Source organism: Thermobia domestica, chromosome 10 (genome assembly GCF_964235325.1).
Source record: "Thermobia domestica chromosome 10, izTheDome1.hap1.1, whole genome shotgun sequence".
Taxonomy (NCBI): Eukaryota; Metazoa; Arthropoda; class Insecta; order Zygentoma; family Lepismatidae; genus Thermobia; species Thermobia domestica.
This window is the reverse complement of record NC_137463.1, coordinates 64,161,813-65,215,998: the sequence shown is the minus strand read 5'-3', so window position 1 is coordinate 65,215,998 and position 1,054,186 is coordinate 64,161,813. Positions and strand designations below refer to the sequence as shown.

General features: G+C 34.0%; 3 protein-coding genes across 3 annotated transcripts; all 3 read left to right on the top strand.

The window, feature by feature from the left end:
* Positions 1 to 86,992: 86,992 nt before the first annotated feature.
* Positions 86,993 to 199,853, top strand: LOC145661490 (uncharacterized). Its single transcript, XM_081726806.1, has 15 exons — positions 86,993 to 87,062; positions 93,409 to 93,435; positions 114,656 to 114,697; positions 123,673 to 123,729; positions 128,859 to 128,918; positions 139,323 to 139,382; positions 145,668 to 145,733; positions 153,204 to 153,371; positions 158,685 to 158,759; positions 163,622 to 163,723; positions 182,998 to 183,042; positions 191,628 to 191,666; positions 196,623 to 196,646; positions 198,832 to 198,879; positions 199,767 to 199,853. Exons 1-15 carry the CDS (start codon positions 87,012 to 87,014, stop codon positions 199,851 to 199,853), a joined length of 951 nt encoding a protein of 316 aa, XP_081582932.1. The 5' UTR covers positions 86,993 to 87,011.
* Positions 199,854 to 229,952: 30,099 nt separating this feature from the next.
* LOC145661489 (uncharacterized) lies at positions 229,953 to 377,598 on the top strand. The gene is made up of 21 exons (XM_081726805.1): positions 229,953 to 229,994; positions 230,870 to 230,920; positions 244,457 to 244,495; positions 245,002 to 245,037; positions 246,880 to 246,903; positions 264,708 to 264,755; positions 265,620 to 265,670; positions 277,767 to 277,805; positions 278,331 to 278,366; positions 287,539 to 287,562; positions 298,833 to 298,880; positions 299,767 to 299,817; positions 316,389 to 316,427; positions 316,855 to 316,890; positions 348,529 to 348,552; positions 349,612 to 349,659; positions 350,561 to 350,608; positions 356,417 to 356,455; positions 371,792 to 371,830; positions 375,493 to 375,516; positions 377,581 to 377,598. The coding sequence occupies exons 4-21, from the start codon at positions 245,002 to 245,004 to the stop codon at positions 377,596 to 377,598; spliced, it is 672 nt and encodes a 223-aa protein (XP_081582931.1). The 5' UTR covers positions 229,953 to 229,994; positions 230,870 to 230,920; positions 244,457 to 244,495.
* A 3,747-nt stretch (positions 377,599 to 381,345) lies between these two features.
* Positions 381,346 to 916,136, top strand: LOC145662484 (uncharacterized). Its single transcript, XM_081728093.1, has 85 exons — positions 381,346 to 381,387; positions 383,653 to 383,700; positions 389,473 to 389,511; positions 389,959 to 389,994; positions 410,014 to 410,163; positions 422,952 to 422,978; positions 428,434 to 428,469; positions 433,602 to 433,643; positions 435,763 to 435,795; positions 444,643 to 444,690; positions 448,401 to 448,451; positions 462,796 to 462,834; positions 466,981 to 467,028; positions 472,324 to 472,350; positions 476,517 to 476,552; positions 481,692 to 481,733; positions 485,181 to 485,213; positions 544,407 to 544,457; positions 550,744 to 550,782; positions 557,292 to 557,339; positions 562,964 to 562,990; positions 567,163 to 567,198; positions 570,455 to 570,496; positions 573,655 to 573,687; positions 590,745 to 590,792; positions 594,085 to 594,135; positions 599,742 to 599,780; positions 607,827 to 607,874; positions 612,734 to 612,805; positions 621,388 to 621,414; positions 627,848 to 627,895; positions 631,746 to 631,796; positions 633,334 to 633,372; positions 642,486 to 642,506; positions 646,006 to 646,035; positions 648,473 to 648,520; positions 659,809 to 659,859; positions 663,637 to 663,675; positions 668,877 to 668,903; positions 670,876 to 670,902; positions 673,162 to 673,197; positions 675,476 to 675,526; positions 676,931 to 677,002; positions 687,479 to 687,505; positions 693,718 to 693,765; positions 697,583 to 697,633; positions 699,183 to 699,221; positions 712,636 to 712,656; positions 713,642 to 713,671; positions 715,781 to 715,828; positions 726,744 to 726,794; positions 736,978 to 737,016; positions 742,179 to 742,205; positions 744,155 to 744,181; positions 746,408 to 746,443; positions 748,759 to 748,809; positions 755,713 to 755,784; positions 775,619 to 775,645; positions 780,482 to 780,517; positions 782,623 to 782,673; positions 786,010 to 786,081; positions 799,250 to 799,276; positions 807,567 to 807,602; positions 809,638 to 809,688; positions 813,096 to 813,167; positions 821,911 to 821,937; positions 826,963 to 826,998; positions 827,714 to 827,764; positions 841,733 to 841,804; positions 843,502 to 843,528; positions 850,783 to 850,818; positions 851,902 to 851,952; positions 853,933 to 854,004; positions 862,942 to 862,968; positions 866,146 to 866,181; positions 869,041 to 869,091; positions 870,181 to 870,252; positions 873,937 to 873,981; positions 875,188 to 875,253; positions 877,502 to 877,570; positions 882,849 to 882,953; positions 885,700 to 885,765; positions 891,443 to 891,523; positions 908,547 to 908,648; positions 916,004 to 916,136. Exons 11-85 carry the CDS (start codon positions 448,419 to 448,421, stop codon positions 916,049 to 916,051), a joined length of 3,438 nt encoding a protein of 1,145 aa, XP_081584219.1. The 5' UTR covers positions 381,346 to 381,387; positions 383,653 to 383,700; positions 389,473 to 389,511; positions 389,959 to 389,994; positions 410,014 to 410,163; positions 422,952 to 422,978; positions 428,434 to 428,469; positions 433,602 to 433,643; positions 435,763 to 435,795; positions 444,643 to 444,690; positions 448,401 to 448,418; the 3' UTR covers positions 916,052 to 916,136.
* Positions 916,137 to 1,054,186: the final 138,050 nt, after the last annotated feature.

The following is a 1,054,186-nucleotide window of genomic DNA, read 5'->3' as shown; positions in this document are numbered from 1 at the left end:
TGAAGCATAAATGTGCAGACGTTCGTGGAAGTAAATGCACAGTAATAGATTATTTCTGGAAATTGTATGGGTGAAAATTGTACTTGAAGCAGTTTGTAGGCAGGACAAATCTCCGCATATAAAGCACTCTGAAAAGAAGTTACAAGAAAGGATACACATATTGCCTAGCTACCATGATAACGCTAGTTATACCATTTGTCATTTGATAGGAGCAATATATTTCTGTAAATGGAGCGGGTTTAAAAATTCCACACAACATTCTGTAATAAAAACATTCTGTAATAAAATATTTGATGCACCTCCTCGAAGAAAGCACATACCAGCCACTCCGTATATCAGTCGCTCCGTCCGTTTAGTGTGAGACACATGCCTATCACGTTATAAGTCCGGGCCTACACAGACACTATGAACGCAGATAATACGCAGATAAGATTAGTCCAGTATCGAAATGGCTCTTCTCCATTACAGAACATACTAGAAAACATAAGAAACTGTATGATAGATGCGTTTTGTAGAACAGGATATATTTGAAAATTTCCACATGAACACACTGAATTATTCAGAGTTCTACATATTATGCAGATCCTAAATTTTTTCAAAGATTTCTTGATTTACTGCAAATGAATAAAAGCCGTGTTTGAACTGGACCATTCATATATATTTCATATCTTCTCTTCCGCGCAATGGCAGTGGATAACGTTAAAAAATCTGTTAAAGTTTCGATAAATACATTATCCTCTATTGTTATGTGACTATTATTAGAACTTTGTTTTATAGCGTTCTTTTAATAAGTTTTTTTTCATTGTTTGTAAACTTATTTTACAGTTATAGTTTAATGCATTGTGTGCATACGAATTTCGAATAACTAGAAATTGACTTCAAGAGATTTTAAATGAATGAAGTGGTATTGTTATTTTGTGATAGTTAAGGTTAAGAAGATACAATTACGCTTGCAAATACAATTGTTCTTCTCTTAACCACAATTCAATGTCTAACTTATTTTAAACTTATTTTACCGATCTTATCTCGGTATATATAGGACAATCAAATAATGATAGTGCTAAAGAATTTGTCACTGTGTAGTGATTGTTGGGTAAACTTGAATGTTTGTCTATTTCCGGAAAATTCGCTAGGATTACTTTTCAGAAGTGATTTAATATATTACGTATTGTATACACATATATTGGATATTCTTTTAATATTTCACAACAACATCATAAGCTCAAATATGCTAAATGGTCACATGGTAGTAGTGTTATTTTTAATGTAGTGTAGCAACGTGGGCTTTATTTTGTATATGCTTTGTAAATTGTTTCGGTCAACTGTAACAACACATTCAGGTATTACGGAAACTCAGCACAAACTAGACAATTTCGAAAATTTGGTCGTTTAACTCAGGTAACACAAAATTGAACAAAATGTTGTACGTGTTACAAATAATAGACAGAGGAATTATTGTCTAAAAGAAATGATTGCCTTACAATATTGACACATTGTGAGAATATAAACCAAAATGAAGAAAGTGTTTATGGTCTTGTGTGTATTACTTGCTACACAAAATAAAGGTATTTGTGAACCATACTAAAGTGAAATTATATTTTGCTATTAAGGAATGTTTTAAAAACTCATGACACATATGGGAATAAAGTATGCTGACATATTATATAAGATGTTGAATAATCTCGAAAACATCATTTTTAGCTTAATTAGTTAAGCAGTTTTCCATAATCGTCCTTTAGTTTGTAGTGAGTACACTCCTAATTTAGAAAATGTATGGTTGAACTCTTTTGTAACATTTTGACTGTACTTAATGACTTGGGAACCAGTCTATTGTTGAAATTTATACAAATATTAAGCTAGTGATTTAATAGTAGTACGTTTCACAGTAACATTTTGGGAAGAATTATAGCTATTGAGAAGCAGCAGCAGATAAGTTAAAGCAAGTATTCTATATTAATTTCGAAATTATGTCATGATCCGTTGTGAGATTTGTGGCTGCTATTGCAATAACTCAGCTAGAATATATAACTCCAGGAATCTACGTAACTATCAGGCTAATTTTCTCCGCGATCAATTATGGTACGTAATAATTTCAAAGTAGGATTATTGACATAGACATTGCGTTATGGAAAGCTTGTTAAATTACTCATTATATTTTAATGTAACATTCAACCCTTTACATCAACATATATTCTACCTACATGACACTTTAAATGTAAACTGATTTTAAGTTAGTTATTAAACCAGTGAAGATTGCTTGAATAGTGGGCAACACACGATAGTCAGATTATTATGCATTTCAAATTCACACGTTAAAACTAACAAAACGACACTTATATCTTTGTCTTATGAAATAAGGATGCTGCAGTAACATACACGCAATACTAAACCAATTATAGAGTTTTCTATTAAAGTAATATTATTATTAGTATTAGTTAGTGTGCAGGGAAATGGGCAGGGAAAAAATGAAATAAAATCTTTGATTTTATTTCCCACCGTTATGCTGGCTAGGCTAAGGAACGGTGTTGATGAGAGATGAATGGAATTGTGGAATGAAGAAAGTTGGTGGAAACGGGAGAGTCCAGAGGAAACCCACGCACACGGTGTTTGTCCGCCACTAAGTTTACTTGGCGGGGGCGGAGTTGAAACCCGTGACCCCAAGCACCAGAGGAGAACGCCCTGCCACTAAGCTACTGCGGCTCCACCAAAAATGGGAAGGGAAATACACATAAAATGTGCTTTATCTTAGTGGAACATACAGCATCATATTATGGCGTATTTCAAATTAAGAGTAATAGAATAGCAAGTTATTGAAAATCTTCCTTGTATAAAAGTTTCATATCTAAAAGAATATGCATTGGTAATTAGCACCTTTGACCCCACATATTGTTTGCGAAGAACAGTAAATATCGTAATGCCTCTACAGCAATTTGATGTGGCTACTCCTTCATGAGATATGATGAACATTGGTAAAGCTTAGAACAGTGCTTCTAAAGTATTAAATTACAAGAATTTGCTCAATCACAGCCACCAAGATATTGCTATAACGTCAGATAAGAAGACCGTAGTAATAAATTAAATTAAACAAGAACAAACTAATTAAATTACTAACACATCCACTGTCCAAACACGCAATAGTGTCAATGCCATAAATTTAAACGGTCACTAACGCAACTCCTTCGTTTTATATTAAAGTAGCTTCTTTTTTCGTTGTTTCTAACAAACGACAAAGAAGCGGGAAAAAGTGTGTGTTTTTAGCCAATAACAGTTTCGTTTAAAATGAGGACCCATACAAACGAAGCAAGCAACCGTTTTCTGTTTCTATTATTTAACTGTCCTTGCATAACTTGTAAGGTCGCTTAAGAATGTGCCTTGAACTTGAATTGTTTAGAATGAAGTCCATGAAAACTAAATTCATTCAAAATCTAAAATAATTCACTTATCAATTTAGCTGAAAGATTATAAAGTAACCTCTCGTTGGATGCCACTAGTTACACAACAAATTAGCTTCTCTTCGCCACGGTTTATTCTTAACAAACGATCGACGGAAACAATACAATTAACAAAGCACTTTAACTCCTCGAAATGGCCTTGCGGGCGACACATATCTTCCAGTATTATAGTCTGGACAGTACATTCCGACAGCAAATTATGAAAAATAAATTAAAAATAGTTTCCAAATCTTAGAATGATTCTGCAATTCATTCAAAACATTACTTAATAGACTTGTAACCTACCCCTTCGAGGAATACAGTCACGCAAGAACTGTTATACCATTAATTTTTGAAGACTCATCTACTTCTTTAAAAAAACTTATAAAGGAGTACAAGATTTGATCCATCAGAGACAAGTTAAATATCAAAGAGAGAACATATAGAGGTAACAAAGAAAGTTCTCTCGTTTTTCTTCGAGGTCTGTATTCAATTTTGCCTCACATCGTGAGCTGAATTCGAATGGAGATAAGGCGTAGGTTAGTTGTTGCTGCGCTTGAATCCAAAATACTTCCCGCTGTGCCAGATGAAATGTGACCTCAGCAAAGCGTCATAAGGGCGTGTATAATGTATGAGTTCAAACTCTGATCAAATGCAACTGCAGGAGGACGGAAGACATACCAATGTCGTGGCTACGCGGACAGTGCATCGGTGGTTTAACAATTTTAAAGACGGTGACTAAAAACTCGAAAACGCACCAAGTGCCGAAAGACCAACACTTGCACACAATGGAGATATTCAGGCAGTAATTGGGGCTAACATTCGCCAGACATATGAGGAACTGGGACTACAAATCAGTGTGAATGGAGAAACCATTCGGAAGCATCACCATCAACTTGCGTCGCATTTCAAGTTGATGGCGACGCGAGCAGACACCTGTATTTCTTTGCTGTCTAGTCTAAGGAAAGAGCCATTTCTGGAAAAGATGTTGATATGTGATTAGATTTGGGACCTGCACAAAACTCCACGGCAATGACATCATATTTTAGCATCTCAAGAACCGGTTCCAAGACAGTAGAAACCAGCAGAACAAGGTCGTCCTGTGTGTTTGGTGGAATGTTCATAGCATCGTAAATCTGGAACTGGTGCAAGCTGATCAGAACAACAATGCAACTGGGTAATGTCAGCAGTTGAGTCGTGGTTAAGAAAATAACAACACTCTGGATACAGCACTTCTGAATCGCAAACGCATCCTCCAGTTACAGGATAGTGCTAAGCCCCACGTGGCTTGTATGACCCAGGGCGCCATTCTACGCCTTGAATGGAAATACTATTGGAGCGTCATAATCCCCAAACGTCGCACCTTCCGATTATAACCTTCTCCATTCATTGGACACTCCCCTTAGAGGATGCCAACTCACATTCCTAGTAGAGGCGCAAAATGCACTTGATACCTTCTTCGTTTCACGGTCCACCAAGTTCTACCGCAATGGAATCTATTTCATACCATTATGTTGGCAGGTCTTCGATGCTGATGCGGGACTCTTGTTCTCTTCCGTTTAAGTCTTAGGTGATATATCAATGTTTGAAGGTGGTGGGTGAAAAAGCTACAAACTTTTATTGGATACCTTCTTTAAAACAAGCACAGCACAATTTACTTCAAGTTCACCAAAACCATTATCCAAAGACGAAGTAGAACATGTAGCATACATTCCACATTCTTGCTATCTTTCAATCCTTTAGAAAAAATTCATCAAAACAAATCATTTACATTGGTAATAAATGAACATGAATTTTAATTCACGATGGTGGGTAACTGCTATATATTTGCCTAAAATTTACGAGTGAAGGCAGTAATAAGTTTGTCTACAAAGAATACGAGAAAAGATTCTAAGAATTTTTAAGATGAGACCAGATAACTTTACTACTTGTCTCGAGTAGTCCCCTAGACAACAGTAATTACCATTCTTGGTTACAATTTTTATTAGTAGATCTCATCTTTAATAGCTTTATGCTAAAAGGAAAGGTAACCCAATTAATCCATAAGTTTAAAACAGTTTCATTTTTCATTATGATCTTTTCAAGGTGTAAGTGCGTAGAACGTAAAATGGGAAGCATATTATGTAATAGAGGACAAAACAGAGGTCAAGGGAATTCTGGTCGTAGTCAAACACAATATGCTCCAGTTCGCAACTTAAGTATACAGCCAGGAAATACTTCCAATTCCTGTTGTTTCAATAGCAGAATAAACGATCGTAATGTTACCGGGGATCAGGCGCAACCCAATCGTGGAAACGTAAACAGGAATTTTAGAAATAATAACCGGAATTTCAGCAGGAACAATTATCGTCGCTTATTTATACAAAATCGGTTTATAGATGGCAGAAATTACATCGATAGGAGATTCACAGATGGCAATAATCACAGGCATAGAAATCCGAGTGTTGTAACCATGCACAATCGCCAAGAAAACACCCAAGATTGTGCAATACCGTGTAATTTAACCGAAGTTATGAATCAAAGTAATTTAAACTAGAACTTATGGATATAATAACTGGAAAACTTTTAGGATTACGAAATATTGATGAAATTAAGTTATTGCAGCCTACCGGAACAACTAGAAAACGGTGGATGGTTTTAGTCTAAACTTTAGTTCCTCCTGAAGCTATAATGAAAGTTAAGGTAAAGAACACTTAACAGAAGGAACTTTGTCCTTAAAAACGAAGTATTTCATGGATATATTATTTGGTTTAAGATTTTTTACTTTATGTTGTTTAATTTTTGAGTTTATATCTATAATATAAATTTCTCATATTATGTCTACATATGCCTTAATGTTATGTGTATTACTTAATATTTGTGTTTCATACTATCTATGTGTTTTTATATGATTGCCAAAATGCAATACCAATCACATTATTTATGTTATGATGTCAATAAGACGTTAATTATTATGTTAGGTTCTGATCATTATCATTTTTCGATCTTAATCTATATGTTGTTTAACTGCATCTTATATTCGATCATGTTGTGTTCGAATAACAACTATATAAATATGACATACATCTTTCTCGAAATATTCTTTATGATGTCTAAGTAAATAATTATTAACTTGTAACAAGCATTTAATGAACCCGAAAAATGACTAAAATCAAACAACTTGCAAATCAAGTTTCGAGTGTGCCTTATCGTCGTTGAAATGTATAAATAAATGAAGATGATGATAAAGTTTAAAATAAATATGATAATAAATACGATAATAATATTGTTATAGAATTAAATATGATATATATGTATAATTATATGAATTGTAATTTTCAAGTATACGAGGTGCATTCGAAAACTCAAATTATTGCTATGTAAAAGTAAACGATCCAGAGTTCCTTTTATTTTTATTAAGTAAATGAATAAAAAGAAAAGCCCGTCGGGTGCTATAATATACAACGGTACGTTCTATATTTTTGTACATTGTTGTCACTTGTAAGTTTTGGGCGTAAAGTATTTTTATATATGTACTAAACAATATTTATTCTGAAGAAGAACAAGAAGTTAGTCAGATATTATATCGGTATAAAGAAGATATTTTATATGTTGTCATAGGTTTTTAAATAATAAGATTTTGGTATTTCGTTGTCAGGACAACCAGATATAAATAAAATTAAATAATTGCAACGTAGCTTCGCTTTATTTAATGGTTCAATAACATAATTTTAAAAAGAACTGGTTTAAATGAGGGTAAAAAAAATGTAAGTGCTCTAGCCGCTTTAAACATGTACGCTGCGCTGTCTGCATAGAGAACAAGGACTTTTTCTTCCTGAACTCCTGCCGGCCACAACACTGTAAGACCATCGTTTACAAAGCGAGCAATCGTAGAATGATTCGTGTGTTCCAGCAATTTACTCGCAATAGGATAGGATTTAGATGGAGCATCTTCACTTAACTTTCAAATCACTAAATTTCCTACATAACGTCCCAAAACGTCTGTGTTTCTTCCACAGAAATTCCAACATATATACTACCTATTCTGCCCTAATGGTATCTATAGCTTCCCTATAACAAACTTCGAGATAACACTTTCGAATAGTGGATTTGTAAGGAAATCGACACCCGCAGTACTTCTCCAGAAAAACACGGTGTTTTGGCACTTGAACTTTGTTCCAAGGAATGTTTGCTGCTATCATTGCTTGGCACAAGTCTTTAGAAAACTCACTCCATGAAGTGTATTGATGCATTTGTATCATGAGTGCTTTTTTTGAGTTTGCAAATTTTTATTTCTTGCATGGAGCCTACTTCGTACATGTTCTAACTGAGATTTCATTGAACATCCATTTTTATCACACACTTGCCATTACTACTTTACCTTCTGTAACTAACGCATCATCGATAGTTATCCACGACCGCAATTTCGCTGATAAAGTTGAGGCAACCGGAGACATTTCCAACTTTGACGGTCAATACAGAACACGTGCGTTTTGCAACTGCAATCCTGTCATTCAATTGAACAAGCGAAGTTCTTTGAAAGATTAGGTTACATTCTGTGATATTGCCATTGTTGCTAAATTCTTGGAATGACCTCTTGCAGTAAATTCCTGGAAGCATACCAGCATAAAGTTTTAGTTTGAATTGCAGGATTTGCTTTCGTCTTTTTTTTCCAGTCTGACCTCCAATAACAATCAAATAGACTTCATTTTAGGATTTTTCTGGCCAGTCGCCTGTCAGGCACGTGATCTGTCCTCCACTAGAGTTGCTAATAAAGGGCACTGCTAATGTACCTCGGAGGGAGGAGTTTTACTCCTTTTTTCTTTTTTTCTTTTGTTACCGGCGACAATCTGCGAAACATGATCTGACAAATAAAAAAGGAGAGATATTTCTCTTTCGCTAAATAAACGAAAATATAGACATGACATAATTGAATCTAGATGCAAGACTTCACAGTTGGAGAGTTTATTTTCTATTTTAAATGAAAATTTCAGTAAACGCAACATTTTAACACAGTTTTATGTGACAAGTATGAAGAAACCATACAAAAATGTAATATTGTTCAAAGCTTGTAAAAATATGTAATATGAAACTTGAGTTGAAGCACCTTACAGGTGTGAATCACAAACATTTAAGGATTTGACGAACTTGCATATGAAGGAAAAAAATATGTAATTACATACAAATCCGAACATTACTGATTACACTGTGCAAAGAAGATACATAATGAAAACTTGCAATAAAATTAACTGTTTAATTATTGTTAATAATCCTTATTGTCTAAAGATAAATTTAACATTTTTCTTTGTATACCTCCGTGCACATTTAAAAATAATAATAAACGTTACTTAAACTTGGATTCTGTAACACTGCTCAGATGTTAAGTAATGTGGTATGATGAAATTATGATATATTAATGAAACTAAGGGAATCATTCTGCGGTATCATTAGAAGAATTCTATATGATCATTAGGATTTTAAAAAATCGTATTTTTTAACAGTTAGAGGAAACTATTTTTATAAGACTCTTTAATCGTAATCAATTCTCAAAACAGGACAACTTTAATACTGTCTCATTAGTACACATATGTAGTTGTTAAAAACATATCGTAAACTTGCTTTAAGTTACTAAAAACTGAATACAATATTAGCAATTGTTCGGTGAATTAGGAAACACTGTCTCATATGTGCTTAATACATATACATATACATACATGTATATATATTAGAATCAAGGTCTAATACGACTTCTTTGTTGATCGTTAAACCGTTTCATCAGCCAACGTGACAAAAAACAAGAAACGGATCCGAAATTGTCATTCATTTCTCTAGTAACTAACTTCCATCGAAGATTCTGGATGCTTAATTATCACTTTTATGTTCTTACAGTTCGCGCTTGTACATCGTAAATTCCTAAATACCATTGAAATTAGCGAACCTTGAATGAATAAGTAATGATGAATGTAATAGGTGTCTTTCGTGCAGGAGAACACGTTTGTTTTCTTCATCATTAATGTACGTTCTCGTTCAAAGTATTCTCTACAAATTTCATAAAAACGCTTTTACGGGAACTCAGTGTTGATACACAGATTGAAGTAACCTATGTTCTGATTCCGTATGAAAAATAAATTCAGGAAAGATGTTACGAGTGTTTCTTCTCAAGGCTAGACCATTACCAATTTTGTCAGATGGTTGCCTGCCACATCTGACCTAAATATAATGGTGAAAACTTCTGGACAATCCATTAGGAACACCTAAGAAATTACTGACGGCAGTTTTTAGTATGATTATATTCCAAACATACAAGATAAAACATATATTGATTCAAATCTGCTCTACGATTTTGGGGTGTATAATCGATATCGTTAGAGACCCTAACTTGAAACAATGAATGATTTGTGGAAACTTTTACCGAAAATATAACTTGTTTGTAGAACATTGAGTTGCATTTGGGAGGGGATGGGCCACCTTGCTTAGGGTTCTCGCCAGTCCCGTCAGGTGTATGCAAGAATGGTACCTATGCAAAATTGCTCTCGTCGCTTCCTCTAACCATCGTTCCCCAAGGCATAGGCAATAGATGCCATATATATACATCTATCTATGCTATATAACGGAACCTTCTGAACGCCTTTCTTTCATAACTGAAATTGGATTTCGATGACACTTTGCTGATGCATTGAGTCCCATAATACTGCAATTCAGTTCGGCTATGCGCTTCGTGGGTGCAAGAGGGATTTTACTTCCCTCCCATATAGACGTGGCAATGGCCGTACAACTTGAAAGGTGGAACGAAAGCTACTCGCATGCTTTTGCATAACTGGCCACATAACAAACGAAAGCTGGCCAGTTGCTGAACCATGCGTTGTTTTTTATAGATTTACCATGAAACATACCCTCAAATTATTTTTTCCGGGAACTACATTGTAACGCATAGCCGTTCTTCGCATTAATACAATGTCTTTATCTTATTTCCATCAGCCCAAATTTTTTGCAATTGTTTACTAACATACAGAACTACTTTGTGGTCTAAGCAGCAATTCACAGCTCTTTCCTGTCCTGAGATATTACGCTACAAAAATGACAACACAATTATAAACTCCAAATTTTGGACGCCTATAAATCTACGGCACAAGTAATATCATAGTTCTGGATATCTCTACAGACTCTTTACATGCAAAATGTTTCATCACAAACCATACGAACCTTGAAGGCCATGGCAACATACAGTCACATTAAAAGTGCAATTTAGTATTTTTTCTTGTGATTTAATGTAATGGTTTGCAACCCTGCATATTTGTTAAAAACAAGATTATATATTTCCCATAAACTTCAGTATCTCCTGAAAAATTGATTTTATTCCGTGTTCGTCTGAATTGTACGTACTGTGCAACTGTAGTTTTGGTATAGGCTTGCAAATGCATTTAATAACAATCCACCGACAAAACAGATGAAAAACATTGAAGAACGCTTGTACATACGAAGACTAGAATGGTGTTTTAGACCTTCTCATACTGATATCATTTTCGTAATTCATTACTGAACAATCCAAAATCATTACTCTTTTACGATAAGTTAAACATACAAGTACATATAGAAGATTTCTTTATAAGGAATACAACATTAACAACATAATGCGTAATACTATACAAGTATTACGGGTAATTTATACGTATAGCATCATTGACAATATAATTACTAGAGTGGTATTGACAAAACCGCATTAATTAACAATTTTGATGTTCAATCTACACTAACACCAATACTCTCAACATTCTCTCTTTAATACGGCCATTGGTTAGTAGAAGAAGATGTTGATAATCAATATTGTTAATTGTAAACAATAAAAATCGCCTCAATAATTTTTTTTTAGAAAATCATAAAAAGCTCCATCTTTGAGGAAGAAACTACAGTAATGTTATGGTTTGCACAAGTAACTTCCTGAAGTAATTATTATTTAAATTTTGTTGGTCTGTTTCGTCAATCTCACAGCTGCGGCTGCTGTTCAAACTCAAGGGAGGAGGGATGTCACGTACATCTCCTCTGACAAGATTTTGCTCGGAAAATACTGTTTTCTATCTCTGGAAGAAACAACGTTTCTCCGTCAAGGGTCATGGATAAGATATAAACAAGATAATTCCTCATTTTCGGTAATATTAATATTAAAAGACCCGTGTCAACTTAGCCCAACTACCAGCACGAAAACAACCGGAACATCTATCAAAATAATGGGCTATTTATGGGCTAATTAGTTCCTCTAATCCCAATGTTTGGGCTCCTACAGTTTAGCGGAAAATCAAACTCAAAATGGGAGAGGCTAGCTTGACGTCAATCTAGAACCCCCCATGCGGATATAATGGTTGGATCGAAAAATTCCAAACGTCAGTATTATTGGCTATTTATGGGCTAATTAGTTGCTCTAATCCCAATTTTTGGACTCCTACTGTTTAGCAGGAAGCCAAAATCAAAATGGACGAGTCTAGCTTGACGTCAATCTAGAACACCCATACGGTTACAATGGACCGATCGAAAAATTCAAACGCCAGAGTTATGGGCTATTTGTAGACTAATTAGTTATCTTAATCCCAATTTTTGGGCTCCTACTGTTTAGCGGGAAATCGGAATTAAAATGTGCGAGTCTATCATGTCAAGTTAAGCCCCCCCCCCATACGGTTACAATGGTCCAATTGAAAAAAAATTCAAAAGCCGGAATCATGCGCTATTTATGGGCTTTCTAGAACTACCCTACTTGCATCTGAATACGTTAAGTCTCTACTTCTATTGTGGTAATGAACAGGTGTAATAAAATTCGAAGAATCTTTGCTTCTCGTATATTCTCTTCACTGGTTTGATTAAAGAAATATACAAAATAATTATAAACTATCCATTCAAAATATATTAGAAAAATTACCAACATTATATAGAAAATGTATAAACATTCTTAATATATTTAGCATTTTTAACGTTTGGCTGTTTTAATGCTTGATTTTTGCCTTTTTCCAACTTTTTTTCCTTTTTTTCTTTGACATGTTTGTATATTTTTTGTACATACAAAAGAGCTTTGATTGCGTATTATTTTATTATTTGGAAGTATGAACTGAAAACTTAGTATATATTATATTAAAAAGTAATTTGCATAGAAACGCAGAGAAATAGATCAGGAAATTATTGCATATAATATAAAACGAGATAATTTATTCTTAGAAAAATAAAACTGTTCCTAATAAATCAACCAACAATTGAGTATTGTTGAATCCTATAACGTTTGTGAAGAATGTTGAAAAAGTAAAGCCTCCACAAATGGAATCGAAAATTGCACATACGGGAAAGAAACGAAATATCTAGTTTAACGTTCCACGATTATTCACCGAGACAAAAACAGAGGTGATAATAAGAAATGAATGAAATGGTGGTATAAAAAAAGTGGGAAGAAACGGGTGAAACCTTATAAAACCTAAGCACACGGTGTTTGTCACCGACAAAGACAATTTGGCGCGAGCTGGGATCGAACCAGGGATCACACCCACAAGAGGTAAATGCTCTACCTTTTTGCCACTACGGCTCGCAGCCACAGCGAAGAGGCATTTCCTTTAGACAAATGTATTTAAAACAAATATTATGGTACACTATATAAATTCTTTACACTAATTATTTTCTAACATAATGAACATGAACACGTGAAAAGATAATTCATATATATATATATATATATATATATATATATATATATATATATATATATATATATATATATTTGCAGAGAATGGAAATAAATCAATTTTCAGTTAATAAACAACGATGTTTTCTCAGAAGAACTTTGAAATTATCATCCCACGTTATCTAAAAGTCACTACCAATCTTCCATGACATTTCTTGCTTACGATAGAAGAACAAAAATCGATATTAGAGAACCTAATCATCACAGAAGTAACCCATATTCTGGCATTTAAACTCTTTTGATCGGAGTATTATAGCCCTAGGTTTATAGCTAGAAGTTAAGCGTATTCCCACAATTTGATAAAGAATTCCTGCTAAACGGTAACAGCCAAAAACTCGGAATTATAGCCTAGGGCGCCGATCCTGGAGGGGAACGGGGGCCGGGCCATTGGAAAGCTCATGTCGGCCGCCATATTGTATTTATGAGTATACAATATTTGGCATAATTTGAATGCAATTTGTCTTAACTTTTATCCGGGCAACCGGGGCCTCCCAGGCCCAGTAGCTTCAGTTTTCTAAAATTTCTCAATAACCATACATATTTCGAAGACATAAAATACTGAATTCTTCTATTTTTCGTCGAAGTTAAAATCATGAACATATCGACTTGGTAAAGCTTTTTTTTTTAATTTGAAAATCTTCTCCTGACGTAACCGGGCAATCGGGGCCCCTTATAACTTTAGTGAAATTTCTGTCAAATATTAGATCAAATTGTCACATAATTATATATTGAACACGTGACTATTTTAACCTTTAGTCGGAACAGTATGCGGCAACAGACATTGAATTTTGAGTGTTCTGCACTTAAAATATATACTGGGCCTGACAGGCCCCGGTTGCCCGTTTACGTTACAAAAATGTCTGGACCGGATTTGATATTCTGCTTGGTCGGCTTACAAAAGCGTGACACGAAGTTTCGCTACTTGACAAAAATATATACTGGTACATTTTAAACCAGTCTGAACAGTAAGTGACAATAGGCATTCATTTTGTGTATTCTGCACTTAAAATATATACTGGGCCTCACAGGCCCCGGTTGCACATTTACGTTACAAAAATGTCTTGCCCGCATAAGGGTTAAAAGCCTCTTAAATCTTCATTTGTCCACCATCTGGATCCGAATGGGACCCCCAAATTTATGGAGAAATTGTCGCCCTTGATTAGAGCAGCAATTAGCTAATAAATAGAGCACATTCTGGCGTTTGAATTATATCGATCGGATCATCGTAATCATATGGGGTCTTCTAGCTTGACGTCAAGCTAGACTCACCCATTTTCATTCCAATTTCCAGCTAAAGAGGATAAGCCCGAAAATTTGGATTAGAGCAACTAATTAGCCCATAACTATCCCATTATTTTGAGATATATTCCAGTCGTCTTAGTGTTTCTGGTTGGTCTAACTTGACACGATTTAATAAAATACCACTTTGATGCATTAGTGTTTAAACAATTTAAGGAATACTAGTCCTGGTTCCATAATATACCCTCTTAGAAAATCGTGGTCCAGAGAATTACATTAGTGATTTGTGTACAGGATCATTATTGAATTAATTTAGTTTGGGTAAACATTTCTAATCCGAGCCGATTAAGTTCTGAACGTCATTTTAACCCTTTCAATACAGTGTGCTTTTTGATGTTTTCGTCTTCGAAGTTATGCAGGTGTTGCAGCTTGCGTAATTATCATATTGAAACTTTGTATTGTTCTTGTATCGGCCGAAGAAAGGTTTTCACATGCTGGTATATTTGTTTCAATCTAGCTAATAAAAGGAAAATTGTAGAGAGAAATTGGGATTTTTCCCAAAATTTTCACCTAAAGTCGTGAATTAAAATTTTTCATATCTGGAAACATTGCCACTGGATAGATAAAAGAAATCTTAAAATAAATTTTGGTACACCGCTAATATATCATAGAAGTATCAGGTCGATATGTAACAAACTAAGCATGTAATTAAAAAAAACGTATCATTCTTTTTTTAAAATAAATCACCATTTTATGGAGGTCATTTTTAAGAATGGCGAATACATTTTAATGATGACTTAATATTTCGTGAACTATGAAATCTATATTCAACATTCTTGTGTCAAAACGTAAATTATGAAGGTCAAACATCTTTATGAACATAGAAAATAACCTATCAGAACAACTTTTTTTTATTTTACAAAATAGCGAATATTATATAGAAAAGTATAATAAAGAATGTTATTTTTTTGGTTTGTTTGAGCTTAACGTCTATGGTTATGCCATAGTGGTTAAACGGGACAAGGACCTATTGATTATACACGAATCCAAACCAACTTTTCGTTCAACTGTACCCCGATCGAGAATCGAACCACTGACTATACTCTCAAGGCATGCGTGCTTGCAACTAGACTACCTGTAGGTCCAATAGAAAGTTATGATGGAGGCTATAATAAAGAACGAATACACATGTATTGAAATAAACTAAATATAAATAATTATCAATCCTTTTATTGTGATCGGCAAAGAATGTCTAAGATCATGAATAGCAATAATGTATACAAGGAAATAAAATACATAAATTTGCTTATGGGTACACAAGTATACATATTCAAATTATAAAGAATAGTCATGATAAGTAATAAATACGTGCATATAAGTTTGTTTGATTTACATTTGTATGAAATACGTGTGACATTTTTCTTAAGCTATATAAATTCAACAATGATGTAAAAATTACAAATCAAAAATGAAATTCTGTGAAAAAAGGATTTCTTGTTAAGACGTATATCGTGGAGGCTGGATTTAATTATGTCCATTTGGAATTACGCATTTTTACAGTCACTTGCATTACATTTGCAAGCATTTGCAACATGGCGAGCATTTCAGAAGAGCGTATCTGGCAAGAGCATCTTTTCGTAGCCCAGGTTTTGCAGTTACATGTTCCTGTAAGTTCTCTGGCTAGAGGCTTCAAAAAGTTAATAGTTTTAAGAACACAATCAATGTTTTCCCATCCAAACTCACTGGTCTTTTGGAACACACAAATGATTCAAAAAATACAAATCTTCTGAGTAAATAAAATGCTCTTTTAATGTGTATATGCACGGGCGATAACGTTGTAAGGTCACATTTTGGACTGATATCTTGAACTCATTGTAGCGAAGTTCATCAAAAGTGTCAACATCACACTTTGTTTTCCACACTAGCACAAGATACTTTTCGACGTCTTTGAAGTAATATTCGTTGTCATCCTCAGCAAATTATTTTAGAAACTTCACTGGTAGAGCGGCTAAAGCTCGCTGCTTTGTTCCTATTTTGCTCATAACGTGATCACCTGCGAGAATATGGGCGTTGGTGATGACATTGCAAATCTCTCAGTTGAGTATATGGTAAAAAAAATATAAAGAGGGATGTAGCGCCTTTTTTCATCTGCTCCATAACATATCCATAATTCTTCCAATCCCTGACATATAAAAAGTGCAACAAATCGAAGTTGCAGAATAATTACATCTGTGTCATTCGATAGAACAATTATTCGCTTCAAACCTTTTCGAACTGCCCACTCTACATGTGGAATGGCACTAAGGTTAGCTTCCTCCAATTTGTAGTTAAGTTAATCCACAATACGGGGTGCGCCGTATGAATATATTTTTTGCCGGCACTTTCCATTAACAATCATTCCAGTAGCAATGAGTCCACTAATGGAAATTCTGAGTTTGCTGAAGCATCAGCAATATTTCGCCGCATTAGCATCTCCGGACTAAGCTTGTCTGATGTTGATGACCATAATTTATCATGTTGCAAAGGAAGAGGTGTAGAATTTGTTATGCATGTAAGTTCGATCAAATTAGTTGCAGACATTCACCTGATTCTCTCACATTCTTTGAGTGAAAGTTCAAGATAACTGCCAAATATGATATGCAGTTCTTGCAGAGTGCATACTAATTTTGATATAACTCTCTGAACAACCTCTCCGGAGTTTTTCATGGATGACAGCTTGACCGTTCGCAATTGGGACTTATAATCCATAATAAGAGAAGTGTTTAGTGCAGCGAGTTTTTCGAAATAAAAATCGTCAGGTGAAAAATATATTTTTCTAATTCTTTAACTAGTGTGTGTTTTACTGGTTTTGTCGCAGCATCTCCATCAAATAACGCGTTTGTTGGAATAAGGTCGTGTGACAAAATATTCTTGATGAATTTCGTCTTTCTTTTGCCATATCTGTATCTCTGTGGACTTGGGAAACAATTTTATTTAAGATCACCAGTGTAGCTTTTCTGGTTGCTGGTTCTGTTACACTGTTCCAAATAAAGCGTGGAAGGTTACCTTTGTTGATTACGTCAAACAAGGATTTTACTTTCAATGCAAATCTCTCTTGATTCAACAGTGTATATAATTCTAACACATGTGGGAAAATATCTAATAGACTGTCTTAACATCATTATTCACACATGTTTTCTGACAAGGTTATTCAGCCGCACAGACTTAATCATTTCAAATTGATTTCCTCGTTGCCGCATAAAATAAACAGAACCCTCAACATTTGTATTGAAACGTTTTCCTCTCTTTCCCATTAGTTCATGATGAGGAACAATTTCACAGTGGTCCATTACTTAGAATTAGTCACGTCTCTGAAAACGTTACAAATAGAATGATTTCGTGGTAAACATTGAGCAACATATTCACTTTTACGTGTTTGACCGACAATTCCCTTGAAGCTTTTCTGTGATCTTTGATTGTTTTGTTCTAATTTCACATCAGGAGCTACAGCAATGAATATTCCTTCTCTGTCTTAGATCACGAAGTGTCCCTGAACAAATTTGTTGTGAAAGTACTTGTTTTCTACGTCTACGTTTTTATTCTTTCCGAATATCAGGACCCACATCTCACACAGTTTATGCAATCGAATCCACGAAACACATGAATGGGTGACTCCACAGTCTTGACGTGCAGCTCCCAGTCACCTTTTCTATCAGTATGTACTAGGTCCTTCATAGACCGATTAAAATTACATTTTCCGTGTACTTGCAAATCTCTGACTTATCCTCGCACTCTTTGATAAACTCTTCAAACTTGGCTCTTAAGGTTTCTGGTATTGAACTAAGTGTAGCGAATGTTGCCCGATTTTGCATTGTGTCCTTCAAATGAAGTGCGTCGTTTGCCGTGCACACTTCTTCTATAACATCTGCGAATTCTAATTTGTTATTCTTCTTCCAGAAGGCCATCCAACGCAATGTTTCTATAGCCTCGGAGATGGTAACGATCGAATCTAATGAGTTCCGATCAAAAAAGATTGCACATTTTTGTTGCGAAAAATTTCAGTATCAATGAGTGCATTATGTATGCTACATACATTTAGATAACTTACTACGCACGACAGCGCAAAATTTATCATGTGAAAAATGCCCTTCATTGTATAATGATCACTAAATTCATCTGGAATGTTCAAACATATCTCAGCGACAATATGGAAGACACCTCTGTCACAGAATATTGGGAGGATTTGTTGATCTTCAAGCTGAGCACGCACATGTTGGATTTTTTTAGAGCTGTAAATACTATTGTTTAATTTGTGACAGGAGATTTATTACTGGTAAAAAGCCAACCTTTTTTAATGAGACGGTACTCTGGGAGATTAGAGCATGAATTCCAGACACAGAGGAACTGGTTTGTGCTGATCTTTCCGTCTACATCGAATAAGAGTAATAACAAATTTAGTTTGCTTGGTTTTACAGACTACAGTATCGGGCACTACATGATGATTATTCTCAGCCACCATTAAAGTTTCTGGTAAACTGGGACGTGTTTTTGGCTTGTGTGAGTTTTGTACACACTAACAAGGCAACTGTGTTGTAAGTTTACAACTTTGTTTCTGTATATTTAATGCTGACACTGATTGCCCCCCTGCATCTAACTCATTGGCACGGTCTTGAAAAAAACACCACTGCCTTATGACGTGTGACAAATGTGCCCGATAAAGAAGTGCTGTCTTCAAAATCAACATTATCAAAGGCAGCAATTGTAAATGCTTTGTTAGTAAAGTGACTGGGGAGTGATGCTCTGTTAGTTTCGTATGATTTCACAGCGTAAGCTCCTAACAAGTTCCAGCTGCGTATTATATCGTTATAACTTGTTCATACACCTATCCTGTTCATTAAAGTAAAAAAACTCTTTTTTTTTGCCCTTTTATAGGTCGCAGGAGTGGTCATCACGTGTAATGGAGTTCTGTTTCTTCTGTGATGTAGGTCATAAGACATAATTTGATAAATACAGTACATTTGTACAGCCCATCAATTCATGGGAATGTTTTGCTCTCCTTCGCTTATATCTTCAAACCCATCATCAGTGTTGGTGGCATCTGTTCGTAAGTAAAGGGAATTTGCTTGTAATAGTTTTCCTTTACTGATATTAATCAACACGAAAAAATATGTCAAGAAAACATCAGGCATTCTTTTTGTCTTCCGTGATTTGAAGAGCTCTGAGGCATCACCAAAATTGTACACTAGCCCAAAATCTATGTCTTTCAAGACTTCTCTTAAAATTATTCTTGCTGATTTCACTGCACCCTGGGATCTTATTTTTGCTGCAAGATCCTCAGGAGTCAGATCTGCTGAGAATACCATTAGCGGTTCTTGAATTTTTGTCAGATGGACAGAAACGAGTTTTGTTACTGTACACTCTCACTGGAAATATTTTAATCTCATTATTATAAATACTTACTATTTCATCAATGTTGGTTATTAATTTACTGATATTACTGAATGTGAATCCGTACCAAGCACTCAAGAGTGGTTTTAAGACCTCATTTGCTTTTTCCAAAAAAACAAAAAAAGAAAAAGAAAAACGAACTTATCAGACGCTGGCAGAGATCCTTCTCTTGTTGGGAGCTCACGGCACGTTCGTACCTCCGAATATATGCACCCATACAGTTCCGTGGGCATACATATCTGCTACAAACACGTAAATTTCACTGATAAGATCAGCAATACCACTGAAAACTTCATCTTGGAAAAAACTAGCTGCAGATAGAATCGCGTTTGTTGTTTGAAACTCACACACCCTGTATTTTGCTCTTTCATCATTTCATTTCGCCCTTATGTTAGCTAAACGACAGGTAACCCACCAAAGGTCCTCTGGTTTGTGATGTGATGTTGCGGGTGGGCGAGGGGTTGCCATAGATCTCCTAAGTTGAGGAACAACGGATTTGGCCGAAGCTGTCTTCTCGGAACACTCAGAATTTTGTTGTGGTACGCCGCTTTCTGTTAGTTGTTGATGAATTCTTTCCAGGCTTTTCTTCATTGTGTACGACTTGTAGCACTTGTTACAGTGATAAAATATTAGCTCCTGCACATCAATAAATTTCAATATCTTTTGAACTTCATCTTATCTTATTTCAGCTGCGTCTCAAATTTTCTTCTGTCCAGCCTTGGTAGATGTCAGTCTTTTTGTGTATCACTTTGGCATATAGCACATATGTTTTTTTAGAGTGGCTTCACAGAGTCTATAGAGAACAAATTGTAATAAGGAGATCTCAATATGCTGATATCATCTTCATCTCTCATCTTGATGTCATCAAGCCAATAGAATACCGGCAACACACAAAATGTAACAACACCGAAATTAGACATTACCTGCCACTGCAATTCTAGTCACTGCTTACTGTACAAAGTTATGAAAAGAAATTTTAACCAGTACTGTCAGCCAATATGAAGAAAGTATCAACCAAACCAACAAACAATCACACCATGTTTTTCTATAGGCGGCAGTCTTCAAAAAATCTTCTAAAAGCATGTTTACTATACAGTACTCAATATTATGGGTTCGAGTATTACTAAACAGACATTCTTTTTAAAAACAATGACTTTCGTACACCCCGTGTATAAATAGTCCATTATGGAGACTGTCATGTTGTATGTAGATTTCATGATTCACGAAATATTAAGTCATAATTAAGATATATTCGCCATTCTTAGAAATAAAGTACAAAAAATGGTGACTTTTTAAAAAATAGCTGATATGTTTTCTTTTAAATTACTAGTTTGTAAGGTATCGCCATGATACTTCTAGGATATATGAGCGGTATACCAAAGTTTATTTTAAGATTTATCATATTTATCCAGTGGCAGTGGTTCCAGACATGAAAAATTTTAGTTCCAACCTAAGGTGAAAATTTTGAAAATATCCCATTTTTATATCTATAATTTACCTTTTATTAGCTAGACTGAAACAAATATACCATCATCTGAAAACCTTTCTTTGGCCGATACAACGCACTATACAAAGTTAGTGACATGATAATTAGGGAAGCTGCATCACCTGCATAACTTCGTTGACGAAAACATCGAAAAGCGCACCGTATCGAAAGAGTTAAATGAAGATCAGAATCTAATGGACCCGGACTTGAAATGTCTACATAAGCTAAATTAATTCACAAATCAAAAAATGAAATTCTCTGGACCTGAATTTTTACGGGGGTATATGGGTTCTGGACTAATAACTGGCTACTCAACAGTTTTGTATTATAAAGGTAACCAAGAAAGTGCTGCTGCTTTTTCACCTCTACCATCAAACATCCACATTTCACCTAACGTATAAATGAAATATCAAAAAAGTCCCATCAGCATTGACGACCTTCAGCCAACCCTTTTTGCACCTCTACTACGGATTGGAACTGGCGTCCTCTAAGATCCAAGGAATGAAACAAGTGATAATCGTACGGTGCAATGTCCTGGGAGTATAGCGGACGCAATAATGCTTCCCATCCAACGCGTAGAATTGTGTCCCGTGCCATCCTATCCCCGTGGGACTTAGCGTTGTCCTTTAAAAGGAGATACTCTTTGCGGTTCAGAAGTGTTGAGTTTTGAGTTTTGCTCCAAAGTTTTTGGGTTTTCCTGAACACAGCTTAACTACTAACAAAATAAAATTTCTGCACCGAACACAAATACATATTTACTTTTAACTGGAATATCTAAGGTACCCTACAGTAACTCCTATGTTATATTTTTCTCGGTGATACACAATGGTTCAGATAGTGTATTTAGTGTATATATTCTCAAAAATATCTTACAATAACGATTATTACTATTGTATTACTATGCTTCGTAAAGCCTCAGAGTTTATACCAACTCAAAATATTTACCCTTTCAATGAGCGTATGAATAAAGCAAGCGTGCATATGAAAATGCTGGATGACTGACTTATGCCACAGTTTGAGACTAAAAGAAGTAAATTAAGCTTGCAGCAAATACTGCTCTTCTGAAATTCCACCATATTGTTTGTTTCTTCTTAAATACGTGATTGCGAAATGGATAGAAACCAATGTCCCATTATCTAATGAAAACATATGGGAATATCAAGAGTTTTTGCTGTGTCACGAAGAGTAGCTCTTAGGTGAAATTGGCCGAGGAACGGAAGTAAGACAAAACATAAGAAAAAACAAACAATGTTAGGAAGAAGACGCTTAGTGAGAATTCCGACGAACTAAAAATAATTGTTAACAATATCACACACCCTGTATCAAAAACACAAAATGCCCGAAGTATATGACATGGACATACAGCATATCGCTGCACTTTGATACAGGATCACGATACTTTAATACTATTCCAGGAATATCATTAGATTGAAAATTTGTCCGAAGAAGATAGAAAACGTTTCAAATTGTCAGATAAGCAATATTTTACAACATAATTCTTGGACTTTTTTATATATCTTACGAGGGAACCTATCCAAGTGCAACTCTGACTTCGAGTCGAGACTATGGTCATTGGATAACTTGTCCCATGAGAACATAACACGAAAAGTGATACATCCTCGATCGCAACCGTTGCGGAGATATAAGCGTGAAAAGTTAGAAATTGAGCTCCATACTATACATTACAAAGTCAGCTTCCGGGTCAGATTTTTCGGAAACGGTCAGGTAAGGAAACTCAGCGAATACATATCAAATTAGTGTTGGGAGCCCACCACCTTTGGAATGAAAAAATGTTGCCCCCGGGGCACTCGCAGGGTCCCAGGCGGGGTCCAACTCAAAATTGGCAAATGGAACCGGGGGTCAAGTAGCATATTGTATGAAAACTATTGTTAAATAAAAGTAGATAAAACAAATCTCAACTCTCTATGGTGACCCTGTGCAAACGGGCAATTGGTCAAAATGTCAATACAACCTAGGTTCGTTGTGTAACTCTGTGAGAGACTCTGCAACAATTTGTTTAACTTCAATACCTTGCACTTTTAAACGTGTTTTTTTGTTTTGTTATTGTCACAACTTAACGGATTTAGAAGAGTGGCCATATATCTTTTGATGTAGGTTGTATTGACATTATGGCCCGTTTGCACAGGGTCATCATAGAGAGTTGAGATTTGTTCTATCTTCTTTCATTTAACAATAACTTTCTTACAATATGCTACTTGACCCCCGGTTCCATTTGCCAATTTTGAGTTGGACCCCGCCTGGGACCCTGTGAGTGACCCGGAGGCAACATTTTTTTCATTCAAAAGGTGGTGGGCTCCCAACACTAATTTGACATGTATTCGCTGAGTTTCCTTACCTGACCGTTTCCGAAAAATCTGACCCGGAAGCTGGCTTTGTACTGTATAGTATGGAGCTCAATTTCTAACTTTTCACGCTTATATCTCCGCAACGGTTGCGATCGAGGATGTATCACTTTTCGTGCTATGTTCTCATGGGACAAGGTATCCAACGACCATAGTCACGACTCGAAGTCAGAGTCGCACTTGGATAGGTTCCCTCGTTAGACAGACTTCCAAGAAATGTAAGACCCTCCTTTCGCCTCTAAGTTTTCTCACGAAACTGAAAGGTGATCTTCTCGACAAATTCGACAAAATATTCTATTTGCTACACTTCAGGATTTCTATTACACCATTCCACGTCCACTCATAGCTGTTGTGAGGATAAAACAAGATCATATGTTATAATTATCCCTAAGTTAAAACTTTTATAAAGGTGTTCCCATTGAGTTTATAAATATACTTATCGTCTATATATAAATATATTTGTCACCTGTATTTATTCTTATTTATTCAACGCAACTTGTAAATACTTGAATTTGTATGTTAATATAACATTCGAGTATCATTGACACTTAAAACAGCTATTCGACAACGAGGAATGGAATCATACACGTAGTTAATATGTAACGCTGATACGTGAAAATTCCGATGGAATCATTACATTGTCCTTCCATCAGTTTCATTATAATTAATCACACTATATGTATAGTGTATTCAATTAAAACTCTGATATTATAGCATTAGATTAGTTCTACTTTAATTACAATAGTATCTATTATTATTACGTATTATAATTTGCTAATAATCAGATCTATTCTTTGTCAATCAGATACGATATAAATTCCAATATTTTTATATTTTGAGGCAAAAAGTTCTAATGCTAACCCGGAATGATTAGTTTCATCTCTGAAGATTAAGTGACAGCACATTGAGAGAGGTTTGGCTGATACCACACGCCAATTCGAGTGACGCGGATTATTGTGTGCACTTTGACTTGGTATCACTGGTGAGTTGGAACACCAACTGACAGCAGATATTCCAAGCACGTACTTAATGCATATATTGTAGTGTAGAGGAATTACACATTTTGATTGGGTAAAATGGATTCATCAAGCACAAAATATTATGTATTTTTTCTCCTTTTTTCTGAAATAGTAGCAAAGGATGTACTTTTTAACAGCAAACAATATTGTTTGCCAAACTTAATATTATATCAGAACTAACGACAATATATTTCGTGTCCCATAGAGGGGAAGCTGTGCATTATATGTTTTCTATATCCTAGAATATTTTACAATGAAAATATTTTATTTGTTTACACATATGGAAAGCTTTTATTTTTACTAATACTATTATTATTACTATTATTATTATGAGTAGGAGAGGGAAGATGAGAAGGAGTAATTTTATTGGTTTTTCTTTCAAGAAAAAAATTCTCTTTTACAAAGGAATTACAATATACGGTATAGTTACATATTTTTGACTTTCTTGAAGTATTTCTTCCAAATCTACCCTTTATTTTCATACTTATTTTGAACTAGTATACGCTTAGCAAATATCCGCAGCGAAAGCTGAATTTTTAAATTATCACTATGGATAAAGGGGTGTTGAAGATGTTTCTTTTTCCTATAGTACACAGTACAAGGAAAAGTGAAGTTATATGAGGAGATGTGTACCTTCAACTAAAGGAAACCAAGATAGACCATTGTACATGGCTTTAACCTAGAAATAGAAAATGTAAACTATCCTAACTTATCTTCATAAAATCAAACTAACCTAAATAACAAACAACAATAAAAGTAAGGGTTTCCTATGTTTCCGCTTTGAGAAAAGGCAACAGGTATCTGCCAAACGTTGGCTCTCCTTTTATGAATGTTAATTATATATTTCTTCTTGTATTGTTACAGGCCCACGAAATAACAAGTGTTAGTTTCCTTTCTTATATATCAGTCGCTCGTGATGTTTTTGAGTTTCTATTCAGTTTCTAGTGCATCGAATTATCATTATCAAGTGTATATATTTTTTTTTAATCTAAGGAAGTTTATGACATATTATGTAATATATTATATTGATATTAGATGCAAGGTGCAATGACTTTGTAGATGTAGCTAAGATATCAGTTAATTAAGTGTTTTTATTTACAAACTGATTTGTTTAAATGTCAAAATATGAAACGTGTAATGCTCAGGATCCGCTACAGGGAACGTACCCCTCTAACCCGCCCAAGCAGCCACTTTAATAACTTTTTGCACGACCTATGCATATAGACTAATACTAAGAGGATTAACTTAAAAACAGGCCCATCCATAATTCAATAACCATTTATGCTTTGAGCGGCTAAACAAAATAAGAGATACGCCTATTAAACATATACTATTTTCCCCTAATCACTTTATACTATTAGAAAAAAGGTATAATTTTCTGATCTTAAAGTGTTCTTTAAAGTCAACACCTGTTCTGTAGAAACTTAATACATCAATATAGCGTCGTTATTCTAATGGTAATAGGCTCAATTACTATAGTTCATGTAATGATTTTAAAAGAGTCCAGATAATTTCTGCCATATACTTATCAATAAATATTGTGCTGTATATGATCAGCGTTTTATTTCAATTGGTTTCTACCTAATTACTAGCATATTGGTGAAAATATTATAGTTTAATTGACAAAATATCTTTATATTATTCATTTAGAATTGTGCAGAATTCTAGTAGAATAATAAAAATAAAATAAAGTAATAAATGCCCATTTGTTATGGATACTTCTCTATTATATTATTCCAAATCCATGTTTGATGTCATCGTAATTCCAGCGTATAACGCTTAAGGAATATGTCTAACCTTCATAGGTAGCATTATATATATAATGGTAGGATAGAAGGGGCTTTTAAGTGAGTCATAAAAAATAATTTGGTCAGGAAGATTGCAAGAGCTGCCTTCATTACCTCAGTATCGCATTTACTTTTGTAGGTAGGGTGAGTTCTCTTCCTAAAACTTTAATACTATGCAACTTAAAAAAACTTGTTTTAATTTTGTTAAAGAGACGTTAAGTTTTCCAAACCCTTTATTCACATTACTTTTTATGTATTGTGAAACTTATATAAGATAGCTTTATCACTGTCATAAAGTTTGTCTTTTTTATTTTCTACGTAAATTAAGCATGTAATACAGTGATAAGGAACTTCTCTATTTTCAATGAATCATGTCGCTTTTCTGCATTTGGTGTATGTTAAGAAATTAAAAAAAATACCAGAATGTCAGGAAAGATTTTTTTCAAATAAGTAAATCCTTAAAACATATTCATATTTATTGAAACGTTGCATGTCATACTGCCTATTTTAAAGCATAAAACAGCATATTGTGATCTAATATGAAGTATTTTAATTCTAAATTACATTTGTGGCCTCCAATTACATTTGTGTGTGAAGTTCAATACTTACTTTTGACATTTATTAATAATAATAAATTATAATTGATTAGTCACATATATTGTTCTTCTGATAAAATTTGTGAAGTGCTAAATATATTCCGACATGCACATTAAGCAAAACTCGCTTCTGTTCGAAATTACCACCACGTAAGTAATATCAACCCTACTCTTTCCTGGATTTACACACATAGTTTTGTGGCAACATTTTCATCGGAACAGATAGTAATGTAAACATATATATGAGTATTATTATAATAAAAAAAGACAAACCACTTAGCGTAAAGGCGAACTTTGTGAGCCTAAGCTGTTCCACGCCATCTGTTATCAATTTGTAAAACTACGTACAACTTAATTAATATAAGTCCGCATAATTTTTATTATCATTGAGTTTTCTGGTTGACAAATTTTCTAACAATTATCCCAATTAAATAAATAGTATTTAGAATAGTCTATTTATAAAATGATGTAATAAACTTAATTTAAAAGATGTTTTAGATATATGTATTTTAATGTGTTTTTAAATTCATAAATAATATCACTATGCCTACGCATGAGCTTGTCAAATCATTGCTAACAAACTGATTAACCATGAAATGAAAAGATTGAATAAATATCATTAATCCACTAAATATGGAGCAAAGTTTTAACAGTATTATAACAAATTAACACGACAATTTAAAAAAAAATGGTTACCTACAAACATTATTTTGTAAATATTTTCACTCATGAGAAAACAGCAGATGCATACTACATCCTAATCCAATTACATTTATAATCACCGTTGGAAATGCGCACACCAAGCACGTGAAGCGTAGATGAAAATTTCATCGGCGGAAAGAGTCATAATTCATACCGGATGGTAAACGGACAATGAACATCTCTGGTAAAAATTTCTTGCTGGACCAGCAAGAATTAACATTAAATGTTCGGTAATACACTTTTAATGGCGGAAAATGTTTACAACACATACTTTTCTGCAGAGAGTATCCTGGTGTGTACATTTCTTTACGTGGAATTTTGCGTGTCAAACAAGAGTCTGCTAATTTTTCCAACATACAAAATGTGTTGCTGGAATTGCACTCAAGACGTTTGGAGCTCTAAGAAAATATCCCGCAAAATTTTGTAACGTGGGCTGCTATGGGAATCAACGTGTAATAAACGTATATGTGTTAGGTTGAACGTAAAGACAAGACCTGTTGAATATTGGGGCGGAATTTCTTGATGCAGATACAACGTTTGGTTTTCTGTGTAACCAGGAAGCTTCAATTGTATAAGATCGGGAACACAAGTGTAGTGACGTACATAGCACAAATGTAAATAACGAACACTCGCTGATCCTATCACAGTTGCATGACGGTTGTGTTCATTCAAGACGATATCTGCAGTGTTCCGTTTTCTGCGCTTGTGCTACGTTTCTTTGGGAAAATGATGTTAGTGTTTTCTTTACATTTCACAGAACCTTATAGTGTAATTTGCCTGAATCCTGATAATGTAGTAAATATTTTAAAAGTGGGAGTTGAAATTTATATACAACACAGTTCAAGAAGAGGTAGAAGACCAGGAGTTCGAGTGTGAATTGTTAGAACAAATGCAAAGATAGGACATTTACTGTACAGCGGACACGTTAGACATAGAGAACGATCCTGATAGCGAGGGAACGGAAAAAGAGGACAAAAAGTTTTAGAATGTGACCTTCCACCAGTGAGTATGGACCATGAAATCGGGAACAACACGTAATAGTTACACCAATAAATGGAACTGTTACTAATAGATATAGGAATATTCAAGGATATTATGATACCTTAATGACTCGAGGGAACCAAAACATCGTAAGGCTAGTAAGGCTTTCAAATATGTTAAAACACGTCAAAAGCCACGCATATTGGAGGTTAATATAAAAAAGTTGCTACAAACGTTCATGCCTTGCCGCCAACAGTGCAAAACCATTCATGATGTTGATTTTAAAATAAGTTGACTATATTACCAACAAAATAACAATTACAGGGTACTTAAATCAGCAAGGATTCTCCGCCGCTTCAAAACGGGAAACAGGATAAAGTCTACTCTGTACAAAAAACAAAACATTTGTTTGTAGAAAGGAATACAAGAAGAACGATAATTAATGACACAGGAAAACATTTTGTGACGGATGTGAATAAAATTGTATCAAAAACTTTGAATATGCTTCGCAGTGTTTTCACTTTCTGTACAGAACAAAGTACATTGCAGTTATAATGTAAATAGTCATTCCTTGCACACACAACTGTGCGCTAATTCAAACTATCAACTGGTGAAGACCGTGGGCCTTATGCAGAGTCGTAATGACGAGTGATTAGTGCCATACTAAAGAGTTCGCTTAACATATGATTCCTGCAGTAGTCAGACCTTTAATATGATGCTAGTCATACGCCAAAACGACTCTGCAGAAGACGGTGTGTGTCTATTTACGCCAAGGAACTCAGTGACGATTTCGCACATTTGTAATTAATTTTTCTTTGAAAACAGAAAAATAAAAATTGTTTGTGTTACTACATTTCACCAGGTGATTGGCAATAAAAGGTCAAAGCTTCGTCGCAAACCGTTTGCTGGATAGAGGGTTCTTAAACTCTTATATTTTGGCAATGAATCAGTCATTCACTCATCAAAACCACCTATAAATATAGAAAAGTGAAATTGATCAAGTAAATAGTTTTATCCCACAGGGGAGAAATATCATTTGAGAACTCGATTTCTTTCCCTTCAAATGAATAAAACAATGTTACTTTTTTCTGGATTATGGGTTCAACACTAATCAGGCATGCTTTTAATACGGGCTAAGTTGAACCACGGCCCAGACAGGTGAAAAATATTATCAATGAATTCTGCAATCAATCGTTACTAACACACATTCCCACACATTTCGGTTCATATTTAGTCTTCTGGCACATTAGGGACACGACATTTTATGTTTCCAACAACCGAAAGAACAGATTTTACACAAAATTAAGACAACTGAATACATATACCTTCCATATAATCTCGTTACTGATGCTAGCAAGTCCGGATAACTCATGAAACGACATATGCAAAGATGGCAAATGAACATTGTCATTCCTGATATAATGGATGACACGTTACTAACCCTGCTACTACCGGATTTTTTTCATTACACTGAATACCGTTAGACCCAATTTCATTTATTGTTGAAACATAAACTTCTTTGTTTAAAAACATTTAATGGTGCCCACTTTTACATTCTATCGTGCTTGTTTATACATTGTTATTAACTTAGCTTTTTTGGTCATGTAGTATGCTTAATTGTTGATAAATTGATAACATAGTGCAATTATATACATTAACACACGAACTACCAAAGGGGTCATTTTGACCCCTCACCGTTATTCACCATCCTCTAATTTGAAAATTAATTACAATATGCAAAACATATTGCACCACTTTTCTTCTCTCTATCCAGTGTGAATATATCATAAATAGCATATTTCAATTATTTTTGGTTTTCTTTAAAAATGATGATTTACCTAGAACTACCACAGGGGTCATTTTGACACCTACGTGTTTACTTCGAAAATGAAAATGAAATCTTTGAGTTTTACGTCCAACGGTTATGCCGGCTAGGCTAAAGGTCACGGTGATGATGAGAAATGAATGGAATTGTTCAATGAACAAAGTGGGAGGAAACGGACGAACCTCGAGAAAACCTACGCAGACGGTGTTTGTCCACCACAAAGTCCACCTCCTATTTATCTTACCCTGGATAAAAATGCCTTTTTCGATTATTGTTTATACTTTTTTATCAAGGTGTATTATTGATGCCTCCGAAACAATTGTGAACAATCATTGATTTGATTTGGTTGTTTTGAAGAACATGTTTCACTGTTTGCGAGTGATAGAGTCTTCAGGTAGTAAATGACATACAGCAGCAAAGTTTCTAGGAAAGTTACAGGATATTGGCGATAGTGGTGAGGGTAGTAACAGCTGGATGGAAATGGAAGATGTTACAGACCTTAGAAAATAAGATTTTTCCAGTAGTTATGACAAAAAAGTCAAATATACTGATTCTGATTCTAGTGAATTACTGGTAGGCCAAGTGAACTCCGGATCAAACTGTGTGGATGCCAGTGGATGTAAAGAACAAGACATGCGGAAGATTACATAAACAGAGTATAGTTCGTATCAAACTAAAACCCACATCACTCATTACGCGTAATATGGATGATGCTTGTGCAAGTGCATTCAGACTGATTGCAACCAATACTCCACTGCAAAATATAAAGAAGTGTACAGAAGTTGAGGACTGTCGAGTTTTAGATGATCCTAACTGGTTAGTTTCTCTCGATGAGTTTGATGCAATTATTGTCTTGTATTTCCGTGGAGCAACGAGGATGAATAGCGATATTATAGTGTTTCTGGTCTGTAAAGCTTGGGTTGCAGCTTCTTTCGGAATGTCATGCCCAGAAACCGGTTTGAAGAAATAATGAAATTTATAAGGTTTATCTCAAATCTATGAGGAGAGGAAGACGTAAAACTGACAGGTTTTTCTTATTTTTTTATATTTGGTATCAGTTGATTGATCTTTTTCGAAAATTCCACAATCCCCGTACCTATTGCACTATTGGTTAGCGGCTCTTTCCAATGAAATCTCGCGGTCCATTTATTCAGTTCACGGGTAGCAAGCCGGATAAATATGGCGACAAATTTTGCATGCTTTGAAGTGAAGAACAAATATATAACAAGTAGTTTTCCATATCTAGGAAAAGATAAAAAAGAGGCGAATAAACATCCCTATTGCTGAACATGTAGTTTTACATCTTTTGAAACTTGGGATTGCATGTAACTTGAGACATTTTTACGTCTCTACATATTGCAAGGGAACTAAAAATTAAAGGAATAATTTAATTGGTACTATCCGAAGCGACAGGAGAAAAGTTCTAGCTTCCGTACGTTTCCATAATAAAGATTTGTACAAAGATAGACTACTCAAAACCGTGGACGATATCACACTCACCCCATATCAATGCAAAAAAAAACAAATGTGTACTGATATTGAGCACCTTTCACACAAACGTAAATGTAATGAGTGGTCACGAAAATTAGAAAACTAAAAGTTTTGTTTTACAATCAGCAGAAAATTGGTGTAGACATTGTAGACCAGATGGATAGCAAATATTCTGTGAAGGCTGTTAAAAGGAAATGGCCGGTATAGCTCTTTTATAACCTACTTGGTTTGGCCGTCGTAAACCCTCATATCTTACACAAGTGTATTACAAATAGGCATATTAGTAGACAGAATATTGTAGAAGTTCCGTCTTTTCAAGTTGTCAAAAGAACATTTTGAGAAAGTGAGACAAAAGCGTCTTTCGAAAGATTTGCTAGCAGCATCAACAACTTCTACCGGAAAAAGGAAGAAGTGCCAAATCGGGACATTTAGCGTAATCAGTGCATTGAAATTTATACCTATATGCCTCACTATAATACAATTACCAAATTTTGATTTACTTTTGAAATTTGTACTCGTTTATATGCTCACGCTTTATATTTTTAAATAATTGCGTAACCGATTGGTACAATAAATGTTCCTGAGTTTATGTTTGGGAAGATTTCAAGTGTAAATTTATTCACATACTGTCCACCATTTTGCACGTGGGAGACCATGGTTAGATACCTGGTTAAAGCTAGTGTGGATTCTAAAGCATATTGGTCACATCAAATCTTGGTTGCCAAAGGAACGCTAAATTTCAACCTAAAAAACCTCCAAAACACAAGGGGTCAAAATGACCTCTTTGGTAGTTCTTGTATAATTAATTTCCTGGTAGTTCTAGTGTTAAGTACGCGTACAGCTATGCACATAGGGAAACGGATGATGATAATAATTTGGATGATGATTAGTAGTATAGCTGAATTGTCCAGTCTAATTGCCTATTTTAGACATACAATTCGATTCTAAAACAGTTCTCTAAATTTTTGTTTACCTGCGAAGTAAAGTTTTTTCGATTCAGGAAATTTTGATCTTCAAGAAACAGACTGCTCACAAAAGAACTTTACAAAATTATACTGTCGTTTTAGTAGTTGTCACATTTTACACAAAGAGCTTGCTGAGTGTTGCTTGTATACGTATGTTTCGCATCTTTGCATATGTCTTGCATACCATACCCCTTATAGAAATGACAACGACCAAGTTTTCTATATTTATTGGCTTCTGAAGATATACACGGGAACTGAACGAAGAAGTCGATTTTGTGTAATTAGATTCTTAGCTTATTCAAGAAGAAATATTCCACATCTGTAATTACTTCTGCTGTTCCATTCAGGATTGAGTGAAAACCAAATGATGAAAACGTTGAGAGCTCTGAAGATAATGACGGAGGGGTCAGCGTCCTCATAATGGCACTAATTGTTCATCAATGGTAATGTTACCCGCTCTATATGCGTTTGTAACGTACTTCAACATACATCAAAAGTGTCTCTAATTGGTATAATTTGTCCGAACTATGATTCTTGCCTCGTTCTTGAGTGTCATTGAACCGGAAGCATCGATATATCTGTGTAAATCTATTTCTCCACATTGATTTGTTGGAAATAGGCCTGCCATCTTCTTTATTCCACACATATGTAATACATTCATTATGTGTTTTTTATACTTCCGCCAGTATAAGAAGCAATATGAAACACTGAAGTTCACCCTTATCAATATACGCCCATTGATATCCATATGTAATAGAGCATTCCTTGTTTGTCCATTTCAAAATAGTTTCAAGAATATTGGGTCTCATAAAGTGCTCGAAAGGAGATTGAACCAAATCCACATTTCTGATACTATGACGTTTAAGCCCTGTTTCCAGTCTTGATAATATTGCGAAACGGAGTCTTAAAGACGGAAACTGAGTCCTGAGAAGTCCTTAGTGAATTACTATTGTAGATTTATTGTCCATTCTTCGACTTGAAAAGAAATACGGGTTCATAAGACAAAAGATAGGGAAAATCAACATTGCAATAACATAAGATGACTAACAGAAATCAGGATCAAAATCAGAACAAGGAAAGAAATATGCTTATCACCGTAGTTGATCGCGCTCATTAGGAACAATTTTAGTGGTTTATTAAGAAACACAACATTGAATAATGTACCGCGGTGGCTCATTGGTAGCATTTTCATCTCTGGTGCCTGAGATTTCTGGTTCAATCTCAGCTCGCTCCAAGTGTAATTTGGGGTGAATAAACACAGTATGATTGGGTTTCTTGGGGTTCACCCGTTTTCTGCCTCTTTCTTCTATCAGCCATTTCCTTTATTCTCCTTATCGTCGTCACCTTTAGCCTAGGTGGAATAACCATGGACTCTTCCAATTCCTTGTCCTACAATGTTGAATAAGGTTGGGAAAAAGGAAATAACGAAAAGGGGAATCGAATCATATTATCAAATGAAAGAACAATGCTGAAATGTGTCTTTCATGAAAGTTTAGAAAACTAATAGATCAGGACAAGAAATACAGCAGATATTGCAGGGCTACGATATCAACTAGGACTATTTCTCATTATTTTCAGGACCCCACTGGATCTAGAGGCTAGCATTCTTACCTTCGTCCCAGGGCCGGGTTCTATTCCCGGTAGGAGTACAGTTGAAGGAAGAAATTGGTTCGGATTCCCGTACACTCACTACGCCTACGTCTCCTTTACTCTTCACAGCATAATCTAGTGACGTCAAACTCAAAACAAAGAAAATCATTATTTTAGATTTTTATACTACATGAAAGTATATCGGACTGCATTTACCCATTTCCATATAACAATAAAATCAATTGACAACAATGATTGACTAAAATACAATTGCAACCAAAGTGGAAGTCTATTAGAATATACTTACTTGTAAGAGCAGATGTTGAGGTATCATTTTCGCTTCTTTCAAGCATACACTCATCTTCAGAATCTACATATGAATCTGAAACATATCCATCGATATCATTATAGTCCAAAATTTCATCTATTTTACAATCGTCACTAGACGAAACATCATCACTTGCAGGATCTTCTGGCGAAAAGTCAGAATCAGTGATTTCTTCATGCAAATATTTTTTATCTACGTCTTCGCAAGATAGATTTTTGATGCCATGGTGCTTCTCATACATTCGAGAAAACAATTGAAGAGTGACTTCAAATTTCACTCCGAATAATCAGTGGCATGTAACGGAAAAATACAAAAGTTATTAATAATTGCAGGGGTTCTATATGACCCCAATGGTACTCGATGCAGGAAGCAGAGAAACTTGCGATCACATACACACAAAAAATATCACAATGTACCAAAGTGAAATTCCAAAGCAAACATGAAAATCCAATGTTTTTCATTTTTTAAATGTAATATATTAAGCAAGTTACACACCGTTAAACTTCGCTTGGGGTCATATAGGATCCCACGGTAGTAGGAAGGCTAATATGGACGGACTGATTATGCTATTGTAAAGACTCTCAAATGCAACTGGTGTTAGAGAAGGACGCTTTGATCCTGCATAATTTCTCCCAAGACTATAACATTTATGTCACTACTTGACGTTTACTTTTTCCGTCAGTACAAACTTACCATTCAGGGAACTGAAGAATACTCTGTACATAAGATTATATTTAAAAATATACTGAAAAGTTGTATGATATATCCTTTATAATGAAATGACATTCAGTTTCCTATCATCAATTAAGTTTCCCTGCACTGCTAGAGATGTAATTGGATACGTGGCGGAAGGCTGGATATGTATCCAAAGAACTGAATGGTTATGCCCGAAATTTTCATCAAACTCTATTTCAAGCTGACGAACTTATATCTGCAACAGAATATTATGAGTCAACGGTATTTCTAACATGCACCTACTACTCGTTCGCATTCCACACTACCATCGTTAATGTACGCCTCGTTTTAATTTCCATTCAATATATTTCAACTGTAGTTTATTTCATCTACGTGCTACTATGACAAGCATTAGGACAAATCGTAAATCTTTAGCACTTCCTAGTTACTTAGTTGTGTTATGTTGCATTCTGCTTCCTATCAGCCTGTACATCTCGTAAAGTACACAAAAGCGAATCACATTACTGTTCCCAGGCTATTCACCGACCTCCGGGAAATTTTGTCCCAACTCGAACTCGGATTGCATAGTTGTCTTATGTTGCAATCTGTTTTGCATCAACCTGTATATCTTGTACAGTGCTTAAAAGCGGATTAAATGATTAATTCCACGTTATTACCAGACCACCAATTAGTATTTGTACGAAATTTGTCTAAGTCTTGTCTAAGTCAAACTCCTCCCGTTAGGCCCACTAACCTGTTGGTGATAGTGAATATGCAACACAAGCAGTTCAAATTGTTCTCATACTAGTAATGTGTTCCATTGCCATGATTATTTCGGGTTAAATTTTGCTTATAAATGCAACATAATCTTACCAAGATCCTCAAAGCCCACATCCGAAACCCAAAAAGCTAGAAACATATCTTCGAATCAATGGAAACAACTGCTCTGAACAATGGTAGCAAATCGACCGAAATATCGTATGCACCTTGAAGTAGCGGACTAATATTAGATATTCTGAGAACTTGATAAATATTCCAGGCAAATATAAAAAAAGTAGCTGAAATTCTTTAGAGTTCTCTGTGTAGTGTAAGTTGGTTGATTGATTTGACAGTTTTTCTTTCTCCCATTACATAGGAAGGGTGACTGGTATAGCCTTAAGGCTATCCATACGCATTATTATCAACGTCATTGTAATATATTTCATAATACTAGTTAATAAAACATATTATTAGGCACATTATAACGGCCAGTATGCAAAAGAGAATTCGAATACCTTAGTTCATAGGCATCTTGACTTCTGCTGTGGAATTACAAGGTGAAATTTAGTGCTTTATTTATGAATTGATACTGCAAAAAGCGAGAGATAACTAGGTTCCCTTTCCTAGTTGTAATTAAAAGATTGAAATTGAATATTATGTGAACTGAAAATTACAAGAGGGATAGGTTTTGTTATTATTTCTTGATTGATGGAAATTTATGGTATTAGTAATATGGTATCAAAGTATACACACAGATACACACATACACACATATTTATAAACTTACTTGTGGATTGCCAGACATCTCATACTAGAAAGTGATGGAATTGTCAGAGTGCGTTTCTGTAAGGAAGTATTTTCTAAGACCTAGGCGCGGTCAGTTGACTGAGGCCGAACATAACTACATTTCTAAAATATATATAAAAACTGCAGGGTATAAAGCTTATGTGGAGAGATGGATTGAGAAATAGCATAAGAGATTTTACGTAAATATGACCATTTTCATCATGGCGTCATTACACAAAAGTTTGTTTGTGAACATTGTTGAATTCTCAATGTTGATTTTAGTCAAAATGTGAATCAGTTCAGATCAAAAGTTGATGCATACTTACTGAGCTAGGATACAGAAGTTTGTTTTCTAATTGGAAAGTCACATGATCAACCATTAGAAATAATAATAATAATTAAATAATAATAATAAAATAACAATAATAATAATATAAAATAATTCTAAGTATCAACGTAAACGTAAGTATTTCACAGTCATGGTCAAACATTTGTGTTTGTGATTCATATATCAGAGTATATAGATTATGTTTAGGATATTTGGTTATATAAGTAACCAACACCTCCTGATAAATAAATATTGCCCCAACATATATATTCCAAGTATTTTTATGACGCGATCATTTTACTTATACAAAAAATTTAGACTCATCTTCTATGTTACAAAATTAGTTTTTCATGAATTCTTCTTGTTTCATTTGATTAACAAATGAGAGTGTTCGCCTTTTGCGGCACTGAAATCGACTTATGAGACCACTGAAATCATTTTAATTATGAGGTAGATAATCTCTGTCTAGGATAAATAAACAGTGCTGTTGAAAATCTACTAGCTGTCTACACATTATTGAGTTAAATTACACTTTTTAGGCATAGCAATTTCTTGATTGCAACTCCTACAAATATATAGGATGTTAGATACCTATTATACTCAAATTTCCAGTTAGGGTGCTTTATTTCCATTTTGCAAGGGGCTAATGGGGAACGACTGAAAATAAAGCCAGTTTTGACGCGTCTTTACCCCGTTTCAATACAGTGATAGTTTTATCATTTCGCTGTACGAGCTTGAAGTATTTAAGTAACATTTCAAAGCAATAACAGAAACTTACTTTGCTTTCAGGTCAGGCTGGTTATTTACTGCAATCGACATTTCCGATATGCTTTACAGTGCTTTCACTTTCTGTAGAGAACAAAATACATTGTAGTTATACTGTAAATAATCATTCTTTGCACACACAGCTGTGCGCTAATTCAAACTATCAACTGGAAAACACTGTTGGCCTTATGCAGAGTCGTAATGACGAGTGATTAGTGCCATACTAAAGAGTTCGACTAACATATGATTCCTGCAGTATTCACACCTTTAGTATGATGCAAGTCATACGTCAAATCGGCTCTGCATAAAGGCAGATGTGTCTATTTACGCAAAGCAATTCAGTGACTATTTCGCACACTTCTAATTTATTTATCTTTGAAAACAGAAATATAAAAGTTGTTTGTTTTACTAAATTTCATCAGGTGATTGGCAATAAAAAGTCAAAGCTTCGTCGCAATCCGTTTACTGGATAGAGGGTTCTGAAACTCTTATATTTTGGCAATGAATCATTTGTTCACTCATCAAAACTTCCTGTAAATATAGAAAAGTGAAATTGATCAAACGAATTGTTTAATGCCAAAGGTAAGGAGTATCATTTGAGAACTCAATTTTTTCCCTTCAAAGGAATAAAACAATGGTACCTTTGTCTTAAACCACGTACTGTTAAACCTCTGTTCAAAATGATTCAAAATCTGTAGGATGTTTATTGTAAGCATAGAAACTTTACATTTGGTTCATATGTAGAGTTAAGAATAGAAATAAATTAAAAATTATACTTCGAATCTGTCTTTACATAAAATAAAAGCAAGAAGGAAAGCCAAAAATAAATGTTGCAATGACACTTAGAAACTAATAAAATTTATAATCTATAGGGCCTTATGCAGAGTCTACCTGATTAGTACCATACTAAAGAGTTCGACTAACATTTGATTCCTGCAGTAGTCAGTAGTCAGTATGATGCTAATCATACGTCAAAACGACTCTGTATAAGGCGGATAGAGTTCATCTTGTTAATACATAACATTACACTTTTACGCAAAGTAAGGGTTACTGACACAGCAAAAAAATAAAACTTGCCATTTTGTTCTGGTAAAAGATAAAACTAGAAGAACGTAGACCAATTTGTATATTGTTAAGCCACATACAAAAACGTTTCGAGTCTTATAGGATATTTCATGTCATTGCTTCTTTCAAGCAGCAGTACGGGGATGTTACTCATCAAATAACCCACCATTAATTTCTTGCCTATTGTAAATAACATTTCAAACTATATAATAATTACATCCAGTAAAACAATAATACTTCACGGAAATACTTTTCTCAAAGAAAACATTCTTCTTATAAACGAACTAACACACGAAGATTGTAATTGTTAATAATCATAAAAATGAACCAATTTTAGACATGAATAATATCTAGCTTTTTGTAATCTTTGGTATAAAATGATTTCCTAAGAAAACCCAATTTTGTAATTTTAAGAGTTATGAACTAGTAGTTACGGAAACAAAATTTTATTCAGTATAGAAAAAGAAGTCAATCTTTCGTATTTTAAAATATGATTTGGGAACAAAACAGGAGAAACGAAAAGAATAATTTTTCTCTAATCGTTTTCTTTTCTGTTGCACTTCGTTTACACCTAATTCAGCGTTCATTCAAATGTACAGTATATACAAAACGTACAATAATCATACGATTCTTTTATCCTTAATAATTGATAAAAGATTAAGATTTTTATTTATCTGTTACCATCTATACAATCGTTATTTCTAGCATTGCATAATAAGTAAATTCTCATAATAGGTGGCATATTCAGTGTGTTGGTTCTCTGAGCACAAGTATGTAGATAATTTTTAATGTATATAATAATTTCGAACAGGACGTGAAATCTCAAATCCGATAATAAATTTTCGTACGTTGTAGTGTTAACAAAATCATGTAGAAATAACAATAAAGAGTTAAGCTCTCTCTTCTTTAATGTATGAAGGAGTATTTGAGTCCTAAATCTGTACCCTTTTCAAATTTGCGATATATTATTTTTTCTTTATTTCGTGATAACGATAAAATGTGACATTCCTGATGACTCAATTTTTTTCTTCAATCAAAAATTACAACTTATTATTTATCTTTTAAAAAGTACACATTTATTTTCTATTGCTTTTGTTATTTATTTAAGCTTTTGTGTACAGAAATGTTATATTACCGCTTTATGTTGTATCGAAGATCTCACGTATGTTGTAAACAATGTTAATAAAACAAATTCTCAAAATCATTCCCCAGTCGCACAACAATTAACATTAACAACACATTCTGCTTGGAGAAATTGAACGGTAGTGTCCCATCGAGGTCTCTAATAAAAGTCACCTCTCACTATAGGTTTAAAATTACTTTCAAAGTCGTATCACGAATAATTGGATTTCCTTGCATATGATATATAATGATACCTCTTTCATACCGAAATGTTAGCATGTTCACATCCTACGCATTGTACTGGATTCGATTCACGATGTGAGCATTGTCGTTCAAATTTCAATTCAAACTTAAGGTTCAAATCTTGCACCATGTGTATGTCAACTGAAGCAATACGCTCATCTCCACACTATCAATCATGGATGCAATGTAATTATTTTTATTATTATATGTTACGTTTATCTTTCATTATTATTAAACTTTGATATTGTTATTACCTTCTGAACCTGCGCTCTCTACACAGCGCATCATTCGCATATGAGCATAAATGTCCTTATCATACCTTACAACATCTGTACTTGTCCCTCTATAGACACAAGTGAAAGACGCATTGATTTAAAGAAAAGCCAAGGGGTCCAATAAAGGGGAGACTTTTTTCGATTATTTTTTCTCAATATCTCGCACCTTTTGCAAGATTTGAGCTTGCTTCCGGTTGGAGTTTCTAATTCATGTATGATCAGTGTTTTCTATCTTCTTGCATGGACTATGTAATAAGCAAATACATTACGTCCACAATTAATTATAATGTCAGTTATATATGGTGTTCACTGGGCAAAACACTCCCAAAAAAAGTTCATCTAAGACTGGATAAATGATTATCCTTCCTTTTCCAACATTATTTGGCCATGAAACAAACCCCTGAGACATATACAACTCATATATACAACAGTGTGGTGTTGGAATGTATAATGCTTAGGATGTGATGCTTTAGTTTTTTTTTTAATTTCAACACTTCCAATTTCATCACCCTTAAAATGTAATAAAGAAATAGTGCCCCTGTTTTTTAAATATTTAATTAGAACTGGACAATCTACATGAAATTTGCAATCGATCAGTGAACACGTCATCTTTCTAGAACCTGTAGTTTCCGAGATCTTATTGTCGAAAGGATTGGCCACAAACATATAAACATAGTTTAAAAGAGCTCCAAAGATGATAGCTCAATTCATTTGAATTTCTTTCGGAGAAGACTTATTGAAACCAAAGGCCTTGGAACAATAATTTAAAAGGATAAACTTTGTGAAAAATTTAAGTAATAAAAGGTTTGAAAGCTAACGTTATAGGTTAGAGGTCGGTCGCTCTTAATTGTTACTGAAGCATTTGAATAGATTTATTATTTTTATTACTATTATTATTTGATTCCAATCCTAGTTTGTTTTACTTGGTTTAGCAAGAAAATTGCTTTAGACACAAACATACCACTGCAATATATATATTTAGGAAATTCATGAACAAATACTTGATGGATGATGCAAAAGTAACTAAGTTATATGAACATATGAATAAATAAAAAGTTCGAGGTTGGATCGTTAACTGTATATACAAAATACTGTTCAATTATAATATTTTCGTAGCAAACATGGTGTTCACGCAGGGAGAGAGAGGTCCCTAATAATAATTGCAGTTTAGATTTTCAAATTTCAAGGTTATAAAATTACTAAAAACCATGCTGTTGTCAGTAAAATCAAATTCTTTCGAAAAACGTGTGTACATTATATTCTTTTGTCCTTTCCAGTCTTCTTGGCAAGCTTAGACGTTAGTCAATATTTTAGGATTGGATTTATCAGTAGTTCATTGGGATACGAAACAATGTTATACAGATAAACAAGAGGTTGAAGATATAGAATTTTAGGTACGCAGGCTTCTAAGGACATTTTTTATTTCTCTAACTTTTAAATAGATGAAACGAAATATTCACCTTTTTATATTTTATCAATTTTACTCTAAGAATTAGGATAAGTTAGTTTAAGAAATGAACTGTTGTGAAACATTATTCTAGGAGTTAACCTTTTAACATGAGCCCGTTACTTGTTTGAACTCGCAAAACATCAAGCATGTTACGACCCTTTAATATTCTATATTTCTATAACAGTATTCCAATTCCCCTCAATCAAATTAACGTGTATATATATAATCAAGGATCAGGTTTCAATTTAATAAATCACCATATGGACAGGTATCACATGGAAAATAGATACATATTCTTGTTCCTAAAACGGGGAAATGTCATAAAAATTATCTCTCGACGTAGAATATTTACCACAATGATATTTAGACTCGCTAACTCAACAGGTCACGTCTAGGTGTTTCACTCGCAAATAATAATCTTATATTATATTCTTAGCCTTAAAAGTTCCGTCCGTTGATGCTTGTTTAAGCTCTACTGCAATGAAAGACATATACGAAGTGTGCTCCTACAAGTGAAAACTTATAATCTGTATTTCCTTCAATCCTTCCAAACCAATACCGAATAAAATTATCAGGTGTACGAGATACATGCCCGTTAGAGCTAGAGTATCGTAAACTACTACAATCGTCTGGTCTTTGTGTATATTAATGTAACAATCGACTCTTCATCATTCCAGTGCTGGACTAAAGAAACAATTGACAGAAGAAAGCAGAATATGAACTTGAACGTATATATTGATTATTTTTTTACATTTATCTTATAATTGACTAATTGTAGAAATCAAAAATATTAAATGTCAGATATATTTAACAAACGCATTGTTTCCAATTGTGTAATATAATGTATTATTTGGTAATACAAGTGAAGTTAGGTTCCAAGACAAAAAGAATCGAGGTGTGGTACTGACAAATGAAGATTACAAAAGGATCACTACCTTACGGCTGCTTTTGTAGTCATTTACGATAGATTATAAAAGGGACATGAAAATCCATGAAATGTGTCTATGAGGACTGTTTATTATTGTTCATGCGGTAAGTAAGGAAAAATGAAATGAAATGAAATCTTTAAGTTTAACGTCCCACGATTATGCCATGGTAAGTAAGGAGGTTTCCATGGGCATGTCGGTTACGGGCATATAATCTGAAGTACTCACTGACTACCCCTATAAAAATTATTGCGGAAGTAGCTTAGGATTCTGAAGCATGTATCTTTTAATAGAACACCTATTAGTTCCTAAGTAAAGTCTTGACCCGACTCTGTAGGCCCCACAGTTTTGGAGCTATGGACCTCTAAAGTTCATTTTCTCATGTTTTCGGTAGCTTACAACTTCGAAGGGAAGCATTTATGCACCCAGGTTGGTCTACAATTTTCGTCTGATTTTGGTATAAGGAATCATCTCCCAAACGTTGTCGGTGTTGTTTTGAAATAGCCTGTGTATACACAAATAAATTTTGAAACTTGCCGGTAAGTAACGTTTTGATTCTTTCTATACAAAATCAGACCTAATGGAGAAACACACATGAGATGTGATATAATATACCAGTATAATGGCACTGCATACTTCTTTAGAAAGTAGCGTGAAAACAATACTTATTTATACATTTTGAAATTGGTCCAGATGTGTGTTATTAATACTAACGTTTACTTATGGTTTCTCTTACCAGAGTAAGAAAATGCTTATTAAAAATTATTTTCTCGTCCATTTGAACGTTGTTTAAATATTTCCTGCATTTAGCAGCATTACTCAGAGATGCAATTTGTAGCTAAAATGACAGGTTCATTTGGTTCTCTCGTACTTGCTGTGTCATGCACGTGTGCTTCCGTTTGTCCCCAGAGACGAAGCATAGCACAATGCTGTTTGAGAACTAATAAGCCCAAGCTATGTTTCCAGACTCAAGAGATCTTAAAAAGTTTACCCATACTATGTAAATACTCCATGAAGAGACTGATGTATTGTTTGCGACATATTGAAGATAACGACAAACTAAAGTTTCTGAAAATTTGTCTATATTGTTTCAAGAAATTAATGGGTGCTCCCAATTGGTATGCTTATTTTATTCAGGTAATTTGGATTCGTATATGATTTAATCTGAAAAATACATTGAATATAATAGTAATGCAACACAGTATCGGACTACAGAGTGAAACCTTATTACAGGTATATCTTATTTGTCGCATCGGCAAAGAATTCTGTGTTGTGATAAATGGAAAATGCAAAATAGGTATTTGAATGTATTTACAAGTTTCATTGCAACTACATTTCTATAAAGGAACATGTTGATGTTTTTTATTCGTTCAGTCGTGTTAATGTATGTATACGTACCTTTACTATGCTGTTCAACGTATATGCATCAAACTTTCGTAGTTTTATAAGATTCTTCAGTTTCTTTAAATTATTTCCTACCATCTAAAATAATACTAGTTACCTGAAAGTAAAGCTAAAAAAAAATGATTTTCTCTAAAACCGATTAAGCGCTTTTGGTACAAGGATATTGTATATATATTTTGTAACTTCTTCTATTTTTATATCGTGGTTTTGAGCAACGGTGCTTATAAGTACACAATCTGTCGTGCCAGAGAAGAAGAAGAAGACAATAATATAATGTGGATTTTATATATAAAAAAAGAATGGAGATTAAATTTTAGTAGCTGGAAATATATGTTGATTTCATATATATAATTGGTACTCATAGTTAGAGTACAACAAATAGTTGTTTATTAAAACGTTGCTATGACAACCGAAAAAGAAAAGTATAATTACTGGAGTTTTGGAGAATAGAGATAATAATGATATAAGTTGTCGTGCCTGATTTAATGTAATTTGATCTTGGTGGCATATTTTAAAATTTTTACACGGACTGTGGTGTGCAATGTAAACTAAAATATATGTATAATGTAAATTAAACGTTACATTATAGGTTGTGTTATGTTGCTCAGAACTTACATTATAATGGTGGTTCCTATATACGTTACATTCTTTATTGTACATACAAGAATATTTCAGGGAGGATTTTTATAATAATAAGTAATTTCATTTGAATAATTTCAAAGGAGTTACACTACTGCTTTTGGCTGATTTTCACAAAAAGCGACTCAGGGGAATAATTCTAAACAAATCCACACGGTTCTTCTCATGGGGTACGGAGAACATACTGGTGGAATACTTGCCACCTATTTTTAGAAAATAAACTCTTCGAAACCACTAAATTATGATTATATGACTTATTTTAGATGGAGATAAAACCTACATATCATTTTAAGAGAAATGATATTTTATTTGGAAATTCGTAGCAGATAAGTCTCATTAATTTGCTTAAAATTCAAACTGTAACTTTGAAAAATAACATTTACCTGCTTGTAAATGATTGCCTTCATTAGTTAGTACCGTAATAACTTCTTCCCTGTTGTCTCTCGAATTATTACTTAAATATTTAATATTTTTCTGCCAGAGTATGTACTTCTTTATTAAAATTGATTTAATTCGTAGTAATTTTCATAACGTAAGGTTATCTAGTGCAGACTATAATTGGCACATCTGATGAAGTTGACGTTAGGTTATGAAAACTATTACGAATTAATTTAATTTTAAGAAAGAAGTACATACTCTAGGCAGAAAAAATATTAATTATTACAGTAAAGAACATAATTTGTATTTATTTTCCACATTTCTGAAACATAAATAACCTTTTTCTTCAATCTGGAGTATTAACATACTATTTGTAACCATTACCTAAATTATGCCTACCCGACTAAACTTTCAAGCCTAGTAGAATGTGCAGGCTGTTTCTACTCATGTTTTCTCGTACACATGTTCGAAATGAATGACAAATTCACGAGAATTCTATACATCCTGTAATATTATGAAGTTCCATTAAAATGTGCACATATATTTCATATAACCCTACATAATAAATACACTGTATGTATCTCAATATAGTTAAATAATTTAATTGCCATATATTGCAAATATATTAAATATCATATACGGATGTATTCTAGTGGGAGACACAGGGAATATGACGCACACATGTTTTTTGTGTCACCTGTAAGGCATAAAAGTTGCTTGTCGAGAAAAAAAAGGTCGGTGCACTGAAATTGGGCAAACTTTCACTGCTTTATCTACTGACCCAGATAAAGCTTTAATGAACAGACAACAAAATTGGAAATTCCGCAAGAAATGTTGTGCAACGTTGCCATCATTACTATAAGCATTTAGACTAATAAAAAGAGTCAGCAAAACGCAAGTCCTATTAGGAAAAAATACAAAGTAATGGAGGAAAATATTTTAAGTTATCGATATTCTATGTATGCACGGTCGTCATTGGCGAGGAAGACGAGGGACATGTTCCACTCAATAATTTTCTGTATCATGTCTAACTGTAAGAATAAAAGTGTAAGATAATACTTATTGAAAAATTGATAGGAAACAAACTTATATAAAATAAACAAACGATATGTTTCTAGCAGCTCCATTTAAGTATCGTCAATAGGCCTTCGACCAATCAGAGGTAAACATTTGTTTACATTTTCCAGTTTTAGTGAATCACAAACAAATATTTGTTTACACTTTTCAAGCGTCTCTTAGTAATTCTTCTTTCATATTTCTATAAATGTTCCTTATATTTGCAGTTGTATTTTAGTTACTATTCTTAGGTGCTGTAAAGAAGCTTTGATATATATTATTATCGTACAATCTGTTACGAGAATGAGTGATAAGTGTACTGTTTAGAGATATAATAAGACAATAATATCACAGACAAACGAAGAACGAGAATCACAACGAGTCATGTCGGATAACAAATATACTAGAAGTTTTTCATAGACACTACAATAGTCAATTTTACTTTCTTGTTCCTGATGTTCGTACGGTGACTTCTGTTTTGCTAAAACTTCAAACGGAAATGAGTTCGTCATGAGTGAATACACAGAATTTAGGACTTACCCGATAAACCATGAAAAGGCACATATGGTACTTTCGAAAGCTGTAGGATTTCAAATCCTAGTATTCAATAAGTAAACGTTCCCAAGCTGTAAATGTGAAATGATTTGTAAATATATCAATATTTTGCTTTGTAAATATAAGAATGTAATACAAGTATAGTTCCCAAAGATATGACGTTTATATATTTTATTTCCGTGCAAAATTTCACACAATTCCTTGAATTCTATTCTTGGCAACGTAGTGGTGGAACTTTGCCCAATTTCAGCACTTTCTGCTTCTCGTTAATAAGTCTTAGATTACAGAGATTAGCAATTATCTAATCCTTAGAAAAAATGCACAATGTCGTTGGACCGGAGGAGTATGTTGTTGGTATTTGTTTACGGCTAACTTAAAGAACTGATAATTTTCTGAAAGAATGCCGCAATTTCACTTTAAAGAGTTTGCACCCCTATTTATATTGCATATCAATGTTTAATCTGTATGTGATTGATCATAAGAAATTCTAACAACGTGAAAGCTTCACGGTTTTTTCAGAGACAACTGTAAAGCTATAGCATCCATGTTTGGAGAATGTTTTATTAGGATTTAAACTATCAATGGCAATCTTTTAAGGAAAATACTACTTACTGGATGGCATATGACTTGCATAGAAAAATAGTTTTAAGTTTCTTTGTTTAAAAAAAACAGACACTAACGCTGTACGCGTATTCGAGGTACGTTGTGCAATTATAATACAAGGCTCAATCAAAGCCGATGCAGTGATCGAATAAAATTGACTATACGTGCAGTCAGTTTCCCTAAAGAAAAACTAAGTTTACTACACCCCTTTGCCAATGCATCATTAGCGCGTATGCAGACTGAGAGCGCAACAATGTGTACTCAAAGACGACGCCGACTTGTAGACTTAACAAATTAAGTTTAGGTTCAGGATGAAGGTGTTACGCTATCCAAATCCCCTGGTTGGAGTCCACTGTATGTCGTTGTGATACTGTACTTCGATAGTAGACCTCACAGTTGGGGATTTTCTTACGTAACGATAAAACTCGATTTTTAAACTCATATCTAAAACTAAAGTAACAAATACAGGGGATTCAAAAGTTGAGCTTCTAAGAGGAAGAAACTAAGTTTGATTCTATAAAATCTGAATTCCCTATTATGGTTTAAGGAAAATTCACTCTGAAGATTCAATTCATGTTATTGAGAGTATAAATTCCAATGAAAATAGGTAAATCGTTTTTGAACGTTATCAAAAATTTTTAATTGGTAAAATAACGTTGACTATATAATATACAGGGTGTCACAAAAATGTACGGCAACATTTCAATGGTAGATTCTTTACAGGTAGACAAGCAAAAATTTTGACATGATCATGCACCATGAAATGCATCGTTACAGAGTTAGACCATTGAGCTACCTGACGGTGTGAGTATCCTTTTGGTCACCCATCAATGTGATTCAATTTATACCTCAAGAACTCAAACAATAATTAAGCTAGGGACATATTTTTCTACCCATGTGTTCCTGAAGGACGAAGGTTTCCGTCGATAAGTATTTTGTGTACTTAGGCGGTGACGGTGGAGGGACGGTGGAGGATAAATTACATTTGATTTGGTTTTTCGCATCAGTATTTTGATAATGGAACTCTATCCTCTCGGGGGTACACTCATAAGAATTGGAATATGAAATATGCAACATTCCACTATATGGTAATTGCTTGCATGTGTAGTTGTTACCTATATGACGGTGAAGGGGAGGACAAATTTGGACAATTTTTTCTCTCAGTTTCAAAATTACATTTATTTTCAGGGCGGCTCCATGTAACACTTCTACGCAAAACGTCAACTACATAGCGGACTACTTCATTGTTTCACATATCAAATTTTGAGTGTACCACAAGGCAAGAAGGAATACCATTCCCAAAATTCTAATGCAAAATACTCTAAACTACGTATTTTACCCTCCCCGTCTAATGTGGTACCCTTCACATATGTAAAAGCTGTATCTGCGAAAAGCTTCCTGCCTCACAACCACATTGATACCAAAATTATTTGCCTTAATTTCAGGTTGAGTAATTGAGGTTTAAATCAAGTCATATTAAGGGGCGACCAGAATGTGACAAATTTGCACCGTCAAGTGTTCAATGGACGTAACTGTAACGATACATTTCCTGATATAAGGTCATATGAACTTTCTTGATTGTCTACCCATAAGTAATCAACCCCTAAAATTTTACGGTACCATTTTGTTATATCCTGTATAAAAGTTTCCACATTACTGAGAAAATACTCTTCCTTAAGATTTGCTTCAGTGTGACGTGCAAATATCGATATATATGTAAACTCTTAATTAAAAATTAAATAGGCTACACATTTCAGAGTATGTAAATATTTCGCTTCTGAAAAATAAATGCTTAGCTTATATAATAAAATTTCTAATTATTTAATCAGTAAGTGCTTAATAGAATAATTCGCTTAAGTCGCAGGTTCGGAATTTGTTAAAACTCTTAATTAAACGCAAATTCTTAAATCGACGTAAACTCTTAATTAAAATCAAAATAAACAATTGTTACAACGTTTTTGAAATTGTAGCTTGTGGAAGGGAATATATTTACGATTATATATAACAATAAACAATTTACGAAAAACTCAAAGCAAGCAACTGAACGTAATACTACGAAAAGATTTTTTTATTACAAGAGCAATGAATAAAGAAATAAATGGGTATTGTAAGAAAGGTAAAGATGGAAAGGTGATTAAAATGTTGTACCCAGAATAGAGTATCATATAAATTAATGAAGTTAGGGAGAGTTAACTCAGCACAAAGCTTCTCATTAAAACAAGTGAACGCATAATTAATCTTGAACTACTTACCTCTAGCTTACTTTGAATCTCTACTTTCATTAAATTCGTTTCTTAAATATTTAGTGGGTTAATCATTAATGAGTTAAATACGGTACATCATGAGCACCTCAAGTTAGGAAGATGGAATATGTAGGTATATAGCTTTTTCTTACTTCAAATAAATGGACATGTGAGCCGGCACTTCCCAAAATTTCTATTTTAAAGGGATGGAAGTTGCAATTTCTATAGTTTTTATTATATTGGTATTCTGATTGGTTCTTGGTGAACGGCTTACTTGCTTGAAATGAATCTTACTAATTAGAATATAGCCCCTAGCTTAAGATTTCTCTAATGTCATATTCTTTAATGATATAATTCGATTAAAATTGGAGACTCCAATCTACACGCGAAAAGAGAAAATATTATGGGCTTTTATAATTACACTTTCTTCTACTTTTAATAATTAAAATATATATCTTAATGAAGAAATAAGTTCAAATATTGTGCATACACATTTTCTTCCGGAGTTAAGAACGGGCATTTTAGCCAGTTTCCTTACAAATTATTAGACACACAAGTACTTGTTACATTTGCTACTTATTGTTTCTTGTACCAGGCAACATAGAAAAAATTATATTGATTTTTATATTTATGAAATAATTCAAAATGTTAAAATAAGATATAACTCACTATTTTTACAACTCATTTTTGTCCTTTAATATATGCTATAAAATATGATTTTATGTAATTACAATTTCAACTTATAAGTGTCATATAATTAATTTTCAGATAAATACAATCACTGTTTTTCAAATGTAACTTCATCAACCATATATAGGTACTTAATTTGACAATAGAAACTAGCTGTAAACAACAAGAAAGTTATTTACATCATTCGCAGAAACTTTTCACAATTGGCCTGTTTTCCTATTCGTTAGTTAACAATTGTATCTACATAAATGTGCTATCGCTTTGTTTTTTACAAGATCTATAGAGAGTATGTATTCAAGTTTGTTGCTTTTTGATGCAGATGATTCTTTTGGCATTAGCGTAGTGTATGTTTATGTAGATTACCGTCATTATGAAATGTTTTCTTTCTGCCATTCCAACAACCTTCAGTACTATGTTCCTTTTTCGTATTTTGCTAAAAAAAAGGTAAAGAATGAAAAACTTATGCAGGCCGTTGATAGGGTTCAGACCACTGGTCTTGCGATTTTAAATTTTTGTATATACTTTTTTTTTGTATTCCCAATTTGAAAAACTTATCACATATTTTTTCTCTTCTTTTTACTTAGTGGAGAAGGATTGAAGTATGCGCTAAATGTTTCTTAAAGCTGTTTCCTACGGTTTAGGTCATATACATAGCAATACATATTATGATATTACGGTAATGTATACACGACTCCAAAAGTGCATTACCACCTGCAATTCTCGTTTTCCTGCAATAGCAGGCAACCCAAAAAGCTCGGCGGTTAGGTTGGTTCCGAATTCGAAAGGCGTTGGACCAAACCTCAATTTTGTTAACAATATATCAGTGTGGCAAACTGAAAAATAAGGAAATAAAACAAATTGTTAAGAATGACAATTTTATTATCGTGACAGAGTTGGATGACATCAAAAGTTACAAAATGATCTTACTTAAGCAGTTCAAAAAAGATGAATGGCAAAAGACACATATCAGAAAAAAACATGTCTCTCCCTCCCCCCCCAAAAAAAAGAATTTTAAAAAAGAAAAAGTTATATAAAGTAAAGGTTTAATATAAAAGACTCACCCAAAATTTTGAAAATTGACACGCGAAAGGCAAGAATAACTGAACCCAAATGAATAAAATTGTGCACAGATATTGCAGACGTAAAATGTGGGCTTTATATTTTCCTGAAGAAAACGGTAGGGTGGGGCACGGACCCCTCCAAACCCTTGATCACGAGATATAATGCTTGTAACAGTATGTCAGATGTGTGTAAAGGACATGAAGAATTGTAACGAAACTTTTTCTATGGACAACACGTAAAAAATAAAGGAATACGAGGTTTGAATGTTCTGCAGAAAACAGTTTTAGGGGGCGAAAGCCCCCTCGAATAATTTTGAAATTTGACGTCCGAAAGGTAAGAAGAAGTAAACCGAACTGAATGAAATTCTGCACAGATATTATAAGCGTAAAATGAGGGAATACGGGTTTCTTATTTTCCTTTAAAAAACGGCTGGGTAGGGCGCGGACTTCTCCAAACATTTGATCATGAAATATCAAAAGTACTAGTAACAAATGTCAGATGGGTGTAAAGGACATGAAGAATTACAACGAAACGTTTTGTATGGACAATTCGCAGAAAAATAAAGGAATACGTTTTTTTTTTATTTTCTGCGGAAAGAGTTTTATAGGGTAAAAGAACCCACCCCAAAATTTTAAAGTTGACGCGAGAAAGATAAGAAGAAGTGAACCGAAGTGAGTGAAATATTGCAAAGATGTCGTAGGTTTAAAATGAGGAAATACGGGTTTCGTATTTTCCTGCAAAAAAAGGTTCGGTGAGGCACGGACCCCTCCAAACATTTGATCACGAAATATCAAAAGTGCTAGTAACAGTATGTGAGATGTGTCTAAAGAACATGAAGAATTGCAACGAAACTTAATGTATGGATAATATGCGAAAAACATACGAATACTGTTTTTTTATTTTCTGCGTAAAAATGGTTTTACGGGGAAAAGCACCCACCCAAAATTTTGAAAGTTGACGAACGAAAAGCAAGGACAAGTGAATCGAAATGAATGAACTTGTGCACACATATTGTAAAAGTAAAATGAGTGAATACGGGTTTCGTATTTTCCTGGAAAAAACTGTTGGAAAGGGCACGAACCCTTCTAAAGTTTTGATTACGAAATATCAAAAGTACTAGTAACAGTGAGGTGTGTGTAAAGGAAATGAAGAATTGCAACGAAACATTTTGTACGGAAAATAACCATAAAATAAATCAATACGAGTTTCTTATTTTCTGCGGAAAAACTGTTTTAGGGGTCAAAGGCTCCTACCCAAAATTTTGAAAGTTGACACCCGAAAGACAAGAAGAAATGAGCCGAAGTGAATGAAATTTGCACAAGTACTGCAGACGTAAAATGAGGATAAGGGTTTTATATTTTCTTAGAGAAAACAGTTAGGTGGGGCGCCGACCCTCCCAAACGTTTGATAACACAAAATCAAAAATAATATTAATAGTATGTGAGATGTGCGTAAAGGAAATGAAGACTTTCAACGAAACGTTTTTTGTGTGGGAAATGTGCTGAAAGCAAAAAATACGGGTTTTTCATTTTTGCGGAAAAATGGTTTTATGGGGCAAAAGGCCCCACCCCAAAATTTTGAAATTTGGCACCGAAAGGGAAGAAAAAGTGAACCGAAGTGAATAAAATTTTGCGCAGATATTGTAGACATAAAATGAGGGTATACGGGTTTCGCATTTATCTAAAAAGAAGCGGTTAAGTGTGGCACGAACTCCTCCGAATCTTTGATCACGAAATTTCATAAGCGCTATTAACAGTATGTCAGTTGTCTGTAAAGGACATGAAGAATTGCAACGAAACATTGTGTATGGAGAATACGCAAAAAGAAAATGAATACTTGTTTCTTATTTTCTGCGAAAAACTGTTTTAGGGATCAAAATCTCTCACCCAAAATTTTGAAGTTGACACCCGAAAGAAAAGAAGAAATGAACCGAAGTAAATGAAATTTGCACAGATATTGCAGACAGAAAATGAGGTTACGGGTTTCGTATTTTTCTAGAGAAAACGGAAGCGTGGGGTGCCGACCCCTCCAAACCTTTGATCACGAAATATCGAAAGTACTATTAATAGTATGTCAGATGTGTGTAAAGGACATGAAGAATTCGAAAGAAACATTTCGTATCGACAATACGCAAAAAATAAAGGAGGGGCAAAACAACCCACCCCAAAATTTTAAATTTGAAGCTGAAAAGGTCAGAATAAGTGAACCGAAGTGAGTGAAATATTGCACAGATATTGAAGGCTTAAAACGAGGGAATACGGGTTTCGTATTTTCCTGGAAAAAGGGGTTGGGTGAGGCACGGACTCCTTCAAACATTTTGATCACGAAATATCAAAAGTACTAGTAACAGTATTTGAGATATGTGTAAATGACACGAAGAATTGCAACATAACTTTTTGTATGGACAATACGCAAAAAATAAAGGAATATGAGTTTCTAATGTTCTGCGAGAAACGGTTTTAGGGGGCAAAAGACCCCATCCAAAATTCTAAAAGTTGACGCCCGAAAGGTAAAAAGACATTAGTCGAGGTAAATGAAATTCTGCACAGATATTACAGACGTAAAATGAGGATATGAGTTTCGTATTTTGCTGAAGAAAAAGGTTGGGTGAGGCACCGACCCCTCCAAACCTTTGATCACGAAATATCAAAAGCGCTAGTAACAGTATGTCAGATGTGTGTAAAGAACATGAAGAATTGCAACGAAACATTGTGTATGCAAAATAACAAAAAAATAAATGAATACTGGTTTCTTATTTTCTGCGAAAAACTGTTTTAGGGATCAAAATCTCTCACCCAAAATTTTGAAGTTGACACCCGAAAGAAAAAAAGAAATGAACCGAAGTAAATGAAATTTGCACAGATATTGCAGACAGAAAATGAGGTTACGGGTTTCGTATTTTTCTAGAGAAAACAGTCGGGTGGAGCGCCGACCCCTCCAAACGTTTGATAACGAAAAATCAAAAGTGCTACTAACAGTATGTCAAATGTGTGTATAGAACATGAAGAATTGCACCGAAACTTTTGTATGGACAATGCACTGAAAACAAAGGAATACGGGTTTCTTTTTTTATTTTTGCGGAAAAACGGTTTTATGGGGCAAAAGACCCCATCCCAAAATTTTGAAATTTGACGCCAAAAAGTAAGAAAAAGTAAACGGAAGTGAATGAAATTTTGCACAAATATTGTAGACATAAAACGAGGGAATACGAGTTTCGTATTTACCTAAAAAAACGGTTAATTGGGGACCGGACTCTTCTGAACCTTTGATCACGAAATATCAAGAGTGCTAGTAACAGATTGTCAGGTGTGTGTGAAGCCCACCAAGAATTCGAAAGAAACTTTCTGTATGGACAATACGCAAAAAATAAAGGAATACTTTTTTCTTATTTTGTGCGGAGAAACAGTTGTAGGGGGCAAAAGAACCCACCCAAAGTTTTGAAAGTTGATGCCCGAAAGGCAAGAAGAAGTGAGGCGAAGTGAATTAAATTGTGCACAGATATTGTAGACATAAATGAGGGAATACGAGTTTCGTATTTTCCTGGGGAAAACGGAAGCGTGGGGCGCCGACCCCTCCAAACCTTTGATCACGAAATATGAAAAGTGCTAGTATGTCAGATGTGTGTAAAGGACATGAAGAATTGCAACACAACCTTTTGTATGGACAATACGCAAAAAATAAAGGAATACGGGTTTTTTTATGATCTGCGGGAAAACGGTTTTAGGCGGCAAGAGACCCACCCAAAATTTTAAAAGTTGACGGCCGAAAGACGCGAAGAAGTGAACCAAATTGAATCAAATATTGCACAGATATTGTAGGTTTAAATTGAGGGCAAACGGGTTTCGTATTTTTCTGAGAAAAACGGTTATGGGGCTCGGACCCCTCCAAACCTTTGATCACGAAATATAAAAAATGCTGGTAACAGTATGTCATATGTGTTTAAAGGCCACGAAGAATTCCAATGAAACTTTTTGTATGGACAAATACGCAAAAAAATAAAGGAATGCTTTTTTATTTTCTGCAGAAATACAGTTTTATGGGGCAAAAGAACCCACACCAAACTTTTGAAAGTTGACTCCCGAAAGGTACATGTTGTCTCAAAGGTCGAGGGCATTCTTTATTGCTATTTTAAGGAAAAAAATTTTCTAAGTCCAGCTTCGGGTATCTTCGGGAAAAGGAAAACCAGGTTCGAACCTCGAGGTCAATCTTTGCAATCGGGAGAAATTTTGCAGATGTGTTTTTCTCGTTTTAAATATAATAAGACTTGTCATTAATTTATAAAAAAGCAACATTGATTGAAATACTTAATAATTCAATATTTCAAAACTTTGTATTAGTATCAGCACATGCCTGTTTGTCATTTAGCTCTCCATACGTAATGAAACATTTAGATACGTAAACGAATCTTTCCATATGTGAAAGAATGCAGAAAATTAAGACATAGAACACAATTCTCGTCTGAGTATTAAAATAAAAGTCAAAGTGGAACAAAGACAGCGTTTGCAGTGGATATGAATCAGAGCCCTGCACCAGAGCCCTGCACGAGCCGGGCGCGCCCAATTCGGCCCGGTGCCCGGCCCGGCTCGGCCCGATAGTCTGAAAGACGGTTCGAAAACTAATGTTGTCAGCCTACTTGTTTTTTTAATGTCCTCCACTACCTCTATTTTTGCCGTGTTTTTACGGTCTTACTGTCAGCCTATGTTAATCGTAATGTGTTTGGGAAACTGACTCTTTATTCAAGACTGTGATGTACTGGTAATACTATTACTATTACTACTTCTACTACTACTATTACTACTTCTACTATTACTACTACGACCACTGCTAATACCTACTTCAAGTGCTACGACTTCGCGTCAGAGTTGACATGTCTGATGGTACCGAATTTACCTTCTAAGTACAGAATAAAATTGAGAAATGCTAGTTATTATGGTCGGTCTGCGTAGAATGTGAACCGATGCTTGATCTACGAGAGAGAATAGTGGCTCAATAGAAAAAATACTCACATCTGGTGCTAGAGGTCGTCGGATCAATCCCTGCTCATGCTATGTGAGCTTTGTTGTGGACAAACATCGTGTGCATGGGAGTTTCTGGGGTGGTCCCGCTTCCTCCCACTGTTTTCTTTCCACCAATTCATTCCATCATCATCCATTCAGCCTGAGCCGTAGTTACCTAAAGAATGTATGGTAAAGTCAAGTACTTGACCTAGTAAGTAGAATTTGGTACGCTACCATTGGACCACGGAGGGCAAAACCATAAACTGGCGTGCTCATAAGATCAGTGCAATTTGTAGTAATGTTCAATTAGCAAGGCAAATATCGAATGGTGTTACATGTTCATGTATTGTTTTTAAGTATGATGCTACAAATATAACAAAATATAATGATCAAATAAATCACCAAATTGCCAGGGTCGATTAGGTGTTCCTGGAATGGTGGCTCAGCGGTTGAGCGTTCACCTCTGGTGTATGGGGTCCCTGGTTTGATCCGAGCTCTCGCCAAGTGAACTGTGTGGTGGACAAACACCGTGTGGTGGGTTCGCGGCGTTCTCCTGTTTCCTTCCACTTTATTTACTCCACTATTTCATTTATTTCTCACCATCGTCTCCTTTAGGCTAGTTGGCATAACTTGGAACCACCTACCAAGAAGAATAAACTAATGGATTGGGAAGATAGACATTCAGTCTCTGGTGAATTTGATGATGAAGTGGACATCTACCTCAACATGTCATCATGTGTAAGAGAAGTAGATACACTGCAGTGGTGGAAGCAACAAGAACAAACATTACCAAAATTGTGTAAATTAACGCGTCAGTATCTCGTCATCCCTGCTTCTAGTGCGTCTACTGAAAGAGATTTTAGTACTCAGGAACGGAGAAATGCTCTAAAGCCTGAAACTGTTGAATCTGTTTCCGTGCTATTCGATGCGTACAAGGACATACAGTAAAGCGATGTTCATTTTGCACTATTGGTTTCTTAGGAAACCTTATATATTCATTTTCTTAATATCAACTATCCCTTCTATTATATGTGATGTTAAGAGGCATTTTTGATAGCTGGTATCTATACATTTTTCATTCATGGGACTTTTGAAGTATTTTTTAATCAACAATGATATGTGTGGATTTTGTTTTGATTTACTGCCTCGCATTCCGTCATATAGCTCTGTTATTTACTTGTTACCATTTCAGGAACACTTCATCGATCCTGGGGTCTGGGTGATTTATTTGATCATTGTTTTTTGTTATTATTATTGTAGCATCGAATTATAAAGAATACAGGAACATGTAATATGATTTGGAATCTGCCGTGCTAATTGAACATTACTACAAATTGCGCTAATCTTATGAACACGCCAGGTCATGGTTTCGGCCTCCGTGGTCTAATGTAGCGGAACAAATTCTAATTAGTAGGTCAAGGACTTCACTTTCTCATATGTTCTTTAGGCAATTACGGCTCAAGACGTATGAATGATGATGGATGAATTGGTAGAATGAAGACAGTGGACGAAAACGGTCTAATCCAAAAACTCCCACGCTCACGATTTTTGTCCACAACAAAGCTCACATAACACGAAGAGGGATCGATCCGACGACCTCTAGCACCAGATGTGAATGCATTCTACTGGCCAGACTACGCAGACTGGCCATAATAACTAGTATTTCTTCGATTTTTTCTGTACTTAGATTGTAAAGTATGTACCACCAGACATGTCAACTCTGACGCTCGTAGCAGTTGTAGTAGTAGAAGTAATAATAATAATAATAATAATAATAATAAAAATAATAATAATAATAATAATAATAATAATAATAATAATAATAATAGCAGTAGCAGCAGTAGTAGTAATAAGAGTAGTAGAAGTACAGTACTTTACAGTCTTGAATAAAGAGTTAATTTTCCAAACACCAGTGGCGGCGGTTGGACGTTAAAAGTGAGGGGGCAAGACATGATCTGAATATTTGTATATAAATGTTAGTTTTCCTGGTTGTTTCTAACATTTTGTTTGACGAAAGGTTGTATAACTAATAGGATACTATATTTTCAGTTAAAATACCGTATATCGTATATAATAGTTTATTAAGTAAATTGAGAAGAACAACGCAAGTAGATACTAGCCCTTTGTACTCTTAAACAACGAAAGTGTAAGAAGAGATTTGATTCCTTGCTCATGAACATCTTAAAATTCTGTCTGGAAAATTGTGTGATCAGATTATTTAATAAATTTGCAAAACAAATAAATAGAAAGGATAATATTAATAATAGTAATGAATAATGATGCTTGTTTTGCAAAAGTTATATTGAAACTGAGGACTAATGAAAAACTTAATATTTAATTCCAAACATGATATTAAATGTATGTTATTACTCTTAGAAAATGAAAGACAGTAAATACTACAAGCATATGCTACGACATTTAAAGAAATATTTGCTTTTGCAACTTCTTGAAATATGTTCGTTGCCATTAGGTGCAGATTTCACTTTCTTGGAACACATCAAAACACAACAATACTTACAATCCACACTTCAGTTATACAAAATAAACTTAAAACCTAGAATTATGTTCAATTTACTAAATTTTATTGTATATACACTCGTACATCCTTAGACACAATACTTCACTCGTATATTACACTACAAAACAATGGAAAAGGTAGAAGTTGTTTCTTATCACGCTCTTTTTAATCGATATTCCTTACTTTAGAAAGAAGAAAAGACATTTTAGGAACTGTCAATTTTTGTGCAATTAAAGAATAACTTGTGAAATAGGCCCTACTTTTTTGCATAATGTTCTTTCGATTAGCTTCAAAGCGGCTCACTAGCATATCGAGCCCTTGTAAGAAGAAATGAAAGTATGCTGAAATTTTGCTCCAATAGATTATTTTCTGGGGTTATTTTCTGTGGCGATTAAAACGCAATTACTGTAGCTTTCTTTACTCCACGGGAGAACAACCAATACGTATTCACGCAACAGCAAATTTTATATGGCAGCATTTTTTCCTATTAATCAGTAACACATACAAAATCGTTACATTTCCAAATAAAACTATATACATTAATTGGTTACTTAAATAAAGTGCGGGGGCAACTGCCCCCCTTTGCCCCCCTAATCGCCGCCCATGCCAAACACATTACGATTAACACAGGCTGCCAACATTAGTTTCCGATCCGTCTTTCACAGTGTTCGGCCCGATTTGTGCTCGGCCCGTTTCGGCCCGATTTGTGCCCGGCCCGTTTCGGCCCGGCTCGGTCCGAAATGTGCCCGGCCCGGTTAGAGCCCGGCTCGAGATTCAGGCCGGGCCGGGCCGGGTCGAGCCGGCCACAGAATTCAGATCCATTCGGGTCGGGCCGGGCCGTCTTCGGGCCTGGGTTTGCAGGGCTCTGCCCTGCACGGGCTGGGCGTGTCCTGTTCGGCCCGGACACAAATGCTATAGGGCCGAACCGGGCGCACGTATTTCCGGGTTGAAACCGGGCACTCAAGGACGGATTGGAAACTAATGTTGTCATTTTTTCCCTGAAATGTCCTCCACTACCCCTGCCTTTGCCATGTTCTTACGGTCTTACTGTCAGTCTATGTTAATCGTAGTGCGTTTGGGAAACTGACTCTTTATTCAAGACTGAAAAGTACTGTAATACTACTAATATTATTACTACTTCTATTATTAGTACTACGACCACAGTTAATACTACTATAACTGCTACGATTTCGCGTCAGAGTTGACATGTCTGGTGGTACAGAATTTACCTTCTAAGTACAGTATTTTATAACAAGACTTGTCAAACAGGGTGAAATATCCCTATTTTCATTTTCCAACCATTTTTGACCATAAATCGACTTTTGCGAGGTGAGAAAGGAAGATACGACAGAAGGAAAACAAAGTTATTGTAGAAGCATTATCATCAATATTTTGCATTCCAAAATACGGAATGTTACTTAAAAAACAAAACTTTAAAAGAAATATCTACTAAAATGAAAGAACAATCATGGCATTTTAGGCGTGTGCGTAACAGTAATATACAAAATAAATATTACAATACTTTTGAGGGTCTAGATCATTTAGATTAGATATTGGTGTTCCAAAGGTAAACAAATGAAATGTTTTTTTTTTTCTTTTGACTGAAAACGTGATTTTGAAATATATATATATATATACAGACTGTTATACAATTCGTGTAATTTTCTACATCACTGGGAGAAGATGAAGTTTTCACACCATTAATATAAAATTTGGCACTCTTATTGAGAAATATCTGAATTTTTCGAATTTCTAAAGGAAACAGAAGAAAATTAATGTTTAGCCCCCCTTTTGGAAGTGTAAACACAGAAGTTCATTTTCCTTATGGGAGGTTCAATGTTAAATTTTGGAAGCAGTTTTCTCCAATAATTATTCGTAAAGATTTTGGGGCGAATGAGTTGTATTTGTTACGAAATGCAAAAACACTCATTCACAAAGCTAGTAAAGCCGTCTCAAACATTATTTTGGGAAGGCCCCCCTTCGGGGGGCAAGGGCCGTAAAAAGCTGGTGGGTGATGTGTTACCAAATCTCAAAATTTATTTTTGGAGTGCCAGTAAACGTCAGATTAATCACGAATGTCACATAATTAATGCTCCAATGCTCCTTACATGTAAGAGTGACTGATAATGGGGCTACAGCCCCCTTTCAAAAGTAAGAAAATCACCAGAAATATCCTTAGTAGGGACATACGAGAAGAAGGTGTTTTTGTTAATTAGTGTGAAATTTGGCGCCATTGTAGCAAAAGAGTATGCATTTTTGAAATATGGAATGCTATTTTGGTAACGCAGCGCCTTAGGGGGGCACAGGGGACGAAGCATTGGATGATGTACCTTTATAAAAATTCAAAATTTTGTTCGGGAAATGCCAGTGAGCGTCAGATTTTTCACAACTGTCACAGAATTAATATTCTAATGCTCCTTGCATGTGCCAGTAACTTGTGTGGGGCTATAACCCCTTTCATAAAATATCCTCATAATTCTTCAATTTATTTGAGGTGGCCTTTGTGCTGCCTCTGTACCATATCGGGTTGTGCATTAATGGAAGCCATGGCTAAAAATAATATACATTTCCTTTCCCCCGACTTCGATCCGACATTTTGTTCTCGAGTTACGGCTGTTTTGGGCATTTTTCCAACCGGTTTTTGGCTGATCATAGCGCCAAAAGGAAGCATTGTGCACCCAGGTTGTCTTATCACGGTGTCAGGAATGAGCTCTCAAACGTTGTAAGTGTTGTTTTGAAACACCCTCTATGTTTCTATCCTGTTTCTGATTAGCTTCTCTTTGCCAATCAATTTCCAGTATTCCCAAAATAAACCAAAAGTGAACTAAATTCACTAAATCGCCTTCCCCCTATGCTTTCTTCTTGTATAGTATTTATTATATATTTATATTGTAATTGACAGAGATTGCCAATATTGATTGAAATATCTGGTTAAAATTCTATTAGAGGAATTCCCTCTTCAGTACAGAAATTCTCTCCTTGCATCCTACCGCCATTTTAGGCGAGATGGGATTAAGTAAAATGGAAATTCCCATCTCGCCTAAAATGGTAGTCATTCTTATTTTGGAGATATAAGTGGCTGATAAATCGTTAGGCGAGGTGGGATTAGGCTAGATGGGATGGAATCATCTGAAAAGGTAGGGGTACGGTAGGTAGCGGCATGACGTCACGCCGTCCCCCATGCCTATCTTTGCCCATTGTAATTGCTTAGGAAGTGGAAGGACGCCGTACACAGTTTTTTGGAGGTGGGGATAGGGTCCCCCGCGTTCCCACGCGCTTTAACCCCTGCTGCTAAGTATTAATTGCTGTGAGGACAAACGAAAAATATTATGTGATAATAATAATAATAATAATAATAATAATAATAATAATAATAATAATAATAATAATAATAAAGTATCTGAATGATACAGATATTTTTTCAACTTTTATTACAATTGGTGTGGGTTCCCATGAATCTGGTTATATTGTTTTTGCAAGGAATAAACAGGCTTCAAACAACAATATGATTTGTATAAAAGAAAAAAAGCCTTATCAGTTGCAAGAACTGACAAGTGGCCTTGTGTCTGTTTTTTTAAACACAATGTTACGAGGCACAGACGCCACCACGCCTGCGGTGTGCTTGCTTTTTTGCCTCAGGCAGCTTCAGTACTAAAATTTCAGACTTTGCTTCAGGCAGACAGTACTAAAATTCTGTCAATTTATGTGTAGCTATCAGCAACCACACAGGTTCTTTGAAACGTTGAATTTTACAAGAAAGGTTTTGTCCATCGGATAGGAGGCGAACGAAGCCCATCGTACGTTGTAATCCCTCCCCTCTTTTGCACACTGTGTGAAATTTAACTTGTATACTGTAGTAAGTTACAGAGAAGAGAATGTTTTTTTTTTTTTTTAAATGACTTTATCGAATAAGATTGACCATTATTACAATATATTCAAGATGAAAAATATTCTTTTAACAGTCGTCGTACTTAGTTGTCTGCACTGAAATTCCCATAATGTGCTTTCTTCTTTTCTAATATGAGCTCCGAGCTTCTTCGTGTCTAAGTGGTTAGCGTACGTGCCTTTGGCGTGAGAGACCCGGGTTCGATTCCGGTGAGAGCTCATGTAGTTCGGGTTTGTCAATTAATCAGTAGGTCCCGTCTTATATAGCCTCGCTGCTGAAAGGGACGACAAAATCAACTCAACTCATTTTGAGCACCATAGAAGATATAACTCCGAGGTGAATTTTGTCCCTGGAAAACCTCCCAAAATCATCAACGGTACGAAATATGTCTGCAATGCAACATGTCCATCATTTCCAACTCTATGCTCTGTGATCTAGTTTGCTTTTCATGTTTTCAGTAAACTAGACAGACAAAAGGAAGAATAGAGGCATTCTTCCAGAAAATTGTGTTCGAGGGTGGGGGGTCACACAGGCTCGTATCCACGGGAAGTCTAGGGGGCCGGGCTCACCAAAACTTTTTACATTAGAATGATTTATGAGCATTAAAGTAGTCAGCCATTAGGATTTTTTTTTGTTTTAGGATGATACCAGATTCGACTCCTGGTGTAAGCTCAACTTTCAGTATTGTGTCATTTGCAGGTCTCGTCTCATACAGATTTGTTGAAAAACCTCTAAACATGTGCTATGACTAGTATGCGAACTACAGTTTTTTTTTAGCAAAAGAGAGAGAAATTTCTTGCTTTAGACTCTGCCCTGTAATCCAGTTTTTCTGGAGGCGAGATAGTATGGTTGGGAACGACCTATCAGATTCAAGTTCCGAACCCACATATAAAAGACCTTCCTTTATAACCTTGGTGTTGTATAAAGACGAAAAACAAAAATATACTGATAGCTCCAGTAATAGATATTATAGCAAAGAGATTTAAAAAATAGGTGGTTTTGAAATAGAGAAAGGACAGTACCTGAGCTTTATTAGTATTACTAGCATATATTACCCGCTTTGCTAAGTTAAAATGAAAATTTTAAAACACAACTCCGTATTTCATGTGTTTAGTACCCGTGAAATATGCTGTTTTCGTTTTTAATGGCATCGATTTAAACAGCATCGGAAAGATCATTGATCATCTCGGCGACCCCAAAAATCATGGATTCGACACCAATAATGGTCATTTTCGGTCATTTATATATATATTTCCTCCTCCCCCATGTTGCGGGCCATGGCAACGAAAGTGTCACTGTTAATCTCAGCGACCCCCCACAAATGTGGATTCAGCACTAATTAACGGTCATTTTCCATTATCTTTAAATATCTCTTCCTCCCTTTCCCCCAAGTTGTGGGGTTGAATTTGAATTTAAACATGATCGAAAGTACCACTGCTCATCTAAGCGACCCAGAAAACTATAAATTTGACACTGATAGAGGCCATTATCGATCATTTTATATATCACTTTCTCCCCTTCCCGCAAGTGGCGGAGCTGATTTTGCATTTAAACCGGATCGAAGATGTCACAGTTCATCAGAATGATCCCGAAAACTATGGATTAGGCACTAATATTGGTTATTTTCGATTATTACTATTATATATAGCTCCCCTTCCCCCGTGCTGCGGCACACGAAATCAGAATTGTCACTGTTAATCTCAGCTACTCCTAAAACTATTGATTCGACACTAATATTACTCAGTTTCGATCATTTTTAAACGTTTATCCCCATCTCCTCCATTGTACCCTCCACCTTCCCAACTATTAGGACTGAACTTGGATTGAAACAGCATCAGAAGTGTTACTGTTTGTCTCATCGGGCCCGAAAACTATGGATTTAACAGTAATATCGGTCATTTTTGATCATTTTTAAATTTCTATCTCTCTCTCCTTCCCCTACGTTGCTTCGTCAAAGTGAATAGCCTAAAGTAATCCCTGCCCCTATAATCATGTATACTGAAAATTTGATTTAGATCGGTCGGGTGGTTCAAGAGTGATGAAGTCACAGAGACAGGCATTTTTATTTTTATTTTTTTTTTACATATATCTGCCCCCTCTCCCTCCCCTACGTTGGCTCGTCAAAGTGAAATGATAAAAAAACACCCAAGGCCCGACCCTCATATTTGTTGAAAATTAGATCGAGATTGGTTGGGTGCTTCAAAAGTTATTAGGTTTTATTAGTTTCTATTTATACGTTCCCCCCTCCCCCTAGGATGTACCGTTAAAGTAAAATTACAAAAATGTTTCCAGATCCAAACCTCATACATCTTGAAAATTTGATTGCGATCGGTCGGATATTCAAGATATAGTTCAAGAGTTATTAAGTTACAAAAATAGTGGCTTTCAGTCTTATATAAATTGATTTATATATATATATATCTCCTCCTTCTCCGCCCCCACGTTACTTCGTCAAATTTAAATAACACGATCCCAGGCTTGAGCCTCATCTATGTTGAAAATTTGATCAAGATTGGCCGAGTGGTTCAGGAATTATTAAATTTTATTTATTTTTACACCCCTCCCCTAAGTTGTACCATCAAAGTGAATAGCCTAAAACCAGCCCAGCCGTAAAACTCATCCATGTTTCAAATTTGATTAGGATCAGTGGGGCGGTTCGGGAGATTTATAGTCACAAACATAGTGTTTCTCAATTATATATATATATATATATATATATATATATATATATATATATATATATATATATATATTAGTAGTGTCGAATCTAGATTTATTCCTATGGGGCAACGTAAAATTTTACGGCACATTCCACCAGCCCCCCTTCCAACAGAACGGCGAATATGCATCGTTTTTACCACTACCACTCTACATTGAAACTTTTCCCAAATAGGCAGTACTGGCTTCGATAGAAGGAAAAAAAAGTTTGAAGGGCCGGATCGGGACAGTGAAGAGAAGAGTGGCAGTGTTGGGCAAATTTCAGTTGAATTGACAATTAACAATTAATCTGTAAATTTAATTGTTAATTGCAATTGACAACGGAAGTGAGTAATGGTTAATTGTTAATTGCAGTTGCCCATTAATAAAGGAGAATCAATTGCAATTAATCAATCAATTGAAAGTAAGTGCAATTGAAATTAATTAGCAATTAATTCAATTGCAATTTTTTGATTTCCACAGCAATTTTCAACACTGTAGTGCAGAGAGAGTGTGGGGCAATGAACACTTTAGCCACGACCAACTGACCCACCACCCATCGTAACCCATGACCCACCGTGACCCACTCTGTCCCACCACCCACCATGAACCACTGTCACACACTGTGACCCAAGACCCACCGAAACCCATTGTCATCAACTCTGACCCACGAATCATGCCCTCTTCTCTACTGACTAAAGAGTTTAAACTTGTAATAAAACAAGGCTATGAAATTATCACTCATTGGATTTTAAATTTCTACGATCAATCACTCAAGCACCGCTCTATTACAATAACGGTGGATCTGACTTTTCTAATATAAATAAAATAGAGTTTGCTTGAATGTCTGTCTCTCTATCTGTGTGCGGCCCGTGGACCAGACGAGTGGACGAAAGTTTTTAAAATTTGGTCGCGGGTAGCTTGGTCTAGGCCACAGATCAAGACGAAGAGTTTTTTTTTTCAACCGGGACCGGCCTGGGAACCAGACAAGTTGGCCGAGAGTTACCAAATTTTGGACACGGATACCTTGGTTCAGGTCCCAGACCAAGGTGAAGCGTTTTTGACTAAATTCGAACCAGGGGGTCTCAGGAGGGCGTTAACACAGACATGTAAAAGTAGTAGAAAATGACCGATATTAGTGTCGATTTCATAGTTTTCGCGGTCGCTGAGATCAATGGTGATACTTTCATTAGCGATGATTTTCTAATTCAGCCACCATTGGATGTGGGCCGGGAGTCACCGGGGTGGAGAATTGCGAGACATGTAAAAATAATGGAAAATGACCGATATTAGTCTCAAATCGATATTAGTCGCTGAGGTGAATGGTGATACTCACACAGGCGTTGACTTCCAAATACTGCCCACATCGACTGCTGGCCAGATGCATGGCTTTTTTCAAAATTGGAACCAGAGGATCATAGAGGCTTTTATCGGAATATGTAAAAGTAGTAGAAAATGGCAGATTTTAGTGTCACATTCAAAGTTTTCGCGGTATCGGCTGGAGGCCAGAGGCGATTTTTTTAGAATTCGAACCAAGGGGGTCTCAGGGTGCGTTTACCGGGACATGTAAAAGTAGTAGAAAATGACCAATATTTGTGTCGAATCCATATTTATCGGGATTGCTCAGGTGTATAGTGACAACCCCGATAGTGTTTACGTTCAAATTCAGCCCCCATCGGCCTTCCCAATGAAAACACATGTATATATATTATTTTGTTTTCCATGTAGTTAACATTAATGTCATAGTAGATTAAATGATAAAATTCGAATTAGTAATTCTGTTTTACATTGTTCCATACATACACTGGAGCAAATCTCGGGGGGATGAAGGGGACATGTCCCCTCCAATCTTGGAACTGGGGAGATTGTCCTCCCCAATAATCCGATTTGAAATGTGTTTTTTTGGGAGAGAAATTTGATTCTTTGTGTCCGATCGCTAGAAAGGAAAGTGAGATGAAATTAATGTCCACTCAGAATAAGCCTCAAATCTGCCCGCCTCCCAATGTTGAAGACAATTCTGCTCCCCTAATCCTCTACAGCATTGTTTCTCGGCTACAGAAATATTTTGAACATCGCTATATGTGTATATATATAATATGGGAACGATCTTACCCGTCCCCCCTCCCGTAATGTTGAAGACAGATTTACGCTGTTGCATACATACCTGTCGTTTCTCGTTTCTTTTTGTCCATGAACTCAAAATCCTGGACAAGGCTTGCATAAATTTCTCGCCGTGCTTTTTGCTTTTCAATCCTGTCCTTGAAAGAGTCTGTCATCTTATCCCATATGCAAAGTCTACATTCCAGAAGTTCAATAACGGTTAAAATATCGAATGGAAAAATTCCTGCCATCTCTAAAAATCTAAGCAAAACTAGAAAGGTAAGAATGCAATAATACACAACCTATTGATCCAGTCACTGTAGCTAAAATGCAGAACTCTATCAGGGGGTCGATCCCGGTACAAAGGGGAGAGGGAAAACTTGGATACATAGCTTTGGTCTTTCTTTTCAATTGCCATTCTACACATTATTTTTTAAAATGGGAGTTTTGGGATAGTTTTGGAAGTGAGAGAAAAAATCTGTAACAAGTGAAGCATGAAGTCACATCCCTATTGTTGAGATCACAATCAAGAAAATGCCAAGTGAGTAACTTGTCCTTGGAGCTTGGGAAAGAGTGTTTGATTGTGTTGGTTTCGTTTCAAAATAATAATTCTACTTTGACTTGTCAAAAAATATTGTATTCCATCACTGCTTATTGAGTGGAACCGGGAAAAGTGATCTGCACACAATTCTAATGAAAATAAAAGGAAGTAATAATAATCAGGATTTTTTCCATATGCTTATGTTCACAGTTATCAAAATTTGAAAATTACGCTTAAATTAATTTCCAGAATGTATTGATATTTAAATGCATTAATAGATTAAAAAATATACCATCAAAGAGTGTGTGTGTGAGAGAGAGAGAGAGACAGAGAGAGAAAGAACAAAAATTAAAAATTAGTGGAAAATAATCAAGAACTTGGTTACCTAAATTTTCTATATTCTATTTGGTAATAGCTATTTAGAGGGAAAACAGTACTCTACAAACTTCCCACATTTTATACTTATTTAATAAAGGGAATTAGCTACTCCAAAACAGAGACTGTAAAAAAATAATAAGCTGTTCCGAAGTTGTTTATAGGACAAGATAATAATAATATTATTATACAATTATAATAGAAAAAAGTGGAAACAACAAAATTCCAAAGACAAGAAACGAAACAAAAATATACAGCGCCTTTTCACTCACTCTCTTCATCTAACCCACTGGCCGGCCGACGTTATCGGCCACATGTGCTTCCAATCACAAGAAAACATTGCCACCGACAAAATCGGTGTCGGCGATACCGCCGACATTATCTGGGGCTTGGCCGACAGCATCTGAGTGTCGGAGGATCGGCCGATAATATCGGTGGCGTGTGTAAGCTACGATTTGATTACATTGAAGTCGATTTCACCGCCGACATTATCGATGCTTCCACCGATATTATCGTTGCCGTGTGCAAACGCACTACGACTTCTCTTTGATCTGTATGTAAACTTTTGTCAGTTGATGCAAAAAATAAGTGAGTTTGTTCTACGCTCTACATTTCGAAACTGATTTTATAAGACGAAAAGACTCCCCACACTTGAAAACAACATAGACAGATTTTCTGAAACTTTCGTAGGTTGTTAGCTGCAATATTCCTGTACAGGTAATTATTCGCGGAGATGTTTACATAGAATCAAGGAAATCTTTACGATCTATGAAGAGAAAGAAAACAGACTTTGTTCTTATTTGCTGTCAATCTACATTCCATCGGTTTCTTTTTCTCCGCGGGCAATCCTAAGTTCACGCACGTGACCTAGCGAGGGAAGAGAGAGAAAGAAATCTACCTAGTTAGATTCCTATCTGCTGTTCTGCACTGTTGCAAAATGCAGCCAATATCTTAAACAGCTTTTAAATGGAAGAAAATTAATTTTTAATTAGCGCGCTATAATATTACCTTAGCAAGAAAAAGTAAAAGTGAACATGCAATATTAATACTAATAAACATTTGGCCGAATTTTGAACTCTATAAAATAAATAGATTTTTATAAAATTTTGGAAAGAAATATGCTATGTTATTATATATATTAGGGATGGCCAAAAATTTTCGGATCCGGATTTTCCGGATCCAGTGAGATCCGGATCCGGATCTTGCCGGATCCGGACCTAGATCCGGATCTCGGATCCGAATCTCAGATCCGGATCTCGGATCTGGGTCCGGATCTCGGATCTGGATCAGAAATTCGAATCTCAGACCTTGATTCGTATCCAAACCTACATCTGAAATTGTGATCTTATAAAATTGAATATCTAAAATTCGTTAAAACTTTTTTCGGATTCACTGATATAGTAGGTTGCTGTGCTTTTAAATGTTTCCGTAACACGTTTGTGCTACCTTTGTTCTTTATTTTATTTTAACCTTGCAATATTTACATGTTGCACTTTCTGTCGAAGTCGCTTTAGTAAAATGTTTCCAAGTTTGATTTCTTCCCATTTCAGAGTATAGTGAACTGTCTGAAAACTGATGTAAATGGTAACAAATTCTTCTGTTTAGCTCCTCTTCTAAACTTAATGTTAGCTTCACATTGATAATATTTATTTTATTCTTAGAAAATAAACTTTCTCCTTTTCTCAGATACAAATGAAATATCTTTTAGATAAGGCCCTTTTAATCGCAGGAATACTAGACAAAACAAATTCTTTATTAATAGTAGTTTCTGACTCACTAGAGTCCATCCATCAACAAATGTAATAATGAATATCTTTCACTTTGAAGGTATATACAACAAAAAATATAGACTGGTTGGCGTGAGAATTTCAGGAGAGCAATATGGTTGTGTTCGTTGTATGACTTTATTACCTAACTTATGTCTTGCCCTTCTGAGGTCGGTCGTTTGTTGAAGGAGTAAATATAAAAGATATTTCTATTATTTTTTCTTCACAATCCATGTTTCTTTAAACATACATTGCAGGAGGTAACCAAAACATATCCATGCGTCGTATCATTGAAGCGTTTTGTGTTTTGTATATTAAAGTGTTCAAAAATATTTAACATATTCGCATTTGTTCATGTGATCTCAGGTTCCATTCTCGGTGGGAACATACATGAGAGAATTGAAAGCTGAAACAATATGAAAATAGTATTTAAAAGTCAGGAAATTGATATTAAAACTTTAGCTATATATTGGGACTGTAAGGCTGTAGTTAAATTAACCCACACGTTTCGTGAAGATATATTACGTCGTTATTGTTTTTTCACTATAAGCTACCAGATACATCCTCAGAGGCTACTTTACACTGTAGTAATCAACAGATGAAAACATTTGAAAAAGGAATGGAAGGAAGGTCTCCAGAGCCTTAGATCAAGGTACTAACCTAGCATTTGCCCAGTATAACTGAGAAACAACCCTGGAAAATCCTCAGTCAGGATGGCTGGTCTCCGAATTCGATTCCGGTATTATCCAATTGCGAAGCAAGAATCATAACAAGTAGCCTGAGCTCGCTCCGTATTATTATTATTATTATTTAATTAATGTAATGTTTTCAAATTAGTGCAAATTAAACCGTACTTTATTTATTGCTGATGTTATAGTTAATAAGTCTACATGAGACATCAGTCCGCTATCAAGAAAGAATACTAGAACTGGAATTCAGGAAGCGGGGGTAAAGAGAGGAAACTATGTACGATGCAAAAACTGAGTAATTATGACTTTGTCACAGATATATTCACTTACATACGTCAATTAATATTTCTATGATACAGTGCACTCTTACTTTCTATAGTGGCAGGAAAATGGCCCGCTTTGTAAAGGAACACACTAAGCACGTGGGTATAGCTGCAATGTCCGTGCAAAGAAATATAGGTAAAACTAGAAAAAAAATAGGGAAAGCTAGGGGAAATGATAAACCGCCCTTCAATTTAAATAAAAACTAAAAATAAGTAAACTTAGAGCTACGAAAGACGCGAGACGAATTTTATTGAAAAGATTGTTTTTCCTTAGTGATTAGTTCTTCTAACTATCAACATGAATTAAAAAGAAAACAAGTAGCTAGCTCCGAGTTTCTCAAACTAGTTGAAACTAAAATATTGGATAAAATTTAATAATAAAGAAGGCATTTATGATAATTAAAATAAACTAAATTCTTGGCACGACAGTCCTTTGGTTCCTACCAGCGGCCCTACGTTCAAAGTGGGGACGTGTAGTCAACGCATCGACACCCGAAGTCCTTATGCCAGCTTTCTAGACTGGAGTCCGCTACCTCTTACTTAAGATAACTCCCTCACGATGCTGGGTCAACACCGAAATTGTTGAGTGTCTCTCCGGAAATTGAACCCATGACCACGGGCACCGAAGGCAGGCTTTCAGTCTTCTATAGACGAAAAGCTATAGTTACCCACATTATCTAACACAGAAATAAGTTCTGATTCTCTAATAGCTGCTGATGGTGATAGTCAAGGTTCACCGAAGCATGAACCCAAACCCAAACTGAGATATTGATGTCACTGGAACGCCTGAAAAGTCATTGTGGGTAAGTGAATTGCCCGGATGTCCGGAATTATCAGGATGAAGGGCGATGGTGATGTGAAATGCGGGGCTGTCAGAGGTACTACTTATGATAATTGGATTTATAATCTATGTTGCTATAAACCCTTTTCAAGAACATAACTGTTAATCTTAGCTTTGAAAATGTTACATAAGGAGTTTTATTGCTATTATTAGGTTGCATTAGGAATTATCGGATTTATTTTAACGCTTAATTTTTACATCTCTTCTAATTTACGAATATTTAAATCGCAATTATACCCTTAAGGTCAATTAGTGATATTTTAAATCATGAAATGATATGAAATCTTTATGTTTAACGTCCCGCGGTTATGCCGGTTAGGCTAAAGGAGACGGTGATAATGAGAAATGAGTGAAATGGTGGAATGATGGAAGTGGGAGGAAACGGGAGAACCCCGAGAATACCCACGAGCACGATGTTTGTCCACCACAAAGTCCACACGGCGCGTGCTGTGATCGAACCAGGAACCCCAATCATCGGAGGTGAACGCTCTACCACGGAGCCACAGCACCCTTCATTTTAAATCATTTCGAACCAACTTTATATACTGTTAGTCTTACTATATTTGAATAATTGAGACCAGAAGCAGTCTACACGCTAAGTCCAAAAGAATCTTGGCCGACCTCCTGATAAACCACGTCTTTCAGAAATGTGAATTGTGGCAATCCGATACCCACATGAGGAAATCTTCGGTTCAGTGTGAAAGCTTCCGTAAGAACCAGCACTCTCATCAGTGAAATGTGCGACTTGCCCCTGAAAAAGAATATATATCTGTTTTTAGTTTCTCGTGTTCCCCAAAGTACACCCGGACTTAGTGCAAGTGCCTTCCGCTCGCACTACCTAGGTACAAACGGCTAGGATCTTGGTACTAGCACTTGTTTCGGTTTCCAGATCTCAAATATTTATCTTTCAGCCTGATTCTATGTATAAATCCGAAATTTCAAATCTAGATAAGGGGCACCAAAATTCATAGTTTATTCTCGGTGCTCATATTGTGATTTATTAAATAATTATTAAATCTAATTGTAAATTATACATTTGATATTTTGAGCAGACTGAGCAAGATAAATATACGTAAAAACTAGTCAATACTTATCTTAACTGTTTATGTTTTCTTAACTGTCAATGAAATATGTGTATTGAGGAATTTTAAATATTCGTGTTTTGTATTCCGGTTTCAAATATAAATATGTATGTATTTCATCTCGGTCCTGCAACCGGGTGGACTTAGATTCGACATTCGAACTCTCATCCGGATCAAATCAGATTATTTTTTAGTTAGGCAAGCATTTAATCGTTAGTGTAGATTGAAGGAGACAAATAGACTTGCCAGTATTCTTCTTAATTTTCTGTTTTCTTCTTCACTGTCAGGACTTCGTGAAATTTCTTTCGGCGAATATTTGATATTCAAGTTTATCACAATTTGGGTGGGATGTGGGTTTGGATAAGAATCAAGATCTGAGATCCGAATTTCGAATCCAGATCCGGATCCAGATCCGAGATTCGAGATCCGGATCCAGATCCGGATCTTCGAATCCGACCAGATCCGGATCCGGCCATCCCCAATATATATAACGTTACCCTCGCGTTCCCCCTCAGTTTTACCCCTACTATATATGAGAATTAACATTTCCCTTTATACTTATTATGGACATAAGAAAATGGATACTCAGAACAGTTTTAGTTTTCAAAGAATAATGCCAAGAAGCAAGCATATCTCCATAAAACAAGCATATCGTTTTGTTTATTTCTTTCTTTCTTGACTCTTCGATCTAGTCGATCGCCTGAAGGCAAAACATCGCACAGCAAACAAGTTGCTTCGACACGTGCCAACGACAGAACGAAAGTCTTGATTTTAGTAATGAAACTACACTCAGGCAAAAAAAAATGCCCGCACGCTTCTGTGCCTTGTAACATTGTGTTAAAAAAAACAAACACAAGGTCAGCTGTCAGACACCTGATAAGACTTTTATACAAATCGTCGTTGTTTGAAGCCCCTTTATTCCTCTTAAAAACAAAATATCCAGATTCGCGAAAGCCCACAGAGATTGTATTAGAAAGTTAAAAAAATATCTTTATCATTCAGATCATTTATTATTATTATTATTATTATTATTATTATTATTATTATTAGTAGTAGTAGTAGTAGTAGTAGTAGTAGTAGTAGTTGTAGTAGTAGTAGTAGTAGTAGTAGTAGTAGTAGAATTACCACATAATATTTTTCGTTAGTCCTTACAGCAATTAATACTTAGCAGCAGAGGTAAAAGTGCTTGGGAATGCAGGGGACGCCGTCCCCCACCTCAAAAAAATGTGTACGGCGTCCCCCCAGTTCCTAAGAAATTACAATGGGCAAAGATAGGCATGGTGGACGGCGTGATGTCATGCCGCTACCTACCGTTCCCCTACCTTTTCAGATTCACTTTATCTTTGCTTAGCAGGAAATCGATACAAGAGTTAGTAGGACAGCCACTCTTTACTGATAAAAATCGTAGTTTGGCGTTATTGAAAACAAAATTTCTGTGTCTAGAGGTAGAAGAGAGGGGACCATGGAAGTTACTATTGCCACGTACAAAAATGAAACCTGTATTCAACACTGACTACGTATAATTCAAGGATTTTTTTAAAGCAAAATGCTTACACCTTTTCAAAAGTAAAATTAAAATAATTAATAAGAAATACATTCATTGAAAAACTCAGGGGTGGCAAGTACACCGTTTTAAATCTGCTGCAGAGCGTTTGAGTCCAAATTCAAGTAAAGTTAACGCATGGAAGACCGAGGTTCGATTCCCGGTGGGAGTTCATGTGATTCGGATTCGACGATAATTAGTTGGTCCACGTTTTATATAGCTTCGCTGCTGAAAGGGACGTTAAGTTCAAAATCAACTCAAGAAAAGTTAAAACAATGAGAATGTTTTCTACTGTTTTGTCGTATGCAATTCTATGTTAAATAAAACTACATACACTATTTGATAATGGAAGCATCGTCAGAAATACAGTATCCAATAAATAAAACTTTTGACGGAGGGTTTATCTGAAGATACATACAAATATTGAAAATAGTTTAAAAAGGTGCATAATGCGGAAATACTATTTTATCGCGTATGAACTTAAGGCTTCTAGAACAGCAAGTTCTGACCAGATATTAACACCGCAGAGCCAGAATATGATCAAGGGATGGACTAAACCAGCGTTTCCCAACCGGTGTGCCGCAAATGGGTCGCTGGTGTGCCGCGAGGAAATGGGAACAAAATTATTAATTCTATAGCAATCAAATTGCAAGACATACAGAAAAAGGTATATTTGTATTTCAAATTATTACTATGAATCTAAAATTTAAAGTTTCATTCTGTGTTACTTTTCTGTAGAACATTTTTCTGTACATTTCTAATTTTGCAAAAAAAAAGTATTTGTTATCATTGTTATGACCATTATTGCTTCTTTATTGTTGCAGACTATTTCGTAACTTGAAATTTTAAAATATTATTCTATCCTTCCGGCAAAGTAAACATGCATACGAATTACCTATATTTGTGTTTTAAAAGTAAAAGAGATTCGTTTGTTCGTTCGTTATTTAGTGATCCTCCTTCTTAATGAAAGGTTGGATACAGTTTTCGAAAAAAAGTGTATTTTTAACAACTTGAGCCCTATATCTGATTGTAATTGTTTTCTATTTTTAAATTAAAATGAAAAATAAGCATAATGATTTACCACGGGGAAAAAACAGTGGTCTAGCTTTCTTCTCTGTGAGAAGGATGTCAGTAATCAGACAAAAATACTATAGTATTTTATATTTTCAAATAATAATAATAATAATAATAATAATAATAATAATAATAATATGTGTGCCGCGAGAATTCAAGTTACCCTGAAGTGTGCCGCAAGTTGAAAAAGGTTGGGAAACGCTGGACTAAACCATAGTTTCCAACTTTACCCAGTGTAAATAAAGTAGGATTGAAACCCACTCTATCCAGTGTACACCTGAGCGTCATGGGGGGGGCTGTATCCCTATCCCCTATAAAATTCCTCTTGGATCCGCACCTGTTGAAACCAATTCATATTTCATAACTTCATACACGGCACGATCAAGCACTGAATCTATTGAAATCTTGCTACATAAAATAATTATCGAGTGTCTACGCTTTCTCTATTAAAGCTCATAGTATATTCTATCATAATATAATTTGTCACTCATGTAGTGTGTGCTAATATAACTAGGAATGCGCACGAGACAAGATTTGTGGCTGTCTCGTCTCGAAAATGTGCTGTAAAAGTGATGTCTCGACTCGAAAAATGTATATTTCTCTATTGGAAGTGCCATGTCTCGACTCGAATTTTGTCAGGAAAATCCTGTCTCGATTCGTCTCGTGCGCACTCCTAAATGTAACTCATGACAAAAATGTTTTGTTTTAAAACAAAATTAAACGGTTGAAGTGGACTCTGCCGAGTAGAAGACATCCAACTTATTAAACCGCCTCGCAACTCACTTGGCAGCACACTTAGGTTACACTCTTCACCTTTTTCTCATGCTATCTAAAGTATCGGCTAATCTTAAATTCGCATTGCCGATTCGGGTTTTCTAACAAGAATTATTATGTTGCAACTTAATTTGGATGTGAAATCCTGACTTAATTAGCATTTAAGAACTTCGAAGTCTGCATTAAAATCGTGACAGAAATATAGTTAAATCTCAGTTCTAAATTTTACGTCTACCTTGCATCTAAATACTTGTGCTGTCACTTCTTTCAATGTTGGTAGGAGCCGAAGTTCCAATTGATCCCAATTTTTCGCTTTAATTCCCTCTATTTGTTCATAAAATTTTAGAGAAATATTATTATTAACAAGCAACACTTCTGAAGTGTAACACTCCGATCTTGATAAAATTTGGAAGGTAGATACTATACATGAAATAAACGAATACGTGTTTCTTATTTTCTGCGGAGAAAAGGGTTTTAAGGGGCAAGAGACCCCACCCACAATTTTGAAAGTTGATGCCCCAAAGGCAAAAACCAAGGAAACCGAAGTAAACGAAATTTTACACACATATTGCAGATATAAAATCAGGGAACACGTGTTTCGTATTTTCCTGGAAAAAACGGTTAGGTGGGGACCGGATCCCTCCAAAACTTTCATCACGAAATATCAAAAGTGATAATAGCAATATGAGAAATGTGTGTAAATGACACAAAGAATTGCAACGAAATTTTGTGTATGAACAACATACCAAAAAATAAAGGCACACGGTTTTTTTTATTTTGTGCTGAGAAACGATTTCAGGGGCAAAAGCTATCACCCAAAATTTTGAAAGTTAAGGCCCGGAAGGCCAGAGGAAGTGAACCGAACTGAATGAAATTGTGCACAAATATTGTGGACATAAAATGAGGGAATAGGTTTTTCTCATTTTCCTGAGAAAAAAAAGAAAACCGTTTAGGTGGGACACACACACCTCCAGAACTTTGATCATGAAATATCAAAACTGCTAATAACAGAAGTGTTTGAAGGACATGGCGAACTGGAACGACACATTGTGTAGGGACAATACGCAAAAAACAAACGAATACGGTTTTTCTTTTATTTTCTGCGGAAAAACGGTTTTAGGGGGCAAAAGCCCCCATCCCAAATTTTGAAATTTAAGGCCCAAAATGCAAGAAGAAGTGCACCGAATTAAATGAAATTGTGCGCAGATATTGTAGACAAAAAACGAGATAATTGGGTTTCGTATTTTCCTGGGAAAAGCGGTTGAGTGAGGCACGGACCTTCTAAACCGTTGATTACGGAATATCAAAAGTGCAAATAAGCATACGCAAAAGTTCCAAAAGAATACGGAGAATTGGAACGAAACTTCGTAAAGGGACTATTTGCAAAACAGTATATGAAACGTGTTTTAATTTTTGCGGAAAAACAGTGTTGGGGCCTAGGTCCCACCCCCCCCCAAAAAAGGAAATATTACCGTAATAGCTCAGAAAGGAGTGGACCCAAGCAAATCAAATTGTGTGTAGACATTATATGTAAAATAAAGACTCTCGTGTTTCTCAAGTGTTCCTATCCGTTTTGCTTCAAATTTGGCATACCAATAGCAAACTGGAAATAAATCGACACGTGTTTTTCTTTATGCTGAAAAAACATTGCAAGGGTTAAAGGTGCCTCCTGAAATACTATAAAATACGCTATACTGTTTGTGTTTGCTGTTACTTGATCTGCCAAATTTGAAGAAATCGGATGGAGACACGACACTTGTGAAACACGAGAGGCCATATTTTACATATCCAAAATCTACATACAATTGCTTTCGCTTCGGTCCACTTTTCCCGCGACTCAACGTCTCGGTTCACTCACAATTTCTTTTTCTTTCAGGAAAATACGAAACACGTATTCCCTCACCTTACCTCTACAATATTAGTGGACATTTCATTCACTTCGGTCCACTTCTTCTTGTCTTTTGGGGTCAAATTCCAAAATTGTAGACGGGGGCTTTTGCCAACCAAAACCGTTTTTAACCAAAATTAAAAAATGTATTCGTTTATTTTTTGCGTATTGCCCATACTCGCAGAGCTCCTCCGTGGCTAAGCGATTAGCGTACGCGCCTTTGGCGTGGGAGACCCGGGTTCGATTCCCGGCGGGAGCTCATGTGGTTCGGATTCCACGTTAATCAGTAGGTCCACGTCTCATGTAGCCTCGCTGCTTCGTGTCCGTTACAAGCATCTGATATACTGTTACTAGATATTTTGATATTGCGTGATGAAGGGTTTGGAGGGATCCATGCTCCACCTGGCCGTTTTTTCCAGGAAAATAAGGAAACTTATTCCTAATTTTGTGTCTACAATATCTGTCCAAATTTCATTCACTTCAGTTCACTTCTTCTTACCTTTCGCGCGTCAAGTTTCAAAATTTTGGTTTTTTGTTCTTTTGCCCCTAAAACCGACTTTCCGCAAAAAAGAAAACATATTCTTTATTTTTTGTCCACACAGAAAGTTTTGTTGCAATTCTTCATGTCTTTTACACACATCTAACATATTGTTACTAGCATTTTTCATTTTTTGTGATCAAAGCTTTGGAGGGGTCGGTGCCCCACCCAACCGATTTCTAAAGGAAAATACGAAACCCGTATTCACTCACTTTATGTCTACAATATCTGTGCACAAATTCATTCCTTCGGTTCACTTCTTTTTGCCTTTCGGGAGTCAACATTCAAACTTTTGTTTGGGAGGTTTTGCCCTCCAAAAACCGTTTTCCCGCAGAACATAACAAAACCCGTATTCATTTACTTTCTGGGTATTGTCCATACACAAAGTTATGTTGCAATTCTTTATTTCCTTTACACACATCTGACATACTGTATTATTACTTTTGATTTTTCGGGATCAAAGGTTTGGAGGGGTCTGTGCACCACCCTACTGTTTTTCCCAGGAAAGTACGAAACTCGTACCCTCATTTCACGTCTGCAATATCTGTGCACAATTTCATTCACTTCGGCTCACTTCTTCTTGCCTTTCGGACGTCAACTTTCAAAATTTCGGGTGGTGGCATTTGCCCCTGAAACCGTTTTTCCGCAGAACAAAAAAAAAGTATTCATTTTTCTGCGTATTGTTAATACACAAAGTTATGTTGGAATTCTTCAAGTTGTTTGCTCACATCTGACATACTGTTGGTAGCACTTTTAATATTTCGTGATCACAGGTTTGGAGGGGTCCATGCAGCACCCAACCCTGTTTTCCAGGAAAATAGAAAACCGTATTCCTTCATTTTACGTCTACAATATCTGTGTAGAAATTCATTCACTTCGGGTCACTTCTTTTTGCCTTTCGGGCGTCAATTTTCAAAATTTTGTGTGGGAGCTTTTGCCCCCTAATACCATTTTTCAACAGAACATAAAAGAACCCGTATTGCTTTATTTCTGGCGTATTATCCATACAAAAAGTTTCATTGCAATTTTTCATGTCCCTTATACACTTTCTACATACTGTTATTAGCATTTTAATTTTTTGTGATCAAAGGTTTGGAGGGGTCCGTGCCCCACACGACTATTTTCTCCAGGAAAATATGAAACCCGTATCCTTATTTTATGTCTACAATATATGTTCACATTTGCACTCACTTCGATTCACTTCTTGGGGCCGCGGTGGCTCAGTGGTAGAGCGTTCACCTCTGGTGCTTGAGGTCCCGAGTTCGATCCCAGCCCCCGCCAAGTGAACTTTGTGGTGGACAAACACCGTGTGCGTGGGTTTTCTCGGGGTTCTCCCGTTTCCTCCCACTTTCTTCATTCCACCATTTCATTCATTACTCATCATCACCGTCTCCTTTAGCCTAACCGGCATAACTGTGGGACGTAAAACTTAAAGATTTCATTTCATTTTTTTTCGATTCACTTCTGTTCGCCTTTCGAGTTCAACTTTCAAAATTTAGGGTGTTAGCTTTTGCCCCCTAAAACCGTTTTCCCGCAGAACTTAGAAAAACCCGTATTCGTTTACTTTTTGCGTATTGTCCATACACAAAGTTATGTTGCAATTTTTCATGTCCTAGACACACATCTGACATACTAGCACTTTTGATATTTTGTGATCAAACGTTAGGGAGGGTCCGTGCCGCACCCACTCCTTTTTTCCAGGAAAATAGCAAACCCATATTCCCTCATTTTATGTCTACAATGTCCGTGCACAATTTGATTCACTTCGGTTCACTTCTTTTCGCCTTCCCTGCGTCAACTTTCATAATTTTGTGTGAGAGCTTTTGCCCCTAAAACCGTTTTTCCGCAGAAAAACCCTTCTCCATTTTTTTTTTTTTTTTGCGTATTGCCCGTACATAAAGTTTCATTGGAATTCTTCATGTCCTTTACACAAATCTGATATACTGTTACTAGCACTTTTGATATTTCCTGAGCATATGTTTGGAGTGGTCCGTGCCCCACCTAACAGTTTTTTCAGGAAATACGGAACTAGAATTCCCACATTTTATTTTCACAATATGTGTGAAAAATTTCACTCACTTCGGTTCTTCTTCTTGCTTTTTCGGCGTCAAATTTCAAACTTTTGGGGTGGGTTCATTTGCCCCCCTAAAACAGTTTTCCTGCAGAACATTAAGAAAACGTATTCTTTCATTTTTTGCCTATTGTTCATACACAATGTTTCTTTGCAATTCTTCATGTCCTATACAAACATTTGACATATTGTTACAAGAACTTTTATTTTTCGTGGTCAAATGTTTGGAGGGGTCCGTGTCCCACGCGGCCGTTTTTTCCAGGGAAATACGACATTCGTATCCTCATTTTACGTATTCAATATCTGTGAAAATTTTTATTCACTTCGGTTTATTTCTGCTTTTCAGGGGCCGCCATGGCTCAGTGGTAGAGCATTCACCTCTGGTGCTTGGGGTCCTGGGTTCGATCCCAACCCCCGCCAAGTGAACTTTGTGGTGGACAAACACCGTGTGCGTGGGTTTCCTAGGGGTTCTCCGTTTCCTCCCACTTTCTTCATTCCACCATTTCATTCATTACTCATCATCAACGTCTGTCTCTTTTAGCCTAACCGGCATAACCGTGAGACGTAAAACTAAAAGATTTCATTTTTTCTACTGCCTTTCGGACGTCAACTTCCAAAATTTTGTGTTAGAATTTTTCCCTCTAAAACCGTTTTTCCGAGGAAAATAAAAAACAATATTCATTTATTTTTTGTCCACACATAAAGTTTCGTTGCAATTCTTCATGTCCTTTACACACATCTCAAATACGGTTACTAGCACTTTTGATATTTCGTGATCAAAGGTTTGGAGGGGTTAGTGTCCCACCGAACCGTTACTTCCAGAAAAATACTAAAACCGTATTCCCCCATTTCATATCTACAATATCTGTGCACAATTTCATTCACTTCGGTTCACTTCCTTTTGCCTTTCGGGCATCAACTTTGAAAATTTTGGGTTTGAGCTTTTTTTTCTTAAAACTGTTTCTTTTTTTTACAGAAAATTTAAATAAATGTTTTCCTTTATTTTTTGCATATTGTCCATAGACGCAGTTTGATTAAATTCTTCATGTCGTTTACACACATCTGACATGCTGTTACCAGCACATTTGATTTTCCGTGCCACGTTCCGTGCCCCACCTAACCGTTTTTTCGAGGAAAATACGAAACTCGTATCCTCATGTTACGTTTGCAATATCTGCGCTTAATTTCGTTCACTTCGGTTCACTTCTTGCCTTTAGGACATCAAGTTTCAAAATTTTGGGTGGGAGCTTTTGCCCCTAAATCCGTTTTTCCGCAGAAAATTTAAAAAGGCCGTATTCCTTTAGTTTTTGCGTATTTTCAATACAAAATGTTCCGTTGAATTATTCCTGTCTTTTACACACTTCTGACATACTGTTACTAGCAGTTTTGATATTTCGTGATAAAAGGTTTGGAGGGGTCCGTGCCCCACCCAACCGTTTTTTCCAGGAAAATACGAAACTCGTATTCCCTCCTTTTACGTCTACAATATCTGTGCACAATTTTATTGACTTTGGTTCAGTTGTTCTTGCCTTTCGGGTGTCAACTTTCACAATATAGAGTGGGGCTTTTATATTAAAACTTACGTAACTTTGTGTAACTGTTTCTTTTTTATGAGATTCTTTTTTTGGGAGGTGAGGAGAGAAATGTTTTCCTCTGATATGTGTCTTTTGCCATTCATCTTTTTTGAACTGCTTAAGTAAGATCATTTTGTAACTTTTGATGTCATCCATCTTTGTCATGATAATATTATTGTCATTTTTAACAATTTGTTTTATTCCCTCATTTGCAGTCTGCCACACTGATATATTTATTACAAAATTGAGGTTTGGTCCAGCGCCTTTCGAATTCGGAACCAACCCAACCGCCGAGCTTTTTCGGTTGCCTGCTATTGCAGGAAAACGAGAATTGCAGGTGGTAATGCACTTTTGGAGTCGTGTATACAATGCGTTTAAGATAATTTTATGGCAGAAAAGAGGTGTAAAAAATTTATGGAATAAGTTAAAAAATATGATCGGATGATATTTGGGTTGGTCATCACAATTTTCATTAACGTAATGTTATACATTACAAAGGTCATGTAGCTAGAATGGAAGAAAGTAGAAACGCTTTCAAAGTTTTGACTGAAAGACCAATCGGCAAAAGACCATTAGGAAGACCTAGGAGCAGATGGGAGGACAATATTAAGGTAGATCTCGCATAGATAGGAATAAAATATAGATACTGGGTCCAATTGCCTAAGGATAGAAGTCAGTGGAGAGCTTTTGTGAACGCGACATTGACCCTGCGGGTTCCATAGGCCATAGAGTTAGTTAGTTATATACTACATAAAGCTGATCAGCATGAATAAGATATAATTTGATACAACAAACGAAGACAATTAATAAAACAATACTAGCATTTTCGTTGAACAAGAATGCAACTGTGGAATTAATTTTATCATTGGTGTAACCAAAGGAGCAACATAATGATAAGCATAAACGCAAAATTTGTTACGTCTTTTCATCAATTCAAAAGGGTTCGTTATTGAAGCCAAAGCAACGTAAATATACATAAGGCTAAGCTGTTTTAATTGTAATAGGCAAGACGGTTTTCAGAACCCTACTTTCTTTAGTCGTCGACTACTAATAATATGAAAGACGCAAAGGTTGTTTTAACATAATAAAACATCAAAATCATCCTTGCGTTTTAAATATTTTAATATCCCTTCCTGGCCAAAGGTAAAATTGAAAACCCACCTGAAATAGTAATTTGCGTTTAACGTGATAATAGAAGGCAAAACCTTCTTTAGTTCAATGTTCCATATTTATTGATCAAGGTTAACAGGGATGGTGATAATGAAATGGTGGATAATTATGGAATTAAGAAAGTAGCATGTAACGAGATATCTCCTAGAATACCACTTTTATGGTGCTTGTGGACTGAACAACGTAGGAATCTCCCGTATTATACATAGAATTAACAAAGCAATCATTATACACATTATAAAAATTCAGAATTTTAAAGATTCTTCTAATGGAGTTTATGTGCTTATTATTTTTAATACTAATAACAATTGCTTGATGAATGAGTTGACAGAAAACAAATTACATTTTTTTTTTATCTGTTTTGCAGACAAATATATCGATTAAAACCCCGGCTTAACACAGAAAGATAAATTACACGTTTTGTGCATAGCAGGTTATTTTATTCTGGTTGTGTTTTATTTTCTGCTAGATTGTAAACTGCCATTGGGAGTAAACTATGATTTTACTTTATTTCCTAAAATATAGTTCACTCTCAATGTCCTACGCAAAAGAGAGATCTTATCAATCATATGTTAAACCAGGAAATTATTCAAATATTTTTCATACTTCCATTGTTCCAGATACAAAATATAAATATTTTTTCAAATTCGTAACATAACATTGGTGTAATTTTCTGTATTTTTAAATTTTGTTTAAATGAACTTCTAATATTCAAATATTATGGTTCAATTTCCGCTAGTGAATGCAACGAAAATGCAGGAAATAACAGCTCGAATTAAATGGAATTGAAAATGAAATATTGCCCACCGAATATTTGAACGCGGTACTCTCATCGGCTAACGTTACTCTTACATCTTACTCTTTCCTGTGCATCTTTTCAGTTAATCTCAGCTTCATCTGTATGGACAATAATGTGAGGTCCCATCGAAGAGCACATATAGCGGAACTATTAAGAATGGAAGGATATTCAGCAAATGGATTGGCCTTCCTTATGATCTGTTGCTCATTTCCATCAAACATGTCTGGGATGGATGGAGAGACGTCTCACAGGATGCTCTGCTTCATCAAGAACTACTGAGTTGTTGTATAAAATACTAAATGACCAATTTAGCTACATACTATAACAACAGATTGCCTAATTTGTGAACAGCATAGGAGCGTTTTAGAATGGAATGCACCTTATCCGTGGTGAACACATAACCTTATACTTATAATTTTACTTCTGTAACTTTACGTGGGTATTATGAATTGGAATAAATTTAGTAAAAGTTATTATTACTGTACAAACGTGCTATTTTAGTTGTCCTATTCTTGTGTTTCTCTCATGTTTCCTGCAAAATACTATATCATTATTTACAGTGTAAGTTTGAAAGGTTTAAATCACTTGGGAGTTACGAAGGATGTGAAACGTCTTTATATTTTGGGCACTAATGTGTAATTAGTGTTACCTTACTCATATTGATATATTAGATTAGTGTTGAATTGGTTTTCTAATTTGTACATGTAATCCGTTCTCCGTGTATAGGCCTTGGGACATTCTTAAAAGTGTATATTGTGGTATGTGAACCAGGTAAGCTTTCAGTGTAAATCAAACCAAAAGTATTTGTATCAAATAAAACATATGTCATTTAATACTTCCACTGAAATATTATGAAAGTAAAGTACAGATTGAGAGTTTTACTTTATTTTGACACTGGGTGCAAAAAGAAAGAAGTCATATTTCAGGTTATGTGACCGATGACGCAATTTCTTTCACAGAACATTTGACTTTATAGGTGTTTAGGCGCACGTGTAACGTTCCATACTGATGCGTACAAGGGGCATTGGTCATATAAAACTTTATGTTTATGAACATGTCCATACTTGTGCTAAAATTATTTTCTATCCCTTTCAAACGACTGTGTGGGAAGCTTAAATGTTGATTGGCTGAAAATGCAAGTTTCTAAAATATTTTTCTAATTTCATTTCCAATTTAACGTTCTGTGTGTATGCAAGAGTGGAAGAGTAAGATACGGACATCATGGGATAGATAGGTTAATACAATCCTATTAAAATAGTACAAAGATTTCGTACCAGTTCGCTATAATACTAGCATTATCTAAGATTTGTAATTGAAAAGTCACTTTGAATATGATAATAAAAGACAGAAATGGGACATCTTTCTTACTAGTTAGAGAGCCAAGTAATTAACTAAGTCGTAATATTTATCAGAGTTCAATAATAGAGTTAGGTTGTTATCCTTAACTTAATTTGGTAATTGATTATGATAAGTCGAGAATCACTTTGTTTGATGTAAACTGTTAACCTAAGATTACAATGAGTGTCATATATAACGCGTGAAAATGTTCACGGTTCTTCTAATCTAGATATTTTCTTAGAACGACGTCAATAAAAAGTAGACAATACATTGCGTCATCTTCACTCTAAAATGATGAACGAAATACGACATTTTGCACCTTTTTCCGCAAAGATAAGAGCTTTATGGCAATTCATTTATTAGCCTAGTATGTAATTAGAAATCTTCATGCATATCAAAGATATGCATTTATAACCTTTATATATCCTGACAGTTGTTGTATTTCTTCCGATACGTGGCATTTCACCACTGCCCTTAAGATGGATACGAGGGCATTTGTGCTGTTGCTCTTATCATTACCCTTATTACAGGTATGAACCATTAGTCAATACGTAGATTACCATACTATGATTATTTATTATATCTAATGTTGTTGCAGCTATTAATAGAAACAAATATAAAATAAAAGACAAATGCATAAATGTATTTATTCACAAATTGTAATAGAAGCGTTAATTCCCGTGGCTCAATAAATATAACTACCAAAAAAGGAGTTATATTCAATGAAACACAGTTGTAAACACAGCCATACCACATGCAAATACCGTAGCACTCTTCTACGATGAATTTCGTCAACCCGTCATTCTGAAATGATGTATTAAATTTTAGAAATAAATAACTGAATGCTCAATGGGAAGCTAAAAATAAATCATAATTCTGCATTGCAAACACGTTCTCTCCTTGAAGAAGAAACCAGTCAATTGGAAGCCAGCTTTTAAGCAATAATATAATGTATATTAAGAGAATATTTTGCACACTTGCAAAGAAGGAAAATTATATTTTAAAGGACATATAACTGAATGGGTTGACGAATAGATTTTAGATTATTTACCAATTCACTACTAGCTGTTGTTGTCAGAAGATTTGAGCCATACCAGATACAGTTTGTTTTAGAAGAATTTGTTTGTCATACACTAGTGAGTAATGGTTTATATATGAAACGCTTACTACGCAAGCAAACATGTACAACATTTACATACTGACTTTTTTACTATAATGGTATGCAATAAGTCAATGGATCGTTTAGCAGCCAAATGACAAATGTGGCCTTCATAACAATGGACATTTCATCGCCTTAAATTTTCATGTTATGATGGAAATATCATAAAGACAGTTTTCTTCAGTTATTTTGTATATCTGCTAACATTACGAAATGTGAACATGTTTACCTTCTGCAGTAATCGGTTCATATGTTGTCAACTCTAACAAAACTACTTTAATTATTATCCCTGAAACAAAATGATGTTTAATGTATATATCTAATAGTTAATAGTTTAACATTGACAAATAACTGTAATAAACAATATGTTCTCTTGGCCTTGGCTGTAGGTATAGTCTAGGTATCGGGCCTTAATTCCGAGGGTAAATTACATAACAATTTGACATCCGATATTTTTTCAATATATACCCATCACCGATCACAAAAATGCCGGATACCAAAAGAAAAAATAACACCTCACGGGTGAAGAGGGGGATGGGGAGAAAACAGAAATTTTAGCCGTTTCTATTATTCATTATAACTCCGTAATCATTGAAGCTAGAACATCCAAACTTCTTTCATTTTGCTTGTCAAATTGTCTTCTGCAACTTAATTATCGTGCAATTTCGAGATACATATAGTGGTTTTCTGGTTATTTTCAGGTTTACTCAGTATCGGTTGAGTGTAACGTCAGGTTTCAAATGACAGAATCTATACATGATCGAATTCGGAAAAAAAAATATCTAAAAGTTTTTCGTCATTTTACGCTGTTTCAAAAATTGTATACTTACATTAGTGTAGGAATAATAGTACCTGAGTTATAAGCGTCTTTATTCTGTTGTGCGCGAAACTGATCAGGGAGCAACCGAAGAGCCACTTCCCAACAAACGATAGATATTAACTGCTGATGGTGATTAACATATATATATATATATATATATATATATATATATATATATATATATATATATATATATATATATATAATCCTATCTAGCTGCAAGTGTATAATCCTGATGATTGATTCTAATATATCTAATATATCCTAATTTCTATCTAATATATTCTAATATATCCATTTTAAATATCAATTGATCGGCTTTTCGGAAAATAATCCTTGTCAAAACCCAAAATTTCTCTCAAAAATGAAAAGAGAGCTTTCTCTATACAGAATAAAGGTAACCAAGAAAGTTCTAACGCTTTTTCAGCCACCACTTTCGAACATCGATATGTCATCTAAGACGTACCTGCAAGTTCAGAAATTGCCCCATCAACATCGAGGACCTTCTGCCAACGTTCTGAAAGGCCATCGCAGAAGAACTTGGTGGGACGTGAAGCAAATAAGGTATCAAGTGCTTTTTGCACCTATACTGGGAATTTGATCTGGCGTCCTGTAAGATGATTGTCCACGAAACGGAGCAGATGATAATCGAACGGCACAAAGTCCAGGGCAAGTGATAATGCAAAAGTTTTTCTCATCCAAAGCCTAGAATGGTGTCCCGGGTCATACTAGCCACGTGGGGCTTAGCGTTGCCCTGTAAACGGACGACTCCTTTGCGACTCAGAAGTGCTGGCTCCAGAGTTTTAAGTTTTAATTGAACACGGCTCAATTGCTGACAGCACACAATTTCATTGATGTTCTGGCCAGCTGTTTGCAATTCCCAATGCAAGATGGTGCGGGCAGTATACCAATCAAACACGAAAAACTTCTTCTGGTGCAGTGCTGGTTTCGGCTGTCTTATAACTGGTTTATGGGATGCTATTCAATGATGAAGGCTCCGTGCAGCTTCGTACAGGTTCCACTTCTCATCACATGTCATCACCCTGTCCAGAAATTTTCCTTTCTCGCACGAGATAGCAAAGAAACACAGGTGTCTCCTCGCGTAGCTTCCTGGCCAAGACTCAAATCATGTGGGACGCATCGAAGGAACTTGTAGTGCTTCCGTAGTTGATGGATGTGCTGTAGAACGGTTTTTCCATTCACACTGAGTCTTAGCTCCAGTTACCCACATATCTGGCCACGGTTCATCTTAGTTGTTGCTTGAAGATCTTCATTTTGTACATGTGTTGGTCTTCCGGCATGTAGTGCAGATTCGAGTGTTTCGTCAGAGTATTTAAACTTGTTAAACCAGCACTGCACTCTCCACGTAGTCACGACACAATCACCAGAGGCCTGTCATATCTTCCGACTCCTACAACGTACACGCTCTTATGACGCTCTGTGGAGGTCTCATGTTCAATGAATTTTACGAAAGTTAATGGTGTAACTGAATGGCACAATCAGGTGATATGTTGGATAAGCTCACACCAACAATTGGCCTTTGTCTTATGTCTATTCGCATTTAACTCACGGTGTGAAGGCCGACTGAACAGGGATCTCCATAAATACGAAGACCATTCTTTGTTACCTTTATGAAATGAAAAAAAATAATGAAATTTGTGATGTATTTAATGCATCATTCAATCTTCTTCATCTGTCTGTCCGTGAATTGATATGGAATTTTATACTAGCTCGAACAGCAGCAGATTGGAGTGCACAATAAACCGCGATTCTTACAATTGAATTGCAAACTTACACACTTAATTTTCTGATAGCTACACATGTTAACCTCTAAACAAGCCATGGGAGTATTTTCGAACGTTTTCAAAATTGGACTCAGAATATGGTCATCTAAGTACCACCCGGAGAAATCTGGGATTGGTAGATGGATCTCACACTTATCAGCGTGTCCCAAATTGCTGTTCGGTAATTAGACCTCTTTATATGTTGTTTCAGATCATCATTAGTTGGAGACATTCTATCCAAGCTGAATTTTCCTAAACGTAGAACCCTAGCTCCATAACTGATGTTCACATTACCCTTGGGGGCAAGGGCAAAAATGAGGGAGAACTCAGGGAGACGCCATCCGCACTTCCTAAAAATACAATGGGGAAAGAAAGACAGAGGAACAGCGTGACGTCATGCCGCTACCATCCGTCCCCTATCTATACTGATCCACATTCCCCTGCTTGAGGATCTTTGCGAAAAACAGTTCTGCAGATTCCATTGCGCTTGCTGCTAAATGAATCTGTCCTAAGCAAAATACAGTTAGTGATCTTGATCTTTGATCAAAGACAGTTCTTGACATTTGATATTCCAACTAAATACGATATTATGTCACATCCAAGTGGAGCGTGATAAGCCATTACCTATCTTCTCATTCTCAGCTGATGGCAAAGGTGGTGAACTCGAATATACCTTCTTGCATGTGAAATCCCGCCATCATGTACAATTCTTTACAAGAAATTATGTCGTAATGGCGTATCAACAGCAAGAACATACGGTTTTTTCTGTATTCTGATTCACAGCATAAAGTATCATTCCAGTATTTCCTTCTTCATGCTTCCCTTGAATATTTTGAACAGTGATCTCGAAGTTTGACTTAACAATCTCCTGATCTTTAAAACTTCCGGAAAAAAACAACGAAGAGTTCAGAAGGTGATAATTCCAGCTATACTTTGTATACTTATGGTCTAGTTACTCAGAAAACTTTGACATTTATTTTCTCTAGGACAGATTTCTACATCATCAAACGATATTGAATTTGCAGAACTATTTTCCACAAAGGACCTCAAGAGGAATGTAAAGACCTGTTATGGAGCTAGGATCCTATTTTTAAGAAAATGCAGCCAAGAGATTACCTTCAAATAGTGATGCTCTGAAACAACATATAAAAAGACCCAATTGCCAAACAGCAACTCGGGAAACGCTGATAAGTGTGAGATTTGTCTACCAAGTACAGAAGACACTGGACGGTACTTGGAGGACCCAATTCTGGGCCCATTGAAAAACACATTTGAAGACAATCGCAAGGCTTGTTTAGAGATTGCCAAGTATAGCTGTCAGAAACTTAAGTGTGTAATCTTGAAATGCAAATGTAAGTATCGCAGTTTCTTGTGCACTCCAATGTGTAGTTGTCCGTCATAGCATAACTTTCCAATATCAGTTAATGAACAAAGTGATGAAGACTGAATGATGCATTAAAGAAACTACAAATTTCTTTTATCTTTTTAAGATATAAGGGTGGCATGACATTATTGAGAACTAATTATAGAAATAAGATAATTCGTTTTCTTGTCTAGAGATTTCTTGTCGTAAACATATAGTTTCCATTTATTACGTATTATTATAGATTTACTGTATTATAGCAACTGCACACAATCTTAATAGTAGTGTTCATTCTGTAAATAAGAGTTAAGGGTGTAAAAACTGATCATTTATGAAAAAAGTGTATGTATATATTACCCTTTGTTTTTTTTACCGTTACAGTGTTTATTAAGAGGAAAAAGTGGTAATATTCCAAAAAACATAGATGGCAAATTGTCCATGATTCTCTCTTGAAGGCAATTTTAAAATCTGATTCCAGTTCTATTTCGCTCAGTACCATTGCAGTACATAAATCGAATAACTTGTAGCAAACCAAATTTGTCGAAACAATATTTTTCCAGAAAATGAATAGAAAGTTGCATGATTGTGCATGTTTTAGAAGGTATTAGACATATGTCTAAAGAAACAGATTTGCAGAGTTTCTCATATTGTCTACTAGAGAAATCTGTCCTTTCATTTTTCGTAGAAATTTTGTATTTTGACAAGGGTTATTTTCCGAGAAGCCCCTCAATTGACATTAAAAATGAATATTTTTAATGAGATTATAGACAGACTAAATCATCACGCTTATATACTTGCAGGCACATAACACATTATATATATATTAATCATCATCAGCTGTTAATATCTACCGCTTGTGGGAAAGTAACTCTCCCGTCGCACCGTGATCAGTTTCGCACACGACGGAATAAAGTCGATTATAACTCAGGCACTATAAGTACTACACTAATATAAGTAAACATTTTAAGAAAGAGCATAAAATGACAAAAAGTTTTTAGGGGAAAAATTTTTCCGAATTCGATCTTGTAAAGAAACTTTGACTAAAAACCTCAAGTCACGTGCAACCGTACTGAGTAAAAATGAAAATAACCAAAAAAATATTATATGCATCTCAAAAATTCACTAAAATTAAATTGTAGAAGACAATAAGATTAACAACATGAAAGTAATTTGGATGCTCTAGCTCCAATGGTTAGGGAGTTCTAGTGAATAATAGAAACATCTAAAATTTATGTTTTCTGCCCCTCTGCCACCCCTTCCGAGAGTTTTGGCACTTGGCATTTTTGTGATCGGTAATGGTACATATTCAAAAAATATCGGAACCTAAATTGTTACATGATTCGCCCTTAAACTTGAAAAGGAGATCTCTTTTGTAAAGTTGATGCCTAGACTAGTAGCGGTTTTTGTACTAGGAAATAATGTTTTTATCCCTACGCTTTTGGACATTTTTCGGTATTGTTTTCTTTTTAAGTCTGAGGCTAAAACCAATAAGTTGATGGATAATTTACTCATAATCGTACCCAGTGCACTAACATGGTAAGTTTTAAGTTTACCTGGATCCCAATGGTGTATATTAGGGATATTTATAATAACTCGAACGCAATGCGTTACGAAAATATGGGTAACGGTTAAAAATATGATGTTAATATATTATCCATTATTTATTTTATAAATTTTAGTACATGGTCACTTGTTTAAGTAGCAAATACTATATGTGTTGCTAATGAAGTAACTTTATTTTTGTTTTCAGGGTTATTCTATTTCTCAAAATGGAGATGTAAGTATTGTAATATCAAGACGTGTAACATAATAATCAACATAATTACATTGAAATGCTTCACGTTTTAATGTTTAAAAATTTATGTTATTTTTAAAACACCAACAATGTTAATTATAGATAAGTTTTGACAATACACTACTTTAACTTGACTTTTAAAGTATAGGTTTATAATACGAACATAATATATAGAAACAAAATTGGGCTGATCAACTTCAAGATTCGATACCACATACGAATTTGTATATTCTTCATAAGCAAATTTCCCCGCCAAGTGTGAAGTAAATCAACTCCTAACCTTTAAACTTCCATTTACCCAACTGCTACCTTAAGATTTAAAATTAATTGCTAAACAACTAATTAAACTAAGATGAAAATTTTGGTATCAATCCGTTTCTAAAAGATAAAGCTTTCCGCCGATACCCATTTATGAATGTGAGGTACCACGGATTAGGGGGAGGGTAAAGATTGTGTTTTTCTTTCTTATATGTGGATTTTTGGTAGGCATTGTTTCCCTTGGATTTACAACCATAAAAATGTGTATGTGATGCAATGAAGTAATCCACTACATGGTAGTTCTTGTTGACCATATAGGTAGATTGGAGACAAAGGTAGTTAGTGTTTTGAGTCCCAGATTCTTGACGTAAATTACATTTCTTTTCCGGACGGTTTCATATAAAAAGATATATTTTTACTGAAATGATCTACGAGTATAACTCTTGGGATGTACGTGATATGCGCTGCAAGAATGATGCGCGTATAACAGAGTACTACAGGGAATAAATGTCATATTTAAAGAATTTTCGTCTAAGTTTAATATTATTCGAACATTTCCTACATAAAACGAATTCATTAACTTTTTTAAAAGAAATACACAAAAAAATTAATTTTGTTTCAGGAACACACACACAATTGTTTGTAACAAAATACAAGTTTGTCAGCGTAGGTTGACTGCAAGGGTTGCTAGCACACCAAAATTTTAATTTATTTCATATCTTTATGCACTTGGTTTATCCTCTGCTACTACTAGAGAAGGGATTGCACAAATATTATCTCGCTGGAATCTGCGTTCTATAGACATTCGAGAGATGTGTTAATGATAACACTATGATGATTAATAGCATCACTATGGCGGTCAACGGGAGGGTCTTAAATAATCCAGAATAATATATCATTAACTTGATATATAGGACGTTGTGTAGAGGATTTTCGTTCTTAATGATTTATATTTCTTTGTCTTGAAGCAGTGGTTTCCGCTTTTTAAATATTATTGTCAAAGATGCACTGCCTAAACATTAGCACCATTTTGTCAACGTAGAGTGACTGCAATAGTTGTCAAGGCTTATGAAATTCTACTTCTTATCGGTTTTTGTTTTTCTTCTACGAATAAGGTGAAAATATCCACAAATGTTTCTTCGATGGATTCAGGGTTTCATAGGCTCTCCAGCGATGTATGAGTCATGGCTAGGTGATAATTATGACGGTCGTCAATGCGCGAGTCTATGCTTTCGTTCAAATTCTTTGAGGGCGTAAAAAGGTTAAATAACTGTTATAATTTTCCACCTGATATCGTTATTTTATGTACTTTTGTTAAAAGTATTGTGACTTTTGTAAACTTATACTATTTAATGGAGAAACAATGTGCTACAACACTTTGAGGTACTTCACTCCACCCACTAATTTGAAAATCTTCTGCTCATATCGTAACTTTACCGTTTGTTCACGTTGGAGTTCCTATCGTACGGCAAAACTACACTTTTCTATTGTAAATATTAAATTCCCTCCCAAGCATGAATTTGATGCATAATAAATCATTTCAATAATTTCACACTTTATACCATTAAACTAATTTTTAGGTTAGTTTTGCAAAAGACGCATGTTTTATTCTTGAAATAATTTATTATCAAGCGTGAAGATAGGCCGCACATGATTAGTTTTCATATTTTTATTTCTCATATGGTTAGTTTTGCTACAATTTCGTTAGTTCCGTGAAACTACAGTTTTCTTTATTGCAGAAATAAAGTCCCTCGACATTCCTCATTTGTCCGCTATATACAATTCTAATAAATGATTACCTCATTTTTTTATTTTGTAAAACTGTCCTTATTCTGTGTTAGAAGTTATAACTATTTATTCCTATATTATCTGCCGTAGGTCAGTATTATTTACCTTCCTTGATTTTCCATTACCATGCTAGTAACATATTATTCAATGCAATTTTGTATAAATCTATCTGTTAATTTTTCGAATTATACAGTAACATGCTCCTTTTGCAAATAGTGGACATTTCTGCGGTTTTATGGAGTTAATTTATTTTTTAAAATAATTGAGAAATACAATGGTAACTTTACAAAAGTGAAAAAATAAACACTTGTCACACTTACTTACAGGACCTTGACAGTTTATCAAACTTTGTGTTAATTCCGAAAAAGTACATATGGTTCAGCAAATAATGCTTTTTTTCTTTTATTAGATAAATAAAATTATCTTAATGAATTATCTTGAATTAAATTATATTAATGAAAGCAATTTCCACATTTTGTTACCGAGTCGTTGAGTTTGTTTCTTTACTTATTCTAAAATTATCACTAATGTAGAAAAGAAACTTTTATTCGAAAGCCAAGATGGACATTCGGTTCAGTCACATCTTTAGTTATTTTATGAAGAAATGAAGGGACTCTGGTGTTCTTTCAAATTAACCAATTTTGGAATGTGCTTATTTCTTTCGTGAGTTTAAATAAATTTTCTCGGTTTATACCAGCGAATTGAAGTTTAAAACGGAAGAAGACGCTCTTGTATAATATAGCTGTACAGTCCGCGATATAAAATTTGTTACAAAAATTCTAAGTCCAAATGAATAACAAACTCTTGCCCAGTTTTCTTATGCATTCCCGCAATACATACATCAATCGATTAGTTTCTTCTAGTATTTATTCCAACTCCTCCCAGTCCTACACCTCTCCTTGTCTCAGGCAGTGTGCGTGACGTATTACACTCTTTCCATTCAGCTGGAAAAGAAACAGGAATCAAGTTTACAACGTTATAGCTTTAAAACAGTCTGTTCCATTCGTTTGTTCTGAAATATTTTTAAGAGCCTAAATTAATGGAAAGTCACACAATCTTCCTAGAGCTTCATAAATATCTTTAGTTTCATTCTTTTCTTTCTTTAAAGAGTGCAAGCTAATAAGATGCTCCCTAAGAAATCTATGGAAATTGCCAAGAGCTCTAAAATATCTACGGACAGAAACGAGTTTTATTCAAAGATTCATTGAATTTCTTTTCAGTAAGTGCAAGCAAATGTTTCAGGGGCGTCATTTGGGCAGGACAGGAGGGTGTAATTCCCCCTCTCTTGAGCTTCATAATCATGTATTTTTTCATCAAATGTATGGTAATACACTAATAAAAATGAAAATCATATGTCGCCGGAGAAACTCTTCCTCCCCCCCTTCCCGAATAAAGTCTAAAATACACTGGTTTTACCAACAAACTTATAGAGCTACGATAGCACATTGCTAAAGAGCATACATTTGGTTTCAAGAGTCGAAGGTTTGATCTCAAGCCATATTACTTCCTGGGTGACATTGAGGGAAAGAGAGAGAGAGAGAGAGAGAGAGATAGAGAGAGGGATTCAAGTATTAAGACAGAGAGGGATGATTTGGATAAACGGATTTAGAATTGGGGAAAAAATGATCGGACAGTATTCGTATTATGACGAAAATTCTGATTTTGTGAATGATAACAAGGGAAGTTTTCGAACTGCGAGGATCACATTAGGCAGTTGTCGAATTAATGTGGAGAACTCTTTTTAAAGCATCAGATGATTACGAAAGGAGAGAAAGATCTTCAGAACTGAGGAATTAGGATTTTAAAAATCTGATTTCGGCGACGGGTTTCGAAGCACGAACCTTGTGGTTATCGAACCATGACTTTATCCATTCTGCTACGGAGAATTCTATTACTGGTTCACATACGCTTCCCTTAGCTACGTTGAAAGCTACCTTAAGGGGATATTCCAAAAGTTGACTCGGTGGGTGCGCCGTTCAGATAGGACGTAAACCTCTCGTAACTTAGTTACAATGTGCAAACTGAACTTGCTCTTCTTCAGGACACATTTAAAGCTTTAAAAAATGTTACTATTGTTTTAATTAAGTTACATTTCATAGAACCATCTGATAAAGTAGTGCCAAGCCCTGTACGTCATTGTCTGTTAGGTGAATGGTTAATGTAAGTTACTTCTACGTGGATGGTCCGAGCTTCCAATCAAGACCATTCTTATTGATTATTTTATTTGAGCTACGCTCATACTGTATATTCCACAAGTTCAATTTTCAAGTAATGTAGTAACAGCTAGTTTAATTCGAAATAATTTTCCAATATTACATTTGTTACTAAATTTAGATGACACTCCTCACTGCTTGTAGCCCTGCATAAATGCAAAATTGTTTTAAAAGTATATTTTACTTTCAAGTAATATTGATTTTTTTTAAATTGTCCTTCCAATTTATTTTATAATTATTTTCTGTTTCTTAATTATAACATATTTTCTATTTATATTGTATTCTATGTTACACTTTTATTATTTACATTTTAAGTCTTAAGTTTGAAGACGAGCTTTTGACAATTCAGAGCAGCAGGGACATACACAGGATGCAGGCCTTGGCAATCCAGAGCTTTGCCCCACGAAATCACTACTTTTTTGTTTCTATATATTTATATCTAATTTTATAGATGGTGATAGCAGGGGCGGATCCAGGGGAGTGTGTTTGGAGTGATCGCATCCCCCTGAATAGGGGACTTTTTATACTGTTTATTTTAAAAATAAAACAAAGCCTAAGTATTTTTCATCTTTGTATTATAAACGTAAATTAAAACCTAATGTAGATAGGCTTTAGTTTCTTAAGAATGTTAATTCTATAGAAGAGCTCTTTCTCATGTTCTATTTTTTCTTTTCTTTCTTTTCTTTTCTTTCTTTCTTTCGTTCTTTTTCTTTTCTTTTTTGCAATCCGCTCTTGCCTTGATTTGACTTCGAACGACCGCCCCTCCCAAACAATCATCCTGAATCCGCCCCTGGATGATAGACATTTTAGTAAAATATGCCCTCAATCGCTGAAATAAATTCCTGTCAAGCTTTCGATCGCTGAAATAAATTTCTCTCTACGGCCCTGAAAAACAGTGACGATTTTAGGGAGTGATCAGTTAGTAATGCCTCCCTGGAGCAACGACACTTCCCCTAAAGTCATATCTCCGATAATTCAGAATGTGATTTGTGCATTATCACTTTTCACTCTCAGTGTTTTGAACAGCACCAAAAAGGTATTTACTGGTTCTCCCTATGATCCCATTTTAATATGGCCAACCTTGGACATATACACATCTGAAATATCACCTTTTATGTCAGTAATCCCGAAAACTATCCATTCGACACAAATATAGGATATTTTCGATTCTTTATTCCTGTCACCCTCCCATTGTCAACTCGAAGCCAACCAAGGCTTATTTTGTACTTACGCAGCATCCACAGTGTCACTTTTCATCTTTGCATATGAATTCGACACTAATTTCGTTCGTATTTGACTACTTTTACATGTCACCTTCACCTCTTGGTAGGGATTTTTTCAGTATCTCGCCCCCACAACTATGGAGAAATTTCAACCAACTAAGTATAATTATAAAGTATCATCTGAAACACAACAGTACGGGTGATCTTTTTCACAGAGGAATTCGTTAACTACTGTTTCAATATCAATTCATTGGCTTTTTTTTTCTGTCCATGCTGAAGATTGCCAAAGGGCTAAGCTTCATCTGCACTATTGTGCAATGAATATAGGTTTTAGTGGTTTAATTTACTGAATACTCGCTTAGATGTTGCTCTCGTCACAGAAGAAGTGATATACAGTTATAAAAGAAAAATGAAATGAAATATCTAATTTTTACGTCCCACGATTATGCCGACTATGCAAATGGAGAGAGTAATGGTGAGAAATAAATGAAATTGTTTAATGAAAAAAGTGGGAGGAAACGGGAAAAACCCGAGGACACTCATGCACACGGTGTTTGTCCATAATAAAGTTCATTCGGCGTGAGCTGGGTTCGAACCAAAGACCCCATGCACCATAGGTAAAGTTATAAAAGAATAGGCGTCTAAACAAATACGGAACACTACTATCAATGAGAGTTATATAAGATTAGATTTTTAGTTATTTCATTCTAAGTTAAAATTTCAATCAATCTTGTTCTTCATTACTGTTCGAAAACTTAAAGTTGTTGCTGCTAGGACGTGATAAATCTTTTCAGTAGACTTTGCCGTCCCCTCCACAGCTTCTTTTTCATGTAAGGCTAAAGTAGTCTCATTTTAGACATCGAGGAAAAAGCTTGAAATTAATTGAAACCCTTCAAAGTGGAGTTACGAATCTTTAATGGACCCCATTTTGCTGTTGGCCTCGCTTAACGCACTCCCGTCACTGTTCAGGGTGCTCGATGGAGTTTCTTGCTTTTAGCTATACTTTCTAAGACAGTACTAGTTTTTTTTCTTTTTTACAGCAGTTTCAATTGAGTTGTATTTGCTAGAACTGTCGGTTAAAGGAAACAAAAGATCCTATACTCAAACACAAATCATCTCCCTAGAAGCACTAATGGAAAACGAAACGAATCGTCGTAAACATGTTACGTTCTTGAAGAGGAAAACAGCAAAACATTGATTGCACAAACGTATAATGGTATCATTTGCTTGCAAATTTAAAACTTATAGAAGTTGACGGCTTGTTAGGTGAGGGGTTAGTGAACAGGATTTTTGTACTGGTGGTCGAGGGTTCCAATCTCGTCCGTTCTTCTTACGTTTTGTTTCTTTAAGCTACACTGAGTTTGTTCATTCCAATTCTTTAAGCTTGAATTAAATCTAATACCAGTAAGTGAATTAAATGTAGCTAACATTATTTTGAAATACGAGACGTTATTACATGATTGTCACTAGCTCTTAATACTCAACTTTGATATAAACTCTTGCAGCCTTCATTTAACTCATTTTTTGACGTGTTTTGTTACAAAACTCATGAATCGTGGCGAACAAAATTGCTTTACCAGATAACGGAGACTGGTTTGAAACAAAATGAGAAGTATGAGAATTAAACGTATCATATATGTAGTTTGGTGTGGAGATGAAACCAAATAGCGAACGAAAGGTTTAAGAACAACCACGTTATTAATATAAACTATGCCAAAGATTATTGACTGATATGATTTTAAAAAATCGAAAGAAATTTTGAAAGAACGAAAAATACTAACTTAGAATTTTGTAACTGGAGGCAAGTAAATCTAATTTAAACATACTAAAAGATATCATTTAGCGCATATAGAGCGTGGATCTGTGCTCAAGGCGCTAGCTAATAATCTGGAGGTTCTCAAGTCGGAACCATGTGTGAATATTTTGTTTAAATTTAAAATTGTTGCTGATCATTAGTCGGCAATGACACACGTTTAATTGTCTTAAGGTATTTGAATATATTGATTTTTCAATATTTGAATGATCAAATCTTCAATACTACTACTACTACTACTACTACTAATACTACTAATAATGATAATAATAATAATAATATTTATTATTATTATTATTATTATTGTTATTATTATTATTATTAGCAAAGTAATTCAATAACACGTTAATATCTTTAACTATTTCTCGATAACTACTCGAACTTAAGACGTCCTCGAATCTAAGTCGCACCCCGATTTCGCTGGGCTAAATTAAAGAAAGATAGTAATATGTTATGGTTTTACTATTACTAAAGCACTCTTTGATATTGGTCATTTTCGATGATTTTATGTATCCATCTCCCCTCTCCATGTTGGGGGCACTGTATGAAAAAAAATATCCCAGGCCCGAATGTCATGTACGTTGAAAATTTGATCGAAATCTGTTGGATGGGTCAAGAGTTGTTCTATTTATTTTTATATATTAATCTCCCCTTCTCTTATCCTCTCCTATGTTCTACCGTCAAAGTGAAAAAATTAAAACAAAAGCTTCTAGGCCCGAACGTCGTCTATGTTGAAAATTAGATCGAGATCGGTCAGGTGGTTCAAGAGTTGTTAAGTTTTATTCATTTTTATAGATATCTCCTTTCCCCTCCTCCTACCCTACGTTCTACCATTAAATGGATATGATAAAAACCACCCCAGGTCCGAACCTCATCTATGTTGATAATTTGATTAAGATCAGTTCAGTGGTTTAAGCGTGATGAAGTCACCAAGACAGCATTCTTATTTTTATTTTTTTTACATAGTCCCCCTTCCCCTCCCCTACATTGTGCCGCAAGGCAAAAAATGAAATCATCCCAGGTCCGAACCTTATCTATATTGAATGTTTGATTGATTGGGATCAGTCAGATTGTTCAAGAGTTATTAAGTTTTGTTCATTTTCATATATTTACCCTCCCCTCCTCTTCCGCAAGTTCTAATATAAAAATGAAATAACAAAAAGCTTCCCAGGTTCGAATTTCATCTATGTTCAAAATGTGATTGAGAACGATCGGGTAGTTCAAGAGTTATTCACCACCGAACATTGTCACTTTTATTTTTATATTTATAGCTGTTATGTATCTTTCCCCTCCTCTCCATCCTCTACCTTATTCCGTCAAAGTGAAATGGTAAAATCCATCCCTCGCGTTAATCGAGACGGGGACATAGAGCCTCATTGCTGACGTCCCAATTAATCCCCCTACTCATACCCTTTAGTGTGTTTAAGTTAGTTTTTTTTTCTTCAGTTGCAAATTTGTATGTTATTTTTCTTTGTTTCAAAATTCTCGCATTTCTTGTATGATAATACCAGTTAATAATCTTTGACTTGTTTTATATTAATAATCTGAGTTGTTCTTAAACCTTTGGTTTCCAATTTTGTTTTGTCTCTACACCAAACTACAGATATGACAAATTTAATTCTCATACTTTACATTTGATTTCAAAGCGGTCGCCATGAACTGCTAAAAAGCACTTTTTCCGTCACGAAACACCCAGCAGAGGGCGTACGATATCGTCTACAGCAATGAGAGGAAACTCCGCCTTGTTACGTGACGTCACATGAAGCACGTTCCGTTCAAACGCCTAAGCAAAGCTATCATTTTGCTTCTGGAGTGAAAATGGCTCACTACGAAGCTTCCGCTAAAAGCAGCGTGATTGCTTTAATTGGGCATGCGGGCATGAACTATAGCGAGGCAGGATACAGCACGGAAGTGATGGAGGAGATATGAGGAAGCAGGAGATGTAAGACGGAAAAGAGGAAGTGGGCGACAAAGAGTTTCCTCTGCCGAAGAAGACCAGAGTGTAATTGCCCAATGCCGTGAGCACCCTTTCATGTCTGCCCGACAGTTACGAGAGGAAACCAATTTCACAGGCGATGTTACGACTGTCCGTCGTAGACTCAAATCCTTTGATTTGAGATCATACAGGGCAGCTGTTAAGGAGCGACTAACAGAAGACCACATGGTTGACCTTCTGGCGTTTGCACAGTTAAATATTGCACGTGTGTGGGACGAGGTCGTTTTCACAGACGAAAAAAATATTTTCCAGTGCAAACTTCGGGCCGAAGCGTGTTTACCGCCCCCTGAAAAAAGGTATGCCTCTGAATACGTTTCCCGTTCTGGTCGAATGGGACATGTAACTGTCCACTGTTGGGCATGGATATGCAAGGCTGCAAATTTCGGAGGAATCTACAGGATTCCTGGTCGCCTAAACGCCCACAAGTATGTGGAACATCTGGATGAAACACTTCCGGAAATAAAAGCTCATGTAGGTGACGGCATATTATATTTGCAACAGGACAATACCTCGATACATAATTCAAATGTGGTTCAGACATGGTCGCAGAGGCAACCTGATGTCGAAATAGTTGACTGGGTTCCTCATGGAGCAGATCTGAACATTACTGAAAATATTTGGGCCTCTGTTGCAAGAACATTGCGGGAAACCAGGTCGAACAATCCTCCACGAACATCTAATGATCTTTGGGAGCGTGTTGAAGATGCGTGGTCGATCTGCTGCACCAAACGCTATACCTCTCGCCTGGTGGATTCAATGCCACGGCGTATGGCAGCTGTAATCGAGTCCCAAGGGGACTATACACACTATTAGTAAATGCTCGCCCAAACAACCATCAGCCCTCTCGAGGGCTACCTAATTCGACCCACTTATTTTCAAAATTTTATGAAATACATTACGCGACACCTGTGAATGTAAGTTTCTCAGTAGGTTCTGCATTAATAAAGAAACTAACGTGCGAGACTTGGTGGTCGAGTGGTATTATGCTTGCTATGTAAACCAAAACCGCCTGTAACAGTGGTTCGAATCTAGTGAAGAAGACCCCTACTTTTTATCACCAGGGATATTTGAAATACGCCTTCTGCTATGTCCGCCTTCGTACGGTCTATTGTATGACACACAATGTGGACCGCCATAAGTTTTTACTTAGTAAACAATTTATAAATAAATGAACAAATACCTAGGTATATTAGAGTAACAATGGAATATAGTACTTTCGTCCGACTGACGTCGCTCTGCAAATGTTCATTGTATTACACCGGGAGATGAATTAAAGAAAGACTGAAAAATTTGATATAAAAATTGATACGTAATAAGTTAAAGACAAAATATGCCATTATAATCTCATATTTGAAACTCATTTCGACTACAATTAATTCTCTACCTGCTTTCATAAATAATCCAAACCAAACTTCGAGGTTTGGAATGCACAAACAAAGTGTAGCTAAGAGAAAAAAGTAACCAGAAGAGCAGAGATTCGAACCCACGACCACCAGCGTAGAAATTCCTTCTACTAAACACTTCATCTATCAAACCATGACGTGAACATGCCATTTGTAAGTTATAAATTTGTATCCAAGAAACACCATTAAGCGTATGTGCAACTACTGCTTTGCTCTTTTTCTCTTCAAATGCGTAACATGTTTAGGACGATTCGTTTCGTTTTCCATTAGAGTTTCGAAAGAGATTATTTGTATTTGAGTGTATGATCTTTAGTTTCCTTTAACCGACACTTCTAGCAAATACAACTTAATTAACACAGCAGTTAAAAAAAACTCGTACTGCCTTAGAAAGTATTCCTAAAAGCAGAAGCTGCATCATCAATCCTGAACAGTGACGTAACTAACGGCAGTGCGTTGAGGGAGCCCAGACTAAAACGGGGCCCATTGAACATTCGTAATTCCAATATTTTTCCTCGATGTCTAAAATGAGACTACTTTAGACTTACATGAAAAAGAAGCTGTGGAGGGGACTGCGAAGTCTACTGAAAAGATTTATCACGTCCTTGCAGCAACAACTTTAAGTTTTCGAACAGTAATGAAGAACAAGATTGATTGAAATTTTAACTTAGAATGAAATAACTAAAAATCTAATCTTATATAACTCTCATTGATAGTAGTGTTCCGTATTTGTTTAGACGCCTATTCATTTATAGTATTTCCTATGGTGCATGGGATCCTTGGTTCGATCCCAGCTCACGCCGAATGAACTTTATTATGGACAAACACCGTGTGCATGAGTGTCCTCGGGCTTTTCCCGTTTCCTCCCACTTTTTTCATTAAACAATTTCATTTATTTCTCACCATTACTCTCTCCATTAGCATAGTCGGCATAATCGTGGGACGTAAAAATTAGATATTTCATTTCATTTTTCTTTTATAACTGTATATCACTTTTTCTGTGACGAAAGCAACATCTAAGCGAGTATTCAGTAAATTAAACCACTAAAACCTATATTCATTGCACAATAGTGCAGATGAAGTTTAGCCCTTTGGCAATCTTCAGCATGGACAGCAAAAAAAGTCAATACATTGATATTGAAACAGTAGTTAACGAATTCCTCTGCGAAAAAGATCACCCGTACTGTTGTGTTTCAGTTGATAATTTATAATTATACTTAGTTGGTTGAAATTTCTCCATAGTTGTGGGGGCGAGATACTGAAAAAATCCCTACCAAGAGGTGAAGGTGACATGTAAAAGTAGTCAAATACGAACGAAATTAGTGTCGAATTCATATGCAAAGATGAAAAGTGACACTGTGGATGCTGCGTAAGTCCAAAATAAGCCTTGGTCGGCTTCGAGTTGACAATGGGAGGGTGACAGGAATAAAGAATCGAAATTTGTTTCGAATGGATAGTTTTCGGGATTACTGACATAAAAGGTGATATTTCAGATGTGTATATGTCCAAGGTTGGCGATATTGAAATGGGGTCATAGGGAGAACCAGTAAATACTTCAGAACAGTTCCTTTTTGGTGCTGTTCAAAACACTGAGAGTGAAAAGTGGTAATACACAAATCACATTCTGAATTATCGGAGATATGACTTCTGGGGAAGTGTCGTTGCTCCAGGCAGGCTTTACTAACTGATCACTCCCTAAAATCGTCACTGTTTTGCAGGGCCGTAGACAGAAATTTATTTCAGCGATCGAAAGCTTGACAGGAATTTATTTCAGCGATTGAGGGCATATTTTACTAAAATGTCTATCATCCAGGGGCGAATCCAGGATGATTGTTTGGGAGGGGCGTTCGTTCGAAGTCAAATCAAGGTAAGAGCGGATTGCAAAAAAGAAAAGAAAAAAGAAAGAAAGAAAGAAAAGAAAAGAAAGAAAAGAAAAAATAGAACATGAGAAAGAGCTCTCTTATAGGATTAACATTCTAAGAAAGTAAGGCTTATCTACTTTAGGTTTTAATTTACGTTTATAATACGAAGATGAAAAATACTTAGGATTTGTTTTATTTTTAAAATAAAAAGTATAAAAAGTTCCCTATTCTGGGGGATGCGATCAACCTAAACACACTCCCCTGGATCCGCCCCTGCTATCACCATCTATAAAATTATATATATATATATACAAACAAAAAAGTAGTGATTTCGTGGGGACAAAGCTCTGGATTGCCAAGGCCTGCATCCTGTGTATGTCCCTGCTGCTCTGAATTGTCAGAAGCTCCTCTTGAAAGGTAAGACTTAAAATCTAAATAATAAACGTGTAACATAGAATACAATATAAATAGAAAATATTTTATAATTAAGAAATATAAGATAATTATAAAAAAAATTGAAGGACAATTTAAAAAGAATCAATAGTACTTGAAAGTAAAATATACTTTTAAAACAATTTTGCATTTATGCAGGGCTACAAACAGTGAGGAGTGCCATGTAAATTTAGAAACATATATAATATTGGAAAATTATTTCGAATTAAACTAGCTGTGACTACATTACTTCAAAATTGAACTTGTGGAATATACCGTATGAGAGTAGCTCAAATAAAATAATCAATAAGAATGGTCTTGATTGGAAGCTCGGACCATCCACGTAGGAGTAACTTACATTAACCATTCACCTAACAGACAATGACGTACAGGGCTTGGCACTACTTTATCAGTTGGTTCTATCAAATGTAACTTAATTAAAACAATAGTAAAAAATTTTAAAGCTTGAAAAAGTGTCCTGAAGAAGAGGAAGTTCATTTTGCACATTGTAACTAAGTTACAAGAGGTTTACGTCCTATCTGAACGGCGCATCCACCGAGTCAACTTTTGGAATATCCCCTTAAGGTAGCTTTCAACGTAGCTAAGGGAAACAAATGTGAACCAGTAATACAATTCTCCGTAGCAAAATGGATAAAGTCATGGTTCGATGACCACAAGGTTTGTGGTTCCAAACCCGTCGCCGAAATCAGATTTTTTAAAATCTTAATTCCTCAGTTCTGAAGATCTTTCTCTCCTTTCGTAATCATCTGATGCTCTAAAAAGAGTTCTCCACATTAATTCGACAACTGCCTAATGTGATCCTCGCAGTTCGAAAACTTCCCTTGTTATCTTTCACAAAATCAGAATTTTCGTCGTAATACGAATGCTGTCCGATCATTTTTTCCCAATTCTAAATATGTATATCCAAATCATCCCTCTGTGTCTCCATACTTGAATCCCTCTCTCTCTCTCTCTCTCAATGTTGCCCAGGAAGTCATATGGCTTGAGATCAAACCTTCGACTCTTGAAACCAAATGTAAGCTCTTTAGCAATGTGCTATCGTATCTCTATAGGTTTGTTGTTAAAACCAGTGTCTTTTAGACTTTATTCGGAGGGGAGGAAGAGATTCTCCGGCAACATAAGATTTTCACTTTTTATTAGTGTATTACTATACATTTGATCAAAAAATACGTATTTATGAAGCTCAAGAGAGAGGGAATTACACCCTCCTGTCCTGCCCAAATGACGGACCTGAAACATTTGCTTCCACTTACTGAAAAGAAATTCAATGAATCATTGAATAAAACTCGTTTCTGTCCGTAGATATTTTAGAGGTCTTGGCAATTTCTATACATTTCTTAGGGAACATCTTACTAGCTTGCACTATTTAAAGAAAGAACAGAATGAAACTAAAGATATTTATGAAGCTTTGGGAAGATTGTGTGATTTTCTTTTAATTTAGGCTCTTAAAAATATTTCAGAACAAACGAATGGAAAAGACTGTTTTAAAGCTATAACGTTGTAAACTTGATTCCTGTTTCTTTTTCAGCTGAATGGAAAGAGTGTACTACGTCCACACACTGCTTTAGACAAGGAGAGGTGGAGGACGGGGAGGAGTTGGAATAAATACTAGAAGCAAATAATCGATTGATACATGTATTGCGGGAATGCATAAGAAAACTGGGCAAGAGTTTGTTATTCATTTGGACTTAGAATTTTTGTCACAAATTTTATGCCGCGGACTTTACTTTAAACGATAGAAGAGAAAAGTTACAGAACCATCTCAATTGCAGAAGAATAGAGAGAAATAACGAAGCTTACGAAAGATTGCAAAGTAGTGTAGAACATTTGCTTTTACATAGAAATACAACATCAGGATCTTCGTCAGATATTTGTTGTTGTAGATATTTGTCACCTTCCAATTGATATCAGCATTAAAAACATTGAAGATATCAGCACTCAAAGAGAAGGATTACCGAATATTCTCCGTTTAAAAATGCGAACCTGGAGTCGTGAAGGCTCGACAGTCACTATCCGTATTATGTTAAATTACATTAATAAACACTGCAATCTTCCAGAATCTTTAAAGAATATTTATTGGTACACATGAAAGTTTACATAGAACCACTACAAAAGAAACATTATTTGAAATGCTTGTAATGCCAAATATTTCGTCATTCGCAAGCTACTTGTCAAGCTCTGCCTTTCTGCGGAAAATACGCCGCCTTTGAGGGGTATATCTATGTGAAAAGAAGACCAGAGGCAAATCAGCAAAATGTGTCAAATGTAAAAGTGCCCATCCTACAAATTATTCCTCAAGACACCACTTCTGTATCCACTTCAATACCTGAGCTTACAATATCACTCACTATGGCAGCTTCAGCACTAAAGAAGTCCCCTGATTGTAGTTCTTCTCCGAAGACATCATCCAAACTATTAAATAATTTCTTCGTCTTCTGAGGGATTTAAACCTGACAATCTTAGTTCACGCGTTATACACACTTAAGCCCCAAAGCTGAAAGTCGTCCCAGGTCTGCCCAGCAAATCCAAAATCCTCAAGGATTTCTTCTCTTGCCTATAACCGTAAAATCATGAAGCCTTTTCAGCACTTCATCATTCCATCACTCCAATACTTGTGCACATCATTGTTATAAAATTCATTTTTCGTACTTTTTTCTGTATTTTTCTATTTTATAATTTTATGTTATATCCAGTAAAACGTACCAGTAAATAAATAATCATGTTGCCCATCTCCAAATGAAACTAAAAATAAATGAATACTGTTGGCCGAAGAGAAGCCGTTGTCTTCTGGGGCTTACCCTTCTTCAGATAGGAATGAAAATGATTTTTTTTTTAAATACAAAGTTGTAGTAAATTTATATTCGTTAGATGTAAGATGAAAATTAAAAGACAAATGTATGAACTTTATATTGGTAATTAAAAATGTTCTTAAAGAGAAACACACATGCAGTATAAAATTTACACTAAAAGGAAAGTTCTAAGTAGAACATAAAAGGAAAGTTTTTTTTTCTTTTGAAAACTCGATAGAGCACACATTTTGAGAATCGTGTATTTTTTCAATTGTGTTACCATGTAGAGGTAACCCTTACCACTGTACACAAAACTAACTCAATAAAACAAAATACTAATCAAAACTAAATAAAGAATATATCATGACGACATAAAACATAAATCGCGATAGTAATATAACACTATAATACAATAATACTAGCAGCAACTTCAGGTTAGTCATATTCCTATGTTTTAGGCCCATGTATTTTATGGAGTTTAAAAAAAACTGCATTTTTTAAGTAGCCAATTCTATGACAAATATTTATATTCTCTAGGTGGTTCACGTTGGCTGTACTTGTCCCAGGATAATAACTAGTACTACCTACAATCTTTAATGAAACGTTGTGTACAAAAATGACAAAAATGTAATTCCTGTAAAAACGATTTTTGTGCTGTATCAAGCTTTTAAAAAAACGCTCCTCATATATTATGATAAACTAGCCCCTAATTTTATTACAAATACCGCAAAATAAAGATAAAGTAACAATATGAAATGTATAACTGTATATGGTAACTGTGGCAACCTGCGGTAATGGTAAAATGTGTATAACTCAACACATATAATACTTGGCCTTGTTTTTTGAATGTATTTTTTTTACAAATTTACGTGAATCATATTTATAATTTATCCAAAAGCAACCAAATGAGAATACTAAGCTAAATGCCATAAGATGTCGATATTCAGAAAATTAACATATTAGTTCGATGCATATGCATAGATGTATGCATAACTACATATAATACGTGCTAGTGCTGTAACAGTGATAAAAGAAGCAATAATAATATAATAATATATTATTTTAGAACATTAAACATATAAATAAACATAGTACGTACAACATATGTGCGTATTTATGTAAAATGTATGATTATTTTAACATGTGCGAGTTTGTATGTTTCGGCATAAATCCGGAAAATCTGCAAATAATTTAAGCAATATTCATAAACATATTACTAACAGTCTCGGAAACCATACTGTTGCGGTAAGAGATCAACGAGAAGAGAGTTGAGATGTGCCTTAAGATAATTCCGCTGAAGTTCAAATTCAGTCTCCATCAGCATGTGAGAGCGGAGTATGACATCTAAAAGTACAAATAACTGCAATTAGTGTCGAAACAATCATAAGTTAAAAAGCATTTTACCGCATTCAGTAGTTATTGCTAACCATTCTTACAACCCGGATAGTAGCAATTGTGAATATTTAATAATACTTCTAATTATCGATTAAAAAGAATAGAGTTTGAGTTTAGTTAGAGCATATGGAATTAGGTCTTTTCTCATTTCTCGTAAAGGGCTTGAGACAATTCATAGAAGGATAAAGTTTCCAGTTGTCGCAATAACAATTATGACGTACGCCCCTTAATATGAACAAAGTAGAACTGCCATCTGATCTCGTTTCCCCTGTACTTGCGTATTTACTTCTGCTTGTCGTAAGCGCCGGTGGACCACGGACTGAACGCCAGTGACATATTATTAAAAATGGGCAGTCCCTCAGCGACGATCCCTTCAGTTTTTAAAATTATAACAGAAGCGGCAGAGACGGGACTGAACAGCAATAAAACACATAATTACTCCCCAAAATTCATATTTTAAATCATCTATATCTATGATTTGTTTATATTGATTCTAAAAAAAACTCTTAAAAAGTAAAAAAAAAATGTTACCCGTGGTTGGCACGAATAATCTATCTAATGACCGCCATGTCGCATGTTCTTCCTACTTCGCTACGGAGAGGATGGAGAAAAATCGCTTGTAGAGATATAAATTTATGAGGTCTTTCTAATTCGGCTTATCAGAGTGCTCCATGTGTACTCGACGGCAACTGTTTGGGATCAGGTCAGATAAAATGCATTCGCCATGTAATTTTATAACAAACTGACACACTTCTAGTTCCCTTATATAATCGTTTTCTCATATTCACTTTTCCTGCGTTTCATAATTCACCCATATTCACTTTCTAATGATCGGCGACATTTGCCATCTAAATTCATGCAGTTATACCCACTCATCTCAAGAGTTTTCTCTTCATGATGTAAAGGCATTGATTACTCATGACCACCGGAGCTGACATTAGGAACAATTCATCAGGAAAAAATATATATATATAATATCCGCTTGCACATGATTGGCGATAGTTGTTGTTCTCTGCGACGGATCAAAAAGAAGTCTACGCTTTTATGCGGTTGTAATTTCAACACGCCGACTCCAGATATCTGTTTCGAAGGGACAAAACGCTTCCATCAGTGTCACAATAGAGGCAATCCATCGACGGGTCTTTATATCGACGATCGGCATTTACCGGCAAGTGGGCCACTAGACGTTGGTGACGTTTACGGCTTAGAGTTAAAATGTAAGATAAACAGAATAAAAATTTACAGAGAAAAAACTCTGCATCTAGAGAGAGTTATTATAATGGTTCTAGTTCCTGTTTACCGGATACTAGATTTAGTGGATACTAGCTAGCACACTGGAATGTTTTAAATCTGGAACGAATACACGCAACAGCTTAACATTTGAGGGAAGGTAGCCGTAAGTCGTAATGAGTTGTTAATATAATTATAAAAAAATAAGTACGCAAGTAGAATTGTACATATGTCAGGAACTATGGCGCCGTAGTGGCAATATATATAACTCCATCTACTCGAATTTTTCGTCACACACGTTTTACGCTTCATTTATGAAGCTGAAATCAAACTAGTCGAAAAAAATGTAAAATTGAGTTAGTATATAGTGTCCTTAAATTTTGTATAAAGCATTTACGTTACACAGTTCCTTCGTAAATGTTAAAAAAAAATCTTTGTTAACTGTGGTAGATGTCATAAAGTGTATTGGATGAGTTTCAATGCTTACATAGTATTTTTAAATAAGTGGTTTAGTAGGTTGTTTAAACGAATGTACGCTGGTTCCAGAATATATGATTAAACTTGTATTCAAATAGAGCTTGCTCATGTTTTGTCAGTTAGAAGAACAATAATTTGAACGTTGTTATTATCTGAAAATATAGTTTACAATGGAGAATTTAAATCAAAAAGAATGTTCCTTCAATTGGTGTTGAATCAGTTATACAACCATTACTTGTCACATTTTTTGAGAAAGATCTATATTAAAATTAAGATAAAGATCTATTAGTTAGGGATTTGTTTTTTCAATTGAACTTATTAAAAGTTGTGTTCGCAAAGAATATATAGATAAGATAACCTAACCATTACACAAAGTAAGTATCAATTGGCTGTAGAATGGAACTACAGAAGAAAAAACACATGTGGCCTCCTGCTCCATCCCTCGATTTACCCAGTTAAAATTAATTCACATGTCAACTTTTCTTGACGATCATTTTAACCAATTCCATAATAATAAAATTAATGGATTAATGCTAGTAATTTTTGTTTGTAGTGTCTTACTGAGTATAACGTATTCCTGGTGTATTCTTTTCGTACATAAATACCAATAACACACACTTCTTAATATTTCTTTCACCTTAAAACTTTGTTTACACGTTCGGTATGCATATATATGATCAATTTTCTGAAGAATGTTTCACGTCCGTAATTTAATAGATCCCATTTTCAAGTGTTTAATCATTGATAATCGGATTCACAATTTGCTTCAATATAACAATTAGCATATTTGCACACAAAGTTTCAAGTATTGTTAATTGAAAATGTTATCGTTCTTGCTCTTAACCCTCGTATTATTTCTTCGTTACTCTGTTGCTTCACGCCCTTACACATTTCTTTTTCGTCTGATGGAGTTATTCTCGCGCAAAGAAATGTAGCAATATGAAAATCTCATGATTGAATGGTTATAATTAAAACATTAAAGAAAAATTTTGTTACAATTATTTATTTTATACACTTGATTTTTATATAACGGAAATTTAAGAAAGTAATATTTTGTACCAATCGAAGTTATGTACACATACAAAAATTTTTGTTTTATCATTTCCTTCTCACTGTTGAAAGTATTCCTATCTTTCATATTTCAGCGAAGGTATCAACTGATATGAGCAATAAAAGTTGACCCAAATTAGCCATTCTAACGAAAAGCTGGGTCTACATTTATTGTCTGCCCCGGTAGGTTTGGTTAAATACATATGAAGAGTCTCACTGATTCCAATCACAAAAAAGACATATTAACTAATATAAAAGAAAATCATGGCTCATGCGAATCCACACTTTCACGAAATCACCTGATTCCTACGGACGCATTCTGACAGAGATCCTCCAGATTTACTCTCTAGTGATGTAGATTTAATGCAGTACTGTTTTCTCTTGACACCCTAACAAATGTTATTGAGTGTTTCTCTTCTACTTGCAATGAACTTTGTTGTCTATATACAATTTATGAGGTCATGAGTCATGATTTTTTGTTCTAAACCAACCTGACCTATTTTAGATGTAGATGAAAACGTATTAGAAATCCAATAAAAATTAACCCTTAAAATGTGTCACTGGCATTCGCTTTTTCTTCTACTTCCATAGTAAACATATTTGTCATATTTGGATTTATGAGAAGCAAATTTGTCATAAACGAAATAATAAAACACTACAATCCAGAAAAAAATGAAATAGCAAATAATAACATTATTATGAAATTGTTTTTGCGAGTTGCATAACGAAATCACCATGAAAATCTCAAGATCGATAAGCGCTACTAAACGGCGTACAGGAATATAAAATATTCTTCTTTTTCGTCACAAATGGCTACTTTGTAATACTACTCACCTAACCATTTTGAGGGGAAAGTTGTGTTCGATACACCCTAAGTAAATAAATAAAAATTAGCAGTGATGTTTGCATGCTTGAAAGTACAAAATAATAATATTGTAATACGGAATGTACTCAAGAGTTTTAATTATAATGTTAATGCAAGTTAGGTACAATAAAATGATTGTAAAATGAAGCCATTAAAGTTATATAGGAGGGATGCAGGTAACCTCTGACCCACTCTCCCGGGGCGAGTGGTTCATCGGGGCGGGCGAGTTTTTGATATCATACCCAAGATAAATAAATGCTTTGAAGTGAGCTAGTAGACTTTCCCCTGGACTAGTAAAATTTTGTTGCTTATTTGCTTCCCCCTATATAGAAAAAAGGACTTTTATTTTTATTCCATTTGTAATTTAATTATATGGTATTTTTATTTCAGACTTTTGTTGTAAGGCTTGCCAATGATTCTCAGGAGGCACTTGTAAGTATTTTACAAAATAAGCTTTATTTCGGAAATATCACAAAGCATAATCTTAAAAATACTTTTAAGTTTAATCTGGTATTGTATCCAAGAAATTAAGATGTAATAATACATGTTACATGTATGCGCTTTCCGTGAAAAGGACGGATAATAAGTAATTTACCAGTATGCGTTTTTTTTTTTTTTTTTTTTTGTATTGCTGGAACTGGAAACGAATTATAACTAGGTAAAAATTTGAACATGATGACGCTTCCTACAAGCTTTGAACTTTATATTAAATTACAAACGTTGTCCATTAGGAGTGAATGCTCTACCACTGATTCTTTAGCTCATCGAGTTATGCCTTCTTACTACGTATATAGTTATACCTGAAATTTATTACCAAAAAAAGATAGCATCGCAGTTAGGCAATTTCAATATATGGTTTGGTATTATCAATACATTATAAGAAAGTTTACCAATTGTTAAAAGAAGCGCATATGGAAGACATTTCGATGCATGAACACAACGAAAAATAATTAAACCCAAACCTAGACGCAAACAGTGCATTCATATTTATTTCGACAAGAAATATGTTACCTTCTATTTCATGTGTGTTGTAAATTGTGTTTATATTAGAAATGGATTCATATGATCATAAGTCATAATTCAGTGTTATTTACACAATATGGATTATTATAAAAGCTAAAAATGGACTTCGGATTTTAGATGCGATACTTAAGCTTTATTCTTTCGATTTATACTAGAATGTGATTTTACGTTACTTTGTGACTTAATTCAATTTCATAATAGCAAAATTATTAGTCAATAGCAATTATTGATTCTTAGGTTTAGTGATCAACATACTCGGTTAGTTATTTAGTAGTTACACAATTTTATCAGACACTTTCAATATAATGGGGCAATTTGTTAATACGATATTTTTGTAAATGGAGCTCGTGGTTTTGATTAATAAGTTAAATGTACATAATTTGCATTCTCTGCCTTTAATATGCACTGCGTAAAACTTACATATTTCTTTCTTATAAAATACCATAATTTTTATAACAACTAAATATATATGTTTTAGTTACATTTTTATTATTTTAATGAATAATGAGCACGATTAACAAGTTTATTTGCTAGCTTTTCATTATGCAAATAAAGCGATAACATTAAAGAGTTTACAAAGCACGATATATGAAACGTCGATAAATACCGTGTGTCTTCTTAATACTTTGTACGGATGCTTTTGTACATATTGTCATTTTAAACATAGAATTACAATTTATTAACATATTTAATAATAGTGTTACCTTTCGTAATGCTATAATAATGTTTGCAAGGTGGTACAAAAATAATACCATTATCAGTTGGAAGAGTTGCATTTGATATAAATGTAATTTAAACTTTTTTCGTTAATTATCATTCTTGTCCCAGTTTATCTTTATTAAAACTACTATGTTTTTTCAGTGTGTCTTACACATTTAAGTACGTTTCCATGTAGCGGTAAATGGAAGATCTGTTGTAATAAACGAAAGAATGTTCTGCTTCTTATTTATAATTAGCTTGATGATGTTAAATAGATTCAGGCAGTATATATTTTTAAGTTTGTGCCTAATAAGCACACATACTTCACAAGGTGTCTGTAAATCAATTCCATGCAACAGACTATAATAGGTGGGGATAGGAAGAGAAAATTTTAAATGTCACCGAAATGAGGAAAAGGGAATAATGATGAAGAATCTGGATATATTACAAAGAGTAAAACAATGTAAACCAAAATTAAAATATAAACTACAAGATGACTATGGAAGAGTGAAGAACAAGGGACATCATAAACAGAGTTGAAAACTCAACAGAAATGTCATATATCAGAAATTGGACAATCTCATAACAATTACGACATCAGGAAAATTAAAATGAAATGAAATATTTGAGTTTTACGTCCCTCAGGAAAATTAATAATAGAACAAAGTGTATAAGGAAATATTGATTACATGTGCTTGATCAGTATGTTTCATATATTTGCATGATTTTAAAGAAGGAAAGAACATTGAAAAAATAATAGGCAAAAATCCTCAGCTGTGGTAATGTAGCTGCAGTTGACGTGAAGAACTATAATAAATGCGTAATAAATGTACAAACGTTTCTCACAATAGGCAAAGTATATGAAAGCCAGCTGGATAAACGAGCCTCCGCAGCATTCCCCAAGTAGGGACTTTTACTTAATAACATTCTGAAGGTGTTTGTAAAGTCCCAGGATATTCACTGAAATAGTCTCATTTCAGTATCCAAAAGTGGTATAAACATTGAATTATTTTGCATAGAACTGCTAATGAACAATTGGCTGAAGTGGAAAAAAGTCTTGCGTTGTCTCACTTTAATGCTGGATTATAAGGCAAATACTTATATTTCCGTTATCAGTGATTAAAATAAGTATATCTTTAAGGAACAACAAAGTTATATATCAGTTAGTTTTACCATACAGGAATGATGACTGTCAGAAATCAGCTTGTCAGATTACTCACTACTCTCAGGTGCGGTTGCGTTCAGACCATCATTTCCCTTTACTGCTCATGAGTCAACCAAAACCAAATATCTTTGTTCTGCAAGTCGGCCCCAAGAATAGTTTAAGACTTATTTACAAATTAAACATACTAATAACAGCTGATTTGATTCCATACTCTTTCACATTAATAAATTCAGTAGCCATCCTCCCTAATATCACTGGGCACAGAAACCAGAAAATACCATTAGTGTTAAATCAAAATGAATGAAACAACGGGGTGGGTATAACCTGACGTCTCTCTTCAAAAATAAGAACTTGAAACGAGATTCCTATTTTAACTCACAATATCTCCTTTTCTCATCCAATCATCAAGCAGTTTTGTTCTTCCTCCTAGTCCTAAGATTCCCTATATCTTCCATCTATGGCTGTGTGAAGAAGACATGTATTTCGCAAGCTGTGTCAAATCAGATCTACTCCATACGAAAGATACTGGTTTAAACAACCCTTCATTCTTTTATCCATTTTAAAATATCATATTGTCCCTGCTCAGCCCATTCTGTCTTCCGCATCTTAGTGCAATATTTCACTTCAAAGGTATCTAAATATTTCTTCTCTAGCTTCAATATCCAACTTTATGAACCATAAATTAAAATATTTCTAGCACTCACTAGCACCATAACAGCGATTCAAATCTCAAAATTTTGAGGGTAAAAGTTCCGAAATCCAACATCTCAAACGACAGACCACTACAACAGCCTAAACGGAGTCATCGAACCTAAGGTCAAGCTAGGAAAGGAGATTGAACTTAGATTCCATTAATCAGACCAAGGTAAATTTATAATATCCCCTAAAGTTCTGTAAAGATTAACTAATTAATTAAAATATCAGTAAAAATAATTAAAAATTTCAAAAGAAATATCCACTAACATATCAGTTTATTTTAATAAAATGTGAAGAAAGTACAACGTTCAGGACAATATAGATATTTTATGTATATATGTACGTATGTATGTATGTATGTATTTACTAAAGCCAATGTTGGATAATTTTTAGGATTATTATTTTTGTATATTCCGAATATAAATTTGAAAAATTTGTTTAAATAATTATTAACTGAAATAGTTAAATAATCTTCTTGAGAATCAAGAGACAAAATTATAGCCAATTCCAGCATTTATTAACAATGTAACCTGACCAAATCCAAATTAAAATAAAATATTATTTCCTCTGATTTCGGATTTTACAGTACTACAAATATTCAATCCAGGTTGATAATAAATATTATATCATTACCACATCTCTAATACAAACCAACAATAATTTATATATAGTTTAATGGAGTATATAGTTTATTCAAGACTGCGACCGTTTTGCCCACCCCAAGTGGTCTATGAACCAAGAATTATCGCAAAAATATGCCCGATATTCTAATTCAGAAGCAATTATGATTATTAATATCAATTTAAAAATAAACGAACTCTATTGCAAACCGAAAACCCCTATGGAAAACACGGTGAAAAACATGAGTCACAATTTTCTTGAGCTAACATAATGTGACTTAAAGTGTTAGCAGAACGAGGTTTAAATACACAAATAGAAAACAAATAATTAAAAAAGCCTCAAAAACACTAGAAGTGGTTTACTATTGTTCTTACTTTATTTTTTCTGCTCTATGCTCTGTGCATCTTTAGTTCAACATGTCAAACTTCTTTCTACTCAAAAGCTGACTATTAATACGAAAGTAATACAATTATCAAAGTAAAACTTCTAACACAGTTCACTGAATAGAAGGAAACAATCGAGCCAATATATGTTTTAAACCTTTCATAATATATACAAGCAAGAAAAGTACTCAGCGGACTCCCGTAATGTGTTCCTTTTTAAGCTAATTAGGCCCCATTCTGGCATTGTTTGCTGAACTGCAGCTCGGCATCAGACTACGTCACGAACAACTAAACAGCGTTCTGACTTCAATAGCTGACTCGACCAAAAAAAATCATTAATTCTTGATTTTTTTCTAAGTTAAACCTTTGATACCAAATTAGAATAAAATGTTAATCTTCAAGGTTATTAAATAAATATCATTTCTAAATTCAGAAACAGACAAAGAATATATTTTTAAAGAGAAATATTATTTTAATTACAGACCAAGCTTTTTCACTGCGTTTTCATATTTTACATTACAATTCTTTCTTTTATTTCCCTTCTTCTTCCTAACATTTGTTTCCTTCCACTTTTTTTAGCAGTTCTCGGGATGACATTACTTAATATGTAGCATTAAAATAACTTCTTAATAATTAAATTTTAAGCCCACTATGTAAAAGCAAACTCTGCTTTTTGATTATCCCCTTAGCAATAGCAACACCTGATCTGATTTCTTGCGAGGAAGTCAAAATCGTAATCTCCATATATTTCAAGCGATCTACGTCTTGAGGGTTTTTTTTCTTTTAGTCTTACCAGTAATACATATCCACATGTGATATTTTCATTATAATTGATTTTTCGATGTTCATTACTATTCCTAATAATTTTCCATTGTCAGCTTTATTTTGTCATCATTGATAGTACTTCTCCTGTTCCAGTTATGAAAACCATTCCATTTGCAAACTTGAATTGTAATGATCTTCTCTACAAATATGAATTGCAATTTCTACCAAAGCTTCCTTCATTGAACATTCACTGGAAACATTTAGTGAGAAGTTTGTTCGTAAATTATTTACCATTACGAAAAAATACTAGAACAGTTTTGTTGAAGTCTAATTAAGTCCAGATTACGCGCGTTGTTGACAGGTGTCCCCCAGTGTTTTTTCTTTCATACTGTCATCACTGTATGTTGGTGTTCGGAGTTGCACTTTTCAGTGGCTGAACTTTAATTGTTAGTTACACCTCTATTTCCTGTCTACAGTTTGTAAGAAATAAATTATCTCTGCATCACCGTGTTTGGGTGACAGTTGTAAACCGCGTGCCTATGTGCGTAACAAATAAAATACCAAAACGCCGGAAGAGAGAGACGACAAAAGATATAAATATTGTTCTGTAATGGCCTGGGGACGAAGAGGAAGAGACAGAGATGTTCTGATGACAGTGCTTATGAAATTGATCGCATTAGTACAAGCTACGCTTAATATTGTAACTGAACAAGATGGCTCATGGTTGTATTGTTTGATTTTCTAAGTATATGTGCAGTTAATGCACCTTGCATCCTGAAATGCAATACCAGTTCACCTCAGTTGCAACGAAGGACAGTTTCTTGGAGGATATCGCCTGGGAAGTGACTTAATCTCAAAAAGAAAACCGATGCTCTATTCCCCAAGTTTCAGTTTAAATTGGAAAGAATAGCCGACTTCCATTCTTACTTGGTGTCGAGGAGGAGAGAATAGTTTATCTTGAAAACCATCATTCTCCAGAGGACGTTGTCATGCCTGTAGAAGTGAAAGGAACAAAATTACAAGGAAGTGTTGCCTGATATGTAAGAGATGAATGCGTAGAGAAATTTCAAAGACATTTGTGTAACATGTTTGCAATCAGTTTAGTAGTCACGAAGAAATGTCCTTTATATTCAGCAGAACAAGGTATACGGCCCAAATTATAGCCTATAGTTAACATTTTATCGAACAAATGAAAGAATCAGCATTTAAACATGATTTTATTTATTTTAGATAATTTCAATGTGTGAGTGACATCTGTCACCCATGCGCTTAATGATGCAACAAAATCGTACGCACCTAACGCTGGGTTAAACTTACATGGAAGAGCATTCCACAAACCACTTTCAGACATAGTTTTCACAAAAATTTAAACATTTGTCAGAGCGATTAAATAACTTCTCCAAACCTTCCTCAAAAAAAAAAAAAAAAAAAAAAAACATTTGCTTGGCAAGTTATCATCGTTTCGTTTGAACGATACATGGAGCGCTGGTGTCGGCACCTCGCCCATTCGCTCTAATTCCATTGGTTTAGTGAATCTCCATTAACGCCAATGCGGTTGAGTTGTCCCACGTGTGATCGTTTACAATGTTTAAACCACTAGCTGAATCTCGCGACTGTAAGAATAATTGTGGTATCCGATTTTTAAATGGAAAGAACGTTAAACCTGTGGAAATGCATTGTTAAATTGTATATACTTAGTGTGAAAATGAATTGGAATATTACCATGTGGGTGACGCAGTTGAATGAATCTCGGACAAATGTTCAAGATAAACCAGGATGTGCAATCTCTTTGTTCCGACTTATGAATTGGGAAAAAAAGTGGATCATAAAATTCGTGAGAATAGGCAACCCATAATGGCAAGTTCAGTTGAGTTTCCTCAAGTATCGATAACTAATTTGCATGCGATTGTTACCGATCGCTAAGGTTGTCTCAAACTGTGCTCCCGTTGGTTTCCGAAAATTCTTACAGATGTCTGAAAACCAAACGACTCTACAGTGCTTTCACATTTCTTACTCGTTAAAGGGAGGGAGAAGACTTTAAAAGAAAATCGCTTCGGTGGCAAAACTTGGCTTTACCCCAACACCTCAGAATCGAAACAATAATCAGTAAATTAACTGCACACAGTATCATTCACATAGCAAAGTTAAACACGACAAGGTCACCACAGAAACTCATGTGACAGACTTTGGGACAGGAAAGGGGTTTAGCTAGTTGACTTTGCACGAAGTGACTCCACCGTCTGACTTTCCTCAGTTTTACTGCAACTTTTATCTGAAACTGAAGAGCGAGCTCGTCCGTAAGCGCTTTCGAAGTGCCAAATGACGCAAAACATGGAGGTATTTTAATCTTCACTAGCACAATGTTTCTTAGAGAAGGATTGGAGAAATTTGTCATATGATATAACAAGTGGATCGACATTGGTAGAAACTATACCGAAAAATAGTTTAAGCTGAGGCTTTTCATGTAAAAATGTCTTGAGCTGACCTGTTTAGTATTTAGACTAAAACGGTACATACTTTACGGACACGCCTCTAAATTGGGGTGTCATTTTATATCGTTGTCAGACTCCTCTTCCTATTTTTAGTGTACTGGATTTCCTTCTTTGCAGCACAACTTCAGTTCTTGTCTTACGTACAGCTTGCGTATCAATAGTTGGTGTGTCGAGTTAACCCCGACTTCCTTAAATATTTTTTGAGAAGTTTCGTGAACTTGACCAGTTCTACAGCTTTTTCTAATACATAAAACAAACAAACCTCTTCCTTCACGGCGAGAACTACTTCAGATAAAGTTTTCCTCCACCCAATAGCATCTGATGTTTCCTTTTCTTTCAAGAATTTAAGTTGAACTATCTTCAACATTTCTTGTCTCCTACTTTCCAGCCGTCTTTTTTGTATTTGCGCAACAATCTATTCAGTATATATAATACAGCTAATGGTTCTGTATTTGTTGCAGTTCTTTGCTTCCTACTTTTAGGTTGTGCTGGAATTGTAATATTAAATAAAATGTTTTTTTCTTATTCTCAGCCCACGACGATCTTGTTAAGTGAAATCCGCATTTCAGTGACGTTTTCATAGTCCTTCGATCAAATAGGTTGTAATTTCTTCGTCTCCAGTGGTATATTCTTCCACAAATGTTTCATGCCTTGGAAGACTTATCTTTCCAATATAATAATCCCTTTTCTTATTCATTCACTCATTTATTTCCTACGTTCCCAAAATCTTTGGGACTATTCTTCTGCTCATACGTATACCTTATGTATTTCTCCCAGATTGTAAGAATAATTTCATTGTCTCTGGTCTGTTACTACATGCCGTTGTTGATATTCGATTCTAAAGTCTGCGTATTTTTTCTAGCTCTTTTCTGCTTTCTGATATATCAGATAATGTTTTCCGAACCATTATTTCTTTAGCTATCTGTTTCATGCACTTTTCTATGTCTTGGTTCGTCAATCGTCTTTGCTCATTAATCAGCGCTCTGTATTCTTTGATGTCCATGTTATGTATATTTCCAGGATTTTCCATCTTCAGTTATCCATGGTTTTGTCGGTAAAACTGAACTTTGTCAATGCTTTTCTAGAGTGTGTTTGTTTAACCAAAATAAAAAAAGATAATAAATCATAAAAAAGGAGGGGATTAAGTACGTGAATGTTAAACAAGAGTTACATGGAAAACTTTCAGATCACTTTAAACATATGCACTAGAAAAAGTGAATAGTAAAAATAGTTAGTAAAGGTAACCATTATATATATTCCAAGGTAAGGCGTGATGTATAATGCGCATTGTAAATACCTTACTATCAAATACTATGATCATATATATATATATATATATATATATATATATATATATATATATATATATATATATATATAAATTTCTGTGTTTTGTGAATGCCATATTATATGTAATTATCTCCTATTTCTATATTTTACAGTATGTTTATGTTTTTGATTTGATCTCGTGAATATACCATCTAAACCCCGTTTAATTGGGGCAGTATTAAGCAATTTCGTTCATTATGTTGTTATCTATAAGTATGTATCTTCATTTTCCAGGATTTACTTGGAGTTCCGCAGCTGGTAAACCTTATTTACAGAAAGATTCAGAGAACAGTAAGTAGTTTTAAATGTAAGATCCTAAAATTACTGCTATTTTTAAATTGTTATTTGTTTAAACGTAAGATCCCAAAAATACTGCTACTTTTAGATTGTTTTCCAAAACAAATGTGATCCACAAAGGATTTTTATGAATGTGTGGTGATAGTGATCTGCCTAATGGGGCAGCTGGTTGCTCGCTGCAAATTAGGTGGGCACTACCTAATAGAGTCAGACCGCTAGTTATGTAGCAGAAAAGGTAGAGGCCAGAGCTAAAGAATGTTGTTAACTAAATTTGGTTCGAAATAAAAGTAAAGTATTTCTTCTCGATTTTCAAATTACTGAAAGTGGTTAAATTAGATAAAATTAGTTACATTTTATATCAAACACTAATTCAAGTTATCATGTCGAATTTGGAAATAATACTGTCAATATAAGAACAGATTAAGAATATTATTTGACAATTTTCTTATTATAGAAAAATTCAAATTTCCAATTAAAAGTGTTTTATGGGCTGTAGACCAAGTTTTTCCATTAGTTTAACTTTAGTCAGCGGAAGGTTAATATAAACACAAAATTAAGAAATACTTTAAAACAACATATTAAGCACACGCAAATAAGCTGTGATAGATAAATTACAAGATTATGACTCACACTATTATTTGAATGTGTTCACTTTATTTCATGATGTTAAACTAAATATTAAGCAAAATATTTGTGAAAAACATAATTTATAAAACTGATAGGTATAGTAGGAACTCAATTACATAGTATTCAATTAGGATATGTTTACACCTTAATTATTTACCAGATTTACTTATTTTAATAACTTTGTTATGCTTTTTTCTTATCTAAAACAGCAATTTCTATATTTATCTAGTTTGTAACGCAGCCTGAGTGAAGTTTTCCACACAAAGCCTAGCGCCATTGGACATTTACTGTTTGAGTAAATACACATAACTGATTTTAAATATGATGAATAAAACATTTAAATCTGAGTTACTATACTCCAAATATGAAATAATGTAATTCCAAAATTTATAATTGATATCAAGGAATTTAAATTGACTGATTTTTTAATGAACGAAATAACAAAATATTAGGTTTTACAATAAAACGACTAATTTCTGGAATAAACATGAGACTAAGTATTTTGAACAAGAATTCAACACTTACCAACATTGCTGGCTCTAGATATTATTACTTCCGTAGCGAATGTTATTTCTTGTACAATGCATTTAACGTTACCATTCCAAAAAGTAAATATGGAACACTAGACCCAATTCAAAAGCTATTAATGGGTTGCTAAACACACTCGAAAGGGACTAATTTCTTGAACTTTACTGTAATCATTATAAATGTGAAAATTTGAGTAGAATTTTTCCATTCAAAAACTTCAATGAGGCAAATATTATTAAGCCATTCACCAAATGTAACACACACTTGTAAATGTGAAGGTAATCGTTCCCATAACCTAGATAAATTAATTATTTGAATGAAGTAGCCAAAATGTTCTTCTTTATAATCTTTGTTCTAATTCCGGCAACCGAACACTTTAACTTATCGATCGATAAACTGTTTTACATTGTCACTCTAAACTACCTATATAACTTGAGAACTTTCCACAAAGAACAATTTCTATAGCACTTGAATTTACGAGTATTTGACTATGTCCAGTTCTCGATCGCTGTCGTAATTATGAGCCTACTCTATACAAGCGCACAACCTTAAGGTTCTAGTACTCGTTATTCCTGTTATAAACTCAATGGCACTGTTTACCATTTTAACCGACTATTATGTTTTTTTTTTCTATTTAATGAAACTGTTACAAGTTGGTAATTCATTGTTATCCTTAATGCATTATTTATATATTAGTTACCGTGAGTATAAGTGAAGTAAAATGATTTTAGGTAAATATTACACTTACATATGAAAAACTAGATTTAAAACTGTAATGTGTATTATTTTTGTTGTTATATATCTTATTTTTTATCGGCTAAGAATTACTGCATTTGCATCAATAGATTATACATTTTGATGTTAGAATGGATCCTCATATATTCTTGAGAGGAAACGTGGTACTAAGAAACATACCACATTTAGCTTTTTTAGAAAAGCTTCTCACACTGGAGTTCTGATACTCTCGTGCAAGAAATAATACAATATTTACAAACAACTTTGTTATATACAGAAACTCAAGCATACTGGGTTTATATGTTTTCAATCGAAGGTTCTGTCTCAACACCTCCAAACCGTTCACCTTCTGTGAGGAAAGAAACGTTCAAAAACAATGTGGCTAGATTTATTTGTGGCATAGTACGTATGTAAAAAATAGAATATTCTTGATGCTGCACATCGCGGTTCAAATGTGTTACCTCATATTTTATCGAATTCATAAATATGGTTTGTTTCTTGTTTATTTTTGACAGATTAGTGTTCAGGATTGATAAACTTGATATGTATATGAATTGCAATTTCAATTATAGTATTACTATTTATTTATTAGTGCAAAACAAATATGTTTATTATTCAGTGTTATGCAGTCTGACTTTTATGTGTTTGCGAAATATTTATAAACACGTCCCACGATCTGTTGCACTCACGTACACGAGATAATCACATTCGTCGGCAGAATGCAAGTTGTTAGATATTGACGTTTACAATATGAATAATCTTGATGAAGGTGACAAGCTCAGCAGGTTTCGTGTACAGGATTGAGATCACGGATATCTATTTATGATCCAATGCTTTTGAAGACATAGAAAGGATAAAAATGCTTTTCTTTTCGCTATTTTCAAAAGACTGGCTCAACATTTTAAAACCATTCAATGCATTACAATACACCTACCTGTTTATATGTCACAACTAATATTTTAATTCTTCCATCGCTAAATCCTTTTATTTAATTTTTGTTTACGTTAATAGAACTTTGAAACATGTAGTGTCGGTTCCGGTATCGTATTATAGTATCGTATGGTATCGTATCCGGGAAATAAACAGTTTATCTTCATATTGAGATGGAGATTCGTATTAATTTAATTTTTCTTTTCACAAGTTTATTTTTTCTTGCACAATCTCTTATGTATTCTACAATATATGTTTTATGAGTTATATTTTGAGTCTCCAGACACGAGAAATCCAGACAATAAGTTTAGCTAGATTCAACACATGTGGAAGTCATTTAGTGCACAGCATGTGCCTCGATTCAACACATGTTACTGAATACTACACTCCTCAAGAGTATTGTACGGTAGATGAACATTCCCTTGCGTTTCGCGGTAACTGTCCCTTTAAGGGTATATATCAGTGGCTTAAGTACAATTTTGTTTCTAGGGTCTTTGCTAACTTCCGGCGGGCTTTGCCTGAAAATGTGAGAATTCTGCAAGACATTTCATATACTTTACTATAGTAATTAAGATAAAAATGGTATAAGGATTATATCCCTATGTGATTCGGGAAACTATTATATACTAAATGCAATGCTTTACTTTGGTATATAAAATCGCCCTACTGGTGAACTTCTTCCAAACTTATACGTGAAAATATAACAAAGTGTTTACGGAATATAGGGAATCACAACCATTAACAATTGTTTTACGCCCGTTCCGCTAGTATTTGAAGTGTTAAATAATAATAAGCTTATTATAGCACTTACCCTCCGAAGAAAAGAAGGAAGTTCAATTTTGTTTCTTACCGAACAGAAAGAAACCTGTAAATTGAGCTGAGTTTGCTTTTAATGACAAGTAAAATTTATTATTTTCACTGCAAAGAAAGGAAGATAAGTTATTTTGCTTTCTACAATGCATTCTACACAGATGATTGATATAGGGAGTGGAAAACCAGAAATATTAAATTTATACATCTCAATGGAAGGGGGAGTGGATTCTTTTGATCAAATGCTGCATACATATTCTGTGAGTAGATAAACTTGCTGATGGCCATTAGATAATTTTACGATTGTTAGACCCAGCTGGAATTAAGACCCTAATATTGTTTAATATGGGAAAACAGAGCATAACCCAGGAATTCGAAAGGCGCAAATGCTTGGTTGAACTCGGAGTGCAGTGAGCCTACCGTACTTGCATTAACGCCTGTCATGAATCCTACCGAAAGAGCTACGGGTTCAGTTCAGAAAGTTATTGGAGAAGACGAAGGTGGAAAGAGATGGTAGAATTACAAGAGGAACCACTTCAAAATTCCAGAATGCAAAAACAAGTGAGATGTCAGTTATGTTAGAGAGTGACTGATAAGAAAACGAATACGCTGTGTGCCAAATGTCACATACCAATTTGTGCCAGCAGTTAGATGTGTGCTATAATTTTTGCAAATAAACACCGAATCAGCAGTAATATGGAAGCTGACATATTTCTAAACATTTTTTTAAACTAGTGTCTGAACTTGATATACTCTTCTATACGATAGATATGTTAATAACCATTTCATATATCTGAGATCACCAGTAACACCACGTTAGTGTTAATGAATGTAATATTTATATTAGTTATCCAGCGTAAAAGTTCTTTTATTACAACGTAGCAAATATTAAAGAAGGTATCAAAGAGGATTAAGAGGTTTTACGACGAATCCAATATTTCATTCATTATGGGTTGGTGACATCAAAACACTTACATAGATTAGAGTAATGCATTTTAGAAGTAAAAGTTCTTCATTGATACGAGCTAATAACAAGGGTTAATTCTATAACAACTTATTGGAAGGGTGAACTGAGATAAATCGCACAAAGAAGACTAGAACTATTCATTTTATCATATATCATCATCACTTGTCGCCAGTCAGGATTTCATTGTACTCTATTTCCTGTGAACGGTGTACGCTTCAACGATAAAATTCAGGATATACAAGAGAAATATGTGTTTGTTAAGCATATCACTTAGTGTATAGAGCAGGTTAACGAACAAGACAGAACCTTATTCAAGGAGATTTAAATCCTATTATTTTGCGGAATCAAACTATGTGTTTATCATTACTTACTCATCATAAACGTTATTAAAGATTTTATTTCAAATAATTTTCATCTTTCAGCATTTTGCTAAAACATTGACTTAGGTTTGTACATTAGAAGAAACAGAGTAACAAAATCTTTATAAAATACATTTAATTGAATTTTATTTATATTTTTATTACAGTTTCAGGAACCCTTGCCACCAGATCAGAATGAATACCTTAATTCAACCCAAGCTCAAGCAGTAAGTACATCAATATAATGAACTTGTCATATAAAGTGTTACACAAATATGTCATTCCTAAGTATATATAAGCCTGAAGGTAGAAACTTATTAATCACTTAATCATCTATCTGTAAGATATTATCATACAAATTCACTTCTGAGAATATATCAATATGGATGATTTTCTCTTGAATAAGATTTTATTTCATTTACATAAATTTGACAGCCCCAAATAAAAGTAATAAGATATATTTTAAGTAGAATAACTTAGGGATAAAATAATTACCCAATGTTTGGTTTCATTATTCAAATCAATTATGTAAACGTTTTTAAAGTTTAAATTGTATGAAGTGGAAGAAATCATTTATTGTATTAGAATTATTATATGTGTGCCTATTATTTCTTATTTCTCACTTCCATAACAAAAGGACATAACACTAAATCTTCTGTATTTTAGGACATAATGTCTCACTTATATGACAACCTCTTTAATAGTTTAATCAGCTAGAGGAGATAAATTTGTTTGTCGTCTTAGTTTTTGAAGTAAATGGGCTTGCTTACTTAAGCAGCATACAGTTCACAAGAAAATGAATTCATATTAATTTAACGCTTACTAACATATTTATCTAAATGATTCCACTAATCCCACACCCACTGAATAAATTACATTGAGGCTAACAATTCATTGACTATTTATTGTACCCATTATTTCTGAAGTTGGTTTCAAGTTATTTATTGTTCTAAAATACACTAACTTTAAGAGATCATATAATAAGAACTACTCTGTTAAAGTTTAAAGAGTACATTATATTACTTGGACCAATTACTATTTTGAACCTTTAGATAATTTTCTTTCTACAAATTTAGCATCCACAAACCACCTTATTACGCCGAAATAACTGCTCGTTTCGGTTATTTTGATGCATTAATCTACCGAAATATTCGAAATCAAGATCTATTAATTCTAACTCTTCATCTGCTGTCATCGCTCTCACTGTGTTCATTAACATAGGTACGTTAAACCGCTTGTAGGATTGATACTACTCCGGTGGTCTCACTCTCTACACTAATTTTCAAAAATCAAAGGTTCATGGTGTGAAGAAGAAATATCAATTAAATACTATATTAAAAGAGATCATCCTTATAATATAATAAGTAATTGATTGAGGGCAGCAAAACAGGAATGCGCAGTGTGGCGATTGTTCCAGTCACGAGGAACTTTATAGAGGAAATAAAGGCTTGCATAGACAGAATTCCCGGAACACAAATTTAAAACAAAGTAATAGTCAGAAATACATGGAAAACAAAAAGAGAAACAGGGGTTAAAATAATATATGTAAGATAAAACTAATGAAGATACATAGCAAAAAAACAGTAAAATTTGAGAAAAGAATAGAAGACTAAGAGCGGAAACGAGAGCACAAAGGTTTAAAAAATCTCACAGAACCTTCATACGGATAGTAGTAGCAATGTAGATAAGAACACGGCTAACTGAACCATTTCCACCTCTTCAATAACAAGTCAAATATATGAGGCAGTACTTGACATTGTCTGAGATCAAAGTATTTTGGGTATTCGAAGGAAAATGTGCCGAATTCTCTGTAGAAAAAAAAACATTCTTTTTAAAATAAGAAAAAATTTAAAGTACACACAAAATACCTTGAGTCAGTTTACAGTGTCCAATAATCATACGCGAAAGGAGTATTAAATATATTCAACTAGAACCTGATGATGTAGCCAATAGTCCAAGAATTGCTTAACAGTTAGTTTATATTTGCCCGCTTACAACCTCACTGCCTATGAAAGCGCATATATATATTAAGATACATAAATATATCGAAGAAGAAAAGCAATATCACAATGTCACTTCAGGCATTCTTGATAGCTCTTTCGGTACTTTTATTTGTATGACTGCCGACATGAACAAAAACCCAACAGACAACGACAAGACAACCTTGATCCTATAAATGACAACATCTTTCAAGAATGTATTCAACCAAACTGTGCTCTTTTAAGACATTCAGATCTCACGCAGCTATGTTCTTTGAGTTTGTTAACACTTCTGGACCTATCCTCGTACGCCGTACGTTGTTCGTATTTTGGCATGCAGGACGGACCTTCAATCTTATGTTATGGCTGGGGAGACGAAGATGTTTTTGTGTTTTTAGCCCGATATGTTATTTTATTTCTTTCAACTCATGAAAAGTTTTGTAGTAGTGTTTGAGAGAATGTATCTTTAGCTTCTGGAAACTACAAATAGTTTTACAAAAATGTTTATATATGGTATTTTGTTAGCCAATACATAATAACATAATCTTAGTCCCAAAAACTGGAAAGATGTGCTGAAATGTATTGGTAGTAATTATAATATAATATTTGGCCTATATATATATATATATATATATATATATATATATATATATATATATATATATATATCGGGTGTTGCAAAATAAGTGTTACAACTCTTGGGAGGTGACTCCTACCACTGATACAAGAAGAAAAGTTCTCTTGAACTTTCGGCTATCGGACATAGTTTCAGATCTACAAGGTGCCGAAAGCGTGGGAAAATCACTTTCGGACGTCAATAGTTCGGAAACTATCCAACGTAAAGAGGGCGGGTAAAAACTTCACTGAAGAAGTCATACCTGCTGTATTGAATTTTGGATGTTTCACAATCCTGCCATGCACGCGCAAGGGATTCCCCAAAGGAACGTAGGGAGTCCCGAATGATCTGCCAAATGAAAATTGGTCTAAATGGATATGAATTGATAGGGTTTCTACCAGGTAACAATAATTCGTTTGTATTAAGTCGATATCTGGAACAAATACAAAATGGCGGACACCTTCATGCCCGTTGTGTGTGGTTGCATAATCGCCAGGTACGGATGCTGGCCAACCGTGAGTATCGGTAGAACACAACAGATGAAGCAGGGTGATTCACATGTGTGGAAACACGTAACGAAAAATGCCCAGAGATGCACTCATACTCAGTAAACGTGATTTCAAAGCGTCGGAAATGTAAGGAATAGCATCAAGAACATGAAAGCCATTGTCAATTCACCAATAATATTTCATCAATCCGATGCAATATGATCTGCACGGTTGCATACCAATAAGGATGCAACAACTGAGGCAAAGTTGAAATTGTGCAAGGGGACTCACGAAGAAACTGGGAAAACTCAAGGAATGTCAGTAGTGGGATCGCATGAGCGATATTGAAATGTGGCTAATGTGTGTTGATATCAACATGTAGCTAATGGACAAATGTCAACATGTCCCACCACTGTTGGGACACCGTCCCACGTGCAAAAATTAGGAAAATAACGTTGTAGATTCTGCTATTACATCTGGTGCACTTTTTGGTAGAACGTAACTAAAACCCGATTGTATCAATGTCCCTCTTTGTTTGGGGCATTTTCCCACAGTCGACACATATGAAAAGATATCTCTTAATCCATTGATCAAAATCTGATAGACCGTGAATATAACAAACTTGTATCATGTCCCACGTCTTCTGGAACATATGACGTACTCGAAATATAGGAAAATACCTCCAGAAATCCATATCTTACATACAGTGCACATTCCAAGACAAAGACGAAAACGAACGAATTTGGCACATGTAACACTACTGCTGGAACACCATACATATGGAAAATATAACGACATGAGAAATAGGAAGAAACCTCTTAAGGTTGGTTTAAAGGGACAGGTTTTGCCGATAGGTGTTACTACAGTCTTCGTATCTCTCCTGTATTTTTTACCTTTCACGAAAATTTACAATTTCCCAAAATGTACAAATTTCAGCCTAGAGACTAGACCGGATTGTTGAAATGGCTGGATTGTTGAAATGTACATCCAAACCTTTAACAATATAACTATTTCAACAATGAAGAAAATTCTAAATGAAAAATCGGCCCGGACTGTTGAATTTGATAGGGTATGAAGTTCCTTTTCTAAAAAATTTGAAGTCTCTAAGTTGAAATTTGCAAGAGAAATTGTAAAGTTTCGCGAAAGGTAAAAAATACACGAGAGAGATACGAAGACTGTAGTGACACCTATTGGCAAAACTTGTCGCTTTACACCACTCTGATTGTTTACATCTGTGCAGTAGGAGTAACAAAATGAAACACACAAGCATGTCGGAGGTTGTACAAGAGCACTTGCCAAATAAAGTGTGTAATCCTCAAAGAAATGAATACAGAAAAAGTGAGGCTCCGTCGAAGCCTCAGGGCTAGAGCGCTCGCTTTCGCTTGCGTGGTCGCGGTTTTCAATTCTATTGGGAGCCCACGGCCTCAGATTCAAGACCTGAGTAGTTATTTTCCTATTTCTCGTACGTGGGACGGTGTCCCAGCAGTAGTGGGACATGTTGACATTTGTCCATTAGCTACATGTCGATATCAACACACACATTGGCCACATTTCAATATCGCTCATGCGATCCCACTACTGACATTCCTTGAGTTTACCCAGTTTCTTAGTGAGTCCCCTTGCACAATTTCAACTTTGCCTCAGTTGTTGCATCCTTATTGGTATGCAACCGTGCAGATCATATTGCATCGGATCGATGAAATATTATTGGTGAATTGACAATGGCTTCCATGTTCTTGATGCTATTCCCAGGGGTGCCCACAAGGGGGGGCTATGACGCAAACTGCGTCATTGAAATATTTGGGGGGGGTAAAAATCTATATAAATATGTTAGATGGGGGGGGTAAAATTAATCGAAAAGAAGATTTTTTCATGGAAGAACACCTACGGATAGACAATTGGGGGGCGGTGCGTCATGGACATAAGGGGGGGTGGGCACCACTGCTATTCCTTACATTTCCGACGCTTTGAAATCACGTTTACTGAGTATGAGTGCATCTCTGGGCATTTTTCGTTACGTGTTTCCACACATGTGAATCACCCTGCTTCATCTGTTGTGTTCTACCGATACTCCAGATGTCTTTCTATCGCATTTGAGTACAAATTCGTTACACTTAATACTCAGAACGTCACTGTTGGCCAGCATCCGTACCTGGCGATTATGCAACCACACACAACGGGCATGAAGGTGTCCGCCATTTTGTATTTGTTCCAGATATCGACTTAATACAAACGAATTATTGTTACCTGGTAGAAACCCTATCAATTCATATCCATTTAGACCAATTTTCATTTGGCAGATCATTCGGGACTCCCTACGTTCCTTTGGGGAATCCCTTGCGCGTGCATGGCAGGATTGTGAAACATCCAAAATTCAATACAGCAGGTATGACTTCTTCAGTGAAGTTTTTACCCGCCCTCTTTACGTTGGATAGTTTCCGAACTATTGACGTCCGAAAGTGATTTTCCCACGCTTTCGGCACCTTGTAGATCTGAAACTATGTCCGATAGCCGAAAGTTCAAGAGAACTTTTTTTCTTGAATCAGTGGTAGGAGTCACCTCCCAAGAGTTGTAACACTTATTTTGCAACACCCACCCGATATATATATATATATATATATATATATATATATATATATAATTTCGTGTATCGTAATATATATCGTTTTCTTCTTACTAGTATCATACAAAATGTCCTTATTAGAACTAGTTATTTCACTGTAACCTACGTGTGCACATAAAACGTAATTTCAACTTTCCTTGACGATGCAGCAGCTCAATTTTATCAGCAGCATAATGATTTGTATCCAATTTTACATGTTTGAACACATCTGCTCCAAAGAAATTTGATATACAATCTAACGAAGTACATAAAGTGTCAATTTTATCAGCAGCATAACGATTCGTATCCAATTCCACATGTTTGAACATATCTGCTCAAAAGAAAATCGATATACAATCTAAGGAAGTACATAAAGTGTCAAGAGGAACATTAAACCCTACAATTTTTTGGAAAACAGCCAAACACGGTTGGTCATCACAAAAAGGGCATATTCGGTCACTCCATTGTAAATTGCAAACTTATGAACTTACACGTGGATCCTTCTGCAACACGGAATTAAAATCGTTCGATACAGAACTACTGTTTCTGTTTCCGTTACTCCATCCTAACTGAAAGTCTAGATATTTATCTCCTTCTAAATCAATGTCACTTATATCAGATCGTGATAATTCACCAAGTACTTCTATAACATCTTCAGCATCCACATGATCACGGCTGTGTTTGGAAGCCATTTTATCAAAGTGCAGAGGTCGAGCTAAACTGGGAAGAAGGAACGCTGGATATTACTAGTGCTTAAATATGTTGGCTGTGTGGCTAACGAAACATTTCAATTCAATGTAATAGTTACGAATGCTGTGTTAGGTACATGCACGACCGTTACATTTCATTTAAATTTCAAAACGTATGTTGTACGAGCAACGTGCAGAGACACAAAATATTGTCAACGTACGCCATACGGGCAACGTATAATAGTTCACAAAATGATTTCATGCCCCGTGCCATAAGTGTTAAAACCACTACACGAAGTAACAAAACATCAGCTCAAGGTACTGAGAAATCAAACTTGAATTAAATTTAACAGTAAATTCTGAACCATGAACTGCACACTAAGTTTGGAGCTGTAATCTTTGTTGACAAAGGACCAGCCATTTGAATTTCTATTCTTAAAAGAGTCCTTATAAACATTTTAAGATCGGGGTATTACATTAACAATGCTTCTAATTTCTTCTGGTATGCATACATATTGGTGTCTTGTTTTACCTGTGAAGAAAGGCAGGGATGGAGTCTTAGTGGAGAAAGCAGACATGAGAGAGGAACATATAATTGTCAAATAGCCAACTCACAAAGTTATAAATGTAACATGGGCGTGTAGCGCAAGGCTAGGCAGCTAGGCGTTCGCAAATTTGCCCACTGTGGAGAGACAATCTGAATGAGTGAGTTGGAATACAACGTATAAAACCAAATTATTGACTGCAAGTCTTGCTCAATAACAATTTAAAAACAGTTGCTTCCACATGAGCGCTAGTCACGGGAGTAGTACTTAACGCTCCTCTATCTAGGCAAATATTCAGGTGAAGAATGTGTAAAAATGTTTCAGACGATAAGAACAAGAGTTCATCAAGTAGCAATGGTAAAACTCATAGACATCCTCAGACCTGCACAGAATTCGCCGACGCAAACGGTTAACAGCTTTACTGACGTTAAGCCGTGTCCAGAATTACCAGTATGCTTGAAATGCTTTGCAAGAAGAGCTACAAAAAGTTACAAATGCAATAAAAATCACTAAATTGTAAGATTTCAGGTGACACAAAGTGATATTAATTCTTAAGCCTATTCGCGGCCGAAAATGACTCGGACTAAGATTTGTATATAGGGAACACATTGGAAGCAGAATAGGAAATAAAATTAGCATTACAGCTGTTTGTAGTTAGGAAACGATGTGAATGTACGAAGTAAGAAGATAATATGGCGCGCCCGTTACTACGCTGCATGTAGCTGGAGTATCGAAGTACTTATCGCGATTATAATGCTTATCATGTTTATAGAAACCAGAAAAAATATTATACTGGGGAGGCGTGAAATTTGTCTCGTACACAGAAATAGGTGCTGCAGAGTGGTCACAGACGATTTTCCAGACGATAAGAGCAAACTGACATATGGGCAATAAAACTATAATCTAACTTGAACCATATTACAATAGGGTATTACGCAGTACAACAGTATGATCAGCACTCACGTGTAGCGATAAAGTATATGGAATAGGTCCACAACACGGGGACAAAGAATACTCAAGAATATAAGTTTGCGATGTCGAAATAGGCAACATTTAAGTCTAAGACCAAGTAAGCGAAATATATATACGTAAAACAGATGAGTGTCACTAAAATTGACGTCTGACGAGGAAGCCGAATCAAGTGTGACAAGAGATTGTTGACAAGTTTATGAGCAATTGAAGTATTTTGTGCACAACTAAATCCATTAGAAGAAAAAAAACCTCTATCTCAACTCTTCCGGAGATATAGAGGAATAGAGGGAAGGCCAATACTCCGATAAATTGTGAATTTTTGAATATGTAATGATAGTATAAGCCAAAGGAACTTCAAACATAAAGGGGTTCTTTATCCACGAAACTTCAGTAATACATCGTCTTTAATATAAGGTTTACAAAACCGAAGAAACCATTAAAATTCTGGGAGAACAGGTTTTGGAGGGGGAAATGAAATTAACAGAGTTCCATTGTTGCCTGAAATAGGCGTGTGAGTTGTCAATGTACATGTTGTTTGGTACGCTGAATCGAATAAAAGCATCATCATCTCAAAGAGGATGAAAAGTGTAAAAACAAATTGTGGCCGTTCGAACTTTCCATTGCACTAGCTTATATAATTTGTATAGTTTCACAAGGTATGCTCGTACGTACGTCGAAACTACTTTACTTTGTGATGCAGTGTTGTTATCATGCAACATTTTATGTGATATAGAGTACACAAATTTTTGTGCGTAGAGGCTTTCACTTTTTAAGTGGAAGCTACACTTTTGTTTATTGATTCATACTTTGCTTTTAAATATGTCACACAACTAGCCCCTGTCGTCCTTACGTTTGCGACAATATGTATTTGTTTCATATTATTTGATATTATAGCGCTTTTGCACAGAATATGACTTCGTATATTTGTTCCCATAATAATGTTTCTGTTCCTTCAGAAGTATAATTCATACATATTAGTATCACTTTTCTCACTTTCTACGACTTAAAGACATAATATTATTATACTATACTATTATTTTTATAGCCTTGCTAGGTTTCAGAAATGTGAGGTTAGAGACGATTAGTAATATTGCACCTAACAGTACTAACTGAAACATAAAATTTTATGGTATTCGCTTCTTTATAATAAAGGGAAGAGTCAAGGCGGAAATATGACGGACAATATAAGTTTACCATAGACAACAGGTACGTATCAGTAATGGTAGCAAAAGGGACAAAAAAGATTAAGAGATGTTTTCTTCTATAATACGCCTTATATCTACATTAAGAATGCTCTGAATGAATACTACTTCGTTGATATATTTCACAAACTAAAATGCTGTCGAAGTTCAGAGACCAAGCAGAGGGATTATCGTTAGAACACACAAAGGTTTTGTGGATTTACAGCACTATCACTACCTTAGCGAAATTAGCGCAAGTATCAGATTCAGCCGAAACACGGCCTTTTTGTTTGCATCATGTGGTGATATTTGAAACTGTACATTTATTAGGAATTGAAGAACGAGCTTCAAGCCTCTAGTAAGTAACATTCATATATTATGAACCTGAAGGTAAGAATCAGTAACTGACCAGCAATAAGTTCATCAGAAATTGTATTTTTGATGTAGGAACACTACAACAAGCTCTGACAAGTTCTACTCTTCTGGAATATTTTAGAAATCCCAACACGATACTGCTGCACAAGATACATTCAGTAGACAGTCAAGATCCCAGTCTACAGGCTTTATAGTCTCCACTTTTGCAGTTTTCAGTGTATGCAATTCGTCGATATTTTCCGCTAACGAAGTGCCATTCTGTAGATTTTTCTATCTTTAAAATTCTGTTGTGTTGTGATAGATGACTTTGTAAATAACGAAAAAGAAGACCATGTTTTCAATAACATATGGAGAGGTAGCGTCGATACTCATGACATAAGTGTATTTTCTCTTTATTCACGAGACGTGGGTCTCCGGAAATCCTGATAGGCTTCTTTTCCGCATTTATTTCTCAAAACAACTTGAATCAGTCTCACTCTTAATTTTGGCTACATAAAACGGAGTGATTACTTACGAAACTCTGTAGCTTGTTTGTTCTGAAAAGAGACTGAAGTAGTTAATGTATAACACGGTAGAGTAAATAATTTATGAACATTTTGTAAGCCAAATTAAGTTATATGTCAACAAAACCTATTCAACATACTTGTTTATGTACCTTTATTTTGTTACCTGGAAATGAGACATTATCGCGATGTGAGTATAAGACATCATCCTATTATTTCTATTACCAAGCACCTAAAAAGCAAGAACACTTGAAAACGCCGAAACAAATGGTTAAGTAGTAAAAACGTATACTTTTTAAATTTATGAACCATTCTAAGCACATGAAAGTTAGAGTTTAATATTGTAATATTCTTCGTGCTTCCACGTGTACCAACACCAAGATGTTGTTAACCATCGCCAAGGTTGGGCAACGGAAGTAAATTCATCCATTCCAACACGCCATAAGGCGCATGGTCTTCAGTAATCGCTAAGTTATTTACAGGAAATTGGATTTTATGTATATTATTTATTAATGTTGTACAAAAGGAAAACCTATCGTAATAAAAGGCTGTAGTAAAGTAAAACTCGCCTGTATCATATGTTTGTTCTACCCTAAATGAAATAATACAGTATATAAATATAATATTACAAATTCCATATAGCGAAACATTCTGAAGTAAACGTTATAATTCTTTTCTTAGAGCGCAAGAGAAGCCATTTTGACTGGTTACGTCGATACACTTGTGGCCGATTTGGATAACGTAAGTAAAATTAATTTTATCATAAAGTAAAGTTAAAACTAATTCGAGTATATTGCCTACGTACATTGAAATTTTGTTATATAATGTTTTGAAACTTTGTGTTGAGTTGAGTTGATTTTAGTTTAGAGTCCCTTTAAGCAGCGAGGCAATATGAGACGTGGACCTTCGGATTAACGTGGAATCCGAACTATATGAGCTCCAGCCGGGAATCGAACCCGGGTCCCTCACGGCAAAAGGGGCTCTTGCCACAAACGGGCTCTTGAAACTTTGTGAAACTTACGTGTATGTATATAACAAATACAATAAATTGGTATTAAAATAATAATACAACCCTATTTTGTGTCTAGAGACGCTGATTTTAATATTCTAATAAATGTTGATATTAGAATCAGACGTATCTTTTCTACGTGTTTCAGTACTGGATTTGTTAAAATGTAAATGTGTTTTCAGTAAGTACCTTTCCTTTACAATACTGTTCGTATTATACTTTGTAACATGTCAATAAAAATCTTGAATTTATAGAATAATCTAAAATTCACTTTCTTTTTGTACCTAAATACCTTCTACCTAAAAATCTTATACAGGAAAAAAGATACAAAAGACATTAGATAGACCTACATGATTTTCAAAACGTTCTCAGATCAACTTCATTTTATAGGGAGACTAAACCTTCAAAATTCAAAGGAAGGCAAAATAATATAAGGTGAGTAATGAAGATATCGAATAACGTTGCTCCATCTGGCAAAGTAAACAAGTACGGGAAATACTACGATGTGCTTCTCTTCAAATAAAGGATAGAAACTAGATGGGTAAAGATTCTGAAGGAAACTACAACATCCTACAAATAAAGTGTTCGTGAAATATTTGTGGATCAGATTATCAATAAATTAAAGAAAATCGTAAGAAAACTTGTGAGAGAAACGACAAAAACAGTCTTCATTGGTAACAACAAATGATACTACAATAAAAAGTCAAGCAGCTGTGAAGGAAAACAAAGATCAGCACAAAAAGTTGTGGAACTCTTGAAGTTAAGTAGATCCGATAGATTACAATAAAACGAATAAAAACGCATAGAAGTCAGTTGCTGTAATAAATGACACGACTTATTATATGGTATATACCAACCTGGAAACAAAACATGAAGACAAGATTATATACAAGCTGTGGAAGGTAACAAAAACATTTCGCACTTCCGCTGCATCAAGGAAGAAAATATCGTGTTTCTTTTAGAAGCGAGCTTATATAAAGAAGAGACAGTAGAGTAGGAGTATTTTCAGAATATTTTCAATTAAGACAACCCGAAAAAAGCTTATTTTGAAAATCAAATCACGAGTGAGGGACTTTTTGACATGTTACTATGTTAGCGGTAGAAAATAAAATGCAAAGATAAAAAATGTTAAGACTTCTGACCAGATAATCTTCCTATAGAAGCATAGAGAAGTATTTGTTTCCATATGAAGCAGTGGTTTAGTTGACTTTTAATGGGATATTGGAAAAAATAAATACTGCAAAATGATGGAGAAGCAGCTACATGATACTTATTTTTTAAACTAAGGTAATGCCGAAGTATATGCCAACCACAGAGTTATAAAACATAAAGTATGAGCAAGATAATAAAGCTCGAGGAGAGCGTGGTACAAACAAGATTGATGGAATAGACAAAACTAACACATAATCGACTTTGATTCATGTCAAGACGATCAACTATGGTTGGAAAATTTCTACTTAGAATGCTATTGGAAAGTCAAAAAATACCAGAAGAACATTTATGAACATACACTAATCGTATGACAGAGTGGCACGTGATTTATTTGGTTGGAAATTTGGAAATCTGTTCCTAACACATGCATTTGTGTAATTGAGATATGTATAATTGATGTAAGATACATGTGAAGAACGCGTGTGGAAAAATAGAAGCGTTCCTAATTGAAGTGTGGCTTCATCTTGTATAGAGAAATAGTTAATTTTTCCCAATTGCAGAAAGAACTTGTAACGGATATGCAAGAGTTAGTGGTTAGAATATGCTATTTGTGGATGTCATCACTCTGTGAGACCAATGCTGCAATGCAATAAAAATTAAATACGTGGAGAAAACCATTTTAGAACAAGGGACTTCCAGGAATTAGTGAAACCAAGACATAGTATGTGTATTGTTCTCTCATGAAAAATATAATTGATAATACGAGAATAGGACTGGAAGAAGAATTATAGATAATGAAGATGTAATTCTAGTAATTGGCATAAGGAGAAAACCCGCGATCACGACGTTTTCTACCACAAACTTACTTCGATGGTGATCCAGCCAAGATCCACACTCATTAAAGGTAAGCTTGGACCACTGAATCACCGTGTCCTCTTGCAGGATAATAAGATGTAACCAGCAGAATTTGCAGAGGTAGGACAAATAGGGCAGAAGCCGCAGGAGTACTGTGTGACTATACAGTACTAATATATCTATAAAGAAAATCTACGAAACTCTAGTGAGACCTACTATATTATAGAGAACGAAGTGCAGGACGAACAATAAAAGAGAGGATTCAAAGTTTTTTGATACTAAGATTAAGATGCTGCTGTGGATGCATAGAATGACGTATAGGAACAGAATTAAAGACGATATGTTCGGTACAGGAGAAAAGGGGAGACCAGTATTAGAACAACTGCAGAAAAGGACAGTGAAGTGGATGAGTAATTTAAGACGAAATTCCAGTATTCGCAGCTAACCGAGTTGATGCTATAGACCTGAATGGTAACCAGAGTCTGAGGCCAGTCAAAGATGAAATAGGTTGCAATGAGTTAAGAATGATATGCTACAGTCAGGTGTCACAGAGGCTATGAAATAAGATAGAAGCCGGTGCGGGACAGAGGTTCGAAAAGTTAATCCCATCTGACTGTGGAAAAGCACTGCAAATTTTCTGTGGTACAGAGTACCTCCTTACTGACTTAATTGTTTATATGTATGTTTATGTATGTATGAAATAGAAGATATTCATTCATTACATACATTCATACATTTTAAATGTACCGTTTTTTAAATCCATTTAGAAATATCTGATTTCTTTCCTAATTACTGTTTGGATATTCAAAGGAAATCACGTGAAACATATCATCATGCCCCGTTCTCAAGATGTCTTATTTCATCAAGTAATATACTTTGTGACACATTTTAAGCGATACTCTGATTTTGTTAATCTATGCAGGAAGTTGATTTTGAATCTCCCTGTAATAATATTTTACAAATTTAGGAATCTTAGTGTCTCCTAACAATTCTAACGAGTAATTGATGTCCATAATATGAGATAGATGTATTGTTTACCTTTCAGAAAACAGCAACATTTAGTAATATAGTTTCAATGCAAAAATGTTATAATTAACCAACAGTAGAGAGTACATTAACAATGTCATATAATTTTTAAAGTTATATTATATAATTATTTTTGTACGATGGTTTGACTACAGCGATTTGTTGATTTTTTCGTTAAGATTTTAATTTCTTTGACATCGTGCTTTGATTTTTATGATGGTGTAATGGAAGTAATATGTAGTAGACAGCTTTCAGATTATGTGAAATTTTAACAAATGAGTACGATAGTATGTCAACCAAGGTATAGGATATTAACTGATGTAGGAAGTTGTTCCACAAGATTATATTGCAATAAATTTAATTTTTAATTGCAAAGCGTATACGCTGCTGACGATTTTTATTAAATGCACGTTAGTAAACTGAAAAGTTTACACTCCATATGTAAGGTACGTAGGTGTAGTTAAACTGTACTCTACCTTAACATTTTACACATGCAGTATATATAAATAAAATTGAACGTTTTTACATTCTATACATCTTAAAAATGAAAATTCAAATGACTAGTTTCACATTAAACTATTTTTTCAAAATTACTTTATTATAATAACTAGTTTAAATACAACAACAATCCAAATAATTTCAAATTGAAACTAACTTCTCAACCATTAATACTAAGAACCACTTGAAATATATACGTTACTTTATTAAATATGGTGTGTTAGATGATACAATATTTTATTTCTTAGGTCTTCAATAGCAAGTATTAGTTACGTGTTTATTGAGATTAAAAGTTGAAAAAATATTAAAAATACAACTAAATCCTATTTGAACCACTCGCTTAGTAAAACAATGTGCCTATAGTAAAAATAATATTGTATGTTATTCCTAATACACGTTATTCTTTTTATAATACACTTATTTTATTACTCAGCGAATAGTTTAAAACGAATTTAAGTCTACTAAAGCAAAGCTTGTACAATGAAAAAAAGAGACAATCGTTTGTGGTCTAAAATGGTGGATTCTACAGCATAGTATTATTAATATAAAGAATTGTGCCTTTTTTCTGGTCCTGGGAAAAATCATTTTTTTTTTAATTTTCAGTGTGAGCCTAATAATGATTTTTCCTTGGTTCTCGATTTTCAGCTTCCTCTTTTAATTCATAATATTTTCTTCACATCACACTACTTTTAGACAATATTTAATACGTTGACTATAGTTTTGCTTTGCCACTTTCTGATTTCGTTCAACGGATACCTATTCGCAACGCAATCACCTTAATTGTATATACTATAATTTTCTTCTGTTCAACCATACTTTTGTATTAGTACATTCTTTCTGACATATAATCCTTCCTAATTACTTGGTTTCTCAACCAACCTAATAGTATTCATTATCTTGTCAATTTACTACATTAGAACATAATTATCTTAACTGTACACTTCCTTGCTTATCAATGAAAACAATATAAGCAACTATTATTATTTCAGAATTACCTGTGTATCTTTTTCATTGTTAATGGAAAAGAACGATGTTTGGTTTTAATGTATATTTACCGTTAGATAATATACAGATGTTGTTACTTAGTTTGGTTACGTTGAAGAATTTATTTATTGCTCTGATAAAGTATTTAGACATACACAAGTGATCTCCCAAGGCAATTTATTTCATGTTTATAATATTATATAGAATATGATCTTGCATTTCCAGCAACTAGGAACTGGCCATCGAGTATATACAACAGATTCATGTGAATACCGTTCATGAATCATCAATGTTATTCATGTAAATACCATTTAAGAAGAATCTTACTACAATATTTTAAGACATACATTTTATCAATTCATAATAACCAAAAATGTAAAACGAAACTACTGTATCATCTTAATCTGAGTATGAATTAATTGACATTCCGAGTTAGTGCGTACCTCAGAAAAATGTGTAAGAATAATTTAGTAGTTGGAGTGGCCAACCAACAGGTCAGTAGTATTTTGAGCTCCAAGGAAAGAAGAAAAGTTTTCAAGTTGAAAATTTCATGACGATTGCATTTTGTGAATCCAGAGTTATATCTTATGTAATCAAGGGTCTTTAGAGAAAAACATTCAATTTTCTAACTTCAGCGCCAACTCTTAATACTAATTAATCAGCAGGTACTAGGTTTAAAGGTAAAATTATCGTTTTCCTGAAAGTAATATGCATATCCGCACGAGAGATTTGGAAATGATAAGCTAAATCAACTGCATGCTCCTAACCATTTGTATACCATGTGCCTAATTTCACACATTTTATGTCTCGTACCTTTCAATTAACGAAACAACACAAGCACCTGTCTTTGGTGAAACGAAATAAAAGTATGAAAAATATTCAAAAGATACCCTGGAGCAATTTGCTTTAAAAAGAATTTATATTACCACGAGCAGATATATCACAATCATATGAAAATTGTACTGCAGCATCACTGGAATACACGTATTTGAGCATAGCATTTTTCAACGCTTTTGAAAAGTATCAGACCATTCTTGTGTACCAAAACGGATTAAACCTAAGAACACGAAGTGGAGGGGATGACTTAGAGGCCCACAAATTATTTTTATTACATTTTGTAACTTTTCTAATTGCCTAAAAAATCTTAAAAACGATATTCATCATAAAACGTATTTACTTAGTTTTTAGTGTTTTATGTTTTTCTACTTATAAATAAAGAAAGTGATGTGGGCCTCAGAGGCCACACCTTGTTAGTACTAAGGGACTATTCACCCCATACGCTAACTGTTATATTTCAGTGTTTTGGGTATTTAATTCATTTTCCTTCCAAACAAGGTGTTCCATATAGACCAGAAATATCTTGGCGTACCTGTGAATAAGTACAATTATGAGTGGTCAATGAGATTACAAAAACTTTTAAAACATTAATATTTCTATTAATTTAATGTTTATGATTTATTTACTTTCCTCAAATCTGTTGTCATTCTCTTAAATATTTTCAGGAAGTTGTTCGTGATATTGATCACTTTATTAAAAGAGCTAAAAATTATTACCAACAAATTTTACTGGTAAGTACTTTAGTGAACATTACTCAACGTAATTCAGGCAGTTTAAATAATTTTCAGAATGCACATTGATGTTGTAATAACAGTTATTTGTAATATGCATTTAAGATATATGTGTTTGAGATTTGTGCTAAGGCCTCAAATTGAACTCCTGTATTTTCGGAATTCGTCAACCATATACTAACAGGATGCTAATTAATTATTGTAATAATAAATGTTATTGTATGTGTCTTTGCGTATATGTGTGTTTGTATATTTTTGTCATAATAGTTAAAATATAATATATAGGATTATGGATTAAGGCAAAAAAATCCTATCAAAGCCTGAGAAGGGTTTTCTTTGAATTTCAAGGTTTACTGTCCATAAATTGACATATTATCTTTAAATTATACATCTCTAAGATTTACATTATTAATATTTATGGTTTTGTGTTATTACCATTATATGTTATATATAACTGAGTAAAAATAAGAAAATGCAAATGGGTGAACTAAGTTCCTAACCACCTGATACACTGGTTAATTTGAGGGAGGAGGGTATTTGTTTTTAGCAATTGCTCAGTGGTTCCAGATATAATGTCTTATCTGCTTTCGAATGCTTACAACTGACACCTAGATTTTCTTTTCTGAATTGCCTACAACTACAACTTCTAACTAAAAGCCTCCTTAATACATTTTCGCTATGCGCAGATCGATTCAAGTAGTTATCATTCATCCGAAGAAGATGGATATAAATTTATTACATGTTCAGAAACAGTGATAATATATATTAAAAGTATTGTATATACATATTTCGTGATTGTGTGCTGAACGTCCTTACAGAAATTCGTAATAGTAATGTTAAACGTATTATTATACATCTCTTTCTCACTTCATAGAAGTACCAAACTCAGTTCAGAAGACTTCGAATACGTAGGTCAAAATATTATTTTCTCCTATACAAAGTGGCATGTTGAGTTTCAGCAGTTTCTATTTGATCCGTAATCTATGGTTTTAGAAAGATATTTTCAAACAAAATTAAGTAAATTTTATACGCCAAACATTTTTTGAAAATATTTGTGAATAGCAGAGAATAAAAACTAGAATTGCTTTCTCCTTTTAGGTTCACTTTTTCGAAGTCTCAGTTCTATTGTGAGCCTAACATTTAGTGAGGAAATTTGTACAAATTTTTAAACGAAATAGTTACAAAATTTGAAAACAGTTGACCGAAATATCTCATTCCTGTCACTAATGCTGTTAGTTTCTAAAATTTTATATCACCCCTGTCCTAGGGTTAAGAGACAGCGTTTCAACTGAATTTAAGCTTCTTGTTTCAACGTCACGAAGATCTGGTGATCGAAGTTCTATCTAAAGAAACAACAATAGCTCTAGTCATTTCGGAAGTGACCCATCACGAGTACAAAATAAATGATCATACTTATGTAGTTTAATTAAAATTCGAGGTAAGACACATATTTCACAGGAAAGAAATTTCTCACCTTCTTCAAATAAAATCTCGTAAAAAGAGAAATGGTTGCGTCATGTAAAGGTTTATAATAATATCCTAGCATCACAAAAACGAAGGTACAGACGGAACGTAAAGAGAGACAAACGCACAATAAGGGGCAAAAGTAGCGTAGCAAACTTGCAGGCCTTCCATGCAAGGAAAGAAATTATTATTATTATTATTATTATTATTATTATTATTATTATTATTATTATTATTATTATTATTATTATTATTATTATTATTAAAACTCGTTTCCTCTTCAGAATCTCTTACTCTACCTAAGAGCATGCCTCCATAAGGGCTCATGTGTGCACTTCTTGTCAATGAGCACTCCCAAATGCCAAAAGAGATAGAAATATCCGACACAAAGGAACAAAAATTTACTTATCATAAATTCTACGTCAAAGTTCGAAGTACTTGTTTTTTATTGGTACTTTGTCTTTCTTTTTTCTGGGAACAAACGATTTTACGGCTTAAAAATTACAGTATATACTATTACCTATTTGCAAGTAGGTTTATTAACATTGCAGCTTGTGGTAATAAAGAAATTATCATTATAACACGTACTGTAAATGTAAAATTTAATTTCTTCATCCATCGCAAGTCTTAGCATTCCCCCGAATATCGATATCAAAAATCTGGAATGTTCGTGCATCGATGTCAAAATATTAGCGATATCGAATGTTGATACATGTGAATATCGATATTGACGATATCAATATATCGACACACCGCTTTGGCCCAGATCCGAAAAATAATGTTAGAAAATACTGCAATCAACATTCAAAATGTAGTACGATCCATTTCTGTATCGAAGATTGAGGGATAAGGAGGTGAACCCGAAGAAAAAATTTAAGCCAAAAAATGATAAAATAAAAGCAATTATACATTCCCTTTAAGAGAGAACTATTTCTTTAATATAACTTTTATTTCTGTTTCTGACTGTCATCACAAATCAAAGCCAATACACATACTTTACATAGTAAAGCAATTTACTCTATAATATTTGAGAACTAAGTAAACTGGAAAACGAAATTCCTGTGATATTAAAGTTGAATATTCTACAAAATAATCATAATTCATCCCCTTATTTCAATCTGTACTCTTGCCACAGACTGGGAGCTACAAGACGAATAGAACTGGACTAAGTGACTCAGACTAAAAGACTTGTGCATGAGAGACTGAGAGTAAAAGACTTCTGCATTTTGCTGTGATTGTCACTTTTTAAAATATAAGGTCCCTGTTCCGTACTAATTCTGGCTACCGGCCTTTGAGGGTAATCTGTACCCGAAAGGAAAAATTGTCTACTCTCAAATATCGTCAGTTTGTTTAAAGATATTTCACATTCCGTGTTGTTATCTCTTCGTTACGAAAACATTTCTGCTTGGTTCTATTCATGTTGAATTACTGAAATTATGCACTTCGCATTAAACATTACGACAGCCATGTTGCGTGACTAAACCACTCAATACACATGTTTCCATACAATAATCGTGCTTCTATCCTCCTTTTGGTCCCTCTTATACTAAAATCAACAGAAACATGAGCATCCTTCCTATTTCAAAATATACTATTGTGTATTTTTATACTATTATATATATTTTAATTCTATACAATACAATAATAGTACTATAGTAGTATATGTATGCGTTAGTGTAGTATTATCTATTATGTATAAGTATAAACAAAGCGGATGAATAATCATGAGACGTAACAAGATTTATAAGTTGATGTAGAGAGAAACTTAAACAGATCTCAATGAAATATTAAAACCAATAGATGTATATTAAATGTACAGAAGAGAGACTTGAGAGAGAGACGAAAAGATGCAAAAATTGAAAACCAAAAAGGTACACAATTTAAAATATTCGGTTTAATTACAGCAAGAAAAGAATATAAAATTATAAAATTTCCATCCATAAATCGAACAGCAACACACAAATAAAGTTTTTTTCTTCAGTTTTTTTCAAAACTATTGAAATAGATAAAGTATGATTGAAAAATTTATTGTCATTTTAAAAATGAATACCAAAATGTTTGGTCAAGTAAAAGTTTAATTTTTCAGTGAAAGTGTAGATTTCCGAGACACGTGTAGGAACATGCCTAAAGGTTAACATATGCTTTATTTCTCCGCGGTTAGGTTGAAAATTCGGTAGACTTTATTAAACATTCTGATTCAAAATACATTATAATAAAAAAAGGATGTAGCGTAGGCCATTCCTTCTATTACATACTTCTAGTACAAACTGATTATACAAGATAGAAAGAAGAAATGAATGATTGTTATGTTAGAGGAAAAAATAGCATTTTCTTATTTCCTTGACGTAAACTGTGTGCTTGTGTTTGTGAGTGTGTGTCTGTGTGAGAGAGAGAGAGAGTAGAAATGTGAAATGTATTGTAAGAAAACGCATAGAAAGATGAATAGAGAGAAAGAAACGGAGATGAATACAAATATGAAAACTACTTGTCTTCGTGTATGATGAAGAGCACACACACTGTTTAATCGGATTATCCTTGTAACTTCTCCAACCGCGGATGAATCACTGTTCGTAACGATTTTCTCGAAAAAATGATACTACCGGAGGGATATTCGAACCGAGATTTTACGTTTAGAAGTCTGGCACGATACAAACACACCAACGCTTCCTCTACACAAAACATGTTAACCAAATGGTAGAGTGGTTCTTTCTAATAACAATAACATGAAAAGTGAATACTACAGATCAGTGATTTATTTGTGGATTTTGTAGAAGGGGGGAATTTTTATAAAGGATTGCTACTAAAACGTGAAGTTGAATTATTGTACTTTATAACAGATTATATAGCCTATGAAAGGGGTATTTTCCCTGGGAAGGGGGCGCGGTGGCTCAGTGGTAGAGCGTTCACCTCTGTTGCTTGGGGTCCCGGGTTCGATCCCAGCCTCTGCCAAGTGAACTTTGTGGTGGACAAACGCCGTGCTCGTGGGTTTTCTCGGGGTTCTCCCGTTTCCTCCCACTTTCTTCATTCCACCATTTCACTCATCTCTCATCATCACCGTCTCCTTTAGCCTAACCGGCATAACCGTGGGACGTAAAACTTAAAGATTTCATTTCATTTTTTTTCCCTGGGAAGACTGAACTAAGAGACAAGGAAGTCAAAACTTAGAAGGGGGGAAATTCCCAGGCTTCCCTGGCTACATATAAATCCCTGCTACAGATGAATTACGTGTTTCGAATTGACCTAGTAGACCTGATAGTTATGATTTGCCCTCCCCAATCAACATTCGTAAATCATCTCTATATAGCTATAAGTGTTTCTATACGTCCATAGTTTTTCGGATTGCACGTTTAGAAGTTAATCTTTGATTTATCACGATCACTTTGTAAAAATATCCATTTGACTTGAACGGGAGTTGAATCTAAAGTTTGAACCTATGCTACTCGTAAGTCCAGTACGTTACCTCTAGCCATCCTGCCAGCTAAAGCTAAAACACACATATTACTAAGTTCAGTTCTGCTTTCTGCAACGAACAGTCTTCTTCCTGCAATGGTATTACACAAACGTCCACCCTAAAATTCATTTATTCGACGACTTGGAGACAAATTAGTGCGGAAGAAAAAAACGATATTAAATACAATCCAGGGAACATTATAGAAATAATATTATAGAAATACTAAGGAGTATTTTGGCTTATATTACTACTACTACTACTACTACTAATAATAATAATAATAATAATAATAATAATAATAATAACAATAATAATAATAGTTATAATAATAATAAATGTTTTTCACTGAGTTGTCACGTTTAACAAATGCAAATATCAATATGCTAGCGGTAAGACGTGCACATATTTTATACGGAGACAATGTAGAGCACATTCTTTCGAGATTACGCTTTTGTCTAATTTTGTTCTTCGTTTCCAGAAAATCCACGCACCTGGTGTTTATCCATGTGCCATGTGCCATGAGAATAGATCTAATGTATCAATAAAATTCAGGAGAAGTACTACAGATGTTATTGGCGAATAACCGATACAATAATATTTACTTACGTCTACGTGCGCGTCTACCAGGGTTTCAATCCGTGAGGAACTATAGAACCGAGTGGTTCTTAGGACACTTTATCCAAAATTATATGTCCCGTCGTTGGAAGCTTAGTTGTTCGTTTTAGTCTCTAGTAATAATAATTATTGATAGTGTTTACTATCAGCAATAAACGTAGTGTTCTCGTATTGTATTTATTCTTTTCTTTACTCTAAAACTAGTTGAAACTCCTGCACTTCGCACGGGTGAGATAAAATGTTTATGTAAACAAAATAAAGAGCAAAAGAAAAACTATTATTTTACTTATGGATTTGAGACTCTTATCGGTCATTTGGATTATTTTACATGTGTTTGTATGCCCCTCCCTGTTGAATCCCGGCCTGCATACTGTGGTAGCTGAATTTGAAAGTAATCGATAATGGAAATGTCACTGTTCATCTCAGCGACCGCGGAAATAATTGATTTGATATTAATGTCAGTAATCTGGATTATTTTACATGTTTCGGAGTCCCCCGGTGACTCCCAGCCTGTAGCCGAATGGGTTAAATGTCGGAGGTTCTCCATTGTTCTCAGAGATCACAAAAGCTACGAATTTGGCACTAATATCTTTCATTTTCTACTACTCTTACATTTCCCGGTAAAAACCCACTCCCTTAGACCCCTGGTTCGAATTTTGAGAATACTCTCAGTCTTGGCATTCGAGATGGACCATGGCACCAATGACCAAAATTTGCTAACTCTTAGTCTTGCCGTCTGGTTTTTTAGCCTACCAAAATCCGACAGACAGACATAGAAAGATACACAAACAAACTTTTTATTTTATATATATTAGAATTAGAATACGTCCAAACAAATGCCATCCTATTAATTCACATTTTGTCAAAGATCAAAGTTCCTGCTAATATCCAGCCAGAGTGCAAGAAGAACATTTGTACAAACTTTCAAGATTCTGTTCCTAATATGTCTAGTTATCTATCGAGAGGGTACAATAGCGTTAATGATAATGATTGCATACTGTTATCATCAACACATAAGTTTTAATTTGGTTTGGTAAAAATGAAAGTTCGTGTATCGTTCAAGTATAATGTAGGCCTGTCATGTATAATACATAGAATTAGAACTAAACATCGGAGCCATAATGTTTATTAAATTTTATGCATTTGTTCATAATACTTGTGACAAATGATTATATAACTGACAGAAACATATGATGTTTAATAATACATATCAGTCAGTCGTGTATCGTTTTCAGGGACAGTTAACATCTTATCTTTACCAGTGTTTGATATAAGAAATGTGAATATAAAATAATCGTGAGAAATTGTAAAAAAGGAAAAAAACTTACGTATTACGGTTATAAAAAAATAATTTCAGAATAAATTTCTGTTGTACACTCCTCATCTTCGATACTACAGGCAGTCAAATAAATACATCTCATGGATATTTTTTTAATTGACATTCTTCTTTTTTCATTAGTGAATGGATTCAACAACATTAAATAGACAATTACTTATAACGGAATTATAGATTTTAATGAGTACTATACTATAATACATTCTTCGTATTTACTTTAGAATTTTTATAATTATATTGAAATATTTCATAACATTCCTTTACGTAGAACGCTCTTTTGATGTTATGTTATATATATATATATATATATTAATTGCTGTCATACGGTAATGGTTAAATGGAACGTAACCATACCAAAAGGAAAACTGATTTTCTGTTCTCCATTATTGTAAGCACAAAAATTAGTGGCAATATAGATTTCAAAAATATGACTTATATTTATTGAAAACGAAGACGAATGTCATGAACTTAGAGTTAAAAGATTATCAAAAAATAATTCGAAAATGTTTTAATTTATGGGTGGTTCGGATGGTAAGTAAATTAGTTAAAATTAGTTTGTTACGTAATCAATTAAAATGATACCATATTTAACCATATCATTTAGTATTCAGACAGTGTAGGAAGACTCACAGACGACCTATCACCATTGCCCATCCGTGCCCTAGAGAGCGCTTATAAAACTGTTATAAGTGCATCACAAGGAAACGAGGCAGCAAAGGAAGCCGTTAAAACTTTTGCTTTGATTTTAAGGATACTTCAAAATGTTTATGCGGTAAGTTTGATATACTATGCAACTTTGTTTTATTGTTATGTCATTTTTATAATGAAATTTTAATTAAGAAATGTAGCTTTCGTAAAGAAAAAGTGTCAAGATATATAGTATTGTGCTCTTAAATTCTCAATTAAATTACTGATTTTTATTATATGTAGTTTGATGCTTTTGCTATAACGTATAATAATATTATTTATAATTTCACACTTCTAATTTTCGTTAAATCACAAATTAGGCTGTTTCGTAGTTTACAAAAGAATTAATTTAACTGTGTAACAAGTTACTTAGTACATAACAAAACACACTTCTGAACCAAGCAACACTCAAAATTTAACTTCTTTAAAATGCTATTGATATTTGATTGTTTTTTCGAGAATTGTTTTTGTTACTTATGTAAGTTAATTAATAGTTCCAAGATGTATAGTTATATTCCTTGTTTGAATGACTGATTATTTTGTATTCTACATTTCGAATGACATTTCGGAACTAATATTTTTAAAGGTATTAGCTATTAGAAATAAAAAAAAACGAAAAATGCTTAAACAAGAAATGTAATGTCACTGAATATCAGCTTATTTCCCTTGGAAGTTAACCCGTTGTCGGATTTTCATTTTACCTTTAGGTACTTGCTGTTTATAAAAACAAGCATGCTACGCACTTAGTTAATCACTGTCGCACATTCAGTCTCCACTGGAATTTCTTAAGCTATTTAACCATTTTTGATATCTAAATCTCATGGATGTTTGACAATGCAGTAGTAGGTATTCAGGTGTTACAAATACGCATTACTGATATTTTCGTTGCTCAAATTCACGAGAAATGCAAAGATTGAAACTAGTTAAACTTGCAGAAACTTTGCAACTTGGTATCATCCGTATATACGATTATAGTTTATAAATAATTATATTTTTGTTTAACTGTAAACACTGATACAGTCAATATATCCTAGTAATTTCGAAGGTAGATTGACATCAAAGAAGACGAACGAGTCAGGAATCTGAGCTTTAGATACTAATGTCGTTGAACACGAGAGTATAAAGCAATCAAAATGGATAAACTTCAAGTAATTCTTCTGCAGACTAAACGAATGTGAACAACTTGAAGGCAGTATTTGTAAAGAAAGGTACTTATAGTACAACGTATTAGTTTCTCATGATTAGGCTTATTGTCAGTGGTAACACAACTTCAAAAGACTTTCAACAGTCTCAAATGTTACTAAAATTGAAATATGTTAGTAACATTATGTACTTTCAACGAACTAATAATCCAAATACATTTCACTCAAGGGAAGAAGCATAAAACACTTTCCGATTCCAGAAAAGTATTATGTTGAAATAAATTTGATTGATTTCTAGTGGAACGATAATTTTAAAGCCATTTTCTACATGAGAACACTGTGACAAGTAAAACTGCGACTTGAATACATTCAAAACATCGTTAAAGTTCATTATGACTGGGACAGTTTTAAAATTCTAAAAGTCAGTTATTTCACGTAGCACGTTTATAACACGTAGTATATTTCTTGATATTAGTAATGTTTATTGCTAATATCAAAGGTAATGTTAAGCACTTCTATTCAACTTACTAATTAGATACATGTTTTATATTGACAAGTAATATCGTTGTTTTAGTAATAATCACACAATATCAAGTTAATATTACTATTTGCATATAAAACTATCAACTATTGAACTTAGACCATAAGCAAGAATTTACAGTTGATCTATCCTAATTTATCTGACATATAATAGCATTTGATATATTTTCTTAAATTTGGAAATCAAGATCTTATACGTAGTAGGTTAATTAATGACCTCTTTTAATACCTCTATTTGTTAAATAAGTACCAGGAAGTCCCATAAATTACCCGCCAAACAAGAAGTGGAAATGGTGATCGCAAGAGAACAGAGTGGGAGGTGACTTTACTCTGTAAAATACAAATCCTCGTACTCTATAGTAAATGCTCAGCTTTCCAAGAAGTTTAAATACCTGTAGCTAATATTAGACTTGCACTCAAAAACCTTGTTCATTCTATCAGCCAAATATTAATCATCGGTAAATGTTTTAATATTAACAAGATGTCTATCGCACACAACGAATGGTATTTAAAATGTTCTAAGTCTAGCTTGTATGCAGAATGTGTTAAGAGTTCAGGAAACCCAATTTACGGAATTATCCATTCCTGTAAGGATATCTATCACATATAGTATCAAACTGCTGCACCAACAGAAGCTTTTTGATTGACTAAATGTGATCTATTTTGTGATAGAATTTGCTACATTTGATACAGTTGCTCACTGTACAGTTCAGCGTTTACAGTACAGCAATGAGAAAAGAATTCCGGGGTAACAGATGTTAATAATTTCACCATACCTTAGCACTACTTTGTGCTCAATCCGATGTCGGTTTGTCTTGGTGTGGGTTAAACCATTGAAAATTCACCTGAACTTCGATAAAACCTATTTCACACGTGATGAAACAATTGGTTTAATTAAACGCTGATTCATGGACTTGCTCCAGGGCTTTCTGTTCACTGCAATTAATCGTTAATAATAATGAAGAATGCGATCATGTGGGACAATTATACATTATCTTTACAGCTTTCCGACATTAACAAATGTCTTTGATATAGTTTATTTTGATATAATTATCTCCGACCTCAACATAACGGTATAAGTGTTATGAATTTCCTCGATAGTTTGAAATGCAACCTTCATGTTGATGGCGTCAGATCTTCATACACGTTATTTTTGTAACATGTAGTAGTCATTTACTTTTAATGTTCTGAAGCCCACCTTTCCACTGTCGTAACACGGTACATGGTCTCCTTTCGCCGAGTAGCAGTTTCGTGCTTCTTCAAAAGCTGTAAATTTCAGCTGTATATCACGAGCTCCCTAATGAGTGTTTTCACCGTTCCGTATTTCAGTTTACACAATGTGGGGCGTAAGACGGCAAACAATTGACATATACCAATAAAATAGTTTATTTACATTATTTGGTTGGTTGCTACGTCTCTCTTAAGAACAAATGTTTCAAAAGATGTTATAATAATCATTTCTACATTTTTTTACAAATTTCCTTTATTATTGAGACACTTTTAATATTGTTCAATACATAATTTACTTAAGTGAGTTATTTTCTAAAACTAAATTAAAATTTCTGTTCTATATATAATATTGACATTTACGAATTGGAAAGAAAATATAAATATTGTACTTTTCTTGGATTCTTTTTCTTTCCGACATAAATATATTAAGAGTGGAAATAATATTCTCTTAATTATAAATTTATTCGTCTTTTTGGGTAGCATGGTGGTACTTTACGCGTTAATATCACGTAACTACTTTTATTAACATAGTTGTTTGAGGTTATATGTTTGTTATATCCTGGATATGGCGCAAGTAAATAAATGAGAGTAACAATGAGAGCTACTCAAACATAATTCTTTAAGAGCAAATACAATTCTGTACGCAGTAATTTTCATTCTAAAAAATTAGTTAAACTGAAAGTGTCAAATCCAATAAACGACTATGCTTAATGTATAATAATTATTATTTTGAGTCGAAATACTGTGAATCAAGAAGATACATATTTATATTGTTTAACAGTTTACAACTGAACAACAGAAATAGCAATGATTTTATTGTAATCTTACTTCAGGAATGCAAAAGCATTACATTATAGTGTAGGAACAATTCACATACGGCCTTAGATAACACAGAACAAAGTACTGTATGTTAATATGATCATGATTTGAGCAAATTTTATTGTCATTTTGGGAAGTTGTTTTCATTGGAATTCATTATATTTTGTCGTTATCAGGCAAACAATGCTGAAGCAGCATCCATAGAATGAATTATCTATGACATACATTTTTAAACTTTCTTGAACGATTTGTTTAACACGCAACCAAAAACTAATATTAGTGCAGAAAGTGAAATACACACAGAATAACCATATATTCCAGTGCCTAATCGAATAGAAGTACACATTACTATGGAAAATTTAAAGAATATCGAAACTTCCGGACGTAGATGGAATACTAGCTGAGTTCATTCTAGCCGGAGGGAAAATTCTGGAACAAGATTCATGAACTCATTCTTCTTACCTGGCACAAATAGGAATTGCCAGAAGACTGTAAAGAAAAAAATCATTGTACCAATTCAAAAGAAAGGCGACAAAACCAATTGAAATAATTATCGACAACTTTCCTTCTGTTAATATCTTATAAATTACTGCAAACATTTTATTAGTAGGATTGACCACATACGCAGATGAAATTGTTACAGAATATTAGTGCCGATTTACACAAGATCGATCGAATGTCGACCAGATACTTATCAGTCGTCAAATACTCGGAATACAGTGGGAAAACTTTATCCAGGTACATTAATTATGTAAGCCTTACTACTCAGTTAACAAAGAAATATTGTATATCATCCTTACAGAATTCGGAATACGGTAAAAGATGGTTACATTAATTAACATATGTTTAAATGAATCCCGAAGTAATGCCCGAGTTGGAAAATTCTTGTCCACGATTGTTCGGGTGGAGAATGGCCTGAAGCAAAGAGATGTGTTGTCAATATTATTATTATGCAACTTTGTCCTGGAATAGAGAAAATAAAAAATAGCAACCAGGATCTAGAGCTGAATGGTATTCACCAGGGTAAGGCTTGTGCAGATGAAGTGAATTTAATAGGTAATTATAGAAGAACAAAAAAAATTCAGAGGTCATATTAAATACTTGGAAAGATTTGTGATTTAGACATATATGCAGAGAAAACTAAATACATGGAAGTCCGTCCAGATGGTATTACTACAAGTTATGAGTGTATTAAAATACCAAACAAATAGAAATAGAAATGTAAGGGAAAAACTCTCTCTACTTGGTTAAGGATATGAACCAATTGAAAGTTTTTTGAACGTGGCATTAAATTTCCAAGTTATATTGTCCATAGAGTTGGTTAGTTATTTTTTTTAAATGTGAACAACCTGGTGTGATCGGTTGCAACTTCACAAGATTTTATAAATATTTTGGACGAGTTCTTTTGTTTCGCTTAGATAAAATACCCTACATTCAGGGATATTCAGGGATGTTTAAAATTTTGTTATATACTGCGATGGATAGAAAATGATTATGAGTTTTGAATGACACATTAATTTTGTTATATGCTATTTTATACTTGTTGTACAATATTGAGTATGTTATTATTTGTTAACCTAAGAACATATACTTGAATTTTAATTTTAGGGCACGCAATGAATCAATTTATATTTAGTTATGAAAATTATATATATACTAATTTACAGCTTGGTGGTGGTTTGTTGTATGAGACATTACAAGAGGTGTCGAGACGCTTAAATGAAGAAAAACTAAAGGAAGTCGTAAGTATTCAACTACCTTTGTAATTCCTTAGCAATGTTTATATGCTCTCTTAAAGATTACATAGAATGATTTTGATGTTGTAAAAAAAGAATATGATTTGTTATTACCTTACTTAAGCGAAATAAGTAATAAAATTTTTAGGAGAAGAATGGTCTTCTATGTATGTAAATATCTGGTATTTTGTTTTCTAACACAGGTTTCCAATACTGTATTGCCATGCAAATTGAATTGATTAACTTTACTTATATAATATAAAAGTAATAACCTCTTACTTGTATATAAGTAATAACAAGTGATAACCTCCGATCTTCTTCGATTCAAACGACAATGATTGGTACCTTCCAGAGTTAGTTTCTCAAAGAAACAAAACTGCGTTTGCAAAAGTCTATGGATTTTAGCTGCTACATAACAGAGGAAATGTGTTATAGGTTTGAGAAATTCAATAAATACTTGGAGAAGAGCACGTGTTTGCCTCTCCCATGAATGCGTAACTATTTGTCTTATAATAAAACATGCACAGAACAATCGACTTGAAGAAGAAGAACTGCCTACTATTGGTGATAGATTACATAGGGTTTCAAACGAAAACCGCCTGAAAGTTGTTTCGTTTCGATAGGTGAATTTAACAATTATTCACTCGCTGATTCCGAAAATGAATTCCATTTTTTATGTCAATGCAAATTGACTTTCAAAATTCAACCTAATATCACATAATCAGTATGTATATTTTATACATATGAACAAATATAAGAAGGAACTATACATATGTCTCTACGGAAATGTACAACTGAATTAATGTAAATTCATTGACATACAAAAGTATTTTTATTCTAGGTAGATTTCCAGATATCAGGTAAATATGTAAGACAAACAGTTACATTTCAGTTGCCTTTCATTCGCTTTTTTCTGTACGTTTTAGAACGTTTCTGACGCTTTTCTTCCGTTGTTTGTCTTTTTATGCTCCAGCTATAATTCGCTGTCATGATTACACTCCACCTACGTTTTTATATATTCTCCACATCTTTTATATCCCATTAAATTATCCCATGTTGCTTTTCAATTACTTGTCCAGATGTCAGTGCAATGCTGAACATTCACACTCTAAGTTCACTCGTTGCCCTATTGTCCCACTCGAATGGCAAATTCGTATCCAGATATTGTCCTTGTAAAATGCCCAAAGTCTTGAAACCACCACACACTTCTCACCCATGTTCTCGATATTTAATTTTCTTTATAATTAATTTAATCGTTTCTTTCATTGAAGGCAATAGATACAGGTGTTTACGTCTTTTCGTTGTGTGAAAGGACGCATTTTAAACTGTTATGTTCGAATCAACAGTTTCCAGCTAGTGAAAAATAGAGAAAAACCTGACATTATTAAACAAATCCAACACATCATAACACTAGGCAAGAGATTTTGGTATGAAGGAGGGTGAAAATTGTCATTCTCTTTCTACACCGAGCAAATGTTGCAGAGGCCAGAATGTTGCTTTTGTGAAGCCTAGAGCTAAGAACGTCTGCTGACTCCTTCGACAGATTTAAGTCCAGAACTAAATTGTTGAGATTCTTTTGTTTAAGACTATAGGCGGAGAATAACCATTATGCGGTTCTAAGTTGTAGCTTCGCGAAATATAATCATTAACACACTGTAGCAGTGATGAAGGTTTCGAGATAGGAATGTCTGGACTATGATCCACAAGCCCTATAACTGATTAAATATTTGAGTAAACTACCTTCTTATTTCTAGCATTGAAGCCAACAGTTTCACAACTGCAGAAGTAAAAAATGTCAGTATGACTTATTGGTCCCTACAAACCATAGGAATTCTAAACGGCATAGAGCACTGCTTTCCTTAATATAATTTTTCAAAGATTCAACCAAAAACGTCACATTTTGCGCGGAATCTATGGTTTTGGTTGAACACCAAATTTTATATGAATAGACCCTAACAGCACAGGATGTGCTAGGCATTTGCCATTTAGATGTCCCAGCTACGCTTTAGGTACCCGACACTTGGCACATAAGATATCTATGTGCTAAGTATGTACTGCAGCTACCTACGCTTTTAGGTACTTGTTACACCTAAATGATATTTGCAATTATGCACTACACATATGACACATTTATATACCTGGCTCAGTTTCGCACTGTAACAGTCGTTTCTTTTTATGTCGTCACTTGAGATATAAATATGTCATGTTCTAGGTGCGTCATTTCGGAACATATTGTTTCAGATATTCTAACAGCACAAGATGCGCTAGGCTTTCGCCATTTAGGTGTTCTAAATTAATCTCCCGCATTTGATGCATTTGTTGCTTCTTTTTCTAAGCGATTGTGTACTAGAAGCAACAAACGCAACAAATTTATTAAATGACAACTGTCGTCGATCATTTGAAAGTGAATATGGAATAACCATTAAATGAAGTAAGTAGACGCTCGTCACTTTTTATAAAATTACATGGCGAGTAGATTTTATCTGTTCTCAACTGTTATCGTCGAATATATGCGGTTAAAAGAGCACTCGGATTAGCCAAATTCAAAACACCTCAACACTTTATCCCTCCAAAAGCGACATTGTTTTCATCGCCTTCTTGGCCAAGTCGGTAGAGTACGCGGCTAGTAATCCAAAGGTTGGTGGTTCGGGCCCGCCATGAGCACTTGTTTTTTTTTTTTTACTTTTTAAAGTGTGTTCTGGACTCACCTTAATGTAAACACATTACGCATATACGCGATTTAACATATTTTGGTAATGCAATTTTGTGGTTTATTGACGCTTACGGCATGGGAAACATACCTAGAACATACTATTCATGTTCCCCAGGCACATGTCAGGCATGTTTACTTAGGGGCGGTCATAGACTGTGTCTATCACTTGCTACCCATGTGATTTTTCTCTCAGAGGTACATAAGGGACATACTACACACATATCCATTAACTTGAGGGAACATGATAGGCATATGCCTGCTATGTGATTGTGCTGTTAGGTTAAGGACAATATTCATTTTAAACAAATTCCGAAGAATATTGTCATTCTCTCATAGGAACAAATTAACCGAAATTATAAAAAAAAACACATTCGAGCTATATGTACAAACACGACGTGACATTTTTTCTTGTGTATGGCACAGTAACATAGGATCACAGAAGAAGCATATGCATCTAAAATCCTACGCAAGTTGATTTGTTCATACATAAATTGAAAAAAAATATCGATATATGACCTACAAAAGATTATTTACCAATGATTGTCTGGGACATTTTTGTGCATGTTATGCAATTTAATTTATACATAAAAATAAATGTCAATTATATAGACTTAATTTATAACAAATTTTCTTTCCTCATAACTACATCAGGTGCATAATTGCTTAGACACACTGCTACTATCTAGGGAGCGCTTGATTAATTACAGAAACAGAAACTGTTAGGCAACAGAGAAACAGAAACTGTTAGGCTCGAGCATCATCAATGAATTGATGGTAATTGTAGGGCGATAGGAGAAAACCAATGCCAGATTCTTAATGAGTGAACTCAAAAACATGTAAACTATGTGAAAATTTCAAAATAACAATACCCATGCGGACCAGTGTAATTAATCATCAGGAAGAGCAGGTTGTCGTTACAACTTATATACCAATAAAATGCATTAAGTAAAGATGCATACCAAATTCGCATGACTTATTCCTAAAATGATATGGAATATTGCACCCTTTGAAAACCCTTATCATATTGTTTTGATTGAACTGTTATGTATGACTTATTTTCCACTGAATTGAGGAGTTCGATGCTATAATGGCATTTGTCTGGAACATGGAGGAATATGGTGTTGAAATTTAACTAGTGTTATTTTCTTACATAAAACAATGTAATATGCAGCATTTTAGTCCGATATTGAATTAAAATGTTACCAGGAACCTAAACAGGCATAGCGAAAGCCACACATGTGTTTGATGCTAAAAGGGAGTAAAATCGCTTAAGCACTTATTACAACAAACTCTTCAATTTTAAAATCACTTTTAAATATAAATGTAAATTTTGCGTAAAGAACATAGCATATCACATAGGAAAAGCGCAACAACACAACAGCGTACAAGTGCCAATTAGATGAATGTCATTAAGAATTTTTTTGTAACAATGGAAGAAGCATTGTTGTACCTACGTACTTACTATTAACTTACTTAGGGTGTTTTGAGGGATCAGCTTCTGAAAGGTTCATAAAAGAAAAATATGATGCTTCCTATGCCAATGAAATAAAAACGGTAGTTTCCTGTACAACCGTAAATAGTGTAAGCGCTTTTATGCTTGAAAATATTCTCCTTAATACTAAATATATTATTTCAGCGAGTACTTTGTCTGTCTATACGTTTCATATCGTCTGTTTTTTACAGTAAATGACCTTTGGAAGGCCTCGAAGTAGGAGCGGATTATAATGTTCATAGTATTTCGGAAATAACGTATCTTGTGAGGAAAACTCAGATTTATTGCAATGTTCCATACCAGGCATAGATGAATGCAGCATGGAATTCTTAATTGTCAACGCCATGTTGTTTTTTAAAAAGAAATTTAATCATCATCTGTATGTAACATGTACCCATACAAATAACAACAAATTATATCCAAATGCTTATCAAACAATTTGGTTAAATGGCATCTAGCGACATCTGTAAATTAAAGATTGATCGAAAAGTTTTTTCATTAAATATAAAACCTTGAACTTAACAATCATAATATATACTATTATAACATTTATTATTAAGAGAAACGAAATTTTTTTTTCTTTTAGGCATATTTATTCTGGAAAGGTAACATATTATTAAGGAATATGTCATTATATTAAAACATCCAAATGCTTTTTTTCAGGAGAGTAGCTATGATGCACAATTGAATGCTTTGAATTTTGCATATGGTGCAGAAACAGTAGAACAGTTGATAAGCCTTGCTCTTACTGGCAACTATAAAAGTGTAAGTAGTGAAATTAGGTTATGTTGTAAGATAATGTAGAGTATTCATTAATAACTATCCTTTTTAATACTATTTGATATATGAAGACCTTGTAGAATGTGTCATTAAGCTTTCAGGATGTATTTCAAAATTACAATTTACATCGCGAGATAATTAGAATTAATACCATTTTCTTATACAAAAGAAATCTTAATTGAGTTATTACTTAGCTGGATAAATGTATTATAATACAACAATCTCAATAAAAAAAACGGTAAATGCAAATGGAACAACAAATGATACAATAAGTTCATTGTGAAAATGTTTTGCTTCAAAGATATTTAAACTGACTAATGTAGACAAATAAGAATTTAAAAGGCATAAATTTTAGATTATTATAAAAATACATTTCTCAGAAATTACCTTCCAGTTCTTTAGGTAGCGTACAGTTATTGCACTTGGTTCTAGTATGTATTGTTATAATGAATGATGAAAATTTAGTTACTGTGTGACTAGTATAATGATTATCTAAAACTTTCAGAACTTTTCTCTTTTAGTATGGACGAGAATCGGTAATGAGAATGTTATTAATAAATCAGTAAAAATCAATTTCAAGTTCGGAATGTAATCCAACTTATTAAGTAACAGTGCATTGCTGTTTGAAATTATTTTGTAAATAGCTTATTATTTGTAATATATTGGTTTCAAAGTGATGTTTTTGATTCAAGGTTTTCTAGGAAATAATCATTTTAATCTTATATTATCAACTTCAGAGATATGGGTTTAGTGTTGAAGGAAAAATAAATCTTACATCTGTTGAAAAAATATATATTAAATTCACATTATTTAATTTCTCAGACAACAGGTGATGTTGTAGTACATATTTGACAAATGATAATAATGATTTCATATTGTGCCCTACCAAATGCGGTATGGTATACCTCTGAAGTGAATAATCTCAAATCTCAAAGTTTATATCGGAGACAAGTGCTGGAAATAATAAATCGTATATATATACCTGAGACATATAGGAAAGTTAAAACTTTTCTTCTAGAAAAATAACTCAAAGCTAAATATTCAAGTGAGGAACACTCTATACCTTTTACATACCGTAAAATTAAGTTGTTTTTCAACTGAAGAATAGTAACCATTCTAAATTCAAACTAACAACGAAATGGTATTTCGTTGTATCATTTTCTTGTAATAAACTTGTAATTTTTAGGGGCGATACTTGATTTTTATATGCAGTAGCCTTCTATTCCGATAGAAGAAGAAGATGATGTAAATATTTTTCTAATATATGTAATGGAATGTTTTTGGTATCTATAACAACGAATTACTTGCTGATTCTTGTTGTAAAGACGTAAGATATACTGTTATAAGTCGCTTCACGTTAAATATTTAAAATATTTGGAATAAACGACATATTACGTGAAAAGTAAGTGAATTATTTGATTTATTCATAGTGGCTCTATAATATTTTAAGGATCAGGAAGAAAATGTTGCTATATATATTAATGGTGCCGAAACACCGAAACACCAGGAATTGTGATAAAGATTAGAAGGATAGTATAACTATTTCACCATTGAACTTAACGGAAATTATTGTATACTGCGAAGAAGTGGAACTAAAATAAATAGACATATTAAGTTGAGTGCTCCAGAAAGCGAAGTCAATGAAGATACCGAAGCTGGAAGGAATATATCTGGAAATATAGTGGAACTTATGAAACAGCATTCAACCAGTTTCAACATCAATTGTATAATAAGTTCGATGAGTTCCACCAACGTATCGACAACACATTGGATCAGTTTCATCATCAATTGGATAATAAGTTTGATCAGTTTCAACAGCAAAATGCTATCATTTTTGATCAGCTGCTACAACATTTGAATCAGCAAATCAGCGTAAAATTTGAACAGAATGAACGTAAGGTAGAAGAAATATTGAGTAGGTTCACGTAAGTACTGGATACGGTGGAAATCATTGAAATTCTTGTCAATTAACATAATAACCAAAGCAAGGAGTTACATTAAGATTTGTCAGTTCCCGAAGAAGTTTCATCACAAGTCAACATGAATGCGTTATGTGAACCTGCACCTTCTATAGAAACTGCAGAGAATATAGATCCTAAATTTTCATCGACGAAGAAATATGACATTATTGATTTAATGTACAAATGGAATTAGCTGAAGATTCGCAAAAGCGAACTCCGGTATTGGTTGGGTCATTTATCCTGACTTCTCTCTTCATTCGAATATATTTAATTGCTTTACCGATGTTGTGTGTAACGAAGATTTTGGTATGTATCAATGTGCGAAAAGTTATCATCATTTTCGTCTCGTGAACGATATTGACTGCTTGTATTTACGACTTGTATTGACTGCTTGTATTGACTGCTTGTAAGTTCAACATGATATTAATCCTGAAGATGAAGTAATGGTAATAGAATCATTTAGTGACATGCACAATACTTTGGTTCATGTATCATGAAGAAAATTGATTCCAGTATTCGTGAAATTCAGAAAGAACACGTGTGTTCCCACCAAAGTTTGTAGTGATTGGCAGATTGAAAAAATGAAATGAAATGAAATCTTTGAGTTTTACGTCCCACGGTTATGCCGGTGAGGCTAAAGGAGACGGTGATGATGAATAATGAGTGAAATGGTGGAATGAAGAAAGTGGGAGGAAACGGGAGAACCCCGAGAAAACCCACGCACATGGTGTTTGTCCACCACAAAGTTCACTTGGTGGGGGCTGGGATCGAACCCGGGACCCCAAGCACCAGAGGTGAACGCTCTACCACTGAGCCACCGCGGCCCCGATTGGCAGATTGAGTTGAATCTTTTAAATTGTTCATTCAACAAAAAGACCAAAATGATGTTAGTAGACAATCCGATGATGCTTGTACACAACGTGATGCAGTAAGTTGCTTTTAATCATCCAGGCGTGACATTGCAAAATTTTGAAAATCCATCAATGGTGCAATACAGTACTATCCTGAACCAAACAAACATTTATCGAAACCAACTCTGATACATTCATGTGAGATTAAAGTGCGATCCTAATGTGCAAGGTGATGTTAAATACACGTGTACCGATAATGTAACCGAACCTAATTACAGTAGAAACAGAAACTGTGGTAGGACAGATTACAGTGAATATTGTAGAAATAATATGTACAGACACTACATCTCGCCATCAGTAAATGAATGAGAACTGAACCTAATTTTACCGGTAAGATAACCAAACCTAACCTTAGTAATACAGTAATAACCTGAACCTAATCCTAGTGTAGTATGATTACGTACACCTAAGAGGAATGCAAGCATTAGATCTAATTTTGTTCGAATTATATTTCGTAGAAATCTCATAGATGGCGAAAATTCTCAAAGTAAGAAATGAAGAACTTTAGAAGTAAATAACACGCAGTACTGTATTCCTGATTATGACTTTCAATGCAACTTAAACGATTTCATTGGTTATGTAACTTGAGCTAAAGTTACGTGGTCCAAGAAAACCGTACTCAATTGATTTTTGCTCTATTTCATAATGATTTTGTTTGTTATTTGCACCTTATTTGAATTCTATAACGACAATTTAATGAATCCACGAATGGAAATATTCTTCTTTTTATGATTTTGATAAGAAGTTAATTATTATTATATTTTCTGATTATTATCGATATTTCAATCTTAATCTGTATTTTGTTTAGCTATATCTTATATTCGATCCTTTTACGTTCAAAGAAAAACTGTATGAATATTACATACATCTTTTTCAAAACATTCTTCATTATGCCCAAATAAATAATTATTAAATTGTAACAAGCATTTAATGGAACAGAAAAAAGGACTTAAAATCGATTTACTTGTAAATCAAATTTCGTACGTGCCTCATCGTCGTTGAAACATATAAATGAATGAAGACAGTAATAAAATTTAAAATAAATATGACAACGACATTGTTATAAAATTAAATATGATATATATGCATATGTATATAAATTGTAATTTTCAAGTATACGGGGAGCATTAGAAAACTCGAATTATTAACATATAAAAGTTAACGGTCCAGGAATCTTTTTATTTTAATTGGTAGCACAAATGCAAGTAAAGTCAGTATGTTCATTGCGCCATATCAAAAGAAATGTGGGCATTTCGTTATATCATTTTCTTGTAATAAGCTTGTAATTTTCTTTCGGCGATACTTGATTTTATATGCTTTAGCCTGCTATTCCGATAGAAGAAGAAGATGTACATATTTTTGTAATATAGGTAATGAAATATTTCTGTATCCATGACAACGAATTACTTGTTGATTCTTCTGATAAAGACATAAGATATACTGTTATAGGTCGCTTCACGTTAAATATTTAAAATATTTGGAATAAACGACATATTACGTAAAAAGTAAGTGAATTATTTGATTTTTTCATAGTGGCTGAATAACATTTTAAGGATCAGGAAAAGAATGTTGTTATAACTACTTCATTTCTTCTTTTGTATTAGAAGGATTTGACTGATGCCTTTTACCCAAAATAGTAGTGAATACCAAAGTAAACTGCCAACGAAATGCATAGTCAATGTTATTTATGGTAAAATTACGTAGCTTTAAAATCAACTATAAAGAAAAAATATAAAAAATAATGTTTCATCTGGAAAGTATTATAGATTTTGTCAACATAAAATTCGGTTAGCAAGGTGTTAGAAATAAAACTATATTCGTACGTGGAAGAGCTAAAACTTGAGTATGAGAATACCGTAAAAGAATCATAAACCAAATATCCTAGGCAACCAAAGCTCAAAAGTCATCATTATCTCTTCCACAAAATTCAAGACGATGAAATGTTTAGTCATTATTTACCTTGTTTCTATTATAGTTGTCTTGTTCTTAATTAAATGTTGTACGCTTGGGGATTAATCTGTGCTCAATAACAACTTTAAGAAAAAATAAATGCCGTCAAAAGGAAGGTAAAAATAGGTGTGTGTGTGTGTGTATGTGTGTGTGTGTGTGTGTGCATTGTCTAAAATACGAAATATTCAAATATTATGGACGGTAATTGAATATATATATATATATATTTTACTACTATAAGTTACTAATATCGGTTCATAACATTGTCTAATATGTTACTTGATTTTACACTATGATGTTGCCATTAGAGAGAGCTGTATACCTTGGAATCTGAGAAAATTTCACAAGAAAACTTTAATGTAAATGAACATTGCTTTGCGTACTTGAAAAAAATCTTCTCTACATGATCTTCATTCTATCCTCACTATACTGATTATTTCAGGAAGAACGTTTCAATTAGAACACAATTTTCATATCACATAATTTAAGCAATCATTTAGTTGCAAAAATAATGGCAACTACGAAGTTAATGTTAGGAAGGAAACAATGATAGATAAACATGATCATGACATATTATTGTAATAGTCTTCATAGGTTTCCTGCAATTATTGGCATTCACTTGCCACAACTGAGAAGCCTCTATGCTTCACGGTTTCCAGCTAACCTATCTTCTTCCACATGTGACTTTCTATTTCGATATAATTCGCCAATTGTAGGCTCCTTCGCCCTCTCTCTTTCATATCACAACATCCTCTAGAAGGTGCCTTACGAAATAGTTTATTTTCCTTTGGCACTGTCAGAAAACCGATTATCATTCCAATAACATATACTATTGTTTTCTTCCGCCACTGAGTTTGTAACACCTTCTCATTTGTTTCCAGCTCGATGAAGTTAATTCTACAGATTCCTATTCACATTCACATTGCGAAAGCTTCCAATTGTATTTAATCATTTTTGCGTAATTTACATATTTCTGCTCCATTCTACACCATACTCTACACGTACTATGAGTCTCTCTCTTCTACTCAACTCTTAATTAAATTTCTCACAAAATAATTTTTTGTTATTCCTAAAGGCACCATTCGCCATTCAAACATTTCCTTTAATTTCACTATTTCTTTTGTCTTCTAAATAAATAATAGTTAATCGATTCCATAATTTATTTTCTCTAATATACATTGCATTAAACTGTAAAAAACAGTTATTGTATTTTCTAATTCACAACATAACTGAAAAATATTTTCCAAAAAATAACATTTTTCATTTGTATAACATAGTTTGGATTATTTCAGTTAAACGACTGGTTTACAAAGCAAAATGAATGTTATAAGACCGTTCATGCAACTTTTTTATTCTTTAAAAGTATTCTTAAAATTTAAATAATTTTATGTGCAGCTCTTCGCCCATTCCTAAACACTAATGACCTAGAACTCACCGCGAGGAGTTGGCTGCAGTTTGAGTTCCACCCACACCCTTCCCAACCAACAATCCAATGCAGGTGTGTTTTTACATATTTTAGTTAATCCTCGATTTCGTGGGTTTTTCCACTTGTTTTGCCAATGGTGATTCACTTTAAAATGAGATTTTTGGCTGGAATGTGGCATAGTAGCTCTGGATTGCAGAGTTGCCCTGATATATTCATCTCTTGACTGAGCGCCGAATACTTTGCCAGCTGTTTCTGTTACCAGTATTACATGTATCTCGACAGCTTGTGTGTGGCAAGGGAACCCTCTTACAACTTCCCAATCTGGCATCATGCCACCCTGTATCAGGAGTCTGATTTCATCATCATTGATTCGGCGCAACAATGGATGAGAAGATACTTTGCAGGCCGACCAGTCAATCATTTCACTACAATCTTTAGCACCAAAATTGAGTTTGAGTGGGATTAAGTACCTGATTGTCTTTCCTTTAGTTTTTGCCTCTTTTGCCTTTATTTTTCGTCTAAGAGTAAGTTCTCTAATATTTTTGTTTTTGTCCGTTATCATAGCCAAGAGCAAGTTTTCTGGATAGGCGTTTCTCTCAAATATAGGCTCTACCACTTGCCGAAGAGTTTCAGGATGGTATCTTGTTGTAGCAATTGCTTCAAAATGAAGTTTCAAACCATAAGAATAAGAATGGCTTGTTTTGGTTTTAAACCACAAAAGTACGTACTAACGCAATATAAAAATGTATCAATTCTTTAAGACTTTCTGAGGTATTTTCAGCACTGATGTACACCCTAATTATTCTGTTTGCTGTTGTCAGTCATCTTGAGTGCAACATAACGCCAGTGTCTCGATAGGACAAATCTTTTGGACATTCCTATGCATTTGCTGATCTTGAAATATCCAAAAGGTACTGCTGGTCTTTGCTGAGAATTGACGGCCTACTTCAGGGATTATGCAGTCAACTTTTTCAAATTCAACTACAAATAATCTTTCACAGTCATTAAGCATTTCACCAATCGGCCCACTAAAGGTTTTAGGAAATGTTGTTACCCAATCAACGTGTTGAAATAGGTGGCGGAGAGGCAACTCATTAAAATGGAGAAGACATACAAAACACTGCAACGGTCTACCTACATGAAGTTCAATTTGCCAAATTACACCATTCCTCCATCCTGTAGTGGTCCACCACCGAATTACGCCAATAGTACCATCACAACCAACAATATCTAGTTCGTCCAAAGAAATGTCAACTTCAGTCAAGTAGAAAATTGTGCTGGAAGCGAAATCAGTAGAAGATCCCGATAATGGAAAACGTGGCTAATATATGTCGACCCAGTTTCTTGAATGATAGTGTAGTGCTCCTTTTTTGAAGTCTACGGAATAACTTAGAATCACGTTCTTCAACTACCAAGGTACCATCTTTGCACCCGTCAAAGTATACACCACGAAGCAAAGTATCAGGTTTACACTGCTCCTGATATGTATTTTCTCTCTGTGTACTTTATTTTTATCGACCACGTGAAAATAGTTCTTGTCTGTCAGCATTCAAATATCTTGTAGAACCCTGGAAGCAATTGCAGCAGAAGCATGGTCAGATACATCAAACCTATCACTATTTAGTGCCGTTGTCTTGAGTTTTATTCTCATTTGCTATTCTGGCGAAGTTTTGGTGGGAATATTTGGCACGAACTCATCATTTTCACTTTCAAAGAACTCGAAATTGCCCGAACAGTCTTGTTGATGTCTTAGCTGAAACAATCTGTAATTTCGTTTTCAAAAATGGTTGTTGAACTCGAAGGCGTATCATTAAAAACACGTTTATGTTTGCAGTTTCTTCTTTTCAGTCTTGAAAGTTAGCCTTTTCGTTTCTTGAAGATCTATTGATGCAATTTTGTCCAAACCACACTTCCTTTGAAAACAGATAAATCGTAACTCAAGGGCAGGTATCTTCCTAGACTTTTCACACGTGCACTTGATAGAAATTAAAGATTCACACAAATCTTCTGTCTTTTCAATGCACAGTTCAAAATAATAGGGCATTTGCATGTTGCCACATCAAATAACGACAATGATCTTTGCTTGAAGTCTGCAATCTTCTTTGCAAATGTTGGTTTGTTAAAATCACGACCGTACGACTTTCTCATATTATAGTAACTCTCATGATACGCAACAACAAGCTGCACGATCCTGAACTCAGTAACGGTAGGAGTGGACGCTCTATAATAAATGATTTTTTTTTCTTGCTATTATCCCACAAATTTTGAAAAGCTCAATTTTGCAACGTTTGATTTTGGGTATAATTCTAGCCTTTCTTGAAAACAAAACCGAAGTACATCTTCATATGTAGGCAGTTTAGTTAGTAGCAAATCTATGGGATGACCAAAAAGAGGACACTTAAAGTTTTCCTTCCTAATCGTCTTCGAACCTTCCATTCTAGCGCTAAGAAATATCACCGCACGGAATGCAACAAAAATACTAGCGCTATAATTCAAGATTAAAAACAACAACTAATACAAATGTAATAACACAGATAACACTGAAGAGGACTTTTGCACAACGCCACATTTAATCACTAAGTGAGGAAATGACGATGACGGGACGCAGATGGAATGAGTGTCAAAACTTGCAGCGTTCAGCATTCAGTAACAATGCTCCAACACTCTCAAAGTCAAGCTATATTGCAGAAGGTGAGGGGAAGTGGGATTAAATCCAGTAAATTATCGGACTGCGGTGAACTATCTCCCTGTCAATCTGCTTGTTTTTAACCCAACCCTTTAACTCATATGTACAAATTTACCCCAGACATTAAGTATGAAAAAAGACATTTTTTGTAAAAACAATTTTTAGTAAAGTTGTGCAATTGGTAAACATAAAACATAACAACACACTGTAACTCTTTTTATACTGTACTACAATTTGTATTAAAGGAAAAATCCTGGAATCGATTAAATACTATTTTTTTTATAAGAAACGAAATTAAAAATCACACGATTTTCGTTATTTTCGGTAAACTTTAACTGCGATGAGCGAACGGAATATGTTAACCGATTTAAATATTATTTTTTTTCTAACCAGTACCAAAGGCAACTTTTCCAAGATATAGCGACTTAAAAAAATAAAAAGTTTTTTTTCGTTCCACCATATTGAATATACCTCTTCTTAAACATTAAGATGTCCAAAAAAGTTAAGAGAATATAAAGTTCAAACAGAATGCATGAATTATCTGTAACATGAAAAAAAATGCATTCCTCGGGATAGTAAATTTTGCAAAGTGGAACGGAATGTACGAGAAAGTCCCTAACGTAGTATTTCATTGACATATTAATACTTTAAAAGCTGTAAAACTTTGCAAACTAACAAACTATACCATATTTGCTAGTACATGTGACAAAAGAAATAACACAATGCTACACTAAATAGGAAACATGTTTTATAATATTTTCCACAAAATATAATATTAAAAAGTCGCTTTAGTACATATAGGCTAAAGCAGGAGGGTAGCAAACGCATATTTCATAGCATATTTTCGTTTCTGTTAACAAATCGGTTTGTAAAATTTCAAATCTCTTCAAGCAGAAATTTTGTAAATGTTCGTCTTACACATCAAGTAGCTATAAAAATGCACTATCATCGTTTAGGATCATATTTTCAGATCCTGGCTTTTAAGGTTTTACGTTTCTTCGCAGATCTTTCTTAACATTGTAAAATAAATCAAAGTGTAATATATATCAACTAAAATCAATAGTAAGAAGGTTCTTTATATTTTTTCCAATAATAACGTATACTTATAAACTTGTATCCGAAACTAAATATACTAATTGTTGTAACTAATGTAGCGAGTTTTAACTATTTGACAGAATAAACAATTTTGATTTTGTTTATATCTCTTTGTTTCGCCATACCTCTCAAAAAATTCCTAAATGTTACAGAAATTTTATATAATAATTTCTTGTATATTTCTAAATAATATTTTTAAAATGCTGTTAGAATTTGACAAAAATAGGAATGTAAAAGGGAATGTATAATTTCTATCTAGCAAGTTTTGACATATATAGAATCACTGTATAATAGGAAAGTTCCCATAAAACGACTTAAATTGAATAAAACGTAGCTGATACTTTGTTTGGTGAGTCTTAATCATCCGACTGCTTAAGGTGAAAACATTCAAGGGTAAGTTGATGAAATATGTAAGTGCATCAAATTTCCAATATTTTTGTTTAAGATAATGTAAAGAAAATTTCCTTTTTTAACTTACCAAAAATATATTCAATTTTGATGAAATATCTCATTTACTTTCTCTTATACTTCCCAATGACCACCTGCATTTGAGTAAACTCTGTTGAGCATTTAGTGTTAATTCTCAATGAAAGAAAATATGTGTCCCCGATAATCGTTTATAACATTATACCGTATATTTCTCTTAATGATTCACTTTGTATCCTTTCAAAAACATAAAAGTATGAATATTGGATATATCTTGTTTATCGACCAAAAACTGTGCTAACCTTTATCACTTTCGTAAAAACAGATTCGGCAATAAAGAAGTATAAGATATACCTACATGAAGCTTCCCCTCTTTCCCAAGACTTAGGCGTAGAATCAGTGAAGGGTGAATAAGAAAGTACAGTATATTTCTATCATCTAATATAGGAAATATATCCGTAAACAATTAAATTTCCATAATATATCATGACTGCACCAGGACGTCTCAACTCTTGTCACTAGGTATGGGGTTGAACTCCAATGAACCGAGACCTTATTGTTTCCTGTGAACATTATAGTTTAGCTGTTTTGTCTATTAAGGCAGATTCATGAAGCAAAATATAGTTCGATATCTCTTCAGAAATAGTTCGATCAACAGCCGCTGATGCTAACTGTGACTCCTTAGTTTAGGCGTAGGCTCCTCGTGACGTTACAGAGTTCCAGTTCGTAAGTCAATTTATTTTCACAGACAGGGATAGCAAATACTTAACAATGTTAGGAAACGTTTCACAACCATCATAACTATCATAACTATTATTAGTTAGTCTCAGTTATGAAGGAATCAAATTTAAATAGCAGAACACTATAAAACGTTGCTCTTTATCGTTTCCCGATTTTTTATCCCATCCTAGTACTTAACGACTAAATATATGTTTTTTAAGCAAAGGCAAACAAAGTATCTGTACTGTTATTTTTTAATTGAATATGTATAATGCTGCTTTTCTTACCACACCTTATTAGAAACTGCTATCCCATGTATCAATTTTTCCCAGTATTGTGGTAGTACGTATACTCTTAATTCGTCAAAAGTTCGATTTAGAGTGGACAGAATGGAAGTTCCGTTTACAATCATTCACTTTGAATACTCATTGCACATTACACAAGCCACGCGAGACACGATATCTTTCGGAACATATTATATGACTTAAACATGTAGAACAAAGTTCAGTTCATTTCTGGTGTTGTACGACAATTGCAGGGCTGACAAGGAAGGGTCACACAGTGGCTCCGCGCAGATCCAAACGAGACAACTGTGTTTGTATTTGACATGTTATAACAAGACGAATCCCAAAGTTGTACGTGCCACCGGGCGGAATGTCGTGAGTTAGTACAAATTTTGTAATATAAAAGGTACAAAGCTGGCAGAATAGTTTGAACCGAGTCATTTCTTCGGAAACGGTTATGTAAACGGAAAACTCATACAATATGTATCCTATCATTTTCAAAGGCACACTTTTAGGAGAAAAAAGTTTGCCCGATGGTCCTCGCAGGGTCCCAGACGGGGTCCAACTCAAACTTTTGAAATGACAAGGGAAGTTAAGTACCACATCGTTTGAAAGTGTTGTAAAATGAATGAAAATAGAGCAAGTCCCGACTCTCTACAACAACCCTGTGCAAAATAGTTATGGGTCAAAATGTAAACACAATCTTAATTGCAAAGTCCATGGTCACCCCTGTAAATCGGAAAAGGTGAGACAAATATGAAAACAGGGAAAGAAGTATGACATGATTTTCAAGGTACATTGATTTAAGTGAAAACGTCTTGTCCCATTATCTCTGCAAGGTTCAAGGTGGGGTCCAATTAAAAGATTTCAAATGACAAGAGAAGTTACGTAGCTCATCGTTTCCAAGATCTTGTTAAATGAAAGTAGATGGTGCAAGCCTCGAATTTCTATGACAAACCTGTCCAAAGTTGCAGCTCGTCAAATTGTAAAGAAAGCTTAATTGAAAAACTATGGCCACATTGAATCTAAGATGGTCGATTAAAACTTATGTCATTCACAACTACAAATTTAAACCTCTATTTTTCTCTATTATGTATTTAGAATCAATAGGAAGAGTAAAGGAAAATTGAATTTCGATTCACTTCGAATATTACACTATTTCATTCGGTAGCAACACATATCTCTTTTGTTGTTAATGCGCGTTTGTTACGGTTCTCTCGACATTATTTATTGGAATATAACGAATATGCGATGAACATATAACTTTGACTTCCTTCTCATACTGCTATCAAAAGTTGAATTGCTTATTGTATTTTTTTTTCTAATTTTGTCATAGTTCGTTCATGCATAAAGCATTTGCTGCATTTGTGGGCTCTATTGTAGCGTATTTGTGATGACTGCACTTGTATGTTATTCGTTGGTTTCATCGCAATACTTGAGGCAATACCAAATATACAAATAAAAACATTCATTTGCAAGATTGGCGAGTAGTATCAAACCATGTGTAAGTCATTTCAGTACAACGAGCTACGTCAAACTTCGCTAGTTTGGTCACTGTATTCCAAGAAATAAAATATGTATATACAAACTCATTTTTCACGCTGGCAGCCATATTGGATTACATATTATACTCTTTGATATATTGTCGATATCTACTATTAACCATAAAGGTAAATACCACAGTTCGCTTCTCCAACACAAGTGGTGTACGCTGGACACGCGTTCGATACATAGTTCAGCATTTTGAACTCAAGATGTCGCGTTTTTCAACATTTCGCATATCTTGTTCACATACTAATCAATATTAATACAAATTTGGTTTTCCTAGCTTCAGCAGTTAGGTATGCTTATCCTTTCATATGTGTTTTAAGCGGCCATCTTGGATTCAAGGTCGCGATAAATTTTCAATTATGCTTTTGTTTACATTTTGACCCGCCGCAATTTTGGACAGGGTTGTCGTAGAAAGTGTAGATCGTCTTTCACTTAACAAGAGGTTTCAAAAGATCTGCTACGTCCCTTGTCTTTTAGTTGGACCCCACGTGGGAAGATAGGGATACAATGGGACAAGACGTTTTTACTTAAATCATTGTACCTTGAAAACCATGTCATACTTCTTTTCCTGTTATCTTATTAGTCTTACCTTTTCCGATTTTTAGGGGTGATCATGCACTTTGTAATTAAGATTGTGTTTACATTTTGACCCATAACCATTTTGCACCAAGTTGTTGTAGAGAGTGGAGACTTGCTGCATTTTCTTTCATTTTATAGCAGCTTCTGAACGATGTGCTACTTATCCTTCCTTGCAATTTGAAAATTCTAGTTAGATTCCGTCCGGTACCTTGCTGGATACCCTGATACAATGCTTTTTACCCCAAAATGTTTGTGTTTGAAAATGACAGGATACCGGTTGGCCTTGTTTTCCACTTATTCAACCGTTTCCGAACAAATGACTCGCTTCAGACTATTCTGCCAGGTAACTTTTTGTATTTCTTACATTACAAAACATGTTGTAACTCACAATATTCAGCCCGGTGTCACGAATAATTTTTTTGGGATTCATCTATTTGTAACATAGTAAATGCAAACACAATTGCCTCGTTCGGATCTCAGAAGAGCCACTGATGACTGTTCCTTGTGAGCAAGATCGCTGACATTCGAACGATTGGCAAGATCTTACAAAACGTACACTTTTTCTCATATTCTATTAACATGTAATTTTCTAAATAGCATAGACAGTGATTAATTTATTCAACCCTTTTTAAGTGATTGTATACCCCAACATCTACTTGCTGGAAAGAGTTCGTCCGCTAAAAGCATATATTTGTTAAGAAAAGTTATCATGAAACATGTTTTTGATCGACATTTTTTGTAAACATTTTTAAAAAAGTTGACGAAAATTTGGTGGAACGTTGTAACGCCCCTTCCATCTGGTATCTACAGAAAGCCTCCAGCCTGACAACTATTACTATTCAAAGTAATAATAATAATAATAATAATAATGATAATAATAATAATAATAATAATAATAATAATGACAAGAATAGTAATAATTGTCAACCCGGATGCAATCCGATGATACCTAGTCGATGGGACTTGGGCCAGAAGATTCAGTTCCCCATCGTTCAATTCGTCAGTGTAACATTTAAATAGTTTTCCAATATTTCCAAATACAATAGGAAAATCAAACATATATAGAAAAATAAGTATAATATATTAAATAAATCAAACAAAAAGAAATACAATTTTATATAACAATTTTATTAAACGAAACTAGGATTGTGTATTTACACTATTACGTTAGAATAATGTAGATACACTAACGAAAAAATATAACAAGTAAATATGTAATTGAAAAAAAATACTAATGAAAAATTATAAATGCTTTTAATATGCAATAAATTTCTTTAATTCTCTTGAATTCTATGTAAAATATTAGGTGAATATTATTCCTCAAAAAATAATTATGTTTCTTGAATAAATATTACTTGAAAAATTTAATTTCCTCCTCATTTCAAATACTATTCTCAGTATAATAATTCTATTAATGTTGCATAAATCTGGCTTCATAAAGTAAAGAGAACATTTAACAATTTATTAGCGCGCTTCTAATTTCTTTACAACTTCACTTTACGAAGACACTAACAATATTCAAATTAATGAGACGATTCTCTAGATTCAATTTCAGGAAATTAAGTATATGTCAAATCTCTTAATCTGTAATAAATAATATTACTTTCATTTATAACTCCCAGTCTCTAATCCAGAAGAGTAGAATGACAATGTTGGATACTTCAATTATCAATAAAATATGCCTTATTCACATTTCAAACAACTCTCAATCAATAATATACTTTTTTCATTCATTAATTTTTGGTAAATGTGGAATGAGAATGTTGGAGAAAAATAATTTGCAATCAAGAATTGTAACGATAAAAATACTCTGAAAGCTCAATCTATAACCAATATAAACTGTAAATTCAAAAATAAATAAATTTAATCTGGAAATATATGAAATTTAGTTATTTTATCAAAAAGGCGAAAATTGTCCCCCTGACTACTTAGCACTCCGCGAAACATCAAAAATGAAGACATTTCTGGAATTTAACGCAAGGGTGAAAAGACTTTGAAATTGCATTAGCAATTCGACCTGGGGTGGATATCGAGCTTGACAACCGGACAAACACAAATTTGACAAGTCACAATGACTACTTGAAAATAAGTTGGAAATATCACTCACTTTTAATTGATTCAAATACGTAATTTACCTTCACTTGTGTTTACCTTTCTCTCCATTGGTAATATGGATTCAGTCTGAGCTATTCTAGCAATCGAATAAAATCAAATCGGTAGAAAAACGTCAGTATTCTTATACAACGTAATTCCCCACAAAAATCTTTCCGTGCCTTAGTTTCCTCACAAAAAATATATGAGCATGAAAAACTTATAACTGGTTTTCAAGCAAACGAAACCAGCTAGGGCCCAATAGGAATAACTTTTCACGTGATCGAATCGGACTTTCACTTGGGACAAAAGACCCTTCACTTCACTGCCCTTTAGTTGCACTATTTCTCTGCACAGAACTGAAAGAAAGTAAGAACATAAAGTTATCACGCAAACCACTATCTGTATTAGCAATTCACAACTATTTAACACACTTTCAAAGAAAGCTCTCACACTCTCTTTCATTATCATAACTTAGTAGCCACAAAAAGAGGAAAGAAAAAGAGCCCGTTTGACTTGCCACTAAGTTAGCTTGTGAGAATTGCAAAATCAGCGAATAAAACAGTCCTTTTTTTACTGATCACTTTATAATATATTACTGACATTTCACCAATATGACTTTTTCGACACACGTCGTTAATACACACACCACACTGACAACAAGTACAACGGTGAACCATTCTCCGAAATAGATAACCCCTGTCGAACCGAAAGGAGAATTCTCCCGTCTAAGCTATACGAACAACAAGTAAAGAAGCAGCGAAACTTCCTTTAGCTTGTTGAGTCAGTAAACGTTAACCAGGCCCCCTTTCGCTACTGCTATCATTTCCTCCAGCAGTCTTTCCAACTGCTATTACCTAAATATTCCACATACATTTAAGATTTTTTCTTCCTACTTTTTTAACTTTTTCCTTTTTTTAAAAGAAGAACATATCTAACCAAACCAATGATTTTAACATATAGAATAGTGACTCTTACAAATTATTAGGATTTAATCAATCTATTTTACAGTGTTTTTCTTCTTTTTTAGTTTTGTTACTCTTGTGACGCATCCATATTCGTCGGCCTCATTCCGCACGAAGATGACACGTTGTATACCCCAACATCTACTTGCTGGAAAGAGTTCGTCCGCTAAAAGCAGATATTTGTTAAGAAAAGTTATCATGAGACATGTTTTTAATCGATAAAATAAATGCATCTCTTATTTTTATTGTTCTATCTGCACCGACGGAATCATTGGAAGCATTGCAGAAAATATGCACAAACTTGGCACAAAATCAGTTATGAATATGTTGACGAAATTTGGTGGAACGTCTTAATGTTTTCATGGAGAGTTTGACTCTTCAAGTTCTTTACATCCCTAACCACATGCAGCACCTGATTTCGAAGTGTGGCTAAAAGTACACAATTTTATATCAAAATCGAATATGTTTGTTATATTTATGAAAGAAGGTTATTTTCTTAATACTATAATCTATGAATGATGTAATTTCGAGATTAGGCGAAACGTAATCTCTTTTACTAAATCATTTTAACTGATTCCACCGCAAATAATGGGCTTCATCCTGATTCTATAAACAAATATTCTATAGAATCTATATTTTATATTTTAAGTAATTTACAATAGGAATCTCTATTTATATCTCTAAGTTTCAAATAAGCGATGCATAGTATTCCATTTACTAGATTATTTTGAACGGAGGGATGATTACACCAAAGGGAGTAATAAATATTTAAAGTTTCACTAAAATTGAGTAACTTGTAGAGGCACAAAATCAGATTTATACAGGACAGTCGCTACATTCGTTTCAACTATGTGAACAGGTACATATAGTTTTGTTGACGTAAATGTATTTTTGCATTTTCTTAATGAAAAAACATAGAATATAATTACTTTTGTTAAAGATTATACTTGTATCCTTATATTGTTATGAAAGAAAACAGAAAAAGCAAGAAAAAATATATGATAATGAAAACATCTAAAACTATAATAACACGCGCTTTAACATTCGACGAAATGAGAAAGAAAAAGAACGTGTACTAGGTGAAGCTTAAACAGGGATCAACTACGTGTCAGGTAATAACTTTATCCACTATGTCAGATATGCACATGTCTTACTCCTGCGTTAAAAGTTAAATATTCGTATTTCTTTCATATGCATTTCTATTGCGGAAAAATCTGCAAAACAGTCCAAACGTTTTCTTTGGTTGTTGAAATATCTCCGTTATATGTTACGTCAACTGGTTTATCAAACATAATATATTGTGTTATTTATCATGATACATTGCTTTTAAACTTTTTATAAGTTTAATTAAATTATGAAGTAAACTGATTTTATGTTATCTTCTATTGCTACCATACTGAAAAAGATCCCATGTAAAACATGATTTACTTAAGTATGACAAATAATACTATTATAGTAATGGTATTATATTTATAACCTTTCAGAGGTTTTATATAACGTCTTAATGATCATTTGATAAGATTGAAATTAGAATCTGATGAGATATTTCAATGAAATATTTTCGTTTCCATCTTAGGAAGTGCTTATTCAAAGTAAGAGTGCAAATTTAATTCTTAAAAGAAACTACTTTAAGATCTTGCTCCTTAGCCTTTCTTGGTTAGAAGCTTTGCTCAGTGAGCATAGTTCACTTAATTGCTTAGTGAGTACTTTGAAAGTCGGTTGTATTCTAGGCATCCTTCCTTTTGTTTTAACTGTATAGGCTTGAGGTTTCAAACGGTGTCACTTCATACTAGTTTGCTAAGTAATTCTGTAACTTATGTCGAAAAATTTTAGAGTTTCGTCATAAAAAAAATTCTTCATTTTGCTGAAATGCTGCCCACGACCATCTGTCTTATAATATAAAATCATTCATTCTCAAGGAAGATTTATTTTATTGAATCCTCATATTCTGTTCTCTATAAATATAACAAAGACATTTTTGCTTATATTTTATGGTGTTCAGCTCATATTATGTTGTCTTTATTTGAGTATTAGGTACATATTCAGTGAACAGTCTGTTCAAAATCTATAGCTTTATACGATTATACTACGACCGTACTAAGATTACTATTTAATTCATACGTACTACCAAAATACATTATTGTATATAATGAAATGTATTTCATTTTGGCGGTAACTCTCGTGAAGGTGTAAAGAAGTACTGATTTAAGATTAAACTAGGACCTATTTATATTACTAGTTTAATCTTAAATATTAACTAACATTAATTATTATTAGACTAATTTAAGTACTAGGTAAACTCGTACAAAACATTTATTAAAAGTTTAAATACATATATTTAACCTGAAAACTGAAGTACGTACATTGTGGCAATTGTTTAAGTACATGGGCTCGTATCGTAAATCAAATAATATATACCTATGTCTAATGATTGAAATATATTATACCTCTACTTTGTTAGTACACGCTTTAAGATTCCCGTTTTGAAAACGATTGACGTTTACTTGTTTTGAAATCTTTCTAGAAATTAACTATTACTAAATTATACGCTGATTCATTATTTCGACTAACCTGTAATAAAAGTCGCGCTATGTATTATGAAACTTTATTACAGGAAGACGTTCTTTCTGCTGTATCAACACTAGGACCTGTCCCTTACGTAAGTATATCGTTACAATTATAGAAATTCTATTTATATTTAGAAATCTATGTCCATATTTCAGAGGTAAAATATTTTTAAATGTGGTCGATATATCAAACCCAAGTACTTACAACAATTTTAACTCATATAAACAAAATATTAGCAAATACTTTATTTTAAAAATATAAAATGTACGTATCATTTTGCTAGTAGTTCTTAGGCTTTTTAAATTTTATTTTTTATTATATATTGATAATGATATACGTTTGTGCTCAAGGTATTCAAAATACTGTATATAGAAATTAATTAAATAAACATATACATATCTGTTAATTTACAAGTAAAAAAGAGGGTAATTGATACAGGGATATCTGCAAGTACAATTTCGTGCGTGTATCTACAAATATTACATTTTCTAGGTACATGTTTGGCCTATGATATCTTAAAAAAATATAAGGAACAAAATATAATGGAAATTTGCCTAATCAAGGCTTACAAACAGTCAATTTAACTTTCTGTTGTTAGTATTTAATTAAATAGTAACCTCCTCGAATAATAGGCAAATCAATAAATAGGTAGTCTAGAAGATCGTTAATTTAAGTTAAGGAAGTAAATCGGTACAATTCTAGTTATAACATTCAATCAAACTACACACTTTACATGGAATTGATACACATTTCTGCAGTATAATCAATTGAACTGATGAAATTCGAGATACTTCCATGTACACAATAATTACTAGATATTGTGTTTGAAGAAATTCTTAGTTATATTCGTAGTCTTTTATTCGCCCTATTTTCTGCTTGCTTTGCACACTATTATGATTTGTCAACCTTCCTACTGTATTTGTTTAAAATGTTCCATTCACCGTTTTCGTAAACCTCACTATTTCTGTATCCCTAAACTATCTCATATTTGTCCTCTTCAACCCTCCGTTACTTATTTTTCTGCTTATATTTGTTCTGCTACTGTATTATTTATTTATTATATTCAAAGTGTCAATACATATAAAAACTTTAAAAAATTACGAATTTTAACACCACCAAAGCACAATATACCTGCCGAATATTCTGATTATTTTGAATTAAACTGTAAATTTGTGGTTATTTCTGATTATGATTCTGATTATTTTGAATTATTCTGATTATTCTGATTCTGAATTCTGATTATTTTGAATTATTTGTTTTCATTTTGTCTTTTGTTTCAGTTTTATTCTAAATGTCTAACTCATATTACGCAAATATAATTATTGGTAATCATTTACTTTTGAATCACAAACAGAAATCCACTTTTTACAATTGATATTCATTGCATTAACAAATTATTTATCATTTCGGTTATTTGAATATATATGTCAAATTACATAATGTGATTCCATCGAACTTGAACACACTCACTCTTTATTTGGTATTCTTCGCTCTGCAGCTTATTAAATTTGGTTTGTAGTATAAATTGCAGATATTCTTAATTTCGGAAAATACCTCAAGCCCAATCTCTCTTTTTCGTTGGGGAACACCAAATACGGAAGATATGACGAAGTCTTATACGTGAGTACATATATGAATTTCTGATGATGAACATTTCTTACTAAATCGTATATCGCACATAACGCTATGTCAAAGTTATCAGTACCAGACGAAGAAATACATTTTTTGAGAATATATATATATATATATATATATATATATATATATATATATATATATATATATCACGTTCGCTGCCATGTGGGTCCGATCGGACCTATTGGAGTGATCTAAGAAAATGTTCTTGTAGGTCCGATCGGACCTACAATATCTAATTCGTCGAATTGACGTTAGAGTACTTGTATTGTAAAATCCTATCTCTACTGTTTTTATTACACATGTAGGTGTAGGTCTTTGATATTCATTATTAACGCCGCTAGGGACGCTAAATACCAAGCATTTGTTGCTTTTGTAGACCCGATCGGGCCTACGTTTTGCTTTTTCAGTGACATGTTAAAAAGTTTAACAATGGGTTCATTATTTATTCTAATTTATTTTTACAAGATGTCAGTGTTCCTCTCATTTGCTGAATTTTCAGAAAAGTCTAGATCACTACACTGCTATTACTAATGAGATCGAGTTCTGCGCATATTTCTGCGTTTTTCATTGCACAAAGATATTACTTATTAGCACTAAAAGGAGGATGAATATACCCACACTCTTCACTTCTGCACATGCGGTAATAAACAAATAACTTTCTAAAAGAATTGCCAGTTCAACTGTAATTTATCCCCCTTGCCCATAAACAAAATACACACACGTAGGTTTGATCGGAACCCCAACTTTTATGCCCGCGGATTCAATACCCTGCCTTATATTATGTTTCAATATTAATATTATGTTTAAAAAATATGAACAAAACAAGAATATTGTAAGTCAGTACGCTTGGCACTCTACCGGTTTTCATACTACGGCTACTGGAGTTTCCGAACTATATCATGGCGGCCATTTTGAAACTGGTGCTCCATATGAAACAAATTTTGGTACAGTGTTACTTAGTTTTCCAAGACCTTTCGAACGAGGTATTACTCGACCCATGTTCCTGTTTGACATTTCAAAGTAAGCCCCCGTAACCCCCATTTCCGGGGGGTGGGGAGGGGTACTTTTGGTGGAAATTGTTTTCCCCCTTAGCAATATATAACGTTTACTTCAAATATTTCTTCTATGTTTTATCATTTTCCAGATATTTCCGTGGATTAATTAAAATGGCCCACCCTATATATATAATATACATATATAATCGTTAGGTTACAATGTTTTAGATAAGAATATTAGAATTTTCCTATACTCACCATCACGAGTTACGTGCTGAATTTTTTATAAGTATCTTAATTACGGAAAAAACATAATCCATTATTGTCTCGTAAGAAAACTTTATAATAATTCTTTACCAAAAGATGTACTAACTACAAGTTCCAAAGTTAATAACCAATAACTCGGAAGATAAAAGCCTACATACCATAATGCTCTTGCTAGCAGTTAGATTATGTTGACCAAATATACCATATAAATTGTCTAATACAATAATTTTTTCTAGTGAACATTGGAAACCAAAAACTTGTTGACTTACATTTCTGGAATCAAATGTATTAAGATTGTATTTGCAACATTGTAAAGGAGATCAAAGTGTGCTACTATGCGAAGTATGTTGAGTGATGGATGACTTCGTTCAAGTTTTGTTCCTTTTATTATATTTTGAGTTGACATTACTAAAGCAAATATTAAACTATAATATTTTACAACTTGTGAACCAAAAGGTTACCAATCACATACGTTTTTATAAACCAGATCGGTTCACTTTTGTTGCGTGCGTATGATATATACTGTCCTTCGATTTAAAAAAATGAACGAAAGATAACATATTGAAAGTCGAAAACCGTCTTATATTTTAATCCAAAAACGAAACGAAAATGAACTTCGGTTCCTCAAATGTAAAGAGGTTATCTCACATTGATCACATGTCGAATGAAATAAATTCCATAGCCTGATTTAATTCAAATTGTCAAAACAAATATTTCCATTACTGCACTTTTAATTGCTTTCACATCAATCTTTGACTACATGTGCTTAAATTACAAGCAAAATGTTTGCATGTACCACGTTTATTAAACATGTTTATTGTCGTAAATTTGTATAATTAAAATATTCTTATTGCATATATATAATATAAGAGAAACTAGAATATCTATGAATTATATACTTTTCCACGGCAGTTATGTGCCATAGAAATCCTTTTATCAATTCACTCCAAACTTGTTATCTGCTTTATGAATAATTCTATGTAACATAGGTGTGAAAATAGGCACATTATACAAATAAATTCCTAGTTCTTTCTCAGCAGTTGTCCAATGTTATATACCTTAAACTCCGTATTTTTGCATGTAATACTAACCATGCTACAATGCTGTATCAGTAACAATACTGTAATAAAGGAATAATAGAATGTATTTTTCTTTATTAGTTAGACAATCACACGAAATCTAGGTATCTGCATGTTTGAAGATTAAAGGGGCAGTTTATTATTTTAGGAATGTTAATTTTCTTAAAACATGTATGGCCATAGTTGCATTTTTGCAACATTTGTAGTGTTATTAAATAAAATCGTTTTATTTCTTTTATAACGATCTGGTGGTACTGGGAATTATCAAGTCACACGCGAATAGATGCTGCTCCTAGCGGAAAAATTCGAAGTTCTTACTTGTAACTGCTTTCTGTGTAGAGAATTCTTTCTTAATGCGTATTATTTGGTTGTGGATTTCCGTTTTCCTTGGTGAAGAAATGTGTATTCTATTTCTAATTTACTACATTAGTAAAATTACATTTAATGTACTACTAAGGTTAACAGCTTTTATTCGTAATATTTTTATATAATAGTTTGTTAAGTCCACGATCAATAACAATTTAAAATCAATTGCTGCGTTTTCTTATCACCAGGCATATATGTATGCAATTGCAACATGCATATCAAAATCATTTAAGTTTTTCTAATTATTAACAAATGATGATATTTTGATTTCAACACATAAAATGGGATTTTTGTTGTACGGCATATGCATTATTTGTATACTCATTTCATAAAACGTATTATAGATGGGGATATATATCGTAGAAATGCTTGGAAGGGGTAATAATGTTTTATACATCGCAACATAACTATATCACTGGCAATTATGAAAGTAGCACATTTCCAAACAAGTGAACAGAATGTATACACTTGTGAGCCAGTAATCTTTTTAACCTTTTGTCACTAGCGCCAAATTTAGTAACATAAGTACTCGCGCGTTTGCTTTTTCCCAACACTGACATTTTGAGATAAAAACAATATATTTAGTAAGATTTATTTAAAGTAACGCATGCAATTGTTGAGTAAATTACCCAGAACATTTCGAATTGCTGTTATATTGCTGTCAAAATGTCTTGTTCAGTGGCAAAAATGCGAACTAAAGCTCAAACCTTCGACACACCCACGCGCTGAGCCAATAAGGGGTCAGCTGTTGCTGAACGAAAGAGCCTTTGCTAAAGGGAGTGGAATCCTTCAGTTGATAGCAGCGCTTGGAACAGAAGACTAGGTGTCAAGTCTATGTGATATATCTATAGCTTGTCAATATCTCTCCTCTGAAGTCGGGTTTCGAAATCATCGAATCTAATGCCCTACTTAGCAGTAAAACGCACGTGTAACTCATTCCTGCTCTTACGATTGGAATTGCTGTTCCGTCACATACAAACAGTAATCTTACATCATCACGTGCTCCCTTCTTTGTGTCAATCAAATAAAGACATCGTTATAAAGCCATTAATTCCGCTCATGAAGTTGTAGTGCGTTCTTCGTCGAAATGTGTTCGAAATTTGTCCAAATACTTGTTAGTACATTTTCACAATTTCTTCAATCGCGGTTATATCGATAAATTAAAAAAGTCAGTTGGGAGCATTCTAGGGTGTATGAGACCCTGCCAGAGCTTTAACGTTAGTTTATTTTTCCATTGAGATTGAGGTGAACATTTTCTACTAATCTTTTTTCCCATTTTTATGCACTAAACTTTTGTAGAAGTTAAGGTTAGGATGCCATGGCTAGAAAGAAGCCTGTGACAGACGAAGAAATACAGCGTCTACTGGAATACTCAACTGTCAACGATAGCAGTGAAAATGAGTTATCTTCGTCCTCGGAAATCTCAGATAGTGTAGTGGAGCCTGGTGACATATAATCCTCAGATGAAACTGATGTCAGCGAGGAAGAAGATTGTGTACCCACGTATGATGCATACTTTTCTATGGGAAGAATAAATGTTTCATGTGGAGCAAGAACCCCCCTGCACTTGGATGTACGCGTGAGCATAACATTGTTATCAAATTGCCAGGTGTTCGTGGAGCTGCAAACGATATCCGTGATAATGACATTTTAGATACTTGGCATTATACTGAACTGACAGCATGCTACAAATTATAGTAAATCACTCAAATGACAAAATCCGTCAAATTAGAAGTACTTATAAAGAACCTTTGCCATCATTTATGAGTGATGTCGATATGGTTGAAATTAAATCAGTGATAAGACTATTATACCTCGCAGGTGTATTGAAATCAGGAAACGAAGATGTTTCTAGCCCTTTTGCTTCAGACGGTAAGAATAGAGAGATCCTCCAGGCCACTATGAGTATGAAGAGATTCTTGTTCATTCTTGCATCCTTGCGGTTTGACTGTGCCCAGACATGAGCAGAGCGAAGGGAAACGGATAATCTTGCTCCCATTAGTGAAATTTGGATGCATTCATACATAAGTGTATTGCAGTATTTTGTTGTTGGAAGGTTAGTGACTATTGAAGAAATGCAGGTATCATTTCGGGGACGGTGCTCTATTAAAATGTACATACCTAGAAAACCTAATAAATATCGAATAAAAGTTCTGTGCCTTGCAGATTCAAGGAAACTTCTATATGAATAATGCTTTCATTTATATTGGTTCAGAAAATGAAGTTCGCGGAAACTTGGCTGTGCCAACACAAACAGTGCTGAGACAAATTGAACCCATCAAAGGCACAGATCGAAATGTGACCGTTGACAATTCGTACACCTCCATTGAACTTGTCGAGAAATTGAAAACAGAGAAGCTTACTATCCCGGGAGTAGTGAGAGGCAACCAACGTGAAATACCAGAATAATTCAAACCTAGCCGGCCTAAACAACTTGGATCTACTCTCTTTGGACACACTGCAGACCTCACGCTTTGGTCATATGTTCCGAAGAAGAACAAAGCAGTTATTTTATTTTCTAGCATCCATCACGACCAGAAGATAACAGGCTCTGGAAAACCTGAAATGATACCAAGTACAATGAGACGGATCCCTTTGGGGTTGGGTGGATACCCTTGAATAGCTGTGTGGTACATATACTACTTCGAGACGCAAAGGAGGTGGCCTATGGCTATTTTGGGGCCAACAGTGTCATAGTTTCACACTCTAAGCTTAATTCAACAACACAAAAGAGATCAAGAAGGACATTTTTGACTGCATTAGTTATGACTTATCAAAGAGCATATGGATAGACGTGAAACCAGATATCTTTCAAGGGAGCTGCAGCAGCTTGTTGCAAAAAAATAGAGGTGGAGACGAAGGAGTGGGGAGTCCAGATCCACGTGTCAGGAAGGGGCGTTGTCAGTTGTGCCCTCGAGAAAAAGACAGAAAAACAAAATTTTCTTGTGTGAAGTGTCATAAGTTGCTTTGTTTGGAACACAGTTTATGTATTTGCCCAGACTGTGCAAAATAGCATGGCATGTTTTACATTCACAATTAAATTATGTAATCACACATAATTTGTGTATGTACACATAATTCATGTATTACATATTCACATGTAATAATATGTATCTTATTTGACACGTAAATGCAATTATATGTGATAACATCTTATTTTCATTCATTGGAGAGTCTCAGACCACACTAGGGTCTTAATGCATTTTTTCACTGGACCCATAAGAGCTAACGATCGCGCGTTGGAAAATATCAAACTCCATAAAAATAACTTGTTGCTACTTTTATGACGGAACTACTTTTATGACTGAAAAAGCAAATACAGACGAAAATATTTCCTCAACCTGTACTGGAAGCTAATACAATTGCAGCACGTCAGCTTTTAGGTGGAAGAGAGGGAGGAACCACTTGAGGAATAGCAGTGAAGGTGACTCCACTAATACGACTGTTCGTAAAAATCATTAGATTTTATTCGCCTGTTTGCTTTTTTCCAACAACGCTTGTGACAAAAGTTAAAACCTGAAATGTCAGTTTATTAACTTTGTTTTTTTTTTTAAAGGGGCAAAAACAATTTCGGATTGAATTGTATATTTAATTTTTACACGGAATCTACTCCGAACTACTTGCATGCTTTCTGTTGCCATTCTAGTCTTTCAATTATTGTTTTATCATGAATTCTAAAAGCAAATGACACATTGTTGCAATTTCGGTTCTCAGTAAAGAACATAAATATATGAATACTCATATTCTCAAGACACTCCATATATTATAAAGAAAGAGTAAGATGGAGCATAAGTTTTATACGCAATAGTCTTAACCCAGAATTCAAAGTTGAAAAATATCCAACCTTTATTAATACACCAGCAATATGAACATTTATATTGATGTTTCTCAAGCCCGTGTTGAAAACCAATAGCCTTCTTAGCTTAGAGATATATTTATTATTTTAGCTCATATCAAGTAAGTTAATATATAAATTGATAAGGTAATATAAAAATGCTGTAGTAGGATGCTGATCCACGATTAATTAATTACTATATACACTATCAATTCCTATGTTTTCAGAATGGAATTACTCAGAAAATAACTGGAAACGTTTATAATTTTTAAAAATCACGTTAAAATTATGCCTTTCAATATTAGATTTTTTGAGTTAGAATTATCATAAGTTCCTTTCGGTTCATCAGCATGTGTGATTTCTTACTTTGTTAATGTCTGTTTCCCATTTTGCAAATTAAGCGATGGATCATGACATTACTGGTATAGTGAATAACACATAAGTATATTTTTTTTACATTGCACTTAGCTGAATAAAGTTTAACCCAATTTTTTAGGATCAAGGTGTTCCAACCGGAAGACGAGCGCTTATTGATGTAAGTACATATACAGTGGAATACAAACGATTTTAGAGAGTTATTTAACCATCGTAATTATATGTATGTCTCGAGCTTTCTCTTATAAACGTAGTTAAATTTATCAAAACTAAATTATGTTGTATGCTTACGTTAACCATACATTATCAATATTGAATAAATACATTCAGATACTTACAATATAGACATTTATTAATAATAAGTTCAAGTATCTTTTGATCATTTCCAGAGCAATTTGTAATTGCAAAGTAGTTATTAATATCTTTTTAAATAAACTAATCAGAACGAATTGATATGTTGCAGTAATATATGGTCATTCTGCACTTTTACATTAAATACATTTATATATTATTCTACGCTTTAACATGTATCACATTTTATTAGGCAACGCCAAAATAATCGCAATAGATGTACATTTCAATCGCAAATTTTTGTACCTAGTAACTAGTCATGTTGTTTTTACTTTACTCCAATTACTAACATCACACTCTACGTACAATTGAGAAAAACGTAATATGTATTGTAAATAGAGACGATACAAGAAACCGAAACGAAGATTGAATTGAGTTACATTTTATGTACGATAAAATAATTATAAAGAAAGTAATTTAACTTAGCAAGAATAGAAACTAAGGTGTGGAAAGCCATCTACTCTTCTAGGATGCAACTAATAGAGTATGATTTAATTTTAAAATATAGACTGCATTTCGGAAGGTGGTGCAACACCAACAACGCAAATTTAACCAAATATCAAATATTGAATGGTAGTGCTGTGTAAATACGAAAGGAATTGGAAATTTAATAAATAAAACATCAGACAATATCCGCCATATTACTGGATATCATAGTAGCAGAATTACAGGAGATCTTTTACGATATGAAGAGATAAATTTGTATGTAATTTTCATGACAGATGTGAATGGAAAAATATCGGAGATGCATCTAAAAAACACCTTCAACCATTAAATAGAGGGAAAAAGGGAAAAATTAGGCAAATCTAAATATCTCTACCCATTAACATTTAACGATTACCTCCTAGTTAACCTGCCCTTCCTCCCACTGCGTCCTGGATTTCTGTGTCATATCCAAACCTATACTAGTTCAATAAAATTATTACTTTATTGAATTATATTACATATATAGAGAGAGACTGTTATAGACGGAGTTTTAAATGTAACTCTCCTGGAAAGATAGTCTAAGAGGATCAGGAAATCGGTAGAGTCGTGTGGATAATGACCCTTTTCTCTGGTTGACATACATATAATTCAACTAGACGAAACTAAAATCTCTCATATACTTTAAGTAAATATACGCTTGAGAAAGTTAATATTACACTTGAGATAAGTTAATATATATATGTTTGTAGGAGATTTAGACAACTGAAATTAACGTAGAGGGAATGTGTTAGGTTGCAAAGGCATGTCTCATATATTCAGGAATATAAAGCAGATTATTTTTTTATTATTTTTGTTTAATTTCATTATTATTACCTACTAGCCACTCTTTCAGTAGCCAATCAGTTTACTATAATGTGACTTAGGTTACTATATAATTTTTTTAAATAATATAGATAATTAATTGAACAAATCATTACTCGTTACTCCAATTATTGAAACATTGTGCCATAAATTTTGGATTATTACTATAATACCGCACTCTTTAAGATTTGTACTCATTGTGACTTACAATACAATTACTAAGTTACATAATGAGATATTTCGAAGGCTATATATTTTCTTCACATTTTCGGTCATATTTAAAAAGACTGAGGGAAAAAATAATATTAATAAATTTTCAAATTGGTTACGTATAAACAAGACCACATTTGCTTAAATTTGTTTACTTAATTAAAAGAAACAGAAATGATTTCGAGTGTAGTTGTTGTTAAAAAAGAAAATACTCACCTGAAGGTGCGATATTCTTTTCCGTTATTGGCCTTGTTCTCACGAGGCGCATTTCTAAATTTAACATGTCACCCAGTCATAAGTAAATTCCTATTCGCTTAACGTGGCATGTAAACAGCAGATGCTAGACTCATCTTGGGGAGGATTCCCTAAAGTTACTATCTCTCAGGAGTGCCACCTTGTTCTAATGAGCTACAGGGTATTCATACCAATTAGCGTGAATGGTACAGTATGATATGTGCACTTTCTCTGAGAACACACCGATGAAATTTTGCAAAGCCACAGCAATCTCATTACTTCCTATCAATTAATTATATCATTGCAAAAACTTTATTGAATAAGATTGTTTTCGTCCCATATGAAGTTCTATTCAACGTCTCTACAATTGAAAAGGCTTCATTGCTTCACCAATTTTCTCACGCCGTATCGCAACATCGTTATTATCTCAATTCTGAAAATGTTGACGAAGCAAACAATACAAGCACACTTAGTTATTCCTGTACGGATCATTTTCAAAGACACAACAGTGATCTAATCGTAATATGTGAATTATATATGCAAGAAGTCCACAGATACGTCCCAAAGAATGAAAATCTAGTTAATTAGCACATAATAAGTTACACATTTTCTTATCTCTGTTATAATAAAAATAATCACTTTATTTCCATCCGGAATTCATTTCTCATACATGAAGAACAATGCGAAACATTTTGCCCCCGTCTATACCTCACATTCTCAATTTTTACCACAACTTTTTTTCTGAAAAGTATTTTTCATTGAAAATTCTTACTTCAATAGAAAGAAAATTTTCATTTACTTCAATAGTTAAAATATATAGTGATTTTAGAATTGGATTGACTCAAATGTTACTAAAAGCAATTGTCATTTGAAATTCATGTAAATATGAACATTTTTCATTGCAGGGATTCCTTTATAAAATAAAATGGATAGTGCGAAATAATTTTGTGATATGTTTCAGTACAAAAAATGCCAGATACATATACGTATATCACAACATTTCATAGTGCTATTTTATATTTATCTGCTCGCTAACATTTTATGACTTTAATATAGAATTAATTCACTTTATACCTCTTCAAACAATAATCCTCACCAAATAAGAAATTTTTAGTGTTCACAAATGAAAATGAGTAGAATGGTTTCATCACGGAACCAAATAATTTTTTTGAATATACTAATTGAAAATAAAACATGACGTAGAGAATAAAATTATATAAGTAAAATTTTAATTGTGTGAACAAAGAATATGTACAATTCTAATACGGTTATAAATGTCAGGACAGCCTGTGGAATATAGTGGGCGCAAACATGGTAATCAGTTTGTATATATATATATATATATATATATATATATATATATATATATATATATATATATATATATATATATATATATATATATGGTTTATTGAAAGTTTATAGGGTTTGGGGGTTTGGAGACATGCCACTTATTTATACAGATGTGTTCAGAAAAATGGAAACACCTGTAGTTAGCAACACGTCAGACGTATGGGTTGGCAGTGGTGTCGTGGGCCCATAGCGCCGGACCGCTGGTGGTGGTGTGTTAGGCCGGTCTCCATACTACGTCAGGCGCAGTGGAACAGCAGTGTCCAGTGGCTGCAGCAAACGGAGGTAGTGTAAAATGGGAGACCTCTCAGATTTTCAAAGAGGGCAAATTGTTGGTGGGCGGTTATATGGCGTGAGTGTGACAGCAGTGGCTTCTCTGTTAATTGTGTCGCGTGGGACAGTGTCGAAGGTGATGACGGCCTACACAACACATGGGAAAACCACATCGGGGAAGCGGAACAGTGGGCGGAAAAAATCATGAGTGACAGGTCACGCCGGGTATTAATGCACATGGTCACGCAGAACCGTCGTGCCATTGCACAGCAAGTGACGGAAGAACTCCATCAGCACCTCCCGCATCCTGTTTGGACAATCACGGTCCGCTGCGAATTAAAACACATGAACTTACGGGGTCGTGTTGCATGGGCCAAACCGCTCATCAGGGACCATAACGCTTTCGCACGCCGCAAATGGTGCCGCGACCATGCAACTTGGACCGTTGAGGACTGGGAACGTGTGATATGGGAGGATGAGTCATCATTCACCCTATTCCCAACCGCGGGCCGTGTTTATGTGTGGAGAACGCCCAAAGAAGCTTATGATCTGTAGTGTCTCCGCCCCACTGTGAAACATGGCGGCGGCTCGGTGATCCTGTGGGCCGCCATATCATGGTTTTCATTGGGTCCTGTGGTCACACTTCGCGGATGAATCACTGCCAACGATTATGTCGCAAGTTTAGGAGACCACTTGCATCCTATGTTCCGGTTGTTGTTCCAGGACAATGACGCCATCTTCCAGGATGATAATGCACCCATTCACACAACTGGCGTTGTTGCAGCGTGGTTTGAGGAACATCGGGATGAAGTTCAACACCTCCCCTGGGCCGCCCAATCCCCAGACCTCAACATAATTGAACTTCTGTGGTCCGTCTTGGAAACACGACTCCGGCGACGATTTCCACCTCCATCCTCTCTCACAGAACTGGGCGATGCCCTGCACGAATAATGGTGTAAAATTCCACTTGCTAGCATTCACGACCTCTATGCCTCCATCCCACGTCGCATCAAGACTGTTCTGAAGGCGAAAGGTGACCCGACACCTTATTTATCTATTAAGTTGCAATTTCGTTCAGGTGTTTCCATTTTTCTGATCACCATCTGTATGTCTCACGAGTGAAATTACATCATTGTTACCGTTAACATGAAATAATATGATTAGAATAAAATCATTGTCCTGAATATTCGGAAGACCTATCATTTTGACTGATATCGTATTTCAATTATCAAATAGTGATTTATTTAATTCCTTATTACCATGCAATAATAAAATAATGTTTATGAGGTGTTTACATCGTATATCATAACTATATTAGCATTTCAAATATATGGTATATGCATTTATGAAGTTTAGTTGAATGACTTTTAATAAAAGTGTTGTTAACAATTCAAACTTATATTAATTTCAGGATTATAACGTAGGAAATGTTACCGTAAGTAGTTTCTCCTTAGAACTTACACCTTGTTAGTTTTATGTACTGAATACTGACTTTTTTTTATTTTGTTACGAGGATTTCCTTAAAAATGCATATATTTAGAACGATATGTGAAAATTCCATTGAAGAAAATGAAGTTTATGACTAATAAATCAAGTGAGAAAACATTATTGGAGGGTTATTCATTTAGGTTTTTCATCATTCAATGTGATTGAAAACCCTGAAACACATTACTTTCTATTAACGATATATATTATGATTTTCATAATTTTTATAACTGGCAGTATATTTTTGATTAAGATAATAATATTATAACAATTGTAGTCATATTGTTTTTCCCAAATTATTAGTGATCAATTTAAAGACAATTGAAGAGTCTACACCATATGTCTGTTACTTTTCTCTGAATAATGAATAGCAGCCACAACTGGAAATAATAAGACAGTCAGTAAACATTTCGGAATTCCCTTCACGAGAAAAAAATCATCATTTTTCATTCCGTGTAATTTTATGTAACGTATCTAGCTTGGTGTAACCTAATTGTTCTGTAACTGAGGACTAATAATTATATGATTTGAGAGCTCCTTTACCTTGCATTTTTTCTCAATCCTTACATGCGAGTACGTTCAATATTTTCTGTATTTTCGACGGCCTTCCAACTCAATACAAAAGGGTAAGATATTGTCCGATACTCGCAGTCTTTCAAATTTGTAACCCATTACCTTCTAAGCTCCTTTAGATTAGCCTCCTACTTTCCCTTCAGCAACCCTCTACGAAACTAGTTTTGTTCTCTTATGGCTTTCTGAATTTGAACAAAGTTGCCTATGATAATCTAATGTTACCTTTCTTTCTACATTCTTCCCCGGAAGGGTTTTGGAGCCCCAATACTACTTGTGAATGTTTAGTTTATTTGTGTGTATAATTAATGTATCCATGATATATTCAAACCCTGCCCAATGGTTTTATTACTAGTATTATATGTTGCATAAATTAGTAGATGATTTGTTTTATATATTTAGAAGACACTTTAAACTTAAATGATGTAATATATTTTGACCTCGAAGCGTGATTGCAATTTATTGTTGAGGGACTTTTAAATTATTCCATGTATTAAAACGTTGTAGTACGAAACGAGTGTAATACTTTTATTGAAGTGTAAAGACTTAGGGAATTCTTGAAAACAGTATGCTCTTTTACAGTCTTCCGTATTTCCTCCGGCTAACATAGAAGTTAACACTAAGTAAAATGCTGAAGTAGGGGTCCGAAGTCCCGTACTGTTTAACAGTATTCTCTGCAGTCAGCGCACTTCCAGCAATACCAGACTCACCACAAACAACATTTAATCAACGGGATGCAGTAAGAGAACGATGCCTATTGTAAATGGACGCCGTATGGATAAACTTTTAATTCCTTCCTACGACATCATTCTTGCATATAAACAAAGGCCTTAGATTGACTCAAAGCAATCATTCCAGGTGTTGAAGTAATCACAAACAGAAGTGTATTATATACGAAACCATTTTACTAATTACCATTCTGGAAACTTCTAATCTGTGAGCATATTTCTTCACAAAATAGCCAGATTATGTTTTAAATTTCTTCTATAAACATTTATGTTTTTAGTAATAATGGGGTATATTTTGCAAAGATTCTGCTTTAACTTGTTAAGTCTTTCTAACAAAAGTAATGATTAATACCTTTCAACTATTTCTTTCTAAACAAACTTACTATTTTTATTTTTGAATCCGTGACAATTCTATACCTAAAGTTTAAATGAAGTCCTTATTTCAACTATATTTTAAAATTGATTATGTTGGTAATTTGAAATGAATGGTACAATTTTGTTGCATGTAAATAAAATTAAACTATATTGTTATTTTCTAAATTAAAATAGAAGTAATACATTGGTGAACAATCACTAAGAATCAACAATTACACTGAAACTGTTCTATATACTATACTAAAATTTGTTCTCCAAAAGACTACATAATTTTCATTCTTAGTCTTCTAAGGAAAACTCCATCGATATTGATATGTTATCGAACGTATACGCACCAATTTCAAAAAAAGGCATTAGGATAAAATGTTATTTTATCTCAATATTTTAACTACATAATCGTAGATTTAATAAATAATCTGTATCTACATGAAAAATAACACTTTTCTATCTATATATGTTTAGGAAAATGAAAAGGAATACCTTGTTAAATGTTTCGGTCCTAATGGTCCGGTAAGTATGTTACATTTAACCCTACTTGATATCAAAATCAAAATTCGTTCTTGATATTTGGTGAATTTGAAACAATTTTTCAAACGTTAATACACATATTAATTTTTACTGTCTAGATTTCTTATTTTCTTTGAAAATTTCCACAAATTTCCTTAGTTGAGAAAATAGCATTAGGAAAGTCATTTCTTTTGATATACTTTCATTAATTAACCAATAAAGATAATTTTAGTACTAGACATGTCATCAGTTACATTAATGTTTAATAGTAAAAATTGAAACTTTCACATTTTTACGTATGTGATGGCTCTCTTTTAGAAAGGAAGGAAAGACTAGAAAATTGATAATGTTATGCAATATTTTCAAAAAAAATTGTGAAAATAAAGAAATATTGTTTATAACCGTATACTATTTAAAGTACATCCCTTATAAGTACATAGGACAATACATTGCTTTGCACTTATAACAGTGCGCAGGAAAATTAAATTAATGATTTAAAATTTAACTCAGAAGACCTTGGTGATGTTATTTACATACTCTTGAAAGCGATGCATTTGGTTGTTCTATGAGAGCAAAAATATAGTATACATTGAAATTATTATAACATTAACTCATAGGTTTACATTTTGGATGTTCTAATGTCTGGCAGAAATTTTGATGCTATACCAGTTATAACAATAAATTAACATTTCTGAAAGGAAATTCATCACTTAGTTAATGGCTGAATGATGTTTGTTACGATGAAGTCAAGAAACTTTTATTTTGTCGGAAACCAAAATATTACACGTATAAGTTATGTATTTGATAATATTTATATGTTGAATATGTAAAGAACGTTAAGAGTCAGTTTGAAAAATACAGATCTACAGTCAAGTTTACTTATATTACAGGAAAAGTTTGTAAAAGAGGTTAAGACCAAAAAGAATTTAGAAGAGTTTCTGGTACGTATGATCTACTTCGTTACTCCTAATATATGAGGTACTATTGTCACTGTGCATTGTGCATTAGCGTTCCTAATGATAGTGCTGATAGCAATAAATATATATTGTCCTCTTTTAATATTTGGAGAACATTCTAAAATAAAATTTTGCAAAGGAGCTCTTAATCGAAGGAGGTGTTTAATATCAGTAAGTTAATGTATGTTCTTTTGAACTGGTATATAATTTCATCCAATTATTGTAAAGATCGCTATTTCGTTTGCGCTGCAGTAGTATTCTTCAAAGCTTCTTATTAAGAGATGTGGACTCTCATAATAACCATTATAGCTTCTTCTTTATTAATATCATAATGCTTAAGCGGTATATAGAGCTAAAACTAGTTAATGATTAGAGAAACGAAACACAAAATAATTCAGTGCGTCAAAATAAAATGTAAGAGCCTATATAATTCTGTGGTTATAAATGATATATATAGAGTTAGTTGACGTTCAAAAGCGTCAAAATTGTAAGTTTCAATACACAATTGTTTAAAATAATAGAAATGCCAAATGTTAGATTAGAAACTAGGTTGAGAGGCCTGTCAGCTTGAGGAAGAAATAACTAACACAGAAATGTATAAGTGGAATGGCTGTGCAAAGGATCACTATAGGATACATTTCCCAGACAATATTCCAACAGCATTCTCTGGTGTGATATGTTCTTATTTCAAGCATTTCACATAATAGATATACCTAAGAATGATAAAGATGAGATTTTAGCCTCCGGGATACAAAGCATGACGGTTTCCCGAGTTCAGAAAAGCACGTGATGTAAACTTGTCATGTTTACACCTTAAAATTCGAACAATATTCCACAAGAAATTCTATTGCATCGTTATATATTTGGAACACAAGAAACCTTGAAGCTTACAGCTCTCGCCATTGGACTTCCTGCTTAAGTATTCTTTGTCCAATATTTCACTGTTTATCTTCTTTCTACTTCGGTCCAAATTGAAATCTTATCATACTTGTAGATTACATAGTAAAAGTATCTGCGGTACTACAAAATCCCTTGCAATATTGTTTAAACATATATGTTGAAAATGCTCACTTTAATTGTGCATGTAAAACGTGTTTCAAGCTGAAATGGAACGTCACTCCCGCTTTTTTTCGAATTCGAAATAACATTAGGCAAAATTTACTTTTTCGACGATATTGTTGGCCTTTCTCTAAAATTGTACATTTACTCCACATCTCAATATGAATATTTTATATTATTTTTGTTTGAAGATAACCTCTTAAAGAATATTAGAGATAGCTACTAGAGAATAAAGCTGAAAGCTGTTCACTTTTCTTGTCTCTGCTAGCGGTTTTCAAAATTTTTGCAGTAGAGGCTTCTCTGAAACGCCAAAATATGAACGCACCTTCCATATCAACAAATTAAATGTGTGAACAACATAAATACATTAGTTCCTAAAATAAAGACCGTCACTACGATAGACTTTGTCTCGTTATTAATCACTATCTCATTACAACAGATGATCCACATTGTACACTTAACCACAACTTTCAATATAACTAACCGACTTTAAATATTATAAATTCTGGTAAGTCAGATAGTTATGTTAACATTGAAAAATACGAGCAGAGAGGAAATGTAAATAAAAAATCGGCACATTCCATTGCTGACAAAGTCAATGTGATGTGTGAGTCTGTTTTGTGACCCATAATGCATTACATCCTGCACATATTTCAAAATAGCAATACACATCTCTGTTTGGTTATTTATTATTGTTTTTCTATAGTTGGATTTATATGGGATAAAAGTGGAGAGACTGCGTCCGCTCGCGTTCCTCCTCACTTTTATCCGTAGATTTAATCAGCACAATTACTGAAAATCGTGTTCCGCAGAGATAAGAATTTGCAAAAGGAAGGAGAATACACAAGAACTTTTAACTTAATTCTCCAAACTAATTCTTTGGTTAGCACCAAAGTTCAAGTAACGATGCATAGGAAACTTGGTCTTCAATGTGTTTTCTGAAGAGAGATCAATAAGCTCTTCCTCTTCTCTTGTGTTCAAATTTTGTGGATCATCTGTAATAGATCGTGACCCAAGAGTGCTTGGTTTTCTTTAAAATCAGATTTGATTTAGCTCGTCCCCGTTTCTTCCTAACAATTTGCTTAGGGTAGAAGACATGTCATGTATGTCACTACTGAGATTCGTGGAAGCAAAAGATTCATTGTTTAAACTGAAGTGACTCCAGAGTGCATTTGGGGCTATCTTGCGTATGAGAGCTTCAAATGCTTGATAGTGTCCAAACATCGAGCGAGAAGCACCTGTGCATACTACTGTATAATGTTTCCAGTTCTGTTTTTTTTTTCTTCCATGATTTGTCGTCAATTTCAAACAACTCTTTTGCTGTATTTCCAACTGCGCTATTCTCAAAAAAAGAAAAGATCTTCCAAGAATTTATGATATTCGGCCATGAATTTCACATAGCAGTTGAACTTTGCATCACTATCAGTGTCAGGTACCTAACGGATGAGAATCGTGAATTCGTTCCCAATTACTTCTCCGATTAATAGTTTATTTACATAATCGCAACGTCATTTATTCGACGACTTATTGTTTTGGTAGACAAAGATACGCTTTTCAGTTGCTTAGCAGCAGATTTAACAACCAAAATTGAGACTATATCAAATCTCTAATTCGAAAATCAGTTCCTTAGCTAATACGTGGGGTTTCTTGTATTGTTCCCCAGGATATGCTACTTTGTGCGATCCTAGAAGAGTTTTCGTTCAGAGACATTTGCTAAGAAAGTGCGTTATTATTTCGTTTCACTTCACTTGCTTTACGGGAAAAGTGTCACCGGTCCTTATTTTTTAAATTAGTGTGTATATTTTCTAAACGTAACTTTAAATTCTTGCATACCATGCTGTCTGCAGACAACAACGGCTGACAATTTACATTATGAGGCCTCTCTTCATTACTAACAATAGTAGTGATAAAACCGAATTTCAAACAACTTTCATTGTTCCTATACTTCTTTTTCCTTTCCTATACTTCTGTTTTGGTTTATCTAATCCACTAAGTTCTGAATTGTCCAATTGATGTTTCTTATCCGTTTTCGGTATTAACTTACCCATGGTAAATCCGTCTACAGAAAACAACCTATTGAACCTAACGTAAATAAAGCCAAACACTTGCAAGTAAAATATTTCCAGTTTCTTTCTTAGTATTCACTGTAAAAACCACATAAATCTTTTACTTTTGAAAGTAGCAATATACAAAATCAAAGACAACATAAGAAAACGAAACAAGGAAGAAAAAAGTTGAACTTAAACATCGGAAAAATGACCGCAACCAATGGAAATAAAACAAATAAGACTATTCGTAATGGCGTTAATAGTTCACTGAAAGTGAAGAAAAGATTGAGAGATTGAAAGTGAAGAATCGTTCCAAAATTCATAATAGAAAGGTAAGAGAAAGAAAAGCCCAGCTACTATGGGGTCTCACAAGATTCCAAAGACATTTAAGAAGATATATTATTCTACAGAGATGAAGTTGAAGATCGTTAGTGGCCATCTAACAAGCATAATAAACGTTTAAGCTAAATATTGAACGGGTCATCTGTGGTCGCACGTGGAACATAGGTGATACAAAGCATTTGTCCACTATGTGTTTTTAAATAAGAAGAGGAATAATATGTCTTAAGCATATGAATTAAAATAGGCAGGGATACATATATGACACTGAAACTGAATCTAGATTGCAATGCAAAGAAATAGATGTGAAGCATTTGGAATGATACATTGAACCTTTGGATTCTGTATGCGATAGAGTTAGTTAATAAACATAGTAACAAAACAAACTGAAAATATTTTCGGAGTATTTTATAAAAGTGACTATGTAGAAAATTCTTAGTCGATATGGAACTTCTATGGAACAAATAATCTATGCTGTGCATGTAACAATGTTAGAATCTATCATCATGTTACCCGAATCTAAATAATACTCATATACCTTTTGTTGTATAAATGATATATAAAATGAGGATAACGAGTTTCTGCAAAACAATTAAGTACACCGAAAAATAATCCAAAGTTAATAAGTAATTCAATTTAGACAAATAGTAATGATACTAACAGAGCCTGACTTGGAATTTAACATTAAATATAAAATTGAACGCTCATAATCAGTGAACAATATATACTGTGTAATAAAAGTCGTTCTCTGATAGTATGATACTAGAAACCATAATATATAGTGTGCGAAATAGAATGAAAAAAAAATATAATATTAAGCAGGCTTACACATATGGATATACGAGAAGTACGAAGACTTCATAAACTCGGTAATATAATTTACACTGCCATTTTGTTACGGCAGAGTTCTGCAACACGGGAAGGCACTACGTAGAGACGCAATAAAGCATAATGGCGTAACTGAAAAATGAATAGGTATAAACTATACTTGATTATTTTCATTAAGAAAATATATATATATACAGGTTTACTCTTTGCATCGTTTTACTAGCTCCAATGAAAAAGTTTCTATTTCATTTCAAAATTTATCATAGGTTAAATGAATCTGCATTTAAATTTGCCATCACTACAAACGATGTAAATCAAGGAAACACGCGGCTGAATTTAGAATATAAAAAAACTGACCTTAACTATCATATCATGATAATTTCCTGAGACAATTGTGCAAGCACTATTAGTATCGCAATGCGTGGCCTATTAACGTAAAAATAAATGCTTTGAGAGTAGTAAATTATTAAGAATAGAAGCGCAGATAAAATAATATTCCAACATGCTATCTTATTATCAAGATACGATTATCAGGATTTAACTTGAAACAATATTAGTGGTTAGTGCAACAGTGGTCTAACCCACATTTTCAAAAATGGAGAAAAATCAAGTTAAACACATGTTTTTTAAACAGTATATGTATGTACAATGTATGACACATTCAACCACTTGTCCTTCCTTTTGTTATATTGTACAAGAAAAACATGTAATTAAGTTTAACTTCGTTTTTCTCCATTTTTAAAATGTGAGTTAGATCACTTTTGAGCTAAACACTTCATATTTCACATATTAAAAGAGTGTGATCTTAAGCTTAAGAATTTTATGTAAAATTGGCTCATTTCACTAACATCTGAATTCCTAATAAAAAGTCTGAAATAATGTTCGAAGTAACTAAAATTCCTACACAAATAAAATAAAAATTGATATACTGATAACAAAATGAGTATTAATAAATTGGGAAACAGCACATTGATATTGTACTATTTCATTCTAGGAGTATGTCAGACATCTATTGGATCAGTGTGGTGATTTTGTAAGTATCATTTGTAATACCAATAATACTAAGTTTTTCCAACCACACGAAAATATAAAACAATGTTAATAATGAACAATGTAATAAAAATATAAATATTACTAGTATATATATCTGTATATAATTAAATTTTAGATTAGGAAAAACAACAATTATATATCTTAACAATGAAGATAATGATTTCAAATCGAACATTACGAAAAGGCTACAATATACATCACAAATGATGTCTTGTATATAAAGACAAATGGCAAGATACTTCTTTTTAATCGTAAACTGAAATTTCAATTTACAAATTATAAAAGAATATAACATGCATGTTAAGTAATATATATCTAGCATATGCATAAATGTTTCTATACGTTATTGAATAATTAAAACTTATTCTTTATAATGGACAAACTATATAAAATTTATATTTTAAAATTAATATCTATATTCAATTCTCCAGGTGCAATCTGGACGTAGAGGCTTTCTTCAAGGAATTGTAAGTAAATAATTCTTATTCTAAAATATAAATTTTATCACTATATATATGTTTTTATCTTATACGAAATTTTATCACTTTCCCGTTTTGTATCCATTCCATAGTAATTCCACGACAATAATTCAAATGTTTAGTGTATGATGCAGAAAAACAGTAGAAAGAATAACTACACTGCTTATAAGTCAGAAATATATAAAGATAACATTCAATTCTATTTCACTCTATGCCCTTTTTTTACTGTTTTATTAAGCGTGTGACTAAAGCGTAATTCCAACTTCCGTATTAAAAAAAAATATGAAAACGGTGATTAATGTCGAAAAGGAACTATCACGAATTTTCCACAGAGTTTAAGAAGTATACTAGCATAAATCAAGGTGATATTGAATAATGAAATTCTCTTAATGTTGTAGGACAACTCTGTGGAAAAGCCGTTAGTTGCTTTCTCCGACAAATTTTTTGAAAACGTCAGTATGATTTTTCCAAAGTGGAAAGAGCATTAGGCGGTAATCAAACTCGTAATGTGACACCAAAATGACTCTGAACGTGTCACATTTTACAAATAATTTCAAGAGGTATTACTCATTATATAACACACAAATTTGTCATTATGGAATGAATAATTATGCTTTTATTTCAAAAAGATTGGGACTTTAATACTTAAAATAATTTAATAAACTGTAGTGAGTTAGTAGTGTTTCGCATTATGTAAAGCTTCGATATTTCTTTATAGCATGTATTTTCTTACGATATTCAGAGCGAGGAGAAATAACTGTACCTATATCAATAGAACAACCATCTGGTACAACAAAATGTAACACAGCAGCCGAGAATAAATGTGAAGCAAATGATATTCCTTTCAGAAATAATTATTGGAAATTGATTAGCTGTGCATTATCTTTTCAAAAGTGGAAAATTAGTTAAACAATGATAAATGCTCTTAGCTTTTTCTCCACGCCAAAACTGAGACAGTGTAAAATATTAACTCTTTGTGGCATAGTAATGCATTTTTAGCATCACCGATTTATTAAACGATGTTGCATGGTGATGCATTTATTGCATCACTTGCGTGACCGCTCAGTTGGTACTTGTACAGTGCTGCAGATTTTCAATCACTTATTTGACGAAGTTACGATGTTTGTCGCCAGGTGGCCCGTCATGTTATTTTCAGTCAATTGTCACATTCTTAGGTTCTGTGGTACTGTTATGGTTCTGTTGGCACGCCGTGAATGCGGTGATAATTAAATTGGTATTGTTATTGGTAATTATGCTAATCTATGTATTTTGTGTATGAGTTCTTGTATTTTAGATTCTTGGAATGTAGTGCAGGTTATGTAGATGTCACCCGAGCTAAATTCGTGATTTTTAAAAGTTATTTGTTGTGATGCAAAAGTTGCACCACTGTGCAACAAGCCGAAAAAAACTATTCTGGTTACTTGAAGGTTTGTTTCTCATACGTATCAAGTTACGTGTAATATTTTCGTTGATGGTATTAAGAAAATGATAAGAATATAATAACACCAATGATGTAATTTTTGGAGAGGTCCGAGGGCGCAGTCTTTCCTCAGAAAATTTCGTTCCTAACAAAAGGCTTAAGTTTGTAGAGAAAATATTTTTACACGTATTTCATACATAGGTACAGCGATAATATTAGGGAATTGGGGGGAAATGCTGTCCTCCCTTTCTGTAATATTAACTTTGGCGTCCTTTTACTTCTAAAAAGAAATTATAATGGACAAAGATTGCCAATGGGGAACGGCGTGACGTCATATGGTTTCTATTTATTTCATAATACATAATATATAAGATAGCAATTCGAACTATTTTAAAGATTTAGTTTTAGATAAAGTTCATCATATTTATGGAAAACCATTAGTGTTGTTCCATAGTGATGCAGTAATTGGATCATCCCATTTTGGCGCCAATAATTATAAACTATGATCAATTATATTATCACTGTATTTTATAGGGTCTAATATATTCAAAAGAACATACGGTTTATATTCACTAAAGAATGATTTTTCGCGTGAAACATGAGGATATGAAAAAGATATTTCTCCGTGCTCCAAAGAGTTAAATGTTCCATAAAATGCATAGTCAAACTTCTTGCTTTTCATATGACGGATAAAATCGGAGCCAGACATATTTTAAAATTTAAAAGTCACTTTCGGTCATTAGTAAACGTAATAATATTTTGTTAGTAATTAATACAGATTGTCTCAAGGATGTGCATGATATTACCCATACATGCAGTAGAGAAAATTGTTGCAATAGTTATTTGGATAATATTCCTTCTTAATTACTTCTGCATAAAAAGATAAATAAAAATTCAGGTCAACATTAAATCAACAATTTATTTAATTGATATAAATTTCTTGTACTACATATCTTGGAATTTTACTGTACATTTATTAGATAGTCTTTTCTCTACAAGAAACTAAAATTACCCTAGGTCACCCTCCAACTTCCAAGCACAAAAAGCACACACACACACACAGACACACACACACACACACACACACACACACACACACATATATATATATATATATATATATATATATATATATATATATATATATATATATATATATATATATATATATGTATATATATATAGGTAGGTAGGTAGGTATGTATTCAAAGTGTAAATTATTTTCTCTCCAATTTCACTCAGAGACAGTAAGACCAAAATATCATAGAGAAACTGATTTTAAGTTTCATTTTACTATAGGCAAAATTGTCCAGAAACATTTTTCAGAAATTGGAACTGAGTTTTCAAACTGAATAAAAGGTAATATTTTAACATTAGTAAAAGTACAAGTAAACTATATTTTATTTCCAATGAAATTATGCCGTTAGTATTGCTTCAAATTTCGAATTCATTTTGATACGTCAACCCAGAAAACTACGCAAAAATTGATTATAACGTTCAGAACACAGAATTCAAGAAATTTAATCCTAGATTACTATACGAGTACTTGGTGAAAATTCGTCCATAGTTTGCTTTCGTAGCGTGTTACTGGACGGTACCACCATCTTGTATAATGTGGTTCCTGGTATTCTTCTCGCTTTCTGTGCAGTGTGTGACGAGTGTTGAAAGTAGTGTTTTGAGATTTAGTTCAGTGTCAAATACATGGAGGTGGGTGAATTTCCACCCAATCTAGTTTTGTGTTACTATTGAATGAGCAACTCTTGCTAACAAAAACGTGAGTTCATCGTACATATTAGTGAGTGCGTAACACAAAATCATGCCAAAGAAAGGGCGTAACCCTCTAATGGCTACGGTTTAGGAGACACTCTACAAGCATACAGTTTGGAACGGAAATAGATGAATAAAGCTTACACTACCAATCCTTAACCCTGTAACCGTAAAAAAAAAAAAAAAAAAAAAAAAAAAACGAAATGAGAAGTTGTGTGCTGTAAGAGTAAGTGCTCAAAAAGTGTTGTATGGAGTAATTTCCTTTTTCCTTTCGGGAGGAAACGTTGGTGACTTTGAAGACGCATTTTGGATTTTATGGATAAAAGGCACATTTTGGGAGATCGAGAAATTGCTAGTGCACTTTTGGAAGAACTTGATAAAGAGAATTTTGATACAGTTGAAGAAGAATTTGTGGACAGTTAACCTGATCAATTAGAAGTAGACGAATTTCAGGATGATGTTACTGACTGTGACGATAGTGATTTCGATCCCGATTTTAACCCTAACCAGTGTGTTTCTTCATCGACTCTGAAGAATATAACTTTTCAAAACAACGTCCCAAAAAGAGAAAAGCTGATTCACTCTCAGTGAAACATCCTTCCAAACAAAGATCTGAAAAAAAATACCGAAGAATTAAGAAGTTTACCCTGGAAACCTAATTCTCAAAATTCATATCATCTTTTTCTGAAGGAATCAGTTATCAAGGGAAGAAAACATAGAATGTGGTCAACTTTTGAACCTCGAAATAAATCGAGCGTAAATGCGAGAAATATGATACATAAAATCCCTGGTCCTATAGGGGATGCAAGAAAAATAACTTCCAAAATAGACTGCTGGTCTTTGTTCATGGGTGACGAAAAGCTTAGTAAAATTGTACTTTACACAAATCTCTAGATGTCACATCAAAGAACAGCTTATACTCGAAACCCAGGCTGAGTAAATAATCTAAGTGTTGAAGAACTCAAAGCGTGTATTGGCATTCTGTTCATTTCAGGAGCTAGACGAGACAACCACATGCCACCTAAGGTCTTATGGGAAGAGCTTGTTTCGCAAGTGCATACAAGTGTGATGTCTCATGAAAGATTTGTATTTTTATCAAACTTCCTTTGATTTGATGATAAAACTGATAGAGCTGAAAGACAAACTAAAGATCCATTTACCCACATACGCTGGGTGTGGAAAAGATTTATTTCTCATTGTCAGAAGTACTATCCACCATCGTGTGAAGTGACCAACACTAGCAACTCCTAGGATTCCGAGGAAATTGCAGATTTAGATAGCATATACTAAGGAAGCCTGACAAATATGGTATTAAGATAGTTGTTATGGTCGATTCAAACGCATTTTATCTCGTAAGCGGAATTCCTTATATCGGGAAGGAAACACCAAATGGTAACGAAGGACTGGCTGAATATTTTGTGGATGAAATATCACAGCCAATGCATGAATCTAGTAGTAACATAGGAACGGATAATTGGTTTACCAGCTTTTCCGTGATGACAAAGATACTCAAGGAAAACAATTTGACTATGGTAGGAACTATGAGATCAAAGAAACCAGAAATACCACCAGAGTTGTTATGTACGAGGAATCGTGAGCCGGAATCTTCTATTTTCGTTTTTGATATCCATAATCAATCGCAACTTGTGTCGTTTAGCCCAAAGAAAAACAAAGTTGGTTGATTCCTCCATGCACAATTTAGCAACCATATGAGAAGAAAGTAACAAGCCAGAAGTCATAGATTATTATAATAGAACAAAAGTGTAGTAGATGTTTTTGACAAGGTGTGCAAACAGTACTCATGCAGCAGAAAAACAAGGAGGTGGCCCCAGGCACTTTTCTACGGTATTCCTAATGCAAGTGTCATTAATGCAAACGTCATTCACAAATTCAACCTGGCATCAAGTGGATTAAAATTACTGAATCGCCAAGAATTTAACCTTAATCTTGGACTGAAATTAGCCCGAACTCAAGTGATGGCAAGATTACAGTCTCCAACATTGCTGTTGTCTGTGAAATCAAAAATTAAGAGTATTCGGAAGATAAATGGTGATGAAGAAAATTCATATTCAGATTCTGTGTCAGCACTTCGTACGAAAGATACCTGTCAAGGATGATGTCTGTTGTGCCCTTCTCGTTTAGACAGAAAGTATTCTGTGAAATGCTCCAAATATCCTTCTTTAAGTGTAATGAGCACAGCGGCACTTTCTGTGAAGCTTATCAGTAAGTGTTCCTCTATGAAGTTCAGTGTAAGGAATTGTGGAATTACAATGTAGCGAATTTCTTAGAGCAGTATTTGAGTAAAATCGTGTGCTCTAAGATTAGCAGACTTTCAATAATAAACCTTTCCTTAATACACACTTTACTTTGAAAAAAGAAATGGTTGAATTTTCACTCAGTGTACTATTGAATGTATAGATAATCTCTCACAATTGTCTGATACGCACCTTTTCTCGTATTGTCCTAAAAAGTGTATTTTAATATATGCTGAAAGAAATAAAATACAATGAAAACTTATCGAAAAGTTTGTTTTAGTTTTGTAAACGTTTTGGGTAAAGCATAAAAGCTTAATTATTAGTGATTAAACAAATGCTAATATTTTATTGGTGAAACTGTGATTTTAGTTCATTTAAGTTTTGCACATGTTTCCTTTGATATTATTTACCGAAAAATTGTCCAAGAGAAACATGAGTGTATCTACTTTAAAATATAATTGTAAGCTTCAAACTAAATAAATCACATATAGAGGAAAAACAATTAAAAATATGTGGGTGAATTTTCACCCAGTCTAGTATTAGAAAACAAAAAACAAGCCTAGCAATCTAGGGTTAATATACGAAATATTTGTTGAAAGCTACATCGTACCATATTACAATAACATTACTTTCCATTAATATGGTTAATAAATATGAATTAGAAAACAATTACTTCATAGCAGTAACACGGATTAACCCAACGTACCTAAAATAATGAAAATTCCTGCTTAGCTTGCATCAAAATACTGTGTGAAATTATTGGTCACTTAACGGAACGGAAATCGAAAATGCTATGGTAGGACCATTTTGTTTTCTGGACAAAAGGGGAACCAAGGAAACAATATTAAGACCCAGTTGGTAATGGAACAACACATAAGTTCAAATGAACTAATTGTGGTAGCATTTGTGGATATAGGAAAAAAGCTTTTGATAAACCAGAGTAGAATATCATGTTCAGATCGTTGAATCGACATTTTGATTTTATCGCCATTTTCAAAGACAATTACTTTTAACCTGTTCTTATGTTTTACTTTTTATACGCTGCTTTAAAATATTTTAATGTTTATGTCTATAGTTTTGGTGAGTGTGTCTAGTGTTTGTATGTGTTAACAGGATGAAAGTATTAAACAATTCCGAGTGTATTTTTTATGTTCATTTATAACATGTTTCAAAAAATAATATTAAACATCCATTATTTACAAATATTAAATACTACATGTACTTGAGATTTCACCACTAAATGAATGTAACTATGACATAGTTATTTTTATATTATCTAGAACGAAAATATAATAATATCATATGGCATGAAAATATAATTGTTTCTAACTGTATTACAGATTTACTGTCATTCCCCTACGCATCAAGTGGAACAGTAAAGGTTTAATCAGGGCATACTCATTACAATACAAACTGCTGTACTTCCTGCACATCAAGTTGTTGCAATTGCAGCATGAAGATCGAGTTTCCCCAGGCCATTGACGCGGGCATATTTCACACCGTCCACAAGTTATCTTTTCTTTCTCCTTTTTGGGTTTACCTTCATAAGTAGTGATGCCCTTGACTGGTCCTTTCATATGAAGGAGGAGGGAGTTCAGTAATACCTAAATGCAATATATACTCTACACAGCTGCAAACCCAGTAGCTTCTGGTTACTTGGTTTGCAGTTCAATGTCGTTTTTGAAAATGGCAAGAGTATTGGAGCCTGCAACGTTTATCATTCAAAAAAACTGCTGTAAGTGGCCAACGCTTACACTTTCTTGAGACAGTATGTATTCCGCAGAGCTTGTCAGGAACATCAATACCGCCTATATGTAAATTGTAATCAGTTCTCAAAAAATCATCCACCCTCTATATCAATTTTGTTGTCATTGAGCATTGTACATGCCAGAAAAACGAAATATGAATATTAAATACCTAGTTTTAGAACACATAGGTTGAAAATCTGGCAAACAATATATTACACAAACACACGCGGGGGATGGATTTCACCCTAGCCAAAATTTTGTGATTCATACACCATGACTCCTTAACGAAAAATGAATGTGGGGTGAATACTATCAGGAGTGACAGCCAGAAAGGTATCTAGAAGCAGAGGGCGCTACAACAGGTTTTATTTTGCTAGCACAGAATTGAAATGGCTTGGGGTGGATTTTACCCCAGCGTGTGAGTTTAAATACTAATTCGTGCTTCGGTAAAAATCACACAAATTATTCATAAGGAGACAAAGTTATTAATTTCCGTTTGCCTTTTCCAGAAAGTAGATATTCCTGTGCCTTTATTTAAAACACTCAAAACTTTTAGTCTTCAAAACCAATATCTCAGCCTCCTTTGTGTGTCACGTATTTACTATCATTGGGTCATAGGACAACAACTAGTACACAATTTACTAGTGATTTCCGTTAACCATACTACATATATTTGTAGGCGCTCTAGATACAACCCGAAATACGGCTTGGGAAGTCAATCTGTTAACAATATTTTGTTATTACTAGAGACGGGTGGGAAGGGTGATGGTGGTGTGTTGGAACATCCACACATATTCAAAAATCCCCACCCTTAGTCCCGCCTCAAGAGAGTTTATGTTGGATAACATCGTGATTGGGTCATCTCTATTAAAATATCATCATTTTGCTGCACATCTAATAGCAAGATAACTAAATAAAATTAACATATATCTGTTTTAGCAGACAGATAATTTTAGATACCATAAAATGAAGTTTCGATTAATCTCTTTTTGTGCACTATGCATATCCCGCTTTATAGGTCTGTCATATTCGCAATTCATTGTTTTCATTATCGACGGATTATCTAGAAATGTGTATTGGGCCTCCTATTACTTAATTGGACACCGTTCATAATATCATGATTCAATCCAATCTCTGGAAATGAAAGCTCTACTCCAAATAATGAACGACTGCGCCTCTCCACTAAAGCTGAATCGTAGGTCAATTTATACCTAGCAATTTACAAATTTAATAACCTAAAAACTTCTTTCTGATCAGTTATCTATTTCAACTCGAAACTTCATTTCCCGGGATATCAAAATTGTGAAAGTAAGCGAGTTTTTGAGAATATGTAGTATTTTTCATGCTCTAATGAATAAATTAAATTATGCTCTATTGAATACAAACACATCCTTTATATTGTACTGTGAGTAATGCTCTTTAGTCAACAAAGCATTTCTGACTTATACCCAGGGGTATAGACATTAAGTAGGGATGTCTGTGTTTTGGGTTAATTTTTGGTTTTTGAAAAGAATCATTTTCAGAATTTACAGTCTTTGATGTTTCATTGCGAGAAGATTCATGTTCGTAAGACATTGGGTTACGCTCAAGAAATGCGAATTAATGTGTACTCCCGTTGCATTTTCAGGCTTAAATATATCTACTTTCAGATTTCAATTTGTTTGGTCTTCCCATTCTTCTGTAATGATGTAGTAAATATTTTTGGTTTGTAGTTTCGAAAACAATACACAATTCATTTTGCTAACTCGCATCTGTGTGCTAACAGTCATTAGTTTTCCTTATTACTCTGTGTAAGTAAACTTTAACAATACGCGGTAAATGTAAACTGAATTAGAAAGAAATTGATAGCTTACATGTGTATTATAGGAAAGCGATCACGAAAAACGATGACAGCCTTCAGAAAATCTAGAATGCAGTGTGGGCAGAGAAACCAACGCATATGATTTGTCCCAAAGGAGAGTTTTCCTAGAGTAGTTATAATCGATCACAAGCAACTGGAGTACATTACGAACATAATCACTCATTGCCTGCCGCAGTGATGGATTCTATCAAACCTTTCTATACTGTTCCTGCGGATCCCCCTTTTTGGAAAAATGTTTGAAAAAGAAAACAAAGAAACCCAATGAGAATTGCAATGCACTGATATGGCAACGATGTCAAAACACAACATTTGCGAGTTCTAAAATCGTACACGTTGCGTGTATAATGCTTTTTTTTTTGTTTTAGTAGCGTATGTGAATCAAGAAACGGTGTTCTGGAAAAGATGGGAGTTTCAAGCGGTGAATACAGCTAAAAAATACTGCGATACATGGACAGAAAACGTATAACAAAATTTGAGTTGGGAGTCCTGAAGCTTATGAAGGAATCAAAAGTGAAGAAAAGAAAGTATAAAAAGGGTGAAGAAAACAGAGTCGAAGACAAAGAATATGGTAGTGATCCTTTCTCAAAGTTGTGATGCGTCTTATTGCTGAAAATCCATTGTAAATTTTAAACTTTTAATTTCTCAAAAATAAATTTTTTGACATGCATGTACCGTTTCCTCACAGACTATGAACGATAAAGTAATCACATTTTGAACAAACCTTACTTATATGTATCTCTATTTAGTGAACTAGAACTATAACATAGTTCCTTTATTTATCTCAATTACTCTTTGGTGAAGGTAAAAAATATCACATTATTAAAAATCTTCCAATTTAAAAAAAGAATATTGGTTTTGTAAGTAACATAGAAAAAATCCTAGTTCTGTAGCCACAAATATCCCAAGCGAATGATGAGTATTCAGAATCAAAACAGTGTTGTGTGAAGGAGATTATGTTGTCGACCACGGTTAACTACAACATATAACGACTTCAACATTAATTATTAAGAAAAAAGTGGTACATGAAAACCAACAGCTGCAATTGTAAACAAACTTAATTTGACGGTGCCACAACAAATATCACGCTAAGTAGAAGTACCTTAACTGCAGCCGGTAGCCCTTTGTAGATGGGCATGAAATCGAATTCCATTAACACTTGCGAATCGAGAATACCGTTTGTTGTACGCTAACTTACGAAGACGATGCTATTGTACAATTAATTTGCATTTGGTTTAACAAGTTGTGATACATATTATGTTATCTGGAGCGAGTGTGATAAAAGTGGCAAGTGATTTTGTAAATAGCAATTTCGATGGAGGTGATTATTTTCAAATGAAACGGCAAACTAATGTGTCATGCGTAATGGTGATAAGAGTAAATCAGCAAGGAAACGACAACGTAGCATTATAACAGATTACAAACAGATTACATCAAACCAGCAGTGAAACTGTGAAAATAATACTGTCTCAAACAAACGGTATCGAAAATCATAGTTCAGAAATTACATAACATAATTATATGTGGTCATGTTGCTGGAGTTAAAAAAACGGACAGTAAATATCTACATTCTGGACTCTATGGTGGTCACACTGAAAGCTGCGAGCTTGGCCACTGATGACTTAACATGTGGTATCAAAGCGTGTTGGGAATCGTTGAGTTTATTCTAATCAAGTGTCGTGTGTTCATATGTAGTGGAATCTTTACGGAGTGTATCGCATGTAGTGTCTAAACAAATCGTGAAAGAATTGAGCGACTCTTAATCCCCAAAATCTTTCTTCCAGTGGGCAATGTGATGGTGCTTCCCTCTCATACCATTGGACGTGATTGCTTGAAGAGTTCAAGGTGCACGTGCATTCTATTTTACATACAATATTACTATATATTGGTAACGCTATAGTCTTTAGTGGCACAGTACACATACATAACGGAACTGTTCTAATTGTGATGTTTAGCTAAGATAGGTAATAGTTTGATGAACTTCCATCATTCTGTCAATTGTACTATGCGAATATCATTGAACATCCACGTTCACTTGTGCAAACACAAATCTTAGACAGATATCAACTTCCATCCTCCTTTGCAGAACTGGTTGATGCATTTTACGCCCAATTAAGCATTGTCTAACTTACCGTAACTCACAATGCTTATGATTGAATTCCATGTCGAGTTAAATTGCTGTGAAGGTGGAAGATTTTAAAAGAACATAACGGTGTTTCTGTTATGTCTTACTTTCGAATTGATAAGTGATTCTAAAGTAAGTGAAATTTTGTAATGCGGAACCAATAGTGGTGTACGATATCAACAAAAAATACCACTCTAGTAGTAAGAAAGTTTCTTTTCATATAACAAAATAATACTTTTCCTTGTACATAATGCATACACTTGTGAGCCAGTAATCTTTTTAAAATATGAAATGAAAGTTTATTCTATTTTGGCTTAAGAGAAGTGCAAAAATAGTTTCGGATCGAGTGGTATGTACAGGGTGTTTCAAAAAACACCGACAACGTTTGACAGGTGATTCCTGACACCAAGATAAGAGAAAAAGCATAGACCAACCTGGGTGGACAAGCGCTTCCTTTTCGACTTACAGGCTGTTGAAAACATGAAAAAATGAACTTTAAACGTCCATAGATTTAAAACTATGGAACCTGCCGTAATCGGGTCAAGACTTCATTTAGGAACTACTATGTGCGCTATCCAAAAACACATGTGTCACAATCCTGCGGTATTTCTGTAACAATTTTTATAGAGGTACTTTGGCTACCTGCATATAATCTGAAGAACTCACCATCTACCCCTATAAAATTGTTTTGGAAGTACCACATGATTCCGAAATTTGGATGTTTGGTCAAGCCACATACTGTTCCCTAAGTCAAGTATTGACCCGACTACAGTAGGTCCTATGGTTTTGGAGTTATGGAGCTTTAAAGTTCATTTTTTCATGTTTTCGGCAGTCAATAACTCGGAAAGGAAGTACTTGTGCATTGAGGCTGGTGTATACTTTTTGACTTATCTTGGGATCCGGAATAATTCCCAAAAACTTGTCGCTGTTGTTTTGAATCACTCAGTATAATTTCGATGCACAATCTACTTCAAAATAGAATGTATATTTTCTGATGTGTGAATTCTAGTCTGTGAATTATTGGTTTCTCATTTATACTAGAAGCAAGTAATGTATTATTGCAACTACGGTTCTCAGTAAACAGCAAAGAATTGTAATACTCATAATCTCAAGACACTAAATTTATTTCAGAGAAACAGCAAGCTAGAATAAAGGATTCTACGCAACAGTCTCTCAACCAAAATTCAAATTTGCAAAACATTCAACCTTTACTAGTATAGCGACGACATAAACATTTATATTAATAATCGTAATAATATGTATTTCTCACGCTTTCCATCACTCACGTTTAAATGTTCTTTATCAAAGTTAAATTATGATGTATGGGTACGATAATCATATATTATCAGTATTGAATAAATATGTTCCAATACTTACAAAACAGATATTTATCTACAACACTTTCAAGCCTATTTTGATCATATACTGAGCAAAGTAGTCCCAATATTTTTTAAATTACTAATCAGAACGAATTGATATGTTGCAATAATACATGATCACCTTGTACATCAAATTAATTACATGTATACATTGTTCTACTGTTTCACATGCACCACTCTTTATTATGGAAATATCAAAATAATAACAATATATGTACATTATAATAGAGAATGTTTCTACCTAACATCTTGTCATTTTCGTTTTGCTTTACAGCAACTACCAAACCAAAGCCTAGAATTCAGAAAAAAACAATATATAGTGAATATATAAACGAAACTAGACAAAGAAAAAGAAGAAGGATTTGAGTTACATTTTATTTATCAGAAAATAATTAAAAGTAAAATAATTTGTCTTAGCAATAATGAAAAGAAAGTTATATATTTGCTTAAAATATGAGAAGAGCATTCTAATCTAGTAGGATGTTATCGAATGTTTTCGAATCGAGTGTTTTCGAAGCCGATGCAACACCAATAACGCAAATTTATCCATTTATCAAATATCGAATGGTCCTGCAGTGAAATTACAAAATTATTCAGAAACGAAATGCATAAAACCTCATACAATATTCGCCATATTATTGGGTACCATGCTATCAGAATTACAGGAGATCGTAAATTTTACTATGTGAAAAGGTAAATTTGTATGTAATTTTCAAGATATATGTGAATCAATAAATATGGCAAATACGCAGAGAAACACCTTCCACCACTATATAGAGGGCGAAACCAAAAATCAGGCAAAATTTTACGCATTGCCATTTAGATATTAGGTCCTATTGAAACTGCCCTTTTTCTCACTGCGTTCTATGATTCAGTCATATTCAATGCTAGACTAATTCAATGACTTTATTAAAGTAGGTTAATTACGTAGACGTAGGGTAATTACGTAGATTGATATATATGGATTTATATATGCAACTTTCCTAAAACGAGGTCTGGTTGGACTGGAAAATTGATAGAGTTGTGTGAATAACGATCCTTTTCAATGGTTGACAAACATATAATGCAACTCACCGAAGCTAAAATATCCATTTTAATAAAAATAAACTTGTTACTTCCTTCGGCAATTACAATATATGTAGAATAATTAGAAACATTTTCCCGCGTCTATCCCTAACACTCCCAATCTTTACCAAAACTTTGTACACCACAAAAATTTTCCATTTAAAGTTCCACTTTAATCGTGAATTGTATAGTGATTTTACAATTGATTGATTGGAAGATTAACGAAACATTGTCATCTGAATTCGCGAAAATATAAAAATTATTTATTGCAAGAAATTTTCATAAAATAAAATGGATAGTGCAAATACTTTACTTATATATTTTAGTACAAACATTCCAGATTCATATACGTAGCTAAATATATTTTGCTGGAATATTTTTTATTTATATGTTCGATAAAATTTTAGTACTATAGTATTTAATTTAGTTTATATCAATTGAGTCAATAATCCTCACAAATTAAGACATTTCCAGTATTCACAAATAAAAATGTTCAGAATGGCTTGCCTCAGAGAAGCAAATAAATTAGGAATATACTAAATAAAAATAAAACATGAAGTAGGGAGTAGAACTTTATAATTAAAATTTTAAGTGTGGGACAAAGAATATTTTCAATCGAATATATATATATATATATATATATATATATATATATATATATATATATATATATGCTGTATCGAAAGTTTATAAGATTTGGATACATGACACTTATTTATATGTCACCAGTAAAAGAGCATCATTATTATCGGTGACATGATATAAAACGATCAGAATAAAATAAAGACTGGAATATTCGAAAGATATATATTTTCTGACTGATATCGTCTTTCAATTATCAAATGGTGTTATAGTTAATTCTTTATGATTTTACAAAAATTACATAACGATCAAGAGTCATTAGCAGCATATAAGTTAACTATGTTAGTGTTTCAAATATACTGTATATGCATTAGTGAATTTTAGCTGAATGAGTATAAAAGTGTTACTAACAATTCAATCTTACATCAATTTCAGGATTACAACGTAGGAAATGTTACCGTAAGTAGTTTCCCCTTACAACTTACACCTTGGTATTTTTAGAAGCTATAAACTGAAGTTTTCTATTTTCTCATGAGGATTTTTTTGAAAGCCAATATATTTATAACGATATGGTAAACTTCCTTCTAAGAAAATCAAATTTATGATTTATTAATTAAGAGAGGAAACATTATTTGAGTTGTAATTCATTTAGGTTTTTCATATGCAATGTCATTGAAAACATAAAAAGTTAGAAAACCCTGTATCATATTATCTTCAATACACGATATGTATTATGTTTTTCACAAGTTTTCAAACTGAATTAAGTTTTTCGATTCAAATAATATATTATAACTATTGTAGATATATTGATTTTCCCGATATTATTTGTCTCAATTTAAAGGCAATTCAAGATTTAATAACAATTTTCCTGTTTCACTCTCCTCTGAATAATGAATAGCAGCTATAACTGGAATATATAGAACAGTCAATAACTATTTCGAAATTCTCTATAGGAGAGAAGCCATCTTTCTTCATTTGTGTAATTTTATGTAATCTAAGTTGTATCTAAGTTGATGTAAGCGGAATGTTCTGTAACTGATTACTAATAATTAAATATATCGAGAGCCCCATTCACCTTGCATCTTCCTCCATACTTACATGCAAGTACATCCAATATTGTTTTGATGTTCGACGGTCATCTTCCTTGTTTGGATGGTATGTATTGTGCCAAAACTAGGAAGGTGGGAGAAGCAAGAAGAAGCGAATGTGAACAAATCTGAGGAGCAGCAGGGCAATTTCATCTTTCATGCACATTTTGATCGGAAGTTAGGACATGGAGACGTCCAGCCAAGGCGCAGGACCAGATGAATGGAATTCAAATCCAAGGTCCGAACCAGAAAAATAATATTTTTCCTTACCCCCAAACAACCTCTCGACATACTTTCCTTAACATTTGTTCTTATCAATTTCAACACTCAACATCATTTCAACACTCAATTTCGAACTCTAACGCTAATCGTCATCCCAGATACCTTCTGTTTCTACCATGAACTATATTTTCAAGTTAATTATTATCGCTTCTTTACTTTATTCAAAACGACGACGAAAAGATTCCAACTGGATGCAAAACGGAAAAATATTGAAAGATGTTGGATTTCTCTCAAAATTCTATCTTATTTCTTTTTAAGCTCTTTTAGATACACAACGACTTTCCCTCCAGCAACCCTCCACGAAACCAATTGGGTCTCCTTTTGGCTTTCTCAATTTGAGGAAACTTGCATATGCTTTTCTTCAACTACCTTTCATTCTCTCTCATTATATGTGGGAGCAGTGGAGCACCAATACCTATTGTGTATGTTTCGCTTATGTGTGTGTGTATAATTAATGTATGCATGACATATTCAAGGTTTTGACACGTATCCAATGATTTTACTAGTTGTATTATATGGTGCGTACATTAGTAGATGGATTTTGGATATCTTTAAAGGATATTTTTAACACAAGTGATTTAAAATATTTCGATGATGCTGCCTGATTTAATTTATTGTTGAGGGGCTTTTATATGATTATTTAAAAGTTATAGTATGAAACGAATGTGATATAGTTAGTGGCCTCTTGGACGACTTGATGATCAGGAAAGTAACTAAACTTTTATTGAAGTGGAGGCCATTAGATAAATTCTTGAAAAAGAATTGTGCTGTTTTACAGTGTTTTTATTTCCTCTGGTTAACATGGACGTTAAAAGTGAGAAAAATATTGTAGTGTGGGATCGAAGTCCGCATACACTGTTTGTTTTCTGCAGAGGCAGCGCACTTGCAGCACCAGAGTCACAAGAAACAAGCTTTAATTTACCCGCTAACAGACATACACCAAGATCTGTCAAAACAGACGCTGCTAATTCCTGCTTCATCTTCTACACTAAATTCTGCAGTAACCGATTATTTCCTATGTAAGAAGAAGCACTTTAAACAGCTGAAAAATTTAGTCCATGAATATCAATGAAAAAATGGGAATCAAAACAGTGTCAGAAATATCATGTAAATAATAAGAAAATGCATAATGATGCTATTACCTCCTCTACCAATAGTAATTGTTATGAAGGTCAGTGTTCGGCTTCAGATAGAAGCCAAATCATATGTTACAGGTATAAATTGCCCACTCATAATGCGAGCGACCTTTAAACAAGGAAACAGAGTAGAGGTTCTGTTTCAATTTTCTCAAGGTTGCACCATAGTCCGTATAGTGTCCTCTAACAAACGTCCTCATCTTTCAGCTCATATAAACAAAAAACACGGAATTATGATAGACAGTCGTAGCCAAATTACTTATCTGGGGAAAAATTTGCTCCTGGAAGTTACTAAATCTTTACGTATTAATACTAGACATCTGTTAGTAAAAGGGAAGATTATACAGGTTTCTGAAATTTCTTTATTAATGTTTCGGATTGGTGAGACTCATGTTTTCTTATGCATTCCAAATTTTGTTTATTGTCCATTGATTGACGCTGATTGATTTTAAAGACATAGGGCCGTTTTAGTTAATAAGAAGCAAACTTAACCATCTTTTGTTTCGGATGTCCCCCTACAAGAAAGTATAATCGAAGGAAGTTAGATGTTTATTTGTCAAAAGTTCTACCGTCTAGGTTTGCACAGAGATCTCGAGAAATCTTTAGAGTATTAGAAAATAAAATTCTACAACCTAGCTCTTATACGTTGGTAAAAAATGAAATGAATTATTTAGTTTTACATCCCTCGTTTATGCCGTCTAGGTTAAGGAGACAATGGTAATGATAAATGAATGAAATGGTGTAACGGACAAAGTAGGGGGAAACGGGAAAACCCCGAAAAAACACGCACAAGGTGTTTGTCCACCACAACTTTTACTTGTCGGGGGCAGGTGTTGAACTCGGAAACGCTAGCACGAGTGTTGAACGCTCTACCACTGAGCCACCTTGGCCCCAGAACTTTGAAGAACTTACGCAGTTATTGGGACGTTTCGAAGAAGGAGTTATTATCGCCTTCTCGACGTATAAAAGAAATACTGCGAATTCTTGTTCCGTGTGTTATAGTGAATGGAGAATGCCCCATGGTGTATGTGACAAATCAAAATATTATGGAGGTGAGGTTAGAAGAAGTTGGTACAAGTCTTTCGGAAGCTTAATATTTTGTGGAGAGGTGCCTGTGAAGAGCAATGTTTCTTCTGTAGAAGAAACTGACTTTCCTCGAAAAAGATGGACCTGCCAAGGCTACTTTGTGGCCCTTGTCTTCTCAACGTTAATTCAGAGCTACCTCCAAAAGACGGGGAAACATTTTACGATCTTATAGAATAATTTCCTGGTGTTTGAACTTTTAACTGAGAAGAACATAGGACTCGCACGGGACTATCTTAATGAAGTTCTTCTATCCAACCTTGCGACCGTCATTAAGACGGCCTACCCTTGTCTTATAAAATCCGTGGGATATTCAAGCAGCAGTTAGACACGACGATTCATCAGATGGTTATTAGGGAAGGAAAATCATCCCGGAACGACACCATCTTGCTGATTAGAAAGTGTAATACCCAAAATCTTTTTGTAAGTAATTAGTTTGGCATAAATAAAATTTTACCAGTCGAACTTTTCGACACCGTCGGAGTACAACATAATTAATCGTACGTGACCTTACCGAAAGATTCTTCCTAATTCCAATTACTGTGCAGTTGAATGGGTGTCGAGGCTTCTCGGTACCAGGCATGTCAATTTACCAATATTGTGTTTTGCATGGGATACTTGTATAGCAGCAACTTTAATAGATTAGTCAGATCAATGATAGCAGACTTTCGTCATATATAATATGCAATACTGTGATAATTTTTACGTTATCACGTCTTCTGTAGACGAAATGATATATTTGTGCAAGGACATTTTCTAAAAGCTCTGATTACGTGCAGTAAAATTGTCCCAGATAAAACAAAGATTGAGCATTATTCCTGAATGGTGTTAGGGTATCGTTTGCGAAAATTTAGGGTACAAGTGTTGGATCGTGTGTTAGCCACCATTCAGAGTTTTCAACGTCCACGCAGAAAGAAAAATAAAAAAAAAAAAAAACTTTTCTGGGCGGTTGCTCCATTTTCCGGCGATATGTTAATTATTTCTCTAAAATTGCTTATCCTCTCCATCTTTTGCTACAGAAAGACCAAGATTTCACGTGAGGTAACAACCAAAAATAATCATTTGAAGCTCTGAGGGAAGCAAGTTTGGAAGCACCGACCTTGATGACATAGAAACCGGATACAGTTGTGTATATCTACAACTATCCATGTAAGAAAGGGGTCGAGCTGTAGCAAAACAACCTATTTCGAACTATCCTGAAGTAGAATTGGTACCAATTTCCTATGAATGCGCGGAGTTGGACCTTCGGAGAAGAATTTTGTGTGTACCACTTGGAATTCTTGTCTCTGCTGATACTGTGATATTTTTCAGATTTTTCGTCATGGGTGGAAATTTTTACCTCTATACAGATTTAAAGCTATTGCGTTCCTTTGCCACAGGGAAATCTTGACAGAAATGTGTCTGATATAGATACTTAAGATGTTAACATCGCCCATACATTTTCTGAAACAGCATCTAGAAGAAAATATTAGCAATTGTGTACGCATGAACATATAAAGTTGAAAAGAATTACTGGTCATGTTTATTTATATGGATTTACAGACTATTTCCCCTCGCCCATTTCATTTCCAAAAAGCATACCAGCAAAATCGAGTATTGGGTGATTTTAAACCAATTCTGCCTCTAGTTATCTTGAGTTCCCAACGTAATCAGGAAATGGGTTAAGTTCATATAGAAAATAATGTGCCCCGGCCCCTTTGGACTATGACATTTAGGAAATTGTATTTAAGGTTTTAGCAGGAAAACGTGTGGGACCTTGGGCATTTTGCTCAGATCATTAGTATGAACTACTTACACCTACACTAATCCTTTCGTTTGGTTATTGTATTTCCAATTTTTAGATACCCCTAGCCGCTTCTACTGAAATATTATGTTGATCACGAAACTCTCCTAAAACTGCCCCCCATTCTTCAAATAACGACACTTCCCTTGTTTTTATATTCGTTGAACGAATTCTTACGATACACTTCAGTTTCCACCCTGCTTCTCACGGAAAGTAAGTCTTTGGATACTAATATTACCTAATGTCCTACTCATTTTACCAAGATTTAAAAAAAAATTCCTTATCTTACATTATTCTCGATAATTTTCCTATTTTGGACCGATCCCTAAGGTTCAACTGGATACACCAATAATAATTCTAGATTTATGTACTTCAGTTTTCAAAACACCTTTCCAGAAAAATAATTGCAGTAAACTTTTACTTCAATTCCTTCTCTCATTATCATCATTTTAACCGTACAACTCTTTTCCGTACCTGAATGCAAGAAGAAGATGGTCAATGGACATCAAGAGGCATCACTAGTCACATTTATATTTCACAACTATTACGCCACCAACTAGACGAGAAACGATACGTTTATAACTTTGTTCTTTTTTTTTTTTTTGTAAAATAAGATATTTTAATGCTAATAATACTCATCTCCATAGTACATGATATTGGTTGTCTTCATGAAAAAACAAACTACACCTTTACAATCATTACATAGCTTTGAAGCCATGACGAGATTTACAGTTGATTTACATTGCTGAATATATCACCATGGAAACAATCTTCACTGATAAATTTGGCCATCTGTAACGGCTATTTCAATTAAACTATGTCCTTTGCCTTTGGTCAACGACTAGATTTGATTAAATCATCTCAGAGTGAACCATGCCTGATTCAGCGTTCATGAAGCTTCAAGGTGATGTTAAATAAGTCCATGCATTTCATTTCATTTAGCAATGTATATTATATGATACATCACTAAGGCATACGAAAGGAAAGACAGGACCTACCTACAATACAGGAACTATCAGTGTTCTACCAAAATAACTTTTTGTGTGTGTCGGTTCTTAACTTATGTTTATTCTTGGTGGAATTGTGATTAATTTAGTACTATACTTTATTACCTGATAAGTTGACTAATTCAAGGGTTGTATTTTTTGTATTCAAGAATGTATGGTCAATTTTATTTCGTTATTTAAAAATACATAATATATATAGCATGCATAAAGTTGAAGATACAGCACAAATACATAGTGTGTCGTATAATTAAACTCTGACCACGACTACGTATGAATAATAATTTCATTTATCATTGTCATGTATGTGCAGTATGTTCAACAAATAATTGCACCTGAAACTACTACGTTGCTTTTCTCGTCGTTCATTAAGAATTAGTTGCGAGAATGTGCATATAGTGGATTCGCGCATACTATATATGCTCAATTTGGAAACAAGTCATGATTCAAGATTACTTTTTCTCTTTTTTCATTTCTCTAAATAATAAAAGGCAGTCATAGTTGGGAATAATGAGACAGTCAGAAAACATTTCAAAATTCTCTTTCGCGGACGAATCCTCATCTTTAATTCTTTAGAATTTTATGTAATTTATTTAATCTGATTTAGCCTAATTGTTCTGTAACTTTGACTAATAATTATATAAGTCGGGAGTTTCATTTACCTTGTATCTTCCTCAATCCTTACACATGTGTACCTTGAGCATTTTGCCATTTATCGACGTCCATCAATCCTTGTTTGGATGTTATATAACGTCCCCCGAGAACCGAGTGCAAACAAGTGTGAGTAAAACCAAGGGAAAAAAATATCTCTCACGCAAATTTGAAGCATAGGCCAAGTCTCGGAGACACCCAGTCAACGCGCAGAAGCCAAGGCACGGAATACTAACTCAACGCTCCAAACAACCTAACATTTGAATTTCTCCTTCCAAAACCAAAACTCTCGACTTATATTTTTAAATATTTGTTCCTATATATATTTCAAACGTCATACCGCACAAACTGTAAAAATCATTGTCATCCCAGATGATATTCGATTCTACCAGTGTTTTGTACTTCCCAGGTTAACCCTTAACGTTTTTTTTTCTGTTTCTTCATAACTACGGCGAAAGCATTAAAACTAGCTGTAAAATCGTAAGACAATATTACAATTATAGTTTTAAATACTTCCTAATGCCATATTATTCTAATACTCTTTTTTTCATCGCTATAACTAATTCCTCATTCGTAAATACCACGTATGTTCACATTTTGAATTTACCCGAATTCTTATATTAATAAAAATATAAATGTATCAGCGCGTAAAGATAAATTGTTTATGCATGTAAATCAAATAACTGAATTTACTTATATTATTTAAAACAAATGAATGTTGCTTTTTGAAACAACACACTGAAAGATGCCAGAATAATAAATTTAATTTGAGAAATTAGGTAGCCAACAAGACATAAATGATCACAATTACAGAACTGTACATTAATTGTGACATGGATAAATTATAATCGTGAAAACCCGTGTGAGCTACATTTTCCTGATGACTATTTTACTACGTGGTATATACATGAGCCCACATTTGCCGGTGGCAAACAGTGGCAAGTATATTTTTGCGCAACTATATCCCAGACATGATCTATGGATGATATGTCAGTTCACCAGGTAGGAGATTCACGTAAATTTATATGAATTATTCTTACACATTTGTCGCTACATATGGTTTTGTTTTTCCGCGTTGAAATATGTGGTCTGGCCTTGTCTTTTAGTAGGGCATCACATCTAGGACTAAAAGCCTCAACTATATATCGGATGTTGTTCAGATTGTTCTGGTTATTTATTGTTACTTAAGAAAGTCAAAGTGGATTTGGCTACTGTCAACAGGTTCAGGTTTAAATTGTACTTGACGTAAACTATCCTGAATCCTTTTGCAAAATGAGTAAAAATAATATGTTTACTCCTATGAATAACATGTCCTCTTTAAACTTGCATTAAGTTTCACCTTTGATCTTTAATATTTCGATAAGATTATCTTTAAATATTTCCCAATTCAAATGCTTACATTTTCAATCTAATCTTTATCCTTACAGCTTCTATTCATAATCTTGAACTCATCTTGCTTATCTTAGTAACAACTTGATGTACATAAAAAAACATGCTACAAACTCTACACAGCACGTGAATTCTACCGTGACAACTCATGTCACCAATCATATTGTAATTAACGGCATCGGACATAATCACAATGAGGGGTTTACTCGTATAACGCTCAACAATGCAAGTGTGATGTTGGATTCAACACGTTCATTCGATTCTGCAACCGTCACTGTAAAACATAACACGTAAATTGTTCGAAAAGTCCACATTTGCCTTTAAACTAGCTAGTTAAAGTATTGTAGAGCACAAAGCAATCTCATACATTTGTGGTTTCTATTGAAGGGGAGCCGATGCAAATATATTCTAGCCACCAGCCCAGACTTTAGCAAACTGCGCCGAATACCCGACAGAAATAAAGCAACACTCGTGAAAGTATTCCAGGGTTTAGCCAACGCTGTGCATATCGCTGTCTGGTTTGTTACTGCTGCCTAGACGAGGTGTGTGTTAACATGTGGTTTAGTTACATTGCATGACCCAGTCGTATTGCACCACACATTTGTGTCCACTACTTCCACATGTGCATAACTGTAGTAGTAATTGATTTGTACGATTAGCAATTTAGCGTTAGCATACAGCCACTTCCCCTGATAGGTCATTCTTTATGTTTCAAATTCACTCAACTGCATATCTTGCGAGCTTTTACGTCGACGAACAAAACTGGTATAGGTTTACATTGATTTACCACTATCTACAACTTTCACATGTGTGTTTTAAAGGCGATATACTAATATCGTAAATGAGATGGGATACCGAATTTACGACGACGTAATGTGGATTGAATTCTAATCACTTGCTCCAACAACATCTTTGAATATATTCATAAGCCTTACATTCACCCAAAGATTTCTTTCATGGTCTCGAAATGGTCAAAAAAGTGTTTGCTAAATCATTTTGTTAATTGCCATTCTTGAAACTTACCATTAGCATTCTTAGCATTGAACACTTTTCCTCACAAAATACAAAGACTTATCTTTGAAATTTATACTATAAATATTTGTTTTTATTAGTATATATGGGATATGTTTAGCAACAATTCTCTTTTCATGTTTTCATTCTTTCTTAGAAAAACTAGTCAATAATTTTGTTATACCTTTTACCTGTTTCTTACTAAAGAAAGTTACTATTTTTATATTTGAGTTTGTGGTAATTCTATAGATAAAGTTTAAACAAAACGTTTAATTGAGATATATTGTAAAATTGACTTTGTGTTAGGAATTTGAAATGAATGGTAAAATTATTTTGTATGTACATTAAATTTAAATACTCTGTCTCATTCGAAATTAACATATAAGTAATTCATTGGTGAACAATGCCTAAGTCTTAGCAATTATCCTGAAATTATTTTAAATACTGTACTGAAATTTGTTATACTAAAGGCTACATAGTTTTTATTCTTAGTCTTGTAAGAAGCTGAAAACACCATCGACATTAATTTCAACTTAAACCTACTCTTACCAATTACAATTACAACAAGGATTATTACAATAAAATGTGATTTTGTTTCAATATTTTCATTTCATATTCTTAAGTTTAAAAAGTAAATTATATTTACAAGAAAAATAACACTTTTATATCTTTGTATGTTTAGGAAAATGAAAAGGAATACCTGGTAAAATGTTTTGGTCCTAATGGTCCGGTAAGTATGTTATATTTTACGCTGTTTCATTACTGTAATCAATAGTCAATCTATGACATATGGTGAATTTGAAAAATTAATTAAAACTTTATAATTATCTTAATTTTCACTGTTTAGATTTGTTTCCTTTTGAACACTTTAACCAAATTGCATATTTTAGAAACTAGCATTACTTATCATTTCTTCCGATATACATTTAATAATTAACCAATAAAGAATAATTTTGGTACTAGACATGTCATCACTCATAGTAACATTTAATATGGAAATGCATACTTTGACATTTTTACGTATGTAATGTCACTTTTACAAAAAAGCAAGGAGAGACAAGAAAATGGAAAATTTCGTAAACATATTTAGAACCATAGTTAAAATAAAAACACATTTTTATAACCGTATTAAATTTGAAGTATATGGGACAGTAGATTTGTTTACATTTACAAAAGTATGCACGTAAAGAATAAATTGAATGATTTAAATTTAACTCAGAAGACCTTCTTAATATTAACTGCATACTATCAAATCTAATGCTATTGGATGTTATATAAAAGCTAAAATATACTGCTCATTGAAGGTATTATAACACTAAATGATACGTTTATATTTTAGATGTTCTACGGTCTGGCAGAAATTTGGATGGTAGATAAGTATCACAATAAGATAACATTTTCAAAAACACACGCAACATTTATATAGTCGCTGATCGAACTCTTGTTCTAATGAAGTCAAAAAATGCTATTATTTTTCGGAAAACAAAATATCACAACTATAGGTTCTGTTATGTATTTTATAATATTTACTTTGTGAATTTGTAAAGACCGTTAGAAGTCTGTTTGAAAGAAATAGTTCTACAGTCAACTTTACTTATATTACAGGAAAAGTTTGTGGAAGAGGTTAAAACCAAAACCAATTTAGAAGAGTTTCTGGTACGTATTATCTACTTCATATATGCTAACATTTGAAGTACTATATTATGACAGTGCATTGTGCATTAGCTTTCCTGATTACAGTGTCGATTAGAATATATATGGAATATATTAGAATATATTAAAATATATTAGGAAATAGGTGTTTAATATTGATAAGTTACATGTATATAGTTTTCAACAGGAATATAATTCCATTCGATTATTGTAAAGGTTCCTATTTAGCTTGCTCTGCAGAAGTATTCTTCGAACATTCTTAACAAAGCGTATGAACCATCTTAATAACTATTATAGCTTGAGCTGTATCATTATAATTATGTGTAAGCCGTATATGGAACTAAAATTATTTAATAAGCTATACAAAAAACATAAGATAATTCAGTGCATCAAAATAAGAGAAAAGAAAATATATGTACCTCTGGGTAATAGTGATAGTTATAACTTTAGGGGACGTTCGAAGCGGTCGAAATTGTAAGTTTCAACACATACTTCTTTCAAATCGGAGAAATGCCGCATATCAGCTTGAAGAGGAAATTGAGAGTTCTGTCAGCTTGAGGAAGAAATACATAAGACAGAAATGTACCAAATTTCACAAAATTAAATCCCCACGTTAAGCGGGTTTGCATATTCAGGCTCCTAACTATGAAAACAATTAACGCTCACTCCAACCTCAATCATTTCACGAATTCAATCTGTTTTACGTATGTTATTAGGACATAATATCGATTGTGATTTATTCTAAACACACTTTTATACATTGCAAGAGCTGTAACGTCCAAATATTTACTGAGAACTCATAGTCGTATCGGAATAAACAAAAGCGAGTATGGAACAGTAAACTGCTTTCACAAGAGGCAAAAGAAGATGTGCATAGGCATACAAAACAGTCGCGTGGTTTGGGTCGATATACTATCAATCACATGTTTGTGTGTTCAAACCCGGTAGCAAGTTGTTTCTCTTTTAAGTGTCTTCCTATTTTCATCCGGAGGCTGAAAATATTTCTTTGAGTAACTCATTGAAAACTTCTTTTGTTTCAAATTCGATTAGAACGGAACATTATATGAATTGCGAATCTTAAATCCATAGCTAAAAAAAAATGACGTATACTCTACTCCATTATCTTCTGATTTGTAACGAAAAACTATTTATAAACAGTGGTGACTTCAGAAAATTATCCTCGGGGGGAATTTCAATATGCGGGTGGAGGGCAAACATTGGCAGTCCACATTAAGCACGATCGAATTTATGGTCCTGAAGGCGGAAATTTCTTAGCTCGAGAGGGGTCTCAAATTCTCCCTCAGATCACGTCCTGAAAGCATCATTGCTTAAAAGCTTTTTCTAACAAATATAATATAACACTTGTTTCTCGTTCTACATTTAGAATTGGTAAAATCATAACTTATAGAGGATTATAATAAAAGCATAAACATTACAATACCAATCATGTATAAATTATCCTATAAGTTACCAACTTTGGGTCAGAGTAAAACTCAAATATTTGTTTTCGGATTGCACTTTGAAGTAAGTCCTCTCTATATAATCCTGATTGGAAAGCCATGTATAAATCTAATTAATTAATCAATATTTATACAAATATTTTTTTATTTTACTATTTTTACTATTCAATATTATATACACTTCATTTCCAGAATCAAGATCTCGAAAATGTATATTGTACGATTGGAGATTCGCAAATAAATGATTATTTATCACATATATTGGTCTCTATTCGAAATTCTATTTAATCGAATCCGACAAGAACACAGACAGAAACATCGAGAACAGGTGAAAAAAGAGGAAAAAAGTGCTGAACCCGGCGGGGACTCGAACTTAGGTCGAATGGTGCTTTTTAAGCCGAACGCCTTAGACCACTCGGCTATGGTAACAACTAGTGATTGTATCAAAGGCTTCGAGTAGTAGTTCTTATTACAGAATAACATTTTCTATTGCCTAAAATTTAAACCTAATTTACTTTTATAAAATATATCTATTAATTTGTTTCATGAACACGTTTTCGTTACTTTGATGAATGATGTATGTTGTTGATATAGATTCTATTACACGTTCTTTCGTAAATATTATAGAAAGTATCAGGGTTATTTATGATCTTTCATGGAAATTGACTGGCGCATGCGCAGTACACAGACAGTTCAATTGGAAGGCGAGGAAGGAAACGCTAACACACTGTTACAATATTTCATCGCTGTGAGATATAAAGAACAGCTAAAATGTATTTTACGCTTGTCATTGCGTAAAGAATCACCAGGTTAATGTTTGTCCAAGTTCTCACTGATCAACTGGACTCATGAAAAATAATTAATATTGTCATAACTGCACAGTATGAAGAATAAAAAACGTAAATTACACCATATTGTTCTCGAATTCGAACCTAGCTAAGGAAGGAACTATAAACAAAATGTGATTTATTCATTCAAAATGTGATTATCTCAATTGAGACAATTGAGATAATTCAATGAAAACTAGAAATTACACAATCAAAAGGGAAAACATCGTTAAAAAGACAATAATACTTTTATCCGAGATGTGAAATAAAGTTATTAATTAACTGAAATGAAAGTAATATTGGGCATGATACAGAGTAAGAAAAAAAGTAAATGTATTCCTAGAAACGTTCAAAGTAAATTCACAAATACTTTTTGAAGATATACTACTCTTCCTTAACGTCTTAACGAACTAATAAGTAAACAAGCAAAGCAGAAGAATGAAGAACGAAAGTATTGCTCTTGAAAAAATATAATAAATAAATGAAACTTAAATAAATGTTTACACAAAAAGTGGCACACTAGTACTTCGTGTAATCACCTCCAGAGTCAATAACTTCTTGAATTCTTGAAGTCTGGAGGGGATACTAGATACAAGTCTCGAGCAATACGACGGTGTGTCACGAAAATGTTGCCACAGTTCCATAACATGATTTTGAAGAAACGTTTGGTCTCTGTCTTCACGTCTCTCTTCCCATTATTGCACCATGTAGGCCCAGAGATTCAATTGGGTTCAAATCTGGGGATAAAGGGGGCCACTCAATACAAATTAACTCTGGATGTTCACTTAGCCACTCTCGGGTTTGCCGGGAAGTGTGAACAGCACTGTTGTCATGCATAAATATATATTCTTCCTGTTCGGGGAAGTTTCTTTCTAAGGACGGTAACAACGTATTTTCGAGGATATTAATGTAAACACTGCTGTTCACTCTCTCAGGCACCGCAACCAAATCTCTAGGACCAGCAACCGTCATGTATCCCCAAACGTGTGCTAATGTTCGTCCTGAACAAGAAGTTCTAATAATATTTTGTTCAGCATACCTGGTTCCGCGCGGTCTATACAATATAACTCTGCCTTGTTGGTTAGACTTGGAAATCTTCTCGTCGGTCCAGATAACTAAGTCCCAATATGACTGAGGTTGGGTTATGTTATTCTGTGCCCATTCCATTCGTCTGGCCTTGTGAGTTTCAGTCAGGAGAGTCTTCCTAGCGGGACTTGAACAGTGTAGACCAGCCCCCAATAATCTTCTTCTTATTGTTTCGTGAGAACAATTATATACTCTGGCTTTGTCCAAGAGGATTGACGTGTGGCGTAGAGGTCTGTTGATTACTTCTGTAACTAAAGCTTGATTTTGAGCTGCAGTTGCCACTTTTGGCATTCCACTTCTTGACCGAGACCTGAACCATTTACCACCTTCTTCATGTCGCTGAACCCATTTCGTGACAGTTTTCTTGTCACGTCCCAGATCTCTAGCAATCTGAGGCACAGTTTGTCCCATTTTTGCTCGGCCTATGATTTCTCCTCTCAGAGCAACAGATAGTTCTCCACACCCTTTAGAGCGAGGCATTTTCAGAACCTGTTAGAAATTTGCGTTCTGGCGTGTATGACAAATGTCGGTAAAGTGCATCTTTCTGCTTCTACTGCGCATGCACCAGTCAGTTTTCATGAAAGATCATAAATAATCCTGACAATTGTTGTAATATTTATGAACGAATACGTAATAGAACCTATATTAACATCATTCGTCAAAGTAAAGAATACTGTAAACACAAAACAATTTCAACAGACTATTACATCAGGTCAAAATAGGCTTAAACTTCAGAGAATACAAAATAAATTTCACACTGTAACAAAAGATTGAACACGAAACACGCTTACTATATTTTCAACTTGTTACATTAGCCTACATTCGGCTAGAGATTCTGAGGCACCATTCAAGAGTAGTTCGAATCCCACCACAGTACAATTTAGTTTTACCTCTTCTTGACGTTTCTGTTTGTGATCCTGCCGGATTCTATTAAATATAATTTCGTAACACGCTAAAATATACGTAATATTTGAAACTCTTAACCTCCCATTTTTACATTTTTCAAGCTCAGTTGAGAAGAAAGAGGGAAAATGAAAGTACAAAGATTTACAATAATTACTTAGCATTTACTGTCATTGTAATTGTGGATATTTTATTTATGGAAATGTATAATGAACTAAAAATATATTTAGTAGGTCACATGTCTCCATTTTTCGATTCTAACTTGAAAGTTACAGTTTAGGTGGTGACATATCAAAGACCCACGGGGTTGAGGGGGGTGTATCCCTTCCCATTGAAACTTTTATATTCTATTGAAATAAAAAGCGTTTTAGTTTATAATCTTGGAAAAGCAACAATTACTGTGTGTGGAGGACGGTTTATTTATACTACGATTTATCACTTCCAAATGTGTAGAAGATGTGACTGGATATTGTGCATTATCATTCAAGTAATATAACACAACGAAGGGACTTCGTAAACCCTTCACGCCACCCCAGGAGGAGGAAGTGCGTCCCGCCGTCCCTCGGTTGGGAACTACTGCTTGCGAGGGAAACATTCTAACAGTGCGTTAGTGTTTCCTTCCTCGCCATCCAATTGAACTGTCTGTGTACTGCGCATGCGCCAGTCAATTTCCATAAAAGATCATAAATAACCCTGATACTTTCTATAATATTTACGAAAGAACGTGTAATAGAATCTATATCAACATCATACATCATTCATCAAAGTAACGAAAACGTGTTCATGAAACAAATTAATAGATATATTATATCAAAATAAATTAGGTTTAAATTTTAAGCAATAGAAAATGTTATTCTGTAATAAGAACTACTACTCGAAGCCTTTGATACAATCACTAGTTGTTACCATAGCCGAGTGGTCTAAGGCGTTCGGCTTAAAAAGCACCATTCGACCTAAGTTCGAGTCCCCGCCGGGTTCAGCACTTTTTTCCTCTTTTTTCACCTGTTCTCGATGTTTCTGTCTGTGTTCTTGTCGGATTCGATTAAATAGAATTTCGAATAGAGACCAATATATATGATAAATAATCATTTATTTGCGAATCTCCAATCGTACAATATACATTTTCGAGATTTTGATTCTGGAAATGAAGTGTATATAATATTGAATAGTAAAAATAGTAAAATAAAAAAAATATTTGTATAAATATTGATTAATTAATTAGATTTATACATGGCTTTCCAATCAGGATTATATAGAGAGGACTTACTTCAAAGTGCAATCCGAAAACAAATATTTGAGTTTTAATCTGACCCAAAGTTGGTAACTTATAGGATAATTTATACATGATTGGTATTGTAATGTTTATGCTTTTATTATAATCCTCTATAAGTTATGTTTTTACCAATTCTAAATGTAGAACGAGAAACAAGTGTTATATTATATTTGTTAGAAAAAAGCTTTTAAGCAATGATGCTTTCAGGACGTGATCTGAGGGAGAATTTGAGACCCCTCTCGAGCTAAGAAATTTCCGCCTTCAGGACCATAAATTCGATCGTGCTCAATGTGGACTGCCAATGTTTGCCCTCCACCCGCATATTGAAATTCCCCCGAGGATAATTTTCTGAAGTCACCACTGTTTATAAATAGTTTTTCGTTACAAATCAGAAGATAATGGAGTAGAGTATACGTCATTTTTCTTTTAGCTATGGATTTAAGATTCGCAATTCATATAATGTTCCGTTCTAATCGAATTTGAAACAAAAGAAGTTTTCAATGAGTTACTCAAAGAAATATTTTCAGCCTCCGGATGAAAATAGGAAGACACTTAAAAGAGAAACAACTTGCTACCGGGTTTGAACACACAAACATGTGATTGATAGTATATCGACCCAAACCACGCGACCGTTTTGTATGCCTTTGCACATCTTCTTTTGCCTCTTGTGAAAGCAGTTTACTGTTCCATACTCGCTTTTGTTTATTCCGATACGACTATGAGTTCTCAGTAAATATTTGGACGTTACAGCTCTTGCAATGTATAAAAGTGTGTTTAGAATAAATCACAATCAATATTATGTCCTAATAACATACGTAAAACAGATTGAATTCGTGAAATGATTGAGGTTGGAGTGAGCGTAAATGTTTTCATAGTTAGGAGCCTGGATATGCAAACCCGCTTATCGTGGGGATTTAATTTTGTGAAATTTGGTATACGTGGAATGGGTGTGGGAAGTATCATTATAAGATACATTTCCCAGACAATATTCAAACAGGAATCTCAGGTACGTTGTTATTTCAAAATTCTATATAATAGATAATACATAGTAATTGATCGCAATGAAAACAGAATGATAAAGCTGAGGTTTTGAAGCCTCCGGAATACCCGGAATGACAGTTACAGAAGCTCAGAAAAGCACCTGATGAAACCTTGTCTTTTTTATACCATAAAATTCGAATAAAATTCCACAAAAATTATATTCCGTCGTTCGTCATCTAGAATACAACAAACCTTGAAGTTTACGGGCTCTAACTAATGGACTTGCTCCTAAAGCATTCTTTGTCCAATGTTTCACTGCTTATCTGCTGCCTACTTCGGTCCAAACTGAAATCTTAGCATATCGGATGATTCTAGCGTCAAAGTATTCGATTCACTAAAAAAATTTTAAAAATTGTTTAAACATACAAAGTCTTCCCAAAGTCCTGCCAAAATGTTAAAAGCTGTAACTTTGAAAGTACTAATTACATTTTTTTTATTTTGTTTGTAATGTTTAGTGGAATGTTAAAAATTTGTTGGCGAAAATGAGCGGATATAAACGTTGACGTCATAAACTCAAATCACGTGACAAAGATTGCGTCTACTCAAGATAAATCGCAGTGTGTGGTTTGTTTTTTGAGTTAAAGATAGTGTTTTGGTGAGAAGAAAATTATGAGAAAAATATCAATAACACCTACCTGCAGGCTCAAGTATAAAGAGATGATACGATAAGTTCCTAGCTACCGGAAGTGTCTTCGACTTGGCTCGTAGTGGAAGGTCAACAACCAGTGTTGTGATTCAGTCCGTGCAGGAAAGAGTGTTACCGAGTCCAAAGAAACCGTTGAAACGCAGATCATTGGAGCTGCCAATGCCAATGATAACGCTATACAATATCGTTCGTAAGAAAATGATACAGAAGTTTACAAGCAAAAACCGTAAGATGTTTAGGACCTCCGGGAGAAGATTGGGAGTATTACGGATGAAGCACATCGAAATGCAATTCTTGGATTTCCGAAGATTTCAGCAATGTTTGGACATAAATGATGCTCAGCTTATGGTTTGACCTTGAAAATATGCTTGTAAACACATTTTCAGACTTTCTTACAAGTCCATTAAAAGTTTTGTACAAATGAAATAAATGGCTACAAAGTTACAGCTTTTTACCTTTTTGCAGGAGTGAGAATTATTTTAAGCTAAAATAGATAGTCACTCTACGCCATTCTTCGAATTCGAAACAACGAGTTGTGAAATTCAGTTTTCTGTTATATTCTATCCCTCCTCTGAAAGTATGCATTTACTTCAGATAAAAATATAAATAATTTATATTATTTGTGTTTGAGAAATCACCTCTTAAGGAAAATTAAATTTACCTGCCAGAGAATAGTGCTTAAAGGTGTTTACGTTTTTGGTCTATGGCAGTGGTTTTCAATATTCATACAGTTAAAACTTCCCCCAAACGCCAAAATATGAACGCATTTCGAATATCAACAAATTAAATTTGTCAACAAAATAAATAAATCTGGTCCTAAGGGAAAGACGGTCACTTCGATGGACTTTGTCTCATTAGTAATCACTATCGCATTAAAACAGCTGGCAGAAAAGCAGCTACTAATGTTCCCATTTGAATATGTTTTCTTCCAAAGAAAAACACGTCAATTCAAAGTTTCACAACTGCAAGGTGGATGTATCATTCCTTTGTAAGGACACATTAAAACACTCAGTTTCTAAAAATGAAACACTGATACGAATGGTTCTGAATAAAGGCAGAATTGATGACATTTTCACCAATAGGATAATTTTCGTTGACCATATAGAAGTACAGTTCCTATTTCAGCTCACAAACACCGAAAATTGCGTTGTCGCGAAACAAACAACATGAGTTGCAATAATGCTGTTGGGACGTATGCTTAGCTACCACATTAGCACACATTTATAAGAAATCTAGCTATTTTGCTTCGACTTTTTATCTAGTTCACAACGAGTAATATTAATTATAGAACTTCGTTTAAGTCGCTACTAAGATTCTTAAAAGCAAATAATTCCTTGGTTAACACTTGAACGGCGGTGTTTTTGATACTCTCTAGAACGGCGGGAGTGGGTCAAAAATGACCCATTCCATTTTTATTAAATATTTGTATTCTATACCACTAATATTTATTGCATAATAAAACGTGACTTTCATTCAATAAAAGAAAAAAACTTCTTTGAACTCTAGCTTAATATTTATTGATCTCAGTGTGTTTTGCCAATAATACAAATTTAAGAAATATGCTATCTTTTCATGAATATAATATTGTCAGAATGATATTATTAAATGTATTATATACAATGTCAGTTTATTATATAGTAATGTTATATATCATTCTAATTCCTAGATAGTTTATTCAAGTGCATGACCTAACTGAACTAAACTAATCTAATCTACACACATCTAAGCCTGCAGTCTTACACAGAAAAAAGTTCATCCACTCCTCTATAAGGAAAAGGGTTATACAAAAACATTGTTCACAAATAAAAACGTGACTTATTACACAAAAAAAAATTACTAGTAGGGTTGTAATACGCATCTATGCATTTCTATAGCTTTCCTCTCCCTTAGAATTTGTTTAAACACATAACCTGACATAACCTAAAATAGCATACACAGTCGTAAACTTGCAGTAGTTCAAACCAGAAAAAGTCAGTATAGGGTGATTGTTTTCTAAATAAGATATGCTAGGTTCTAATCATGAAAGCTCTGACATAAAAAGAATGGTAAACTACCTGTTCTTTCGAACAACTCCTTTACAGTTTCTACTTTTTTGGGTGAAATATAATTTATCCAAACATACGAGAAAGTAAGTTGCCTCGGATTTAGACTCTAAACTTTTTGGTTTCAGTAGCTTTGAAATTTCTTGTTACGCCACAGGCTAGTAGCCTAAGAATTCTTGGCAGCGCAGGAAATCAAACTCGGGATTCCTCAGTCCGTTGTCAGCCACGTTCACCACTGGACCAGCAGGGCGGTCATATAGTGGCGATCACAGTGAGAGCTTCAGCTTTCTTCTTCAAACCCGTCTGGTATATAGGAATCTTGTCCCAACCCGTCTGGTCAGCGTGGGAGTAGTAGTGGACAAAGTCCTCCCTCCGGGGAGAGGTCTCATCCAATAGTAGATCGAATACGGCTGTGATTTATTTATTATTTATTTGTGCTACGAACGTCTTCTCATGAAACATTTCAACATAGTAATACAAAAAAAATACTAGCTTTATATTTTCACAATAGCATGCAAATTGTTTGAAACTTTGTTGTTAAAATGATTGAAATTATTATGAATATATTGTTACGATGTAAGACATATAATTTGTGTTTAATAATAATAATAATAATAATAATAATAATAATAATAATAATAATAATAATAATAATAATAATAATAATAATAATAATAATAATAATAATAATAGCCTTACCTATTTTACGACGCTTATTTGCAGAAGTATGGTTTTCTGTGCTTATCTCTTCCTCTTTCAATATTTCATCCGAATCATCATATTCGTTGTTATTCGGCAGGTACTCTTCATCTGAAGAAATACCAACGCATTCAGCGATAGATTCGGCCTCACTTATGTCATCGAAATTTGCAAGTATTTCATCCAGTGTCATCAGTTTCTTGCTCATAATGAGAGTTTGAAATAGCACATCAGTCCGAAAATAATGAGATTCTCCTAATCAACACTCTCTAAAGTATAACTAACTCCAACTAAACTGACAAAATTGCTGAGAAGCTGGTCTCGAACACGAGGTGGAATGGGAGAGTATTATGAGAAAAAACGGTCGCAAGATAAAGACGCTACCCAGCAGTGTTGCTACAATGCAGCAAAATATCATTAAGAAAAGAGTTGGGTCAAAATTGACCCACGCCGCCGTTCTAGTATAATAGTTTGGTATTTCAAAAGGCAAAGTGTGGATAGGAGTGATATTTAGTACAAATATTTCTTGAAGAAAACGAGTCAAAGCTACAAAAATTCGATCCGATTCGTAAGAAAATAGAAAAGTTGTTAAAATGTAAAGTTCGAAATGGGTCAAAAATGACCCAGCCGCAGTTCTAGTGTTAAACTGGAGTGAGTCCAGAGTGCAATAAGGCTTTCTTACGTATGAAATCTTGCAATACTTGATAACGTCCTAACATGGAGTGAGCACCATATCTACATATTCCCATACGTTTTCCACAGTTCATTTTGCTTTATTCCATGAACTTATCGTCAGTTTCAAACAAATCGTTTATTGTATTTTCCAGTGCGATTTTCTCACAAAACAAAATAACTTCTAAGAATTCATGACTTTCGGCTATAAATTTCATTTAGCAGATGAAGTTCACATCATTGTTAGTATCAGTTACCTCATCGAGGTGGATCCCCAATCTCTTCCAACTTGGTTCAAACTTTCTTCTTGATTTATATCGGCGGGAACGTCATCTATTAGACGATCAATTTTGCTTTTAGACAAAGGAACACTTTTAGTTGCTAATCAGTAGATTTGCCAACCATAATCGATATGAAGTCATTTCTGTACTGACAAAATACATTCCTCAGCTCTACCGGTTTTCCTTTCGAATTGTGCCGCACGAGATGCTAATTTCTTCAATCATAGAAGGACTTTACTGTAAAAGACATTTGATAAGAAATGGCATTTTTCTTTCGTTTCACTTCAGTTGATTTGCGGAAAAGTTATTCCCGTCCTTACCTAGTAAATTGGTGTGTACACGTTCTAAATGCAGCTTCAAAATATTGGGTAAAATGCTATGGAAGTCAACAATTTCTGAGGTGAAATTGCGCACTGAGGTATTTCCTGAATACTAACAACATAACCGATAAAGCCGGAGTTCTAATAGCATTAGTGATATTTCATGTACTTCTGTTTTTGTTATTATGAATCACTAAATTATGCATTATACAATTCTCGATTCTTACCCGTCATACCTATAAATTTATGCATTGAAAATCAAACTTAAAAATAAAACCTATTTAAGTTAATGTAATTAACACAAAGCAGCTGCACAGAAAACACTTTCAGCAACCTTCCTACTGTTCACTGTCAAAACAATATTAATCTCATCTTATTTGGAACAAAGGTGATAAAGAGACTTTGTTCTCTATGTGTTACTAAAGAAGAAGACTGTTGACGCAAGTATGCGTGTTGCATTATAAAAAATTTCCTTTGTAAGATCTTCTTTCTAAAAGTTCTCGCACATATCCTGACAATCTTGGGTGCCTAGATACGGATACGCGCGGTTCAGTTTGTTAACGCCTGGTTTATGGTGATTTGGTAAAACTAACATAAAACAGTAATAGAATGATTGAAAGAAATGCAGTTGCCTTACCAAATACTTGTATGGACTTGGCTTAGGGAGTAAGTGCCCACAAAGTAAATGCATGAAAGTTGAGAGATCGTAATACTGCAAATTGCGGATTTGTCAAAGTATCAAATTACTCTTTCCTCAAATACAACTATCAAATACCTAATATGATTTTAACAAGCCAAAACAAAATTCAAGACGAAATTAAACGTCAGAAAAAAGGGAATTCCTCTTATGGTTCACTTCGAGATGTTTGTTCATCTCGAATTATGTCGAGGGATTTGAAGCTTATAATATATAAAAAAAAGAAAATTGTTCTTATTGTGTTGTACAGTTGTCAAGCAAGATTGCTTACTCTGAGTCTAAGACGCTGTTGAAGGTATTTGAGAATACAATGAGAATACAATCCTGAAAGAAATATTGAGATCCCGCTGGTTTTATTCAAGTTTATTCACGTGCAATAGACTCATGTGGCCACTTCATGTTCACAGAATTTAAGAAAGAAGGAATACATTCAGCATTGTAAATAGAAATCCAATCGGAAGACGATACTTAGTAAACGTAAGCGAAGATGGCGTGACAACATTAAGATGGATCCTGCAGAATAACAACTAAAAATGACCTGGACCCAGTTAGCTCTCTAAAATAATAAATGTTTAGCATTTGTGAATGATACATTGACCTCTGGATTCTTGATTCCCAATCTAAACAATACTCATATACGTTTGGCTATTTATCATTGATGCCTAAAATGAGGATTACAAGTTTTTTTTAAAAAACAATTACGTACTGAAAGACAATCCATACTTAGGAACTTATTTAATTTGCAGTTATTATACAGAAATAGTCATAATGCTAATAGAGCATGAGTTAAAATTTACCACTGAGATATCAAAACAATCGCTTATGATTAGTGAATTATATACACAGTGTATATGAAAGACGTATTCTTATTTGATAGTAGATACACATAACATATATTGTACGTAGTAGAATGGATACAATATCATAATAATTATATAAACATGATTTACAAATTTGGAAATATAAGTTCGAAGATGCCACGACGAGAAACCCAGTAACATACTTTACTATATCAATTTTTGACGGCAGGTATCCTGCAACCACAAAGAGACTTAATTGTAACACGATAAAATTCTTTGACGGAATTGAAAAACAATTAATGTATTGAATTATATTTAATTGTTTCCGTTAAGTAAAGAATACAGAACGTATCAGGAGATTTACCCTTCATTTCGTTTCATCAGTTGTGAGCGATAAAAATCTTTAATGTTATTTTGATATTTATAATTGGATAACAATGGAAATTTATAATTGGTTTATTTTCATAATAGTTGCTGAAACCCGTCGCTGAATTTAGAAATGAAAAGATCAGACTTTGAATGATCATGCTATATGTACGGCATTTATTCTCTGAGGCAATTTACTCGATAATTCACATGTTAAAGAATTTGATCTCAAATTTAAGAATAGTATGACAAAATCTCCTATTCCGCTGACATTTAAATAACTACAAACATGTTTGAAATTAAGTTCATCGTAACTGATGCCACTTTACGAATCTAATACACAATGTATATATTAATGTTGATTACAAAATGAGTAATGGAAATTTCAGAAATAACACACATTGATTTTATATTATTTCATTTTAGGAATATGTCAAAAGTCTCCTGACTCAATGTGGTGATTTTGTAAGTATCTCTCGAAATTCCAAGAATTCCAGGGTTTTCCAATAACACGAAAATGTTAGACAGCAATATAAAATATAGCAAAGGAATATAAAATATAAACATTTCAAGCACATATATAGTATAGTTTTATTTTATGGTTTATAGTTTAATTTCAGATTAGCAAGAAAAGCCATTTATGAGTTTCATCTGTGAAGATGATGATGACAAATGCAATTTAAAGAAAATTGAATAATTTATCCGACGAAGCAAGGCTTGAAATATGACAAGATATTTCTCGGTTAAAGTCTAAGTATAATTAACATCTCAAATTTAATATACAAATTTGTAGTTGAATTAAATTTAAATAAATTTGGAGCTTAAAAAACATATAATGCATGTTATTTTACATATTTCTAAAATATGAAATTAAATTTGCTCTGAATTATTCAGTGTTACACTTAATTCTTTATAAAGAAAAAGTAGTAAAATATCTATTCTTAAGTTAATGTTTATGTACAATTCTCCAGATGCCGTCCGGACGCCGAGGTTTTCTTCATGGAATTGTAAGTTCATCTTAATTCTTAATCTTAATTCTTAATCGAAGTGTTTAGTGTGTCACGTATCATATACATTCAAAATATAATAAATTATAAATTATATAAAATAACAGACAAATTCTGACCAAAGCATATATTAACTAATAAATAATAGCGTTACAGTTTCGGCAAATTAACTTTGCCTTCATCAGACACATTATCTGATAATGTGTCTCATGAAGGCAAAGTTAATTTGCCGAAACAGTAACGCTATTATTTATTAGTTAATATATGCTTTGGTCAGAATTTGTCTGTTATTTTATAAAAGAAGTTCCAAAGCTAGAATGAGTGGCATTTATAAATTATATATATATTTGAAATGAAAACTTTATGCGTAAATTCATATATACTTATCATAGACTGGAATCGTGTTGTCCCTCACCAAATTTTACATCCGTCACTGGTTGATGGTGCTAAGGGACTAGAGCCATCTATCTCTTGCAAGGAGGAAAGTACTATTAAAAGACAATTTATAAATTTGTGATTTTAAATTCTCTTTTACTCTAATAATCAATCAATGTTTCCAAATAAGGCTGATGTTAGAAAATTTGTCTTCTTTCAGCGTATTTAAGTTTGTAAGTTTACCACCAAAGTCGACCAAGCTTACGTAAATCAGTTAGGAGAGTTATATATCTTCACTGGCAGATCCGTGGTATATTCAATTGTAGGTAGAACAGTCCTACCCTCTACGTTATCAATCGCAAATTGCCGAGTGACGTAACTGATAAATTTATTTGATCGAATTAGGGATACGCCTATCCAGAGTTTGATAGATGCAAAAGGTCGATCGTGTATATCGGGTGTTAGTTGATCGCAATTTCTTCCAGTCTGAGAAGAAAGAGGGACAGTTGCCAGTGTGACAGTTGTTTTCTTCACTCCCTGTAAGCAATCATTGTAGTGTAGTATATGTCTAATTGGTTTTCCTAACAATTAACTTTTCGGATGAAATTAATTGTTCTGAATGTTATTATGTCTGAGCCTAAGAGACCTCGAACTGTTACAACAGACGCAAATATTAGCTCCGTATTGCTTGACGATAGTGATGAAGAAAGTGAAGCAAGTTTCTATTCTAGAAGAATTTTTCATTCAAAATCCCAATTTAGTCATGAATTTATATAGTGACTTTATATTTTGATTGACTGAATGATTAAAGAAATAATTCTCATCTGAAATTCGAGAAAATATGAAAATTATTCATTGCAAGAAATCGTCATAAAAAAATGGATAGTGCAAAATAATTTGCTTACATGTTTTAGTACAAAAAATCCAGATAGATGAAAATATTTGCTGGAATATTTTTTTTATTTCTTCGCTCCCTCAATATTTAATACTCTAGTATTTAATTTTGTATATATCACTTGATTCAATAACCCTCAGAAAATAAGACATTTGCAGTATTCACAAATGAGAATATGAGGAATGGCTTTTTTCGCAGAAGCAAATAAATTAGGAATATACTAATTAAAAATAAGACATAAAGTATGGAGTAAGATTTTATAACTAAAATTTTAAGTGGGGGGACAAAGAATATTTTCAATCCAAATAAGGTTTTAAATGTCAGGATATCCTGCAGAATATAGTGTGTTACACAGTAGTAATCAACTTTATGCTACCAGTGAAAGTACATCATTGTTATCGGTGACATGGTAAAAAATGATCAGAATAAAATAAACGACTGGAATATATCATTTTTGACGGATATCCTATGTTAACTATGTTAGTGTTTCAAATATACGGGATATGCATTACTGAATTTTAGCTGAATGTGTACAAAGTGTTACTAACAATTCAATCATACCTTTATTTCAGGATTATAACGTAGGAAATGTTACCGTAAGTAGTTTCCCCTTACAACTTACACCTTGGTATTTTTATGAACTATATAATGAAGTTTTCTATTTTTTCACGAATATTTCTTCAAACGTGAATATATTTGTAACGATATCTTACAATTCCTTCAAAGAAAATCAAATTTATGAGTTATTAATTAAGAGAGGAAACAATATTTGAGTTGTAATTCAACTGGTTTTCCATCATGCAATGTGATTGAAAAGAACAGAATTAGAGAACCCTGAATCATATTACATTTTATACACGATGTATATTATGTCTTGCCCAAGGTTTGTAACTGAATCAAGATTTTCGATTCAAATAATATAACTTGCGCATATATTGATTTTCCCAATATTATCAATGCTCAATTTTAAAATAATGTAGATTTAATAACAATTTTCCTCTTGTTTCTTTCCTCTGAATAATGAACAGCAGTGATATCTTGGAATAATAGAACAGTCAATAAACATTTCGAAATTCTCTTCAGAAGAGGAGTCATCATTCTTCATTTGTGTAGTTTTATGTAACGTATCTAAGTTGATGTAACCGGATTGTTCTGTATCTAATGACTAATAATTATATAAGTAGAGAGTTCCATTCACCTTGCACCTTCTTCAATCCAGAAATTCACGAACCTTCAATATTGTACTGGTTTTCGACGGCCATCCTAATTCTTTCGATTGTATGTAGTGTGTCAAAACTCGGAAGATAGGAGAAACGACGGGAAGCTACTGGCAACAAGCCTGAAAAACAGCAAGGGAAATTTCATCTTTCATGCACATTTCAATCAGAAATCAGGTCATGGAGACGTCCAGCCAAAACTCAGGACCAGATGAACGGAATACAACTCCAGAGTCCGAAGCAAAAAAATATTTTTTCCTTCCTAAACAAAAGCCCTCTACTCATTTTTCCTTAACATTTGTTCTTATCTATTTCAACACTGTTAGCCTATAGACTCTAACAGTTGTCGTCATCCCAGATACCTTCTGACTCTACCAGTGATCTATATTTCCCAAGTTAGTTATTATCGCTTCTTTTCTTTCTTCAAACCGACGAAAGGAATTCCAACTGAATGCAAAAGCGAAAGATATTGAACGATGCTGGCTTTCTTTCAAAATTCTAACCCTCTACGATACCAAGAACCCTATACGAAACCAGGAACCCTCCACGATACTAGTTTTGTTCTCCTTTCGCTTTCTCAATTTGAGCAAAATGCCTATGCTATTCGAGAGTCACCTTACTTTGTCTCTCGTTTTACAGGTGGTGGAGCCTCAATACGGCGTGTAAAAGTTTCGTTTGCATTTTTTGTATAATTAATGTATGAAATATATATTCAAGGTTTTCACAGGTGCCCAATGATTTTACTACTTGTATTATGTGTTGTGTACATTAGTAGTTGAATTATGGATATCTTTAGAGGATACTTTTCAAATAGTTATTTAAAATATTTTGATGACGCTGCCTGATTCAATTTCTTGTTGAGAGGTCTGATTATTTAAAAGTTATAGTACGAAACGAGTGAGATACAGTTTGTGACATCTTGGACGACTTGATTATCAAGAAAAGGACTAAACTCTTATTGAAGTGTAAGAAATAAGATAAATTCTTGAAAAAGCACTGCGCTGTTTTACAGTTTTCTCTATTTCCTCCGGCTAACATGGATGTTAAAAGTGAGAAAAATGCTGTAGTGAGGGTTCGAAGTACGCATACGCTGTTCAAGAGTTTTAGCAGTGCACTTGGAGCACCAGAGTCAAAAGAAACAACCTTTAATTGACTCGCTAACAGACATACACCAAGAAATGTCAAAGTAGACGCTGCAAATTTCTGCTTTATCTTCTACAACAAATTGTGAAGATTGTTTACTATGTAAGAAAAAGCAGTTTAACTACCTGGAAAATGTCGTGCATGATTATCATTGAAAAAGTAACTGTTATCAAGTCAATAAGAGTCAGGACTATCATGTCAATAATAAGAAAAGGCATAATGATGATTGTGAAGGTCACGGTTCGACTCCAGATAGAGCCAAAGGTATTAACTCCCCACTCATAATGCGATATATAGCCGTATGTCATCTTTGAACATCCAAACAGAGTAGATGATCAGGTTGAATTTTCTCAAGGTTGCAACAAAGTCCCTATTATTTCATCCAACAAAATACCTCATCTTTCAGCTCATATGAACGAGAAAGACTCGGAATCATGATAGACAGTGGTAACCAAATTACTTATTTGATGAAAAATTTGGTCCCGGAAATTACTAAATCATTACGTAATAATACTAGACATCTTTGAGGAAAAGGGAAGTTTATACAAGTTTTAGAAATTTTTTTATTAAAGATTCGGATCGGTGAGACATTATATTCATGTTCAGACTTTCATATTCATTCCAAATTTTGATTATTGTCGTTTGAGCGGTTCTGGTTCTTTGTAAAGACATAATGTCGTTTTAGTTTATGCTAAGCAAACTTGACAATCTTTCGTTTCGCATGTCCCTGTACAAGGAAGTTGACTCAAAGCAATTTAGATGTTCATTTGTCAATTGTTTTTCCGACTAGGCTTGGTACCGTCTCGAGAAATCTTTAGAGCATTAGAAAACAAATGTTACCACCTAGCGATTATTCTTTGGTAGTAAAAATGAAATGACCTTTTTGCGTTTTCCATCTCCGTTTATGCCGGCTAGGTTAAGGTGACGGTAATAATGAGAAATATATGAAATGGTGGAATGAACAGAGTGGGAGCAAACGGGAAAACTCCGAGATAAAACACGCACACGCTGTTTGTCCACCATGAAGTATACTCGGCGAGGGCAATGGTCCAACCGGGCACACCTAGCACCAGTTTTGACGCTCTACCACTGAGCAACCGCGGCCACAATACTTTGCTGAACCTACGCAGTCATAGGGATACTTCGAGAAAGTTGTTATTTTCGCCTTCTCGACGTATAAAAGAAATACTCTGCATTCTTGTTCCGTGTATGATAGTGAATTGAGGATGACCCATGGTGTATGTGAGAAATCTAGGATTTGTGGAGGTCAAGTTGGGACAAGCTTGGACCAGATATGGCCATCCTTCCTCATTTTGACCTCATGAAGTACGCCATTACCCTCACCTCACCCTCATTTATTAGTTGAGGGTGAGGGCGTTGGAGGTTGGGAGCGATAAAGTAATTGAAATCTTTAGTTTTACGTCCCACGGTTATGCCGGTTAGGCTAAAGGAGACGGTGATAATGAGAAATGAATGAAATGGTGGAAGGAAGAAAGTGGGAGGAAACGGGAGAACCCCGAGAAAACCCACGGCACGGTGTTTGTCCACCACAAAGTCCACACGGCGCGAGCTGGGATCGAACCAGGGACCACAAGCACCGGAGGTGAACGCTCTACCACTGAGCCACCGCGCCCCCGATAAAGTAATTGAGTGTGAGGGTGCCAATGGAGGGTGAGTGTGAGGGAAGGTGAGTGTGAGGGCGTCAATGGAGTGTAAGTGTGAGGGAGGATGAGTGTGAGAGCGTCAATGGAGGGTGAGTGTGAGGGAGTTGATGGTGAGGGAGGTGAGGGTGAGGACGTCAATTCAGGGTGAGGGTAAGGGTTCGTAAAATTTATTATCTTGCAATTCTTCATTTCTGGAAAATATGTTAGAAAATGTAATGTAGTTTTTTCTTAGAAATAATCGTCGTTCACAGAAAATCGTCATATCAATATTCCATCAGTTTTATACGCTTTTCATGCTCGAAGACAAGATGTTTCTCATTGCTTTATTAATTTTCTATATTTATATATTTTCACTTTAGAGAAATTACGAAATATATAAACGTATATATAAATATAACTACGAAATATATATAAAAAATATCTACTGGAAGTTTTTGGCTACCGAAAATTTAAAAGTTTAACGAAAGTAAATAATTAAAAATACTACAACTTCTCAGGAAATAATGCTTTTTTCATATATTCGTTCAGAAGAGAAACTAATAAATATTCATATATTCATTCATTCTGAAATTGTAACTAAGGAAAGGCTTTATTTCTTCTTCTAAGTAAGAGAAAAAATATATAAGAAAAGTACAAAGCTGCAAGCCACAATAAATAATAAAAAGATATTTCCTGCTTTTGGCTATATACGTACTTTTAGACTTCCAAACTACGCTATGCATATGAAAGGGAAGTCTTATAGAACGGCTGTGTCCGTCTGCCAAGAGGTATCACTTCAAAATCGGTAAGAGCTATTGACAAGCGGTTTTCGGGAATCGATCCAGCATCCAAATAATAGGTTGCATCTCCTTTAACAACCTCCTATTTAACAGGTACCCTCAAATCACAATGTCAGTCAATCTGTTAAACCGGAAGTGGTAGAAATCGGAAATTTCCGGTTTCAAATTAAAGACCACGAGCAAAACACGGTAATCGAGATCGGCAAACGGTTTTCGGAAATAGGTTGATATGAAAGAAAGCACCTTAACTCCTGCATTTCTACCAATACTGGAAGTGTTAGGATCCAGTGGCGGCGTAAGGCAAACTGGGTCCGGGGCCAGTGAAGTAGATTGGGGCCCCTTTTCGAGCAATCGTGATTTATACACTTCTATTTTTAACATTCATTTACATAAGCATTCTTTCTGTTTACTACTCCCCCCTTTCCCGTTGGTGTGTGTTCTAAACAATCTTAATTTGGGATATATTAAATAAATTTTGGCGACATTCACCATCTCTGTCTATTTTATTAATGCTCAGAAAAGCCTTCAGACTGGTATCTAAAAATAAAACCGGACCAGAGCTGTCGTTGCATAATTTTTTTATTCATTTTTAAACAAGGGACGCGATAGAAAAAGGGTTAGAGATACAAGTTTATCGGAAGCTACAAAGCATCCAAAAATTTATCCTACATCTAATAAATAGAATAGTAAATGTCATGCTCCTAATAATACATTTAGAGACAAATTTATGTGCAAATTGTAACAATTAGCTGAAATTGAAAAAAATCGCAAATAGTAATAATAAAACCGATTCTATTTTTAAAGGTAAGCGCTACGTTTTCTACAATTTTCTTGTACGGTTCTCGCATTTAGTGGTTCTCCAGTGCCAATTCTCACATGGTTAAGTTTATTCATGGTTTCTCATCAGTCTGAGTTTACGCTACATGGGCTCTATTTGATTAAATTATTCCCCTGCAATTAACCACATTCACTTTAACATTCGGTTTCTCTCCAGTGATCATGCAGAACACTTAAAAATTTTTTTTCTTTTTTATACCGAAGTATTAGTAAATGATGGCTAGAATAGATTTTTTTCTTGTGTGTCTTCTTAATTTATCTTTTACTAGGTTTCTCTTCAATGATAATGTACGATCTATTTCGTCCCACTGCTTTTGCGGAAATATCAGTGAATAGTTAAGCATTAGTATGTTTCTCTCCTGCTTGTCTTTTTTTACTATTGTTTCCATATTTCGCACTTGTATTACGATTATATCATTTTGTGTTTAATACTCATATTTATATTCTGTCACTTATGACTGTTTCCATTACCATTTCATAACATCTTTAGTATTAGAATACATTATAACAAAAAATCCTGAATATACTTAATAATTGGGTATATATCATAGATTAAATTTGTGAACACAGAATACTACTATGGGTTGTGCCATTCTACATTTCATCACCAACCATCACCAGTCAATTGACAGAACTTGATGCCTTTTTGTTATTCTTTTGGTACTTTTGTGTTTTTATTTCTTAAGTTGAAACATGAAACTACATTCAATGATATTTACACTACCTTAATAGCCTGTGTTCTACCAGCATTCAGAATGTTACATTGCTTGCTTTGGTTGCTGCGGAATCTCAACTATATTATCAAAATCCACAGTAGATGTTATTTCATTTTCAATAGAAAGAATGGCCAGATTCTTTAGTTTTTCTTGACCCATTATGGAGTGCTAGTATGATTTTATCAGCTTAATTTAGTGAAAGGCCGTTCACATGATGCGCCAGATACGGGCAGTGTCATCAAAATCTGAAGAGCGGTAGCTAAACTTTTGTAAACTTCAATACTGATTGAAGATACATATTTGAGTATGCCTTGTGGGGAAAAGTCAAGTTATTCTTTAGGTTTCTGAGCACCCCTTAGAGAATGGATTATATCCTTACAATCCTGAAATAATTCTACGTCGTCCAGGTCATTGTGGTAGAACAAAGCCAAATCAGAGTATCATGCTTTTAGCTTTCCTCGCTCTCATCATCTAGCTCTGCACAGTTGCCATCACTTTCAGTCCCCCCAAAATATGTTGTACCTAAACTTTTTAACCAAAAAATCAGCGATTTGTTCCCACCGAAATTGTTTCTACAATTTTTTGAAATTTTCCACACGCAAAAAATAAAGAAAATACGCATCAATGGTTTTGAAAACAATATATTTACATCTAGATAGTATCTACAATCCATGAAACTTTCAACATTTTCGACCACCACCCTAAAATTTTAAAATATTCAATTTTGAGCATGTATGATTCGATAATTCGATAAGGGTAGGGGGCAATTTTTTTTTCATGTAGTTTTAGTTCAAGAGTAACCTTTTGTGTCAATAGCGACTCAATTTCGATCCAGGGCAAATTTCACTATCTTACTAGGAAAGATCCTTTATTTGGACAAACCCAAGAGCATGGAACGTTTATTTTATTTATTTTTAATCTTAATTCAGTGTTTTCTTTAAATTTCTTTCCAGTTCCCAAATGCAATAGAAGGTGCACACACACATTAAAATTCGGCATCTTCACAAAGTGATTGATCGTTGATTATTAATATTCTGTTACTATATGAATAACCCCGTAAAATATGAAGTATTTCACAGGGCAAATTTTAAATAGGTGACTTTTAAGGTTTGATTACTTTATAAGGTAATTAATATTTTCTTTTTTTTACTGTATTGTAATATTATATCGTGCAAATAGGGATGCGCCCAAGACTAGATTAGAGGTTGTCTCGCCTCGAAAATATGTTGTGTAAAGTAATGCCTCTGTTGGAAGAACCCTGTCTCGTTTTGAATGTTGTCGAGTTGTTTTGATAAACAATAGCTTTAATTTAATCAAGAATAAAACAAAACATCACTATGTTCCTAAAAATGTGCAAGACTGTAATAGTAACCACAAATGCCCTAAATGCTTGCAAATTGTGTTATGTTCTTGATTAATGGTAAACCTAAAATACCGAAACAATGGAATTTTGGAGTGTTGGGTACCTTGGCTCTAAAATGGTTTGTTAGTCCCCTTTTAAAAAAATCTAGTTACGCCACTACTTGTTGGGTGCAAACAGTCAATGATCGTACAGAGCACGCCCATACCAATGGGGACTGAGCTTCCCTGAAAATATGAGTTTGAGAATGAATTTCGTACTGAAGAGTAATTGACTTCATTTTCCTAAAAGTTGCCTGTATCGGAAGTATGTTCCGTCCTTCATTTATAAGTATGGTGTTATATAAAGTCATAACTTCAATATCTTCTTTCTGCACCTCCAAAGTTCTTTTCACCAAAAGTTGAATATCAACAAGCATTTGGCAACCATTATTTTAGATTTTTTTAAATCTATGTTTTCCATCAATTGTAAATCAGACATGTTGAAAGAAAGGCACGAAAAGTCAATCTTTATTTCTAAAGAAATAAAATGAAATTAAACGAAATATCTAGTTTAACGTCCCACGATTACGCGCCAAAACTAAGGGAGACGGTGATGATGAGAAATGAATGAGACTGTGCAATGGAGAAAGTGGGACGGAACGGGAAAACTCCGAGAAAACCCACGCTAACGGTGTTTGTTCATCACAAAGCTCACTTGGCGCGAGCTGGGATCGAACCACGGACCCCACGCACCAGAGGTGAACGCTCTACAACTGAGCCACCGCGGTCCCCTTTATTTCCAAAAAAAGTGGATATTTTGTGCGCATAGCCAAGGACGTATGCAGGGGTGGGTCCTTGAGGTCCGGAGCTTCCTCGAAATCAGGACTTTTTTCTAATTTTGGTACAAAGTTGAGTATAATTTAGCCTGAAATTGTGTTTGGACCTCCACGAAACGCTTTGGACCCTTCTCGAAATAAATTCTTGCGTACGTCTCTGCGCATAGCACTCAGAGCGGATTTAGGCATTTGGGACCCTGGAGCTGACTATTTCAAAGGGCCCTATGTTACGTATAATTCCAACGCATAACTTTTCTTTGCTGTCTTCCACAGCCTCATAGGCTTATCGAAACACCGAAGAGTATGCTGTAACATTTCAATGTGCTTCAAGTTTACAACAATTACTTTATTTACATTCATTATTAACAGTTAAATGCCCATATATTTCAGTGTAACACATAAATGCCGAATATGAGCCAAATGGGCAACAGTCCCTGTAAAAAACACTAATAGAGTAAAAGGAGAAAAATCTTATATAAATAGTAAAGCTGTACAAGGTTACACTGAGAGAAAAGTTCCGAAATTGAAGGTCTTCGGTGTGAACGATGTTTGAATTTATTTGTTTATGAAAGTCTGATGTTTGCAGACACGAGCCCAAGCTAGTGGAAGAAGACTTAAATCTAGCGATACCGCAAGTCTCTCTTGCGGGAAAAGAAATTAGCATGGTTCGGAAGCATGATATAATAAGTTGATTGATGTATTTTAGTATTACAGAGGGGGATTTTGGGGGACCCCTGACACTTGGCTCCGTTAGCTCCGCCTTTAATCCGCTCCAGATTGCAATCCAGGTTACTTAAGTTGTCACATTACCTATAGGCCTATTCACTGGGTCTGTTAAAAGTCTATTCCTTGGGTCTATTGTGTCTGAGAGGTTTGATTCAACAACTAATTATTATTATTATTATTATTATTATTATTATTATTATTATTATTATTATTATTATTATTATTATTATTATTATTATTATTATTATTATTATTATATACATGCTAAAAAATAGATTTACTGCTATAGAAAAACAGCCAAAAGCTAGTTTTAAACCACGAACTACGTTCAATCCAACAGAGTTACGTTCAATACTTCTCATTCGCTGTACGAAAGATGGTCACCCTCCCTCATTTTGCCCTCATGAGGGTTGCTCTCTATTCTAACTGGCCATTTGTTTTAATCCTCCTATTTATAAACATGGGTCAGCCATTACTATACTAACAGTCTTTACCAAAACTGCCATTCCTCCATCATAGCATCATGGCTATCATCTTGGTATCTTTCACGTTTATCCTCTCCCACGGCTTAGAACCAGCGTCTCTTTTACAACTTTTTACTACGTTTAATTTCCTAATTCCTTAGTACCATCATTTTCCACTTGCTGTCCTTCTGAACAAATCTTACATAATTATTCATCCTAGATACTCATATATATGGTCACATGTTCTTCTCAATTTCAATTTTTTTATCAAATCTTTCATCATTTTTAAACCCTATGATGAAGCCCCTTCCGTACCTCATTACAGCACTCCACTGCTGAGAAAAAGAGAGTCTATGAACATCAAGAGACATAACTAATCACTTTTACATGTCACAACTATTATGCCACCAACTACACATGAAAGGATATGTTGCAAACTATGTCTTCTTTGTACAGTAAAATATTTAATGCAATTAATACTCATCTGCATAGTACACGATGTTGTTATTCTTCACGAAATAAGTAACTACACCTATACAATTATTTCACATATTTTGACCCATGACGAGATTTACAGGTGATTTACATAGCTGAAACGATCATCATGGAGACAATTTTAACCGAAAACTTTTGCCATCTGTACGGCTATTTCAATTACACTACGTCCTTTGCCTATTGTCGACGACTAGGTTTGCCTACATCATCTCAGAGTGAACCTTATCTGATTCAACGTTCATCAAGCTTCAAGGTGATGTTAAAAAAGTCCATGTACTTCACTTTCTTTAGCAATATATCTTATATGTTATATCGCTAAGGCATATGGAGGGAAAAACGGGAACAACCTAACACATATGAAAAGATAATTTCGAGATCGATATACAACAGTGTTCTAACAAGGTAACGTTTTTGTATGTGTCGTTTCATTGCTTATATTTATTCTTAGTGAAATATTGATGAATTTAGTGCCATACTTTATTACGTGATAACATGAATGCTTCAAGTGTATTATTTTGTATATTCAATGATGTGTTGTCAATTTGATTTCATTAAACAATGCATAAAATATATAACTTGCATAAAGTTGAAGATACAGTACAAACTACATAGTGCGTCGTATAATTAAACCCTAATCACGACTACGTACGGATAATAATTCCATTTTTCATTTTTAATCTTCCTCAATGTTTATAAGTGTGCACATTGAACATTTTGCAAATTATCGGTGGTCGCTTACTCTGAGGGAAGAACATAGACTGAAAGTATTTGAGAACGGGATCCTGAGAAGAATATTCGGACCCAAGAGCTTCATAACGAGGAACTACATAGTTTATACGGTTTACCCAACATTGTTAGGGTCGTCAAGTCTAGGAGGCTTAGGTGGGTAGGCCATGTAGCTAGAATAGAAGAAAGTAGAAACGCTTTCAAAGTATTGACTGGTAGACCCATAGGAAAACGACCATTAGGAAGACCTAGCCGCAGATGGGAGGATAATATTAAGATGGATCTCGCAGAGATAGGAATACAAAGTAGAAACTGGATCCAATTAGCTAAGGATAGAAGTCAATGGAGAGCTTTTGTGAACGCGGCACTGAACCTCCGGGTTCCATAGGCCATAGAGTTAGTTAGTTAGTTATCGGTGGCCATCTTCCGTGTTTGGATGGGATATAATTTCCCAGAACCGAGAAGGTCCGAGAAGCGAGTATGAACAAATGTGAGTATCAGCAAGGGAAAAATATCTTTCACGCGAATTTGAAGGAGGAGCTAAGTCTTGGAGACGCCCAGTACACGTGCAGGAGCCTAGGTGCGGAATACAAATTCAAGGCTCCACACAACCTAACAATCTTCATTTCTCCTTCCAAAACCAAAACTCTTGACTTACATATTTAAATATTTGTTCCTATATATTTGAACACTCATACTCTACAGTATGTAAAAATCGTTGTCATTCCAGATAATATTCGATTCACAAATGTGCTGTATTTCCCAGGTTAATTATTATCTTTTTTTGTTTCTCAAAAGTATGGCGAAAGCATTCAAACTAACTCTAAAAGCGTATCACTATATACTAATTGTAGACTAAAAAAGGCCCTTATGCCATAGTATTCTGGTACTCTTTTTTTCATGGTTATAACTAGGTCTTCATTCGTAAATATGTTCAGATGTTCAGATTACCCTAATTCATATATTAATAAGAATATAATTGTATCAACGCGTAAAGATAAATTGTGTATGCATGTAAATCACATAATTACATTTACTTATATTATTTAAAACAAATTAATTATACTTTCGTTTTTTGAAAGAAGACACTGAAAGACCTATGCTAGAATAATAATTCTTATTCGAGATAATAGGTAGCTGACAAGACATAAATGATCACAATTACAGAACTATAGATCAATTGTGACATACAAAAATTAGAATCGTATAACCCTGAGCTGCATCTTCTAATGACTATTCTACTTTCTAATAGGTGGTTTATACGCGAGCTCACATTTGCCGGTGGCAAACAGTGGCAAGTATATTTTTGCGCAACTACATCCCAGACATGCTCTATGGATCGCATGTCCGGTCACCAGTGTAACGCTCCCGCGCTTAAAAGTGAAAAACCATCTAGTTCGTCCAACGATCCCACAAAAAAAGTTCCGGAATAAGAATTACAAGCAAGGACGATTCGGAAAATCACAACAGTGGGGTGCTGTAAGAATCACAGCTGTACATCCGAAAAATTGTCGGTCTCTATATATGTAATCCATAAGTAAATTATCTTAAAGTCAAGAATTAACAATGTGTTATGGATTTACTCAAGCAATATATTAATTCATAATGAACTAAATTCAATTTAACAATTTATTTTCTTTAACAATTTGCATTAAAAAGAAGAAAAAATATTACAACAAATAGTACTTTTTAATCACTCTGTATATAATTCAAATCTCATTCAATCCGTAATACAACAATAGTTCCAAGAATTAATAACTACTAATACCTCCCAAATCTATCATAAATTCTTATCTCAAATAGAATGTTTTAAATTGGTCACGGCGTCAATCACTGATTTCTACAACAAATCAAATTCCAAATTTATATGCTTATTTGCAAGTAAGCCAATAGTCAACCGACTAAATTAGATTACATATATATTAAAATGAGCCATAATTAATTCCTCTAATTCGGAGACTAAACTGTTACACTTAATCAACGAGTTTTATAGATTTTTTTAATGCGAGTAGTGTTTAAGCTTCAAAAAAAAAAGTTTGGAACGCTAACTTCCAAATCGAGAACTTCCAAAAGAAACGCTATCAATGGAAGATTAAGCAAACGATAATATGAGAAAGATCTTAAGCAGAAGCTAAAGCAATATAATCAAGTTTCAACAAATTTCCCTGCAGAAAACTGATAAAGGCAGGAATCCGAATATTTCAAAATCGTGCTAAGTCCCAATAAATAGTTTCATAGAACAACGATAATCCTAAAAAGGTTTTAGATCTGTTCGAATATTTAACAGAATTAGGCTAAACATCGAACCAACAAACTTAAGTTGCCTTAGAAAAAAATGCTACTTAAACACAAATCTGAACATTAATAGCAAACAAACGATAAACTATAAATTCAAAGTAAACTAATTAGAACTACAAATTGCACTAAAATAAATTTCTAATGAACCAATTCAGACGGTTGATTTAACAATTAAATAAAATTAAATTGAATTCAAAATAAACCCCAACAACAAGAAATGAGGTTAAAATTCTTCCATAGTTGTAGTGTGAAAGCTAGCTTCATTCAACCAGATCAAATAAACCAAGAGTACCGAACTTGAATAATAATCCAGTATACCAACTTACATGATAGAAACCTTCGAACAATTAGGCTAATGTTGTAATAGTACTCGGAACTACCAATCCGAATGGGACACTAGATTTTAAAAAATACAAACTAAATACAACAAAATTACTCAAAACTGAAAAAAACTAAAAGAGGACGCTAAATCTAAAATAAAAGTATTTTACAGAACTGACAATTAACGCAAGATTACTCAAAACTGAAAAGAATTAATTGAGACACTAAATCAAGCTGAAACAAATTAAATCGGACGAGAAATTAGAGCAACCACCCTCCCAATTAATTATGGAAAAATACTAGTGATAAAAACAACTCAATAGAAACGCTAAATTAAATAAATCTTCAAAGCAACTCAATAGGGACGCTGAATTGAAACAGCCTTAAAGCAATCAACCAAAAATACTAGTGACTGAAGAAACTCAATAGGGACACTAAATTAACTCAACCTTCAAACCAATTAACCAAAAATACTAGTGATTGAAGCAACTCAATAGGGACGCTGAATTAAAACGGCATTCAAACCAATTAAAAAATAATAGTGATTGAAGCAACTCAATAGGGACGCTAAATTAACTCAACCTTCAAACCAATTAACCAAAAATACTAGTACTTGAAGCATTAAATCAACCAACATATTCAAAGACAATAGTATCTCAAACAGAATATACAACACATACTATGAAAAATCCACTCATTTAAAGCAGAGAACTCAACAATCCAAAAGAAATACAGGGAGAAAGAAATACAAAATATAATATTTCTTCACTTACCGCAATTACGTCAACTGCTGGGCTTTCTTTTAATTTCTTCTCAAAAGAAATTTCTGCTAACAATTTTTCCCAAACGAAAATAATCCAATCAATGGATAATCAAAATGAATCAGAAAGTCCAAAGATTTCGAACACAGTACCAACCAACGAAAAAGCACAAAAACAGTAACGATTTCAATTAGAACAAGTCCCTCTTAGATTTGAAACACACCCAGTCAATCATGCATACAAGCAACTCGTTGACGTGGCAGTACAGAAAGCACGGATGGGATTGCTTCGGTGCTAAGAAATAGCATTTCAGGCAACGTTCAATTCTTTCTAGCTTCTGGCGCGTGGAAAGCAAAGCACCAGCCACGAGGAAGAGCGCAAAGGTACAAAGTTGACTACTAACGTATAAATACATAGAACTCAATAAAAACATCTCTATTACTTTTCAAAGTGATTCCGATTTCAGTTTTTCTTAACAATTAATGTCTCTTTTATTAATGCTTTTGTTTCATCTTTTTAGAAAAAAGAAAGACAGAAAGCTCTTTATTTTTTATAATATTTTCGCATAAAAATAGTCCATTTCACACCAATAGCAGAACGTATTTCATAAATCCAATAATTCCCGATGCTTGTAGAGTCCAAACAACAGAGTACCTCAAAAGTTCGGATACAAAAATAGAATTTCACAGAAAATATTGTGACGACGAGTCCAAGTTGTCACAATTCTCCCTGGACGAATTAAAGAAAAAATCGAATAGAATTTTTCTTATCCTAGGATCCTATTACAGTTTCTCTGAAAAACTCACAACAAAACTATAAAATAAAAATGTATTAAAATTTGCTTTTTTTCTAAAAATTATTCACATGAGACAAATAATAACCACGTGGAATTTTTCTTTGGCTAGCCAATATACAATCTTTTCATTTAACTTAGTTTTAACATAGCAATTAATGAATTGTCAATATATTTAACAATAAAAACATAAGAAACACCTTAAAATTTATCAACTTGAAAATTTATTTAAAAACTTACTTTGAATTATATTGCTACGTCACCTTATAATTTAAAATTTTATACTTCACAAAACAGTTATATGTTTTCAAAATGTAACATTCTCAAAAATTTCCAATTATTACAAAGTTTCCAATTATTACAAGAAACTTACAATATTAATAAAATTTCTAAGAATTACGGACGTTTGTAATAATTACATTAATATTTCATTATTGAAGATTTTTCAATCAACATTTCTACGTGGATAATTGTTTTTAACGTCTGATACGTGCACTCGTTTATAAGAACTATTACTATCATCCAGGTTCGAAATTAGCACTGTATTTGAGGTCAAAAATCGTCTTATAACAAACGGACCTTCCCACTTGTCACTTAGAGACTTGGAAATTTTATCAGTCAGGGAGGATTTAACATTTGTTCTAATCAATATTTAATCTCTAACCTTAACAACTACAGGTCCTCTGATTTTAATTAGCAATTTTTTCCTTCGATTCCAAGTCTTCTCCATATTTTGAACGGCATAATCCCAGGTTTTGGATTTATTGAAAGTAGTGAAATCAGTATTATTAATCTTCCAACGAATTTCTAAAGGAGTTGATACAGGACGTCCATAAAACAATTCCGCAGAAACAGATTTACGCCCAGAATGTTCATATATATTTCAAGAAAATTGAATCTCCGGAAATTATTGAGCCCATTCTGTTTGCTTACTCGAGCAATATGCTCTCAAGGAATACTTAAGGGTTTAAATGAGTCTCTCAAAAATATTAGCTTCAGCGTAATTAATAGCTATTTTAATATGTTGTAATCCATGGGAAAAAAGAAAGGACTTATATTGCTGAGATATAAAGACGGAAGCATTAACAGTAGAAATTGTTTCCGGAAAGCCAATTCTACCGAATGTTTCCAATAATGTATTACAGATCATCCTTGAGTTTAATGTTCTCATTTTCACCAGGCAGGCGATTCAAGTAACTTTTCTACGAAATATTCTTACACATTTTTCGCTACATATGGTTTCGCCTACTCGAGTTGAGATATGACGTTTGGCATTGTGTTTAAGTAGGGCGTCGCATCGAGAAGTATAAACTCAACCATGCATTGGATACTGTTCAGAGTGTTATGATTATTTATTGTTACTTATGAAAGTCAAAGGGGATTCGGCTAGTGTCAGCAGGTTCAGGGTTAAATTGTACTTAACGTAAACTATCCTCAATCGTTTTGCACCTTGAGTAAAAATAATATGTTCACTCCTATAAATAACATGACCTCTTTAATCTTGAGCTAAATCTTACCTTTGATCTTTAAAATTTCGACAAAACTTCTTTGAATATTTCCCAATTCAAATGCTTATACACCGGTGTATTTTCTATGTAATATTTATCAATACGACTCCTATTCACTATCTTTAATTCATGCTGTTTATCTTAGTAACAACTTTATCTACATCAAAAACACATATTACAAACATTAATCTACACAGCACGTGAATTCTACAGTGACACCTTATGCCATCATTCATTTTCTAATTAATGGTATCGGACAGAATACCAATGAGAGTTTTACCCGTATAACGCTTAGCAATACAAGTGTAATATTGGATACAGCACGTTAGATCATACACTTCTGCGACCGTCAGTGTAGAACATATAAAACGAAACTCAATCGAAAAGTCCATATTTGCTTTTTAGCAAGCTAGTTAAAGTATTTGAGATCACACAGCATTCTCATATATTCGTGATTTCTGTTGAAGGTGAGCCTTGGCAAATATATCGTAGCCACCAGTCAAATCTTGAGCAAACTACGTCGACTGGTCGACAGAAATGTAGCAACACTCGTGAGAGCTTTCAGGCTTTAGCCAACGTTGTACATACCGCTGTATGGTTTGTTACTGCTAAATATACGAGCTGTCTGTTACCGTGTGCTTTAGTTGCATTGGGTGACGCAGTCGTATTGCACGACATCTGTGTGTCCATTGCTTCCACACGTGCATCACTGTGGTCGTAATTTATCTGTACGTGTAGCAATTTAGCCGTAGCGTACAGCCGCGGGCCCCTGATCGATCATTAGTTTCAATTCCAGTGCACCCAACTGCATATATTGCGATCTTTCATTTCGCGAAAAAAACTTGCACAGTCTTACTTTGATTGGCCACTATCTACAACATCCACAATGAGTGTTTTAAATACGGGTTACCAATATCGTAAATGAGATGGCGATGCCGACGTTACGCGGACGTCATCTGGGTTAAGTTTAAATATCTTGATCCTACAACATATTTGATTATATTCATACGCCTTATATTCACCCGAAGATTTCTTTCAAGGTTTTGAAATTGTCAAAGAAAGAAGTATATTATTTGCTATATCATTTCGCTGGTTGCCATTCTTGAAATTTCCAGTGCCATTCTTAGCAGTTAACACCTTTCCTCACAAAATATAAGGACTTGTCTTTGAAATATATACTATAAATATTTATTTTTATTAGTACATATGTGATATGTTTAGCAACAATTCTCTTTTTACGTTTTAGTTCTTTCTAAGAAAGGCGAATCAAAAATTTGTTATACCATTTATCTGTTTCTTACTAAGGAAAGTTACTATTTTTATTTTTGATCTCATGATAATTGTATAGTTAAAGTTTAAACAAAATGTCTAATTGACATATATTGTAAAATTTACTCTTTGTTGGGAATTTGAAATGAATGGTACAATTATGTTGGATATACATTAAATTCAAATACTCCGTCTCATTCAAAATTAAAATATAAGTAATATATTTGTGAACAATCACTAAAACTCAACAATTATACTGAAATTATACTAAATACTATTCTGAAATTTGATATAATAAATACTATATAGTTTTCGTTCTTAGTTTTCTTAGGAGTTGAAAGCTCCATCAACATTGATTTCTTCTTAAAACTCTACTCACCAATTAGAAGTCCAACAAGAATTATAAAATGTGAATTTATTTAAATATTTTAACTACATAGTAGTAAGTTTAAAAAGTAATAAATATCTACAAGAAAAATAACACATTTATATCTATGTATGTTTAGGAAAATGAAAAGGAATACCTGGTAAAATGTTTTGGTCCTGATGGTCCGGTAAGTATGTTACATTTTACGTTGCTTCATTGCTGTAATCAATAGTGAATCTATTATATATGATGAATTTTGAAAATTAATTAAACAATTATAAATATCTTCATTTTCACTGCATAGCTTTGTTTTCTTTTGAACACTTTAACAAAATTACTTACTTGAGAAACTAGCATTACTTCTCATTTCTTCCGAAATACATTCAATAATTAACCAATAAAGGATAATTTTAGTACTGGACATGTCATCACTCGCATTAACGTTTAGTAAGCAAATATATATACTTTGACATTTCTATGTATGTGATGACACGTTTATAAAAAGGTAAAAGAGAGTAGACATTTGAAAATTTCGTCAATATTTTCAGATACGTAGTTAAATTAAAAAATATTGTTCATAAATTTAAAGTACATGGGACAGTAAATTTCTTTGCATTTATAACAGTATGCACGTAAAGAATAAATTGAATGTTTTAAATTTAACTCAGAAAACGTTCATAATAATAACTGCATACCATCGAATCCAATCCATTTGAATGTTCTATAAAAACTGAATTATAGTGGTCATATAAGGTATTATAACGATAACAGATATGTTAATATATTATATGTTCGACTGTCTGGCAAAATTTGGATCGTATACCAGTTATAAAAATAAGTTAACATTTCCAAAAATGCAACATTCATATAATCGCTGATCGAACAATTGTTCTGATGACATCAAAAAACCCTTTTATTTTATCGGAAAACAAAATATTACAAGTATAGGTTATGTCATGTATTTGATTATATTTACTTTTTGGGTGTGTAAAGAACGTTAGAAGTAAGTTTGAAAGATATACTTCTACTGTCAACATTACTTATATTACAGGAAATATTTGTAGAAGAGGTTAGAAGAATAAACAATTTAGAAGAGTTTCTGGTATGTATTATCTACTTTATATCTGCTGATATTTGTACTACTATTGTGACAGTGTATTGTGCATTAGATACTGTGCATTTGCTTTCCTGATTATAGAGCCGATAATGATATATATCTGTATATTAGCTTTTGGTAGTACTTCGAGAGAATTGAAAAAGAAAATTCTATAAGGAGTGGTTACTGGAATTGGGTGTTTGTTATTGATAACTTACATGTGCATTGTTTTCAACTGGGATATAATTTCATTCGATTTTTGTAAAGGTCCCTATTTAATTTTCGCTGCATCAGAATTCTTCAAAAAATCTTATATAGCTTAAGGTATATCATTCCCATTACGTGAAAGCCGTATATAGAACTAATATTAGTTAATAAGCTATACAGAAACATAAGATAATTCAGTGCATCAAATAAGATAAAACTACCTATATTTTCCTTGGGTGAAAGTGATAGTTATAAAGTTAGGATATATTTGAAACGGTCTAAATTGTAAGTTTCAACACACACTTCTCTCAATTCGGATAAATGCCACATACCAGCATGAAGAGGAAATTGAGACTTCTGTTAGCTTTAGGAAGAAATACGTAACACAGAAATGTATAAGTGAAATGGGTGTGCAAAGGATGATTATAGAATACATTACCCGGACATCATTCAAACAGGATACTCAGATATGTTCTTATTTCAAAGTGTACACAATGGATAATACATAATAATAAAACGCAATGAAAACAGAATGATAAAGCTGTGATTTGGAAGCCTCCCGAATACCAAGCATGACGGTTACCGGAGTTCAGAAAAGCATGTGATGAAAACTTGTTACTTTTATAATTAATATAAAATTCGAATAATAGCTAATAAAATTCTAATAAAATTCCACCAAATTTATATTTGGGCGTTTGTTATCTAGAACACAACAAACCTTGAAGCTTACGGGCTCTAACTATTGGACATCCTCTGAAAGTATCTTTGCCCAATAATTCACTGTTTAACTGCTGTATACTTCAGGCCAAAATGACATCTTAGCATATTGGCTGATCCTAGAGTGAAAGTATTTAATTCAATAAAAATCCCTTGAAAAACTGTTTAAACGTACAGAGTCTTCCAAAAGACCTGCAAAAAAGCTGTAACTTTGAAAGTACTATTTGCATTTTTTAAATTTTGTTTATAATGTTAAGTAGAAATGTTAAAGCTTTTGTTTGCAACAATGAACGGATATAAACGTTGACGTCATAACCGCAAGTTACATGAAAAAGATGGCGTCTACTCAAGAAACAGCGTATTATGTGGTGTGTTTTTTTAGTTAAAATCTAGTATTTTGCTGAGAAGAAAATTCCCACAAAAATATGAGAAACAACCACCTACAGGTTCAAATATCAAGATATGGTAGGATAAGTTTCTAGATATCGGAAGTGTCTTGAACCTGCCTCGTAGAGGAAGGCCAACAACCAGTGTTGATGTGATTCAGTCCCTACAGGAAAGCGTGTTGCGAAGTCCAATGAAATCGTTGAAACGCAGAACCTTTTAGCTGCGGGTGCCAATAACAACGCCACACAATATCGTTCGGAAGAAAATGGCGTTCTTGGTTTCCCGAAAAGACTTCATCAATGTTTGGACGTGAATGATGCTCAGCTGGAGATTTGTCGTTGAACCATGCTTGGAAACCAAATTTCAGACTTTCTTACAAGTCCACTAAAAATTTCGTACAAATACAATAAGTGGTTGCAAATTTACAACTTTTTACTTTTTTGCAGCAGTGAGACTTATTTTAGGCCAAAATGAACACTCGCTCTACATCTTGTCTCTAATTAGAAACAAGGGGAGGTGAAATTTAGTTTTTTGTCGATATTGTAACCCTCCACTGAAATTGCGCATTTACTCCAGATATAAATATGAAAAATTATCTGATTTGTGTTTGAAAATCGCATCTTAAGGAAAATTAGATTTAGCTACCAGAGAATAGAGCTAATAGGTGTTTAAATTTTTGGATTATGGCAGTGGTTTCCAATATTCTTGCAGTTGAAGCTTCCCTCAAAACCCAAAATTTGAAAGCATTTCGAAGATCAACCAACTAAATGCGTCAACACTATAAATAAATCTGGTCCTAACGGTAAGATTGTCACTAGTGTGGAATTTGTCTCATTATTAATCAATATCTGACTACAACAGTTGATCCACATGGTAGACAATAAAGGGACATTTTAATGTAATTATTTGTTGTACATAATTGGTAAGTAAGATCGTTATGTTAAAATTGAAAAATTACGAGCAGGGAGGGATTGTAAATGATAAAATCTGCACTCGTCATTGCTAGAAAGGTCAATGTGAGATATGAGCCTTTTTCTGTTACATAATGTAAATATCTCGGCACATATTACAAAATAGCTTTCCACATCTGTTTCTCGTGATTTATTATTGTTTATATATATTTGGATTTAATCAACACAATGACCGATTTTTTTTTTGTTTTGCTAGCCGCACACGACTATCCCCGCCCAAAGGGTCATACCCTTTATTAGGGGATGAGGAATTAAGGAAATCTCGGGTGAGGAGAAAGATAGATGGGTTAAGTGAGGTTTAATTTATTTATGAAATCTTTAGTTATTTCAAAATCATAATAACATTAGGGGATAAGCATCAATTTTCAGCTCTGGTATTGACTGGAGGAGCTGCAGGACATCATGGCCTTTAGCCATGATCATACTATTAGGTGATGATGAGATGAGGATGAAGTGCAGAAGACGTCACAACACAAGGTATTGGTTAGTTCGACAAATGCTGATTATCTTCTGATCCAGGGCTACTCTGGATCGTGATGAAGACAGTGGGAGGCCTGTTGAGACAGTAGGACTACTGTGCAGTAGATGGGAAAATATAAGGTGAATCGAGATGAGTGATGAAATCGGCAACGAGAGGAAGATCAATGCTGTCAGGTGGCAGTGAATAACGATACAGTGAGAAAAGCAGAGACAACGGTGTATGGCGAAGGAGTTCTCGTTTTGGGAAAGTGGCCTCGGCGTGCATGGTGTCAAAAAGTAAGGGGTGGTGGTTCTGGAAGCGTTGAGAAATATAGCGTAGGCGGAGCGTTTCAAGGTGGTAGAGAATATGTGAAAATGGAGTACGGACATACAGATATCGAGTAGGGCTGGGAAGACGGACACGAAAGGCAAGGCGGAGTGCGTGGCGTTCTAGAATTTGGAGGCGTTTATAGAAAGAAGAGGGAGCATCGATCCAAGCTGTAAAGCCGTATGTAAGAACTGGTCGGAGGAAGGATTTGTATGTATTAAGAAGTGTGAAAGCAGAAAGATCCCAAGTAGTGCCTGTAAGGCGGCGAAGAAGGTTAAGGCGTGAGTAAGCCTTGGTACAGATGTACTTGAGGTATGGAGTCCATTTAAGATGTTGGTCGAAAGTAATGCCTAAATAAGTGACTGTTTTGCTGATGGTGACAGGAGTATAGGATATACGGAGATAGAGATTGGTAGGATTGCGATGAACACGGGAGCGCTTTCCAGGTGGTAAGAAGATAATCTCCTGCGTTTTGGCGGCATTGATGGTAAGACGCCACTTGTAACACCAAGAAAGAAAGGAATCTATGGCAGGTTGGAGAGAAGAATTAATGCGTTGCATCGTATTTCCTGTGGCTAAAAAGGCAGTGTCGTCGGCATATTGAAAGAGGGTAATGTTCGGGGGAAGTGTGTGAAAGTCTGCGACATATAAAAGGTAGAGCAGAGGGGATAGGGCTGATCCTTGGGGGACTCCGGAATGAAGGAAGATAGGATAGGAAAGGTGATTATTAATTGATATATAGCTAAGTCTGCAAGAGAGAAATTGATAGATGAGGCGAATATAACAGTAGGGCAGGTGAAAGGAGAAAAGTTTATAGAGGAGCCAAGATGCCAGACTTTCTCAAAAGCTTTCTCGAGGTCAAATAAGATGAGGCAGGAAGGTTTGGATGTGTTAAACTGATAAAAATAAAAGTAGTGAGGCGGAGGAGTTGATCGGAGATGCTAAAGGAAGGACGAAAACCTGCTTGATGGAGAGGGAGTAAATTATATGCTGAAAGATGGGTGTGAAGGCGAGTGACGAGTATACGTTCGAGAATCTTGCTAAACACAAGGGTGAGTTGAATAGGGCGGTATGAAGAGACATATTGTGGGGGTTTGCCAGGTTTGAGAAACATTAAGGTAGTAGAAGTTTTCCAGGGTAGAGGATAGAAGCCAGTGCGAAGAATGAAAGTAAAAATGGTAGAGAGAAGGTAAAGCAAGGCATAGGGACCTTCCTTGATGTGGCGGTAGGTGATTTTGTCTATGCCGGGAGCAGTGTTCTTCTTTCGGGAGATGGTATGCTGTATATCAGAAACAGTGATAGGAGCTGTAAGTGGATTGTGGAGAGGTAATGGATGATCGGGGTGAGGTTGAAAGTCGGGTGACGAAAGATCTAAAGTGTCAGTGGGATGTCGGCGAAATACTGGATCTGGTGCAGAAGGAGTGAATATATCCTGATGGTAGGTGGCAAAAGCGTTGACTTTAGCAGTATCGTCGGGAAAAGGTAGTGCATCATCTAGAAGTGGATAGGTAGTACGTGTGGATTTGCCGGTAAGTTGATGGAAACGCTTCCAGAATTTGGTGGGGTGGGAGTTATCAGAGAGAGAATTGCAAGTTTTGATCCAATTTCGGCGTTTATAAGCTACTAGGTAATTATGGACACTACGTTGGTATTGACGATGGAGCCTAAGGGATTCAGGATTGCCGGTACGGGTGAAATCACGATAGAGTTGTCTAGAAGGCCTGATTAAAGGAAGGTATTGAGGCGGCAGGGGCGGTTTGTGTGGATGAATGGTAGACTGAGGTATGTATTTCGTAGATGCAAGAAGAATGGTGTCGGTGAGAGTGTCAAGAGTTGTATAAAGTTCAGTTTCGGTTGTTGGGGGCGGAACAGGTTCAAGAGCCGTATCAATGTGGGAGCGGTAACTAACCCAATCGGCCTTGTCGAAACGAGGGAGGTGCGAGCGGGAAGATATTGATAATTTACAGGAGAGCGTTGCAGGAGCAGCGACAGTTTAATGAGAAGTTGATCCCTTCCAAGATGATCTAAGACCGAAATTGTGCAGCGGTGAGAGAGATTGGATGATGTCATCACCACGTCAGGTGTGGTATTACTGACAGGGAGAGTTGGTTTCGGGAGAGTATGAATAAACCCAGTAGTATGAGTTCTAATATAAGTTCGAAAAGCCTGTTGTTGTTGGGCTGAGCGGCTATGAAAGTTGATATCGGCCATAATAATGAAAGAGCTGAAGTTTGCAGAGATAAAGTGAAAAAAATCGTGCGGAATGGGATGGCCAGGGCGAACATAGAGAGTAGCGACAGTGACAGATATATGTCTGAAATAGAGAGTGAGAATGAGATGCTCAGGGAGATTGGGAACAGCAGAAATATGTTGTCGGAAAGGAATGCTGGGAGGAAAGCCAATGGCAACCCCACCATTTGCACGGCGTGCCGGGAGTGCATTATCATGGCGAACTATCTGATAGCCAGAGATGCGGGGATGGAGACGTGGAGTCAGATAAGTTTCGTTGAGGAGAAACGTACTAACATGTTCTTCTCTGAGCAGTTGTTCAAAGAGAGGTTGGTGTTGGCACAAGGAAACAATATTCAAAAATAGAAAATTCAATTCCATGATGAAGGCAATGAAAAATTTGAGTTTCTGGTGGGGATACCTAAAATGGTTACACTGCTGTCTGGAGCACACCAGAGTGAAAATATACAGTTGGACCAGAATAGGTTGCTTGGAAGTCGACGTTAAGAATGGCTTTAGCTGTTTGTTGAACCTGGTGTAACATGTGATGTCGAAGGAAAGGGTGGATATTCTGAAGAGTAACAGTAATGAAAGACAGGAATTGATTAATAGTGATCGGTTGGTATACAGATGATGGCGGAGGAACAGTAGTATCTTGAGTCCCGTGAGGACGCAGAGGGACAACGAGTTCTGGCTTGAATGGTTCGGTTGTGGGTCTGGCTTTGCATTTGTAGCTGTATGTAGGATGTTCATGAGAACCGCAGGTACTACAGAGCGGAGGTTGCTGAATATTCGTGCAGGTTTTGGTATTATGAGGTCCGGAGCAGAAACCGCACTTAAGTGTGTTCGGGCATTGACAAGTATGGTGCGAGTTGTACGTTGACAGGTTTCGCATCTGACAGGGAGTAGTGCCGGTGATTTTGATGGTTCAACCCTGTGTCTTTTGCGATTAATATAGGCTCCGTCCGAGAGAAGATTGTCGATAGTTGTTGAGGAGTTAGTAAGCACTCGGACCATGTAGGTGTTACCAGAAGCGTTTTTGATGCGGATGCATTTAAGAATAGAGTGCCCATCGAGTTTGAGTTCCTCTGCAATCTCGTCATCTGTGTAGTCAGGGGGAACTCCTCTAATAACGACAGAGAGTGCTGGTGAACGTCGAGATGGTGGTGGTTGTTTGGTGCGAGAGGGAGCAATTTTAGAAAAATTTGCGTTTCTGCCAAAGACCGCATATTAGTGGGTGTTAAGAAGTGAAGAAGCCAGATTGGAATCAGGAGACTTAATGATGATACCCTGACGGGTCGAGACGATTTGGGTGATCTGTGAGCGAGGAACGTACTTGGTAAGACGAAGGTAGAGCTGCTTAAGATCTTGATATTTTGGGTCGTAATTTGTGAGTAAGAATGAAGTAGTTGCTGGAGCCTGTAGATTTGTGACTAGAGGTCGATTTTGCGGAATAGGTAGTGATGGGAAGTCTGTATCCATGTTGAAGTGACAAGAAGTAGTTGATGAAGATCTGTGATGTCGTTTAGTGTACTGAGTGTGTGATGTCGTTTAGCTCGTGGTGAATGCGACTGGGGGTTCTCTTTAGAGTGAGGAGATCGTGAACGTTCAGGACTTGGTTTAGAACGACGTTCTTTTCTTTTATCCACCTTAGTGGATACAACAGAAGTGTCTGCATTAACAGAGGTTCGTCCTGTGGAAGACATAGAGAGTGCTAGTGAAAACACAAAGATGATACAACGAATATTTGTATAAGGTTCTAGGTTGAGGACCACCCATTTAGATAGTGGTCTAGCCGAGGAAATGCCCCAGTCTAAACGTGTCGCAACCCTTGGCTGAGATAAGTCTGATAGCTGTTGCTCAGCGAGTATCTGACAAGCAAGTCCCAGGATCGTGGACAGGAATACAAAAAGCAGCCGTTCTGACGTTTGGTACGTCACAGCTGTTATGGTCGATATCGATATTTGTATCGACCTGAAAGATCGAGCGACCGAAAATCTGGTTCCGAAAATAAGAATTTGCAAAAGGAAGGATCTCCCGCAAGAATTTCTTAATTAATGTGGAAAGTAATTGTTCAATGAGCTCCAAAATTAAAGCAACTATCCATGAGAATCTTGGATTTTAATGTGCTGTCTAATGAAAGGTCAAAAGCTCTTTGTGCACTCTTGTGTTCAATTTTTGTGGATCATCGTCATTGAATGGAATACTGACGCAGTTGTGATTTTAGTTTGCTTTAAAGTTTGCTTTTAACACTGATTTGATTTCTTCATTTAACTCGTCGCAGGTTCTTTGTAATAATTTGCTTATGGCAGAAAAGCAGCCTGTAATGTTCCATTTTAAATTGTTTTCTTTCAAAGCAACCCTGTCCTTTTAAAGCCTCACAACTGCAAAGTGGGTGTATCATTCCTTTGTAGGGTCACATTAAAACACTCAGTTTCTAAAAGTGACATAATGGTACAAATCTTCCAAAAAAAGGCAGATTTGATGAACGGGATGATTTTCATTGACCTTATACAAGTACAGTTCTTATTTCAGTTCACAAACACCGAAAATTACGTTGCTGCGGAACAAACAACATGAGGTGCAAACATTGGGGTTGGGACCTATGCAAAGCTACCACAATAGCACACATCTATAAAAAAATCTAGCTTTTTTGGTTCGAATTTTTACCTAGTTCACAACGAATAATATTAATTACAGAACGTCATTTAAGTCACTACTAATTATCTTGGAAGTAAATGATTCCTTGGTTAAACTGCAGTGCGTCCAGCATGCAATAGGGCTTTCTTACGTATGAGATCTTGCAATACTTCATAACGTGGAGTGAGCACCATTTCTGCATATTCTTATACGTTTCCACGATTCACTTTGCTTTATTCCATGAACTTATCGACAGTTTCAAAGAAATCACTTGTTCTATTTCCCAGTGCGATTTTCTCACAAAACAAAATGTTTTCTAAGAATTTATGACTTTCGGCTATAAACTTCAATTAGCAGATGAAGTTCACATCGTTGTTATTATCAGTTACCTCATCGAAGTGAATCGCGAATCTATTCCAACTACGTTCCAACTTTCTTTTTGATTTATATCAACGTCACCTATTCGACGACCGATTTTGCTTTCAGACGAAAGAACACCTTTTAGTTGCATATCAGTAGATTTGAAATCATCATCGAGACTATATCATTACTGTACTGACAAAATAAATTCATCAGTTCTACTGTTTTTCCTTTCAAATTGACCCACGGTACATGCTAATTTCTACAATCATAGAAGGACTTTACTATAAGAGACATCCGATAAGAAAATGCACTTCAGTTTTCTTTCACTACAGTTGCTTTACGCTAAAGTTATTCCCGTCCTTACCTTATAAATAGGTGTGCACACCTTCTAAATGTAGCTTCAACATATTGGGTAAAATCCTATGTGAAATCAACAACTTCTGAGAAATTGCGCATGGACGGATTTCTTGATTACTAACAACAGAACTGATAAAGCCGGATTTCTAATAGCATTAGGGATATTTCCTATAGTTGTGTTTTTGTTATTATGAATGACTAAATTCTGCATTATACAATTCTCGATTCTAACCCGTCTTCAACATAAATTTATCCATTGCAAATCAAACCTCAAAACACAACCTATTTCAGTTAAGGTAATTAACACAACGCAGCTGCAAAGAAAAAAAAAACTTTCATTAACATTCCTACTCTTCACTGTCAAAGTGTACATCAAAATTTTAGAAAAGAATTGACGAAAATTAATAACATAAAATTAAGAGAAAGAAATAGCAAATAAAATGGAGTCGCGCAAAATTCCAAAGGCATTTAAGACGTCATTTTATTCTACAGAGATAAAGATGAAGATCGTTTCTGGCCATCTAACAAGCATTATACACGTTTTAACGAAACCTGAAATGATCATGTCTCATCGTATTTGGAACATAGGTGACAAAATGACTTAGTCCTCTCAGTGTTACTAAAGGACAAGAGTGCTGACGCAAGTATGCGTATTGCATTATAAATATGTTCCTTTGTAGGATCATCTTTTTAAAAGTTATCGCACATTCCCTGACAATCTTAGTTGCCTAGCCAGGGATACACGCAGTTCTGTTCGTAAACACCTGGTTTATGGTGATTTGGTAAAACTGACATAAACCAATAACAGAATAATTCAAATGTTTTACCAAATGCTTAAATGGACTTGGGTTTGGGAGTAATGTGCACGAAATAACTACATCAAATATGAGAGATCGTAATACTGCAAATTACGGATGTGTCAAAGTATCAATTAACTCTTTCCTCAAATACAACTATCAAACATCTGTTATGATTATTAAGATACCAAAACAATATACATGACGAAATTAACCGTCACAGAAAAGTAGGAATTCATATTATAATTCACTTTGAAAAGCTTTTCGTCTAGAATTATCTCTTGAAATTTGAAGCTTCTAATATAAGTAAACGAAAATCGTTCTTATTGTGTTGTATAGTTGTCAAACAAGATTGCTTACTCTTAGTCTAAGACGCAGATGAAGGTATGTGAGAATACAACCCTGAAGCGAGTATTGGGATCCCACCGCTTTTAGTTTATTCAAGTGTAATAGACTCAGGTGGCCACTTCATGTTCACAGAATTAAAGAAAATGTAACAGTTTCAACATTGTAAATAGAAATCCTATCAGGAACGATCATTAGTAAACGTAAACATAGTTGGTGTGACAATATTCAGATGCACCCTGCAGATATAGAAATACAAAACAGAACTGGATCCAGCTAGCTTTGTAAAATTATAAATGTTAGGCATTTGTGAATGATACATTGAACTTCTAGATTCTGTAAGCCATACTGTTAATTAGTTACCTTATAAAGTAAAAGGTAACAAAATTAAGAGAGAAGCTCGGGTTAAATATAACATTACGATACTTCGTAGGAAACAAAGTGGAAAGTGTTTCTCCAAGCATTTTAAAAATCAAATGAAAATGTAGCTTATTCATAGTTGTTTTGGAACTTGCAAACAATCATTACTGTGCATGCATCATTCTTAGAGTGTTACATGATATTATCCCAATTTAAACAATATTCATATACGTTTGGCTATTTATCAGTGATACATAAAATGAGAGTTTTTAAACAATTTGGTACTGAACAGCAATGCATACCTAGGAACTAATTTAAATTGAAGTTGTTATATACAAATAGTCGTAATGCTAATAGAACATGAGTTAAATTTTAACACTGTCCTATCAAAACAAAATCTTATGATTAGTGAATTATAAGTACAGTGTGTGTGAAAAACGTATCGTGATTTGATAGTAGATACACATAACGTATATTATACGCAGTAGAATGAAAATAATATCATAATAATTATATAACGATGGTTTACAAATTTGGAAATATAAGTTCAAAGATACCATGACGAGATACTCAGTAACATGTTTTACGATTTCAATTTTTTCACTGGAGGTATCACAAAACACACAAGGAGACTTCAACTCTAACACGATAAGAAACTTTGACGTAATTGAAAAAAATGAATGTGCTGAATTAGCTTTAATTGTTTCCGTTAAGAAAAGAATACAGAACATATCAGTATGTTTACTCTTCATTTCGTTCCATCAGTTGTGAGCGATAAAGTCTTTAATGGTAATTTGATATTTATAATCGGATAATAATGGGAATTTGTAATTGGTTTATATTGTAATATCCTATGTGATGTCGTAAACAAGCAGTTCCACGCTTCAATGTTTACAAACAACACCACATGGTTCGGCAAGAGGATCTTCCACCAGAGGGACCTGTAATCACATGCAGACGACGGCTTCTGGCCCCTCCCACGGAGCAGAAGACGACATCGGAGCAGCAGCGCCACCGCCACCCAAAAGGACCCTATAAATTAGATGGACGAAGGCAACTCGACACCAGTTTTCTGGTGACCCTCCTCTAGTCTGCTACGGGACTCTTGGAGTAACCTAACCCCAGGCCTCTAGTCTGCTACGGGACTACGCCTATCCTATCTCCTGGCTTAGCCTGCTACGGGGCTCTGTCTGGGAATCCCAACCTCAGCCGCTTAGCCTGCTACGGGGCTCTGTTGGCAACTTAACCTGCCTCTGCTTGCTACGGAGCATTGGTTCCTTAACTCCACTCCTCTTAGCCTGCTACGGGGCTCTGTTGGAGATCCTGTCTGCGACCACACGGTCAAAGACTACCTTTTACTCACCCTTTTAAATAGAGACCAAATTGTATAGTATTTTGTACAAATACTCATATTTTTATAATAAAACTGGTAGTGGGAGACGATTCCGGACACTCTTTTTATTAACTGCTCTACCTCTTCCTTATATGAGACGAAATTACACAAAGTTTTACAATATGTTTAAGATTTGCTGAAACCCGCGGCTGAATTTAGAAAGGAAACGATCTGACTTTGCATGATCATGCTATATGTACGGCATTAATTATTTGAGGCAATTATACGTGCACAATCAGTGCTGTAATGACTGTGATATTAATATAATAACAAACTTACGAAGGAAGTAAATTATTATTGGAAGGAAATTAAAAGAAATATTTTGTCACACTATCTAATTATTAAGAAATGATTGTAATGATTCAACTCGTTTTCCACTCGTTTTCCACTGACATTTAAATTCCTACAAAAAATATTTGAAATTAAGTTCAACTTAACTGATGCCACTTCACCAATCTAATACACAATTTATATATTGATGTACATTACAAAATGCAAAATTGAAATTTCACAAATGACACACGTTGATTTTATACTATTACATTTTAGGATTATCTCAGAAGTCTCCTGATTCAGTGTGGTGATTTGGTAAGTATCTATCGAAATTCCAAGAATTCCAGATTTTTCCAATAACACGAAAATGTTAAACAGAAAAATAATGAAAAACGTCATGGAAAAATATATTCTTCAATATATATATATATATATATATATATATATTATAGTTTAATTTTATTGTTTAGAGTTTAAATTTAGATTAAGAACAAAAAGCAATTATGACTTTCCCTGCCAAGATGATTATGACAAATGCAACTTAAAGAAAAGGAAATAAATTATCTCAAAAACAAATCTTAATATATAACAAGATATTTCACGGTTAAAGCCTTAGTTGCATTTACATCTGGAATTTGATATACAAATTTGAAATAGAATTGAATTTAAATAAACTTGAAATTAAAAAAAAAAACGTATAATGCATGTTATTTTATATATTTCTAAAATATGAGAATAATTTTTATCTAAATTATAAAATCTTACACTTAATTCTTTACAATGAACAAGTAGTATGTAAAATGCCTATTCTGAAGTTAATGTTTATATACGATTCTCCAGGTGGTGTCCGGACGCAGAGGCTTTCTTGAAGGAATTGTAAGTTCATAAATCTTCTTGTAACATAGAACTTCTTTAATTCTTACACGAATTGTTATCTATTTAACGTATCATATAAATTCAATTGTAATACTAAGGTAGCAATTCGAATATTAGAAATATCTGATACTTCTTTTTTGATGGCAGTGGTAAACTTAGCCTGGGGTTCGGGCGCCCACGCCCCACCAAATTTTTGAACGCCATAAATAATTGAAGCTTATATATATATATATATATATATATATATATATATATATATATATATATATATATATATATAATTCTGAAATTAATACATGTTGTGTTAACTCATTATATACCTATCATAGACTGGAAATTTTTGCCCTCCCCAAATTTTACCTCGTAGATCCGTCGCTGGTTGATGGTGCTAAATGACTAGAGCGATCTGCCTCTTGGAAGGCAGAAACTACTAGGAAAAGACAATTTATAAATTTGTCATTTAAGTCTGATGGTAGAAAGTTCGTGTTATTTTCGCTAATTTATGTATGTTAATTTAGCACGAAATCCACCAAGCTTACGTAAATCAGTTGGCATTTTAAATATCTTCATTGCAAGATCCATCGTATATTCACTTGTATGTAGAGCAGTCCTACTCACTACAGTATCAATGGCAAATGCCGAGCGAGTAGCAGAAAAATGATCGATCTGGAACACAAAAGAACAATCCAGGAGCCCATGGGAAATCGAAAGCCTCGAACCATGCACCCACTGTCTTTTACGACCTCCATTTTAATGGTTGTTTTGTTCCCTTTTATGAGCACTATTAGGAGGTGTACTCGTTCTCTTTTACGAGTACATTTTAACAGGTGGACTCGTTCCTTTTTATGATCACTTTTTCCACCACTTATCTTACAATAGCGGAGAATACATGGAGACTACGAACACATGGAAGAGCAAGATAATCTTTTATGAGTACACTTTAAGGAGTGGAGTCGTTCCCTTTTATGATCACTTTTTCCACCCCTTTTTTTACCATAGCAGGTAATACATAAGACTACGTAACATGGCAGGGATGTATTCGTTTCCTTTTATGATCACTTTTTCAACCCCCCATTTGAACATAGCAGATAATACATATAAATCGATCTGGAACATAAGAGTTCAATCCAGGAGCCCATGGGAAATCGAGAACCTTGAGCCGTCCAGCCATGGTCATTTACGACCTCAATTTTAAGGGTGTATTTGTTCCCTTTTATGAGCACTTTTAGGGTATGTACTCGTTCTCTTTTATGAGTACATTTTAATGGGTGTACTCTTTCCCTTTTATGATCACTTTTTTCACTCCTTATTTTACCATAGCAGAGAATACATGGGGACTACGAACAAATGGGAGTGCAGATATTCTTTTATGAGTACATTTTAAGGGGTGGACACGTTCCCTTTTATGATCACTTTTTCCACCCCCTTTTTTTACCATAGCAGATAATACATAAGACTACGTAACATAGCAGGAATGCATTCGTTTGATTTTACAATTAATTTTCAACCCCTATTCAAACATAGCAGATAATACATAAAACTACGTATCATAGCAGGGATGTATTCGTTCCAACACTTATTTTAACATAACAGAAATTACATAAGACTACGAACACCCTGAACCGTCCAGCCATGGTCTTTCACGACCCCAGTTTATGGGTTGTTCTCGTTTCATTTTATGACCATTTTTAGGGTTGTATTCGTTCTCTAGTTTAACATAGAGAAAAAGCAGACAATGAGCACATTGCAACAAAGACTACCAACATAGTAAGGGGTGTACTCGTAGAAATTACGTACTATCAACATAGCAGAAATTACATAAGACAATATAACATAACAGGGGTGTACTCGTTTCAACCCCTATTTTAACATAGCAGAAATAGCAGACAATGAGAACATTATAGCAAAGATTACAATCGAACAACCTGAACCGTCCATCCACAGGGGTGTATTCGTTCTCTTTTTTATGAGCACTTTTTTCCACTCCTATTTAAACGTAGCACAAATTACATAAGACTATGTAACATAGCAAAGACTACCAACATAATAAGGGACTACTCGTTTCCTTTTTCAACCCCATAGTAGAAATTATATAACACTTCGTTCCCTTTTATGAGCCCATTTTAGGGGTGTATTCGCTCGTACCGTTCCATTTTTTATTTTATATAAAGTGCATTAATATTGAGAAGCTTAAACATCTGCAGCAACAGAAAGAATTATAGTTTTTGAGTTGAATAAAACTTTACACAGCTAATAATTCAGCGGTTTTCTGTAGATGGTGTGCAACATGGAACTTTGAAAACTTTTCTTTTCCTTGGTGAGCTGATTTTTACATTTGTATGATCTCTTCTTCGTCTGGTTTTTCTTCTGCCTTTTCCTCTATCAGTACTGTGATCCAAAATGGCCAAGCATGCTGTTTGTTCTTTATTAATTGTCATGATTCGCCGTCATTCATCAGTTTTCTTTAGAACATCTTCATCCCTTAATAACGATAATTGCTATGGAATCTGTTCTACACATTTAAGTTAACATTGAAGTATAACGCAACTCTCTTCGAATTGAATATTTTTCGTCTGTAGCCAATGGCAGTTCTGGTTGGTTAAATCTTACATTCAAATATATTGTTAGTGATCGTGAAACTTTGGACTTTAGAGTCGCCCCTCTATAAAAATTGTTCCGTGGGCACCTTAGGACTTTAAATGGCACAAAAGTATAAAATGCTGAGCTTGTTAAAATGAACCTTCTTTGTTTTTCTTTTGATTGGTACAAAAATAAAATAGACCACTCAAGTTTATTCCTTCGATTATTTGAATAGCACAAAAAGGTATAAAATGTTGATTTAGTGAAAATGATTTTTCTTCGCCTTTTCTGGTCAGTACAAATTAATTCCTTTGTTTACTTGGTTAATTCTTTCCTTTTTTTCCTTGGCACAAAACTAAATACTCCATCCAAATTTATTTCTTCGTTTATTTGGGTATTACAAAATTTATATAAAATTCTGAGTTAGATAAAATGACCCTTCTTCGCTTTCTTCTTCTTGCTACAAAATTGAATAACGACTCAAATTTATCTCTTCGTTTGTTTAAGTAGTACAGCATGGTCTACAAATTCTGAGCTAGTTAAAATTGGCATTTTTTCGCTTTTTCTGGTTAGTACAAATTGATTCTTTTGTTTACTTGTGTAGCGTTTTTCTGTTTTGTACAAAACGAAATAGGTCACATAAATTTAAACCTTCGTTTGATTAAATATTACAAAAAGATATAAAATTCTAAGCCAGTGAAAAATGGTCCTTCTTCGCTTTTTGTTTTCAAGTTGGTACAAAAAGGAAATAGGACAGCCGGATTTATTTGTTCATTTCTTTAAATGACATAAAAAGGTGTAAAATGCTGAGCTAGTTAAAATGGTTCTTCTATCATTTTCTTCTGATATGTACAAAAATAAAATAGACTACTCAAATTTATTCCCTTGATTATTTGAATAGTACAAAAGGGTTAAAATGCTGAGTTAGTTAAAATAGACCTTCTTCGCCCTTGCTGGTAATTAAAAATGTATTCCTTCGTTTATTTGAATAATACAAAAGCTATGATGGCACTTCACTTTTTCCAGTTGGTACATAAGTAATTAATCCACTCAAATTTTATTCATTTTTCACTTTTTCTGGTCCGTACAAAATGATATAAAATTTTGACTTGGTTAAAATATGGCCCTTCCTCGCTTTTTCTCTTGCTACAAAATTAAAAGGCTCACTCGAAAGTTATATCTTCATTTGTTTAAATAGTTGAAAATGGTATTGGAACTTCGGAGCCAGTTAAAATGATCCTTTCTGGTTTGTACAAATTTATTCCTTTGTTTATTTAAATAGTACAAAATAGTATAAAATACTCCGCTAGTTAAAATGGACGTTCATTTTTTTCTCGTTGGTATAAAAGTAGGACACCCAAATTTATGTTTTCGTTTATTTGAGGAGTATAAAAATTATAGATACATTTTGAGTTATTCGCTTTTTCTGGTTAGTACAAATTTATCCGTTTTTTTATTAAAATACTACAAAATGGATTAAAATACTCAGATAGTTAAAAAGATATTTCTCGTTATTACAAAATTAAATATACCACTCAAATATATTCCTTCCTTTATTTAAATAGTACAAGACGACAAAAAATTCTCAGAAGTTAAAATTGACCTTCTTCGCCTTTTTTGTAGGCACAAAAGGTACATAAATTTTGAGCTAGTTAAGATGGCATTTGTAATTGGTAGAAAATTGAATAGGAGAATCAAATTTATCTCTTAGTTTGTTTAAATAGAACGTGATGATATAAAATTCTTAGCTATTTAAAATGGCATACCATTATTTCTTTCTCGTTAGTACAGAAATAAATACTCCATCCATCCAATTTCGTTTGTTTCATAACCCAAAAAGATACAGAAATTCTGAGCTAGTTAAAATGGCGTTTCTTTGATTTTTTCTCGTTACTACAAAAGTAAATAAGGCACTGAAATGTATTCCTTCTTCACTTTTTTCTGTTTGGTACAAAAAATTTAATAGGTCACAGAAATTTCTTGCTGGGTCCGTTTACGAGTTACTCGGGTTCAAAAAATTGACGTTTGACCTCGATGATCAGTACTTTTGGTACGTGTATTAGTTGATGCCCTGTTACTAATTGTGCAAATATTACCTCAATATGTTGTTCCGTTTAACTTATTCGCGTTTAAATATTTGACCTTTCACTTCGATGGTTAGTACTTCTGTAGCATGTATTATTTGATGACCTGTTGGTAAATGTGGAAACATTACCTCAATATGTTGCTCCGTTTACGAGTAATTTGGGTTTAAGCATAAGACCTTTGACCTCGGTGGTCAGTGCTGTTGGGACATGTAGTGGTTCATGACCTATAACTAAATGTGGAAACAGCACCTCAATGCGTTGGTCCTTAACGAGTTATTTGGGTTTAAATATTTGACTATTGACCTCAATGATCAGTACTTTTTCAACATGTAGTAGTTGATGACCTGTTACTAAATTTGGAAACAACACCTCAATATGTGGCTCTGTTTATAACTTATTCGCGTTTAAATATTTGACATTAGACCTCGGTGATCAGTGCTTTTGGTACATGCAGCGGTTGATGAATTATTACTAAATGTGGAAACACCACCACAATATGTTGCTCCGTTTACGAGTTATTCGGGTTTAAAAATTTGACTTTCACCTCGATGGTCAATATTTTTGAGACATGTAGTGGTTGATGATCTATTACTAAATGTAGATACAGCACCTCAATAAGTTGCTCCGTTTACGAGTTATTCGAGTTTAAATATTTGACCTTTGACCTCGATGGTCAGAACTTCTGTAACATGTAGTATTTCATGATCTGTTACTAAATGTGGAAACAGTACCTCAATACGTTGTTCCATTTACGAGTAATTTGGTTTTAAATATTTAACCTTTCACCTTGATAGTCAGTGCTTTTGGGAGATCTACTAGTTGGTGACCTATTAGTAAGTGTCGAAACACCACCTCAATACGTTTCTCCGTTTACGAGTTATTCGGATTTAAACCTTTGATCTTGATGGTCAGTACTTTTCGGACATGTTGTAGTTGATGACCTATTACTAAATGTGGAAACACCACTTCAATATGTTGCTCCGTTTACGAGTTATTCGGATTAAACCCCTGACCTCGTTGGTCAGTGGTTTAAAAACTTGCAGTAGTTCATGACCTATTGCTAAATGTGGAAATACCACCTCAATATGTGGCTCCGTTTACGAGTTATTCGGGCTTAAGTATTTGATCTTTGACCAAGATGATCAGTACTTTTGGGGACATGCAGTAATTGACGAATGCTATGTTACACAGGGGTTGATAAAAGAAAACGAGTACACCCCGTTATTAAATAGGAGTGCTGTTAAAATAGGTGTCTGTGTAATTTCTACCATGTTAAAATAGGGGTTAAAAAGGGAATGAGTAGTCCCTTATTATGTTGGTAGTCTTTGCAATGTTACATAGTCTTATGTAATTTAGGCTATGTTAAAATAGAGGTTGAAAAAAGTGTTCTTAAAAAAGAAAACGAATACACCCCAGTGGGTGGACGGTTCAGGGTGTTCGATTGTAATCTTTGCTAAAATGTTCTCATTGTCTGCTATTTCTGTTATTTTAAATTCGGGTTGGAAAGAATACACCCCTGCTATGTTACATAGTCTTATGTAATTTCTGCTATGTTAATTAAAGGGTTGGAAACGAGTACACCCCTTACTATGTTGGTAGTCTTTGCTATATTGTGCTCATTGCCTGCTATTTCTGTTATGTTAAAATAGAGAACGAATAATTCCTAAAAATGCTCATAAAAGGAAAGGAGTACACCCCCTAAACTGGAGGTCATAAAAGACCATGGCTGGACGGTTCTGGGTGTTCGTAGTCTTATGGAATTTCTGCTAGGTTAAAATAAGGGTTGGAACGAATACAGCCCTGCTATGTTACGTAGGCCTATGTATTATCTGCTATGTTCAAATAGGGGTTGAAAAAGTGATCATAGAAGGGAACGAGTCCACCCCTTAAAATATACTAATAAAAGAGAACGAGTACAACCCCTAAAAAGAGTTCATAAAAGGGGACAAACACACCCCTAAAATGGAGGTCGTAAAAAACCGTGGGTGGACGGTTCAAGGTGTTCGATTTCTCATGGGCTGCAGGATTGTTCTCTTATGTTCCTGATCGATCGTTTTTCTACTACTCGAGCGGCATCATTTTATGTGACTCACCAATTTATCATTGACACTCTAGAAAGCGGGACTGTGTTATTTACACAAGACCCAGTATATGAATACACCTTAAATCTACTGGCAAATTTATTTGATCTAATGAGGAATACACCAAACCACAGTTAGATGCATGCAGAATTAACAGAAAGTTTCATCGTGTACAATGGACCTTAATTAATCGCAATTTCTTCCAGTCTGTGAAGAAAAAGTTAAGAATTTCTTCAATTTCCAGTGTGACAGCTGTTTTCTTTTTTTCTTGTAAGGGATCATTGTAGTGTAGTGTATGCCTAATTGTTTTTCCTAACAATTACCTATTCGGATGAAATTATTTGTTCTGAATGTTATTATGTCTGAACTTAAGAGACCTCGAACTCTTATAACAGACTAAAATATTCCCTACTGCTTCACGATAGTGATGAAGAAAATGTAACAAATTTAAGCGATGATAAAACTAATTCATAAGCCGAAGATTTTGTTTTACCACCAGGAAACGACTATGATGATCCTCCAGCTGGTATTGAGGAAGCTAGTGAGATTGAAGATGAAGTGGGTGAATCTAACGTGAGCGACTAACAATCAGGAAGTGAAAATATTGTTGTCAACAACAGTGGTGATCCTCTGCGAGTTTCGAAAAACGGAATATAGGCCCTACTTGGAATCCAGAGCCCACGCCACCTTTTCAAACTAGAAGACATAACACACTTTCATTTTGGTTTGCTGTAAAAAAGAACGTAGACATTGCTACGGCATGGGAAGCATTCAAATTACTTTGCAGTGATGCTATTCTTGACGAAATAGTACAAGGCACAAATCTCAAATCAAGGCGACTGACTACTGTCAACTCAAGGGCTAAATGGATACACCCACTAGATGAGAGAGAATTAATTGCATTTCTAGGACTGTGTATTCAGGCAAGGATTGATTGTAATTGGGACTCTCTTGCAACGGAAATGTACGAAGGGGCAAATGCTATTTTGTATCTGCGACTATGTCCCACATGGGATTTCAACAAATTCTAAGGTTTCTTCGATGTGATGATAAAGAAACACGCGCAAATAGACAGACAGAAGACAAGCTTTTCCTAATTTGATTTGTTTGGGAACGTTTTCTTGCAAACTGTAGAAATTACTATATACCAAGTGAGTGAGTAATTGGGACTCTCCTGCAATGGAACTGTACAAAAATGCAAATGCTATTTTGTATTTGCGACTATGTAACACATACGATTTCATCAAATTCTATGGTTTCTTCGATATGATGATAAACAAACACGCGCCAATAGACAGAAAGAAAACGAATTTTTCACCATCCGGTTTGTTTGGGAACGTTTTCTTGCAAACTATTGAAATTACTATATAACAAGTGAGTGAGTAACAGTGGATGAATAACTGGATCAATTTCGTGGTCGCCGCGGTTTCGTGCAATATATGCCTAATAAGCCAATTAAATATAGCATAGAAAGATCTTCTTTATGCGGTGGACTGAACTATGTTGCACTTAGTGCATTTATGTATATGTAGGAAAACAACAGGAGGTACTGTGAACAACAATCTGGATCTGAACGTTGTAAAGAAATTTTCAAAACATTTGTTCAAAAATTGAAGGAACATTACAATGGAAAATTATTTCAAAAGTGTTGACTTTGCTTAGTACTTGTAAGCGCAGGCTCTCACTCTCGATGGAACGATGAGGAACATTTTCCGGCGTCTATCCTTAACACTCGATATTTAGCAAAACCTTATATTCTAGAAGAATTTTTCATTCAAAATTCCACTTTAATCTTGAATTTATATAGTGACTTTACATTCTTTGACTGAACGATTAAAGAAATAATTCTCATCTGAAATTCGTGAAAATATGAAAATTATTCATTGCAAGAAATTGTTATAAAATAAAATTGATAGTGGAAAATAATTTACTTGTATGTTTTAGTAGAAAATTTCCAGTTACCTGTATAGATTTTGCTGAAATATTTTTGATTTCTTTGTTCGCTAAATTTTTACTAGTATAGTATTTAATTCAGTTTATATCACTTGACTCAGTAATCCTTGCAAAAGAAGACATTGAATGCTGAATCGAAAGTTTATAAGATTTGGAGACGTGCCACTTATTTATATGTCACCAGTGAAAGTGCATCATGGTTATCGGTGAAATGATATAAAATGATATGAATAAAATAAAAACTGGAATATTCGAAAGATATACCTTTCTAACTGATATCCTATTTCAATTTGCAAATAGTGTTATAGTTAATTCTTTATGATTTTACAATAATAAAATAATATTCAAGAGGTGTTTCAAGCATATAATTTAACCGTGTTAGCGTTTCAGATATACAGTATTGCATTACTGAATTTTAGCTAAATCTGTATAAAAGGTGTTACTAACAATTCAATCTTACATTAATTTCAGGATTATAACGTAGGAGATGTTACTGTAAGTAGTTTCCCCTTACAACTTACATCTTTGTATTTTTATGAACTATATACTGAAGTTTTCTATTTTTCCACGAGTATTTCATTAAACGTGAATATATTTATAACGATATGTTACAATTATTAGTAATAAAATCAACTTATGAGTTACAAATCAAACATTATTTGAGTATTAATTCATTTAGGATTTTCATCGTGCAATGTGATTGAAAAGAAAAGAATTAAAAACCCTAAATCATATTACCTACATAAGCGATATATAATATGTTTTGCACAAGTTTTCTCACTGAATCAAGATTTTCGTTTTAAATATTATATTATAAATATCGTATATATATTGATTTCACCCATATTATTAATGCTAAATTTAATGACAATTGAAGAATTAATAGTAATTTTTCTCTCTTTCTTTCCTCTGAATAATGACTAGGAAAAATAGGCCAGTCAATAAAGATTTCGAGTTTCTCTTTAGGAGAGGAGTCATCATTTTTAATTTCTGTAGATTTATGTAACGTATCTAATTTGATGTAACCGTATTGTTATGTAACTGATGACTAATTATTGTACAAACTGTGAGTTCCATTGACCTTCCATTGACCTTGTATCCTCCTTTGTACTCGTTTTCGACGGCCATCTTCCTTCTTTGGATGGTATGTAATGTGCCAAACCTCAGAAGATGGGAGAAGCGACGTGAATGGAGTATAAACAAGTATAAGAAACAGCAAGGAAAATTTCATCTTTCACACACTTCTCAATTAGAAATCAGGACATGGAGACGTCCAGCCAACTCGCAGGAACAGATGAACGGAATACATATCCAAAGTCCGAAGCAGGCAAATAATCTTTTCTCCTTCCCAAACAAAACCTCTCTACTTACTTTTCCTTAACATTTGTTCTTATCTATTTGAACGCCCGTAGCCTATAGACTCTAACGTTTGTCGGCATCCCAGATACCTACTGAATCTACCAGTGAGCTATATTTCCCAAGCTAATTATTATCTCTTCTTTTCTTTCTTCAAGCCGACCACGAAAAATTTCAATTAAATGCAAAAGCGAAAGATATTGAACGACGCCGGCTTTCTCTCAAAATTCTCACCTATTTCTTTTTTAAGCTCTTATAGATTCACAACTACTTTCACTCCAGCAACCCTCTACGAAAGTAGTTTGTTCTCTTTTGGCTTGCTCAATTTCAGAAAACCTGCCTATGCTATTCTAGGGTTAGCTTTCTTTCTCTCTCGTTTTACGGTTTGTGGAGCAACAATACCGCTTATGAATCGTTCGTTTATATTTGTGTATGATTAATGTATGCATACATATTCACGGTTTTCACAGGTGTCCAATGATTTTAATAATTGTCTGATATCCTGATACATTAGTAGATGAATGTTGTGCAAATCATTGTTAAGAGATTTTATCTGATTAATCAAAAGTTATAGTACTAAACAAGTGTAATACAGTTAGTGACCTTTTGGACGACTTCTTTATCAAATAACGGACTAAATTTTATTGAAGTGTAAGAAAATAGATAAATTCTTGAATAAGAATTCTGCTGTTTTAGAGTTTTCTTTATTTCCTACGGCTAACATGGACGTTAAATTCAGTAAAATGCTGAGGTGAAGGTTCGAAGTCCACATACACTGTTCAAGAGTTTTGTACAAAGCCAGGCGCACTTGCAACACCAGTGTCACCAGAAACAACCTTTCATTCACCCGCTAACAGACATACAGCAAGAACTGTAAAAGTTTACGCTTCAAATTTCTGCTTTATCTTCTTCAACAAATTGTGTTATTACCGATTGTCTACTATGTAAGAAAAAGTACTTTAAGTACCTGAAAAACTTCAGCAATAATTATCAATGAAAAAGAAACGGTAATAATAGTAATTGTTATCAAGGTCAGGGTTCGACTCTAGATAGAGCCAAATCATTTGTTACAGAAATTAATTGCGTATTCATAATGCGATATATAGTCGTATCCTATCTTTAAAAACATAGAGTAGATGATCGGGTTGAACCTTCTCAATATGGCACCGTAATACCTATAGTGTCCTCTAAAAATACCTCATCTTTCAGCTCATATGAACGAGTAAGACTCAGAATTATGATATACAGTGGTAGCCAATTACTTATCTGGGGAAACATTTGATCCCTGAAATTGCTAAATTTTAACGTATTAATACCAGACATCTTTGAGTAAAAGGGAAATTTATATTGGTTTCTGAAATTTCTTTATTAAAGTTTCGGATTGATGAAACTCATGCTTTTAATTCATTCCAAATTTTGATTATCGTCCTTTGATTGGCGCTGATTCTTTGTAAAGGCATAGGCCGTTTTAGCTTATAATAAGCAAACTTGACCATCCTTGGTTTTGGATGTCCCCGTACAAGAAAGTTGACTGAAAGCAATTTAGATGCTCATTTGTCAAACGTTTTAGCGTTTAGGCTTGCTACCGTTTCGAGAAATCATAGAGTATTAGAAAACAAAATATTACCACCTAGATCTTATAATTTGGTGATAAAATCATATTATTTTTTTAACTTTACATTCCCCGTTCATTCCGACTATGTTAAGGGGACGGTGATAATGAGAAATAGATGAAATGGTGGAATGAACAGAGTGGGAGGAAAGGAGAAATCCTCGAGAAACGGTGTTGTCCACTACAAAGTTTACTTGGCGTGAGAGATATCGAACGGACGATCCCTAGTATCAGTGCTGAACTCCTGAGCCACCGAGCCACCGCAGCACCAGTATTTTGCTGAACTTACGCTGTCATTGGGATATTTTTTGGAAGCTGTTATTTTCTCCTTCTCGATGTATAAAAGAAATACTGTGCATTTTTGTTCCGTGTCTGATAGTGAAAGGAAGATGCTGAGTGGTGTATGTGACAAATCCAACAATTATAGAGGTCAAGTTGGTACAAGTTTGTAAATATCTTTAGAATGTTGAAGATTTTGAGGAGAAGGGCCTGTGAAGAGCGTGTTTTCGTCTGTAGAAGAAACTCACTATCCCCGGAGAAGATGGACCTGGCAAACCTATTTTGTGGTGCTAGTTTTGTCAACGTTAATTCCGAGCTACCTTCAGAAGACAGGGAAAGATTTTACGTTCTTATACAGTAATTTCCTGGTGTTTGAACTTTGGACTGAGAAGGACATAGGACTGGCACCGGGCTATTTTAATGAAGTTCATCTATTCGACCTTGCCCATGTATCAAGACGTCCTACCCAGTATCTCATAATCTCCGTGGATATTCAACCATTAGTTAGAAACATTGATCCATCAGAGGGTTATTAGGGAAGCAATATCCTCCCGGAACCAAATCATCTTGCTGATTAGAAAGCGTAATATCCAATATCTTTTTTAAAATAATTTGCGTGGCTTTAACAAAATCTTACCCGTCGAACTTTTCGACACCGTCGGTGGGCGATATAATTAATCGTATGCCTTACCAGGAGATACTTAATAACACTAATTACTGTGCAGCTGAATGTGTGTAGAGGCTTCTCGGTATCAGGCATGCCAATTGTTTTCTGCATGGGACATATTTATTCAGTTTAGTCAGATTAAAGTAAGAAGGCTTTTGAGTTACATATAATAAGCAATACTTGGATAATTTTTACGTTATCACGTCTTCTGTAGACGAAATGATGTATTCGTGCAAGGCTGTTCCAAATCTGAAGGTACGTGCACTAAAATTGTCCCAGATAAAACAAAGATTGAGCATTATTCGTGAATGGTTTTGGGCGATCCTTTTCCCAAATTTGGGATACAAGTGTCGGATCGTATGTTACCCACAATTCGGAATTTCAACTTTCACGCAGAAAGAAGGATGTAAAATCTTTTCTGGGCGGTTGCTCCTTTTTCCGGCGATATGTTAATTATTTCTTAGAGATTACTTATCCTCTCCAAATTTTGCTCCGGAAAGACCAACATTTCAAGTGAGGAAACAAGCAAGAAGAATCATTTGAAGCTCTGAGGAAAGCACTTTTGGAACCACCGACCTTGATATAAAAACCGGAGACAGTTCTGTATATCTACAACTGAGCATCTAAGAAAGGCGTCGTGCTGTAGCAAAACAACTGATTTCGAACGAGCAGTTGACCTTCGAAGAGGAATTTGTTTGTACCATTCTTGGCTCTGTTGTATGTTGTGATATCTTTATGCCGTTTCTAAAGGTATTACGTTCATTTGCCACAGAGAGATCTTCACAGGAAAGTTGGCATGCTGGATGTCTGAGATAGATACTTATGATTTTACCATTGCTCATGCATTTTCTGAAACAGCATTTGCAAGAAAATATTAGATATTGTGTCCGCACGATGATATAAAGTTGAAGAGAATTACTGGATATATTTTTATATGAATTTACGGACTAGTTTTCCCCTCACCCATTTTTTTCCGAAAAGTTTACCAGCAAAATCGAGTACTTGGCGATTTGAAACCAATTAAATCTCTAGTTATCTCGAGTTCCGAAAGTTATCAGGAAATGGGTTGCGTTTATATACAAAATAATATACCCCCGGCTCCTTTCGACTATGACATTCAGGAAATTGTATTTAACGTGTTAGTAGGAAAATGTGTGGGTATCTTGGGCATTTGCTCAGATCACTGGTATGAACTACTTATACCTACACAAATTCTTTATTTTCTTCATTTTTGGTTTTTGTATTTCCAATTTTACAGATACCTCCTACCCGCTCCTACTGATACATTATGATGATCACAAAACTCTCATAAAAGGCGACCCAATCTTGAAATAACGACCCTTATCTTGTTTTTGTCTTCGTTGAGCAAATTCTTACAATACACCTCAGTTGCCCACCCTGCTTTCCACCGAAAGTGAGTCTTCGGATACTAACGTTAAGTGATATCCTACTCATTTTACCAGTATTTTCAGAGTTTTCCATTATTTTCTGTAATATCCCTATTTTGGACCGAACCCCAAGTTTCAACTGGATGCTCCAATGATACTTCTACCATTTATATACTTAAGTTTTCAAAACACCTTTCCAGAAGAATAATTATAGTTATTGCAGTCAAATTTTACTTGCCTAACCGGCATAATAATGGGACGTAAAACTCAAAGATTTCATTTTCAAATTTTACTTTTCCAATACTCTCATTTATTAATTCTTTAACTCTCCTTCCCTATCCCCGCTATTGTAACTGGTCATTTGTTGTAATCCTTATCTTTATAAACATGCCTCGGCCATTACTATACTGACAGTTTCTACGAAAACTGCTATTCCTCCATCATAGCATCATAGCAATCATCTTGGTATCTTTCACGTTTATCCTTTCCCACGGCTTAGAAACAGTGTTTCTTTTACAAATTTTACTACGTTTAATTTCATAATTCCCGGTTCCATTATTTTTCACTTTCTGTCCTTCTGAACAAATCTTACCTTAATCCTCATCCCAGATAATCATATACATGGTCACTCGTCTTTCTGAATCTTAATTATTTAATCAATTCATTCTCTCATCATCACTTTTTTAACCTTACAGCCCCCTTCCGTACCTCATTGCAGCGCTCCACTGCTAAGAGGAAGAGGGGCTATGGATATCAAGAGACATAACTAATCAAATTTACACTTCATAACTATTATGCCACCAACTATAGAATAAAGGATACGTTGCCAACTTTGTGTTTTCTACAATAACACATTTTAATACACATAATACTCATATGCATAATACATGATATTGTTTGACTTCACGAAATGAGTAACAACACCAATATACTTATTATACATCTTTGAAAACATGATGCGATTTACAGGTGATTTATATTGCTGAATTCATGGTTATGTAGACAATTTTAACTGATAATGTTTGCCATCTGACGGCCACTCAATTACACTACTTCCATTGCCTATGGTCAGCAACCAGGTTTGCGTAGATCATCTGAGAAAGAACTTTATCTGATTCAGCGTTCATCAAGCTTTAAGTTGATGTAAATAATTTCATGTGCTTCACTTTATTTAGCAGTACATCATATATGTTACGTCACTAAGGCATACGGATGGAATAACAGGAACTACATAACTCATATGATGTTTTGTGTGTGTCGTTTCTTAGGTTTTGTCTTTTCTTGGTGAAATATTGATTAATTTAGTGTTATATTTTATTACCTGATCACCTGACTGATTCTAATGTTTATTTTATGTACTCAGTGATGTTTGGTCAATTTCATTTCATTATTAAAAATACATAAAATATATAGCATGCATAAAGTTGAAGATACAGTACAACGTGCGTCGTTTAATTAAACCCAGATCAAGACTGAGAATTGATAATAATTTCATCTTTCATGGTCATAGTTACGGTATTTTCAAGAAGTAATTGCTCCTGAAACGACTGCTTTGCTTTTCTCGTCTTTCAGTAAAAATTGGTTTTGAGAATGTGCATATATTATCATTGTCCATACTATCTGTGCTCAATTTCAAGACAAGTTATGATTCAAGATTCCTTTTTCTGTTTTACTTTTATTTATTTATTTATTTATTTATTTATTGAAACAGAACACAACAGGTATTATACCCAATTACAGTGTTCATCTTTCATTAAATAATATATTTACAATTTCCCTTTTAAACCTTGTGAGGCAATCAGCGTAAATATCTATATTATTTGTCATTTTTAAGAGTCTGTTGTAGGTTGCACTAATCCTCCATGTTGGACTTATTTAGGATATTAGTAATTGCTTTTGCACAATAAAATAAGTTATAGTTTTCATCCGTGTTTTTCTACCTGGAACGTTTATTTGAAAGCTCGAAAGCAATTCGTTGCAGTCTAGCTTATTATTAAGTACCTTGTACAAAAATATCATGTCAGATAACGTTCTTCTTTGTTTGAGGGTTAGAGTTTCAAAATTCCTATTCAATGAATTAGTGTTTCCAGTTCTTGGAAAAATGTTTGTTTCCTTATATACAAGATATCTAAGAAATTTGGATTGGATTTTTTCTATTTTTAGTGAGTTAAATTTTGTATCTGGGTTCCATACAAGCGTCGCGTATTCGAGTTTGGATCGAACGTAAGTTTGATATAATTTATGAAGTGTGGCAGGTTTACGAAACTCCCTACTAATTCTTAGAATAAACCCAAGATTTCTGTTCGCTTCATTTATTATGTTATCAATATGAGGTTCAAATGTAAATTTCGTATCACACATTACTCCTAAATCATTGACAGTACTTACAACGGGTAGTTGAGTCTCATTAATTGAATATTTAAATTGCACTGTTTTTTTACGTTTTGTAATACTCATGATTTTACATTTACTAATATTTACATTCAATAAATTACTTTGACACCATTGCACCACTGAATTTATGTCTTGTTGAAGTTGATTACAGTCATTTATGGAATTTATACATCTAAAAAGTTTGAGATCATCGGCATACAACAGTTTGTGGGAATACGTTATACATCTAGGAAGATCATTTATAAATATTACAAATAGTAGTGGACCCAAATTTGACCCTTGTGGAACACCAGATATTTGCAAGTATTCGGTTGACTTGTATCCTTTATATACAACAAACTGCCTTCGGTCTCTCAAATACGACTCGAGGAGCCCAATTAACTCTGCGGAGAAGTTAAATTGACGAAGTTTCTCTATAAGTACCTTGTGATTTACTCTATCAAATGCTTTCGCAAAATCGGTGTAGATAATATCTACTTGACCACCTTGATCTAGGATTCTTGCTACAAAATTGTTAAGAATACTGAGATTTGTGACTGTCGATCTACCCTGGACGAAGCCATGCTGGTATTCTGAAATTGATAGTTTTATATGATTTTCAATCCGTTTATAAAGAATAGATTCAAACACTTTAGCAAAAGTACTCAATATTGATACAGGCCTATAATTTTGAATATCTTTACCATTATTAGACTTAGGAATGGGTCAGACTTTTCTTATTTTCCATTTACTGGGGAATTTAGAAGTAGAAATAACTAGGTTGAATAAAATATAGAGTGGAAGTAGAAAGTGTTCTTCACATCCCTTTACTATATAATCTGGAATACCATCAGGTCCTAGGAAAGTAGTCATAATTCTGAATAATAAGACAGTCAGTAAATATTTCGAAATTCTCTTTCCCAGACGAATAATCATCTTTAATTCTTTGTAATTTTATGTAACTTATGCAGAATGATGAAACCTAATTGTATTCTAAATTTTGACTAATAACCATATATGTTGGGAGTATCATTTACCTTGTATCTTCATCAATCTTTACACGTTTGTACATGGAACACTTTGCCAATTATCGACGGCCATCTTCCTTGTTTGAATGGTATATAATTTCCCTGAACCGGAAGGGTCCGAGAAGCAAATATGAACAAGTGTGAGTAACAGCAAGGGAAAAATAACTTGCACGCGAATTTGAAGCGGAAGAAAAGTCTCGGAGACGCCCATCCAAAACGCAGTAGCCGAGGCACGGAATACAAATTCAAGGCTCCAAAGAACCTAACAATCTTCATGTTTCGTTTGAAAACAAAAACTCTCGATTTACATTTTTGAATATTTTTCCTATATATTTGAAAGCTTCGATTGTACAACATAATATTCGATTCTACAAGTGTGCTGTATTTCCCAGGTTAATTAATATCGTTTTTTGTTTCACCAAAAGCACGGCAAAAGCTTTCAAACTAATTGTAAAAACGTAAGACAATATTATAAATATTGTCTTCAAAACGTCCTTATGACATATTATTCTGGCACTTATTTTTTATGGTTATAACTAGGTTTTTATTCGTAAACATGTTTACATTTTCAATTTACCCGAATTCATATATTAATAAGAATATAATTGTATCGGCGCGTAAACATAAATTGGGTATGCATGTAAATCACATAATTGCATTTACTTAGAATATTTAAAACAAATGAATGATAGAATTGGTTTTTGAAACAACACCCTGAATGATCTATTCTAGAATAATAATTTTATTTCAGATATTAGTTAGCTGACAATACTTAAATAATCACAATTACTAAACTGTACATCCATTGTGACCTAGAGGAATTTGAAACGTGTTAGTCGTATCTACCTGATGACTATTTTACTACGTGGTTTATACACGATCCCACATTTACCTGTGGCAAACAGTGGCAAGTATTCGTTTGCGCAACTATATCCCAGACATGATCTATGGCTCATATGTGAGGTCACCAGGAAGGTGATTCAAGTAACGTTTTTTACGAATTATTCTTACACATTTGTCGCTACTTACGGTTTCGCATTCTCGAGTTGAGATATGACGTCTGGCATTGCCTGTAGGTACGGCATCTCATCTAGTACTATAACCTCAACTATATATCGGATGCTGTTCAAAGGGTTCTGATTACTTATTGTTACTTATGAAAGTCAAAGTGGATTTGGCTTGTGTCAGCAGGTTCAGGTTTAAATTGTACTTATCGTAAAGTATCCCTGAATCTTTTGCACCATTAGTAAAAAAATATGTTCACTCCTATGAATTACATGACCCTTTTAATCTTGAATTAAGTCTTCCCTTTGATTTTTAATCTTTCAACAAGATTATATATATATTACCCAATTGAAATGCTTATATTTTCAACTTAATCTTTATCCTTATGACTTCTATTCACAATCTTGAATTAATTTTGTTTATATTAGTAACAACTCAATCTACAGGAAAAACACATCTACAAATTTTACTCTACACAGCACGTGAATTCTACCGTGACACCTTATGCCATCGTTTATGTTGTAATTAATGGAACCGCAGAGAATGACAATGAGTGCTTTAACGGTGTAACGCTCAACAATGTGTTATATTGGATTCAGCACGTTAGCGTCATACGCTTCTGCGACTGTCACTGTAGATCATATAAAAACGGAACTTAATCGAAAAGTCCACATTTGTATTTCAGCAACCTAGTTACGGTGTATGGGATCACACAGCAGTCTCATATATTCGTAGCTTCTGTTGAAAGGGCAAATATATCCTTGACCAGACAAATCCACCAGACAAATCTTGAGCAAACTACGTCGAATAGTCGACAGAAATATAGAAACACTCGTAAAAGTATTCCAGGGTTTAGCCAACGCGGTATATAAAACTGTATGGTTTGTAACTGATATCTAGACGAGGTGTCTGTTATTCTGTGCTTTAGTTACATTGCGTGAGCCAGTCGAATTGCACGACACTTTTGCGTTCACTGCTTCCACACGTGCACCACTATACTCATAATTGATCTGTACGAGCAGCAATTTAGAGGTAGCGTACAGCCCCTGATCGATCATTATTTCCCGTTTCAATTTACTAAACTGCATATATCACGACTTTTCACTTGAATGAACAAAACTGATAAGGCTTACTTTGATTGATCACTATCTACAACATCCGCATGTGTGTTTTAACAACGGGTTACCAATATCGTAAATGAGATGGCGATGCCGACGTTACGCAGACGTCATCTGGATTAAGTTTGAATCTCTTGATCCTACAACATATTTGAATATATTCATACGCCTTACATTGAGCCGATGATTTATTTCATGGTTTTGAAATGGTCAAAGAAAGAAGTGTATTATTTCCTAAATCATTTTGATAGTTGCCATTCTTGAAACTACCATTACCATTCTTAGCACCGAACACTTTTCTTAACAAAATACAAAGAATTATCATTGAAATTTTCCACTATAAATATTTATTTTAGTAGTACATATGGGATATGTTTAGCAACAATTCTTTTTTTGAATTTTAATTCTTTCTAAGAAAAGCTAATCAATAATTTTGTTATACCTTTTTTCTGGTTCTAACTAAGTAAAGTTAGTATTTTTATTTTTGAGCTCGTGATAATTGTATAGTTAAAGTTAAAACAAAATGTATAATTGAGCTATATTGTAAAATTTGGTTTGTATTGAGGATTTCAAATGATTGGTACAATTATGTTGTATATACATTAAATTCAAATACCCTGTCTCATTCAAAATTGGAATATAAGTAATATATTGGTGAACAATCACCAATACTCAACATTTATACTGAAATTATACTGAATACTATTCTGAAATTTGCTATACCAGAGACTACATAGTTTTCATTCCTAGTTTTCTAAAGAGATGAAATATCCATCGACATTGATTTCTTCTTAAACCTCTAATCAGCAATTAGAAGCCGAACAAAGATTATTACGATAAAATGTCAATTTATTTCAATATTTTAACTACATAGTCATAAGTTTAAAATGTAAAATATATCTACAAGAAAAATAACACATTATATCTATGTATGTTTAGGAAAATGAAAGGGAATACCTGATAAAATGCTTTGGTCCTAATGGTCCGGTAAGTATGTTGGATTTTACGCTGCTTTATTACTGCAATCAAGAGTAAATTTATGATGTATGATGAATTTGAAAAATTAATTTAAAAAACTTAATAAATATCTTAATTTTTACTGTCTAACTTTCGTATTTTTTGAACACTTCAACAAAATTCCATAGTTGAGAAACTAGCATTAGGGAAGTCACTCTTCCCAATATACATTCAATAATTAACCAATAAATGATAATTTTATTACTAGATATGTCATCAATTACATTAACGTTTATTAGGAAAAGTGTAAATTTTGTCGTTTTTACATATATGATGGCACTCTTATACAAAGGAATGAGAGACTAGAAAATTGAAAATTTCGTCAATATTTTCAGAAACATAGTTAAAATAAAAAAATACGTGGTTTATAACCATATTGAATTTAAAGTACATTGAGCAGTGGATTTCTTAGCATTTATAACAGTATGCACGTAAGGAATAAAATGAATGTTTTAAATTTAACTCAGAAGACCTTCGTAATAGTAACTGCATACTGTCGAATGCAATGCATTTGGATGCTCTATAAAAGTTAAATTATAGTGGTCACTGAAGGTATTATAACACTAACTGATACGTTTAAAATTCAAATGTTTGTCTGTCTGGCGGAAAATTTTGAAGGTATACTAGTTATAACGATATGCTAGCGTTTTTAAAAACACATTTACCATTTATCTAATCGCTTATCGAACTCTTGTTCCAATGAAGTCAGAAAACCCTTTTATTATATCGGAAGGCCAAATATTACAAGTATAGGTTATGTTAGGTATTTGATAATATTTACTTTTTGAATATGTAAAGAACGTTAGAAGGCAGTTTGAAACATATAGTTCTACAGTCAACTTTATTTATATTACAGGAAAAGTTTGTGGAAGAGGTTAAATCAAAAAACAGTTTAGAAGAGTTTCTGGTATGTATTATCTACTTTATATCTGATAACATTTCAAGTACTATTGTGACAGTGCATTGTGCATTAGCTATTGTGCATTATCTTTACTGATTACAGTGTCCACAATAATATATATATATACATATATATATATATATATATATATATATATATATATATATATATATATATATATATATATATATATATATATTAGCCTCTGGTAGTATTTCCAAAGTATTCTAAAATAAAAATTCACTAAGAAGTCGTTACTGGAAATATGTGTTTAATACTGATAAGGTACACCTTGTCTCAAAAAGGTTGAGCGCATTCTTTATTGGTGTTTTGAGGCAAAAAGTTTCAAAGTCCAACTTCGGGTATCTTCGGGAAATAGTAAACCAGGTTCGAACCTCCAAGCCAGCCTTTGTAATCGGGAAAAAGTTTGCAGATGTGTTTTTCTTCTTTTAAATATAATAAGACTTGTTATCAAGTGTTGAAAAAAAGCAACATTGATTGAAATACTTAATGACACAATATTTCGAAACTTTGTTTTAATGTCACCACATGCTTGTTTGTCATTTAGCTCTCCATACGTGATGAAACATTTAGATACGTAAACGAATCTTTCCATATGTAAAAGAATGCTCAAAGTTAATACATAGAATATAATTATCACCTGAGTACTAAAATAAAAGTCAAAGTAGAACAGAAACAGCGTTTGTAGTGGATATGAATGTCATAATTGTCTTGAGAATATTTATACATCGCTAAAAGTACCTTAGCAGAAGTCCTTGTGTTAGCTCACTGGTAAGTTGTCGGACCTTAAATCATAAGGTTATGAGTTCGAATCTTATCTGGGTCAATGCCTTTTTTAAAAATTATATTTTCCGCAATGCATGAAAAATTATATAAAATAATTACATTAAAATATATCAGTTGTATATATATAACATAATCATTGCAGAATGTAGTAATTATTATGTTTAAAATATAACATCTGAGATAATTTTCACAGTAGGTCGGTATTATATATGAGAATGTTAAATGCAAGTTAGGAAAATCGTTTAATAGCAATAAATAAATTAAGTAGTGTATTTATTTGCAGCTATTTGTCATACAGATGTAACTTCTCAATATTCTCAATACAGCATGTCATTTACATTCGTGAAATACAGTATATTCCTACGAATATAGAAAGTGTGTAAACAGAGTATCCAAAGTCGGATCCTGCTTCAAGACACATAACTTTTCCCGATCCCCTTAACGTCACGGGAAGAAACACAAATTCTCTTTAGAACGGAATATCGTTACTTAGAGTCTCATTCGAATACGTTGAATATGCTTTTGTATATTCATTTCTCTCTCTCTCTCTCTCTCTCTCTCTCTCTCTCTCTCTCTCTCTCTTTCGCTTTGTTTATGTGTTGCGGAATATCCCAAGTTGAATACAACATTTGCAAAGTATATGACCATCAGTGTAATGGAATACCGGAAATTGAAAGTCGTGTTTCTTCAGGTTGGAGTTGCGTGTTCATGTTAGCTCACTGGTAGAGTACGGGCTTGTTAATGAGGTCGTCTTGAGTTCAAAGCCTGCAGAGAATTATTATTATTATTATTATTATTATTATTATTATTATTATTATTATTATTATTATTTAGTAGAATTGCACAGAAATCGAATTCAAGGAGTGGTTTACTTCTAGAAATATTTTCAGAAGCGTTTAGGTAGCCCTGAAAAGGACTGCTTTCGGGAGTTAAGGCGGGGACATTAATATTGTGTCCAATACTTATTTATTTAAATCCGCTGACTCCAACAAGAGAATCCCAATTACAGGAGTCTTACATAAAATATTACATCTATGTTATCAATTTAAAACAAACACTAAAATAAAAAGAATTCACCCTTCTGAATTTATTACACGCCCTATTCTTCTGAGCATGGAATCTATTAAATGGGTGACAAATTTATCTCCTTCCCCTACCTCCAGCTATGCTTCGGAAACAAGATGCCACAGGTCATCTTGGGTTCTGGTGGATCTGCCTCAGGCCAACTATCCCTTAGAGTACTCTTCACTTCTGCCCACATATTTTCCATGAGATTGAGGTCTGCTCCACGAGGCGGCCAGTCAATTAAATCAATCTCAGGCTGCCCTGCGAACCATTTCTGAACCACACGGGAAGTATGTATTGGCGACTGGTCTTGCTGGAACTGAATTACACCATCAGGCTGAAATACTCGTACAGATGGCACCATGATATTACTCATAATATCTAAGTACTGAGCACTGTCCAGGTGTCCTTCAATTCTGTGAAGCTGTTCTGCTCAGCGCCTGAAAATCCAACCCCAACATGAAATAGATACATGGCCACTGCGATTTCAAGCAGCAACACATCCAGGGTCATATCGGGTGCCTCTCGGGCGATACACAAAACGGCGTCCCTCATTTGATGTTGTGAATATGGATTCATCTGAGAAAACTACGTTTTCCCAGTTGCGACCCACATTCGCCTGTGCAAACGCGAGACGGTAAATTTTGTGGTCGTCTGAGAGTTTTTCCTTCACGGCCGCAACGCAGCCACGTAACCCGGCATGACGAATCCTTCGCAGAGCTGTATGCTTACTACCAGGAAAAAGAGAAGCTTCCCTTAGCTGTCTAGACGTCCTTAGTGGGTCTAGCCGGGCTTCGTTTACTAATCTCGCATCTTCGGCTTCGGTTGACACATGCGGACAACCAGAAGATCGTAAATTACCAGTTTGACGTGTAGGACCATATTTCCGAATCCATCGCTTTCCTGTAGAGACCGGGACACCTACTCCCTGCTAGCTGCAGTTGCAGAATAGTCTTCCAACTCCCATAAAGTAATTACTGCTGTACGTCTATCCATAGTTACCAATGTTCTGAGCTGTGAGCAGGAAGCAATAGGTAAAAGCTAGTACCTGACGCGTGGTTGGTTAATTGCACGACACGCCTATTGTGGGGAACGACTTGGTCAACGACTCGCGAAAGAAATCTGAAAATGGTGCGCCGTAATAATAATATTAAAAACAGTTTTTATAAAGGAGTATTAATACATACGAAAAGCTGTTTAAAGAATGAATTGTTATACTCACTTTACACGTATAAAAACATATACCATATACCAAACAGATTGAGCGATATGATGATAGCTGTATTGAGACGAACACTTTCGAAGTCCAACTTCGGGTATCTTCTGAAAACAGTAAACTAAAGCTGCTGGTTCGAACCTCCAAGCCAACCTTAGCAATCGGGATAAAATGTATAGATATGTTTTTCCTTCTGTTAAATATAGTAAGACATGTTGAAATGGTATTAAGTGTAGAAAAAAAGTAAAGTTGATTGAAATAGTTAATGATACAATATTTCGAAACTATATATTCACACTCTCTTTTCTTCATTGTGATTTCCATACGAAAAAAATAATTTACGTATGAGCTCAGTTATATTTCAGAAGCAGCTTCCGAAAAGCGGTCATGTTAGCTCAGTGGTACACCCCCGAGTGTTTAAATCGTGCGTTCGATACCCGTTCAGATGAGATTCTTTTATGATATTCTACTTTCCTCAATGCATGAAAATTATGTAAAATAGTTACATTACAATTCATCAGTTGTATATATCAGTTGAATATATATATTCATATCATTTCACGACATAAGCAATTTTTATCTTTAAAATATAACATTTGAGGTATTGACAGAACGTCGGTATGTTATATGTGAATATTAAATACAAATTAAGAAAATCGTGTAATAGCAATAAATAAGTTATGTAATGTATTTATTTGCAGCTATTTTCATACGCAGGTAACTTCTCAATATTCGCATTACAGCATTTAGGTAGAGCATATCGAAAATCGGATCGTGGTTCAAGACAAAAAACTAGCTAGCCCCAAACTGTCACGTAAGAAACTCACGAATCGCAAAAGTAAAGTGAAGAGATTGAGAGCGGTAATACCTTAATCGCTCTCTCTCATCTCTCTCTTATCTGCATTAATACATATAAAAGTGTATGTATGTATGTTCCAACATAACTCATGTATGCCTAGAGCAGGGTTTCTCAACCTGGGAGTCGTGGACCCTAGGAGGTCGCGAAGATAAGCATGTAGCATGATCATTCTGTTATTTGGTTAAGAAGTTGTGGGCTTAGATCAGATACGTTAATGGCCTCTTCAAAGAAGGAGTTTAACATCCATCTTGAACCAGCACCTTCGTCGTTGGGAATATAGATAGTACAGTTACTGTATCCACTGTCAATGCCGGGCGCCGAAAAAAGGGGGCACAAATTTCGTAGGAAGTGTGTTACTCATGTTAGGAAAGTAGGGATGCACGCGAGACAAGACGAGACGAGAAATGGAAAAGTCTCGTCTCGTCTCGCAACCTCAAGCGTTGGTCTCGTCTCGCGTAAGGTCTCGTCTCGCAAATGTGAAGTCTCGTCTCGCGTTTCGCGTAAAATTTTGAGTCTCATCTCGCGTCTCGCGCGAGACTTTCTTGCATGGTCTCGCATATATTCTAGTCAAAATTTTGCAATGTGTTATTCTATGGCTGTTAATGCATGATGATGTGATATTCTGTCCGAAGGCAGGTATTTGATCTAAAAGTCCCTTGGCAAGGTGAATGGTGGTTTGCCATTGCTTTCCATGGGATGAATGTTCATAACATCCTAAGGAGACGGAACCTAGAGTTCAATATGGTATAGGAACTTGTGTCCCCTCCGCTCCAAATTAAAAGAAAAGTTGTGCTGGAATTTGATCGCTGGACCATTAATTTTCGTCAAATTAATAGCATAATTTACAGCAAAACCAGCATAAATTGTTGCTGGATCCAACATTGTTTTCCAGCTTAGAGGTCTCCAGCAATATTTGCCTCTTCTAAAATATCGTCGCCACTATCGACATTTACACGTTTTGGTCGTTTCCTTGAAGGGTGATTTTTCAGTATAAAGATGTTTTTATACCACCAAAAGCGCTTGTACACAACAAAAGAACTCCTCACAACACAATACGACCCAATTCTTTCGGTTCGTTCGGGCTTGTAGCAATGTTGGATTATCGCATTTTATCAACTTTCGCTTTCAATTTATACTGCCAGATCTAGAAAATAAAATTACTGACAGATATAGGGCCATTCCTACCATCTCCTACCAAACCTATAGGGACATCCTGCCAAACCAGTATTTGAATTAAACTTCCGAATTAGGGGGGGGATGTTTTTGATAAATATATAGAAAGAAAATACTTATTCCATGTAAAAATATCATGTTATTTCTGCGAGCCGGGCCGGGGATAAACTTTGACGAGAGGGAATTTCCCCGCCATCCCCCAACATTAATTGCTAGTAGTAATGTGAAAAAGACAGAAACAACAGAAATATCATATTTCGCAGCAATAGGGAGTCTTATTCGCTTTTCAGACCAAAAATAGAAGTTCATGTATTCGTGCGTGCCTACGTGTATGTGTTTGTGTCGCAAAATAAAGTCCTAAATCGATGGTGTAATAAATTTCCAATTTACAAAGCTTTTTATGATGTTTGGAAACTAAAGAAGGCTTTAATTATGAAAATCAACCTTGAATAATAATAAATCTCATAAAGTGTCTATTGCCCCAATCACTTTTTTGTTCCTGGAGGCATTAACGCTCAACTTAGAAAACTCAATAAATGTAAAATTACTAAATATACAATTAAATGTAATTCATAAATGTTGCGAGACTGCGAGAAGTCTCGCGAGACTTCTCGTGCGAGACTTAACCGAGTCTCGTCTAGCGTCTCGTCTCGCATGGTTTAGTCTCGTCTCGCGTCTCGCATAAAATTTTCACTCTCGTCTCGTGTCTCGTATCGCAAATGCGAGACGAGACGAGACTTCTCGCGTCTCGCGTGCATTCCTATAGAAAGTGCATGTGCACATGTATAAAATAGAAGGAAAAACGTAATCAAATGTGCTCAAAATCAAGAAAAGGCAGAGTTTACTTTTGAAAATTTTATTGAGCTTCGTGCCAACCATGGTGGCGCTTCGCAGCTAGTCTGTCGACCTCACTCATATGTACGGAGACATCGTCGTATACTCTCGCCCCGAGCGCTGATTTTCCATGCCACGGCACTGTTCACTATAAACAAGAAATGGATTCTACTATTATAGGAATAGGTATGTTAAAAATCCCACACAAGCTTATTATAAAACACAAATTATAAAAGGGTCGCTGGCAAGAGGATGTGATAAAAGGGGATCGTGATAGGAATTGGATTGAGAACCACCGGCCTAGAGTAATTATAACCAAATTTCTTATAGTCTGAAAAAGAGTGCTGTCGGGTTACCTATGGTGAATGGGAGGGGGATACATATAAAAGATTGCTAGAAAATGATCGGTATTAGTGTCGAATTCATAGTTTTCGGGGTCGCTTAGATAAATAGTGTGACTTTCGATTTCGCTTAACTCCGATTAAGCTCTCATTAGTAGGGATGGGCACGAGCGACTTTTCTTTGAAACTCGACTCGACTCGAAACAGACATCTTTGAGGTCTACTCTAGTACTCGGCGCGAAAAATATCCTCCAACTCGACTGGGATTAGAGTCGAGTCAAACTAAAACGAACCAAATCCTGTGTGTAGTCCTACCTAGACAATACATAGACAATATAATTATTCTATTATCAATTATACTACTATTACTACAAATAATAATAATAATAATAATAATAATTTTATTATTATTATTATTATTACAACACCGTGTATAAACATGAACGATAGATGGTTAGTAAAGGAATACTAAAAGCTAGTTGACTGCCGACGTCGGTAGTCATGACGTCTACAAGGCAAAGACATCGTTCATTACCCTAAGCTGTAAGCGTCGGTGGACTACAGATGGTCAACTATTGACCTCTCGCCAAAAATTGGTGGCCCCGCAGCGACAATCCGCGGTGGCCCCAGTTCCATTTTGAAAACTTTACTACCAGCGGCAGAGACGCGATGAAACGACAACGAACCACAAAATTACTCTCCCAAAATATGTTAAAATGCCTATATGTGTGATTTGTTTATATTTAGGTTAGTCAAAAAAACACAAAACAAATACCCCGGGGTGGACGCGAACTATCAATATTACGATTACTAGGCACGTGTTCTTCTGATTTCCCTACGGAAACGATCATAAAAAGTTGCTTGTTCATGGATAAATCATTGACGTCTTAATTTAGCCAATCAGACAAACCCTACATCTCGAGTTCTAGGAGGTGATACCGTGAACCGTTTCAGATTTATTGTTTTCTGGTGGGGTACTATCTATGTGCAAAATTTGAGCATAATAGCCGACATGCATCTTCGGTACCTCTTATCTTTAGTACAATTTTAACCAGAGATGGTGTGGGTCAATGAAAATTTGATTCACGACCCACCATGATCCAGTATCACCCACCACCCAAATGACCCATTGGCCCACTCTAACCCATCATCCATCGTGATCTACTCTGACCCACCACCAACTATGAACCACTCTGAACCATTGCGACCTACTCCGACCCATCGACATCAACTCTGACCCATGATCCACGTCCTCTTCTCCGTTGAATAAAGAGGCTACACTTGTAATAAAACAAGACTGTGAAATTATCACTTACCGGAGTTTGAATTTCTACCGTCAATGGCTCAAGCACCTCTCTGTTACTATGCTGGTGGATCTGACCTTTACGATATATAATGGCAAAGTGTTTCTCAACTTCCGAATTAAAATGAATTTAAATTTATCATATATAATTATTTCTTTGTTGCCTTACAGACACATTTCAGTAGAAAATAGGATGCAATTTGAAAGTCTCAAATCAAGGAAAAGTAGACCAACGTAAAAAAAGAAAGAAAAACTAATTTTCTATATCATTAAGCACCTGAAGTGCCACTCTTTATCTAATCCACCTCGAAAATTATGGATTCGACACTAATGTCGGTCTTTATATATATATATATATATATATATATATATATATATATATATATATATAATTTTGATGTCAGCCCCTTTCATTTCTCCTAGGAGAGCAAACGGATACTGCCACCGTTAGGACTAAATTTGGTCTTAAATGACATTAAAATTTCTACCAATTAATTTAGCGACCAGTGTTGCATTTAAAAGCTCGGCACCTCTACGCACTTTTGCTCTCGGCGCCCCAATAACTACATATTTCTCCGCCCCTTCATCCCTAACTTAAAAATAAAACTTAATTCGAATATGCTTATTTAGTGAATTTATTACATTTAAATACCACTCACTACATGCTACAGCTAGAACTACGTAACAAAAAATAACAAATGTGAAACGTGTTCTGAATTATTTTTAGATTTCTTACGCTATTATTATACATATTAAAACAGTAAAAGAGGATTGTTCATGAAATAGTATATTTGCTCTTGATTTTTAACTTTTTCATACGTAAAAAATTAAAATATTATTCAAGTTTTAAACTTTGCACTCTGCAAATATATTGCCCTCTAGGCAATGGGACTAATGTGAAATGTGGACTAATGTGGACTAATGGGAAATGCGGCACTGTTAGCGGCGCTGAAAATTTACGATTCGATTCTAATATCGGTTGATTTCGATATTTTTATGTCGCTACGTAACCACCCTGGGTGCTAATGGGAACTTAATTGGACTTGAATTGAAAGTAGAACTATTCACCTAAGTGACCACGAAGCTATGGATTCGATACTAATATCGACCAGTTTCTAGCATTTTTTGATATGTATCCCGACAGTACTCTTTTCCAGACTGTAAGAAATATAGTTATAATTGCGCTAGATATATCAGAATTATGTTGAAACACACACATCAATCCGCTTTTATATTCTGTATAAATAGAGGGTGAGCGAGCGAGCGAGAGAGAGCGACTAAAGGCATCACCACTTCCACATTGCAAAAGCATATATCAGGAATTGAATTGAAAATCTATGTAAAGACTTTCTGCTGTGGCGTGCTTCATAAGGACAATTCCAGTCTGCTCACGTGACCTTTGGGGTTCATGAATTTCTTGCGAGCGTTGCGACTTTGGATTCTCTGTTTAAACCTTCGGTTTATGCATCGAATAAGTTTTCAAGAACATAAATGACATGCTGTATTATGAATGTTGAGAATTACCCTCTATATGACAAATAGCTGCAAATAAATACACTACATGATTTATTTATTGCTAGTGAACGAGTTTCTTAACTTGTATTTAACATTCTCATATATATAATACAGACCTACTGTGGACACCTACCTATTTCAGATGTTATATTTTAAACATAATAATTACTACATTCTGCAATGATTATGTTATATATATACAACTGATATATTTTAATGTAATTCTTTTATATAATTTTTCATGCATTGCGGAAAATATAATTTTAAAAGAGCATTGACCCAGATAAGATTCGAACTCACAACATTATGATTTGAAATCCAACAGCTTACCAGTGAGCTAACACAAGGACTTCTGTGAAGGTACTTTTAGCGATGTATAACGGTTCTCAAGAAAATTATGACATTCATACCCACTAGAGACGCTGTTTTTGTTCTACTTTGAATATTATTTTAGTACTTAGGCGATAATTATGTTCTATGTCTTAACTTTGAGCATTCTTTTACATATGGAAAGATTCGTTTACATATCTAAATGTTCCATTACGTATGGAGAGCTAAATGACAAACAAGCATGTGGTGACATTAATACAAAGTTTCGAAATATTGTGTCATTAAGTATTTCAATCAATGTTGCTTTTTTTCAACACTTGATAACAAGTCTTATTATATTTAAAAGAAGAAAAACACATCTGCAAACTTTTTCCCGATTACAAAGGCTGGCTTGGAGGTTCGAACCTGGTTTACTATTTCCCGAAGATACCCGAAGTTGGACTTTGAAAATTTTTGCCTCAAAACACCAATAAAGAATGCGCTCAACCTTTTTGAGACAAGGTGTACATGTATATTGTTCTCAATAGGACTATAATTTCATTCGATTATTGTAAAAGTCCCAATTAATTTTTGGCTGCAACGGTATTCTTCAAATATTCTTATCAAAGTGGGTGAACCCTCGTAAATAACTTAAGCTGCATCATTACCATTATGTGTAAGCTGTATATAGAATTAAAACTAGTAAATCAGCTATACAAACAGAACATAAGATAATTTAGTGCATCAAAATAAGATAAAAGACTATATATGTGCCTATAGGGAAAATAGATTGTTATAAAGTTAGGGCCCATAGGAAACGGTCGAAACTCTAAGTTTCAACACACACGTCTTTTAAATCGGAGAAATGCGTGACACATGTCAGCTTGAAGAGGAAATTGAGAGTTCTGTCAACTTTAGGAAGAAATACGTAACCCAGAAATGTATACATGGAATGGGTGTGCAAACAATCACTACTGGGTATATTTTTCGGACAATATTCGAACAAAAATCTCAAATATGTTCTTCTTTCAAAAGTGCACATAATAGATAATACATAATAATAAAACGCATTGAAAATAGAATGATATGGCTGAGATTTTGAAGCCTCCGGAACACCAAGCATGACAGTTACCGGAGTTCAGAAAAGCACGTGATGAAAACTTGTCATTTTTATACCATAAAGTTCTAATAATATTCCACGAAAATATATTGCGGCGTTCGCTATTTGGAAAACAACAAACCTTAGCTTACGGGCACACAACTATTGGACTTCCTCCTAAAGTATTCTTTTTCCATTGTTTCATTGTTTATCTGTTGCCTACTTCGGTCCAACCTGAAATTTTAGCATATTGGATGATTCTATAGTGAAAGTATTCGATTCACTAAAAAATCCCTTTAAAAATTGTTTCAACATACAGAGTCTTCCAAACGTCCTGCAAAAAGTAAAAAGCTGTAACTTTGAAAGTACAACCTACTATTTTGTATTTTGTGTGTAATGTTTAGTGGAAATGTTAACTTTTTGTTGGCAACAATGAGCGGACGTAAAGGTTGACGTCATAATCGCAAATAACGTGACAGAATGGTGTTTACTCAAGAGAAAGCGCAGTATGTAGCCTGGTATTGTGAGTTAAATTCTGGTGTATTGGTGGGAAGAAAATTCAGACAAAAATATCAGAAACAACCACTTGCATGTTCCAGTATGAAGGGATGGTAAAATAAGTTTCTAGCTACCGGAAGTATCTTGGACTTGGCTCGTAGCGGAAGGTCAACAAGCAGTTTTGATGAGATTCAGTCCGTGCAGGAAAGCGTGTTGCGAAGTCCAAAGAAATCATTGAAACGCAGATCCTTGGAGCTGCGAGTGCCAATGACAACGCTACACAATATCGTTCGCAAGAAAATGATAGAGAAGTTAACAAGCAAAAACCAAAATATGTTCAGGCATCGGAAGAAGATATGTGATTTGATTGGGAGTGTTACGGATGAAGCACGTCAAATTGCCATTCTTGGGTTCCCGAAAGGTCTTCAGCAATGTTTGGACGTAAATTATGCTCAGCTGGAGGTTTCGCGTTGAAAAATTTCTTGGAAGCAAACTTTCACACTATTTTACAAGTCCACTAAAAGATTTGTACAAATGTAATAAATGGTTTCAAAGTTAAAGCTTTTTACTTTCTTTGCAGGACTTTTCGGAGACTCTGTATATTGAATATGCACATTTTATTTGTGGATGTGAGACTTGTTTTAAGCTAAAATTGACAGTCAATCTAAGTTTTTTTGAATTTGAAAAAATGGGTGGTGAAATTTAGTTTCTTGTCGATATTGTAGCCCTCGTTTGAAATTGTGCATTTACTCCAGATATAAATTTGAATAATTTATGTTGTTTGCGTTTGAGAAATCACCTCCTAAGGAAAATTATATTTAGCTACCAGAAAATAGAGCTGAAATGTGTTTATGTGTTTGGTCTACGGCAGCGATTTTCAATATTCTTGCAGTTGAAGCTTCACTCAAACGCCAAAATTTGAACGCATTTAGCATATCAACAAATTAAAAGTGACAACAACATAATTATGGTCCTGAGGGAATCTCTGTCACTACGATGGACTTTGTCTCATTGTTAATCACTATTTCATTACAACAGTTGATTCACATTGTACACGCCAATACACCTTTTAATGTAATTACTCGTTGTATATAACTATAAACTCTGGCAAGTCAGATAGTTATGTTAAAATTGAAGAAATAAGAGCAGGGAGTGATTGTAAATGACAAAACATGCCCTTTTCAGTGCTTGCAAAGTCAATGTGAGGTGTGAGACTCTTTGTGTCACATAATATATTACAACTTGGGACATATTTCAAAATAGCTGTGCACATCTGTTTCTCAAGATTCATTATCGTATATATATATTTGGATTTAAACACTACAATGAACAAAAATCTGGCTCTGAAAATAAAAATTGCAAAAGAAAGTATTACCCGCAAGAATTTCCTACTTAATCAGGAAACTCATTGTTCAATGAGCTCCAAAATTAAAGCAAATACCCATGTTAAACTTGGTCCTTAATGTGCTGTCTGATGAAAGATCAGTAAGCTCTTTATGTACTCTTCTGGTCAAATTTTGTGTATCATCTGGATTGAATGGAATCATGACTCAGTTGTGTCAAGTTTTCTGTAAACACTGATTTGATTTCTTCATTTAACTAGTCGCCGGTTCATTCTAACAACTTCCTTGTTCCAGAAAAGCAGCCACTAATGTTCCCTTTTAAAATTGTTCTCTTTCAAAGCAAACGTGTCCTTTTAAAGCCTGACAACTGCCAAGTGGATGTATCATTCCTTTGTAAGGACACATTAGAACACTTACTTTCTACAAATGACATAATGCTACGAATGCTTCTGAAAAAAGGCTGAATTGATGACATTTTCACCAATGGGATGATTTTGATATACCTTATACAAGTACAGTTCCTATTTAGTTTACAAACACCGAAAATTTGGTTGCAGCGGTAAAAACAGTTGCAATAATCCGGTTGAGACCTATGCTTAGCGACCACATTAGCACACATTTATAAAGCGCCTAGCTATTTTGGTTCGACTTTTTATCCAGTTCACAACTAATAATACTAATTACAGAACGTTGTTTAAGTCAGTACTAAGATTCCTGGAAGCAAATGATTTCTTGGTTATACTGCAGTGAGTCCACAGTGCAATGGGATTTCTTACGTATGAGAGCTTGCAATACTTGTTAACATCCAAACATGGAGCACTACCTCTGCATACTCCCATACATTTTCCAAAGACCACTTTGTTTTATTGCATGAACTTATCGACAGTTTCAAACAAATCGTTTGTAGTATTTTCCAGTCCGATTTTTGCGCAGAACAAAATATCTTCTAAGAATTTATGACTTTCGCTATAAATTTCATTTAGCAGGTGAGCTTCACATCGTTGTTAGTATCAGTTACCTCATCGAACTGAATCGCGAAAACCCTTCCAAATGCGTTCCAACATACCTCTTGATTTATATTATCGGCAACGTCACCTGTTCGACGATCAAATTTGCTTTCAGACAGAGTTATACTTTCTAGTTGCTTATCAGTAGATTTACCAACCGTAATCGTCGGTATTTCAAATATGTACTGACAAAATCAGTTCATCAACTCTAGTGTGTTTTTTTCTTTCGCATTGTGCCACACGACATGCTAATTTCTACAGTCATAGAAAGACATTAATGTAGGAGACATTTGACGAGATAATTGCACTGTTCTTTTCTTTCAATACAGTTGATTTATGGGAAAAAAATATTCCCTTGCTTACCTTGTTATTTGGTGTGCAAACGTTCTGAATGTAGCTTCAACATATTGGGTAAAACGGAATCTGATGTCAACAATTTCTGAGAAATTGCGCACTGAGGCATTTCTTAATTACTAACAACAGAACTGATAAATCCAGAGAATTAATGATATTTGTAATAGCATTAGTGATATTTCATGTACCTCTGTTTTTGCTATTCTGAATCACTATATTCTGCATTATAAAATTCTCGATTCTTACCCGTTTTCGTTATAAATTTATCAATTGCAAATCAAACTTCAAACACAATCTATTTTAGTTAATGTAATTAACACAAAGGAGCTGCAAAGAAAACACTTTCAGCAAATTTCCTACTGTTTTCTGTCAAAACAATATTCATCTGATGTATTTTACCTCCGTACTTTAGTACTTTAGAAAATAATAGACCTTAATTAATAACATAAAATTAAGATAAAGAAAATTGCAAATAATATGGAATCCCCCCAAAAAATCCAAATTATCGAAACGTCATATTATTCTACAGAGATAAAGTTGGAGATCGTTTCTGTCCTTCTAACAAGCATTATACACGTTTAAGCGAAAGATGAAAGGATCATGTCTCATCCTATTTGGAACAGAGGTGATAAAGTGACTTAGTCCTCTATGTGTTACTAAAGAAAAAGGTGCTGACGCAATTATGCATATTGCATTATAAATATGTTCGATTGTAGAATCTTATCTTTAAAATTTCTCGCACATTCCCTGGCAATCTTAGCTGCATTGCCAGGGATACGTGCAGTTCTGTTTGTAAACTCCTGGTGTATGGTTATTTCGTAAAACTCTCATAAAGCAATAACAAAATAATTGAAAGAATTCAGTAGTGTTACAATATGCTTGCATGGGCTCGGGTTTGGGAATAAATGCGCACAAAGTAAATGCATCAAATTTGAGAGATCGTAATACTGCAAATTGCCAATGTGTCAAAATATTAAATAACTCTTCCCTCAAATACAACTATCAAATATCTCTTATGGTTATTAACAGACAAAAACAATATTCATGACGAAATTAAACGTCAGAGAAAAAAGGGAATTCGTATTTTAATTCACTTCGAAAAGTTTTTGTCTCGAATTTTGTCGAGAGATTTTAAGCTTATAATATAAAAAAATGAAAATCGTTCTTATTGGGTTGTATAGTTGTCAAAGAAGATTGCTTACTCTGAGTCTAAGGCACAGATGAAGATATTTGAGAATACAATCCTGAAACTAATATTGGGATCCCAACCTTTTTACTTTATTCAAATGTAATAGACTCAGGTGGGCACATCATGTTCACAGAATTTAAGAAAGAAAGAATAATTTCAGGATTGTAAATAGAAATCCAATCGGAAGACGAGCATTAATAAACGCAAGCGAAAATGGCGTGACCATATTAAGATGGATCCTGGAGATATAGAAATACTTAACTGACCTGGATCTAGTTAGCTATGTAAAATAATGAATGTTTGGCATTTGTGAATGATACATTGAACCTTTGGATTCTGTAGGTGATAGTGTTAATTAGTTACTTAACAAAATAAGAGGTAACTAAAATAAGAGAAAAGTTCGCGTTCAATATGAGATTACGATACCTCGTAGGAAACAAATTGGAAAATATTTATCCAAGCATTTTCCAAATCAAAATGAAAATGTAGCTTATTCATTGTTGTTACGGAACATGGAAACAATCAATACTGTGCATCTATCATTGTTAGAATGTTGCAGGATATTATCCAAATCTAAATAATTATCATAAACATTTGTCTATTTATCAGTTATCTACAAAATGATGATTACGTTTTTTTAAACAGTTAGTTACTGAAGAAGATTCCATACCTAGTAACTAATTTAATTTGAAGTTATTATACACAAATAGTCATAATGCTAATAGAGAATAAGTTAAAATTTAACACTGAGATGTCAATACAAAAGTTTATGATTAGTGAATTATAGGTACGGTATATATGAAAAACGTATTCTCATTTGATAGTAGATACACATAACGTATATTGTACGTAGTAGAATGAAAATAATATCATAATAATTATATGAAGATGGTTTACAAATTTGGAAATATAACTTCGAAGATGCCATGGCAAGAAACTCAGTAACATATTTTACGATGTCACTTTTTTCACGGCAGGTATCCTGAAACACATAAGGAGACTGCATTGAAACACTATAAAAATTCTTTGACGGATTAAAAAAATGAATGTGTTGAATTAGATTTAATTGTTTCCGTTGAGAAAAGAATATAGAACATATGAGACGGTTTACTCTTCATTTCGTTCCATCAGTTGAGAGCGATAAAAATCTGTAACGGTAATTTGATATTTATAATTGGATAACAAGGGAAATTTATGATTCGTTTATTTCCATGAGAGTTGCTGAAACCCGCGGCGGAATTTAGAAATGAAAAGATCTCACTTTGAATGATCATGCTATATGTACGGCATTAATTCTCTGAGGCAATTCTGCCTGCACTATCAGAACTACTAATATAATAACACACTTATTAAGCAAGTTAATTATTAGGGAAGTAAATTCTAAAAAAAATATTATCACAATATCTTATTATTAAGACAGGATTGTGAGAATTTAAGTCGATAATTCAAATGTTAAAGAATTTGGTCTTAAATTTTAGAATACTATGAAAGAATGTACTTTTCCACTGGCATTTAAATTCCTACAAAAATTATTGAAATAAAGTTAATCGTAAAAGATGCCACTTCATCCACCTAATACACAATTTATATATTGATGTAGATTACAAAGTGTGTAATGGAAATTTCACAAATGACACACATTGATTATATACTATTTTATTTTAGGAATATCTCAGAAGTCTCCTGGCTCAATGTGGTGATTTTGTAAGTATCTCTCGGAATTCCGAGAATTCCAGGGTTTTTAATAACACGAAAATATTAAACAGAAAAATAATGAACAACGTAATAGAAAATAAAAACATTTCAAGTATATATATATATATATATATATATATATATATATATATATATATATATATATATATATATATATATATATATATATAGTTTAATTAAATTATACTGTTTATAATTTTAGATTTGGAAGTAAAACAGAATTATGAGTTTTACCTGTTAGGATAATGATGACAAATGTAACTTAAAGTAAAGGGAATAATTTATCTCACGAAGAAAGGCATGATATATGACAAGATCTTTCATGGTTAAAACATAAAAGGAAGTTACTTCTAGAACTTGATATAAAATTTTGAAATGTCATTTGCAAAATTAATGTTTATGTACAATTCTCTAGGTGCCATCCGGACGCAGAGGCTTTCTTGAAGGAATTGTAAGTTCATAAATCTTCTTGTAACATACAACTACTGTTATTCTTAGACGAAGTGTTATCTGTTTGACGTATCATATAAATTGAATTGTAACACCGAGGTACAATTCAAATATTTCGAATAGTTCGTACTTCTTATTTGATGGCAGTCTTGGATCTAGCCTCGGGCTAGGGGGGCACAGGCCTAACCAAATTTTTGACCACCAAAAATAAATGAACATACTATAAATATAAATTTGAAATTTAAACATTTTGCGTAAACTCATTATATACCTATCACACGCTGTAATCATGTTCCCCCCCCCAAAAAAAAAATTACTTTCAAGATCCGTCACTGGTTGAGGGTGCAAATGGGCTAGAGCGATCTATCTCTTGCAAGGAGGAAAGTACTAGGAAATGACAATTTATATTATTTTAAAATGTTCTTTTACTCTAATAATTAATGAATGTTTCCAAATAAGTCTGATCAGAGAAAATTTGTTTTTTTCAGTATATTTATGTTTGTTACATTACCCCCAACTAGACAAATCTTACGTAGATCAGTTAGGCGAATTAGATATCTTCACTGGCACATCCATGGTATACCCACTTGCAGGTAGAGCCGTCCTACCCTCTACATTGTCAATGGCCAATTGGCGAGTGACGTAACTTTATATGACTCACCAAATTATCATTGACAATCTATAAGGTGGACTGTGTTATCTACAAGTGAATACACTTTGCATCCTCTGCTAAATTTATTTGATCAAAAATAGGAATACGCCCAACCAAAGTTTGAGGAATGCAAAAGAAAGAGAAAGTTTGACCATGTATAACGGACTTTAGCTGACCGCAATTTCTCCAAGTCTGTGTTGAGAATAAGTCAAGAAGAATAAGTTGAGAATTTCTTCATTTGCCTGTGTGATAGCTGCTTTCTACAGTCCTTGAAAGGAATCATTGTAGTGTAGTGCATGCTTAATTGGTTTTCCTAACAATTAACTTTTCGGATGAAATTATTTGTTCTGAAAATTATTATGTCTGAACGTAAGAGACCTCGAACCGTTTTAATAGAAAAAAATATTAGCTCCGTACTGCTTGGCGATATTAATGAAAAAAGTGAAGCAAATTTAGGCGAAGATAACACAGGTTCAGAAGACGAAGTTTTTGTTTTACCACCAGAAAACGACTATGACGATCTTCCAGCTGTTACTGAGGAAGCTAGTGAGGTTGATGATGAAGTGGGTGAATCAAATGTGAGTGACCAAGAATTAGGAAGTGAAAATATTTTTGTGAACAACGGTGGTCATCCTCTGCGAAAAAACGGAATGTACTTTAATCCCGATCCGCCGTCAACTAAACAAACTAGAAGATATAATATATTTACATCTTGGATTGGTGTAAAAAACAATGTAGACATTGCTACACCATGGGAAGTATTAATTATTAGTCGGTAATGCTATTGTTGACGAAAAAGTGCAATGCACTTATCTCGAGGCAAGGCGAATTACTACTTCTGATTCTAGCGCTAAGTGGATACACCCACTTAATAAGATAGTATTAATTGCATTTCTAGGACTGTGCATTCAGGCAGGAATTGATCCTGATTAGGAATGTCCTGAAATAGAACTGTAGAAAGGTGCAAATGCTATTTTGTATCTGCGACTATGTCCCGGATGCTATTTCATCAATTTCTGTGGTTTCTTCGATATGATGATAAACGAACATACGCAAATAGACAGAAAGAAGACAACCTTTTCCCCATCCAATTTGTTTGGGAATGTTTTCTTGCAAACTGTAGGAATTAGTATATACCAAGTGATTGAGTAACAGTGGATGTACAACTGGATCAATTTCGTGGTCTCTGCGGTTTCGTTCAATATATACCTAATAAGGCAGCTAAATATAGGATACAAATATTTTCTTTATGCGTTGCGCTGAACTATGTTGAACGTAGTGTTTATGTATACGTAGGAAAGCAGCAGGAGTTACTGTGGACAAGAATCAGGCTCAGAACTTTGTGTAGAAACTTTCATAACATTTGTTCAAAAGTGTAAGGAACGTTACTATGGACAGTTATTTTGCAAGTGTTCAACTTGCTAAGTACCTGCAAGCTCAGAACTAGCAGTGCCTGCTAGCTACTCTCGTTGGAACGATGAAGAAGAAATAACGTGAAATCCCGGACATTATGCAACCTAGTAAATCTCGTAGTTCATTGAAATGTGTCTTCGTATTCAAAAGAGACCTAACAATCGTGTGGAAAGCTGTGACATTACTCAGCACTCAGCATCATGATACCTCTGTATCTGACACAGTTGAAAAGAGACATGTAGTTCTATATTATAACAAGACGAAAGGGACGTTGAACTTATTGACCAAATGGTGAGAGAATTAGCAACAGAAACAAACAAGATGATGCACATTAGCTGTGTTCTTCAATATGGTAGATGCTTTTGCGCTCAATGCATCTATAATTTTCAAAATTCAAATTTCAGATTTATCGAATAAAGCCAATGCAAGGCGAAAATGTTTAGCTAGCCTTGTCGATGATATTCTAAAGCCTCACATGCAACGAAGATGCGGGATGTCAGCTCGTTTACCAAAATCAGTGACTGAACCAATGAAACACTTCGAGGTCTCCAAAACTGAAAGTTCTTCAGCAATTTAAGCGTCATCTGCCAACAGAAGAAAGCGATGTCATCTATGTGATAGGAAGAAACGGGACAAACGCTGAGTTCTTCTCCAATAATGAGAAATATGTTGAAATGTATCAAATGTGAAATAGTATTTTGAGCTATATTAAAGATTAAATTGTAAAACAGAATAGGATTTGTTTTTAAAGGAATATTAAGATGAATAATAAATTGTTAGGTTAGGTTATGTTAGTGGTCACTGTAAATGGTAACAGTAAATTGTTAGTCATTATTTTCAATATAGATCCACTATACGATATTAGGTTGGGTTAAATTAGTTGTCATTGTAAATTATAATAATGAATTGGTAGTTGTCATTTTCAATATAGATGCAGTATAACATGGTCATTGTAAATTGTTATTGGTAATTTTCAACACAGATTTAGTCTATGGCATTGGGGTCTGCAAGACATCACGACAAAAGAATAGGTAGGTCAAAAGGTTAACTATATTTTTCAATAGTGGTGTTAATAAGCATCTATTGAAAGACATTTACTTCTTCAGCGTTAACACGGATTAACTCAACTTACCTAATATAATTAAAATTACTACTTTTCCATCCATAAAATAGTAAATTACAGCATAGCAAATGGAATGGATATGGGAAGAGGATATCGTAGGTATACTTCAGTTAAGGAGAAAACGGAAAACATGGGAAGATATGTTAAGACTATGGTTGAACTTGGAACAACACGCCAGGATAAACGAATAGATTTTGATATAATTTTTGATTTCAGGAAAACTACTTTTGACAAAGTAGAGCCGAATATCATGTACAGAGCGTGTCAGAATATGAACGTGGATTACAGAGACAGAAGAATGATATATCGAATATACAAAGACAGCTGTTACTGGGAGAAATCAGAAGGAAGGAAGAACATATGAAGGATTATGGCTATGATCTAGACTTTCACTTCTCCTGTTTGATATCAACATAGAGGAGACTATGAATGTATTATTTCATAAAAGGGAAAAAAGTGTAAAAGTATATGTTCAGGTTTAATAATAATCAGTTTGCTGATGACAAATCACTGATAGGGAGAACAAAAAAAATTGCAGGAAGAACTTTTATACTTCGAAAGCCAACTAAAAAATAATGCAAAATGAAAATTAATAAAAGCGAAACCAATGCGAAAAATGAAGAGAAGGACAGAAACGGGTAATGTATATCTACAGGGATGGAAAGTCCAAAAAGTTAAGATACTCAGTTATTTAGGAAAGCAAATATCCTCGGATACAGAAGTGAAAAAGTTATAAGATCTAGAACAGCTAAGGCTAAAAAAATCAATAGGAACAGAGAATTGCTAGCATCTAGAATTGTGTCGTTGGACTTTATCGAAATTTTAATAATATACGAAATTTCGTATTTTAAAGTGAATGTCTCAAATCGAATAAAAAGCAAAATCTTTACAGCATAGTTGTTGCGATTTACAATAATACTACCAGTAGAAGCTTATGCACAAAAAGGAAATAAATCATTTCTTGAATTCTCATCGTTAGTTTGAAATACCGACCACACAGGAGATATGTTTGTTTCGACACAATATGCTCTCATGTAAAAAAGCGAAATTCTCAATGTAGAAAAAAGATTTAGGAAAAACATACGAATTTTAACAAATCAGATTTTTAAATGTTTTCCAAACATTAATAAATTTTATTTAGATACAAATATACTTTTTAATATTAAATAAAGTATGAAAAAACAATAAACATATCATAAGGAATAGAATACTCAAAAATTCAGACGAAAAAATTAATGAAGGTAACAGTATATATACTCGTCTACGGCAATTAATTTTGTGATTTCAATTACACATCAACACAAAATAGTCAATAGTTCTTTCTGACATAGAAAACACTTAGAAAAGGAAAATATTTATAGCAAAACAGGAAAAGATTTTGGGATATTAGGAGACTACATTCGTAAATGTCTTATCAAGGGGCTGACGTATTGTCAGCCTATGCTACATATTTCGAAGTTCCATTTATTGACGTCACTTTCAACCAATTCACTAGTTTACGTAATTTCGTCCCATTTCCATTATTAGAAATTTCCTATCAAATTCGCAGCTAAATGTTTTCCTTGTCTGGATTCATGTCCGAAAGTTGTTGTTGATTAAAGAGAGTAACCACGTAAAGACCATTATCACTATGAACATTAAATAGATCTTGTTTCCGTAATTATGCATGTATTAGAAAATGGATTTTTTTCCAATGAAGTTGTAAACGTGAAGTTGTTTTAATTCTTTTTTTTATTTTAATGCTGAAACGCCCTGTATGTTATAGAGAGACGGAATAAAAATAAACATAACCAAAATAAGACTCCTGGAACTGTCGTACTCTTTTTCGGAATTGTCGAAATACATATATAGAAAGTACATTCCAAGCAAAACATATAACTGCTTACCAGTACTTGGCACCAGGTATTATATATCTGATTACCTTCCAATAACAAGTAAAACAACGTAAACGAGGAATAATGTAATTTTGCCATAGTAACTAACATTAGGATATTTATGGAAAAATAAAAGAAAATGACTAAAAGTGAAATGATGGATTTATCCAAACAGAATCCTAAACCTTTAACAAACTTAGTCAACATTTTATGACGGATTATAAGCACCTTTTATTTCAGGAGACAAAACACACTATCGTATTAAAGGTCAGAATGCTATTTAGAGACATGGAAAATATCTACTAATATATTTCCAGCTGCTTGGACGAAGGTCATACAAAATACAGAGGAAGAAAAACAACAGTTCACAATGAGTCCTGGATTGAGGAATACTATCTGAACAACACATTAGAGAAAAGGAAAAGTATAATAATCACTAATAAGCAAATTGTTGAGGAATATCACCAACCTCAAATCAAGCATTGCCTTTTTAACAGTAGGACGATGACGTATAACCGAAGCTTTCAGTTCAGTATTATTTTCAGAAAGTATTCATATCTTAATAAGATTGAGAAAGTACAGACTCATTCTAGTTACTTGATGTTTATGCTGCTGCAACAAAGAAAATAGTAAAAACTCGTTTCTAGAATCATTTCAAAAATATAAATTTATCTTTAGAAAGGAAACTATATTCTTTCTCATTTCTAAGTCGTTTACCGCACACAGTTAGCATTTTTAAATCGGAATGTATACGTTATAATTCTTGCAAAATCTAACTTAAAACTCTGAAATGCCATCACAATATGGACACATCTCTTCTAAACTTTTCCTTCTAACAACTCAACTGTCCCCCCAAGATACATGGCAATTCCAAGCGACTAAGCTTATAGATATTTCACATAACGGTTCTCGGTAAGACATTGACATCTGCAAATTCTACACACAACTACATGTTAAACTTTTAATTTTGTTTACTATGGAATTAAATATTTTATAGACTTCTCTGAAATCATAATAATCTTTCGAAAACAACTATGTATTGGACTCACTAATTCATTTTAGAGGACCGTACTTATAGTTACAACAAAAATAACGAAAAGGGCCTGAATTAATGTTATATGTCTAGAGCCAATTTAAATGAAAATAAATTACAGATTGCAAAATTTCAATTATATCATTTTAAGTTAATTTTTTAAAGTTGTTACTTTGCCTTGACTAGCATTTTCATAACAAACGTGAATGTCATATCTCCAAGAATTTACTATTATTGAATGAAAGTGAAATAACTTAGTAACAATCTTGAAAAATAGAATGTTAACATTTATAATAATATAGGTTTGGGGCGAAAAAATGTTTGTGGTAGGGAAATATTCAGTAATAATTGCTTTCCTTTCCTGTCCAACTCAGTTGCTTGTGATCACTATGTTTTGTTGTTCCGAAATAAGTTTCATTAATGTATTTTTTCAGGGCCAGACAATTCAACACATACTTCAGAATATATTAGAAAATTTGTTCTAACTTAGGCGGTGTTACGGTATTACACATTACTAAACTTACGATATATATATATATATATATAATTTATTCATCTTAAAGCATTTTTAACAAATTAGGTCTAAAGGGTCACATCGATGACACGTTGAAAATCATAATGTCATATATCGAATACTTTTTATTTTACTACAGTCAAGTAAAAAAAATATAAGTGATTAATGTTGTGAAGGAAATCGTACTTATTTTCTTTTTCCATATTATCAGAATGTTACATCTGATGAATATAAAGAAACAAGCAACTGATCATATAAGAGAAGATGCCACAATGAAATGCACTTTAGGGTTTTCGAATAACACCTCAAACACGTTCATTTCAACTTTACATTGCTAAAACATTATAATATATCACAATGTACCTTGTCAACAATATCCATAAAGAATTCATTTTTGTAAAACAGTGATTAAGATACCTAATAATTAAATAATTAAACTAGAAGCAATGTATGAATAAGCTATGTGGCCAACCAAGGATTCAATACTTAAGCCCGAAATTCTTAAAGATAAACTAGTACGCTATCCTGAATGTGTGTATGCACTAAGTAAATAATACATTCTTAATCTGCATCATAATATTATTACATAATGTTAACAAAATTGCCTCATGGGCGTTCAATAGCTATTATAATTTACTTGTAAAGTGTCATAATAGAAAACAATAAATTGTGCAATCGTTTCTTATTTCAAAACATAAATACATAGTACAATTCCAACATATAATCAGCTTATTATTTCTCCTCTTCATTGTCAACTAATTTTCTTAATCTTTCCATTACACTTGTAAAAGTGTTTGACTTTTGAGAGTGGTGTACGCCAACCAAGGTATGTTTTCAGTAAGATAAAATGCTTCAATTTCTGACCTAATTGTGACAAGTTTGATTTCGCTTTAATGTTGCAGTTGTCATTATCTCCTTGGTATTTGCGGACCCATAGGTGTTAAAGGAAAGAAAACTATTTTCTAACAACTTTCAATTTAAAATTACCTTTTTCGAGTATTAACAAGATATGTTTTGAACTCTAAAATCTTCACATAGTGAGATATTTCTTTAAAGCTTAATAGTACATAGTATATTCGCGATACGATTACAATTTTCGGTTGCGTACTAGAACAAAGCTGGAGTCAATATTCATACATCATCAAACTTCTTCTATAAGTAGAGATATCTTTTGATATTTCAGTAAGGTTTGATAATTTTGACACCTATTTCCTCATCAACAATGAGCAAGGAACATTCTGCTGGACTAGTATGGCACAATGATGAATATTACTAACTTGTAAAGGATTCTGCACAATCCTTACGGAAATTGAATTTCTGTGGAAGTACCTGAAACCGTGATATGTTGTAGATACTGAGATCCTGAGAAGAAAAGTCTTAATGGGCACAATCACCAAATACTAATCGCTTGGCAACTACGAGACCATATTTTCCCACAGCTAAAGATAGTGATATTCTTCATTTCGATAAAAATAACTGAAACTTTGATTTGTTGTAGATATTGTAATTTAAAGAAAAAGTCACAACAAGTGTAGACACAAATCAGTGACAATTTGGCCACTACAGGGCCAAATTGTACTTTAAAAAAGAACATAAGATAACTGTATTCTGGATTTCAGTGTAACTTCTTGAAACTTTCTAATGTTGTATTGTCATTTTGAGAAAAGTGTCAATGGAGAAAACCACCATTCAGTGATCATTTATGAACTACCAGGCAACATTTTTAAAAACACCAGAAAAGTGTGGATACTCTGGAATTTTGGTAAAATTGTATGAAAGCGTGAAAGGGCCTATCCCACAACCCAAGAAAGGTGTGGGGAGAGTAGCCGCCAGCCTTACATAAGCATAGACAACATTCAGATATTCATCTTGCAGGACAAAGAAAACCCCGGAAAAGCCCTAGACGATTTTTCTCTGGATCACGACATCTACAACACATCAGAGTTACATTCATTTATAAAGAAATCAAAAAATATCGTTATACCCGGTTGCTTTTAAAAAAAACCTGGACTTGTACGTGGTTAAGCTATCATAATTCGATGGTTATGATAATTAATACTTTTCCCATTATGAGATCTTCAACATATCTTAGTTTTACTCAGTCTTACCGAAATCCAGAACATGGTTATATTTGGCTGTTTTAAAGAAAGTAGCCCTGTTGTGACCAAACGTATAGTGATTTGTGGTTGTGTTAATCCATACTTTTCTCAGGATGGCAATATTTAAACATATCACGGTTTCCATCATTTTGACCGAAATTCAAAGTATCACTGTTTTCGGTGCGGCTGCTTTCACAAAAGTAGCATCTTAGTGGCCAAACGGTCAGTGATTAGTGTTTGTGCACAATAACGACCTTCCTCAGGATAACAATGTCTACAACATATCACAGTTTCAAGCAATCTTACCGAAATCCAGAATACCGTTACTTTGTGTTTCCAAAAAACCGATCATGTAGTTGAGAAACGGTCACTTATTTGTCGTTCTACCCATTAAGACTCTTTCTCAGGATCACAGTATATACAACACATCACAGTTTCAGTCATTTTTACCGAAATACAGAATATCACTATCCTCGTCTATTTTCAAAAAGAAGTTGCCCTGTAGAGATCAAACAGTCAGTGATTTGTGGTTGTGCCTTTGAGTGTTTTTCTCAAGAACTAAATATCTACAACATATCACGGTTTCAAGCAATTACACCGAAATCCAATATCCGTAAGGATTGTGCGGAGTCCTTTGTCTTTTGTAAGGGGACAATGGCCCCTGCAACACTTTTTCTCCCAAAACCTGCAAAACATGTATTTCATACTTACAAGTCATCTTTCCATTGGCAGAATTCCGTTTCTTTAATGTGTCTGTTTTAATCAATGGGACCTTTTTTTTAAAAAAATGACCCTTAGCCCCGTAAGTTATTTTCCGAAAGAAACAAAAAACATGTATCGATTTTTTGGGTTCTAGTATATCTATATGCCAAATTTGAAGAAAACTGGATGACGAGAAATCTTTGTGAACCTATCTCCTTTTCACTTTCACTTTTTGGACTTGACGGGTTACTGCCCCAAAGTCTTCAATTCAGTTGGAAATTTCTACCTCGAAAGCTACGCAAAAAAGATTATAATCTGTGATCACAGACTTCCCCACATTTGCGTTACCATACGGTTACGTTGCGCGCGATGATCTTCAAATTGTTTTCCTCTGGTTAGTTTCACGAAGACTCACATGTAGAGCTGTGAACCCTCAGCTAATGATGCGTTTGACACGATCTTAGTATCAATCTTGAGATTTGCTTGATTAGTGTAGAGTTTCGTGCATCCGAAAATCTTGCTGCTCCTAGAGTTGCAACAACGGCACATAATAAAAGGTGAAAATTTATTTGATCTTTACGTTGTTGTTAACACATTTCCAATTAGTGTGTGTTTTCATTCAGAAAGAAGTCAGGTGTTGAGGCAAATAATGTTTTCTGTTAAGAAACGAACATAAACGTTGTGCAGAGCTATGTATCGTTCATATTACCACATGGTCACGCTAGGCTTTTGTAGTAGCAATAAGGTTTGGCAAATCATAGTTTTTCCGTCCTAAGAAAAACTGGTCCTTCGCATTTCGAGGTACTTAACAGTGCATGAAGTATTGGAAGAAGTTAAGAAACCAGATGAAATAGGGTATGGAAAAATAGAGTGTATATTTATTGAACCTCCAGAAGCAAATGTTTTATTTGACGAGGATTCGGCAAATAAAATATGTTGATCGTTTGGTAGACAACCTAAGTGGGAGACAACTCAATGCTTTAATACAAGTAGTATTCTCGAACAACATGCGTTTAGGAGGGACTGAGGGTTAGAAGGAGGGGGAGAATCTAGAACAAGGGAGTGAAAACATAGAGAAGGAGGAAAGTAATATTCAAAGAAACGGAAGCGGAATCAGTCTGATAACAGGAGAATGTGGACACAAAATGATATCAAAATTTTTTGCCTGTATTCTATGAGGGAGATTATTCAAATTATAGGAACTTCATACCTGTTGAACTTTTTGATCTTTTTATTAAGATATATTCGATTTAGATATATGTGAAATCCAGAAATATGCTCTGTTTAAAAAACGTGTCAGATCCGAATGTATCTTAAGAAGATTTGAAATTATTTTTGGGTGTTTTGTTTGTATTAGGGTATAATGGACTTTCGGGTATCAGGGTATAATAGACTTCCAGAATACTATTGGGATTCTGGGACTGATATGAGAAATTTACACAATGCAATTAGAAGGGATAGATTTATTCAGATAATGAGGTTCTTGCGTTTTGCGGACAACAACAAGGTGAGTGAATCAGATAAACCTTGGAAACTACACTCACTAATGAATAAATTGAAAAGTAATTGCATGAAACATTTTCTTCCAACGGAGGCGATAAATTTTGACGAAGCAATGATAGCATACTATGGCAGACATGTTTGTAAACAGTTTATAAAAGGAAGACTTGTGCGATTCGGGTACAGGGTTTGGTGCCTGAATAGCCCAAATGGATACCTAATAAACTTTGATGTCTACAAAGGCAAAAATCTGCAATGCATTGCAGAATATGAACAAAAATTTGGAAAAGCAGACGCTCCTCTGCTATATATGATAGATGAATTCCCAAGTGACGTTAAAAAATTACCATTCAGTTTCTATTTTGACAATCTTTTCACAAGCATACCATTTCTGTTACACCTAAAGTCTAATGGATATGCTGGAACTGGTAATATACGTGAAAACAGGGTTCCCAAAGAATGCAATTTCTCAATGTCATCTGAATTCAAGAAACAGAAAAGAGGTTACTACGAACACAGAGGCAGTGAAGGTGGTGTAGTTACTTCAAGATGGCATGACAATTCAGTAGTCACAGTTGCATGCACTGTTCATGCTGTTTTCTCCCTAGGAAATGTAGAAAAAATATTCCAGGTTAGCCAAGAAAGAGATCACAGCAACTCGTCCACGTTTGATCGGATAATACAATACAGATCGAATGCATAGAAACATAAAGGACTACAGAATTAGTACTAGGGGAAAGTAATAGTGGTGGTTAATCTTCACTTGGCTGTTGGATGTATCAATTCACAATGAATGGCAGGTATCTCTCAATACTCGTTCAACTTTGAATCAACTAGAATTTAGAAGAGAAACTCCTCAATACTATTTACTTGCATTTGGTTCGTCTCAAAGAGGTGCTGGACGTCCAGCTGTATCCAGACTGAGTTTCTCTTCAGTAATATACGATTCAGTAAGATTTGATGGTATTGGACACTTAGTTCTTCCTGTTCCGGGCAACAAAAGAAGAAGATGTGCTGGAGAAAATTGTTCATCAATGGGGTGTACAGCATTTGTAAAATGTGATGTTGACCTTTGTGTTCCTTGCTTTTTCAATTTCCATACTAAAAGTATTAAACACACTATTGTCATTTTCCCACGACAATGGGAATAAGTTTGTATGAAAGATAGGTAAAGAAAATATAGTTTTGAACCCTTCTTTAGTGTTATTTATTGCATTTATATATCACGAAGGCTTAGCATGACCATATGGACACACCATATATATGGACACGAAAAATTATTTTCTCAGATGCAATGGTATTTTTCTGATGTATGAAGCCCAATTATCATATTCAAGTATAAATTAACAAAACAACAGCACAAAAAATCAGGCTCTATCAGGTTAATATACGCAGATTTCAATGAAAACTAAATCGTACCCAGATTAAAATAACATTAACGCTACTTGGTAGTGTCTGTTCAGTATCAGATAACAATTGTAGCCACTACAGAGCGTAGCAATGAAAAAGGTGAAGGATCCAGTATTATTGGATTGGCAAATTCTAAAAAAAATAATTTACCTCTACATTCTTCTGGTAGTTTCAATAAATAACAATTAGAAAACGTTTACCTTTCAAGAGATAACAGAGATTAACATAAGATTCCTAAATTTTTAAAATACCAGCTTTCCCGTGCATCAAAATAGTGTGCTAAATTATCCAACAACGAATGGAAGAGAGATGAAAACGGCTATGGTAGAAAAGGATTCGAGAAAGAACGAGGAGCAATGGAACCAATATTATGATTACGATTCATCACAGTACAGGGAAAGATGATAAATGAACTAATAATGATAGCATTATAGATATAGAAAGAAAAAACTTTTTCAAGTTAGAGTTGAATATCATGATCAATGCTTTGAAGAATCTAAAGGCGAAATACAGAGAAAGAAGAAAAATATACCAACTTCTAGAAGAGATTAGAAGAAGCGAAGAAAAAGTGAAGAAGTAAGGCAAGGGTCTGTTCTTTAATACTAATACAGAACAGCATTAAAATGTTAAGTTTAAGAAATATTTTAGTCCAATGTTTGCAATAATCAGTTTTGTTGTTTTACAACTGTTTGCATCAGACATTGTTACTATGTAAGCGTCTATAAGTGATCTCGTCGATTTCAAAGGACGTATCTCATTATCAATTCTGGGGGCATTTCTCTCTTTCCATCTTCTTATCCATATATATATATATATATATATATATATATATAGATGGATGGATAGATAGATAGATATATACATTTGTTAATGATTATGAAACCAAATATCATTCGAAGCTTTGTGGCACCCAACGGAAAACATAGAGTATATTAATTTGTATATGCACATATTATCATTGTACACTGTTCCCATAATGGCCACCAACTTCGATTTTGCAAATTTGAGAGATAAATTTAACTTTATTTTGTGATTAATTTGAAGGCATTTTATTGCACTTCCATTAGGAAACCCGTATACGTCATCCTGCGAATCAATCATTATGGAACAACTTGATGTGTTAGATTTAGCAGTAGTACCAATCTTTAAAAATTTCATTTATGACTCTTTTTTTAATTTATCGTGTTAGTAATGGTGCGTTCAGAATAAAGGTATAATAAGATTCTCCCTCTCTCTTTGTTTCTAGCTCCCGGGGTAAGCAAGTGCGAACTACCAGACCTACTTCCGTCTGTATATATGTTGGTGTATTTGTGTGTGTGTGTGGATGGTTTGTAAGAAGCATTTATTAAAATCAATTAATGGAACTTATAATATCGTAATATTCCGCAATGGTAATAACTTTTGAATGAAAGGGGATTTTTTACATTCTGTTTTTTTTTTTGCAGTAGATAAATAGAGTGATTTGTTAATGGAGGTAATTTCGTCAAACGGAAGTGGTAGAAATGAGTCATTTTCGGTCTCAACATTGATGACTGTACAGAAAACTGTAATAGATAGCGAAAACCGGTTATCGGTAATCGCTTAAACGTTTCTGGAACAACAATCACCTTCATTCTTAGACCCTACCACTCTAAGAAAACCGAAAGTGGTGTAAGTGACTCATTTCCAATTTTAATGTTAACCAGTACAAAGTGAAAACAGTAATAGATAGCAATAAGCAATTTTCGGTAATCGATAAAGCATGTCAACGAAAACGTTTAACTTCATCATTTAACATTCTAACAAAACCGGATATTGTAGAAAAGAAACATTTCCGGTTGAATGTTATAGAATGGACAGCGAGAAGAGATTTTATGCGATTCATTAAGTGCCAAAGTGTATATTCCATCTTGACAGTAATCCCTCTACTCAACTCGGAAGTCAAACAAATATACTAAAACTCAGGGGTGTCATTTACGAGGGAACCTATCCAAGTGCAATTCTGACTTCGAGTCGAGACTACGGTCGTTGGATACCTTGTCTCAAATGAACATAACACGAAAAGTGATAAATCCTCGATCGCAACCGTTCCAGAGATATAAGAGTGAAACGTTAGCAATTGAGCTCCATACTATACATTACAAAGTCAGCTTCCGGGTCAGATTTTTCGGAAATGGTCAGGTAAGGAAACTCAGCGAATACATATCAAATTAGTGTTGGGATCCCACCACATTTTGAATGAAAAAATGTTGCCCCCGGGACACTCGCAGGGTCCCAGGCGGGGTCCAACTCAAAATTGGCAAATGGAACCGGGGGTGAAGTAGCATATTGTATGAAAGCTATTGTTAAATAAAAGAAGATAGATCAAATCTCAACTCTCTATGATGACCCTGTGCAAACGGGCAACTGGTCAAAATGTCAATACAACCTACATCAGAAAATATATGGCCACTCTTCTAAATCCGTTAAGTTATGACAATAACAAAACAGAAAAACACGTTTAAAAGTGCAAGGTATTGAAGTGAAACAAATTGTTGCAGAGTCTCTCACAGAGTTACACAACGGACCTTATGCAAGTATAAGTGTGACTTCGAATGACCAATGGACCAGTTGTCCGTTTGCACAGGGTCATCATAGAGAGTTGAGATTTGTTCTACCTTCTTTTATTTAACAATAGCTTTCATACAATATGCTACTTCACCCCCGGTTCCATTTGCCAATTTTGAATTGGACCCCGCCTGGGACCCTGCGAGTGCCCCGGGGGCAATATTTTTTCATTCAAAAGGTGGTGGGCTCTCAACACTAATTTGATATGTATTCGCTGAGTTTCCTTACCTGACCGTTTCCGAAAAATCTGACCCGGAAGCTGACTTTGTAATGTATAGTATGGAGCTCAATTTTTAACTTATCACGTTTATATCTCTGCAACGGTTGTGATCGAGGATGTATCACTTTTCGTGTTATGTTCTTTTGGGACAAGGTATCCAACTACCATAGTTTCGACTCGAAGTCAGAGTTGCACTTGGATAGGTTCCCTCGTCAGAGGGAAGGGAGGCACAACTACCCCTACCCCGTGAGTTTGAGATTTGTATAGATTTTATCAATAAAATAGTAGCAAATCGGTGAAAAATGGGAAATTTGACTTCTATCAATGGGTCTTATGACGCTGAAGGTATAACTTGAGATTTTTAAAATCAATTGAGAAAATATTACGTGACCCTATTTACGAGTTTTACTATTAGGATCACGTAGTGGAACTTGTAACTTCGTACTGTTAGTACGTCCGTCCGTTACTCCGTACGATAACATTTGTATGCATACAAAATTTTAAATTGCTTTTTGTAATAGATAGATAAAGCGATTATCTCGAGAGAGCTCGTTAATAGAGATGATTCGCCAACCGAAGATGGTAGAAATGAGTCATTTCCAGTTTTAATATTGTTCATTATAGAACAAAATCGCTAATAGGTAGGGAAAAGGGGTTCTCGGCAATCGATTATACGTTTTAAAGGCAACTTTTATTTTCATTCTTAACAGTCTGGTAAAACCGCAAGAAGTAGAAATGAGCCATTTCCCGTCTCAATGTTGACCACTATATAGAGAGAACGGCAATAGATAGCGAAAAGCGTTGTTTGACAATTGATAATATGTTTGAAGGGCGACGTGCAAGTCCATTCTTAACACTCTAATAAAACTGAAGAAGGTAGAAATGAGCTATTTACTGTTACAACATTTAATACTATAGAGCGAAAAACGTAATAGATATCGAAAAGATGTTTTAGGTAATCGATTAACTTTTCAAGAACAACCTTCATCCTGAGCTTTAACGTGCTATTAAAATCGAAGTTGATACAATTGAGGCATTTCCAGTTACAACGTTGATCACTCTAGAGCAAAAACAATAATAAATAAAAAGAAACCGTTTTTGGCAATCGAGAAGCAGTTTTAAGAACAATCTTCATTTTCATCCTTAAGACTCTAGTAAAAGCGGAACCAGTAGAAATGAAACATTTCCAGCTTTAACTTGGATGAATATAAAGCGAAAATTGTGATAAATAGCAAGAAGCTGTTTTCAACAATCGATAAAGCGTTTAAGGAATAACTGTAATCTTCATTCCTAACAGCCTTGCGAAAAGGAAGTAGTAGAAATTATCCATAACATTCGTTTAAATTCAATCTACATAGAGCAAAAAGTTTAACATATAGCGAGTAACTGATCTCGGGAATCAATTTAGCGTTGTGGAAACAGGTATTATTTATTTTATATTCCTAATTAAATTTGACGTACCAAAACCCAAGTACTTCTGGTTTTATGGACGAACGCAATAGGTTAGAACCCGTAATAGATATCGAGAAGTCGTTTTTTGTAATAAATTAAATGTTCCAAGAATATGTTCTATCTCGGCTAATCTTTCTACTAAACCCGCAAGTGGCAGAATTCAAACACTTCCGGTTCTAAAATTGAGTGTTTTATAATGGATAGCCAGAGGGAGTTTTATGTAATTTATTATGTTTCCATAGAGTATATTCTATTTCTGAAGTAATATCCCTATTCAAACCAGAAATGAAAGAAATATACTACAACTTATGGTTTCCGTATTTTTTGAGAACATATTATGTGATACTTACTGTTTTTACTAGTGTTTATTTTTGAGTAAATACTGGCCGGATCAATAGCAAGTAACATATTGCCTGAGGAATAAAGGCTGATATATCCTGTTGTCAAGCCCGGCAAAGAACAGGCTCGACTGGGGTTGCATTTCATATTTTATTTCTTGAAAACTACTTAATTAATCCATAGCGTAACTTAAAAGATCCCTGTACTTGCTAGGCGAACACGGAGAAATACGCCCCCAGCTAAGCTTAGCTCGGTTTGTATGGTGCTTTATTTGGGGGTAACCAAACGCCTCATTTCAACTTTCTTGTTTTAATCAAGTAGCGCGTCATTTAAGTAATAAATATCGTTATCATTGTGTCCGAGCTTAACTTACATTTGATTTTTTTTATAACTACTGGCCGAATCGGAACTAAATTGGTGGTCCGCAGCCCTCAACCTAACTAATTACCATCGCTATATTTGCTGGGCGAGGTGGCCAGGTTCTGAGCTCGATTTGTGTCATGTACTTTATTTGTCGGAAATCTTTTTCCAATCTAAAGTAATTACTAATTGAAGAATTTGGGGCAAAAACAGGTTACGTCCAAAAAAATAAAATGTAATGAGGTACCTTCACAAGGGTTTCTCGTCGTCCTATTTTCTCCAAACTTAGCACATATATACTACACCGAAAATAAATCGACATGTATTTTATGTTTCTTTCTGAAAATAGGTTAAGGAGGGAAAATGCCCACTTTCATAAAAGGGAAAATTTAATGAAACGAAACTCTCCCTATGCAAAGATGACTTCAAAGTAGGAAATACGGGTTTTGTGGTTTTTGCGAAAAAAGGGTTGCAAAGGGAATGACCCCTGTTCTAAATGGCAAATGACCCCGCACAATCCTTAACAAAACTGGATTACGGTGGAATTGCTTAAAACCATGTTATCTTGAAGATATGCTGTTCTTGAGAAGAGTCTCAATGAGCACAACCACTAATCACTGACCATTTGGACATTACAGGAACACTTTTTTGAAAACATGCAAAGATAACGGTATTCTGGATTTCGGTAAGAATGACTAAACCCGAGATATGTTGTAGATATTGTGATGATGAGAAAGTCTTAATGGGGATAACCAACAATCACTGATCATTTGTCCGCTACAGAGGCACAGTTTTGAAAACAGCAGAAAGTAACGTTATTCTGATTTCGGTGGAATGGCTTGAAACCGTTATATCTTGTAGATATTCTGATAATGAGAAAAAGTTTGAAGAATCACAACTGTCCCTTACTGAGCGATTGGCCACTCTTTTAAACCGAACAAGAGGTAACGTTTTTCTGGACTTCGGTGAAATTAGCTGAAACTGTGATATATTGTAGATTATGTGATCCCGAGAAAATATCTTAATGGACACAAACACCAATTAGTGACTATTTGTCCATATTTCTTAAAACAGCAGAAGGTAAGGATACTCCGGAATTTTGGTATAATTGTATGAAACCCTGAAAAGTTCGATCCCACAACCGGAAAAAATGATCGGGAAGATTAGCGGCCAACATGATTTAAGCACAGACAATATTCAGATATTCATCTTGCGAGACAAAAGAAAATCTTGGAAAGCGCTAGACAATTTTTCTCAAAGTCACGACCTCTACATCATATCATACATTCAATCATTTACACCGGAATCAAAAGTATCGTTATACCCAACTGATTTAGATAACCTGGACCTGCAGTGACCAAACGACCATATTCGATGGTTTCGTCAATTAAGACTTTTTTCATGACCAGAAGTTATTAAACATATCTTATTGTTACTCAATCTTGTCTAAATCCAGAACACTGTAATACTCGGCTATTATCAAGAAAGTAGCCCTGTAATGACCAACCGATTAGTGATTTGTGGTTATGTCCAATAAGATTTTTTTCACCATCACAATATCTACAACATACACCAGCTTTAGTCATTTTTACAAAAAATCCATAACATCGTTCTCTTTGGCAGTTTTCCAAAATGTGGCCCTGTAGTGGCCAAACGATCAGAGATTGGTGGTTATCCCCATTAAGACTTTTCTTATCATCACAATATCTAGAACATAACATGGTTTTAAGCAATTCCACGGAAATCCAATTTCCATAAGGATTATGCACAGTCCCTTGTCATTTCGAAAATGCCCATAGCCCCTGCAACCCTTTTCTCGCAAAAACCACAAAACCCGTATTTCCTACTTTGAAGTCATCTCGGCACAGGCAGAGTTTCGTTTCTTTAATGTGGCTCTCTTAATGAAGAGGGCCCATTTTTGAAAAGGGGGCCTCTGCCCCGCTTAACCTCTTTACCGCAGGAAACAATGAATGTCGATTTATTTTCGGTTTACTATATATGTGCCAAGTTTGAAGATCGGATGAGTGAGAACCGTTGTGAAACTACCTTCTTTACAGTTCCTTTTTTTTCTTGGACTTAACCTACTTTTGCCACAAGTCTTAAAGTACAGAAACCCGCCCGCCGGTAATATCGATTATGCTCTATAGGGATCAGCGTAAAACTGGATATGGTTTATATGTATCACTTTGGGTTTCAATATAGTATTAAGAATGGAGATGATAGCTATTGTGGGAATGCTCAACAGAATGACGGAAACCTTTCTCACAATCTGTCAAGGATTTTGTTTTATAGTGGTCAACTTTAAAACTTGGAAATAATTGTTCTCTACCACTTCCAGTTTCTAGATCACATCAATTAACAACTTCTCCGAAATAATTAACTACCCATAATTTCCAAAAAGAAAATGAAGTTTGAAGTTCTCTTTCTTTCAAGAGCTATGGTGCTTAGGAAAGGACTGATGGCCAAATTATTATTATTATTATTATTATTATTATTATTATTATTATTATTATTATTATTATTATTATTATTATTATTATTAAGTATTCTGCTTCTTGACATTTTGGGACTTGTAGGACGTTCACCCTTCTCGATTTTCAACTTCCATTTTTAATTTCTAATATTTTCTTCCATAACTAAAATCATCGGCCAGCTGCATTCATCATTTTTCTACTCCTATCTTACCTTCCATATCTTACTTTTAACTTTTTTCTTCCTCAGTTAGTTGAGGAGGACAGAAGAGGCTAAGATTTTCTATCCCAGTTTCTTACAATATTAAAAATACAATTCTACTAGACTGTAGATTCCTCAATATATTTTAAAAAAACTATTTTTATTGTTTTCTGGTAACAAGTGAATTGTAATTTTTAAACACACCCATTTCTCTAGGTAGTTCACCATTACATGAGCCTTATCCAATTGGTTTCGGCAGAAATCAGAAACTATTTTTTTCTCTACCATTGATATGATCTACTCCACCCAACGAAACTGGAAACTAAGAACAGAATTGTCCATGAATAAGCGTTATGTGCAATTTTACTATTAGTAAAAAAAGGAGATAACGCATTTCGTTACATCATCCAACAATACGAAAGAAATCGTTTCCAGGTTTTAAAATACCCCCTTAATTAGAATTTATTTTGCTATAAGCGTTATGCGTATACCATTTTCGGTTCGAAACTTATACCATCTCCTATTGAGAATTGCGTTGCAAATTGAACACGCTGTATATCTCAAGAACTGTTTTGTTATATGAAATCAACATGAAATACTGCATTAGAAAAACTAAGCATTATGTAAGATATCTACAGCTCGTTTTCTGTGTACTGTTCAATTTCATTTTATTACGTGCATCCCCGTGGAATAGTCACTTAAACTCTTACATTTGACGCGAGAGATCATAGTTTCCTTTCCCGGTGGAGTCATACGTTCGAGAATGTAATGGCGTTTTAGGAAAGCAATCCTGAGTGAGTTTATTAGGGTTTTCTCACCCACACCAGGGAAATGCCGGGATGGTATCCAATACACAAGCCTCACACCGCTTTCTTCCTCCACGATTCCTTTCTTCCTTTTCTCATCACCCGGATAGTTGTTGGCCTAAGGACATTATTCCCTCAACATGAGGAGCCTAAGGAAATATAAGTCTGAAATGCCAATAAAATGTATAAATAAATACATTTCATATTAGTATAAATCAGGTTATGAATAATGATAAAGAGGTCACAAAGAAAAAAATACATACAATATAATGAATCTGTTTCTGTATCTGTTTCATGGTCTCATATCAGTACTTTGACCTTCATAACAATTACTATTAGCAGTAAACTTAAGATCAAGATTAAACCTTTTGTTATTATTGACATGATAGTTCTGACCCCTATTGTCTTGATTACCATTTCGTTTTCCTTGACAATAATGACCAACATTTTTCCGCTGGATGAAGTGATTTTTCTTACATAGTAAAACATCGCTTACTTTACAATTTGTTGAAAGAGATAAAGCAGAAATTTACAGCGTCAACTTTGAGAGTTCTTGTTGTATGTGAGTTAACTGGTTGAATAAAAGTTGTTTCTGGTAAGTCTTGTCCTTCTACAAGTGCACTACCTGCAGAAAATGCTGTTGACTTCGGACCCTTACTACAGCATTTTACTGAGTGCTAACGTCTATGTTAGCCGATGGAAATAAAGAACACTGCAAAATAGCATAATTCTTTTACAACTACTTCTCGTATTAGTTACACTTCAATAAATGTTAAGTCCTTTCCTCAATAATACATATTTTCAAGAGGCGACTAACTGCATTCCACACGTTACATACTAGAAGTTTTAGATAATGAGGTAAAAGTCCTCCGAGAATAAATTGCAATCAGCCAGCGGGAACAAAATAGGATATATCACTTCAGTGAAAATATTCTCTAAATGTATCAAAAATCCATCTAATAATCTAAGCAACATAGAATACACCATTAAAATCATTTTGCACCAGTCGAATCCTTGAATATGTCATGGTTTAAATATACACAAATATAAACAAAAAATTCACAGAGGTATTAGGGATTCACAACTCTTTCGGAGGAGGAGATAGAAACCAATGTAACTTTAGAATAGCATCGGCAAGGTTGCTCAAATTGAGAAAGCTAAAAGAGAACAAAACTTGTAGTAGGGGGGAAAAGAGCTTAAACATGGATTGGAAATTTGAAAGAATGCCAGAATCGGTCAATAACTTATGATTTTATATTACCCTTAACCTCTGACGTCACAAATGTTTCAAATAAGCCTCGACGTGGTGTCCCGTGGACTCCGAAACATAATCTATATATTTTTATACGTAACACTTACTGTCTTTAAATTTTTATTTCTTTGGCTATTTTTCACGATTTATTATAATGCATTATTACATGACTGAGTTAAAAACAAAGGGTACACACTATATCAAAAAATCAACCAGGTTAACAACATCACCATATTTCATTGGTAGCATTTTTCATAGCTTGTAAGTTTTTTTACTGTCTCTAACAAATAAAATGTTTTTTTGATGTTGGAAAAGGATATTAGAATACACTCAAACCACCGCAATTTTAACAATCACAAAGAGTTTATAAACCTGCAGGGCACAAAGATCACAATTGTTTTGGCGCTCTAATTCTTGTGCTTGTTTCGTCCAAAATAAAATTCATCATTAGAACATGTAGCTTCGTCAGATGAATTGTCCTGACATATGAGACATTTTCTGATATATGAGACTTGCTTTTGTGATCACTTTGACGGACAATCCTGTCATCATCCACATCCGAAAGCAATACATAAGGCAAAATTCTACTCACATCGTCCATTATTCCTGCGACTTTGTCTGCAAATTTGGTTCAGAATCCGTAACTCTGTGCGGCAGAGATATTTTCAAAGTAGATTTTTACTAAAAAGAATCAATTTCGACAGATTTCAGAATTTAAATACTCATCACAAGCTGGGAACAGTAAATTAGCTACGGCACATTTATGTTGCATAAACCAAAACATGGAGTCCCACGGACTCCGTGCAAACGCTTGAGCAGAACTGAAATAAATGTTCATCCCGCTTGCCGCGGAACATTTCCGCACCAATTGATTACCATTATGATTACTAGTTTTCGATAATTAATCAGAGTACCAATTTTCATAAATATCTAGCTGTCACGATCCGCATACATCCCTTGTTAGAGTGCATTTGCAAGTTCGGCAAAAGAGGACGGAGGTTGAGATTCTGTATTAGATTTGTGTTTGCAAAAGTCAACAACGATTTTGAATGATATTCACGTAGTAGAATTGAGACATCATATGGGATCATCAAATTGATATCGATGTTATTTACGGAGGCAACGCAAGTAGAACTGTTGCTTTATAGATGGGCACGTCATCGTTATAGAATACGGGGTAATAATAGAACGTATCAAATATTTAATGGTCATCTACCCTGAATTATTTATGCAATCACGTTCAATGGCGCTAGGCACCACATCATCTCCTCCACTCAACACCTCTTTGGTTCTAAATACTTATCATATAGTTGAGATATTATTATGTGTAGCATGGAATTCCTTGGCTATTCACCCTTCTGCATGTTTGTAGATATTTATTTTCCATTTCAACTCACCAAAATATCACACTTATGCCACTCTGAGTAACATTCTCCTTTGTTAATGTGTGCAAGTCATCTAACATCATGTTTCAGTGTTTCATAAATTTTCGTAGAGAACATACACGTATGTAACTTTACATAACTCGTCATTAAGGTTTACACAAATAGGTATAGGTCAGAAATGCTAGCTCGACTAAAAAGTATTATCTATGATACAACACAAAGGTTGGATTTATATTGAATAGAATATTTTCTTGTTAACCTCAACAATAGATTGGTGGACAGCGTGGTAATTTTAAAAAACTTTTATCTCTCTTGGGAGAGCTGTTTTATACTTCGATAAGGTGTTTTCTTCGTAATCACATCTAGGTATTCTATCATTGGTATTCCTCTTCCTGGTTTTTCCTCTACATTTCCCTCTATCAGCACGGTGGTAAAATCCAAATGTCCAGTAAGATTATCGAGCATGCTGTTTCATCTTTTTCCTACTGTCGCCCTTCATTATCTTCCTTTAGCACGTATTAATTCCTTCCCTTACGGTTCATGTTATGTATAGCGATCTGCGCTAACACCAAATTTCAAATTCTTCCAGCTTGGATATTCAGCTTTTTTAAATTTCCATGTCTCTGATCCATAAAGAGTCAAGATCCATACCAGTGTCTTAATAAATTTTTTACGAACCTACAGCGAAACCTTTCTATTCCAGTGATGATAGTAGTCATCTTCTCCTATAGAATGATTGTTTAGCCTGCGCTATTCTGGAACGTACGTCTTTTTCACTTCTTCCGTCCGAGGCCATTAGACTTCCTAAATAGGGGAAAGTCTTAACGTCTTCGATTTCCTCTCTCGATATAGCCATACGATTGGCCCTTCCTGTCTTCATCTTGTATACTTTATCACTTTGGTATCTTATGTATCTTTATTTTGCATGTTTTCTCGAGTTGGCATTTCGTTTCAAAGTGCTTCCTGGAAGTCTTCATTGCTCTCCGCTAGCAATACTATGTCATCAGCAAGCATTATTCCCTTTGAAACCTGATCCTTTACTATTACGCCTTTCTCATTTTTCTGAAAGAATTCTTTCATAGCCTCTTTTATCTAGATGTTGAACAGGGGAGGTGAAAGTCCATGCCTCATTCCTTTACTTATTCTTGCTTGCTTCTGATCTCTTCCTATAACAGCTTTCTGATTTCCATAAACTTTGCTTTATTATTCTTCTGTTTCTGTAATTGAATTTAAGTTTCTCCATCGCTCTGACCATGAGGTTCCCATCTACATTCTTAAAAGCTTTCTCTATATCTACAAATGCTAGCACAGTTATTTTTTCTATTCTGATGTGCTGTTCAATTATCAACCGTAGACTCAGTATTGCTTCCCCTTATCCCCTTTCCCTCCTGAGTCCAAACTGGTGCTCCGATAGCCGTTCTTTGATTTTGCCTTCTATTCGTTAAGCTATAATCTAGAACATTATTTTTGGTGCATTTGATAGTAAACTTAAAGTTCTGTGTTCTTCGCATTTCTTTGGGCCTTTTCTCTTCGGGATAGATACCAATATGATTTTCTCGAAGTCTCTAGGTATTTTTGTCCGAGATGTACATTTCATTAATAAAATTAAATAATTTCTTCTTTTTTCTGTTCAGAGATTATTAATCACTTCCGTTGGTGGAGGCTTTACTATTTTGCGTATTCTCCAAAGCAATATGAAATTCGTACTTTAAAATTGACAGTCCTAATTCTCCCATAAATTACCTACGATTCAGGTTGAGAGGTGCATAAGGGTTAAAGCTGTCATTATGAAAGATGGGATTGACTCATGATATTAGAAACGATAATCAACTAAGTATGAGGAAGAACAATACAAATATGCATATATTCGTCGATAATGAAAAGAAAGAGTTGCCAATTTAACAGAACTATGAACTGAGACTAGAAGTTTTGGAATATTTGAAAGCACACCGAAATATGTACTCTCTGGGAAAGGCAAACATAAATTAATAACTTTTTTCTCGCAACCGAATAATCTGTGTGATGTTTTGCCTGAACATGAATTAATAGAGTGTGAAGAAAAGTAAAAATGTCTTGATAAAATGACTGATGCTTTTATGATAACAACTAACCCAAATGTCCTTTGTTAGATCAAAATCAAACTTCGTGACCTAGTTTAAATTTAGTATTGTATTATGGAAAGGAGGAAACGAAACTCCTGTTTGTATTTTAATAAGTAAAAAAAATAAGCTTTTTAGATTGTTGATAAATATACATGGAAATTTCTAAGTTACCAAAGTGTTAGAGAATGTTTTCCAATAAGTGGCATCGTTAATACCAGTGTCATTACGAGGTGACGAAAAATTACGACACCAAAGTTAGTAATATTCATCACTATGCCACATGAGTCCAGCACAATATTCCTTACTCATTGGTAATGCGGAAGTAGGTGTCAAAAATTATCACACCTGACTGAAATATCAAAAGATAATGCTACTTATAGACGTAGATTGATGATGTATGAATATTCACTAGAGTTTAATTCAAGTACGTAATAGAAAGTTATAATAGTATTGCGAATATACTATATACTAATTAGTTGTAAAGAAATATGTCACTATGGAAGATCACAGAGTTGAAGACATGTCTTGATCATACTCGGCAAAGGTAATTTTAAATTGAAAGTTGTGAGAAAATAGTTTTCTTTCCTTTAACAGTTATGGGTCCGCTAATACCAAGGAAATAATGAGAATTGCAACATTAAAGCGAAATCACAACTGTTACAATTAGGTCAAAAATTAAAGTATTTTTGACTGAAAATGTACCTTAGTTGGCACACACCACTCTCATAAGAAAAGCAATTTCATTAGTGAAATGGAAAGATTAAGAAAATTCATTGGTAATTAAGAGGAGAAATACTAAGCTGATTCTCTGTAGGAGTTGTACTACGTATTTATGTTTTGAAATAATTGCAAGCTTCATTGTTTTCAATCATGACACTTTACAAGTAAAATATCAATAGCTATTGAACACCCATGAGGCAATTTTATTATTATTATGCCACAATACAAAGATGCAGATTGAGAGTTTATTTACTGGTTAATGTTAAACACTATCAAAACAACGTACTGGTGTTTATCTAAAAATTTCAGTCTTTAGTATGAACATTTCGGGTATTGGATCCTTGATTGGTCACAGCGCTTTCTCTAACGTTGCTACTGATTTTAATTATTTAATTATTAGGTATCCTGATCACCATTTTACAAAAATGAATTCTTTATAGATATTATTGAAAAGTATTTTGTTAACGTAAAGGTGTTATGCGAAAATGTTAAAGTATATTTCATTGTGCTATATTCTCTTATATGATCAGTTGCTTGTTTTTATATTCATTAAATGTAATATTCTGATAATATGGAAGAACAGAAATACGATTTTCTTCACAAAATAAATCACCTATTTGTTAACTTGAATAGAGAAACTATAAATAGCAGAATAAAGAACAGAGTAGAATAAAGAGTAGAATAATGAAACTATTCGATATATGAAAATATGGATTTCAACGTGACAGCAGTGTGATCCTTTTGATCTAACCTGTTAAAGAAACTTCAAGATGAATAAATTGTGTATATATCGTAAGTTTAGTAATGTGTAATACCGTAATACCGCCTTCAGTGAGAGCAAATTTTCTAATATATTCTGAAGTATGTGTTGAATTGTCTGGCCCTGAAAAAAATAAATTAATGAAACTTACTTCAGAATAACAAGACATGTTCATCATAAGCAGCTGAGTTGAACAAGAAAGGAAACAATTATTACTGAATAAGATAATTCCCAACCGCTAATTTTTTTCACTCCAAACCTATATTGTCATAAATAATAATATTCTATCTTAGTTGGGTGTCAGTAAGTTATTTACGTTTCCTGCAATAATTGGAATTTCTTGGAGATATGACATTAATATTTGTTATGAACATGCTAATCAAGCCAAAGTAACATCTCACAAAATTTAACTTAAAATGTTATAATTGAAATTTTCCAATATGTAGTTTATTTTCATTTAAATTGGCTCTAGACATGTAACATTAACTCAGGCCTATTTCATTATTTTTCTTGTAACTATAATTACGGTCCTCTAAAAATAACTAGTGAGTCCAATACATTGTTGTTTTGGAAAGATTATTCAAGATTTCAGAAAACTCTACAAAATATTTAATACCGTAGAAAACAAGATTAAACATTTTACGCGTAGCTGTGTGTAGTATTTGCAGATGTTAATGTCTTAGAGAGAATCTGTTATGTGAAATATCTATAAGTTTATTCGTTCGGATTTGATATGTATCTTTTGGGTACAGTTGAATTGTTAGAAGGAAAAGTTTAGAAGCGCTGTGTCCATACTGTGATGGTGTTTCAGAATTTTAAGTGAGGTGTTCCAAGAATTTTAACGTATACATTCCGATTTAGCAATGCTAAGTGTGCGTGGCAAACGACTTACAGAAAAGGAATTAGGACTATCAACTTTAAAGTACGAATCTGACAATGATTTGGAGAGTACGCAACATGGTAAAGCCCCAGTAATATATCAAAGAAGTGATTTTGAATCTCTGAACAGCAACAAAGGTGAAATCATTTAATATTATTAATGAAATGTACATTTCGGAAAAAACTGAGACTTCGAGAAAAGCATATCGTCATCTATCCCGAAGAGAAAAGGTGCAGAACACAGACGAAATGTGAATAACACAGAAATTCAAGTTTGCTTTCCCATGCATCAAAAATAATGTGCAAGATTATCGCTCAACGAATAGAAGGGAAATCAAAGAACGGCTATCAGAACACCAGTTTGGACTCAGGAGGAGAAGGGGATCAAGGGAAGCAGTACTGAGTCTACGATTGATAATTGAACAGCACATCAGAATAGGAAAAAGAATTGTGGTATCATTTGTAGATATAGAGAAAGCTGTTGGTAACGTAGATTGGAATCTTATGGTCAGAGCGATGGAGAAACTTAAACTCAATTACAGAGACAGAAGAATAATAAAGCAAAGTTTATGGGAACCAGACAGCTGTTATAGGAAGAGATGTGAAGGAAGCAAGGATAAATAAAGGAGTGAGGCATGAACTTTCACCTCCCCTGTTCAACTTCTAGATACAAGGGGTTATGAAAGAATTATTCGAAAACAATGAGAAAGGCGTAAAAGTAAGCGATCATGTTTCAAGCAGAATAAAGCTTGGTGATCACATAGTATTGCTAGTGGAGAACAATGAAGACTTCCAGGAAACACTTTGAATCCAAGAAACCAAAGTGACAAACTGCATAAGAGGAAGTCAGGAAGAGGCAAACGTATGGGTACATGTAGAGAGAAAATCAAAGACGTTAAGACTTTCCTATTTCAAGGAAGTCTACTGTAGTGAAAAAGACGTACGTTCCAGAGTAGCGCAGGCTAAACAATCATTACATAGAACAACATGATTACTATTATCAGAGGAATAGAAATGTTTCGCTGTATGTTCGTTAACGATTTATTAAGAGACAGGTATGGAACCTGACTCTTTATGGATCAGAGACATGGAAATTGACACAAGCTGAAAAACTAAGTTTTAAGAACTTAAAATGTAGTGTTGGCGCAGATCGCTAGGGAGATATGAAGCTGTAAATTTGAGTAATTAGTAGGTCCGTATATGAAACAAACATATGTGTAACATCACTACGACTTCCGAAGGATCTAATGTACAGTAGGCAGTAAACCAGAGCATTCACAGCGTCCAATGACTAAAAGGTTTGACATTTCATATCGAGTGTGCTACTAGGGCAACAAATGTACATTGTTTTTACTTTTCATTCTCGACTGACACGTATCACAGGTCATTCATCTTTGCGAATTGATTCTGATGTACATTCTTGTTTTTGATTTCTTATTTTTTGTGCCACAATTTGTCTGTATTCTTTTTAGGCGCTACGATTCGTTTCTGTGGTTTGGAGGCCATGCAGGATTTTATGGAGTGTTGGAACTCCAAGAGAGTTCGTTTCATAGCTCTCGGGAACGGTTCGCGATATTGATTCCACTCAAATTCCATTGGAATTGCTGCATTATAGGAAGACTTGCTGTTCACATTTCCACATATGTCACATGCGAATTCTCCTTAATCGACGGCTATTTTAACATGTATACTTTTTGGGCTAATCCTCTATCAAGCCTGTTAGTTACTGGATGTTGTGTATATTGTTCCTTATTCCCTACTGTACGTTTGTTTCTTTTGCAGATTGGCTATTGGTATACATTTTTAGTCTCTCTGTAAAGAAGCCAAATTTCTCAAATTTACAGCCATATATTTCCCTTACACTGTAACCTTCTTTTCTCTTATTTTCTTTCGCATTTTATGCCAATTATTTTAATTCCACAAAAGAGAATATTTTCTCTTTAATAAACTATAAGTTTGTGTTAGGATTGCAACACTAGTTGCGTTACAATACTGCCGTCTTCTTGAACACGAATATCAGGTTACCTGCATACATTTTTATTTTCTGCCTTGCTGCGTCATTTTTGAGGAATAATTCGGCACAGTTTAACTGGCCAGTGCTTGGTATATATATATTATACGTTCAGGGTGAACAAGGCTCTTCCGCAACTAATGAATATCACAATGATAATTAGCGATACAGAGCTAGTAAGGGTACCAATTTTCATAAATACTTATCTGTTACGGCTTTCTTAAGTCCCTTGTAAGAACAACTAAAGATTGTCTATCTTATGATAAGTTACAATACATAAGACTCATTTGTTTGTCGCGTCAGTTATATTCTAAGTGTAGAAGTTGGTGAAAGGTCATATTATTTTTTTAACTAGTAATTTTCGTATGTCCTCTTTAATACTGACAAGTAATTATACAGTAACTGAACAACAAATTTGAATATTGCAATATTGAACCAGTAGTATTCTATCATATTAATGCAAAAAATATTTATTAATTAGTAAGTGTTTTTCATATTACAGAAGCATAATCCACATTATACAAACTCGGATATACCATTATTATTATTATTATTATTATTATTATTATTATTATTATTATTATTATTATTATTATTATTATTATTATTATTATATTTGATCGTTTAGAGTAGTTTTAAATTGGAAAAGAGGCCTTCATAAATGTATTTTCAAATAAACTAATGAATACGAAATAATATGTCTCAGTGTATATAACTGAATATTTTTACATTCAGTATATTTATATATTATTAAGTTTTGAAACATAAATCATATTTTATTGTGTAAAATCAAAATAATTGTATTACATATATCAATCGTGAATTTTACTATGTAACAATTAGATGTATACTTTGCTTTATTGAAACTAAAACCATACAATCAAAGTAGAAGTCAGACAAACATGATACGTATTGTGAATGTATAGACGATAGTAGACAAAAGGATAAAAGATTGATTTGAGTTATTAATTATGTATGGCGAAATGATTATAACAAAAAATAAGTTATGTTAACATGGATAAAAAAATATATGTATTTTTTATTTATGAGGAAATGAACTTATTCCCGCACAATGTTACTAAAAGAATATAAATTTGTTTTCAAGAGATCAAATGGTTTTCAGAAACCACTGCAACACCAATAATAACATATCGAATATTGAAAGCTATTAAAGACATCAGAAAAAATCCTCCATTATACTAAATTTTAGTTTATGAGAGTTACAAGAGATCTTAAATTTTACAATAGCGTGAGGTAAATTTGAGTGTAATTTTCAATATAGATGTGACAGTGTTAACATGATGACATGCCAGACAACGAAGGCCACCATTTTACAGAGGTTAACAGGTATACCATGCAACCTAGACGTCTCTAAAAATTGTCATTTAAATAAGACATCGAAGTGAAGGGATTTTTTTTTACTACATGGGATTCCTAGTCACATCCAATACTAAACAAGCTCCATAAATTTTTCAGCCTATTTATTAGAAACAGAGTTATTAAAGTCAGAGACATGAAAAAAAGTCATCAGAATACAATAAACGCTTGGGATATTCGGAAGATCTATGATTTCTGACTGAAATCATATTACAATTATCAGAATATGTGATATTTAATTCTTTATGATCGTACAATAATAAAACAATGTTAAGACGTATTTCAATCAAATAAAACAATTATGTTATATTTTCGGATATATGCGCTATGTGTTATTTACTTTAAGATGAATCATTACAAAAGTGTTGTTAACAATATAAACATTCATTAATTTCAGGAATATAACGTGGGAAATCTTACCGTAAGTACTTTCTTCTTAGAACTTACACTTTCATACATTTATGTACTAAACACAGAAAGATTATTTTTTCCCACGAGGATTTCCTTAAAGGCGTATGTGTTTGAAGTGAAATATGACAATTCGTTTTAAGAAAATCACGTATATGACTGATAAATGAAATTAAGAAACATTGTTATGGCGTAATTCATTTGGCTTTTTGTTCATATCATGTGATCGAAAAGAAACGAAATAAACTCTGAAATGTATTACCTCTATACGCGAGATATGTTTTGAACAAGTTTAAAACTGAATCAAGTTTTTCGATTTTACTAATATAATATAACTGTACAGTAACTCTTGACACCAAAATGGTTTATACCATAATGTTCTGGTGCTCCTTATGATGACCACAACTACAAGAAATGAAGAAATTAACACGGAGATTTTGAACTTACATTCACATCTCCCGACCAAGAAAAGTACTGCAAGCAATAGCAAAGCGTTGGTTGGAAAATTTCTCGTAGGCGGCCAAAACCCGTAAATCCTCCATGAAGTCTTTATAAGAAAAACGAATGAACAGTTATAATTTAACATGTTTCCTTCGATCTAAAGTTTCCATTTTTCTTTTTGAGCTCCTGATAATTACATAGTTTGGTTTTAAATTACATTTTTCTTGGAGCTATATTGTAAAATTGATTAACTTCATTACATGTAGGGAGTTTTAAATGAATGGTACAATTTCGTTGTATGTAATATAAGTTTAAATATTTCGTTTCTCTCTAGAATTAAATTAGAACTTATTCATTGATGAAAATAACTGAGAATCAAAAAATATACAGAAATAACACTAAATAATATTATACAAAATACTACATAGTTTTCATTCTCAGTTTTCTAAGGAGCTGATATCTCTATCGAACTAGATATGTTCTCGAATGTATACACACTAATTTAAAGCCCAAAAAGGGAATATTATGATAAAGTGCAATTTTACTTCGATACCTAAAGTACGTAATCGTAAGTTTTATAATATCCTTTATCTACATGAAAAGTAACACTTTTATATCTATATACGTTTAGGAAAACGAAAAGGAATACCTGGTTAAATGTTTTGGTTCTAATGGTCCGGTACGTATGTTACATTTTATGCTACTTCATTATTATAATCAATAATCAATCAATGATATTTAATGAATTCGAAACAATTGTTCAAAATTAAAAAAATCTTAATATATATTATGTAGCTTTCTTATTTTGTTTCAGCATTGTACAATATTCCTTACTTGGGAAATAACATTAGGAAAGTCATTAATTTCAATATATATTCAATAACTAGTCAATAAATGCTAACCTCAGTACTAGACATCCTATCAGTCACATTAACGTTTAATACGAAAATGCAAAGTTTCACATTATTACGTACATAATGGGGCGCTTACAGAAAATTAGGAGACAAAATGAGTTGAGATCTCGTGCAATATTTTCAGAAACATTCTACAAATAAAAATGCATTATCTAAAACTGCATTAAATTTAAAGTAAATTCCTTATAGGTACATGCGACAATAGATTTACCTGCATTTACAACAGTACGTATGTAAATAAAACAAATTCAAAGTTTTAAAATTTAAGTCAGAAGACCTGCGTAATGGTAACTGTATACTCTTGAGTACAACGCATTTGGATGTTCTATAAAAGCTAAAATATAATGGCCATTGGAAATATTATAACACTAATTGTTACATTTTCATTTTTAGATGTTGAAGTGTTGAGTCTTGCAGAAATTTGGATGATATTCCAGTTATAACAATAAATTAGCATTCCGATAAACAAATGCAACTACTATATAATTGTTCATCGAATCCTTACTCTGACGATGTCATAGCACCCTTTAGGTTTCTCAGAAACCAAAATATTACAACCATAAGTTATGTTCTTTATTCAATAAAATTTACTTTTTAAATGTACAAAGAACTTTAGAAGTCAGTTTGAAAAATATACTACAGCAGCTAACTGTAATTACATTACAGGTAGAGTTTGTAGAAGAGGTTAAAACCAAAACCGTAGAACAATTTCTGGTACGTATTATCTACTTCATATCAGCTAATATTTGAAGTGCTATTATAGTGTAGATAGCAATATTTATGTATTTTTCTTCTGGTAATAATTAGATAATATTCTATAGTTATGTTTTACTAAGGAGTATAAGTAAAAAGAGGTGTTTAATATTGATAAATTACAGCCATATTCTGTTCAACACGTACATAGTTTCATTCTATTTATTAAATTACATATCATCATAAAGATGTAAAGATCATAAACTGTTTAGATTGCGCCGCAACAGAACACTTCGTAGATTACTTTTAAAGCTCATAGACTCTTTTAATAAGCATACCTTCGGCTGCATTCCATCATCATACATAAGCCGTATTAGGAACAAAAACATGTTAGTGAACTATACAAACAAAATGTAAGAAAATTGAACACTTCAAAATAAGACACAAGACCTTCTATAAACCTGTGAGTATAAGTCCATTGCTATAGCAGCAGTTGTTTGTAAGCGCCAAACATGCAAGTTTCACCACACTTCTTTCAAATAAGAGAAATGTCATATGTCAAGTTTAAGAGGCTATTCATAGTAATGTCAGATTTAAGAAGTAATACGTAACAGAGAAATGTATACAAGCAATGACTGTGCGTGGATCACTATAGGATACCTTTTCCATACAATCTTCCAACAGGATTTTCAGTTAGGTTCTTATTTTAATGTAGCACATAATAGAAAATGCATAAGAATAAAGCAATGAACCCTGGACCCTTAAGCCTAGGGAATACCAGCCACGACGGATTTCCGTATTCAGGAAAGCGCATGATGAAACTTCCTAACGTTCACACCATAAAATCCGAAAAAAAATCCCATAAGAAAATACATTACAGCGTTCGTTACTTGGAACACAAGAAATCTTGTAGATTACGGACTCTAACAATAGGACTTCCTACTTAACCATTCCTTGTCCAATGTTTCACTGTTTATTTGTTGTCTACTAGGGTCCACCTTGAAATCTTAGCATATTGGCAAATTTTAGTGACAGTATCTGAGGCGCTAAATAATCCCTTCCAAATGTTGTAAACATCTATTGAATATCTACTTTCCAGTTGTGAATGTAAGAATTCTATCTGGCTCATATGAACGTCACTCTACGCTTGATGCGATTCGAAATAACGGATGCAGAAATTTAGCGTTTCCATGATTTTGCAGTTCTCTCTCTGCACATCAATATTAATAATATATCTTACTTTTGTGATTGAGGAAAGCTAGAGGAAGCTACCTTAGACTAGAGCTAGAAGTTGTTCACGCTTATGGTGCGTAACAGGAGTTTTCCAGGAGCCTTCCCTGAACCGCCAACTTCTAAAAACGCCTTCAATATAAAGAAATTAATGTGTAAATAGCATAAATACATGTGTACATAAAATAACGACCCTTTGTCTCATTATTAATCACTAATGGAAATATCTCACTAAAATAGACGATCAACATTGTACACTGTAAACACTACTTTTAATGTATTAACCGGTGCTATCCAATGCTCTCCGAAGAAAGATCAATATATCTTTCTCTTCTCTTGTGGTCAAATTGGATGTAGGTGTGAATATCTGAGTTGGATGAATTCACGACCCAGTTATGTGAAGTGTTATCTAAACACTGATTTTATTTCTTAATTTAGCTGATCCCTGCCTAACCCGCTGGTCTCCGTTGTTTCCTTCTAACAACTTCCTTATTATAGAAAAGCAGTAAGTAGTGTTCCTTTTTTTAATAATTGTCTTCCAAAACAGTAACTTCCTTTTGAAGCCTAAAAACTGCAAAATGGGTGTATCGTTCCCTTCTAAGGACACAGCAAAATATTTATCTTAAAAATATCACAATGGTATGCCAGGTTCTGAAAAGAAGCAGAATTGATGAAATTTTCAGCATTGGGATGATTTTCATCCTAAAAATGCAAGTATTGTTCCTGTTTTAGTTCAGAAACACGGAAAACTACATAGCAAAGGGAAAAAACAATATGAATAGTAATAATGCAGGAGAAAAATATGCTCATCTCTCATATTACAATACATTTACAGATAACTGGCTATTTTGGAGCTATTTTGGATCCAGTTCAAAATTTTTATTACTAGTGACAGTATGTGGTTTAAGTCACTACTGGAATTCTTGGAAGCATAGCATTCCTGTGTATACTGCAGTGAGTCCAGAGCGTATTAAGAATTGTCTTACGGATGAAGTTAGTAATGTTTGATAACGTCTTAACATTGATCGAGTGCCACCAATGCATATTAGCATACATTTTCTAAAGTCCATTTTGTTTTCTGGTAGAACTTTTCCACAGTTTAAGGACACTTTTGCTGTATTTCCAAGTGCGGTATTCTCAGAAAGCCGGAATTTATGACTTTCGGCTATGAATCTCACATAGCTGTCGAAGTTCACATCGTTTCAGTTATCTCATCGAAGTGAATCGCGAATCACTTCTAACTTAGCTCCATAATTACTCTTTCATTTACGTCATCGACAACGTCCATTATTCGATGATCACTTCTGCTCTCAGACAGTTTTCAGTTGCTTAGGAGGAGATTTACCAACAAAATGGAGACTTTATCTATTCTCTCCTGACAAAATCAGTTTTTCACCTATAATGTGTGATATCTTACAACGTGGCACACGGTATGCTATTTGTACGACAGTAGAAGGGCTTTTCCGTCAGAGACATTTGTTGAGAAAATACTCGTGTATTTCGCTTCACCGGAAATGGAAAAGTATTCCCTGTCCTCACCTTGTAAATAGGTGTGCATAGTTCCTATATGTAACTTCAACTTATTGGATACCATGCTATCTGCAGCCAACAATTTCTTCAAAATTACGTTCTGAGCCTTTTCTTCATTACTAACAGTAGTACTGACAAAAGCCGAAGTTAAAACTTTCATTATATATCGTATTCGTCTGTTTTGGTTTATCTAATCTACTAAATTTGCATTATACAGTACAAGTTTTTTACCCGTGTTCCTTCTACTGTTACCCATTCCAAATCAATCTACTTAAAACAAGCTATTGCGCATAATATGTGGTTAAGGCAAAACCGTTGCCCATGCAAGATTTCCAGTTACTTTCTTACAGTTCACTGTCAAAACTGTAAAATTCTTGATGGGTTTTTATTCTGAAAGTAGGAAAATACAAATTGGAAAAATATCTGGTAATGAAAGAAGAAAGAAACGAAGTTGAACTGAAGAATCGGGAAAATGGCTTCGACCAATGAAAATAAAGAAATAAGACTGTCGTGTATGGTAGTATTACTTTATAAAAGATTGAAAATCTAGAGTCCAGTTGAATTTATGTTTAGCGTCCCTTTCAGCAGAGAGGCTATGTGAGACGTGGACCTACTGATTACCGTGGAATCCGAACCATATGAACCGCCGGGAATCGACCCGGGTTTCTCGCACCAAGGTTGAAACTCTACAGTTGTCCCAAAGTTAATAGCAGGAAATTAAGAGAAATAAAAATCCAGCAAACATTGTGTTGCGCAAAATTCCAAATACATTTATGAAGGCATATTATTCTACAGAGTAAATATTAAAGATCATTAGTGACAATCTATACACCTTTGAGCCAAATGTTAAAGGATAATCTGGGATCGTTAGTGATTGGAAGGCATAGTACACTATGTGTTACTAAAGAACAATATGCAGACTTAAGTAAGCGTGTTGCATTTTAAAAATGCGGTTCTTTGTACAATCTACTTTTCAAAAGCAGTCGCGTCTTCCCTGAAAACCCTCGCTGCCTCCCCATAAAGACGCACCGCTCTGTTTAATAACCTCTGGTGTGAGATGATTAGGAAAATCTGACAAGGAATAATAGGAAAACAGATTAAAGACATACATGTGCCTACTAAAAGTTTGCAAATATTTGGATTTGAGAGTAAGTGCAGAGAAAGTTAAATGCATCGAAGTTGACAGGGATCGTAATACTATAATTTGCAAATGCGTCAAAGTGTCCAATAACACTTCCTAATATTCATAAAACGTTCATTTATCTATTATCATTATTAGCAGACACAAGCTACATCCATTGCGAAATTAAACATCGGGAGAAATCAGGAAATTCGTATTACTATTCAGTTCTAAATATTTTGTCGTTGTGAATTGTATTGATGAATTTTAAAACTGAAAATATAAAAAAAGACAACCGTTCTTATTGTGCGTTGAAGTTGTGAATCATGATTGTTTCATGTGATGGTAAGAAGCAGATGAAACTATTTAAGAAAAAACCTGAAATGAATATTCGGATCCCCTAATTATTAGTCTTATCAAATATAATAGGCTCAGGTTGACAGTTAAGATTGACAACATTTCAATACTTTATTCTTAAATCCTATCAGTTGATGATCATTGGGAATACTATAAACCGGAAGGAGCAACAAGTTTAAGATGGATCTCCGGAAATATGAATACAAAATTGAAACTGGATCCAGTTTGCTAAGTAAAAAAAAATTAATGTTTAATATTTGTGAACAACTCATTCAACATTTGGATTCTGTAGGTGATAGATTTAGTCAATTAATAAAAATTTATAAGATAACTAAATTAAGAGAGGAGCAGAGTGAAATTATAGGATTTTATATCCTCATAGGAAACAAACTAAAAATATTTCTTCCTTTATTTTAACAGTAATATTAATATTTTAACAGTAACAGTAAAACAAATATGTAGATGATTCATAGTTGTTATGAAACTTGTTAATACTCTATGCTGTGCATATATCATTATTAGAATGTGCAGAATATTATCCCAATCTAAATAATACTCATATCAGTTTGTTTTCTCTGTCAATGGTATAGACGAGTTTCTGCAAAACAATTAAATACACTAACTTAGTATTAATTTGATTTGAAGTGTGCTTTACATTAATAGTAATAAGACTAACAGAGCTTGAGTCGGAATTTCATACTAAAATATAAAAACGCATGCTTATAATTAGTGAACAATATTTTCATTGGTATAAAAATCGTACTTTGATCTGATAGTAGAACCACATATTGCATATTGAACGAAGTAGAATAAAAATAATTTTATTATATAAAGGTGGTTTACAAATTTCGATATATGAAAACAAAGATGCCATGATGACAAACTTATTAACATAGTTTATTGTGTCATTTTGACGGCGGCTCTTGTGAAAGTCGCGAACGCACTGCATAGAAGCAGAGTAAATCGCATTGACGTAAGTGAAAAATTAATTAGGTTTATACTATATTTAATTATTTCAATTAAATAGAGGACATATGAACAAGCTTACTCTTTGTATCATTTAACTACCTCTCCACTATATTTGTTTTATTTCAATTAAAAATTTATCGTAGATTCATTGATTTCCCACTTAAAAGTTGCTGTCAGTATAGATGATGTATGTTACGGAAACACGCGGCTGAATTTAGAATCTAAAGAGACAACTTTCAAAGATCATTCTAAGATAAATATCTGAGACAATTGAACTATCGCGGACGCCATGAGTGACCTACTAACGCATTGAAATACTCTATGAAAGGAGTCAGTTACTAATAGGGCAAACTCTAGAAATAATCTTATTATCAAGATAAAATTATCAGGATTTATCTCGAAGCAATATTTCGCATATTAAAGAGAATGATCTTAAATTTAAGAATAGTGTATACAAAGTGTTTCGTTTTACTAAAACCTAAATTCCTACTAAACTGTTTGAAATTAAGTTACACGTAAATGATATTCTTTACCACATCAAATTCACAACTCGTATATTGATAACGAAATGTATAACAATAATTTCAGAAACAACATACTGATATTATTTTATTTCATTTTAGGAGTATGTCAGAAATCTTCTGATACAGTGTGGTGATTTAGTAAGTATAATTTAAAACTCCAAGAATTGTATGATTTTCCAATAACACGAAAATGTTAACGCTAGGAACATCAAGCTATTTTTAAGTTACATGGAATACAAAGGGGGGGGGTCTGGAAACCACAGCATAAAAACCATTATATTCCACGCAAAATAATTTTTCTTGTCCGATATGAACTTCGAATGTCTTATGTATCATCTATTTTATTCATTAACATTACTAGGTTTCTAAGTACAGTGTTGCCAACCATATGTGTGTAATTGTTTAAGTAACTATTTTGTATTTACGTCAGTAACTATGTCCTATTTATTTTATTTGTTTGTGTAGAAAAAAACTATCAAACAGGTCAATAGAATCTTAGTACAGTTTAGTATGTGTACAAAGGCGATTTATGAAAGCATTTTTGTGGTGGTGCAGTAAAGTGGGGTAGAACGGGGAAGAGTGGGGTATACTTCAGTATAGCAATGAATTCAGCATTAATATTTTATAAATCCCTCCAGGTTATCCTAGGAATGGCGAATTTTTTTCAATTTTTTCCTGAAAAATACAGACAGTGTGAGGGTCGTTCATTGGACACTATAGGGGATATCAACAGAGAAGGAATGCTGCCAACACAACATAAGTTACAAGTTTTCTACAAACACAAAGTAAGACTTTTCCACCTATGGAATCAACCGTAAAACGTACGCAAACAGGCCACGGCTTATCTGTCTGTTTTGTAAACTAACACCACTACAAGATCACGACTATTACAAGAGATTCATTGCAAGAAACATACAACTGCTCCCATTTTTTCCATTTACATTATCAAAGAAAATATTCAAATTACTGCATTTTGCATCTTAATCTGACAGGGTTATTTCCAACTCGCTATACTCTAGCTAACTACCTTCCATGTCAGATTCATTAAAAATTCTTTTTAATTCGTTCTCAATTTACCTTTGGCGAAAATCACGATTTGCCATTGTTCCAATGCTGTTGTAGATTGACCTAGAGTCGCATACATAGAATAACGAACTGACAATTTCCTATGAAATATGGGTCTTCAGTCAGTGTTGGAGGCAGGTTCAGATGCAATAGCACAGTTCTTCAAAGTCACTATTGAAAACTTCATTTTCTCTCTTTCTTTCTTTATATATATTAAGGTTTGAAGGAATAAACTAATAGAAAGTAAAATATTCAGGTGTCCAAAAAATGAGAAAAATGTACATAATAAAATTTTATAATGTGCAGTTGGCAACACTTGACCGGAATAATATCTGAGAGTGTTCTGCATGTTGTAACACCAAAGATATTTCAAAGGAAAATGAAATAAATAAAAACACTGGAATATAACAGTCAGTTTATACGGTGAATAATTCTTTAGTACTACTAAGGTGTGGTTCTGAGGCCCACATCACTATTTTTATTTATAAATAGAAAAAAACAAAACACTAAAAACTAAACAACTACGTTATATGATGAATGAGGTAAAGCTTGAGAATATCATTTTTCTACATTTTTATGCAATTAGAAATGTTTCAAAATGTAACATAGATAATTTGTCGATCTATGAGCAATCCTTGGTGTTCCTAGGGTTAAGCATTCTAATAGGAAATATAAACACTGTGAGTATATCTATATATCTATATATCTATATCTATCTACCTATCTCTCTCTCTCTCTCTCTCTCTCTCTCTCTCTCTATATATATATATATATATATATATATATATATATATATATATATATATATATATATATATATATATATATATTCCGGCTGATTAAATGAGAACGTACCAGGCCTATATCGCAGCTAATACTGCACACGTAGAGCCTTCAAAAAATGCATTACCGAATTGTATGTGTAGAATGCAATAAAATAGTAGCGAGAGAAGTGGCGTCTCTTAATACCTCCAACGGAGGGCAATTTCAAAATTAGCAATAGAAAGTGGTATAACCGTCGGAATGGTTCGAAAGGACATTAAATGTCATGGAACTTTTAGAGGACAAAGTTTCTCACATCCTTTCCCATTTAGCCGCTAGAGGCGTTGTTGCAGACATGAATCTGACTACCCGTAGCAGCTCTTTATCTCAGCTAATAATGAACATAGAGCCGTCAAACAAACAATTGGACTACCAAATCCTATGAGTAGAATGCGATAAAAATAGTAGCAACATCAGCGTCGTATCCTGAAGTGGCGTCTCGTGAATACCTCCGAAGGGAGTCATCTGCAAAATTTGACCTGAAAACAAGGGTTGGTTGTGACTCCATTGAAACAAGCGCACAATGGGAGAAACGTCGAGAGGAAACATCGTCGACCATCTAACTTTCACCTAGTAATGCGATCGTCATATTGCCAACGAGGAAGAAATATGCCAAGGTGTTTTCTCTATGTGCATTATTAGCTGAGGTAAAGGCCTGCTACAGGTTCTCAGATACAAGTTTGCATCAACGCCTCTAGCCGCTAAATGGGAAAGGATATGACAAAGTTTGTCCTTTAAAATTTGCATGACATTTAATGTCCTTTCGAACGACTCCAACAGTTATACCACTTTCGTTTGCAAATTTTGAAGTTGCCCTCCGTTGGAGGTATTAAGAGACGCCACTTCTCTCGCTACTATTTTATTGCATTCTACACATACAATTCGGTAATACATTTTTTGAAGGCTCTACGTGTGCAGTATTAGCTGCGATATAGGCCTGGTACGTTCTTATTGAATCATCCGGTATATATATATAAATATATATATATTTAAACTTTATATTAGAAGAAACACCAATTATGTATCTTAACTGTGAAGACGATGGTGACAAACTGAACAGCAGAATGTAACAATATATATAACATATTGATTGTGTAAAATACTTTCACCTACTTCAACTTTTCTGAGAATAAGCAAAATCAGATGTATTAAAATAATTTACCCATCTTTAGATAAACTGATTTTATATTTCATTTTGCTATAAGGAAAATTGTCCTGTCACATATTACAGTGATTGAGATACTTTCTTTAAAATTAAATCAAAGGAATATTTTAATATTGTTGAAAGTTATAGTTTAAACTGTCATTGATTTCCCGCGAAGAAAGAACTTGAGTTAAAATTTCTTTAAATTTCAATTACAGTTTGAAACTTCTACAATAGTTTGAAATTCAGTTTGAAAGCTACGGAAATGTTGATTGTAATTGCTGAGAGCGCAGTCTTCTGCACATTCAATATACGTAATTCTGTATGAACGCTACATCGTACCAAAGTAAAATAACATTCACATTACTTGGTACTGCCTGTTTTGTATCATATACCAATTGTAACGACTACACAGCGTAGCAAAGGAAAATGAAAAGGATCCTGTAGTACTGGGTTGCCAAGGCAAAGATTTGAAATTAATATATCTCTTTTTTCCAATAGTAATGTTAACAAACACGAATCAGAAAATATTTATCTTTTCAGGTGTATTAGCGATTAACCCAAAATACCTAAAATAATTGAAATTCCTGCTTTCCTATGCATCAAAATACTGCGCAGAATTACCCAACAACGAATGGAAGCCAGATTGAAAATAGCTATAGAACAACCATTTTGCATTCAGGTAAAAGCTGAACGAGGGAAGCAAAATTAAGACTACGGTTCTTCATAGAATAATACTTCACAACGAACTAATTATGATAGCATTTGCAGATATAGATAAAGTGTTTTGGCAAAGTAAGGTTGATTATCATGTTCAGATCTTCGAAGAATCTGAAGGACGATTACAGACAGATGAATAGTATACCAACTTTACAAGAAATAATCATCTGTTATAGGAAGAGATCCGAAGGAAGAAAGGGCAAGCAAAATAGTAAGGAAAGGATGCAGATTTCCATCTCAACTGTGTAATATCTAAATAGAATATTCTATGAATATCTTATTTGATAAAACGCGAAGAGTGTAGAAGAAATTGGACAGGTTTTATGAACAATAAATTTCGTGGTTGCCATGTCACTGAGAGTAGAGAAGGAAAAGGATTTGAAAGAAGCACTTTGAAAGTTGAACGGGCAACTGGAAACAAAAGAGTACTGAATGAAGATAAATAATAAAGAAAACCAAAGTAATAAATTTCAGAAGAGGAGGACAGAAAGGACCAAATCTATGCTATAGGGAGAGAAATTCGAAGACGAAAATTCGTTTCCCTATTTAGGAAGTCTAAATTCCCTTGATGGAGAAGACGAAAAGGCCCAAGTACCAGGAGAGCGTAAGCTGAACGAGACTGCAATTTAAACGGATTATCGCTAGCATTACGAAATATGTAGTTGGATATTCGCTGGATTTTACTAAATGCGCAAATTCTCATTTTAAAATAGGACTAATATTAAATAATGTACTGGCCAATTCAGACGAAAAAATAAATGGCACTAACATCATTTGTATTCATCTAAACTGAATGAATTGTGATTTTAATTCCACGTCAACGCAAAATAATCAAAAGTTGTTTCTAACACAGATAAAAACTTAATGGATGAAAATGGGTATAGCAAACTCGAGAAGATATCGGGGTTTTCCCAGACTGCATTCGTAAATGCGATTCCTTGGGTTGACTTATTGAACATTATGCTAAATATTTTGGAATTTTCATTTATTGAAGTGAAAGTAAACCAATTCTATTAATTTGCTTAAATTCTAGCCATTTCCATTACGAAAAATTTCTAATCAAAATCGCAGCTAAACACCTTCCTTGTCTGGACTCGTGGACGCAGCTTGGTCTTAAACTATGGCCAAGTTCAAGTCAAGGATTTATTTTTTAACAGTAGGGAAATGATGTATAACGAAAGCTTTTAGTTCCCATGATTGATTAAAAGTATTAAAAAATTAATGATGTAGAGAGAGTTATGCTTTATTCTAGTTATTGAATGATTATGATGCTGAAATTACGAAAATAATCAAAACTGGTTTCGTGCCTTATTATAAAAGAGTAGAGTTATCTTCTCCTAGGAAATTATATTCGTTTCCCTCTATTATGAGAAAGGTCTATAAGCCGTAAGAGTAAAATTTTGATGGAAAGTAGTGACAAGATTCAGTTCGAGTTGCTAAATAACGTAGTAATAGTCACTCGATGCGGAAATGCTTCTTTGAGCTGCTACGCCGACGTCATCTTCAAATCCAGTTGGTAATGTCCAAGAATACCCTTTTGGCACAAAACTGGAAAAGCTTTTGGTAGATCTGACTACATAATTGTAAACTGGGATAGAGCATCTATATGTGGGAATACTTCCAGTGTATGATCGCGATAAATGTTGAGTGTCTTTAGTACTTTGTATTTTAGTAGTGATATGACATGAGAGCGAGGAGATTTGTTATTGAACTGCAAAGCTTATACACAAGGCCGTATTGATTTTAATTTTTTCGCTGCAGATGCAACAGTGTTGCGTTTCCCATCCCTTTTTCAATAATGCAACGTGCTACTCAATTTGTTTGTATTTTGTTGACGACAGCTTCTGTTACATGTATAGATTTCGTCTGGCTTGGAGATAACATGTCGTACTCGCTCGCAGAAGACTCACTGTCACTAATTGATGGACTAGTTATCAGTTACAAATCCATTTCGTTTGTCGAATCTTCATATTCACTCTCTGTGTTAGTGTCTACATATAATGTGTCACTAACTGTTAGAGAAAGTCACAATCATATTTGCATAATATCATTGCAAGCATTGTATCTGCAAATGTCTTATCTTCTACCTTATTTTCATTCACAAGACTATATTTCTCCAATACTTCTTGATTTTAAATGTTGACTAAGTTTATCAGATTAACTTTTCGCATTAATTAGATTCTGCCCTCACCAAAATTGCTGCACTACTACCGTTTGTCATTCAAACAAAGACACCATATACCATACTGCATACTCATGTTGCAATTTCCTGTAGGAAAGCACTCTAAATTCCCCGTGCTATGTCTTAAAACCTTAAGCAATTGCCTAAAGTCTAGAGAACTAAGAAGTCTACTTTGCTAGTTTCTAATAATATGGAGTACAATTTGGGGAAATTTAACACATTCCCATAGAGCAGTAGTTCTCAAACTTTCCGAAAACGCGGACCCTCTGTTCATTCGGAAACTGATCTGCGCACCCCCTGTTCATTCAGAAAGTGATCTGCGGTCCCCTTCCAATGATATGAAATTCCACATGGTATTAAAAAATACACTAATTAGAATTACCACTGAGAAGATAAAGAAAAAAATATATTTAATTTATTCTAAAGATTCATGATTGTTTCCTAGTGAAGGAAATTTCAATTGGAAATACTTTCAAGATTGTTTTTTGTTGTTGTTGTTGTTGTTGTTTTCAAGGTAGCTGACTTGATAAAAAATATCTCAAATGTGCGGTCAGTAATGTGAGGAATGCAATTGTTTGTGTTTTTCCATAATTGCATTGAAATCTGGAATAAGTTTTGTCATCATCAATCTTAGGCCCGATTCCACGTTCAAACGATTTCGCTTTAAGGTCTTAATACTGCAAAGAACACAAAAGGACTGCTCACATAAATAAGTGTTAGGGAAAGTCATCAAGCATTGTAATGGCATTTTAGGCAACTCACAGCGCACACACAACCAAGAGCTACAAGTTCGTTTTCTTTGAAAACGCTTTTCCATTGTAAATTAGTTCCAATAGCTGTTCTCGTTCTATGTTAGAGAAATTCGTACCTTGTACGTCATGGATTTCTACACTACTGAAAGGATTTTCAATTAAATCATTTCCAGGTTGTGGAAAAGGAAAATATTCTCGAAAACTTGCAGCTAATGCTTTCAACTGTCCTACAAATGTTTTGCGCACTTCAGCAGAGAATTTTTACCTGAACGGTCAATGAAATTCTACAGTAATAACAATGAAGAATAGTTATTGTTTTGTACTTATACTTCCCAGAGATATTGTTTCTTAATCTTAAAAATACTTCTTGTATAGCAGCTGTGAGTTCCATTTTATTACAATACATTTCAATTTGTAGGCGTCGCGAACCCCTTGACTAAGTCCCGCGGAACCCCAGCACGTGATTTAAATAATAAATAAATCCTCGGACTTTAAGGAACACTTGCTATAATTTTGATATGAAAACTAGTCTTGCCCTTATTATAAGCAAAGTTTTATCGTTAAAGGTGGAAAGATGCAGATATGTAATTGTTTAATATTGAAGGAAAAAGCAAGAAAGAAGCTTGTTTAATGGATTTCAACTTGGAATTGAATCTTCTAATAATCTTTATTGCAATCTATTCTTAGCAGGCGTGTATGCATTCCCTTATCACTAATAGCACAACATATACAATGAAAGTAAATTCTAAGTTTCCAGGTGTATCTTCGTTTAAGAATAGGCTGTGAACTGATAATTTGAATTCCTTCATTGTTCAATGCGTCAGCGGTAAATCGATTTTATGTGGACAAAATGACAAGAAATACATTAAAGTATTTAAACTTAGTAATATGCACGGTAATATAGGTTATTAAATATGAGTATTGGAAAAGAACACAATATCAGTGCAGTGGTCGCGCTTTTCAGATTAAGTGTTTGGTCGCGCGGATCACTATTGCGATCTGTGATCCACAGCTTAATTTTATTCAAACGATTATATTTATAGTACTGTTATTATATGGCGGGTAGATAGTGTAAAACAAAGTATAACGCACATTTTAATAATACTTTGTTATTATTATTTAAAAAAAACAGTTATTTATAAGACATTTTGTAATTTTAACAAAACTCATTACAAACTTATAACAAAACACATTCATTTGATTCTCAATCAGGCAAGCAAACGCCCCAACAGTTATACGAGCATTTTTAGCATCACCCTGAGGGCTAGGTGCATGAACAGAAGGTAATATATTGATATACGTCACTCTAGAAGTACAAGGCAATTGAGGCTTCAAATACCAGCGGGTTGGCTTTCTTTCCTTACATTTTCCCCTATCTATGTAAAACTCACGTAAATAAAGATTAGGCAGTTGAGATTCTAGTGTAGGTCTTTCTTCTACTGGAATATCCTCTCTGCTACTTCTGCAGGTTGCGGAGGTTCTGCTACAGCTGCTGCTTCTTCGTTTTATTGAACTCCTTACTCTCGAATTCATAAGAAACTTCGTTATCAATTAAGAGGTCTTCCTGTACTTCGTCTGGGTCTTCTATACCAACAATGCTGTCACTGTCACTCTGTTTCATTTAACTTCTCACGTATCTGTTCACGACCTCGATCTGACATTTTAAACACTAAATATTGGGAATATATAGAAAAGAAACAAAGCTATTGGAAAAACCAAAATAGGTAAAGTTTTTAAAAAAATGTAGTCCGTGTTTGGCGCCGTGGATCACAATAGTGATCCAACTACAAGAACGAGTACCCGGTAAACGAACTTTTGGTAACAGGAAAGCTGTGACAGCACTTGCTGGTTCCACATGATGTAGGGGGAAGGTAGATAGCTGCTCAAGGGCAAGCGTTCTACCAATTCCTAGCGGCAACAAAAGATATACCCCTGGATCACAATAGTGATCCGCGCGACCACTGCAGTAATATTCTGCAAGAATGAGGGTCTTTTCGTAAGGTTTCAAGATCGGAGAAGAAACCTTAACATACCATAATGAACCATGCAAAATTAACTAAATAAATTTTTGGTTTGATTCAGTTTAACGTTCCACACTTATACCTGGTACGGTAAAGGATAATCGGACTTTATGATTCTAGTGAAATCCTAACTACTTTGGTCGTTCAACTAATATGCATCAGTTATTATCATTTTTCTAATATGTATCGGAACAATCCTCTTGGTATTTTCTGCTCGTCAGTAATATTAAACCTGTGTTTCATCGACCACCAGTCCATTCCATCGCGCTTCAAAATAGGTATCATTTCTATCATTCTGCTATTCCATTTTTCACTATAGGCATTTCACTTGAATTAACAATTTCTCTCACTAGGCTCAAGGCCTGATTAATATAGTGGCTATTGTATATCAAGTGACTACTACTGCATTAGTTACAACACTGCAACTGCTTGCACTACCGCGTTTTATAACACAAAAATCTAACTCTTACGAATTTTATATGTTAATGAAGGTGAGAGAGCTCTTAACTCTGAAGTGAAGAGATATATAAAATTTCGTTACGGAAACGGATTCAGGAGTAAATTCCAGTATTATTTGATACCCTATATGACCCCATTGCTATTTATCACATTTGACCGCGATTAAATATGGTGCCTTTGAAGATAGAGATTATTCACTGGATTATTCCCACATATAAATCCCCTATCCCGATTTACAATGATGAAGTCAGATCTACCAAAAGGTTTTCCAATATTTTGCCAAAAGGTTTCCTTGGATAGCCTACTGGATTTCAAGATGGCGTCGGTGTAGCAGCTCAAGGAATCATTTCCACATCGAGTGACTATTACTACGTTTCTTAGCAACTTGAACAGAATCTTCTTACCAACTTTCATGAAAATCCAACTGTCACGGTTTATGGACCTTCCTCCTTATTCGTAAGCTGTACACACTTAGCTCTCTTATTTTGAATGTATACGTTAATATTCCTGGAATACTTCGTTTAGAACTCTAAAACACAATGAAAATATTGACACAGTATTTCTACATTTTTTCTTCTCACAGATCAACTGTACACATACGATACTTAGCAATTCCGACGGGCTGGGCATATAGCCGTTTCACATAACATTTTCAGTAGTACATTTTCATCCACAACTACAACACATAAAAGTTTTAATTCTATTTATTAATACAGTATTAAATATGTTCTAGTCTTCTCTGCAATCTTAAATAATCTTTCCATAACAAAAGATATGACTTATTAATTAATTTTAAAAGACTTTAATTATAGTAACAAAAAATAATGAAATTACCTTGTCTTAATGCTACATGTCTAATGCAATCTTACTTCAAGATAAACTGCAAGTTTGGGATATTCCAATTATCTTACTGTAAGTTAAATTTTGCGAGGTGTTATTTTAGTTGAACTGTTATGTTTATAACAAATACTAGTGCCATATGACCATATAATTCCAATTATTACATGAAACCGAAATAACTTACTAACACTCTAAAAAGACAGAACATTGACACTCATGATAATATAGTTTGGGAATGAAAATGAAAAGAAGAAATTGTTGGCGAGTGAATAATATCTTTTGAAATAAAATTATTCCCATTTCCCGTTCAACACAGCTGTTCATGATCACTATTTTTGTGTTAATATGCATAAAGTTTCGTTAATGTATTGATTTCGGGATCAGAAAATTCAACGCATACTTCAGAATATTTTAGTAAGTATGTTCTCACTTAAAGAGGTATTATATATTACTAAATATGCCAAATATTAAAAGAGTCATATATATTTTGTCTGTTATTTTTCCATATTATCCGAATGATACATTAAGTTGATATAGAAATAAGTAACTGATCATAGAGGATAAGGTCCCACAATGCCATGCTTTGTAAGGTTTTCTTTTATTACCCCAAAGACATTCATTTCAGCTTTACGTTCATAAAACACTGATACTTCACAATGCATTTTATCAATGACAGTAATTCATTTTCGTTAAACGCTATTCAAGATAGCCAATATTTAAAAATTAAAAAGTGTAAGAATGTAATGAAAAGCAATGTGACCAATTAATGATCGACTGCAAGAAATGTACATATTTCAATCTGAAATTCTTAAAGTGAAAAAATATTTATTTAATGTTTACAAATTATGTACAAAAGAAATTCTCAATATTTATATTTATATCGTCCCGCGTCATGACTGTTAAGATACAGTATCCATTCTTTATTGTATGAATCGAAGGATATTTTGCATATTGATTTCTTCTTGTCCTTGCCGAAAAAAACAGAAGATAGTAGGAATAGTTCTGCACGATGTGAATAATCATAATAATCTTGCTACAGGGGTGTTCTAATAGCTTTTTCTGTTACTCGTGATGGTTAAAGTCGTTGAAAACATTCAAAAAGGCATGTATTTCTTCTTTAAAACATTAATAAATAATTCAATTCCTATTTCTAAGCACCTGATTACTACACATTTCATTGTCAATTATTTTTCTCAATCTTACCATTCCAATAGTGAATAGTATGACTTTTGAGACTAGTGTATACCAACAAATGTATAGTTTGGGTAACGAAATGCATTAATTTCTCACCTAACTGCCATAGTTTTGATGTCTTATTACTGTTACAGTTTTTATCGTCTCTTTGGCATTAACAGACAAAATACGTTAAAGAAAATAAATTTTTTTCCCAACAAATTTTCAATCTAAATTACCTTTGTCGAGCACTACCAAGACCTCCCAGATTTGTAGTCTCGGAGCGTCATATAATAACATATTTCTTTACATATTCGTGATACTATTAAAGCATTAAATTACGTACAGGAACACAAATGGAGTCTATAATGACAGAAAATTAACAACTTACTTCAATAAGTAGAGCTATGTTTTGATACACTAGGCAGGTGTGAACATTTCTTTCACACCTTTTTCCACATCAACAAAGAAAGTTGTGTTACAGACATGTTGCATAGTGATGAATATTACTAATTCTGGTATCGTAAGTTTATAGGCACGTATTGGCAATTAATGAAAGGGATATTAACCTCGCCAGTTATTGGAAAACATTCGGTGCTCTATTACTGTCATCAAATATGCGTGTATATTTAGCAACAGTTTAAAAAGATTTATTTTTTTTAATTATAAACAATCAAACAAGCATTCAGATTTCTTTTGTCGACACTACAAATGTACGCAAGTTCATGATGTTCGATTTAGATCCAACAAAGGAGATTTGGGCTAGTTACTATGACAAAATAATTTATGCGTAATTCCAATCCACATTAACTTTTCTTAACAGTGTTTCATTTCGTGCTCAGCCTGAATAACACGCAGATCATTCATTCGGAGAGAAAGATATTAATTTCCGTTTGCCCTTCCCAGAAAGTACATATTCCGGTGTCCAAATTCAAAAGACTCCAACTTCATGACAATAACTCAGCCTGCTTTCCGTATAAATCAGGGTCACATAATTACTATCATGTGGACAAAAAGAGAAGAATTTGTACGAAATTTACTGGTAACTTCCGGTGACCATACCACATATATTTGTATTCGGCCTAGATCCAGGCCGAAATGCGCCTTAGGCAGTCAATGAATTAACAATATCTTGCTGTACCTAAAGACGGTTAAGAAATGCGTATAGTTGTACACTGTTGGAACATCCATATATATTCAATAATTCCCACGTTTAGTACCGCATCAATAGAGTTTCTTTTGGGTAAGATTGTAGTTGTGTCATCTTTATGAAAATATCATCATTCCGGAGTACATCTAGTATCAAAATAACTAAACAAAATTCACATACATATCTTTAACCAGACAGAGAACTATTAGGTCCAATATAGTGGAGTTTCGAATAATATAATTTTATTCACTATGCATATTTCGTTTCATAGTTTTGTTATATTGGCAACTCATTATTTTTAATATCGACGAATTATCTATTAATTTGTATTGAGCATCCTATTATTTAATTTGACATCGTTCCAATTATCATGATTAAATCCCATCTTTGGTAAGGAAAGTTGAACTCCTTATGATAAACGACTGCACCTTTCCACTAAACCTGAATAGTATATAATTTTATTCGCAACAGTTTAAAAATGTGGTATGATAACATCTTCCTTCAGTACAGTAGATAGTTGTATATTTCTCTTCCAAACTTTATTTCGCTTGATTTGAAAACACGTAATCGTACAACTAAGCGAATTATAGAAAATATTTAGTACTTTTCATGTTTTATGAAAAAAATTTGTTTATGGTCTATTCAATATAAACTCATTCTTTATATTGCGTTACGAGTAATGCTAAGTAGTCGAGCTCGATTTCGGACATAGACCTTGGTGTGTACACCTAATGGACGAGGCATATAAAGTTAATACGTGTGTGTAATCTATGGGGATTTATGAAACACTGAAACAAACTACTAGACGTATTCCACGCATAAATAAAGCAGGAAGATATTATACAGAGTGATATAAATGTGTTATTTTGGTGCGCTCAAAAAGAGAATAACCGTCTAAAAGCATAAGGAGGGTTTAATAACTCTGGAGTTCCGTGCTACCTACACCAATGTCCTAAGTGAATGATAAGTGTTTAGAACCAACAGGGTGCATTGTGAAGGAGATTATGTCCTTGACCACAGTTAACAACAACAGCGAACAACTGCTACATTAAACAACAAGCAGAAAGTGATTCACGAAAACTAAAGGCAGCAATTGGAAACAAAGCTAATTTCAGGGTAAGATATCCAATATCTCGTTCAATAAAAATACCTCAATTCCAAACGGTAGCCTCTTTGTAGATTGGCATTAAATCGAATTCCATTACAAATGTAAGAGCATAACAGTAATAGGAGTAGAACACCATTAATATGCCACGTAGCATTAGAAAAGGTTACTGGCAGGTTACATCAAAGCAGCAGTGAAACTTCAATGAATCTCACAAAGGAACTATACTAATATGTCCAGCAAACGCTGTAGAAAATTATAGTTTACGAATTACACAACATGATTATATGTGGTAATATTTGCTCGAGTCAAAAAATACGGACAGCTAATAACCACATAGTGGAATCTACAGTGGTCGCATTGAACGTTGCGAGGTTGGCCAACGATGGCCTAACGTATCACATCAATGTGTGTCAGTAATCGCTTGTCTTATTCCAAGCGATGGTTCGAGTTTATATGTAGTGGACTCTTCAAGAAGTGTATCACATATAGAATCGACACACAACGGGAAAGAGTTTGTCGGCCTCTAAACTCCCAAATTATGGTTTCCAGTGAGCCATGTTTCGTGCTCAGCTCTTGTACCATTGGACATGATTACGTATAGAGTAAAAGCTGCGGGCATTCAATTTTACATATGATGTCATTATTTTTGTATAATGCCGTGTACTGTAGCCATACAGTGCTCATACACAATGGAACCTGTTCTGCTTCTGTCGTTTTGGGGGAAATCTTATCAATTTGATGACCTTCCATGATTCTGCCAATTTTACTACGTGAGTAACACTGAAAATTCGTGTTCACTTTGGGATACACGAAACGTAGACAGATTTCAACCTCTATCTTTCTTGCAGAACTGATTGGTGCAGTTTACCACAATTAAATATTGTCTAACATAACCATTACTTACAATGCTTATCGTTCAATTCCATATTGGGTCAGATATGCCGTAAGGGTAAAATAATTTAACCTGTCAGTCTGTAAGGTCATGTCACTCTTTTTCTCATATGTCTTACCTTCAAATTGATAATTGGTTCTAAAGTAAATCAAGTTTAAGTTTTGTAATATGGAATCAATAGTGGTGTACGATATCATTCCAAAATATCATTGTAAAAAATAAATACGAATCTTTTCCCATTACAGAACTATAATTCACATTGATTATAATGCATACACTTGTGAGTCAGTAATCGTTTTGAAACTTGAGAAGACAGTTTATTCCTTTTGAGATTTTAAAAGAGATGCAAAAACAGTTCCGCATTGAGTGGTATATAATTCCGATGTAGAATCAGCTACAAAATATAATGTTACTTTTGTGGTCGCCATTCCGCTCTGTGAATTATTGGTCTATCACAAATGCTAAAAGCAAGTGTCAAATTAAGGAATTTAAGATATCAGTAAAGGACATAAAAATAGCAGTACTTATATTGTCAAAACAGTGAATTTATTTTCAAGAAATGATAAAAGCTAGAATAGAATAAAAGCTTTTAAGCAACAGTCTTTCTCACTAGATTCAAAATTGAAGAATAATCAACATTTATTAGTAAAGCGACAACATAAACGTTTATACTAATGTATGCTAAATCCGTGTTCTAAACCAATTTCCTAGTTTAATAGTTGTAGGATCTATTAAGTAGTTCAGTGCATATCAAGTAAGTTAATAAATAAATAAATTAATTAATTAATATAATTATGTTTTACTAGAATGCTAATACATATTAAATTAAAATGTTATTATAGATATTAACAAAATCCTCTTTTCAGAACGAAATTTCTAAAACAAATAACTGGAAATTACAATTATTAAAATTTTTAAAAACCAGGTCAAAATTATTCCTTTCAATATAAGGTGTTTTGAGCTAGAATTTTCATAAATTCCCTTTGTTTCATCAGAATTCGTCATGTGTAATTCAGTTAACAATATGTGTCCCAATTTTGTTAATTGAGCAATGGATCATGTGATTACTGGCCACTTTAATAACCTATCAAGATACATTTTCAACGTTGCACTTACTTGAATAACGGCAGTTCGTATTTATTTTAGGAGGATGCGGTTACAACTGGAAGACGAGCACTTATTGATGTAAGTACATATGCAGCGGAATTCGGAAAATTTGGAGAGTTATTTAGTCAACCTTATAATATGTATTTGTCATGCTCTCTCTTGTTAACTTAGTTAAATTTATATAAAAAATAATATATGGTGTATGGGAAAGTTAACCAGCTATTACTAATATCAAAAAAATACGTTCAATATTTACATTACAGACGTTTGTGAATAAAACATTCAAGTATATTTTGATCACTTACAGAGCAATTTCTAATTGCAAAGTAGTTCTTAATGCATTATTTTTAAATAAACTAATCAGAACAAATATTTATGTATTGAACAAACTTCCAGATACAGCATAACTTTGCCATTTTACACAGGGACATGCTAACGAAAGAAAGAAAGAAAACAAGACAAAAATAACAACAACATAGAAAAAAGAGTGTAAAAGTAAAACTATTCATATATATCGCAGTATTATGTCATTACTGTGTACGTTTACATGGAACACATTTATATATTATTATACTCTTTAACATTTATACCTTTGTAGTAAGTAACATCAAAATAAACAGAATATATGTATACTTCAGTCGATAACTTTTATACCTAATAACCAGACAGTTTCTTTTTACTTTACTAAAACTACTAAAATCTTACATTCACTGTAGATTTCAGAGAAATGTAGTATATATTGCGAATGTATAAACTGTACTAGCAAATGAACTGAAGATTGACAAGAAAATTATTTTATTTTAGTAAGAATGGAAACAAAGGTATATATTTGTATAACATGTGAGGAAAGCAATATAATCTTGTAGGATGTTACCAATACTGGGTATTTTAATTTTAAGAAATTGAGTGATTTTCGGGAGTGGTTGCAACACCAATAACGCAAATTTAACCATATATCAAATACTGAGTAGTCGTAGAGTGTAATAACAATATGAATCAGACATACAATGTATAAAATGCAGACAAAAGTTTCAATATTATTGGATATCATGGTATCAGAATTACAGGTGATCGTAAATGTTACGATATGAGGAGGTAAATGTTTATGTAATTATCAACATAGTTAGGAATGTTTAAATATGAGAAAGCACCTTCCACCAATATATACAGGGTGAAAAGGAAAAAGCAGGCAAATCTATCCCTCTCTACACATTCACATTTAGAGATTACGTCCTAGTGAAACGGTCCTTCCTCGCACTGCGCTATGGGATTCCGAGAAATATTGAAGCCTAGACTAGTTCAATAACAATATTAGCCTTTTGATATATATATTAGTTATATAGATGGATAGATTGTTATAGATGGAGTCATAGATTCAAATTTCCTAGATCGATGGTCTGACAAGACCGGGAAATCAACAAAAGCCGTGTGGATAATGATCCTTTCCTCCGGATGACAAACATATAATTCAACTTGGCAAAGCTAAAACTCATAAACTGTAAGTAAATAGACGCTAGTACATCTTCATCTTAGACCTGAGTTAAGTATCTATATATAAATTTGTAGCATATTTAGACAAGTGAAATTACCTTTTAGAGAATGTATTAGGTTGCTAAAGAATGTATCTTATACTCAGGAATATTACGTTGACTATTATTTATTGCTTTGTTTAATTTCTGATGTACTACTTACTAGCCACTCTTTCAGTACTCTAAAGTAACTTAGGTTATCATAAAATATTTCACACAGCAGAAACTTAATTGAACAAATCTTTACTCGCCAGTATAGTGAGAGAATTATTGAAGCATAGTGACAAAATTATTACTTTATTGCTATAATATCACATTATTTAAGAATACATAACACTATAGAATGTGACGTGCAATAAAATTGCTAGCTTACATAATAGACTGTTTAAAAGATTATGCATTCTTTCTTAATTTGGATATATTTAAAAAGACAAAAAATTAAGTAAAGTACATTAATACTTTTTCAAACCAGTTACGAATAAACAAGAAAACATTTGTTTAAATTTGTAAACTGAGTTTGAAAAAAGAGAAATGATTTCAAGTGCAGTTGTTCTTAAATAGGAAAAATATTCAGCGACAGATGCTATACTGTTCCCAGTGTTTCACCTAGTTCTCATGAGGCGCATTGCTAAATGCAACATGTTATCCAGTTACAAACAACATTCTCTTCGGTTAGCCTGACCCATAAATAGCAGATGCTAGACAGGTGTGCGCGGATTCCTTAATCTTCCGAAAAGTCAGAAGCTCCGCCTTGAGCTAATTATCTAAAGGACACTTATACCGTGTTCCGTGAACGAAACACCCTTAAATGTGCACCGTCTCTGCAAAATGGTCGAAGAAAATTCGCGGAATCAGAGAAAACTCATTATATCCAATCAATTATTATATAATTGCCTAAATAATATTGAATGAAGGTCTTTTCGTCACTTACGTAGTTCCATTCAACGGCTCTACATTTCAAAACGCAGATCGTTCCTTGCTTCTCCTTTTATCTCACGCTGTACCTCAAGGTTATTTTTATCCCATTTCTTCAAACTTTGAGGCAGCAAACAATCCAGGCATACTTAGTACTTCCTCTACTTATAATTTTCAAAGACATAACGCTGATCTACACGAATTCCGTAAATTATATATTCAACAAGTCTACAGATATATCCCATAGACCGAAAATATTGTTAATTAGGTCATAGTTCGTCACTCAATTTCTTCTCTCCATTATAACAAAAGTAAATTTGTTGGTTCCATGGGAAATTCTTTTCCATATGTGAAGAAAAGGAACAGACATTTTGCCCGCGGGTAACACAAAATCTCCCGATCATTACTCCAAACTTCTATTGCAAAAGTATATTTCATTGAAAGTTCTACTTTAATCGTTCAAATATATTGTCATTTTACAATTTGATTGACCGAAGGGTTAGATAAAACAATTGCCATCTGTAATTCGTGTAAATATGTACATTATGCATTGTAAGGAATTTTCGTAAAATAATATGAATAGCGCAAATTATTTTTATATATTTTATTACAAAAAATCCAGATGTATATACATACCTGACAATATTTCAATAGCTTATTATTGTTGATTTGTCTGCTCCCTAATATTTTACGACTATATTGAATCCGCAGCAAATAAGGTATTTATTGTATTCAGACATGAAAATGATTAGAATGGCCTCCTCAAAAAAAAAAAACAAACAATTTAGGAATACACTAATTAACAGTAAAACATATAGTAGAAATACACTGTCATAATTAAAATTATAAATTTTCAGTGTGGAGACAAAACTCATTTTCAATCCGCACTATGATGATTAATGTCAGAATTATATATATATATATATATATATATATATATAGATATATATATATATATATATACTTTACAAGATTTAGAAACATGCCATTTGTTTATATGGCTCACGAGTGAATTTACATCATTGTTACCAGTGATATGAAATACCACAATCAAAATAAAATCAAGAATGTTAGTTGGGTAATCTAACGTTTGTGACAGATATAATATTTCTAGTAACAAATAATGTGACATAAATTCTTTATGGCCGTACAATTATAAAAAAAGAGTTTAAGAGGTTTCTACAACAAATAAGATATTTATGTTATCGTTTCATATATATGATATATACATTATTGAATTTTAGCTGAATGAGTATGAAAAGTGTTGCTAACAATCCAAATTTTCATTAATTTCAGGATTATAACGTAGGAAATCTTACCGTAAGTAGTTTCTTCTTAGAGCTCACACCTTGGTATTTTAATATATTAAATACTGACATCTGCTATTTTCCCACAAGGATTCCCGTAATATAACATATATTTAAAAACATATATAAAAATTCCTTTATCCTTCCATCGGTCGAGGGTGAGGGCAACGCTCACTTTTGCATTTCTGGAGCTGCCATTGGTCGTTGTATTGTCCTACGGACGTGTGGTTCCATCTAGCTGTTATTTGTAATAATACAAACGGAATTTAGGATATTGATGTTGGTTTATCCGTATACGCGACTGTTCCACGTGTTGAAAAGCCATGTAACAGTGATCATGAGAGTGGAAGTGAACTATCTGGAGATAAAGGCGATATAAATAAAGAACTCGTAGTTCCTCGTGAATAGTATTTGAGAAGAAACCAGATGACTATCGGAACGCTCAGCAACCACAACAACGATCGTGTAGGGGGCGCAGGGACATACTCATCCATCCACGAGGAGTAAAGGAAGCTACTATAAAAAACACAGTCTCTGTTCTAGACTTATGGAAACCTTCCTTCCATGATGCTCTAATCGAATAAATAACGAATAACGAATACAAGAGAAAGAGTGGTATTGTAGATAATGCCAATATATAATCTTCATAGTGTTTTCATGCTTACTATGAAATTTAATAAAGCAAAGGACAAAAACAGTATGACAGATCGAAATGAAAGAAGAAAATAAATTGTCGTTCCAAAATGTGTCGTTGTCTCCAGATGAGCGCCGCGCTCACCACTGGACCGATGACGTGACCGAAATAGGCTCGACCGATGAAAAGTTAAAAACATCAAATTTAAAACTTATAAAGGAAATAGGGAAACATTGTTTTTGGTCTAATTCATTTGGATTTTCCATCATGTTATGGGATTGAAATGAAACGAAATACAAAACATACAAACATATTACTTCTATACACGAGATATATTATGTTTTGCGAAAGTTTTTCGAACTGAATCAAGCTTTTTGATTCAAATAATATAATTATTGTAGATATATTGGTTTTCCCATATTATTAGTTCTAAATTTATACATAATTCAATATTTCATATGAATTTTACTATTTTGTTTTCTCTGAATAATGAAAGCCGTTATAACTAGACATTCGAAAGTTTTCGAAATTCTCTTCAGCAGACGATTCCTCATTTTTAATTTTCTGTAATTCTTAATAACTTATCTAACCTGATGTAACCGAACTATTCTGTTAATACGTGTTCATACATATAGTAATAATTGTACAAGAATGTCAACATTTCAATTTAACTTGCATCTTCCTCAATCCTCACACGTGCGTACCTTGAACATTTTCTGCATTTTCGACCGCTATCTTTCTTCTTTGGATACTATATAACGTCCCAGAACCCGGCAAATGGGAGAAGGGAGGGATAAGCGAGTGTGAATAAGTTGAGAAACAGAGATTTCATCTTTCACGCCAATTTGAAGTAGAAGCAAACTCATAAACACATCCAGTTAACGCTTATAAGCCGAGATACAAGGTACAAATTGAATATCACAAACGAGCTAACATTCTTCTTCTTTTTCCTTCCCAAACCAAGACCTTTGACTTACTTTTTTTAAAAATATTAGTTATTTTTTATTGCAATCTCATGCCCTAAAGACTGTAGAGCTCGTCGTCATCCCAGATACTTTTCTATTCTACTAGTGAGCTATATATCCCAGGTTAATGATTATCGCATATTTCGCCAAAACAATTACCAAAATATTCCAACTGAATGCAAATGCGTTAGAATATATACTAATTTTTGGTTTCAAAACGGGCTTATTCCATATTATTCTGGTGCTATTTGTTATGGGTATAACTAGGTCTTAATTCTTAAATAAATTCACATTTTGAATTTACCTAATTCATGTATCGAAAAAAATATAATTGTATTATCATGTAAAGTAAATTGTGTGTTCATACATATTGCATGTTTACTTATTGAAACAAATAAAAATATATTGTTCTGTTTTTGAAATTTGCATCACACTAAATGATATATGCTAGAATTATAAATTTTATTTGTTATAATAGGTGCCTGACAAGACATAAATGATTACAATTACAGAACTGAACATCAATTTTGACATAGAAAAATTAGAATCGTGTATATCCTGAGCTACGTATTCCAGAGGTGTATTTTACCATGTGGTTTATATACGGGCCAACAAGGCAAAAACATTTTCTGGTGGGGGACCGTGACGAAGAAATTTGCTCGCTATCATAACCACATATGCTCCATGGATCACATGTTATGTCACCATTCAGGCCATTTAAGTAAACGCTCTAGGATGAAATCTTACACGTTTGTCGCTAAATATAATTCTGTATTCTCTAATGGAAATGTGACGTCTGGCATTGTCTTTAGGTTGGGCATAGCTTTGAACTCTAGATCCTACACATTATAAAGGTTGCTGTTACAATTATTCTGGATATTCATTGCTACTTTTGAAAGTCAAAGATGATTTGGTTAATGTCAGTAGTTTCAGAATTAAATTGAACTTATCGTGAACTACCCTAAATTGTATTGCACCATAAATAACACTAATATGTTAACTCCTGTGATTAACACGTCAGTACACGTCCCCCAATTGTAACATGAGGACAAGCCATGACGGCTTTTCGCTCACGCATGTTTTGATAGTTAATTTGAGTATTTTTACATTTTTATTGAGAGTGAAAAATTTATTCTATGAAATTTTGGCTTCTTAGCTTATTATGGACACTTTCAGTACCTAAAAAGGATTAACCTAAAGATTTTGAGAAAGTTTTTGTTGTTTTCACAGTTTTTGAATTTTCTATTACTACACGAGAACACGCCACGTTAGCATATTGCTGCACTCTTGGATTTACAAAGTAACGCCAGAATACGCGCTGTGAGCAAAATGCCGCATTTGCTATTTGGGCTATAGAAAATTTTCTCCGTCATATTGACACACGTTTTATTATTACAAATACAAAAAAATGTACAAAAAAGCATCATTAATGTATTAGAACAGTGATGTTATGAAACTAGTCCAGTGAAATTTAGAACGTATATTTACATGTCACCGTCTCCGTCCTTATCGTTTACAGCTGGTCCTTGGCCACGCTCGGTGCAGTTTGTATATGATGGTCCTATGTTTCTTGCATTTCGGAGTGTTGAGTTGATGCATAAGACTATAGTTTTCCTGTTTTTTCTACGAGGGCAGATACCGCAAACTCTATTGTGACCTCGCTGATCAGGTGCTGCTTGAGGTTCTTGTCTAGCTGGCTGAAGTTGGAATATTTCAACTAGCCGGTCCTTTATTGACCTTGCGATTGGATAGTTTGCAGCTATTCTTCTTTGCGCATGATCCATAATAAGCTGTCGACCAAGTGATTTCAAGAAGTCTTTTATTGCAGGCTTGTTGAATTCATTATCTCCCATATTGTTGGCTTTCCAAATAACAAACGAATTTATTCCACCAACATGCAATTCAAAGAAAAACATTGTTAGTGGCCAGCGATTTGATACACTCGATACGCTATACTCTTTTTGCATGACGTCACTGACATCTATACCACATTTGTTTTTCTGGTAGAAGGTAATTGATGGTTTGCATGCATCACCTGTACTTTCACCAATCTCATCGTCCCCATGTCATGTGGAAAGTAATACAATATACTTGTTCTTTGCAGCTTTGTACGATACTAGTGACACCTGTTGTTCTACTCTTCAAACAATACGTTTAAAGAATGAGCAAACGGCTTTTAAAATACACCACTTAACACTAGAACATGCCCGTTAGCAGCCTGCTCACAACAGTCTTTACGTGGTTACACGTGCTGTTAGCAATTTGCTCACGGTGACCATTACACACACTTCCACTCCAGAACCATGTACGTGACTGGCAAAACCGGTCAGGGTCAGATAGAGGTGGGGTGGGTAGGGGATAACTCGGCCCCTCCGCTTCTATTGTCTTAGAATAAGGAAAGTATAGGTGTTTTTGAAAAACTGCGGCAATTTGCCGCGGGTGCGTGTAACGACGAGTTAACCAGAACTCTTTATTTTTTTATTAAATCACACCTTCGATCTTAAATCTTCCGACAATATTCTCTCTAATTCTTCCCCAATCTATATGTTTATATCTTCAATCTAATAATTGTCCTTACGACGTATATTCAAAATCCTTAATTCACGTTGCTTACCTTAGTAACCACTTAAACTACAGTACAACACATGCTACAAAACTTACGCTATACAACATGTGTATTCTAGCGTGACACTTCCTGCCATCATTCATGTTGTCACTAATGGCACCCTACACAATCACACTGGGTGTTTGTCCGGTATAGCGCTCAACAATACAAGTGAGAGATGCGATTCAGCACTTTAGTGTCATACGCTTTTGCGACCATCATTGTGGGGCATGTTAACACGGACTTGTCAGAAAGGCTCTACATTTGCCATTCAGCAAGCCAATTACGGTGTCTGTTTGTCCACAGCAGTATGATATATTTGTGGTTTCTTGTGATTAAAATCCCTGGCAAATATACGTGAGACGCCAATGTAACCTTCAGCAAACCACGTCAAATAGTCGACGCAGCATAGCAACAGCCGAAAATGTTCCAGGGTTTAGCCAACAATCTGGATACCACTGTCTTGTTAGTTAATGCAACCTGGACGAGGTATTTGTTATCGTGGGCTTTCGTCACACTACGTGACCAAATAGTATTGCACGAGACTCTAGTGTTTACTGTTTCCACACACGCATTACTGTAGTCGTAATTGACCTTTACGAGCAGCAATTTAGCGATAACGTACAGCAAATTGCCCCTGACCGATCATTCTTTCCAGTTCGAATTCCCTACATCGCAAACATTGCATCCTTTTATGTCGACTAACAATATTGAGAACGTCGTATGTTTATATAGCGCTATCTACTAGTTCCACATGTGCGTTGTAGCACAGGACCATTAATATCAAAAATGAGATGGCGATGCCGACCGTAAGCGGATGTCATCTGGATAACATTTTAATCCCTTTTTCCTAAATCATAATTATATATATTCACAGGCCTTCGATTGACTCGGCTGAAAGTATTACTTTGCAGGTGTTGAAGTGGATATAAACGGAAATGTATTTACGAGGTCATTTTATTAGTTACCATGCTTAAACTTCTTAGCAGGGAAGATTCTTCTTTTAAATACCGAGATTCATCTTTTATATACGTACTATAAATACTTTTGTAAGTATATAGGGGAAATATCTTACAATAATTCTTGTTTTACTTATAAAGTCTTTCTATGAAAAGTGAAAGAGTAATTTTGTTAGACTTTTCATATGTTCCTTTCTATATAATGTTATAATTTTTATTTTTGAGCACGTGATAATTGTATAGTTAATGTTTAATTATATTTTATTGGAGCTATATCGTAAAATTGATTATATGTTCCGAATTTTAAATTAATAGTATAATTTTGTTGTATGGAAATTACGTTGAAATACTTTGTTTCGTTCTAAATTAAAATAGAACTAATACATTGATGAACGATAATTAAGAATAAAAGATTATACTGAAATTATACTAAATGCTATACTATATAATATTAAGTAAATACTACGTAGTTTTAATTCTTAGTATTTTAAGGAGCTGAAATATACTTCCACCTAAGGATGTTCTCGGATATATACGGACAAATTTGCAAATCTAAAAGAGAGCATTATGATAAAATGTGATTTTGTTTCATTATTTTAACTACATAATGTGCGTTTAACAAATATTCTATATCTACAAGAAAAATAACACTTTTATATCTCTATATGTTTAGGAAAACGAAAAGGAATATCTGGTTAAATGTTTTGGTCCTAATGGTCCGGTAAGTGTTATTTTTTGCGCTACTGCAATATTTAATCACTAAACAATCTATGATATTTGATGAATTTAAAAAACTTAATGAATATTTTAATTTTTACTGTCTACTTTTGTTATTTTGTTAGAATATTTCAACAGACACCTTTACTACTTAAAAAAATAACATTAGGAAACTTTTTATACATATATACGAGTGCTATCAAGAAAGTAGATTACGTTTTCGTCTGTGTCCGCTAGGGGCGGGGCTAGCGCGGCCATCTTGGAGTCAGAGCGTTGCGCAGCTCAGTCGGCATCTAGCCGTGCTAGTGAGAGGTTCGTGCTGTGCTCCGTTAAGATACTGTGACGGTTTGAAATGTCTGCGTTAATTGAAAATCCCGCGAGCTTCGAGGTGCGTGCAGTAATAAGGTTTCTGACAGCAAAAAACTGTAAACCGATAGAAATCTATCGGCAGCTGTGTGAAGTGTATGGGGACAACATTATCACTGAAGGTGGAGTGCGACAGTGGGTCATAAGATTTAAAAATGGCCGAACCAATGTTCACGACGAAGATCGAAGTGGGAGACCCAGCAAAGTGACTGCCGAACTTGTTGAAAAAGTCGATGTTAAAGTCCGTGAAAATCGAAAGTTCACAATAACGGAACTTTCTTTGAGTTTTCCACAAATTTCGCGAAGTTTGTTGCACGAAATCATCAGCGAAAAGCTTGGTTACCACAAGTTTTGTGCAAGATGGATTCCAAAAATCTTGACAGAGGACCACAAAAATCAGCGAATGGCTGCAGCGTTGCACTTTTTGGACGCCTACAATAAGGATGGTGACTCTTTACTCGATCGCATCGTTACTGGTGACGAAACATGGGTGAAACACGTGAACTGTGAAACGAAATTGCAATCAATGCAGTGGGGGCACACAGGTTCTCCCCAAAAACCCAAGAAATGCATGCAAACAATGTCGGCAAGGAAGATGATGGCGACTGTTTTTTGGGACAGAAAAGGTGTGATTTTGGTGGACTTCCTGGAAAGAGGCACTACAATAAACGCTCAAAGGTATTGCCAAACTCTGCAAAACCTCAGAAGAGCAATTCAAAACAAGCGCAGAGGAATGTTGAGCTCTAAGATCTTGTTGATTCACGACAACGCCCGGCCCCACACGGCAAATGTCACGCGTGAAGTTCTTAAACCTTTTCAGTGGGAGTTGTTTCCTCATCCGCCGTACAGTCCCGACCTGGCACCGAGCGACTTCCACCTATTCCCAGCAATGAAGAAGTGACTGGCTATGCAGCGTTTTGATGACGACGAACAGCTGCAAGAAGAGGTAACGAAGTGGTTGAAGTTGCAGGCGGCCGAATTTTTCGGCGAAGGAATTTCCAAGCTCGTACATCGCTACGATAAATGCCTTAATTTGAATGGTGACTATGTCGAAAAGTAGTATTTGTGTGTGGCTGTCATCTGTATATAATAAAATTTGTTTCCTATACTTTGTTGATTTTTTATTCCAAAACGTAATCTACTTTCTGGATAGCCCTCGTATATTAAATAACTACCCAATAAATGATAATTTGTGTAATAGATATGTCATCAGTCACATTAACTTTTAGTAACAAAAATGCAAATTTTTACTTTTTTTGTATTCACTTTTTTTTTGAATGTGATGGCAATCGTATACAAAATAAGAAGCGAAAAAAACATTGAAAATTTCGTAAGATATTTTTCGGAAACATTGTTAAAATAAAAAAAACACATGTGTTATTTTTTAAATTTAAAGCACATCCTTTTAAATTGAAAGCACGTCTCTAATGACTATATGGGACAATATATTTCTTCACATTTATAATAGTATGTATGTAAAGAACAAATTGAATGTTTTAAAATTTTACTCAGAAGAACTGCGTAATGGTAACTAAATACTCTAGAATCCAATACATTACGTTGTTGCTGTACAAATATCTAAAATATAGTGGCCATTGAAAATATTATAACACTATCTGATATGTATGTATTGTACATGTTCAAATGTCTAGCAGAAAATTTGATGGTATCCTAGTTATAATAGTAAATTAAGCTCCCAAAAAACAAATGCCACTGTTATATAATAGCTGATCGAGTCCTTGTTCTGCTGAAGTCAAAAACCACTTTATCTTTCTCGGAAAGCAAAATAATACGTGCATAATTTGTGTTGTTTATTTGATAACAATTACTTTTTAATTTGTAATGAACATTGGAAGTCAGCTTGAAAGATATAGTAATGCAGTAAACTTTACGTATATTACAGGAAAACTTTGTAGCAGAAGTTAAAACCAAAAACATTGCAGAATTTTTGGTACGTATTGTCTACTTCATATCTGTCAATATTTGTACCAATGTAATTGTGCATAGTGCACAATCTATTGAGCATTTATTTTCCTAATGTTGGTGTCGATAGCGATATTTATACGTTTAGCTTCTGGCTGTATTTAGAGAATATTCTAAAATAAAATTTTATTAAGCATTTGTCACTGGAAAGACGTATTTTATATTGATAAATTTCAGGCATATAATCTCGTTCTATTCTCGTAAAGATCGCTATTTAGTTTGCGCTGCAGCAGTATTCTCCATAGATTCTTATTAAAGTGTGTGGACTTCCTTAATAAACATTATATCATGGACTGTATCAACAGCATTATGTATAAGTCTTACATCGAACCATAACGAGTTAATGAGCTACAGAAAAAAACAAGATAATTAAGCATATCAAAATGAGAGTAAAGGGACTATATGAACCAGTGTATAAAAGTGATAGTAACAAGCTAAGGAGCTTTTCAGAAGCGTCAGCATTATAAGTTTAAACACACACTTCTTTCAAATCGGAGAAATGGCACATTCCAAGTTAGAGGAAATTCAGAATTATGGCAGCTTTAATAAGTAATTCGTAAAACACAAACGCATACGTGCAATGGCTGTATAAAAGACACCACGTGGAAATTTATTGTGGTTTAAGATACAATTCCCAGACAATATTCAAACAGGATTCTCAAATATGTTCTCATTCCAAGCTTGTGCATAGTAAATAATACATACGAATGAAAAGCAATGAAAGCAAAATGATAAAGCTGAAATTTTGAAGCATCGGTAATACCAAACGTGACAATTCCCTGTGTTCAGAAAAACACGTGATGAAAGTTTGTCACGTTTATATCATAAAATCGGAAAAATATTCCACAATAAAATATATTGCAGCGTTCATTATTTGGAACATAAAAAACTTTGAAAATTACGGGCTATAGCCGTTGGACGTCTTGCCTAAGTATTAATTGTCCAGTGTTTCAATGTTTACCTGCTGTCTACTTGGGTCCACACTGAAATCTCAGCATGTCGGGAGATTATATATTGTCATTATCTAAAGCATTATAGTATCACTTCGATTTTTTTTTAACATATAATGAATATGGATATTTTAATTGGGCATTTGCACCTCAGATCAATATGAATATTCTATCTTACTTGTATGTTTGATGAATCACCTCTTTAAGAAAATTAGAAGTAGCTACCAGAGAATAGAGCTGAAAAGTTTTCCCGTTTACGGTGTGTTGCAGCGGTTATCAATATTCTTGCAGTTAAGGCGTCCACCAACCTCAAAAATCTGAACGCGTCTCATCTTTCAACCAATTAAATGCGTCATCAACATAAATACAGGGATACATGTGTACCTCAAGTAAAGACTGTCACTGCGATGGTCTTTGTTTTCTTATTAATCACTAACGGAAATATCACATTAAAACAGACGTTTTAAAGAGACGATAGGAAATAACAGAGCTCATCTTTTTCTTGCAATTCATTATTCTTTGTATAAATTTGGATTCAATCACCATCATGATTGAAAATCTGATTTCTCAGAGATAAATAGTTGCAAAAGGAAGGAGCAACCGTAAGGTTCTCTTGCCTAATTCTGGAACCTCATTCTTCAATGAGCTCTAAAATTCTAACAAATATTCATACAACTTTGGCTTCAATGTGCTGTCTGAAGAAAGATTAATAAGCTCATTCTCTTCCCTTGTGGTCAAATTTGGTAGATTCTATGCGTTAAATGATATCATGACTCAGTTGTGTTAAGGTTTCATCAAACAGTAATTATATTTCTTCATTTAGCTGGTCCCTTGTTCCTTCTAATAGCTTGCTTAGAGTAGGAAAGCAATCAGTAATTTCCCCATATGAAATCCTTCTCTTGCAAAGCAGCAACTTCCTTTCTGAAGCCTGAAAACTGAGAAATGCTTCTATCATTTCTTTGTAAGGGCACATTAATACATCTACTTCTCAAAAATATCACAATTGATTGCCAGCTTCTGAATAGAGGCAGACTTGATGGAATGTTCAGCAATGGGATGATATTCATAAAAAAGATACGAGTACAGTATGTGTTTAAGGTCAATAATAGGGCAAATTAAGTTACCATATTATAACCAACATGAGTTGCAATATTACAGGAAAGAAATAAGTTCATCTCGCATATTAGGACACAATTCTAAAACAAATATGGCTATTTTGGGGCGAATTTTGATCTAGTTCATTGAGTACTGATATCCTTGAAAGCAAAGGATTCCTTGTGTATACTGCAGTGAGAGCAGAGTGCATTAGGGACTGTCTTACGAATGAAAGTCTTAAGCATGTAATGCTTAATAACCTAAAATAAAGCGGTTAACACCTCTACATATTCCTATACATTTCCCCTGTGCAGTTTGTGTTCTGATATGACCATGTCCACAGTTTCAAAACAATTCATTTTCTATATTTCCAACTGCGATTTTCTCACAAAACAAAAGATCATCCAAGAATTAATGATTATCGTGTATCAGTTTCACATAGCAAATGAACGTCGCTTCATTATTGGTATCAGTTACATCACCGAAGTGAATCGCGAATCCCTTCCGCCTTAGTTCCCGGATTAATTGTTCATTTATATCATCGGCAATGCTGTTATTCGACAGCAAATTTGCCAATCATAATCGAGACTACATCAATTGTCTGCCGTATAATCAGTTCCTCAGTTATAGTGTGATATTTCGCTCATTCTGATACACGATATGCTACTTGGTACGATCCTAGAAGAGCTTTCCCGTCAAAGGTATTTGCAGATAAACTGCATTTTTTTCACTTCAGTTGCTTTCCGGGAAAAGTAAATTCTTACCTTGTAAATTAGTGTTCATATTTTCTAAATGCAACTTAAACTTATTGAGAACCATGCTATTTGAAGCCAAAGCTTTCTGACAAATTACATGCTGAGGCCTTTCTTCATTACTATCAGTATTATTGATGAAACGGAAGTTCAAATAACTTTCATTATATCATATACTTCTGTTTTTGTTGTTCTATTCCAATATTTTCTAAATTATTAAATTCATGTTACTTTGCCGTCTTTCTTATAAACGTATCTATAACAAATCTGTCTACAAGAAGCGATCTATTTTATTGTAATTAAGACAAAACCATTGCACATAAAATACTTCCAGCTACTTTCTTTCTGTTTACTGTCAAAACAAATGTTTCCTTGTATTTTCTTCTAAGAGTTGCCAAATACAAAAAATAAAAAGAAAACTACTGGCAACGAAATAAGGAAAACAACGAGTTGAACTGAAACATCATTAAAAATTCGACCGATTTAAATAAAACAAATAAAACTGTTCCTTAATGGTGGTCCCTAAAACTGGTTCCTAGAAAATATTCAAACTCAAGAATCGTCATAAGATTAATAATAGAATATCTCGCAAACAAGAAGTCATGCAAAATTCCAACATCATTGGAGAAGACACATCATTCCTCAGAGATAAAGTTGAAGATCGTAACTGGAAACCGAATAAGCCATATATACGTTCCAGCCAAAGTTGAAAGGACCATCTCTGATCGTGCGTGGAACAGAGGTGATAAAATTTAGTCCACTATGTGCTACTAAAGAAGAAGATGCAGACTTACGTATGCGTGTTGCATCATCAATATGTTCCTTTGTAGAATCTTCTTTTCCGAAAGTTCTCACGCCTAAGCTGACAACATTCCCTGCCTCAGTTTGAAAACTTCTGGTGTATGGTGATTAGGTACATCTGAGATAGAAGAATAGGAGAATAATTGAAAGACATACAATTGTTTTACAAAATTCTTGCAAGTACTTGGGTTTTTGAGTAGATGCATCGAAGTTGACCAAGATTATAATACATCAAATTGCGGATCCGCCAAACATATCAAATAACAATTTAGTCAAATACAACTTTTAATTATATACTATCATTATTAACAGACAAAAATCACATCCAAAAAAAAAAATAAACGTCCAGACAAAGCAGGGACTTGTAATACTATTCAGTTCAAAATATTTTGTCGTTTTGAATTATATCGAGGCATTTTGTGGCATACAAAGCGACAACTATGTTTATTGCACTTTATAGTTGTACGAAGCAGGATTCCGTAATCTGAAGGTAAGACGCAGATTAAAATATGACACAACAATTGTGAGAAGAATATTCGGACCCCACTATTTTTATTCTTATCAAGGCTAATAAGCTTGGGTGTTCAGTTCATGTTTACAAAATTTAGTTAAGTAGGAACACTTCTTAGTTTTTAACTGGAAATCCAATTGGCAGACGCTCATTAGGAACAAGTAAGCTGAGATGGAGCGAAAATATTAAGATGGATCCCGCAAAAACGGAAATACAAAATTTGAACTGGATCAAATTTCGTAAGTAAAAAATGTTGAGCATTTGCGAACGATGCATTGAACCTGTGGATTTTGTAGGCCATAGAGTTAGTTATTTAGTTAATAAAAGTAAAACAGATAACTATATTAAGGGAGAAGCAGAGTGTGAATATAAGATTACATAACCTCATTAAAAAAAAACGAAGTGAAAAGTATTTCTCCCTTCATTTTAACGGTGAAATAAAAATGAAGATATAGATGATTCACAGTTGCAATGGAACTTGAAAATATCCAATGGTATGCATGTATCATTTTTGGAATATTGCAGCATATTATCGCAAACTAAATATTTGCGATACTGTACGTCATATAAGTTCGGTTACTGTATAAATGATATATAAAATGAGGATATCGAGTTACTACAAAAAGTAAATAAACAAGAAAACAATACAAATTACTAAGTAATTTAATCGTAAGTGTATTTTAGACTAATAGTAGTAATGTTAACAGAGCATGAGTTAGAATTTAACACTGAAATTCAAAATCAAACCCTTATGGCTAATGAATAATATATACTATGATATAAAAATAGTACTCAAATCCAAGAGAAAAACCAAATAATGTATATTGTACGGAGCTGAATAAATATAATTTTACAATATGAAAGTTGTTTAAGAACGTGGATATTTCAGTACGAAGGTGGCAAACGAGAAACACAGTAACATCGTTTATTGTGCCATTGTTTTACGGGAGATGTTCTGAAAGACGCAAAGACAGTGCATGGAAACACAATAAAGCAAATTGACGTAACAGGAAAATGAATAAATGTTGAACTATATTTGATTATTTCTATTAAGAAAAGAATACTAACAGGATAACCCTTTGTTTAGCTTTACCAGCTCTTAATGATAAAAAAAGCTTTTATTTCAACTCGAAACTTATCATAGGTTAATTGATTCTGTGTTTAATAGCTTCCGTGAGTACAAAGGGTGTATGTCACGGAAGCATAGTTCTGAATTTGGAATCTAAAAGAACTTATTTTCAACGATCATTTTAAGGTAATTCAGTGAGATAACTGTCCATGGCCTATCACTGTCGCAATACGTGACTTATTAACGTAATAAGGAACTTTTTGAAATGAGGAACTTTAGGGAAGGAAAAATAATTCTCCATAATATCTCGTTATCGAGATACGATTATCAGGATTGAGCTCGAAAAACTATCTCTTATACTAAGGAGTGTGATCTTAAGTTTAAGAATAGTATGTAAAAGTGTCCCGTTTAACTAAAATCTAAACCCTACTAACAACGTTGGAATTACGTTTAACGAAAGTGATAATCCTACACAAATCGAATGCACAATTCTATATTCATAACAAAAGGTCTAATAATAAATTGAGAAAAGAAAAACTGATATTATACTATTTCATTTTAGGAATATGTCAGATATCTCCTCAATCAGTGTGGTGATCTTGTAAGTATCGCTTGAAATCCTAATACTGGGGTTTTCCAATAGCATGACAATGTTAAATAATATAAATAATGGAAAATGAATAGACTGATTTATATATAGTTAGATATAATTTTATATAGTTAGATATAATAGATATACATAGTTTTAACTATATATATTTGATTAGAAATAGGGCAACAATTTTTACCACTAAGGATTACCTGATATATAATGGATTACTGTGAGATACTTCTCGTTTAAGGCATAAGCTAAATTTTAATTTACAACTCATAGGTGATTATAACATGCATGTTGCTTTATGCTATAACATGCATGTCGCTTTAGCTCATTGCTAAAATATTCATAAATATTTTCTAAATTATAAAACCGTCGCACTTAATTATTTATAATTGGAAAGAAATACGAAAAAATATATTTTAGAATTAATATCTACATTCTGTTTTCTAGGTGCCATCTGGACGCAGAGGCGTGCTTCAAGGACCTGTAAGTAAAAATAATAGTCTTCTTACATATAAATTATTTAATTCTAAAATACATTTTATAGATTTGGCGAGTCATGTCAATTCCATAGTAAGGCAAAATTCAAATATTCAGTGTATGGTTGAATAACAACAGTTATCCACATAATTACTTTAACCAGGAATAAATTAATATATGAATATATATTTAAATCTATTTCGCCATATGTACATTTTCATAGTGTCTTATTAAGAGTTTGACTAATGCATGGAGCTAACGTTGTACTTAGAAATGAAATGTTACTGTTAACAACGATTAATGTCATAAAACTACCATGAAGATTGCACAGAGATGAATAACTGCATTGACATAAATCAAGGAGAAATTGAATAAATCTTCCCTACCTTGAGTTATCTTAAGATGTGTGGACAACTCTGCTGAAAAACCTTTAGTAGGATTTTCAAACATAAATAGTTGCATACGTGTATATCGTATTTCGAAATATGGAAGTTTCCATAAGGCGTTTATCAAACTCTTAATGTGACGCCAAAGTGGCCATTGTGAAAACTAAAATCAAGATACACTTCGCATTATTTGACATACGAAAATGTAAATATGTAATTAATAACTGTATTTTGTTTTAAAAGGATTGGAACTTTAATACTTTAAAACTTATTAATCTATATGTGTGACTAGTAATACGTATTACATAAGGCGTCGATGTTTCTTTATACCACTAACAACTTATTATGCGATTGAGTCTCGCAGTTGAAAAATATAATCTTGTCAATATCTTGGTTTGGAAAGTAAATAGTTTCGAATTTTCATGTTGATTCATTTTCATATCAAACTATCGATACTTTTAACTTATTTTCTTATAAGAAAGAATAAATCGATCAAAGAGAAATAACTGTTCCTACATGGAAAGAAAAAATATTGTATAGTGATTTATTTATTGTTTTAGCACGATTTCAAGTCATATTATAGAAAGTCAATAAAAAGAAAACTAAAGAATATAATGAATGTAAGAAACAATAAATATGTATGCTAATCCCGATATTAACCAGTAAGTATCCAGCCGCTATGCCACAACCAATTTGAAGACCGATGGTAAATACATTATATTTATATATATATATATATATCGGGTGTTGCAAAATAAGTGTTACAACTCTTGGGAGTTGACTCCTGCCACTGAGACAAGAAAAAATGTTATCTTGAACTTTCAGTTTTCGGGCATAGTTTCGGATCTACAAGCTGCCGAAAGCGTGAGAAAATGACTTTCGGACGCCAATAGTTCGGAAACAATCCAACGTAAAGAGGGCGGGTAAAAATTTCACTGAAGAAGTCATACCTGATGTATTGAATTTTGAATGTTTCACAATCCTACCATGCACACGCAAGGGATTCCCCAAAGGAACGTAGGGAATGCCGGATAATCTGCCAAATGAAAATTGATCTAATTGGATATGAATTGATAGGGTTTCTTCCAGTTAACAATAATTCGTTTGTATTAAGTCGATATCTGGAACAAATACAAAATGGCGGACACCTTTATGCCCGTTGTGTGTGGTTGCATAATCACCAGGTATGGATGCTAGCCAACAGTGATATTCTAAGTATTAAGTGTGGCGAATTTGTACTCAAATGCTCTAGAAAGATATCTGGAGTGTCGGTAAAGCACAACAGGTGAAGCAGGGTGATCCACATGTGTGAAGACACGTAAAGAAAAATGCCCAGAAATGCACTCATACTCAGTAAACAGGAGTTCAAAGCGTCGGAAATGTAAAGAATAGCATCAAAAACATGAAAGCCGTTGCCAATTCACCAATAGCATTCTATCAAACCGATGCAATATGATGTGCACTGCTGCATACCAGTAAGGATGCAGCAACTGAGACCAGGTTGAAATTGTGCAAGGGGACTCACAAAGAAACTGGGTAAACTAAATGAATGTCAGTAGTGGGATCGCATGATCGATATTGAAATGTGGCCAACGTGTGTTGATATCGACATGTAACTACTCGACAAATGCCAACATGTCCCACTACTGCTGGGACACCGTCTCACGTGCTAAAACTAGGAAAATAACGTTTACATTCTGCTATTATATCTGGTGTATTTTTTGGTATAACGTAACTAGAACACGATTGTAGCAATGGCCCGCTTTGTTTGGGACATTGTCCCACAGTCGACACATATGAAAAGAAATATCTCAATCCATGGTTCAAATTCTGATAGAACGGAAAATAACTAACTTGTATCATGTCACGTCTTCTGCGACATATGACGTACTCGAAATATAAGTTACCTCCAGAAATTAGTATCTTACACACAGTGTACATGCCGACAGACGAAAATGAATCAATTTGGCACATGTAACATTACAGCTGGAACACCATACATATGCAAACTAAAATGACATGAGAAATCGGAAGAAACGTCTTAAAGCTCTGATAGTTTACAATTGTGCAGTAGCGAAAATTTTCTGCCACTTTTTGTAGAGGTCTGTATTCAATTGGCTATCACACCCTGAGTTGAAGGTGAATGAAGATAAACAGAAGGTCAGTTTTGGTGTCGACATATCCAACATATTACCTGGTTGTGGCAATTTAATTATCCCTGAACTTGCGAAAGGACAGAGTGAACATGGGACCTGCACGGAGGGTCATAAATACGTGTGTGCTGTACGAATTCAAACTGGGGTCAAACGCCGCTACAGCGGGGCGAAGAAATGCCAGGCCTTTTGTTAGATGGTCGTGACTACGCGAACAGTGCAGCTGTAGTTCAACAAGTTTAAGGACCTTGACTAAGCACTGGAAGACGCATCATGTTCAGGAAGACTGATGCATGTAAAAAATTAAGATCTTCAGTTGGTAATTGAGTCGAACATTGGCCACACATGTGAGGATCTGGGACTACAAATTAGTGTGAGTGGAGAAACGATTCGGCAGCACCTCCATCAACTTGGGAAGCGCTACAAGTTGGGTCGATGTGTCCCACATGATTTGAAATCGGTTCACAAGGCCACACAAGTAGACACCTATGTTTCTTTGCTGTCTCGTCTGAGGAAGGAGCCATTTCTGGACAGAGTTTCCACATGTGATGAGAAGTGTGTCCTGTACGAAGCTACATGGCACCGTCATCATTGAATAACATCCGATGAACCGGTTCCAGAACAACCGAAACCAGCATGGCACTAGAAGAAGGTCCTCTTTTGTGTTTTGTGCATTGTTGGCGGCAGTGGTACTAGCTGGTCATCAGGAATTGCTACTAGCTGGTCAGAGCATCAATACACCTGAGTACTCTCATCAGTTGAGCTGTGTTGAAGAGAAACTCAAAACTCCTGAATCGAAAAGGGGTCCTCGTGTTACTGGATAACGCTAAGTCCAAAGTGCGCAGAATGACCCAAGACACACTTCTACGTCTTTAATGAAAAATACTATTGCATCCGCCATACTCCCCGGACATTATGCCATTCGATTATCACCTGTTCCATTCCTTGGAAAATCACCTTAGAGGACGGTAGTTCAAATCCATAGTAGAGGTACAAAATGGACTTGATACATTCTTTGCTTCACGGCTCACGAATTTATCCGCGATGGAATCCATGGCCTTCCAGAACGATTGTAGAAGGTAGTCGATGTTGATGGGGACTATTTTTGATTTTCCATGTACGTCTAAAGTGAGATATCGATTTTCGAAGTTTATGTGTGTAAAAGTGATAGGACTTTCTTGGTTACCTTTATATATTACAATATAATTATATTTGTACTATATTATTTATTATTACTATTATTTATCACATTACGGTTTGTGCTTTTCACTCATAATTAATAGCTACTTGAGCCACATACTTATGATGCTGATATTGCATTTCTGAATGAGTTATAGTACTTCATTTTTTACTTCGATGCCAACTGTGTTTCCTTTCAAAACTACTTTCCTGCTCTTGGATACCATATACTAAATAATAGTAACGTATTCTTTAATGTAAATAATCTTAAACGTTGGTTTAGCGATAAAGGGTTCTCCATCAGTTCTCAGCGCAAAGACGCCAGTGTGGACACTTCTAACGCTAATGAATCATACTAGTTTAACTGATCTTGGTAGTTAATCTCTTGATTATTGATATAATATTTTTTCCTTTGAGTTTTGAACTCCAATGCATGTGTGCATCGTGGTATTCTAAAGCATCACTATCTCAGAGCTCGGAGAGTGCTTCGTGTTCTTTCTAATCGGAATTGAAATGGAGATCGTGATACTAGAGTATACAGCTGTCCCCATAATCTGTCCACATTTCGCATATTTACTTGCTGCTCGCTACGCCTTGGTGAATTAAATAGGCATTGCAAGTTAAGAACTAGTAATATCCGTATCCCTTTCCAACAAACTGAAACAATTAGAATCCACTTCCGTTATCTAAGTTATATAAAAATGGAAACTAATACACTTTATGAAAGCTTCAAAATAGAGTTGCATATCTCTAACTTTTAATTTCTTTTGTTTAACCACGTGAATCAATCATTTTTGTGATAATTTATTTTGATGTATACAACAACATTTCGCATGTAATATTCCTAGGATGTAGTCTAATTATCTCAGTGCCAGCTGTTTCTAGAACTGTCAAAGTAGTTAGTTTCCTATGTCAGAAAAGCACTATAGTATATATAATTTCATCAATATGTAGTAAAATTATAAAGATATAGTTTACTCTGTAATTTATCACAATCTAATTATAATAATATATTTCATTTCTAATAACTTGACATTACATTATAATATATATTATAAAGCTCATTCAATTAAGGAATGCGTTATAACTACATAAAATCACTTTCTCGTATTTGTCAAAGACATGCTTCATATTATTCCAACCGTAACTACAGTCAGTTACGCTTTTACTTTGCACTCCTTACAGATGATTAACATTATTGTGGATCAAATATAAGTCAGACTATATATATATATATATTGGTTATATAAAATATCAAAAAGTATTTGGCAACAATAGGGACTGTTTTCTATTTCCTGAATAGTTCAATGTATATAACCTGCATATTTAATACCGACAGATTTAAGAGCATGCTAACTCCTCTGTAATATTATATTTAATATCGGCAGTCCAAGCATAGCTTTTTTATATTAAGTGACGAGCTCTGACTTTCCGTTATACCGGTAATTCACGGTGATTTAGTAATTGCTCATGCAGTTATGTACTATATTACAATTACACAAGTCTGCAAATATTAAACAATGCTAAGCTGCTGCAGTTTAGTTAACAGCTTTTTATATGTTAGGGTGCGCTGAATCCAAGAATGACAACCACTTTGTCATGGGACGCCTGAGTTTCGAATAAACGGGTGGTCATTGTTGAACGAAAATATGAACACAAATATGGGATTTGCAGAAACACCATTAACTGCGTAACACAAATTAATGTACGTAAACACGCGCGCACATAAAGACAAAAAAGATATACCACCATTAATAAGATTGCTTGTAAAATCTTTTTAAAGGCCAAACTCCGTTAGAAGCTGGTCCTGTTGTAGGTGGCTGCGGAAGATCCCTAAACAACATCCAGCAGTAGCCTGTTGGACTCTATTTTCCCTGGTACCGTCGTTCCATTTCTTTGATATCTTGATGGAAACGCTCCCCCTTCTCTTCACTCACTGCTCCCACATAGTCAGGAAAGTAGTCAAGGTGGGAGTTGAGAAAATGGACTTTTGAGTTCATTTGTGCAACCAAACGTTCGAAACGCCGGCAACATTTTACACCATTTCCTTGTACTATGGGTGCTTTCGATTTTTTCAAGACTTTTTGATGACCACAGTAAAGGCAACCCAAGCCTCTTTTGAGTTAGAGTCATTGAACTGATTAAGTCTTTGTTGGAAAAGAGTTTCTTAGAATCAGGGCCAATAAAATCCCGCATACTGTGTACTCGTGTATTTGAGCAACAAACAGTGTAGCCGAACTACTTACCAGCATTTTACAAGTCTAAAATGTAATCTTAGAAAATTCGTCTTATGAACAAATTTATTATTTTTGGTTTTTCTTTGCAATATCGTATTCTCATTCATCATACATTACGATATGTATCAGTGACCTACATCCGGACCATATACATGTATTATCATGTTTCGGGAAGAACAAATACATTTAATCCTCCATGTTCATTTTTATTTTCGTGTGATGCATTTGGAATTTAGAGATTCCCAGCTACCTGTTTGACCACGTAACATTTTGATTGTGCACAAAATGTATGCCCAATGAAGAAACGGGGGACATTTTCGACTTCGGTGCACCCAGAAGCGTAAAAAGTCAGCTAAACGTATGCAAACAGGTTTCCGGGTGCAGACTTGTGTTATTAGTCTAATGAACTACGATTCCCGTTTGTAAATATCCTGTCTCGCAGTAATTACGTTGTATTGTAAACATATTATAGAAGATCAAACCAAAATGACTGAAAATAACGTATTGTCTTTTTAATTTAAATTCTTAAGAGATAATTTAAGAGAGTGTCAATAAAATAAGGTCAAGATTTCATTATATTCATATATAATGCCTTTAAACTATACGTTGTTATTTTTTTAAATAAGAATTTTATTTTCTTCTCGGCTTGGGAGTCCATTAACTTTAAAAGGTAAAATGTGTATCATCTTTGTGCTTGTACAATATCAAAAATATATGAATTATCTTAAACAAAATTATATTTGCCTTAGGATGCAATACGATAAAATTTTATATCCAGGAATGTGATTATTAGAAACACGTTACCGTTAGTGTATTTTTATTACTTATGCATCTCCAGTTTCGTTAAGGTCACTTTATTTCACAAACATATCTGTATTTACCATTTTATCGTCTGTGAAGTGAATATTATGTAATGTAAATAAAAGTGGGGAGGAGGACATTATTAAACATTCTTTATGGCAAAGCTCTGGGGGAAAGAAGTCCTGTAGGCACGCCAGGATACGTGTATTACTTTAAACGTTCGAGAATTGGAAGTGATAGATTCTGGATATTGGAGGTAAAGAACAAAGAAAAGAAGGTATCTGCAGGTATGTCTCACTGGTGGTATGTACGCTCAAGTATCGATCCTTATAACGTTAATGCTTGATGAACCTAGATCATTATAACGTTAATGCTTGATATGAGTGTGTGATCGTTTGATATAATAATGTTAATTAATACTTGAAATAATACTTGAATACAAGACAATATTTAAAATATTAGGTAATAAGACGACTTACACATAGGATTTTTAAACGGACAGAAGAAGTAAAATAAATCGTACAATGTATTGGTAGGGATTATTTCTACATTAATATCATGTAAATAATAAGTGAAGAATATTATTATTGAATTCTTTTCTGTAAATATCACATGTCAGAAACACAAATGTTTCAGAAAAATATAAAAATTATACTTCCCGTTATAGTTTATTTTAGAAAGATCTACTTATTGCTAATATACTAAGCGAAGGAAATAGATTGACATTTAAGTTATCTCGCAAGATGTATGTCTACATGTACCAAACACAATAATGTTGTTAACTTTATTTCTGCCAAAAACAAGTTTTGTTTTAAAAAGCAGATGAATTGGACACTAAATCTATAAGAATTCAGTACCTTTTAAATATTACCGTCCTTCGCTAGTGTCCCTACAGGATACAGAGAGAATATAGTGAATAAGTTGCAAGCAAATTAATGTTCGTACCAGAGTGATACGCTGGGTAAACAGGTAGTCGTACGCAGGATCAGGTAGTCGTTATTTTCGAATTCTACATTTATATGTTGTGTCCCTTCGACAATGGGAACTACAGGCTGTAGAAAATTCTTTTTCTCTGTTCTATGTTTTGGGAATTGTTTTGATCCCATAAGGTTCACCAAGATGTTGTCTAAGTTACAAATATAGTACTTCGGAAAGCTTCGAGTCGCATAGCGATATAAAATGGTGAAGAACAATGAAAATCTTTCAGTATATTTTCAATGTTTGTTTCATGTTTAAGGAGACGAAAATAATAACTTTACATTAGTATAATTGAAAATTCTTGTATCTATTCTAATTCACTCCCTTTGTAGTCTTCACATCCTTCATTTGTGTTTGTAAAGGAGTGGTTCCAAATACCAATAATTTTACAAGTGTATTTTATATTTTTATTTTTAGAAAATCATAAATGTAAGACTTCTTTATATTGGACATGTGCAATTTCAAAATTACTCTCAATTAAAAACAAACCATTACACGTACAGCTTTTCCGAAAATTCTGTCCTAAGAGGAGGATGGAGGATAGTATCTACCTATTAAAATTTCTGAATTTGCTTATGTTTGAGGTGTGAAATTTGGCTTTGACTTTTTAACTAAAAATAATTGAACGTATGTTTCCGGAAATTCCACTCTTTTAAAGATGGAGAAGAGAGAGGATTTCTATAATATTAATATGTACCACTATTTATTCAGAAAAAGTCATGAAATGTGAAATTCGCTTAATTCGAAATGTGAAACTTGGTATATAAACTTTGAACTAAAAAGAATGGAATACGTAATTCAGAGTTTTCGAAATTCTCCTTTTAAACAGAAGGAAGGAGGAATTAATTTAATTATTTCTCAACATTTAAATCGGCGTTCGCTGTCTCATCATCATAAAATGTTCCAGGATAATTACTGAACATATTTAGAACTATTCTAGAGCATGGTTTCATCACATCACTTACACTGAAATGCGTATCCTAAGGGGAGGGGTCAACGTCTAAAATATTTGCTAAAAGTACAGTATCTTACAAATCTCTCATGTGTGAACATGAAATTTAATATAAAAACCAAAATTCTAGGAAATTCCACTTCCGTCTCATCTCATGAAAAATGCTTGAGAATTTTAGAACATAGTTAGCACTTGGCTGAAACCATTTTTAATCATGTCAGTTTCATTAAAATTCGTATCCTAAGAGGGTGGAGGAGTTAGTATATATAGGGCAAAAATTAAATATCTTCCAAGCCAAGGAGATGAAACTAGGTATATAAACTTTTTACTTAACGAAGTCACCATCTGGACATGCCCCAGCGTTTTCGAAAATTCTGCTTCCAAAAAGGTTACAGGGTGACAAAGTTTTGAAATGTCTGGAATAATTTTTTAAACATATTTAGCACGTGGGACATTTCTATTTTAACAACTCACTTTGAAAAAAAAGAATCGTTAGAGCAAAAGAGAATTTAGATTTCTTGCAAATAATAAATACTGCATCGTATGAAACACATTTTTGAACATAGTCGAGCTAGGGGTTTTATTTCACTTTTGTTCAAATAAGTTACGTAACGGGGAAAGGGTGATCAAATATAACTTTCAAATGTTTCCCATAAACCTATTCTACCCGTACGAAGAACGGGCTTGCATATAATAATAGTAAATAATAATAGCCATATTCTTACAAATTTATATTTATTTCCAGCAATACCTTGCATAGCATTGTAGTGCAGGTGAATATTATATTTTACCAGTTTTGTCCTTAATGTAACCACATTTCTTACACAATAGTTATTTCGTGTTTAAATGATATTTAATTTAATGTTTGTTGCAACATTCGTAATATTTGTAATTTTAAATTTAGTTCTATCACAGACTCGCACCCCTAGATTAGGAGTCACTGCTCTAGGGAGTATCTAGAAACTTTGAATTTACACCTACATAGGATTTGTGACGTGGTGTACAACTAAGAAAAAAATTTTGAAAATTCACGAAAAGAGGAGGAATTGGGGTGCGAGTTATTTTAATATGATACCCTTATCTACGAAACGTATAGGACTGGGAACTTAAAATTTGGTATTTGGATTTCCAATTTAAAATAATTTAACACGTGTTTCAGCATTTCTTTTATCTCTTACTAATGACAACCCAGCCACTCAGTGCTTAATTGGGGATGCAAAATTGAGTGCAACTGGATGCCTTCCACTCACCATCTAGAATGAGTGGGATGAACTTTGATATTAATTTGCGAGAGGTTTCTCATTTGGGGATAAATCAAATAACAATACGTCCACTTCATTAATTTAATATCACTGAATTTAGTTATGCTTATGAGTGTACTGTAAGATTTCAGAACGCTAGTAACGACGGATATTAAGAATCATTTGCCAGACGGGTACAGAAACGGTCAAGTATTGAGCTTTTGAACCCTGAGTCGGTGCTACACATACCTGGATGAACTGGTGTCTTTCCCTCGTTGTTCCGGCGTTGAACTCGGCTCCTTTAAGCTGAATCTCCTTGCTGTTGAAAGACGGAAACGAGCATTAAGGTATGGCTCCTCTCAATGCTACTCTCTGCGTGATGTTCCACGTCGTTATATGAAGTATTTTCTCCTCCTATCATCTGGCTGATTCTCGGATAGAACGTGGCTCTCCAAACTCGAACCAAAGAATGATCACTAAGACTGGATCATAGACTCGGTCAACTGCACCCTGAGAACTCCTCTATGGACTTCCAGGACTTGATCAACTACTCGCAACTTCTCTCTCAACTTCCATCACAACTTCCATCCCAAAACCTTTCCGTCCTCCAGTTTTGTTTAGCGTTGTCCAACCTCCGTCGTCTGCTTGTCGTCTGCTGCAGCACGTGCAACACCGTTTTCACATGGAGAGACAAATTCCTTCCATGTGTCAAAACTCAAAATTGCAATCCTCGACACGTTCTGATTTCCCGATTCTAAGCAATTCTCTGCACATCCGTAATCTCATGAAATTCGTGAAATCTTACAGATTCACTTTATACAATTTCTAGAATCTGGCTAATGTGAGGATAGACACATTGTCAACATTTCCTTCCTACATTGCCAGACTCTCGACGATGACATTCTTATACACATTTGTTTACTACAAACTGCTGACACAAACATTTGCAACATTGTGCAGCTTGCACTTACTCACATATACAACATTTAATTCCCATAACCTTAATAAATGATTTTGTGACATAAACATTAAAATAGAATCAAAATATACAAATTACTTTACTCGAAAATCGAGTCCTTCCACATGACCCCCCTTAAAAACTTGGTTGCCTCGCAAACCAAGGTAGACCTCGTAAGAGGGCGATTTTCCATAAACACCCTGTACATCATATAAACTGAATCAATATTGAAAGATAAATATAAACTTGAAATAAAATAAAAGATGTATTATTATGCAGAATAGTTATATAAACAGTAATCATTATTCCTTCACCTAAAATTATTAAAAATATATATTTGAATCTTTAATCTTCTTTTTTTTCTTAATTCCTATAATTATAAAATACAAAAACTTCAAATGTAATTTGGCAAAGTATATGCTCACGACATCTAGTGAGTGTTCGCTGAAATACTTGCTCATCACATTTGGTCAAGAGTGATTGTGCATAATTACATATATGTTAGTTTGCAAGTACTCTTGAATTATCTTCTTTTGTACTACTCGACTGCTTATTACCAATTACGCTACTTTCAAATGGAAAAATTGATGTAAAATCTTCCGTATAAGATTTTGCTATAGGACTGGACGGGAAATTCTCGACGGGTCCTAATTTCAAATTTGGTTTCACACTTTCTTGCTTTTTCTTACTCGAACTCGCAATATTGAACAAGCTTCCGACCTGTACTCCTTTTGCCGCTTTTTGTGCTCTCGTACGAATACTTTCGTTACTCATTTACTTATTAATTACTTAAACTTATTTATTCTTATAACACGTATATTCGAGCTACTTTATTAACTTGTCGGGAGAGTCGGATAACTATTTTCTTATTGCAAAACCTTAAATTCACACTATATCAATTAACACATTATAACTTAATCTAATTCGAGAAAATACGATCACAATACTCAAAATTACACCTCATCGTAGAGAGGGTGTGAAGGGTGGGTTTTATTTACGTAATATAATATCATTTAACATATGGGTGGGAAGGAGGTTTTTAATTACCACTGATATCTTTACAAATCACCTTCGCTAGGCATCGAACCCTAAGCATCTCGACCATGCTGTCTCATTACTAGGATCGCTACAATAGTCAAAATGACCTCACAGCATCTCCACTATGACAACCCAGCCACTCAGTGCCTAATTGGGGATGCAAAATTGAGTGCAACTGGATGCCTTCCACTCACCATCTAGAATGAGTGGGATGAACTTTGATATTAATTTGCGAGAGGTTTCTCATTTGGGGATAAATCAAATAACAATACGTCCACTTCATTAATTTAATATCACTGAATTTAGTTATGCTTATGAGTGTACTGTAAGATTTCAGAACGCTAGTAACGACGGATATTAAGAATCATTTGCCAGACGGGTACAGAAACGGTCAAGTATTGAGCTTTTGAACCCTGAGTCGGTGCTACACATACCTGGATGAACTGGTGTCTTTCCCTCGTTGTTCCGGCGTTGAACTCGGCTCCTTTAAGCTGAATCTCCTTGCTGTTGAAAGACGGAAACGAGCATTAAGGTATGGCTCCTCTCAATGCTACTCTCTGCGTGATGTTCCACGTCGTTATATGAAGTATTTTCTCCTCCTATCATCTGGCTGATTCTCGGATAGAACGTGGTTCTCCAAACTCGAACCAAAGAATGATCACTAAGACTGGATCATAGACTCGGTCAACTGCACCCTGAGAACTCCTCTATGGACTTCCAGGACTTGATCAACTACTCGCAACTTCTCTCTCAACTTCCATCACAACTTCCATCCCAAAACCTTTCCGTCCTCCAGTTTTGTTTAGCGTTGTCCAACCTCCGTCGTCTGCTTGTCGTCTGCTGCAGCACGTGCAACACCGTTTTCACATGGAGAGACAAATTCCTTCCATGTGTCAAAACTCAAAATTGCAATCCTCGACACGTTCTGATTTCCCGATTCTAAGCAATTCTCCGCACATCCGTAATCTCATGAAATTCGTGAAATCTTACAGATTCACTTTATACAATTTCTAGAATCTGGCTAATGTGAGGATAGACACATTGTCAACATTTCCTTCCTACATTGCCAGACTCTCAACGATGACATTCTTATACACATTTGTTTACTACAAACTGCTGACACAAACATTTGCAACATTGTGCAGCTTGCACTTACTCACATATACAACATTAATTTCCCATAACCTTAATAAATGATTTTGTGACATAAACATTAAAATAGAATCAAAATATACAAATTACTTTACTCGAAAATCGAGTCCTTCCACACTAATAAAGGGGAAGGAAAAGATGAGAATATGAATTATTACTCATATAATAGCATATCGGTATCTCAGAATCTTTGAAAGTTACAAACATGAAATTTGGCTTTAGGACTTCTTATGTAAAAAAAAATCTCTTAAAGACAGTAAACATGACCACCCAACATTTTTCAATTAAAATTGAAACCAGAAGTTATAGTAGATATCTACAACTTAGTTTTATAGACTAATGATTAGAGTGGAGATGGAATACATTCTAGGGACACTTAATCCAATACAAAAACTGTGCTTATTTATTGCCGTTTGTCATATTCACTTTTGTTCTGGAAAACTTCGCCAATCACCTCTCTTTGAAAAGTCCTGTAGTCTTACCTACAGTTAAAATTAAATCAAATAAATGTGAATTTTGTTTGGTCGATTAAGAAGTGTATTTAGAGCCACAGCATTATAATTTCCTTTTGGGGTTGCAAGAAATCAATGCAGGTTGAATGTTCAATATTTCTCGAACAAGACTGGACAACGATGAACGTTAAAAACGGAAGTGGTTATTTCTAATAATTACGTTTGATTACAGGGAAAAACAAGACATGGTACCTATTTTAAGAACGCTAACTCCTTTTTTTCGTAAAAAAAAAACTCTTCTCGCTGTCTCTTATAAGTCATGTTGTTTGTATATTACATTTAAACTGGAAGTCATACTGGATTACCAGGGTGTCTATCGGTCACGAAAGAGATTTTAAAAAAAGTCACGAAATCAGAAAACGGTCATGAAAGTCAAGAAAAAGTCATGAAATTTTGCTTTTGTATCACGATTCATTTTATCTGTACAAATATAAGTACATACTGGAAACTGTTGTTCTATAAAACGTTAAAATTCATCACGAAAAACATCTATGGTTTTAGACGCTACCAAATCACAAGTAAAGCACGCTTCTATCTCTTGCATGAAAATTCGACCAAGTCGCACTCAAATTCGCTTTTGAGAATGTTAATAAATTTATTGGTTTGTTAAAGAAAATGTCATGAAATTTCATTTTGGAATTTTAGTAGACACCCTGTCATTTCTGATTTTATTAGAGTGTTATGGATAGACAAAATGTATTCTTGAGATGCTCAGTCGATTGTCGAAAACAGCTTCTCGCTATCTATTACAGCTTTTGCTCCACAGTAATGGAAAGTAAACCGAAAATTGTTGATTTCTACCGCTTCTAGTTTTACCAAAGTGTTAAGGATAGAAATGAAAGGTGTTCTTGGAATCTTTTAGTAGATTTCTCAAAACTGCTTCTCGCTATATATTACCGTTTTCCCCGTTCAATGTTAAAACGGGAACTAGTTTATTTCTGCTACTTTCTATTTCAATACAGTATTAAGGATGGAGTTGAAAGGTATTCTTGGGATGCTAAATCGACTGCCGGAAACCGTTTCTACCTATTACCCTTTTTGGTTTACAGGACCAACGTTAAAAGCAAAAATAGTTGATTTGTACCACTCCTGGTTTCTGATCCATAACCTCCTGGTTTATGATCCTATACTAACGAACTCTTTCGAGATAATTACTCTAGCTACCAATTACAAAAACAGAGAATTTAAATTCAGTTCCGTTCAAGAGTTTCGTGCGGAGTAACGGACGGGATTGACCAAAGTACTAACTGTACAATACTATTATATACCTTACTCTGTAATCCCAATAATTAGATACATATTTCAGCGTTTCTGATTGTGATCTAGAAGGGAAGAAAAGGGTTTGGAAGAGAATAGAGGTGGATATTACAATTATTATTATACTAAGATTTTTATATCTCGGGATCCCCTAAAGTTGAAGACATGAAGCGTGGTATTTGAACTGAAATTGGTATGCTTCCAGATATGTAAAGTGCAAGGCCATAGGCCGAACGAACACGGTCGCCTGGGAGCAAAGCCCCCAGGTATTTCAACTGAAATTCAGTATAAGCCTACTTGCAGGTATTTGAGGTGCGAGGCCGTAAGCCGAGCAAACACTGATGATTGCTGGTTTGAGATGCAAAGCGATAGATCGAACAAATCTGCGGGTCTGAGAGAAAAAGCTTTCAGCGAAACGAAGGCTTGTATTTAATAAATTGATGAACAAACTAAGGAGACTCACACAATATTTTCTTAATTAATAATGAAATAGGAAGGGATAGTAGATTTATAACACTTCCGGTGTTAATAGATGGATTGTATTGGTGACACAATTATATTCATGTGATGCTTAATTGATTGTAGAAAACTGCGTCTTGCTACCTACTTCCGTATAGAGGTTGATATCTACCAGTTCCAGTTTTAATAGAGGGTAAAAGATGAAGATGAAGTGTATTCTTAGTCGATTGTAGAAAACCGGGTTACGGTTTCTGCTCTGCAGGGATCAACGTTAAAACCCGAAAGGGTTGATGTCTACCACTTCCGGTTTTAGTATAGGGATAAGGATGGAGATGAGAACGGACAGTTAATCGATTATGGAAAACAGCGTTTACTTATCTATTACAGTTTTTCTTCCATAACAATCAACGTTTAAAACGGGAAATAGTTAATCGCTACCACTTCCTGTTTTAGTTTTAGGTTAAGAACAGAAATAATATGCATTTCTAGGACGTTTAATCGGTTTTCAGAAACAACTTCTAGCTTTCTACTAAAGTCTTTTGCTCTACACTGAACAATCTTAAACCGGTAGTCGTTGATTTCTGCCACTTCCAGTTCAAAAGTCACCTTCATTAATTTTAAAATATTTTTTCCTACATAATAATTATAACACTTGGTTTAATTCCAACTAAACTTGATACATGTATGTCTTACAATCTGGAAAGAAATACTCGGGAGGGTAAGGAACCCCTAGTATCCCAAGGAGTGGGGGTAGGAGAGCTGACATTTTAAAAATAATTGTAATGATCGATATTCGTGTTGAATCCATAGTTTTCGGGTCAGTCGCTGATATGGATAATGACTGTTTCCATGCCGTTCAAGTTCATCCCTGAAGAATCGGGGAGAGTGACATTTTAAAAGTAATCGAAAATGACGGATATTAAAGGCGAATCCATAGTTCTCATTAGTGCTAAGACTAATAGTGGTACTTTTGATACAATTTAAAAAGAAGTTAGAATGCAACTTTTGAATTTAATAAACGTAAACCTATGCATTAAGAAAAACTAGACTATTTGCCATCCAAAGTTGTAGGTGCAACTGTAGAGTTTATTATTATTATTATTATTATTATTATTATTATTATTATTATTATTATTATTATTATTATTATTATTATTATTATTATTATTATTATTATTATTATTATTATCAAAGTATACTTTTTAAATAGCACCCCGACATGGGAGGGAGAGAGAGAGTGAGAGATTGCTGGCCTATTCAACATATTCGTAAACTTTTATAAAGATTTTGTTAAGATTTCTTATAATTTTAATTTATGTTTGTTTCTTATATTGCAAGTACACACAACTTGTAAGATGTAAATACAACTTAATTTTGAAGAGACTAGAAAATGGTGACGCCATTTCCGTTGTTCTAGTAGCTAGCACGCGCGCCTTTCGTGGACGAGGACACACGTTCGATTCCCAGTGGGAGTCTCTTACAAAATTTGGACGATTACTGTGTTTGAATATCATCATCATCTTTGAGTCTACGTCTCATATAACCTCGAAACAGAAAGGGAAGTCTAAAGTTAGATAACTAACTAACTCGAAACCGATGAGAGTACAAAACTCAAGGTTTCGGCAGAAAACTAGCGCAAAAATTTGGAATAGAAAAAGTATCAAGTATCCAGTTGGAGGGGGAAGGAAAGGATGGGAACACGGACGTAAGACCATAAAACACATTATTGAAATTGCAGTCAGTGGTGATTATAGAGGTGGCTCTTGGGCCTAGAGCTTCGAAATTCCCTCTAGGGCATTTCCCGAGCGGGCTCAATCTGAGTTTCAGAATTTTCATAGTACTATATTTACCCATCGTTTATTCAATCCCCCCGCACTGGAAAATCTGAAATGAACATTGTCTCCTATTGTGCTCAATATGAATTACATGTATTTTTGCAGTACTGCTTTTCACCTCTAGTGTAATGAAATTCTTCCACGAGAAAATATGTAATCAATACTCAGGCACGTAGCCAAGGTGGGGTCCGTGGGGTCCGAAACCTCCCCCCCTTTCGAGACCAGAAATGAAAAATTAAGGAAGGATAAAATAAAATGAAATGACAAAAAGAAGGATCAGCGTTAAAAATTAAGAAGAAAACTACAGGAAGCTTTTGCTTACTCTTTCCTATGAGGAGATTTATATTACTTTCAATATGCTGGCGAGGTAAGCGAGGTATCCTGGAAGAGTCAGGGGATTTAAAATTTCAAGAAAAGTTACTGGATTCTCAGAATTCCTCCTACTAGTCAGGGAGATTTCAAGCTTTCGAAAGTATAAGTGCCGTTGTGTAACAGCGTGTACATTTTTAATCATAACTTTTCGTCATCGCATCCTTGCAGTATCAAACATGCTATTTCAAGGACAATTTTCTGTTGCTTCTTTAACCTGCCATTTAGAACCGATAGTGGTTGACGGAATAATAAGAACAAAAAATTATGTTGAAATCAAGTTCTGTTAGCATTTGATTCAATAGAGAAAGGAACGCATTTATTGTAAAACTATTTGAATATACACATGCTTCGCACAGGGGCTGTATTTGGAAGTCAATGTCTGCGGGAGTATCACCACTGATCTCAGCGACCGCGAAAAGTATGGATTTGATACTAATGTCGGTCATTTTGGGCTATTTTCTTTACATGACTCAGTATCCACCCCCCGCTGACTCCCGACCCGCATACTTGAAAGTCATCGCTAATGGAAGTGTCTGAATTGATTTCAGCGACCACGAGAAGATGGATCTGACACTAATATCGGTGACTTTAGATTACTTTTAAATACCTTGTATCTTACCCCCCTCCGGTGTCCCCCGGCCCGGAGCCGAATAGTGTGAAATTGGAAGTTAATGCGACTGGAGTTTCACCATTGATTTCAGCGACCGCGAAAATATCAATTCGACACTAATAGCTGAAGTGGTAGAGCGTTCGAAGGTTGTGCCTTCGAATCCCGCTGCCTACCATTCTGACTGAGGTTTTCCAGGATTTCCCTCAGTCCTACCAGGCAAATGCCGGGATGGCACCTACTAAACAGGCCCTGGCCGATACCTTCCCAAATCCTTTCCATTGTTAATGTTGTTGGATATTAAATGTAAAATGGCGTTTGAGCTGTATCTGGTGATTGTTAAATAAATAAATAAATAAACATCAGTCATTTCTACTACTTTCACATGTCCCGGTAAACACCCCTTGGACCCCCTGGTTCGAATTTCGACAAAAACGTTTAATTCTGGTCTGGGGCTATTCGTGACTAAAATTTGGTAACTCTCGGTCAATTTGTCTGGTTCCCAAGCCGGTTCTGGTAAACGCACCCTGAGACCCCACTGTTTTAAAGTTTAAAAAAAATGCTTTGTCTTGATCTGGGGCCTGGGCCAAGGTACCCTTGACCAAAATTTGGTAACTCTCGGCAAACTCGTCTGGTCCCCAGGCCTCACACAGACAGACAGACACACAAACAAACTGTTTATTTTATTTATATTAGAAGATAGTTTACAAGACAGTATTCAGTATGTACTTTTTATTATAATTGAGGTCATAACGAAAGGAAAATTGTTATATTTGAATAAACAGTAGAAGGACGTAAATATTGCAAAATCTTTTTTAATACTTTTTTTTTACTATTTTGCTCGAAATTTCTTCATAGTTTGTTATTAAAATACTTGGCAACATATCCTCATTTTATTGTCCTAACAAACCAATATATGTTGATAGTAAAGTAGTTTAGATTGATCGAGCTCTTGGGCCTTCAGACTTGCATGTCATCCCCCATGTTAAGAATTCCTGGCTAAACGAACCATTATATGTTCCAGTAAAATAGTTTACAGTGATCGAGCCCCTTTTGTGATGACCACAGTATTTCATGTCACGGAACCCCATTCACGAAATTCTGAGTACGTGCCTGGAAAACTGTCAGTAGCTACGTCCTCGACTAATATACATTTACAAGTACAGCTTTATTTTCGTATTTTTTCAACAGTTAACCAATTTAAAACCGTATTATAATTCAAATTACTGATCATATTTCTATCGTAAACAAGAATATGTAGTTAACTTCTTAAATACTTCGCTCCGCAGGAACCCATTGAGCGCGTGCAACAAGCAAAAACTACTTTTGGCGTCTCACAAATGACAAAGGACAAAAAGGAAAAGAAAAAGCTGCACAGCAGTGCCTTATCGCAGTCAGAGCTGACAACATAGTTTCAGTCGTCACTTACGCCAATAGACCTACAAGCGGTGTACAAGAGTTATACAGTTACCATATACGTTGTGCCACAGTAGCGCTACAGGCGGAATGTGCACGAACTACAAATGAATATTTTTCTTACAAGTATCAATCACTGTTGCACCCTCTTTACATTCTACACATCCATTTTTCTCTCACTTTTTGACCTTGACAAACAGAAGTACCAGGCTTTCCGATTTCACAACCATAACCTGTTTCTGTACAGAGTACGTTTTCGGTTCTTCGAATGACTGTGCGCGAAGAACAAGGGTGATGATCAGACAACCGTATACGGCAGTCAGAAACACCCAGTTGCAATTTTAAATGTAAAATCCCAATATAGAGCCTTGACAATACCATTAGGATGTATGTATATATATGGATCAACTGGAATCATTCTTATAATGATTACTGCAATTATAACAAGTTAAAAGAAATCATAAAGTTTATTAAACTGTTCTTTTCCATTAGGCTGGTCTCAGAGGATTAAGTATTGCTGATTTCCTTGACAATCCAGGTGCAGCAATTGGCAATTGGTTTGGTAACCCTGTTCAAGGTACATTCGATATAATTGGAAATGCTGCTCAAGATATTTCCAACATATTTAGTGGCCGCCGATCGGTACGTAGTTATCTTTGTATTTGTAGTTTCTCTTATTAATTCACCATTAGTGTAATTATATATTACTTTATCATTCTTTTTAAATATTGTAGTTCTACTTGTAATCAATCAAATTGGGAAGTATATATCCGATACCTTTATAGTTTTAGAGAGTTTGGACAGTTATTATCTTGATACTAATTTTTATCAATACAACATGAAGTTTCTGAATGGATCTTCTTCAGATTATTACAAGTGTTAATTGATAACTTAAAATATTGCGTTTATTTATAATGTTGAAATTAGGGATGCTACATCACACACAAACAAATGTTGTTTGTCTTGCAGAAGTAATAACACAAATGAGACAAACACGAAAACGCACATTCAAATTTCTTAAATATGCAATGCAGTGATCAAGTTGTATAAGTCACTTCGAAAGAATACTAACTATGTTCCAAGTGATTGAAAGCATAATTTTTTGAAAAGCGTTTGTTTTCTTAAATCATCTTAGATAATTACCTCGTCTAATTGCATGAAGAGTTTTTGATAGGCGTAGAGATTACAATTGCAATTTGGTAACTAATCCGTTGTTGAGCTGTAATAAAAAAAACTGTTCAAGTTGCAATATTCCTAATATTATGCTATTTCGAGAAGTAGTTCTCACATTTATACCTATCAAAAGCGAATCAGAAATAATTGTCTATCAAGTTTTACAACTTTCTTAATATTACACGAACAAGTGTCAGTTGCGAAATCGCTGTAAATAGCATAATACTATCAACGTCTATTAAAAACCATGTACGTAATTGTATGTGATATTTATCTTATTATTATTATTTTTTGCGAATATGCTACTTTGGTGAAACAAAAATTTTTAGTTTATCGTAACTTTCTTTATACTTGTTCGAAATACGATTTATAGTGACGCTAGTATTAGGTATAGAATTTCATTACATATAACATACCTGTCCTTCTCCCCTGTGTTATTATTGTTGTAGAAATCTTCGAAATTTTGTTCCTCTCGTTTATATTGTAGCTTCTTTAGTTTGCAACACTGCATGGTATACGTTATATCACAAACTTCCTTTCCTATTATTCGTAGATTTTACTTATGCAATAACCTGAAGTAGTGTCATTGAAAAAAAATATGATTTGCAACGCTGTTATCTTTGAGGTATAACAGGATACACAAAAAAAACACTATCGAAGTTGCATTCTAAAAATATAAATGCTTTTGTCCATTAATTTAAATGGTATATGGGGGCATGAAACATGTCGTCCACCATATATATATAAACATTGGATGTCCTCTCATAAAATATTGAGAGAAATATATGTTGTAATTGTTTAAGACGCACTTTTTAATATTTCTATATCGAAACAAAGTAAACGATTTTAATATTAGCTCCTCTGAATAATAGTAATTGATACCTCAACTTTTTTACTGTTTTCAATGTATTTACATTATATAATGACAGATGGCGCAATTGTATCTACCAAACGCAGTTGCCAATTAGGCTAAATTTGCTATCTATTGAAAAGCAGCAAGATTTAGTGGAGTGAACTAGAAATCACAACAATATATTTCGGAAAGATTAAGAATGTGCTTTGAAGAAGATTGAAATGACAAGCGGGCATAGCTCATATCATTGTATTCAGAGACTTTAAGATGACCTGTTTGTCAAAATGAAAGAATTACTTCACAGGAACCGGTACTATTCTTGTACGATATTGTAACCCGTGTCGGACATCGACAAAGATTGATGCACTGACGGTGTACGACACTTTCCACACTTGTGGCGAAACGTAATAAAGATGGGAGGCGATTATATTGAATGAAAATAACAGATGTTATTATGTGTATAAAGCCGGGTACAAATTATAGTCATGTTGTCATTGCTTTTAAGCAGTTATTATAATTAGAATAATCAACTATTTGCAATATAGTCCCTGATATTTTTTATGTTTGCCTAATCAACTGGAATTTACAAAGTTGAATCATATTCCTTATAGGTGCATTCCTCTACTCTTATTCATAAACATCTACTGCTTTTTTAAATCTCACTACTTCAGTAACAGATTCCAGCTACTAATGCAAATATTCATATCTAGGAAAATGTTAAAATCTTCTCTTTGTTCCGTATGGATTCACAGTTGCAGCTTGTTCTACGTTTATTATGAGGGATTAATCACATTCTCCCAAAATAAATTTCAGATGGAAGTAAGATTTAAGACAGCTGGGAAACTGAAAACATGTTTGGCTGTCTTGTCAAACTCCTAACCAAAGGGTCCATAGGTACCTTTGAGTTTGCGATCTGAAGAAAACGCAACTCACTGCTATTCGTTAGACACGGAAGAACTTGTGAACCTAATTCCTCACGACATTAAGTTCTTCGTAGACCCGGCATTTTTGTCAAATTTATCCTATGTTACTGTTATTCAATGTAACATTGCAATTAATACATTTAGTATGTGATTAGTCGATGCTGGTCATTTCTTTCCAGTGAATTCATTATCAGCCAACACAGTTATCTACATTAGAAGCAGATTGATACTTCCGCCTGTGTCTTACTGAATGTAGTGAACTTCTTTCTGGATGTACTAACGGGTTTCCTTTAGGAAAAGCATATTATTTTCATTGCATTACGATTTGTTCATTGTATATTTCTTGTGCTTATGTATCAGGCGATTTGAGTCGTCATATCAACATGATCAACGTACTCAACTTACTAATGTTGCATATGTGAATGCATATTAGTCTTCATATTTTTAGATCATTGTCAACTGTGGTTCCTTTCGGAGCTAGTATCCTGTTTTTGGCAGCCTTACAATGCTATCGTAATTTTTAATGTAGATTAAAATATTTAGTTAGTATTACCTGCCAAATTCAATCACATTAAATCATCTTAATCGCTGATTTAATCATGCCCTCTTCTCGATCCGTTTTCTGCGCGTAAACATCAGTGTGTGTACTTCTACCGCAAACGATCTTTCCTTATAGAGCTGTACGTGGTTGCGGGTCTCTCGATTATTGATATAATCTGGTTACTTCCTTGAAATTTGAAGAATTCATGTATGCATCACATTACTCTGAAGTGTTCCTATCTCCTAGATCTGAAATTGCTTCGTGTTATTTTCAATCCCTAGGGAAATGGAGATCCTGATTCCACAGTCTATACTTGTACCGGTTCACTTTCTACATCATATTTAATTGCCTACTGGCTATTCCTTGACGAATTAAGTAAGCATTGCTAGTAAGCAGGATATTCGGTTACATAAGGATTTTATACACACATACTTTAGTATTACTCTTGTTCTGGGCTTTATTTTGAAGAGAACGAAATATCGTCAGTCTGTCATGTCAAAAAACTTTCGCTGAATTCTGTACCAATTATCTGTGGATTACTTCGAGCGTGATAATGACATATTTTCAAGATATGCAAATCTTCCTTAGCATAAAAATACATGTGACGTTCGTGCTCACTAAAGTCGCCTCGCATAAGAATCCTTGTAACAGTTTCTTTATCTTGTATTCGTTAATATATTCTATCATAGCTTAATATATTCTATATTCGTTAAAATATTATTTTCCACTAGCCTCGAATTTTCTTGTTTTCATTCACAAAATTACAACAAATTCAAGTAATATCTAGAAGAATTCGGAGTTTTACTTGATAAGGCGTAAGCAGTTTACATTGATAGTTAAAAACGAGGGCATGATGTTGGGCCTTTGTCACATGAAAAATCATCTTTATCTTCAGGTTGTATTATCTTTGTTCAGTATTCATCACTGACATACAGCTGATAAGATTGAATTAGCCAATGTCATTCACCGTCATTTTCTTACCTGAAGTTATCCGGAAAGCGAAACTTGTTAGGAAAAGTTTTTAGTAAACATGCTTTCTAAAGAGTGATGAAATGCTATAATCTCATTCAGGGTGAGATAGACCCCTACTATCAGTTACGGTAATGGGTTAGTGTACCTGGTATCTTTAAGCACGATGACTTGCAATTCGTATAAAATGAGTGCAATTACAAAGCACCAATGATTGACTAATTAGATTGTTTCCATTGGAGCGCTCTCTCCCATGTTCTGATCTCAGTAGTTATTTCAACTTGTGCATTGTAATTAGCGATGGAGATAAAAAGCGTATTAAATGTGCTCAAAGAAAAGAGTAAAACATAATTTGTGAACCTTTTAGACATTGTCGAGATGAATTGTTCCTGTTGTATACCACAGAGTCGACTCTGTTACCTCAAAGTTTATCTTTAATGCATGAAGATATTGCCAATAATATATCATCCCTTCTAGTGATCAGCCCATTCCTATAGAATTTCTTGATTATTATGAACACAAAGAAAATTTGATACAACCCAATAACTCTTTCACTTGTCGTGATAATTTCTTAGTAATGAAATAGTAGACATTCTCCTTGTTATTTCTTCATTCTTCTTGTCCTTTTGTTTTTGAGCTTTAAGCCATTCTGCTGACAAGGAAGACATGCACATGTCATCTGAACTTCCGAATCAAACCTAGTCAATTCGATAAACATAACAAAAATATGTTTAAGCAAAAACAAATTAGGCGCAATAGACAAAGGAGTAAGTCCCTGGAACATTAACCTTCTTAGTATAAAGAAGATCGTACTTTATCAGTGAAATAGCTATTGTATCAATACTGTTCATTAGAAAGTGATGCCTTATAGTTTATTCTGTTCAGCAAGAAATAAGTTTTCCAGAGGTATTAGAGCCCGCGATGTACCTGAAAGGGCAAAATTGGGGGAATATCAGGAAATTCCCTTCAAACATCCCACCCATCAACTTTGGCCCCTCTAGAGTGGCCCTGAGGAAAAGCGCACAACCCAAATGTATCTCAAGAAATAATATAGTCATTACGAATGGGTGTACTAAGTTTCGTTTTGATTAACGGAGTAGGAATGTGAAGAAGGACTTTATATAGTACGCTCGGTTCATACCGAACCCAACTTATTACCTGATCTATAAAGAGAACACAATATAAAAGTATAAACGCAGTATATATATATATCCTGATATCAAGATAAGGCTCTTTAACTTGCTATTTAAGAAAGGATCCACTCACGGAATAAGAAATAAATATTTAGGCGTAGAAAACAGTAGTATAGAAAACTGTTTTCTATTTAACAATTTGGTTATCGAAGGTTCTTAGACCATTATATAAAACAATCAAAGTTATATTTAAGCTCGTAGATACATCTCATCGAAATGTTTTCTAAATTTCCTAAATATCACAACAAATATATAAAGATCTTTCCAATAATAGTGTATAAATAGTAGAATTCTGAAGATACTATGGAATGTTCAGAGATTAGAACGATGTTCGAACACAAAAAACTGAATTGTTATCGTAGTTATAAACTTACGTTTGCAAAAACTGAAAATCGTTAGCTGTAGTTCTCATTTACCCACTATCCTATACATGGCGTGGTCTGCCTTGGAACTGACTATTGAGTTCTATTACCCTTTTTGTATTATTATTATTATTATTATTATTATTATTAAAAAAAATATATAGTAAAGAGTAATGTAATGATCTTATAAATAATTAAACACTTACCAAGACAAATATTTAAATGCTGCTTTGTGAACTCCTTGAGTTACTATTATATTCTACCATTATACACAAATAATGTAGTGGTTCACGAATGATGGCTATTATATGAATTTCAATACAAAGCTAAGATTCTGGCTTTAATTTTGAAGAGAGATTTTCCTTTAAATTTTCGTCTTCTGTGTGAAATTAAACATAAGTTTAAAGTATGTAATACATTCACAAAAAAGGCGGGAATATACACTGTATTGGAAATAATAAAAAAATTGTTTATAATTGAAAAAATGTTTGTACAATAATATATTTTATTCTTTACGGTGATAGAATTATTACACAATGATAAAGTTCCACATAAGTACCGCTACTATACACCAGTTTTGTATTAATTGTTGAGATTTTTCACCAGACTTCAGCATATGTTTCAGAGGTGCTACTGCAAGATCTTAGCAGATTCTTTCACAAATTCGGCAATAATTTTTGGTTTTGCACTATAAATCACCCCAAATGGAAAAAGTGGCACCTGGTAGTGATCGAACCAGGTATCATAACATACAAACATTATATCCCATACTCCAATCGATGATAACATTTTTTTCAGTATTTCCTGGTAGTATAGCTGTTCCGTACACAAAAATTCAAATATTCCTTCGGAACAGTACTGGATTAAACCACATTCGCGTGATGCCTGTCGTTGTGCTTTCTGAAGATTTCTAGCTAACATTTTCTGACCCACTTGCACGTTCTGATGTTGAAGGGAAACAACGTCTTTTAACATCTGCTACAGAACCTGTGTCCAATGGCATTTCCTATTTATTTTTACTGATTCTAATAAGTATTATTCTTATTATGTCTAAACAAATAATACTTATTTCTAATTTATATTATTTTTAACGATTTTTTTCTATTTTTCACTATTATGGATATTTTAATATTAAAAGAAAGTTAAATAGTAATAACATATATATGTAAAATTTGAAATTACATTTTGATGTAAAATTATATTATGTTAATATATATACATATATATATATATATAAATATATATATATATATATATATATATATTTACATATATACAGTATAATATATTAAATGTGAACAGGAATTTAAGATAACTGCATACATATATGCCATTCTTGTGCTTTTATAGTGACAAGAAGCTTATCCAAAAATGTAAAATAAATGAAAATGTGACTCAATTTGTATAGCTACCAATTCTTTTATTCTCATATTAGCTCCCCAACAATTCACTTAGTTTTTTCTCATATATGCGTTAACAGAAACTAATGATTAGTAATTATTATAACTAGCAGAAAAGAAATATATGATTTTAATATATTGTGAATATTTAAACACTTGTTAAATAGTATTAATAATGATATATTCTAAATGTAAAAAATTGACATTTAACTAACATTATATTATTTTGGAATCTTTATCTTATGCCTTATTAACATTCAAATTTTAAAAAATACATTTTCTAAAGGAAACATTTGTAAACGAAACATGATAATTGTTAACATGTGTGTAGCAATTTGAATTAATTATATTGACAAAAGACTTATCCAGAAAATCGAGAAATCTCTTACAATTTAGTTTGATTCACATCATTTTCAATTAAGAATGCTCAATACTTACTGTTAGCAAATCACTGTTCTATCAATCTCCCATTTTGCTTAATTTTAATATGTTTTCTGCCATATTATTTTCATATATCATGTAATATTGAATATGTCATTTCTCACCAAAAGCTCCTGTTACTGACAGACCTTTACTGTCAAAGTTGTGATGAGTGAGTCTGAGGTTGCTTGCAAAACTTATTTTTCATACATTTTAGATACAGTTTCCAGTTACTACTATCGTCTTTCATCTTTAAAAATAATATAGATAACTTAAGATTAACAACACGTCTTTTGAGACTGCCATCTCTTTTCACATCACAATTAAAATTAGTTTCGTTTATCACGTGTAACATTTTCTAACTTTTCGACAATTTTAGTGATTTCGCTAAGAAAGTAGCTGTTTTCATATGCAAGCAATTCGTTTCAGTTATAAACAGAGATTGGGTTGTAAAATAAGTGCTTAATTTAACTATTTATTTTAAATAAATATTCATAGTTGTCACACATTAACGGAGTTACTAAATCATTTCACTTTATCAATAATTATGTATACTGTTCTGATCTAAACAACCGAAACAAGCACTTTACTAAACTATTTCTCTGTGACTAGAACTCTATCTTGTATGATTCTACTTCGATTGCTACCTCAATCTATCTGCTGTAGAATTTCCCAGTTACTAAACTATATGCTGTCATAGTATGAACTTATGTGTATACCTGAGTGCATTTTGCAGTAAGAATTCAGCATTCTGCCATTTTTCCTCTTCTATATTATTGACGCGTTCTCTAACGCCAGTTTGGCTTCCATATCATCCATATTAATACTATTTAGTGAACTTTTCCGATATGTTCTATTATCTTCAGTATTAAGCGTATGCTTTACAGAACATACATGAAAAGTAGGGCTAAGTGGCAAAGCTGTTTTAGTATCTATTATCAGCAGCAGCAGGAAGTACGGAGTAATCATTATGTTTCTTTAATATATCACCATAAAAGTTTGATATGTAATATACTTAGGAAGATATAATTACAGCATCAATTCAGTAGTCGAATGAATATATATATATGCAAAAAAGATAACATCAGGTATGAAATAAGTGTGATTAGTCCTTTGGAAAAGTTTCACCGTGTTTATCGTTCAGTGAACTATAACCATAAATTGACTACTTACTCTAAACAGCGAACAATATTTAATTATAGAACGCTGATACTTAAATTTATATTTCCAACCTCAATCGATTTCAAGTGAAATATCTAACTTTCTCTGCTGTCTCTAGAATGAAAGGTTCAATGATGTACTCACAAAAGCCCTCTATAGAAACAGATAATCCTTAGTTCGATCCAGATCCTACTATGTACGAGGTACATATGTTGAATAAGCCGAACTGGTGCGATGTTCTTTATGTATTATTATTTTTTTTACCAGGTCCACGTTAATATCTACGTTTCATGTATGGCGATGGTTTCAGAGGTTTTTTACACATAATAATGATGATGTAAAGTATATTATCTTTCAAATTGAAGATATGTCACAATCTATTCAAGCCCATATTGCGCTATTGAATATATTAATTTGTAAATTATCAATTTTCTCATTACATATATTACCAAACACATAATTCACACATGGCAGACCAATCCAACATCTTATAATATCTCTGAAGAAATTCTCTGTACGTCGAATATATCCCATACACGTCCTGGGGTATAACATGATATTAATATTTGCTTGTAATACAATGCTAATATCCATATCATTGCACTTATATTTCAATAGGATGGACATGTTTTGTAACAATTCCAGAAATTCTTTATTCAAACAATTCCAGAAACACAACATAATAACTCATCAGGCCTTCCCGAGCTGTAAATATTTGGCTATCTTGAATTGGAGAGGATATCCACAGGTTGTTCCATGGTTAAAATAAGGAAGTGGGTAGTGCGAATCCCGTTTTTGATCTGGACAGGTCTCTGAATTTTTGGAATATCCCGCAACTAATCACAATTATTAATTTTAACATTTTCTAATGATTTAATAAATATCTTTATTTCAGCTATAATCCTGTAGAAATTTACCCCTGTATGAAATTCAACTGAAGATCCTCGAAACTTCACAATTTTTAAACAAACAAGGTGATTCCTTAGACATCCAAATGCAAAATTAGATTATACATTGTATCGATAACACTTGACAGATCAATCATAGATATACTTTCTCCGAGTTAAATTATATTAACGTACAGAATCAAATTAGTTTCTCGTAATTTAATACGTTTACAAAATCATACTCTTTTATTAAGTTCAAAACCTAAACATCGAACTCACAACATAGGATATGCAAGCACTGAAAAGTCACTCATCCCAAAGTTTCAGCAACTGCGATTTTCTATGTTATACTGCAGAGATCAACGTTTTCCTCATACCATGGACTTATTAATTTAAGATATGGTTATATTTGCATTCGCTGTAATATGTGAGCAAGAATTATAATATTCAATGATATGAAAATCAACACGTAGCTCCTGTAGTTATTTTAAATGTTGTAAAAATATAGTACGAACTCATGTAGTTCAGGTGATAAGTGAAACGGACGTGTAGGATTCATGTTTATGTATTTATTAATGACTTTAAACTGCTATCCAACAATGGACTTAAGCATTGTTACTAACAATATACTAACAGAACGTGACAAAAAATCTCACAAAAGGAACAAGAATGTATGATGAGGCAATCAATATTTAGAAATTATTTAAAACAAAAATTCCAGCAACTAAATAAAGAAGGCTGGTGCGTTTATGTCGGACCAATCTTGAAGTCTACTCACCTTACAAAAGCCCTTTCCCATTACCACCAATATTGATCTATTCAATACCCTTATTTGCCCTCTTTCTGAACATCGAAGTTTGCATTCTAGCGCACTTCGGAAAAGCAAAAAGAAATCTGATCGCACTCCAAACTGGAAGCTTTCCGGAGAACAGCAAGTAATTATGGTCTAGGTCAAAACCCCCACACTTAAGAAATGTCAAAACGCCCACACGATCGGTCATGACACTAACACAAATGGACAAATCCCCCAAACGCACGGACGGTCAAAACCCCCACAGCCAAAACTCCCACACTCAAGAAATGTCAAAACGCCCACAAAATCGGTCAAAACTCCCACACAAATGGGCAAAACTCCCACACATAGTAACGGTCTGAATCCCCACATAAATGGACAAAACCCCCACACAAATGGACAAAACTCCCACATCCAGAAATTGTCACAACTGCCACACAAATGGACAAAAAACCCACACAATCGGACAAATCCCCCACACTCTGAAATTATCGTGATTGCACGTTATTTACGTTCTGCACGTTGCGGCACTTTACGACGCCCACTTTAGTGTTTCTGTCATTACAAAACAGCGCAAGAAGAATAGTTGCAACATCAGTTTAAGTGGAATAAAAAATTTATTAAAAAGTACAAGGGTAAGACATACAAGCAGGATCATTTCAAAGTGTACGAGATTTGACCGATTGAGTGGGGGTTTTGTCCATTTGTGTGGCAGTTGTGACAATTTCTGCATGTGGGGGTTTTGTCCATTTTTGTGGCAGTTGTCACAATTTCTGCATGTGGGAGTTTTGTCCATTTGTGTGGGGGGTTTGTCCATTTATGTGGGGATTGTGACCCTTGCTATAGGTGGCTGTTTTGTCCATTTGTGTTGGAGTTATGACCGTTGGAGGTTATGACCGATTACCAGTGTGGGGGTTTTGGCTGTGGAGGTTATGACCGTTCGTGTATTTGGGAGATTTGTCCATTTGTGTGGGGGTTATGCCCGATCGTGTGGGCGTTTTGACATTTCTTGAGTGTGGAGGTTTGGCTGTGGGGGTTATGACTGTTCGTATGTTTGGGAGATTTGTCCATTTGTGTGGGGGTTATGACCGTTTGTGTGGGCGTTTTGACATTTCTTGAGTGTGGGTGTTTTGGCTGTGGGGGTTTTGACCCGTTCCCAATTGAGAGCCCCAAGAATAGGTTCCATCTACAGTGTCAACTCTCCATTGGTTCAAAAACACTTATCTGGTTTTAACTTTTATTGTTATATACCGTAAACGGTAATAGATAGATAGAAGCGATTTATTGCAAACACTTTAGCGTGTTATGTCAACATAATATAACTATTCACAAAATTCTATCAAAATTAGAAATTGTTTACATTTACTATTATTTACGCTTTCAATATAGAAGTACGTAAAGCAAAATCAGTAAGAGATATCGTTATGATACTACTGATACTTATACTAGTAAAAACTAAGAGAAATCGTTATGCCGTTTTTCTCGATCGACGAAGTATTCCAAGAAAGTTTTATATCTTCTTCCTTGATCTTTATTCACATCAGAAATGGTTTAAATTAACGATTACAACTTTCACCTTTTATCTTCACAGTACAATATTGGAAATAGCAACAAATGGTTCTTTTAAAATTGATTCAGGGTCTACAGAGGAAATATCATTGCAATCTGTAATACTCCACAATTGCGAAGGTGGTTGAAGTTTACTATTTTTCAGTTTATAAGTAATACGCTTTTCCATAGAGCAAAATACGGCGATAGATATCTAGAAGCACTGTTTTACAATGAATACAGCGTTCCAAGATTACTCGTAGTTTCCACCTTCTTTGTGAACCCTCTGTTTTAACTGAAAGTGCTCAAATTAACCATTTCCGGTTTTAACACATACGACCATAAAACAATAATTTTAGTAGATAGCGACAAGCAATTTTCTGCATTCGATTCAGGGTTTTAAGAGAATATGTCATCATAAACACTTCTGAAACCGGAAATGCTTGAAATTTACTATTACGTCTGTTGAATACTTATGTTTTTAGAGCTACATCTATAAAATATATCGAAAATTTCTGCAATGCTGCGTCCTGAGAATATTTAATCTCTTTCCTTATCCCTTTGTTCAACCCGGAAGGGGTTCTAAGTGACCATTGCTGGTTTCAGTCCTTATCGCCGTAGAACAAAAACGATATCTTTTTCATACCCATGCAGCATCAGGAGAACAGGTTCTATCTTTGATCTTATGAAATGTGTTGCTACCAGGAGTTATATTTATACTACTTGTTGTACTTGACGTTTGAGTATTGAATATGTATAGATTTGAACTCTATCGTAGTTTTGCACTGCGAAATTAAATTATATTGTCTCTCTATTAACTTTACGTGGGAAAACTGTATTACTACTCTCGGTTTCAGTACTGACCACCATAGACGAAAGCATGGTAATAGTTAACGAGAAGCATGAATTCAGAATTTTGGGAATAGATTATCTCCAAGTTGTATCTTCTGCTAGAAATTTTCTACCACTTCCAATTTCAATAGTGATCCCCATAGAGCAAAAATGATAATAGATAACAAAATATGATTTTTTATATGAATCTTGGATTGCAGATTGTCATCATAATAAAGAAAACGATAATATACAGTTTAGTTATATAAGACAACTAACGAAGGAAAAGATTTATAAAATATACAGGAAATTTTATAGTAAAATCTTAAGTTCGTACATTACAATGAAATATGTTATGTCATCTGTTTATTTCCAGGGACGAAGAGGATTTTTGGACGGACTTGTAAGTTAGCGACTATGTACTTTTCACACCAATCTACTTTATCCGTTCTAAGGTGCATTTATCGTTTAGTTGTCTCCGTCTAAATGATAATTCACAAAAATAGCCTTAAATGAAAGAAAATACTATGAGAAACCAAGGTCAAGTAATCAACCTATCCATGGAAATGAAGCAATATGCTTGTAGATATTGTAATGAAGAGTTGAATTATTTCCAAAATGTATTATATAAGTTAATATTACATAAAACCAATTTACGATAAAGTAAGTTTACCATGCTCACATATTCGTATATCATTCGAACTTGAAATATGCTGTGCACGAAATGAATACGTTTATGTGTAAGATGACTCGTTAGGTTAGGTAGAAACATGGCTAGATAATTTTAAGTACTTCAACAAGTATGGATATTCCAACATTTAATATGTACTGAAATGCTTATAATCAGAACAGCTGCATACTAGACAATATGGTTCATATCCAATGAAGAGAATGACTGTTGTTGGTGGTAAGGGGAAAAAATAACAATACACATCATATTTCATGAAATGAAATAAAATGTTTGAGTTTTATGTCCCACGATTATTTCAGCTGGCGAAAGGACATGGTGATAATGAAAATGAATGAATGAATGAAAGGAAGTGAGGGAAAACGGGAGAACCCGTGGAAACCCAATCATACAGCGTTTGTCCAACACAAAATTTAGTTGACGCGATATGGATCAAAAAGCAACTCCTTGCACTAGAGATAAAAGCTCCACCACTGAGTCACTGTGGCCCACATCATATTTCAGAAACCTAATGTAACAGCTAAGTACAGAATTATCAACGGCAAAATAGCATTACACAATTTAATAAGAAAAATTAAGAACATTAGTAGTAAGAGTGCCAAATTAACCAATCTGTTGTCTAAAAACTAAAAAGACAGATTATCAAAAAATATCTGTCAAAGCACACATAAAACTGTTCAAACTCCTAAATAAAAGTATCAAGTGGCAGGTATACCAATTGTCTCAACAACAAACAATTAATACGATAAATCTCTCTAGAAGTCGCTAAAAATACTAAACGGTCAGGTTGGAGAAATTCTCCAACGGTCGGAACGAAGAAAAAAGATTCCATGTCCACCAGTAATACAAAATATCGAAAGCACTTACTCGGTAGAACTACATTCAAACAACAAAAAAAACTACTCAATTACTAGGATATCCTGAACGCTCAAAAAGTATTAAAAGCTCAAAACGAAATGCGGGAAAACAAAAAATAATCACGAATTATAAAATGAAAATGATATTTTCTATTTTCCTAGAATTTACATAGAAGAGTTAATTGGACATATAATCACTTTTCAGTAGGTAAATCAATCACAATATCTACGGTAAGAGCAGGAAATCGTCAGAATACGAATGGAATGGGCTCTTACTACCCAGCCTATCAAGTGTTTGCAGTTCAGTAATTTACTTACTATTGCCCTCAAGAGAATGCAGAAATATCCAATCTGGGTGTGAATATTGCTAATTGTGCTATTATACCTTTCTTGTATACGTGTGTAAAACAACTAATCGTAAGTATAAAATGAAAATACAATTGAAAATTGAACTAAAACTATAACAATCAAACACACAACAAACGAAAATACTAAACATCAAATTTGAATTCTGTTTGTCTCTATGTTGCTTCAATACCACACAGTGAGAAAATAAATACGCACTAAAAACTTACACCGAAAAATATTTCCTGTACCACATAATAAAATAAACATTATTAATTACATACTCCTATCTAATCACACGAGCATTTATATTTAATGGATTTTTGTATTTAATTCGAGAGAAAATACATATCTTTTGTCCATACTGCAAACCAAATACACGTCTTTTGCTATATAGTCACATCGTGAATGATTAACGTGAGAATAAACTTCAATGGGGAAGTATCTTGTGTTCAAACAAGAAGTAAAGTCCTGTTCAGCTTTTGTCATATCAGATTAGATTTTAGGAGTTACAAAATGTTTAAATGATGTCTTGTGCCGTTTATTTTGAAAATCAACAAATGCACTGTTAGCTGTCAATTAAACTTACAGCATGGTCATAGGCATTAAAAAAACACACTTTACAAATTTACGTACTGGGAAATGAAGGGATTTCACAAGGAAGGGAGATATTTCAACCCAGTTTTTCAGATAAGGATCGGTCGAAATGTGATTGTGTTGATGAAGCTAAGAGCATGCAATACACATTCGTTTGAGCCGATCAGATAATGAAATTTTACTCCGCGATGTTATGCATTATATGCTGTGATGAGTGTTTTGTATAATTTTCATTAACTACAATTCTCAGAATATGTAATCAGTACTAGTTACTCATGAAAATAATATTCTTACTACACAGTCTTTTGCACTAGATGGATATATGCAATGTGCAATAACACTGAAGGAAAAATAATGTAACGCTAGTGGCGCATGAACTAGGGGTGCAAGAAGCACTTTCCCAACCCTCGTGTAGAACATAATTTAACAAGGATCTCCATCTGAACAAATGGAAATCTATAGTAAGTGTTCAGCCACTCAAACGAAAACATTTGTGGCAATACAAAGATCGGTTATCCATTTTGAACTGTTTACTTGTACCACAAATTCAGTTTTTTGTAGTTTCAACGATCATATTGACAAAAAGCTTGTTTGAGAATCTAGGCCAACAGAACCAAATAATTTGCTGAAATTACGGTATTTATGGTAGTAGTATAATCAGTAGTAGTAGTATTAGCATTAGTAGTAGTAGTAGTAATAGTACTACTGTTATTCTTGTTATTCTATAATTACCAAAGCTTACTGGTAATTCTGAAGTTATTTTCATGTGTGCAGATTAAGGAGATGCTGTATCATAAAACCCTATATTGATCAATGCCTTTTTAGAATCACTCTAAAGAGAAAGAATTCTTGAAAATATTAACATTTTTAGGACGATGAACCTGTGTAATTTCTGAAACAAATTATAGGCTATATCATTGTTATAGGACTGTGGTATCAGACTAGTAGAGTTTAGGCCTGACATTATAAATTTTTAGTGGTGAAACTCTATGTCAGGCTTCCTTACTTTTCTAGTCTTTCTTTAGTTCCATTGAGTGTATACTAGGATACTACCTTGTAATTTATTCCTGCCAAATCCTTTCCATACTATTTTTCTTTCCTTCTTTAGTTGGCCTGTCTGAGCGTTTGATGCATAAAGGATAAGGCTTGTCACTTGTACTCCTGTTGCTCAGTAGCCACAATATGAAAACGTAAATAGCAATATGAGTGTAGGTGGAGATTCATTCGTTTTGTACCTAAAACCGCTTGTCATTTTTCTGCTTTGCTCACCGACGCCAACAGGTACGAAATGCCGAGTAATGGAAATGAAGACAAATAGTGTAATATTTGGTAGTGAAAAGTAAAGAGTAATAGTTCTACTTGGTGTTATTCTTGTCTAGAACATAAGCTACCTACGATGCCATTCAAAGCGTTTCTTTTGGACTAGATAGAACATCAGTCAAAATTTGCCCTTTACTATTAAACTCGCAGATATTTTCAGAATATAGAAAATTGCATCTCTAACAGTGACAATGGCTTACAATCACGTAATTTTAAATCATCAATCCACCCTAAACTTCCCTTAGTCCTCCACGTTCAAATGGTCTCTCTAGAGACACCGAGGAACAATTAGACAATCATTATACTTGGAATAACTTGCAACAACAAAGGCAGGCTGCCCTGCACCCCACTGGTTCATCACAAACTAATGACCGAAATGGCAGCTCATTAAAGCACAAAGGCTGCACGAAATAAGGCGCATACATACATTATTACTTAACTTTACTCCCCGAGTCATGTTAAGCTTGAACTCTTTCGCATCCTATATTTGAAAACAAAATGAATTTAAAGTAATACAAATCTGTTTGAAGTAAATCGTTGTAAAAACTTCACATTAGCAATTCATTCTTCTTAGTATAATACTTTATGTGAATTTCAATATCTTATGAAAAAGTACAAGGGTGAGTCAAAAAGTAAGGTGAATTGTTGCTTTACAGAAAAGCGTAGAGAGATACGATGATGAAGCTTTACTATGTTTGAAGTATGGTATGACACTATGATTTGAAGAAGGAACCGTAGTTGTCTAAACATTTATTTCAACGTGGCACCAAATCATTCATGTCCTGTTCAAAGAAATGTGGTTCCAGATTTCCTAACCAGGTACGTGTAGCCTGTTGTGCCTCTGTCAGTGTCTGGGAACGTTGCCCACGGAGATGTTGTTTCAGGGGGCCGAACAAATGGTAATCCGACGGGGCTAAATCAGGGCTATACGGAGGGTGATCGCGAATTTCCCACTTGAACCCGCGGAGGTGTGTACGGGTCCGTTCGGCTGTATGTAGACGTGCATTTTCATGCAGTATCAACACGCCCTCTCGGAGTGCCCTCCGCCGTTTCTGCTGTATGGCTGCCTTCAGCCTGTCCAGGGGTTTGGCAGTAGGTGTCTGCATTAATGTTCGTACCCTTTTCAGGAAATGTAACATGAATAACACCGACACGGTCCCAAAAGACAGTAGCCATTGTTTTCCGGGCAGAGGCTATTGTCTTGCATTTCTTGGCCTGTGGTGACGATGGATGTTTCCATGTCATGCTCTGACATTTGGATTCAGGTGTCCATAGAGGTATCGGAGTTTCATCGCCCGTTATGATACGATGAAGGAATGAATTTCGTTCGTCGGCATAACGTGTGAGGTTGCTCAGGGAAATGCCCATTCGCTGTTTTTTGTGTTCGTTACTCAGAAGCTTGGGTACCCAGCGCGCACACACATTTGTGAAGCCCAGTTGGTCATGGACGATACCGCTTACAAAACCATAAGATATATTCAATTCATTGGCAATGTCCTGCAACCGCACTCTTCTGTCTTCACGAATCATGGTATCGAAGACAGCTACATTTGTGTCGGTGATGGACGTTGATGGTCTGCCTCTTCTGCCATCATCTGTGATAGTACTCCTACTACTTGCAAATGCGTTACACCATACGTACACTTGTTTCAGCGACGTAACACTATCTCCATAGACCTTCACCAATTCTCGATGAATATCACATGGTTTTGTTCCCTTCGCCCAGAAAAAACGAACGACACCACGCACTTCCTCCTTGGTGTAATGTTCCAGTCGTTGCGCCATCTTTGAGTTGCTCACAGCACCAGACGAGTGGACATAGAATGGTGTACAAGCTGTCACACTTCTATTGCCAGATTACCTGTAAAATGGAGAAGAATTAATTAGCTACACACAATACTATGGGTTTGACAGGCAATTTCACCTTACTTCTTGATTTATCCTTGTAGATAATGTTAGTACACTTATAAACAAGTGAAATACTCCAAAAAAATTAGTAATACATTTATAACATATTTCATTCATAATTCTTGTATGATATTTTGTTTCAGGCCAGTACAGCTCAGAAACTGATTCAAGGTGTACTCGTGAGTGTCAATATATTCTTCTAATTTACTTATGCATAATATTATGGTTAAAGCTCTGAAATAATATATAATAGCCTATGGTTTGAAATTCAGTCTTTATGTGCAGAAAACATTAAACTGTACCAGAATCCCAGAAACGTATAGTTGTAAACGTGTAATTATATGTTTCTTATATTATATTACTATATTATATTGTATTATGTTTATCATATAATATGTTTAAATAACTGCATTTAGTCATTTGTAAAAAGCAATTAAGCAAACTACATTAATACAACGAAAATCATTTGAAGTTTGATACACAAAACAAAATACTCTATATGTAATGCATTTTCCGCTTTATGGTATTCGGTTAAAAATATAAACTAAAACTCTGATATATTGGCATTATATTCCCAATCCAAAAATCATATCTATGAGAAGACTCTGTAGCATCTAACCAAAGTCAGCTACTCTCTTAGCCACCAGTACAGTGATTTAAAAATTTTAACCTCTTTATACCGTAATAATTACATTTACAGTTAATCCCTAGATCCTATCTCTGAACACATTGTCCCTTTAAACTTATTATCTAAGCTTTGAGACATTCTTAATAACTAGTTGGAACACTCTTTTTACAATCGTAAAACTGAAATCTAAAATAGAAATATGAAAACAAATTGCAAATTTAATACTTGTTTCAAACACTCTTACCCTTTATTTTTCTTTTGAACATTTGTATGGTTATTCCTTCAAAATCGTCCCGGAAAAATCCTCAAGCTTCTTACATGTTTTTCTGTCATTTTCTTTTTTCCCTTTCTCTCGAATACCTGATTCAGAGCTATTTCGCTCATTTCTGGAACCTCATATCATAATATTTAAATATACTATTTTTGAATTATTTTAACTTCTTCCAGAAAATCTTTGCTATCGAAATTACTCTTTCAGAAATCTTCTTAGAGTGATAAGCAATCTAACGTGTATGTTTCTTTGTTCAATTGCAATTTGTTCATTTCCATAGGATACTTCTATTCCTCCATACTATCTCGAACTACTAGTTAATGTTCAACACGCTCGTGCATAAACTGCCATAATTCCTTCTCATAACTGTGAACAGAAGATTCAAGTTCATTGCTTCTAATGTAATGCAGCGATTCCTTTCTTTGGCGTTTCCCATTGCAGCATTTCTTCTTTTCTTCAACTGGTGTCTATTGCATTTCATCCAGACAACATGAATACTCAGAATTTCTTTAAACATTAACTTCTGCCGTAGAAGAATGTACGTTGTCTTCATAAACTAAAATGTGTCCAATATTCAAACATCAACAAAGCCTTGAAATCTGTGTATACTCTATGGTATTAACACACTTCCCCTCTGCGATCATTCCTCGGCCCCAGATTCGGGTCGGCACCACTTCAATCTGATATTTTTTTTTCATTTTTACAGGCAGGTGCAAAAGGGTTCAAGCTCAAACTCTAAACTATTCATTATCTTTTGCAGAGACAGGTTCACACCATACCTTTTTGTTAAACGTTCTAAACGTTCTTACATTTATCATCTGTTATCTACTTGTGCAAGTTTAGCAGCTCGATTCTTGATTCAAAATACTAACTTGCTCCAATGCACACGAACTCTACTCGCAGAACAAGTCCTGTCTTACCAAGTTTTATTTAAATTGCGCAACAGATTAATTGGCATAATGTCACAAATTATGTCATTTGTTTATCTAAACTACTTTATTGGGAATTACACAATAGTATGTAATCGTAATATTCTTCAGTTAATGGAATTATTATAAAACGCCTTCTATGTGGAACACAAATAACATAACTCGTCATATGGAACATCCCAAATCACACCTTTAAAGGTAACCAACAAAATACTGTCAGTTTTTACTGCCACACTCGTACCTCAATGACCAAAAAAGGTAAGCAGCATCATCGACTACACCTTGCCAACATTTTGGAATGTCATGGACACATCACGTGAGAACTTGATGGGCCCTAAACCGAAAAAGCTATAAAGTTCTTTTGAAAATCTACTAGGAATTTGAACTGATGTCCTCTAAGGTGACAGTAGAAGGAATGTGTCAGGTAATAGTAGGAAGAAGCAATGTGCAGGAATTATGGTGGATTCAATAGTATTTTCCATCCAAAGTGTAGAATATTGGCATACGTCATCCTAGGCACGTGTGGTTTAGCGTTGTCCTGTAACAGAAGGACAACTTTGCGAATCAGGAGTGCTGCCTTTAGAGTTTCCAGTTTCTCCACACGGCTTAACTTCTGACAGTATACAGTTGCATTGGTGATCTGACCACCTGGTAGCAGTTACCGATGAATTATGCTCCAAACAGTCCACCTAAGACACAGAAAGATCTTCCAATGCAGCGATCGTTTCGGCTGATTTGGGACCGGCTCATGAAATACAAACCAATGATGACGGTGATGTGGAGCTTTGAAGAGGAACTTCTTCTCATCTTATGTCAATACTCTGTCCAGAAATCACTCCTTCCTCTGATGAGTCAACAAAAGAAGACAGGTGTCTCTTTCCTTTGCCTACTTACCAGGAGTCAAATCATTAGGGACTCATCGACACACATTGTAGTGCTTTCCAAGTTGATATATGTGGCGCGAATAGCGCTTATACTCACACTGAATTGTAGTCAGAATTCCTCCATGTCTGCTTATTGTTCACCTCAATTGCAGCTTCAAGATCTTCATTTTGTATGTGTATTGGTCTTCCTGCATGCAGTGCGCCTTCCAGTTTTTCGTCACCGTCCATTAAACTTGTTAACAGCTACACTGTGCTCATTGTCACGACACTCTCTGAAAGCCTTTCATATCTTTAGACGCGCTGTAGCGGCGTTTGACTCCAACCCACATTCGTACAACATACACACCCTTATCACGCAAGTAGAGGTTCCATGTTCACCCTGTCCTTACGTAAGTCACGGTGTAACTAAAGTGTCACAACCAGGTAGTATGTTGCATATACTCACACCAACACCTGACCGAATTATCTCCTTTCATATTATAATCAGAGTGTGATGTCTGTGTATCACAGTTCTCCAAAAGACGAAAGACTTTTTTTAACCCGTATATAAATATAGTAAGAATTTTGATTTCAGTAGAGCAATCGAAATATAATTTTGACCGTTACTATAATGAAAATGACCGAACGATGTCAGTGGTGCCTTATTTATATCTAATCTGAAATGTATACTTGTACTCTCCTATACTATGTTGTATTGAAATTATAAGCTCAAATTTTGTTTATATATTTCCAACGTAATAATCTGATCTCATAAGAAGACTCTGAGTTTTATGTAAATAAAGTTAAATACTATTTTAACTACCAACATAGTATATCAAAATCATTGAAGTTTTTTGTGGTATCACAAGTACATTTACTTTCAAATACACGAACCTAGCTCTTTTGATGTTTAAATCTTTCAGACTTATAGTATTCGCTTTAAGCAACTTCTTAACATCATATGCACTATCATTTTTACAGTCTTACACTTTTAATTTTTAAACTCAAATAAGAAGTAAAATAAGAGAAGACAAACCAAAAGCATCTTTGGAATACTTTTTCTCTTTTTCTCGTTAATACTAACACTTGGACTGGAATAAACGTCGGTGGTACATTTCATGTCAAAATATAAATAAATAAGAAAAATATATCGAGAAAGGAACTTTGTTATCCATTTAGCAACATTGTGGTTCACACATTCCAATTTCCGTATGTATAACTCTTTTCCTATGAAATTTACCACAAATATTCCTCTCCTGATGCTACACACAGTACCAGTATTAAACGGGCACTAAAATCATTATAAGATTATCTTCAGACAACAAGACAGTTATAGATATGATACAAGCATTTTGGGCATGAGTGTACTTGAAATAGAGAGAAAGACGGATAATTTTAAAACTTTCGGTATTGTTTTTATCTGGAGTATATTGCTCCGCAAAATGGTAAATATTTCTCACGGACAATCAGCTATTTACAATCAAAGACGTAATGAACTAAATATTATATTGAAATTGGCTAAAATACAAAGATTATCAGACAAATATATTTTCCCATTATTAATCATATAGCAAGGAACAATGAAGGATTTCTTACATTACTGCAAAAATCGGATTACTCAAAACGTTAATATGAATTTGAACAAAATATTATGTTAGAACTACTTCTCGTTTAACGTGTCACTTCCATCAAGTACGTATAATTGAAACTATTGACTGTGGCTAATTCTATTTAAACTTTGTCTTGAAGGTAGCAAAATAACATGCAACTTAGCATATAAACTTATATGCTATAGTTATTTTAAACTAATTGCATATTCAGTATTTTAGTTTTAATTTAAAATTTCCAAATTTCTTTTCGTTATAAACAGAGTAAACAATTTTCGAGATATATTTTGTACATATCAAATTATAATAGTGAAAAGTTACGTTGATGAGCTCTCATCGTTATTATTTTATAAAGAAATGTGCTCATTTTATTAATCATAGTGTACATTTATTAAGACAATATCAAGAAATTTAACTTTTTAAAAACCAGAAAAAACATGGTTTAGAATTATATATGAGTTTCAAATACTTTTGCACTGTTTAAATGCCAAATATGAATAAAAAGACAGAAAAGATTAAACAAAAACAAAAACACTATTTTGCTGCAAAATCCGAAAGAGAAAATGCAACACACTACATTGACATTTTGTGAGTTTCAGACCTATATGTAAATCAAAGATTTTCACATATTTTTTTACTTATACGGATAGAAATTTAGTGGAGACAAAGGTTTCCACTAACAGCACGCTCAAGACATATCTGATAAGTATGAACGTGGAGAAGTAAAAAGCATCAGCAAAACTTCATATGTATTTGAGATTCTTATCTAACAGAATCACATGTTATAAAGATTTAAGAAAACATGTCACTGGATATAAATAAAAATATTCTGGAATTAATTATTTTAGTTAGGAGGGGAATTGAAAAACACGGTAAAAACTAAGGTAAAACAAGGTAAAACATGTGGAACCTAGTATTTAATTTTATGAAACAGAGGGCTACATTTAATACCTTGGAGATAAGTACAAACTTATTAAGATAGCACATTAAATTGTTTTCCTTCTCCCCATTAGGAGCCTGGAGTTCCAACAGGGGCACGTCAATATGACTCTGCTGTAAGTATGATAAAGTAAAAGAACAAAATTAATTTATTTTCTAACATGGTATTACCATAAACTACATGTACAAACAACAACCAGCACTATACTCCATGCGAATTGTTATATCAGTGTCTGAACTAATAAATGTAGTCGCTGCTATGTATAACAACATTTTTACTGCTCTCAAAACAAATTATGCTTTCATATTGTTTTGTTTAAAAACTTATTTTCCAAAGAAAATTAATATTAATATGATTTACTGCGTAACTGTATGCTTGTTCAGAAGTTAGTAAATAAGTATGTCTGACAAATTATTGCAATAGTTTTTCTTAAGATTTGTATGGGAATATATTACTGAAATACGGGTTTCACTCTATTGTACTTTAATCTACAAACATTATCTTGGTAATTTACGATTATCAGTAATCGTTGAAGTTCAAAATGCAAATACTACACGGAGAAAAACAGGGCGTAATATTACCTAAAAAATCAGACATATTCTGAATCTATAAAGAACTTTACGGAGTTCCTGCCTGATGCTTTTCTCAGTGTGCTATATCATTTTACAATGGAGATCAAATTCATCCGTGCTATAAACTTGATCTTCTCCATACAAATGGTTCTATGTTTGCTGCTACTTAAAATTGGAATAAGTAATTGAAAGAGGCATCCAAAAATCTTTATCATTTTTTTTTTGGAATCTTTCAACTATGCACTTTACAATAAGTAAATATGCTACAGTATACAATTATAGGGAAAGGAGGATAGGGTTCAATGGTTCATCCATATATTTTCGTTGTCTATATTTTAATATGTTCTAGTTTAGATTTTCTTGTGTACATTTGTTAAATGTATCAAACGTTAAGATTATTATCTTATATTTCTTTACAATATTATCTCATACTTACGTGAACTTAAAAATGCATCTTTAATAGGTAGTCTATCACATAGACAGACTGCTGAAGTTACAGCATCTCCAACAGATCTTTGCTCGAATTTTGCTCCAAAAACTTTACAACATATACACAGGTTACATATTAGAACGTATGGCGTATTACACTAACTGTGAAAACAAAGGAACAAAAAATAAGCCAATATTACTCATACTGAAATATGGTATCGCTACCAAATTATGAGTTGTCTCTAATGTGACAAAATGACGTGTGAAATCAGATTGCGGACTATTGGAAGCTGCAACAACAGAGCTTAGAAACATTTTAGAGGAAGTAATACCCGATTGACTGAAGAAGAAAAGTAGAGTCAGGGCAGAAGTATTGTGCAATGCGGAGAGCTGTCCTGTTTCTGTGACTGTTAGAAGCACAGGCTATTTTTAAACGAAAGGTGCTGATATGTAGCAAATCGTGCATGTGGAATAGTTAACACATGAAGCAAAACCAGTGGCAATTTCAGCATGGTAAGAATTATATGACCATTTCTTTGGCGTGAACCGATTGAGACAACCTGTAACGACAATTCTTTAAAAAATACTGGTAGTACCATAAACGTCCTTTCACTGACTTCCGAAGTATTTGCTATAAAAATAGCATTCCAATTTCAATTTATACGTAGACTTTAGTCAATGTTATTTTTTGTATACTCAATTACAACATTTACTAAGAAGAGTTTAGAATTGTCAGGTAAGAATGTTATTTTAATTCAAAAGTAATAATGTACCAGGAAAGTTCTACGCGGAACTGTATAGTAATTTTATTTCCCACTGGATATGCAAAGAGAGATTTATATAATTAAAATATATTTTGTTCTTTTGATAAAACTCTTGTGACAGTTTTTGCCAATTGTATTTTAGTGTTACTTACGCGTGATTTGCTTAATCTAGTATTATCAATATATTTTTGGAAGAATTTACTTACAGCAAAGTTAAATGTTCAGACCGTTCTTTCCAATGCTGACTTCAACCCAGTAAAATTCTAAAGAAATAATAGCAGGACATAAGGAAATTCAGACAGCTATTGAATATATTGTGTAAGAGTTTCTCATAATACGAAACACTTGAAAAACCCGAACTTTTAGAAATAAAAATTTATTTTAATATGCGTATGTGTTAGAAACTAAAACTGTAGATAATAATTATACAATATTTACGTACACTAAAATTATTGTTACCGCTTACTAGGTGGATGCCCCAGGGAGCTCAATAGATCCATTGGTAAGTATAAAATAAATTAATTTCTTTTATGTTTATCTGTATATATATATATATATATATATATATATATATATATATATATATATATATATATATATATATATATATATATAGGTTGTTAATGAAATACAAGAACAAAGTGTAAGAGGTAATTCCTTACTTCAAAGTAAGAGGGAAAGTTCGTATTGACCATTGGGGGAAAGTGCATAATTTCAGAGCTACTGCTGTACAAAATCACGAAAAAACGAAATTTCAAGAAACAATGTTTCTAATTAGAGAGACTGAGGATTCCGTTGTTATCAGTGTAAAGGAGGTTGGTCGTACGCAGACCAAAAACGCATATTTCATTAATGTTCAATTCGTGTACTGAGCACTTCCTGTAGGGTGAAATTCTCAGACATGAAATTAACTGAGTTTTGATTGGTCGAAAGCAGGCGAACGGAAGAATTGATAACAGTGAACACCTAATCGTTTATCGCAATGTTGGAAGTGTTAAGGATCGTCAGCCGTTCGGTTCTCGTACTACGAAAATGCATGCAGCGATGTTTTCTTTCACGTATTTTAGTAAGGAAAAACGAAATATACCATGACGAAATACATCGCAGCACACGTTTTTCCGAACACACACACAAAACAAACATAGCAGCATGAAGCTACCTGTTCCTAACAGTTCCGAATTCCCTGAGAATCATTGTGGGTCCAAAGTTGTGAAGGCTTACATCTTGCTAATTTTTTACCCTTCCTGAATCAGAGTATTATTGAAAATAATATTGAAAGCATTCTGAGAATTACCCCCTACAGGGAATACCTTGTACATCTTTGAAAATTGGTTAAATATGCATTTTGAATTGCGTATGTGCGGATTTCATTACTAAGAACCAACATCTACAGTTTGTAGAATTCGAAATAAAGCCTGTTAAAATTTAGCTAACCCGCGATTTTGGACAGCCCCTGCTCTGAGAGTGTGCACCTTTCGCATATAAATTTTTTGTCTTATTTTGATGAGAAGAGTAACCTCCTACAGTTTGTCAGTATACTTCATTAACACCTATATAATCTTTAAGAAAAAGTTAAGAGAAATAACTTACACTTTGTGTTGAGTCGAAAAATTAAATTAGAACGTTATTGCAAATTTAAAAAGTAGAAAATATATATTTTCTTTTCCCGGATATAAAGGGGCTGCCGTAATGATACTGGGTAACTTGTAGCTGAACTCTTAAAAAGAAAGGTAGAAGGTGATTACAGATCATTTTAAGAGTTAAAAGTAAATATAACGTTCTATTAGTAATACCGTTATACGTACTAACTACTGTTTAATCCATATGAAGTGGTCCAGAAAGGATGGTTGATCGACCATCTCAGAAAATTATAAAACTTTTAGTGTCACGAACTTTTTTATATCGGAAGGACAGTAAGATAATTCCCGTTGTGGTATGTATAAGCATTCCTGAATGGCGGCCATAATTGTTGACGGTGGAGTTACATTTTTATTGCACTTGCAAGTGTTTATGAACTGAGTTGCTGAGAACGTACGTATCATACGAACTCCAAACAAAAACAATTTTTAGAGAAGTGAATGAAATATACGGGGAATATATACTTCTGCTTCTAAATAAATATGATGGTTGTAAACGAATACGTGAGTTCACTAGTAAAAGTAAAGAAAATTACACATTTAAAGGAGCTGTATTTTGGAATGGCATAAAGTGGAGGGCTCATGAGTTTCGTGTTGAATACTATTGCATGTGAATTCTCTGCAGAATTATCCACAGCAATCTACTACTGACATCGTAGATTTATTGGAGTCCGAAGTTTAATTTGGTGATATTGATGACATGTTTGGAGCGTAATGTCTCAGGAGGGCAAAGTAGTAAAAAATGCTGCTTAGGCCCCAAAGTAAATATGTATATGAATAAACTATTGCAAAACATCATGATTGATATTACATGGAGAAAAAGTAAGGGCATTGTAAAAGCGAGACGAAAGCACGCGCGTGGCGATGGTCCTAGCCCGGAAAAATGTAAATGTTTCCAGGGTATTACATATGTCAAATCAATCTGCTAAAAGTAAACTTTAAAAACCACTTTTATTATTTAGTGTTGTAAACTTAGAATGTTATAGCATCACAAACATCCAAAGTTCTTAACCATCTTCCGAAAATACAGCATAAATGAGATGTATAGGATAATGAACATGAAAAGTACTTTATTGTTGAATACCATGTTCATGGTATGACTTGTTTACGATGAATAGGAACGAAATTACCTAGACTAAACAATTTGAATTTCGAGAATTGTTAAGATAAGAATCGTACCTAGTAACATGTATGGTTTGTAATTTATGTTGAATTTATTTAGCCCTTTACACCTCTTCAATATCACACACAGTTCCGGAGATATGATAATCACAGCTGAAGTATGCAACACTGTTGGAATCATGTAATGGTGGGAACACAGATACTCAAAGCTATTGGTATAATGCTATAGAAGAGAATGGAAACAACAATCGTTTTAAATATTTTCCACAAATACGCCATTTTCAGCAGAGCAGGATAGATAGGCGTAACACAACTTTGCGAACACATTAACTTCCGTAACTGGGATTGGATTTCAGTGATACTTTGCTGATACATTAGGTACGTTAATACCGCAGTCCAGTTCGACAATGTGTGTCGTGGGTGCAAGAGAGACCTAACCCCCTCACTATATAAACGTGGCAATAATCATGGAACTAGAAAGATGAAACAAACATCACTTCCAAGCTTTCGCAGAACCGAACACAAACAAAAAAGTGTCTAATTGCTGAATCATGAATAGCGTTTGAGATCTAGCATGTAACATAAAATAAATTCCGGGCTAGGACCATCGTGTGCGTGCTTTATTCGCATTTTTACAATGTTCTTACGTTTTTCTCGATCTAATATTAGTCATGATTTTTTGCAATAGTTTATTCACATACAGAATTATTTTGTGGCAAACGCAGCAATTTTTAGCACTTTGCCCTTCTGAGATATTACACTCCAAACATGTCATGGAAATCACAAACTTCATCTTTCAGACTCCCATAAATCTATGATGCCAGTAGTATCATAGATGTTGATATTTATACAAACTCGTTACATGCAATAGCATTCACCATAAAACTTATGAACCACTCACTTTATGCCATTCCAAAATACAGTCTCTTTAAAAATGTAATTTGCTGTACTTTTCTAGTGGATTCACGTACTAGTTTGCAACTGTCATATTTATTTAGAAGCACAAGTATATGATCCCAGTGTACCCCACTCTCTCCTCTAAACATCGTTTTAACTTGGAGTTTTTCTGATAAGAACATCCTGAGCATCTGTGGTTTTCGTAAGAGCATGCAAATGCAAAAAATGGCACACCACCGACATCAGAGACGACCGCCGTTCAGGAACACTTCTACATACGACAATGTGAATGATGTTCTGAACCTTCCCATACAAATAGTTTATCGCAATCCAACTTCTATAATTTTGGAAGATTGTCCAGCAACCATATTCCTCATCTCAGGACCACTTCAGATGAATTGACACCATTTCGTATACATTTTAGTAGAGCAAAGTTAGAAGAAAATTTAATAAATCATAATCAACGTGATGATGCGAGCATACATAATTGTATTGGTATATTTCATTCAGCTGTGAAAGAATGACATAAAATTATTAGGGAATGAAAATAATCTTAAATAATATAAAATATATAAAATAGGGGCTGCTACATTTGTGTACACCGCTTTCAATAGAAATTAGGAATACTAACTGACCAAAATATAAGATATGCAATAAAATTGGCAGTAGACGGCTGAATATATCAAATTTATTGTGCTTCCTTCAGGATACGAATCGAAATAACTTGAACTAGAAAAAGATTCTTCCCATTGTCACCATTTTTTTCATCATATTCGTGTGTTGCTTGAAGTGGATGATCAAATGAAAAGCTTAGAATAGACAAGAAATTGAATAATGACATATTAACAAATAATGAAGCGGCATATTTTCGTAGAAATGTTCCAAGAAACGTAGTCAAACGAAGAAATGAAATGTTATGAGGTAAGCTAACGGTAGGATCATGTACATAACGTTCTGGATTTTAAGTTACTGGTTAACGCAAACACAAAAATGCTACAAGTGTTTTAGAAAATGACAGAATGAAGTATGTAAAAACATGTCAATAAAGAACATAGCGCAGGAATAGAAACAAGTAGAGCAATGTAATACATTTAAAAATAATGTGAGTACATAGAAAAAGTTGGGCAATATAAGAATTTTGTGCAGAATGGTTGTCTCTATGAAAAGTACAGAGAATAAAAGTCAGTATTACAACGGTAGTAGAAAATAAGAGTGTTAAAATAGTCATCAGAAGGAGTTAGCTCTTAGGAAGATGGGAAATATATATGAAGGTATCGTCCGAGATTAAAAATAAAACGTCTCTCCTAGATTTTAAAGTAGAATATAAGGTCACAAGGATGAAAACGAAGATAAAATTGTAGATAAATTTGATGAAGCAATATCCGAGACTAGGAATAAAAAAGAATTCGTAATATGTATAAATCGAAGATGATAATAATCTATTAACAAGGGCTAGAAATACTTGTGACTACAATGAAATTAAGGAAACTGATGAGTGAAAAACATAACACGAAACAATCATGATGCTCTTATATAAGAAACAGAACGAAAGGAAAGTGAAAACTAAACTATTGGTCACCTCTCGCATGTAACATTATTAAACGTTTACCATTCATATGTAATGTGGCGCTGTCCAGAAACAGAATCAATAAAATGTTATAAAACTTAAATGCAGGCGACGATGAATATAGAATATAAATAATGTTAGAAATGCAAATGCCATTTTCAATGGAAGGAAGTTCATACGGTATAACATAAAAAAGGGACAATATAAGAGGTGAATAATTTTTAATAAGAGGGTATTTTTAATAAAGTACGGACAGAAATAAGAACTACAATAAAATTGAGGGAGAAGAAATGAGGAAAAAACACTTAGGATAATGAACTCAGTCTTAACATTTATTGTGGTGTATTACACTGTATGAGGCAGAAATAATAGCATTAATTAATATTATATAAACATTAGTTCTAGGAACTATATGCAGAAGGAATGGAAATAAATTGGAAGTATTGCTTGTTAAAAGTAGAGGGAAGAAAATGACATCTTGAAGCGTAATTGAATATGAGAAGATAAAGTATACAGTGCATTAACTAGAATAATTTGTAACATGAGAAATATGTCAGAATAAGTGGTGGCTGGGAAAATAATGTTCGAGCAAAAGTGGCCGTTTTCGATATAATATTAAAACAATAAATACGTATCTGAACACAAAAAATTAGCTAAAGTTGGTAATCATGAATATTGTAAAAATATAACACAGACAAAATTTGAAGGTATTAGAACCATAATTTTCTTTTTGAATTATAATCTGCAAGTTCAAATAAATACACACGATAATACTTACATATCGACAACCATCAACTTGGATGTAAAAGTAAAGTCTTCCCCTTTATTGAATATCAGGATACTGAAAAATCGTGGACATTTGTCCTGCTGCACACAACTCACACGGAAAGGACGTGAACATATAATTCGGACATGTGAATCAAACCTAGTCCATTCGATAAACGTAAGGAAGATATTGTCATGGAAAAAGAAAGAAATACGTGCAATCGGAAACGGAGTAAGTCCCTGGGATCCGTTAAACGTGATAGTATAAAGAGTATCTTAAAAAGTATTTAAGTATTATCAATAAAGATATGATAATTGTATAGACATGCTAGTGTCTGCATCTTCGATAGGAATACCTGAAACATTATGTAGAATAAAATACAGAACAAACTATTAAACATAACAAACATCACCATATAATTATAACACTAGTTTCATTCATCCTTCACAATACGTTAGTAGTAGAATGATATTCGTTTTAAATAAATTATGATAGCACCTTAATAACTCGCTTTTCCTCCTTCAACTCTCGTTTTGAGACAAACAAACACTTTTAAAATTGGCTATTCTGTCTGTTTTATATCTACAAATTTCTACCTTCCTAAAAGATGAAAATTAATCGTAGATTTCTCTGAAGAAAGGAAAATAAAATTTTTCTCCTCGTATCGATTTAATGTCATAACTGAAGGAAACGTTGTAAGAAAGCAAATCCTTTTCCGAATTAGTAAGTTTCAAAGATCGTGATGGGTTATGAGTAACATTAAAGTAAGGTTCCATAATAACTGCTTGATTTCACGCAGTTGCTTATATAATAATATGTCAATATTGCTCTTCCAATAAACATTTGGTTATCGTCGCATTTTTTTCTCCATGCGACCAACATTAGAACCGGAGTCTAAGTAGGTGTGACCTTCCTCGTGGAGCTTATGCTCGTTTCAAAATCTTGTACGGGTACACCGACAAGATTTGAGAGCTTGATTCTTGCCGAGCAATCAACTCCCGAATTATCTTCATTTGAAGTTTCTTCTCGGGGTAAAGTTTACAAGAACCATTTTATTATACGAAACACTATAATGCTACGAAGACAAGAGCAAAAATATTAACGAAAAGAAAATGAAATACTAGGATACAGATATTGAAAGAAACTGAAACAAAAAACCATGGAAACACGATCATTTGGCGTATGTACAACATTAATCCTATTGGCCATCAGGCCTGGGACCCAAAGGAGAAAGATGAGTGTTCGTACACTGTATCATGATATGTTCGTTGCAGTAAAAGGAATAATGGCTAGGTATGAAATGAATTATACTTTCCAAATGTGCGAAAAAATATTGCTTTGAGAAGAAGGTATTTTTTATTTAGAACCAAAGTTGAAACAAAGTTTTTTTTCTGTATCTGAATCAATATTCATCATACAAAATAGGTAATTACATACCTTATATCAAACGTTTCCACAATGATATTGCACATATTATAGCACATCGACTAATTAAAATGCTGCCATTTTCTTTGAAAATAATACTTGTACAAATTAAGTACTTACATTTCACTAGAGATTATCACTTCACCATGACTAAAATGTATACACTTATTGATATGATGGTTATCGTGAATGGAATATTATATCAGAAATTTCTTAGGGTAAGTGGGGAACGTGCTGCGTGAATGTATTAAAAGTAATTGTATACGTACTATAATGGTTTCTGAAGTTGCTATTAAAAGGGATATATGACCAACTTCGATGTTATTAGAGTTGTTATCACGGAAAATAGATTGAACTAGTTATAGAAATTTTAAGCCCTCTCTCTTTTTCAACATAAACCATACAAATGTTAACATCTTTAAAATAGTTAACCAAAATTAAATAATGTGGTTCTAATATTACGCCCCTCTGTCTGTGAGACAAATCATTGTCTCTATACTGAACATTAAATATAAGTCTGTAATTCTGTAACCCAAAAAGGAGATTTTTATGTAATGTATATGTATATTTATCTCTCTCTCTCTCTCTCGCTATACATACACACACACACACACACACATATATATATATATATATATATATATATATATATATATATATATATATATATAACAACATCGACCTTCTTGCTATGTTGGCACTCGATTTAACACTGCAGTGGTCGCGCGGATCACTATTGTTATCCATGGGTATATCTATCGTTGCAGCTAGGAGTTGGTAGAACGCTTGACCCTAGGCAGCCATGTACCTTCCCCCCACATCATGTGGAAGAGATCATTGATGTCACTACGTTCCTGCTGGCAAAAGGGCGTTTACCGGGTAGTCGATTTTGTAGTTGGGTCACTATTGTGATCCAAGCCACCAAACAGAGACTAGATTTTTTTAAACTTGGCCCATTTTGGTTTTTGGCATAGCTGGGTTTGTTTTCTACACACTGCGTATATTAAAATGTCGGAACGAGACCGTGAACAGATACGTAAGTGGTTAAATGAAACAAAGACTGACTGTGACAGCATTGTTTGTATAGAAGATCCATACAGAGTAGAGGAAGACCTCTTGATTGATACGTAAGTTTCTTATAAATTCGATAGTAATGGAGATCAACAAAACGAAAAACTCAGAAGCTGCAGCAGTATCTCCACTACCTGCAGAAGTTGCAGAGGAAGATATTCCAGTAGAAGCAAGACCTACAGGAGAACCCGAACTACCTAGTCTTCATTTAAGTTCGTTTTACATAGGTAGGGAAAAATATAAGAAAGGAGAGATAGCCAATTGGTATTTGAATCCTCAATTGCCAGGTACTTGTAGAGTTCCATATATCAATTTAATACCTACTTTTTACGCACCTCGCTCTCATTCTGCTGTTAAAAATGTCCCTACACCTATTGGGACGTTTGCTTGCTTCTTTGACAATAACATGAATAAGTTTTTTTTATAAGTTTGTTATAATTGTTGTTAAAATTGCAAAAAAGTCTTATAAATAAATGTGTTTTTCTTTAAATAATAAAAAAATAATAATAAAAGGTGCCTTATACTTTGCTTTATACTCTCCTATCACCATATGATAACAGTACTATAAATATAACGGTGTGAAAAATAAATTAAGCTGTGGATCACAGTAGTGATCCGCGCGACCAAACACATAATCCGAAAAGCGCAACCACTGCAGTGTTAAATATTAAGAAATCGTTTATTCTAATATGAAATGAAAGAATGAGATTAAACAGTGGAACCCAAAACGACTTTCCAGATTTTTTAAAATATTATATATTTTATAATTTCTAAGTGCTGAAGTAGCAAATATGTAGGTATGTGACTTACCACAAAAGAACAAATCAGAATAATTATGTTAAATCATTCTGTTTTGTTTTCCAGGAAATCATCAGAAGATACTTAAAGGAATGTTTGGGGCCTGATGGTTTTGTAAGTACGCTGTAATATATTCATGGCCAATATATGAAAATCATATTTATGCATATATACAAACTGTGAGTTATAATTATAAGAAAGCATAGAGCAAATTGGGAGCTTCCATCGCACCATTACATACATATATTTAAACAGTATATTTACTTAAAAAAACTAGTGACACACGTTGTTAAAAATTCTCATTACAGAATAAGTCAAAAATAAGGTTTACATTATTGTATCGCAGGTCTCTTTCCTTTTGCCATGCCACTGGTTTCAAGAAAATAATCGTACCGATTGTTCAACATTACGATAGTTATTTATTTTTATTTTCAACCTATTCCGAAATCTAGATACTTATAAAGGCGGCAGTTACTTTACTAGTTATCGTGCTATGTTTAATATTTTGCGGCTTGACGACAGCAACATATTATTGTAATCTGAAATGTTAAACATCTCAATGCAATGTTAAAATTGGGCACAGAAAGGCAGTAGGTTTATTGTATAAAGTTGGAGGAATATTGTCCTAGGTTGCCGTTGAGAATTGTTAAAACAATGACTGGAAATACAATATCCTAATGCAATTTCGAAAGAATTCCAGTATATCTACGTCGTAAAATGTTGTGTATTTCAGAAATATTCTGGCGATGTTCACAATTGAACTAACAATAATCTCCATTGGTAGTAAAATAAGTTTTTTCTTTAGCTGACGAATCATGCATGAAGGATATGTGAGACATTGCAGTTACTTTAACCCTGGAACGGTCGAGTGTAGATTTGTGACGCGAGCGGTCGACAGTTGAGCGCGGCGCTCACTTACAATATAATCGTTTGTATGGCAGTGGGCTAATCTTGAAGACATTTCAATATGTTGACTTCTTGTGATTTATTATTATTATTATTATTATTATTATTATTATTATTATTATTATTATTATTATTATTATTATTATTATTATTATTATTATTATTACTATTACTATTATTATTATTATTATTATTATCGCAAGTAAAATTATAATTCGTTTATATAAAACTTTTTCTCACTGTAAGTTATATCTATTTTTATTATCAAAGTTCTTTTTATGAAATAAATTTCTGCTATCCCATAATAATACAACTATTTGATTATCATTATCAGAGAAAATTGTATTATTAGTATCATTATCACATAAAGATTACATTTTCTAAAAAAAGTATTTACATACTAAGAGCAAGTTTTCAGTATATGCTCTTCATATGTTCATACTATTCATATTTTGAGTTTCAAATTTCTAATGAAATCAAATATATTAACATCTTAGTGTAAACACTCTACTTATGCCTCTTGATACAGTAGAAATTTCAATGACATGGTTCTACTCATGTCTCATCACCGTCTTCTTGTGTTCAAGGCTTCGACTCTCATGATTCGTGTATAGACGAGATGGTCTTACATAAAAAGTAATATGCACTATGGGCCACTCTTCTGAAAAGACTTAAAATTTTTAAACTTTATTTAAAATTCGATGAAATTTTGTAAGCCTTAAATATTATCCACAGCTATATCAGTTTTTTCAATACACTCAGCATTGTTAACCTGACCTCGACCTTTTTATAAATTAAATAATAGACGTATTTTATACATGAGGTGTACATATTAAACAAAGACTAACAATATGAAACCCATTATTCTGTGTTCGTAAATATTAAAAAAAAAGAATTTTGAAGGTTCAGTGAGCACTTGTTTATCAACTTATACAGTCACAAGTTGCATATCGGAAAAGCTTTAAAGTATATTACTCTGCCTAGTATATAACGAAGTACTGAGAAACACGAATGCACTTCCTAGACATTAAAAATTGTATTTTCTTCAAGTATATTTATTTTCAAAAGTAATTAGATAAATTTCATAGCAGACAACAAATAATTCACAATCAATTTATTGACACTAATCATGTGTTCTGATCTATATAAACATACTCAAGGAAGTTGAACATATTCGTAGTATCAAAACATTTGGAAGTTACGAAATTGTTAAAATTGCTGGAATGTACGAGTACAAAAGATTATTATTTTAATGCTACAGAACACAACCTTATTTTAAAATACGAATTCCTTAACAAGTTCCTCTTTAAGATTATAAGTATTTTAAAAAAAAAATTTTCTTATTTCCGGGACGTTGAAATATCAAATGGCTTTAAAAGGCATTATGATCTATAAAAACAAGCCTTACATTAATCATTGGATTTTATACATATCTATCAATTTAGCAATATAATAATAATAATAATAGTAATAATAATAATAATAATAATAAAACTAATAAAGATATAATTTCAGCACAGCTGTAACAATGTTATTCTCTTCTTGAAATATGTCATAATATAATCATAGAATTCGACGTTACGGTACTCCACGAGTTACGGTATTCGACGTTACGGTACTCCACGAGTTACGGTATTCGACGTTACGGTACACACTGATACACCCTCGCAAGGGAGTTTTCCGTTTTTTTGATAATTTCGGGAACCGAAAAACCGGTTTTGTGCCCACCACTAATTTTCATTATTTTTATTTCTATGCCCACTTGATTGGGTTTTCAAATTATGATCACCTACGGTGACCATTACTTAAAACGTAGTAAATTTTACATTGAAATACTGGTCACCCCTAGAACTCACGTCTGCAACAATGTAAGCTTTAAAAGTAAATATAGTTTTGAAATAACTGAAAAATGAAAATCTAAAGCTTATTCGCTAATACGAGTGTGCATTTCCTTTTGTCCACGAAGTCCACTACTAAAAGGGTGACCACTACCGCTCCAGTCATTCCAGTCACAAATCATAAGCAAAGGCATTTCATATCTTAAGCCGCGCTGTAGCTCCGTTTAAGTCCAGGTTGAACTCGCTCAGCATACACGCCCTTAGGACGCTCTGCGGAGGTTCTGTCCTGACAGAAGTTCACGGAGTAATTGAACTGCCACAAGCATAAAGTATGTTGAATATACCCGAGGCCATAACTGACTTTCGCCTTATCTCCATTTCCATTTAACTCACGGTGTGAGGGGAAATGAAAACATTACTCCACAGAAAGTGACGGAACTGATTTCGTTACGTTCATACATTTCATTTCTAGATATGTTGTCAACCCTAAATAATATAGTTTGAGATATATATTTGTTTTTAAAAAGTGCCACTATATGTTTAGCAAGTCTGAACTAATTTTATGTATCCCAGATAATGAGTAATAAAGAAAACACTGTAAATTGAAATTACGTAGTTCCGTAATATTGTACTCTTCTCAGGCACTTCAAAGGTATTGTGATATTGTAATAGTTTGTATAATACTAATTTCTGGCACAATTTTTGCGTGAGAATACCTCATAAAAACTATCGTAAATAGACACAACAATGATATACACACACACAAACACACACACACACATATATATATATATATATATATATATATATATGTGTGTGTGTGTGTTTGTGTGTGTGTATGTGTAAAGTAAGAAAGTTCCAAGTTTTAATACCAAACCCGAAAAATGTATACATTAAATCATTCGGATAAATTTGTGGACAATATTCTAAAAATATACATTTTTTTAAAAATTATGTTAACAAATTTAATATTCTTATGCATTTTATAACATATTTTGGCATTGTGTATTATATAATGTGAGCCTTCTGGCAATTGTTAACGTAAAAACCAACTATGAGAATATTGTGTTTCTATTGCAGGACCAGTGGAAAGAATTGATGAAGCACAAAAAATCTTGGGAAGAACAATTCGTAAGCATTTCATTTCTACCTATTCACATTTATATTTCTTACTATAAATGTATTATAGCAATACATACAAATAATAGAATTATTCTTCACCTTCAGATATACATTTTTATTGCATTACCAATTTTGTACAACTCGATTGCAAGGTTGCACTTGATTGCAAAATAAATATTCTAACGTAGATGATTACTTTTATCTCAATTTACTCGCATGCAACATTTTTCAAGGCTAATGCTAAATTTCTGTCGGTAACAGTAATAAATTTCACTTTGCACAAATACCCCGGAAAATTTAATCTATTGTATTCCTTATGGATATTTTACACTTCGATGACTGTTAGAACTGACATACTACATTTATGTTCTTTGTATTAAAACGAACTTCTATATAAACGAAAGTACTTAAAGAATTTTATGGTAGTAATACTTTTTTTTGGTAAATAACTTTTAGTGACGAAATTTAATGTATTTCTTCCTCAAGGAAGTTTCAACATTACATTTGGATGTGATTTTAAACTTTTCAAAATATTATAACATTTTGTCAACTTTGTATTATATAGCCAAATACCATTATCCATTACTACTAGTTATTTCTTGAGAAAGGTCTTAGCAAATCATCTGATTGACGAAGTATAATGCATTCAGGTAAGTGATTTTAAATACGAGTATCCGAATAGCATTATGAATTACGTAATAATAATTGTAATTATTTAGACATTCTCATATTTTAGGTTTCTAATCCAGACAAACATCATATACGAGGTTTGTTTGGAATAAAATCGAAATATAAATGAATACAATCAACGAAAATATTCATGATATTTTGGTTATTACTACCTACGCTATTTTTATCAAGCATTTGAAATGTATCTGCAGTATCCTGTAACGCGCCAATATGATACTGGGAGTGTTGTTTTCCTGTTTTCCTGCAGTGATTTTGATAAATTTATAAATTGAAACTTTTGAAAGAACTTCCGGTGTGCACTATTTTCTTTGAAATTCGACAAGATATGTATAGAAAATATTACAAACATTATACAAGGTAGTAAACTAAATCTGTAAGTGGAGCCCAACACAACATTATTGGTAATTTGAAAATTTCAAAGCAACAGTAACACCCACTCAAGCCAGTGGAGAAAATTTGAGGTATAGCGCAGAACCATGCTATTTAACTATCTACAAAAAATGACTGAGAAAATATGAATTACGAAATTTTTCATGTGATGTTATTAAAAGAACATATTGTACTTAGTGTTGTTGAAAACAGCGTCTGAAATTTGCAACTAAACGAATAAATGAAAATGCAACTGAATTACAGGATTAACTGTAACAGCATATTCTCATGTTAAGTTTCCGTATATTTGTTATTGGCTACAAAGATCTGAAGCTTGTAAATTTGTTACTTTGTTAACACGTTGAGATGACGCTAAGATCTTATACGTGGGGAGTATTTGTGTTCGACCACAGACCAACTACATTGGGTAAGCTTTGCTTATTAATTAGAATTTAAATTGTGCGTATAAACCCAATTCTTCTGAAACCATCTAACCAGGTTGGTGTAGGACGAGGAGACACATCATTAATAGGTTTCCTTCCTTTAGTCATTCACGTTTATCTATATCGTATGTGGTTAATCTGTGCCTTAAGAAATTGTAAATTATTATTTAAGTCTGTTATCTGGTTCTATCTTAACAAACCACTATGAGGGTGTTTCTTTCCATGCACCTAATCTTTTCATGACTTCAAAATTCTTTCTCGCGATATTTTAGTTTACGTCTCCTCAAACAATTTGAATTGAATCTACCTCTATTTGAGTACAAAATGATTATTCGTACGACTTCTCCACTCGTATTCTATATTTGTATGCAAATGAAGCTGATCTCTCGTGGAGAACATGGGAAATTGCTTCCACGCTTGCATCTCACACGCAACATTTTCTTGAGAGATGTTTCTGAGACCATGAATGTATAACAAACTGTTTAATGTTGTGAGTGAGATATTTGCCTACGATTTCAATTATTATGTGATCATTCACTTTATTTTTTATATATTATATATCTGTAAAAAATCAGTATAACACTGAGAAAAGGGTTTATGTATTTCAAAATAATACTTTGGTGCCAATATTTCTGCCACAATTTTGTCACCTAACTCTAACTGAAAGCACCACGAAAATTATTCAAATCATATATCTATGTTTAACTATGTGGAACAAATATTTTGTACTATTGCACAAAGCTCTAGTATTTACTCATAACATCTGTTCAAGAGGAATTGCAATTTTGGTAAGTAACTAGATTATTTCATCGTGTTTTCCGTACCATTAAAAAACATATTAATAATTCCATGTACGGATACGTAGCACTGAGAGACAATTGACACGTTTCGCTTCAAGTGTCTGAATGTTTGTCCAAATAACGCTTTATGATCCACTACTGGTGCAACACATTTGTCGTTATTGAATTACGTAAGGTGATGTAAAGAGGAATTATCTCTCATTATGTACAGAGATAAATTTTGCTTTGAGTTTTTCCATATTTTGTTAATGTTGTTTCCTTCTGTATTAAAGTTATCCACTCAAGTATTAAAGTTTGTGTGTGTTCATTGAAATTCATAATCTAAATGAGCTAACTTTTGGTGAATCTGTTTTGTTTTTGCAAAAGGAACTCAGTTAAATTCCTTTTGCTTCTAAATTCAGTTATCTGCTTCATTTTGTGTTTTACCTGACTGGTCTCTATTCTTCTTATCTCTCTTCACATTTCAAATTGAAGTTCTCTCTTTGAATCCCAAACAATTTGAGTAAACATGGCTTTGATGGTTTTATCTTGAGTGGTGGCAACGATTCCTTTATTACTGCTATTGTGTGATACATTTGTGTGTTTTTGTTTACTTTTAGACAGCATCTTTTGTGTGGCATTTTCTGTCGACCGAAGAGAAACTAATTTCTTCATAACCTTAGTATCAGATAATGATCTGCAAATTGAGTCTTGAAGTATTTGACATTATTGAAATTATCAATATATTATCAAGGCTAAATTCGAATTATTTTTTTAACATTCTGCTACACAAAGTAACGGTTTTACTAGCTACAACATGCAGAATAATTAAAAAAAAATACATTATTGTAACTGTCAAGTTTATCGGGTCACTGTTCGGGTACTATTTGTTTGTAATCGCCTGATCGTAGTCTGTCCTCCGTTGTTCTCCGTGGTCCTGCCAATAAGTATTCTCCTGAAACCTGGACTTATCTGGGTAGGACGTTGAAGGACCTCTCCAAGAAGGGATTACGAAATTGTTTCCAAATTTCTCGTCGGTCTCAATGATTAGATGAGAATTAGCCGCCGAGAGCTTCAGATGTCTCGTCTCGAAAACCTCACGGACGATCTGGTGGTTCTGCAGACCATAAGGGAAACAAACATCATTCACACACACAACGAACACACATTGGGTTAAATGACACTATACTAATTAATTGGAATACTATTAAAAAGAAAAATAATGAAGAGAAAGAATCACAATCCTTAACACTGGATATATATATATATATATATATATATATATATATATATATATATATATATATATATATATATATATATATATATATATATATCCAGTAAATGTAATTATTTGGATTATCAAAATCGCACTTTACCTTTCACTATACTGTATGCCTTTCTCACTTTGATTTATATATAGAAGATTATAACTGAGATTTCACTATAAAATGCTTTTCTCACACCATTGACACACTTGGGGGATTAGCAGTGGGGGAAGTGTCGCCGGGATAATACCACGTAGTAATCTAATTGCTCCTGCAAACAGTCCTGAAGAGTCGACATGAGTCTTAAGCGAAACTAAATAGTTTTCAAAGTTAAATGCTAATGTTGGAGGGCACGTTTATAACTTTTTGGCGCATTAGGTGTATGAACCTGGGACTTATCGATTGGGGTTAGCCGTAAGTAAACTTCCTTTAACGGCTAATAGCCTATGTACCTTAACACAATATTATGCTTAAAGCTTGACGCAACCTGCGTGGTTCCTACCGCGAAACCTGGAGTCACACTCTTCGAACCATAAGGTTCGAGATACGAACAGCATTGGTAGATTTGTCAAGTTTGGCAGTTCATTCTCAAAAACACTCAGGTTAAATCACCTGTACATACATAGAAACAGAATATGGAAAGTAATGGTGTTAATCTTAGTTCACTGGCCACGACGCACGAGACACTGCTTTAAATTGAGCATGCAAAAGTACAGATAACGAACTGGAGAAGCGTGGTGTCTAACGTCAGTCTGGTGTACGAACAAATGGTCTACTCTGATCTGCCCCAATCTACTGCAAACTTTCCATAAATCATTAAAGAAAGGACTTAATTCAGTTCCAAATAAGAGTGGAGTATAGACTGTGCATATTAATAAGTCAGGCAGAAACACTGAAAACATTCGTCGCTCACTGAAACATCCTCACCTTAAAGCAAAGTTATATATATATATATATATATATATATATATATATATATATATATATATATATATATATATATATATATATATGAAAAAATAAAGATTTCTTTGTCCAGTTGCGTAGGAAGGAGGCAATTCCCATCGAAGAAAGAACTTATTTGCGTCGCAGAATAAAGTATAAATCGAAAAAATATCCACTTTCTTTACGTAATATACAGACCGTCCACAAAATGTATTTCTATAACCTTGTGACAGTTATATTGTAAGTTTAAATACTTATGGAAGAGCTGAGTTTAAGAAAAATTGAATCGAGTCCTTTTTTGCCAGATATATCTGCCTTAAACTCCTTCCATAGATAATAATTACAACTTAGAATTAACTTAATTATATATCTTTAAGGTTAGCTGCATTCCCTGCTCAATTTTTAGAATTGCGTAAGTCAAATTTATTTCACAAATAAGAAAATACAATTGATAATGAAAAATATACGTAAATAGTAATGGATGTTAGCTGAGTGACCAATATTGGATTACTAAGATGACTCTATTACCATTATACTTAGGTAAAGCTTGCAAAAATTCGACTGTCTATGGAATATTTAGCATTCTGATAATTGTTTGCCCGTTCTTTGTATTCCCAGATTGTTGAAAATTTTACAAGTGTCGAGCATATTTAGCATCGTTTAACACTATAATTTTTTTGTTTATAGGTACTGTATTCTATTTACATAAAATAACGACATATTGTAAGTAGCTATAATCTATTTAATATGATATTGCCAAGTCTTGTAGGCATGTCTGTAGATAGAAGATAACAACGCAATATTTGATGAAGCTTCTTCAAATCACTGCAAACTTAATATTCGAAGTCCAGTCTACTGCCGAATCCTGAAATTCTTAGATATTTGAAACGATACGGCATAAATGTTAATACGCATTTATAACTTAAAAAACTACCATTGTCGTGTATTTCGAAAATCAATGAACGTAAACGTTGACAGACAGACGTACACTTCAATATATCGGAGGCTACTAACTCCCGAAATCTACCTTGCCATTTTTTCTTTTCAAAATTACTTTGTGGTACACTATTAACCCTTAGCATCGCTCACTTCGCGATTATTAGATACTCACCATAAGTAAGTGATTGATATAATATTTAACCAATTACATTCCACTCTCTTCCCACATGGTTGCGTTTATGGCTATACTAATATAAAAACTGCGTGGTAAAAGTTCGTTTAGTAATTCGTAGGGGTGTTTTCAGGAAGACAGACCTAAGTCACACTACTGCTTGAAACCGGCACTTTACTATTTCTAAGGTGTCTCGTCTTTTTTATATTTCGATAGTTGACAGTTTATTTCTTATTTTAATAAGAATGAACTGTGATGATGAATAATATTGTAGTTCAAAATTCTGAATTGATATATTTTAATTTTAGAAGTTAGTGTACTAATAGAGTAAGATTTACGTAACAAATGTTTTGTTGCTTCTCCCTTCATTTTGTTTTGTGGACATAATTTTGTTTTAAAATATATAATGTTTACCTTAACCAATAACAGAATATTACATGGACCATACCTAAATTATTGTTAAAATAATAACTTACTGGTATTGTTGCGGCTTGTCATCATTGGAGTTATTATCGTATTTCAGCTGTGATAAGCATATTCATTTAATTCAAAATTAAACAAGAAATAACTAACTAATTCTATGGCCTATGGAACCCGGAGGTTCAATGCCGCGTTCACAAAAGCTCTCCACTGACTTCTATCCTTAGCTAACTGCATCCAGTTTCTACTTAGTATTCAAACATCTGCGAGATCCATCTTAATATTGTCCTCCCATCTGCGCCTTTGTCTTCCTAATGGTCGTTTTCCGATTGGTCTTCCAGTCAAGACTTTGAAAGCGTTTCTACTTTCTTCCATTCTAGCTACATGTCCCGCCCACCTAAGCCTCCTAGACTTGGCGACCCTAACAACGTTTGGTAGATTAAACAAGAACACATTTCTTATAATCCTCGGCATTGTATATCAGTTTTTACCTTCGATTTTTGAATTTCGAGAGGTTGCATTTTATAACCTGTTTGTGTACTTATTTAGCCAGTTTTTGTCTTGTTTAATCACGCTCATTCAATTTAACATTAAAATTCGAATATTCATATATAACATTTGATCCATTTCTTTCATTTTCCCCAGATAACGAACAACTAAAAGTTAAATTTGTAAAAATGTATTTAAAAATGTACATAGGGATTGATGAGGAAGACTGCTGTTTCCTCCATAGGAAGTCATCTTTTCCGCATAAAGCATAATTGTATATGTTCTTATGTTGTGGAGTGAGAAATAATTTGTTCTGACTCTTTCGTAATTAAATAGTTGCGAAATTTAGTTGTATCTATGTGCGTGTTACACCGACCAGAATGGGAGAATTATACATGATTCTTTAACACTATATAAACAATGGCTGAAAATTGTGAATTTTAAGTAAATAAACTAAATAGAAATCATCATATTCTGTCAATCTGCTTAAAAGCCGGAATTAGTTTGCAATCCTCTGAAAAGGTGTAATACTAGCTTTGTCTGTTGTTCACATTATATGATAAATAAATGGCGGACTACTACGTGCCAATTTTGTACTTTTGTGAACTTTATTATTGAAAAGTGGAAAACAAAAGATTATGCTTCAGTTTACAAGAATTTCTTAGTTTTGTGTTTCACGAAATGGAACATAATATTTCGGGTAGAGGAATGTGTAAACTCAATATCAGAATCAATGTTTAGCAATAAGTTGAATTTCTACTCTTGCTACAGTAGACATAACTTGCTTGTATCTTTGACAACGAGTAAGAACAGGAATATAAAACACCTAAAACAGCATTTCTTCAAACACTAACATTCTTGTGGAGCTAACAAACTAAACCTGACAAAATATGAACCTTCAATATTTTGTACATCAATAATGATGAAACACATTGGAATAAATTATGAGTTTAATCTTGGTACTACATTGCGCAAACGCAGACAATAACTTCTTGCATGACACAATAAGTGGCAAAGAGACTTGATTATCTAGATGTAAGGTTTAGAAATAAACCGAAATATCATATTAGATAACAAAAAGTCCACGGCGATAGCTAAAAGAGCACTTCAAAGGTGACATACGTGAAGGAAATTCACTGTTGTCCTCATTTATTTTCATTTTGTTCGTTATATATATAAAGGGGTGACCGCGTGACTAATTTACAAAATTTAAGGGATGATTCCTGACAAGGAAACAAGAAAAATTTTAGAAAAAAGTTTTGTACAACGTACATAATATCGCAGCTACAAGGTGCCGAAAACATGGGAAAATGACATTCAATGCTCTATAGCTCGACTATGGTGAATGATAGAGCTAATGCGGCATGGTCACTTCAAAGACACCGATGCTGCTGTATTCAAAAATGTTGAGGTCGAGATCGTGCAATTCATGCACAAGGGATTTCCCAAAGAAGCGTAGGGATTCCCGGATAATATGTCAAGAAAGACGGGTCGAAAAAGATACGGATGAATATCTGTCCCAACTGCAAGCAATAATGCGTCTGTACTAAGTCGATATGTCGCACAAGCACAAAATGTCGAACTGATTTATACGTGCCATGTGTGGTTGCATAACGCGCCTAAATGAGAGTGGGAAAATATGAAAGGAAAATGTCAATAAATTGGTACGAATGGTAAATACATGATAGTACACTGTCCTGTTCATTGTACGTATAGACGCGTTTAATAAAAAGAATAATCATGAAACATACTAAAATGTTGTACAAACAGTACACTAACATTGTTTTCTTCCATGTAGTTTTGTCATTGAAAGCAAGCAAAACTAAGGGGAAAAACCGGGGGAAATGGGTGTTTTTTTCCAGTCAGAAATCTTATTTTATTTGATGATACGAGCCGAGGATAATTTTTACGAGGTAGGGATTTTTCTGCCATCCCATGTTAACTTGACCACTGCCAGAGAATAACAGTAAAATATCCATTTCTTATCATGAGCCCTAATGTGCGTTACCCGAACATTGAAAAAGAACAAGGACAAACAATTTATCAGGACGTTTGTTTTAGTAGCTGCTTCCGATGTTTTGCAGGAATGATTCCGAGATTTTGTCTAGAATACTTAACATGTTGTCATATTGTTATCGTTGACAAGATATTTTGTTTCACAGACGGTGTTATCACCTGAAGCACGGCAGATTTTGCAGGTTCAATCACAAGCATTTGTTCTTCCTTCTGTCGTAGAAAACAATGGAAGGTAAGGAAAGTATAATCTACTAGAAGGCGTTGTGGAAGGTTGAAGATCATTCTTCATGTGGTTTGTTCGTAGCATACGAGTTCCTTAGTGCAGTTCGTGCTTTGCTTGTTCGAATGTGAGATCAAACGGAGCATTCGATAGCAGAACTTGCGGATATGATATGTGTATACGGTCAATCAAATGACAACAGTCGATAAGCTGATAGGTTATATCAACTGAAGTATCCATAAAGAAGACATCCAACCCATACTATGTTTGCCGGACTTTTTCAACGCTTACGAGACAGGGGCAATTTACAACCTCAATACTACGACCAAGTAAGACGAAGAACCTCAAGGACTTCGAACTTTGAAGAACAAGTGCTTGATCGTTTCGCCCAAGATCCAACAGTAAGTACCCGGAAGGTAGCACGTGAAAGCTTAGTAGCAGAAGATACTGTTTGGAAAATAGTACACGAGCAACAGTTAAACCCTTATAACCCGCAGAGGGTTCAATCCTTACGTCCAACCTCGCTTTCGGTTTTGTGAGTGGTTTCTACAACGCTCTGTAATTGATCCACAGTTTGCTTCCTACGTGATTTTCACCTACGAAACTTGTTTTACGAAAGACGTGATATTTAATAGACACAATACTCATGTATGGGCAGACGAAAATCCTTATGCAATTGTGGAAAGAGGCCACCAAGACCTATTCGCCATAAATGTGTGGGCGGGTATTATCAGTGATCAGATAATAGGTCCATATTTACTGCCACCACGATTAACTGTACCAGTGTATACGAGATTCCTGCGCAACACACTTCCAGAGGTGTGGTGATGTGATTTTGAGTTTAACGTCCCGTTCAGCAGCGAAGCTATATGAGACGTGGACCTACTGATTAACGTGGAATCCGAACCACATGAGCTCCCGCAGGAGCTCGAACCCGGGTCTCACACGTCAAAGGCACGTACGCTAACCGTTTAGCCACAGAGGTGCTCGACATACTTCCAGAGTTATTAGAAGATGTCCCTCTCGGAGTTCGTCAACGGATGTGGTTTCAACATGATGGTGCCCCAGCCGACCTTTCAGCTAGTACTCGAGAGTATTTGAATAAAACGTTTCGTGACGGATGGGCTGGAAGAGGCGGTCCTTGTAATTGGCCTGCACGTTCCCCAGACTTGCCTCCACTTTATTTTTTCTTGTGGGGTCATGTCAAAATACTTGTCTATGAAACGCCTATAGACAACGCAGAAGAACTATTAGCACGAATACTCGCTACCTGTGATACTATAAGAACAGAACTGGGTTGTTACAGCGGATGCGTCACAACTTACTGCGACGCTGTAACTCCTGTGTTGAAGTAGAGGGACGCCATGTGCATCACCTATTGAAGTATAATTGGGATATTTGTCTCGCTTACAGGTAATTGATGATGTTCTTGACTGCTGTAAAATGTTGATTGAAGACATTATTCCCATTCTTGTGCCTTTTGTTTTAAGGAAACAACCTCTTTTGCATTATGGTTCTTTCGCTCAGTTCTGTTTATTTGTTTTCAATGACAACAATACATGGTAGAAACACTTTAATAGTGTGATCCTTTTACAACATTTTAGTACGTTTCATGACTATTACATTTTATTAAAAGCGTCTGTTCAATAATAGGACAGCATAATATCATATCTGAATACCACTCATTCTAGCTTTGGAACTTCTTTTATAAAATAACAGACAAATTCTGAGCAAAGCATGTGAAGGCAAAGTTAATTTGCCAAAGCTGTAAGGCTATTATTTATTACTTAATACATGCTTTGGTCAGAATTTGTCTGTTATTTTATAATATCATATATTTACAATTTGTACCAAATTATTCACATTTTCCTTTCATGTTTCCCACTCTTATCTAGTGCGCGTTATGCAACCGCACATGGCACGTATAAAACTGTTCGCCATTTTGTGCTTGTTCTGGATATCGACTTTGTACAGACACATTATTCCAATTGTGTAACATAGTCACGCAATCACCCTATATATATATATATATATATATATATATATATATATATATATATATATATATTATAAACTTCCTAGGAAATCACACTATTAGAAGTGGTTTCTCACCTGTTAGTTGTAACCCTCCTGTCCCCCCGAAGAAAAACCGCTCATAGAACTTAGATTAAAAAAATAAATAAAAAGTCCGACTTCAATCAGCAAACCCAGAAAGACAGAACTAGTATCGTAAATACCTCAACCGTCTTCCAGTGTTGTGGCCACTAATTAATTCATTCAATAAATCAAATACTTCTCTTCAAAGAAAACACAGGGTTATACAATATACTAATAAAAATAATAAGAAGAAAAATTCAATTTTTAATAACAATTTTATTAAACAACCAAAAAGGGGTTTGTGTATATGCACCAATACGTTAGATTGACCATGTACACAATCGTGAACAACCAATAAAAAATAAAAAAAAAACATGTTTAGATAACCGGAAAAAATATATAAAGAATAATAGTGATAAATAATTTAATAGAAGTCTAATCATTCTTTTGCGATTTTTTACACAATCTAATTCTCGTCCTTAAAACTTTTTTTTTAATGCGCCTCAATTTCTCTAATATTCCACAGTTCAAGTTAACTAGCTATTTAACAATAATTCTTTCAAGAAAGAAATTCAGGTAATATATATATATATATATATGTATATATATATATATATATATATATATATATATATATATATATATATATATATATATATATATAGAATAATCAAGAAATAAATTTCAAAAACGTTATTTCTATTTATAATTCAAACTAGAAAAATATTTCAACATAAATATTTAAATTTTCATTTCAAAGTCAATTCAAGTTATCTAGCCTTAAATTAATAAGTTTTTGCAATTTCTTTCAAATCCGAAAGAAGTTACTTCCTAAATACCCTATTAATCTCTGTACAAAATACTCAAAGGTATTCAGATCTTTGTTTTAAATTTCTATATAATCACCTTTCAGAAGCGTCAATGTATGAGTTGTCGTATTCGATTGTTTGAAGGATCTATCAACGTAACTTTAAAATACTAGGAAAAACGAAAAATGAAGGAAAAAATATTAAATGTAATTTATTTCTTTTAAGAGGATTACTGGATTATAATTATTCATTCAATTAAAAAATATCGAACAAGTCTCAATAAAAAAAATGATAACGTGAAATGAAAATATGGGAGGACAAAATACTCAACTTAGGACAAAATACCAGTCCTCGATGGATTTGATTATCGAATTAAAATCTGGAGTTTTTCAAAGCAAAGTGGAATAAAGTACGACTTCTTTTTAGGCCGAGAACATACGTAAACTGAACACCACACATTTACTATGAAAATATCTCTTCACTCACCACTCAGACTAATTCTTTCCGTCTTTTTATTTTTTTACCTATTTACCTTTTTATTTTTTTACTCCTTCGGCTGCGTCTATGGAATATGCACTGACTTTACTCTTCATTCACGCTCAAAAAACAAAATTATTTGAATGCCCCCTATTAGCTGTTTGAGTAAGGATTGACTAAGAGTCGGGAAATAAAAGTAGCCTATTTTCCGGTCTAATTTATGAAAGACAATTTAAACTTTAGAAAAGAATGGGTACTTCAATAGTTTTCCAATTTTAGGTATTTCACTCTTATAAGCATGCTACCACTGAGTCACAAAGGAAATGCCTTATAAAAATGTTACACGAAAAACAAATGACCATTTGATTGATTTATATAAGATCGTTTTTTCCAGACATTTACAAGCTTTCAGAACAGAACTTTTATTCTCTCGAATTGAGCATGCAATCACTGAGTCACTATGAACTTCAAACGTATAACAAGAGTTACGGAAGGCTAAAGGCATTCAACAGGCCTCTCTCATATGACTTTTAGCTATCTCAATTTCTAGCATGCTACCTTTGTGACACTATGAAATAAGAATGTTAATAAAAACTGATACCGAAGGCTATAGACATTCAATAGGTATCTAAAACCCGACTTATCTATGCTTATACGAGCCTTCTGAGTAGGCCTCTTGCTCTTCCAAACATTGAGCATGCAGCCTTTGAGCCACTATGAAAGAAAATATTAATGAAAAAGCTAGAGGAGGCTATAGGGATCCAAAAAAGGCCTTAGTAATACTCAAAAAAGAAATTACAAGCCTTCTGATAATGGATTGTCCCACCATGCAGTGACTCATTCAACATTACTTTTCACTCCGTTTTTTAAAAATATATCGGTATCAGTTTCACTCCCGAATATCTAAATTAAAGTTTCAATTTAGATAAGATAGATATTCTTTCCCATATTCTGCGGCATTCAAAAACCTTTTGTTCTTTTCACTCTCACACAACCGGACCACTATGACGACATGAAGACGGGAGTCCTTCGCTCTTCGTCGTTCCTAAACCGTAAGACGTGGCTGATCCCCGCACACCGAGCAGGTAGCCAGAGAGCAGAAACCACGTCTCTAACGAACCGCACGCAATATCCCACAACGATTCTTACATTGGCGTTCCCTCAATTCTCTTTTCTTTTCAAAAAAAAAAAAAAAAAAAAACAAACAAAAACGGGAATACAACCAAAGTAAATTTACACACTTATTAGATTTCGTCAAACAATTTTGTTAGGATATAAATCCTTTTGTTTAACGAGAAGTATTTTAGTATTTCGTTATTTCTTTTATTTTTTCTTCATGCGAGAAACCATCCTAAAGAAGAGAAGGAGAACAATCGCCGTAGGATGGTTTCTTTACATAGTGCTTTTGAGGAAAAAGTAATGGGAAGATCAGGAAATGATGTACTGATTCGGATTAGCTATTGTAGGATGGGAGTCATTTTTGAAATAACAAAATATATGTTGTATGTTAACACCGCTATATTCCAATTTCTGCCTTTGCTTATTTCTTTCTATTCCTGAGGTTTAAAACCATGGAGCTTATTCCTGAGGTTTAACCTGTAGAACAGTGTTAACGGGCATGGTAAAAGGTACAATCATCCTCTGTTTTTCCCGTCCGAAGGAGCCCGTTGGGCACATGTAATTATAATTCTTATTGTTTAATTTGTGCGGAAAACGCTGTTGGTGCAAAATCAAAGAACTCAACGAAAACGGAAAGAGTGAAACAAGTAAAGACAAAGGAAATATGGAATCGATTCTTGATGGTGGACAGCCTAGCTGATATAACGAAATTAAGAATACGTGTCGACTAAATTGCAGACTAAGCAAGATACAATTTTGGTTCATAAGTAAATTTCGTTTCCAATCTAGGGAATGATTAACAAACATTTCGCTAATATATTTCAAAACAGCATCAAAAATGCCTTTACGATTCGATTCTGCTTTTACGTTGTGTTAATAGAAGATCAATCAATTACAGATGCTGAACAAGTTTAGTTGCTGAAGGAAAAATTACTTCCCTAAAAACTGTTATGTAACTGCAGAGTTAAGAGAACAAATGTACGCATTAAAATATTAGATTTAAAAAACAAACATGCAGTTACAAATTTTGACTCATGTCAATGCAAAACAATAACACACTGTAAACTTAACATATTAAAGTACGATTTATTTTATCCATAGGATTATACGGAAGAAGTCGTGAATTTCTGTAGACAAGTGGTAAGTGTAGATAATTTTGAAATACTTGTTATATATTGATTTTTGCATTTATGTTTACTTTACTTTAAATATGCATTTTAAATGTACAACTGAAAGGTCTTTACTATGCAAAATTTAACTCGCTACAGATAATGGGAAATTTGTTTCAAGCACTTCTTTCCACATAATAATAACAATTTCGTTTCATGGAATTATTTCCACATATTTTTTAAATATTTGTTCAACTCAATGTATATCGAATATAATTTTAATATATTACGTTAGCATTTTTTTTTTACAAATTTTTGGTTATATGATTTTATTAATTGTTGTATTTATTGCAGTCATTCTGTGAGAACAACGTAATGCAATTCATAAAAGAAAGGAATTTTTCACTGTTGCAGTATTTGGCATTTTTATCAGCATATTTAAAGTCACCTAAAATTGATCTTGAACTTCGTCCGTCATTGGAAAAAGTAGCGCCTATAACTCTGTAATCTTAAGTTTCTCGCCTATAACTCGAAAATGACCAGACAAAGGAATAAAGTATGATGATATGAAGAGAATGAAAACACGTATTTTGTTTATATATATACCTCTACTCGTTCAGGAGATAGGAATGTTTAAGTAATGGTAACTCAGCTACTTTATGTTCTCGTTAATGTTACGTATTAGCTAACGCACTAATTAATTATATTATAACGTTTTTCTTTCTTTCCTCGAATAATAATAGAAGATATCATGTTAACATTAGTCGAAATATAGGAGGAATGATGGGAAGGTGAAGAGTTTGTCAATTCTTTCCTAATTAACGGTTCATGGCAACTGCAAAAAGTCATATACCAAACCTTGAACTGTAGAACTGTGTTAACGGGCATTGTAAAAAGTACAATCGTCCACTGTTTTTTCCATCCGAAGGAGCCCGTTGGGCACATGTAATTATAATTCTTATTGTTTAATTTGTGCGGAAAACGCTGTTGGTGCAAACTCAAAGAACTTAACGAAAACGGAAAGAGTGACACAAGTAAAGACAAAGGAAATATGGAATCGATTCTTGATGGTGGACAGCCTAGCTGATATAACGAAATTAAGAATACGTGTCGACTAAATTGCAGAGGAAGCAAGATACAATTTTGGTTCATAAGTAAATTTTAGAAAAGAAAAAAAAATGTCGAGAATGTTAAATGTTGGTATTCATAAGGGCCAAGAGAACGCTTAATTGATCACTTCACTTCACATTAGTTCTATCATCCATTTGCTACCCCAGTTCCACGCTGCTGGGCATATTTTATAGGCAAAGTCTGCACATCTTTACTACGAACAAATCCACAAATTGAACAGGAAGTCTCTCGACTGAGGAACTTGAAGGCCTCATGATGTAAAGTTTTATCCCGGTGTGCTAACTGATATGGTAATTGAGCGAGTTTCATAAGTGATAAAATCAATTGGTGGATAAATTCATGAGAGAGGCATTGCAGAAAACACTCTAATGCTTTAGGTTACATGTGGAGCAACATGTTAAGAAATCACTACATCATTGAAGCGTTTTCTAACACATATCATGTATTATCTCATCAGTATGTCGAGGAACGTTTTAGAAGTATAGACAAACATGTCTGAGATGTAAATATATATATTTTTGTTGCGCGGTTAATGGAACACAATCTGTTTGAACATTGATTGGAGGAATTTGTTAGAATTCCATCGGGTTTAGTAGCTGATTAGTCTGTCACATATTACTTAGCAGTTGAAAAAGAAATATATTAATCAAAAACATGGAAGGGAAAGATGTAGCCTTGGAAGTCCAAAATGACCAGTGCTTGTTCAAGTCTTCGGCTATTACTCTGATCTCTTGATTCTGTTAACAGCAATAACAAAGGAAAAGTATGGTGCGGGGTTTCTAAGGCTTGCTGTTTGGACTAAGGAACATAACACTATATTAATATTTACAAGCAATAGTTATTGTTTGATAAAGAAATATATGATGAACTGTTGTTTTCGCTTCCATCAATAGCTTGTAATACAACTTCGGCTATATATCAAAAGGGTGAACTTCAAGCCATGCATCTTCTCCAGATAAATATATATTTGAGGACAACAGTTTTAGTATTCAATGATCGATTGTCAATAAAAAACAACAGCCGGGACTGCTGATAAATTTCTGCTTCGACTCTATGGTACTAAGAAAAAACAGAACCTTGATGAGCATCGTTGCTATTTAAACAATTTACTCATCGGTAAGGGAACCTTAAGTTCCAGATTTGATCTCTCACTACTACCTTCACTCCAACATGTGCATCCGCGACATAACGGTTTCTCTTTGTGCATATCACAAAGTGAACATTATCTAAAAATCAAAATAATGCTGGTTTTCTCACACCTAGAATCTGCTCCTTCTTTGCTATTCCATATAATATATTGCAATTGTAAAATAACTGTAAGAAGTTTTATGTTGGTTTCAGCGTTGAGCTTACTTGTTTGCCCATGTGCAGTATTGCCAGAGGACTTAATGTGATAATTAGCCAGATATTTCTACTTAACTAGAAAATGAGGAAAAATTATATGTCAATTAATTTACCTGCTCAAAAGAACTAGCTTCCGAAATTATAGAAAATAAACGTTTAAGTTTACTACAAAGTTATTATTTTGTGTGAACGTTACGGATACGCAAGTATTACCAATGTGTGATTTTTAAGCCACTGACAGAAACATATAAACATACTATACACGAAAATCTTCTTTGTATTTTCTTCATTTAAACGCACAGTTTTAGTAGATACGCAAATCTGTACTGACCGAGTTCTCCCAGGGAAACCGTTCTATCAGCACAAAAGAACACAATTCCTATAACTTAATATTTCATATTTACTGAACAAATAAAGCGAAGGAGATGTATCATGTACCAAAATGTGTCTTTTTTCATTCTTTACATACCATCGTGTTTTCTAGTATACGATATCTCTGCTCATTCTGCAGTTACCCGCGAAAAACTGAAAATCCATTACGGTAATCGGAGCTCAAAACGTGTATGCGGGAATATGTAAGAAACCACAAAATTTAAGCGAAACTATATTAGAGTAAAAAGAAGATTTGATTATAATTACGATTACTAACGTTAAGACTCTAACGAAAGGGAAAAAAACAAATTAAAAAGAATAATTTTGGATCAATAAACGGGGAAAACAAAGTGATATAGTATCTAAGAAGGAAAAGTAACAATAGTTAAACTGTTTCAGAAATTAAATACTAGGCCGAATAATAGCTGAAATATTTTGACTACATTTTACACTGTTACTTTCTTTATTTATTTCTAGAGATTATTTCCAAATAAATTTGAATACTTTTACTCCTTCAACCTCAAAGCCTGTGTTAAAAATTGTAAATGTAATAACGGTAATTTTTGATACGCCAAATCGTTTCATGTACCTAAATTTTGTTCCTATAACAACCACTATCTTGCATATTATATATATATATATATATATATATATATATATATATATATATATATATATATATATATATATCATATTATATATAGCAGCGTGTTCATATCATAGATCCCTTTCATTTATTTTCGAAATATTTCCCATATATAATGTCCTACTTCAGTATAAATCTATATTTTAATGAATAGTAGTTTGTCAGCTAAATTAATGGTTCCACGAAGAAAGTTAGGAAAATTCAGATACGAATATTCCTAAAGGGCCCTATATATAAGTGTACAACAATTCATATTTTATTTCATACTCACTTGGCACAAATATATTTCTATAATTAAAATATTTTCTTGTTTTCTTCTGGTTTTAAAGGGTGAACTAATGTTCCACAAATTACATTCTAATGTTACTTACTATAGAATTCCCTAATCCACTAGTGCAAACATATTTCTTTCCAATAATATTTATTTACTTGACAGGAAATGATGTTTTTGGTTAAGGTGTGTGTTCCAATGCTGATTTCAACTTAGTAGGATCTTTGAAAATTAATGGAAGGAAATATTGATTACGATACTCAATTGAATACTATGTAACACTTGTCAATCTTGAATTGTTTCAAATAAAAACCTTTTTGATATAAGTAAGCAATATAAACTAAATAATGTAGATATTAATTATAAAATTTACATGTACACTATATGACTTAAATTATTGTTTTCATTACTAGTTACCTGACATTCCGACAGAAGCCCCATTGCGCATACCAAAGCCACCCGTAAGTATAAAATAAATTCTTTGCAAATACGTAATATATGAACAAACCTCCTTTCATGAGAAAGAAAAGTGTTTGCAATAGCATTCGATGGTCAAAATTTAGTTATGAAGACTAAACATCCCAGATAATGATCTACGGGAAAGTGTTATGAAAAGAACTGTTCGTTGAGAGATTTTGAATAATTTGGAGATTCCATGAATGACAAATGAGGAGGACAGCATTTTTAGGATACAGATGCCGAATGTATGTATCATTTTACAGATAAGAACGACAACCTTAAACAAGACATTACGGAGAGTAACTTTCTAGGCTATCGTAAAATTAAAATAAAAGTAATTGCAAATTAAAAGTTATGGAACTCTATAGTTTATCCTCAGATATAAAGAGTTTAGTCGTAACTGTATTTGAAAATATGGGTAAGTGTTTAGAAAGGAAGATAGTGAAACGAATATATAGCTGTGATGTTAAGAATTAAATGAAAGAGAACCGATCTCTTAGTAATACATCCGTACGTACCATCCACTTTGTATACAACTAAACAAGCCCAAAGTATAAAGTGTAAATAAAAATCATCTGTAGGCGGTCGAAAATATGAAACATATTTTGATTCCGGATATGTGTCGAAATAACTTGGAGAATGAATGATCCTAGCTAGGGCTAATATTTTCTCTGATCATTACCATGTGCTAGCCGAACTGGATGTCTAAATGAAAAATCTAACCATAAAATAAGTTAAAAAGATATTGAATACTGGGAAATTAAGAAATGAAAAAGAGCGATATTTTCCAAGAAAACCTTGAGTAAGGTATTTAAAGAAGAAAAGGAAGATTCTAAGAGAAGGTAACGATTTGAGCAAATTTAGTCAGCATGCAACATTCTGTGAAACAAGTTATTGGTTACGGAAAACAAAAAAGGTCTAGGAATGTTGTATAAAATCTAAAAAGAAAATGAATGTCAAAACATGTTTACACAGAACTGGTCGCATGTAGAAAAACAGGTAGAGCAAGAGAGTAGTATTAAAATATATATCATTAAGGATGAAAATTAGAAAGAGTTGCGCAATATAGGGAGAACTGCAAATATTTTTAGATCTATAAAACTGCTGATGAGTATTAAAATGACGGTAGAAAATAAATATGTTACTCATGAAAAGGAAGAGACTCTTATAAGGTACATTCGCGAAGTTTCCCCTCGGGATTCGTGTAAAATTGATTTAAATCCAAAGTTCTCAGTTTCCAAATGTGTACTGTACTAATTTTCGCGGCCTATACGAGTAATTTAAATATTTATGGGCCTACATAGATTTGGAATCCATACATTACAATAACGCTCGGACACAAATTGCTTTTACTTTCGTTGGATGTAAATTCACATGAATGTGGGTATATGCAAAACAAATTGTATCAAGTGCGACTTCTCTGACACATGTTAGTCACCCCGGACGCCATTTTGGATGCACCATATTGGATTTAACTTTAGATTTATCAAATGGGAATAGATAAAAGTGATATATCAAATTTATATAAAATCTTCTCTGAATTCTACTGGTGTTGTTAATTTTACCGTAGCTTGTACTGTTTGGAAGATATTGCATATTAAATTCCTCTACGCACTTCGCGAGTAGACATTGTAGAGTAACATCAGCTATGGTAACGATGTTGACAAACAAAAACAATTTCTAACTGCAAAAAACTGAGGCAGTGGTGTGTTTAAGACGGGGTTACCGGGCTTAAACCACCTCCAAAAGTTTATTTTCTACCTTAAAGTAAATCTAGCAGACTTTTGAGATTTCCAGAAATAAAATTACCAAAGTCCCGAAACAAAATCGTAAGTACGCCACTGACTGTAGGTATAATCAAACTGTTTACAACGTTGATGTTATAATCTTATTACATTTCTCTGAGCGATTGTTATTACTTTTATGTTATACCATAACAAGTCCGACGGTCAAAATGCCTGATGTAAATGAAGATACTACCACATTTAAGTGAAGACCTATCATTTATTCTGTGTGTATGTATATCTGTATCATACATGTCTGCGTGTATGTATATATTTACGTTCAGGAAATATTTCGTCAAGAATAAATCGTTTAAAATATATATACACACGTGAAACTGCACAATTTTCAATTTTTTGCAACATTCGTGAAATGCATGACTTCTAAAATGCAATACCTTGCACACGGTACAAGCTATGTTAATATTAACTACACCATGAAATTGCGAGAAACTTTATATGAACTTTACGTATTCCCATTTGGAAAACCGAAAGTTGAATCCAATATGGCAGATACAAAATGGCGGCCGGGATGGGTAACACATGTCAGATAAGCAGTACTTGATGCAATTTGTTTTGCATATTCCCACATTCATGTCCAATTATATCTAAAGAATCTAAAAGCATTTTTGGCTGGTCTTTATAGGAGTGATTGACTAAATTCCGGACATATGAAGGCCTATAAATATTCAAATTACACGTATAGGCGATTACAATTAGTACAATACACATTGCGCCGTGGAGAACTTTGCATTTCAATCAATTCTCTACGAATACCGAGGGGACACTTCGCGAATGTACCTTGTTAGGATGATAAGAAAATATGTTAACGTATGATCGAAAGTAGCAATAAGCCGTGTGGCGCTGATGTTGAAGTTAAGTATGAACTACATTAGGATGAGAGAAGTTATAATATTGTTCTAGGTTACTTTGAAGAAGCAATACGTGAGATTAGAAGCACAAAACAAACGTCTTATATAATATACCGAACGAATATATTAAGAATATGAGGAACAAGGGCAAGAAAAACTTGTTGTGACTCTAGAAAGGAATACGTGATGCAGAAAAGTGACAAACTTTTTTTCCTGAAACGATCATCATTATCTTATATAAGAATCCGGCACAAAACAAGAGGAAGAATGAACTCTTAGTTGAACGGCGAAAGAAGAAATAACTGAATCCAATAAATTAAGAATTGGAAACTAGCGAAACATGGAATAAAAAAATGAATTGAAGAAGAAACGCTGTTGTTTAGGAAAGGTGAAGTCACAAGAGCTAGAACTACATTATTAAGGTTAATCGGTGGGAAGTGTACAGAACTTAAGTGTATGTTGTATTTATTGATTCTGAAGAAAACTTTCGATCGGGTTAATTGGGATTTTTTTTACGAATTTTTAACAAGGTTGGACTGGTTTAGAAGACTCAAAAGAGGCATATACAAGATAACCAGTAAGTGTTAAATCAAGGAAAAATTATATTGGATATTGAAATACAAGGTAATTTTGACAGAGAAGTTGTCTTTAACAGAAGTATTTTCTGTTTACAGAGCCACATATACAAGTATTAAGATTGTAATTGACGATGGTTCTGATATTTGAAAAGACTCTTTTCTAAAACAAACTATATATCCGTTACTTCTTCCTCCTTCATTGCGATCAAGCAGAATTCATAATAAAACGGAATCACTTTAGTGTAATTCAAAGAAGTTGTAGATTTAACTTATATTTCAACTAGAATATACATTAGTGGACGTTATCTTCACATTGGTAAATTACGTTTTCAACTACCTTGTGATAAGTAAAAACTTAGTAAATCATTCTCAGTTACCTTAACATCCATATAAATAACTCAGTTACATTCTTATGTATGTAAGCCAAGGTGTTAAGTGAACTGCCACAATCAGGTAGTATGTTGGATATACTCACATCAAGTTTTAACCGTCCCCTTCTCTCCATTCGCAATACATTCTGGGTGTGAGGTCCAATTTAACACAGAAATCAAATAACTACATACTTTATTTGTTATCTTTGTAGAAATTTAGCAACATTTTTATTGTTGGTAGAGTATACAAAATGAACATTCCTTCAAATCCATGTATATAATTTTGACCGTTAGTATAATGAAAATGACCTAACTATGCAAATGGTACCTTATTTATATCTAATCTTAAATATATTCGTGTACTGCCTCATATAAGGCTGGATTGAAATTAAAAGTTCAAATTCTGTCTCCATATATCTCACGTAATAATCTGATACTATTGTGAGGCGCTAAATTTGATATAAATAAAATTAATTATACTTTTTACTAGTAACATACTGTTTCAAAATTATTGAACATTCTTGTGGCTTCACAGCTATATTTTCTGTCAAACAATCGATATTAGCTCTTGGGATTGTTATCTCTGTCAGACTTATTGTCTGCCAGACTCTGAGCTTTAAACAACTTCTAATCGACAAAGTTATAGTCTTAACGCTGATTTTTAAACCCAAAGTCAAATAAGAAATAAATAACATAAGAGAAACTAAATCATTCTCTCGAATATTTTGCCCTTTTCTTCTTCCTTACGAACTCTTTGATTGTAAGAAATGTAGGTGGCCATTTCATGTCAAAAGATCAATAAATAAGAACAATATATCGAAAAGATGCATTTTGTTTCACTCATTCCAATTTCCGTATTTATTAAACAGTATTAAAAGTACCCTGCAAGATCATTATAAAATTATATTCCCACAACAAGTTCCTTGTAGATATGCGACAAGCATTTTGGACATGAGTGAACTTGTATTAGAGAGAAAGGTGGATAATTTATAGATTTTCGGTATTTCTTTATCTGGAGTATATTGCTCTGCAAATACAAAATATTCCTCACGGCCAATGTGCAATTTATAATCAGAGACCTAATGAATAATTTAATATTATATTAAACTTTGAGGAATATGTGATATTATCAGACAAGCAGGTTTTCCCATTATTAAGCATACCCTATTTACAATGAGGGATTTCTTACATTACTGCGAAAAAGCCGAACGTAAATTGAATCGGGACGTTAATAAAATATTTGAAAATAGAATTTCCTTTGAACTGTTTTTTGTTTAATGTTTCACTTTAATCATATGGGTGTAACAGGAACTAATATCTGTGGCTAATTATGTTGAAAAGTTACCTTATACGTAAAGAAAGGGCATGGAAGTTAGTATATAAACTTATACAATATTACTATATTGCAAGTAAATTGATTCCCTGGAACAGCGTAATGACTTCATTTGCCATGTTCTTAGACATAAATGCAACTAAGACGTATTAAGATGTATATGATACTAAAGAAAACGTTAACATATAGTTTAGTAGTAAGAAACAACTAAAGGTGGGAAATTTATATATATATATATATATATATATATATATATATATATATATATATATATATATATATATATATGAAATTCTATAGTAAAATCTTAAGTTTGTACATTATAATTACATATATTATATCATTAGTTTAATTTCTTGCAGGGACGAAGAGGATTTTTGGACGGACTTGTAAGTTAACGCTAAAGTACTTTTCATATCAATCTACTTTATCTATTATAAGGTGCATATATCGTTCTGTTGTCTCAGTCCAAGTGATAATTCACAAACAATGGTCTTATATGAAACAAAATACTATGAGAAACCACTACCAAGTACTCGACCTATCCTTGGATATGAAGCAATATGCCTGTAAGTATTGGAATGTAGAGTTGATGGATTTCCAAAATGTGTTATTTAGTGAATTATTACATACCATATATACGTATATAACTCAAACTTGAAGTATGTTGTGCATGAAATGAATACCTTTTTGTGTAAGATGTCTCGCTAGCTTAGGTATAGACATGGCTACATAATTTTAAGTACAACAAGTATGAATATTCTAACATGTAACAAGTAATGAAATGTTTTAATCAGAACAGCTGTAGCCCAGGCAATATGGTTCATATCCAATGAAGATAATGAGCGTTGTTGGTGGTAAGGGGAAGAAATAACAATACACACCATATTTCATAAAATGTCGTTTTCCGTCGGAGGTTTTCGTCCCACGATTATTTCAGCTGGCTAAAGTACAATGTGGTAACGAAAGTGAATGAAATGGTGTAATGAAGAAAGTGGGAGGAAGCTGGAGAACCCGTGGAAACCCAATCATACAGCGTTTGTCCAACACAAAATTTAGTTGGCGCGATATGGATCAAACCAGCAGTTCAATGGACTAGAGATAAAAGCTCTACCACTGAGTCACCGTGGCCAACAACATATTTCTGAAACCTAATGTAACAGCTAAGTACAGAATTATCAACTGCAAAATAGCATTACACAATTTAATAAGAAAAATTAAGAACATTAGTATTAAGAATGCCAAATTTACCACTCTGCCAGAGTATGTAAAACCGAAAGTTGTCTAAAAACCAAAGAGACAGATTATCAAAAATATATGTCAAAGCACATATAAAACTGTCCAAACCCCTAAATAAAATTATCAAGATGACACGTCTACCTATTTTCTAAACAGCACACAATTAATAGGATAAATCTCTTTAGAAACCGATAAAAATTTCAAACGATCAAATTGGAGAAATTTTAAAACAGTCAGAACGAAAAAAAACACTACATATCCACCAGTAATAGAAAATATCGAAAGCACTTACTCGGTAGAACTACTTTCAAACAGTGAAATACTTTATTCTCAGGATAACCTAAATTCTTACAAAATAATAACAGCTCAAAACGAAATGCGAGAAAGAAAAAATAATCACGAATTATGAAATGGAAATGATATTTTCTATTTTCCTAGAATTTGCTCACATATTGCACATACAATCACTTCTCAGTAGGTAAATCAATCAAAATAACTAAGGTAACAGTAGAAAATGGTCGGAACACGAATGGCGAGGGCTCTTAACATCCAGTTGCTCGAGTGTTTCCAGTTCAGGAATTTGCCAACTATTACGCTCAAGAGAAGGCAAAAATGTCCAATCTGGGAGTGAATATTGCTAATTGTGCTATTATAATTTTCTTGTATACGTGTGTAAAACAACTAATCGTAAGGTAAAGCGAAAATGAAATTGAAAGTTAAACTTATACTAAAACAATAGAATAAACAACAAATGAAAATACTACACCTCAAATTTGAATTATGTTCTTCTCTATGTTGCTTTCATACCGCACAGTGAGACAATGAATACGCATTAAAAACTTAAAAAGAAAATATTTCCCGCATCACATAAAAAAATAAACATCTTTAATTCCATACGCATATATAATCACACGAGCATTTATATTTAACGGATTTTTCTATTTAGTTCCAAAGAAATTACATATCTTTTGTTCATACTTCAAATACATGTATTTTGCTATATAGTCACATCGTGAAGATTAACGCGAGCATAAAATTAAATGGGGAAGTACCTTGCGTTGAAACAAGAAGAAAAGCCCTGTTCAGCTTTTCTCATACCAGATTAGATTTGTAGAGCTACAAATTGTTTAAATGATGTTTTGTGCCGTTTATTTTGAATATCAACAAGTGTACTGTTGGCTGTCAATTAAATTTACAGTGTGGTCAGAGGCATTATAAAAATTCCTTTACAAAATAACGTAATGTGAAATGAAGGGATTTCAAAAGGAAGGGAGATATTTCAGCCATTTTTTGCAGATGAAGGTCGGTATAAATGTGATTGTATTGATGAAGCTAAGAATATGCAATACTTATTCGTTTCAGCCAATCATATAATGTAACTGTACTCGCGATATTAGGCATTATATGATGTGATGCGTTTTTGTATAGTTATTTTTAACTACAATATCCCAGAAAATGTAATAGATACTAATTACTAGTCATTAAAATAATGGTATTAATACACTATTGTTTGCAATAGATAGACATATACAATGTCCAATAACACTCAAGGAAACATAATGTAACCCTAGTGGCGCATGAACTACGGCGGAAAAAGCAATTTCTGAACGCTAGTGTAGAACAAAATTTAACAAGGTTTTCTATCTGACCAAATGGAAATCTACAGTAAGTATTCAGTCACACAAACAAAAACATTATTGGCAATACAAAACTTCGGTTATCCATTTACAAACTACAATTACTTGTGCCACTAATTAAGTTTATTCTGGTTTCAGACGTCACGTTGACAAAAAACTTCTATATGAATCTAGGCCAACGGAACCAAATAAGTTGTAGAAATTACAGGCTGTAATTGTAGTAATAGAATCAGTAGTAGTAGTATTAGTAATATTAGTAGTAATAGTAGTAGTGTTATTCTTGTTATTCTTTAATTACCGAAGCTTACTAGTAATTTTGAAGTTATTTTCATGTGTGCAGATTCAGGAAATGAAGTGTCACACAACCCTATATACTACGTATTAGTTAATGAATTTCTTACAATCATTGTAAAATTAGAGTATTCCTGAAAATATTAAAATATTTAGAACGATGAGTCTGTGTAATTCCTGAAGCAAATTATATATCACTGTTATAGAACAGTCCAAGCAAGCTAGTAGATTTTAGTCCTGAAATTATGAAGGTTTAGTGGTGAAACTCTATGGCATGCTCCCTTACTTTTCTAGTCTTTCTTTAGTTCAACTTAGTGCATACTATTATACTACCTTGTAATGTATTCCTGCCGATTTCATTCCATGCTATTTTTCTTTCCTTCTACAGTTGGCCTGTCTGAGCTTTTGATGCTTAAAGGATAAAGCATGTTACTTGTACGTATGTTGCTTAGAAGCCAAAATAAGGAAAACGTAAATAGTTATATGAGTGTAGGTGGATGTTCATTCGTTTTGTACCCAAAAGCGCTTGTTATTTTTCTGTTTTCCTCACCGACGACAACAGGTGTCCAATGCCGAGTAATGGAGATGAAGACAAATATAGTAATATTTGGTAGTGAAAAGTAAAGAGTAATAGTTCTACTTGCTGTTATTCTTGTCTTGAGCAGATGCTACGTACGATGTCATTGAAAGAGTTTCCTTTTTGATTAAATAAAACATCAGTCAAAATGTGTCCTTTACTAATAAAATAGCAGATATTTTCAGAATATATAAAATTGCATTGCTAGCAGTGTCAATGTCTAATAATCTTTAAAAAAATCTAAGCTTTTTGGATAGCAATTCCAAGCAGAACCTGTTAATCAAATTAAACGTACCTAATTTAAAATCATCCATCCACCTGAAACTTCCCTTAGTACTTCACGTTCAAATGGTCTTTCTAGAGACGCCGAGAAACAATTAGACTATTATTATACGTGGAATAACTTGCAACGACAAAGACAGATGCTCGGCACACCACTGTTCCATGACAAACTAATGACAGAAATGGTAGCTCATTAGAGCAGAAACGCTGGATGAAATAGGGCGCATGCATACATCATCACTTAACTTTACTGCCCGAGTTATATTAAGCTTGAACATTTCACCATCCTATATTAGAAAACAAAATGAATTTAAAGTAATTCAAATATGTTTGAAGTAAATCGATGTAAAAAAAATTCACATAATTGATTTATTATTCTTAGTATAATACTTTATTCAAATTTCAATATCATATGAAAGAGTAGATAATGTTAGTACAGTTTTAAACAAGTACAAAACTGCAAAAAACAAATTAGTAATAAATTTATAACATATTTCACTCATAATTATTGTATGGTCTTTTATTTCAGGCCAGTACAGCTCAGAAACTGATTCAAGGTGTACTTGTGAGTGCCAATATAATTTTCTAATTGACTTATGCATAAAATTATGGTTAAATCACTGAAAAAATATATAATAGCCATGGTTTGAAATTCAGTCTTTCAGTTTAGAAAACATTAAACTGTACCAAAATCCCAGAACGGTAAAGTTGTAAACGTGCAATTATATATATATATATATATATATATATATATATATATATATATATATATGTGGAATATTCGTGCTCTACTGACTTACCTATTCTATTATATGTTTAAATAACTGCATTTAATCAATTCTAAAAAGGCAATTAAATGTTTAAACTACATTAATATAACGAAAATTATTTGAAGTTAGATAGACAAATTAAAATACTCTTTGTGTAGTGTATTTTCTGCTTTACAGTATTCGGTTAAAAACATGAACTAAAACTCTGTGGTTATATTCACAATTTATCAATCAGATCTAATGAGAAGACACTGTAGTATCTAACCAAAGTTAATTACTTTCTTAGCCTCCAATACAGTGATTTAAAAATTTCAACCTCTTTATAGGGTGATAATTACATTTACAGTTAATCCGTAGATCCTATCTCTGAACACATCTTTCCTTTAAATTTACTACCTAAGTTTTGAGACACTCTGTATTAGTAGCTGTGACACTTTTTTCACAATCGTAATCGTAACATCTAAAATACAAATATGAAAACAAATAGCAAATGTAATACTTGTTTCCAACACTCTTATCCTTTATTTTACTTTCGAACATTTTGTATGATTATTCCTACAATATCCTCCCTGGAAATTCCTCAAGCTTCTTAAATGCTTCTCTGTCATTTTCTTTTCTTCTCTGTCTATCGATCACCTGATTAGGAGTTATTTCTCTCATTTTTGGAATATCATATAATAATATATAAAATATACTATTTTGGACCTATATTATATTTTAATTTTTTCCAGAAAATCTGTGATACAGAAATTACTCTTTCTGCAATCTTCTTAGAGTAATAAGCAATATGACATGTGTGCTTCTTTGTTCAATTGCCATTTGTTCATTTCCTTAGGATACTTCAATTCGCCCATAATATCTCTAACTACTAGTTCCTATTCAACTCGCTCCTGTATAGCCTGCCTTAATTCCTTCTCATAACTTTATACCGAAGATTCAAGTTAATTGCTTTTAATGTGATGCAGATATTCCTTTCTTTTTCCTTTTCCGTGGCAACATTTCTTCTTTTCTTCAACTGGTGTCTATTATATTTCATCCAGACAACATGAATACTCAGAATTTCTTTAAATATTAACTTCTGCCGTATAAGAATGCACATGTCTTAATAAAGTAAAATGTGTCCAATATTCAAATATCAACAAATCATTGAAACTTGTGTATGCCCTGTGGTATTAACAGACTTCTCCTTTGCGATCATTCCTCGACACCAGATTCGGCACGGCACCACTTCAATCTGATTCTTTTCATTTTTACATTCAGGTGCAAAGGGTTCAAGCTCAAACTCTAAAATATTGATTTTCTTTTGCAGAGACAGGTTCATAGAATATCTTTGTTTAACGTTCTAAACGTTCTTACTTGGATCATCTGTTATCTACTTGTGCAAGTTTTAGCTGCTCCATCCTTATCTCAAAATACTAACTTGCTCCAATGCACAGATAACCTACTCCCAGAATAAGGCCAGTCTTACCAAGTTTTATTCAAATTGCGCAATAGGTTAATTGGCTTCATGTCAAAAATTAAGTCATTTGCTTACCTCAACTACTTTATTGGGCACCACTCAATAGTGTGTAATCATAAGATTCTTCAGTTAGTGGAATTATTATGAAACGCCATCTATGTGGAACACAAATAACATAACTCGTCATATGCAACATCCCAAATCACACCTTTAAAGGTAACCAAGAAAGATCGGTCAATTTTTACTCACTACCTTCGTACATCAAGGACCCAAAAAAGTAACCATCATCATCGACCATTCTGCCAACGTCCTGCAGTGTCATCGATTACATCACGTGAGAACTTGGTGGGCCCTAAACCGAAGACAGTATCAAGTTCACCTTGAAACTCTACTAGGGATTTGAACTGGTGTCCTCTAAGATGACGCTACAAGGAATGTTTCTGGTACCGGGAAGTATGGTGGATGCAATAGTGTTTTCCATCGAAGAAGTAGAATATTGTCATGCGTCATCGTATGAGAGTATGGTTTAGCGTTGTCTTGTAACAGAAGGACAACTTTTCGAATCTGGAATCCCGCCTATGGAATTTCGAGTTTCTGAACCCGGCTCAACTTCTGACAGTATACAGTTGCATTGATGATCTGACTATATAGTATCAGTTCCCGGTGAATCATGCTGCGAGTATTCCAACGAATACACAGAAAGAACTTTTTCCAATGCAGCAACCGTTTTGGCTAATTTGGGTCAGGCTCATGAAATACAAACCAATGATGACGGTGATGGGGAGCTTTGAAGACGAATCACCCAATCACTTCTTATCAAATGTCAATGCTCTGTCCAGAAATTACTCCTTCGTCGGACGAGTCAGCTAAAAAAGACAGGCACCTCCTCCCGTTGTCTACTGACCAGGAGTCAAATCATGTTGGACTCATCGAACCAAATTGTAGTGCTTTCCAAGTTGATATATGCTAAGTGAATAGCGTTTACTCACACTGAATTGTAGTTAGAATTCCTCAATGTCTCATCACTGTTCACCTATATTGCAGCATGAAGATCTTCATTTTGTACGTGTATTGGTCTTCCTGCATGCGGTGCGCCTTCCAGTGTTTCGTCACCGTCCATTAAACTTAACAGCTGCACTGTGCTCGTAGTCACGACACTCTCTAAAGGCCTTTCATATCTTCAGACGCGCTGTAGCTATGTTTGACTCCAGCCCGCATTCGTACAACATACACAACCTTATCTTGAATAGTGGAGGTTCCATGTTCACTCTGTCCTTACGTAAGTAAGGGTGTAACTGAAGTGTCACAACCACGTAGTATGTTGGGTATACTCAAACCAACAACCGACCGCGTTATCGCCTTTCACTTTATACTCAAGGTGTGATGCTTATGTAACACAGATCTCCAAAAAGCGACAGACTTTCGTGGTAACCCTTGTCGAAATTTAGCAAGATTTTTGTTTTCAGTAGAGCAATCTATATATAATTTTGACCGTTACAATAATGAAAATGACCAAACGATGCCAGTGGTGCCTTATTTATATGTAATTTGAAATGTATACCTGTACCGAACCATATTATATTGCATTGAAATTATAAGCTCAAAATCTGTCTCAATATTTCTAACGTAATAATCTGATATTATAAGAAGAACTGTAAATAAAGTTAATTAACATTTGAGTAACCAACATAGTATTTCAAAATCATTTAACTTTCTTGTGGTATCATAAGTACATTTACTGTCGAATACACGAACCGAGCTCTTTGGATTTTCATCTGTTTCAGATTTATTGTATGCGCTTTATGCAACTTCTTATCATCATATGCACTATTGTCTTTATAGTCTTTTACTTTTAATTTTTAAAATTACATTCAAGTAAGAAATAAAAGACAGAAGACAAACCAAATCCTTCTTTCGAATACTTTGTCCCTTTCCTAGTTGATAAGAACACTTAACTGAAAGAAATGTCGGTGGTATATTTCTTGCCAAAGGTCAATAAATAAGAACAATATATCGAAAAAGGAAATTTGTTATCCATTTAGCAACATTGTGTTTTACTCATTCTAATTTCCGTATTTATAACTCTTTTCCTATGCAATTTACCATAAATATACCTTTTCGAATTCTACACACACCAACATTATTAAAAGTACACTGCAAAATCATTATAAGATTATATTCAGACAACAAGGTAGTTATAGATATGTGACAAGCATTTTGGACATAAGTGTACTTGAAATAGAGAGAAAGGTGGATAATTTAAAGACTTTTGCTATTTCTTTATCTGGAGTATATTGCTCCGCGAAATAGTAAATATTTCTCATGGACAATCAGCTATTTACAATCAAAGACCTAATGAACTAAATATTATATTGAACTTGGCGTAAATACAAAGATTATCAGACACACATATTTCCCATTATTTTGCATATAGCAAGCAACAATAAGAGATTTCTTACATGACTGCAAAAATCGGATGACTCGAAACGTTAATATGAATTTGAACAAAATATTTTGCTTAAACTACTTGCCGTTTTATACGTCACTTTCATCAAGTGCGTATAATTGAAACTATTGACTGTGGCTAATGATATTTAAACTTTGTCTTAAAGGTAACAAAAGAATATGCAACTTAGCATATAAATTTATATGCTATAGTGATTTTACACGAATTTCGTATTCTATATTTTGGTTTCAATTGAAAAATTCCAACCTTATTTTCCTTATAAACAGAGTAAACAATTTTCAAGATATATTTGAACATAACCAATTTTTAATAATGAAAATTTACGTTGATAACCTGTGATGGTTTTTATTATTTTATAGAGAAATGTACTCATTTTATTAATCATTGTGTACATTTATTAAGACGATATCAAGAAATGTAACTTTTTGAAAATGAGAATAAAACTTCGTTTAGAACTATATATGAATATCAAATTCATTTGCACAGTGTAAATGCCAAGTATGCATAAAAAGGCAGAAAAGAGAAACAACACCAAATACGCCATTTTGCTGCGAAATGCGAGGGAAAATGAAACACATTACATTAACATTTCGTGAGTTTTAGACGTATATATAAGCAAAGTTTTTAACAAAATTTTTACTTATACGGATAGGCATTTAGTGGAGACACAGTGTTGCAATAACAACACGCTCAAGACGTAACTGATAATTATGAACATGGTGTAATTAAAAAGCGTCAGCAAAACATCATAAGTATTTGAGGTTCCTATCTAACAGAATCAGATATTATAAAGATTTAAGAAAACAAGTCACTGGATATAAAAAAAACATTTCTTGAATTATTTATTTTATTTAGGAAGGGAAATGTAAAACACTGTACAAAAAGGCATCTTCCTCATTGGAACTAATTGGAACTGATTTTATAAGAGATATAGCTACATTTAAAACCTTGGAGATAAGTCCAAACTTACTAAGATAGCATATTAAATTGTTTCCTTCTACCCATTAGGAACCTGGAGTTCCAACAGGTGCGCGTCAATATGACTCTCCAGTAAGTATAATAAAGTAAAAGAACAACTTTTCTTTCTAATTTCTAACATGGTATTACCATAAACTACATGTACAATCCGCGGCAAAAAACCTGCAACATGAGGATGTAAGTTTATTGTGAAACTACGCCTAACAGCACAGGGAATGGACGTAACGTCTAAGTGGAACGAATCATGCCAGGATAAACCTCGGCCTCCTCCCGTGCACACTTATTTTGGAGCAAAAGACTTCGTCATTTCACAATAAACTTATATGCTCATGTTGCAGGTTTTTTGCCGCGGATTGTACAAACAACAACCTGCACTATACTCCATGCAAACTGTTACATCAGTGTCTGAACTAATAAACGTAGTCGCTGCTATGTATAACAATGCTTTTGCTGCTCTTAAATGAAATTATGCTTTCATATTGTTTTGTTTTAAAAAGTTTTATTTTCCTAAGAAAATTAATATTAATCTGATGTAGTGTTTAACTATATTCTTATGCACAAGTTAGTAAATAAGTATGTATGACAAATTATCTCAATAGTTGTATATAAGACTTTTATGGGAATATATTACTGAAATACGGTTTCACTCTTTTGTAGTATAATATACAAACATTATCTTGGCAATTTACAAACATCAGTGATGATTGAAGATGAAAATGCAAATACTACGGCAAAAAAGTACGGCGTACTATTACCCATAAAAATCAGATATATTCTGAATGTATAAAGATCTGTATGGAGTTCCCCCTGCCTGATACTTTTCTCATTATGCTATATCATTTTAGAATATAGTTCAAATTCATCCGTGCCATATACTTGACCATCTCCCTACAATTATCTCTTAGTTTACTGCTACTTAAAATTAGAATGTGTAATTGAAAGAGACATTCAAAAATCTTTATTAATTTTGGAAACTTTCAAGTGTGCACTTTACAATAAGTAAATATGTTACAGTATATAATTATGGGGAATGTATTATAGGGTCCAATGATTGTTCCATACATTTTCGTTGTCTATATTTTAATATATTCTAGTTTAAATTTTCTTGTGTGTATTTGTTAAATTTATCAAACTTTAAGATTATTCTTATCTTATATTTCTTTATAATATTATCTTATACTTACGTGAACTTAAAAATGCATTTTAATTAGGTAATCTATCAGATAGACACACTGTTGGAGACTACGGTATTTCCAAGAAATATTTGCTCGAATTTTGATCCAAAACTTTACATACATATATAGGTTGAAACAAAGTACATATTAGAACGTACGGTGTATTACACTAACTATGAAAGCAATGCAACAAAAAACAAGCTAATATTACCTACACTGAAGTATGGTATTGCTACCAACTTATGAGGTGTCTCTGATGTGACGAAATAACGTGCGACTTCAGATAGCGGACTATTAGAAGCTGTGAGAATAGAGCTTAGAAACATTGCAGAAGAAGTAATATCCGACTGACTGAAGCAAAAAAGTAGAGGCATGGCAGAAGTATTTGTGCAATGGGAGAGCTGTTCTGTTTCTGTGTCTGCTAAAGGCACAGGCTATTCAGAAACGAAAGGTGCTGCCTGCATGTGTATCAAATCGTGCATGTGGAATACTTAATACCTGGACCCTTACCAGTGGCAATTTAAGTAAGGTAAGAATTATATGACCATTTCTTAGGCGTGAATCGATTGAGACAACCTGTAACGACGATTCTTTAAAAAGACTGGAAATAGCACAAACGTGCAAAGAAAGAAAATACTCTTTATTCCCAGACAAGATTGTCGATCCCATTGGACTAAAACTACAAACTCTGCTCTCTTCGTATTGCAGATAGTGTGTAGGTTTTTTTAGTGGAACGGATTGTTCATGAAGTGGCAGATGAAATACCTTTGTAATCTAATAACTTGACGGTGTGTTGATGTATTGCCCGAAGACAAGACATTGAAAAAAAGTTACGGTTTAACGTGAATGCATGGTGGATTGTGAATACCAATGACTTGCAAAGAATTGGACATATTACTTAATGTTAAATCCAATTCTATAGTGTCCCCTTGGGGATAAAATTCAACTACAAGAAGATTTCTTACATAGCCACTAGCTATCTTCCAATGCGTTGGGGAATCTGTCATAAAATTTTATACTATAATCTAAAATGAATAGTAACTATAAGCATTCGGGAAGTTAGGTCTTAATTTCTCATTAATTTTTCCACAGGGTATTTCTTTCTGAGTGTTAGGATTTAACCTTCACAACTGTCTCTGGCTCTGTACTTACCATGCCTTTAACGCTGCATTTTTTCATCTCAATTATCAATTTACATTTCCGTTATTTATCCAGTAAAGGGGGAACAAGACTATGTTTCAAGCATGTCCTGCGTTACCTCTTATAGGCTGGTATAATATTGTAAAGTTCCAATCTTAACTTACTAGATTGCTGACCCTAGAAATGAAGCGATACTTCTTATTCGTCGTGCACAGTATACCCAAGAATAATACTCAGAAAAAGCAAACGAAGTGCTTGTGTGATTGATAAGAAGAAGTGTTTTATAGTCGTTATACTGATTCGAAAAATACTATGTATAATAAGTGGCTGAAAAGTTGTGGCTACATTTTAGATTCTTTATTTTCTTCTGTGTTAAGTTCCCTATTTATTCGAATATTTGAATTCGTTCAGCCCCAATGCTTCTCATTGCTTGCCATTGATATGCAAAATCGTTTTACATGGTTTTGTATGTTCCAAGAACAAAAAAGATCTACCATATCATACCCAATCTCGCGTTTATTATAAGAATTCCTTTCACTGACTTCCGAAGTATTTGCTATATAAATAGCATTCCAATTTCAATTTATACGTAGACTTTAGAGAATGTTAGTTTTTGTATACTCAATTAAAACATTTACTAAGAAGACTTTAGAAATGTGAGGTAAGAATGTTGTCTTAATCCAAAAGTAATAATATACCAGGAAAGTTATACGCGGAATTGTATAGTGATTTTATTTACCACTGGATTTGCAAAGAGAGATTTATACAATTAAAATATATGTTTTGTTCTTGTGATAAAAGTTTAATGGTTTTTTGCCAATTATATTTTAGTGTTACTTACGCTTGATTTGCTTAATCTAGTATTATAACTGTATTTTTAGAATTATTTATTTACTTAGAGCAAAGCAAAGTTAAGGGTTCAGACCGTCCTTTCCAATGTTTACTTCAACTCTGTAGAATCCTCAAGAAATAATAGCAGGAAATATTGATATTCAGACAGCTATTGAATATATCGTGTAAAAGTTTCTGATACTATGAAACACTTGACAAGCCTGAATTTTTCGAAATCAGAAGTTATCTTGAATATATGTATATATTAGAATCTAAACACTGTACATAATAATCTTACAATCTTACTGTACACAATCTTAAAATCTTAATAACAATCTTGATGTACACTAAAATTATCGTTACCGCTTAATAGGTGGATGCCCCAGGAAGCGTAATAGATCCAGTGGTAAGTATGGAATAAATTAATTGTTGTTACGTTTATCTATATCTATCTATCTACCTATCTATCTATCTATCTTTAGCTGCTAGGGGTCTAAAAAGGACGAAACAATAGATACATTCTATATTTTCTAACTTTGATTTATTTGCTCCTCTCTATACTATATTGACTAAATCTTGATCTGAAGAAATGCGTGAAGCAATAAAACTATGAATATGCTATTGCCATCAACACGTTCTGTTCTAATTTAGTTTTCGGAATGTCATGATATATTTCCTAAAATATCACTATTTTTGCAAAAATGACTTTTGATGTCACCGTTTTACAAAGAAATAAGTATAAAAAGCTTTATCGACCCTATTATCTATTCACAAATAAATATTTTGTTGTTTTTTAAGAAACAAAATGTATTTTGTTCATTACATATCACCAAGGCATCTTTCTGTGAGGCGAAAAAGTCGAAGGACAAAAAAGTTTATATTTTCGAATAAATTTTGTTGAGATTGGTAAAGGACTGTGAGAAACATTGTTATAGAAAGTTTCGTTAATTGATTTTAATAAATAACATATTTATACATATCTATAATTTTGAGGGGTTTAAACGGGACGAAATGTTTCCAATAATTTGGATTTTTTAAAAATAACAACAATATTTTACACCTTATTGCAATGAATCTGACATAATTCAATCTAAGTAGCATAAGAAACGTTTTCCCGAGACGTGTCAGTAATTAGATAGAAATAACGTTGATCGATATGACGATATTTTTTATGGTCAAGGGGTTTTTTCGGGACGATTTTTGGTTATTTCCAGGTATCCAACTCTCAACAGAATGTGTAAGAAAATGTCGGCAACTGTGAGCGTACTCTTTAAAACGTCTCCTCTCAAGCATTTCTCATTTCATAAACTATTCTGTTTAAACAGTTCACAGAAATTAGGATGGAAAATTGACAAAAACAGTGTCTACCAACATTTCAGATAGAACATCATTGCCATAACAATTGCTTCGGAGAAAGTCACACCACCGTTCGCTCATAGCAAACAGCATTGAGAAGGGGGAAATATGTAGAGGAGGAGCCCTCCCCACGTGCGTCACGCAGCAGCTCAATAGTTGATTGACACCTGAAGTTCCTTTATAGCTGTTTTCTTCCGCTGGTTATAAAGCAGTAAAGCGAACAAGAAAGACTGGTTACAGATTTCAATAACAATTGTATAGGCTGTGCTCTACACAAACATATTTAAAGCTGAGAAAATATGTAGAAGCCCTGGACTAAAAGACACACATCATTTGAAATATTATAATAAATAACTACAATACATGTATATAGAATAAGAAATACATGTTACTCAATGATAATTAAATAATCCAGTGTAACACCACTCTACAATATATCCCATATTTTCAGGAACACCATCAATAAGACCGTTATATTACTGTTTTATTTATGGTTTAGTGTCTCACTGGTAATTACACTGAAAGGAGAGGTTCCGACTTCATATGATCGCATGCAGTTTTTATATGGTTTCTTGCCTTTCACTCCTTACATTGTGTCGTTTATTATTATTATTATTATTATTATTATTATTATTATTATTATTATTATTATTATTATTATTATTATTATTATTATTATTATTATTGAGTTGAGTTGATTTTGAGTTTAACGTCCGTTTCAGCAGCTAAGCTGTATGAAAAGTGGACGTACTGATTAACGTGGAATCCGAAACACATGAGCTCCTACTGGAAATCGAACCCAGGTACCCCACGCCACAGACGCGTACGCTAATCTCTTAGCTATGGAGATACTACTACTACTACTACTACTACTACTACTACTAATAATAATAATAATAATAATAACAATAATAATAATAATAATAATAATAATAATAATAATAATAATAATAATAATAATAATAATAATAATATAGTTTAAATTAAAAGACAAATTCTGACCAAAGCATACATTAACTAATAAATAATACCATTACAGTTTCGGCAAATTGCTTTGGTTAGACTTTGTCTTTTAATTTATACAAGAAGTTCCAAAGCTAGAATGAGTGATATTCAAATAATATAGTTAATAACATCAAGAAATTTTGAAAACAATAATTTTGGGAGAAAATAGTTTTTGTGGTGGTAAATTGAAGAAATGAAATTAACACTAAAAGCATTGGCGAGATTAAATGTTTTTATAAACTAAACTACTTCCCTGATATTCGAGAAAACCGCACTCAATGTTTTTAATTTCTTCATTTTATCTTCTCAAAAATAGTTTCTTCTTTTTAATGTATTTTATAAAAACTTTGCTTTGTTATAATTTCAGCATCATCTTTACCAAAGGATTTACCAATGAATAAATGAGAACTTTATTTATGACCTCTTTCTAGTACCGAAGCTATACGTTGCTTGAAAACAGTAATGGTTTTAGATTAGGTGTGAAAAGTAATATTGTTGAAATGGTGGGAAATCCACATTTAACATGCCCAGGAGGAATTCAATAGCTCCAAGGGGCTCCCTGTCACTCTCTGAAATAATCACTGCTTGAAAATGAAATCTCTGAGTTTAGTGCCACACAATTATGCTCCAAGGCTGAAGGAGATGGTAGCGAATGAAACAAACAAGTGATGGTAAAATCTTGGCGATATAAAAAGCAGGAGGTAATGGAAGGTCTTCGAGAAAACCCGTGCACATAGTTTTCATCCTTGGCGAGAACCAGGACCGAAGCAGGGGCCACATATCCTAAGAAGTAGATAGGTGCTCTATCACTGAGCCACCGAGGTTTCCGTATAAGTGAATCCATACCTCAAGATCGAATCAGATCTACGTTAATAAGTTCAAATTTTAAAGCTGATCAAGAATCGAACTCGGAGCCTCTTACATCACGCTCCACTAGAACAGAGCGGGGACTGTAGGGGGTGAAATACAGGGACCTGATCCCTATTAATTGTAACTTCCTGAAGTTAGCTCTCCACTCATCACAAATATATATTCCAAATATTATACGTACTTTATTCCTTTTAAGTCATTTTTAGTACTCAAAGAACATGTTCCCTAAAAATCTCGAAATCTAATTTTGTAAAACAAACACAGGGGCGGATCCAGGATAGCGATCGGGGGCGATCGCAACCCCAAGAATAGGATTAAAAAAAATAAAACCCATTACAAAGTTGTAGCTCTTGATTTTTTTTAAACATTGTATTATAATTATAGAATAAAACCTAAAATAAGTAAGTCTTCAATTGCAGAAGTTAAATGAATCAATACATCTCAATAAATTACTTGCATTGGAATTCTTGCTCAGAAAATACCCACTTTCGAAAATGTAGGTGGTAAACAGTAAGCTATAAACCCATTTGTCCACAAGTGTTTGCCAATATTCCTTAGGACTTTGACGGTACAGAAAGTCAATAAACGTAATGGTTCTGGCATTTTACATGCAAGTGCAATTGAAAATACAAAGAAGGAAGTAATATAACTAGCGTATGAATAGAAATTAAAGTTCATGATTCAAGAAGAATTCGTATTCTTATTATTATTCTTATTCTACTGCTACTACTGTTTATTATTATTATTATTATTATTATTATTATTATTATTATTATTATTATTATTATTATTATTATTATTATTATTATTATTATTATTATTATTATTTGTAATCCATCCGTATCAACGTTTAAACAAGTCAACATGCATGGCAGTGCATGGCAGCCAAGTTACGCGAAGAAAATGAAAACTGGCCTGCACTGCCGTAAGCATATTATACACAACTAGAGATTTGGGTAAAATCGCCGATTTCGAGGCTCTGTAAAACCGATTCTAGTAACGGGAAGAAACATGAAATTTAGAATTTAAGGAGATATCCGAGAGATGTGATCATATACCAAATCTCACATTCCTACCTTCAACCATATTCGAGCACTGGACCCCTAAAATATGCAGTTTTCAGGCTCACTGACTCACTGACTCACTCATCAAATTGATTAGGTACTTTCCAATGAGACAGAGACGTGAAACTTAGCACAAAGGTACCTTATAATGACCTGAGTATAGAAAAAGTCCGAAATCTGATGAATGTGCTATGGGAAATTTTACATGGGCAAAAAACTGTCCTTAGCTAAGCAAGAAATCGTTTCACTCACTCACTCATCAAATTGATAAGGTACTTCCTAATGAGATAGAAACGTGAAACGTTGCATAGAAGCACCCTATAATGACTCGAGTACAGAAAAAGTTGGAAATGTGAGGAATGTGTTATGGGATTTTTTTATGGGCTAGAGACTGTCCTTCGCCAAACATGTATAGGTTCGTCCTCTCATTCATCAAATTGACTACGTGCTTCTCAATGAGATAGAGATGTGAAGCTCTTCTTAAAGGTACTTTATAATGACTAGAGTGTGAAAAAGATCCGTAATGTGAGGAGTGTGCTATGGGAAATTTTTCATGCATGAAAACTGTCCTTAGCAAAGTAGAAATCGGTTCACTCACTCACTCATCACTTTCATTTGGTACTTCTCAATGAGATAAGATGTAAAACTCTGCATAAAGGTATCTTATAATGACCTGAGTATGGAAAAAGTCCGAAATGTGAGGAATGTGCTATGGGAAATTTCTTATAGGCGAAAAATTGTCCGTAGCCATTAGATACTTTCCAATGAGATGAAGATGTGAATGTCTACACAAAGGTAGCTTATACAGTAATAGCTTGAATATAAAAAATGCCCGAAATTTAAGGAATGTGCTATGGAATTTTCTATAGGAGAAAAACTGTCCTTACTCAAACAGAGATCGGTTCATTTACTCACTCATCATTGATTAGGTGCTTCCAAATGAGATAGAGATTTGAAACTCAGCATAATGGTACCTACCTTATATAATGACTTATCTAAGTAAAAGGTTCCAAATTTAAGTAATGTACTATGGAAATTTTTATGGGCCAAAAACTGTCCATTAGGTACTTCTTAATGAGAAAAAGATGCGAAACTCTATGAAGGTACCCTGTAACAGCTTGAGAATGAAATTTGAGGAATTTGCTATGGAAAAATTTTTCATTGAAAAAAAAAACTGTCCTTAAATCAGAAATCGGGAACGATTCCGTTATTAAACACATCACGTGCATTGTGATAATGTTGTCAATCGTCCGAGTAGTCGAGTTGGTGCCCTCCTCGCTGTCTATCACGTGCGCCTTTGGAGTATGGGGTCCCGAGTTCGATTCCCGGTAGAAGAGCCTTTGGAATTTTAACTCTCCTCGATGTTTCTGTGTTCGTTTCCCTGTCGTTCTAGATTAATAGAAAAACGAGCTAAGGTCACCGAGAAAAATCCGTTATCCGGACATCGGTATATTGTACAAGTATACGGGATCCTTATGTTTACTATAGAAATCAATACTTAACATACGTTATCCATATGCTACATACGTACTGGCCTCTTTCCCGCGTAGATGTTACTCAGTGGCATTACAGGATGTCTGACATCTAACAGCCTTCCATACATTACGTACGTCAACTATAAGTTACAAACGGCCATCTGTATGTGAGATTCTGACTGTCTACATAGTTCTTTCCTTTGTGCGGAAAGTACGTTTATTCGGAACACTTATACGGAAAGTATGTTTAAAATATACTTTTTCAGTTATACGTTTAGTGTACGTTAAGTCCAAAAACTGCAGGATTTACATATGTAACCTACGTACGCCACATACCTACCTATGTAACCTATGTACCTACGTACATTTTTTCTGTGTGTGCGAGTAAAAAAGTGAAAGCTAGTAATAAGTAGTTAAGCAAGTTAATGAGGCATATTCTGTGCATCAGTTAACTTTTAAAAACGTGGGCTAAGACACGTACATACTGCCGTAAATTTGGTGGTTGGAAACCCAGACAAGGGAGCCAATATTGTTTTTCTTTTTTCGGTGAAGATTTTCCCTTTATTGCAGTCATTTGTATTAAATAGATATTGAAATTAATTGATAAGTAAGAGATTGTAGAAGTGAGGATATTTATAATTAATGAAGTTTCCGAAGAAATGAGAAATTTAATTGTTCGAGTTTATGTGAGACTAGCAACAAGATGTAACGGATTTCGTAAATATATTGGTACCACGAGTTGTATTATGGTTACCACAGTCATTATGTAAAAATGTTCTTGATGCTTCGTGTCTCTATCTGTGAACAGTGTGCGAATCTCTTACGTATCAGCCTTTTCATCAACAGTGAATTTCGTGCCTTTGCTCTTCATATTTCCTGAATTTGCCCACCTGAGGGTCGCCCCCACGCGTCCGCCTTTGCTCGGCCTACTTCCTCACACCTCTTAAGCTCACAATTCTACCGAATTTCAAATTTCTTTTCCTATTTCAACTATCTAAAACATAAGATTTTGTATCCCAGGAAAACGCCTATTTAAATAACATGGGGTTTCCTTCATCTCCCTTTAGATTCCTTAAAAACCAAAACAAAAAAAAAAAAAAAATCACTTTTAGCAATTTTCCTGTAGGTTAGTCGCGGGAGGCTACAATCGTGCCAAATTTCATCATTCTAATCCTGCCGGAAGTGAATAAACATTTTGGGGTGTAGAAGACGTCCAATATAAATAACATGGAAATGGTTTTTCAGTTCCTCATAAAACCACTCTAAAGTTGGAATTGTTTATCTTTACTGATTACTTAGGTAATACTAACGAAAACGTAGAAGCATACTGAATTTCAAGTTCTTATTCCATTTCCAAGTTCCTAAAACATGAGATTATAGGTCCAAAAAAGACCCATTTAAATAACATGAGAAAATTCTTCATCCCCCTTCATCATTTCAACTTTCCACGTCAACCGGAAGCACCTCTTTAATTTATGTCAGTTCATTTAGTTTTATATACAGTTGGATATGTTGGTGGCGAATATTAAGATTACAAGCTATTTGAAAGGTGTATATCATTGGAAGGAAAACCCGAAGCAGTATGAAACTGCGCAACATGCGCGTCAGGTAATGAACTCCGTAATTTCGCAATGTGGAATTGCAGAGAACAATTAAATATATTGAAACACCAGCCATGTCTAGTGATGTAGCAGCGAGGATTCAGCATTAAGGGTTTTGGGCCCTGTTGATATTCTTCGTATTTAGGTCATGAAAAATGAGATGTTAGCGATCGTGATTTTGTAGTTCGGGTAAATGAATTAGAATCACGTTTGGACATAACTCTCTGACAGATATTTAATAGAATAAATCCTCTCCGCTGTTCTAGTGGCTAGCATGTGCGCCTTTCTTGTACGGCGTCCTGGGTTCGATTTCCGGTGGGAGAGCCCTTGGGAACTAATGTTGCATGTGACACATTATGACTCCTTTAAAAATGTACAATTTTAAATTTAAATCCAATAATATACCACAATTAAGATAAACGATATTGACATGGTGAATTACAAAAAGAAGTGAAATATGAACCAAAACACCAGAGGTACAAAAAGTGCAGCCAAGTTCGTCAGCCTCAAAAAGTGTTGAGATGAGGATGGATGAACCAAGTTCCTTGGCCCTGCATCCGAAACGAACACTGGAACTTGGCGCGAGGTATCAAGGAAAATGATGCTAAGGAACCTTAGGGATAGTGGTGGTGGGCGTGGTGGGTTTGGGACCACCACCAACCTTAAGAATATCAACTTCGCTAAGGCGCTAAGGCACATATACAGTATACTGCAGTAAGATTGGTGGTTCGAAACTCAGACAAGGAAAACTTATATTCCTTCACGAAGTGTCAAGGTAAATGATGTTAACGAGCCTTACGGATGGTGTTTGTGAGCGTGGTGAATTTGGGGGTTACCATTAGCCTTATGGCTGAAATGTCCTGGCCGTGAAACTAGGAACGGACATCTTAATGTATTCGAATATGTTAGACATCTCGCGCCAAGTTCCAGTGTTCGTTTCAGATGCAGTGGTAAGGAACTTGGCTCATCCATCCTATTCTCAACACTTTTTGAGGCTGACGAACTTGGCTGCACTTTTTGTACCTCTGGTGTTTTTGTTCATATTAATTCTACAGAAGAGCCCATTCCCTTTTCTAAAATTGTTTGACTTTTCGTTTTTTCTTTCTTCTTTCTTTTTTGCAATCTATTATGACCTTGTTTTGAGCTCGAACGACTGCCCCCCCCCCCAATATTCAACTTGGATCCGCCTCTAGTTACACAATTAAGGAATTATCCACAGAAAGATACATTTAAATTTTTTTGTTGTTTATTACAAGCGCTTGCGTGCGTGGAATAAAAAGAAATTTCTATTTTACGTAGATACCAATGTAAAGTAAAGCTAAATAATGTTAACTGGAAAGCAAAGTTGTTAATGTTTAATTTAGTCGGCAATGTCCTAGTGAGATCAGCGAAGTTAAATTGTACCGGATCTGACCCGAGTGACCATGCGTACTCATTACATGGTATCGACATTTCGGTATCCACCCAGCGTCGTGAGGACAATTGGAGAACTACTTGAATGAAAGTATTGAACTCGGTGACTTCAACATTCGGCTATTCAAGATTCGTCTAATAACCTCAGGCAATGAAATTTGCAGATGTTAACTCAAGAGAAAGTGTAAGCGAATCTTGAATTCAATATTGCCTAATGTGAAATTATGTTGGTAGTACTGACAAGAAATGACACAATTTCAGAAATTTGTAGTTTCTAAATTTTAAAAAAATAAAAATAAAAATAAAAATAAAAAGTACACATCAAAACAGTATAAGCGCAATTACACTATATGACTAGATAATATATGTTTGACACCAAGATATGAAAATATTACATGAAGTTACAAAATCATTATAGAAAATATAAAATGAAGTCACAAATTCGACGAGAGTTTGCATAATTCATGAAATAAAATTAAACAAAGCACCAAAGATCAGTATAAGCACAATTACGGTATAGATAGCATACGCTTGACATCGAGCATCACCATTAAAAGTGTAAATTTTTAATTAAGTGCAAACTGTTTTAGTGCAGTATGCAGGGGTCTGAACCGAAAAAAAAATACTAACAATAAAACTTATGGGACAGATTCTTCCCATCAAGTATAGACATATCCTAAAAGTGATCAGATATTCACTTAAGCTTCACCCAATATGGCTGCCATATCTCATGTGATCGCCGCAGTCTATAGAATATCCATGTTTCCTTGATTTCTTACCTTTCGTTCAATTACACGATTTTGAAACTTATAACAAAATATTTTGTAAACAAATTTCTTCTCGCTTGATACAATCTCTGTAGGTTAGGTAGATATAAAGTTACAAATGAAGGAAAGGGTTGTGTCGTTTAATCTTGTATCTGTTTTTTTTTTCTCAAGCGTATTTTTCTGATTTTTCATAAAGAAAGCAGATTTGATCAATCAGTCAAAATGTTTAAATACGTGAAAATACAGGAGGAAACATGGATGATGTGATGATATTTTTACATGAATTTTCAGGATGTAACATGGCTTTGTCTCTGTTCCAAAAAGGGAAGAAAACCTCTGAAACTACTCAAGAGATAGACAGTTAATTGTAACAGGTTATGAGTATATTCAATAATTCTACCACGAATTCTGAAGAACTAGTAAAAGTGGGATAACGTTTCCAATTATACTTTTATGCATCCCATGGGATGACGCACTGGCTTTCTGTCGATATTTCACATACAGAAGACTTATTTCACACCAGTCACTTACTCCTCAGTTTTACTCTTAAGAGCAAATGTGAGCAGACGGCACGTATAGAAAGTGTACCATGAGGAGCTAACTTTGCTGGAGCAACATATTCAAGTAATTGATATGGGGGAGCAACATATTCAAGTATTGAGGATCGGAAGAGAAAATGGAGAACGCTACCTAGTTCGTTGTTTGGAAATAGCAGCACCATTTTTTTTTTTTTTTTTTTAAAGCTCGTGTATTGCAAATGTAAAACTCTCATGTACTTGGGCCTATTGTTTATGTTCGAGATTGTTTCACTCAGACATGCAGTGGCGTAACTAAGGGCTTGGGGGCCACCCAGCAGACAACGTGGAATGGGGTCCCTTCTCTACGTCCTACATTACGATTTGTGGCCCCGTGATGGCTTCGCCCCCCCCTTGCAATGCGGGACCTGCGGGGCCCTTATTTACGCCCAACCGTATCGTTTATGTCCCAACAGTGTACCGTGCCAGGGATGGACTTTTTTTTTCTTTTTTTGGTCTTTTATGTACCATAAATTATTTCTATCGCTTATAAAAAACTGAATTTTGCTTAAATAACGTTTTCTCTACAGATTATTTTGCTAAATAAGATTACAGAAACTTCCGTATAATGCCCTATTGTTCTCAAATGCATCATATTTTGTATATGTCAAGTGTAATTCTAGCATGTTCACATATTTTTTTTCTCTATTTTTTTTTTACTTATATAAATATTATTTGTATAAACAAGCAAAGAAATCAGAAAAATACGCTTGACAGAAACACAGGCACAACATTAAGCGATACAAGCCTACTCCTTCATTTCTAGATTTATATCTACCTGACCTACAGAGATGAATATACGAAAGAAACGTAATTTTATTCACAAAAATACTTTGTTACAAGTACCAAGACCGTATAATTGAACCTAAGCTAAGAAATTAAGGAAAACATTATTTTTCTATACACAGTGTTGGCCAAATTGAATATGGCAGCAACATTGGATGTAGCTCAAGAGGAATGTTCGGGAACTTTCAGGATATTACTATACTTGATAAAAGGAAACTATCCTGCAAGTTTCGTTAGGCTACCAATTTGCGCTGCGTTTGTCAAAATTTTCCGCTACATACTAGACTATTTAATAAGAACGTGAAAGTACTTTCAAGAAAAAATGATAACTATTAATAAGGTGCATGACTACCAACGTATGTGAGCTAAACGAAGTACTTTAAAAAATCAACTTTCGCCTAGTAAGAAAATTAACTGTGTCATCGCTTTGATTGACGTTTGCATAGCTAGGAGGTATTAGGCGAATCTTGAATAGGCGAAACTTGAATCCCGGTGAACTCCCGTCTAGTAATCCAGCATTAACGGCGAGGGGGGCGAGGGGGGCGATGTGCTGACCACACATCACTCCAAAGGCATGAGTGCCGTAAAACAGCTTTCAAGCCATGGTCCCATAAAGGCTGTGACGCCAGTGTTTTCTTAAAGTTTAATTCAGTGATGGTAGGTACTATTCGGAGATTTATTATTTTTCTTTTTCCATTTTGCATAATTATGTTTTTTTTCTCGTTATTATATATATAAAACATTCTAGCAGTTTCGATTTGCTCGACTACAAACACGGAAGTGTACGATAATTTGGAACTATTCATACTGTTAGGTGAAAAAAAAAAGGTTGTATACCTATATAATATATCACAGTCTTATGAGCTTGTATAAGAAACAGAAAGTGAAATCTGAACTAGGAGAGATATCTGAGTTTGAATCTCGTGTTTGGTGACACAACCCGAGACCATAGATAATACAAGATGATTCTTGGATTTGAGTTTAGTGTCCCGTTCTGCACCAAGGCTATATGAGACGCGGACCTACAGCTTAATGTGTAACTATAATATTATGGAGAATAAGCGCATCCTAAGGTTGCAATAAGCTCGTGTTATAAAGTGTCAATTAAAGTTGGTGTTGTGAAAGGTAATTAAGGATTTCATCCATTTGAAACAAATATTGTATTAGTAAAATATCTATTTGTTAAGATAATGAACGTGATTTTCTTTGTTTAACATGGCAGTCAAAGAAGAATTAATGGATAATAAATACAAAATTGTAAAATTTAAATATCCTATCGTTTAAATACATTCTTGCTACTATCGACGGCATTATCTGGTAGGAATGTTGAATAACCCTGATTCAGCAGGAAGAAAATAAGCTATAGTATTGAAGTTGATTGATTAGAGTTTCACTATATAACAAATATTGAGGTTATATGAGACAAGATATGTTGTTTAAAGTGAAATGTGGATCACTATTCGAGTTTTATCCAAGGCTTGATATACATACTAATGATTGAATCCGCAAACACGCATACGAAGCATGAGCATTGCAACTTAGCTACGAATGGACACGCCATTCAATAATTCTAATTCAAGAGTGAAGGCTAAAAATAAGAAAGATGAAACGACAGTCTGTAAGATGATACTACTTTCACATTTTTTATTTCACACTACTTATTCCGAGACGAAATCGAGACTTGCCATTCTAAATCGAGACAAGCGTTTATCGAGACGAGATCAGGATCGAGGCCATTATTTGTCAAACGAGACAAGCCCTACACTGCGGTCTCGTCTCTATACCATCCCTAATCCGAACTCCTCTAAATTGGACGATTCTCTAAAAGAAGTTGAAAGAATTACAGGCTCAACAACCATTTGTAACATAGTTTAGAAAATGTTCATGATTTTTTGATTATGAACTTTATACCAATTTACCAACATTATTAGGGAACTATTCACACAGGTCCTGAGAATAATCAAGAAATCACCACTGGAACTGTTCACATAGGCGGTGACAAATATAACTATGTGTAAAATTTTGGATGGCTGATGCCGTAAATGATAAGAAATAGTAGCATGTTTTGTGAAGTTTATTTCTATGTGCCAAATAAAGGAAAGACAAGCGGAAACAATGAAAGGAGAAATTTTATCTGCTTTAAATCCACTCGCTCATTTCAAACATGGGAGAGTGCGACAAGTGAGCGATGGAAAAAAAACGAAAGAAAATAGGAACGAAAAAAGACAACTGACATAAGTTACCTGGAATATTGATCATAAAAGAAAGTTCAAAACAAAGAAAACATTTTACTGGATGGTAGAATAATTATTTCGTTCTGATCAGTAACCTTAACAAAAAAGGAGGTGTGTAAAATTAAGCATGTCTGCATGAACTCGTTTCAATCTCTGTACTCGTTTCAAAATTAACGTGGCATTTCTAGACATTTTCTACGTTCTATCTTCGCACTTTGCCCTCACTTATCTCCCACCCAGTATACGGTCTGCCACTAAACACTCTCTTTTTCTCTGTTTATTTTGGTGCTGAATCCAGTGCTAGTAATCAGTTTCAACAATTTAATTCACCAAATCGGAATGTTCTATTGTGAGTACTATATGTTCACGGAGTTATTACTTGTTCTTTAGAAACATTTCGTATATGTCGTTACTTTGGGGATTAAAGTCGATCCTTTGGCGATATCTCATATGGGCAGTAATGATTTCAGATTTGTTACTGATGGATTTCAAAACATTGGATGTGAAAAGTATTACTGGAAAATACTGGGAATCCCCATTGAGCTCGATATGAACTATGCCCTGGGGGAAATTTCGTAGTTCCGGGAGCAATACCTTGGGCCACCTCTTGAAAAATATTACTGCATATGGGTGCTAGTGACCGCAAATTATTCATATAACAATTAGTTCTTCGTGTAGCTGCGGATCTCCTATTGATTTTTCTTGTAAAGTTAAACATTTTATAAAAAGGCTCTTTACTGAAGTTTTTGCGCGAAAAACTGCTTTGAAAGAGAAATGGGAATAGACAATATTATTATTATTATTATTATTATTATTATTATTATTATTATTATTATTATTATTATTATTATTATTATTATTATTATTATTATTGTGATGCTTTATTTTGTTTAACCCGGGAACGGTCGACAGGTGAGCGCAGCGCTCACCCTATTTTATATTTTCGTTTCAAAGTCGCCCTAGTGGGGTCACAGACCTGAGACGCTGTCTAGCTGTGTCTTATGTGTGAGAGCCAAGTGCAATCTTTTCATTCTCTTCTGTTCGAGTAGTACTGGCTTTATAAATGTGACTATGCGTAATTTGTGAGCGCCACGCTCACGTGTCGACCGACGACGTGAGTGGTTACAAAAGAAAGGATTGCTGCGCTGCATGTTTGTGTGAGAAGCTGAAAAAAAATATATATTAATAACCTCTAAAATGTTACTTGCAGTTTTGCTTTAAAAAAAGTAACAAAAGGAAGGTAAAAAAGGAAAGATTGTATTTAAAGGGAGCAGGAAAATTCGGTGTAGAAAATTTCGGTGTAGGAAAATTCGGTGTAAGAAAACTCGGTGTAGGAAAATTCGGTGTACAGAAAATTCGGTGTACGGAAAACTCGGTGTGGGGAATGTCCGGTGTAAAGAAAGATTCGTTGTAGTAGACAGTAGTATTTATTAAAAACTTAACTTTGAGCATAAATGAGCGTATTAGTTTTAAGTTCAAACTTTGTGTAGAACGTACTTTTACTGTCTGCTATACCAAATTTTGAAAAATTGTGATCGTGAAATAATTTGAATTCTAGATTTCGACGGATTTTAGCATTTCATGGCCCTTACATGACGAGAAATTTGTTTATTGATGTCCGTTTGTATGATTTAGCGAAGCGATCATCGATACCAATCGACATTTCATTTAAAACTTAAGTTTTTATGCTGTTTTGGAGGATGTCTCCTAAAATTTTATATTTCAAAAAAAAAAAAAAAAAAAAAAAAGTAGGTTACTAGACGGGTAAAGTTGAAAATTGTAGATTTTTCAAAAATGTTCTGACGATTTTATGTATATTTTATAAAAAAATATTTAAATTTAAATTCTTCAAAAACGACATAGTTTATTTATGTTACTCAAAGCTGTAAAAATAAATGCCTCAACTAAAGTATCTACGCCTGATTGGAGGAGAAGTCAATAAGGAGTCAATAGGGTTGCAGTACTTGTTTACCTTAACTTAAGGCAAACAAACTAAAGTGTCTGATTGGAGGAGAATTAAACTATTTGTACAAATATTATATGATAAAACCATCCTGCTTTATATTGCCCTTTCCACTAAGACTTTTTTGATCAATATATTTTTGCATCTTACATATGTATATGCAGAGTGATACTCCCGGATTCATTGGGCTCTAGAATTTCCAACTAAAGTCCGGTTTTCATGCGGTTTGTTGCAAATTATCAAGGGAGAATGGGAGGTTTATGGGACTATGTTTACTGGTTTAAATTCATCCGGGGTAATATCGAGCAGGCCGCAAGAAAAACAGCAAATATTCGCCATTGTACGTTACAGTTCGAATGATATATTGGATATTTGAAGCGAAATTGAAGAATACAAATTAAGTGTTAGTGAGAATACAAATTAAGTGTTAGTGAAATGAAATGAAATCTTTAAGTTTTATGTCCAACAACATCCGCCAGCGGTGTCCGATGCTTCCCTGCCTTACTCAGAAGAGATCCTGTTTCCTGCAATTTATTCACTAGCGACCATATTATGTTCCTGTTTGGGGCAGAACGTGAGGCAAAGTTGCGTGTAGCTGCCCTTTGCGTAGCAACAACAGATCCCGGCCTCTAAAATCTTTTTAACGATAAAATCACGTTGCTCCAAAGAGTACATTATTGTAACTGCGTCCTGATCATATTGGTACAGTAGCACAGCATAATTCTCAATACGAAGGCCCAGTTTCCTGTTTCTTATTGACCGTCGCGAGGTTACCATCTAACGAAGAAACTCAAATCCCCATACCGCACCTCACCTAATTCCAATTCGGTACAGTGGCGAATATTTGCTGCTTTTCTAGAGGCGCGGCCTATATTACCCCAAATGAATGTAAACCAATAAGCATAGTTCCATAAATCTTCCAACGTTCCTTGATCATTTGCCACAAATCGCATGAAAATCGGACTTCAGTTAGAAAATCTAGACCCCCAAATGAAATCCGTGAGTTTTAAAAGAATCACCTTGTATATGTTCTATGATGTACTATATAGGAAAGGTGTTTTTAGTTGTTCCTATAACTATTCTCTGAACTTATAGTTGTAATTGTTTTATTTCTGACAAAAAGTGTCAGCTTCATTGTGTGATGAAAAGTAGTTTATAGTAATACCCCGCAAAAGACATGCAAGAGGTATTGGACTCAAGGCAGAAAAATAAATTTGCTTTTCTTGAAATAGGTAATAACATTTTATTCGTTACATTATATGGTTTTCGATTTCACAATATGAAATGTCGTAAATTATTGTAAGTAGTAATATTCAATATGTATTACACCGAATCTACCGTACACCAAAATTTCCCCACACCGAGTTTTCCGTACACCGAATTTTCTGTACACCGAATTTTCCTACACTGAGTTTTCTTACACCGAATTTTCCTACACCGAATTTTCCTAGACCCGTTCTTTATATGTTCTTTTATGTTCTTTAAATAATATTCGAACATTGTATTGAAAATTTTCACAAAAATAAATAAATAAATGAATAAATCTCATGAACTTTGAACTTTCGTTCATCCCATCCTAAAAATTGATCATGCACACCAAAGAAACAAAAAGCAAGACTTGTAAAACTTAGTATGCTTTTCAAAACAATGTTCGAATATTATTTAAAGAACATAAAAGAACATATAAAGAACATAAGGAAATTTTTGTAATAACTTGAAATTTACACAAATAATCCAGCTTCCAAATAATTTATCGCATCTATTATACTTTCTAATTTCAACGACATGGAGGACCTACAACTATCGATGGTATTAAACCTCGTTGTATATGCTATGGCGAAATAATTATTCAAGAAAAGCAGGACCGGGCTGGATAGGCACTCTAGTTCTATTGAAACATTCAAAGCCAAGTAGCACAAATTGACTATGAAATGTATTTTTCACTTTAGTTTGATATTAAGTTTTTCTATGCAGTGTCAGTACAACCCCGAAAATAAACAAGCTAACCCTGTACGAATCTGGTTTTACAACTTTGAGGAAGGGTTACAAAACATCACGGCCGTCTTGCAATGCAGCGACTGCGGACTTGTTATCCCAGTCACTGCTTCCGTGATGTATTTCTCATAAGTGCAAGTTAAATAATTAATCTGAAAGTTATTTTCGATACCAGTTTGCTTGGAACCTACCACAGCGTTCCGTTTCCTTTTAATTTTCATTTCAAACTCACGATTAAATATTTCGGGTTGTCAGTATTATAATAAACATGAATAGATTTAAACGAGAAGGATGTGAGTGAAGCCCTTAAACTGTATGCCCATGTGTCATATGGTCTAACTGTAAAAAAAGAGACGTTAACTTCAATAAACAACAAGCAAAGGGGATGGTAAGGAATGAGAAAAACGAATGATATTAAAGAAACAAGTGGAATTAAGAAAATAGGAGGAAAGGGCAGAACCACAAAGAAACCTACACACATTGTTTTTGTGCAGCACAAAAGTGCAATAAGCATGAGATGGATTGAATCAGGGATTCAGTACCAGAGGTGAATACTATTCCACTGATCCACCGCGGTCCCGTAGTTAGAAGTCCATATCTCAAGCCTCCCTCCCCCTACAAACACACAATTTTGAAATTCAAAGTCTTTTGTACGGCAAAGGCTTGTGGTATTTTTTTACCTTTTGTATCGAAACCCCCAAGTTTTGTGCTCTCGCCGTTCTCAAGTTATAGTAAGAATAATTTGGGAGGGCTGGAGACTGGAAGTTGAAAGTTCATTCTGTGCAAAATTTTTGTACTAGTTTTGTGCTGAAAACTCCTAGTTTTGTTCTCTTGCCATTTTCGAGTTCTCTCTCTATTAAATATGGGGTACCCATCTCTCCAGCCACTATTTTAGAAATTGAAAATCTTTTCTATGCCAAAGTTTTTTTAACCCTTTTACTCTGAAAACCCCAAGTTTTGTGCTCTTGTCGTTCTCAAGTTATAACAAGAATAAATTTGGAGGTGCGGGATGAACCTACCACTTTGGAAATTGAAAGTCTTTTATATGTCAGTTTATATCCCCAGTTCCGTGCTCACATTTCTCAAGTTAAAGCAACAATAAATTTGAGGGGGCTGGAGACATGCAACAACCCACTTTAGAAATAGGAAGTGTTTTCTATGCTAAAGTTTGGTGCCGTTTTTTTGCTGAAAACCCCGAGTTTTGTGTTCTCACAGCTTTCGACTTACCCCCATTTTAAATGTGGGGGATGTATATCTCTAGCTCCCTTTTTAAAAATTGAAAGCTCTTTGTATGCGAAAGTTTTATGCATCTAGTCCAACTTATCGCGAATATTCTTAGAACGTACACCAATCGTTTATGATTTGTTTGGGAGGATATAGGAGTGAAGTCCCGAAGTTAGAAGTTTACTATTTTAAAGATACATTACCGCAAAATTGGGGGCCAACTTCGTGAAGTTATGACCCCATACGTCACATATAATTTTAAAACCTACAAAAATTGCTTTCAAATTTTTTGAGAGGATTTAAGACTGAAATCCTAAAGTTTAGAAGTTTACACTTCTCAAGATACAACCAGTAAAATAAAGGAGGGCCCCCATTCGAATAATGAAACCTACGTTAATTGTTTTACATTTGTTTCGAAGGATTTAGGGGTGAAATTGTTAAGTTTATGAGTTAAAAGTTCTGGATATACAGTGCAACAAAATAATGGGATCTCCCATTAGTCAAACTCTTCGTGAAAATCAATCGTTTAGGAGTTGTTTGCGAGGACTTAGGAGTGAAGTTCCAAACTTCAGGATTTTTTTTTTTTTAAAGATAAAGGGCTGGAAATAGTTTACGTGTTGTTTGCCACGACTTCATTTTGGTGTTGTTTGCCACGGTATTATCTCTGGCTTATCTTATGTCACAATCGTGAAGATTTATACATAATCGACTCATAAGCTGAGGGTTGCCAGATGACCATATCATAAAAATCAAATCTATTATATTTATAAATATAATACATGCAACACACACTGTCCCAAGCACGTTATTGGGTTACTACGCTATCAGCTGCTAACGTCGCTGTTAAATTTATTGAAGTTGAGTTCAAGCACTCGAAGTAATCATTTGTGTGCTTAAAATCTCCCCAAATGCATTTTCAAAATTTATATGACGTACAATTTGTGTGCGTTCGAATGTGTAGCCAATGTTGAATGTAGGCATTTCATCAGGACCACCCATAAGTAGGAGGTAACCATCCCGAAAAATGAGAACCCGGACCTTCAGGAGGGGCATGTTTTTTTTTTTTTTTTTTTTTTTTTTAATCTTTCATAGCTTTCCTAGAGATTAAATTAAACAAAATTAGATTTAAATATATGGATTTAGCAATCTTTTAAACATCTTTGGTGAGAGGAAGGAAACTTCTATTGGTAATACAAAAATTTAGTGACTTTTGTATTGTTAGTTGGCTAATTTCAAGCCCACTCAGAGAGCTCCTTTGTGGCTAAGCGGTTAGTGTACGCGCCTTTGACGTGGAAGACCCGGGTTCGATTTCAGCTGGAGCTCATATGGATCGGATTCCACGTTAAACTGTAGGTCCACATCTCATATAACCTCGATGCTGAGCGGGCCACTAAAAATTAAATCAAATCAATTCAACAGAGATTATTAAAATACATGGGTCGGCAATCCCTTTATAGCTTTTTTGAAACAAGATGGAATGTGCATGAATTTAAGTAGATTTGAGTTAAACATCCCATTCAGTAGCAGACTGAGACATGAACCTACATCTTAGCATGGAATCCGATCCAAATAAGTTTTCGCCGGTAATCTAACCCAGGTCTCCTACCCCAAAGGCGCGTGGCTATCCACATAACCACAAGGGAGCACTGTGTACGATTTGATACAAGAAAACCTATGGCAGAAGTAAACTAGCAGATTACATTTCTCTAAGTTTGAACCATTAATTCTCTCGAACGTTTGAAGGTAAAATTTAGACCATATATAAATGTAAGAAGTTGAATTCCGCAATCGAAAGATAAATCATTCGATACTGAACCACCCCCAGAAAAAAAGAACAATTTAAAATATTGTTTTTGTGGTGTAATCGTACACAAGATCGTATCTCAGATGGATTCTAGGGGTGCAGAAATGAGAAATATTTGCTTAATTTTTCAAGCAAGTCTCAGAGTAAACAGGGGGCGCGGTGGCTCAGTGGTAGAGCGTTCACCTCCGGTGCTTGGGGTCCCTGGTTCGATCCCAGCTCGCGCCGTGTGGACTTTGTGGTGGACAAACACCGTGCTCGTGGGTTTTCTCAAGGTTCTCCCGTTTCCTCCCACTTTCTTCATTCCACCATTTCACTCATTTCTCATTATCACCGTCTCCTTTAGCCTAACCGGCATAACCGTGGGACGTTAAACTTAAAGATTTCATTTCATTTCTCAGAGTAAACACTTTAGATGACAGTGATGCAGTGGGTTCTTCTGTTTCTTACCACTTTCTTCATTACACTATTTTTCATTCATTCTGATCATTACCATATCCTTTAGCTTACACGTCATAACCATGGGAAGTAAAACTGAAATATTTCATTTCATTTTTCTAAAGTATATGAAACCCAGTTCTTTAGTCGCGTAGCATAACGGAAAAAGTAACATTTTGTAACAGCCCATATTAAAAACTCAGTTAAAAGAGAAAATGCAATTATATCAATTTACTAAGCTATTGTGATATTAATGATGTTTTGTGTTCAAAGGCGAGAACATTTACCACTTGTTCCAGAGAATCAAAAAGAGAGGTGCCTTGCAACCCTTCCTTTTACTCCAGGTGTGTGTGAATTTTCGCGATAATGAGATATGGTAAGATCGGAATGCAAATCGGGACAAAATGGTGGCAATCAACACGAAAATCGAGTCGTGGCAAACAACACGCCACCTGAAAATACTGGGGATTAACTTCGTGAGGGAGTAACTTCCTGAAACTAGCTCGTCACAAAAAAAAAAAAAAAATCAAGCTCACTCTCGAAAGTCTCGGTCTCTCGTTTCGAATATCGACAAAAAAAAATACATATATATACCATTGTCTTTACTCAAAATGCATGAATTGTTAAGTTACATTTCTGATAGAAACAATTACCCTTGGGTGACCGTGTTCAGAGTGGTATACACGGGAGAAAGAGGAATTCCACCTCTGATCACAAGGTATATCGAAAGTGTTTAAAACAACTCAAATTTTGAGTTGTGACTCAATATACTGTAGATCTATTCCATTTCAAGTCATTTTTAGTCAAAGAGCATGTTTTCAACAAATTCCGAAACCTAATTTTGTAAAACAAGCACATAAGATTTCTACCTTCTAATATTATTTTGTTACACATAGTGGTAGATCCAGAGGATTTTTTTTTTTTTTTTTTTTTTTACGTTGTAGAAGTTTAATGAAGCAATACATCGCAAGAAATTACTTGCATTGGCGTTCTTGCTCAGAAAATTTCGACCTTCGAAAATGCAGGTAGTCATTTCTTGTTCTTTCTTTTTAAGATGTGATATTTTGCGCTATCGCTTCGTTCTGAAGGTTTGGTGCTGATTGCCACGTGTGCTGACTGCCACAGCCAATTATTGGTGCTGATTGCCTCGACTGGCGCTGATTACAAATATCAAGGTGCTGACTGTCACGACGGTGAGCTGACTGCCACGAGCCTGTGAGAAACTATTTGGAAAGAGCGGAATTAATCCGTCATACTAAATTTACTAATCATCATACTAAATTAATATGAGGGATTAATGTAGTAATCATCACAGCAAATCTATGTAGTATCCTGTAAGTTACAAAGTTGCTCACTAAGTGTAACGACATACGCTTGGATGTTTATAAAGGGATTGGTTTTTTTCTGTTATATGTACAATTTGCACATTTCGTTGTTTAAATTAATTGTTTTATTGTATTATTTAATGGATAAGTATTATAAAGTAAAATTAGTGTGTATTTATTCACCCAAATAATGTTTTTAGAGTCAAAGGAAGGGCTATTTAAACAATGATAGAAGGACAGTTCTTGGCATTAATAATAATAATAATAATAATAATAATAATAATAATAATAATAATAATAATAATAATAATAATAATAATAATAATAATAATAATAATAATAATAATTCCACGTCTAAAGAACTAGATTTTCCGGATGATCATCTTCGCTTCGAAGATGGAATTTCCTTTCTGCAGTACAATAGATTGGAACAAGATAAACGGATTTTGTATTTTGGATATGATGGTCTAAAGTCAGTGCTGACAAGGGAAGTTCGGGACAAAGCACTCGCCTGCAGAGAAACTAAGCATACCATTTGAAGGACCAATTCATGCTGATTTCAACAGGTAATAATATTCCTGTACAGTTGAGAACTGTTCGAGATATTCAGATTGGAAGTTTATATGAAAAAATGAGTGGATGAATATTTAAAAGCGTTAAGTATTTTCTCCCATAGCGAAGCCTGATGTTTTGAACTTGCTACTGCTTGATCACTGGGTCCATTCACAGACAAATTGTTAATTACAAGTTGCATGACGGATGACAAAAGACGTAATGGTTGAGAAGATACCAAAGAACTGCTGCACACGGGGATACAACCATTTGATATGTTTGGATTCCTATCAATCAAAGATTATGGCATAAGATTTGTACAGAGAATGAAACAACTTCATCAGGACGTTATGATGTACCAACGAAATAATCAAATACAGTTCGTGTCCATACGAATCAGTTCCGATCACCGCAATACATTGGATTGTTTCATTTTGCGTTTTAGACAACTAAAGTTATGTGAAAATTATGAATAATCTGAAATCTACTTTACTAATAACATCCGCTCTTTTTAGCCTTAGCAACACAGTTCATCATAATTTTCTTCCATCACTTTTAGACTACTTGCCGAAAAAAAAAAATATGTTTGTATATAATATGGTTATTAGGTAATTTCTTCACCTTGACATTCCTACCGTTGAATTCCTGTTCAGGTTTCTTAAAGGCATTCGCAGCAGTATAGTTTCATAGTCCTCATATATTTCGATTCTTTAGCTAACAAATTCTTAACTCTCTGAAAGAAGTCTTACGATCCTGCTTGATTTGATTGTGAATTTCGATTTAAAAAAAAAAAAAAAAATCTTCTGCATTCTTAATGAACTCAAAATGTATATTATCTACCTTTTTGTTCTTAATTTTGCTGTATGTCTTTGAATTTGTCCAATGAACCATCCTCGTTTACTTCATTTTTTGTTTTAATGTCTAAAATGTACTGTTTATTCTTGCTGTCATCCGACTCCTCAATGTATTTTTTCCATCTTCTTCAAACTCAATTCACTCATTAAACACTCATTTCTATCTTTAATTTCTATATTGTCATAGTAGTTGTCCCTTGCTGCCCTTCTACAGTATTCGCATGAAATTTACTCTCATATATAATATTCAAATTTCTCTATCTTTTTAAATTCTTTTTGGTCACCTTCGCTTCTATTGTATATTTCCGTCCTTGTAGATTTCCCTTCTTCATTCGCAGATAAACTTTCTATACATCCTTTCCTTCCCTTATCCAGTCCCTCTTCCGTCATGGAAACCAATTGTTGCTGGTTAAGCAATGAAAAACTTATGTGCCTGCAGCAGATACTACTTTGACTAACCAAGAAGCGTAACTTTAAAAATAAATAAATAAATAAAATCCTTCTTTCAAAGTGACATACCTCAGGCGGACATTCTATTCACGTTAACCTAATGTTTAAGAGCAGGCATAATTTTAATTTGTTCTGTCTATACTTTTACTTCTTCCACATAGATCTAAATACTTTCAGCATTGATCCATTTATCTCCTACTCAGAATATTTGGGGGACGCGTCCCCTCTTTAGACCGCCAGAGACGCCCGTGAAGTCAATAGAGTTGACACTAGCACCAATTATTATCTTAACAATCGATATAACTGTTTGATGGATTTGTAGAGCGATGCTAATGCTCACAATTAATATGCAATGTTGCCACATAGTGAAATTTTAATTCCCCATACCAGCTGAGGGAGGCCCCGGGGAGCATTCCATCATATAATATTTTCTCTTTATTTTGACCTGCAGAATAGTGTTCTGTAGTTTGTGGGCGCCATTTTTAGGACACCCGATATATATATATTTATATCTATATATAAAAATAACCGATATTAGTGTCGAATCCATAATTTTCGGGGTCGCTGAGACGAACAGTGACACTTCCGATGCTGTTTAAATCTTATAAGTCCAGCTCCCATTAGTGCTCTTAAAGGGTATGGTGACTTTAAAATAATTGAAAATGATCGATATTAGTGTCGAATTCATAGTTGGTGGGTGACAGTATTTTTGCCCTATATGTCCAAAATGAAACTTATTCTCCCCGTGCAAAGAATGGGCATTCTGGTAGCGAAAAATAAATGAGAAATTGTACAATTTAAATTTCCTATCATTCAAATACATTCTTGCTGCTATCTACTGTGTTATCTGGTAGGATATTGAATAACTCTGATTCAGCAGGAAGGAAATTAACTATAGTATTGAAGTTGACTGTGAAGAGTTTCTCTGCATAGCAAGTACTGAGGTTATATGATAAGATCCGTTGTTTAAAGTGAAACGTGGATCACTACTCGACTTTTATCCAATGCTTGATATACACCCTAATGATTGAACACGCGAACACGCATAAAAAGCACGAGTGTTGGCCACCTAGTTACGAATGGATATGCCACACAACTCAAATTGAATAATATAAGCAAAAAATGATACTACTAACACATTTATTTTATTTTATACTATTTACTTTGAGACGAGATCGGGACTGAGACAGTGCTTAAAGTGACATCAGATGAGGTGACGGTATGGAACAAATATGACCACTTAGAGCAGTAATTTAGACAGAACCCTAAATACCATCCTTACTCCTGAATTTTTGCACAATTTTTTATGTGAAGAATACATAGAAAAAAGGGAGATACATTGAAATAGAGAGAGAGAGAAAGAGAGGACTAATGTAGTAAATGTTTTACTCCCGACTATTATCAGCCTAACAGAAATAAAATTTATAAAATAATTTTGTTTTTCTAAGATTTTGTTTGAGCATATCGGTGATCTAAATTTGGAAGAACGAGGATGGTGCGTTTACTAAAACATTGCATTTATAAAAGTAACCAAGTAAGTTCTGTCGCTTTTTGTGGAGGTCTATGTTCAATTCGCCGTCACACCATGAGTTGAATGCGAATGGAGATAAGGCGAAGGTCAGCTGTTGGTGCGGGTATATCCAACATACTACCTGGTTGTTGCAGTTCAGTTACACCGTGAACTTGCGTAACAACACAGTGAACATGGGTCTTTCCAGCGCTGTAGCTTAGATAGCAATAACACGAGTATATGGGCTCCCGTAGAAAAAGATGTTTTTCTAATTCTTAGGCTTCCTCTTTTGATCTTTGTATTATCCTTTATGGGCCTCCGGACCTGCGAGCCCTCCAGCACAGCAAGGTCTTCGGGGTCGTCTGGGCCCGTTTCATACATGACAAATTAATGAAGGGGACAATATTGATAAACCTCAAAACCATAAGAATGAATATTAGTCTAGGGTCCCTCGTAGCAATTGAGGCGAACAGTGGCCAGACATGTGAGGAACTGGGATTATAATTCAGTGTGAGTGAAGAAACCATTCGGCAGAACCTCCATCAACTTGGGAAGCACTACTGATTTGGGTCGATGGGTCCCACATGATTTGAATCCGGGCCAGAAGGCAACGCGAGCAGACACCTGTGTTTCTTTGATGTCTCGACTGAGGAAGGAGCCATTTCTGGACAGAGTATTGACATGTGATGAGAAGTGGTCCTGTACGAAGCTCCACGGCACCGTCATCATTGCTTAGCATCCCATAAACCGGTTCCAAAGCAACCGAAACACTATACCAGAAGGTCCTTCTGTGTGTTTGGTGGACTGCTTGCAGCTTCGTGCATCGGGAACTGCTACCAGCCGGTCAGAACATCAATGCAACTTTGTACTGTCAGCAATTGAGCCGTGTTCAAGAAAAACTCAACACTCTGGAGCCAGCACTTTGGAATTGCAAAGGGATTATTCTGTTACAGGACAACGCTAAGCCCCACGTGGCTAGGATGATCCGGGATACCATTCTACGCCTTGGATGGGGAACACTAATGCATCCGCTATAGTTTCATGATATTGCACCGTCCGATTATCTCCTGCTCCGTTCCTTGGATAATCACCTTAGAGGACGCCAGTTTAAATCCCTAGTAGAGATGCAAAATGAACTTGATATCTTATTCGCTTCACGGTCCACCAAGTTCTACCACGATGGAATCCATGGCCTTCCAGAACATTGTAGAAGGTCGTCGATGCTTATGGGGATTATTTTTGATCTTCCAGCTACGTCTTAGATGACATCGAAGTTCGAAGGTGGTGGGTGAAAAAGCGACAGAACTTTCTTGGTTACCTTCATACAATAACATAGTGATCCAACGTGGCTTTTAAGTCGATTCAAACAGACAAACAAAGAAAGAAACATATATGCCCATAACATTTTCGTCTCGTTTTCAAGGCTTTGTAGGCACTTTCGTCTCGTCTCTAGTATCTAGCATTTAATAATTCTTTCCAATCTCATTTATATTTTCAAAAGCTTTATCTGGTCTCGTCTCGTCTCGTGGTCAACACTAATTTTGTTATAGTTATAAACACAGAAGTTCAGACAATGTGAAAAGAATAATTTTGAATTTAAAAAAAAGTCAATGCCAGGGGTGGATCCATGCTAAACATTTTTGGCGGGCGATACGGTAGTTGAATTTTTTTGAAGGGGGACGTTTGGAATTGCTCGCACAAATGTAGAAAAATTCAAGAGCACAAATTCTGCCATTAAATAGGGTGATATGGAACTCTTATTTCTTAGGAAGCAGCACAAACGAAATCTTTGACAGTACAAAAAAATTTGTTGCCTCAATGTCAATGTCATACTTATTTCTATGTGTAAAATCTGTTTTTCCTAAGAGCAAATTGCAATTTAAATGTTATTTTTACCGGTATGCCATACCGGCCGATTTTCTAACTTTCGGATGCATAACCGGCTCATACCGGCTCACTTTAAGCACTGGACTGAGACCACTTTTGTCAAACGAGACGAAACCGGAACTGCAACCTCGTTTTCGAACTCCTTCAAATTTGACGATTCTTTAAAATAGCTTCAGTCTCAAAAAAAAAATCTATAATTTAAATTAGAAAGTTTTAATGATTTTTTATGATCAATTTTATATCAATTTGCGATCATTATTAGCGAATCATTCATATAGGTATTGAGAGTAATCAATAAATCACCATAAATCATCACCAGGACTGTTGTTCACACAGGCGGTGTCAGATACAACTATATGTAAAATTTGAATGGCTGATGCCATGAATGATAAGAATGGTACCATATTTTATTAAGCTTATTTCTATGTGCCAGATAAAAAGGAAAGACAACCATATCTTTGAAGTTTTTTAGGGTACACAGACAGTAGAGCCTACAAACAATGAAAGCAAATATTATCTACTCTAAATGCACTAGCTCATTCGTAACACTTGAGCAAGTGACAAGAGAGCGTTGCTTTTTTATAATAAGAAAAAAGAAAAGAAAAAGAATGAAAAAACAACTGACATAGTTTTCTTGAAACATTCATAGTAAAGGGAAATTCAAATGATTTAAGAACACAAAGGAAAAATTTAACTTGATGATAGAACTTCTATTTCACTCCCGTCAGTAACAAAAATGCAGGTGTGTAAATTTTTTGTTCTATTTTCATGTATTGAACCAACAACTTGCCACATGGGAGGAGTTCCCCACCCCTTCCGCATTATGAAACCTTTTGCTGTGATTTAGCTTTTTCCGTTTCCCGACTATCCACTACCGATTTCTTCACACAACTGGATACTTGAGATGCAGTTTACAGAGGTCACATGGATCACAAGCACTTTGGAAAGAGACACCTGTGAAAAAGGGGGAAAGGGTAATCGGGTTAATGATCCCTAAAGGGTACCGCAGTGACTAAGTGCTAAAGGTATAACATCTGGTGATATTCGTCCTTTGTTCAATGGCAGGAAGTTTCATGTGAATTTTATAGTGTACAAAGCGGTGTTTGAGCTTTATTCTACCTTTCTTTGGCGTTACATGGGTTCTTCCATTATAATTCACTGTATATCATTGTTGTTCTTCATCTCAATGGGAGTAAAACGAAGATGTTGAGGGCTCATGCTTGGTTTAGAGGTTAGAACGCTTGCCTTCGGCGCGCATAGCCCTAGGTTCGATTCCCACTGTGATACGAAAAAAGTGGTTCTGATTCCACAATAATAAGTAGGTTCACGTCTCCTTCAGCCACCACGGCGTAAGAGTGGAACGTTAAACTCAAACAAACCAAAAACAAAAATAGGTTAAGCTTTCATTTCATGTCGAGTTTTCTTCAATTATGAGTTTTATTTTTAAAAGTAGTGTACTTAACCCGTAGTGTTAAACACAACTTACGAGTAACGAGTAAGTTCTATGTTTAATTCTATGTCTAAAATCCGTCGATCGAGTTTTTCATTGTTGCAATGTTTTGAAATATTTTCCATAAAATTTATTCTACCCGTGCGAATAGCGGGCATCATAGGCACTGACTTTTGGGGGAGGGAGCAGGACACTTTTGGTCCCCCAATATTTAAAGGTGGGGTCCTTGCCCCCAATATAATCCAGTTTAGGAAAAAGTAACAAAGAGGAGAAAGAATTTATGCCGTAAACTTCGTCGTACCTTTAATTCAATATTAGGAACAGCCTTCTTATTCGATACAAAATGCCACTTTCAAAGTTGTGTTTAATAGAGCACTGAAGCTTCAACCAACACTATCGCAGCACTGATATGACAAGGGACGATCAATGTGGTGCGCAAACTTCCAGTAAAGTTCCCAAATTTTGAACTTGAATTTGTTTTAGGCAAATTTGATTTAGGTCTTGAAATTCGCAGCGGAACGGATGGAGCGGACCGAGATCCTGTGGGGGAGGGTCTTTCATCCAGCACCTAATAGAAAACGTCTGAATATGATTATATATTTATTCATTGTTTGCCCTCCCCCGATCGGCGTAAATCCGTCTTCAATATTGAGTGGGTGGAGTAATATATATATATAAGCAATGTTCAAAATATTTATGAAATTCAAAAACAATGTTGTGGAGGATCAGGGGAGCAGAGTTGTCTTCAGTGGCGTATAGGGTGCTATCGGGCTCAAGATCGCCCCGTAATAAATATGTTAGTTTTTCGCAAATCAATAATTCTTCTTAGCATTTCTAAGAATGTCATTGACTTTCCATTTTCTTATGCTCTTTGTTCAGAAATAATACTGTATTTGCCAAATTTCATATAATGTAAGAATTGCGTCCTCTTTTTCTTTTTTTTGTCCTTTCTAACTTTCTGTTTCTTTTTCTTGATGTTACTATCTTTGGTTTCGCCTATCATACTTTATCGACCGTTGTTAGTTGTGATTCAAGTCGGCCGTCATCAGTAACACCTAAACTAACAGGAGTTGATAAGCGAAACTGGTGTTCTACACCAACTTGAGCGGATATCAACATGACGGAACTTTAGTTATTATAACAAAGAAAAAATTATATCGTTTTGTTATTTTAAAAAGAAGGAAATGTTTGAATTAAAGAAAATCAAAACGGGGGAGTAATTAACCTGGAAAATTAGGTAGGCCAAGAGTATACTTCCTTTTTCTTCTATGGATATAATAAAAGGTGAGATTCACTCCTAAGATTTTGTATTATACCATATAGGATTTATCGGTCTGCAGTTCTTGCCATTGAAATTTCAATTCATGCATAAATTAAAATACATTTAATTCTCAAACTCAGGTGGGCAATTGTCACTTCCTTCCCTGTGTTGGGCGTAGCCCCTCGAAACACAATCCTAAAGCCCCCACTGGTTATGTGCAACATTGCGAGGTGGGCAGATTTGAGACTTATTCTAGGGAAGGATGATGAAATCCATATTACGGTAAAGGGCCGCAGTGGCTCAGTGGTAGACCGTTCACCTCTGGTGCATCTGGTCCCGGGTTCAAACCCTGCTCCCGCGACGTGCACTTTGTAGTGGTCAAACACCATGTGCGTGGGTTTATTCGGGGTTCTCCCGTTTTCTCCCACTTTCTTCGTTCCACCATTTCATTCATTTCTCATTATCACAGTCTCCTTTAGCACAGCCAGCATAACCATGGGACACAAAACTCAAAGATTTTCATATTACGGTAGATGAATCTGATTTCTGTGATGAACACGTTGTAGAGTATATTATATATTAGGCGATGCAGATGAAGAAGTAGTAGTACATATCCGTATTACAAATCACTGCCGTGAACGCATTCTGAAATCTTAATACATGAATATTTATAATTGGTATGTTTCCAATTAGGCATCAACAATTCACATCAGGTTACGTCACGCACAGTCGCACACCTTCATTTTCATTAAAAATGGAAAAGCCAAAAGAAATCAATTTTATCTCACTTTCCTTTGAGGCAGTCGGACACAAATCATCACACTTATCTGCAAAAAGCACTTTTCAAATCGGATTATTGGGGGAGCCTCCAGTTCCAATGTTGGGGGACATGTCTCCCAATTTCCCCGGGATTTTTGCCCGTACCGACAGCTGGGACAATTTTCCAAAATGAGTAGAGGGACATATTATCCTCTGGCATTTATTGCAATTTGTGCCCAAGTAGCGGATGTGGAATTAATACATATTGATGAAACTACTAAACGCACTACAGCACGAAGTTCAGTTTGAACTACTACTGAATACGATTCTTTCTAATATATATATATATATATATATATATATATATATATATATATATATATATATATATAAGCTGAGAGAAATAAATTCCATCATACATTCCTTTATGGCAGACGGACACAAATCATAACACTTATCCCAAAAAGCACTTTTTACGTCAGATTATTGGGGGACTGTTCCCCAGGTCCAAGACTGGGGGACATGTCCTTCTCATCCTCCCGGGATTTGCGCCAGTGGCTCCCCCAATATTTTCTTCAAGTCGGCGTCTATGAGTGTTACATTCCGTTATTTTCATATTTTTTATTAAATTTTCTGGGCATGATGTGTGTATGTTTGGTATAAGTTATTATTAATGTCTGTGTAACATGAATTATGATATTATTCTTATTAACACTCCTAAAGGCAATATTTAGATGCATGTAGCAAATTCCTTAGTGTGTCGAATTTTCAACAGCTTCTCTTTCTCTACTATGTTCTAAAAATATGGGTATATTTTATAGGTTTTAAAATATATCACCGATAAAAGCGTCAACCAGAATAGCTATAGCGCAAATTCCATTGCAATCAGTACAATACTTTCCAACTTACAAAGGTGTATACACAATTTTGAATCAACCTTTTATCTTATCGGTGTCATTATGAGGTTTCACTGTATATTATTATTAATATTATTATTTTATGTCATTCTTTTTTCACGACGTAGCATTCATATATCACATAGCTGGAAAACTGGGATTATAATTCTGTAGTTGATGAGACCATGTAATACATTCGTTTAATGTATCTTTTAATGTCTTTATTACTGATCTTGAACAATAAAGCACATTTTACTTATTTTTGCATAAAGCGTGATACTTGATATGCTTCTTAGTAGGTATAGCAAATATGTTCCTCAGGGTTATTGCTATTTAAGAATTTCAAACCAAAGTATTCTAAAATCAATACTTTGTATTTTTCTGTAAACATAAAGTATGTAACTGAATTAAATTATGTACCGCTGTATTTTCTAGTTTTCTTGTATTGCTGATAAAACATTCTAGTCTTGGATTTGTGTGCTGTAATATGCATCTCTATTACAGTACACAAATGGCATGTGTGTTACAGCATAAATATTCATGAGCCAAGTGAGTTTATATCATAAGTTTTGTAAAAGGAGCTTAAATTCTGCCCAGATTCCGTATGCAATAAATAAACTCTTTCTTGTAATCTTTGGTGACTTTGCCATTGCACCCTCGGTATTCATATCTCCCTCACGTAAGAAATCCGTCTGGCTATTCGAGGCCGTGGTGGCTCAGTGCTAGAGTGTTCACCTCTGGTGCATGGGGTCCCGGGTTCAAACCCTGCTTCCACCAAGTGAACTTTGTGGTGGACAAACACCGTGTGCGTGGGTTTCCTCGTGAATCTCCCGTTTCCTCCCACTTTCCTCATTCTGCCATTTCATTTATTTCTCATAATCACCCTTTTCTTTAGCCTAGCCGAAATAACCTTGGGACGTAAGATTTCACCTTCATTTTTCCGGCTGGCTGTTGACCTTCTAATCCCCCTTTTCCTCGCTAATAATACTTCTGTGTAATTGGCAATCGCAGAAAATAAACTTCCACATATTCTAAACATTTCATCTCAATTTCTACTGCGAAGGCACGGAAAATTCTGGAGTGCTAGATGTTAATAGAACGACGTCATAATTCTATCTTTTTAATCGATTATTAAATTTGGAAGTGGTAAAAACAAAGTAATATGGAAATCAAAGAATCGGAACAAAACTCTCCCAAAGACAGAATCTACTGCCATGATGGCTTGTAGTTAGGGATGGACATGGCGAGTCCGAGAGAGTTTTCTTTTAATTCCACTCGAGAGCTCGGCTTGGAAAATTTATCCAACTCGACTCGAGTCAAATCCAGTGTAGTTTGAAGTACACTGGATGGGCGGATATATGAAGGGGAAAGGATCACACGCGAGCATTTTCTTTGTTCAAGGGAAGGATACAAGGAGGAGTTCGGACCTTCAGCACCGAGGTCACATTCGCCCTTTAGGTTGGGCTAGGATTAAGAAAGAAAGCGGCTCTAGCCTAAAAGAGCAACTATCATCCCAGCATTCACCTGGAGGGACTGAATAAATCAGGAAACCCCTCAGTCAGGATGTCCTACCGGAGCATGAATTATTGCCAATCTCGACCTACTAAATAACGCGTGGCAGGCATAGTGATCTGATCTCTACTCCACTGGCTGAGTGATTACACACGACTTCAATATTCATGGCAGTACCGTTACTACTCACAAACAAGAGGAAGGGGCAAATACAAAACAAAATTAAATTAAAACAGGGTGAATTTTACTATACATATGTTTATTAAAACGTTGATATTTACTTATGATTAATAACCGAAAATATAGAAAAAGAATATCTGTCTACTGAGCAATGAGCATTACTATCTAAATAGAGGTGACCTAATAGATTAAAGAATTTGTCTTCAGAACAACAACTGGTAGTTAAATGTTAACTCGTACTGTTCACCAGCGTTGGATAAAGGGAAAATGTCTGCCTATTAAACGGTTTATTCATTTCACAATAAATGAAATTTCAACGTTGAATCAACATATGTATTACTAAGGTTTGTGGTGACGCCAGTGCCGTGAACATTGAAGTGGGATATGATCTTTCATCCTTCATATGCTCGTCTCTTCCATCTTTCATCTTTCGTGGTTCAGAACACTTCAAACTACCCCGTCTTTCATTCACTTTGTCCATTAATGGCGTGGCGTGGTAATGTTACATTATTCTTTAATTGAGCGCTACACCACTGTAGAGCTCAGATGCTTGGTTCAATTTGAAATATTGAAACATTTTAGACCGAAAGCCTATACTTTCCAGTAGCATTGCTCTCTTATGTCTCATCACTTTTTCATATCTTTAATCGCTATCTAGATGGCCTGTGCAACCAGACTTATGGGGCACCGTTTATTTATACAGTACACTCACATCCTATATAATATACTGTATATACGGGGATAATGTGTGCAGATGGACGTTTGTTGTTCATGAAACTAATCATACTTCAGATGTTTTTAATAATATTGAAAACATCTTTCACAAAGCCTGTAACACATTGTTGGAAATCCCTGAGAAATTGAATCGTTGCAGAATGTTAAGCAGCAAGCAGGGGTGCAGCTGCACTGCAACAGAAAAAAAAACTAAACTTATTCCTTGTTCACTTTGTTGAAATGATCTGAATATTTTCTTAAAGAAACGTAGCGTTCAGAAAACAATGCTCTGAATAAGTACATTTCTCCACCAAAAAAACGGGAACAGTAAATGAAAAATTGAAGTTGGGGTGCACGTGCACTCAATTGGTGCTACTAGGTTTAAAATGAATGAAAATAAAAGTTTTATATAATTTCAAACTTAGTTTTAAATTTTATATAAGAAGTGCTCTCAAGGTACTCGTATTAGTAACCCCTGAACCAAAAGGCCAGCCTAAAAAAAATAACTATATGCATGTGATGGAAATGGATGAGAATAAAGTGTAACAGTTTCAAAAGTTTCAATTCTGTAAAAATGCTCCAATGAACCCTGTCATAGTGTTTCTGAGGTCAACTTGAAAATTTTAAGTGATAACTGTTACAAAAAGTAGTGTTTTCTAATTCTCGAAGTTAAAAAAGTTACTTCAGAGTCTGAGGGAGAAGCCCCGAGAGGAGCTTTGGGGACGAAACCCACATGCGTAGAAACATGGAATATGATGGCCTATACCTACGCTTGGTTCGTCGGTGTCCGGGTCAGGGCCTCTTGCGGCGGAATATCAGGGTTCTACGGTAATAGATTTTCACGCTATTCTTCCGAGTTCATCCGCAGGTTAGTAAGCATTGTGTTAGCATTTTCTCGAATTACTGGGAAAGAATTCTATTTACAAAATTTTAGCTTGATTTTGCTACATGCAGCGATGTTCATGAGACGATATTTGGGATTGTCTCAGGGTAATGTAGTCTCGTCTCGTTTTCGGGATGTGACGAGATGTGAGAATTGCCCTTTCTCGGGAGCAACACTAAAATTATTCCACATTACTGCTTACTTTTTCATAGCTTTCGTTTTCGAAACCAAGAAATCTATGATCTCTAAATGAGCTAAAAGGAGCCGCACGGGTGAACGAAGTATCAAACTCGATTCGACTCGAAAATCGACCTAAAAACTGTGACTAGAATACAGAAAAATTCTCTGCCTCGGCTGAAAACTCGACTCGTGCCCATTCCTACTTGTAGTAATCTGACAGTCTTTTAAGGCTATTCGTGGTATTTCTCGTGCCTTAACCGGCCTTTGGGGCCGCGAGTGTGCACCATTTTGTGTAAAAGTAAACACATCACTGTTTTGGCAGGATATTCTTAAATATTCACGAATATAACCAGAACTAGGAATTCAGAATATATGTGTGTATGGTTTTGTTCGGAAAGCATGTCCATGTTGAGGATAATGACGTATAATACACGACCCACATGACTACACCAGCAAATCAATTTGTAGTTGTAACTATATTTTCGGAATGTGCGTTTTCAGTTCTCCGAGAAGTATTGAAACCCTTGCAAAATAGTCCAAATTGTTTGAAATTTCAGTTTTCCTGAAATTATTTGTCTTTCCTCAAGAGAGTAACGCATAAATAGGTGATTATATTACGATAATTATCGAACGGTCTATGGACCCTCGAAAACGGACATTTTTCTTGTAAATATATGCTGATAGAAGAATTCTTAAGGGAATATTACACATGGCTTTACGCTTCTCTTTAAGTCCAATTCCACTTTGAAACTCTTAAGTAACAAGAGCATTTGGCCGTAGAAATAACAATGGAAATGAAGATAGTTTCGAAAGTAAACTGTGTAATTTGAATTTCCTTATCTTGTGTTCCATTCTATTATTTTTATATCTGCTCCTTTAAAGAATTATAAATGGGTCACGATAAAACTCTATATTATGAGAATTCAACTAGACAATAATACATTATAATTCATTTTAGAAACAAAGTCAATCTCAAAAGTCGAGATGTGACTACGTGAGATAGCTTAGTGCCGCAACGTAGAATAGTGGTCAAAGTACTTGTTCCAGTTTCTATTCTCGGTAGCATACTAAGCCGTGAATGAAGAACAGGCAAAACGGACCATATCTTTACAGAAACATTATATTATGTAGCTTCGTTTATGAACAAGAACGTCAGATTGCACCTAATAAAATAATCGAAAACTCCCAATTTTATCACTACAAGACGCTATATACCCAGGAATACTTCCTTGTTACTTACCACCTAAGCAAAAATCGACCGTACTCACCATCATTGATTGGCATATTCTTTGCATAGCCTGTTAAAATGGCAGACAAAAGGAGCTGTGAAGCAATAAATCACTTTTAGTTTTCACGTGTCAGTACCTCACTAATATTCTTTTCCTCTTGGGAATTCACTCTACTTGTAGTTTCAACTTATACACGATATACCATAACAAGTAAGCGGAAATGATGTGTTTGTTATGATTTTCAGTAATATTTTTGTTATTTTTTATTTTCAAAATTTAATACCTACCATGTTCCATATTTAGTCAATTGTAAACACACAATAATCTCCGAGTTGCTTCGTGTAAATAGACAGAAGGCATATTAGCTGAGAGCAGGCCCGTAGCCAGCCGAAAAATGTAGAGGGAGCCCGGTAGAAGTTAGGGGGGGGGGCGAGCCAACCATATTATAGTTCTTCAAATAGTAACATCAGCAATTCATCATACCGGTATCTGCTCTTGAATGTTTAAGTATTTTGCTTCTACTTAATTCTATTTTCCCCCTTACACACACACACACATTAAGTTAACATTCTGTAATCTACATGAAAAAAAACTTGAATTTTATTAAATGGGTATTACTAACTACACGAATTAGAATTAAAATATAAATGTTTTGATAGTCCACATGTAATACTAATATTAAGTTCAAGAACGAGAGATGATCTACTGTGAAATAAGGAAATGCAACTTTACTTAGGCTCTTGTTTAGGGTTAACTTGCGAAGTTGCCCTTCCGTTTTTATCAAAATTACCTAGAAGAAATTGATAATTTGATTGTTTGTGTGCTTGATAACATGTAAGCGAAGCGTAATTTATGTGTAATACCTTTTGATAAGCGGTTATAAAGACGGGACTAATTCGCAAGTAGAGGGAATTACTTGTCTCTAGGTTAAGGACGGTTGGATTGTGGATAATTTTCGAGTAAACGTGTCTGCAAGTGTACAGGGTCTTTGCGTTGGATGTGAATTGACAGTAGTAACATTTGTAAAACATGATGTTGATAGTGAGGTTAATCTTCTGAATATTCATGGCTTAATTAGTGAAAGAACGAAGACCACCAACAATCGTTTGCGAGTTTCTGCTTGAGATAGGAGAGCTCTACAAACCTAAGTACGTACTAAGGTAAGTGCGAAGTAGGCATAACCTAACCTAAGTAACCTAGTAGTGCATCATCCCACCTTACTTCGGCTTCTCCCTTCGCTCGTTCTTCCCAACTGCGCACTCCCCATTAACTACCCACAACCGTGCTCCGCGCGGCCCACCAGTCTCCCCTTTAGGTTAATAATGGATTTCCATATGTAATTGTGGTTCCTCCCCCGTACTCACACCCTCGAGGTAACGTAACAGAACATAAAATGAGTAAAGTTTAAGTAGAAATTGATGATTGCAGATTTTATTCTGTTTTTTGATAAATATTAGTTGGATGGGTAACTTTGAAGTAATTCCCTTGTTTACAATTACAGTTGTATTTTTTTATTTAATATGTATCAAGTCCTTGTTTAAAATCTTAAATTAAACTTGTTTTATATAAATGAACCACCTGCACACTATACCAAGACGACACATACCAAAACAGCTAAAAAAAATACTATAATGTTATTAAAAACTACACTGAGAAAAATGTATGCGGCTTACGTAATATCGTAGGTTGCATTTGTAAATCCTGTACCTTAGTTTTTGGACAACATACAGCAAGCGTATAAATGAAAACGCATGTTTTATAATACTTTCTGTATAAGTGTTCCATCTATACATAATTTCCGTATGAAACATTATAGGCTGTCAGGATCTCACATACAAATGGACGTATATAACATATAGCTGCCGAAGGTAGCATACATATATGTATGCAATATAAGGAAGACTGTTAGACATCAGACATCCTGCAAAGGCATGATGTAACACCTAAGGGCAGTTACTATGTAGCATACGGATAAGCTATGCTGCGTTCTGATTTTTGTAGTAAGCAAGAGGATTCCGTATATTTGTACAATATACCACTGTCCGGAGAACAGATTTTCTCAATGTAAGTAAAACGCTGCACCCATCTGGTATCGAGTAAAAGCATCACTGCTTCTTTCATGTTGAATTACAACATTATTACGCGTACGCGACTAAGAAATAGTTCCAATTTACAACGTTTTTATATGAAAACTAGCTACTTCCACGGGATCTCCCACCCCAAGTACAATACAAAACATTTTGCTACTTAATTTCTCCTCTAAATCTTGCAAATTTTTACTAGTCCTGGCTCCACAACCCGGAATTTAATCCTTAAACTTAAACGTTAAATATGTTCACTTGCTCAGTTACTCATTTAATTAAGGTAATTTAGCTTAACTTTATTCTTCTACGAGAACAAACATATGAAAGTCTTTGCAACCATTACTTCGGTGAATGTTCCACCACAGTTCTTGTTTTACATATCACATCACAATAATTTGGCCCTACTAGAATCAATCGCCTTTAACGGAACTCGGAGCTCTTAATTCAATTTACAACTAATTGTTCCACAGTTAATCTAAGGTTTGCTGTTGACGAGGATTTTGCAATGCATGTATGTACTACAACTACACAATAGAATAACAATAACCTACCGCCGTTACAGCAATCGACAAAGATAAACGCTTTGTTCCTGCTCCTGTTTTTATTATTTGGCTTGCAGTAAGCACTTCGTCTCCTACCTCCCAGATCACTATTACAACTGTGGCGTAAATTATTATGAACATATTCCTTCTTTTCGGAAAACTTGCTTCAATATATATTGTGTAATTTCATATCGAGATTCGAGAAGTCTGATAAACTTTACTTTAACTCCTTTAAACTATGTTTAGAAGTGTTCGTCAAATAGTTAAAATGGAAAAATTCTTGGAATAATCTCTTTTATATTGCATTTTATTCTTAGTGTTCATACATAGAATTAATCGAGATTTTTTTGCAAGTCTTCAATTAAAATTTTAGAGGGGGCCAAGAAAAATTTAGGGGGGCCCGGCCCCCTCTTGGCCCCCCGTGGATACGGGCCTGGCTGAGAGTAAGCGAAAACTTGCATTGACGCACTGTAGTGTCCATAAATCATGTCTATTTACTGTATAATTGCAGTATCTTTTCTTCTTTACAGAGAGAATGAAAATACTGTAAAGTATATCGAGAATGTAGATTACACTTTATAACCAGCGTGAGCAAAAACTATATTTGTAACAAGTTTTGGCTATTTTTGTCTCATGGTATCTAGCTACCTCAGCCTTTTAAAACGGGAGTGATAACAGTGTATAGAAAAATAGTCGAAAACGTTGTTTCATTTAGTCGTCCGTTTTAGACCCCTTGCATATTGTAGTTCATTCCAAGATGGGTCTAAACGCGCCGGAAACGATCCCAATAGACCCATTGGATAAGCAGCGTATCTATCTACCTCTGGTTAAGACTAACAAATGGCTACAGCAAACCAAGTAAAGTACTTTGGCTCAATAATATGTGGGCAACACCTAGACTTCCAATACTATTTATCTTTTATTTCTTTCGAAATAGAGATTTGATAACACACAATTCAAGCGTTTTCCAATTGTCTCAAAACACGAGATCGACACCGTAATAGTCAAAATTATTTAAATTGTGATAGAAATAAGTCATAAATATTATAATGTCACAATATGTACTTTTGGATTTTTCTCCCTAATTTTCTCTTATAGGGGCGAAAATTGGAAGTTTAGAGTTTTCTCCCTTTACCTGTACTATAAATCATATATATGAGGCATATGTTTAGTTGTTATATACAGGAAGTTGCCTATGGATTTTGAAGAAAAATATCACAAGTGAAATTACAATGTTTAATTTCACAAATGGCCCCCAGTTTACTCTCTTTGAGGGGAAATTTCGAGTTTTCGAATTTTTATTATATACTTGTGTCACAAAAGATATATATTTGCCAAATTTTAAGTTCCGATATTTACAGCAAATATTCTATAAGCTTTGATGAATGAACGAGTGAGTCATATCCCAAATATATAAGGTTTGCAGGACCCTGTTATTTGTAAATGAATTTGAAATGGAACTTCGAATTTTCAAGGCTGTCGGCTGGTGCAGTTTAGAATAGTAACGCAGTAAATTCTCATTGTATCATCTTCAAGAAAAGATAAATTTGTACATGTGCAGAATAATCCCTGAGTTGCTCCTCGTAACTAGACACACGGCATGCACCAGCTGAAAGTAAGCGTTTTAGACAGCCAGTTGAGACTTTGATCAAATTCGGGGGCCCCATCCGCCTTTAGGCTCAGGGCTACAGCCGCCTAAGCCCTCCTTAATCCAGCCTTGATCCGTGAGTAGAAAATGAAATGAAATCCTTGAGTTTTATGCCCCACGGTTATGCCGGATAGGCTAAACGAGACGGTGATGTTGAGAAATGAATGAAATGGTGAAATGAAGAAATTGGGAGGAAATAGGAAAATTCTGAGGAAACCCACGTACACGGTGTTTGTCCAGCACAAAGTTCATTTCGCGCGAGCTGGGATCGAACCAGGAACCCCAAGCACCAGAGGTGAACGCTCTACCACTAAGCCAATGCGGCCACTAATCCCTGGGTAGGTTTAACAATATTTTTATTTAATTATGCTATATTAATTCCTCTTGTTCATAGAACTTTCGTGTGGCCTTAAACTTAAAGTAATTTGACAATAATTGAATTTAAAAAAAACGCAAAATAACTATAGAAGAATATACTCAAAACACAAACTGCACAAAACATAAATTTAGATGAGAAATCAGAGTCAATACTGGCATATTAAGAAACATTAGAAATTTTTAAAGTTGGAAAATTAAGTGCATTAAAAATGTTTGCTTTGAATTGGAATTATCATATTTTTTTAATAATATAAAGAATAACACACAGTGGCGTATTTAGGAGGGTCTTCCGGGCTTAAGCCCTCGAAAATCTTACTTACTATAGTAAAGTAAAGTAAATATCTTGCAAAATTTTCACATTTACAGGCAAAGCCCCCCCCCTCCCCGAAAGTTAGCAAAGCCCCTCCCGAAACGAAATCTTAAATACGTCACTGATAACACATATTGCAATTCTCCACTCATTCAATCTAATGATTGTAATCCTTCTCTCTTTGAATTATAGAATCTGTAAATCCGAGAATGTTAACACAAATAAAAAGCTAGTTGTTATTAATGATCCTATTAGCTATGGTGATTACTGAGGGAGTAATCAAAATTCGTATTACAAAATTGTCAATTAAAGAAACACTCATTTTGGAACAGGTTGGCCCCTTTTGTAAGTGCGTATTCATGGTATGTCTTCCACATATAAGGGCACGGGTTCAATGAGATGACATATATCTTTCATGTTTAACTTAAACCAAACATAATAGTGCCCCTTCGTTATTTGATATACATTTAGGCTTTATGCCTAACTTACCATCCATCCAACTGGAAGCTTCCAAATATCTAATTCTTAATTGGGTTGTAGCCAGGGAAGTGTGGGGTAAATGACAAAGTATAAATAAATCATTATGTGTACCTCTAAGAAGCCTGCGGTGATTCGAGCGCGGTGACTAGAAACTGTTTGCCACTAGATGGATTTAAAATACTTTTTCCCGAAGTTAAATTTTTTCCTTACCAAAAGCGTAAGAGTAGTGAACTTTGAATGCATACTACAGGTATCTCTTTACTGTTTCATAAGATGAGACTAATCTAAAACGCTTTTTTTTAGTTCTTGTGAAAGCTGGTAGATCAATTTTCAAGATGTAATATATACATTTTTAATTTTTCCCCAAACTTTTCGCTGGTCTAGTAATTAACACGCGTCCTTGGTTCATTAGATCATGGGTTCGATTCGTGATGAAAGAGTACCTAAATTTTAAAGTATTATGGTCGTTCACATACCATTTTTCACTGTAGATCTACGTCTTATATAGCCTTGGTGCATAAAAGAGATACTAAACTTCAATAATCATCATAGTCTTTCCTCCACATACTTGTAACCGGTTTGAGTTTTATGAAAGTTGAAACACATTTAGCTTGCAACATCATACTTGAAAAAGGACTTTGACCACATTTCGTGAAAATAGTGGAACTTCCAAAATGATTTTTTCTACGGAGGCTACTGAATCCTCCCACACTTGATAATAGATGAAACGGGAGAATCCTTAGAAAACCGATGCACACGGTGTTTTTATATCCCAAATCTGACTTGGCACTAGCCACCATCGAACCATGAAACGCCACCATAAGCGGTCTACCACTTTATCAATAAGATATTTATAAACTATACCGAAAAGATGTCCCAAATTGTAAGTGCTGCAACAAGTGTTTAATGTTTTACGTTTCTATTTTAATGTTTTTGTGTATTTATCTTTTTATTTATTAAGTATTCCGAATTACTTGGAATTAAGATGTGTTTTGTTTACTTGGATGACTGTACTTTTAGTGATCTTGGTATAATGGTAGAGTTGGAAACTAGTATAATATTTCCCAATTTAAAAAAAAATCCCAAATGAGATGGAAGAAATATAATGGATATATGTAGTTTGATACTATAATGCTACCACAAGCTCTTATGCCATACTTATTGCTATTCTCGTTGCTATAGTGGCTAGCACTCATGACTTTGGTACGTGGGGTCCCGAGTTTGATTCCCGGTTGAAAAAGAACAGAAATTGGAACGCACAAATGTAGTTCGGATTCCACCTCAAACTTTAGATTCAAGTGTCTAATAGCCTTACTGCTGAAAAGAAACACTAAACTTCAAATCACTATCAGATGAGCATAATTTATAAAGTTTCAGTAAACACTTCAAGAAAAGTATGTTGGTAGCACTGATCGTCCTACTTAGACCCCTCCGTCCTATTTAAACCCCTATCGTCCGGCTTAGACCCATTTTTGGTCCTCAATAGACCCATTCGTCCTGTATAGACCCCTTGGGTATTTTCGTGCATTGCAAAAGGGGTCTAAACTGAACGAAAACGTCCGGAATAGACCCATTGCAGCTACCTATCTATCTATCTATCTATCTATCTATATATATATATATATACACACACACACACACACACATATATATATATATATATATATATATATATATATATATATATATATATATATATATATATATATATTTATAGAGAGAGAGAGAGAGAATTAATGAAATAAAAGAACAAAGTGTAAGAGGTAATTTCTTAGTTTACAGTAAAGGAAAAGTTCGTATTGACATGTGGGGGAGAGCGCATTGTTTCAGAGGGAGGGCTGTACTAAATCGCGAAAAAAAATTAATTTCAAGAGACCCTGTATCTAATCGGAGAGACTGTGGATGGCCGTTCTTATAAATGTAAAGGAGGTTGCAAGGAGGTTGCACAGACCCAAACTCATATTTCATTAGTGTTCAATTCGTGTACTGAACTGTTCCTGCAGGGTGAAATCCTCAGATATGAAATCAACTGAGTTTTGCTATATGATATGATTTATTATTGGTCCAAAGCAGGCAAACGTAAGCTTTGATAACAGTGAACATCTAATCATTTGGCGCAATGTTGGAAGTGTTAACGATCGTCAGCAGTTTGGTTCTCGCACTACGGAAATACATGCTGCGATGTTTTCTTTCACGGTTATTAGTAAAGAAAATGTGAAATATACCACGACGAAATCACACGTTATTGCGAACACACACACACACACACACAAACATGCAATATAACAGCATGAAGCTACCGGTTCCTAACACGTCCGACTTCCCTGAGAATATTTGGTGTTCCAATGTTGTGAAGCCTTACCTTATGCCTATGTTTGACCCTCTTTGAATCAGTATATCTGAAAATTCCATTGAAAATATTCTAAGAATTACACCCTACATGGAATACCCTGTATACTATGGGTGGGCCGAAAAATTTGAAATTTGATGAATCGACTTCCGATAGTGAGGTAAACTTGCCTCATGATCTCAAAAAAAACGTTTGCGAGATTTCAACATAATCGGTTAATATCTTGAGGTTCCTCAGAGCTGCCAAAAATTTGAAAATTAATCAAAACACGTTATTTTTTATTTTGTTTTTATTTCATAAAAGTTTTACATTAAACAACTTCGACAGCAATTAAAATTCACTTTTAATAGTCTTTAGCAACAGTAAAAAATTTAAACTATATCAATGAATATCTTTAGGTTACTCAGAACTGCCAAAAAATGACAAAATTTTACCAAAAACTCAATTTTTTTTCACAAATTTTCAAAATACTGTTTTTGGTACTAATTTTATTTTTTAAAAGTTTGTCATTAAACAACTTCCGACAGCATAATGAATTCAATTTTAATAGTCTTTAGCAACAGTAAAAAATCAGCTACGTCAATGAATATCTTTAGGTTCTTCAGAAGTGCCCAAAAAAAAAAATCACCAAAACCCACTTATTTGACAATTCAGTTCTTAACGTTCATTGTTCATTAGTTTTTAGTTTGCACTGTAGTCGAATTGGTGATCAAAGTTCAGAATTGCCGCCTGATTTCCTAGTTTTGCACGAATGAATCCGTCCCTTGTCTGGGAACCACATACCACTTAGCACGTTTCTGTGACCACCTTCACACAACGCTCAATGGTCTGGGTGTGGCAGGGAACGGCTGAAAATTCCCAGTCCACAACTGTTTCCTTATTTTGGTTCAATGACTTGGTAAAGTCTGTCTCCACATTCTGCATGATTGGAGGCGAGGTAAATTTGCAGTTCATCCAGTCAATAATATCCACATAATCTGTTCCATCAAAATTTAATTTTAGGAACTTCAAACACTCTGATGACACTCTCCTCTTGCTCCATTGCTTTCAGAATTCCTCTGAGACTCAACTCTCGAATGTGCGCCTTATTATCGGTCACCATGGAGGGGATAATATTTTCCGGATGAGCAAAGAACACGTTTCGGGAGATGGCCTTATCCACTACGTTCTTCAGGTTCATTGGAAAAAATCTACTGGTCTGAATGATATTTCAGAAATTACGGGCTCCGTCTTTGATTGAATGATTGCACTTGATTGTGAACTATTCGGGTACGTAGCACTTCATAACGAACCCTGCCAGTGTCTTCAACTGAGGTGTTGGATTCTCTGTTGGTATGTATAAACGGAGAATGCGGTTGGCTGTCGTAAGCCATCGCCTCACTGAGCCGACAGGTGCCTTGGAAAACACCTGGACAAATCGTCACTACAAACTCCGGATTTCACTGCTTGAGAAATTTCTGCAAGGTACTTTTGGTCAGAGCTAAGGTCACTCGCATTGGCGTTAGGTAGCTCGCAATCGATGGCTTCGAAGGTCGTTACTCCCAGGCTCTGACATCCCTCCAGTTGCTGAACAATCTCACTTCCATAAGATCGTGGACATCTGGTTGTACCATCCAAGTGCTCAAACAAGTGCCTGAACGGAAGCTCGTTTAGGTGAAGAAGGCATATCAGCCACTGAACGGGTCTGTTAAGGTTCTCTTCCAGGCGGCAATGATCCCACCTTTCAAACCTGTGTTGATAGCCGTACCATCACAACGTACAGCGATAAGGTGTTCCATATCGTCCCCAATATCCGCCATGTAAGCAATTTTGCTTCTGAAAATGCTATCAGCTGAGCCAGATGAGGGTGTAACGTGGCCGACATACTTGGATCCTGGCTCCTCGATAAGAGAAATTTGCTCTTCAATCTTGCTCCTCCGATATGCCTTAGACTCTTCTTTCCGTCAAAGTAAAGACCTTTCACCTTCGTGCCTTTTCCAGCTTGAAGCGAACCTCTCACTTTCATCTTCTCTCTTCTAATCATTTTTTTATCGATTACAAGCACTGTTTCATCTGGTTTCACGAGCTTTAGATCTTGCAGAATACTTGTAGCAATAGCTGCCATGGCACGGTCCGAAACGCCGACTCTGTTGCTAGCCAGAACTGTTTTCGCCAGATGGAAGCGCATATATGATGTCGATGACGATATGTTTTGTATCATAGGACTGTTCGTGCGGGAGATTGTACGGGTGCTGGCCGAAGAGCAGGGCTAGTCGTCAGTTTGCTCGCTCACTGTTAGTGCCTCAGACAGATCCATTGCCTGGATCTCCTCTGAAACTGAATCTGAATCGTCTTCCTGCATGTGCATAGTTTCGCATTCGATTTCCGGCTGATCAGTAGCCTCCATTCGGAGAGTCCTCCCATTCCTTAGGGAATCACGTTTCCTTCTGTCTTCTCTACGCGGAATCCTTTTAGCTTCATTCCTGTCCACGGAGCCAATCTTTCCTTTCCTCGCAGTCCTCTGGTCCAAAAGGAGGGTTGCTCAGGTCGAGGAACCTTTTTCATTTTATCACAAGGGCAGGTTTTGAAATCCTTGCACTTGCAAGCAGCTATGTCAATTTTTTTTCCCCAGCTTCCCTGATGAATTCATCGAGTTTAGCAACATATTGCGGTTTCTCATTATCACGTTTGTAGTTCTTCTTTAGTGCCTGATACTTCACGTGGAAGTCTTTCATCATCTTGATAACTCTTTCGTGACTAACAAGTGGGATGGAACACTTTTGGTACAATTCCTCAACTTTTACTGCAGCTGTTTCGGCAATAGCAGAAAAACGTGGGTCCTTCTTATTGCCTGCACCATTTATAATGTTCAACCTCTCTTCTAAGCAACATCGCAGTACATCGAGGGTAGCTGGAAGTTGGCAAGGATTCAAGTCCTTTGGCGGTCCGATTATCGGACACACCATTTCGCTCTGCAATACTTTGTCTTGACTTTGGCCTAGAGGTCACGGGCTTGTTCTTGTCTAGTGGCTTGCAGAAGGCCATTTCGACGTTAACTTTAAATTCTTACTGTACTAAAATAAGAAAACTTTATACTTCAATTTCTTGGCTTGCGTTCAAAGAAAATGGAATAGATCAACACGTTTTATTTTAATGTTGATTTAGTAATTTATATCTAACTGCACTAAAAGAAAAGCAAAACTTTTAACCTCACATTAAACGCCACGTATTAATTGTTTCTGATTTATACGTACAACACTCTTCTCAACCGCTCGCTAACAATTACCAGTTCCAACTAGTTTACTCTTTAAGACGTACAGTGTTGCCAACTGAGCAATTGGCAATTTATTTAAAATATCAGACTTTGTTTTACGGGTATAATTAAAATATTATAAATATTTTCAAATAAGTAGGATTTTGGTGAAATGTTGTCATTTTTGGGCAATTCTGAGGAACCTACATCTTTCCTGAGATATGATAATCACTGTTGAAGTCTGCAACACTGCTTGAATCGTGTACTGGTGAGAACACAGCTACTAAAATCTATTGATATACTGCTATAGAAGAGAATAGAAACAAGAATAGTTTGAAATATTTTCCACAATTGCGCCATTTTCAGCAGAATAGGGTAGATAGGCGTAATAAACCTTGCGAACATATTAGCTTCGGCAACAGGGATTGGATTTCAGTGATATTTTGTTGATACATTAGGTGCTTTAATACCGAGGTCCAGTTCGACGATAAGTGTCTTGGGGGCAAGAGAGACATACCCCGCTCACTATATAGACATGGCACTGATCATAGTGCTAAAAAGATGAAACAAACATCACTTCCAATCTTTTGCAGAACTGAACACAAACAAAAGCGTGTCTAATTACTGAACTATGCATAGTGTTTGACATCTAGCATGTAATATATAAAAAATATTTTTTCCGGGCTAGGACCCTGATCACGCGCGTCCTATCTTCGCTTTTTACTATCTCTTTACGTTTTTCTCTGTGTAATATTAATAATGATTTTTTGCAATAGTTTATTCACATACAGAATTACTTTGTGGCATAAGTAGCAATTTTTAGCATTTGCCCACCCGACATATTCAAACATGGCACTGAAATCACAAACTACAACTATCGGACTCTCATAAATCTATGGTGCCAGTAGTACCATAGGTGTGGATATATCAACAGACTCGTTACAAGCAATAGCGTTCACCACAAAACTTATGAACCACCCACAATATGCCAATGCAAAATACACTCTCTTTAAAAGTGTAATGTTCTGTACTTTTCTTGTGCTTTCATAGACTGGTTTGTAACTGTCATATATATTTACAAGCAAAAGTATATGTTCCCATTGTACCCAACTCTCTCCTCTAAACGTTCGTTTTAACTTGTAGTTCGTCTGATACGTACGTCCTGAGGAATTGTAGTTTTCATAAGATCATGCAAATGCAAAAAATTGCACACCACAGTAACCAGAGACGACCGCCGTTCAGGAACTCCTCTACGTTATGGACCTTCTCATACTCAAAGTTAATCCCATTCCAACTTCTATAACTTTCGAGGATTGTCCAGCAATCATATTTCCCATCTCAGGACCACTTCAGATGGATTGACACCATTTCATATACTTTTTAGTAGAGCAAAGCTAGATGAAAATGGAATAAATCATAATCAACATGAAGATGCGAGCATACATGATTGTATTGATATATTTCATTCAGCTGTGAGAGAATGACATAAAAGTATTCTGGAATGAAAATAATCTTAAACAATATTAAAGATACAAAACAGAGGCTGGTATATTTGTGTACACCGAATGCAATAGAAATTAGGAATACAAACAGAGCAAAATATAAGATATGCAATGAAATCGTCAGTAGACGGCTGAATATAACAAATTTATTGTGCTTCCTTCAGGATACGAACCGTAATAACTTGAACTATAAAAAGATGCTTCCCATTGTCACCATTTTCCATCATATTCGTGTGATGCTCGAAGTGGATGATGAAATGGAAAGTTTAGAGTAGAGAAGAAATTGAATAATGAAATATTAACAAATAATGAAGTGACTTATTTTCGTAGAAAACTTACAAGAAACGTACTCAAACGAAGAAATGAAAGGATATGGGGGAAGCTAACGGTAGGAGCATGCACTTAACGTTCTGAAGTTGAAGTTACTGGTTTATGCGAACACAAAAATGCTAGAAGTTTTTTTAGAAAATGGCAGAAGGGAGGATGTGGAAACATGTCAATAAAGAACAGAAACGAAAGAATAGAAACAAGTAGAGCAATGTAATACATTTAAAAAAATAATGTAAGTACATAGAAAAACTTGAGCAATATAAGAATATTGTGCAAAAAGGTTACTTCTATGGAAAGTACAGAGGAAAAAGATAGTATTACAACGTTAATGGAAAATAAGCGTGTTAAAGTAGTCATCAAAAGGATTTAGCTCTTAGGAAGATGAGAAATATATAGGAAGGTATCGTCCGAGATTAGAAACAAAAAGTCCTAGATTTTAAAGGAGAATATGAGATCACAAGGATGACAACGATGATAAAATTCTTTTAGATTAATTTGATGAAGAAATATCCGAAACAATGAATAGAAAAAGTCGAAATATATATAAATCGAAGATATTAAGAATTAGGGAACGAGGCTAGAAATACTTGTGAGTACAATAAAACTATGGAAATTGATGAGTGAAAAGTATAACATGAAACATTCATGATGCTCATATATATGAAACAGAACCAAAGGAAAGTGAAAACTAAACTATTGGTCACCTCTCGCATGTAACACTATTAAACCTTTACCTTTCATATGTGATGTGGCGCTGTCCCGAAATAAAATCAATAAAATATTATAAATCTTAAATGCAAGCGGCGATGAATATAGAATATAAATAATGTTAGAAATACAAATGCCAATTTGATTAGAAAAAAGCGAAAATGGTATAGTATAAAAGTAAAAGAGGGACAATGTAAGAGGTGAATAATTTTTAATATCAGGGTATTATTTATAATGATGAAATAAAGTACGGACACAAATAAGAGCTACAATGAAGATTGAGGGAGAAGAACTGAGGTAAAATACTTTACCGTAATGAATTAAGTTAATCCATTTATTGTGGTGTATTACACTGTATGAGGCAGAAACAAGAACATTAATAAATATTATTTAAACATTAGTTTTAGGAACTGTAAGCAGAAGAAACGGAAACAAATTAGAAGTATTGCTTGTTAAAAGTAGAGGGAAGGAAATGACATCTTAAGGCGTAATTGAATATGAGAAGATAAAGTAGACAGTGCATTAACTAGAATAATTTGTATCATGAGGAATATGTCAGAACAAGTGGTGGCTGGGAAAATAATGTTCGAGCAAAAGCGGCCATTTTCGATATAATATTTAAACAATAAATACGTACCTGAACAGATTAGCTAAAGTTCATAATCATGAATATTGTAAAATATAATACAGACAAAAGTTGAAGGTATTAGATAGGACCATACTTTTCTTCTTGAATTATAATCGGCATGTTAAAATAGATACACATGATAATACTTACATATCGACAACCATCAACTTGCATGTAAAAGTAAAGTCTTCCCCTTTATTGAATATCACGATTCTGAAAAATCATGAACATTTGTCCTGCCGCACACAACTCACACGGAAATGACGTGAACATATATTTCGGACATGTGAATCAAACCTAGTCCATTCGATAAACATAAGGAAGATATGGTCATGGAAAAAGAAAAAAAATAGGTGCAATCGAAAACGGAGTAAGTCCCTGGGATCCATTAAACGTGATAGTATAAAGAGTATCTTAAGAATTCTTTAAGTAATATCAATAAAGATATGATAATTGTATAGACATGCTAGTGTCTGCATCTTCAATCAGAATAGCTGAAACATTATACAAAATAGAATACAGAACAAGATATTAAACATAACAAACATCACCATATAATTATAACGTTAGTTTCATTCATCCTTCACAATGCGTTAGTAGTAGAACGATATTTGTTGAAAATAAAATATGATAGCACCCTAGTAACTTGCTTTTCCTCCTTCAACTCTCGTTTTGTGACAAACAAAGACTTTTAGCATTGGCTCTTCTGTCTGTTTTATATCTACAAATGACTACATTCCTAAAGATGAAAAAGGATCGTAGATTTCTCTGAAGAAACGTAAATAAAATTTTTCTCCTCGTATCCATTTAATTTCATACCTGAAGGAAACGTTGTAAGAAAGCAAATCCTTTTCAGAATTAGTAAGTTTCAAAGATCGTGACGGGTTATGAGTAAATTAAAGTAAGGTTCCATAATAAGTGCTTTATTTCACGCAGTTCCATATATAATAATATGCCAATATTCCCCTTACAATACACATTTGGTTATCGTCGCATTTTTTTCTCTATCCGACCAAAATTAGAACCTGAGTCTAAGTAGGTGTGACCTTCCTCGGAGAGCTTGTGCTCGATTGATTTCATGTAACCTTTCAAAATCTTGTGCGGGTCACCAACAAGATTTGAAAGCTTGATGAGCAATCAGCTCCAGAATTATCTTCATTTGAAGTTACTTCTCAGAGTAAAGTTTACAACAATCATTTTATTATATGGCACAGTATAATGCTACGAAGACAAGAGCAAAAATATTAATGAAAAGAAAATGAAATACTAGGATACAGATATTGAAAGAAACTGAAAAAAAACGATGGAAACACGATCATTTGGCGTATGTACACCATTAATCCTATTCGTCATCATACCTGAGACCCAAAGAAGAAAGAAGGGTGTTCTTTCACTGTATCACGATATGTTTTTTACAGTAAAAAAGATAAGGGATAACGCTGAAATATCAAATGGCTTTAAATGACATTATGCTCTATAGAAACAAGCCTTACATTAGTCATTGGCTTTAAAAAAAAATCTACCAATTTTGCAAACAAAAATAATAAAGCTAATAAAGATATAATTTCAGCACAACTGTAACAATGTTATTCTCTTGTTGAAATATGTCGTAATATAATCATAGAATTCGACGTTACGGTACTCCGCAAGTTCACTGATACTCCCTCTTAAGGTAAATTTTCCGTTTTTTTTTTTTTTTTTTTGATAATTTCGGGAACCTAAAAACCGGCTTTGTGCCCACCACTAATTTCTATTTTTTGTTATTTCTATGCCCACTAGTGATTGTGTTTTCAATTATGATCACCTACGGTGACTATTACTTAAAATGTAGTCATTTTACATTGTAGTATTGTTAACCCCTAGAAATCACGTCTGCAACAAAGTAAGCGTTAAAAGTAAATGTATTTTTGAAATAACTGATCATTATTGTAATCGTACATATTAAAAGGATTCACAATACTTATGAAGTAAACTAGACATAGTGGAATAAATCGAACTCTTTGCTTACTTTCTAACTAAAACTTCTCCACATTCTCATAAAAAACGAGTCTTCTAGACTCGTACTCCAAATAAAAAAGCTATTCATTGGGGATGTAGTATACAGAAAGAGTGAAAGGCATTACACTAAAAATGAAAAACTTAAGCTTATTTGCTAATCCGAGTCTGCATTTCTTATTGTCCAAGGTGTCCACTACTGAAAGGGTAACCACTACCGCCCCAGTCATTCTAGTCACATATCATAAGCAAGGCACTTCATATCTTAACCCGCTCTGTAGCTACGTTTGAGTCCAGTTTGAACTTGCACAGCATACAAGCCCTTAGGACGCTCTGCGGAGGTTCTGTCCTGACAGAAGTTCACGGAGTAATTGAACTGCAACAAGCAGAAAGTATGTTGGATATACCCGAGGCAACAACTGACTTTCGCCTCATCTCCATTTTCATTAAACTCACGGTGTGAGGGCAAATGAAAATATTACTCCACCAAAAGCGACGGAACTGTTTACGTTACGTTCATACATGGTATTTCTACATATGTTGTCAACCCTAAATAATATATTTTGATATATATATATATATATATATATATATATATATATATATATATTAAAAAGAAGTGCCACTATATGCTTACCAAGTGTGAACTAATTCTATGTGTAACCAGCTCAGATAATGAGTAATAAATAACACCATGTAAATTGTTATTACGTAGTTCAGTAATATGGCATTCTTTCGATGCACCTCAAAGGCATTGTGATATTGTAATGGTTTGTATAATACCAATTTCTGGCGCAATTTTTGCGTGAGAATACCTCATAACAACTATCGTAAATAGACACAACAAGGATATATATACAGGGTGGTTCAGTAATGTTGGACCGCCCTGAATAAATCGAAAACCAGAAGAGATATTAGCAAAAATGTAGTGGATCCAGATACTTGTGGAAGGATGACGTCTATTGAGGTACTACACAATGTTATCAGGTCAACAGTGTTGCCAGCACAGTACAAAATTGTAGACCTATATTTTTTAAATGGAAAATATAGGAGTTTATGCCACCAAAAGAATTAGTACAGTATGAAAATACCAACAAGCCAAACCGCACCTGTCAGTGTTGCCAAATAGGGAAGTTTATAAAGCTTCAAAGAACAAGACAAAGAGCAAAACTAGCAAAAAGGCAAGAAAACTAATACTACGGAATGAAAAGGAGTAACCGAAAGAGTAAACCAGAGAACGCACAGCATCCAATGAGTAACAGGGTTGCCACAGCAAAGCGGGGGAAAGTTGAGAATTTTGCAGTTGTCATAGGAGGAAAAGTGCCCATATGACGTAATGCTGGAAACACCATAGAAAGTATATGTAAGATTCAGGAATCCTAATAGCGTTTGTTCGAAAGCAATATCTCTAACCGTTCCCGAGATACACCAAAGCTGTGCGGGGTTTGCAACACTGCATACTAATTCCCTCGCCCTCCAAACTACAGGAACGAGTAATAAAAATGACACGCCCAACAAAATGTAAGAACTGCACGAGTCTAATCGTCAAATAGAAGGGAATAATATCCTTATGTTTACAAAAACATATGATGAAGTGTGGGATTTTCCACGTAACTCGTATGGGACAAGGAGACATCATTGTCACGCAATGTCCGTGAGAATGTGCACATTATGGTACACAAACCGGATCAGGCGTTCTTGTGATGTAGGGGTTAACGATTCGGGCTACGAAGTAGGTCATTGGTTCGATCCCATTCAGGGGTACTGTTGTTGTTCTTTCAACAAGCACTAGGCGATTTACTATTTAACGTTTTACTAACGTTCCTTTGCTTCGCGTTAGGAAGTAGTCGGTTGCACACATAAGAATTCCAAATCTAGAGAGAATAATAAATACATGGTTGTAGCAGTGAACCATGGTTTTGAATATTATTATTATTATTATTATTATTAATAATAATAATAATAATAATACGTTTTACTGAACGCTGGAATAAGCCAGTTATAACAATCACCAATAATGTTGTTCAACAAGCTCGTATCATGCTTGTTGATGGTTCTCACAATATGAAGTCTGGCAAGCTGAATGCAAGTGACTGCCAACCTTGCCAAGCTGTCGTACTGTATGAATACAGTGTATTGACCATACTAATAGTAACAAATAATGTGTGAATCAGTGTTAGATAAAGGCAAGAGAAATGACGTAAAACCTACCTTGTAACATATAAGAGGAAAACTTAATCGGTTTTAAGATGAGTACGCAAGATGGCGCTTGCTGTTAGATTTTGCTACTCCTGTGCTCCGTTTTATGAAATTTATATTATACATTATACACACGTGAAATACAAAGATAGTTTATTTTGACGATCATTTTAAAGGTTAAATATGTAGCCTAATATGTTTTATTTTTCTCTTTTATTTCCTCTTTTTCTTTATTGTTGCTGAAACTCAATTTGCTTACGTAAAATATATCTTCTTGAAAATAAAATATATCTTCCTCTTATGTTTTTGAGCTTTCATATAATCACGAATAGTTGGCTGAATCCATTAGTGGAAAATATTAATTAATTTCACTTATTTCACTTGTGGGGTGTTACTCTGACTTCATATTGATACTATGCTCAATCGACTTCTTTTTACATATGAAACAATTAGACAACATGAGAAATCCTCGATCGCAAGCTTGATCGAATTATGAGCGTTAAAAGTTCAAAATGGAACAGATTTTGAAAAAAGTTTGAAGAAATCATTTTTTGAGATACACGCTTCATTTTTAGTACTGGAGTGTTTCCTTGGGTACTCGACAGAATGGTAAGGTCAAAACGTACGCATTTTGCAAGATACGGAAACTTATTGGGGAAGGGTTGAAGAGTAATGGCGTCTTTCAACTTGCTAATTCCATCCTAAATAGGCTAATAAAATTTATTTGAAAGCAACTGTATTGCCATTCAAGTGTCACTTTCCCGTGTGGCCACCTAAACATTAAACAGCGACATTTGTCTCCGAAACGCTTAGCTGCGGAACTAACTTCAACGGGACTCCCAACCCAGCAGGCCTCTGTGCATTGTGGAAAAAATGAAATATTTCAGTTTAACATCCGATGATTATACTCTTTAGGCTAAGGAAGACGATGATTAAGGCAAGTGAATGGTGATGAAAGAATTGATGGAATGAGAAAAAGGGAGGAAACAGGAGTATCTCGAGAAAACCCATGGACATGATGGTATTTATTGTGGAAGACGAAGTTTATGGTCTGGCTACCGGCCTGGATCCATACTCACTCATTTTTTTTAAGTTTTAAAAGTTTTTTGACACCTCGTAACGTTAGAAAATTGTTGTTTCCGTAACTACCGGATATGGAAGTGGAGATATAATTTTAAGAACCGGTTCCAAGAACCTGAGAAATTTTAATAACCGGTTCGGGCAAACTAGGTGAATGGCAGTATTTAACAAAGCAATATGCTCTGTCAACGATAAAGCCATGAGCGTCCGCAGCGGAGGCAAGGGGACAATCGTTTCACCTTGCATTTTCCAAAGGTGTTTGGTTGTTTCAAAACGCTTTTATCCAGAAACATACGTGAAGGCACATTATATTTGGTTACACCTACTAGAATATTTAATATAGACCTATTTAATGTAGTCCACAAAGTTATGCAATAAGCCTCAAAAATAATTATTTTGCATTATGCGTTATGTGCATCAATGTGTGTCTGTATTTTGCCCCTTCCCCGCCCTTGGAAATATCCTGCGATTATTTCTGGATAAAAGTGTTCTTATTCGGAACTGTTATTATCTTCAGGTGTGCATAGTATCAAGTATGAACCAGTACTGAAAGATAGCGTGAAATTGTTTTGAATATATGCCACTATAAACAAGAATTAGAGAATTCATACTTGAACTTGTTATTGTTGAAGATCATGTGATATATGAAGTACAGCAATCATGGTGCAAAAGCAAGTACTTGCAAAACACTTGGAGAAATCAAGTACGTTAAATATACTAGCAAATTTTAATAAAATTAGCTGTTAATAGCTCGGTAGATTGATCGCTTCTGGCGCACGAGATCGCTGTTTCGATCCCACTTTTCGCCAGGAAGACTTTGTGTAGGACCCATAGTGTGCTTGGATTTTCTCGGTGTTTTCCCACTTCCTTCATTCCACGATTTTGATAATCATCATCACTGCTCCTTTTAGATTCGGACTATAACCGTGGAATATTAAACCAGAAAAATTCAAATAGCACCTTCGGCACCCTAAAACCCGTGCTAATAGCGTAGTTTTACTCGCTGCGGGAACTTATGCAGAATCATTCTGACGCGTGATTACTAAAGAGTTCGACTAACATGTTTCCTGCAGTAGTCAGGCCTTTTATATGACGCTAATCATACGTCAAAACGACCCTGTAAAGCCCTATAAAAGATTCCTCATTCCACCTGGATTGTGGAACAAATCTGTCTGTGTAAGTAAGCAACCTAGTAAAAGTTGATGATAGTTTTCATTTAACGTAGCCGTGTTTGGTTCACAATTTTAGTCATAATGATTATATCATCTAAAGTAAAGTTGCACTAAGACGTTCAACTTACAACTATCTGCACGATAATACAACTTGACACAATACCACGCTTGAAGGAACTAACTCCGTTTGGTTGAAAATATCGGATTTGTGTAATGGTTTTGTATGTGTATTCTTACTCTTAATTTGCAACTTTGAGACATCTAGTTATAGATAAATCTATACTATATCTGTCATTTACCATAAAAGTAGTTTAAGTTACCCCTAAATGCAGATTGAGTCGAATTTTGCACAGGAAATGCTGGAATATTAGCCATGATATTTAAGCCCCTAAAGTAAAGCTGTTCCAAGTATTGAAAATTCCCTTACAAAATTACATTTTTGAACGTACTAAGAATGTGTTTTGTCCTATCGATCTAGGTAATGATTTTGTATTTGTATGCGTTTCCTTAATTGGCACTATAGAGACATCTAGTTATAAATAAATGTATAACGTTCAACTGCCGTTTTCTGAGAACCTATTACCATAGAAATGATATAATTTTCCTCTAAATGCAAATTGAGTTGCACTTTAACCAGAAAATGATGTAATTTCTAAAGTAGAGATAAGTTTTACACCAAGGATTACAACTACGCTTATAAAACACTATTTTTGAGCGTACTTAGAGTCGGTTTTGTCCAAAAGATGAAATTTATGTAATGATTTTGTATTTCTATACGCCCCTAGGCCCCCGCGTTTGCTCGGCCTACGGCCTCCATCTCTTAGGTATCAGCCTTAGCACGAAGAGTGAATTTTGTGCATTTGCTCTTTCATCACATTTCCTGAATTTGGCACAGCTGGGGGCTTCGCCCCCTAGATTCTCACGTTTACTCGGCCTACGGTCTCGCACCTCTTAAATCCACAATTCTACCAAATTTCAAGTTTTTTTTCCTATTTCGACTATCTAATAGATAAGATTTTTTATCCTAAGAAAACGCCCATTAAAATAACATGGGAATTACTTCATCCCCCCTTTTGACCCCTTAAAAACTAAAAATATACAGGAAATATGGCAATTTTCCTGTACGTTAGTCCCGGAAGGCTACACTCTTATGAAATTTCATCATTCTAGTCCTGCCAGAATTCCCAAAACCTTTTGGGGTGTAGAAGATGTCCCATATAAATAACAAGGGGAAGATTTTTCAGTTTCCCATAAAACAACTCTACATTTGGAAAATTTTATTTTTAGCGAATTACTTAGTTAACGCTAACGAAAACGTATAAGCATACCGGATTTTAAGTTTTTATTTCAATTCCTAGTACCTAAAATATGAGATTATAGGTCAAAGAAGGCCCATTTAAATAACATGGGGAATTTCTTCACCTCTCGTTTAGATCCCCTAAAAATTAAAAATATTCAATTTGGCAATTTTTCTGTCGGTTAGTCCCTAAAAGCTATAATCATGTCAAATTTAAACATTGTAAACCCCGTAGAAGTGCCCAATAATTTGGACGTATAAAAGGTGTTCCATATAAATAACATGGGAAAGATTTTCCAGTTCCCCCCCCAAAAAAAACACTCTAAATTTGGATTTGTTTGCCAAAAGTGATTTTTTTTATTTTTAGGGGATCCAAAGAAAAGAGTATAGTATTAGTGTATGATAATGTGTATATTGTCACGGACGTTGCTTGACAATGATGTCTTCTTGTCCCATACGAGTTACGGGGAAAATCCCACACTCCATCATATTTTCTTGTAAACCTAAATGTATCATTGCCTTCTATTTGACGATTAGACTCGTGTAGTTCCTACATTTTGTTGGGCGTGTCATTTTTATTACTCGTTCCTGTAGTTTGGAGGGCGAGGGAATTATTATGCAGTTTTGCAAACCCAGCTCAGCTTTGGTGTATCTCGGGAATGGTTAGAGAAATCGCTTTCGAACAAACACTATTGACATTTCTGAATCTTACATAGACTTTCTATGGTGTTTCCAGCATTACGTCATATGAGTCCTTTACCTCCTATGACAACTGCAAAATTTTCAATTCCCCCCCCCCCTTTGCTGTGGCAACCCTGTTACTCACTGAATGCTGTGCGTTCTCTGGTTTACTCTTTCGGTTACTCCTTTTCGTTCCGTAGTATTATTTTTCTTGTCTTTTTGCTAGTTTTGCTCTACGGACACTTTAATGTCTTGTTCTTTGAAGTTTTATAAACTTCCTTATTTGGCAACACTGACAGGTGCGATTTCGCTTGTCGGTATTCACATTCTGAACTAATTCTTTTGATGGCAAACACTCCTATATGTACTGTACTGCACAGAACTTTGTACTGTGCTGGCAACACTGTTGACCTGATAACATTGTGTTGTACCTCAAGAGACGTCCCCTTCCACAAATATCTGGATCCGCCACATTTTTGCTAATATCTCTTCTGGTTTCCCATTTATTCAGGGCTGTCCACTATTACTGAACCATCCTATATATATATATATATATATATATATATATATATATATATATGTGTGTGTGTGTGTGTGTGTGTGTGTGTGTGTGTGTAAAGTAAGAAAGTTCCAAGCTATAATAGTAAACCTGAAAAACGTATATATTACGTCATTCGGATAAGTCATTTTGGCATGTGTGGATTATATAATGTGAGCCTACTGGCAATTTGTAACGTAAAAAACAACTATGAGGATATTGTGTTTCTATTCCAGGACCAGTTTAAAGAAGTGATGAAGCATAAAGAAACTGTGGAAGAACAATTCGTAAGCATTTTATTTCTGCCTATTGAGATTTATATGTATAATAGCAATACATACAAATACATACAAATTTTTATTCTTCACCTTCAGATATACAATTTTATTGCAATTAATTTATCTTTTTTGTACAAGGTTCTCTTCGATTGCAAAATAAATATTCTAACGGAGATTATTTCTTTTATTCTCAATTTACTCGCATGCAACATTTTTCAAGGCTACTGCTATTTTTTTTCGGGAAGAGAAATAAATTTCACTTTCCAAAAATATCCTGAAAAATTGAATCTATTGTATTCCTTATGGATATTTTATACTTCGGTGATTATTAGAGCTGACATACTACATTTATGTTGTTTGTATTAAAACGAACTTCTATATAAACGAAAGTACTTAAAGAATTTTATAATAGTTATACACTTTTTGTTTGGTAAATAACTTTTAGTTACGAAATTTAATGTATTTCTTCCTCAAGGAAGTTTCAACATTACATTTGGATGTGATTTTAAACTTTTCAAAATATGATAACATTTTGTCAACTTTGTATTATATAGTAAAATTCCATTATTCATTACTACAAGTTATTCCTTGAGAAAGGTCTTAGCAAATCATCTCGTTGACGAAATATAATGCATTCAGGTAAGTGATGTTAAATGCGAGTAACCGAATAGCATTAGGAATTACGTAATAATAATTGTAATTATTTAGAAATTCTCATATTTTAGCTTTCTAATCCAGACAAACATCATATACGAGGTTTGCTTGGAATAAAACGGAAATATAAATGAATACAATCAACGAAAATGTTCTTGATATTTTGGTTATTACTACCTACGCTATTTTTCACAACCATTTGGAATGTATCTGCTGCATCCTGTAATGCGCCAATGTGATACTGGGAGTGTTGTTTTCCTGTAGTGATTTTGATAAATTTATAAAATGAAACTCTTAAAAGAACTTCCGGTGTGAACTATTTTCTTTCAAATTCGACAAGATATGTATAGAAAATATTACAAACATTATACAAGGAAGTAAACGAAATCTGTAAGTGGAGCCGAACACAACATTATTGGTAATTTGAAAATTTCAAAGCAACAGTAACACGTACTCAAGCCAGTGGAGAAAATTTGAGGTATTGCGCAGAATAATGATATTTAACTATCCACAAAAAAATGCTGAGAAAATATGAATTAGTAAATTTTTCATGTGATCTTATTAAAAGAACATATTGTACTTCGTGTTGTTAAAAACAACGTCTCAAAATTGCAACTAAATGAATAAATGAAAATGCAATTGAATTACAGGATTAACTGTAAATGCAACAGCATATTCTCATGTTAATTTTCCGTAAATTTGCTATTAGCTTCAAAGGTCTGAAGCTTGTAAATTTGTCACATTGTTAACACGTTGAGATCACGCTAAGATCTGTTCGTGAGGAGTATTTGTGTTCGACCACAAACCAACCACATTGCGTTAGCTTTGCTTTTTAATTAGAATTGTATGTATAAACTCAAGTGTTCTGAAATCATCTAACCAGGTTGGTGTAGGACGAGGAGACACATCATTAATAGGTTTCCTTCCTTGAGTCATTCTCGTTTATCTATATCGTATGTGGTTAATCTGTGCCTTAAGTAATTGTTGATTATTATTTATGTCTGTTATCTGATTATATCTTAACAAACCACTATGAGGGTGTTTATTTCCATGCACCTAATCTTTTCATGACTTAAAATTCTTTCTCGCGATATTTTAGTTTACGTCTCCTCGGACAATTTGAATTGAATCTACCTCTATTTGAAATACAAAATGATTATTCGTAGGACTTTTCGACTCGTATTTTATATTTGTATGTAAACGAAGCTGATCTCTCGTGGACAACATGGGTAACTGTTTCCCCGCTTGCATCTCATATGCAGCATTTTCTTGATAGATGTTTCTGAGACCATGAATGCATAACAAACTGTATAATGTTATGGGTGAGATATTTGCCTACGATTTCAATTGTTATGTGATCATTCACTTTATTCTTTATATATTACATTTCTGTAAAAAATCAGTAAAACACTCAGAAAGGAGCTCATCTATTTCAAAATAATACTTTGTTGCCAATATTTCTGCCACAATTTTGTCACTTTAAGCACCACGAACTCTAACTGAAAGCACCACGAAAACTATTCAAATCATATATCTATGTTTAACTATGTGGAACAAATATTTTGTACTATTGCACCAAGCTCTAGTATTTACTCATAGCATCTGTTCAGGAGGAATTTCAATTTTGGTAAGTAACTAGCTTATTTCATCGTGTTTTCCGTACCATTAAAGAACATGTTAATAATTCAATGTACGGATACGTAGCACTGGGAGACAATTGACATGTTTCACTTCAAGTGTCTGAAGGTTTGTCCAAATAAAGCTTTATGATTCACTACTTGTGTAAGATATTGGTCGTTATTAAATTACGTAAGGTGATGTAAAGAGAAATTATCTCTCATTATGTACGGAGATAAATTTTGTTTTCAGTGTTTCTACATTTTGTTAATATTGTTTCCTTCTGTATTAAAGTTATCCACTCAAGTAGAAAAGTTTGTGTGTGGTCATTGAAATTTAGAATCTAAATAAGCTAACCTTCGTTGAATCTGTTTTGTTTTCTCTAAAGAATCTCAGTTAAATTCCCTTTGCTTCTACATTCAGTTGTCTGCTTCATTTTGTATTTTACCTGACTGGTCTCTATTCTTCTTATCTCTCTTCACATTCCAAATTTCAGTTCTCTCTTTGAATCCCAAACAATTTGAGTAAACAGGGCTTTGATGGTTTCATCTTGAGTGGTGGCAACGGTTCCTTTATTACTGCCATTGTCATATATTTGTGTCTTTTTTGTTTACGTTTAGACATAATCTTTTGTGTGGCATTTTCTGTCGACCGAAAAGAGACTAGTTTCTTCATAATTTTAGTATCAGATAATGATCTTCAAATTGAGTCTTCAAATATTTGACATTCTTAAAATTATCAATATATTATCCGGGCTACGTCGAATAAATTTTAACATTCTGCTACATAAAGTAACGGTTTTACCAGCTACAAAATACAGAACAATTTTTAAAAAATATATTATTGTAGCCGCCAAGTGTATCAGGTCACTGTTCGGGTACTATTTGTTTGTAATCGCCTGATCGTATTCTGTCCTCCGTTGATCTTCCTGGTCATGCCAATAAGTATTCTCCTAAAACCTGGACTTATCTGGGTAGGACCAAGAAGGGAATTCGAAATTGTTTCCAAATTGCTTGTCAGTCTCAATGATAAGATGAGAAGTAGTCGCTGAGAGCTTCGGATGTCTCGTCTCGAAAACCTCACGGACGATCAGACGTTCCCCAGACCATAAGGGAAACAAACATCATTCACACACACAACGAAAACACATTGGGATAAATGACACTATACTTATTTATTGGAATACTATTACAAGGAAAAATAATGAAAAGAAACAATCACAACCCTTAACACTATATATAATTATTTGGATTATCAAAATCGCACTTTACCTTTCACTATACTGTACGCCTTTATCACTTTGATTTATATATAGAAGATTATAACTGAGATTTCGCTATAAATGTTTTCTCACACCATTGACACACTTGGGGGTTTAGCAGTGGGGAAAGAGTCGCCGGGATATTACCACATAGTGATCTAGTTGCTCCTGCAAACAGTCCTGAAGAGTCGACATCAGTCTTCAGCGAAATTAAATAGTTTTCAAAGTTAAATGCTAATGTTGGAGGGCGCGTTTATAACTTTTCGGTGCACTAGGTATATGAACCTGGGACTTATCGATGGGGGTTAGCCGTAAGAAAACGACCTCCTCCGGCTAATAGCTTTTGCACCTTAGCACAATATTGTGCTTAATACTTGACGCAACGTACGTTTTTCCTACCGCGAAACCTGGAGTCACACTCCTCCAACCATTAGGTTCGAGATACGAAGAGCGTTGGTAGATTCGTCAATGTTGGCAGTTCATTCTCGAAAACGCTCAGGTTAAATCACCTGTATAAAATTGTTCACCATTTACTGCTTGTGCGAGATATCGACTTTGTACAGAAGCATTATTGCTAGCAGTTGGGACAGCTATTCATCCGTATCTTTTTCGACCCCTCTTTCTTGACAGATTATCCGGGAATCCCTACGCTCCTTTGCGGAATACATTGTGCACAAATTGCACGATCTCAATCTCAGCATTTTTGAATACAGCAGCTTCGATGTCTTTGACGTGACCATGCCGCATTAGCTCTATCATATACCATAGTCGAGCTATAGAGCTTTGAATGTTATTTTCCCACGCTTCGGCACCTTGTAGTTCCGAAATTATGAACGTTGGATAAAAGATTATTTGAACTTTCTTTCTTGTTTCCGTGTCAGGAATCACCCTTAAATTTTGTAACATAGTCCCGCGGTCACCCTATAGATATGAGCAAAGAAACATTCCCAGGTTTCAAATTAGTGTAAATTTAATACGCGAAGGAATATTTTGTTGAAATTTTGAACAGTCATACATAAAATAAAAAAAGTTTTTGTGGCAATAATTGAAATTGCAAACACTCTATGTGCGCGCCACCTGTAACGCGGGAAATATCAAGGCGGTAATCTAGCTCCAACCACACGTTGTGAAGCATATCCAGTGTGATGGAGTTGATAGCATCACTGATGCGTTCTTGGAGATCGTTCAGAGTTGCGGGTAGTGGAGGTGCATACACTTTGTTCTTCACAAATCCCCACATAAAGAAGTCACAAACAGTGAGGTCAGGTGATCTTGGAGGCCACATGCAAAGAATATGATCATTGACTCCAGAGCGCCCTATCCACCGGTTTTGGAGGTTCTTGTTTAGAAACCTGCGTCAAGAACGATGCCAGTGTGGCGGCGCTCCATCTTATTGTAGAAGGAATTCTCTACCTCTGCATTCCTAGGTTGCGGAATCAAGCAGTTATGTAGAAACGCAAAGTAACTTTCACCTGTAACTGTTTGTTCGTGAAAGAAGAACGGACCGTGCAACCGACACTCTGATACTGCGCAAAAAACATTGATTTTCGGTGAGTCACGTTCCACATTTACAGTTGCATGAGGATTCTGGGTTCCCCATATCATTACATTGTGTCTATTCGCCTTTCCAGTTAAGTGAAATGTCGCCTCATCGCTGAAAATAATCTTCGTCAAAAAGTTTTCGTCGTCCTCTATGAAATTTTGCATAGTCTCAGAGAACTTACGGCGCTTTACTTTGTGTTCTGAGTATAACTTCTGAACCAACTGCAGTCGGTATGGGTAACACCGCAAACGCTTGCGTAAGATCTTGCTTACTGTTGTTTGTGAAATCTTCAACTCTCTACTGGCTTTACGTATAGATTTCTGTGGCTGTTTACGAAGGCTGCTCTTACGCGCTCCACAGTTTGTTCGGAGAGTGGACGTCGCTCTGAATGTCCTTTTCTTTCACAAATGCACCCCTTCTCAATAAACGTTCTATGCCACTTCACAATGGATTTGTGTGTGGATGGATCAGAATTAAATTGTCGTTTGAAATCACGCTACACTCTCAAAAAAATTGCTCGTTTTTCAAATCGTAAAACTAACATGCTTCGTTGCTGTGGGGTGAACGCCCGTTTCGATATTACTGCCCTGGTCAAAACTAGGATTCTGAAAAGATACATGGAAATATACTTCGAGTTTACTGAGCTCTGTACTAAATTTCATGTAAGTATTCAATTAAATGTTAATTATATGGAACTTTAAAATCAGGTACTGTTTCTGTGCTTACCCTGTATATATTAATGTGCTACATTACCAAGGAAATCACACTATTAGAAGTGGTTGGTTACCTCTTAATGCATGTGAGGAAGAAGTAATGGGAAGATCACCTCTACTTTATTAATTTCTACCTTTGTTTATTTCGTTCTATTGCTGAGGTTTAAAACCACCCTAAATTACATTTCCAATCCAGGGAATGATTAACAAACATTTTGCTAATATATTTCAAAACTGCTTCAAAAATGCGTTTACGATTTGTCTCAGCTATTACATTGTGTTAATAGAAGGTGAATCAATTACAGATGCTGAACAAGGTTAGTTGCATAAGGAAAAATTTCTTCCCTAAAAATTGTTATGTAACTACAGAGTTAAGAGAACAAATGTACGCATTAAAATATTAGATTTAAAAAACAAACTTGCCGTTGCAAATTTTGTCTTGTGTTAATTCAAAACAATAATACACTGTAAACTTAACATATTAAAGTACGATTTATTTTATCATAGGATTATTTGGAAGAAGTCCTGGATTTCTGTATACAATGGGTAAGTGTAAATAATTGGAAATACTAGTTATATATTCATTTTTGTATTTATGTTTAAATTACTTTAAATTACGCATTTTAAATATACAACTGAAGGGTCTTTACTATGTAAATTTAACACGTTACAGATAATAACAATTTCGTTTCAAGCACTTCTTTCCACATAATAATAACAATTTCGTTTCATGGAATTATTTCCACATATTTTTTAAATATTTATTCAACTCAACGTATTTCGAATATAATTTAAATGTATTATGTTAGCATGTATTCTTACAAATTTTTGGTTATATGAAATAATAATTCTTTTATTTAGTGCAGGAAGTTTGTGAGAAAAACGTAAGGAAATTCATAATACAATGGAAGTTTTCACAGTTGCAGTACTTGACCTCCTTATCAGTCTTGGAAAATCCAAAATGACCAGTGCTTGTTCTTGTTTTCGGCTATTACTCTGATCTCTTGATTATGTTAACAGCAATAACGAAGGAAAAGTATCGTTCGTGGTATCTAAGACCTTCTGGACTAAAGAACACAACACTATATTAATATTTACTAGCAAGAGTTATTGTTTGATAAAGAAATATATGATGAACTGTTGTTTCCGCTTCCATCAATAGCTTGTGATACAACTTCGGCTATATATCAAAAGGGTGAATTTCAAGCCATGCATCCTCTCCAGATAAATATACATTTGTGGACATCAATTTTAGTATTCAATGATCGATTGTCAATAAAAAACAATAGCCGGGACTGCTGATAGTTTTCTGCTTCGACTCTATGGTACTAAGAAAATTCAGAAACTTTATAAGCATCGTTGCTATTTAAACAATTTTCTCATCGGTAAGGGAACCTTAAGTTCCAGATTTGATCTCTCAGTACTACCATCACTCCAACAAGTGCATCCGCGAAATAACGGTTTCTCTTTGTGCATATCACAAAGTGAACATTATCTAAAAATCAAATTGATGCTGGTTTTCTCGCACCTGGAATCTGCTCCTTCTAAGGTATTGCATATAATATATTGCAGTTGTAAAAATGACTGTAAGAAGAGTTGTGTTTGTTTCAACGCTGAGCTTCCTTGTTTGCCCATGTGCAGTACTTAATGTGATAATTAGCCAGATATTCCTACTTAACTAGAAAATGAGGTTAAATTATATGTCAATTAATTACCTACTCAAAAGAACAAGCTTCTGAAATTATACTGAATACACATTTAAGTTTACTACAAGGTTATTATTTTGTGTGAACGTTACGGATACGCAAGTATTACCAATGTGTGATTTATAAGCCACTGATCGAAACATATAAACATAATATACACGAAAATCTTCTTTGTATTTTCTTCATTTCAACGCACAGTTTTAGTAGATATGCAAATCTGTACTGACCGAATTCTCCCAGGGAAACCGTTCTATCGGCACAAAGGAACACAGTTCGTATAACTTAAAATTTCATATTTATTGAACAAATAAAACGAAGGAGATGCATCATGTACCAAAATGTGTCTTTTTTCATTCTTTACATAACATCATGTTTTATAGTATACGATATCTCTGCTCATTCTGCAGTTACTCGCGAAAAGCTGAAAATCCATTACGGTAGTCCGAACATAAAATAAAACTTATTTAATTTTTAATATGTGGTTGAGAAGATCTAGTACCACAACTGTCCGAAGTTCCTTGCTTGTATGATTTTTATTTATAAACCACTAATTTTCATCTAAATTCCTTCGATATGATTTCATTAATATTATTGACATATTCGTTCATAAATCGTAATATATATATAGTAAAATCGCTATACGTATAGTGCATAATCTTCCATATTGCTGTCTTGACGTGTGACTTTTACCACTACATACTATGGTATTTTAAGATATCTACTCCTGTGCTCCAAACGCAAAAAAAAAAAAAAATGGATTAGGTGATTTTTGCAAGCTAACAAATTTTTCCTAAACGAGATTTTAATATTGTTTCCTTTGCTTAATAAAGTAATGTAAAATAGTTTGATTTTACAGATAATCCAATACAGATAGCTATCCAATTTGATGAAACGTTTGATGGGGTCTAATATGACGAGTGTTAATTCTGGAATTTAAATGTGACTAAAACGCCAACCTTTGTAATTATTTGGAACACGAAGTTCAAACAGGAGCACAAACAATCATATACTATATATAAAGTAATATTCCTTTAGCATCTTAATTATTTCAGTAATTATTTTATTGTTAGAACACAACCCTATTCTTCAACCCTAGAACACAATTCTGAATTTACGAAAAAAAACGTTAGTCAATAAATTTTCCTAATAGGTACTTGCATTTGAAAAATCATTAAAATTCAAATAAGATTGTTTTAATCTTGAACAGCAGAGTACATTTCCAAGAACATTTAAAAGACATTTATGAAAAAGTAAAAAAAAATCCATATCATGATATGACTTATTTCCGAAAATGAAAATAATAAATATTTAAGCACATTACGAGAAATAAGATAAATATAAAGAACAACATGCGCATGAGATTATTTATTCAAACATCATCAGAATAATTTACGCATATTCCTTTAAAAATATTATTTAAACATATTTGGACACTTCAGGTTCAAAGGGTGAAAACACGTACTAATTTGTATTTAGTAGTAAGAAATATTAAAACCTAAACACATTTAGTTTTATGCGAAATGTTCCCTAATAAGTACAACCCTGAAAGAATGGGAATATTTATAATAGCTGTATCTATAAATGTGACCAAGAAAGTTATGTCTTTTTTTTTTGTCTATTTTCAATTGCACTCGCATCGTGAGATGAATTCGAATAGAGATAAGGCGAATATCAGTTACCGGTGTTGGTGTATTCAACATAGTATCTAATTCAGTTACACTGTGAATTTGCGTAAGGACAGAGTAAACATGGTACCTTCATAGAGGGTAATAATGGATCATATGCTCTGCGAGTTCAAACTGGAGTCAAACATCGCTGCAACGGAGCAGAAAATACGGCAGGCCTTTGTTGAGAGTGTAACAAAACGGACATTGCAGCTGTGGTTTAACAAGCTTAAGGATGTTGACAAAACAATCCAAGACGCTACATTTGTTGGATAACCAACATATGTACAAAATAAAGATCTACAGACAATAGTTGAGACTAGCAATGGCAAGACATGTGCGGTACTATAATCCAGTGTCAGAGAAGAAATCATTCGGCGGTGTCACCATCATACTGGAAAAGCACTACAAGTTGAGTCGATGTGTCCCACACGATTTGACTCCGTCCCTGAAAGCATCTCAAACAGACGCCTATGTTCCTTTCCTGTTTCGTCTAAGGAAGGAGTCATTTCTAGAGAGAATTTTTCCACCTTATGAGAATGGGTCCTGTACGAAGCACTATTGCTCCATCATTTGTTAGCATCACATATACCGGTTCCAAAACACAACACACCAGCACTGAATCAAAAGAAGATCCTTTCTGTGCATTTGGTCTACTGTTCGCAATATCGTGCTTCGAGAACTGCTACCAGTTGGTCAGAGTATCAATGCAAGTGAGTGTGTTCAAGAAACGCTCAAAATTCTGGAAAGAGAACTTCTGAATCGCAAAAGGATCCTCGTTTTACATGACAACGCCAAACCGCAAGTGGTTAGGATGAAGCGGGACACCATCCTAGTCCTTGGATTGGAAAAACTATTGCATCCCCTATACTTCCCGGGTATTACCCCGTCGAATTATCATCTGTACCATTCTTTGAACAATCACTTCAGAGAAAGCCAGTTGAAATTCCTAGTAGATGTGCAGATTACACTTGATATCTCTTCTTTTTACGGCTCACCAAGTTCTACTGCGATGGATACCAGAACATTAACAGAAGGCAGAACTCTCTTGATTACTTTTACAGGTAACCCAATTAATTGATATATAAAGGATACGTGAACTAATGGCTGAGAAAATAAATACTTCTTCATTTACGCTTGATAACAGTATCGCGGAGCAGTTGTTGTATTATTAATGGAGTGCAACTGCCATACGAAATGCAATTCATAATTATAACATTTAACCCATAAGCAAATAAGTCAATTTGCGTAACATTGTCAGGCATGTCGTATCTCAAGTGTTTGTTTTCATCTATTTTCGACATAATATTCACCAAATTACATACAAACTACTTTTGTGATCACAGTCAACCATAATAAAGTACCCTAACGAAAAATTACTCACGGCTTCACCCATATATTTTTTGTACTTTTTTATTTTATTCGGAAGTATCGTGCCACAATTATATTTCAGTATTACTGTGATTGAAGGTAGTGTAATAGTAGAAATTACTTTAATTAAATCTCACTATCTAGTGAGTCGGAACTTGATAAAAGAGAAGGTTGAAAACTACATTTAATTTATCGTAACTTGTGATATATTAAATTTCTAAAATGAAATTAAATGCAGTCTTTCAGTTTTGCGTCCCATGGTTATGCCGGCTAGGAAAAAGAAAAATGAATGGAATTGTGGGATGAATGAAGTGAAAGGAGATCTCAGAGAAAACATACGCACACGGTGTTCGTAGACCTAAAGATAACTTTAAGGGAACTGACATCGATTTAGCTACCTCAAGCAACAGAGATGAACGTTCTACCACTGAGCCAAAGCGGCTGACATTTAGTGAAAGCATTGATTCTTCTTGTTATACAACGAGTGTCGTTAATGTAGGTGAGTCTGCCAATCACTTGCCTGCGGGACGCTTTCTCTATGTCACCAGGAAGCGCACGTCATATTTTTTTCAGAATGAAAGTGAATCTACGGGAAAGCAGTACTTTGCTAATCATCAATAATAGTTATACCGTTCCAGTGAAACGCCCTTCAGCAGAATTTTATGAGGCTTTTCGGGAAATGGTGAAGTAATCCCTATCCACAAGCACTCTCTCTATTGCCCATACATTCCAATACACTATTGTCTAATACAAACAACAAATTTGTCAAATTTCTAAGTGCTGGATATTTTAATCCGTTTCAGCTGAAGATAATTTATATATTACATTCATGCAGTAACTTTCTTGTGGCTTGATACTGAGCATATCTATACTATATCCATTATCAAATTAGGCAGTTAAAACATAGGGGCAACGGTCCGAAAGTGCCATGAGACACGTATATTTTAACATTAATTGTGTTGCTTACGTCAGAAATAATACGCCCGCGTAAGTTCGGAAAACAATATTGATGCAACTATTTTACTGAACTCCCCTCCTTCCTTTTATCATATTTTCTTTCTCAGTAGTACCTATTGTGCTAATTAATCTTTTTATTGTTCATTATTTTTATTACTACTAACAAAACAATACTTCTTGTATTTTGCAACTCAAAAGTGAAACGAAAATGTCTACTTACTACAATATTCTAATGATAAAGATCAACAAAGAAAAACGCGTATGCGGGAATATGTAAGAAAGGTATGTGTGAAACCACAAACTTAAACGAAACTATATTAGATTAAAAAAAAGAGTTGATTACAATTAAGATTACTAAGGTTAAGTCCCTAACGAAAGGAAAAAATCAAATTAAAAAGAACAATTTTGGATCAATAAACGGAGAAAACAAAGTGATATAGTGTAAAAGAAGGAAAAGTAATAATAGTTAAACTGTTTGATAAATTAAATACTGGGCCTAATAATAGCTGAAACAGTTTGACTACATTTTACATTCCTTCTTTCTTTATTTATTTTTAGAGATTATTTCCAAATAAATTTGAATACTTTTTTACTCCTTCCACCTCAAAACCCCTTTTAAAGTTGTAAATATAATAACGGTAAGTTTTGATATGCCAAATCGTTTCATGTACCTAAATTTTGTTCCTATAACAACCACTGTCTTGCATATTATATATATAATATTATATATTACAGCGTGTTCATATCATAAATCCCTTTTATTCATTTTCAAAATATTTCCCATATATAATGTCCAATTTCAGTATAAATCTATATTTTAGTGAATAGTATTTTGTCAGCTAAATTAATGCTTCCAAGAAGAAAATTCAGAAAATTCAGATACGAATATTCCTAAAGGGCCCTATATATAAGTGTATAACAATTCATATTTTATTTCGTACTGACTTGGCCAAAATATATTTCTATATTTAAAATATATTCTTGTTTTCTTCTGGTGCTAAAAGTGAACTAATGCTCCACAAATTACATTCTAATGTTACTTACGCAAGATATTCCTTAATCCACGAGTGCAAGATATTTATTTCCAATAGTATTTATTTACTTGACAGGAAAGGATGTTTTCGGTTAAGTTGTGTGTTCCAATGCTGATTTCAACTTAGTAGGATCTCTGAAAATTAATGGAAGGAAATATTGAATACGATACTCGATTAAATACTATGTAACACTTGTCAATCCTGAATTGTTTGAAACAGAAAACTTTTTAATATAAGTAAGCAATATCAACTAAATGTTGTAGATATTAATTATAAAATTTACATGAACACTGTATGACTTCAACTATTGTTTTCATTACTAGTTACCTGACTTTCCGACAGAAGCGCCATTGCACATACCACAGCCACCCGTAAGTATAAAATAAATTCATTGCTAATACGTAATATATATATATATATGAACAAACCTCCTTTCATGAGAAAGAAGCGTATTTGCAATAGCATTCGATGGTCAAAATTTAGTTATGAAGACTAAACATCCCAGATAATGATCTACGGGAAAGTGTTATGAAAAGAACTGTTCGTTGACATCTTCTGAATAAGTTGGAGATTCCATGAATGACAAATGAGGAGGACAGCATTTTTAGGATACAAATGCCGAATGTATGTATCATTTTACAGAAAAGAACGACAACCTTAAACAGACATTACGTAGAATATCATACGCTTTTTAGGCTATCGTAAAATTAAAATAAAACGTAATTGCAAATTAAAAGTTATGGAACTCTATAGTTTATCCTCAGATATAAAGAGTTTAGTGGTAATTGTATTGGAAAATATGGGTAAGTGTTTAGAAAGGAAGATAGTGAAACGAATATATAGCTGTTATGTTAAGAATTAAATGAAAGAGAAGCGATCTCTTAGTAATACATCCGTAGGTACAATCCACTTTGTATAAAACTAAAAAAGCCCAAAATATAACTAACATCGTGCTCGTGGGTTTTCTCGGGGTTCTCCCGTTTCCTCCCACTTTCTTCATTCCACCATTTCACTCATCTCTCATCATCGCCGTCTCCTTTAGCCTAACCGGCATAAGCGTGGGACGTAAAACTCAAAGATTTCATTTCATCTTTTCATTTCCAAAATATAACTATAAATAAAAATCATCTGTAGGGGGCCGAACATATGAAAAATATTTTGATTCCGGTATCAAAATAACTTGGAGAATGAATGATCCTAGCTAGGGCTAATATTTCCTCTGATCATTACCATGTGCTAGCAGAACTGGATGTCCAAATGAAAAATCTATTGAAAAAGAAATTGAATACTGGAAATTGAATACTGAAAGGAAAAAGAAATTGAATACTGGAAAATTAAGAAATGAAAAAGGGCGATATTTTCCAAGACAAACTTGAAGACGGTATTTAAAGAAGGAAGGCAAGATTCTAAGAGAAGGTAACGGTTTGAGCAAATTTAGTTAGCATGCACCATTCTGCAAAACAAGTTATTGGTTACGGCGAACACAAAATGTCTAGGAATGTTGTATAAAATCCTAGAAAAAATGAACATCAAAACACGTTTACACAGAACTGGTCGCATGTAGAAAAACAGGTAGAGCAAAAAAGTAGTATTAAAATATATATTAGTAAGGAGAAAAATTATAAAGAGTTCCGCAATATAGGGAGAACTGCAAATATTTTTAGATCTATAAAACTGCGAATGAGTATTAAAATGACAGTAGAAAATAAATGTTACTCATGAAATGGAAGAGACTGTTACAAGGTACATTCGCAAAGTTTCCCATCGGGATTGGTGTAAAATCGATTTAAATCCGAAGTTGCCAGCGGCCAAATGTGTACTCTATTAATTTTCGCGGCCTATACGAGTAATTTAAATATTTATGGGCCTACATATATTTGGAATCCATACATTACAATAACGCTCGGAAACAAATTGCTTTTAGTTTCGTTAGATGTAATTTCACATGAATGTGGGTATATGCAAAATAAACTGCATCAAGTACGACTTCTCTGACAAATGTTACTCACCCCGGCCACCATCTTGGATACATCATATTGACTTTAACATTCGGTTTTTCAAACGGGAAGAGGTGCAAGTGATATATCAAATTTATATAACATTTTCGCGGAAATCCACTGGTGTAGTTAAGGTTACCGTAGCTTGTGCTGTTTGGAAGATATTGCATATTAAATTCCTCTAGGCACTTCGCGAGTAGATATTGTAGAGTAGCATCAGTTATGGTAAGGATATTGACAAACCAAAAAAAAAAATTGTAAGCCGTGGTGTGTTAAACGGGGCTACCGGGCTTAAGCCGCCCAAAAATTTTATTTACTACCTTAAAGTAAATCTAGCAGACTTTTGAGATTTCCAGAAATAAAATTACCGAAGTCCCGAAACAAAATCGTAAATACGCCACTGACCGTAGATTTAAACAAACTCTTTACAACATTGGTGTTATAATCTTATTACATTTCTCTGAGCGATTGTTATTACTTTTATGTTATACCGTAACAAGGAAGTATTCTATTAGGTCAAAATGCCTGATGCAAATGAAGATACTACAAGATTTTGGTGAAGACCTATGATTTCCGTATTTATGTCTCTGTGTGTGTATCTATTTATTTACGTTCAGGGTATATTTCGTCAACAAGAAATCGTTTAGAATATAACATATACAAACGGGAAACTGCACAATTTTATATTTTTTGCAACATTCCCTGAAATGCCTGAAATTAACATGCAATACATTGCATACGGTACAGGCTATGTTAAAATTAACTACACCATGAATTTCCGAGAAAATTGTATATGAATTTTATGTATCACATGCACCTATTCCCATTTGAAAAGCCGAAAGTTTAATCCAATATCGCGGACACACGATGGCGGCCGGGAGGGGTAACACATGTGTGACAAGCAGTACTTGATGCAATTAATTTTCAATATTCCCACATTCAGGTCCAATTATATCCAAAGAAACTAAAAAAAAATTGGCTGATCTTTGTAGTAGTGATTGACTAAATTCCGGACATATGAAGGCTTATAAAAATGAAAATTACACTATGGGCTCTTAAACTTAGTACAATACGCATGGGGCCGCAGAGAACTTTGCATTTGAATAAATTTTACAAGACTCCCGAGGGGACACCTTGTACCTTCTTAGGGTGATAAGAAAATATATGAACGTATGATCGAGAGTAGCAATAAGCTATGTGGCGCAGATGTTGAAGTTAAGTTTGAACTACATAGGATGAGAGAAGTTATAATATTGTTCTAGGTTACTTTGAAGAAGCAATACATGAGATTAGAAGCACACAACAAATGTAATATACCAATCCAATATATTAAGAATATGAGGAACAAGGGCAAGAAAAACTTGTAACTCTAGAAAGAAATACGTGATGCAGAAAAGTGACAGAAATTTTTCCTGAAACGATCATCGTTATCTTATATAAGAATCCGACACAAGACAACAGGAACAATGAACTCTTATTAGTTGAATGTCGCAAGAAGAAATAACTGAACCCAATAAATTAAGAACTGGAACCTAGCGAAACATGGGATAAAAAATTGAATTGAAGAAGAAACGCTGGAGTTTAGGAAAGGTGAAGTCACAAGAGCTCGAACTAGATTATTAAGGTTAATCGGTGGGAAGTGTACAGAAAAGAAGTTAAGCGTATGTTGTATTTATTGATTCTGAAAAAAAACTTTCGATCGGGTTAATTGGGAATTTTTTTACGATTTTTAACAAGGTTGGACTGGTATGGAAGACTGAAAAGGAGCATATATAAGATAACCAGTAAGTGTTAAATCAAGGAAAAATTACATTGGGGATTGAAATACAATGTGATTTTGACAGAGACGTTGTCTTTAACAGACGTATTTTCTGTTCACAGAGCCATATATACAAGTATTAAGATTGTAATTGACGATGGTTCTGATATGTGAAAGGACTCTTTTCTAAAACAAACTATATATCCGTTACTTCTTCCTCCCACATTGTGATCAAGCAGAATTCATAATAAATGAAATCACCTTAGTGTAATTCAAAGAAGTTGTAGATTTAACTTACATTTCAACTAGAATATACATTATTGGACGTTATCTTCACATTGGTAAATTACGTTTTCAACTATCTTGTGATAAGTAAAAACTTAGTAAATCATTCTCAGTTACCTTAACATCCATATAAATAATAAACAGCAACATCCATACAGCATACTCCACCTTATGACGCTTTGTGGAGGTTCCATGTTCACTCTGATCTTATGTAAGTCAAGGTGTTAACTGAACTGCCACAACCAGGTAGTATGTTGGATACACTCACATCAAGTAATAACCGTCCCCTTCTCTCCATTCGCTATATAGTCAGGGTGTGAGGTCCAATTTAACACAGAAATAAAAACAACTATATACTTTATTTGTTATCTTTGTGGGAATTTAGCAATATTTTTATTGCTGGTAGAGTATACGAAATGAACATTCCTTCAAATTCTCCTATATAATGTTGACCGTTAGTATAATGAAAATGACCTAAGTATGCAAATGATGCCTTTTTTATATCTAATCTGAAATTTATTTGTGTACTGCCTCACATAATGCTGGATTGAAATTAAAAGTTCAAATTCTGTCTCTATCTATCTCACGTAATAATCTGATCCCATTGTGAGACACTAAATTTTATGTAAATAAACTCATTATACTTTTTGCTACTACATACTGTCTCAAAATCATTGAACATTCTTGTGGCATCACAGCTATATTTTCTGTAAAACAATCAATCTTAGCTCTTGGGATTGTTATCTCTGCCAGACTTATTGTCTGCCAGACTCTGAGCTTTAAACAACTTCTAATTGACAAAGTTATAGTCTTAAACTTTGATTTTTAAACCCAAAGGGAAATAAGAAATAAATAACATAAAAGAAACTAAATCATTCTCTCGAATATTTTTCCCCTTTCCTCTTTTTTACGAACTCTTTGATTGAAAGACATGTAGGTGGTCATTTCATGTCAAAAGATCAATAAATAAGAACAATATATCGAAAAAGATGCATTTTGTTTCACTGATTTTAATTTCCGCATTTATTAAACAGTATTAAAAGTACGCTGCAAGATCATTATAAAATTATTGTCCCACAAAAAGATCTTTCTAGATATGCGACAAGCATTTTGAACATGAGTGTACTTTAATAGAGAGAAAGGTGGATAATTTATAGATTTTCGGTATTTCTTTATCTGTAGTATATTGTTCTGAAAATACAAAATATTCCTCACGGCCCATGTGCAATTTATAATCAAAGACCTAATGAATAATTTAATATTATATTAAACTTTGATGAATATGTGAGATTATCAGACACACACATGTTCCCATTATTAAGCATACCCTAGGTACAACGAGGGATTTCTTACATTACTGCGAAAAAGCCGAACGTTAATTGAATCGGGACGTTAATAAAATATTTGAAAATAGTATTTCCTTTGACCTGTTTTTTGTTTAATGTTTCACTTTCATCATATGGGTTTAACAGGAACTATCTGTGGCTAATTATGTTGAAAACTTACCTTATACGTAAAGAAAGGGCATGAAAGTTACTATATAAACTTTTACAATATTATTATATTGCAAGTAAACTGATTCCCAGGAACAGTGTAGTGACTTCATTTGTCATGTTCTATCTTAGGCATAAATGTAAATCTACTATCCCGCTTTATTTTTTAAGTATTTTGTTAACTGAATAGATCAACATTTTAATCTTTCGTTTATCGAAGTTGAAAATTCTTCTTGTAATGATGAGAAATAACTTTTATTATAACAATCAATTTAATTTGAAAGATGAAACTAAAACGTACGAAGATGCATATGATACTAAAGAAAATGTTAACATATAGTTTAGTAGTAAGAAACAACTAAAGGCGGGAAATTTGATATATATATATTAATTTTATAGTAAAATCTTAAGTACGTACATTATAATAAAATATATTATATCATCAGTTTATTTTTTTGCAGGGACGAAGAGGATTTTTGGACGGACTTGTAAGTTAAAGCTAAAGTACTTCTCACATCAATCTACTTTATCCGTTGTAAGGCGCATATATCGTTCATTGTCTCAGTCCATGTGATATTTCACAAAAAAATGTCTCATATGAAAGAAAATACTATGAGAAACCACTGTCAAGTAATCGACCTATCCTTGGATATGAAGCAATATGGCTGTAAATATTGGAATGTAGAGTTGAAGGATTTCCAAAATGTGTTATTTTGTGAAATATTACATACCACTAATTTACGATAAAGTGAATTTACCGTAACCATGCTCATATATACGTATATAACTCGAACTTGAAATATGTTGTGCACGAAATGAATACCCTTTTGTGTACGATGTCTCGCTAGCTTAGGTATAGACATGGCTGGATAATTTTAAGTACTACAACAAGTATGAATATTCTAACATGCAACATGTAATGAATGTTTTATTTAGAACAGCTGTAAGCCAGACAATATGGTTCATATCCAATGATGAGAATGAGCGTTGTTGGTGGTAAGGGGAAGAAATAACAATACACACCATATTTCATGAAATGAAATAAAATGTTTGAGTTTTACGTCCCACGATTATTTCAGCTAGCTAAAGGATAATGTGATAATTAAAATGAATGAAATGGTGTAATGAAGAAAGGGGGAGGAAACGGGAAAACCCGAGGGAAACCCACTCTCTCGGCGTTTGTCCAACACAAAATTTAGTTGGCGCGAAATGGATCATACCAGCAACTCCAAGGACTAGAGATAAAAGTTCTACCACTGAGTCACTGTGGCCCACATCATATTTCATAAACCTAATGTAGCAGCTAAGTACGGAATTATCAAAGGCAAAATAGCATTACACAATTTAATAAGAAAAATTAAGAACATTAGTAGTAAGAATGCCAAATTAAACAATCTGCCAGAGTATGCAATACCAAAAGTTGTCGAAAAACTAAAAAGACAGATTATCAAAAAAATTCTGTCAAAGCCATATGAAACTGTCCAAACTCCTTAATAAAAGTATCAAGATCACAGGTCTACCAATTCTCTGAACAACAAACAATTTGAAGTATAAATATATATAGAAGACACTAAAAATATCAAGCCATCAAACTGGAGAAATTTTCAAACCGTCAAAACGAAAAAAAACAATACATTTCCCCCACTACTACAAAATATCGAAACCACTTACTTGGTAGATCAACATTAAACCAGAAGAATAATCAAATCTCAGGAGAACCTGAACACTTACAAAATATTAAAAGCTCAAAACGAAATACGGGAAAGAGAAAATAATCACGAATTATGAAAAGAAAATGATATTTTCTATTTTCTTAGAATTTGCTCACATAATGCACATAAAATCTCTTCTCAGTAGGTAAATCAATCAAAATATCTAAAGTAAGATTGGAAATGGCCAGAACACGAATGGCGAGAGCTCTTAACACCCAGTCGCTCAAATGTTTGCAGTTCAGGAATTCACCTACTATTGCGTTCAAGAGAAGGCAAAAATGTTCAATCTGGGAGTAAATATTGCTAATTTTGCTATTATAATTTTCTTGTATACGTGTGTAAAACAACTAATCGTAAGCGTAAAACGAAAATAAAATTGAAAGCTGAACTTGAATTAAAACATTAGAATAAACAACAGATTAAAATACTACAACTCAAATTTGAATTCTGTTCTTCTCTATGTTACTATTATACCGTACAGTCAGACAATGAATACGTATTAAAAACTTAAACCGAAAATACTTAACGTATCACATAATTAAAAAAAATACATTCCATACTCCTATATAATCACACGAGCATTTATATTAGCGAATTTTTCTATTTAGTTCTAGAGAAAATACATATCTTTTGTCCATACTTCAAATACATGTATTTTGCCATATAGTTACATCGGGAGTGATTATCGTGAGCATAAAATTCAAGGGGGAAGTGTCTTGTGTTGAAACAAGAAGAAAAGTCCTATTCAGCTTTCCTCATATCAGATTAGATTTGTGGAGCTACAAATTGTTTAAATGATATTTTGTGCCGTTTATTTTGAATATCAACAAGTGTGCTGTTGGCTGTGAATTAAATTTACTGTGTGGCCGTAGGCATTAGAAAAGTACGCTTTACAAAATTACATAATGTGAAATGAAGGGATTAAACAAGGAAGGGAGATATTTCAGCCATGTTTTTTCAGATGAAGGTCGGTCGAAATGTGATTGTATTAAAGAAGCTAAGAACGTGCAATACTCATTGGTTTCAGCCAATCAGGTAATTAAATTGTACTCCGCGATGTTAGGCATTATATACTGTGATGCGCTTTTTGTGTAATTTTTATTAACTACAATTCCAAGAAAATGTAATGAATACTAGTTTTTCATTAAATTAATGGCCTTAATACACAACCGTTTGCACTAGATAGACATATACAATGTGCAATGCCCTCGAGGAAATATAATGTAACGCTAGTGGCGCATAAACTGGGGCGCAAAAAGCAAATTCTCAACCCTCGTGTAGAACATAATTTAGCAAGGTTCTCTATCTGACCAAATGGAAATCTACAGTAAGTGTTCAGCCACACAAACAAATACATTTGTGGCTATACGAAACATTGGTTATCCATTTACAACTGCATACTTGTGCCACTAATTCAGTTATTTTCTGGTTTCAACCGTCATATTGACAAAAAGCTTCTATAAGAATCTAGGCCAACGGAACCAAATAAGTTGTAGAAATTACTGGTTTTAATTGTGGTAATCGAAGCAATAGTAGTAGTATTAGTAATATTAGTTGTAATAATAGTAGTGTTGTTATTCTTGTTATTCTTTAATTACCAAAGCTTACTAGTAATTTTGAAGTTATTTTCATGTGTGCAGATTCCGGAGATGGGCGTCACACAACCCTATATACTACGTATTGGTTAATTCCTTACTTAGAATCATTCTAAAACGAGCGAATTCCTGAAAGTATTAAAATATTTAGAACGATGAATCTGTGTATTTTGTGAAACAAATTATATATCAATGTTATAGTACGGTGGTATTAGGCTAGTAGAGTTTAGGCCTGACATTATGAAACTTTAGTTGTGAAACTCTATGTCAAGTTACTTACTTTCCTAGTCTTTCTTTAGTTCCACTGAGTGCATACTAGGATACTACCATGTAATTTAATCCTGCCAATTCCTTTAAATGCTATTTTTCTTTCCTTCTTTAGTTGGCCTGTCTGAGCTTTTGATGCTTAAAGGATAAAGCACGTTACTTGTACTTCTGTTGCTTATATGAAGAAAATATGAAGACGGAAAAAGCTATATGAGTGTAGTTGGAGATTCATTCGTTTTGTGCCTATAACCGCTTGTCATTTTTCTGTTTCGCTCACCGACGACAACATGTGTCCAATGACGAGTAATGGAGATGGATACAAGTATAGTAATATTTGCTAGTGAATGAAGTGAAGAGTAATATTTCTACTTGATGTTATTCTTGTCTAGAACAGAAGCTACGTACGATGCCATTCAAAGAGTTTCTTTTTGACTAGATAAAACATCAGTCAAAATGTGGCCTTTAATAATAAAATAGCAGATATTTTCAGAATATAAAAAATTGCATCACTAAGAGTGTCAATGGGTTCTAATCTTTAAAAAAATTTCTTCCCTAATCAAATTAAACGTACCTAATTTAAAATCATCAATCCACCTAAAACTTCCCTTAGTCCTCCACGTTCAAATGGTCTCTCTAGAGACGCCGAGAAACAATTAGCCAATTATTATACTTGGAATAACTTGCAACGACAAAGGCAGGCTGCTCTGCACTCCACTAGTCTATGACAAACTAATGAAGAAATGGCAGCTCATTAAAAGCAGAAACGCTGCATGAAATAGGGTGCATGCATACATTATAACTTAATTTTACTTCCTGAGTCATATTAAACTTGAAAACTTCCGCACCCTTTATTTGAAAACAAAATGAATTTAAAGTAATACAAATCTGTTTGAAGGTAATACTTGTAAAAAAATTCACATTATCGATTTATTCTTCTTAGTATAATACTTTATGTAAATTTCAATATATTATGAAAAAGTAGATAATGTTAGTACACTTTTAAATAAGTACAATACTCCAAAAACATATTAGTAATACGTTTATAACATATTTCATTAATAATTGTTGTACGATATTTTATTTCAGGCCAGTACAGCTCAGAAACTGATTCAAGGTGTACTCGTGAGTGTCAATATATTCTTCTAATTGGGTTTTGCATAATTTTATGGTTAAATCTCTGAAAAAATATATAATAGCCTATGGTTTGAAATTCAGTCATTTTGTTTAGAAAACATTAAACTGTACAAGAATGTACGTTTTGGAATGTCATGCAGTACATCACGTGAGAACTTGGTGGGCCCTAAACCGAAGAAGGTATCAAGTTCTCTCTGAAAATCTGCTAGGGATTTGAACTGGTGTCCTTTAAGGTGACTGTAAAAGGAATGTATCTGGTAATATTCGGAAGGGGCAATGTCCAGGAAGCATGGTGGATTCTATAGTATTTCCAATCCAATGTGCATAATATTGGCATGCGTCATCCTAGGCACGTATGGTTTAGCGTTGTCCTGTAACAGAAGAACAACTTTGCGAATCAGGAGTGCTGCCTTTAGACTTTCGAGTTTCTGAACGCGGCTTAACTTCTGACAGTATACAGTTGCGTTGGTGATCTGACCAGCTGGTAGCAGTTCAAGATAAATTATGCTACGAGCAGTCCACCGAACAGTCCACCGAATTATACTGCGAGCAGGCCACCGAATTATGCTCCAAACAGTCCACATAACACACAGAAAGATCTTCCAGTGAAGCTACCGTTTCGGCTGATTTGGGACCGCCTCATGAAATACAAACCAATGATGGAGATGTGGAGCTTTGTAGAGGAATCACTTATCATCACATGTTAAAACTCTGTCCAGAAATCACTCTTTTCTCGGACGAGTCAGCAAAAAAGACAGGTGTCTCCTCCCGTTGCCTACTGACCAGGAGTCAAATCATGTTGGACTCATCGACCCAAATTGTAGTGCTTTTCAAGCTGATATATGTGCCGCGAATAGCGTTTATACTCACACTGAATTGTAGTCAAAATTCCTCCATGTCTCCTTACTGTTCACCTCAATTGCAGCTTCAAGATCTTCATTTTGTACGTTTATTGGTCTTCCTGCATGCAGTGCGCCTCCCAGTGTCTCGTCACCGTCCATTATCCCAGTATCTCGGCACTGTGCTCGTAGTCACGACACTCTCTAAAAGCCTTTCATATCTTTAGAAGTGTTGTAGCGGTGTTTGACTCTTGCCCGCTTTCGTACAACATACCCACCCTTATGACGCATAGAGGAGGTTCCATGTTCACTCTGTCCTTACGTAAGTCAGGGTGTAACTGGTGTCATAACCAGGTCGTATGTTGGATATACTCAAACCAACAACTGACCGCCTAATGGCTTTTCACATTATACTCAGGGTGTGATGTCTAATTTAACACAGATCTCCGAAAAACGACAGACTTTCTTGGTAACCCTTGTAGAAATTTTGCAAGATTTTCGTTTTCAGTAGAGCAATCCATATATAATTTTGACCGTTACAATAACGAAAATGACCAAAGGATGCCAGTGGTGCCTTGTTTATACCTAATCTGAAATGTATACCTATACTGAACCATATTATATTGCATTGAAATTATAAGCTCAAATTCTGTCTCGATATTTCTAATGCAATAATCTGATACGATAAGAAGACGCCGTGTTTTATGTAAATAAAGTTAATTAACATTTGAGCTAATAACATAGTATTTCAAAATCATTTAACTTTCTTGTGGTATCACAAGTACATTTACTGTCGAACACACTAACCTAGCTCTTGGGACTTTTATCTCTTTCAGATTTGTTGTATGCGCTGTTTGCAATTTCTTATCATCATATGCACTATTGTCTTTATAGTCTTGTACTTTTAATTTTTAAAATCAAACTCAAATAAGAAATAAAAGACAGAAGACAAACCAAATCATTCTTTCGAATACTTTGTCCCTTTCCTAGTTGATACGAACACTTTGACTGAAAGAAATGTCGGTGGTACATTTCATGTCAAAAGGTCAATAAAATAGAACAATATATCGAAAAAAGAACTTTGTTATCCACTTAGCAACATTTTGTTTCACTTATTCTATTTCCGTAGTTATAACTCTTTTCCTATGAAATTTACACAAATATATCCTTCCTGATTCTACACACACCAACACTATTAAAAGTACACTGCAAAATCATTATAAGATTAAATTCAGACAACAAGACAGTTATAGATATGTGACAAGCGTTTTGGACATGAGTGTACTTGAAATAGAGAGAAAAGCGAATAATTTAAAGACTTTCGCTATTTCTTTATCTGGAGTATATTGCTCCGCAAAATAGTAAATATTTTTATGGACCTATTTATTTAAATGAAAGACCTAATGAACTAAATATTATATTGAACTTGGCTTAAATACAAAGATATTTAGACACACATATTTTCCCATTATTAAGCATATAACAAGGAAGAATGAGGGATTTGTTACATTACTACAACAATCGGATGACTCCAAACGTTAATATGGATTTGAACAAACCATTTTGCTTAATGCTATTAAATGCTATAATTATTTTACACGAATTTCATATACTATATTTTGGTTTCAATTGAAACCTTCCAACGTTATTTTTCTTATAAACAGAGTAAACAACTTTCAAGTTATATTTCGTACATAACTAATTTTTAATAGTGAAAATTTACGTTGATAACCTCTGATGGTTCTTATTATTTTATAGAGAAATGTGCTCATTTTATTAATCATTATGTACATTTATTAACACGATATCAAGAAATTAAACTTTTTTGAAAATGAGAAAAAACTTGGTTTAGAACTATATATGAATTTCAAATTCTTTTGCACTGTGTAAATGCCAAATATGCATAAGAAGGCAGATAAGAGATCCAAAACCAAATACACAATTTTGCTCCGAAATTCGACAGAGAAAATGCAACACATTACATTACCATTTTGTAAGTTTCAGACGTATATGTAAAGGAAAGCTTTTAACACAATTTTACTTATACGGATAGACATTTAGTGGAGACAAAGTGTTCCAATAACAACACGCTCAAGACGTAACTGATAATTATGAACATGGAGCAATTAATAAGCATCAGCAAAACAACATAAATATCTGGAATTCCTATTTAATAGAATCAGATATTATAAAGATTCAAGAAAACCTGTCACTGGATATAAATAAAATTCTTCTTGAATTATTTATTTTATTTTGGAGGGGAATTGTAAAACAAGGTATAAAAGAACATCCTCCTCATGTGGAACTAATTATATGATTTTATGAAACATATAAAATTAATACCTTGTAGATAAGTACAAACTTACTATGATAGCACAATAAATTGTTTTCCTTCTACCCACTAGGAACCTGGAGTTCCAACAGGGGCGCGTCAATATGACTCTCCAGTAAGTATGACAAAGTAAAAGAACAAAAATAATTTATTTTCTAACGTGGTATTACCATAAACTACATGCACAAAGACCAGCACTATACTCCATGCGAAGTTACATCAGTGTCTGAACTAATAAACGTAGACGCTGGTATGTATAACAACTTTTTGCTGCTCTCAAATGAAATTATGCTTTCATATTGTTTTGTTTAAAACAGTTTTATTTTCCAAAGAAAATTAATATTAATCTGATGTACTGTTTAACTGTATTCTTGTGCACAAGTTAGTAAATAAGTAAGTGTGACAAATTATCTCAATAGTTTTATTTAAGATTTTTATGGGAATATATTACTGAAATACGGTTTCACTCTTTTCTAGTACAATCTACAAACATTATTTTGGTAATTTGCAAATGTCAGTAATCATTGAAGCTGAAAATACAATTACTACACGGAGAAAAGTACAGCGTAATATTACCCATAAAAAATCAGATATATTCTGAATGTATAAAGAACTGTACGGAGTTTCCCCTGCCTGATACTTTTCTCATTATGCTATATCATTTTAGAATATAGTTCATATTAATCCGTGCCATATACTTGACCATCACCCTACAATTGGCTCTAAGTTTACTGCTACTTAAGATTAGAATGTGTAATTGAAAGAGGCATTCAAAAATCTTTATTAGTTTTTGGAAACTTTCAAGTGTGCACTTTACAATAAATAAATATGCTACGGTATATAATTATGGGGAATGTATTATCGGGTTCAATGATTGATCCATATAAAAACGCTGTCTCTATTTTAATATTATCTAGTTTAGATTTTCTTGTCAGTATTTGTTAAATTTATCAAACCTTAAGATTATTATCTTATTTTTCTTTATAATACTATCTTATACTTAAGTGAACTTGAAAATGCATCTTAATTAGGTAATCTTTCAGAAAGACACACTGTTGGAAGTAAGAGTATTTGCAACAGATCTTTGCTCGAATTTTGTTCCAAAACATTTTATACATATATAGGTTGAAACAAAGTACATATTAGAACGTACGGTGTATTACCCTAACTATGAAAACAAAGCAACAAAGACAAGCTAATATTACTCACACTGAAGTATGGTATTGCTACCAAATTATGAGCTGTATTTAATATGACCAAATAACGTGCGACATCAGATTGCGGACTATTAGAAGCTGTGACAACAGAGATTAAAAATCTTTCAGAGGAAGTAATATCCGATTGACTAAAGCACAAAAGTAGAGGCATGGCAGAAGTATTTGTGCAATGGGGAGATCTGTCCTGTTTCTGTGACTGCTAGAAGCACAGGCTATTGAGAAACGAAAGGTGCCGCTATGTATCAAATCGTGCATGTGGAATACTTAACACATGGACCCTTACCAGTGGCAATTTAAGCAAGATAAAAATTATATGACCATTTCTTAGGCGTGAATCGATTGAGGCAACCTGTAACGACAATTCTTTAAAAAAGACTGGAAATAGCACAAACGTGCAAACAAAGAACATAGTCATTTTTCTCTCTGCTCTCTTCGTATTGCAGATAGTGTCTAGAATTTTTTTAATGGAACGGATTATTTCATGAAGTGTCAGCTGAAATACCTTTGTAATCTAATAACTTGATGGTGTGGTGATGTTTTGCCCGAACACAAGGGTTTGAAAAAAATACTGGAAAACGTGACTGCATGGTGGATTGTCAATACCAATGACTTGCAAAGAATTGGATGCATGACTTAATGTTAAATCCAATTCTATAGTGTCCCTTTGGGGATAAAATTCAACTACAAGAAGATTTCTTACATAGCCACTAGCTATCTTCCAATGCGTTGGTGAATCCGTCATAAAATTTGATACTATAATCTAAAATTAATAGTAACCATAAACATTCGGGAAGTTAGGTCTTAGATTCTTATTACTTTTTCCAAACGGTGTTTCTTCCTGAGTTTTAGGATTTCGCCTTCACAACAGTCCCTGGCTCTGTACTTACCATACCTTTAACGCTGCATTTTCATCTCAATTATCAATTTGCATTTCCGTTATTTATCCAGTGAAGGAGGAACGAGACTATGATATCAAGCATGTCCGGCGTTACCTCTTATAGGCTGGTATAATATTCTACAGTTCCAATCTTAACTTCTGTGTTTGCTGACCCTATAACTGAAACGACAATTCTTATTAGCCGTGTACAGTATACTCAACAATGACACTGCGAAGTAGGAAACAAAGAGATTGTGCAATTGATAAGAAGAAGTGTTTGATAGTCGTAATACTGATTCATAACTTAAGTACTAGGTATAATAAGTGGCTGAAGGATTGTGGCAACATTTTAGATTCTTTCTCTTCTTTTCTCTTTAGTTCCTTATTTATTCGAATATTTGAATTCGTTCAGCCCCAATGCCTCTCATAAAAATTTTAAATATAATAACAGCAAGTTTTGATATACAAAATCGTTTTACATGTCTTTGTACATTCCAATAACAAAAAAGATCTACCGTATTATAACCAATCTCGCGTTTATTAAAAAAATTCTTTTCACTGACTTCCGAAGTATTTGCTATATAAATAGCAATCCAATTTTAATTTATACGTAGACTTTAGTGAATGTTACTTTTTTGTATACTCAATTAAAACATTTACTAAGAAGAGTCAGGTAAGAATGTTGTCTTAATCCAAAAGTAATAATACACCAGGAAAGTTATACGCGGAACTGTATAGTGATTTTATTTACCACTGAATTTGCAAATAGATATTTATATGATTAAAATATATGTTTTGTTCTTGTGATAAAAGTTAAGTAGTTTTTAGCAATTATATTTTAGTGTTACTTACGCGTGATTTGCTTAATTATGTATTATAACTATATTTTTAGAATTATTTATCTACTTAGAGCAAAGCAAAGTTAAGGGTTCAGACCGTCCTTACAATGCTGACTTTAACTCAGTAGAATCCTCAAGAAATAATAGCAGGAAATATATATATTCAGACAGCTATTGAATATATCGTGTAAAAGTTTCTGATACTATGAAACACTCGACAAACCTGATTTTTTCCAAATAAAAATTTATCTTTAATATATGTATATATTAGAATCTAAACACTGTACATAATAATCATACAATCTTAATGTACACTAAAATTATCGTTACCGCTTACTAGGTGGATGCCCCAGGGAGCGTAATAGATCCAGTGGTAAGTGTGGAATAAATTGATTGCTGTTACGTTTATCTATATCTGTTTATCTATATATCTATCTATATCTATATCTATCTATCTATATATATATATAAATAATATATATATATATATATATATATATATATATATATACAGAGAGAGAGAGAGAGAGAGAGAGAGAGAGAGATTTAATGAAATACAAAAACAAAGTGTAAGAATTAATTCCTTAGTTCACAGTAAGAGGAAAAGTTCGTATTGACCTGTGGAGGAGAGCGGACTGTTTCAGAGCTAGGGCTGTACTAAATCACGAAAAAAAGTTAATTTCAAGGAACCCTGTATCTAGTCGGAAAGACTGTGGATGGCCGTTCTTATAAACGTAGAGGAGGTTGAAAGGAGGTTGCACAGACCCAAAACGCATATTTCATTAGTGTTCAATTCGTGCACTGAGCTGTTCCTGGAGAGTGAAATCTTCAGACATGAAATCAACTGAGTTTTGATATATGATATGATTTTATGATTGGTCCAAAGCAGACAAACTTAAGCTGTGATAACAGTGAACATCTAATCATTTGGCTTAATGTTGGAATTGTTAAGGATCGTCTGCAGTACGGTTCTGGTACTACGAAAATACATGCTGCGATGTTTTCTTTCACGATTATTAGTGAAGAAAATGTGAAATATACCATGACGAAATACATCGTACCACACGTTATTTCGAACACACACACAGACATACAATATAACAGCATGAATCTACCGGTTCCTAACACTTCCAACTTCCCTGAGAATATTTGGGTGTCCAATGTTGTGAAGACTTACCTCCTGCCTATGTTTGGCCCTCTTTGAATCATAGTATATCTGAAAATTCCATTGAAAGTATTCTGAGAATTACACCCTACAGGAAATACCCTGTACACCTTTGAAAATTGATGAAATATGCAGTTTGAATTGTGTATGTGCGGCTTACATTACGCTAAGAACCAACATCTACAGTTTGTGGAATTCAAAATAAAGCCTGTTGAAATTTAGCTTTCCCGCGATTTTGGACAGCCCCAGCTCCGAGAATGTGCATTGTTCGCTATAGGTCCATATGAACTTTTTATCTTATTTTGATGTAAGGAATAACCTCTTACAGTTTGTCAGTATACTTCATTAACACCCTATATATATATATATATATATATATATATATATATATATATATATATATATATATATATATGTGTGTGTGTGTGTGTGTGTGTGTGAATTCATACGTTTCCTAGTCAGGATCATTTTTTTTAATTTCAATCATGATGTAAATTCGTCGTGAAATTTATGGATCATGTTAGACGTAAAAAAATGAAGTATTCTTTAAGAGAAACGTAACAGAAATACCTTACATTTTGTGTTGAGTCGGAAAATTAAATTAGAACGTTATTGCAAATTTTAAAGGGGAGAAAATATATATTTTATTCTCACTTATATAAGGGGCAGTCGTATTGATACTGGCAAGTTATAGCTAAACTCTTGAAATGAAAGGTAGTGAAGATGATTACCGATGATTTTAAGAGTTAAAATAAATGTAACGATCTATTAGTAATATCAATATACTTACTAACCACTGGGTTAATCCATATGAAGTTGTCCAGAAATTGTTGCTCGACCATCGCAGAAAATTATAAAACTTTGAGTGTCACGAACTTTTTATATGTGAAGGACAATAACATCATTCCCGTAGTCGTATGTATAAGCATTCCTGAATGGCGACCATCTTTGTTGATGGTGGAATTGCATTTTTGCACTAGCAAATGTTTACGAAAACTACAGTTGCTCAGAACGTACGTATCACACGAGCTACAAACAATCAAAAAAATAGAGAAGGGAATGAAGTATACGGGAATATGTACTTTTGCTCCCAAATAAATATGACGGTTGCAAACCTATACATGAAATCACAATAAAAAGTAAAGAAAATTACACATTTAAAGGAGCTGTATTTTAGAATGGAATAAAGTGGGGGGCTTGTGAGTTTCGTGTTGAATACTATTGCATATGTATTCTCTGCAGAACTATCCACAGCTATGATACTACTGGCATCGTTGATTTATGGGAGTCCGAAGTTGAAGTTTGTGATTTTGATGCCATGTTTGTAGCGTAATATCTCGGAAGGCAAGGTACTAAAAATTGCTGCTTAGGCCACAAAGTAGGTCTGTATATGAATAAACTATTGCAAAAACATCACGACTGATATTACATGAAGAAAAGAGTAAGGACATTGCAGAAACGCAAAGAACGCATGAGCGTGACAATGGTCCTAGCCCGGAAAAATATAAATGTTTTCGGGTTATTACATATTTCAAATTAACGTGCTAAACATTAACATCAAATACCACTTTTATTATTTAGTGTTGTAAATTATTAATGTTATAGTATCACAAACATCCAAAGTTCTTAACCCCCTTATGAAAATACAGCATAAGTGAGATGTATATGATAATGAATATCAAAAGTACTTTATTGTTGAATACCTTGTTCATGGTATGACTTTTTTTTACTATGAATTGGAACGAAGTTACCAGGACGTGAAAATTTTCATTTCAAAATATGTTTAGATAAGAATCGTATCTAGTAACATGTATGGTTTGTAATGGATGTGTAAATTATTTAGCCGTTTACAGCACTTCGATAACTCACACCGTTCCTGAGATATGATAATCACTGCTGAAGTTTGCAACACTGCTTGAATCGTGTAATGGTTAGAACACAGCTACTAAAAGCTATTGTTATAATGCTATGGCAGAGAATGCGAACAATAATCGTCTGTAATATTTTCCACAAATAAGCCATTTTCAGCAGAAAGGGTAGATAGGCGTAACACAACATAGCGAACACATTAACTTCTGCATCTGGGATAGGATTTCAGTGATACTTTGCTGATACATTAAATGCCTTAACACCGAGGTCCAGTTCGACGATGTGTGTCGTGGGGGCAAGGGAGACCTAACCCCTTTACTATATAGACGTGGCAATCGCCATAGAGCTAGAAAGATGAAACAAACAGCACTTCCAAGCATTTACAAAACTGAACAAAAACAAAAGCGTGTCTATTTGCTGAACTATGGCGTAGTGTTTGAGATCTAGCATGTAACATATAAAAAGATTTAATTTTTTCGGGCTAGGACCATCATCACGCGCGTGCTATCTTCGCGTTTTTACAATGTGCTTCCGTTTTTCTCGATGACATATTAGCCATGATTTTTTGAAATAGTTTATTCAAATACAGAATTATTTTGTCGCACAAGTAGCAATTTTTAGCACTTTGCCCTCCTGAAATATTACACTCGAAACATGGCATCGAAATCGCAAACTTCAAGTATCGGACCCTCATAAATCTGTGGTGCTATTCATATCATAGGTGTGGATATTTCTACAGACTCGTTACAGGCAGTAGCATTCAGCACAAAACTTATGAACCATTCACTATATGCCAGTGCAAAATACAGTCTCTTTAAATGTGTAATTTTCTGTACTTTCCTTGTGGTTTCATGTACTGGTTTGTAACTGCCATATTTATTTACAAGAAAAAGTATATGTTCCCAGTGTACCTCACTCTCTCCTCTAAACATTCGTTTTAACTTGGAGTTCATCTGATACGTACGTCCTGAGGAACTGTAGTTTTCAAAAGAGCATAGAAATGCAAAAAAAGAAAGAAAAAAGAAAAGAAAAGAAAAAATGCACACTACCGACATCAGAGACGACCGCCGTTCAAGAACACTTCTACATACGACAACGTGAATGATGTTCTGGACCTTCTCATACATAAAGTTAATCACATTCCAACTTCAGTAATTTTCGAAGATTGTCCAGCAACCATATTCACCATCTGAAGACTACTTCAGAAGGATTGACACCATTTCGTATACATTTTAGTAGAGCAAAGTTACTAGAAAATGGAATAAATTATAATCAACGTGAAGATGCGTCCATATGTAATTGTATTGAGATATTTCATTCATTTATGAGAGAATGATATAAAAGTATTATGGAATCAAAATAATCTTAAACAATATATAAGATATAAAACAGGGGCTGGTATATTTGTGTACATCCCATTCAATAGAAATTAGAAATACAAACTGAGCAAAATATAAGATATGCAAAGAAATCGTCACTAGACGGCTGAATATATCACATTTATTGTGCTTCCTTCAGGATATGAATCGAAATACCTTGAACTATGATAAGGTGCTTCCGATTTTCAGCATGTTTTGTGATCATATTCATTTGCTACTCGAAGTGGATGATAAAATGAAAAGTTTAGAGTAGACAAGAAATTGAATAATGAGATATTAACAAATAATGAAGTGACTTATTTTCGTAGAAAACTTCCAAGAAACGTACTCAAACGTAGAAATGAAAGGTTATCGGGGAAGCTAACGTTAGGAGCATTCACATAACGTTCTGGAGTTTAACTTACTAGTTAACGCGTGTTAAAATGCTACAATAAAATGCTACAAGTGTTTTAGAAAATGACAGAAGGAAGGATGGGGAAACATGTCAATAAAGAACATAGCGCAGGAATAGAAACAAATAGAGCAATGCATTACCTTTAAAAAATAATGTGTGTACATAGAAAAAGTTGAGTAATATAAGAATGTTGTGCAGAAAGGTTACCTCTATTAAAAGTATAGAGGAGAAAAGGGAGTATTACAACGGTAGTAGAAACTAAGCGTGTTAAAGTAGTCATCAGTAGTAGTTAGCTCTTAGAAAGTTGGGAAATATAAATGAAGGTATCGTCCGAGATTAGAAATGAAACGTCTCTCCTAGATCTTAAAGTAGAATATGAGGTCACAAGGATGACAACGAAGATAATATTGTTTTAGATTAATTTGATGAAGCAAAATCCGAAATAAAGAATAGAAGAAAAGTCGTAATATGTATAAATCGAAGATAATAAGAATCTGGGAACAAGGACTAGAAATACTTGTGACTAAAATGAAATTAAGGAAACTGATGAGTGAAAAATATAACATGAGACAATCATGATGCTCTTATATAAGAAACAGAAACAAAGAAAAGTGAAAACCAAACCACTGGTCACCTCTCGCATGTAACACTATTAAATGTTTACCTTTCATATGTGATGTGGCGCTGTCCTGAAATAAAATCAATAACATGTTATAAAACTTAAAAGCAATCGGCGCTGAATATAGAATAGAAATAATGTTAGAAATACAAATGTCAATTTGATTGGAAGGAAGCCAATATGGTATAATGTAAAAGTAAAAGAGGAACAATGTAAGAGGTGAATAATTTTTAATATCAGGGTATTATTAATAATAAGGAATAAAGTACGCACACAAATAAGAGCTACAATGAAAATTAATTAAGAAGAACTGAGGGAAAATAATTTAGAATAATGAAATCAGTTAATACATTTATTGTCGTGCATTACACTGTCTGAGGCAGAAACAGGAACATTACTGTACGTAAAATTATTTAAATATTTGTTTTTGGAACTGTATGCAGAAGTAAGGGAAATAAATTAGAAGCATTGCTTGTTCAAAGTAGAGGGAAGAAAATGACATCTTCAGACGTAATTGAATATGGGGAGATAAAGTAGACGGTACATTAACTAGAATAATTTGTATCATGAGTAATATGTCAGAATAAGTGGTGGCAGGAAAAATAATGTTCGAGTAAAAGTGGCCACTTTCGATGTAATAATAAATAATAAATACGTACCTGAATACAAAAAGATTAGCTAAAGTTTGTGATCATGAATATTGTAAAATATAATGCAGACAAAAGTTGAAGGTATTAGAAAGAACAATACCTTTCTTCTTGAATTATAATCTGCATTTTAAAATAAGTATGCATGATAATACTTACATATCGACAGCCATCAACTTGGATGTAAAAGTAAAGTCTTCCCCTTTATTGAATATCACGATTCTGAAAAATCGTGAATCTTTGTCCTGCCGCACACAACTCACAAGGAAAGGACGTGAATATATTATTCGGACACGCGAATCAAACCTAGTCCATTCCATAAACATAGCGAAGATATGTTCGTGCAAAAGGAAAAATAGGTGGAATCAACAACGGACTAAGTCTCTGGGCCCATTAAACCTGATAGTATAAAGAGTATCTTTAAAGTTCTTTTAGTAATATCAATAAAGATATGATAAATGCATAGACATGCTAGTATCTGCATTTTCCAGCAGAATAGCTGAAACATTATACACAATAAAATACAGAACAAAATATTAAGCATAACAAACATCACCAGATAATTTTAACACTACTTTCATTCTTCCATCACAATACGTTAGTAGTACAATTATATTCGTTGAAAGTAAAACATGATAGCACCTTAATAACTTGCTTTCCCTCCTTCAGCTCTCGTTTTGTGACAAACACTCGCAATTACAATGCTGTTGTTAACATTGTCTTTTCTCTCTGTTTTATATCTACAAATTTATAAAAAACGTTCGTAGATTTCTCTGAAGAAACGAAAATAAAATATTTCTTCTCGTACCCATTTAATGTCATACCTGAAGGAAACGTTGTAAGAAAGCAAATTTTTAATAAGTAGTGTTTCAAAGATCGTGACGGGTTATCAGTAACATTAAAGTAAGGTTCCATAATAACTGCTTGATTTCAAGTAGTTGCTTATATAATAATATGTCAATATTTTTCTTATAATAAACATTTGGTTATTGTCGCATTCCTTTCTCTATCCGACCAAAATTAGAACCGGAATCTAAGTAGGTGAGACCTTGTCCATGGAGCGTATGCTCGACTGACTTGATGTAACCTTTCAAAATCCTGTACCGGTACACCGACAAGATTTGAAAGCTTGATTCTTGAGAGAACATGAATTGCAAGATTATATTTTCGACGCATGCTTTGATCTATCTCTCTGGCATTTAGTAGTGAAATTCCATCTTCAGTATTTTCGTGAAAGTCAGTCATCTGTCCTAAGGCAATATGCAACTGTATCCCTGTCTTGTGAGATGATATCCAAATCAATGTTAAAAAGAAAATTGGCTCAAATAAAATGATTTTAAAGTTCTCATTTTTGGAAAGGCAAAGTTTTAGAAAAATTCATATAATGTCACATTTAGCAGTAACGGCAAAAGGTTATATTTTCTAAAAATTCAACTCGCCGTTGAGTAGTAACACGAGCTAGCTTGAGAATTTCATAGTCTCTCTCTAGCATGATGGTACAGAGTGAAATAAAACTTACGGATGGTACAGAGTGAAATAAAACATACGGATGGTACAGAGAAAATAAACCACTATCGAAAGGAACGCATTTTCTTTAACAACGTTAAAAATCACTCCTATGATTTTCAACGGATATAAAAGAAGCATCATTATTTTGCGGCTTACTTACTTATACTGATAGTATTAAAATGTGATATTTGCATAATGAAATAAGTCGACAATGCGTATCGGCTCAAAGTTTCCACTTCCTCACAAAAAATCATCGGTGACATCAGCTGAAACAAAACATAAGCTGTGTTTTACCAATATCATAACAAACTTCCCTAGATTTGCATTGCTTTTAAGTGTGCTATGAGCACACATTTGCTACATAACACTTGTTCTACAAAACTTGTTTGCCTGTGTAACATATCATTTTCACCCTTTTTTCAATCTCTTTATTAAGAGAAGTAATCACTTAAATGAAGAGTTATTCAGCAAAGATAAACATAAAGTATTCCTTCACAACAGAAATGTTAATTGACATCTTTATCCTCCATCCGATTCAATTATCTTGGTTTAATGAGTAGAATCAAATATATTTTAAAACCCTCATCCAGCTGAACCCGTGATTATAGAAATGATGTTTATGAAATATACTCCCGCTACATTTTCGAGGCTAGTTACTTATGAGATGCGTTTTTATGTCAACAGTAATTACCAAGAGTTTCAAGTTTTTATAACTAGACTATCAATTTTCCGTAAAGCTGATCAATATAACTTAACATGAAAACAGAGCAATATCCATGATGGAGTTTCTCAAGAGAAATTAAGAACCTACTTATTTTAGTAAAGAAAAATTATGTTGCGCAACAATTTCCAAGCATTATAAGTTTAGTGAAACAGTTCTCAATACACTGAACGTATCTCCGCTGGTAAATCACCTCAACAGACTACCGAAATCATCCTACATAAATCTCCATAATTAACTAACTAACTAACTAACTCTATGGCCTATGGAACCCGGAGGTTCAGTGCCACGTTCACAAAAGCCCTCCACTGACTTCTATCCTTAGCTAATTGGATCCAGTTTCTACTTTGTATTCCTATCTCTGCGAGATCCATCTTAATATTATCCTCCCATCTGCGCCTAGGTCTTCCTAATGGTCGTTTTCCTATGTGTCTACCAGTCAAGACTTTGAAAGCGTTTCTACTTTCTTCCATTCTAGCTACATGACCTGCCCACCTAAGCCTCCTAGACTTGACGACTCTAACAATGTTGGGTAAACCGTATAAATTATGTAGTTCCTCGTTATGAAGTTTCCGCCATTCCCCATTTCCGTTCCTCTTGGGTCCAAATATTCGTCACAGGATCCTGTTCTCAAATACTTTCAGTCTATGTTCTTCCCTCAGAGTAAGTGACCATGTTTCGCAACCATACAGAACAACAGGCATGATTATCGTTTCGTATATTTTAAGCTTCAAATTCTTTGACAGAATTCGCGACGACAAGAGATTTTGAACCGAATAGTAACACGAATTCCCTGCTTTTAGTCGACATTTAATTTCTTCGTGAACATGATTTTCGTCTGTTAATATTGATCCTAAATATTTGAAAGTATCCACTTTATCAAAAGTATTATTTAATATTTTAACGCCTCCACAATTTGCCGTATTACGGTCCCGACGCACTTCGATGTATTTAGTTTTCTCTGCATTTACTTCTAAACCCATGTCCCTGCAAGCGTTTAATAAGATCTCTGCATTTATTTCTACTGTTCTCCTATCATCCCCTATTAAATTTACATCATCAGCATATGCCATAACCTGGTGAATGCCGTTCAACTCTAGGCCCTGGTTGCTATCTTTGATTTTCCTTATGGCGTATTCCAGCACAAAGTTAAATAATAATGGCGAAAACGCATCTCCTTGTTTCAGGCCATTTTCGACGTGGAAGCTCGTGGACAAAAATTTTCCTACTCGGACTTTACTTTGGGATTCACTTAAACATATCTTAATTAATCTAATTAGCTTTCTCGTTATTCCAAGCTCTGTAAGAACGTTGTATAATGTTTCTCTCCTAACCGAGTCGTAAGCCTTTCTAAAATCAATAAATAGTTGATGTACCGGGGTATTGTATTCCCACTTCTTTTCGAGTATTTGGCGAATGGTAAATATTTGGTCGATAGTTGATCGATTTCGTCTAAATCCGCACTGATAATCTCCAATAATTTCATCTGCGTATGGGGTCAATCTTGCTAACAGAATATTTGAAAGGATTTTATAGGATGTTGACAGAAGAGAAATGCCTCGATAATTATTACAGTCAGTTTTGTCGCCTTTCTTGTGAATTGGAACAATGATTGACTCTTTCCACTCTTGTGGCAATTCCTCCTTGTTCCAGATAAGGAGAATGAGTTTGTGTATCTTGTTCCACAATTTTTCGCCTCCAGCTAAAATTAACTCAGCCGGAATTTCATCTACACCCGGAGATTTGTGTTTCTTTAATTTCTTTATAGCGGCTTCCACTTCTATTCGATTGGGTTTTGGAATATACGGTTCTGCGGTGTGTATCTCCTTTTCTCCACGCACATTAGTTTTTGGCTGCGTGTTCAGCAAATCGTCAAAGAAATCTTTCCATTTATTTAAGAGGCTATCCGTATCAGTGAGAACTGTTCCGTCAGATTTCTTTAATATATAAGCACGAGGTTGATAGCCTTTCTTAAATTCGCTGATCCCCTTATACATGTCCCGAATATTTTTATTTTTACTATTATCTTCAAGTTCCTTAATTTTAGCTTTCAAAAAATCCCGTTTCTTTGTTCTAAAAGTTTTGGAAGTTTCCCGCCTGATATCTGCGAAATTTTGTGTAGTTATTTCATTCGGATTTTGTAGCCACCGTAATTTTGCCTGTTTTCTCTTCTCTACTAGTTTAATGCATTCTTGGTCGAACCATGGTTTGTTCCTACGTATTTTCGCGTGTCCCAGTTTTCCTATTGCTGAACTTTTAATGCTATCTCTAATTTCAATCCATGTATCCTCAACACTACTGCACTCCGAGTCTTCTAAAACCGAGAATCTATTCGAAACTTCAATCTGGTATTCCTCTCTTACCTGGCTCTCTTCTAATTTCTTTAAATTAAATCTCTCCGTTTTCGAACATTGAGTATTACCTTTATTCAACGATAATCTCTCCCGTATTATCGCTGCTACCAGGTAGTGATCAGTGTCACAATCAGCCCCTCTAAACGACCGGACGTCAATTATGCTAGATTGTCTTCTTCTATCTACTAAAACATGATCAATTTGATTATGTGTTTTTCCGTCTGGTGATGTCCAAGTGTATTTATGAACGTCGCGATGTGGGAATTTTGTACTCTTCACGATTAGGTTTTTGGATGTTGCAAAGTTCACGAGCCTAATACTGTTGTCATTACTTTCCTTATGCAAACTTTCGTTCCCTATAATCGGTTTGAAAATATCCTCTCGTCCTACCTTCGCATTGAAATCCCCTAATTGAATCTTCATATGGTATCGCGGGAGTTGGTCAAATATCCGTTCCACTTCTTCGTAAAAACTATCTTTTATATCGTCACCCTTATCTTCAGTTGGAGCATGTACATTTAAAACAATAATATCACACCACCGTCCCTTAAGAGTAATAAAAGAAAGTCTGTCAGTAACAAATTCAACCCGTTTAATTGCTGGTAATATTCGTTTGTGAACGAAAAACCCTGTTCCTAACTGGTGATTATTATTTCCTTTCCCGTAAAAGAACGTAAAATTTCCGGAATTCTCAGATCCCTTTCCTTCCCACCTAACTTCCAGAACTCCTACTAAGTCCATCCTGTATTTCTCTAACTCACTCGTTACAGATTTTAACGCGCCTGCCCTATAAAGACTTCTAATATTCCATGTTCCAAATCTCATGTCCATTTTCTTTTGCTGATGTCGTGCCAAGTTATCAGTCCTTGTCCGAGGCTTTTGTGAATGTTTCTGAACAAGTACCTTTTTTTTTACAGGATGAGGGTGTTAGCCTTACCCAATCTCCATAATTACTGTACCATATACTTCTAACAGAAAATAATTTAGGTCCATACACAATGTCTTCCTTTTAGGTATATGCATACCTTTTTCTTAGACCATACTTATAGGCACGTGTGGAAACTCTTCAGTTATGTATCTTATTATTGCGCTTCGACGTTAAGTGAGAAAATGTTGATAATAAGCGAAAACTAACGTTTTCAGTGGATTGTATGTCGTGGATATATATGTCCACAACGAAAAGTATTTGCCATGAGCTGGGATCCAACTATACTTTCCTTACATTAGAGGTTAGTACTGTACTACTCTGCGAATGGAGAACAAACATGCACTTTAGAAAAATGGCAAATTTGTTGTGAACTATAGATTTTTCCTTTTTGTTAAATAAAAACATAAAAATTAAAACCGATTTTTTTAAAGGTTTATTCAAAACCACATACTGAGAAACACACAAATTATATCGATTTTCTATATCGTAAATACAAAACCTATTCCCACCATTACTTCACCCAGAAAAAATGTATTTGTTACTAGATAATTGAACACCTTAGCTATTCATTAGACTACGTGTTTCTTTATTGAAACTATGATTAGCAATTAAATTCAAATGAGAAAGGAGAAATACACCGTTACTCCCTGCGGATTCAATAGAATGCTGACTCATTTATATATATGACGTAGAGATGATTTTCTTTAACGCAAGTAGATTCATTGAAACACTTAGGTTTCAGTTATAATGATTTATTTGTTTTATGTTCAACACTAGTATTTTTGTTTTCTTGTCATTTTTACGAATTAAGAATACTGTATTTGTATAATCCTCATGTATTTATTTATTTATACATGTTTAAAACCTTGTATACATAACTGTTCATCATATTCTGATCATGTTTCAAATAATCGAATAAACTGGACTGAACGATCGATGTTGCTTATAAAGTATTTTAAAAGAGCTAATAACATATAATTTGTCTAGAAAAATAATTTCTGCCATTTATTCTAAAATATGGTGAAAACAGAAATGCATTAAACTAAGGTAGGTTGTTTATAACGAAGATGTTAAAAATATAAATGCATATAGCCAGCTGTTTCCAAATGATTTCACAGTTTTTTGAAATTATGGCTAAGGTCCTTAGCAGTGTGATAAATATTTGCATGCCTGCCTCGCTCTTTTTCTCCCAGAATGTCATCCACTTTTCTACAATTACTGGAATACTTCGAGAAACCAATAGAGATAATAATGTGGCAATTCCTGTTTTTTTATTTCCCACTTATATATAGCAATTGCTTCACCGTTACAAATTGCATTTTATGTAAAGCCATTATTAGGTTAAAGTTTCATTTCGCGCTGTGATTAATTTAAATACTAAGTAGAAAGGCGAGGAATACTAAATACGTCTCACGAATTTGAGACAGATATTTCAGCCTCGTAAAGAAGGGGTTCATCCAAAAATTTACATTGAGTGTTCGAGGTTTTCTTGTTTTAGTAAGTTAGAATAGGTCTCATCCAAAACCGCAAACGTAGAAATCTTTTTCTTTAAGAAATAAACACGATGAAGACATATTATTTAGAACTCAAAAGGTATATTTACACTTTGCTGTACAAATTCAGCATATGTGCACACAGACGACACTGACAAATTAAACGATTCCATCAAACAATCAAAAAAGCAGTATATAGCATTCATACCTTAAATCTTATTATGTTGCTCGCCGGGACGAAAATATTTTAAAGACATGTGGCATCATAGAGAGTCGTTTACTTTGTCGCAGTTACTGAAAAACACGCTATCGAAGTTATGTACGACTAAAGTGAATAGAGATAAGCCGGTGCTTGTCCGTCGTGTTTTCGAAACAAGAGAAACAACGCAAGAGACAATTTTAAGACATTATCCACAAGTGCGTCATGAACAAAAATGTTCATCAAGTTGATAAAACTCTTGCACATCAAACCGTGACGGAGACTCATAGCCATGCTGCTATCGTCCCGTTTACCACCGGATATTGTATGTCGCTTCTATTTATGGCTGTTACAGCAAAGTTAACTAACCAAATACTAAGGATAATTTTCATAAATGCATAAAACATACAATGTATGTTAATGCAACAACTCTCATTTCCACCCTTCGCCATACCATAAATTAGATATTTACTCAAATATTGTTAATAGTGTGTTAGATTATATTATCATCCTTTTGTCACTAGGATAAAGAGCAACTACTTAATTACGAAAACATACAATACACATATGTATAAAATATAATATTACCAACAATAGGCATTCGTAATAACTATGACTAACATATTTATTCATGTACTACAAATTACTAAATCTAATATAGGAAACAAATTAACTTCCGAATCGCATAATAACACAAAAATATTTACTAACAATAAGACGTAAGGAAGTGTTACACCCATCTGTATGAAACTTGGCATTAGGACACAGAAAAATAATCTGCAATATTTTGTTTGTATTTCGGCACTGCATTGGTGTTGGTTTAAGTGTAGAAATCACCCTTTGAACGTTATGTGTTATCAGCAAGCATAGGCAGAAAACAATCATTTAATGTAATAGATAATATACTGCCATAGAGTCTTAAGAAAGCTGATTTAGAATCTGACGTAAAAATCACAAAATTCAAAATTTTGAATCGCGTATGGTAATTAGAATTACAGAAAAATGCTTCTAGTTAGAAATAGTCTGCAATTACCACAGAATAATTATAGTTGATAGAGGTAACATTAACCCTTATCCGGGCAACCGGGGCCTCCCAGGCCCAGTAACTTCATTTTCTTCGAATTTCTCAATAACCATATATATTTTGATGACATTAAATTCTGAATTCTTCTATCCTTAGTCGAAGTTAAAATCATGAATATATTAAGTTGGTAAAGCTAATGGATTATTTTGTAAAAAGTTGAAAACATTTTCCTGATGTAACCGGGCAACCGGGGCCTAACAGGCCCCGTAATCTTTAGTGCAATTCCTGTGAAATACTAGTTCAAATGGTCACATAATTATATATTGAACATGTGGCTATTGTAACCTTTAGTCGGAAAAGTATGCGACAATTGACATTGAATTTTACGTATTCTGCACGCAAAATACATACTGGGCCTGACAGGCCCCTGTAGCCCGTTTACGTTACAAAAATGTCTGGACCGGATTTGCTATTCTGTTTGGCTTAGAAAAGGGTTACACAAAATGTTGCTTGACAAAAATATATATATTCTAGATTAGTAAGAACAGTATGCGACAATAGACATTGAAGTTCGAGTGCTTTGTACTTAAAACATGTACTGGGCGTGATAGGCCCCGGTTGCCCGTCTACGTTACAAAAATGTCTTGCCCGGATAAGGGTTAAAGTTTGTGGACCGATTTGAGACCCCTTTACGTACGTATATTAATGGGATGCTTGATTAAAGCGAGTCTCTCCACTTTCACTATTATGGTGCTTATTTAAAGTGAGTCCCCTCGCCTCTATCTGGGGTCCTTACTGAAAGTCAGTTTTCTCGCACCTCACTGGTATTGGTGCTTATTTATAGCGATTTATAGTATAATTGGGTCCCATGTTAATTCTTCAAGATTGCAATAGGCTAGAGGAATCGTTATAAATAAGCACTCCGACCATTTAGAGACGAGTTTACTCAATATAAATAAACATCCTGAACAATGAGAGGAATGGGACTCACTTTCAACACGCACCTCAAATAGCGAGAGGAGGGGGGACTCATTATAAATAAATATTTCGTATAGTGAGAGGCAAGAGGATTCACTTTTAAGCACCCTAAAAAGCAAGAGGCGAGGGGCTCACGCAAACGAGAACCCTCCATAGGTAATGTAGAGATTCACTTTGATCAAGCGTCACATTAAAATAAGTATAAAAAGACCTTTGAAATTATTCTCCAACCTTCTCGCAGTCCTGTCAAATATAATTGGCTAACTGCTTTAAATTTCAAACCAGAATAATTTTCGTAATTGTATTCACCGTATTGGATTTGCTGGTTTGAATTTTGTTAATTTTACGTCTTCCTTTTGATCTTTAATTTTAAAGATCAAAAGCAAGACTCAATTGTCTCCGGTGGCTCAATAGCGCTACTAGGGTACTTAATATTTTATAGCATTGTCTGCTCTCTTTGTACACTCCTAAAAATCTTTAGAAATTCATCCCCTCAGATGTTTTTGAACAACCTACATGTTACAACTATCATAATAACGAGTATTATATACATATATATATATATATATATATATATATATATATATATATATATATATATATATATATATATATATATATATATGCAGCGTGAGTCACAATAAGTGTTAGAAGTCAATATTTCGCAAACTGTACATGAATTAAGAAAAATACTAAAAGTCAAACTACAATACAGAAGAGCCTAAAACTGAGTCGAACAGATCAGTACCGAACAGTATCAGATAATATTTCCAGTACTTATAAATAAGAAACGGCTGAGTAGAAAAAGATGAAATAAAAAGTGAAAAAGGAAGACGCCATAGGCAACGTGGAATGGTGTTGTAGCGGTGTCCCCAGGGCCCCCATCATGGGGCCTTGGACCAATTTTAAAATTTCAAATGGGAATATGGTTCGAGTGATACGTTGTATGATAGATTGTGGAAAAACAAACAGCTTAGTACAAAATTTATTTTGATTTCGGGTAACCATGTTTCAAAATAGCCACTGAAAATGGTTCCCCATTCAGATACAAAGCACATTGCTAAAAACTGACTGTTAGAAGCCAATATCCAGCAAACTATGCATCAAATAAAAATATATATAATATTTCATATATTATATATATAAAATATATATATATATAATATATATATATATAAAATATATATATATAATATATATATATATAACATATATATATAAAATATATATAATAAAAATACGCTCTGAAAGGAAAGTATTTTATATATAGAGCCAAACTTAAAACGAAGTTTTATTTTTATCTATCTGATTCAATTTCATCATAGAGTCGTTTCATCAATCAATCACATACATTATAGCCTACCTTTCCACAATGATATTGAACATATTATAGAACAAATATCAATAACTAATATTCAGCAATTTCCTTTGAAAATAATATTTGTTCAGATTAAGTACTTACATTTGAATAAAGGTTTTCACCATGATTTAAATGTGTACATTTATTGACAGGATGGTTTTAGTGAACGAAATACGATATCAGAAACCTCTTAGGGAAAGTGGGGAACGTGCTGTGTGGATGTAGCAAAAGTAAGTGCATACGTGCTACAATGATTTCTGACGTTGCTCTTCCAAGGGATATAGGACAAACTTCGATGTTATTAGAGTTGTGATCAGGGAAAATAGATTGAACAAGTTCTAGTTATTTCTAAGCACTCTCCCTTTCTCAACACAAAAACATAAAAATGTCAACATCTTTAAAATAGTTAAACCAAATTAAACGATGTGGTTATAATATTACGCCTAAATATAGTATATTGCTAGTACCTCAGGTAGTGAGACAAATCATGGTCTCTATATTGAACATTAAAAATAACTGCTAATTCTTTAATGCGAAAAGAAGATTATATATATATAATATCGACCTTCTTGCTATGTTGGCACTCGATTTAAATGCTAACAAATCGTTTATCGTAATATGAAATGAAAGAAAGAGATGAAATAGCGGAACCCAAAACGAACTTCTAGATATTTTAAATATTATATATTTTATGATTTCTAAGTGCTGAAGTAGCAAATATGTATGTTTGTGGCTTACAACAGATGAACAAGTCAAACAATTAAGTTAAATCATTCTATTTTGTTTTCCAGGAAACCATCAGAAGATACTTAAATGAATGTTTGTTGCCTGATAATTTTGTAAGTACGCTGCAATATGTTCATGGTAAATTTATGAAAATCATATTTATGCATATATGCAAACTGTGAATTATAATTATAAGAAAGCATAGAGTGAGTTTTGAGCTTGTGTCCCGCCATTACATATATATCTTTTAACAGTCTATTTTATTTTAAAAAAACTAATGACGCATATTATTAAAAATTCTGAGGAGAGAATAAGTGAAAAATAAGGTTTACATGATTATATCGCGGGTCTCTTTCCTTACGCCATGCCACTGGATTCAAGAAAATAATCGTACCGAATGTTCAAAATTACGATAGTTATTTATTTTTATATTCAACCTATTCTGACATCAAGATACTTATAAAGGCTGCAGTTTAGTCTGAAACTTTACTAGTTATCCTGCAATGTTTAATATTTTGAGGCTTGGCGACAGCAACAGATTATTCTAATGTGAAATGTTATTGAACTTTTAACATCTCAGTGCAATGTCAAAATTTGGCATAGAAAGGCTGTAGATTCAATGTATAAAGTCGGCGGAATATGGTCTTAGGTTGCCGTTGAGAATTGTTATAACAATGACTGGAAATACAATATCTTAATGCAATTTCGAATTCCAGTATAGCTACGTCGTAAAATGTTGTGTATTTCAGAAATATTCTGCCGATGCTCACAATTGAGCTAACAATAATCTCGGTTGGTAGTAGAATACACCTTCTTCTTTAGCTAACTAATCATGCATGAAGAATATGTCAGAAATTGCAATTACTTTAACAGAGCAGAAGAGGAGAGCAAAATTGCATAATTAGACTTTGTGTTCAAGGCTTTAATACTCATGGTTCACCTATAGACGAAATGGAGTTACATAAAAAGTAATATGCACTACGGGCCACTCTTCTGGGAAGACTTAAATTTTTTTAAACTTTATTTCAGATTGGATGAATTTTTGTAAGCCAAAAATATTACCCACAGCTATGTCAACTTTTGCAATACCCTTTAATATACCTCAACAACCAGTATTGTTAACTTGACCTCGACTTTTTTTTATAAATTAAATAATAGACGTATTTTATACCTGAGGTGTACATATTAAACAAAGACTAATAATATGAAGCCCATTATTCTGCGCAAGTAAATATTAAAAAAAATAATTTTGAAGGTTCACTCAGCAATTGATTATCAACTTATGCGGTCACAAGTTGCATGTCGGAAAAGCTTTAAAGTTTATTACTCTGCCTAGTATATAACGAAGTACTGAGAACTACGAATGAACTTCCATGAAACAAAAATTGTATTTTCTTCAAATACATTTATTTTATAAACTACCTAGATAAATTATCATATCAGACAACAGATAATTCACAATCAATTTAGTGACACTAATCATGAGTTTTGATGTATATAACATATTCTAAGAAGTTGAACATTTGCGTAGTATTCAAAACAGTTGGAAGTTATTGAATTGTTAAAATTGCTGGAATGTGCGTGTGCAAAGACAATTACTTTAATGCTACAGAACAAACCTTATTTTAAAGTACGAAATCCTTAACAATTTTCTCTTCAAGAGTTTAATTATTTACAAACATATTTTCTTCTTTCCGGGACGTTGAAATATCAAATGACTTTAAATCATATTGTTATTTATAAAAACAACACTTATATTAGTCATTGGTTTCATACATATCTATCAATTTTCCAATCAAAAATAATAAAAATAATAAAGATAAAATTTTAGCACAACTGTAAGAATGTTGTTCTCTTGTTGAAATATGTCATAATATAATCATAGAATTCGACGTTACGGTACTCCACAAGTTCACTGACACTCCCTCTCAAGGGAATTGTTCCTCTTTTTTTTTTTTTTTGAAAATTTCGAGAACCAAAAAACCGGTTTTGTGCCCACCTCAAATTATTATCTTTTTATTTCTATGCCCACAACTGAAATTGTGTTTTCAATTATGATCACCTACTGTGACCCTTACTTAAAATGTGGTCACTTTTACATTTTAGTTGTGGTCACCCCTACAACTCACGTCTGCAACAATATATGTAAAAAGTAAATATATTTTTGAAATAACTGATCATAATTGGAATCTTACATATTAAAGGGATACTCAATACTTATGAAGAAACTAGACTTAGTGGAATAAATCGATTCGGAATTCGGTTTGCTTACTTTCAAAATTCGGAAATTGGAAACAATCTTCACATTCACATAAAAAACTTCTTCTAGACTCCTACTCCAACTAACAAAGCTATCCATTAGGGATGCAGTATACAGCAAGAGTAATAGGCATTACAGTAAAAATTAAAAAAAACTAAAACTTATTCGCTAATACGAGTCTGCACTTCTTATTGTCCAAGGTGACTACTGAAAGGGTGACCACTACCACCCCAGTCATTCTGGTCACGATATCATATGCAAGGGCATTTCTTACCTTAACCCCCGCTGAAGCTGCGTTTGAATCCAGTTTGAACTCGTACAGCATACACGCCTTTAGGACGCTCTGTGGAGGTTCTGTCCTGAGACAAGTTTGCGGAGTAATTGAACTGCCACAAGCAGAAAGTAGATTCGATATACCCGAGGCAACAACTGACTTTCGCCTAATCTCAATTTTTATTAAGCTCATGGTGTGAGTGGAAATAAAAACATTACTCCGCAGAAAGCGACAGAACTGTTTTCATTACCTTACTAATGGTATTTCTAGATAGGTCGTCAACCCTATATAATATATTTTGGGACATATATTTGTATTTTTTTTAAAAAAGTGGCACTATATGCCTACGAAGTCTAAACTAATTTTTTCTGTAACTACCATAGCTCAGATAATGCGTTATAAATATAACCATGTTAATTGTTATTAAGTAGTTCAGTAATGTTGTACTCTTTCCATGCACCTCAAAGGTATTGTGATATTGTAATAGTTTGTATAATACCTATTTCCGGTGCACTTTTTGCCTGAGATTACCTGATAACAACTATCGTAAATAGACACAACAATGATATATATATATATATATATATATATATATATATATATATATATATATATATATATATATATATATATAAAATAAGAATGTTATAAGTATTAATAGTAAATCCGAGAGAAATATACATTAAATCATTCGGTTAAGTTTCCGGACAATATTCTAAAAGTGTACAAAATTAGTTTTTAAATTATGTTAACAAATTGAGTATCTTTATACATTCTATAACACATTTTGGCATGTGTGCGTTATATTATGTGAGCCTACTGGCAATTTCTAACAAAAACCAACTATGAGGATATTGTGTTTCTATTGCAGGACCTGTTTAAGGAAGTGATGAAGCGGAAAGAAACTGTGGAAGAACAATTCGTAAGCATTTCATTTCTAAATATTCAGATTGATTTTTTTACTATAAATGTATAATAGTAATACATACAAATAATATTTTTATTCTTCACCTTCAGATATACATATTTATTGCAATTAATTTACCATATATGTACAAGGTTCTACTCGATTGCAAAATAAATATTCTAACGGAGATGATTTATTTTATTCTCAATTTACTTGCATGCAATATTTTTCAAGGCTACTGCTAAATTTTCCTCCGGAAGAGAAATAGATGTAATTTTCCACAAATATCCCGGAAAATTGATTCTACTGTATTCCTCATGGATATTTTACACTTCGGTGACTATTAGAACTGACATACTACATTTATGTTCGTTGTCTTAATACGAACATGTTGTACTTAAAGAATTTTTGGTAGTAATAAACAAATGTATTTAAAGAATTTTATGGTAGTATTAAACTTTTTTAGCTAAATTACTTTCAGTTATCAAATTTAATGTATTTCTTCCTCAAGGAAGTTTCAACATTGTTATTGAATGCGATTTTAAACTTTTCAAAATATTGTAATATTTTGTTAACTTCGGATTATATAGCCAAATACCATTATCCATTACTACAAGTTGTCCCTTAAGAAACGTCTTAGCAACTCATTACGACCTACGTAAAATTTCTTAAGTGTTCCGGTTCGATCACTTTATTCTGTATAATATGAAGTAAATATACAGGCAATAACTATTCATGAAAATATTGACTTAAAGAATTATCAAACATCTCAATAAAAATTAGTAAATGTCTCCTTTTAAAATATACTGATATCTGTATTTAAAGTATTAAAATGTGGATGAGTATGCGAATAGCGAATATGTTAAACGTATTAAAATATTAATATTATTGTCAAAGTTTCAATATTACTAGGGCTATAGTATATTTGAAAATATGAAAATCATTGAAAAAGTAAATGAGTGAAAACATTATATTATAAACATTATAAACTGACAATATACGAACAAAAAAGTTTTCACCTGTATGTCCTTTATTTTTAACTGTGCTTTGTGTTGTTTAGCGAGAAAGAACGAACATTGATTTCCCAAAATAACAAAAGTGTGGAAAATGACTTTCATAGTAATTCCAACAAATAAGTATTATTCTGTACATTAAGAAAAAGATTTTGAACTCATTGACATGTACTAAGAAAATTCGGCACGCCATAAGATCTAAATGACATCCGCTCGCCATGTGAAAATCGAGACATTCGTCTATAATGGTTAATATAACAAATTATTCATTCTGAAACAAAGTTATTAGTAACTTAGGCCCAGAATGATATTTGTTATTCACTTCCAAAAGACGTAAATATTGTAGGGTTGCTGGAAGGTGTGGGTATTGTCTGCAAAAAATATTAATAAAGCGTTGAAAACTATACAGTTTTGATCCAAGTTTTTCAAAGGTCTGAATCAAGAAAGTTGACTCACTAGTCCAAACATTCCCAAAAATAAACGGTCATTACGCCATAAATTGGCCAAAACCCTAGGTGCGGAAAATGTGTAATATTGCACGTACATACACACAAAATAAGCAATAGTTTACTATGACGCAAAACTAGAAACGTGAAAAGGCCTTCAACCGTAGGCACTTAAAAAATATTTCTATACATAACTGAAATATCAATATTTTTAATATTCAGTAAAATACACGTATGTTCCCAGGCACGTAATGTACGTCTTCCTCCCAGAAAAAAAATGTGTAAACACTCAAAATACAAATGCTCTCCTAGCATCGTAAAGATGTGTTTCTATAAGAACACCCTTTGGGGATCACATGGTACAATTTGTACCATACGGGTGTTTCATGTTACTTTGGTTTATAACTCTTTTATTTGAGCTTTTTTGTCTGTTTGTTTTACTTTCTCAAGTCCAGAGACGTTGTAGAACACGTTACGTATGGTTTCAAACCTTCCTTCGTCCAGACATAGGAGATGATGACGTCATAATTCTAAAATATATATTTTCTTTTATTAAGATTATGTTCATTATTTTTGGGCGGGCTTTTTTGCACGTAGAAGATTGAAACTTTGCACAAACATTCAGTGCACCGAGTAGTATTTATCAGATTCTTTTTCAGATTTCTGAGTTAAAACAGGGGAGATCCAGAGGGGCAAAGCGTTGAAAAAAGGGATACTTTTACCACAAAAATTATTTTTTCGGGATTTTCTCGCCTTAGATACATGATGGGGACACGTGAGTCATACCGTCTGAATGGCAGGTGTATTCTGAAGAGAATGATGGGCGGATTGTAGTCCTAGGGTAAATAAAGATGTCAGGAAATTTTTTAACTGAGATCATGGTGTTTTGCGGTAATTTGGGGCATTGTGGGAATTCTTGATAACATTTCTCCTGCCCTTAGTATTCAAGATAGAAACTTGAAATTTGGAACAAACATTCAGCATACCAAGTACTATTTACCAGATTTTTTTAGCTCGCTACGTTCACACAGGGCCATTCCAGAGTGACCCAAAGTGTGAAAAAAAACCCTCTAAAATTTTCCTTTTGACATCATTTTTCCCACTCTTGGTATATGTTATGAACATGCAAGTGATACCATTTGAAATCCGTTTCAATTCTGAAGATAATGAGGTATGAACCATGATCCTAGGATAAATAGTGACGATGTAGTAGATGCTTGACTGAAAGTCTTACAAATACCACAAAAACCCACAATCCGGAAAGTGATAAGACAAATTCACGAGACGTAGTAAAAGAACAGCATGGGATACAAACACAAAAATTTGGTCAACTACATTACAACTTTCTCGTTGGCCTGAATCATCAAAATTATATTCACTACTAAACAGTTATGTCATTCCACGACAGTTGGAATATTTTAGGCATCTTCACTACAAAAGATTCAAAATGGTTTTATTAACACATTAAAATTCAGTAATCGAGCATATGAAATAATTGTGAGAAAGAAATTTTGATAAAACGTTACGGCTTCATGCTGTTTGAAAGAAAGAAAATAAATTTACTTTTCGGGATCAATATCGACATCTCTGAGACGGATTATACCTCAGAAATAATGGGCCATGTCGATTTTTGAAGAAAATTATCCGTCATTGGTGATATGACTGAAACTTAACGATATGTATTCAAAATCTTTGGCCACATTGATTTCTGGATGGTTGATTTGCTATCGCTAAAGCCTAAAAATTCTTATTAAGAGACCTTTGGCCATATAGATGTCTAAAAATTATCCAAAGCGATAGCAATTTAGCTAATAAATTTCAAATAGTTTTGGGATATACTGTGCTTAAAAAGATAGGTTTCCTAAAATTAATAATTAAAAAATCACAACACATTTGCATACAAGTACGGTTATAGTTACGGTTCATAAACGTTAAAATATTCACTGAAGTGTTACTAGATATCAAAATATACCAAAAATATTTAACCAAAGAATACACATGCATAATTATGGATTAGTGAAAAGTAGAAAAATGTATACTAAAGTTTTATATTCAACACATTAGATTACATACTAAATTTCAATTACAAATATCCAAATGCATATAATTAAAAATAACCGAACTTTTCTTATCCTGAGTTTCTTGATACATTTTTAAGGATTCTAAAAAGGAAATGAAACATTAATTGTGAGTTATACGTATGATAGAATGTTTAAAAATTTGAAAAGTGGAAAGGGATTCTAAAAAGGATTTAAAAGTTTAAACGCTTAATGATATATATTATGAGGCCAAAATATCTTCCTCCTGGCTAAGGGTGAAAAAATATCACCAAAAGTTCAAATTGCTCTCAAAATGCAATTCCCTTACGCATGTAAGAAACGTCACTTTTTAAATCCTTAATTCAAACATCTGAAATAAAAAATCAATAACACAAACTAAAAAAGTAATTAATAGGGTTCGCAATACTGGTATTTAGTTGAGTATATGAAGTACAACACTGAGCAAAAGACTACAAGAATAAAAGAACCAATCAGCTGTGTGCGTCGCCTGTTATTCATAAGCATAAACACAGGTGGTTGAAAATTCGGCGGCTATCATATCAAAATAAAAAAGAAATCAGATGTAATAGCTGTTCTTCCAGAAGAGTTAAAAGCGAAAAGCAAAATAAGTCTAAAACAATGCGATGTTCTTCCTTTTTCTGTGAGTTTTCGAAACTAAAAGCAAATCAAAAATTAAAAGAAATACGTCGCTTTCTTTATTGTGGGAGATTTATACATGTTTCTTTAACACTATAAACATTGGCTAAAAATTGTCAATATTAATAAATAAACTAAATAGAAATCACAATATTCTGTCAATCTGCTTAAAAGATGGGATTATTTTCCAATCTTCTGACAAGCTGTAACATTAGCTTTGTCTGTTGTTCACATGACAGGACAATGTCGGACGTAGTACGTGTCAATTTTGTATTTTTTGTGAACTTTATAATTGAAAAGAGGATAACAACAGATTATGCTTCAGTTTACAAAAATTTCTTAGTTTTGTGTTTCACGAAATGGAGCATTACATTCCGGGTAGAGGAATATGTAATCTCAATATCAGAATCAATATTTCGTAATAAGTTGAATTTCTAGTCTTGCTACAGTAGACATAACTTGCTTGTATCTATGACAACGAGTAAGAAAAGGAATATAAAACTCCTGAAGCATTCCATTAAACACTAACATTCCCGTGGAGCTTAAGAAACTAAACCTGACAAAACATGAACCTTGAATAATTTGTACAGCAATAATGACAAATCACATAGGAGTAAATAAATAGTACAATGTTGGTACTACATCGCGCAAATGCATAACTTCTTGCATAACACCATAAGTAGCAAAGAAACTTGATTATCTAGATGTGACGTTTAAAGAGAGAAGGATACATATTAGATAACAAAAAGTCCACGGCGATAACTAAAAGAACACTTCAAAGGTGACATGCTTTAAGGAAATTCATTGTCTTCCTTATTTATTTTCGTTTTGTTCGTTATATATATATATATATATATATATATATATATATATATATATATATATATATTATATACATATTAATATGTTAAACTTACAAGGAAATCACATTATTAGAAGTGGTTTGTCATCTCTGAATACATGTGAGGAAGAAGTAATAGGAAGATCAGAAAATGATGTGCTGATTAGGACTTTGCAATGCTACTAACTATTGTAGAATAGGAGTCATTTTTCAAATACCAAAGTATATGGTGTATGTTATCACCTCTACTTTCTTAATTTCTACCTTTGCTGATTTCTTTCTATTCCTGAGGATTAAAACCACCATCGTTACCAATCCAGGGAATGATTAACAGACATTTCGCTAATATATTTCAAAACAACTTCAAAAATGCCTTTACGATTCGATAGAGCTATTACATTGTATTAATCAAAGATGAATCAATTATAGTGGCTGAAAAAGGTTAGTTGCTGAAGGAAAAATTACTTCCCTCAGAATTGTTATGTAACTACAGAATAAGAGAACAAATTTGCGCATTAAAATATTAGATTTAGAAAAATGCAGTTACAAGTTTAGATTCATGTCATTACAAAAAATAATACACTGTAAACTTAACATATTAAAGCACGATTTATTTTATCCATAGGATTATTTGGAAGAAATCGTGGATTTCTGTAGACAATGGGTAAGTGTAGATAATTTTGAAGTACTTGTTATACATTCATTTTTGCATTTATGTTTAGATTACTTTAAATATGAATTTCAAATATACAACTGAAAGGTTTTTACTATGTAAAATTTAACTCACTACACATAGTAACAATTCTTTTTCATGGAATTATTTCCACATATTTTTCAAATATTTATTCATTTCAGTGTATTTTGAATTTACTTAAATGTATTATGTTAGCATTTTTTTTACAAATCTTTGGTTATATGAATTTATAAATTCTTGTATTTAGTGCAGTCATTTTGTGAGAAAAACATAATGAAAATCATAAAAGAAAGGAATTTTCCACAGTTGTAGTACTTCACCTCGTTATCAGCATATTAAAAGTCACCTAAAGTTGATCTTGAACTTTGTCCGCTATTTGCAAAAGTAGTGAATATTAATCTGTAATCTTAAATTTTTCGCCTATAAATCCAAAATGACCAGACACAGCAATAAAGTGTGATTATAAGTAAAGAATGAAACCACGTATTGTGTTTTATATCTATAGCTCTACTCGTGCAGGACAAAGGAATTTTTAAGTTTTGGCAACTTAGCTAGTCCTTGTTCTGGTTAATGTTACTTATTACCTAACGTACTAATTAATGATATTATAACTTTGTTCTTTCTTTCCTGGATTAATGAATAATGGAGAGGAATGATGGATTTGCGGTTGAGGGTTTGATGATGGTATAGTAGACAAAATTATAGGGGACTTCTTGTTAACATTAGTGGAAGTATAGGAGGAAATTATGGAAAGGTGAATAGTTTCTCAATTCTTTCCTAATTAACGGTTCATGGCAACTGCAAAAAGTCATATACCAGAACCTTTAACTGTAGCTCCATGTTACCGGCCATTGTTAAAGATACAATCGTAATCTTATGGTCCCATATTGAGGAGCCGGTTGGGCTTATTTAATTATAATTCTTATTGTTTAATTTGTGAGGAAAATGCTTTTGGTGCAAACTCAAAGAACTTAACGAAAAGAGAAAATTAAAAAAAAATCGAGAATGTTATGCTAAATGTTGGTATTCATAAGGGCCAAGAGAACGCGTAATTGATCACTTCACATTTGTCCTATCATCCATTTGCTACCCCAGTTGAACGCTGCTGGGCATATTTTATAGGCAAAGTCTGCACATTTTTACTACGAACAAATCCACAAATTTAACAGGAAGTCTCTCGACTGAGGAACTTGAAGGTCTCATGATGAAACGTTTTATCCCGGTGTGGTAACTGATATGGTAATTGAACGAGTTTCATTAGTGATAAAAGCAATTGGTGGATAAATTCATGAGAGAGGCATTGCAGAAAACACTCTAATGCTTTGGTTTGCATGTGGAGAAATATGGTCTGAAGTTACTGAGTTATTGAAAAATTTACAAACACATGTTACTATTCTCTCATCAGTAAGTCGACGAACATTTTAGAAATATAGACAAATATGTCTGCGATGTAAATATAGATTTTTTTGTTTTGCGGTTGATGGAACACAATCAGTTTGAACATTGATCGGATGAAATTGTCAGAATTTCATCGGGTTTAGTAGCTGACTACTCTGGCACATGTGACTTTGCAGGTGAAAAAGAAATACATTAATCAAAGAAATGGAAGGGGAAGACGTAGCCTTGGAAAATGCAAAATGTGGAGTGTTTATTCTTGTTTTCGGCTATTACTCTGATCTCTTGATTCTGTTAAAGCAATAAGAAAGGAAATGTATGGGGCGTGGATTCTTGCTTGCTTTTGGATTAAGGAACAGAACACTATATTTAATATTTACCAGCAACCGTTATTGTTTGATAAAGAAATATATGATGAACTATGGTTTTTGCTTCTATTAATAGCTTGTGATACAACCTCGGCTATATATCAAAAGGATGAACTTCAAGCTATGCATTTTCTCAAGATAAATAAATATTTGAGGACATCAATTTTAGTATTCAATTATCCATTGCCAATAAAAATAACAATAGCGGCGACTGTTGAAAGATTTCTGCTTCGACTCTATGGTACTAAGAAAAGTCAGAACCTTGATGAGTATCGTTGCTATTTAAACAATTTTCACATCGGCAAGGAAACCTTAAGTTCAGGATTTGATCCCGCAGTGCTACCATCACTCCAACAAGTGCATGCGCGAAACAGCGTTTTTGTCTTTGTGAATATCACAGAGTGAGGGAACGGAAGGGAAATTCATAACAGCCTACAAATTGTGGATAAACGTTATCTAAAATCGAATTAATGCTGGTTTGCTCAGACTTGTAATCGACACCTTCTTAGCTATTACATATAATATATTGCAGTTGTAAAGATAACTTTAAGAAGAATTGGGTTTTTCAGCGCTGGGTTGCCTTGTTTGCCTATGTTAAGTTATTGCCAGAGTACTTTATATGATATTTAGCCAGATATTCCTAGTTAGCAAGAAAATGGGGATAAATTATATGTCAATTATTTTACCTATGCGAAATTACATAGGCCTACTTCTGAAATTATACTGAATAAACATTTAAGTTTACTACAAAGTTATTATTTTGTGTGAACGTTACGGATCGCCGCTTATGTGCGGTTTACAAGCCACCGATAGAAACAAATAAACAAACTATACACGAAAATCTTCATTCTATTTTCTTCGTTTCAATGCACAATTTTAGTAGATATATCAATCTGTAGTGAACGAATTCTGCCAGGGAAACCATACTATCTGCACAAAACACCACAGTTCCTATAACTTAAAATTTCATATTTACTGAACAAATAAAGCAAAGGAGATGTATCATATACCAAAATATGTCTCTTTTTTATTTCCTACATACCATCATGTTTTATAGTTCACGCTATCTCTACTAATTCTGGAGTTACCAGCGGAAAAATGAAAATTCATTATGGTGACCGAAACTTAAAACTATACTTATTAAGTTTCTCGTATGTGGTTGAGAAGGTCAAGTGTCACAACTGTCCGAAGCTCCTTCCTTGTATGATTTTGTATAAACCACTAATTTTGATCTAAATTGTAGCGCTAAATAGCATGAACTTCAGTAATATTATTGAAATATTCGTACATAGATCGTAAACTATTTGCTCTAGGAATTAATTCGTGCGGGTGGACAAGAGATGGCGCAATGAACGGAGCGTCCCACAGTTCCGTGTATCCACACATGTGTTGCAAACCCCTGTCATCGCGTATCGTTCGTAGTATAGGGCATTGGATTAAAGCGTCAACAACACCAGTTTGTAGTTAAGTGAACATGGCGCAATTTGTGCCTGATAAAGTGTTTTTGCGGGGTGTCCTGCTGCATTACTTTAACATGCAGAAAAGTGCGACTGAAAGTCATCGTATTTTGGTGGAAGTGTATGGTGACCATGCTCTAGCTGAGCGAACGTGTCAGAAGTGGTTTGCACGGTTTAGAAGTGGTGATTTCGGCTTGGCAGACCAAGAGCGAGCTGGACAGCCAAAAAATCAAGACGAAGAATTGACAGCATTGCTCGAGCAGGATTCGTGTCAAACGCAGGAACAACTTGCAGCAGCATTAGGCGTTGATCAAATAACAGTCTCCAAACGCTTGAAAGCCATGGGAATGATTCAAAAGATGTCACATTGGGTTCCACATGAATTGAAAGACAGAGACGTTGAAAGACGAAAAACCATTTGCGAATTGCTGCTTCAACGAAGGAGCAGAAAGGGGTTTCTGCATCGAATTATTACGGGTGATGAGAAGTGGATCCATTACGAGAACCCTAAACGAAAAAAGGCCTGGGTGAAACCAGGTGAACCAGATCCATCACAACCAAAACGAGATATTCACTGTGCAAAGGTTATGTTGTGCATATGGTGGGATATGAAAGGTGTGGTGTACTATGAGCTGCTGCAACCGGGTGAAACTATGAATGGAGAACGTTATCGACGACAATTAATGCGTTTGAAGCAACCTCTGGCCAGAACACGACCAGAATGGGAGAACAGACATGATAAACTTATTGTTCAACATGATAACGCTCGCCCACATGTCGCAAAACCGGTCAAAACCTATTTAGAAAATGTCGGATGGGAAGTTTTAACCCACTCGCCGTATTCACCAGACGTTGCTCCTTCGTACTACTACTTGTTTGATTGCATGAACAACGATTTGATTGGACAGCGGTTTACTTCTTCAGAAGATATCGAAACATGGGTCTCTGACTGGATCGCTTCCAAGGATGAGGACTTCTTTCGCCACGGAATCCGTACATTGCCTGACAGATGGGCGAAAGTGGTGGCTAGCGATGGACAATATTTTTCTTAAGGTATTTATGTATTTTGTGTTTGTACTACAGCTTCAATGTGTGCGTACCAACCGCACGAATTAATTCCTAGACCAAATACATATACTAAAATCACTAAATCATTAAAGTGCATTTCTTCCATATTTCTGTCGCGTCGAGTGAGGTTTACAACTCTATATAATGGAATTTAAAAATATTTGGCCCTATGGTATAATCGTAAAAGTGAGTTAGGTGAATTTGCAAGCTAATAAGTTTTTTCCTAATCGAGATTTTAATATTGTTTCCTTTGCGTAATATAGTAATGTCTTTCTAGTATCTGTTCCGATTTATAACTCAATAAGCAGCAATAGCTTTTAAAATAAATTATAGGAAATATGACAACATATCAGTAGAAAATACGGGATTTAGCTGTCCAATTTGATGAAACTTTTTATGGGGTATAATGTGTTGAGTGTTAATTCTGTAATTTTAATTGACTAAAACACCACCTTTTATAATTATCTGGAGCACGAAGTTCAAACAGGAGCACAAACGATCATATACTATATATAAAGTAATATTCCTTTAGCATCCTTATTATTGCAGTAATTAGTTTATTGTTAGAACACAACCCTACTCCTCAGTCCGTTTAGTAAAACTATTATATTGTTTTGGGTTTCCGAAGAAAATAGGTAAATCTATAAATTGTTGAAAGAGGTACTTACATTTGAAAAATCATTAAAATTCAAAAAAGATTGTTTTAATCTTGAACAGTAGAGTACATTTTCAGGAACATTTTACAGACATTTCTGAAAAGTTCAACAAATATTTCCATTTCATGATGTAAGACTTATTTCCGATAAGGAAAATAATAAACGTTTAAACACATTACGAAAAAGAAGATAACTGTAAATAATAACTTACGCATGAGATTATTTATTCAAATAACATGAAAATAATTTACGCACATTGCTTTAGAAACATTAATTAAACATGTTTGGACACATCACGTTCAAAAGGCGAAAACACGCATTAATTAGTATTTAGTAGTATGAAACATTAAAAACTAACCACATTTCGTTTTATGCGAAAGGTTCCCTAATAGGTAAAACCCTGCAAGAATGGAAATATTTATAATAGTTGTTTCTATAATTGTAACCAAGAAAGTTATGTAGTTTTCCTTTGTGGCTTTTTTCAATTGCTCTCGCATCGCGAGTTGAATGCGAATAGAGATAAGGCGAATATCAGTTACTCTTGTGTATATTCAACATACTATCTAATTCAGTTACACTGTGAGCGTGCGTAAGGACAGAGTAAACAGGGTACATTCTCAAGTGTTTGTTTTCATCTGTTTTCGACATTACATTCACCAAAGTCCATAAAATTACTTTTGTAACCACAGTCTACCATACATGAAGTATCCTAACTAAAAGTTACTCACGGTTGTCACCTATATATATTTTTCTACTTTTTTATTATATTGTGAAGAAACGTGTCATAGTTGTATTTCAGTATTACAGTGATGGAAGTAGTATTATAGTAGAAATCAGTTTAATTAAATCTCACTATCTAGTGAGTCATAACTTGAGAAACATAAGTTTGCCAATTACATTTAATTTATAGTAACTCGTGATATATGAATTTTTTAAAATGAAATTAAATGCAATCTTTCAGTTTTAGTTCCCATAGTTATGCCGGGTAGGCTAAAGGTGACGGTGATGATGAAACATGAATGGAATTGTGACATCAATAAAGTGGGAGGATATCTCCGAGAAAACCTACGCACACGATGTTCGTCCACCAAAAGTTAACTTTACGCGAACTGAGTCAAACTAGGGACCTCATACACCAGAGATGAACGTTCTATAACTGAGCCAACGCGGCCGACGTTTAGTGACAGCATTGATACTTCTTGTTATCCAACGAGTGTCGTTAATGTAGGCGAGTCGCAAATCGCTTGCTTGCGAAACGCTTTCCCTATATCACCAGGCAGCGCACGTCATACATTTTCAGAATGAAAGTGAATATACGGAAAAGCAGTACCTTGCTAATCATCACTAATTGATATGGCGCTCCAGTGAATCGCCCATTAGCACAATTTTATGAGACTTTTTTGGAAATTGTGAAGGAATCCCCATCCAAATGCACTATCTCTATTGCCCATACATTGCACTATATGATTGTCTAGTACAGACAACAAATTTGCCAAATATCTAAGTGCTGGATATGTTAATCCGTTTCAGCTGAAGATAATTTATATATTACATTCATCCAGTAACTTTCTTGTGGCTTGATACTGAACATGTCTACTCTATATAAAAAATCAAATTACGCAGTTAAAACATAGATGCAACGATCCGAGAGTGCCATGAGACACGTATATTTTAACATTAATTGTTTTGTTTACGTCAGAAGTAATACGCCCGCATAAGTTCGGAAAAAAAATATTGCATGCAACTATTATACTCAACTGCAATCCTTCCTTTTAACATATTTTGTTTCTCAGTACCACCTAATGTGCTAATTACTCTTTTTATTGTTCATTATTTTTATTACTACTAATAAAACAGTAGTTCTTGTATTTTTACTCAAAAGTGAAACGAAAATGTCTACTTACTACAATATTCTAATGATAGAGATCAACAATTAAAATCCTGTATGCGGGAATAAGTAAAAAGAGTATGTATAAAATTACAAAAGTTACGCATAAAAATAGAGGAGAGAAAAGATTTGATTATACTTAAATTACTATGGTTACGATTCTAACGAAAGGAAAATAGCAAAATATATAAAATAATTTCGGATCAATAAATGTAGGAAACAACGTGATATAGTGTCTAATATGGAAAAGTAATAATAGCTAAAATGTTTGAGTAATTAAATACTAGGTATAGTAATACCATATGAAATTTGACTATGTTGCACATTCTGTCTTAATTTATTTACATTTTAGACATTATTTCCAAATAAATTTGAATATTTTTTATTCCTCCAACCTCAAAGCCTGATATAAAAATTGTAAACATAACATTAAGTTTTGATATACAAAATCGATTCACGTATATAAATTTCATTCCTATAGGAACCACTATCTAGCATATTATAGATAACAGCGCGTTCATATCATAAATCTTGTTTATTTATTTTCGAAATATTTACCATATACTTGTATAATGTTCAATTTCAGTATAAGTCTATATTTTAGTGAATAATATTTTGGCAACTCAATTAATAATTGCACTAAAGAAATTCAGAAGATTACCATACGAATATTGTCTGAATCTGAAACTATGTATATCAGAGGTGGTCCTATATGCATAACTATATAACAATTCAGATTTTATTTCGTAGTGACTTGGCCAAAATACATTTCTATAATAATATATATTCATTTTTCTGGTGTTAAATGTGAACTAATGTTTAACAAATTACATTCTAATGTTACCTACGCTAGGTATAACTTAATCCACTATTGCAAATATTATTTCCAATAGTATTTATTTACTTGAAAAGAAAGAGTGTTTCCGATTAAAGTGTGTGTTCCAATACTGATTTTGACTTATTAAGATCTTTTGAGAATTAATTGAACGAAATATTATACTCAACTGCAATTGAATATAAAACGCAAAACGCAATTGAATACTATGTAACACTTGTAAATCCTGAATGGTTTGAAATAAAAACCTTTTCAACACAGGTAAAAATATAAATTAAATGCTCTAGATAATAATTATAGAATTTTCATGTACACTAAATGACCTAAATTACTATTTATCATTTACTAGTTTCCTGACCTTCCGACAGGAGCCCGATTGAACATACTACAGCCACCTGTAAGTATGGAATAAATTCATTGCTAATACGTAATATAACATATATATATATATATATATATATATATATATATATATATATATATATATATATTGGTACAAACCCTTTTTCTGTGTGAAAGAAACTTATGTCCAATGGCATCCGCTGGTCGAAAATTAGTTGCGAAGATAAGAAATCTCCCATAATTATCTACAGATAGAAGTGTTATGAAAATAACGGTTCGTTGAAAGCTCTTGAATAAGTTGGAGGTTCCAGGAATGACAAATGCAAAGAAGGACAACAGTTTTAGGATACAGACGTCGAATAAATGTATTATGTTACACCAAAGATCATAAATCTTAAACAAGATATTAAATAGAAGATCTCAGACTTTGCAGGCAATCGTAAAATTATATTGAAAGGTAATTTCAAATTAAAGGTTATGAAACCCTATAGTTTATTCACAGATATATAGAAGTTGGTCATAATTGTATGGGAAAAAATATGGGTAAGTGTTTAGAGAGGAAGACAGTGAAACGATTATATGGCTATGATGTTAAGACTTAAAGGAAAGAGAACCGACCTATTAGTAATGCATACATACGTTTAACATTTTGTATAAAACTGAACCAGCCCAAAATGTAAAGTATAAATAAAAATAATCTGTAGACGGCCGAACATATGAAACATAGATTGATTCCGGACAGGTTTCGAAATAACTTGGAGAATCCTTCCTTCGGACAGTTATTGGTTACGGCGAACACAAAATGGCTAGTATTGTTGCAAAAAATAAGAGAAAAAAGAATGTCAAAATATGTTTGCACAGAACAGGTCGCATTCAGAGAAACATGTAGAGCAAAGGAGTAATATTAAAATATATATTAGTAAGTATAAAAATTAGAAAGAGTTGGACAATAGAGGGAGAGAAAAGTTAAAATATTGTTCTTTGAGAAAGCAATATATGAGATTATTAGTGCAAAAGCAGACGTCTTATACAATATACCGATCGAATATATTAAGAATATGGGGAACAAAGGCTAGAAAATCTTGTTGTGACTCTACAAAAATACACGATATAGAAAAGTGACGGAAATTTATTCTGGAACGATCATCATAATCTTATATAAGAAACGGGCCCAAGAGAAATGGCAAAACAAACTCTTAGTTCAATGTCGCAAGTAGGAATAACTGAACCAAATAACAGGAATGGGAAGGTAGGTTAAGATGGGATAAAAAATGTAATTGAAGAAGATAGGTTGGGGTGTAGAAAAGGTGAAGTCACAAGAGCTCGAACTAGATTATTAAGTTAATTGGTGGGAAGTGTACAGAAAAGAACTAAATTATATGTTGTATTTATTGTAGTAGAAGAAAACTTTTGATCGGGTTAATTGGGATTTTTTTTGACGAATTCTTAAGAATGTTGGACTGCTATGGAACATTCAAAAGAAGCATATATGAGAAAACAAGTAAGTGTTAGATCAAGGAAGAAGTGACATTATAGATTGAAGTGCAAGGTAAGTTTGACAGAGAAGTTGTCTCTAACAGACGTATTTAATATCCATATCGAGGGAATAATGAAAATATATCTACACATTGGAGCCTTCGATTTTTAAGAAAAGTACTATTAGACCTCCACTTTTCGTAAACGGTATGTCTGTTTGATTAGTGTATCCAGACATAAAGTCAATGAGATGTTAAAATACCTGAAAAGATCAAAGGGAATATGGTATGAAAATAAATGTTAGAAAGACAATTGTATCGGGGATTGGAACAAAGTGGTTAGTGTATGTGTTGTAGGTAGGAGAGAGAAAATTTAACAGGTGAATAATTTTTAATACCATAGTACTATTAATGGTAATGCAATGAACTGCGGACACTCGTAAGTGCAACAATAAGAATTTTGAAATAAGAAATGAGGAACATTTTAAAGTACATAATTCAGGTTAAATATTTAATTTGGACTATTGAAATATAAGAGGGAGAAACAAGATCATTACATCGAACTAATTAAATATAATATATTTTAAAATGCTGCTGTAGAAGGAATAGAAGCAAATAAGAAAGATATTTTGTTAAAATAGTAAGAAGAGAAGGACAGATTCAGTTATAATTGAAAATAAGGAGTGAGAATGGATGGAATATTATGTAGAAGAAACTGTATGATGAGCAACGTTCCAAATTAAATAGTGGCAGGAAATGTAATATTTGAGCAAATAAAGCTACATTTGATGCATGTTATTAAAAAGAGAAATTTCGTGCATGAATACAAAAGACAGAATACACGTGATCATTGAGGCTATCAGAAAGATTGGGAAATGTGCTGGGAAACCAACGTTTTAAATTATTAGAAAGGAACTTATTATTTTCTTCCGGAAAAGTGCTCAGGTTGATAAAATAAGCACTCAAGCCTATTGCTCATAAATGGGATGAAAAGCAATTTAATTTTATGAGAAACGATCGTAGTAAAAGGTATTTTTTCTGAACAATTGTATACCTTTACTTTGGCATACACAACTCAGTATGTAATTAAAATAGAAACATAAGTTATACTTGTCTTGACTCCACAATAAGTTGTTCTAAACAAACAAACATATAAGAACAAATATATAAAACAAAATTGCTGGAATTTTCGAAAATTAATTTTATTTGTCTGTTTTTCAAAAACTGACTCAGAAATAATTCCAGTTATATTGTAAAAATGATGTCTTAATGTTGTAAGTCTTGATTAATATTTTGGACAATCTAAGTATTTGATAATATACATTTATACATTATCTAATAATATTGTTGCCACGATCTATACCTCTTTTTAATTGCAATTATGTGCCGTTTTCTTGTTAGAAATCCAGTTTGAATCCTTTAAAAATAAGGAAATGAAAATAGTCAAATTCAAAAGCTTTTCCGTGGTAATGTTCATTTATTGTTTCACTCGGTTGTAAGTTCAGTTCTTTAAATACATGTATTAGATGAGTACTAACTACAGTATTTCGATAAATATGCAAATGTTTTATTTTGTACTCCTGATGCTACAACTCTCTCTTCAAACCCAAACTCTAAGGTACACTCACACTTTGCATGAACATATGTAACAATTCGAAATTGTATTATTTTCTTCCGAAAGAAATTATATGTTTCAAATATTTTCTGTTCACGGAGTCATATATATCAAGTAATAAGTGTGTAATTGAGGACGATTGTGATCTTCCAAAGGATTTCTTTAAAACACTATATACCAGTTACTTTTTTCTCCTCTGTTGTGATCAAGCATAATTTATAAAAAAGGGAATCTCTTTACTGTAATTCAAAGGAGTTGTAGATTTAACTTATATTCTAACTAGAATATATATTATTGAACATTTTTTTTTCACATTGCTAAATTGCGTTTTCAACCATCTTATGGTAAGTGAGAACTTCGTGAATAATTTTCCGTACCAGTATATCCATATAAATAATATGCAGATATTGTGTTTAAATTAAAACGACCTTTGTCTCAATTACAAGTCTTGTATTTAGTTAGTCCTGATGCATTGCTAACAGTTTATAAGTCAAGTAAAGATGGAAAAGAATATTATTGTTGAGAAATTTTTCATTTTCACATTGTTACTTCTTTCCCTTTAAGTGTTGAAAGTTAATTTCTACTGAGAGAAACGCTTAATTACTCTTGAAATTATGTTTACTAGAATTGTTAATTCAATCGGGATTCATACATATGCAGCTAAGTAAAAGTCTGATATCTATCTAGAGGAGAGAAATCCATGTGGTAATGATGTCTAAATGCAGATTTTCTCCCAGATCAATAGTGATTAATTGAGAAAGTTAAATTAGTAATTACTTCACCGTGGTGACTCAAATACTTTCTCAACTATCAAATACTAACTATCAAATACTTTTAAATATTGTTTTCATGACCTATCTGAACTCTTGGTTATAGGAATTTTGAACAAGAAATAAAATGAATGTAATACCTTCATATCATATCCTTCAGAGATGTATAGATTTATTGAAATAAAAAACGAATTGAATATTGAATATTGACAATTATTGAATAGTTACGAAATTTTCAAGAAAATATGAAATGGTCATAAACATATTCATATAGCATACTAAATCTCGCGAGGTTGAATAAAATCTAAAGAAAATATCAGTAATAGATCAAAAGTGTTTGTTTAAGCTAGTGGTACAGTCGAAAGTTTCAAAAATTGGGCATATAATACAGACAAGAATTAAATCTTGTTTCCTGGATTTATTGACAAATCTTATAATGAAATTCATTCTCGTAAATATTTTTCGTCAATTAATATCTCTACTTGATAGTTTTGAATCTCATCATTTTTATTTTTATTAGAAATATGTCTTAAAGATGGATATTATGCAAAACTAAAAAGAAAATTAAAAGGTTAAAGAGTTAACAAGAGATAACAGCCAGACACATTGCGCACTTAATTTTGTAATTCTATGGAAAGTAAGAAGTTAAGAAGATACTAACGCCTAATTCGAACATATAATCAACTGGCCACATCGACAATGGTGACAGACATGGGAAAAATCACTGTCTGAATGTCAGTTTACATTTAACTAGATTTGGCGAAGCATGGTTGGGTAAAGCATTAATTCCTTTCTGCTGAAAATGATCGACTGCGTAGGTATGAGATAATTTTGCTGCGTAAAACGTTCGGCGAAACCGATTGTGGAAAACATGATCGGAAATTGATTTATTCATTATTGAACGAATCAGATTCCGAATAAATCATAAATATAAACTTAGATTTATTTTTTGAATCTAAGGAAAACCTAATGTTATATTATTAGTATAATGCACTTAGTATTCACTTTTGTGATTGACCCACATGTAACTAATGTTTTATTTATTTAATTTCAGTCATTGAAAGACATTCTACCTTACTTGCTGCCTAACGTTAAATCTCTTGTCGAAAGGCTAATTCCTCCAAAGGTAAGAGCATTAACTGTTTGCAACTAATAATGCATATTTTAGAGTAAGGTCAAATAACTTCAAAGAGGACCAGTTCACAATTGTAAAGCCTAAGATAGGATATTTTTATTATAAGAGTTTTTTTACCCAAAACATGAATGGCAATTGTAGCTTCTATGTTTGAAAACCTAGCCTTTCGTACAAAACTTCCCATTTGGCAAATTCATTTAGATAAGCTCCCGCAAGCTCGAAAAATGTCAAAGGAAACTCAAACAATGCATCACTATTTTCTTTCTGGTACACTCAATTTATTTTTCAATAAGTAGGGTGGATTAGTATCTAACCAAATCATATTTATTACTTGGTTTCACATATAATGTGATGTAGCGTATCTGAGAATAAACCAAGCAATAATAATAGGGGAAAATTAGACAAAAACTGCAAGACCTGGAAGAATAACAAAAAGCCGGACTTTTGGGAAATCCATCGTTAAGATATGCTATAAAATGTCCTCGATTTAAGCCATGTTTGGTCATAATGAATAAATATGAATTACTTTCATATTTATTGTTTCGTATGGAAAATAATACTGTGATTTTATTTTCTTAATTGAATATAAAAATTCATTACGATTTAATAGAATCATCAAGTGACGTTTCAAGTGTTCAATCGTTTGAATCAACCGAATAAGATAAATCAAATACCACTAGGAATGATTCAGTTGCCAACATTAGCAGGCCTAGTAATGGCCATTTATCTACTACTACTAAATCTACGAACGTGTTACCATGTCCTTACTGTCAAAAACATTATGCGAATTCAAGAGGATTAGCTATACACATAGGTAAAAAGCATCAGGTTATAAATGGGGACGAAGACTGTTGTCATGTCGATAATAATAGCTATCCTGATCATAAACTACTTGTACTAACATCCCTAACCGCAATAAAGGCACACAGAAATTATCGTTGTCTAACCTGCGCAAAATGTTAATATCCTTAAGGTCCTCAACGCATATTTTAAGGCGTGTCTCTCGGGGTGCTCGAGCTGCAGTTGCTGATGCACTTGCCGATGTGTTACTTCAAGTAACTATTTCAAACGACGAAAAAGATTGGATCAACTTGTTTCTATTTCCATTAGTTGCACTAACCGCTCCCAAAAAATCAGAAAACGTAAAAAACCTTACCTTCTGGGTAAAACAAAGAGTTCGTCTCTGGTGTGATGTAGGTATTGACGCCTTAACCTGGCATCCAACAAAGATCAAGAAATCTCTTCCAAAACAGAATGTTTCCAATCTTAAGATTATAGAAAACAAACTTGCAGATGGTGACTTCCGTGGAGCAGTCCGTCTACTAATGTCAGATGATACTGTTGCAACCGCCTAAATTTCTGTGTTTCAGACGCTATTGGAGAAGCATCCAGCCCACCCTGGTGAATTTATTTTACCGAATCTTTCTGAAGACCCAAAGAGCTCTCAAGGAGTTTCGATTAATGAAGTTAAGGTAGCTGTTAATTCTTTTCCATCTGGTAGCGCGGGAGGTCTCGATGATCTTCGCCCTTCGATTCTCAAAGATCTCCTATCCTGTCAAGTACTTGAATCGAAGGAAAAGCTCTTAAAATCATTATGCGATCTGTTCAATTTAATTACTTCAGGAAAAGTCCCTTTGGAAGTTCGGCCATTGTTTTTCGGAGACAAACTTACTGCTCTTATAAAGACATGTGGTGGAATTAGACCTTTCGCAGTCGTTAATGTCTGGCGCAGAACATCATCCAAAATTATATGCTTCAGAACACTAGAGCATTTTAAGAACTTTTTGTCTCCCAACCAACTTGGTGTTTGTATTCCCAACGGAGTCGAAGCAGCTGTACATGCAACCCGAGTTTATTTTTCCTCCATTCACAATGCTACTAAAGCTATTTTAAAGCTGGATTTTTGCAACGCATTTAACGAGCTTCGCCGGGTCTCCATGCTCACTACAGTCTTGAATGAATTTCCTTCAATATATCCATATGTTTATCAATGTTACGCTCAACTCATTGATCTATTTTTAGGTGAAGACACTATTTCATCCCAGAGAGGAGTACAGCAATTCGATCCCCTGGGCTCAGCACTCTTTGCTATAACCATTCATTCCTTAGTTAAATCAGTCAACACTGAATTAAACATTTAGTACTTGGATGATGGGACTATCGCTGATGAACCTGATGTAGTTCTTTCAACTCTAGCACAAATAAATGAGAAGGCATCTGCACTTGGTCTACATTTGAATTTTTCAAAGTGTAAAGTTGGATTTCTTGGGTCAGATGCAGCCAAGCTCGACCTATTATTTAAAAAAATGACAAAGCTGCCCCAGGAAAACATGTTCTAACTAACCATAATGCTTGTCTTCTACGCGCCGCTCTCACAAAGGAAGCATTTACCAATGTCCTGTTAAGCAAAATATCGAAGTTAGAATATTTTTTGTCTCGTCTCGCCTCGATTTCTGTCCATGCAGCTTTCTTTCTTCTACGTGCCTCTTTATCGATCCCTCGTTTAAACTACTTGTTAAGATGCTTTCCATCTTGGAATGAGACTCCACTACTGGAAAAAAATGATCTTATCCTTAAAATGGGTCTGGAGTCAATTTTGAACTGCTCCTTGAGTGACGACTCTTGGATGCAAGGATCCTTACCTGTTGGATTAGGAGATCTTGGTATTTGACGAACCGTTGATATGGCAATTCCTACCTTCTTAGCGTCCTACCACTGATCTCTTCGTTTAATTGAGGCTCTCCTTCCACAAGGTTACCACCTGGACCGAGAGGAAATAGTTCAAAAAGGCTCAAGTAAATGGATAAATATATCAGATACGGACCTTCCAGAGATCAGCAAAAGAGGTTTTCAGGCATATTGGTTCACACCAATAGCAGCACATTTTCATGAACTTCGTTTACAATCCGTTACTGTTCCTGAGGATAAAGCTAGGCTTCTTGCTGCGTCATCCCCCCATGCTGGGGCATGGTTAAATGCGTTACCTTCCCCCAATTAAGTCTTCATATGTCTAATGAAACCTTTCGAATCGCAGTAGCCTTAAGACTAGGTTCAGATGTTTGTGAGCCACATCGCTGTCCAGCTTGCGGGGATCAAGTTACACAACGCGGCCTGCATGGTCTATCATGCATGAAGAGCATTGGCAGGAACACCAGACATTCATCTGTTAATGACATCATTTTGCTAGCCCTCACAACGGCAGGAATTCCTTCCATTCGTGAACCGTCAGGCTGTTGTTGTTTTGATGGTAAACGGCATGACGGCATGACATTAATACCTTGGATGAGAGGCAAATCACTAGTTTGGGATTTTACATGTGCGGACACATTTGCCCATTCAAGCCTCCCATTGAGGAGTTGCTAGACGTAGAGAGGCAGAAAAGGAAAGGAAATACAACAATCTCCTCGACAAATTTATTTTTGTTCCAATAGCCATCGAGACCAGTGGGGCATGGGGTTCTAGAAGCCTTGATTTTATCAAAGAGGTAGGCAGACGCTTATCTATCGTTTCTGGAGATGTTCGTTCAGCGTCCTTCTTACTACAACGTATATCCATTGCGGTCCAACGTGGCAACGTTTCGTCAATTCTTGGTACGTTGCCGCCTGGAAGGGAACTGGAGGTGATATTTCTTCTCTAGTAGAGTAAAGCGGGGCAAAAGGCCGCACTTAATGTTCAGCATGCTATTGCTGCTATACCAAAAACAATATTGAGATCATCCATAATTGTTATTTTTTCTCGAAAGCAATGTGATATGAATCTTTTTATAACGCATATATAAATATGATAAATTAATATATTTTTCTAATTATTTCAGAAATTAACATTTTTAAAAATAAAACAGTTATGAGAAAAATGTCGTTTATAAGGTCAGCACAAAATAATAATTACATATCTTTTCGTTGAGTCAATCTAGTATTTCAGAAATATGACTTGTTTGAATAGAAAGAGGTGGGACATTTAATATGACTCTATTTTAAAAAAAGAAAAGATGGACTTTTTCAGTTTAGAAACATTTTCAGCTGCGAGGATATATGACACGTGGTAACTCATCCCCATTATCTCCCGCCAAGAATAAAACACATGCGTTTAACACGAAAGACACTTACGCTAACTGCTTAAAATATTGGCACTACAGAACTCAAAGTATTTTGACAAGTGTGTACAAAATATCGGCAAAAATAACTGTCGCAATGAGAAATGTGTTCTAAATATTAAAGTTAAAATTTTTTAGCGAGACCTTCGTACATTATAGAATTACATCGCTCTCACCCTTCAGGTAGAGGGATGTGAGAAGGGAATGGAACTTCGTAAGATTAAAAGAAGAACCTTACTTATTTATTTTTTATTTATTTATTTATTGGACACCTATTACAGGAAAAGAATATTCCCATTTACAATAGGCTTACATAATTACAAGCTTTATAAATATTGAGACACACAACAAAAAGAAAAAAGAAAATAAACATGCAATTCTTCTTTCATGCTATTGAATTTCTTTAAAATTAAATAAGTAAATATTATTTATTACCTGAGATCATGTCTTAAACCGGAATCTGAGTATTCTGGGGTGTATATATTTGGCGAACTTAGCTTCCTCCTAGAATACTGGAATTTTGTACAGTTATTCAGTCCACTGAGTAGTGTTTATCAGATTTTTGTCAGATCTCTATGTTATCACAAGGGGCTCTGGAGGGGCAAAATTCTTTACGAAAGGTTATATTTTAACAAAAAATCATTTCTTTGCTCTTTTTCCGCATCAGGTAGATGATGGAGACATATTCATTTTATCGTTTTGGAAGGCTGTTGTATTTTATAGGGAATGATGGACTAACCATGATCCTAGGGAATATTAATATTTCTTCATTTCTCATAGTATTTCTTCAAACTTAAATTTTCAACTTTCTACATTTATTACCTACAGTGTTTTGAATTGTTTAGATGCATTGTTTTCGAATCATAGTCACAGTCATATAGACTGGACCCCTTAAATCCCAAGATTTAGTTTCCAGGTCGAGGAGTGTGTTTGTATATTTTCTGAATGGAGTGTAGTTCATAAATCTGTGTGTTATAATCATGACCCTTCGTTTGTTAAGAAAGCGAAATGAATTTAAATACTTGTAAAACGAGGTAACAGCTATCCAATTCCATGAGTGATATTATAGTAGTCTGCGTTACTTCTGAACATATTTTGAAACTATGAGTTCTACAAACAAAATATAAGAACACATTTTTTTGCAAATTTAAGAACTATATTCTTCCTACACTTATGTTCCTTAAAACAATATAGATTTCGAGATAGATGCGACAAACTAGATTTTCACTTCTCACCGATCGAATTAAGAGCACGTCCTTAGTTTGAGGACACCAAAAGTTAAGCAAAGAATTGGATCTTATTCAGGATTTTCTCTAAGTTAAGTGCAATTCACTGAGCCTCGAATGCCAAACATAATACTAAACTACAAACAATAGGCCCAAAACCAATATGCATTAATTAATTTTACTAAACACAGTGTTAAATATTAAATTGAATTAATCAAAATGGAATAAAATGTGTTAAATATTATACGCTCCTCCAACAAATAGAATTTTACATTTTAACAATTATAAGGAGTCGAACTTGTACAGCAAAACAAATCTTACTTTTCATAGCGGTGATGTTATTCATCACAATATGTAATGCATCAGTTATTTTACCTTACTCTATCTAATTCTCTGAAGTAGACGATCAAAAAGGTGCATTTGTTGCAAAACTTACACTCAGTAAAATAAAATGCTATACTGTTATTTTCTTTAACCCTAGAGCGACTAGGGGAGTCAATTTTGGTTGCATCTTCTTTTTTGACTTAGATTATATGAATTAATATGTATTCAGGACTTCTTGCTTTACTGTCGTTCCTTTTGATGAAGTTTTCATTTTAGTTTTTTGTCTTCTGAAATATAGCGTGTGGTTTTTATTTTTTTAAAAAATAAGTCGTGTTTTATATACTGATTTGACCCCCACTCTTGGTCATCTTTCATTTCTTCTAAATTCCTTTCACTGGTTTTTATATCTAAAGCTTGTATTTTTTTTAAAGTACTTTTCCTCATTGATATGAACACTTAAGCTTTCATACACCTTAACGAGTGTTTTCTGCTTACTCAAGTGAATTTATTTGCAGAAAAATTTTAGTACGTATATGTTCACGACCTCGCTTATCGAGAAGCACAATCAGAGAATCTGAAGGATAATCTAAAGAAAATCGAAATGAGATATGTACAGTGCGAACAATTTGTTTGGAAATACCTTTTCACTCTAAAAATATCGTGTTTGAAATGTCATGTTATAAAACGCCTGTTCTTACATTGTAGTGATAAATGAATTTTCTCAATTTGTATTAGAACACTGAATTTATGTGAATTATATTACACATTTCTAAATATAGAGTAATATTTCGAAATTTTACTTTTAGGCATTTTGCTCTGATATATATCAGATCGAAAGGTCTAAACCTATATTATAAAAGTATCTATATAGTAAACACAGCAAATGATAAATGTCTGATGTCAGATAAAAAGAGTGGAAAACACTACGTTATTTACGTTTAGAATACGCAATAGAAATAAGTAGTATTCAGTCTAATTCATTAGGAATATAAAACGTACACAAACCTAACTTGACATGTTACAGAGTTAGTATGAGTAAATATCTTCCGAAGTGCAATTCTGAGTGTAAAACGAAAGGCTGGAAAGGGGAGTTACACAGGAATAGGTTTCAATTCTACCATAAACTACTATAATCTGAGTTTAAGATATTATTGTTATAAGGAACATAATATAATACATAAGGAATATATATTAAATTTAGTTCAACACGTTGACTTAAATTAAATAAATTTACCAGAACTCCCCATGATCATCCACGTACCAGATACGAGCACGGACCTTCTAGGGGTAGGGATGGGAAATGTTATGGTATCCATTATATGCAACGTATCTTTAAAGTAGTTTATATTGATTATGTCACTATGCGAGTTTAGAAAAATTAGATAATTTCATATTTTTTAGCACCCATGAAGGTAACAAAGAAATTTTTGTCGTTGTTCAATTGGCCCTCACACCTTGATTTGAATGCAAAATGGAGATAAGGCTAAGGTCAGCAGTTGTATGTGTGGGTATATCCAGCATACTACCTTGTGGCAGTTCAGTTACACCCAGAACTGCGTAAGGACATAGTAAATATCGGACCTTCGCAGAGCGTCATAAGAGCGTGCATGCTGAAGTAAAAAGCCGCTACAGAAGGACGGAAAATATGTTAGACCTCTTTTGAGGATGCCCTGATTACGTGGACAGGGCAGCGATGGCTTAACAAGTATAAAGACGATGGCGAAACGCTCAAATAGGCACCACGAGTAAAAAGACGAACACATGTCCAAAAAGATCTTCAAGCAACAATTGAGGCGAAGAGTGTCCAGATATGAGGAACAAGGACTATAATTCAGTGTGAGTGGAGAAACCATTCGACCATCAACTTGGAAAGCATCAGAAGTTTCGTTGATAGGTCTCACATGATTTGACCACGGGCCAGAAGAAAACGCGAGCAGACACCTGTGTTTCTCTGCTGAATCGTCTGAGGAAGAAGCCCGTACTTACGTGTGATGAGAAAAGGTTCTGTACGAACCTCCACGGCTCCATCATCATTAGCTACCACTCCATGAAGATGAAACCAGCACTTTACTAAAAGAAGGTCCTCCTGCGTGTTTGGTTGACTGCTCATGTTACAGTGAATTGGGAACTGCTGCCAGCTGATTAGAACATAAATGCAGTTCAAGTAAAACTCAAAACTATACATCCAACAATTCTCAATCACACAAGGGTCCTCCTATTACAGTACAACCCTAAGCCCCCGTGGCTAAGGCGACCCAGGACACTATTCTACGCCTTGGATAGGAACCGCTATTGCATCTGATATACTCCTGGGACATTGCACGTTCGTTTATCATTTGGTCCAACCCTTGTACCATCATCTTAGAGTCGCCCTTTAGTTCAAATCCATAGCAGATGTGCGAAAAGCACTTTACTTTCTTTGCTTCACGGTCTACTCAGTTCTACCGCGATGCAATTCATGTGCTTCCAGATCGTTGGCAAAAAGCCTTCGATGTTGATAGGGCGATCCAGCACTGCTGATGAGGATTATTAAACTTCCACGTACGACTTACGTCACATGTTGATGTTTGACGATAGTGAGTGAAAAAGCAACAGAATTTTCTAGGTTACCGAATCCATACTGTGTATTATTACTAACAAGCTGACTAAGGTACTTTAACATTAATATATTATAAAATACACAACGCTTTTGTTCATTACATAATACGCATAATTAAATTTCGTATATTCAAATTATTTCACAATAACACATTCAGTTAAATTTAGAAAGTTTCCAATGAAATAACATCATTTGGGATTACTATTGCTTATACCTTTTATAAGTCAGCAAATAATTCGCTAGCTGTTGATCATGTAATTGAATATTTGCATTAACATTACATGTCACCATCACGCAGTATAAAAAAATATATATGCATTACGTTTTCCAGGTTCTTGAAGTTGTCTCAAATATTAAGGTAAGTTTTATTTTAATATTAAAAATGTGTTAACGTTTCCTGAATTTTTTCATCTTATCTCCATTCAAATTCTATTTGAAACGATGTCATTAACCTGGTACTAACGTTCAAGTGCAAATCATATAAAGAATTGAACCCGATATAGATATTCGCTTTGCATAATAAAAAAAAAACAGTATGGATTCTGGCTTTAAACAAACCTACGTGTTTGTACGATTTGTCAGTTTATGAACAATTGTCGGAGATGCTCAGTAAATAAATGAATTAAATACTGATGATGGATTTTCCTGAGGTATCTACGACATTAGTGATAAAGCGAATGTAAAAAAAAAAGCAATTGAGTGTAGAGTTTTCTTAAAGGATAATTTATGCTTCTATTCGTTTATGAATTCCAACTATAGTAGACAAAATCAATTATTTGAATATAATTTAATGCCAAAATCTAGCTTAATGTGTACGTATTTTCAAGATTAAACAATAAAACGTATAACTTATATTACGGAAGTACTACTCACCAATAAAGACAGTGCACTGAAACTAATAACAATAAAACTAATATTATTTTTCTTAGCAGCAAACAAAATAAATTTCTATGAAAATAGGCATTCATCAAATTTTGAATTTCCATAAATGAGAACTCAAAGCTACGAGTATAAGCACTGCAACCTAGTTATGATTGTAATTGTATTCAATACATTTACGTAAGTGGGTACTGTTTGCACGCTGAGTTAATACACAAAATAACATTCAGCAGAATATTCCTACATGTTCAGTCGTCTTCTGCGACTAATGACACACACTTGTACTTCTTTATTTTAGTTCATGAGTATATTTACAGATTGGCTTAAGTCTTTTAAACGCAGGAGTTAATATATACACAAGTATGATATACATTTGTGTACATATTAAGAAATCGTATTACAAAATTTAACAAATATGTTCCAATTAGCTCATTACTGAATGTAATCAGTTTTCTTGTTTTACATCCTATGTGCATACTCTGTACGATAAGAAAAACAGATGATAGTTAAGAATAATTTAGGAATTGTCGTAATAGTCATATAGAAGAAAATGTAAAAATTGCGATGAAGTCTATGGAAGTCTAGAGAGATAATGTCTATCTCAAACCAACATGGCTTGCAATCAAACGAAGAACCCCTTGGAACACAGGTAGCTTCTTCGCAACTGACTTAGCATGTCCCCTAATTACAAACGTTTGTCACATATTGACAAGTGTTATTAATCATATTGTGTTCCAGTCAGTGAAGTAAGATAAAAGAAACCGACTTGCACTTCAAAACTTAAAAACGGCTTTCATCTTATGATGTACGTACCCTTGTGATACAAAGAAAACATATAAATTAGAATACTAACACTATTCACCATACGTTACACACACTCTAAGCTGAAAAGAGGACAATTAAAAATACAGCTCTGGATATAAAGAATCCCATTCGCATTAGTGCCGCATGCACAACATATCTATCTGAATCAGTGGATAATGAGACAAGAAATATAAACCCTAATCTTTTAATGGATATCACTATCTCAAAATAGTTCCTAGCATGTTAATTGTAAATATCTCCTTTAGAACAGAAAATACTATGATATAATATTTATCAAATTCAAGGTAAATAATCAGAAGCCCCTCTTATTATTGTAAGTTAATGTTCTAATGTGAGGGTTCAAACAGAACTACAATATGTACCTAGTTATTTAAGTTTCCTACAATTCATTTTTTTTACATACAAAGAGTTAATCTGATAACATCATATATCTCAGTTAATTCTAGAAGAATACGTTTTATTGTTTTATATTACCTTATAAGGCATAAATGTCTTTCCGTCAAACGTAAAAGTAATACTGAAAAAGCGAAGAAATCTAAAAATAAGAACAAGCTATTTCAATCAATCTTCCTAAATAAGATTAACACGTTTTATATATTATAGCTTTTATGAGCAAGGGAAATTATATATTTGGAAGGATGTTTGCTTGGTAAAAGCAATAACACTTAACTGTAATATGTAAATTGGTAATGAATGTAGGAAAAACCTTTTTGAAATTCCTCTATCTTCAAGAAAATCTTCATTTAATGCATCAGATGTTATAATAATGCGGATAGCCTGGGACATATTCGCAAATGTATGCATCGTTCTATAACTTTATAAGTATGCCCATATACTAACAACACTATTTCATGTGTTTGCTCAAAAGAAAGTGTTGATATTTCAAAGTAATTTTACATGTACTTTATACATGTATTTGAAACAGATGTAACTTACAGAATATATATGCAAATTTTCAACTTACTCTATCTCCAAAAATCCTAGACTCCAGGAAACCATGACAACATGGAGATATAAATTTATCGAATATGTAATTTAAGTCAAAGTAGGAAAGACAATGTATCAACTCGCATTTGTACTATTATAATGACTTATTTTGAGAACTGTCACCCAAATTATAAGGTAAATCTTTAAAGCACTCTTGCTGTTCATGATTAATTGTTAGTATTTACTGTAATGTAATTGGGGGGAAATGTAAATAATTCACAGAAATATTATTTCTTAAATGCTTAAGTGCTCTGTTATTTCAAAAACCTCTATTTGTAGCTTTATAGTATTAAATTTATGATTTACAACGTTTATAATATGTATAAAGAAAAATTTTTCATTCCTGCCGTTCAGAACGGTAAAATGTTATAGAGATCAACCTTGACAATGAAATCAAACACCAATAGTAACTACTTAGAAAAATGTATCTCTCCCATTTTCCTCAAACATTTTAACACCTAGAACCACACAAAAAATTGAGAATGTCGTGGTAAGTGTTTGAGTACAATATAAATTATCAATTCTAATAGAATGCATATTAAAGTAAGTCTCATGATTTTTCAGCATTTATAAACACACTTATATAGAGTAGGGTAATTTTGTAATATTTTGTAATATGTACCATATTTTCTTATTTATTTATTTATTTATTTATTTATTTATTTATTTATTTTTTACATTCTCATATACACTGCTAGAGCAATCTGTGTAAAGCATTATTTCATTAATTATCCCTATTCTGAGGAGTACTGTCAATTTACGATCAACAGAAAGAATAATTTAACATGAATCGAAGTTTCTAAAATAAAGAAAAGTTATATGAGAAGCAATATTATCGTGGCAGATATATTTTCAATCATCGCGTGACTTATTTTCAATTTAATTGTTGTAGAATTCATAATACTCATGCTTCCGGTATAGGACTGAAATACAATTATATCATATTGCTTATGCTTATCTGAAATATATTTAATGGTAGACCCTCAAATATGACTTTTCAATTTATTTTAAACTAGAGGAATATATCTTATTAATACGCTATTATTACTGGGTATATACAGGAAGTAATGTATTTTTGTAGATTTTCTTTCATTATTCCATTAAATTTAATTGCTGTTCACGGCAGAAAACTGCAACATGAATTCATATTCTGATGGTTTCAAATAGCCTCATAGAGTTGGCCCGAGGTACATGAGTCTTTCATTCACGTAGCAGGGAACTTATCGATTGTCATATTTCTTTACTTTTGTAACTAGGAAATATTTTCTTCCGAGTGATTTGTATGTTTTATTTCTGCAAGATTGCATCATTCAATTATAACATGTGATCAGAAAGAAAGTATCATTTCAATTTGTGTGAAGATTGTTCTCCTAGTCACTGTTCTAGGGAAAGGTCAAAATATCGATATATATATATATATATACAGGGGCGCTAAATTTGTTTTCGCTGACAGAATAATTGATTCTTTTCAACTTTTAATGCTTTTCTAAACTCATTTCTAAAACGTTTAGAAAAGAAGTCCTATAACCATCCACGTCTTTCGGATAAATATAGTAGTCCAGTAACTCTGAAAAGAAGACAAAAATGAGAAATATTAATACAATAAATATATCAATTCAGTAACCCAATCCCTATGATTTTACCAACAGTTTGTACTAAACAAGCAACAATAGGCTCTTGAAATTTATGGAGATCTCATAGAAATGGTATGAACAAAATTTTCTGAAATTTCGCAATACAAAGGCTGCAATGTTTATCATCTCATGCCCTTCTTTACTAATTTTGAAATTATTCAGCTTCTGAGGAGCTTACCCAATGAAGCTATGTTAAAATTTCACATAAAGGCAACATCTAAAATTCTTATGAAATTTGGAAGCTACTCCTATCTTGCACTATTATTTTCACGCTCTAACGCGACATATATGGTGACTTTATTTAGAATATTTTTTCACACACTTTTCAAGGAACACCAACGGAACAAACTTTGAATATGAAATGGTGGAATACATTTGATATTGCCTATCACATAGAATTACAACAATTAAATAATTAATTTTATAAGACTTCTGATTATCATTTAAAAAATAATGTTTGTTACTTATTCCGGTCACATAGAGCACAGCGTTATACGCAAAGCACAGTTTGAAAATCGTAATGGCACAACTGTTGACGTAACTCAAAATATTATTTCAGGTCTGTGGAAAAATTTGAAGTTTACAAATGAGCCGATAGATAGACATTTGCATTTCTTACGGACTACGCAGCTCGCAGTTGTTTAAGGCATATAAAGTTTTCGTTGGGGATTATTAAGGACTGTTTCAAGAGTTCGGACTCTCCTAACTCTTTGCTTCATGCAAAAAAGCACAGGGTTTCCCTTTCAAGTCAATCCTTTAGTCTAGAGTTGTTGATGCACTTGCGATGAAGTTTTTTGATAGACTACCGTTACGAATTTTTGTATGAAACTAATGTTCAATTCTCCTAACAGAACGACTAACACGAACTTTTAGAAATGTTTCATCGGCACTAATAGTATCTACTTAGGAAAAAGTTTATCTCCCGTTTGCCTAAAAATGTTTCAGTTCTACAACCACGCAAGAAATTGAGGATATAGTCTTTTAATTATTTGAGTATAATACAAATTATCGATTGTGTCCGAATACACATCAGAGTATCTCTCATGATTATTGGGAATTTATAAACTCACGGAATTAGAGCAGAACTAATATTTTGTAATATGTGCCACCTTTCTTATCTTTCGCTGTGATGTAAACTGCGAGAATTGTCTGTTTTTAAACATAATTTTCTTAATGATCGCTATTCTGAGGACTGCTTTCAATTTACGAACACCACAAACAATAATTTAACGTGATTACTCGTCTACTATCATCCTTAGAACACTAACACGTCGGAGGTCAATCTAATTTAGTTATGAACATCAGTAATAACCGTTTTCAAATTATACATTTATATAGGAAATAAAAAAAAACATTGTATCACATAGATACATTGAGAAATAGCCTCGAATCTTAAAACTATAAAAAAATATTCTTTCTACATAAATGCTCAGGTACGATTTTTTTCGCAGCGTGTACCTAGGTTTGATTTTTTTGTGCTGTTTTCAAAACAACCTACTAAGATGTTCAATTATATTCTCGATATTTACAGAGAAGTAGATTATTGAATATTGGACATAATGTCTAAAAAAGATATTTTGAAAAACAAAATTAGATGTCAGAAATTTAAAGGTAGTGAAATATTTACTTCTTGTAATATTCTATTGTAAGTATACATTTTTACACTAGGCATTTGATCAGTCAATACTTACATTGAGGAGAAAACAAAATACGAGCATATATAAATGGAATAATTCAAAATCATCCCACTAACAAATAATAATAATAATAATAATAATAATAATAATAATAATAATAATAATAATAATAATAATAATAATAATAATAATAATAATAATCATCATCATCATCATCATATAATTGTAATTTCCGAGTTTACAAATCAAAGAATTCTGAACATTCATAGCATTTTATGGAAACCACTCGTGATTTAATATGTAAAACAATTTTATAACGTAAATCAAATATTAAATTCGCCTCTTATTCTTATGTTTACATACATAAAGAAAATGTGAAAGGCAAATGCCAATTCTCTATTATTATTTTCCTAAATGTTTTGTAAAATAATTAGCGTTGTTCCGATCTACTTATTATAGGACAGTTCTGAAAAAACCTTTGTAAAATCATTTTTCTTGCAAGAAAGGGAGATTCTTTCAATATGGTTTACCACCTTATAAGGATTAATTTTACCTTCATAATATGTGAACTTTTATGGAAGTGATATTATTAGAGCAATAATTGGAAAGATATAATTTTCTTTGGTGATCAAATTTATTAACAAACAAAAATAAAATGTATTGCAAACCAAAAATTTGGAAGTAATATGTTTAGTTTTTATATTTGTATTACTGTTTTTTATTCTGGAAATAGCACTGTGCTCTAAAGCACAGTGAACTAACGTTCAAATTTTATAAATGTTTCAAAGATAATTACGAAATGCTTTAAAAGTACCTTGTTTCCTTCCAGCAAAAAGTAACTAATACTTTTGATAAGTGCTACGGTGATAATGGTCTGGTAAGTACTACACATTACTTGCTTCTTTACTTAATGTGTAGAACAAAGATGTATTAAGTTTCTTCACTAATTCAGTTTTTTTTAGTCCAGGTTTTTATATGTAATGTTCCAAATGAAAAAGTATGCAAATTTGTTTAAAAAATTGAATTGTGATGTAATTCTCAGTGATAGTTAACAAATGTGTTGATAAATGTTCAAAACTTAATGAGTATCATACGTCTGTTAAGTCATTGAATAGATCTTTCCCGACCGTTAAAAAATACAGCTTAATTATCTTATAAATATTTTCAATTTCAAAATAAGTGGAAGATAATTCATTAATTCAAATATGCAAATGGTTATTGAATGTTTTGTTATTACTGGCAAATCTTAATTACAAAAATGTTATTCGTTAACCTACAGTTTACTCTTCTACTGCATCAATCGTTCGCAAGTTATTTGCACAACAAGGTACCGTTGTGTTTAATATATATTCTCGAAATAATCATTTATATTGAATAGTAAATAACTACTATGTAGGTAGGGTGATTGTGCCAGTAGTCGACCGAATTTGCTTACTGCTGTCAAATCTTACTCCTGTACGCTTTTCTGTTCATCTAAAAGTAACAAATTTATGCTGGAGATGAAAATTAAACTTCAAGGAACATGAAATAATGTTTATTTTCACTTTGATTTTACTTGTATTGTAAAAAAATGAAAAAAAGTCAGAAAAGTACCAAAAACTACAGTAGTCGAGCGGTAAAATTCAGTAGTCGACCGAACATTTACTGTAAGGTCGACCGCTAGGAATTACAAGGTACAAAAATAAATATACGCATTATGTGACATAATCACATGGAAATTTTTACTCGATACGGAAAACCGAAGTTTTGTGTGCTACTGAGTACAATTATTCTCGATTAGCTTAGTACTCAGAAGGAATATTTCAACTTTTCAAGAAAATCAATGGATTCATTTAGGAGCTTTTGTGAAAGCTGTCGCAATACACAAACAATGTAAATTACTCCGAAGTGAAAACATTGTCTTTTGAAAATAAACTCCTTCTTTAATGATATTTAAGTGAAAAGAGCTGCTAGTAGTACGAAAATTGCAGAACAAGGTTTTTTACTCTTATTAACCCTTTAAAGCCTCTGTCAGGTAACCTAGACCATATCACTGTCACCATATCACTATTATCACTGTCACCATAAAAGCACATTTGGCACTGAAATTCTTGATATTCACTTGCATTTTGAATGTTCAAATCACGAAAAAATGCTTTACGGACTTTTGGGATACAAACTAAATGTACTTTTCCGTTACATTTCTTGCAAAGCACTAATTTCAGATTAGTAAAGTTAGAATTAGTAAGCAAGTTCCCACATTCCAAGCTCGCTGTTCGCTTGAGGTTTGAATTCCTTGCACTCAGTTTTTCTCTTCTTGACATGAAGAATATCCTGGAGAATTCCTGTCTTCATGAACCACATTTCTTCATCCAATTCACATAGAAAATTAAGTTCAGTACGTTGGTTCTTTTTAAGTTTTATTCTTTGTCGCCAATATCTTCTTCGGTTGTCTTTAGGTTTTATTAATTTCAAGAGAGCCTTTTGTTCTTTTTCTTCTTTTCTCTTGGTTTTTTCTTCCTCCATCTTCTTAGCATTCTGTTTATCATTGTAGTATTTTCGCATCTCATCAGAAGAAACTGTAGATGACCCATTTCGGGCAGCTCTTGTACGACTCTTCTTGTTAGAAACCACCTTACCAGGAAATACACAAATGTGGCTGAAATGGCGGTAGATTTTGCTTTAGAATCACTTTGATTTTCAACAATTTTGCCATCAGGAAATTCAAGGTTGGACCAGTCGTTTGCTGATTTTCTGTAATCTGTACAGAATCTGAATTTTGGTTCTGCATCATTTCGCCCTAGGGAAATTCAAAGTTGAACTAATTCCTTGGTGCCTTACTGCAAGTGTGGGATCTTTTACTTGACAATTTGCTTCTCTTCTTCTTGGTGTGTGCAATTTTCCTGAAAGTAGAAAGTAAATTGGTGGTTGCTGAAAGAATAAAGCTATTATGTTTTAGTTGACAATTAACTTCTTCACTTCTGTCAATAAATCTTCGGTCTAATACGTCCTAAACTGCTGCCGGAAATAGACACACCTCAGTTACAACAGCTGCGTCGCCCTCACATTCACCAGTTTATAGCATTTCATCCTTCTTGCTGCAAGGAAATACATCAATTAAAAGAATTAAAATTGAAGAAAATTGGGTACTTAAATACGTTCCAACAGATACAGTAGTCGACCACATCGTATTACAAGGTCAACCAACCTAGGTCGCTTACTATTCATTAAATGAGTATGTACCTACAATAGCGCTCCATGGTAGTCTCATACATAATTCTACTTCTGTAGTAAAAATAATCCACCTACTAAGAAATTTGAAAAAACACATTAGTCGACCTAGTAGGTCGACTATAGAAAATTCCAAGTTTTACGGATACAGTAGTCGACACCCCGCCTCCCGCGGTAGGGAACTATCGCTATGTAGCGAAATTGCGTGTATTTATTTGTCATTTAATATCAAATCAAAGAAAAACTTTGATAAAGCAAGAAAACACAAAAAACAAAAAAATATATAAGCGTATTTTACCCACCTCGCAAGATCTACAAAAAATATATTTTTCCTCAAAATTGTGAAATTCAGCCAATGTACTCACACACGAAATATTTACCGCCAACCTATTCATCGCTCGTCTCTGAGGGACGTTCCAAGTAAACAAAGGACGGGCGCGTTCAAAGACCTAGCGCTGACACAAAGCGATGAATCCAAGCGATGTTACAGCACAATTTGTTCGCAGAGGTCGACTACTATAGATAGGTCGACCTAAGGCGCAACAACCCTACACATGAATATATTCAGGGCGGAAACGTGGTTAAATAACACGATATCTGGCATGTGAGTTATCTGAAAATAAACTCACCCCTATAATGTTTAACACATGTTCATGTCCTTAACAGAATGCAAAGTATTCCTAAACCGTTTATCACACAGTCAGGTTATGAGGAAAGTTTTCCTCACAAACAATGATCGAAGTGTAAGCTGACGTGGTTGTCGGAAGAAAAGGTATTGTGTGAAAACCTATTGGGAATGTCAAGAAAGTTCAGACCTTAAGAATTTTATCGTTGAATTCTATCTACTAGAATAATCTTTGAATTCGATATTTACAAATTATTGTTGATACGATTACACCAAACAAATATGTTTGTGTATCATAGTTTCAGGAAGGCTATTCTCATGCTATATATTAAGGTAGTTTTGTAAAGTTCTGTATAACAAGATATGAGCTGATCGGCGAAGGCTCATCTGTGAATATTATATTCATGACTTGACACTTCAGTGACAAAGGTGAGATATATATTCATTCTCTATTCCTTACTTATAACGCATTACATATTTCTAAGGGGTAAAGTGTGCGCCTGTCACTGACCACTACTATAAATTTAGTCTTTACTTAATGATTTCTACATTGATATTTCACAATAACTAATTAAACAAAATAGAGCTTCCTTACTGACAGCACACCTCAGTTTTTTTTTGCGGCGTTTGTGAGTTTGTATGCGTGACACATTCATATCCTTCTTTCTGAACACGATTTTTCACATTCAAAAATAAATGCTTCATTGTAAGTAGCGGTTTGGCTCTTTATATATAAAACGTATAAAAGTTTGGAATGCGATGTGTAATGGGAAATTACTTATTGCACTTCATATGTTTCTTACAAAGTGTTTTTGCGCAGTAAAAGATCAATTATTACACAATGTATACAACTAGTTCTGTGTAAATAGCTAACATGTCTTCATCATTTCAGGTAAAGTTCTTGCAGGGTTTGAAAAGTCAGGGAAATCCACAAGGAGTATTAGTATGTATATGTTTCAGTATCTTATAATGATTTAATTAGCATAATATTAGTATTAATCAGAAGAGACAGATATAATAATATATTAGTGTTTTCATTGTAATATATATATATATATCAATTTTTCATTAACACTGCGAATTGAAATTAGAGGATTAATGCTTTTTATTTTACTTATACCTATTTTATTAACTTGACTCTGTGACCCTAAGATAGGCACGTAGAATGGAGGAATTGCTTTGAAAAGAATATTAGAAGGCGAACGAAGAAAAGAAACGCCCAGTGAGATTAATGTTTTCTCTCGAAATTCGGCTATAGTTAATAGGGATGGTCCATGAAAACCTGAGTTTCGATGAGGGGCCGGAAATGCTCATATAACTTTTCGAAGTATGTCTCCCTCATAAATGTAACTAGAGACCGCTAATTTTATTTAATTTAGACATCAAAGAAAAGTGTAAGTATCTCAAGCCAATGGTGAAATGTCATATTTTTTAAATTTAATTATATTGGCCTAGAAAAAGAATTCCATTAGGTTAGCAATACTACATGCATGCATTCGTAAGAGACAACATCCGTAAATTGATTATTGTCTTATACGCAGCATTTCGTTTGCCGGAGACATTGTCCCTTCAGTTATACTAGCATTATAAAGACTCTGTTACAGTAATTCAAATATTGGTTCGAAAATATGAGAGAAAGCATTGGTATGTCTCAGTATGCTTCTACGGCAAAGAAAAATTAAAAAATGATTGATATTTAAAAGACTTTTACAGATAAATAGATGCATAAATCAATTTCGCGGCAGTAGGAAAATTTCGACATACATTTTCAATTTTCAAACAATTTCATATTTACTCTATTCTGTAATCGTTTTACATGTTAAATATATGCACACTTGAAAAATATGCTTTCTTTCTCTAAAGTGACTATGCATGGTTATTATTCTTTGATAGTTTCATCTCTTTAATACTTCACACACTTAGAATAATGTATATTAAAAGAAACGTCTCTGGCATCGTTGCTGACTGAGTTTACATGAGACACAGGTAAAAATATAGTGTAAAAGTGTGCTTAAACGAGGCCACGAAACGTTGTACCTATATTTTCAATTTTCTGCCTATTTCGTACATAGTTCTTGAATTTTTCGTATGTTTCAGTCTCAACGTAGCAATTCATGCAAACAAAGATATTCTTTTAGTTTTTCTTTATCTTATCTGGCTGCCTGGTATGTTCAAACTGCAATCAAAGTTTACTGTACTAGCACTAATCCACAATACAAACAAACTTTATCTGGAAACAAAATATGTAGTAAGATAATGCAATATTAATTCGCATAAATAAGACATACGCTAATTCCACAATTAAAATATAAATTTATACTTAAGAGTGCATTATATACTAAATTTGGAATGATAATACTTAACAGCGGAAAAAGTATTTCAAGTTTGTTTACTGGTCTTTTATAAGTAACGAATATGAGGAAAATCTCGAAGACGCAATATAAGTATTAGCTTTTAAATATAATTTCTTTTATTTATAGGACTATCTGAAACAATTCATCTTCGAGTGTGTTGTACTTGTAAGTATGCATAAATTAATAGACACAGATTTACATACTTCCAATTACAGTACTTAATTTTGTGTGAACCTTTCTAAAATATTCAAATTTCATTAATGATATTATTATTTTGTGTTAAGGTCACTGTCAATTCCCTTCTAGAAGGGTATTCATATGTAAGTATGTTTATATATTTCACAGACTAGCTAAAGGTTGGGCACAAAGTAACCGAGTTTCATCTGCATAAAAGGAAAGAAAGCATACCGCCAAATTTTCTCAAAATTGACTAGTTTCAGTAGTAATAAAAATAGGAAATGAAAATGTGACCAGAACGACTTCAAAACTAATAGAAATTGAGCTTAATTGGCATAATTTGTTATATTTTATTCATCACTATCCAAAAATGTATGATTGAGAAACTTCTAAAAACAGCGCAAAGGATTTCTGCACGCACATAGTGAGGAACACTCACTTATTCACTTCGTATAGGTGTGAGTGTCTGATTCATGGCACATGAAACACCAAACGGAAAGTATCGATTTTGCAATGGAAGAACTATCTGGTATTTTTCCAGTATTTTTGACGTGTTCTTTGCGAATAAAAATGAACATTATATTAAACTTAGTCGTAAGTATAATGGTTCATCATCATACTATATGGACTAAGATAGGCAAATTGTTAAGATTTTGGAAAGATTGGTGCAATACTTTGGGAGAAAAAAGAGTATACACAAGACAAGGAGAAAAAGAAGATACGTTCCTCATCGTGAGCTTTCTTAGTCTGGAAATGAAAGTAGAAACTCCTGCAGTAGAGCTGAAAGCTCTACGATTTAGTCACTGTGTATACCACTTTTCCTCGTCTCTAGCAAATATTGTAGGTGAAACGTAGGAGGTGATAACACACAACCTCTACAGAACTGATTGTGTATAAGAAAAGTTCAAAAAAGCTGTTAGCATTTAGATATACCAAGAACGTTTGTAATCTAATTTAAAGACAGCTAATGGCAAAGACGAGAAGTCTTAGAAAATGGGATGGCCCGCGACTCAGGTAGGAACACATAATTCCCTGTTCAAATTTCTAAGACGAAATGTGTAATCCGTTTTCTTTTCACCACCATCGGATCCATTGAGAAACACATTTTCTAACTATCCTGAATCATATGTAACGTTACCTACTTATAAACCATCGAGATATAGGTAAAGACGCTGCGCTAAATATTTAACATTGGACTCAATGAATAGCAGGAAACGAGTAAAAGAAGTGCCTGCTATGGTCACTGTACACCTGAAAGTGTGCTTCAATTATGGGAGCAAAGATGTATTTGCGTCTTCTGATAGATATTTCGTACCTATTCATTCAGTTTCATACAACGGAAAGACATCCAATTGTGTGTTGACAGCGAGAAGAATGCCCATTGCACAGACCTATCACGCCTAACGTAACACCTTGTTAATGTTTTATTTAGGAACTTTCTAATATTCATCTTATAATGTGTTGTACTGAAATTTTGTCAATATATATAAATTGCCCTCGAAGTGACAGGTAGATGACAAATAAGAAACAGTCCGGTGGTCCTCATATATACAACATTATATATGTAACTAATACCAATGTTGATAATGTTCCTAAATAATACGTATTCATTATTCCACATTAGATGTTGTACGTGTGGCAATCATAATGTTTTCAAACACAATGCTTAATCAGTCCATAAATCAATATTTGGAAACGCATGTATATCAGTAAGAGATTGGCCCAATCCCTGGCCGTGTGGAAAGTACTTCTGTGGTAAGTTGTATACCACACACATCTCTAAATTAGCGCATCTTTTCCTCATTGACGACGCGCCATATATTGACATTTTACTTAGCATCCGACCTGTAGACGTCAGTTCTGTTTCAAAACTTACTTCTATCAAAGAAAAACGTCTTCTTTAAACTTATTCTTGCGTACTGTAACCAGTTGTCAATATTGTTGTCGAGTTAGTGAAGCAGACCATGTTTCCGAACTCGAACCCTAGTTGGTGAATCATGTATGTGATTTTTATTTTTGATTTGGAATCTTTCATTATATGGTCACCTTGTTACCGGCTCTTTACCTCTTATCCCTCCAAAACTAATGGGTGTAGACGTCTGGCATCTGGTCTCCTGTATTTTTGCGTGCTATAGAACAGGATATAGGAAACTTGCGATACTACCCCAATTAACTGCCATACGCTGTAGAGACGTTTTATACATTTCTCACAAGTTATCTAAGAAAATGTTCCCACATAACGTCATTTTGAAACTTAAAGCACATCACGAGAAGAAACATCAGCTGCGAAAATCTCTTGCTACGTCACTATTTCTTTTCAGAATCATATAATGTTGGATTCTGCAATTTACAGGTTGTAATTTGTAAAGATCTTTCTGCTTAGGGATTATTAGTATTAGAAACATTAACCTTCAAATTTGATTTACCCACACTTTAGTACATTTCTGCTCTGTATACGATCAAATTTAAATATTTAATTTGATTTTACTTGTTGTTTGTGTGAGTAGAATTACGTAATAAGTTTTATAAATAAATTATATATATTTACTTAATCTACCTTAATCTACTTTCAGACCATAATTTATTCTTAGCCGGATATTATAAATTATTTATAATAAAAATGTACCATTTGCATTACTGTTTATAAGAGTGTGCCTTGTAAGTTCTACGTTTCCTTCTCGCCACATCTTTGTTAACTTGTTTTATTTCCTTAACGTTTCGTAAATGTGATATTTTACTTTATATTGTATTGTTTTGGTGTTAAGTGGTTTTACTTTCAGAAACAAACTTCATTTTTGAAACAATGTTACATATTAATTCAAGGATAGTTTAAATGACTAGTACACTCATTAGTGTAAAATCACTACTAGGATCAATTTAACATTTAAACGGGACTCACTTTACATTCTACTGTGCTCTAATAACGTGCTTTCTTAAACTACATACTTCTTTTCACACACATTAGAGGAAACCATAAACACATAATCTGAGGAATACTGAGATTTTCTTTCTTACAATATTTCATAAACAAATAAATCAAAGAAGAATAAACAATAGACGAGTGTTGCTAAACTTAACAATAAATCATTATTATGTTACTAATCCATTTGAGAACTGTCGCATCAAAATGATGAGACGCAGCTAGATTCCAAACTGATAGATCCCGGAAGTCCACAAATCTACGAAAATCTATTTTTTTCATTCCACCTGTTCTAGCAAGACTCATTCCGCCTTATGCAGAGTAATTTTGACGTACGGTTAGCGTCATACTAAAAGCCTGACTACTGTATTTAACTTATGTTAGTAGCACTCTTTAGTACGCCACTAATCACGCCTCAAAACGATTCTGCATTAGATGTTGTACGTGTGGCAATCATAATGTTTTCAAACACAATGCTTAATCTGTCCATAAATCAATATTTGGAAACGCATGTATATCAGTAAGAGATTGGCCCAATCCCTGGCCGTGTGGAAAGTACTTCTGTGGTAAGTTGTATACCACACACATCTCTAAATTAGCGCATCTTTTCCTCATTGACGACGCGCCATATATTGACATTTTACTTAGCATCCGACCTGTAGACGTCAGTTCTGTTTCAAAACTTACTTCTATCAAAGAAAAACGTCTTCTTTAAACTTATTCTTGCGTACTGTAACCAGTTGTCAATATTGTTGTCGAGTTAGTGAAGCAGACCATGTTTCCGAACTCGAACCCTAGTTGGTGAATCATGTATGTGATTTTTATTTTTGATTTGGAATCTTTCATTATATGGTCACCTTGTTACCGGCTCTTTACCTCTTATCCCTCCAAAACTAATGGGTGTAGACGTCTGGCATCTGGTCTCCTGTATTTTTGCGTGCTATAGAACAGGATATAGGAAACTTGCGATACTACCACAATTAACTGCCATACGCTGTAGAGACGTTTTATACATTTCTCACAAGTTATCTAAGAAAATGTTCCCACATAACGTCATTTTGAAACTTAAAGCACATCACGAGAAGAAACATCAGCTGCGAAAATCTCTTGCTACGTCACTATTTCTTTTCAGAATCATATAATGTTGGATTCTGCAATTTACAGGTTGTAATTTGTAAAGATCTTTCTGCTTAGGGATTATTAGTATTAGAAACATTAACCTTCAAATTTGATTTACCCACACTTTAGTACATTTCTGCTCTGTATACGATCAAATTTAAATATTTAATTTGATTTTACTTGTTGTTTGTGTGAGTAGAATTACGTAATAAGTTTTATAAATAAATTATATATATTTACTTAATCTACCTTAATCTACTTTCAGACCATAATTTATTCTTAGCCGGATATTATAAATTATTTATAATAAAAATGTACCATTTGCATTACTGTTTATAAGAGTGTGCCTTGTAAGTTCTACGTTTCCTTCTCGCCACATCTTTGTTAACTTGTTTTATTTCCTTAACGTTTCGTAAATGTGATATTTTACTTTATATTGTATTGTTTTGGTGTTAAGTGGTTTTACTTTCAGAAACAAACTTCATTTTTGAAACAATGTTACATATTAATTCAAGGATAGTTTAAATGACTAGTACACTCATTAGTGTAAAATCACTACTAGGATCAATTTAACATTTAAACGGGACTCACTTTACATTCTACTGTGCTCTAATAACGTGCTTTCCTAAACTACATACTTCTTTTCACACACATTAGAGGAAACCATAAACACATAATCTGAGGAATACTGAGATTTTCTTTCTTACAATATTTCATAAACAAATAAATCAAAGAAGAATAAACAATAGACGAATGTTGCTAAACTTAACAATAAATCATTATTATGTTACTAATCCATTTGAGAACTGTCGCATCAAAATGATGAGACGCAGCTAGATTCCAAACTGATAGATCCCGGAAGTCCACAAATCTACGAAAATCTATTTTTTTCATTCCACCTGTTCTAGCAAGACTCATTCCGCCTTATGCAGAGTAATTTTGACGTACGGTTAGCGTCATACTAAAAGCCTGACTACTGTATTTAACTTATGTTAGTAGCACTCTTTAGTACGCCACTAATCACGCCTCAAAACGATTCTGCATAAGGCCCATTGAATATAATGTAATGGGATTATCTTTTATACCAATATTGGTAGAGCAATTGTCAGAGCGAAGAACAGCGGAATGTTTCCTGTATTACTATTACTACTCTATTGCGGGTTTGTTACGTCATAATGTTTATAGAATAACGTACGTACCTTATAGCATATTTTAGTGATTGTGTGATGAAATGGATACATGGATTCTCCAATACTTTACTCCCCGTCTTCCTATTTAGTCTCTATAGAAATACATTCAACCTTTCTTTTGTCATTAAATGGCAAGCTACGATTAGAAAATATAATACAAGTTAATAATAATAATAATAATAATAATAATAATAATAATAATAATATAAGAAAGCTACTTTATGCATTTTTTTATTTTATCTTTGCGCAAATGTAAAATATCATAAGACTATTGCGTATATTGCATGTGAGGACTGCGAGCTTGTTGTCGCAGATAAAAGTTGAACAAGCATGTTTTTCCCTGTGACTTTTGCGTGACTCGAACGGTTTATTTGACGTTATTACGTTGGCACTCAGGTATTATAGTCAGGATGCGTATTTTTAAGGGTTACGATTCATTGCAAACCATATACAAATTTACCTGAATTCCTCAATCAACTCATCCTTCGTCAATACGTCTTCTCCCTCACTTATTTAATTTGTTTGTTATTGGGTCACATGTAAATGTCCTTTTCCGTGCATGAGCCATAAACATAGAGATGTGCCATGAAACGTATTTTTTTGTATCGTACTGAATATACAATATTTTGTATATTCATTCATGATCTGGAATTTTTTCCTAAGTTTATATGTAGGATATGGGCATGGTATTTGACCAAACATTACCAATACTCGATCGTAGCTTTCAGTTAACATTAGAGTTGCATGCTCTCCCTTTAATTTGCTCTAGGATCACTAAACTTGCAAATAGAGATGCAAGGGCTCGAAAAAAAACCGTTTTTTTTGGAAAAAAAACTCGGTTTTTTCTGCTTTGCTTTTTTGCTTGGGAAATTTTGGGCTTTTTTTCAAAATACTGCTTTAAATTGATAAAACAGACTATGTATCGCTTCTTTATAACACAAAAAATCATTTAATTAGTGGTTGATGCTGATAATAATATAAAACATCGAAAATAAACTATGAATTTCGAAAAAATATTTCAAACAATTTTTCTTCGACATATTTACATTATGAATTCCACAGGATTAACCAATGTATATAATAAGAATGTTTTAACCTCCTATATACAAAAGTAAGTAGAGTTGGCAAGAACCGTGGTTGTTTTTGAAAATGCCAAAAACCCGTTTTTTGGGGGATGTTTAAACCAGGCTTTTTTGGTTTAAACCAGGCTTTTTTGACTTAGATTTTTTGCTTTATGTATTTATATTACATATTCAAAGAAATAAGTTTGTTTCGCCTTGATGTTATTATGCAACAGCGGGGTTATGCCGGAAGAACTCCCATAAGCTTAAAGAAGTGCGGTCAGTAAATTTCTTAAGTTGAGAATCTCCCGCCCTAGCCATTGGGAAAATCCCGTCATTACTTGAAATGTAAGACAATAACGGGAAAATCCTGTTATTGCTTTGCATGTAAAATTTATAGGTCAACGTACCATAATCAGTACGCTAAAACTGATGTATTAAATTACAAATTTAGTACCGGTACGTAGATATCATTGAAAGACCAATCCAAGCTAATGTTGGAAGCTACGTAGGCAATCGATAAATTTTGCCAATTTCTATCAATATATTTAAGCAATATTGGCTTCTTTATAAAACAACACGCATTTAGGCATGCAGAAATATACAATTTGGTTTGTTTCGTATATTTAGGTTTAACATCCTTACGAAATACCGAGGTTATCAAGGAGAAGACTTTCGATTAAACTGACATCCGAACCGCTATTTGGGTTACGCATGAAAGAAGGTTTGTGGTTCGACCGAGAATTGAACATGGGACACCTTGATTAAAAGGTGAAAGGGAAATAAAACTATTGCAGGTGGTTTGATATCTTGAAACGTTACCATGAAGTTCACACGATTCGCATTTTTCATTCTTTTTATTTTTGTGGTTTAAACCAGTTATTAAAAAAAAGTTGGTGTAAACCAGCCAACTCTAAAAGTAAACACTTCTTTTTAAAGAATACACAAATAACTAGCAAAATAGTATGTAGTATTTTTACTTCAAAATATTCCATACCCTCTTTTTGAAACAAAATAAAATTAAAATAAAACATAAGAGAAATACTTAGATTTATATGATACACTTAAAGCCTGCACATCTAGAGCTTTTGGTTCTGTATATTCTTGAAATTCTACAGTTAAGTTTTATAGAACCACCATCACAGTTTACCCAATCCTCAAGTTTTCTGAATTTTTAACAAGAGGGATTCAACATATCATTACGGAACTCCCCCCCCCCCCCAAAAAAAATACGGAATATATTTTAAGTTAAGCTAAATACAACTCCACAACAAACATGACTGAGTGATTAGCTTTTGCGCTTCTATCGGGAAGTCCGGGATTCAACCAGCATTCGACCATTCTGACAAAGCTTAATGCGTGTACTGTGAGTTGGGCGACTTCCTTTTTTATTGTTTTTTAATCGTTATTATTACTAATTACAAGCAGTGACGGTTTTGCGAAGGTTAGGGGGGCGGTCTTTCGGACTGAAGCCCGTTCCCCAAAGTTACGGAATGTCTGCAACAAACGAAATATCTATTATTTATGCCTTTACTCATAAACTTTAAGCTCCCGTCAAATAAAAATTACGAATGTTTAAAAAAACTAAACATTAGTAAGAAACCCTTCCGAAAATACTTTTCTAAATACGCCACTGATTCTCAGTATAAAATGATTTTTAAAGTTGTATCCGGAAGATTATTGCTAAACATATAAACGAAACGAAATATTAGTTATGCCTGTACTCATATACTTCAAGCACTTCCCAAATAAAATTAGGACTTTTTAGGAAACGAAACAATCAGAAAAAAACCTCCTAAAGTACTTTTCTAAATCCGCTTGGTATTCAAGGTTGTGTCCGGAAAATCATTGCTAAATCACTTCACAGCTACAGTATAACAGAAATATGGAAGTACGGCTTGACGGAAATATTGAAAAACGTACGCTTTGACGGATAAATAGAAAAACGGGCAAGTTTAACTTTTGCGCTAGAAGCTAGAGTACTAAAAGCTCTTAGAAATGAAACACGGATGACAAACTAGGGAAGAAAAGAGATGTCGATAACTCAAAAGTTAAAATAAAGTTAAATAGCCTCTAAAATTATCCTCAAATACTACATTCTTCATGTTAGCTTTAATTCGTAAAACATGTGCTCCATCCATCTTGATGTTGAATTTCAGAGCGAAATATCACATTTAGGTCATGGAATTCTTATCTAACTATAGAATATACTATAAGAAAGCTATTTAGATAGAAAAATCATGAAGTTGAAAAAAGCCAAAATTTCCAAAATTCTCGTTTTTTTCCCAAAAAAGCCGGCTTTTTATGTGAAAAAAACCATCGATTCAAAAAAGCCGGCTTTTTTGCATCTCTACTTGCAAATAGTGTTTCTAGACACTCTTACCATGTTTATCCAATTTTTTTTGTATGTGGAATGAAATTGTGCAAGGTAGTTCTTGATGCAATGCTTTATTCTGATTAGAATGACGTACTATCAATGAAATTTGAATGAATACGATTTTAACAGTAATATTTAAATATGATACCCAAAATTTGTTTAAATGTACCCCTACTCCAAAGGGTGAAATGACATTGGTAATAATGTTGTAGTTTCTGTTGATTACCAATTCTTGCAAGACAATGAAGGACAGGAAATATATGAGTTATACACAATAATACTAAACATGATTCGTAGTTTTACTCTGTACTTTTAGAAAATTGAAATTCATTGTTTAAATATATAATGTTTTCTGATGTGTATTTTTTCGTGCGTATATCTTATAACACATGTTACCTTAAGAAAAATATAATATGTTTCTGTTTTGATTTTAGCTACCACCTGAGGAGCAAATTGTAAGTAGAATAAACTCTATTAAGATACATTTTTGATATTAGGATAGAGTCCTCTTACGCGATATAATTTCAAAACGAAAATAAAGGACTTGCTTACTTCGGACAATATTTCCAGTTTATTAAATATACAAAAGTCCATGTGTGTGTTAAAGTATTGAAAAACACAGCTGTTTAACGTTATCGAATGCTGCTATATTTAGTTTATAAAATATACTTTGTAATCTTATTCAATGAACGACAATATACAATGATACACTCATGTCATTTTGAGTTCCTGTGGTACATTGTAAATGCTTTTATTATATTTTATGAGAGGACTTTTACACTCGTAAATGCATTTGAATATATTTAATCCCGTACATGAAACAATCAACAACAATAGTAACTTTTCAGAAATATTGTACAAGGCTATAACTATTAACGTGAATCCTCTTTTAATAACTCTATATTAGCTTTAGTTTCAAATATCTATAAAAATCTTAAAGTTGTCAAATGATAAGAATGACATTTCTCATTAACAGTCGAGAACCGAATTCAGTAAGATAACTGATAAAGATGAATCACATATTATACTTGAGAACAGCGTATAATCTGTGGATTTCAGGGAAATACGTGTGTGCTACTGATCTCAAAAGATCTTAATACATCAAGTATCTTTCCATGAATGACTTTGGAGAAGTTCTCTTTCCTAAAATATTTCAATGTTACTGTAAATTTCGAATTTGATTTCTTCCAAAACTAACATCACTGTATGATGAACTCATTGCAAATTGTACCATAATATAGCAATCATGTGGTGAGTCATGTAAGGCATTTATTAGGAGAAAAAGCATTCGTGGTGGATTCAAAATCTAAAGCATTCGTTCACCTGATTGATTCCAGTATAACATGAATACCTTCTAAAGTAAACATAATGATTAATCAATATCTCCTCCTGAATTAAGTTACTCCTATCTTACTGGCATTATGACTATTCTCTGTTACTTCAGGTACAATCTTTGGCTCTTTTATAGTACTGAAATAGTTACAAATGATATGATTGAAGAAACTGGTACAGAAATTTACGAAGAAATAGTAAATGTATTTTGATCATTACACATCAGATGAGAGAGTAAGAGAAAATAGCATATTATTTGTATTGATATTTATATGCGCTGATGGAATGAAAACTCGTAAAACATAATAGCATAAAACTACCAGATACACTTACCAATAAGGAGAACAAAATGCATACATAAAATGTAAGTTAAGAAAAATATGAATGTCATGAATATAATTGTTAATTTTCTATTCAGCTACAAACTTCAACCAAATATAAATAAATTGTGTTGGAAGAAGTAGTAAGTTGAACTTGACAATTGCAAGATGAAAAATACATGATGAGCAGAAGAGACACGAAACAAAAAAAAAAGGATTTTGAACGCTAAGTTTTCAAATTAATGTTAAAACTATACTTGTGGTAATACTACGGTGGCTTAGATATTTGCAATCAGCCTGTAATTTATTTTAAATTTAAAATGGTGTAGCATTAGACTTCTCATGCTTGTGGCGTAGTACAGTAATATAATAACCTAATCTTGCTTATATTTATCATGCAATTAATTTTTGTTTATATTAAACAAAAGAAATATATCTTATTATCACAGTATTTTTACAAAGACACTTGTAGGAAGTAATTCACTTTAAAACTTTCATTCCACTTTCCCAGTAAATACACTCGCTGTTTACAGTAATAAACTGAAATATACAATCACGTCCTGATGCTCTCAATATGCCTAGGAGAGGGGGCTAAACCTGCCATTTGTTTCCGTGACTTTAATAGACTGTTCTGCATTGACTGGCGTCTCTTATCTCCATAACTAAGAAATGTCATTCTAGAAGCTTTAGTGTCCACCATATTGTTGACTACGTCTCCTAGTTGGCATCATTAGATTACAACTTTTTAACAGAAGTAAAATGTTCATTCGCATCATCTCTAGACTCTTTTAGTGACTGTTCTACGAAAAGGTCAAAGAGTAAAAATGTACAAAGGAATGTCATATTATGCTTTCAAAGTATCGTTTTATATTAATCATGAAAAATCTTAAACTTTTACACATACGTTCTTTAATCGCCCAAGTCTTAGTGCTAAATATGGAACTAGAGTAACTCTGAAATCCCCAATGTCAGCATAGGTGATAAAGTAAACTTATTTAATTCAGTACCCAATACCCTTTTCCAACTTCAGAATGATTTTGTCAGCAGGTAAGACTTAATGTTGTTAATGGGCTCTTCTCGTGATACAATTGGATTAAACACAATTTTTTAAATGTCCCAACACAAAATAAGTTAATTTTGCATTCAATGATATTCCTGAGTATCTTAAAAATGTTGACCTTTGTGAGAAGCTCGTCCAATTAACCAAAGTTACAATCCCACATTAAGGTTACTCCAAACATGGCGATGAAGGTGGCAGTGCCCTTCCATCTAGCTATTATGTAAAATTTGCACTTTTATCTCCATGCTGCGACAAAATTCAAGTAGCAAACTTATGTATAATATTTTTTCTCGTTACACTCGCTTCATGAAAGAAGTAATGCACCACACTAAGAAAAATGAAAAGACGGAAATACGTTTGCATTTGGTATATACTCAGAATTACAATAATTTTATAAGACTTGCCATTACCGCTTAAGGAACATTAAGTTTGTTTCTTAATTCAGTCATATAAGATAACCTTATACGTCAAACACTGTTAGTTAGAAGAATCATTCTTACGGTACAACTATGGCTATTACATACAACATTACTTGCAAGTTACAGAAATATATGAGTTTACTGTATTAACTAATTACTCCAATAGAAACACGTTTCTATATACTTATGAACTTCATTCCACAAAATTGTTCAAAATATATAAAACTCACTGAGCTCTATGTCTCATACGGGAAGACCTATCATAGAATTCCCCTTAATAGTTCATCCTATTGTAGAGCTATTGATACAGTTTATGAATGAAGTTATTTAACAGATGATCTTTATGACATCTTGTACACTCTCACGTTCAATGCTCATGAATGACTACCGCAAAATAATAGAAATGTTTTATCTCAACAAAGATAGCTACCTATCAAATATTTGATGCCCGTTTATTCCAGGAACTTTTAATTACTATAATCACTAAAAATTTTTGACTGTATGTTGGAAAGTATTTGAATACCATATTAATTGCAGATCAAGTTTCAATACATATAAAGTGGTATCTTATTTTTTAAAGTCATTTACGAATGACTCTCTTGCGCTACGCTTATGTAGAACTTTGCTAGTTTTTGTGTCTGCGTAAACCAGTTCCTAACTTCGAAACACTAAAATTATCATCAAAATAACATTTGTAGTCACTTAGAATTAAGTAAATAATAAAAATTTTGAATTTGTATAATAATACATGTTTTGACGTACAACTTTCAGATATTAGGTAATAATTGATATTTTGATAACAATATAATATTCTTTCTTTCAGATACCAGTGCAGTATATTAATGAGTTCAATGTAAGTTTTCATTCTGATTTGTCGTAATAAATTAATTAATAATTTGTAATGACGGGGAATTATTATTATATATTTATTTAACCTAACGGGGTCATCTGCTATCAATTATACATAACTCAACATCCTGCCCTATGAGATCAACTGTATAAACATACAAATTAAATGCTACTCGATTGTGAAACGATTACATATAATTTTACTTGTAATTCTATGATTTTCGTCTAAATTAAGACGGTAACAATAGTACTGAACTTCATTGTGTCAACTGGTATGTAGTGTACATATAACTCATTTATCTCACTGCTTACATATAAACACTTACAGCAAAGCATATTAAGATTATTTCTAGTCATTAACACATGGAGAATCAGAAGTCATTAATACACATTCTGCTATAAAACCATAATGTTATTAATTTAATAATTCTGTCCAGATCGAAAACAAAACCAATAAGCGCATCAAATGAAATGAAATGAAAATGAAATCCTTGAGTTTTACGTCCCATGATTATGCCGGTTAGGCTAAAGGAAACGGTGAAGATGAGAAATGAATGACATGGTGGATTGAAGAAAGTGGGAGGAAACGGGAGAACCCCGAGAAAACCCACGAACACGGTGTTTGTCCACTACAAAGTTCACTTGGCGGGGGCTGAGATCCAACCCGGGACCCAAACCACCAGAGGTGAACGCCCTACCATTGAGCCACCGCGTCCCTTAAGCGCATCAAATGAATGGGTAACGAAAGCATATTAGAGATGTTAGAATTATAATCATAATTTATTTTCTTCTAATATATTATATTTCATCTTATAATATGTCAATCAATAATTAAGACTGAGTGGAAATGAAATGAAATATTTCAGTTATATGTCCAACGTTTATGCCGGCTAGACTAAAGGAGACGGCGATGATGAGATATGATTTAAATGGTGTAATGAAAAAAGAGGAGGAAATGGAAAATCCCGCAAATCCCAAGCACATGTCTTTATTCACCACAAACCTCAATTGACGTGAGAAAGGTTCGACTAAAAAACCCTACGCACTAGAGGTGAACTCTACCACTGAGCAACGGTGGCCTACACTTAAGAATTGTAACCTTCTATGTAGAATCTGTATTTGTCACGACTAACATTTTAACTCATAATTTGAAATAAAATTTCGCCCAGCACATTCTTTGAATTGAATTTTAGTTGTAATGCTTGTTTTATATCAAGAGTCTTAAAATTGAGTATAGTTAATTGATACCTTTTTTAATATTTGTATGAACCATATTTATTATATTTTGTTTTGCTATACAATGGGAGAGCGGTCTGTGTAAACCACTGTTGTTCAAAACTGTACGTAACTCTGAAGACTTTTATCAATTTACGACAATCACAAATAATACTTTTAACTTAATAAGACTCATCTTTCTTAAATTAGTCATCGTTCTTGAATTATGCACTCAAGTAATTAGTTATCTCACAAATTGTGTTTGACATGTAATGTATCAAATTTGAAACATGAAAACTCTGATTTTTTACTTATATGTTGGCGTAAATTTTATTTACAGCGTCTAATATATGTTTCATTTCTTCATTCGATTTCCAACACATATTCTAAATATTTAAATATTCAGCTATACTCTTGGCACTTCAGCAGAAATAAATTATTTCAATGAATGTTGGAACTAATGTATTAAAAACAAAGTTAGATGTCACAAAATAAAAAATTCGACATATATATATATATATATATATATATATATATATATATATATATATATATATATATATATATATATATATATATATCTTTTTGAATTATAAAACTACATTTTAAACAAGACATTTGTACAACCAATACTAAAAATAATACTATTTATTCAAGTACTCAAAATCAGCCATGCCCTATTCTAAATGCGTCTACTATATATACTATATATATGCGTCTACTATATATATTCACTAAACAAAACAAAATATAATTTACGACTTGAGAAATCAAAATGTCTAAAAATGTTCTCTCTAAATACAAAGATGAACAATTTAAATAACACGTTTCCGTTTTAAGCAATATTTATTAAAACACTTCATTTGTTAGGTTCAATTATTGTAAGATAGTTTAGCGATCAATCTGTTAAAAAAAATTTGTTTATACAAAAGCAACTTCTTAAAATATATTTTACCACTTTCCCGGTGGTAAATATACTTAATAATTTGTCATTTCTAATAGATATGAGATTGCTAGAGAAATAAATGAGACAGAATATTTTCTTGTACAGGAATTTTACTACAGAATAAAAAATCTGAAATAAATAAGAACCTACAATTCTCTAACCTTGTATGTGGGTATGAATTTTGTAGCGACTGTTCTATATCATGGAGATAGCACTGTATTATAGTTCTCAGACAGCTAGCGTTCTAGAAAAGCTTAAAAATAGTTCTTTTTTTTTTCAGGTTCTATTGACTAAAATTTTTGATATGTGCTATGGTGATAATGGTCTGGTAAGTGCAACGTGTTATTAGCTTATTTACTTATTGCATGTATAAAAGATGCTTTAATTTATGTTCCTTCACTAATCCAGTTTATTTGAGTCTAGCTTTTTAACGTAATGTTTTAAATAAAGGGAATGTGTAGTTTTGTTTCAAAAATAGAATTGTGTTATATAATTTTCCTTGATAATTATCAAACGTCTGTATACGTGTTGAAATATCATTGAATATTATATTTCAGTGGTCATCGGAGCCAATGATCGCAGAGGTAAAGAAATATTGACAAATTTCGCAACAATGAAATATCATTTATAAATAAATGTTACTTCAAATTTTGTAATATAGTTTATGTTGAATGTACATTTTTCAAATACTCGCATGCAGCAAATAATAAATAGTAAATATATAGGAGAGCATGAAAGGTTTTCAGAAAATGGCTTAGGAACATTACACAATATCTTCTATGTGAATAAGTTAAAAATAGACTCACTTCTAAACATAAACTTGCAATATAATGTACGTATGTTCAACCATCATAATCGTCATAGAAAAAGAGAAAAGTGAAACTTTGCTCGAAATAACTATAATGAGAGGGACACGTTATCAAGTATTAAACGGAAACACGTAAAAACAATGATAGAAAACTAATATAAAGCTTTGTTTTTAAAGGACACTATTTCAGTATTACATATTTGAAATTAACATGTCAAACCAAATCTTAAAATACAACATTTATCGATCAGCGTTAAAAACTCATATTGTTACGACATCACAAATGTAAAAATTTGGAAAACTCTACGACACTTACAGCAGAACTGACCTGAATCATTATTGAAATTCGTAACGTGCTATCGTTATAAAACAGAGGGTCGTTCGTGGGGAACTAGGTATTTCAATACAGACTAGGATACATTTCCCACAAGAGGAAAAAAAATGTATATATGTACCTTTTTAATAATAATAATATTAAGAAAATTACTCGTCATGGAAACTTGTTCCATCAATACAGGGCAAGTATAAATTTAAGCAAAATTAGATCTTTCAAAATAATATGTGGATTAAGTACTCTTTTTGAATAAATATTATAAACGTTTTCAAATATAAACCAAATCATACACGAAAATTCTCTCAATACAACATTCAACAAGACTTGTATAATACTCCTTTCAAACAAGAAACTCGTATAATCCACACAGAACTATTAATGTCTTTATATGCTTTAATACGTCATATAACATAGTTATTTCTTAACACTAAATGTTTCGCCCCAAATCGGGCTTCTTTGAGACATTATTATTAATTCAAAATAATAAACTCATCTTACTTTAGACTGAGGTGAACGTAATTTGTGCACTCCGATAGACCATTGACTGTAATACCGATAATCTGAATGCACACCACTTATTAATAGTGAATATATAAATTTTTTGGCTGTAGCACTACGAAATATATTCTTTTTATCGAGAATAGAAATTCAATTGAAGTTAAATTCCAAAACTCACATCCATTTCTGTCTAAATTCCAATACTGTTTTCCCTCGTTAAACTACGGATCTAACTTTTGTAACGGTAAACACTTTCCATTCTTCCAGAGTTGAACTCTCACTTCGGCTATTTCAGGGCCATTCAGCCAACCGACTAGAATAGCTAGTTCGCAATTCCGCCAGATACCAATTTCGAATATATAGTTGCATAACTATCACTTCCTATTGAAGCGACAAAGGAAAAATAGATTTGTAACGTTTTACGGTACAAATTTTAGAGAATTTTAGTGCTACTCTTAAAAGAAACTCGTGATATGACGTAGTTTAGATAAATAGAAACGGAGTTATAAGAAGTAAAAATTCGAATTTCTTAAAAAAAAAAATTTCGTAAGCATACTGAGATAGTTCCTTAGATGACTTGCAATTGACGTGCAAATTCTTTTGCAATTTACAGCACTTTGATATTTTAGACACTTAGGATGATATTACAAACGTTCACTGCTGTAAATGGCGTTTATGTAGAACATATTGAAAGTTATTGATTTATAGCTTTACAGAAAGGTTTTCAGATAGTGTATTATACAAGTGTTCCTCATTTTCTAATACAAATAGTGTTGCGAACTACGAATTGCGTTTCATATATTTGAAAGTTTGAAACATAGAAGTGTTTTAAGCAGTTTTTCTTTCTTTGTTTCTTTTTTTCTAATTGCAAACCACACGTGAATTTATATATTATATTCAGCTAATAATTTTATCGAAAATAACTCTTCCAGAAAATTAAATTTTCTAGCACTTGTATTTTGGTTCATGTTCATTCTAAACAACGACATGGTTTCCAATGATATCATATGTTCGATCTCCACTCTACTGTCAATCTCCGCTGAGCTATGTGTGTGATACACATTTCTAAACTTTGTATGTTTGTAATACTATATCATCCTTAGAAAGCAACACAGAATAGTGCTTGTTGAATTTTAAGTTTTATTGCTTATGTTGATTTGAAATATGAAGTACAAATTTCGTAGTGAAATTTGACAAGAATAACATCTAACTTAACACTTTGATGACAAGAATATTTACTAACTATACGTGTTAAATAATTCCAACTATTTTTCTTCTTGTATTTGCTTTGTTGAATTTTTGCTTTCCTCATTTTATTTCTCCGTTATCACGGTTAAGCATTGTATTCATCTTTACAATTACACTAAAATAATTAGTTCATCAATTAGCAGCAGGTACAAATTCCCCAATTATCAGGCCATAACTACGTTGCAAGACCCGAGGAGATTTTTCACTAGGATAGGGCTATTCCTTAACCGCATACTGTACTGGCCGGATATTCGGGGATATTTGTTGTCCAAGGTGTGTCTTAAGTGTGCTTTCTGTCGGTGATCGATAAATGTGAAGTCAGAGGAATAACGAGGAGCGTCGTACTCTTAAACTAAGGCTTAGAAGAAGAAGAACAAGAAGAATAATCTCCAACATGTATTTCAGACTACTCCATTCTTGTAGAAAACAAATAGTGTAATTTACGTAAATGTCTGCACCTTCACGAAATATAATGATGACTTTGTATCAACGTAATTCCTGTGTTGGATGAGTACAAATCAAACAGAAGCAAATGAGATAGAAAAAATGAATTTATAGGCCATGAAAGATGAAAGGTAGAAAGGAAGATAGAAAGGAAGATAACCCGTGTAAAGAAGAATAGCAATGATCCTAGTACACTATCTTGTAGAACCCCAGAAATGACTGGGACAAATTTGGGTGATGCATCGGCCATAAAAATGCCATCCATGCGATCAGTAAGATAATGATCTTGCAGAGACATAAACTTGTCTTGAAGATTAGATCTTTTGAATATCTAGTGAAGAAGTACATGGATGTCAGTTTTATCGAAAGATTTGTTAAAGAAATCCGAGTATGTTACATCCATTTGGGGAGTAATTGTATTATAGTTTGTAGCACAAGTAACTAATTTTGACAGAATTTTAAGGCAAGATATCTGTTGGAGGAGCATATGCTGCTTGTACAGAAAATATTGTTTATTTACCATGGATGCTGATTAATAATAAGTGAATAAAGCTCTGTTGAAATTTGTATTTAAACTGCACTAAATTACAAGTATCTTCAGCACTTCTACAAATACGCATAAAACTAACTTCTGCCTTTGAAAGAGTCACAAAATAGATATACCACAACACTGGCGTATTAGCACGAATATTATAGTTTAATGTATCTTGAAATGTATATTAAACACTACTGTTTAATGAGTAAAAAGAAGCACACGGAAGGAACTACATCAGGTAGTTCATGTTCGACTTGACCAACAACACTGCCATCTATCTGAGAAACATACATTTTGCAGTGACGTAAGCAAAAACAAACAGGATAATAATGCAATAAAAATGAAATATACAAACATTAAATGATTATCTAACATTCTCCCCCCGTTGGAATACAAAGTATCCAAACAAGTATGAATTATAAAAGAAAATTAACTGTTCACAGGGTCTTCATTCGGAAGAGGAACTAACTTTGATAATGACCTCTTATAAATCCCAGTCTTTCTACGAACTAATACTACACCAACTAATCCATCCTTGCCTGGAAATACTTCTTCAACAATTCCTAACTTCCAAGAAAGTGGAGGTTAGTTGTGTTCTCTCAACAGGACGAGCGTTCCAGGTTAAATATTTTGTTGAACTGATGTCCATTTTTTACGATGCTGTAAACTGTGAAGATAATCTTGTGACCATTTCTTCCAAATATGCTGTTGGTACCTCTGGATTCGTTGCCAATGACTCAAGCGATTTTCAGCAACTCCAGTTAAATATGGTTGAAGAAAAGATGTAATATTGCCACCAACTAAAAAAGGGCCACGGGTAAGATAACTGAAAGTCTCGTACAAATCTGGTAAAGCTATGAGAAGGCCAGAAATAAGACAAGCTTTTATCTGACAGAGAAGCGTTAAGAATTATTCGTATGTTAAAACGGCATTGCCAGCTACTCTTCGAAGATGGTACTTCACACATTTGACAGCACTCTCCCATACTCCACCAAACGAAGGAATGCACGGAGGCGAAAACTTCCATTCGAAGTTTTCCTCTGCTTCAAAAGCCTGAATCATGTCGCTGAATTCCTTCCCTAGGAATAGAAGGTATAATTCTCAGAGCTCATGTTTTGCTCCGTGAAATGTAGTGGCAATGTCACTGTTGATTTTCAAGCATTCTCCTCTTCTGGATGTGAATCGACGATGAGCTGCTATGAAAGCCTCTGATGTGAGATCAGAAACTAATTCCAAATGAATTGCTCTTCTAGACAAACATGTAAAAACTGCGACGTAGCATTTTCTCGTGTTCTTGCTTCTTGAAGAGCCCAATTTAATGTGGAAGGGCCAGAGTAATCAACGCCAATATGAGTAAATGACTTACTTGGACACACTCTTGTGGATGGTAATTGCCCAATAATTGTTTTGCTACTGAGACTTTAAAACGATAGCATGTGTTGCAATGATGTATTACATGCTTTATAGTTTGTCAGATTTTAGGTATCCAATATCTTTCTCGAATTGAAGACATAAGCAAATGAGGAGCGGAGTGCAGTACTCTTTTATGCGCATGTTCAATTAAAAGACGAGTGAAGTGGCTTTTGGGATGTGTAATTATTTGATGGTTATTATTGAATTCAAGATCACTATTTTCTAATCTACAATTTACTCGAACAATATTTCCTTACCTAAAAAAGGAATGCTCGCAACGAACTCTGCTTAGAAACTTGGTTCTCACGTTGAAGATCCTTGATATCTTGTGAAGCGTATGACTGGTGTGTCATCCTAACACAGATCTGTGTGGCATCTTGAATATCAGACGCTTAGAGTCATCCACAGTGTTTGTTTTTGGGATTTCTTGCGTTGTGAATAAATCTTTTACATAAAGTTATGACTTAAATTCGCTAAATCTTAAGCGAATTTCTTCAGTTTTAACTTGAGAGAGTAATGTATTATTAAATGATTTTTGACATTTTTCTGGAATATCTTCAAAATCCTGAGTGTCGTCTGGCAACAAAGAAGGTCAATAGGAAGCTTCTTGATGCAACCAAACTGGTCCATGCCACCAAAGTTGATTCTGCTGAATGACTTTAGAGTCAATTACTCTTAAAATGAGATCTGCGGGATTATCTCGCGATAGAACATGTTTCCAATCACTTACATGTGTTAGTTCCTGAATTCGTGATACACGGTTTGCTACAGACGGTTTCCAACGATGGGCTGGTGATGATAATCAAGATAAAGTATTTGAGAATCTGTCCACAGAATAATGATAGAATACTGTTAGTCTCAATGTTGCTAAAGTTTTGTTTATAAGTTTCGCAAGAAGAACTGCAGCACATAACTCTAATATTGGCAAAGTCGTCCTTTTAATAGATGCAACCTTTGACTTTGAACATAACAAATGACTGACAGTGGATCCGTTGGTATTAGTAGATCTAACATACACACAACAACCACAACCTTTTTTTGAGAAATCTGCAAAACCATGGATTTGAATTTCCTTAACGTTTCCTGGCCGTAATACAAATCTTGATATTTGCACATCACTGAGCAATGGCAGTTGCAAATAAAGTTTGTTCCACTGATAAGTTAATTCCATTGGAAGAAGATCGTCCCATGCTATGTTTAATGACCAAAACTGCTGAAGAAATAACTTATACTTAATAACTACTGGAGACAACCATGCAGCAGGTTCAAATATTTTTGAAATTATACTAGCAACACTGCGTTTCGTAGTTTGTTGAGATAAATTTTTATTTACATTAACTAAGTTAACATTAGTAAAAAAATGTGTCAAAGGTGGGATTCCATGAAGTTCCTAACGTCTTGATACCTTCCGTGTAAAAGTGAATAAGTCTCTGAGTTCTTTTAACGTTTCAGGAGTGGGGTTTAACACGGTGACGTCATTAGAGTACTATTTCCACAAAACAAATCCTCCCCTTTGTAGTAACCTTGTCAATCCACTATGCACCTGATGTGCCCCATGAACACCCTATATAATCGTCTATATAGAAATCACGTTCTAGTGATTCACAAGCACTGGGAAAGTTAAATGCTTCATCTTGTGCTAACTGCCGCAAGCACCTTGTAGCAAGAAACGAACTTGAAGATAATCCATACGTTACTGTTTCAAGACTGTAAACAAATATGGGATCATGATTAGATTTCCTCCATGCCCGATACATTTTACCAATAGCAGCAACAAGAACCTCTTAATGAGTACGAAATCGAAGTGCAATGGAAACCAAATGTTCTTGTATTGTAGGACCTACCATTTGTATGCTATTCAGTGATTCTCCACTTGTAGAGGGGCAAGATCCATTAAATACAAAACGTAATTTAGTTGTGCTTGAATCCTTAAATACACAATGATGAGGTATGAAGTATATAAATACACTGTCCTTAGGCACGTCACTTAACGTACCAATGGAATGCATATGGCCTAATTGTTCACACTCATCCATAAAGGCTATGCAGTCTTGTTTCAGTTGAGGTTTACGATTTAATTTGCGTTCAAGTTGACGGAACCGTGTGAGAGCTATCTGTAATGAATCACTAAGCGTGGCCTTGTTTAATCTTTAACGAGAGACAAACCACATAACGTCCGCTTGAGTCACGAGTAGTGTTATTCTTAAAATGCTGCTCACAAGATACTTCTTCAGGGGACAAAAACTTCGTATGCAATTCTTCCAATTTCCAAAAACGATGAAGTTATTGGCTGAGATTGTCTTCGGATCTGATGAAGAACGTTAACGCTTAGTTACTGGCTTGTGTAATGGTAATTTTCCCTGCTATCACCAATCCAAGTTCAGTGTTTTGAAGCACTGGATAGAGCCAGGTCTAGTCCTTCATTCTGGTTTTATAAAGTTAAAAAATACATCACACCCTAACAAATTATCTATTTTTGAAGGTGTATTAAAGCTTGTATTTGCTAGATTGATGTCTGTAGGGATGCCCCATGTCTTGCAATCAATCTTCTCCGTTGGCATCAAGTTCGTTATGTTTGGAAGAACCGAACACGTAACTTGAATGGTGAAGTCATTTATTGCTGACTTCATTTGAATGTTAACACAAAAGTTTGCTGCTGATGTTGAGTTATTTACTCCTTGAATTGGCTCGTGATTTTTGATTTTCTTGAAACAAAAAATGAAATGAAATATTTGTGTTTTACGTTCTACGGTTATCCCGGTTACGCTAAAGGAGACGGCGATGATGAATAATGAATGAAAATTATGGAATGAAGAAAGTGGGGGGAAACGGGATAACCCCGAGAAAGAGCACGCACACCGTGTTTGTCCACCACAAAGTTCACTTGGCATCGAAGCTGGCATCGAACCCGGAACCCCAAGCACCAGAGGTGAGCGCTCTACCACTGAGACACCGCGGCCCCTTTCTTCAAACGATGACGCTGAACAAAATCTTCAGTAATAAAACTCGTTTGGGAAGCTGCATTTAAAACTGCCCGACAGTTGACCCAATTTCCCGCACTGTCCTTGACCTTCACAATTGCCGTAGCAAGTAGAGTCTGTGACGAACTCTGTTGCTTGACCGAGCAATACGATGCTTGAGGAGTACCGTAACAATTGCTAGGGGATGAAATTCCGGTAGCTGGAGACACTATACCACTGCTGGTACTATTTGAATGCTGAGTATGTACTGACGCTTTATTTCCCTTCGATACAGTTCTGTCTGTATGATGCAAAGTATTATGTTTAGCATTGCGGTGGCTACATGTTCGCGACTTGCACTGAGATGAATTATGATTTTCACTACGCAGTTAAAACAAATGTTTTCTTTATGCAAATATTTATACTTCTGATTGATTGGAGCACTTTTGAATAACTCACAAGTAAACAGAGGATGTTTTTCAGCTTTACCAAATTTACAATCAGTCTTAACGGTGGCTAAATAAGATTTGAACTCATGTGAATGCTTGTCACTATGCTTTTTAACACTAACAGATAATTTGGTCTGTTTATTACTTTCACTTGGTAACGGTTTAACTTTCTCTAGCGCTTGAAGCCTACGTTCTAGAAAATTAAATAACTCACTAACAGTACTAAAATCTTAACCCTTGCACTGTAACTCAAATCTTCTCCTAGTTTCCTGATCAAGATTACCTAAGAAATGTTGTAGTAATATTACGTCATTCAGATTAACATTTTCATTAAGTGCATTAAGCGCTGACACTGACGTCATAGCTGTATTCAAGAAATTACACAACTTGTGAGCATTTTCTTTCGTTACTGAACGAATGTGAAGTATTTCATTAACATGAGATGCAGTTAATAACCTTTTATTATCATACCTGTCATTTAATTGTTCCCAAGCTATAAAGTAATTAGCTTCAGTAAATGGTAAGCTTTGGATAAGGTTCAATGCTTCATTACGAAGTGAAGCACGTAAGTATTGATATATTTGAATAGCTGATATATCAGAATTATTGTGAATCAACGAAATAAAGATGTCCCTAAATGGTATCTATTTTTTTGTGTAATCACCGTGAAATACTGGTAAATCAATAGTCGGTAATTTTACACTGGATGTGATACGTGAATTACATTTCGGATACTTATGTTCGGTAGTATTATGTACATTAATGATAGCTAGCATGCGAGATTTTACATCGAAATAAATCTCTTCATAACTGCACGCGTATCTTCCTGTTCACTATAGTAACTCCTGATAGTAACACTATAGTAACTCAATGTCATATAAAATAATTTCTAATTTAGACCACACAGTATGCAGCTGTTCTACGCGAGTGTTAGTTGTTTCAATACTATGTTTTTGACTGTCACATTGATTGACAAAAGAGCATATTCGTGTTAATTGACCTTTTTAAACTGCTCATGTTTTACAATCTGAGATAATTCAGCCATGATGCCAACTACTTACAATTAAAACAAACAAAATAATAAAAGCAAATAAAGTTACACACACAGAAAATTTTAACTACGAGTTGGCAACCTTGTTACTTTGCGATGACGAATGCAAGCATGACATTCATGCATGGTATCAAAGTATAAAGTTTGAGCTTCTTGCTAGGCCCAAATGCATTAACTTCAACACGTCATCAAGATGAACTTGAAACGCATAAACATTGTACATTGCACCCAAAGCATTTTAAAAAAGAAAAAAATAAGTATAAATCTAATCAGCTCATGCACGTACTGCTGAGTGGCAGGAGTGTTGAAATGCAGAGGAGGAGGGTGAACAATGCCTGTTTTCTAACTCACACAACACAACTGCTGCGCTGGTCTAATGAAGAGGGAGGGGAAATGTTCCTGGTTCAATTGCTTGCTTCACTCACACAATAGGAATATTTGTAGCTACTGCCTATTGGTGCGTAAATGTAGTAAGAATAAACTTCTTTATTTCCTTTTAGAATGCTGTGCAAGAAAATAACAATTTAACAAGTATTTTACTTGAAACGTTGATGGGGACATAATACACTTCCACTACTAAGTTGCACTATGAGTAAGAGCTGACACCAACATGTCTGACTTGAGACTTAAATTGAGCCTATAACTCAATTTTTTTCACTACATTATCCCGGCCTGGTGGACCAATATGTTGGAGGACCATCTGCGGCTTGTACAGAAAATATTGCTTTATTTACCATAGATGCTGATTGATAATAAGTGAATAAAGCTGTGTTGAAATTTGTATTTAAACTGAACTAAATTACAAGTATCTTCACCATTTCTACAAGTACACATAAAACTAACTTCTGCCTTTGAAAGAGCCACTAAATGGATGTACCACAACACTGGCTTATTAGTATGAATATTATAGTTTAATGTATCTTCAAATGTATAGTAAACACTACTGTTTAAAGAGTAAAAAGGAAGGAAAAAGAGTTAAAAGTACACGGAAGGAACTACATCAGGTAGTTCATGTTCGACTTGACCAGAAACACTGCCATCTCTCTGACAAAAATAAATTCTGCTATGACGTAAGCAAAAACAAAGAAGATAATATTGCAATAAAAATGAAATGATTATCAAAATGGAATGATTTAATCAAACATTAAATGATTATCAAACAATATCGGTTGTAAGAAACCATGGTGTGCAATTTTCAAATAAGACATTGTGAACTAGTAAATTCTGCCATCCATGATGTTTTCGCAAATAATTGTCAATGAAGAATGAAGAGAAATAGTTATATATAAGCATAAATCAGTTTTCGTTTCACTTTTATAGATTTGAATAATGTTCAATTGTACCTTTAATAGAGGTAAAACGTCTTGTGTAAAATATCTATTAAATTAAAAAAAGTCAAAACTAATCAATATTGCGTGTTTATTTCGAAGAAAGGTTGAATAAATATTGTCTGGTCCAAAAGCCTGATGATCAGGTAAAGTTAACAAATGTCTCTTTTCTCTAGGAAATAATGTGTTCACTTTACACTCGTATAAATTAAGCCTGAATTGTATGTCCCTCACATAGAAGTTACTGAAGACCTTCTTAAAAAACGCACTGCTCCCCAGAAAATAACATATCTCAGTTTGTTTTATATTAATGCACAGAGTTTGTGATTTTGTATACGTAACATCGTTTCGCAAATTGTTCTCAACACGTTTTTTTCACATTCAAAAATAGGTACTTCATTCCTAGTGACAGTTGAAAGTTTTATGTATAGCAAATATGACAATTTTCTTGCCTGTTTACAGGAATTGAATTTCACAAAATAAATTACAAAGACTTCGCAACGTAGCGACATGTTGTGGATTTATCAATGTAACTCTTTCTATTTCAGCAAAGGTTCTTAGAAGAATTGAGAAGTCAGGAAACTCTACAAGATGTAGTAGTATGTATAATTCTTCTATTTAAATTGTGTTTTCACTTAGTATTACAATTTTACGTAAGGGAAGCGCATAATGTGTACTTTATTTATTTTTGTCACTAAAATATGTACATATAATTTTTAGGACGCCTGCAAAATTAAATTAGGATATTATGGTGAAAGCACCACTGGTCGTCACTGCACCAGAAGTCGTCGTTTATGGACTAAAATCCTTAAAATAGGAAAACGCGCAAGAGATTATATGTTCAGAGATAAACCGCTAATTTCGTTACACACAATGTCACGTGACGTGTAACAATATAAACAGCAGTGGAGTAATGCTTTGGGCAAAAGTAGTGAAGTGTAGAATCAAACAAAGTGCAGGAGATTATTACTTGTGTAAAAACGTAAACAAATCGGATATGTGTTCGTTCACTTTTCAATTGCGATACTATAATTTTTATTAATCAGTGAGATTGAACCTTGGATTTAGGATCCTTAGAATACAATTTTCGTGCCGAATTTTACATTTATGAAGGATTTTATGTGTTAATTGGTGTGGCGACTACTGAATCGCATACAACTTACGTCTACCGGAGTTTGTCACACATGACGACTACTGGATCGTATTTTGTATATTAAAGAATGCAATAGTCGCCACAGTAATAAACACTGCCAACACTACCGAAGCCCGCTTTATTAAAACTCTATCCGCCAAATGAATAGTCGTTTTGACATATGATTTCTGTCATACTAAAGGCCTGACTACTGCAGGAAACCTAGGTTAGTCGAACTGTAGAATGTCACTTTTCACACGTCAAAATGACTCTGCATAAGGCCCTATATCTTCGTCTCTCGCGAGTTACACCCAGAGTGCAAAATCCTGGATAACTAGGAAATTCCCCTGCGAAATATTTTTGAAAGAAAATTCCTTCCACTATAAACCTACAGCCGATAGAAAAATAAACTGAAATTATGTCAGAAGTTTGCAAAATAATACATTAATTCATATATATGAACCTGTATTTTATATCTAATTAATGGGGATCTACTTTTCAGCGGTATATTTTTTAAATCGACTCTCAGTCTTTCCCTATTTTCTATTGCCATTATTTCACACCCTGGATGAATCCCGATGGTAGCCTTGAGCTGTGGCATATTTGGATCATACAATTGATATTTTGATATATTACAATATCGATAGCAAAATATTTGTCCGATATTTCGAAAATTTCGATGTTTTTAAATTTGATTTTTTTATATTTGGATATTGCAATATTTTCGGATATTTCAATATATAGAACAAGTTTCAACATTTTATCGTTATCTATTACCGATATCTGAATCTAGATATAGTAATGCCTCCGAAATGAAGTTTATGCTAACGAACCTGCGAAGGGATGCGCAGGAAATGAGACGAGACAGATTTGTTCTTATAAAATTCGAGACGAGACAGAGCTCTTCTAATAGAAACGGCTACAATTTTCAAGACAATATATACCTATAACTTTCGCAGCACCTTTTGAATTGGAGAGAGGCTGAAATCTCGTGCGCATCCCTAGCCACATGATCGTGAGTTTCCAAAAGAAGTGTTTATAAGCAATAATGACATGTAAATACAATATGGGTATATTATTTAATCGTTCTTAATGAAAGCTGCTGAAGATTTTGAAATATATATATATACGTAGATATATTCTTTTATCTTTAATTAAATAGACACCATTTTAGTTTTTTCACCTGTGATTTTTATTTTCGAATCAGTTACGCTTCCAACTAATTGCGTTGAGAATATAAGCTATATTCCATTTCATTTCAAAACCATCCGTTATTTTTACAATTTACGGTTTTGTTCGAATTTAAAACATTATCAGTTCTTAGTTATTGATATTATTACCGGTATCTCTTTAATTAAAACTTATTGTAGCAAAAGACTCTGTAGTTCGCCTAATGTTTGTTTAATTCTTCCATTATTTGTATTTTATAGTGCTGTAATAAGATTTAGATAATTTGCAGTTGAATTTTGAATTCAATTAAAGTATTTTATTTCTCAGATTCAACAGAGTTTCTTTCAGTTGCATTTTCATTCTAGAGAGCTTCAAATTAAGCATAGTTACTAAACTTAGTATTATCTATTTTACTCTTAAGATTAAAGTGATATACAATTGCCATTGAAATCCAATTAATTATTTATTTCTGAAAGTGTTTTAAAAGCATGTAAAACTGTGTATTTTAATCCTTGAAAGATAAACGTGACGTCCAGGTATTAAGTTTAGTACTTTTTATTCTATTCTTTACCTTTAACTTACTTTTTCAGTAAATTATGTTCAGTTATAAAAGTGGCGACTACTGCAACATTTCGGCTTTGAGATGACTACTACTGCTGCAATACAAATATAGATTTCAAAATATATTGTTTTTCCTTGAGCGGTTATTCGACTTTGAATTCTAAATACATGGTCACGATCCGAGGGATCAATATTTCCTAGCAGTTATGATAAAGCTCCAAAAGATTCATGATGCTTACACAAGGAACAGAAAGGTTTTTTTAACCTTAAAATGACGATTGTCGATGTTTTTACTCTAATTCTTTTTATTTTATTAATGCACATTTGTTGGCACTACCGACTTTTACGGAATGAACTCCATCACGTAAGTGTGATGACGTACCTGGGAAAGCATATTATAAAGTGAAGGAAATAGAAAGCGATTCGTAATATTTATGTCAGATGACATTTCGTCATGCGACTCTTCCCAATATGGAGAATCCAGATACCTCGTTGAAGATGCCTTATAAAGAAAGCTGTTGCATCTTCTCTCATGCTATCATAATCGATAATCAAAATCGAGAACTGTAGTTTATTTTCCTTAATGTAAGACGAAGATGGAAAATTAGTAATTTTAATTAGAGTTGAAATATTTCGTTATAATGAATTATATTGCTTTTCATAAGGAAAAGTGCTAATTCGATGAGAAATACTAAATGAATATATTGAAAGTACTCTAAATATTCTTACATTGATTCTTAATTAGGCCGCGGCATTTCATTAGCAAGAGTCATTTTCTCTTTATTTGCATTGTAATGATTAAATTTCTGATATAATATTTTAATTATTACTTGGAAAATTTCAGGAAGGTATGCTTTCTTTGGTGACATATCAAATGGGTATAATTAAATTCCTTTATCCTACAACGTTAACATAATATTGTTTGATGCATGGGTATGATTCCTTAATAGTTTCAATAATTTAACACTTCTCATTGTTAGAGTTATATGTAGAAACATACAGTTTTCTGTACCGTTGGGGATGGATTTTTATGAACCATACTGTATACCAGACAAGAGTAAAAATATAATTTAATATTAAGATTACTTCAAGCTAAGCATCACGTATATTTTCATTTGTTTCGCTTAATTCCTAAACAATTATCCATTTTTACTGTAATGTTTATATTTTAAGCTCTGAATTCAGCAGATACCGAAATGTTTTTTCTCATGTATCAGGATGTCTGGAATTCGTACTTAATTCAATTTTGTTAAAACTGGAAACGAAAAAAAAAAACATTATAAAATGCAATATTGGCTCGTACAAGTGAGACACGCATTCTGCACTGATAATGTAAATTTTGTACTTTAAAATGCGGGAAATATTAAATTTGGAGTTTTACTGTTTAAAAGGGAAGACGTATAACAGTCATATTTCCTGGTCCTTATATGTAATGAATGTTACTAAAATTTAAGGTTTATTGTAAGTTATAACTTTTAAGTATCATTTCTAATTGCATTTCTATTATTTATAGAACTATCTGAATCAACTCCACTTTGAGTGTTCGGTAATTGTAAGTATCCTTAAATTTATAGATATACATTTATACAATTTCACTAACAATACCTAATATTGTCTGCGCGTTTCGAAAATATGTAAATTTCATTAACGCGTATCATTAGTTGCAGTGATTGTGTTTACGAAGCCTTTACTACACATTATTCCTTTACAATTAAGATAATATATATTATGATACTGAGCGTAGTCAAAGGTTGATTACACGTTCTGGTAGGTGTATCTACATACAAAAAATCGCACGTACTATAGGATTTTTTATATTCGTTTGGAACGTAAACTTTGACAGATATGATGCAACAGACGAAATTTAATAAATTTGTCAGTGTAATGGAGAATGATCATATTTCAAGGCACAATAGCAACCAATAGCTAATGATAGTCTTTCTTTGGGAGGAATGAATGTAATACAGAGGTAGCATGTATCACTCAAAGAAAACGGAAATTACGTTTTTCGCTGCCAGCTCCCTTAGGTTGAAATTGAAAATTGGAACCCCACATTATACGTGAAATCTGTAAGGTTTTTCCACAAAGTACACCTCTCCCCTTCACCAGACGTAGCAGCAAGACATTGGAGGCAACTGGCAAAAAGTGGTGAACACGTTAAACCAACCAAATTCACTAAACAAAAAGTAACAAAAGTAACAAAGTAACAAAAAGTAACTAAACAAAAAGTAACAAAAAGTGATTAACTTATCTTATGAATAGATATACTTCGAAACGTTGTGAAATCAAACTTTAGAGTTAGATAGAATATAGATGACAATTCCTAAAATACCGGGTGACCCGCATCCTAGAAAGGAACGCACCACCGCCTATACAAATATGAAAATGTGGATTGTGTAAAACGAATTTTATTTAGCACCATTGGATTTCTTGACACCAACATTAATAGCATATCATGAATTACGTGAAACGTTAGTTACCTATACAATATGAACAAACTGAATACTATTTCGGTGATGTTGTTCAATATATTCACCATTGGTGTCATTACACAGACCGGTATCAAGTATTCTGGTGTTACCTATTACGGTCAAATACTCCTGAAATATCTGAGATAACTAAGTGTACGTCAATGGCCTGGGAAGTGAGGTGTTTCGTATCTTTTCCCTCCACCTTCCTCGACACAAATATACTCTTCGATGTCTTGACAGCGAGCATAATATTTAATGAAAAGACCTATCACGCTAAAATAATGTATTGTTAATATTTACTTAGGGAGGTTTTGACATGTACGTTAACTTGAGACTCTTGTTTGGAAATACATAGCAATTGCTGGGAGAGTGATTGGCAAGTGACAAATAACAACCAGCTACGCCATTCCCAACTACACCACATAATTTATCTAAGGAAACGTACAGTGAGGATGTTAAAATATAGATTTTTAACATCCAACAAAGAGCCGTGCCTGTTTAATTTCTGTTTCGGTAATTATTGCTTAGTCCCTTCTTAAAACAAGATTTGGAGATCATGTATATGAACAATTTGCTGCAAAATCAATTGCACAGACGACTGACTATGTGGAATATCTTTCTGGGAAAAATACTAGACATTGCCTAATTCTAAACAACTGCAACCTCCCCCCTTTTGGCGACGAGCCATATGTTGATATTAGACTTAGTATTGGAAGCTCCTGTCCTATTTTAGAACTTGCCGCTTCTCAAAAACCAGTATGTCCTATTCAAATTGATCTGTGCTTAGAGTAGTCGGTCATCAAAAGTATTGTCTATTTGGTAAGAGAGACCATGTTTTCGTATGCTTACATCACGGTCTTAACAAGTAAGTGTGACATTCATTTGTGATTTGGAAACTGTGGACATTTCTTTCCTGAAATTTAACTTGTATTCTGCAAAATGAAGGTGTCATCCTAACTACTGTATATTCGTGTGCTATAAAAATTGTTCGAGTTTGCAACATCATCATCATTTACTGATAATTACTGCCAATATGTCGCTTTACTTTGCTCATAAAGTGGCTAGGAAAATATAACAGCTACAACTTCATAACGTAGTCCACAAAACATCACTGCCTGTCCTTGCCCAAGTACAAGTCCGTCGGACTTTAATATACAGTGGCATCTACAATTGTTTCGATAACACTAGATGCTAACATTTTTCGAAGTAGGAGATGAGCGTGAGACATTCTATGTTAATAGTTTTCAGTCATGTGTAAAGACGTAAATGGAAACAAATGCGAATCTCTTTCATTTCTCTAAAGTTCGCTTTGTTTTTTTTTCTTTTACAATCACAAGAGAATGTGAAAATTTTAAAAATCCCGGTATCCCGTTAATTTATGTTAGGTTATTCATTCCACTAATGCGTGCTTGATCCTGAATATTTGATTTACAAAACACTTAAATGTATGCTTAATCCTTCCACCATATTATATGTTGTTATCCATTAAATATAAGAGTATTTTACAGATGACTCAATTCAGTTCGTGAGTTTTATCGTGGTTGTAACATTTCCTTACACATTTCAATTGCAGAGGATGTTTTGAAGACTGTTAAAATAATCCATTTCATTTATGCTAAAGAGCTCATTCTATGATTTTTGAATATAAGAACGTAAGTAGAAAGTCAGCAATACTACCGAATTCCTAGAGGGCCTAGGCTATAATCTATCGCTATGGTAGTAAAAAGGGAAGTATTTGTTTAATACTTTGATCTTTGCACATATGCGCATTCTGTGGTGTATTGTCTTCAAAGTATCAATCATCCAACTCCTGCTCTATTGACGTCCTACCAATTTAGAATTTTGAAAGTCCATTTGCTTAGCGTGAGTTAATTGTTTATTTTGGCATTACTTCGTTAGGTAAGAAATAATTAAATTTTAAGTGTTTGTTGCCTTACAGATGTTGTATATAATTTTACTTGTTTTCTACGTAGAAGAGGGATAGAAGGGTGCATAACGACTCACTGATAAAGTGTTTTTTTTTTAATTTACACTTTCAAAGTGTAAGATTGTTATGTCTTAGAACATATTTGATTTTTGCGTCGTCGGAAAGCCTCATTTCATTAAATCTTCCAAGGGCATGACTATTATTGCCCAGTTGCCTTTCTTAGCCCAAATGATCATTAAACTTAATATACGTTTCTTTAGTCATACACCCTACAGCCATTTTATGTTCCAGTTATGCACGGGAGCACAATAACTATCCCTCACCACTTGTCTCTCTTCAGAATATCGATGGTTTGTCAGGAAATTTTTACAACTAGAGACACGTCGTTTGCTATACCTTAAACGAGACTTATATTCCCTAACGCAATGTAATTCCAAATTACCTAGAGACAAATTTCATGTGACATCACTAAATGTTTCTGAATCGATAGTTTTGAATATGGCATCATTAGAAATCTAAAGCTGGAAAATTCTTCGAGCTCCATGGTTCTTCATTTTAGGCATGTTAACCTCTAAATTTAATTTACCAACCGGTAGCATTCTACTCTGAAGGAAAGAAGCTTGATTTAGCTGGAGTGTATTTCTTTCTCCTTTGCGTAGATCGCTTCCTAAGTTTTAACTAGATATGTAGAACATATGTATTGAGTGTTCAGTCTACAAGTGTCATCTTTTGTTAGTTTTGACATATTTCATAACTAAGATTTTTACTTGAAGCTTCTTTCAGGCAAATATTCCCCTCTAGATAACGGAAATGAGTCTGATAATTGAAAAAATATAATATTGAAGTTTCTACGTATCAAAATACTGTATATCACACAAGCTTTCTGTTCTCTCTTTTCAGAAATTTGGTATTTCCTCGAGTTCTTAACGCCTCATGAATGAGAGCTACTATTTTTGAATGAAAATAATATTTTGTGTTTTTTCGCAAGTATTTACTTGAGCTCAAGGCACACTAATATAAAATCACTAATAAAACCAACTAAATTAAATTCAGACGGGACTCTTAATATTCACCAGTATGTTCTAATGATATTTCTAGAAATTATTTATTTCTTATTTAAATAGTATATGCAAAAGCTAAGAGAGATTCTCATCTTTTGTAGAGCAGTCATTTTGTAGAGCAGTCGAGAGATAATAACTATTAGACGACTGTGGTTAAATTTAAAACGAACACAAAGTGTTATGAATTGCCCTTTTGTGTATCTTCGTATGAGAGTGATATGATGGATATTATTCCTTATTATGAGGCTACAGAAATCCATACATGAACCGAAACCTGCATTTTTGCTCCGTTTCTTCTTTCTTGGCGTACCACATGTAATGCAATGAGTTTGTGACTGGTATACGCACTGGTAGGGTGTTAATGACGGAAATAAAAGGTGCAAATTTGCACTCTCACTATTTTTATTATCTGTACCCCTATATCATATAAGCATTTATTAAGTTGCTCGAAACCCTTCTTCCCTCGACACTTTCTCCCCGTTACTCACTTCCTTAAGATGTATTTTATTGATATAGAGCTATAAAAGTGTTTTGAATCACAAGCAAACTTTTACTAACTATTCTGTGTGTTGCAAATTTTATATTACTTGACTGTTAGAAGGCACGCGTCTTAAACATAGATGCTGTCACATAAGAAGTACTTTTTTAATTTTAAATCATTGTTTACAAGTGTGTATACGATATTTTGGATTTTTAAACATGATTGGGAAATTCTTTTTCCTACGACAATATGTGGAATATGGAGATGGTTTTTGTGGCAAATATTACCAATTCTCAATCGTTATTCTCAGGTAACATTAAGATTACCTATTCACAACCAAGCCTGCTTTATAAAACTTACAAAGAGTTTTTAAGAGTCATTTCCGAAGAGAAGCTTTAAATTTACATTTTTGGTACGTCATACGAATATTCAAGTTGCACTTTATGTTCTCCTTTATTCTAAATGGAATGGCGTAATAAATATGAAAATCGAATGAATACTGTAGATGACAAATCTACTTAAATTATGTTCTTACTACGTATTAGCTTGAAATCCCCAATACTGTAAAGGGTGAAATAACATTGACAATAACGGGGTAGTTTACTTTGATCTTGGATACTGACAAGCCAATGAAGAATATAAAATACGTAACAGATATACCTAATATTTGCAAATACAAGTTCCACATTTATTAACGTAATTTCGAAAGATTAAGATTTGTATTTTAAAAGTTTTTTTCGATGTTTATTGCATATGTTCATGTATAGTATTAATCGTATTACTTTAAGAAAAAATATTTTTGTTTCATTTCAGCAACATCCCAGGGACACCACTACACCTGTAAGTAGATTAACCATTAATAACATGCATGTATGTAAGTAGGAAATCAGTCCTGTTACACAATATAATTCGAAATCGAAAATAAAATACTATTCTTTTCGGATAATAATTGCGGATTATAAGATACTTAAAAATTATTGTAGTTTAAGGTAATGAAAAAACATGATGTTAAACGTTACTAAAATTATTGTTTATCGACCGATTATGTGGTTGAGAAAAGTCAATAGTTGGTCAACCTTTCGAGTAATATGAAGTATTTTATAAACATAATTGAAAATGATATCTACCCAAGACTGAATTTGGTTTTAGAAATCGAAATTAATCCATACCACACAAAGCTATGCAATTTAGTATGTAGGAAATATTGTAAGTGTATGGTTTATTAGTGAAACATACATATATGTGGGACAATATTCAGGATATGCGTTTCGATTAGATTAATATAATTATTTTAGTGACCTATTATCTCTTACAACTAACAACACTTACATTTGAGTTCATTTATGTTGAAATCAGAGAAGTATATTGCATTTACTATATTTAATCGTAATTATGAAAGCTGATATAGCTTCAAAACATTTAAAAATATATTAATCTACATAAAGGACTTCCAAGAACACGCACTCTAAATGACCTAACATGTTTAGATACCTACATAAACATGGACATGAAGTTACTACGGTATTCCACCGGATACACTGCCAGTTAGTATTGTGAAAGTCACACATGGTCTTCATGATGATCCCCATACCTGCAGGTATGCTGGTAACGAGGTGGTGAGATGTATCTTGGGAATAACTCGAAACACTTCGTTGATAGTCAAGATAAGAAGAGCCATGGCTGTTTTTCGGAAAGATCATACAGTAAGCCAGCGTTTCAAACCTTAACACAGATTGTCAATGAAATTCAAGTCTTGACTTCGAATGGGCCAGGTGTAAAGGGTCGTAATTGTCTTAATACATATCCTTGCGAGGACCACAATGTAAACGAGTGAATACCACTGAAAAATGCAACTACCGACTTTGAGCTGTTCCTCAAGGAAAAATAGAATGAGATTGTTAAAACTTCAACATTTTCATGAGCTTTATTATTACCGGGAAAGGAACAAGGAACAAGGGACAAGGAACCTATATATTCTTACTGAATAAACATGCTCATTCTGTAGCTAAATCTCCACGAAATTTCAAAGTCGGCTCTACATACTATAATAAATATGGTTTACTAAGCGTTCGATATGCCCACAAATGTCGTTGGATTACAAGCTTTTAAAATGACATATGTCACTTTGTATCATATTTTCCACTGTTCTATTAAACATATGTTCTATTGCTCCTTACAATACGCGATTTGTGATATTGCATATATTCTTGAAGCTTGTTTTCATTATGTGCAGCCCTCCATAAATGGTGGCCATCCTTTCTCTCTTACTTTAAACAGTCTTGCTGCTAAGAAAGCATCGTGCCTACGTTGTGAATAACTATGTGATGTCGGAGACCAAAGTTTGGTAGTGCCATGCTGATATGCTCTTCAACATATTACGGTATTTGGTTGTCAACACAAATGTTCCGTTTGAATATTTCGCGGCATTACACTTTCAATTACTTTCACAATTAACTACATTATCCTCTACAGTTGATCCATTACAATTAGGTAGTTCATATCAAACATAACGATTTCTTACATCTGTGATACCTAATTAATCACCATCTTCAAAGACCATGGTTTAAAACACTACCCATTCACCTCTCTTGTTTTCATCGACTTGCTCAATTCGTTGTAGATAGCAGCACAGTGTATCTATCCTACTATCTGTAACACTCTTTCGAATATCCAGATATTAAATTGATTAAAGAAAATTCAAGCTATTACAAAATCTTAAGTGTTGTATATACGAGTTAATAATAAATTATTGAATCCGTTCAACACAAATAATAACGATCTGAGTATAATATCATTATTCCTCCACTTTCAGGGCCGTAGAGGTTTCTTGGATGGACTTGTAAGTAATATATTTAGTTATTATTGTCTTAGGTGTTTAATATGAAAATAAAGCTGCACCTACCGTAAGATTGCGTTCTGCCTTTATGTTCTTTGATATTTTTTTAGAATCAACTACATTTGTCGTGAATCCCATTGATTATTTTAGTATTACCCAAATTGTTACATTATTATAATTTAATATTATATAACGATCAACAGAACTCTGCGTGATATTTTGGCAAATCATATGTGAATACAACCTAGTGATATCCACTATTAATAATTAATTGACAATTGTTCATATATTAATAATGATAATAACCTACATAAAAATATATATTCAGAATTTAAGGCTGAAATACAAAATTCTCGGAAACATGTATTTTAATTTCTTTGAAACAATTGTTCTATTGATTGAAATTTTGATATGACATTGCTATAGTATTGGTTTGTACGATGTTTTGGATGCACATTACGACGTTTACCTTGCTTGTGTGTGGTTGTCTTAGTATCAACCAAATTTGGATGCTTGTGTTTATTATATTGTAGCACTTAGCTTATAAAACAAGGTTAGAAGTGAGTATAGTAAATATGTTTTTATATGCAGATTAGTAATATGTAATAATCTGATGTGTTCACCCTGACAAAATACACTAAGTGTTGAGTTGGTAACACTGCTGACATTATGGTATTGCAGAATATGCAAAACTATTTCTCTCTGCCAATATTTGTACTATCAAGATGTTAACTGTTACGTATAATTACTAATAAAGGAATAAAATATTAAGCAATTCCGTAAATGCAGTACATTATTTGAGAGAAAGCATTTCCAAATATTTTCAATATTCTTCCTTCATTATCCTCAATGGGTTAAAATGTTAAAATTATAGCTTCTATTCGAAGTTAACTAAACAGTTGTCCTAATTTTAGCTTGATACAACTTGGAATTCACGTTCGAGGTATTACTCACTACCTGATACATAGAACTAACAACATTTTGCTATTACCTTCGATGTGTGATAATTTTGAGGTAAATTTGCTTTGAATAGCAAGCTAAAATTTTATTTAGCTGCTTACATATATTTGCTATTTAATCAATATGTAGTTTAGTGATTTCACAAGATGTATCACTAAACACATAGAAATAATATTATAAAACCGTTAGCATAATGGCCTTAAAATTTAATTTAGATTTTTGTTTATGGTCATTTTAGCAGTGGGCCAGTCTGTGATTTAAAGCTTCAGCTGAACATGAGATTCCAATCACATCATATCTCTGCGTGTAGCAACTCCTGGTTTCTTTCTCTAATGAATTTAAAATGAAATGAAATCTGTGAGTTTTATGTTCCACGGTTATGCCGGTTAGGCTAAAGGAGACGGTGATGATGAGAAATGAATGGTTGTGGAATGAAGAAAGTGGTAGGAAACTCTAAAAACCCGAGAAAACCCACGCACACGGTGTTTGTCCACACAAAGTTCACTTGGTGGGAGCTGAGATCGAACCCAGGATCCGAAGCGCCAGAGGTGAACATTCTACCACTGAGCTACCGCGGCCCTTCTAGTGAGACTATTCTAACCGCGTATGCACCTGGAAGACCTTTTCTAAGCTCATGAACATAAAATGAAAGATATCTTATTAAAACACTAATGAAAGAAATTGGATGAACTACTAGCATCGGTGTAATTATTCACTCATATTATGCAATACAGGTTCAGAAAAGACAAGTTCTTTAAAAAAAAACACCTATCGACAATATATTTCACCTAGAATGAAATTACAAGGATTAATTTTACTATATATTGAATGTGTCTTCTTATGCGAAATAATTTGAACGATATAGCGATAAAAAAATGCAAGTGTTTGATAATTGTGAGCAGTGAAAATAATTCTTATAAAAATGTAACATAATAACGATTAGAAAATATTTCTGTAAGAGTTAACCATATAAATGTAAGAAATATCAAAATTTTACTATATTAGTATAAATACAATGCCAATAGTGACCACTAACTTAAATAAATTATATTCATGGCGAAGAAATATGAATAAAAGTTTAAAGTTGATATGTGAAATAACATAGAACTGAAGCTACCATGTCGAAAGTTTCTTGTTACTTCGTAAAAGTAGTGGAACACAAGTGTTCGATTTTTTCTTTTCAGGACATTTACGTTCCATAATACAATTAAAATGACAACTATGTGCAATTTTCATTTACTTTAACAGCGATGTAATAAGTAATTTATCGTGCTTCATTTTGATGCATGATTTTATTTGCAGGCTAACACTGCGCAGCACTTGATACAAGGAATACTTGTAAGTACAATAATCATGTTAGTAAGTATTTGACAAACGGGTAACATAGTTTCAAATTTCAATAAAATCACTTTAAGAATGTAAACAGGGAAGGAAACTATTTTATTGATTAAATATAATTTGAATATTCTACATTTGAAATAACACAGCACATTTGCAGTATGAATTTTACTAAATATTACGTAGATTTATTTCTTCAAATTGAAGTATACTTGTATTGAATTTTCAACATACTAAAACAACGGTAGTTTGTAAAATGATTTACTGTACTTTTGTGCATGTTTCCATGGAACTTGTGTACCCATATCTGTACACAAGCTTGTGTGTCTTTAAATTAAAAATTTTTTTATTAGTAAAAAACTTTATGTAATTTACTTAGCTTATCTTCTAAATAATTAATATAATACTTACTAATATAATTATTTCATTTTTCTTTCCGATTCCAAATGTTTTTCTCTAAACCTAAGTTTACGATGCATTTACAGAAACCTTATAATTTGAAAAAAAAAAGACTCACTTTAGCTAGAGTAATTTTATTTCAAACTATAAATTTCAATAAAATGTTGGAAAGTGGACAACACTAATACACCTCTCTCTCTCTCTCTCTCTCTCTCTCTCTCTCTGTATATATATATATATATATATATATATATATATATATATATATATATATATATATATATAATAAACGCGATAAATAATTTTACGTTAGTCTTAAAAACTCATGGAGGAGATTTTCCGTCTTTGTTAATTTTCGATGGAGATAAAAATCTTAAACGATGTACAGAATGTCATTATAGTTATTCGAAAAATCATTATCTGCTACAAAGTTGAGTCTAATAAAATACCATTCCAATTCAAGAGAAAGACGAAAAAGTGATAATAACATTATTATCCAGACACTTCTCGTTAGTAAATATAAAACAAAAACCCATGAAATATTATCTTAGCAAAACTATCCCGAAATAAAATTGTTTGAAAGTCATTGTGGGGTAGACGGATTTGATCAACTATCGACCACATATTTACCATTCGATAACCATTCGAAAGGAAATGAAAATACAATAACCCAGAACATCAAGAGTTTATGGATTTTAGAAAAGTCTACGAATATTTTAGGAGGGAAAGGTTATGAAACGTTCCCACATACATTGGTATACTGAAAAACTATTTAATTTATACAAGTAAAATATGTCCAGACGAATACCAAGATCTGGGTAGGGAAATATTGTCTACGGGCTTTCACATTGAGAAGGAACTGGAAGATTAAGATGCGTCATCCCCACTGTTGTTCAATGTTGTTCTGTATTATGCTATAAGAAAAATTGAACACAGCTTTAAGAGCATACAAGCGAATAGTGTTTAGAAGGATATATCATATTTTGATAACGAAAGGTGTTGGGTAACCTTAATAAATGCATAGCTTTCCTAAATACTTACAGGGACATCAATTTATAAGGAAATGCCGAGGAAATTATATGCTTGGGGAATAATTTGCATACGTCACAACATCTTATAATATATACGATAAATTTAAGATCTCCAATATATATGGTATATTAATAAAATACCGACATAATATAGACAATGTAATTACATTGCAATTAAAAGTGCAATGTTCATGATATTATTTATGAATACACATTGATAATTCTGTCGACGAATTTGAAGCAAAATTACCATGAATATCAGTTTACCTGCTTTAATGTATGATTGCCAATCATGATAGGTTTCTGTAAGAGGAAAACACAAAAATATTCCCAATGTTAATATTAACGCCAAGAAGGAACGGAAATGGAGAATGGCGAGAAGTTCATGACAGTGAACTACTTAACTTTTACAGTTTAAGAAAGTATCATGGCCGTTAAGTATTTTGCTCAAATCGGCAGGTCATGTAAGAAGAACGGTCTCACGTCGGAACGCTTTCAAAACAAGCATAAAATCCAATCAAGACCAATTGGCAGACGAAGATAAAAGGACAAGATGAGAGTAAATTTATCTTAAATAGAAAGAAAAGGTATAAATTGTCTTCAATTGGAAAGCAAGAATGTAAGTACATATATTATGTGAATGAAACTCTGTACTCTGTGTTTCACACTAAAATAGTTAGTTAGAAAGTATTACATATATTTTCTGTTGTGACAGGCTTTACAGTTTACATATACAATAAATCAAAATACTTTTCAATTTATTGCAATCATACATCTTAAAATGTATATAAGTGATGAATATATCAGACAACTTGCAATTTTGTAATTATATTTTATTTTCACATTAGGAGCCGGGCGTTCCGACGGGATTCCGTTACCTAAACATCGGAAATGTACTGGTAAGAAAGTTATAATTTAATTTTACTGAAAACTTAACATAGTTATTACATTAGGGTTTACTTTAATTTAAATACTTAAAAATCCATATTCCGCAATCAAATTCTACTTTACATGTGATTAATATTGAAATACGTGTAAAATACATTGCAACATTTTCATATCGTTACAAATTTGTAATGGATTTGAGCAATTCAAGCTCAAACACAATACCTCATATAGGGGAACGTAACAAAATTTCAGTGAGATATCGAAGAACAAATTAGATCCTTTACTAATGCCTGTGTCTAAATATATACTTCATAAATCTAAACATTTCATTTGCATGTCTCAGAAAATTCTATTACTTTGAAAATAAATTACGCAATTCCGAATATCTCAGAACGAAAAGCAATATAACTCTCATGCTAAAAATAATGAAGGAACTCATGCCTCGGAAATGCATGACCTTACAGATAGAATTCAGAGGCCTGGTTATAACTGAAATTTTCCAAAAGTCGGATATTTCAAGGGAAGATAACCAATAAACACGCACACACACACACACACACACACACACATATATATATATATATATATATATATATATATATATATATATATATGTATCAATGTTGCTATCTGCGCAAGAAAAAGATACCTGAAGATATACCAAAAGCTTAAGTATTGTATGAGTCCGTATGAAGATGGACTTATAGGAAATTATCAGTGTGGTTTTAGGCTACTACTAGCAGATATATAACATTGGACATATACCAGAAAATAAATGTAAATATAATAACACTGTTTATAAATTATTTAGTGATTTTTGATAAACTTACGACTGAGATAGGAAAAAATATTGTACTATACTCTCACTGAATTCGGAAAATCAGAAAAGCTTGATAGATTAATTGAATAGCTTGATATAGATGTACTACTGTAAGATATTTTCTCTATGAACTTATGCCTTTACGTTATTATTATTCAACTTTGTTCTAGAGCATGCTATAAGGAAAATCTAAGACAGGAACCAGGTCTGCTATGACCATGTCTGAATGGTATCCATCTTATTGTGGTATATGTTGGTGATGTTTTTATAATAGAAGGTGACAGAGGACAACGAATTTACTTTCCCTCATTTTCTGCATACTTTTTTTTATATTTTCTAGACTTAACATTTGTGTCAATGTTGCTATATTTTCCTTTGCATAAAACGTTCGGCGAAAGTGATTAAGAAACCATGATAGGAAATTGAATTATTCATTATTGGACTAATCAGATTCCGAACAAACATAAATATAAATTTAGTTTTATTTCTTGAATCTAAGGATAAAACCTAATGTCCTATTATTAGTATAATGCACTTGGTATTCACTTTCTTGATTGACCCACATGTAACCAATGTTTTATTTATTTAATTTCAGCCATTGAAAGACATTCTACCTTACTTGCTGACTAACGTTAAATCTCTTGTCGAAAGCCTAATTCCTCCAAAGGTAAGAGTATTAACTGTTTGCAAATAATAATGCATATTTCAGAGTAAGGTTAAATAACTTCAAAGAGGACCAGTCCCCAATTGTAAAACCTACGTTAGGATATGTTTATTATAAGAGTTTTTTTTTTTTAACCCAAAACACAAATGGCAATTGTAGCTTCTATGTTTGAAAACGTATCATTTCGTATAAAACTTTCCATTTGGCAAATTCATTTAGATAATCTCCCGCAAGCTCGAAAAATATCAAAGGAGACTCAAACAATGCATCACTATTTTCTTTCTGGTACACTCAATTTATTTTTCAATAAGTAGGATAGATTAATATCTAAACAAATCATATTTATTTCTTTGTTTTGCATGTGATGTGATGTAGCATATCTGATAATAATCCAAGAATAATGATAGGGGAAAATTAGACAAAAACTGTAAGACCTGAAAGAATAACAAAAAGCCGGATTTTCGGTGAAACCATCGTTTAGATGTGCTGTAAAGTGTCCTCAATTTAAGCCATGTTAGTTCATAATGAATAAATATAAATTACTTTCATAATTAATTCAGAAATTAACATTTTTAAAAACAAAGTAGTTATGCGGAAAATGTCGTTTATAAGGTCAGCACAAAATAATATTTACATATCTTTTCGTTGAGTCAATTTAATATTTCAGAAATATGACGTGTTTGAATAGAAAGAGGGTGGGACATTTAATATGACTCAAATTTGTTTTAAAAGAAGGATGTAGTTTTTTTTAGTTTAGAACCATTTTCAGCTGCGAGGATATATGACACGTGGACCGAACGTGGTAACTGATCCCCGTCATCTCCCGCCACGAATAAAACACATGCGTTTAACACGAAAGACACTTACACTATTTTTTTAAAATATTGACACTAGGAAGCTCAAAGTATTTTGACAAGTGTGCTCAAAATATCGGAAGAAATAACCGTCGCAATGATAAATGTGTTCTAAACGTTATAGTTAAAATTTTGTAGCGAGACCTTCGTACATTATAGAATTAGATCGCTCTCAAACTTCAGGTAGAGGGATGTGGGAAGGGGATGGAACTTCGTAAACTTAAAAGAAGAACCTTATTTCTTTCATGCTATTGAATTCCTGTGAAATTAAATAAGTAAACATTATTTAAAATAGTATTCTATATTTATGAAAAGTGACGCAATAATCAGTGAAATCTGATTTCAAAAAATATTCAATTGGGAACATTTTATCACGGAAACTTAGAAAAGACAGGACAACAATTACCGAAGAGATTCCTCTCATAACAAACATTTGTTTATCTCATTTATACATAATTCTTGGTCTTACCAACATCAGCGACCTTATGTTCTTACAAATATGAATTTTCTATACTTTAACATTCCACGGTTGTGTCCATTATGTTATGGAGACGGATGATTAAAGAAAAAATGATAGTGGAAGATTGTTTAAGAAAATGGAATACCCGAGAATCCTCACGAACATGATATTGTCCACAATATTCATACTTGGTCGGGGATCAAATTAATGACCCGAAGTATCTGAAGTAAGTTCTCTAGTATTAAGCCACCGTGCCCCTGTTAATGGCGTGATGAATGAGGTATAAATTACCTTGGTGAGACATTATAGGGGAAAAAAAGAAGGTAGAAAGAAATGGGGAAGGAATCAAGCAATTGGAACCTGTGAGTTAGATTGATTTTTTTTGCCTTGTTTGAATGAAGAAATCTCAGAATGAACCACACTTAAGATGGTAGGCTTGAGATAGATGTACTGTGTGACATTGTTCTCTGTGGTTGTAAAACGTGGTGCAGCACCCATTGAAACGGGAGCCTAAGCGACTACGATAGATGGATTCACGCAAAGCTCAGAACTGAGTAACATAAACGAAGACAAGCCATTTTCTGACAATTCTTCGTGAAGCTGAATTGTACATTCTTTTAAAATGTGGGCTTAAATGCTAATGAGACTTACAGGGGAAGTACGTGAATTGGTACGCGGGGATCTGCATGTGTTATATATCATTGGAACGGTGACACCGAGTATACTTCACATGTGAAATATCTCGCATGAATGGGGCCAGTAGGGGGCGTGGCGGCCATTTAAAAATCAGAACAAGGCTCCTCCGAAACACCAGAAAACGTGGATGAAACAAGAAGATATGACGTAATTGGTTTGAGACGTGGTATATATATATAGGTCTGAAAGGTAGCTGAATACGAATCTGATATTAAATGTTTACAAATCAAAATGACGTATCCAACATCCACACACACATTAAAAGAAACATGCTATGAATCCGAAATCAGGTATATGGAGATATTCGATTTCGTTGTGTACGAATCGAATTCTAAAAGTGTAATATTCAATATGGCGGACAAAACGTAAAGCACTGCTGAAACTGAAAGCAGGTAGGTAGAGGGAGGTAGTGGTTGCGGTATACGAATTCAATGATAAAAGTGCAAAATGCAATATGACGTATCTAATATGGTGGACAAAAGGTGCAAAAGTACAGAATGGACGTATGAGTATCGAGACACGCCTGGACTCCGTCTCGACCTCCTTTCGATTTGGAAAAGCACACAAGATGGAAATTACTCTCGGTATCAGTACCATCCCTACTACGGAGAGTGTATATTTATCATACTAGTTGCTCACAAGTGTACACGTCATAATGTGAAACCGGAAAGGCGGTTATTGAAGTATATCGATATTTTAAACGCTTCCTTTTCACTGTCATTGTTCGAATATCCAGATGGTATATGAAAATAACTGCAACATACCTTACTGAGGCCTTTCAAGCGAGATGTTACAGATGTGAAGAGGAGTCAATGCACCTTTTGAACGATATAAAACACATGCCGATAATTACGTATATCCTCGGTAGTTGGGGAAAGAGTTGGTAGTAAAATAATTATTTCCTATGATTGCAATCTGTTATATCATAAAACTTTCATGTGCACTACAAACCCTGCCCTGCCGCCATCTTGGATCGGTCATTTTGAATTTTACACTTTTAGCATCTGATTCATACACAGTGACGTCGTATATCTCTATATACCTGAGTTCAGATTCATAGCATGTTTATTTGTAATTAGTATCCTCCATGTTGGGTCCGCCATTTTGTTTTGCAAACATTTGGTGTCAGGTTCCTATTCAGCTACCTCTTAAACTTATATATAACACGTCTCAAAGCAATAAATCATAGCTTCTTCTGTTATCCTCGATTTTTAGTGCTTCGGGGCGATCCTTGTTCTTGTCTTTAAAACGTCACCAAGCCCCCTACAGGACCCATTCAAGCGAGATATTTCACATGTAAAGTATACTCTGTGTGTCCTTCCCAACGACATATAACACATGCAGATCCCCGCGTACCACTTCATGTACTTCCCTAGTTAGTAATAATCAGCCAAGTGCGTTCAAAAACCATGGATGTAAATCACTTTGGGTATTTTATTATCATTTTCAATGAAAATGCAGACTGTATTTGGAGTGAAAGTGCATTGGTAGTATCACTATTCACACTTTATCCACAATCTATAGATGTGAAACCAATGCCTAGCTGTTATACATTGTTATTATTATGTTACACCCATCACATACTGGCGCTTTATTCACACAACATTTTTTATGACAGTAATTCTCATGTATAAGACCATCTGATTTAAAAATGATTTTACAAACTATGTTTCATTATCCTTAAACTAGAAGCTCATGAGATGTTCTATTTCAGGTGTGAATCTTAAATTACTTTCACTCAAATCACGTCTTTGAAAACCTACTCCACTCTGAAACATCAAAACATTTCTAATAGATTTATATCTCTTCTAAATATTTGTTTCTTAGATAGAGTTTCTTAGAAGTATTTCATGCAAACGTTGTGAACTTTTGTACCAGAAAACAAATAAATAATCATTTCATATATAAAATAAACCACTTCTTCCCTTTTGCCTCTCTCTTCTATTGTACGATGTTTTTAAAGAAATATATTATATATCTTATAGTATGTTAACTTCATAAAATTAACTTACAAAAAAGAACAATGAATCTTTCCCATGTACTTCTCCACGAAAATCGATCTTAAGTCCATAACGCAGATATATTTGTGAACAATAGTTATGTTCCTTAGACGACTTAATATATAATAATGGTTCATTAAGCTATGTAAGGAATGAGTCACAAATTAAGCGAAACTGTGTTAACCGTAATACAAATTAAAATAGTGTCGTTACTCTTTGTATGACTAGGCACATGCGTAGGTAAAAGTGCGGATTTTCATATGGACACATTGAAAAGAGTTGGTTCGTTAAGAATGGCTGTCTACCATTTATCTCAATCCATTAGCTAGAAAAGGGTTGATAAGATAACATTTAAAATGACGTTTGGGTGAAATAGATCTTACTGTGTATGTAAAGCTCGATTGACTCCTCTCAACGCAAATTGTGTTGTATTATTTAGGTGCATCTGGTGTTCTTGTTTCTCAATCTAAGGCAGCATTCATAACTGGTTCCAAGGATTAACGCCATTGCTGGAGATTGATTACATAATCTTGCAATGAATATGAGATTACCTGCTATTGTAAAATTGCTGGTAGTTGGTTTTTAGGTTATTGCACTATGTAAAATGACATAGGAAACAACTAGTAGATTCAAAAATTGCTACTAAATTAAGAAAATAATTTTGATAAAATATACTCACACTCAAGATTGACGATGTTTAAGAGGATGATAAAGATTGAAGTGAAGCTTGATATGATAAGTACAACGTGGTGCATGATGAAAATAGAGTAGCTTTTGCTGGGTCCACAGACCATGATCAAAGCAGTATTTTGTCACTCGTTCAATCACGTGTAAAATCAATTAAGGTATTCGCTTATATCCATATGATGTATTAACAAGATATCAACTGAGAATGACAATAGTTTCACTAAAATGTATTATGTTGCATAGAAGCAATCCTACGATAAATCTTTGTGATCGTCAACAGTCTATTAACAATCAACGAGTTGGCTGCAAATCATATCAATTATGATGGTATAGCCACACCTGAAAATGACGTCTACATTGAATGTTCACTGTAAAGTCTCAGCCAAAATTTTAGAGAACACAAACACACATTAATACGTAATACGAACGAAGTAAAACAATTATATTGGAACATAATTTATATCCTATTGAAACAATTAATTCAGATTAATCTCGGTTAGATTAAGGAAGCCATGTTGGTTCGAATTCGGAGCTACAATGAATGAAGTATAGCATATACTTATGTGCGCACATTATGAATAACTACTCATTCGTCGATGTCTGTGACAGCAATCGAGATAGATATGGGACTCTGTTGCCATAGATATATCCCAAAGTTGTAAAACCCATAACTCAATTTCCAAAATGAATGAGGACTTCGTTATCTTCAAGGCGCTTGGCAGCAAATAGTCTAATATATGCAAGGATAATTTGAAGATATTTTAAGGACGCATTGGTGCCAAATGTAACAGTTTTGAAAATGGGGTGTGCAAAACGCTTCAATTTGACAGTCCGGTAAAGCGATATCTCATTAGGAGGCTAAAAGCTTGAGAAAGAATAGAATTTATTGATCTCTTAAACAATAGAAATAAATTATGAAGTTTTATGGACTTCACATTCTCGACAACATATTTTGTACAACATGTTTTGTACACTTTTTTAAAAGTGGGAACTGATCGCAATGACATAACTTACAGGACAAACTCCTAAACTTATGCTAACAACATATTCTTGCCGATATGTGTCAACATCATTGGTACCATTAGGCATTTGTATACATGTACTTATTCAGAAAAATGTTTCTGATTTGGTAGTTTCAACCCTTTGGAGTTCTGAAACCTATCTTTAAGAAATAAAAAGGTGTCTTCGTTATTCGATTAAAACTATCAACACAATTATTTACTACGCTTTTATCTTTTGTTTTGTTTTTAATCTATATGCATTATAGAACACATTACGTATAGTTTCACGTCTTTCTGCATCGAAACGTAGGAGATGATTACGTCAAAATAAAAAATATATATTGTTCGGCCTACTCTTCCTAATTTTTGGTGGGCTTACTTTTGCACATGGATGATTGATATTTTGCACAATCATTAATTATCAGTATTATTTATCGGATTTTTTTCAGATCAATGTGTTAAAGCAGAGAGTCCAGAGGGGCAATAGGTCATGTAAAATATCTTTACTAAAACTCTCTTTTTGGCTATTTTCACGCGTCACATTCGTGATCAAGACATTTGAATGGTGCCATTTGAAAAGCTGTTGTATTCTAAAGAGAAGGATAGCCAAACCATGGTCCTAGGATAAATATTGATATCTCAGGGAATTTTCACCTGAGATCATGTCTTAAACCGGAATCTGAAGTTTTGTGGGGTGTATATTTTGGCGGGCTTAGCTTTCTCCTAGAATACTGGAATTTTGCAGTTATTCAGTACACTGAGTAGTATATATCAGATTTTTGTCAGATCTATACGTTATCACAAGGGGATCTGGAGGGGCTAAATGTTTTCGAAAGGTTATATTTTAACAAAACGTCTTTCTTTGCGCTTTTTCCGCATCAGGTAGTGATGGAGACATATTAGTTTTATCGTTTTGAAAAGCTGTTTATTTTATAGGGAATGATGGGCTAACCATGATCCTAGGGGATATCAATATTTTTTCATTTGTCATAGTATTTCTTTAAACTTAAATTTTCAACTTGTAATATTTATTACCTACAGTGTTTCGAATTATTTAGATGCATTGTTTTCAAATCATAATCACAGTCAGATAGACTGGACCCCTTAAATCCCAAGATTTAGTTTCCAGGTCGAGGAGTGTGTTTGTATGTTTTCTGAATGGAGTGTAGTTTATAAATCGTTGTGACGTATTCATGACCCTTCGTTGATAGAAATATGTTAAGCAAACGAAATGAATTTAAATACTTGTAAAACGAGGAAACATCTATCCACTTTCATGAGTGATATTATAGTAGTTTGCGTTACTTCTGCACATATTTTGAAACTATGCGTTCTACGAACAAAATATAAGAATACATTTTTTTTGCATATTTAAGAACTATATTTTTTCCTATACTTATGTTCCTTCAAACAATATAGATTTCGAGATAGATGAGACAAACTAGATTTTAACTTTTCACCGATCGAATTAAGAGCACGTCTTTAGTTTGAGGACACAAAATGTTAAGCAAAGAATTGGAGCTTATTCAGGATTTTCTCTAAGTGTAATTCACTGGGCCTCCAATGCCAAACACATTTACTAAACTACAAACAATAAGCCCAAAACAAATATGCATTCATTTATTTTACTAAACACAATGTTAAATATTAAATAGAATTAATCAAAATGGAATAAAATGTGTTAAATATTATATGCTCTTCCAACAAACAGAATTTCTTTAACAATTATAAGAAGTCGAATCTGTACAGCAAAACAAATCTTACTTTTCATAGCGGTGATGCTGTTCATCACAATATATAATCCATCAGTTATTTAACCTTACTTTATCTAATTCACTTAAGTAGCCGATAACAAAGGTACATTTGTTGCAAATCTTATACCCAGTAAAACGAAATGCTATACTGTTATTTTCTTTAACCCTAAAACGACTAGGGGAGTGTAATTTTGGTTGCAAATTCTTTTATTACTTAATTTATATGAATTAATATGTATTCAGGACTTTTTGGTTTATTATTGTTCCTTTTGATGAAGTGTTCATTTTCGTTTTTATCTTCTGAAATATACCGAATGGTTTTTACTCTTTTTAAAAAAAGTCTTGTTTTATGAACTAACTTGATCCCCACTCTCGGACATTTTTCATTTTCCCTAAATTCCTTTCACTGGTTTTTATATCTAAAGCTTGTATTACTTTCTTTTTTTAAAAAAGTACTTTTCTTCCTTGATATTAACACTTAAGTTTCATACACCTTAACACGTGTTTTCTGCATACTTAAGTGAATTTCTTTTGCGAAATATTTTAGTACGTATACGTTCACGACCTCACATATCGAGAAGCACAATCAGAGGACCTGAAGGACAATCTGAAGAAAATCGAAATGAGATGTGTAGAGTGCGAACACTTTGTTTGGAAATACCTTTTCAATAAAAAAATATCGTGTTTGAAATGTCATGTTTTTAAACGCCTGTTGTTACATTGCAGTGATAAATCGATTTTCTCAATTTGTATTAGAACACTGATTTATGTGATAGATATTACACATTTATAAATATAGAGTAATATTTCGAATTTTACTTTTAGGCATTTTGCTCTGATATATATCAGAACGAAAAGGTCTAAACCTATATTATAAAGGCATGCATAAAGTAACCACAGCAAATGATAAATGTCTGATGTCAGATAAAAAGAGAGGAAATCACTACGTTATTTACGTTTAGAATACGCAATATAAATAAGTCGTATTGAGTTTAATTCATTAGGAATATAAAACGTACATAAACCTAACTTCACATGTTACAGAGTTAGTATGAGTAAATATCTTCCAACGTGCAATTCTGATTGTAAAAGGAAAGGCTGAAAAGGATAGTTACACAGGAATAGGCTTCAATTCTACCATAAACTACTACAATCTGAGTTTGTGATATTATTGCTATAAGAAACATAATATAATACATAAGCAATTTTTCGCACAGTGTTTAGCCATTTCTTACAAATAAAAAGTGCACTTTTTGAAAGCATATATTTAATTTAGTTCAACACGTTTAGTTAAATTGAATAAATTTACCAGAACTCCCCTTGATCTTTCCTATACCAGATACGAGCACGGACCTTCTAGGGGTAGTGATGGGAAATGTTATGGTATCCATTATATACAAGGTATCTATAAAGTAATTTGTATTGATTATGTCAATATGCGAATTTAGAAAAAATAGATAAATTCATATTTTATAACACCTATAAAGGTAACAAAGGAATTTTTGTTGTTGTTTAATTGGCCCTCCCACTTCGATTAAATTGCAAATGGAGATAAGGCTAAGGTCAGCAGTTGTATGTGTGGGTATATCCAGCATACTGCCTTGTGGCAGTTCAGTTACACCGAGAAATTGCGTAAGGAAATAGTAAATGTCGGATCTTCGTAGAGCGTCATAAGGGCTTGCATGCTGAAGTAAAAAGCCGCTACAGAGGGACGGGAAATATGTTAGACCTCTTTTGAGAATTTTCTGACTACGTGGACGGGCAGCGATGGTTTAACAAGTTCAAAGACAATGACGAAACACTCCAATACGCACCATGAGTAAAAAAGATGAACAAATGTCCAAAAAGATCTTCAAGCAACAATTGAGGCGAAGAGTGTCCAGACATGAGGAACTAGGACTATAATTCAGTGTTAGTGGAGAAACCATTCGAAAGCTCCTCCATCAAATTGGAAAGCAGTAGAAGTTTTTGATAGGTCTCACATAATTTGATAACAGGCCAAAAGAAAACGCGAGCAGACACCTGTGTTTCTCTGCTGAATCGTCTGAGGAAGGAGCCCGTGTTTACGTGTGATGAGAAGAGGTTCTGTACAAACCTCCACGGCGCCATCATCATTGGTTTCCATCCCATGAACCGGTTCCTCCTAAGATGAAAGCAGCACTTTACCCGTAGAAGGTCCTCCTGAGTGTTTGGTTGACTGCTCATGTTACAGTGAAATGGGAAGTGCTGCCAGCTGATTAGAACATCAATGCAGTTCAAGAAAAACTCAAAACTATAGATCCAGCACTTCTCAATCGCACAGGGGTCCTCCTATTACAGGACAACCCTAAGCCCGCGTGGCTAAGGTGACCCGGGACACCATTCTACGCTTTGTATAAGAACCGCTATTGAATCTGATATACTCCTGGGACATTGGACGTCCGTTTATCATGTGGTCCAACCCTTGTACCATCACCTTAGACTTGCCATTTAGTTCAAATCCATAGTAGATATGCGAAAGGCACTTGTACTTTCTTTGCTTCACGGTTTACTCAGTTCTACCGCGATGCAATCCATGTCCTTCCGGATCGTTGGCAGAAAGTCTTCGATGTTGATAGGACAATGCAGAACTGCTGATGGGGATTATTAAACTTCCACGTACTACTTGCGTCACAGGTTGATGTTCGACGATAGTGAGTGAAAAAGCGATAGAATTTTCTAGGTTACCGAATCCATACTGTGTATTATTGCAAACAAGCTGATTAAGGTACTTTAACATTAATATATTATAAAATACACAACGCTTTTGTTCATTAGATAATACACATAATTAAATTTCGTATATTCAAGTTATTTCACATTAACACATTCAGTTAAACTTAGAAAGTTTCCAATGAAATAAAATCATTTTTAATTACTATTGCTTATAACTTTTATAGGTTAGCAAATAATTCGCTAACTGTTCATCATGTAATTGAATATTTGCATTAACATTACATGTGACCATCACGCAGTATAAAACATATATATATGCATTACGTTTTCCAGGTTCTTGAAGTTGTCTCAAATGTTAAGGTAAGTTTTATTTCAATATTAAAAATGTGTTAACGTTTTCTGAACTTTTTCATCTTACCTCCATTCAAATTCTATTTGAAATGATGTCATTAACCTGGTACTAACATTCAAGTGCAAATCATATAAAGAATTGAACCCGATATAGATATTCGCTTTGCATAATAAAAAAAACAAAATGGATTCTGGCTTTGAATAAACCGACGTGTTTGTACGATTTGTCAGTTTATGAAAAACTGTAAATAAATGATGCTCAGTAAATAAATGAATTAAATACTGATGATGGATTTTCCTGAGGTATCTACGACATTAGTGATAAAGCGAATGTAAAAAAAAGTAATTGAGTGTAGAGTTTCCTTAAAGGATAAACTATGCTTCTATTCGTTTATGAATTCCAACTATAATAGACAAAATCAATTATTTGAATGTACTTTAATGCCAAAATCTAACTTAATGTGTACGTATTTTCAAGATTAAACAATAAAACGTTTAACTTATATTAAGGAAGTACTACTCACCAATAAAGGCAGTGCTCTGAAGCTAGTAACAATAAAACTAATATTATTTTTCTTAGCAGCAAACAAAATAAATTTCTATGAAAATAGGCATTCATCAAATTTTGAATTTCCACAAAAGAAAACTCAAAGTTACACGTATAAGCACTCCAATCTACTTGTGATTGTAATTGTATTCAATACATTTACGTAAGTGGATGTTGTTTGCACGCTGAGTTAATACAAATTAATATTCAGCAGAATATACCCACGTGTTCAGTCGTCTTCTCCTATTAATGACACACTTCTACTTCTTTATTTTAGTTCATGAGTATACTTACAGATTGGCTTAAATCTTTTAGACGCAGGAGTTAATATATACACAAGTATAATATACATTTGTGTACATATTAAGAAATCGTATTACAAAATTTAACAAATATGTTCCAATTGGCTCATTACTGAATGAAAACAATTTTCTCGTTTTACATCCTATGTGAATACTCTGTACGATATGAAAAACAGATTATAATTAAAAATAATTTAGGAATTGTCGTAATAATCATGTAGAAGAAAGTGTAAAAATTGCGATAAAGTCTATGGAAGTCTAGAGAGATAATTACCATCTCAAACCCACATGGCTTGGAATTAAACGAAGAACCCGTTGCAACACAGGTAGCTTCTTCGCAACTGACTTAGCATGTCCCCTGTTTAGAAACTTTACCACATGTTAACAAGTAATATTAATCATATTCTGTTCCAGTCAGTGAAGCAAGATAAAAGAAACCGACTTACACTTCAAACCTTAAAAACGGCTTTCATCTTATGATGTACGTACCCTTGTGATACAAAGAAAACATATAAATTAGAATACTAACACTATTCACCATACGTTATCACACTCTAAGCTGAAAAGAGAACAATTAAAAATACAGTTCTATATATAAAGAATCCCATTCGCATTAGTGCCGCATGCACAACATATATATCTGAATCAGTAGATAATAAGACAAGAAATATAGACCCTAATCTTTTAATAACTATCACCATCTGAAAATACTTCCTAGTATGTTAATTGTAAATATCTCCTTATGTGAGGGTTCAAACAGAACTACAAAATATACCTAGTTACTTAAGTTTCCTACAATTCAATTTTTTGACTTACAAACTGTTAATCTGATAACATCATATATCTCAGTTAATTCTAGAACAATACGTTTTATTGTTTTATATTACCTTATAAGGCATAAATTTCTTTCCGCCAAACGTAAAAGTAATACAGAAAAACCGAAGGGATCTAAAAATAAGAACAAGCTATTTCAATCAATCTTCCTAAATAAGATTAACATGTTTTATATATTATTGCTTTTATGAGCAAGGAAAATTATATTTGGAAGGATGTTTGCTTGGTAAAGATAATAACACTTAACTGTAATATGTAAATTTGTAATAAATTTAGGAAAAACCTTTTTGAAATTATTCTAGTTTCAAGAAAATCTTCATTTAATGCATCATATGTTATAATGATACGGATAGCCTGGGACATATTCGCAAATGTTTGCTTCGTTGTATAACTTTATAAGGATGTTCATATACTAACAACACTACTTCATGTGTTTGCTCAAAAGAAAGTGTTGATGTTTCAAAGTAATTTTACATGTACTTTATACATGTATTTGAAACATATTTAACTTATAGAATAAATATGCAAATTTTCAACTTACTCTATCTCCAAAAATCCCAGACTCCAGGAAACCATGACACCATGGAGGTATAAATTTATCGCCTATGTAATTTAAGTCAAAGTACGAAAGACAATGTATCAAGTCGCATTTGTACTATTATGATGACTTATTTTGAGAACTGTCACCTAAATTAGAAGGTAAATCTTTCTAGCACTCCTGTTGTTCGTGATTAATTGTTAGTATTTACTGTAATGTAAGTGGGGGAAATGTAAAGAATTCACAAGAAATATTATTTCTTAAATGCTTAAGTGCTCTGTTATTTCAAAAACCTCTATTTGTAGCTTTATAGTATTAAATTAAAAATTTACAACCTTTATAATATGTATATCGAAAAATGTGTCATTCTTGCAATTCAGAACGGTGAAATGTTATACAGATCAACATTGACAATGAAATCAAACACCAATAGTAACTACTTAGAAACATTTATCTCTCCCATTTTCCTAAAAAAAATTAACACCTTGAACCACACAAAAAATTGAGAATGTGGTGGTAAGTGTTTGAGTACAACATAAATTATCAATTGTAATAGAATGCATATTAAATTATGTCTCATGATTATTGGGCATATATAAACACACGTATATAAAGTATGGTAATTTTGTAATTTTTGCAATATGTTATATATTTCCTTATTTATTTATTTATATTTTTTTGTAATCTCATATACACTGCTAGAGCAATCTGTGTAAAGCATGCTTTCATAAATTATCGCAATTCTGAGGACTACCGTCAATTTACGATCAACACAAACAATAATTTAACATGGATCCAAGTTTCTAAAATAAAGAAAAGTTATATGAGAAGCAATATTATTCTGGCAGAAATATTTTTAACCATCGCGTGACTTATTTTCAATTTAATATTTGTAGAATTCATAATACTCATGCTTCCGGTATAGCACTGTAATATAGTAACATAATATTGCTTATGCATATCTGAAATATACTTAGTGATAGAACATTATAAATGACTTTCAATTTATTTTAAACTAGAGCAATATATCTCATTAATACGCTATTAGTACTGGGTGTATACAGAAAATAATATATTTTTTGTATCTTTTATTTCATTATTCCATTATATTTATTTGCAGTTCACGGTAGGAAATTCCAATATGAAATCATTTCCTGATGATTTCAAATAGCCTCAGAGACTGGACCCGATGCACATGTGTCTTTCAGTGATGTAGCAGGGAACTTATCGATTGTCCGATTTATTTATCTTTGTAACTAGGAAATATTTTCGTGCGAGTGTTTTGTATGTTTTATTTCTGCAAGATTGCATCATTCAATTATAACGTGTGATCAGAAAGAAACTATCATTTCAATTTGTATGAAGATTGTTCTCCTAGTCACTGCTCTAGGAAGAGGTCAAAATGTCGAAATGGATATATATATATATATAGGCATTAAATTTGTTTTCTCTTTCAGAATAATTGAATTCTTTCAACTCTTTATGCTTTTCTAAACGCATTTCTAAAACGTTTGGAAAACAAATTCTATAACCATCCATGTCTTAAGGATAAATATGTTAGTACAGTGACTCTGAAAAGAAGACAAATTGGAGAAATCTTGATACAATAAATATATAAATTCAGTAACCCGATCCACAATTCTCCTGCGTTGGCATTTTTTCCCCAACAGTTTGCAGTAAACAAACAATTATAGGCTCTTCCACTTAATGGAGATCTTATAGAAATGATATGAACAAAATTTTGTGAAATATCGCAATACAAACGGCTGCAATGTTTTTCATCCCATGCTCTTCTTTACTAATTTTGAAATTGTTCAGCTTCTGAGCAGCTTATTTAATAAAGCGATGTTACAATTTCACATAAAGGCAACATCTAAAATTCTTATGAAATTTGGAAGCTACTCTTATGTTAACGCTCTAACACGACATATATGGCGACTTTATATAAAATATTTTTCTAGTCACACACTTTTCAAGGAACAACAACGGAACAAATTTGGAATATGAAATGGTCGAATAAATTTGATATTGCCTTATCAGGTACAATTACAACAATTAGAAAAATAATTTTATAAGTTTTCTCATTATCTTTCAAATGTTTGTTACTTCAGTCACATAGAGCACAGTGTTATACGTAAAGCACAGTTTGGAAATCGCAATAGCACAACTGTTGCCATGACTCACAATATTGATTTCAGGTCTGTGGAAAAATTTGAAGTTTACAAATGAGCCGAAATATAGACATTTGCATCTTTTACGGACTACGCAGCACGCAGTTGCTTAAGGCATATGATGTTTTCGACTACCTATATTTGGGGATTATTGAGAACTGTTTCAAGAATTCGGACAATCCCAACTCTCTGCTTCATGCAAAAAGGCATAGGGCTTTACATTCAAGTTCATCCTTTGGTCTAGAGTTATTGATATACTTGCGATGATGTTTTTTGATGGATTACTATTACGAATTTTTATATGATACTCATGTTCAATTCTCCTAACAGAACGACAAACACAAACGTTTAGAAATGTTTCATCTGCACTAATAATATCTACTTAGGAAAAATTTTCTCTCCCGTTTGCCTTAAAAATGTTTCAGTTCTACAACCACGCAAGAAATCGAGGATGTGGTCTTTATGTATTTGAGTACAATACAAATTGTCGATTGTGTCGGAATACACATCATGGTATCTCTTATGATTATTGGGCATTTATAAACTCAAAGAATTAGTGCAGAACTAATATTTTGTAATATGTGCCACCTTTCTTATCTTTAGCTGTGATGTATACTGCGAGAATTGTCTGTTTTTAAACATTATTTTCTTAATGATCACTATTCAGAGGACTGCTTCCAATTTACGACCAGCACAAACAATAATTTAACGTGATTACTCGTCTACTATCATCCTTAGAACACTAACACGTCAGAGGGCAATCTAATTTAGTTATGAACATCAGTAATAACCGTTCTCGAATTATACATTCAGATACGAAATTAAAAAAAAAACATTGTCTCACACAGATACAGATAGAAAGAGCCTCCAATCTTAAAACTATAAAAAATATTCTTTCAACATTATTGCTCAGTAACGATTTTTTCGCAGCTTTTACCTAGGTTTGATTTCTTTATGCTCTTTTCAAAGCAACCTACTAAGATGTTCAATTATATTATCTATATTTAAAGAGAAGTAGATTATTGAATATTGGAAATTTCTAAAAAAAGATATTTTGAAAAACAAAATTAGATGTCAGAAACATAAAGGTAGTGAAACATTTACTTCTTGTAATATTCTATTGTAAGTATACATTTCTACACTAGGCATTTGATCACCAGCACATATAAATGCAATAATTCAAAATCATCCTACTTACAATTAATAATAAAATTATTCATATAATTGTAATTTCCAAGTTTGCAAATCAAAAAATACTGAGCATTCAGTAGCATTTCATGGAAACCACTCGTGACTTATTATGTAAATCAATTTTATAACGTAAACCAAATATTGTTTTTCTGCTTATCTCTTATGCATATATTTATATACATAAAGAAAATGTAAAAGGCAAATGCCAATTCTCTATTATTATGTTCCTAAATATTTTGTAAAATAATTAGCGTTGTTCCGATCTACTTATTATAGGACAGTTCTGCAAAAAACCTTTGTGAAAACATTTTTCTTGCAAAAAAGGGAAATTCTTTCAATATGGTTTACCGCTTTATCAGGATTAATTTTACCTACATAATATGTGAACTTTTATGGAAGTGATATTATTAAAGCAATAATCGGAAAGAGATAATCTTTGGTGATCAAATTTATTTAAAAAAATAAAAATTATTGCAAACCAAAAATTTGGAATTAATGTTAGTTTTTATATTTGTATTACTGTTTTTTTATTCTGGAAATAGAAATGTGCTATAGGGCACACTGAACTAACGTTCAAATTTTATAAATATTTCAAAGATAATTAAGAAATGCTTTAAAAGTACGTTGTTTCTTTCCAGCAAAGAGTAACTAACACTTTTGATAAGTGCTACGGTGAAAATGGTCTGGTAAGTAATATATATTACTCGCTTTTTTACTTAATGTGTAGAACAAAAATGTATTAAGTTCCTTCATTAATTCAGTTTATTGAGTCTAGGTTTTTACATGTAATATACCAAATGAAGAATTTCGCAAATTTGTTTGAAAAATTGAATTGTGATATAATTAACAAATGTGTTGATAAATGTTCAAAACATAATGAGTATCATACGTCTGTTTAGTCATTGAATACATCTTTCCCGACCGTTAAGAAATACCGCTTAATTATCTTATAAATATCTTCAATTACAAAATAAGTGGAAGATCATTCATTAATTCAAATGCGCAAATGGTTATTGAATGTTCTGTTATTACTGGCAAATCTTAATTACAAAAATGTTATTCGTTAACATACGGTTTACTCTTCTACTGCATCAATCGTTCGCAAGTAATTTGCACAACAAGGTACCGTTGTGTTTAATGTATATTCTCGAAATACTCACTTATAACGAATAGTACATAACTGCTATGTAGGTAGGGTGATAGCGCCAGTAGTCGATCGAATTTGATTTCTGCTGTGAAATCTTACTCCTGTACGCTTTTCTGTTCATCTAAAAGTAACAAATTTATGCTGGAGATGAAAATTAAACTTCAAGGAACATGAAATAATGTTTATTTTCACTTTGATTTTCCTTGTATTGTGCAAAAATGAAAAAATACAGAAAAGTACCAAAAACTACACTAGTCGCCCGTAAAATTCAGTAGTCGACCGAACATTTACTGCAAGGTCGACCGCTAGGAATTACAAGGTACAAAAATAAATATATGCATTATGTGACATAATCACATGGAAATTTTTACTCGATATGGAAAACCGAAGTTTTGTGTGCTACTTAGTGCAATGATACTCGATTAGCTTAGTACCCAGAAGGAATATTTTCATTTTTCAAGAAAATCAATGATTCCATTTAGCAGCTTTTATTAAAGCAGTCGGAATACACAAACAATGTAAATTACTCCGAAGTGAAAACATTGCCTTTTTTGAAAACAAACTCCTTATTTAATGATATTTAAGTGAAAACAGCTGCTAGTAGTACGTAAATTGCAGAACAACTTTTTTTTACTCTTATTAACCCTTTAAAGCCTCTGTCAGGTATCCTAGATCACTATTATCACTGTCACCTTAAAAGCACTTCTGGCACTGAAATTGTTGATATTCACTTGCACTTTGAATGTTCAAATCAGGAAAAATGCTTTACGGACTTTTGGGATACAAACTAAATGCATTTTTCCGTTACATTTATTGCAAAGCGCTAATTTCAGATTAGTAAAGTTAGAATTAGTAAACAATTTCCCGCATTCCAAGCACTGTTTGCTTGAGACTGAGACTCCTTGCACTGAGTTCTTTTCTTCTTGACATGAAGAATATCCTGGAGAATTCCTGTCTTCATAAACCACATTTCTTCATCCAGTTCACGTAGAAAATTACGTTCAGTGCGTTGCTTCTTTTTACGTTTTATTCTATGTCGCCAATATCTTCTTCGGTTGTCTTTGGATTTTTTTTACTTTCAAGAGAGCATTTTCTTCTTGTTCTTCTTTTGACTTGGCTTTCTTTTCTTCCTTCATCTTCTTAGCATTCTCCTTATCATTGTAGTATTTTCGCATCTCATCAGAAGAAACACTAGACAACACATCTTGAGCAGCTCTTGTACGACTCTTCTTGTTGGAAACCACCTTACCAGGAAATACGCAAATGTTGCTGAAATGGCGGTAGATTTGTTTTTTCAGAATCACTTTGATTTTCAACAATTTTGTAATCACGGGAATTCAAGGTTGGACTAGTCGTTTGGTGATTTTCTGTAATCTGTACAGAAACTGAATTTTGGTTCTGCATCATTTCGCCCCAGGGAAATTCAAAGTTGAACTAATTCCTTGGTGCCTTACTGCAAGTGCGGGATCTTTTACTTGACAATTTGTTTCTCTTCTTCTTGGTGTGTGCAATTTTCCTGAAAGTAGAAAGTAAATTGGTGCTTGCTGAAAGAATAAAGCTATTATCTTTTAGTTGACAATTTACTTTTCCACTTGCTGTCAATAAATGTTCGGTCTAATACGTCTTAAACCGCTGCTGGGAATAGACACACATCAGTTACAACAGCTGCGTCGCCCTCACATTCACCAGTTTATACGGTTTCCTCCCTCTTGCTGTAAGGAAATACATCAATCAAAAGAATTAAAACTGAAGAAAATAAGGTACTTAAATACGTTCCAATAGATACAGTAGTCGACCACATCGTATTATATGGTCGACCACCCTAGGTCGCTTACTATTCCTTAAATGTGTATGTAGCTACAATAGCGCTCAATGGTAGTTTTATACATAATTCTACTTCTGTAGTAAAAATATTCCCCCTATTAAGAATTTTGAAACAACACATTAGTCGACCTAGTAGGTCAACTATAGAAAATTCAAAATATTACGGATACAGTAGTCGACACCCCGCCTCCCGCGGTAGGGAACGATTGCTCTGTAGCGAAATTGCGTGTATTTATTGGTTATTTAATATCAAATTAAACAAAAATTTCGTTAAAGCATGAAAACGCAAAAACAAATATATATATATATATATATATATATATATATATATATATATATATATATATATATATATATATATATATATATATATATATATATATATATATATATATATATATGCGCATTTTGCCAACCTCTCAAGATCTACAAAAAATATATTTTTTTCCTAAAAACTGTAAAATTTAGCCAATGTATTCACACACGAAATATTTACCACCAACCTTTTCATCGCTTGTCTCTCAGGACGAGTGCCAAGTAAACAAAGGACGGGCGCGTTCAAAAACGAAGCGCTGACACAAAGCGATGAATCCAAGCGATGTTACAGCACAATTTGTTCGCAGAGGTCGACTACTATAGATAGGTCGACCTAAGGCGCAACCACCCTACACATGAATATTTTCATGGCAGAAACGTTGTTAAATAATACGATATCTGGCATATGAGTTATCTGAAATTAAACTCACCCCTATAATGTTTAACAATGTTCATGTCCTTAACAGAATGCAAAATATTCCTAAACCGTTTATCAAACAGTCAGGATATGAGGAAAATTTTGCTCACAAACAATGATCTAAGCGTAAGCTGACGTGGTTGTCTGAAGAAAAGATATTGTGTGAAAACCTATTGGGAATGTGAAGAAAGTTCAGACCTTAAGAATTTTATCGTTGCATTCTATCTACTAGATTTATCTTTGAATTCGATATTTACAAATTATTGTTGATACGATAACACCAAACAAAAATATTTGTGTATTATAGTTTCAGGAAGGCTATTCTCATACTATATATTAAGGTAGTTTTGTAAAGTTCTGTATAACAAGATACTAGCTGATGGGCGAAGGCTCATCTTTAATATTATATCCATGACTTGACATTTCAGTGACAAAGGTGAGTGATGCATCCACTCTCTATTCCTTCGTATAATGCATTACATATTTCTAAGGGGTAAGGTGTGCGCTTGTAACTGACCACTGCTATAAATTCAGTCTTTACTTAATGATTTCTACGTTGATATTTCACAATACCTAATTAAACAAAATAGAGCTTCCTTACTGACAGCACACCTTATTTTTTTCGGCGTTTGTGAGTTTGTATGCGTGACATATTCATATCCTTCTTTCTGAACACGATTTTTCACATTCAAAAATAAATGCTTCATTATAAGTAGCGGTTTGCACAATAAAAGATCAATTATTATACAATGTAAACACCAGCTCTGTGTAAATAGCTAACATGTCTTGATCATTTCAGGTAAAGTTCTTGCAGGGTTTGAAAGGACAGGGAAGTCCACAAGGAGTACTAGTATGTATATGTTTTAGTCTCTTATAATGCTCTAATTTGCATAATATTAGTATTAATCAGGAGAAATAGATATAATAATATATTAGTGTTTACATTGTAATATATATATATATATATATATATATATATATATATATTAACACTGCAAATTGATTAATGCCTTAATGCCTTTTTATTTTACTTATACATATTTTATTAACTTGACTCTGTGACCCTAAGAAAGGCGCGTGGAATGGAGGACTTGCTTTGAAAAGAATATTAGAAGGCGAACAAAGAAAAGAAACGCCCAGTAAGATTAATGTTTTGTCTCAAAATTCGGCTAAAGTTAATAGGGATGGTCCATGAAAACCTGAGTTTCGATGAGGCGCCTGGAAATGCTCTTATAACTTTTCTAAGTATGTCTCCCTCATAAATGTAACTAGAGACCGCTAATTAATATTATTTAATTTAGACATCAAAGAAAAGTGTAAGTATCTCAAGCCAAAGCTGAAATGTCATAATTTTTAAATTTAATTATATTGGCCTAGAAAAAGAATTCCATTAGGTTAGCAATACTACATGCATGCATTAGTAAGAGACATCATCCGTAAAGTGCTTATTGTCTTACACGCAGCATTTCGTTTGCCGGAGACATTGTCCCTTCAGTTATACTAGCATTGTAAACACTCTGTTACATTTTTTCAAATATTGGTTCGAAAATGTCAGAGAAAGCATTGGTCCCAGTATGCTTCTACGGCAAAGAAAAATTAAAAAATGATTCATATTAGAAAGACTTTTACAGATAAATAGATGCATAAATTAATTGTACCGCAGTAGGAAAATTTCGAGATAGATTTTCAATTTACAAACAATTTTATATTTACTCTATTGTGTAATCGTTTTACGTACTAAATATATACACACTTTAAAAGTATGTTTTCTTTCTCTAAAGTGACTATGCGGGGTTATTATTCTTTGATAGTTTCATCTCTTTAATACTTCCCACGCTTAGAATAATGTATATTAAAAGAAACGTTTTTGGCATCGGTACTGACTGAGTTTACATGAGACAAAAGTAAAAATATAGTGTAAAAGTGTGCTTAAACGAGGCCACGAAACGTTGTACCTATCTTTTCAATTTTCTACCTATTACGTACATAGTTCTTCAATTTTTCATATGTTTCAGTCTCAATGTAGCAATTCATGGTAACAAAGTTATTTTTTTAGTTTTTTTTATCATATCTGGGTGCCTGGTATGTTCAAACTGCAATCAAAGTTTCCTGTAGTAGCACTAATCCACAATACAAAAATATTTTATTTGGAAACAAAATATGTTGTAAGATAATGGAATATTAATTCTCATAAATAAGACATACGCTAATTCCACACATAAAATATAAATTTATACTTAAGAGGGCATTATAGAAAGCCAATTTGGAATGATAATGCTTAACAGCGGAAAAAGTATTTCAAGTGTGTTTACTTGTCTTTTATAAGTAACGAATATGTGAAAAATCTCGAAGACGCAATATAAGTATTAGCTTTTAAATATAATTTCTTTTATTTATAGGACTATCTGAAACAATTCATCTTCGAGTGCGTTGTACTTGTAAGTATGCATAAATATATAGACACAGATTTACATACTTGTAATTATAGTACTTAATTTTGTGTGAACCTTTCTAAAATATTCGAATTTCATTAACCATATAATTACTTTGTGTTAAGGTCACTGTCAATTCCTTTCTACAACGTTATTCATGCGTAAGTATGTTTATATACTTCACAGACTAGCTAAAGTTTGGACACAAAGTGACCGAGTTACATCTGCGAAAGAGAAGGGAAGCATACCGCTAAATTTTCTCAAAATTGACTAGTGTCAGTAGTAATAAAAATAGGAAATGAAAATGTGACCAGAATGACTACAAAACTAATAGAAATTGAGCTTAATTGGCATAATGCGTTATATTTTGTTTATCTCTATCCAAAAATGTATGATTCAGAAACTTTTAACAACAGCGCAAAGGATTTCTGCACACACATAATGAGGAACTCTCACTTACTCACTTCGTAGAGGTGTGAGTGTCTGATTCATGGCACATGAAACACCCAACGGAAAGTATCGATTTTGCAATGGAAGAACCATCTGATACTTTCCCAGTATTTTTGACGTGTTCTTTGCGAATAAAACAGAAGAACATTATATTAAATTTAGTCGTATAATGGCCCATCATCATACTATATGGACTAAGATTTTGGAAACATTGGTGCAATACTGTGGGAGAAAAAAGAGTATACACAAGACAAAGAAAATGAGAAGATACGTTCTTCATCGTGAGCTTCCTTAGTCTTTAAATGAAAAGTAGAAACTCGTGTAGTAGAGGTGAAAGCTCTACGACTTAGTCACTGAATATACCTCTCATCCTCACTTCTAGCTAACTATTGTAGGTGACACGTAGGAGGTGTTAACACACAATCTCTACAGAACTGATTTTGTAAGAGAAAGTTCAAAAAAGCTGTTAGCATTTAGATATATCAAGAACGTTTGTAATCCAATTTAAAGACAGCTAATGGCAAAGACGAGAAGTCTTCAAAAAAGAGATGGCCCGCGACTCAGGTAGGAACACATAATTCCCTGTTTAATATAGGAAAATTAGGCCCAAATTGGGCAAAGTGCGGAAAAATAGTATAACAAGCTGAAAATTGGTGGATGTGTTCTTTGGATACCCCTGATTAACATACTCAAAATCCCAAAAAATCCCACCTGGGCAACATGCCGCCATCTTGGAAAATGGCCGCCATTGAAATTTTTTTTACTTAGGTTCCTTTTGAAGGCCATAACATCGGACACAAGAGAGATATTGATGTGAGGTTTGCGCGATGTTATCGCAGACACTCCAGACTATTCACTGAAAACAACATTTAAACCTTTAATTGGAAATCTATGTAAACAAAGTATATAAAAATTACAACTGCGAAAATTTTTCGATACATATTTTTAATACAACTCGATTTTCGCTCTTTTCCGTCCGTTTTATCGAAAAAAGTAATGAAGCAAATGTTGTAGAGCACACAAAAATACACAAGAATATATCCTAGTATGGTCCAAAAACTCAAGTCTAAATGGTTTAATAGAGCGCGCAGTAAACGCAGTGTCACTTGCTTAGCCTTAGTTGCTGCACAAGAATGTAACAAAACAACTTCCAGATGTGCAATACTTCCAAATATTTTACTTCGAGCATTTTCTTTTGAAGGAACCTACGGATTTAGAGCATCCACGTCGCTTGCTTGCGGTTGATATCAGGTTCGGCATTTCGTTATCGGTCAGGTCTTCATGTTCTTCTTCATAGATCATTGAATCTGCAGTATCATCTTGATTTGTACATCCCTCAATTGCACAGTTGCTGCAAAATGGTGAGCATCGAAGTCCATCTTTCCGACAACCACAATATTTTTCACACACTACGTGGCAATTGCAGCTTACAAGGTTCATCAGCATATCTGGAGCTTGAGGTTGAGTGTTAGGGACAGGTATTAACTCACCATTACTGTTTTTCTTCCAGCCCCATTCGACTGGAGGAAGGGACACACCACGCCATTCCTGAACCTGATGATACACTCTTAAGCAATGTTGCTTCGCTGCTGCTGATGTTGGAGGAAGGGTTGCTAAATCGAATGTTGCACCTATTTTCTGTTTAGTAACAGTCCTGACGTAGCACTTATATCGAGGTTTGTTAAGCCCATCGGAAATTTTTCCACCTTACATAGCGACAAGAAATTCTTCACCAGCCGTCACGATCTCATCAACTGCTGCATTCTCCTTATTAAAAATGTCCACTTTCTTGCGAAGGTTTGGAGATGCTTCCAGTGTCTTAAAGGCGAGTATTTTTCCTCTTTTGAAAGGTGCCGATGTGGTGTCACAGCCAGATATTGCGTGAAGGAAAAGCATATGATTATACCTGTCACCCAGGGCCAGCTGCAATTTCGTAGATTCGAACAATTTTGGGGGGTGCGACTTCGAGCCCGGTATAAGCAACCGAATGTTATTATTTGTTGATGCAAGTGCCGTAAGATGTACTAGCAAGTCGGTGTCTGTGCCCACAATGACAGGGTTTTCCTCACTTTTTCCCAGTTCGATAGCAGTAACTACTATGAGACGGTCAGCATCACCCGAAGCGTTGATCACAGTAATGACAGTAAGCGGGCTGTCAACATTTGCTGCTAAAACGATGTCCATATCTTTAACGTAAAGTGGCTGGTCAAATGTTACGATACATGATGACAGATTTTGTTTCTTGCACTGCTCTGATGCAAACTCCAAACAGGAGTATATAGTCGACATGTTACTGGGTTCGAGGTTCACTATTGGAAGTGGTAGTACATCAGATATTTCCACACACTCCTCGGATTGCATTATTGTTTCCATGAATCCGCTCCATCCTACAAAATTTGACACTTTACAACTTGGTCCAGACATCCATAACAAGTCGATATTTCTAGCGAATTCAGCATTCTGTGGCTTAATGTTAAGTATGCTAACATCCTCCATAGAAAAATGCTTGAGTCCACTTTTGTAGTGCTTGTTATACGTCCTGATCTTTGTGTAACCAAACCTCCCGATATTGTTGGAAGAAGGCACTGACGCTGGACGAAGAACCTCATTTTCAACTTTCACGAAAGAAGCTGGCGTTGCACAGACGATTCCATCCATTACATGAAAATTACCATATCCGTCAACACTGCTAACGTTGTGATCTATGTTATCGAATACATACTGAACGAAAGCTCTGTCGTCTATTAATGTCGGGGCATGTTCCGTTACTGAAGATCCGTACTTAATCGCTTCACTGTAAGATGAACACGATCCCATGGCATGGAAAAGGTTGATAATTGAGCGGCACCGAAACATTCTATGCAAATAAACTGATACACCCAATTGAATTGGTGACACGAATGATCTTGGCCGTACTGCTGATATAATTGCATGGGCTATGGTCAGTGTTGTTTGTGATTTGCAGTAATGTTTCTTCTTTGTTACTGTTTCCAAAAACAGTTTTAAATTTTCTGGAACCATGTCAGCACCCCCTTTTCGAATGTCTTCAGCTGATGGATATGTATCACTCATGTATACAACAGAACAAATATCTTCTTTGATAATCTCTGCTGCCATTTGCACTATTCTCTTCTTTTCATTCGAAAGATTGATTTCCACTCTTTTAAACCATTCGTCCGTTAGTACACGGCTCACTACACTTCTAAATGACACTACGATACCCGATTTGCCTTTGATGTGTGTAAAAATTACTCTTGGGTCAAAATGTTGCTGCAGTCTTTCTTTAAGGCGCCTTTCACTGTACAGTTCTACACCAGGAGACAACTCACTCATTACCCGATGAAGATCGGCTAAACGATATTGGCACTCATCATCATTTTCCATGAATTCACACAGTTTTGCAAACGCTGTATCCTTTTCCAACTCAGGCCCCCTGCTGTGATAACCCACAGATGGACGATTTTGATTTTTCGCTGCAAACGTAGAAAAACATTTTCGGTGATACTTAGCTTCAACTGCAACAAGGTCAATCACAGAGCAGACCCGTAGAAGAACTTCGCTTCCCCATTTGTCATTTCTTCTTTTTGCCTGTGCAATGATAGCTTTTTTAAATGGCAGTGTAGTAACACAACTAACTGCGGGAAAACGTTCGGGATGTTTTCTCGATTCGGCAAACTGGGTTGGTTTTCCACACAGCAAGCAGTGTGCCTTGAAATCAAACGCATCGACACTTTTACGTAGGTTTATGCTAAAATCTTATCCCTTATCTGTAACTTTCTTAATTCAACGTGTGTAGTCTTTCCTACATTTATTATGCACTGTCACTTTTTCTTTGTCCACTAAACTCTTATGCAAGTCATCTCCTCGAATTAAGCTTATGGAGCGAATAGTTTCTAACCCTCTAGTCACGATCACAGCCTCATTTTCGGATATCGGGTGTTTGCATATCACACATACAACACTCTCCATCATATCCATTGTAAACCCTATTCAACACGAAAATTAGCACAGTTTGGTACTCATTTTCAAGCCAAAACCACTGATCCCACCAAACACTGTTCACTAGTCAAGTTTTTTTTTTTTTTAACGCTGTCGAAACTCCATATAAAGACTTCGAATCGTTGTAGATACAACAACGTTAACATGTGTTAACGCTGTTGCCAAATTTACGCGTTGCCAGGTATGCACTATTAAAGAACCTAGCTTATCAAATTTTCTTTTCCATATTTGGGAAAATAAATATACTCACATACTTGGTTTTCTCGTACGTAAGAAACTAACGAACTTATAATTTGTGAAGATATAGTTTTGTACATTCAAGTGCAAATATTTTGATTGCTTTTCATATAAATGGAAAAGGCACATAACAACCGGAGAAAAAATACTGCACTACACATGGTGCCGCGTTTACTGCGCGCTCTATTAAACCATTCAAACTTGAGTTTTTGGACAAAACTAGGATATATTCTTGTGTATTTTTGTGTGCTCTACAACATTTGCTTCATTACTTTTTTCGATAAAACGGACGGAAAAGAGCGAAAATCGAGTTGTATTGAAAATATGTATCGAAAAATTTTCGCAGTTGTAATTTTTATATACTTTGTTTACATAGATTTCCAATTAAAGGTTTAAATGTTGTTTTCAGTGAATAGTCTGGAGTGTCTGCGATAACCTCGCGCAAACCGCACATCAATATCTCTCTTGTGTCCGATGTTATGGCCTTCAAAAGGAACCTAAGTAAAAAAAAATCAATGGCGGCCATTTTCCAAGATGGCGGCATGTTTCCCAGGTGGGATTTTTTGGGATTTTGAGTATGTTAATCAGGGGTATCCAAAGAACACATCCACCAATTTTCAGCTTGTTATACTATTTTTCCGCACTTCAAACTAATTTTCCTATACTAGTTCAACTTTCTAAGACGAAATGTATAAACCGTTTTCTTTTCACCACCATCGGATCCATTGAGAAACACATTTTCTAACTATCCTGAATCATATGTAACGTTACCTACTTATAAACTATCGAGGTATAGGTAGAGACGTTGCGCAAACTATTTAACATTGGCCTCAGTGAATAGCAGGAAACGAGTAACTGAAGTGCCTGTTATGGTCACTGTACACCTGAAAATGTGCTTCAATTATGGGAACAGAGAGGTATTTGCGTCTTGTGATATGTATTTCGTACCTATTCATTCAGTTACATACAAGGGAAAGACATCCAATTGTGTGTTGACAGCGAGAGGGATGCCCATTGCACAGACCTATCACGCCTAACGTAACACCTTGTTAATGTTTTATTTAGGAACTTTCTAATATTCATCTTATAATGTGTTGTTGTGCCGTTTTGTGAATATATATACAGACTGTCCCATAATTCGTGTGTAAACTTTAATTTCATAGTACTCAGAACTGGTAAAAGCTAGAACTGTGAAATTTGCAGGCAATTTAGAGAAAGGTCAGAAGATTTGTTTGATAGCAAAACGAGATCGCGGGCATTATTGTTTGCGGAGTTACAGGGTCAAAGGTCAAAATGCGATTTTTTCCTTATGGGATTTCAATGTTAAATAGTAGTCTCACATGTCATTTTTTTGAATATCCATCTCCGGTAGCAAAAATTGGTATATCGACATAAATTCTGATCCGAAACAATGTGATAACGAGAAATGTGGGCAATCGTGACCCGGTGACCTCTAACAGGTCATCTGTGACCCTTGAAGAAAAAGGTCACTTTTCAACAGCTTATTGTACACAACTAATTCAGTTGAAGATAATGTTAAAAAAGCATATGCACAAAGGATCTACCGAACATCCTTTTTAGCAAAACGAAGAGGTCAGCAATATCATCAGAGGTCAAAGGTCACGTAGTTCAAATGTCATATTTGATGTGTTAACAAACAAGAAACTGTAACATTGGAAATAATGCTTTGAAGTGCCATAGAACACATGCATAAAGATCCTTCCAACGAGTGTGTATGGGCATAGGGAAAAGGTCAACAATGTCATAAAAGGTCAAAGGTCACGCTTTTAAAATTTCATGTTTGATGTGTTAGCAACTATGAAACTGTGACGTTTGAAAAATGATTTGAGCTACCATGGAACACATGCATAAAGGTGCTTCGAATTGGTGTGTATGGGCATAGCAAAAAGGTCAACAATGTCATAAAAGGTAAAAGGTCACGCAGTTAAAATGTCATGTTTTTAAGTGTTAACAAGTATGAAACTGTGACGTTAGAAAGAATGATTTGAGCTGCCACAGGACGCATGCATGCTGCACAGGACACAGGTCCTTCCAATTGGTGTGTATGGGGATAGGAAAAGGGTCAACAATGTCATATAAGTTCATAGGTCACGTAGTTAAAATATCACATTTGATGTGTTAGAAAATATGGAACGGCGACGTTTGAAAAATGATTTGATGTGCCATAGAATACATACAGAAAGATCCTTCCAACGGATGTGTATGGGCACAGGAAAAAGATCAAGAACGTCCTTAAAGGTCAAAAGTCACGCAGTTAAAATTTCATGTTTGATGTATCAGCAAGTATGAAACTGTGATGTTCTAAATATAGATTTGAGCTGCCATAGAAAATATGCATAAAGGTCTTTCCAATTAATGTGTATGGGCATAGGAAAAAGGTCAACAATGTCATAAAAGGTCAAAGGTCACGCAGTTAAAATGTCATGTTTTTAAGTGTTAGCAGATATGAAAGTGTGATGTTTGAAAAGTGATTTGACCTGCCATAGAATACATGCAAAACGGTGGCCATGGAATACATGCAAAATTAATGGTCAACAATGTCATAAAAGGTCAAAGGTCAGGAAATAAGAAGTTTATAGTTCGTATATTGGCAAGTATGAGACGGCAATGTTTTAGAACTAATTTAGTTGGTATGGTATATAAAACTAAGAATGTTTATTTGGGCTCTCGGAAATCTTTTCTTTTAAATAACAAGAATACTTAATTTTAGGAAGTCATTATAGAATGCGCACTATTGTGTGCAGGACATTCTAGATCATAGTGGGTGCACGATATTATTTCGTCTAATAGATTCTAAAAATACATATTATTTGAGTAGCATTTTCCAATGAAAATATCACATTTAAATGCAAATCACTCAGGAGTTCTCAAAAAAAAAAAAAAAAAAAAATCCTGAGAACAGACTGTACTACAGATTGTTCGTTATTTCTTTGTATCCATATCAAATAGGATAATGCATTGAAAATAAACTGTTTCCAAGCAATGCATTGTGTTGTGAAATTTGAGGGGAGAAAAAGATGTCCCGTATTCTCATGAAAAATAAATATGGAAGCTTTAATATTGCCTAGATGCTTACCTAGGAAATTGAGAAGAAACAATAAAAATAATTCCACTAGCAATAAATTGCTTCCCCATATGTAGGAAGAGACGCACTCTTATCGTTTATTTATACCCTTTCGTGAATGAAGCATAAACGCGATCTGTTTATGTTTTGGACTCACGTCAAATTATTAGCCTGTTTCGTTCACAAGGATGGTTTGGTCTTAGTCGAATGATAATCTGGTCGGACAGAGACAGTGAGGCAGTGGAGTGTGGAGTTGAGCTTAAAATTAAATGAGTTTGTGAAATGTGAATTAAATGAATGTGTGTTTTGTGAGTGTGTTGTGAATCTTGTGTGTCTTGTGAGTGTGTAAGAAAATAAAAACTGTTGCATTTCTTATTTTCCCTATACTCATAGACCTACGTGTTTGGAAGTATGTGGGTGTGTGCGTGCGTAATTGTGTAAGTCACAATTGGTACTCTAACAAAGGAACAACGTGCCGATTTGCCTACAGTTCTTAGTAGGAAGTAGGTTACAAAAAGGCGGAGAAAGGTGTTTGCACGGTGGGGTGTGAAAATAAGCAATACCCAAATTCTTCATCTTTACAGACAGTTTCGGAACAACTGTTTTAGCAAGGAACATCTTTCTCAGCGACAACGAAATGCAGGACCACCTGTAAGGATCTCTACCGAGGATACTGAACGTAAAGTGGTTCGTTCTGTGCTTAGTTCACCAAGTAAATCAACCCGTCGCCGGAGCGTTGCACTCAACGTTAAAAAAAGTTCACTGAGTAGGATATTGCGTGTGCTTGAGGTTAACGCGTACGACGTACAGTATGAAGATTGTATATAAATAATATGATGATGATTTCGGTGCCAGAATTTTATTCTGTAACTGGTTGATAGACAGATTAAATGAAAATCCCATGTTTTTATTTCAACTTATAATGTCAGATGAAGCTTTTTTCAATGGAACGATGTTTTCGTCACGTGAACGATTCTTGGGACCCAGTCCACCGGCGGAATGAATTGAGCGCTGTGCAAATCAAAGGGGTATTATGGTGTGGATGGAACTAACAGCAACTGGTGTAATAGGGCCGTTTTTCTTGGAAGGAAACGTTAATCAACTTATATACCAAAAAATTTTGCGAGAATTTCTTTTCCCTGAACTTGATCGCTTAAATCTTGATCCACACAATGATATGTGGTTTGAACAGGATGGTGCTCCAGCACATCGTACTAGGGCAACATTACAAATTTTAAGAGGAAGGTTTGGAAACCGTTTAATAAGTATAGTTTCTGATGTTGAGTGGCCAGCTAGAAGTCCTGATCTAACCCCATGCGACTTCTTTCTATGGGGCTTTCTTAAGCAACAAGTTTATGAAACTCCTTCAATAACACTTAAACTTCGACGATCGATACAGCGTGCCGTTGAACAGATAACTCCAGACACTCTTGAAAAAATCTTCACAAAGACTCTTATACACAGAGTGAACTTAAGTTTAGCACATCACGGAGATCACGTGCAGTAAATTGCGAAGTACTATTAATATGTTTCAATAAGAAAGAAAAAAAAACATTTTGAATGCAGTTTTGCAAAGCTAAATAATTAACAAAAGGTGCGACTCATACTATGTTCAATTCATTGTTTTAAACATCACAGAAAGATACCTACCGTTGCCTGCAGGATCTGAATTACAAAATTAGGCTTTTTCACCTTATGGCAATATTGACCTTTTCATTGTGGTCATGTGCACCAATTGGAAGGACCTTTCTGCATGTGCTCTATGCAAGCTCAAATCCGTAATTAAAACGTCACAGTTTTATACTTGCTAACACATCAAACATGAAATTTTAGCTGCGTGACCTTTGACCTTTTATGACCTTGTTGACATTTTTCCTATTCCCATACACACCAATTGGAAAGACCTTTATGCATGTGCTCTGTAGTAGCTCAAATCATTTTAAAAACGTCTCAGTTTCATACTTACTAACACATCAAACATGAAATTTTACCTGAGTGACCTTTGACCCCTTACGATATTGTTGACCACACACACACATCAATTGGAAGATCCTTTCTGCATGTCCAGTGGCAGCTCAAATCCTTATTTCCAACATCGCAGTTTCATACTTTTTAACACTTAAAAACATGACATTTTAACTGCGTGACCTTTGACCTTTTATGACATTGTTGACCTTTTCCCTATGCCCATACACACTCGTTGGAAGGATCTTTATGCATGTGTTCTATGGCACTTCAAAGCATTATTTCCAATGTTACAGTTTCTTGTTTGTTAACACATCAAATATGACATTTGAACTACGTGACCTTTGACCTCTGATGATATTGCTGACCTCTTCGTTTTGCTAAAAAGGATGTTCGGTAGATCCTTTGTGCATATGCTTTTTTAACATTATCTTCAACTGAATTAGTTGTGTACAATAAACTGTTGAAAAGGGAGCTTTTTCATCAAGGGTCACAGATGACCTGTTTGAGGTCACCGGGTTATGATTGCCCACATTTCTCGTTATCACATTGTTTTGGATCAGAATTTATGTCGATATACCAATTTTTGCTACCGGAGATGGATATTCAAAAAAATGACATGTGAGACTACTATTTAACATTGAAATCCCATAAGGAAAAATCGCATTTTGACCTTTGACCCTGTAACTCCGCAAGCAATAATACCCGCGATCTCGTTTTGCTATCAAACAAATCTTCTGACCTTTCTCTAAATTGCCTGCAAATTTCACAGTTCTAGCTTTTACCAGTTCTGAGTACTATGAAATTAAAGTTTACACACGAATTATGGGACAGTCTGTGTGTATATATATATATATATATATATATATATATATATATATATATATATATATATATATATATTGCCCTCAAAGGGACAGGTAGATGACAAACAAGAACCAGTCCGGTGGTCCTCATCTATACAACTTTATATACGTAACTAAAACCAATGTTCAGAATGTTCCTAAATAATACGTTTTCATTATTCCACATTAGATGTACGTGTGGAAATCATAATGTTTTCAAACACAATGCTTAATCAGCCCATAAATCAATATTTGGAAACGCGTGTATATCAGTAAGAGATTGGCCCAATAACTGGTCGTGAGGAAGGTACTTCTGTGGTAAGTTATACACCATCACAACTATAAATGAGCCCATCTTTTCCTCATTGACGATGCGCCACATATTGACATGTTACTTAGCATCTGACCTGTAAACGTCAGTTCTGTTTCAAAACTCTCTTCTATCAAAGAAAAACGTCTTCTTTAAACTTATTCATGCGTACTGTAACCAGTTGTCAACATTGTTGTCGAGTTAGTGAAGCAGACCATGCTTCCGAATTCGAACCCCTAGTTGGTGAATCATGTATGTGATTTTTATTTTTGATTTGGAATCTTTCATTATATGGTCACCTTGTTACCGGCTCTTTACGTCTTATCCCTCCAAAACTAATGGGTCTAGACGTCTGGCATCTGGTCTCCTGTATTTTTGCGTGCTATAGAACAGGAGATAGGAAACTTGCGATACTACCACAATTAACTGCCATACGCTGTAGAGACGTCTTTTACATTTCTCACAAATTATCTAAGAAAATGTTCCCACATAACGTCATTTTGAAACTATTAAACCACATCACGAGAAGAAACATCAGCTGCGAAAATCCCTGCTACATCACTATTACTTTTGAGAATCATATAATGTTTGATTCTGCAATTTACAAGTCTTAATTTGTAATAATCTTTCTGCTTAGAGGTTATTAGTATTAGAAACATTAATCTTCAAATACGATTTACTCACACTTTAGTACATTTCTGCTCTGAATACGATCAAGTTTAAATATTTAATTTGATTTTATTTGTTGTTTGTGCGAGTAGAATCACGTAATAAGTTTTATAAATAAATTATATATATTTATAATATACAGTATTGCTCCTTCAGTCTATAAGGACTGTACTCCACTTTGGAGAGTTTGGACGTATTACATAACTAAGATTTCTTCCTTAATCTACTTTCAGACCATAATTTGTTCCTAGCCGGATATTGTACACTATTTTTATAATAAAAATGTACCATTAACATTACGGTTTATAAGAGTTATACATTGTAAGTTATACGTCGCCACATCTTTGTTTCTTTAATTTTTTTCCTTAACGCCTCGTAAATGTGATATTTTATTTTATATTGTATTGTTTTGGGGTTAAATGATTTTACTTTAAGAAATAAACTTCATTTTTGAAACAATGTTACATATTAATTTAAGGATAGTTTAAATGGCTAGTACACTCATTAGTGTAAAATCACCACTAGGATCAACTTAACATTTAAACGGGACTCGCTTTACATTCTACTGTGCTCTAATAACGTGCTTTCTTAAACTACATACTTCTTTTCACACACATTCGAGGAAACCGTAAACACATAATCTGAGAAATACTGAGATTTTCTTTCTTGCAACATTTCATAAACACATAAATCAAAGAAGAATAAACAATAGACGAATGTTACTAAACTTAACAATAAATCATTATTATGTTACTAATCCATTTGAGTACTGTCGCATCAAAATGATGAGACGCAGCTAGATTCCAAACTGATAGATCCTGGAAGTCCACAAATCTACGAAAATCTCTAGCGCATTTTTTTCTAAAAAATCATAAGACTATTGCGTATATTGCGTATGAGGACTGCAAGCTATGGTGTCGCGGATAAAAGTTGAACAAGCATATTTCTCCTTGTGACTTTTGCGTGACTCCAATGGTTTATTTGAAGTTATTACGTTGGCTCTAAGTATTATAATCAGGATACGTATTTTTTAAGGGTTACCATTCATTGCAATCCATATACAAATTTACCTTGATTACGCAATCCACTCATCCCTCGTCAATACGTCTTCTTCCTCACTTCTTTAATTTGTTTGTTATTGGGTCACATGTAAGTATCCTTTTCCGTGCATGGGCCATAAAGATAGAGATGTACCATGACACGTATTTTCTTTAATTTTGTATCGTACTGAATATACAATATTTTGTATATTCATTCATGATTTGGAAAGTTTTTCCCAAGTTTGTATGTAGGATATGGGCATGGTATTTGACCAAACATTACCAATACTCGATCGTAACTTTCAGTTAACATTAGAGTTGAATACTATCCCTTTAATTTGCTCTAGGGAAACTATACTTGCAAATAGTGTTTTTAGACACTCTTACCATGTTTATACAAGATTTCTTTTTTTTGTATGTGGAATGAAAATGTGCAACGTTGTTCTTCATGGAATGCTTTATTCTGATTAGAATGACGTACTATCAATGAAATTTGAATGAATACAATTTTAACAGTAATATTTAAATATGATTCCCAAAATTTGTTTAAATGTACCCCTACTCCAAAGGGTGAAATGACATTGGTAATAAGGTTGTAGTTTCTGTTGATTAGCAATTCTTGCAAGACAATGAAGGTCAGGAAATATATGAGTTATACACAATAATACTAGACATAATTCGTAATTTTACTCTGTAGTTTCAGAAAATTGAAATTCATTGTTTAAATATATAATGTTCTCTGATGTGTATTTTTTGTGCGTGTATCTTATAACACATGTTACCTTAAGAAAAATATAATATATTTCTGTTTTGATTTTAGCTACCACCTGAGGAGCAAATTGTAAGTAGAATAAACTCTATTAAGATACATTTTTGATATTAGGAAAGAGTCCTCTTAATCTATTTCTGTTGTGACCCACTCACCTACAGAAGTCACGTAGTATAGAACAATTTTTAGAATTTTTACTGTTAGGTGGAGACTTCTGGTCTCTTCTAACTTAATGAGCGTAGAGAAATAAACTAATCTCTGGTTTTTCCACCTGTATGAAAAATATTTAAAATATATCACTTTTCTTCGAATGTGATTTTTTTTACCACAATACTTATGAACTTCATTCCAGAAAATTGTTTAAAATATATAAAGCTCTCAACTGGCATTCGTTGAATACTATGAGAAAAGTGTTTAAAATTATTACGAACTCTATTAGCTCTATGTCTCATACGGGAAGACATATCATAGAGTTCCTCTTAATAGTTCATCCTGTTGTAGAGCTATTGATACAGTTTATGAATTAAGTTATTTAACAGATGATCTTTATGACATTTTGTACACTCTCACGTTCAATGCTCATGAATGACTGTCGCGATATTGTAGAAATGTTTAATCTCAACAAAGATAGGTACCTATCAAATATTTTATGCCCGTTTATTCCAGGAATTTTTAATTACTATAATCACTAAAAATTTTCGACTGTATGTTGGAAAGTATTTGCATACCATATTAATTGCAGATCAAGTTTCAATACATATAAAGTGGTATAATATCTTTTAAAGTCATTTACAAATGACTCCCTTGCGCTATGCTTATATAGAATTTAGCTAGTTTTTGTGTCTGCGTAAACCAGTTACTGACTTCGAAACATTAAATTATCCTCAAAATAATATTTGTATTCACCTAGAATTAAGTAATAATATTTCTAATAATTATCATAATAATATAAATAATAATAATTTTAAATTGTATAATAATACACGTTTTGTCGCACAACTTTCAAATATTAGGTAATAGCTGATATTTTGATAAGAATATATTTTTTTTCTTTCAGATACCAGTGCAGTATTTGAATGAGTTCCATGTAAGTTTGCATTCTGATTTGTCGTAATAAATTAATTAATAATTTGTAATGACTAGGAATTTATTATTATTATATATTTATTTCATATAACGGGGTCATCTGCTGTCAATTATACATAACGTCCTGCCCTATGCGATCAATTGTATAAACATACAAATTAAATGCTACTCGATTGTGAAACGATTACATATAAATTTACGTGTAATTCTATGATTTTCGTCTAAATTAAGACGGTGACAATAATACTGAACTTGATTGGGTCAACTAACTCATTTACCTCACTGCTTACATTTTCACACTGACAGCAAAGCATATTAAGAATATTTCTAGTCATTAACACATGGAGAATCAGAAGTCATGAATATGCATTCTGCTATAAAATCGTAATGCTATTAATTTTGTAATTCTATCCAGAATGAAAACAAAACCAATAATTGCATCAAATGACTGGGTAACGAAAACATACAATAGTTGTTAGAACTATAATCATATTTTATTTTCTTCTAATATATTATATTTCATTTTATAAAATGTCAATCAATAATTAAGACTGATCGGAATTGAAATGAAATCTTTCAGTTATATTTCCCACGTTTATGCCGGCTAGACTAAAGGAGACGGTGATGATGAGAAATGATAGAAATGGTGTAATTAAAAAAGCGGAGGAAACGGAAAATCCCGCAAATCCCAAGCGCATGTGTTTATTCACCACAAAGCTCAATTGACGTGAGAAAGGTTCGACCCAAAAACCCTACGCACCAGAGGTGAATCCTACCACTGAACAACGGCGGCCTTAAGTTAAGAATTGAGACATGTAACCTTCTATGTAGAATATGTCTTTGTCAGGACTAGCATTTTAACTCATAAATTGAAATAAAATTTTGCGCAGCATATTCTTTGAATTGAATTTTAGTTGTAATGCTTGTTTTATATCAAGAGTCTTAAAATTGAGTATAGCTAATTGATACCTTTTTAATATTTGTAAGAGCCATATTTCTTATGTTTTGTTTTGCTATACAATGGGAGAGCGGTCTGTGTAAATCACTGTTGTTCATACTGTACGTAACTCTGAAGACTTTATCAATTTACGACAATCACAAATAATACTTTTAATTTAATAAGACTAATCTTTCTTGAATTAATCATCGTTCTTGAATTATGCACTCAAATAGTTAGTTATCTCACAAATTGTGTTTGACATGTAATGTGTCAAATTTAAAACATGAAAACTTTGATTTCTTATATGTTGGCGTAAATTTTATTTACAGCGTCTAGTATTTGTTTCATTTCTTCATTCGATTTTCAACACATATTCTAAATATTTAGATATACCCTTGGTACTTCAGCAGAAACAAATTATTTCGATTTTGGAACTAATGTATTGAAAAGAAAGTTAGATGTCACAAAAAAAAAGAATTCGATATATATATATATATATATATATATATATATTTGATTTATAAATCTACATTTTAAACAAGACATTTCTACAGTCAATACTAAAAATAATAATATATATTCAAGCATTCAAAATCAACCATGCCCGGATTCTAAATGCGTATACTATATATATATATATATATATATATATATATATTCATCAAAACAAAACAAAATATAATTTACGACTTGAGACAATGGAAAGGTTTAAAAATGTTCTCTCTAAATACAAAGATGAACAATTTAAATAACACATTTTCGTTTTACGCAATATTTATTAAAACAATTCATGAGATATTTAAAATTGTTAGGTTTGATTATTGTAAGACAGTTTAGCGATTAGTCTGTTAAAATATTTTTGTTGTAACAAAAGCAACTTCTCAAAATATATTTTACCACTTTCCCGGTGGTAAATATACTTCATAATATTCCATTTCTTAAAGATGTGTGATATTTAGAGAAATAACAGAAACAGAAAATTTTCTTGTACATGAAATTTACTACTAAAGAATAAAAAGTCTGAAATAAATAAGAACGTACAATTCTCTAACCCTGTATATGGGTATTAATTTTCTAACAACTCTTCTATATCACGGAAATAGTACTGTATTATAGTTCTCAGAGATCTAACTTTCAAGGAAAGCTTAAAAAATAGTTCTTTTTTTTCAGGTTTTATTGACTAAAATTTTTGATAGCTGCTATGGTGATAATGGTCTGGTAAGTGCAACGTGTTATTAGCTTATTTACTTATTGCATATATAAAAGATGCTTTAATCTATATTCCTTCACTAATCCAGTTTATTTGAGTCTAGATCTTAAACTTAACGCTTTCTATAAAGGGAATGTGTAGTTTTGTTTCAAAAATAGAATTGTGTTATATAATTTTCCTTGATAATTATCAAACGTCTTTATACGTGTTAAAATATCAGTGAATATTAAATTTCAGTGAAATCATCGGAGACAATGATCGCAGAGGTAAACAAATATCGACAAATTTCTCAACAATGAACTATCATTTATAAATAAATGTTACTTCAAATTTTGTAATATACTTTACGTTGAATGTATATTTTTAAAATACTCGCATGCAGCAAATAATAAATAGTAAATATATAGGAGGTCATGAAAGGTTTTCAGAAAATAGGTTAGGAATATTACACAATATCTTCTATGTGAATAAATTACAAATGGACTCAATTCTAAACATAAACTTGTAATATAATGTACGTATGTTTAACCATCATAATCGTCAAAGAAAAAGACAAAAGCGAAACTTTCCTCGAAATAACTATAATGAGAGGGACACGTTATCAGGTATTACTCTGAGACACCTAAAATCAATGATAGCAATCCAATATAAAGTTAGGTTTTTTAAAGGACACTACCTCAGTATTACATATTTGAAATTAATATGTCAATCCAAATCTTAAAATACAACATTTATCGTTCAGCGTTAAAAACTCATATTTTTACCATATCACAAATGTTAAAAATTTGGAAACTTCTACGATACTTAGAGCACAACTGACATGAACCATCCTTGAAATTTGTAACGTGCTATTGTTATAAAACTGACGCTCGTTCGTGGTGCACTAATTATTTCAATACAGCACAAAAGAAAAAAATATATACGCACTCTTTTAATAATAATAATATTAAGAATATTCCTCGCCATGGAAACTTGTTCCATCAATACAGGGCAAGTATAAATTTAAGCGAAATTAGATCTTTCAAAATAATACGTGGATTACGTTCACTTTTCGAATAAATTTAATAACGTTTTCAAATATAAACCAAATCATATAGGAAAATTCTCTCAATACAACATTCAACAAGAGTTGTAAAATAGCCCTTTCTAACAAGAAACTCGTATAATTCACACAGAACTATTAATGTCTTTATATGCTTTTATAGTTCATATAACTTAGTTGTTTTTTAACATTAAATGTTTCGGCATCTTCGAGACATTAGGATTAATTCAAAATAATAAACTCACCTTACTTTACACTGAGATGAACGAAATGTGTGCACTCCGATAGACCACTGACTGTAATGCCGGTAATCTGAATGCACACCTCTTATTAATACTGAATATATAAATTTTCTGGCTGTAGCACTACGAAATATATTCTTTTTAAAGAGAATATAAATTCAATTCAACTTAAACTCCAAAACTCACTTCCATTTATGTCCAAATTCCAATACTGCTTTCTCTCGTTAAACTACTGATCGAACTTTTGTAACGGTAAACACTTTCCATTCTTCCAGATTTGAACTCCCACTTCGGCTATTTCAGGGCCATTCAGGGCCAACCTGCTAGAACAGCTAGTTCGCAATTCCACCAGATATAGCGCTCCAATTTCGAATATTCGGTTCCACAACTATCACTTCCTATTGAAATTATTTGACAGAGGAAAAAAAATATGTGTAACGTCAATACGGTACAAATTTTAAAGAATTTTAGTGCTACTTTAAAAAAAAAACTCGTGATATGACGTAGTTTAGATAAATAAAAACGGAGTTATAAGAAGTAAAATTCGAATTTCTTGAAAAAAATTGAATTTCGTAAGCATTCTGAGACAGTTGCTTAGATGACTTGCAATTGACGTGCAAACTACTTTGCAATTTACAGCACTTTGATATTTCATACAGTGAGGATATTAGAAACGTTCTCTCGCAGCTCTGCTGAAAATGGCGTTTATAGAGAACATGTTGAAAGTTATTGATTTATAGCTTTACAGAAAGATTTTCAAATGGTGTATTATACAAGTGTTCCTCATTTTCTAATACAAATAGTGTTGCAAACCTCTAAATCGCGTGACATGGTTTTCAATGCTATCATATATTCGATCTGCAATCTACTGGCAATCTCCGTTATGCTATGTGTGTGATACACACTTCTAAACTTTGGATGTTTGTAATACTATAACATCCTTAGAGTGCAACACTGAATAGTACATGTTGAATTTTAAGTTTTATTGGGTATGTTGATTTGAAATATGAAGTGCAAATTTCGTAGTGCAATTTAAGAGGAATAACATATATCTTAAGACATTGTTGACAAGAATATTTACTAATTATTCCTGTCAAATAGTTCCAACTATTTTTCTTCTTACATTTGCTTTGTGGAGTTTTTGCTTTCCTCATTTTATTTCTCTGTTATCACGGTTAAGCATTGTATTCATCTTTACAATTACACTACAATAATTAGTTCATCAATTACATTTTGCAGCAGGTACACATTTCTCAATTCTCGGACCATAACTGCGTTGCAAGACCCGAGGAGATTTTTCACTAGGATGGGTCTGTTCCTTAACCGCATACTGTACTGGCCGGATATTAGGGGAGATTTTTGTCCAAGATGTGTCATAAGTGTGATTTGTGTACTCCATTCTCGTAGAAAACAAATAGTGTAATTTAAGTAAATGTCTGCACTTTAACGAAATATAATGATGGCTTTGTATCAACGTAATATATGTGTTGGACGACTACAAATCAAACGGAAGCAAACAAGATAGAAAGAATGGATTTATAGGCCACTAATGATGGAAAGTAGAAAGAAGAAATAAAGGGAGATGACGGGAGGTGTAAAAACGGTACACTGTCTTGTAGAATACCAGAAAGGTCTGGGACAAATTTGGGTGATGCATATGCCATAAAAATGTCATCCATGTGATCAGTAAGATAATGATCTTGCAGAGACAGAAACTTCTTTTTAAGATTAGATCTTTTGAATATCGTGAAGAAGTACATGGATGTCAATTTTATCGAAAGATTTGTTAAAGAAATCTGAGTATGTTACATCCAGTTGAGGAGTAATTGTAATATAGTTTGTAGCATGCGTAACCAATTATGACTGATTTTTAAGGCAAGATATCTGTTGGAGGACCATCTGCTGCCTGTGCAGAACATATTGTTTTATTTACCATAAATGCTGATTGATAATAAGTGAATAAAGCTGTGTTGAAATTTGTATTTAAACTGCACTAAATTTTAAGTATCTTCACCACTTTTACAAATAAACATAAAACTAACTTATCTCTTTGAAAGTGTCACAAAATAGATTTACCACAACACTGGCGTATTAGCATGAATATTATAGTTTAATGTATCTTGAAATATATATTAAACACTGCTGTTTAAAAAGTAAAAAGAAGCACACGGAAGGCACTACATCAGGTAGTTCATGTTCGACTTGACCAACAACACTGCCATCTAACTGACAAACATAAATTCTGCTATGACGTAAGCAAAAACAAAAGAAGATAATAATGCAATAAAACTGAAATATACAAACATTAAATGATTATCAAACATACTCCCCCCACTGGAATACAAAGTATACAACCGAGCATGAATTATAAAAGAAAATTAACTGTTCACAGTGTCTTCATTCGGAAGAGAAATTAACTTTGATAATGACCTCTTATAAAACGCAGTCTTTGTACGAACTAATACTACACGCACTAATCCATTCTTGCCTGGAAATACTTCTTCAACAATTCCTAACTTCCAAAAAAATTGGAGGTAAGTTGTCTTATTTCAACAGGATGAGCGTTCCAGGTTTAATATTGGGATGAACTGATGTCCATTTTTGACGCTGCTGTAAACTATGAAGATAATCTTGTGATCATTCCTTCCAAATATGCTGTTGGTACGTCTGGATTCGTTGCCAATGACTCAAGCGATTTTCAACAGCACTAATTAAATCTGGTTCAGGAAAAGATTAATAGGGCCACGAACTAAAAAACGGCCAGGAGTAAGATAACTGAAAGTCTCGTACGAATCTGGTGAAGCTATGAGAGGGCGATAATTAAGACAAGCTTCTATCTGACAGAGAAGCGTTAAGAATTATTCGTATGTTAACACGTCATTGCCAGCTACTCTTCGAAGATGGTACTTCGTAGATTTGACAGCACTCTCCCATACTCCACTAAATGAAGGACTGCACGGAGGCGAAAACTTGTATTCGAAATGTTCCTCTGCTGCAAGAGCCTGAATCCTGTCGCTGAATTCCTTTCCTTGAAATAGAAGGTATAATTATCTAAGCTCATTTCTCGCTCTCTGAAATGTAGTGGCATTGTCACTGGTGATTGTCAAGCATTTTTTCTTCTGGATGTGAATCGACGAAGAGCTGCTATGAAAGCCTCTGATGTGAGATCAGTAACTAATTCCAATGAATGGCTCTTGTAGACAAACATGAGAAAACTGCGACGTAGCATTTTCTTGAGTTCTTGCTTCTTGAAGAGTCCAATTTAATGTCGAAGGGCCAGCATAGTCAACGCCAATATGAGTAAATGCCTTACTTGGACGCACTCTTGTGGATGGTAATTGCCCCTATAATTGTTGTGCTACTGAGGCCTTAAAACGATAGCATGTGTTGCAATGATGTATTACGTGGTTTATAGTTTGTCAGATTTTAGGTATCCAGTATCTTTCTCGAATTGAAGACATAAGCAAATGAGTAGCAGCGTGCATTAATCTTTTATGCTCATGTTCAATTAAAAGACGAGTGAAATGGCTTTTGGGTTGTAAAATTATTTGATTCTTATTATTGAATTCAAGATCCCTATTTTCTAATCTACAACTTAATCGAACAATACTTTCCTTATCTAAAAAAGGATGCAATGTTCGCAACGAAGTCTGCTTAGAAACTTGTTTCTCACGTTGAAGATCCTTAGCATTTTGTGAAAAGTATGTCTGCTGTTTCATCCTAACACAGGTCTGTGTAACATCTTGAATATAAGACGCTAAGAGCGATCCACAGTGTTTGGTTTTGGGATTTCTTGCGTTATGAATAAATCTTTAACATAATGCTACGACTTTTAACAGTCGAGTGAGTTTCGAAAATCTTAAGCGAATTTCTTCAGTTTTATCTTGAGAGAGTAATGTATTAGTAAATGATTTTTGACATTATTCTGGAATATCTTCAAAATCCTGAGTGTCGTCTGGCAACGAAGAAGGCCAATGAGTAGTTTCTTGCTGCAACCAAACTGGTCCATGCCACCAAAGTTGATTCTGCTGAATGACTTTAGAGTCAATTACTCTTAAAATGAGATCTGCGGGATTATCTCGCAATAAAACATGTTTCCAATCGCTTACATGTGTTAGTTCCAGAATCTGTGATTCACAGTTTGCAACAAACGGTTTCCAACGATGGGCTGGCGATGCTAACCAAGCTAAAACAATTTGAGATTCTGTCCTCAGATGAATGCTAGATACTGTTAGTCTAAATGTTGCTAAAGTTTTGTTTATAAGTTTCGCAGGAAGAACAGTAGCACATAACTCTAATCTTGGTAAAGTAGTCCTTTTAATAGATGCAACCTTTGACTTTGAAGATAACAAATGACTGACAGAGTATCGGTTGGTATTAGTAGATCTAACATACATACAACAACCATAAGCCTTTCCTGAGGAATATGCAAAACTATGGATTTGAATTTCCTTAACGTTTCCTAGCACTAATACAAATCCTGAAATTTGCACATCACTGAGCAATGGCAGTTTGTTCCACTGATAAGTTAATTCCATGGGAAGAAGATCGTCCCATGCTATGTTTACTAACCATAATTGCTGAAGAAATAATTTATACTTAATAACTACTGGAGACAACCATCAGAAGGGTCAGATATTTTTGCAATGATACTAGCAACACTGCGTTTCGTAGAGATGAATTCTTATTTACATTAACTAAGTTAACATTAATGAAAAATGTGTTAATGGTGGGATTCCATGAAATTCCTAACGTCTTGATACCTTCCGTGTGAAAGTGAATAAGTCTCTGAGTTTCTTTTAACGTTTCAGAAATGGAGTTTAACACGGTCACGTCATTGGAGCACTATTTCCTCAAAACGAATCCTCCCCTTTGTAGTAAGCTTGTCAAGCCCCTATACATCTGAAGTATAGAAATAACGTTCTAGTGCTTCACAAGCACTGTGAAAATTAACTGCCTCATCTTGTGCTAACTGCCGCAAGCACCTTGTAGCAAGAAACGAACTTGAAGATAATCCATGCATTACTGTATCAAGATTGTAAACGAATATGAGATCATGATTATATTTACTCCATAAAATGGATTGAAGAGGTTGATCATTTGGGTGCATAGCTACGGCCCGATACATTTTAGCATTATCATCAACAAGAGCCTCTTGATGAGTATGAAATCGAAGTGTAATGGAAACCAAATCTACTTGTACTGTAGGACCTACAATTTGTATGCTTTTCAGTGATTCTCCACTTGTATAGGGACAAGATAAATCAAAAACAACACGTAATTTAGTTGTGTTTGAAACCTAAAATACACAATGATGAGGTATGAAATATCTAACTACACTGTCCTTAGCCACGTCACTTAATGTACCAATAGGATGCATATGGCCTAATTGTTCATACTCATCCATATCGGCTATGTAGTCTTGTTTCAGTTGAGGTTCATGATTCAATTTGCGTTCAAGTTGACGAAACCGTGTGAGAGCTATCTGTAATGAATCACCAAGCGTGGCCTTGTCTTTCTTTAACGGAAGACGAACTACATAAAATCCGCTTGAGTCACCAGTAGCGTTGTTCTTAAAATGCTGTTCACAAGCTACTTCTTCAGGGGACAATAACTTCGTATGTAATTCCTACAATTGCCAAAAACGCTGAAGTTGTTCGCTGAGATTGTCTTCGGATCTCATGAAGAACGTTAACGGTGAGTTACTGGCTTGTGTACTGGGAATTTTCTCTGCTATCACCCATCCTAGTTCAGTGTTTTGAAGTACTGGGTAGGAGCCAGGTCTAGTCCTTCTGTCTGGTTTTAGAATGTTAAAAAATACATCACACTCTAACAAAATATCTATTTTTCAAGGTGTATTAAAGCTTGTGTCTGCTAGATTAATGTCTGTAGGGATGCCCCATGTCTTACAATCAATCTTCTCCGTTGGCATCAAGTTCGTTATGTTTGGAAGAATCGAACACGTAACTTGAATGGTGAAGTCATTTATTGTTGACTTCATTTGTATGTTAACACAAAAGTTTGCTGCTGGTGTTGAGTTATTTACTCCTTGAATTGGCATGTGATGTTTGATTTTCTTCAAACGAAAAATGAAATGAAATCTTTGTGTCTTACGTCCCACGATTATGCCGGTTGAGCTAAATGAGACGGTGATGAAGAGTAATGAATGAAAATGTTGAATGAAGAAAGTGGGAGGAAACGGGAGAACCCCGAGGAAAACCACGCACACGGTGTTTGTCCACCACAAAGTTCACTTGGCGGAAGCTGGGATCGAACCACGCACCAGAGGTGAACGCTCTACCAGTGAGCCACCGCGGCCCCTTTTGTCAAACGATGACGCTGAACAAAATCTTCAGTAATAAAACTCGTTTGGGATGCTGCATCTAAAAGTGCCCGACAGTTGACTCAATTTCCCGCACTGTCCTTGACCTACACAATTGCCGTAGCAAATAAAGTCTGCGACGAACTCTGTTGGTTGACCGAACAATACGATGCTTGAGGTGTACCGTAACTATTGCTAGGGGATGAAATTCCGGTAGCTGGAGACACCATACCACTGCTGGTACTATTTGAATGCTGAGTGTGTACTGACGCTTCATCACCCGTCGATACAGTTATGTCTGTATGAAGCAAAGTATTATGTTTAGCATTGCAGTACTACAAGATCCAGACTTGCACTGAGATGAATTATCATTTTCACTACGCAAACAGTTAAAACAAATGTTTTCTTTACGCAAATATTTATACTTCTGATTTATTGGAGTACCTTTGAATAACTCACAAGTAAACAGAGGATGTTTTCTAGCTTTAAAAAAGTCACAATCAGTAGTACCGGTGGCTAAATAAGGTTTGAACACGGGTGAATGCTTGTCACTATGCTTTTTAACACTAACAAATAATTTGGTCTGTTTATTACTTTCACTTGGCAACGGTTTAACTTTCTCGAGCGCTTGAAGCCTATGTTGTAGAAAATTAAATAACTCACTAACAGTACTAAAATCTAAACCTTTGCACTGTAACTGAAATGCTCTTCTAGTTTCCTGATCAAGATTACCTAAGAAATGTTGTACTAATATTACGTCATTCAGATTAACATTTTCAACAAGTGCATTAAGCGCTGACACTGACATCAGAGCTGTATTCAAGAAATTACGCAATTTGTGAGAATTTTCTTTCGTTACTGAACGCATGTGAAGAATTTCATTAACATGAGATGCAGCTAATAACCTTTTATTATCATATCTTTCATGTAATTGTTCTCAAGCTATAGAGTAATTACCTTCAGTAATTGGTAAGCTTTGGATAAGGTTTAATGTTTCATTAGGAAATGAAGCACATAAGTATCGACATTTTTGAATAGCTGATATATCAGCATTACTGTGAATCAATGAAAAAAAAGGTGTCCCTAAATGATATCCATTTTGTGTAATCGCCGTAAAATACGGGAAAATCAATAGTCGGTAACTTTACACTGGATGTGATACGTGAATTACATTTCGGACCCTTAGATTAATGTATTATGTACATTAATGATAGCTTGCATGCGAGATTCTACATCGAAATAAGTTACTTCAATAGCTGCACGCGCATCTTCCTGTTCACTATCACCTGATAGTAACTCAATAAAATAATTTCTAATTTAGACCACACAGTTTGCAGCTGTTCTAGACGAGTGTTAATTGTTTCAATACTATGTTTTTGACTGTCACATTGATTGACAAACGAGCATATTCGTGTTAATTGACCTTTCCAAACTGCTCTTTGTTTTACAAGCTGAGAAAATTCAGCCGTGATGCCAACTACTTACAATTAAAATAAACAAAATAATAGAAGCAAATGAAACAAAATACACACACAGTAAATTTTAACTTGGAGTTGGCAAACCTGTTACTTTGCGATGACGAATGCAAACACGACATTCATGCATGATATCAAAGTATAAATTTTGAGCTTCTTGCTAGGCCCAAATCCATTCACTTCAACACGTTGTCCAGATGGACTTGAAACGCATAAATATTGTACATTGCACCCAAAGCACTTTAAAAAAGAAAAAATACGTATAAATCAAATCAGCTGATGCACGTACGGCTGAGTGGCAGGATTGTTGAAATGCAGAGCAGGAGGGTGAACAATAGCTGCTTTCTAACTCACACAACACAACTGCTGCGCTGGTCGAATGAAGGGGGAGGAAAAAACTGTTCCTTGTTCTCTTGCTTGCTTCACTCACACAATAGGAATATTTTTAGCTACTGCCTATTGCTGCGTAAATGTAGTAAGAATAAACTTTTTTATTTCCTTTTAGAATGCTGTGCAAGAGAATAACAATTCTACGAGTATTTTACTTGAAACCCTAATTGGGGACACAATACACTTCCACTACTAAGTTGCACTATGGGTAAGAGCTCACACCAACATGTCTCACTTGAGACTTAAATTGAGCTTATAACACAGTTTTTCTTTCACTAAATTGTCCAGGCCTGGTGGACCAATATGTTGGAGGACCATCTGCTGCTTGTACAGAAAATATTGCTTTATTTACCATAGATGCTGATTGTTAATAAGTGAATAAAGGTGTTGAAATTTGTATTTAAACTGCACTAAATTACAAGTATCTTCACCACTTCTACAAATACACATAAAATTAACTTCTGCCTTTGTAAGAGTCACAAAATAGATATACCACAACACTGGCGTATTAGCGTGAATATTATAGTTTAATGTATCTTGAAATGTATAGTAAACACTACTGTTTAATGAGTAAAAAGAAGCACACGGAGTTAATTACATTAAGTAGTTCATGTTCGACTTGTTCAACAACAGTGTCATTTATCTGACAAACATAAATTCTGCTATGACGTAAGCAAAACTCAAAGAAGATAATAATGCAATAAAAATGAAATATACAAATATTAAATGATTATCAAACAATATCGGTTGTAAGAAACCATGGTGTGCTACTTTCAAATAAGATATTGTGAACTAGTAAATTCTGCCATTCATGATGTTTTCGCAAATAATTGTCAATGAAGAAGGAAGAAAAATAGGTATATATAAGCATAGATCAGATTTCGTGTCAATTTTATAGATTGAAATAATGTTCAATTGTATCTTTAGTAGAGGTAAAAAATCTTTGGTAAAATATCTATTGAATTAAAAAAGTCAAAAATAATGAATATTGGGTCTGTATTGCGAAGAAAGGTTGAATAAATATTGTCTGGTCCAAGAGCCTGATAATCAAGTAAAGTTGACAAATGTCTCTTTTCTCTATGAAATAATGTGTTCACTTTACACTCGTATAAATTAAGCCTGAATTGTATGTGCCTCACATTGAAGTTACTGAAGTCCTTCTTAAACAACGCACTGCTCCCCAGATAATAACATATCTCAGTTTGTTTTATATTAATGCACAAAGTTTGTTATTTTGTATACGTAACATCGTTTCGCAAATTGTTCTCAATACGTTTTACCACATTCAAAAATAGGTACTTCATTCCTAGTGATAGTTGCCAGTTTTATGTATAACAAATATGACAAATTTCTTGCCTGTTTACGGGGAATGAATTTCACAAAATAAACTACTAAGACTTTACAACGTGGCGACTTGTTTTGCATTTATCAATGTAACTTTTTCTATTTCAGCAAAAGTTTTTGGAAGAATTGAGAAGACAGGAAACTCTACAAGACGTAGTAGTATGTATAATTCTTCTTCTATTTAAATTGTAGTTTTACTTAGTATTACAATTTTACGTAAGGAAAGCACATAATGTGTATTATTTTAGTATTTTTGTCAATAAAATATGTACATATAATTTTTAGGACGCCTGCAAAATTAAATTAGGATATGTTGAAAGCACCACAGGTCGTCACTGCACCAGTAGTCGTCGTTTATGGACTAAAATCCTTAAAGTAGGAAAACGCGCAAGAGATTATATGTTCAGACATACACCGTTAATTTCGTTACACATAATGTCACGTGACGTGTAACAATATAAACAGCAATGGAGTAATGCTTTGGGCAAAAGTACTGAAGTGTACAATCAAATTAAGTGCACGCGATTATTACTTGTGTAAAAGCGTAAGCAAATCAGATATGTGTTCGTTCACTTTTCAATTGCGAGACTATAGTTTTTATTAATCAGTGAGATTGAACCTTGGATTTAGGATCCTTAGAATAGGCTTTTATATTTATGAACTATTTTACGTGTTAATTTCTATGACGACTACTGAATCGCATACAACATACTTCTACCGGAGTTTGTCACAAATGACGACTACTGGATAGTATTTTGTATATTAAAGAATGCAATAGTCACCACAGTAATAAACGCTACCAACACAACTGTCGCCTGCTCTATTAAAATTCTATCCGCCTAATGAAGAGTCATTTTGACATGTGATTACTGTCATACTAAAGGCCTGACTACTGCAGGAAACATACGTTAGTCGAACTATAGCATGTCACTAATCACACGTCAAAATGACTCTGCGTAAGGCCCTATATCTTCGTCTCTCGCTAGTTACACCCAGAGTGCAAAATCCTGGGAAACTAGGAATTCTCCAGCTAAATATTTTTCAAAGAAAATTCCTCCCACTATAAACCTAGACCCGGTAGAAAAATATACCGAAATAATGTCACAAGTTTACAAAATAATACAGTAAATCATATATAATGATCGTGTATTTTATATCTAATTAATGGGCGGTATATTTATTAAATCAACACCCAGTCTTTCAATACTTTTTATTGCCATTATTTCACACCCTGGAAAAATCCCGATGGTAGCCTAGGGCTGTGGCATATTTGGATCATACAATTAATATTTTGATATATTACAATATCGATAGCAAAATATTTGTCCGATATTTCGATATTTTTTATGTTTTTAACTTTGATTTTGTTTATAGTTTGATGTTGCAATATTTTCGGATATTTCAATATATTGAACAAGTTTCAACGTTTTATCGTTATCTATTACCGATATCTGAATCAAGATATAGTAAAGCCTCCGAAATGAAGTTTATTCTAAAGAACCTGCTAAGGGATGCGCAGGAAATGAGACGAGGCAGATTTGTTCTTATGAAATTCGAGACGAGACAGAGCTCTTCAAATAGGAACAACTACAGTTTCAAAGACAATATACACCTATAAATTTTGCAGCACCTTTTGAACTGGAGACAGGCTGAAATCTTAAGCGCATCTCTAGGCATGATCGTGAATTTCCAACAGAAGTGTTTAAGCAATAAGAACATGTAAATACAATATGAGTATATTATTTAAACGTTCTTAATGAAAGCTGCTGAAATATATATATATATATATATATATATATATATATATATATATATATATATATACAGGGTGGGTCAAAATAAGTGTTACAAGCCAATATCTCGCGAACTATACATCATATAAGAAAAATATTAAGAGACAATGTACAATACAGAGGGGCCTAAGAAATGAGTCAAACATTAGATTTCCCCCGCCCCCATTTTGGGGGGGAGGGGGGTGAACGTGAAATTTTCAAATGGGAACATAGGTCGAGTGATACCTCGTTCGAAAGAGCTTGAAAAATTGAACAATTTTTGTAGGAAACAATTTTTGATATGGGGCACCGTTTTCAAGATGGGCTCCAAAAATGGTACTGTATCCGATAAAATTTCCAGTACTTATAAATAAGTGTTACAAGCCAATATCTCGCGAACTATACATCATATGCGAAAAATATTAAGAGACAATGTACAATATAGAGGGGCCTAAGAAATGAGTCAAACATTAGGTTTCCCCGCCCCCCATTTTTGGAGGAGGGGGGTGAACGTGAAATTTTCAAATGGGAACATAGGTCGAGTGATACCTCGTTCGAAAGAGCTTGAAAAATTGAACAATTTTTGTAAGAGACAATTTTTGATATGGGGCACCGTTTTCAAGATGGGCCCCAAAAATGGTACTGTATCCGATAAAATTTCCAGTACTTATAAATAAGTGTTACAAGCCAATATCTCGCGAACTATACATCATATACGAAAAATATTAAGAGACAATGTACAATATAGAGGGGCCTAAGAAACGAGTCAAACGTTAGGTTTCTCCCGCCCCCCATTTTGGGAGGAGGGGGGTGAACGTGAAATTTTCAAATGGGAACATAGGTCGAGTGATACCTCGTCCGAAAGAGCTCGAAAAATTGAAAAATTTTTGTAGGAAACAATTTTTGATATGGGGCACCGTTTTCAAGATGGGCCCCAAAAATAGTCCTGTATCCGATAAAATTTCCAGCACATATAAATAAGTGTTACAAGCCAATATCTTGCGAACTATACATCATATACGAAAAATATTAAGAGACAATGTACAATACAGAGGGGCCTAAGAAATGCGTCAAACATTAGGTTTCCCCCGCTCCCCAATTTGGGAGGAGCGGGGTGAACGTGAAATTTTCAAATGGGAACATAGGTCGAATGATACCTCGTTCGAAAGAGCTTGAAAAATTGAACAATTCTTGTAGGAAACAATTTTTGATATGGGGCACCGTTTTCAAGATGGGCCCCAAAAATGGTACTGTATCCGATAAAATTTCCAGTACTTATAAATAAGTGTTACAAGCCAATATTTCGCGAACTATACATCATGTACGAAAAATATTAAGAGACAACGTACAATACAGAGGGGCCTAAGAAATGAGTCAAACATTAGGTTTCCCCCGCCCCCCATTTTGGGGGGAGGGGGTGAACGTGAAATTTTCAAATGGGAACATATTGTAGGTCGAGTGATACCTCGTTCTAAAGAGCTTGAAAAATTGAACAATTTTTGTAAGAAACAATTTTTGATATGGGGCACCGTTTTCAAGATGGGCCCCAAAAATAGTCCTGTATCCGATAAAATTTCCAGCACATATAAATAAGTGTTACAAGCCAATATCTTGCGAACTATACATCATATACGAAAAATATTAAGAGACAATGTACAATACAGAGGGGCCTAAGAAATGCGTCAAACATTAGGTTTCCCCCGCTCCCCAATTTGGGAGGAGCGGGGTGAACGTGAAATTTTCAAATGGGAACATAGGTCGAATGATACCTCGTTCGAAAGAGCTTGAAAAATTGAACAATTCTTGTAGGAAACAATTTTTGATATGGGGCACCGTTTTCAAGATGGGCCCCAAAAATGGTACTGTATCCGATAAAATTTCCAGTACTTATAAATAAGTGTTACAAGCCAATATTTCGCGAACTATACATCATGTACGAAAAATATTAAGAGACAACGTACAATACAGAGGGGCCTAAGAAATGAGTCAAACATTAGGTTTCCCCCGCCCCCCATTTTGGGGGGAGGGGGTGAACGTGAAATTTTCAAATGGGAACATATTGTAGGTCGAGTGATACCTCGTTCTAAAGAGCTTGAAAAATTGAACAATTTTTGTAAGAAACAATTTTTGATATGGGGCACCGTTTTCAAGATGGGCCCCAAAAATGGTACTGTATCCGATAAAATTTCCAGTACTTATAAATAAGTGTTACAAGCCAATATCTCGCGAACTATACATCATATACGAAAAATATTAAGAGACAATGTACAATATAGAGGGGCCTAAGAAATAAGTCAAACATTAGATTTCCCCCGCCCCCATTTTGGGGGGAGGGGGGGTGAACGTGAAATTTTCAAATGGGAACATAGGTCGAGTGATACCTCGTTCGAAAGAGCTTGAAAAATTGAACAATTCTTGTAGGAAATAATTTTTGATATGGGGCACCGTTTTCAAGATGGGCCCCAAAAATGGTACTGTATCCGATAAAATTTCCAGTACTTATAAATAAGTGTTACAAGCCAATATTTCGCGAACTATACATCATGTACGAAAAGTATTAAGAGACAATGTACAATACAGAGGGGCCTAAGAAATGAGTCAAACATTAGGTTTCCCCCGCCCCCCATTTTGGGGGGGAGGGGGGTGAACGTGGAATTTTCAAATGGGAACATATTGTAGGTCGAGTAATACCTCGTTCTAAAGAGCTTGAAAAATTGAACAATTTTTGTAGGAAACAATTTTTGAAAATGGGCACCGTTTTCAAGATAGACCCCAAAATTGGTCCTGTAAGAGATAAAATTTCCAGTACTTATAAATCGGAAACGGCTAAGTAGAAAAACATGAAACAAAAAATGAAAAAGGTAAACGCCATAGGCAACGTGGAATGGTGTTGTCGTGGTGCCCCAGGACCCCATCATGGGGCCCCGGGAACAATTTTAAAATTTCAAATCTGAATATAGGTCGAGTGATACCTTGTTTGATAGATTATGGAAAACCAAACAGCTTAGAAAAAAAATTGTTTTGATTTCGGGCAATCCTGTTACAAAATGGCCGCCACATTCAGATAGAAAGTGCAGTGTTCAAACTGAGTGTTACAAGCCAATATCACGCGAATTATTGCATCAAATAAAAAGTGTTAAGAGTCCATGTACAATACCAACAGGCCTAAAAATATGTCGTACACGAGGTTCCATCATCATACTGTAAGTGAATAACAAGTAAAATTTTCGGAGGCAAAATCGACCTATAACGTAATAATAATAATAATAATAATAAGAAGAAGAAGAAGAAGAAGAATACAAAAAATAATAATAAAACTAGTAATAATAATAATAATATGAATGAAAATAATAAGACAATGATTAATACTAATACGTATGCGCAAAAAGACGTCGTTCCTCAATCACTACAATCCTATGAGAAAGGGATAGGAAGGTACCTATTAGGCCCTACTTGTAGGCAACATCTCAGCATGTGCCCAGTTAGAGTAAGGAAAGCCCGTCAATGTAATTGCCTGGGGAATGGAACCGATGGCCTTCGGAACATAGTACAACGATAACGTTGTATATTGCATTAACAATCTGTACCATCTTATAAAAAAAGGATCAGAGGCGAATTATTTGAGCCGTTTTATACAAAGAAAAGAAAGTTGCAAAGAAATATCTTTAGATTATTTTTGATCGTCAACTATTAATGTAATCGCTATGGAAACGTAATAAATGTAAGTGTAAGTGTGCAGACGTAGAAAGAACGGGATATAAACTTTGGTGATAAGTTTTTCGTATAAGTAAACGAACACTATCGAATTGATATTATTAGTTTGGGTAGCGTTTGAATAGAGCAATGGCGGTGTTTGATCATTGTGTAGATATGTTTCTGGTGTTGGGAGAATGTAGAAGAAACTATCGTAGCGCGGCACGAATGTATGCAATGCGCTATCCCCAACGCCAACAAACATCTCACATGGCATTTCTGCGATTGGAGAGACGTTTGCGGCAACATGGTAGTCTTGTCCGGGGACGAGGTAGGGGTCGTTACCGCTCTGCAACCAATGAAGAACGTGCAACAGGAATATTGGCAGCAGTGCATGTAGACCCACATGTTACCACGAGATATCTCGCTCAGGCCAGTGGAGTTAGCCAAAGATCTGTAGTGCGTATTTTGCACGAGTACATGTTTCATCCGTATCATATCATCTTACATCAGGAACTATCTGGCAATGATTTTCATGCCAGATTGCAATTTTGTCTATGGTTGGAAGGTATGGAAAACAGACAGCGCAACTTCATATCCACCATCTTGTTTAGCGATGAATCTACATTTACAATCACAGGACACGTAAATCCACATAATATGCATTATTGGGCTAGGGAAAATCCCCTATGGCAGAGAGAAGTTGCTCATCAGCATCGGTGGTCTCTTAATGTATGGTGTGGCATCCTTGGTAACCATATCATTGGGCCATATTTTTTTGATGGACGTCTTACTGGTGATACCTATGCCGCATTTATCAGTGATGTACTATACCCGGAGTTGTTAGAGAATATTCCTTTCGCTGAACGTATAAGAATGTGGTATCAACATGATGGTGCTCCAGCACACAACGCACGTCAGGTCAGAGCCTTATTGGACCACCGTATGGCGAATAAATGGATTGGGCGTCGAGGTCCTATTCACTGGCCTCCACGATCTCCTGACCTAATCCCACTTGATTTTTTCCTCTGGGGTTATGTTAAGGATCGGGTAATGTCCAACGTACCAACAACTACTGATGATATGAAGGCGCGTATCCAAGATGTGTGTGCATCTATCACTCCAGAGATGCTACATGATGTACGAACATCCCTATGCCGCCGCTTACGGAGGTGTGTGGAGCAGGATGGAGGACATATCGAGCATCATTTGTAACATGGTAAGTGTTGAAATTATTTGCTTTACAGTGATTGAAATTACAATTTTTAACATCGCACATACCCGTAGAATTACTAAACGTTATCCTACTACTTTACAGGATATTAGGTTGTGGTAATGCTGTTGTGACAGGCTTGTCTGAAATCAAAACAACTTTTGTAGTAAGCTGTTTGGTATTTGACGATCTATCAAAGAGGTATCACTCGCCCTATGTTGCGATTTGAAAATTCCATGTACACCCCTCCATACAAAAGCGGGACGAGGGAACTTCTTTAACACAAATTTCAGGCTTTCTGTATTGTACATTGACTCTTGACACTTTTCTTATTTGATGCGTAGTTCGTTGCGTTGATATTGGCGTGTAATACTCAAATTGAACACTTCACTTTCTATCTGAATGTGAAACCATTTTTGGCGGCCATTTTGAAACAGGCTTGCCCAAAATTAAAACAAATTTCGTACGAAGCTGTTTGGCTTTCCACGATCTATCAAACAAGGTATCACTCAACCTACAGGTATATTCCCATTAATAATATTGAAATTGGTCCCGGAGCCCCATTATTAGGGCCCTGCGGACACCACGACAACATCTTTCCACATTGTGTATGATGTTTCCGTTTTTCATTTTTTGTTTAATCGTTTCCTACTCATACGTTTCCGATTTATAAGTACTGGAAATTTTATCGGATACCGGACCATTTTTGGGGCCCATCTTGAAAACGGTGCCCCATATCAAAAATTGTTTCCTACAAAAAATGTTCAATTTTTCAAGTTCTTTCGAACGAGGTATCACTCGACCTATGTTCTCATTTGAAAATTTCACGTTTACCTCCCTTCCCCCAAAATGGGGGGCGGGAGAAACCTAATGTTCGAGTCATTTCTTAGGCCCCTCTGTATTGTACATTGCCTCTTAGTATTTTTCTTATGTGATGTATAGTTCGCAAGATATTGGATTGTAACACTTATTTATAAGTACTGGAAATTTTATCGGATACAGGACCATTTTTGGGGCCCATCTTGAAAACGGTGCCCCATATCAAAAATTGTTTCGTACAAAAATTGTTCAATTTTTCGAGCTCTTTCGAACGAGGTATCACTCGATCTATGTTCCCATTTGAAAATTTCACGTTCACCCCCCTCCCCCCAAAATGGGGGGCGGGAGAAACCTAATGTTTGACTCATTTCTTAGGCCCCTCTATATTCTACATTCTCTCTTAATATTTTTCTTATATGATGTATAGTTCGCGAGATATTGGCTTGTAACACTTATTTTGACCCACCCTGTATATATATACGTATATGTAGATATATTATTTTATCTTTAATTAAATAGAGACCAGTTAATTTTTTCACCTGTGATTTTTATTTTCGAATCAGCTACGCTTCCAACTAATTGCGTTGAGAATAAGAGCTAAACTTATTTGGGAATTCTTCTACAGTTATTTTTTGTAAATCTTAATATTAATTGTTAAATATTTGTTTATTTCATTTCAATACCATCCCTTATTGTTACAATTTACGGTTTTGTTCGAATTTAAAACATTATAAGTTCTTAGTTATTGATATTACTACCGGTATCTCTTTAATTAAAACTTATTGTAGCAAAAGATTCTGTAGTTTGTTTAGCTCTTCTATTATTTGTATTTTATAGTGTTCTATTAAGCTTAAGATAATTTGCAGTTGAATTTTGAATTCAATTAAAGTATTTTATTTCTCAGGTTCAACAGAGTTTCTTTCAGTTGCATTTTCATTCTAGAGTGCTTCAAATTAAGTATAGTTACTAAACTTAGTATTATCTATTTTACTCTTAAGATTAAAGTGATATACAATTGCCATTGAAATCCAATTAATTATTTATTTCTGAAAGTGTTTTAAAAGCATGTAAACCTGTGTATTTTAATCCTTGAGTGATAAAAGTGAAGTCCAGTTATTAAGTTTAGTACTTTTTATTCTATTCTTCACCTTTAACTTACTTTTTCAGTAAATTATGCTTAGTTATGAAAGTGTCGACTACTGCAACATTTCGGCTTTGAGATGACAACTACTGCTGCAATACAAAATATAGATTTAAAAATATATTGTTTTTCCTTCAGTGGTTATTCGACTTTTAATTCTAAATACGTGGTCACGTATCCGAGGGATCAATATTTCCTTGCAGTTATGATAAAGCTCCAAAAGATTAACGATGCTTACACAAGGAACAAAAGGGTATTTTTTTAACCGTAAAATAACGATTCTCGATGTTTTTACTCTAATTCTTTTTATTTTATTAATGCACATTTGTTGGCACTACCGACTTTTACGGAATCAACTCCATCACGTAAGCGTGATGACGTACCTGGGAAAGCATATTATAACGTGAAGGAAATAGAAAGCGATTTGTAATCTTTATGTTAGATAACATTTCGTTATGCGACTGCTTCCAATAAGGAGAATCTAGATACCTCGTTGAAGATGCCTTGTCTAAAAAACAGTTGCATCTTCTCTCATGCTATGGTCATCGATAATCGAAATCGAGACTTGTAGTCTATTTTCCTTAATGTAAGACGCAGAGGGAAAATTAGTAATTTTAATTAGAGTTGAAATATTTTTTATAGTTAATTATATTGATTTTTATAAGGAAAAATACCAATTTGATTAGCAATAGTAAACGGATATATTGAAAATATTCTCAATATTCTTACATTGATTTTTAATTAGGCCTCGGCATTTCGCTTGCAGGAGTCATTTTCTGTGTATTTGCATTGTAACGTTCAACTTTCTGATATAATATTTTAATTATTACTTGGAAAATTTCAGATGAATCATCAACATGTATGCCACAGCTGAAGTATAACAGAATTCTTGAAAAACAATACTTTTCCATTTAAATAAATACATAAATCTTTACAGTCCCACTATAAAAATTTCGACATGGTTGTACAGTTCTCAGACAATTTTATATTTGACTATTTTCGTGAAATTCTATTGTAAGTTAAATATATACACTTGTTAAAGGTATGCTTTCTTTGGTGACAGATCAAATGGTTATATTTAAATACCTTTATACTACAATGTTAACATATTATTGTTTGATGCATGAGTATGATTCCTTAATAATTTTAATAATTTAACACTTCTCACGCTTGGAGTCATATGTAGAAGGATACATTTTCTCCACCGTTTGGGATGGGTTTTTATGAACCATACTGTATATGAGACAAGAGTAAAAATATAATTTAATATTAAGATTACTTCAAGCTAAACAGCACGTATATTTCAATTTGTTTTGCTTAATTCCTAAACTGTTATCCATTTTTACTGTAATGTTTATATTTTAAGTTCTTAATTAATGCAGATACCGAAATGTTTTTTCTCATGTATCAGGATGTCTGGAATTCGTACTGAATTCATTTTTTAAAAAAATGGAAACGCACAAATAATAGAAAACGCAATATTCGTTCGTACAAATGAGACACGCATTCTGCACTGATAATGTAAATTTTTTACTTTGAAATGCGTGAAATGTTAAATTTGGAGTTTTACTGTTTAAAAAGGGAAGACGTATAACAGTCATATTTACTGGTTCTTTATATGTACTGAAAGTTACTAAAATTTAAGGTTTACTATAAGTTATAACTTTTAAGTATCATTTCTAATTGCATTTCTATTATTTATAGAACTATCTGAATCAACTCCACTTTGAGTGTTCGGTAATTGTAAGTATGCCTAAACTTATAGATACACATTTATACAATTTCACTAAAAATACATAATATTGTCTGCGCGTTTCTAAAATACGTAAATTTCATGAACACGTATCATTAGTTGCAGTGATTGTGTTTACGAAGCCTTTACTACACATTATTTTTTTACAGTTAAGATAATATATATTATGATACTGAGCGTAGTCAAAGGTTGATTACAAGTTCTGGTAGGTGTATCAACAAAAAAAATAGCACGTAGTATAGGATTTTTTATATTCGTTTGGGACGTAAACTTTGACAGATATGATGCAACACACGAAATGTAATAAAATTGTCAGTGTAATAAACAATGATCATATGTCACGGCACAACAGAAGCCAATAGCTAATGATAGTCTTTGTTTGGGAGGAATGAATGTAATAGAGATGCAATGTAGCATGTATCACTCAAAGAAAACGTAAAATACGTTGTTCGCTGCTAGCTCTCTTAGGTTGAAATTGAAAATTGGAACCACGCATTATACGTGAAGTCTGTAAGATTTTTACACAAAGTACACCTCTCCCCTTCACCTGTCGTAGCAGCAAGATGTTGGAGGCAACTGGCAAAATGTGGTGAATACGTTAAACCAACCAAATTCACTATGTAACAAAAAGTGATTAACTTCTCTTATGAATATAAATACTTCGAAACGTTGTGTAATCAAACTTTAGAGTCAGATATAATAAAGATGACAATTCCGCAAATATCGGGCGACACGCATCCTAGAAAGGAACGCACCATCGCCTATTCAAATATGAAAATGTGAATTGTGTAAAAAGAATTTTATTTAGCACCGTTGGATTTCTTGACACCAATATTAATAGCATATCATGAATTACGTGAAAGGTTAGTTACCTATACAATATGAAAAAAATGAATACTGTTTCAGTGACGTTCTTCAACATATTCCCCACTGGTGTCATTACACAGAGCGGTATCAAGTATTCTGGTGTTGCTTATTACGGTCGAATACTCCTGAAATATCTGAGACAACTACGTGCACGTCAATTGTCTGGTAAGTGAGGTATTTCGTACCTTTTACCTCCATCTTGCTCGACACAAATATACTCTTTGATGTGTTCACAACGAGCATAATAGTTAATGAAAAGACCTATCATGCTAAAAGAATGTATTGTTAATATTTCCTTAGCGACTTTTTGACATGTACGTTAACTTGAGACTTTCGTTTGGAAATACATAGCAATTGCTCGGAGAGTGATTGGCAAGTGACAAATAAGAACCACTTTCGCCATTCTCAACTACACCACATAATTTATCTAAGGAAACGTACAGTGAGGATGTTAAGATATAGATTTTTAATATCCAACAAACGGCCGTGCCTGTTTAATTTCTGTTTCCCTAATTTTTGCTTAGTCTTTTCTTAAAACGAGATTTGGAGATCTTGCATATCAACAATTTGCTGCAAAAACAATTGCAGAGACGAATGACCATGTGGAATGTCCTTCTGGGACAAATGCTAGACAGTACCTAATTCTAAACAACTCCATCCTCCCTCCTTTTGGCGACGAGCCATATGTTGATATTGCACTTAATATTGGAAGCACCAGTCCTATTTTAGAACTTACCGCTCCTCAAAAACCAGTATGTCCTATTCAAATTGATTTGTGCTTAGAGTAGTCGGTTATCAAAAGTATTGTCTATTTGGTAAGAGAGACCATGTTTTCGTATGCTTACATCACGGTGTTAAAAAGTAAGTGTGACATTCATTTGTGATTTGGAAACTGTGGACATTTCTTTCCTGAAATTTAACTTGTATTCTGCAAAATGAAGGTGTCATCCTAACTACTGTATTTTCGTGTCCTATAAACAAGTGTACGAGTTTGCAACATCATCATCATTTTCTGATAATTACTGCCAATATGTCGCTTTACTTTGCTCATATACTGGCTAAGAAAATGTACGAACTCCAACTTTATGACGTAGATCCACAAAACATCACTGCCTGTCCTTGTAAAAGTACAAGTCCGTCGGCCGTTAATATACAGTGGCATCTACAATTGTTTCGATGATACTAGATTCTAACATTTTTCGAAGTACGAAATGAACATGAGACATTCTATGCGATTAGTTTTCTGTCATGTGTTGAGACGTAAATGGAAACAAATGCGAATCTGTTTCATTTTTCTAAAGTTTGCTTTGTTTTTTTTTAAATCACAAGAGAATATGAAGATTTTAAAAATCCTGGTACCCCGCTAATTTATGTTAGGTTATTTATTCCACTAATGCGTGCTTGATCCTCAATATTTTATTTACAAAACACTTAAGTGTATTTTTAATCCCCATCACCATATTATATGTTGTTATCCATTAAATATAAGAGTATTTTACAGATGGCACAATCCTGTTCTTGAGTTTTCTCGTGGTTGTAACATTTTCTAACACATTTCAGTTGCAGAGAATTTTTTAAAGACTGTTAAAATAATCCGTTTCATTTATACTAAAGAGCTCATTCCATATTTTTTTAATATAGGAATGTAAGTAGAAAGTCAGTAATACAACAGAAATCCTAGAGAGCCTAGGCCATAATCTATCGCTATGGTATTAAATAATGGAAATATTTGTTTAATACTCTGATATTTGCACATATGTGCATTCTGTGGTGTATTGTCTTTAAACTATCAATCATCCAACTCCTGCATTATTGTCGTCCTACCTATTTAGAGTTTTGAAAGTCCGTTTTCTTAGCGTGAGTTATTTGTTTGTTTTGGCATTACTTCGTTAGGTAAGAAATAATTAAATTGTTAAGTGTTTGTTGCCTTACAGATGTTGTCTATAATTTTTTCTTGGTTTTCTACGTAGAAGAGGGATAGAAGGGTGCATAATGAGTCACTGATATATTTTTTTTTTTTAATTTACGCTTTCAATCAAATTGTAAGATTGTTATGTCTTAGAATATCTTTCATTTTTGCGTCGTTTCAAAGCCTCATTTCATTAAATCTTCCAAAAGCATGAATGTTATTACCCAGTTTCCTTTCTTAGCCCAAATGATCATTAAACTTAATATAAATTTTTTAGTCTTATACTCTACAAACATTTTATATTCCAGTTATGCACCGGAGCAAAAAAAAACTGTGCCTCACCACCTTGTCTCTCTTCAGTATATCGATGGTTTGTCAGGGAATTTTCACAACTAGAGACACGTCGTTTGCTATACCTTAAACGAGACTTATATTTTCTAACGCAATGTAATTCATCATTACCTAGAAACAAATTTCATGTGACATCACTAAATGTTTCTGAATCGTATATTTTTGATTAAGGCACATTAGAAATCAAAAGCTGGAAAATTCTTAGAACTCCAATTTTTTTGTATTTTAGGCATGTTAACCTCTAAATTTAATTTACCAACCGGTAGCTTACTACTCTAAAGGAAACAAGCTTGATTTAACTGGAGTTAATTTCTTTCTCCTTTGAGTAGTTCGCTTCCTAAGTTTTAACTATATATGTAAAACATATATATTGAGTGTTCAGTCCACAAGTATCATCTTTTGTTAGTTTTCAAATATTTCGTAACTAAGATTTTTACTTGAAGTTCCTTTCAGGCAAATATTCCCCTCTAGATAGCGGAAATGAGTCTGCTAATTGAAAAATATAATATTGAAATTTCTACGTATCAAAATATATCACACAAGCTTTCTGTTCTCTCTTTGTCAGAGCTTTGGTATTTCCTCGTGTTCTTAACGTCTCATGGATGAGACCTACTATTTTTGAATGAAAATAATATTTTATATTTTTTTCGCAAGTATTTACTTGAGCTCAAGGCACACTAATATAAAATCACTAATAAAACCAACTAAATTAAATTCAGACGGGACATTTATTATTATTCACTAGTTTGCTCTAATGCTATTTCTAAAATTATGCATTTCTTATTTAAATAGTATATGCAAAAGCTAAGAGAGATTCGCACCTTTTCCATCATTTTGTAGAGCATCGAGAAATAATAACTATTACACGAGTGTGGTTAAATTTAAAACAAACACAACATTTTAGGAATAACCCCTTTGTGTATCGTCGTATGAGAGTGATATGAAGGATATTATTCCTTATTATGATCCTACAGAAACCCATACATGAACCGAAACATACATTTTTGCTCCATTTCTTCTTTCGTGGAGTAAAGCATGTAATACAATGAGTTTGTGACAGGTATACCCACTGGTAGGGTGATAATGATGGAAATAAAAGGTGTAAATTTGCTGTCTCACTATATTTACTATCTATACCCCTATATCGTATACACATTTATTTAGTTGCTCGAAACCCTTCTTCCCTCGACACTTTCTTCCTGTTACTCACTTCCTTAAGATGTATTTTATTGATATGGAGCTATAAAAGTGTTTTGAATCACAAACAAAATTTTACTAACTATTCTGTGTGTTGCTAATTTTATATTATTGACTGTTAGAAGGCACGCGTCGTAAACATAAATGTTGTCACATAAGTACTTTTTTAAATTTTAAATCATATTATTTAATAGCGTGTATACGATATTTAGGATTTTTAAACATGATTGAGAAATTGTTTTTCCTATGTCATTATTTGGAATTCGGACATTTTATTTGTGGCAAATATTACCAATTCTCAATCGTTATTCTCAGGTAACATTAGGATTGCATATTCACAACCAAGCCTGCTGCATAGAACTTCAAACTTACAAAGAGAGTTTTTAAGAGTCATTTCCGAAGAGAAGTTTTAAATTTACATTTTTGGTACGTCATACGAATATTCAAGTTGCACTTTATGTTCTCCTTTATTCTAAATGGAATGGCGTAATAAATATGAAAATCGAATGAGTACTGTAGATGCAACATCTACTTAAATAATGTTCTTACTACGTATTAGCTTGAAATTCCCCAATACTGTAAAGGGTGAAATAACATTGACAATAACAGGGTAGTTTACTTTGATCTTGGATACTACAAGACAATGAAGAATATAAAATACGTAAGAGATATACTCAATATTTTTAAATACAAGTTCCACATTTATTGATGTAATTTAGAAAGATTTAAAATTTGTATGTTAAAACGTTTTTCGATGTCTATTACATATGATAATGTATAGTATTAATCATATTACTTTAAGAAAAATATATTTTTGTTTTATTTCAGCAACATCCCAGGGCCACCACTACACCTGTAAGTAGATTAACCATTAATAACAGGCATATATGTAAGTAGGAAATCAGTCCTGTTACACAATATAATTCGAAATCGAAAATAAAATACTATTCTTTTCGAATAATAATTGCGGATTATAAGATACTTAAAATTATTGTTGTTTAAAGTAATGAAAAAACATGATGTTAAATGTTACTAAAATTATTGATTTTCGACCGATTATGTGATTGAGAAAAGTCAATAGTTGGACAATCTTTCGAGTAATATTAGGTATTTTATAAACATAATTGAAGATAATATGTACCCAAGACTAAATTTCGTTTTAGAAACCGAAATTAATCCATACCACACAAAGCTATGCAATTTAGTATGTAGGAAATATTGTAAGTGAATGGTTTATTAGTGAAACATACATATATGTGGGACAATATTCAGGATATGCGTTTCATTTAAATTAATATAATTAATTTTGTGACCTATTATCTCTTACAACTAACAACATTTATATTTGAGTTCATTTATGTTGAAATCATAGAAGTATATTGCATTTACTATATTTAATGGTAATTATTGATAGCTGATAAAACTTCAAAACATTTAAAAATATATTAATCTCCATAAAGGACTTACAACAACATGCACTGTAAATGACCTAACATGTTTAGATACCTATATAAACATGGACATGAAGTTACTACGGAATTCCACTGGATACACTGCCAATTTGTATTGTGTGAGTCACACTTGGTCTTCATGATGATCCCCATACCTACAGGTATGCTGGTAACGAGGTGGTGAAATGTATCTTGTGGATAACTCGCAATACTTCGTTGATAGTCAAGATAAGAAGAGTTATGGCTGTATCTCGGAAAGATCAGACACTAAGCCAGCGTTTCAAATCTTAACGCAGTTTGTCAATGGAATTCAAGTCTTGACTTCGAGTGGGTCAGGTCATTGCCTTAATACCCATCCTTGCGAGGACTACAATGTAAACGAGCAAATATCACGTTGAAAAATGCAACTACCAACTTTGAGCTGTTCTTCAAGGGAAAATAGAATTAGATTGTTAATCTTCAACATTTTCATGAGCTTTATTATTTCCATGAAAGGAACAAGGAACAAGAGGCAAGGGACATATATATATGCTTACTGAATAAACATGCTCATTCTGTAGCTAAATCTCCACGAAATTTCAAAGTCGGCTCTACATAGTAGAATAAATATGGTTTACTAAGCGTTTGATATGCCCACAACTGTCGTTGGATTACAAGTTTTATAATGACGTATGTTACTTTGTATCATATTTTCCACGGTTCCATTGAACAGATGTTCTATTGCTCCTTACCATACGCGATTTGTGATATTGCATATATTCTTGAAGCTTGTTTTCATTATGTGCAGCCCTCCATACGTGGTGGCCATGCTTTCTCTCTTACATTAAACAGTCTTGCTGCTAGGAAAACGTCGTGCCTACGTTGTGAATAACTATGTGATGTCGGAGACCAAAGTTTGGTAGTGCCATGCTGATATGCTCTTGAACATATGAAGGTATTTGGTTGTCAGCAGAAACGTCCCATTTGAATATTTCGTGGCATTACACTTTCAATTACTTTCACAATTAACTATATTATCCTCTACAGTAGATCCATTTCAATCAAACATAACTATTTCTTACATCTGTGATAACTAATTAATCACCATTTTCAAAGACCATGATTTAATAACACTACCCACTCACCTCTCTTGTTTTCATCGACTTGCTCACCTCGTTGTAGATAGCAGCACAGTGTATCTATCCTACTACCTGTAACACTGTTTCGAATATCCAGATTTAAAATTGATGATAGAAAATTCAAGTTAGTACAAAATGTTAAGTGTTGTATATATGTGTTAATAACAAATTATTGAATCCGATCAACATAAATAATAACGATCTGAGTATAATATCATTATTCCTCCACTTTCAGGGTCGTAGAGGTTTCTTGGATGGACTTGTAAGTAATATGTTTAGTTATTATTGTTTTAGATGTTTAATATAAAGTAAAGCTGCACCTACCGTAAGATTGCGTTCTGCCATCCTGTTCTTTGATATTTATCAGAATCAACTACATTTGTCGTGAGTCCCTTTGAGTGTTTTAGTATTACCCAAATTGTTACATTACTATAATTTAATATAATATATAACGTTTAATAGAACTCTGCGTGATATTTTGGCAAATCATATGTGAATACAACCTAGTGATTTCCACTATTAATAATAAATTGACAATTCTTAATATATTAATAATGATAATAACATACATAAATATATATATATATATATTCAGAATTTAAAGTTGAAATACAAAATCCTCGGAAACATGTATTTTAATTTCTTTGTAACAATTGTTCTATTGATTGAGATTTTGATATGACAAGGCTATAGTATTGCTTCGTAGGGTGTTTTGGGTGCACATTACGATGTTTACCTAGCTTGCGTGTGGCTGTCTTAGTATCAACCAAATTTGAATACTTATGCTTATTACATTGTAGCATTTAACTTATAAGACAAGGTTAGAAGTGAGTATAGTAAATATTGCTTTATATGCAGACCCTGACAAAATACACTGTGTTGAGTTGGTATCACTTCAGACATGATGGTATTGCAGAATATTCAAAACTATTTCTCTTTGCCGATATTTGCATTGTCAAGATGTTAACTATTACGTATAATTACTAATAAAGGAATAAAAGATTATGTAATTCCGTAAATGCAGTACATTATCCGAGAGAAATCATTTCCAAATATTTGCAATATTCTTACTTCATTACCCTCAATATGTTAAAATGTTAAAATTAAAGCTTCTATTGGAAGTTAACTAAACATTTGTCCTAATTTTAGCTTGATTGTGAGGTGCAACTTGGAATTCACGTTCGATATATTCCTCGTTAGCTTATACATAGAACTCACAAAATTTTGCTATTACCTTCGATGTGTGATAATTTTGAGGAAAATTTGCTTTGAATAGCAACCTAAAACATTATTTATCTGCATACATTTATTTACTATTTAGTCAATATATAGTTTAGTGATTTCACAAGATGTATCACTAAACACATATAAATAATATTATAAAACCTTTAGCATAATGGCGTTAAAATTTAATTTGGTTTTGTGTTTATAGTCATTTTAGCAGTGGGCCAGTCTGTGATGTAAACCTTGAGCTCAACATGTAATTCCAATCACATCATATCTCTCCGTGTAGCAACTCCTGGTTCCCTTTTCTAATTAAACTAAAATGAAATAAAGTGAAATCTGAGTTTTATGTCCCACGTTTATGCCGGTTAGGCTAAAGGAGACGCTGATGATGAGAAATGAATTATTGTGGAATGAAGAAAGTGGGAGGAAACTGGAAAAGCCCGAGAAAACCCACGCACTCGGTGTTTGTCACACAAAGTTCACTTGGTGGGGGCTGAGATCGAACCCGGGGCCCCAAGCACCAGAGGTGAATAATCTACCACTGAGCTACCGCGGCTCTTCTAATGAAACTATTCTAACCGCGAATCCACATGGGAGATCATTTCAAAGCTCATGAACATAAAATGAAAAATATATTTTATTAAAACACCAATGAAAAAATGGATGAACTATTAGCATCGGTGTAATTATTCACTCATGTTATTCAATACAGGTTCAGAAGAGACAAGTTCTTTAAAAAAAACACCGATCGACAATATATTTCACCTACAATAAAATTACAAAGATTAATTTTACTATATATTGAATGTGTCTTGCTATACGAAATAATTTGAACGATATAGTGGTAAGACATTGAAAGTATTTGATAATTCTGAGCAGTGAAAATAGTTATTATAAAAAGGTAACATAATAACGTTTAGAAAATATTTCTGTAAGAGTTAACCATATAAATTGAGAAATATCAAAATCTTACTATATTAGTATAAATACAATGCCAATAGTGACCACTAACTTAAATAAATTATATTCATGGCTAAGAAATAAGAATAAATGTTTAAAGTTGATATGTGAAATAACATAGAACTGAGACTACCATGTCGTGAAAGTAATGGAACACATGTGTTCGATTTCTTCTTCTGGGGACATTTACGCTCCATAATACAATTAAAGTGACAAAATGACAGTCAATTTTCATTTACGTTAACAGCTATGTAATAAGTAATTTGTGGTGCTTCATTTTGACGCATGATTTTATTTGCAGGCTAACGCTGCGCAGCACTTGATACAAGGAATACTTGTAAGTACAATAATCATGTTAGTAAGTATTTGACAAACGGGTAACATAGTTTCAAATTTCAATAAAATCACTTTAAGAATGTAAAGAGGAAAGGAAACTATTTTATTCTTTAAATATAATTTGAATACTCTACATTATATAGAGAGAACTCAGCTCATTAATAACTCAGCACATTTGCAGTATAAATTTTACTAAATATTATGTAGATTTATTTCTTCAAATTGAAGTATACTTGTGTTAAATTTTCATCATATTAACACAACGGTAGTTTGTAGAATGAATTACTATACTTTTGTACATGTTTCCATGGAACTTGTGTACCCATGTCTGTACCCAAGCTTGTGTGTCCTTAAAAGTAAAAATTATTTTATTAGAAAAAAAGTTTATGTAATTTAGTTAGCTTATCTACTAAATAATATATTTTGTTAATATAATTATTTCATTTCTTTTTCCGATTCCAAATGTCTTTCTCTAAACCTAAGTTTACGATGCATTTACAGAAACTTTATAATTTGAAAAAAAAATAAATTTAGCTAGAAAAATTTTATTTCAAACTATACATTTCAATAAAATGGTGGAACATGGACAACAGTAATACACCTCTTTCTCTCTCTCTCTCTCTCTCTGTATATATATATATATATATATATATATATATATATATATATATATATATATATATATATATATATATATATATATATATATATATATATAATAAACGGGATAAATGATTTTATGTTAGTGTTGGAAACTGATGGAGGAGATTTTCCGTCTGTGTTAATTTTCGCTGGAGATAAAAATCTTAAATGAGGTACTGAATGTCATTATAGTTATTCGAAAAATCAGTATCTGCTACAAAGTTGAGTCTAATAAAATACCATTCCAATTCAAAAGAAAGGCGAAAATGTGATAATAAAAATTATCGAGACACTTGTCGTTAATAAATATAAAACAAAGACCCCTGAAATATTTTCTTAGCAAAACTTTCCCCAAATGAAATTGTTTGAAAAAGTCATTATGGAGTAGACGGATTCGATCAACTATCGACCACATATTTACCATTTGATAAACATTCGAAACGAAATGAAAATACAATAACCCAGTACATCAAGAGTTTATGGATTTTAGAAAAGTCTACGAATATTTTAGGAGGGAAAAGTTATGCAACGTTCACACATAAATTGGTATACCAAAAAACTATTTAATTCATACAAGTAAAAATATGCTCAGAAGAATACCAAGATCTAGGTAGGGAAATATTGTCTACGGGCTTTCACATTCAGAAGGAACTGGAAGATTAAGATGCGATCCCCACTGCTGTTCAACGTTGTTCTGTATTATGCTATAAGGAAAAATTGAGCACAGCATTAAGGGCATACAAGGGAATAGTGTTTAGAAGGATATATTATATTTTGATAACGAATGGTGTTGAGTAACCAAAATAAATGCATAGCTTTCCTAAATACTTGTAGGGACATCCATTCATAAGGAAATGCCGAGGAAATTATATCCTTGCGGATTAATTTGCATACGTCACAGCATCTTATAATATATACGATAAAGTTAAGATCTTTCAATATATATGGTATATTATTAAAATACCGATATAATATAGACAATGTAATTGAAATGCAACTAAAAGTGGAATGTTCATGATATTATTTATTACAAAATGTTTCCACATTGACAATTCTGTCGGCGGATTTGAAGTAAAATTTGCAAGACGGTCAGTTTACCTGCTTTAATGTATGATTGCCAATCATGATAGGTTTCTGTAAGAGGAAAACACGAAAATATTCCCAATGTAAATATTCAGGCCAAGAAGCAAGGGGAATGGAGAATGGCGGGAAATTCATGACAGTGAACGACTTAACTTGTACCGTTTAAGAGACTATTATGGCCATTAAGTATTGGGCTCAAATCGGCAGGTCATGTAAGAAGAACGGTCTCACGTCGAAACGTTTTCAAAACAAGCATAAAATCCAATCAAGACCAATTGAAAGACGAAGATAAAAGAACAAAATGTGAGTGAATTTATTATAAATAGAAAGAAAGGTTTAAATTGTCTTCAATTGACAAGGAAGAACGTAAGTACATATATCATTTCAATGAAATTCTGTACTCTGTGTTTCACACTAAAATAGTTAGAAAGTATTACATATATTTTCTGTTGTGACACGCTTTACAGTTTACATATACAATAAAACAAAATAGTTTTCAATTTATTGCAAGCAAACATCTTAAAGTGTATATAAGGGGTGAATATATAAGACAACTTCCAATTTTGTAATTATGTTTTATTTTCACATTAGGAGCCGGGCGTTCCGACGGGATTCCGTTACCTAAACATTGGAAATGTACTGGTAAGAAAGTTATAATTTAATTTTATTGAAAACTTAACATAGGTATTGCATTAGGTTCTACTTTAATTTAAATACTTAAAAATCCATATTCCACAAACAAATTATATTTTAATTGTGATTAAAATTGAAAATACGTGTAAAAGACATTGCAACATTTGCATACTCGTTACACATTTATAACGGATTTGAGTAATTCAAGCTCAAACACAATACCTCATATAGGGGAACGTAACAAACTTTCAGTGAGATATCGAAGAACAAATTAGATCTTTAATGCCTGTTTTTAAATAATTAGATCCTTAATTAGTAATGCCTGTGTTTAAATATATACTTTATAAATCTAAACATTTCCTTTTCATGTCTCTGAAAAAATATATTACTTTGAAAATAAATTACACAATTCCAAATATTTCAGAACTAAAAACAATATAACTCTCATGCTAAAAACGATTAAGGAACTCATACCTCGGAAATGTAAGACCTTACAGATAAAAGTCAGAGGCCTGGTTCTAAACTGAAATTTTCCAAAAGTAGCTTATTTCAACGGACGATAACCACCACACACACACACACACATATATATATATATATATATATATATATATATATATATATATATATATATATATATATATATCCATAAATGAAACGTAATGGAAGGCACAACCATGTTGAGGTCCACAAATGGTGTCACCACATGAAGAAAAGAACTAAAAAGCAGAAAGTCGGATCAACGAAAACACAGCAGTTAATTACCTGAAGCTGAGAGCAGGATAGCCTGTGCTACTTAGACACGAGGTTTACCAATTCGAAAAAAAGACGAGGACTCGGGATAGGTATTATACGCAAATGGATATCCACCAGGAACGTGAAATATCAATGTTACTATTTGCGCAAGAAAGAGATAACTGAAGATATAGCAAAAGCTTAAATATTGTATGAGTCCGTACGAGAATGAACTTATACGAAATTATCAGTGTGGTTTTAGGCTACTACTACCAGATATATAACATTCGACAAATACCAGAAAATATATGTAACTATAATAACATTCTTCATAAATTATTTAATTTTTTTAGAGAAACTTAAGACTGGGATAGGGAAAAAATATTGTACTATACTCTCACTGAATTTGGAAAATCAGAAACGTTTGATAGGTTAATTAGGGTAAGTTTCAGCAGTATGTACTACTATAAGAAATTTTCTGTATGAGCTTCCATGTGAAAATGGCCTCAAAAACGGTTATGCGTTTCCGTTATTATCATTCAACTTTGTTCTAGGGCATGCTACAAGTTAAATCTAAGACAGGAACCAGGTCTGGTATGACCATGTCTGAATGTTTTCATCTTATTATGGGAATAGTTTGGTGATGTATATATATTAGAGGGTGATAGAAGACAACAAATTTACTTTCCGTCATTTTCTGCATTTTTTTCTTTTATATTTTCTAGACTTAAAAATTGTGTCAATGTTCTATATTTTCCTTTGCATATATGAGTTGTTTCTGCTTCTTCCATCACTCTCTTCTATAAATCTTTAAAGTTATATTTTAAACTGCTTTCTTCAATGTTTGGTTGAGCAATATTGTTGGGCAATATTGTTGTTAAATTTGCCTACTATAGACTGTAGAAAATTACATCACATGCGAGTTATTAATTCGTTTGAAGCAGGTGCACTATAAACTTTACTTATAAACTACACTGTTTTGTCTGATAAAAAATGTTTAGAAACGAAAAACGCTATTTTGATTTTTTTTATCTTTGTCACGTGATTTCCTTCTAATAAAATATTTACTGGCATCTATCAATTTGTACAGTGTATCTATGCAATAATACATTCACAATACAATAGCACAAAACACTTTTATCTACATTGACTAAACACAACTCATAGAATAACAAGTTGATGATTTGTGGGAAAACACAATGTGTGTTCCACACCTTTTGCTGCCGTTGTATGTGCGACATAGTGGGAAATGATTATGTGAAGTGGTTTATATGAAATACAGTGTCGTTCTGAGTTGACAGCAATTGAACAAGGCCTGATGGCGAGTGCCAGACACTATTTTCATTCAATTTATGAAGTGGTGCAGATTTCGGTTATCACGTGCAACCGAATCCAGAGTGTTGCGTGAGAGGGTGGATGAAGGCGTTAAAGGCCATAACAAGTGCTGGATTTGCTAGCCGTTGGGCTTTGTTCTGGACTTTCATACTCCGATGCTGTTGGTACAGACCTTATGAACCGAACCTATATCTTGTTAGTGGCATGTACGTTTAAGTGTACTATCCGACAAGCCTTGATACCTTACTGGTTATCGCGCCGAATCTAGAGGCCGAGAGCGGTTTAACGCAATACGAACGATCATCAAACACAGTAGAGCAGTAACGCTAGAAGTTACAGCCCAATTGCAGACTGATCGTGCTAGTAATGTCTCTCAGTAGATAATTCACCGAGAGATGCTCGCGAATAAGTATGGAAGCCATGAATATAGCCAGTTTCCAGCGTTATCCATGTCGCATCAGTCACTATGGTTTGAATTTTTTAACAATAAACGGGAAACATTCGAACAGTAGCGGATAGTCATATGGTCCGACATGACACGCTATCAACTGTAACATGCAAATAGTAAACATACTATGTGACGCAGAGTACATAAATTGATGGATCATGGATGCCGAGATTGTTTGGTCCATGGAGCCGCGGTATCAGTCATCATGTGGGTCGTATTCTCCCCACATTGAATGGACTGACTGGTTGTACTGGAAGCATAATTGCAAACTATTCGCAAGCAATATCCACCAGGTTGTGAGTGATCAAGAGAATAATGACATTGTAGTTTTTTTCAAGACAAAGAGTTATCAAACTGCTCACATGTCACTTGTGAATGGTTCGGAGAGAATGCAGGGTAAATCTAATTCATTGTTCGCCCTGTAGCGTTGATACGAAACCAATTAAGCATATCTGGGATAGCGTTGAACTCAGGGTACATGGATTCAATCCTCCACAAGGACTCAATAGTCTGGTGCTCGGCAAACTATGTGGTATCACTTCGACCCGCAGAGCCAGGAGTGGCCAACCAGATTTCAGTTTGGTATCCTTAGATATTCCATGTAATGTGGGCTCCTTTCACCACGCCATGGCATATTCATAGGCTCTGGATCAAGGATAATGCCTCTAGATATAGAATTTTGCTGCGAAAATACTGATTGAGCAGTCGCGGAGAGACAATAAATGTTGGTTCCCAAGTTGTGTATAAGGCGTGAAGCTATCAATCTCGGTCGAAAAAAAAATGCGCTTGATCAGAAATACTCACTGAAGACACAGACCAGGGCTCTTAACTTGGTACGTCCTCAGCAAAAGAAAAATGCGCTTGAGATTTGAAACAGAATATAACAAGTCTCTATAACACAAGCCTGTTAAAATCTTTAACAAAGGAGTGTCAAATATAAAGGATACACCCAGGGGTTCAGAAAGTTCAATGGGAACAAAAGGTAACTGTGAAGTCCGGAACTGTTACATATTTTTACGCAAAAGGAAATAAAAAGCCCCAACTACAAACAGAACATTTCCTTCACAAATGAATAATATCAGCAATTAAACTAGCTTCATACAAGTATGCTAATGGCATAAATTTTTTATGACTCTTAAGGATCGGTGGTGTGACATTATTTTTTTAAAGCACATGCCTAAATAGCATGGAACAATAACACTATAAAGACAAATTTTTCGAAGAAGTGGAAATAGAGTTTGACCAATTCAAATGGTACCATGTGAAAATTCTACTAGGGAATCAAAATGCTAAGGTGGGATGAGATAACATTCTCAAATGAATTATAGAACACGAATGTAGTAATGATAAAGTTTGAAAAATCAAAAATCCTTATTGTGAAGGGTACAAAATTCCCAAATCATAACGTTTATAAATACACATGGACTTACCAAGTGGAAAAACAAATAATAAAATTTATCGCGTTTTAGTAGGTACAAAAACCATATATTGACAAACTGATGTTCGGTCGTTGGAGAATATTCAACATATGAAAACGGATAGGTATAATGTTAGGAAATTAAAGAAGATGGAGAAAGTAATAACTCTCTGACATGTTGAATAGAGTCTTGGTATTAGAAAGTTTTGACAGCACTAGAATTGATGATACCTGTGTTGACATTAAAGATAACATTAAAATTTCCTCAAAAGAAAAATGATGGTATACTATGGTTTCTCCAAAAATGCATCGCACTAGTGGAAAACACAACAAAGAGGAATGTGCCTTGGCTACAACATCCGAATGATATAACTACACAAAACGTTGTTGATATCAGACGGCAAGATTTCAATATATTCTGGATTACCCCATCAGGAAAATAAAGAAAACAACAACCTGGTCCTAGAGCTGAAATGCATTTACTAGGTTAAAGCGTATGTTGATGATGTAAGTGTGATAGGGAATAACAAGAGAGCAATTTAAACAATTAATTAGTTTTAGTAAAGGCTTGAAGGGATATGTGTTTAGAAGTAAATGCTAACAAAAATAAATACATGGAATTTCGTCTTGACCTCTAAATGCAAAATTATTGATGCACCAGACTATCAAATAATACTTTTGATAATGTAGACACTTTCTATGATGAATTTTAGCAAACAAAAATCATATCCACAAAGAAATTAAGTGTTTAGTGGAAGTATTGGACTCCTTTAGTTATTCATTTAGAGATCGTTTCTCGTCGCGAATTCTCAATAGGAATTTGAAGTTTAAAATGTATTAATCTGTAATCCTGCCAGTTGTGTTATATGGTTGCGAAACATGGTCCGGTAGTTAAGGGAAGAACGAAAAATCAAAGTGTTTGAGAATAATTCTTAAGACGATAATGTCGACCCGAGGAATAGCAATGAGGAACAGCGGGAACTTCATAATGAGAAACTAAATAATTTACGCTCTTTACCGACGATTGTTAGTATCATCAAGTGTAGGAGACTCAGATGTGCAGGTCATGTAGCACAAATGAAAGACGTAGGAACGTTTTCATAGTTTTCATTGAAAATCCAATTAGTAGGACGTTCATTAGTAGGACGTAGAGGCAGAAAGGAGGACAATAGTAAGTGGATATTCCACAAATAAGAATATAAAATAAAAGGATCTAGTTTGCTAAGGCAAAGCTTTTCGAACGCAATATTGAATCTCGGAGTTGCATTTGCCATAGAGTTAGCACGTTAGTTAGATACCACATGATATTTGCTACTCCCAAATTCGTTGGCAGAATTCCTGGAATAAATATCCATTCCAGTTAAGCGAGAAAATATGTACCACAAACCGGAACATGATTGATATTTGGTAACATAAGAACACTGTCATCCAATTTGAAGAAAAACGGATAAATTAGAATAATTTATAGTAATACAATTTAAACATATTTGCAAACTAAATATAATATTTCTTAATAAACAATGACAAAAATGTAAATTAAATGCAGGTCGTATTACCACTATGAATAAATATAGTAACTGTTCTTACTTTTCAATGTAGTAAATACTAATGAATACTGTATGAATGGTCATGCACGCAAGACTTCTTTAAGAACTATTTGATTGATTGTATCTATTTGTAGAGTGTTAAAATAATTAGAGATTATTAAACATAATTACGTTTAGCAAAGTAATATGTTTAAACAGCACCACAGAAACTACTTTGTGTTTCGTGTGAAATGTCAATCAGGTATCTTGCAGTTAAAAAAACAGTGTCTCAGAAAATGTTACTGCCAATTCTCATAGAAATTAAACTACAGCAAAACCCGTTGCAATATATTTAATTGTTCTACGTAATAATATTTAATAAGGTTCCAAACCAATTGTTATAACAATTTTTGTGCGTAGGAACTAACATCGCAGAGCGTAAGCCATGTAATTAATTTCATTGGCCTCATATAGTTAGTGACTGTACAAATGTAACACACAGCCTTTTCTTTATAAACACATATGAAATTCGTCTCTATTGCTAATACATAAATGTCAGTTATGAAATTTCATAATTTGTAATACATTGGTATCATGAAATATTCCTGTAGTGAATTCTGAATGTTTTATCATTCCTGTAGTGAATTATGAAGTGCAAAGGTGTATTAATATAAGAGGTATAATTTTCCATTATATTAATGTTTCATGCTAGCATATTCAATTAAGAAACTTAACACAGAAAAAACTCTAAATGAGTTAGAATAAATGTAGGTGCTTGCTAATGACCATATGAGATAGTCAATTACAACCCCTCATTTCCCTTTGAGATAAAATAAGAATTTGCCCTTCAACTCTAACATTCTTAAATCAAATGTTAATATTTCCTTAATAATCTTACATATTAATAAACAAATTATGTCATGCAAAGAAAACACATGGTATTAGACATTGAATAAACGCGTAAGGGGTATGGTTTTCAGCCACATCTAAAATTATACACTAGGATTGTTAACGCTTGTATTACTTTATGCAATTAATTAGAAATAATTATGGAAAGTTTGTCTTACATGATAGTATTAATATTATTAGTAAAAGTAAAAATAATGTTAGTATTGGTAGAAGTAGTATGAGGAGATAGGGCGGAACAACGACGAGAATGGAGAACAAGAGGATGAGGTATAAATTTTTCCAGCGAATATTTCTTTATTAGAAACTTTGCCCTTAGAATTGCAATGTCTGCATTTACAGACATGAATATTATTTGAGACAAATTAGTTTACGAATACCATTTATGAAATAATTTTTAGTATAAAATGTTTCATTCTTCAACCAGAGGAAAGACAGAATTCAGATTATATAATCAACAATGTAAGTAATAATATTAATATGACTTATAAACAGTTCTGAATTCATGGATCACGTGAAACTAATAGTACTTTATTTAATTGCAGTCAGGGAAAGAGAATCCACTTAAACTGGTGACACAATTTTCACCTCTTGTTGATAACATATTATTTCCAAAGGTAAGAATATAAAATGTTTATAAATAATGAACATATATTTTTGAGTGTAAATATTATTTATATTGAAATATTTATATTGATAAAATTAGTGTGTAAAATAAACTGTTATTTTCTAACTAGACACTAGACACTTCATGTAATACTGTAACAAATAATTTGTTTTAATTGAATTTTCTAGACAAAAGACATCTTGCTTTCAGTAAAAGTGATATCCTTCGTAATAATTTGAATTCAATGTAGCTTTCTAATTCATATAAGTAATTGAAAACACAGTGATATTTCTTCCAAAGTTTTTTTGTTCATAAAACCAAAGAATTCTGAGTTAATTAATTCAATGATTGCAGTAGTTAAGGTACCCTATATATGACATGTACTTAAATTTTTGTGATTACAAAATTAAAGAAGTTTTGATACTCTGAATAGTTTCACATAACGCTACCAGAAGTTTTCATTGACAGCAGGAGCATATTTTTTGTATTATTATTACATCAAGCAATTCTTATGCAATTCACAATTGAATACTAAAATTTATATGCAATACAAAATGAACTACATCCGATAATATAATAAATGTATTCAAACAAGAACAGCTTAATTAAATCAATTGTAGTTTCAAAGGAAAACAACATCTAACTGTGCATTTTAATACTTTGGTAATATCAAAGAAATTATCAAGTGTTAACGAAAACATGAAGGATTTGTATTATTAATGTATATGTGTGTGTAATACTGTTTATTATATTACAGCGATATAGTAACAATATTTTTTCTAGACTCCTGATTGAACTCGTTCAAATCTTGCGGCAAGACCTTTCCTTTGTAAAGATATTCATTTTTTTATTATTTTATTATTTGATATTAATTAACATGTGATTTACACCAAGATGATTCACTTACTGGAAATATTATTTCATATTTCACTGTTATAAATACCTTCAATTTTGACTTTTATGTAGACAAGTAAAATAAATTAAGACTTCCAGTGTAGTACGCTAAAGTATTGTGTTCTCCTAACATGCGTACTGACGTCCAATTAATGACTGTTTTACTTAATATTTGTGGAAACTGTTAATAACACAATTTGTTCTAAAGAAATGGCAATATCTAATCGACACAACCCATAAGATTGCACCTATTGTCGACCTCGAATTCCCTAACCCTATGTCGTCATATATTTGGCTAATTCTTATCTTTTCACTCATTCAAGAAGCTTAATTCTAAGTATATAGTGTATAAGTGAATCATGCTTGAGAAAATGTTTAGCCAAAGACATTAGTATGCAATTTCAAATTCTTTCAAAACGTAAATAACAACATACAAATTGAACACAGACAAGCACATAGAGACACAGAAAAGCAAGGTCAGGAATATGACAAAATAAATTACCTTATATTTGAATATAGAAGAGTTCATCACATCAGTTTACTTTCATCTTTCCTTTAGGTGAACAGATACACGTATTTAGAACAACATATTTGCAATGGAAATCGTTGTATATATATATATATATATATATATATATATATATATATATATATATATTCTCAAAATTGCATACTCATCTGCCAATTATTTTTAAAGTGGTTAGGGTGATACAGGTCATAGTTGCTTTCAAAATCAAGGAATGAGAAAAATATAGTGTACTTCTGTGTACTAGAGAGAGCTGATAAACATTAAGCCACAATCAAATGTGTGACACATTTCAGATAACTGAAAAAGAAGAGTTTCTTGTGTAAATTTTCACCAAGGAGCAAGGACAGGGAAATATATAATTTTATTTTCAAAGACCTGTCATGTTTGAGAGAGAAAATTCAAAAAGCAGTCGAAAATAGTAATACTGTGGAGATTTAGTGGGTATTGCAATACTGAAAATTACTTCCTAAAGTTTATCGTGACAGTTGATGAAGAATGTAAATCGACAGTTTCCTAACCACGATTTCACACTAGGTGCAATTACCGCACTCTTTCAAGGTGTAAATAACTTAAAGATACACTAATTTAAAACTTCGATAAAAGTATGTATGTGTTATGGTTTTATGATATATATGTTAAGGGAGTCGGTTGATTCCCTAAAACTTCGGTTACTTTTTATGCACTCCATGTAATAATAATGATATTTCGAAAACAGGGTAGAGATAATCTCTACGAACAAAGAATTACATATTTCTTAAGAATCCCTTGATATAGTGCGAGAGAATTGTATAATATACATGCTGTCGATTACCGTCTAGCAAAATATTGTATTGTTTATACCTAAGAGGATATTATTGAAACAAACATGAGATATAGTACTACTTGAAACTGGAAGATAGGAATTACAAGCTACTCAATGGTCAACCATATAGTTAGCTGAAAGAAAGGAGTTCTAGAATTTTATATGTTTTAAATGCATAAAGCCTTTAAAATTTTGTTCAAATCTTATACACATGTATGTAACATGTAATAGATCGATTTATTCTTGCATGTTTCACCACAATGTTTCTTCAGGTCGGTAGCAATATAAAACGCTACATACATATCTTTGTGTCTGCTATAATAATTTTCGGTCATGTTATTTTAGGTCATATTATTTGGCCCAGGGACTTGAGAAATAATAGTACCGATACATGGGTTGCAGTTATTATTGTTTCCTTTCTTTTCAATATTCTGACCATCTTCCTTTATTACAATCACAATAGCTGGTAGACTCTGACAAATATATCTAATTGATAACCATTGGCCAAAACATGTTTTTATTTCCTCAGTAACTATTATTTTTTTCCTCAGCTCTTTCCATTGAGCTTCTGTCTTTGTTGGAACTGAATTTTATTGTGCAAAACACTGCAGCAAAAAGCATCAATAATCTCGTACGCATAAAATTTGATAACCGCATTATTAACACTAGTAATTCACGCCCAAAGTTGCAACGTGAAGTACGATGAGGCCTAAACTGATTGTTAAGCTTCGTGAAAACTTCCGCAAAAAGTTTTCTAAATAATAATAAGTGTGAGGTTACATATTACATTACAATACAGTTTTAGTATTTTTTAACATGTAATTACATTTCACAAATGGGAATAGTGAAACAATAAGGAAAAGAATAATTCCCATCATCCCAATACTACATTACATTTCTCATTTGAGTTTTATATCATAGTCCATCCGTCTCGCTTTTATAAAACTGTCCCACATTTTTTTACATTTCTTTATAAACTCTAACTACCTAAGCTGACTCAAATCATAAACATTACTTTCCTTTCTCAAAGTAAAAACCAGCACGATAATATCTTCTTCCTATGTGCTAACACTTAAATCCTGAATATCTCACGCACTTCAGAGATGGAAGGACAAGTATAACACCTCTTAAATTTCTTACTTTCCTCAGAAGAAGATTCAGATTTTAATATTCATGAAATTTACAGAGCTCGCATTACTGCAGCGAAGATTGATTGCTTGTTTCTCTGTGAAACAAGCAGATCTTTGCTAAAATTCGAAGTAGTGTATTCTTGTTTATCCGAAGCACCAATATGGTGAAATTATGTCCGCAAATATCATTTTACTATTGCCTTAGAAATTTATTTTTTGATCATTTTGTTTTTATAGATATTATCAGGAGTGTAGCCAGTAGGTTTGTGAAGGAGGGACAACGTTTTTGAGGGGGGCAGCTAATATGTACAAAGCGAAAAAAATGTGTTGCTGCTAGTGTTTTTGAGCACTGAAAGAAAGGAAAATTTTGGTTTCCATCTGGAAAACTAAAAACACTATTTTAACTTATTATTATTATTATTATTATTATTATTATTATTATTATTATTATTATTATTATTATTATTATTATTATTATTATTATTATTATTATTATTATCCATAAATTATATTCAAGATAGTTTTTATTATGCTTAATCAAGAACTACTGCCCGGGACCAAACGTTATACTTTTCTGCATAAATATAAAGGTAACCAAGAAAGTTCTGTCTCTTTTCGTGGAGGTCTGTGTTGAATGCGAGTTGAATGCGAGTGGAGAGAAGGCGAACGTCAGATGTTGGTGTGGGTATATCCAACCTACTACCTGGTTGTGGCTTGGGCTGTGCGATATCGAAATTTCGATATCGACATTCGATATTTTTCTGATATCGATATCGAATAGATATATCGATATCGACAATATCGATATCGACAATATCGGATATCGATATCGACAATATCGGATATCGATATCGACGATATCGATATTGAATATCGACAATATCGATATTGAATATCGACAATATCGGTATTGAATATCGACAATTTCGAATATCGATATCGACAATATCGATATCGACAATATTTAATATTGATATCGAGAACATTAAATATGGATATTCAACGTATTGATTGGTCTTGAATATTCATGTTGATATATACAATCTGGTCTCAAAACGTTTCAATGGGAGATATCTCAGAATACTTGTTAGTCACAGAAAACAGACTTGTGTTCCTTCTAATCCACCAGTCTTTCCTCAGAAAAAAGTTGATAAAAATAGTCATTTAATTTCTTTCTCAGCTCTCATATTGGTCATCATTGCGGAAGTAATGAGAGTGAAACAGGGTGACATAGAATATGCGTGTTTTATTTGTGTGTAGGTGTTTATTTCATGTATGTGCGATTGTGAATGTGCACGTGTGGCGGTATGCGTTTCAGAGAGAGAGAGAGAAGTTCTTTCTATAGCATAACACGTGCGTGCGTTGTATTTTAACCTCACGCACAAACAATACTTGATCCAGATATGGACGATAGGGTCCGTGGTGGCTCAGTGGTAGAGCGTTCATTTCTGGTGCATGAGGTCCCCGGTTCAAACCCTGCTCTTGCCAAGTGAACTTTGTGGTGGACAAACACCGTTGCCTGGGTTTCCTCGGGGTTCTTCCGTTTCCTCCCACTTTCTTCATTTCATCATTTTTATTCATTTCTCATTATCACTGTCTCCTTTACCCTAACCGGCATAATCATTGGACGTAAAACTCAAAAATTTCATTTCATTTCTGATATGGAAGAATGACAGTAGTAGGGGGAGACGTTCGCCCGAATGACTCATCCTCACTCTCTTTTATGACCGGGGTGAAAGGACAATGATCTGGCCCAGGGTCAATGACCTAGGGGTACCTAGGACCACCCCCTCTAAATTTGGTCAGGGGTACCTCGGCCCACCCCCTAAATTTTGGCAGGAGTACATAGGACCACCCCCCTTAAATTTCGGAAATTGCCAAATCTAAAAATTTGGTATGGTAGCCTAGGACCATAGTATGTACCTCTATCAGTATTGGGTGTCTATGTCGTTCCCTTTCATGGGTAAAAAATTGCCAAAAATTCAAATTTCGGAGGTTTTTGACCTAATTTATCCCCTTTGATGAGGTGTTATTACCCTATATGGTTATCTGGGCGTATACAGGGGTTCATTACCTATCATAAGACATGGGTATGTTAATGCACCCCTTGAAATTTTTGGGAGGGGTACCTTGGCCCACCCCTTCAATTTTGGAAATTGCCCAATTTCAACATTGGGTATTATAGTACAGGACCCTAATATTTATTATGATAAATTTGGGTGGTCCACCTCATTCCCTTTTAGGGGTAAAAAATTGCCAAAAATTCAAATTTCGGGGGTTTTTGACCTAATTTATCCCCTTGGATGAGGTGTTATTACCCTATATAGTTATATGGGCGTATACAGGGGTCCATTACCTTTCATAAGACATGGGTATATTAATGCACCCCTTGAAAAATTTGGGAGGGGTACCATGGCCCACCCCTTAAATTTTGGAAATTGACCAATTTAAACATTTGGTATTATAGCACAGAACCCTAATATGTATCGTGATAAATTTGGGCGGTCCACCTTGTTTCCTTCTAGGGGTACAAAATTGCCAAAATATAAACGTAAGCAATACGTTATACCACGTGTTTGGTTTTTGATCGATTTTATCCCCTTTGATGAGGTGTTATTACTTTTCATAAGATATGGGTATATTTGTGCACTCCTTTAAAAATTTGGGAGGGGTACTTTGGCCCACCCCTTAAATTTTGGAAATTGCCCAATTTAAACATTTGGTATTATAGTACCCGATCCTAACATGTATTATGATAAATTTGGATGGTCCACCTCGTTTCCTTCTAGGGGTACAAAATTGTCAAAATATAAACGTAAGCAATACGTTGTACCACGTGTTTGGTCTTTTGGCCCAATTTAACCTCTTGGATGAGGTTCTATTACCTTATATGGTTATATGGTTATGTATAGGGGTCTATTCCCTATCATAAGATATGGGTATATTTGTGCACTCCTTTAAAAATTTGGGAGGGGTACTTTGGCCCACCCCTTAAATTTTGGAAATTGCTCATTTTATATATTTGGTATTATAGTATTGGACCCTAACATGTATTATGATAAATTTGGGTGGTCCACCTCGTTTCCTTTTAGGGGTACAAATTGCCAAAATATAAACGTAAGCAATACGTTGTACCACGTGTTTGGTTTGACCTAAGTTATCCCCTTGGATGAGGTTCTATTACCTTATATGGTTATATGGTTATGTATAGGGGTCTATTCCTTATCATAAGACATAGGTACATTTGTGCACTCCTTTAAAAATTTGGGAGGGGTACTTTGGCCCACCCCTTTAATTTTGGAAATTGCCCCTTTTACATGTTTGGTATTATAGTATAGAACCCTAATATATATTACTATAAATTTGGGTGGTTCACCACGTTTCCTTTGATGGGTACGAAATTGCCAAATTTTAGTACAACCACGTGTTTGGTTTTGGCTCAATTTATCCCCTTGGATGAGGTTCTATTACCTTATATGGTTATATGATCATGTATAGGGGTCCATTCCATATCCCCTTAAATTTTGGAAATTTTCCAATTTAAGCATTCGGTATCATAGTACATGACCTCAACATGTATCATGATAAATTTGGGTGATCCATCTTGTTCCCTTTCATGGGTAAAAATTACTAAAATATAAACATAAGCAATATGTTGTACCATGCGTTTGGTTTTTGGCCCAATTTTTTCCCTTTGATGGGGTTCTATTACCTTATATGTTTATATGGTCATGTATATGGGTTCATTTCCTATCATAAGACATGGGTACATTGACGCACCCCTTGAAAAATTTGGGAGGGGTATTTTGGCTCATCCAGTCGGTTTTAGAAATTGTTTTAATATAAGCATTTGGTATCATAGTACAGGACTTCAATATGTACCACTATAAATTTGGATGGTCCACATCGTTCCCTTTCATGGGTAAAGAACTACCAAAAATCGAATTTCGGAGGTTATTGACACCTATTTAGCACGTTATATGGTTTATTACCTTTATATGTTTATGTTCCCTTTTAAATTTGGGAATTATCAAATAACAAAATTCGGTAAACGTTTTCTAGGACCCATTGGTGTTCCTCTTATGGCCAAATATTCAAAATTTAAATGTTATTGACCGGTTTTATTATTGAATAAGTACAGGATTTATTACTTTTTTTTCATAAGACACAGGTGTATTTGTGTACCAATCTTAAATTTTGGGAGGGGGTACATTTCTTATTGTCGTATCAATAATTGGTAATTGGATAGTATATCATTCATTGGGTAAATCATTGTCAAATATGAGTATGATCACGTGATCAGTTATTAACCTATGATGGGATTAGGAGTCCAGGACATTCGTGCATTAAAACTTTGTAGTATAATTTAAGAATTGTCAAATGAAATTACGTCATTGGTTTTGATTATTCACGCCAAATATAAACGTAAGCAAGACGTTGTACCACGTGATTGTCCTTGATGAGGTAGTGTACAGGGATTCATTTCCTTTGTTGTGGTACTTCTTAAGTTTGAGTACACACACTTCTAGAAAACAGTTGGTTCTACTCAGGTAAACAATTGACGGACATTATTGACCTTATTGAACATATAATAATATGATTAACTCTAAGACTTAGGTATATCAGGAGAAGTATTCTTTAAATTTGGGAATGGTGATAAACAGAATTTTAGCATAAGGCGCGAAATTAGAAACAATACATTGAACTTTAGTCACAGCTCATAGTCTAAGATCATTGGTGGTGATTGATTTGAAATCTGATAGCTATCCTTATTGAATCTTATGACTCATAGACGAAAGGCAATACATGCTACAACACTGGCAAAGTTATTGTTAATGCAATTTGATTGGTTGATCACTCTCTTTCCTGCAATCTGATTGGTTGATCACTATCTTTCGTGCAATCTGATTGGCTGATGATTTTCAAATCTTTGCTGTATTCAGTTTTAAGTTTTGTTTAACATTTAAAAATCTTGATTTCGTTCAACATTTTGCACTCACTGATAAATATGATCAAAACCGTTTATTTGTTAATCGAATAGTTAAAAACCGGATAAAGTTGCCGGTTAACCGTGAAACGTAAAATTTTTTTAGTTTGAAATTTTTTGTTTGAAAATTTTTCGTTTCCAAATTTTTTTGTTTCAAAATTTTGTTTGAAATTTTTTCGTTTGAAATTTTTTGTTTGAAAATTTTTGTTCGAAAATTTTGTTTAAAATTTTTTGTTTAAAATTTTTCGTTTCCAAATTTTTTGTTTGAAATTTTTTGTTTCAAAATTTTGTTTGAAATTTTTTTCGCTTCAAAATTTTGTTTGAATTTTTTTTTGGTTTGAAATTTTTTGTTTGAATATTTTTTCGTTTCAAAATTTTGTTTCAAAGATTTTTGTTTGAAATTTTTGTTTCAAAGTTTGAGTTGACATTTTTAAAAGTTTGTGCACCTATTAGTAAAGAACCGGAACTGTTTAGAACAAAAACCTTTGACAACATTGTGGTGCAATAGTACACGTCAGAACCTGGGGTTGTACTTGAAATGAAAAAGCACAATTCATTGAAATGGATCATTTTATTACACTCCACATACATCCATACCAGATAGTGGTTCTGGATATTGTCGATACAATGTATTTTGAACTTCTTGCACTAGTTTGTCTTTAGCATATAATTTTAATTCCAGTTGAAGTCTTTTAAGGTCTAATGCAATATCAATTGGTGGAAACTCAATGTCCATTTGATCACAAATAAACTGTTTATCAATGCAAGTATGCACCCACGAACGATGTTGACAACCATCACAATATCTAGATACATGTTGTACAATATGAATAACACATTTTTCAAAATAGTACTTTTTCAGGAATATACTAGTTTTGTTGCACACTTCCACTGCATGTTTCACACACTGAAATACGCTGATGAATTTGTTCCATTCTGTTTCCGTTAGATACACCATGTTGCAAGGGACATGAAATGTACTCTTTTTACGTAACAGCACCATCTTCTCTTCGAGGACTGTACGCATCACCACTTCATGATTTGAGCCTAATGATTTGACTATGGTCACATTTAGCTCATCGTTCATTTGGTCGATTCGTGCCATTCTTCACAGGTCAGTTGTACACCAAATAGTTCTGCTTTGCCCAATCGAATCACTGGGTCAAATGTTCTAGCACTGATACCAATCATCACATGTTTTGTTTGAAATATATTTATTGGATAATAGCTTGCGAAGATGAACTCTTTATCGTTAGAAGTACACATCTTTCCTCCTGAAAAGCACTTGCTCAAATGATTTCGTGGGATGACACTGTATTTGGTGGTTTATAATTATTGCTGACGTCATTGGTAAGGAATGTGCTGACGTTTGAATTCATGATTTCATCACAGTTGCTGACGTCATGCCGACCAACCAAATTCATACAACTACAGCTGACGTCATTGGAAAGAAATGTGCTGACGTTTGAATTCATGATTTCATCACAATGGCTGAGGAATCTGGCTGTGTACTAAATTCAAGTTGATGACTTCGACCCAAGAATCCTTTGTAATATAAAGATACAGATCCAGTATTTAAGAAACGCAGCAGTTCTTCTTGTTTTGATGGTTCCATGGGTAAATATCTTGCTGGTAAAATTATATTCTTATCATTTTCAAGCTTCACTACGATTCTTAATCCAAACTTTGGCTAGCTAAGATTCTATAAGGTACATTCTGTTGTAAATCAGTAATCTTGGTAAATGATTTCATCACATCACGTGTGTTTAGAAACTGCAGACAAGTAGCCATGATGACGTTATCATGAATACTAACGCGAACGATGATGCAAAACTGATGACGTTGCATTATCATGTTCTGACGTGTACTATTGCACAACAACGTTGCCAGATGTTTTTGTTCTAAACAGTTCCGGCTAGTGCATACCTGTATTGATAAACAGTTTATTTGTGATCAAATGGACATTGAGTTTCCACCAATTGATATTGCAATAGACCTTAAAAGACTTCAACTGGAATTAAAATTATATGCTAAAGACAAACTAGTGCAAGAAGTTCAAAATACATTGTATCGACAATATCCAGAACCACTATCTGGTATGGATGTATGTGGAGTGTAATAAAATGATCCCTTTCAATGAATTGTGTTTTTTCATTTCAAGTACAACCCCAGGTTCTGACGTGTACTATTGCACCACAATGTTGTCAAAGGTTTTTGTTTTAAACAGTTCCGGTTCTTTACTAATAGGTGCACAAACTTTTAAAAATGTCAACTCAAACTTTGAAACAAAAATTTCAAACAAAAATCTTTGAAACAAAATTTTGAAACGAAAAAAATTCAAACAAAAAATTTCAAACCAAAAAAATTCAAACAAAATTTTGAAGCGAAAAAAATTTCAAACAACATTTTGAAACAAAAAATTTCAAACAAAAAATTTGTAAACGAAAAATTTTAAACAAAAAATTTTAAACAAAATTTTCGAACAAAAATTTTCAAACAAAAAATTTCAAACGAAAAAATTTCAAACAAAATTTTGAAACAAAAAAAATTGGAAACGAAAAATTTTCAAACAAAAAAATTTCAAACTAAAAAAATTTTACGTTTCACGGTTAACCGGCAAACTTTATCCGGTTTTTAACTATTCGATTAACAAATAAACGGTTTTGATCATATTTATCAGTGAGTGCAAAATGTTGAACGAAATCAAGATTTTTAAATGTTAAACAAAACTTAAAACTGAATACAGCAAAGATTTGAAAATCATCAGCCAATCAGATTGCACGAAAGATAGTGATCAACCAATCAGATTGCAGGAAAGAGAGTGATCAACCAATCAAATTGCATTAACAATAACTTTGCCAGTGTTGTAGCATGTATTGCCTTTCGTCTATGAGTCATAAGATTCAATAAGGATAGCTATCAGATTTCAAATCAATCACCACCAATGATCTTAGACTATGAGCTGTGACTAAAGTTCAATGTATTGTTTCTAATTTCGCGCCTTATGCTAAAATTCTGTTTATCACCATTCCCAAATTTAAAGAATACTTCTCCTGATATACCTAAGTCTTAGAGTTAATCATATTATTATATGTTCAATAAGGTCAATAATGTCCGTCAATTGTTTACCTGAGTAGAACCAACTGTTTTCTAGAAGTGTGTGTACTCAAACTTAAGAAGTACCACAACAAAGGAAATGAATCCCTGTACACTACCTCATCAAGGACAATCACGTGGTACAACGTCTTGCTTACGTTTATATTTGGCGTGAATAATCAAAACCAATGACGTAATTTCATTTGACAATTCTTAAATTATACTACAAAGTTTTAATGTACCAATGTCCTGGACTCCTAATCCCATCATAGGTTAATAACTGATCACGTGATCATACTCATATTTGACAATGATTTACCCAATGAATGATATACTATCCAATTACCAATTATTGATACGACAATAAGAAATGTACCCCCTCCCAAAATTTAAGATTGGTACACAAATACACCTGTGTCTTATGAAAAAAAGTAATAAATCCTGTACTTATTCAATAATAAAACCGGTCAATAACATTTAAATTTTGAATATTTGGCCATAAGAGGAACACCAATGGGTCCTAGAAAACGTTTACCGAATTTTGTTATTTGATAATTCCCAAATTTAAAAGGGAACATAAACATATAAAGGTAATAAACCATATAACGTGCTAAATAGGTGTCAATAACCTCCGAAATTCGATTTTTGGTAGTTCTTTACCCATGAAAGGGAACGATGTGGACCATCCAAATTTATAGTGGTACATATTGAAGTCCTGTACTATGATACCAAATGCTTATATTAAAACAATTTCTAAAACCGACTGGATGAGCCAAAATACCCCTCCCAAATTTTTCAGGGGGTGCGTCAATGTACCCATGTCTTATGATAGGAAATGAACCCATATACATGACCATATAAACATATAAGGTAATAGAACCCCATCAAAGGGAAAAAATTGGGCCAAAAACCAAACGCATGGTACAACATATTGCTTATGTTTATATTTTAGTAATTTTTACCCATGAAAGGGAACAAGATGGATCACCCAAATTTATCATGATACATGTTGAGGTCATGTACTATGATACCGAATGCTTAAATTGGAAAATTTCCAAAATTTAAGGGGATATGGAATGGACCCCTATACATGATCATATAACCATATAAGGTAATAGAACCTCATCCAAGGGGATAAATTGAGCCAAAACCAAACACGTGGTTGTACTAAAATTTGGCAATTTCGTACCCATCAAAGGAAACGTGGTGAACCACCCAAATTTATAGTAATATATATTAGGGTTCTATACTATAATACCAAACATGTAAAAGGGGCAATTTCCAAAATTAAAGGGGTGGGCCAAAGTACCCCTCCCAAATTTTTAAAGGAGTGCACAAATATACCCATATCTTATGATAGGGAATAGACCCCTATACATAACCATATAACCATATAAGGTAATAGAACCTCATCCAAGAGGTTAAATTGGGCCAAAAGACCAAACACGTGGTACAACGTATTGCTTACGTTTATATTTTGACAATTGTGTACCCCTAGAAGGAAACGAGGTGGACCATCCAAATTTATCATAATACATGTTAGGATCCGGTACTATAATACCAAATGTTTAAATTGGGCAATTTCCAAAATTTAAGGGGTGGGCCAAAGTACCCCTCCCAAATTTTTAAAGGAGTGCACAAATATACCCATATCTTATGAAAGGTAATAACACCTCATCAAAGGGGATAAAATCGATCAAAAACCAAACACGTGGTATAACGTATTGCTTACGTTTATATATTGACAATTTTGTACCCCTAGAAGGAAACGAGGTGGACCATCCAAATTTATCATAATACATGTTAGGATCCGGTACTATAATACCAAATGTTTAAATTGGGCAATTTCCAAAATTTAAGGGGTGGGCCAAAGTACCCCTCCCAAATTTTTAAAGGAGTGCACAAATATACCCATATCTTATGATAGGGAATAGACCCCTATACATAACCATATAACCATATAAGGTAATAGAACCTCATCCAAGGGGATAACTTAGGTCAAACCAAACACGTGGTACAACGTATTGCTTACGTTTATATTTTGGCAATTTGTACCCCTAAAAGGGAACGAGGTGGACCACCCAAATTTATCATAATACATGTTAGGGTCCAATACTATAATACCAAATATATAAAATGAGCAATTTCTAAAATTTAAGGGGTGGGCCAAAGTACCCCTCCCAAATTTTTAAAGGAGTGCACAAATATACCCATATCTTATGATAAGGAATAGACCCCTATACATAACCATATAACCATATAAGGTAATAGAACCTCATCCAAGAGGTTAAATTGGGCCAAAAGACCAAACACGTGGTACAACGTATTGCTTACGTTTATATTTTGACAATTGTGTACCCCTAGAAGGAAACGAGGTGGACCATCCAAATTTATCATAATACATGTTAGGATCCGGTACTCTAATACCAAATGTTTAAATTGGGCAATTTCCAAAATTTAAGGGGTGGGCCAAAGTACCCCTCCCAAATTTTTAAAGGAGTGCACAAATATACCCATATCTTATGAAAGGTAATAACACCTCATCAAAGGGGATAAAATCGATCAAAAACCAAACACGTGGTATAACGTATTGCTTACGTTTATATTTTGGCAATTTTGTACCCCTAGAAGGAAACGAGGTGGACCGCCCAAATTTATCACGATACATATTATTGTCCTGTGCTATAATACCAAATGTTTAAATTGGTCAATTTCCAAAATTTAAGGGGTGGGCCATGGTACCCCTCCCAAATTTTTCAAGGGGTGCATTAATATACCCATGTCTTATGAAAGGTAATGGACCCCTGTATACGCCCATATAACTATATAGGGTAATAACACCTCATCCAATGGGATAAATTAGGTCAAAAACCCCCGAAATTTGAAATTTGGCAATTTTTTACCCCTAAAAGGGAATGAGGTGGACCACCCAAATTTATCATAATAAATATTAGGGTCCTGTACTATAATACCCAATGTTGAAATTGGGCAATTTCCAAAATTGAAGGGGTGGGCCAAGGTACCCCTCCCAAAAATTTCAAGGGGTGCATTAATATACCCATGTCTTATGATAGGTAATGAACCCTTGTATACGCCCATATAACCATATAGGGTAATAACACCTCATCAAAGGGGATAAATTAGGTCAAAAACCTCCGAAATTTGAATTTTTGGCAATTTTTTACCCATGAAAGGGAACGACATAGACACCCAATACTGATAGAGGTACATACTATGGTCCTAGGCTACCATACCAAATTTTTAGATTTGGCAATTTCCGAAATTTAAGGGGGGTGGTCCTATGTACCCCTGCCAAAATTTAGGGGGTGGGCCAAAGTACCCCTGACCAAATTTAGAGGGGGTGGTCCTAGGTACCCCTAGGTCATTGACCCTGGGCCAGGTCATTGACCTTTCACCCCGGTCATAAAAGAGAGTGAGGATGAGTCATTCGGGCGAACGTCTCCCCCTACTACTATGACGTACCCGATCAACAAAAGCAAAATCGGGGAATCCCCGTTTCTCTTTTGTGCTAATCATTTGATGCCTCACTGCAATAGGAAATCGATGCATATTTTTCAGTGCCATCTACAGACAGTGGTGCTATTCAGCCGGTTCGCACCGGTTCGCTAGAACCGGTTGTTAATATATTTCGAGTTTGCTAAACCGTTTGTTATACCCAGGCATAACAGTAAATTTTATCCAGTTATATCCAAGAACGAGCAAGTTTCAGTTTGTTTAGTTTTGTTCTTAGAAATTCTTACAGCTACAGGGTTAGATATATTATCTCTCAGAATAAGGAATAAGCGATTTTTTCTTAATTTCAAATGGGCTGGTTAGATATCAAGAATGCAAACTGGGATCACATGAGTGCCGTGGTGAGTGTTATTTACATTTGAAACGCATACATACCATTATCAATAATTGTTGATCCATTGCTGGGTTAAGGTGTTTCCAATACTTCTTGACAAACATCTATTTTGGGTAATTCGTTTCCAAGATATTCGCAGTGCTACCTAACTTCGTCACAAGACCTTATATTAGGTTGCTGTGTAGGTCTCTACTTGTCACTTGTGGTATCCAGTGAAAAATTTGCCTTTGTCTATCTTGCGTGATTTGCTTCCTAATGGGGCGTTTACACTTAGTCGATTTGCGTTCGATTCAGTTGAATTGACGTCACTTTCAACTTAATCGACTGTGTAAACGGGACTTCAATTTAATCACTTGTTGATCGAAGGCCACTAATCGACTGTCAACTGAATTGAAAGACGTTGTATTTTCTTCTGCCATAACACCGCAAATTGTACCAATTACTGCTTGCTTGGACATCTTTAAAATTGCCAGAGGAGAGCGAGTCAACAAGCAGCATTCAATTTTGGTTGAAACAATTGAACACATCCATCGATCTGATTCGGCCTAGTTGCTTCGATTTAGTCGCAAATGTAACGAGTCGATTTAGCCGTGCGACTAAATTGAACAATTGTAAACGCCCCACAAGAGAGAGCGAGAGAGACAGGGCCGTAAATAAGGGCCCCGCAGACCCCGCATTGCGGGGTGTCCAGGCCGTCACCAGGCCCCCAAATTGTGATGTAGGACATGAAAAAGGGCCCCATTCCACGTTGTCTGCGGGATGGCCTCCAAGCCCTTAGTTACGCCACTGGAGAGAGATATCTTTCTATGTATCCATCTACTATCTCTCTCTCTCATATATATATATATATATATATATATATATATATATAACCAGTCACCAAAAATTAGAATAGCACCACTGCCTACAGATATGGAAGAAAACCTCCTTCACTGGAGGAAATCTCATGACAGTGAATTTCCAAAATTAGCTTTTCTGGCTCGTAAGTATTTGTGTAGGTACCAGCATTCTATCGGAAAGAGTATTTAGTTGTGGATGCAATATCGTAAGTGATGCTCATACTTCACTTACAGTTAGTGCAGAACATGCGAAACAACTGATTTTCTTTCCATGAACAGAAGAGCTCGTTCCTAAAGAGCAGTGTCATGAACTTCAATGCATCATGCATTTCTAGTTGAAAACTCAGTGCTAATAGACATATTTCTAAACAAGACAGTTATTGTTCATTTTTTCTCTGTATGTGTGATGTGTCTGTTTATGTTCTTCTAAGTTAATCCGTTAGCTTTACAAATTTAACACTTGCACTTATTATTTTGTAGTATTCTATTTTAATATCCAATTAAAAAAAGCACGTGATCAATAGAGATCTCGTTCATGTTATTATTAAATTGATAATCTTTTTGTATTAAAGAGCTTTACGCAAAGACGTGAACATGAACTTATGAGGTTTCTTGTTATTGGTTTTGTGCAAACTCATATCTAAAAGTGTTCATGTTTTTATTAAATTTAGGCTAAAACTTACGTCTTATGCCATTATTCAGTTCTGCTTATGAAATCAATTTAGAATGGTTCTAAGTCATTCCTAATAAAATTGCACCAAATAATGCATATTCTAATACTTAAGCAAATTCAAAGAAATAGGGAAGTGTTAATACTACCTAAACAGAATATGTAGGTCTGTGTAGTGAAATGAAAGAATGGAGACTTTTGATTGTTTTAGTGGGCTGAGTTACGTGGCTCAACTTACATCTAGTAACCACATACAAATAAAGGGAAAACTACTACTTTGCACAAAAAAACTAGTAAATTCTTGTTTCAGTGTCTGTTTACATTTAAGCAAATTTTAGCACATGCATTTGATTTTTCACTCGCAATGGCAACACAGCACAAACATTAATTGTAGTGACGATATCAAGTTGACTCGATTAAGGAATGCAGCCATGTTAATGATGAGAAATATTTTGGAAGGCATAGCTCCCCGGGTCTGCACTGGTTTTGGCTTTATCTTCGAAAGGAACATCATTTCTGCCTAATACAATTTTTGCACAAAGTTTAGTTTGATTCGGTGAAGAAGTGTAGCCCATAGTATAAGTTAAATACACAATATTTAGGTGGATTAAGTAGACGTAGAAACATCCCTACCAAACCGCTGCCGATTTCGACTATCTTCAAAAGGAACCAAATTTTTAACCCATACTAATCCTCTGTAAATTTGGGTTTATTCTGTTAAGAAATGAAGTCAAAAGAGAAAACTAAATATTAACATGGAATGCTGGGAAGCATAGTCCCCAAGCCCTACATTAATTTGACTCATGAAACGGGGTGTTTTTCTGCCTCATACAAGTATCGTGCAGTTTGGTTTCATTCGGTTAAGAAATGCAAATGCAGCTACTATCGCGAGCCAAAAAGCATTATATATATAAAGCAAAACCTGCCGCAATTTTTTCGAGGAAGTGTGAAACACCAATATCGAATATCGATATTGACAATATCGGATATCGACAATATCGGATATCGATAGCGAATATCGACGATAACGGATATCGATGTCGAAAATATCGGATATCGATATCGAATATCGACGATATCGGATATCGATATCGAATATTTTTGCGATATTTTTGCGATATCGATGATCGATATAAGATGATATCGATATCGACGATATAGATATATCGACATATCGCACAGCCCTAGTTGTGGCAATACAGACACATCGTGAACTTGCGTAAAGACAGAGGGAACATCGGACATAGACAGAGCGTTATAAGAGCATGTATGCTGAACGAGTTCAAATGGAGGTTAAACGCCGCTGTAGCGGGACAGAAGATATGCCAGGCCTTCGGTGAGGATGTCGTGACGACGCGGATATTTCAGCGATGGTTTAACAAGTTCAAGGACGATGACGAAACACCAGAAAACATCACGTGCCAGAAGACCAACACATGTACAAAGAGGAACTGGAATACAGTTCAGTGTGTGGAGAAACCATTCAGCTGCACATCCATCAACTTGTGAAGCACTACAAGTTGGGTCGATCGGTCTCACATATTTTGACTCCGGGCCAGAAGGCAACGCGGCAGTCGCCTGTGTTTATTTACTGTTTCGGAGCCATTTCTGGACAGGGCGTTGACATGTATAAAAAATGTGTGTTATTCGAAGCTCCACGGCGCCGTCATAATTGGTTACCATCACATGAACCGTTTTCAAAACAGCCGAAAGGTCCTTCTGTGTGTTTGGTGAATCGCATCGGGAACCGCTACCAGCTGGTCAGAGTATCAATGCAGCTGTGTATTGTCAGCAGTTGAGCTGTGCTCAACAAAGACTCAACATTTTGGAGCCATCACCTCAGAATTGCAAATGGGTCCTCGTTTACGGGACAACACTATGTCCCACGTTTCTACGATGACTCAGGACACCATTTATCGCCTTGGATGGGAAACAATATTGCAACCACTATATTACCCGGGTACTGCGCAGTCCGATTATCACCAGTTCCATTCTTTGGACAATCACCTTAGAGGACGCCAGTTCAAATCCCTAGTACAAAATGCACCTGATACTTTCTTCGTTCCCATGGCCTTCCAGAACGTTTTCAGAATGTCGTTGATGCTGATGGGGACTATTTGTGATCTTCCAGGTTAGGTGACATATCAATTTTCGAAGGTGGTGGGTGAAAAACTACAAAACACTTCTTCCTTACCTTTATATTTAAATTTAAGACCTTGTATAAGAACCTATCTACACAAGATTGATTTTCTTTGAAATTTCATTTGATTTCTTTACGGTTTCTTGACAAAAATATTTATTTATTCGTGACTAAAAAGACATAATTATTTTATTACACTGAGGAGAAATAAAAGAGAGACCGAATGGAATCCAAATTGAACAAAAGCATTGGTTCTCACCAAATTTACCATTATCTATGTCTTTTAAAACACTTGTTAAAGCATATAAAAATATACTTGACTTAGAAAGCAGTTTAGTACCTTTGTTTTATGGCTGTATTTGTAATGCCTTGTTAAAACGTTTGTCTTCAAACTGTCAAACCTAAATCGCAGTAAATTGTGTAATCTGCTGTCACAAAAAGTATCCTATTTTTCGATCAGTATGGAAAAACAATATTTCTCCATACTATTTTACCATAAGTTATTAATTGTCAATACACTTCATTACTTTTAAATGAAAGAAGCGAGATAATTTTACTATGATGTTTTAAAAGCTGGTCATTTGGGGAGACCAGGAAACCATTTAGGGGGGCCTGGCCCCAATGCCCCTTCCCCTTGGCTACACCGCTGGATATTATGCAGTTATAATATTAACAGTTTATTTTTGTGGCTTTCCACATTTGATTTTCTTCTAATAATAGATGTATTTTTACAGGAACTCTCGGTAAACTTAAGGAAATTGACACTTTTAATACAAGTAGTTGCATTTAAAATATTTAGAAATTAATCTACAAAGATATGTGTTTAAACATAGAAAAATGTCTCCTCTCGAACTGTTACATAAATAATGTCTTTGCAATCTTCTTTTAGGGTCAACGAGGATTCCTTGATAGCCTAGTAAGTGATATTTTATAATATTGCTTTTAGATGCGATATCTAAATACCATTTAATCAATACAACATCTCCAATTTGAAAGAACTGAAAAAGTTTCGTCTTTTTCTATGACGATAGTTCATGCAATTTCTACTTTAAATATGATTGAATTCTTAGTTTCTCAACTGAAGCATTACACTAGTCCTATATATTAAGATTTTTAAATATTATAAATTGTTGTATGCTCTAGAGGAAATAACTTTGAAAGAAAAAAAATATGAACTATACATTTATTAATGAGTTGCATTATGTTCAAATACAATAAAGTATATCTTTTGTATCTCCCCAAAAGCATAGAGATTAATTACCATGATTTATTTTCTGAAAAATAGTAACGCTTAGGTTCTTATCTTCTACCGCAATAATAAATGAAAGAGTTTAGAAAAATATATTCATAATTATTTGTTCAAAATGTTTCACATTACTTGACTCAAAATTGCTGTTCAATCAATCTAAAACCGAAAAATGTTTAAAACGTTTATTTCTAATGTCATTCTTTGATCAATGAAGGGGGTGCCTTAAATTAGTATACAGGTTGCATTATAAAAGTACGTTTCAAGAGTATGCGAATTTCTACAAACAAACTGAAGTACTTTCAAAAAGTTTCCACTTTTTCAGTTACACAGTGAGAATGTTTTCTGACAAAAATGTTACCTAAAGCTTACGACTGTGATAAACAACTCTCAAAGTAGATATGGAGGAATTCATATCGCCTATTATTAAGCTGTACAGTTCCTAGTCATTAAAATATATACTATACATAAAAACGGGAAAACACAAAGAAATCTTAGATTGAAGGTCCCACAAAATAACTTAATGGAGCAATCTATCAGAGAACTACGCTGAATAAGTTTTCTCACATAATTGTGAAAAGGGTTTAATGATATATATAATTTCAACGCGTGTGTGTGTGTGTGATTTCATTTAGATATTCTGACTCGGTATTTAGATATTTCTGAAGATTTTTAATTGCATAAAATCATATGTTATTGTCAGTATTAAAGCGAATGCGTTCTTTATATGACTACTAAAAAACTATTGCAAATTCTTAATTACATAATGGTGACTAAGGATAAAGCTCCCAAGCTCCCAAGAGAACAAACGAGATACTGCACTTGATGTATTTTAGATCTGATGTAAGGCTCCCTAAATTCTCTAACTTGAGAATGTTTCATCACCCTTTGAGCATACATAGTAAGTGAAATCATCTTTTGAACTGACTGAACATATGTGGCTATACAATGTTGGATGAAGATATTTCGGGAGATAAGCACTGAATGAAATATTAAAAACCGCACACTGTGTACTAATATATATAACGGCAATATATAGATTTATTATTATTATTCAACTTAGTCATGAGTAAGTGCTTTTGTAGCATGTAGTTCTTTTGCTTTGATTTCGTAAATGAATTCTAACTAACAAAATATGCAATTCATGTAAACTTTCTTGAAAAGAAATTATATAATTACCCAGCTGAATCCTTTCGAAAAAGAACACTCAACGATGAACTGAATATACCTCGGAGGTAAGCAAAATCACAAGTATATGTATTATATAATTAGAAGATTGAGAAAACCATTCACTATATACTATCTTAGGGAACTTTTACTTGCTAATTCTAGCATTCTCGATGTAATTTAAAACTCAATCATCTTTGTAGGTTCTAAACATTTATAGAATTGAAAATGAATCACCACTCTTCATCAAATTCTTCAGCACATTTTTTTTGTTTGATAACCGTTTAGAGATGACTGATGGAAAGATTATTGAGAATAACAATTGTTGATGTGTTACAAAATTGCTTTCTCTATATGAACTATTTTGTCGTTAACTACGACCACCTTGAAACACTTAAAGTGCCTGTTGCATATTAATATTATTAATCGAAGGTAATTGCGAAACCACTTCAAACATGATTTTGACAAACAGTAGAATTCCAAATGTAATCACAAAGTACCTGTTGTCCAAAAACTAGTTTCTTAGCTAAGTAAGATTTTCATTAAGTTTTATGAAGTGATATAAAACATATAATAAAAATTATAAACAAGGTATGATTGGAGAGAAGAATTGGGTCAGATAATGAGACATTTCCTTGTGCATCTTGAGCAAGTAATAATTTTCAATTTCTTTCCAATGTTTAGTATGGAGAAAGTTTAAAAAGGTATGAATTACTGTGTCCAAAAAAATAGAGTAGATATTAGAGATGCAGAAAGTAAAATTATTATGTAAATGACTTATCTCTCTAGGAAATACGACAATTGAACTAATAAAATATTTCTTGAATAGTCGTACTACTTTTAGAAACATAGTATAAGGAGGCAAATGTAACTTCATGACTTGATCGATATACAATTATTGAGCAGTTTGACTGATTACAATATATATTCGTTTTAGCACACATAAATTCATGTATTCTGTTCAAGGTCATTAGAGGAAAATAAGGTTAATCTTGGGATTGGAAGATGAAATTATATATATATAAAAATATAATTACTTTGAAAAACACAGTTACACCTAAAAGAAAAAAGTCATTAAAAAATACGTACCACCACATTTTAGTGAATAGTAAATATGCAATAATCAAGTGTACTGTAACGTTGTTACTATTTTGTTACTCATTCTCCTGTCAAAACAGTACTATGCTAGTTTTCGTTTGTGAAGGAATATTTATGGTGGCCTTCAATATTATGAGTAAATAATGCTAAAATGTAAACAATATGAGCATACGCTGATGTAAGTTCTCCACCCAAGGAAAGTGTCTGCAATAAGAAACCTGATACTTTAAAAGAAAACATACTGGTAAAACGCAGCAATTAATTTGTCCATATATTTATTTACTTTTGAAAGAGAATTGTTCTACAGCTTACCGTTTCGAGGATAAATAAAGACCATGGAAGAGCTAGAATGAATCACTACCGGTGTTGTAGGAAAGTACATAACGCCGTCTTCCTGGTTTTAAAGAAGAACGTTCAACGTAAGAAATAGTCTACTTTTAGAAAAGACAGAAAGGGTGAATGAAAATTTTATTAGAAACAACAAATACAATGAATTACCAAATTGTAATCAAAAAATAGAAATCTGATTTGCAATGAAATAATAGATAAGGACGTAAGATACGAGAGTTCGAAGAGATATGCACCTTCATTCATATTTAAATATGATACCAGTTATCCAATGTAGTTTTCTCTTCTGGTTTTAAAGTTGTAATTATAGTTTTATCGCATGTAAAATATCTGTATGAGCTACAAAGAGATATAGAGAAACCGAATCTTTAATGATATCATCACAGAAAATGGGAAGATTGGGAGAGTTAGGATTTTTAAATAACACTCTAGTACTAGCACAGGTAGACTAATTTTTAGACTCTAGTCCAGCAATAAATTTTCCGTTAGAAAACTAGTACTTCATTATATATGAGAATGAATAAGAAAGTTTAATTTAGTACTGATTAGAATATCATTAAATTTTTAGAACTCACAACTGGAATCTATAACAAAATCATTCAAAAAAGGCATTTAACGCAAAATACCTTGTTTAGACTTCTGACCGAATTAACTCATTTTAATGCATCACCAATAACACATGCGGGAATAGTGTAAGTATAATACAAAATAAATGACTCACTTACTCATCATGAAAATATAAACGAATTGATATGATAGTTTTGCATTTTGAATGTAAAAAGGAAAATAAATTAAAAACACACTATAGTATCAATAATAACTGGTATCACTAATATCATTAACTCTGAATCATTCATTATTAATTAATCGCAAAATGTTTGAGGATACACAAAACAAGCACTAGAGTGGGCAGACACTGGTACTCAGGAAAGTTTAATACAAATATTTGGAAGTGACTAATATCAATAGATTCAAGGAATATATCTTGCTGTCGAACCGCAAAAGTAAATATCTATTTGAGAATTATGCAATTTTTCACTGGATAAATAATCAAAGTAAACATATGCTTAGTGCTAGATTGTAAGAAAACGAATCAATACTACACAAGAAATATGTAAGGAGACGTAAGACTCGCCCTTCCCAAAGCACTCTCACATATAGAAGAACACATTTATACATTACATAATTACAACAGTTATGAACATTATTCTCAAAGAGTGGATATATAGAATAAATGTATATTAAACCCACCAGTCTCGTAAGTTTAGCCTACTGACAAAATTGAAAGTGCTTACTTGCAAGGTTAACTAATATTTGAAATGAAATATTAACATCCGAGTGCAATAAGATTTACAACGAGCTTTGTTTTAAGTTCAGAGTCTACATTTTCTTATAATATGTAATGTTGTGAGAAGTAACGTTATATGAAGACTTTAGAAAACGTTCTAAGTAAAACGGATATGATGCGCATTCTTTGAATCGGATTCTCCTAATCACTTGGCTATTGTGTGAGGATCCAACAAATGATAATCCTGTCTATGTGACGCTAAAATAGTATTTGTAGACTTTGGGAAGCCGAAGAAGTGGGAAATATATAATTTAAATGATTTTACAAGAAATAAGGAACTCTTTCATAATTAAAGAAAGAGAGAGAGAGATAGATGAAACGTATCACGAATTTTGTTCAGAGGATTGACTTCAACGCTGTTCTGTTGATATATCTATAATTCGAAACAAAATGATATTTCAAAAAAAAACTCGTATGACCAACTGTCAAAACGGGTACTAGCACACTAAGAACACTATAAGATTGTATATGCTATTGTGAATAACACTAACCAGTATTTATTATGATTTTATTATGAATAGTGATAGTAAATTATTTGTTCACAGGCAAATACTGCTCAGCATTTAATTCAAGGTATACTGGTGAGTGCAATATTTCCTTTATATTTTTAGAAATAATGGTTAAATTATAAATGTTTTGTTATAACATGCCATTGACTCATATTATAATGTCACGACACTTTTTCACATGGTACATGTTGTTAATACTAGCTAAAACTGCAGAGATCTTATTAAACGGTTGCATAAACATGGATTTAGACGTAAATGTAGAGAAAACTAAATACATGGAAGTGCGTTGGGACCGTAATATAGCAAATTATGGATGCGTCAAAATATTAAATAATACTTTCGATAATGTGGATAGTTTCAAATATCTTGCATCAATATTAACAGACGAAAATCATATTCACGAAGACATTAAATGTCGACTAAAGCAGCTAATTCCTGTTAATATTTGGTTCAAAATCTCTTATCTTCTGTCGAGTAATTTGGAGCCTAAATTATACAAAACGATAACCATTCATGTTGTTCTCTATGGTTGCGAAAAATGATCGCTTACTCTGCGGGAGGAACATCCACTGAAAGAATTTTAGAACAATTCCTGAGACGAATATTCGGACCCAAGGGGAACGGGAATGAGGAATGGCGGAAACTTCATAGCGAGGAACTACATAATTTATACCGTTTACACAAGATTGTTAGGATCGTCAAGTCTAGGAGGCTTAGATGGGCAGGTATGCCATGTATGCCAAGTATGTAGCTAGAATGGAAGGAATTAGAAACGCTTTCAAAGTATTGACTGGAAGACCAATCCAAAAACGACTATTAGGAAAACCTAGGCGAAGATGAGAGGACAATATTAAGATGAATCTCGTAGAGATTCGAATACAAAGTAGAACCTGGATGCAGTTAGCTAAGGATAGAGGCCAGTGGAAAACTTTTGTGAACGCGAAATAGAACCTCCGGGTTCCATAGGCCATAGAGTTAGTTAGTTAACTAAAACTATTTACAATATTAAATGCATCTCTAATTTTTCTATATTATCAGGAATACATTATTTATTCTGGTTGTTCACATACAAGCACGCTTCTCACTCTCCTTCGCATATATCTCTTCTGCAAGGAACCGGGTCTCTTGGTTGTGGGGTATGTCTCATTCAGGTTTTCTGTTAAGGTGTATGTCACTGTCTCATTCTGCTTAAATTAATCCTAAACTCCAATAAAAAATAATGATCTTTGGTTACATCTTAAGCTTAAACGAGATTGGAGCTGAAGGTTCAGTATAGATTTACAGTGGGATCCTTTATGATTCTCTTTCAATGCACCACACTCCTCATGCATCATAGTATGTACGTTATTCATCTAAGTGATGCCAGAGAATATCAGTTAGGAAAAAGAACTTCTTGTAAAGCGTATGTCGTGTTAATTGAAAATTTAAGTCCAGCCTGAAACATATTTTTCGCTAGATTTTACCTTATTTTACTTTCATGAATTTCATTTACTTTTTAATAATTAATTTGTTTATCTGACAATGATATAAAAGGAAACTAATTTTAAGTTTCCTGCTTGTGAAATTAAACTGAAAAGTTTCATTCCAAAATGTACGTTAGATCTACAAAATCGTTACGAATTCGAAATTTGACGAAGTAAAATTGCATACGAAGTGAACCTGTAAAAGTAATTATATTTCCATTTACATGTTGATTTGCAATATATATTAACAATTTAAGCCATGACTTCCATAACTGCTTCCCGCTGACTTCCAGCTGCCATGACTTCCAGCTGAAGGGATGTTGAGAAACTCAACAAAAACTGAATATTAGTTGGAAATGTCAACTTGGAAATCAGACTTTTCTCATACTAACACTTTGGGGAACGACAAATATCACTAAGTATGAAAACATCTGATATCGAAGTTCACATTTTCAACACACATTCATTTTTTATTTTCAGTTTCTCTATATCTATTCAGCTAAACTTCTCCGGTTATGGATGTCACTGTTTCAATGCACCAGTATTATAGATATTAACCAAAGAATTGGAAATGCTAAATACTATTCGAATTACATATTTCAATAAAATGTATTAGTTAAATTATAATTTAACATTAACATTTATCATCATTTCAGATATATGATAACAGTGCAATATGACTAAAACTTTATCTTTCATTGTCTAACTTCTTAGGAACCTGGAGTGCCGACAGGTGCACGCTATCTAAACATTGGAAATGTGTTGGTAAGAATATGGTTATTTCTTTCTTTTTATAAGTTAATTCTTCAGTCATAATTATTAAGCTATAAATAATAGCGCGATGAGTATTTGCAACAACGCCAAACAGTTAATTATTGACAATAAAGTACGAAACATTCATTTTCAATCTCAACAACTATATATTCCTATGATCATATATTAATGCACGCCGAAGGGAAGTGGGAATGATAAAAAGGGGGACTGGAGTCAACTTGTTGAATCAAACATGTTGAAATAATTCCAAGAGTTCAAATTACTCATATACAGGCACAAATTGTTCGATAAAAATAGATGCAGTGTGTAGTTTCATGTTGTCTGTTAACTTCCTTTGTATGATATAGAGAATGGCACTCAGTATTAGTTTAACCCTTTATTTGACTTGAAAGCAACATCACATTCTATTGCGTTATCCGCTCGTATTATAACTTTACTGGCCATTACTTGGCATAATTGCTTTCATACAAAATTCATACACATGATTTGCGGGTTATTTGTTTAGATATTTTTAAACTTTGTCAAGATGGAATAATCAAATTTACGATTGAATAAGTTTTTCCCCTACGTTTCACGAAAATCTTTTTCTATTTTTTTTTTTTAATTTCTGGTTTGTTGCTATGTAGGAAGATATTTCAACGAAAATGCTGCTAATTATTGAAAATAATCTTATATTTGTTAATAATAGGGCAATGCCACTCAGTACCAACAAATAGACCTATTTATGGCAATGTTGCTTTGAATAAGCACTATGTATTTTGAAACCAAAGTACAAATATGTTAAAAATTACGAAATCATTATCAGGAAGACGTGACTCAAGCACAAAAAAAAACTAAATATTTTGATGGTAATGCTATCAACGTTTGCAAATTAAATTTTTAATAATATAATTAATATTAAATATACAAAGTCCTCCAGTTCTGTGGAAGATGGTTCTCTCTTAACAGATATCATTCTTCTATAAGGAAGTATTTTAATCCATTGAGAGTCTTTCATAATAAATTGCAGGCTGTATTTCAGCATTTGAGAGCGTATTGGAGGTGCTTAAATACAACTTTTTATACGTGTACTATTGACATCTCGATGAAATCTTATCAATTGTTCGCCACGATACAGTCCCAAACAATGTCGCACAATAATACTCTTTAGTATTATCAATCATAATGATCAATTAGGTCTGTTATATTACCTTGGGAGACATTCGCAGCTATGCCTGTGCCGATAATATGGTGACACTAAGTAAATTACCAGTTTCTGTCATGATGAACCACTTTTAAACTTTGTCAGAATCACAACATGTTCCATGGTACAACAGTTGTAGAAAAGAAGAAAAGAAAAGTACTTAATGAACAGGAATTCGACTGTGGCGATTTCTGCTTTCTGCCTCTGTTGCAGGTAGCACATAGTTAAATCTATCGTGAGAATATCGTAACAATAGTCAATTCAATCTATTTTTGCGTGAAGATGAATCCCATAAAGAAGAAAAGAAGTGTCCAGAATGAACAAATACTCGAGTATGGAAGTTACTGCTTTCTGCCTCTGTTACACCTGACACTTAGTAAAAACTACCTTAACGCTGACGTGAGAATATCGTAACGATAATCGATTCGATCTTTTTTTGCGTGAAGATGAATCCCATAAAGACATTAAACCACTGATCTGTTGTCAAGACACGCGGATCCAAGAGGCTGATGGAAGTCCAGTACTCATTACTATTTAACCTAGAATAAGAAAAACTCAAATGGTTACATACCTCAATTTCAACAAAATTACAAAATATTCAGTAAATAAAACAAAAACATAAACCAAAATCTTTATTACAACAATATGGGGATTTTAATATGTAAATGTACGTTGGATATATTTATATACACGCATTAATAACAACAAAATTAAAACCAAATTGAATCAAATTTTATAAATGGCCTTCGGAAGATGCTATAAAATTTCATTTTGTGCAACATCTCTGCAAAAGTGGTTTGACTATTGATCAAACATCCACTGTCATTTTATGAATTTTTGAGAAGAGAAACTGTGGGGAAACTTTTTACAAGAAGACGATTATTAAGAAATAAATCTCTCGAAATATCAAAAATTTAAAAATGTGTTAAACACTATAACCAACGATACCTCGTGAAACGAATTTTCTTGAAATATAAAATCAAAAATCTGGATTTACTTATCATTATACCTTATTAAAATATGTATTTTTAATGCTCATAATTTTATCAGTTTCCTTTTTGTTTTATATCTTTTATACATAAGAATAAAATAAAGTTAGACGCTGGTAAAACCAAGTTTAAACGAGAGAAAACATAAGAATCTAATCATGCTTATTTGAAAAAAAGCTGGATTGTTACCAACAAATTAGCATAGTTTTATCCTTTATTATTTAGGGTGGATAAGAAGATATGAATCGAAGAGTATCGTTGAAAATTACAGTTACGTACATGCACATTATAACAAAAATTCAAAATTACTGACTTTTATTGTAATTTTGAACTTATTAACAACACAGAGAATCTGTATCCATGTGATGTTGACTGAAGAAAATTTTACTGAACCTAGAAACATCGAAAATGAAGTGACTCAAGTTGAACAAATATATTTTATTAAAATTTACGAAACCTAAATAAGAACTCCAATCTAACAAGTAAGGAGATAAATTATATATAATTTCAATTGGTCAGATTTTGTTATGGAAAAAAAGTATGCATTTAAAGGGAAATATGTTAAAATAGCATTTTGTTCTGTAATAATCACTTACAGAATCACAATATCAGAATGTTAACAAGCTGATGCAAGCAATGCATATAACGTTGTACTAACACTACATTAAGACTTTGTTTTGTATCGCTTTAGACAGTAATTTGAATGTTCTATTTGCGCACCTTATAATTATTTCTAATAATATTTGGTACATCAAAGATTCATATTATTCCACCAGTTTCTGAAAACAAATTAAAGGTAAGTACAAATAACTTGATTATCTGTAATTGGTGATTTGGTTTCTGTTTCAATAGAACTACCGCAAGCTGTAAGATGAGTAGAGATGGTCTCAAACATCAATACATGCAATTTTTACTTAAATCTTTAAATAATATCCTCTATTTATTAATTCTAGTTTCGTTTCTTACATAAATGCTTTCGATATAATTATTCGAATAAAAAGTTTATATTTGATAGTCTGTGTGAAGCAGAACAATGAAAAGTTGTTACTTTTAACTCCAAATGTCACATGAACTTACACAGTCTTGTGTGACATTAATTAACGCTAAGTACTTTGCCATTAACCTAAAAATAATTTTAAATTTCATTAATTTCAGTCAGGCAAGGAAAATCCGCTCAAACTAGTTACACAGTTTACGCCTCTTCTCGATAACATACTATTCCCAAAGGTAAGAATACAAACAATATCATAACAATGAACCAAACGTTATTAGTTTAAGTGTGTGTTTTCAAACAGTAGAAGCAAATTATTCATATTTAATGTTTTCTCCTAAAATTGAAAACTGACCTACACAGTAATGCCATGTTTAAACTGTTAGCAGGGTTCAGCTATTGTTTTATACATTCAACCTTAACAAATGTAAGCCTAAGTGAAATATACGAAGTATAGAGAAATTTAATAGACTTTACAATATATATAGTCAATGTAACTATTTTTCTTTCAAAACATGTAAACAAAGACAATTTCTCTACATTAGCTTTTTTTCAGTAAATTAAATAAATTTGCATTGAGAAATAATGTCATTCTACTATGTAATTTAGCTTCATAAGTAGTCCACAAATATTCAATTGTTTTCATATTGATGTGCAGAGTATATTACATAAGTTTTTCGTTTTAAGCACATAAAAATTCATCTTTCTATTCACATAAAAATTTCAAATCATTTACATAATATCAAAATGAACAAGGTTTTGAAAACTTTCCAGTGAGTACAGGCGCATTAGTAAATTACAGAAACCAAAAAATTAATGTATTAAGTCTCACACAAACATGTTCATATTTCCAAAATTTAAATATGGATCATATTAGCTATCATATTGTTTGGCAATTTCATTTCTTTACTTGTATAAGATGTATGTATGAAACGTGCACTTTTTCAAATATGTTAAGATAATACCTCAAACATTATGGAATATGTGTCGATCTTTATGAAAGCTGAATCTGCTAGAATTATTGCAATGGCAATACAGTTGTCAGAATTTTTTCAAAGTACAAGGTGCTTTCCAGACATTTAAATGCCCTTGTTCGTGGCATGGTGAATTACGCTGGAAATTACGCACTTACAATTCACAGTCAAAGCAGACCCACCACTACAAATAAATTTAGTACTGAACTAAGTGAAATGTATAAAATATTTACATCAGTGGGGCAATTGCAAAGCGTCAAATAAAGCATACCCCATGGTATATGAAAGTTCAATCATTTTTGTAAATGCTACAAAGCAAAATCCATTCTATATCATTTTTATTTTTAATAAAGAATCTTTGACTTTGATTTTGAAAGACAACTATTTAGAAAAAATGCCCTGGAAAAGATTTAAACAACCAGTCTTGGTGGTTCGCATATTTTTAAAAAATAACATAAAGCATATAATTCTAATTGGAAATGTTTTCCTTAGTATGTACAATATAATTATAATGTGAGTGTAAATATACAAACTTGCCACTTGAATTGATTTTACTTGGATGTACCCCTCGTTTTTTACAGAATTCAGCTCCACGTATATTATATTCTCCGTTACTTTAAAGACTTAATTTTGAGTTTAACATCCCGTTCAGCAGCGAGGTTATATGAGACGTGGACCTACTGATTAACGTGGAATCTGAACCGTATGAGCTCCCGTTCAGAATCGAACACGGGTCTTCCACGCCAAAAGCACGTACGCTAACCGCTTGGCCACGAAGGTGCTCTTTACTTCAAAGAGAACACACAAGATTGCTATGAAAGTAGGGTACGTTTTGCTAAAATTATTATTCAACAGATAGACTCAATAATGATGAAGAAAACAAAGGCCATAAGTTTCTCCATGTCGCTTGGTATGAATAAAGTTATATAATAATAACATATATAGGACAACATAACATAAATATAATTATTTTCAATAGCAAACATGTTGCAATTGCACTTGAATACTACATGCAGGACTCCGTTTCTTTATGGTTTAACATTTTCTGAATTATTATTATTGAACCCAGAGGGGGTGGTATATTTATATCACTTCTGATCTTCGTAGAAAGATTAAAGTGGAGATAAAATATATTCTAAGCAACGCTTCACCTATTACCGAAAACAGTTACTGCCTTTCCGATAGTGTTTTCACTCTGCAAAGATAAACATTAAAACAAAAAGTGGTAGTTTTATGTTAAATTCCGCTTTTCGTAGACATATTAGAGTAGGGATGGAATCTATTTTTGAGAACATTATTGATTAATAACGTTTTTTTCTGTGTATTACCTTTTCTATGGCTTACAGTAACAAGACCAGTTAATTTATTTACTTCACTTATGAATGAAGAAATAAAGTAGAAGATATTACATATTCAAAAAACTGCTGTTCAGTAAATTTAATCTGTTCTATTTAAATTAATATTGAAACTGAAGTAGTAGAGCTGCTCAATCAATTATCCTTCCAATAGAGGTACGGATGAAGATGTAATTTTAGGAAGCTTTATAGATTCTAGAAAACCCCATATTTGTATATGTTAGTTTTTGGTCCACAGTGATCAACGTTAAAGCTATAAATGAAACTTTTTACCATTTTTTGTTTGAAAATAGATCCAGAAACTAAGTCTGTTCCCGAGAGGTATCACAGATAAAAAGGTAAAAATGTTACCATGTGGTTCATTGGAAATGATTTCTCCTCCAAAGAATAGGTTCCATCGCCTCCCTTAAACCTCCATACAAACTGGAAGTGATTTAGAATAACGTTTTATGTGTACAATATTTATCACCATATAAGAAAATATTGTATAGTGACAAACTGTTTTCTTCACACGATCAGGGTACCAATAGAACATACCTTCACAACCGGTAACACCGTACAACAACTGAAAATAGTTAAATAATTAAATATTACTGCTACTTCCGGATTTGATACTCAGTTTCCTTGAGCAAAATTTGTACGGGAAATCTTGAAGTCGCTTTTCATTATCGATTCTGCTTCCCAAGAGCAGCTCCAATAACCTCCCTGATCTTAGAAATGAATTCAATCTATTCAACCAAAAGTTTTGAAAATTAACAATATCCGGTTTCGATATTTATTTTTATAAAATCAAAATAATAAGGAATAGCGAAAAATGTCTTTTAGAACAAGGTTTTGAAGAGATATGTTTCATCTAGAGCTACGTCCATAACCATAACAATTATACTTTGTAAGGACATCCGTGCATATACAATATATTGTATACTGAGAATACTTTATGGATGCATAGTAAAGTTAACCATTATTTCTAACTTTTAAATTTATGCTGCCAATTTTGCAAACATTGTTATTATATGTAACGACATTAACTTAAACATTTTTCAGTAAGAAGAAATGAAGTCACAGTAACATTATATACTAAACTTCCTTCGCAAAACAAAAAGAAAAATTTGCAATAGGTGTACTTATATCTTCAATATAAGGCCTGGAAGTGAAGTGATTTTAAAAGGAATGAAGGATAATATATAATAGTTTTCTGTAATGGAACACTTTTTGGGGTTATAATGATATGGAATTACGGGTTTCAAGAACGATTAAAAGTAATTGTTAGATATTTTATTTGTGTAACATATCATTTCGCTGTATACAATAATTACACACTTGTAACTACATAAACTTAATCCCAACATAGTTTATATTTTTAGGTTAGACAGTAGTTAATATGGGTTTTCCATGCTGAAAACACAGTTAGGAATTTCTCATATGTAATGAAGCCGTATAAGCCCAGGATATATATATATCATAACCATATATATCATTACATATGGTTTTCAATGTCAATTAGAGAAATACGTACGTAAAATTCAAATGCAATTACTATACAATAGGTATACTCAACTTGCAAAGAAAGAAAAAATGCAACACTTACAAGAAAACAATACCTAAAGCTAAGATTAATATTTCGTATGAAATTCCTCATTCTTTATTGTCTTCTATCCTTTGTAGCATGTTGTGTAAGTGTTTAGCACATCTTGACTTCAATTGAGCATCATGATACCACAAATAGCTGATCATCTTGATCAGTTGATGTTTGGTTTTAATATGCAACCAGCGTTTCCTACACGAAGCTATAAGGATTTTCAATCGGGTTCATATCAGGAATATTGCCTAGCCACGAAAGAACACTAATTTTGTTGACTTCGAAGAATTTTGTCACAGTTAATTCCCGGTGGTATGGGACTCAATCATGCATAAAATTGAAGTGTGCGTCATCAAACCAGACTGCAGCCTCCGGAAGCAGTTCTTCTTGAGAACTTGTAGGCATTTGTTGTGATTCATAGATCCCTCTTCTATATACAGTTTCCCAGACCCGAAGATCGGCATCATACCCCCAGACCATGACTGAAGTAGGATATTTCACGGTTTGTTGCAGGCATTCAACTTGAATTCCTCTTCAGGTCTACGTGGCACAAATTGTGAACATTCATTAGTCACCAAGACACATGTCTCATCACTAAAACACACTACTTTCTAATTATCAACAGTCCAATGTTCTAGGCCTCGTGCCCCTTCGAGGCGCTTCTTTGCCATGTGACAATTCTTGCTTTTTTCTTGTGTTTCTATTCCCTCAGCACAAAGAATCATTCGAACATTTTCACGCGAGTGTCTACACCATTCTGAGCAATTTTACGCTTAAGTCTCTAGAAGTTCGGTATCTGTTTCCCAGAGCCAATCTTTTTAGTTTTCTGATGGCTCTTAGCGATAGCTTTGATCTTCGCCCACACTTCCCAAACATATTTTCCTAATACATTTGCTTCAAGCTCATTCCAACGGAGATTTTACTTACAGATTCCCTACCCCAACTCTGCCACCAATTTGTCGTTGTGTATACCTTCCTTCCGCCAAAAGCGTCTTGACAACATACACTTTAAGCATAGAATGGTCTCTGGCAATTCCAGTTGTGCCGCGATTACAGGATTTCACAGATTAAAAGATTAATACACAAAACGGCTCAAGATTACTTTAAACGGACCCATTAGAAACTGTCGAACGCCTTGAATGCAGTAACTGCTTAGGACAGCAACCACAATACTTTAGAATGTAATTTGTTGATAAGAGACAATAGCTGTCTACAACAGAAATGCCACTTTTAGAAGTCCCTCCCATCCACTAATGCCACCTGCTCCTCAACAGTGATATCACCACTTCAACTGTACAGTGAACAAATGAAGGATCACATAATGGTGGTTTAAACCATAAAATTACATGTTCTAGAACTACAAAATTAGGACTACAATATCAACTTTTAATTTATCCAGCGTAGGAAGAATAATTTGAACATGTCTGTATGTGTTATCTATATATTAATAGCGGTGTCTGAGAACAGAAAAACTTCAGATGCAAATTGACAGTTATTATGTTTGTGACTCTTAATCTCTTGAACCGGGCGATCGATCTCGATCAAAGTTTTGACGTAGATGTATTTCTGGTTTAAGACTGTTTCTAGCCGTTCCCTCGGACGTTAGAACTTAGGAGAGATGATTGAGAATTATGAAAAAAATAATACTTAATAACTCTTGAACCAAATGTCCAATCTCGTCCCAATTTTCCATATAGATAACTTTCATGCCTGAATCGATTTGATCATTTCACTTTGAAGGAGCAACGTAGGAGTTTGGGAGAGGGAAGGGAAAAACAAAAATCAATAAATATAATTTATAAGTGACCATGTTCGTGAGTTAACTTTTAAATCACCTTACTGATCTCGATAACATTTGCAACATACATGACATTCGGCCCTGGAATATATTTTATCATACCGTGCCTCGCAACATGGGTAGGGGAGGGGGATATATAAAAATCACTGAAAAAAAAACAATATCAAAGTGCGTTTTAAACATAGTAAAATGGAACATATTACTATTTTTCTTAATTTGACCCAGCAAAATCGCGGTGCGTCTTCGATTCGAGGGCGTCTTAAATTCGAGTAATCATCTAGAAATTCTTAATTATAGATACCTGCGCTTCCGCAGGACGTTAGAGTTTGCTAGTTGTTTATTCATTTCCATTGATTTTCAAAATTAACAAGAAATAACTGAATATAGAGAACACAGAGAAAGGGGAATCGCGTTATTGTTTATATAACTGACAAAGGCTCTAAGAGCATATATATTAATAATACATTTACATTCTAACTGGATTTTTGTTTTATTCATTAATTAACTAAACATCCTTTAAAAACTAAGGGCGCTGCACTATTCATAAATGTTTTCATATAAGACCTTAATTAATTATACCATTTCAGAATGAACAAGAACATTTCAAGAATACTTATTACTTTCTGGATTTCTGTACATATAGAAATTAATAATACTTCTCTCAATCACTTTGTTTACTTGACCTACAATGCTCTTCATGATGTATGTTTGACACCTGTTTGATACTGTTACATTTTTTTAAAAAATAACTAGAACAAAATGGTGACCAATACTAGGCTTACATATCTAGTTTAATTATACGAAAAGAGCTTTTGTTTAGCATTATTAAAAGAAAAATTCAGAAAAGTAGACGTAGAAACATCCCTACCCCACCGCTGCCGATTTCGACTATCTTCAAAAGGAACCAAATTTTTAACCCATACTAATTCTCTGTAAATTTGGGTTTATTCTGTTAAGAAATGAAGTCAAAAGAGAAAACTAAATATTAACATGGAATGTTGGGAAGCATAGTCCCCAAGCCCTACATTAATTTGACTCATGAAACGGGGTGTTTTTCTGCCTCATACAAGTATCGTGCAGTTTGGTTTCATTCGGTTAAGAAATGCAAATGCAGCTACTATCGCGAGCCAAAAAGCATTATATATATAAAGCAAAACCTGCCGCAATTTTTTCGAGGAAGTGTGAAACACCAATATCGAATATCGATATTGACAATATCGGATATCGACAATATCGGATATCGATAGCGAATATCGACGATAACGGATATCGATGTCGAAAATATCGGATATCGATATCGAATATCGACGATATCGGATATCGATATCGAATATTTTTGCGATATTTTTGCGATATCGATGATCGATATAAGATGATATCGATATCGACGATATCGATATATCAACATATCGCACAGCCCTAGTTGTGGCAATACAGACACATCGTGAACTTGCGTAAAGACAGAGGAAACATCGGACATAGACAGAGCGTTATAAGAGCATGTATGCTGAACGAGTTCAAATGGAGGTTAAACGCCGCTGTAGCGGGACAGAAGATATGCCAGGCCTTCGGTGAGGATGTCGTGACGACGCGGACATTTCAGCGATGGTTTAACAAGTTCAAGGACGATGACGAAACACCAGAAAACATCACGTGCCAGAAGACCAACACATGTACAAAGAGGAACTGGAATACAGTTCAGTGTGTGGAGAAACCATTCAGCTGCACATCCATCAACTTGTGAAGCACTACAAGTTGGGTCGATCGGTCTCACATATTTTGACTCCGGGCCAGAAGGCAACGCGGCAGTCGCCTGTGTTTATTTACTGTTTCGGAGCCATTTCTGGACAGGGCGTTGACATGTATAAAAAATGTGTGTTATTCGAAGCTCCACGGCGCCGTCATAATTGGTTACCATCACATGAACCGTTTTCAAAACAGCCGAAAGGTCCTTCTGTGTGTTTGGTGAATCGCATCGGGAACCGCTACCAGCTGGTCAGAGTATCAATGCAGCTGTGTATTGTCAGCAGTTGAGCTGTGCTCAACAAAGACTCAACATTTTGGAGCCATCACCTCAGAATTGCAAATGGGTCCTCGTTTACGGGACAACGCTATGTCCCACGTTTCTACGATGACTCAGGACACCATTTATCGCCTTGGATGGGAAACAATATTCAGATGCAACAACAACAGCAGAACAACAACAGAAAAACTTCAGATGCAAATTGACAGTTATTATGTTTGTGACTCTTAATCTCTTGAACCGGCCGATCGATCTCGATCAAAGTTTTGACGTAGATGTATTTCTGGTTTGAGACTGTTTCTAGCCGTTCCCTCGGACGTTAGAACTTAGGAGAGATGATTGAGAATTATGAAAAAAATAATACTTAATAACTCTTGAACCAAATGTCCAATCTTGTCCCGATTTTCCATATAGATAACTTTCATGCCTGAATCGATTTGATCATTTCACTTTGAAGGAGCAACGTAGGAGTTTGGGAGAGGGAAGGGAAAAACAAAAATCAATAAATATAATTTATAAGTGACCATGTTCGTGAGTTAACTTTTAAATCACCTTACTGATCTCGATAACATTTGCAACATACATGACATTCGGCCCTGGAATATATTTTATCATACCGTGCCTCGGAACATGGGTAGGGGAGGAGGGTATATAAAAATCACTGAAAAAAAAACAATATCAAAGTGCGTTTTAAACATAGTAAAATGGAACATATTACTATTTTTCTTAATTTGACCCAGCAAAATCGCGGTGCGTCTTCGATTCGAGGGCGTCTTAAATTCGAGTAATCATCTAGAAATTCTTAATTATAGATACCTGCGCTTCCGCAGGACGTTAGAGTTTGCTAGTTGTTTATTCATTTCCATTGATTTTCAAAATTAACAAGAAATAACTGAATATAGAGAACACAGAGAAAGGGGAATCGCGTTATTGTTTATATAACTGACAAAGGCTCTAAGAGCATATATATTAATAATACATTTACATTCTAACTGGATTTTTGTTTTATTCATTAATTAACTAAACCTCCTTTAAAAACTAAGGGCGCTGCACTATTCATAAATGTTTTCATATAAAACCTTAATTAATTATACCATTTCAGAATGAACAAGAACATTTCAAGAATACTTATTACTTTCTGGATCTCTGTACATATAGAAATTAATAATACTTCTCTCAATCACTTTGTTCACTTCACCTACACTGCTCTTCATGATGTATGTTTGACACCTGTTTTATACTGTTACATTTTTTAAAAAATAACTAGAACAAAATGGTGACCAATACTAGGCTTACATATCTAGTTTAATTATACGAAAAGAGCTTATGTTTAGCATTATTAAAAGAAAAATTCAGAAAACTAATTCTGAAACAAATCAAGGATATGCTTTCTAATACTCTGTACGGTTGCATACACTACACTAAATGTGGATCATAACATCATACTGATAATTCTGAGAATATATTACCTGTTAAAGCTATAGTACATATATATATTCATTTATGCATTGGTCTCAGTTCAGTAATGAATTATTTAAAATCACTTATATATCTGTCTGAAAAACCAGTGGATTCATCCTTTTTGTAACTTTGATTTTCATTTTTCGTTACATTACAATGTACTTCAAACAATTTATTAAATTGTGTTGTCTACTTAAAAAATTTAGGGATAAGTTTCCAATCACTTCTAATAATAAAAAGTATATTACCAACTTTTGTCACAGCGAGAAATATGTTACATATTAAATAATATAAACAAGCAGTTACTTAAAATACAAAAGTTTCTTTCCAACAGTTAATAAAGTTGTTTCATCGATGTTAAAATAAGGATTGTTGAAAACTAACATAAATATCCCTATTTAATTTAAAGCAATATACCTCAATTAGAAAGTTTAATATATTTATAATATCAACGTAATATTGTAAACAATACATGGAAAATATTAGAACATAATCCATTTCTATCTTAAACTCAATATGTTGTAATCACCAAAAAGCATATAAAAAGCCATACTTTTGTAGTGACCAAACAATGGAGGTCAAATTATTGGGTTCAGAAAGATGAATAAATTGTTCTCTGAATATTATTTTCCAATGGTAAGGTTTAATTTCAGTTTTGAACATTTACACTGATCACCCAAAACATTATGACCACCTACATACCATAGATACAGACCCGTCCAGGCGATTGTACCGTCACCTGACGAGAGATGTCTGCTAGCCAGACACACGTATGGCACGTGTAGTATCAGTGAGCGTATGGCCACATCTAGAATGGAGAAGTCTTGTCATCCATCTGCGTTTGACCTAGGGTAGATTGTACTGGTCCAGAGGCACTGCACAATCATTTCGGAAACAGTACTACTTGTCGAGTGCTGTGGTGATTTTCTTCGACAAGTAGCGAAACTAAGCTGAAACGAATTCCAAACGTCGACAGGTTTGGCGGCCCCCTCTTTATAGATGTACGTAGTAGGCTGGGCAGACTGGTAAAGCAGAACAAGCAGCGAACTGTGGTTTAACTAACATCAGACTTTAGTGCAGGGCAGAGTATATGTGTGCCTAAACAATGCACATAACACTTCTAACGATGGGCCAACGACCCATGAGTATGACAATGTTAATACGACGGCATTGTGAACTACGACTTGAATGGGCACGGGAACATCGCCAGTGGGCTTTGGAGCAGTGGAAGAGGGTTGCATGTTCTGATGAATCCCGATACCTTCTTCATCATATCGGAGGGAGGGTGCGAATCCATCGTGTTCCGGGGGGATCAGCTCCTTGACATCAATACAGCGGTACGGAAAGGAGGTAGTGTTGGCTCAATTATTCTCTGCGGAACATTTACGTGGAAATCCATGGGTTCAGTGGAGTTAGTGCAAGACACCGTGAGGGCCAAGGCATATTGTACACTGGTGGCAGGCCACGTAGACCCCTTCATGACGACCAAGCTTCCCAACAGCAGTGGTATTTTTGAACAAGATAATGAGCCATATCTCAAGATCAGGAGTTTACTGGACTGGTTCAAGGAATACAATGGCAAGTTCCATTTGATGCGCTGGCTCCCAAATCGCATTATTGAACAATATCGACACAATCGAACATCTTTAGGATGTGATTAAACGTGGCGTCAGAGCGCATCGTCCCTCTCCAGAGAATGTATGGAAATTTGGTGAATTTGTGTGTGTAGATGTGGTCCTAATTCCCTCTAGTGACTTACCAAGACCTTATTACTTCCGTGCCAGGAAGCGCCGCCGCTGTCGCCCATTCCAAAGGTGGACATACCGACTATTAGGTAGATCGTTATAATGTTCTGTCTGATTAATCTATGTCATATCTCGTTATTTGCTCCGATATTGTAAAATTACAAATATAATAGTAACAGTTTTCTTTTTAAATTACTTTCTACTCTTTCTACGGAAAATGGACATATTACAGCACTTATAAAATATTAAAGAAATTTATTAGCAGAAACGAACTTAAAATTTTAAATATTACATATTTGTTGTAAAAATACATATTTGCAAATGTGTGCCACATTTCCGATAACTGAGTTTCTTGGTTAAATTGTCACCAAGGATCAAGTAAAGGGAAATATATATTTTTATTTTGAAAACACTGTCATGTTTGAAAGAGAAAACACTAAAAGCAGTCGAAAATAGTAATACTATGGCGGTTTAGTTGCTATTGCAATGCTTAAAATTACTTCCTAAAGTTTATCGTGACAGGTGATGAAGAATGTAAATCGACAGTTCCCTACGACAATTTCACACTAGGTGCAATTATCGCACTTTTTCAGGGTGTAAATTGTATCGACAACTTAAAGATACACTAATTTGAAACTTCAATAAGAGTATGTATATGTTATGGTTTTATGGTATATTTGTTAAAAGAGTCTGTTGATTCCGTAAAATTTCGGCTGCGTGTTATGCACTCCATGTAATATATATAATATTTCGGCAACAGGGTAGAAATAATCTCTACGAACAAAAAATTATATGTTTCTTAAGAATTCCTTGATATGGTGCGAGAGAATTGTATAATATACAAGTTGTCCATTACCGTCTAGCAAAATATTATATTACTTATACCTAAGACGATAATATTGAAACAAACATGAGATATAGTACTACTTGAAAAATGAACATAGCAATTACAAGTTACTCAATGGTCAAACAAGTTTTAAAAAATTAAAGCATTTAAAATTGGGTAAAAATCTTATACAGATGTATAAAACATGTAAAAGATAGATTTATTCTTGCATGTTTCACCACAATGTTTCTTCAGGTCGGTAGGAATATAAAAGGCTACATACATATCTTTGTGTCTGCTATAAAATTTTTCAGTCATGTTATTTTAGGTCATATTATTTGGCCCAGGGACTTGAGAAATAATAGTACCGATACATTTGTTGCAGTTATTGTTGTTTCCTTTCTTTTCAATATTCTGACCATCTTCCTTTATTACAATCACAATTGTTGGTAGATTCTGACAAATATATCAAATTGATAACCATTCGAAAAACATGTTATAATTTCCTCAGTAACTATTATGTTTTTCTCAGATCTTTCTATTGAACTTTTGTCTTTGTTGGGAGTAAATTTTATTGTGCAGAACACTTCAGCAAAATGCATCAATAATTTCGTACTTATAAAATATGATAATCGCATAAATAACACTAGTAACTCGCACCCAAAATTGTAACGTGTAGTATGATGGGGCCAAAACTGATTGTTAAGCTTAGTGATAACGTTCCGCAATAATTTTCTAAATAATAATAAGTGTGAGGTTATATATTACATTACAATACAGTTTTAGTATTTAATAACAAATAACTACATTTCACAAATGGAAATTGTGAAACAGAGGCTAGAAGTCCCTTATAACATGCATAATAAAAGAAAAGAATGATTCCCATCCTCCCAATGCTACATTTCTTTTTTCATTTGAGTTTTATATCTTAGTCCATCCGTCTCATTTTTCTATAAACTATCCCACATTTTTTTACATTTCTTTCTAAACTCTTACTAGCTACGCTTACTCACATCATAGACATTACTTTCCTTTCTCAAAGTAAAAACCAGCACGATAATACCTTCTTCCTGTGTGCTAACACTTAAATCCTGAATGCTTCGCGCACTTCAGAGATGGATGGACAAATATAAAACCTCTTACATTTCTTACATTCTTCAGAAGAAGATTGAGATTTTAATGTTCATGAAATTTACAGAACTCTCATTACTGCAGCGAAGGTTGATTGCTTGTTACTCTGTCAAACAACCAGATCTTTGATGAAATTCGAAGTAATGTATTCTTGTTTCTCCGACGCACCAATATGGTGAAATTATGTCCGCAAATATCATTTTACTATTGCCTTAGAAATTTTTTTTTTTGGTCATTTAGTTTTTTTTAGATATTATGGAGTTATAAATATAATAATAACAGTTTATTTGTGTTGCTTTCCACATTTGATTTTCTACTAATAATAGATGTACTTTTACGGGAACTCTCGGTAAACTTAAGGAAATTGACACTTTCAATAGAAGTAGTTGCATTTAAAATATTTAGAAATTAAACTACATATATTTCTTTGGACATATATAAGTCCTTAAAGATACAAAGATGTCTCCTCTCGCACTCTTATATAAATAATATTTTTTGCAATCTTCTTTTAGGGTCAACGAGGATTTCTTGATAGCCTAGTAAGTACACTTTCAGAATATTGCTTTTAGATGTAATATTTAAATACCATTTAATCAATAGAAAATCTCCAATTTGATAGAGCTGTAAAATTTCTGTCTTATTCTATGACGATAGTTTAAAGTTCATGCAATTTCTAGTGAAAATATGATTGAATCCTTACTTTCTCAACTGAAGCATTACCCTAGTCCTATATATTACGAATTTTAAATATTATAAACTGTTGTATGCACTAAAGAAAATAAATTTGAAAGAAAAAATATGAACTATACATTTATTAATGAGTTGCATTATCTTCAAATACAATAAAGTATATTTTTGATGTTTCTCTCCTCAAAATTTGTAGATTAATTACCATGATTTATTTTCTGAAAAATAATAACGCTTACGTTCTTATCTTGGTCCGTAATAATAAATGAAAGAGTTTAGAAAAAATATATATATGTTCATAATTATTTGTTCAAAATGTTTCACATTACTTGACTTAAATTGCTGTTCAAACAATCTAAAACCGAAAAATGTTTAAAACGTTTATTTCTAATGTCATTCTTTGATCAATGAAGAGAGTGCCTTAAATTACTATAGAGGTTACATTATAAAAGTACAGTTCAAAAGTATATGAATTTCCACACACAAACTGGCGTCTTACAAAAGGTTTTCGGTTTTACAGTTAGACAGTGAGAATGTTTTCTGACGAAAATGTTACCTAAAGCTTACAATTGTGATAGACAATTTTCAAAGTAGATATGGAGGAATTGATATCGCCCATTATTAAGTTGTACACTTCCTAGTCATCAAAATATATACTATACGTAAAAACGGGAAAACATAAAGAAATCTTGGATTGAAGGTCCCACAAAATAACTTAATGGAGGAATTTATCAGAGAAATACGCTGAATAAATTTTCTCACATAATTGTGAAAAGGGTTTAATGACACACACACATGCATATATATATATATATATATATATATATATATATATATATATATATATATATATATATATATATATATATATATATATCAGCGCGCGTGTGTGTGTGATTTCATGTAGATATTCTGAATCAGTATTTAGATATTTCTCAAGATTTTCATTGGCATAAAATCATATGTTATTGTCAGTATTAAAGAGAACGCGTTCGTTATAGGACTACTAAAAACCCATTGCAAATTCGTAATTAAATAATGGTGATTAAGAATAGAAAATTGAAGCTCCTAAGAAAACAAACGAGATACAAAACTTGATGTATTTTAGTTCTGATGTTAGCACCCTAAATTCTCTAACTTTTGAATGTTCCATCATTCTTTGAGCATAGTAAGTGAAATCATGTTAGAACTAACTGAACATATGATGCTATATAGAGTGTTAGATGAAGATATTTCGGGAGATAATCACTGAACGAAATAGTAAAAACCGCACACTGTATAGTAATATATATAACAACAATATATATCATCATCATAGGTATTCTGCCTTTATTGGCAGGTCACTTGCCGCAACTGAGAAGCTTCCATGCTCCACCGTCCTCCGCTAACCTTTTCGTCTTCGAGTATGATCTTTCTGTTTTAATATCATCCATTAATTGTAGTCTCCTTCGACCCCTCCCTCTCTTTCCCGCCAACATACCCTTTAGAACGTCCCTGATGATACAATCTCTTCTTAGGAAGTGTCCCAACCAGTTTCTCTTCCTCTTCCTAATAATATCTAAAAGCTTTCTTTTCTCATTTCTAACAATCTCTCAATCGTTTTGCGCTCTACCCAACTAATTATTTCCATTCTTCTCCACACCCACATTTCGAAGGCTTCCAGTCGATTTTCGTCACCTTTATGTAATGTCCACGTTTCCGCCCCATACAGTACAACACTCCACACGAAGCATTTTATGAGTCTTTTTCTCAACTCTTAATTCAAGGTCCCACAAAACAGACTTATCTTCCTCCTAAAGGCTTCTTTCGCCATTCCTATCCTTGTTTTTATTTCACGTTCGCACTTCATGTCATTACTAAGAATAACACCCAGGTATCGAAAGCTATTCACTTGTTCTATTTTCTTCCCTCCTACTTTTATATTTGACATAGACCCCATCGTTCGAATCACCATGGCTTTTCTCTTTCTAACATTTATTTTCATATCATATTCTTCAAAGCCCTTTCTCAATTTTTCTAACATGATATTGATTTTCTTTTCTGATAGTGCAAGAAGCGCCATATCGTCTGCAAATCTAATGCATCTAATCATTCTACCTCCTACCGAAATGCCATCATCATCATGTAGGCTATTTTAGATAGACATTAAATAGTGTTTTCGAGAGTCAGCATCCTTGTCGAACTCCCCTTCCAATTGCACTCTCTTCCGTCAGTTCTTCCCCTATCCTAACACTTACTTGTTGGTTCATGTATAAGTAAGTTTCTTATGAGTCTTCTATCTTTCCATTCCAACCCTATCTTTGTTAGAATTCCCAACAACAATTCCCAATTCACGTGGTCAAAAGCCTTTTCTAGATCAATAAATGCAACATACACCTCTTTCAATTCTCTACAAATCTTTCACCGATCGCCTTTAATAATCCAATAGCATCTCTTGTGCACTTGCCTCTTCTGAACCCGAACTGCTCCTCCTCAACATCTTTATTTTTTCTTCATATAACCTTCGAATCAGTGTTCCGAGCAGAATTTTAGCTGCATGAGATATGAGACTAATAGTTCTATAATCCTCACATCTCTTTGGGTTCGATTTCTTAGCCATCGATATCATGATCGTTTTCAGAAAGTCTTTTGGCCAATCTCCTGTTTCATATATTTCATTGCATAGTCGCAACAATTCTTTCTTTCCCTTGTCTCCTATATTTTTAATGAATTCGATTAGTATGTTATCTATTCCGGTTGCCTTTCCATTCCTAATCTCGGATATAGCCTTTTCAAACTCATCCCGAAGAATACTACATCCTTTATCACCCTCTCCTACTTCATTTTCTACTTCAACATTTAGGCTACACGGTCTCTTACTCTCATATAAGTCTTCAACGCATTCTTTCCACCTTCCTATGACCTCATTTCTCTCGCTGAGTACCTTCCCATTCTTATTTTCTACTACCATCATAATACCCCCTTGTTTCCTTCGAAATTCCATAGATTTCACCTCCTTGTACGTTTCCTCATATTTCCCAACTCTTTCTAATTCTTCTATGTCCTCGCATTTTCTTTTGTAAAACTCTTCCCTTGCTCTGTCTGTTTCTCTTCGTAATTCATTATTTAACTTTCTGCCCTCTTCTGTATCAACCTGTCTCCACATCTTCCCCTCCCTCATTTTCTGCAACATGTGCTCTGTAACCCATGTTTTTTTACCAGTTTTGTGTTCGTGGTAACCTACTGCTTCTTCTGCAGCCTGCTGTAAGCAACGTTTAATATGTTCCCACCGTGCGTTACTACCTGCGCCTATTTTTTCCTCGTTCGAACATTTTTTTTTTCGAATTTTTTTAACGAAGAGATTTCTTAATTCCTCGTTTTTCAACTTTTCAGTATTCAACACTTTGTTACCTACTTTTCTTCTGCCTACATTTTTCAGTTGAATATCCACTTCAGCCAGCACAAGATTATGATCAGAGAAAATATCAGCCCCGGGAAGGGTCTTCGCGTTCTTTAAGCTATTCCGATACCTGTCCTGAATCATAACATAGTCTATCTAATATCTTCCGCCGTCTATTGGTGATTTCCATGTATATCTTCTTCTCTTGTGCTGATTGAACCAAGTGTTCCCAATTACTAGTGAATTTTGTCTACAGAAATTCACCAGTCCCTCTCCCCTTTCATTTCTTTCGCCTAAACCATATTCGCCTACGATACTATCTTCCTGTTTTTCTCCCACAACTGCACTGAAATCTCCCATTAGAATTATGCATGCACCCTTCTTCTCCCTATCTGAAATTTCTTCTATTTTCTCATAATTTTCCTCTACTTCTTCATTTGCATGCGAAGTCGATGGAGCATATGTCTGTATCACCACTAGATCCTTCGTTTTCCCTTTAAGTCTTAACATCATAACTCTATCATCAATAAATTCTACTTTCACTACCTTCCCCTTTAAGCGCTTTCCAAGAATCCCTTTTCATTACCTGAGTTAAACATCCTATATCCTTCGCTGTTCAATACCCCATTGTCTTCCCATCTAACATCACAAACGCCTACCAAATCTAAATTATTTTGTTTCATTTCTTCTTTAAGATTTTCTAATTTTCCTCCCTGTAACATAGTACGTACGTTCCATGTCCCTATCCTAAACCTTTTGCACTTCCAAGTCTTTCTTTCTCTGTCTGTCTTACCCCATTATTACTTTCTCGTCCAATAGTCCTTCCCAAACCATCCGCCTCCCGGAGATCCGAATGGGGGGATATTTTACCTCCGGAACTACATTTTGACCTGCGAAAGACCATTGTTCATATGTTCTATTTTTTGCTGCTAGCAAAGTACGGAAAATAGAGTGGTGGTTTCCCCTTGCCTTCCACCCTGCAGTATCCCAGCCATCAAAGTCACTCTGATCACGCCTGGGACTAATGTCCAAGTTGTCCTACCAATCACTATGATTTCCGCAAACTTGGCTACTGGAGAACTGCTGCCTTCTCCCAGAACACTTCGTCTGGCAAATCCATTTAGACCAATTCGGCAGGCGTGGCTTTTCTGGTAGCAAACTACCACCGACACAGGTCTAAATTTCACTGTAGCACGCAATCCTCCCCACCCGACACATAAGTGTCTTCGTAAAGGTGGTGTTTATCGGGGAGGTTTATTGCTATTATTCAACTTTGTCCTGAATAAGTTATTTTGTAGCATGTAGTTCCTTTGCTTTGATTTCGTAAATGAATTCTAGCTAACAAAATATTCAATTCATGTAAACTTTCTTGAAAAGATTTCATATAATTACCCAGCTGAATCCTTTCGAAATAGAATACTCAACAATGAACTGAATATACCTCGGAGGTAAGCAAAACCACAAGTTTATGTAATTTATAACTAGGAGATTGAGAAAACCATTCGCTATATATTATCTTATGGAACTTTTACTTGCTAATTCTAGCATTATCGATGTAATTTTAAACTCAATCATCTTTGTAGGTTCTAAACATTTACAGGATTGAAAATCAATCACCATTCTTCATCAAAATCTTCAGCACATTTTTTTTGTTTGATAACCGTTTAAAGATGACTGATGAAAAGAGTATCGAGAGTAACAATTGTTGATGAGTTACAAACTTGCTTTCTGTATATCAAATATTTTGTCGTTAACTACGACCATCTTGAAACACTTAAAGTGCATGTTGCAAACTAATATTATTAATTGGAGGTAATTGCGAAACAACTTTAAACATGATTTTGAAAAACAATCGGAATCCAAATGTAATCACAAAGTGCCTGTTGTCCAAAAACTAGTTACTTAGCTAATTTAGATTTTCATTAAGTTTTCAGAAGTGATATCGGAGAAATTATAAAAATGGTATTATTCGAGAGAAGAATTAGGTCACATAATGAGACAGTTCCTTGTGTATCTTGGACAAGGAATATTTCTCAATATTTTTCCAATGCTTAATATTAGAAAGTGAAAAAAGGTATGAATTATTGAGTCCAAAAAAAAAAGAAGTAGATATTAGAGATGAAGAAATTAAAACTATTATGTAATTGACTTATCTCTCTAGGAAATACGATAATTGAACTAATAAAGTCTTTCTTCAATACTTGTACTACTTTTGGAAACATAGTATAAGGAGGCAAAGGTAACTTAATGTCTTCATCTAAATACAATTATTAAGCAGTTTGACTGATTGTAATATATTCGATTTAGCACACATAAATTGTTGTATTCTCTTCAAGATCATGAGAGCAAAGTAAGGTGAAATTTTGGGATTGGAAGATGAAATTTTATATATATATATATATATATATATTTACCTTCGAAACACACAGCTACATCTAAAAGGAAAAAAATCATAAAAAAGTGACTACTACCAGATTTTAGTGAATTGTAATAGTGTAATAATCAAGTGTACTGTATCGTCGTTACTATTTTGTAACTCATTCTGCTCTCAAGACAGTGGAATGCTAGTTTTCTTTTGTGAAGGAATATTTATAGCGGTCTTCAATATTATGGTTAAATAATGCTAAAACGTGAATAATATGACCATACACTAATGTAATTTCTCCACAAAAGGAAAATGTCGGCAATAAGAGATCTGATACTTTAGAAGAAAACATATTGGTAAAAACACAGCAATATATTTATTCATGAATTTATTTATTTTTAAAAAAGAATTGTTCTACACCTTAAAATTTCTAGGATAAATAAAGAACATGGATCAAAATGAATCACTACCGGTGTTGTAAGAAAGTACTTAAAGCTGCCTTCCTGGTTTTAAAGACGAGCATTCAACATAAGAAATAATCTACTTTTAGAAAAGACAGAAATGGTGAATGAAAGTTTCATTAGAAGCAACAAATAGAATGTATTACCAAATTGTAATCAAAGAATCTAGTAATCTGATTTACAATGAAATAATAGATACGAACGTAAGGAACGAGAGTTCGCAGAGATGTGCCCCTTGGTTCAGAATTATATATGATTACAGTTATTCAATGTAGTTTAATCTTCTGCTTCTAAAGTTGTAAGTATAGTTTTATCGCATGAGAAATTGATGTGTGAGCTACAAACAGATATAGAAAGAACAAATATTTAATGATATCATCACAAAAATGCGAAGTTTGGGATAGTGAAGATTTTTAAATAACACTCAAGTACTAACGTAGGTAGACAATTTTTTAGACCCTAGTCCAACAATAAATTTTCCGTTAGAAAACTAGTATTTCATTATATATGAGAATGAATAAGTAGTATGAGTATATGAATAAGTAATGAGAATGAATGAAAGTTTAATTTAGTAGTGATTAGAATATCATTAAATCTTTAGGATTCACAACTAAAATCTATTACAAAATCCTAAAAAATGCATTTAACAAAAAATACCTTACCTAGACTTCTAACCAAATTAACTTTTTTCAATGCATCACCAATAACACGTAAACGAATAGTATATGTATAATACAAAACAAATGATTTACTTACTCATCATGAAAATATAAACGAATTGATATGTTAGTTTTGCGTTTTGAATGTAAAAAGGAAAGTAAATTAAAAACAAACTATATCATCAGTAGTAACTGGTATCACTAATATCATTAACTTGGAATCATTGATTATTAATTAATCTGATAATTTTCGAGGATACCCAAAACAACTATTAGGGTTGACAGACACTGGTACTCAGGAAAGTTTAATATAAATATTTGGAAGTGACTAATATAAATAGATTCAAGGAATATATATTCCTGTCGAACAACAAAAGTAAATATTAATTTCTGAATTGTGTAATTTTTACTATATACATTCGCAAAATAAACATATGCTTAGTGCTAGATTGTAGGAAAACGAATCAACACTACACAAGAAATATGAAAACAGACTTAAGACTCGCCCTTCCCAAAACACTCTCACATATAGTACAACTTATTTATACGTTAGATCATTACATCATTTATGAACATTATCCCCAAGAAGTGGAAATATATAATAAATGTATATTAAACCCATCAGTCTCGTAAGTTTAGCCAACTGAAAAAATTGAAAATGTTTACTTGGAAGTTTAATGAATATTTGAAATGAAAAATTTACACTCGAATGCAATAAGATTTGCAACGAGTTTTTGAAGTGAAGAGTCTACGTTTTACTAAAATATGGAATGTTCTGTTACGTTATATGAAGACTTTAGAAAACGTTCTAAGTAACACGGTTATTAGATGCACTCTTTCAATCGGATTATTCTTATAACTTGCCTACTGCGTGAGGAGACAACAAATGATAATCCTGTCTATGTGACGCTAAAGTTTTATTGGCAGACATTGAGAAACAGAAAGAGTTGGAAATATATAACTTAAATGATTTTACAAGAAATAAGGAGAGAGAGAAAGAGAGAGAGAGAGAGAGAGAGAGAGATTGAAAGAAAGAGAAGGAACGTGTAACGAATTTTGTTCTGAGGATAGAGTTCAACGCTATTCGGTTGATATCTCTAATATTCGAAACAAAATGATATTTTTTAAAGAAAACTTGTATGAACAAGTGTCACAACGGGTACTAGCACATTTCACAAGAGAACTTTCAAGATTATATATGCTATAATTGTAAATAACATTAAAAAGTATTTATTACGATTTTATTATGAATATTCATAGTAAATTATTTGTTCACAGGCAAATACTGCTCAGCATTTAATTCAAGGTATACTGGTGAGTGCAATATTTGCTTTATTGATATTTTTTGAAACAATGTTCAAATTATAAATGTTTTGTTATAAGATGACATTGACGCATGTTATAATGTCACAACATTTTTTCGCATGGTTCATGTTGCAGATGACTTATTAAACGCTTGCAGAGATATGGGTTTAGAAGTAAATGGAGAGTAAAGTAAATACATGGAAGAGTGTCCGGATCGTAATACAGCAAATTATTGATGCGTTAAAATATTAAATAATACTTTTGATAAAGTGTATAGTTTCAAATATCTTGGATCAATATTAACAGACGAAAATCATATTCACGAAGAAATTAAACGTCAACTAAAACCAGGGATTTCGTGTTACTATTCGGTTCAAAATCTCTTGTCATCGCGAATTCTGTCGAGGAATTTGAAGCTTAAAACATACAAAACGATAATCATGCCTGTTGTTTTGTATGGCTGCGAAACTTGGTCACTTACTCTGAGGGAAGAACATAGACTCACAGTATTTGAGAACAAGATCCTGAGACGAATATTCGGACCCACGAGGAACGGGAATGGGGAATGGCCGAAACTTCATAATGATGAACTACATAATTTATAAGGTTTACCCAAGATTGTTAGAGTCGTCAAGTCTAGGAGGCTTAGATGGGCAGGTCATGTAGCTAGAATGGAAGGAAGGAAGTAGAAACGCTTTGAAAGTATTGACTGGAAGACCAATCGGAAAACGAATTTTAGAAAGACCTAAGGGCAGATAGGAGGACAATATTAAGATGGATGTCGCAGAGATAGACAACAAAATAGAGACTGGATGCAGTTAGCTAAGGAAAGAGGACAGTGGAGTGCTTTTGTGAACGTGAAGTTGAACCTCCGCGTTCCATACGCCATAAAGTTAGTTAGGTGTCTCATATTTTTATATTATAAGGAATACATTATTTATTCTGGTTGTTCACATACATGCACGTTTCTCACTATCCTTCGCATACATATCTTCTGCATGGAACCGGGTCTCTTGCCTGTGGGGTGTTTATCATTCAGATTTTCTGTTAAGCTGTATGTCACTCCTCATTGCTGCTTAAACGAATCCTAAACTCCAATATAAAACAATCCTCTTTGGTTACATCTTAAGCTTAAACGAGTTTGGAGCTGAAGGTTCCGTATAGATTTACAGTGGGACCCCTTATGATTTTCTTTCAATGCATCACAATCCCCCATGCATCATAGAATGTACGTTATTCAACTAAGTGATGCCAGATAATGTCAGTTAGGAGGAAGAACTTCTTGTAAAACTATGTCGTGTTTATTGAAAATTTAAGTCCAGCGTGAAATATATTTTGCGTTAGGTTTTGCCTTTTTTTTACTTTCATCGATTTCAATTATTTTTAATAATTAATGCGTTTATCTGACAATGATATAAAAGCAAACTAATTTTAAGTTTCCTGCTTGTGAAATTAAATAAAGAGGTTTCATTTCAAAGTGTATGTTAGATCTACAAAATCGTCACGAATTCGAAATTTGAAAAAGTAAATTTGCGTATGAAGTGAACCTGTAAAAGTAATTATATTTCCATTTACATGTTGATTTGCAATATATATTAACAATTTAAGCCGTGACTTCCATAACTGTGCATGTTCAGTTGAAGAGATATTGAGAAAATCAATAAAAACTGAATATTATTTGGAAATGTCAACTTGGAAATCAGACTTTTCTCATACTTACACTTTGGGGAACGACAAATATCACTAAGTATGAAAACATCTGATTTCGAAGTTCACATTTCCAACACATATTCAGTTTTTTCTTTCTAGTTTATCTATATCTCCTCAGCTGAACTTCTGCGGTTATGGAGGTCACTGTTTCAATGCACCAGTATTATAGATATTAACCAAAGAATTGGAAATGCTAAACACTATTCGAATTACGTATTTCAATAAAATATATTAATTAAGTTATAATTTAACATTAACATTTATCGTCATTTCTGATATATGATAACAGTATCAATATGACTAAAACTTTATCTTTCATTGTCTAACTTCTTAGGAACCTGGAGTGCCGACAGGTGCACGCTATCTAAACATTGGAAATGTGTTGGTAAGAATATGGTTATTTCTTTCTTTTTATAAGTTAATTCTTCAGTCATAATTATTAAGCTATAAATAATAGCGCGATGAGTATTTTTGCAACAAAGCAAAGCATTTAATTTTTGACAGTAAAGTACGAAACATTCAATTTAAATCTCAACTATATATTCCTATGATCATATATTAATGCACACCGAGGGAAAGTGGAAATGATAAAAAGGGGGACTGGAGCCAACTTGTTGAATCAAATATGTTGAAACAATTCCAAGAGTTCAAATCACTCATATACAGGCACAAATTGTTCGAAAAAAAAGATGCAGTGTGTAGTTTCATGCTGTCTGTTAGCTTCCTTTGTATGATATAGAGAGTGGCATTCAGTATTAGTTTAACAATTTATTTGACTTAAAAGCAACATCACATTCTATTGCGTTATCCGCTCGTATTATAACTTTAGTGGCCATTTAACTGGCATAATTTATTTCATACAAAATCCATATACATGATTTGCTGGTCTTTTTTTAGAAATTTCTAAACTTTGTCAACAAGTACCAATCAAATTTACTATTGAATAAGTTTTATCCCCTACGTTCCACGAAACTCTTTTTCTTCTTTTCTTAATTTGTGGTTTATTGCTCTGTAGGAAGGTATTTCAACGAAATTGCTGCTATTTACTGAAAATATTCTTATGATATTTGTTAATAATAAGGCAATGCCACTCAGTACCAACAAATACGACCTATTTATGGCAAGGTTGCTTTGAAATAAACACCCTATATTTTGTAACCTAAGTACAAATATATTCAAAAATTTCGAAATTATTATCAGGAAGATATGGCTCAACCACAAAACAAAGCAAATTATTTTGATGGTAATGCTATCAACGTTTGCCAATTAAATGGTTAATAATATTATTAATATTAAAGGTATAAATTCCTTCAGTTGTGTGGAAGATGCTCCTCTCTTAACAGATATCATTCTTGTATAAGGAAGTATTTTAATCCATTGAGAGTATTTGATGATAAATTGCTTGCTGTATTTCAATATTTGAGAGCGCATTGGAAGTGCTTAATTACAACTTTATATACGAGTACTATTGACTACTCGATGAAATCTTATCAATTGTTCGTGACGATACAGTCTCAAACTCTGTCGCACAATAATACTCTGTCTTATTAGCATATCATAATAAATGATTGTGTCATATTACCTTGAGAATCACCCGCAGCAGTACCTGTACCAATAATATGGTGACACTAAGCAAAATACCAGTTTCTGTCATGATGATATACTTTCACAACATTGTCACAATTACAACATGTTCCATGTTACAATAATTGTAGAAAAGAAGAAAAGAAATGTACGGAATGAACAGATGCTCGACTGTTGGAATTACTACTTGCTGTCTCTGCTCAGCTAGCACATAGTTAAACACTACTTTAAAGCTGTCGTATGAATATCGTAACAATAGTCGATTCAATCTATTTTTGCGTGAAAATGAATCCGATAAAGAAGAAAAGAATTGTCCAGAATGAACAGATACTCGACTGTTTGAGTTACTGCTTTCTGCCACTCTTAGAGGTAACACTTAGTTAAACACTATTTGAAAACTGTCGTAAGAATATCGTATCGATATTGGATTCAATCTATTTTTGCGTGAAGATAAATCCCATAAAGACGTTAAACCACTGTTTCTGATGTCGGGACAAGCGGATCCCAGAGGCTGATGGAAGTCCAGTACTCATTACTATTTAACCAACAAAAAGAAAACTGGTTACAGAACATAATTTCACCAAAAAAAATATTCAGTAAATAAGAGAAAAACATAATTTCAAAATCTTTATTACAGCAATATGGAGGTTTTCATATGTAAATATACGTTGGATATATGTATATACACAAATTAATAAGAAGAAAATTAAAACCAAATTGAATCAAATTTTTTAATACCCTTTCAAAGATGCTATAAAATTTCATTTTGTGCAAGATCTCTCCACAAGAGTTTTGACTATTGAAAATTACTCACTATAATTTCCTGATATTAAAAACAGCAGAAAACCAGAGCTCAAACATCCACTACCACTTTACGAATTTGTCGGAAGATAATATGTGGGAAAACTACCTATAAAAGATCGATTATTAAGAAATAAAACTCTCGAAATATCAAAGATTTAAACATCTTTTTTTGAACTGTATAATCTACGATATCTCGTGAAACGAAATTTTCTGAAATATAAAATCAAAAATCGTCTAATTGTAATTACTGGATTTACTTGTCATTATACCTTATTGAAATATGTATTTTTAATGCTCATAATTTTAGCAGTCTTCTTTTTGTTTCACATCGTTTATACACAAAGAATAAAATAAGAGATATACGCTGGTAAAACCAAGTTTAAACGAGAGCAAAACATAAGAATCTAACCCTGCTTATTTGAAAATAAAGCTGGATTGTTACAAACAGATTAGCATAGTTTTCTCTTATTATTTAGGGGCGAATGAAGATACCAATCGAGGAGTATCGTTGAAAATGCACATTATAAAAGAAATTTAAAATTACTCACTTTAATTGAAGTTTCGAACTTATTAACAATACAGAGAATCTGTATCCATGTGATGTTGGCTGAAGAAAATATTACTGAACCTAGAAATATCAAAAATGAAATAACTCAAGTTGAAAAATATACTCTATTAAAATTTACGAAACCTAAATAAGAACTTCAATCTATCAAGTAAGGTCATACATTATATATAATTTCAATTGGCCACATTTTGGTATGGAAAAAAGTATGCATTTAAAGGGAAATACGTTAAAATAGCATTTGGTTCTGTAATAATCACTTAGAGATTCACAATATGAGAATGTTAACAAGCTGATGCAAGCAATACATATAAAGTTGATCTAACACTACATTAAGAGTTTGTTTTTATCTCTTTAGACAGTAATTTGAATGTTGTATTTGCGCACCTTATAATTATTTCTAATAATATTTGGTACATCAAAGATTCATATTATTCCACCAGTTTCTGAAAACAAATTAAAGGTAAGTACAAATAACTTGATTATCTGTAATTGGTGATTAGGTTTCTGTTTCAATAGAACTACCGCAAGCTGTAAGATGAGTAGAGATGGTCTCAAACATAAATACATAGTAATTTGCACTTAAATGTTTAAATAATATCCTCTACTTAAAAATTCTAGTTTCGTTTCTTACATAAATACTTTCGATATAATTTCACGAACAGAAAGTTTATATTGATAGTCTGAGTGAAGCAGAACAAAGACAATTGCTACTTATAACTCCAAATGTCACATGAGCTTATACAGTCTTGTGTGACAATAATTAATGCTAAGTCTTTTGTGCAATAACTAATTAATGCCATTAACTTAAAAATCATTTTAAATTTCATTAATTTCAGTCAGGCAAGGAAAATCCGCTCAAACTAGTTACACAGTTTACGCCTCTTCTCGATAACATACTATTCCCAAAGGTAAGAATACAAACAATATCATAACAATGAACCAAACGTTATTAGTTTAAGTGTGTGTTTTCAAACAGTAGAAGCAAATTATTCATATTTAATGTTTTCTCCTAAAATTGAAAACTGACCTACACAGTAATGCCATGTTTAAACTGTTAGCAGGGTTTAGCTATTGTTTTATACATTCAACCTTAACAAATGTAAGCCTAAGTGAAATATACGAGGTATAGAGAAATTTGATAGACTTTACAATATATATAATCAATGTAACTATTTTTCTTTCAAAACATGTAAACAAAGACAATTTCTCTACATTAGCTTTTTTTCAGTAAATTAAATAAATTTGCATTGAGAAATAATGTCATTCTACTATGTAATTTGGCTTCATATGTGGAACAGAGATATTCAATTGTTTTCATATTGATGTGCAGAGTATATTACATAGGTTTTTGGTTTTAAGTACATAAAAATTCATCTTTCTATTCACATAAGAAACTTTCAAATCATTGATATAATATCAAAATGAACAAGGTTTTGAAAACTTTCCAGTGAGTACAGGCGCATTAGTAAATTACAGAAACCAAAAAAATTAATATATTAAGTCTCACACAAACATGTTCATATTTCCAAAATTTAAATATAGATCACACTAGCTATCCTACTGTTTGACAATTTCACTTCTTGACTTTTATAAGATGTATTTATGAAACGTGCACTTTTTCAAATATGTTAAAATAATGCCTTAAACATTATGAAATATGTATCTATCTTTATGAAACCTGAATCAGCTAAAATAATTGTAATCTCAATAAAGTTGTAAGAATTTTTTTTCAAAGTACAAGGTGGTTTCCAGACGTTTAAATGCCCTTGTTGGTAGCATGGTGAATTACGGTGGAAATTATACACTATGTATTTCACAGTCAAAGCAGACAAAATACTACAAATAAATTTAGTACTGTACTCAATGAAATGTATGAAAATATTTAGAGCAGTGGGGCAATTGCGAAGCGTCAAATAAAGCATAGGCCATTGTATATGAAAATGCTATCTTTTTTGTAAATGCTACAAAGGAAAATTCATTTATATATTTTTTTCTTTTCAATAAAGAATCTTTGACTTCCGAAGTCCTTAACTCTTTAGCAGAATTGTCCTGCAACGGTTTAAAACAACCAATCCTGGTGATTCGAATATTTTTAGAAAATAACCTAAAGAATATAATTCTGATTGGATACGTTTTACGTAATATATAAGCTATAATTATAATATGAGTGTAAATGTACAAACTTGCAACTTGAATTGATTTTACTTGTATGCACCCCTCGTTCTTTACATAATTCAACTCCACGTATATTATATTCTCTTTTACTTTAAAGAGTTGATTTTGAGTTTAACGTCCCATTCAGCAGCGAGGCTATATGTGACGTAGACCTACTGATTAACATGGAATCCCAACCACACGAGCTCCCGTCGAGAATCAAAACTGGGTCTTCCACGACAAAAGCACGTACGCTAACCTCTTAGCCACGAAGGAGCTCTTTACTTCAAAGAGAACACACAAGATTGCTATGAAAGTCGGATAGGGTTCAGGTAGACTCAATAAGGATGAACAAAACGAAGGCCATAAGTTTCTCCATGTTGGTTAGTATTAATAAAGTTCTATAATAATACCTTATTAATGATAACATAAATATAATTATATTGAATAGTAAACATGTTGCAATTGCACTTGAATACTACATGCAGGATTTCGTTTCTTTGTGGTTTAGCAGTTTCTGAACTATTATCGAACCCAGAAGGGGTGGTATATTTTTATCACTTCTGATCTTCGTAGCAAGAGTAAAGTGGAGATAAAATATATTCTAAGCAACGCTTTACCTAACACAGAAAGCAGCTCTTGGCTTTCCGATAGTGTTTCCTATAGTATTAAAACGAAAAGTGGTTGTTTTATATAAGTTCCGCTTTTCGTAGACAGATTAGAGTAGGGATGGAATCTATTTTTGAAAACATTATTAATTACTAACACTTTTTCCTGTATATTACTTTTTCTATGGCAAATAGTAAAAAGAATATTTAATTTATTCACTTCCGGTATGAATGCAGAAATAAAGTAGAATATATTACCTATTCAGAAAACTGCTGTTCTGTAAATTTAATCTTCTCTATTTAAATTAATATTGAAACTGAAGTTGTAGTAGAGCTCAATCATTCATCCTTTCAATAGAGTACGGATGAAGAGTAATTTTCGGATGCTTTTTCGATTGTAGAAATCCCGATTTGTATATGTTATTTTTTGTGCACAGTGATCATCGTTAAAAGTTTAAATGAAACTTTTTTCCACTTTCTGTTTGAAAGTGGATCCAGAAACTAAGTCTATTCCCGACAGGTATCACAGTTAAAAAGGTAACAAATGTCACCATGCGGTTCCTTGGAAATGATTCCTCCTCCAAAGAATAGGTTCGCCTCCTTTAAGCCTCTATACAAACTGAAAGTGATTTAGAATAAAGTTTAACGTGTACAACATTTTTTCACCATATAAGAAAATATTATATAGTGACAAACTGTTTTGTTCAAACGATCAGGGTACCAACGGAGCATACCTTCACAACCCGTAACATCGTACAGAAACTGAAAATAGTTAAATAATTAAATATTACTGCTACTTCCGGATTTGATACTCAGTTTCCTTGAGCAAAATTTGTACGGGAAATCTTGAAGTCGCTTTTCATTATCGATTCTGCTTCCCAAGAGCAGCTTCAATAATCTCCATGATCTTAGAATTGAATTCAATCTATTCAACTAAAAGTTTGGAAAATTAACAATATCCGGTTTCGATCCTTATTTTTATAAAATCAAAATAATAAGGACTAGCTAAAAATGTCTATTAGAACAAGGTTTTGAGGAGATACTTTTCATCTAGAGCTACGTCCATAACCATAACATTTATACTTTGTAAGGACATCAGTACATATACAATATTTTGTATACTGAGAATACTTTATGGATGCATAGTAAAGTTAACCATTATTTCTAACTTTTAAATTTATGCTGCCAATTTTGCAAGCATTGCTATAATATGTAACGACATTCACTTAAACATTTTTGAGTAAGAAGAAATGAAATCCTAGTAACATTATATACTAAATTTCTTTCGAAAAACAAAAGAAGAAAGATTTGATATAAACGTGGTGTACTTATATCTTCGATATAAGGCCTGGAAGTGAAGTAATTTTAAAAGGAGTGAAAGGTAATATATAAAAGTTTTCTGTAATCGAACACTTTTTGCTGTTATAATGATATCGAAGTACCAGTTTCAAGAGGGATTAAATGTAATTGCTAGATCTTTTATTTCTGTAACATATTATTTCGCTGTATACAATAATTACACACTTATAACTGCATAAACTTAATCCCAGCATAGTTTGTATATTTATAGTTTAGAGAGCAATTATTACGGGTTTTCCTTATTGTAAACACAGTTAGGAATTTTCCTATGCAATGAAGCCCTATAAACTCAAGAAAAATATAATTATTTGGATATCACAGTGTGCTTCGATGGCTTATGATGACTAGTCAATTCAGTAGAGACGTGCTCAAATTATTAGTCTCATCTTTCATTTTCTGACTAATTTACTGTTCTTGCAATATAACGTCAGAAAATGCGTTTGAACTTAGTCCAATTTACTGCTTTGTAATTTTGTTCTAATTTATTGTGGTCATGGCTCATGCTTTTCATTGTCAATTAGACAAATACGTACGTGAAATTCAAATGTAATTATTATACAATACGCATACCCAACTTGAAAAGGAAGAATGAAATGGAAAACTTACAAGAAAATAATATCTTAATCAGAGATTAATATTTATTATGAAATTCCCCATTCTTTATTGTCTTATATGCTTTGTGGCATGCTATGTAATGTTTACCACATCTTCACTTCAATTCAGCATCAGCATACCACAAATAGTTGATCATCTCGATCAGTTGATGTTCGGTTTTAATATGCAACCAGCGTTTCCTACACGAAGCTATAAGGGTTTTCAATCGGGTTCATATCAGGAATATTGCCTGGCCACGGAAGAACACTAATTTCGTTGATCTCGAAGAATGTTGTCACAGTTACGTCCCGGTGGCATGGGACTCAATTATGCATAAAGATGAAGTGTGAGTCATCACACCAGACTGCAGCCTTGGGAAGCAGTTCTTCTTGAAGAACTTGTAGGCATTTGTTATGATTCATAATTCCCTCTTCTATATACAGTTTCCCAGACCCGAAGATCGGCATCATACCCCAGACCATGACTGAAGTAGGATATTTCACGGTTTGTTGGAGGCAATGCAACTTGAATTACTCTCCAGGTCGACGCGGCACATATTGTGAACATTCATCAGAAACCTTGACACATGTTTCATCACTAAAATACACTATTATCTAATTATTAGCAGTCCAATGCTCTAGGCCTCGTGTCCCTTCGAGGCCCGTGTTTGCTATGGGACAATTCTTGCATTCTTTCTTGTGCTTTTATTCCCTCAGCACAAAGAATTTTTCGAACATTTTCATGCGAAATGTCTACACCATTCTCAGCCATTTTATGCTTAAGTCTCTAGAAGTTTGGTATCTGTTTCCCAGAGTCAATATTTTTAGTTTTCTGATGGCTCTTGGCGATAGATTTGATCTTGGCCCACACTTTCCAACCATATTTTACTAATGCATTTGTTTCTAGCTCATTCAACAGATATTTTACTTTAAGATTCCATACCCCAACTCTGTTAGCAATTTGTCGTTGTGTATACCTTCCTTCCGCCAAAAGTGTTTTGACAACGTACATTTACGCGGAGGAAGGTTTCTGTCAATTCCCATTGTGCCGCGATTACAGGACTTCAGAGATTAAAGATTAATAGACAAAACAGGTCAAGATTACATTAAACGGACCCATTCGAAACTGTCGAACGCTTTGAATGCCGTTACTGCTTACGACTGCAACCTCAATACTTTATAATGTAACTTGTTGATAAAAGACAATAGCTGTCTAGAACTGAAATACCATTTTCAGAATTCCCACCACTCCACTAATGCCATCTGCTCCTCAACGGTGATATCACCACTTCAAGTGTACAGTGAACAAATGAAGGATCCCATATTGGTGGCTTAAATCATTAAATTACATGTTCTCGAATTGCAAAAGTAGGACTACAGAATCAACTTTCAATTTATCGAGCGTAAGAAGAATAACTTGAACACGTGTGTATGTGTTATCTATATATTAATAGCGGTGTCTCGGAACAAAAAAAAACTTCAGATGTAAATTGAAAGTGATTATGTTTGTGACTCTTAATCTCTTGAACCGGAAGATCGATCTCGATCAAAGTTTTGAAGCAGATGCACTTCTGGTCTGGAGCTGTTTTTAGCCATTCACTTTGACGGTAGAACTTAGGGAAGATGACGGAAAATTATAAAAAAATAAATAAAACTTAATAACTCTTGAACCAAATGATCAACCTAGATCCAATTTTCCACATAAATGACTTTCGTGCCTGAATAGATTTTATCATTTCACTTTGACGGAACAACGTAGGATTTAGGGAAGGGGAAGAAAAACCAAAAAATTAATAAATTTAATTTACAAGTGACCATGCTCGTGAGTTAAGAACTATTGAACCACCCAACCGATCTCGATAAAATTTTTAAGATACATGATATTCGACACTGGAATATATTTTATCATGCCGTGCCTCGTAACACGGGTAGCGGAGAGGGATATATAAAAATCACTGAAAAAAACAATATCAAAGTGCGCTTTAGTCATAGTAAAAATGGAACATATTCCTATTTTTCCTTAATTCGACCCAGCAAAATCGGAGTGCGTCTTAAGTTCGAGGACGTCTTAAATTCGAGTAATTAACGAGAAATTCTTAATTATAGATACCTGCGCTTGAGCAAGACGTCAGGATTTGCTAGTTTTTATTAATTTACCTTGATTTTTCAAATTAACACGAAATAATTGAATATAGAGAACACAGAAAAAGAGGAATCGCTTTATTGTTCATATAACTGACAAAGGCTCTAAGAACATATATATTTATAATGCACTAACATTCTAACTGCATTGGTCTTTTATTTATTAATTAACTAAACTTACTTTGAAAACTAAGGGCGTTGCATAGATGTTTTCATGTAAGAGCTTAATTAATTATATCTTTTCAGAATGAACAACAAAATTTCTAGAATACTTGTTACTTTCTGGATTTCTGTACATCTAGAAACTAATAAAACTTCTCTGGAACACTTTGTTCATTTGAACTACGATCCTCTTCATCATGCATGTTTGACACATGTTGTATACTGGTACATTTTTTAAAAATAACTATACCAAAATGGTGACCAATACTAACCAATTTGTTTAACTGCTATCAATATTTTTTGCTATTAGAATAATAGGCTTAGATATCTAGTTTAAGTATACGAAAAGAACTCCCGTTTAGCATTATTGAAGGAAAAATTCAGAAAACTAATTCTGAAACAGAATCAAGGATATGCCCTCTAATACTCTGTACGCTTACATACACTACACTATATGTGGATCATAACATCATGCTGATAATTCTGAGAATAGCTGTTAAAGCTATAGTACATTATATCAATTTATGCATTCGTCTCAGTTCAGTAATGAATTATTTTAAGATCATTTACGTATCCGTCTGGAAAACCAGTGGCTTCATTTTTTAGTAATGTTTAATTTTTATTTTTTCTTACGATACAATATACTTAAAACAATGTATTAATTTGTGTTGTCTCGTTAAAAAATTACGGATAACTTTCCAATCACTGCTAATACTAAAAAACATTACCAACTTTTGTCACAGAGAGAATTATGTTAGATTTTAATTAATATATACAAGTAGTTACTTAAAATACAAAATGTTCTCTCCAACAATTAATAAAATTGTTTCATCAATGTTAAAATGAAAATTGTTTAAAACTAAACAAATGTACCTATTTAATTGAAAGCAATATACCTCAATTAGAAAGTGTAATATATTTATAATATCAACGTAATATTGCAAGCATTAAATAATAGAACATATTAGAACATAATCCATTATTATCCTAAGCTCAATATGGTGTAATCACCAAAAAGCATATAAAAAGCCATACTTTAATAGTGACCAAACAATGGAGGTCAAATTATAGGATTTTGAAAGATGAATAAATTGTTTCTCTGAATATTATTTTCCAATGGTGAGGTTTAATTTCAGTTTTGAACATTTACACTGATCACCCAAAACATTATGACCACGTACTTACCATAGATATAGACCCGTCCAGGCTATTGCACCGTCATCTGACGAGGGATGCCTGCTAGTGAGACACATGTATGGCACGTGGAGTATCAGCGAGCGTATGATCGTATCTAGAAAGGAGAAGTCGCGCAATCCATCTGAGTTAGACCTAGGGTAGATTGTACTGATCCAGAGGCACGGCCAATCATTTCGGAAACTGCACTACTTGTCGAGTGCTGTGGTGAGTGGCTTCAACAAGTAGCGAAACCAAGCTGAAACGAATTCCAAACGTCGATATGTTTGGCGCCCCCTCTTCATAGATGTATGTAGTAGGCTGGACAGACTTTTAAAACAGAACAACCAGCGAACTGTAAGGAACTGCCATCAGACTTAATGCAGGACAGATTATATCTGTGTCTAAACATACAGTGCACATAACACTCCTAACGATGGGCCGACGACCCATGATTATTCCAATGTTGGCACGACGGCATCCTGAGGTACGACTTCAATGGGCACGTGAACAGCGCCACTGGGCCTTGGCGCAGTGGTAGAGCGTTGCATTGTCTGCTGAATCCCAATACCTTCTTCATCATGTCGATGGAGGGTACGAATCCTTCGTCCTCCAGGAGAAAGGCTCCTTGACATATATACTACGGGAAGGGGACAAAGTGATATTGGGTCAATTATGCTCTGCGGAACATTAACGTGGAAATACATGGGTCCAGTGGAGTTCATGCAGGACAGCATGAGGGCCAAGTTATATTGTACACTGGTGGCAGGCCACGTAGACCCTTTCATGACGACCAGACTTCCCAAAAGCACTGGCATTTTTGAACAAGATAATGAGCCATTTCACAATATCAGGAGTTCGATGGAGTGGTTCGAGAAAAAGAATGGCGAGTTTCATTTGATGTGCTGGGTCCCAAATCGCATAATTTGAACACAATCGACACAATCAAACACCTCTGGGATGTGATTAAACGTGCCGTCAAAGCGCATCGTCTCCCTAAAGAGAATGTACGGAAACTTGGTGGACCTGTGTGTGCAGATGTGGTTCTAATTTCCTCCAGTGACCTACCAAGACCTTATTATTCTATGCCAGGAAGCGCCGCCGCTGTTCCCCATGCCAAAGGTGGACATAAGTAGGTCGTTATAATGTTCTGGCTGAACAGTGTATATCATTTCTCGCTATTTACGCCGATATTGCGATGTTACAAATATAATAATAACAGGTATTCTTTAAATTCCTTTCTACTCTCTACGGAAAATGGAAATATTTCAGACCTTATAAAATATTAAAGAAATTTGTTAGAAGAAACGAACTTAAAACTTGAATATTTCATGTTTCTTTTAAAAACAAGATAAGATCTTAAACCACATACATTCCTTTGAGCATAGATAATGACTTAACAATTAAATTAAATATTCGTTCATATTGTCATATTGAAATACCTTTCAATTTACTTTCAGGGTCGTCGAGGCTTCCTTGATGGACTGGTAAGTGAACATTACGATACTCTTTCGATGTAATATAGAAGATAATCCCATTCAATTTATGCTCGGAATATTTCCTCTAATTGTTTGAGGATAGTCTCAAAATCTACTCAAATTTCTCGTGCAAAATTAATTGGAGTTTACTTTTTAACACAAGTCTTAAATAGGTATTAAATTAGAGAAACTTTTTACAATGTTAGAGGTTTAATACAAGGAACATTTAACAATACAAACAATACTGTTTCTTTAAATTTAATTAATTGTGGTAGAAGTAAATACATTGCAATAGAAGTTTTCGTAACATTTTACACGGAAGTTTGTAATTTGATATTATGTTCCTAGTCTAAAAACTGTTGATATTCAAATTCGTATATCGCTTTCGTACAAGCAAATCTTAATAAATTAAAACTTATTAATAAAGCAAATATATTATATTGAACATATTAGCATATGTTTTTCATGACCCAAACTAATTGTCCTAATTTGCTATTGGGTGAATATTAACACTCTTGGTGCCAAACTAATCTTAGTGTTGTAATTTTTCATGTATGCTGCTGTTGTGTCTTATTAGTCGTCTATTGGTGTCTCTGTGTTAGTGTCCAGTAATGGTAAACTATAATTTTGACATTGTTTTCATTTCTGTCCAGTACAGTATAAAATAAATTGAGAATGTTTAAGCATTTTGACTGTATACTTCTTTACTGCTTCCAGTGGTAGAGCGTTCATCTCCGGTGCTTGAAGTCGATGGTTCAATTACAGCTCTCGGTAGGTTGGCTTTGTGGTGGACAAAGACCGTGCTGCGACTTTTCTCGGGTTTTACCCTTTTCCTGCCGCTTTCTTCATTGTCAGAATCAAAACTAATAGTGTGGTCTGCATCCGCTTCAACATTATTTTCGGAAGATGTTTCCGAGGTTTCAGGTACAATGTCGGATAAAGCATTCAAATCATCAAAAAAATCACGCTTATATCACCAGACCTTCCATTTTGATTTCAGCAGAACATCGGTTATTTTATCGAATGCTATTGTGGCCATGTTGAATTTAATGTTTCAGATCACTGAAATAAAACAAATTCAGCATGGGTACCAGGAACGTACGTATTCCACGGCGGGCGGGTAAACTTGAGAATTTAAAAATGGATATGAACAAATGTAAAATAGCATAGTGGGCTTGAGTGAAGTGAGATTACCAGGAGGAAGTGAGACCATTTCGAGAAATTACAGAACATTCTATTCCGCTTGCGCTAAGGCCGAGAATGGTATCGCGATAGCAGTGAAGAACGAACTAGCAAGACGTTTAAGCAAAGTAGAATCCTGCAGTAACCGATTATGTTTCTGAAACCAAGTGCAAAACCAATGGATATTGTGATAATACAAATATGTATGCCTACAACCGACCATTATGACAATGAAGTAGAAGTTATATATGATGAGATTAGAGACATTATAAGTCAACGCCATTGTAATAGGAGACTTCAACATCATAGTAGGAAAAGAAGCTGCAAATAACACAGTGGGATCATTTGGAATAGGTAGATATGAACTGGGTCAAATGCTTATCGCTTTCTACTCCAATATGATCTGTTTCTGATAAACATGTGGTTTAAGAAAAGAAAACCAAGCTGTGCCAGCGGAAAAGAGCACGAAATAAGAAACGCTAACAAATAGATTACATTCTTGTGAAGCAACGTTTCAAGAATAGCGTACGAGACGTGAAGACACAACCAGGAGCGGACATTCAATCGCACCACAATATCCTAGTTACAGAAGTGCAAACCTGGTTAAAGTAGTCCAAGAAAAATGGGAGGATTAAACGAAAGTGGTTGAAAGAGCAACTAAGAAATATCAAGAAAGATGCGAAAGAACACATTGAAGAAATTTATGTTTGATGGGCGATTGCCGTTAATGTAAAAAATAGTTGGGGAAAAGTTAAACACATTAAATTAGACACTCTCCACAATAGCATTGGCAGGATAAAAAGAGGTCCGAGAAAACCATAGATAATTCAAGCGATGCTTAGAAAGATGGAGGAACATAGAAGGAAAAAATAATCTTACATCAATAAATACAGAACGCTGAACAATGAATTGAGAAGAGAGACGAACAAAGCCAAAGAAAAGTACATGCAAGAGAAATGTGAAGAAATAATGGAACTTAAACGGTGCGACGAGATGATATGATATGATCTCACGTATCAGAAAGCACAAGAATTAGGAGTGAAATCTAACAAATGTATACGAACACTTGGAATCGGAGATGAACAAGGTCATGAGGTAACTGACCATCAAGGAAACCTTAGAGTTTGGGAGAAATACATAAAAGATCTGTATGATCAGAAGAATCGCCTCAAAGTTACTGCGATCGAATCATCGGAAGGGGTGGGTACTGATGAAAAACGGCCCAGTAACACAAGAAATCAAAGACATGCGAAGGGAAAGGCCACTGGAGAAGAAAATATATCAGTACATTTGGTCTGTGAATTAGGAGGGAATGCAATGAGAGTACTGACTTCACTTATTAACAAGATCTACTTGAGTGAAGAATGGCCAAGGGATTTTGTTGTTGTTACAATGGTTGCACTGCCTAACAAAAGCAAGCAAAGAAGTGCAATGAACCATTAGCATTATTTCTTACACTGGGATGTTTGTTGCAGACATACTGAATAGACGACTGGTAAGTAAGGTAGAGGAGATGCTAAAAGAAGATCAGCTCGGATTCCGGAAAGGAAAAGGTCCAGAGATGCTATTGGGTTGATTAGAATTATATCAGAACGAGTTCTTGATATGAAGGAAGATGTGGTGTTAGTGCTTCAGCGACTGGCAGAAAGCTTTCGACCGGGTCAATTGGTTCAAACTTTTGAAAATATTGAATGAAATCGGAATCAACTGCAGAGTCCGACGACTCATTCGAAACTTGTACTAAGAACAACGAGTGAAGTTGCGTTTGAATGAAGGACAAACCGGTAGTGTGGAGATCGGAAGTGTAGTCAGAAATATGTTTAGTATGTCTCCAAAATTACTCAACATCTACAGTGAATTTTAAGTGAATGCATCATTAATGGGAATTGGAGATTTCAAGAGTAGAGGGCAGATCACTAACAAGATCAGGTATTTATTAAACTTAAAACCGAAGGAGGACTACAGGATGTGACTGACAAAGTAGTTGACTTCGGAAAACTATATGGAATCGAAATCAACAACGAAAGTCGAAAGTTATGAGAATATTCCGATGAAAGGCGCCCTTACGAGTCAGATTAGGACAAAGAGAACTTGAAGAGGTCAAGCATTTAAGTACCCTGCAAGTATTTTTACAAGAGGCGCCTACTGCACGAAAGAGAGCAGGTTAAGAATTGTCACAGCGAAAGAACCATTCAACAAGGAAGGATCACTTTTAACTGGCAAGCATCATATTACACTTAGAAAGAAGTTGGTCAAGCACTGTATCTGGAGCATTGTACTGTATGGTTTTGAGACAATATGGAAGTTAGAGAAGAAACACTTAGAGAGCTTCGAAATATGGTGTTGGAGGAAGATGGAGAAGATAAAATGGACAGAGAGAGTAACAAACGAGGACACTTCTAGCCAGCATCCTTCGTAGAAAGGACAATTGGATTGGGAACATTTTTTGAAAAAAATGTCTCCTTCATACTGCCATAGAAGGAAAGATGGAAGGAAAGCGAGGAATAGGAACAACACAATTGATCGATGATTTGAGAAACAGAAGAAAATATTGATGTAGTTAAAAGAGGTAACTGAGGATCGGAAAACGTGTAAGAAACTTTTCCAGGCTAAATCTAAAATTAAAAAAAAAACTCTCTAGTCCTAGGACAGCCGAAGGGCAGAAAACTTAATAATAATTACAATTTTCACACGATAAGACTCACCATTATGTATTAGGATATTTGTAAAGTCGCTGCATTACACAATTTATATATCAATACTAGTAGTATGTAGCACACATTTGTTAGATGAGTGTGAATAAAATATTCAAATCTCAGATCTTTACTCTGAGTAACAATTATGCATTTATTCAATTAAGCGCTTGAATGGCATATGGCTTTCGAAGTGTTTTAATTCTGATATAAGGAACACGCAGTTTTTTAATTTAAACGTGTAACATCTGACTCTACCACACTTCTAATGTACTGATCACTCTCTAGATTATTCTCATAGTACAGAGACCAAGATCGTGAATTGCACAACTAAAGATTCACAACAATAACTGCAGTACTATCTCTATAAAGCACCGCATGCTGGCATGTTGTGAGATAATCGCAGGACAAAATTTTAAAAACTTAATCGTGCCAGAACTTTTAATAATATTTGAGATGATCAATTGTATAACCGATAACTCTCATTAAGCTACTAACGTGATTTTTTATCTTCACTGTACTTAGAGTCACAGATAAAAAATCTAAAACACACTCTGACTTTTTAGGAGTATAAAAAGGCATACAACTTGTCAACCTCAATTTTTAATAAGAATATATTCGGAAACAAAAAATTTAGAGGAATAGTAATCAAAAACATAACCCTATATAATTTTGTATAAGTGAACTCATCAAGTAGTTAATAGTACATAATCACAACGAAGCTTGCTTGATTTTTTTTTAAATCTTTACTGTTTCTGCATCCTTCATTGGACCAAAGATCACCCACCAATCCTCAGCTCATTCTTAAATAAACGTTCTTATGAAAAATTCAACGTGAAGAATATTTAGTGAGAATCTTAATACTAATAAAGAAAATAGAAGAGTATTCTGAAATTTAGAAAAATGACACTAAATATCAGTAACATAGTATATCAAACATGGTAAAAGGGAGGAAAATATTGATAGAGATTTTGGAAAATTCGAATGACGATGCGAGGTGGTAGTATTAGTTAAAAATTGCAAAAGAATATATGAGTTTTAATAACTGTACAAACTCCAGACCACATTGATGATGATAACGATAATAATTGTAAATAATAATAACCAGTATTAACTAATTCTTCATGATCAATTGCTATACTAAGTAATTTCTTTCCAGGCCAATACTGCTCAGCATATAATTCAAGGTATACTGGTAAGTACAGGAAACGCTCTCTATATATTTCAAACATTAAAATTTCCCAATTAATTCTTAAAACGTATTTATTACGTACTGGATTTAGTAAGGATTTTTTTCCTCAACAATGTTGTTTATTTTCTATTCTAGTAAAAACAATAAAACTATTACATAAAATGTAACATTTTGAAATTTTATATAACATACATTGATATTCTTAATAAAAAGTTCCCTCGCAGTTATACGGATAAAGTACACGTCTAGAACATGGGAAACACGAGTTATATTTCCTGTAGTTGTTATTCAGATTCGACATTGATGCTCCTCGTAGAATTATTTACATTGGTTCGAATGTTTGAGTTATTTTACCCCAAATGTATGTAATAAATAATACACTAAGAGAAAACAAAGTTTAAATAGCGTAAACTAATTTAAGGGAAAATAACCTTATGTATAATCTTGAGTTGGTAATTCTAATCTTAACTCGAATTCTAATCTAGAACACAAAGTATTACCTATATATACATCTAGTATTTAACACAGTACAATATAGGTGTACACTATTTAACGCAAGATAGTTTTTGAAATTCGCAAATGAATAACAATATATTATAAAAGAGTTCAGCATATATATATATATATATATTAAAATTTATCAGTGGAAACTACAGATATGTGATACAAGTAACATTACGATTCACACTGACGAGTCAATGTTTTACATACTTACCAGGAGCCAGGAGTCCCGTATGGTGCACGCTACTTGAACATTGGAAATGTTCTGGTAAGTTGTTTAATAATTTTATTTTTTTGGCAATCTATTTTCATGAAATACTAATAACTATGACATAAAGAATGGCAAGTTGGATTTTACAAGTAATATCAAATTTTTTATTAATTAGTTTAAGATTATACACCTAAATACCCAGAAATTAACAAACATCAATGCAAATTACGCAAGAAAGAAGAAAAGGGACCGATGTCAATGTGTGTTATCTGGCCTTTTGGATATGTATCGAATAATCATATGGCAGGTCAAATGACACAGAAAAGAAATGTCGACTCTCAGGAACCCATAGCTCGTAGGTTCATGTTGTCGATTTTAAAAAGGTCACATTTGACTTTTTCCTTGTATTCTTCACTCCCTATGCCTTCACTAGATATTAATTTCTACTTATAGTTTAACCGTTGAGATATACACCTTGAGAGAATAGTACAATTTGATGCACAATAATTTGGTCAGTCCTAATTGAAATATTGTGAAGAATAGTGTGAAATAGTATAACGAATAAAATCACTGCTTTAAGACACATATGAAATCATCGTCGGGTCGTCAAGAAACTCATATACCTAGGTAAAGATCCCACGTTTTTTTGGAATTTTGCAGAACGTCTGACAATCCATCACTCTTTTTTGCACATAAGGTTACAGTGTTACGCCTAAGTAACTCTTTGGCCAATAGTACACACGTAAAGAAGTTATCAGCAGTCACACCTTGGCCGCAAAATAATTAGGTCAATTACCACACATTGACCCCGATTTAGTCCTATTTCGTCTCATATTTTAAAGTGTAGTTTTTCACTGATATTTTTGCATTCCACTACTTCTTCAAATATGTTTGTTTCCCTATACATAATATCTAATATTTCACTTGGAAAAAAATTTTGCAATTTGTTAAATTTTTCTCTTCAAATAATCTAAAACGCGATTATATCATCCCTGAATATGTTATTCTCACGCGTTTGAACCAGGTTTATGTACACACGCAAAATTCTACTATTTGTACAATTGTATGCACTATTTGAACACTTTGATAATAAATTTATTTCAGTCAGTACATCTTCACTATTAATCTCGTCATACATATTTTCTTCGTATTTAATAACGTCTTTCTTAAGCGACAAAAAACCTGCAGCCCAGCATGCATAGTTTTCATCACCTTCTAAATGCGACAGTTCGATCTCCATTTTATCTACCACAGTTGTCATGAGTGTCTATTCTTCGAGCCACATTTCGGAGATCAACCACATGAAATGAAATCAATGTTGTAACTCAATAGGAATCCTACTTATAAATTTCGTAATTCCTAATATCTCGTCCGGAATGTATCGGCAGGGGAAACTGTATTACTCAGCAATACTTTTCTCTCTATAAAATAACAAATTTCTGAGGTTTTGTTACTCTATTACACTGTATTAATTTTTGTACACCTAAGAACGAAAACAAAGAGACATATGATTATATAAACATATTTTCAGAAAAAAATAAACAGAAATCATATATTTGGCTAACTAACTTATTCCCCCTTCTTACACGGGAGGCTCCCACAAGTTGTCGCTAAAATCTGATTGCCACATAGCACATCTGATAGAGCATCATGAGAAATGAACATTAGCAAAATTTAAGTTGCTATGGACCAGAAGGATAGGAGCTACGGAGATTCAAAATTTGGAATTATGTACGTTTAAAGTAAATATCTTGAAAACCGTTAAAGCATTCAAAACAAAGGTTTCACAATATAATCAGAACAAAATGTCCTTTCGAAAACAATAAAGCAGTGTTGTCAACTCAGCATAAAGTATTTTGTTTGAAATAGTACTATACTCAAATGTGAACAGATTTAAAATGCACTATTATCACTAAAGATAATAGTGAAGTGTAGTGGTACTGTGTTGCACACCATTGGAGCTACATGTGCTGAAAATGTACAATAGAGAAGTCTGATATGTAGCAACAAGGGGTAATAAAGGAATACACTAGAAACAAGTGAGGAATTTGCATTATACTCCGGTAGCTCAAATGAATAAGTAAACAACTTCCGATAACAAAATGACACACGTGAGGAAAGAAACACTTGTTTTCTATTTGTGCAAACTGGTTCCCGATCATCTTATCAGTATTTGGAAGAGAACTTCCTTGGTTTGTGTCTTTCGTGTTAAGTGACATATTCTTTTACTTCCTCTCCTACAAACCATATGATTATGTTTGTGCATTGTAATATTATCATATTCACATTGGAAATATATTTATTTTACTACTACCTCATTTCGTTTTTACTCGGCCAGGATAGCCGTGTTGGTTGGAGGGCTTCACAACCGATATACTATGCATCGTGGGTTCCAGCCCCGCCTCGGACATGTTTTTGTTGTACTTTTCACCTTCATTGGCATCTTCCTCTTTCATAGGGATTCCGATCCAAATTTACACTCCTATACCTAGGTATAGACTCGAAGCTGACACAGGACGTAAAAATGTCATAACTCAATTTCATTTTTCAAATACATCAATATTCTGTGACACTGCTGACATTTTGCTATGTTATACTATCTGTGTTATGCATTTAAACTAAATACATACTATGAGACCCAGATTCCTTTATTACCATCTGTTGCCACATACCAAACTTCTCCATTGTACATTTTCAGTACACATAGCTCCAATAGTGTGCAACACTGTACCACCACACTTCACTGTTATGTTTAGTGATAATTGTGCATTTTAAATCTGTGCACATTTGTATATGTTGCTATTTGAAGCAAAATATTTTTATACTGAGTTGGCAACACTGCTTTACCTATGGCAACATTGTTTATGGTTTTTGATAGAGCATGATGTTCTTATTATAATGTGCAATATTTGTTTTGATTGCTTTAACGGGTTTCACGATATTTACTTTAAACGTACATAATTACATGATAATTTTTTTTGGATATTGAAATTTTGAAGTCCTCTAGCTCCTATCCTTCTGGTCCATAGCACCTTAAATTTTGCTAATGTTTATTTCTCATGATGCTCTATCAGATGTGCTATGTGGCAATCAGATTTTACCGACAACTTTTGGTGCCTGCCGTGTTAGTGCAATGGTTAGAATTTACTATGTGTTTCTTCAACTCATGAATAAGTGTTCACATAAAATTTGTTCATAAGTAGAGACTGAAATCACCTTTAGCAATCAGATTAGTATAAATAGTTATCATTCAAATGTTAAGATTACGTAATTAAGCATTATGTGTCGTGGCAGACAATTCTTTGATCAGGTAATAGCGACTGCTTTGAAACAAATGCAGAATATGAGAATTAAATCTGTCATATCTGTAGTTTCGTTTGGAGAAGGAAAAAACTTTCTGAACCAAATTTTAAGAACAGCTCAAGTTATTAATATAAATTTTGGCAAAGATTATTCACGTATATCATCATAACAGAAAGATGAAAGACGTTTTGAATCGAAGAAATATAATATACAACTTTGCAAGCAGAGGCAAGCAAACCTACCGTAAACAGACTAAGGAAAAATCGTAGTAATCGCGGCTCGGTGGACAAGGAGCTTGACAGTGATCTGGAAGTTCTTGGTTCGAATCCACGACGGACAGTTTTGTTTCTTACTTTAGGATTTCTGATGGCGATTGATCGGCGATGGCATACCGTTCATTATATTCAGATACTTCAATACTCGGATGTTTCGAAACTTGAACTATCAAATCATCAGGAATAATAATAGTAATAATAATTATGATTACTATCAGGAAAGAAGATCATAAGCTAGGAGCTACTTATCGCTCGGGTTATACCATTACAAGCAGAAACGTGACATTTGGCAAGAATATTTCAGTTTTGCTTAATGTTGCCGACAAGAAGAGGAATTTGTCATGTCGTTTCTAAACCAAAAAAAGAAAAAAAACAACTTGAGAATTAACATTTTACATTCGAGACCGGACAAGGCTAACTCAAATTAACCTCTCGCTTTGGAGATGAGAATCGAGACGAGACGAAAAGTATCGTAAACATTTCTCGTCTTGTCTCGATTTCCGATATAGTGTATGTCCATTCTTTAAGTAACAATTGCTCTTTAGACTGAATATGATAGGCTACTTTGTTACTATGTATTTCAGAGCTCATTGAATTATGATCTGTGTAGGTATTTTTGTAGCAAAGCTTTTATAATTACCTCTGCATATCCTAAAAAATAGTATATCATATGCCTTACTGTTGCGTCATATTCAGTTATTTTTATTACAGTTATTTTCCTTAAAACATATATTAGAATACTTTCCTCACGAAACTTTAGTAGAACGCTTTAGTTTAAAATTCGGATTGTTCCAGAGGTGTGTCTTGAAGGAACGGAACTCCTTAAGCGAAATCTCTACTTTTAAGTAACATTTGTCAAATTTTAGCCAAACATTAAACTTTTAATAGCATTATTTTATTATTATTATTATTAGTATTAGTAGTAGTAGTAGTTGTTGTTGTTGTTGTTGTTGTAGTAGTAGTAGTAGTAGTAGTTGTAGTAGTAACAGTAGTAGTACATTGCTGTGATTTGAATGGTTAAACCTGTTCCATACTGCTCCTGGCTAGTAGGCATTGTGTGTAGGCTTTCTATGATTTCCGCTTCCTAAAACCCTTTCTTCACTCCATTTTTTTTCATTGCCATCGTCGACGTTTTCTGTAGCTTAGTCAGCATAATTATTATTCAAAAACAAATTTTCTTAGGGCTCTTGTGCGTTCAGTAGCCCTACTTTCTAAATGAAATTTGCCTGAAAACATTGTGTTTAACATTTAGCTAGTTGTTGGGACGTATGCAGAGGATATGTCCTGATGATCCTGATACTTCTGTCCAGTTCCGAAAATTTTGTAAGTTTTTCACAACGCTAAGCGTGATTTTATAGATTTTAATACAATATGTCATCATACGGAATCTATATTATTATTATTATTATTATTATTATTATTATTATTATTATTATTATTATTATTATTATTATTATTATTATTATTATTATTATTATTATTATTATTTTAGATATTTCAGACCTCAATATTACGTCGTATTAAAATGCAAATAACAATACTGAAGTTAAGAGAAATGAAAGGAAAATTTTGGACCCTCTATAAGAATGAATTACAATATTAGAGATACTTTGGAAGGAAAAGAAACGGAGCAATGTGTCAGCTGCTGGACAATACGACACTCGAACTTTCGGGTCCCTTAAGAGAAACCAACTAGAATTTTTCTTCACCACGATGCATAGTAACACCATCTCATTGGGTAAAAGGCTTTGGATTATGTATGCGTTATATTGATATTATAAAAAAATATGCATACTAATATAAAAAAAGAATATTTCCTATTTACAAATTTTGGGAACAGATATATTGAACGTGTTGGAAATGGCAAACGAAAATATTATTATAATTTCTAGAAAGAGTGGAAGAACTTAGAACAATTCCAGTATGGAACAATGATGTTTCAGACACATTTATAACTCATACTTTATGCATTCATGAATGGTTTACAAAACACGCTGTTTTCAAAGTACGGATCGCGATTGTAGACTGTGACGTCATGTTGTCAGTATATTCCCTGTATGCAAGTCAACTCTATCTTGTAACAACAAGACAAATTGACTATTTTTCTTGCTAATATACGTCAGAAATATCAATATTGTCAATGATATTTTTCCTATTTTCCTCACAGGAAATCGATCCATGCACGTGAGCGAAACGAATGCTCAAGCCACTGCAGTAAGATTGTTGTGTTAAGTAAGATTATAGAAACACTTGTCTATGTAGCAAATTGCACACGTTTAGGATTCCAATATTTTATTAACGATGAAATACTGATTTTGGTCATGATAAAATACTATAGCCCAGACAATTCAAATTTAAATTAAAAAAGGCTAACAAACACACAAGAACGTGAAGGAGAAAGTTATATTAACAGTGATTCGATATCTTAATTTGGAGTCTCAGACCACTAATTTTTCTGATTCTCCAAGAATATATCCGTAACTTATATTTATATTGGGTTATTCTCGTATTAGAGTTTAACCATGAACGACAGTGACCTTGAGCAACAGTGACACGAACACATTTATATCAGGTATATTTAATATTTCAAAGGTTCTCCCACCGGGAATTGAAACTTAGGCAACGTCTACAAAACTATCTAGTAGGTGGGGTACTTGGTTCTTTCTCAAGAAAAGTAAGCTTGAGATGGAAAGGACCGTGCTAATGGGTTTTCTCGAGACACTCCCACTTTCTCATTCCACCAATTCGTTAAGCATAATTCACTTGGCTTAACCGTAGTCTTCCTCAACCTAACAGCATAATTGTCGGACAGTAAACGTAAACATTACATTTTCATGCTGTTAACCGAAACCAATTCGAACCGAAAAACAGAATATTTTCTTTTGATTATTAACGTCTTTTCACAAAAAAATATACCGAGAAAAAACATGGAGAATCGTAATTGCATTCAAAAGTAAAACAGCAGAAATCATAATACCATAACCTAAAATGAAACCATTAAATATTGTTTGGAACTTTTCCAAAATATATACGGCTATTCTGAAAAGTGTCAATATGGTTTCTGATTTGAAACAAACCTGAACCAAATTATGGTTCGTTTTCTGAAATAAACAGACACATTCTGCTTCAAGCTTCAACAGACCCCAAACCATTTAACCAAGTCGTGAGTCAATGAAAAATTGACCCACCACCCACTGACCAACCACTGATCGTTATCCACTCTGACCCACCACTCACCATAGTAAACTCGAACCCACCATGAACCACTGACCCACCCAAACATCGTCGTCAACTCTGACACATTTTCCAGGTCTTCTTTTGTACCGATTAAAGGGTTTATACTTATTATATAACCAGGTTTGAAATTCTAACTAATCGGAGTTTGAATTTCTATGGTCAATCGCTCAAGCACCGCTCTGTTATAATATCGATGGACCTGAGTTTTATAATATAAAATGGTAAAATGTCTGTCATGGGATAAATTTGATGAATTTCAATTACCATGGTCTAATAATTTTTTTCTTGAAATAGGTGGAAAAACTTATGAAATTTTTAAAGTCCCAAATGAAGGTAAGCACACCAACATACAGAAGCTTACATTACAAATTATATGTCGATTTTTCTAAGAGGTTTTTGGGTTGATTGCTCTGCGCTCTAATCTCTCCAAATAATAAACAAACTTCAGCAATTATTATAGTAAAATGTGGTGTATATATATGGATATACGATACGAAACAGTGTATTGTTTGTTTCTCAACTACTAGTAATATCGATCATTTTCGATTATTTTTACAAACAAACCCACTATCAATTTACCATCTGTAGAAAGTACCGCTCCTCCCCATATAGGAGAAGTTTAAAATATGCTATGAGAAGTTCTGTTCATATTCAATAAAGAGTTAACCTACTGAATTTCAGCTCCGTAACTTCAACAGCTTGCAAGATACTCAATTTTCTTGCACTAATTCGTATCCAAACTATCCCTATAGCAAATTATTTTAATGAAACCAATATGGTAACATCCCAGTTTAGATTAAGATCTAACTATATACCAAACTTCACTTTATTGGACTGCCACTTAGCCGTGATGATTAGCTACACATAGTTACATTCATTTTTTTATAAAATTATATATATATATATATATATATATATATATATATATATATATTAGTGATTCAAAAATGTATTTTTTCAGTAGTTAGCTAATCCAGAAACTCACAGGTTGTGTGTTTCGAAAGCTAAGTAGTAGTATAAGTCCTATTGCTCTTATTACAATTACAAACATCAATATCCAAAACTGCCTCAAGTTTTATTTTTTCACTAGAGATTCTCATCTCAGGTAAGTAAACAGAAACAAATGAAAAAGGATAATAGAAGCCTTGAAGTAAAACTTAGACAAATTCACCAGTGTTCAGAAGCATATTTTTAAATCATGCTTGACCCTACTCATAGAAGCTAAGTACGCGGTTCTCGTTAGATGGAGTTATCAGTTTCTCGCCGCGTACCATGAGTATGGCAGAAATAAAATGGCTGTTACTGGTGGTCTTCGTGGGTGACCGTACAAGAACAATGAGCTACTAATTATAATTGCTTTTGGTGTGGGTTCAATTTTTGTATTTTTATAAAAAATAATACTCAAAATGTGATTTACTTACCTTTGACGTGAGCAGTTTTGCTATACGATTCCACTGTATAAGTAGTAGCAGTAGTAAGAGTAGTAGTAGGAGGAGGAGGAGGAATGAGTTAGAAGCTCTGTGGTGCTCGTTAGGTTCCATCTTGAATAAAATGATATAAATTTAAGTTCAACTTCCTCTTCAATGTGCTTCATCTTCAATTCCAGCAAAGTGACAATTTTCTTCTATTACTACTATAATACACAATACATACACCAGAGGGTTTGAACAATAGCAAATTTTAACCAATCAGAAACGTATTTTAGTTTCTAGGTCTAGGGACGAAAGTGAAGAAAATAAGCTGTTTAGAAGATGCTGTTTACAATGCAGTGGGCAGAGTTGGTCGGTTGGTCAGAGTAGATCATGGTTCGTGGTGGGTCTTAATGGGTACATGCTGATAACCCACAATTCACTGACACGCTCAGAAAACGCGACTCACTGTACCCTCGGACCCATTGACCCACTTCAACTATGGCGGAACCCGTTTAGTACCTAGATTGTAATTGATGTTACTATTGTCTCGTGAAATCAACTGCCATTATGTAGTTCAAACTTAGAGATAGAACCCCTATAGTTCGCTCTTTCCGTCCATATAGGGTGTTAATGAACAAGATCGATGAACTGTAAGAGGTGATTCCTCACATCAAAATAAATAAAAAAGTTCCTGCGCACATGTGGGAAAAATTGCATAATTAGAGAGCTATGGCTGTTCAACATCTCGAAAAAACTAATTTTAAGAGGTCCTATTTCGAATTCGAGAAATCATGGAGTAGTGGATCTTATCAACGTAAAAGAAGTCATAACTACACAATCCAAAAATGAATATTTAAGTCATGTTGAATGGGAGTGATGAATGTTTCCCGCAGGGTGAAATTCCCAGACATGCCATCACCCAATTTTGAGATGTGCTCTGATTTTATGATTGGTCCAACGAAGGCAAATGGTATGCCTTGGCAAACGTAACACGTACTCCTTTGGCGCGAAGTCGGAAATGTTAAGAATCGTCAACAGAACAATCTTTCGTACTCAGGAAAAAGAATCCTGCGTTTCTTCTTTCACGATTATAAGTGAAGAAAACGTGAAATATACCGTGACAAAATACATCGTATCACACGTTATTCCGAAAAAAAACATGTAGCTGCAGATTCCTAACACTTCCGAATTTTCTCCGAAGAACTGGATGTCGGTTGTTGTCAAGGCTTAACTCCTGACTACTTTGGACCTTTTTTGAAATCAAGGTATATTTGAAAACTCTATTGAGAGGATATTTGAGAATTATACCCTGCACGAAATACTCTGTAGACCCATTGAAAATTAATGTAATATGCATTTTCTGAATTATGTATGCGTAACTCCTTTACCCTGATAAGGACCATTATCAACAGTTTCTGGAATTCGAAATAAGACCGGTTGAAATTTAGCTTTTTCGCAATTTTAGACAGCACTAGGTCCGGAATATTGCACTTAAACTGTGCACTAGGTCCATATGAATTTTTTCTCTTATTTTGATTTAGGAATCACTTATTACAGTTTGCCCATATTGTTTATTAACACCCTATATATATATATATATATATATATATATATATATGTGTGTGTGTGTGTGTGTGTGTGTGTGTGTGTGTGTGTGTGTGTGTGTGTAGGGTGATTCAAAGCAACAAAGAAAACATTTGGGGGGATTCCTAACACCAATATAACACAAAACGTTCAATCAGGGTGCACAAATGCTTCCTTTTAGAGTTATAAGCTTCCGAAGACCAGAAAAAATGAACTTTTATAGGCCCAAAGCTCCAAAACTATGGGACACGTTTCAGACACATTTACGTGGTGTTCTGAGAAAACCCAAGAGCAAGATGTTCATTTCAAACCTACTTGCCTTGGGAACGAATTTATTTAACTTGATTTCGGACTAGTAATTCCATCCGTTTTTCCACTGAAAAGTATCGATAATTCAACAAGAAAATAATTAGACCATGGTAATTTAATTGATATTCATCGTAATTTTCCCATGACAAATACTTTACCATTTTATATCGTAAAGGTCAGATCTAATCGTTATTGTAACACAGTGGCGCTCGAGTGATTGACCCTTAGAAATTCAAGCCCCGATTAGTTAGAATTTCAAATCTAGTTTTATTATAAGTGTTAACTCTTTAGTCGGTAGAGAAGAGGAGTGGATCAAGTATTAGTGTTGATGACAATGTGTTTTTGTTGTTCAGTGGTTCATGGTGAATGGTGGGTGAGAGTAGATCACGGTTGGTGGAGGGTCATGGGTCAGAGTGGTTCACGGTAGGTGAAGGTCATGTTGGGTCGTGGGTCAGAGTGGGTCATGGTGGGTTAGTGAGTCGAGGGTCATTTTGTGATAAACAACTCGGTTAACTGCTTTGGGTTCAGTTTAAGCTTAAAAGAGAATGAGTATGTTTATTTCACAAAACGAAACGAAATTTGGTTCAGGTTTGTTTGAAGCAGACACTATGTTGCCATTTTTCAGAATATCCGTATACATTTTGGAAAAGTTCCAAACGATATGTAATGTTTTCGTTTTAATTTGAGGTGTTACGAGTTTGCAGGAATTACGATTGCCCATGTTTTTCTCTCTATATTTTCTTTTCTTTTCTTTTTTTTCTTCTTGTGAAGACAGTTTGTGAGAAATAGAAAATATAATTGTTTTTTGATTTGGATTGGTTTGGGTTAACAGCTTAAAAATGAAATCTTTACCTTTAATGCCCCACGATTACACCTGTTAGCTTGAGGAAGACTTTGATTAAACGAAGTGAATTATGATGTACGAATTGGTGGAATGAGAAAGTTTGAGTGTCCCTAGAAAAACCACAAACACGATGTTGTGCGTCTCAAACTTACTTGACTTCGGAAAGAAACAGGCACCACACTCATCAAATAGTTTAGTAGGCGGGTTCTCAGTGTCGATTCTCTGTGGGAGAACCTTTTAAATATTAAATGTCCTCGATCTATCTATGTCCATGTCTCTGTCGTTAAAGGTCACTGGAAATAACTCTAAAACGAGAATAACCGAATATAATAGAGGTAAGTTATTGAGATACTTTAAGTGAATCAGGAAAAAGAGTAGGCTGAGGCTTCAAGTTAAGGATTCGAATCACTCTTAAGACAACTTTTTTCCTTCATGTTCTTGCGTGTTTGTAAGCTTTTCTTAATTTAAATTTGAATTCTCTGGGCTATAGTATTTTATCATGACCAAAAACAGTATTTCATTGTTAAAAAAATATTGAAATTCTAAACGTGTACAATTTGCTACATAGACGAGTGTTTCTTGGCTCTTACTGAACACAGCAATCTTGCCGTAGTAGCCTGAGCTTTCGTTTCGTAACTTAGGAATGCGCGGATCGATTACCTGTGAGGAAATTAAGACAAAATTTATCCTTTCCAATGTTGATATTTCTGACGTATATTAACATGAAAAATAGTGAATATGTCTCTTCCTTACAAGTTAGAGTTGACTTCCACAGAGGGGATATATGACAACATGACGTCACAGTTTACAATCTTGTTTCGTACTCTGAAAACATAGCGTGTTTAGTAAACAATTCATGAATACATAAAGTATGTGTCATGTCTGTGTCTCAAACATTATTGTTGCACTCTGAAATAGAGTCTAAGTTCTTCCGCTCTTACTAGAAATAATAACAATATTTTCGTTTGCCATTTCCAACACATTTCATATATCTGTTCGACGAAAATTTGTAAATGGGAACTATTCTTGTTTTCATATTTGTATGCATCTTTTGTTAATTATCAATATAACCCATACATAATCCAAAGTCTTTTTCCCAAAGACATGGCGTTACTATATATCATGATGAAGACAAATTCTACTTACTTTTTTCTAAAGACATCTCATGATTCGATTGTCGTATTGTCCAGGAGCTGACACCTTTCTCCATTCTTTTCCTTCGAAAGTATTTCTTATGAGGCAATTTATTCTTATAGAGGGTCCAAACCTTTCTTTTCATTTTTCTTAACTTCAGTATGGTTATTTGCATTTTAGTACGACGTAATACTAAGGTGCGAAATATTCAGTAATAATAATAATAATAATAATAATAATAATAATAATAATAATAATAATAATAATAATAATAATAATAATATAGAAAATAAACTTCGCATGAAAACAGATTGCATTAAAATCTACAAAATCGCCCCTAGCGTTAGCATATGTTACAAAATTATTAGGATTGGACAGAAGTGTAGAAAATAGGGCTACGGAACTTACAAGAACCCTAAGAAAACTTGTTTTTGAGTAGTGGTTATGCCGGCTAAAGTACACAAGACGTCGATGATGAGAATGAAAGAAATTTTGGAACAAAGAAACTGAGAGAAAGCGGAACCCGGCGAAAACCCACGTACAAGGTGTTTGTCCCTACAATGCCTGCTAGGGTGAACACATAAAACAGGGTGAACCATTTAATTCACAACAATTCAGTAATAATAATAATAATAATAATAATAATAATAATAATAATAATAATAATAATAATAATAATAATAATAATAATAATAATAATAATGGAATTAAAAGTTTTAAAGTTGCCCTAAAATTTGGCAAAACGTACTTAATAGCAGAAATCTCGGGTAAGGAGTTCCGTACCTTCAAGGCACACCTCTGCAACTACCCAAAATTTTAAACTAAAGCGTTCCACTAAAGTTTAATGTAGAAAGCATTCTAATGCATGTTTAAGGAAGATAACTGTAACAAAAATAACTTAATTTCACGCAATAGTAAGGTATATAATAAACTCATTTTTAGGATATGCAAAGGTAATTATGAAAGCTCTGCTACAAAAATACCTACATAGATCATAATTCAGTGAGCTCTGAAATACAAAGTAACAAAATAGCCTATAAGATTCAGTTTACGGAGCAATTGTTACTTAAAGAATGGACATACACTATTTCGAGAATCCAGAGAAGAAGAGTAATGTTTTCGATACTTTCGTCTCGTCTCGATTCTTATCTCCAAAGCGAGACGATAATTTGGGTTAGCCTGTCTGCTCTCGAATGTAAACTGTTAATACTCATGTTGTTTTTTTGTTTTAGAAACCACATGAGAGATTCCTCTTCTCGTGGGTAACACTAGACGAAACCGAAATATTCTTTCCAAATGTCACGTTTCTGCTTGTAATAATATAACCTGAGTTATAATTAGCTCCTGCCTTTTAATCTTCTACCTGTTAATAACTATTGTTATTATTATTACTATTTTTATTCCTGAAGATTTGATAGTTCAATTATTGAAACATCCGAGTATTCAAATATCTGAATATAATAAATCTTTTGTCATTCCCGATCAATCGCCCTCAAAAGTCGTAAAGTGAAAAAAAAATTGCCCGAAGTAGATTCGAATCAAGAACTTTCACATTACTGTCAAGCTTCTTGACCACTGAACCGCGATCATTACGCGGTAAACGATTCTTCTTTAGTCTGTTTACGTTAGGTTTCTCTGCCTTCGCTTGCAAAGTTGTATGTTATATTTGTTCGATTCAAAACGTCTTTCGTATTTCTTTTATGATAATATAAGTGAATAATCTTTGGCAAAATGTATATTAATAACTTGAGTTCTCCTTAAACCTTTTTTTCACATGTTTGTTTCTTCTCCACACAAAACTATAGATACCAAAGATTTAATTCTCATATGCTGCATTCGTTTCAAAGCAGTCGCCATTACCTGATCAAAGACTTATGTCCGCCACGATTCATATCATGAAAATAATTTTTGTTTTCTTTAATTTCAGTCAGGCAAAGAAAACCCTCTTAAGCTGATTACACAGTTCTCACCCTTATTGGATAGCATATTAATTCCAAAGGTACGGTTACAAAACAATAATACTCAGAATTCAATGGGTATACGTATTGCATTATTTTAGAAATAAGCTAACAACTATTATTTCATAAGAGTTTTTGGTCAACGTTTCAAATTATAATAGTACGAGACATTTTTTCAAATAATCAGTAGAAAACAGTTTCTGTATCATAGAATTATGTGGGAATATTAACGGCAGTCAATATTAAGCATTTCACCAAGTTCAAGCTGACATTTTACAACTATTAAATATATTTTACTACTTTCAACAAACTATTTTCTTTCCAAACGCGTTACAGTTTATATATTACAAGATGATGGTTAATGTTGGTAAAAATTAAAACATCTAGAATAAGTTTAACAGTTTAAGACAGTGGTCGGACCTTGATCAAAATCTAATATGATTTTTAAACACCTAGATGGTCTTTTTGCTGATATTTTCTTTTTCTGCAGCAGAACTTTTTACGTCACGCATTTCACTGTCAGAGTGGACCCATCACTACACATGGATTTAGTACTAAAGTTTAAGAAAAGTATGACATATGTGGAGCATTGGCGAAAATTTTAAAGAATCAAAAAGTATATAGAATGTCCAATAAAAATTGGATCTTTTTTGAATTTCATAAATGGAAATACTTTTCATAATGTTACATTTTAAATAAGTTGATTTGACATCTCGAGTAACTGAAAAAACTTAGGCCTTTAACAATCTCTAATGCTTACAATGATGGAAATTTGAATAAATTTATGATATATATGTACTATAATCTGAAAGTAATTTACTAGTTTTGATTTCTGTATTTGGGGAAATTTTAGTTTATATATGTAAGTTTTTTCTGCAAATTTATTTATATGAAATAATAAATGCTAAATTATTTCTTATTTTATTTGTTACGCACTAGCATTTTTCAGTTGCTTTAGGAATACTTGCAATTTGAAGAAATTATATTAAATTCCCTTCTACAGAAACGTCAACATATTATGAAATAAAAGAATTGAAATAGCTACCTAAAATTCGAAACCTTTTTCCTATTATCGAATATAATTGATTGTAAATGTCAAGTTTTAATAATGTGATACAAATTGTCAGATTTGAATCTGCATAACGGGCGTTCGATTACACAATGTAATTTCTCTATTATACAAAAAAAATATTGTAAAGAATGAAATAAAACATTATGTTTTCATTTATAAGTATTCTAAATTCTGGGTTGTGTCAAATCATCGAAAATCGTACACAAATTATTTACGTTTTAACTGACCAAATTAAACTATTTTCTAATTATTGGACCCATAAGGATAACACGACTTGTTTCTTAAAACAAGAATTACGGATAAATTCTATGTGCCGATAATTTTTTCAATTTTAGATATTTATATTTTATCTTTGCATTATTTTTATAAATATTGTATAGTTCCACATGTAATAAACAACCATAATCTTGTAATATATAATAATTTTCGTTGCTTTAGATCTTTGAAATTGCATTATTAGTATTGAGATTCTTTGTAAAATCTTAGTAAAGTTAAAGAAATGAACTTTAGCAATAAAGAGCTTGACATATTAAATATTACTTTGTTGTTGCATTTAAAAATAAAAACAAATAGAGAATCTATGTATATTCCTTTGGGCAAAGATTCATAGTAAAGGATTAGCAGATGTATTAAATAATAATAATAATAATTCTAATTTACTTTCAGGGTCGTCGAGGTTTCCTTGATGGACTAGTAAGTGAACTTTCTATATGAATGTTTACATGATATTTAAATCTAGGAAGTATCTCAAACTCAATTCGTGTTTTGAACATTTTTTGATTGTGTTATGATTCACTGAAATTCCTCGTACAAATTTGATTAAAGTCATTATATTTTTAAACACAAGTATTAAAGGAGTTTAGTACTTACATCATGAAATTTTTAGTGCAACGAACATTGCAGCAATACATTTTAAAGTGAATTTCTAAATTTATCAAGGAATTGTTAGGGTCTACAAATATGTCGATAGAAATCTTCGTGTTTTTTCACTTAAAATCTGGCAAGTCAAACATAGAGCTAATAACGATTATGCTTCATATTCTTGTGCTGATGACTAAATTTGTTAATTGTAAGTAACACTATGATCTATCGATTAGGAGGTTGAACGAAGCGTGAAGAACAGCTCTGCATGGACTCCTTTCATTAGCCAGGCAATGCAGTTGTATTTTGAATTTCTACCCCTGCAAGATCCATCTAAATTTTGACCTCTCATTTGTGAATAGTTCTTAACGGTCCTATTTGGATAAACATTGCAGTTTAAATTGTGAAATCATTTTAATTTTAATCAAGTTAAAACTGAGTCTTTAGAATTAATGAACCCATCGACATTACGTAACACTATAAATCATTCACTTCTTCGTTTTACACCACCTCCCATTCCCGTCTCTCTTGGAGCAGAATATTTACCTTAGGAGTTCACTTTCAGTGTGTATTTTTCCTTAAAGTGAACAAACTTGTTTCTTAACTTTACAGCATTACAGGCTTACTGATCGTTCTATATATTGTAAGCTTGTAATTGTTCGCAAGTAGTTACGAAATCAAAATATTTAAGTGTAGTAAGTGACTAACTATATGGCCTATGGAAACTGGAAGTCCAATGCCGCGTTCACAAAAGCTCTGCACTGACTTCTATTATCAGCCAACTGGATACAGTTACTATGGATTCCTATTTCTGCGAAATCCGTCATAATATTGTCCTCTTGTCTCGTCCTAGCTCTTCCTAATGGCAGTTTTCCGCTTGGTGGTCCAGTTAAGACTCTGAAGACGTTCCTACTTTCTTCCATCCTCACTACAAGACTTATCACCTGAGCCTCCTAGACTTAATGATCCTAACAATGTTTGGTAAACCGTACAAATTATGCAGTTTCTCATTCTGAATTTTCCCTCATTCCCATTGCCATTTCTTTTGGGTCCGGATTCGTCTGAGGATCTTTTTCTCAAATACTTTTAGTTTATGTTCTTCCCTCAGAGCAGCGTTTCCCAACATTTTTCAACTTGCGGCACACTACAGGTGTAACTTGAATTCTCGCGGCACACTCATATATTATTATTATTTTATTATTATTATTATTATTATTATTATTATTATTATTATTATTATTATTATTATTATTATTATTATTATTACTATTATTATTATTTGCAAATATAAAATACCATAGTGTTTGTTTTCTGTGATTACTGATCTCCTCACAGAAACGAAAGCTCGATTACTGGTTTCCCCTATGCTAATTTATTATACATAATTTTTATTATAATTTTAAAATAAAAAAAATGCAATAAAATATAGGACAGATTTCTAAAAATACGTTTTCTCTTTCGAAAACTGTATCCAATCTTTCTCAACTAACTGGTGCGTTACTAAATAACTAATAAACAAACAAATGTCTTGTAATTTTAACTTTGCTGTTTTAACCAATACCGGTGCATATTATTGCAATCACATACGTTACGATGCGTCGAAGTCAAAACACACCTGTTGTACAAAGTGTTGTTCTGTAATTCACGTGCGAATGAGTGTTCTACGAACGTTCATTTGATGTGTATCGTACAAGTGCTTCCATTTCTCGGTGTTAGTATGACTCTCAATTGAAGCGTAACACAGCAGCTAACCGTGGAAATGTGTACGAGCAGAAATACTGTCTGCTACACAGTAATAGATGTAGAATAATATATTACAGTTACAGTAATTTTTTCATGGTAGAAATTTATAGTAATGTGAAATACAAAAATATACATTTTCTCCTATGTCTTGCAATTGGGTTGCTATAGAATTAATAGTTTTGTTTCGATATCCTCGCGGCACACCAGCGGTCCATTCGCGGCACAACGGTTGGGAAATGCTGCCTCAGGAAAACCGACCATGCTTTGCAACCATACAGGACAATATGCAAGATCACCTTATTTTTTACTGAATAATAACACAAATTATCTGCTATCAGTTACTTTTAATTTCTTAACAGAAATGTTTTTCGTTTGTAAGTGTTTATTCTTGATGTTTTGAAGTATCAACATTGTCGGGAGTATTATGTGATATTTTCACTTATCAATAAATTTTAGTATAACACGCATTGTGATGTGTCATGTGTCTAATATTACCTGTTTTTATTCCTTAACCCATGTCCGTAAACCTGTTTAAAACAATCTCAGGATTTCTTTATATTATTGTTCCTATCAGGTTTACAAAATCAGAAAAAGGAATAACATTGTAAATAGTATTTAACTAAAGGACATAGTTGTTGTCTTTGAGTTTTCTTACAGTGTATTCCAGTATAAAAATCCACGATAATGTAGCTAGTGTATCTCCCTGTATCAGGAGGACATTTTCGAAGTAAAGGTCTGTGAACAATTACCGTTATGATTTGGTCATATTTTTGGTTCACTGAAAGACAAATTATCTAACCTATCTGTCTGTATCAATACTCCAAATATGGTAAGAGAACTATGAAATATTTTTCTTGTAATACATTCGTATGTTTAACATGAATCTTCTTCAAATATTTAGTTTTAATTGACCTAGTTGGCATTGAAAAAAAAATTGAAACCGAAAACTCTTCCTAAAAGCAGTTAGCAAAACGATACCCAGTTTGAAAATACGGTTGTTTAGTACTTACTTTCTGTAGAAGGGTACTCATTTGTTCCATGGCTTGAAATATAAATCAACATACTTGAAGAAATGTGTGTGGAAATAGTAATGATATGTAACATTCCTGTTTGCGAAAATGAAGATTTTATTTGGAATCCAAACATATTAGAAAGACGTTGGAGTAAATGTGTTTGGAATAATGAAATTAGTCAGGATAACTATGTGTCAAAAAATACGATGAATGCTACATTTCAAATAATTGCTTTAGTAAGTAAACAGGCTAGAAACATTGATTTTCGAAATTTTGAAATATTATTTTTTCTGCTTGCCGAACTATTATATAATCAAAGTGAATTTAATGTTAAAATTGAATTAACTTTTCGAAATCTACATTCCATTATCTTTCAAATAACGTAAAGATAAACGCTATATGATAATCCGGGGTGGAGCTGGGGTTAAATATCTGATTATTTTTGATTGGTAAAATGTACCTTCATAAGCGTAATTTACAAATAGGAACAAGAGGACCAATACCAAGTAGAAATCAAAGTCAATTTCGTACTTCTTTTTATAGACATTTACGACAGCTACATTTTAGTTTTTAAAACGGAATTGAAGTAATGATTAAACTTTTCGACTATATTAAATTGAAAATTCGTAACCAAAGAAATATACAAAACCTCTTGCGCATGAAACCAATTTCTTACCTCAACATAGTCAATCACAGTAATTGGATATTCCTATATGAGGCTGAGGAAACTTTCTACTTCGTTTAAGCAAAACGCAGCCTGTACTGTTCCTCTACAAACTGAACCTCCTTATCTGAGATATAATATACTCTTAGTACTTTTGGTAAAGGCGGACCACACAGAACAAATAATATTGGATATCGGAGCATGGCACACGTCTTCTTTCCCTGCAGAAGGCCAGTAAAAGGACGGACCCGATCGAAAGGAGTGCATAAACTTGACTTAAAGATCACTTTCCACTTCATCTTTAGTTAAAGCTAACCCATCCACCACCCCACCAAAAAAAAAAAGAGTGGTTATCGTAAACACATGCAAGATACGAAATAGTGATGATATCTGCGATGCTCATTCGAGAAGGTGTCTTTCTTTCAGTCAAATGAAAAATCGAGGTGAAATCTGGATCAGCATTGAATCGCTTTTTTCCAATCGAGATTTAGCTTAGAGAAGAGAATTGATTATGTGACCGCGTTCCACAAACTGTTTTTATACCATAAAAATGATTTTGTAGTCTTTGCGTGTATCTATGATATTTCCTTTTTTCCAGCTGGCTTACATTTATATGTTCAATGCGAGATCTAGAGAAGGCAAAAACTTTTTCTGATGTACTTAAAATATCAGAACATTTTTGAAGGCTTTTTTTAGTAAGCAGACGTTTAATTGTTACACCAATGCCATCGCATGGGGATTTGCCATGGCTTGTAGCAAAAAGTGGCCATGATGCACTTAAGGAGAAACCCTTATAATGGTAACAAAAGTTCAAGAAGTTTTTACAATTCTTGTATCGCGCAGCACACCCATCACTAAAGTAATTTATATTTTTGACAATAGTTAATGGTTATTTCATAAAAGAAGTTATTCTTTTTAAGTAACAAATGCGACTTCGTGTTCCAAGTAAACTGATATCACACACAAATTACAAAGTCAGGTCATCAGATCCAGGAAGACGTTTATATCGTACTTCCGTGTGCAGTGTACAGGAATCAGTAGACCAGTGACATTCTTGAACTTCGTCTTGAATCATATGGGAATAATTTTCACTCAAATGAAACAGAACGACGACTGCCTCTGGCACACTAGTTTTCTTTCTGTTCTTTGAGAAATGTGATTGCGCTTTGGAAATAAATGAATGTGGCGCAAGCTTTTCAAGCGTTCGTATCAAAATTGTCACATACTCGTCCAGTATGAGAGGATTTTTAAACAATTCTGTTCTGTTCGTTGATGCCCACTGGTTTCTTTCTCCCAAGGAACAAAATCATCGCATTTTGCAAGCATAAGCTGCCTCAAATTTTACAGGAGGGAGACTCGGAACAATGCTTCAGCATTCAATTCCGATTGTACACAAAATAAACCAGTTGAAGGATCAGGTCTTCCCCATAGGAGAATAACGTTTTGAAGTATAGTATACGTGAAAGCGGAATGTGTCCCAGGAGAACCTGGTAATACACACCACTTAGGACGTAGCGTGCAAAATTTAGAAAATCCAATTTTAATGTTGGGATGTTGATGTTTAATTGAGGCGTTCAATTCTTTGAAATTTCCAAGTAATAATCGCTTCTCCATATGAATATTTTCCATTCACCCCACCCCCACTCACCATACTTTTACAAAATTTATCTACCTCCCCCGGCCTCTCTATTGGTGCCAACGTTTTATTTTCATTTAAGATTGGTTGCATAAAGAGTGTACAGCGTAAACAGCTAGTCCGGTTTATAAAATTCCTTTTCTTTACATTGCAAATTGGTTTGCAAACGGTTTTTGCTCTTACATTTTGTTATAACTCTGATAATAACAGAGTTACCCTATGTCAGGGGTCCTTTGAGACATCCTGTATATTTAAATACTAACGTAAGGTCTTTGACATTATAGATACATACATCAAAAATGTAATAAATAAATATATACTGTTTAATCGCATTATGTAAAATTAGAAATTTACACAAAGAATAACTCTTCTGAAGTGCAAGGTTGCATTTTTCATTCTTATTGTACAGCAATCTTGATGGTCTTTCTTAATTTAGCTCTACTGACTTACATAAACTCCGGGTAGAAATTTGCAAGTGATACATTGCGCAGATACTGAGATACAAATTTTTCTATTAAACTCTAAGAAATATTAGATGGTCTCGAAAACAACCGGGATGCCTGAAATTCTTAAAAATTGTATCGTATTTCTCACAAACTATTAGGACTTCGGAAGAAAAAATTTTACAGGTCTTCATACCGTAGTAGTGTTAACAAGCACACGAAGACCCATCAAAATTTCAATTAGTGGGTGATATGGCCTGCGTGATTTGATATGGAATGAGCCATAGAAGTCAATCTTTTACTAAATAAATATATGAATTCAAACTCTCAAGTACTAGGATGTCATACGATATTCAAGGTTTTATATAAAACACAGGAAGTTGTCTACTGAAAAATATTATCTCGGTCTCTACAACACTTCCAATGTAGTTTCACTGTTAATGCTATTCTCAATATATAGAGACTAAGATTGTGTATTGGACACCTAGCGATTAATACCAATATATATGAAATTCTGGTTCTATAACACAGGGGGTACTCGCATTTTGTGAATCCATCGCAGAAAGAAATATCTAAATTACAATCGTGTATAAACATTTACTAGTACTTCAGACGTATCACCTGTATTACCATTGATATTCAACAAGTTATTTCATAGCATGCGATTTCTTTGTTTGTTATTTAGTTACTGAGTTAAAAAAAATACAACTGTAAATATACTTGCATTTTTACACCAGAAGAGTATTCGTGTTCCAAAGACTATACTCGCAAAGTTCAAAATATTAATTATGCGTTACCACGGTGTTGATTGTTTACTTAATTTAGCTGTTTTGATGCAATTTTAAGCAAATGGATAACTAATACTTGTGCTCAATTGCAATTATACGAAGGTATACTACCGAAAACATGAGTAATCAAATATACCATTAGGACATTTCTGCATATATTTTAATAGATTTGGAGTACCCATTTATTATGACAGTATTTTCGACGGTGGAAGCAGGAAACGTATAATATAGAGTCTCTTATAAAATTATATACAGTGCAAGATTAATAGACATTTGGAAGAAATGGCAACCAATAGTGTGAAATAAGGCTTACATAGTGTACCTAGAATTACTTATTGCCCCTATATGGAATATATATATGTATGGAATATTCAGAAAAGTAAAATTGTACTTGAAAACATAAAACAGACGATCTGAAGGAAGTCAATTATCCAAATAATTAAAGGTATTGAGCCGGAAAGTAAAGTATATTATCATATTCATTTGCGAGATATCTATCTAATTATATGTAGAGTTAGATAGATATGGATATGTGTTAATGTGTGTTATTTGTTAAATCAAATGATTTCAAAATATATACCTCTCTATAATTTTGAAAAAAAAAATGTATTCACGTTCAATATTTGATTGCACAAGGTGCAATAGAGATATAAAACGTAATTCGTTCTAAGAATTGATATCAACTTAGTACTAGTGTCATCGTACTATAAAATAGATTCTGTAAAAGTTATAAATTTCATTAACCTGTATAAACCAACGTCTTTGTGATTAATATTAATGGTGAACCATTTGCTTCTAGGCCCATGCTGCTCAGAACATAATTCAAGGTATACTGGTAAGTACAATTAGTGCCCTTTTTATATTTCAGAAATAATATTAAAGGTTTCAACTCCATTCTTTAAAAATATTATTCATTCTGTTTCAAACGTGTTTTCCTCAATAACGTTATTTACTTTCCGCTGTAGTATAAATATTACAAATATTATATGGAAATATCGTTTTTCCAACTCTATAGTTGTTGTTCTTGTACAAACATCCTAGTTATCATACTGTTAGGTTAAGAATCATCCACGTGAGGGACCTGACGGTTATTTCATGGGGTGTACTGTGGTTCAGGTAAAAATCTATATTTCATGCAGCTTTGGTAAATAAAATATTGTAAATTCTAATTCACTTCAGTCCCTTCTTTGCTATGATAATCGCGTTTGTTTTCTGTGTTGGAAAGCAAGTTTAGATTTATCGTGGGCACACATGTGATACGGATATTAAGTTAGTATGTTGGTTATCATCTAATTAGCGTCATTGCTAAGAGGATAATAGCTTCAACTAATCATCTATTGACATCTTAGCAAATCATGTTGACCAACATGAGAATTGTACGAAGAACTTCCACTAAAGCTTATATTCTGCTGTTCCTTAATTCATAATCTTTTGTAAATTGGTTATAATGATATATTGTTATTGTTATTTCCATCAACCTATATATATTCAACTAACGTACTATTAGAAATGAGTAAGAAGCATAATCTTGTTTCAGAAAACTAACTTATTGATCGTTTTGTCTACGGTATTTTTTTATTTAATATTTTAAAATCAAAATATAATATGAAATAAAAAGAACGTTATCTAAATTCATATTAATATAGCGAACGAAGTTTGGTTATAAAATTATAGTATTAGTTGTAAACGGAATTGTTCAAATTAATATAATAAATGATGTTCTCACTTTCATTTATGGCATTATAACCAAAATATATATGTTATATATAACGCTATGAATACCAAAATATTTTCAAAATACGCATTTGAATAACATTGTGTTCATTAAGGACCACTTTAAGATATACGATCCTTCAGCTAAGTGATCACAATAAGAGTAAGGCTCACATAACAATTAATTGTTTTACTTACTAATTAGGAGCCAGGGGTTCCGACAGGTGCACGCTACTTGAACATAGAAGAGGTTTTGGTGAGTTATTTAATAATTTCATTATTTAACCATTTCCTTTCTTCAAACACTAACTTTTGTATTACGCCCTTGTTTATTTCAATTCTGAATAATACAAAATAGTTATTTTTGATTAAAAACATGTAACTTGATACTTACAGGCCTTAATACCTATATATTCCTGTATCCAGAAATTAACTTAGGCCCAGGGATCATGATGGAAGAAGATAGAGAAAGTTTGAAAGCCGATCTGCAGCATCCGACATGTTGGAAATATGAGAATTCTATCTCCAAAACATACTAAATCCAAACAAAAATTCCGATTTTGCATTGAATATGGAAGAGTGTACTATGGAACTTCTTACGTTAAATTTTGTAATTATCTTTTGTCAAAACACAATATTTTCTGTGATAACTTCTGTTTGAACTATCACTTCCCATACTGTTTCAATGTAAAACGATATAGTTTTATACCCATTCAGAAGAATTCTACTAAACGGATATAGCATGTTTTGGAAACACAATCCTCATATATTAAGTGAACAAATTCAAATTACACAGAGAAAATATAAGCCGTAAAGTATCTTGAAAGTGCATATCATCGATGGCACATCGATTACATATAATGTTACCAAAGATGTTCGGTACGTTATCAAATCAACTTTAAGTATACAAAATATCTAAAGACTCTTTCGTAGCATGGTAAATGTAATTAAGGTGTTTGTTGAAATATATACCATTCTTTAGTTAAAAATAGTCGCAGGTCACTCCGACTCAAAACTTGTAAAATTTACGTTGTTACTTCATTTTCAGTTGAATGTATAAGGGTATCACTGACGAGTGTAATCGAATTAATATTCAGAGCTTGTAGGTTTTCTCGTAGCCAGAATTATTGTCTTCTTGCAGCTATTCGTGTGTATTTTGTGCTTTCTGTGTACTTGAGTTACTACATTTTTGACAAAACATTGAGACAAATACATCTTAAACGGGAAATATTCTTGCAAATATATTGTTATTTTATAATGCTGTTGCGGAGTAACATCCTGATCCATACTAAATGAATCTAACCTCACTCGTTTTGTCACGAACCAAGGTAACCTTCCTTTTACCAGTAGTATCAATGTAGACAGGAAAAATGGAAGTATACCAGAAGAAATACTTCTTATATCATATACTTATAACACAGCCGAATGACTTCTGGGTGACGTTCCTCCAAATTGAAGTAGCCCCTTTAGTAAGTTGGGATCTACCATCATAAGGTGTAGTAGTACATACTGTTGCAATATAACATCCCACTCGATAGGAAATGAGTGGCTACCCAAACTTACTTTTTCTGTCAGAAAGCAGTTTAAATTTCCTGTTAGCAATAGTTAACACTTTGAATAGCAAGAAATGGAACCATTTCAGAACTAAGTACAGTTAAATGTCTTATACTAACAACAGAACAGGGGAATTTCAGAACTAGAACCTTTCGAACTTACACACCTTCCCTAGCAAATTGGTTTCTGCCGTCATTAGGAATGACGGTACCCATATGGAATGAACAATCTCGCATCTCTTCGTCTACGGGGAAGGACGTTTGCCTCTCTGATGAATACCTATGATAATATTAGACACTTCACAAATATTAGACACTTCACTTTCAATAATATTAGACACTTCACAAATTAAATTTATCATTATACTGCTTACTCACATTTGAAACGCTGAATTGACACAAGATAGTAGATATTACGCCAAATTCATGAACACTACTTTGTACAATAAAATTTAAACGGTACACGTGTTGTTATTTATTCTTTATGTCTTTATCGAATAAACGGATGACATTGAAATATTGTTTCTCAAAAGGGAAGTGAACACCTAACTTGCCTTTAGCAATCAGATTAAGATCGAAAAGCATGTCAACTTTATTTGTGGCAATAGAGTGTATTGTGTGGTATGAATTACATTAAATATATGTTCATATCTTAAAATGATTTTTAATTTCTTTAATTTCAGTCAGGCAAAGAAAGTCCTCTTAAGCTAATTACACAGTTTTCCCCTATTTTGGATAACATACTGACACCTAAGGTAAGGATACAATGTATATAATAATACTAAACTCAAACTAAAGTCTAGATTTTCGAAGAATTTTCAAACTAAATACAAATAGTAAAAATAACTTTAACAGTCCTATGATCACCTGAGTTTCTGTAGTAAAGAATAGGGCCTGATTATTGTTGATAATTCCAAAAATTATTTCCGAGGCAACTTGACATATTACATATATTTAATGCATTGTGTTACTATAACAAAATTATTTTTTTCCAAACACATTAATGAAACGATAGCCAATTACGAGGTAGTTGTCAGTATTGATGGAAACACCATCTGTAATGATAATGGTAAACAATCATAACATTGGCTAGATCTGAAAGTTCAAAAGGGATTCGAAAGCTTTAGAAGTTCTTTTGCTTGCATTGTAATCTACGGTCGAGCTCATACAAAATGCATTTTAGTGTCAAAAGCGTACCTATCATTACGAATGTATTTAGTGCTAAACTTTATGAAACTCTAGCAATAAATATAATTTGAACAACGCAATTTAACACAAGTGGTCATTTAGTTACTCGATCTGTACATGCAAGAATTATTATTAAAAGCTCTTCTTTGTAAAAAAATAACTCTAATTCTCTTTTGTTAAAAATGGCTGGCGTTTGTTACTTTTCTAACAAAGGTGAGAGAAAGAAAAATGAATCATCCTAGCTAACTATTTATCGTATTAATTAAGATTTAGTAGCAATAGAGAATATTGAAAATCCTCAAAGAAACTACACACCTCGTAGCTAGAAAATTAAATTATTTTAGTAAGACCTTACCCCTTATTAATATAATTTTCACATTAAATGTATCTAGTATATGAACAAAATACGTTCTTTATATAGATTTCTACTATTATATGTGAATATTAAGGGGGCTTTTTTAAGACATTGTGAATTTGAAGACTAATTTCGTAGATCTATTAGCGATGTAAATTTCAAGTATTAACTAGATGGTTGTCAAAACTAATGTTAGTCATTATTTTGGGTCTGCTAAAGCAAAAGTATCTAAGAAAAGATCAAGAGCAAAATGTCACAAGTTCAAGAAATGAATCAAGAAAACGTATGAGATCTCGGACACACTACAGAATTGCTAAGCGAATCGTTTTCAAGGATTCGAATTACGTGTTAACTTTTCCAATCAATAGCGCATCAAAGCTTAGAGCCACGTACTGAACGAGTTGTATTGAGTACAAAGTAATAAAGTTTCTCTGTATTTCCAAACCGAGAATATACATTTATTCAACAATATTTGTTTGGAAAGTAGTATCAATATTCAATAAGTGAGCCCAAATCGGTATAAGATAAAGTAGTTCCCAATGGTTAAACCATTACTTTCCTTAGAAGATGAATTTTAGAAAAAAATCAATAGTGATAATATTTCTCATAGTCATTAGATTACAATTTCTCATAGTGATAAGATTAATTAACTAAACTAACTAACTCTATGGCCTATGGAACCCGGAGGTTCAATGCCGCGTTCACAAAAGCTCTCCACTGACTTCTATCCTTAGCTAACTGCATTCAGTTTCTACTCTGTATTCCAATCTCTGCGAAATCCATCTTAATATTGTCCTCCCATCTGCGCCTAGGTCTTCCTAATGGTCGTTTTCCGATTGGTCTTCCAGTCAAGACTTTGCAAGAGTCTCTACTTTCTTCCATTCTAGCTACATGACCCGCCCATCTAAGCCTCCTAGACTTGACGACCCTAACAATTTTGGGTAAACCATATAAATTATGTAGTTCCTCGTTATGAAGTTTCCGCCATTCCCCATTCCCGTTCCTCTTGGGTCCGAATATTCGTCTCAGGATCTTGTTCTCAAATACTTTCAGTCTATGTTCTTCCCTCATAGTAAGTGACCATGTTTCGCAGCCATACAGAACTACAGGCATGATAAGATTAATTATATTCATAAACTAAATTTAACAATAAAACATATACTTAAGACTAATTGTAATAAAGGTAGTTATTAGTTCACCACCTGACTAAAATATCATTAGTTTGAATGACCAAGAAATTATTTTAAGAAACACAAAATCCAGATACCGTTAAGATTTCAGTTATAATTTATATTATTATACAATTAACAGTAAATTTTGAAATTTTCTTATATTAGATAGATCCGCACAAGAAAACTTCCTTAGTCCACAACTGGACAGTTATGATTTCACATCTAATGGCGAGAATAAAATTATCACAATATCTTTGCACACTACTGTGAATATTACTTTGTTTACTCAATAAATAGATATGATCATCCCAACGGTAGCAAGATTCCAGATAACCTAACCAAATCCATTTTATTCAAAGTGAAATCATTCAATTTAATTTAGATATCCTTGTCATACGAGAAATAGATATTTCAGCCAGTACATAAAAAGAAGCAGAAATTAGGTATTTTGACAGGCCTTTCCAACTTTACAAAAACTGTATATAACTTTTTAATCGGGAAGTTCGAAATATTTATAATTTCTGAAAAAAGTTACAAACTTCATTTTTTTTAGAATGTTACACAAAGAATAATTATCACGAACTTTTCCTCCATCATATTTTAATAAGCTTCACAATGATTTTCCCATGTGCGGACCGACATCCACGGTCCCATCTAGAGCGAAAAGTTGTAATGTGTTTACAAACATAAGTGCAAGCGTAAAAACTGTAAACGCTTCACATTTTCGAAACGTGGATGTTTGGTATTTTAGGATGCTACAAGTTTTACATAATTTCTAAGACAATAATTGCGATTCGGAAATAAATAAATAAGGACACTTGGTAGGGCTCGAGTGAAGAAGGGACACAGAGTATTTCTAATGTGGAATTTTACATTCAAATAAAAGTTAAGAAAACAGTATAAGTGGTCGAGAAAGATGATTTTTTCCAGATGGAACTACGTAGAAAAAATTGTTTTTTTAGATGACTTTGGTCATCTCCGTAAGCAGAAAATTCTCCGTTAGAAAACAGAAAAGAGTAATTTTGGCGGTGAGTTTATGATAGAGATTTTAGTTTACTACCCCATGAACAAATGATTAAGCATAACCTAACTACATAGTTAGTGAAGCACATAAGCAATTAAAGTCCTGACCTAGAATTAAACACCTTCCCAAATAAACTCTTATTTGGGTTTTATTATTTACCCAGCCCTTATTTGTTCTGCAGTGATACCATCAGGGTCATGTGGAAAAGAATAAAGAGTCCTTTAATTTACAGATAAAAATGAGAAGTGATTAGTTCTGGAAAATTAAATGCCACTTGAGATTTGATTAACCAGAAAAGGATCTGCAAAATGCGTTTATTAGCACCTGCAAAAAAATTACAGACAACATGAAAATGCGACAGGTGACAACAACTATTCAACAGACCGACGTTTTGATTTCTGCATAAATATTTCTGATTACTCTATAAATTGCAATTAAAGTACTTTTCTTTGACTTGGTAATAATCCACGAAGTCGTGCTCGGATAAAATTTGGTGAATTTATTGTGTTGAATTTGATAACTCTTCTCATTAAAAGAGAAATTAAAGTCTTATGTAAAAGTTTCTTAAAGTGAGAACTGACCGAATGTAAGAGGACTGAAGTTAAACTGAATCTGTGAGATGTGAAGTTATACTTTAGTGGGAAGAATAAACAAAGATTATGACACTGTACTTGAAGAAGGTAAATACATACTTTACGTACAAAAGGGAAACAATGGAACGAAAAAATAAAGATCAGCAAATGTGGAGCAATTATTACTGCTAAGCAGGAAGTAAGGCAGTTGGTTTTACTTATCAGCATGTATTCCAATCGTGAAACTAAAATACGATTTCTACATTCGAAGCTTCGGTGCTAGTACTAAGACACATGGAAATAGTGGACACGAAGTGGATTTATGTAATAGTAACTTCTTTCAGGGACACAATGATAAATAGGTTTACTTATAGTTGTAGTAACCTGTACAACATAGTATCATAAGAACACAGATTCATTTCTTCATTTCTTGTTCTGTTTGTGCATGATCTTAGCCGACTTCAGAAGAGAAGTTGCTCCGTTTGGCCCGTATGTTTGTATCTATATAGGACTGTTGACGATTATATTAACTATACTAAGTAATATTTAGTAATATTTTCATGCGACTTTTAGAAATCGAGTAAGAAATTTCCAATGAAGTTAATACACACACAATATTAAAAAAATAGTTAATAATATCTCAATCAAATAATCTCTGCAAACCCTCATGAGAATAAAATTTATACTAAGATATATTACTACCAAAATTCAAAAACAATGCAGGCTGCATATATCTAAGGTATGAGAAAGCATATTAACAAACTTTCTCTAAATCATTATGCCCTGGTAATGGATGCTAAGGTCATTGTCGATGTCACTACTTTACATGTAGTTCTAGCCTGATGCTGGTACCCTTTGAATAAACATCTGTCACCTGGGAATGAAGCCAGTCAGGTACTGATATCTTGAGCTTCACTGTCGTAGATACTTCGATGCAAGCCACATTTCCTCGCGAAGAAAACAGAGAAAACTATGGAGGCAAGGTCATGGCTGTCAGGGGGATGACTGGATATTTTTATCGAATTCTTTCGATCTATCTCAACAGTGATAGAGCTTGATGTGCGTTTTCATGGATCAAAAGAATTACAAAGCATAACATTCTTCCCGGCAAACTTTGAATATCACAATACACATTCTTCAGTGTTGGTAATTAATATATGCTATAATTATGCATTCTGATGCAAAAACAAAAGAAACACACACACAATAGAATCACACTCTTTTGTTATCACATGTTTGTTGTCATATTTTTAGCTGACTGTGTTTGAATTATTTGGATTATGAGTACCAGAGTACCGTCATTTCATTGGCTACAGCCCCGGCTGCTTGTTGAGTATGATATCCAAGTATAATCCCTCGTCACTGAGTGAGGAAAGAGGTAATTCGGGTTCTACAATAGTGGCACAAAAAACCAAGTACCGCTTCATATATTTTCCCTTGGTTGGCGTCTGTCAGCACTTACGTCACGCATAACTTTTAATAACTCAGTTTTTCAATGATAATTCGATGCACTACTTTCACAGACAATTATGGAAATTCTTTGCTAAGTTAAAATATTTAAACTGGATAATTGATCATACTTTCTAGTTAAAGCGTTCAACAAGATGGCCCGTCCGCACACTAAGCCATTTGCTACACTCATCATCGTGAATATTTCAACGCTCTTCTGTGAAGTTCTGCACCTTTGCCGCACCCCCAAACATTACAGTCGATTGGAAAGTGGCACATAATTTCAGAAGGATTACAGCTGCATTTTGTCATTTGTCGTTCAGAAACCATATGACAGATCTCACTTCATATTTAGAGGGATTTTGTATTATGTCAGCCATCTTCAGTGACTACTATTTGCATGTACGCAACTCCATCCGGACTACTTTATCTTTTCTACTCCAGTGTATTGTCAATTTAGTGTGTTTCCAACCTCGAAAAACATATAGAACAAAATAGAACAAGATTAAAACATACGTTATATATATATATATATATATATATAAAGGAGTGGAACAAACAATTCTAAAACGTTTGTAAAAGTGTTTAAATCATACCTAGTATGGTGTTGGACCTCCTTTTGCGTCCAAAATAGCTTGGATCCAACGTGGAATGGACTTATACAGCTCCTGAATCATGGTGTGGAATTTTGTACCATTGTTCCTCCAAAACATGCTCCAGTTCCTCGAGGGATGCTGGTGGAAGGCAATGAGACCGAACACACCTTTCTAACTGAGACCACAATGACTCAATGATGTTCAGATCAGGTGATTGTAGGATGCAGGAGAGGTGTCATGGCTCCTGTTCATGCACCTCAAACCATGGTTTTGCCGTTTTTGCAACGTGACAAGGTGCCAAATCATCTTGCCATCATCATCAGGAAACAATATTTAGGCCATAGGTAGAATCTGGTCCTCCAAAATGGCCTCATACGCCTTACGATTCAACATTCGATGAAGGGCTATAATGGGACCTGCAGAAAACCACGATATCGCTTTCCATACTGTAACATAACCTTCCCCATGCTTTACAGTTAGGAGCAGACAGTTTGTATCATAGTCCTGCGACGGTGCTCTCCATACGTAAACACGACTGGATGTTGGAAACTTGGTGAAAGTCGATTCATCGGACCCAATTACGTGTTTCCACTGCTCATGAGTTCACGCCGTGTGGTCCTTGCACCACTGGATACGTCTCTCCGCATTTGCAGCTCTGACCAGGGGTTTGGCGATAGTAGCCTGCCATAAATTTTCATTTTATGAAGTTACCGTCGCACTGTTTAGATGAAACCGGATGCTGCAAGCAGGAATTAAGTTCGGACGTAATGTTCATTGCAGTGGTCTTCACGGTAGCTGATATAATCCGTTCTAATACCCTCCGGGCCCTATCTGACAGGATTGTCTTTCGGCCACTGTTGTGCTTTGCAGACGTAGTTTGTCCATGAATTGTGTATGCACTCGTGACATGTAACACAGTGTCTTTCGACACTTACACAATGTACATCTTTGTTGCTACTGAAGCTCCAACCAGACGGGCACCTTTGGAAGTCTGTCAGGTCGCCCATTTTGCCGTACCACTTTCACACCACGGCATTCACAGGTGAACAGGTTACTGCTGACGGAAGAGGAAGGCCCACGTGGCACATTTAAAAAAAACGATCGGCAACCGCAGCACTTGTTGCACCGTGGAGGGCCAAACTTACGTGTCCTGTATGAAGTATTTTGAGGTTTTTTGCCAACTCCCTGTATATATATATATATATATATATATATATATATATATATATATATATATATATATATATATATAAAGAAATTAGTATTGTGCCAAATTATCAAAAATCTATAAGGGGAGTGCAAAAAGAACGGAATGCTAATTATTGGACACAGAAGATTAAAAACGTGCTTGTTCCTCTCAAGATTTGTTCATTTTAGTCATTTTTATCAATATTGTACAGTTAAAATATTAAGAAAAAACTATTTATCTTATATTGCTTTGGCAGTTTAATATCACATTAATAAATGGACATTCTTATAAATATCTTTTATAAACGTAAGGAAATATATTAGCACAATAGAATTTAACACTATAAATATTACGGTTTCTTGTAATTTAAAAATACATTAAATTAGATTTATTACTTTCAGGATAGTTAGCATCTTTAGCAATTTAAGTCTATAATGCACAAACCTACTTCTGAAATGCAGAAAATTCTTCTACTTCGTGTACTTATTATTTAGGACAATTAAAAGACATATTCAGAGAAATCTCGAAAGTTGGTTCAATCGCCTTTCGTTTGGGTGTTGTGTCCATATGGTTATATTTTAACTTAACGGTAAATATAATGAAGTAAAAGTTTAACTCTAAGTTGCAATAAGTTGTACTTAATTTTTGTACAATCTATATCTGTTTTTTTTTTTGGAAAGTGTCTTTGATACAAAGAGGAAAATGTCTAAACATTCTACTTGACTTGACTCCTCTACCACTTAAATTGAAGGAACAAACTGAAAGTCATCAACAATGAATTCTAGAAATAAATAAATACAGAATATGGAATAAAGATACCTTAGGAATCACATATGATAACACACAGGAGACCCCAAAATCTCATACAACACATCACCGAAGCAACATACCATAGAAAATTAAAAGCAGAGCAGCCTCACTACCCCAAACTCACACCAGGGGAATATTAAAAGACGAGAGTCCACTCAAAGAACAGACGAAACAAAGTACCGGGAGACTGGAAACAGGAAAAGAAACAAAAAAGAAAATAGAGAAAAGAGGAAAAGGATAAAGAAAGGAAGGGAAAAGTCAACATATTAGGAAAAAGACAACATATTAAACGAGGACAAACAGAAACCTATGCACCAAGAAAGAAAAACAAACACACAAAATGAATTAAAAGAGAAACTGGAACCCATGAGAAAATTAAAAAAAGCACACAACCAGAACGTACCCACATCTCAACCATAATCCCCGGACAACGTACCGTCCGATTATCACCTCTTCCTTTCCTTCGACAGTCACCTTAGAGGACACCAGTTCAAATATCTCCATATATAGGTAGATAGATAGATAGATAGATAGATAGATAGATAGATAGATAGATAGATAGAATGATACGAACACCGGAAACGCAGAAATCGAGCCCTAGTGAACAAAGGAAAAGGACACTTGGAGGTCTATGCCTCATCCCCACACTTGTATATAAATGCAATAATAATGTTAGAAAACTACAAGTAATTGACCATATATAAGTAAAAATATAACTCTATTATTATTTTTACTAATAATTTAGTAAGTACGAAAGTTCCATAACAATACGCAGTGAGCACTCAAAAATTAGAAGATTAAATATGTTTTGTATCTTTCAGTTCCCTGAATCATATTCACATTTTCTCCGTCTTTCATATTGTAACCATATGGTGACAACGGGAAGCCATTTTGATATTTATAATCTCACAATGTAACCATATCGTTACAATTTACTTAAAAGTACCTTTATGAGTTGACATCCAAGCAAAACTTTGATAATTTAGTTTTAACCTTACATTTGATACTTTCTATACATGAATAACAAGAAATATCACTGCTTGCAATCAAAATGAAGGTAAATTGCATTTTAATTTCTCTATATGATACACCAGTTATTGCTGTTCGCTGTATAATGTGATTCTTCTGCTGCCAACACTTCTGAAAAGCGACAAATTATTTCAGTACTCCCCAAACATGAGCATGAACTGTGTCCATATGGACATAATGTGTAAGGACGTAATAAAAGGTTTCGTTAAAGTAATAAAAGCCTATGAAAACTAATTTACCCAAATTGTTAAAAATTACTTAAAGGTTGATTGTTATACTGAAAATATGTGTTTCCAACTTACTTTCAGGGTACCCGAGGTTTTCTTGATGGACTAGTAAGTAAATTTTAAGATTTTTTGATATGACACTAATATGTTGCGCGACAATAAAAAATTTCACAGTCCACTGAGGCTGTGAAATTTTAGTTTAATTAAGAATTGTGTCTTAAAGTTCATTGAAATTCCTTTTGTAAAATAGACTGAAGACATTTCTTTTCCAATATAACTCTTAAAGTGTAGAATTCAGAAAACTTCTTAACATTTTCAAAAGCCTTAATACAACGAACTTTGAATAAACCATTTAAGTCATATTTTTAAATTTATTAATAAATAATAAAAATCTGCAAATACGTTGCAGAAAGAAGTTTTCGTGACTTTTGAACTAAAAACTTAAAAATAAAACATTATAGTTTGCAATTTGCTTTCACATTTTATTTGACTCAACTGTCAAACCTTAGGGAAGATAGTTTATTCAACACATTAACCCGCAATTATGTTTGTTTTCTAAAATGTTTTAACAAACCACCCACTAAATGTAATTTAAACGAAAATACTTAATAATATATAACACAATTATGTCTATTGGCAAGTACATTTTTTTCATTACTGAAGAATGTTCAAAATTACTAAACTTCGACTGTCATAAAAGCAAACCACCTATAAGCGAAGCAATAAAAACAATTTCTAGCTACAACTCAATCCGTAGCCGGGATAGTCGCAGTATGGAAGAAGAACAAACCCTTGGTCAACTACAATCCCTTCCACCAAACAAGTGGTCTGAGACTTTCCTGGTTACAAAATCTAAATATAAAAATATTTTGAATAAAAAAACCCTAGAAATCCAACCTATATTAAATAAACCATACTCCCCCCGTTGTATAATAATTCAATGAATTTCTGATAATGTAAACGTGAAAAACAATACTGCATGACCAGACACAGCACTTTAAAATAGTTACTTCGAAACAATACTAATTCACAAATCAAAATAAAACTATACGGCCGTCTGGTGAAATAATATTAATTGCACAAAGCTATAGTGCTTTAGTTTTCTTTCTTTCTATCCAAAAGTGAAATTGTATATAAATGCAAAGTGTGATATCAAAGCAGATAACTAAAAAAATATGGTTATAATCGTAATGTTCACGGATTGACCTTTGCAAGCTGATTACCATTCATAGCAAAAACATTACTTATCTAGTGTTAGCACTTAGTCGTAGTGCATGAATTCTACTTCTCGAGGATTCCAATATAGGGGTCTATTGTATTAAATACGCTTCAAATATTGTGCTCAATTAAAAGCGGCAATCAAAAGCCTATAGGCTATAAAGAATTAAGTACCTACGAACATAATTCTTAACTATGCCTTTGAGTGATTACTAAGTAGAAATAAAATTGTTTGTAAGAAATGTGAGGCATTGGTATTGATGGTTCAAAGTTCTTCGCTCAAACAAACGTCAACCAAAAACGCACAATTGGAGACAAAAGGTTAGGAATGAGTACTACAGAAGCGTTATGATTGATCTGTTTTAAACACTGTGATTGCCTAACTTAATCTAAAACTTGTTGATTGCTATTTGAATACTTTTGTTCAGTATCTCTGTTATACTTTCGCAATCATTAAAAGATTTCGAAATTTCTTCACTAATTGTAGTTAATATTTTGTACTATTTTATTTTGAAACTTTAGTTAACAATCAATGAAAACTAGTTTTAAATTTGGATTCAGTACTTTGTTTAAGACTTCAAGTTCGAAAATTTTTGCACTCAATGAGAAGATTTCCAAAGTCTTGATTAAGTTACATAAATGTTTAGTTTGAGAATTGAATGTTTAAATGTTTAGTTTGCAATCACTGAAAATATTTAGTACATTTTAGTTTAAATATTTCGTTTAGAATTTTTACTACCTGAAAATATGAACCTCTCCGGACAAATATATTGAAGTTTAAGAACAGAATGTTTTCAATGAAAAACGCACAGTTTAGAATAAAAAAACAGGGCAACACTTTACACAAATATCTCATCATTATGATGCAAACCTATATGTCACAACAGTAAACAGCGTATAAAGCAAAACTTGTCAGTATATTTTTTGTAGAAGCGTTCTGTGTAGATAACTTTCACATTATACAGCACCTGTCCTGAAAGTAATGCCAATGAATTCTTTCTGACGCGGCTGTTCTTTAGAACGCGGTCTAACCGCTTGAAACAGGTAGTGGAAGAACCAAGCTAAGCAACGCTGTGTCGCTCAGTGTGCTCCGAGCATTCGAAGATTGAGGCCGGGCCTGTCCGTGAGAGTTGCCTTTTGATCTTGTGCAAGTGAAAATGAGGCGCTCGTTACAAGAAAGATTCATTGTCACCAACTACCTGGTCATTGCAGGGGTTGCCAATGATTCCCAGCTCCAGTACAGCCTGGACTTGCCTACCCGACTTATTTCTGTGTCTACACCTCAAGGAAAGCACCGAAAGGCAAACATTTTGGGACAGTGGACAGGATGAAAGCAGCTTGCACCGCAGCATTAAAGTACTTTTCGGAGGACTACTGCAATGCGTTCGATAGGTGGAAGTTTCGCTGTAGCCGATCTAGCGCCGCAAAAGGAGACTAACTTGAAGATATTTAAACACCTGTAACGTTAAATTCAATAAATGATTTTTAATAGATTACTGACATTACTTTCAGGACAGAACATTTACATTGTTACGGAATCTGAATAGAAATCTAATGTGATGAAACAGCGATTAAGAGAAATATATGAATAATACGGTACAAAAGTAAACCTGGCAAAAAGTTTTCTACATCTAAAAACTTATGTAATAATATAATACTGTACAAAGATCTAATAGAATGAGATGACAAAATAACGTATTATGCATATAAAAATAGAATTAAAATTTAATCCATAAATTGAAAAACATAAAGTTGCAGAAATACAATAATAGTGGAAAATGAGTTTTGGGGAAAAAAATCCAGTTGGTTAAACTGGCTATTCAAATAGATATATTAATTTTACTGTACTTAGTGCAAACTGTATTGTCAAGAGAATATTTATTATTATTATTATTATTATTATTATTATTATTATTATTATTATTATTATTATTTGCCTTGATGACAAGTTGACATTAAGTTGAAAATTATGTTTTGAGGAAAGCTATTTTTGATATTACGGACAGTTATGGATTAATAGCAAGCTATAAATACTGTGCAATAATCACTCTTTAATGCAAATTTCAGGCTAGTGCGGCCCAACACATTATTCAGGGAATACTTGTAAGTATAAAATATATTATTATAAGTATCTGTAGTATATAACGTCGCACTTAAAAATAAAATGCATGATAAAAACACTTGACACAGCCCAGCATTTTATTCACTAATATTTTTTACCATTATTTATGTTCCTTTCAAGTCTTGAATAATTTTGTATTATCACATATTAATTAATAATACTTAAGCATAAAACTGATATGCCTTGATCCTTCAATGAGCCTATATACTTAAACACCTTTTCTTCTATGAAGTTTCGATCCGCAGTTTTCAACTTCTATAACCCGCATATGTTTGTATAGTTTTATTATAATATAGCTTGTATAGAATTTTAAGGTTAACGAAGATTTTATAAGCATCATTCTGAGCTCAAACTGAGAGAACCCTAACCTCATAGGCCGTTAACGTTAAAAATATGGCACGTAAATTACAAACACCTTTGTAAGAATGAGTTAAAAACTACATAATGTCCCAGCGTTAAATGAAACTATTTTAAGGACTGCGAAAGAAAATTTGCATTCATAAAATGCCGTACAAGGTGTGACTTTCAATCTTTTAAAATAAACGTTTTATACAGTTAGATAGCATTTCAGTATTACTGGAATGTACCCTTCCCACTTTCATTCAAATATATATTATAAATGAAATATAGCTGGCCATATTTACAAGTAAATTATTTTCCCTAAAACCAATTCTCCTCGTGATTCCAAGGAGAATTTCCTATTTTGCCTAATGTATCTGCAGCAATTTAACTTTTCTTTTTTATATTTTTAATATTCTGTGTGTACCCCGAAAATGATATATCAGGACTACATTCTATAATCATCTGTCTGTAAATAATACGGAACTATAAAATTATAATGTTTTCAGGTCTGTGAAGTTTATTCAAATTTCATCGGGATAACGCTTTTCCTGAATTCGACAAGCTACATAATGCATATTTACTTTTGGTCTCTCTGCATTTACTTTTGGTTATAACCGATACACCAAAACTGTCCTTTGTTCTGAAACTAAAGCAGTTTTTATTACCAACATTAAATATTAAACAAATCATTCTTAATTGCATACTAAAATTACATAAATGATAATTTACACAATTGTAATTCCGTTATCAAGTTAAAGAATACTTGTTTTGATGAATGGACTTTATAGCGTTCACAATTCAAAAATAAGAAGAGCTAAGCAAAGCTCCCAATGATTTGAGTTAAATGTATGGTTCACTGATTAAATTGTGTACAGACGTTATTTACTAAATAGCTTTAAGAATGAAGTGCACATGTTGGACAATAGTCAACCAAAGACGAGATTCACTGCAAAAGCGATGGCAACTAATATAAACCAAGCAAGAACTTCTAAAAGACGCAAATTTGTAAACATAAGTTGGATTAAGCATACATATTCCCAACAGAAAATAACACGGCAAAAATGAGTACAGTAAATGTTTGGTTTCATACATGATCTGCCTCTCATTGCACAGCAAATAAATACAACTACAATTGTGCGTACTAGAAGTAACCACATGACAGTGTTACCAAGAGTACTTAGAAGATATTTCCTAAAGATTCCACTAGATGGTAGGTTCATGATGCCACAGTAACACCACCTAGCCGTACTGTGGACGCACTATACTAATCCCCAACTTTCCTGCAACGACACTTACGTCGGACCATGGTTGAGGTATGGTCTGAAAATATACACGATGACTCATCCTTCATGACAACGCGATAGCTTACACGGCATCACACGCGATGCGGATAGAAAGTACTCAAACATTCATCATATTTGCCATACTTACCATCTTGTGAGTTGGACCTCATATCAAAACTGAAGGAACAATTAGATTAAACATGCGAAGTTATTAAAAATATTGTTCCGTGAAATCAGATAATATTCTTATAGTGAGGCTATGGACAGTCGGCTGCTTCCACCTTTTTGTTGTGCGTAATGAATTATTTTGAAGGCTGCTTTCAAGACATCACTAATACGTGTTTGTTCCTTTTATACATAAAGAAATGGATATAAAGAACATACATAATAAACGAAAGTTGTACTCATTTTATCTTGTGCTATATCGTTGTAAGGATACGTGTGTTCATCCAGGTAAACATTTGCAAGGTTTTAATATATAGTAGAAGTGCCAGAAATTTTGCGGTGATCATCGTACGCAGATAGAAAGAATATGGAACAACTCTGATCAGAACATGTTATTCAGTTTTAAACAATTAATATTGGTTATTTTATTAATGTAAATAAACTATTATAAGTAATGTTTCGAAAGATATATAACTATTATTATCTGCTGATGATATTAAAATAAGTAGCTGCAGTAGTGAAAAAGAATAAAACTTTACGAACAATGAACAGGCGTATTTTGCTCGTATTTAGCAATAATCTCCAATAATATAGGTTTCTTCTGACTGAGAGGAATTGAAATAATATTCTCTTTCTTCATACCTTATCTTCTTCTTTGTTTCCTACTAATTGCAAATATATACGCCGTTCATTATTCTTTTGTGAATAGTAAACGTTACAAATTGTAGTAGTATTTATGCTATTAAACATTCTCTTAGTCTATAAACGCTGAACGCTTACACGGTGAAATTAGTCATCAACCAACGATGATAAATGTATATGTATGCAAAATAAAAAAAAAATGTGACTAGATATAGTTTACTTCATTTAAGTAGCCATATGATGTCATTCAATTATGCCTACCATTTGAATATTATTTATAAAAGTTGAATGAATATAATGAAACCTAATAAAAGTACTGAGTGTATCCAGTACTGTGGTGTAGATTTTATTATTATTAATAATAATATTAGTATTAGTAGTATTATTATAATCCTTCTACTGTTTTAGGAGCCTGGTGTTCCTACTGGTGCCAGATACCTTAACATAGAGAACGTTTTGGTAAGAATAATTGATAAAATATAGAATATTTGTATAACGTAAAGCTTTTCAAGCCTTTATTCAAAATCAACTAATTCCGTTTATTTTTCATGAACTAGTAACCAAATTTAAAGGAAGTTAACATCATCAGTATCATCATCATAGGTACTCTGTCATTGCTGGCCGGTCATTTTCTAGAACTGAAAAACCTTCAATGTTCCACGGTCTTCCCCTAACCTCTTCATCTTGACGTACGATTTTTTGTTTTGTATTTTGTCCAATAATTGTTGAATCCTTCGGCACTTACCTCTCTTTCCTTCCACAATATCCTCTAGCACGTATCTCATGATGTAATTCTTTCTTACATAATGTCCCATCCAGTTTCTATTCCACTTCTTAATAATTTCTAATTTTTTTCTTTTCTCTCCAACCATTTCTAACACCCTATTACTCGTTTACCACTTGACCTAGCTATTTCCCACCATTCTTCTCAAAAAAGCTGCCTGTCGTTTCCCTTCTTTCTTGTGTAATGTGCAGTGTGCGTGTTTCTGACCCAAATAGCACAAAACTTCAAACGAGATACAGTATGCCTTCCAATTGCCCTATCCTCTGTCATTTCCTCCACTTTATGATCAGTACAACAACAAAATATTTTTAAAAACTATTTACAATTTTTATAATATTTCATAAAATTTACATTAATAAGAGTTAAGATTAGTTTCTAGTTTGCTAAAACAAAAAGACATTGATTGAAGATATTCTGAATGTTGCCTTTCTTAGTTTCACAAATAAAATAAAAACCTACGCAATACCATAATTACGTGGGGTGGACTATTTTGTGTAAAAGGTACAACTAGTGTTAGTTTCCACAATTTATAAACAGTACTTCTTTCAGATGGCTAGCAATAAGACAAATTTTCACAAATGTTTTTGCATTCTTCAGTTCATTTTAAATTTATTAAATGTTAATTGAAATAATCGCAGCAAGCACTTTCACGTTTATTAAATAATAATAAAAAATTAATTGAAAGTGTTTGAGATACCTAATTTAATCTATATTCCTCGTTTATTTGAACAAAGTTATTAAAATGTGCATTTTTAAACTTTTAGTCAGGCAAAGCTAATCCCCTGCAGTTAGTGACGCAGTTTTCACCGCTTGTAGATAATATACTGTTTCCAAAGGTATGTATACACTAGAGTTAAATAATGCATTGTCAATATTGCGAGTAAAAATTAAAATATTTATAATGTAAGACATCAGGTTAACTTTCAGGAAAAAAATATAGTTACTTTATATAAAATTAGCCTAAATAACCGTAAATTATTTTCACTGTACTAACATAACACTGTTTTACTCACTGTTACGCATTTTACGCATTTTAGAACAGTTTTACATTAAGTGAAATAGCATTTTTTATTTGTCATTTCTTACATTTCAAAGTGGATGTGTGAACCAATGGTAATTCAAGAAAAATGATTGATTATTAAGAAATAGTTAACGTACTTGCTATTATAAGATATTTTAGACTTGTATCTAAACTATGCTCAAGTGTAAAAGGTCTTATAAAATGGCTTTTTCTGACCGTGCGTTTGTCGACAGGCATTAGCGCAAAAATATTAATACATGTCGAGATACGTTCATTTCACAATTGATTAATCGTCCAAAGAATATGGTCCATCTCCTCGGTTAACTCTGTAATTAAACCAGAAGTAGTTCAAATTAGCCAGTTTTAATTACAATATTTTCCGGCATAGAAGTAAAACTTTATCAGATACCGAGTAGCGTTTTTTTTAACGATTCAGCATCTAAAGAAAACATGCCATGACTAGCCACATGTAGTTCAAATTTACTTCTCGTTTCAATACCAGTTAAACATTTATCGTTATAGAATCAAAATGTAGCGGATAGCAACATGTTTATCATTGTAAATGATTCAGGGCCTTAAGAATATAAATCATAGCTGTGCACAACACTATCAAAATCGAAAAATTTCAAATTTACTATTACTTCCAGATTCAATTCTGATGTATATATAGTGCGAAATGGTGAATGCTACCAAGATGCGATTTTCTGCAATAGATTGAGGGTCCTAAGAGCAAGTTCCATATGTGCAAGTAACCTTCAGTTCAAACCGAAAGTCGTTCAATTCGCTGTTTCCAGTTTCAACGTTACCGTTAGAAAGAAAACGGTATGAGATAGAGGTGTTTTTCGCGTAGCATTTGAAAGCAACATGCGGAAGTGGCTCAAGTTTCCTATTACTTACCGTATTAGCATTATGCTAAAGATTGAGGGCCATATGCAGAGTCGTTCTGACGCGTGACTAGCGCCATTTTAAGGAGTTCGATTAACATATGTTTCCTGCAGTAGTCAGGGCTTCAGTATGACGCTAATCATACTTCAAAACGACTCTGCATAGGGCAGAGAGTATTTTACGGCAACATTTCCGGACTATCAACAACACTGTAACGGAAATTGAAATGATCCAAATATGGTATTACTTCCGGTTTCAACACTCATTTCTGTATAGTAAAAACGTATAATGCAAACAAGATTTTTTATTCAATCGATTCAAATTTTCAACAATAAGTTTTTTTGCTCAGGTGACCGTCAATTCAAACCAAACTGGTGCAATTTTTCGTTTCCACTTTCAACGGTTATTGTTAAAGAACAAAAACCGTAACAGATAAAGTGAAGAGTTTTCCGTGAACGAAACTAATGATAACATTCTAATAAACTCGGAAGTTGTTCAAATTTACTATTACTTCCGGTTTCAACCTTAACCACCATAGAACGAAAACAAATAGCGATAAACTGTACTTTGTTGACGTTTGACCTTTTTAGGGCCACATATGAAGAATATCCAAAAGACTACCTAAACCGGAAATGTTTCAAATATACTATCTCTTCCGTTTTCGATAATGATTTTTATTTGGCTAAAATGATAAATGCTATCCAGTTGTGGTTATTTTTATTTGATTGACTCAACGGTTCACTGTCTCAGGACAAAATATTATGACTTTCCACAACCTTTTACCGAAACTGGAAGTGGTTCAAATTTACTATAACTTACTGTTTCAAAGAAGATTTGCGTAGATCAGAAACCATAAATATTGTCAAGATGTTCTTTTGCGATCGATTCTGCGCCCAAACATTAGGTTTCATCTCCTCCGCTGAAGGTATATTTAAAAGTTGGAAATATTATAGTAATATTACCAGTTTCCGGTTTCAAAGATTAGGGCTCCATAATAAATACTTTAATAAGAGAAAATCATTCGTTCTAATCTATTCAAAGTCAAAGACAACATATCATGACTATTCGTAAAACTCGACCAAACAGGAAACGGTTGAAATTTACTAATATTTCTGGTTTTGACACCGATTTCAGTAGAACCAAAACGGTAAAATATATCAAATATTGGTTATCAACAATGGCTTCAGCGTTCCAAGAGTAAGCTCCTTCTACTTCGTTGACAGAAGCCCTTCTATTTTTTAGTAAAGGAAGAGGTCGAAATTAGCAATTTGAAGTTGCAACGTTTATGGACGTAGAACGAAAACTAACAGACAGCGAGAAGTAGATATTCGCAAAACATTCAGAGTTTCAAGGCAGCATAATATGATTGTCAACAACACTGTACCGAAAACGGAAGTGATTCAAATTTGTTATTACTTTCGGTTTTAATTCTGATCCATATGGAGGATATCTGTAAGCTACATCAAGATATAGTTTCCTGCAATCAGGTCAAAGTCTTAAGAATATGCTTTATCGTCTCCGTTTGCCCTATATTCAAACTCAAAGTGGTTAAAATTTGGCATTTCCGGTTTCAAAATTTATAGGAATTATCAATTTTCAATAGAAGGAAAACAGTACAACGAAAACAATGAAATGTTTCTTGCAAACGACTCAGCGGCCCAAACCAGTATATCGTGAATATCAGCAACATCACCGAAACCGGGAGTGGTTGAATTTTTTGTACTTCATGTTCTGATAATGCAACCAGTTTTTCAAGAAGAATATTTTTCAATCATGTCTAAGTTCCAAGAATATGTTTCATCTCATCGCTTAATTTTCTACTCAAACCGAAAATGTTTGAAATAAACTGTTTATTTTTTTCGTTGTTCCAAACTTTATTGCCATACAATTAAAGCAGTTAGAGTTACCGAGTGATTACTTCTTGACATGCACTCAACGTACGATAAACATGTTCTATCTTTGATCTTATTACTTTACTGCAAGCTGTACTTATATGTGCACTACTTCAAGTTAGAGAATTGAGTTGGCATAATTTCGAAATCTTAGTTTCATCCTGTGAAGAGATACTCACTACCTTTAATTAGAAATATTTATGTTGGTTAATTCTTCTGTACACATGATTATTAAGATTAATAATTAACTTTATATTAACAACGGATTACTAAGAACGCTTTATTAATATGAATAATAAAATGGAAGTATTATCAAAGTATTTTATATCTCAAAATTTAACTTCTTACTACACACAATTTATGGTTTAGCTAGATGTTTACTTAGAAGGATATTTATTGCAATTGAGTTATCAATAGGTTAAAATGAAAGTGAACTGTTTATATGTTTGCTCGATTATCTTAAATATATTCAAAAAATGCATAACAATCCATTGAATACTACAGCAATGGAAAGTGTATGTTTAGCATTAGTAACTGAAGGAGCCACAACAATGGTTTGACGCAATAATGTTATATAATGTAATAATAAATAATGAGGAATAAGCTAATGTTTCGACGTAATACGTTAAGAAAATAGTTCGTCAAGACCATTTTACTTAGATATGGCATAGAAATTAAAGCAATGTTTTCAAGTAACACTAACGTTTTCTATTTATCTTTAGGGTGCACGTTCTGGGCTGCGTTCAGAAAGCAATTTAACTCAAGAGGTATGTCCGATATCTTGAAACATTACATTACTTCGAAAAAATACATTCAACTTGTAAGTGATATTACCCAAAAGAAGAAATGTTTGTTTTCAAATATGAACTATATAGTCATACTAGGAATTTCATTATTTATAAAAAGAAAAATAAAATAATTCTAAATAATTCCATTTTTTAAACAAATCTCTTGTTCCTATTATAATTTCTTTGTTAAAAATTTATTGAATATTAATTTGTTCATATTTCTCGCATCATTGCTAAATATTTTTGTAACTATGTTTAAAGATTTCAATTTTCTCAAGTGCGTTACATTTATACATTTTCATGAAAATTCTACAAATTTGTCTCTAAATTATGGACAACACTAAAAGATCCTACGTGGTATCATGTTTATGTTGTTAAAAGACTACAGTGCCTGGACCATGAAATAATTGACTTAATTGAATAGACACTTGCGTTCGCACAATTTACTTTTCATCACACAAAGATAAACATCTGACCAAAAGTGTGATTCATTTTTTAATGCCTTTATCTTCACACTAGTAGAATAATATATCAGATACGGACTTTGAAACATTTTAAACCACAAAATGAAAATTAACACGTTGGTAATTTTGACGATATTCTTGCAGTAACTTATGAAATCTATCTCAAATAATACCAAAGTATGCTTTTTATATATATAATAAAGTATACTGATCAAAGAAATTTAAAATTACATTTGTTGATTTATTATTTCTGTTGTTTGTACTTAGAATTTGAACATAATCCCTAAGATGAACTTACCTTACTTTTTGTATCCAAAAAGTAATTATATATGTAATCAACAGTTTAACACTCTTACATATAATAAAATAAGTAATTTAGTGTGTAAACAGTTTTCTCTATGCCATTCGCTAGTCCTAGAAATCCAATTAATACTTATTTTTAATATTGTTACCTTTCACAAATGCCATTGATTTATATCGTATTGTATGTCCTGAGTCCTTTTAATTAGAATTAAATATTTTATGGTATTGTGTAAATTTCACTTTGTAATTTGAATATTAATATAATATTATTTGCTTAGGAAATAGGGATCCATCAGATATACAAAACTGTCCTTCATTTTAGAGGTTTTGTTTTATTATACTTTCCTTAATTCTAAATCCAAATTAAACAAGTGGTAATGGAAAATAATTATTTAATTCCGGATTTATTATTTTTCAGCAAGCACTCGAGAAGTTGAATGCCACCTTTTCGGAAATAAAGAAAGATGTTTTACTGGCCGAACAAGTAAGCTTTAAATATAATATGACCATTGTTTCTATATTTGATAAGAACGTATTAAAAATTATGTAGAAACCAAAATCAAGCAATCTTTCTACAGTTGAATATCAATTAAGTATGCTGACTTTCGGACTTTCTGGAAATAAAACAGAAACCTCAAATGTTTCCTGTTGTTTGTGAGGTACTTGAAAATTAATATAATAAAACTAGACTCATAAATATTTTTCATCAACACTTTTTATTCATTATGCTCTGAAACTTCAGTTTGGTTAACTCATTCTGGATTTCAGTATTCATAGTTAAATATTTTATTTTTTAGAAACCAATATTTTCATGTTTTAAAACCATTTAACGGACTCTGTAGGGTGTATAAAGTTATCAAGTTATTTTTTCATTTCAATGTCGAAGTGATTAATGTCAGAAATAAAAAGTTCAATTAGAGATGTAGCAAGATTCAACCAAAAAAATGTTGAGATTTTACCTCAAAATAGTTATAAACTATCAATAATCCATTTGCGAAAAGGAAATAGCAAAATCTCTTTTAAGTGTTAACAAGAAAATGGTAGCATGATACTTAGGAATCTGAATTCTTTGATAACACAATACCTGTAATTATGTGATCAATCTGCTTTTAGATCAGATTTTTGTTTGAAAAAAGTGCTTCTAATATGAGATAATATAGGAATCTTTGTGACAAATATTAGAAATCATTGGTTACGTTATAATTCCCGAGTGAGAGATATGTGTAGCAAGTGACCATATAGAATTTAGTTAACAGCAATGCCATTTATTACAACCATATGGGCGTTCTAAAGAGTATTGCTCAAGTTTATAATTATATTGCTGTAATATTATAAACAACTTGTAGAAAATTTAAGAACCCTTAACTGACAATATACAATTATTTAATTAATATATTTCACATCTATTATCTTTGCGTTGTAAACGATAGTCATGAAAAATTCATAGGAAAAGTTTTGCCACTGCTAGAGATTTCAATGCAACTAGTATTATATAGTTTTTGGCTACGACTATTACTCATTTACTCTATTGTCCGCACTGCTCTACTAATGGCATTGATGATGACAATATTCCTGAATAACCATGATACTACAATATCTAAAATAGTTGTCTCCCGGTTGCCTGGAACAGATGAATTGATTTATTTCAAAGCTTTAACATTTTGTGTATTCATTCGTTTTATATTTATATAAGCCTAAGATAATTGTTTCGCATGAAATATACAATTTTGGAAAAAGTGTTACACCTATAATAACCCTTCTAATTTTATAATTATTGTAAAGTAGTGAAACATTCTATAAGTTATAAGCAATTCTATTAAAACATTCGATAATATTAATGTCCAGGAACTCCAAAGCCGAATTCCAGCTGATCATTATATAACGGACCTTCCATATGTAGAAAAGCATTACATTAGTCGTTGGCATATATAAACTTTCATGTTTATTAATTAGCTTATTATTTGTTTACTTCTTTCATATTTATATTTACACTGCAATTAATACAGAATTTCTTTCCCATCGGCAATAAACGCATTACAGATAATAATGCTATTGCAAAGAAATAATACTAAGAGCGAGAATCGACTTTTATTTAACAATGATCTCTTCTTGAGCATGGGACATGAGGAGAAAACACGAACCTTAACAGAGACACAGTATTCCAACTGAGTAAAACATGTACAGCAATCATATCCCGCCTTTTCCACCACCAATCAGAAGAGTCAAATCATACATACATGAGTATATATATTCCATACACTCTATTGCACCATCATATGCGTCTGAAGATGAGGACGATGTCAGCCCTCGAAACGTCGCAAGATATAACAGTAATTACCTGGCTGCTAGCCCTAGAAGACTTGCTCACAATAATATATAAGATGAACAGGAAAATCATTCCTTTTGACAGGTTACGTCAAAATTTTATATGTATTATGTGACTAGAGAAAAGTATTTCATATAGCTGGTTAATAGAAAGAAAACAATTTTATAGTGAGAGGATGTAGACATAATTTAAATACGTACTAATTTAGACATTTGAGTACTTCTCGCTTTCTCGACAAATTATTTTTCAAACCTTATCATTTGTAAACTTCAAAGATTATCTCCTACGATTAATCTGTTTTATATATAATTTCATAATATCGTAGTTTCTCCATGATATTCTTTTATCAGATACATACAGTTGGTACTTTCTATTTTAAACATTAAAACAAAACAATTTGTTTCAGTTTCTTACTAGTCTTTTCCATCCGTTTAATCGAGTTGCAGAGCTCGCCAGACTTGTTTTACAGCAGAAGGTAAGTCTTGCACTTACAACTCAATCAGTTAAAAATCTAGGCCCATACATTTTAGTTGTTTCAAGAGTGTTTTACAAGCATTTGGAATTTATAAAATAAAATGTGTGTCGGTAGTTGCTTCTGCTACAATATAAAGTTTAAATTCTTGAAGAGCTTATAAAAAGTACTGAATTAAATGTTAAATTATTGAATAGGAGTGTTAATTTTTGGCTTGTTTTTGTTGCGTATGAACTGACTTGTGCCGTACGTTCATGTAATTAGGAAGAAGTGTAAAAGAGGCTTTAAATTCAAGAACGTAAATCACTATATAATGCATTACTAAATACAACTGCATAATACATTAAAATATGTATAATGTTTGCTTTATTATTTTTAAAAATACATATCAGCAAGTACCTTAAAACCATTTATCGTCGTCGTTCTAGCAGGAGTCCTACCTCCAATTTCATGCTTTTGAATTATGTACATGCTGTATTGAAGAAAATATTATCTATAGGCTGGCAGAACTCACTAATTAATATTGTTTTCTGTTTCCAAGAAATAGAGATATAGCCGTTTCATTATGAATGAATTTCCAGTTTTCTATTCCTGGAGAAGCCAATAAGAGCAATTAATGATTTTCGCTTGTTGCGCAGGAGTTAAGTACAGAAATTGGTGATTTCTACTTGTTAATATCTTACAAAGTTTTCAAACAGAATTCTAACAAAGAACTTGAAAGCAACAATGGCTGTGGTTATCGCGATAGTGGCATTTTTTTAAACAAATTGGTGTAGCCTACTTCTGCCTGCTAGCATTTCGTTAAACAGTAGTGTGTTGCTGTTGGTGATAATGTTGGAGCTAAAATCTTTTGTGAAGTCTGTAATTCATAGATGGAAAGTAGAAATCATCTTACGGTCCACTATGCGAAACATAAGTCAGTCAACTTCTTTCAACGACAAATCAGAATCATCCTCTTCGTATCAGGAAGCCAACTCAAGATCTGATGTCTGAGTGTGAAGACGGTAAAACGTATACAGTTCTGGAGAATGTCACCACTAAAGATTTGATGACTGTAAGTATTCGGATGCCTGTAAGTAGTCCTCATTGCTAAATTAGCCAAAGTAACTTCACTCAGAAAGTCAGTGCACTGGAAAAATGGATTGTAGGTACGGAAAACTCCATGAAGGGTTATAATGGCAAAACAACTTTCACAGAATCAAATGCAGACACAACTAGTAGTAAAACTGGTCAGGTAGAAGATCGTGATTACCTTGTTTGGGACGAAGAAGATGGTGTTTTGCATGTGGCAAATAGACCTGTCACTTCAACTCATGCTAATAATGTGCTCCTGACAGAGATGTGTGTAAGTGATAAATATAACACAGATAATGAACAACAAGTAATTTAATATAATGTGTCAAAGAAGAGGAACATGTGTTATAAAGCTGACCCACCTTCTTGGAACCGTTATATCATTTTAAAAATTACGAAATATTGCTCAGGCTTTTAATTCGCAAAATGCTGAATTTAGTGCTAAGTAACCGAAACCAGCAAGCTACAAATGGGCATTTATGTGCAGTGATAAGTTTACTGAAGAAGAAAGGAGCCAGTTCTGAGCAGCCACAATCGCACATTTTTAACTAATACAGCATAAAACAATCGAATAACATTGGCATTAAGAAAGTAAATAATAGCAATGAATCCTGTAGTATCAAAGCACACTTTGGAGATTATTAACAACCTAAACCTTATTTACAGAAAACTTTCAATTTTAAAAGCGCTTTATCTCAAAATAAATATTGTGGAGTTAGTGATTTCTGCTTGAACGACAACGATATGCAATACGACAAAGACATTTTTTTGGATTAAACAAAATTTTGTATACTCTAGTAAGAGAAGGAAAGTTGCCTACGCTTCGGTAGTTAAAATGTTTGAGCATGTTGTATTTTAACATTTTTCTTTAAATGTGTATTCTATGTTACTTTTTAATCGTATCAATCATTCAATTATATATTGTTTGCAAACTAATAGAAACGCCATGATTAGTTATTTTAGTTTGGTCGTATACTGTGATTTGAACATCTTAGGCTAGATATATAGCTTATTACAAAATACTGAATTTATCCATTTTGATTCAACAATAGAACTTCGGTTATATTACAGATTATTACCGAATATTGTAATAAGATTGTTCTGTTATATTACAGATTTATAATATAACTTATTATATAACTTAATGTAACTCATTAAATTATATTACAGATTATTATTTAAATGCACAGAACAATCTTATTATGATATCCTTCGAAAAATTATATGAAGAGAAAGAAATAACATGTTTTGAACTGTACGCATATCAGGACCATGTATTAACTCAAATAATAAATAAACATTATATTTTAAATATTTGCATTACTTTAGTAATAGTTTTTCAACCTACACCAGGGAAATGTAACTCGTTCCTATATATTTATTATAGTACAGATTACAAAAAATACGTTAAACAGTTATAACAAAGATTCTAGAAGGGATGACAAAAGATTTCAATATTCATAGTATAGAACACACTACGCAAAGTTGGAAATTTTAAAAATATAACGGAATTCATCTTATGGTAAATGCTGCAGAACAGTAGTTATATGTATGTTTTAGTCTTATAGTACTTTCTACGTAACCCTATCCTGTAGCAAAATACTTTACAAAGAAATTGGAAATGTTAATACGTTCTTTCAACTACCCGCGAAAGCTTTAGAAACAAAACTAATATTAAAAATAAAATATTCTGATTCTGTCACAGAATTTACTGTAATGACAGGAAGTCTCGTATTGTTTAAACGATCCTCCTCTGGAATGTCAGGTTATTTCATGCAGGAGAACTGAAAACGAGTAGAGAAAAGTACTTATCTCTGAGTCTTGGTATTGCTTACTGATCCCAGTAGAAGGGACGAAGCTCTCGAGAAGAAGTCATCATCAAGCTAAAATGATGCCTTAACACGCACTTTTAATCTGGGATGAAATGCGGGAGTATCTTCATGTGCGGAGTACCTCTACTTGACAGGTGGTAGTCAGTGAAAGTATGTAGGTAAGATGAATCGGGATTGAATGCGCCCCTTGAGAAGTGTTTGGGCTTGCAAGATTGGGTTAGAGTATGCCAGGCTGTGGTTATCCCGTGGCCATTCGGTACTATACATGAGCTTATCCCAGGAAATAGGGTAATGGCAAGCATGTACAGGATTGGAGCTTGACTTGCAGAACACGGGAGGGTATGTTTCGCTGGCAGGACGGTCTCCACCAGTAGAAAAACTGATACACAATTAGACTTCAACCTGATCACTCAGCAGACGTATCCCAATCCCTTACGGAGTAGAAGTTACATCGCAATTTGTGAATGTAGGTAAAGGATACACATTGCGGTGAATTGTGTGCACGAGGACAAACATTGCACATTTGAGGAATTACGGACCTGACGCTTCTAGTGGTCCGGCCCAAAACTTGAGCCGAACGGCCGCAGCAAATCTTGCCAAATGTGGAGGTAGACAACTCGAACATAATATCTTACAGAACAATCCGAAATTAATAATTTGCTTTGGTTTCAGAAAGATTATGAGTGTTGAATAACATTCTGTTGTAAGTTTTGTACAACGACAGTTTATACAAATTCATAAGTCTAGTACTTTTTAGAACATACGATCCGATAAATTTAACGAGCTTCATCTAGGGACTTCTTCATGAAACCTACAAATGAAACGCAAAAATAAACAAATTGGTGTGTAATTTCTAACGCTTAGGATCACATTTATGTTACAGTATGCAACCAATTTAATGAATTTCAATTTCGTCATCATAGTTACCTGAAACTTCGTTAGGGCCGCAGTGGTAGACCACTCACCTCTGGTGCTTGGCGTCCCGGGTTTGATCACAGCTCCCGCCAAGTAAACTTTCTGCTGGACAAACACCACATTCGTGGGTTTCGTTGGGGTTCCCCTTTCCTCCCACTTTCTTCATTCCACCATTTCATTCATTACTCATCATCACCGTACCCTTTAGCCTAAACGGCGTAACCCTAGGACGTAAAACTCAAAGATTTCATTTCATTTTCTGAAACTTCGTTAAACGTCTTTTGAGGAAAACTTATGGTGAAAGAAATTATCAAATTGTAATATTGAATCAACGGATGAAAACTGTTCGCCAAGATTATTAAAAAATAACTTCCAAAATTCCCGCATACTGTATGTGAGGCACAAACTATTATAAGGGAATAGGGAAGGCCAGAATGTAATTCGGAACAAGAGGATAAGTGCATACTTGTGACCACCGAATGTGATAGAAATAAGAGCTCCAAACATATAATACTAATATTTGAAGTAGTATTAGAGAGCAGATGAATGTTGTGCTTATCAAAGATTTTCACTAATAAAAATCTCCACAGTTGTGTTGCAGTAGACAACATTAATTAAAGTACTGGCCAGGAAGAAAACTATTTTGGTACACAAAAATACATGTCAATTACGTTGGACATTAGAATTCAGCCATACGGTAAGACAAATTAAATTGTGAACTATTTCAAAATAATATGTGCCAATATATTCTTAGAAGCAACAAAAAAGTGTTGGTGTCTTGTCCAGAACAATTAGAGGAGAATGGAGTAAACTTAGTTCCTGTTTGGAGATGTCACACAGGCAGCTTGGTTCGGTTAGGCTTTACATAAATTTGGGGGAATAACTAGGAAAGAAGGTATTTAAAACTCGCAATGCCTTTGGACAAAGTACTTCTAGGAACATATTTATCATTCCACGAAGAATAAAGACCCTAATTCAAATCTCTGAAAATAATATCCACAAGAAGAAAAGAAAAACCAAAAACTTTTATCTGGGAGGAACACCATTCTACTTCAAATTGATCTTCGCTTGAACAAACTCATTAGATTTTTTCAAAAATCAACACCAACATAATCCACGGAAATTAAAATTTCTATCAGGCTTTTCTACATGTTCGGAAAGGAAATATAGCAGAAAAATTGCAGAAGCCTATTCGAAGAGTATACTGGTTGTGTCATACCATGTTAAGGACTAAAGGAGGCAATTTGGATAAAAGGAAACATTCTAAATCTTACCGCTTATTAAACTTTTTACCTTCTGATTTGTATTTCCGTTACTATTCCATTGTCAACGAAATTTGAAATTATTTAAATAAACGAGAATTAGTTTATTTAAAAATTGCATTTTCTACTCACTTTCCCAAAAATGTTTTTAGTAATGGAGACAAACAACTAGACAATATAAGTGCATTTTTCTTTCAGTTGGTTGACCAAACCAGGGAGCAGTTTGAGAAGGAACATGGAGAAGCTCGAGCTAGATTAGATGCTTTCTTGGCCAAACTGTATGAAGTCAATAACGGAACCTTGGTAATAAAGTTTGCATAACTTGACACGTTATTAAATGTTTTATAGCTATAAAGAAAGTCTTAAAATTGTTATTTATTTAAACAAAAAGTGATGTGCTGTACACACGTAAAGGAGTTTGATATTACCTCAATTAACATTGAAACAGTGTGGTAGAGTTTTATCAGAGATAAAATTTATTCTTACTACGTTTAATCGATTGAAGTGTGCCTTTGTACAGCTCCGTCCTGGACCACTGGTCTTTATTCACCAGGACAAGTATTTAAACTTCGACACAACCCTTACAATTCCCGGTACAATTGTTAAATGAGAGAAAATAATTGAAGTTTGATTCATTCTTTAACAAGATCTAGATTCATTCTGTCTTGTAATTCTTCTTCTATCCCGCATTTCTGACTAGCAAAAGACAAACTTATATTTCAATAATCAAGTATTTATAATAAGGTTATAAAAATAAAAGCTTATATATCTATCAAATGACAAACTTTATAACAGTAATGCAATTAATATAAACTAGAAATTGATTTGAACAAGAATGGTAATTTATAATAATATGTGGATTGATATCCTGCAATATATATATATATATATATATATATATATATATATATATATATATATATATATATATATATATATATTTCACGTTGCATACTCTTCACGCAATACATTTCAAAACTTCTTTTAAGAGTGGAAAAAGTTTCCGTATATAACAGGCTTTAATGTGATCAACGTGGATAATGGAAATTATTAATTTCTACTACTTCGGATTTCCATATCACTTCCGTCAGCGAAATCGATTCCTAACTATTAACCCTGTCAGTTCTAAACGATATTGATTGTTACCCACAAAATAGCCTTGAGATTATATGTCTCCCCGAGCAAAGAGACGAAAACACACTAAATGCAAAACAATGCTATTTTGTTAACGAGATGTCTTAACGTCTGAGATACAGATCAAATACTTATCTGCACTTACAATGTAGCAAACTGAAATAATAATTTTGTATCCATATGTCCTGGCTGAGTTCTTTGTTTATAGTGTGGCTATTTTAAAACTACCGTTAGTTATATTTTGAACGTAAGTTTCATCAAAAATAGTTTACTGCGTGTGTGACGGAAGATGAATATTCAACTCAAACTTGAGTTAAATTATTGATTGGGTCTCACGTAGTTGGTATCTAAAATTCAACTGTAGTGTAACAATACACAAAATACAAGACAGTGCTACTGGGCGTCACATAACATATCAAATTAACGTAAAAAAGATGTCATTTTTACACCAGATATTATAAAGTTTTTGGCAATGAGTCTAGTAATAAAAATCATGATTTCTAAGAGAAACTATATGTAGCGAAGAGGTATTAAGAGGGAATAAAGGTTTTAGGTATAGCAACATATCGTGGAATAGTCTTACCCCATACGACGAAGATCCATAGTCGTCCTTCTCTCTCCCTTTCTTGGTGACGGCAGACTTACTTGTGCTCTATCATCGTCCTCTATCAGGACCCAACGCAGGGCCAAATCAAAAGACCTTGTTCGCCACTTTTCGACCCGTTTTATTCTGGCTCTCTCATTCGTCAATAATTGATGGTACATTATCACTTCCACCAAATCACCTGATGGCGGTCATAACCCAGAATAGACATAAGTGAAGTCTGTATTTCCTCATGAAGCTAGAGCTGACAATAGCTGAAAATTCAAGTGGTAAGCAAGGAAAAGAGCAAAGCTGAAGCTGTTAGGAGACAAACATTTCCTACGTCGGTGCTTCGAAGATGCTTCAATAGCCATGGTGGCTGTGTGCAGCGGATAATTCCACAGACGCTGACACGACACAAAATTTAGAAAAGTGACTGATAACATCAAAAAGAAACATCGACTTAACGTGTGTGAGACTTTAGTAATGAGACGTAAGGGGGAAAATAATGGAAAGTGCTACCAATATTTATTGCAAATCATTTACAGCTACAAGGACGTCCTTGTAGTAATGCAAACAGAAAGTAAATAGTTATTTGTAAAATACGATGTCAGCTGGCGATGTCGATGGTCGGTGTAAATAACATCTAATGGTGATGAACTCCAATAGCGAAGCCTGTTAGGCTCTCAATGGATGACTGACGGGATTTTAATTTAAATAAAACTGGCGGTTTGGATTTCGTATCCAATAACAGTAGTTTTACGTATCACATGGCCTCAGTGATGAACCACACGCAAAAAACCGCATCATTAAAACTAAAATACCAAAAACACTAAGCGGAGTTCACACTAACATTTTAGTTAAAACCTATGAATAAAACATATAGCCGTCCGTATTTTGATGGTGTTCACGTATAGTATATAGTGATGGTGTTCACGTTCACCTATATACTTGAAAAAGTATATGCACTTTATTTATATTTTCTCCATTACGTTTCAGCTATCGTTTATTGAGTTTGATATTGTTAGCCTGACGATTTTATTGTTTCCTTCTTCTTGGAATGTACTTTGCTTCATGCGAAAACTCTCAACTTTATTTTGAAATGACAATTTAACTCCTGCACTAAGTTGAATAGTGTCGAGAAATTTTGCAAATATTACATTCATGTCATATTCTTACCTATAGAATTATAAATAGACGTGTGATTTTAATAAAATTGTTATGGAAGAATTAAACGAATTCGTAGTACATATATGTAGTAAGAAAATATTGAAATGTAACAGGATTATGGTTCACACCACAAGCATTATAATATTACTTTCTTTCTTACAGCCTGTAACAAACGAGTTCCTTCAAGAAGTTACGGACAACCTTGTAGCGATTGCTAAAGCAAAACTTGTAAGTATTTATCTTATTACATTCTGGATATCAAACATATCCTACTAAAATGCATTTATTCCCATTTTATCAACATGAACAACAACTGGGCATTATAAAACGATAAATATAACTCTGTTCTTAATAGCTAAATTCTAAATCTGGCACCAATTCAATAACAACAGTCTAACTTTACTTGGAAAATTTGAAATATTTTATGTATCACAATTATATTTTCTTGTCAGGAAAAGGGGCACATTTCTAACAATCTAAATTTCTATAATTATAACATTCTCATTACTAATTCAAATATCAATTTCTTTTATCTTCTTTGTCTCGTGAACACACCAAAGCTCTCCTACGTCAGCAAATATTATCGTTGTACAAAAGTTTTCGAATAATTTGAGTTTTACAAATTGTATTACATAGTGGTTGTCAATATATAACTTTTAAGAAGCAAAATGATTTTCGTCAGCTTTACGTCCCTAAGTTATACCTTGTAGTCTAAATAATGTATGATTAATGAATATAAACCAAGGACAAATTTTATTGAACCATAAATTGGCGGGATATAGGATTAGTCTACGAGTCCCTGCAAACAAAATTGGGCACTGCAACACGTAAATATAATACCGTCTATTTCGTAAATTATTTTGAGTTTTAATTAACACGATACATTAATATATTGAAGTAAAAATACTGAACATCACATATAACGTGCAGTTTCAATTATGTTACAAGTAACCAGAGTAAGGCAATGATTTTTCATAATAATATTTAATAAGCTTCCTCATTGAACACCATTTGATCTATATATCATGTCTTTATTGCTATCATACGAAAACGTTTTCAATTGTTTCTATAATTAATTCCACTCCACGTTAACCCTCATAGAGTGTTTAGAGCTAAAATTCGCTGCTCTAGTGTACATAATATAGAACCAGAGTAAGGCGATGATTCTTCATTATAATGTTTAATAAATTTCCTTATTAAACACTATTTGATTCATATATAATGTTTGTATTGCAATCATGTGCAAGTGTTATCAATTGCTTCTATAACTAACTACAGTCCAAATTAGCCCTCGTAGAGAGTTTCGAGCTAAAAGTTGTTCCTCTGGTGTACATAATATAGAACCAGAGTATTTATATGATATGTTGAATTGCAGTCATTAACAAATGTTATCAATTGTTTGTATAAATAATTCCAATCCAATTTAGCTATAATAAAACGTTTAGAACTAAAATTCACTCCTACAGGTACAGAATATCGGGTTGATTCTTAATTAGACATCCCGGAAATTGAACATGTTACGAAATTTCTGATTGCACTGTAATAGCCTCGGTCCCGAAAACCGTGTCTTATTTACGAATTTACTATAGTGAGCAATATCTGGCATGTTCTTCAAACCCTTAATAACTTAGCATTTCCATCATATACTACTGTTTTGCGCTAAATAAAACATGGAAATGCAGAGTCTTTGCTAGATTATTTGATAAGTATTATTACAACTGTCTTCATAATTATGTGTAATTTTACGTAGAATATTCTATTCATTCTATTTACTTGGTATTAGAATTTTTAGAATTAAATGTTAACAGTTTTAGTACAAATACCACTATACAAAAAACGAGACCTCCAACTGATAATGCTAAAAGAATAATTAGTAAGAACGTAAATTGTGCTTTATACCATCGTAATATAGTAACATAGTATAAAAAAATCAATATATAGAGTTATATTAACCGACACCTTTAGCTATGCCCAGTGTGTTGGAAAAATAACGGAACTTTTCACATTAAACAAAACGAACTAGGTATTGTACAATGTGTAATTCCTTTTGTTTAAACTACACCCTTTCTGATAAATACAAGGCTAATGCTTGCATACAGATTTTAATGCCCCATTTCGGTATCGTCTCAATGGCACGGGTCAAAGCAGACTGGACGTGTGTAACATATATTGATCATAACTTGTTCCAGTTGTGGCCAAATTTAATTTTAGGAATAAGAAATAGCCACACGGTGAATAATCAGGTGAATACGGAGCATATGCTAACATCTGGGTTTGTTTTTGGTCATTAGGTAATGTTTGCGTACAAATCAAGCAAAGACTTTCCGTTTCCTTAAGTCATTTGTCTAAATTTGTGTGAATCATGCCTTTCGTCGAATTTAATTTCTCCACCATCCATCTCACAGCCGAAATCTCATCGCGGGCAATCATTTCGCAAACTTTTTCACCAACTCATTTCAATGTTTGTTTTTCGGTCTACTTGCCTTTGGGTGGTCCTCCACTGACTGACAACCGTATACCATTCAAACACACGTGCAGGAGGTAAGCACATATCATAATAGACTTGTCTTATCATTTTCAATGTTTGTGTTAATGTTTTCTCTAACTAGAAACAAAATTGGCTCTAGTGTTTTCGTGACGATGTATCACGAGGTATACTCATTTCTGTAGCTATAACTTGACACACTGCTAATCGGTTCTCATGATTGTGTTCTCGTTTTCTTCGGTAGATAATCAGCTTCCGATGATATATTGCTATCATAAAATTCCAAACTCTTTCAAAATTTATTATATAAGTGTAGAATACCTAATTCAAAATTTGGAAGAACATTATTATTTTCAAGAATTTCGTAGGTCAGCCTGAAGGAAACATGCAACATTACAAATGGGAGCATGAAGTGACAAAATTAACAATCTATTGATATATGTTCACAATTTGGTTTTAATACAAAAGACACAATAGGAATTCTGTTCTGAAAGAAGGCGAAATATTTGAAACAATTTTGCTTTGATGTAACATATACAATTGGGATTTTGCTCAATCAATGCCACATAATTTGAAACCTATCATCTAACTAAAGAAGCAGAGCGATATCAGAACACGCAATCTGTAAGACCGAATTTTAATCACATACTAGAATTATATTTTAATTATGTCAAAGAAGATTAGAAAACACAAATGGAAAATAACTGGAAAAAGTATTTCAAAACTCTTGAATTAGAGAATATAAATTGATGTATGGATTTTACTGTGAATCTCAAGACATTGACAGCCCATTCAGTAAAATTTCCACAGCCAATTGATACATTCACTTATATTACGTTTTACAATGGTTAGTGTACCATATGTATACATAATAACTAACTTAATCAAGTTTATTACATAATTTTTTAAAATCATTAATAACAATTTAACGCAACTTTATTTCACTTCTTAACACTAACATTCATGCATTATATCAAGTCATTCAACGTTGACTGCTTGCATTTCCTATACTTATAAATACTCATCATCATAATTCAATATTAAATCATAATTTTTAATTTAGAGATCACTAACATCAAATATCCGAATCATATCATCCAAATATAACTTCCTTTCTTTTCCTCAATTTCTGGCATCTTGCTTCTCCAATAACGCCAATTAGCTCTCTACAAAGTAACCAAAAAGATCTTGTCGTTCTAATGCAGTAATAAACAAAGAGCAATACAGGGGATGGTACTTACCTTTCATCTAGCACTGTTTGTCAATGTTCCAGCACTATACAATACGCTACTGATAAACCTCGGAGATCAGAGATTCAAAGAAGTCCATGATTGGTCTCACTCATTAGGAAAGTGTCTCCCACGGGTGGCTGTTAAGAGAATTAAACACGTAGTAATCGGTTGGCCAAATGTTTGAAGAACATGGCTCATAACACAGTGTCTCTCAGCAATGTTGGTGAAGGGTATACGGGTCCTCTTAGACACATATGGCTTGGCACGATCATGCAGGACCAGCAGACTCTTGCAGTTCACAAACGCTGCCTCCTTCTGAAACACATCGTAGTGCATCCTTTGCACCTTCTGAGTAGAAGTCATCAATGATGGTCTGATAAGGTGGAAGGACCTCGTAATACACGAATTCCCGACAATCCCACCACATTGAGAGCATAACATTTTGTGGGGGCAGAGATGTTCTTAAGATGTAATGAACAAAATCACGTGACAACAATTAATGTTTGGTAGACTTAGGAATGTAAATGAGGACACACTTTTAGTCACCAGTGAAAAAGCGAGAAAAGATGGGGATGTTCAGGTGGCGAGTAAGCGAGGACAAATGGGTTGTCAATAGTGGTTCCTTGTTGGCTGTGGACAATGTGAGAGATACAAACTTGCATAACTTCTCTGACTTCCCTATCACATGTAGGTACTGTCTGACTATATCAGTGGACATACAATCCTTTCGCAATTTTATCCAACGTTAGCCCAATGTTCTCCTTTATGGTGGCTAATATAGCCTCTTCATTCGAAACATGCGTTCGTTCAGAGCGACGTTCATGCGAAAGACTCACATCTCTCGAACCTATGCCTGCCGGTGCGTTCTTTCACATTATTCTCTCCAAATGTCTGGCTTATGCGGTGACTTCATGCAACACCTGAGAGGCCGATTTTAAAATCATAACAGAAACACAGGCAAAAAAGCTGCTTTTGTACCCCATATTCTCTTCGACAATGGATTAGTTATGACTGCAATATGTGCCCAATGTGCATGTATTACTGAAAGTCGATTATCAGAAAAACTTCGGATCATTTTCTGGGCAGTGTGTCCTTTCGTTCCGTCTTTGTTACGATATGATTAATTGGGTGTGGAAAACGACATAAAAACTTTTTTTGTCTATGTTGTTCTTAACTGACTTGTGAACTACTTATAATAGAAATAATTTGTATGGAAAGTAATTTACAACAGATTAAAGTGACAAATATTATATGCCAATTAACCATTAACACTGAAAGTAAGAGAAACGAACATCTCTAAAAATAAATAATTTGTCTTTGTGTGACTTATGATATTCCCCGTTTATTATTTGCTAGGACTACATCAATTATATATCATTAAGGGTATAGTGATAACTCCAAAAGGAAATTGAATTTGTTAAAGAATACATTAACTCTCACATCTTCATAATTACTTCACTGATCCTATTAAATACTTTTTTTTTAAATATTCTTTGCGAAAGAACCTGAAATAGTCATAAATGGGTAAAAGTTTTTTAACGAAAGAAAATGATTTACTGCAATTGGAGAATGTACTCCTGCTATTGCCATAGATTTGGTCAATGATGCACATGCAAAACTCTTTTTATATCTGAAATACAAGTAATTTCTTTATCTGCAATATCAACCATGATAAAGTGTAACATTTGTAATGTAATTCTTCTTGTTTAATGTGCATTTGTTTTGTAATATTTTAGCGACCACCTTTTAATACAAACTTTTAAATATTAAAATGTATATTTTATTATTAAATTACTTTAGAAATTAATTGTTTATGCTAGTCTTCCTAGGGATGTGTTTGCAACATCTTCTAAATTTCATTTACTTTCCTTGCTGTTTTGTAACGTAATTAAATGGTTCCTTAACTTGTACCTTCGTTATAAAAAGCTTAATTTTTAATATTTCCAGGCTTAATTTCATATATAATTTATTTGTTTTTTTTAAAAAAAAGCTTCTAATCTATGCAACATCTTCATTGTATGCATTTTCAATTGCTAATTGGAAAATTAATTAACATTAAAGTTTAAATTTATTGAAATATCACTATTTTCTCTATAAGTATGTACTACATATTTTATCAAAATCAAAGAACTATATTTCTAATGATTAGTTTCAATATCATGTTGTTCATTTTATATTTTTATAACAGTCAGTTCTGAAGACGGAAGCCAAGTTTTATAACATGTTACGCAGTCTTCTTTATGGAGCGGCTGCGGATGCTACAATTCAGGTACGTTATCAAAAGTATAATTGTATTAGTCATCAAAATGTAAATGTAAAGGTAAAAAAGAATCATAATTTTCATTATTTAATGTTCAGAATTTCCAAAATTGTTATGTTTTAAAATTAATACTGTACCAAAATGTATATCATCTTTAACTGGACTCAATATTTTTTTCGGAACAGTGTGGTGTAATAATACAATACATTTAGTAAGAAATTTAATTTTGGAGATTATGCAGGACCTACGTAAAAGTAAACTGTTATTTTACAACTATATAAGAATATATATCAAGACGGTTTATCGTTTGACTATGGTATATTATTATATTATACTCATTCTCTTCAGTGGTTATTGAAAATTCCATTATAGGATCTTTTAAATATGATTTTCAAATGTTATAATTGGTGTATACGAAGGTTTTGTTAATTAAGGATAAATATAACTTTTATAAACCACCTACACTGAGAACGGATCACAGTATGATCTTCACGGTTCTCAAATTCGATTTATTGTTACATCAGACATGAAATATTGCGCCCTGGACTCATAGTGTATGTTACGATATGTTTCTCGAGATACTCATCACCCGTTATTTTAGCTGTACAAACGTATCAGACAACAGTTATGAAGATTTTTCCCTTCAATGTTTGACCTCAATGTTATAATGCTCTTTTCCTCCAATATTTATCATGAATGTTATGATGCTCTTGCCCTTCATATCTTAAAACCGGAGAGCTCGGACGAATGCCACCCGCTACACACCTGTTCTTGTCAAAAGTTGTACCTGTAAGATGTTCAAAGCAAGGTGAACAGACGACTGATAACTGATAACTAGGGTCAAATTCTCAATTGAACCAATTTGAGTGTGTTCGTTACTTTTTTCGTTCTACTACTGACAACCTTGCTAGTCTTGAATGCGAGATTCAACAAGTATGCATCCATACTTAGCACTTCAATGCCATATTTTTCAATTGAAGAGACTAATGATACTGCTTGGTGTTATATAATTTTGAAACAACTCCGTAACTGGGCATTTGTGATAATATAGCTAAATATTTATTCTAATTTTTTAACGAAAGAAGTTTCCGTAGTATTACCTGACGCTGCCAATAGTGTTCTACCTCCCACACAGGGTCCTGTACGTCGTCTGGTTTATATTTGTGATCTATTTATTTTTTTTTTTTTTCGTTTCAGATATCTTTCAATTATTACTCGACAACTTTAACCAATGTTAAATAATCTTGTTTGCCGGCCGAAAAACACCGAATTTCGTTTTTCTAATCCAAAACCATTGCATCTGTACTTCTCCTGTCAACGAACTCGCTTTGTTAATTCTCACATTTATCAGTTGCCAAAATTTGTACGAACAGTCAGAACTTTATCTTTGGCTTTTTACTGTCCCTTAGCGTGAATAACAGCCATTCTGGATCTTAAATATTCTTGATTCTGATCTCTAAACTTGCTTCTATTTCTTTCAAACCACAAGTTGTTGATCCTATAGTGGTCTTGGAATTATATCGTACTCTAAGTCCAAGTGAAACTTTGTTCGTATTATTTACTTATCAGCCTTTTTTTCTCTGCAACAATAGCTTTACACCATACACTGATTCGGACTTCGGCTATCATTGCTGCTAATCGTACTAAACTTTAACTAGTCTTCATGTTGAACCAAACATACTATCGCTACTAAAGCTTTGAGAGAGATTCCTTCTTCACTATGCAGCCAAAGGACGTAGTATCACGCTTGTAAATTTTATTTGTATATTGACCAGATTTGTCTGATCTTCAGCATGTCCTTCGACTAAATTGCAATTATATCTTCGACTTTACGACAGTCTCAACCCAGACAAATTTGTGTAATCCTCTATTTCTTAGTAGTAATTTAGTGTTACCACCATTAATATTGGCTCCGCCAAGGCTTCACTTTCAGTTTTCGTTAAACACTAAAAAGTGCAAAACTACCTCGGTGTTCTAGCAAGAATTTAAAGCGTTAAATGATTGAGCGATGGTCGATTATTATGTAATTTATATGGACGGTTTAAAAAGAGAGAATTTTGTCGCTTATGGCTCAGTCTTGGACGGAGATAGCTCAGAGCTCAGTCTCAGAATAATATGTACTACTGAACAAACAGCAGTTAAATTTGACGCAGAGTATGCAGTTTGTACCTCGCTACCTTGCGTGCTGATCTGCACTTACTTCCAAATTTGAATAAAAGCTTGCACATTATTTTCAGCAAACAATTTCGTGAAGGACATTCTTCTGAGATATGTTCGCCTACAGCAACAGGGCTGTACCGTCGTTTTCTGCTGGGAGCTTGTACGTGACAACATTTAAATAAACGAGTGTGTATATACAGCAGTCAAGAACGTTACAGTGTCATAATGTTTCCATGGGGCACTATCTCCTACGTACAGATACATTCACAAGCAGATTCGAACAAGACAAATAATAAGCCATATTAATTAAAATCTATTTTTGGGCAATTAACAATATTATCGCTTATTAAACGATGTAATAAAGTGACTTTAACGAGCTTACAAATAGGACGCATTCTGATCCCATGTAACGCATTCTGATTAGTACGTGTTGCTTACCGTCTGTATTGTGAAGAATGAATATTCCACCTCAGTATTCATCACATTCTTGTAGAATGTTGAGAATGCTCAAACCCTGAGAACCTTTCACGAATGTCAAAAAGTATTACTGAGGTATTAGGGTTAATGTGGTCTTATTGTGTGCCATTATGTTTTAGTCAGAAAATTAAAATAGCTAATTCAGTGTAATATATAATATTATTAGACTTGTCGTGTTATGTTATTGATATCGCTGTGTTAGAGTTATTTATTTGTTACGTATCTTATATTTTGTTGCATTAATCTTTGTAGACTACGTCTTTAATATTTATTTTTTTCTTCTTTTATTGTGTTATTTTGTAACTTTTGTCTGTAATTACATTTTAAAAGAAGTTTTATTATGACCATTTAATATAAAACGTTTGTCCGCTATTGACCTCATTGGGGCGGAAAGAAAACCCGGTTTCTAAAGATCCCATTAAGTTATATTTACTCATTTATTCGTAAGTAATAGCAAACGTCAAGCGAAATAAAACACTTACAGAGTCCTTTTCATCTTTTCCGAAATACTTGTACACTCCGCATCAAAAAATTGCGACAGCTAACGCCATGCAGCTAGATAACCGATACACACCTTCTTATCCCATAATCGTATCAGGTAAAGAGACCTCCTCTTTCTCCTCCAGCGTAGGTCGTATCTTCAATTCCAGACTACTAATACAAAGTGAACAAAAAAGGAAAAAACGAAAACAAAAAGGAAGAAAGAAAGAAAAATAAAATTCAATGAGTGCTATTTTACTGGTAATTTTTATCACAAATATTCTATACTAAAAGTCCAAACCGTATCATAATGAAAACTTACAAATGTTCAAATGGAAAATTGGATGTTACTTACAGTAGATGTAGCAGATATTGCATGTTTCAAATTTCAACATGAATAAATCAGATTGAATTATAGGATGGAAACAAATTTGTGTCGAACTAGTATAAATAAAATTTTGTTTTGAAATAACCAAAGAGGTTGCCATTTTCTAGTCTTTTCCGAAGATTTATCTGTTCCGAACATCCAGCATCACTTTCATCACTTGCGGATATAACGTTGTAATAGGCACAGATAGAATGAACATGCTCGAGCTCAAACGGATCATAGTGTCAGTCGGATGATGTTGGTTAGCTTATGGACCACCACTTGGTCGGGAATTCAAAGCCGTAGTAACCGGTAATTCGACTGAAACTCGGTAACCCAGATGATAAAAAATATATTTTGCTTATTCCCTTGCGTTTAAACAGTATTTCTTTCAGTGATGACCAGGACTGGAGATGTTACCCCCAGAGCACAAAAATTCGACGCTGAACTTGCCAGTTAATTACATTATCCAGGCCAGGTCTATTGGTCTCTTGCTCCGTTTTATCTTTTGAACATGCACATGCACATGAAGTGCGTTTGCGTGTGAGGAGGGAGAAGTGAAAAACAGGATAGGGAAACGTCAAGAAAGCGAGAGAGAGACTAATATAAATATGAATCATAATTATCGTTACAGTGTATGATGAAGAACACACACTGTTTATTCAAATTCTCGCCAGTGATGCATTTAAGTTCTCCAACAGAAGATAAATCTCTGCTTGCAGTCATTATTTTATGCGAAAAAGGTATAGTACCTGACGGGGAATCGAACCCAGATTATCCGCTTGGAAGTATGGTACTTTACTACTACACCACCGATTGCTTTACTAAACTCTGTCCAACAAATGCTGTAATATTTCTTTCTGAGAACGATAACACGAAAAGTGTTTACTGCAGACCAATGAAGTGTTTCGAATGTTCAGGTAAATCTCTTGCCCTTCCTCAACCAACATTCGTAAATTGTCTATATCATGATAAAGGTGTTTGCTTCCACATTCTTAGAAATTGCACGCCTGTATGAGAAATCGATTCTTCATTATCGCTTTGTAAAAATGCAACCTTTGCGTGAACAGGATTTAAACGTATGCCTGACAGCTTTATTAATCGTAACTCCATTACGTTACCGCTACGCTATCATACCACCTGAAACTAGAACCGAAATATTACTTACTTTAGCCTTGATCTTTGGAACGATCAAGCTTCTTCCTGTAAGGTTATTTGTACATAATGCACAACGAAATTAATTTATTTGGTGACCTAAAGAGAAATTAGTGCCCACTAGTAAAGGAAACAACATACAATCCAGGAAAAATTTCAGAAATAAAAACATATTAAGAATTAATTTCGCCCCGCAAGTTCAAAAGTATATAAATAATAATAATAACTATTATTATTATTATTATTATTATTATTATTATTATTATTATTATCGATTGGGCGCATTGCTGGGCTAAATTGTGAAAAGTAATAATATGCTCTGTTATTGTCACTTTTTCTATTACTAAATCGCTCTTTGATATCGGTCATTTTCGATATGTTTTATATTTCCTACGTTACAGAGCACTGCAACTTAAGTGTCATTGTTCATCTCAACCACCCGGCTAATTATAAATTCGTCAATGATATTGGTTAGTTTGATAATTTTTATGTCTGCCTCTCCTCTATTTTGCGCGATGAATTTGGATTTAAACGGCATTAGATGTAACACTCTTCATCTCAGTGACTCCAAAAATTGTAGATTCGATACTGATATCGGCCATTTTTCGTTCTCTTTTAAATATTGCTATCCTTCTCCCTTCCTTTAGTTACACCATGAAAGTGATATGAAGAAAACCATCTCCGGTTCGAACTTCATCTAGGTCTAAAATGTTATCGAGATTAGTAGGGGCTTTAGTTCTAGCATCAAAATGAAATAATTAAAACCATATCAGGCTCGAACCTCATCTATGTTAAAAATTTGATCGAGATAGGTAGTATGGTTCAAGAGTTATTAAGTTTTATTTATTTTTATATATCTTTCCCCTCCCCTCCGCTCCCCTAAGTTTTGCCATCAAAGTGATATGATGGGAACTATTCCAGGCTCGAAATTCATCCATGTTGAAAATTTTGATGAAGATCTGTCCGGTGGTTCAAGAATTATTAACTCATTAACATAGTCACATTTATTTTTATTTGCATTGATTTTTTGTATATCTCCCGTTCCACTGACTTCCCTACATTCCTCCCTCAAAGTGAAATGGTTTAAAGCATTCCATGCAGAGACGTAATCTATGTTGCAAATTTCATCCAGATTGGTTGTTTGATTCAAAACTTAAGTTTTCTTCATTTTTATATGGAGTTACAGCGGTAAAGTAATGAAATTACGACTAATACAGCTGTCCAGCATAGGTTCGAATCCTGTTCACGCCAAAGTTGCAATTTTTACCAAGTGATAGTGAAGAATCGATTTCTCATATTAGACGTGCAATGCTAAAGAATATGGAAGCAAATATCTTTATCATGATAGAGACGATTACCAATGTTGGTCGGGAAAGGGCAAGCGATTTATCAGGACAATCGAAACACTTCATTGATCTGCAGTAAACACTTTTCGTGTTATCGTTTTCAGAAAGAAATATTACACCATTTGTTGGACAAAGTTATAGGTAAAGCAATCGGTCGTGTACTGGTAAAGTACAATATTTCCAAGCGGAAAATCTGGGTTCGATTCCCCGTCAGGTATTATAACTTTTTCCCATGAAATAATGGCTACAAACAGATTTATCTTCACTATCACTGGCGACAATTCCAATAAACAGTGTTTGTGTTCTTCATCATACACTGTAACGATAAGTATGATTCACATTTATAGTCGTCCCTTCCTCCCCCTCTCTCTCTCTCTCTATCTTTATTTCTTGACGTTTCCCTATCCTGTCTTTGCATCTTTCACTTCCCCCCTGTCTCACACACACGCACTTCATGTGCATGTGCATGTTCCAAAGTTAAAACGGAGCAAGAGACCGATAGACCTGGTCTGGAAAATGTAATTAATTTGCAACTCCAGCGTCGAGTTTTGTGCTCTGGGGTAAACATCTCCAGTCCTGATCATCTCTGAAAGAAATAAGCAAAATATCTCTTTATCATCTGGGTTACCAAGTTTCAGTCGAATTACCGGTCACTACAGCTTTGAATCCTCGACCAAGTGGTAGTGTGACGATTTGCAGACTCTTTTTAATTATTTAGCTCGTTTTATTCCACCATAATGTAAAGATCTGCTCGCGCTAATTCTGTATCGGATGTCACAAAAGAAATATACTTAAATTACACCATGATTTTCATGGGAAAAGGTGGTTAATCTAGGGGAATGACAACATTACTTATAAAAAGTAAGTTTATTACAAAACTAAAATGGTAATATACAACAACATTTAATTTAGTGATTCAACAAGAGTAATTTGATATCTGATAGTTCGTTTGATTGTTATATATCTTAATGTAGATCGATTAACAGGCAAGATATTCAGATATTTAAGTTAGAACAAACGGAAGATGAAATACGAATATGCGACTTCAGTCCTTAACCTTGAAAGTTTTACAGTAGGTAGACAAATCATTTTGAAGTACCGCATGACATTTCTAAACTTGAATTTTATGATGCAACAAGGGATTATACATACCTTATGGTAGTATTCTTGTAACTCTTAGAAACTTCGACGATGATTCTGTCTGCTCACAACCGACGTCTCGAATTTCTTGAACCTCTGGACCTCGGAACTTTTGAACTTCTGAACAACCGTTTGAGATCTTGAGGTTCTTTTATATTATTCTCGAGGGACACACCCAAGCCTCCTTTTCGTCAGTACATCCGTTTTATCATCTCCAAAAATATGGAAACTTATTACCCTTTTTGCATTTTGATTGGCTCTTAGAGATTGCCGCACCCAAGATACGTGGCGTGACACACATGTACACACGTGTACTGTCACGGCCGGAAGAATTTAATAGCATGATTTCTAGACTTATCTATAGATTCTTAACTACTTAACCAATTTCCGCTTATTAATGCGGCGTCACGTTGTCAAAATCATGATTAATGTATCCTGTATGATGATTATGAGTGATCTTCGACAAGTAAACCTCCTACAAAATTGCGCAGCAAAAGCAACATTAGTCACGTTTGGAAAGAAGGTTTTACGTATTTCCTTTTTCTGTTGCTAGCTTGTAGCAAGTCAAGAGAGAAAAATGTCTTTTAAATTGCATATTAATCAAAATAATCTTTTTCAATTATTTCAATAAAGAGCAATGTAACCATCTTTTTGAACTCAGCGTCACATTCCCACTGCTTCATAATTTTCGATCTCGAAAATCATCAAGAAGCGAAGTTGAAGCTGGAACACAGATATCCTTACTTTTCGTGTGACCGTCGTAAAAAAAATGTTTGAAAAAAAGTTTTTTTTTCTTTTGCAAAGTGAAGAAAGCATAGGTCATGTATACTTATGAGTCTGTAGTCAGTATAGTCGCATTTCATCTTTTCTTAACAATAATACAGAGAACGTTTATAACAAAATGGTGTCTCTGTTTCTTCACATAACTCAGCTAAATGGAGATACAGGTGATTATGAATGAGTAACTTCAACTAACAAGAATATTTTAGTTTGACACATCATATAACTAATGTACTATAACAAAGTTAAAGATGAACAACATTTCAATGTGCGAAAATTTGCAAGAAGTCACTCGAATGAAATACTACACTAAGGTTGAAAAGTCAATGACATACTGAACATGCTACTTTAAGATAAAAAGTCAATTTTCTCAATTGTCACAAATGCTACGATTGCAAGAATGTAACATTAGAACAACCTACATAATGTTCATTAACAACTAACAGTTCTCAGTTCTAAAGATTCATTACTAAAAAAATCTTGCACATAAACCTTAACGACAAGCATCCACATTTTATTGGAATTGTAATATATGCAAAGGCTGCGAAGGCAAAAGCCTATCTGGACGTATAAAATACGAAGGCGTATCCGATTTTTTTCTTATTCTCTTTTATATTCTTATTCTCTTAATATACACCGTGTATTCTTATTCTCTTTTTAATATTCTCATTAATGCGATTTTCAATCCTTCTAACGGAAGTTTTACTTTCAATAAATAGAATTAACTTTTGTATATCTATCCACTTCTCTCGTCTTCTTCCTCATGGTGTTTTCTTTTTGTCTGTCTGACTGTCTGGAAATCGGTCTGTCTATCAACACCAGGAATATAATAACTACGCAAGGAATCAAACTGTTTCCTTAGTTATATATATATATATATATATATATATATATATATATATATATATATATATATATATATATATATATATATATATATATACATATATATATATATTCTTCTTATTCTCTTTTCTTTTTATTCTTTTGTGGCAGGGTTTCCGACCATATATGGATTTAAAATATCTTGTTCTTCTCTATACTACTCTTTTCTCTATTTATTCCTTCCTATACACATAGATGTATTTACTTAATTGGTTAGGTACCTATTTACTTATTTATTGATTGATTGATTTATTTATGTATTACCATAACATTTCTTTCAGAAAGCCTACATCAACATTGAATTTCACTTTAGAAGTTCCTACGCCTATCGCGATAACTTATTAAAATAACATTTTTAATTTGACTACCCAGTGTGGGATAATCTAACAAAATCGATCAGGTTTGGAACTAGAGAACTTAGATAATATAATTTCATTCGTTCAACATTAACTTTCTTTGGCTGATCTTCCTCGTTTACATTTAAGAAATAACCCCGGCTTAGTTGCCAAATTTCTAATGAAGACTAAATCATTTTCCTTTTACGTATGGGCTTTCCTACACTTATCATTTTTTTTGGCTTTTGTTTTTACTGCTGACTAATTAAGGTCTTTTGAGCTAGTTTTCTTATACGACTAAGATACTTTTTCACGAGTTTCCCATACAGTGTTTGACATGGTGTCTCGACTTCGATACCTAATACAGCCTTTCCACCAAACACCAATTCAAAAGGAGAATAAGGATGGTGTTCGTGTCTCGCAGTATTATAAGCGTAACAAGCAGTTCTAACAAATAGAGGCCAACCTTCTGGGGAAGTAGACACATATTTCTTCAATTAGTTTGCCAAATTATGATCATATTTCTCGACTACGGTCTGATATTCATCAAGGAATCTAGTAATAGATTCTTTAGGACTTCCTTTAAATTTCGGCAATTTCAATACCGGTACACTGACTACTCGATCTCCATTTTCTCCTCTTGCACTTGATTCATCAAGGTTTTGTCTATTTTCTACTTGAGGTTCTTTTGGAGGGGATGAATTAACTTCTATTGCCTTATTCTCGTTCAAGGGTAATGAACCCTTTGAGGGAGTTTCACTTCATTATTATTTAAAATTTCTTGGCTAATAATATTATATAACAAAAATTCAAGTGCGTTATCGACTGTGGGGGAATATTTCATTTGAGGAGGTGAGAAGCAACTTGCGGATATGTAGGAAAACTTAGATTCTCAATACAGGGTTCTTCATTTATAAACTCTTTAAGTTCTTCGCCTGAGTCATATGAAAAGGACTTGGTGTTAGTACGTCACGTGCAGTCTTTTCCTGATAGAGCACCTTCTTTGCCAATTGTTTAATTTCGTCATTGGAGTCATATTTACTTGATTCTGGTGGTGAATTTTCTGGGAGTTGACCCTCCAAGGGTTTTTTTTTCACGTGAGGTGGTATATCAAATGGAAAATAAACTTCATCCTCCACTATTTGCTGCTGCTCAAGGTGTTGACGCTAACTTAGGGTCAAACTCAAAATCACTTGTCATAATGCGAGGAGACTCTTCGGATGAACTATCAGCACCTTCATTAGAAGGGTTAGTCAGTTGTTCTGGCTTAAGAAAAGTTGTGCGTTTCGCGACCACTGGTTTATATTGTGTACTGTCCAAAGGAGTCAAGGATGGCATTTTATCACAAGTTTCTTCAAACTTAGCTAAATTTTCCTTATAACACTGCGTTTGTGTTATCGGTTGCCTATCCACAGGATCTGGTAAACTATACTGTTGTGGATCGTTTATCCGCGGTTCAAGTAAAGTAGGCGAACTGGCTACTGACAAACTGGCTTGCTGCACGGGCAGATCTGTTGCGTCTTTTGCCAGTGGACATACTTTTGAGCGCAAAGCCTGCGAGAGCGCGGCGTTCTGAGCAAGAGTTTTTCTGCAATATTTGCAACTTGCTTCACCCGAGTTTGCAATATACCAAGCATGAAATTTTGGTTGGAATTTCTTAGGTTTCAAAATGGGGAACCAATGGAAAGACATTTCGAATTACTGTTTTCACTAGTTTTTTTTCTTGTTTTCACTAATCAGAAAAAAATAATGGGGGGAGGGTATTTCACTATGAGCAATATAATCAGATTGTTAATTGTCATTAGAATTCACAATAACACAATTGCAGTAATGCGACAACGTACATAATTCACCTAAATTATCATGCACTATGAACAAAATACCAAAACATAAACATAAGACACAGAATAGAAACACAAAGATGTATTGCAGCACCACAAAATTTTTCGTCCCGAAAAATGAAAAAATGAAAAGCTTTGGACGAGCCCCCATTTGTGACGATGTGCAGACTCTTTTTAATTATTTAGCTCGTTTTATTCTACCATAATGTAGAGATCTGCTCGCGCTAATTCTGTAGCGGATGTCACAAAAGAAATATACTTAAATTACACCATGATTTTCATGGAAAAAATGGTTATGGTAATGGGAATGACAACATTACTTATAAAAAGTAAGTTTATTACATAACTACAATGGTATATACAACAACATTTAATTTAGTGATTCAACAAGAGTAATTTGATATCTGATAATTCATTTGATTGTTATATATATCTTAATATAGATCGATTAACAGGCAAGATATTCAGATATTTAAGTTAGAAGAAACGGAAGATGGAATACGAATATGCGACTTCAGTCCTTAACCTTGAAAGTTTTACAGTAGGTAGACAAATCATTTTGAAGTACCGCATGACAACTTGAATTTTATGATGCAACAGGGGATTATACATACCTTATGGTAGTATTCTTGTAACTCTTAGAAACTTCGACGATGATTCTGTCTGCTCACAACCGACGTCTCGAATTTCTTGAACCTCTGAACCTCGGAACTTTTGAACTTCTGAACAACCGTTTGAGACCTTGAGGTTCTTTTATATTATTCTCGAGGGACACACCCAAACCTCATATCCGTCAGTATATCCGTTTTATCATCTCCACAAATATGGAAACTTATTGCCCTTACACACACGTGTACTGTCACGGCCGGAAGAATTTAATAGCATGATTTCTAGACTTATCTACAGATTCTTAACTATTTAACCAATTTCCGCTTATTAATGCGGCGCCACGTTGTCAAAATCATGAATAATGTATCCTGTATGATGTTTATGAGTGATTTTCGACAAGTAAACTTCCTACAAAATTGGGCAGCAAAAGCAACATTAGTCACCTTCAGAAGGTTTTATGTATTTCCTTTTTCTGTTGCTAGCTTGTAGCAAGTCAAGAGAGAAAAATGTATTTTAAAATGCATATTAATCAAAATAATCTTTTTCAATTCCCTCAATAAAGAGCAATGTAACCATATTTTTGAACTTAGCGTCAGAGTGGTCCACAAGCTAACCAACATCATCCGACTGAGACTATGATCCGTCTGAACTTTAGCGTGTTCATTCTATCTGTGCAAATTACAACGTTATATCCGCAAGTGATGAAAGTGATGCTGGATGTTCGGAACAGATAAATCTTCGGAAAAGACTAGAAAATGGCAACCTCTTTGGTTATTTGAAAACAAAATTTTATTTATACTAGTTCGACACAAATTTGTTTCCATCCTATAATTCAATCTGATTTATTCATGTTGAAATATGAAACATGCAATGTCTGCTACATCTATAAGTAACATCCAATTTTCCATTTGAACATTTGTAAGTTTTCATTATGATACGGTTTGGACTTTTAATATGGAATATTTGTGATAAAAAAATACCAGTAAAATAGAACTCATTCAATTTTATTTTTCTTTCTTTCTTTCTTCCTTTTTCTTTTCGTTTTTTTTTTTTTTTGTTTAATATTATTGTGGTTCACTTCAGTAGTGATATACAGTACAATATTTACATATAGGTATTACATAAAAGCATCATTTACAGTACAAGAGTGAAATAACTTGGTTTCAACATGTCATTTACCATTCGCCACATCTATAGAAAGGATCACGTGGGAGATATCATTAGTGCCAATATCAAAACAATGGCACCACAATATTACAGCCAAGGTTAGCTGCTCGTTAGCTCAAGTAACGTGTTTCAGGAAGCAAAATTTTCGATGATTTTTAGTTTTCCTAAATTATTGTCTTATTAAGTTTTAAAGTTGAAACAACGTTGCTGGAGTTTTAAAAATTACTACTAATAATTTCGTATTGTAACATTTACATTTAACTAGAAATTACATTAATCAAGTAACTTCATATTAGATGATATTAAACAACATATTTATAATTTAATGATTTTCCCTTTTTCTAATTTTTTTCCGTCATTCTTCTGTCCGTAGTAAAAATGTGGCATATAGATTTTTATACACTGTAACTAAATAGTCCTTCAATAATTCTTTTCTGTTGACTTTCGTATGTCTTACCTTGAAGTAAAAGCTACGTGTAAGTTATATTCTATTTATAAACGGGGAAAGACAGTGCATGATGCTAATTTAAATAACAAATAGTGACGTTGATATATGGAGATATCTGAGCTTTATTTAATGTTTTATTTGTTTCATAATTCATAAGAAGTGTAATAATACTTATGCTTTTTTGAGCTTTCTACTATGTGTCTATTTCCTAACTTAAAGTGTATTGTTGCAATTCAGTTATTTCAAAATAAATGGTGATAATACTAAATATAGACGTGGTTTTGCTAAAACCATCGCGGGCTTAACCTCTCGGCAAAAATTTCATGGCAAAATAAACTCGTCTGGTCGAAACCTTGCATGGCCAGAACTTTCCACGTAGAATCTTGCTGAACAAAATCACACCGGGCTAAAACCTCGCCCCTCAAACTTCCGGGCCAATATCTCGCCCGACTAAAACATCGCCGCCAAAAGCGCTGCGTCCCAAAATCCCGCCTGACTTAAATGACTCCTTGTCAAAACATCTTCCAAAACCTCGAATCTGAAAATCTTGTCTGTCCAAATCCTCACGGTCCTAAATCTCACGACACAAAATATCACCTCGCCTAAATTACGCGGAACGTGATGTCTGTTCGGTAACGACAAAAATATAGCAACCGACTAATTTCGCAATTGTGTCCAGGACCTCAATACAAGAAAAATGTATCTATGATTCGATCGGAAACAATTAAGAACATAGGGCTAATTAAAGGTAATTAGACCAACCACTCCTACTAATAACATTTAGTTAGCCCTATTTCCGTATTAAGAGTTTCCGACGAAAGACAAAGTTACGAAAGTTAGTTACCCAAGACTTCAAATTAAGGATAGGAGATTATGAGTTTGTTTGACATATGTACGCCCGTTCATTTTAAACTCGTTAACATTTTAAAGCTCCTATTCTCTAACGTAAAAGTGGTCCTTGTGTCTATTATTATTATTATTATTATTATTATTATTATTATTATTATTATTATTATTATTATTATTATTATTATTATTATTATTATTATTATTATTATATGGAATTGCATATTAAGAAATCAATTGGGTAAATTTTATGGGAGGGGTCATCCACAATGTTTTCGCGAATCGAGATTTTTTCCGCCGAGTTTTGCGCACGCGAGGTTTTGGGCGGCCATTTTTGGTACGTGAGATTTTCGGCACGCGATGTTTTATGCACGCGAAGTATTGGCCCGGCGAACTTTTGGCCACGCGATATTTTGTACCTATCTCCATAAACGTATTTTGCATTTATTATTATGACGACGGCAATAGTCGTGTTAGGGTTTCAGTTTTATGTGCACATTCACAGTGGGAGACCAGAATTGTATTATAGATGGGAGTTCATGTAGTTTGTATCGATTTTAAGCTGAAATGTCAAGAATAATAACACCTCTGTACTGAACGATACGCTGAAATTTAAATTAACAAAATATCTCCAATTTCGGGAAAATGAGCTAGTATAAATATGATTATCAATGAATTGTTTCCAAGTGACTACGAACTTCCTATTTTTTATAATTGTACATGACAATGACTTTGGTGTATACCATAGTTGCCAAGACTACCATTCAAAGTTTTGTGTACGATCTCTAGTTTGGGAACTAACTTTCGCTAAAAGATTGAATTGTTGGAATTACTTAAATATAAAGTACCGCATCATCTGAACTTGTACTCTTTAAAAGGCTAATTAATATACATTCAATTAATAAGTTACCTATCGACAGAGTTTAATTCCATAAACACTTTAATTTAAAATATTTAAATACTTAAAGTTATAATCGAATATGGTACAAATCAAATTTCATCAAAGATAAAATATTTAAAATTCTCTTGTCACTATCTGTTTCTAGTTGCATGTTTTCTGATGTGACTAATAATACCAAGGATTATAGTTAAATTGAAAGATCAACGGATATAATATTTCTAATCTATGAAAGTAAGTTAATGATGTATATGGTCAGAAAAGCTTACAAGTAAGACTTTATTTTGTATGACATTAAACATTTTAACGTGCCATCCGCTTTCCCTATGTGTAATTAAACAAAAGCAAAATAAAGACTCGTATAGACACAAAATGTGTTTTTTTGTGTGTGTGTGATAAAAGTAATGTAAGTAATCTTGCAGGTATAAGTAATCTTATTTCAACTACATCTTAGGTTTATGTTATATCTGGCTCCTAAATGATATAAACCATATTTTTGTCACATTATTAAAGAGTGCCTGTTATTGCTCAGAGATATATTAGAAATAATTGGTAAGAAAATTATTTGAAACTTCTTTCTTTGAATAGTCGGCATTTTGTAACAACAGTTTAAAGGATATTGTACGGTAAGAAAAAATCGAATTCATTAATATGTCGTACCATCAATCTTGTTGAAAAGAGAAACCGTACTATCCAGTTATATCTCTGTTTCGTTCTTTCCCCATACACTGCAAAGGAACCTAAAAACCTAGTTTTAATGTTGCATATTGGTAGAAAATGTCCATTCAAATCTGAAGAAGATTATAAATTTGTTTTAATGGGCAGAACCTATAATTAACTTCAGATGCAAGTTGTAGGACAGACAAATAGAATAGACCTCCCAATATATATGTTATATGTCCTTCCTACAATCTCTCTATATCTTTGATAGACACAACCAGAGTGCATGGCTTCAAAATTTCCCGTCCCAAAAGGGAGCAGGTCAAAACTCCCATTCCCACACAAATGGACAAATCTCCCAAATCCACAAACGGTCATAACTCCCACAGCTAGAACTCCCACACTCAGAAAATGTCAAAACGCCCACACAATCGATCATGACTCCCACACAAATGGACAAATCTCACAAATACAGAAACGGTCATAGCTTCCACAGTCAAAACTCCCATACAGGTAAGCGGTCATAACCTCCAACGGTCATGACTCCCACATAAATGGACAAAACTTCTACACATAGCAACGGTCACAATCCCCACATAAATGGACAAATCAGCCACACAAATTGACAAAGGTCCCATACGCAGAAATTGTCACACCCGCCACACAAATGGATAAATCTCCCACAGCCAAAACTCCCACACTCGAGAAATGCCAAAACGCCCTTACAATCGGTCATAATTCCCACACAATTCGACAAATATCCCAAATGCACGAACGGTCAAAACAATGTTGGACTTCTTTTTATTATTTTCAGCGAGTGAAACTTACAAGACACGTAAAAAGAATCATTTCAAACTGTGAGAGATTTGTCCGATTGTGTGGAAGTTTTGTCCATTTGCGTGGTGGTTCTGAGAATTTCTATGTGTGGGAGTTTTGTCCATTTTTGTGAGAGTTTTGTCCATTTATGTGGGTATTCTGTCCGCTGTTATGTGTGGGTGTTTTGTCCATTTGTGTGGGAGTTATGACTGATTTTCTGGGCGTTTTGACATTTCTTGAGTGTAGGAGGTTTAGCTGTGGGAGTTTAGACCATTCGTGTATTTTGGAGATTCGTCGATTTGTGTGAGAATTATGACCAATTGTGGGGTGTTTTGTCATTTCTTTAGTTTGGGAGTATTATCTGTGGGAGTTTTGACCTAGACCCTCTCAAAACCCTTAAGGTGGCATAACCATTTATATTTTACAGTACACTTCTTAGTCCTAAAACACCATATATATTGATTTTCTTCACACAGAAAATAATTATTGAAAGGTATGAGTGTAACTGAAAAACAATACTGTATATATTTATATTATTCTCCCAGATTAATAAAGATAAAGAATGTGTAATTTAAAAAAAAATCTTACAAAAATCTTATTAATGTATTTGTCATTTTCGCAGCTTCTTAATGTTTATCCATTGGATTACCAGGCTATCTTCCAACATAGCGAGAATCTTGTAGAAGTTCTTCTAGTTGCAGCTGGGCTTCCTTATGAGCAGAAGGTATGTGTTTAGATTGAGTAGTGTAATTACTTATCGTCCTTCTTCGCATGATCTCTATGACAGGACAGCGAAACTATTATAAAATATCTATGGATATACTTCAATTGACAACTGTTATTGTAGATTAAAATCCATCATCTATCAATGTACCGTAGATCTTTGGCACTTATTGCACTTTTTCAGAATCAAAACTGAGTCTATCCTTTATCATTGTTTAGCATCGTTATAACATTATTTTCCCATATATATCTCAAAATATTTGTAGAACTTCGATATTGGTTAAGCGTTCATTTTCTTCTCTATTGTCTGATAATGAATCAAAATACAATCTAAGAGAGTATAAATTTGTTGTAATGTGTAATATGGCATATACCTGTATATCTAATATATTAACTATGATATTTTAAAGAGCTGAGTTGTATTTGCACATAAAACTGAAAGTCGACTAGAATATCTCACCAATCTCCGTATATACCGAAAGAAAAATAAAACAGTGTTTAAATTTAAGGAGAATTCAGTATAATTTAAACCAATGTATACCACTTACATAGAAAAACTGAATATAGAAAGTACTGTGAAGAAACTTCTTAATTATGATTCTTAACGTGCTATTACCTTACATTATGTCATGCCACGTTTTATGTCGGAATACTTGCTTTTATATATTGACTTTATACCTTATGCTTATACACTAGCAATACGTATACCTATGTTTATATTAACACATTTAGTGTTTATCGTACAAGGGTTCGATGTGGATGCTGAAAATAGAACTTCATTTTCATAATTTGTATAACTGAAAGTTATCGTTCCAACAACAAAACCAAAGATATGTTTATCATTACACATGTCTGTCAGTTATTGTAAGTTACAAAGCCGTAACTTATGTTCTATTATTAGTCTTCAAGAAATAAAATCTCATACAGGTTTTACGCAGTCAATGAGATATTAATATAGTTAGTCTACTGTATTCCATTTGTCTTTCATAGATTATCATCACAGAATTCTCCATGGTTGGTAAAATGTTCATCCACGAAATGTTGCAAAAACTTTAAGAAGTGTTTCCAAATGATGATCTTGTTTTCTGATCTAACTTCAGATTCTAGGTTGCTTAAAGTACATCCCCCTGCTGGTGAATCTCCGCGAGACACGTGGTTTTGATTTACACTTCAATTTAGAATACTTGCGCAAAAGTATCGTTGATCCCTTGGCTTAACGAAGAATGTTTAACCTGTTATTAATTTTTATACTCCATTTGTTTTACTGCATTAGCAATATCCCAGAGTTTGGAGCATTTAATTCGCGATATTTTAAGAAGAGAATGTTCTAAACCTTTGTACCTTATCAATCATAAGAAAAATGTTAAATAGAGACTAAGAAATGTGATTGACCCGGCCAATCGAATAAGAAATATGACGTTTTACTAAAGTCAGGAGTAAAGGCGCTAATGTTGTGGTGCACTGTCCTGTTGGAAGAATGTTGTTAGCTACATGTATAATGTGTCGGGTGCAATACATGTATATATAAACGAAGTAAGAATCGCTCGTAATGGCACCTTCTTAAAAGCATAATAACCCAAATATGATTATCAGTAAGATCATATAAAGCTCTAGCATTTAATATGTCTTTCATGAGTTCTACGAACTCTAACTTCACACATGACTGTGATCTAACTTCTCCAATAAATGAAATATTAATTCATCTGAAAATACTATGTGTAATACAAAGGAGTCATCAGTGAGTTGATTTAGAACAGAGATGTCAAATGTCTCACGCTCTGGTCAGCCATCACGTTTCATTCACTGTGTAATTTTGTAATTTTTATCGTGCAAATGAATCAATGGTAAAGCATTTTGCGAATTGTCATCGCTTTCATTCTTTGTTATTTCACTACTTGCGTATTTTACTTCTTCACGCTTCTTTGTGTTTTCTAAAACATCAACATTAATTACCTTATCTCTTCCTCTACGTTCTTTCAAATATTATCGGTTGTCAAAAACAGATCATATCCATTCTTTATAGACTTGAATGTCGAATACTTCTTCATCTACGCCTTACGAGTTTGCTTACTTTTTAATTATAACTTTTGTTTCTACATATCAGCACAACCTGCCATGCATTTTACGATTGCTTTTTCAGAATCAATTTAATGCTTGAACCATGCCGTGACTATTTCTTTCATTTGTTCATTTCGATCAGCACCGTGGCTACATAAGACGTTTACCTAGAACTCCCAAGATAAAGGCGTGTACTTTAACCAAGCAATTAGGAGAGTACTCTGCAGTCTTACTGTGATTCTAGTGAAACCTGCATCATTATCACGTTAATTTGCTAATGTATTTGTATCTCTGCCTTTATGAAAATTTAACAATACTCCCATTCAATCATTGCAAATTTCCAAAAGAAAATCAGAAATAACATTAGAAATTAGGAGTATGAATTAACTAAAATTAAAATTAACAGTTTCTTTTACAATAATACAATTTCTCGGTAGACTGTTTGCATTTTCCAGAAGAAGATAATGGTTGTATGTCATTTACGAAACATATTGGGTTCCTTAGCCTTTGTTACACATAAAATTAAGGGCAAACGTACTGTTAATCAATTTCAGGTTTCCTTTAAAATTCTGAATTTCGGACACATTTATTGTTATTAAAATTTCCCCAAGTATCTTACCCAGGGTTTCCAAAAATCCTCTCTCCTAAACTGTGTATTATAATCAAGGTAACATTAAATACTGTATGTACAAATTTACATTACGTTAAAGTATAATGTGTTAATAATTTTTAGCAGTATTAATTACTAGCGTCAATTACCCACTTCGCCGGGCTAAATTATGAAGGAATGGTAACATGTTTCGTTAGTCAGTCACTTCTTACTATTACTAACGTGCTCCTTGATATTGCTCATTATATGTATAGGGGAAGGCGTTGTACCTGTGAACACTTTTAGAGTCTTCGAAATTTTGGTGCTAATATTCAGAACTTTTTCCCCAATTTTTGTCGTACATTTGAACTGTCATCTCTTTGCTATCAGATAGGATGACTTTTAAACGTGTTACATAATTACAATAGCTTTATAAGATAAAATAAGAACAAATCCGTTTTGTTCACAGGTACATTATGGTCGTGTACCATTGAACAGACCCTCTTGTACCTTTGAACAGTGATAATTACAATGTTTCTGCGGCAATAATATAAAAAGAAGGCACAAATATTACCAGTTATAAATTGCAGTAAAAGGTTTAGCTATAAAAACCACCCCAGAATTAAAATTTTATTAATTAAATTAAAAATTGAAGAGAAGTTCTAACAAAAACTTGTGAACAATAAAGTTGAGCATATACAACTCTTAATCCTGGAAAGCTAACATTTTCAAAAAGTTACGTTAAAGCTAACGTATCGTAAAATTTACGACTGGTTACAAAAACCTAACTACATACATATCTACGTATTAGTGAACATTTTTGCAGGCAGTTTGGTTGTTCAAACTTTTTTCTGCGCAGTACACACAGCATTTCCCACGATGTTCTCCGCAGATTGGTCTGTTGTCGCGGCAGCAATACATTGATGTCATTCTCCTATTGGCTGATGGGCAAATACCACAAATTGTGTGAGGTTGGTTTTTGGGCTGGATAACACTTTTCTCTGGCACCGGTATTTTCAGGATATCAGCAATGGATTGCCGGAGTTTTCGTGGCAAATTTGAGTATTGAACCCGTTCTTGGGGCCACGGCTCAATAAGACTGCTGTGAATTTTCATGGCAAATTTTCTTCTATAAAGAGGCTTTTGAAACATTTTCACAACGTTTTGAACATAAATGACGTAGGCATTAACCAGGGTTATGTTTATCATCCCCAAGAAGACACACAGGGCCATCGTTTGGTCTTACGGCTGCACGACATCTGATGACACATTTGGTTCAGTGCATCAACGCCTCCTTTCCTTGCATTATAAGTCTCGATAAGGTCACTGTCATCAATACACGTTCGATATATTTTTTTAACTTCCCCTGCACAAATACTATAAAATAAAACCAACACTTTCACTAAAATGTATCTGTAAGATCTGCAAGTTCACTCTATTAGCAGGAAATAATAGTAAACAATATACAAAAATCCAAGCGTTATCCTAACGTATCGTAAATCTTACGAGCGGCGAACGAGTTCATATAGAAATACAGCCGGAAACTGAGCAAAGGAAATACTGCCCAACAATGCAGGCTTAGTAGAGAACGGAACTCAGCAGACAAGTCCATTTTCGCCGGGCGAGGGGGAGTGAACATCAAAATAATACAGCTTGCTCGTAAAATTTACGACACGTTAGCTTACTCGGGTTAACATTATGTTAAATAATTAGCGAATATATAGAAACTACTTAAAATTATAATTAATAGCTTTATATCCTAACCTACATTTCGTAGCTTTAAACATTATTATTTATCGTTCAAAGGTACACGACGCATTAATGTTCACAGGTACAAGAGGGTCACAATTACGAAAAAAGTCTCCACTAGGTTAAATATTGAACAGAAGTTAAAACTAAAAATATTACTATATTCACGAATGATTCTACCCCAAGTTTGGACAAATAAATATCACGAGTTGCGAAAACCGAAGAACACAAAACTCAAAATGTAATTACAAAAAATCTTCGTTTTGGGGGTGAAAAAATTAGAAGGAACATTACTCGACACAACACTCAGTAAACAACAGCCAAACGCGTTCGTAGTGCTTTTTTATTTAATCTTTCAAATGAATTTTAATCGCTGCACCTAGATAGCTCTAAATTCGAGAAAAGCACAGGTGTTCAAAGGTACATTGTTTCAAAGGTACAACGCCTTCCCCTATATAATATCCCCCTTTCCTCTCACAATTTGTGCGGGGCTGAATTTGGATGTAAATGGCATCAAAAGTGTCACTGTTCGTCTGAGCGACCACAAAAGCTATAATTTCGACACTAATATCGGTCATTTTCAATTATTTGTAAGTGCTTTTCCCCTCCTTTAAGTTACATTGTCAAAGTGATACGACAATAATATCTCATGTTCGAATTTCGTACAGATTGAAAATTTGATCGAGATCGGTCCGGTGGTTCAACTGTTATTAAGTTTTAATTTTGTATATTGCAACCTCCTACCTCCTCCCCTAAGGTCTATATTCAAAGTGAATAGATAAATACCATTCCAGGCCTGAACCTCATCTTTGTTGAAAATTTCATAGAGATCGTCAGGTGGTTAAAGAGTGAAGTCACATAGACAGTCACTTTCCTTTACATAGGCCTATATATATATATATATATATATATCTCAGCTTCCCATCCTCTCCCCGTCTCCTATGTTGCACCGTCAATGTTAAAAGACAAAAATTATCCCAAACCCGAAGCTCATCTATGTTGAAACTTTGATCGAGATTGTTTGGGTGGTTCAAGAGTTATCAAGTTTTATTTATTTTTGTGTATCCCCTACGTTCTGTTGTTAAAATGATATGACAAGAACCACCTCAGGTCTGAACCTCGTCTATATTGATTTTTTTTATGATTGGTCGCGTGGTTTAAGCGTGATGAAGTCACAACGACTGTCATTTTTCTTTTCTTCATATATCTATCACTCCCCTCCCCTAGGTTGCACCGTAAAAGTGAAATAACGAAAACTTTATTTATTTTTATATATCCCATACGTTCTGTCGTTAAAATGATATGATAAGAACCACCTGAGGTTCGAACCTCATCTATGTTGATTTTCTTATGATCGGTCGTGTGGTTTAAGCGTGATAAAATCACAACGACTGGCACTTTTATTTTTATATTTCTACATATATCTCCCCCTCCCCTCCCCTAGGTTGCACAGTAAAAGTGAAATAACGAAAGCATCCCAAGCCCATACCTTATCTCTGTTGAAGGTTTGATCAAGATAGGTACGGTGGCTCAAGAGTTATTGTTTTATTTATTTTTATAAATTTTCCCCTCTCCTAACCCATCCCTAAGCTCTATCGTTAAAGTGATATGATAAAAACCACCTCAGGTCCGACCCTCATCTATGTTGATTTTTTTAAACATCGGTTGAATGGTTTAAGCGTGATCAAGTCACAAAGACAGTCACTTTTATTTTTATTTTTGCATATATCTCCTCCTCCCCCTCTCCTTCGTTGCAATGTAAATGTGAAATAAAGAACCCACCAGGCCCGAACCTTATCTATGTTAAAAGTTTGATCGAGATCGATAGAGTGGATCAAGAGTTATAAAGTTTTATTCATTTCATATATTTCCCGTCCTCCCATCCCCTACCCTAAGATCTACTGTCAAAATGAAAGGATAAAAGTTTGCAGGTTTGAACTTCAAATATATTGAACATTTGATTGAGATCTACCTAGTGGTTCAAAGTAATTAATTCACGAACATAAACACTTTTATTTTTTTATATTTATAGATTTTTGTATATCTCCGTTTCCACCCCGTCCCCTACGTTGCTCCGTCAAAGTGAAATGATTAAAAGTCTCCTATCCTGAACCTCATCTACATTGAAAATTTTGTCAAGATTGGTTGGGTTCTTCAAGGGTTATTAAGTTTTACTTATTTTTTCTATGTCTCTCTCCTCTAATTTCTACGTTCAAACTAAATTTCTAAAAACACTGCCAGGCCAGAACCGCACCCACGTTGACAATTTGATCGAGATCGGTCAGGCGGTTCAAGAAATTAAGAGTCACAAACATAGTCACTTTCAATTTTATAATTTAGATATTGATTAATGAAATTTCACATCTATATTTTACACTTTTTTCAAATTCTTTATTATTTTTAAGCAATTAAAAATAATTATTTAATTATTTTAATTATTTATAAGATATTTTATTGCATATTATGGATATTGTATAGAATTTTAGCAAAAGGTTGCAACCGCACTGCAATATTTGTAGGTGAAAAACTTGCGGTACCTTAAATATCTTCAATATAGTTTCAACCAATGTGTACGCTTTGTCTGCAATAAAACATTACGCTTTGTCTGCAATAAAGGGCATATTTTTAAGAAATTTGATTTGTTATTCTTTTATAATTAAGATATATGAGCATGCTTGTGAGTATATATTTACTTTAGCAAACGTAGTGAAAATGCACAGTTAAAAATGAAACGAGGAATATAAATCACTATTGTAGTAATTTATAATTCATAAAAAATAGTGTAATAAATAACTTATTAATAAATACGGGATACAATCACTGACCATTCAAAAATGATAAAACCGATATTCTTTCCAAAGTTTTTTTTTTTTTTTTTTTGTGTGTGTGTGTGTCCTCAATGCTTATTCCATCATCTACTTACAGGATGTATTAATATAAGAATGTCCTTCTCGTTTCAGAACCTTGAGGACTCGCTGACATTTACAGTACGCCTCAATCCTTTATAATATTAATGCTCAATCTTTTACGACATTTCTGTCTGCATATATTTTGAAGTAACTGTATAAATAATTTAATGACATAATGTAATAAACAAATATATATCATGAACTTATGTTTAATTTTTATTCCAATGTCTAAACATGCGCAAACAAGCATATCTCAAGAACTTATGTTTTATTTAGATAAGTGGTTATGCGTAGAAGATAAACCATATCGAACAGAAATTAGCTCAACCAGATCTTTTGGTCCACAAAAGTATTACATAGTAAGTTCTCTTCGGACTCAATTTATTTTATATTCACAATGTTAATTTATTTTTCTATTATTTTCGAGGTGTTCAATCGAAAGCAGTCATAAGTTTTAGTATTTCAACAATATGAATTCTACACTAAATAACTCTTATACTATAATTCTTGCTTTAATACTTACCAACGAAGAATTGAGGTTTGAAAGATAAATAAGTAATGTAATAAGTGTGACTAAAATATTGTGCTCAATTAGTAATATCTGAGAACTGTTAACTATTACAGCTGTTGCACGATCTCCATAATTACTGGAATGTTATGTTTTGTTTAGATGGGTGGTTATGCGTAGAAGATAAACCATATCGAACAGAAATTATCTCAACTAGATCTTTTGGTCCACAAAAGTATTTCATAGTAACTTCTCTTCGGACTTAATTTATTTTATATTCACAATGTTAATTTATTTTTCTATTATTTTCGAGATTTCCTAAGATAACTTACTAGTCTTATTTAAGTTGAAACCAATCCAAGAAACGAACCTTTCTGCTCAGTACAGCTTAAGAATAAACAACAAAATACTAAATATTGTAAATCAATTATCCATCAAAGTTCATCTGCAAGTTGTAGAGCGTGTATAGTTCATAAGTTGCAAAATGAAACTGGGAATCAAAATAGAAATGGATGAAAGAAACAATTCAAAAATTAAGAATCAACATAAGATTTTCTTTCACAATTTGGAATATGGATTTGTATATCCATTCCTCAGCTAACAACTTTTTTTTATCTCATGTTCTATTTAATTAGCAGGTTACGGGTAACTATTATTGTTTTGATAATTCAAAGATTGTGTAATATGAGTGTGATTTCGAAACGTCAAATTTAATAAGTACGAACACTGAAAGGTAAAGCAAAACTAAAAGAACAAGATATAAATCGCAAACATATTGTAATACCTTGATAAATTAATCACAAGGTCATATGATAATGATGGTTAATGTAACTAACAACAAGGCACAATCTAAGAACTCAAAACAATACAAAAATGAACTCTTCATTGATGTTGAATTAAGCAAGTAATAGAAGTATATTGCAGTAGTACATAAATGTAGAAAATCTGAGCAGGTGAACAACATAGATTTACATACTGTTATCTCATATAAATGTAAAACTCAAACACACAATTAGAGGAATAATAATGTTGTCAAACGGAAAACAGACACCTTAATTAAAGATAAAGTCATTTCATATATTGGTTAATGGATAGAAATTAATTGAGGTTGTTGTATTAGGATAATAGATCTCATTGTTTAGAATTGTATAAGGTTGAAAAAGAAATTAATATCTTTCGTTCTTTCAGAAGTTTCCGAATTGGCATACAGAAGTAATTTCTAAGAATTACTACCTTTATGTGCAAATTCACTTTACAAACGAGGCAGGAAATTGCATATACAGGGTGTTCCAAAACAACACCGAGAACGTTTGGGAGGTGATTCTTGACACCAAGCTAAAAGGAAAAGTATAGATCAACTTGGGTACACAAATGCTTAAAAGTTAAAAGTTGCCTAAAACATGAAATAATGAAATTTAAAAGTCCAAAGCTCTAAAGCTATGGGACCTGCCGTAGTCAGATAAAAATTTCACTTAGGAACTAGTATGTGCATTATCCAAAAATAAATGTTAGATAATCCTGAGTTACTAACCCAACACATTTTATAAAAGCAATTTTTCTACTGGCATACAGTTTGCAGTACTCATCAACTACATCTATAAAAAATGTTGCTGTGGTTCTGCAGGGTTTTGAAACATGGACATTTTGATACGGCACATACTGGTTTCTAAATAAAGTCTTGGTCCGACTACGGTAGGTCTCATAGTATTAGAACTATGGATTTTTAAAGTTCATTTTTCATGTTTTCGGCAACCTATGACTCCGAAAGGAAGCATTGGTGCACCCGGGTTGGTCTATACTTTTTGTCTTATCTTGGTATCAGGAATTTCCTCTCAAACATTGTCGGTGTTATTTTGAAACACTCATCCTGTATATAATACTTTTATATATATCGGAGATGCTGGCAGATTTGCCTATTCAACGTTCAAAAGTAACTACAAAAACCATATACTCGATAGATGTAACAATTCTTTCTCTCAGGCAAAGTAGCAGATTATTTTCTTAATAAGCAAAGACGACAAGAAAGATTAAGTACCGCACGTTCCTAAACAGATCAAACTATGCGAAATGGCCTCTAGTGGGAGAAATGCCTAGAAGTACAAATGTCCCTTATTTAAGCTTCCAAGAGGGAATAGAATGCTTTATTGACTGAGAAAATAACAAAGACAATTCGAACGAAAACAACAGGGTCAAAGTCGATAGTGCATAGCTTAAAACGTACAACCATGTTAGAGAGTACGAATTCAGAAGATCTCAGAGATCAAACAAAGACATAAAATCCAGATTATATTTTTGCATGAAGATTGGTATGGTAGTGTGAAGTTGAGAAGTTAAGAATACATTATGAACATAACGGTAAAGTTTAAAATAATTAGAATTTTTTTTAAATAAAGAATTGAAAGAATACGTAATGGAAATACAACTTCTTAAAGGTAAGAATGATACAATAGCAAAAGTGTAATAAAAAGAAAAGGATCTATGGACAAGTAACAACTCAAACGGATAATGTGTAAACTTCTTCAAACTGCAAAAGTAAGAATATATAGCGGAAGTTAAAAAGGTATCTATGTAACAATGAGGTAGTTTGGTGTAATGCAGGTAGTGTGGTGTAAAAACAAAAAATACAGGTGAGTTAGTGTTAAGTAAGTAAGGTTTCTGCTAAAGAAGTGAAATGTACTGAGATTAAACAATTTCCAGCAGAAAACATTCATGATTGCAGTCTATTTTTTTCTAACAGCGAAACTGTTAATTTGATCACGGAGAACGTTAACAGATGTCAAGGAGTTTGAAATGAATTTGAAGACTTTAAAAATGCCTACTAGTTCAAAAGGTTCAAGGAGCTACCTGGACCAACATTTTATCCGAACAAACTGTTCTATTTGTTAAATTTAATGCCCAACTTAATGGAATATACAGAATATCATTAGAAAATCAAAAAATAAATATAAAAATAGTTAAAAGTCCAAAATATATTTGCTCTTTTCAATGTTCTTCCGTCGTATTAGGAACCAGGCTATCGACAACTTACATCGACAGATACCAACCATTACGTTTCTGACGGTTCGTCCAAGCACATTAACAGTAACAAGGTAGGAGAGAATATTATACACTACAAATGTTAATATTTCGGTGGAAATCAAGCTTTTCATTTGTCTTAAATGATAGTATGTAAACTATAGTTGAGTTGAGTTGATTTTAACGTCCATTTGAGCAGCGAGGCTATATGAGACGGGACCGACTGATGAACATGGAATCCGAATGATATGAGCTCGCTCTGGGAATCGAACCCGGTTCACCCACGAAAAGGCGCATACGCTTATCGTTTAGCCACGAAGGAGCTCTATGTGAACTGTAGTTAGGGTCTGTCAGCAATAGTAAAATTTTGATACGAACTGAAATTTCATCTACCTTATATTCGAAGTTAATATTTTTCTGCGTATCATTTACTATTTATCTACATCTTTCAGGATGTGAAAACCCGGCATATAATTTATCTCTCTTACATAATAACAGTAAGAATTTCGAATGACGCATTACTTCGTTAAAATTAAAGCTGGTGGCTACAATATCTCAAGTTGTGGAAATTCATTTCCGAAATTACACAACTTATTGATGTCGCTTTTTTCATAATAGGAAGAGATTATATCCAGTATTGTTATGGTATTGCAAGATAAAATGCAGTGTGTTTGAAAAAGAAGTCCCTAGTTTTAAGTATAAATTTAATTGGGAAATGAATGAAAACTCACAAACTCACATCAATGCATACATATTATGATAGAGAATTTCTTCAAGTTTTGTTTAATGTTTCTAGACTTCAACGTGGGATCCATTTGTGGCCCTGCACACGACGATATGCAGAGTGCCGGTTTCCTTGAAAGAATTTAGCCAATGACGGATAGTTTTTGCTGTAGGTGGGTTCACCACGATACTGGCGTCTAAAATTACGTTGCACTGTTATAACTAACTCAGTTTTCACAAGCCAAACAACATACTGCGCTTTCTGTTGCGAAGTACACCTTGTTACTAAGTTCCTCTGCACTGCACGCCTGCCTGGACTGAACTGAGGAAACAGAGGAAAAAGCAGCACTGATGCCGTCTCCACGTCAAGCAGACCTGTCAACGTCAGGGAAGCCCAACTTGGGGAGTTGATGAATCAAACACCACAAACTAGAATAGTGTAAGTCCCTTTGTACAGATTCTAGGACATATTAAAACTATGGAGTTCCTTTTCAAACACACTGTATAAAAGAGTAAATCTTCTAATTTAGAAGCACGTAAAGTACCACTAAACGAGATACATTTAAAAAAAGATAATAATGTAAAAATAATTTGGAATATGAAGTAGTATCAACTGAAACTAAAGCTTTTCAGTATTAACAAAAGAGCTCATTATTAAACCATCAGTTCAAGTACTTTAGCATTTAAGACTTGGTTTTCTGAATTTTTAACTGAACTGTTAATTTCAAACATTATATTAATTAATTAAATTCTTTCTTACTTTCATTTCTTCTAATGTGTAACTAATATTTTTCATTTTCCATCATTTTATTATGTGCCCCTCTCCCGAATTGCAGAGCGGAAATTGATTTTAAACGTAATCGGATGAGTCACTGGCATCTCAGCAACCCCGGAAACTATGGATTCGACATTAATATGACTTGATCAGTTTTGTGTATTTCCCTTTCCGCTTCCCCAAGATGTGGAATTAAACAGCATCAGAAGTGTCACTGTTCACCTCGGCGACAACAAGAAATATAGATTCAACACCAATATCGGTTATTTTCGACCATATATATATATATATATATATATATATCATGTTGCGGTCCATAGCATCGGAAGTGTCACCGTTCATCCCAGCGACCACAAAAAATATGTGGATTCAGCACTAATATTTGTCATTTTCGATTATTTTAAATATCTCTTCCTCTCGCTCCCCCAAATTACGGGTTTGTATTTGAATTTAAACGGGATCGAAACTATCACTGTTCATCTAAGCAACTTGGAAAACTATAAATTCGACGCCGATAGTGTCCACTTTCGATCATTTATACATATCTCTTTCTCCCCCTCTCCCAAGTGGCGGGACTGATTTTGAATTTAAACCGAATTGGAAATGTCATTGCTCATCTGAATGATCCCGAAAACTATGGATTAAATACCAATATTAGTCATTTTCGATCATTTTTAAATGTTTATCCAAGTCTTCTACATTGTACCCTCCCCTTCCCCCAACTATCAGGGCGGAACTTGTATTCAATTGTCATCAGAAGTGCCACTGTTTCTCACATTGACCCCAAAAATTATGGATTCAACGCTAATATCGGGCATGTTTGATCATTTTATAATTTCTCTCTTCCTCCCCCTCCCCTACGTTGCATCGTCAAAGTGAATGGCCTAAAGTAATCCCTGCCCCTAAATTCATGTATGTTGAAAATTTCATCAAAATTGGTTAGGTTGTTCAAAAGTTATTAGATTTTATTTGCTTTTATTTATACGTCATTCTCCCCTCCCCCTCCCCTAGGATGTACCGTTAAAGTGAAATTACAAAAGTATTTCCAGATCCGAACATCATGTATCTTGAAAATGTTATTGATATCGGTCCGATAATTCAAGACTTATTAAGTTACAAAAATAGTCACTTTCAGTCTTATATAAATTGATTTTTAAATATCTCACCCCCCTTCTTCTACCCTACGTTGCTACGTCAAATTTAAATTAAAAAAAAAAAACATCCCAGGCCTGAACATCATCTATGTTGAACATTTGATCGGGGACGGTCGAGGCGTTCAGGAATTGATTTTTTTTTATTTTTATACCCCTTCTCCTCCCCCATCCCTCATTTTTACCATCAAAGTGAATAGCCTAAAACCAGCCCAGCCTCGAACCTCATCCAAGTTACAAATTTGATCGAGATCGATTGGGCGGTTGAGGAGATTTCGAATTACAAACATAGTAATTTTCAATTGTATATACGTATGTAGATTAAGACTAGAGTGGACGTTAAATTGACTGCAGAAAACCGTTACTCGATTGTTCTGATCAAAATTAGGACCCCGCAAATACTTGATTCCTGCCACTTCCAGCTTGAAATTGTGATCTAGCAAGTAGTTGTTAGCAGCGGCGTAGCGTAAGGGAACGCCGGTACGCCCGGCATCCCCTGTTAAAAAGAAAAAGTACGTATTTCATTATATATAAATTGTTTGCTTGTAATTATCACAATTATTTCCACTGCAATCTTCTGGTGCGCTCTCTCGACTTACTTTGACAAGAGGAACCTACGCATGCGCGTCGCTCAGATGCATATTTTCTGTCTTTCCTCCTGTCGTATGCTATTTTCCTCGGGCTTCCAGGCCTACTGAAAGCATCGGGGTTTTCGTCTGCTTTCTGTTGAATGCGCATGCGCAATACTTCCCTTCTTACTCCTTCTCATCCCTTGCAACCCTATATTTGCTTTAGATATACGCTGGCATATTCAAGTATTTCCAACTGTATATATTTTGAACTAAGCTATAGTTTCTGAACAGAACGTACGAACCCTAATATACAGGAAATAGAACAAAACGGAAATGATTAGTTCAACGCATTTTTGAAGCATGCCGGTTATGTAAATAAGATTATTAAAATAGTTATGCCTTAATCGTAACTAAATGCATCGTAATTGTAATCTTCATCGTAAAGGAGCTCACAGACACAGGCATAAATTTAAAGAATTCTGTAGAATTACGGTCACCGATCTGGTAGGACAAGAGAGCCACCACTCCCCGTCACTCGCAAAGATTGTGCCAGGGCCCTTCAGTCACTGGCACAAATCTCGGGGACATAAGGGGAACATGTTCCCTACAATCTTGTCCCCCCCAATAATCCGATTTGAGATTGTGATGATGATGATTTCTATCCGACTGCCACAAAGGAAACTGATGTCCTTTGACTTGTTTCATTTTTAAAAAAGAATTGTATTCTTTAATATTTCATTGTCATTAATTATTAGTAGTCTATTTTCAACTATTTGTTTAATTCCTGTAACAATTCCTATAATGCTATTGTGGTAATCATAATTTTGCTCAGATAAGAGTATTGTTGCGCCAAATATAGGCCTGATTGATTTTCTTTCATAGTTTTGGGGAAGTCATTATTTGTATTGTTATAAAACAAATGTCCTAAAATTTTAATGTGGATCATTGTGGATGCGTAAGTAGAAACATGTCAATTATTATTATGCATATATTCAAATTTCAGAATGTGCTCACGGCACTGAGTTGTAATAATGATATATACCACTATTTCATCTACATCATTTGGTATATAATATACGAGTACAACAGATTTACCTCAGAAATCTGATTCATCTACTGTAATATGAGTCTCTTCTCCCCTCCCCCACAATAAGCCTTAAAATGTGCCCTCCTGCCGATGTTATAGACAACTCTGCTCCCCTAATCCTCCACAGCATTTTTTTCAACTTCATAAATATTTTGAACATCGTTAAAAAAAAAAAGGAAAGGATTATGGGAACAGTCTTACCCATCCCACGAACGTTGAAGACAGATTTGCGCTCTTGACTTCAGTATCTGGATACAGAAACAGGCCCCCAGAGTTGGTTTAAGTGCTTTGTATTTACATCTTCAAATGATATATACACTCAGGCCCATATTCACGAACGGGCGTCTGAGTTCCGGACCCAAGATGACAAATTTCTGGGCGATATATATATATATATATTGAAAGAACGAGATTGACGTGGGGCCTAGTTTTCTCGTCACAACGGTAGTGGCAAGACGGAGCTGAGACAATTGGTTATTAAATTCTAACGTAATCCACGCATTCGCTTCTCTATGGCCCACTAGACCTCCAATTAGGGGGGCTTCCTCCTAAATTTTGTATAACCCTATATTTCCATTCGGAATAGCTATGTATTGCTGCTTGCAGTAGTACTATATCGTACAAATGACTAACTTTGGCATCCCCCTTTCGGAATATCACGCTACGCTACTGGTTGTTAGATTTTTTTTTTTTTTTTTTACTTTTTTGTCTTCTGAATGCATAGATACAATAAAGATTCCAGTATAAAATAGTTTTGGTAAGAAGGACATTTATGAAATTTCAGAACGAGTTTCTTAAACTGATTTTCGTGTTTCGTAAAATAAGCTAAAAGTGCATGGTATTTCAATCAAGAGCATTAGTGATATCGGAAAAAAAAAATAATCAATTGTCGCAACATTAGAATTAGTCATTTGTGATGGGAGAATGTTGCAAACTAACATATAGAGATGCCATCTGAACACTACGTTAATTAATTTGATTTGAAAGAAAGTTATGTTCTTAATATTGAAACGAAAGGTGGTATTAGATTTCTACCACTTCCTGTGTTAGTAGAGAAATTACAGTGGAAGTAGAATATATTTCTGGGATGTTTAATTGACAGTAAAGAATTAAAATGTCTAACGAAAAGCTGTTATACCAATAGGCCCTTTCCCTTCATAGTTATTCTGTCTATCAATACAAAACTTGTTACACACATTCCTTATCCCCTATAATATTTTTCTAGATACATTTAGATTTTGTACTTTTACCCGGGGCCACTACAGAGGGGCTCAGAGGTGATTGAAGGAATTTGTGGAGGGAATTTTCCCGACATTTTCTCAATTTTTCTGTCCATGTACATTATGGGCACCAATATATAGAAGCTCTGGAAAACTTGTTTTACACTGAAGAGAACGAAAAATAAACCATGACTTTCCTATAAACAGTGTTGATGCAATACCTCTTTCACTGCGAGTCTACAATTTGTTTAAACTAACAGGCTTAATGGGCCCCAGGGACTTACATCGTTGTTCAAGGCACCTACGTTTTTGTGCATGATCATATCTTTGTTACGTTTATCGAATGGACTAGATTTGATTCAGATGCCCGATTGACAGATTTGTGTCCATTCCTTGTAAGATCTCTTAACATTTAAAACATTTGATTCTTATAACTTATTCGTAAGTGACGTTCACTTCCCGCAGTGTAACGTTATAAAGTAGTCTCTCTCTCTCTCTCTCTCTCTCTCTCTCTCTCTCTCTCTCTCTCTCTCTCTGCCCTAAATACTACCTCCCTTAAGTTCATATAAATACGTAAATGAAAATGAAATGAAATCTTTGAGTTTTACGTCCCACGGTTATGCCGGTTAGGCTAAAGGAGACGGTGATGATGAGTAATGAATGAAATGGTGGAATGAAGAAAGTGGGAGGAAACGGGAGAACCCCGAGAAAACCTACGCACACGGTGTTTATCCACCACAAAGATATAAATACGTGTTTCCTCTACTTAGAGGTGGATAGGTCTCCTTGCTATAAGTTTGATTCTCGTCTATGGGAGATTCAAAATAATTTAAGATTCTGACTACCAAAAAAAAGTGAGAAAAGTGAGGGGGATCAGAGGACTGTGGAATTTTTTCACAGACAGAATTGCAAACCTCAAAACTTCAGAATACCTAAAAGTACGAAATTTTGTAGATAGATATCCTATTAATCAAAGGGCATAACAAATTGTTAACTTTTAGGTAGTTTTAGTACACAAATAATATAATTGTAATATGTGCATTGTGTGGTAATATTTTCTTCGCATTAGAATATGATTTAGTACTATTAAAGTAAAGCAGTTTTCTAATGTCTCAGTCAATTATTAATCATGTGTCAAGGTTTGGTCCAGGAACGAGGCTTTATTATGGGGTGACAGCAAACGAATAGTAGATGTTTAACCGTTGAGCAAGTTTCCCTCGGATAAGACATAAGGAACTCATTTGCTTAAGTTTCTTGTCATCCCAAGGTTATGAAGATATGATCGAAAGGTTTCGTCAGATCCTCCAATCCTTTGTGAAAGAACCTATAAAGTTTGATGAGGATTCTTCTTGATTTCCTCCTCTAGCTAGACTTTGTGGAGGGTGGATGGACGACCAACCCGATGCTTGTCTTCAAGGCTCTCGTCTCGGAAGAAAAGCAGATCTCAGGCTCGGTTCAGACGTGCAGAAAAGTCTGTTGCGGGCCCGCAACAGACTCGCAGCAGACTTGTGCGGGCGTCTCAGCCCAACCACTTCACATAGACATAGAAAACAGTTCATTTTATTTTCAGCTGCAGCTGAATGAAGATGGAAATTGAAAGAAGAAACCGTGCTGTTTTTGTATACTTAGCCAGTAAAATCCTAAGGAAGAAATAGAGACGATACTGGGTTCATCCGTACGTAAGCTCACGACTGCATAAAGCTGAATTTTCTTCCATGTTTATTGATTTGCGCAATAACGAAGAAAAGACCTTTAATTATTTTCGCATGAGCATCACTTCATTTGATGAACTGTTATCGAAAATAAGTGATAAAATTAAAGCAGAAGATACTTTCATGAGACTTGCGATACCACCAATTGAAATGTTGGTTTTACATTAATGAGTTGATTTTGAGTTTAACGTCCCGTTCAGCAGCGAGGCTATATGAGACGTGGGCCTACTGATTAACGTGGATTCCGAACCACATGAGCTCCCGACGAGAATCGAACCCGCGCCTCCCACAAAAAGGCGGGTACGCTAACCGCTTAGCCACGGAGGAGCTCTGGCTGGTACATTAAGGTAAGTTAATTATGTTAACTAATCATCGTTTGTAAGAGCACAGAGTTAAACATTCGGAGACCTATTCATATACATTTTCAGACGTTATTAGCGGCCACTGGCGTAGTTTGACAATTGCGTGACTAATTTCGATTTTTTGACATAGTTGGTGGCTTTAAATTAAAAATGAGACATTTATTTGAGACTTCCCAAATATCCCGCTCAAGAGGGGGCGTTTCAGTAATAGTAAAATTTCCCTTTATTTATTCACAAATTACCGAATGTGAGGATTCGCTTCAGTTAGAGATGTAAAGTTCGGCATGTAAATTCATAATAAAAGTAATGGAGCACAGGTTTCAGATTCTTTGCAAATTTTCTCTTGAAGGGGAAATGGGGGATTTCTATAGTAGTGGGATCCGGGGGTTCAGTGATAGTGTGTTCACCTCTGGTTCGATCCCAGCTTGCGTCAAGTGGGCTTTGTGGTGTGAGAAGCACCGTGTGCGTGAGTTTTGTCGGGCTTCTCCCGTTTCTTCCCACTTTATTCATTCCACCATTTCATTCATTTATCATCATCATCATCATTATTTGCTTTAGCATACCAGGTATAATCGTGCGACGTAAAACTCAAGGATTTCATTTCATTCCTATAGTAGTATTATTTCCCGTTATATATTGAGAAAGTATAGGACTCGCTTAGATTGGAGATGTGAAATTCTTAATGTAAACTCTTAAATAAAAATAATGGACTTAGTGTTTCCGAATAATCCATTTCTAAGGTGATAAAAAGGAAACATTTTTATAATTGTGACATTTAACGATAGAAGGTTTTAAGGAAATCCCCAATACGTGTAGCACACCAAAAGGAGGCAACGCAGCAAACGGAAGCAGAAACAGATGGGCTGATTATTTTGTAAGCGACACAGGTAGAGTTCCATGGCAAGATAACTTTGTTTAAGTTGTTCTTTATGTAGAAAACATTCAGTTGTTATCTCTAGAATAGCAACGACGTGCACAATATTATCAATTGTACGAGAAACAAAGTATTTTTGTTACATCTCGAGCATGCTTTATTTTTAACCACATGAGTACCCTAGAGACCTGTACGGGCCAAATTTTTCGGCCCGAGCCCAATCCAGCCCGAACGTACCTAGGGCCGGTCCAGCCCGGGCCCGAAAAATTTTGAAGATTTTCGGCCCAAGCTCGGCCCGGCCAGATAAGTTTTTAAAAATTCTTGGCCCAAGCCCGGCCCGGGCCCGAAAAATTTTAAAAGTTTTTGGCCCGACCCCGGCCCGATAAATTTAATAAAAATAGCTCGAGCCCCAATCTTTCTCAAAATTTAGTACTAAATTTGATCTAACCTCAGAAACATTTTCTAAACTCTGGTTCACAACCTGACGCTTGCCTCCCGAATGGTACCATTGCCTCCAACAACTTTGCCTGTCATCGAGAGAACAAAAACTCCATTCCCTGTAACAAAAATCTAACTTAATTGATTGTTAGCATAAAGTGAAGATGGCAATATTGTTTAGCGACAGGCACACCCCTTCTTGTTATATTGTTATATTTTGAGTTCAGTGAAGGTCAAGGTCAGAGCTCAATTAACCGCATAATGCCTGCAATCCTCTATAGTGAAAGTGGAGCCGCTAAGCGACACAAATTGTAAATAGCTATTGCCTTCTTTGTAACATTTTTCACGGACACACTTCTTCAACGTTTGGTTTTATAGCAATTATCGTTTAACGATAGTCAATAATTATTAAAGAATTGAAATTGGTCGGCCCCAGCCCAACCCGACCTGAAGAGAAATCAGTGTCGGCCAGCCCAAGCCCGGCCCGGCCCAAAGAAAGAACAGTGTCGGCCCGGCCCAAAGAAATTACAGAGTCGGCCCGCCCAAGCCCGGCCCGCGGGCCAGACCCGGCCCGTGCAGGTCTCTAGAGTACCCTGATGTTCAACAATTTTCGTGTTAACTCTATTAAAGAAAATAGTACATTAAGAAATAAAGACAACAATTGTCAGCCGAAAAACGATGTTTTTTTCTTGTTTTTCTGTTCTGCTATTATGTTGATGGTTGTTTTAGACTTCAGCGTCCCTTTTGAGCACAGAGGCTATATAATACGTGACCTCGACCTAAAGTATAATGCAACGTACGTTATAAACAGTCGGTTCATTCCGGAGTGAGTGACAAGAAATCTCATCAAAGAAACTGCGTTAACAATAAAGGCTTGTTCTCGAATCGTATTTGTTGTTTATTGTTATCACAAAAAAGTATTCTTAGCCTCGCTGCTGGAAAGGGACGCTAAACGAAAATCAAATGTAAATACTACATGAATATAGGTTCTTTACATTGAAAAGTAATAATAATACATACCAATGCTGTTTTTTTATTATTCTTTTTTTTTCATTGAATTTCTCACATAAGGTTTCACACACCTTATACCATGCATCCCGTTTTTGTTTTTTTTTTTTTTATCTCTATACATTTCGCGCTTTAAATTCCATATCTTGTGATATTTTTGTATTTCGTTAATGAATAGTTCTTTATTCAGTTCTTCGCTTTCCATTTCTGCGGGCGCGGGAAAGCTGTGTCTGCACATGTGGCTTGACTCATTGCCAGCAATGGTTCTCCGACCCGCTACACCTGTGCAGACTCGCTGCGAGCCAGTAGTCTCCGCAACTCAATTTTCGCCCGCTGCGGGTCCGCAGCAGAGTCGTGCGGGAAAGTCTGCACGTGTGGCATGAATGATATGAGCCAATGTATTTTCGGCCCGCAACAGACTTTTCTGCACGTCTGAACCGAGACTAAGTCATTAGCTTACGTTTATTCTGCGTGGGAGGCCTAGATTTCATTACTCACGGAAGCTCGTGTGGTTCGGATTCCATCATAGGCCTAATTAGTAGGTCCTGCCTCATATGGTTTCGGTGCTCAAAGATACTTTAAACTCAAAATCAAATAAACTGGGAGGATAGGCAGCTGAACCACTTATGAACTGTCTGTTCATTCACTGACATCCCTCTAAACTCGAAGCATATTCTTCTATCGACCTCTGCTTCTTTGTTTCCTAATTTGTACTCGTAAAGCAAAATAGGCCTCAAAATATTCCTATACAAGGACAACCTCGTTCGAAGATTGTGCTTCCTGAAAAAAAATGATAGCAAAATATGAGTTTCACTGAACCACCCTCAATTACATAAGGTTTAAAAAGCATGTAAGGCCATCAGAATCAATTCGACCACACTAACGCAATAAGAGTTCTCGAAAGCAGCACGAGCTTTCTTGATAATATAACATCACGATATATTTCAAATACATGCACCCGCATGTATTTCAGGATACGTTTAATGTTCCATTCTAAGCATAACTTCCCTTGTGTAGCATCTACCCATCAAGCAGGGTTGTTTTGTTTAAAACAAATGTTTAAAACTTGTTTTAAACAACTGATTTTGTTTAAAACAAATTTTGTATACGTTTTAAACATTTTGTTTTAAACAAATGTATTTTAAGTCTTGTTTTAAACATATGTTTTTTTATTTTATTTATTTTTTGTAAAAAAAAATCTGCCAGAGAAAGAAAATTACAAAAAAATGATCCCGTTTAGAAAGCTATTTTCTTCCCGTACAGTGTTGCCACACTTGGTACAATTACCAAATTCAGCGCTTTTGGTCATTCATTTGTTGGTACCACGCTGACATTTTCAGCCCCTTTTGTGAAAAAAGTTGGTACAATTCTATCCAATTCAGCACCATGTGACATATGTTTTGTCACATTTTCAAAAGTGTTAGTAAGACTTTTTCTACATCTCATGATTGATTGATTTTTCCTAGTTTTATAATTTTTTTCTCATATATGGCCACAATAGTGTTTCGGTCTATTGGTCACCTTGAAATAGAGGAGCGTTTGATTTCTTTACAATACATACCGAAGATGATAACTGTTTTCCCTTTTAATTTGCGGCCTCTATTATACTTCCTTCGTGCGAGAAAAGTTTCAACTACTTCCACAATTTTCGGGGTAGCCTAATTTGTAAAGTAATTTTTAAAAAGAGCAATTTCTTGATTTGGACTCTTGGAGAAAGGGTGCGGAGTGTTCTAGAACTTTACTTCTTTTAGTGTCGTGTTATAAAGCCATGTAGATATTACACTGTAATAAAATAATGAATTCAGCCCTTTTTGTTTTAATTTGGTACTATTTTTCAGCCCATTCCAGAGCTAGGACTGTGGCAAAAGTGTTCCCGTGTGAATATTTTAATTTCTCATGACTACAGCAGATCGATGTAGTGATCCACAATTAATTTCGTCGCTTTTTCCTTTGTTTTTTGTCGTCTATTGTATTGTTTAAATACTTATCAGTTAACTTGCGAGATGTAGTGTTGTAGTTGAAGATTGGACTACTTGTAGAAATGATATTAATAAATAAAATAGTTATCATTGAAACAAGTTTTTGTGTTGTATTCAGAAAACAAAGGTCTCTTTACTAAATTGCAATTCTGAAATTAAAATATCGCAGGCATTCGTTAATACATACACAGAGAAAAATCCGTTCTCCGGACAGCGGTATATTGTACAAATATACGTTATCCTCTTGCTTACTACAGAAATCAGTACGGAGCACACGTTATCCATATGCTACATAGGCACTGCCCTTCGATGTTACATGATGCGGTTGCAGGATGTCTGACATGTAACAGTTTTCCGTAGTTCACATGCATATACTTATGTTACATTCCTCAGCTGTATGTTATATACGTATATTTGTATGTGAGATGCTGACCGTCTATATTGTTTCATACGGAAAGTACGTATTGATGGAACACTTATACAGAAAGTATTATAAAACATGCGTTTTCAGTTATACGTCTGCTGTACGTTAAGTCCAAAAACTACAGGAATTATGCATGTAACCTATCTTTTTAAGTATGTCACCTACAATTTTTTTTCTCAGTGTACCTTAGATGTTGGTTCTTAGTCTTCGTACAACTTAATATCGTTTAAAATTAGTTTTACGGGAAGAGAGAAGGACATCATTTCAAGTAAACCGAAGAAACTAATTTTATACGTTTCGAACAAACTTGGGTTGCAGGATAAATTTGGCTCCAACTTAGGGCTTTTTAAAAATATTTTTAGATATGGGTCGTTCAGAGCACAAGGATCCAAGTCCATTTTCAAAACGGTTCATTTTTGCTCAGCAAACATAGTATCTTCGAAGCGAAGAGTACGAAATAAATGAACCAAAAACCACGTGAAGAGCTGTAATGTTGGCTGAGTTTCATAGGACAACCGCTAGACAAGGGCGTTTCTACAACGGGGAACAGGAGGGCTAATTTCCCCCTCCCTGTTCATAAATTTAAGATATTGTGAACGCTGTAGCATGAGAAAGATTAATAAGTCAAGTTCCAAAGATTTTGACCCAAGGATTCCAAAGGTAACTCTTCTTTCGAAATTCGGGCCTGCTTAAAATTCTCAAAAGTGTGCCTAAGCAACTCTCCAGTTTGGTCATCTATATTTTCACCGTATTTATTCAGTGTAAGGACTCCGAACTTGTTCTGTTGGACTTTGCTTATCAAAAATTTTCTAAATTTGCCTTACTGCCCCAAACTCTGAAATTCAGAGGAGGGTGGGCGCGGCTGCCCTCCTGTCCCCACTGACGCCCCTGTCTAGCGGCCGTCATATGAAACTAGCCCACGCCCTTTCACGTCGTTTTACTTTCATTTATTTCGTACTCTTGACTACTAAGATGTTCATTTGCTGAGCAAAACTTAACATTATTGAAAATAGACTTGGATCCATTGTACTCTGAATGTCCCAAATATTGGTTCTCTACAATACAATTATTGATTTAAACAACAACCAATACACAGGCTTGCAGAAAATATTCTAAAGTTAGAACAACAGGATGTGTGCTTGAAACATCACTTTTCGAAAATGTATTATTTTAAAATAATTTTTATTAGCATCAGTATTCCGAAATAGAAATCAAATTTTTGCAACTACAACTTCACCCAGCTCCAGGTAATCAATCGAGTAAAAATTATGTACATGTATGACACTTTTCAATAATAATATAATTATTTGAGCCAAATACCGTTAAAAATGTCATATTAAATCTAATGGTCATTCGAAAGTCACTTTCAGACTACTGGTGTTAAACAAATTAAAGTAGGTAAAAAAAATAATAAAAAAAGCTGCGTTATCAGTGACAGCTTACGGAAATACAAAGTCAGCATTTTGAATCCGATACAGACACTCAAAAGTAATTTTCAAACCGCTGTTGCTACAAAAACAAAATTTGGTATATTAAAATGCATTATCACCAGTGTACTACGAACATGCGCAGATGAAATTATTGTAAATTATCAGTGCGGATTTAGACGAAATCGATCAACTATCGACCAAATATTTACCATTCGCCAAATACTTGAAAAAAAAGTGGGAATACAATACCCCGATACAGATTTATTTATTGATTGATTTTAGAAAGGTATACGGCTCGGTTAGGAGAGAAACATTATACAACGTTCTTACAGAACTTGAAATAGCTAATTAGATTAATTAAGATATGTTTAAATAAATGAATACGGGTAGGATTTTTTTTTGTCCACGGCCTTTCACATCCAAAATGGCCTGAAATTAGGAGATGCGTTGTCGCCATTATTGTTTAACATTGTTGTGGAATACGCTATAAGGAAAGTCAAAGATAGCAACCAGGGCCTAGAGTTGAATGGTATTCACCAGGTTATGGTATATGCCAATGATCTAAATTTAATAGGGGATGATAGGAGAACAATAGAAACAATACAGAGATCTTATTCTTGTCGTCTTGTCGTCGCGAATTCTGTCGAGGAATCTGAAGCTTGAAATATATAAAACGATAATCATGCCTGTTGTTCTGTATGGTTGCGAAACATGGTCGCTTAGTCTGAGGGAATAACGTAGACTGAAAGTGTTTGAGAACAAGATTCTGAGACGAATATTCGGACCCAAGAGGAACGGGAATGGGGAAAGGCGGAAACTTCATAACGAAAAACTACATAATTTAAACAGTTTACCCAACATTGTTAGGGTCTTCAAGTCTAGGAGGCTCATGTGGGCAAACTGCATTTCTGTTGATTTCGAATATTGTATTGAAACCAAAAAAAAAAAAAAAAAAAAACAGTCCTGAGAAAGTGCCCAACAGTTCCGAAACCGAACCGAACCATTCTTCAAACCGAACCGAACCGGTATGAAGTCTAAACCGATTAATTTGGTTAAAACTACAAGCCAAACCGAAACCGGTTAACCGATTTTTGAAACCCCCCTAGATTGTCCTCAAATTTTGCAACATTAATCTAGCTTATTTCCCAAATCATGAGTTTCTGCCCACACACACACATAGGGAGTCTACATAAATTTATATTTCATTAACACTAATTTTTAGTTTTACAGTAGAAACGTGAACAGCAGGAAAAAATGTAAATAATGAATGTATACAATGGAACATTCTTTTTAAAAAAGTAGTAAAAAGCGTTATATAAAACAAAATTATTATTATTATTATTATTATTATTATTATTATTATTATTATTATTATTATTATTATTATTATTATTATTATTATTTGTAAAAACAAGCTTTCTGTCAAAGACTACACAGAGAAAAATCCGTTCTCCGGACAGCGGTATATTGTACAAACATACGGTATCCTCTTGCTTACTATAGAAATCAGTACGGAGCATACGTTATCCGTATGCAATATAGGCACTGCCCTTAGATGTTATATCATGCCGTTGCAGGATGTATGGCATCTAACAGTTTTCCGTATATCACATGCTTATACTTATGTTACCTTCGCCAGCTATATGTTATATACATCCATTTGTATGAGAGATCCTGACCGCCTGTATTGTTTCATATGGAAAGTACGTATAAATGGAACACTTATACGGAAAGTATTATAAAACATGCGGTTTCAGTTATACGTCTGTTGTACGTTAAGTCCAAAAACTACAGGAATTACGCATGTAACCTATCTTTTTAAGTACGCCACCTACAATTTTTTTTCTCAGTGTATATTAATAACACTGAAAAGTTAAAAAGATAAATTATATTCTATTTTCAAGGAAATGATATAATAAAATAATAAGTTTACCCAATAGTAAAAGGAAAATAATATTTTCAATTTAATTACTTTTCTTAAACATAATTATATTCTACATTTTAGAGCATTTATTTGATTTTCTAAAGAAAGTATATTTTTTAACAAATGTTTATTTTAATTTACCCTACATTTGGAGTTTCATTTCGTTTGCTTACTTTAGTTTAGTTTACTTTAAGAGTAGCAGTGCCTCAATGATAGAGTGTTCACCTCTGATGCATCAGGTTGATGATTCGAACTAGCTTTAGCGTTAAGTTTGCCCCCGGGTGGACAAACGTCTTGTGTGTAATTTTTTTCTCGTGAATTCTGTAGTCTCCAATCAACACTTTCTTCGTTACATCCTTTTTATAATCATCGTTTAACCTACACGGCGTAACCCAGAAACATAAAACTGAACTATTTCCTTTCATTTTTAAAGAAGTTTTGTTTAGTTTGCTTTAGCTATTTTTTTTTAATTATTATTTTCTACTTAACATGACAGGGGCCTGAACACACAAGCTTCGAAGAGAATTAGAAAACTACCTATGGTGCTATCGAGGGTCCCGAACCGCCAATCTGCTTCATCTCGTAATTGTCCCCCTATCGTCTGAAGCACTCGACTACCATATTGTTTTCATGATAATACGTGACACCTTCGATCTCCCTCTTTCAAATCCCTAGGCGACCCAAAAATGTAGAGCGGAGTTAAGCCAAAGTTAAGGAGGCCCGATCAAAACAGATTATACGTGTAGTTCATAAAAATATTATAGTTTATTTGCAAACCTACCGTGAAAAGTTTAGGGGAACAGTAAAAATTTAGGGGTGTCCGGCCCACATGCCCCCGTGGATACGGGCCTTTCCCCTTCCTTACTTTCCAACACAATCCAATGAATTGTAGCTTTGATTATGAACAACAGTATAATAGCCGAAAGATCCATCAGCTGCAGTTACTTTTCTTTCTTCGTTCCCTGCAATTAGAGTGAAGATATTTACAATCCAAATACAAACGAATCATCCCTTTTTATATAACAGATACTCTCGTTTTATTTAAATCAGTAATACAATCTACCTTCAATATTCTTCGTTCATTTAACAATATTTATTTATGTATTTATGTATGTATTTATGCTGTATTTGTCATTTTTTTTAATTTCCAGTTCAATCTAGTGAAAACCTAGCGGATTTTTCCCCCTGTGTCGTATCTAACTGTCAGGAGCGGATTTACCTATGTTTAAGCCCTAGACCAAGGCACACTTCTATGTCAGCCTCTCAAAAATATTATTTATAATCAGGGTCAGTCCTAGGCAATTTATCACCTTGTGCAATGACACTATTTGCTGCCTCCTTTCTCCAGAAAGAACAAATTTTAAAAAGCCAATATTTTAAGTATGTCATCCCGTAATGAATAACGAAGAGGAGGGAAATTGCACTTGCACTCAGAAAGGCCTAAACACTACAAATACAATTTCGTTGTTTCTATTTTTTAAAAAATAATATATCAATGAAAGATGAAGCAAACACACCTGCGATAGGAAGTTAATTGTTTTTGGGCAATGCTTCAAACTCAATATATCAATAATTTGCAATTCCAGTGGAACTAGCATCTATTGCAAAAAAAAAAAAAAAGAGAAACTTATTTCCACCTTTAATGATAAGAGGCTTGTTTCTGACAAACACAAGACAAGATTTCATGTTAAAACTGTGATAACTAACTAAACGATATAGATGTTTGCTACTTCTTGAGAAATAAGCTCTTATATTAGACAACAATCAAGCAATTCATGCTGGAATTCGATTTACCATTTGCTTTAGCACTGACCGTGTGACTTTAAATTAAAGCGACCTGAATATAGTTGATTTATGTAATATTCAAATAGAAACCCAGCGTAGGAAATTTAACTACCATCAACATAAAGTCTTGTTTCCAACAAGAAATACTTATTTCAAATAATATAGTTATGAGAGATTTTGCTGCCCCTCGAAACTTGCGGTCCAGTGCAAATGCACGTGCTACACATATGGTAGAGATGGCCCTGTTTATAATTCTTGGAACTTATCTAATGTCTTGCTGGAGAAAAAGTCATTCCTCTTCCCTTTTGCTTATACGGCGGCCATTTTATGATTGCTTGTTTTTGGTTTTGGAGAGTGTCTTACTTTCCAACAGGTGCGATGGAAAAATACCATCGCGAATTTTATAGTCAATTTCATAGTTCAAATTCGTTGGTTTCAGAAATGGGTGGTTTCAGAAACCTCATTTATCTAGAGACTAACTGGGACCAAAAGCAATCTGGAACATCGAAAATCCAGACAATTATAGTAATATAGGTCCAGCAGAGCAAATCTTTAAATAAGCAGACTCGCCGTTTATTACAATAACTTTTCAGATCATTTCATAAAGAATTGGTCCGTTGTCTTCACGGTCGCAGAACTGTACATTTAATCAAAGTAAAACATCATTTGTTTGGCTTAACTATAGTTACGTTCTTGCTATCATAGTTAGAAATTATTATCTATGTGAATATTAAATTAAAAATTGTCGACAAATCAGATCCGGATTATCCAGAGATCCGGATCAACCGAAGCTATACTGTATTATGAACAATATGTCAGCTGCTCCTTATTGCAGATCCCCTTGATTGTCACCAGACAATTTCAACTCTGTGCTGCGAGTCTATTGGCTTGTTTGTACCAAGTTGGAGAGGATGGTGTGAACTTGCTCGAAGCTGTTACATGTTTCCGCTTATTGTTTATTCACTAATTACAGGATTCCAAGCCAAAATCAGATTTTTTTTTTTTTTATTTTTCACTTTACGAATAAGCTTATGTTGATGGTAAAAATGAGACAGGATTAAAATTCCCTGTCCCGACTACATTTAAGAGGACGTCGGACACTCTGGTCCAAAATCGGGACTGTCTCGTTTGTTACGGAACATATGGCAGACTTATCAATGAGCCACCGAACTCACCAATAAGAAGTAAGATTCTTTGGCGGCAGAATCCTTGAGGTCCTTCCGATAATATTGTAGAAGAAGCTAAACTCAAACCATTTTTCTAAGTGTTAAAGAATGAATTTCTATTGCATTTTTAATTAGTCAACATATTTCTTTTTTATAAATTATACATTCCTGATCTTTTGTATAGTTTTTGTGTCCCCTAATAACTATTTTCTTTATTTCAGATTGCTTACAAGGGACATGACCCAACTGTCCGGCTCCAATTTCAATGAAAGTTTTCTAGCTGATGGAGGACATATATATATTATTTGTGATTACAGAATTTTTTGCCGTGGTGCATTTTTCTATTTTTTTTTAAATAATTTTTCAGAGTTATGATGTGGTCATTAGAGATTATTGCAGAAGTTCCTTACTAACCTTTGTAAACGGAGTGTTGATAAAAGAACACCCATGTAGATGCATATAAGGCCTAGGGAGAAGTTGTATGGTAGGTATGATCTTAACGGCAGCCATCTTGAAATTCGCCATTTTGAATTAAGGACAAGTTTTTTAAATGGGAATAGGATAATATGATACATAATTTCAGGCTAGAATTTATTCAGAAAGACAATGGTGAAGCTAGTTTTGAGATACACCCAATTGGGGAAAAGTTACAGGCATTTAATTGTTCATACAGTTCGTAATACATGTTATGCCTAAAGGGAAGTGATGCGGTAAGGGTATCCTTGACGGCAGTCATCTTGAAATCCGCCATTTTGAATTAAAGTTAAGTTTGAAAAATGAAAACCATAGCATGTGACACCTCATTTTAATAGCAAATTTTCCCATAAAGCCAATAGTATGCTTATTTTTGTTTTATAGTTAACCATTATGAATTTAGGGCTACTTTTAATGTGCACCAAACTTCCATTATTCGATCTTTCAAATTGGCAACACTCCTAATTTTCACCGCATTTTATAAGATTCCAACTGGCACTTTGCAATTGTTACCATGGCTAGTGTTTTCTAAATTTATTACATTTTTTAAGAGTTGCGATTTGTCAGTTCATGAATAGTGTTGGGATAAGCACCCAGCAATCTTTTTGAATTTTGAAGGCTTGCAATGTAATTATTTATTTTAAACGAGAGTACATGAAGAACCTATGGATCTATGTGACGTAAAGAAATACAAATGAAATTATAACAAACTGGTGTTATACGAACACAAAATTATCAGGAAATGTACCCTTCATATTGCGCAAACGACAAACAATAAAATATTTTTAATAAATACAACTTTAAGAGAACAGCAGCAATGAAAGAGAATATCAAAGATGCATAATATGACTGTTCCCAAAACATTATACCATGAACATAATATGAAAACAGGTAACTTCTTTATAAAGAGGTGTAACTTAATTGAGTTCCCGATCAATACTGATTATAAATCTTACAAACATGAATCATCGACAACAATCGCTAGAAAACGAATGACATTTTTGTCTGACTAGCTAAAAAATTTCCCTAGCAAATACATAAATATACAATAAAGAAATAAATATAAAAAAAAACAAAAGATCCCTGATTTACACAACAATCGTACTTCGTTTTTCTTTTTGAAGTGAATATTCATTTGATTTTTCGTCTCATCTACTATACAAGCTACGTCTTCGGTATTACCTGAATGCAAAGTTGGAGTTGTTTCGTTATGTCATGATTCATATCAGTAAACGAGTTTTGAAGGGCAGGTATAGAAAATAAATAATTACATGGCAAGTCTTCAAAATTGAGAAAGATTGCTGGATGCTTATCCCAACACTATTCATTAACTGACAAATCGCAACTCTTAAAAAATGTAATAAATTTAGAAAACATGAGCCAAGGTAACAATTGCAAAGTGACAGTTGGAATCTTAAAGCATTAGTCTTCAAGATTAGCGAAGACAATAAGTTACACAAACAGCAAGTGGGACAAAAGGATTCAGTTTAAAGTTTGGAGCAGTTAGTAAATGTTATTTAACCGCAGAAAATCGAGCTTCAGCACTTGAAAAGATGCGAGAATTAGTAGAAATCATTTCAGACAAGAAATACCAGCATTCGGAGTTTCAGAACACTCGTATATTTAAAGACGAAGAACATGTCTCTGCCTTAGTTGAGCTTCTGGAGACTGAGTGAATCAGCCTTTTTGACGAAAATTCCTGCAACATTGTGCATATTTCAACAGGCTTAAAAGCGCTGACAGAAGTTGAAAATAATTTATTATTGTCAAGACAGAAAGGGGAAAACTTAAGAAGGCTTCAAACATGATCGTTTCGCAAAGAATAAAGGCCTCTTTGACCTACTAAAAAATTCAGTTGCAAACTAAAATATAACCAGAATATTAGGCGTCTAGCAACCTACAAAGAAATAATTTTAAAGACAGGTAGAAATATTTTCGGAGATATGATTTTGATAGTACAAAACTGGAACTTAAACTTGGAGTCAGCCATCCTTTAGGTCCTTTACCATGGAACCTAGCAAATCCTGATAGTACTAAAAGCCGCACTACGAAAACTAATAAAGCCGCACTAGCGAACATTCTTGAAGGTATGGTTTCACCTACTGACCATCCACAAGGTAAATCTGCATCAGTTGTTGACGCGTTGGAGCTTATTCATAAGTTAGGTCGAGAAAAATATACTGTTGATGAAATATCTCATTTAATACTGTTATCCCATTCTGCCTAATTCCCGTTCTGCCTACAGGCCCTCCAGCATTTTGTAGAAAATATTTTTAATGATCTTATCTTTAGGCAGAACGATAATTCCCATTCTGCCTACTTCCCGTTTGCCAAATCTTTCGAGACGGGGAATTCTGTGCAGTGAGGGATCTTTTCTAGGGATTTTTTCTTTAGTAATTCTAATTGATTCTCTAAGAAGAATAGCTATTTTTACAAGTTTCATCACATATTATAGATGTTATTCTACTTGTTCTTCTCGGAAAAATGACTAGGTACAGTTCTGTTATTAGCAGCGTTATTCGCGTCTACTTTTTTAAAGATTGATTTTTTTAATACTTATAGAGAATTGGAAAATTAATTGATTCAGTTACAAGAAAGTCGTTTGACACTGTAGCTGAAACAAACATAAAATAAACTTATTTCGGTCTAATATCAAGTCATTTCACAACAAAATTTTATTCAGTTTTCCATTAGATCATCCCCACCATCCTAAGGCTCGCAGTAGGTAAAAGGTGCTATAGTTCACATCCTCAAGATATGTCTGGCCATACACGTATTAAACAAACAATGCAAGAAGATGCATAATTTGGTCTGTTTTCTGTTTCTAAAAAGAGCCTTTCTCTTCTACATCACAGCTCTTTTTCCGGCATCACCTCTGTACATGATCAGGTGCTTTGTCCTCTATATATGATTCTGTACTACATGCAATACATCGTATTTATATTGCAAAAAAAAAAAAAAAAAAAAGGCCGCAATGACTCAGGGGTAGAGCGTTCACTTCTGATGCATGGGGTCCATGGTTCGATCCCAGTTGGTGCCAGGTGAGCTTTGTGGTGGACAAACACCGTTTCCGTTGGTCTTCTCGGTGTTCTACCGTTTCCTCCCACTTTCCATTATTTCATTCATTTCTCATTATCAACGTCTCCTACAGAAATGTAGTATAGAATTGTTAGAAGACAAATCACCTGTTAAGGTAATGCCGAAGGAGCTGTGATGTAGAAATCAAAGGCTCCTTTTTTTCAAAAGTGTCACCTTATGAATCCTCTTGCATTGTTTGTTTAATGTTTGGCTTGCATGGCTAACATGTCTTGAGGATGTGAACTGTGGCACTTTTTAGTACTGCAAGTCTTAGTATGCTGGAGATAAACTACTGGAAAACCGAGTAAAATTCTATTTTTGAAATGACTTGATATTAGACCGAAGTAATTCTGTTTCGTGTTCGTTTCACTTACAATGACAAACGGGTTACTGGCAACAGAATCAATCAATTCGAGGAAAGAGATATGATGGAGACAAACGCTCTTCTTAAAAGACCGCCTTGTGCATCATCTTTCATTCTTTGTTTAATAGTTGTCCAAACATGTCTTGGGGATGTGGACTGTGGCATTTCTTAGTACTCCAAGCCTTAGCATGCTGGAAACCCCCCCCAAAAAAAAAAAAAAAGTTTTGAAATGGCTTGATATTGGATCGAAGTAAGTTCTTTTTATTATTATTATTATTATTATTATTATTATTATTATTATTATTATTATTATTATTATTATTATTATTATTATTATTATTATTATTATTAATGTTCGTTTCAGATACAATGTCTAACGGCTTTCTTACAACTGAGTCAATCAATTTTCCATGTATGATGGAACTTGTAGGGATAGTTGTTGTTCTTACAAAAGCTTTTAGAATTACTTAAGAAATATTCCCTACAAAAATTCCTCCCTGCACAGAAGTCCCTTCTGTAATGATTAGGCAGAACGGGAATTACCGTTCTGCCTAAAGATAAGATCATTAAAAATATTTTCTACAAAGTGCTGGAGGGCCTGTAGGCACAACTGGAATGAATCGTGACGATCTACTTCAAACAGAGCCTGAGGAGTATATAGTTAACGAAGAGATTCTGGTTTAAGTCAGTGAAGAAGAGAACTAAAATTCGCAAGATAAGTTTACATTTTAAGAGATTTTTTTGCAGAAGAGAAATTTTATTTTGAGAATTAGAGTTTTATTTGAGTTTTCTGAGCGCCGCGAGCCTTTAAACATTCAAATCTGGATATTTCGGGCTGCATTATTCTTAGAATTTTCACAAATACAGCAAAGGAAAGCTAATTAATTTTTCTATCCTTTTGCCAAAGTATTTTTTTTATGTGAAATATTTTCTTGTTACGATTCGTATAGATTGAAAGAAACTTCAAGCACTTCGAGATTTTTTTTTTTTGTTATTTTTCCTCACATATCGTCAAAGATACTGCAAAAATGATAAGAACAATATTTGTTGTAAATATAATGATCTATCGTGAAGAAAAAGGAGCGTTAAAATTTGATAATTAGGAGACGTGATATTGCCAGTTTTATAAATTGATGTGGGTGCCATCTTTTGTTCGAAGCCATATTGAAAAGCTATCGTTCCGAGACTGCTATCAATATTTTATCGTGTTCCTCAGGTACCAATACAATTGTGGATTGAAGGAAATCTGATACCCCAAACTACTCGTATACTCACATTTTTTAATTCAAATTTTACGTCCAACGATTATGCCGGTTAGGCTAAAGGAGACGGTGATGATGAGAAGTAAATGAAATGGTTGAATGAAGAAAGTGCGAGGAAACGAGAGAACTCCGGGAAAACCCAGGAGCACGGTGTTTGTCTACCTCAAAGTCTACACGGCGCGAGCTGGGATCGAACCAGGGATCCCTAGCACCGGAGGTGAACTCTCTACCACTGGGCCACTGCGTACCCCATACTCAAATCTTGTCTGCGCACCCCATACACTATATATCAGGAGCGGGAAAAGCGAGGAAAGATCAGCTAAAAAATGGAGGAATAACAATGGTATTACTGTTTCCAGGAGAGGGATGTTCAGTAGGCTCGGCCAAAAAAAAAGAAAAAGAAAAAGAAAAAAAGAAAAAAAGCCGTTGCGTGAGAGGAATACCTTGACCATATCGAACAATGCTTCAACATCATAATCATTTAGAAAAAGTGAAAGAAAATAAAATTTCATTTTCTTCTTCAAAATCATTATGAGGTCGAGTAAGATTCGACTAGAGCAGTTTAATTTAACTATTGAAAAGTGCGATAAAAGTTACCATAAGAATGTGATTTTTTTTTTTTTTTTTTTAATTTCGGCAAATTTAAGAGCACATTGCGACCGGAAAAAGTAAACCGAATTTTTCATTTCTTTTTAGGCTCTCTAATTCGCAGCTTTTCTGCGGTATTACGACTTGAAAAATGTGTTTTTCGGTCCGCCCTAGTTCCTAAAATTGCTTAAAACCGCCAGTTTGCAACAATTCCCTTATCTTGATTTACAGAACGTAGTATGTACGAGACACAGGTTTATGTTTGTTACGAACGAAGCAAATGGTAGAAGAACTAACATAAGTACTTCACTTAACTCATAATTGGTAATCTTCAGAGAATAAAACAATCCACAATCCATTATTTGAGGAATATACAAGTGATTTATCATGTCAACTTACTCGTTTATTTTTTATCCTTTTCTAGAGATTCGAAAGAGCTGACATTTTTTATGGATGTTGTTTTTTCATAAAAAGACAGCTTTTTACAGAAATATAGAGTGTACAGAAAATCCTTTTTGGCTTTTTGTGAGTTTCTTATTCAAGTACTTCTGTTTCTTTGTCCTAGACTCCACTTTTTTTATTTTTTATTTTTTTTTATTTATTTTTTTTAAGACTTCCGTCAGAACATCGCTACTTGTAACTTCTATTTTCAGTCGGCCCTGGTTATCTTGATTGGTTTTCAAACTCGTATTTTTTCAGTGGGCGCAAACTGTAAGATTAGTGTCAATGCGGTTGTCTATCGACTTTAGGAGATAAACATCTTATCATACATGTTTCACGGGTTATCTACAAACAACTATCACATAATCGCAACACCAAGAAAGATATAAACTAGTTTCGTTTCGGTATAAAATTTCGCTTACATTTAATTCTCTGTTTGAAAATATTATTGTACGCTTAATACATTATATTATGCTATATTATATTCCAATATCTTAGGTGGCCCCGCGTAGAGTGGTCGCTAACGCTTTTACGTTCAGTGCGAGCGATCCCTGGTTCGATTCCCGGTATGGGTACTCTGTCGAAAAATAGTAAAAAGCTTTTTCAGGCCAGCCATCTTGAATAAGGTTTTCTTCGGGTTCCCTCATTTACACCAGGCAAACGCCTAGATGGTACCTAACTTATAGGTCCCAGGCCTCTTCCTTCGTTCTCCAATCTTTCTTTCCATCACTTTCCCCGGATAGGGTGCTCGCCGAAAGACGTCATCCTTCAATCCTGACGGGCTAAGTGGCCATAGATGCCAAAAACTCAGAAATCTATATCCTAAATCCTAAAATCCAATATGTGAACTTCTTTGTATAAAATTAAACCCTAGTATCAAAATCGGTTTGACCAATGTTGGGAAAATGGTGGCGATGCGACATACCAACAGTAGCCTAACTTCAGGTTTGGTCGTTATGGCTATCATTTTCCACAAAAAACATTATCCATCCATTTTCCAACCAAACGAAGATTGGCCGTCGATTACCCCCCCCCCCTTCCAAAGAAAATTTCTAACGTTGGGCTAACCAAACCCCAACGGTCTTGAGAGTATTGGGACTTCGTTCACCCAATCAAATCCTTGCATTAGCCCAATGAAATTTAAATGCACAACTACGTTTCCCATGTGTTTAGTACCTATGATATAATAGTGTTTTCTTTTTAATGGCATCCATTTAAACGGCATGATCATCTCGGCGACCCCGAGATACATGAATTCGACAATAATATTGGTCATTTTCGATCATTTTATTATCTCCTATCCTCCCAAGTTACAGGTCTGAATTTGGTTTTAAGCGGATCAGAAATGTCACTCTTCATATCAGTGACCCTAAAATCTACGGATTAGACACTAATATCGGCCATTTTTGATCATTAGTATATATATCTCCCCCTTCTTCCTCTTCCAAGTTGCGGGGCACAGCATAGGAAGTGTCACCGGTCATCTCAGCGACCCCGGAAACTATGGATTCGACACTAATGTGGGTTATTTTTTTAATCAATTTTATGTACTTCCCTTTCCTCTCCCGAAAATGTGGGGCTGAATTTGCATTTAAACAGCATAAGAAGTGATACTGTTAATCTCGACTACCCCAAGAATATAGATTCAACACTACCCCATCAGGATCTTGCCGCCTATAGTCGGACAATTTGTGCATGCCGACCAGATGCCGCGGTCGGATTGCCGGCGCCGGACACCGGCGTCTTTCCGCTCGATTTTCGACCGCGACGAGCAAAAAGAGATTCGTTCACCAATAGAAAACAAAGAGAGTTAGAAGGTAATTTGTTGCTTTAAAATACGAATTAGGGCTTATATTTCCCTCGTATAAAGCTTTCTCGAAACAGTCGGCAGACAGTCGGACGACGACTGCAAAAAGAGACTGCCGGCAATTTCTTGAAAAGCGACGTCGGCACGACGTCGGCGAAAGTTGCAATAACGCGTACCAGCGGCAAAGAGTCGAATTTTGGAAAATGAATAGAGCCTGTATCTTCTTTAATGATGAAGTAAAAATTGAAACTGTCCGAAGGTTTTTCTTGTGGGTGGGCACTAATTCCATAAAATATGTCTTGTGAAAACGGAGTCGGCAGAAAGTCGGCATACAGCGGACGGAACGACAGCGTCAAAGGATGGTTGTAAAGACGTCGAAACGTTGACGGCGTGCCGACCACGGAAAAGGTAAATGCATGAAAAGAAATGTAGTAAAGGGACTGCACGTAAAGGGTATATGAGAACTAAATACTTAAAATAAATGACAAGTACGAGAGGATTCTTGACAAACATTTTGCAAGGAGACGGCAAACAGCGGACGGCGACCGCGGCAAATATTGTCGGAAAGACGCCGAAACGTTGGCGGCGTGCCGACAAGTAAAATAGCCGAAAGAAGGTCGGCAAACAGCGGATGGACCGACCTTGAAAAGATGTTCGGACAGGCGCCGAGCCGCCTTTGCCGCTGAAGAGCCTGATTGCAGAAATCGTAGTCTGGTTGCGCTGCCTGTATGTTCGGTTCGCGTTCTTCATTTGTCACATTGTGATGCAGTGTGGGTAAAATCCTTCAAAAAAAATTCGTTGAGATAAGTTTACAAATGGGAAAAATAATGTTTATCATAAAAATATTCATTCATTGGAACTGTACGCAGTTGCTGGTTAAGCAAATACCACGAAAACATGAAGTGAGAGAGTGGTGAGTTAATTTAATATTATTCATATACATTTGCATACATTATTGCACTTATTATGCATATACATGGGGTGAGTTAATTTAATATTATGTATATACATTTCAAATTGTCATGAATTTTATATGTTGTGTTACATATGTTAATTGTTGCTGCGCATGAAAAAGATTCGGTTATAGTATGTTCCCGCGCACTGGCGTTTCTGGCATATAAAATTTTGGGGGGGGGTATCAAAGAAAGTAATTTAAATGGTACTACCTAGCCCAACCTGTGTATTAACTTCGATTCTATTTGTTGCCTTGCTGCTTACCTTCACGAACCCCCTAAGGTATATCGGCAAGTCATTACTTTAGGCAAGGCAGTGACAATAATCAAGTCATCTGAACTGGTTCCCGCAATTATAGTTACAGTTCCCAAGAAGGAAAGACAGAAAACAAAGTGCCCTGCGGGGCTCTAACCCGCCTACACTCGCTAACGCTCGTTCGGCAATACTATGTACTGACAGGATATCATTGCCTTGCCCAAAGTAAAGAGTTACCGGTATATCAAGAACTCGCTTACAATTGTAGGGTCCGCGCTGGCTCAGTGGTAGAACGTTCACCTCTGGTACTTGGGGTCCCGGGTTCGATCCCAGCCATCACCATGTGAACTTTGTGATGGACAAACACTGTCTGCGTGGGTTTCCTCGGGGTTCTCCCGTTTATTTACACTTTCTCCATTCCACCATTTCATTCATTACTCATCATCACCGTCTTCTTTAGCCTAACCGGCATAACCGTTGGACAAAAAACTTAAAGGTTTCACTTAATTTTTATTTACAAAACGAGGGACAGTTAAGAAACTGTAGTACATTATTTTCTTCTTGAAATTGCAAAAGTTTACATGTCTTAGTTTTTAAGATAAGTGTCTTCTAACTCAACGCCAATGTATTTCTGCACAGTGTACGAAAGCTGTATTTTATGTTTACAACTGAAGCGTTACTAGTATGAAACCATAAAAAGTGATATTGAAAAATGTATGATTACCAAAGCCCATATGTTTTCACTACCCTCGCTTGCGCGTATACCCACCGTCGCTGACGCACTTGTTCCCTTCGGACACACCCCCGCGTTGCCCTGCTCTGACTCAGTTATATAGAATTCGTGCTCTTTAGTGGCCAACTAGCACCTGGTGCTAAATTATCTTAGAGAAACGTGGACAATTTCTCATAATGCTTGTGCCATGACAAGGTTTGTGTTCCTTTAGTATTCTCTAGTATTTAGTGTATCTTTAGTAACCTAATAAGATCCACTAGATTATATACTGCAGGACTTGTTTCACATGTGAGCGAAAACTTCCAATTTAGAAAAAAAAAAAAACAGGAGAAATGAGGTAGTGGTTAAACGCTCTTGTGTACAGGTTTACTTGTGGCGCAATACTAAAAAAAAAAAAAAAAATGAAAAATTATAATTCTTTCACCAGTTTCTTTTTTATTGTCCCCTAGTCGGTTTCAAATGGGCGGAATATATTTTACTTGGCATAAATAAAATTCAAGGGGACCTCTAGAAGTAATTGTTGAAAAATTATAATTCTTTTACGATTTGCGTATAAATAAGGCTTCCAGATGTCTAGCATAAAAACAGCGCAAAAAAGCACAAAACAATCTGTGCTGAGTGGAAACTAAATAGCACGAATGCTATCGAACCGAGTCAGATAGGGCGAAGCTGGTGGGCCCGCGCTGGAATACGTCCGAAGGGAGCAGGCACGTCTGCGATAGTGTGTATGCGGAGAAGTGAGGGTAATGGAAGGAAGTGCGTTTTGAGAATAATACAAGTTTCAACAACACTTGTTGTTGTTTCATACTAGTAACTCTCCACTTGTAAACAAAATACAGGTTCTGCACGCTGTGCAGAAATATGATGCCGGTGTACACGGTGCAGAAATAAGCCGCCCGTGGAAAATAACATCTAATAGAGCCATTTTTCATATGCACTCATTTGTTTTATTCGTCGTAAAGCACTTGTAATGGTTTAACATTAGTAAACGTAAGATACAGTTGTATTACATTGTATGTAATTAAGTTACCTGTAGAAATTCGTTCCTTATAAACATGTCTTTTCATGGAAAGTATTGAATTTTACCTGTAAATCTTCCAAAATGTAGTGCACCAAAACTACACCTGCACCAGACTGTCTTATTTTGATTTTTTGCTGGCCGCGGTGGCTCAGTGGTAGAGCGTTCATCTCTGGTGCATGGGATTCCTGGTTCAAACCCTGCTCCTGTCAAGTGAACTTTGTGGTGGACGAACACCGTGTGCGTGGGTTTTCTCGGGATTCTCCCGTTTCCTCCCACTTTCTTCATTCCACCATTTTCATTCATCTCTCATCATCACCGTCTCCTTTAGCCTAACCGGCATAACCGTGGGACGTAAAACTCAAATATTTCATTTTCATTTTCCGAGTGTTAACCCTTTCTCCTGACACTGTTTCACGATGTGTAGGTACAAAAACTTGGACATCGGAAGTTTGAAAAAATTTAACAATTTAACATTAACATCTGTAGAAAACCATTAGCGACTACTATTAAAACATTTTTGAGGAGAAAAGCTCATCATGAACGAGAGTTTGAAAAAACCCGGGCTTTTTTGAAAAAGCCAAACCCACCTGGGCCCATTTTTTCGGGTGTTTTTCGAGTTTAATTGGGTTTTTTCGGGTTTAATCGTTTTTTTTCGAAATATTTCAATGTCTTTGGGGTAAAAGTGTTAAAATGTGATTTATATTTCAATATTGTCATTGTCACAACTTGCAACAATTTTCTACTCACTGCCGTTTTGAAAAAATGGCCGCCATTTTGATTATTTTTTTTTTACATTGGACCGCCGAGAAAATCTACACAGCAAATTTAGCATATCTTGTGCTTCTACCGTCAAAATTTCAACTTAAAAGACTGAAAATTGCGCTTCGTAGCGTAGATACTCGTTCATTTGACAAAATGGCCGCCATTTTGATATATTACGTTGGTATGCCGCCAAAATCTAAACAGGGAATTTAGAGTGTCTTGTGCTTGTACTCTGAAAATTTTAACTTAAAAGGCCGAAAGTTGAGTTGATTTTGTGTTTAACGTCCCTTTCAGCAGCGAGGCTATATAAGATGGGACCTACTGATTAAGGTGGAATCCGAACCACGTGAGCTCTCTCCGGGAAGCAAACCCGGGTCACCCACGCCTAAGACGCGTACACTAACCGCTCAGCCATAAAGGAGCTCGGCAGACAAACGAACAAATGTAAAGTTATAGTTTTGTGATTTTTTTTTTTTTATAGCGTTTCTCAAAGTTATGTTCATTCGATTGAATTCTCATTACAGATGGTTTGTGTTTTAGATATGTTACTCAAATTGACTCCTAGGAGAACATAAAATGTATTTGTTTTGAAACTTTTATCATTTTTGCCCACCTGATCGATTTTACCTGTAGTTTATTTAAGTATATGTGCATTTTATTTGTTCCATTAACAAGGTTTTATTTTAAGATGTAATATTTTGTATTCAGCCGAATACAAAATTCTCAATTGCCAATACAATAGTGTCGCAAAACCCTGACGCGTATCGAAGTTCTATTTCAAAGTAATATAATGCTATCTTCACTAAATAAAATATTCTATTTTAATACATCTTTTTGTCTGGTGAGGGACTTAGGGATTTATTGTTTAACTTGCAGCTTCAAGGTAATGTTTCAAAGATTTCTCAAGAAACTCAAATTCCTACCATTGGATATACGGCAGGATTTCTTTTCTTTTCTGATTCTCGTTTGGGGTGGCGACCGTACTGTTGTAATAAAGATTAAGTAAAAGTTAACTGTTTCGACGTAATTGAATTCTTCATCAGTGACTATAGTTTTCATTACTCTTACAGGTTTTCTTGTAACATATAGCGTCTAACATATAGCGTTGAAGCCGGTTCATTGCAACAAGGTCTATTACACTGTGTAGTTTGGTTTGGTTTTGGTGTGATGAAGTATATTTTCTATTGTAATAAATATACGTGATATGCCAACGCCGTACACATTGAAGAGTATATTTTACAAAGCATTGTATTTGTTCTATTTTAGATAGTTCATTTATTTCTGGAAGCAAGGGGAAATGTTGCTCAAGAAATACAGAAGTGTTGCAATGGAAGAAGACCCACAGAGAGCAGTACCGTAGCCAGGATGTGTGTTTGGTGGGGCAAGTGCTGTTATAGGTACATATGGAACAATTCCAAACAAAAAATATATAAACATAAAAATATATAAAAAATTACAAACATCAAACTACATTGTCGGACCTCTTTGGGGGCCCGGCCTCTCTGGGCCCCCCTTCCCTACGCCACTAACGGAGAGTATTGACAAAAATCATATGTACTAACATCCTTAAAGATATTTGTGAAGAATGATAGGATATATGTGGGACTACAGTTTTTTTTTTTTCCTTTTAGAACGGGTGAATTTCATTCAATCATAACATTTGTAAAACATTTCCCATTTTAATGCGGTTTATTTCAAATCACACGGGAATTATGGTCATCACTTACCTTTGAAGCGAATATTGAGAATTACGGCTTTGAAATTGATTTTTCTTTTGCCAATATTACCTTAGTCTCCCTATCCCAGTTTTTGTCGTTAAATTCTTTTTTTATTATTACTTCATCTTTTCTATGCAGTGTTGTAAAATTTTCTGTATCTCTCTATATTCTCACAATCCTGATTCTGAGCTATTTAAATTCTACATTACTATTTCATAGGTTTGAAGTTTTCTTCAATTATAAAGACAACTGTTGTTTGATATTGTTCTTCACTTTTTTTTTTTTTTTTTTTTTTTGCGTGGAATCAGTTAAGAGAGAAAGTGTAATTATATTTCTTAGAGTACAAGCTCCTTAACGGTGAGGTTCAGTACCATCGCCTCCTTTCTTTTCTATCCCATTGATTTGTAGGGGAAGTATTCTTCCTTTTCTTTGAAATGAATAAAATTTTTGATGTTCTGATTTTACTGATTTCTTCTGAATATCTATTTAAATGTCCCTTGCTTTGTCAAAATGATCTTTTAGTATATATAAGTATATTATTATTTAAATTAGATGTCATTTATGAATATTAAAAACATACAACACAGAATTTTATTTCCACAAAGTAAGAGACATTTAAATAGACCTGAAGAAAAATAATAAAAAGTAAAACCCTTAAAATCTCAAAGAAACAGAGGAAGATTTCCTCGTATATATCAATGGGCTAAAAAAGAAAAATGGCTGAGTTATTCAAGACAAAATATGGATAGCAGGAATTCTTTAGAATAATATAGTGCTTTTTTGAACATTGTAATCACTTCATATATATTTGCTTTTCTGATTTTACATACTGTATGAAGGCTATCTGTGTTAAAACTCAATGTTATGGAATGCTACAAATTTCTGTTTAAAAAAAAAAAGTAGTAGTACATCCGAAGGTATATTACATATAACTTCTAAATGATGATAAGGTTCATTACATAGGCTAATGTATATAAGTTAATACGATGTGCATTGTATTTTGTTAATACAATTTGGTGTGTTTTTAGTGCTAATATAGACCAGAAAAAATTGTGATCTTCCCTTCATTTATTCTCTTAAAGAATTCCTTTAAAACAAAGGATCTTTGCAAAGTATTATGTTAAAACACTTCATTTTTTATGTAAATGACTTCATTAACCTTTTTTCTCTATATAATGGGTATGCACTATGAGTATACTGTACATGTGGCTGTTTCATTTACGATATAAATTATTTTCTCACATTTTTCTGTTTCATTGTATACAATTAATGTATAAATCATATAGGAGCGCATTAAATGAACAAATAGTTACCTACTTAATTGTTATTTTATCTTAATATGATTTCCACTTTTAAAGTGTATTTAAATAAATATTTAAGGCATAGAGTTAGAACTGACAGCTTAGTCGTTAGAACTTGTGTTTAGTGCATTTCAGTGTTTGGTTTCTACGAATATAGTCATGGGTGTAAGCAGACAAGTGATCGCTCCGGCCACTTTTTTTTTTTTTTTTTTTTTTTTTTTTTTTTTTTTTTTTTTTTTTAATACCAAAGTTACAACAAATGCAGAGACATTTTGGCTTGGCTGCTTGGATACACGTCTCTGTTTTCCATATATTGACAAACTAACATGGTTACTGTCCACCTTTTTCTTGTTTAACCTTTTTTTTTTGTTTGTTTTTTTTGCGTGTAGGCTCGGTTTGAATCTCTCCGCCACCACATACCTTTTATTACAGTATTTTTATTTATAAGTTTTACTTCATTAATTTTTCTTTAAATCTCATTTTCCATTGGGAGTGTGACCCCTGTACTTTAAAAAAATTTAGAAAATCATTGACGTTTAAAATCCTTTTCCAATAGTTGATGGGAAAACGACAACCTAAAAAGACCGTATTTCCGACGGATTGCTGCGGCTTTTTTTTTTCCGAAGAAAGCGTTTGCAACTAGCAAATTTTGATTGCATAGAACAGTGTTGTTCCTAGTGGTCGTGATAGTGAAAGATGTGCTTTCAGGGGGAAAATGTACTGACTGTTATAAGTTTTTCACATTAGGCGCACAGACATGTTAATTGAATTATTCTTAACGTTCATTATTAGCTGCTCAGTTGTTATTTTTAGTTCGCTTTTAAGCATTTGTAAGTCATTCCCAGATACTTTTCCTCTATATAGCACTTAAATCGTACTGAGAATTGTAGAAATGTACTGCGTATGTACCGAGTGCAATATTACTGGTGGGGGGGGCGCGGTGGCTCAGTGGTAGAGCGTTCACCTCTGGTGTTAGGGGTCTCGGGTTCAAACCCTACTCCCGCCAAGTGAACCTTGTGGTGGACAAACACCGTATGCGTGGGTTTTCTCGGGGTTCTCCCGTTTCCTCCCACTTTCTTCATTCCACCATTTCATTCATTATTCATCATCACCGTCTCCTTTAGCCTAACCGCCATAACCGTGGGACGTAAAATTAAAGATTTCATTTCATTTTTATTACTGGTGGGAATCCGCCATGATTTTCATTGCAGTGCTACGCATCTTTTCTGCTGTCTGTCGACTGGTCGGAAAGGCAACTTTCCACCGGCGGCGCTGGCGCATTTTATGCGCCTTTCCGGTTGTTTGCCGACTGCTCGAAAGGACCTCTTTTCGATGTCAGCTTCTCATTTCTCCCACAGGCGGCATTCGACCTCTTGCCGCAATCGAAAAGTAGCCCTTTGCCGACTGGATATCAACCCTTCAGGAAGGCAAAATTTTCACCACTTTTTAGAGTAGCTTTGCCTAAGTTTGCCTCCGTGCTATGATTTCTCATGAAGGGCACAATTGCTAGTTCTGAAAGTATATAATACTTCCATGTCCCATTCAATTTCTTGTTTTTTGGCTGAAAGTGCTGCAAAAAAGAAAAAAGAACAAATTTTGTACTGGGACACACAAAAAAATGCAAGTATTATACTTCAAGAACTTCCAAGGGTGCTCCTTGTCGAGAAATCATAGCATGGAGGAAGACTTAGGCAAGACTAATGTAAAAGCTGATGAAAATTTTGCCTTCCTGAAGCGTTGATTTCCAGTCGGCAAAGGGCCACTTTTCGACGGCGGCAAGAAGTCGGATGCCGCCAGTGGGAGAATCGGGAAGCCGACATCGAAAAGAGGTCCTTTCGAGCAGTCGGCAAACAGCCGGAAAGGCGCATAAAATGCGCCGGCGCCGCCGTCGAACAGTTGACTTGCCGAGCAGTCGGCAAACAGCCGGAAATGAGCATTAAATGCGCCGGCGCCGCCGTCGGAAAGTTGCCTTGCCGAGCAGCCGGCAAACAGCCGGTAATTAGCATTAAATGCGCCGGCGCCGCCGTCGAGAAGTTGACTTGCCGAGCAGTCGGCAAACAGCCGGAAATGAGCATTAAATGCGCCGGCGCCGCCGTCGGAAAGTTGCCTTGCCGAGCAGTCGGCAAACAGCCGTAAAGGTGCAGTAAATGCGCCGGCGCCGCCGTCGAAAAGAGGCCGGCATAAGGAGTCGGCAGAGGGTCGGAAAGAGGTCTTTCCGACTGTTTTGCCGACTCTGGCGGTCGGCAACAGTCGGCAAAGAGTCGGCAAAGGGCATTATTTTTTACGATTTTCGACCGCTTGCCGCCTCGGCAAAAGGTCGGCAATTTTGAACAAGTAGATCGTCGTGCCGCCGCGTACGGGTGCCGGCTGCCTACCGGCGGCCTGCCACCGTCGACGGCGGCAATCCCTCTTGCCGACCGCGGCATCCTGATGGGGTAATATCGGTCATTTTCAACCATTCACACACACACACACACACAAATATATATATATATATATATATATATATATATATATATATATATATATATATATATATATATATTTCCAAGACCCAAGTGGCGGGACTGATTTCGAATTGTCATTGTTAATCTCAGCTACTCAGAATTCGACACTAATATTATTTATTTTTAATCATTATTAAATATTTATCCTCCTTCCCTAAGTTGTATCCTCCCAAACTATCAAGGCTGAACTTGGATTGAAACAGCATCAGAAGTGTTACTGTTTCACTCATGGACTCCGAAAACTATGGATTCAACAATAATATCGGTCATTTTTCATTTTTTAGTTTATCTTCCTCTCCCCCAACCCCTATGTTTCATCGTCAAGGTGAATAGCTTAAAGTAATTCCTGCTCATGTATATTGAAAATTTGATTGACATTGGTCGGGTGGTTCAAGAGTGATGAAGTTACAAAAATAGTCACTTTCAGTGTTATATAAATTGATCTTATATATCTCCCCCTCCTTCTCCTACCTTACGTTGCTCCGTTAAATTTAAACAATAAGAACGATCCTAGGCTTAAACCTCATCCATGTTGAAAATTTGATCAAGATTGGTCAAGTGGTTCAGGAGTTATTAAGTTTTATTTATTTGTATACCCCTCTCCCTATCCTCAGATCTATCATCAAAGTGAATAGCCTAAAACCAGCCCAGCTTCGAGCCTCATTCATGTTATAAATTTGATCGAGATCGGTCGGGCGGTTCAGGAGATTTAATGTCACAAACATAGTGATTTTCAATTATATATATAAAGATTCCTGAAATATTCTAATTATTCCATAGAGTTAGAGTCTTTAAATATGCTATTAATTTTTAGTTGTATGATGCTTCGACCATGCAGGAAAATAAAAAGTGGAAACAGCTGTGTACGAAATCTCAACCCGAGCTGCTCAGTTGGCGAGCACGCATGCTTTAATTTTTTTTAACTATTTATTACTAGGCTTATAATTAATTTAACTGTTTTACTCGTTTTTCCAGTAACCTAGAATGACAAGGATACTAATGACAAGTACACAGAAATATCGAGGAGAGTTAAAATTCCAAAGGGTCTTCCACAGGAAATCAAACCAATGATACCTTATACCAAAGGCACACGTGCTAGGCTCTAGACCAGCGGGGAGGACAATTCGACCCCAATCACACACTTTACGAGTGTTGGACATTTCACAGTTGTTGTGCGTTATACATATTTTTAAAAAAGCTCACTGTACAATATGTATAGCAAAATGATTTAACGCATACACGATCTCCTCTTTTGTTTTCGTAATTTGAGCACAAGAGGAGGCCATAAGCAGTGATGCACTATACCAGCATCAAGTATGATGGTGTTAGCGATCATTAGCCAACGATAAAACAAAGTGACGGATTTGTGGGACAAATGCTTTTCGTACAGTTGTTTCCCAACGTTTAGTTACGCTAAAGTAAATATTTCTTGATTCGAAAAGCAGTCAATTCTAGTATCGTTAGGTAAATATCGAGAAAATAGTTGATTGGTCAACCATACATTTAACCAACGTTGGACCAACGTAGTTTTTCAACTATAGGCTCGTACCGACCATCACCCACCGTTTTGACAAAATCCCACTCAACTCCCAACGGTGGGCCAACTAAGCTTACTACTAGGGAGACAATTATTTGCAGTGTTAATGTAATAGTAATAAAAATTCGTTACCCACGGAATTACTTCTTTTCCTACTGTTATATTGTGTCATTTTTTAAAAATATGAAATTTCGGTGTTGTGTATTTAAGCGGCTCTTACTAACTTAATTTAAATTATCTAACTATATGGTGAGTGTATAGATGGACACACTTGTTCAGCATAATGTTCTCCATAAAATAGGTCGCTAGCTTGTTAAATCTTCCTAACAGGAGTTTTAATTTATGAGTTAGGAGTTAGATGATAGTTACACTATTGTCCCTGCAAATTACATTTTCAGAGCAGTTAATATCAACACTATTATCCTTTTAACTAAAACGTTTTTTTTTCAGAGTATTACTGTAATAGTTTCACTAACAACTCGTTCGAAGTAGAGAGCCTACACCGTCCACTCATTTCATTTTTTTTTCTTTCCCACCGAACGATCGTTTGTCTTGATTCTTAAATTTTGTTCCATATTTCTTCTTCAAAATAGAGGAATTAAATGCATTTTTGTGATATTTTAGGGAAAGAAAAATAGACCTAATATTTCTTCATTAAAATTGAAATGTTAAAGAAAATCAGGCAAGCTGTCGAGAGGAGAAAACTTTGATTGTTTTTCTTTCTTAACCTCTTTTGTTAGCTTTTCCACCTCTATTTTCTACTACACGAGCATATCTATACCAAACATTCATACAGACCTTGAATTTTCTAAATCAGTGCTTTTCAACCTAAGGGAAAGAAGAGCGCATACCGCTACGGACCTAAGGAGAAGTTAGCAAAAACTAACATTGTACTACAACGGAATGCAGAAAATTTACAGGAGACAAAGAAATAGGTTTCTATTGAAATTACCCTGGATAAGGATGAGTTGTGATAGCATGGTGTAATCAATGACGCCCACACAGGATGTTTGTCCGCTATCATGCTCGACAGTGCACCCTGACAGATTGCGCTCACTAAGGTAGCGTCTTATGCTCATGGAGACATCACTAGGAGAGGATGAATCGGAACTCATCCATAACCACTACATTTTACCATTCAGCACTCCAGTGACGGGTCGCGCCCATATCTGTCCGATGCATTTGTGGTTTCTGGTGAAGAAAATCCGTCGTAGCGGTATGCGAGCCATCAGCCCAGCCCTCAGCAAACGATATCGTACATTCAACGCAGACATGGCAGCACAAGTAACAGCGCTTCGGGATTGCGCCAACACTTTGGATGCCGATGTCTGGTCCATTATGACCATCCGGAGGATGTGTGTCATGCTGTGGTATGGCCAAATTGCATGGTCGAGTCCGTACACGTAGCTTTGTATCAGAGCCCTGCAAACCCAGGCCCGAAGACGGCCCGGCCCGGCCCGAATCTTGAGATGGGCTGTAACCGGGCCGGGCACATTCCGGGCCGAATCGGGCCGGGCACATTTCGGGCTGAACCGGGCCGGCCCGGCACGGTCCGAACACTGTGAAAGACGGATCGGAAACTGATGTTGGCAGACTGTGTTAATCGTAATGTGTTTGGGAACTCTTTATTCAAGACTGTAAAGTACTGTACTTCTACTACTCTTATTATTACTACTACTGCTACTGCTATTATTATTATTATTATTATTATTATTATTATTATTATTATTATTATTATTATTATTATTATTATTCATACTATTACTACTATTACTATTACAGTTTTCGTCCACTGTCTTCACTCCACCAATTCATCCATCATCATCCATACGTCTTGAGCTGTAATTGCCTAAAGAAAGTCAAGTCCTTGACCTACTAATTAGAATTTGTTCCCTACCATTAGACCACGGAAGCCGAAACATCGCAATTTGTAGTAATGTTCAATTAGCACGGCAGATTCCAAATCATGTTACATGTTCCTGTATTCTTTATAATTCGATGCTACAATAATAATAACAAAAAACAATGATCAAATAAATCACCCAGACCCCAGGGTCAATGAAGTCTTCCTGGAATGGTTCGTAACAAGAAAATAACATAGCTATATGACGGAATGCGAGGCAGTAAATCAAAACAAAATCCACACATATCATTGTTGAACGAAAAATACCTCAAAAGTCCCCTGAATGAAAAATGTATAGATATCAGCTATCATAAATGCCTCTTAAGATCACATATAATAGAAGGGATAGTTGATATTAAGAAAATGAAAATATAAGATTTCTTAAGAAACCAATAGTGCAAAATGAACATCGTTTTACTGTATGTCCTTGTACGCATCGATTAGCACGGAAACAGAGGCAACAGTCTCAGGCTTTAGGGAAAAAACTGAAAAAGCTTGATTTTAAAAGGGATTTGGAAGTTATTTTTGATTCAAAATTATCATTTATTCAACATATTGAAACTATTTGCAAAGAAACCTACAAAAATCTTGGATATATTTATCGAGTCAGTAAAGATTTCCAAAATGACCAAACTTTAATTGTACTGTATTATGCATACGTCAGGTCAAAATTAGAATATTGTAGTAATAAATGGAACCATAATATACAGAAATACTCATTCTTGATTAAGCGTAGGGGAAGGTCGTCTGGTATCGGACACCTTAGCTTTTCTGGTATCGGACACCTTTAGTCTGTCAGGCTGAAAAATACCTATATCCAATTACTTAATGCACAAAACGATACCTTGGTATCTTATACAAAACATGCTAAAGGTGATTTGACAGGTAGAAACTAATAATATTTATTTTTGTAAAAAATCAAAGATAATAGAAATTAGCGTCCTTAAAAAGTGGAGGGTGGTATCGGACAAACATAAAACTATAGATAACCGCTCTTTTGAGGTAATTTAATAAGCCAATTACTTATAGAACCACTTACAATTGCTAGCTGTTTACTTACAGGAGCTCTTATACACAAAATACAGTTTTATTGGGCTTTGAAACAGCCTAAAATAAAAGTAAAACACAAATTTCAAACTTCTTAGTCTCACCTCTACTTATTTTTTTATTGTAACACAAATCACAATTATAAAACAGTTTGTCATCAACATTGGTATATTGTTCATGGACCCAGTCTTTATATACGTTACACTTCATCCAATCTTCATCAAAAGACTTCCCACAGATTATGATGTTTAGTTTTTCAGCAAGTTTGTAAGTTAGTTTTAATAATTCTGGTTTACTTAGTGGCATTGGTTGACTATCCAAAGCCTTTACATGATTGTATAGTGTTTCCTCTTGGTCGCGATCAAACGTTCTACTAAACGTGCCTTTGTTATCCAAGAAGCAAGGCTTCTTTTCCTTTCAACAGTTTTTTTTTTCTTTTTTTTTGACATAATCTCCTAATGTACTCTTAGGAACACTAAATCTAAAACCGGCTACACGTAGTGTCATTTCTTTGGAAATAACTTTATCCATGGCCAACCTTATATTTTCTTCATCCCAATTGCCATGTACTTTCCCAATGGTTTCCTGAAAAAGCCAGAAACGTCATGTTTATTTACCAATGTAATGTCCGATACCACCCGATTCCACTTTGTCCGATACCAGCCGAATGACTTTCAACGTATGAATGGCTATCTACCGGATTGTAACAACACGAATGCAACTATACTTCTAAATTATAATATATACATCCAAATAAATGTTGTGATAACAATAATATATCAAAACACTTATTTTGTAATAAGTTATAGCCACATAAATCTATCTCCATGCACCTGATCACTCGCAAAAATACAAAAACCTTGAAGCACGAAACACCGTTCATGGGACAAATCCACTATGGTATGGGCTTGGTTAATTCATTCCGATCAACTCACTGTAAGCTTATTAGGTGCAGTCCTAAGCGGGAAATAACGAAAACTGCTTTTGTCCGATACCACCCCCTGTCCTATACCAGACGATCTTCCCCTACTCAAAATAAGTTTTTAAGGCTTCTTACACTTAAGAAAACAAACTTCTACCCGAAATTTGAAAGCTACATTAACCTTGTTTGAAAATTTTAAATTTGAAACATTAGAACTCAGGAGAAGAAATATTGATTTATTAATTTTACACAAACTCTTTCATGGCAAAATAGACTGTCCTGATCTTAACGACCAAATATGAATCCACATACCATCCACTAAATTGCGCACTGCTTCGAAAAATACATTAAGCAGATCTCTTATATGAAGAACTAGTGCAACCTACAACAAGTTAGTTAAAGAAAATTCCAACCTTGATGTACTGGCAATGGATGTAAGTAATTTTAAGAATTCTATTAATTAAGTAAGCCGGATGTAATTATTACCAACAGTTTTATTAACCTACATAATCTGTATAACGTATATACTATGTAACACTGTAATTAGGTCTGTGCCTGATATGTCAATAAATCAATAAATCAATTTCTCCGTTCCTGAGCTATATAGCCTGTAGTACTAAAAGCTTTTTCAGTAGACGCACTAGAAGCAGGGATGACGAGATACTGACGCGCTAATTTACACAATTTTTGTAACGATTGTTCTTGTTGCTTCCACCACTGCAGTATGTCTAGTTCTCTTACACATGATGACATGTTGAGGTAGATGTCTACTTCATCATCAAATTCATCAGAGACTGAATGTCTATCTTCCCAATCCATTAGTTTATTCTTCTTGGTAGGTGGTTCCAAGTTATGCCAACTAGGCAAAAGGAGGCGATGATGAAGAGAAATAAATGAAATAGTGGAATGAATAAAGTGGGAGGAAACAGGAGAACGCCGCGAAAGCCCACACGGGGTTTGTCCACCACAAAGTTCACTTGGCGAGAGCTCGGATCAAACCAGGGACCCCATACACCAGAGGTGAACGCTCAACCACTGAGCCACCGTTCCAAGAACACCTAATCGACCCTGGCGACTTGGTGATTTATTTGATCATTATATTTTGTTATATTTGTAGCACCATACTATAAACAATGCATGAACATGTAACACCATTCGATATTTGCCTTGCTAATTGAACATTACTACAAATTGCACTGATCTTATGAGCACGCCAGTTCATGGTTTTGGCCTCCGTGGTCCAATGGTAGCGTACCAAATTCTACTTACTAGGTCAAGTTCTTGACTTTATCAAACGTTCTTTAGGTAACTACGGGTCAGGCTGTATGGATGATGATGGGATGAATTGGTGGAAAGAAAACAGTGGGAGGAAGCGGGACCACCCCAGAAACTCCCACGCACTCGGTGTTTGTCCACCACAAAGCTCACATAGCATGAGCAGGGATTGATCCGACGACCTCTAGCACCAGATGTGAGTGTTTTTTTTTTCTACTGAGCCACTGTTCTCCCTCGTAGATCAAGCATCGGTTCACATTCTACGCAGACCGACCATAATAACTAGCATTTCTCCATTTTATTCTGTATTTAGAAGATAAATTCGGTACCACCAGACATGTCAACTCTGACGCGAAGTCGTAGAAGTTGTAGTAGTATTAGCAGTGGTCGTAGTAGTAATAGTAGAAGTAGTAATAGTAGTAGTAGAAGTAGTAATAGTAATAGTATTGTAATCGTTATTTTACGTCGTGGTTCAAATTAATTTCTCAGTCTCATACTGCGTCCTTTCCTCCTCTTATTTTCCAGCTACTTTACGACGTATACGATCACTTGCCCATGCCTACAGTTTCGTTATGCGGTAGCTGGAAACGCAATAAACGAAAATGTAGACAACGTAAATAAATTTGTCAAGCTACAAATGTAATAGGGTTAGATATTAACTGTACAAATGATAAAAGTACTTTTCGATAAAAGAAATATAATGGTACTACCAAAGCACAAATATTACATACGTTTGTATTTGCAATATATTCACCATTAACAATTTAGCACTATTTATACGCTAGTGGCTTGATTTTAATAATAGACTACGAGGTGGCATAAAATGTTAATCAACTCACGTGTTTCTTCGGCTAGCCTGTCGATGTCGCTCCTCCGCTGTCGTGTGTTCGATGATGTGTACTGGTTCTGGCGTTAAGGTCCCAAAATTAATTTACTGCTTCTTCAGTGATGGTTCCCCATAGGATCTACAAATATAGGTTTTACTCCAGGAGTTCGTTACGCTGTATTGTCAAATAAGTGCACTTATAGAAAAATCACTATGAAAAATATGAACTGTCACTTTGTATATAGAAAACTAGGCAGCCTGAATGCTGCTTTTAGGTAAATGTAATTCGGGCGAGCGAACGTCAAAACGTTCCTCTTGAACTGGTCCACGGCGACTGCCCCGCCGATTAGGTGCAGAGCGACTGCCCCTTTGTCCGGTCAGCTATTGCGTATATGTTCTCCGCGCTAGAGCACCCAGATGATGACGTATACTACCAAGTTCGCACTCTTTGGCTGAAGAAGTGCGGGCATTTTAACTGCTCAAATCAGCGTTAAGCAATGACAAGGAGTATAGTGTTTCTGCGACTTTCCCGTTACTTTCGGGACTGAGAGCGTTCACAAAGGAAATCACTGTCTCTGCAACGGATGCCCATATATGGTTGCGAAATCTAACGGAAGTCTACTAACACAGATGAACAAACATTCCAAAGCGTTGACAAAGAGTTTCTAGAACACTTGGGTTTATACGAGGGTTGGTTAATAAAGTTCAAAATAAACCTATCCTTTTTTTTAATGTTTCTTTTAAATCGCAAAAATGAGCTGTAGGACGGTGACATCCTATTGGGGCCCGAGCAGTGTCCGAGCAAATTGTTTCAATTTGTGAAGAGAACCCTGGCCGTTGAAGGGTTAATAGTCCATACTGGAATGTCACTTAATGGTCATTGTATTTTGGGAACGTCCTGTATATAAATCAACCGTCACTGAGAGTTCACCATAAAGATTCAGTATATCGGGACTACACTGTATATAATTCACTCCACTAGTGTACTGAAGTGTTATTAGAAAATCACTATATTATGGGACACACTGTATAAGGATTGAAAATCATTGGGGTCTCACTATGAAAGTTCGAAGTAGTGAGACTGCACTGTATATATAGCACTTCACTTATTAACTGTGAGGTCATTCACCCTGTATGACACAAGCCACCTTTAATAAAGCCACCTTTTATTTATATGAAGCCACCTTTAAGTCCGAGTTAAGCCACTTTTAAATCCTGATTAAGCCACCTTTGTTTAAACAGAGCCACTTTTATGCCACCATTAGTAAATTGTTCATTATTTTCAGTTTATAGTTCCTTTTATTTGTTTATTCATTTTTTTTTCGAATATTGGTTTCTCACTATAATTCAATGTACTTTAATTTACCTTTTCAATTATTTTCCACTAAACACATAATATATTCAAATATATTAAGCCAAATAGATATACAAATAAACATTAATACAGAAAATACTTAACTACTAAACAATAGTAAAATGTGTATATCAATTTCGAGAGTGTAGCCTAACAACGTAACAAACGGTAATGTCGGAATTCCCAATATGTAATTTGTGTAGTGTAGTATGTGTATATATGCACATTTTACAACAAACTTAATTAATACTCGAATTTTCTTATTCATAGTTTTTATAACATTCAATTATCAAACATAAAAATCTAATATAATATCAAAATGATTATATCAACTAAGATGTTTATAAAGACAAAACATTAATAATTCCAAAAAATTTCAGAACAAGAATTCACAAAATGATTGTGACATGAATCACATACTAATTATTCAAAATACTACATTTCAACTTATTAAATATCGAAATTACTAAAAGAATGCAAAATCAATTATACTATCAAGTCTCAGTAATCGTATTGCTCAAACAACAGGCAAAAGATTTATCGAATTGTTTCAAATAAATTTAGATTCACATGTAAACTCACTTTTTTTTTAAATCATCAGCATTGCTCACAACAAACGTAAACTTTTTATTTTACTTATTTATTTATTGCAGCAAGTATGCGAGCATCAACACTAGTGCACGGATCTTGTATAACATTGGCGAACACATAACTTTTGGCTGATACAATCATTTTCTACTCTCATTTTCAACAAATATCTTATTGGCAAAGGCATATTACAACTCTATTTTACGGGCATTAATCACAAACGCATATCACAATAAGAGGGATTTACAATCCACCTCTAAACACATTAAAACTTGGAAAAGACATTCCCTACTCGTCTAGGAACTAGCTAGGTATTCGGGAAATAATAAGGAGTATCCATCTCCGAACGTGAGTCGCCCTTTAATGGCCTTTGACATTATAACGAAATACTTTAGTTTGTATAATATTAACCTGTACCTTGGGCAAAAAGTGTTCATAAATATGTAATATACTTAGTAGAATGTTCATTTTAAATTAACAGAAAAGAAGAATGTTTTTAATATATGTAAGAGTTTATTATGGGATAGTTGTGACTATGTACATGTTATGTGTTGACTTAGTCAAGTGAATTTATGTATTTTACGGTCTTAAAAAGAATATTTAAGACATATCAAGCAATAAAGGTGAGACTAATAATCTTAGAATATCTGAGTTGATTTTTGCATAAAGAAAAGTAATTATCGCTTCGTAACTTATATTTTACAAGACGAACCAGGTTGACGACGCTTTTCTATAGAGTCGTTATAAAAATTTGGTTTACCAAACCCGGGACTTTTGAAAATTCAGTTCCCGAAGAAGGAAAGTAGGGCTGAATTTACTTGGATATTACCATTTATGAATACGAACTTAACCGTATTACGAAGCGGTAAGGTCATCAAAAGAAAAATGGATAGTGAAATAGGGCAACAGGAATCTAATACCAGTAATCCAGGTGAAATTAGTGCAACACCAAGTTTGTCATCTGAGGATCGACTTTTGTTAGCTGTGCAGCGACAAATTATGCAAATGACGACTGAGATAAAACAAACCATGGAACAGAAGCTCAATGAATCTAACACAAACATGGAACAGAAGTTCTATGAAGCTAACCAGACCATGGAAAAGAAGATAGAACTGAAATTTAACGAAGCTAGCAAGCAGTATGAAGAATTAAGTAAACGAATAGAACGGATAGAACTGAAATCAGACGATACGAAACAAACAATCGTCCAGGTGATGAACGACATATCCTCGCAGTTTGAAGAGAAGTTAAAAAGGTTAGCCGATGAATGTCAAGAAAAGCACGATCATCAAAATCATGAAATCTGTGCTGTAAAAAAGGATTTAACGTTAATAGAATCTTCCGTTAAACATCAAAAGATCCAGTTGGCTACTATGCAGGAAGAGATTAAAATGTTACAGGCTAGAGATAACATTTATCGCAATAATTTGGGCAGTGATCGCTTCGAGTTTCCCCAATCACCGGATATAAATACGCCTTCGCCGGAATCTGAGGAGGATATTATATTAGAGGAAAATTGTCCGAAGATCACTGATGAACGAAATATAAATGGTATCATGACACAGCACGCTACGGACCGGAACAATCACACCACAAGAACAAGGAGTGAGAAAAGAAAGGTAAAGTTAAGTGTCAAGATGAGCGAAATCAAAGCCATGAGTAAATTTAGTGGTAAGTGCAATGAAAATGCTAGTTCTTTCTTAGAGAAGTTCCAAGACGAATGTAATATAATGTCTATCGACCGATCACAATACATGAAATTAATACCCCATGTATTACTCCCACCTTGTTCCTTATGGTTTAAGGCAATACGTGATCACATTAGTACATATGAGGAATTTAAAGCGGCATTGATCGCGAATTACGAAAATGACTTTTTGCTGGCAAACAGAGATGCCACTCTTAGAAATCAACATTTCAATCCTCGATTGCACAAATCTATTGTAGAGTTTGTTGTAAATGTCTATAATGAATTAAAGGTTGTTAATCCCTTGCAATCGGAATCAAGAATAATTGCATCGATTCGCAATTTGCTTCCATTTAAATTACAGCAGATCTTATTTTCCACACAGTGTATGAGTTTCAGTCATTTATTAATGCTTGTACAATGCTACGAAACTCAATACCATGCTATGAATCTAACACAATCAGGAATGGGTAAAAATAAGAATAATTCTGATCATTTGGTCCCTGTTCGGAATTTGAGTATCCGAAGTGTGAATAATACTGAACCGAACCTAAGACGAGTATACTCTAGCACTCAAAATGAACAAAATAAACCAGGCTATGTAGGGAATCCGCCTAACCTAATCAACCGAAGTAGACACAAAATTAATAGAAATACATGTCGAAATCCTAGAGATGCTACCAATCCTATGTATAGACATAATCAGTGTTCACGAGATGGTACTTCATATCAAAATTCAAATCACGATGAAAGACATGTACAACCTAATGTAGAACATAATCACGATTGTGCGGTACAGTGCACTTTATTAGATCCATATGCCGGTGCGAATGTAACATGATTACCGTTAACGAAATTAGGTTAAACCCATGTTGGTTATAGATTCTCGTGAATTTTCGTTTTAAAGTTTGTGTTAATATTAATAATGAAAACGATGGTTATAAATATTTGAAATGCATCTAGTTAAAGAGTTAGTAGCACCCAACATTCTTGATCAAATAAATAAGAATGAAAAATAATAATAATAATGAAAAACGTGTTTATATAATAACAAAAGGGTGTCTTTTGTTTCTGTAAAATAAATTTATTTACTTCTATTTGATTATTCAAACGTAGGTTATGTTTAATTTTTATTCTTTCTCGTTAATGTGAAGAATCATAATTCAATTTATAATTAGTTAAAGGCAAAGATTATTTATATTAGATTGATTTGTGTTTAATTATCAAAGATTATGTTAAGAATAAGATCCATTCTATAAAATCAATTATTCAATGACTACCTTGAGTGAAATTCTTCTTTATTTTGAACATCTTAGTGCTACTATGTATACATTACAATTGCAACATCTAACTTATTTGTTATACAATGCGCCCGAAAAGAACAAATATTATTTGTCACATCATCGTTTGTAATAATGATCGAAACTAGTAATTTTGATAATTTGTGTTTCACCCTCGTTAATTATATTTCTAAGCGACGATGTTTTTAATGATAAAGAATAAATAATAATGTGATAAAAGATAAATATTAATGAAATCAAAGATTTATTGTGAATGTATTTATGTGAATGATAATAAATATTTTATATATATATGAGTGTTAACCAAAAAGTAATGAAGATATATACGAGGTGTGATCAAAATATAAAGAACATATGTAATGTACGAACATTAATCTAATCAGACCAGTGGTTCTTGAATATAAAAGCCAAGCCTACTCATGACTTTTATATTCAGTCCCTTTATCGGGCGACATTTTCTATAACGAAATACTTTAGTTTGTATAATATTAACCTGTACCTTGGGCAAAAAGTGTTCATAAATATGTAATATACTTAGTAGAATGTTCATTTTAAATTAACAGAAAAGAAGAATGTTTTTAATATATGTAAGAGTTTATTATGGGATAGTTGTGACTATGTACATGTTATGTGTTGACTTAGTCAAGTGAATTTATGTATTTTACGGTCTTAAAAAGAATATTTAAGACATATCAAGCAATAAAGGTGAGACTAATAATCTTAGAATATCTGAGTTGATTTTTGCATAAAGAAAAGTAATTATCGCTTCGTAACTTATATTTTACAAGACGAACCAGATTGACGACGCTTTTCTATAGAGTCGTTATAACATCACGTCAAAATACGCGTACACAATAGCAATAAATTCATACGAGGATGCCTCTCTATACAGCCTTTGGCATCTCAAAAATAGCCCTAACTTACTCGTAACGCTCGATTGCCATTCGGTTGAAAAACGTACACAGCCCAAAGTACTTTACACACAATCATTTTGTTCGCTCGATGATCATTATTAATATCAACGTGCCAAATAGATTTAAATCTGATTGCCCCGACATACTATAAGCAATAGAATCTATCAATTACTATTAAATTGTACAGTAAACCAATTTCTTTCCATTATTTATTTATCTATTTATTTATTTATTTATTTTTTCAAATTCTCCATTCTCAAAATTCTTAAATTCAGTCTAAACTTTCGTTATAGTTGTGTGAGTTTATTGACAAGTGCTGATTCAAAACAATGTTCTCTCCTTTTAAACTTTCGAACACAAAAATAATCAAATAAACAACAAAATACTTCGTTAATCGCAATCGTTGTATTCAAATGAACCATGTAGCGAAAGTTCCAACTAATGCTTTTCCCAAATTGACATAGGTAAAAACTCTAATAAAGTGAATTAAACTAACTTTTTCCACCTGTATGAATTATTGAAGACAAAAGAAAACAAAATTAGGTATTCTCTCCTTTGTGTGAGTCGTTGAGCAATAGATAAACTTGTAAAAACTACAAAACTCTTTTTTTTTTTTTTTAATATGTTTTCCACATTAAGATTACTTATTCATTTCTAAATATCAGTTTTTCAGAATAATGATTGGAACATATATATATTTTTCAAAAAAGAAATGATTAAGATATACAAACATAATATGTAAACGTAATACGATATATGAACAAAATCCAAATTCTAATTATATTTTCTCACTAAATATGCAAAATCTATTCGTAAACTAATAAAATTCAAAACTAAACAAAATTTGCCTATATATTAACATTTTGTTACGTATTATACCATAATATGCAAAATTATTAAAATATCAATCTATATACTTGCATTTCATAACCTAACTAGTGAACTTTAAAACATTTTAATATATACATAAGTTAAACGGCGGTTAGGCCTTTCGAAGCGCCATCCTGCGTGCCATTGATTGACAAAGCAGGTCGTAAGTCATGAATTAAACAAAAATATAGGTTAATGAGTTGATCCCGAAGATCAATGGGCGCTGACTTACTATTTTCTTACATAACTGGAGCGTGCGGGGTCGTCGATCTCCCCGACGATTTGGATAAATCGCTCCTGCACAAAATCCTTTGTCCCTCCCAGCTAGATGCTTTACGCATCATAGCTATGTCATAATCGGGTAACATTTTCCAACCCCAATTGGGCTGCCAGTATCTAGACCTAAAGAAGGTATTTTAAGAAAATAAACATATGAAAAGGACAATGAGAATACCCTGGGGGAGGGGAAGTTCGATACTACAGCCCTGCATCTCAATATCATTAACCATTCATTAATCATTAATATTTTTCGGCCCGCTCATACCTACAGAATTAGTAGGTTTACAATTGCATCCACTAAAAAAGCGCTAGCCGATACAAGAGAATTGTGCGGCTTTACTAGCGAATTGCACTTATCAACTCAAGGAATATCGTCATATCCGGGATTAGGTCACAATCGGGAATAAGTCAATACATTTAGCCATATCGGGTGGTGACCATATCACTTACAATCAGAATGTCACATTCGTTATTCAATTAATATTACTTTAATAACTGTTATTCACGTTCCCTCAATTTCTGAAATACACTCATTTTAAAATTTAAAACAATATTTATCAAATTTTATCCAAAATCAAATCGACAATGTTAATAAATTCAGAGCTAATGATAAATTAAATTATCAAATTTCCATAATGTTTTATAACTGGTTCATTAAACGTTAATACAGTTTAGCACCTGCTGTTCCATAATAAAGTTGATGTATTCTCATAACATAAATTTAATTTTGAAAAACATTACCTAAAATCCCAACTTAACACCTTAAATTTATTTATTTACCTTAACCTGGCTATAATGATTTATCAACAACAATTTTGCGATGGACGTTTAATGGCAACCAACTGGGTTATGGGCACTTGCAAAACTGAGCTAGAGTAATTCATATTGCGGTTGTCTTCAAAAAGACAATTTACACAACATAAGAGGGATATTCACCTCAAAGCATGGGCGTTTCTAGAAATATTTCTTACGCATTCACAACATCGAACATAAAGGGGATATACATATCAACCTTATGGACCATTATCATTTAATAGCATAAACGCACAAAAATATAGGCTTCTTGCCTCCTCCAGCACCCTTGGCTGGGAACTTAACAACGATAACGAGGGAAAAATCAACCTCGAAAAACACAGATGCGGCCTTTCATTGCCCTTTGCATCGTGCATACTTTGCAATATATATGTGGTCTTCAGTATAAACATCTGCCTCTCTACAGGCCTTATACGCGATTATCGCCCTCTATGCGAATATTATCGCTAGTATCCTGAAACGCAACATCGGTGTCGCTCTTCAAAATAGCCTTTGACACCGGCATTAACCCGCAACATGGGGACTACTTATTAGCTTAATCCATTTTTGCCCAATTATAGTTCTTAAACTATCACTGGCCTTTTGCCTTGCATATCTCAGTTGCTGACTGCCACTATACGTCTCTCTCTCTCTCCTTTTTTTTTTCAAAAGCATTTCAAACTGAACAAAACTGATTTCGAAAACATTTCACTAAACTGAAACAAGTTTCTGATTCAAACTTAAACAAATAACGAGAATACTTCAACATTAAATTCTTTACGATACAAAATATTACTCACTTTTTTTTTCATTTCCAAGAATAAATTTATTTTCAAAATTAAAACAACACTTATCAAATTTTATTCGAAATTACCGACGTTAATGAATTTTAGGGTTGATAATACTTTTGATTATTCAGTTTCCATAATATTTCGCGATCACTATATATATATTTTTTTCATTTTTATAAACCAATTTTATTATAGGTAATCGCTACCTAATTAAAACAAACACTTTACATATCGATACCAAATTGTGTCGATGATCATTGGTAGTTCAGTTTTCGCGAACCGTTATTATAAATATACGTAACATTTCGTGAAAACTGAGCTACAGGAAGAAAAGAAGAGAAAAATTATTTGCCAAAATCCCAAATAAACACAATTTATAATCTCCTTTTCGTCAATTTAAAATGAATATCTAATAAAATGTGAAATTTTAAGCGTCAAATTAAATGTCTTGTTCTTAAATAAATATATTTAGAATGTCATAAGCCGAAAAAGGAATTTAGAAGTGTGTGTGTCTAAAGGCCAAATTCACACACTAGCTGAGGCCCAACCGGATGCCAACCCGATTTCGTCACTGTAATTTTGAAAGAAAGTAGTGACGCCTCTAGGGGTTGAATTATATTTTTCAACCTTTTACCTCTTCTTAACTTGTAAAACAGTTTTTTGTAATTAAATTGACTTAAGTTTAAAACTTCATTAGTGTCGTAACAAATACCCACTGATTTTACATAACGAACGCTATACGTGAATAAATTCGTAAACAGGTTTCTTAAATTCAACATTATTTTCAATTACTTTCAAAATCATAATAAATAATGTTTAATTTTCAGTATTTCGACGCCTAACCGGTTTTATATTACAAATTCAATATGCTTTTAATAACAAAGTTAGATGAAAAGATTCATTAACCAAGGAACACACTTTTTTTTTTTTCAAAATCCAAATTTCATAATTAATTGTAACATTCAGTAGTATTTCTCTAATTGAATTTTAAGTATCTCTAATTGCCTAACATTTCTCTAAATGCCTGATGGTATGGGGACAGCTAAATGTTTATATAAACATACAAGGTGAATGAATAAAAACTCGAAAAATAGAATGGTAAAATTTTATTAATGACATCTGGTTCCCAAGACTGGAGATACCTGAAAAGAAATAAGACATACAAAACATAGACATCCTAACAAAATTCAATACAGAAATCCTGTATCCAAAACGGGATAACCATAATTTTCAAAAGTGGTGGGGCCATTTTAAACTTTCAAAGTCCGGAATCGCGATCTAAAATGATTACCTATTTAAAATTTCCAATGCTGTCCTTCCTCTGCTTCTCACATTCACCTCTCATCTCCAAAAACTGTAAAGAAAGAATAAAACATGGTATTTAAATGAACGTACCTGATTATGAATGGATACTGGTGGTTCCTCAGGCTGGGCGCGTCGGTGACCGTGTGCACACACTTGAAACTGAAAACAAATTCCTAACTTTCGAAATTCGAGGGGGAATAATTGAAGTAAAAGAATAATAACCTTTATTTTCATTCTCTATAAAAGCTTAAAATTCATATTCGGTATTTAATTTTGCGTTTCTTCCGGGATTTAATCCAAGTTCGGGCAAAGTTTTCGCTTTGGTTACGCTACAACTTTCATTTTCCACCGATGCCGATTACACTTGTACGCCTGCAATTTCATACGCTTACGAGTACTTTTCCAATTACCTTTTATGACTTGAGGGACTTTTCTCCTCTTCGCAATGCATCTACTGAACTTCCACATAGTAACGCGTTTTCGTTTACGGCGCTTAAATTTAGGATCATGCGCAACTTTCCTTTTAAGTTTACACTTACTACTACTGTATTTACCATGTAACTTGCTGCACGAGACTCGTACGTATTTACACTTGCGCCTTTTAGCATTCTTCGGAGTCGACATACACCTTTTTCGCGTCTTGGCTTTCTCACGAGTTTGTTGATATTCCACTAACTTCGATTTACACTTACATTTCTTTCTCCCACGATTACTTTGTGCCAACTTTCGTTTTTGAGAACGCTTTTGTTTTACTCTTGCCCTGCTTTTCGCTACATACCTAATGCGGGATTGTGCGCGCTGTGAGAACGTTTTGCATTGAAATTGACGAACATGAGCATAATCACGAACGATCAGCTGTTTTCGAGTAGATTTACGTTTGAACCTTCGTTTTCTACACTTTCGCAATGGTGACGCGCTAGCTTGATAAAAGGTGACCATACTGGAATCTAATTTACACTCTTTTACAGCATGTTTACTATTGGTGCGCATTGAGACCGAATTCAGATAAACTACCAAATCAGCAAAACTCAACTGGTTATCGTGGACTATCTCACTGTTATTCTTGACCTCGGTGTTACATTTTAACTTTTTCACGGGTGACAATTTCCCTTTATCTGCATGCACTTGAGTAAGAATGTTACTTTTAAGCTCAACTACCATAAACGTTTCTGACAAATTATCCACAGATAAAGCGCTTAGCACGTAAAACACAATTCGCTGGATAGGCCTACACTTCAAATTATCAATCTGGAGTTGTCTCTTACTACCGTACTCGAAGTCAGTAAAGTCGGAAAGGATCTGCAGTATAAAAATGCAATTCACGTTGGCCGTGTATGGTACCAAAGACACATTTGAATCTGTTAGGTCGCGCAAGGCCACTTGCCCGCGACGTAAAAGCGACAACACTGTAACTACATCTTCACACAAAAACAACAATTCAACTCGCAAGCCCTTCCTGGCTTCTTGGCGAGGGTGGGTACGCGTATTCCCAACGCTACCATTCGTTGTGTGTGAGCCATCGGCATCCCTAGCCGGTAAATCAATAACGCTAAGTATACTAGAATCACAATTGTCTACGGATACACATAACAAGCTTTTGCTTACTGCTACCTCCACACTACGTATTTCCTTTTCCTGACTATAACTAACTCTCTGACTTATGAGGCGTCTATCTTCCGCAATGGGAGCCTGCGCGAATTCAAGAGTATTTACGATTTCACTTTCGCCTTGCACTTTTTTGCATTCAGTTCGTGCTGTCTGCATGCATTCATGAAACTCAACAAGACTTTCCTTACATTTTGCTACACTATTTTTAAACTCGGCAGTTCCTAATTCAACTTGATTGGTCACATTGATTAGTCCAGAGTGTACCTCGATAATGGAATTATTGGTAGTTGTAATACCGGTACTTAATTGGTCGAATTTGCAATCAAACTTATTTCCTAGTTCTAACTTATTCTTCGTGCACTCGATTCTCAATTCATCTATTCGCTCGTTATTAGTATCAATTTTATGCTCTAAGCGTTCAGTATTCTTTTCTAATTTCTCTAATTGTTCTATTAATATTGCCTGAAGTTGTTCTAAAATATTCGCTTCCATATTTACTTAACTTAAAAGAAACCAAATCACAATACAAAACATGCGGCAACAAGCACTTGAAGTAAATAACAATGTAAACAAACACTTTTCTAAAACCAGTATAATTTCAATTACACAACACTTGCTTTAAATTTCCACTAAATGAAATGTTTCACTAGAAAGTTACACAAACATAAACGAATATCTTACACAAGATACGTTTTTTCATTCTTTACTCATGAAAGGTGCATATGTGACTACAACTGTGTGTGTATGTGTGTGTGATCAGCTGTTCTGTGCTTCCGTACTGTGAAAAGTTAGCGGAATAAAAGTTCGCGAATGGACAAAACGTTTTAATCTCGCACAAAACAAATTATGCTACTAATATTTCTGTGGTAATTGAATTTACTTTCTGTTTTCAAACACTACCTTTTATTTTCTTTCCTCTTGCTCTTTTCTTTTCACGAGTTAAAACAATCTACGCATGATTCTATACCCAGTTGCCTGCTTGCAACTACGTAATTCAAATGTTTACTATTTTCGTATTTTAATAAATGGACTCTGAAATAATTAAATGTAGTTCTATCCGAAGATTAAAGTACGTCTTGTCACGGTTAAGCCATTTCGGGTGTAATCGTTATTTTACGTCGTGGTTCAAATTAATTTCTCAGTCTCATACTGCGTCCTTTCCTCCTCTTATTTTCCAGCTACTTTACGACGTATACGATCACTTGCCCATGCCTACAGTTTCGTTATGCGGTAGCTGGAAACGCAATAAACGAAAATGTAGACAACGTAAATAAATTTGTCAAGCTACAAATGTAATAGGGTTAGATATTAACTGTACAAATGATAAAAGTACTTTTCGATAAAAGAAATATAATGGTACTACCAAAGCACAAATATTACATACGTTTGTATTTGCAATATATTCACCATTAACAATTTAGCACTATTTATACGCTAGTGGCTTGATTTTAATAATAGACTACGAGGTGGCATAAAATGTTAATCAACTCACGTGTTTCTTCGGCTAGCCTGTCGATGTCGCTCCTCCGCTGTCGTGTGTTCGATGATGTGTACTGGTTCTGGCGTTAAGGTCCCAAAATTAATTTACTGCTTCTTCAGTGATGGTTCCCCATAGGATCTACAAATATAGGTTTTACTCCAGGAGTTCGTTACGCTGTATTGTCAAATAAGTGCACTTATAGAAAAATCACTATGAAAAATATGAACTGTCACTTTGTATATAGAAAACTAGGCAGCCTGAATGCTGCTTTTAGGTAAATGTAATTCGGGCGAGCGAACGTCAACACGTTCCTCTTGAACTGATCCACGGCGACTGCCCCGCCGATTAGGTGCAGAGCGACTGCCCCTTTGTCCGGTCAGCTATTGCGTATATGTTCTCCGCGCTAGAGCACCCAGATGATGACGTATACTACCAAGTTCGCACTCTTTGGCTGAAGAAGTCGGGCATTTTAACTGGTCAAATCAGCGTTAAGCAATGACAAGGAGTATAGTGTTTCTGCGACTTTCCCGTTACTTTCGGGACTGAGAGCGTTCACAAAGGAAATCACTGTCTCTGCAACGGATGTCCATATATGGTTGCGAAATCTAACGGCAGTCTTCTAACACAGATGAACAAACATTCCAAAGCGTTGACAAAGAGTTTCTAGAACACTTGGGTTTATACGAGGGTTGGTTAATAAAGTTCAAAATAAACCTATCCTTTTTTTTTAATGTTTCTTTTAAATCGCAAAAATGAGCTGTAGGACGGTGACAGTATTACCAGTACATCGCAGTCTTGAATAAAGAGTCAATTTCCCTAACATATTACGAATAACATAGGCTGACAGTAAGAACGTACGAACACGGCAAAAACAAATACGCTGACAATATTAGTTTCCGAACCGCTCTTCAGAGTATCCGGGCCGAGCCGGGCCGGCCCGGTTAGGGCTCGGTCCAGTTTGATATCACTTGAAACGGGTCGGGCCGGGCCGGGCACCAGGGCGAACCGGGCGCGCCCGACCCGTGCAGGGCTCTGCTTTGTATGACCCTCTTCTGTCCACTGCTTCCACAAACGCATTACTGTCGTCGCAGCATGTCCTGTACGAGCAGCAATTTCGTTCTATGACAAACGCTTCTCGCTGACGAACACTCTGCCCTGTTTGAACTCACGCAATGGTGTATATTGCGACTATTGACGTCGACGAGGTATACTGGAACTTTCCTATTTGTTTCTACTTTAATTGACCACTATACGCTGCTTTCCTGCAACATGTGCTGACTTTGTATGGTACCACTGCGATCACCATCGAGATTGCGCTGCCTGCAATAGGTGGAAGCTATTTGTCTGAACTTTTAATCACTTCCTTCATAACATCCATACACATATTCACTTAGTTTGGATTCATGTAATTTTCATAAACAGACATGTAAATTACAACAACTGAATCACACGAACTCCCTTTGGGGCGGATTACTTCATTCTCTCTACAATCTCCCCGGTTTATGAGAAAATGAAGAAAAGTCAACTGTTCGTTTTTTTTAATCGGTATCGTCAGTTCAGGGTTTGCTAGCGGGGAGGGTTGTGGAGATTGTACGCCGACATAAGTTTCACATTTTTATTACAAATATTTAATTAGCATACTATTTCTTCACAAAAATGCGTTTCTCGATCTCAGGGAGAAAGCATTAAACCATCTCTGCCCATTACTAATGACACCCAATCTTCTAAACAAATATCGTAGTTGGAATGCTCCACTACTATAGTGTAGAATTATATTTCCTGCACCAATTGGTTTATTGATTTATTCTGTTACTGTTTCTGCACATTTTTTATGTCGTTACATATTTCAGTCCCCTTTCCGGCCGGTCTCCTCAATTTCATATTTTCTTTTCCTTCGGTCTTAGTTTACTCCTATATTCTATTCTTTTCTTAACTATACATTTCGACTTTTCTCCTACTTCTACTTTTAGTTAACATTGTCTCGTCATCTTCTGCGCGGCATGTGTTTCTCCACTGGGATTAGAAATTTTCAACAACTTATAGATGGACCTTTTCTTCGAATATCTCATCTTTTTCTTCTTTGCAACTTCCTCAAAGTGCAGTGTCTTTCTTCTAGCCGATATCAGTGCCCGTAACTATTCCTATGATAGTACTATTTCACTTTCTCTGTGATTAATATAGGATGCAATTCTGTTCAAATCCTTACAAAGATTCAAAATAAGTATTTAGTTCTTTCTAAGACATGTGATACTCATCTTTCTCAAATACGAAATCAATGTAATCTAATATTAGTAAATTGATCATACTCTGGACTTTCTTAATTCCTATGATGTTCTTTCTACCTTCCATATCTGGTTGGTTTGACACTGTCAATAAGTTTCACGTTCTGATCTCCTCTTGTTTGACGTTTCACACTAAACAAAATGCTCTCTGCTGAGCAACGGAACTTGACTCTAACTAGACTTTTACCAGTGGGAGTAAACTTTGTTACATATCTTGCATGTCCCAGTGGTTGTGCTTGTTTGCAACTATTGCAAGTAGACTGTGATGAAACTAGAGAAAATTAGCTTGATTTATGTGATTATGACATTTGCCTCTGCTAGTTTGTTACCGACATTCAACAACACAAACTAAGAAGTGTATTTTGTGATTTTAATAAACCCCAACTGGAAGCATTGGCCAGCTTCACAGTTTATTGAAAGGTGCAGTTAAAGTGTGTCTTCGGCTCGTAACATTGGTCCAGCAATGCATGTTACAAGCATGCTTCTCAATAGCAATATGACTCTTTAACTCTTTCGGACTCAGGTCATTTTTGGCGTATTCCTACATTTTTAGTTAGTGACGTATTGCTCAAAAACTGTTTACCCGATTGATATGGTTACGACCTTCCTTTTAGAAGGGACATGTGGTTATTCTTTGGTGTAAATTACATTGTAGTGTTTCTAACGGCAGGGAAGTTATTAAGGGAAATGTAGGGGTGAAAAGTTTAAAAAATCCCTCACCAAAATTCCAGATTTTTTTTATAACTCGCACCATTTTTGCCACATGGGTCCAAGTCACCTCAAAAAATTCTTTGGTGTGTTCACTAGGCACAGTGAAAACCTGAAGTCGATGGGTGCTACACAAAGAGAGAAAGAAAAATTTCTTTGTTATTATACACATTAAATTTTCACACCTTTTCCGCCTCTGAAGCAAAAATCAACAGAAATACCAGCGCTATACGTTCCCTAATTATCCCATTGAAACTTTCTATAGTGCGTTATGTAGGGGAAAAAGGAATTTCTCAGATAGTAGTACGTTTTTTTTAATGTAGCTAGCAAGATGGAAATAATAGAGGCGAACAAGGGAAATTTTCCAAATTGTTAACCTTACATGGGACGTTTGTGGGGGGTGGGGGGCTGGAAACGCTGGCACCAGACAAAGACAAACTATCTGAAAATAAAAGGAGCTACCTATTGATGAAAAAGTTATTTCCTTTAAAAATTTCTTTTCCACCTCCGTTCGTTATTTTTGTGAGTATAAAATGATCTTTCACTCGATGCATCTGAAAATGTGATAATAAATAAATTATACTTCATGTTATGATATGAAGGTATTTTATTATACAAGAAAGGAGTTCATTTTCCAAAATACGTTAATTCAATACTCAAACTAGCTCTACAAATTTTGATTGGAATAGAAAAATAAGACAGATTTGGATCATGTTCTTCGGACACTGAATTCATACCTGAAACAGTTTCTCGCAATCTCTTACAAAGCTTACAAAAACTTGTTACCCCCATTGCAAGTACCATTTCGAAAAGAAAGCATGAAGATAAAAAAAGCTCATTCTACCCAAGAAATTCAACATTTTATTACCATTTACAGAACATGGTTTATTATAAATTTCAACTGTACTTCTCTTAACATTACACTGCTCGCGCGGATAACTATTGTAGTCCAGTGGGTTTCAGTTTTCTGGTATCTGAGGATTGGCAACACTTGTGACTTTGAGCGGTCGTCTACCTTCCTCCCCCATTTCTAGAACACCATTAGTCGAGTGATAGCACCCGAAGTCAACGCACTGTTGTTATACGGATTGTTATTTTCGCATGGACTACTATTGTAATCCGTGCGAGTACTGACATGATAGTTTGTTTTCTGGCTAACGTTTTAACTGTTCTCGTTTTGAATGTATTATTTCACATTATTCGCTCGAATATATGTGATATATACGTTAGCTTATATCAGAGCAAGAACAGATACGACAACGGCTAACAGAAACTGAAAGTGACGACGAAAGTGTTTTGAATATAGAACACTAAGATGAAATAGAGGACAATGTTGTCGAGTAGTGAATCTGAAGAAAGTTGTAGTGACGATTTGGAAGGAAGAAAAGATGAAGAAAGGAACGGTGTTATCCAGGAAGACAGGTTTCACGGAGAATTTTACATTGGAAAGGGCAGAATTACCAAATGGTATATTGATCCAGTGCACCCAAGAAATACGCGAACACAGCGTCATAACATCATACCTACACTGTCTAGTTATTACTCCATAGAACAACACTAAATTTGGAGTTGACATATTGGACAAATTGTATCGCCAGTGTGATACAGCCAGGAATTCGCAAAGATGGCCACTCACTCTCTTTCTTAACGTGTTAAACGTTCCTGGAATAAACGCTCTCATTGTTTTCAAAGCTAAAACAATGATGCTATGATCAACCGTAGAGATTTCCTGCAATCTGTGGCTATGGAACTTATCGAACCTCTTTGTGGAAGATGAAGAAACAAGAGTACCCGAAAAAGATGTTTCAGGTGCAGTAAGTGGATCTGCTCTGACTACAAGCACGCTCTTTGCACTGAATCTTATGACTGAAACACCCAAAATTTTGTCTACTTTTGACCTTGTTTTCAAGTGTAAAAGTTAAACTTGCAAACAATTTAACAACTTTTTATTTTATATAACAGTTTTTAACACTTTAAATGTGAATTTCCTCTTTTATTTCAATTTTTAATCAAATAGCAAGAAAATGAACGAACATTTACAAAAATATAGTAAATTGCATACGCATTTTAAGTTTTGGCTTCTATTTCTTTTTGTGCATTAAAAACAAATTATTTGCATTGAAATGTGATCTTTATTGCTTATGAAAACCCACAAAAATAATGTAAAAAATGCCAATTGAATAACCACTAAGATGTATATATTTATCAAATGGACAACAATCATAATCCGCGCGAGCACTCATGTTTCAACAATTTCATGAGAGTACTGTAGTGTTAAATACCCTACTGAAACTGTTTATGGTGCGTAGTGTAGGCAAAGGACGAGGCTATCAAACCGTGGTACGTTTGTCCGAATATAGACAACAAGTGGGAAATAATAGAGAGTAAACAGGGAAATTTTTCAAACTTTTCCCCTTAAATCGGGAACTTTATGTGCTACCAGATAGACGCAAACTATCTTAAAATAAGCATTGGCACATTACTATATATCCTACAAATATTATGGCGATATTTAAGAAACGAAGGTTCTAATTACAAAAAATAAATTACAGTAAACAGAAATTAGGGAAATCTAGAAAAATCAATGGTTAGAACTTAAATATGAATTTTTCGTGCGCTCCATAATTACCCCATTGTAACAATCTGTACCCGCTTTTTTTTTCAGTAAGAACCAGTGTTTGACTGACGTAAGTTGACTTGCAGTCGGACTTACAGGTACGGATATATAAACAAAAGTTTCAAAAATTTCGATTGTTTGCCCAGAAGTAGGGAAATTTTAATTTCCCTAGTTGGCTCCACTGCGCGCGGGCCGGTCCAATTCATGTATGTCAGCAATTAGGCATTTATCCGATTTACCTACCTGAGAAGTCCTAAGGAGATCTCTTTACAACGAAGGGAGCTACAAGGTAAAGAGAAAAAAGAAAATTTAAAATTTAAAATTCTCAAATTTTTTACTTTGGGCTGAAATTTGAGAAGGAAATTCGACACCCAGAAGAAAGGAAAATATAATAAACTAGGGTCCAACCGTACTTGGCCAAAAAATATACCGATATCTGTCCACACAGGAGCGGATTAAAAAAGTGACATACCGCGAGTGCCACTGTGGTCACCTGGGTCCGAAAGGGTTGATGCTAACACAAACTATGCTATGTAAATTTCTTTTATTTTTCTTGTTCTTTTCTTTTTCTCTCTTTCTCTCTCTTAATATTATGGAAGCGAAACGTTTCTGCAGTTTCATTTGTATTTACACTAAAATTGAAAGTATCAACTTCCTTTCCAATTCGAATTTCTTATCATAGAACATAATTTACTGGGTATATATAATTTTTATCATGTAATGCTTTTGGTTCTATCGCCGTCAAATATATATATATATATATATATATATATATATATATATATATATATATATATATATATATATATATATATATATATATATCATAAAAAAGAACTTCTATTTCAGGGCAAGGCCATTCATATGCACCTTTGATGGAAACATAGCAAAGAAGATTATTCTAATTTCAACAGAGAAAGATTCCAATTAAAAGAACGAAAATATATCACTTCTAAACCTGAATTCACCTTAAAACAGCGCCGAGTGTTGTTTTACAGAGCGCAATCAATTGACCCGCCCATTATGTTAGATAAGTCAATGAACCAAGTTATCAGATCTAGTCAACTAAATATTGCAGTAATTTGCTTTAACCAACTATAATCAGAGATAATGTTAACGAAATTTAAAAACGCATATATTAATTTGTAGAACAAATCAATCGCCTGTCACTAACACTTAAAACTTATTTATTGTTATTTAGTACACGACCCTGTTTCTTCCTAATCTCCAATTAGAACTGGTTCTTTCAAATTAACAAATAGAACCAGAAATCTTTCCTAGTTACAGCTGAATCGAAACTTTAAATAAATAAAGAAAAAGAACTTGGGCATATTATTTCAATTCTTTATGTGTAAGACAAGAGTTGAAGATACTTCTTCTCGACAAAGTTTTGAAATTGATTTATCGTCTTGCAAATTACATATGATTCTATTGGAGGAATTCTTTCCGATCTTCTCTCTTGGGCAAAGTTGACTCCCTCCTCCCTACGTTTTCTTCAGGATGGCACTTATGGTAAGAATATTCGAAGAGAAGAGGAAAACATTCTCTCAAATGAAGTGTTCTTTTTGTAAATGAAAGAAGTATGAAGGTGTAATTTAATGACTAATAATTGTTGGATTAGATTATCTTTCAACAACAGCAACGAGGCGAAATGAAACGCGAATCTAGAGGTTAAAACGGAATTCGATCTACAGAAACTTCCCCACAGGGGATCGGACCCGTTATTGACTATAAGACAATCTTCAAAAGAAAGTAGTAGGAAGTGGCAGCAGAAATCAGAGAAAACGAATTACCATTAAATCTTAAAGTTCATTTCGTATAGGCTCATAATTCGAGACTAGAACCTTTTCATTGAAACTGAATGTTCGATATATAAATAACATCTTGCTGGTATATGTTTGTTTCATTTTGCGTCCCTTTTAGCACCATAACTATGTGAGGTGTAGAATTACAGTTAAAGTTAAAATTAGATCTATCATAACGCGTCAAAATTTCAATAATGTCCCTCCGGGAATCAAACAGAGGACTGAGTTTCTTCGTGGCTAAGCGGTTAGCGAAAGCGCCTATGGCGTGGGAGACCCGGGTTCGATTCACGGCGGGAGCTCATGTGGTTCGCATTCCACGTTAATCAGTAGGTCCGCGTCTCAGATAGTCTCGCTGATGAAGGGGACGTCAAACTAAAAATCAACTCAACTAAAAAAGATGACTATATGAAAAAATGGTACATATGCTGGCCACTAAACCAGTGGAAATCACTCGTGTGTTCTTGTCACAGATATAATATAAGGTCGTCCTTTCACTGTAGATTCGAAAACATATGAGAGTTCGTACAATGTTTTCGGGATATTTATGGGAAGCATAAGCATATCAGTAGCACCATAACTAGCCAAGAAAAAGCAATTTCAGTATTATGCATAGTCAGAAAAAGTACTATTAGTGTATTGTGTATTCTTTTGTTAATACTAGACCGCAATGAAAGAGTTAAAACTACCGGTACTTTTCCGTGTTTTGTCATTGGTTTGAAAACAACATTTAAAAAGCAATAAGGCTAGTTAGTACTTTTCATAAGCACAAGCCTATGTTTGTCATTAATTTCTCAAAGATAAGCGTGCTCATAAACTACCACTGTTGCGTCAATAATTCTTTCTTAAGACTTGCATGAATTCAAGGTAGATTGCAAAAGGTCATTCTATCTCGATCTAATCTTAATGTGCAACTTCTCTCTAAGCACAGTCCAATATTGTACTGACGTAATGTATCACGTTTATAAGTATTCGTTTCAAATTTAACCATGAATCTAATAAGGACAATATTATGTTACAAAGAGCTAAAAAAAAAAAAAAAAAAAAAAAAAAAAAAAAAAAAAAACGTATTTGATGCGAATATGGACACTAGTGGATATTTTATAACCAGGACATCAATTTTTATGAGCTGAAAACGGTAGTCATTAGACGTGGCGTCAAAACAAAGAACTACAAACTCATTACTTACAAGCAGTTAATACGTTTGTTATGGGCATACGTATCACAGTATCTTCTTGTTAACGCAAAATATTCCGTGTAGGAAAACGTAAATTTAAAAGCGAAAGAATTGCTATACGGCGGACTACATTCAAAGATCAAGATACTGTAAGATCAAGATGTTGCTATTAAGGGGGAAGACTACTAAATATTTTTCAAAAGCTAACAAGTTTTCTTTTGCCCGTTTTTCCTAAGTGAAAAGATATATTGAAATGTAACTTACCACAATAATAGACAATGCTATCCTACATCCGAAAATTTGAATCGGAGGAATTTTCAGTGTTGCCATCCATAAAACTTGCAGTATGATCAGAATTTGAATCACCCAAAACTCTAGGTTAAGGCAACGACATGAGAAATGAACTCAACGGTAATTGATGACTTATCATACTTTCTTTGTTCCTTGTTAACTATTTTTTAAATAATATTTGTGTTTAATTTGCAATAACTTATTTATTTTGGAATAATTTATATAAGTTATTACAGAATAAATGGTGCATTACAGAATTCCGTGAAAGTTATTACAGAATACTATTATGATGTTATTTGAGCCTTTGATCTCATACTGCTAAACATTCCTCACTAGTACAATTAATGTATTTCCTAATCAAATTTAACAGTGCTGCAAAACCTCTCGAACACATACAATCCTCTGCAGACGAGATTCTCAACAAGTAAAGACTATTCCGTGGAGCGCTTCCGGACTTAGCGGGAACTAATAAGATCACGAGCCACAGCGATGTTTCCATTGAACATCAATGTAAAAAAAAAAAAACTCTGTTGTTTATCATCGCGACCACTTATTCACTAAACAGACGAAGTATAATCTATTGCCTCTCTCAACACAAAATTAATTCTACGTTATTTAGTACATTTTATTACATTCCGTAGTCATTTGTTTCCAGTATATGTTCTCAATAATGTCAATGAAAAAATATAATGCATTTAGTAAACACGATCAGATTTTCAGAATACGCCATGGATTTGAATAATACAATGCACTGAACTGAGAAAAAGCTTGGATTTGCTATGTAAGCTGAGGAACGAAAGTGTTAGGAAGCTAAACTACTGTAGTGTTACATTCACCCTTATCGCAAAATGCTTTATCGCTTAAACCAGTTTCTTTCCGCCTTTCTTCATGCTTTCCCCATTCGTTTCTTTCTTTTATATATATATATATATATATATATATATATATATATATATATATATATATATATATATATATATATATATATTAGAGATGCAAAAAAGCCGGCTTTTTTGAATCGATGGTTTTTTGCACATAAAAAGCCAGCTTTTTTGGGAAAAAAACGAGAATTTTGGAAATTTTGGCTTTTTTTCATTTTCATGATTTCTCTGTTTAAATAGCTTTCTTATAGTATACTCTAAAGTTAAATAAGATTCCATGACCTGAATGCCATATTTCGCTTTGGAATTCACAATCATGATGGAGGGAGCACATGGTTTATGAATTAAAGTAAACATAAAGTACGTAGTATTTGAGGGCAATTTTAGAAGCTATTTAACTTGATTTTAACTTCTGAATTATCGACATTTTTTCTTCTCTAGATCATTTCTTTTTAGTCATCCGTGTTTCACTTCTTAGAGCTTAGTACTCTAGCTTCTAGCACATAATTAAACTTATGTTTTTCAATATATCCATCAGAGCGTACGTTTTTCAATATATCTGTCACAGCGTACTTCCACATTTCCGTTATACTGTAGCTGTGCAATGATTTAACAATAATCTTCCAGACACAACCTTGAATACCATTTGATAGAAATAATCAGTATCGGATTTAGAAAATTATTTGGGAGGGTTTTTTTCTGAATAATGTTTGTTTTTTCTAAAAATTTCTAACCTTTATTTAAGAGGAGCTTAAGTTTATGAGTACAGGCATAACAAATATTTCGTTTCGTTTGTATATTCAGCTATAATCTTCCAGATACAACCTTGAAGACCATTTTATACTGATAATCAGTGGCGGATTTAGAAAAGTATTTTCGGAGGGGCTTTTCTTATTAATACTTAGTTTTCTAAAAATTCCCTTTTTTTTAATTTGAGGACAGCTTGAAGTTTATGAGTAAAGGCAAAACAAATATTTAGTTTGTTTTAGAAATTCCTTAATTTCGGGGTAGAGGCTTTAATCCGGAAGAAATCCCCACCCTAACCCTCTTCGCAAATCCATCACTGCTGGTAATTAATAATAACAAAGATTTAAAAACGATTAGAAAGTAAGTCGGCCAGGACTCACAGTACACGCACTATCTCTACATTCACAGATGGAATTAAGAAAAACTTTTGTCAAAATGGTCGAATGCGGGGTTGAATCCCGGACTTCACAATAGAAGCGCGAAAGCTAACCACTCACTCATGTTTGTTGTGCAGTTGTGCTTAACTTAAATGTATTCTCTCTCTCTCTTTCTCTATGATCACAAAAGCTCTCCATTGACTTCTGTCCTTATCCAATTCAATCCAGTTTCTACTCTGTATTCCTATTTCTGCTAGATCTATCTTAATATTGTTTTCCCATCTGGGCCTAGATTTTCCTATGGAAGTTTCCCGATTGGATTTCCAGTTAAAACTTTGAAAGCGTTCCTACTTTCTTCCATTCTGGCTACATGACCTGCTCATCTGAGTCTCCTAGACTTGATGACTCTAACGATGTTTGGTAAACTGTATAAATTATGTAGTTTCTCCTTATGAAGTTTCCGCCATTCTCCATTCCCCTTCCTCTTGGATCCAAATATTCGTCTCAGAATTTTGTTATCAAATAATTTCAGTCTGCGTTCTTTCCTCAGCGTAAACGACCATGTTTCACAACCATAAAGCTTAACATGCATGATTATCGTTTTATATATTTTAAGCTTTTAATTCCTTGACAAAATTCGCGACAAAATATTTTGAACTGAATAATAACAAGAATTTCCTGATTTTAGTCGAAATTTAATTTCTTTGTGGGTATGATTTTGGTCTGGCAATACTGATCCATGATATTTGAAAGTATCCACTGTGTCGAAAGTATTAATTGATATTTTAACGCATTCATAATTTGCCGTATTACGATCCTTGTGAACTTCCTTGTATTTAGATTTCTCTGCATTTACTCATGTCCCTGCAGGCGTTTAATAAGGCCTCTGTATTTCTTTCGATTGTTCTTCTATCAGATTTACATCATCAGCATACACCATAACCTGGTGAATACCATTCAACTTTAGGCCCTGGTTCCTATCTTTGATTTTTCTTATAGCGTACTCCGGAACAAAGCTGAATAATAACGGCGATAACGCATATCCTTGTTTCAGGCCAATCTCGAGGTGGAAGATAGAATTTTTCTACTCGGACTTTACTCTGGAATTCATTTAAACACTTAATAAATCTAGTTTTTTCGGTATTTCAAATTCTGTAAGAATGTTGTACAATGTATCCCTCCTTACCGAGTTTAAGCCTTTCTAAAATCAATTAACAGTTGATGTACTGGGTAATATATGCCCATTTCTTTTCGAGTATTTGTCGAATGGTAAATATCTGGACGATTTCGACTAAATTCACACTGATAATCTCCAATAATTTCATCTGCGTATGGGGTCAGTCTTATTAATAGGGAAAAACCTCGATAATTATTACAATCAATTTTGTCGTCTTTCTTGTGAATTGGAACTGTGATTGATTCTTCCACTCTTTTTAAATGTATTCCATAGTTTTTCATTTTTGTAGAAAAAAAAAGTTTCCTAACTATATGTTGAATTTTCTTGTTAAAAATTTAGAAACCTTCAGGACTGGGTAAACCGTGATGGTGGTTATATATTCTACAGCCTAGGAACCCATACGCTCATATGAACCGTCTATTACGTATATGATCAATGAACAGAAAATTCGATACTTTCCCGATTCTGTCGATTCTGAACAAGCTTAACTAGCAGTCAGTGCTTTACAGAATTTGGGAGCTTTACCGATTTTGCAGATCCGAAGCACCTGATAGGTGGTAACAGATTATTACGTATGTGATCAATCAGTGAAAAATTTGTTCGAAATATTCATACAATGTATATGAAAATTAAAACTTAACTGAAAAATTTCAAGAATGTACAGAACCACCCGAAACGAAGCTCTTGATGTGCAGATTTCTCTCATGTTTTTCTTTACTTTGCTTCAGAAAGAGGGTGTGCGATATTTTGAAGTAAAAATACTACATACAATTTTGCTAGTTATTTGTGTATCATTTTTTAAAGCACTTATTGCATATAAGAGGTTAAAATATTATTACATACATTGGTTAATCCTTTAGAATTCATAATGTAAATATGTTAAGAATTTTAAAAAATCTTTTTGAAATTCATGGTTTATTTTCGAGGTTTCATATTATTATCTGCATCAGCCACTATTTAAACAAGTTCTGTTTGTTGTAGAGAAGCGAAACAAAGTCTGCTTTATCAGTTTAAAGCAAAATTTTCAAAAAAGCCCAAAATTTCCCAAGCAAAAAAGCGAAGCAGAAAAAACCGAGTTTTTTTTTCCAAAAAAGCCGTTTTTTTTCCGAGCCCTTGCATCTCTAATATATATATATATATATATATATATATATATATATATATATATATATATATATATATATATATATATATATATATATATATATATATATGTATATATATACATATATACTACGGAGGGAATGGTGGCTCAATAGTACAGCGCTTACCTCCGGTACATATGATCCTGGTTCGATGAAGCGCCAAGTATGTTTGTGTTGGACAAAACCATACCCATAAGGTTTTCGAGATAATCCCGTTTTCTCCCACATTCTCATTCCACCAATTGCTTTATCATCATTCACTTCTCTTAATCATTTGTAAAGGGCATAATTGTGGGATGTTAAACTCAAATATATATACTGGGATATACCCAAAACAAGTAAGGAAAGAAAAAATAAAGGAGCTTTTTTTTCTACTAGGACTGGCAATTATGTCTCTTTTAACGTGACTGGTACTGATGACCATGTCTTCGTCCACGTTTTGTTTAGGAATTGTTTACTGAGTGGTGATGTTCCTAGTACAGGTGTTAATGTGAATCGCAACTTAACGAAGGAACAATATATTTTGTGTTACAAGCTTAGTGGAAACATAACAAATCGTCGCACTTTGATGGTGTTGTGACGGATCTTGCATCAAACCGACGGTTTCTTGGATCAATATTGCGATGAATGGAATTGTGGTTATGGTAAGACAGATTTATCACCCCGTTGATGTGACCTCACACCAAGCAACTTCCTCATGTGGAGTATTGTTAAACACGAGGTTTTAAGCAAAACTGCAGAATTCGGATCAATTGGAACAACTAACCAAACAATCATTCGAGAAATAGGATGATAATCCTTGACTGTGTCATGCCATTTGCAAAATAGTGCTGAAGTATTCTACTTTTTCCATTGAATATGGAGAGATTTCTTGATCAGTATTTGTAAGTACAATAAAAATTCTCAAAATACCTAGTTTCATTTATTTTATTTCTTCACACATTGAGGAAAGCGATTTTATATCCATTTTGTGAATATTTTCATTTGCCTTTATTCTCCCCGGTACGATGTTTTATTAGATTTCCCAACTATATTATATGCACGTATCGCAAGTATCGTAGAACGAACGTTTCTCTGTGCGTCAACAGGTATCACAGGCAATCGGTAACACACATTGAAAAACATTTGTCTTTTATAGCAGGGGTGCCCACAAGGGGGGGTTATGACGCAAACTGCGTCATTGAAATCTTTGGGGGGGGTAAAAATCTATATAAATATGTTCGAGAGGGTGTAAAAATTAATCGAAAAGATTTTTTTTTCATGGAAGAACACCTACGGTTAGGCAATTGAGGGGGGGTGCGTCATCGACATGAGGGGGGGTGGGCACAGGGATTCATTGTGCCATAAACAAGTGCAGTCTCCAGTCTGAATAGTCTTCCTGTGATTCTAGTAATTTTCAACTGGATGCTTCATGAAGTTACAGTTCGCTCATCGGATTCTCTGACAATTTTGATACACAGCAAGAAGGTAGGAAACCTGGTGTTTGTAAAATACACGGTGTAACATAAATGCATGGACAAAAGTGATGAGGTGATTGCGAACATCCAAATAAGTAAAAATGTTCCTATAAACATGGGTCCGATGCCGCTTAGTTTTCGAGATACAGGGTGCTCAAATATTTAGTCCCTTAAATGGCTCAGTATGAGAAAGTGAATGTAAATGCTCAATATCACAGGAATAATACAATCAAGTGGAATTATGTATATGCAAATACATTTACACTAACATAGAGAATGAACCTATAATTAACATTTGAGGTAGTTGGGTTGTCAATGCTTAAAATTAACCATTTCAAGTTAGAACAGAAATAGTAGTAGATTAGAGGCAAACGGTTCTTTGTAATCGATACATCGTCTCAACAGTCAGTGGTGTAACTGAGGGGCCCGCAGAGCCTGCAGTGCGGTGGGCCCCGCAGAGTTTGCAGACCCACCGCGGTGCAAATGCCAAGAGCTATAGGCTACAAAAACTGAGCTACGGAATATCCACTTCGCTTAGCAACATTATTTACTTTACAAAAGAAAAATATACTCTGGGTGAAAACTCATACATTCTAGCAACATCAGTTCAAAAATCATCTTAGCACTCGAAAGTTAAGTGAATAATTTTTGCCTTTTTCGGTGAGTGTTAATTTTAACTGTAATTTTATTATATTCAATGGATTTATTAACCATTGTCTTCTACTGGGACATAATATAGTGGGAAATTAATGGGCATGAGAATTGGGGCTCAAAATAATCCTGCGGGGGGAGGGGCGACATTTTTGAGTTACGCTACTGTCAACAATGTATATATCATCACCAGTAAGTAGATAAATTTACTAGTAGGCCTACTCGTCGTTTCAATACCGATTTTCATAGAAAAAAAAACTGTCGAGATATCGAGAAGTGGTCTTCTGCAATCGATTCAGCGTCTCAAGAATTGCTTCTATTCAGCGCCATAACTTAAATTTTTCCCGCGAGGAGGGGCGGCAAGCATTGATACGCGTATTTGGGCCCGCCTCTTTCCATCGTTTCTTTACCCCTTATAGGCCCCGGAGCCTGTGGAACCTCCCGCAGGGCAAGGTCTCCGGGGCCGTTAGTTACTTCCATGGGCTCGTTCCATACATAGCAAATTAATTAAGTGTACATTATTGACAAATCTCAATTCCATATGAATAAATATGATTTCTAGGGCCCTAATAATAAACATGTTTAATGAAATGGGCCCACGACTCACTTTTGTTTTTTTTTTTTTTCCTTTTTGTATGATGTTTTGTTTATGTAATGGAGTTTACATGTCTGATGCTTCATTTATAATTTCATGTTCGTATCGCGTATGGAGTAAGAAAATTTTTGTCTAAAAATGGGCCTTCCTCGAACGGCGGGGAGCTTCCTTGGGAGGGCAGTTGCCCACAAGTTACGATCCTTCTTCTATCTCCTCTCTTAGCTCTCTATTCAAAACGCAATAATGATTTCTGGTTTCAGCCTTTATCAACAAAGAACAAAAAGAGTACAGACTCGTAATGACTTTTTGATCTGGACTCAGCGCATGAGGAATATGTTCCATCTTTGAGCTTATTACTCTATTGCAACCAGTATAAATGTTCTACTTCAAGTGCAAGTATTGATTTCCCATAGTTTGGAAGGCTACCATATTAGCAAAACATTTTCTTTCTTTCTTTCTTTTCTTTTTTCTTTTCTTTTTCTTTTTTTCTTTTTCTTTCTTTTTTCCTTTTTTTTTTTACTTACTTACTTACTTACTAGATTTTATTCTGATCGCTCTGCTCGTAAAAGAGTGAGAGTCCATTATACGCTTTCGGGGTGGAAATCACTTGTATATACCATGTTACCTGTTACAGCGTTAATTAACGTTAAAAAAAAAAAAAGAGAGAGAAACCAAGAACAGTTTATTTATTTAGTTACTTATCTAGCTTATAGCTTCAAAAGAATAAGGTCTCTGCATGTCCTCACATTTATCATGAAATTAGAAGTGATGAACTACTACTACTTCTAGTGTTGCTTACGAAACGAGAATTTCCTCATGACATCTACATCCTCCTCTCGAAAACAATAAGTACATTTTCAAATTTGAGTAATGTCACTCACCAAAGTCTTACCCGTCTTATGTTTCGTTATATGATTTACAGTATAAAAACAATAAATTGATAGAGAGCATTTATCAACTTCAAAGATACCAAAGACATTGTATTATGTATTCTAATTATAAATGTATTCTATTTATTATGTAATTGTGTATTGTAATTATAAATATGGTTATTTTTTTTTATCACATCCTGAACTTCTTCCCAACGCGGAAGGGTTCTACATCAAATTCAGAATAAAATAAGAACACACATTTTGTACTTAAACTAGAAGTACGAGACGAAAATGAAATCCAAACGAGAACTATTTTCAAGAATCGGGGTGAGGTGGAAATAATACCCAAAAAAAAAAAAAAAAAGTCCAGTCTCGTGAGCGATACGATTGATTAACGTAGATCCGAAGGAGCAAGGGGTAACGGTAAATTGTTATCTGATATGGACTTAACGTCTTAAGAGTGAGGATTTGGGATTTTAGGATTTCAAATTTCTGGGCTTCCGGCATCTAGGGCCATGTTAGCATGTCACGTTTGAGGCATGACGTTCCTCGGTGAGCACAGTATTTTGGGAAAGGAGAGTAAGAAATTATTGGGGACGGAAGAAAGCAGCCTGGGACCTATATGTTAGGTACTAACACGGCCTTTGCTTGGTAAGAATGAAGTAAACCTCATTCAGTAATACTGGCATGAAAAATGTTTTTACACTTTTTCGACCGAGCAACCCCACCGGAAATCGAATCCAGGACCGCTCGCACCGAGGGCAAGAGCATTAGGTCACCGTGTTAAGAGTGCGTCAAATCTTTATTCTTATCTCTTTATTGATTGAATGGGGTGCGGTGGCTCAGTTGTATAGCGTTGACCTCTATTGCATGGTGGGGTCCTTGGTTAAATCCCTGCTCGCGCCGAGTGAGTTTTGTGGTGGAGATGTACCATGTGCGTGAGTTTTCTCGAAGTTTTCCCAGTCCATTCTGGCATTTCATTCATTTCTCATCATGACCGTTTCGTTTAGCCTAGACAGCATAACGTAGGACTCAAACTTAACGATTTCATTTTTCTCTTTATTGATCACCGTAAGTGATAGGTACATATTATTTATGGTATCATTGCTGATAAACAAAGAACAAAGACAGTAACAGAAAGCGACATAATCTAGTATCCCGTGTGATTTAACTTACGGTTAATGGACGAATCCAGGCCATACATTACAGAATGATCCTTTTTTAAAAGAAAGAAATTAAAACGTTCCCCACATCTATAATCGTAGTATACCAGATTAGCACGGTTTTACTAGATTGTCGACCGAAAAGATACTCTATGACATCAGCGGATGATGCCAGCTTTAATTTCTTGGAGAAGCAGAGACATTTTTAGTGAAGCACTTTTTTTTTTTTTTTTTTTTTTTTGTCTTTTTGTATATTGAAAATAATAGTTCTGTGTTACATTTACTTGACCTACTTTACAAGACATACTTGAGGGGCAATAAATAAAGTGCACGATACCGTGGTAGGGGAGCCGTCGCCTTTTTGCATACCAAGCGCCAGAGAACATGAGTAATTGAATAAGAAACTGTAAATAGTATCTAATAATTCAATAACTGTGAAATCTGTTTTAAGTTTATGGATTATATATATTTTACCCAACAAACTACAATAATTATTAAATTTAAAAAGCAATATTTAAACCAATTATCAGAATTGAATAGGAAAAAAAAAACCGTAAAATAAAACAGAATCTTTTAGGTTTAGGTCTACGTGTTACGATTAAGGAGAAACAGTGATAAAGAGAACGAATTAAATTGTCAAAATGATGAACGTGGGAGAAAACGGTATACTTCCGCGGAAACCCACGCACACGATGTTTGTCCACCACAAAAGTCAGTTGGTGCGCATTAGGATCGAAACCGGCCCCCAAGTATTAGAGGTGAATGTTCTACAACTAAGCCTCTACTATGCGTCTTTCCTATGTAATTCATCTTTTCAGCCAAACTTGTGAGACAACTTTTATCAGCCAATAAGTCATAGCAAACATTAAAAAAAAAAAAAAAAAAGGATACATTGCCTTCCGGGGCACATACAGAAAGTTCCATTTCTTCCTGAATTCTACTTCTTGCTTGTTATACACAGACCACTTCTTGTAACAGTATTGCCAGACATACAGTCTTCAGCGTGCGAAAACATTAATGTGTCTTCTCATTTAAGTTGAGTTGATTTAGAGTTTAGTGTCCCTTTCAGCAGTGAGGCTACATGAGACGGGACCTACTGATTAACGTGGAATCCGAACTACATGAGCTCCCACCGGGAATCTAACCCGGATCTCCCACGCCAGAGGCGAGTACGCTACTATAACTGTTTTACCAGGAAGGGTGTCTTCACATTTGATAATGAATCGAGTAATTGACCCACGGCTGCCAACTGTACGGGTTCCACCCGTATTGTACGGGTATAACAACTCAGATAGGGGGTTTACGGGTTGCTATTCAAAATGTACGGGAGCCGCGGTGGCTCAATGGTAGAGCGTTCACCTCTGGTGAATAGGGTCCCGGGTTCAAATCCTGCTTCCGCCAAGTGAACTTTGTGGTGGACAAACACCGTGTGCATGGATTTTCTCGGGATTCTCCCGTTTCCTCCCACTTTCTTCATTCCACCATTTCATTCATTTCACATAATCACCGTCTCCTTTAGCCTAACCGGCATAAGCGTGGGACGTAAAACTCAAAGATTTCATTTCATTTCAAAATGTACGGGTGAACTGATAATTTTTACACTGTTTTTTCTTTTATTGGTTAAAAGCAACAATTCGATCATTATTATTATTATTTGGCAAGATAAATATTTTTAAAATATACTCTTATTTTCCTACTGTGATCAGAATCACAAAGTCTATTCAGAATTAAATGTCAAATACAATTTTAAATCTACTTTATTTTGTTTCTCTAACAAATATTGCTAAACATAGATTTAAAAAAAAATCATACATGGGTGTTCTTAACTGAAATAAGGTTCTAATTTAACGAAATTGAATTTGGAGAACCCACGCTGTGAATGTACGGGTGAGCAGGTGTGAAAACTTTGCAGCCCTGCATTGACCATACATATCATGTACGGTAGGATGGTAATTGTGTAGTTAAATTTAACTTTTGAGCAAAAGATCATATCCCATTAACTAGTAGTCCACTCATTGAAGCAATTCGTTATAGTGATTTTGGGTTTCACTAAAATAAATGTAACAAATCATGATTTCAGAGGGATGCGAGGAGGGAGGGGTTTCTTTTCACAAGATTTAAGCAATTTTAAAGAGAATCGCATGGAACTTACAAACGCAATTTTTTAGAACACTGCATTTTAAAAATATAATAGCAAATATATAAGGTAAACATTAATGCAAATTCATTAGTAAACATTTAGTATGACCATAGTTATAGAAATATAAACCTTGGTGCAAAATAACCTCATAGGTATGGTTACTTTGCACAACATAAAAAACAGTATATCTCAACATACGAACATAACGTTTCTGTGCAATGTTTTTGCTTCAGTATTTATACATTTTACTTTCTATACAAAACTGCATGCAGTCTACAGTCTATTAATATTAAAATGGTGGTTCGGTATCAGTACTTAGTTTGAATTATCGATATTTGTAAAGAAAATTATGTATTTTCTGGTACCTGCGCACGAACCACATTCTAATAGTTTAGCAGATGTCCCACAAAAATACCAACTCAGGAAGAGAAAAAAATCCCCGTGAACTGATTTCCCTTGGTTATTACTTATGTCCAAAAATATCATCCCAACCGTAATCAGTAAAAGATTTAAGGGGTTTGGTACTTTGAAGCTGCAGCCCACCACCCAAATTGCATATATATTTTTTAAAAAAATCTCATGTTTTTCATTCCTATGCGTATAAGCTGCAAAACCCCCCAAAAGTCTAATGATTTCTAGAAAAAAAAGAAAAGAAAACAAAGAAAAAAAGAAAGAAAGAAAGAAAGAAATCGAAGCCTTTGTGAGTGATTCTGATCTCACACTACTTTTCTGAATCCGCCAATGTTCATAATTTGTTTTCCAACAAGAAATTAATTCCGGCTTATATCTAAGTATGAAATTTACCTAAATTTAGAATGCAGGTGCTTCTAGTAATAATCATTTCTTATCAAAGCCATATTTTGGACCGGTGCAAAGTAACCCCGATTAGAACCTGAAACCGCCTTCTCCCAGTTTTACTTTTTTATGACTGTAAAACGTTTCACATTTCAATTTCAACTATTGCATGAAAATCCCATTATATACAGTAGTATTCTACGAAAATGACGTGACGGAAATTCTTGTACAAGATATCTTTCAGATCTTGGCGGTCTTTACAGTGACTGGTTTCCCTACTTCTACAACAACGAACTCTCCCGGTAATTAGAACTGATGTTAACCGCCAACATTATAGCCAAAATACAGTTAGATGTTCCATCTTACTTTGGTAGTTGAAACTTCATCTTTATTGTATATACATAGTTTTAACGACAAACGACTGTGAAGCTCTTTTCAAATTTTGTGAAAAGTAACCATTTCTTACGATATAACGAATCATGCCCGTCGTGGTTTACCAGTATTTTTTGTGTGGAGTAGAACTTCTCTCTCCATATATAAGAAGTCATCCAGGAAAAAATCTTTAAATCACCACTGAATGTAGCCAAGATTACAATAAATAAATAAATAAATAAAAAGTAAAAAATAAATAAATACATAAATAAAAAATAAACTTATTACAAAAACAGTAAATATTAGAGTTTCAAACATTAAGTCTCTGAACATAATGGATTCGCATGTGACTATCATCATAGAATAAGTTAAATTGTTATTGTATAATTGTAGTCAGTGGCATGGGAAGAGTTTCATCAGAGGACTTCATGCGTTTAATCTCATACCGTCTGAGGAGAAGTGAAATTTTTGTACCTAGATATAAGTTAATATAGTAAATGTTCATTCTCCGATTGTAACTTGTTCAAGGGGGGTTAAAACTCGAATTCCTCCTACGAAGTTCAAAATTATTGCCATGCACCAGAGATGTCCGGATACAAGCAGTAAAATATATGTGTATATAATATAAATCACTTTTATGAGATACTCTATTGTATGTTCCTCTACAGAATAAAACAATAAATTATTATCTACTCTAGGGTCTTCCCATTTCTTAAGTTCGTCAATGCGCTATTGTACGCTTATGCTGGTTGTAAAACATCCTTTACTCACCCTATTCGACAACATAAAATGGCTATACTACTACGTATTATTTTCTTGATAATAAATAATTTTCCAGAAGACTTTTAATGTTGAATGCCGCAATGCCTCAATAATAGAGCGATCGCCTCTGGGGAATGGGGTTCTTGATTTGATTATAGCTTTCGCGAAGTGGCTTTGTGGTGGACAAACACCATATGTGTTGGTTTCCTCGGGGTACTCACGTTTCATCCCTCCCTTATTATTCCAACATTATCATTCATTTCATCATGACAATTGCTCTTACTTGGTGCAAAATCGTTTCAAGTAAAAATAAAAAATAAATACATTGATTCCTTAGGTTTTGGGAAATGTGAGAAATGAAAGTGGTGATGAGCGCCCATTTACCATGCAACTGAGAGAAAGATAGAAATGTAGTCCATTTCTTCTGAGCAATTCAAAACTTTTTTTTTTTTTTTTTTTTTGCGCCACTCCTCCCGCTAGCGATTCAGTTCAATCGTTGAGTGATGCCTTTGTTCGGCCATCATGTCTCTGTGGTAGAGAGTTACCGCTAATGCTAAGTGAGTTTATGATGGACAACGTTTTTCCGGTTATTTATTCGGGTTCTTCCGTCTTTTCCCACATTTTCTTTCCATCAAACTCTATGAAATTCTTTCACAATTGTTTCCTTTCAATAGGGGACTAGAACGGACGTTAAACTGAACGCTACGAGTACTTTCTTCTTTAATATTGTTAACTACGGTTTAGAAATTTAGTTATAGAAAAATCAGAGCTTCGGAAAATATATTACTTCATCTAATATGGAAATGTTTTCTTTCTACTCCCCCACTTTTTCTTTGGTCTCAGTATATTTATTATTTCTCCCCAGTAGGAAGGTTTAGGATACAACTCTCCATTTCTGAGTTATTTACCTAACACTCTCATAAAAATGCAAAACACTAGTTAATATTATCATGATGTAAGCCATATATTGTTTTATTTGTGATGAAATAAGCATTTAGCTTAGAGCTTAGACAGGTGGTTAATGTGTACTTGTTTTGTGTCTGGTCCCATGTTCGTTCCCAACTATGATACTTGGCTTGGATAAAAATTCCAAGTAATGTTTCCAACCGACCTCATGCAGTATTTTGTATCAAATTTAACGTATTTAACAGTGACGTTGAAACCCAAACAATCGACTGAGAATTTAAATTAACATACGTGTAGTTGCATCAGCTTACAATGAAGAAAACTGAGTAGGTTAAATAAAGAGCTCATTACCTGAATTGTAGTTTTAAAAATAATCAGTACACTTGGTAATCACGAACACCAGTGAAAAAGTAAACAAACATTCTAATAAGATTAACAGCCGCCATCTCCACTCTCTCTGTTCTTAGAATAGTGGCCTTTTTAAAATTTCTTTTCAGACATGCAGAGTAGGTTCATTCTTTTGTTTCTTCTTATATACTGTCCATCTCTTTCCAAGTATAACATATTGCTTTTGTCCGATTCGACCCACACTTCTGTTGCTTGTTCCGTCCTCTGACTCACCCGAGTCTACTGTCTTAATTCGACAACTTCACTGAGTAAATCAGCCTTTTCCATTCGCTGAGCGAATATATCTTCTGATTCCGACAAAGCCAGTTCGGTTCCATTCCGAGATTCGATCTTTTAATTTCACTGAAGGAGTTGTTCTTTAAGACCGAAATGTTCCGGAAATACCAATCACTAATATACAGCCATAATCCTATATTAGGATGTCCGCGTTTGACCTCCCAAAATCTGGGCACACAGTGTTATTGTGCTGCCAAAATGTCTTGAGCCGTGGCAAAAATGTGAACTAAAGCTCACACCCTCACACAACCACGCGTTGAGCCACTAAGGGTTCAGCTGTTGCTAAGCGAGAGAAAGCGATTGGAATTTCTTCAGTCGATAGCAGCGCTTGCAACGGAAGACTAGAGATCAAGTCAATGTGGCATTAGAATAGCTTTCGCACAGGCAAGAGGGGGCATATGTTATATTTAACAAGCATCAGGTGACTACTTAAATTTACTATTAAAAAAAATACAAACAGTTATGAATCAAAATAATATGTATATGTAGGATATTACTTATTGTATTCCTTTCATACGTCACACATTCGAAAGTAATAATAATTCGCTTTCTTGTTGAAATATAACCACTTTTTGACTGTAAATTTATAATCAACTGTAATGATGTGTGAAATCGAAGCTCCAGGTTTTGAGCAACACCGTCCTAGAATGAACTTTTTCCCCATACGTTTCCTGAGCACTACTTTTTCTCTTCAGTTGACGTACACCGCAGAGATCTACATGAAGTTGCTACTGGAATGTAACGTTCCTATTCTTCTCCACCAATTTAATGCCCCAGGCAAAGAACACTGTTGGTCAGTTATAAAATATAATAAATTAATAAGAGCGTTTTACATAGTGGAGAAGGTATTAAAAGTACATAGTGGAGAAGTATACGATAAGAGGTGTTACCACTTCCCACGCCGTGTCAAGAACAGTGGCGTAACTAATTTTACTGTGCTCTGCATCGATCGATCATCGAATTACTCATACCCGACCCCTGCCCCACGCATTTCAGCTGCTTCAATATATATATATATATCCAAACAATATAGAGTTATTTTATTAAGAAACCTAAAGTTTTTACTCATCTTAATAAAAGTCAACTAGTTTCAAAGAGCTCTAACTTTCATTTTATTACCGGGTGGGAACGCGGCGCGCTAATTGCAATGACTTGTTCTGCAAAAATTTCACTAGACTACTAGCTGGACAAAAATTGTAATGAAGATTGTCTTTGTATCGCCCAGTGGGGATCCAGAAAGAGGGCGCGGAGCTCATGTGTCCCTTCATGAGGAGTAAAATATATAAGTTAGTCCCTAATGAAGTGCTCTGTCAAAGGATGTGAATAAATAAATAAATAAAAATTCTCCCAAGAGGAAGATTCTGAGTGCGTTCTCCATTCATTGTAGATAATGTATGCGTTTCCAGTTCATGGTAATCCTGGATTCTTTCGTCTTGAACAACGTGGCTTTTCTCAGTGTCGCCTCAAAAAAGGTGGAGATAAATAGTACGTATTATGAAGCACTAAAGTCCACATTTTTAGTTAGCGAACCAAATATCGAAAAATGTATCAAATTTATTTTTCAGACTTTCGCCCCCCTCCCCTAAAAATTTCTTAATTCGCCCCTGGTATCGGCTGTTGGGAATCAACTCCAAATAGTCACAGCGTACCTTTCGAAATGCTTACAAACGTTCTTTACATAAGAAACAGTTTCGTATTATTTTTTTCGTAATTGCGCCGTTTTACTGTGCGCCCTGGATCACTGCTCCACTCGCTCCGTTATAGTTACGCCACTGGTCAGAAATGTTGGACTGTAATGAGCCTTGACGGCAATTTATAAGTGTAACAGCAAAAACTGAAGTGATAACATAATGTAATGCAAATAAAATGAAGAGTTTGTTTGTTTTTCTGTCTGTCAGTCTGTGTGTCTGCTGGAGACCAGGTGAGTGGACCGAAAGTTACCTAATGTGGGTCACGGGTACCTTGGTAGAGGCCCGACCAAGACGAAGAGAATTTTTTTTTAATTCAGAAGCAGGAGATTCTCAGGGGTGGTGGGCGTTTATCGGGACATGTAAGAATAGTGGAAAGTGACTAATACTATTGTCGAATTCATAGTTTTGGCTATGGCTGAAGTCAATGGTGAAACTCCTAACGTGTTAACTTCCAAATTCACCCCATTTGGCTGTGGGGCGGGGAACACCGGGGGGGATGGAGGAGTACCGAGACATGTAAAACTAGAAGATGGAAGATAATGTAACCTGAGTTCTCAAACAGAGATGAATTCGTTAGTAAGACTTAATCTTCCGCGTTCGTTATTCTCAATGCTAAGAAGACACCTTTATGTAATTAGGAAATAAAAATAGTATCAGAACGTTAACGACAGTTTCCCCACGATACCAAACTTTTTCTGTTCTCAATCAATTAATAGTTCAATGATCAATATCAATGAGCAATAAACACTGATATCATTACGGCTGCAGTAGTACAGTAGTTGTACCTAAAACTGATTTGTGAAGTAATCCTTGAAAATTTCTGTAACGAAATTGCAAACTTCTGTCTGTGTTCTTTCATAAACCAGCAAATTAGGATTGTTATCAATTGACAAAGATATTCAAACGAAAAAGCGGTAAAAAAAAAAAAAAAAAAAAAACAAAGCCCGACGTTCGAATCCACCCTAGGGAAATACCATTTATAAGTGAAATCATGAAATATGAAAAATTACGGTTGATAGAACAATTTGGGACAGGTCTGAAAAGAATAATATTGAAATAGTAACATAGTGTTGTATACTCACCAAGAAGCAACTTCCTTCATACGAAGAGTATAGTTTAGACATAAAACAACCATTAGTCCTTGTCAGAAGTAGAAATATAGGCAAGAAAACGTACAAAGTTAAGACTCTTGAATGCACTTCTCCTTCCTAAAATATTCAGTTTCATCATTGTTCTGAAATTAACATAATTGCAAACATTTTTTTTACACAAGTGAGAATAATTTGATGTTAACAAATAACATATTTACGTATCAATAGCAACGTTTATATGTAACGCTATTTTTATTGAAAATATATTTTTATTATTTCGAATTATTCATATGATTAAAGGATATCAAGGTATCATCACCACAGAAACAAGAGCTCATGAGTGAGTTATATTCTGCATAAAGACAATACGTTTTAGAATAATTTTAGTCCGTTTTGTCATGGTACGTATCTACAGGGTGTTTCAAGACAGCGCTGACAAAATTTGGGACACGATTCAAACACAAAGGTAAGAAAAAAGATATAGATCATTCTAGATTTAGAAATACCAATCCAACATTTGTCAACGAAAGTGTAGAAAATTCGAGAACAAAATATTGGATCGAAGTTGGGCAAAAGGGAATGTCTATTATTTGTAATCGTAAATTCAATTATTTAGTAACTCTACCATGTGAGATAAACCAACGTACTCTGTGTGATAAACCAACGTACAAACAGTACAGACGCTCAGAATGTGGAATTCGTAAAGTTTTCTTCATCGGGAAACGGCACATACGTTTCTTCTAAGTCAGTTATTCTCAACTGGTGGACCGCGTCTCTCTAGGGGCTGCTGACAATTTGTCAGTTTGTTACCATTAAGTACTTTTTCTTTTTAATGAACTATTCCTGCTATTATTTTTTAGGAAGAAGGGTTTGCAAAACGGAGGTTGTAGTGTTCAAAATATTAAGAACTACTGGAGTAAATTGATTGTAAGAAAATGCAAGCTATATAAATAGCGTATATAGGCATCAAGTAGATTCGATTTGTGGGTCTTGTAGTGGTAACTCAGAGGTAGAGTGCGTGGGGTCCCTGTTTCCTTCCACGGCCAAGTAAGTTTGTTATGGAAGACATCGTATCCGTGGATTTTCTCAGCGTACTCGAGTTTCTACCCGCATTCTTATTCCATTCTTCCATCATTATCAACTTGCCTACATCTGTCTTCTCCCTTAGCTGAAAGAGCATAACAGTGGGATTTTAAACTGAAAGATTTTTGTCTTTATCTTCAGCGTACACAATACCGTTTTTCGGTTAGAAAGAAAAGAGAAACTTGCAAATATGTCTTCTTATTGAATATCGTCTTGACACTGGAAATACAAATATTATCAAGTTCCTTCCACTGCTCCACATCCTTCTGACACAATTCACTCTCCGGACGTAGATAGGTGTGTGCACGCATGTGTACAGAAACGAATATATATATATATATATATATATACAGGGTGTTTCAGATAAAACGTCCAGTGCTTATAAATCCGAAACGGCTGAGAATAAAAAGATGAAACAAAAACTGAGATAGGAAAATGTCATAGGACGCATCACGGGGTGTTGTTGTGGTGACCCTCAGGGCCCACCTTCAAGGTGGCCCAGGGGCCAACTTTAAATTTTCAAATGCGAACACGTATTGAATCATACCTCATTCAATAGTACTTGAAAAACGAAACAACTTTTGTAGGAAACAATTTTCGATTTGGGCCACCGTTTTCAAAATGGCCCCAAAAGTGGGTCCTGTATCAGATAAAACGTCCAGTGCTTATAAATCCGAAATGGCTAAGAATAAAAAGATGAAACAAAAACTGAGATAGGAAAATGTCATAGGGCACATTACATGGTGTTGTTCTGAAGACCCCAGGGCCCTCCTTCAAGGAGGCCTAGAGGCCAACTTCAAATTTTCAAATGCGAACACATATTGAATCATACCGCATTCAATAGTACTTGAAAAACGAAACAACTTCTGAAGGAAACAATTTTCGATTTGGGCCACCGTTTTCAAAATGGCCCCAAAAGTGGGTCCTGTATCAGATAAAACGTCCAGTGCTTATAGGCCTAAATCAGAAGCGGCTGAGAATAAAGAGATGAAACAAAAACTAAGATAGAAACGATGATAAAGCATATCAAGTGGTGTTGTTGTGGTGACCCTCAGGAAACTCCGTGAAGGGGGTTCAGGTGCCAACTTCAAACTGATACAGGACTTTTTGCGGCCAAATCTGTGACAGTGGTGAAAAATCTGACGCTCACTGGCATTTCCGAAAAAAAAATTGAACTTTTATAAAGATCCATCATCGAGTACATCGCCCCCTGTGCCCCCCTAAGGCGGTGGGTTATCAAAATAACATTCCAGATTTGAAAAACACGTACTCATTTGATACAATGACGCCAAATTTCACATTAATTAACAAAAATACCTTCTTTTCGTATGTCCCTACTAAGGATATTTATGGTGTTTTTTTTTATTTTCGAAAGGGGGCTGTAGCCCCATTATCAGTCACTCTTACATGTAAGGACATTGGAACATTAATTATGTGACATTTGTGATTAATCTCACACTTTCTGGCATTCCGAAAATAAATTTTGGGGTTTTGGTAAATATCACCCACCACCTTTTTACGCCCCTTGCTCCCCAAAAGGGGACCTTTGCAAAATAATGTTTGAGACCACTTTACTAGCTTTGTGAATGAGTGTTTTTGCATTTTGTAACAAATACAACTCATTTGCTCCAAAATCGTCACGAATAATTATTGGAGAAAACTGCTTCTAAAATTTAACATTGAATCTCCCATAAGGAAAATGAACTTTCGTGTTTACACCCCTAAAAGAGGGGCTAAACAGCAATTTTCTCTTATTTTCTTTAGAAATTCGAAAAATTCAGATATTTCTCAATAAGAGTGCCAAATTTTACATTAATAGTGTATAAACTTCATCTTCTCCCAGCGCTGTAGAAAATAACACGAATTATGGAACAGTCTGTATATATATATATATATATATATATATATATATATATATATATATATATATATATATATATATATATATATATTAATGAAAGCGCAAAAGAGGAAAACTGGATATCCATTTCTTTCAGAAGGTATATTGACACGTTCCACTTGTTTGCTGTGTGACGTTTTCCCTTCAGCAAAATACTGGCGATCGCCTAGAAGAGAGACTTAAAGGCCACCATGAAGAAAGAAAGAAAAATTTACGCTTATTACACGGGGAGAAGAAAACAAAATACGTATTCTATCTACTCCTTAGTATTAAATGTTTGACAACTGAATATACTAAACGTTTCTGAATATACATTTTCTAACTTCCATAGAAGATTAAATGAGAAGTTTAATAATCAAATATACATATATAACATACTTCACAAATAAAATAGCATATTTATCTACGAATATTTCAAAATTGTTCAGTATGACTTTCCTAATTCCCATAGAAAAATAAAAGAATAAAGAGAATGGTTAATTTCCATAGAAGAAGAAGGAAAATATAATTTCACTTATTAAACAAAAAGAACAAACTAATAAACTGTATTTCAGTGTGTATTGGCAATTTCAAATGCTTGAAACTTAAATGGTTTTCTTCTTCTTCCTTCTGGTCGTGAACACTTCATATATTCAAACTTAGTCTTGAACAAAGCATTCTTCAGTAACCATAAAAATCTTATTTTAATTTTAAGCGTAAAAGCATGTCCACGCTCTATGATTATATGCCATTGCATTGATTCGACGAAGCATTGAATCAATTAGTGAGGAACACAAGACAAGCCTTCTACGAACGTTTTCCCAGATTTTTTGAACATTGTTCTCCAGAGTTTCAACAGTTCTTCCTCATCTCAGATTTCAATCCTAAACCATTATTGCCCATATATTATCGATGTGGTTGAGGTCCGGGATTTAGATAGCCAATCGAGCAAAGAATTGCTAGAATATCTCTGGAACCGCTGTTCAGTTATTCTCGAAGTATGAACACCAATGTTATCTTCGACGTAATTAATGAAATCAATAGGCATTTCGTCTTTCGGATATACGGACCTGACGATTGGTTCGTATGTCGATCTATTATTTCCCCGAATCTATACTAGACAATATACCTACAAATTGTCCAACTCCTGCAGCTAATATCCTCAAAAACCATCGCTAATTCTTCCACCTGCCGCCTTTACAATATAGTCTGTTGAATAACGGGTGCAGCTGGGATACTACAGGGGTAGTCTTTTATCTTCGACGGACTTTCTCATCTCTCCAAATATCCTAGAATTCTCTTACACGACAATGAATATGACATTCTTGAGTTACTGTGTTCTACAGTCAATTTTTCTTTCACGGCAGTAACTCTTGACAGATCTCTGCTTCATGTTATCATTTCGTCACTGTACCTGCTGATATAGGCTGTCTTGTCCAAGAGTGGAACGAGTGGCTGAAAGGTTAAGTTGAGTTGATTTTGAGTTTAACGTCCCGTTCAGCAGCGAGGCTATATGAGACGTGGACCTACTGATTAACGTGGAATCCGAACCACATGAGCTCCCGCCGGGAATCGAACCCGGGCCTCCCACGCGAGTGGCTGAAAGGAGTATTTATTAGTAAAGACGAGTATATTATCTTCATCTGCAGTATCTTTTCTACGGCTTCTTGAGTTTGGCTGGTTCTGTAGCCCTTCTTTGCCCTCTTCTTGATAGCGTCAGATCCAGTATCGAACGCACACTTTGGTCCTACGTATTAATCGTAATATCGATATACGAAGCACGGCGACCACGTTCCCACATGCTAACTATACGGCCTTTTATTACTTCTAATGTATAAGACAGTGTATCCCAATGAGCTGTAGCTCACTTTCACTGTATTTATTTACAACTATTACAATGAACAGACTAAAACCACTTTTATAGTAATATCAGCATATTGAAGCAATCCATGTGATGTTACATTACTTCACCTTTTCTTATTGAATGTGTCAAGATTAATAGCAAAAAGTTTGGTATTACAGAAATAATATTGAATCTGTTGACGTAAACGCTTGAAGGAGTATTGGCGAAACTTTCACGAGCAGCAATTACACAACAGATTGCTAGGATATTTAACCTATACAGAATTACGATTATGGTGGTAGATATGCTAGTACTATGATATTTTAATTGAAATATACGAGTAAACGTAACGTCATAATATTGAAAACTCATACACATGCTAATTATCCTTGTGTGTGTTATTGTCCATAGAAAGCAATATAGCCCAGAAAACGAAGCAAGACTACTTCGTCCAATAGAAATAGGCAAACCGTTTGGAAACAAAAGTGAATTTTCAGATACTTTACGGGGAAAGAGCGTTCGAAATATCATTTCATGAAAAATACTACTAAAAATCACGTAGTTTACATCGTGACCGCGGGAAATTCTCTTGAACGCTGCAGTTAGCGTGCTTATCTTAAGCGCGGGACACTCGGAATCGATTCCCGGTGGGAGCTTATGTGGTTCGGATCCCACGCTGGATGAAGATGCACGTCTTAAATAACCTCGGTGCTAAACAGCAGACTTAATTCCAAATCAATCCACCAAGCAACCAATTTGACAATCGGAAGCGCTTTTCCCTGTCATACTTGGACTATTGTGACTCAATGACAGAACGCTCACCTCTGGTTTGAATTCCATACGTTTGATTGCAGGCTATGCCATATAAGTGTTGTTGAACACCATCATATCCATTGGTTTCTAAGAGTTCTTTATTTCCTTCCACTTCGTTACTCAGCTTCTTTCACTATTCATTTTCTTCACCGATCATCTGTTTCTTTTAGCCTTCAGGACATAATTATTCGATATTTTCATTTCATTTCATAGTATTATACCCATAATGCAGTCTCCAATGTCCATAATCGCTTTTCACTGTTCACACCTCAATGTACTTGTTTGTTTTCCTCAACAAATTCAAGTATTGTTTTTCCTCTCTGTCTGAAACATTTAAGCTATCGAAAACAACATTTCTTCTCAGAAGACACAGGATTTCTTTCGGAGAGTCGTCAGCTTACGGATATACCTCACGTGAAAGCAGCAGGTCCCTCGAAAGAGTTAACTCACGTGAACCGCGTTTTAAATATTGAATCCCCTTTGAAGTAACTTGCACGGCTGACTTATCTATTTCGCTACTGTACAACAAGAACACGAGCCCTATTGCATTAGGCCACTGCACAGTGGTCCAGAAACCCTTCAAACCTGGCCAAAATCTCAAAATTCGAAATTATCACAAATAAGAAAGACCTTACACATTTAAGAGAGAAAGATGTAAGGTTTTTGTAGATTTCGTGTAGCTTCTAAGGGTTGGCCCTACAGTTAGTACCAATGTGAAAGACTAAACTCGGTAAAAAAAAGCCCATGTATTTACTCCTTTAGTAGACCCAAAGTTCATGATGTGAAAACAAAATAATGTTTCGTTGTTAGACGGCAATAATGATTGTTCAGAACATTTTTATGCAAGCATCATTCACGGCACATACACGGCAACTCTAATATACTTTCATGTACCAGTCAATATGTGAATAAATAAAATTAGATGGAAAACAAAACTTTGTATATTTGATATTGAATATCATGTAGAGTTTTATTGTGAGTCCAGCAGCGTCCAGTTCTACTGTATTCTGGAAGTGATAGCAGAGGATGTTATCTGTTAGAGAAAAAGACCGATTGTTTCCAGTTTTTGCCCAATCTGGTTTGAAAGGCGTATTTGTATGTGAGTAGGGTAATATTTTTGCGAGTAGTATTTTGGCTAATGACTGTTTTCCTTTGTCATACACAACAACATGAAGGAGACTTCTACAAGTTCTGCGGAATGTAGAAGGAAACAAAGACACCAAAAGGCAACATCAAATTGGTTTCCATGATAAACAAACGTCCACCGAATTGGCTCGTATAATGTACTGTACTAGTCAATTGTACGAGTCAATTCGGTGGACGTTTCTTTCTCAAGTAAACCAATCCATTTTTTTTGGTGTCTTTGTTTCCTTCTACATTTCACAGAACTTGTACAAGCCTCTTTTGTGTTGTTGTGTATGACATTTTGAGAATGACAAGGAAAAACTGTTATTAGCCAAAATACTACTCGCAAAAATATTACTCTACTCATATACAAACATACCTTTCAAACCAGATCGGGAAAAAGGGAAAACAATCGATTTTTTCTGTAACAGATAACGTTCTCTACTATCACATCCAGCACAAACTAGAACTGAACTTGGCTGGACGCAAAATAAAACTCTACATGAAATTCAATATTAACTATACCAAATTTGGTTTTCGATCAAATTTTATTTATTCACAAATTGACTAGTACATCAAAGTATATTAGAGTTCTATGTATTTGTCGTAATGATGAATGTATAACAATGTTCTGCTCAATCATTCTTGACGCCTAACAACAAAATATTATTTTGTTTTCACATTATGAACTTTGCGTCTCCTATCGGGGTTTATATATGGCCTTCTTCCACCGACTTTAATCTTTCACTATAGGCCTAGTACTAACTGTAGGTCTAACCCGTAGGAGCTGCTCGAAAATCTACCTATTTCTGCAAACCTTACATCTCTTCCTATTAAATGTGTATTATCTTTCATATTTGTGATAATTTCGAATTTTGAGGATTTGGCCAGGTTTGCATGGTGTCTGGATCAATGTGCACTGTTTGCACTACCGGTGACGCAATTAGCGGACGGAGGACGTGGTGGTGCGTATACAAAGCCTATTATACCAGGGAAGTAGTGGAAGAGTCTATTTCACTAGAGAAATAGTGTGCGAGATGAGCAACTGTCCAGGCAACCATTGGCGGCGCGGGACACACTTGGGCCATTGTTCTTAACATAGCTTCTTTCACTATGCCATTAGTGGCGCCACCATCAGTAGCAAGTTAAAGATTTTTTGACCATTGTCGCTCGCTCTGAAACTCATGAGGCCGCAATATGTTGTCAATCTATTTTGTATTGGTTGTGTCTTTTGATTAGCGATTAAATGGCAAGTGACAATGGAGGTCGTGGCGGAAATGCAGTCAAGAAAACCAGAGGAGAAGACAAAATACAGTAATTAGGCAAAGTGATAGACAATAAAGTGGACACTGAGGATTTTATTTGTGCAATTAAAAAAAATATCCTGCAATTTGGTACAGCAACAGAACATTACATTAGATGCGTAGAAATCAATTATAGAGTTTATAACCGTCACCAGGTTATAGACGTTTTTTTGTGAACGCTCTGTATATTTCATAAAGATAGTAATTATTCTTCGATTTATACTTTATTCTGCGACTCAATAACTTCTTTCTTCGATGGAAACTGTTTTTCTTCCCACGCAACAGGACAAAGAAGTCTTTAATCGTTTATTCTTATACGGTATATATTTAAAACATTGCTTTGTGGTGAGTACATTTTAGTGAGTGACGAAGGTTCTCAGTGTTTCTCCCTGACTTATTAATATGTAAAGAGTATGTTGTATTGTTATTTGGAACTGAATTAAGTGTATCGTCCAACCATTTATAAAAATACTGCAATCCAGAGCACACCTGGTGTTGAAGCGACAGAAAGACGACAGCCACATCGCTCTACAAGTTCGTTGTTTTAATGTTCCCACAATTAAGTTATCGCAATGTCTCGGGACAGTGGACAGTGAACTAAAATTAACGTTAATTCTTTTTTATATTCTATTTGCATGCACATACAGGTGATTTAAACTGAGTGCTCTTGAGAATCAACTGCCAACATTGACCAGGCAATCAGTGCAGCTCGTATCTCCAACCTCTGTACTGCGAGTCTTACTCCGTAACTGTGAGCAACAACCACGTACGTTGCATCAGGCGTCAAGTATAATGATGTGGTAAGGGGTATACGTTATTACCCAGTCAAGGACCTAGTTATGGGTAGGCTCAATCAGTGAAATCCCAGGTACACATACCTAGTGCATATTAGTTATAAACGTGCCCTCCAAAATTTTCATTCCATTTTGGTGACATATTTTTGCTGAAGACTAACGTCGACCTCTTAAGATAATTTTGAGCAGCAACCATACAACTTCATGGGATAATCCCGGCTTAACTCCAAGTGCTAATCCCCCATGTCAATTAACGGTGCGAGAAAAGTATCTATAGTGGAATCATTATAATATTCCATTCTAATATATAAAAGTGGTAAAGGGCTATAGTGTAGTGAAAAAGAAAAGTGTGATTTTATCAGTGTTGAGTGTTGTGATTTTTTCTAATATGTTATTTTTAACAGTGTGTTAATAAATAAGCAAAGTGTCGTTTTATCCAGTGTTATTTTTTTTTTTTTTTTGTATCTATGAACAATGTTTGTGTGCGTTGCGGTCTGAGTGACCGTCTGATCGTCAGTGAAGTTTTCGAGACGAGACATCCGAACCTCTCGGTGCCTAATGCTCATCTCGTTATTGAGACCGGCTGTCAATTTGGAAACGATTTTGTAATCCCTTTTTGGAGATGTTCTTCAACGTCTTATCCAGGTAAGTGCAGGTCTCCGGAAAATACTCATTTGCAGGACAACGGAGGAAAAACCCTGGAAAGCGGTTATAAGTTATTCCAGATTTTGTTGCAAGGAGGTGCATGCTTTTATCCATTGACGACATTTTCTTATGAATATATCGGTTTTGTTTTGGTTGCGCCACTAGTGGATGATACGCGAGAGTCTAGTGTCGCCATTAGTTGCACCATCGGTTGTGTAACCAGTGGAGTAATGTAATTGTGCCCTTGAGACAAATGCTCTTGTTGTTTTGCGTTGCTTGTGGGAATCTCAAGATTCCAACAGTGTTGCAAGCTATGGCAGAAGTGAATTGCCTGTATATTCCGTATCTATAAAATCACTCTGTGTTAACTGTTAACTATAAATACCTAGCAGATATTTTATCAACCTTAAATGTTTCTCAATGAAAGATGTCTATTATTTTATTAATTTGTCTCTCTTCATAAAATGCTGATACTTTTACTTAAGTAAGAAGAACTATGGCGTTTCTGTAGTGGTGTTTTTTACTTGGGACAAACCAAACAACAGCCCGGGACCCCGCATTTATGAAGGCGTCGTAATTCAGAGTAAATTCTTGATTTTTATATAGACAAAAAAAAAATATGCTCATTAACAATTTTAGAAAATCACGAGTTACCAAACTGGTTACAGTTCTGTTAGTAGCCTATATGTAGGATCCCAACACCATGCACAATAAAGTTTTAAAAATCCCATTCAATAGAATCATTTCTGATTTTGTTAGGTGTTGTGTATAAGTGGCAAGATAGTCCTCGACTTAAGTGTTTCGAACTTCTTCATTAGTATATTAGTGAAGTGTGCAATTTATTACAAATAATGTGTTTGTTAAGCTCAGGAGGGAGCAAACGCAAAGCCCTGCATTCAAATTATTCTTAACGTGTATATATTCAGTGGTTAATGAGTCCCGTTGCCCTTCAATAATATTCTGTAGTATTTTTTTAAAAATTAGTATCCATCAGTGGAGTGCTCTGTGACGTAACCACTACATTCTTTTTAACTACGAGGAAGACTAGCCAGAGCATTGCTGGGAGAATCTCCTTTGAGATTAGAGAAGAAGCGTCAGCAAACGTATGAAGAATTATGTCGAAATAATAGTAATTTTATGCACTAAACAAAGGCTTTGTGTAGTATATATCTTCCAGTATTTCTTAAATAGGAGGAGTGATCAGAGTATAAGGCTACGAAGCCTGCAGTGAAATGTGTATATATTATTTCATACAACCAATAGACCGAACAGATATTACATACATTAGATTACTTTTCGACATAATCTTCAAATTGGTTTAGCATTTCTTACATCGTGGGATGAATTTGAAGATTCCCTGCTGGTAAAAATCCTGTCCTTGGTGTGTTCAACGTCGTTGTCACGAAGTGTTTCACCTCCTCGTCTGAAGCAAAGCGACAGCCTTCTAAGTACTCCTTCAAGTACAGGAACAGGTGAAAGTCGCTTGGAGCGAGGTTGGGCTGTAGGGAGAGTGGTCGATAATATCCCAGTAAAATTTATTCAACAGCGTGATGGTCTTCTGGGCTCCTCATCCCTGACGTTTTCCTACCAGCCACAAAATTTCCACTCGATTCTCTGATATGCTGATAAGACATTACAGTCTCTTCGTAAACTTCTACCAGCTTCCGCTTAATTTCAGCCGCAGTTACATGCTTCACCCACAGAAATCGAACAACTGAGCGGACTTCTTCTTGAAACCGGTTTTCCAAACGAGTCACTATTTGTGTTTACGTACAACCAGTAAATGAATGTAACTGTGCTCAGTTGCCAACTCCATGTATTAAAATTACCGCAACTCCTCATTCCTCTATAACAGACGAAACTGCAGAAATTTCTTCGTTGTAACCTTAGTTTTTGATCTCCATTCGCAATACCATTGACAAACTCTTGGCGCATTACTTCCAGAATTTTCATAATCTGTAACCTGCTTAATCTTTAACATTGACTGCTCATAAAAAAAAAAAAAAAAAAAAAAAAAAAAAAAAAAAAAATGGCAAGTCGGTGTTCTGCTTGCAACAGAAGGGATATTTCTGTAGAATGGTGTTATATTACTACTATTGTCATAATCGTTTCCATTTTCACTAAATATCTTACAGAACTTCTTGGCTACATTGATAGCGCAGGTTCGGATACCACTTGGAGCTTACGTGGTTTGAATACCACATTTAAGTTTTAGGTATAATTTTATAGGGGCATGGTGCTAGAAATCAACTAATCAACATATTTACCTAATAAATAAAAACATGAGTGTAGTAAAGAACTAACTAATTAAATTTATTATGATTATAATCGTGAAGAAAAATCTGGTGGGTGCCATAGCATACTTCTCTGTACTCAATGGTTAAAATGTGTTATTTTTTGAAGAATGAGAGGTGGCAAGAAATACCACTGTATAAGGCGGCAAATGATGCTATTGTTCGAGGTGACAAATTGCCTGGGGCCAGCCTTGACTATGTATTTAATTACATGACAGTTCACACCAGTTCAAGGTACAGTTTCACAGGAATAATTTGCCTCACAATCTCTCCAGTCTCTTAAATAAAATAATAACATAAATTTGAGTTATATACATTAGTTCTAATCTCTAGCATTTCGTTTTATAAAATATGACTCAAGACAATACTTTAGTACATAAATACTAATAAATACTTCTTTCAAACTCGTAAAAATAGAAAATATAATTGTTGGTAGCAGGGATCAAAGTGGTTTAAAAGACAGTAGTGTTTTGCCAACAACATCACTTAGGGGTGAGTTTTTGCAAGAATTTAGATTTTACACCATACAATATATTAGAAAACCGTTTTTTCCATCAATTTCGATGATTTGTTTCTTCTTCTAGCGAGGTGGGGAAATAGATTTTGATTGCCTATTAACTTATCTGGAACAAACAATAGTAACAACTATTAATCTTTAGCCCAGATCCCAGCTATAACTAATGTTCATAAATTATTAATTTTCAACTCACGTCTGACAAATAACGGACGTGAACATGACATCCGGACATCCGGATTAAACCTAGTCCATTCGATAAATATAACAAAGATATGATCACGCACAAAAAATAGGTGTGATGGAAAACGAAGTTAATTCCTGGGTCCCATTGACCCTGCTAGTATAAAGAAATTCCTAGACTCGCAGTGAAATAGCTATTACATCAACATTGTTCATTGGAAAGTCAGGGTTTATAATTCATTCTCTTCAGCATGACATAAGCATTCCAGAGGTACTATGTATTGGCGCTCATAATGTATTTGAGCAGGGAAACTTACAAGAATGTCGGTAAAATTCCCCCCACAAATCCCTGCCATCAACTTTGCACCCCTCTGGAGGGGATCCGGGTAAAAGCACATAATTCAAATGTACCTCTGAAAAGATTATAGGGTTTAGGAAATGAGTGTACAAAGTTTTGTGTTGATAGACGGAATAGATATGAGAGAAAAATTTGTATTGTTATACAAGGTTTTTCCCCTCATATCTACTCCGTCCATCAATACAAAACTAGATACACATTTCTTATTCCCTATACTATTTTTTTTTTTTTTTTTTTTTTTTTTTTTTTTTTTTTTTTTTTTAGATTTATATGGATTGTGTGCTTTTACCCGGGGCTACTCCAAATGGATCTAAACTTAATGGGAGAGATTTCTGGAGGGGACTTTCTTAACTTTCTTAACATTATTCTAATTTTCCCTGTTCAAATACATTATGGGCCCCAATACATAGTGCGTCTGGAAAGCATATGTCATGCTGAAGAGAATGAACTGTAAAATATGATTTTCCAATGAACAGTGTTGATGCAATAGCTAGTTCGATGCGAGCGTACAATTTTCTTTATACTAACAGGATCAACAGGCCCCAGGAACTTACTTTGCTGTACATGACACCTCATTTTTTGTGCATTTTTTGTGCTTTTCTTTGTTATTCGGATGTCAGGACGACATGTTCATGTCCTTTCCCTGTGAGATATACCTTGGACTCACAATGGGCAAACAGATAATCAGTTCATAATGATATTTTAATTAACTATTTTGTGGTCCTTTGAGTGACGTTTTATCTGTTGTGCACTCACCAGCTTCCAGGCTTCCAGGCTGAACCAAAACTTGCAGGACAAAATCTCATACGGACAAAACCTCGCCATAACAATATAGATATACCAATCTCTGACTAGCTCCAACTTCGCCCTCTCGCTACATTTGCTCCGTTTACGGCGTCGCACTTCTCAAATGTCTAACAAGGGATTTCGACATATTGCTATCTTCTGTATAAAAAAACGAACTCTATCTTTTATTTCTCCTTTTTCTTTCCCTTAAAGTGAGACATCAAAAAACGCTGTAATACTTCTTTCCTTCACACGCCTATAATCTTATGTGATTTTATGATATGGCCATGTTATTTTGATAATTACAACCCCAATTGCTTTTTTCTTTGCTTTTCCATGGAAAACATTTAAAGAAATCAATGAATCACGCTTTTAACTATTTTAAATTAAAACCCTAAATACCAATTTCCATCCACCAAATCTTAAAACGTTTATAGATTTTGTCATGCTGCAACCTCAATTCGTTTTATCTCTCATTTTTTTATTCTGTTGAAAAGGAAATATAAAATACACTAAAACACATTTAATTATTTTGAATGAAACGTATTCATACTAAATGTAATGCCTCTAACCTTTGTAGATTTAGATATATGGTGACTTGGTCATTTCATTTTAACAATTGCAACTCCCACTCTTTTATTCAAACTGTCGTTTTTCCTTCTTTCTAGAGGAACAACCAAACACTCTAAAATTTCTTTCATTATAAATGTATACAAGAAAGTTGTGTCACTTTTTGTGGAGGTATGTGTTCCATTGGCACTCACGCCAAGAGTTGAATGCGAATGGAGATAAGACGAACGGCAGTGTTTGGTGTGGGTATACCCAACACACTACCTGGTTGTGGCAGTTCAATTACAACGTGAACTTGCTTAAGGACAGAGTGAACATGAGTCCTCCACAGAGCTTCATAAGGGCGTGTATGGTGTAAGAGTTCAAAATGGGGTTAAAAGTCGCTGCAGCGGGGAGGAAGGTATGTCAGGATCTTTGGTGTAGATATCGTAACTACGCAGACAGTCCTGCGGTGGTTTAACAAGTTAAACGACGGTACGAAAGACTCGAAGACGCACCACGTGCCGGAAGATCAACACATTTACAAAATGAATATCTTCTTTTAGGAATTGAGGCGAACAGTGGCCAGTTATGTGAGGAACAGTGACTTGAATGGAGAATCCATTCGGCAGCGCCTTCATCAACTTGGGAAGCACTACAAGTTGGATCGATGTGTTCCACATGATTTGACTATGGGCCAGAGGGAAACGTGAGTATACACCTGTATTTTTTTGCTGGTCGCATGAAGGAGCCATTTTTGGACAGGGTGTTGACATATGATGAGAAGTGGGTCCTGTACGAAGCTCCACGGTGCCGTCATCATTGGTCAGTTCCATGTCATCCGTGGTATCCCATGTAAAGGTGTCAACTATTTTAAATGAGAACTTAAATACCGAATTTAATATTTCTGATCTTAAGAAATTCAACGGTATGGGTATCATATAATAATGATTGTAATTCCCACTAGTTTTTCTTTCTCACCTCTTTTCCTCCTTCTCCTTCATGACTTCTTCATGACTAAGCGGAGCTCCTTTATGACTAAGCTTAACGTACGTGCCTTTGGCGTGGAAGGGATTTGCGCACAATTATCTTCTTTATCAGCAAATGCCAGATAAGAGGTTGATTAACAGTATGTTTGGCCAGGATAGCGTACAAGATCGGGAAGCGACGTTGCCAGGTAATAGAAAGAGAATTGCACACAATATCTAATTTAGAAAAGAAAATGAGATTTCTGGATGCTACAGGGCAGGACCAAGGCAAAATATTCACCCGAGCAAAGTGACTTTTTGGCACCCCTTCCCTCTAGTTCTAGCTAATATTTTACATTGCAGTGATATTAATACTTTAAACCCTATTTCAAAAGAAAAATTAATACTCAAATACATGACATAGGTATACTAAGTACTTAAAAATATGCGTATGGGATCAATTATATTGTGTTTTTGTTATTGTTATTTATGTACCGATATGTATAAACGAACACAATATAGAACACAATTTATTAAATACTATTAATGGTGACATGATTAATAATGGTGAGATATTAACTTGTTTTGTTAGAAAGAACGTGGCCCGCTTTAAACAATACAAATTCGCCTCCCCTCTTTCTTCTACATGGCATGTCTCCATTTGTCGATACAGCCCCCTAGTACTATGAAACTTTCTTCTCCCAATTTGAAATGGAAAAATATAAGGTCATTGACTCTGCTTTACAGGAATATATACGAATAAAGTCAGTAGAAAACTACCAAACTTACTTTTTGGGGTTCGTTTTGGCGCCCCCTTATTGTGCCGACCCGGGCAATTGCCCGGGATTCCTGACCTTTGATCCGTCCCTGGGATGATAAATCTCAAATACTAGTTAATCGTACTTGGAAGGGAAACATTATCACCTACTTTTATTTGTAAAGAAAAATTTCAGAATATCAAAAATCAAAATTATTCTAAATGATTCAATTGTAATATTTTTCGGCTTTCCCCAGTTTTCAAAATCTAACAGCAGGTCAATAATTTTGTAGATTGTTCAAGTCCAATAGTAATATCTGGGTAGACAATTAAAATGTTTAATTCCAAAAGTGAAAAGTGACACCTGCGTCGGCAATTAAAATGCTCACTGGTGCAAATAAACAAACCGAGCATTGTAGTTGGCTGTGGTCTCAAGCTGCAGACCAATAAAATTTCCGTGAAGTGTGGTGCCTCATATAGACTAAAAGTGGCCTGCTGTTATAGTGTTTCCACATTGGCTATTGGTTACAGTTACAGTTATAAGATGTCGTTTACAGTTACAAGCAAAGAAGTGTTGTGCTTGTTACTCGGAGGATTTAAGTATCGACGTTTCCGTGGGAACACAACTGCAATTAGTTGGAGGTAAGTGCGTTTTATTAACAAACCGGATCAGGAGTTTAATCGGGTTTATTTACTAAGTTTATTTTAGTGATTTGGTGAATTTTCGGAGATTTTACTTCTTTGTTGCTAAGCAAATAGTCTTTAGTGTTTAAATATCTAGTTTTCTGTGATATTTTTAAGAACATTTTTGAATTTGAGTTACTTAAATCTATAATAGTCTGTGTATCTAAATCCATTAAATATTACAGGTGACATTTACTGCAAATACCTAAATAATACACTAGTCTCAGTTAATCTGAAAACGGTATAATATGTCAGCTTTTACTTTTTTGAAATGTAGTTAATGTAATCACAGTTTACACTTTTACAGGTGCACCACGAAGCCATGTTGTGCAACAGTTAGAAAATATATCAATAGAAGTGAAATCCTCGAAATTAAAGGAGGTCATAATCACTCTCAAGATCCACAAAAAATTCAGAAGCATATTCTAAACGAAGCATGTAAGAGAAAAGCAATGAAACATGTCAGTAGGAGACCTAATAAGATTATCAGGCAGGAGCTTTCAAAGATGGACGATTGTGTACAATTTACGCATAAAGAAATGAGGAGTTGCAGAAATGCAATGTATAATTGTCGAAGTAATGCAAGTTCTCCAGATATTCATCGAGTCGTGGAACTTGTACTAGGGATCCAGATTGAGACAGAATTGAAATTTAATTCTGTAGCCAAAGGTGAGCTGTGTTCTATCCGAAAAAAAAGAAGTGTCTAGACAAGAATTTATCATAAGGTTCGAGGAACTTCAGAGCTGCACAACGGACGTAAGTATGGACAGAATCAAAGTTCTTAAATCCATTGGACATAGATACCAACTAAAGAAATTGTGAATGTAAAAGCTGTTGTAAATTCTTGTTGTAGAAGTGATTCTATGAGAAAGTAAATTTTTGGAACATTGACTTTGCTGTTTTGGTCTGGTTAACACAAAAATAGTTTTTCTTTTTCATAATAATACGAGGGTCGGCTGATAAGTTCTCGGCCCGATCCCCTTCCGAATGTACTACCCTGATGTAATTGATGTCATGTGGAATATTGATATTTTGCATGTTTAAGTACCCAATTTCACAATTCTGCCATGAACGGTTTTTATTTTACAGGTAATTGAAGGAGCCATGGAGGAGCCAGATGTCAAATTCACCAAAGAGGAGTTGCGAGGTGTAACGAAGTTCTTCCTGCAACAGATGTCGCCCAAGGAAATCCATGTTTGCAAGCAAGACACATTGGGTTGACAGTGCCCTTCATACTCCATTGTGAAGAAATGCTGTGTGAACTTCAAGCGTGGTGAATTTTCAACAGAAGATGGTGACATGTGCGGCAGGCCAGTGTCAGTGTCAACTCCGGAAAACTAGACCAGACTTATGACCTGATTTTGAGCAATAGACGGATTTCGCTTCAGGAGATAGCTGATAAAGTGCACATATCCAAAGATGTGTTGGGTCAATAATCCATGATCAGTTGAACATGCGCAAGCTTTCTGCGAAACGGATTCTGAAATGTTTGAACGCGGATCAGAAACGCGAACGTGTGAGATCATCGCAGGTGATTTTGCGGCATTTTGCGAACTCCAAGGACGATTTTTTGAATCGGCTTGTTACCCACGATGAAACGTTGTTGCATTACTGTGATCCGGAAACCAAACAGCAGTCATGCGAGTGGCGCCACTCAGGATCTCCAAGGTCCAAAAAATTCAAAGCACAAAAGTCCGCAGGGAAGATACTTGCGTCAATATTCTGGGATAAGGATGGTGTTTTGCTCTCAGATTACCTTCCAAAGGGCCAACCCATAACTCCAGAGTATTACTGCAGTCTGCTGGCTAAATTAAGGACGCTATTAAATAAAAGAGCAGGGAAAAGTTGACACGAGGTGTCTTGTTCTTGCAGGACAATGTTCCCGTCCACAAGGCTAGCAGAACAATGGATTTTCTGAGGAACCTAGGGTTTCAGTGCATTGATCATTCACCTTACTCCCCAGCTATTGCCACTTCTGATTATTATCTGTTTGTTTCCAAAACTCAAAACAGCACTGAAATGACAGAAATTTCCCAGTGATGAAGATTTGATAACAGCTGCGGAACAGTTTTTTGCAGACTTTTTTTTTTTTTTTTTTTTTTTTTTTTTACGGATTGGAGAAGTTGCAGCATCGAAGTGCCAATTGTGTTGACCTTCGCGGACACTATGTTGAATAGCCTCACACTTTCATGCCTGCAGCTCAAGTCCTTCTGGGTCGGGACGAGAACTTATCAGCCCACCCTCGTAAACATCTAAGTTTGGCAACGTTGTAAAAATTATGTGCGCAAACCTGGATTTTTGGATATTGATCTGTATAACTGAGAACTGTGCGCAATCTTGGATCTCAAGTATGAGCAAGTCTGTTGCACCCGCGTGGAAGGCCTAGATTAAATTCCCAACGGAACCTGAAAGTTAGTCAGTAAGTTCATATCTCGTATAGCGTCACTGCTAAACAGGGACATTAAAGTCGAAAGCAGCATCTCATCCTTTTCCTTTCCTACTAGGTAAAATATCTATACATATTGACACATGTTTATGATTATTTTAAATGAGTAATTCATACACCAAATTTTATATCTGTAACCTTCAGAGATTACGAGATATCGACACTTTAAGATAATCATTTTCACTCCTCTTTTCTCTCCTTACCCTTCGAATAATAATAATAATAAAAACTTTCCTTATTGTGATTATAGATCACAAATACTATGCTGTTCTAAAATTTCAAGTTTCTAGTCTAAGGAATTTGGCTTAGCGTGAATCAGTCACTCAGAACATTTTTTATCTATAGAGACAGATCAGATTTTCTGAGTTCAAAATAATAATAATAATAATAATAATAATAATAATAATAATAATAATAATAATAATAATAATAATAATAATAATAATAATAATAATAATAATAATAATAACTAAAGAAGAAGAAGGCGCCGCGGTGGCTCAGTGGTAGAGCGTTCATCTTTGGTGGTTGGGGTCACGGGTTCGATCCCAGACCCCGCCAAGTGAACTTTGTGGTGCACAAACACCGTGTGAGTGGGTTTTCTCGGGGTTCTCTCGTTTCCTCCCAATTTCTTCCTTCCACCATTTCATTCATTACTCATCATCACCGTCTCCTTTATTCTAACCGGCATAACTGTGGAACGTAAAACTCAAAGATTTCATTTCATTTCATTTTAAAGAAGAAGAAGAAAAATCAGAAGAAACCGCAAATGCTTAATTTAACACTAAAGGTGAACAACTGACGATAGAAAATGAGTTGACAAGTATAATCGTAAAATTAACCCAAATTAGTAGAAATCATATTCACCGAAACTTTTCAGTTAAATTGTTAAGTGATAGTTAATTTCGAGTCTCACTGGGGGTACAATATTAATGCCAAAAATATAATGTACTCCTTAGACTTGATTTATTTTAGTTGAGTGCCTCTTTCAGCAACGAAGCTATTTGAGACATCGACCTACTGATTAACGTAGAATGCGAATCACATGAGCTTTTGCCGGGAATCGAACTCAAGTCTTGCACGCAAAAGGCACGTACGCTAACCCTTTGCCATGAGGAAACTCGATAATATACTGGTATCACAAATCTTTTATGTTAAGTTGAAACTCTATACATATACTCTTCATTAAGAATAAGTGGAAAAGTTAGGAAGTTTTTTCGAAAATTCAAACATTTAAATCCATTTTGTCTTTCTCACTGGCTGAACCATGCGGAATGAATATTCTCTTTTCTGTACTGTATTCAGATTTTGTTTTTATTTTATTTTTATTTTATTTTATTTATTTTATTTTATTTTTATTTATTTATTTATTTATTTTTACAAAATCCAGAAAGTGAGGTTCTGCTTACATTCGGACTGAGAATATATATATATATATATATATATATATATATATATATATATATATATATATATATATATATATATATTTAATTCTACTATAATAAACTAAAAAGCCTGAGATTATCCGTGAACAAGAGGGATCTGTTTCCTAATAATACATACAATGTTGCCAGGACAAAAAAGCTGTCCATGTTATAGAGGTGTACGTTATTTAATTGTATAAGCCAATTTAAGAGTATAGTGATACGAATGTTACGAGCCTATGTTTACTTTTCACTGTTCTTAAGATGGCTCGGCCCGAATAGTCTACAATTGTTCAATATTGATATTTGAGTTGTCAGTGGTCGTATGGCGGTCCCACTCCTGTCTACCCTTCGCGGCTCATATTCTTGCTTCCGAGGGGCACTCATAGGGGTACCTAAGTATGTATCCGGAATACCATGGAGGTTGTCTATTATTATTATTATTTTTATTATTATTATTATTATTATTATTATTATTATTATTATTATTATTCCGGTTAGGGGGAGGGGGAGAGTTTATAAACATAAATAAAACTTAATAACTCCAGAACCACTCGACCGATTGTGATCAAATTTTCAACATAGATGAGGTTCAAGCCTGGGATCGTTTTTATGATTTAAATTTGACTGAGCAACGTAAGGAAGAAGGAGGGGCAGATATATAAAAATAAATTTTTATCTACATTAATAACTCTTGAACCATCCGATCAATCTCAATCAAATTTTCCAGATTCATGAGGTTCGGATCTGGAAACATTTTGTGATTTCACCTTAACGGTATATCTTAGGGAAGTCCTGCTGTTATTGGTTTACTTTTTTCTTTTAGAAAAGCGTAGCCATTCACACGATAAAATAAATTATAAGTGTACATGCGGTCATGGCAGTACGCAAGTGGGGCCCTATTGGGTCCGATCAAGGGGGGCCCATCATATATATCTATTCGCATAGAATTAATTCTACTACAGCGGTAGTATGTGCGAATTTTTCCTGACTCAACAGGCCCATGACTGGAGTTCCCGCCTTCCCGCCCGGGCCAATCTGCCCCTGAGTACACCTATTTCATGTTTTCCGGAGAACAGCATTAATTATTAAAATATAATAATGGAAGTTATTGTGCTTATAGGACACTGGCCAAAACTATAGCTTGACAACATAATAAATTGTCTGCAAGTGCGCAGGCCCGAACATCCATAATCATTGACTTGCTTCCAGTCATCAGTAGCCTCTTACAATCATCTCCTTCAAGTCCAATCATCTCAATCATCTCCTGCAAAGATATCACGCAGAAGGAAGGTTCCGAGTTCGTTTTCGATGAAAATTGAGCATGTTTGCAAATCAATTTTTCACCTACTGCACTACAATCTCTGAACTCTGACCTTTTTGTTTAGTCATTTAGAGCTATTTCTATATATCTTCATTTTAAAACATGGAATTGAGTCAATCATGCTCTTTATATTATTATTATCAAGAATTGAAAACTTGTATTTTATGGAAGTACACAAATCTCATTTCGATAGGATTTTAAAATGTCCAGATTGTAAATATTCAGCTATTCAATAACGAACAATGGAGGGATTTTTTCAAAACAAAATGGATTGATTAACGTCTATCGATTAGTCTCACAGCAGGTGTTTTTATTCTGACCATCGCTTGTACGTATTATTAAATTTGTTCTGAGTCAAGATAGGATACAGAGCATGGGACGTTCGTTTGTGAAGAAAAAATCAAGAATATAAATTCTACCTATCATTCCACTGAAGGCTACAATATAATGTCGTTTCTGCGATTAGCAACTGTGAAGCTTATTATTTTTTTAAAAAAATACGAGTACATATTGACTTCTAACAATAGCAGTAGTTTATTTTACCAGAGGACATGCTTGTAAAATTGTGCGTATAGTCCACAAGGACGGAGCACTAAAACAAAGGGGTGAAGATGCTTTTGGCACTTAACAAATAATTGAAAGTTAAGGGGTATGACGGCTCAGTGGTAGAGCGTGTACTTCTAGTACATGGGGGGCTGCGGTGGCTCAGTGGTACAGCGTTCACCTCTGGTGCTTGGGGTCCCGGTTTCGATCCCAGCCCCCGCCAAGTGAATTTTGTTGTGGACAAACACCGTGTGCGTGCGTTTTCTCGGGGTTCTCCCGTTTCATCCCACTTTCCTCATTTCACCATTTCATTCATTACTCATCATTACCGTCTCCTTTAGCCTAACCGGCATAATCGTGGGACGTAAAACTCAGATTTCATTTCATTCATTTCTAGTAGATGGGGTCTCTGATTCGATTCCGGGCCAAGTAAGTTTGTGGTGGAAAACTTTGTGTCTGTTTCCTGTGATATTGTCATTCACCAATTCTCCCGTCATTATTCACTTGCCTTGATCTTAATCTCCCTTAGTTAAAAGGGTATAGGGACGTTAAACAGAAAAAAAAGTTTTGATTTCATTTCAGTTAACAGGAGTGGCGTACGAATAGCCTCCTTGAGTATTAATGCATCCGAAAAAAAAAAAAAAAAACTCAAGTTGAAGCAGTTGCTCAGTGGTACAACGCTCACATTTAGGACCTGCGATCCCCTATTCCATTTCAGCTTCCGTAAAGCCGACTTTGGGGTGGACAAAAATCAGTCTGTGGATTCTCTCAGGGTTATCCCGTTTCCTCTTACTTTTGTTGTTCCACCATTATCATAGAGCTAATCATCACTATCTTCCTTTGCCTTGGTGCATTATCGTGGGACATTAAACTAAATAAGACTGGTCAAACGATATGCCCTCTTTGCTTGAAAAAATTAATCTTAAACTACTCCCCTTCAGGCTGAAATTCAGTGAAGACTACCAGTCAACTACATCGAATGCTTTGGTTTTCTGGGTATTTTGTTTTCTTCTGATTGCACTTTCAATCAAGTAATTATTTCTTTATTATCTCATTCATTTACTAAACAATACAGGAGCAAAATAGGCAACAATGATATTTTAAATTTTGATTTTTATAAATCGTCATCTATACTAGTACTAATATGCTTTCGCAGTTTAAAATAATGGAAACAATATGTACTTCTCCTCACTTTTTCTACTACGCCAAGAGTGAGGGAAAGTACTTCTCTAAGTTCCGGACGCATAGGAGAATTTCTAGCATCCCAATGCTATAGTTTTTAATTTATTTGCTAAAATGGATTGAGTATATATGTAACATACTTTCTGATGGAAAATAACAGTAGAAACGAAACTAAAGCCCAAAAGGATACTAGAAGGTAAATACATATTTTTTCTGTTGCATATTTAAAGTTGTAATTATGCGCAGTTGATTGCAACATATGAGGTAGTAACGTATTTGAATGGAATGCTCAGTTGAATCATATTAATATACAGTAGAAGTATCATGTTAGCCGTTAGTTGACGAAATAGCTTTTGACAGTCCTTCAGGTAGGTTTAAGGCAGGGATGCAAAAAAGCAACAAAAGTTTTCTCGCCCAAGAAAAAAAAAAAACACTACTAGCTCTCATCTCAGTCTTTACAGTTTGAAATAAATAATAGTGACTCGCTCGCACTAATGAACTACTCACCGCGGGTGAGTGGGCGAGTGTTTATTTGCATGCCTGGTTTAAGGTATATATTACATGTAATTATTTATTGTTACTCAGACTCAAAACATTTTATAGAAGAGTTCGAATTCAAAAAGGTAAGATGAGTTCCCGACCAGATAAACTTCCTTAAATTTATCCCTGACGCAGACAAAACAACTTTGTATATTATTGAAAGGTAACTATAAAGTTTTTGTGGGAAATGTCCGGACACAGGGGACTACATACAAGGAAGTAGGCACCTGCTCTAATTCTGCTGCAATTATTTATGTTTTGCACAACAGAACTGTTCTTAGTAGTTTTATTTAATTATTATAATTCCCCGGGTATAATTATTATTCCCCGTGATTATAGTTAAAAAGGGAAGAAAAGCAAAGTTAAATCTTATTAAAAAAAAAAAAAAAACAATATGCTTCAATCCGTGTTACATTCTTTCTTTAATTTGCAAGGAGACAATTCCCATTCAAGATTACTTCTCTTCTTACTTGTGCTCATTTATGTTCATTAGTTTTGGCTAGCATGTTTTCATGGTTCCGAATGAGAATAGGCAGGCACTTAGCGAAGGGATCCCCCCCCCTACTTCGAGACCAGAAATGAAAAAATTAAGGAAGGATGAAACAAAACGAAATGAGAAAAAGAAGGATCGGCGTTAAAATTAAAAAAAAAAAAAAAAAAAAAAAAAACTACAGGAAGCTTTTGGTTACTCTTTCTTATGAGGAGATTTGTATTACTTGCAATACATGGTGACGAGGTGAGCGAAATATCCTGGAAGAGTTAGGGAATTTGAAATTTCTGGAAAAGTTACTAAATTCTCAGAATTTCTGCTACTAGTCAGGGAGATTTCAAGCTTCCGAAAGCATAGTTAGTGCCATTGCGTGGACATCTTTTACAATAATTTTTCGTCATTGCATCCTTGCAGAATCATACGTTATTTCAAAAACAATTTTCTACTGCTCCTTTAGCCTGTCATTTGGAACAAGCAGTAGTTGACGGAATAATAAAAACATAAATTTATATTTAAAAGAAGTTCTATTAGCATTTGATTCAACAGAAAAAGGAACGAAGATATTGTAAAATATTTCACGAGACATTATTGAGTATGTAATTTTTATAATAGTGAATATGTAATTTTGATAATAGTTGAGATCATAATGAAATAAAATTTTTTATATTTGAATGAACAAAGAAGGAACGTAAATATTGTAAAATCTTTTTCAATACCTTTCTTTTCTTTCATTACACGAGATTCCTTCATAGTTTGTTATTAAAATACTTACCAACATATCCTCATTCCATTGTCCGAACAAGCCAATATACGTTGATAGTAAAGTAGTTTACCTTGATCAAGCTCCTGAACCTTCAGAATTTCATATCACCCTCTCCTCCCGTTACGAAATCCTTGCTAAACGAACCAATATATGTTCCAGTAAAGTAGTTTAGAATGATCGAGCTTCTGGTGTGATAATCACAGTATTTCATTTCACGGACCCACCCCTTCCACGAAATCCTGGTTACGTGCCTGGAATAGGAAAGGAAAAATGGAGGTAGTTGGCTCGGAACTATGGCGAGCTATCTTTTTCCCTCAATTGAGATCGGAATCTCCTAGGGCTGTTCCTGCCAATAACTTATTATAGTAATGTTCTTACTGTGGATTATAAAATATGTCCTTTGGAAAGTATATTTTAAATGCCATACGACGAGCTTCAGTGAATCATTTGTAAGCAAATCAAATGTGGACCGATTTTGAAAAATAGGAATGTGGAAACCGTATCTACCCAGGTTGCTTCACGTGATCAACGAGCACAATCTGGATAGGCGCCTCCAATTTCTTTTATGGGTTTTTGATAATGAATAGTTGATTTATTTCATTATTTTGATTATTGAGGTGATTTAAATTGAATTAAACCATTAACGGACACAACTTTGTGTACTTTACATTAGCTAATTTTCATATTTAAGTAAGAAAGAGCTATTAGTTTTTCTGGGTTAGCAGTGTGCTGTGATATGCCTGTTAGAGACATTTGTTGAGCTATTCTTTTTTGAAAGAACATTGGTAGGTGTAGAATACCTTAACATGTTGCAAAAAAAAAAAAAAAAAAAAAAAAAAAAAAAAAAAAAAAAAAAAAAAAACTGTGCCAGCTGCTTATCAACTACACTCAGAAGGAGATTGGTTTCTTTTTGTTTGTTTTTTGTTTGAGCGAAAGGAGGTACCGTCACATTACCATCGACACGTGCGGCAATTACTGGGTTAGTTGAGTGATGAATAGGCTGACGAAGAAGTGTCGAGTATCCGCCCAGTTCTCACGACATAATACTGATAAAATTCTTTCTGTAGGGCACTCCGAGAAAGACTGAATATTAGGGTGGGTCGAAAAAAACGATTTCTTTCAAATGGAATTCTAATAGTGCGGAAAAGTTGGACCATCTATCCGAACGTGTAAGTGTATTTTTTTTCAAATCGCATAATATCTTCAGTTCGCGCATCAAGGTTAAAATTTTACCCAATTGTCAAAAATCGTACTTTTTTCAAACACCCTGTATAGAAGACAGGTTGATTCTGATAGTTTTAATAGATAATTCTCAAGTAGGCATGTAACAATACACAGAAGAAAAGAAAATCAACATCGGATAATATCTTCAGTTCTTGCTCTAAGATCAAAATCTCGTGAAATTGTAAGAAATACTTTCGTTCGTGTATACTTTTTGGTACACCCTGTGTAAAATAGTTTATGTTGTTATAGCCCTAATAGGGCTGTGATTTTCTTCAAGCATGTAGCAACAGTCACACGAAAAAAGTAATCGACTACATTCTTCACGAAAAATAGAAATTCCACAGTGTTTCATATCCTCATTTGTAAAATGTATATGTTTTTCTTCAGAAATCAATTCATTGGCCATATAGCGCCTAGAACTGGATCTGCAAAGGATAATATAATATCTGTGAGTATACTTTCTTATTTAAGTGACAAAGACGTGGACATAAATGATCTTGTTGCTATAGGCTGTGATGGCACAGTGGTTAATACTGGATGGAAAAGTGGGATTATTCATAATATTGAGGTCTAACTTGGAAGACTACTCCAGTGGTTAATTTTTTTAGGCTATTATATTTTAATGAATTACCTTTCAGGCATCTTTTCGAGTGCCTAGATGGTGACAAATCATTTTCTGGAACTATCTTCAAAACAATTCAAACACTGTGAGCAGCTTCCTATTGTTGGTTATGAGAATATTCAGACCGAAGATATCTCCGTAAACGAAAATGACCTGAGCAAAGAAAAAAAATATCTTCTTGATATTGTTAGAGCTAAAAACAGCGGCGAGTGTCCAAGTGATCTTGCAGTAAAGGATCCAGGCCCAATAAGTCATCCAAGGTGGCTTACTATGGCGTATCGTATTTTAAGGTTATATATTTCGACAGAAGGTCCTTCAATTGAGCTGAAGACAGTGGCCACTTACATTGTACAAACATATGCACCAGCTTGGTTTGCTATTAAACAAAATTCGTCTGTAAAAGATGGTGAAAACATGTGTTTAAATTGAAACAGACATTACGATATCAAGCGGAAAGTTTAGTAGAAGTTATCGATCCTGTAATACAGCGAAACTTTTTTTTTGTTTTTTTTTTGCGCACCCTGAAAACCTTATTTTGGCCATGGCGATGGATGAACGGAAACACATAAGAGAATTAGCTTTCAGAAGATTGTTGAAATCGAGGAATCAACCACCATCAGGTAAAATTGTGAGAAATTTTTTACCACTTGATCTCAATTTTGAAGCAACTGTCTATACCGAATTGATAGATTGGTCAACGTGTAAACTTTCATCACCACCAATAATGGCCCATGTAACAACAGCGAGTATTTTGCCGTTTCTAAAGACAAAAGAACTACCAGAGTTTGACTACCTAAAATTTCCATGTCACACGCAGTCCGTAAAAAGATGTGTTAAACTTGTAACAGAGGCTGCTACAAAAGTGTGTGGCTCCCTAAACAGAGATGGTTTTATTCGGACCACACTTTTGTCACGCTCTATAATGCCAATTTCAGTAAGAACCCTGATTTATACAAAAGAAATAAATTTGAAACTTCTACAATGGTAGGGTGGTTGGGAAGGGTGTGGGTGGAACTCGAAGTGCAGCCACCTCCTCGTGGTGTGTACTGGGTCATTTCTAAGATCAGAAATGAGCGAAGAGCTGCAAGATCAGATCGGAAACTGAAAATGATTCCTTTCGTAAAATTTTCGATTTTTAAGTTCGGATATATAGGAACTGAAGATACTATGCAATTTATATTTTCTTTTCTCTGAATATTCCCGCATGGTTGGGAAAAATATAACCGCCATATTAAAACTATAACAACATAAACTCATTTATACAGGGTGATACAAAAAATACGATTTTATTACAATTTCAAGAGATTTTAACCTTAGAGCAAGAACTGAAGATATTATCCGATGTTGATTTTCTTTTCTTCTGTGTATTGTTGCATCCCTACTTGAGAATTAGCGCTCCATTACAACTATCAGAAGCAACCTGTCTTCTATACAGGGTGTTTCAAAAGTACGATTTTTGACAATTTGGTAAAACTTTAACCTGGATGCGCGAACTGAAGATATTACGCAATTTAAAAAAAATAAACTTACACATTTCGATAGATGGTCCAACGTTTCCGCACTATTAGAATTCGATTTGAAAGAAACAGTTTCTTTCGACCCACCCTACTGAATATGCCACAAAACCAAGTATGCTGGATTCTAGGAAGGAGGAATTTGAGATTGCATGTGAATCTAGTCCAATGAAGACAATATCACATGTTTGTTAGCCTATTCCAGAGGGTTGCTAACGATGGGACTCTTTTATTCAGAATAGTTTGATCACATCCCTCACTGAAAGTACATCAGCAATATTTGGAATGTCTTTGTTATTTGTAAAATTTATTGTGTTTATTTGCTTACTTTTTCTTTGTATTATTAAAGCTCAAAATAAACCATTTATGAGGCACTCAGTATATGAATTAGCCTTAGGATACGCATTTCAATGTAACTGAAATGGTATACACCCATTAGATACTCTATTTTCACCTAGAGACGGTATTGAAAATTGTTCTTCAAACGGAAGAAGTTGCAATCTCTGTATATTTTCCTCAATATAAAGAATTGCCGCTATGTCCACTTAAAATAAATAAATTAACCTAGTTTGTGCCTATTTTAGTTAATATTTGCTACCTATATTAATTGATCAAGGATGTCTTTTAGGGAGCACACGGAAGAATAGTCCCCTCAGTTTGAGAAAAGTTTACTTTGTAATAAATTGCGAACGAATATAATAAAAAGCTATCGAATTGTTATGTTGGTGAACAACCTTAGACCGGCCTGGAAAAATCTGAATTGACGCTACTGGAATTCATAAATGTTAATGATAGTGTTAATGTTACTCAGGGTTGAACAAACTACAGAGATTGAACAAAATGTTAGGACTTGACTGTTAGTTCAACAGTAGTAAAGGGACTACAGAGGAGTATCCAAATATGTTATGCGTCTCTGAAATAAATAGTAGATTAGTACAATTAAATGTGCCTTTTAACCCTTATCCGGGCAACCGGGGCCTCCCAGGCTAAGTAGATTCATTTTTCTAAAAGTACTCAATAACCATACATATTTCGAAGACATAAAATACTGAATTCTTCTACCTTTCGTCGAAGTTAAAATCATGAACATATCGAGTTGGTAAAGTTTTTTTTTTTTTTTTTTTTTTTAATTTGAAAATCTTTTCCTGACGTAACCGGGCAACCGGGGCCTAGGAGGCCCCGTAAAACTTTAGTGAAATTCCTGTCAAATATTAGATCAAATTGTCACATAATTATATATTGAACACCTGACTATTGTAACCTTTAGTCGGAACAGTATGCGGCAACAGACATTGAATTTTGAGTGTTCTTCACTTAAAATATATACTGGGCCTGACAGGCCCCGGTTGCCCGTTTACGTTACAAAAATGTCTTGCCCGGATAAGGGTTAAAGTACTCCACTCTATGAAGTTAAATTGTACATGATGTGAAAAGCGATATTTCTAGTAAACATTTCTAGTAATTTCGAGATTTAAATGTGAAGAAGAATCGAACGATATATATGTGAAAAATACTTGGAATAGTAAGTGAAATTTGAAACTATAAATTGATACTTTTTAAATAGAAACAAAAGCAAAATGATTACTAAAGAACATTGAGTTATATACCTTTGAGTGTGGAGAATACGGTAAAGGCAAATTATGCAAAGTACAAGTTTTAAACATGTAATAGTTAAAATGAGATGAAGAGATATTTTCGAGCTCTTCGGGGTCAAAACTTTTCATTTTTTTTCCCGTAAGTGATATATCAGCTATAATGGAATACCTATGATAAGTTTATAATAAACTGATCTGCTGCTTTGTATGAATTGCAGTTATAACGAGGGTCGTGATAACGCTCTCCATCTACTTGAGCTCTTAGTCAATTTGGTCGAGTATCTTTTTTTTTTGTGTCCCTATTTCAACGACATCCGTCTTAATGATGTTCTCTCATCTGCGTCTCATCCTCCAAATGCTTTTCAATCGATTGTGTTTTCAGATAAGATTTTGAAAATGTTCTTACTTTCCTCTTTCTGGTACGTGACCTATCACCAGACCCTCCCAGACATAATGATGTCACCAATGTTAAGTACATAAATTCTATAAATTATGGAATTGTTTGATATTAAATTTTCCGCCAAATCTCATTCCTGTCGTTGTTGCGTCTGAATGTTCTTTTGAGTATTTTGTTTTGCGATATTTTCAGTCTGCATTTCTCCTTCAAAGTAAGCGACAATATTCGAATTTCTGTCTGTAGGGAGCGGACTTTTAGAAACTATTAAGTATAGTGTCTCCACAAAGTTAAGGGAAATCTTATGAATTGTTTCGTTTTGTGAGCTACAATTTTCAGGACACAGGGAGTATAGTGAACGCGCGAAAACGAGGTAGATGAAGGTTGTTAACGGAATGAATTTTTATCAGTGTACAAGATGTGTGGGCTGGGAGCCCAGAAAGACTCAGTATAACGACTTTCGAGCTTTTCCGTGCTCTATAATTGAAGTGTACATATGCCCTTCCACAAATATTTGAAACTTTACCCCTATAAAATGGACAAACAACTACGGCTTGAATATACAGATTCCCGAAAATACTATTGTTCTTAACATCGATTCAGTTTATAAATGACCAAAAGTAAATTATTAATTGCCACAGGAGCAATAAGGCATTGTTTCATGTGTACAGTTAAATTAATACCTAATGTTCTCAGGTACGAACCAGTGATAACCCACTTGCGCAAAAAGGAGATGTCTGCATTGACAGCAAATGACCTTTGGTGAGTGATACCACGTAATCATGTTCATTATATTCTCTGAACATTCAGTGACGTACAAAACACATATATATTCTTTGAAAATATTAAATAATAGTAAGAAATGTTTTCTCATAAGGTTGTGGAACTTTTTGAATACTTCGTACTATTGTTTGGTCCAAACCATATCAGAACAATGTCACGATGGATATAGTTAGTACACAGCCTACAATGAAAGATCAATGTGCATAAAAGAGATACTTCGAAAGCATAACATTTTGTTTCTAAGGGAGATAGATCACAGGACTATGCCAATGGTTCCAGCTATATTTACACCAAAAGCTATTCAAGTTTTGGACTAGCTCCAAGAAAGATAATTGTGCTAGTCTTGTTTATGTTTCGAGATGTGCATTAGGACAATGGAACATAAACAAGGTTGCACATTTAAGTAACCAAGAACAATCCGCTTTTCCTTTCTGTATGAGAAACTTGAAAACGGTTTCTCTAAAACTATTGGAATTGTTTTCTTTCTTAAGCTAGTACATAAGCAAGTATTTACTTAATCCTAAGTTGATGTTAATTTATTTTTCTCTCAAACCGTACAAGCAACATCCCTTATTCTTACACTTCAAGGGAAGCAACAAGTGTTAATTTGACATTCAGATATGCACGTTCATGACAATTTCCCTTATAGAGTTTAGAAAAGTAAGCGTAAATCGACATTTTATACTCATATTCCAAACATTCAGTCTCGTTGGAAGAGCAAACACATTATATTTGATGAAATTATAAGTATATGTCTTGTACATTTTATAAAACTAACTAACGTTCGATAAAAGCTATATTTGGCCATTTGACAGAGGGATGTTTCAAGTGAAGTTACAGTCTTTGAGTTTAACGTCTCATGATTACGCCCGTGGAGTTAAGGGAGACGATGATTAAGTTAAGTGAATATTGATGGAGAATGGGTTCAATTAGAGAATGGGAGGAAACGGGAGTACCTCTAGAAAGTATAAGAAGACGATATTATCTGTCATGAACTTATTTTTCCAGGGATCGAACCAGGAACTCCAAGAAGAAGAGGAAAGTGCTCTACCTCTCAGCCACCGTGTCCCTCATGAAGGATGAAGCAATGGATGAGAATAAAGTAGAGTACATTCACAATTTAAATACTAGGAGAAAATTGTAACAAGTACAACGAAATTACGCAAGAATTTATTACTCTTTATGAAATCCCTTATCTTTGTTACTTATATAGTCCACTAACTGCATAAGGAAATCAAGTTTACTCTTAGTCATTTTGGACATATTTCATCTAGAATTTCTTTATCTGAAGCTCCTTTCTGGTCTTAAAACATATTGTAGATAATGCCTATTATATGTAAGCCAAGTGTTAGTTTTCGTTGTACCCTATTAACGCTATGTCCCTTTAATCAAAACTTTTGTAGTTGAATTGTTTCCTTGTGCTTTGAGCACCTGATGTCTAAAACCGAGAACTTGAAAATCTACAAGAGCATGGCGTTTCGCATGAATACATCAGTTGGTCACCTTATGCATTAAACGTAAAGGAAAGCAAAAGTTTTGGAATGATATTTTTAACCTGGAGCAAGAACATTTTTTCGAGCTAAACGAAAGAGCATACAGGTGAATCATTAGAGATACGTGAGAAGAAAACCACAAAATTAATAGAGAAAAGGTGATATTAAATCAAGACACCTAGAATAGACGGAGTACACCCTCAATGTGTGTAACTCCTCTGAAGTATGTATTGATGTTTTGGAAAGCCTCTGAATAAGATATCTCTAGTAGGACTTAGGAAAGAATGGAAAATGAATATGAATGTTGATATTGAGGTTGTAGTAGAAAGAACGAATATCGACAGTATTGGTTTTTCACAAAAAATAATGCAATGTTTTTGTGCGTTTACTCCTTTCGTTTGTATGTATATCCCTTGTTCACTTAAGCCATAATGTTACATAGGTATGTTGTAACGTTCAATACCAACCAGTCCAATACATCTTCGCCTAGTGACTTATCAGCCACTGATATATACAACGTAAGAATTCCCGCCATTTTAAGCGAGATAGGAATACCCATCTTGCCTGGTTCCATCTTGCATGAAGTAGTGACGATTACTTATTAACTATCAACAATTCAAAATGTTCATTTATAAAAGAGATATTGAAGAACTACACTCTTCATTTATCCCTATCAAAAAGAGTAATATAAAACTAATCAATACTTGTAGTTTCTGTCAGCTATACTATCAAAATAAAAGTTTTATTTCTGAAATATAAATAAAATTACTATGTTTGTTATCAAGTAAATTAATTTATTTACATTCTATATTATACTAGTAATATACCCGTTCCTTGCACGGCGAGAATACGTTTCATTTTAGGCATAAAGAAGTGAATTTGGATTTAAACGGCATAGAAAGTGTCACTTTTTGTCTGAACGATCCCGGAAACTATGTATTTGATAGTAATATCAGTCATTTTGATCATTGTTAAATATCTCACTCCTCAAACTGCACCATCAAAGGTAAATGATAAGAGAACTTCCAGAACCGAACCTCGTAGGCCTATATATTAAAAAGTTCATCGAGTTCGGTTTGGAGGTTAAAGAGTTACTAACAAGTAACACTTCCCAAGTGTAACACTCGGATTTTGATAAAAATTTGGCATGTAGATATTACACATTAAATATTGAATACATATTTTTTATTTCGTGCGGAAAAACGGTTTTAGACGGCAAAAGCCCTACCAAAAATTTTGAAAGCTGACGCCCGAAAGGCAAAAACAAGTGGACCCAAGTAAACGAAATTGTACACAGATATTATAGATGTAAAATGAGGGAATATTTTTTTCGTATTTCCCTGGAGAAAACGGTTAGGCGTGGCACGGACCCCTCCAAACCTTTGATCACGAAATATCAAAAGTGCTAATAGAAGTATATCAGATGTGTGTAAAGGAGATGAAGAATTACAACGAAACTTTGTGTACGCAAAATACGCAAAAATTAAACGAATACTTTCTTTATTTTCTGCGCGAAAACGTTTTTAAGGGGCAAAAGCGTCCATCCACAATTTTGGAATTTGAAGCCCAAACTGCAAGAACAAGTGAGTCGAAGTGAAAGAAATTGTGCACAGATATTGTACACGTAAAATTAGGTAATACGAGTTTCATTTTTTCCTGGAAAAAAGCGGCTGAGTTTGGCACAGACCTTCTAAATCGTTGATTACGAAATATCAAAAGTGCAAATATGTATATGTCAGAATTTTTTAAAGAATATAGAGAATTGCAACGAAACTTCATATAAGGACAATTTGAAAAACATTTGGCGTGGGAGACCCGGGTTCGATTCCCGGCGGGAGCTCATGTGGTTCGGATTCCATGTTAATCAGTAGGTCCACGTCTCATATAGCCTCGCTGCTGACAGGGACGCTAAACCAAAATCAACTCAACTCAACTCAATTTGAAAAACAATTAACGAAACGTGTTTAAAATTATGCGGAAAAATATTGTAAGGGTTAAAACCGCCTCCTGAAGTACAATAAAATACGCCATACTGTTTGTACTTACTATTGATCTGGTAAACTTGAAGAAATTTGATGGAGACACTTGTGAAACACGAAATGCCTTAGTTTACATATCCGATATCTAGATACACAATTTCATTCTCTTCGGTCAACTCCTTCCGCCACTCATCACCTCGGTTCACCCAACGGTTTTTCTTTCTTTCAGGAAAATATGAAACACATATTCTCTCATCTTGTCCCTACAATATTTGTGCACAATTTCATTCACTTCGGTTCACTGCTTCGTGCCTTTCGGACGAAAACTTTCAAAATTTTGGATGGAGGCTTTTGCTCCCTAAAATCTATTTTCCGCAGAAAATAAAAAAACCGTGTTCGTTTATTTTTTGCGTATTGTCCCTACATAAAATTTCGTTGGAATTCTTCCTTTCCTTTATACACAACTGACATACTGTTATTAGCACTTTTTTGTATTTCGTGATCAAAGGTTTGAAGGGGTCCGTGCCCAATCTAACTTTTTTTCCAGGAAAATACGAAAAACGTATTCTCTTATTTTACGTCTACAATATCTGTGCACAATTTCGTTCATTTCGGTCTACTTGTTTCTGTCTTTCGGGCGTCAACTTTTAAAATTTTTGAGTGTGGTTAAATTTATAAGTCACAAACGTAGTCACTTTCATTTTTGTGCATTTTTTATATCTCCCCCCTCCCTCCCTAAATTCCACCGTCAGAGTGAAATGATAAATAAAAATCCCAGGCTTGGACTCCAACTATACTGTAAATTTGATCGTAATTGGTCTAATGGTTATTAAGTTTTATTTATACAGGGTGTATCAAAACAACACCAACAACGTTTAAGAGGTGATTCTTGACACCAAGATAAGACAAAAGGTATAGGAGAACCTGGGTACACACTTCCTTTCTTTCGGAGTTATAAGCTGTCGAATAATTGAACTTTATAGGTCCTAAGATCCAAAACTATGGGACCTTCCCTTCTTGGTCGAGACTTCGCTTAGAAACAAGTATGTTCGCTATATAAATATCCAAGTTTCAGAATTCTGCAGTACTTTTGCAACAATTTTTATAGAGGTTGCTGGTGAGTACTTCAGTTTAAACGCCAGTAGCTAAAGTCACTCTATAAAAATTGTTGTTTGAGTACCTTATGATTCTGAACTATGTATTTTTCAATAATGCATATATTAGTTCCTAAGTGAAGTCTTGATGTATTAGCTATGGACCTTTGAATCTCATTTTCGCACGTTTTAGGAAGCTTATAACTCCAAAAGTAATCATTTGAGCTGCTTGGTCTATATTATTTTTATCTTGGTGTCAGGTACCACCTCCGAAACGTTGTCGTGTTGTTTTGAAACACCCCATATGCATATCCTTGTACCCTCCCTTACTTGAACGGCCAAAGTGAAACAATAATAATCATAACAGACCGGAAGCTGATCTATATTGAAAATTTGGTCGAGACCGGTTGGGTGATTACAGAGTTATTAAGTCGCAAAGCTAGTCAGTTTCATATTATGTATTTTTCTATAATCCGCTTCCCCAACCCTAAGTTGCACCATCAAAGTAAAATGATAAAAGCCATTCCAGGCCAGGCTCTATGCGGTAAATTTGATAGTTCTGGATAGTAAAGTTGATAGTAAAGTTCCTCTGCATCAACACACACAGAGATTGATCCAAGCGAGTACTTTCAGTTTCGCCACAAGTTGGTTCACCGTACCCTCATTAAGGAGGCGCAGCACAGCTCGAGGCAGACCCAAGTTAGCAACAGCAGTGATAACATAATCACCTTTCAGGGAGAAACTACAGACGAGTCTTAACCCTACAAACGTCTGTTGAGGGGCAAACATCTGTTATCTGCATCCGGACAGCAAGAAGTCTCATTTGCAACTGAGAAGGAACAACCCGATGACTATCATCATGCTATCTAAAGGGCAAAAGCTCAGTGCACCTACTGCAATGGGAAAATTTCCAAAGACAATTCAGGTGAACAATGGATTTGAAGTCTCTCGTGTTATCAATGGAGTCATACTGAGTGCACTGAAAGATACAGAGTGGACTTCACATGTGACAACTGCTCGTAAATTTCACATATCGTGCAGTATTGTACGTATTCTTCTTCACAATTTGTTTATTGTTCTGGATATTGTTTGCTTTTTAAGCTCGGTTTTTACATGGTATATTCATATGTACTCCTTGAATTGAACAAACGTACCAGTTGACGTCCTATACTTTCTTTGTCGATTTTCTATTCCAGTAGCCATGAAAATAAAAATTGTAATATCAATATCTTATTTGGAATAGGCAGAGGATAATGTGGAATACTATTCCACATTACCCTTCACTTTTGCATGATCTCAAATTCTGTCATTGTTTGAAAATGCTTGTGAAACTCATAGAATGTACCGTGTATAGCTTCTGCACTATTGTTTTCTTAAAGAGTATATATCACAGCATATTTTAGCATAAAACGCATTATTGCAAGTTCATTCACGTCTCTTGTATCGTTGAAAATAAAAACAGTATTCCACAATACCCGACTTTCCTCTCTCTCTTTCTCTCTCTCTCTGTATATATATATATATAGGGCCGGATCCAGGATTTTCTGATAGAGGTGCACCAAATAACTGCCAGTAAATTTGAATTCAATTTGAGTTTTTTAAATACCCTTAGGCATCTGTAGTGTGAATGGGGAATTGCCCTGGAAATGCTAAGTGTCTGCTCTCAGTCCTTCAAACTTCAAACAATTGAATGAAACTATTGATTTTACAAAACTCAGTGCTACTGTAGCTTCTCGCTTTAGGTAGTGTATATTTACAATGAAGTGGGAGTGCACGTGCACTTTTGCACCCCCCTAAATCCGGCCTTGTATATATCTATTATTTTCTGCATAGCTGAAACGCGTAGAACTAGTGTGAACAATCTCATGCACGATTTAAAATTTGGCACCTAGAAATGATTATATATAAGTGGCAAATAGAAAAATAGATAATTGACGAACAAAGAGTAATAACTTTAAGAGCACTTGTGGAACATCACATTCCGGTTTGCTCACTATCATTCTTCTATTGTTTTCCAGAACCAATAAGTCAGGAAAATGTAATATGCTGATAGAGATCTAACAATGTTGCGTGTTATGACGAAGACTTGGACAAACCGTTGAAGATAGTGTTTACCTTCCTATTTAGGACTGACCAACTCTGTAGCCATTTTGTGGGTATTCTATGAAGGGTTATTTTCACTGCAACTAATGATGGGACGTCGTACGTGAAGGAGAGTTTTTCCCTTCTTCTTCTTCTTCTTATTCTTATTCTTATTCTTATTCTTCTTCTTCTTCTTCTTCTTCTTCTTCTTATTATTATTATTAAAATTAACCAACTTTTAAGATTAGTGGGGGTGCTTCCCGCACTTGCTTCACTTGTCCTTGTCTGAAATTTGATGATTCTAAAAATATATTGTTAGCTAATTTTGATTAAAAATTCAGTCTTCTTCTTTCACGTCTGGCAAGATATCCCCCCGACTTTAGAAAATTGAAACAATAGTCTTTCGTTTGTACTACGTTTGTACCGTTTGTACCGAAAATATTTCCGTTTGTACCATTTTGCTTATAGGGTTACTTGAGATGTCGAAAGGGGGGGGGGCTATTTTGTCCGCAAGATAGCCCCATGGTATTACAGCACAAAAAATTGAAATACTCCATTTGAAAGCAAATCGTTTGTCCCGTTTGTACTGAAGAAAGTTTTGTTTGTACCCTGATAGTTTTCGAGAAAGAGAGGATGATATTTGGGGGTATTTTGGGGCCAAGAAACCCCCCACATATCATAGCACATAAAGTTGAAATACAGCATTTGAAAGCATACCGTTTGTACCATTTGTACCGAGAAAAATTTTGTTTGTACTCTGATAGTTTTCTTGAAAGACGGGATGAATTTGGAGGGGGCTATCTTGAGCCAAGATGCGCCCCGTATCACAGCGCAAAAATGAAATACAGCATTCGAAAACAAATCGTTTGTAACGTTTGTACCGGAAACTAGATTGTTTGTACCCTGATAGTTTTCAAGAAAGAGGGGATGACGTTTGGGGGTGCAATCTTGGCATAAAGATAGCCTCCCCGTATCACAGCACGTAAAATTGAAATAACCATTCGAAAGCAAATCATTCGTACCTTTTGTGCCGAAAAGAGATTTGTTTGTACTCTGTAGTTTTCGAGTAAGATTGGATGGCATTTGGGGACTATCTTGTACGCAAGATAAGCCCCGTAATGTGTACTTTTTCCATGCCCACTAAAAAGTATTATGTGTTTATTCACGTGAATTTATGGTATTTAGGACTCTGGTCGTGCATATCCAGATGAAAAAAGAAATTTACTATCCATTTCATAAAGATAGGCCCCTGACTTCGCGGCGCTGCCGTGACGTCCAGTCAAAACTTATATTTTATTGTCGTACCTCGTTGTAATTGCTGAAATGTTGTCTTTTCAATACATAAGACATAAAAATTTTCTTTGTACTATGTAGTGAGAAAAAAATAAAAATTAATGAAAAAGTGCGTACTCTTTTGATAGATCAATGTTTATAGAGCTATATCCCAGAAACGAGATCACGTGAAATAATTTCCTGTGTACAATATGTAGATGCATCCATTATCTGTAAGTTGTGAGAAGTTCAATTTTCATCACTTGATATTTTTTGTGTAATTAAAACAAATGTACGACGCTCTGATCTCCTTTACCGTGGTAGATAGAGAAACGTACAAAACACTGTTCGAAAATTTGGAAGTCTAGCGTTCCAAATATTTGTAACTATTAACAAAAAAAGTTTAGTTGGTAGAGTATTTATTAAAAAAAATGTTTACTTCAACATATTCTCTGCGTTAAGCGGTAAGCCATGTTGCAGCCCAATCTTTAAATTCCCCGCGCTAATATGAAGAAACAGCATACATTAAATGGAAGTGCGGCAACACTGTCGTGCAGTGTTGTCGCGTTCAGGAAGCTTGTAGCGCGAAGCCTACTTCATAAGAATGTAATAGGAAAAAGTATTTATTATAACCTTACACAACATCATAAAAATATTAATGCATGTGCACTCATGTCCAAAATTATTGTCGCATGTCTATAAATATGTTATTGTAGGAATATAATTTGATAACGAATTCATTTGGTATTTCTTATAATGTTAGTATCTGTATAATCGGCAAAGACATGTAGGCTATATGGCAAATTTCATGTCAAAAGAGAAGTAAATAAGAACAATAAAACGATACTAAAATTTTCTTATCCATTTAGCAACACTTTGTTTTACTCATGCTAATTTTCGTATTCTTTTCCTATGAAATTTATTACAAATATACATTTCCCGACTCTACATATAGTATCAGCATTAAAAGTACTCTGCAAAATCATTATCAAATTATATTCTTACAAGAAGACAGTTATAGATATGCGACAATAATTTAGGACATGAGTGTACACATCTCAATGTAATCGAAATAAAACGATGTAACACATCCAGAAACTCATCTCTTAATCTATTTACTTCACTCACTTTCGTCATGGCTTTGTTGACTTATCGCTGCTCCTGCTATCTTCCCTAATATTTATAAACAATGGCTCCATTTCTACCTCAAGATTTATCAGTATACACACTCTCCAGCTTGCGAACATGTTAAAGGTTAAAAAGAAATGTACTGTAGCCTAGGCAATCACGTGTTCACCCAAGTTCTGCGATCAATTCCCCTGCCGAATGTAACAGAATGGGTCCTTTGTTTTGTTTCAACGAAAGTAAACAATGCAATGAGTAGGTGACGAGGGTTGTATTTGCGTCTAATCACGTCGCACTGATTAAGTCTTCAACACTTCCCTTCGGTTCTTAGGCGTCAAAAACTTACACACACACTCACATCATATGGGTTCATTGCAATGAGACGGACGAATAATCATTTATATTTTCGTGAGTATATCTTGTGCTTTTTGATTGAAAAAAATGAATATTCCTTCACGAGCAGCGGTATTACAAAAAGAAGAGTAATGTTTAGCGATAATGAAGTGCAGAACTGATGAATGACTCCGACGGTTATGAGTTAGTAATTAATAGTAAGGACATTGATTATTCTGTGCTCAGTGGCGTATCCGGGAGTAAACAAGATAGTAACTCTGTTTCAAGTAAACCTGAGGCTGCACCGAAAAAAAACGCGTCATTCCTATTCAAAGGCAGATTCTAATGTAGCTTGGAGCTCTTAGATCTGAAAACAGATTTTCTGTGAAGTGTAAACTCAATATTACATATCAAATAATGTTGTATAATATAATAAACTTTGTGCGTGTTTTTGATTCTGTGCAAGTGTATTTCATACTGCGTGCAATAAGTGAAAAACTGACAAAAAGCAAAAAATTTTCGAGGACCATCACATGCAAATCCAAACAAGATAAGAGTTTTTCTAATTTTGAACACTTGGTACATTTACTGTATATCCTGTTAATTTCTAAGAAATTAATTTGAAATCTGTGGAGACATTACATTTTAAAAATATCTCTAAAAAGTGCCGGACAGTGTGCGTGACAAGTTTAAATACCCGTCCGGCTGAGAGTGTATACGCGCCAGGAAAATATGGCAACGTAGCACCCCGTATAAACTGCGATAGCGAAGGGCGCAAAGCAGAGAAAATCATAATATCATATTTGTAATTGTTTATCTTTTAAAGTAAGTCAAAACAGTTTGGTTCAAAAAGCTACTTCAAGATCTTTCTAAAAGTTTTTTCAGATTGTTAATACACTGCAGCAATTCAGAGATAATGATGTCTCACTTTTTACTGAATAACAAGAAAATTACTACTTGTTGAGTAATGAAATTTTCAGAACTTACAGGTAATAGATGCACCTACATATCGTGCACAGAAAATTATTTCATGTTATCTCCTTTCCGAGATATAGTCCTATAAATATTGATTTACCAAAAAAGTACGAAAAATACGCACTTTTTCATTAATTTCTATTTTTTCTCACTATACAGTACAAAGAAAATGTGTATGTCTTAAGTATTGAAAAGACAACATTCTAACAATCCCAACGAGGTACTACAATGCAGTATAAGTTTTGACTGGACGTAACGGCAGCACCGCGAGGTCAGGGGCCTATCTTTATGAAATGGACAGTAGTCAATAACTCAACGTTAAAATTAAATTGGCGAGTAGGAAAACAGCGTCAGTCCAAAATTTCTCCATTAAGCAATTTTGAGGTAAAGGCAAAAATAACTCTAAAGATAGAGAACTATAAGTTCTAATGAAGAGCAGTACAATTTGCAAGACCTCTCACATGACAGGAGAATGCTATAATTTCGACTTACTTTTCGTAAGTAAATACCGTGAAGAGAATAACAAAATGTGTACAAATTCAGAAAGAAACTTGATTGACAAAACTAATCGTAAATAAATAAAAATTAAAATGAAATGTTCTTCCTAAACTGCTTCGTTCTACATTTCACCTTTACACCAACTGAATAAATCTACTTTTTATATCTGTCACATTAGCATCTCGAGTAGCTCGCAGCTTTCATAGACAAAAGCGGAAAGCAAGTAGGCGATTGTGGAAAATTACGGTATTTACTTACGGAAAAAGACAGAAATAGTGAAAATTTAATAGAATCAGGCAGTGGAAAAGCACTAGTGGTCCACGAAACGAATTTTGTGATATTTAATGAAAGAACTTACGTTTGTTAATGACACAAATGTACAGTAGACATTATGGCATTCTGTTATAACGTGCGAGGTCTTGCAAATTGTACCGCACTTCATTACAACTTGTAGTTCTACATCTTTAGTATTTCTTTCCTTTTTTGACTTTACCATAAAATGATTTATTTTGGACTCACACTGTTTTACCACTTGCCGATTCAACTTTAACGTTGAGATATTTCCAAAAAGTTCTTTTATTTTATTTGGATATGTAAAACCAGAATTCTAAATACACATAAATTTACGTGAATAAACACATAAAATTTATTAATGTCCATGAAAAAGTATACATTACGTTGCCTATCTTGCGTACAAGATAGTTCCCTAAATGTGATCCCCACTTTCCCGAAAACTATCAGGGTACAAACGAATTTTTTTCGGTACAAACGGTACAAACGATTTGCTTTCGAATGGTGTATTTGTATTTTTGTGCTGTGATAGGGTGGAACTATCTTGGCGCCAAGATAGCCCTTCCAAATGTCATCCGTTCTTTCTCGAAAACTATCAGCGTACAAAACTTTTTTTCGGTAAAAATGGTACAAAAAATACTCGCTTTCGAATGGTGTATTTCAATTTTTTGTGCTGTGATACCTGAGGGCTATCTTGGCACCAAGATAGTCCTCCAAATGTCACCCCCTCTTTCTCGAAAGCTATAAGCGTACAAGGAATAGTTTTTTCAGTGCAAACCGTGCAAACGATTTTCTCTTTAATGGTGTATTTCAATTTTTTGTGCTCTGATACAGGGGGCTATTTTGTCCAAAGATATCTCCCCTACATGTCATCCCCTCTTTCTCAAAAACTATCCCGGTACAAGGAATACCTTTTTGCATACAAATCGTATAAACGATTTGCTCTTTAATGGGGTATTTCAATTGTTTGTGCTGTGATACGTGAGGAGGGACTATCATGGTGACACCAAAATAAACCCCCATTTCATCTCCCAAGTAACCCTATAAGGGAAATGGTACAAAGGAAAACATTTTCGGTACAAACTGTACAAACGTAGTACAAATGAACTACCTAGTCATTGATTCCATTTTCTAAAGTCGGGGGGACTATATAACCATGCGTGTTTTTTCAAAGTTAAAAATATTTTTGAATGACAGTGTAATCAGGAATTCGTAGTTTTCTAACCCCCTTCTCTTAAATCTCATCACGTTACTCTGAACACTATCGTTTGGATTTGTATATTGGAAATGGAAGGAAATCAAATATTATTAGGTAAACAGGTCAAAAATATTTTTTTTTAAAAAGCGAGTATTTTTAACATAATATGATATACAATGTTGCAAGTTGAGATGATTGGCTTACCTTCACTTGAAACAGAAAAAGAAACAAAGAAAGAAAAGTTGCTTTCTTCACTCTGTGACAAATTTCATTCCCAATTTCGTTTGTGAAATACACCAAAGAATGAAATTTTCTATCTTTTTTCTTTTTCTTTTCTTTTTTCTTATTTTTCTCTTGGTTTTCTCTTTTTTTGTATGGATGCTAAGCATACTACAACAACTTTGATGTGATGGTTGAGCATTTCATAATCCCGGAGTCCGTGCCCTGACAATCTCTACAATATTTTTTAGTAGAATTCTTCTTTAAAAATATTAACACATTCAGCCCCAGTGCTATATTTGTAATGTTTACCTCGGGATTAAAACACAGTTCACTATTCGCAGTTCAATATTTAACAATAAATTCGTGGAAAGTTTTACAATAAAAGACTGCCACTTTTTAAAATTTTCATTACTCAAGTCAATATTTCCGTTCGGAGGTACCAAAGCTTCCAATTGAAACATTTAGTCAAATGCTAACTGTGTGTCGAGCATATTCACAGACCCTAGAAGACAACCAACATGTGTGAGAAAAATAGATATAGGTGATCCACCTGTAAAACATTACTGTGAATCAAATAGATAGACATGGGTCTGAACGTGTTAATACTGTAATATATTGAAGTTTAATTTGTCGGAGTATGATTTTACCTCTGTTCATGTCCGCAGTGAAAATAAACCTGTAGGCTCGATGAGTCGCATTTCTGTTGTTCCCTCTCAACCGGGAGACTTCTTATTAGAAGATTTAGATCGGGAGACATGTTTAGTAAATTTCCAAGCACCCGAAAACATTGAAGAAATGCAGAAGACAGACTCTTATTTTGGATCCATGTACAGATGCTTACAGGAAAATAAACAAGGAGAAGATTACAGAGGGGAACGGCAAGATAGAGTATTTCAATTAATTGATGAAAAGTTATACCGTGCACATAGATTTATAAATATTACGAAACATTTATTGTGTGTTCCACATAAAATGAGAGATGAAATTTTTACCTTGTTACACGCTCATCCGTCAGCTGCAGCGCATGCTGGACAGAATCGTACATATCAATTGGCGTTTAAAAAGCTTATCTTCCACACATGTGTAATTTTCGTCAGACAATTAGGCAATGCGTTTCTTGTCACGTAAATAAAAGAGGAAACCAAGTAGCTACTATTAGACCACAAATATTTCCAAAGGCGCCTCTATTTTCAGTAGTCTCAATTGACCATTGTGGTCTTTTCCCAACATCTTCTACATATCGTCACAAGTATATTTTAATTATGTATGATGCTTGTACAAGATATGTCAGCTGAAGCGTACCAAATTTAACGGATAACACTATTGCGACTGGTATTTATAACAAACTCATCTTAAAATATGGAGTACCATCATCTTTAATTTTAGATCGTCTTCCTGCTCATAAAAGTAAGATAATGTCAGAGTTAGTGACATTGTTGTGAACTGAATTGAAATGTATTCCAGTTAATTCATATTATTCTACAAGTTTGGCTGTGAAAACAAACGAAACAATTCAAACAGCGTTGCGTCACTACATCAAATCAATTGGAAATAATTGGGACATCATGTTACTACAAATCTTGTGCTTAAATTAAATAAGGATGGAAACTACGGACTCGAGACAGACGATACTCATCGGAATACGTTTAAAAGTTACCTTAAATAATTGGAAAAGTACTAAGACCTCCCTCCACGCGCAAACACACTATCGCCTTGGACAAAAAGTGCTCATTCAAAACGTCACAAGACATAAAGGAATACCAGCTGCCTTTAGGGTGTGATATTATAACGATCGCCCAGTTCCAACAAATATCTTGTTTCTTTTAAAAAATGCAAAAGGAGATGATGTCCAAGATGAGATAGAAATACGTCGATTAGGGCTGCTGAAATCTGCAACAGCAAATGAAAATGGGAACAAAGGACAGGAAGAGACAAATGTCATCGTTGGAAAATGCAACCAGCAAAACACAGTATAATTGTGCAAGAAGTTTATATTTAAATTATCAAAATAACTTAAAAATCATAATTAGTGAATTTCATGAAAAAAATGTATTAGAATATTTTTAATTTCATCCCTTTTTCCCCTCTGTAAATACGGTTTTAGTTAGGTTATATGTTGGTGCGGCCTACTTGTGCTGATTAGTATTCAGTGTGAGTGAGCAAGTATAAGGCCCTCTCCTAAAACTCAACCAAACCCTTAAGTTAAAAGCTGCTAAATTGAGCTGAAGAATTGTAGTTCAAACTTTCATTCTTCGAACATTGAACACGATTTAGTAGTCTTGTAACATTGTATTGTCTCTTTTATATATCTTTTGGCATAGAAAAGGACGTTATTCGAAACGGATTTCCTTCCCATTCTCCCCACTCAAAACAATGCTTTGGAGATATTAGCTGAAATTGATATATATATATATATATATATATATATATATATATATATATATATAGATGGTGATCAGAAAAATGGAAACACCTGTAGCTGGCAACACGTCAGATGTTTGGGTTGGCAGTGGTGTCGTGGCGCACGCAGCGCCGGAGCGCTAGTGGTGGTGTGTTAGGTCAGTCTCCATACTACGTCAGGAGCAGTGGAACAGCAGTGTCTAGTGGCTGCAGCAGACGGATGTAGTGTAAAATGGTAGACATCTCAGTTTCCAAGAGGGCAAATTGTTAGTGCGCGGTTAGGTGGAGTGAGTGTGACGGCAGTGGATACTATGTAAGGTGTGTCGCGTGGGACAGTGTCGAAGTTGATGACGGCCTACACAACACACTGGAAAACCACATCGGGGAAGCGGAACAGTGGGCGGAAGAAAATCATGAGTGACAGGTCACGCCGGGCATTAAAGCGCATTGTCACGCAGAACCCTCGTGCCACTGCGGAGCAAGTGACGGAGGAACTCAATCAGCACCTCCCCCACCCTGTTTCGACAATCACAGTCCGCCGCGAATTAAATGACATGAACTTACGGGGTCGTATTGCACGGGCCAAACCGCTCATCAGGGACCATAACGCTTTCGCACGCCGCAAATGGTGCCGCGACCATGCAACTTGGACCGTGGAGGACTGGAAACGTGTGATATGGTCGGGTGAGTTATCCTTCATCCTATTCCCAACTACGGGCCGTGTTTATGAGTGGAGAACGCCCAAAGAAGCTTATGATCTGCAGTGTCTCCGCCCAACTGTGAAACATGGCGGCGGCTCGGTGATGCTGTTGTCCGCCATATCATGGTTTTCATTATGTCCTGTGGTCACACTTAGCGGACGAATCACTGCCAACGATTATGTCGCAATTTTAGGAGACCACTTGCATCCTATGGTCCGGATGTTGTTCCCGGACAATGAAGCCATCTTCCAGGATGATAATGCACCCATTCACACAGCTGGCGTTGTTGCAGCGTGGTTTGAGGAACATCGGGATGAAGTTCAACACCTCCCCTGGCTCCCCAATCCCCAGATCTCAACATAATTGAACATTTGTTGTCCGTCTTGGAAACACGACTCCGGCGACGATTTCCACCTCCATCCTCTCTCACAGAACTGGCCGATGCCCTGCACGAGGAATGGTGTAAAATTCCACTTGCTACCATTCACGACCTCTATGCCTCGGTAGCAGTATTATATATATTAGATTAATTAATGTTATATTTTCTGTATTAGTATTGCACACAACATATTCTTTCGTTTTCTCCTTTTATATCAGGCAACATGAACGAAATCATAGCCTCAATTATTATTTTTGCTAGTGTCGATACATACGCAAGTGTGCACGATTGAATTGAACATTCTCAGTTAACATTATTTAAGTTCAGCGTTGCTATTCATATAATTGGACTTTCGCTTCAAAGTAATGAATAAATTTTCATCCGTCTACGAATACATTTTGACTTGAAATTTGAAACAATACGAATTAACCATTGTTCTAATTAACATTTATTTGCGAAATCTTGGATTCTAAATGACACGGCATTTTATGACCAATTAACAAATCTCATTCCATGTCACTTCAAGTTCTGAGAATAAAACAACACATTAGCATGTAAGTCTAAGCAGAAACGCTCTTTATTTTTCTCAGCATTATCTAGACTTTTAAGTCTTGGCTTCTCATCATATAATTATTACGAAGCACAAACTTTAAAGCACGTAGTTATTAATTTCAAGATCCACGATCAAATTCTGACTACTGGAATTTCAAATTGAAGGCAGATTTTAAAAATCAAATGTCTTTGCTACATGCAACTATTTTGGTAATACAATCGGCTCTTCATGAATTAAATATTGAACAATATTATAATCATCTATAGTCTGATGCTTGGTTATTAGCTAAAGAAGCTTACGAAGCTCAAAAAAATGAAACCTTGCGTACTTTTAGAGATATGCTATCAAATAAATTAACTTTTCGAATTCTAAATTCTACTCATTATAAGGAGCTTATTGCTAACCATTCTTTTCTCAAGTACAGTGTGTTTCAAAAGGACTGTTATTTTATGCTATTACGAAAACGATTCTTTAAAGTATATTCCAAACAATCATACGCTCTCTGTTTTATTAGACAAACCATTAATTCTCCCACAAAACGTATATTCTCTTTACCAAGTAATCAATTTGGGATATTTATCAGAAAATCGTATTGTTTCCTTCAAGCTTCCAGAACACGTATACTTATATCAAGATTCTCTTCACTTAATAGAAAAAGATCAATAGAATTGGATTATTTTCTTGTTTCTATATCACAGTAATCAAATGTCGATCTTAAAGCGAAATGGTTATTAAATTTATTCTTTCATAACTCTACAGAATGTTTTGAAATGCAAACTAAATAGACAAATGCTAAAGTTTATTTTCTAACATACTCATTTGGGAATAATACTCTCAACAAGTATAAATGGTCACCTAATTAAAAGATTATATGGAAAACCTGTCTATAGCAGTGTCAATGTTAACCTTGAAAATGCTTCATTTTTCGTGTACGAAAATTTTGAGTCCATAATAATATCCGATCAAATTCTTGACCCACGACGTACTTTAAATTTAACTCACCAAATTATAATGCCTAACATAACATATCCTCCACTTTCCCCTCATATGGATATTTTTCGAATAATTTGAAAACTTTACCGCAGCAAATAGAAAATATAACTGTTAATATCTACACTCCATTTTTACAAATTTGTAATGACCGAATGTCATTGCTATTAATAATATCTATTACAAGTGCTGTACTGTCCTCTCTCATTGTCATATTTTTGTCTATAAATTTATTTAAAATTAATACGGTGTTAGCGAGTATAAATATGAAATATTGTACACATAATGAAGAAAATTTAAACGATTTTAAACACGTGCTAACAAATAATGTATAAAATGTTTCTTTATACGAAATATATTATTATAATATAATGATATAGACCTAGATTATTTTACTGAATTAATCGAATAATAGTCATAACATAATTTGCTAAGCGAATCCAAAGACATACTATTGTTGATATCTTTGAAAGGAAAATTCCAGGTTTGAAAATCAATTCTTGCAAAGCGACAACTAAACATCAAATTTAAAAAATACACAAAAATGTATTTTCGCAAAGCGAATGTGTGGAAATATGTATGCGCATATGAAACAAATATATGTTGTGTCTTTTGTGATTATAAATCTATTTATTAAACTTCCATAGTAAGGTTATAAAGGAATTTCCTCTATTTTCCGTTATAGGCAACTAATCAACATGAACTTTGCCATATTCTATATAATTATATTGGCTGTCATTTTCCCCTTAAATTTTCTTTATGTTAGAAATTTTTATTTATTTTCAATGCTGAAAATATTCACAAAATGTAATTCAACAGCCACAGCAGAAAATTAGTTCTCTTCAATCCCCATTTTTACCTCAACTTGGCTCTGTATATGAGGATATCTACTACGAAAATGAGGAAATCGAAACATGTATGATTTTTCTACAGATAATATTTTTCTGCGCATTCATGGTTTATATTACATAGTTACTTATATTACTTATATTATATATACGTATTACATATTATATATATACGTATTACATATATATATTATATTACATAGTTACTTATATTATATTACTTAGTCCCACTATACTTCGAATATTTCTCCTTAAGTCGAATTTGCATCGTGTCTGTCAAACCAGCGAATATGTACTCATTCCAAGAGTTTTGTAATTAAAAATCAGCAACTATTGACGGGTAAAAAGTATATTCAAGATGACTATGTCGACTATACCTATATGATAATAAATAATCATTCTCTACAATCAAGATATTAACGACTTAATTCCACTAACACATTTTTCATATGCAGTTAAATTTTGTCAAGTGCCAGCAGAAGAGGACACATCTGGATTCCGGCCATATCAAATATAAATACGATTAACTAGGAAAAACTCGTCTGAACCCCCCTTCAGTGTAAATTTTCCCTACAGGTTTATATTTAAAAATGAAGAGTGATAAGTGATTTTTTGTGAAATAATATTTTCCTATTAACAGTGAAAATGCTATATACATATATATAATTATGTAAAGATTGTGGTGATTTAGTGCATATTTAAGTTTTTGCGAAATAAACAATAATCAATAATTGCAAAAAAAAAGAGCAAAAGGTGAAAGTCAATCCACAAATAGTTATGGTGATGGATATAATTATGATAATCTTCAAGTTATTTATATATATGTACATATTTTTCAGTGTAATGCAGTTGCGAATATTAGTGAAAACTAAAGTAATACGAAATCAATGTTAAAAGAAAGAATAACATTTTTATTTGTACAACGATATGACATACTTACCAATATATCAGCGTATAAGTCTTAAAACAGATATAATTCACTACATCACCAAACAAAATCAATGTAAAACACACCTATATTTTTTAACTGTGTGTAAGAGGATAAGTCCATAAGTTCATTATAAAATGTTAGGCATTATAACTTTTGCTGTGTAGAGATTTTCTTTACCTGTGACATTGCAAAGGACGTATGCATGTTCTTGTGATCGTAATACTGACGTTGCAATATGCAAACGCAATAATAACGACTTCATTTTTATTTTGATATGGTTATCTTGGACGAAGCAGTGTTTTCTCACACATTCATTTGAGCTTGCTGCAAACGGATTTTATTTTAACGAAATGTTTTATACATATATTCAATTTATTTTATAGTTTTATGTTACTCTGATTTCTTATATTTATATCGACATCCGAAATGCCGAATATCCAAGCGGGGAGGAATGTAATATGACTAGTTAATTGATAAAGAGCAAATAATATTTTATTAATCTTGATATTAATATTTTGTAAATTTTTATATTTTAAATGGAAATAGAAACTCAATTCCAACTCTGGTGCTGTTAGGTCGTTCACATGTGTAGAGCAATTAAGGAACTCTCGTAACAATTCAAAACTGTATCTGGATAAAAACATTCTTTTAACAGGAAATCTAACTTATGTTATGTAGCAATGTGTAACCAACACTTCCTACTTTTAGTCACGAGCAAATTCTTGGAAATGCAATTATAAGCGGAAGAACTGACGCTACCAAAAACTAGGATGAAAAGGTAGGTGATGAAAAGAGTAGTGTACTCGAGAGTGTTTTGAAGTGACCGTTACAGAAGGAAGGTTCGACCTCTTAATTCTTTCCGATCAATACTTTGTCAGAACATGCTGGTTATGAATTGATAACACACTTTTGTTATTCGACTTCAGTATCAATTTCATTCACAACAAAATCTAAAACTTCTAATTAAATATGACAGTCTTTAACAATTTTTGTTTTAAGGCCTTAACACCAGTTTTGGGTAATTATCTAATCTGATATCTCTAGTTTTATTTATCCAATCAAAATTGTGCATCTTAACAAATTATATATCTACCTATAATTAAATGGCTAAGTTCGTTATGCGATTGCATTCTAAATTGCCCCCATGCTAACATGGTTACTATTAC

Excerpts from the sequence above, each read along its gene's own strand:
- LOC145661489 (XM_081726805.1), top strand. The coding sequence starts at position 245,002 with ATGCCGTCCGGACGCCGAGGTTTTCTTCATGGAATT. Across the intron at positions 265,671-277,766 it reads ACAATTTAGAAGAGTTTCTG|GATTATCTCAGAAGTCTCCT; the intron begins GTATGTATTATC and ends ATTACATTTTAG. Across the intron at positions 298,881-299,766 it reads GCTTTGGTCCTAATGGTCCG|GAAAAGTTTGTGGAAGAGGT; the intron begins GTAAGTATGTTG and ends TTTATATTACAG.
- LOC145661490 (XM_081726806.1), top strand. The coding sequence starts at position 87,012 with ATGGATACGAGGGCATTTGTGCTGTTGCTCTTATCATTACCCTTATTA. Across the intron at positions 183,043-191,627 it reads CACTAGGACCTGTCCCTTAC|GATCAAGGTGTTCCAACCGG; the intron begins GTAAGTATATCG and ends CCAATTTTTTAG. Across the intron at positions 198,880-199,766 it reads GTTTCGGTCCTAATGGTCCG|GAAAAGTTTGTAAAAGAGGT; the intron begins GTAAGTATGTTA and ends CTTATATTACAG.
- LOC145662484 (XM_081728093.1), top strand. The coding sequence starts at position 448,419 with ATGAAGCACAAAAAATCTTGGGAAGAACAATTC. Across the intron at positions 562,991-567,162 it reads GAGGATTTTTGGACGGACTT|GCCAGTACAGCTCAGAAACT; the intron begins GTAAGTTAAAGC and ends ATTTTATTTCAG. Across the intron at positions 673,198-675,475 it reads ACTTGATACAAGGAATACTT|GAGCCGGGCGTTCCGACGGG; the intron begins GTAAGTACAATA and ends TTTTCACATTAG.